This window comes from Doryrhamphus excisus, chromosome 3 (assembly GCF_030265055.1).
Source record: "Doryrhamphus excisus isolate RoL2022-K1 chromosome 3, RoL_Dexc_1.0, whole genome shotgun sequence".
In the NCBI taxonomy this organism is placed as follows: domain Eukaryota; kingdom Metazoa; phylum Chordata; class Actinopteri; order Syngnathiformes; family Syngnathidae; genus Doryrhamphus; species Doryrhamphus excisus.
Genome location: NC_080468.1, coordinates 4,524,110 through 5,631,079, shown reverse-complemented (window position 1 = coordinate 5,631,079; position 1,106,970 = coordinate 4,524,110). Strand labels below are relative to the sequence as shown.

General features: G+C 40.7%; 50 protein-coding genes, 4 long non-coding RNA genes and 3 other non-coding genes across 146 annotated transcripts; 29 read left to right on the top strand and 28 right to left on the bottom strand.

Moving 5' to 3' along the window:
- Window positions 1–15,857: 15,857 nt before the first annotated feature.
- On the bottom strand, window positions 15,858–38,699 carry LOC131125781 (uncharacterized). Its single transcript, XR_009129063.1, has 3 exons — window positions 38,375–38,699; window positions 38,068–38,210; window positions 15,858–16,299 (listed from the first exon to the last, which is right to left on the bottom strand). It is a non-coding gene; the product is annotated as an uncharacterized LOC131125781 (long non-coding RNA).
- An 82-nt stretch (window positions 38,700–38,781) lies between these two features.
- glula (glutamate-ammonia ligase (glutamine synthase) a) lies at window positions 38,782–42,751 on the top strand. The gene is made up of 7 exons (XM_058067640.1): window positions 38,782–38,949; window positions 39,583–39,772; window positions 39,844–40,005; window positions 40,617–40,763; window positions 40,835–40,962; window positions 41,044–41,243; window positions 41,767–42,751. The coding sequence occupies exons 2-7, from the start codon at window positions 39,607–39,609 to the stop codon at window positions 42,077–42,079; spliced, it is 1,116 nt and encodes a 371-aa protein (XP_057923623.1). The 5' UTR covers window positions 38,782–38,949; window positions 39,583–39,606; the 3' UTR covers window positions 42,080–42,751.
- A 34,369-nt stretch (window positions 42,752–77,120) lies between these two features.
- On the bottom strand, window positions 77,121–82,528 carry tmem275a (transmembrane protein 275a). Its single transcript, XM_058067634.1, has 2 exons — window positions 82,210–82,528; window positions 77,121–79,566 (listed from the first exon to the last, which is right to left on the bottom strand). Exon 2 carries the CDS (start codon window positions 79,489–79,491, stop codon window positions 78,868–78,870), a length of 624 nt encoding a protein of 207 aa, XP_057923617.1. The 5' UTR covers window positions 79,492–79,566; window positions 82,210–82,528; the 3' UTR covers window positions 77,121–78,867.
- Window positions 82,529–93,134: 10,606 nt separating this feature from the next.
- trnag-ucc (transfer RNA glycine (anticodon UCC)) lies at window positions 93,135–93,206 on the top strand. The gene has a single exon. It is a non-coding gene; the product is annotated as a tRNA-Gly (tRNA).
- A 1,274-nt stretch (window positions 93,207–94,480) lies between these two features.
- snorc (secondary ossification center associated regulator of chondrocyte maturation) lies at window positions 94,481–102,000 on the bottom strand. Its single transcript, XM_058068149.1, has 3 exons — window positions 100,308–102,000; window positions 96,372–96,548; window positions 94,481–95,108 (listed from the first exon to the last, which is right to left on the bottom strand). Exons 1-3 carry the CDS (start codon window positions 100,390–100,392, stop codon window positions 94,999–95,001), a joined length of 372 nt encoding a protein of 123 aa, XP_057924132.1. The 5' UTR covers window positions 100,393–102,000; the 3' UTR covers window positions 94,481–94,998.
- Window positions 102,001–102,119: 119 nt separating this feature from the next.
- gigyf2 (GRB10 interacting GYF protein 2) lies at window positions 102,120–115,103 on the bottom strand. 10 transcript variants are annotated; one of them, XM_058068146.1, is made up of 30 exons: window positions 114,989–115,103; window positions 113,078–113,129; window positions 112,766–112,931; window positions 112,565–112,660; window positions 112,041–112,149; window positions 111,588–111,693; window positions 111,403–111,443; window positions 111,277–111,309; window positions 111,003–111,179; window positions 110,547–110,758; window positions 110,301–110,451; window positions 109,819–110,067; window positions 109,551–109,723; window positions 109,256–109,412; window positions 108,971–109,137; window positions 107,821–107,915; window positions 107,548–107,676; window positions 107,333–107,463; window positions 107,161–107,261; window positions 106,942–107,082; window positions 106,701–106,859; window positions 105,590–105,841; window positions 104,785–104,907; window positions 104,510–104,710; window positions 104,423–104,479; window positions 104,100–104,299; window positions 103,876–104,027; window positions 103,245–103,432; window positions 102,818–103,010; window positions 102,120–102,751 (listed from the first exon to the last, which is right to left on the bottom strand). In XM_058068146.1, exons 2-30 carry the CDS (start codon window positions 113,113–113,115, stop codon window positions 102,684–102,686), a joined length of 4,065 nt encoding a protein of 1,354 aa, XP_057924129.1. In that variant the 5' UTR covers window positions 113,116–113,129; window positions 114,989–115,103; the 3' UTR covers window positions 102,120–102,683. The 10 variants fall into 10 exon arrangements, with proteins under 10 accessions (XP_057924129.1, XP_057924123.1, XP_057924121.1 ...); XM_058068140.1 differs by adding an exon at window positions 113,526–113,619 and having other exon boundaries at window positions 104,423–104,710; window positions 114,989–115,061; XM_058068138.1 differs by having other exon boundaries at window positions 104,423–104,710.
- Window positions 115,104–115,715: 612 nt separating this feature from the next.
- Window positions 115,716–115,787, top strand: trnap-agg (transfer RNA proline (anticodon AGG)). The gene has a single exon. It is a non-coding gene; the product is annotated as a tRNA-Pro (tRNA).
- A 257-nt stretch (window positions 115,788–116,044) lies between these two features.
- On the bottom strand, window positions 116,045–116,116 carry trnaw-cca (transfer RNA tryptophan (anticodon CCA)). The gene has a single exon. It is a non-coding gene; the product is annotated as a tRNA-Trp (tRNA).
- An 805-nt stretch (window positions 116,117–116,921) lies between these two features.
- LOC131125736 (integral membrane protein 2C-like) lies at window positions 116,922–121,808 on the bottom strand. Its single transcript, XM_058067564.1, has 6 exons — window positions 121,584–121,808; window positions 119,946–120,086; window positions 119,356–119,547; window positions 119,102–119,212; window positions 118,744–118,894; window positions 116,922–117,701 (listed from the first exon to the last, which is right to left on the bottom strand). The coding sequence occupies exons 1-6, from the start codon at window positions 121,668–121,670 to the stop codon at window positions 117,610–117,612; spliced, it is 774 nt and encodes a 257-aa protein (XP_057923547.1). The 5' UTR covers window positions 121,671–121,808; the 3' UTR covers window positions 116,922–117,609.
- A 1,340-nt stretch (window positions 121,809–123,148) lies between these two features.
- On the top strand, window positions 123,149–124,720 carry hes6 (hes family bHLH transcription factor 6). Of its 2 annotated transcripts, none has more exons than XM_058067643.1 (4): window positions 123,149–123,318; window positions 123,388–123,474; window positions 123,602–123,683; window positions 124,097–124,720. In XM_058067643.1, the coding sequence occupies exons 1-4, from the start codon at window positions 123,277–123,279 to the stop codon at window positions 124,456–124,458; spliced, it is 573 nt and encodes a 190-aa protein (XP_057923626.1). In that variant the 5' UTR covers window positions 123,149–123,276; the 3' UTR covers window positions 124,459–124,720. The 2 variants fall into 2 exon arrangements, with proteins under 2 accessions (XP_057923626.1, XP_057923624.1); XM_058067641.1 differs by having other exon boundaries at window positions 124,094–124,720.
- A 2,187-nt stretch (window positions 124,721–126,907) lies between these two features.
- On the bottom strand, window positions 126,908–147,381 carry per2 (period circadian clock 2). 5 transcript variants are annotated; one of them, XM_058067812.1, is made up of 24 exons: window positions 147,215–147,380; window positions 143,065–143,604; window positions 139,752–139,844; window positions 139,506–139,660; window positions 139,303–139,424; window positions 138,204–138,405; window positions 137,899–137,950; window positions 137,349–137,491; window positions 137,133–137,211; window positions 136,325–136,431; window positions 136,079–136,232; window positions 135,880–135,991; window positions 135,660–135,809; window positions 135,491–135,563; window positions 135,240–135,417; window positions 134,293–134,417; window positions 133,931–134,131; window positions 132,823–133,086; window positions 131,738–132,657; window positions 131,337–131,453; window positions 130,434–130,653; window positions 130,165–130,354; window positions 128,721–128,871; window positions 126,908–127,518 (listed from the first exon to the last, which is right to left on the bottom strand). In XM_058067812.1, the coding sequence occupies exons 2-24, from the start codon at window positions 143,511–143,513 to the stop codon at window positions 127,378–127,380; spliced, it is 4,398 nt and encodes a 1,465-aa protein (XP_057923795.1). In that variant the 5' UTR covers window positions 143,514–143,604; window positions 147,215–147,380; the 3' UTR covers window positions 126,908–127,377. The 5 variants fall into 5 exon arrangements, with proteins under 5 accessions (XP_057923795.1, XP_057923797.1, XP_057923794.1 ...); XM_058067811.1 differs by having other exon boundaries at window positions 126,912–127,518; window positions 131,738–132,660; window positions 143,065–143,607; window positions 147,215–147,381; XM_058067810.1 differs by having other exon boundaries at window positions 126,913–127,518; window positions 131,738–132,660; window positions 147,215–147,379.
- Window positions 147,382–153,572: 6,191 nt separating this feature from the next.
- On the bottom strand, window positions 153,573–160,640 carry LOC131126468 (solute carrier family 12 member 9-like). Of its 3 annotated transcripts, none has more exons than XM_058069036.1 (14): window positions 160,274–160,640; window positions 159,579–159,713; window positions 159,319–159,456; window positions 159,125–159,231; window positions 158,663–158,861; window positions 158,410–158,517; window positions 157,733–157,844; window positions 156,640–156,797; window positions 156,039–156,121; window positions 155,765–155,889; window positions 155,492–155,684; window positions 155,230–155,425; window positions 154,951–155,097; window positions 153,573–154,875 (listed from the first exon to the last, which is right to left on the bottom strand). In XM_058069036.1, exons 1-14 carry the CDS (start codon window positions 160,506–160,508, stop codon window positions 153,983–153,985), a joined length of 2,829 nt encoding a protein of 942 aa, XP_057925019.1. In that variant the 5' UTR covers window positions 160,509–160,640; the 3' UTR covers window positions 153,573–153,982. The 3 variants fall into 3 exon arrangements, with proteins under 3 accessions (XP_057925019.1, XP_057925020.1, XP_057925022.1); XM_058069037.1 differs by having other exon boundaries at window positions 155,251–155,425; XM_058069039.1 differs by having other exon boundaries at window positions 160,343–160,640.
- Window positions 160,641–160,778: 138 nt separating this feature from the next.
- thpo (thrombopoietin) lies at window positions 160,779–164,371 on the bottom strand. 3 transcript variants are annotated; one of them, XM_058069042.1, is made up of 5 exons: window positions 164,149–164,371; window positions 163,923–164,047; window positions 162,631–162,717; window positions 162,346–162,526; window positions 160,779–161,738 (listed from the first exon to the last, which is right to left on the bottom strand). In XM_058069042.1, exons 1-5 carry the CDS (start codon window positions 164,159–164,161, stop codon window positions 161,692–161,694), a joined length of 453 nt encoding a protein of 150 aa, XP_057925025.1. In that variant the 5' UTR covers window positions 164,162–164,371; the 3' UTR covers window positions 160,779–161,691. The 3 variants fall into 3 exon arrangements, with proteins under 3 accessions (XP_057925025.1, XP_057925023.1, XP_057925024.1); XM_058069040.1 differs by having other exon boundaries at window positions 162,362–162,526; XM_058069041.1 differs by lacking the exon at window positions 162,631–162,717 and having other exon boundaries at window positions 162,362–162,526.
- A 3,611-nt stretch (window positions 164,372–167,982) lies between these two features.
- On the top strand, window positions 167,983–216,295 carry clcn2a (chloride channel, voltage-sensitive 2a). 8 transcript variants are annotated; one of them, XM_058067259.1, is made up of 25 exons: window positions 167,983–168,540; window positions 190,356–190,524; window positions 196,089–196,220; window positions 196,702–196,830; window positions 197,171–197,304; window positions 198,528–198,608; window positions 199,257–199,280; window positions 200,366–200,444; window positions 200,602–200,727; window positions 202,852–202,936; window positions 203,222–203,323; window positions 204,604–204,706; window positions 204,822–204,977; window positions 205,810–205,879; window positions 205,959–206,069; window positions 206,647–206,860; window positions 206,939–207,072; window positions 207,896–208,122; window positions 208,437–208,554; window positions 208,645–208,724; window positions 211,114–211,176; window positions 212,614–212,652; window positions 212,735–212,839; window positions 212,912–212,998; window positions 213,071–216,294. In XM_058067259.1, exons 2-25 carry the CDS (start codon window positions 190,356–190,358, stop codon window positions 213,590–213,592), a joined length of 3,090 nt encoding a protein of 1,029 aa, XP_057923242.1. In that variant the 5' UTR covers window positions 167,983–168,540; the 3' UTR covers window positions 213,593–216,294. The 8 variants fall into 8 exon arrangements, with proteins under 8 accessions (XP_057923242.1, XP_057923240.1, XP_057923238.1 ...); XM_058067257.1 differs by lacking the exon at window positions 167,983–168,540 and adding an exon at window positions 174,403–174,617 and having other exon boundaries at window positions 204,622–204,706; window positions 213,071–216,295; XM_058067255.1 differs by lacking the exon at window positions 167,983–168,540 and adding an exon at window positions 174,403–174,617 and having other exon boundaries at window positions 213,071–216,295.
- Window positions 185,578–188,950, bottom strand: LOC131125588 (zona pellucida sperm-binding protein 4-like). Its single transcript, XM_058067264.1, has 8 exons — window positions 188,613–188,950; window positions 188,359–188,546; window positions 188,139–188,239; window positions 187,519–187,676; window positions 187,267–187,459; window positions 186,380–186,527; window positions 185,854–185,929; window positions 185,578–185,764 (listed from the first exon to the last, which is right to left on the bottom strand). The coding sequence occupies exons 1-8, from the start codon at window positions 188,902–188,904 to the stop codon at window positions 185,628–185,630; spliced, it is 1,293 nt and encodes a 430-aa protein (XP_057923247.1). The 5' UTR covers window positions 188,905–188,950; the 3' UTR covers window positions 185,578–185,627.
- A 345-nt stretch (window positions 216,296–216,640) lies between the features above and the next one.
- Window positions 216,641–223,381, bottom strand: fam131aa (family with sequence similarity 131 member Aa). 2 transcript variants are annotated; one of them, XM_058067336.1, is made up of 5 exons: window positions 223,148–223,381; window positions 220,803–220,908; window positions 220,548–220,724; window positions 218,099–218,233; window positions 216,641–217,952 (listed from the first exon to the last, which is right to left on the bottom strand). In XM_058067336.1, exons 2-5 carry the CDS (start codon window positions 220,891–220,893, stop codon window positions 217,528–217,530), a joined length of 828 nt encoding a protein of 275 aa, XP_057923319.1. In that variant the 5' UTR covers window positions 220,894–220,908; window positions 223,148–223,381; the 3' UTR covers window positions 216,641–217,527. The 2 variants fall into 2 exon arrangements, with proteins under 2 accessions (XP_057923319.1, XP_057923318.1); XM_058067335.1 differs by lacking the exon at window positions 223,148–223,381 and adding an exon at window positions 220,973–221,823.
- Window positions 223,382–224,985: 1,604 nt separating this feature from the next.
- On the bottom strand, window positions 224,986–245,880 carry eif4g1a (eukaryotic translation initiation factor 4 gamma, 1a). Of its 3 annotated transcripts, none has more exons than XM_058067699.1 (32): window positions 245,444–245,880; window positions 243,766–243,888; window positions 243,589–243,675; window positions 243,381–243,413; window positions 241,546–241,566; window positions 241,199–241,378; window positions 238,862–238,961; window positions 236,323–236,516; window positions 236,071–236,163; window positions 235,810–235,882; window positions 234,834–235,715; window positions 234,654–234,742; window positions 233,768–233,957; window positions 233,038–233,171; window positions 232,547–232,666; window positions 232,042–232,443; window positions 231,794–231,940; window positions 231,457–231,693; window positions 231,133–231,237; window positions 228,675–228,953; window positions 228,461–228,575; window positions 228,292–228,388; window positions 227,904–228,175; window positions 227,639–227,757; window positions 227,392–227,564; window positions 227,186–227,311; window positions 226,897–226,978; window positions 226,726–226,824; window positions 226,412–226,558; window positions 226,259–226,340; window positions 226,046–226,183; window positions 224,986–225,409 (listed from the first exon to the last, which is right to left on the bottom strand). In XM_058067699.1, exons 2-32 carry the CDS (start codon window positions 243,838–243,840, stop codon window positions 225,228–225,230), a joined length of 5,073 nt encoding a protein of 1,690 aa, XP_057923682.1. In that variant the 5' UTR covers window positions 243,841–243,888; window positions 245,444–245,880; the 3' UTR covers window positions 224,986–225,227. The 3 variants fall into 3 exon arrangements, with proteins under 3 accessions (XP_057923682.1, XP_057923683.1, XP_057923684.1); XM_058067700.1 differs by having other exon boundaries at window positions 236,365–236,516; XM_058067701.1 differs by lacking the exons at window positions 241,546–241,566; window positions 243,381–243,413 and having other exon boundaries at window positions 236,365–236,516; window positions 245,444–245,879.
- On the top strand, window positions 245,260–246,962 carry LOC131125817 (uncharacterized). Its single transcript, XR_009129070.1, has 3 exons — window positions 245,260–245,771; window positions 246,186–246,289; window positions 246,692–246,962. It is a non-coding gene; the product is annotated as an uncharacterized LOC131125817 (long non-coding RNA).
- A 264-nt stretch (window positions 246,963–247,226) lies between these two features.
- Window positions 247,227–254,156, bottom strand: tfa (transferrin-a). Its single transcript, XM_058068422.1, has 17 exons — window positions 254,094–254,156; window positions 253,839–253,993; window positions 252,715–252,817; window positions 252,439–252,630; window positions 251,934–252,060; window positions 251,802–251,857; window positions 251,481–251,644; window positions 250,669–250,828; window positions 250,421–250,584; window positions 250,247–250,343; window positions 249,873–249,893; window positions 249,550–249,714; window positions 248,843–248,993; window positions 248,349–248,416; window positions 248,089–248,270; window positions 247,571–247,760; window positions 247,227–247,494 (listed from the first exon to the last, which is right to left on the bottom strand). Exons 1-17 carry the CDS (start codon window positions 254,128–254,130, stop codon window positions 247,448–247,450), a joined length of 2,079 nt encoding a protein of 692 aa, XP_057924405.1. The 5' UTR covers window positions 254,131–254,156; the 3' UTR covers window positions 247,227–247,447.
- A 5,231-nt stretch (window positions 254,157–259,387) lies between these two features.
- Window positions 259,388–265,564, bottom strand: ubxn7 (UBX domain protein 7). 2 transcript variants are annotated; one of them, XM_058067161.1, is made up of 11 exons: window positions 265,441–265,564; window positions 264,523–264,676; window positions 264,157–264,221; window positions 264,009–264,074; window positions 263,482–263,594; window positions 262,497–262,643; window positions 262,245–262,335; window positions 261,918–262,048; window positions 261,194–261,665; window positions 261,017–261,096; window positions 259,388–260,236 (listed from the first exon to the last, which is right to left on the bottom strand). In XM_058067161.1, exons 1-11 carry the CDS (start codon window positions 265,544–265,546, stop codon window positions 260,075–260,077), a joined length of 1,587 nt encoding a protein of 528 aa, XP_057923144.1. In that variant the 5' UTR covers window positions 265,547–265,564; the 3' UTR covers window positions 259,388–260,074. The 2 variants fall into 2 exon arrangements, with proteins under 2 accessions (XP_057923144.1, XP_057923145.1); XM_058067162.1 differs by lacking the exon at window positions 265,441–265,564 and adding an exon at window positions 264,766–264,974.
- A 2,491-nt stretch (window positions 265,565–268,055) lies between these two features.
- ppp1r7 (protein phosphatase 1, regulatory (inhibitor) subunit 7) lies at window positions 268,056–273,643 on the bottom strand. Its single transcript, XM_058068523.1, has 10 exons — window positions 273,271–273,643; window positions 272,670–272,765; window positions 272,054–272,109; window positions 271,376–271,441; window positions 270,900–271,030; window positions 270,173–270,335; window positions 269,990–270,106; window positions 269,808–269,912; window positions 269,611–269,697; window positions 268,056–268,666 (listed from the first exon to the last, which is right to left on the bottom strand). Exons 1-10 carry the CDS (start codon window positions 273,323–273,325, stop codon window positions 268,490–268,492), a joined length of 1,053 nt encoding a protein of 350 aa, XP_057924506.1. The 5' UTR covers window positions 273,326–273,643; the 3' UTR covers window positions 268,056–268,489.
- Window positions 272,955–276,329, top strand: LOC131126227 (uncharacterized). 5 transcript variants are annotated; one of them, XM_058068527.1, is made up of 7 exons: window positions 272,955–273,477; window positions 273,898–273,990; window positions 274,929–275,108; window positions 275,183–275,440; window positions 275,653–275,742; window positions 275,885–275,902; window positions 275,980–276,329. In XM_058068527.1, the coding sequence occupies exons 2-7, from the start codon at window positions 273,918–273,920 to the stop codon at window positions 276,063–276,065; spliced, it is 705 nt and encodes a 234-aa protein (XP_057924510.1). In that variant the 5' UTR covers window positions 272,955–273,477; window positions 273,898–273,917; the 3' UTR covers window positions 276,066–276,329. The 5 variants fall into 5 exon arrangements, with proteins under 5 accessions (XP_057924510.1, XP_057924509.1, XP_057924508.1 ...); XM_058068526.1 differs by having other exon boundaries at window positions 272,955–273,481; XM_058068525.1 differs by having other exon boundaries at window positions 272,955–273,485.
- A 1,174-nt stretch (window positions 276,330–277,503) lies between these two features.
- On the top strand, window positions 277,504–281,267 carry cdc20 (cell division cycle 20 homolog). 2 transcript variants are annotated; one of them, XM_058068521.1, is made up of 11 exons: window positions 277,504–277,674; window positions 278,016–278,217; window positions 278,344–278,486; window positions 278,576–278,663; window positions 278,931–279,056; window positions 279,128–279,324; window positions 279,403–279,497; window positions 279,576–279,810; window positions 280,257–280,382; window positions 280,830–280,947; window positions 281,025–281,267. In XM_058068521.1, the coding sequence occupies exons 2-11, from the start codon at window positions 278,028–278,030 to the stop codon at window positions 281,195–281,197; spliced, it is 1,491 nt and encodes a 496-aa protein (XP_057924504.1). In that variant the 5' UTR covers window positions 277,504–277,674; window positions 278,016–278,027; the 3' UTR covers window positions 281,198–281,267. The 2 variants fall into 2 exon arrangements, with proteins under 2 accessions (XP_057924504.1, XP_057924505.1); XM_058068522.1 differs by having other exon boundaries at window positions 277,536–277,694.
- A 1,208-nt stretch (window positions 281,268–282,475) lies between these two features.
- elovl1a (ELOVL fatty acid elongase 1a) lies at window positions 282,476–289,105 on the bottom strand. Its single transcript, XM_058068902.1, has 8 exons — window positions 288,754–289,105; window positions 288,347–288,441; window positions 286,370–286,560; window positions 286,184–286,264; window positions 284,794–284,850; window positions 284,625–284,730; window positions 284,412–284,551; window positions 282,476–283,523 (listed from the first exon to the last, which is right to left on the bottom strand). The coding sequence occupies exons 2-8, from the start codon at window positions 288,405–288,407 to the stop codon at window positions 283,206–283,208; spliced, it is 954 nt and encodes a 317-aa protein (XP_057924885.1). The 5' UTR covers window positions 288,408–288,441; window positions 288,754–289,105; the 3' UTR covers window positions 282,476–283,205.
- A 4,921-nt stretch (window positions 289,106–294,026) lies between these two features.
- On the top strand, window positions 294,027–303,036 carry bokb (BCL2 family apoptosis regulator BOK b). Its single transcript, XM_058068903.1, has 5 exons — window positions 294,027–294,655; window positions 295,043–295,342; window positions 295,825–295,953; window positions 299,685–299,848; window positions 301,531–303,036. Exons 2-5 carry the CDS (start codon window positions 295,120–295,122, stop codon window positions 301,654–301,656), a joined length of 642 nt encoding a protein of 213 aa, XP_057924886.1. The 5' UTR covers window positions 294,027–294,655; window positions 295,043–295,119; the 3' UTR covers window positions 301,657–303,036.
- Window positions 303,037–303,124: 88 nt separating this feature from the next.
- Window positions 303,125–305,157, bottom strand: thap4 (THAP domain containing 4). Its single transcript, XM_058068905.1, has 5 exons — window positions 304,982–305,157; window positions 304,287–304,440; window positions 304,072–304,181; window positions 303,608–303,711; window positions 303,125–303,530 (listed from the first exon to the last, which is right to left on the bottom strand). Exons 1-5 carry the CDS (start codon window positions 305,004–305,006, stop codon window positions 303,414–303,416), a joined length of 510 nt encoding a protein of 169 aa, XP_057924888.1. The 5' UTR covers window positions 305,007–305,157; the 3' UTR covers window positions 303,125–303,413.
- Window positions 305,158–305,239: 82 nt separating this feature from the next.
- agxtb (alanine--glyoxylate and serine--pyruvate aminotransferase b) lies at window positions 305,240–308,591 on the bottom strand. Its single transcript, XM_058068901.1, has 11 exons — window positions 308,233–308,591; window positions 307,841–308,033; window positions 307,686–307,750; window positions 307,508–307,608; window positions 307,358–307,428; window positions 307,199–307,283; window positions 307,010–307,108; window positions 306,860–306,929; window positions 306,140–306,235; window positions 305,702–305,830; window positions 305,240–305,540 (listed from the first exon to the last, which is right to left on the bottom strand). The coding sequence occupies exons 1-11, from the start codon at window positions 308,518–308,520 to the stop codon at window positions 305,433–305,435; spliced, it is 1,305 nt and encodes a 434-aa protein (XP_057924884.1). The 5' UTR covers window positions 308,521–308,591; the 3' UTR covers window positions 305,240–305,432.
- Window positions 308,592–312,354: 3,763 nt separating this feature from the next.
- kif1ab (kinesin family member 1Ab) lies at window positions 312,355–340,284 on the top strand. 9 transcript variants are annotated; one of them, XM_058068889.1, is made up of 49 exons: window positions 312,355–312,636; window positions 314,309–314,489; window positions 315,617–315,690; window positions 315,772–315,951; window positions 316,043–316,111; window positions 316,423–316,601; window positions 317,087–317,198; window positions 317,281–317,358; window positions 317,436–317,501; window positions 317,589–317,606; window positions 317,708–317,786; window positions 317,873–317,951; window positions 318,546–318,688; window positions 318,811–318,849; window positions 320,048–320,247; window positions 320,326–320,405; window positions 320,569–320,644; window positions 320,724–320,803; window positions 321,290–321,396; window positions 321,565–321,648; window positions 321,721–321,901; window positions 321,983–322,055; window positions 322,152–322,242; window positions 322,320–322,468; window positions 322,548–322,726; window positions 323,006–323,143; window positions 323,229–323,347; window positions 323,429–323,514; window positions 324,728–324,863; window positions 324,959–325,133; window positions 326,117–326,207; window positions 326,310–326,428; window positions 326,505–326,560; window positions 326,975–327,083; window positions 327,295–327,361; window positions 327,800–327,884; window positions 327,952–328,057; window positions 328,212–328,235; window positions 328,341–328,455; window positions 328,522–328,655; window positions 328,747–328,808; window positions 328,883–329,028; window positions 332,980–333,168; window positions 333,250–333,321; window positions 334,654–334,763; window positions 335,387–335,506; window positions 335,579–335,771; window positions 335,848–335,966; window positions 337,707–340,284. In XM_058068889.1, the coding sequence occupies exons 2-49, from the start codon at window positions 314,384–314,386 to the stop codon at window positions 337,762–337,764; spliced, it is 5,151 nt and encodes a 1,716-aa protein (XP_057924872.1). In that variant the 5' UTR covers window positions 312,355–312,636; window positions 314,309–314,383; the 3' UTR covers window positions 337,765–340,284. The 9 variants fall into 9 exon arrangements, with proteins under 9 accessions (XP_057924872.1, XP_057924875.1, XP_057924873.1 ...); XM_058068894.1 differs by having other exon boundaries at window positions 312,356–312,636; window positions 320,117–320,247; window positions 324,950–325,133; XM_058068888.1 differs by having other exon boundaries at window positions 312,356–312,636; window positions 324,950–325,133.
- A 3,778-nt stretch (window positions 340,285–344,062) lies between these two features.
- espnlb (espin like b) lies at window positions 344,063–349,444 on the top strand. Of its 2 annotated transcripts, XM_058068900.1 has the most exons (5): window positions 344,063–344,450; window positions 344,717–344,938; window positions 346,118–346,236; window positions 347,470–347,649; window positions 347,971–349,444. In XM_058068900.1, the coding sequence occupies exons 2-5, from the start codon at window positions 344,932–344,934 to the stop codon at window positions 349,393–349,395; spliced, it is 1,731 nt and encodes a 576-aa protein (XP_057924883.1). In that variant the 5' UTR covers window positions 344,063–344,450; window positions 344,717–344,931; the 3' UTR covers window positions 349,396–349,444. The 2 variants fall into 2 exon arrangements, with proteins under 2 accessions (XP_057924883.1, XP_057924882.1); XM_058068899.1 differs by lacking the exons at window positions 344,063–344,450; window positions 344,717–344,938 and having other exon boundaries at window positions 345,864–346,236.
- Window positions 349,445–351,042: 1,598 nt separating this feature from the next.
- Window positions 351,043–359,231, top strand: rab6bb (RAB6B, member RAS oncogene family b). Its single transcript, XM_058068904.1, has 8 exons — window positions 351,043–351,308; window positions 353,817–353,875; window positions 354,246–354,299; window positions 355,788–355,893; window positions 356,024–356,135; window positions 356,222–356,315; window positions 356,886–356,952; window positions 358,266–359,231. The coding sequence occupies exons 1-8, from the start codon at window positions 351,239–351,241 to the stop codon at window positions 358,328–358,330; spliced, it is 627 nt and encodes a 208-aa protein (XP_057924887.1). The 5' UTR covers window positions 351,043–351,238; the 3' UTR covers window positions 358,331–359,231.
- A 116-nt stretch (window positions 359,232–359,347) lies between these two features.
- On the top strand, window positions 359,348–365,660 carry aire (autoimmune regulator). Its single transcript, XM_058069196.1, is given in 13 exon segments — window positions 359,348–360,547; window positions 361,120–361,292; window positions 361,740–361,786; window positions 362,239–362,298; window positions 362,389–362,508; window positions 362,615–362,814; window positions 362,870–362,991; window positions 363,096–363,159; window positions 363,552–363,632; window positions 363,707–363,828; window positions 364,312–364,390; window positions 364,597–364,668; window positions 365,037–365,660. Coding segments are annotated over 13 exon segments (1,371 nt in total). The 5' UTR covers window positions 359,348–360,400; the 3' UTR covers window positions 365,121–365,660.
- Window positions 365,661–382,795: 17,135 nt separating this feature from the next.
- Window positions 382,796–391,135, top strand: LOC131126403 (angiomotin-like 2a). The gene is made up of 10 exons (XM_058068898.1): window positions 382,796–382,982; window positions 383,736–384,544; window positions 384,882–385,047; window positions 387,383–387,617; window positions 388,097–388,392; window positions 388,467–388,642; window positions 388,734–388,835; window positions 389,137–389,324; window positions 389,470–389,601; window positions 389,939–391,135. The coding sequence occupies exons 2-10, from the start codon at window positions 383,823–383,825 to the stop codon at window positions 390,022–390,024; spliced, it is 2,103 nt and encodes a 700-aa protein (XP_057924881.1). The 5' UTR covers window positions 382,796–382,982; window positions 383,736–383,822; the 3' UTR covers window positions 390,025–391,135.
- A 4,884-nt stretch (window positions 391,136–396,019) lies between these two features.
- Window positions 396,020–551,774, top strand: tnr (tenascin R (restrictin, janusin)). Of its 4 annotated transcripts, none has more exons than XM_058066130.1 (30): window positions 396,020–396,082; window positions 400,863–401,052; window positions 486,981–487,101; window positions 488,418–488,634; window positions 489,188–489,288; window positions 489,355–489,517; window positions 489,636–490,112; window positions 497,981–498,100; window positions 498,209–498,352; window positions 499,104–499,219; window positions 503,884–504,034; window positions 506,926–507,104; window positions 507,853–507,943; window positions 508,305–508,387; window positions 509,554–509,656; window positions 509,946–510,035; window positions 512,215–512,348; window positions 512,473–512,602; window positions 514,453–514,719; window positions 517,408–517,527; window positions 517,641–517,784; window positions 524,167–524,286; window positions 526,310–526,453; window positions 534,229–534,359; window positions 537,384–537,516; window positions 537,972–538,123; window positions 538,211–538,307; window positions 544,552–544,713; window positions 545,929–546,092; window positions 547,630–551,774. In XM_058066130.1, exons 2-30 carry the CDS (start codon window positions 400,997–400,999, stop codon window positions 547,747–547,749), a joined length of 4,230 nt encoding a protein of 1,409 aa, XP_057922113.1. In that variant the 5' UTR covers window positions 396,020–396,082; window positions 400,863–400,996; the 3' UTR covers window positions 547,750–551,774. The 4 variants fall into 4 exon arrangements, with proteins under 4 accessions (XP_057922113.1, XP_057922116.1, XP_057922114.1 ...); XM_058066131.1 differs by lacking the exons at window positions 396,020–396,082; window positions 400,863–401,052 and adding exons at window positions 413,197–413,434; window positions 472,968–473,016 and having other exon boundaries at window positions 508,287–508,387; XM_058066133.1 differs by lacking the exon at window positions 514,453–514,719 and having other exon boundaries at window positions 508,287–508,387.
- Window positions 551,775–558,385: 6,611 nt separating this feature from the next.
- On the top strand, window positions 558,386–578,387 carry LOC131126072 (uncharacterized protein KIAA0040). 7 transcript variants are annotated; one of them, XM_058068241.1, is made up of 8 exons: window positions 558,386–558,528; window positions 561,027–563,698; window positions 565,016–565,161; window positions 566,917–567,035; window positions 568,829–569,045; window positions 569,403–569,550; window positions 572,016–572,197; window positions 572,783–578,387. In XM_058068241.1, the coding sequence occupies exon 2, from the start codon at window positions 561,207–561,209 to the stop codon at window positions 561,549–561,551; it is 345 nt and encodes a 114-aa protein (XP_057924224.1). In that variant the 5' UTR covers window positions 558,386–558,528; window positions 561,027–561,206; the 3' UTR covers window positions 561,552–563,698; window positions 565,016–565,161; window positions 566,917–567,035; window positions 568,829–569,045; window positions 569,403–569,550; window positions 572,016–572,197; window positions 572,783–578,387. The 7 variants fall into 7 exon arrangements, with proteins under 7 accessions (XP_057924224.1, XP_057924225.1, XP_057924223.1 ...); XM_058068242.1 differs by lacking the exon at window positions 572,016–572,197; XM_058068240.1 differs by having other exon boundaries at window positions 572,016–578,387.
- Window positions 564,821–587,921, bottom strand: tnn (tenascin N). Its single transcript, XM_058068223.1, is given in 16 exon segments — window positions 564,821–565,141; window positions 566,604–566,767; window positions 566,866–567,030; window positions 568,361–568,457; window positions 568,540–568,691; window positions 568,779–568,917; window positions 569,375–569,505; window positions 571,954–572,217; window positions 574,629–574,892; window positions 577,286–577,375; window positions 577,453–577,635; window positions 578,627–578,756; window positions 578,820–578,953; window positions 582,382–583,014; window positions 583,099–583,278; window positions 587,895–587,921. Coding segments are annotated over 15 exon segments (2,913 nt in total). The 5' UTR covers window positions 583,277–583,278; window positions 587,895–587,921; the 3' UTR covers window positions 564,821–564,952.
- On the top strand, window positions 579,271–610,902 carry LOC131126073 (uncharacterized). Of its 3 annotated transcripts, XR_009129109.1 has the most exons (8): window positions 579,271–580,595; window positions 582,829–582,942; window positions 583,121–583,169; window positions 594,985–595,115; window positions 599,174–599,419; window positions 599,546–599,801; window positions 602,844–602,998; window positions 603,097–604,545. It is a non-coding gene; the product is annotated as an uncharacterized LOC131126073 (long non-coding RNA). The 3 variants fall into 3 exon arrangements; XR_009129110.1 differs by lacking the exons at window positions 602,844–602,998; window positions 603,097–604,545 and adding an exon at window positions 607,094–610,902; XR_009129111.1 differs by lacking the exons at window positions 582,829–582,942; window positions 583,121–583,169.
- On the bottom strand, window positions 592,560–609,004 carry mylk4a (myosin light chain kinase family, member 4a). Of its 4 annotated transcripts, none has more exons than XM_058068224.1 (15): window positions 602,776–603,580; window positions 600,815–600,952; window positions 600,518–600,611; window positions 599,515–599,881; window positions 599,095–599,405; window positions 597,915–598,020; window positions 597,406–597,499; window positions 596,552–596,661; window positions 596,161–596,302; window positions 596,011–596,081; window positions 595,802–595,930; window positions 595,178–595,330; window positions 595,029–595,107; window positions 594,859–594,913; window positions 592,560–594,758 (listed from the first exon to the last, which is right to left on the bottom strand). In XM_058068224.1, the coding sequence occupies exons 1-14, from the start codon at window positions 603,256–603,258 to the stop codon at window positions 594,860–594,862; spliced, it is 2,331 nt and encodes a 776-aa protein (XP_057924207.1). In that variant the 5' UTR covers window positions 603,259–603,580; the 3' UTR covers window positions 592,560–594,758; window position 594,859. The 4 variants fall into 4 exon arrangements, with proteins under 4 accessions (XP_057924207.1, XP_057924208.1, XP_057924210.1 ...); XM_058068227.1 differs by lacking the exon at window positions 602,776–603,580 and adding an exon at window positions 608,445–609,004 and having other exon boundaries at window positions 592,561–594,758; XM_058068225.1 differs by lacking the exon at window positions 600,815–600,952.
- Window positions 610,903–611,717: 815 nt separating the features above from the next.
- Window positions 611,718–617,380, top strand: wrnip1 (WRN helicase interacting protein 1). 2 transcript variants are annotated; one of them, XM_058068230.1, is made up of 7 exons: window positions 611,718–612,510; window positions 612,676–612,870; window positions 613,312–613,550; window positions 614,418–614,626; window positions 616,088–616,239; window positions 616,327–616,406; window positions 616,470–616,692. In XM_058068230.1, the coding sequence occupies exons 1-7, from the start codon at window positions 611,908–611,910 to the stop codon at window positions 616,546–616,548; spliced, it is 1,557 nt and encodes a 518-aa protein (XP_057924213.1). In that variant the 5' UTR covers window positions 611,718–611,907; the 3' UTR covers window positions 616,549–616,692. The 2 variants fall into 2 exon arrangements, with proteins under 2 accessions (XP_057924213.1, XP_057924212.1); XM_058068229.1 differs by having other exon boundaries at window positions 611,719–612,510; window positions 616,088–616,243; window positions 616,470–617,380.
- Window positions 617,381–618,005: 625 nt separating this feature from the next.
- On the bottom strand, window positions 618,006–619,298 carry LOC131126068 (chymotrypsin-like elastase family member 3B). The gene is made up of 7 exons (XM_058068234.1): window positions 619,185–619,298; window positions 618,953–619,124; window positions 618,765–618,890; window positions 618,557–618,693; window positions 618,340–618,482; window positions 618,111–618,263; window positions 618,006–618,033 (listed from the first exon to the last, which is right to left on the bottom strand). The coding sequence occupies exons 1-6, from the start codon at window positions 619,222–619,224 to the stop codon at window positions 618,216–618,218; spliced, it is 666 nt and encodes a 221-aa protein (XP_057924217.1). The 5' UTR covers window positions 619,225–619,298; the 3' UTR covers window positions 618,006–618,033; window positions 618,111–618,215.
- wnt3a (wingless-type MMTV integration site family, member 3A) lies at window positions 618,356–635,047 on the top strand. Of its 2 annotated transcripts, none has more exons than XM_058068231.1 (4): window positions 618,356–619,145; window positions 626,774–627,015; window positions 633,193–633,458; window positions 634,315–635,047. In XM_058068231.1, exons 1-4 carry the CDS (start codon window positions 619,135–619,137, stop codon window positions 634,792–634,794), a joined length of 999 nt encoding a protein of 332 aa, XP_057924214.1. In that variant the 5' UTR covers window positions 618,356–619,134; the 3' UTR covers window positions 634,795–635,047. The 2 variants fall into 2 exon arrangements, with proteins under 2 accessions (XP_057924214.1, XP_057924215.1); XM_058068232.1 differs by lacking the exon at window positions 618,356–619,145 and adding an exon at window positions 620,983–621,208.
- A 15,175-nt stretch (window positions 635,048–650,222) lies between these two features.
- On the top strand, window positions 650,223–652,760 carry LOC131126071 (ADP-ribosylation factor 1-like). Its single transcript, XM_058068236.1, has 5 exons — window positions 650,223–650,337; window positions 650,972–651,156; window positions 651,236–651,346; window positions 651,438–651,562; window positions 651,636–652,760. Exons 2-5 carry the CDS (start codon window positions 651,012–651,014, stop codon window positions 651,792–651,794), a joined length of 540 nt encoding a protein of 179 aa, XP_057924219.1. The 5' UTR covers window positions 650,223–650,337; window positions 650,972–651,011; the 3' UTR covers window positions 651,795–652,760.
- Window positions 652,761–655,840: 3,080 nt separating this feature from the next.
- Window positions 655,841–660,803, bottom strand: c3h1orf35 (chromosome 3 C1orf35 homolog). Its single transcript, XM_058068233.1, has 8 exons — window positions 660,261–660,803; window positions 659,164–659,314; window positions 659,045–659,090; window positions 658,869–658,951; window positions 658,567–658,639; window positions 658,326–658,408; window positions 656,917–657,042; window positions 655,841–656,263 (listed from the first exon to the last, which is right to left on the bottom strand). Exons 1-8 carry the CDS (start codon window positions 660,355–660,357, stop codon window positions 656,008–656,010), a joined length of 915 nt encoding a protein of 304 aa, XP_057924216.1. The 5' UTR covers window positions 660,358–660,803; the 3' UTR covers window positions 655,841–656,007.
- Window positions 660,770–667,746, top strand: LOC131126070 (guanylate kinase-like). The gene is made up of 7 exons (XM_058068235.1): window positions 660,770–660,959; window positions 663,480–663,593; window positions 665,169–665,210; window positions 665,277–665,512; window positions 665,608–665,692; window positions 665,768–665,853; window positions 666,213–667,746. Exons 1-7 carry the CDS (start codon window positions 660,926–660,928, stop codon window positions 666,249–666,251), a joined length of 636 nt encoding a protein of 211 aa, XP_057924218.1. The 5' UTR covers window positions 660,770–660,925; the 3' UTR covers window positions 666,252–667,746.
- Window positions 664,557–716,285, bottom strand: obscnb (obscurin, cytoskeletal calmodulin and titin-interacting RhoGEF b). Of its 8 annotated transcripts, XM_058068215.1 has the most exons (78): window positions 716,040–716,285; window positions 713,504–714,575; window positions 710,984–711,253; window positions 710,650–710,910; window positions 710,122–710,427; window positions 709,778–710,044; window positions 709,594–709,697; window positions 709,170–709,338; window positions 708,826–709,101; window positions 708,373–708,654; window positions 708,018–708,293; window positions 707,704–707,946; window positions 706,961–707,242; window positions 706,592–706,873; window positions 706,209–706,484; window positions 705,534–705,812; window positions 705,188–705,454; window positions 704,185–704,454; window positions 703,846–704,112; window positions 702,899–703,165; window positions 702,716–702,828; window positions 702,490–702,643; window positions 702,251–702,412; window positions 702,070–702,174; window positions 701,315–701,581; window positions 700,227–700,496; window positions 699,875–700,141; window positions 699,533–699,799; window positions 698,685–698,951; window positions 698,337–698,606; window positions 697,978–698,247; window positions 697,382–697,648; window positions 696,381–696,647; window positions 695,862–696,128; window positions 695,531–695,797; window positions 695,197–695,463; window positions 694,867–695,133; window positions 694,532–694,798; window positions 691,170–691,436; window positions 690,770–691,036; window positions 690,425–690,691; window positions 688,897–689,166; window positions 688,039–688,305; window positions 687,693–687,971; window positions 686,629–686,886; window positions 686,289–686,555; window positions 685,849–686,121; window positions 683,524–683,790; window positions 682,812–683,360; window positions 682,306–682,596; window positions 680,588–681,868; window positions 679,889–680,170; window positions 679,570–679,654; window positions 679,370–679,491; window positions 679,110–679,307; window positions 679,006–679,038; window positions 678,835–678,933; window positions 678,540–678,758; window positions 678,405–678,438; window positions 677,924–677,976; window positions 677,740–677,838; window positions 677,248–677,304; window positions 676,215–676,354; window positions 675,391–675,591; window positions 675,243–675,319; window positions 674,869–675,039; window positions 674,633–674,792; window positions 674,038–674,154; window positions 673,809–673,973; window positions 673,585–673,743; window positions 673,341–673,518; window positions 672,804–672,917; window positions 672,554–672,721; window positions 672,380–672,482; window positions 672,173–672,302; window positions 671,984–672,074; window positions 671,850–671,892; window positions 664,558–670,841 (listed from the first exon to the last, which is right to left on the bottom strand). In XM_058068215.1, the coding sequence occupies exons 2-78, from the start codon at window positions 714,564–714,566 to the stop codon at window positions 669,794–669,796; spliced, it is 19,137 nt and encodes a 6,378-aa protein (XP_057924198.1). In that variant the 5' UTR covers window positions 714,567–714,575; window positions 716,040–716,285; the 3' UTR covers window positions 664,558–669,793. The 8 variants fall into 8 exon arrangements, with proteins under 8 accessions (XP_057924199.1, XP_057924198.1, XP_057924201.1 ...); XM_058068216.1 differs by lacking the exon at window positions 677,248–677,304 and having other exon boundaries at window positions 664,557–670,841; XM_058068218.1 differs by lacking the exon at window positions 685,849–686,121.
- Window positions 716,286–719,605: 3,320 nt separating this feature from the next.
- On the bottom strand, window positions 719,606–731,244 carry atg9b (autophagy related 9B). 2 transcript variants are annotated; one of them, XM_058066518.1, is made up of 14 exons: window positions 730,618–731,244; window positions 730,500–730,543; window positions 730,249–730,313; window positions 729,206–729,376; window positions 727,839–727,980; window positions 726,909–727,657; window positions 726,628–726,781; window positions 726,021–726,200; window positions 725,698–725,943; window positions 725,387–725,628; window positions 725,222–725,315; window positions 724,437–724,524; window positions 723,888–724,051; window positions 719,606–722,031 (listed from the first exon to the last, which is right to left on the bottom strand). In XM_058066518.1, the coding sequence occupies exons 1-13, from the start codon at window positions 730,724–730,726 to the stop codon at window positions 723,906–723,908; spliced, it is 2,430 nt and encodes an 809-aa protein (XP_057922501.1). In that variant the 5' UTR covers window positions 730,727–731,244; the 3' UTR covers window positions 719,606–722,031; window positions 723,888–723,905. The 2 variants fall into 2 exon arrangements, with proteins under 2 accessions (XP_057922501.1, XP_057922500.1); XM_058066517.1 differs by having other exon boundaries at window positions 719,606–722,055; window positions 730,618–731,243.
- A 175-nt stretch (window positions 731,245–731,419) lies between these two features.
- Window positions 731,420–737,069, top strand: abcb8 (ATP-binding cassette, sub-family B (MDR/TAP), member 8). Its single transcript, XM_058066519.1, has 16 exons — window positions 731,420–731,607; window positions 732,116–732,437; window positions 732,511–732,666; window positions 732,750–732,844; window positions 732,910–733,015; window positions 734,437–734,598; window positions 734,688–734,773; window positions 734,847–734,944; window positions 735,030–735,135; window positions 735,210–735,243; window positions 735,374–735,510; window positions 735,589–735,683; window positions 735,764–735,897; window positions 736,145–736,292; window positions 736,459–736,709; window positions 736,802–737,069. Exons 1-16 carry the CDS (start codon window positions 731,510–731,512, stop codon window positions 736,886–736,888), a joined length of 2,115 nt encoding a protein of 704 aa, XP_057922502.1. The 5' UTR covers window positions 731,420–731,509; the 3' UTR covers window positions 736,889–737,069.
- Window positions 737,070–737,276: 207 nt separating this feature from the next.
- Window positions 737,277–747,476, top strand: cdk5 (cyclin dependent kinase 5). The gene is made up of 12 exons (XM_058066522.1): window positions 737,277–737,477; window positions 737,786–737,874; window positions 737,978–738,045; window positions 738,117–738,177; window positions 738,243–738,299; window positions 739,330–739,425; window positions 739,521–739,595; window positions 740,199–740,295; window positions 741,855–741,924; window positions 742,027–742,087; window positions 742,156–742,236; window positions 742,316–747,476. Exons 1-12 carry the CDS (start codon window positions 737,441–737,443, stop codon window positions 742,400–742,402), a joined length of 879 nt encoding a protein of 292 aa, XP_057922505.1. The 5' UTR covers window positions 737,277–737,440; the 3' UTR covers window positions 742,403–747,476.
- Window positions 747,477–749,539: 2,063 nt separating this feature from the next.
- asic1c (acid-sensing (proton-gated) ion channel 1c) lies at window positions 749,540–817,399 on the bottom strand. Of its 3 annotated transcripts, none has more exons than XM_058067730.1 (11): window positions 815,489–817,399; window positions 764,096–764,246; window positions 761,217–761,344; window positions 757,736–757,886; window positions 757,605–757,661; window positions 756,284–756,437; window positions 755,980–756,071; window positions 755,640–755,719; window positions 754,470–754,541; window positions 753,771–753,823; window positions 749,540–751,705 (listed from the first exon to the last, which is right to left on the bottom strand). In XM_058067730.1, the coding sequence occupies exons 1-11, from the start codon at window positions 816,041–816,043 to the stop codon at window positions 751,627–751,629; spliced, it is 1,572 nt and encodes a 523-aa protein (XP_057923713.1). In that variant the 5' UTR covers window positions 816,044–817,399; the 3' UTR covers window positions 749,540–751,626. The 3 variants fall into 3 exon arrangements, with proteins under 3 accessions (XP_057923713.1, XP_057923711.1, XP_057923712.1); XM_058067728.1 differs by lacking the exon at window positions 815,489–817,399 and adding an exon at window positions 768,688–769,961; XM_058067729.1 differs by lacking the exons at window positions 753,771–753,823; window positions 815,489–817,399 and adding an exon at window positions 768,688–769,961.
- Window positions 817,400–820,782: 3,383 nt separating this feature from the next.
- On the top strand, window positions 820,783–821,375 carry zgc:92591 (uncharacterized protein LOC436997 homolog). Its single transcript, XM_058067717.1, has 2 exons — window positions 820,783–820,979; window positions 821,048–821,375. The coding sequence occupies exons 1-2, from the start codon at window positions 820,866–820,868 to the stop codon at window positions 821,282–821,284; spliced, it is 351 nt and encodes a 116-aa protein (XP_057923700.1). The 5' UTR covers window positions 820,783–820,865; the 3' UTR covers window positions 821,285–821,375.
- A 143-nt stretch (window positions 821,376–821,518) lies between these two features.
- On the top strand, window positions 821,519–830,990 carry asb10 (ankyrin repeat and SOCS box containing 10). 7 transcript variants are annotated; one of them, XM_058067711.1, is made up of 7 exons: window positions 821,519–821,674; window positions 822,235–822,319; window positions 827,503–827,836; window positions 828,690–828,957; window positions 829,021–829,525; window positions 830,086–830,199; window positions 830,362–830,990. In XM_058067711.1, exons 2-7 carry the CDS (start codon window positions 822,308–822,310, stop codon window positions 830,545–830,547), a joined length of 1,419 nt encoding a protein of 472 aa, XP_057923694.1. In that variant the 5' UTR covers window positions 821,519–821,674; window positions 822,235–822,307; the 3' UTR covers window positions 830,548–830,990. The 7 variants fall into 7 exon arrangements, with proteins under 7 accessions (XP_057923694.1, XP_057923692.1, XP_057923695.1 ...); XM_058067709.1 differs by having other exon boundaries at window positions 827,498–827,836; XM_058067712.1 differs by adding an exon at window positions 824,057–824,137 and having other exon boundaries at window positions 821,519–822,319.
- On the bottom strand, window positions 825,797–839,659 carry LOC131125823 (uncharacterized). Of its 3 annotated transcripts, none has more exons than XR_009129071.1 (4): window positions 839,181–839,659; window positions 839,063–839,096; window positions 828,202–828,304; window positions 825,797–827,821 (listed from the first exon to the last, which is right to left on the bottom strand). It is a non-coding gene; the product is annotated as an uncharacterized LOC131125823 (long non-coding RNA). The 3 variants fall into 3 exon arrangements; XR_009129073.1 differs by having other exon boundaries at window positions 828,207–828,304; XR_009129072.1 differs by lacking the exon at window positions 828,202–828,304.
- On the top strand, window positions 832,256–834,119 carry gbx1 (gastrulation brain homeobox 1). Its single transcript, XM_058067716.1, has 2 exons — window positions 832,256–832,870; window positions 833,207–834,119. Exons 1-2 carry the CDS (start codon window positions 832,420–832,422, stop codon window positions 833,722–833,724), a joined length of 969 nt encoding a protein of 322 aa, XP_057923699.1. The 5' UTR covers window positions 832,256–832,419; the 3' UTR covers window positions 833,725–834,119.
- A 1,455-nt stretch (window positions 839,660–841,114) lies between the features above and the next one.
- On the bottom strand, window positions 841,115–974,889 carry agap3 (ArfGAP with GTPase domain, ankyrin repeat and PH domain 3). 4 transcript variants are annotated; one of them, XM_058069016.1, is made up of 18 exons: window positions 974,032–974,889; window positions 909,407–909,465; window positions 906,266–906,353; window positions 900,878–900,963; window positions 898,375–898,516; window positions 898,141–898,275; window positions 896,928–897,055; window positions 895,100–895,255; window positions 889,965–890,048; window positions 885,279–885,383; window positions 882,284–882,455; window positions 874,253–874,402; window positions 865,309–865,464; window positions 855,852–856,006; window positions 855,415–855,505; window positions 854,034–854,256; window positions 844,378–844,633; window positions 841,115–843,517 (listed from the first exon to the last, which is right to left on the bottom strand). In XM_058069016.1, the coding sequence occupies exons 1-18, from the start codon at window positions 974,399–974,401 to the stop codon at window positions 843,287–843,289; spliced, it is 2,787 nt and encodes a 928-aa protein (XP_057924999.1). In that variant the 5' UTR covers window positions 974,402–974,889; the 3' UTR covers window positions 841,115–843,286. The 4 variants fall into 4 exon arrangements, with proteins under 4 accessions (XP_057924999.1, XP_057925000.1, XP_057924998.1 ...); XM_058069017.1 differs by lacking the exon at window positions 974,032–974,889 and adding an exon at window positions 924,343–928,668; XM_058069015.1 differs by lacking the exon at window positions 974,032–974,889 and adding an exon at window positions 919,605–922,406.
- Window positions 974,890–979,903: 5,014 nt separating this feature from the next.
- rb1cc1 (RB1-inducible coiled-coil 1) lies at window positions 979,904–992,485 on the top strand. The gene is made up of 23 exons (XM_058068421.1): window positions 979,904–980,229; window positions 980,739–980,859; window positions 980,949–981,075; window positions 983,110–983,280; window positions 983,494–983,696; window positions 983,961–984,363; window positions 984,432–984,602; window positions 985,269–985,453; window positions 985,543–985,729; window positions 985,890–985,971; window positions 986,053–986,117; window positions 986,208–986,311; window positions 986,450–986,576; window positions 987,184–988,910; window positions 988,998–989,178; window positions 989,404–989,512; window positions 989,590–989,854; window positions 989,970–990,021; window positions 990,625–990,672; window positions 990,921–990,979; window positions 991,160–991,287; window positions 991,373–991,443; window positions 991,570–992,485. Exons 2-23 carry the CDS (start codon window positions 980,789–980,791, stop codon window positions 991,645–991,647), a joined length of 4,614 nt encoding a protein of 1,537 aa, XP_057924404.1. The 5' UTR covers window positions 979,904–980,229; window positions 980,739–980,788; the 3' UTR covers window positions 991,648–992,485.
- A 10,494-nt stretch (window positions 992,486–1,002,979) lies between these two features.
- Window positions 1,002,980–1,054,017, top strand: st18 (ST18 C2H2C-type zinc finger transcription factor). Of its 7 annotated transcripts, none has more exons than XM_058068396.1 (23): window positions 1,002,980–1,003,226; window positions 1,004,167–1,004,347; window positions 1,024,880–1,024,992; window positions 1,027,921–1,027,966; window positions 1,028,645–1,028,681; window positions 1,029,955–1,030,142; window positions 1,034,103–1,034,801; window positions 1,036,035–1,036,169; window positions 1,040,018–1,040,108; window positions 1,040,243–1,040,335; window positions 1,040,822–1,041,030; window positions 1,042,055–1,042,257; window positions 1,043,778–1,044,023; window positions 1,045,136–1,045,239; window positions 1,046,595–1,046,657; window positions 1,046,858–1,046,926; window positions 1,047,136–1,047,198; window positions 1,048,988–1,049,068; window positions 1,050,528–1,050,749; window positions 1,050,820–1,050,908; window positions 1,051,761–1,051,864; window positions 1,051,964–1,052,107; window positions 1,052,187–1,054,017. In XM_058068396.1, exons 1-23 carry the CDS (start codon window positions 1,003,050–1,003,052, stop codon window positions 1,052,325–1,052,327), a joined length of 3,498 nt encoding a protein of 1,165 aa, XP_057924379.1. In that variant the 5' UTR covers window positions 1,002,980–1,003,049; the 3' UTR covers window positions 1,052,328–1,054,017. The 7 variants fall into 7 exon arrangements, with proteins under 7 accessions (XP_057924379.1, XP_057924377.1, XP_057924376.1 ...); XM_058068394.1 differs by having other exon boundaries at window positions 1,003,019–1,003,226; window positions 1,045,133–1,045,239; XM_058068393.1 differs by having other exon boundaries at window positions 1,003,020–1,003,226; window positions 1,051,961–1,052,107.
- A 2,707-nt stretch (window positions 1,054,018–1,056,724) lies between these two features.
- On the top strand, window positions 1,056,725–1,070,178 carry pcmtd1 (protein-L-isoaspartate (D-aspartate) O-methyltransferase domain containing 1). 2 transcript variants are annotated; one of them, XM_058066870.1, is made up of 7 exons: window positions 1,056,725–1,056,939; window positions 1,063,068–1,063,328; window positions 1,063,428–1,063,520; window positions 1,064,150–1,064,252; window positions 1,064,714–1,064,885; window positions 1,066,969–1,067,092; window positions 1,067,295–1,070,178. In XM_058066870.1, exons 2-7 carry the CDS (start codon window positions 1,063,214–1,063,216, stop codon window positions 1,067,675–1,067,677), a joined length of 990 nt encoding a protein of 329 aa, XP_057922853.1. In that variant the 5' UTR covers window positions 1,056,725–1,056,939; window positions 1,063,068–1,063,213; the 3' UTR covers window positions 1,067,678–1,070,178. The 2 variants fall into 2 exon arrangements, with proteins under 2 accessions (XP_057922853.1, XP_057922852.1); XM_058066869.1 differs by having other exon boundaries at window positions 1,056,726–1,056,939; window positions 1,063,068–1,063,520; window positions 1,067,295–1,070,177.
- On the bottom strand, window positions 1,069,916–1,106,595 carry sntg1 (syntrophin, gamma 1). Of its 3 annotated transcripts, none has more exons than XM_058066865.1 (19): window positions 1,106,098–1,106,595; window positions 1,097,327–1,097,565; window positions 1,096,412–1,096,465; window positions 1,095,337–1,095,471; window positions 1,092,283–1,092,339; window positions 1,092,103–1,092,160; window positions 1,091,980–1,092,023; window positions 1,089,954–1,089,995; window positions 1,089,708–1,089,810; window positions 1,085,665–1,085,747; window positions 1,085,110–1,085,240; window positions 1,083,352–1,083,481; window positions 1,081,035–1,081,073; window positions 1,079,271–1,079,387; window positions 1,078,806–1,078,877; window positions 1,077,623–1,077,775; window positions 1,077,358–1,077,489; window positions 1,073,542–1,073,652; window positions 1,069,917–1,073,471 (listed from the first exon to the last, which is right to left on the bottom strand). In XM_058066865.1, exons 3-19 carry the CDS (start codon window positions 1,096,436–1,096,438, stop codon window positions 1,073,289–1,073,291), a joined length of 1,617 nt encoding a protein of 538 aa, XP_057922848.1. In that variant the 5' UTR covers window positions 1,096,439–1,096,465; window positions 1,097,327–1,097,565; window positions 1,106,098–1,106,595; the 3' UTR covers window positions 1,069,917–1,073,288. The 3 variants fall into 3 exon arrangements, with proteins under 3 accessions (XP_057922851.1, XP_057922848.1, XP_057922849.1); XM_058066866.1 differs by having other exon boundaries at window positions 1,069,919–1,073,471; window positions 1,077,397–1,077,489; XM_058066868.1 differs by lacking the exon at window positions 1,095,337–1,095,471 and having other exon boundaries at window positions 1,069,916–1,073,471.
- Window positions 1,106,596–1,106,970: the final 375 nt, after the last annotated feature.

Genomic DNA, 1,106,970 nt, shown 5'->3' with positions numbered 1-1,106,970 from the left:
AATTTTAAAGCGAGCTGTGTTTTGTGTCACTTTTTTAACTGTCATTGAACACACCTACCATTGTCCCAAGTTGTACAGATGGACCACTATACTTTGCTCCAAAATGCTGATACTTAGTGGGACTTCATAAAGGTTTGGATTTGATGACCAGATTGCTAGCGAGCATGTTAAATTAAAGAAATAACCCTTTCCATTTGTGAATCGTGTTGTTAATCAAAACAGCAAAACCTATACAGTAGATGTATACTTTAACCATCTCTGATATCAATTACATAGCATCACCGGATGCACGGGATCTTTTGCGGCAGTCTAGCAGCTTATGACGTGGTTGTTCCACAACATTGTGTTCTTCCATGTTTATGTTCTGCAGAGAATAAAAAAAGATGAAAACAAACTATATATACATAATGTTAAAGATTATTCCAAAATGTCTGCATTCCTGCATTTAAGATGACATTATATTACATTAGCATCAATGCTTATGCAACAATTGAGTTGGTTTACCAACATTAAAAATCGTCAAAGTAATGTGGCACGATGGCAACAATATGATGCTATTCTAGGGATCCTCCGATCAGGGTTTTGTTCTGTGACTTCTGATACCGATCATCCAAGAGGGAAATTGGTCGATACCAATCACATGGATTAATTATACATTTTATAATTTAGCTGTACCAGTATGTCAGCGCTATTGGCCAGGAGTGTCATATAATGGGGAAAAGTCTGGACAATTCCAAGGTCCCTTGACTATCAGGGGATCCAAAATAGGTAAATACTAATGGGTAGTCGCTGCAAACTGTAATAGTGCTAGCCACAAGTGATCGGCTTTTGTGATGTGTGTTTTATCGGCATATCCCAATCACGCGATACTGATCGGTCGCCAAAATGTTGTCTACTTTTCATCCTGCACCTGCGAACAACTACTGCCGTGGATGATGAATTTATGTATGGACTCGTGTGCGGAGCGGCCCATCAACTCAATTCCATAAACAAACAGTTGAAAAACAAGCTAGTGCGCAAGTAGGAAAAGACTGGTTAGCATGGAAATTTTATGCAGCGTTGCCTTGTTTGTTTGGGAAACCGGATCCCCGTGTGTGTACAAGCGGGCCGCACGGTCCCGTATCTTGTGGCTAATGATTATTTTTAGTGTGGAGGAGCTGCATGTGTCTTTGTGCAGCTGAGGCTGGGTCAGGGTGAAGGATGACTGATATGAAGGGGTTGACCTGTCACATTGCATTTGACTTACTATCCTTGAAACCGGATAAAAGGGGAGCCAAATGTCAAGTGATACAAGTGACGCATCCTCTCTCAGACACACATACACACACACACACACACACGGAAGGTTGAGGAGATGAATGTTTTATAATAAAACTTAAAACCCACCAGCTATTCTGTGGATGGCATGTAAACGTGGTACGCTTATCTTTTTTTCAGAAAATGAAAGTCACCGGTGGCACTGGCAGTGCGTGCCAGCCACCAAATTTCCATGAGTGTGTCTCTTCTTGCTGCAGGGCCCCTGTAAGCCCTCAGCCCTCTTGGCAAGGCGTGGGTTGCGCCTGGTGGGGGGAGATGTGACGGATGCCGGAGCCTCGGAGCCCGCTAGCTGCTCTGTGAATTTTCCCAGACTCATTTGCATTCATAAGGAGCCTACTCCTTGTCACAGAGTGTTTTTCTTTTTTAGTCTGCCTCCGAAAATCCCGCGCGGCTCCTTGTGGGAGTGCGCCGGGAAAATCCGACTGTCAAAGACGACAAGACAAATGAATCCCTGTGTCAGGCGTGTGTGGCTTCAACGACGACAGATGGAGGAGAGCTGTCCCTCCTGTCGATCGGCAGCCTTCATTTTAGAAGGAATAAATCTGAATTTCATCCCCTCTCGTAATTATAAATGTTCCTTTATTTGACAGCGCTGAGGCGCTGACCAGGTGACAGCTTGATTTAATCTCCCAGGGGCGTGACTGCAGAATGCTGCAGCCGTTGCATCCAGCCTGCTGATCACAGACTGATGTGCACAACAAACTGCAGGCCATGATGGTAAGTTGTCGTTAAATGCAATTATTTATGTGCCACCTATACCGCCCCTTCACTCAGCTAGTCTGCTGAGGTGTCCTTGGGCAGAATCCCTAACATCACAAGGTGATTTGGGAGTTTGACCTCCGTCTGCTGGGGTAGGCTCCAGCTTACCCATACCCTAAATACAATACAAAAAAATTATGTAGGTCATTGTGTATACAATCCAAATAGATAATTACTTTATATGTATGTACATATTTACAATATTCTTATATAAGCTGGGTACTTTTTCTTCGTTTTCCTTCCCCTAGGGATCTGATGTGGATTATGTTGTGCAGGTGTTCCTCTCACATTCCAAAAACATGCTAGGTTAATTGGCGACTCCAAATTCTCCATAGGTATGAATGTGAGTGTGAATGGTTGTTTGTCTATATGTGTCCTGTGATTGGCTGCCGACCAGTCCAGGGTGTACTCTGTCTGTCAGCTGGGATCGGCTCTAGCATATCCTGTGACCCTCATAAGTATAAGCAGCATAGAAAATGGATGGATGTCCAACATGTTTTTTATACTTAAAGCACAAATTGCTGTTTTCTAACATAACAGTTGTGCATAACACTAACTTTTTTGTGAGAAGTATATTTTTGATATTTTGAATGAGTGCACTTTCAGCCCAAAGGAAGAAAACGAAACCGGTCCAGGGTGTACCCCGCGTATCGCCCAAATACAGCTGGGATAGGCTCCAGCATACCTGCAACCCTGGTGAGGAGAAATTGGATGGATGGATGAAAAAAAAACTATTTAAAAAATGTAAACTGTCAGTTCAGAATAAGTGGCTAATTTTGCATTTTTTTCATACAAGATAATTGTTTATCATATATTGTTGTGATTAGTGCATGTTCTCCCCGTGCAATCGTGGGTTTTATCCGGGTACTCCGGTTTCCTCCCACATTCTAAAAACATGCGAGGTTAATTGGCGACTCCAAATTGTCCATAGGTATGAAAGTGAGTGTGAATGGTTGTTTGTCTATATGTGCCCTGTGATTGGTTGGCGACCAGTCGAGGGTGTACCCCGCCTCACGCCCGAAGACAGCTGGTATAGGCTCCAGCATCGCCGCGACCCTCGTGAGGAAAAGCGGTAGAAAATGAATGAATGAATAAATTATATTTGAATGTGTGCACTTTCAACCCATATGAAGAAAACGATACCAGTCCAGGTTATACCCTGTGTATCTCCCAAAGACAGTTAGGATAGGCTCCAGCATACATGCGACCCTAGTGAGGAGAACTTAGATAGATGGATGAACAAAACAATAGAAATAGAAGGAAACCTATTTAAAAAATGTTAACTTTTATTTCAGTTCAATTCATAAGTGTCTAATTTTGCATTGTTCTCATATATTGTTGTGATAAGTACTCAAAAAATACTCAAAAGTTCCATTTTGTAGAAATTTACTAAGGATCTTATACCTGGTTTCACTGTCTGATGCATTACATACAAGTTTCAAACAAGAGACACAAACTTATGGGAGTATACTAACAACTAAACAAACAAGTCACTGCTTTCGACCACTTACAGCACCTATACTATAATGACTAATTCTCTGAATAAATGAAATACGTTTCATTTGTTTTCCTCCTAGTGATTATGGAGGTCACAAAACCATCATTTCCAAGATACACAAGGCTGCAGAAAGCGTGCCATTTTTTTTTCTCCCCACAAAACAGCGGGAAGACAATAGAGCAAGTAAGAATGTGAGTGACACAAATTCCCTAAACCTCAAAGAACAGCAGAACAAGTGGAGGATGATAAAAAAGGAGAACATCTGGTGAGTGGAGCGCGCTGCCAGGACAAGACAAAGCCATGTGTCTGGCATACACATACCTACACACTTATCGAACAGACACACAAACATGCCGCTAAACATTTATTCATGCATGCACATTCAAACCTGCGTGCCTCCAAACTTACAAAACAAACCCCCCCACACACACACACATACACATGTGCAATATGCCCAGCAGGATTCCGTTCGAAGAGAAGTAGGGGAGGCAAAAAGAGGATGTGATTGGAGGGTCCACTGTTCAGACATGACTAATCTGCATACTCGAAGGCTTAGAAGTGAATATGCATGAGAGAATAAAACGATATGCCTCCGAGCAGACCACCCGCTCTCTCTGGATTACTGTACCCACCTCCGAGCCTTTCATCTTAACGCTGGCATGCAATCAAGCTGATTTAGTACGCAGTGCTCCGGCTTTCACGCACAAGAGGTTGGACATAAGAGACATTAAAGGTGTCGTTAGCAGTCCTCGGAAAGACAAACAAAATACGTCTCCTCCCTTTTGTTCACCAGTCAAATACATTCATATGGCAAACATGCCAAAACATTAACATTATTGACTTCAATGGTAAAGTAAAAACGATAGAAGAGCAAAGACCGCTGCCAAGGCCCAACAGAGGGAGATGACTGTTTCGTCACATAAAAACTACAAATAATGTTCAATAAGTTAGTTTCAATTTCTAGTTCTATGGTCATCATCACTTTTCCTCCTTGCCATGACTGGTGACTTACTGGCGGTATAAGCTAATGAAAAAAACAACAGTATCGCCGTGTCAATCCCTTTGCCCACTGAGCTGTCGTCTCACATGACTCATCACATCACTATGGCACTGAACCAAACGCAAGGATATACATGCAAGCCATGACCAACAGGTGGTGACAAACAACTTCTCACCAAGTGAGTCACAGCAAAGCTTTTTTTCCTGTCACTCACATACACACACAACATGCAGTTGCAGGTTGTCTTACAGTGTTTACCGCAGTGCTGGTATCTATTTGTGGTGGTGCGCTGAAGGGGGTTGGCTATTATTAACAGCCAAAAGGCGGAAAAGATTAGCTGTACTTCACTTCAAAAGGTCCAACAAGTGCTTGAAGGTGATATTGTGCAAGTAACATCTTGTAAATAACTTAATTTTGTTCAATTAATACATTCCCGTGTTCTGTATTGCTGCTGGTTTCACTGTGTTATTTTGTTATTGATAATTTGCGCGTTTTTTCTGCCTCAAGGAATCGTTTGTCACTTACGTCACCAATACAGAGCACGAAGAAGAAAGCAAATGTTTGAAGGCACTGGAAGATTGAAGAGACAAGAGAAAACAGCAAGGCAATGAAAGAGAAGACAAACAAAATGTAAAAAACAGACAGAAAACAAGTTGAACATTGTGATGTGTGGCACCTATATTAAATATATTAAATGTTATATTTTCTCATGTGTATTTAAAATTGCAGGTTTTCCCTGTGCATGTGGGTGTTTTCTCCGGGTACTCCGGTTTCCTCACACATTCCAAAAACATGCTAGGTTAATTGGTGACTCCAAATTGTCCATAGGTATGAATGTGAGTGTGAATGGTTGTTTGTCTATATGTGCCCTGTGATTGGCTGGCGACCAGTCCGGGGTGTACTCTGCCTCTAGTCTTATTTTGCCAAATATTTGTGTCACTTTCTAACACAGGGGTGTCCAAAGTACAAACAAAATTGAAGCATAAAAATGTAAAAATGTAATAAATAGAGCAAGAAGGCAAACTAATAAGAAGAGGAGAAGCTTAAATGTTGTCACTAGTAACTAAGAATACAACAAATCTCTATCTTTATATGTATATTGGGTTTAACAAAAATATGCGTACATGAAAACATCAAAGTGGCCCCCCGCATCCTTTATTTTGCAGGATGCAAGCCCTCAATGGAAAAAGTTTGGACACTCCAGTCCTAAAATGTAGAACTATTTTTGCGATTCCACTGTCCTGTATTTGTTAGTAAACAGACTACTTCGAGGTTCAAGCAGAATGACATTAATTGTTACAAACAGAAAATAGTGGTGGATGGGCAGCTCCGACTACGACAAAAATAGTCAACTCCAATTGCTGACACTCCATTTAACATTGCCTTCCGTCTTCAAAAAAGTAAACATTTTTCAAAGCAACAAACATCCTGGAGGGTGCTTTGGTGCATGTTTTCATGGCTGACATCAAAACGTAGATATAGAAGCGGAGCAGTGAGAGAAAGAATATTTGGAGGGAGTATTAGACACGGAGCTCTGATGGTCCATCAAATATTGAAGAAATGTCTGCTGGAACCATGAATTCACATTTCAAACAGACTCCCTCTAAGACTGTCCTCGCCAATGTATGAATATTTCATTTCAGAACATGGAGTGGCCCTGAAAGGCACCATTACCAAAGCCTAATGTCTGGTGGGGGGAAACATTCTCCATATTTAGCTGAAAGTTGGGGTGAGACCATGTAAGAGCTGCCCATGCGGAACACAGTCTAATGGGGTAATGTATTGGCATCACATTAGCATTACTAGATCGGACTGGATGGAGGCGTAAATGTGTTGGGTTTTTGTTTTTTTTCCTTCCCCAAAGGACAAACTGGGGAAGCAAGGGATTTGGAGCACATAGGTTTTCAATTTATCACCATTCTTTTTTACATAACATGTTCTCCTTCTACAACCAATACTACAGATCTGATGTTTTAAACTGATAATTGACAATAAAGGATAATTTTTGCTGAATCGGTACAGACTAATGCACACATCAATATCAAGGTTGATGAATTAGCCATGAGTGTAAATCCTGATTTCTATGTAAAAATCAACAATGCAATGTTTTTTAAGTTTGTCAGTTTGTGGAAATGCAGCATTACCTTGCTACCGAGCTGACAAAAACAACAATATTAACATAATTAACAAGTACATGGTCCTCGGTTTACGGCACTCTTTTTGCTCGCATGAATTTAAAGAGTGAAAGAGGCCAGACTGAGATGGTTGGGACATGTCCAGAGGAGAGATAGTGAATATATTGATAGAAGGATGCTGCCAGGTAGGAGGTGTAGAGGAAGACCAAAGAGGAGGTTTATGGATATAGTGAAGGAGGACATGAGGGTAGTTGGTGTTAGAGAGACAGATGCGGAAGACAGGGTTGGATGGAGGAGATTGATTTGCCGTGGCGACCCCCGAAGGGAAAAGCCCAAAGAGAAAGAAGAAGAAACACAAGACTCATTAGACTAGTTAGAGTGGAAGAATACACAATCCGCTGACTGTCACAACCACCATTAAGGATAAAGACTGGATTGTATCGTCTACCTCAGTGATTTTCAACAACTGTGCCACGGCACATAAGTGTGCCGTGAGGAATTATTCAATATCTCTTTTTTAAAATTAACATGTATTAATAATTTTCTGCAAATATTATGTCATTGTTGCGTGTCATTGGTGTAAAGACTGGCAGAGCAATGTAATATTCGTCCGTGTGACAACACGTAGCTGGTTGCCTCGTTCCTCTAATAGACTTAGTGATGCACGTGAGAGGTAGTGGTGACATGTTGTAACATTGTTGGTTAAATTAGTATGCGGATCGAAAGGATCTGCTGTGCCGAGTCCGTAATCAGGATAAAACTGAAAGAAGCAAATAATGTTGGTTATTGGTGTGCCGCAAAATTTTCCAACGTAAAAAAACATGCCGTGGCTTCTTCTTAATTAATTCTTCTTCTTAATTAATTTATTTCAGACATGCATACTATGTTACATTATTCTTTCTCACATATACACTTACAATATCTATCTATCCATATATATGTATATATATCTATACACATATACATACACACATATCTACATATATATATATATATACACACACACAACACCTCATTACTACACATGTCTGAAAAGGAGCAGGAAGAAGCAAAGCTTATTAAATCCTACCCCTTCTCCACGCCATAGCAGTTACCAATTCAATAAGTGATTTTTCCACACATATAATCACAGAATCTTACATAATACAAAACAACAAAAGAAGAGTGGGAACATCGGACACCCCAGCAAAACCCCAGGACATTGCTGAAGCACACCACCAACCCCGCCAGTCAACCCACCTGGCCCCGACTCCCCTAGCCCCTGAGTGCTCCCACCGGGTACCCAGCACCCCAGGAGTCCCCGCACACCCCGCTGCCCTCCAATAAGCTGCCATTTTGGCTGGACCCACAATTATGTGTGATCCCTGGGCGGGCCTACATCTGGATGGATTGTTTGGATTGGATTGGATTGTTATCCAACAGGCTCAAAAAAGGTTAAAAAAAACACTGGTCTACCTGGATGTTGTGAGGATGACGAGGAGGTGATCCATCAACAACCTCTCCATTGTAAAACAAAACAGCCTACAACATCAAGAAAGTCAACTGTCCATTCTGCACTTTGAATGACCTTGGGTACGAACTGTGCTATAGAAATAAACTTACCTAGCCTATTGAATGTGCTATATGACTCAACGCTGAAATGAGCAAAGTGATGTGTCCCAGAAATGATCTTTCCTTCCTGAGGCAACACCTATGCTTCTTCTGCTTCAATGTTGACTTCAATGTGTAGAAAAAGTAGAAAAAAAGAAGCACGGACAGAGATGTTGACGGTGTGGAAATAGTTAAAGCCATAAAGACATACAGTAGCGCAGACCATGACCCTGCGCCCTCCTAGGTATCCCCCTGCGCAGAATTCTTATTCCCTACCAAACTGACAAAGTGTTTTTAATCTTTTCTTTCCCTCTCTCCTGGAGATTGGGGAAACAAAAATCAATAGCTGCTGGCAGGCGATCTAGCAGGCCGGTGAATTACAGGGTGTGCGCCGCGACCGGCATGCTGCATCATGGGGGCCTTGGAATGAGGGACCTTGAGAGAGGCATCAGAGACACGGGAGGTTGCAGGGGTCACTCTGAGTCCGCAGTCTGAGGAGTAGGGTATTTACTACCCGGGGCCGGCTCACTGTGATGAAAAATAACACCACGACGAGAGAAAAAAAAAAAAAAAAGAGTAAAAAGTGGCTGTGATTTGTACATGTGCTCATCTAATGCTATATGCAATACAGGTGATGATATCAAGCACAAGCACATTTGTTTTCCTTTTCTTTGAATCCCTCGCTCCTCTCTCCCAAATGGGAAATGATTCATTAGAGTTAGGTGATTTAGAACGTGGCAGTTGTGGCCGATCAATATGCATGGGCCCATCTGTCAATACGTGATTTCTGCTGGTAATTAGCTGATGTGGGCCAGTGGTTGTGAATATTGCCTGGCAACTGACAGCCTGCTTGTGTCTGTCAACAGTATGGTGTTGGTGGGGTGGGAGTGGGGGTGGGAGTGGGGGGTACCCAGGTGGTAGCGGCTGACTGAGTGCCGATCAATGAAATACAATGCTTCAAGGCCCAAACCACGTTTATAAAGACATCGTCTATTATTAGATACTGAACAAGTCTTTTAAGATGTTGGGATTAGATTGCATCCTTGAAATTTAGCATTGGCCAATAAGCCATTGTATAATAATATATAATATACGTATATAATGGTGCAGATCTGCATAAATTGCAGAGCCAATACTTTTTCATACGGAATAATGTTTATTGGTATGTTTATTTACACTCCTGATTTTATGAAAATTTTAAGACCAGTTGAACATTTTTTTAAAGTGGTTTTCAACTGGGTTTTCTCCGGGTACTCCGGTTTCCACCACGTTCCAAAAATTATTCATTCATTCATTTTCTACCGCTTTTTCCTCACAAGGGTCGCGGGGGTGCTGGAGCCTATCCCAGCTGTCTTTGGGCGAGAGGCGGGGTACACCCTGGACTGGTCGCCAGCCAATCACAGGGCACATATAGACAAACAACCATTCACACTCACATTCATACCTATGGACAATTTGGAGTCACCAATTAACCTAGCATGTTTTTGGAATGTGGGAGGAAACCGGAGTACCCGGAGAAAACCCACGCATGCACGGGGAGAACATGCAAACTCCACACAGAGATGGCCGAGGGTGGAATTGAACCCTGGTCTCCTAGCTGTGAGGTCTGCATGCTAACCACTCGACCGCCGTGCCGCCCCGTTCCAAAAATATGTATGCTAATTTATTTGTCAACTACATTGTCCGTAGGTCTGAATGTGAGTGTGAATGGTTGTTTGTCTATATGTTCCCTGTGACTGGCTGGAACCCATTCCAGGGTGAACCCCACCTCTCGCCAAAAGTCATCTGGGATTGTCTCCAGCATACCTCTGCGACCCTCGCAAGAATATATTGATGAAATGAATGAAAACTACTGTAGATTCACACCTCTGTTACCTCAAATGACTGAAGTATCACAAGTATCAATATTTTGATTTGACAATCTATTTGAAGAGCTGTTATCTCAATTATCGATATTGCAGTATCGATCTGCGGCAAAGTTGTTTTACATGAACTTTGAACAGACATTTGTGCACATGCAACATGCATTTATTTGCTCCAGAAGTGGAAAAAATGTATCCGATTTCTCGATTATAGCGATGGAAGACAGCTGGCAGCGAGACAATTAAGAGTGTGAAAATGATAATGATGATGACACTTTTAAAATGCTTTGTTTTCCCGAGTATGCCAAGGAAGTCCGCCCACGGCACCTTGCAGCTACATCAGCAACTTAAACTGAGGTGAATTCATTGGAACACAAATAAATGTGCACTCATCCTAATATCTCCATATCAGTGATTCTATAGGAAAAAAATAAAGTGTACATGTGTAGGTGTAAATGCTTGCAGAAGGATGCCTGTCTGCGGCTCATTTGCATTTGCATATTAGAGTGTTTTCTGGGGGAAAATGAGCTGTAGAAATTAATTCAGGATTAATTGGTGCCTTTATCTCGTTAGGACAATCTAATTTAGGGGATGATGGAATTGTTTAGACTCCCTTTTGCATAATTGGATTGCGGTGAATGGCTGTCATTACCGTCTTTTTAGCATCGTCTGCGGGCCCCCCTCTCTCCGTGCAGGCCCCAGCCTCATAAAGAGCCATCATGTGTTGCGCCAGTGTTTTCGTAACCCCCCCCAACCACCACCCCTACCCTGCAACACACAACACACCAGCTAGGCTGCAAAATACGATCATGTGGCTAACCGCGCAGCAGTGATTAGCTCCTGTTTCAAATCCATTAGCATACTGCAAGCGGCGCACCATGGAGGAGATTTCTCATGAACGCCTAAACCATGTGACTAACAACATGGCGATGATTGACTGTTAGCGACAGTGATTCATTTTAGACCCGGTTGCTGTCAGTCTTTGTGGTTTATGCTTAAGACGGCCTCTTTTCTTTTCAAAAAGCTTTTGGTCATGGTATTGGTTTTATTTGTTTCAGACATGCTTAACAAAGTCACATCAAGTCTACACTTGCACAGCTAAGCATGTCAGAAAAGGAATAGGATGAAGCAGAGCTTATTTAATCCTACATCTTCTCAATGCTGAGTTGTCATTAGTTAATTTTTTTTTTCATAGAAAAAATAAAAAAACATTTTAAATAACATATGAATAATGAAAATATTATTTTTTTCAATAAATAAATAAGTACAGGATACTGATTTAAGACTATAATATTTGTAACTAATTAAATGTATTGCTTGATATTGGCAAAAACGAAAAAATTGGCATACATTCCTCCACGTAGTAAAAGCAGTAGTGTGCATTCAGGGCCAGCAAAATTTACAACTTTTAAAACTGGCTCAATTAAATTATTATTATTTATTAAATTATTTATTATATTTTATTATATTATATATATATATCATAATATATATTATATTTTATATTATATTTAATTATTTATTATATAATTATTAATTATGCCTAACAGCCCATTGTAATGGTTTCGTCATGTGTTTCTTGGCTGCACTGCTTCCAGTCGGATTATTCAGAATCAGGAGTGCTGGTCCCTGTCACAGACACACTATGAGCAATGTGGTTGTTTATTTTAGCCAATTTAACTTCTGATTTGCCTCTCAGGGCCAGTTTGCAGGCTACCTCGTCTTATTGAAGCAAATGGCAGGACCCAAGTCCTAATTTGCTGATCAGATTAATACTCTTCAACAAGATACTGTAGGTTTGGGCCACTGATGAGGTGAAACTCATATATGATGAGTAGATGTATTTTAGTTTAAAGTTTTTGATTTTTGTCATATTGCTACATACAGTAATATTTAGTAGATACAGTAATAATAAAAACTGCGACTAATGTAGTTTAGAGGACTGGCATAGTCTTAAATTTATCACCATGCGGTTTCTATTTCCACTAGTTGAGCACCAACTCTAAAAACATCAACAATTACCAGTGAAAATATGTTATTGAAAGAATAGTTCCAATTTTTTTATATGAAATTGTATAACATCCCCATCAGCAGTGTTGTGTATGTGTTTCACAGTGCTCTCACTTTAGCTCTCTAGCGTCACAGTGGTCCTCATCCGGGCACGTAAACACTGTAAAACACATTTGTGTATAGTGGGAGAGGAAGAGAAAATAACTGTGAGCTCTGACTTTTTTGTATTTTTGGTTTTGTGATGCAAATGTACTGCAGTTTTGAACGCATATTAATTTACTATTTTCTATTGTGGGCTATTGTGTGGACTTGGATCATAGGATGAAGTTGGAGGGAAAAGCTTGAAGTTGCTGGTATAAATGTCCCCGGTATCGGTGACAATGTATTGGAAAATATAGGTTAAAAAATATAGGTCTAGGAAAATATAGGTCTTGCTTCATTATTAATGGTATTGCAGCAACCATAACCCTGCTCCATAACATACCTCATACGGAGAGGAGATCCGCGTTGACAATAAGTCACTATGTTTAGAGAAGAGGGTTTCACAGTCAAAGTAAAAGACAAGGCGTGTTTCTTGCGTCATGCATTTATTCAGTAATGAAATACAAGCCATCGATAAAGGTAACTGCTGATGGCGCCATGCAATGGCGGTAAAGCTGTAAAAACTCTACCCAAACTCAATCGGCCAGCATGACAAAACTCAAAGCCTACATAAGGCAAAGACTACTTAACTACATTACCGAACTGCAATCGGCATCACCGTTGGCAGAACACAGTTACAGTGGTAACAGTAACCTGAATTGACTGCCGCTGTGACTGGCCACAACATTAGGTACACCCGCACAGTAGAAAGCTGTATAAATATTCTGCCTGTATGACTATCATACAGCATTATATACACAAGCATGGCAGAATATTACACCCCTCTCAATACATACATAACTTGCGTCAAAATGTATGCGGTGCCTTTCACAAGACAGCTGTTTGTTTTGTACAGACAGAGTGAAATAGATACTGTAGGTATTGTATTCATCTCCAAGCTGGATTTGGCCCCCAGATTGGATTTTGACGTGTGCGCTACAGAGACAAGAAGACAGAACTTGGACACACTCCTCCCTTGGCCTAGTGGCCAACAGTGTAGGCATGTGGCAGATGAGATTGTGGTTTGAATCCAGGGTAAATGGCAACATATGGCAATATATATTATAATACTGGCCCTCACAGTGAGTGACGAGGAATATTCTGCCTTGTCAAGACCCCGCTGAGGGCCTTGGCACCACCCGCCATTGAGTAAAAACAAGGAAAAGAAATGAGTGTCCAGACCTGTGTGGGGAAAAAGACACTAATTCCCAATCATCTTGTCCAGTATTCCTTTATATTGTATGATTGTTGTTGCCCAATATGGCTGCTTTTCTCTTTCATAGTCCAACACGTTTTGCCCTTTCATTATTTCCACAATCTCTACAAGACAGTCAGCAGCGAGCGGGTTCCCCCTAACGTGGGATGAAAATCAATAGGAGCAGAGCAAAGCGCATGCATAGGATCACTCACTGGAATACCTGATCTTCTCACTTCAACAACATTGATGTAACTATGGAAACAAGTTCCCAAGATGAACGGAGATATGCCCATCTCCTGACAAAAGGCCTTTTTATATCTTGTCCAGCTGGGTTAGCCTATAGCACAACATGACAGAGGTTTTCTATCTGCAGCTTCCCACTGTGATACCATCATCATTTGTCTGAAAGGACAAATTGTATATATATTATTCTGCGGCTCGGTCTCTGGTAAACAAGGCAGGGAGAAATTGAATCTATGGTGCTGATTCTCAGGCTCTGCCAGGCTAATTGAGTTGATGTCCCCGGAGGAGCTGGACATACTGTAAAAACAGACTCAATCAAGTCATATAGCTCATGTACTGTACTTACTGGAAGTGACTTGTGTTTATTTTGCACGCCCATGCAGATGAAGTGGTGGTTTCATCTGCAATGCAATGCAACGCGATTATGGCCTAAAGCTGGGGCATACTCTACCTGTGAGCCCTCCTGTTTTCCCCGGAATAAATAGTTTCTCATGAATTTCTCATAATTTAGCTTTCAAAAAATAAAATAAATCCTCTCCAGTACTGCAGGTGACAGTGGTGATGGTGTCCATGCTAAAATGCAGTCCTAACTTTCTTGGTTGTGACGTACTAGCTTGGCAACCTGAGCAATGGTGCAGCACATCGGAAGTGGGAAGTCGTCCCACTGCCTTCCGATGTGCTGCTGTCTATTTGTCTAATAAGTAATAATATCCTATTAATGAATCACTTTCATTTTCCAAAAAACATCCCTGGCAAAGGGCTGGTCTAAGCTCAGGTGTCAAAGTGACAGGTCTCTCCTTCCTAACCAATCCCTCCAGTTTAGTGTGATGATAACCTCCAAAAAATCAGAACCTCACAGCTTGACTGTAAATCAGGGGTCTCAAACTCGATTTACTTGGGGGCCACTGGAGCTCGAGTCTGGGTGAGACTAGGCCGCATCAGGTTTTCCAAAAAAAAAAAAAAAAAAAAAAAACTCATTTATTAATTTTTTTACAAAAAATTTACAATTTTTTTTTTTAAATACTTCACTTTGGTTCCAATTTTCTACAAGAAAAGCTCTGATAAAACATTCCACTGTTCGCAAATATCTTACTCTTTATTTTTCTACACAAAATAAGATGAAAAATAAATAAACAAATCAAGAATAAAGAAAATCAATCAGTAATAAATAAATAATAATAATAATAAAATGGCAAATAATAAAAACTTAAGAAACCACATACGTATAGTTGGTGGGTAGACAAATTATTTTTTTCAGATTAAAATTAACAAAGCATTATTAGAGCCCTGTAGACATGACAAAACACGACTATAGTCACATTTATACTCTTTTTATTTACAACATATTGCGCAACTGCAGGGTCTTGAGACACATGCTAACTCGCAAACTAGAGAGCTAGCGACCTAAACGGTAGCCTTCAAGTTATTTACTTTAAACTTAAATAGCCAAAAACTTACCACTTCCACACGGATAGGGAGGATAACTATTAACAGTTATTTAACCTTTAACATGAACATTAATCAAACGTAATATTTTTTTCTGTGTACATGATACCATACAGCATCCATATCAAACTTGCGCGGGCCGCACTAACATTAAACTTTCATATCAAGGCGGGGGCCTCAAACTAGTGTCCTGTGGGCCACATTTGGCCCGCGTGTTTGAGACCCCTGCTGTAAATGCTGTGACTGTGGTCTGCTATATTCTATTCAGAGGGCATACAGCCCACTGTTCTCCAATTTTCGATTATCATTTGCACATTGAATAACAGTGACTGTAAAAGTGACTCAAAAACACTCTCCGTCTCTAATTGTTCATTAGCAATAAAGTAAAAGAATGAGATGAAGAGATGAGAAGTGAGTAGGGCTTTGACAGGTTCACTTGCAGCACAGAAGCATCAACGGGTGAAAAAAGGAACAGGACGCTCACTGGGCCTTTCCGTGTTGTCAACTGACAATTTACTGAGTTGTTTGGTGTGTGCAAAGTGTGTCGCGCTTTTGATGCATTTTAGCCCCCCCCCAACCCTCCTTCATCTTGTCTGGTGCCATTTTCATTCTTTGCATAAATGCAGTCTAACAGTATTAAGTATTCATGCGCGTCAGGGAAGGTGGTGCCTGTCCTTCAGGGTAAGTGTCAGGCCCGCGTGCGGCACAAGAAAAGCACCAGGGAGAGGGGAACATTAGGATCCATCAGCCTGACAGACAAATCATTCTCTCATGTAAACATAAATATGAGGGTATGTTTCCACCGTCGTCCTGCTATCTGTTGCTAGGCTACCTTGCATTAAGCAGTGTAGCTGTCCCTGTTCATTTTGCTCCAGGGATTCCAGCAATACCATCATATAACCTGCTGAGTCTTAATGAGAGGACCCGCTCATATGAGTGGATTTGAACATGACCAGATGTGAAATTTATTCAAAGCACAAAAGAATTCGGCTGTCTGTCAGCAGTCGTCGCAGCGGGCAGCCTCTTATGAATTTGAAGCGTTTCAAGGAGGGGTGGGCGAAAGCAAGTCTGAGGGCAATATTTCTTCTTGCAAAACACACCTGAGACAAGAAAAGGTCATAACAGATCAACAAAATTTAGCATAGTCCAAGAAATAACCCACTAGATTATGGTGCAGATCTGGATAAAACCACTGATCTAGTATGTTTTACAGTACAGTATGAGGGCACATTCGCAAACCTGCTAATTTGCAGATTTTTGGTCAAACAAAAACATATGTAATACCTGCTTAAATATGCATACATTTTTTACCAATAGGCCGCGTTCGACCGTGAAACATACCCGCAAACATCACTCCTTCAATGAGTCACATATAAAAATGTAAGTAAACTTACAATTAAATATATTGTATCGTGGTTGACTACACCTTATTATTTGTCCATAAAATGCATATAAAAAGGGGAACTGCACTTTTTTTGGATTTTTTTGTTTTGGAAAGATCATTCACAATCACAAAATTCACAATATGAAACATGCACACATTTATTTCCCTTTTCTGTGCATTATAACATGAGAAAAACAGATAATATGAGCTAGCTCACAATGCACATCATTGGGACATGAATCCCTATGAAGCCCTCTTTTAAAAAGAACCTCAAACAATGTTCCATCATTTGATATACATGCTGTGATCATGCATTAATACGTACACTGATGATAACATTTAATACTTGCAGTATCTTGCTGTATTTTGATGATTCAAAAGACTACCAAAGGTTCTTACATACTTATGTTAGTTCTGTCAGCAACAGCAGCATAGGTAGACAGCAAAAGCACTTACGATGCCTGCTTTCATTGGGATGGTTGCACAAAATGATGACATTTTTTTGTTTGTTTTTTTTGTGAGGGCTTTAGCGTCAAAATAGGTATTTCCCATGACATCCGTTGTTAGCTAGCTCATATTAACTTGTTTTCTTGTGCTAGAATGCACAGAAAAGGGAAATAACTATGTGTTCATGTTTCACATAAGTATTATGAATGATGGGAAAAATGTTTTACAAAGTGCAATTCCTTTTAAGCAAACAGTACATATTATTGGCCTAAATTAAGCATTTTCAAGAATAAAAATGTTTTAAATGAACTAAAATACAAATACATCCATGCATCCATTTTCTATACCGCCTATTCTAGCTGTCTTCAACAATTTGGAGTCACCAATTAACCGAACATGTTTTTGGAATGTGGGAGGAAAGCGGAGTACCCGGAGAAAACCCATCATCATCATTATAATAACACAGGCTTCTGTTGTGGCTGTACTCAGCTCTGAATCCCTGACAATCACTTCATGTCCACACATCCGGAGTCTTATTTATGTCTTAAATGTCTTTTTTTTTATTGCATTGTCGACATGACAAATGCATGTCTTCTTTCTAATGCACATTATTGTCATTGGCAGGAACAATATGGGCAGCAGATGGTTGTTTACATTTATTTAATTGAACTGATTTCCACAAAACTTTTCAGCAGGGTCGACAATGGTCCAAGAAATAAAACAATGAATTTTAGCGCAAAGTCCTTCAACACACCATTGCCAAAAATCTCTAAATCCACAGAAGACATTACTTATTTTCCTTCCATATAAAACCATATTGTAAGGTACACCATCACCCCCTACAAGACAGCAGTGGAAGAGCATGGACAACAACTTCTTCTTTTTTTGTGCGTTTAGTTGGAAAAATTACACAAAAAAAACTCTAAAACCACTTCCATGAAACTTTGCAGAGTGGTCAAATTCAGCCGTCTGTCAGTGGCCATTGCAGAGGACAAGTACTTGTGAATTTGAAGTGTTTTCAGAACTGAAAAAAAAAGACTTTAGGGCAATATTTCTTCAGGCAAAACACACCTGAGACAAGAAAAGGTCACAATAGATCAACACACACACACACTTATACACAAACACATGCTGCTTGGGAACACACCGTAAACAATGTGACATGCTGGGCTCTATAAAGGTCATTTGTTGAGAAATCACTGATCCCCAAATGCATTAACAAAGTCAATTAACTACACCAAAGAAGAAAGGACACCATCTCCAGTAATAACACAAAAAAGTAGAGCCAAGCTATGTCCCCAGGTAATTATGTGGGCCATAAAAACGACAGTAGGAGGCAATGGTCACTGAGAAGAAAGAACAGGGAGATGAGGGAATGTGGCGCCAACAGCTGCTTTGAATAGATTGTGTGTGGGATGAATTAAAAAGTTGAACCATTCCCCGGCTTGTATTCATATGTCTGCCTCTGGGTGATTAATCATGGCCGTCAGGACCTGTAATCCTTTTCAGTGGGAAACAAATGCAGCCACTGTCCTCTCTCCTGCGTGGCACTCGGGGGCCCGGGGCCACCAGCCCGCCAGCACGGTCACAATACCAGAAGCGCATGCACACAAGGCGCCCCCCACCCTAGGGAGCGAGCATGTGTCCACACACTGTAATCTGCTCCAGACATGATGCGATGGAAAAAAAAGACTTAGAATTCAGCACAAATTGTAAGGCCCAATCAATTGGTTTTGTGCATCCGCTTTGTCAATAGTCTAGGGAAGTTGGTATGACAAAAGAAATCCACTTAATTAACTATACCTGCAAATTCATTCATTCATTCATTCATTTTCTACCGCTTTTCCTCACAAGGGTCGCGGGGTGCTGGAGCCTATCCCAGCTGTCTTCGGGCGAGAGGCGGGGTACACCCTGGACTGGTCGCCAGCCAATCACAGTGCACATATAGACAAACAACAATTCACACTCACATTCATACCTATGGACAATTTGGAGTCACCAATTAACCTAGCATGTTTTTGGAATGTGGGAGGAAACCGGAGTACCCGGAGAAAACCCACACATGCACGGGGAGAACATGCAAACTCCACGCAGAGATGGCCGAGGGTGGAATAGAACCCTGGTCTCCTAGCTGTGAGGCCTGCACGCTAACCACTCGACTACCGTGCAGCCTATACCTGCACAATGACGATGAGGCAGTTGTGGTTCGGTGATGTCATCGTTCTCGCAGGCAAGCCGCCATTTTCAAAAATTACCGTTTCAGGTCACCCAGAATGCTCTACACGATGAGAGGCTGAAACGTAAAAAATACTTTTTCACACAAAAATGTTTCTGTGTGGATAGCCCCTAACCCAAAAAGAGCTTTCCATAACTCCAATTCTGAAGGTTTGCAAGGTGTGTCTTGCTTCTTATTGTTCAATGCTACCAATGTAATATTAACTACTAGTGAGCTGTCCATGGTACAGCTGATTCATTCATTTGCCTCTCTCCACCAGAGCCTACGGCTCCTCTGGCTGACACACGACGATCCTCGGGGCCAAAGATTACAAAAATTGACATCAGTTCCAGACAGTGGACGCCCTCCTTGAAGCCATCTTCACGAACTGGAGCAACCCTGCCCACTAGCATCCTGGAAACACTGCCATCAAACATGCCCAAACCAATTTTTGAGGTGATTAACAAGAATGGTGTAGCTACTCATTGCAGAGTCATTTTTGAACATTTTTTTCTATTTTAGAGGTTTTTTTCAGTCATGGATTGAAACTTTTGATCAGCTGATGATTGTTTGCAATAAATTGCTTACACCAAAAACTCTCCTTAAAATCCAACAATACGAGATGTAAATTCTTTAAATTTTTCAACTAGTGTTAAAATTTTGAACAGGAGTGCACATGGAAACAGGAACCGGAAGTCAGCTCAGCAGTTGACTCTCTAGTTCTTTGCTAATTAACATATAACAACATTGTATTTATAAATATATTTATTGCAATACTATAACGGGCCGCTCGGTGACCGAGTGGTTAGCATGTAGGTCACACAGTCAGGAGATTCGGAAGACCTGGGTTCGATTTTCCATGTTGTTTGTCTATATGTGCCCTGTGATTGGCTGGCGATAAGTCCAGGGTGTAGCCCGACTCTCACCCAAAGACAGCTTGTATAGGCTCCAGCATACCCACGATCATAGTGAGGATAAGTGGCATTGAAAATGGATGGCTATACAATAAAAAAATTGTAACATTGTGTTTTTTTAGAACAGATTCATTGGAATTACAGTATTTATAGGGCTGTCAATTATTATTTGATCGCAATTAATCGCACTTTGTCCACAGTTACCTCACAATTAATTGCATTTAGTCGCAGATGGAAATACGTTTTATCAATAATAAGTAGGGGAAATCTGTGATTGGCTGGCGACCAGTCCAGGGTGTACCCCGCCTCTCGTCCAAAGACAGCTGGGATAGGCTCCAGCACCCCCCGCGACCCTCGTGAGGAAAAGCGGTAGAAAATGAATGAATGAATGAAGTAGGGGAAATCTCTTTGTAATGCAACTACAACGATAGTTACATGAAATTTAACAAATTGTGGACAAATGTATCCATTATTAGCATACGTATTAGCTCTTAAATTCGCCCACAAATGTTCAGCAAATAGAACATATGAGCAAGTGAGACCTCTCACACTAAGATGTTTTTGTGTCAGCTCAAAATAACATGTTTATTTATGATGCTGGATTTAAATGTTTGTGAGTAAAAAGCCTATTTAGGAACATTCAGAAATTATTATTATTAAAGATTTACCTCAATGCACTTTTCCTTCATGAAATGTCCAAATGTCCATGAAATGTATAATGTGAACACTGGTTAGTTGAGCCACTCTTATGCAAGGTAGCACTGTATATGACAATAAAAACAATACCTGCGCTGATGTAATCCGTGATCACTCAAACACAGTGACAGTAGCTACAAATAACTTTGGTCTTGCTACAAGAGCCATCTGCCAGGGCTTTGAAGCTAACTTCACCAATCTAAATATTCTTTTCTTTCTCCATCTCCCATCAATATTTGTTCCAGCTTGTGGCTACAGAGTTACCGTGCTTCAATCAAACCATTGGTGGGACCGAGGGTCAAACAGGTGGAGTGCATGTTAATCGCGCATCAAAAAATGTGCCCCGTTAAAGGATACTTCTGTTAACATTGTCATTAATGCGTTTGACAGCCCTAATTATTTATAAAAAGTGATTCAATTATAGTACATTTCAGTAAGAGCCAGACTTCTGGAAAGGGTCAATGATGCTAACCTAGGTTGCATTGTAGATAGATTATCATTGTGGTTATCTGTTCCTGTAAAATATAGGAAACACCTGCACTACAGCTACAATAATTTGCATGTGGTTTAACTAGTACCAAAATTGTACCTGTTGGATAGTCAACTACTGTGTGGAATTATTAGGAAGGGAAAGGCATTGGCAAAATAAATACTTGTATATTTTTGGTGCAGAGCTAGACAAAGGCAAAAATATCACTTTTTGCTATTTGAGTCACTGTAATCCAAACAACATCATCCATTCCATTCATCCAAAAATGGACAATTCTGGAGCTGTATCCTTCACATGATAGGAGGTCTACGGAGGGCAAATCTCCAAAAGTGGCATCCACAATTACAGTTGCACATTTCGACATGTCGAAAATTGAGTCACCTTTGTGTTACGTTATGAGATCATCTGCCCTCAAAGGTAACCTTTAAAGGACACGGCCCATTAATTGGGACACAGCAAGTGTCGAACATCACCCTCCATGAACCAGGAAGTTGCCTAGTAACTAATGGGGGTGTATTATTAATGGTGCATGCCTTTGCAAATGGATTTTTTTGGTATGGTACGTACGCGTACCAATTTTCCACACAGTACACATTAGGTGAGGGACAAGATGTCTCACTGCCCGTAGTTACGTGTCTACTCCATACACAAATACAGTGGACTTCAGCCTGTCATTGGTAGCAATAGTGCCAAGGAGAAGCCAGAGTTTGAAAATCCATTTCCTGTTTGGGAACACTTCAATCCTGATGAATACATCAACGGACAAAGACAAGTACATAACAAGCAGAAGGAGCAAAAGCTGAGCAAAGGCGGAATATTTGTTCTTTAAATTGCGCAGGTGTTGTTGGCTTGGGCCGCAATGTGGATTTTAAAGAAGCTCACGAGGGCCAGTAACTAGATTTGTGATGAGAGGGGAGTTGCTTAAGTCAGTGAACTTCATGTCACGTCCCCGCATGGTTGGAAACAGCTGATCTAGTTTGGAAAAGACAGTGAGAAAGTCACGAGCCAGCAACACTGAAAGCCTCCAAGGGGAAAGTGTGTCATCAGCATAAAAATAGAAGCTTGCTAACGAATTCCTAATCATACCCCTCACCCCCCCACCTCAGTTTCCCCGAGGGGCTGTGTTAAAGAGGTTAAAACACCGGCCAGTGGATGAGAATATGTGGTGCATCATCATGGGGGGATTATTTCACAGCATTCCACTGATTTTCAGTGTTATTACTTGCAGGATGCACTAATTAGCCTCCTCATTCGTCCGTTTAAGTGCAATAATGGACTATGAGTTCTCATTTTCCAAAAATTCATGAGGATATGGGGTCTCCTCTGCACCTACTTTGTCCATGGAGTGAAAAAAATGTCTTAAAAGCAAAATGCACCATTTGCACATCAAAAAGTAGCCGAGAAGCATCCCTCTTGACTCAAGCCTGACTGAATCAAGTAATGCCTGTGTTGCTTTTTTACGAGTGAATAACTTCAACGCCCTTGAGAAGAAAGCTCACATACTCATTCCAATGACGTATGCGACCTCGGTGTAATCACCTAAAAAGAAAGTAGAATTTAAAAAAAACAACCTTTGTATCCATCGAAAGGCAAATGTCAGTGTTCCCACTGAGTGAGAGAGCGCTTTTATACACGTGTGAAAGGTTGTGAGGGGGGGTTTTAATTCAGACTGGCTGATGAAGGTGCTGCATGTTGGCAGCTCGCTATGGAGAACGAGCCAGACGCCTCTGTGGCCTTTGTGTGTTTCTGTTTGACCAGGCGTCTCCTGGTCCACGGGAGAAAAAAAATTGGAACAAAGCGGCCATTATCAGTCCTATCGCATCCTTTCCTCTGGACACCCACGAGCTCACCATGCTCAGGGCTCGACTGGGAGGTCCATTAAAAACACACAGGCGACACCTTGAGCTGTGGACAAACATGGACACACAATAGCGAGCAGGACGGGTTGCCACAGTGATGGGAGACAACATAGCACAGCAGTGACAAAGAAAGGGAGGGGTCATGCATAGTGGGCTGAAAAGCCTCGGCAAACTGGCCTTTGAGTCGTAGACATCCTTTTGACTTTATGTCACCAGCACTGTAAAACATCCATTCAGTTTTCATTGTCAGCGCTATAGCCAAATACTAGACTTGCATGACAAAAATACGGAATAATTTCCCCAATACTGGGCTCCGCTATGATAGATGTCCTTCCACAACTAATTGCTTGGTGCATTGTCTATAGATGCCTCTTTTTTATCCACCACTACGGACCTTTTCACAGTGTCCTTAAAAGCTGGCGTTTTCATGGCTTTTTGCTGTGTTCTTTGTGCACAGCACCAACATGGAAAGGGGTGACTGTGTGAAAGCATATCCCAAAATGAAGGGACTGGAGTTGTGATATTCGACACTCGCATCTCCTGCCCTGTTGAGTTAAAAGAAATTGTTGCTGTCAGACAAGTATTCTAATTATTAATTTCACATATAATCATCTGATAGAAGCATGTCATGTTACTCTGCAATGCCTCGCCTCATCGAGAAGGGCATCCAGCACAAAAAAAAGCCAAATCAAACATGTAAATGACTTGCTTTGGTGACTGCTGAAGGGAAAAGGCAAATATATATATATATTAATTTGTCTGAATAAAAACATCATGCTGAATGCTTGGCTGTTTTATCATTCAGTGCCCACTAATCAACTTTTTTCTAATTGCAGCAGGCCAGCAAAAACAAACAATCACACATGCATTTAATTTGGAGAAAGATGTGATGGAAAGGCTTAAACATGGATGCAGATGTTTCCATCGATCCTACTATGCAAAGGAACAAATTATCCGGCATCTTGGGCAAAACGGGCAACTAAAATTAAACTATCTTTGTGAGGAAAGGTGAAAGCTGACACTTTGGGGCGGTGACGCCAATACGCATACGCGTCTATGCACAATCAATCTGTTAACAAGGAGCTGTTGCCGCTTTTTGAGTGTGCGGCAATGATGGATGGTCTCTGTGTGGTTTGTGTTGTATACATTGTGAAAATGAAAATGAATGCTTTGAAGAGTAAAAAGCTTCAAGACTATAAAATTTAATTAGTATATCATCATGTAGACAGAGGCTAAATGAGATGAGTAATTTTTTGTTGGCTATGAAGAAGAAAACTATATACTATACTCACTATACTATAATATAAATATTCTCAATAAATAGTATCACCCTGATTTGACCTTCAAATGGCCAGGATGAAATTACTAATATAGCCTTTTGGCCAAGAGTTTTGTGAGCATAAATATGTCGCAAGCTAACCTTACACCTCTGCTGATCAATCTATGTTAAGCTTGATGTTGTTTTAAAATATGTCCATTAAACCTGAACGTTTGAAGATAAATTGAGAATCCCAACCTTTGTACTGCTGAAAAGGAACATGCACCTACCAAGCTGACCTTCGACCTCAACTTAGTTTTGCCCTACTTCTTAATTTTTCATCTTAGCAGGACATTTTCATCAGATTTATGATTCTAGTGTTGTGGGAACAGCCTGGTAATGGTAATGGTTTAATTTTATTTGCACATAAATATGGTTTATTTTTGTATACATCACATATTACAATTTCATATGTCCAAAAGTAGTAGGAAGAATCACAACTTCTTCAACCTACCCCCTCTTTGTTTCACATCAATAGTGAATACATTTGTTCACGTCCTATTCAACATCTGCTCTTTGCTAGTTCAGAAATAACATAAGAATATGATAAAGCAATAAGGTGTTACAATGAAGTTCATTCATTCACTCATTTTCTACCGCATATCCTCACGAGGGTCGCGGGCGTGCTGGAGCCTATCCCAGCTGTCTTCGGGCGTGAGGCGGGGTACACCCTGGACTGGTCGCCAGCCAATCACAGGGCACATATAGACAAACAACCATTCACACTCACATTCATACCTATGGACAATTTGGAGTCTCCAATTAACCTAGCATGTTTTTGGAATGTGGGAGGAAACCGGAGTACCCGGAGAAAACCCACGCATGGACGGGGAGAACTCCACACAGAGATGGCCGAGGGTGGGATTTAACTCAGGTCTCCTAGCTGTGAGGCCTGCATGCTAACCACTCATTCGCCGTGCAGCCGTTACAATCAAGTTGAGGTTTGTAAATCAATATACATTTATTGTATGGCACTCATGTGCAAAATCACACACTGATCATGTGCTCTCAGGGCACAGCAAATCCTTTGAGAACACAAAATAATATCCAACCTGATATTATATTGTAATAATAATAATAATATACAACCTGATATTAATCCAACATTACATTTTTTGGGTAGCAGGTTATTTTTTTTTCTGTATGCATAATTTTAGCTGGCTGAAGGTTTACCAGGTCCACAAATGGTACAGGACACCAAGCTGTTTTGCCCCCCTTTTATCCTAAATTTCCTCTCTCCCTTTCTCTTTCTTCCTTTTGTGCACAACTCTTCTCTCCACCTGCCTGCGCTGCCGTGGCCTTGTCGGAATCCTCCCAATCCCCACTCCACTGCAGTGTATCCGCCTGGAAACTCCACAGATGGTGGAACTTTTTAGCAGGCACACACACATACATATATATACAAAAACACAGGAAAGTGATGGGATGAAGATGTCAGTTATGGCAAATAGAACTCTGTCACACTCCTCTATTACATCTTTGTCACTGTTTACTAGACCGAAGAGTAACACACATACACACACACACACACACACACACACACGTTTGAGCTGAGCGAAACACCTTAATAAAGAGAATTTGGGCTATTAAATCAATTGAAAGCAGAGTGATTATTACTATACTTATGGCTCTGTCAATTTTTACTTTAATTTAATCACTTATTACTGAATAACAATAGTCTGAAAACTCCATTAGCTTTAGCTCCTTCTAAGCACTCGGGCGTGTGACCAAAAACGACAGCAGAGTGGGTGTGCCTGAACGCGGGCTTTGGGTGGAATAAACTAAAACAGACCGTTTTCGTAGGAAGCACGAAATTCAAAGAAATACAGCTGAAATAGGTACAGGTGCTTCCTGTAATATATAGAAAGCTTTCTGTGTATGTTATTGTGTGTAGCTGCTCTATAGGAGCAACTCAATACAAAAGGGCCAAAAATGAACATAATAGGTCCCCTTTAAGTCACCACGGATGAATTTCTCCCTCCCCAGATTAGAAAATGGTACAGTTCTATCTTCTCACGCCATCCTCCGTGTACTAAACGTTGCTATTGAGATTGTTTATGTTGACCTACATTGACCTTTGATGACAAGCATTTAAAGAGAGTTCTCTTGTGTGTGACTTCACAATAAGAGCTAATGGTTGCTTATTTCAAAAACGACCTCTCCCTAGCTAGTTTATTTGTGTCCAGGCAGCATTTTGAGTGGGAGGCAGCAAAGAGAGGGGTCTTAAGTACTCGGGTTGTTTTTCTTGAGTCTGTTGGGGAGGGAATGAAGGATCACGGGGTGAGGAGTCAAGGAGAGGACAAGGTGACTGATTGAGGCAAGGCATTAGGTCAGTGTCGGGCTGCTGAATCAAATCCAGCACAGACCCTCCTCATGGCTAACTATGATCAAATATATCACGGACTTCCGTCAACACGTGTGTCCCACCGGACGCTATATGACTTCCACATGTGCGTTCAGACGAAGCTAGGCCGCAATACACATCAACGGGCTTATCAGCACGCGGCTCACAGCACAGCGGCCAACAAAAGACGGGTTTCGCCGGAATAATGGATGCGTGAAATCAATCTGCGAGTTTCAAAAGGTCATCATGTGCAAAGCGACAGCTCCTGGAGCAACAAGAGGGAGCCATATAATTTTCCAAAAGGGGTCCACACAAAGGCCTTAACAGCCGGATGTTAATTTAAAACGGGTGAACACCAGTTGAGTTGTTTGGAAATTCAAAGATGTGTGCTTTATGCACCGGCCAGACAATTAATGCATTAATGGCAATCATCATGGAGGGAAATTATTCTGCAGTCCATTCAAAGAGAAAATGTATTACAAAGTACATGCTTCCAACGTGCCGACATTCATCCGCAGCCTTTTGAATACAGAATTCAATTATGCGGAACACCTGAACAAACAATATCTCACAGACAATTATTCAGCGCCTTGGAAACCGTTGGAAAAACAAATTAGCAGAGAGCGTAGTGATATTTTTGGCCAGTTGCACTTACAAAAGCTTGACGCACGACAGTTTGTTTGACAATTGAAAAGACTGGACTAGTTTTGGGGCTTTTAAAGATAGGCCCTTTCAGACGCCTGTGCTCATTTCTGGAATGTAATCAACACTGTTATTGTCAAATCATTTTTGCACATCATGCATAATTTAGGAATTAATCAAGGATGGGTTCGGGGAGATCCCCTGGTTGCACCTAAATCTTAATCATGCATTTTACGAAAACGTTTTGGACAATCCAATGCTTTTTTTTTTTTACTTTTGAGTTTGGAGTGAACTCCATTACAACACCTTTGGGATTAACTACAACAGAGACGCTGAGTCATGAGGTCCTCTCCCAGGTAAAACAGTGACCTTTAACCTCACAAATGTTCTCCCCACAGACAACATTTTGTAGAAAGTCTTCCCCGAAGAGTTCAAGCTGTAAAGAGAGGAGACCGACTCCATAATTCTCTTCATATAGGTCAGGGCCACTCAACTGGCAGCCCGTGGGCCACATTCAGCCTGTGATTGACATCAGACCAGCCCAAGAGTTCAGTGGAAAACTTGGGAGCAACTCTAACAACTCTTGTCATATAGTGGACCTATTGCATTTTTGCAGTAGGTTATATGGAAGATCTTTAACCTGCGTTTCTTAGTAGAGCCTTAAAAACAGCAGAGTGGCCCTGTAATATAGAGGATCTTTGACTGACACGTTTTAGTAGGTCACATAGAGCAACCTTTACTGAACCAAGGTACATTGGTGACCAAAAGTTCAGTGTACACCACCGGTGACCGAGGCAACAAGTGAATACTAGTATACCCAGGTTAATTATGTACCTTCTGCCATCTAGTGGAAGAGCATTTAAGTGTTGTATATGTCACTATATGGCACTGGCATCAATAGATGGATAAATATTGTTATTTCTAGTAAATAATGATTTTCGGACCACAGAAATGAAATTGGATAGTTTGCCACAGCACACGTCTGGGCTGCAGGACAGTGGTTGGGAATCACTGATTTAGAGGATATTTGACCAGAACTTTTATAGTATGTCAGGTAGCACGTTTTTGCTAAGCAAAAATTGTGACTTTCTGAAAATGTGTCTTAGAAAAAATCGCTTGAAAATTCAATCAAAATCCAAAAGTCAATTAGCCCTGCTTTAGGTTTATGGCTAGTCTAGGCTAGGTCTAGTTTACTACCGTTACACAATGGAGTACACATGTAGAGTGTGTACCTTACAGTATTTCTGACAAAAAAGACATTTCAGCATCAGTTTGCGGATGGTAGCTCTCAAACCCAACGCTGCGGAGCAACCGTGAGCTCTCTTGGCAAAGCTATTGGCTGGTATTGATTGGGCAAAGGCCCAGCAGCCCCTCACTAAAAAGAGATTAAAACATCAGGCTTGTCTCGGACATTTATGGAGTCTGTGACCTCAGCCGTTGCCAGTACATACATCATAGTCCATCTCCGGGAGTCATGCTCAATCTTGAGTGACACCAGACAGGAGCGGGCAAGATTTATTTAGAACAGGTGTGTACAAAGTGCAGCCTGGAGGGCAAATGGCCCAAATCCCTGATAATTGGCCAACTGCCTCTGCATCTTACAGCAGAACTTCTGATCAGACACCCTGGGGGCAGATGCTAATATTTTCTCTCTCCTGGGGGCCAAATTTTGCCTTGGTTATCATACACCGTCTCGATTATCATACAATATTACCCGTAACAAACTGTTGCATTACAATATACCCTTCATTCAGCCATCTTGCATGATGCACAGCATCTTGTAGCAGTCAGGGGAGGATCTGTCTCATCATGGTGTCTGTCAGTTTCTGTTTGTCAGCATGTCGCCAATAATATCATTCATTCATTTTCTACCGCTTATCCTCACGAGGGTCGCAGGGGTATGCTGGAGCCTATCCCAGCTGTCTTCGGGTGAGAGGCGGAGTACACCCTGGACTGGTCGCCAGCCAATCACAGGGCACATATAGACAAACAACCATTCACACTCACATTCATACCTATGGACAATTTGGAGTCACCAATTAACCTAGCATGTTTTTGGAATGTGGGAGGAAATCAGAGTACCCGGAGAAAACCAACGCATGCACAGGGAGAACATGCAAACTCCACACAGAGATGGCCGAGGGTGGAATTGAACCCTGGTCTCCTAGCTGTGAGGTCTGCGCGCTAACCACTCGCTGCCATGCAGCCCCCAATAATATATCGCAGAAAAATGTATTATACACCTGTAATGTCCTCATCGTAAGTGCCATTATTCATGCTAATCGGACAATAAAATACACAGAAATGTCACGCATAAGGCGCTTGCAGTACTTGCTTCATCCTGAAGGGGTGAACAAGTCAAATGTAAGATATTTTTATGCTCTGGTGAATGAATGGATGAATGAATTTGACTGCCAAGAAGGAGGATTATATACCCAAGTTCACCAATAGGTGACCATACTTTTACAACAAAGTATCAGAGAAGGATGAAGTGCATTTACCGCTTACACAAATAAAAGGTAAGCCCACAAATGTTTCCCAGTTAATGAAATAAACGACTAAAATGGACTAATAAGTATTTGGAAACAATTTGAAAACATGCTCTAACCAAAGTGAATCATTTACAATAATTTTATCATTTGCAGAGTGGATAAATCTGAAAACGCTGGCTTGTTTCCGTGTGGACAACCGACATGAAAACGATGACCGATCACCGACCCATTTCGATTGGTATAACTCACCCTTGTTGACTTTCTTCAGATATTTTGTTTTGCATCGTTTTCCATAAGTAAAACTATTATTGACTCTAAAATGTGTTTTTTTGTATCTGGATTAATTGGATTTACATTATTTCTCATGGAAAAAATTGACTGTTTGCATACGATTCTGTTTTTGAAATGGATGAGCATCCAAAACTGAGATACCTTTTCAATTACCCGCCTGGTACAGTATATCTTTACCAACAATAGATTGGTTTTAGTGTGTTTAATAAATGTGAAAAATATCAAAGTGTTCCTCCTTGGATTTTTCTGTGTGCTACAAAAAAAATCAGACACCTCTGAGTATCAATAACTGTTTCATTAAAAAGTCACACCACATCCTGGCATGTAAAAACATATTGCCCTTGATGTGTCTTTTTGTCTTTTGCACTTGATTGTGTGTGTGAGGGGGGTATAAATCTGCTAAGATGGATGGTATGGCAACAGGAAGGGGGACAAAAGGCATCAAAGGATGTGTGCATCCATCCACAGTTCCAGAAGATCTTCATTACAAGGCAAGCAGGTCCTGTCAGCGTCTTTTCATTACACGGGGCCCATATATCCACCGCGGGTGTCCAAGCGGTTCGCTCCGTCGCCTGTCAAGAAAAGGCACTCTCGGGGAAAGTCCTCCTATCTCCCTCATCCCACCCCACCGCCGCCGCTGCTGAACTACCCTGAGCAAGCGGGAGAGGCCAGGCAGAAAGAGAGGAATCGTGTTTGCCATCAACAGCTCAAGAGAGTAGCATGGCAGCAAGATTGATGACACCCTCCCCAAAAGTAACAAAAGAACTCCTGTGCACGAGGGCCCGCTTATGGAGCTTGATAGAGTTGTCATCCTCTTAATAAACAGCTCTGATATGTCAGCAGTCGATGCAGCGGGGGAACGCTAGGCGCTCACCCACCGAGCCACGGGCGGGATCACCTACTGGCATGGCGGCACGCGCGTGCAATGCTCCATATGGAGGCCCCCCGAGGGCGTCAGAGAGGCAATTACTGAAGAAGAATAAATACATGACAAAAATGTTGCTCTGTTTGTTGACATTAGTGCAGGAAAGACTCCAAGCAAAACTGTGTTGAAAAATCTAATTCATCTTGAGCGCTTGCTGTGTTTTGATGCTAGCGAGTGGCAGTTTTAGTTTTATTAGCACAAGGGGAACAACACAGGCTTCAGATAGAAAGAAATTATGTGTAGGGGAGTTGACATGCAAAACAAATAAACTTCCCACTGATTTTAGTCAGTTTTCTAGGAGTGTAATGTACGCCATAATAACAATTCGGTCTGTACTTCACTGTTTGGTTCATTTTGGGTACAGTTGGGAACAAAATGCAGTTTTAATGACTAGATAGGTAACTAGCATGTAATTCCATCCGACCATTTTCTCTCCCGCTTGTCCTCACTAGAGTCGACGGGCGAGAAGCAGGGTACACCCCGGACCTTTCACACTCACATTCATACCTATGGACAATTTAGAGTTGCCAATGAACCTAGCATGTTTTTGGAATGTGGGAGGAAACCGGAGTACCCGGAGAAAACCCACGCATGCACGGGTAGCTTCGAACCCACATCTTCCAGATCTCCTGACTGTGTGTCTAACATGCGAACCACTCATACACCGTGCAGGTGGTCGATTCTCCACTTGGACATCTCGTGTGGAGTTTGCATGTTCTCCCCGTGCATGCGTGGGTTTTCTAATGAAGCCAAGTTTATTCATGTAGCCCTTAATCACAAAAGAGCCCCAAAGGGCTTAACAAGCAGGCAACAGTAGATGATAGACGATAGACGACATCCCCTGATCTGAACCCCCATCAGGGCAAGGAAAAACTCAAAACCCATTAGGGAAAATAAACCCTGAGAATCCCCCTTCTAGGATGGATGACCAGGCTGCAATGGATGTTGATTTTCTCTCCAAAAACATGCTAGGTTAATTGGAAACTCCAAATTGTCCATAGGTATGAATGTGAGTGTGAATGGTTGTTTGTCTATATGTGCCCTGTGATTGGCTGGCGACCAATCCAGGGTGTACCCCGCCTCTCGCCCAAAGTCAGCTGGGATAGGCTCCAGCATACCCCTGCGACCCTAGTGAGGATAAGCGGCATAGAAAATGGATGGATGGATGAAAGTTCTTTTTTGGCTCCGTTCCCCAGCTCTACTGAACAATGGCAGCACACTGCTTTTGTCTTATTCAGTTGTCTTTGTTGTTTTATGTATTTTACAAGGAAATACATACGTTTGCGCCCAAACAATGAAGCTCTAGCTTCACGTTTAGCAGTAGAGGACACTTACACTTACACCAATCCGAGCAGTTTGCATGGAAGTGTGTTGATTTTCCGAACATATTTATGACATCCTGTATGGTGGTCTCTGAACTGCGGCTTGTTTACCCGTTTAAGCGCTTGTGGTTTGATTTGTACTCTGCTTTCCTAAAATTGTTTTGATTGAGTTTTTAGCTGACATTTAGTGCGTTACATAGATTCATAGAATTAGAATTGATTTTTATTAATAAAAACAACATAGCAAGAGCCTGTTACCCCAAGTACCAGGTCTACTATGAGCATAAGAAGTTAAGGAATTTGTGTTTGTAGAATTATTTCATATGTATGTCTGTAATATAATTTGATTTTCATCAAAAACAAATTTCTGGTGTTCCTTTGAGAAACAATGCTCGGGAGATCCTTATCCCTCTTCGATTGATTATAGGTTAGAAAGCAACATTGCGGACTAAGTCAACCATTCTAGGTGGTTTCAGCACAGTTCCAAATAAAATCTAGGTGCACTTTGTGTGAAAACTATCCAGTCTAAATCCAAACCAACTGTGTGAACCACGTTTACACACAACCTACAAAAAAAGTTGTGTGAGAAAGTAGCTGTGTGACATTTTGTAAGGTCTATGAGAAAATGGGCTGTGGGGTTGTCTGGCAACAGGCTGAAAGAATGTTTAGAGGCCGCTTGTGGCACATTTTATTACCTTGAAATAGAGCTCCACTTCTTCTATGCTGAATTAAGCCGTGTAATAAGACGTGAGTGTTAATACTAATGAGAGCTAAAAGTTAAGAAACACAACTAAAGAAGACATTTGCCTCCATAAACAAAGGCAAAAGCTTTAAAGGGGAACTCTTGGCAAGATAGTGTAGATAAGATGTTTGTACGTAAGCGTTTGTGCAATACCACTTCTGTCCTGAGATGATAGTGAGGGAATAAAATATAGCTGCTTTTACATTATAAATACTATAAAGCTATTGAAACCTATTATATAACCTATTATAACCTATAACCTATTATTACTTGGAAAGTGCCTTTCTGTGCATTATCAGACAGGCACTTGAAACTGCCATGGGGCATCTCAAAATGCCCGAAATATCACCAATTTTGCATCATTGTGAAAAAGGTATATGTACATTTTAGGGACAATCCACAAAATGTTAGCTACGATTAGGCCCAGTCACCAGTTTCCCCGATGGATGTGAAATTCATTCCACCAGTCTGTCATCAAAAAAAAAAGACGAAGGCCATTTTCAGCAAATACCAGGGGTCCTACTTTGAGCAACTCTCCCTAGCTTTAATATTCTTCATTTATTCATTGAATTTAAAGTCATACAGTCAAACAATAAACGGTTTAGCTGGCTTTTCAAGCTTTCATTTTCACTTCCGCATCCATCATATTTTTATGATCAAATACATAAATATTCAGGATGTGCCATTTTGGCATAAACATTAGATATTGGATCATATTGGTATCAGTTTTGATATTGGCTGCACCATGCTCTAATACGCAACAAACCTTGCTAGCTCAGCATGTCCGTAGTCTAGAATAAGATCCAAGTTTTGCCTTTGTATTGTAAATATGCAATGTGCAATGATTGTAGAGCGCTATTTCTGTGAGGGGGACTCTTTTTCCATTCAATGCCGCTAATCTAATCACACACATCCGAGATACAGCAAAATAATAAGAAGCGACCAATGGTACTGAAAAACAAAAGACTCAGCTATATATAGTTTATCATTTCAACTTTACACTTTGCACTTTTCATATACAGATGTTTGTGACACATAAAAACATGCAGCTTTCCAAATTGTATCATGCTGTTAGAAGACAGCAGTAGGAGAATATGTTAGAATTAAGACTAATTGATTGGCTGGCGACCAGTCCAGGGTGTACCCCGCCTCTCGCCCGAAGACAGCTGGGATAGGCTCCAGCACCCCCCGCGAACCTCGTGAGGAAAAAGCGGTAGAAAATGAATGAATGATATTTTTAATGACCTGTTGACCCGTTCTCAATCCCACTGTTGAGAGAAAGTGTTTAAAATAAATATGGTACTTTGTCAATAGCTTGTATATATAACTTGATATTGTTAAGAAGGCCAATGTGGAGCAATCTCTAAAAAAATATGGTTGTTTTCCTATGCAATTGAAATATATTAGATATATTTATAAGTACGTATGTATCTCCAATTGGAAGTGTATTCAGCTGTCATAGACAAAACCTAGTTAACAAGTTAGTGTTTGGGCTATTATAATAAAAACTAATACACGTGATGCAAAATAACCAATAAAGCATTTTTCACAATGCTTTCTGTACAAAAATGTGCTTGTTTTGACATAAACAAGCTGAAATCAGAATATACGCTAAAGTAAATAAAATAAAGACTATAAATGGCATGAGCTGTAGACAACCTATTTGAATTCAAGAGGCCATGACAAACATAAATTCATGGCATGAAAACAGGGCAAAAGAAATTAATTTTCATAAAGTCTGCCACTTACAATATTCACTTTTTTTTAAGCCAGAAATGTTGTTGTCTCAATTCAATCTGCAGCCCCCTCCTGGTGTGTGCTACCTAGTTAAAGCCAGCAGGGTGTGAAATGGTATTTGGAAATAAATGAAAGTGACTATGAAACAGTGGAGTTGGAAGATATTGCCGTGTCAAGATGACAGACAAGGCCTGGAATGGAGGGGGCGAAAAAAAAAAGTTATTACCCCAAAGAAGAGTGAGGAGGCTGGATTAAATGTAACCCATGATGGCTCACACAGCTCTGCCTCTCACGCGGCGGCAAGATGATGGAGACCTAAAAATTACACTACAATTCTGAGTGCAATAGCGCGTCTGTTGATTTTCATGTGAACAATCCATCTTATTGTACTGCTGCGGTGCCAATAAGTGTTGTTGCAAAGTGTTTGCTTATTGACGCCCGATGTAAACGTGCTTTGAAGGAAGCTTTTGGAGCTACACAATCCCTTGAGACTCTTCTTGGTCTGATTTACAATGCCGCTGATGTCCTCACAGAGGACACGCTGGACATTAAAATAGGCGAAGGATCATTTAGGAGGGGGTGTAATTATTAAAAAGCTAACTTCACCAGCTACGTAAACATCATAAGAAGTCCAACACAGTATAATAATACTAGCAGTGGAACATTGTGCCATGTATTTATACAGAGCTATACTCATTGGATACATGTTAAGAGTGAGGTTGATAGCCTGGAGGACATCTTATGACATCCTTCCCAGCGAAATACGGAAACTGACAAAGTCGGTGACCCAAAATGAGGGGCACAACTCTTGTTGACTAGCTATTTAGCTTCCTGTATAGTACTAGTGAAGAATGTCGACTGAAGCAACATCCATATTGTACATGTTGCTCTGAAACGACTCATGTATTCATATAATTAATATATGCATATTGCATAATTTGTTGCCGATACGTTCCTCAATCAGACTTTTTGATGCTTTTTCGGTGGAAGAAAAATAGAATATTACAAAAAAAATGTGATCAATCACAGCTCTGTGATCACTGTCACACTGACGTCAGGTTACAATTTTTTGAAGGTGCACACCAAACTCTGGCGGAGGCTGGGGTCGCTTACAGCATCTAGCATAATGAAGCCTTAAGACGAAAGCGGTATGTCACCATTGTTCACGGTGAATCAGGAATGAAGCTGGCCCGTAAGCTAGAAACTAATAATGCTGCCCTTTCACCAATAAGCTGAAAAATAATAAGCTACTAAAAATTGGGTGTTAATCAAGTTATTTCCTTAGTTATGTAAAATGTTTTACTGTAATCAATGCATATGCATCATTGCAAACCACGGCTCTGAAATCATTAGCACACATGTAAAAATCGATATATCATATTAAGGGAATGTTAAATGGCTACATTTATGTCCTTTGAGTTACAAAAATAACATATGTTACAAGATTCCTATAACATAGAGTTGTTGTGTATTTTGTTATGTTTGTTGTGGTGACAATATGAGCAGTGCCGGCATAGGAACTCCTCGATGAGTCGATGGCGTCCTCTGCTGGTGGTTTGCCGATACTGCACTCTACTATATATCTGACGTCATGGCGGGATGATTATAGCACTTCCAAAGCTTCTACGCCTCAAAATTGTGTGGCATTTTTCGTCATAGACAAGCTAATGGGAAGTTGAACTGTATTATCTACACATTGTGTCTCATTCACATCTTGCACATATTTTATTGGTGAAAATCTGCTGTTTTGCTGTCAAAGTCTGACGTTTCATGTTTTATCAATGAGTCAGAGTGACAAAGTGTCAAAAAGAGCATCCTCAAATAAGAACGTCATTGTTTAGGAGACACTGACTACCTGAGATGTAAAAAAAGAGCAACACGTCTTTAATTGTTAGAGAACACAATCCATGCAGGCCTGACTGGTGGGTCCTGCCCTCAAGCACAGTGTGAGACAATGAAAACAAAAGTAGGGTGTAATTTCATCGTCCACCTGGGACATAAACTGAGGGTAGTAAAGGAAATGTCCACTTGTGGAACAAATAATCTGGGAATTTAAATTTACAGCAGTACATTACCATTTAAAAGGTGCTAAGCCCACAATTAGACTGTCAATCACTAACTGCCAGTTAGTGCATGATTCTTTGTGCAGTGCATTATGGGACTTCTATTTGTGCTGACGACTGTAATGACTGGTCAGTTTGGACATTAAAAAATATTCTGTAGTTGAAATAACAGTGCACGTACCAGTCTGATACCTGAGAAATTATAGAAAATAATGGAAATTATTCTATTCATGGTGTCCACCAGGTGGCGGTGTATACCAAAATACTGTCAGCTAAAAGCCAAAGAGAAGAGCGTCAAGTTGAACCAGCAGGGAAAACAATGTTCTTGGAAAGGAGATAAACACAGAACAGGATGTGAAAAATGTTTGCCATAACAATGCAAGAACTTGGAGTTCAGATCACGTGGAACAATAAGAAAACATGGACTAAGCAAAAATGGCTGCAAATGGTCACAAATATCACAAATATCACCCCAAGCGGACACATGGTGTCATGTAAGGATTCTAGGCCAGTACAATTTGAGCTTGGAGACTAAAAATCCACATGGGAGGGTCGTCCAATTTCCTGCCTAATTACTAAATGGTAATTTTAATACTACATTACGTATGCGCTCCCTCACTGGACACGTTGATGGGTATACCTTTAGGTCACAAGTGTGGGTCAAGCAGCAGCTGGAGAAAAATAAAGAACTATATAGTATTTTTAAATGCGCTAACTTGAGTTATGATTAAAGACTACATTTGTAGTTCCCATAGCTCTGTAGCTCCGGGAATAAAGCGTCTGTGGTGAGCAGAGAGGTCCACAATGTATGCTCCAGAAAACCAGTAGGGAGCAGGGAGGCCCCCGGTCCTATTATATTCTGGGGGGGGGGGGGGGGGGGCTCACTGTGCCAAAATCCTTGCTTTAGCTAATTGTAATATTTAACCTCTCGTGCAGATCAATAAGGTTAGAAACGGTACAAAAATAGACAATTTGAGTAATACTTACAAACTGAGCACTATGAAGGTGGATTTCATGCAGGTTGGTGACATCCTGGTTGCCACATGTGCGTCACAGTCAGGCGATCTGGGTGCAAAACTTGGTGTGGACTTTCCATGTTCTGCCCATGCTTGGATAGGCTCCAGCTGACTCTAATGAGGATAAGTGATGAAGACAATTGACGGCTCATGTGCAAGTGTACCTGGCCAGTGAGTGTAAATTATGACAATAGGTGGTAAGGTTCTCTAATAACATGTGCTGCATAGTTGTGTGCTCTCTCCATATGCAACATATAAGTTACATATGATCTACTCACGTGAAAATCCATACCAACCACCATAAGAGGGTTTTCATTGACGGGATTACATAACCTCCCAATTGAAACCACTAGTGGTGCAGTTCCGGGTTTACACCACGTGGTGGCGTTTTGAGCGAGCTGTTTTGTCCAGTTCGAATGGATGTGGGTTCCCTGTCTTGGTCCTTACATTGTCGCTTTCTTCAAAGTCGACCTAAAAAACAAAGCGATCGATTCAGCCTCTTGGACGCCATTGTGCGTGTGTGTGTGTGTGTTGCGGATTTGGGAGGGGGGTCTGCGTGAGAGGAAGAAGAAGAACACGATGTTAGCACGAGGCGAAACTGCTTCCAAGCGTGGGCGGGTACTTGTGTTACAACTCTGACCAATGAACGACCAGTACGAGCCTTCAGTCGCCGCAGCCAGAGCGCTCCTGACCAATCAGAGACTCCCTAACACAAACGCTTCCGTATAAATATGGTGGTTCTGGGCGCTTCGGTACCGGAGAATGGTAGAGGTACTAACGGCGCCGCATCACAAGACGGTACATTGGACCAGGCAGTCCTTTAGTTTTTATTTCAATTTCCTCGTTTCGCCAGGTAATATTTCCACTTCTTTTCCTCCATGTCGCTCCATCTACCATACATTAAATGGTTTTCTTGCGCTAGTATTTATTATAATATTTAACTTCTGCACATACATTGTTTTTATTTTTCGTAATTTACACATGTCTGCATCAACATTTTACTTGGTGTTAGTAACATTAGTGAGACTGATGTGGCCAAAGTGAACACGTCGAGGAAGGTAATACAGTGTAGGTGATGTAATAATTATTCACTCAGGCCTTCAACTAGTGTAACCATGGCGACAGCTACACTGCTACCAATCGGATGTAACTGCGACTTTTTGGGTTGTTTTATTTCGGTTGTTTGTGTTTTTTTTGGGTGGTCATTATAGCTTATCGCTTTCTTGTGCCACCATTTGGGCGCCAGCCTCGATTAAAGGCAAATGATCATAATGAATGAGGCGTTTTTCTTCATAAATCCTAAAATGTGCTTTATAACCCTTTTGATTTGCCCTCTAATCGACAAGTTGTCTTCATTTCCAGCGTCGTTAAGTTATGATAAAGTCTTGGTTTTCTAGAAGAGGGAACAATGGTGCCCTTTTTGTTTTTTGCGCCCCCTAGCGTCACTAGAGTCTTATACCTGCTGGCTTCCTCATCTTGTTTTCAGGTGTGTTATAGTAGGAAATAAAAGATGGCCACGTCCGCCAGCGCCAGCTTGAGCAAATCCATCAAGCAGCAGTACCTTGAGCTTCCCCAGGGGGATAAAGTCCAGGCCATGTACATCTGGGTGGACGGAACCGGCGAGGGTCTGCGGTGTAAAACCAGAACCTTGGATTTTGAGCCCAAAAGCGTTGAAGGTATGTGACAAATAATCTTAGTTTGTCTTGCAACTTGTGAAAATACCCAATACCCTTTTTTTTTGTTTTAGAACTTCCTGAATGGAACTTTGATGGGTCCAGTACTTACCAAGCTGAAGGCTCCAACAGTGACATGTATCTCATCCCCTCTGCCATGTTTCGTGACCCCTTCCGCAAAGACCCAAACAAGCTGGTCCTTTGTGAAGTGTTCAAGTACAACCGCATGCCTGCAGGTACACCAGATTTACATATGACACTTATTCAAATATTTAATTCATAAACTAAATAAAGCTAATGTGATTGCATATATTAATGCTTAACTAACCTGTGAGTTTAAACCGCACATTCCAAGCTAAACCATGATGATAGCGATGTAGCAGAAGCATTGGTACTCGCAAAGCAAAGGTTTTTGATCACCATTTATCAATGGAAGGACGCGGGTGGCCGCTTTGTATTCCATTAACTAATTAAATTCCTTTCCCTTTGTATATGCTGAGGGCCAATAAAATGATCTGTGGGCTGAAAGTTGCCCTGGGGCCACAGTTTTCACAGAATATGGGGCCAGCTGACCTGAAAGTGACCTCTTCCCAACTTTAAGCAGATGGTCAGGCAGATGTCACGTCTCAGGCCTGCACACGTGAACAACAGCTAGGGCCTTAATGTTTGTTCTATTGTCACATATGCTCTCATTAGCAGGAGCATGCTTGGAGAAATGCACTAATCGCACATGCAGACTGCTGCAGTCATGCATAGGCATAACTGAGGCTTATGTGCACATGTTTGTATCCCTGCCATGATTCTTGCAGTACATGGCGTAATTGTTTTCATGACTGACTTTGTGCAGAAACCAACTTTCGAATCACTTGCAATAAGGTGATGAAGATGGTAGAAGACCAAGTTCCCTGGTTTGGCATGGAGCAGGAGTACACCATCCTGGGAACAGATGGACATCCTTTTGGCTGGCCGTCTAATGGATTCCCCGGACCTCAAGGTGAGACCCTATGAGGTGTAATACTTAATTATGAATGGATCATGAATATAGATGTGCAAATTAATTCTCAGGTCCGTACTACTGTGGCGTGGGAGCGGACAAAGCCTATGGAAGAGATATCGTGGAGGCCCATTATAGAGCTTGTCTCTATGCTGGGGTTAACATTTGCGGCACTAATGCTGAAGTGATGCCAGCCCAGGTAAGCATAAACTATGGTCTTCATTTTCAAATCTTCAATTTCTGAGTTCATGTTGCAATAAATTTTATGCTGTGCTTCTAGTGGGAGTTCCAGGTTGGCCCGTGTGAAGGGATCGACATGGGCGATCACCTGTGGGTGGCGCGCTTCATCCTCCACCGTGTCTGTGAAGACTTCGGGGTCATTGCCTCTTTTGACCCCAAGCCGATCCCTGGCAACTGGAACGGTGCCGGCTGCCACACAAACTTCAGCACAAAGGAGATGAGAGAGGACGGTGGACTAAAGTGAGTTTGCAAGGCATTTGTATTTAAAATAACATAACGAACCAATAAGCACCACCATTATTGGATGTCCCAAAAGGGTACAGGTTTGGCTATTCTAGTAGTAGAAAAGGTGAAATACACTTAAGAGCTGGCTGACCTATATTTAGCATTCATGTTATGCTACATTCCAGTAAACTGGGAAATATCTGACCTCACACTCATTGACCATTTTTATAAAGTATTGCACAGAACAAATTTGGTCAAAACTAAAGCATAAATTCCTCAGCCAGCTTTAATGCCGCTGAAGACATTAAACAGAATGACACGTGTCACGGATGAGTTTCACACCGACAGCTGAGTGGCACCAACATTTTAAAGTGCACACACTGGGAGATAAAGCTGTTGGATGCTTGCCACTCATGACACTTTAAATGAAGGTATGTCCATATTCTGGAGTTGTGGGGTGTACCGTATCACTGGAGTATAATTTCCATTTCTGAGCAGCCTCAAATGCATCATCACCAAACTTTCCCTGTTCCTCCAGAGCAATTGAGGACTCTATCGAGAAGCTGGGCCGGAGGCACCGCTATCACATTCGTGCCTACGATCCCAAAGGGGGTCTGGACAACGCCCGCCGCCTCACAGGCCACCATGAAACCTCCAACATCAACGAATTCTCTGCGGGTGTGGCAAACCGCGGCGCCAGCATCCGGATCCCTCGCAACGTGGGCCAGGAGAAGAAGGGCTACTTCGAGGACCGCCGCCCGTCAGCAAACTGCGACCCGTATGCTGTGACGGAGGCGCTCATTCGCACCTGTTTGCTGAGCGAGGAGGGCGATGAACCTGTGGATTACTGAAGGCACCGCTCATGGATTGCTCTTCTGCCCCCTCCCATTCCCTCCTTATCTTTTCTTTTAACTAGTACTGTATTCCCCCACCTACTGAGATGGTTTAACCCGCATTTTAAATGGCTTCAAGTTGACTGGTCGACTTAAAACGTTAATTCGTGTCTTTTGTAGTTCCTCTTTGGTCTTGGCAGGGTACCTTCCCCTTGTCTTTAGAAGGGATTGGCTTTTGTAGCTGTTTTCTAGCCATGTCAGACCACCCCCCCACATCTCCTCAATTTTTGTGTCTAACTAAATGATCTAAAGAACATGGACACTGCAGCATAAAGCCGCTAAGGCTGGACAGCATGTACAACTAAATAAATCATTAGTTGATGTGTCGCTAATTGACCATGTCGACCTGCCTTTTTCAACCACCCTGGTTACTAACTTTGATTTTATGATGAAGTGTATTTTAAATGGCAACGTTTGTCTTCAGACACACTGGATCAACTGTGTTGGTACACTATACTTTATGTAGATGTCTATGATGTTCAAATGTGGTGGATCTGTCCATAATTGCCATTTGTAGATTTTCCTCAAGGAGTTTTATCCTTTTGTTAATGCACCCAATTTGGTAAATTGTCACGTTTACTGAACCTGGGTTTTTTTTCTTGATACATTTAAAACTTATTTTTATCACAACATTGCTGTGTTGTTCATGACTTATAGTCCTTACATGAGTGGTTTATTAAGTCAAGTCTTTTGCCGACCATTAAGATTAGTTTACCAGCGTCCACACTGTTACCCATGCTCCTCGTGTGTCACACTTTAGTGCGGAACAGCTGACTGAAAGATCAACATGAGATCAGTGCAGACGTGTGTGTGTGTGTGTGTTAAGTGCATGATCAAAATGTTCCTGTTTCAAGCAGGTTTAAGTTTGACATGAATGAGTGCAGTTGAAAAGAGCGTTTTGCCTAAGGATCATACAGGAGTGTTGGTTCTTTTTCAACATTCACAGTAAGTTACTGTAGCATTACATAACACAATACATTATACACAAACTTTGCAGTAGGTTTTGCAGTTTAAGGTGGGGAAAAAAGTCAATTTGGCTCATACATTAGCAACCTCCCACCAATTTGGTACCTGACTTGAGCGAATCAACCGATGTTCATTTACTGTCCCAATCTCGGCACTTAAGTCTATATTAATACTAGTTAAAGATAATGTACGTGACAGGAGCTCTTTGCTGGTTTTAAGTACCAACTGACAAAAACACGACAAAGTTTCTATACTCGCTGAGATCTTCTGTAACAGGAGTGCTGTGATGTTAGGACTTCACTGCATAAACATAAGTCATAGGTCAAAGATCCTTAATATGACAGGAGTGCTCTTCTGTTTTTAGGAATCTACGTCAAAAATCCTCTTTAAATCTGGTTTGTTCTGCAGTTTTTACCAAGGACAGTGAGGACAGTTTGCAAAAACCACAAGGTGCTGTCCTTGGTGTAAAAATCTACATAAACGCTAGTCGGATGTCAAAGATATTTTTAAGGACCTACAGTATAAACGCTAGTAAGTCAAATATTTTCAGTGTTTTAAGGACTAACTGTAGAAAGGCTAGTCAAAGATCCTCAATATAACCGGAATGCGTTATGAAATGAAGGGCCAGTCTGATGCCAATCATGGGTCAGAATTGGCCCCCCATAGGCCGCCAGTTGAATAACTACAGTACACCACGAGTGACCCAATAATAAACATTTTATAGTATTATGGAGCGGGTTTGGGGGTGCAGTTCTATCCTAACCTTTTCAACTGCAATGAGACCATTTTAGGCACAGTCACTCTAGTATTTGTGGGTGCCGTAGTGTCAAATGTAAACATCAGCATTCAGTATTTGTTTAGACTGTTTTCTCAGTGGGCATGTGTGACTGCTCAGCAGTATTGTTAGTCACAGATAAGAACATAGAGGTCACAACTCTTCAGACATGAACTCATTGCTAGAAGGTGAATCAGGAGTCACACAGAAAAACAACAACTCACGGTACAAAAACATTTCTTTCTATAGGACCCAGTCTCCTTTTGGGGGGGGGAGGGGCTGCAAAGTTTGCCATGAGACCTTTCCCCTACATCACAGGCAGACACTTGCAAGCTTCCCGATTGGTCTGCCAGAAGCAAGTTGACCAATCGTCTATAGGAAGGCAGATTTAGTGCTCTCTACTAAGGATGTTGGCTGGCCGGGAGCCAACACGTGTCTTACTTTGTTGTGTTCTTTTCCCCTCCCTTAAATTAAACTTCCCTGTCATTTGAAGTTGTTTTTTTTACACACTGAGGCTAGATTCTGGGAGTTACTGTGTAACTTCGAGGAAACAGAGAGCGGGACAGAACACAAAGTATGAAATAACAGGAAGAGTTTTGTTTTGAGAATTTTGACAACTAGTCATGTTGAAGAAATATAGATTCTACCCTTGTTTCATGCATGTAGACAATGGAAAAAATAGGATACTGCTTAAATGTATGTCATACAGTATATACATGGTCATGGTACATACAAGTATATAATGGTCCACCCCTCATTTGTTCATATTTGAACATCCAGGGACAGTCTGTTTCCCTCGTACATGTTTTAATATCTTTACAAGAACGTAAGCAACATTGCAACACTCTTTGTCGTCATCCAAGTGAAAAAAGAAGTTCATCACTGGAATTAGCACATAAAAACAAAAAATATATAACCAATCTTACATTAGCTGACTTCATTGTAAAACCAAATGTAGCTTCACACCAACAACTGAGTAGCAAAAACAACATTTTAAACTGCACACAGAGGTATATAAAGTTGATCTCATTAGTTAAGCAGTCTATCAAAACTTTGATAACCAGTGGTGACTAGGAGTGTAATAGTACATGTATTTGTAATCTCATATTTTGATACAGAACGTTCGGTTCAGTACATTCAATACGGTTCAGTATGTTTGTACCAATTTCCTACACGGTACACAGAAAGAAAGGAAGTGTACCTTGCCTCAGGTTTGTGTACTTTTTCAACAAAAACAATGGCTATAGCAATAGTGCCAGGAGACATCTACATCTTTTTTTTTTTAATGCAAGCAGTTTCTACTGTATATTCCATTTGAAGCTAGCATACAGTTACACCCCTAGTGATCACACATATGGCGATGCAAGACTCTCACAGCTTGCCAGTGAGACACACAATTCTGCTTGCTTGATTATAGAACGCTGTAAAATGTAACGTGACACACGTGCATCCACTTTGGCAGAAGGACAGGGGGGGAAAAAAATCATGTGAATGTAAACCCAAGGACCCTAACCCTCACAACGGCTGCATTTTAGCTGTGCAGGAAGCGAGTGTAAAACTGTGTGTGTCTGCATGTCTTTGCATATGGGTGTGTGTGTGTGTGTGTGTGTGTGCAATATATAGGTCACATTTCTGGGTCTCACTTCCAGCAGAAGTCACAGAGATTTAAATCTCTACATTTTTAAATAAATTGTTTTCGTTAAACTGAAAGTAAAATGTCCAGCATACATGCACCACTACTGTTTTTCACTTTGTTCAGCAGTCTTTGAACACATCATAGTTGCTGTGTTTATGCAACTTTTTTCACACTGAAGGTCCAAATTTTATTTTACCTTAAAGTGTATTTTGCACATTTTTGGCCCTTCTGTATTTGTATGTGTTACACACGATAACCAGGACAGGAAGCTTTCTAGTTCTTCCTGAATCTGCACCTATCCAGCTGTATTTCTTTGGATTTCCGTTTGGAAAACGATCTGTTTTAATGTATTCCGCCCAATCCGCTGTGGTTGGTCACACTCCCAAGTGCATATAGATGAACGTCCGGTTTGTGCCACAAACTTTACGGTATAGAAGTTGATAGTAAATGGCAATTGATTTTTTTTTAAATATCTACTTTTAACACATATACGTATGTGTTGGATCCCGAATCCGATCCAGAAATAGAGAGACTGGACGGTCCGAAGTTTCTCAAGAAAAGAGGTTACTTCAAGACGTCTCTCAATGATAAGTAGCTTTAGCATTTTAGCATTATGTTTTCTAGCGACCCTGCTGCCTGTATGCACACGCTATAATGCTACACAGCCAACCGCTTTTGCTCCATGCCTTACACAAAATAAATCAAGTTAGAACACTGATAAATTGTTACCAAGTAATGTTGGAAAGGCGTAGGGAAAGTTTGTCGACTAGTCCAGCTGCATACTGGACCAAGTTCACAAAACGTCCAGTGTGAAATGCTGTTGGCAGATTAATTTTTTTTTTTTTTGCTGGTAGGGAATCAGAAACGGCAATCACTCCAGCCACCGGATGTGGCGTCTTTAGGAATAGTAAACAAATGTGTCTTTCCCTTACATCTAAAGAAACACTTTTTAGGAGGCAATGCTAGCAACAAAAACATAGAAGACATCACTCCTCTGTGACATCACAAAGGGAGAGGTTTTGGAACGCCCTCTGAAACAAAGCGTTTTGGTTTCCCTCTCACAAGGTGGCTCTCTCACAAGGTGCCCTGCTGCAGGATATGAAATTGTTTACATGAGGACAAAAGTGCATTTTTTTGGACAAGAGAACTTTAGACAGTACAATACCTGGAAAAATACACCTGTGAAGTCACAATAAATACAACAGAAAAATATGTATTTTAAGTACACATTCCTTCTCTTAATGTTGACAGGTTTTTACTTGCTAATTATTTCTATCACCTGTGCGGAGAATTCTGATGCTGCTCTATGTATACAGTATGTGAGCAATCATGACATTTTCATTTGCTTGCAATGCTAGCAGTCCTTCCGTCCTTGAGGCAAACGGCACTATGTTCCACGTCTTTATACATATGGATAAAATACTGTGGTTGTTTTCCAGGCAGGTTTTCTTCATTGCAGCCACAATCGCTTATCATTATGACACTTTGATTGCCTGCCATATTGCTGCAATCTGCGAAGAAAAACGTCACCCCAGTCTCAATCCCAATCCTCCCCCCAGTTCCTCCAAGCACAATTGAGACCTTCCAGTTTACATGCATAATCTGCACCACGCTTGGCCTGAGCCTGGGAAAGCTCAAAAGATCGGGGTAGACACTGCACAAAGGATGGAGAAGGATGCTGCCCTGTTGCTATGACAACCACCAGAATGTACAGGCTGGATCCTGGTTGTGCTTGTGGGAGTGCAACGAGGGAGGGAAGGAGGGGAGGGGTGGATTGCATCTATGTTATGTAAGGAGAAAGAGGGGGGGGGGAGGAAAAACGGGGTCTCATAAATGGAACTGCACAAAAGCCCCGTTGGCCAAACACAGCATTAAAATGCTAGCCAGCTAGCATGAACACACATATCCTGGTATAAAAAAATCAGCTTTTGACACGTCTGTACGTTAATGTAACGTTAGACATGTATAGGGAAGACATGCCATCATGACTTTTAGCTCCTAGTGGTGTCGTCGCATCCACACGGTGCAATTGTCCTCTATCAAAGTGTGTTGTTGTTGTGTAACACATCCTACTGGTTCCAACCAGTCCTGCTCTTTAAAGCGCAATGTGCAATAGGAACTCTTGCTTTGAAAGGCAGGCAGAGAGGACATATTTTGAGCCAGCGTGACAACAAAACATGCTTACTTTGGCCTGCAGAAATAAGAAATGGAGATGAAATGCTTCCAGAGAAGTTGTCAAGGATAGATACAACAATACTCAATTTTGGCTCACATTTTGACTGCAAAGACATTCATTCATTCATTTTCTATACCGCTTATCCTCAGCTGTCTTGGGGGCAAGAGGCGGGGTACACCCTGGACTGGTCGCCAGCCAATCACAGGGCACATATAGACAAACAACCATTCACACTCACATTCATACCAATGGATAATTTGTCACCAATTAACCTAACATGTTTTTGGAATGTAAGAGGAAACCGGAGTACCCCCTTCCTACTAGCCACTTGTCCACCGTGCAGCCACTGCAAAGACAATCATATCAAATTTTTACTGCAAACATGCCTATGAATGATGATGTCATTCTATTCTTAGGGTATTGCATATGTCGCAACTGGACTGTTCAGGTTGTCCTTTAAGACGTTTGACTGCAAAGACAAGGATGTAAAAGGATCTGCTAAAACAATGAGACTTAATTATGACTGTAAAAACAATAATTGGCAATTTTGTCTGCAAAAACGATAATACTATTCAGTTTTGAAGTGTATGGGAGGTGTGTATACGCAAATACAGAGAGTACCAGGCATTTAATTAAACTCACCAGATGCTTTCAGATTCAAAGATGTCGTTGCCTCAATAAAACTAAAAAAGAAACCCACAGAAATCTGTCCCATGGTACAATCCCCATACCCATAAGCTGATACATAAAATACAAAAATAATCTAGACACGTAAAGGTCAGTCATGGCATCCCACAAGGTTCTGTGCTCTGACCTGTATTGTTCAACATTGATATGCCTTTATATCAACAACATAAAGAACTGGATGACCTGAAATCTTTTACTATTAAACTCAGATAAGACTGAAATCATAGTCCTTGGTTCCCAGCATCTCATAGACAAGATAGCAAATGATATTACTGCCCTAGATGGTCTTGCACTCATCCCCCACAGAACAGTCAGAAACCTTAGTATCATCTTCGATCAGGACCTTTCCTTTAGTTCCCAAATACCACAGTCTATAAGAGCTGACGATGCTCAGTTAACGTTGTCATGGTTTAGGAATAGTTCCATTTCAGTATTACGTGCTAAACAGGTATAGTTTAAGGATATATACTCAGAAGCACAGCTTTCAGCTCTCTGATCACGCAAACATATCCACCCATACAGGAAACTAATTACACGTGCTAACATTAACTGTCACACACACACAAGTGCTGACATTGCATGGCCACGGAGACGCTGAATAACAAGCTGCTCTATGTTTTAGAGCAGCTTGGCAGCAGCTGCATCCTGACAAAGAAGCATCCCTATTGGCCAAGCGGTCTGCTGAGATTGGCCAGATGCTGCATGCCATGTATACCTGCGCCGTCATTGGTCATGGCGTCACATATGACACAGTGACACACTTTTCCAGAGCAGCCCCTTGCCACATACACATACGCACACACACAGTCTGCCTTTGTTTGGTACACCTCAGCACAGAGTCTCAGCACAACTTTACCTTTGAATGAGAGAAAGAAAAACGGTGGTGATGGACGTTTTATTCATTTATGTTTTATTTATTGTTATTTTACTTTCCTGTAGGGAATAGGCACACTTTGGAAAATGTGGTTAATAATATAAAAAATATGACATTGTATATCCTGCATATTCATTTTTGAAATATGTGGAAATATAATCTTTCACACAATTATTGGCATAAATGACACCATATTTTCTTTTTCATTAAAAAATGATTAAGTAGTTTAACATTTGTATTAATTGTAAGTACAACATGGTGACACTGAGTACTAAGTTGTTTTTTTAATTATCATATTTGCAGAAATACATTATTGTATTGTATTATCTATTATTGTATTTGACCTACTTTGTGGACTCCCACCACTGGTTACTCAATTCACATGCACTCACATGGAGCTTTGACCATGCCGTGCACTAAAAAGTGCTGAGATCACACACACTCAAACGCTCAGGCTCAACTTCAGCTCAGTTCAAACTTGACTTGAAAAAGCTATTGTCAGTCAAAGGTCGGGTAGCAGATCTCCTGTATCTAGACATCCAACCCCTCTCTCCCTACCCCACCCCCTCAAGAACTTTTTAAGATTTATGTTTCCCTGTAAACGTGGTCCTGTCCAACAACAAAACTGAGTAAAAAAACTTAACACTGACACAAGCATATGCAAATGAAATACAGGGAACTTTATGACTTTATTATTTACGAATGGGATATTCTTCTACAGTTGTAAAAGCCATAGCTAGGCCTGGCACAATAATTGATAAATAGATTAATCAAACAGAATAAAAGCAGATAATAATTCCGGCCTCGATGAATTGACATTTATGCATGCGTGTGCTTCATTTCCTCGTCTTTCTAACAGGAGGGTTCACTCTGTATCTATCTGTGTGCATTGGTTCTATAACGGAATGAAAGAAGAGAATGAATCGAGGCAGGGCTATTAGTGACTAGATAAAGGGCTCTCTTTTTGTTGACCAACAGGGTGTGGCCGGCACACTTTGCAATTTTCATGAGAAGTGCAGTAGTCCGGTGCACCCACACCTTCATCCCTCCCACCGGCGCAAGTCTCAAGGAGGGAGGAGAGAGGGTGTGAGAGGGTTTAACACATCTGAGTATAACCTTAACCATTCAAATGAACGCTTCTCATTGCCTTAAATTGCGCAGGGCCCATTGGACTGTGCATCAGAGGCCACAATGCACGTCACCGTGGAGGGCACCTCTATTCCCGACAGTCACATTAAACACAGCAGCAGGCTACTCCAGGCATCGTGCTTGTGATCTACCTGCATTCAAATAAAAATTGTAGAAGTGAAAACTGACACATGACAACTCCACTTATCGCTCCTGTCCGTGGTTGGGTTGCGAATGTCTTCACAGTCCAGATCGCCCCTTCCCCAGTATACATCCAATCACTGTTAGTATGCAAATGAGCAAAGATGCTGCAAAAAAAATTAACATAAGATCAATATAGTATATTAAATAATAATATATAACAAAGTGCAAGTGACTGGGCCACTCCAAAGTCTTCATTTTGTTTTTCTTCAGAGGTAGACTTGCTGATATATTTTGGATCATTGTCCTGCTGCAGAACCTAAGTTGCTTTTAGTTTGAGGTCATGAACAAATCTCAATCAAAGAATTTTTTGGTAGACAACAGGTCCGAAGCAGCAAAACAGCCCCAGACCATATTACACTACCACCACCATATTTTACTGTTGGTATGATTTTATTTTGGCAAAATTGCCTAAATGTTGTTTTTGTTCACCAGTGATTTTCGTCTTGAAACGGGCAGAGGCAAATTAGGTCTGAAGTTCTTTGGATGTTGTTGTGGTGTCTTTTGTGACATTTTGGATGAGTTGTTGCTACACTCTTCATTTGTGTTGGCCAGCCATTCCTGGTAAGGTTTACCACTGTTCCATGTTTTGACCATTTGCTGGTGATCCTGGCTCTCACTGTAGTTCGCTGGAGTCACAAAGCTTTGGAAATGGCTTAACAACCTTTTCCAGACTGATAGATCTCAATTAATCTCAGTTAACTTCTGTCTTAACAGGGAGCACATTCACTTTTTCACACAGGACCACGTAGGTTTGGATTTTTTTATCCTTTAAAAATTAAAGTTTCATGTAAAAACTTGTTGATCTGAAACATTAAAATGTGACAAAAGAAATCAGGAAGGGGTCAAACACTTTTTTTTGTACTATATCAGAGATCGGCACAGGCGCTTTATAAACGTCTGCATACCAGATCCCTTCAGGACAACGGCGCCTCCCTGAGATGAGTCAGCATTAGAAGCTACCCTTATGTTCCGGTAGCATGAGTCAGAGTAGCACACGCCCTGCCAAAATAAAAAGTTCAATGACGTCACACCACACTGTGAGTCAAAAACCTTTCTTTGAATGAGAACTAGCGGAAAGAATATATTCTACAAAAACGTACTTTTGCTGTCCCATTTGCCTTTAATGTGCTCATGATACCAAAAAACTTTCAAAACAACATTTTTGTCATAGATTAAAAAAACTATGAAATAAGAGTGAAATGAAGTGGGGGGGGGGGGGGGGGGACACAACAGAATTTTGCAGAGGACTGGAGCATAACAACAGAGAATGTGTTGTATTGAAGGGGAAGTTCAGTGTGCGATCATCTGGTTTAGACGTCACTTGCTCCTCCCCTCTCCAGATTTGGGAAAAGTGATAAAAATTGTTTAAAAAAATGATACATATTTCAACATTCAAGCACGTCTAATACAGGAATTATGCTGTTGAATGTTATTTTTCATTGCGGAAGTGACTTAATGATGTTCTAACAGTAATAGGGTGTGTTTATGGCCACCAAACATGAGTCTCCCACCCTTGTTAGATCCACTTTTCACTGTAAAAGTCCACTCCTTCATCATGGACCTAACCTTACCTAGATGAGCCCATCCCTTGTGTACAGCATTTAGCAGATCAGATTAGTATAAACAGGATTGGCTGTACATCTAAAGATAACCAACTGTCCGTAAGTCATCTAAGGATGTGGGATCTGCAAGTTTTATCATGTGTTTTCTTCAGCTAATTAGCTAACCTTGCATGGTGTTGCTGTTAAAATGTGACTATAATCTTCCGAGGGGACCTATTATGCTCATTTTTGGCCCTTTGTACCTTTGTGGACTCCTATAAAGCAGCTACACACGATAACCTGAGCAGAAAGATTTCTAGATCTTCCAGAATCTGCACCTATTCCAGCTTTATATTGGATAAATGAGGATACTCTAAGTCTTAAGAGACTATGCCAAAAAATGGAGCGCTTATGGAAAACCACTAAACTTGAAATGTACAGACTTTATCTTAGGGATCTTGTGTCCTCATATAATGAAGTCTCTAAATCTAACTATGTGTACGATTAGGTATACGATTAGACTATTATATATTATATATATTACAATATAATAGTATTTTATAATAGTCTTTTCTCTTGCTTAGGTAAGAAACCCGCAAATTCTATACTATTGAATTCCATGTCGCCAGGGTGTACAGGAAGTTGGCGTCAACAATAATTTCCACCCATTCTCTATTTTTATTTATATCCCATTGTTTTTTGCATGTGTTTTTGCAAACTATAATGATTTTCCCCCCAAAAAATGTTGTTAATAATTTTGGGTGCCTGGAATGATTTCATTTAGGGTTGTGCATCCAATAAAATATTTAATCGTGATGAATGCTATTTTATACATGTTAAGACATAATTCAGTCGCTGCACATCTATAATATTAGTAGTGCCCCGGTACATACTGGCTTCTCTCTGGCAATTGACCCTGAGGATCAAACTGTACATGCGCATATTAATTGCACATCAAAAATAGGACATTCTTAACTTTAACAGCCATAATTTAATTGAATTGTCATTATTTCCTGTGGCAAAAATTGCCTAGGTTTTCATGTGTTTCAGTTTTCATCAAACCAAAACAAATTAATGACAAAAACTGAATTTCCACTAAAGTATAATATGGTAAAGTCCAAGTAAAAAGTCACTTCAGTATTTCAATGAGGAAATGAGGAGGTGTGGCTACAATATTGTGCAATAATGTTGCCATTTTGTCCTGGTAACATGTCTCCTACCCCTATTATTCTATCACAACACAGGAAATAAGGATTAACATACTCCTATGTTGCTGTGACAATAAACACTCAATTGTGGCTCCATGCATTTACTCTATTTACCCCACAGTGTAAACTCACTTGAATTAATAATGCCTCTTAAGCCTCAAAAAATCCACTCACTTCCCTCCAAAGTGACGCATTGAAATAGCCTCAACGCACCTAATGGCTTGTCGTACGTGTGATCCTCTGGGTTGGATGTTTATTCTCCACGGGTAGGCTGATCTCAGTCTGTCACTATGTGCTGCTGTGCAAACACGACGAGCCATGAGGTCAAAATGCTTCAAAGACGTACTACGCACATCTTAGAGGATCCACGTGGTGGGGTTTATTTGGATTTTTTCCATTTTAAACTCTTGTAGAAAAGTCAATTAAACTTTTTTGTGGGGGGCAAAAAAGGTTGCTGAGTGACTGATGATGAAAACCAAGAATGAAAAGTAAGACGCTTCATTTGACACAACTCTGCTGTAGTCATTCCTCGTACACATTTTTTTAAACAACCGATATAATTTTGGATTATAATGTAGGACACACTATAGGTTTAGTATTTTTCATGGTGGTGTATTGTATTGATATATCGTAATTCCTGTTGTATAAGACACTACTTTTTCTTAAACTTTGACAACGGTACTTTGAATTTATGACCTCATGTTATAATCTCATGACATTTCCTATACTTCAAAACTACTACTAATCTTTTAAATACTATGTCGTTTGCCAGTTAGTGAGAAAACGGGAGCTCTTCCTTGAGCAGGAGACAATCAGAGGCTATAAGGGAACTCACCACAAGCTTGTCAACCCATTGGATATTACAGGTCATGACTCAATATAAAATAGTCAAATAGTCTAACTCAGAGTGTCATCTGAGAGTCTAAAATCACCACACAGCAACTTAACAGTCAAAGGGTAGCTGATTATACAAATAATATACACAATAATATACAAGACAAGTACCAGTATGAGTTTAAAATAAAAAACTATTTTAACTATTAACTATTTTAACTTAATAGCAGGTCAGTTCAATGGCCAATGACAAAGGATTAGCATTATGCATTGTAGAAAGGAGTCAAAATAGTTTTTTTACTCGTATGTATTGATATTTGTACTGTTTAATTCTTAGATTCCCTAGCGCTTAGATTGTTGAGTTGCTGTGTGAAGATGTTAGCCTTCTAGCTAGGATGACACAGTTTTGCTCTTCAAACAGAGTTTGAAGAGCAATGCAATATACAGCACCCCCGGCCCATAGCACTCATAAATAGTTAATCCATGTGATCTGCATTGGCATCAGCAGCATAAAACCCTGATCGGAGCATTCCTAATTATTATGATAAAGTGCTGCCATCTAATTTCAGTCTAAGTATTATAACGGCTTTGTAAACATTGTGGAGTCAAACATCCTGATCTGTCAGTTCATTCCTTGAAGAATCAACATTACTGTTTGCACACACATTAATAAGAGTAAACTATGGTTACCTAGCAACAAGCCATTGGCTGTAGGGCATTGACAAAATGCATCATGTCATATTGGGTCAGATCATCTGCAGAAATGCTATAATATAAACTGGTGTGAAATCACTTTCTCATGTCAGCTAACTTCACTCAAGCCAAGAAAGAAAGTCTTGAATTCAGCATAAACAACCTGGTCACGGTCCACTGTGGTCAAGCTTGAGCATGTCAGGGCTGGACAGACAATAAAAAGGGCAACTGCTCATTCTTTGTTTATCCATCCATGTGCTTCTAGTTGTGACCAGTAAGACAGGAGAAGCCTGTTTGTCAATTGTCTATTGTACGCCACACACATTGTTCACAGGTGGAAACAATGAGATTGCTTATTCTTCCAGGACGTATATTGGCATGTTTTTCCCCTGCCTTCAAGCTTGTATGCATAAACATGCACTCACGTCCCAGCCATGGCATATATACACACACTGTCAAATAAACTGTGATGTCATTAAGGCATTACTATGTAGTAATCTCAAAGTAATACATAAGCTAAAATCACACTGCTTCAGTGCTCAAGGTTTGGTGGAACAACCAGGACACCTCTGATGTGTTAGCGTGTAATATTTTTATCTTAATGCAGTGGTTCTCATTTTCTGTCATATGCCCCCCCGGGGACAGAAATGTTTTCATTGACATAACTGATAAACTGGTCATATCTATATCTACTTTATCTGTATTGTACAGACTGAACTCAAAACCTAAACCAGGAAAATACAACAAAATGGAGAGATGTGAAGCATACAAGCAGATTTGTAATGTTGACAGGTCTGCAGTAACACTGAAAGTACCCCCTGCCTTTCACAAAATCATAGTGATTGTTTATAATATAAATAAGGACAGAAACACTTTTGTCATTGCCAGTTATGACACTGTATTTCTTAATAACTATGAAGGATGAAGAGTCTTGAACCAGTCATGATGTGCTATATATATCACTACATTGACAGTTACTATGGTACCCATTATGTCATTATATGGTCATATCACCTCGTACTTCAGTACGGGACAAAAATTTTTTTAAAAATTTAAAAAATTATTAAAAAAAAATAAAAAAAGTCATTTTTTTAATTAAAGGTTAAAAAGTCATAGCCTTTTGGGAAAAACACTAAAAAGACAAACTAAAAATCTATCTATAAATAAAATATATAATAATATAAATGTATTTATTTATAATATATATATTTATAATATAAAATAAATCATTGAGTGAATCCTAAGTGAATACAAGGTATAAAATATGGTTATGGTTATAAAGCCGTGTGTCTTTGGGAGTGTCCTTATACGGGCCATAATCAAACACTATCACACTGTAATACCATTCTGGTTTGTTGATTGTTCTGCTGGACTTTGCGTTGGGTTATCAAGGTTGCTTATTCCTTGTGTTTTCTGACTTTTCTTGGCAAGGCAAACCTTACCTCATTAACCCTTGTGGTCTGGCCAGCTCTAACCAAGCACGAGCTCCCATAACTGCAAAGTAGTCTTGTCATATTTATAGCTGACAAATTCTGTTGACAGAGTGACTTATTTATGCAAACTGTAGAGGGAACACAACAACTAAAGTGGGTTTAATGTGATGACAACATTCCTAAGTAAATTTACTCTTCTACCTCCCTTATATTGATAAGAACCAAATCACGCTGACTTTCTCTGTAAGAAAGATGACGTGAAGACATTATGGTGACTGACAGTCTCAACGCCATGTGTCTGAAGTTAGTATCGGTCACATTACAAAACACTGACAGATGACCTTTTATGGCGAATTAAAACTGGGTCACGCCCAGTGGATGCCGTGGCCTAAGAAACTGGTCCACACAATGAATACACAGCCTCTCAAGTGGGTTTTTTTTTGTAATATTTGACACTTCCTTGAAGTCTTATGGATGAGTGGCAGGCCAACACCTGAGTCACGCCTCTCCGTAAGTGTGTAGGTCTTACACAAAGCTTATGTAATAGCCGGAATGTACAGTGTGTGTGTGTGTGTGTGTGTGTAGTGTATGCAGAACATCAGAACATTTGACACGCATGATTGCACATGCATAACACGTCTTTGGTGTGCATAATCGTCAGATTTTAAGGGTTGATGTACTTAAGACTGAACAGAAAAGCTTTTGATTGTTGTTATTTCCTCACATTTGACTTCTCCTACGCACAAATAATGGATTACCGGTATTTTATACATCAAAATCCTGAAGTTGTAATTTTAACAGAGTAACAACAGTAACAGTAACATCATCTAGACCAGGGGTCTCAAACTCAATTTACCTGGGGGCCACTGGAGCTAGGGTCTGGGTGAAGCTGGGCCGCATCAGGTAAAAAAAAAATATATATATATATATATATATATATATATATATATATAAATAAATATTATTTATATTAAGTATTCATTCATTTTCCACCGTTTTTTTCCTCACGAGGGTCGCGGGGGTGCTGGAGCCTATTCCAGATGTCTTTGGGCGAGAGGCGGGGTACACCCTGGACTGGTCGCCAACCAATAACAGGGCACATATAGACAAACAATATTAAATATTAATAAATATATATATATAATATGATAGTCTTCAATGCTTCTGCTATACCCTACACTTTTTCAGTGCTTTGGTTCTTTGGAAAAGCTCTGATAAAACATTAAATTATTATAAATTAATTTGTATTTATTATTAAATTATTAAATAAATGTTTAATGTTAATTTTTATTTTTCAACACAAAATAAGACGGAAAAATAAATAAGCAAATCAAAAAACAAATGAAACAAATTAACAAATTAAACTTTCATATCAAGGCGGGGGCCTCAAACTAGCGGGCCACATTTGGCCAGCGGGCCGTGAGTTTGAGACCCCTGATCTAGCCATTAAACTGATTAATTATTTAATATATTTATCATATTTAAAATCATAAAATGTGCCTTTTTTCCACTTGGGCAACTCTGTGCATGTCTGGTTTGCATGTTCTCCCCGTGCATGTGTGGGTTTTCTCCGGGTACTCCGGTTTCCTCCCACATTCCAAAAACATGCTAGGTTAATTGGCGATTCCAAATTGTCCATAGGTATGAATGTGAGTGTGAATGGTTGTTTGTCTATATGTGCTCTGTGATTGGCTGGCGACCAGTCCAGGGTGTACCCCGCCTCTCGCACGAAGACAGCTGGGATAGGCTCCAGTAGTGTTGAAAGTATTTTAGTGGAGAAGAAATAAGAGTGACAAAGATCAGGAAAATACGTATCAGGTTTTTTCATCTCATCTCAGACAAAAGCTTAGTCTACATGAACACCCTCAAAAGCACACCGACACTAACCAATCAGTTTAGTCTCTGACGTCTCCGATGACGAAAGGAATGATGATGACAACAGCTGATAAATCACACAACAAAGCAATTCTGGTCAGAGAGAGATTTAGGACTGATTATGAGAAAGCAGCACACACACCCTTCAGCTCTTGTAAGATTAAATGCTGATCATGTATCTGATGATGCTCCAGAAAGTTGCCTTCTACCAGCAGCAGTCTGTTACACAGGCCTAATCCTGGTAAATCCTTTATTTTCCTTCGAACACCCAACACATGCCAGCTTTGAACGAGACACAACCGCAAACAGGTTTAATGAGTGAAGAAAGAAAAACTGCCGTGTCGTCGTCATCATCGCTCAATCAATTTGCCTCTAATCCACCGTCCAGTCATGACCAGCGCAAACCAGTGGAGTGACGCAATTTGTACCATCTTGTTGTTGTCCGTCTTCAACCTGTACGTTTCTAAGCAGGATCACAGCGATAGAGGGCAGAGGTCACAACGCAGCTGGGGTGCAGCAGGCGCCAGGCCACGGATTGGACAGTTTGGTCTTCTGAGTAGGCACACTCTGACTGCATTAATTGCAATAATTGCACTACATTCATCCCAATGCAATTACAAATGTAATTATGAGTCTGAAGAACATCACATTTACAATTGCTTGTCCGAATATATAGAAATACTACCAAAATAGTTACCAGTGCAACCATTAAATAATTACAGTCGTCCCTCGCTATATCACAGTTGGAACATCGCTCCCTGATTTTATCGCTGTTTTTCAAAATGTATCAATTAATAATTGATAGGCCATAATCAACTGCTGTTTGAAGATTGAAAAACAAGTTATACATAGTGGGCTGCACGGTGGTTGAGTGGTTAGCATGCAGGCCACACAGTCAGGGGATCGGGAAGACTTGGGTTCGATGATCCGCTTGGACATCTCCGTGTTTAGTTATCGCTTATAGTAGTTATAGTTGTTATAGCTGATTATGCTGACATTTTAATAACGGAAAGTTCCACAAGGCTCAGTTCTACATCATCTGTGGATTTATCTTTAGAAGCTCCTAAACAGTATGGAATGTTGGGATGTTTTCGTCCAATTGAACTCCTCTTTGTCATTGTATTACATTCTCTTCAATCTGACTAATCAATTTTTTTTAGCTTTTTTTACTAGCTTTCTTGAAACCTAATTATGTGGTGTTTTTTAGGACAATATTCTATGACTACAATTGACTACCAGTAATTGCCCACTGGAATGTGAGTGTGAATGGTTGTTTGTCTATATGTGCCCTGTGATTGGCTGGCGACCAGTCCAGGGTGTACCCCGCCTCTCGCCCAAAGACACCCGGGATAGGCTTCAGCATCCCCGCGGCCCTTGTGAGGAAAAAGCGGTAGAAAATGAATGAATGAATGAATAATTGCCCACTGGCTTTTGGGAGACCCATTACATATCATGTATCAGTTAACTTGAAACTTTGATTATGTGGTGTTCCTCAAGGTTCTCTTCTATGACTTATGTTCATTTATCCGTGATTGGACTGACAGTATAGGCGGATTTAGCTGTTGTAACTTGATAATAGGAACCAATATGCCTCAGCAGATAGCTCCTCTTTTACGTGGGCTGACTGAGTCACGACTCACGACTAAACCCGGCAATGCTGTTTTTAGCGTGTAGGCTGTACTAAGTGCTGTTAGAATTTAACAAACATGCAGTGTAAACAGTATAAACACGCTTTCCTCCCTTGCGTTTTATAGCATGACTTGCACTATTGGATGTTTCAACAGCTGTGGAAGCGAATGGCGTTGTTCAACTTTTACAAGACAGAAGGTTTCAAGGTTAACAACTTCACCAACCCCCCCCCCCCCCCCCCCCCCCCCCGTATGTTTTAGCTGTAAAAATGAAGACATAATTAAATATGTTGGGTAACTTTATTCAAAAGTAAGTCCAGCACATTTTGTGACGTGAGGTTGTGTCACCAAGTATGTCTTTTAAATGTCTTCTTGAGTATCATAAACCTTTTACATCACCAAAAACCTCCCTATCTGCTCTTCCTTGGAGTAAAGTCCTAACCTTGAAGCTTTCACTGTCCGTGCAGATGTGTATAGAGTCAATAAAGAGCATATCGTCACATTGTGGGAAGCCGCACGAGGCAGCTGTGTCTGCAAGACAAAACGACCCACGTCAGAGGCGATCTTTCCCACAGTCTTTAACATGCTCACACCACAAGCCAAACAAGACATGCAAATCCACCCCCCGTTGATCACTTTAACAACTTGTGTTCCAGAATTTTTGCATGTTCTATTTGTGGTTAAACACGGCTAAAGGCTAGACTCGTACAAAATGTCCCGATGATTGAGTTTTTTATTATCTCCCCTTGGGATTGTTTTGTTTGTGCACCTGTTGGTGCACTGATGTCTCACCAGGGCGTCTTTGAAAATGTTTCATATTTGTTGAGACAAGTACAGTGGAACCTTTGTGGTGTGTGTTTTGCAACACTTATTCCAATAGAAGGACCACCGTTATGCATGGTGACATAAGCTAACTCTGTGTTGGTTCTTCTCTGGCTTTGCAACAACCATCCATCCATTTTCTATACCGCTTATCCTCACGAGGGCCTATCCCAGCTGTCCTTAGGCGAGAGGCAGGGTACACCCTGGACTGGTCGCCAGCCAATCACAGGGCACATATAGACAAACAACCATTCACACTCACATTCATACCTATGGACAATTTGGAGTCGCCAATTAACCTAGCATGTTTTTGGAATGTGGGAGGAAACCAGAGAAAACCCAGGCATTAGAAGAACATGCCTGAGCAGGAAATCAGGGAATCGAACCCGGGTCTGTCACTCTGTCCCAATACTTTTGTCTGGTAAGTTTTCCATTTAAATATAGTGTTGTAGTGTAGTGTAGTGTGTATTATTTATCATTTATCATGTATGGCAGTTAAATGATTTCAGACACTAGTGAATTTCTGCAAAGTAGGGTTCCTTACTAGTTAGAACATAGTACATAGTAACATGGTACAAACTTGTTTATGGTCTTCTAAATACTGTTTTTAACATTGTTAGAGCACCTTAGACAATGAAATAGCACCCCCAAAGTCACCTGTCCACTCGCATTACCCAATATAGTTGTCATATTAAGAGTACATTTAAAACAACAGTCTCACGTGTTGGTTTCAGGTCCCTTCGGGGGCCTGAGAGGCGGATCGGAAATTACATCAAGGTTTCAGGGTTGAGCTTTATTGAGCTGTATTTTTATTTTCACTACAGATTATTGTGCCTGTTATGATCTAATTCCAACCTACAATAAATGCCTGTTGTTCCGGCCGTATAATAATAGGCCGTATTCAACCATAAACAGCAATATTAGTAGTGTATTTTTGAAAAACAGTGATAGAGGGAAGCCACAAAATTGAGGGACGAGGGCCGTCTGTATTGTCAATAAAGACTTTATAATGGTGGAACAAATTACCAATAATTCTGTTTACAAACTACATCATGGGGGGAAAAAAATTATTAAAAACTGGGTATTACCAGCCTCCCAAAACAGATTGTGTTCCATCTTAGCAGTTCTACTGTATTTTGGGTGGGGATTGTGACATTCATTCATAGTTCGTCAGCGTTTTATAATTTTTCATGTCCTTCTTTTTCTATTTTTACCCAAATGGTGACAACATTCCTTCACTAGAGAAAAAAAATCGGTACAGAGTGTGCAATAAACCACATATTTCTAACTGCTGCCAGTAAAGGCCTATAAAGACATAGGTTGAAGCAAGGGCGGGTTTGGGCAGGATTTTGGCACACTGAAGACCAGATGTAGTAAATGTAGGAACGTTGGTTAGGGGTGTTAAATCATGAAAAACGTATTGTCATTGCCGTGGCTCTTATTGCAGGTTTCTGTGTGTGTGTCTGTGTTAGTTTGCCTGTGTGTCAGCAACCCAAACCCCCATGAAAAACTTTGACGCTATGGATTGCCCTCCAGTGGCGGAAGTAGTGTGTACTTTGCCAAACGAGAACGTCCAACACCAGCAGGCAAGCTCAATGTATTCCACATCTGGAGTGACTTTTTGGTTCTTTCTGCAAGATGAGGAACACAATGTCCTTTACAATATCATGCATTACCACAGTGTTACTTTAGGAGAAGGTTTGTGTAACCACACGTGACACATAAAAAAGTAATCATAAAATTTCATAACAGAATCAGACCAAATAGGGATTAAAAAAATAATTACAGTAAAACCTCAAAATTCAAATGCTGAAAATGTTGTACACTGACAAATTTGCACAATAACTTGACATCACACACACAATATACTGCATTTTTATCACTGCAAGGCTCTGACATGCATTCATTCATTCATTTTCTACCGCTTTTCCTCACGAGGGTCGCGGGGGTATGCTGGAGCCTATCCCAGCTGTCTTTGGGTGAGAGGCGGGGTACACCCTCGACTGGTCGCCAGCCAATCACAGGGCACATATAGACAAACAACCATTCACACTCACATTCATACCTATGGACAATTTGGAGCCACCAATTAACCTAGCATGTTTTTGGAATGTGGGAGGAAACCAAAGTACCCGGAGAAAAACCCAATTGGAATTGAACCCTGGTCTCCTAGCTGTGACGTCTGCGCGCTAACCACACAACCGCCGTGCCGCCCTTCTGACATGCCGTCATATTTTTAATTCACTAAAGGGCTAATATCGTCATAAACACAAGGAACGGGTAGTACGTAGTCAAAGATCCTCTACATGAAAAGAGCGCTGTGCTGATTTTAAGGACGTACCGCAGTAACAAAACGACCCACGTCAGAGGCTTGTTCCAGGGTCAGGCTGTCACATAATGAACATTATTGCCAGTGATGAATGAACATAATGAACATTATTGCCAGTGGGCCAGTGGACCTTAGAGAAAGGTTCTCAAAGCAGGGCCCGTGGGCCAAATGTGGCCCACAGGACACTAGTTTGAGGCCCCCGCCTTGATATGAAAGTTTAATGTTAGTGCGGCCCGCGCAAGTTTGATATGGATGCTGTATGGTATCATGTACCCAGAAAAAATTATTACGTTTGATTAATGTTCATGTTAAAGGTTAAATAACTGTTAATAGTTATCCTCCCTATACGTGTGGAAGTGGTAAGTTTTTGGCTATTTAAGTTTAAAGGAAATAACTTGAAGGCTACCGTTTAGGTCGCTAGCTCTCTAGTTTGCGAGTTAGCATGTGTCTCAAGACCCTGCAGTTGCGCAATATGTTGTAAATAAAAAGAGTATAAATGTGACTATAGTCGTGTTTTGTCATGTCTACAGGGCTCTAATAATGCTTTGTTAATTTTAATCTGAAAAAAATAATTTGTCTAACCACTAACTATATGTGGTTTCTTAAGTTTTTATTATTTGCCGTTTTATTATTATTATTTTATTTATTTATTTATTACTGATTGATTGATTTTCTTTATTCTTGATTTGTTTATTTTTTTCATCTTATTTTGTGTAGAAAAATACAAAGTAAGATATATGAGAACAGTGGAATGTTTTATCAGAGCTTTTCTTGTAGAAAATTGGAACCAAAGCAAAGTTTTTTTAATTTTTTTGTTTTTAATAAATGCGTTTTTTTTTTGTTTTTTTTTTTTTGAAAACCGGATGCGACCCAGTCTCACCCAGACCCTAGCTCCAGTGGCCCCCAAGTAAATTGAGTTTGAGACCCCTGCCTTAGAGGTTCTTTATACATTATAAAGGTGACATGAGTGATGATTAGACTGGCAAAAGCAGCATTTTAACAGAACATGGCAAAGACAAAGTGTCTTTCTTCTGCGGGTCGTCCTTGAGAACATGGTGCACGGTACAGGTAAACACAGCGGTTCTCTCTCACAAGGGTGTCCCAGGTGGCCCAGCAACACCGTGGGAACTGTTTCCACAGCATTGTACCACAGAAGGGAAAAAAACTGGAATTGTTTTTCGGCACGAAACTAATTCATTTAGCTGGCACAAGTACAGTGGGGCCTGTTACTGTAACATCACCCGCCTCGACCCCAACCTGAGTCAGGCCATCTGATTATTTGTCTCAGGCTACACACTATTATTCAATTTATTTGAGAGCATTTCATTAAAACTGAAATACAAAGTTGGTGTGAAGCATTTGTATGAATAAATTGCTCATCTGATGAAAAATCATCTCCAAATAGAATTTTCATAAAGATAATAATGCTCAGTTTTGAGTATGAATCAAACAGTGTTATTGTGGTTGTACTTTGCACAAAACTGCATCATACTGAGAGCGGTCATGTTTGACAGACTAAACCAACCAATCACAACACAAGTATTGGTTTCGGCTAAAAATAAAAAAATAAAAAAATCATACAAATATTGTATTGTCACTACAATGCCACTACTGCCATAAGGTCAAGAAGAGGTCGGGGGTTCGCCTAAAAAAAGCACAGGAAGTACTGGCTTCTGAACTTTAAACAGCGTGATGACCACAGCAAAAAAAAAAAAAAAGACCTTCTGGTCGGACTTGTCTGGACTCACCAAACGTTTGTTGACTATCTAATTATTTTATACATAATCTTACAGGTACTTTATTATCAACACTGCAACTGAAGTCATATTACATTCCTTAATGTCACTAATGTGTAATAAATATGGCAATGATGTATGATGTATTCAAGTATGAATATCCATAACATCCATGTTACACATTGCACAAATTGTTCAGATTTTGCACTTTTATACATTTTTTGCACATGCATGTATCTAGTGGATTTGCTACTGTACATAGGAGAGGTAAAATATGAGTTAAAAGAGTACAGCGTGCAAGCTGCAGTGAAAGACAGAGTGATGTCCAGGCCCGTCATAAGCAAAAGTCCAAAGCTATCCTGACACCATGAAATTCAAATCGGAAGCCCATTGTCCGTGGCTGTATGATAATTAGAGGCGAGCTTGCAGGCTGTTTATGTAAGAGGGGCTTGTTTATTCATAGTGAGCTCAGTTTGCGCGAAAGCTCCATTCGGATCTCAATGGCTCTTACAAAAGCCTCTTTCAAACTTCAAACATAAGACGCCTCCCACTCGCCCTCAACTAGCCTGGTGGTGATCTGCAAAAAAAAACAAAAAAAAACTGGCATTGAATCACAGAGCATATGCAGCAATGTGAACATGAATGCATGAGGTTGTGATTCTGTCCCTCAAACCTCGAGAGTTATGCAACAGTAGTGAGCACCTGGGTAAGCGTGCCTTCTATAATATAATCCAAAGCGTGCCTTCATCTCTGTTTGAATGGATGGGGACTTCATTGCATTCCAGCTGACCCGTTCAAAGAGCATTCAGTGGGTTCTACCGCATCCAAATTGAGTCCAGTGTTAGCGTGGAGAACACAGAGCTCGCTTATTGTTCTTGACAGACCGCCTGCGTGTGCAAAGCCTCATTAGGAGCGGATGTCTTTAAGCCTCTTTGACCTGTTCTCTCAACACCGAACCAGGTAGAGCACGGCAGGCCCAGGCAGTGTGGGGGAAACCACAACATTACATGTTTAAATCCTGCTTTTTGAAAGAAAAAATACTCAATAAGTTCCCGGATGCGGTCTAATTTGTTCGGATTTTGAACAACATTTTCCAATAGGAAGCAATAGAAATACCTCCATCATTTGCATCCTAAAATCTGTATCAACTGTACAGGCAGTGTTATCAAGACATAAATACAATAAAACTAAAATCATAAAAACTAGAAAAGCACTCACAGAGTGCAGACCTCTGCCAGGCGCTATACATGCTACTGTTAGCACGCTACCATCTAGCATGATAGTGGTTTTTATATAATAGCTCTGAAAATGGTTAAAAATGCTACTATGCTAATGTTAACACACAAACATTAGCATGCTAACATCTATTTAGTGCATATAGCATTTGTATGCTGTATGTTTGTATAGTGTTTATATAAGACTGCCAATAAATAAGGCTAGAAATGCTACTATGCTACTGTTAGCATGTTAGCAATGCTAAAATTAACATGCCAACACCTAGCATAATAGTGGTGTATATAATTGTCTAGCTCTGAAAATGGTTAAAAATGCTACTATGCTAATGTTAACATACAAACATTAGCATGCTAACACCTATTTAGTGCTTATCGTGTTTACATGCTGTATAATCAGTCTGTGTCTAATAAGTGTTCTTTGTGTTCAAAGTGTTTGTATACTGTATGTGTCGTGCTCGTGATGCTAACATGCTAAGGTTAACATGCTAACACGAAGTATGAAGGAAGGCTCAATGTTCTGAATGAGTTGAGAATTTTGACTTTCTCAGTTAGTTGAGAAATGAGAAAGTAACGAGAGCTATATAGATAAAAAGCCATTTTGCATACTGGAATAAAAAATGTGGGAACTTTGCATGAATGTCCTAGATTATAGCAGTTTTCCAGAAAAGTGTAAATTTTGGGAATATTTAGACTTTATTTCAATATGAATATAGGTGGACTGAATATCCTGAACACATTGAACAGTTTGATGCTAGAATGGCTTGAATCGGTTGAAAAATGTGGCAGTATTAGTAGGCAATTATTTTTAAAGGGGAACTGCACTTTTTGGGGAATTTTGCCCATCATTTACAGTCCTTATGTAAAACATGAACACATATTTCTTTTCCCTTTTCAGGAATATGAAATTATTTTTGCATTAATATGCAAGTTAATATGAGCTTGCTAGCAACCGGCATCATGAATGCCTCTTTTGATGGGTTCATGTTTCATATAAGGACTGTGAATGATGGGCAAAATTCCAAAAAAAGTGCAGTTCCCCTTTAAGTCCTCAGTCTTACTGCGGTGAATGTAAGTCGACTTATTTTCGATACTAAACCATTGTACACAAAATCAAAGTTGGTTTATTCTTAGTCCGTGTGGTGAGATTGTTTCGTGTGAAGGGGAACGAAAATACACGTAACTCATGAATCCATGTGAACAGACCTGTTCTGCAGTGTTTGGTTTGTCTATGCACAAATAACACTCTGATACGCCCTGATACATGGATCATCTTTATATGCGTCACATCACATCAAACCCACTCGATAATCGGAATTCCTGCTAGCATATCATAGCAATCTCCAGATACCATATTAATAATGTTTGTGAACAGTATAGAAACAGCATGGTATATTGTATGTGTTGTTTTTGGTTATGATGGTAAATATAGATGATAACTGATAATAAGTTGCTAGTGTCCCCCTTCAGTGAATAATGGGCGTTTAGATGACAGGAGCTGTTGATTGTGTCCTAGTGCGAATGTGGGGTCTCTTTGATGGCTTCTTGATTAAGCTGATGTCAACATCATGCTGGCTGGGTCACATGGTGCGCCATGTGCCACTCACCACCCGATGCAGTCGCGCCAACGCAAAGTTCTCCTGGCACCTCACACTCGACACCGGGTGACAAAACTATGACAATTTTTTTGCATGACATTATGGCATGATAGATAGAGGAATGTGTGTGTGTGTTTGTGGGTGGCTTTGAAACGTACAAATATTTTATCTTTTCTGCCATTGTTTTGCCATTCTTAGCATAACTAGTGTATTGAATCACTGTCATCACAAATGTTTTATGCATCATTAAAACAAAACCAAAAATGTATTTAGACACTGGCGATAATAGAAGAAACTAAAAGTATGCCCTTCAGAGAATAAAAACAGTACTAGGAACTATACTGCATACACACACAACAAAAATATATATTTTTTTTTACCCCATCTTGTGCCGTCTGCGGCATTGTGCTCTGTGACAAAAGTGCACATTTTATTATGGCCAACTAACAGCACACCTGTGCAATAATTATGCTGTCTAATCAGCACCTTAATATGCTGATCGTCAATCATCTCAGCAAAGGAGAAGTGCCTTTCTGTACATAGGAAACGTTTTAGATCTTTGAGTTCAACTCATGAAAGGTGGGAGCAAAAATAAAATGGATTTTATTAGAGTATTACAACTGTTAATGCAACCTCCACACCAGCAGGTGGTGCTCGTCTGTATTTGACACTGCAGTTTTTGTATGTGTGTATGATTTTATCCAGTTTCCACCAAGCAAATATTTTTTGGGCAGGGGGTAGAGGTGCCCCCACCAGACATATCCAACTAGTACAGTTTCTATTTTATATTTCATGCAGATTTAGATTTTAAGTGCTATTCTTTTTGGTGTACTTCCTGTTCCTGTTGGTTGTCAGCACATAGTTTGACATTCACATGTATAGTTCTCTGAAAAATATATAGATACATATCCTAAAGAAGGGGCCGCACAGTGGATGAGTGGTTAGCATGTAGGCCTGGGTTCGAGTCTCCGCTTGCATGTTGCATGTTCTCCCCGTGCGTGGATTCTCCAGTTTCCTCCCACATTCCAAAAACATGCTAGGTTAATTGGCGACTCCAAATTGTCCATAGGTATGAATGTGAGTGTGAATGGTTGTTTGTCTATATGTGCCCTGTGATTGGCTGGCGACCATTCCAGGCTGTACCCCGCCTCTCATCCAAAGCCAGCTGGGATAGGCTCCAGCATACCCCTGTGATGGATATCTTAAATAAAAGATATTAATAACATTTTAAGTTTTTAGGTTTGAATAATAAATAATGTTTTATGTTTTTTCATATTAATACATATATATGATGCAATATATTAATTAAATCAGATTAAATTAAATGAAATAACACAGGAAGAAACATTTAATGGTTGAACATGTTACTCCTCCTTGGCGTCTACGTAAGAAATAATTATCTGCTGAAATTCTGCATCGCAGCAAGTGGCTGCAAATGCTTTTCATATAGAAACACCACTGGAAAAACCGCTGGTCTTAAAACTAAGCATCTCATAGTTACCCTGCTGTCTATTTTTACTGTGATGACGTGACAACAAAACCACCACCCATCAGTGTCTACACAAAAGCAGACTTTTGAAGTAAGCAATATGGAAGTTTGACGCAAGTGGATGGAGCCTTGTTCCGCATGAGTCAGCTCAGGCAATGTTGTTGGTCAGGGAAAGTTGAGGAAACAGGTGTTTCCTTATGTCTGGAAACATTTTTTTTCTTTCCACTAAATGATGTTGTAAATACAACACAAATTTGAGGCAAAATTGCAAGTTGTGATTAATCATGATTAATTAATTTGCCATCCGTGATTAATCTGATTAAAACTGGGAATCATTTGACAGTCCTAGTTTCTTTACAAAAGTGACATTCTTTAAAAACTGCCTTTTTGATACAAGTCAGTGTTAGCTTGTTTACATGAAATCCCTGGAGATTACAGTCAAAGAACAAAAGCCGCACTTGATACATCTCAGTGGTTGCGTAACTGGCTTTAAGGTCAACCTTTATCTCCAGCGTTATGGTTGTGGCCATATGGATAAGTTTGGTTTTGGTTAAGGATGTGTCAGTAAAGGCGGTGTCACACTTAAGCTCAACAATATTAGAAAAAGATACCGGAACAAACTTGAATGGACAAATTTGGGGGGGGAGTGGACGCATGACCCCTAGTTGTGGGGTTGTCACAAGGTGTTGGGTGCGCAAACAATCAAACCAGCGTGAGGGAAGAGGGGGGCCGACAGGGGACAGCCTGGGTATTGTTCTTTGTCGGCCCCACGCCACATAATGACCTGATTATAACCTCCTGCTTTCCTTTTCTCTCCTGTTGGCTGGCTGGCCTGGCAGAACGGACAGAATGACACTCACAGTCTTCCCAATGCTGAGCAGTGGGGACTCTCCTCAAGTCTTTAAAAAAGGAGAGTTGCAGCATTGGACCAGCCACTGTGGGAAAGTCATTAAAATGTAAAGCATCTCTCTTTTTTAAATTTGTTTCTAAGGGGACTCCTGGAAAGAGGCGCCCACAAAGGCAATGGATGTTACTGAGCACAGAGACCAGTTAGCCCCCACAGGCCCATGTGCTGTGGACTGGTACCTGCTGTCAGCCTGGCAAGAACCCAAGCTGTTCTAACACACAGCAAGGTGCGGTCCACCGAGAAGGAATACTAATCTATGGGTGTCCTTACAGGACAGTCAGCACCTTTTGTGGTGCCCACTAAGGGTTGTATTCAAAATACTTTGGAAGACTTTGTCCCTCGCCACAGTGCTTTTGACACTTCACTTCACTTCACCCGTCACGCTTCATTTTTGAAAATATACTAATTATTACATCAATTAGTTGAATTCATGACAAGCCAGTGACGATGATGATTTAGTCTATAGTTTATAGTATGTAAATATTCATTCATTCATTCATTCATTTCTACCGCTTATCCTCACAAGGGTCACAGGAATGCTGGAGCCTATCCCAGCTGTCTTCGGGCGAGAGGCGGGGTACACACTGGACTGGTCGGCAGTCAATCACTGGGCACATATAGACAAACAACCATTCACACTCACATTCATACCTATGGACAATTTGGAGTCACCGATTAACCTAGCATGTTTTTGGAATGTGGAAGGAAACTGGAGTCCCTGGAGAAAACTCCACACAGAGATGGTCGAAGGTGGAATTGAACTCCGGTCTCCTAGTTGTGGGGCCTGCGCGCTAACCACTCGGCCGGCAAAAAGTCAAATAAAGAAGGAAAAAGTTTATTTCATACTTCTGCTCAGGTTTTTATTTACTTCTACATGTAGGTCATATTTCTGCAGTATAATGGATTTTTACATATTTATATACAGTACACACACATACATATATTCAATGTGTTCAGTAAGTAACATTTATCCATTTCATCAAAGTGTACGCACAGCGAATATAGTTGCTTTATACTCAGCTCAGAGCTAGTGAATACAATGCACACCATCCACCTCTCTTGCTCACCATCATGGTGGACTTTCTGCTCCATGCCGTGCTACACTCTGTTTGAGTCAACAGCCCTGTTTAAGTCTATCATCCTTGCGAACTAGTTCATTCATTCATTCATTTTCTACCACTTATCCTCAAGAGGGTCGCGGGGGTGCTGGAGCCTATCCCAGCTGTCTTCGGGCGAGAGGCGTGGTACACCCTGGACTGGTCGCCAGCCAATCGCAGGGCACATATAGACAAACAACCATTCACACTCACATTCATACCTATGGACAATTTGGAGTCGCCAATTAACCTAGCATGTTTTTGGAATGTGGGAGGAAACCGGAGTACCCGAGAAAACCCACGCATGCACGGGGAGAACATGCAAACTCCACACAGAGATGGCCGAGGGTGGAATTGAACCCTGGTCTCCTAGCTGTGAGGTCTGCACGCTAACCACTAGACCGCCATGCCGCCCGCGAACTAGTTAGCCTCTCCAATTTACTGTATAATCTCAAAGAATATAATTTACTTTATAATTCTCAAACCTACCACTTCCACACAGGATGGGAGGAGAACCTATTTTCACTCTATGCAGTGTGAAGATAATGTGATACCATTTCAATATTTTTGACTAATAATAGGCCATTGTCAACCACAAACACCTGTTATTAATTAATTATGTTTTGAAAAATCACAATAGAGTTTGAACCGTGATGTGTGAAACTGGCCGCCCTAAAGTGAATGAGCCACACAAAAAAAGGACAGAAGCAAGACATTCATGCAGAAACGGGTGTTTGATTCAAACCCGCTACATGAAGTTTAACAAGTGTCCTTAACCTGCCATTACAATGTCTCCAAACCTGTGTCCATATTCTTTTATCCATCGTTATATATATTCTTACACGATTCCAAAAGGCGCACCAGATGAAATGACCTACATGTCAGCCTGTTATCCAAGCAAATAAAAGCTGAATATGCACAGATACAGTGCCCTACAAGGACAAAAGTACAAGAAGCGCTGATTTGTAATGAAACAATATTGCCTTTAAACACATGACGGTATTCTCCGTCACTTCTACAACTCTATAAAACTCAATTATTAGGGACAACGCTACAGTGAGGTCATATCAGTAGGCAGTAAACCACGTCTGTCATCATTCTTATGCTGAATGTGTATGACCACCTCTATGTGGAGCAGGGAAACCGGTCTGAAGCAGTCTGCAGAGGGGGGTTTTCATTTGTCACCGTGTGACAAAATGAGTCCCTCTGCTGGCCACTTTAAGGTACTGCATGTTGTTTACGAAGCTATTAAGCATCTCAGGAGGTCCCAATACTGTATTGTTTGTGTTCTATAACCATTACACATAACATGTATGACAGACACATGTTACATTCACAGATAATGTTTTACAGTTTACTTGTTTACATTCATCTGTTAGAGCTGACCTGCAGCTTGAACCTTTAAATATTAGTACACTTGTATTTTTGGCATTGTGTATCGATTGGATACACAAACATTCACAGAGCAGGTCAAAAGCGGAGAGAGGCGTGTAGCGAATGTGTGCACACACACAGTGATGCTGAAAGTATTGATTTGATAGTTGTTTGTCGATGAGAGATTGATTTGTGTGCCTCTCACCATTAAGGCCAACCAGACTATTAGAATTTTATCTACCTATGTTTCCTAGTGAGGTTATGAAACAAAAGGGGACAACACACGGCAACGTTATTGCTGGTCAAATCAGCTTCATTTCGATCCATGTAGCCCAGAAAACAGCTTGAATGTACGCAAACAGTATGCAAAGCCGACAAAATAAGATTGTATGATTAAAAACACAGGAGGAGTCACCTGAGCTGGACTTAACCTGCATTCAATCTGATGGGTGTTTTTGTATTGCAATACAATACCAGGTCCTTTGTCCTTTGACAATGCATGCAGGCCTGCTTCAATTCAGAAGATGTGAGCCCAGTTCAGCAGCTCCCTCCCAGTCTGAACTGGGTTAGGGCTTATGTAACTGTAGTGTCTGTTCTCAGAGACCCTCAGCCACTCGTCTTCCCCTAATCTTTTCAGCTTGATTACACTCTCCATCCCTCCGCCCCTTGCCGTTTTGTGTTCTCACACATAGGCACAATCAGTGCGGGACCGTATGAACAGAGGATCCGCCACACTCCGGTTTGGAGCGGATGGCGGTGGTTGTTTCGGGTACGGGGGTTCTCACTATTGCAGGTGTGAGGGAGCATGTGGCTTGTCATGACAAATTCAGATTCATCACAGATGAGCTGTGCATGTTCGATGCACTGCTCATTGAATCAGAACATCTATGGCAGCTATCGCATTGTTGTCACTGCACCCTTCACCAACATACATGTAAAGAAGGACGTTTTGTGAAAGAAGCACAGGGAGGTGTCAATATTTACTATACCACCCATTAACAGCACGCTGGCACCAAGTACTGCATGTAACACATACTGTACATGGTAAAGATAATTACCACCTTGCATTGTGGAGAATTGTTCATTCATTTTCTACTGCTTATGCTCACGAGGGGCGCAAGGGTGCTGGAACCTATCCCAGCTGACTTCAGGCGAGAGGCGGGGTACACCCTGGACTGGTCACCAGCCAGTCACAGGGCACATATAGTAGACAAACAACCATTCACACTCACATTCATACCTATGGACAATTTGGAGTCGCCAATTAACCTAGCACGTTTTTGGAATGTGGGAGGAAACCGGAGTACCCAGAGAAAACCCACGCATGCACGGTGAGAACATGCAAACTCCATACAGAGATGCCCAAGAGGGGACTCGAACCCAGGTCACATATAGCTGTGTGGCTGTGTGTCGTGCTAACCACTCTGACATGTATGTAAAAATAAAAACAAATCCTCAACTAATAATTCATTAATACAAGTGCGAGGCCAAGGGTTACATTTTGATAAGAATCCAGGGATTTTTTTCCTCCTTGTGAAAAATGTACACATTTTTACTCCTTGTGATGTGTACTACCGCCACCTACAGGACTAGAGTGGAGATGTATTGATTTATATAGCAGTATTGTTCAAATGTACAGCATACTTTTCTGTCAAATTATTTACAACCACATTAAAAACAACCAGGCTGTCTTACACAAATATTTCTTTCTCATGTGCACTTGTTTATTTACTTTAGTATTCTATCACCAAACTATTGCAAACTACTGCAATCATGTCATATAATAAGCTAAAGTAACTGATTAAATAAGATGCATATGGCTGATGTCAGACACTTTTTCTCACAACTGCACTTTTTTTTTTTTTTGCCCATCATCCACAATCCTTAATCCCTAAGGATGTACCTATTTTGACTACAAAGCCCTCTAAACAAAGGTTTTAGTGTTTGGTATAAATGCTGGTCCTCATGAACTAGTTCAAAGTTCAGTTCACACAGTATAAATAGAAACCGTTCACGTTCACGGTTCACCATTTCAATTTTGAACCTGTTCAAAGTTCAGTTCAGTTCATTTTTCAGGTGAAACGTGAGAATTGAAGAAGTGTTCACTATTTAAAAGTATGTATTGTCCTAGTGGAATTGTAGAACAATATTGACAATATGCATTTTAGCATGTTTATTTCTGCACACTCTACAAACAAAAACAACAACAAATTCTAGTATTATTTCATGTAAAGAAATCAATTAGTAAATGTGGACCTAAGTAAACATACCATTTGTGTCAGAAGCAGTCAGTTGAAATATTGCATGAAGAGGTGCAGAATCTGGAAGGTATCGAAAGCTTATCGTGTGTAGCTGCTCTATAGAGTCCACAACTCAATACAAAGCGTTGAAAATGAGCATCATCGGTTCCCTTTAAGAATTACACTAACATAACAAATGTTAGTGTGCGCAGTGCTTCGTGGGTAATGCGGTGTGAAGCGAGTCGAGTACATAATGTGTCAGCCACTGGTAAGATGGAGGCAGTGATATTTGCACTCCAGTGATATGGGGCCAGTGATGTTTGTACTTTGTATTTGGAGTGCAAATATCTCTCGTCAGGTAAACAGTGGTGCCAATTCTCACATTCATATTCTTTATTTACATTACTTTGCGTTCAATTCAGTGTTCTTAGAAAGAACGCGCTCTTTTGAACTCGTTCAAGCTGTGACAAGTACATTGCTGTATTTTGATGATGTAAAACATTACCAAAACTTCTTTCCTAGGCGCATTGATTTCACATCGCCCAGATAGCTTAGACTACTTCCGTCAACAACAGCAGGATAGATACAGTAAAAACACTTACAATGTCCGCTCTCATCGGGATGTCTGCGTCTTCCAGCACGAGATGTGTGCTCCAGTCCTCAGGTGAAAAATGCTGACAGGAAAACAAGCATCTTGTTGTGTCTTCGTAACAAAATTGAGAGATAGGCATCCACGCTTCCATCTGTGACTGACAAGCAAAGCATTGTGTTACTCCGCCAGATAAATACTGTATATAGTTTTTCTACAGTAACAATATTGCTGTAGCTTGTCAGTTATGTTAAGTATTACTAAGTCTCATGACGTGCATTGTTAGCTACCTCATCAAGAAAAGAAATGTGTTTTCATGTTTCACATTGTGAATGATGGGTATAATTAAAATTAAAAAATTATACAAGTATATTTTTTTTAAAAAGTGCAGTTTTCCTTTAAAGTGGACATTAAAAACGCACTGTGAGGAGAACATTTACACAATCATAGCTTGGAGAAAGAGAGGTCACAGTTTCCATATATGGTTTGACATTACCTTTTTCGCCTGCAGCTGACTAAACATTTAATATGCTTTATGAGCTTTTACAGCCCGGTCAAGGCTATCAGGCCCAATATGTGGGGTGATGTAGTCCACGTGTTTGACAGCAGTCAAAGTGTGTAAGTCTACATTACCCTGGAAGCAGCAAAATATGACGGAGGATGGTTATGTATGCAAAATATTCATTGTCCCAGTCAAGATTAATCCTAAAGAATCCAATTATATGCTGCTCAAAGGGCTTTACAAGCTGGCAACAGTCAACAATCAACAATCAACGATCTGATCTGAACTCCCAACCGGGCAAGGAAAAACTCAAAAAATTGAAATGACCGCAGGATGACCAGGATGTCAATGGGTAACATGTGACACATTATAAATATATACAAAGTAAATTCAATGCCTGTATTCGACAGGCTCAGTGTCTTGGCTGTGTTTCCCACCTGGCTCATCTAATAACCAGCCTCAAGCCACCATCTGCTGCTTCAAACTCTTTGGATTTGTTAAAATATTTTTTTATGTGGAAAAAAAAATGATAATGTCCCCCCAGACATTCACTGTGGAAATGGAAAGAGATTCGTTCAAGCATCCTGGTTATTATGAATGTCTAACACAAGCACCCAAGATAACAAAACAAATGAAAACACACCTGGTGAAATGGCTGACAAACACTCCTTCTTCTGCTTATTGCAACAAATAAAATACCAACACAACTGTCGTTTACAATTTTCCTCAAACTCACATCAGTCATTATATGAACTGCTGCAGTAGTTTCTGTTTCGTCCCATCGTTTTAGAACTGAGCGGTGGTGACTGACTGGGAATTGAATAACTACATTTAAAGATTCATTGCAAGTCATTGCAGCTTCAGCGACCTCCAGTGGTAGAAACCAATACAACTAGATATAAGTAGACTATGGCTGCATTTGAATTCGGGTTATGTATCCTAAAAGTGTGCATTTGTCGGCAACATGACGTCATCATGCTGCGCAAAGGCTCCTCCAAATGCGGCCGACAAATGTGTCCTACTTCTCCATTGTGAAAAAGGAGCTATGAATATTACTATTGTTTAATATATCGAGTTTAGCTGTGAACTGCAGATAAATCTGTAGATGCATACTATAAGGATGCTTTTGTTACTTTACTGTTGCGATTTAAGGCAGATTTTCTATCATGACGTCAGGGTAAACATGAGACCACGTGACACAACCAGGAAGTGTGAGGAAGGCTAGACCGTCTGAATTCACCAGGCTGATTTGCGGCTGGAGGAAGCCTCCGAAAGTCTAGCCTTCAAGACCGGGTAGGCTACTGGCCCAGTAGGATGCAGACCCCAAATTAAAACAAGGCATCTGTCTCTGTTTATCATTATTTTTATAAATTACATAATAATAATATTGTAATAAAATGACAACACAATAAATCCAGTGTATTCATTTATTTCATGACGGAACAGACTCCACAACAGCGTCACCAAAAATAGGTAACTATACTCCCAAAGCATTTTAATTAAGTCATTTACAATACAATTGGCCAAAAGTGATGACATTCAAACACATTTGCTGTAAAATGGACATACCTTGGTTTGTATTTTGAGTGTTCCACAAAAATGTGAACATGCAAGAACACTGACTTCAGCAGAGAAACTCTCGGTCACAAAGGTTACTGACAATGCTGGTACATATACATTGCTGCAGGTCTACTGCACTGGACACTTCATTAGGTACACCTGCACAATCTAATCACACAGGTAATACTTCAGCAATGTTTATTTTTGTGGCTGTAATTTGCAGAGTGCAAGTTTTGTGAGTTTGTGCGGGTTTATCTATCGTTGTAGCCAGTGTACATACATCTCAAAGATGCAACATAAAAAAAGGCTTTCTGAAGAAATACTAGTGTGCCCTTTTGCTGTAAAATAGCCCTCTGTAGTTTAATCCTGATATCTCAATCTAAGGCAACATTGCTTTCACAGGAAATCAAGCTTTAAAGGTCTCTGGGCAGTCAAGTGTGACGAGAAGACGTCACATGTCTCAAAGTTATTTCTTGAAGAAGAAATAACTTTTTTATCGTGTTGTGTAGATTTTGGTGTGAGGTTCATGATTTCACCTCTTTAAAAAGAAATAAGTGACAGTGTATACAGTTCATATTAAGGCCAATGCTCACTCCTTGTTGAAACATACACAGTTTATGTGGCGGTCATTATCAAAACACACTTCCATAAGGCAACACTCACTGAACAGTTATGTCCTATAAGTGGCTTTAAATGGAATACACTGCTTTAAGTACATTTATCCTCAGATGAGAGAATATCGCATTGTAACGTTGTTGTCCCTCCCCCCACGACCTTAGAAAATGCCAAATGTCAAAACTAATCCAACTCAACGTTTCACCTCTCACCTCTGACCTCCTGTCTTTTAGCAATTCAGAAGCAATCACCTCCACCCAACAAAAATAGACTGACAGACAGAGCGGCTGTTTGTTTCTTCAGACGCACGTTCAAAGCAAAAAAATGCTCCAGTACTGGATTTACAAAAGCGTACGTAAACACTAGGAATACTTTGCATGCTGCTGACGAGCTGGCTGCAAAGTACATGGAAAATAGAAGCACATTTTAGACAGATTGACAAGCAGAACATGACACTAAGTAGCAGGGATGAGCACTAGACCATTGGTAGCTTCATCTGTTTTTGAAAAATATATAATTTTATATGAATTTGATGTGGCAGAAAATACGATTTTTTAAAATAATTCTTCTTTCAGTATGATTTTCGGTTTTCTCCGAATACTCCTGTTTCCTCCCACATTCCAAAAACATGCTAGGTTAATTGGCGACTCAAAATTGTTCATACTAGGTATGAATGTGAGTGTGAATGGTTGTTTGTCTATATGTGCCCTGTGATTGGCTGGCGACCAGTCCAGGATGTACCCCGCCCCTTGCCCCAAGACAGCTGGGATAGGCTCCAGCATGCCTTTGACCCTTCTGAGGATAAGCGGTATAGAAAATGGATGGATGGATTTTATATTAATGCTGATTGGAGCAAAGTCGTGCACTCTATGTTGCCTCAGTTGCTTCAAGATGGCATTAATTAACTATTTGTTTATTATGCCCATCCCTACTACGAAAAAAAAGACAAAACGAGAGTCAGTAAACCCGCAAAGCACAAAGTTACAGTATGTACACTGCTAGAGCTCTGACGAGGTGACCACTTCTTCCCGTGGCAGGTTCAGCTTCACCTCCCCTCCGGGGATGGTGGAGGCTGAGTAGACAGCGCTGGTGGAAAGGGAAGATGAGCCATTGGTATCCATAGTGAAGAGCTTGCACGTCCCATCGGGAGCCTCTTTTTCAGGGCTTGACCCCCGAGACGACCTGGGGGACGACGTGGGGCTGAGCTGCACAGCTGTCGTATCCTGCAGCGTGTGCTCGCTGGTCTCTATCTCGAAGGCCGCCCCTCCGGCTAGCCCGCCGTTCCCCATCAGGCTCATACCCCGCCTGCCCACTTTGGAGCTGCGTGAGCTGTGAGGAGGAGGGAGGCGGCTGCATACGCAACAGGCGCCGAAAAAAGAAAAGGCCACAAGGAGCAGGATGGGTCCGATGACGATGGAAGGGTTGGCAGAAGGCACCAGGGTTCTGAAAGCGAACACTCCCACCAGGGTGATGTTGAGTCCGGCCAGCATGATGCACAGACCGCAGGCGCAACACAGTGCTGGAGAAGGCAGGCCGTGAGGACGAGACACTCGCCTTTTATTGTCCTTTTGTGGCTCCTTCTTGGGCAGGGAGCTGCCTGTGTTCCTGTCAGTGATGACCATGGTGTCACTTCCTGGCTTCTACTATTAACTTCTCTGTTTCACTGCCAAGTCTTTACCATGACCCAACAAATATATCTGGAAAATACAACACAGGCACACATCAATCTCAACTCGACACAAAAATAACATAACATAAATAAACATAAAAATCACTTTCAACTGACTTAAGACCATTTTTATTATACAGCGGTGTTAAAAGGTGTTTTCCCCTTTCCTCATTTCTTTTCTCTTCTTTTTGCATGTTTGTCACACTTGTTTCAGATCATCACACAAATTTAAATATTAGCCAATGACAACAGAAAGGAACAAAAATGCAGTTTTTGTATGAAACTTTACTGTAAAAGGAGAAAATAATTGTCCCACCAATTAAAACATAACATACTTAATTGAAATCTGTCAGTCTGGAAAGGGTAATATAGCCATTTCTAAGCATTGGGACTCCAGAGAACCACAGCGAGAGCCAAAAAGAGTCAAAACATGTGAAGAACCTTCCCATATTTATACCAAAAGCACAGTAACGACTCCTCCGAGAGGTCACAAAAGGCCCCACAACAACAACCAAAGAACTACAGGCCTCACTTGTCTCAGTTAACATCAGTGTTCATTACTCCACCGTAAGAAAGAGAATGGGTGGAAATGACCTGCATGGCAAAGTTCCAAGACGAAAACTACTGTTGAACAAAAAGAACATTAAGGCTAGTCTTGATGATCCCCAAGAGCAGAAAATAAAGTTTAACTTTACTTCTGGCATTAAAGTAACACAACATTTCAGAGAAATAACATTATACCAACAGTGAAATATGGTGGTGGTAGTGTGATGGTCTGAGGCTGTTTTGCTGCTTCAGGACCTGGAAGAGTTGCTGTGATAAATGGAACAATGAATTCTGCTCTTTACCAAAAAATCCTGACATAGAATGTCCGACCATCTGTAGAAAACAAACAGGAAAACAAAATGAAGACTTTGGAGTCCTGACCTGAATCCTATTGAGATGCTGTGGCATCATCCGAAAAAGGCAGTTCATGCTGGAAAACCCTCCAATGGGGCTGAATTACAACAATTCTGCAAAGATGAGTCCGTCAAAATTCCTCCACAGCCCTGTATACATTGCAAGTTATCTCAAACACTTGATTGCAGTTGTTGCTGCTAAGGGTGGCCCAAACAGTTATTCAAGTTGGTAAAATTTTGGCATCTGTATATAAATCTATAAGTACATAAAACGTTTCTTTGTTCACATACGCAACTCTTGTGTTCATGCTCGATGACAAGCTAGCTTGTGTGGCTGAGGTTGTTGTTGACGTAGCGCTAACTAGCTATGTTATCAGATGGATACTGAGTAAATACTAGTCATATATAATAGTACTAGGGAGATTTTCATTTAGGAGCACCTGTGTAACTAGTGAAAAAGGTTTTGAAGGTTCGATTTAAAACTGCATTTTGTGTTCAGTTGTCATCAACTAATATTTAAATTTGCTTGATGATCTGAAACATTTAAGTGTGATAAACATGCACAAAAATAAGAAATCTTTTTCACAACACTGTACATTTGGTTGTTTTTGTCATTTACCGTACATTTTCTGTTTATAAGTGGTCATAATACCCAAAGCGATGTCTTCTAGTCAGCATTTCCCTCTCCCACTGTGTCTCTAGTTTATTGCCTCCATTCTGCTCTCTGCGCATTCTCTATCTGCAGCTGCAAGAAAACACAGACTTACCTTCATCTTCGGAGTTCAGTATCTAATAGGTCTCTTGCAAACAGAGTACCAAATAATGCCACGACCGCTTCACGGGTGCACGACGTGGTGTTACGCATACTATTGTCATACACTACACGTTAACAGTACTTGACAAGGTGTAAATAAGTCATGCTGAGCGGTGTCATTTGGTGGCAGCTCCAAATTGTAACGCTCTGCCTACCATTGGATCAAACTGGTGAGGCCGAGAGGGGGGGGGGCTTTGTTGAATGGGCAGCACATGCTCTCCATATAGCTGACCGAGGGGTGCTACCATTGCCTCTCGGGGGGGAAAAAGAATAAATAAATGTCATGCATTGCAATGGGAAATAGCAGGCAGGAGTAAACGCCGCTTGATATTATAATTGCATACATTGCATCCATCTCTGTCTTTCTCAGCTCCACTTGTTGAGACAGATGGCCGCCCCACGTACTGTTTTTCTACAATTTTTACTTGTGTATATTGCTGGTTATTTGAAATTGACATGACATGAAAATAAAAATTAAAAAAATATTATTATATGCTATATGATATGTTATTAGATGACAATGCACTAAAAGTAATCTACCGGAGACAACAATGTATTGGTGACATGTTGTGTTTATTTATAGACAGGGAATATGTTTAAAGCTGTGTGATTTTAATTAATTCATTCATTTTAATTAATCTAGAAAAATTAACTATTTACATGAAGCTCACAACCACAATGATATTCCTAATAAAATGTCAAATATATGCAAAAAAAAAATTGACATGACAGGAAAAAACTGTATATGTTGGATCTACTTCTTCATTGCATCATTCCTATCATCCCAAGTGTATCATTATGGCTTTTCATAATTTACCTGCACTCCACTGCACAGAGGAAGGTGTGTTTCAGCTAAAACCAATTAGCCTGGCCTCGCTTTACATCATACATTTAATTTAGCAAAACAAAATGAACATCTTTTTGCAGCATATGTGAACATCAGACAACATCTGCTCACCTTTTACGTCGACTGTATATGATGTTCTCCTCCATTGCTCAGCCATGCTTTCTCGATACAGTCCCAAAATGCATCCTTGAATGCATTCGATGAATAAATTCGGCAGACGTGGCTCCGAGTCTTGTCTTTTTGTCAGCTGTGCAGCCCAGAGGGCGCATGTCATGACACAGCCTTCAATCAGCGGTCATGCAGCGAGCCGTCAACCGGCCAGTGATGGACTGTCTTCACGCGAGTGGATGTGGGCATCATCTCGGAGCATTTGGCGGATGGGAAGGGCTCCTATGTGTGGCCCATGATCGGAGCATCTTCCCTCCCTAATCTGCCAACCGCTGGATGTGCGTGATGACGTGTTTTAAAGCGGAACACACGGAAATTCCACTCCACGGCCACTACAAGTACACATGGCCCCTCCATTAAGCAGTATCGAAAACCCCGCCTTTAACAATAAGGTTACTGTCAGACATATTGATAATCAGTATTTTATCAGCTTTTTGTAGTATTTACAAAACTATCTTCAACTTTGTTTGTGCAGCTTGCATTTCCGTTGTGATATTTATTGTGCCTTTATTTTTTTATGTAAACACAGTACTTAATTAGCTTTTTCTTTTTACTTTTTATTCACTCATAACTGTAGACTGACTGTAGTTTTTTTTCTATGATGACAATTGTTATTGTTATTTTATTTCACACCTAAATATATAGTACTGAGCAGCCTGACATAAATGCATAATGAAGAAGAAAAAAACATACATAAGTTGCATAGGCATGTGTTAATGTGACATGAATAAGTCGCTCTGGAGTATAAGTCCCAGGACCAGGCAAACAATTAAAAAAGTGCAACTTCTGGAAAATACAATATTTGTTTTCTATTGTACAGCTGCCATTCACATCTGCATCACAGTATCCATTATCAGGGGTCTCAAACTCAATTTACCTGGGGGCCACTGGAGCTAGGGTCTGGGCAAGGCTGGGCCGCATCAGGTTTTCAAAAAAAAAAAAAAAACGCAATAAAAAGCTACAATAAAAGCTACAATAAAAGCTCTGATAAAACATTCCACTGTTCTCAAATATCTTAATTTTTATTTTTGACATGACAAAACACGACTATAGTCACATTTATACTCTTTTTATTTACAACATATTGCGCAACTGCAGGGTCTTGAGACACATGCTAACTCGCAAACTAGAGAGATAGCGACCTAAACGGTAGCCTTCAAGTTATTTCCTTTAAACTTAAATAGCCAAAAACTTACCACTTCCACACGGATAGGGAGGATAACTATTAACAGTTATTTAACCTTTAACATGAACATTAATCAAACGTAATAATTTTTTCTGGGTACATGATACCATACAGCATCCATATCAAACTTGCGTAGGCCGCACTAACATTAAACTTTCATATCAAGGCGGGGGCCTCAAACTAGTGTCCTGCGGGCCACATTTGGCCCACGGGCCGCGTGTTTGAGACCCCCGATTTACATGCATATGTTGTATTTATAATTTGTGTACAGTTACCTGCATCACAGTATCCATTTACATGCATATATTTGATTTATAATTTGTGTACAGTTACCAAGTACACTGCTGCTGCTCATTATTCATAGCCTGATGTACGGTATGTACAGTACATACTGATATTGTAATTATTATGTCCGCACTGAGGGACTAATAATAATTATTCTCTTCTATAACAAGTTGGGTTGCGAGGTTTCAAATTGAATCTGGTGCAAATGTGTCCACAGCCATATGTTGTTGTTTAAACACAACACACCACTGTGGCTCCTGTCGCCAACAACCTGCAGCTCAGCCAGGCGTTGTTCGGCTTCTCAGCGTATCACCAATTTTGCCAGGCCACAGTATTCTTCGCTATTCCATTTCCCTTGCACCAGCCGCTCTTCCTGTGATGTGCGGAATTTAAATCTCATTCTGATTCTCTGCAGGGTGGATTCAGTCAATGTTGCTTGTGTACACACGTGTGATTCACATGTTGCAGGCGACTAAGTAGCTTGCATCATGTCCTGACTTCTTCTTGGTGTAATCATCATAATGGTTTCTGAATTAGGACAGTGAGAACAGGATATGATGAGATGATGGAACCACTGGGGTTCATTTGTTTCAGTCAGTGTTGTTGGTCTGGAGTTGCTGTTTGAAGAGTAGAGGTTAAGTTCAATTTATATTAAACAAGCCATCATAAGTACATTTCATCAAAAAGTTCAAAATTTGGGTGTGCAGGAGATAGCCAGGGCCTTAAAATCAGCAGTCTTTTGGCATTTATATGATCTTTCACTCATGTTTTTGCAGTACATTCCTAAATTAGGTCGCCTTTCATGAATGACAAAAGACATTGAAAATATCCACATTTGAGAAAATGACATCAGATGAAATTTACATATTTACATAAAAAACTGATTACCAAAATAGTTGTCGATTAATTGGGTAATCGATGAGCCATTGATTCATTGTTGCAGCTCTACTATCCCACCTGAGGAAGAATTGCATTAACATTTTGGCACTTTTTCTATAACTTGTATTGCATATTGCAGTGTTTGCCTTATTCTGCACAGCAATATTTGTGAAATATTTGTGAAATGCATCCAGTATCATCACAATAAAAAAAGGCATAATGTGCTCGCTATACATGACATTAGTTTTAGTGACACCTGCTGCCAATATTGGTATTGGAGAGCTGGATGAATATCAGCTATAGTCAAAAAAGCCAAAACTGAGCATCTCGAGATGACATAGAGTATTCATGTTTATGTCGCTACATGTGTCACACTTGTTACAACAACCCCGACACACATGGTCAATGCACGATGATGGCTCTAAATCGAGGGTAACCATGACAACATCTCAGGTGATTGTCCGAGGCTTACTTGGCAAATGTTCCTGTTAAAAAGTCTGTATTTCTCTGTGTAAGTGGGTCGGGCCGGCAACAAAGAAGGCTATTGTGCTGAGTCGTTATGTTGAGGTAAAAAGGCTGTGATTTGCTCCGAGGTCATTTAATAATCCACCTGACATCAACTAAACACACTTGCACAGATGTAGGGATGATATAGAGATGATTGGAAGGTGGGTGTCGGCTGGGTAACAACAAAAATATTGTGCAAAATATTAAATGATACTGCAAAACTGGTAGAAAAAAAAGATAATTTACAGTAGACTATTTATTTCATTGAGTCACAGTACAATGCAGGTGTATTTTATTGTTCCACAAATAGATGCTAAATTGTCAAACATGTGCAGCATTTCTTAAAATGCTGGCTTTTCCATAGGGATATCAGCATTAATAGTTCTAGCTTGTAGTTGAACAATGCCAGCTCACTGTTTTGTCGTATCTACTATTTACAGCACAGCTGCCCAGCTGTCCTTTGATATTTATAATAAAAAACAACTTCTACTAAAAGAAAAGTCATACATTTCTGTCATGATCCATTCTCCCCATGCTATTTTCCTCCTGGTGAGTCTCTCCCTCTGTTTTGCCTGGCCAGCCAACCCCACACCCAGCTCCCTCCAACACACACTCTGCACACCTGCAAGCCTGCACGAAGCTCTGCTCTCTGTTTCAGCCCACAGCTCGACTCTGACTCCAGAACCAGAACCTGACCTGCCCTGACCACGATCTCCGCCTGACCCCTGCCGGTACCTTTGCCTTGTCCTGACCACCTGCCACAACGACCTGACCTGCCCTGACCCCGATCTCCGCCTGACCCCTGCCCGTGCCTCTGCCGAATAAAGACTCGTTCCTGATCTCTGCTGGAGCTTCAATAAACATCTTGAACTGTGACGCTCGTGTGGTCCTCGTTCTGTCTGATCGCTGACAGTACGATCCGACCAACATGGACCCAGCGCGCAGTTCTCCCAGCAGAGGACCCGAAACACCCTCCGCTATGCAACGCCTGGAATCCACTGAGGGAAAGGTGAGCCGCATGGCTGCTGACATGTCCTCTCTGCTTCAGCTCAGCCAGCAACAACAGCAGCAGATTCAGCAACAGCAACAGCAATTGGCTGAGATCGCTAATCTGCTCTCCAACCAGCCACCGCCCGCTGCACCTACCCCACATCAGTCTGATCCGAACATGTCTGATTCTGTTCCCTTCTTCACCACCACTGCTCCAGAACCCAAGGTCGGCAACCCTGAACGCTTTGATGGTGATCCTGCACAGGTTCGGGCATTCCTTACCAGCTGTCGACTACAGTTTGCTCTGCAACCTAGAACCTTCGCTACGGAGGGAGCGAGGGTGGGTTTTGCAATCACCCATCTGACTGGCCGTGCACGACTCTGGGGAACGGCTGAATTTGAACGCCAGACAGCTGTGTGCTCTTCCTTCAACCTGTTCGCTGAGGAGATGCTGAAGGTCTTTGACTTGGGATCGTCTACAGATGAAGCATCACAGGCTCTGATGACGATCCGTCAAGGTCGAAGGTCAGTGGCAGACTACTCAATCGACTTCCGAACCCTGGCGAGACGCAGTTCTTGGAATATGGAGGCCTTGGTGGATGTCTTCCTCCATAGCCTGGCAGACTACTTGAAGGACGAGCTGGTTTCCCATGATCGACCTTCCACCCTGGATGAAGCAATCGCCCTAGCTGTCCGCATTGACCGCAGGATCCAGACCCGCCGTCAAGAGAGGGGGCGCCAGACTCTTCGTGATCGCCGATCTCTGACCACGCACTCAACCTCTGCGTCTGCTGATCACGTTGAACCCATGGAGATCGGTCGTGCCTCGCTCTCTCCCGAAGAGCGCCAACATCGCTTCGAATTCAACCTGTGCCTGTACTGCGGAGGAGAAGGGCATCGTGTCGCCACTTGTCCAGTAAAAGACGGGGCTCACCGGAAGTAGGAGGGGTCCGGCTGAGCCCAACAAACCTGCAATCCTCCAACTTCAGTAAACCTCTTTTCAAAGTTTCTCTTCACTCTCCCAATGTAACCAACACCCTGTCCGCTCTGATAGACTCTGGTGCTGAAGCTAACCTGATGGACACTGATTTAGCTTGCCAGTTGGGAGTTGAGAGTCGCCCCTTACCCGAACCCATTCCCGTCCGCGCTCTGGATGGCCATCTTCTGGGCACCATCACCAGTATCACCTCACCCATTTCCATGATGATCTCAGGCAACCACCGTGAGACAATCAGCTTCCACCTACTTCGCTCACCTAATCAACCTCTCATCCTAGGCTCCCCTTGGCTCCGCCTGCACAATCCACACCTTGATTGGGTCTCTGGAACCATCAAGGAATGGGGTGAGAGATGCTATCAGACCTGTTTACACTCTGCCTCTCTGCACCGCTGCCCAGTCCCACCTGCTTCCGCTATTGACGTTTCTAACGTTCCTGAGTGCTATCACGACCTACGCGAGGTTTTTAACAAATCCAAAGCCATGTCCCTGCCACCACACCGTCCCTATGACTGTTCCATTGACCTCCTCCCAGGTACCACCCCACCCAAGGGCCGTCTGTACTCTTTGTCTGCCCCTGAACGAAAGGCTATGGACGATTACATTAGTAACTCCTTGTCCGCTGGGATCATTCGCCCTTCTTCCTCTCCAGCCGGTGCCGGATTCTTCTTCGTGGGGAAGAAAGATGGCTCACTTCGACCCTGCATCGATTACCGTGGACTGAATGACATCACAGTCAAGAACCGGTACCCTTTGCCTCTTTTGACCTCTGCTTTTGAGCTACTCCAGGGAGCCACCATCTTCACAAAATTGGATCTCAGGAACGCCTACCACCTTGTCCGAGTCCGAGAGGGGGATGAATGGAAGACGGCCTTCAACACCCCATCCGGCCACTATGAGTACCTGGTCATGCCATTTGGCCTCACCAACGCTCCAGCTGTGTTCCAGGCCCTGGTGAATGACGTGTTGCGAGACATGCTGAATAAGTTTGTTTTCGTTTACCTGGATGATATTTTGATTTTTTCCAAGGATATGTCCGAACACATCTGCCATGTCCAGCGGGTCCTCCGCCGCCTCCTGGAGAACTCCCTCTATGTCAAGGCGGAGAAATGCGAGTTTCACGTTAAGTCAGCAACCTTCCTGGGGTTCATCGTGGCAGATGGCAGTATCCAGATGGACCCAGCGAAGGTCTCGGCGGTGGCAGACTGGCCTGTTCCGGAGAACAGAAAGAAGTTGCAGCAGTTTCTGGGGTTCGCCAACTTCTATCGGAGATTCATCCGGAACTACAGCACAGTCGCTGCTCCTTTGACTGCGCTGACCAGTACCAAGCAGCCCTTCGCTTGGACCCCAGAGGCTGACAAGGCCTTTGCCACCCTGAAGGACCGGTTCACCTCAGCTCCCATCCTCCAGATGCCGGATGCTGACCGACAATTCGTCGTGGAGGTGGATGCGTCTGATGTAGGAGTCGGGGCTGTCCTCTCTCAACGGGCAGGTGAGGACAATAAATTACATCCTTGTGCGTTCTTTTCCCGTCGACTGTCCCCTGCAGAACGCAATTATGACATTGGCAACCGCGAGCTGCTAGCGGTCAAGCTAGCCTTGGAGGAGTGGCGCCACTGGCTGGAGGGAACCACAGTCCCGTTCCTGGTATGGACCGATCACAAAAATCTGGAGTACATCCGCTCTGCTAAACGCCTGAACCCAAGGCAGTCCCGCTGGGCTTTATTCTTCACCCGTTTTAACTTCACTCTGTCATATCGTCCTGGTTCACGTAACACCAAGCCAGATGCTCTTTCCCGCCAGTTCCAGATTGACGACACACATTCCACAGAGCCTGCCCCAATCCTGCCTGATCCCTGCATGGTAGCAGTCCTGACCTGGGAGGTGGAGGAACAGGTTCGACGGGCCCTCCAGGATCAGCCCGGTCCTAGTGCGTGCCCTGACGGCCTGCTCTTTGTCCCGGAGAATCTTCGATCCCAGGTCATACAATGGGGTCATGACTCCCGTTTTGCCTGCCACCCTGGCTCCGCTCGCACCAACCATCTCCTCGCTCAGCGCTTCTGGTGGCCTTCTATGAAGAGGGATGTCAAGGAATTTGTGCGAGCGTGTCCAACCTGCAACCAAAACAAGTCCACCAACCAGCCTCCTGCCGGACTACTCCAGCCTCTGCCTGTGCCCACTCGTCCCTGGTCCCATGTCTCTTTGGATTTTGTCACAGGCCTGCCTGCATCTAACGGTATGACAGTCATCCTTACGGTTGTTGACAGATTCAGTAAAATGGCACATTTCATTCCGCTACCTAAATTACCATCTGCCAAAGAGACTGCACAGTTGGTCATCGACCATGTTTTTCGCATTCATGGATTGCCAAGAGACGTTGTCTCAGACCGAGGGCCACAATTCACCTCCACTTTCTGGAAGGAGTTCTGCCATCTCCTAGGAGCTACTGTGAGCCTAACCTCTGGTTTCCACCCCCAATCTAACGGCCAATCTGAGAGAGCTAATCAGGAGCTAGGAAAAGCACTGAGGTGCATGGCCTCTCGCAAACCTCAAGCCTGGACACAACAGTTGACGTGGATCGAATATGCCCATAACTCCCTCATCTCTTCTGCTACTGGCATGTCACCCTTCATGTGTGTCTATGGCTACCAGCCACCTGTGTTTTCCAGTCAGGAAGAAGAGGCCACCTGTCCATCTGCCCAGGCCAATGCACGCAGATGCCGCCGAACCTGGTCCCGAGCCCGTGCTACACTCCTCAAGTCGGTCACCAGCTATACCACCAGTGCCAACCGCAGGAGAGCCCCAGCACCAACATACCGGGTTGGCCAGAAGGTGTGGCTGATGGCCAAGGATCTGCCTCTTCGGGTGGAGTCGAAGAAGCTGGCTCCTCGCTACCTTGGTCCCTTCCCCATCCAAAGGGTCATCAGTCCATCGGCAGTCCGACTTCAACTTCCCCGATCCATGAAGGTACACCCAACTTTCCATGTTTCTAAAGTGAAACCTTTCCAGGAGAGTCCACTGGTCCGCCCGACACCTGCTCCCCCTCCTCCTCGTCTCATCAATGGAGATCCTGTCTACACCGTCCGGCGCTTGCTCCGCTCCAGACGATGGGGTCGAGGCATTCACTACCTCGTCGATTGGGAGGGCTACGGTCCAGAGGAGAGGAGCTGGGTGCCATCGAACAGGATCCTGGACCGAACTCTCATTAGAGAATTCCATCAGCAGCATCCTGACCAGCCTGCCGTTCGACGGGGCCGCCCACCTCGCCAGGCCACCCAGCCAAGACCACCTGAACCCCAATAGTCTGCAGCCGACTCTGACCTGTCAGAGGAATTCTAGCGCACCACCAGCTTTGGGGACTTCAGGAGCCGTCCCTTGAGGGGGGGGGTTCTGTCATGATCCATTCTCCCCATGCTATTTTCCTCCTGGTGAGTCTCTCCCTCTGTTTTGCCTGGCCAGCCAACCCCACACCCAGCTCCCTCCAACACACACTCTGCACACCTGCAAGCCTGCACGAAGCTCTGCTCTCTGTTTCAGCCCACAGCTCGACTCTGACTCCAGAACCAGAACCTGACCTGCCCTGACCACGATCTCCGCCTGACCCCTGCCGGTACCTTTGCCTTGTCCTGACCACCTGCCACAACGACCTGACCTGCCCTGACCCCGATCTCCGCCTGACCCCTGCCCGTGCCTCTGCCGAATAAAGACTCGTTCCTGATCTCTGCTGGAGCTTCAATAAACATCTTGAACTGTGACGCTCGTGTGGTCCTCGTTCTGTCTGATCGCTGACACATTTCCATCAATATCTTAGCTTTTCCTTGTTATAATATGCCTTTTTGCTTTATTTTCCCACTTTTGCTGGGTTTTTAAACATTTTATTTCTGCAATTATTCTTGTTGCACTACACTTTGGACACCCATGCGTTCTTTGTCAGGAATACGAGGTGCTGTAAGGCAAGCAAGGGAGATACGTGTCCAGGCTCTGCCTTCTGGTCAGGTTAATGCTTACTGCGAATAACTAAATATATCGACCATGTGCCAAAATGGAAAAATCACCACGTCACTCAATGACGCTGGGAACACCTGGAATTGCAAGGTTTGTAGTGTGTGTAAAGCACTAAATATGGAGTCCTACTTCCGTATTACTGTATTATCATTCATAGTAGCAATGTCATGTCTGATTGGCATGTTAACGTGTGAAATGAAAATGAATTACTCTGTGCCTGGGCCCTAAAAAAACATTTATAATGGAGGGAGACTTCTGGCCCAATTTAGTAGAACATCCCTGATGCCTCTACATCCTCTATGGAGGACAGTGTACAGAGAGCATTAAGGTACATTTTTGGATATGATAGATAGGTCATGTTTTGCATCCATCTGCTATTTTCTTCTCCCAGAGTGCAAATGATGCCTGTATGCACTGGAAAGTGTAATAAATGTAAACAGGATACAATGTTAACATGAAGCATAACTTAACAGCAGAGCCTTGTGGGCCTCTCAGTTGCACTCCCCTCCAGTTTAACACTTATCGACATGCGTTTATAGACGAGCTGTTGTGAAACCCTGGCAGGTCCCGGGGGTGGCTGTGATACATGCGTCTTGCTCAGAATGTCATGTAACTAGCGAAGGAGTGAAACGATTCTCCCGAGAACATGCTGTCCATGCCCATTAGTCAGCTTGTGTGTCGGGCAAGGCGTCATAGCGCATAAAGACCCAAAATCACATACCATAGTTAGACTCCACTCGGCAGCAAGGGCGCCGTTGCTGTGTTGCTGCACACTTTGGAATTGCCTAATTTCTGAGCTTCATTGAAATGTACACAGAAAGACATAGAAATGTGCACAGGTTTTACTTTGAATGTGTGTGCCTAAGTCACATGGAAAGCCTTAATGTTCATCCTAGCAGTGATATCAGATGGTGCCTGGTGCATTAAGCTTTTTTCCAAGTATCAGGGGTGAAAAATGGTGGTGTGATGTCTTTTATGTACACAGTTGAATTGAAAGCCGTTCACGTGTCTGCTAAAACTTTTGAACGTGCAGATGACACATAATGCAATTATTGAATTTTCTTTTGATAGTGCAGGTGCACCTAATGTATCCCGTGAGTGCATGTGTTGAAGCAGTGCCTCTCGAATGGTGGGGGGTGAGATGTGAGATGTCGGAGGGTTGTAAGAGACACGGTGTCTTCATTCATTTCTTGCACACATGGTATTCATATTTGTACGATGCACAAACCTCCATGTATGTGGCTGCAGTGCTCAAATTAATTAATAGACAAATTAATTGAGTAAACTTGGAATTTGTTTTAAGTTGCATCAGGTGTGTATCAGGTATGTATCAGCTCAGTATGTTTATATATTGTGATAATCAGATGATGCCAGCAATGTATTTTTCAGAGGGTGTAGAACATTTTCTGACCCCTAGGGGTCACCACTAAAGGCCTACTTTTTATTTCAAGAACTGTGTGGTACAAAGAGTTAGGATTCAGGGCCAGCTCCAACTTGTGGTGCCCAAGACGAGACTTAAGACCAGGGGGGACCGAGCCTTTTCTTTGGTCTGCCCCAAACTATGGAACTCTCTGCCCTCCCAAGTAAAAAAAGGCCCCCAATATCGAAAGCTTTAAGTCTCGTCTTAAAACCCACTTTTATTCTCTGGCTTTTAAGTCAGAGTGAGTCGTATGGTCCTGTGTCTTTTAGTTCTTCATTTTTATTGTAATTGGTTCTATTTTTTATACTTGTATTGCTTTGTTTCTTGTTTTTAATATTTTAATATCTATTTTATTATTTTATTTCTTAAATGCTCTTTTAGTTTTGGATTATTACTTTTTATTTTTACTAGTCTGTGCAGCACTTTGGAAACTCTGTTTATAAAATGTGCTATATAAATAAAGTGGATTGGATTGGATCTCGTTTGGCAGGAGGGTATCTTTGCTGTTTTTTTATACTATTGGAATATTGCATTGCAAAGGTACCAGAGGGGTCAAGAGGGAAAGCATTCATAAGTCGAGTTCTCCATGAATTTCTATATGCGTTGGTGGTATAGTGGTGAGCATAGCTGCCTTCCAAGCAGTTGACCCGGGTTCGATTCCCGGCCAACGCAAACGTTTTCGTTCTTAATCTATGAAATGACTACTCTGTTGATTTTATAAACATATTTTCACAGTTATATATTTTGTAGTACGGTAGTCCCGTTTAAGAAATTGGGAACAAAGGCACTATTTTCCTGTATAAAATCTGCTCAAATGTCTTTAATATTTGGGGTAGAGAAGTCAGTGAGGCATCAAATTAAAGTTCATGTTATGCATTATCAGACAGAATTAATTGATTTGACAAATTTCAAGAATGACGTTTTTTCACCTTTTTTTTAAAACTCCGTGCGAGTCAGTCGTCTCGTTCTTTCTCACATTAAAGGTAAATTGCACTTAAAAATCTCAAATCTCACACACTATAGTGTACCGTGAGAAACCGTCAGGTGTGCCGTGAGTACTTATCGAACATCCTTTTTTAAAATTACCATTTATTAATCACTTTCTTCAAATATTATGCCATTGTCGAGTGTCGTGGTGTAAAGACTGGCAGAGTAATGTAATACTCGTCCGTGTGGCAACACGTAGCCGATTACCTCGTTCCTCCAATAGACTTACATTTTGCACGTGAGGTGGTTTGTGGTGTGCCGCGAGAGTTCCAATGTAAAAAAACGCGCCGTGGCTGAAAAACGGTTGAAACTGTGTTTCTTTGTGTTCTGATATAGAGATAAAAAGAAATAGCTCATTACTGCACGCAATGGGATGTAGCTATGCCGCCTACAAAGACGGCAATTAAAACGTCAGCAAAAACCAACAAGGTTTTATGTACATGCTGTGACCATGTAGTGACATGTAATACTTTATGTATTTTGGTCCATGTAAGCATTACCAGAACTTCCTTCCTGGGGGCATTGATTTCATATGACAACACAGAAACTAACGCCTACAATTTCAAAAATAAAAAGCTGCAGTGGCAGCTCCAGTACTGTATGTAGCCTTACCTTTTTAGCAGCGCAGTGAAGCTAGTCGCTAGCCGGTGTGGTGTGCCAAGGTATCTCGGCACCAGTAAAGTAGTTCAACCTGGGAAACAAATGTTAATAATGTCGCTGTAGCTTGGTTCACTTGCTCGTTACATTGTATGAAATAGTGTGTTGTTGGAGCTTTTAATAGTTTTTCTCGGCGGAATAAGTTTCCCATTACGTGCAGTCACACAAAGATTGTGGATGATGGACAAAATTACAAAGTTCCCGGATGTACAAGTAAGTTTGCATTATTTTACTGTAAATCTTTCTGTGAATCTTATATTTGTTTACTTTGTTTTTATAGCACACACAAAAACATGTCTGCATTTTCTGTTTGGATTTCATTTATTGACTGCAAATCTATTTACAATACAAAATAGGTGGACATAATGATGTCAACATGCAGATGTGATGGTAAACACATAATACATTCCTAAATACCCACCAACACCAAACATATTTCCATTACTGTAAATTAAACAAAAACACACTATTGTTTCTGCTATGCTTAACAGGTTATATTGAGGAATACACCTTTACACTTCAACATGTCTGGGGATTAAAAAAAAAGTAGGAAGAAGCAGGAATTACTGTTAAGTTTGTCCTCTGGTGGTAATGGTGTACAAACATATATTATATTTAAAGACATAATAAGCATTTTCCACTGGAAGAACCAGCCAGTTTTTAAGAGATCAAAAGTGGGACCCGGCAAGTGTTAACATGGAAAATGTGGACATATTTTTGACATTCCTCAGTTAGGGGGACCACAGCACCATTTCGTCCTGAAGAAACAAAACACACACACATTCTCACGCACTCAGACACACTCTGCAACAAAAACACTCTAGGATGCTGTGAACTTCCTGAGTGTGATGACGATTAGTGCCAAGAGGACGGATGCTCCCAGGAAGACAGCTATGACGATAGCTGTGATGGCCCCCGGCCCCAGGACCCCTACACACACACACACACACAAACACAAACAGTTATGAAAGTGTTTGCCACCTTCATGATTTCTTAGTTTTTCACAAGTTTGTCACTTGTTTCAGATCACCAAACAAATGTCAATTTGAGTCAATGACAATATAGAGTAAAGAAATCCAAACCTGCATGACCCTGTGAGAAAAAGTTCTTGCCCCCTAAACCTAATAATTGGGTGTATCACTCTGAGACGAGCCTTCATGTTCTTTTTGTTCAGCGGTCTTGAAACTGCAATGCAGGCCATTTTTGCCCAGTGACTTTTTTTTATGATGGAGTCATGAACACTGACCTTAACTGAGGCAACCACTGCCTGCAGTTCTTTGGATGTTGTGGTGGGGTCTTTTGTGACCTCTTGGATGAGCCATTCCTGCGCTCTTGGGCCATTTTGGTTGATTGGCCATTCCTCGGAAGGCTCACCACTGTTCTATGATGGTAATTGTCATGGTAATGACATCATTTTAAACATACATACATACAAGGTACACTGGAGTACATTACATATCTCCACATGTCCAAAAAGATTAAATGTAATAATTTAATAAAATACATTTGTTCACAGCCTGTATTCCAAATGTACTCTTGGCCAATTGTAAATGCATAGGAAAGTGACAAGGAAATTTAACAATTTAGTTCAATTACAGTCAAGATTTATACTTACTGTAAAGAAATTCTATAGTATAGATGACATATTTTAATAATGTGTTTACGTTTGGATTTTTTTCTCCCTTAAGTTTCATTTAAAAAATGCATTTTGTGTTCAATTCAGATGGTCATTGACTAATATTTACATGTGTTCGATGATCCATGTGTGTGTGTGACAATTAGGGATGCTCCGATCAATCCGCAACCAATCGGTATTGGCCGATATCAGTGAAAAAGCAATGTATCGATATCGACCAATACTTGCTTCATAACGCATAATCAGCTCACGCCCCCGCTTCAACATCCAGGACAAGGATGTCTGGCGTGTGTGTGTGTGTGTAAAAACCTTGGTGACCCCTAATATAGCCAGTAGTACATTTACGCATGTACACTTCATCTATGTGATCGGTTTTGGCATCGGCCGATTTCACTCATGGATGATTGGGATCGGTATAGTCACCATAAAACTCTGATCGGAACATCCCTAGTGACAATCATGCAAAAAAAAATAACAGATCAGGAAAAAGTCCTTTGGCAAACCACTGTATATGACTATGATGTATGTTGCACATGGGGGTCAAAAAGCCATTTTACCATCCTCCTCCTCCACAGCTAGGGTGTGCGTGGCATCCTCGTAGTCAAAAGTGAAGGTCTGCTCAGTCATGTGATGAAGCGGCTCCCTAGCAGTGGATGCAGTGGTGGTGGCGATGTCAGCGGGGGTCTCGCCGGACATGGTGTCCTGGTTGTCTCTGGGTGGGTCTGCACCCGTCTCTGCAGGGCATGAAAAGCAGCCATCAGATTTAAAAATGTGTTTGACGGGCCCTTCTCTGTCAATACTTAACACTTAAAGACTTGAGCATGAGGATGCCTTGGTAGACCAGCAATCTGGACTCTTAAAAGCTCCCTCAGTAGGTCCACTCTCATACTGTATAAACTTTTGAAGTGAAATCTTATTAAACCAATCTAATGTTTGTCAAGATATGCCAATAGTAAAATTTTGCGCATTTATTGTATTAACTTTGAAAGCCTAACATAATATTTTCATAATTTCATCAAATAATTCATTTTTTACAGTTTACAAAGCCAAAATGCACAAAATACACAATTTAAAGTAATTAATTGTTCCTGATTAACCAAATACTATATAGATACTATTGTAGATAGCGTTTCTTTTCTTTACATTTACAGTCATATATATTAATTCGCCAATGTCTTTTATTCAGTTGTATAGTGGTATTATACCAACTACTAATAATTCCTTTTATTTACAAATAAGTTGTTTTTATGTACCATTCCAATTAATTATTTCAAGGTTATTGTAATAACAGATAATTCCTAAATATATATATATATATATATATATATATTTTTTTTTTTTTTTTTTTTTTTTTTTTACAGTTTTACAACTCAAAATTAATTTAAATCACAATTCAACTTTATTTCTGATACACGATCCCACTCATTTCTGTGTTTTTTACTTTTACATGAAACAAGATGTTATCTTCAATAGAATATTTCAGTCATACGAAAGTACTATAAATATTACAAATTACAATAAATCTTAACTCAAAAAACAGTTAACACCCATTTTAATGTAATTAAATAACGATTCCTTGATGGCTCTTTAGCCATAATAATAGAGAGTATAAAGAGAGTAGGCAGCTGCATAAATGTTGCAAACAGGCCTTGTCATTGGTGGGGGGGTGGTGATGGGTCTCAACCAAACCAGTTGAGGAGCTACTGTTTTAAGGCACCCAAGCGCCATCTGTTGGTTCTGTCCTGTAAACACATCACTGACTACTAACTAGTGCGTAGTGTAAAATGTTAGTATAGCATTAAAAAAAAACAGTAACAAGTCCATCCATTCACACGCGGCAACAAAAGCATCCAAATATGTTTACTTATTGAATATATTGACTTAGTGGTCTTGGACGCCCTCACTGAACTCCTGTTTTGTCTCTTTTTCCTGCTTTTACCAGTTTGATTGCATGTAATGCCGCACAAATCCACGCCTTTTAGGCTGAGACGTGTACCTCTGATGCAGAGTATTTTGATGGTGCCGTGTTGACCTACAAGCTTCCTGTCCCCATAACGGACTGAAGGTTTTGGAGGCCCGGGCCTCGGGCCAGAAGCGCCATCAATGAGGCCTTTAGGCGAAGAGCACAAAGGTAGCTTGTGCGCTCCCGTTGAGAGTGGCGGCCCTGCAACCGGTAACAACCGGCCCGGCCCCAAACCAGACACCGGCCAGGTTCTGTTTGTTAAACAAACTTGTTTATGAAATAGTTTGCTAAAGGCTGCTTCTACTGGAGAGGTCAACACATCACAACGTAAGGTTTCTGTCAGGAGAGTTTGTCCGTTCAGGAGGAAACAAAGATGTTCTCATGACCAGCTACACAGCAAATTTTTTTAATATATCAACTTGTCTATGCTACATATACCGCTCAACAGCTAACTATGCATATGTATATATATATCAATTTTGGGGGGGACAAAAAAACCATGTCAAAAGAACATACTACATTGTTGTTTTTGGAGGGCTGGGTCTGTTGCACATCTGCATACATGTATAAAAAAAATACATAGTAACTAAATAGAATTTTTCTGAAATATATAATGATATAGAAATATAACATGAATAAAATGGGCCTGTTGCACTTTCACTTGCATAAATAAACAATGACATTTATGTGACAATCTAGAAATTGCACATTTTCTATGTATTTCTTCTCTTTGAAAGAAGGCAAAAAATAAGAAATACGAAACTAAATCATGACTGTTGCACAAGGTCTAAATAAAATAAAATATATGATAATTTATAAATAAATCTGGAAATGTGCTTTTATTATTATATATATATTTTTAAGACAAAAATATGGCAGAAAAATAATGTGCTCTACAATTTGTCCCTCGCTACATTGCAGTTTTAATTTTGCGGTTTCTCACTTAGTTTTTCAAAAATATATTAAGAAATTATGCTGTTTTGTACTTTAATATGGATTGTTAGTAAAAAAAAAAAAACATTTAAGTAAATTGTACATATTTTTTGCTTAAATGAAACATTTTCAAGCATAATGAATACAAACACTAGCCATTAAGAAGACTTATCCAAATCATGATATGGCTTACCTTTTCTAATTATATCTATTATGTTGTGTATTAAGAGCATAGAGGACTGTTATTTCATGTATAGAGGGCTCTAATAATGTTAAAACCTGTATTTAGAAGGTCTTAAATAAGTTTTCTATGATTTAAGTATAACAATTTTCCATTTATAAAGAAGGGATCCAACTTCACGAAAATTCACTTATCACCATATGAAGCCAATTAACTGCAATAAAAAAGCATTTATTGTAATATAATTCATTCGCTCGGATAAACGTGTGCCAAGAGAACCATAACTTTTGTGAAAAAAATAGATTCAAAGTCATTAAAGCATTGTGCTTGAATCTGTGCTTGTATGGAAGAAAATGGAACAAATAATACAAATATATATATATACTGTATATTTATACATACAACAAATTAGCTACCGCATGTTCAAACACTGGATATATTCTTTTGTTTCAAATTCAATTTTTGATAAATATTTTAGGCACAAAAAGACTAATTATTTAATTAAGTCTATTTTGGGCCATTTTCCAGGACAACAATATGGCAATATAAACAGAAAATTCTAACAATTGTGCCTGAATCTCTGCTCATACAGTGAGGAGGAAACTTAATAATAATTAATACCTTTTATTTTTGTTGATTGTAAGAACAGTAAATTGCAATGAAAAAGGAACTCCAAAAACTGGATATTAATTGGAAAAAATTTAAATTTAACTACAATTATTGTGATCAGAATATACAATTTCTATTAGGGAAACAACTGGAAAACCGAAAACTTGAATGGAAACTGCCTAAAATAAGGTTGACTAATGAGTGAGTGTCAAACTCTTTTGTCTTTCGGTTCCCACCAAAGGAACAACCTATCTGGTATGGCTGAATGTGACATCAAAAGACATACACCCCCATAAAAAGCTGATGGACTGATGTTAAAAGAGAACACAAAAAGGTTGTTCAGTGAGGACTTCACACCAGACAGAGATGTGACAAAGCGCACAAACAGATGTGTGTGAAAAAAAACAGACTAAAACAAACACCTCCCCAAAAAGCTCTATATGTTGCTTAGTCAAGGTCCAATCCACAAAGCTAGTCTCACATAATGTACATTTTCCCATGTCTCTCGTGACCTTTGACTCCAGCAGTCTGTCTCCTACTCGCATCGCTCTCAAATTAAACTGTTCTTGTTGCTTGTGCTCCATTCCAAAAGTGAGCCTCCGTGACAGTAAAAGAGCAGCTTTCACAGATTCAACAAGTACATCATTTATCCCCCCCCCCCCACACACACACACACTACGAGTGTATGTATGTATGACACAAACGCACCTTTCATGCCTGCCCAACTTAAAGAAAGCATGGAATTCAAAGAGATAATCTGCTTCAAAGGATAATGTGTGGATGGCTAAGACAAACTGGAGGGTTTACCTGAGTGCACAAAGACCACCAAGAGGCCAAGGAGAACCAGGAGCAGGATCCTGCAGGTACAACTGCTGTTGCCACTACGGAACATGGCGGCTGCGAGGCAGGAAGACCCAAGAAGACAGCGTCTCCAGACGTCCTTGAGCTGTTGCGATTGAAAAAGTGAGGAGTAAGGGAAGAGTACAGGAGTTAGATGGAAGTTAGAAGTTGGGGGGGTGGGACTAGGTGTGTACTGGACTGTCTGGACAGTGTGCACTTTGTGAGTTCATCTCAGCAGCAGCGGCGGCAGTAACAGTGCCCACCCACTTCACAAACTGCTCCGGCCACACAAGCGGGTGCGAGGTAAACATGAAGCCCGACCTAGACCAGGTCACGTCAGAGGTCTCCCGATGGCTTCTTTTGCTACTCTGCGGAATATTCGATGGCAGAGGAGCGGTGGGAAGAAGAATTCAACTGTGACAAAGGGCCAGAACTGTAAACGGGAAAGGGAAAAATCATTGCTATTATTCTTTGTACAATATGTCGACAACACCGCAGCACTTTATTGTATACTCACTAGTCTTCATCTTTTGACTTGGAATTCCGAGTTCCATTCCATTCCAATTCCGAATTCCAAATCAAACACCTTAGAGATAAGTTGCTACGAGTCCACTTGTATACCCAGAGGATGGATGGGACTATTTTCTTATATTTTCGCTTTATGTAGGCAAATTTCTGGACTGTAATGTTTCTGTTTGGACCTTTAATTTGGTTTGAAAGGCACAGGTATGTTCCCAAGATGTAAACGTCATGTGTACAAAAGCAAACAAAAATACTTTTAGGGCTATCTCCATATTTTTCCTTCTTTGAAGCTTCTCATCCAAAAAGGGTCATATCAGGGTTGTGGGGGCAGCAGTCTCAGTAGGGAAGCCCAGACTTCCCGGTCCCCAGCCACCTCCTCCAGCTCCACCGGGAGGACACCAAGGCATTCCCAGGCAAGCTGTGAGACATAATCCCTCCAGCGTGTCCTAGGTCTGCCCTGGGGCCTTTTCCCGACTGGGCATACCTGGAACACCTTACCAGGGAGGTGTCCGAGATGCATCTGGACTAGATGCCCGAGCCACCTCAACTGGCTCCTCTCGATGTGGAGGAGAAGCGGTTCTACTCTGAGCCCCTCCCGGATGACCGAGCTCCTCACCATATAATTTAGGGTGAGTCCAGCCACCCTACGGAGGAAACTCATTTCAGCCGATTGTATCCGCGATCCCATTATTTCGGTCATGACCCAAAGCTCATGACCATAGGTGAGGGTGGGAACATAGATCGACCGGTAAATTGAGCGCTTTGCCTCAGCTCTTTCCCAGGGAGGCTGAGTAGTGTGATCCCCCTATAGTTGGAACAAACCCTCTGGTCACCCTTCTTAAAGAGGGGGACCACCACCCCGGTCTGCCAATCCAAAAGGTACTTTTCCTGACTTCCACGCAATGTTGAAGAGATGTGTCAGCCAAGACAGTCCCTCAACATCCAGAGCCTTGAAGAATTCCAGGCGAAACTCGTCCACCCCCAGAGCTTTGCCACTGAGGAGCATTTTGACTACCCCAGATACATCAGCCACAGTGATGGAACTGTCCGTATATGTGTCCTCAGACTCTGCTTCCTCTATGGAAGTTATGTCAGTGTGATTGAGAACAATCATGACAATTAACATTTTTTGACACAAGGGAGAGTGTGTGTTGAATAGTCTAGACACACATTTAAACAGCCCACATATGACTGTTTTATTTCATAATGCAATAAATAAAAAAAACTCCAATAGATTATTTTCCATTTACTATAATACAGATGCAAGTTGAAAGTTTTATTTTTTTAAACAGCCTAATATCTTACAAGAAATAGATAACTACTTGGGACTTTTGCACATGTCCTTAAAACAGGACATAAAAAGTAGGCACCGATCCTTGGCCTGAATTTTGCCATCTTTAACCACAAACAGCATTGTCTGGGAGGGACAAAGGAAGGGGGGGGGGGGACAATGAAAGTGTAGGGGATAATTTGCAATAAATAAAAACCACAAAAAGATGGATATAATCTTTAACTTTTCTCCCAATACCCGCCAAACTTCCCACCCACTTAAAAAAAAAAAGGCCAATTTGGGGAAAAAAGAAGCGGTCATTGCTTCCGTAGACTTTTGCAGAATGAATTCATGAATTGACAGCTGCCCGTGCATGTCTTGCAAGGGATTGAGTAAGACCAAAAGGTTGGTTAGATGACTGCAATGTTAACCAAGGTGAAATACTGCGAGGGGCAGCTGCCAGGGGTTGGGTTAGGGGTTAGGGTGGGTGAAACAGCTGCTGTTCAAAAGAGGTACTGTCAGTCATTGGCTGTTTGCTTGGCTGCATTCCCTTAGAAGTCCTCCAGAGTCTCTATCTCTCCCATGTTCAATCTCTCGGATGATGCATTGACAGAAAAACCTGTGACAGGAACAACAACGATATAGATAAGACTGTATGCAGCTCTGATTCAGGGCTTGTACTCACCTAGAAGGCTTGGATCGGCACGGACCATCTTCTGTTTCTTTTTTTTCTTCCCTGAGGTAACTGTCTCAAAGCGCTGCTGCTGCTGTTGCTGCTGCTGCTGCTGCTGTTGCTGCTGCTTCTGCTGCTGCTGCTGGCCACTGGTGTGGTTGGCCTGGTAAAACGTTGATGATCCTGTTCCACCCCACACAGATTCCTTGGCAAGAGAGAAGCACATTTACAGGTCGGAAATGTAAATGCAAAGTAGAGTCACACTACTTAACACAATCCATATATCACATATTTACTGACAAGTATTTTAACCACTGGGAGGACGCAGAGTTTCTTGACAAATTAACAGAGCTTTTAGTCATGGGGTCAAATATGTGCGAATCCATCTACTTCAGACATCTTATATCCACGTCGATGTGGTACTTGCTTTCTGGCTCACCTGCTGCTGTTTGAGGGCTTGTGGTTGGTTGGTTTGCTTCTGTTGATTAGCGTTCTGTTTGGCACGGCGCTCTAGGAACTGCTTGGCAAAGTCCTTTGCCTCGGGTGTGTCCCCCAGGTAGGCCCTGACGTAGTCGTGCACCTCATACGGAGAATCCACTTCTTTCAGGAAAGACGCAAATGTGGGAACTGGAATGCAAATTATTTTCTTGTTTAAATGAGCCCCAATCTCCAATTGAAATACAGTGGTGCCTTTGATAACGTCATTAATCTGTTCCAACAGACTCTAACCAAAGACAATTTTCCCATAGAAACTGTCATAAAACCAATTAATCTGTTCCAGACAGCCAAAAAACAGACATTATAGACAATTATAGTTTTACATATATAAAATAATGCAAACATAATTACAAATGAATGGACAAGTAAACATTTAATATCACTTTTACATAGTTTTGCAAAGAGGGAGCAGGAGGAGAGGAGATTAGGCTTCAATCCCTTTTTTAAAAACTGTTTCTGCACTCCTGCCACAAAAAAATGATGCAAAAATTGTGCTAAATGGTGCAGACGATAACAAAGGTAGCACCGTATTAAAAAACCGCCCCCAAAGAGAATATTTCTGAAGTATTTACCATCCAGATTGTTGGCTGTGTTGAGGCTGTGCAGAGTGTGCTCACACCACTGCATGAAGGTGTCCTGTTGGCTTTTGTGGACTCCTTGGAACAACTTGAGCAGCTTCTCTTCCTCCTCTACCTTCTTGCTTGCTCGGCCACTCAAAGAGTTACTACATGTAACCAAACAAAAGTCATAAAGACTTTACCTATCATTAGTCAATTGTGGCAGCCGTGAGTTGTACCTGAGGTTGGCGTTGCCCTTGTTTTTCTGTGCACTGCCTTTCCTGGTGGGTGGAGGCTGCTGGACAGCCTCCTTCACAGCCTCATCCCAGAAACCCATGTTGGAGTTATGAGTGTCACCCCAGATGCTGCTTGACTCCGAGGCCCAGTTTGAGCAGGGGCTGGGGTTCACCGACCCCCACACAGAGTTGCTCAGAGATGCCTGTGACGAAAATGAGGAAAGTCTTTTAACATGTTCATACCATCACTACAACCGACAACCGTTATATTGTTATTGATGGTGCAGAGCACAACCTTGGGTGAGGTCTACTCTTGGGTTACATACAGTTCTGTTTTGTGGCCGGGTCGGCTGGGTGAATACGGGATGTTGTTGCTGTTGCTGTTGCTGTTGCTGCTGCTGCTGCTGCTGCTGCTGCTGCTGCTGCTTCGGCGGCTGTTCTTTCCTCTGTTTCATCTGCTGTGCTTCCTCCCTCTGGATCTCCAGCAAGGACTTGGTGACGGGGGGATGCTTGGCCACATGGCCCCACCCTGAGAGCTTAGCTTGGGGCTGCTGGGCCTGTTGCAGGGCCTGTTGCTGCTGAAGCTTCAAGAGTTCCTGTTGCTGGCGCTGCTGCTACAAGCAGTAATAGTGATATAAACCATGTTGAGATAAAAACAAGTTGCACAGGTGATCAGGATACTGCTTACATCTTCTCGCGCCTGCCTTTCCCGTTCCTCTTCCAATTTCTGGATCTCAGCCAGTGACAGGGTGTTCTGAGTCTGGTTGGGAGTGTTAGTTGACTGCTGACCCCACTTTGATGATAATGGAAGCTGAAAAGACAAGAAGAAATGTTGGGTGGCCTTTCAAGAAATACCCATCCATCTACCCATTTCTGCTTTGTAAAGTTTTAATAATCTCATCTGCACCTCACACCCACCTGATCACAATGATTCAGGGTTTTCATGACATGTAATTGATTGTGGCAGCCCACCACTACAAACCTGCCACACCTTAAAAATTAACCTGAAAACAATGTTAATTGTAATCGTAGGTCATATGTTGTATGACTGTATATACTGCCCTTAATAAAAAAGAGAAAACAATGTAAAATGTAATTCCAATTCCAATAAGCGTTTCAATGCGCCTTGTTTTGGAAAAACATGCACCAGAATCGCCTCTGCAGTGTTGACACTTGCTCATGTCGCTGCACTATATGCGGACCGTGGAAACTAGCGTCTTGTGTTCAGTGTGATCCTTGTTATTGTGCAACAAAAAATTGTCCATAAAAAAGCATACCTTTCCCTAATAAATAAATATATAATTTTTAGTTGCTGACGCAGCAGCCCGCCAGCTTCCGAAAATCCTAAAGGAAACCCTACATTACTGTTTTTACTACTTCATGTCCAATGCTTTATGAGCTTGTAGTAAGGTCCTGCTCTATTTTGTATGGTATGTTTTACTTTTTGCATTCTATACTATAGCTCCTTGTATAGCATGTATTATCATGTATACCTTCATCTGTGCAAGCTGCTGCTGCTGTTGAAGCCTCCTGAGTGCCTCCTGCTGTTGCTGCCGCTGTCTCAGGAGCTCCTGTTGTCTCTGTGCTTCCTGCTCCCTCTTTTTCTGCTCCTCAAGCTGTTGCTGAGCCAGAGCAGCTGCTTCTGCAGCAGCAGCTGCCGCTGCCGCCGCCGCCTCCTCTGCCCGCTTCTCCTCCTCACGCCTCCTTAGTGCTTCAAGCTCCTCCTGTTTCCTTCGCTCTTCCTCCTGAAGAAAGACACTCAGCATTAGGAGTTTGACAATACCTTGATAAGGTGATATATGGCGATAATTTATCTGCTGATCAATTATTGATATGCGCCCACCAAGTTTCAATATGGCAGACACTTGTGAAAAATAGAAGTTGAAAGATACACCGGCAGCCTACAAGTCAAAAGTGCGGATACATATCGGGTTTTACAGAACGGATGATGGAGCAACGCTTGTCCTCGCAAACACTAACCAGTCCCTCCTGAAGTAAACATGTCAAGGCGGCAAACGGAAACATCCGCAAAGTCACAGAAAAAAGTTTGAAACTCTTGTGACCGAGCATGAGATTGTGAACAGCGCAAGCCAATGAAAGTGTGAAATTTAGACAAGAGCCGCAGCTGTAAGAGAAACTCTGATACATAGCTCAGTTAGCAATAGTCAAACACATTTCCACACACCACATCAAGCTTTTGTCCTTCAAAATAAGAGCAGCTTTTATGCACATTAAATGCCCTGCCTAAGTTTGTTACTGAAATGTTGCACTACAATTAGTGTCTCTGTAGAAAAACACTAATTTGTTTACAAAAATGTTGCACTAAAATATTTGCGCTGTTATGACAGATTGTGTTAAAGTGATGGTGCCAAATGATCCTTGTTTATTTTTCATTTTAAAATACCCGTTTATCTTTAATAGCAGTATTGTAGATTTCCTGACCAATATATCAGTAATAGCTGTATCACCATATAGTGAGATAATGGTTATTGTGAGCCTTATATTGCGTATCGTATTGTGAGATACCCAGATGTTCCCACCCCGACTCAGCAGTTTAGGGAGACACCGACATGTAATAAGTAAGAGGACAGATGTTTGGCTTACTTGTTTGCGAAGAAACTCCTCCCGTTTCTTTCTCTCCTCCTCCTCCCGTCTCCTCTCTTCAAGTCTTCGCAGGGCTTCCTTCTGTGCCAGTCTCTCCTCCTCCTCTTTTTGCCTTCGATGTGCCTCCTCCTGTTCTCTCTGTCGTCTCAGCGCTTCCTCCTACAAATTTACATTTGTGTGTCAGTCTCATGCGTCACTCGCTCAAGAGTGTAGAAAAAAACTTGATAAAAATTCTCTTGACCTGTTTTTGTCGTGCTAACTGCTCCTCTTCCAAGCGCTTCCGTTCCTCTTCCTGACGAGCCCGCAGAGCCTCTTCCAGTCGTTTCCGCTCTTCTTCTTCCCTTTTGGCTCTCATTTCGGCTTCGCGCCTCTCTAGTTCCAACTGATGGACCAGATAAGACATGGTAAAGGGAGCAGCACAAGTTAAAGAAAACAAGAAAGCAATAATAATACTGGCTACCTTTGCAGCCTTCGACTTTTCTAATTGTTGCATCTGCTCGATGGTTGGAGCCTTTGCCATGGACTCGATGGGCAAGTCCCATACACTGCTGCCATCCCATGCTGTCGAAAGAAATTCAATATGACGCCTGCTCCTTCATTTGATTGACAAATGCAGAAAGGTTGGAACTCACTGCTTGAAGCAGCAGGCTGTAGGTTTTGTGTGCAGGAAGCCTGAGAGGATGGGTTCTGCATTTCCCACACAGAACCCGTGTCAGGAACAGACAGGGAACGTGTAACAGGAGGTAGAAGGCTCTCAGATGTTCTACAAAAGAAGTGGAACACAAATGCTATGGTCATGTAGACGAACGCTAGTGTTATGTGGTGAATAAATGTGAATCGTAAGGACCTTATCTTGAGAGCCTGATATTGCTGTTGAAGCAGGTTGAGCTGCTGTTGGTGTTGCTGCTGCTGCTGAAGAGGAGCTGAGCTGAGGACTGCAGCCTTCTGCTGGGCCAAGGCCTGAGCATATTGCTGCCTAAAGGCCACAAGATAGACCTTTCTCACTTGAATAAATCAGAGTCTGTCGTTTATGATTCACAATAGACATTCAAGACAGTCAGCATGCACATACTCCATTTGGTTATCATGCAACATACACTTTCCTTGCTGACGGACATACCTTAAGAGGTACTGATATTGGAGCTGCTGTAACTGGTAAAGGTTGAGAGCTGTGAGTTCTTGCTGCCTCTTCAACCTTTCTTGATCACCATCACCCTGCATCACAGTAAAAAAAAAAACCTCACACCTCACAAACTAGTCTGTTTGCCGGCGTATTATTCTGCAGAATTAAATGTCCAAACAAAAGAATCCCATGCGTTGCCCACACACTCCTGTCGTGTCATGCACTGATTGATAGCGCAGAGTTTCTGAATTTTGGTGGATCCGCATTCAGCCAACCCTTACATATGAAACCGATCTTATCTAGGTATGAAAGTCAGCCACTGTCCCTTTTGCTTTGCCAGACTGACAGCGAGCTATCAAGCTAAGGCTAAAGCTAGCCAAAGCAAAGAGACAGGCAGCGACCTGCTGTTAGCTCTTTTGACAGGTTAAAAGAGCAAAACTGCTGTAACCTTAGATTATCAGGATCAAAATAAGAGCACTATGTGCGACTCGTGCTGACAGAATAAGGGCGTCTTGAAAAAATTACATTACTAAGTGAAATTTTAGAGTTCATGACATTGGTCAACCAGCCATTTTGGGTCGCTGTGCACATATACTTTACACTGCAACTGGTTTGCAGGGTAGCCTGTTTGGTGAAAAATAAAAGACCAAAGGAAGTGATATAATTTAGTAGATTGGACGTCCATTTTCAAGACTTCTCATTTATATTTGAGAGAAATACCTCATGTGTAGCAACAAAATGTTCATATTGTCTTGAATTGTTTCATGATTATTGTAATCAATAGGTCAGGCTTTTTAGAGATTGTGATCGGCCAGAACATTTGAATCACTGCTTATTAGTTATTAATACTTTTCAAAATAAGTTATACTTATTTTATTAGTTATTAAGACACTTTGTGAATCCAACTGTGTTCGTAATGTGTCTTTATTACAACACATGCCTGTTAACCTTCTTTCAACTCTCACCCAGATGTCCCACAACTCACTTTTCCCTCTATTACATTTATTATGTATTGCCATAATGTGTGCCTACCAGATCAAATGGTTTACAGCTTTTTACGCAGACCAATAAAAACTGACCATTTCTTTGCCCAAAATGGATGAGGTAATTTGCTGCTGTGACTGAGGACAAGCGCGTAACAACATACCTGCAGAGGTGGAGGTGCAGGGCCTGGAGTGAACGGGACTCTGCCCCAAATCTTCATCATCTCCCCCAGAGGCTGAAATAAGTCATCACATCCTCTTTTTACCAAAAGAGACATGGTGAAGTAACCTGCTTGGAACCACTCTGACATCTCCTGATTGCTGAATGGACCTGATGACAAAAACATAAGAGAATATGGTCAACAAGGGTAAGTGGAGGTCATTAAAAATAGTGTGTTGTAGTCTGCACATACTTTGAGCACATTATTGCTTCCTCGAACCTGTCTCACCTTGTATTTCCCCTTGAGGGTCTTTGTAAAACCATTTGAGAGCAGCCTCATGAGTGAGTGGCAGGCCTGTAGGTTTGGTCTTTTCAGACGCCTTTGCTGTAAGTCTGTCGTCGTCCACTACACCATCCTGCAGGTATGCCACCATCTTCTCTGCCTCCTGTTGACATAAGGGTGGTGCAAGCAGAGGGGGAGACAATCAATGTGTCAATAAGTCCACTGTGAAGTAAATATATAAATCCACAATCCTGATCAACTTCTTGTGTTCTTATCTTTATGTATGATTGTGCCAACAAACCTGCTCAAAGTGCTTCAACCCCTCATCTTCATCCGTGTCATTTGACACAGCAGTGGGCCTGGCTATGGGTGCCATCATACTTGAAGAGAAGGGCAGAGGGTTGCTCATGGCCACAGGAATCCCCAAGGGCTTCTGCTGAGATGGCTGCATGGTAGATGATGGCGTGCGTACTTCTACAAGGTAGATGGAATATAAAAGATTAAAATTCCATTCTTCCTCGGGTGTCTTTTGGAATCCTTTACCGTTAAACTAAAACACAAAAGGTCACCTGGAAGAGTGGTAGAAATACGGGTCATGGGTAGTGACTCTGGCATGGGGATATGCAGGGGAATTTTGCACAGTTCTGGTGGTTGCTCCAGCCCTGTTTGCCTTTCAAGTGTCCTCATAGACTCCTCTGTTCTGTTGGTATGGCTTGGCGACACGGATTTGGGAAGAGCTTGAGCCTCTGGGATTGGTGGAGCAGCGGGTGAAGGAACAGATGGCACCTCCTCTGATACCCTGCTCACCCGAGTTAAAACTAAGATTGGAGAGATGACATGTTGTGAATGTGTTGTGTGTTTGTTCTGGTCCATAATGCTGTAATTGACCACCAACAAAAGAAGAAGTTCTATCACATTGTGCACTGAACATGGTAATGGGCTTTAAAGGAGCTCTGTCTCTTGCTTGGTTGATTAAATGGGGCACTGATTTTTTTGTCTGAGGGTTTCACTTTACTTTTGCCTATGCTCATGTACAACACAAGGGCCAAACCTTTTCTGTCAGCATTTTGATTGGCCTCTGTTTCCATCTCTTTGGTCTCCTTGGGCTGACTGTCTTCCTCCACTAGTGCCTCCTCACACTCATCCAAAGGTTTAAAATCCAACTCCGCCTCCTCAAGGATGGGCTCTTTGGAGGCCTTCTGCTAAGGTAACAGAAAGTTAAACTGTTTTCTGTGGTAATTAATTTAAAGTTAAGCCATTTAATTACGCCCTGATCGTGATCATTGTTTTTGCTTGCCTTGAGTGAGAGAAAAGCCCCTGATGAGTCAAATGTGCCTGCCTCCTCATCCGCATCTTCAAGACACCACTCAGGCAGAACGTCTCTGTCTTCTTCCAGACTGCCACTGCCTGACCGTGGCCTCCTGTAGCTGCGTTCATCATCTCGTGCGTCAAACGGGACACGGCGCCGCAGCTCTGGGTGTTCCCGCCACCCTGCAGTCCGAGACCCATCTTGTGAAAAGGGAAACAAGTTAAAACACACCTCAAGGAATGAATGCTTACAAAGCCCATGATAAACATTGACTTCATTTTGGTAGACAGGGATGTCTTTAACAAAAAAAGAATGTAACTACAATGAAAATGTAACAAATGCTTTCTTCAAATCTCTAATGAAGTTAAAAGTCCATCTGATACAAACAAAGGTAAGCACACCACCAACATTTAGTACAAATGAACTGGTCAGGGTGGTGCCCACCTGGGCTTGGGGGGCACCAGCGGTCACTGTCCCGTCGAGAACCTGCCAGGCGCCAGCCCCCTTCATCATCCTCACCGTTCTGATCGTCACGAGAGGTACGCCAGTTCTCACTCTCCGAGCGAGTGAAGTCGTGCTTCCTCGGCAGACCTGGCCCAGCATCCTCGTAGTGGTTTCGAACTGTAAAATGCATTGGTGACATGTTTTTTAACTGCACAAATTCATGGTGAGACAACAATACCCAAATAACACACACTACTCATAATAATAAACTTACTATGATTCATCTGAAAATGTCCTGGAGCACCATCTGCATGCAGAGAGCATACATAAAAATGAACATGTGTGCTGGCAACAATAAATTAATGACTGGATTATTTAAGTAGCCTATTGTAACACCCACCTGGGTCTTTCCGTCCTGGTTTTTCAAACCTTCTATCTCCCCTGGTGGAAAAAAACACACCAAATCACAAAACAGATAACACATTAGGACATCAAGTTATTACACTGTGAATGAACTTTAGCTACATGACTCCCACACTGGCGTTGCACAAACTTCAACCGTGTCTTAAACTTGACTGTCAGTACCTTTCCTCCCAGCTCTGGGAGCGATGCATCTCCCTCCCCCCTCGGCCAAAACCTTCCACATCATCAAAACTTCTTTGGTAAAACCCTCCGTCTCCTCTTCCTCGGCCTGAAAACAACCATGGACTAAGATGACTTGGCATTGTTGGCATAATTGGATTGCATTTTCTTGAATGTAAGACAGCATCGCAATGTCTATTTCCATGTTTGAGGCACATCAGTGCCAACAGAGCGAGTACAACACCTACACAGCACTAACAGAACACCACTTGCCTTGAGCTGGGCCTGAATTGGTGAGAGTCTTCAAAAGGCATCTCAACTATTTGCAGTTGTTACAGCTCTCTTCTTAATACGGCCCATACAGTACTCTTATGTCATACAGGAAGAAAATGTTGCTGCGCTGCCACAATCCCCTTCCCAATCTTAAAATTAGAAAGGAAATGAGAAAGTGCTTACCTCTACCCCTTGAGGTACTTCGGCCTCGAGGTGCCCCAACTACTGGACCACCTCCCCGTCCTGTCTGTCGAAGTACAGCTCCGCTGTTTACAGATATGGAAAAATTTCTCTGCAAAAACAAAACAAAATCAAACAATCAATTTGTATGCAAACTGTATATATTGTTGCAGTCTGTTGACCAACATATGTCATATTTCAGCAAAGTATTTCCTAAAAACACACAACAAATGGTGTTTGTTATAAGACAGTTTCAACACCAGCTTTGAAATGGAAAGTCTGCTGTTCATGTTCCTCTCAGCTGGTAAAGGTTTCCACATATTTCATAACGTCATCACTTTTATACTTGTAACCACAAAAAGCGGTGTGTTTGGCCATTAAACTGTAGATTAATGGCTAATGCAACGGCTCAAAATGCCTTGACATCACCACAGGGTGTAATTTGAGCTAGCGGCCTAAGTGACTCCTCATATTAATGCTTTGCCGTTTCCTAAAGAATGGCTGGATTTCATGACAAGCAAGCCTACCTGTTCTTCCTCCGTAAAAGAAACAAGTGCCAGAGGCGGCAAGGGCTCCTCTTGCAATATGGGCAGAAACTCCTTATCATGTAGGTCTATGGGGATCTAACAGAAGACGATAATCAAAAGAAAACATGTAAGCTTTGAAACAAGAAAATCTAATAATTAAAATACAGTCAATTTATCCTGAAGTATTCAAGTTACACTGACCTTGTTGTCTTTTACATAAAGTGCTAACATTTCTTCTCTCCCGTAGCGATAGTCTGCAAGTTTGTACTTTGGCAATGCAGGTGAGAGAGGCGGCGAGGCAACAGCAGTGCTGTTGCTTCCTCCGCCTCCACTGCCGCTGCCTCCACCTCCAGATAGGGCACGGAGCCTGCAAGAAAGCACTGGTTAGGGGACAAAACAAAAGCTGGGCTGACATGCCTGAACATGTCTGTCAAAAATTGCACTCTGAGGGGACACCACACTACCACAGTTAAATCCAGTTTTACAGAAATCCTGAATAATGTGTATCTTTACCATTCAGGTCCAAAGTTAAGTGTCTGGGTCTCAGCCATTCTTCCTTGAAGATCTACAAATTTAAAATGTGAAAGCATCAGTCGCAAAGTTATCACAAGGTAATCACACATTTATTCTTAGGGCTTGAGCATGGAGGTACATGGACCCTCTTGTAATTGCTTTGTTTCCATATTACTATGATTTGCATTATTCTGACAAATACATGGCCTTTTGGGAGCTTTAGCATCTCTAAATTTCACCATTTTGCAAGCATGTGTATTCTGGTAATAGTATGTATTTTGGGGATGCTGAGCGTGTTCCCTAGAGAATTAAAAAATATTAGCCCCTGGCCCTGCTTTTGTTGAGAGAAATCTCCTACTAGAACATTTGTTCAATCGCCACTAAAATTTAACCTTGTATACTCAAGGAATGGTCGACTTGCCAAATTGCAAAAATTGTGAGTTTTCACCGTAAGGTGTGGGTGGAGTCCTCCCGGGACCATGTCAAAGTATCCTTGGGCATGATACTGAACCCCCAGTTGCTCCTGACGCTGTGTCATCAGTCTGTAATTGTGGCAACAGTGTCAAAGCACTCTGAGTAACTTGAAGGTAGAAAAGCGCTGTACAAATGAAAGTCTGTTTACCAAATGCAATAGATGTGGCAACAGTAATGACTTCACTTAAATAACTCACAGATGATGTGATTATGTGATAACATAGTTGGTCTGATTTTTACATGTTCCAACCCTTGAGGACAGACTGCATACTGTTGGCACACAAACAGTGTAAAATTTCAATTGGCCACAGCTATTTTAGGTGCTCTCTCAGCTGTGACTATATCAGACACCTGTAATTGGGAAGTGGCTTTAATTTCAGATACAAGCAGGAAAGTGATAATGCAATGTAGGCAAGATTGGGTGCAATGTCCCCACAATGCCAACAGTGAGCCAGTCACATTAAAGCCCAACTCCATGATGCAAGTCCACCTTACATTTGAGCCACAAAAGGGGCGACTCACCATGTCGCTGACCATATGGGAAGTCCGGATAAGCCACGTTGCTACTTAACGCAATAAGTCCAATAAAACGGAGCCACGTTTTTATATTAGACGGGGCCACATTAGTCCAACACTGTGTTACATTTTGAATTTATTAGTTAACATAATGTAATGCGAGCCGCCCAGTAAGAGTAAAGTTGCTCGGACTGTTGAGTTGTTTATACCATAAAGTCCACAGTGACATGTTAGAGAACGTACCAGGGTTAGAAATACGCTGATAAGTGGCAAATAAGGGCGACCTCAATGCATGTTGCACAAATCCACGCTGACATGACTTACTGGCGTGAAGTGTTCATTTAAAATCGTCATGTTAGCAATATCATGTTGGCTAGCGCTGCATGACAAGCCGACAAATCCAGACGTAATTCTTGCAAAATAGACACTGACATGTCCATTGGGAATTTTAAATGGGTTGTTTTGTTTGTGTTTAGATGACAGAAGATAAGTTTGAGAGACACTTTAGATACACGCTGCTGCCACACTGGAGCTAATCAGCGTTAGCCACCAAGCTAATACTAGCACGTCAAGCTAACTGACCAAGTGACCTGCGTTAAATCTCAGCGAATCGTCTGGCACAAATGACGTGGTGACAAACACACGTGTAACTACACATACAGTTACCAACATGTGCTGTTATCGCATATCGAAACTAATACTTGTAATATAGCCGTCATGTCAGAAGTTAATCCTCGGCACTTGTAGCTAGCATGCTAACAGGTTAGCTAACTATCTTGGACGAGGCCTCCCGAGTAAACATGGAGGCTTTCATAGCAGTTCCGAGCGGCCCAGCTTGTCAGAGTATGGCTATTAGACGACGTGGCACTTCACTTTCTCGGTTTTCTTGTTTGGAAGGGCATTAAACTTTGGCTGTCTTACCTCTGCTTGATGTGACAGCACAAGGTTTGAATTCGAGTTGTGTAGCTCTCTCTAGTGTGGACTCTCTCTCTCTCCTAGCTCGCTCTCCCTCCCTCCCCCTCTCACTCTCCCTCTCCCTCTCTCTCTCTCTCTCTCTCTCTCTCTCTCTCTCTCTCTCTCTCTCTCCTTCTCTCTCTCTCTCTCTCTCGCTCCCTCTCCCTCTCTCTCGCTCTCACCATAGCTCTCTCTCTCACAAAATGGCTGTGTCGCGGTCACGTGACAACAGATAAACTCATTATATCGTGAAAATGTGCTGACTATTATACATTTAACAATATATGTATCACTCTTCCGTCATATTATGCTATCATATCAAGCATAAACATTTACTGTATGAAATAAATGCAAACATAATATACTTATAACTAATTACTTATTACAAATTAAAAAAATAAAACACTTCTTTGTAATAACCAGACACAAAAGCTTGAGTTGTTTGTAATATTAAAACTACTTTCAGCAACTGTCAACACACATTCACGAAAAAGATTTTAAAAAATACTATATGAAGTATAAATATTTGAAAAAAAGCTTTAACGAGAATGCTAACTGCCATCGTATGACCAACATTGACCAGTGGTAAAAATGATGGAACTATACTGCAATACTGATTTTATGACCACTCGTTAATTCATTTATTTAAAATGTAATATTTGATAAAGCCTTTTTGACCAAGTCCGCTCCAGTTGGCTCGTTGGTCTAGGGGTATGATTCTCGCTTAGGGTGCGAGAGGTCCCGGGTTCAAATCCCGGACGAGCCCATCTTTTTTCCATTGAATGGCAATAGATATATCCGGTTAAACACCAACAAAGTATATGTTAGGAACATAAAATATCAAGTTAAACGCGTTATAACAGATAGAAAGGCTAGGTCATTATAGTATTTCAAATTTTGTCATATATCATAGTTATCATCGTCGGTTTAAACTGTACCATTTGATCGATGAAAATGTTTTTAATTAGAAAAAACGATTTCTTTTTTGTGAACATACAATAACGAACTTCACAAAATACAGATTGACCCCGACGTGATTTGAACACGCAACCTTCTGATCTGGAGTCAGACGCGCTACCGTTGCGCCACGAGGTCCTGTTAGCACCGGCTATCTTTTTTTTTAAATACTCACATGCACACAAAAGACCTTATGAAAACAAAAAACATACAAGTTCACGAAACAACAAATTTGCCAGCCTACAGGCAAGCGTCCACGTACACCAGTGCTTTTCAAATAATTGGACAGGCGCCTTTGGTGTGAACTGTCTGTGCGTGGGAGGCAGGTAGTACTTTACTGCAGTGTCACTTTGTTACTGCAGGCCTGCCAATATGTACACATTTATCGCACTCAACATGCAATTTGACTCTTGAATAGCTTGTAGGCCTCACAGCCAGAGACGGGCAAACCAGACATTTGCCTGGGGCCCGGCTTTTAAGGGGCCCCCACAAGTCTTGTTTGTTGGCCACCGAGTTCCCCACTTGAGAGAGACAATGAAGATGAGTTATACCAGAAATTGTGTGCAAAAAAAAAAAAATCAGTGTGCATGGTGGGGTGGGAGCGCCATTAATTACTTGCTTTAAGCCCCCAAAGACCCTTGCCCCGCCACTGTTCACTCCTCTCCATTTTGTCCCAATTTCCTGGTATCAGTTTCAAGGTTAGGCTGTACAGTATAGATACATTAAAATACGTTTCACAGTATTTCAAATCGGAGGGGTGGATAGAAAATAACCACTGGTCTATAAACAAACACTTGAGTTGTGCTGTGCATTTGCTCCCATTTTTGTATATGCAGTAGAAATATGACAAAACAATGAACAGAATTATTCCATGGTGTTATACATAAGTACAATTCTTATGAAAACACTCTAAAGACAAATTTCATTATAATTTATTGTTAAAGCAGCAATATATTACAAGAACTGACTGTACAGTAAACATGTGACATACTGTATGAGCATGTGATGTTAAAAATAATTTATGGAGATAAAGTAACAGGTGTATATTATGCCACAATGGTATGTTGAACAAATATATAATTTACAGTGAACTAAACAATGAAAAGGTTCCAGAATATATATCCTCAATATCAAGCCAAGCACACTTTGGTTGCTTCTGATGCTCTAAAGCTCCTCTGCTTACAGTCTGAAGTCATTTATATTAGGGCAATGAGACAAACTATACATGACAATGACGCGTGACATAAAAATCAATCTATTAAAAACAACATGTTACATTATTCAATGCAGAGGAAAAATCTATGTATATCATATATTGCTTAAGATAAAAAGTCATGTACATCATTCGTGATTAGAACATCTAAACTACATGAGGTATGTTTTGCTATTTTATAACATTCCAGAAAAAGACTACAACCAATCAAATAAGTAGACAGTGTGTTCTCGAATCAAACCACCACAAGGAGAAAGGCTACACAAATATCTGAACATGTGAAACTGTAAAAAAAAAAAAAGACTATTTGAAATAAAAACAAATAAAACATTAGTTAGACAAGTAGTAAAGTGCAGTTAAAAGTCGAAATAATTCAAGAGGTATGGTTTGAAAGTAGCTCCAGTGCTAGCGTGGCCACTCAGAATCCATTGCAGATCCTAGTCTCCACCACAAAAGGATTCTCAAAGTGACGAATGCTTACACACTCCTTTGTCTCACGCCGCTCTACACCTGTAACACAAGAGGGGACAACCTTTAGAAAATCAATTCAGTTGCTTTTTACTTGACAATTTAAGAAAAAATGCTACATAGCTACCATAAATGTAGCTACCATAAATGCCCAGTGTCACAAGTGTGCATGACCACTTGCTGCTGCTGGGCAGAATTTATAGTGACAGATCATTTGAGCTCATACAAGCCCAAAAAAGAAATAGATCATGATAATTACTGTTGTTGTTGTCCAGGTATGTTCAATTATTTATGAAAAAAAAGAAAACATTTCCAAAATTTCAAAATTTGAAATTTCAATTTCAAATAAAAAAGTTTGTTTTTTTTATTGGAAAAAACAAAAAAAATTATATCGATGGATCATGGGGGCAGTACTATCTAGCGGAGACCTTAATAACTGCACTTGCGCTACTTGTACTACATAGACCGAAATTTAACAGTTACCCTTGAATTTTTTCTGCGTCACTATTTTTAATAAAAACATTTTAAATATATTTACTATTTCTTATACACTTAGAATCCAAAAGTTTATTTTAATCAACTTTTAGGTTCACATTTTGATTATAATGTCTAGAAGATAATTCCTTGTCCTATGAAGGGTTAAAGCAGTCACTATTTTTGGAATGTTTTTATTTTTTAACCTGTCAATCCAGATTTGTACAACAAGAGGAAGTCGTATGCATCATGTCCAAAAGCTCGCATGCCAATCAGAAGGCAGTTATGAGCTACTAGTCATCACGCCAACCTCCACACTGAGTGGATGTGTCCACACCACTACGAGTGACTCATAAGAGTTCCCAGTCTACGCCTACACACACAGAAATCAAGCTGTATAAATGGTTGTGATGATTACCAGGAAGTCTATATTTGATCAATAAGTGTTTTTCCCTTCTTCCTCCACACCAAACGCTTGGATTCCCTGTGACTCAAAGGTGTGATTCTTTCCTCTTTGTGAGTACAGACGACATTGCCATGACCCGGCGCGCGTCACGAAATAAAAAAGACAAAGCAGTGGCGGAAGGAGAAAATTGTGCACTTCACTCACGTTGATGGTGGCTGCGACGGCGAAGGCGGTATGTGTCTTTGCTGTGACACAGCTTGTGGATGTAAGGGCCCAGCTGCCTCTTGCTCCTCACCCGGCCAGTCACCACCATCTCCTCATGGACTAGGTACGTCTGAGGGAGGTACGCCCCTCTCTGTGGAAAAAAAAAAATCCCACATGGAAATGTCAATTAGGATGGTAAAATAAAGTAATCAGAAAATATAATTATAATTAGAATTAAATAATTGTACTTCTTCATGTAGCAAGCCAACAATACAGGCTATTTTTTGTCATTATTTGTACAATGAAAGCACATTGGGAAGCTTTTATTCAGCTACAATCAAAAAAGTGAATGTCTCACCTGGACATTGACGAGCAGCTCCCAAAGATTCCTTGGGCGCATCACCATGGTGGTGTTCAGTTCAGTAATGTAGCAACTGTCCAGTTTAACGTCATAATAAGCAGTCAGGCCCTGGAAATGAATAAGTAATACATCTTATAACACATGTAATGACACACTTCAGGCCCTGGAAATGAATAAGTAATACATCTTATAACACATGTAATGACACACTCTGAAGGAGGAAGTGTCAAAAGTGAAGTTGGGAAACTCACTCTCTCAAAGTCGTGGATGATGTCAGCAGGGTCACAGGCTCCAAAGTATGGCACGGGAACGCTGATCTTCTCATAGTTTTCGTCCAAGTAGATGCCCACGTTCTCCTCCAGCTCTTGTCGGCCCCTGAAGGGTGCATACACCATGTCCTCGAAGACCACCCGACAGTGGAAGAATTGTCTTTCCTCCGAAAGCTGTTGATTTCATAGACAATGGAAGTCAATTGGAGATTATTGAAAAAAATATGATAAATTTACTTATTGCAATGGAGTAAAACAATGTCTCCATCCTGGCTACTCACTACAGTATATTTGACAAGTTCATTCATTCATTCATTTTCTACCGCTTATCCTCATGAGGGTTGCGGTGGTGTTGGAGCCTATCCCAACTGTCTTTGGGCCAGAGGCGGGGTACACCCTGGACTGGTCGCCAGCCAATCACAGGGCACATATAGACAAACAACCATTCACACTCACATTCATACCTATGGACAATTTGGAGTCACTAATTAACCTAGCATGTTTTTGGAATGTGGGAGGAAACCGGAGTATTGGGCAAAGGCATTGATGTGGAGGTGTGATGCAACACTGACCTGAGGAAAGAAGTAGTCAAGGTGGGCATATATGGAGATCAGCCCCAGTCCTAACACAATAAGGACCACCACACCAGATGTTATGCAGCACAGTCGCTTTGGAAAAGCCTTCTTGGACTTGACTGGAAGAGTCTGCTCCTCCTGGAAAAACCAAACACAATCCAGTTAGATGATTGTCTATTAACAAAAGAAAGATCATCCCAGCAACCTCCCCCAACCGTCACAATCTCCACTAAGCAAGCCTCTTTTGGAGGTTCCAAGACAGGAAGTTAGGTAGCTCACTGCAACTCAAAAGTGTACCGGCGTTCCTTCCAAGACACAATGAGTCAGGCAAGGAGATCTGATAGACGTAGGATGGAGTGAGATGAGGCACACAAGCAGATGCCCGCCCACAGTCTCACAAGCAATCTGCCGCCATCGCCTTACTACTGTTGCTATGGCGAGCGGAAGCGGGGAACTCTGATTGCGTCAGGCTCTGACGGAGGCGCAGGCTGGCACATGGCCCGCCTCAGGCCTATTCTAAGAGGCTGGCTTCTAGCATCAGCATTTGCGAGCTGGCTTCCCCGGTGGGAGTCAGAAATGACAGTCAGTCAGAAGGAGCTGGGATCCCTTTTGGCAGAGGACGACTTATTAATAGACAGGCGCACATCGTGTCTGTGACGCCATCACGTGTTTACGTCATAGAATATTTGCGGATGTGTGGTTGATACATTGTCAGGATATCGCATGGCGGTTATATAAATAAGAATCTAAATTTAGCTTATTCAATACATCTTACAGTGGAAAGGTGTATGATCAATTTGCATTAAGGCTTGCTTTTGCTATCTGTAGTGAATCACCACCCTTTGCATTATGAACCTCCACAATGATCCAGCACCATAGTGTTTAATTTATTTTGAACATGCTTTTTACAAGTTATATAAAAGAACATCACATGTTTTTTTTATTTATTTATTATTAAATTTACAATTTCAATGACTATAATAAATACAAATGATGAAATCCTTATTTTAAACTCACTTTGGGTGGAAAGTTTATACACTTGCAGTAATTTGCCAGTTTGTCAACAAAATGAACTATTTCAATTGACAGTTTGCCAACAAAATGAACAATTTAAATAGCATATCATATCTGATAGTGCCATTCTTTCTCACTCTCATTAAGATTCTTTAGAGGTATGTCTAACGCTGTAACCTGCATGTTATAGACGCCATAATGTGCTCCATCCGAGATTATCACTTTTAGCCTGCCCGTGCATGGTTGCATTAAGCAAGTTTTTGCATATAGTAAACAAATAAATTTGTAAGTATGTACACTACAAGTAAAGAATTTAGAGACACCTTCATTCAGTAGTGCCTCCATTTTTGTACCGTATGTATGCGAGGAAGCTGGCCGCGTGCTGCAGAGATGTCACAACAAGGTGACGTCATGCAAAGGATAGCGCTCGTGAGCCGGCATTTTACGTTGATTAGCATAAACGTCAGATACCGTCAATATCTGATCTTAACGTAAACTCCTATCTGGCAACATTGACTACAATTAAAACTCCGCGAATTTCGTTCAATATCAAGGCTGATAAATTATGCAATTATTACCTCCGTGCAGAAAACAAGAAAACACAAAAGTATGCAAACTCACGTGAGCTTGAGGTATAACGATGTGGTCTTCTTGGTTGTCTTTGTCGGCCTTCTGCACCGAAACAGCCTGTAAGGTTATCTTCACCATTTTACTCTATTGTTTGTGCGTTTGCCTCCACTCGGGGATGTAGTTCGCTGGCTTCATGAAGCGACTCGGAGAGGTTTTATATACCCTGACAGAGTCTCTGTGACCTCACTAGCACGTCTCCTGTGACGAACAAGCATCGTGTGGGTAACACAGTAGTGTCGCCTTGACACCGTCAAAATAAGAGAACGGAGTCTCGGGTGCGCCTTAAAGCACATACAATACAATTTTTTAAAATGCTAATCACATTTATATACGAATATAATATCATTTCAATGTCATTCGACTTTGGAAATCATGTTATAGACCATCTTGTGGGTATTCTACTCCACGTCTTGCTCTTATTCTGAAGGTAAATGCCAGATATGGTAGTCTTCCGTGTTCTAGTACAACGCTTGGGCGGCATCATGATCATCCGGAAGTGCAGCTTCGCATCAAAGTCTTTGCAACGAAGTTTGTGCCAGATTTCCAACCCCGGCACATTTTAATAAGGCGTAGAATATCATAGCAATGAATTATACACATATATATTTTTTGTTTGTATTAGTTATTTGAGAGCATGAGGATGAGACCTAAATATTTAAATCAATATAAATAGTAATAGTAAATATGTTGTGCAACGTAAATCTTGCATGTTATATGAACCCATAAGAAGACATGAAAAATGCGTATTCCTTTGTGGTTAGCAAAGCTTTATTAGTAACAACATATGGTTTAGGTCATCCTTTACTCCATTTATTATGTAACATAATACTGTATGATATATATCATCTATATGCACACTCATATATTTACCGTTCATTATAATAGCAATATTATACTCCTCACATTGCACTGATTGGATACACCTTAATGTGCCATACCATGTATACATACTATACAGTGTGAGATATATGTCACTTGTTTCATCTACTGGTGGGCAACCCTTTTTAAACCTTGAATTTTTAAATTGGCTCACAAGACAGCATGAACAAGGGATTAATGATGCAATGTGAGAAGTGGCCGATCACAGCCTTTACAGTCCATGTTGGGTTTTTTGGAGGTGCCATTTGGCATAGCACAGGCTGGTGCCTTGACACTGGAACATCTTCATGTTTTGAATGGAAAAGTGTAGCGCCATCTGGTGGATAAACATAACAACGACGGTGTTGTCCAAATTAAAATGTTAACAAAGATTGCATGAGTTTTATGTTAGAATAAATGGGAGCTAAACAATGGCATTTTCTACAATACATTTTTGTACCATAATTTAAGAGAAGATAATTCCAAATGTTTTAACAACGAAAACGGCTTGACATTATTTGTATTGTGCCCGGTATTTTAACTCTTAACTTTCATTCGGATCCTCTTATTTTCGTTTTCCTTTCCCTTATTTTCAAACTCCAACGTTGACAGGTACGCTCCCATGTCGTTTCTATACACATGTAAATACGCCGTCATGTATACCAAGCCCATGCCCCCCCCCCCCCCACACACACACACACTCACACTCACTCCAACGCCTCTAACAAGCCAAGTCTGCTCAGTCAGGCTTTGCTGAGTTGACCAAGCCATCTGTCCCTATTGACAAGATCCAACGTCTTTTTTCATCACCTCGCACACAACCGGAATGGACACAAGCGATCGCTGCAGTGGCAGAGTCAGCAGAAAGGTAAAAGAAAAGCCGCCATTGTTGTAGTTTAAAAATAGTTCGCTAATAACTGTATTGTTTCCTTTACAGATGAGGAAACCACTGGTGGAGAAGAAACGACGAGCTCGCATCAACGAGAGTTTACACGAACTCAGGGTTCTCATGGCGGATACAGAAGTAAGAAAGCAAACATTCATGATTATTATTACAATAAACCATTTGTTTCTTGTGAAAAACACGTTACGAATGCTAAGGGCTAGCTTGCTACAGTCGCTAATACTGGCGATGCGTTTGTGTGCTGCAGATACAATCAAAGATGGAGAACGCCGAAGTGCTGGAAATGACGGTGAAACGAGTGGAGAGCATCCTGCAAAATCAGGATCAAGGTAAACAAAACTAAGTAGTTAGTATGTCGCTTCGTGCTGAGTTTTACTCGAATATCCTCGCTTCCGTCTAGCAACAAAATCGCTAATACATTCAAGACAACTGGGAGATTTTACAGCCAAGCTTGTTACTAGTGAAAGTGTAGGGAACGGACACATAAAATTGTAATTTTATTTTTGCCTTTCTAGTCGTTTAAGGTCAACAGAAATTCTTGAGGGAAATGATTTGTCGTAAGTTCCAAATGGAGCGTGGGCTATCTCCCAGTTATCTCGAATGCAGCATTTACGAAAGTACATAAAGTAAGCATGTTGATTCACGAATGGAGCACTGTGGTTACAGTTAGTCTTGTGCATCTTTCACCATGAAAAAATGACACAGTTTAAAACATTTCTGACAAGTCTTGTTTTCCTAGAAGCGGACACCATCAACCGGGAGGCGTGCGAGCGCTTCACTGCAGGTTACATCCAGTGCATGCATGACGTGCACACCTTTGTGTCCAGCTCCCCGTGGATTGACCCCACAGTCGCTGCCGAGCTGCTCAGCCACCTCCTGGAGAGCATGCCCCTGCACGGCCAGGACCGCATCCGTGTCACGCTGACAGATGCACTGCTATCTCCTGGGCTTGCGTCCCCGAACCCGTCATGCATCTCCAGCGATGACCTCTGCTCTGACCTGGATGACACCGACTCAGAGCAGAGTCAAGTTTCTTCCTCGGAGGAGGTTGAGCTGCACGATGCTGCTTTAAATCACTCAAAATCTGTTTGGAGACCCTGGTAGACGTCTTCCCAAAACATTTTTGATGATTTAAAACTGTAATAAGAATAGCAGTGACCCATTAGGTGTCATTTTGGGTACAATAGGTCAATATAAATGTACATATTTACTTGTTGAACACGAGTTGTATAGAAGATAGAAGTACATTATCAGCTTTGTGTAAATTATTTCACCTTTTTGAATGCTTTTTAATGTATTTATCAAATCTCATGTTTTGAGTAGGCTACCCTGCCTTTAAATTTTCCAATAAATATCTTTGGTGATGAATGACAAATTGTTTTGTGTTTTAAAAAAGCCGCTAAGTGCCCACTCACTCACATGGATATTAGTTTGCATTTGTGTGCGCATTGTAGGCACGCTGGAGAGGTGTTAAAGATTAGTACTGCCCTCACAAATAGGCCTTTGTCACATTAATAACAAATGACAGGATAAGACATAGAGATAGAAAAGTAAGGCTGTTTTTAAGCAGCTATAAAAAGGGTTCATGTTAATTCGCTGGAGACTTGTCTCCACCTTGACATAGGAGTCCCGGCAGGGGTCATAGACGTTAGTCTGGACACATGCATGCATAAGAAAAGCAACAACTCCACCTTTCATGGTGTTTTGCAAGTGAGGAAACAGTAAAAGATACTATTATCTACAATACCTTTGTTCAAATGTACTAAACTAAAATACAGCACACATGATTTTACACCAAGTGCATCCAAAATTGACCTTTTTGACTTTTTGTAGATTCCACGGCTTTCAAAGGTGCAAACGGCCAACGCAGGCGGGGAGGCGGCTGCTGAACGTTCACACCTCATCGTCATCAAGGTGTGAAGAGGAGGAAGGAATAAAGTAGGTGGCTGGAGGCTTTGATTAGACATGTTGACCCTGCAGGATCTGTCTCCGTTCATTTGCATTGCAGAAAGCAACACTATCTGGCTTTTCTTATACTGATTTTTTTTCAGATTAAATATATTCCTACTTTGGAGAAGAACTGCCTTTGGGAAGCTATGTTCATTCATTCAACTTTTAAAGATGGAAGCATATTTAGCAGCTCATATACTTCAAGATGCCAATTATATGCCTATATTTACAAATGGCCTTTAAATGCCCACTTAATGCCATTGAACTATTTTGAAGAGTGATCATTCATTACCCGCCCAGCCCGTCTTTCAGTTGAATGTTTGTTCGATTTCAGCTAATATGAACACTTTGTAAACGAGCCCTGAAAAACCCTCCAGTGAACATTCCTCCGTGGTTTATTGTAGGAAACTAAATGAGAATATTTGCACATTAAAAGGAAAGGCGACAGAGGGAGGGAGGATAGTATAAGAGTAGGAATAAATAGGCCTAAATTCCCATACATCAAAGTGGAGGAAAAGGTCCCATCTTCACATTAACACCACTGCAATAACACTAAAGTCACTTGTCAAGTTGTTGTTGGAGCAGCAATGAGCTCCAAGATGGGCTCTTGTCCAATTTCTTTTACGATCCACAATTTTACATTTGAACCCAATATATTATCTAACATGTATGTTAAACGTTTGTGTCATCTACAAATATGCCAAATCAAGTATTAATTAAACATATTGTTGAATGAATACCTTTCCAACCAAACTGAGCATTATTAGTAACTTTTTCCTGTAGTCGTGCTGTGATGAGTAGTCTTTTCTTAAATAATGACCAAGGCCTTGTACTACTACTATATACTGTATGTACAAAATATCCATTGATTAAAATGGGTAATATTTTCATTATTATAAATTAAATTAAATAAATGCAAAGCCAATTAGATTAAAAGAGGACTTAAAGTATAATGTTATGCATTATTTTAATTAAAATTAAATAACTACACTATTAAAATGTGTGTGATAAGAATAAAGGGCTACATCATCATCATATTGTCGTGTTTAATAAACTAAATGAATAAAATAGGAATTAAACTGTAATTAACTTTAATTAATACAAATATAGATATACAAATGCATCATTTTTATGAATACATTAAAAAGTGTAATATAGCATGATTAAAACCAAGTTATGTATATTACAAATTAGCTTTATATTTACTCTTTGCACCCAAAAAATAATCATATACAAGTTAATGTGGTAATATTACTCGAAATACAAATAGTGCCAGATAATATAAAAGCTAATTTTAAAATCATCATTATATTAACAATGCACTCATAATTAGAAATTGATTGTGCAGCTGGGATAGGCTCCAGCATGCCTGCGACCCTACTGAGGATAAGCGGTATAGAAAATGAATGGATGGATGGTTGGTTTTTCCTATGGCTAAATCTCTTATGATATTCAAAGTGTTTTCCCCCATGCAACACTTTGAAGTCCACCATAATTGTCACCTTTACAGACACCACCTCTGCTTTGAAGTAGTCTACTTTCATGTGGCACCGCTTGTTTAGTCCTGCCAGAGAGGTAAAGCACTATGGAGGGATCACCCGGCATGTGTAATCAAGGGCCCGGCATCAACTTCAGTAGTTCACTCTGGTTTATTGGACAATTTGCAAAAACAGAAATGAACAAATTGAAAAGGGCCAATAGAGATAAAGATGAACACAAATCCTCATCCTACCACGGCGCCCCGCAAAGTGCACTTGTGCGTTCATATGGTGCTCCAAACCCTACAGCAACAAAGTGTTGTTGGAAGTCACTCTCTACTACTGCCATACATACTTTAACGTTGAATCCAAGTTCCCTTTTGCACATCTGTACATAAAGCGCTGCACATTTTGAAACAACAACTGAACACTGAACATTCAAATAAATAATTAAGAAAATATACATTCTACAATAAATCAGGATTATTACAGCAAAAGTGAGACGGGTATTACTTTGGAATGATGGGGGTGTCTGACGCTGCTGTGTTCAAGTCCCTCCTTTGTGATGTTGTGTTTAGAGTGTACTTTGTTGACATCAGGAGTCAGGAGAGGTGATAGCAGTGATGCTGGAGGGCTCTTCTCTTGCCGTCTGCTGGCAGCTGAGCTCCACAGGCTCGTGATCTACAAGGTCCAGATCCGGGAGATCGTCGAGGTCACCGTTGCAGCAGGAGCACACCTAGATGACAAAAGATGTTTTAAACAAAAACTCATCTTCAAGCCTCAAGTTCATATCATAGTCACTGGCCATTTTATTGATCCAATCCAATGAACAATAAAACATGTCAGCCTTTTTACAAGGACTACTACAGTAAAGATCAGAAATACTTGGTTGCAGATGACTACAATGCAGCCCATCAGATATCAGGAGGATTTTTTCCTGCAATCCAATACACAATTAAGTAGAGTGAAACAGTCTTTGTAGAGCAGTTGCGCCACCCAGTGGAAAAAGTGGTCCACTACAGTTTCAAAAGCTATTCAACACTTAATAACAAAATGTCATAAATTAATCAAAATCAATCAAAGTATACATTTTGGCTCCTGGAGTAGTCTCAAGTACTCTAAACACACCAAAAACATTTTGGACTTGTAAATAATTTGTATTATTATGATTTTGACCTTTCTCTTTGGGCTTTTCCCTTCAGGGGTCTCCACAGCAAATCAATTTGCTCCATCCAACCCTGTCTTCTGCATCTGTCTCTCTCACACCAACTACCCTCATGTCCTCCTTCATCCATAAACCTCCTCTTTGGTCTTCCTCTACGCCTCCTACCTGGCAGCATCCTTCTACCAATATATTCACTATCTCTCCTCTGGACATGTCCCAACCATCTCAGTCTGGACTCTCTGACTTTATCTCCAAGGCCTCTAACATGTAATGTCCCTCTGATGTACTCATTCCTGATCCTATCTATCCTGGTCACTCCCAATGAGATCCTCAGCATCCTAATCCATCATTATTATGATTTTTATTATTCCTGTTTTTATTATAGTGCATTTTATACAGTAAGTGGCCTTTGAAAACATCCAAAATCAAGCATCACAAAACAATGCAAAAATTCATTAACATATATAAATATAAAAAAAAATAATAAATACTATTTAATTACAGCAATAAAAACAATTTTGATTTGGAAACTTTGCTTGACTGGTCACTTAAATAATTTTATATATGGAAGAATATGTTGTACAATCATTGTGTCAACAATGAAGTGGTCAGTGAGTCTGCTCCACATTACAGATTCATCTCAACTCCTTTACCAAAAAAACAATTAAATACTATGAAAGTAAGAAAATGTATCACAAGGAAACATGGTTTATTTCTTCCTACAAATTGACGTACCGAGGAGGCAACATCATACTAAGCATAGAGAGGCGTACCTTGACATCAAGGACTTTAGGCAGACCTCCCTTCTTCATCCAGTGGTGGACTTCAATCAGCTCCTTCTTCTGCTCCTCTGTAAAATGGGGCTGGTTCTGCTGCATCAGCCTCAGCTTCTCGCGATCCTTTTTGAGGACCTTCTGGATGTCACTGCGTGTATAAACATGCACAGACACACACACAACTTTTAGCCATATACATACTGGTGATGACTGTTCAGGTTGTTCAAGTCAAGTGAATAACTTCAAATGGTACTGCGGCACAGGAAGTGGTGAAGTGCCAGAGGTTTACACAAACTGAAAAATTAACAACAATTTTCAACCTTATCTGTAGAAATGGAGGATGAGTAAGCCTTGAGAATTCCTACAGATGTGCCAAATACCTACTCTGTCTGCAAAAAAACAGTGTTAGGAATACACTGCTACTATAACCTTGTGAGCATCAGTTGAATAGCATTGAACTGGGAAAATTAATGTGTTGCTACAAAAATGGCAAGAAAAAAGAGAATTCAAAATGTTTTTTTTGTTTTTTACCAGTAGTGTATGTATACTACTTTTATACACTACTTCCAATGAATGAATGGTTAGCGTGCAGACCTCACAGCTAGGAGACCAGGGTTCAATTCCACCCTCGGCCAGTTTGCATGTTCTCCCCGTGCATGCGTGGGTTTTCTACGGGTACTCCGGTTTCCTCCCACATTCCAAAAACATGCTAGGTTAATTGGCGACTCCAAATTGTCCATAGGTATGAATGTGAGTGTGAATGGTTGTTTGTCTATATGTGCCCTGTGATTGGCTGGCCACCAGTCCAGCGTGTACCCCGCCTCTTGCCCGAAGACAGCTGGGATAGGCTCCAGCACCCCCCATGACCCTTGTGAGGAAAAAGTGGTAGAAAATGAATGAATGCATGCCATGTGTGGAAATGACTGGTCTTCTATTTTCAGAAGATCTATTATTTAAAAGGGGGTTGTGGTCCAAGACCCGCTGCGAATGATGATCTATTTTTCATATTCTAAACCAGACATCACCAAATGGCAGACCCCCGTCGGGACCGAGCGGCAGTTGGTGGACCCAAATACCTCAATTATTACGGTTACATGATACCAAACCCGGTCACTCAAAATGACCACAAAAAAAAACTATTTAATCAGCGCATAGGCAGAGATCTACCGTAGAAAGTACAAACGGTAGGAAAATAAAATAAACTTCCACAAAGGTGTCCAAGTATATTGGGATGTGTACAAGTACACCACCAGAGGGCATCAAAGAGCCAGTAGGCACACATTTAAGATGCAGGTCAGTCATGATTGACCCTGTCACAGAATTATGCTATCACTTCAGTTAGCCAGGGTATGTATCATACAGAGTAGTGTTTGTAATATTTTGTTCGTGTACACAAGAGGGGTAAACATCATTGTAAGGGTAAAATCTAATTACTACTCACCGACAAGGGAGCTGATAGGTCATCATCACCTTGTCATCGGTGTTGGCCATGAGCAGCCATATTGGATCCTGCAGTGCGTACTTCATGAAGTCGTCGCTCTGCTCCATCTCACTGCTGCTTAAGTGACCTTTCACCTTCTGGCTGTTCTGGGACGAGTCAACACTGCCAAAGTATTTACTGCTGTTGCTACCTGCGAGGAAAAGCAACACGTTAGCCAAGGTTCCGACTTGGTATTGATAACTTCCTATACGCATTACAAATGATCACACCTGTCCTGCTACCAGATGTCCCGCTGACCGAGGTTCTGCTCTTAGATGTTCCGCTGTTGGACATTCCGCTTGCCGAGGTTCCGCAACCGTTGGACCGAGAGCCCATGGAACCGGAAGTGGCCGAGCCGGTGCCCGAGCAAGAATCTTCATGCAGGATGATATCCAACATGTCGCTAGAGGATGAGTTGGCGTCGCTGTTGTGGCCATCACGGCGAGACACCTGGAAGAGAGGAGAGACATGGAGCGTTAGCATTATGAGTGAGACAGCTGATGTCACAACAGTGGTTAACTCCTGTGGCTTACAATAGAGGCGACTATGTATTTGCAGTATACTTTACAGAAGTGTTTAAGTAGTGCACAATACTATTTATTGTCATTGTAAGATAGCATACATCCATAGATTGCATTCATGCACATTTAAAAAACAGAAAACTTAAATGTCTTCCATGTAAATTGTACACTAAACTAAAATACAAGAATATCCAAATGTGTATGCGAGTTATGCACACCGTGCATTAAAGTAGTAGTTATGAACATTTTTTTGCTCCCGTGCTCCCTTTATAGGTGTACAATGTAATTTCACAAAAATAAATCAAAGTTGCATTTGTTCCTGTTCTAACATCGTGTCATGAAATAGCACATATTGTACCGACTGGTCCACCCAAGATTGTTCCATTACAAGTGTACCATCAAAAAGTTGTTTTTTCATTGTTGCTTCAATGTTTTGTTTTTTATGTCAAGTTTTGCAGCAATGGTCTGTGATTAGTTTAAGTACGCACATCATAAGCTTAAGAAAGTGAGGGAGGGAGGAAAAAAAAGATATATTTAAAGTTGTAATGGACATATGGAATTGGGTAGGTATGATATTGAACAAGGGTGGAGCTTTTTGGACGATTAGCCTACCTCAAAGCTGCAAGCCAGCAGCCTAGAGAACACTTTATCCCAAGACAAACTCTCAGAGACACAGGACGTGTCCTCGTAATACAACGGCCCAGGTGGACCAGGGAGACTGAGAGATGGCTAAAGGGTGTAAGGAATAATGACATCACGTGTTAACACACCCAGGGCCACATTTCATTTTTGGACTTCTTGACTGATTTTGAGTTTATACATGGCATAGAATTGAATTATTCTGGAGGTATCCCTTCCAAGAGACAGAGGAATAACATCCCAAAGACTCACAATTGTGGCACAATCGGGACATACAGACATTACAGTTCATTGTGGGAGATCTGGGGCAGAAAAAAAACGGCACAGGAATAAAAGCAGAGGAGGAAAAAAAAAAGTGATGTTTCCTTGTTTACCTGCTGCAGCTCCCTTTCTTTGGCTTGCACGCCGCTGCCTGCTCCCTTCTCTCTTTCAGCTGCGTTGCCGCCTTGTCCTCCAGGGGGCAGCATCGTGCTGTCCTGCCGGTCCACAGACAGCTCCAGCTCCAGCAGGTTCAGAGGGGAGCTGCACCGAGACTGGAAGAGCGGAGGGGAAGCCCTGCTTCCACGTCCTCCCCCAGACTGTGGTGTCGAGGAGCGAGACTGTCCGTCCACAGGGGCCTTTGGGGTTTCTGAGGACGGAGGGAAGTAGAAGGATGGCGTCATGTAGCCCACCTGAGGGGCAAAGGGGTTCTGGGTATTGAGCTGGGTCTGAGTGCTGAAGGGTGGCGGTGCCATGAATGTTCCCTGTGAAGGAAAAGCCGGTTGACAATAAGGCGGTGCCTGGCTGGAGAAGCCCCCAGTCTCTGGGTGGTACATTGGCTGCTGGGGTGGAGGTCCAGCGGCCATGGGAGGGTACATGAAGTTGGGGAGCACCAGAGCCATAATGGGGGCGACCATGGGTGCAGTGTAGGGTGTATGATGGATGCCTGGTGGGCAAGTTGGAGCTGGGATCCCTTGATTGTCAGCAAAGCCTTGCATAGTGGGATCCGTGCGATGAGATATAGAAGTGGCTCTTGGGTAAACCTGGAGGGGGTAGCCAGGGATTACAGCAGGGTAGGCCACAGGGAACGTGGACTGGGATGTTTCTGAAGGAGACCAGGAGGTGGGGTTAAGGCCGTGGTTGAGGGGGGGAGCTCGTGACTGTTGGTGGTGATATCTTTGATGGGACGCCGTGCTGTCTGAGGACTCCGTCTGCTTGGCTCGCTTCGACTTGGTCTTCTTATTGCGGACTCCGCGCCGCCCCGGGTTGGGTCCGGCGACCGGACCACTCTGCTTGCTGGGTTGGGAAGCTGGTACTGCTGTGAGGAAGCAGAATTTGGGAGTTATCACAAAGAGATCAAATAACCAAGTAACCAACATGATAAAGAGGACTACTCATGAGCAGATTCATACCAAAATATTGATACTATATACTCCACTAAATATATGCTGACATGTGTTAGTGTGGTTTTAAGCAGTACCGTTACAGGTGACCTTTTCCCTCTGGCGCTCCAGGTACTGCGAGCAGTTGGCTTTGAGGTTTGTGAGTTTGCGAAGTTCCCTAAAGCGGTAAAGGAAAGCTTGCTCCTCCTTCTGTGTGTGGGCTGCCAAAATCTGCTTGGTCAAGCCCAGTTTCTTGTAAGACTCCCTCTCCTGGCTGGGAGGTCCCACCGTGCAAGGTGGCGCGGTGGAGTTCTGGGAAGATTCTAAAGTCTCACCTGCACCTGAGACATCTTCTATGATCTCTGCATGGATGACAGAGAGCAAATAATTGTATGGTTCCACAAAGAAATACACTACATGTATGTTTTTTAGCTATCTGTGTTAGCATACACAACATGGCAGACTTAACATTTAGATAATGAAACCTTTGACACACAAAAAATGCATCACAGTGGTCATGTCATCAGAATGTATGGAGGACGTTCTCCTATTACACACATTGACAGTAGATAACATTACCAACATATGCAAATGTCAAGCAAAGTGTTACATGAAAAGTACGCAGATACATTTACAGTGCTGTGAAAACTATTTTTTCCCCTTCTCCTGCTTTATTTTCTCTTTCATGGCACATTTGCAGTCTGGTTAGGTTTGAATATAGTTTGGGAATTAACACCACACAATGCATTATTTACTCCAAATAGTTTAAACTGCCTATTTCTATTTATAATTTTGTATAAATTAAAAGTAGTCAAAATTAAAATGATTGAATAATAATAATTCAATAAACAATGTTGCAAATGTGCTAAAACACCAATGTAATTGTGATGCCCACATAATAAACAACATTTTTCTTCTCTTCTATCAAAGAGAATTGTGCTAGTTAAAATATAGTTTGCAGATTTAAAACATCAAAAATTCCATTTTGGAAGCATCCATCAATTCTCTATATTGCAGTACTTGTAAATAAGTTGCCAGTGGTGCAGTTATCGTTATTACTCCTCATTTTGAGTGGACAATATCACATGATTTGGAATAATTAGGTAAACGTGTCTCACATTATTTTGTCCAAGAATGTTATTGTGACAAATATGCAACAAGAGAGAAAACCCGGTGGACAGGACGGTTTTTTTCACTGCACTGTACCTGATTCTTGCTGAGGTTTCTTGTCCCCAACATGCACTATGGTGCTACTGTAGCTACACTGGCTGGTTATGGACACCACACTTTCTGGTTTGTTAGGTAAAGGTAGGGGCAGCGAAGTGCCCACTACCGCGGTGGCCGTATCACTGGGCTTTTTGTCTTCCAAAGTGGAGAGACGGGACTGATCCTTCAACAAGGCTGGTTCTGCCAAAGAGAACAGAGAACAAAAAGACACTGACTTGGGACTGCCATTTTAGTCTTGAGAAAAGATTTAAACCGAAGGCCTCAGAAGGTTGCAGTGTTTTTCTTTTGTGATGAGATGATATTGTTTGCCATTTTTATGGAAGTGATGAGGTGGAATGTACCTTCAGAAACCTGCACGGTGGTGCATCCTTTGTGCTTGTCCTCATCAGAGTTAGAGGACGTGGTGTTACAGGAGGACTGGCACTTCCTCTTCAGGGCAATGGGAACATTACAGTTCTCCAAGTACCTACAGTTTGGATCAGAGCACGACAGTCATATAGGATCACATTTTGACACACTCAAACACAATGGTGAAGTTGGAGTTAGAGCAAATATTTTGTAAATGCTCTAATTACAGCCGAGGTGTTTACCTAAACTGCACAGAGGATGGGACATTAATTAGAAGGAGTCAATAACTGGAGAGAGGCTGCTATGTCTAAAATTGGAAAACGGAAGAACTTAAATATACTGACAGTCAATAGAAACTTTGAGGTCGAAATTAATGTATATTATACTTGTAGGAGGGTTGTAATTATACCTTGTGGATTTATTGTTGACTTAGTGCTCGGGTAGTTGAGATAATTAGTTGTCACAATTGATTGTACATGGTTTGGACCAAATACACATTGCACAATAGTCAGTGGGTGCATAATTTGAGGAATGGTTTTGGAGGCCTATATAAAAGGCCCAAAAAAGGCCAGCATTGTTAGTTCAGTGAACAGCATCATGCCACGTCTACCACGTGAACGTCATCTCTGGGCACTGGGTATGGTGGTGGCCGGTTTGAGCTACAGTAATATAGCCAGGACTATCGGCTGTTCCCAACCCACAATCAGAAACCTGCATGACAGGCTCTGTTGATGACGGACCACGTCCATGGCGAGAGACAGTGACAACTCCCGACCAGGATTGCTACATCCGGTTGCAACACCTTTGGGACCGGTTTTACGGGAAACAACCGGCAGGAACAACACCCGGATCAACATCCCCACTGTGCATCGACCTGGTATTGACAGTTGTGACTTTGTGCCCAATTAAATCACATTAAATTAAAACAGTAAGTTTGTACCTGATAACACTGTCCAGACAGCTGATCTGTTGGTAGGAGCAGACAGTCTGATCATTCAAAGACACCTCTTCATGGAAAGAGGGTCTACTTTCGTCTGCCAGCGTCCCCGTCTCCTTCCAGTTGAGGAGAGTGGCAGAGTCCTTGGGCCGAACCACAGCAGGGCTCTTCTGCACAGACTCTATGGGGAGAGGGCAGAGGTTTGGCGCACTAATCATCAGTTTCCAAAGTCAAATATTCAGATGTGGACTTACCAATATGAACGTTCTTGCTCTGCTCCTGGCTCTTCTGTAGATGAACTCCCTTGCAGATTTCCTGAAAGGTTCGCTATGACACAGACAATAACTTCTGTTAACATCTGGAAGTGAAAAAAGCAGTTCCAGGATCCTATTTTCTGAGGGTCCACTATATAGGTTCACTCACCGGCCTGGCTTTGCTGCTTACTTCGTCCTCCTCGAGATGGAACTTGCTAGCATTGCCATTGTTGAGGCTCTCACCCGAGGAGGTCATGCCCAGGAGATGGTCAGTGTTGTTCAGACTTCGGTAGCTACTGGACCCGCTGTTATGAACCGGCTGATGCATCAAAAATAATGTTAATGACGAACTCTCCCTTGAATCTTATAATTTTGTCGTTATCTCCCACCTGCAGAAGGAGTCTGTGGATTTGCTCAGTGATCTCCTGGATATCAGAGTCCATGGTCTTCTCAGCACCAGCCGAGATCGGGGCCATAAATACGTCCTCATTCACAGGTCCCCTGGAATCCAAAAAATAAAAAGTTAAGATGGAGTACATCCTAAAAGTCTCTTGCGTTATGGATCAAGGACCAACACGGTGGTCTTACGTTCGCACTTTGTGTCTCCCGATAACAAAGGAGACCTTGCGGCTCCAGGGGTTGACAAAACTGGACCAACTGGTGTCAAGGATGACATACTCGCCATTGCGTGCACAGAATCGGATAGATGAGTGGTCAAATGGCTGCCCTGCGTATTGGAGGACTAAGACGCAGACAAAAGGTATTATCACTTAGGGGACAGATCAATTTTCTTGATTCAATTTTCTTCCACTTTTTCATATTCCATCAACTCACTCTTCCTGTGAATGGCCAGCATGATGGGTCTGTCATTAGGGTGCAAGTGAAGGAGGACCGGCGTGCCAATCAGGTCCTGGGGGAGGTACCCTAGAAGAGGAACTGCCCTGAAACATACAATACATATACCATATTTAGTATGCTATTTTTATATTATTTTACAAATTAAAATTAATGCCAAAATCTCCAAATTAATCTCCAAAATTGATATGCATTTACAAACCTATTAATTACTGGCCCGTGGATGGGGCCCAACTGTACACTATATGCATGGACAGAAGTATTGGGTATTTAAGTTAAATTAAATTATTTAATTTAATTAAAAGTTAATTAAGACGCATTTATCAATACTGCTTTTACAACGCAGAGGAAAAATACATCCGAAATTTAAAATCTGACATTGAATGATCAGTTCAACAGCACAAGCATGAGTTCCAACTTTAACAATATAAATCCATCTTTTTTCTGTACAACTAGTCCTCGTCAAGGTCATGGATAAACTGCATCCAATCCCAGCTAACGTCGGGCGAGAGGCGGGGTACACCCTGGATTGGCAAATATGGACAAACAACCATTTATTTTCTATTTATTGATTATTCTATTTATTTATTTGTATTTTTTAACAATACCTTTTTTCTTTTATCACTGCACAAGTGATGCACATTGTTACTCACTCTATATTCTGTTGTGGATGTTGAATTGTGCACCTGTATTTAAGGAATATTCCTAAATGTAATAAATAATAAGCATGCCCAAAACAAACAAAAACAATGACCATGCTGTGACATTTCTTGTTGTCGCCGCTTACCGTTCATCCACATCCTGAAATACACAACTTGGAGAGTGTGTGGTGGTGAAGATGCGCTTGTCAGTGGGTATCCTGGGTGCTATGAAAATGTAAAAAAATAAAAAATAAAACCCCAAACTTTAAGAAAACAAAACATGAACACTATCATCTATAATATTTTCAGGTGTTAGGCCTTGGCTGGAACCAGAAGTATTCATTTAGGAGCAGTCTTCTTACCATCATAACCCGAGTGCACCCTCTCCGCCAATAAGAGGCAGCAGAACTGGTCCTCAGAGTCAACTGTGACTTGGACCTTCATCAGGTATGGAGTCATGCGGAAGGGATAGTACTGCAGGTCACCTTTACACTCCTTGCCGCCACTAGAAACGGAGGAAGACTTTCAAAATTTTGAACACTAACAGGACGACATGTTCTTGTTTGTCAACAACATTTTAATGTAGTTTTGTAAAAAAAAAAAAAAAAAAAGAAACACTACTTTTTCTCCACATTTTCCCTAAATGTCTCGGTGAATAATGAATGAATCTTATAAGGAGATTAAGGAGATGAATGAGTTCATTTGCTATTGACCCGAATTAGGACTGTTCAGCCTGTTATGGGTGTGCTGAAGTGACAAACAAACTATCATGGAAAAAGAATTGTGAGATGCATGTGATGACATAAATTAATAATAAAAAAAACACCTGGAGTGGAATGAAAGCATGAATAGAAATGACAAACAGGTCTGAGCAGATGGTCCACGACTGTGACCGAGCAAACGTCCACCCACCTAATACGGCAGAAGAAGGACTTTTCCTGCATGCAGTCAGGTGGTGATGACTCTGCAATGGGAAATACGACATGTTTCAATTCAGGAGTAACACGATATTGCCCGGCTTGTGGTTCCTGCAGGTGGTCACAGATTTTCATTAATGAGCAACTCTTAAGTTTATAGGCAATGATGTTAATGGCAATTATTTTTCCATAAAGGTCGTCGTCATGTATAGGCACAGGATGTGTCCCAGCAAAATCAACATGACCTGTATCAAAAAACGATGTGAAAAGTGTTACTTTACCAAGTAGGAGGTCACCTACCGGCTCCAGTGCACATGCTCCAGGATGGCAGGCGGTAAGGTGTGGTGAAGCTGTAGAACATGCTGACATCCTGTGGGATCAAGAACTCCACAAACTTGCTGTTCTTGAACACTTCCCTTTTGCAGTTGAGGATAGAGGCTGCCTGGTCAGAAATGTACACAATCCTTCCTGTGATGAGTGACACGGCAACCGCAAAAATATCCTGTTGGAGAGACGATCACAGTTAAAATAGTGACCATAGACATGTGAAATGTGTAACGCATGGTTGGATCGCATCACATTGCACTCTGCCAAGGCTAATTGTCAATAAAATTCAATAAAAAGAGTGGGGGCTAAGAGTATGTCAGAAGTGATATTATAGGAAGGACGTTTTCTTCATAAAGTCATGAAAACCTATAGCTTAAAAGTGACAGGATAAAATTATTATTAACTTATTATACCGTCATTATGAAGTCCACTTTACAAAAGGGGAACTATAGTATTATGCTCATTTTGGGCCCTTTGCATTGAGCCGTGGACTCCTATAGAGCACCTACACACAATAACCGCACAGGAAGCTTTCTAAGATCTTCCAGAATCTGCACCTATTCCAGCTGTATTTCCTTGGATTCCCAAAATGCTCAGTTTTAATTTATTCTACACATGGCTCGCCCTGGGCACGCCCACTCCACTGTGATTGGTCTCACTCAGCTTGTACAGCTAACAGCTTGTACCAGGGCGCGCTCATATAAGGAAGTCACCGACTTGGAGCTGATGACTTCTCACACGGCGGTGTGAGGAAAAAAAAAAACTCTGAAACCGAGCGTTTAGAGCTATCCCAAACTTCTTTCAGGGATCACTTCCAAATACACAAACCTCATTATTTTAAACCTTGGCATCAATTAACACGACAATACAACATTCTAACAACATTTAGAGGTCAGAAAAGCATAATAGGTCCTTTTAAGTGCTGTAGGTTTTGAATAACAAATGCTAACTAAGCAACCAACAAAAGTCTGAGGTCAACTGTTGTTAAAAACACAAAATACCATTTTTCTAATTTCACAAAGAACAACTACACACCTACTTGTAATAATGATGTTATAACTCATTGACTTACATTGTTCTTGAGGGTGTATTCAGAAGTAATGCTGTCTATTTCCTCTATGGTATATGAAGAAACATCCAGGCCTGATGGTTGACTGTCATTGGTCATCAGCAGCTGGTAATACTCCTCATTGGCTGCACAAAAGCAATTTCCAATTGACGTTTACTGTTAAAAGCATTGCTTAGAAAGACTACTACAAGTGACATGGACTTTACCTTCCACCTGCTTGACACAGCGCAAGGCATACTTGAGGGTGTTCAACGTGGTGGATTTGTTGTTGTGTCTCTTCTCGGTCGGCAGATGAAGCTTCAGCTCCTTTAGGGTTTTCAGCACCTCCTTCTGGGTCTTGGCTTTGGCAGATTCTTGACTGCTGCAAGTGGCATATGCACATTTTGGCCCGTTCAAGACGTGCACGAGAAGGATAAAATAGATGGCTTCATAAAGAAGCTAGGACGGCCTACCTGCAGCCACTGGTGGATGGGTTGTCCTGCTCGGAGCTCAGCAAACTGAAGGCATTAGAGCTGCTGGGGGGAGATGGACTGTGGGAGTTGGAGCTGAGGGGTGGACAGAGGAGCAGAACAGCATTGATGACTGAGTGCATTGTTCTTTTGAAGTGAGTTTGGGCCAGGTAAACAAAAATGAGCTCAAGCAAAGGCAGCTACGACCAAGATTTGATGTTCTTAATGTTCCATGTGTGTTATGGTTGACTTAACACAGTGGTATGCCTATTTTTCACTAACATTTCATCTACACCTAGGTGAGATGCCGCTCAAGGTGGTCCTAAGGTGTTCTGGTTACATAAGAATGAGGAAAAACTGCTGTACTGCAATTCTGTATCTCACAGTTTGCAGTGTCTTTGCAGCTGATTTGGTGGAATAGAATACGTAACACGCACATGCTGCTTTGTCTCTTTTTGGGAGAGGGATGACAAAAGAAGCCTACTCCAAGATGAAATGTCAGCATCCCCTTCTGGAGAACCTTAATCAGGGTCTCGCTGAAAGGGTCCTCAGCAGGGTGTAGGGAGAAATGAGGTCATGCAAAACCATGGGAGGAATAGGTAGATAAGTATCTTGACACTGATAAAAACAGCCCACTTGAGGCTGTAATGGCTATTTGTTACAGACAGCACTATGTGAAAATACACTGGCAATCTTTCACTGCTCACTGTATGGTCTCACTGGTCAAATAGTCTATGAACATTATTCAGAGCAGGTGTCCGAGTCTACTAGGAAATAGAAGACAACCACCTGCTGTCACATGACTCAATTAACCAAAAGCACTAATTTAAACTAACCGCATACTCTAGGACATCAGGTCAATCTAAAAGAGTTTGTGTGTGTTTCTTTAGATTAACCTACAAGCTTAACAAGTCTTAACAGGCCAAAATAGATGGTGAGAGACTGACTCACAGCTCCGGTGCACCTAAATAGAAAGCTTATCTGGCTATAAATAAACAACAAATAGCAAGTACTATAAGGGTGTGTTTAATACTGTTAAATGGAGAAATGCGACAGCTGCTTTTAAAGTGGCCAGACCCAACATGGACTAGGTGAATAATTAGAAGGCCTTTTATGGGAGCCTAATTAAATGGTAGCGTGTTAGCTTCCCTGCATGAAAACAATTCTAGTCACTAAACTAATAAGTAAGCAAGCAGCACTACTTGTCCTTTTGTCCTTTTAGTATTGCAGTAACCATGAGTTTGGTTTCCTGCATGCTTCCAGAAAATATAAGCATTTGCTCTATATTGATTAGCATTTAAGTAAAACTGCATTGGAGTAAAATGCACATCTGGATTACAGGAGAAATGGCTATTTTTAATATACTTAATTTCAGTGTAAGAAGACAATTTCTGGAAGAGTCTCCAACGATGCAAAATTGACTTTATGATTTCTGTGTGTCCGTAGAGTTTGAGCAACTTTTGCTCCACTTTAACCCAAGAGGTACTCAAACGCTTTTGAAGTACTAAAAAAAAGCCTCTCCATCATAGAAATGATACCATCTCTGACCCGCACCGAGCGAGAAAAGCCCGTCCCATGTGTACGTTGAACATTTTGTTACTTCCGCCAAGCGCACCCCAAAGCGCAGGTGCAGCGCAAAGGTTATGTCTTTGCTTGCGTTTATTTTTTTGTTTGTGTTCAAAATAATTTGAAAAGCTCCGAAAGTCAGAGGTCATAAGTCGGATGCAAATGTTTTTAGTGAATATGCTAATTTAGCATGGTTTAGCTGTTATGCTGTATGATGTAATGTTAGCACTGTAGCTCAAAAAGCTATGCTAGTGTTGCTAATGTCTGGGCCCTCCAGTCCCACGCCACAATGTTACATTATATTGTGATGGCATCTACTGTATTACATTGGACAAGTGCAGAGTTACAGTGTGTGTGTGTGTGTAAAAAAAGCTGATAAGCATTAAAGCTAGACACACAAAACGACTTGTTCCCAGTGGAACCTCTGAGACATTGTTAAATACTACCACCTTACTGAGCAATAAGGCTTAACCAAAGACTATTAACAGCTACCTGTAATGGCGACTCTCACTATAAATAGCCTGCTTACGCAACTACTAATAGAAACACTTTTGCAAATAGCATCTTCAAGTGCAAGAACAAAGTGAACATGCGTTGTCAGCTGTGTCTCAAGTTTGGCTAGAGCAATTGGGTCAAGGAAAGATGTTGCCAAAGGAAAGAGCTTTATGTGGCAACAAGGGAGTCTGTTTTTGTCTTGACCAGAGTTGAAGATCAAGGCACAGTGACTTGAGGAGGATGTTCGACGTAATTGTGGTTGCTCAAGAAGGTCTAGTTCCTGTCTCTCCCTGGAAAAGAACATCTTCCTTCCTTAACATGCTGATGTAAGCCTGGACACTCACCCTAGTCTATGAAGGGTTTTGCCCTCTTAGTTGAGGATGTGTCCAAGATGGTGCCAAACGTGTATTAATATGTAACAATGATGACGTCGCATTGCAAATGCCGTTGCTACGTGCATGTTCCACTGAGGCGGGAGTCAAAACGTGACAACATGCACCACCAGTGCCAAATGTAGAAAAAAACCCAAATGCGTTGCTAAGATGATAAACAAAGACTTTCAACTGTGAAACGCGGTCCCTCTGGCTTTGGGAGACATCCAACTGCTGCTTTGCCAGATGACGCAAGTCCGGACTTCCTACTGAGAGCAGCAGTCATTTGGTTTTCCCTGGACTGGTCTCCTTTCAAGAGGCTGCAAGCCTTTTTCGTCATTGTAGAGATAGATGTCTTGCCCTTTTATGAACTTTAAGAAATATCTCATATACTGTACGTATATTCTCTAATAGCCTCTACTTTTTTCCACACACTTTCAACCCTGCATCCAACTAATTCATACCTAAAAGTACTACAGTAAAGACATAGAGTGCAGTGAGGAAGTAGTGAAGTAGACATCAATATCGCATTTTAAAGTCTTATGCAGTGATCGTGTTTTGATCTTACAAATCTCAAGTATGCTTGATCAAGTGTAGAATTGCTACACTTTCTGCTACTGCTTGGACAAGGACAGCTGTTGAACTCCGACGGGAAAAAGTGGCTCACGAGTGATGCTGTGAACACTGGTGTAGGTATGATTGAAAGGTTTCTAGTGGGTCGGTGTAAATATCCCATGTTCCAGTATCCCACCAATCTCCTTATACTCACATACATTCAAAACTCGGCCGCCTGCCTCCTCACACGTATCCTTTCACAAGACCACAACACCCCTGTCCTACTTGCAAAGGTTACGTACTTGCTACTTAAAAACACATTCACTCACCTCTTGTTGCTTTCAGCAGATTCCAGCAAAGCGGAATCTTTGCTGTTACTATTGGAGCTGGCCACCGACTCCAAGCCGTTGCTCTCATTGCCGTGGCTGTCGTTTCCATGGCTCTCGTTGCCGTGCGACTCGGTGCCGCTGCCGCTGGACCCGCTACTTTTCATCTCAACATCCTCCTCCGGAAGCGTCCGGGAGCGGGTGCTTTTGCGATGGTTGCGTGACGAGGTGGGAGGGTCCTGACCGCTGCTGTCGCTGCCTTCCGACGGCAGGCCGAGGTCAGGCCCACTTTGGCTGTAGCTGCTCATCCTCTGGAGCTGTGCCATCGAGCTGCATCCCGAGGCCCCCCTTGGCATGGTGCTGCACGACGTGGACACTCTGCACGCTGGAGATCCATCCTGCTCCTCCAGTACTGAGAAGCAGAAGTGCTTGGAGTCTGAGTCTTCTGACATCAGGATGAGTGCGGTCTTATTCCTGTTGCTGGTGAGTGGACTGAAGAGAGAACAATCACCCCATTGTCAAGGTGCTGCTGTTGGTGGAAATCTGCTGAGGGAAGAACATTCACGTCAATAATGAAATGTTAGCCTCACAAAACTGTTTACCCCTCACATTTCAGCAGCCATTTTAGTCTCACTGTATCTTCTCTAGGAACAATACTACAGAGATGAAGCCTATCCACTGAAGTTAAGTCATCACAAAGCCATTATTGCCTATATACAGCAGCTGGCAACTAGGAGTGTCACGAGATCTTGCAAGATTAAAACATGATATTTCTCGTTTAATGGAAAAGCTGTCTCACAAGAACAGGACAGTGAATGATAATGCATGTAATATTGCCTTGTTGTGGAACCCAATATCCCCTACTGGCAACATAAGTGAGCACATCTCACAGTGAACATGTCTAAATTGTGCCCACAGTGCCAATATTTAGTGTCAGAACCATTGCGCTCTAACACTGCCTGAATCCTCACGGAATTCACTGTTCCACCCCCCCATGATGACATCTCTGGTGGAACTGGTTGACGTTAATCACATTGTGCTGCTCCTCCTTTCCAACTGAGGATGCCCCACAGGTGAGGGTTCAAGTGACGAAAGGGACCTACTTAACTCCGCCATAATCTTCAGCTTCCTCGGCAAGTTTAGCAAGGGGCGGACTTGTAAATGTATAGTACACAGCGTAAAATTAAAATTCACATTTCATCAGTGAACAACGGCTTCCCTTTATCAATGTTAACAACCCTTGCTTGATTATGGAAAACAATATATTTTCACTCATTTGTGTCGCCAGGCATTCAGACAATAATGACTGTGGGTTGTCAAATTTAATCTACAGTTAATCTACCTTACTACTCTAAAGTACAAGTTAAATTTCATTCCTCTAGTATTGTCCCTTAAGATATACAGTACTAAAACGGTTGCTAGAAGGTGAGGAGTTTACTATTTTTTAGGAGATACTAAACATTTGTTCAGTGAAAGGTCATAAAAGCTCAAAAGGTTCAATGCCTTCTAGTCTGGTGCAATAGAGCACATAGCAGGGTTCATCTTGTGATCTCCAGTGAAAGTATTGCCTGGCTCAAACAGTGTGGCCTTTAAAAGAAGAGCGGGTGTGTTCCATCTGAGCCCTCCCACCAACCCTTTCAAAAAGATCAACCATCAAGGGTCAAACGCAAGAATGTCATCTCGGTTGTGTTGGTTTTGTGGCATTATGCTCTCTTCAATAGGAAAACGCCATCTCCAACAGTGAGACAACATGACAGAAGTAAACGGTTTGCTAAAACAACACTGTGTGTCATTACATTTTAAACAGACGGGTGGACACCTCAACAAAGGAGACCAACAACATCTTGACACTGATGGTAGATGATTATGCGGTGAATGTGGGCGTAAGTGGTGTTTGGTTGGTTTTTATTGGGTGTGCTTTCCATTAACATAAACTTTAAATTATGTCAGAAAGAAATTAAACCATGACCATGTGTCTCGTCCGAGAAAATAATTAATATGAATACAATGACTTCTCGTCTGACTTGACATTTAATTAGAGTAAACGTCATGACTGTTTCCAATCATGACTAAAGATGCTTCATCCAGTCCATGTGGAAGGTTTCCAGGTCAGACCAAAACAATACTATGATTATTCATCTAGGACCATAAACCAACAGACCGTTATTGACCCGTTTCATCCTGCTTAGCAGGTGCGAGTGGGGCCTGAGGACTTCCTGAGTGCTCTACTCAGGTAACCGGCTACCCTTCTCTCCATCGTCACTGTGACATCACTGCAACCTCGCTTTTGAGTCCGCTGCACTGGCAAGAACACAAGATGTGACACCTCTAAAGTAAATGTTATTCCCGTCAGGATGCACAAAGGTTGTGATGTAGGGTGAGAGAGAAGTGACCATGATCATTGAGAGGGGTACAAACTGCACACTCACCCTAGAAGGTTAATTGGATACAATGAGGCACATAAAATAATTATAGGTTATACATGAGACATTTCACTCATTTAAAGTTGCTCCAGGCTGAGGAAGGGATGAATGGAACAGCTTCCAATTGGAAACATGTTTAGTGTGCCATTAAGAATCAATGAAAGTCCTTTTAAATTCAAAAGTGTTTAAGGATTGCTGATGCTATAGGCCAAGGTTGTTCAACTGGCAGCCTGTGGGCAAAATCAGGCCCATAAATAACACCGAGTAACTTCGGTTTAAAAGGAAAAGGCACTTTTTTTTGTATTGCCACAAGTAAGACTGATAGTGAGCCAGTCAGTCACTGTACTACATTTAAAAACAAATGATATTCATGCTGAGCCTTGATGACTTGAATACAGAATTTCAAATTCAGATTGTAGAGTGAGCAGGTCAAGACACTGATTGTACTTGGCATGTAGTGTAAAAGTGGACGGAAGTATATATATGGCCAATTAGAACCTGAATGGACTTGTTTCATCACTGTCTCCAAGCAACTTCTGTACACTTTCTCACGCTCAGGTAAAATCAAAGCAGGAGAAAAATAAAATGTATACTATACTATACTATACTATACTGAATATACCAACATGCAACCAAAGGTGTACTTATTGGGAGTACAATAAACAGTCACAATTGTATGTGGAACCTATGTATTGGTATTATGAATGTTTTTTTCTGAATTTCTTTAGGAAAAAAAGACAGAACACAAATGAATACATCTTTGCTTTGCACAATGCTACAGAATGTCAACTACTGGTACACTAAAATAGTTGAATATTGATACTAGATATAGGTTAAACATAATTTATATAAAATGTACTGGTTATCAGACGGGGGTACTAGTACTAGTGACAAAAATAAGAGGAAATGTATTTCATTGATAGGTACTTTATCTAGGAGATTGGTAAAGTATCTAATCAAATATGTTTCCTCTTGTTATTTTTGTCACCTTGCCCTGTGATTGGCTGGTGACTAGTCCAGTATGTACCCTGTTTCTCGCCCGAAGTCAGCTGGGATAGGCTCCAGCATACCCCCGCGACTCTGGTGAGGATAAGCGGCATAGAAAATAAATGGATGGATTTTTCTCACTTAGAACTGGTGACTAGTATTTGATTGATTTACTTTGTTAATCTCCAAGAGAAAGTATCTATCTCATGAAATACATTTCTTCTCATTTTTGTAACTAGCACTAGCAAACAAAATCCATAAAAGAAGCCCCAAAATCCCAAAACAGGGTACTAAGGATACTGATGCGACAGTGTTATTTATTTATTTTTTTATATCTACAACTTCACTTGAAGTGTATGTAAGAACTACTAATAAGAGCACGCATCCCGGCAAGAGGAGCATCTCTTGCAGGAAAAGTCACTAATCGTTTGTGCATGCCAAACTCCACGGCCATGTGCTGCAGTCGCTGCTCTTTATGTAAGGTGTTGTGTTGGAACTTTTCATGTGACGACAAACCCAAAGAACGTCTGACAATGCATTCGACAGCGCGTTTTCGACCCTCTACTGTAATACGACAAGTGTAAATCTTCCATATATCAAGTTTGACATGCAAAGTCTGTATTGTGACTCCAAATACATTCACTGTGTCAGCCGTCAGCCTGTAGTCCACTGACACAGTTATGCAACTTAGCCTGTAAGACGCCCGTGTCTGTGAGAGTAGTGAGTTTTAGAGGTCCACGTACCTTACAAACTGGACGATTCTGGTAGCGTTGTGGAGTAAAAGGTTGCTTGGTTTGAGGTTGAATCCAAACAGTAAGACAGTACTTGGTCTACGCTGTTCCGAACACACCTGCTATCTTTCGACTCTTCCACTCACTACGCTGACGCTGCCGTGCAGCCGGGTGACCTCATTTCCATCTACTCCTCCAATTCCCCGCCCCTTAATCTGTTTCCATTGGTTCAGAGAGCTGCCCGTCTCAGCGTCATTGAGCGCGAAACCAATCTGCGTCACTTTGCCGGAGAAGAGGGTGGTTCGCTCGATTTAATCATAGAGCCACACCTCTGCCAGTGTATTTACATAAGCACGTCACTGACTTCACGTGGTGCGGGCGTGAGAGAGGCCCCGGCGAATCACCGCCACGCTGCGGTTTGTGAATGAAGCGCCGCCGATGGTTGGCCAGTCGCGGCTCAGCTCGGCGCCTGTTGTATAAATTGTTATACAAGGGTGCGTTCACTGCTTACTGCAGACCAACTTCGCCAGACACTTGTGATATAACACAAGGTGAAGTCAATTATAAAATGATGACAGCACATTGTGACTCAACACAGCATTTGGAACCTGTTAAAGCATGTTTATACCGTAGCTTCATAGTAGCATGCACATATGCAGACTGTCTGCTTCATACAACATCATGTTGCACTGTGTTCATGTTAGACACTTTATCACACCACAGAAATATAGAGATAGGGATATTCCGCATTGAGAGGTGAGAGTTCAGGATGACAATAATCGTTACAAGTAAGCTGAATTTCACCTTATAAACTTTGAAAGCATGTTAAGTGTGTCAGTACCTTTTATACAACTTGTTCTCTAACAAATTCACAACATGTGTTTAATATATTTCCTGGTTCAATTAGAACTCTTCATCATGCTGTTCACATTTTGATGTCATGAGGCCAAGATGACACCTAGTAACAATTTCTCAACAGGGCCTCCCATTTCAAGGCTGCAAAAGTGGAAGTGGCCACTGATCTTGGATCAGATTGATATAGATACAGAGAGGCTACAGGAAGAGCTGTACTTATAGGTTATCACATGGTTTGTCTGGTATCAGGCTTCAGTCTCGGCCTGATACTGGCACGCGGGGGCATGATACTGGGCCTGATACCAGACAAACCATGTGATGATGTTATTATCACATACTATTTAACCATGAGCTTATTATCACGTACTATTTAATCAAAAGACCATTTTGTTTCCAGAAAAATTTCAGTTTATTACATGTATTATATCTAAACAGTGTAAACACAATAATTGCAAAAATATTTCAACAATAATATTTTATCAACAGTCTTATCTTATCAATTTAAATGTCTGACAATTAAAGTTCCATTAATCAAGTTTGGGTTTTTTGGTGACTGGAGAAGTACTAGGCACTAAGCACTCGTGCGCTGTTCTCTGATTGGTTGTTTCACGGGCACGATACCAGAGCAGCGCGCTCTGAGTGGACAGCTACGGGGGCTGATACTGGACATGGTTAAACTCTATATTTTATCAGTATCACTGCCCTGGGCTTTGACACAGTATCATTTCGGCCTTTTCCCGTATCATTCATGGGTGGTTTCTAGGGTACAGGGACAATTAATACTGTAGTATGTGATAAAATGGTATACTGTATCCTTTATGTGTAAATGGACGATTCGTTACTTATTAGAGAACAGTAAGTTGCGCAAAAAGTGCGGACACATGAAACCTCAGTGTCATGGGTTAGCATGGAGCTTATCCCAGCTGACTTTTGGGGTGGCAGGGTGCACCCTGGAATGGTCACCGGTCAATCTTATGGCACATATAGACAAACAAGCACGCACACTCATATTAGTCTTAAAATAATTAGAGTAATACCATTCAACAGTTCAAATTACTCATTGTAATGACAGTAACCATGACAGTAAGTCTACCCCAATATGATTTAGGAAAGAGGTGAAGAATAGCCTGCAAGTCACCACAGGTAATACGGACCTTTTAATCTAAAACAATTTTTAATTCAAGATGGGGAAAGCATGACATATGCACAAGCCATCTGTAGCACAGCATAAACCATGTAGGCTAAAAATAATCAAACGTGCAGTTATATGCACTACTGGAGGAGGTACATGTGAACCCCTGGGGAACCGTCATCCATATTTGAATATTAACACTAAAAGGTGGAAATGAAGCATTTCACACCACACTGACCTCCGTTCACACGTTTAGAGAGGTGCTGCTGTATCGCCTCACCATCTGCTATAACAGTCAACTGATCCAAGTCAACATGTTGATTGGCATCACTCAGTTGTATCCAATTGGCATTCATCTGCTTGATTCCCTGTGGTGTTTAAATGTGGGAAACCAGTCAGTGATAAATCACTATTGAACAATGTGCCCACAGCATTCATTTGAATTGATAATGAACTAATCATCTGGCGAGGTGCTGCGGTTTCGGAACTATTTAATGAGCATGGTTGTGGCAAACAGTCCAGTCCAAATGTGCTGGCCTCTTTGTCTGGATCCAGGCTGAGCCGGAGTTACAGATGGATGAGAGTCTGTAGTGTGAACACTTGCGCGGAAAAACAAGTTTCCACATAAAGAATGAAGCACCAGATGGCAAAATGAAATACTCGGTTTTTGATTGGTGCCTTTAGTGATGGTGCTGTGCGTCAAAAACAAAAAGGCGAGAAAGAGTGGGCATGCGGCTCGGAAAACAGGTAGGCGTGCTGTATAAGCCCTAAAGAAGACTTCACACCAAAAACATCGCACCAATGTGGACGATGTTGTCTCCCATTGTGGATTATTATCTAAAGCTTACATACGTACACTCATCATGGGAATAAATGTCATCATAATGACTTATTTGAACTGTTCTTTTCTCAAAATTGAATGATTATACAGGGTCAGGCAAAATGAAAAAGTACATATAATGCCATTTTGCTTTGTTTCTTTATAAGGCCAATGTTTTTTGTTTCTTTTTCAGTTGCTGCTATGAATTGGACTGGTGAGCATCGCACTTTGTGGAAAAGTTTATCAAAACAAACAAATCTGTAACTGCAACACAACGAGCATTCCGTTTGCACAATCTAGGTAGACATGATCCCGTACCAGCTCGAAACACCATCTTGTTATGGGTTACCAACTTCAGAGCTACTGGATCTGCATTGAAATAAAAATCAACCGGCCAACCTCGCACCGCCGGAACTGATTTAATTTTTAAAACATAATGAAACAGAATGGCATTATATGTACTTTTCAAAAATAAAAACACTTTTTTTGTTTCTTTACTTTATTTGCCTTTTATTTAACCTACAAATGTGTCAGATCATTTTTGACCCTGTATATTAATTATATGATATGATTATACATGATACTGATTTTTTGCCCATTTTTTAAATGTTATGAGACACTGAATTTGGGGTTCTTACTAACTACAGTATAATTAAAATGATAAAGAAATGAAGAAATACAGTCTAATATACTCTGTACAGAAAATTTCGGCATGTCTTTGGACTTGCCAAGTCCAAGCTACATTGACTTCCTGTTAGTGATCATGATTGACTACAGCTGACAGTGTCTCTGTGGCAGCAAAAGATGGTTTGTTTGGTGGCACTCATTAGATTGACCAATACTCAGAACAATGGGAAAGTCCAAAGAGCTCTGTGAAAAGGTAAAAAAGTGAGATGTACAGTTTTGAGGGGGAAAAAGTCTTCCAAAATCATCAGTATTATCATTCTGTCATACAAAAAGCACTATTCAAATCAATTATTATCGGCCCCAAAATAATGAGACATTCAAAACATCTGACCAGACCTATGTGGGTCTCAACAATCAAAGGTTTTGTTAAGTTTTTTTTCCCATATTTGCTTATTACAAATTGAGAAAAATTCTAATGGGCCACACACTGAGGCACACTTTAGTCCTATGAAGCCATTGTACACATGTACAATAAATAATTGTATAGGGGTACAGTTAGTATTCCTAAATATATTACGGAAAATTGAGAACGTTTCCAATGAAGCAAATCAGACACAAACTCGCATATTTAACACTAATGCCCACAAATAGACTGAATAACTTTCCGTAGATTCAATAACACAGATGATGAAATTAGTCACATGTCCTGAGTGTGAGAATGACTCAAATCTGTTTGTTCTGTGTGTAGAAGGGCATCCCCGGTGTGAGGGGGTGCACTGAGGCAGATACCATATATGGTCACTGGAAACTCCATTAGGTACACTTTCACACAAGTACACAAGTATGAATTTACGAGAGTAGTTTTCAACACTGACAGTATTCCTATATGAACACAAATGGAACTCCGACATAAATGTGTGTTATTTAAATGAGTCTGCCATATTGAATCCAATCTCATTGTACTGAATAGACACTGAGTTTGTGTGTATAGAGTGGAGTGGCTTTAATATGTGGGGCAAATAAGTGGCAACCTCTTGAAATAACCTAAGGAGACCTGTGCTAATAAGTTATGGGTTCCATATGGCGTATCAAAGCCATTCACATGATAAAAAATAAGTTCATTTATTGGACAAATCCCAAATTGGCATGTGCTTCTCAGGGACGTGGGCAGACAACAGGCTGCTCAATCCTTCCGCACGAGGAGAGCATGAATGCCAATACGTGCTGTGAGCAAACAATTCTAAATAAGGCACACGGAAGCTGACGTTATAAGGCAGTGGGACAACTTCGCACCTTCACGGGACCACCCCGATGATGGTGTGAGCTGCTCGTTAATGTCTATTTCAGTTGTCTATTTACAAACCTAATAGCTACAAATTGCCAGTTTGTATTCTCTGTTTCAGTAGAGATGATGGCCTCATTTGGGTTTTTTTTTTCCATTAACTGGCCGGAAGTGATACAGTCCATCACCCAAAAATGTTCTGTCAATCGAAGTGCAAGTGGTGGCAACGTAAAATAAATCCACTTCATTTCTAAGACCAGTTTGATGCTCTCTACTGCCATTAATAGTACATGGATGAAAATCTGCCTCCATCTGTGAACACACTCCCTCCCACATAGAGTTTGTCAATGTGATGTAGGCAGGTGTCAAAGCTCCTGTGCACAAGCTCATGGAACGTTTTCATACCACACGACATATGCCGCAGATGGCGTTGGCTCTACATCAGAAGGTTTCCACAATTGCCCATCACATAGGTCTGCTGCACAATGATTTACTGCATCATGTGGACACTTTACATTTGATGTTTACTCATTTTTATCTTACCAGAACACGTGATCTAGTCAACACCACAGAAAGAGAGATACTGAGTCACTTGCTTGTAATTTGCAGTAAAGAGGTTAAAGCCACACCAAGTCGTGAGCAACAGGAACAGTGTGCCATCAGAGTACATCCAAGTTTTTTCTAATACTGTGACGTGAGCTAGACTTCCTTATATGGGCGTTCCGAATACAAGCTGTAGACCTGCCCTCTGTGATCAATTACGGCCAAGTGGAATAAATTAAAACAGACCAACATAAAAAAACACCCCTTTATCTCAAAATGTGCAAATCAACTCCTGTCACAATATATTTATAACATATCTAGGGATAATTATCGATACTGATAACCATCAGCCCAATATCAGCATAAAAATGTGATATGGTCATGTTTTTTCCCAATCATGAAAACCAATATTAAATTACTGTATACAAGCCATATACGTATGTGTTCAATCCACCACAAGAGATACATGTATGTCATGTTACACATATCGGGATTGGTATCTGGTCATATATCGGACATACCTACTTATATCTTTATCCTGATCTTTAATATCATTGTGTAACATATGTATGCTACTGTATGTCTAGGGCTGTAACTTCATTTTCCTAGTAGATTAATCTGAAGTTTGCTGTTTCAATTAATGGAGTAATGCAGTTAGGCCCAAGATGGACTATATCAAAGAATATTTATATTTTTGAATTAAAAAAAAGATTAATCACGTACAAAAATAGTTGAATCAGTTATATCACTAATCGTTGCAGCTGTAATAGTTTACATTTTTCATTATTTATATGGGGCTGCACGGTGGGCTCGGAGACCCAATTACACCCTTGGCCATCTCTGCGTGGAGTTTGCATGTTCTCCCTTTGGGTTTCCTCCCACATTCCAAAAACATGCTAGGTTAATTGGCGACTCCAAATTGTCCATAGGTATGAATGTGAGTGTGAATGGTTGTTTATCTATATGTGCTCTGTGATTGGCTGGCGACCAGTCCAGGGTGTACCCCGCCTCTCTCCCAAAGACAGCTGGGATAGGCTCCAGCATAACCGTGACCCTATTGAGAATAGGCAATGTAGAAGATGGATCATTCTTCATATTACATTTTGTCATATATATCATCTTTATTTCTTCAAGCTACAGGTCATTTTTACTATTAGTAGGACCTTATTTTTCCAACACCTTTTCCTTCCTTTCATCACTACATAAGCTATCTAGCCATTGCTACACATTCATTGTTAGTTCCTCTTTAATTACAAAATTGTGACACTTTAAATGACAAAACATAAGCAAACTAAATACTATATCAACGTGTAAAAAAAACCAAAAGAAAATCTAGCTCATCAGTAAGAGATATGAAAAAGGGGTAGCACCTTTACTTCCTATATAGTGTTTCTAAATCCCACCAGGTGTCTTGATAGGTTAGTGTGAAATGTAAAGACGGAGTGCAGCAGAATATGCCCCTGCTACCAGTGAGTGGTTCCATGTGCAATTAGAGTCAGAGAATGCAGACTGTGATTAAATTTAGATGTCAGTCGTGACGACAGGAGTGACACCGTGAATGAGTAGCGTCGGCCCCAAGTCTCGACTCAACAGGTCCACTTGGTGCAGGTAGGCATGGTAGCGGCTTGTATCCGCAGGTGGGTGCGGCAAATACAGAAAGCGCACAGCAGGTTGAGGCGCTCCGTGTCGTCGAATAAGATTGTTGACGGCATGGATGTACTCATCAGTCAGCTGAGTTGCATTGTTCAGAAAAGTTTCTGTCCAATCTCCCTTCTCATCTTCAACTTCCTCATCCTCTCTTCCTAGTCTCTGCCAGTGCAGCGCTACCACCTGGTCCCAGGCAACCATCTGCACCTGGGCAGATATCCTGAGCTCCTTCAGCATCATTCGTAGCTTTGCCTCTTCTTCGTCCTGTAGACTGACACCTTCTTCCACGCAGAGGAAGAGGCGTAGCCTGGCCTGGCTCCACGCACGGGTCTCATGCAGCAGGCAGGCCAGTTGTAGCAGAAATAGCGAGCAGATGTCCACGTAGCTGCGGCTGTTGGGTCGCAGCAGATTCAGGGGCCAAACATCAACAAATGGCCCAGCCATGCCTTGATAAGGGCCAGCCTTTCGTGCTGAACCTAATACTTCATCCCGGTGGAACTGGCTGAAATATCGAGCCAGTGTCACATTTTTGCCCATTTTAACAGCATCTGTTATCAGTGACACATACTCCTCTTCCTCCAAGTCTTTAGGTCCATCAGCATCACGTACATGAGGGAAGAAAGGGGGCTGTTGTTCTCCCAGGTCTTTGTTTGGACATACTGCATCTACGCCACAGCCTGTAGGCAAAATCACATTGCCTTGGAGGTGGTCTTGAGGTGGGCAGTCATCATAGAAACCTAAGACAAGAGTGTTTGGCCTCATTCCGCCTAGACAAAATTATAGCAAATGAGTTTTTTTTTTTTACATGTCAGTGAAACTGAAAATAATGCAACAGTACCAACCAAAGCCTGTGATGAACAGAAGGTTCTGAACTCCACGTCGAACAGACTCAGCTAGGGTGAGGTTAACAAACGCCTTGATGTTCAGTTGGTCCACTAAGGACAGCCACGAGTCGTATCGGCTCTGCAAAGGATCAGACGGCAACTCATCTGTAGAACCACACAGGAAGTCAAATGAGTCATCAGCGGTAATCTACATATGTATCACAATGTACTACCATATCTGATCTCTGGGGAACATTAGCGCCCTGACTGACAATAAGGCAGAAAGGTGTAATGTACCGTGTTGTACATCCTTCATACCGAGTAATCCCAGCTTTACATGCCCCAGTACATAAAGGCCACTCTTCTTCAGGTCATTAATGAAAGATAAAAGGCCGACACAGGTACGAGGGTTCGCCACCATTAGTAGCACCTGAGGCCTCCAGAACTTAACATGATCCTTGCGCACATCCAACATCAAGAGATACTTGCGGACCTGAGAAACAAAAAGGGGGGGGTTGTGGAGGTTCCTTTGCAGATAGAGGTTGTTGTGTATTTGTACCTGGTGGAAGATGAGCGCTTGGCTAATGTAGCCCCAGTTGCTCAAGAGGCCGAAGTAATGAATCAGCATTAGGAGTAGCAGCATAAATGCTATGCTGGCAAAAGCATATATGGCACTGATCAGGAACATCATGACCAGGCAGCCAAGAATGCCCAGTGTGCAGGTGTGCCATGTGAAACAACGAAATGAAGGCCTCAATGCAAAAAAAGACAAAAAAAGCATATAGTTGTTATTTATTGTCCACCAAAGACTATACTATATACTATACTATACCTAAAGTTTGGTGCTGATGCCCACTCTAGAGCCAAACAAGCCAGGTTCACCGCAGCGTACACCAACAAGAAGAAGACGGTCACAATGCCAGCAATGGTGTTCAATTTTCCAGCAAACAGCACCATCTAGTGGCAAACAATGAATCATATTGACCTGAGATGTCCTGCCATAGTTGGTAATTAAATTCAGAGTAACCTTTATTCGTAGCAGGCAAAAAAAAGTCACTTCAATTATACAAATTCTTCTATTAAATATACATTATATGTATATCTACCTGTACAAGCAACCAAGAGACAAGCACCGAGGCCCAGGGGTTACCGTTGGGTGAGGTCTTCTTTGTGAGTGCCAGAACACCACCTGCAGCAATTTATAAAAAAAAAACAAAAAAAAACATTGTCAAACACAAAGCACGTCTAACTGTTGATTCTCATGGTTGTCAATCAGATAAACAGCTGAGTCATCAGCACTGATGCTTAAGCAGAACACACGGTGACAGGATACGTGTGTCTGTGGAGAAAGTCAGCACTGCAGGCCATCTGTTGTGAAAACAGCCAAATGAACATGCCTCAGTCACAAAAACAAAGACAGGAAATTAATAACAAGAGTCCATTTGCTTGCACTTCTCGCTAAAGGTCTGGCTATTTAGATGCTGAGTCAGCCAGGGTGAAACCTGGAGCTAGGAATCGAGCTACAAGACGACAGACATAATTTGGCAGTGAGCATGACCTTAACTATCTTCATGAGTCATTTAATCCTTTCACACAAAGGAAAACTGCCAGTGGATGAATCAACTATTGATATCACACTGACATTAGCTGCTATTTAGCATGTAGAACTAAAGCATAAGGATGACTAGCCGACACAAACTTTCTTACCAAACAGGTTGTCTTTGGAGAGGGCGTAAAGGATTCTGGAGGCTCCGATGAGGTTACTCATGGCAGCTGACACGGCCGAGGAGTAAATACCAACTGTGACAAGAGGCGGCCAAATGTTGATGGCACCCAGGAAGCTGTAGTCTCTTTGGAGAAGGTGACTAAGGTTGATGGATAGAAGTCCCAGTATGAAATAAATTAGTCTTTTTTTAGGCACATACTGCTTTCTAATATGTCAATTTGTCAGGAGATCCAGAGTTTGAATCTCTGCTTGGGCATCCCTGTGTAGAGTTTGCATGTTTTCCCTTGTGTGTGTGTGTTTTCTCCAGGTACTCCGGTTTCTTCCCACATACCAAAAACATGCATGTTTGGTTAATTGGCGACTCTAATTTGTCCATAGGTATGAATGTGAATGGTTGTTAGTATGTGCGCTGCGATTGGCTGACGACCAGTCCAGGGTGTACCCTGCCCGAAATCAGCATACCCCCGCACTCCGATGAGGATAAGCGGCATGGAAAATTCTCTTTTTTGACAGGCATTCATACCATTCTTTACCTATCGGTCTGAAAATAAGGTCCCTATTGGCATTCCCTATTATTTGTATTTGAGTATATAAAATAATTTATACATTATTTATGGGTTGCAGTCATATCTGTCAGATGTCTGTCCCTTTCAGTTCCACCGGGGGGACCCAGAGGCATTCCCAGGTCAGCTGAGTCCCAAGTGGAGGAAAATATATGGGTGGGTGGATATTTCAAGTTGCATCTCCCATTTACAATCAGTGTACACATGCCGATGCATAAAATGTAACGGTAACTGAAACACCTTATGAACGAACTATGAGCCTTTGCCAATGTGATGTGTTAAAATGTCAAACACACATAAAAAAGGAGGAGGACTTTTGACTCACAGCCTCCTTCACACTCCTGCGCTCCCCTGGGTAGGAATGAAGTTTCCAATTTCTTATTTGACATTACGTTAAATGTTAAATCAAGCATTTTCTTCCTGCTTACTGGTCATGGACACTGGTGACACTATATCATTTGCCACCTTTATACCACTTTGCCACCTGAGTGTGTGTGTGTGTGTGTCTAACCGTTCACAAGACGATGCAGCCAGCAGACCTAGCAGGTTGTATGTGATGAAAGTTGTAAGAACAGCCGCTAAAGTTCCTCTGGGGATGGAATAGCTGGGGTTTTTCAAGTCACCTGGAGACAACATAGTAGGAGGCATCACAACCAGACCTCTACTATTGACATATTCTGTCACACACGAACCTCAAATCTCACCCAGGATACCGTACTATATCCTCAAATTATAACTGGTCCTTTTATTTATTTAAAAGGGAACCTATTATAATTTTTCCACTTTTCTGACCTATAAATGCTGTTAGAATGTTGTATTTTCGTATTAAATGATGCAAAAGTTTCAGCGAATGAGGTTTGCACATTTGTAAGTGAAAGGAGTTTGGGATGGTTCTGAACGCTCCGTTTCAGAGTTTGTGACTGTTTGTGACATCACAGGGAGCCGAGGTGCTCTACAGGGTCAGGAGTCCATATATGTAATGTTAATTTTTCAATTTTATATAATAGGATAACATGAGAATTGGAAAGGAAAACTTAGCACTCTTTGATCACATGGTCATTTAGTACTTCATTGTAACACTTATTAAGTTCAAACCAACAGCTGGGTAGCACATGCAACACCATCAAGCGATTGTATAAAGTTGTTAAAGCCGCTGGATTTAGGGAAGTAACTGGATGACTATCTTACCAGACATGTTGGATCCTGCCATGATTCCTGTGCAACCGTTGAACATGACAGCAAACACTGTAGCAAAACTCATCATTGTCCCAGTCGTGTAGTCGACGGTGTAACTGGCTAAAAGGAAACAAAGGGGATACAAGTCATTCAAGTGTGGTGGAACTAGAAACTAGTAGTACTTTACTATGGAAATGTGTTTGTATAGGTGTACTGAATGAAAACCTGTGCCAATCAACGTCACAACAATATTGCAGAGACATACACCATAGGTTGCTCTCCAAGGTGTGGAGTCTGAGGCCAGTATAGTTGGCAATGGCGTGTGTGGAGCTGTTCATAGCAGAGGTAGGAAGTGTGATCAGCCTGGGCCCCACAATGAAAAAACTGCTAAACACGGACATCAGGACGCTTGTGACAATAAGAAAGATGATAAAAGCGGCTTTGGTGTAGATGTGGGCCCCTACCTGTAAAAAAAAAAGGCAAGCTGTTTCAGAAAATGACATACACACACACACACACACACACATACATACATACATACATACATACATACATACATACATACATACATACATACATACATACATATACATACATATATACACATACACACACACATATATATATATACATATACACACACACACACACACACACATATACATACATACATACATACTTTTGAGAAAAATATTGGTGGTCATAGATTACTCCTGACGCTACTTACCAAGCAGACAATGAAACAAATGAAGAGCAGGACTGTACTATAGAGCAAAGACCACCAGTATCCTGAAGGCAACACCCGATAGGAGCCTCCAATAACTGGTACATTCTCTGAAACAAAAACAAAACAAAAATGTTAACAGAGACAAACAGAATACATGCCTTTGAATGTGATAAGAATTTGCTATAACAACCAACCTTCTGGGACACCAAAAACAGACATGATGGCTTCAACCAGACCCAAAACGTAAAGGGCACTGCCGCACACATTGGCAAAGAAGAACATGATTCCAATGCTGCCACCAAACTCTGGACCGAGCGCTCGACTGATCATGTCTGGAGGTTCTCCTTAAGGAAACTTCTTCATGTAAACTACATGAATAAGGTAACTCACAACAATTAGTAGTGAAGAGTGACAATAAGATGCTCTACATTGCAGACACGCCATGTCAAGATACAGTAGGCACCTCCTGCATCTAAAGCTCCGTTAGTTGAGATGGCACAGACAGAAAGAACAGTCATTGTGATGATAACGTAGGCCACAAAGAACATGGCGATGGACTGGTAGAGTCCTGCTTGACCCACAACAAATCCTGTAAAGAGAGAACATTTGACGTTACAGTTAAATATTTGTCTTAATTTGCAGCATTATTCAGAATGAGTAGGATAAAATTAGAGACTAAATAATGTAGAACTATCTAATTTTCTGCTAACATAAAAGTTGCTTTTTTGTGATTGCATTTTTAACATTCTTCTTACTTTTTGGGGTGTTTTTCCTGCAGTTTTTATGTCCTTAGCAATGGACAAGCTTATGCCAATGGGAAAATTATTTAATCAATCTACTACTACTTGACGAGAAAATAAATTGCTTACAATACAAAGTAGTCTGTGGCTCTACTTACCGTGATATTTACAATGGACATGGAAAAAAAACAAAACTGATGCTTGAGTTTGTAGATTTCAGGTCACACTTATGTAGAATGTGTAGAATTACAGATTAGAGATTATGGTGAACTATAGTCACATGGCCATCTCAGCTAGCTTAGTTAGGATATACTATTTTTTGCTAATGAATGTTGAACACAAGTTCAACAAGGCCTAAGTGACCCTTTCCTTTCCTCCTTTCATTTAGTGTGGTGTTCCTCCTACTTACCAATTCGCAGGAACACGACGACGCTAAACATAGAGAGCAAAGTTGGAATAACAACTCCGAAAAACACACCCAGCGTTCGGGTGGTTTTGATGGCGGTTGAGGTGCTGGCAGTGGTCGACCGAGGGCCGCGCTGCTCTCCACTCGCCGTGGCCCTCCTTTTAGCGGCTCCATTCTTCACCTCCGAACCGGTGCTGGTGGTGAGTCGATAATTCAGAAGAGGGGCCTTTTCGGACATTAGTCTAATATATTAGTGTCCAAATTTTGACTAAAACAACAGAATGAGTCCTCGTGAAGTTGGTATGATGCGACTGTTGTGTTCAGCTTCCAATCAGCATTTCGCTAATTGAGCTCACCTCAAGAGGCCGGCGGATGGATACCAATATCTACATTGTCGATACTAGGCTTCTAATCATAAGGGTTCCATAGTAGCGGAATGATACTTCAGCCTTGGAGACAGGAAGTCTTTGGGTCAAAGTTTGTTCTTACTTAATTTGCACTATTAACTTCATTCAGTTTATTTTATTTCAAACGCTACAATAATAATACTATAAAGCAGTCTCCATCAAGATCATTTCAAACTGGCCACACAGTCAGGAGATCAGGAAGATCTGGGGTCAAATTTCCCCTTGGGCGTCTCTGTGTGGAGTTTGCATGTTCTCCCTGTGCATGGGTACTCCGGTTTCCTCCCACATTCCAAAAACATGTTCGGTTAATTAGCGACTCCAAATTGTCCATAGATATGAATTTGAGTGTGAATGGTTGTTTGTCTATATGTGCCCTGTGATTGGCTGGCGACCAGTCCAGAGTGTACCCCGCCTCTCGCCTGAAGTCAGCTGGGATAGGCTCAAGCATACTTGAGACCTGAATGAGGATAAGCGGCATAGAAAATAGATGGATGGATATTTTAAGAGTTAAATTTTTTTATAGAATAGATGGATGAATATCCATATTATACAACATATTATACAACATCAACCCTTACGAAACTAGACTTAATAAGACCATGCTTGTTGTTGAATTCAGTTGATAGTGTGGAATTGATTGTTGATTGATTGGGTTTGGAAGGAATTGACAAAAAAATGGAGTGCACTACTTGACTGCAACCAGCAAAAGTGCTGTTGCTTCAGTCTCAACTAGTTATGGGAAGTTGAACTATATCCACACTATCACAACCCCTCCGAGCAGCATTGCCAACATGTTGAAACAGGAGTTCAGAACATTTAAAAATATTTTTTTCTCATCCCATTAATACAGCACCTCCCCCTATTATTGGATCAATGAAGAGTGGTGTTTCTTGAAGATGTCCATATTCTCATTGGGAAGTGCATCGGCTTTCTAGGCTAATCATCAACCGCTCCAGTTTTCCTGTGATCAGGCGGTTGTAGTTCAGCAGGACCGTGCTCAAACTGAGGCTGCTTTCAGGAACACAAGACAATTCTGCGCCGTCCACTGATCTCTGCTGATCCTGAGAGAAAACACAATAGCCATTATCATGTCGTCATGATGCAATTGCAGCAAATATGAAAAGGAAATGGTACACATCATAAAGCAGATTCCTGGTTACACATTGCAGAGTAGTATAGTACATTTCTTTTAAGAGGTCTCATGTGGAAAATATGTGCTCCTATCTTCGTCTTGTCCTGAGGAAGGAAGTATGAGGGGTGGGGGGCTGGAGGGGGGGAGGGTGTCACACAACATTCCCATCATCACTCCCAGAGCACCGGTGATTCAGAAAGCCTCGGCTTTACGAGAAACCCGGATGTTTCAACACCTTATGAAACTGATATTGCCAAATTCGATGCAGGGCACGTAGGAAAACCCATCAACACTTTTCCCTCGCTCACTGTTTTTTTTCCATCAACACACTGATTAATTGTTTGTTGTGATGTATTTGTGTGAGGCAGCCTGAACCAGTAAGCAATATTTTGGTGATTTGAAAGTTTTGAAAGTACAACACACCATTAAGATCAATATTTTTTATATTTTTGGAAAATAATTTCAGAGCTGGACAATCTCTGTACATTTGACCAATGTTTGCTTACTGCTTGTGCTTTTCCCTCATAGAATGTCACCTTGACAGCTCCTTACACCCAATTGAAGATGTGTGAGGATGAGGAGGTAGCTGTTGATGTTATGCTCTAGTCTTTGCAAAAGCACCAAGCTGCATTCAGCCTGGCTGGGGTGTCTCGCCGCCTTCACACCCTCCATAAGAAGCCTCAAGGATGCACTGATTTCTTGTCTCTTCTCCTGGTGCTGTAATACAGAAAATATAAAAGGAAAATCAATGTGGTTGTTGGAGGAATTATTGATTGGAAATGAAACAGCGACATGTTGGACTCATGGGTGCACTAACATACTGATTTTCTTTCCCAAGATGCTACGTGGAGCACAGTGCAGGGTAGATGAACTGGCGTGGACAAGCTGGTGGAACTGTTGCAGTCATTCTGCCGGGATAAAGTTATAATTGTGAGTAGGCATACAGTGAAACCTCCAAAGTCAACCCGCTAATGAAGTCATGCCATTATATTGTCCTGGCTGCTCAGTTCAATTTTGCTAGTATGATATATTGGTGAAAACACAATTTGTTATTACTTAAAGTGTTTCTGCAAGTAAGGAAAGGGGAATTAAGGCCTCTATTGCAGCATAATTAGGGCTCTGTAGAACTCTGTAGCATTGTCTCTGTCCAGGCTACTCAGCACAATATGGTTAACTCAACAGTAAATTCATCTATCCATTCATTTCTATGCCTCACTAGGGTTGCGGGAATATGCTGGAGACTGAACAGTAAATAGACAATGATAATATCAGTATCACGATAATATCGGTATCAGTAGTATGCAGAAAATAGTCGTAGTAGTATATAATATAAAAACTTATGTTTCTTTTGAAACATAAACTGCAACAATGCAGACAAGTGCAACAGTAACAGTTGGAATAATCTTAATTATTATTTCAGTTTTCATTAATGAAAGTTCCTTATAAGCAGCATGTATGCAGTTGTCGCCCCGTTCTCTACTTTGTCTACTTAACACTTCCCATATTATGTATTTTCACTGGGAAAGTATTCCACAAAGAGGCTTCTCCTTCTCACTACCGCTAGTCAATGGCTGATCTCCACTGTATTTGTATGTGTATGTGTTTGTATTTGTATGTATGAGTAGAGGCGGGACTATAACGCAAGGCAGTCATACTTCCTGTCCCTCACGAAACATTTTCTGAAACATTTTTCAAACATTTGAGAGAAATTTTTTTTATTTTATTTTTTTGTAATTGAGAGGAATCGTTTCAAACCTAAATCACAATATGAATACCTGTACCATTGCACATGTAGTGGTTACACATAATATTGTGTATTGACTGTACACTTGTACGATAAGGATGTTAAAAATGTTACTTCATAAAGGTTTTGTCATGGCAGTTTGACTCCAGATTGCAATTGTACATACAATTGAAGTCATCTGAAGAAGACTGCAGATGACAGGTCAAATTCCATTCAAATTCCACTCAACATACCTTAAAAAGTTTGTCTGAACATAAGAAACTGCACTTTCATTTTATAAGTCAAAATGAGCCTAACTGGGGTGTACGTGTAATTTATCACTATAGGAAAATAAATATGAATCTGACAAAATTCATCTGAAATCCTCACCATTGCAGTTTGTATCTCTGACACAATATTCATTGCCCTCCTGGCGGATCTGCTGCACACAAAGTCAATGGGCTTGGTCTCGGCATCCCACGCTTCATAGGCTAGCAGACATAGCAGCAGGAATCCTGGATGAGCATATGAATACACTTTGAAGCCGAACCACAGCAAGCCTCATGTTCAGCATGTACAGTACCACGTTCAGCCCACAAAGTAACCAACTACTCACTGCTTAAAGCCATGCCCTGCTTTGCCACACACGATAAGTCCACATTTGTTCCATTAAAGAGGCAAACCAGGTGAAAAATATCCTGTGTCTGTGGTGAGATCTCAAACAGAGGAGACGTGTTTCCTTTTTGTCTTGTCCCCTCTTGATTTCCAGCCTTGTTATTCAGTAGGGGGACGAGCTATCTAGCCAGAGAGCAGGCTGTGCTCCAACTTTCCAGCATAGCGAAAACATTATACTGGAGATGGAAAATGGCATTTCATTGATATGGTGCTTATTTTTGCCACCCACTTGCTGTGGGCGTTTGTGGGACTGGCTTTGTTGCTGACTGAAAGGTTAATGATTTATGATTGTGAAAGACTCCATTTACACAGCTGACATCAAATCGTCCCTGCTGCAGGCCATTTACCTTTTGTCAAAGTGGCCAGCAGAGGTAGCAGTACAGGTTCATATCGTGAAAATGACTGTAGAGGGAGCAACACAGGATGCAAACTCGACATGCATAGTCATTTTTATCTGATGCTAAAGCACAGAGTTAGCTGAGGCAGAATTTAGGAATACAGCCTGTGACCAAATTGCTTTAGGTTAGATTTTCTTAATTGGTGTGAGGTCATCATGGCTACACACAAACAAATGAAGTGTGCCTTTCTACATGGGCTTGACCTATGTTTCTGTACCGGATGCCAGCAAGCTTATCTGTCTGCTAAAACATTAAGTAAACCTCACTCCTAGGTGCCTCAAGAGCTGCAGTGGTCAGTGGGTTAGTAGCCTGTGGGTTCAGGGGGTTGTAGATTCGAGCCCAGGCGTGTGCATGGGCTGGACCGTGCGGAATTACCACAGTGACATTTGCATGGAGTATCTTTGGCTTTGTCTGACTTCCTCTCACTATCCCAAAATATGTACTATGTAGTGGCACCTCCAAATTGGATCCGATTCATTCAGGCACATCAGTCGGTTAGTACTTTTTAAGTGTTACTAACAACCTTGCTGTGGGCGGAGTTTAGAAAATTGTAACTGCAGCGGAAGGAGAGCCCAAAAAAAGCAACAAAATAGTTCTTCAAAACAATAGTTGTCTATGTTGTTCAGCATAAATACTATATGTAGTATGTCCAGCTTTACATTAATGACACTATCGTGGGATCGTAACAGGTAGCTGGTGAACTAGCAGTAGCTTGCCGTCTGATCAGCTGAGTAGCTCACCAAATAATATTTGCTTCAACTCTTAGTATTTATTGTAACTATACAATTCAGACATGATGCCTGTATTGAATGACAAATTAGTACAAACTAGCATAAAGAAAATGTTTGATGTGTTTTGTAAATAAAGTACGATTGAAATGTTGACAGTCACATAAAACACAAATAGCTCACCTCTACTTTCTTTTTGTCAAAGTAGTTTTAATAGTGATGGAAGTTGGATACTCTTATATATTAAGCAGGACAGATTTTTATAATAATTGTTATTATATTCTATTATATTGTATTAGAAAACTGGCATCAAATTAAATTCAGGTTTGTGTCAAATACACTAAAAACAAAGGCACTGTATCTAGTAACTTAATCAAATACATCCTTACAAAATAAGAAATATTACTATGAGAACATTATTATGAATTGTCTTAGCTTAATAATGTTGGTAATTGCACAAACTTAGCATTTTAAATATGTTTAAATACATGTTCTGCATTTAGTAATTAACAAAAAAAATCATAAAAAAAAAGTTGCAGAAACTTGATAAAATTACTTGGATAATTAATATTTCCAGCTTACGGCCATACTACCCGGAAGGCGGCACGGTGGTCTAGGGGTTAGCGTGCAGACCTCACAGCTAGGAGACCAGGGTTCAATCCCACCCTCGGGCATCTCTGTGTGGAGTTTGCATGTTCTCCCCGTGCATGCGTGGGTTTTCTTCGGGTACTCCGGTTTCCTCCCACATTCCAAAAACATGCTAGGTCAATTGGCGACTCCAAAAATGTCCATAGGTATGAATGTGAGTGTGAATGGTTGTTTGTCTATATGTGCCCTGTGATTGGCTGGCGACCAGTCTAGGGTGTACCCCGCCTTACGCCCGAAGACACCCCCCGCGACCCTCGTGAGGAAAAGCGGTAGAAAATGAATGAATGAATTAATATTTCCACCTTGGCTGAATTTCTCAGGTCTCCTCCCCCCCAACCACTGAACATGACTGTGCAAATTGGAAGCTGAAAGCAAACAGACATTTTCATTTAGAAATAAATTTTGCAATGCACAGGTACAAACTGTCATGCAAGCTAGAGTATCATGCTCTGCTTCAGAATGCCATAGAACATGTCGGAATTTATCCTAATTGAATCACCGCACCAGTGCAACACTCACCACCACTACAGACAATGTCCAATTATCTTGCTACTCACTTGTGTTACCAGCTATTTAGATAATAATGGCTGTGTGTTTAGCAATTTTAGTGGATATAAAATCAATACTCAAAATATCCAAGTTTAATTTAGGTAGTATCGACCCTGAGGGGTGTGTACAAACCTTTTTGAGATCCTGTGCAGGCAATTTAATTAAGTTACTCACACAAGTGCAAAAATAGGGTGTCCACTGGTAAAGGGCCCTATCCTACATTTGCACATTATCAGATATATGTATGTATACGTTTAAATTTGTACTCTTGTTCTCCATGATGTGGAAAATGAGTTTGTGTTTTTTTAAAGTTATTTCTAATTCTTGTGAATTGCCAGGTATGAGAACTTCATAAGATGTCCACGTGATCTTGTGAATATGTCACATAAAAAATGTCAGGTTCACGTATGGCAACTTATGAGCTACCCTGTGGTAACTTGCGACCATTGCTCAGTAGTGCCATATTTGTTTTGCCGTACTGCTTCACCATGTACTGACAGAGCAGAGGATGTACTGCATGAACACTGAGTTCTTTACTTTATTTGAGTGCTCTTTGATGGGCCAAATGAAAAGCTTTGGCAGCCACAACGTAGAACACGGGCTGCCTATTGAGTACCCATACATTTTCTATGCCGCTTATCCTCACTCGGGTGGTGGGTATGCAGGTGCTGTCTTTGGGCGAGAGGCGGGGTACACCCTGGACTGGTCGCCAGCCAATCACAGTGCACATATAGACAAACAACCATTCACACTCACATTCATACCTATGGACAATTTGGAGTCGCCAATTAACCTAGCATGTTTTTGGAATGTGGGAGGAAACCGGAGTACCCGGAGAAAACCCACGCATGCACGGGGAGAACATGCAAACTCCACACAGAGATGCCCAAGCTATCGAGTACATTGGAGTATAAAATATGAATGAATAGATGGATGGACAGATGTCTTGTCGTGTTGATGGCTGTCATGCATGAAACTTAATCATAATCCAGTTTTAGGAACAGTTATTAATGGAAAAGACAACATAGCGTGTTCACATGTATACAGGATATTTTGTCATTATTTGCTTCACATGTGTTCAGATCATGCTTTATGTTTAAATGTGTTTACTTATATTTTATAAGTCATTATTGTGAGGTTGGATATGTTTTGGGGCACAGCTGGGAGAACGTTTGCACTGTCGCTGCAATGTGATTGTCAGGTTGAAGAGGTATAACAGCTGTCAAAAGGTACGGGCAGGAGTCATCATTGGGAAAATGCACCATCCATTTTCATGTGTTTGGCCCCACCATTAGTTCGGATGTTGACTGGGCTCTTTGCAGCCTCAGAGCTTTTGTTTGTGGGGGTCATTATTGAGACGCACAACGCCTAAATTTAGACCCCCAAACACATTGTGTACATATACAGAGGAGGTGGAGGAGAGAGGAGACTGAGGAAGGAAGAGCATTCGCATACTTTCCCTCCCCCTTATCTCTGCAGACAATGCAGAAATTAAGACGAATGCACACCGCAGCTCCCCAGATAATGACCGGGGCGACAGCTTATCTCTCCGCATGGAGAAAGCTGCAGGACGGGGCACTGACGCTACCCGCATTGCATCACGGACACGACTGCCGGTACCCCGCTGTCTTTCTCCCACATAAATCGGCAATATAGAGAGAATTTTTTTTTCGCCCGGGAGGTCCAGTGCTGCAAGAAGACGCCTCGCTGCTGTGCGCAAAAGCCGTTAATTACGCGCAGTGCCGGCAACTTCAGCGCTCTGCTTAATGGATTGTGTTTGTGGAAGAGGCCGGTCCGCGGCATCCACTGGGATCTCTCGCTCGTATAATCTGCAGCCAGATCACGTTGGACATTAAAGAGGGCGCCACAACCTGTGGCTGCGCGCGCCCTTGGTTCAACTTATTCTATCCTGAGAGGTGAAATGGACCGATACAGCTGACGATTTGGAATCCGTAGCGCAGGGGTGGAAAGGTGGTGGGAAAAAGGGAGGAAAGTCATCCCAGGGGAAACGTAAGTATTTTACATCCTATAACGGTGACTGGCTCATTTGCTGTTTTTCCTAAAACTGTCAAATCTGCAGTCAACTTTGTCCACATCTCTGCTCAAGGACAAATGCTATGAGAAGGTCTGACTGAGATATTGGCTTTATTTGCTGCTATCTGGTTGCTGTTTCTCTCGCAGAGTGCTTGTTCTTGCAACAGGGATGGTTTACATTCGAGAAACTTGAAAACGAAAGACACAGGTGGTTGTACACTATGCAGAGCATCCATCATCCATCCATTTTCTATGCTGCTTGTCCTCACTAGGGGTATGCTGGAGTCTATCCCAGCTGACTTTTGGCAAGAGGAAGCCTACAGCCTGGACTTACTATGCAGAAACAGTTGTATATAACCACAAAAATACTCAAATTAGCCTTCTATGTACTTTCAGAAGTATCTCTTTTAAATAGAAGAAATAAAATTACCTAATTTGTGCCCTTAAATAATATAACAAAACTGTTTTAAGCATGGCGGCACGGCGGTTGAGTGGTTAGCGCGCAGACCTCACAGCTAGGAGACGAGGGTTTGCATGTTCTCCCCCGTGCATGCGTGGGTTTTCTCCGGGTACTCCGTTTTCCTCCCACATTCCAAAAAACATGCTAGGTTAATTGGCGATTCCAAATTGTCCATAGGTATGAATGTGAGTGTGAATGGTTGTTTGTCTATATGCGCCCTGTGATTGGCCGGCGACCGGTCCAGGGTGTACCCCGCCTCTCGCCCAAAGACAGCTGGGATAGGCTCTAGCACCCCCGCGACCCTCGTGAGGAAAAGCGCTAGAAAATGAATGAATGAATGTTTTAAGCATAGTTGGCTACACTCCACCAAAATGTCCTGCAAAAGGTCACCTTCATGCACATCTGTCATGTAGGAGTTTTGTGTGTTAATGACAGAAAACTATTTTCATAAAGAGACACTGCAGGTGGCATGCCCATAATATGCGCCCTGTGTTCAGATGTTTAGTACATTTCTTTAGAACCCTGTGGAGATGTTATTATATGGGTCAGTGTGCTTGGGCTCAAGGCTGCAGAGCACCTAGTTCCTTTTGCTGTTGGGTCACAGTACCTTGGTTAGCCTGTTTGTGGCTAACACGAAATCAGTGGCACCCTTCTCTGCAAAGAGATGATGTTAAAGCCAAACATAGTAGAGCACATTTACATTAACTCTTAATTGGTAGTCCCAGAGTGCCTACTTAGTTGGTTTTGCACGTGCCCATTGTCCATACCTTTTGAACTGTTTATCTGGCAGCTTGGCGTGTGCTGGGTGTCTGTTTTCACCTTGCAAAAGATCAGAGCGTTTGATGGGAAAGCCTGTGAGCAGATAACTTGTTTAATGCGATGCCGTATTTTTTTTTCACTCTATGTTCTATAGTATCCCACTACAGTATATCGGTGGTACATTCTTTAAATACAATTCTCAGAATGTGCTTGTTGCTTTTGGGAATGATCCCAGTTACAACTTTTTCCCAACAGAGGGCATGAAGAAACACTGTTAACGCTGTAAGTGTGAAAAAAAGCCCACTGCATACCAAAGTACCAGAGGTGTGCAAGAATGAGCATCTCTGAATTGTGTGACCTGAGCCAGTGGTCTCCAAACTTTGTCCACCGAAGGCAGCATACTGAAAAATCAAAGCGGCCATTTTGATATTTGTCATTTTGTCAAGACTAAATTTGACATTACATGTTAGAGGCCTTGGAGATAAAGTCAGAGAGGCCAGACTGAGATGGTTGGGACATGTCCAGCGGAGAGATAGTGAATATATTGGTAGAAGGATGCTGCGTTTAGAGCTACCAAGAGGAGGTTTATGGATGTAGTGAAGGAGGACATGAGGGTAGTTGTTGTGAGAGAGACAGATGCAGAAGGCAGGAGATTGATTTGCTGTGGCGACCCCTGAAGGGAAAAGCCCAAAGATTTTATTAAGACTAAAACCAATGCAAAATGCTAAGATGTTGTATACAGTATATATTTTTAAAAAGCATCAACAGTTCAACTTCTTCTTGTTATGCCTATTTAATCTTTAATTTACACTTTTGCTGTTATGTGTAATTGTATTTTTAGAATGAGCAGTGGGGCCGCAAATGATCTGCGAGTTGCACTTTTGACACCCCATGTACTGTATAGTGGATGTTTGCGGCACTTGTGAGCAATGCAGCCCTGTAAAATGTTCCTCAAGTGACTGTTTGGCAAGCTGAAATATTTATCATGTCATAAAGTTTGTACAGTCAACCCTTATTTGGTGTTTGTCTTTGTCAATTTATGTTGATGATAATTGGGTCGGGCACAGCATGTTAAATGATTCACTGACCCATAAAGCCATTAAGATTCACCGTGAATTACTCTGCCCAGGTTGCTAATGACTGAGCTGGGTCAGACTAATAAAATGTTTTTACCCGTAAACAAAGGTGCTATGTTGCCCATATATTTAGAGAGGTTGATTTCCTTTATGGTTTAGCATAAAACCCCAGTAAAGTTGTTTATGGACTTTGCTTTGTGTACTGGGAACAGCAAAGGTCCTTCCCAAAACTGTTAAGTAACATTGAGCCGACACTAAAGTGCCTTGCCCAACCCCAAATAGAAAATCAATGGACTAATTGACTGGGAGGTGTACTTCTTTCTACAAATACTGTAAATCCTCCAGCTTTCCTTTCTTCATTTTCATGCATCTTTCTTGGTTTGTTACCCAAGATCAATGTGTGAATGGAGAGAATGTGTTACATTTGAATTGGCAGCAAGACTTATTAAAAATGCAGATGAACAAAACAGTAGCTGGAAAGTATTCCTGCTATTCTTCATTCAGTCAACCACTTCAAATCAAAACCCACTGATTGCCTTTTTGGTTTCAAAAAGTAACACAGTGTTTGACTTTCATTCAACAGCCGCTGTTTATTCTTTTGTTGGGCTTGCATCAATTTGAGAGTGTTTACAAATGGATACACCACTGCTTTAGTCATGAGGCCTCAGATGATTCATCAGGGGGAGTACTCAGCCAGTGAAAACAGTCGTATGTCTTTCGACTGGAGAAGACAAATTGTAATGAATGTGCAAGGGTTCTAAAAGGCTGCTAAAATCTTATCCTGTGTTGCATCAGTTATGATCGTTGTGTGAAACTGTATATAAATGACAATGTGAGCCAACATTGGAACTCAATAATTGTTTTTGTGAGCGTTTATCAAGGTATAATGCCTGACAAATTGAAACCCCCATCCTTAGATGTGTATACACTCCATTGATATAGGACATAATCTTTTTTTCTTTTAAAAAATCGGAAAAAGAAAGCTTGTCTTATATTCAGGGGTTATAAAGTTATTCATGGCGAACAAACGACTTCTCCTCAAGCCAGTCAGAGCTTTTATTGCTGTCACTCATGCACACACCAGTGACCTGGAGAGATGCAGCCGTGACGAGATCTGCCGAGACCTGCTGGGAAAAAAGTGTCTCAAAGGTTGTTAGCAAGTTGGCAAACAAATGGGGGGGTTATGATGCAAATTTTAATATAATGGTGATCGATGAAGCAGAGCCAACAGCTGTGTGTATGTGTATATACAGTATATGTGTGTGTGTGTGTGTGTGTATACAGTATATTAGTTCTGTTAAGAAATAAAAAAAAATAGAGACATTAATTATGATTTGGAATTAATTTATTTCCTGGCAATTAATGTGTTAATCTATGTTTTGATCTCACATAAACATTGTTGAGAATAGCCCTCACTTTGAAGTATCTTCATTTAAATTCATTCAATTATTGCGGCAGATCAAAAGATTGATACATTGGGTGTCAATCATCATTTTGTCATAATTTGGTCTAAAGAGAAACAGATTTTATAGTCAATTTAGTATTCAATATAATATTTAATTTATATTTAATAGTTTTATTTAAGTTCTGCTTTCAGGTTGATCCATACCTTTCACTCCTAAAGAAAAGTCTTGGAATATGCTTGCGGCTGCACGGTGTGTGAGTGGTTTACATGTAGGCCACAGTCAGGAGATTGCAAAGACGTGGGTTCGATCCTCTGCTCTGTTTTTTTTTTTGAATGTTTGGAGTTTGTTCTCCTCGTGCTTGTGTGGGTTTTCTCTGGGTACTCCAGTTTCCTCCCACATTCCAAAAACCCAAGTGTTTCAAACACCGGGGGGGATATTGCTGTGTTCTTTTGTCAATCTCTAAACAATTTGAAAATAAAACATCAGAAAACAGTACAAACATGTTTCCGAGCAATACAGGTATGAAACACTGAAGTGTTTACTTTACAGTGCTGTAGACAAAAAGAAAACAAAAATGTCCATCAATAAAGTGTCTGACCCCCCAAATACCTGTGGTTGCCAGCTGAGGTCCAGTTAGCTCCAGTTATAACAACTGTACTGGAAAATTTCCATGAGCACTGGTAGAGAGAAGAAATAAACTGCTGAATGACAGATCCGTCTTTAATGGGTATTTATTCTGCAGAAGGGAAGACAGTTGAAAACAGTTTGCTGCAAATGTTCCTCCGAAGGACAGGACAGAAGAATAGTTATGCAAACATTATCAGGACTTTCTCAGGTGCAAGGACATATCTCCGGTTAATCAGAACCTGTTAACATGGAAACGCCATTGGATAAACTTGTTTTGGAGACAGAGGGGTACAAGCCACCAGCAAATAGTCACAACAAAGCATAGCCTGTTCTACCAGGAAATCAGTCTGACCTTAATTAGCACATTAGCAGGAATACTGTATTTGTTCAAATCAATTGACCTAATGCTAAAATTGGGTTGGCCGAATTCTCTACCACAATGTTAGGCTTGTTTGTTTTTTTTTCGTACAATGATGATATTAGATCATAACATACGCGTTGCTGATTTTGGCTCAAATTGTAGTCCTGCACGGTGGCTTGCATGATGAGTCACTGGACGCAGTTTGCAACACCTCATCAGCCTGTCGATGGCAGATTTGTTCAAATACGGGGTGTTCTCAAGAGTTTTCAATGACTCGCTAAATTGCTACAATCTTCACTGCTAACGTTAGCTCGGTGGTAAGCAAATTCAATTTGACCAAGAAGGCATATCACTCTACTTTTATTAATGGCGCCGTTTTTTAAATGTACATTTCTCATTCCTTATGTTGCTCTATTTTCTCCGCTCCTCACTTGGTCCTCCCAACTACAATGGAAGCCTGCAGATGCTAGCCTTAACATAATGATAGACAATCAATGTCCACTTCAGGGTGTGACTGACTATTGTTTTCCAACCCCGACAACTAAAGCACAAACAGCCCAATAAAGTAATAAACAATTTTTTTTGTAAAAAAAAAAACTTCTATCCATCCAAATATTTTCTATGCCACTTATCCTCACTAGGATCACGGGTATGCTGGAGCCTATCCCAGCTGTCTTTGGGCGAGAGGCCTTGACTGGTCACTAGGGCTAAAAAGGAAACTTGCATACAGGAATTGTAAAGTTAGGATATTAAAAATGATATTAACACAATCAGAAAATAACAAATTATTATTCATCCATTCATTCATTAATTTTCTGCTGCTTGTCCTCACGAGGGTGGCAGGCATGCTGGAGCCTATCTCAGCTGTCTTATATATAAAAAAAAAATATATACGTATATATATTATCATGATTATTAATTGCAATTACAGTTTTAAAAACAGATAATAATAAATATAATTATTCTCCCCATTCTCCAACACAAACAAGTAAATCCACAGTGATGAACAGTAAGCTCCACAGATAACCACTTCTACAGCACAGCACTGTGGATGACTGTCAGTAAGGCAGGGAGGCGGTGTTAGGCAGTGGGAGCTGCAGGACCTGCAGGAGTCTGCAGCCTCACACACACGGGCTGCGGCGGCTCAGCATCGCCTGGCGTCATGATGCGCAGAGAGGAGCTTCTGTCATGTGAGACCTGACATACTGTATCATGGCGATCGACGGTGTGCGTCCTCCACTGAGCATTAATTAACTAGCTCTTCAAACTCGGGAGGGTCTTGGGTTTGTTGACCTAATGAGGATGCCGCGGCCATGGTGAAGAACAAGACTGAGAACCAGACGCTTCAATACCAGCAAACTTTGGTGAGTTTCATCATGACTTAATGGATGATGTTATGAGGAGGGGCAGGTGTCTGATTGTCCGAGCGGCTGACTGATCAGTAAAGTGTGTTCTGATTTTTAATTGGACATAGCATTTACGTTCTGACCTGTTGATTTTATTCTATGGAGTTTTAGTGATTATCCCCTCTGGCTCCCAATTCACCTTGAGCCACAGGTGTTGTATCCCTATGCCACCCTACCGACGTGATTAATTCCTGTTCATTAAGATTCCAGCCTTCCATGTCAAATGAGTTTTCAGGTCTTAAATAAAAAGCAATTGGAGTAGGCTGATTACTTTGCCTAATGGCCCATTAATTGAAATACCTCTGAAGTATAAGAGCAGAGTTTGGCTCATCTATAGGTTATAATGTCTTCTAACATTATGTGTCTCTGTGGGCCTTGGACCTCATCCTGTCTATTCTTCCACCATCCTCCCCGACTCTCTCCTGTTGGCCAGACCACCCCCCCCCCCTCCCTTTTTTAACCAAAAGAGTAATGATTCTGAATATTAATTGCCCAATGCACCAGTTTCCCCCACTCATGTAATAGCAGGACTGACAGGCATGCCCTGGAGCACAGCGTGGGGGTAGAACCTATATAGAGGCACAAGTGGACTGTCAATCAATAGTGGATTCCTTCCAATCTGATTTGTGATGGCACGTGTCTTTCTACATGTGCTCCTATTTAATGTGTGTGTGTTTGCACTCGTGCGTTATATCTTTATATTGCATATGTACCTGGCCTGTGTGGCACTAAGGTGCTTCTGCTTTTACTGGCGCCAAGATCGATGGTATGCTATGTCTCAGTGTTAAAATCAATAGTAATGTAAAATGGTAGTTAGAGTCCCTGTGGATTGGAACGTGCTGTCTGTGTCGTCCTCCTCCCTCCTCTGTCCGCAACACTCCAGTCAATGACTCTATCATTTGTTCTCAACATCCAAGTCCATTAACCCCAAAAATAGATGCATGTGTCTGTATGTCGATTTTTATGACCGTTCTTTGTTGACATGTTAAGTCTTTCAAGCTAGGGAACCTCACTCTATTCACTTTCCAAGAGTCTGTGTTAAATAAGAAATCATCCAGGGTTGTGGGTATGCTGGAGCCTATCCCAGCTGTCTTTAGGCAAGAGGCATGGTACACCCTGGACTGGTCACCAGCCAATCACAGGACACATATAAACACCAATTAACCTAATAGGGGAGAAAACTGCAGTACCCGGAGAAAACCCACGCATACACCGGATGAACATGCAAACTCCACTGCAGAGATGTCCAAGCAGAGAACCGAACCCAAGTCTTCCTGATCTCCTGACTGCATGGCTAACATGTTAACCACTCACTCACCGTGCAGCCCAATAAGAAATCAGTTTTGTACCCATCCCTTGTGTTGACACGTAACTATTTGATGTTGCAATACTATATATTTATCTTCTTCACTTTGCTTAGCATTATAACATAGAACTTTAGATTTCTTTCTTTTCTTTCTTTTCTTAATTTATTTCAGACATGCATACTATGTTACATTATTAACTTTCTCACATATACACTTACAATACAATACACTTACAATATCTATATATATATATATACATATACATACACACATATATACATACATATACATACACACATATCTACATATATATACATATACATACACACATATATACATACATATACATACATACACACATACATGCACACACACCTCACCTCATGTCTGAAAAGGAGCAGGAAGAAGCAGAGCTTATTAAACCCCTTCTCCACACCATAGCAGTTATCAATTCAATATGTGATTTAGATTTCTTCAGCAACCTGTTCAGGCAGCTATTTGAGCTACGTTGGATGCTGCCAATTAGTGAATTTGGGCTCTGTTGCTTCAAGACAAACAAGTGCACATCCTAACCTTGTTAATGTGAGCGCTAGATTGATCAACGTCTATTTGATTGAACAGTCTTAACTATTAAAATCAATACATTAATGTAAACACACCATCTCAATCCTGCAGCACTATTCATCAAACGCCCTCCCTCAGGCGATTCAAAGCATCTGTGTTTTGGTCTTTAGAAACCTGGGCGAAATGCACAGATAGGGAACACATTTAAATCAGATAAGCGCGAGCCAGCGGCTGCAGGTTTCTTGCAGGTGGAGCCTGTAGTCTAAAATTGGAATCCTGTGTTGACAAAGCATCCTTCGAGTTTTACTTGTTTGGCATCAAGATTCTGAGCGTTTTTGAGATTGCGTATCTTTGCAGGCGATGAAACACTGTCACAAAAATATACAAAAAGGGATGCATTATGATAACTTATCCAAAAGGAAATGACAAGTGAATGGCCTCTCCTCATGTACGGCTATTGTGTGACAGGAAGCCCCGTTTCCCTACAGTATTTAGGAAAATCTTTTTATAGAAGCAGCATCTGTTGGACAGGAGTGTTTAGCAAAACACCAGGATAAATTCAACCGCTCAGTTACAGCACCAATTTCTGCAGTGATATGCCAGATATAATAAACACAGATCATTCGTACTCTGCTGCGAGACCAAGGTGGTCTAAGGTTCTGTGCGGGACAGATCTTGTCTGTGAGTGACAGCAGCAAAGCCACTAGAGATTTCTTCATGGGTCACTGCGGCTTCTTCAGCTGCTGTCAGGTGCAGTGCATGCCGGGACCGTAGGCAGTGGCGATCTGCCTCGCAGGATTCCACGTGGGATGGGACAGGTGGGCAGAGATTGTGACTTGGTGTCAAAGCGTTGCTGCCTTAAATCTGAAAACTTGGCGTGGGAAGTATGGATATGTCCTATTTTGTTACATTTCTGACACAAGTGTGTGGGAACATTTGCACCACTGCTTGTAGACTTAAGCTTATGTGACCGGGACACAATATTAGGCACACTGGCACAATCACATGAGATCCAATACAAACATGATAATGCTCAGTTTTGACCCTCAGAGAGGTATTCAGGTTACGTTTATGTTTGTCATTGTGCTTTGCTGTGTTTATATGACTTCACTTCATCATTACTAAGGAGTTTATTTGTTTGTTTTGTTTGTCATTTTATTTCGAGCAAAAAAAAACAACAAAATAAAAAAAACAAATTAAATGGCGGCTCTTCTCTGAAAAGTGGAGCGCACAATTGAGCGCAATGATAGACTTCTGATGCTCACAGGGACATATGTCAGCTAGAACATCATTAAAACGCCCAATCTATTAATAGTATAACATCAATTTAATTTCCATTTGATCAATAGAGCATATGTTTCGCCCATCCATTTAATTGTGCAGGTGTACCTAATGAAGCGTCGTCTCGTCTGCTTTGTAGGTGGACATGAGCATATGTTTTCACCTTCACATACATGCGAAGGTGTAGTAAGTCTCAGTCAGAGCAGATGTTTTATGCGGAGCGCCCATGTCTTTCTGACAGCAGGCCCAGGTAGCTTGGGATATTTGGCAGCTGCAGGGATCAAAGTCATGATCCAGCAAACACACATGCACAGACACACACATATAGGATGGCACTGCAGCACCGCTGTAATGCCACAGCCTGTACGTTAGTAGTCATTTTAAATCTATGCATGTATGTGTTCTATCGGGACAATTCAGCACCGAGAAGATGATTCCTGGTCTTCCAGTATGACCAAGACTGATTAATATTTAAAGCCACACTGCTGCAACATCTTTATGTAAAATATACTATGGTGGTGCAGTGTGACACAAAGTCCCACTTAACATTCCACTATCCACCCCAGGCAAAGCACTGGCATAAGGAATGATATCGGACATTATATAGTACGATCTATATGTCTCTGTCCACAGAAAATGGACTCAACAGTTTTGTTTGTCACAAAATGTCACAGAGCAGTTGGACGTGTGTGTGTGTGTGTGCGCACGCTTACCATAGTTTTCCCTACCAGTGTCCTTTCTTTCTTCAAGGTAAAAGTGTCTACTTACATTAATTCCCAGTCAGCAGTCTTGTCCTCGCTCCCACACCGAGGATGGCTTGGGTCCATTTCAGGTGCTGTCACTGCCAAATTGGACCGTTACCTGCTGCAGAATGAACCGCTGCATAGCCTGCAGAGACAAAAGGAAGAAAATCTCAATTAATTTAGAGCCTAAAATAGATCATTGCGCTTTGTGAGGGGTTTGACTTGAAAATCATCATAATAACCTATATAATGGAACCTCTGCTACCACCCAATCTGAAGAAACACATTTTCACATATAAAATAAAGAAAATCAAACTCCAGTGTAGAAGTTCCACCGTCATACAATACAGCCGTTACACACTGTACAGGCCATGTTTGAGCACACATTTTAACATTCTTAACTATCATACAAGTGTTCAAACAAGTTACTAAAGTGAAGTTTCTTATCCAATTTTGTGTGTAATTTGCTTTTAAGTTTATGCAAAGCGTCTTTGACTTTCTAGAAAAGTGCCATACAAATAAAATGTTCCAATCAAGATTTGATTCTGCCGATTCTCCATGAGTGATTTCGACCTAAACCGATACCAATACCGATCACATACGTACATGCAATGTAAATGTTTCAATGTTGTACTGGCTATATTAGGGGTCACCAAGCTACTTTTACAAAATAAAAATGGCCAAGAGCTAGTCATTTTTGTAACAATTATTTTCATAGCTTATTTCAAGTTAAACAAAGCCAATATGTTTGTTTGTACCAAATGTCGGTACCCACAACTCACGTTTTGTATTTCATAATGCATTTATTTCTAGTCTTATTGCATTATTAACTGAAAACCTGAATGGAAAGCAGGTTCAGACACCTCCAGCCACATCCGCTGCATTCTGAACTGCAGATGCAGCCAACGCTCTCTTCTGTGCCCGGACCGGAGATAAAATATCAGTGTACACACTCACTCGTCACACTTGTCAGTGTCATACATCATCTGGAGTCCAACACAGCCCCGCACACAACGAAGGTTCCTCCTGCACTAAGAGTGCTACATAGTGTCTGCAAGCTCCCAAATCCTTACTGAGGTGGTACTCATCCCCAAATTATTCCCACACTTGTATCACTCTTACAAAGAAGTCCCACACATGGCAGACGTGGTTGTTCTGGATGCTGCAGTGGAGCTGATCTGCGTTTTAAAGTTTTAGCCGATATCAATACCGTCCTTCTTCACTGATATCGGCCGATACCAATCACTGACCGATTAATCGGAGCACCCCAAATTTTTTCTTATTAAATAAATACACTGACTAATCACCTATGACATTAATAACAGACATAGTAAATGTTGTGACAAAGCGTAAGCCCTTCATAGACTTAATAGACGCTGCAGTTCAGAAAGTGTGAGGGTAAAGGGAGACTTAGGTCTTAGCAGAAAACAGGACTTAGCAGAAAACTGCACAATAAACCTTCACCCATTAAGCCTGTTGCATGCTCACTGAGTTGAAGTCTAATAAATAAATTCTGGTCTCAGCTGATGGCAGTTTAGAACAATTTAGCAACTTTAGGGGCCAAACCTCTTGGTCCAACTCCGAATTTCTAAAAGTCTAAAAACTTAGCACCCACTTTACATTTCTTGATATAGTGTTCTATTGGTTCTCTTTAATTGTGTTAGTTGGCCTAAATAAAGTGAATGATGATTGTTATTTGTATTTATACAGCAGATGTGCAAAACACAGTGTTTTCTGGTGTTGTGTGCATTCTGCTGTACCTTTAGGTGTCATGTTGAAAACAAGTAAGGGCTGCTTTTAAACCTGTTGCAAATGTTATGTTGGCGTCTTGTGAGCAAAAAAAAAAGCAGCTCTGCCCCTTCCAGTCTTGTTCTGACAGCTAATCATTCTCCTAGCCTGATCCCTCAGCCTCCGCATCACTCTCCAAGCCCTCCTTTCTCCACCCCTTGTGCTTACAAGATTGCATGCTGGTGTGCTTTCTACAAGCCGCGGTGTTGTCCATGTTTAACCCCCACCCATTAGCTGTGACTCATGGCTAACTATTCAAAGAGTAGCTACCTGTAATAATGCAAATGTTGATGAGGAGATGAGACAGACTAATCATTCTCCTTCTGTTAGTCCGTCATGCTGACTTGATCAGAGACAACATCTCTGCAGTGATGACACCCAAACATGAGGCCTGGTCATTAGAATGTCAAATATTTGTCCTTGCCGCTCTCCTCGCAGTGAATACATTACGCTGCGGTGCCTTGGGAATTGCTGAATAATGAAGATGTTGTGTGATGCTTGCACGTGTTCAAAATGTGCCACAGTGAGGGAGGTTGCAGTAAAGCGGTGTTTCACTGCAGCCACTTTCACTGCGGAAAAGTTAGTGGATGTGTTTGTCCACATGGTTTTTATATTTGAAGTCTACAAATGTACTGCATACACGCAAACCAGAAGGTGGTGCCAAGTATCTTCTTTCCAAGTGAGTGATCGCTTTTCTTCCTGACACTCACACCTGGAGAGATGCAGTTGCAAAACAGAGAAAAATGTTTGTGCAAGTTAGTGACAAACAGAAGAGGATTTTGGATGCTGATGTTGACCAATGAAGTAGAGTTGAGGCTTCAAGGTGGATGAGTGGTTAGGGCGCAGGCCACACAGCTAGGAGACCCGGATTTGATTCCCTGCTCGGGCATCTCTGTGTTTGCATGTTCCCCCCCTGTGCGTGTGTGGGTTTTCTCTGGGTACTGCGGTTTTCCTCCAAATTGTCCATAGGTATGAAGGTGAGTGTGAATGGTTGTTTGTCTATATGTGTCCTGTGATTGGCTGGTGACCAGTCCAGGGTGTACCCTTCCTCTCGCCCGAAGAGAGCTGGGATAGGCTCCAGCATACCTGTGACCCTCGTGAGGATAAGGTACAGAAAGTGGATGGATGGAAGTAGAGTCGAGCATCTTGGGTCTTAGGTCCCTCTCCATATTGCAGTTCAAATTTCACAGCTTCAATCTTTTTCAAAAACATATGAACTGATAAATCATGCTGTTCCATGGTTAAAGATGTCCTATCATTAGTAAAAAATATGTATCATTCATACATCCATTCATTTTCTACTGTTTATCCTCACGAGGATCGCGTGCATGCTGGAGCCTATCCCAGCTGTCTTCGGGCGAGAGGCGGGGTACACCCTGGACTGGTCGCCTGCCAATCACAGGGCACATATAGACAAACAACCATTCACACTCACATTCATACCTGTGGACAATTTGGAGTCACCAATTAACCTAGCATGTTTTTGGAATGTGGGAAGAAACGGAGTACCCGGAGAAAACCCACACATGCACGGGAGAACATGCAAACTCTAGACACCTCGAGCTGACACATTTCACACCCATCATTGACAAAACAATCAAAGAGATAATCTGCGGTGTGGGTCCATCAACGTGCTGCCATGATGAGTTACCCACTAGATTTCTAAAATCTGTTCTGAGCAGATCTCATCTAGTTAACATCTAATTTGAGACTGGAACCTTTTCAAAAGCCCACAAAACTGCAGTCATTTAGCCTCTTCTGAAGAAGAGCAGTCTTGATGCCACAGTACTGAACAACTGTCTGCACATATCAAACCTGCCGTTCTTGGGGAAAGTCTTAGAAAAGGTTTTATACCAACACTTGACTGATTTTCTCTAACCCCGTGTTTGATACTTTCCAATCAGGCTTTAGGCCCCACCACAGCACTGAGACAGCTCCGATCAAGGTGACAAATTACATGCATCTGAACACAGATGCAGGCAAAATCACTAAAATGGTTCAAGTCCTATCTGAAGGACAGGCCGAACTTTGTTGGAATTGGTAACTGTGTCTAAAATGGTCACTGACCCGTGGAGTTCCCCAGGGGTCAATCCCGGGGCCGCTATTGTTTAATTTGTACATGCTGACTTTAGGCCATCTAATATGAAGCTGCAAAGTGTCCTCCCAGACACCTCAGATCTACGTGTCACTGACAACAGGTGAACATGGTCCTGTAGATTTATTTTGTCTTTGCATCGATGCAAAGAACACAAATCATTGTCTTTGGCTTCCACAAACACAAAGTCACCTTGAGGCTCTTTCTCTGAAACCTAATCATCAGGTTAGAAACCTAGGGGTCATAATGGATTCAGCTCTGAACAGCCACATTAAATCAATAACATCATCAGCTTGTTACCACCTAAAAAACATTGCCAAAATCAAGGGAATATTGTCATTTTATGAAGTCATTTTTCTTTTCTTTTCTATAAAGCACTTTTCATAAATAAACTTCCCTTGCCTCGCCTTACACTGTGAGTTGTGGCAGTTTAGACTAGGATATGACTGATTGACAGATGCCTTGACCTATGACAGTCAGCGATGGTACACGGCGGTGACTTTATCATTTGTCTGAACTACACTCATTTGCATATCCCCCTCTTATTTTAAGCTCTGAGATGTTCAGTCAGATAATAAGCAAATAAGGAGATAACTGAAAGGAATTTGGATTAGAACGAGATTGCGCCCAGATACATTATCCTTTAAGTGTACTTGAGTCTTACATATTTGGCACAGCAGCAATAACGTGTTAACCCAAAAACTATTATCTTCCTGCCGTGCAGTCAAAAAGCGTCCAACGGCAACCAGATGGGAGGCGCGGGAGCTGAACTGGTACAGAGGGTTCAGTGTGGGAGTCAAACTGACTAATGTTGATTCTGAAGTTGGTCATGTGGGAGGTGGACCGGTTGGAGATCACAGCTCCGGTAACCCACCTGCTGCTCTTGTAGGGTTTTGTAAACCAGATGGCCAGGTACTCTGGAGAGATCCACTAAAATGCTCCAATTAAGCATTTGGTGTATAAATGGTGGTGGGCGTAAATCTGTGAGTGCAAGTTGTCATTATTACATCTTTAGAAGACACAACTTTAGGTACACTCGCACAATCTGAAAGATCCAATACAATAGCTGCATTAGAATGCACAGCAGTAGGACGTGATAACTAATAAGAATGTAGGCTGGGCAGGGGGACACAATAAAAAACTTCAACTATAAAATAGAGAGCAGTGAAACAGCTAATAAAATACACAGCCACCATTAACCGCCATTATAGTCCCCAATTAATTTTTATTTCCAATTTTGGCTCAAGGACAGCATCTCTAATGTTCTAATTTCAAAACAATTTTTCCCTTGGGGAATAATGTGAAGTGACATCCTTTGTTTCAGGCTCAAACTGTATAAATAAAATACAACTTTTAGTATTTGTACACAGACAATGATTTAAGGAAGACTCCTAACTGCCGTGCGAGTATAAAGAGACGCTTCCATTCATTCATTTTCTATACCGCTTGTCCTAACTAGGGTCACAGGCATGCTGGAGCCTATCCCAGCTGTCAGGGGTACACCCTGGACTGGTCGCCAGCCAATCACAGGGCACATATAGACAAACAACCATTCACACTCACATTCATACCGATGGACAATTTGGAGTCGCCAATTAACCTAGCATGTTTTTGGAATGGCGGCACGGCGGGTGAGTGGTTAGCGCGCAGACCTCACAGCTAGGAGATCAGGGTTCAATTCCACCCTCAGTTTGCATGTTTTCCCCGTGCATGCGTGGGTTTTCTCCAGGTACTCCGGTTTCCTCCCACATTCCAAAAACATGCTAGGTTAATTGGCGATTCCAAATTATCCATAGGTATGAATGTGAGTGTGAATGGTTGTTTGTCTATATGTGCCCTGTGATTGGCTGGCGACCAGTCCAGGGTGTACCCCGCCTCTTGCCCAAAGACAGCTGGGATAGGCTCCAGCACCCCCGCGACCCTCATGAGGAAAAGCGGTAGAAAATGAATATTGATTTGGCGTGCATGAGAATTTGGAAAGATAAACATATTACTCTTTATTAAAAAGCATTCTCTTAAAGTTGTTTTAAGAGGCTTAAGTTTAGGTTCTTTGCCTATGATCATGCTTTTCCTTGTTGCCATCACTGATACGCTCTTTCCAGGCTTGCTGATGTTTGAAGACTATTTTCCAAGAAAATTAAAAACCAGAAACTCAATTGCGCTCCAGTTACTTCCCACTGTAATTAGGGCACCAAGACATCAACAGTAACATAATATCCTGGTATTGAGTTTTCTCCCCCAGAATAATAAACCATGTCATTTGCAATACCTTATTAATTTTAATTAAACCTGTAGCCACAGCATATTCTTCCCAGTGGTGAAACCACTCCTCTGGGATGTGCAGTTTGTCAACATAGCAGACACTTAATGGTTGTTTGTTATCCTCCTTCTTGAGATGGCTGGCTTAGAGTCTGTGATGCTATATGTCACTGATGTGCAGCCACCATCCTTAAAAAAAAAAAGGCTTCCAACAGGTTGGAGGTTAACATGAAGGGAGATGAGCATACTGACAGCATGGTTCTCTTTGCTCTTCTGTCAAGAGTAAAGCCATATATAGCCACTGTGCTTTCTATCTGCACCCCTCCACCCCCCCCACTCCTGTTCATATGAGCAGAACAAGCAAGTCTGGAGGAGTCGTGATGCCCATTTCAATGAAAGCAGGGGGTGGAGGAGTTGGGAAAAGGAGGCGTGCAGGGAGGGAGAGTGATGCAAGTTGCAGCATATAGAAATCTACAAGGGCAAGAAAGTCTTAGTGAGAATGGAGACAATGTGATCCTCATCTTAAAGTGGCTCTTTGGCTTGGTAGGTGGGAAGGGTCTGATTTAGAGATAAAACTTAAAATTTTAATACAGTACTCATTCTGGGCTCACAGCTCCAGTTTAACAAGTGTTCATTTATTTAAAGGGCAGTTTTAATCGTACATTTTTATGCACTGCAAAACCGCATACTTTCAAGTCTTGACAATTCGTGAATAGTTTAGATTCATGACTTGCGCCGCATTTGCAGTTTTCGGTTAATTTAGAAAAGACCCATTTCTCAGGCGTTACATTGACTTTTAGAATTGTAATTTCTGGACCATTAGTGCTGTTGCACGCAAGGTCAAGGGAGTGACCTTCATACAAGCAATTGCACACTACAGAGTGCTTTAACAAGCCTTTATTAAAAGTCATGACCAGTTTGCAGTAGATAGTCATCTCTCCCAGTTCTTAAGAGCAGAAGAGATATTTGGCTCGTCAGCAGAGAAAGACTTCAGTGGCGTCAGAATCACCTCCTTGCTTGAGACCAGAGCCTCCTGGTTTTGAGACTTTGCTGCAGCCACAGAGCGACCTGTACGATTGGGACACATTACAACTTCCTGCATGTTGGTGTCTTTTTTGGCAACACGTGGTCACCATCTTCCACGATGGGTTACTCACGTTGTCGACGGCATGGTTGTTCACAGGAGCGCATGCTGCTTTGATGGCACACTGCTGTGGCACAGTGAATAAAAATCTAGGAAGTTGTAAAATTAGTCAGATTGTGTATATGCAGAGTTCAGGTCTACAGCAGCAGAAGTGCTTTTACAATTCACAATTCTCATTTCTAAATGGTGCAAGACAATTTCCTGAACCCATCGACAGAAGCAGTGTCATTTGTTCTCTGGAAATCTTGAGAATAGCAAAAACATGCACAAACTTTGAAAATGTAACATGTTTAACAAGCTTGTGCAAAAGTGCTAACTCCATTTTGCTGTAGCTCAAATCTCTGCATGATGTTTAACGAAATACATTTCAAAACTGTTAGTTACAAACCCAACAGTAGTTTGTCAGCCATACTTCTGGATTAGACTTTTTGCTTTCAGACCCTTTGATCAAGTGAAATGTTTCCAACTTTCAAGTCTCACATTACCAACTACGTATATAAATATTTCCCCCATTCCAGTAAAAGCAAAGACCATATTACCCTGTCCTTCTGTGGGCTGAAGGCGTTTTGATCCACGAAAGAGAACATCTGGTAGATGAAACGTTTGTAGTGTGTTGGGTATTGAAGGCCAGAAGACCCACGCACAGGCACGATGGTGGTCTTATAACCGTCCTCATGGTAGGGGCATCTGCAGACAAATAGTCCTTAAACCAGGGGTCTTAAACGCAATTTACTTGGGGGCCACTGGAGCTCGGGTCTGGGTGAGACTGGGCCGCATCAGGTTTTCCAAAAAAAAAAAAAAAACTTCACTTTGTTCCAATTTTCTACAAGAAAAGCTCTGATAAAACATTCCACTGTTCTCAAATATCTTTTTTCTACACAAAGATGAAAAATAAATCAAGAATAAAGAAAATCAATCACAGTAATAAATAAAAACTTAAACCACATATAGTTGGTGGGTAGACAAATTATTTTTCAGATTAAAATTAAAGCATTATAAGAGCCTTGTAGACATGACAAAACACGACTAGTCACATTTATACTCTTTACAACATTGCGCAACTGCAGGGTTATGAGACACATGCCAACTCGCAAACTAGAGAGCTAGCGACCTAAACGGTAGCCTTCAAGTTATTTCCTTTAAACTTAAATAGCCAAAAACTTACCACTTCCACATGGATAGGGAGGATAACTATTAACAGTTATTTAACCTTTAACATGAACATTAATCAAACGTAATATTTTTTTCTGGGTACATGATACCATACAGCATCCATATCAAACTTGCGCAAGCCACACTAACATTAAACTTTCATATCAAGGCAGGGGCTTCAAACTAGTGTCCTGCGGGCCACGTGTTTGAGACCCCTGCCTTAAACCAAAGAATGTTCAGAAAACTGACCTTTAACCATAATAAAAGCATTTACCCATCAACTAGGATATCCCACTGGGGCAAGCTCTGATGATTAGGGGTTGTGGTGGCCCAGCAGTGCTCCAGGTTTAGGACTACGTTGGGGTCAGCCCTCCCGAGAAGGCGCACCTCAACATATACTGGTTCCTTCAGCACTTTGGTGATTGGGTAGTCTGCTGCAGCGTAGAAGGAGCTGTACGCTGCCTCTTCTGGAAGCAGAGTTGAACTTGAACTCACCAAAAATACACTTTAAGACAGTAGTACTCACCCTCCACACATCCCTTTGAGAGACACTTTCCATTGCCCAGTCTGAGCTCTACTCTAATCTCTCCGGCAGCAGCGACCGACACGGGTGGAGGAAGTGCGTTTATTTCCATGATCACAGCCTCCACAGCTGTGCTTGAATATCGACACTGGAAGAGCAACCTGTTGGTAGGGAGAACAGGCCAGTTGGTTTGATGCCAGGTTCCCACTAAGTGCCTGTGCCAAATTTTTGTCACTATTTTACTCCAAATGGATGCACTGATCTGAAATCTGAAAGTCTGACCCATAAGTTAGACTTGAAATTTGACAGTTCAATGCACCTTACAGACCAACTTCAGGGGTTTCGGCCTGATGACCATGACATTGGGTACACTTGTAGGGGAACCAACAAGCACATGTCCAAAATTTTAGGACTAGTTGAAAACCGTGGCCACCGTCAAGCAAAACATATTTGCAGGGGGGGGGCAAGCGAAAAATCACCCAAAAGTCAATTGATTTTACTTTTGCGTATGCTTGCATATCTTCAAATATGAAGTGCATCATTTGACCTGAGCCATCTTTGAACTCACTGCAATTCTAGCATACATAAGCAGTGTTATCAAATGCATCATTGCATTCACTCACTCAAAATGGCTGTCCCTGGTGATTGAACCTCTGGGGCCAACTCCTACTTCATAGGATGACGACATGTGGTTCTCATACACCACATAGCCATCTTCCTCCAGCTGTAGAGGATTGTATAAATAGACAAGATGCACACATGATCACTTCAACTACAGGATTGCAATTAAACTTTAAATTTGAAGCTTTCCCGTGTCTTGACTGTACCCCCCCCCCCACTCACCTTGACCGTAGTGCCACACAGGGTCATGGGGAACTGAAAGATGGCAAAAGTGGATGTGGCGTCAACTGAGCTGCACGCAACGTCATTCATTTCCAGCAGAGTCACTGAATTCACATCCACCGGGGGCAAAGTGGACTCACGAGACACCACCACCACAAACTGGCCATCTTTGGTACACTGCACAGTCACTGATAAAAAAAAAAAGAGTTCACATTATTTGAATGAAATCCATCACAGAACACCAAGAGAGTTACCTGCTTTGCCATAGTAGCACTGCCTTCCATCATGGCAGCAGTTGATGTCTCTACACTGTTGATCGGTGATATCCACAGTGCCACACAAGATCTTTTCATTGTGTGCCACTTGACATTTATCAAAATGGTCCACGGGTGCAAGCGGATCTTTCACGGTTTTTTGAGGCAGTGGTGCAGGAGGATCATATTTATTTAGAGTACCGAGCCATTGACGCTGAGCCACAACAACATCCCCAGCTAGCAGGACTACAATCACCACCAACACACCAAAAGGACAACCAGACAGCGCCATTATGGTGCTTGCAACTACTGTAGACTGCAGCAACAAAGCCTTACTCCTCAGATGCAGGCTTTATACGTGATTGATGACTCGCTAGTTGCTTGGGAGCCCCCCCCTCTCATCGTTAGGAGTCAATTGAGCGGCAGCCCTGTGGTTAATCAGCTGGGGGTTGACAGGTGGAGCTCATTGTCTGATACGGCTAAAAAAAAAAAAAATCTTTTTCTGACTAATTCAAACATGAGGTTTTTAAAGAACATTATGTGACAAGCTGGGTGTGTGTGGATATAATTGTTACGTTGTTTTGAGGATTTTATTTATTTTTAATTGCAAGGATTTCACATAAAAATTTGAGAATATATTAAAATATAGGCTGCATTTAGAAGTAAAAAAAATGGATCATCGCTAAAATGCAGTAAGCCCGGGAAGAGGAGGTATAGCAAATTGTGTAAGCCTACAAACATTCCCATTTCTAAACTAAGGCCCATTGAAAAATGGAACTAGGATTTGCTGTAGAGTTGCCAGTGTACTTCCTGAGAACGCTGAGTGCAAGCACACAACTCTCATTCCAACATCAAGTGGTTAGCTTGCGCGCCTCACAGCTAAGAGACCCGAGTTCAATTCCACCCTCAGCCATCTCTGTGTGGAGTTTGTATGTTCTCCCCGTGCATGCGCGGGTTTTCTCCGGGTACTCCGGTTTCCTCCCACATTCCAAAAACATGCTAGGTTAATTGGTGACTCCAAATTGTCCATAGGTATGAATGTGAGTGTGAATGGTTGTTTATCTATATGTGCCCTGTGATTGACTGGCGACCAGTCCAGGGTGTATTCCTGCCTGAAGACAGCTGGGATAGGCTCCAGCACCCCCGCAACCCTCATGAGAATAAGCAGTAGAAAATGAATGAATGAATATTATAATATAATAATATGAATATAAAAATGTTAAAGTAATAATAATGAAAAATCTGTAGGTTTTTATTATTTTGACCCAGCCTAATTTTAACTTAATTTACAGTAGCTATGCAGCATCAGAACCTCAAACGCTAAATAAAGTTGATCCATTTAAGCCACGTTGTGCATTTGACTTAGATTTGAACGTAGTTTTTTTTCCTATAGTTGGTACGTACGTTTTTGTACATTTATATTTGCATTCTAAGTTATAAGAATGATTCAATACACGTTAGTCACTTTGTGCACATACACAAAAATAACTGAAAAGTCACACATTTTACTTTTTTTATACTTTTTTAAATTCAAAAGTAGGAAGCACCACCACACAGGGTTCCACCAGAAGGACTCACACTAGAAATCCTCCATAAATATATACACTAATATATATAAATTATGTATTAATTTCATGAAAAAATGGAAAACAAATCAAATTCATATTTTAGTAAATACTCTGTTGACCATTTTTTTCATTGTATTAACAATAAACGTGTGAAATCTCTCTCTGACACATCCAGATGTATGGGCGCTATACCCAGGAGCTGGGTGTCTACGCCAAGGAGGAAGCGGCCCGCCTACGGGATGGCGGAGTACGGAACGGCGGAGGACTGCGGCGGAACACCAGCGTCCGTAGTCGTGCTGCGGATCTGCAGGAGTACGAAAAAGATCCATGTGGAAAGTGCCAGTGTGAGTCATCTTTAAGGAAGAGTTTTATCTTAGGTCAGAGGGTTTAATTTAGGCACAGGTCATAGGTATTGACATGCAACCATGGGGTGGGGGGGGGGTGGGGGGCGGCTGGGGGGGTTTAAAAGATACTAGCTGTGCTCATACAATATCGTACTCAAGTAGAGCACAGAGGGGCTACCTGAAAGAGAGATGTGACTGTGATTAGATGTGACTGATCTCAGCAATGACCTCCAGCCAAGCAGGCTGTCTCAATGTCAGACAAAGACATACCCTTCTTCTGGCTGGTCCATTGTCTGTGTGTGTGTGTTTGTTTGTGTGTGTGTGTGTGTGTGTGTGTGTCTGGGATGTTTGCTCTGCTGAACGTGTGCTGGTGCCAGTGTTGTTTTGTTTGTGCAGCGGTCTCATCAGTCACATTACGTTGTGTCTTGTTTTATGAGCAGATAAGGGAGTGGCACCATTTCATGTACAAAATACGTCCAACCACCACCATCAACAATAACATCTGTGGGTTAACCAGCTGGGTCAGATCATCATATGTGATGGGAAAATTGAGAATTTACTTATATTTACAGATATACTGTCTGGGGACTCTGTGTTACATTTCATTACAAGGTGTCTCTTCATGTAAATACGTAACCAAGACACCATTGTTTAATCAGGCTGTCTCCCCAGTTTTCCACAACGCATACTAACACTTTTATGGTGATTTTAGTTGAAAAGGAAATACGTACATAGGCAATATGGATAAAAGTGTTGTGACACATCTCTTAATCAATGTATTAGTCAATCAGAGTTGTGTTAGACCCATAGATTCTTACATCATCTTAATATTCATGCTTCAAAAATGGCGGGAACAATGTGGCGGAAGGAGAGTTCTGTGTGAGAGGACCCCATCAACCACCTTGGAGGTTCTGTGACCTCACAAATAGACACATGTTGCCACTGACACAGTCCAAAGGTCTCAGAAAATGTTGTCTTCCATTTTGCATGGCAGTGTAAGGTTTGTGTGTCCCCTATGGTGCAATCAAACAAGGTAAAAAAAAAAAAAATCAGATTCTATTTACATGCGCTTTAAACTTGTCTGTTTAAAACATTATGCAATACTCAGTGGAGTTGTCAATCATAATAGCGGGACAGGAGATGACTGTCCATAACTGTTTGTTATGGTTGCACCTTCATATTTCGGTCAGGGGTTGTCCATGTTTCATCGACTGCTGCATATACAAACATGGAAATTTGGTTTTCACCCTGTTTTGATTTAAAAAGCAAAAATCAACTCTAGGTATTTCAAGACATTTTACATTTTTTTGGTAATAAGTCATGGAACTGGAGGTCATAAAACTGGAGGTAGCAGAGATGAGGATGCTGAGGTTCTCATTGGGAGTGACCAGGATGGATAGGATCAGGAACAAGTACATCAGAGGGACATTACATGTTAGAGGCCTTGGAGATAAAGTCAGAGAGACCAGACTGAGATGGTTGGGACATGTCCAGAGGAGAGATAGTGAATATATTGGTAGAAGGATGCTGCCAGGTAAGAAGCATAGAGGAAGACCAAAGAGGAGGTTTATGGATGTAGTGAAGGAGGACATGAGGGTAGTTGGTGTTAGAGAGACAGATGCAGATGGGGGAGATTGATTTCCTGTGGCGACCCCTGAAGGGAAAAGCAGAAAGAGAAAGAAGAAAAAGCCATGGACCAAAAACAAAACATACAGCAGTACAGAAATGGCACACAGATGGCACTTTGGAAACCGCTGCTTTAGATGATAATGATATACTTTTCCTACACGTGTACTTTCCCATAAGTGACAGCTTGATACGTTTGTTTGCCCTTGTGCCCAGTGATCTGATTCACGCAGGATGGATAGATTGCGCCGCAGGTGAAAGCACATCTAAATCATGGCCCGCCACAACCTGCTTGTTTTTATGGGCGCCATTTAAAACCATCACCAACCTGGCCAAAAACTGATTTGTGCTCTGGCCGATTTGTATTTTTAGATTCCTGCTTCTGGAGGCTTGAAGGCACTGCCGCTGTTGTGTCTTTTGTTAAATAATAGTGCAGCAAATTTGACAGTGGGAGTTTTAGAGTTTCCCTCTTGAGTGTGTGTGTGTGTGTGCGTGAGTGTGGGCGCGTCATCTTTGTGGAGGCTGGACGACTGTACATTTGTGCACTTTGATGAGTAACCAAAGCTGCAGCTTTTTGGACAAGGATGGCCCACGCATACATCTCTGCATTCTTTTTGTGGTGCTAAAAACATGCCGCAGCTCCTGAAGTACATCTTTCTGATATTGCATACATCTCCGTCTTCTGGTGTAGTGTGAATTAAAAACAAAACCTATCAAAAGGAGCTCGTAGTGACGCCACGTAGAGATGCTCCATGTAATCCTGCATGTGTTCATTGTTGGCATCCTGCCATGCAGCAGGTGGCCTGACTGCAGGGTAGCATGGCTTCTCATGCGATGAGTTGTGTCCCACATCCCCAAGGGAGCCAAGCTGCATCCCATAGTGACCTGAATCCCTCGCAGTCACTCTTCTATTCCCCATTCAGGCTTTTTCCACCATATCCGTATGTCAGCTGATGTCATGTGACTTCAATAAACAACTAGAATGTCAATAAAGCACAGAAGTCTTCTAGATTTGGATTTGTCCATATGTTAGTCGAGTGGTTAGCGCGCAGACCTCACAGCTAGGAGACCAGGGTTCAATTCCACCCTCAGCCATCTCTGTGTGGAGTTTGCATGTTCTCCCCGTGCATGCGTGGGTTTTCTCCGGGTACTCCGGTTTCCTCCCACATTCCAAAAACATGCTAGGTTAATTGGCGACTCCAAATTGTCCATAGGTATGAATGTGAGTGTGAATGGTTGTTTGTCTATATGTGCCCTGTGATTGGCTGGCGACCAGTCCAGGGTGTACCCCGCCTCTCGCCCGAAGACAGCTGGGATAGGCTCCAGCACCCCCGCGACCCTTTTGAGGAAAAAGCGGTAGAAAATGAATGAATGAATGAATATGTTAGTTGGTAGGCTATTACCAGGTTATTTGAGAACCATGGACAGTTCCTTTGATGCTGCAGCGACTGAACTATAAAGTCCCTATATCAGTACCTTTATCAGGACAACCAACCAAATGAAATGGATGGGTTCCTCCTTGGGGCCAATCTTGTCATTTTCAGTCAGGTATTCACACTGTCATGATTGCTTGAAGGCAAAGACAAAAAAAAAAAAAAACGCTATCAGATTGTAGAGCTGCATAAGCAAAGAACAACACAGACAGGCTAACTCTTAAGATGAAGACTCTATCTAAAAGAACACTCTTGATGACAAAAATATACACATTCTGGACAGAGAAGAAGAATGGTGTGAAAGTGTGAAAAAGCCGTCTATGTTCAGGTTGAGAAGCTATCTCTCAATGGGGGGTCTATGACACCACCTTTCTCCCACATACAAGCCTGTCCTTTCGTCCTTTTTCCTACAAGACAACAAATAAACAAGAAACACCCACCTTGCCTTCTGATGGGTCCAAATGACCATCGTTGGCGGGCAGAGGCCCCATTCCATTTGACACCACGAGGATAACACAAGAGGATAAACAGATTGGATGCTGCACCAAGCTCTCAGACTAGTGCTATACTATCTAGTCTGACCAATCTATGTCCCACTTAGTCTTTGAGTATGATTGATGAAGGCTGCTCGGATGAGAGGCGAAACATCTTCTAAGACAACCTTAACAGTGCAGTTGCTGTCGATTGAATGCCCTGAGAAAACAATGAGCTGAATGATTGAGAACATTCACAAGCACGGCATAGAAAACCTGTTTATGACTTTGTCAATAGAGCCCTGTATACATGAAATAACATGCCTATACACTCCTATTATTCATTGTTTACATTACATTATATAACTCTTAGGCTGCAGGGACTCAAGACGACTGCTAGCTACCAAGCTAGCGAGATAACCAGTTAGCCTCATATTTCATTTTATTCATTCATTCATTTTCTACCGCTTATCCTCACGAGGGTCGCGGAGGGTGCTGGAGCCTATCCCAGCTGTCTTCGGGCAAGAGGCGGGGTACACCATGGACTGGTCGCCAGCCAATCACAGGGCACATATAGACAAACAACCATTCACACTCACATTCATACCTATGGACAATTTGGAGTCACCAATTAACCTAGCATGTTTTTGGAATGTGGGAGGAAACCGGAGTACCCGGAGAAAACCCACGCATGCACGGGGAGAACATGCAAACTCCACACAGAGATGCCCGAGGGTGGAATTGAACCCTGTTCTCCTAGCTGTGAGGTCTGCGCGCTAAGCACTCGACCGCCGTGCCGCAGCCTCATATTTATTTCTTCTTAACTTACGAAGCCGAACCGCTTCCACACAGAATGGGAGGAGAGGTGTAAGGTGTAAGGTAATGTCTCAATGTTATGTGTCATTACTGTCACCTAGTGATCAGGATACTACACACTGTATTACCTGTATTCCAACATTTTTTTAAATAATAATAAAGCACACATATAGCACAGCCTCAATTATTCCTTACTGTTGCTTTAGTTCAGTATTTCCACCAAAAAGATTATTTTGTGAGGTTAATACTGTAGATATGAGACAACATTTCTCTTCTCCCCATGATGACTTAAAGTTTTTTTTCTTCTAAAATATAGATCTAGCAAATGTGTTAGTAGCACATTAGCAGCCTCTCAGGGGACTGGCACATCTATGAATGCTCTGGATAGATGACGTGAATTCCAAGCTTTGGCAGCGGTCCGCAGACAAGAGAGACAAAATTAGTTCAGTGATGCTCCTTTTAGCTGACCTACCTCTCAGTTAAATGGTGTAACATAACGGTCGAGTTATCACCATGACCCAGTGTCGGCATTTTCCAATATTCACCACATAATCGCCTCTTTTATAGCGTTGCCGCTCATTCCCACTGCACTTGTACCTGGTAAATACGCTATTAGAATGCATAGAAATACTGTCTCTATTTCAATTCTGCAGCTTTGCGGCTCCTCCTCTTACAGGCTCTCTTGTTGACATGAATATGGTGAGGTCTTTGCACGTTTCATTATTTCACAGACTGGGTTTTACAAAAGCAAACTCCTTCTCATTAACACTGGGTGTACAAAGCCTCTATACAAACATCCCACATAATGAGGTTGTTTTCTAAATCTCGCCACTGATTACAATTTGGATCTTTGAGGTGTTTTTTTCTTCTTCTTCTTTTTCTACAAATTATTATTCTCCCCATTCAAATGGAAATGCCACATGGAGAGTAAAATTGGTTTGTGGTTGGATATAAAAAAATAAGGACATCATTATACGGGTTGTCACGCCTTTTTTACCCTTGACACGTGTATACAGCTTTTTGACTGTATGTGTACATTTTGGTACGACTCAAAAGTGGATCCAACTTTAGTTTGGATAGTATTATATTATATTATATATTAGATATAATAAAATGGTTAATAAAATAATAAAATGGTTGAAGATGCTGTATGTAAAATGTGCTGATTTGTTTTCCCGTTCTTGTTTTGTTTTTCTTTCATGTACCTTCCTTTCAGCATGTGCATCTCGCTGCCAGAAGTTCCTGATCTCACGGGTGGGGGAGGACTGGATATTTCTCATCTTGCTGGGGCTGCTCATGGCACTGGTCAGCTGGGTCATGGACTACGCCATCGCCTTCTGCCAAGAAGGTAAGAAGAGGGGCAGAGAGCAGACAGACAACATTACAAGAATACTCATTTAAGTTCTTGCAAATTGTAATAAAATACTTGCATAATGTATTGCATTTCATTCAGTTTTACTATTTTTGTTATTGTCAGGATTTGTGGCAGGGAGAAACGATGTCCCAGGGTGAATAATATTAAAGTTTTCTTGAGTTGTGGAAGAACAACCTGTGACAGAAAGCTGCATTGGAATTCATTTGGGGAATAAATTTAGTGTTATGTATCACACCAACATGAATAATTGATTCAACTGATTAAAATGAATGAGGAATAATTCAGTAATTCAAAAAGTGTTATGACCAGGGGCCACAGATAGAAAGTTTGTGTTTGTTTTTTAACTTCATTCTTAGAACTCTTGTGACATATTCCGCACACAAGCGGTTTTATGGTGATTTTGAAGAGGATGGTGGTTATCAATGACACTGATATGTATTTGCGGTGTGTGCAGCACAGAAGTGGATGTACGGCGGCCTGGACAGTAACATGTTTCTCCAGTACATCGCCTGGGTCACCTACCCTGTGGTGCTCATCACATTCTCTGCAGGTTTCACGCAGATACTGGCTCCTCAGGCCGTGGGTAGGACACACACATTTAATTCCTAAACACATGTTTGGTATCCCTAATTCACTGTCACTGTTCTTTGTTTGAATAATGTATTTGGTTCTGTAATGCTCCATAAGGTCTCCAAGGACATGGATGTACATTTCTTTCATGGTCACGCCTGCAGGAAAGCCATAAAATACAGCTCTAATGAGATGTGCATACAAAAAACTATATGAATATCAATCAGCCATCCCACCTCCTTTTTGTTCGTCATTTATTCCTCTCATCCCCTCGCTCTGAAATTGCTTCCTTTCAACTCCTCTTTTCCCTACGCTCCATCATGGCAATGCACCTGGCATCTTGTCATCCTCAGGCTCGGGCATTCCAGAGATGAAGACAATTCTGAGGGGAGTCGTCCTGAAGGAGTATTTGACTTTTAAGACATTTGTGGCCAAGGTCATCGGCCTGACCTGCGCCTTGGGCAGCGGGATGCCTCTCGGGAAGGAGGTAGAGAAGCTTTTCTTCTTCCAACACCTCCTCCGTGTTCTTTAGTAATAAGTGACAGTTCCCTGAAATGATGGAATATGACTTTCTGCTTGCGTCTTCAATGTCACACAGCTGAGAGGACCTACTTTTTGGCCATCCAATTGAATGTAGACAACCCAATACAGGAAAAGATGACCCCTTTTTTCAGAAAAATAATTTTAAGACATGTCTATATGTGCCCTGTGATTGGCCGGCGACCATTCCAGTGTACCCCACCTCTGGCCCAAAGACAGCTGGGATAGGCTCCAGCACCCCCGCGACCCATGTGAGGAAAAGGGTAGAAAATGAATGAATGAATGAATTTTAAGACAATTACTGAAATACCAACTGGTAGATAGTAGATACCTAAAACGGGCCCGATTATGCAAATTTTCGGTCGTTTATATTCTGGACTCCTATAGAGCAGCTACACATGAAAACCCACACCGGTAGCTTTCTAGATCTTCCAGAATCTGCACCTATTCCAACTGTATTTCCTTGGATTTCCAAAACGGTCTGTTTTAATTTATTCCCACTCCTCTGTGATTGCTAACACTCCCAAGTGCTCGAGGACTTCCGGACGACTACCAAACCTCACTTTGCATACAAAAGATTGCAGCAGAGCGGTGGGGAGGCCAGGCCTACAGCTTATACCCGGGCACGCCCATATAAGGACGTCCAGGTCACTCTGACATCACAATGAGCTGGTGTTAGAAAAAACGTCTTTCAGGGCTGACTTCCAAGTGAGCTAAATGCGCTAACCTCACTATCTGAAACTTTAGCATCGTTTAACAGGCGAATACAACAACATTTTACATCTAACAACATTTATAGTTTATACTAATATATACTATACTAATTTAAACTTCATCATATCTCATAGACATCTCAGTTGTTTGCTAACAACCTCTGTTTTCCATTGGGTCTCTTTGTCACTAGTTGACTGGTGTGTGTGAATGACAAAAAGAAAAACTGATACATTGCTATTACATGGATAAATCTCCAGAATATAAGATTAAACATCTTTTTCAGATTATTTCTAGGGAGCAGTCAGGTCAATGTAGTTTAACAGTGTTGAGCCAAAGAACAACAACAATATCCCAATCTTAGGCCCTTTCTCATTCAGGGGTCATGATGTTAAAGTCTACTATTAAAACAAACATATGGTCTGCCATCGTCCAACTTTTGTTCGTTCTGCTCCTCAGGGACCTTTTGTCCATGTTGCCAGCCTGTGCGCCGCCCTGCTGAGCAAATTCATGGCAGCTCTGTTTGGTGGAATCTACATGGTGAGAATGAACCTATTGTCATTTGAAAGCATTAGTTCCATTCTTTGGCACATACTCTCTCCAATAGCGGGATGTGCGTGTGAATGTATTATTACACTTAAGAATCATCAGCTTTTGGAATCAAAACCCAACTTTCACGTGTCAAACTGATAACTTTATGCTGAGTTTGACGCAGTGTCCTCAGTTTCTTTGGTCCTGAAGCACCTCAAATGCAAGGCAAAAGGCAGGCCTTGATGTTGGCTCTCTGCCACCCAACAGGACACACTCTCACCTCCACACCTTGGACTTCACACGTTGTGCTTCTTCTCTCCGTCCGCTACCCAAAGCGCCGACGTCACCCACGCAATGGAGGACGACAGACGACAGCAATATGTTGAAGGAGGGAGCGCTGCTTTCAGCTCAGTTAGGCTCTAATAGTCCAGGGGTGGACCTCGACCCCCCCCTGTTAAACGTAATCAGTCTGGGAAGATGTTCACTCAGAGCCCGACTCAGACTGTTTGCCGAAGCTCATTTGCTGCTCATTTGAGTTTGTGTGATGGTGGAAATGAGCTGGACATGTGCCAGGAACGAAAAAGGTAACTTCTGCACACCTCCACTACTCACACATCTTTCTTGTCTTTTTTATCCCCTCCCCTGTTACTGCTAAAGGAAGAGCCCTTTGAGGGAAGCAAGGTACGACGTTGCAGATTCCATCAACATTAATAATCCATGCCGTTCATATCCCGGGAATGATAGCTGGACGCCTTTCCATTTGTCTGCATTGTGTTTGATTGTGTTCAGTGAGCCGCCACAGCCATCGATCTGTGTTGCCCATCATTCTGTGCAAACATGTCCGTCCATGATTTCAACATATCTCACTGCTCATGTGGAACATCATTCAATGTGAAAGGATACAGCAAGCAGCTTTGTGGTGCAGCATTTTGCATTTGTGGCAGAAGTGTCTCCTATTCATAACAAGAGGACGCATAGTATGTATTTGCTTGAATGACAGGAGCGGGTACTCCAATTAACCCCTCTATTCAGTTACTCTCACAGTACCCAGATGTGTGGTTTACAATAGAGCCAAGTCAAAAAACATTAATTGTTTTAGCTTAGTTTTATCTACCTCTGCATGCGCTTTCAAATATTGCCACTCAAACTCATGTGTGTTACGACACTTACTGCTGTTTACAATGAACATCATCCTGGATGAGCAGTTTTGCTCCTAATCAATCAGAATCATTGCACAAACATTGGTCATGACCAGTACAACCATTTGGAATGTCATGAAGAAGAAGTTCTTCTAGGTCTAGGGGTTAGCGCGCAGACCTCACAGCTAGGATAATACATTTTATTTGTATAGCGCTTTACAGAAGAATAGAGTTGAATAAAAGCAAGTAAACAGAGTAGAAGACACACCAAAATACAACATTCATTTGTTAATACGCAGTTAAAACATGAGAAAAAGCGGGGCGGGGCACAGCAGTCAGATATAAAGAGTTAGATATTAAAAACAGATTTAAAGAATGAATATAAATATATGAATGAATATATATATATATATACAGTATACCGCGACCCTCATGAGGAAAGAGCAGTAGAAAATGAATGAATGAATATACGGTATATATATTGGGTTTTCAGCCTGATTATCGCCTGCTTCCAATTCACGCAGCCGTCCTCTTTTAGGTCAATCAGTGTTATTTATTAAGTATTCACGGTATGTTTTACGGTTTGTTTGTTTTTTTGCATCTCGATATATTACTCTAATTGGACAGAACGAGTTGAGAAACACCGAAATGTTGTCTGCTGCTTGTGCGGTCGGTGTGGGCTGCTGCTTCGCTGCCCCCATTGGAGGTAAGATGACACAACTATGACAAAATCATGAAGATATTTACTGGAGATGATTAGCAAAATCATGATTGTAATTAGGGAGGCCTAAATAGACTTGTGGCCTTCTGCAAGAAAGTGTCTTTACATAAACAAGAGGTTTGTGTGTTTGTGTGTGCTAAAGGGGTGTTGTTCAGCATTGAGGTCACGTCCACCTTTTTTGCCGTGAGGAACTACTGGAGGGGCTTCTTCGCTGCTACCTTCAGTGCCTTCATCTTCAGAGTGTTGGCGGTGTGGAACCAGGAAGAAGGTATATAACGACTCCATTTTTTTTTTTTTACCTTTGGGTAATATTTTAAAACACTATTTGAAAAACATCAGGGGTGTCCAGACCTTTTCGACTGAGGCCCACGTAACATAAAAAATTGAAGAATGCGAGGGAGGGGGCATCTGTTGTTTATTAAAACCGCAAGATATATTAAATATAGATATATTAAATATATATTTTTTACAGCCTACATCTCCAGGTTGTGGTATAGGTGCTGCTGAAAAGGGGGGAGGATGAAAGTTAAAAATGTACTATCCGGAACCTTCCACAATGTTTGTGCTATTCCTACCCAACTCCAGGCTTGCATCAATGATGATTGTTTTGTACTGTGTTTTAAATTTATATTTTGCAATTCTTTTCTATTTTTTGTTTTATACATTTCAGTTTATTAATACATACAAATATATATACAGTCTCTACATCGTGGTTCAAACACTGCTCCCTCACGCTATTGCAGTTTTTCACAAATCAATTAATAAATGATTGCTGTTTTGTGGTTGACTGTGGCCTATTATTCATCCAAAAATATTGAAAGGTTAGTTATATGCAGTATTCTGGTCACTAGATGTCAGTAATATTTGATTCACACTGCATGTATGGAGTCCTTAATGTAAAAATTAAACCTTTTTTAGCTGTCTATTTTTTATACTTACTTTTATCCTTTTTTATCCTTTTTTGATTTTTCCAATATTTTCCAATGGTAAATATAAAACTAAATGAAAAAAATCTGTAATGATAAATCTAACACACCGTTTTGGAAATCCAAGGAATAGGTGCAGATTCTGGAAGATCTAGAAAGCTTTCTGTGTTGTTTATCATGTGTAGCTGCTCTGTAGGAGTCCGCAACTCAATACAAAGGGCAGAAAATGAGCATTAAAGGTCCCCTTTAAATTAAAACCTGAATAAAATAAATCTCAAATGCAAATATAAATGTTACATATAAATGCTAAATTTAAATCTAAACCTAAAGTCTTGAAATTAAATCTTTCACACATACAGTATGCAAATGAACCACGCCCCTCAGTGTGCACAGACACACACACACACACACACATCTCTGTGTGCTCTGATTGCAGCGTTGAGGTTATGTGTGTCCCCAGGAAGGACCAAGCATGAGAGACTGAATGGGTGGTTTTGGCAGGCATGCGTGCTCAACTCCAAGGTGTACTTCGGTCGCTGTTTCGGTTCAACCGGCCGAGTCCAGCTGTGGCAGTTTGATCATTTCCTCATCAAGCTTCATCTAATGTTCCAATTACACAAGTGGCCAAGTCAATGGCCAATTATTTGTAGACTTATTATGCTTTTTTATTATTATTATTAAAATTATTATGTTTTTACAATGTTGTATGACCAAAGCGCTAGATACGTAGTGAGGTTGGCGCATTTGGAAGTAAGCTGTGAAAGACGTTCCAGATGGCTCTGAATCCTCGGTTTCACCGAGTCTTTTCTATCACCGACTCTTTGTGATGTCACAGACCCACCCACCACCCCACCCCCCCCAATTTCACACTGTCCCTGAAAAAAATTTCATATGGCTCTGCACGCTCGGTTTTATTCTAAAACTGAGTTCTATTCAATGCCATACAGACTTCCTTATATAGGCGGTAGATTGCCTGCAGTCAATAAACACGGACCTACGTTTCCAGAAGTCCTCGGGAGCGCTTGGGAGGGTGACCAATCACAGCGGAGTGGCCGTATCTAGAGGAGGGCAAGTGGTGGAGTAATTAAATAGAACGTTTGTATTGGAAGCAGGAGGTCCATGGAAAAACTGTAGAGACAGGTGCAGAATCTGGAAGACCTATACAGATTTATGTGCGGGTTATCATGTGGAGCTGCTCTACAGGAGTCCACAAAGAGTCAATACAAAGTGCTGAACATTTACTGTAAAAGCTCATATTGTATCTTGACAACAATACATTGGTTTATGAAATCATACATTTTGCTATTACACGGTAGAATGCGCTTCATTCATTTCAAAAATTGTGATTAATCCGATTAAAGATTTTAATCATTGACAGCCCGAGTTTGAATCCAACTTGTATTTGATTTTGTTCATAACGACATGACTACCGAGTGTTTAAACAGCAGTTATTCTTCCGCCTCTAGAGACCATCACAGCTCTCTTTAAGACCCGCTTCCGTCTGGACTTCCCCTTCGACCTTCAGGAGCTGCCGGCGTTCGCCATCCTTGGGTGAGTGTGTGTCTTTGGAGTGACGCCAGCTTTAAACTTGATCCCCCAACCAGTTCCTAAGGACGCTTCAGTCTTTTCAACCTCCTCATTCACATTTCTGTCGAGTGCGCAGCTTGATTTGTGTTTGATGATCAAGGCATGAAATTAACTTTTCACCCTGTCGATTTAAACAATTTTATATACCGAGACTTTATAATAGAGAAAGTCAGTCAATGAACACAAACACAGGTCCCAAAAAAAAAAAGTCTCTGGAGTCATTTGTGTCATTGCTGCTGTCTTTTGCAGCATTGCCTGCGGCTTCGGCGGTGCCCTCTTTGTGTACTTGAACCGTCACATTGTGGAGTGTATGAGGAAGCAGAAGACCATTAACAAGCTCTTACTGAGGAAGTAAGTATCTCATCCTTGATACACAATTGGCAGACCACCTGCTGTTCGCTTGTACACAGCTATATGGTGATATGGTGTAGGTAACAGGCATCGTATCAAAACCCGACTGATTTTAATAAAGATGAAAGGTCACATTTGGTTGCAATCGTCACCTATCATTTTGCAATCGTCCTTTCACGTTCCAACATTGCTCCTTCATTCAATTGCGTTTTTTCAAAAATGTAATGTGTTTTCATGAATAAGTGTTCGCTGTTTTGTGGTTGACTATAGCCAATTATTATGTTGTATTCTGGTCAATAGGCGTCAGTAATGTTACATTGATGGGACATGACACTATGTTACTGTATATTCCGCATTGTATAATAAGGCACAGTTTCAATTAATTGGTCTATTTCTGAACTTAACATAATAACATAATACACAATAACATAGGGCGGCACGGCGGTCGAGTGGTTAGCGCGCAGACCTCACGCTAGGAAACTAGGGTTCAATTCCACCCTCGGCCATCTCTGTGTGGAGTTTGCATGTTCTCCCCGTGCATGAGTGGGTTTTCTCCGGGTACTCCGGTTTCCTCCCACATTCCAAAAACATGCTAGGTTAATTGGCGACTCCAAATTGTCCATAGGTATGAATGTGAGTGTGAATGGTTGTTTGTCTATATGTGCCCAGTGATTGGCTGGCGACCAGTCTAGGGTGTACCCCGCCTCTCGCCCAAAGACAGCTGGGATAGGCTCCGGCACCCCCTGCGATCCTCGTGAGAAAAAAGCGGTAGAAAATGAATGAATAATAACATAATACATTATTATGTTAACAATACATAAGGCGTACTAATCAAACATGCCAGGTTCCCTCTCATCATTGACCGATTTTGGAACACATCAGGCGCACCTGATTATAAAGCCCACTTTTAAGTGTGCCTTTTTGTGCGTAAAATATGTACCTCATCTTCACAATGCATGGATGGAGTCAGCCATCGCATGTCGCATTCTGACCAATACGGTACTCTATAAAGTGTACCTTTGAGACTCCTCTTTAACATTTTGCTCAAGTTTAACATAAAAATTTGAGTGGTTGTTAAATCTGCAAACTTTAAGTTGTTTCTTTTGTGCCCCCAAACTTGTCCCCCAAATTGTCCCGGTGTCTCCTGTTGCCATGTTAAATGGGTCAGTCCCACACATCACAGGAGCTATTTATGGCAGCGACTCCCTCACCACCTGCACTTCAAAGTAAATCTAGCTACCCCATCTTTGTGACAAGCACACCCATTAATGACCCCACAGTCCCTCTCTTCCTGTCAGGCGCCTGGTGTACCCGGCGCTCGTCACCCTGCTGGTCTCCACCCTCACGTTCCCGCCGGGCTTTGGGCAGTTTATGGCGGGACAGGTGAGGAAAAAGAATGGACACTTTTGCTGATTGTATTTGAAGTATTTTAAAGGAAGAAATATCATTTCAAAACAAACCACAAAGCATTGGCAATGCTTCTTTTTTGCCACCACAGCTGACACAGCATGAGTCTCTGGTGGCACTCTTTGACAATCGCACATGGTGCCGTCAGGGCGTGGCTGAGGAGTTTGACTATATCAGCCACCACCATGGTTGGAAGCACCCGCAGGTCAACGTCTTCATCACGCTCATACTCTTCATAATAATGAAGGTGAGTCCCACACACACACACACACACACACACATGAGTGATGATCCAACCTTTTTCCACTCAGGGCCACCGCATACTGAAAAATCAAACGATGCAACTTTTTTTTTTTAATAATGTACCTCGTACCGAAGTACGAGGTGATAAGTGGAATCTTAACCAATCAAATGAAACCTTCTAATTGCCTTTAAATGTGCAGGGCACACTGGATTACTCATCAGAGGCCACAATGCGTGTCACCATGCAGACTACCTCTGTTCCTGACAGTCACATTAAACACAGCAGCAGGCTAATCCAGGGATTTTAATGAATACAAAGATCTACATGCTGATTCAGAAAGTTACATTAAATTAAACATTTAATAGTTGTATTGAAGTGTCCCCGACACTCTGAAAAACCTGACTGTGAGGTTTGGTGACAAGTTTCCACAGTGTGCACCTGCGGTTTTGTCACAAAATTGTTGCTACGCTCAGCTGAAAATGTGGACACTGGTGCGCCATCTCGGCGCAGCCCAGTCTACCAAATTACCAAAGTGGTGCGCTGGACAAAATTGCATGGTGACACACCTTGTCTTTATTATCATAATATTCTAACTTTTACTTAAGCTAATGATCCTAAAATTGCAAGTTTATTACTTGTTTTGTTTGTTTACTACGTCAACTTTATGCTATTGTAAAAATTAGTTTTTTTCAATTTTTGCTGTTGTTTCTTGATTTTTTTGTTGTTTAACTGTATTTTAAGAATGCACCGGGGGCCAATAAAAACAGCTGGGGGTGGTAAATGGCCCCCAGGCCACACTTTGCACATCCCCTGACTTACAGTTTCCTTTTCTCAGTTCTGGATGTCCGCCGTGGCCACCACCATGCCCGTTCCATGCGGGGCCTTCATGCCAGTTTTCCTCATTGGTGAGTAACATTGCCCACGAGACAAGAAGTTGTTCCTATGATAACCGAATAAAAACATCATTTTATCGACTGTGGCCAGGTGCTGCATTTGGCAGGCTGGTTGGAGAGGTCATGGCTGCCATGTTTCCTGACGGTATTCATGCTGATGGCAGTGTGTATCCCATAGTCCCCGGCGGTTATGCAGTCGTCGGTGAGTCATCCTCTTGTCTCCATATATGTTAGAATTATTTGATTCACGTGTTATATTCTAATATATATCTAATTGAGCTTCATAACCAGTTTTCAGGCCATGTGCGCTTCTTTCAGGCTTCCATTTTGACATTTTTATTACCTCATAGCAGTTTATGGAATGTGACTGATGGAAATTGATCCCACTTAGGTTCAACATCACATTTCTGGCCCACCTGTAATAGAAAATCACTTGTTCTGCAATAGTCTGTCTAACAAAATGGAACAACATGCTGCGGTAATGGTGTTTTTCTTTAACGTCGCTCATTGAAATGTTGATTTTGTCTTGAAAAATAATTTCACAAAACCGGTTATAGAAAAAGGAATCATCTTATGCTGAGGTCACTACGGTATTTAGTGATTTGTGCTTGGTAAACACATAATCACTCTGTAGTTGTAATAGTAAAGTGTCACTATACCAGTAAAGTCGACGTAACATTAGAAATCAGTCCAAACAAATTCAATCGATGGCCATCATAATTCCACAATGATAAATAAAATATTCCTATTTTGAGGGCAGAATCCCCCCTCTCCCCCAGGTGCTGCAGCGCTGTCCGGGGCCGTCACCCACACCGTGTCCACAGCAGTCATTGTCTTCGAGCTGACCGGTCAGATCTCACACATCCTGCCTGTGATGATTGCCGTGATCCTGGCCAACGCTGTGGCCCAGGCGCTCCAGCCATCGCTGTACGACTCCATCATCCGCATCAAGAAGCTGCCCTATCTTCCAGAGCTCGGCATGGGGCATCACGAGTGAGTCTTGACCTTTTGTCCAATCACCTTCTCATTCACATAACCTCGCTACCTCTCACCTCTACCTCGCATTTGCAGGAAGTATAATATCCGTGTGGAGGACATCATGGTGCGGGATGTGCGCTACATCACTCTAACCTCGTCATATCGGGAGCTGCAGGAGATGCTGCTGACCGGTCAGCTTAAGACGCTTGCACTGGTTGAATCCATAGGTTAGTTCTATAAACCTAATAAAATAGCGAATGGTGGGACTCATAAATGGGTCACTCATGATTCTGTTTCCTTTGCTAAGCTGGGTCAGAGAGTTGTGCTGCCCCACACAGCAGACAAAGGACAGGGAAGGTCGGAAGCAGCATAGACAAAAATTACAAAAATGATGAATTTAGTAAGCAAAGTATGTAAACAGTGTGTTATTGTGTGTTTTGCAAGGGTTAAGCAAAATATCAGCACCTTTACTCAGACTTGCACCAACATCTAATATAATGTTGTTGGTTTTTTTTGGGGGGGGGGACACAATTTGTAACATTTGAGATAAGCTTATTATAACCTTAACTAAGTCAATAATTATAACAAAAGTTAGCGGGTATTTTTCCAAAATGCGTTATAATTTTTGGAGCTTTATTTTTTGTCATTAATATAAATGTTATGTGGCGGCACGGCGGTCGAGTGGTTAGTGCGCAGACCTCACAGTTAGAAGACCAGGGTTCAATTCCACCCACGGCCATCTCTGTGTGGAGTTTGCATGTTCTCCCTGTGCATGCGTGGGTTTTCTCCGGGTACTCCGGTTTCCTCCCACATTCCAAAAACATGCTAGGTTAATTGGCGACTCCAAATTGTCCATAGGTATGAATGTGAGTGTGAATGGTTGTTTGTCTATATGTGCCCTGTGATTGGCTGGCGACCAGTCCAGTGTATACCCCGCCTCTCGCCCGAAGACAGCTGGGATAGGCTCCAGCACCCCCCGTGACCCTTGTGAGGAAAACCGGTAGAAAATGAATGAATGAATAAATGTTATGTGTTTTCTTCCCGCTCCAGACTCCATGATCCTCCTAGGCTCCATTGAGAAGCTCCAGCTCCAGTCTCTGCTCTCGCTCCAGCTGGGTCGCCAACGCCGCCTGGCCTACCTTCGCCAGCTGGCCCTGGACAGCGACACCAACGACCACCTGCCCAGCCTGACCAGCGACAGCACACCGAGTTCACCCTGCAGCCACGCCGCCATTAATGCTCATCAAGGGGTCCGCTTCCTGGTGAGCACCCAACAGGTGTGAGGAGAAGCCTGGCTTGGGGTGGGATGGTAGGGCTTAGAATGAGACACAGCATGTGTGAAGCATGTCGCAGTAGGTAAAGGCGCAGATGGAGTTTATGGAGCACAGTGGTGGTAAGTGCTTTGATTGATATGACGTCCTTTCAGTTGACATTAACACTCTGGTCTTGTGTGTCTCTTGTCTGTGCACTTACCCGTGCTGTCTCCTTGGTTCCTGTGCATGTGCGCCTTCATTTCATTTTCTTTATATATATATATGCATGTGCATGCTTATGTCTGTGGCTCTCTTTTGTTAATGTGTTTTCCATCCAGATCTCCACAGAGGAGTCTTCCTCCTTCAGCCCAGCGGTGGTTTCCAACATTCAGCAGCTCCCTCTCAAATCGGCTTTAAAAACTGTATCTGCAATCAGCAACACTGACACACCGAACAGTACGTCATCACTGCCAACACAGGAAGAGTGATTCATTAAAGAGAGTTAGGTGATTAACATCTATTTTTAATGTTTTTTCTTTCTCCTAGGCTCTCAGACGCTCTCCTGCGCTGACCAAGACAAGGAGCTACTGGAGGTGAGAGCAAGCCTGACAGACATCAAGGGTCAAGTGAGTGTGTGACGCATGCGGAGGGTGGGTGCAAATTGTATATTTTGGTTCCTTATTTCACCTTTTTGCACTACAATATGTGACAGCTCCATGCAGATCCACTTTTATTATTATGTCAACTAAACATCATGGAGCATCAGTGGTCATTCTAAGGTCCCATAAGGTTACCATAAGATGAAAAATAAATAAACAAATCAAGAATAAAGAAAATCAATCAATCTGTAATAAATAAATATAATAATAATAATAATAATAAACCTGCAAATAATAAAAACTTAAGAAACCACATATAGTTGGTGGGTAGACAAATTATTTTTTCAGATTAAAATGAACAAAGCATTATTAGAGCCCTGTAGACATGACAAAACACAACTATAGTCACATTTATACTTTTTTTATTTACAACATATTGCGCAACTGCAGGGTCTTGAGACACATGCTAACTCGCAAACTAGAGAGCTAGCTAATGCGTTGAAATTTCCCTTCAAAGCGTAACCTTCTGCACGCTACACTCCTTAATGCATGGGAAAGAGGCATGCCCAGCTCTTATCAAATGCACTTCTGCCACCCTGTGGCCGTTTTTAATGGTTTAAAACTGCACTAAACATGATGTTTTTTATAGTGTGCATTTCCATCCTCACCTCTTTTTGCCTCTGGTGCAAAAAAACATAAAAGATGTATGAATACGTCCTTGGGATCAGATGTTGGGGTTGAAAAAACATATGAACACATTGGGTTGTATTCACAAGGACACAAACTTTAGCAACACTAGCATGGCTAGTGCTAACATTACACTAACATTACACTCCTTGCTTAAAAGAAATCTTCCCTTGTCTTTTGTTGAACTTTAATAATAATGTGGAGTGCATGAGAAAGTGGAAAGGAAAAACATAGCTATTTGACATCCGGGTCGTTAATTAATACGTATAATGCACACAGCAGCAATAGAATCAATATGAACTGCTGGAGCTAGGGTCTGGGCAAGGCTGGGCCGCATCAGGTTCCCCCCCCCCCCCCCCCCCCCAAAAAACGCATTTATTAAAAACAGGAGAATATACAAACTTTTTCAGTGCTTTGGTTCCGATTTTCTACAAGAAAAGCTCTGATAAAACATTCCACTGTTCTCGAATATCTTAATTTTTATTTATTTTTCTGTACAAAATAAGATGAAAAATAAATAAACAAATCAAGAATAAAGAAAATCAATCAATCAGTAATAAATAAATATAATCATAATAAAACGGCAAATAATAAAAACTTAAGAAACCACATATACTTGGTGGGTAGACACATTTTTTTCAGATTCAAATTAACAAAGCATTATTAGAGCCCTGTAGACATGACAAAACACGACTATAGTCACATTTATGCTCTTTTTATTTACAACATATTGCGCAACTGCAGGGTCTTGAGACACATGCTAACTCGCAAACTAGAGAGCTAGCGACCTAAACGGTAGCCTTCAAGATATTTCCTTTAAACGTAAATAGCCAAAAACTTACCACTTCCACACGGATAGGGAGGATAACTATTAACAGTTATTTAACCTTTAACATGAACATTAATCAAACGTAATAATTTTTTCTGGGTACATGATACCATACAGCATCCATATCAAACTTGCGCGGGCCGCACTAACATTAAACTTTCATATCAAGGCGGGGGCCTCAAACTAGTGTCCTGCGGGCCACATTTGGCCCGCGGGCCGCGTGTTTAAGACCCCTGCTTTAGAATGTGGGAGACACGGGGACAAAGAACAGCCAAACGTAAAACAGAGGTTAGATTCAAACCAAGGACCACCTTTCCAAATGAGTCAAATATAAAAGAACATGTCATCTTATATTTGAGGTGTAGCGATTTACAGTATAAATGTAAACCAATAGGTGGCGCCAAACAAGTTCCTCTGGATAGAAGATGTCCAGTGATATGTCCATGAGATGTGATATTGTGCTTGTGTACAACCGTTTATTTCATATTTTACAGAATAGAATTGTTAAAATGTGAGAGGTGGACACGAGGCACATTAATGTATAAAATATACCTTTTGCAAGTTATGTCTTCTTTGCAAAAGTTGTATTTGCCCACAATTTTTATCCTTTTTGTTGTCACACACTGTCAGTTAAATGGGCTAAGAGACCTGTAAGCTACTTAGAGGTGTTTTGGACTTAACAAATGCAAAATATACACTTCTCCATAAGCCCCTCTTGTGGAGTCGCATGTGTCATCCAGTGTAGCATTAGCATTGATCCTTGAGCCTCATTAATACAACCTGTCAGCAGCACTCCGCTCACCTGAGGGGAACTTTCTCCAAGCCCGGAACTGTCCGCTGTCACTAACGTTGTCTTCATGTTGTGTTGATGTCTGCCCCCTTGTCACTGGCGGCGGGTAGAGCCCAGCTGGGCCGGCTCCCTCTGCAAGCAGGAAGACCAAACGTGTGAGGATCTCCATGGCGGTAAGATTGTCTGTCTGCCGCCTAGAGACAGTTGCCTGGTAACTGTTGCCTTGCGACACACGTAGAGTGCTAAATATTTGTGCGTCAAATGCATGTGCTCAACTTTGCTGTTTCATCAACCGTCGTGATCTTTTGTTGTATTTCAAGGTGGCTTGCTGGTTAAAAGGCGTTAAGCGTGTTGTCTGCAGCAGGCCCCCGTAAAAGCCAAATGTTTCTCTCAAATGAAGCTTAAACTCTCAAGGAGACTCGGAGGGTCATGGTGGCTGATTTATACCGTCTTTCATTTGCATATTACACCCAGGCCAGAAATGACATCACGCAGCCTCTGTAAAGTGCATCCCGTGGTGTGATTGTGAAGAATGACAATGTGTGAGTCAATGCAGACAGACACATCTTCACACTCCCATGTCGCAGCATCCCTGCAAATGGGTTTTTGGAAAATGGGTATTTATACCGCCGCCTAAGTGCGAGGTGAGAAGTATTTTGATCACGATTTGGCTAATTAGCAAGTTTATTTCACACAGATTATGTGAAATATTTCTGGAAAGTTTGTCGAGAGGGTGTGGAAGAGCCAGGGAAAAAAAAAATCCGGAAAAAATATTTATGTGGATACAGCAATTTATATTTCACCAACATTATGCTTAAACAGTCAGATTTTAGTTTTATTCCTACATGTTTTCCCATTTTATTTTATTTAATACAAAAATGTAACCATTTTTACTACTCGTACTTTATAAATATTTATTGTTACATATTATATTGTTAAAATGAAAAATTAATGAAATAAAATTGTGTTTTGTTCTTAATATTATTCATTATTTGTGTTAGTTTTTATTTTATTTCATTTTTATGATTTTACTTTATTGTATTTATTCCTGATTTTATGATATTTCACTTAATTTTTATCCATTATTTCTTCTTTACAAAGAGATTTTTCACTGCTTTTTAATTTCAATTTCAGTGAAAAAATAAATAAAATTTTATTTTTTTGTAAAAAATATATTGATATTTCACTTAATTTTTATTTATTATTTCTTCTTTACAAATAGATTTTTCACTGCTTTTTATTTCAATTTTAGTCAAAAATAAATAAAATTTAATTAAAAAAAAATTAGATACATTTTTACATTTATTTTTATTATGTTAAAATAAAAGTTTTAATAGTTGTATTTATGCCCCGCTATTCAGAATGTTATATATCATATGAATATTGCTATTTGTTCTTCCTCTGCTTGTAATGCTTCCAAGTTATTATTGTAATTCAAAATTAACTAATTTAGTTAATAAAAAAAAAGTGAGGGGATAAGGGTTTGCTATGATATGCTGTGATGTGTTATGGTCCCAATTTGTTTCTGTTCTGACATTTAAGCACATGCAATTTATTGTAGAATGCTTTTAGTGACTCATTTTATACATGAATAAATGTCGTCTCTTCAGGACTCGACTGAAGTAGAAGACGGTATGACGCCAACCGAGGTGAGACCTGCTCTTGGGGATCAAAACCAGACCCGGGAGAAGACAGGTCGTGCTCTGTGACTCACGTCTTCTGTTGTTTCAGATGGCCGAGTGGGAGGAACAGCAGCTGGATGAGCCGGTGGATTTTAAGAACTGCAAAATTGACCCGGCGCCCTTCCAGTTGGTGGAGCAAACGTCTCTGCATAAGGTGCAAATGAGTCAACGTGACACCAGAAGCTTGTGGTGTGTACCCAGCTCATTATGCCGTTATCCTTTGCAGACTCACACTATCTTCTCCCTGTTGGGGCTCGATCACGCCTATGTGACCAGCATGGGCCGCCTGGTGGGCGTCGTCTCCCTTAAAGAGGTCAGTGCTCGTCTTGCCGTTGTTGTCTGTGTTATATGATCACTCACGCCACCCCACTTCCCCCTCCTCCAGCTGCGTAAGGCCATTGAAGGCTCCGTCACGGTGACTGGTGTGAAAGTGCGCCCCCCTTTGGCCAGTTTCCGTGACAGTGGCAACACCGCCAGCATCTCCGAGGTGACAGAACTCCACAAGCTGTGCATGCGCCACAGGGGGCTCTCGTTGCCGCGGGAACCCAACCCTCCCGACGTGGAGGACCAGCCGGTCGTGGCGTCCAAGGAGATGCCTGACAACCCGTCGGACTCCACCAGCTTGCAGTATGAAGGCAGCCCGGGCGAGGTCACGCCACACGCTTTGTCGTCGGAGCTGGTGCTTCAGGAAAGCCCCTCGTTCACGGAGGACCCGTCAGAATTTACGTTTGACTGCAGCCCCTCCCACACCGAGGAGTCCGAGCTGGCCTGTGACTATGACCCCTCAGGCCAAGGTCCTCCCGAGCCTGACCAAAGAGAGCAAGAAAGCGGGAGTCCACCTCTGAGCAGGGACCAATCAGGACAAGAGGAAGCGGGGAGCGGCCTCGCTGACAACCCATCAGAGTGATGAATGTGAATGTTGTTGAGATTGCCTTCTTTAAGCACTCTAATCTTTCATTACTGTCTATCCAAACGGACCAAGTATTAATCAGTGCATGAGCATGTGCCACATTTAAAGGTGCACTCCAAGCCAATAGGGGGAAGCGTACTGTCACAAAGTTGAGGTTCTGACCTTTGGTAGAGATTGCTCACCACGCACATTTGATTGTATAGTGATACCTCATGTCTTAGATTATGAATTTCAATGTGTTAAATCAGGGGTGGGCCTATGTAATTCTACACACAAATACAGTACTGTAAATGCTCTAATTATAGCCTACACCGAGACCACCAAATTGGAGAGGAGCTGTTGTAAAGTCACTGTACACATACAGAACAATTTCATAATAATGTGGAGTGCATGAGAAAGCGGAAAGGAAAAACAGCTTTTTGCCAACAGGTCATTAATATAGTGCACAACACAGCAGAAACAGAACCAGTGTTGTAAAAGTGTTAAGGCTTCCATTGCTCAGCCAGCATTAATACTGTAAACAACAGTACAGCGAGTATAACATACACAGCTGAGTGTAAAGCGCATGCAGAGGTAGCTATAGGGAATGTATGCTTGATTTTTTAAAATGACATTAAGAGGTTGCCTACAGCCACAGCTGTTAATACACGTGGTTTTGGACTATTATTATTAAAATTATTATTATTATTATTATTATTTTTATTATTATAATATTATTATTTTATTATTATAAATCATTCATTCATTCATTTTCTACCGCTTGTCCTCTACAGCTGGAGCCTATCCCAGCTGTAGAGGCGGGGTACACACTGGACTGGTCGCCAGCCAATCACAGGGCACATATAGACAAAAGTTTATTTTTTATTGTGTTTTTAATGATTTCTTTTCTTTTTTGTAAAGTGATTTTTATTTGTAATGATTATTTAATTTATTTTATTTATTGTCACATTTCATATATTTAACTTATTTGTAATTAGCATTTATTATATTTTTTACATGGTTTTGGACTCTACAGCTGGAGCCTATCCCAGCTGTTTTCGGGCAAGAGGCGGGGTACACACTGGACTGGTCGCCAGCCAATCACAGGGCACATATAGACAAACAACCATTCACACTCACATTCATACCTATGGACAATTTGGAGTCGCCAATTAACCTAGCGGGAGAACATGCAGAGATGGGGGATTCGAACCCAGGTTTCCTAGCTGTGTGGCCTGCGTGCTAACCACTTGTTTACCGTGCAGCACACTATTAAAATCACCAGCGATTATTTTCTTGATTAGACCACACACCAGGCAATAATTGGAGCATTTACCGTCACCAATAATCAATAACCAATATTTGTCTCTCCACCCCTGCTTTAAATCAATGACAGGAATGTCTTCTCCGATCACGATACGTCGCTTGTGGCAGTGCAAGAAACCAAGAACCTGTGTGTAATAACAGACGGAAGAGTCGGGTATGAAGCCGTGCATGTTGTAGAGGTGTCTCTAGACATTTCATGACATGATTATAGAATCACCAGCCCTAGTCTTTAAATATCTACCTAATGTGTTTCTTATGAAGATGTGCAGGAACATGAAAATGATGAGGGGAGAAAGCACAGAAGTATTTACTACCTATAATATTCCCCGCAATGTGCTCACATAGGCGAGGTTGTGTATTGGAATATACAGTACATATATTTATAAAGCGGTGTGGGCTTACTCATCACCTGATATGCAATAAATCAACAGTAAACATGCAGTAAAGCAGCAATGGCTGCAATGGTGGCAGTTTTATGTGATAGTCGCTGTTGTTTTGAATACCAAATGTTATGTTTGTCTATATTACCCCACACAAAAGGTCTCTTATTATTCCTGACAACAAAGGCAGCTTCCAAAGGGCCAGCAGGTCCATGTAAGTGTGAAGCACATTGTAAATAGCATGACTTTACTTTGCTGCACTGGTAGCCTCTGGTGGCTTTTCTAGGGGCTTCTTCAATAAGGGCAACCATTTTTCCACAATGTATAAAACTGCCTGCTAAACAACCAGTGTGATGGAGACACACACAAAAACACGCACACGTGGATTGTCTGTGGCACAGTGTTTGATGTTCATGTTAAAACTTAGGAGCCATATTTTGTTTTGCTCACGTCTGTCTTTGTTTGCATATAGAACGTGGCGTACAGAACACATTGCATTTGTACTGTGTGCAGCGTATCTAGTTCAGCAATAAGTCTGTAGTTGTATCCTTTATATGGACACACACACCTTGTACATGCTTTGTACATATGGAATGACAGCTAATGTAAATGGGCCGACGCATTCAACAACCATTGTTATTTTTCAGAGAACATGAGAACATGTTTTTGTACATGAGTAACTGATTTAGGTTGAAAGAAAAGCACATTGGAAGAAAAAAAACCTTGACACTGAGTCTGTCTTTTTTGGATTACTTCTCAGCATTATTTATTTGTAGTTTAATGTTATTATTTTCATGTTAGACACACATTTTTATTTAGTGTTAAGTTTATTTTTTATTGTGTTATTAATGATTTATTTTCTTTTTTGTAAAGTGATTTTTATTTGTAATGATTTTATTTTTATTGTCATATTTTATATATTTAATTATTTGTAATTAGCATTTATTATATTTTTTATATTTTGTATTGGTATGATTTTAATTTTATTTTTATTAAACATTGGTAATGTAGTGGTTCACATACGTAACTTGCCTTGTTAAATAGGATAAGCAGTGTGGATGTTTGGTTAACATTTTTAAATCAAAAATTAAAATTAAGATAAAGCAGAAAAGAATTGAATTCCAAGTGTAAGGAATTCTAAGAAAAAAACAAACAAAGGTCAGAGTGAGAGAAACAGAGAGAAAGACAAAGGTCAGTGTTCCAACGCGGGAGCGAGAGAAAGGTTAGAATAGTTTGGAAAGCCAGGGGAGCTATCCAGTGCTGATGCCTGAAGCCAAACTCTGGATCTAAAAAGCATTAAGAGAATTCCAAGAAAGGTGATCGTCAGGTTGCGGATGTGATAAAAAAAAAAAGTGACAAGTCAAATGATTAGTGTTTTATTCTGAGTGACAACCAAATATTCATGACTTCTTTTTTTTTTTTTTTCAAATATGTGGCACGAATCGTCTTCCGTGACTTGGGAATGAAAGCCCCTCCCAAGAAGAAAGTCATTATAAACAGTATCCCACAGAAATGAGCACACCCCTCACATTTCAGCAACTATTTAATCACCGTGTATCTTCTTAAAAGGCTATACTAGAGGAGGGAAATTTGGCTATACAGTGTAGTCAGTGTACAGCTTGTAAAGTGACAATCGGCAGCCATTATTGTTTAACTAAAGTAGCCGGTAACAAAAGTGACTAGTATAACGGTGATGTCATGGTCTGGGGCGCTGCATGAGTGCTGAAACTTGAGTTCCAAACATTGTGAAGCAGAGCACGATTCCCTCACATGACGAGAAGCCCAAACAGGAAGTATAAGCTAATGGAGTGGCTGTGTGTTGACTTCTTTTGCAGTACAATCTGCACACCGACTACTCTAAAGTATATCACTTCTATAGTATTATCCCTTGAGAAGATGTAATAAAATGTGAGGGCTAGCTTGTGAGACACTGCAGGACATTCAGTATCAACACGTGACACATCAGCATGACCCCCAGTAAAACAACACTACAAAATATCCATAGAAAAAACAACGCCATAGCAACACTTGACAAAAAGAAATGTACAAAACTCAGTCTGCACGACAGCTTTACATTCTGCTTGGACAAACGCTCCCAGTGGATATGTTGGTGGTGAATTGTGGAAGGCCTGGAAGAGGGCGGGGTGGGTGGGGGGGCGGGGGGACACAAGGCAGCGACGGAAAGACGAACAGCAGAACAGATGATGTCATATCCACAGTCAGAGAGACATGAACATGGACAGCACATCACATCAAATACTCTTTATCTTCCTTCTTCTCTTCATCTTCCTCCTCCTCATCAAAGGACGCCACCCCAGAAGAGGCCCGGTCAGACAGGAAGCCTCTGGAGTGCCACATCCGGACCTCATGGAATACGTCCTCATCCTCTTCCTCCTCTTCTCCGGGAGACTCCGAGTGGGAGGTGGAGTAGCAGGAGTCGAAGCGGCTGCTCCTCCCCCGGGGCCTCCACTCGGGCTTGTGGTGGACGCAAACCTCGCCGTGCTCTTTCTCGCTCTGAGGGACCGAGTGACAGTCCTCCTCGGGACTGGTGCACTCGCTCAGGGAAGGAGAAGGATCATTTTGGGACTCGGTATGGGGGTTCTCTGGGGGCGGAGTCTCGCTGACCTCAGACGGGCATGGCACTCCGGAAGTTGGGTGGGATGCGGTGGCGTCTGAGGGAGGAGTAAAGAGTCAGAACACCTGCATGACAGCACGGACGGGTGAACAGATGGGGTGGTTTGGTCAGTGAGGATGCAATGAATGAATGACGCAATGGCGTGACATGGAATGGACGCACAATGGTGCTATCTTTGGATACCTGACGTGCTTTGACTGGTGAACGTCCCCGCTTTGGCGTGGGTATCTTCGTCGTTGGAGTCATCCTCCTCGTCGTCATCCATGGAAGCCCAGGCTCGGAGCTTGGCCTCAGCGATGGCAAACTGCTCAGCCACTCCTTCGGGGGGGGAAATCCATGACTCATTAGGTTTGGAATAGCGATGCTATGTGCAACCTTGGCGGCACGGCAGTCTAGTGGTTAGTGCGCAGACCCCGTGCATGCGTGGGTTTTCTTCGGGTACTCCAAAAAACATGCTAGGTTAATTGGCGACTCCAAATTGTCCATAGGTATGAATGTGAGTGTGAATGGTTGTTTGTCTATATGTGCCCTGTGATTGGCTGGCGACCAGTCCAGGGTGTACCCCGCCTCTCGCCCAAAGACAGCTGGGATAGGCTCCTGCGACCGTCGTGAGGAAAAGCGGTAGAAAATGAATGAATGTGCAACCTTCATTGTTTGCTCACTGGCTTTTTTCCTGACCTTTTTTCAATCGCTGTGTGTGTGTGTGTGTGAGTGACAGCAAGAAAAGCTTAATTGTTTGCCGCCACCTGTTGGTTGGCATGTATAAATCTCTACTCCCCGATTCTAAGACTTCTATGTACATTCATGCACGTGTCTGAAATGGCTAAGCTTTGACTGACACAACGCTAATAAGCTTTGTCTCGGTACGCTTATGTTGAAAAACACTAAGTCACTAAAAAAAACAGTACGTTAAAAAAAGAACGGCCACCAGGTGGCAGAAGTGCATTTGTTAAGAACTTGGTTGGGCTCAGTGTAGCACATGGAAGAGCATGGAGGCGTGTAGCATGCAGAAGGTTACGTACTGTAGGGAAACTTTAATGCATGCACACACAGTTTACTGCCCGATGTGAAAATTAGTTCATGGTGATATATTTGCAAATAAATTATTTATTTGTCAAAAAAAAAAAACAACAAAAAAAACACTAAGTCACAGTGGCTGCTGGGTTTTTTCCAGAACATTCCACTTGCTTTTTATTGTCTGGAAGTCTATGAAAACATTAAGTAATTGACTAATTATGGCCTTTTTGCGGCTTTTTCCTTTTTTGCTACCTCTTCTGTAAACAGTTCAATACGTGGCATGATGGCAACAAATTGACAACCCTGGAATTTCCATTATTTCCAATAAGAAACCGATGAAGGCGGTCATTGCTCTGTGATTGGCTGCATTGTGACCAGTACAGGGTGCGCTCCGCCTCTCACACGTAAAGTACGCACCAACAAGATGCTACAAGTGTTTTCATTGACGAGGAGGTGGCGCTCCCTCACTTTTTCTGTGCTGCGATCAAAGTAACCTGCTAACGTCACCGCTGAGGATGAGTCACAGCAAAAGACAACAGGAAGCTGGCCCACTAATCAAGTGTTTCCACCATCTGCTGTAGATCTGTAGACCAAGCCCAGCCTTCATCTCGCAGAAGACGGGAGAGGACTTTTAGGAGGATTAAGATGGCTTGACAGAAGGTGGGAGGGTGCCAGATGATGCCGGAGCTAAACTGGGCTAACTAAGCTGAGGATGCACGTGCCTGCACACAATCCCAGCGGCGGCGTGTAGCAGCTACTTAACACTAGACACTGGAGTTCACACACTAATTGTGTCAGTCTTACTCAGCCCAATGCACTCAGGCCAATAATAGATAAAAACTAAATAATAATAATAATAATATTAATAATACTAAAGCATGTAAATATGCCCCCAAGTGGACGTGAGAAATTATGTGACACTTTAATTTCTACATATAAAATACACTACAGAAATACATTTATTCTATATTTTCATTATGTATTCATGTAATATTCCATGCTATTACATGCTAAACACTCACATTAAATAAATGATATACATAATATATTTTTCAATTATATACATATATACATTTGTGGCTTTATTGTAATGGGCTCAATAATAATAAATTATATATATTTATGGATGTAATTTGAGAATATTTCATTATTGCATTTGAATGATTTCTTCTTTATTTCTTCTATTTTAATCAAATGAATGTGACGATGAAAATATGTCATTCATATCAATAAATGAATAATACAATTCCAGTTCAACAAGAACAAACAGACAGATAGGTATCTTAATAATTATATTTATTATTTATTATTATTATTATTATTATTATTATTATTATTATTATTATTATTATTATTATTATTATTATTATTGTTATTATTATTGTTATTGTTATTATATTTGTTTATTGTTTATTTTATTGTTATAATTGTTATTATATTTGTTTATTATTATTATTATTATTATTATTATTATTATTATTATTATTATTATTATTATTATTATTATTATTATTATTATTATTATTATTATTATTATTATTATTATTATTATTATTATTATTATTATTACTCAAATGAGATGAACACAAGACAACATGATGAAGGTGTCGCTGACCTGCAGCGAAGCGCGCCTCCTTCTCTCCTTCAGTCAGATGGCAGTAAGAGCTGAAGTGGGCGGCCGGAGGAGGGTCCACAGGTTTAGGCCAACCTTTCCACTCGATGAGGTGGGCTACCCGGCCCTGGGCCAGGGAGGTGGGCTTGGTCACATGGTCCCTGACAGCCTGAGAGATACCTGCGTACAGAAACACGGGTGAAAATCACCCCACGGAAGGCAGCCGGATACAAAGGTGACATTATTTTCAAAGTTTACCGTTCAAGGACGACCTGGCCAGCGCTGCAAACTCATGGATGCCGACACTTTTCCGTGAGTCTGCCGGAGATTTTCCTGACTTTGGAATCATTTCCTCAAATTTCACCTGCAAGGTCCGATAATTAGGGTGAGCTTGTGAATGCTACAAAACAATAAAAACTTTTTACCACCTCCTCATCTTCCTCCTCCTCCTGCCTCCCTTCTTTACTCCTGGACCTGAATCTCATGGCCAACATGAGCAGCAGCGTTGATGGCGTCTCAGCACGACGAATAGCTCGCGGCTCTTGACCGAAGCAGTTTAAAAGCAGTGTGCAGAGAGATAGGCGGACGGCTATGCCCTACATTTCCTGCGCAGATGCTCGAGCCATGTTAAGCCAGCAAAAAGTGGGCCCCAAAGGCCAGGGTTGAGGGAGGTGAGGCTGAGCGTTGGCTCCATGTCTCTATGACAAGCATATGGTGTGTGACTAAGCGGCTCAGGCCCACTCCAAAGCTACTAAGCCCTATTAAAAGTGATAGTGCTACCTAAGCCAACACATGGACCACTAGGAAGTTCTATGGTTATCGGTACCAACACCAGTGGGTCACAAAGTTATCACAAACCATAGTGTTTGGAAGGTGACCTGTAACCTCCCGAAGGAGACAAGATGAGATGATAGTTTAACCGTTTTAAGAACAGTACAACGAAAAAATACTACACATATATCATTAGTAGATGACACAAAGAGGAGAGGAAATAGACACTTGGAAAACTTGCGAGAAAGGATCTGTGTGGAGTTTGCATGTTCTCCCCGTGCATGCGTGGGTTTTCTCCGGGTACTCCGGTTTCCATTCCAAAAACATGCTAGGTTAATTGGCGACTCCATATTGTCCATAGGTATGAATGTGAGTGTGAATGGTTGTTTGTCTATATGTGCCCTGTGATTGGCTGGCGACCAGTCCAGCGTGTACCCCACCTCTCGCCCTGAAGATAGCTGGGATAGGCTCCAGCACGCCCGCGACCCTCATAAGGATAAGCAGTAGAAAATTAATGAATGAATGAATGATTATAATTATTGTTAGTGTTTTTGCTTTTACATTAAATTATTTTTAAAATACATATTTAATATAGCTCCAAATTGTCCATAGGTATGAATGTGAGTGTGAATGGTTGTTTGTCTATATGTGCCCTGTGATTGGCTGGCGACCAGTCCAGGGTGTACCCCGCCTCTCGCCCTGAAGACAGCTGGGATAGGCTCCAGCACCACCCCCCCCCCCCCCCCCCGTGACTCTCGTAAGGATAAGCGGTAGAAAAAAAATGAATGAATGAATGAATGAATGCATATTTAATATAATATATGATTGTGATATATAAAAAGGGAATGTAAAAATATGGTTGCAGTTGTTAATTGTATATTGTACAGTAAACACCATTTATAAAATAAAAACAGAACAAAAATAACATATAATAAACCTACTAACAAATGTGACAAAACGGAACAAAAATAATTAACCTATACGACTAATATTAACAAACCATTTGACCACAAATTCGCTTTTAATTCTATGTTATATAAGAATTTATGATATTATATGAATACATTTAAAATATATAAATTCAATAAATGATATTCATTAACATTACACAATAGCATCCAATATAATAGTAATGATGTCATTAGTTGATCCTTTTGCCATGTAATAATGTACAGTGGACACACTGGGACATGAGACCTACATTACACAATCACTGCATCAAATATGTTATATCAAATACAGATAAATACACTCAAAGTACTGCATCAGTGCAAACCACAATAATAAGCACATACAGTTACATAAATACTTCAAAAGTGGACATGAATATTTTTAAATGCATCTTAGGTCCCTTTAGACTGTACATGTGTACCTAATAAAGTGTCCAGTGGGTGTACGTATTCAAATAACGATCACATTTGAGCATGATGACTCTTAGCAGCAGATATTTTTGGTTTGCGGAGGGGCTCTGGGGGAGGGGGGCGTGTTGTCACACAGGTGGAGTGATGGTGGACCATCTTGGAGGACCAACAAGTGGGCTCCAGTCAAGCCGAGCTGAAGCAGCCTGTGTGTGGGCGTGAAGGAGGCAGCCGCAGGGGCCTGACGGTGGCTAGTGTTGCTGAAATGGTGCATTCACGTACCACAAGGCTGCACGACTCAACCAGCCATAAACGAAGGCTGCTAATTATGCAATTATCTTGCAAAAAAAAAGAAGCAATGCGGGGAATGGAGCTCCTGTGGGCTTCCCTGCATGGCTACCCATTTTCTCCCTCATGATCCGCATCCCTCCCATCCTTCCAAAAAAAAAAACAGCATCATCAGCAAGCACCTACCTGTAAATCATAATGCGCACTATAGACTGATTGCAACGATCGTGCGCTGTTTGTTCTCCCGCTGCGGGGGCCCGCGGTGGAGCTCCTGTGTCACGCCGTCCCCGGGAGCATCTTCGTCCCGCCGACTCCGGCGTCGGATCTCCGCCACAGAGGAGAACCAGGAGGCGGCGGAGGAGGAGGAGACACCATGGATTGCTTGGCTGTCCGAATGTCTCCCGATATGGTGAGCGTCATCAAGACGAAAAAAAGAGGGGGGGTTAAGGGGGGAAAAAGGCGGGGTCACTTCCCCCCCCCCCTTTTCTTACCATGCAAATACGCCCACAAGAGGGTGTGCTCAGCATAGTGCATGACATAAGACCTGATTGGATGTTTACGCAAGTGCTATGATCTTCTGGAGAAGCAATGTCATCGCTGTCATCTCCCCATTTTCCCCATAAATACCATTTTTCCCAACTCAATTACAGTGTTTGCCATTGTAAGTACGTTGGACTTGAAATTTTTCACACGTGTAGTATAATTATATATATATAGGCTGATGAGTGGTTAGCGCAGACGCCTCACAGCTAGGAGACCCGAGTTCAATTCCACCCCGTGTATGCGTGGGTTTTCTCCGGTTCCTCCCACATTCCAAAAACATGCAAGGTTAATTACCGACTCCAAATTGTCCATAGGTATGAATGTGAGTGTGAATGGTTGTTTGTCTATATGTGCCCTGTGATTGGCTGGCGACCAGTCCAGGGTGTACCCCGCCTCTCGCCTGAAGACAGCTGGGATAGGCTCCAGCACCCACCGTGACCCTCATGAGGATAAGTGGTAGAAAATGAATGAATATTTAATATATAATTGTTATATATAAAAAAGGAATGTAAAAATAATTATGGTTGCAGTTCTTAATTGTATATTGTACAGTAAATACCATTTATAAAATAAAAACAGAACAAAAATAACATAATAAATCTACTAATCAATGTGGCTGGCGACCAGTCCAGGGTGTACCCCGCCTCTCGCCCGAAGACAGCTGGGATAGGCTCCAACATACCCACGACCCGAGTGAGGATAAGCGGCATAGAAAACAGATGGCTGGATGTAATGTTGCCACAAAAACAGCTCGACTGCAACTTAAGTCCTTTATTTGCAATGTTCCTCATCTTTCCAGTTTCCGATGCAAAAGAAGCCATAATTTCTTAAATAAAGAAAGCAAAAAAATATATTTACAATATTCCAATAAAACTAATAATCAAAGGATTATCTAAAGCACCTCTCTGCATCCGGACAACTGTATTATCTCCAAAATAACCACAAAAAAACTTTTTAATTAGTATATATTTACAGAATGCTCCAGAAAGGAGTTCCCACTTAATGTAGAAAAGATTTCCGGATATTTTCTGTTTTAACTTTATATAATTCATCAAGTCAATTGCTGTAGATTTCAAGTTTTAACGGCGATTGGGTTGTTAAGAGTCCTCCACAGCAGTGGTAACAACAAAGAAGAGTCAGTCGGTGTGCTTCACCAGTGGCGATGAAGAGAAGGGCCGAGGGGAGGCATTGAGATCACACCTTAGCAATCAAGGTCAAAGGGTCAGTCCACTGTGCTTCTGTCCTTCCAGGAAGAGAAGCTAGACTTGAAACGGCACCCTTCAAAAAAGGTAAATGCTCCTCTTTTGTCGGCCATGATTTTTTTCATCCGTGATTAGAAATTTCAACACTTGAGTCATGCCGGTGACCCACAACAACATGGACTCATCTCACAGATCAGGCAGATAAATGCGCAACCATAAAAAAACAGCCTGTCGGTCTGCGGTATGGAGGAAAACATTTCAGTGATGTGGGAATCCTGCTAAATTACTTTTCAAGTTTATTACATGAGGACACTTGCTGTGGAAAGCAAGTGGGGAACAATGAGGAAGTCAGAGAGGGAGGATAGGAGAGAATTGATTGTTTTGAGTCCATCCCTCAAAGAAACAAAACAAAGATATTTATCCTCACTGAGGACTGATTTGAGTCTGCCTCTCTGGCAATATTTGTCCACACTACCCCCACCCTTCCAACCGGGGGCAGCAGCGTCCAAGCTCTAAACTTTTCAGTCCTTGTCAGACTCTTCCTCTGCGTTGCGGAGCCAAATGAAGAAGGTGGTGACGGACTTCAAGGCCACGCCTTTTCCCAATTGCTCTGCAGAATCTTTGCTCGATTCCCACTTGCAAAAGGCCTCCTCTTTGATGACATCATCATCATACAGCGCATCAAAGAACATGCGCAGCAAGTCTGCAGGTGGGGGGGAACAAGAGACCCAGCGTTAGTCAAATAACATTGGTTCAAAGGTTTTCAGTACACAATTGATGCATTCAAGACAATTTGGGAGTTGGAATTATCGCATCCGGAGCGCACCAGGTTCAATGTTAAAAATAAACAAATAAATGGCTGATGTGGACTGGAACTGGACTTACTCAAATATTTCTCTTTAGGCACACATACAGCAGGTTTACCTGTGCCATCACTTCATAATACAACATCAAACTGTTACAAGGTTTGTCTTGTTGGTTTCTATGATTCAAGGAGACAATTATAAATAACTGTCAGGCTACGGTCCTTATGTGAAAGTTTTGGTCTATCACTGTAGATTGTCGACTCTCTGGCCTTTTCTACTAGACAAGGTGGTGTAGGCGCAGTTGTGTGTTATATGCTCGTGCATGGGCCATTCTGAAGTGCCAGTGAACGTGTAACCAAGGTTTAGCCGCAAATCAGTGCAAAATGCAAAGGCCTGAAATGATGCATTCAAGACAGCTGTGAAGTTACAACTATGTAAACGACACATGCAACCGAATGAACTTGATTTGACTTTTATCATCAACATCTATATGAATCTCTTCTACTGGCCCTCAAGAAACTGAGGAGACTCACTTGGAGGCTGCTCCATGTCAACCATGAGAGCCTGCAATGCGTAAAGCGCCTGCAGCTCTTTCTCCTCGTCACACAGGTAGTCCCGCAGCAGACTGGCTTGCTCGTTGATCTGCCGTACGTCCACCTTGTACGGGTCACCTGGAAACATTAAACATGAACTTCAAAAGAAGCAGCAAAAATGTGACGTGCGAATGTCAAGAGAAGTCATGTTACCTGTGATGGCTGATTGGCACACGGTTGTCATCAGTGCACGCACAAACAGGTTGGAGGATCTCTGTTGCTCGTCGAGATTGGCCTGAGAACAGAAGAAGTTAGGAAGGAAAGACAAAGTGGAAGAAAAAAATCAAAAAGAAGAACAAGTGTCACCTCCACCCAGTCTCTGATGCGCTGATGGTTGGCCTTTTCGCGAAGGAGGCGGTCCAGCTCTTGTCTGAGCTCCTCCCCACTCAGCAACTTCTTAGTGCTCTCTTTGGACTCCTTTTCCTCCTCCTCTCCAGTTGTGAACTCCACTTTCTAAAACGGTAACAAAAAATATCTTTTAGAATTTCAAAAATAAAACCGAAAGAAAAGATAGTTGAGGTCCACGTTTTTTGGTTTGACTTTAAAAACCAATACAAATACCAAAATAATCTTGACTTGGCTCTTCAGTTGTTTGGTTATTTAATCAGTGTGTAACACACCTGCTCAGTGACAAACTTGTTGACGTCCTCATTCTTGGACAGGAAGTCGCTCCAATTAAGCCCTGCCTCTTTCCACATGGTGCCGACCTTACTTCGAGTCTAGAGTGAATACAGAAATGAGTGCAAGGAAAACTACAAATTTTCTCGCTAATTGCTATTGCAAGAACATACCATTCCTTTGCAGTGCATGTGGAGAATGTGAACAAGTAGCACGCCGGCCTGGCCCAGAGGCACAAGAGGCTTGGCGATCTCCCTGAGTGAGCAATGGAGTCAAAATTAAGCGCTGCACTCCGTTTTTGTTTGTTCATAGTGTAACATTTGTAGAACATTAATGCAGCAGGGTAAATTTTCCATTCAGAGCAAAGGACGTGGATTAAACATTTGACTGACAGTTCGTCAGTGCATTCCATTAAGTGGCTATAATGAAACCAAAAGTGCAAGTAAGCAGTCCTTAGCTCACCTGAAGAGCTGCCCCATAGGGATGCCGCCCTCAAGGAGCATAGGGGTGATGAGTTCAGCCAAGTACAGCCAGATGTGAGGTATATCAATGGCCATGTCTTCGGCAATCTCAAGGATCTCGAAAAGCCTACAACAGCACAAACAAATCAGTCGGTCCGTTTAAGGTAAAATGGACAAGAACGTGTGGTTAACATTGCTGGGTTGTACCCTTTGAAATATTGCACAGCGGGTAAACTCCCAGCCTTCACGAGACTGTGCAACAATGTGCCCATGTGTTCCCGCGCACTTGTGCTGCGCTCGAGTGTCGACTCCACACCCTTCCGCACAAACACAAAGAGCAAGGCGGTACTGTTGAGCTCAGCCACGCACTGGAGCGCCTCCTACAGCGACAAAGCACAAGTGTTTGTCTACGGGTAAACCACCTTCTTCCACGGATGACGTGTCATGTTTGTACCTTCAAATCATTGATGTGGAGGTACTCTTCAATGATGGCAGCGGACATCTTCTCCACCTCCTCTTCCGTCAAAGCGGGTTTAGGGAGAGGAGGCGGTGTAGCCGCACTCTCACGCTTCACTGCAGGAGGTAAAATGGGAGAAATTAGAATGATGCTGTATGAATCAGTTCCAGGATATTACTTTGTTATAGCAGCTACATTTATAGACAGTACAGTAGTACTGTTACAAACACACATACATTGAAAGAAAATTCCATGTTAGTACCTGGGAGGTCTTTGCTTGGACCTCTGTCCCGACTTCCCCTGTCTCTGCTGCCCCGATCCCGATCGTCGGTCATGCTGGCCACACGGCGCACAGGCTCGTTGGAGCCCCGATTGTCCCCGCCCCTACCGCCGCGCTCCCTTGTTTCTCTGCTGAAGCTCCTCTTGGTAATTTGGCTCCGATTGCTTCTGTCGTCACGATCAAAGCGGTCAAAACGATCCCTGTCACGGTCTGCTCCGTCTCTGTCACCACCTCGCTCACGGCTAGAGCTGGACCTAGCAGTTGAGGGACATCAAAGGTCCATGTTTATTCTTGTTTCATCAAATTTAAGACCAGTGAGTCAATAAGTGATAGTTGTTGTTTGAATACAAATGATAGGAATGTTGCTGACCTCTGAGGAACTCTTCGATCAGAGTCTGATGACAATGAGCTGGACTGCTGCAAGGCAAAGTATCGGTTGACAGTGCTGGTAGCTGGGCGACCAGAGTCTAAACAGAAAACGCGATTAAGAATCATGACAGTGAAAATGACTATTCTCCTTTATTTTAATGGTGTTTTACCCTGGTCTGCACTTGGTTTGGCTCCTGTTCCTCCACTGCTCCCTTTGCCCCAGCTCCCCCATGTGCTTTTACCAAGTGGAGCCAGTCGTTGATTGTTGAGATCCGTAGCATCAGCCTTTAAAGAAAAAAGCAAACGGGGTCATCAGGTGGACAAAACAAATGTTGGTTAGAGGAACAGTGCAACAGTGGTTTAACATTAGGGTGTACTTCTTACCTTTGTGAGCTTGAGGCGATTTGTGTCAATAGGGCGACTTTTGGTGATGGGCACTGTGCTCCAGCCCCCATCCTGGGGCTGGCTGCCCCGGCCACCTCCTGGTGTGTGGGGGCCTCGACCGCCAATGCCACTACCCATCCTGCCACCTCCCGCCTCCTTTTTGGACATGAGCTGCTGCTGGACTTTGATCTGTTCCCTGTGCTCTTCCATTTCTGCGTCCTTGTGGATCTGGTCGATGGTTTTGGGACCCTGGTCTCCTCTACGAGGCACCCAGTTACTCTGCAGCACAAGTAAAAAAATCAGGAGTTGTTGTTTGGGAATTCCAGTGGCACACTAAAAAGTTACGACGCGCAGTCACAAGATTAAAAAGAAGAAAACCAAAATGCAGGAAATGGCAGAGAAAGATGGAGACGCGGCAACGACAAAGCAGCTACAGAAGCTAACACAGCTAACTATGATGCGATGCTTTGCAGCCTTTCGCTCTTTACTAAGGAGTTTAAGGACTTTAAAGACGCCTTGAGGCAGCGTGACTTTGAAAATGGTATCAAGACAGTAATGAAAGAAGACCTTGTGAATTTCAGAAACAAAAGTTGCAGAGTCACAATGCTAACACCACCCAGGCGCAGTACTGCATAGTGAAGCTGGAGTTGGCCTATCCAGCAATGAAAGACGTGCTGCTCACTGTTACTAATGCCTCAGTAAGAAAAGTAGCCGTTGGCTGCCCTAGAAGTTGATAGATGAGATCATTGGCTAATTAGCATATTATTAGCATATGACAGCAATGCTGTAGGAAAAATGCATAACCTCGCAGGAGACAAAAGCGTGAGTAAAAATGCCTTCATTATGTTTAGAACTACAAATAGTCTTAGTTTGTTAATTTAAAATTGTCAATCGCTTCACACAAAAACATACTTTAATATTTTATCTCCGCTAACACCTCGGAAAAGTCTAGACAGCGCAGTAATTCCATCCGGACTCTGTTCCACCCCGGCAGCAGCACGCCTCGTGCATGCGTGATTCATAGCTGTGTGGAGCTCCACTATGCTCTCAGTTGCAGAATTGACTGTGCACTGACAGCTTGTGAGTTCTTTGAAGAGGGGAGGTTGTCTTGGCAGCATCCGCTGCTGCTCAGTGGTGATCTATGTTAGGTTTTACGTACAGGGTCGGCCAATAAAATGTTTCCACTTTTTAATCATGTAACGGAAACATCAAATTAACATTTCATACCAAAGGTTTCCCACTTTGTCTCTTGTTTTGCTATCTACACAGTTCAATAATTGATTACATGTTCAGTCCACACTCTTCTGTGGATTACAGCTGCAAGCTTTTTCTCTTGCTGGCAGGGAATCAGAAACGCCAACCACTTCTGCCTGATGTTTACCTCGTTACAAAAGCTTAACCAATTTAGCATGACCTAATTTTGAAAAAAAAAAATCCTGAGAGACATTGCCAACACCATAAACAAAGTATAGAGTCTAGAGCAGGGGTGCTCATTAAGTCGATCGCGCTCTACCGGTCGATCGCGGAGGTGGTACTGGTCGATCGCGGCGTGACATTAAAAAAATATCATCCTAGCATCAATGCCGTCACTTGATTGATATACAGGGCAGCCATTCAGATGACAACTAAATGTTGCCCTTCGGGTGACCAATCAAATCAAACAACGTCTCTAAGTGCAGCAGAACTTACGATGTCAGCCTATCATCCATCCTCGTTACTTGATTGACATACAGGACAACCAGTCAGATGACAACTGAATTTTGACCTTTAGGTCACCGCTCATGCGTAAACAACGATGCAAAGTGCTAAGCTAGTCGGCGAATTGCGTCAGATTTTAAGCCCCCGCTAAAGTTTATGGTCACTAAAATGAGTGAAGTAGCTGGACCAAGTAAAAAGGCAAAAACATATCACTTCCATACAGAATGGGAGGTGGACTTTTTTTTCCACAATGTCTTTTTCGAAGTGCGTTTGCCTGGCTAACCTGGCTATCAGCAGCTACTGTCCGGACTATGCATCCCTGGCTGATTCAATTCAGTGCAAGTCATCAAAGTAAACTCAGGTAATTACAAAAAATGTTAATAGTTAATTATGTGTGTTTTGCAATATTGGCTCATTTGGTTATGTAAGGTACATCAACATACATTGTACGTACAAATAATCCTCAATACATTTGAAAATAAATAGATGTTTTGCATTTTTGTAGTGGGTAGATCATTTTGACTCGGTCATTTTAAAAGTAGCTCGCATGCTGAAAAAGTGTGAGCACCCCTGGTCTAGAGCCTATCTGGCCTACAGCGCACGCCCATATGGAGAAGTGCGGCTCACAGTTAGCCGGACTTCTCTCTCTCTCTATATATATATATATTACAAAAAAAACTAACAGGTTGATGTACTTTGCAAAAGTATCCATTCTCATGTATTCTTGGATAAGTGTTGTTCCATAAGATTGAACATTTACCTTTTTGAGGTCCAAGACGTCTTGCAGCATGAAGCGGATTCTGGATGAAGTCTTTCTCTCTTTGATAATTTTATCCATTTGATTAAAATACTGATCCATGCGAGGCTGAGAGACAAAGACAAAGTAATTTTAAGACCAAATATACCACAGGTATTCTAATCAACAGGCAACTTGCACATCACCATTGCTCACTGATTTAAATATAATCCTAAAAATGTTCCGTCAATACAATGTATGGTTAAAGTATATTACAAGAATCTAAGATTTTTTAAAGTGCTTTTGAGGAAGATTTTTGTTAGTGCATGTGTGTTGCTGCTTTGAAACCTTGGCTTTCTCAAAGTCCAAGTCCTTGCCAATGGTGGAGAGCAGCCTGCAGAGACACTCCAGAGACTCTTCATCATGATTTTTCAGTAGTTTCACAACACAGTCGTGCATGATGGCCTCAGTCAGCATATTCAGCTTGAAGAGCTCCCCAATGAACTTGATGTTACCCAGCGAGCGCCGTCGGGCCTTGTCTCTGGCGTCTACCCACTCCACACGCAGGCGTTCACGCTCTTCCTCCTGTGGGATGGCACAAACAAGGCCAGGTCATCAGTACTACCGTAGTAAGTAAATAGAGTAAATAGAATAGTGATGGCAAATGCTATGATTTTGTTTTTACATCTTTGGCAGCCTCCATCTCCTTATGCTTTTTGTCCAAGAATTCGTCATCATCCTGATCTTTCTCAAACTCTTTCTGGCAGCGGTTGAGCAGCAGTTTGCGGAAGGTCACAATACAGCCTGGCTTGTCTGAGATAGGGACTTTCAACTGAAAGAATATTTTTTCAGCGATAACATTAATGAATTTGTATTCTGAATAAAACATGAGAAAGAAGTATCAAAGAATGAAACCACAAAATCCCAACTTACCCCTGAAAGGTGGCGGCACATGTTGGCATAGGCCACAGAGAAGCTTGGCTCTGAGATGGCTTTCTCAAAGATGAGGTCAATGGCTCCCTTCAGCCTCTCCTCAGAGTCAATTGTCAACTCCCTCACTTGTTTCAACAGTTCCTGAAACTTCTGTGGAGTCAGTTTGTTGAGGATACTGCGCAGACGTTTCAAGAGTTCTTGCGTTTCGACTTGCTCAGGAGTCTCTTCCTCTGTGGTGGCTGCAGCAGGGTCGTCATCGCTGCGGCCCCTACTAGACTTTTTGCCAGAGGGCTTCCAGGCTTTCTCAGCCTTGTTGAGCTGCACGTCGTCATTAAGCGACATGCTGGTGATTTTACGGGGTTCTTTACGCTGACCCTGCTGCGAACGCCGTGGCCCGAGGGGCTAATGAGGTGGAAAATAATTATTTAGACAATGTGGTATCCGGTATCTTGCTATAGAAGGTGAACCCTCTAGAAAAATTGAAATGTGTAAAAGCAAAACTTACTGGTCCACGCGGCCCCCCCACTGATCTGCTCCCCAGGTTCCCCAGATATGACGGTGTAAAATCAGGGCCAACACTCATCATTCGAACTGGGTCAGCCGGTCGCAGTGGAGTCTTGTTCACCTGAAGTGAAACAAACCAAGTCACAATAAGAGCAAACCAATAAAGTCAGATAATCAAAACTAGAACAGGCCACGCAGCATTAGTTTTCCACAAATCATGGTTCTACAACTGAGCAGCATTTGCTGTGGTGTGTACACAATTATAATCTGTATTAGTCTATGTCCAAATAAATCCAAACACCATAAAGGCCATACATACTTTATAAGGCTAAGTTAACAAGATTACGTTCTGTACCAGTGGGTCAACTTTAATCCTCTAGTACATTGAATTAGTAAAAAATAGTGATTGACTAATTGTGGATAAGTTTGTTGATTTCGCTCGACCTATGGCAAGTGCCTCTAGTCCAGAAAAAACCCTCAAATGCATCCAACCTTGTCCAGAACCACATCACTGATGACAGGCAGTCCCTCTGGTTTGTGCATACTGGCATTGCTGAACTGGAAACGCAGTAGGAAGTCCCGGTCATAGCACTTTTTCTCTTCTGGGTTTAGTGGCTTCCATTGTTCTGAGAGATAAATGAATACAGATCTAATGTGACAAGGGAAATTGTAGTGCAATGTGTTCTGTGTCCTCTTGTCACACAAGTGCGACACAGTGTGGGGATTTAGTCACAGCCTGGCAGAGCACAAACTACAATGTGAGCCTCAAATCCTGAATAAGACCTTGAGTAGGACAACTGTTTCTTGGAAGTGCGTGCTGACTATTCAGTGGGTCTCTTTGCACTCGTTGCTGATGTGAATCAGGAAATATTGTGTTTTATAATATGACAATATTTCAACATCTGGAGAGCTGTTTTTTCTTAAAATCCATAAAACTTTATCATGTGAATATTCATGACGAGCCAAACACTGCTTCTTCTCTATTACAGAATTATTGTATTCTGTGCTGTACGGGTATAACATGACAGCTAATAAAGAATCCGCGTGCCTTGACTGGAACGATGTCCCTTGTACAATAGTATTTCCAACATTGTGGTTCAAACGGCCATGAATACAGCAACAAAATGCAAAATGACTACCAACTATCTATACCAGTACTTTAACAGCTAAAACACATTAACAGTTGGCTGCACAAAAATAAACCAGAAGAGTCATAACATACCTTCTTTGTACTGGTATTTATTCTCATTGGAATCAGATTTGGGTTCTGGCCTGTCAGGTTCTGCGTTCTGCTTGTCTTCTTTCTCCTCCCATGTCTCATCTGCCACCTCTGCAGGAGGTTCAGCTGAAGCAACAGGGACAGGGTCGGCCTGAGTGGATGGGGGCTCAGAGGCAGGCTTGGCATCTTGGTCCTGGAGTGAACAAAACAAGTACCAGAAAACATTTTTTCATCCAGAGAATCTGGTGTTTTTGAAACAAAAATACACTGACTGGCCAGAAAAACAAAACAAAAAAAAATGTATAATAGCGAAGAGCCTTCCATCGAATAATTACTACATGGTTGAGTATTTTTCAGCTTTCAGTAACAAATAGTGGGACAGGCCCGGTCAACTATCAAGGGGGGTGTGAGAGGCATTCTGAACATGGGTTTGTTTACTTTCCGGCTTGCTGCAAAAACAAAGCACTTCACAGCATCGGCCTCTGGTCATTCCCGATCCTCAATTAATAATAATGTCAGATCTACCAGATCCTTGGATCGAGACGACATTTCCAGTTGAAGCTTCTCAAATCGCGTTAAGAACTGTCCAACACATTAAAAGTGGAAAAACAGGGGGAAACTGAGCACTGGCTGGTCTGAATCTCTCACCAATAATACAAGATCTTGCCCCGAAAAAATGCAACTGTGGACAGAAAAAAAGTCTATTGACATTGAACATGCTCGTGAAAACAATGCCACAGCGAATGCATGCTGTGATCAAAGGTAAATGTAGTGCAAAGAAATGTGTGTGATCTTTTTTTGGCATATTAGTGTATGATTGAAAAGCTGCCTACACTGCAGCATCTATGTAAGTCGCTACGCAGCTTGCATTCCTCCCAGTGACACAAACCTCTGTGAAGGCATCCAGGAGATCTCCAATGGCCTCCTTTTTGTTGATTTCCTTCATGTTCCTCCTCTTCTTTGGCACAGATGTAGCAGCTTGATGAAAGAACAGTGTTGTCAACATGGGATATTGCTTGAGGCAATCATAGACTACTGTATATCTATAGGAGTTCATACTCAACCCTACCTTGCATAGCAGATTCCTCTGTAGGACAGCTTACAGAGAAAGGAGGGACATCCTCACTTTTTGCAGCCTTCCCCTCATCCTTATTATTTTCTACCACCTCTTCTTCCTCCTTTTCTACCGGCACTGCAGTTTTAGCCGAAGGTATGGATTCCTGAGATTGAGAAGCGTCTAGTTTGTCGCAGGGTTTAGTGTCTGAGAACGTCATGTCCTCACCAAGTTCCTCAACATCCTGAGGAAGGCCATTTGAGAGTGGAGGATCTGCTGGTTCTGCTGGTGTAAGTTCAGGTTTAGGTTCTGGTTCAGGAGCAGCAATCTGGGTCAGTGTTGCAGTAGCCTCTTGCAACAAGACTGGAGGCTGAGATGCTTCAGTTGTGATTTTGGTAGGCATTTCCTCTATTACCGTATCAACAAGTGTTACTACTGCTTCTGTTGTTGCTGCGGTGCCTTCAACAACAGGTTCTAATGTCGCACACACTGTCTGCTCTTTCTCTTCTTCCACTTCCTTCATTTCCTCGAGTTTTTGGTTCTCTGGTGCCTTTTCACATGGAGCAGGGGCATCCTGCAGTTCCTCCTCATGTGTAGTCGAAGGTGACGGACAGACAGGAGCGTCTACTTTGTCACCAACGTTAGTGTCGACTTTATCAACTTCTACTGCAGACGTGGATGTGTCAGCTGGAGAAAGGAAAGTGGGAGATGGCTGCTCCTCCACCAGTTGGATTGGCGTGTCAGAAGCCAGGTTAGGGGCTGCAGAAGGTGTGTCCAATTCCATGGGTGGGACATTCTGGCCATCAACATCCTGTCTGGCCTCAAACACAGGTTCAGAGGTTGCTGTGGCAGGAGGAGGCGGGGTTTCAACGCTGGCCAGATGCTCTGTGTTGTCATCTAGAAAAATGAAAAAAATGAAAAAATACAGGGTATAATACAGGAAATGAGGGAGAGCACCTATCTGGCAATACTTGCTATCCAGAACCAATACCTTGTGTTGTGACTGGTGTTACAGGCTGAAGAACTTCACCGTTAGTCTGTGCTGGTCCACCATCTGTGATGGCCTACAATGACATCAAGTTATCGTTGAGGTACTGAATAAATTACAAAATGCACACAGTTCGTCAGTAAAGATTCGGAAGTAGGTCCTGTGCCTATATTCATTCATTCATTTAAATTAATAAAAAAAAATGTTGGAAAGACCAAGTTATCACTTATCTTCATTGCTAAACATCTATGGTTTGGTTCTTACCTGTGGGGGAGTTGGTGTTGAGGTGGACCTTCCACCTGACATAATCTCTTCCGTGATATCGCGTCCGCCCTGGTTGGGGTCTCGTATTCTGATCTGGAAAAATAAATGGGTTTCTTATCAATGAACACTAAATCACATCCTGATCTATAGCAAGCTGCCATGGTAAAATAACTTTTGTCTTTATGAGGTAAAAGAGAAGGTTCCATATTGAGCAAACAATACACTTTTTTCTCTCTTCATTCAGTTAGTGACCTCAGACGAGAGGTCCGCTGCCCTGTTGTTGTGACACACTACCGGTTTACGTTCCCTCTTTGGTGGGCCTGGTGGTTGTGCTGGTGGTTGCTGTGGAGGGGGGGCTTGTTGCTGTTGCTGGGCAGGGTTGATCATGACCGGTGCAGGCTGGACAGATGGGGTGTACTGTGGCTGAGCCGGGTAGTATGCTCCTGCTGCAAACATAAAAAAAGGCACAAGTTTTGTGGGGGTGGCTTTTTAAGCCTGAAAAAAAACATTATGGTTGTCACTATAAACCTTTTCTCATTGAAAGCCACAAAGCTATAGTGATATTCCAAATTCCTGTAGCACCAAAACAGGATTCCAATAATGTGTTCGATGCTTCTAAAATATGAGCAACTAATATCCGAAACATGTACATAACCAAGAAACCAACTAAAACATCAGTGCATATGATATAGTTTAATATGTCAGATGATTTGTGTTGTGCTCGCTATACCCTGCCAGTCCTACAGAGTTGGACTGAACGTGGCAGTAAGTGATTTAGTCTAAAAGCAACATTCAGCTATGGTCATAGTGTGCAAAGTCGTTCTATCCTACATTCTGATTAAACTATATTTTAACGGGGGCTTAAGTTGACCTTTAGTTGAGCAAATGTTTATGGCAGGTCACACCTGCCTGATGTGGATAGAGCACACAAGCGAAAAGGCTGTAGTTGGATTTATTGACTGTACCTCATGCTTACCACCAACGCATTAGGTACAGTATGCTAGAGGCTCTTACAAAGTGATGTGAGATGTACCGTGTTGTCTATTCAAGTTTGCACTTTGTGTATACCTGTAAAGGAAAGTATATTTTGTTTGTTGTGTGTTTTATTAAGTAGTATTTGTGGGAACTGAAAAAAAATAAAGCTATGATGTTCTAGCATTAGCTACAAACCAGCATGTTAGATAGCATGTTAAGCCAACCAGGGTATAGTGGATGGTGATCCTGACAGTGTGAACTATAGGCAAACTGTACAGGATGTTAGGGGAGAGAGTCTGCAGTGAAAGGTTCCTAGTGGCACCAGTGGAAAGATGGTAGCATCTGTTTAAGTGGTGGATGTACCCGGTCACTATTCAAGTGGATGTTACTATTTGAGGAGAGATTGTGTGAATAAGCAATTGTGTGATTATACTTGAACAACAAAATGCTTTGTAAACTGTTGCAGCAAACATGCAGGTCATTAACAGTGAAACACGACGACGACAGAGGCGCCACTGAAGCCAGCCAAGACAAGCACGCACACTACTCACCGGGGTAGCGCTGGGAGGTGAGAGGAGCACCGTGGAGAGAGAGACGGCCGTTCTCTCGCCCGCCGCCTCTCCCCCCACCACCCCGCCTCTCCCTCGCAGCTAGAGAGGGCTCTGAACCAACGCGGCAAAGGAGGGAGGAGGAAGGAGTGAGGGATGGGAGAGGGAGGAAGGAAGGAAAGAGGACAGGAAGAGAGAGATGCAGAATGAGTTATTGAGAGGATTCAGAGGAAGCAGGGTGTTAAAAGGGTCCCATGAAATGAACTGCTCTTATGAGACAGTAATGGCTGTCTTTTAAAAACATCTTATCTTTCCTCCAGTAAGATGGCAATGGGGTTCATGATTGCCATTTGTAACTAAAACAGAGTAACTTAAAAAATAAATAAATACAAATATATCTTTTTGTGTACAATAAGAATGGGCGGTATGGCCTAATATTTTGCAGCCTATTGTAACAAAGATATATTATCACAATATATTCCTTGGTATATAAATTATAATAGAACAATTTCAAAACAGGATTCAGATAGAGGCTCCCCCGTTTATAGCTGACATATGTGGTATTTTCAGACATGTTGGCTATCGGTGAAGTTACTTGTATTATGCTCTCTCCATTGTTAATCTACATTTGAATATCCTGTTCATAGCTACTCACTCTCCGCCATTAGGTTGCAGCTAATTTGCTACTTCACATTCTAACTAGCTTTTTGGTTAGCATGGCGTCTCTGCCTTTGCTAAGCTATTCCTCAATCTCTTTGTGAAGATTCTTGCAAAAGACTTACTTTTGCAGTGCCAGCTACGGTGCTACATTACACTGACGATTTGCTGCAGAGGCTTGTTGCTGTTAATTTTGCAGGACACGGCGAGGTTGCTTCATCAACATGTGTTATTACAGGGTGACATGATTAAATTTATACAGTTTCTATTGTGTATCGATTATACCGCCCATTCCTTGTGTACAAACAAGTGACAGCAGAACCGATCTGCAGTCTCAAAGCCATTTCATGGTACCTGTGAGGCAGCGTCAGCTGATACTACAGACAGAAAGAACACAGGCCAGAGCAGAATAAAGCCACACCACATGCACCAGTGTTCTGACTTCAAAGGACTTCAACACACCAAACAGCCATTCCAAATCTAAATACAGCGCCCTATGGGAAATAAGGCAGGAAAATAGACACAGACTAATATTTGATGCTTTCCTTAATCATGGCTATGAATTAGTGAGGATGAAAGAGAATCTCTTTCAACAAGGTCAAGTCTCTTACCATAGCCAGGGTATTCAGCGGGGCTCGTTCCTGCGTAGAAGCCTGCAGTACCACTGGTCACAGGATACTGCTGAGTCGGTGGCATGTAGGGGGCCCGGTACTGCACGAACAACAAAAAACAGAACAATTACATTTCCAAGGGCTTCTGGTACATGAAGGAGCAAGCCATGTGGTTTTGATCTGTACACATTTGTCAGTGTTTTCAAACTACTTATTAGCAACCATTCTTTGGGGTACTGGACTCATAAGACGCATTGCTGTTCACTGATTTGTCAACTGAGAGTAGGGCACCTGCGTGATACAATGGATTGAAGGAATCGAACGTTTGCTAAAAAACTTGTCTGTGTTGTGTATATCTATCTCACTGGTGAATAACATGCGCTCTCTTCTATGATGTCACACTACGCATATAGCTATTACCCTGCCACTTAACTAACTGCATGCTTGATCAGGACTTACTGGTCTGGATCGAATTGACCTGAATCACTTGTAGCCCTTTCCCACGGCAGCAAACTTTGGTAGTGGTGCAGATTTAGTTCTGAGCTGCAGTTGAATCGGTGTCGGTTGTAAACTGACACCAGTTTCACTTTTGGTTTCCGGGGTAAGTCATGTCATTACGTCACAGAGGTTATGCCTCTGATCAGGAAATAACAAAAGGCAGATCCACGTGAGCCACGCAAGTAATTCCTGTTTATTTTGTCAAATGTCAGGATGAAAAGCAATAAGTTTCCTGGAGCATAGTTTAAACTAGAGCTTGTATTTTGAAGATTGCTACTCTTCCGTCTGAACCGAACAGATGAGGATGTGCATAAATAAATAAATGCATTGTGAAACACAAAATGCACGTTGTATATGCCAGCATTTAGTTCTGGTAAAACAAGCATATCAGCTTTGTTTGTCTATGAAAATAAAGTAGAACTTGACCATTTTCAGTTTGTAAAAGTAGTTCAACAAAAAAACCTTGGTGACTCCTAATATAACCATCAGTATATTTAAAATACATATATGTGACTGGTATTGGTACTGTGCGATTTCACTCATGGATGATCAGGATCAGTATTGGCAGCATAAAACCCTGATCGGAACACCCCGATGTAAAACACAATGTGGCCCAGTCACTTCCATTCATGCTCTGAAAGGAGATTCCACCAACTTTCGCTGGTATTCATCACCATTTAGGTAGCAAAAGTCAACACTCTTCCTGCCTGTTTGGTGACGAGAAAAAAATAAGTATTGTTGAAATATCAATATTTATGTTGAGCACAATATCAAAAACGAGCAGATCGTTCATATCGATAGAGATTGGACTTGATGCGGAGGTCTCGTGTTTCAAAATGGCGCCGCCCGAGTGCAAGTTAGTTAAGGCAGCTCTGTGTCTTCTGTGGTGTTTTTAGTGCTTAATAGTGAATCATTTATAACTTTGTTTTTGTGCCATACTGACTCCTTAAGTAAGTGTGCAGCTATGGATGTTCATCTTGTTACGTCAGCAACATGCCTACGACACCCATGCGGAGGACGAAGAAGGAAGTGGGTGTTTGAGGACGCGGGAAGATTAAAGCGGAATTGAAGGAAAATTAAATGTAAAAAAAATCTGATAGAAAATGTGGCTAAACACCATGACGTGTATCAGTTTTAACGCCACGCTCGACGCTGTGTAATATAACAACTCAGCGGTAAGATGCACAGACCTTTCACAATTGCACAATATTTGAAGCCGCTATGTTGTGTGGAAAAGTGACTTGCGTTGTTGCACCGTTCGTGCCATGAACACCATTGCGATAATGTATTTTTCTCATGGACTTGTTCTTACTGACTTGTTGTTATTGCTTGACTGAGTGACTAGTGGTGTCATTGGCTTAAGTTTTGGCTGTCTTACCGTCATTTCGGTTATGGTTGTTTTATAATTGTCTATGTTTGTTGTATCTTTAATGGTTGAGAGACCCTCAACTCCACTAATGAATGATATATAGCCCTAAACATAACCACCACTATATCAATTTAAGAAATAAAACACTCCATTATCTAAATAATTCAGCCAATTTGCTCCTTCATTACTTAGCCAAATGTTAGATTTTTTCTTGTGAATTTATTATCGCTTTAAACAAGCAAAAATGTGTTTTATCCGATTACTGGATTAATCAACAAAAATTTTGGTAGAATACTCCATTACTAAAATATTCGATCGCTGCAGCCCCTAAACCAGTGTTGTCGAGTTGGTTTATGGCCAACACTGCTTCAACTCCAGCTCTGAACTAAATCTGCATCAGCAGCAAAGTTAAGGAGTAATAATAAGAAATAACAATAGAAAGGGGTTAGTGGTAGCTAATATGAACCAACCTGTCCTGGGGGAATGAAGTACCCCTGCGGGGATCCAGGGAAAGAGAGCTGCTGCTGGGAAATCATCATCATCTGGGAACCTGGCTGATAAACATGAGTGGGTCCGACAGTTCGAGGGCCACTACTTGTTTGGACCCTCGGTGCACTTGTGGCCATAGCTGGACGGTTTGGATAGTATCCCTAAAGACATTGGAAAATTACACGATTAACAAACTATTTGCCTTGAATATGAGCAAGGTATGACTATGTCTTCAGTCATGCACACAAATGGAAGTGTACATTGCACATTTACAGTGCACTGAAGATCTGGCTCCCTGCACAGGTTGCATGAAGAGAAATACAGTTACCTGTAGCGCTCGGTATCCACCCTTCAGCCGCACAACACACAAGCAGAAGGCAAGAAAGGGAGTGAGATTAAGATGAAAATGGAGACAGGGTGAAATACATTGAAAGGCATACATCCTCCTTTTGCCCAAAGTCAGCTGGGATAGGCTCCAGTAGGGCTGGGCGATATGAACCAAACCTTATATCCTGATATATTTAGGTTGACCATCGATACACACCCTGATATTTTTTTTTCCACAAAGTGAGTTTCAACAAAAGCAAAGTCAAATATGTGGCACCATCTTGAAACATGAGACCTCTGCATCTAATCCAGTCCATATCGATATCACAGATATGCTTGTTTTTGATATCCTGCTTAAAAGAAACCTCAAGATTTTTTAAATATCGATATATGGCCCAGCCCTAGGCTTCAGCATACCCACACGACCCTAGTGAGGACAAGCAGCATAGAAAATAGATGGATGAGATATGTCCTGTGTTATATGCATGCTCAAATGTTTTGTTTTTTTAAATTTCCATCACTTCTTCCGGGTCCGGGGAGGTGGCATCAGATCCTACCCGGACTTCTGATTCACAACAATCTTTTTTAAAGTTTTTATATTATGTCTAGTAATGTGATGCATCTTTTATTTCCAGTTAACTTTTTAATGTTTGCTTTGGCATTTGATTTCAGCAGCCGTTTGCAAATACTGCAGATTTTCAATAGCTAGTAAATATGACTCATTGATATTGGTAAGATGTTTGTGAATCCATCCATCTTCTATGCACCAAGCGTTTTATATACGGGTATTAGTTGGAAAACTAATACTAAAACCTGACATTAGCCTATGTATTGTCATTTTCAGCCCAAAGCAAGTTTTCTGCAAGTTCATGGCTGCATGTGTTTGAATCTGGTTCCTCGAACATGTTCAGGTCATGACGTCAGAACCAAGATAGCGTCGGTTCAGAAAACTTGCCGGGGAATCATGTCAAAATCTCACTATTTCATACTTTATCTCTGACAGCAATATGATAAATATGTTTGAGTAATTTCATTGTGTTGTTTTTTTCCAAACTTTTATTGGTTTTTATTTTTTAATTTTATGGACACTTATAATTAAAGTGACACTGTGAGTCATGCTGAAGAAAGGACACTGCAATAAAAGAACAACAACATTCTTGTATAGACAGCTAGACATACTGAAGCCATTGTGGAATAAATGTGACAAGTTATGATAACGGTTAAAATCTCCAGTTAATTCAGCTTGCACACCGGTGGCAATTCCTATTTAAGTAACATTTGGTCATTAACAAAGTGTTTGTATATTGTTCTAGACACAATTGAGCCAGATGATTGTTTAAGAATGAATTTTTTTATATTTTTTGAAGAATTGAATCATGTTTCTACATCTAATTTGTTTATGAGCGGGCGCAAAATACACATTTTCCCCACAGGCATTCCTCCTTGTGTGAGCTTTGACAAGTCTGAAACTGATGCAAATCTAACAGGAGATATTAAACCCTTATTTTAAATTGTAAATTTGGCCGTGATGGATTTTTCCAAATGTTTCCCATCAGGAAAACGCAACAGTACTTACATTCCCAAAGATGATGATGCAATGATGCACAGTACAGAATGAATTACAAGAACCAACATGAGTGCTGTTTGAGAACGAGGCTGATAGGCAGGATCTGAACAGGTTTTAACAAAAAAAAAACATCCCACACCTTGGTGGGACAGGAGCTGTAAGAGTCTAATATTTATACTACAGCATTCTCAGCTACGGCGCCGACAACATGCAATGTACTAAAGGAAATATAGTGGAGGGAGGATGTAATGGGGGGGTGGTGTTAGTACCTGCTGGTGTAACGTACGGGGCCCTGCTGCAAACTGAGAGAACAGCAGAACAGAGGAAAGAAGTCAAGATTGACAATCACGAGGGGTGGGGCGAAACACGGCAAATCAGCAATAACATGCAAACACATTTAGTTGAGCACGCAGGGCTGAAACAGTTGGGAACAAGGAGATTTTCCATATCCATGTGTCAGCGTGTAAAGACCTATACCTGTCTTGGCTGCGCCGCAGAGTTCATTTGTGGGGGTGGCGGTGTGGCAAAAACAAGTGATGCTGCCTGTCCAGGTCCGTAGGCGGCCTAAAGGGGGAGAAAGTGTCCAAACACATTTACAAACTTCTTCATTGTGTTCTTCATTGAAGTACACAAAAAGCACCATGTGTTTCTCACCTGTGTCAATCCAGGGGAGGGGGCAGGATTTGGGACAGTGGTGGGTCCCGTTATAGGCTGCGGTGGTTTATTCATTTCACGTTCTTTTCTGGTTCTGCATTAGGCTGGCGATGTGGTGCCAGACTTTTTTTAAAAAAGGGAGAAAAAAGGAGAAAGTGGTACAATCAGTGATTTAAGAAAATGTTATTATTAGATAAATGTGTGCAAACATTAATCATTTGAATTAAAAGTACCACAATCTTGTCTGTCAGTAAGTCATTTCTGAGAGTAACCAAGGGTGTGGTCTGAGGTTTTGCCTAAGATAAGGCCACCTCCTCACACACATCCAAGCTCACTTTAATTTGCATGGATGTTTTGTGCTGTATGATAAGTGCGCTGCTTTTAATAATTACCTTTGAAAATAATTTCCCTAATCAATTTGTACCTACATCCAATGCAAAGTTAATGACATTAGTTGCAGCCCTTTATTGACTAATCAGGAACACAGATAGTACATACAAAAATGACAACCGGCAGAAAAATTACTAAGTAAAAGACACTTCAAATGTGGAGTTTGTCACTGATGTAGTCTGGTGGAGAATTTGAGAAAATGGACACCTGAGGTCAAAGTTCACTCAGCGTCATGCTTCAAAACACCCGACAAAATACTCACCACGTATGTGTGTACCTACTGGAAAACGCAACAAAAAGCCATTGTAACTGATATAATTGCAAAACTTGATTAGAATTAGCTCATCTTCCACCTGCTGGCATGCTAGCGAGCGAGCTAACGTGATGCTCTAAAGTATAGGAAACTATTTCACACAGTTTAATATTCACAATGTGTTCAGAATCATGAGCTGACGTGAAGCCATGGAAAAGCGCATGACAACATTTCAGCAGTCATCGAAAACAGGCAACACGGTCTGTGAAAAATGAGGGAACTTAGCAGCCGGCTAATGATACGTGTCCTACTGTCAAGAGACATTTTGCTTAGGTATGCTACGTGGCCGGGCGTAGTACCCGCATTTATTTTAACCGGAGAGTGTCTCATGAGAATATACTATTAACCTAATCTACTTACTAAACACAAAGTAAGGTCAGGTTAACAAAACCCTGTTAGAAATAGTGGTCGATTTCAATGAAACTACTATGGGTCAACGTTAGCACTCAGCATTAGCCAAACTCTGTGAGATGTATTTAATTACAGGCCCAGTCAGCACCACAGGCCACCCAGACCAGCAAATCGGTACATCTTAATCTAAAATAATTATTTAGATGGGGATGCTTATAGAACATGATCACATCTAGTCAGTCAGCTGCCAATTAAGTGATAAATGCTGTTGTAGTGTACAACTAGCGCCACTGAAACTACCTAAGAATGGCTGGTGTGGAGCCTAAAAGGGTGGAAACCAGCTGAAGATTAGCACGAAGGCGAGGTGTCACGGACTGTAATGATTCTCTAAAGATCACAAAGCACACATGAGGGGGTGTAAACATCAAAGCAGACTTACAAGTTATTTGTAGTCACATTTTTAAATCGCTATAGTAAGCAACATTTGCTGACTAGCTAGCAATCCAAGACGGACAAGCCGGCATGGCCTGCTCAGAGTAAGCTAACAGCGGCTAGCCACGGTGTCCGAAAGACAAAATGAAGCCCAGTTATCGTTCGGACCTTCATTAATTACACTGTTCTTACCGGGATAAAATGTGACGATGCTGTGAGATGGTAAATCGGGGAATCCACTCCTCGCTTGTACTCTCTTTGTGAACGTATTGTCACTGGTCTGCTCTTTTACTCCAAGAGAAAACAGATGCCCTTCTTGGCTACTGGGCTAGCTGGTTAGCTAGCCGGCAAACGGGTGAGAGCTACTTCTGTCACTTGATTAAAAGTGCAAAAGTGACAATGCTCAAATCAAATAATTTCGTACTTTACGAGTACTATTGGTAGTTCCGATGGCCCCGAAAAAAGCCTCTGGACCGGAGGTCCATCATCAAGGCGTCGATGGTGACGGATTGCCGGTAAGGTATGTACACAACTACCGTGTGATGGGACTCAGAGCGACGCCATAGTAGTGCGATGTTTCGTGCCGAGGAGCCGGTGCGCCTCCTAGCCGCGTGGATCACTTCCGGGGAAGTCAAGATTCCATGCCGGTTCCTTTTTCATGTGACACAGGTCAATTCATCAACTTTGAAGATATCGTCCATGACTTGCCAACCAAATTGTTCTGGTTGCCACAGTCATTATCATTATTATATATTATCATTTAATATATTATTTAAATTCAAATCTCAGCTGTACTTTCACATATATACCACACTAAATAGCTTATATCTGAGGTTCAAATTCAAATGCAAGGATGGCAATATCAAATTTGTATAAACGATATGTAGGATGATTATCATTATTCATGTGAAACATTATCAATATGTGTTTTAAGGACCTAATGGAATAGCAGCAGCCAAGGAACCTCATTGTCACAGGAGCACACCACTGTTTTAAGAATCAGAAGTCAATCAAAATGTTAACGACATACCACTGAAGGTAATTTATATGGCACGTGTTTATGAATCTGATATATATATATATATATATATATATATATATATATATATATATATATATATATATATATATAGATATATATATATATAGATATCTATATATATAGATATATATATATATAGATATCTATATATATAGATATATATATATATATATATATATATATATATATAGATATATATATATATATATATATATATATATATATATAGATATATATATATATAGATATCTATATATATATATATATATATATATATATATATATATATATATATATATATATATATATATATATATATATATATATATATATATATATATATATATATATAACTTTACTCCACATATTAAGACACAGTCTGTGCTTTCCTTTTGCAGGCCAGACGACTAACAGCCTTCTTCACTGGGCTCTTGAAGCAAGCTGTAAAATAACTGCAGTACATTCAGAATGCTGCTGCTTGAGTGCTGACTAGAACCTGAAAGTTTCAACTGAAAGTATATTATCTGCACTCTTCACTTTTAATTTTATGTAATGATTCTAGGGTGGTTTTGTTTCATGGAATTATTTTACCCTCTTTTCCTGTAAAGCACTTTGAATACCTTGTGTATGACTTGGGCTCTATAAATAAACTTGACTTTGTCAAAGTAAGTATTGTGAAACATTTACTTTGTGCATTTGAAAATGCACTGGATTTGTCAATTCCAATATTTTATGAATAGGGTTTGTGCATCCACTATAAACTATTAGATACAAATTACTTTTTGGTAGCATTTTCTCAAGGTGGATTTTTCCTCTACAGTAGTGGTATTTGATCTCATTAGGCTATAATGCATTTTCTAATTCTGTGTCCAGTCTGTTTAACCAATACTTAATTTGTTCTTATTGTTTATTCCATTTTAATTAATAACGCTTCAAAACAGGAATCCATATGGCATTGAAAGGACTTTATTTGTCAAATATGGTACATGTTAGAAAAGAAATGATAATCCAGTATCATGTAATGTGTTGCATTCGTGGATATGCTCGCTGGCTTGATTGTTGATTTGCATGTGAACAGTTCTACAGCATGATCAGAAAGAAAATTCACAATGCAGTGGCGGTGGAACAGGAGTTTGCGTCAACTGAAGAGCCATCTAGTTTGTTGACTGACAGTTATGGGAAGCGCACAGTTTTTCCAAATCTGTGAGGGAAGGAGAAATCATTAAGAAGTGGATCCACTTACATACCATAATTCTATATTGTCGAACACTACAAACCTAAAGCGGTGTCACTGCACTGCCTCAGTGAGTTCATGGCATTCATGTACTCTGCTCCCAAGAACTGCTCATAACTGGACCCAGCAGGAACTTCTTGGAGACACTTTGTAGAGTCCTTGAAGAGAAGGTTCTGTCCCCCCTCCGAATTAAACATTTTGAAAGTGGCAGTGCTGCCACTACCAAACTTGGCCTAGAAAAAAAATCAAAAGTATTAAAATGTAGTCTCACTGAAGAAACTGCAGCATTGTCTGTTTTACATTATAACACTAGATTTAATTTGGTTTTATAGATCCCTGAAAATAACCAAACCACCAGTTACATTATGGACAATGTTAATTGGACGTTTTATTGTTGTATGTTATTTTTCCCCCCGGTAACAGCAGTGCAACGGTTACTATGTCTTGAGGGCTCTACTAAACCATATTTAGAAGGTCATAAATTGGTTCTTTTAAGCATAATGAAAATATATGTTTTCTATATTCGTAAGAAAATATTCCATTCATAAAAATATTCCAGACCTGCTGGTCCTGGAGTACGCGGACGACATCATTGCGGGTCTCTGGACGGGTCACAACAGCATGTGCTGGGGTGGCTGCCAGGTGACAATCTTGAAACTGTGTGACTGGAACGGACTGCTTCCCGGGGCAGATTAGTTCATAATCGCTGCTGGAGATAGCGCTAGCCCATTTTGGACCATTTCCTGCAAGACGGGAAGAGGCAGGCAGGTGTTTCATGTTCAAAAAAAAAAAAAAAAACAAAAAACCCAACAGGCTCTTACCATCACTGTTTTCTTGAACAGTTGTGTGTTTAATGAAGGCGACATCACCAGCGCCATCAACAAGACATCTAAAATGAAAGGAGGCGATTGAGTTGACTTGACAAAAATCAAGAACTTTGATCAAATTTAGAATTGGAACTTTTGCATGTCATGACACAAGCGGGTGATGCTGGAAACACAGAGTGCAGGCAGGATTGCAAGGATTAGTGCGTAAAGCACTTGATGTGCGCTTCTAAATCCCATCTTCCACACTGCCACTTTCATATTACGCAAATTATCATTCACAGTAGCGATAGCTCAGTCTGACAGGTGCCCTCTTTCCACAAAATGGCTATTCTGTAAAATAAATATCCTTACATTTAAAATCACATGATACCCCTATTAGTCAATTCATTTTTAGAATATACCAATGGACAATTAAAAATAGAAATTTTGCTGCAAAACTGCCCCCGGACCACTCTTTGGACACCCCCTGCTGAAATGCACCATCCTACCTAAAGGCCCCAGCATAACCGTAGTATCTCTCCTCAGAACTGGCTTTGCACTTGAACTCGTCAGCCACACTTTTGCCACTGCCGGCACACTGAGAACAGAACGGGGAGTCGGCCGGTGCTCCAGGGGCACAGCCGCTACTGAAGAACTTGCCTGAGGGAGAAGAGGGGCGGGAGGCACATGAATACATGAAATACTTGATGCAACACATTACTAATAGTATGAGGAAAGATTGAGAACTGGTCACACTGAATCAATGTTCAATTAAATTTGAGTCACATGGTGTGTTCAAGGACTGCATCGCCAGCAGAAGACTCATCCGTGAAAGCATAAATTTACTCATGCGTGCAAAATTAGGTGCTTTCTAACAGTCAAACAAATTTTTTTGTATGAGCTCATTAGTCACAGCACTATGTTGAAGGCCAGCTCTCATTTCAAATCTTTTTTTTTTTTTTTTAAAACCTTTGAGCCACTAATTAATATCCATTTAATCAAAGATGGCTGCCAATTTGCATCTACCACCAAACATTCAGTGTGGGCAGCACTGGAGGCAAGGTCAGTGAAGTGCCTTGCCCAGGGGCACAGCGACCGAGCGAGGATCGAACACCCGACCCTCCGGTTTCTGGACCGGAGCCACTGGAGCGCATTCACAATGCAAAAATGGCAGATCAGTGCATGCTTACATGACTGAAATGAAATGAGTACTTACTGAAGTCACAGTCACCAGTCTGTCTGTGGATTTTACCCATGGGGATGTTCCAACCAGCTGTTCGTCCAAAGCCAGTGTGGCAGGACTTCTTCCCCCTCAGGTTTTCCCAGGTCACTCCTGAGCCCTTCTTGACCACAGCAACGGCAAAGTAGGAGGAGGCTGAGGCTACATTGAGACCATAAAAGAAAAATGGGGATTAGGAGAGTGAAAATGCTGTATATTAATGATATAATTCTTGCATATGAAGGTGTTCACATTAGGTCTCCATTTTAGTCCAGCTGTCTTCAGTAGTCATGAGCTACAAGCAGAACCAAAATGCTTACCTCCAGCTTTGTTGCACATTTCTGGAGAGAGAAAAAAAAATTATATAAAATAGAATTGGCAATATACAGTATTTGTGTAAGACAACTCTCTGAAACCGCTGCACATAAAATTTGACAAAAGATGCAATCCTGTGTATGGGGTGACTATAGGGGTGTTATTTCATCTCTACAGGGCTCATGTTAAAAATTATATGTAGAAGTCAAAGTGTTTCTATTCGCCAACTAGGAAATTATTGCATTTATTACCTTTGAATCCTATATTGAGGAAATTAAATTCATGGGGTCGCATTTGGAACCAATTAACAGCTCTAAAACTAGGGAGGACTATTCCAAACTATTTTAGAACCACCAATAGGGGCACTACAATGTCCTACCTTCATCGTACTGCTCCACCATGGCTGGAACCAAACCGCACTTTCCAGCTGTGTACACCTCTCCTCCGTCAATCGCCATCGCATCAGCCTCTTTGCGCTACAATGAAAAATTAAAAAGGTAACACTGGAAAAAAAAAAAAATTAAAAAGGAACATAGTGACACTGGATTTTTACCATGATCATTTTCAAGCATGCTTCAACTGTGGCGCCTTCCTGGCAAACAATTTTGTTGTCTTCATCCGCCAAAGGGTGAAAACTCCATTTGTCACATTTGCTTGTTGCAGCGGCACCCACAGCACACCATGTGATGGCGCCGGAAGTGTCTGCCATACTGACCTCTGAGAGGTCAAGGAACAAAAAAAAAAAAAAAAAAAAAAGAAGTTAGTGCTTGCCTCATATGTTAGTGTGTATGCTGTTATTACCTTTTGTCAGCGAGCGCACTGTGCCGGTGTACGTGGCACCCAAATACATAAAGGAGTTTGTGTTGGCAGGCAGCTGGACAAGGTTCACAGTAGAATCTTTAAACATCAGGTTCTTGGCAGGCGCGTATGCCTCAGAGGAGAACAGATTGAAGTCCTCTTTCTTTAAAATCAAGAAGAAAAAAAAAAAGGGTTGCTGAACAAGACCATATGAAATTGGAAGGTTTAAACCACACAGACCATAAATAATGGAATTTGAATAAGATCTGGACACTAAAATATTACTACTTTTACTATACAGAGGAACGATACCAAACAAATGATTGTTCAATATAGGGGCCGAGTGGTTAGCATGTAGGCCACAAAGTCAGAACATCTGGGTTGGAATCTCCGCATGGTCATCTCTGTGTGGAGTTTGCATGTTCTCCCCGTGCATGCATGGGTTTTCTCCGGATACTCCGTTACCTCACACATTCCAAAAACATGCTAGGTTAATTGGCGACCCCAAATTGAATGCGAGTGTGAATGGTTGTTTGTCTATATGTGCCCTGTGATTGGTTGGCGACAAGTCCAGGGTACCCCACCTCTCGCCTAAAGTCAGCTGGAATAGGCTCAAGCATACCCCCGTGAGTATTAAGCGGCGCGCGCACACACATATACATACACATATATATATACATACATAGAAGATGGAAACTAGAAGTTTATGCTTCAGTTACATGATCGTATACATAGCTCAAATAGTGCAAAGGATTGCATTTCCTAAAAATTAGGATAACATGGATTAAAAAAAAAAAAAAGTATACACATCTTACCCGCACTGCATTGAGGCTTCTCCAGATCAAGTCAGCCAGCTCTGGGTCCTTGCGGGTGACAATGGCGTGAGCTGGTACTCTGGCCAGGTGACATGTTTTGAAACTATCTATGGGCGCCCTGGTGTTGTCAAGGCACAGCAGCTCATAGTTGGCCTTTTCACTAACTGCAAATAAGACACAGTACTCCATCTATACATCCACTGTATTGATTTTTAATTTAGAAAAAATAAAAAAAAATAAGAGCATGGAATTTTGAAATGTCAAATCTGTAGGAACAGTGCAATTTTTTTATATACAATCAAATAATCCTTTGGAACTTACCTGGCACAGTCAGATGTTTCACAAAAGCAACATCTCCGGCATCTTCGACCAAGCACCTAGTAAAAGACAATTATTTTGTTCATGGCCATATAATGCAGCATCATGGTTGAAGAGAGATGATTGCAAACTGACTGGAAGGCACCACTGTAGTCATAGAAAGGCTCTTTGTGGGACCGCGAACAGTCTCCCTTGCAGCCTTTACACAGGGCGGCGTACGACGCTCCAGGGGCGCAGCTTTTAGAGAAGAAGCTAGCCACCGCTGCAAAGATTAAAAAAATACAAAAAAAAACCTTGAGGCTACGGGATCCAAAAAGAAATGTAATATCTTGCACTTTGGTGCAGTTTGCCTAGCGTTCACACTGGGATTTTTGTCATGGGACCAAAGGTTCTGTAATTAATACAAATATGCATAAAGTACTTGTTTGGGCAGCCAAAGACACATCGGAAGCAGTCTGTCCTCTTGTTTGGGGCACACTAAAGTGCAGATATTGTGTTCAAACTTGACCAAAGGAACTATACAAGCATGTAAACACACCAGAGTTCCTTTTCACCGAACCAAACGAGTGAACGCACACGTTTTGCAAAGGTCCACATCTGTTAGTCTATCATGTACAAGATGGCCTAACATGTCACTCACCCTCCTCAATTGATTTGTCCTCAATGCCACGCCACTTCAGTATATCCATCGACACCAGCGTTCCAATGGGAATGTTCCAGCCGGCAGATTTTCCAAAACCGGTGTGGCAGGATCGCTTCTGTTCCAAGTCTCTGATACCAAATCCTGTGCCCTTCTTAACCACAGCCACAGCGTAGTAACAGCCCTCTGATGCTGAACAAAAGAGAAGTTGGTAAAACCATACATTGAAAATATCTCCATATTGCCGCCGTCTAATGAATAGCAGAATTATCTTACTGGGGCCATAGTTCTCAGCAATAATGGGATGCAGTTTGTAGTTCTTCAGCCCAGCGGTGTAGATGTCTCCTCCATCCAATGTGATTGCATCGGCATTACCAGCCTGTCAGAGAACCCTGATGTTTAGCTAAACTGCTATTTTTGTATCAGATTCCTGAAAACATTAGAGTATTACTGTCACACTCTTTGACTAGTGTTTTTGCAGTAGCACCTTATAGACAGCGGAGTACTCCTGTGTTTTGTGTTTGCAATTCACAATTACACTCCAAAAAAATCAACGTTTAGCCTCAACAACAAAAAAAATCAACGCAACAGTTTCCATTAGTCTTTCTTAGTTGACAACTTAATTTGAAATTGCTTTGAACCAACAAACAATATTGCATTGCACAAATTAGCTTTTCCTCTTCACTCAAAGCATATTTTAAGCAATGCTTACTGAATAATTGTTGTCATAGGGACAAGTTTTTAAGTTTGTAACTCAAAGAAATATGTTAAGTCAACTGACTTCATCATTTTATTCAAAGTAGTTTAATTTGTTGTCTACTTAATTATAATAATGCACACAACTTTTTAAGTAGCAGTAAGTTCATGTAATAGCCAACATTATTATTTGAACATAACTTAAAAAAAAATTAGCAACTTAGAAAGTTTATCTAAAACAATTACATTTTTTTTACATTGCATTCATGTATAAAATCAAGTGGTGTCAACAGATACTCTGAATTACTTTTTAGAGTGTAAGGAGAGAAGATGAAGTATGCCATCATTTCAAGAAAGTGCCCCTTCATCGATTTGGGACAGTCCTATACTGTCAAAATTCGCGCCCTCGGGAGCTAAGTACGTAGTATACATATTTAAGTGCCATTTAAAGCGTGTAATTTGGAACATAGCCCACAATGGAGCACACTTACGCACTGATAATATTAAGTATACGGAAGTGCGGACGGTGAAACGGAGCTCAAGTAGCCGCCATTTTCCCCAGACGTCAGGACATTGAATTGATTGACACTTGGTGAGTAAACTTTTTTTTTTTTTAACATGCACACCCCCGCGACCCTCGTGAGGATAAGCGGTAGAAAATAAATGAGTGAATGTATACTGCATTGTGCGCAATGACAACTCACATGAATAGCAATGATGCAATCCAGTGAGTTGGTCTTCTTCACACAGGAGAACACCGGCGCCTTGGCTGCGAGGTCCAAACATTTCTGGTACTCTTTGTCAGACTTGACGCACCACCTCACGTGGTCCGTGTCAGCTGGGGCTGACCTTACTGCAGCTGCCCATGGAGACGCATGGAGAAGAGAAACTCATCAAGCGTGCACAACAACGTGTATTTGTCTAGATTGCAGCCAGGAGATTGGAGATTGGCAGATTACCCAGGCAGGAGAGCAGGAGAAAGAGGAGGTGCTTCATGGTGGAAGGTCTCCAGGTCAGCAGAATGAGCTGCAGCCAGTGCGGCCTTTTATAGCAAAACTCTGGAGTTAAAAAAAAAAAAAAAAGATGCATAATTTGCTCAAATTTCCCAACTTAGTGTGTGCGTGGGCCTTTGTGTGCTTAGTACACAAAATGTCCTCATGATGGAAATTCACAATCTTTGACCCCAAATAATATATATTATATTTCTATATCAAAATTTCACTTTCACATTCTAATTCATTGGCATGATCAATGGCCCTTTGTCTTCAAAACAACATTTTATTTATTTACTCTTTTCTTTCTTCTTAATTTATTTCAGACATGCATACTATGTTACATTAATGTTTCTCACATATACACTTACAATATCTATTTATATACTTACATATATGTACACACATATACATACACACACATATATACATGCAGCATACATACACATAGTCATACATATACATACACACATATATATACATACATATATATACACAAATACATGCATACACAACACCTCATTACTACACATGTCTAATAATTTGATTACATTGATTTTTTGTTTGTTTGATTGGAGCCTTTTCCAATGAATGTAATAGTTAAATTAATTAATTAACAGCTATTTTGATCATAGATAAAAAATAATAATCATAATTGATTGATACTGCAGTACAGCATTTGATTACATTTATTTTTTAATTGATTGGATTGATTGGAGACTTAATCGTGCCAGAATGAATACAATGTTTCAAACCTTTTTAATGTATTCATTACGTCATAGCGACATTAAACCAGCTAATTAGATGAAGTACTTTATTGATCTCTTTTGATGGAAATCAATGTGATCAAATGGGTTTTCATGACTGAGTAAATATTTCAACTGTCTTATATGAATCCTTTATTTGTATGTGTTAAGTGTTATTGAGTAGCTTTGATAGTTGCTACAACAACAAATCATAATACAAAAAAATTAATCCAATTTGTCATGTGAAGAGCGCTTGTTTGACTGCTACCAATGATTTTCTCTCCCTGTCATATCAGTGTGTTTACCGAGTCAACATTACCCAAGAAAAGAGCAAAAGGTTGAAGTTGCTTTATAAATTGAACTAATAACACTTCCCTTTTTCTGAAATATCACAATGATGCCGCCTGCAGCACTGGAATATTTTGCTCTGTAATTCCAATAATATGCACCACTTAACCCGGATGAAATAGTAATTGACTTCCTTATCGAGGACAGAGGTGTCGTTTCAGTCATTTTTTAAAATGGATTAGAGGCAATCATCTCTATGCTCAGAGGCTTTTCATCACTGAATTAGCCTCCTTAAAATATCATTGTTTTATTCTATTTGGTGTGTTCAGCCATGACATGACACCCCTAGACCTGTACACCATGTTGATATTTTGGAGGTGTGCAGTCTTTGCTTCTATCTTTTAGATTTGTCTGTGCAAGCGCTGACAAAAAACTTGGTCACTTATCTTTGATCCAGTCTTGAGCTGTCACATCAATCATGTTTTGGGTCTTTTCAGCAGACTGCATGTGTAATATTGCTTTTTTTTTTTTGCTTTTCATACTGAATTAGAAATCGGATCTATGACAATATGACTAGTTTTAATCCATGTTGTTTTGTTTGTCTATTGTAGAGCAGGGGTGTCCAAAGTGCGGCCCGGAAGCCATTTGTGGCTCAGGACTCATTTTAGAAACCCCAAAAATTCACCAAAAATTAAGGAAAAAACCATAATACAAAGAGAATCTAAAATGTTGGTGCTAGTAATAAAACAATGCTTTGTCTTTGTACTTTTGAGAAAATACACCATAAATATTCATTCTACATTTATTTTATCTACATGTTTAGATTACCATTGTTTGCATTGTGACATAAATATTACTCCTACATTTATTTTATCTATATAATTAGCTCGATAGCAATGCTAGCAATCCTAACATGCTAACATTAGCATGCAAACATAGCATAATAGTGCCAAATGTTTATACATATATACATGTTTATCGGTTGAGAAATATGGAAGTAGGTACAACTCTTTAGATCAAAGGCATTTTGAATTATGGATTTCGGAAAACCCCCAAAATTTCATCAGTTCTTCCATATCCTTTTTCCAACAATTCCAGGATATTTCATCCAAATCCATTCAAAACCTTTAAAGTTACATAAAAAAGTTATATAAACATAACATTCATTCATTCATTCATTCATTCATTCATTCATTTTCTACCGCTTTTCCTCACGAGGGTCGCGGGGGGACATAACATAACAGATATCAAATATGAAATATCAAAGCACAACCCTGCACCCCTTCATCTTCAGTATGCAACCCCCAGTGGAAAAAGTTTAGACCCCCTGTTCTATAGTTTTAGAGACGACATTAAAAAGTCACGACAACAAAACTAGTTTATGGATGGTACAGCCTCTTTATCTGTATTTGTGTAAGTAGCTCCTCAACTAAACACTCACTGTAACTTTCAGGTGTTTAGCCAAAAGTTGGCCCACGGGCCGCATGTTTGAGACCCCTGTTCTACAGCATTTTGAGCATAACCCATAGGGGCGCCTTGATGGACATTTATTTCTAAGCCACGCCTCAACTTTGGAGTGCTTTCATCCCATCCCAGAATAGATACTGAACAGGTTATCAAACCAGACACCCAAACGTGGTAGCAATGTTCCAATGTTGAGCAAACCTGAACCTTGTGCAAAAGAATCAGCGGGGCTGGACCCCCGCTAAAGATTAACTTCCATTGACATCATTCAGAGAACCAGCCAAAAAGCAAAATGACACGCCGGGGTCAACACTCTGCTTATGCAACGGACAACCCGTGGACCCAGTCTTGAGGGTTCCGGACTCTCTTTCCTGACCTTTCAAGTTCATTTAATGCGACATTATTACTTATTGGAGTTCTGAACGGCAACAGTGCTTGATTTTGGTTTTCATTTTAACAGCAGCAGCTCAGAAGTTTGCAATGCCAACAGAAGATTGATTTAGAGGTGACCAGTGATTGTGTAAACAGTCTGTACGTGATGATGTGACACACTCGCCTGACTCCTGCTGTGTCATCATTGTCTCAGTAACATTGTGTTTGAATTACGTGTTGATTAACGTTGTACATTCATACAGGACGTGTGTGTCTTTAAGCAGGCGACCAAAGGTCCTAAAGGGCCTAATAAAACATGTTGAGTAACCTCTGAGAAACCTACCTGAATGTGTTGGGGGCCATAGATTAAATGTATTGAAATGAGAAGGTACTGCGAGTATCATTTGAGGTGCATGGCCTAGCGTCCTGGCAGCAAAATATTGTCACCCTACTTAAAAGGTCCCCTGTTGTTTGAATGATCTTCTAACAGTAATATATGTCTTCCTGGAACCTGTTGATGAGCACCAAACCATCATCTCCCTCATTTTTCATTGAAGAGGCGCTCATACTTTTTGAACTCTTCTCCCTCAGGGAAATACCGACTCTGACCTGTCCCTAGTTTGAGAAGCCCACCACGCGAAAAAAAGAAAAGAAAAAAAACAGGCTTTTCTACACATCTTAAAATACAGCTCTGCCAACAACACTTTTAATACAGTATCCATCCATTCATTTTCTATACCGATTATCCTCACTAGGTTTGCAGGGTGTGCTGGAGCCTATCCCAGCTGACTTGGGGCGAGAGGTAGGGTACACCTTGGACTGGTCACCAGGCATTCATTCATTCATTCATTTTCTACCGGTTTTTCCCCATGAGGGTCACGGGGGTGCTGGAGCCTATCCCAGCTGTCGACATGTGTAGCTGTTTTTGTGGCAACATTACATCCAGCCATCTGTTTTCTATGCCGCTTATCCTCACTAGGGTCGTGGGTATGCTGGAGCCTATCCCTGCTGTCTTTGGGCGAGAGGTGGACCCTGGACTGGTCGCCAGCCAATCACAGGGCACATATAGACAAACAACCATTCACACTCACATTCATACCTATGGACAATTTGGAGTCACCAATTAACCTAGCATGTTTTGGGAATGTGGGAGGAAACCGGAGTACCCGGAGAAAACCCACACATGCACGGGGAGAACATGCAAACTCCACACAGAGATGGCCGAGGGTGGAATTGAACCCTGGTCTCCTAGCTGTGAGGTCTGCGCGCTAACCACTAGACCGGGTTGCCAGGCAGTGATGGGCAATACTGTATCGTGAGACTTGAAATTGCCTAAAAATACTATTAGAGCTTGTCCATGTTATGTATTTCAATGGTGAGTATAGAGGTTGTTTTATGATGACGCTGGCTGGTGATGTCTTAGTTAGCACATTTGGCCTCCAGCACCCTTTGTTCCACTACACACACAAACCTTATGAACTGTTATATCTGCACAGCAAGGGGGAGTGAGCCTTCTATTTGTACAGCTGCGAGTGCTCTTTAGCACTTTGGAATAGGAATGAATAATAAACCTGCACAAGAAATTATTGATCAAAATCACTAGAAAGCTATGTGCACAAATGCATCATTTGCTTCTGTCAAGTGTAGTTTGATTGCTTGGAACAACAAAGAAGAATTAAGAGGAATTAAGGAATATTGCGCATCTTTCAACAATTAAAAAAAAAAGTTCAAAAATTATTTTAAGGTACATTAGTGCTTTTTAGAGACACTTCTGCCCCCTAGTGTCCTTATGAGGACTTGTATAAAACTGACATACAGTGATGGCGTCAATGTTTCATTTCAGAAAGTGGCAGAATTCTTTCAGCTGACCAAAAGTTTAACAGCATAGCTTAAAAAAACTCCACACCTCCTTAAAATAGAAATAAAAATGTCAAAAAAGGAGGGTCAAGCTGCATAGAAAATGGAAGTGGAAAATGGACTCAGTAATGAGTAGCTGCACCATTCTTGTTAATCACCTCAAAATTTGGTATGGGCATTCTTGATGCCAGTGTTTCCAGGAGAGAATAGTGGGAATGTCGCTCCAGGTGGTGAAGTTTTGTGGTATTGAAGGAAACAAGGCCTTTGAGGATGTTTTTTTTGTTCTTAAAAAGATGCCATCTGATGGTTATTGGACTGCACGCGGGACCAGTAACAACCTTCAATTGGGCCAATGATCATTCTGTTTCAACAAGCTATTTGTCTCACTGTTATTTCGTCTTTTTGCATTTTGAAATGCTACTTAGCACCTGCTTAAGATCCAACAGTGCAAAATGTAAATTCTTGCAATTTTTCAACCGGGTTTTAAAATTTTGATCAGCAGTATATAACCCTAAAGAAGACAAAACAAACAAATGCTCACTTGGTGGTTATATTTTATCATCGGCATATTTTCTTGGCAGCATATAAAAAATAAAAGACAAAGAAAAAAACAATGTCTAACAGCATAACATGAGTCTTTCTTGAAGCCATCTCTGTACAGCAAAGGTCCAACTGATGAGCTATGCACCAGCCTTCAATCGTTCTGTATCAAAAGTTGGGTTTCCAAAAACAATCCATTAGTCTGCAATGGACCAATACAAACTTGAGTAAAAAGGTGATCTTAGAATTGCCGCACATATCTGAAACGTAGACTTGTTGTGTTCCTGATGTTTCAAAAATGTGAGAGCGTAAGGTTGGATCCAAATTGAACGACACAAGAGAGAGCGACTAGAAAATAACTCTGACGTTTAGTGTCCTCTCTGTAAGGTAAAAGTTCCTGCTGCCTCGTGAATTAAGGTTTTATTGGAATATGAGCTATTGTATGGTCATTCTATCCTGATGAGCCTCGAAACCAGAAGAGGATATACACTGAAATTTAAGAGTGCGGGCATCCATTAGAGTGTACTGGCCAAAGTGATGTCAGTAGAGATGTCAAAACTCAAGCGATGTGGGATGATGGGAAGAAAGGAGTCCAATCATAGCCTCCACTAACCCAGTCCAGCCCCTCTTTATATCAGCCAAAAGCGTCCCGCATCATTGGTGAAAGCGTGTCCGTCAGGGCTAGTTCCTCTCCTGCACAAATACAGTCTCCTGCGGACATAGGCCCGCCTCCTGCAGCGTGATGTCATAGTCCAGGTGGGTAAGCTTCCTCCGGGGGAAGTTGGTTACGAGTTCAAAGCGTTCATTGGGGTATCCCTTGGACTGCACATGTCTTACCAGCGCCTTGAAGGGATGGAGTAGCGAATGTGAGATTGTGTCTTTTGAGGAAATATAGTACTAGTATAGTACACCCCTCACATTTCAACATTTTATTCAGTATATCTTAAGGGATAATGCTAAAGAAATTAAACATGGTTATACTTTAGACTAGTCAGCGTACAGCTTGTTTAATAGTATAGCTTGAAAGCAGCAAGCAACAGCCATTACCGAATTAATAGCGGGCGAGCTAAGGGAATAGCAAGATAATTTGGTGGTCGCATCATGGTCTGGGGCTGCATAAGTGCTGTCGGCACTGGGGAGCTGCGGTTCATGGGGGGTGTGGTGGGGGCATGACATTGACATACTATGACTATACTATGACTGACATTCAGAAGTTGGGTCACCGGATTCCTGGAACTGGGCTGCATGGCAGTTGTCCAACGTGGAGCGGAAGAGCGTTCCAGTAACGAGCTGTGCACTCTGGTGAGTTCCATTCCCAAGAGGATTAAGGCAGTGCTATGTAGCGACAATGGTGCTCACAGTAATATTGACACGTTGGACATGTTCACTGTGAGATGTATTCATTTGTGTTGTCAGCTATTTAGACAATAATAGCTGTGCGTTGATTCATTTTCAGTGGCGTGTAAATCTGTACAGCTACACACTGATTACTGTACATTATCTCCAAGTTTCACTTCTATAGTATTGTCCCTTGAGAATACATAATAAAAATGGTTGGCAAATGGGAGGGGTGTACTCAGCTTTGCATCCAGGATAGGATGGAAGGAATATGTTTTTCCTTACCATAAGTTTTGCTTGAGAAGACAAGGATATTTGCTCTCTTTGTCCATCTGGGTATCGGAGCATCAATCTGGCCTTGGGACCTGTGTTTGACAAGCACACAAACATGGCGGTACATGTGGTCATACACTTTTCGATTATTAGGCCCTTGGCTCATCATTATTTTCCACATTGCCGTACCATTGTCATCAGGACAGTCTGCTTCACAGGTCTTCGGTGGCTCAACTGCACACAAGTTCCGCCCAGAACATGCATCAGGGTGCGGCTGACGGGGCCCACCGAGCATGGGCTCTAAATGGTTCTTTTTGCTCTCCTCTTTCTTGTGACTGTGATTGTTTTCTTTAAATGGTGATTTTCTGTGGCAAGAAGACGTACTATCGGGATGAAGACGATGTGGGGCTGCCGAAGCGACAGAGGAAGGCTGTTTGCCGGTGGAACTTTTCTCTTTCTGCAGTTCTGGCAATTCACTGTCCGAGCCGTCGACGGAGATGGGGCCCTCGCTGTCGGAAAAGGGCTCGGCGTCCGAGTCGTCATCTGACCTGGGAGAATCGGGGACCTCGGGGACATGTGAGGACTCATAGTGGGTTTCCTGTAGAGAGGCTCGGATGGCGGCCTCCAGCTGGCTATCTTCGCTGGCATCGATCAGGCTCTCCTAGAACAGAAAACAAGACTGCAGCTGTTAAAAACAAATCACAGAAGAACAATAGCAAGGGTGGGGGTTTGGGGAGGGGGGGGGCAAACTAAACAGAGGGATACTGACCAAACTAAACACAGATTCTCAATGAGTAGTCTTGCAAATTAATAAGATAACTTGAATAAATATGTCATCTCTGAGAAGGTATCTATCATGGAAGGTATTGATACACAAGACTATTTGAAGTGACACGTGAGATGAGAGACCCACAGAGCGAGCCCGTTTGGCGGGTGGTGCTCGGCAGGATGGACCATCCAGTTGTCCATGCTCCGCCAAGAAGCCAGTGGCCTGCTCCAAGAAGGATGCCACATCCAGCTGGTTCCACTCCACCATTTTTTGACCTGCAGGGGTTGAACACATAGACACCGCAGACTGGTTAAAAACTGACTGTGCGGTAGGAGTTACACACACTGACCATATGAGAGAGTCAATCAAATCTGAGCATTATTATATTAGATTAATATTCCCATGTGTATATTTATATGTTTTGTCATAGATGGTGCAGGTACATCATGAAGTGGCTCACAGCACACTCACCTGTGCGTGGATCTAAAATGGAAATGTATGGAAACTTGTTGAGTTTATAGAACTGAATGTATCGCTGCCCCTCTTCACTGTCATGATATACCTGTAAAAACATGGGGACAAAGTGTGTTACATTGTATTCACATTGTTTTGCTTCCATTTGACAGATGCACAGCCTTATCTCTGGTACCACAACGAAGCAACCAGCTAATTCTAATAAACTACTTGTAATCTTAAATGACTGTCAGGGGTAAAGTTGCCTACCTGCCAGAATATAAAGTGTTCTCTAATGATGGTTTTGACCGCATCATTGCTCCAAACGTCTCTGTTCAGGCACTGGCATGCAAAGTCTTGTACGTTCTGAATGTTGATCATAAGCCACTTGTTCTCCAGTTGACCACAATCTTTTGCCTGTAAGAGACCGTAACAACACAACAGGGAGAGAGATTATGTAGCAAAATTTAGCTTATTTGGAACACGAATAGGCCACTTTTATGGCTAATTGAAACATTGAAATTAAAAGGGACTGTATTCAACTCCAAATTACATTTTCTTTAACTTTTGCCCACCAATCTTATGTGAGACATGAACACATCTTTCTCTTTTCGGTGCATTCTAAAGATATAAAACAGATAAAAACAGCTCATTACTGCACACAGTGACAAACACTTAGGCCGCCGATAAAGCCTTCTGAAAAAGACTCCAAAAAGCACCAACAATGCTCCCATTATATATAATGTGAATATTAACAAAGCGAGAGCGACTTTGTTATTATTATTATGATTAACATTGTTATGCTGATTGAACTACGTTACTGGGATACTGACACCTTGTCATACAACACCTGCTAGCGACCATTATTACATGATACCATGAATGTATCTGTTACTACATGCTTACAGCATGTCTATAAAAACATAAAACCTTGTTGGAGGTTTTATAATAGCAGTCTTTGTAGGCGGCATAGGTGTATCCCATGATGTGCAGTAATGAACTGTCTCCTGGGCTATAATTCATGAATTTATGGCACCTTTAAAAAAAGGCCAAAGCGAAAGTGTGTCATTCATGAAGACGCCAATGTTTTGTGTGACTTGTGAGGTGTTTTTCCCTCAAATTTGAGAATGTTGATATAGCTCATTATATCCTCTTAAAACAGACCAGGTTTCCTCTCAGTAAAGACCTGGCAGAATCAGAATCAGGCATTTTGCGCAGGTTTGCCTGTGTGTGTGTGTGGTTAACATCTCCTCACTGTCTCAAAGCTGCCTTTGTGCATCAACTCAATGGGAGGACGAAAAAGGTCTGCCAGGGTGCTCAGCTTCTTGTCCACTGTTCCACCGTTACGCAGCTCTTGTTCTTGGCGGACTGAAAAGGGGCAAAGAGAGAAGGGGAAAGAAATCTAGTAACACACAGGTTGAAATATCAGCAGACAGTGGGCTTTCTCTACAACAATGGAACCTTGGTTAGCATAATTAATCCATTCCAAAAGGTCTGACTCTTAGCTAAACAGACACTATTTTTGCAGCTGATTTCCAGCTCTTGTTTCCATGTAGTGGAAAGCTCAGCTAACAGGGATGTTTTCTCATAAAAAATGTATTAAGAAGACAGTTGGATTCAAGCAGTGCATTAACATCACAGCAAGGCGTGCACCATATTGTACGCTAACCGGAAAATGTGCTCAAGCTGAAAAACACACTAACCAGAGTGGACGTTAACCAAGGTTCCTCTATACTAAGGGTACTGTCTAGTTTCATTTCCAAATCCAAACAACATACTCACTTGTTTCTGTTTGGAAGTCTCTGAAGCCGTCAAATATAGAACGGGCCGGTCTCCTCCGCTTTGGCACTGTGTGTGTTAAACAGACACAGCAATGTCTATACATGATTGCGATCAGTGGTTGTATGTGGTGTGATAAAAGATACAATACCTCCAAAGAGTGGCTCTGGTTCCACAAGAATGTCCTGCTTCTGGGGAATGGGTGCTCGTACTTCGCTGTGATGTCACACAACATAGACGGTATTAATCACTCCCTCAGCTGACTTTGTGTGAGAGGCGGGGTACACCCCAGACTGGTTGTCATTCAATTACAGGGCACTTACAGACAAGCACATTGACACCAGTGGACACTTTAGAGTCTCCAATTAGCCTGATATGCATGTTATTGGAATGCAGGAGGAGGTATGTGGACAAAACCCACACAGGCACAGTGAGAACATGCAAGCGCCACAAAGATTCCAACCGGGGTCACCTGATGGGCCCACGGTCAATAACTGTTTTGACAATGAGCACTTACTCTGAAGGTGGGACTCTGCTGCTCGATGCTGCAGATCCAGAACTGGTGCTTGGCTCCTCTGCCACCACTCCTCCATCTAAAAACATTGTCACTGCCATCTCCAGGTTGTTGTTGCATGCTTCTAACATATGCTTTCCAACGCTCTCTGTAGCTCCTAGTGGAGGGAATATTGAGAAACTTCCTTAAGGCACCAGGCATTTAAACAGTGGAGGAGCAATGGAAAACATTGTCGAAGGTGCTTACGGTGCGGTAGCAAATGTATTTAACATTTGTATCACGGTGGGTAGAGTTTAAGTGCACAAACGCTACTTCCGTTCCTACTGCGCATGTCCGTTTGAGTCTTGCAGGCTCGAGCGGTAGCCTCCTGAATGTCTTCCCACTCAACGTGAAATAACTTTACACTTTTATTTAATCGTGTGCAGATAAGCAAACAAAACTATGGCAGTGTTGACGTGTCGTCGGCTGTAGAAAACAAGTGAAGGCGCTTGGGTTTTAACCACCGTAACCACACTGGAGATGCCAGAAGCGCAACATACTGAGGAAGAAAGCCACTGTTGGCCAAGCCGACCTCCATTGCACATTTACACACAACAGGCTGATGTCTGAAGTGGCAAAAAGCAGCTCTCTGCCTACGATAGACAACTTATAGTGATATACACAAACCACAATGAATGTGAAGTTGTGTTAAGTTTCACACTGGTCCATTTACTGGGGTTTTCAGTTGTAGAAAGCCAGTTAACACAGGATGTGTTTTTTTCCTTCTGCAAAGCACTGACAGCGGAGGGACACAAGCGATATTTAACGTCCATTTTCTTAACTGCGTGGTGATTTACCGGTTTGTCCGAGAATGTGACTGTTCCCGCATAGTTAGCTGATATTATCTTTCAAATTAATGTCCACATTAAATGTTATTTTTACCTGTTATTGCTGTGAATTGTTGTATTAACCCGTTCACCCCCGGAGCTGAGGTGTCTCCGAGCGCCGCCATCTTACCGCCACAAACAACAACATAAATGCCGCGCATGCGCAACACCGCCTTTTTTCTCAGCCTGGCGCGACGTGAATGACGACGTCACTTTCCGACAGTGATGCATTTTGGGCGGTGTAGTTGTTTGATTCAGTCTCAGCGACGTTTCCGGAACCGTAGAGTTCTCGTACTGTAGTTTTTAAATTCTTCAAATCAATTTTTTACAAAAAAAAAATTGTAAAAATTATAAAATTAGAATGAAATAAATATAAAGATTAAATGTCCTTTTTCATTTCAACCCTGAAATACGTCATGAATATATTCTAATTGGTTAATGAAAAAGCATCGTTTTATATAATTTATCCTGAAATCATTTCATTATTAAATTGAAACCATTGTACATATATACATATATACCTCACATATTATATAATGTATAATTATATATAATGTGTAACCATGTTAAACATGGGCAATGAACAAACATCAGTACAATAATTGATAAGATATACAATGTATGATTAAATAAAATTAAGCTGTACTTATACCTACCCCTTTTCTGTCTTTTGACATTTCACATGGAGTTACTTTACCAGTATGCCTTACAAATTACACAAGGGAAACTTTAGTACTATACATTTATTGTTGTTTGCATAATACATTTCATTTCAAACCAAGTCCAAAACCCTGTGGTTTATGTACTGCAGTTTATCTGAACCACCGTGTGCCAATAACTTGTTTTGCAAAAAAAAGGTTGAGGTGACAAAATGTCCAAAATTACTGAAAGTGTACAACTACACATTGAATCCCACTTGTAGATTTACCTTCATTAAAAGCATACAACATTCCATTCATTCAAATGAATGCATCAAAAATGTATGGGATTTCAAATGAACTAGATGATCAAAATATTTTATCCACATGAGCTCATGAGCTCTTCCAATCCACAATCCTATTAAAAATAGTCCTCATGCACTTTTTATGGTGAGGGTGTCAATAAATAATACACAATGTGTCACTGCAGCATGTATCAACTTACAAGTCTGGTCCAAGAGCTTGAGGTAAAAACTACATCAGTAAAAGCGGTTGTCTTTGTGAAGCTTTGTTTCAATCAAAAAAAAAATCAGCACTGCAGTCAAATGAGGCAAAGATGAGTACCAAAGCAGTGATCAATACTGTGTTACAAAAAGCATGATTTACCATCCTCAACAGTGATTTTACATTCTTGTAAGCATTACTTTACTACAAGGAGGTCGCTCTTGTCAAAGAGGGGGAAGAGACTAAACTGCCGGACATTCATTAGGTTTTGTTGTAAATATCTTAAAAAACAATCAAAAAAACAAGCAAATTGTCAAGTCAAACCCTTGTCCAAAATAATTTAGATAAGGCAGACAGGAAAAAAATAAATAAAAAGATAAATAAAAATAAAAAATACTTTTCATAGCCCTCATTAAGGGAATAATAAATTTTCGTTGCAATTAGCACCTTATTTTACTGAATTAAACACGGGAGATCAGGTGGGGAAAATCTAAACCGGAAGTGGGAATCAGTTTTAAGCGCACCTGGGCGTCTGCATTAGGGCACTTCCTTTCTCAGCAGGTAAGGCTGCAGACAAGTGGTATCGAGAAGGTAGTCAGAACTGCACCCCAAACCTTGCGCAAACTGGAGCTATACAACACTGAAGAGGCAGCCGGTAAGAAATTCCTTTTAATATTAGCGCTGTGGTTTGACGCGCCCGTGCCACGTAAGGCACGGCTTTTTTTTTGGATGAGACAGCCGCCGGTGACGCGCGCCTCATTTTAGTTATCGTTACTGGATTAAAAGTTAACACGGTACAATTAGTTAGAAAGTGGGATCTGGAACACCGTCGATCGCCTGTGTCGCGTAGGTGCACACGGCGGCTCGCGGTGGTTCATTTAATTGGCACCAATTGAGCTGATCAGCGAGCTTTGGGCTTCGAAAGAACGCGCTATGCTCATTTCTTTACAGTGTGCTTATATTATTTGAAGCCTTTATAGTAATAATTTTAGTTAGTTGACAAGAGAGGCGCAATGCAAATAGTTTAATAAATAGATCAAATAAAATAACGAAATAATTAAGAAAGAAATGAAGTAAAGAATAAGTTAATAAATGCAGGTTAAGGGGACAAGATTATTTCCAACCGTTGTTAAAATGTTTAATGGTTAATATACTGCTGAACAACATGATTTATATCTTATATAAATACTTGCATATGTATATTATTGTGCATATTATATATGTTTAGAAATGTGTATATTGTGTATACTTATACTTTCCCCTTCTTTTTTTTTATTTGAAGGTTTTCACCTATGCGTGCCACGCACTATGCGTGCTATGTGCTATGTGCTACAACACTGCTGAGCTACACTACGCTGTGCTGTACTGTGCTGTACATTGTCACAACAAGACTTGTGCCTCACTAAATAAAACAGCAAAAGCATCGAGTGGATCCAGTCTTTCCTCAGTGTGGCTACTCGGACCCCCTTTTTCAAGTTCAGGGGATGCGCAAGGCTAGAAGGAACTTGACACAAATAAAAGCTGCATCTTAAGTTTTATGTTTAATACCTGGTTCAGGAGTGTTTTTGAAGTGTACAACAGTATTCTGATAGCATGGTGTTGGAAATGATCCCCTGTTCAATCTTCTTTAATTGCAGTGCATTTTAAAAAACAGGAGAATTATGGCATTTTTGATCCTCCTGAAGCGTACGACAAGTGCAGAAAACAAACATAATTATGTGTTATTTCACAGTTCATATCCAGCATTGCGAATAACGCTTCACACAATAGATCAAGTGGTGAGTGAGCGAACACATGTATGGTGAGTGAGGTAAGGGTGACTTTAAATGTTAGATTGTATATTTGTAAATGGCGCATTTATGATTAAGTGAGGCCAATGTGCTCGAAATGAAGTCTTTTATTGTGTGTGTGTGTGTGGTGAGAGAACACTGACGTAGTTGCGTGGATTGTATATACCGCACTTCAAAAGCGAATGAAGGTAGCGTCTATCTGGCGGACGCTGGGGAGAGCCAGCATGATCTTTCGCCGGTACTGCGGGTCCTTCTGTAATGGGTTTCTTTCCAGGTAAACTGTCTCCAGAGATTTGGCTTTCTTTAGCTCGTCCAGGTCGGACCAGTTGTCAATCTGGTTGTCGTTCATCTGTAGGGTGAGAGTTCAGTCAGGACATTTGGACTTTGTGACAGATCCTTTAAGACGGGGGTGTCCAAACTTTTCCCACTGCGGACCACATATAGAAAAATCGAAGGGAATGTTTCTTCTAATAACTATAAATTGCAATTATTATTATTCCAGCAACTAAATCTCACTTTTCAAAAAATTGTTTAGGTTCATCTTGACTTTCGATACAATCACAACATCCTAACTACAAAATTAGAAGGTTACGGAATCACAGGGTTATTTTGGAATTGGGTCAGGGCCATTAAAAAGGTGGCACAATAATAGATAAAAAATGAGTTGGAAATCTCATGATAAAAATATAAAACATAAGGTGGCAAGAAAAATTTGTCCTTGACCAAAAATCACTCCATACTCTTTACTGCTCTCTGGTATTACCATATGTAAATCATTGTGTGGCAATATGGGGTAATAACTATAAAAGTTATCTTTCTACCGCAAAATGTCCTGCAAAAAAATAATCAGTTAGGATAATCCATAATACCACATATAGAGAACATACAAATGCTTTATTTTTTCATAAAATATTAATATTTGTGGATTTAGTAGACTATTAGACAGCGAAACTGATGCATAAACCAAACACTAACCCGTCACACAATGTTTTTCTACAAGAGAGGAGAAATATGATCCAGGGAAAAACTAAACTTATGTGATAACAATGCTAAAAATACACAGCATTTCAGTATGTGTGATACAAATTATGGAATTATTATAGAGTCTTGTATTGTGGGTAAAAATTAGGGTTCACAGCAATATTTTTATTTGTTTAACTACTTAAAGCCAAGATGGCCAACTTCCTGTTTGCTTTACATTACTGGTTGAAGAGCCAAGACTTTTCAGGGGGGCGCCACTGGGCTGAGAGTTTCAGTTTTCAGTCAATTTAATGCAAAATGAAACAGCCATACCCAGAACTCCTGCAACTCTGTTAGATGGCTGATGTTTTCAATCTTCTTCACTCTGTTGGCTGCAATGTCCAGGGTTGTCAGCTTTTTCTGAGCAGAGAAAGGGGAGTGTGTGGTTTAATACATAAAACACTCTGTTGTTGCTGTTGTTGTTCAGCATTCATCACTGCCAGCACAGTGCACCATTTTGTACAACTCACATTGTTTTCCAGGCCCTCAATGACCTCGATGCCATTATGGCTCAGGTAGAGCTCTCGCAGGCTGACGAGGTTGTGCAGACCCTCCATTTTAGTAATCCGATTACTCTGAAAATGGAAAGAAAGCAAAGAAGTTAGCAAAGTCTGAATAGATATGTGTCAGCACTGTTGAACCGTGCAATTACCTGAATGCTTAACACCGTCAGGTTGTGTAAACTGTCCATATTCTGCAGCTTGGTGATCTTATTGGTACCAAGGAATAAGCTTTGCAAAGATGTGAGTGCATCCAGGTTCTCTATGACCTTTGAATAGGACAAATCCGTTAATATAATGTCTCAAATATGTTTATATGTGTAACAAGAACATACTCGAATACGATTAGAGCCCAGCTCTAGCATCTCCAGGCAAGGGAAGTGCTCCAAGTTGGCAATGCTGCTGATTTTGTTGTGAAGCAAAAAAAGTTTCTTTAGCTGAGTCAGCTGCTCCATACCTTCCACCCGCCTTAAAATGTTGAAGGACACGTCGAGCTGCCTGCAGTCGAATCAGAGAAGATGTGCTCAATGGGTTGTTTATTCAAGCAGCATCATAACAAAACACGACTGGGGAAACTAAGAAAGTACAGTAAACGCCCTAAAAGTCGTACAATTTTAAATTCAAACAAGATTTTCTGGAAAAAATATAACATATAATAAATAATATAGGGATGGAATCCACAAGTTTTGTTTTTGTTTTGCTTTTTCATTGGCGTGGCAGCATGGAGCCAGAAGGGTTAGCGCACAGGCCACATAGCTAGGAGACTCGGGTTTGATTCCCCGCTCGGGCATCTCTGTGTTGAGTTTGCATATTCTCCCACATTCCAAAAACATGCTAGGTTAATCTAGGTAAATAGACTCCAAATTGTCCATAGGTATGAATGTGAGTGTGAATGGTTGTTTGTCTATATGTGCCCTGTGATTGGCTGGCGACCAGTCCAGGGTGTACCCTAAGAGAACGGGGATAGGCTCCAGCATGCGTAATGGTCCGGCAGTCAATCAAGCGGAGCAACAACATTTTTACAGATTTTTGAACTATAAAGGATAATTCCTTCAGACTTACTCCAACTCTGTGAGTTTGTTGAGGTTCTCCAACTTGCGGATCTGATTGTCGTACAAATCGAGCTCCCTCAGCGCGCTCAAACTGTCGAGGTTTTCTATCTTTTTAATAAGATTCTGTCGTAAGGAGAGGGTCTGTGTGGAGAAAGAGAAAGGATTGACATGATCAGAGAAAGCATTCTGAAGAAAGGCTTATTTACATCGAAAAATATGTTTTGCTCAAATGGTTTCAGACATTCTTAACAAAGTTACTTTCTCAGAGCATTGAATCAATCGTAACGGGACTGTTCAGGTTGTCTTAGAACATCTTAACCATGGCACCCGGTGCCCCCTGTGGACTGAGACCAATTCAATGCCCCAAGAATACGATAACATGAATGAATGAAAACATTCACAGAAATATTAACAATATTACATCAAGAGGCATCGCATGATTACGCTTGATTTTTACAATGAATTCTTCATGTATCAAATACTTACTTTAGCTTTCTGTAGCACTTCCAGTCCTTCAATCTTTCCAATCCGACAATGAACAAGATCAACATCCTGTTAAAAAAAAAAACAACAACAAACACTAGTTCCAGTTTTACACATATTCACAATTTAAGCTGATTCACAGAATAAAGTATTTCCTCAAATAGTGGCCACTCAAATGGACACATTGCTGTTGTGCACTTGAATAAGCACCTCCTCCTCCGCTTTAGGAATAAAAATAACATTGTGTAACTGCAGTGATGCACGTGCATGTGTTGCAGTAGATTTTACTTTCCCTACATCTATAAAAGTGATGTAGTTTAAAAACAAAGTGATACTGTGTCAGGCAAAACACCAAGAAAAAATGATTAGTGATATTTCTAATTTGTTGTCAATGGTTATTTATGGGAAACATTGCAATAAGTATTATATAAACGCCTTTGTTAGACAGTCTTCACTTGTAGATTACTTTTCCACCTGCAAGCATCAGGAGCAACTAGGGGTTTAGTATCTTGCCCAAGGATACTTCAACGTGATCATGGGAGGACCACTCTGCCACCTGAGCCATGCCCCTCTATCACAGGGGCTTGACTATCTTCAGTTGGTCACAATATGAGGAAACTTGCTTAAAACCAAATGATTTGTGCAACATATTATGCTCCTTCCTGCAAAGACTCCTTTTACCTCCTCTTCAGGGTCCAAAGTGATGGTGTCCATGTCGACAGGAGACTCTTCTTTATCTAAGAGAAATAAAATGGGTACTCATTATGTCATTGTATGGTCATATCACCTCGTACTTCAGTACGAGACAAAAGAATTTAAAAATTAAATTTGAAAAAATAACCTTAAACCATATTAGGAAAGCAGGAAGTGAACAAATGTAACAGTTACTGATTGTAAAAGATGTTTCATAAGCTTTGCTTCTTCCTATTCCTTTTGGACATGTGGAACTGTGAACTGATTATGTGATGCACTCAATTGTAATCTGATGCATGTTCAAATGAAATAAAACCATTACCATTACCAAAAGCATGGACGTTAATATCGCCATTGTAGACATACAGTAATACTGCTACTCTGGTTTCCTCCCACATCCCAAAATCAAGCATGTTAGGTTACCTGGAGACTCTAAAGTATTCACAGGTGAAAAATGTGTGTGTGTGGATCTGTCTATATGTGACGTGTGATTGCCTTGCAGTCCAGGGTGTATCTGCCTTTTCCCCTAAAGTCAACTGTGGCTTCCTTATCACCCAAATGAGGACATGCAATACACAAAGCTGAGATGGAATGAAGGATTTACCTATAGCAGCAGGCTGAGTTGGATCCACGTCGCCATTGATGCTCTTCCTCCTGGTCTCATCATCACCAGACTCTTCAGACTCTCCCCTTCGATCCACTACAAGTCAGAATACATAATGGACGTTTGGTCGCACTGTACTGTACTGTATACTGTATACTGTAATAGGACGTCACAGGACCAGCAACACCCATGTGTTTACAGTGCACTTAAATGGACATCATTTTCGTTGTTGTGGGTGTGATCCAACCATAATTTGTAGCAAGCTAACAGTCTGTTTTCAGGCTGTCATTTGTGTTGTGACATTGTCATATAATTTAATAACATTAGCCAGAACGTTACCCAATACACAGCGACTTGTCGTGCCAGAAAGAGACGTCGATTTCCGGTGTAATCATGTGGCTTGATGTGGGGGTTAAGTGAATAACGTAAGCCAAAAAGCCTTGTTGTTAGCCTACTAGCTAGCAAACGTGGTGTGTACTTCTGTTTAGACACAAGTGGAACGACACTTATGAGAAGAGTACGACTAAAGAGTCGCTCGTCACTACATTTAACCTGGTGAATAGTGGTAACGTGGGACTGGCGTCTTTACATGTGTACTCACCTTCCATTTCTTGAGGTTCTACAACAGATAGGGAAGCCATGTTTCCTGTAAACATCTTGGCAACGGCTCAGCCTATCAGAGGAAGGGACGTGCAACGATATACCACAAGATGGCATCAGAGTTTAGTCGTACTCTGGTGTCAATAAAGAATCCCTCAAAATAGAAGCTCTCCTCAGATGTTAAGGCTTCTCTAAACTCAAGTGGAATGTATGTATGTACGTATAAAAATATATTTTGATGATATACTACTCACAAAGTAAGCCAGTTACTATAGCAACACAAACTATGCAACCCACTCAATGGCATATTCAATGAAACATTAGCAAGGTTAATCAGTAAGATAGTAATAGCAAATTTATAAAGCTAGGTTAGGAAAATAAAAAGAAAATAACAACGACAAAGTATTGATTGACAGCGTTTATATTTACATGTCCTGCTTTCATGTTTAAAGAGACCTAAAAGGGTGGGGCGTATTTTCGGTTTTGAATTGAGTCCGTTGAATTGAGTACAGCAGTACGTTGGCGGTCTTGTCGGTCAATGTCTGCTTAAGACTTTCAATTATTATATATATTTTTGCTACATTGGCGCGCGTTAAATGTTTTAAAAATAACCCTATATTGGATTTAGTCTTTTGCAGATTTTGGAAGATGAAGCTGAAAATGTGGTTTCCTGGCATTGTTACTATGACAATGTTGGCTGATTTACTCCTGGTTCCTGTCGGTAAGAAACGCCATTCCTAGACATTTGTTGCTTGAGAAAGTCATCAATTTAGTGCATTTAAATATAAAATCAAAGATCCTCTCTATGAGACAGGCCCACTGTTTTTACGGTTACAAAAGGTCGAGTCAAAAACAACATTAATTCAACAATTGCACTTTTATACCCATAAATCACTTATTGAATTGGTAACTGCGATGGCGTGGAGAAGGGGTAGGATTTAATAAGCTTTGCTTCTTCCTGCTCCTTTTCAGACATGTGTAGTAATGAGGTGTTATGTGTGTGTATGTATGTATATGTATATATATGTATATGTGTATATATATATATATATATATATTATGCATGTCTGAAATAAATTAAGAAGAAGAATTTGGAAATCACATTTAAAACAATCTTGGAGGGACAAATGCGCTCACCTTTTTCTCAACAATTTTATCCCCTGCTGATTTTGTAAATGTTCACACTTACAAAGGTAAGAACAGTCCTGATTTTTTTTTTGTTCCTTAGTCTTAGTCCCATTCCAGTCTTGTGTGGATCTACACCTGAGGTCCTTTGAGAGCTCTTTGGTCCCATAATGGTGGATAAGTTTGATGGAAGAGACGTATACTGTGTTGCAAATATCACACTATGACTGAAAGTAAAAGATGAGAAAGATAAAGTATCGTGTGTCCCTGGTTCACCTTTGTCATGTTTTTATAATTGTATTTTCATAACATGATGCAGGCCACTAAAAATCTATCCGCAAACGTCAAATGGTCCCTAAGGTGAACATGTGATTTAAGGTAATAACATTCATTCAAAACATTCCAGTACACTATAAATGTATGCTGCAACATTGTAGTCTGCACTTTAGACTTTGTATATTACATTTTAACCTTCTGTTTTTCTCCTGTTAATCCCAAACGCCTGGCGTGCATATTCACCTCTCTCTGGTTTAGATATGGCCATAGTTCAGGTCCAACAGTGGGTCGTTGTGGGTGCTCGGCCCATCACCGAGCGAGTCCTTCTCAATGGAGACTGCTTACCTCGCACCGAGGAGTTCAACAGCGTCCTTCAAAGCATGTCAGCTGATTCACTCCCTCTAATTCTCGTCAGTGTCAGCCGAACATCATTGCTGCGTAAGAAATTGATGGACTCTGAATCAATTAATATAAATAAACATTTTTTTGATAGCTCTTATTATACATCCTAGAGAACCAAACTGTCCTTCGGTCTCGTGACTGCATAATGGAGGGGTCTGACCTGCAATGGACAGATTGTATTTTCGTTGACGGGATAGTCTACCTATCCCTGGACCATAATGGCAATTGGACTGCTCACACTCCACAAGCTGTGGCCCTCAAAGCAATGTGGGAGCGAGCCGGGCGGACCTCGGTGGTGGAGAGGCTCCAACTTCAGGACAAATGCATGAACCTGATGAGGAAATTGAAGCTTTCTGAAGAGCGGTCAGGTATATATAAGTCCAGCTTCCAAATGCCAGCAGCACCCGCATCTGTGTAATCTATTCACACAAAAGCTAACCAGTTTTTTGTATGTTGCCTTTGTTACCATTATCGCTAAAACAGGTGTGTGTACCCAACAATGATTGTGACATCCTGATACACCTTTGTCTCAGACAGTACCATAATGCTGCAACTTTTGTTTACATATTCTTACTTCCAGAGATTCCTTTCCTGCAGTTGTTGATCCCAATCTTGGCACTTTTGCTGTTTACTGGGCTCGCTGGCATAAGCCTCATCATTGCAAATAAAAGTGAGTCAATTCCAGTAAATATGTTTCTGTCAATGTCAATGTCTTTAGGTTTTTTTTAGGTGTATATGATGAGTATTGGTATATCTTCAGGGCAATTTTAAACATGGTCATGTGTTTTGTCTCTCTCACATTCTGGTTTCAGGTTTGAGGCACAATGGAGGTAAGAAAACATTCTATTTGAAACAATCTATCATCTTAATGTGTGTGTTTTTGGATAAACTGTGGTCTTTTTCACAGGGGTTATTGGATCCATTATACACTACCCTAAGGACATGGCAAAACTGAATCCAGGAACAAAGCGTCATGGTTATTATACCTTATAATTGACATCAACGCTCCCCATCAGAGTCACCTTTATACCGTTTCATAATTGCTAGATTGCTGAAACACCACTATTTTAAGCACTTTATCATGCATGTGTCGCACATACTCTACTGCGTTATGCCATGGCTCATACCAATCACAGTGATGCTGCTGTTTCCCTCCCCAACCTGCAGAGGGGTATAAATTTAAACACTGTGTATAAAATAGAGAAGACAATCCATGTGAGTTGATGTTGTACATAAATAAAAATTTATTAAAAACAATTGGTGCCTAACACTCAAAATTACGACTGTGCCTGAACGCCTCACGGTGCAAGAGCCCGCAGCAAGAAGCCTTGCAAGTTGTCACTTTCTCTGAGTGCGCCATATCAACAAATAAGTCTGAATTGTTACTTTGTGCGTTAAAAATCTTTAATTGTGACGACGTAATTTATATTGGTGTTCCAATTAATCCCCACATGGGCCCAGTGGTGTAAACTTGGCACTGTGAGTGGAGATTAAAAAATGAAGCTTAATGACTCTTTTAAAGTTTGGACATCATGGAATTATTCCAGTCAGATAATGGACACTTCATACTCAACAAGCAGGATCAAAATGAGCAAACTGTGCTGCTCAAGCGTTTTCGGGTGCATCACATAACTCCTGGGACATAAATTGCCGCTGCATTCAGGGACCCTTGTAAATCACAACAAACAGACCGATCCATGCACACGCGGACGAAAGTACAGGATATTTACCAAACCAATCACTTGATGCTCATACAACAATAAGACAGTGTTTCAAAATGTTCGACTAGTAGGTTGTACAAATATCTGAAGTACATGACTAAAAAGTTTGGGAACCACTACTACTACTACTGTATACCGCCATCACTACCAGTATACCCTCTAGTGGACTTGCTGTATTACAACCAACACCAATAATAGATATTTATATTGAAATACTATTAGAACTTGAGAGTCTTGTGTATTTGTTCACTCGAAACTCGCTAGCATGGCTTATTTTCGCCTCGTTAATCAAAATAAAATCATTTGCAACACTACCTTTATATTAACACGTTTGTGAATATTCTCACTTAATCTAGTCATTGTCTTCTCAGGCCGTTGATTTGATCTCATCAGGACCACTTTAGATCAAAGAACACAAACAAATGTTTAATCATTATGTTTGATTCGGTTAGATTAGGTTGTTTTAGTCGTTTGGAAATCAATTTGAACCGTTCAGTTAAATAATAGTAAATAATATTATTTAAATAGCTTTTAAATAACGTCATAACGAGTGAAATATTATGTAAATGATGGAATTCCTTTTACCTGATAATGAATACTACCTCCTATCCAGAAGGTGGCGATATTTTAATTTTTTTAAACCGTCTCACGTCGACGTCATACCGGAAAATCCTTCTCAACCAATGACATAACAGCATTCCTGACCGTTGGACGAGCAACCAATCGCGAAGCGCTTTGTGGGATTTAAATTGTGTGGTATCTTGAACGTTGGAAGCGTGATTTTTTTTTAAAAAGGAGACAAGAGAAACCGAGAACCAGAGAGACTTGTCTACCTTGCGTGACGGTGCTTCGCATTAACACTCGAGAAGTGGCCAGTTGAAGTAAGTTTTTGCATATACATGTGAGTATTTTGATTTCTTTCGCTTGAACATAGTGTTATCAATGGGGTAACTTGGGATCAAGAGACGGTGGTTGTGGTCTTCTGTGGTCATTAATGTAGCATTTGATACTCAACTGTTACTAGCGGCGTGTTTTGGGGGGATAGTGTCATTAATGTAGCATTTTATACTTCAACTGTTACTAGCGTCGTGTTTTGGGGGATAGTGTCTGTATTTAAAGTGAACTTGCAGCTTGTAATTTATTAAATCGACATTTAGTATATTGGCATGGCGATGGTTAGCTTGCTTGACTAAACGGCAGGTTATGCGGCTCCTTTTTCCAGAGACTCCTCACAATGGCACAGTTTGGTTTGGAAAACGACATCAGTAACTCCCTGAAGTTGGACGTGCCCATCACAAATGCGCCTATTGCTCGCTGGCAGAGAAAGGCGAGCACGTCCAACATGTCTATGAACGGTTTGTCCCCTGGGAAGTCTGCTAATGTCTCCATGAATTCCTCCAAGACTCCAGGAGGGAAAACACCAGGTAAATGTATGGTCTTCCATCATAATACACTGTTTAGTGCTAATGAAAATGGGATGCACATTGGACATCCCTAGTCTAACCTCTGCCATGTTTTTACCCCATTGTAATCAATATTTGTATTTGTAGGCCGGATGAGAAAAGTAACTCCGACAAGAATGGGATGTGACCGCTTTATCCCGGTCAGGAATGCAAAACAAATGGAAGTGGCTAGTTTCTTGCTGACAAAGGAGAACCAGCCTAAGGATACCAACACTTCAGCAGCATCTTCGGTAAGGACTTCAAGTCATTAAAAAGTGATGCCAATGGCACCAGTTGCTGTAATCATGGTTATTTTTTTGTTTGATGTTTCCAACATCAGAAAACATGGTCCGTGGCGCTGAATGGATTTGACATAGAAGAAGCACGCATCCTACAGTTCAGTGCAAAACCAGCCTCTCTTCCAGATGGTAAGGCTTTAATATTGTGTAAATTAATGGTTAATGATTTGGTTCTCAAATTTGTTACAAATGCAAAACAAAAAACGTAGACCTGCTTGGCTGGATTTTTAAAATGCAATTTCCTGGTAACTAATTGTCCAATAAAAACAACTCACTGATGCAATACAATTGGGACGAATAGAATGGGGAAACGCTGGTGTGTCTAATATAATTTTATTTTTAAATGATAGTGCCTGAGTACCACCGATGGTTTACCAGACTTGACATGATTTACAGGTCAACACAGTTCCTTGAAGTCCGTCTACAATCAGACCATCACTCCCATGGCCAGCAAAAAGACACGATACATATCTTCAATGCCAGAAAAAATCCTTGACGCTCCTGAGCTTAAGAATGATTTTTGTAAGTACTGCCACTCATTAGTGTTTGAAAAGTAAAGTGTGGTCTAAAATGGATTTGAATTGTTGTTGTAGATTTGAATCTGCTCGACTGGAACAGTCGGAATGTTGTGGCTGTGGCGCTCCACAATAGCGTCTATCTGTGGGATGCTACTCAAGGAAACATTACTCACCTCATGACCATGCCGCGGGAGACTGACTATGTCAGTTCCCTGTCCTGGGCCAAGGATGGAAGCTACCTTGCAGTTGGGACCAGTGACTGTGCTGTCCAAGTCAGTGTGTGCACAATGTTATTTAATAGTTCCTCCATTTAACATTTTGCAGCTTATTAATGATGCCTTGTTGTGTAGCTGTGGGACGTAGAGCAGGAGAAATGCCTCCGCACCATGGCCAGCCATTCTGCAAGAGTCTGCAGCTTGAGTTGGAATCAACACGTCCTTTCAAGGTACCATATTTATTTATCTTACCCCAATCTGCTTGTTGCATCAATCTACCATAATTTAATCTCTTCTCCTGCCTGCAGTGGCAGCAAGTCGGGTCAGATTCACCACCATGACGTGAGGGTGGCGGACCACCACATCTTTACCCTGAAAGGCCACTCACAGGAGGTGTGCGGCCTCCAGTGGTCTCCGGACGGCCGCTACCTGGCCAGCGGAGGCAACGACAACACTGTGTGTGTTTGGCCCCGCATGTCACAGGGCCGTGGGGAAATGAGCACTCCGGTGTGCACCTGGGATCTCCACAAAGGAGCGGTCAAGGTGGGTGCTGTCAAATGAAATATTAAGATATATTAAATGCATAAATTCTAATCCAAAATACTTCATAATTTCTGAATAGGGTATTGATTGTATTGTTTCCCCTTGGAGATTATAATTCACACTAATAAATGCATGTATTGCCTTTATTTGCTATGTGGTGATCTCCATTGTAGGGTAGTGCTGAATCGGCATAGTGGATCACTCATTTTTGTATTTGGCTAAAGTTGCCAAATGCATGCAATTTTATTCAGATTTTACAAACAAGTTTTACAGCGCATCGAACTGCAGGCAGGGAGATTTATGGAGGGAATAAATAATTGCTTGAATTGTTTGCCGGTGTGAGTCCATATAGATTGTGCTTTGCAACCTATTTCTTTTTATTTGACCAGTCTTCTGTGCTCCTTGGCTCTGTTCCAATGTGTGTTTTCTGGGTTTTCCTTTCGTAGGCCCTGGCCTGGTGTCCGTGGCAGTCCAGCATTCTGGCCTCTGGCGGAGGCTCCACCGATTGTCACATCCGTGTGTGGAACATCAACAGTGGCTCCTGCCTCAGTGCACTGGACACCCAGTCACAGGTAAACACTCTTTGTCTGATTTCTTTAAAATTTGTTCAGATTTTTCATTTACAGAAACTTGCCAAGCATCAAATTAAGCCTCTTACAGTTTTCCCCCCAAAACTTCTGTACAGTAGCATGTCTCATAGCGTTTCTTTCCCCAGATAATTTTATTTGTTTTCATAATTATGTGATTTGTAACATTAGTTGCATTGTAAAGCACAGCAAAAGAGCAGGAGATATCTTACCTTCTATGTGACTGAACATTTTGGGAACCCCTAGTCTAAGTCACTTGCTAGGACGGTGCCTTTTACAGGCAGTGTGACAGAGGCTCCATCATACATGTACTGTTATTGGCCTCTACAAGTCATGCTTGCAATCTGCAGAATTGAAGTGCTCTTATTTGGTTCTCCATTCGAAAACAGTTTCTGGTTTTAAAGGTTTGAACTCCTGTTTTCGTCTTTTCAGGTCACCGCCCTTATGTTTGCTCCAAACTATAAGGAGCTGGTTTCGGCACATGGTTTTGCAGACAATAACCTCATCATCTGGAAGTACCCATCCCTGACGAAAGTGGCAGACCTTCGAGGTAAGCATTATGAAGTGATAAAATACTCATGGTGCAAAAATAGCTGCTGATGTAACCGTTAACCACGCACTTCTCAGGACACGACGACAGAATCCTTAGTATGGCCATGAGCCCAGACTGCTCCACGGTCGCCAGCGTGGCAGCAGATGAGACCATCCGTCTGTGGAGGTGCTTTGAGGAGGACCCCAAAAAGCCCAAAGACAAGATGGTCCGATCTCTGAGGACTGCCTTATCGCAGTCCATCAGATGAATTTTTTTTCCTTTTTTGTTTTTTGCCATATGCAGTATGGACACTTATTTAATCTGTAATAAAATTTTTGAACCAATTTTTGACTCTTTATTTAAATCTGTCTCTGGTTGGCTCATCAAATTTCAATTGAGTTTACAACTGCATTCACATGACTTCAGAGTGAGTTTTTAACACTGTAAAATATAACCAGCATTTAACAGTAAAATACTGTAATCAATGGGTGTAGCATTACAACAAATTGTACAAGGTCACTGTACCTTTGCATTTAACGTATTTCACAGTAAAATGTCATTTAAAGTCGGCGGTACAGAATATAACTAAAAATCAAACTCCTATAATTGACCTACAAATGTTAAGAATCTTGTATTGTGACATCACTGCTGACAATGAGCACAAGCTATAGCCCCCTCCCCACCACCAAAACACCCACCACCCCCTACCCCGCCCTCTGATACACAGCTTCATGGCAAATTTCATGGTGTTGGTAAAGCTGTTTTTTCCAGAACATATTTGTTCAGGTTTGAGGGCAGCAGTTTCGGGCCAGCAAGAGAAAAATATGACACTGTTCTGTGGACATAGCTGAAGCTGAACTATCTGCCAACCTGTCGCTGAAGTTCGATGGATTGCAAAACATTACTTGGTCACGTTGAAGAGTCAGAAGCGCAAGCTGTAGGTAACAATTTACTTTATCAGTGTCCTGTGTTTATTTTGTTGAAGTAAACTGTTGTCTGTGTAGCATTATAGAGTGCGCATACAGGGAGAAAGGTACAAATGCAGCTGGAATAATTGCTGATTCTGGAAGATCTAGAAAGCTTCCTGTGTGGGTTATCGTGAGTAGCTGCTTTACAAGAGTCCATAAAATGTGCCAAAAAATGAGCATAATAGGTCCCCTTTAAAGTGTAAGAGTTAAAGAAAAAGCATAATCTCCACACGTCCCTGTCCCTCTTTGCAAAACTAGGTAAAAGTGTTCTTAAATGTTCATTTGTCCATTCGTCAGCTGTAATTATTTTTGTGTCATTTCTAAAACAATAATTATTGTTATAACTTGCTTTGGTTAGAGTCCATTTTGGTTTTAGTTGGACCTTCTGAACAGTTTCATGATGCTAACCACGGCAACACAGTATTTTTTTTCAATGTAGCCAGTATCACAGACTTTATATTACAATAACTGTAAAGATAGAATTTTATTGTGTAACATATTAAGTGAATACATACTTACGTATATAGTTTATATTATGAATGGAAAAAATAAAATATTTTAAACCTGTTTTTTATGTAGCAAACAGGAAATCTCAGTACTACTAAAAATAAACTATTCAGCAGCCTACATTATTGTCATCAGTACAATCAGATGTTAATATATAGAATTCAGTTCAGTCATTTACTGTATCAAATAAAGATTTAATAACAATATACTTTGTGTAGCGCTGTCAACTTCATGAGAGAAGAAATCTTTCACAGATCACAGTTTACCAAGAAAGAAATTTCAAGTATGGATTGAGCATGTTTATGTTTGTGTGGCCTTACTGAGTTATGCATACATGCAAAAATTCACCAACACTGTAATATACAGTAACAAAACAATTCAGTGAAATTCTTAACATATTGAAAACTTGAACTGTGGCTGCTTTCCAAATGACACCGACCTTTATCTAAAATGTGTTTTATTTCAAAAGATAGATAAATTAAAAAAAACTAAATATATGACACATACAATGCATATTTTTTCTCTTTCATCATAATCTTTGCAAAGGTTATTTACACATGCTAGTCTTCAGTGGAAAGTGTGTGATACTCTTTCTAAGGCTCATCATGTCAGAAAATGTGAGAATAGGAGCACCAATCTTCATACACCATGTGTGTATGTGTGTGCATCACTGCGTGGCAACAAACACAAGTGTGGCGAGAGAGACGAGATCACTGGCAAAACATCACAACATCTCATATCCCAACACGTGAATCAACAAAAGACTAGACTTGGTTATTCTATAGCTGTGGTAGAGTGGCGTTAGATCTCCTTCACTTTGCCGAGCTGCACTTTCCCATTAGTGTGGTGGTGGTGGTGTGCGTCACCATTGTGCTGTTGGTGATTGCCATTGGCCACCACGTTGATGCTCTCTCCGGCTGAACCATTTTGCCTTTTCTTAAGGTCTTTGTCTGGGAGTCTGTTCCCCTTGATATAGGCCTGCACCCAGAAGTTGGAGAAGAGGATGAAGAAGAGGACGCCGTACATCCAGATGAGGTGGATCCACAGGGGCACCTGGTAGTCACACTTCTCCATGAAGTAGTACTGGCTGATGTGCACTGACACCAGGACGAACTGCGTCTGTGTGGAGATAATAAACGGTGTGCAAAAGAGTGGCTGTCAAACTCAATGGACATTTTATTAGGTACACCTGCACATCTGTATTAACACATTATGCATTAAAAAAATTGCATTCTTGAAAAATTTTATAGAGCATTAAATTGGATTTTTAGTTAATTTTGAAATGAATAATAAATGGCCAATAAACCCTAATATTTAAGAAATAAAAATGCATGTTCATTTAAATTGTATTACTCTGAATCATTAAAAGAGCTATTCATTCATTTTCTACCGCTTTTCTTCACGAGGGTCGCGGGGGTACTGGAGCCTATCCCAGCTGTCTTTGGGCGAGAGGCGGGGTACACCCTGGACTGGTCGCCAGCCAATCACAGGGCACATATAGACAAACAACCATTCACACTCACATTCATACCTATGGACAATTTGGAGTCGCCAATTAACCTAGCATGTTTTTGGAATGTGGGAGGAAACCGGAGTACCCGGAGAAAACCCAACGCACGCACGGGGAGAACATGCAAACTCCACACAGAGATGGCCGAGGGTGGGATTGAACCCTGTTCTCCTCGCTGTGAGGTCTGCGCGCTAACCACTCGACCGCCGTGCCGGCCAATTGTATATGTTCAAAAAAATACATGTACAATTTATCTTGTTTTTAATTGTTTCGACCCCGCCTCTCGCCCGCAGACAGCTGGGATAGGCTCCAGCACCCCACGACCCTCGTGAGGAAAAAGCGGTAGAAAATGAATGAATGAATGAATAATTGTTTCGATCTGTGATGTACTTTGCTGTAATTTGTTGTATGCTCGAAATAAAACAATAAAACAAATCAACAAAAGTTGGATTATACATCCTAATGCTGTGACACTGGTGAGTGTATACGACACCTACAAGCTGAATGGCAGTCATGTACTTCTTCCACCACAAATACTTCTGGAATCTTGGTCCGGCGGCAGAGAGCCCGTAGTATGTGTACATGATGACGTGGACACCTGCGTTGACCATTGCATGGAAGGAGCCCATTCCTCCAGCTGGATAAGGTGAGGATTGAGGTTGTCATTGTGTTTAACGCTGACTGCTCTGTTTGTATGAGATTCTTCTTACCAGGAGTCAGCATGACGCCCCACCACCACGACCAGGGCATCACAGAGTGATGAAACACATGGAGAAATGTGATCTGGTTTTGTTTCTTCCTCAACACAAAGAATACCTGAAAAGGATGTTGAGTCAGAAACAAAAAAATAGTCTTTGAGAAATGTTAAACATTCCTTACCGTATCGATGAGTTCAATGAATTTGGAAAAATAAAAGAGCCAAGCCACTCGCACCATCTGTGGGGAGGTGAAAGGAGGAGTTGTGATTGTTAGTATTAGACTCAGCACTCAGATACTCAGAAGCAGATGACCTGGATTCAACTGAAACTTGACACATGACTCAGTTCAAAATGAATGAATATTGTGGTAAACACTGTGGTAAAAAGTCACATTTGGAGTTAGCTAGAGCTAACATGCGGCAATGTAAAGTACAGCCAGTGACAGCTAGGCAAAGCATGTCAACAAAGATGCAATAATAGTCAAACTGCAGTAGATTTGATAAGGGAGAGATCAAACACAGCTGCACGGTGGTCTAGTGGTTGGCGCGCAGGCCACACATCTGGGAGACCCAAGTTCAATTCCACCCTCGGCCATCTCTGTGTGGAGTTTGCATGTTCTCCACGTGCATGCATGGGTTTTCTCCGGGTACTCCGGTTTCCTCCCACATTCCAAAAACATGCTAGGTTAATTGGTGACTCCAAATTGTCCATAGGTATGAATGTGAGTGTGAATGGTTGTTTGTCTATATGTGCCCTGTGATTGGCTGGCGACCAGTCCAGGGTGTACCCTGCCTCTCACCCGAAGATAGTTGGAAAAGGCTCCAGCATGCCCCGACGACCCTTGTGAGGATAAGCGGTAGAAAATGAATGAGATCAAACACGCTGGCATCGATTGGTGTAGCCCGTGTTAAGCTAATTTTCTTGGCACCTCCACGTGACACAGCAAACATGTAGGATTTGCCGCCGGATATCGATTGTTTTTTGTGATTGGCTTTGAAAGCCATTTATTGTCTCTCGCCGATCACATGTTTTTTTACAGAAATCAGCTGATATTGATATTGTTTGATCAATCAGAGTATCTCTAATGCAATGCAAAAATGAAGAATATGGTTTAGACAATTTATGGTTTAGTTCAGACAATTAAAAGAACTCCTTTCCATTTCCATGTGTTTTTAAAAATATATATTTTTTGGTTTCATATACGCCTTTGTTGCTGAAGTAAAAAAAATGTTGTTGTTAAAAATGCTTTGTATTTTTTCCAAACATTTTAATTTTTGTGTTTCTGTGAGGGATTATGATAAATATAATACATTTTAAACAAATTATAATAAGTTTTATACAATTTCTCCCAATCAAAACAAGTTTTAAAAATTATGATTTGATGACATTTTTTGGGTGTGTTTAGACATTTTTATATATTGCTTTGCTTCTGGTGAAATTTTTTCAACAGAAATTATAATTTTTTTGTTAATAAATAATTTACAGTTTGTTGTTCAATCAAAATTATTATTTTTGTTTGCTAAAAATGAAAAACAAGCACCTTTCTATCAAATAAAAATGTGGTTCCTTACCCGAAGTGCCTGTGGCGTGTTGGAGGGGTCAATAAGGTCACATTTCCAAGTGAAGGTGGTGGCCCATCCAGACATCATGAACTGTGTGTACCAATGATGAAACATCGGATAGTTATACATTCAACAGGATTTGTAGAGGAGGGGTGTGACCCGTTACATCGTTACATCACTTATTCATCTAAGTACCTCATAAACGATGAAAGAGTTGAGGAGGACCATGCTGAAGTTGTAGACTATCATGGCTGTGTTCAGGTGGAAGGGCTTACGGTTGGCCATCAGGCGAGGTCCCACGTAGACGGCGAGGACGACATAGGTCGCCAGTATGGAGGTCATCTTGATGGGACATGTTACCAATGGGTAGTCTTTCACCCTGGGGTCTGAAATGGAAACACTCCAGCATTATATTAAGGGAAAGTTATGATCTGATACACTAAGACATGTATTTAAAGCTGGACCTGACAAAATGAAGACATAAAAAAATATCTAAAAACAACTAAAGCAAAAAAAGCACTATTTTGATGGTTGAAACTTGAACAAGGACGTGTAGTCCTGGTATGTCTCCATAATTAACTAAAGATTTCTATTTGGAAGAAAGAGTCATACAATCTCAGTCCAATGTAAAACAGGTACAATTTTAATTGGATTTGTATTTTTAAAAGCAAATTTTCCCCTGTAAAAATACAATTTCTGTTTCTGCTATAATTGTTTAAATCTATTTTTATTTTTAAAGTAAATTTTAGAAAGTAAATCTTAGTTCACCTGTCAAATATATCCGATTTGTGCGCTTCCCCCCCCCCTTTTGAATAGAAAAGTAAATACCACTTTTCCCCCCAATAAATAATAATAACAAAAGAAAAACGTCAAATTTCTTTCTGCTTCAATTAACATTTTGGTGGGTTTTGACATTTTTTTCATTAAAAATTCCAGCATTCAAACACGATAGTATCCCAACTGTGGAAAAACACTAGAAAGGCTAACAAACAATGGAGGATAATGAGGCCAGCTTGTATTTACTAAATACTTTTCAGCACCAGTAAGGATGCATTTTAGAGTTGGGCGATATGGACCTTAGCATATATCATGATATTTTTAGGTTGTATCATGATATGACAATATAAAACAATATAAAATTTAAATTCAGCAGCGTCTTGTATAAAAAGCTAGAAACCTAAAGTCATATAATGAAACACACTTTTGTAAAGCACATGTATTTATTGATAACAAAGTGGCTAACTTTTCTAATGGGATGCCTCTGCACACATTGCTACTACAACAAACTGTAATGCCTGTGCTTGTACAAAAATAAATGTGCTTCCACTTCCACGTTGTAACCAACTGTAAAACGTTCCTTACATTAAAGCCGTAAAATACAACGTGGTGAAAATATACTCATCCAGCTCGAGTTGTGCACACACCACCATAAGCTAACTCTGCTAGCTTCCATGCACGCTCTATAAGAGGCTCCCCGTGCATGCGTGCGTTTTCTCCGGGTACTCCGGTTTCCTCCCACATTCCAAAAACATGCTAGGTTAATTGGCGACTCCAAATTGTCCATAGGTATGAATGTGAGTGTGAATGGTTGTTTGTCTATATGTGCCCTGTGATTGGCTGGCGACCAATCCAGGGTGTAACCCTGCCTCTTGCCTGAAGACAGCTGGGATAGGCTCCAGCACCCCTCACGTGAGGATAAGCGGTAGAAAATGAATGAATGAATGAATGAATGAATGAATGAATGAATGAATGAATGACTGAGCGGCCAAGTAAATACTTCCATGCATGTACGTCCCTTCTCCTCACGATGACAACATTTCATTCATCTCATTTATCCGCCATTAACTCGGCTTGTTTACATTTTTATACCAGTATAAGTCAATCTACACCAGTATACTGGTCCATAAAAAATACCTTCCAACCTTAATACATTATTATTTTAAGAGGAGACTGAGGGCAGCTGCAGCCAAGTGGATAATGCGGAGTACAAAACTAAAGTCCCCAAACTAAGCTAACGTGAGGGCAAAACAAACACAGGCAATTCTCTTTGTGCATTCACAAATAGTGAAGCGGTGACTAACCTTTCCGTTGAGTAAGGAGCAGTCACTCTTTTGGAATGAGCACTAGCATCAATATTTCCGTACACATTAATAAATGTCAATAATAACTCACCGCATCTCGACAGCAGATCGTTGTAGAAGTCTAAAATATTGGATCCAGCTTCTCGCAGCATGGTGAATGCTTGCCTGTTTTCCTAAAACACCCCCCTGTTCAAATATTTCAACACAATGTGTTAAGACAACATAGAACAAATAATGGGCAGCTGCATGGGCTTATTAAAAGCAGATTGACACACACCCAATGAGAGTTCAGCTACACACATAGAGATCAAGATATTTCATGACAAAGTTTAGGTACAATGAATGTGGATTGAATACTAACAGAGCAAGTCAGACGGGTGAGGCCATCAACTCGGTCCTGACAGACAACAGCCATGGCAGCAAATCAGGACTATTCATTGACATTGAAAGACTTTTCACTAGGCATCAAATAATGTGTGCGGCTGCATTGTCGCTCACCTGCTGAGTCCTCAGCTCCTCTTGGTGGGGAAGCAGCTGTAAAAGCCAGGGCGGGCGGGCAGGCAGGCAGGCAGGCAATCAACCCCCAAGAAGGGAGCCAATGGGTCAGGCACAGCACTGAGGAGGTTGGCAGACAGGAAGCCAACAAAGCTTCCAGTTCAGCTGCCAGCAGCACAAATATCCAACAAGAGCTGCAAGATGGGCTAGTAGGTGTGAGTGGAAGAGGCTCTGTGTGGAAGCGAGGATGTGATTACTATGGGAGCACAGTCGTTGGAGTCCATTTAAAGTACTACCAGAGAGCTGGCAAGTTTCACAACCACACCCTGTTTCAATGGCAAGCTCCACCTTCCTGTCTTCACTCTGCTTGTTTGTGATTGGCCGGCTTCATCAATGAGTACTTTAAAGAGGTACAGGCAAGAAAAAAGGCCCCCAAGAAAACACTATAGCATTAAAAAAGCATAAAAGTTAAGATGATAATACACAACCGTGGTTTTGTAAAAGTCTACTCAGTTGTTAGCATATGTCTTGCTTTTTGCTCTACCGTCTTCTCAGCCTTTCTGAATTCAGGCAGGCAAATTTTACTTTACAAGACTTTACAAAACCAGTCCAGGGTGTACCCCGCCCCAAGTCAGCTGGGATAGGCTCCAGCATACCCCCACAGCCCTAGTGAGGATAAGTAGCATAGACAGTGGATGAATGGAGGGATAGACATTACAAATATTTTTCTTTTAATTGGGGAAAAAAATCTTTTTTATTTTTAAAAAAACAACAACATTTTCTAATTGGGATTTATTTCATTAAAAAGTTTTTTATTTATTATTATTTACTGAAAATAAAATAAAAGTAAAATTGTACGTTTTTGAAAATGAAAAATCTTTTGGTCATTGACATAAATATATAAGAGAAAAAAACACACACACAATTTTACTGAAAACGAATCCCAACGTATTTTAGTAGGGGAAAAAAGATATAAAATTTCTTAAAAAATTAAATCAAATTTGACTTCACTGAAAAATAATTGTTTTAACTGACATTAAATCATTTTTTTACAAACAAAACCCAATTTTGTATAAAAAAATGTATAAACTTTTAACCATAAGAAGACAAAAGGGTAACATTTTACTGGGACCAAAAAATCTGATTTTTATTTGTGAAATAAAATCTTTGAAAAGTAGAATAAAATTTTACTTTACTGAAAAAATAAGTTTAGTAAATAAGTTTTTTTTTTTGCTTTTCCAAAAAAAAAGGGAAAAAAACCCCAACATTTTTTATACAGGAAACACAAATTTTCTTCTTTTTCATAAAACAAAAGAAAAAATGTGCCAAAAAATTATTCACTTTTTGGCCATGATTAACAAGTTGCATTCTGAAACGTTCTGCACAATTGTTTATGTCAGAAAAGGAGTTGGAAGAAACACAGTTAATTTAATCCTGCCTCTTCTCTATATCTCAAAAATGACATGATAATGTAATGATAATTTGTTCACTTCCTGTGTTTAAGTGGCAGTAAAAAAAGAAAAAGAAAAGAATATAGAATATGTAGAATAGATATACTGTAGCTTTTGCAGTGATGAAGACAGTGTCCTATTCTAAAGAAAAAAGCCGTAAAAGTTCAACATCACTTCCTCCAACTAAAAATGGACCAAAGGTGACTGAGTGTTGCATATGGCCCTTCCCTTACAGCAATGCAACATGGGAGCTCAAGGTTCCTGTCCAAGCCGGTGACGAGCTCCCCCACGCCTCTGGTTGGACCTGTTCCCCAAGGGGGGTGAGGCCTCCAAAAAAAAATTGACCTAGTAAAGTCACCAAGCATGAAAGGAATCCACGCACGAGAGTGCAAGCGGGAGGTGTGTCGGTGTTGTCTGTTTATGTAGTTTGACAGCACATGGAGACCCAAATCAACGCATGCACTGAATTTAATGAAAAGTCAAACAATAATAATTGAAGTTGATGGTTGGAATGATGAATTGTATGTACAGTCCTATTTGCATATAATGACTGAACTTCAAACCCTGGACTTTTTCCTCTCAAAGGGTTGAAACTCATCACATTAGCATAGGTAACAATTGAGTTTCACAGTATTGACCCCTGGAGAGGGGTGAGAAGGAGTATTCCCTGAAAACATTTGTTCCTTTGCTATAATCTGTAATGACAATTATAAGTCAATGAAATCATTAAGGTTATTCTTGTCAACAAGGGAGCTAATATTTATGTTCAGCGACAGACTGCTTCACCCCAAGTGTGTGAAGGAGCGATATCGCAGGTCCTTTCTTCCTGCAGCTGTCAGGCTGTACAACCAGCACTGCTCCCAATAGACTTCTACACCACTATGTACATCTGTGTAATACTTTATTTTTTATATTCAGTATAGTTACTCCAGACCCCATTCACTGTGCAATATCTGATCAACCTCCATGTGCAATATTAAGGGCTCTAAATGCAATATACTAAGTTCTATGTGAAGTATTTCCATAATGCCTCATATTAACTCCCTAACAAGATCTCAGTGTATAGACTGGTCATATATCTCATCTCGTTTCATATTATCTACATACTGTATTGTATATAACTCTGGGAAAAACTGTTGATTTTTGTTAATACTTGGGTTGTTTATATTGTTTATTTTTCTATATTGTGTATTTTGTACTGCTTAACTGACTCTGTACTCTTGCTGCTGTGCAATACAAATTTCCCCACTGAGGGACGAATAAAGGCATATCTTAATCTTAATCTTAATATCTTAATCTTAATTTGTGAATGGGATACTGATGAGCTCCTTCATTTCACCAACTGAAAGTATATTTTATTATCTGTCCAGTTTTAACATACACGGAAAAATATGGCGCTCTCACTCTTACAAACCAGTCACACCAAGCAAATGGGTTTTATTAAAAAAAAAGAAATGCATAATTACATGAGCAACAGGATAACGTAATGTGTAAAAACCACAATAAAATTGTTCATTCATATTCTCCATACCAAAAACATGTTTAAATGTTAAAATGTTTTTTATTTCAACGATTTTAAATATATTTTTGTTCTAATTTATTGTTTCATTTTCATTTATTTATACATTCATTTATTCTACACACAAGGGTATGAGGACAAATTCAATTTTATTTATTAACTTCAAGTTTGACTGAAATATTTATATTTATTTTTTTCCCCTATTTTTTTTTGGTCACTGCGCCAGCGATGGGAAAAGGAGATCCATCTATCTATCTAGAAAAATGGCAGGCATCTGTTGAATGTGTGCACAAACTACTAGTCAGCTGTTTTCCAGCCCCAATATTGGTTTGCACTAAAACAAGCTGTGTTTTCCTCTCTGGTCCTGTGACACAACACATCAACTTTTTTTTTGCCAATTCAACAGAAAATGAAATGCTTAAATACAGCAACTTGACGTTGCATGCCATCCACAGTGCTAAACAGACTAAGCAGATAATAAACAGAGCTCAAGGATTACCATTCGTTGTCAATTAGCCAATTATGGCAAGGTCACCTGGTTGTAGGATTCATGAATGGACACACAGGCATGACTCAGGATTACTTAACGCATGTCACATGGTCATCCAGCTCATAAACTGCCCTCACTGACACTGACATTGTTGGAATCTGGCATCTCCATCACTTTGTTTGGACAGAGAGCCAAAACAAGATTCCATGTATGTTTGGGAGGGTTTTAAGCACGTCAGCAAGCGCTACAATAATATGTACCGCTGCCTCAACCTAGTCAGTCATAGACAATGTAAATATTGACTTATATCATTTGATGCGGTCCTCGCCATTTACACTGCTGTATTTGAGTCCGGATTGTTACAATTCAAATCTTGAGTTTGTTGTTCACCTTTGTACATCTTGCTGATGTTAGTCATCACTGTCATCCTGCATGGTGGCTTGTATAATGGGTCATTGGGCGCAGTTTGCAACACCTCTGTTAACCCCTTGTCTTCCTGCAGTTCATCGATATCCACTTGGCAACATTTGTCATCCTGTCGGTTGCAGACTTACTCATACACTGGGTTTTCTGCTGAAGTTGAGTTTGGCGATGAGTTATTGTCTTTGAAAAAGACGACTAATGTTAGCTTCTTACAAAGAAAGCATACCACTCCACCTTTATCACCTTATGGATTTTTATTCTTATTGGACCAGCAACTCTACCATGCTCATCCACTTTCATGTCTCCACGCTTGCTACTTTCCGCTCCTCACCTTGCCCTCCCATCTTAATTGCTACCAACAACATAATATATATTTTTTTCAACCCAAATGCACACTCACAGGTGTGCAATTCCAAATGTGGAAATTTTACATTGTTCATGGTGTTACATTTGTAATGGTAATGGTTTTATTTCATTTGAACATGCATCAGATTACAATTGAGTGCATCACATAATCAGTTCACAGTTCCACATGTCCAAAAGGAGTAGGAAGAAGCAAAGCTTATTAAATCCTACCCCTCCATCTGGTACTTTTACAGTAACTGTTACATTTGTTCACTCTCTGCTTTCCTAATATAGTTAAAGTTTTTATTTTATTTTATTTTTGTCACGTACTGAAGTACGAGGTGATATGACCATACAATGACATAATGGGTACCATAGTAAGTGTCAATATAGTGATATGTAAAGCACATCATGACTGGTTCAAGACTCTTCATCCTTGTATTTAGCAAATATCAACTGCTTGTATTGTTTCTTGAATTGGATCATCGTTGTGCATTGTTTGATTTCCTTACTCAATCCATTCCATAGTTTGATTCCACATACTGAAAAGCCATTGTGTTTTAACGCAGTCCTAGTGTTTCCAATGTAGTTCTTCCCTGAGATCATATTTCTCCTCTCTTGTAGAGAAGTATTGGATGACATTTTTAGGTTATTGGTTATTTTTAGCTTATGCATTATTTTTGCTATTTGGAAACTAACTATATCAGCAAATTTAAGTATTTGTGATTTTAGAAATAAGGAGATAGTATGTTTGCATTGTGAATTATCCTTACTGTCCTTTTTTGCAGTACATTTAGCGAGTAGTTATTACCCCATATTTCCACACAATAAGTAAGATATGGTAGAACCAGAGAGCAATAAAGAGTGTGGTTGAGTGTGGAGTATTTGTACATACATTTATATTTTCATGTAAAACAGCCATTTTTTGGGATTGTTCATGTTGTGACATAATTGCCTCCTCCGTTGATGTGTGAATCCGGGACTGCTTCGGTGTCACTCTGTCCCCGCCCCCGACTGCTGAACACCAGTCACTCATTACATTGGCTGATCCGGACATGCGCAGCGGACTCACGAAGGAACAAAGCTTTCTGATAAGATGTTTTAATCGTTTACCAATATAAATATTTTTTAATTATTTATTCAAATTCGATAGACTCCAGCGTACCTAATAACAAAAGTTAAACATACAGTAACGTTACGTATAAACGCGTGCATGCTAAATGTAATCGGTTTAATGAGCACTAAGTGAGCACCGCCGTTGATAACAGCAGGGAACAGTTACATAAAGAAAAACTATTTAATTACAGTAAAACAACTGTTAATTTCACAGTCCAAAGGGACTGTACCATGATTATCCCCGCCCGAAGGGGATGGACTTGTTTGTGGGATGGGCGGCCCGACCGGTCCCTCCGGCGGTTTCCTGTCAGTGAATGGAGCGCACCCTGCTTGCAAGGTGGAACAACAGGTAGGCGCCAAGCAGGCAAGGCAAGCTGGTGTGCTGCAGGGGGTTTACGCGGAAACTCGGCATGAACCCTTCTGGATATGAGCTCTAGCGAAGCGCGGCTTCTACCGTTGGCGTTTTGACTGTTATTTTCATTATTATTTGGCTACAAACGCCAGCAAAGGTTCGTTGCAGTGAATGCAAATAACAGCACGGGACATCTGAGAATGTGTAAGGTAAGCGTGCTACTTACCTCCTGCTATACAATTCAACATCCATTTACTACGTTTATTTGTAACCCCTCAACTTTATAATGTGATTTCAGTGGCGTTATTATTCATCCAATACGTAAATAACACAGTCTTGTGATATCAGTGTTGCATAATGTAAGACATGGAGCTGTATCTTGACCATGTGACTCACAATAATAACGCCTACAGCATTATTCTTATGTAAGTTTCTGCTCAAATTTGTCACTCTGAATGTCGTTATGTGTGATTATTCTTCAAATAAAGCGTCTACTGTCAGCTAGAGTGCAAGCATGAGGTGTGACCTCATGTGTCCTTGCTTTTAAATGCTCATTATTAGAGACAAATTATCTATGCTTCTATTAATCCTCACAGTTGTTTTAAATCTTTCGCCTGAGAGACACACTTGACGACGCGGGACAGTACCAGACCCAGATCCACTGCTGGAGGTCATGGACGTTTTACGCAAGTCTTCAGTGTTTGCAGCAGAGGTCCTGGAAGTATTTGACCGATCTTTGACCGACAACGAGTTGGTGTCCCAGTCCAAAGCCTTGTGTCGGGACTACCTTGTCTCCAGGCTCAACCAGAACGGACTGGGATGGTCCAAAAGTGAACTCAATCTACAGCCTTCGAACTCTGCTCTTACCGAGGTCTCGTTTGTGCTTCTCTGTCTCGGTAAGATTGAAAGACACTACGTTTCTTACACTACATCTTATTGATGCTATGTACAAAGGAGAATTGTGGTTATCATTGCTGTCAACCTGCTTTAATGGTCAGTTGTATGCTAAAATACCATATTGACCCAAATATAAGACGGTACTATTTCCTGTTTTTTCTTGAAAATTTGAGTCGTCTTATATTCAACTTCTAGAGATTTATATTATATTTGCAAACCAAACAGGTGGCTAAACGACTTCTCCCCAACTAAGCGAGTCAGAGGTTTTCTTCCTCTCACTCACACACAGTCTTCTTTTTGATGCATTCAAATGCAATGCAATGCTAGGTGTATATACAGTATATAATAGTGTCAGTAGTATCATCTCTATAAAGGCAGGTAGAAGAAGAAGAATGTCAATTTGCATTGTTATGATTGTTTGTCATCCATTCATATTAAACATCATCTTCTTTCTTGTCTATGGGTTCCTCTTGTTACCTAGGTGATGAGCTGGAGTGCATACTGCCCAGTTTGTACAGGAACGTCGCCCGTCAGCTCAACATTTCTGTTGCCATGGAGAACATGGTTTCGGATGCTTTCATCGGCGTGGCAACAGAGATCTTCTCCACAGGTACAATACAGAGGAGCTACCAATGTTTTAGCTGTCCTACATGACAGGAGCACTGATATTTTTAAAGGGGACATATTGTGCTCTTTCTGCTTTTCTGACCTATAAATGTTGTTAGGATGTTGTTTTATCGTAAACTATGCCAAAGTTTCTGATAATGAGGTTTGAGCATTTGGAAGTGAGCCCTGAAAGAAGTTTGGGATGACTCTGAACACTCTGTTTCAGACAGTTTTTTTCTAACACCATCACTCCTTATATGGGTGTTCCCAAATGCAGACTGTAGACCTAACCCCCCCCAACCCGCTCTGCTGCACTGTGAAGATTTCACTGTTGGCATGGAGTGTGACAAATCACAGGACAGTGGGCGTGCCCGGAGATGACCCGTGGGTGGGACAAATTAAAATATACCGTTTTGGAAAGCTAAGGAAATACAGCTGGAATAGTTGCAGATTCTGGAAGATCTATAAAGCTTTTTGTGCGGGTTATCGTGTGTCGCTGTTCTATAGGAGTCCACAACTCAATAGCATAAAAAAAATAGCATAATAGGTCCCCTTTTAAGGACTGACTTCAAAAAATGCGAGTAAAATATCCCTTGCGCTTTTGAAGGGCCGACTACAAAAGTATTAGTCTAAGATCTTCTATCTAATACCGCTCTGCTATGTCCAAGGAATTTGCTGCAAAAATGCTAAAAACGTCCTCAAGCAGGAGAACTCTGCTGTTTTTTTCATTTTTTTTTAACCAGAGAAGGTGGGTGTTGTATTAGAAGCTCATTGTTAAATAACCATATAGTAACCAAAGGACTTGCTGCATAATTTTTGGGTGTTGGGAAGGATAATCGATCTTTGTGTGGTTGCCATGACGACAGCTCTGAATCATCACATCCGGCAAGTGTCCACAAAAGAAGAAGGCAAAAACATCCATGATAAGTAGTTTGGACACTTTTTTTGTTGAACATGTCCATTCGCCAGGAAAGTTTAAATATAGACTCGCAAGCTCCGTTTGACTTTCCTGCCTTTTTTGGGGACGTCTCAAGGATGTGCACATTTTTGGAAGTGGCGTGGGATTCCTGGTGAAGAGCAACATACTTTGACAAGTGGATATAAATAGACGGAAATTCACATAAGCCTTTTGGCTCAGTATGCCTCATGAATTAAGGCTCCTCTGTTTGGGGAAAAAAAAAAAGTACATGGATTTCTTTCAGCGTTATCTATCAATACCATATATACTCATAAAGACCCTGTGGTTTCCCCACATTGACACATTACAAGCTGCTCCTCCATTTATCTTCTTTCCGCCTTCTCCTCCAGTTATCCCTGACAATCGCCTCTATTTTTGGTGAGCTTCTCAGTAAAGGGAGGAGGACATGTCGAGCTCTGACAGCTACCACAGACACTTTATCTTGTTAAAGCTCGCCTCAGGCTCAGGCCGTCCTCTTTATAGGTGCTGTGGTACTCCGTTAGGGCTGGGATGGTGATGATGCAAGCCTTCAAGGAGGTTAATGCCATTAATCCCACTGAGTCTATGATGGCAACAAAAATTGCTAACAGAATCTAGAGAGAGAATAGCTCTTATGCATATTTTGATTAATTGTGGTGGAGGGCTACAGTGGGGGATGACATCATGGGTTAATTTAACACAATGTGTTAGCGCTTAGTCGTTGGTACCCACATAGAATGGTAGTTCATTGTTGGATATTTATCTGTTCTGTTGTATTTTTTAATTACCACTGTTAGTAAGTTCTCTTTGATCACCCCTGATATGCATGTATACTGTACATGCGTGTGACACACAGGCTGGCTGACAAGAGGGTTCATTCTGCATCTGTTTGTGCTCATTGGTTCTATAAGTGGAATGAATGGTGAGAGTGGGCTGTCATCTCATTCAGCCTTTTTGTGGAGGCGGGGCTACTAGCTACGGTAGCCACAACCCGAGCTGCAGTTAGCTCCGTTAGCAGCATACGCAAACATGAATGACAACACAAAAGCGATTTTACACAGTGTAAAGTGTGGGAATGTTTTGGTTTTAAACAAAATGAACAGCCAACGACGACTGACACGGACAATTTTCTCAATTTGGGGAAAAAAAAGTCACCAATAAAAGTGCTCGGGTAGCGGCGTTTGCTGAGTTGCTGAGGCGTTTGGTTGACAAATATAAACAAATCAGTGCAAAATGGGGCTCACCCACAGAGTAGACAGTGGCGATGGCTACTCTGAAAGGGGGAAACACCACCCTCCTCTCCCAATCCAAAGATATTGTTCCCGACTTCAACGCAACGTTGAAGAGACGTGTCAGCCAAGACAGTCCCTCAACATCCAGAGCCTTGAGGAATTCAGGCCACCCCCGTAGCTTTGCCATGGTGATGGAAATGTTCATGTACATATCCTCTGACTCTGGTATGTCGGGGGGGGATTTAGAAGGGCCTCAAAGTGTTCCTTCCACTGTCCCATCACATCCTCAGTCGAGGTCAGCAGGCCCCCGTGGACCGGGCATTGCTTCCCCTTTCTGAGGCGTCGGACGGTTTGCCAGAATCTCCTTGAGGCAGACTGAAAGTCGTGCTCTATGACCTCACTGAACTCCCCCACACCCGAGTTTTTGCCCGGACTGCCGCCAAAGCTGTGTGCTGCTGTGCCTGACGATACCCGTCAGCTGCTTCAGGAGTCCCACAAGCCATACATGCTCAATAGGACTCATTCAGCTTGACGGCAGCCCTGACCTCTGGTGTTCACCATCGGGTTTGGGGCTGATGATACGACTACAAAGACAATCATAGACTTGTGGCTTAGGGTGTCCCCAACCTGAAGGCGTAGGAAAATTACCCTCCAACCTCCAAGCTATGGGGCTATTAATAAGCTCACACCAGATCACTGCCTCTCCCCTCCAGCATCTCCAGAGTAGAACAAGGTCCAGCCCCTCCAGAACCGCCAAAGACCAGGCCACCCCGGTGCCCACCCTTGACCGCCACCCAAAATGCAATGCACCCTGGCTTCTTCAGGATGGGCCGTGCCGGGCCCCCAGGCGCTCGCACATTTTGCTGTTATGCTTACTATATGCTATATTATGTTATGCTATATTTTCACCAGAGTTCATTTAGTATGGGACCAAGTTGTATAGTTACGAATGCTAGAAATGGATATAATCCTATGCGGTAGGCAATCTATGACAATCTATAAGACATGACACCCATTTAAAAAGTATTAAGTAATCACTCCAACAGAGGTCACTTAGGATCATTATTATTATTATTTTTGCTCTTAGATATTTAACAAAATACATCATTGTATAGCATTATTTCTACCTTTCGCCTTCAGATTGTAAATGTGAAATTGTTAGTGATTGCAAAGTGTTAAAGCAGCTCCACCTAAATAGCAGCACTGACGGCAAATGAGAAACAGGTACCCCTGCATGTGTTTTCCAGTGACTGCAAAGTAGCTGCACATCGTTCCAAACAGCAAACCAAAACAAGAGCAAAACGGGAAACAATGTGAAAGTTTAACCTGTCATGGTGGACAAGACATAAAGCAAGGCGTCGTCCTTCAATACAATACAATGCTCTAGTATCACACCTCAGTAAAAGTTACTCCTAGTCACTATAGTGCTGAGTGACATTGGTAAGAAAGCCAATATCTAGTATATTTCTTTTTAATTAAATTGTGAACTTTGTAGTTAACACCGGTTTGCTGCCTCGTACTGTTTGTTCATATAAGTGACTCTTCATTCCCGTGTCGCTACTGCAGGTATAACGTGGGGCAAGGTGGTCTCCATGTACGCAGTAGCCGGAGCCTTGGCGGTGGACTGTGTCAGACAAGGCTATGTGAGTACTGTTCACATCATCGTGGACAGTCTGGGGCAGTTTGTTCGCAAGTACCTGACTCATTGGCTGAAGAGACGAGGAGGCTGGGTGAGTGATGCATGTCGTCTTATATCATGTCTGCTCATCCTTACTGGTGCATTACTGTGTGGAGTCTTTTCAAAATAATTCAACATTTAAAAAAAAAAAAGCATAAATTCAAGCATGCTGTTTCTATGCTGCTGTTGTTGACCGAAGTCGCATCAGTTCCTGGTCTAGGATGTCAAATCAATGTGCCTAGGAAAGAAGTTTTGGTAATGTTTTAAATCATGAAAATATGGTATGATACTGTATTACATGTTATCACATACTACAGTATTAATTGGCCCTGTACCCTAGAAACCGCCCATGAATGATACGGGAAAAGGCCGAAATGATACTGTGTCAAAGCCCAGGACAGTGATACTGATAAAATATAGAGTTTAACCATGTCAGTATCAGCCCCCGTAGCTGTCCACTCAGAGCGCGCTGCTCTGGTATCGTGACCGTGAAACAACCAATCAGAGATCAGCGCACGAGCGTTTGTTTTGCTGCCGTCTGTGCTCTGTCAACATGTCAGCGGTTGACACTCCCGACGTTACATGATGGAAAAACGAAAGTACGTGATAATAAGCTCATGATTAAATAGTATGTGATAATAAGATCATCACATGGTTTGTCTGGTATCGGTCTTCGGTCTCGGGCTGATACTGACACTTGGGGGCATGATACCTGGCCTGATACCAGACAAACCATGTGAAACCTCTAATTATCACATACTACAGTATTAATTGTCCCTGTACCCATGAATGATACGGGAAAGGCCGAAATGATACTGTGTCAAAGCCCAGGGCAATATAGAGTTTAACCATGTCCAGTATCAGCCTCCGTAGCTGTCCACTCAGAGCGCGCTGCTCTGGTATCGTGCCCGTGAAACAACCAATCAGAGAACAGCGCACGAGCGTGAACACACAGCGTTTGTTTTGCTGCCATCTGTGCTCTGTCAACATGTCAGCGGTTGACACTCCCGGCGAAAGACAAATGGGGAAAATAGCAAACAGAATATTAGAAATGGAACGTTTTATCACCATTAATGAGGAGGACACTCTTGAAATGATTGAAAAAACTAAAAATGCAAATACAAGTCGGAAACCAAGGGCGACCTCAAGCTTTTTTCTGAATGGCTCATCAACTGCAAGAACGAACGAAGACTGGTAGAAAGTATTCCCCCGCCTGAGTTAGACAAATACGTGTCTATGTTTATTTTATCAATCAGAAAAGAAAATGGGGATGAATACGAGCCTGATTCTCTCAAATCAAATTCTGGAAACAAAATGGTCTTTTGATTAAATAGTACGTGATAATAAGATCATCACCTTCGGTCTCGGGCTGATACTGACACTTGGGGGCATGATACCTGGCCTGATACCAGACAAACCATGTGATAACCTATAACTATCATCAAACTACTTGATAATGCATGATCACGGAATGGATGTATATCAAATGATAAAACGTTGTTAGGTTTTTGTTAGTTGAAATACTGTAGGTACCTCCCAATGAGGTGCATTGTTAGCTAGCTCATACTCACAGGTTTTGTCTCATTAGAAAAGGGAAAGAAATATGTGGTCATGACAAATCACAATTTAAAAGTCATGATTGTCATGATTTGACCTCCATAACTGCCTTATTTAAAAATGTTTTTTTCCCTTGGAGTTCCAGTTGAACTGTACTAATTTATGTGTCTGCTGCAGGTGGACATGACAAAATGCGTGGTGAAGAAGGACCTCAGTCCTGAACACCACTGGCTTTCCTCCGCTCTGGAGTCTCTGCGCTACTTCCTCACCATGATGTACGTATACATCATGAAGGACCATTGACCCACGCCGCCTATGGAATCTTTATTGTTTTGATGCCACATGCCAATAAAAGACATCCGGCCCGGGTGATTTGACTTGTTGCTGATTGGACATTGACAAATGTGTCATCAGCATCTTTTGGCTTCTGTCACATGACTCTGCTCGTGATTACGCTTCATCCAAAGGGTAGTCGCAGTGGGAGCGAACAACTCGTAAGGTGATGGAACAAGTGCTTTTTCCACACAAATACTGTTCATGTATGAAGTCACGTGGTGGAGCGCTGCATTGAGATGTGGCAAAGAGGTATTTAACTGAGGCCTTTACACCTCAGCACGCTGCAATATTAATAATATCTCCTGCTTCCATCTAATGGCTGTAATCCATCAAAATTTCACCAAGAAATGCTGGATTGGTCTTTCAGGGTCCAGTGTTTTGGCCAAAGCACTTCTGCACAGAGGACTTGTGTGCATATTTCATTGGTGTGTTTTCCTTAACTTTTAATCTGTAAATAGATAATATTTATGATTTTATTTTTTCAATAATTAAAGCCATTGCAGTATGAAAAACTGTCAGAATGCGGGTGTGATATTACTTGTTTCTTTCCTTCTTTTTACAGTGTCGATCTATGTGTGTATGAATGTTTTTTTTTTCTGCAATAAATCACAAAGTCCTACTTTTTTAAATGATTTTCTCATTTATATCCCACCTTAATGGGTGTTAAACTGGAAGTTATTTAGTTTGTTGTTGTGTTGTTGAGTAACGTGCAGGCAGGGGAGGCAGATGTGGCAGAGCCTCGCTGGTCATGATGAAAAAAAACAACAAACAAATATTTAAATATATATAAATTATTAATTCATTATGTGAATATTTGTCCATTGAGCTGTATTCTAAATGTATTTCCTGGTGTATTATGTATTTTTTGAATGATTCCAGTTGTTTTTGAACATTTGAAGGGGATCTAATCTATCTACCTATAAATGTAGCTGAAATATTGTATTCTCATGTTAAACAATGTCAAAGTTTCATATAATGAGGTTTGTGCATTTGGAAGTGAATCCTGAAAGAGTTTGTGATGGCTCAAAAGACTTGTTTTTTAAGACTTCCTTATATGGTTCATAGTTAGGAAGAACTTTGGTGTGGAGTGTGCATGTCTGGAGGTGGGCCGCGTGTGGGCGACTCCAAATTGTCCATAGGTATGAATGTGAGTGTGAATGGTTGTTTGTCTATATGTGCTCTGTGATTGGCTGGTGACCAGTCCAGGGTGTACCCCGCCTCTCGCCCGAAGACAGCTGGGATAGGCTCCAGCATGCCTGAAAACCTACTGAGGATAAGTGGTATAGAAAATTGATGGATGGATAGCTAACAAATGAGCTGAAAAACAACCAAATCAATACAAATGAGTACAAAAAGATAAAACTTGTGTTTTGATGCATCTGATTACCAAATTCGCTTTCACCAGCAAACCTTAAATTAAACCATTTCACTTCAAAAGCATAATTTATTGACACCCTAATGCACCCCTATGAAAATAAATCCACTGTACACAAGACTCAGCCATCAGCTATCTTTATACTTGATGAATATGGAATTTAACATACGTTATTCAGTGTTTGATAAGATTTACAGTAAGCATGCACAAAAAGACAATTTACACAGAGCAGTTTAAAGATGATGCTATGACATTTAAAAAAAAAGAGTTAAAATAACCAACTCCTAATGTCATCTGATTCCTATTTAGCTAATTTAATCATGGTTTCTGCTTTATGCATCTTTTTCGCTCAAGATGTCCGTACGTAAGTGATGTGCAAGTGTTCTATCAGTGGCTGGTTGTCTGTTGCCATGGAGACCCTCTGTTCCAGTTTACCATCTGCTTTGAGCTGAAACACTCTGGAAATCTGAAACAAAAAATATGGGAGGATTTTTTCATGTGTCGCCTCCCACCCAGTTGACCCAATACATATGAGATATGCACCTCCTGTACATGTGGCTCCTTGGCGAAGGAGATTCTGGCGACAGAGTGGCTCCGCAGGTTCAGCTGCTGGCCTGTCAGTTCGCCCTCTTCAATCTCCACCAGACCTGTGGAAAAAACAAAACAAAAACACGCTCACACACAACGTTGAACGTTGTATGGTTTATGCACCGACTTTCCATTATATTTGCAAAAATGTTCACTATATGGCTCAATATGACTTGACTTGGTGGCCAACATGCTAACCACTCATCCATCATGCGGCCCTTTTATGTCACTCAACATTCATTGAAAAGTATTTTCAAGTCATCAGACTAAAGTCCGAGTCAAAACCCAAGTTACTGATGTCAAAGTCCAAGTCAAGTTGCAAGTCTTCGGTGATATTGTCAAGTTGAATCCAAAATCATCATAATTGTGACTTAAGTCCAAGTCATGCGATTCGGGGCCACACCTCTGTTAGCCAGTACCTGAGTTCTGTGCCACAACAAAAGCCACTTTGTTGGTTCCCGGCTGCATTCTTATGAAACCACACTCTCTGTGCAGTGGCTTCTTGGAGTCTGCATGGAAGGCATTGAACCTATCAGAACGAAAAGAGTCAGCTGCCAACATGATGCTTTGGGATCAGATATGGGATCAGTTCCTTGTGTGCAACTTTGCATGCACAAGACCTGTCAAAACCTACATGAAATTGATGACTGGTTGTCCAACATGGCTGAAGTGAAGCATCTCTGAGTAGCGGAAAGGTTTGATGGTGGGAAAGCATCCCTCCCCTGGTTCATCAGACTGCCATGTACCCATGAGCCAGTCTAGAGGCAAGATGGCTGGGTTCATCTCCACTAAATACAAAACACAACAGGATAGAGAGAATTCGTTATAAAATGACATAATACCAAAGTTAAAAAAGATTTAAAAAGTCAAAATAAATAGTTTGTCTGTATTAACACCTTCACTTGAAAGCAAAATGTATATAAAACAGTGCTTCAGTGCAGTAACGTATTGCAATACTACGCTTTACCAGCAGATGGTGGTGACGGACTACAAGCGGCTCATTTCCGGTCTACAGAAGAAGAATGTTGCACTGGACTGGTTGACGAGGTGACTCTTGCGATAGTTTACTGTAGAAACCACAATTTTACCTTTAAAAAATCACCCATAATAATTGTCTGAGGAGGAGAAGCTCCCAGGTATATCGGAACTATGAGATAACTTAAAAGAGTTAGGAGGACGGTACTTGAAATGCTTAAATTCTTTACTAGCTTCAGTGTCCTACCCAGAGCCACCCCAATCTATCTTAGCTCTGTGGTCATTCTCTTAAAATGGAGAGGACATCGCACTTAACTTATTTTATACATTCATACATTAAAAACATCGTCCTACCTGAATGCATTACAGGACACGACATTATGTAAATCGACTGCAGCCAAGAGACCGGATTTTCTACGGCGCTGTGGCTCTGACGTCATCCGCACGGTCACACCAGTGGATTATGGGAAATATAGTTTGGGCACTTGAACGCGTTTTAAATACCTGTATGTGAAAAGTAGCCGTATCTTGTACGCATACCCCACTTTGGGAACCAATGTTGTAAATGTTTCTGAACTGGCTTTTTACTTTAGCACACAATGAGGCCAACAATTGATAAAACAATCCACATTTATTGACATCTATCAGTGCATTCAGCTTAGACCATGGTGTCTAGTTGTCAAGTTCAAAACTACTCACAAACAAGAAACAGTCTGTTTTGCAACGCATTTACAATCACGAATACAGATTATGCATTATTATCATGAATATTTCCTTTGTCTGTGGTCAGTGGGAATCTTCTTCTTTAAGCCTTGCTTTTTTTACAGTTTTTGAGAGCATCTGCCAAGGCATGCAGTGCCATGTCAGCGTTTGTCTTCTCACAGTTGTACCCCATCAGTCCGATCCGCATCACCTAATGGAAAGTAGCATGCATCAGAAAGTGGATTGATAGTGACTAAGAAGTTAACTGAAGTGATGCTATTAAACTCTACTGCTTCGTCATTGAAGATAATCTTAGATTGCAATAATAATCAATGCAAGTCACTTGTTTACTATACAGGCCCGGATACCCACCATGCCAATGGAAGGGCCCAGGCCTCCAGTCATCTCCATTTGGTGGTTCTTCATGATGTATGCCAGTAACTGTCTCCAGTCATAGCCGTCAGGGATGGCGATGGTTGTCACTGAGGGAAGCCTCAAATCCTGCAGAGCATTTCACAAAGTCAACACCGGAAATGATGAAGCAAGGTAATAAACGATACAATAATACATCTTAATTCGTGTTCATTGTGTATTTCCTATGGTATTTCAAATTGGGTTCTATTTCAAAATTGGTAAATGGCACATGTTGAATACAGAAAGTGCAAAAAAAACATAGTTTTAGCCATTGATGTGGACATGTGGAACTGTGAATTGTAACGTGTAATGTGTTCCAATGTAACCTGTATGCATGTTCAAAATAAAATTAAATCATTACCATTCATTAATGTTAATGCTTGTCTATCTGCTCACCTTATCAGGGATGAAGAGTTTGAGGCCTAAGTCTTCCAGTCCTCTGTACAGGTAAGCTGCCACCTCTTTGTGTTTCCTCCAAGACTCCTCCAGCCCCTAGAGGGCGACATTGTTCAGGTTACCCACAATAGGAATACATATAGAAAGTATAATATACAAAGTAAAAAAAAAACTATTAATAGCATTGTCAGGTGAATGATTTACAATTGAAAAAGGTATGATTTTAATACACTGAAGTACATAGAATGTTGAATGCCACACAAAATATTGGGGAAAGTATGCCTCAAAAGATTTCAGCTCAGTGAGCATCTAAAGGATGAGCTATTTGGTTTTCAATTTGTTATTTTTGGGAGCATGCCACCACAAATATAGTGATCATAAAGCCAACTTATTTTCATATAACTACAGTAGCAACTACAGTAGCCCAACCTATGTTTGTTTCTTAAGCTAGCCAGTTATTTGTTACACGCATCTCTAACCAGGCTCCTCAGTCCAAAAGTTCAAAATGTGATATACAGTAAAAATTAAGCTGCATGCATTAGAATGAAGAGTGAATGTTTTAATGTTTATTTGTTTTAATGTCAGCAACTTAAATTATTTTCACACTTCAGTGACAGTTAAGGGTGTTAAAATGCCACTTAAATCATTTAATTAAGGTTATGAACAAATTGGAGCTCGATCTGTGTCTTGAATTAATGAAGTGATGTCGTGTCCCCTTACCCTCTCAGCAAGAATTGCCAAACTCTCTCTTAAGGCAAAGAAACCAGAGACTGGGCCAGTATGGTGATATCTAAAAATAAATAAGGTAGTGATCATTGAGCTGTGCTGAATACATTCAGATGATGTAAGTCAGACTGCAATCAAGCTTACATTCTGGCTGGTTTTCCATCACAACCCCAGTAGTTGGACAAATGCGTCATGTCAAAGAGGTAGGAGACGGGTTTTGTTTTCCTATTAAACATCTTGTGGCTGTGTGAGGTTAACACAGACACAATGCATGTTAATTGTTTTTTTTTTAATTACTGGTGCAGTTTTGTGTTGATGTGAGTTCTTCCTCACCATGCTCTGTCATTGAAAGAGATGGGTGCTGTGCCAGGCGGTGCATTCAGGGCCTTTTGAGAGCCAGTATACAGGATATCAATGTCTGCCAGCAAAACAAGAGGCGGGTTAAATTTGAAAACATGTTTTCAAGTTCCAAGTTTGTCATCACTGTCTTACTTTGCTGGTCCATGAAAATAGGCGCTGCCCCAAGTGATGCAACTGTGTCCACAAGGAACAGGCAATCATGTCTATAAAGATAACACGATATTAAAGTTGGGTAGTTCAAAACTGACTTGTGCAGTGAAATAGATAAACTTGGGGGCGCACTTTCTGCAGATGTCCCCGATGCCGTCCATGGGGTGGCATAAACCAGCAGATGACTCTCCATGTGTGAGGAAAAACAGGACCGGCTTGTGTTTCTCTATAGCCTACAACAATTGGGGATGTAGTTTCAATCCATGGAATTATTATTATAACACTTTATACAAGGTTAAATCATATTTACCTGTTCAATTTCCTTATTGCTGAAATATCCACCTGGCGTTTTCACCATTCTATGTACATTTGCACCTACAGATTAGAAACCGCATTCACTGACCAGGCAAATGTATAACCTATAACCTATAACCTCTGTGCGTAAATCCGTGCGTAAAGACATACCCATTCTTTCCGCGATTTCTGCAACTCGCTCCCCCCAGATCCCGTTAATGGCGACGAGAACACTCTCCCCGGGCTCCACAGTGTTAAAAACCGCACACTCCATGGCAGCGTGACCGGACCCACTCATTGCAATTGTCATGTTGTTTTGTGTCTGGAAGGCGTACTGGATCCCCTTCTTAATGTCATTCATGATCTAACAAAAACACATCACAACAACAAAGTTAGTCATTTGTGATCTCACACAAACACATAAAACAAACTTTTTTTTTTTGGTAGTTAGGATGCAATTTAAATTTAATTAGGGCATTTTCATGCATCGACCCAAAGTAGTGCACCTCTTAAAGTTACTTGGACTTATAATGTGTTGAAAAAGCCCCAAACAAATGCATTACCTCATACATTTCTGCATGCAGGTGACCAATTATCGGCTTGCCCCCAGCAGCTAAAACACGCGGGGGGATGTTTGAGGGTCCTGGTCCGAACAAATAACGCAGAGGCGCCTCGAGTGGCCGCAGCATGCAAGCCGGTGGCGGCATAGTGACAGACGACATGGAGCGGTCCAGGCGTTGCAGCAGGGGCGCACTCCTGGCAGTTAGTGGACTGTCGAGGCCAGCAGATGCTGAGGCAGCCTGCTGTGCGAGAAGCCCTGCACTCCGGCTAAACAGGGTGCGCTGCATCATGGTGGGTGTCCTGTTCCTTGCAAACTTTGCACCACGTTCGAGCACCACTGTCAGACTGTGATTGAGCCCTGCTGTGCGCGCTTTGAGTACAGATGTAAAAGCAATAGGTCTTTGACCTGCTGGGCAAGGGGCGTGTGCAAAGCACCGGGTTAGACTTAGAGTTCCAAATATGGGTGTTGACTTTGAAATATAGACTATTCATTGCACAGTTTCATATGCAGCAATGTGCAAAAGCTTTGGACCACCATCTAATCGCCATTTTCACTCTTTAGCGGTATACAGTTAAACACATATTGACATAGCTTATATATTTCTCACTTTAGCACATAAATGTAATGGTGACAAGTGTCGTACAAGTGGAAAAAGAAGCTAATTACCATGAAATAATATAGGCTGAATCCCAATTCTACTCCTTGGCCCCTGTCTTAATCCTTACCCCTTGATTTTGCGCATTCATGAGAATCAAGTGGTGTCCTAATCATACCTAAACCAAGGGGTAAGGGACAAGTGCTTTGAAATCTACAAAGCTACAACATAAAACACAATATATATAATATATAATATACTCACCAATGATTTGATACTCAATAAGTGGTCTGCTAATCAACAACATCTCCAGTGTTCATAATTTACAATGAACATTATAAAAAAGGGAGGCCGCACGGTGGACGAGTGGTTAGCATGTGGGCCACACAGTCAGGAGATCGGGAAGACCTAGGTTTGATTGGCATCTCTGTGTGGAGTTTCCATGTTCTTCCCGTGCATGTGTGGGTTTTCTCCAGGTACTCCGGTTTCCTCCCACATTCCAAAAACATGCTAGGTTAATTGGCGACTCCAAATTGTCCATAGGTATGAATGTGAGTGTGAATGGTTGTTTGTCTATATGTGCCCTGTGATTGGCTGGGGAACCAGTCCAGGGTGTACCCTGCCTCTTGCCCGAAGATAGCTGGGATAGTCTCCAGCATACTCGCGATCCCCATGAGTATAAGCGGTAGAAAATGAATGAATGAATGAAAACCAATATAAAAAAAAAATGCTGTCTACAACACATACGTATGTGTTCAGATGTTTCATGTTACACATATCTGTATCCGAAATTGAGAGTTGCACAATATCGGCATATCAGCTTTTGGCAAAAAAAGCCAATATCGGACAATATCAGACTTTTACGGTGATCACGCCTGTTGAACATGTTGCATTGTTGTTTATGAGGCACCAGCATATTGAAAGCAATCGACTATTGACCTCAGGTGGAGCAATGGGTCGCTTGGAACTCATTCAAGTTATTATTCATTTTTTGCAGGTTGTTCTGTTGATTTTATCTTAAAGAAGAGGAGGCTCCTCTCTGAGGACCAATCTGTTTTTGCAGAGGAGGAGCTAAAAGCAGCGAATGAGCAGGCATGCACAAGTGCACACCCACCCACACCCACATGCCCTCACCAATGAACAGACCCTATTTCAAAAACAACTGTTCAGTTTTAGGTCCATGTTCCACATAAATGCTCCATACTGTGTACATTTAAAATGCTGTGACTATTTTGGGTTGACCTCGTTTAGGATGTATTACCGTTGGTACCTTTTCCAAATGATTAAATTGACTGGTACAGAAGTTAGAAATGATTGTACTTGAATGGAAGATTAGAAATAATGTTTAGACTAAAAAGTCATACTTGTTATTAACTTAACTTCACACTTCCTCGTAATTCCTTCAAGTTGTTATGTCATAACAGGCACGCTAAGGTGTCCTTATCTGTGCCTCCAGCCGAGTAAATAATTATACCTTTGGTAAATAAGTGGGACCTAGTGTTACCCTAGGACTGGCCTTTGCACTGGACGCACGACTTGAAATGTGCCCAAACAGCGAGGGAGGAAGAGCCAAGTGCATGAAAATAACAGAACAACACGTGATCTTGTGTGTTTGGTGACAGCTGTTGAACACTGTCTGTTAACTGGTTTTGTTGTTTTTGAACCTCTCGCTGTCTGCTGCCATTGCTGGAATAGTTGCAATCATGCAAGGCTTTCATTTATTTAGTTACAATCTTGACCATTTTGATAAATAAAACAGGTAAAAACAGGTAAATGATCCTGAGACAATAGCACTAGGCTGTTAGTACAACATGTTTTTGTTTTTGTATTATAGCGCCATTTGGCTTGTTGACAGGAAGTGGAACTTTTCATAATACAAAAAAAAAAACCCCAAATATAATAAATTAATACATATATAAACTGTAGCTGTCATATTGTGAAGGCATTGTTTCAACTAATATTTGAACATTAACAGTCATACAAGTGTAAAAAGAAGCTGAACTGACTTTTTGATGACATGTGAAATAGGTGCAGTGTTTGAGGATTTTGGCTTTCTTAACTTAAGTATAAAAAGAAGCTAACCACCATAAAAAGTACATTACTAAGAGACACAGTGTATACATGTGTAGAAAGAAGTTGAACCTTTATTGATTCATTTTCCACCTGCTTTTCTTGTTCTGGGTAACAGGTGAGCTGGAGTGACTGAATTGCTGAATTACAAAAAAAAAAAAGTTGTAAACAAGGTTAACTTCATGGATACTACTGCTTGTACTGAGCACCCAGAACAGACAATTGGGCACTGCTTTTACTGCTGCTGTGTCTTGATAAAGGTTGTTTGGTTGTCGTCATACTTTCCCTCTTTGCCATCCTTGGTACTTTGTGATTTGGTGTAATCACAAACAGAAAGCCAAAGAAAAATGAAAACAAATATGTGTGCTTAAATATTTCACATTGTCACACAAGTGTTTTGTGTTTAGACACTAAGATTCCTCCAGTAGTCATTTTAATACGTGCTCAATAGGGAGATATCGACAAACCAATGGTTTGAGGTTATTTGTTTGATCTAACATGAAGGACAACATGACAATCAGGCAAGGCAATCAGTATCCGCCAAGATGCCCTTTGACCTTTTAGAGGCTTTCGTGTGGTAAACAGGGCCAAGGCCGACTTTATCATTTCAGTTCAGATCAGCTGGCCATGCTCAGGTTGCCAAACCTACAGTATACTGATCTTTGCGCAAGTAATAAATCACATTAAACACTATTGAACACCTAAGTACTACAACTGTTCAATTATGTTAATGTAGTTTTCAATATGTTGTACACAATACAGTATGTGTTGTGTTGCATACATTACACCACATGGAGAACCACACCACACATACGCATGTTGGAGGGATGCGGCCACCGGTTTCCTCCCACATTCCAAAAATTTAAGTCAGACACATGAACTACAGGGGCTGCAGGGTGGAAGAGGTTAGCATGCAGGCCTCACATATAGGAGACCTGAGTTCGATTCCACCTAAGCCATCTCTATGTGGAGTTTGCATGTTCTCCCTGTGTGTCTGTGGGTTTTCTCCGGGTACTCCGGTTTCCTCCCACATTCCAAAAACATGCTGGGTTAATTGGTGACTCCAAATTGTCCATAGGTATGAATGTGAGTGTGAATGGTTGTTTGTCTATATGTGCCCTGTGATTGGCTGGCGACCAGTCCAGGGTGTACCCCGCCTCGCGTCCGAAGACAGCTGGGATAGGCTCCAGCACCCCCGGCAACCCTCGTTAGGATAAGCGGTAGAAAATGAATGATTATTATATTATATTAAATTTGCAAATTCTGGGCCCGGTGGTGACATCAAATAGAGGAAAAGCGGTCCCTGTTGTCAAACAGGGATGTGCACATGTTGATGCAGTGTCACAAAAAAAAAAATAGCGGAGTGAAAGTCTGTTAGCTTGATATTAAAATGTTAACTTTGACGGACCTCCTCTTCTTCAGCGTATGCTTCTGCATCATGGCTCTCTACTGGTGCTGATGCTGCTGATGTAATCGCCCGGCTTTTAGACTGAAAGGCAGAGTCGATGGAGCATCATCCTGTTTATCCGCTGCCATCCTCCTCCTTCTCTTACGCCGTCAACAGTCTCCAATTCTCGTCTAATTGACATCGGACCTTGAAGCTGAGGCGAATAACGACCTCCCTCCATCTCTCCTCCCCGGAGCACCGTGTGGGCACGTCCTGGGAGGGAGGCTGTAGGAAGGCGGGCTAAACACCACCAGGGCGGCAAACAGCGGATTTTGGTGCCGGGTATTATCGAGGTAAAGCGATTTGTTTTTCGCTGGTGTTTATTAGTAATGATTGTTTATTTGTATTTGGGACGATGGCACTTTGCATGATGATGTACGCCTGGGCCTTGTGTGCTTATGAAGACGTCCGCGGTTGCTGCGTCAGAGCATCTGTTGTCTATTTTTTCAAAGCCCAAATCAATCGTTGACTCAATGTGTGCCACATATATATATATCATTTGCTCCTGGCGTGTTTTAATGTCAACCGAGCATTGTCAGGCTGACTCATGCAGCATCATGGATGATTCCGTTTGTGTTTACGCGGCCTGGTTTTGAGGTGCGGCAAGATGGAGGAGAGGCAGTGCATCTACTTCAGACTGCTAAATACCGCTGCAAATGTCACCCTAGCAATATCCTGCTGAGACAATGTGCTAAATGGAATTATGGCGTCCTGTATATTTAGCATAGGAGAGGATCACATCAGCCTTGAATAGATTTTAAAATGTCCTTGCATCTCCTCTTATTAGACACGAGGCAAAACATTAATCTGTATTCTTCAAACAAAATGGAGAAATACATGTAGCATGTTATTCAAGCTTGAGCAATTGACCATACATAATATCATATAATTATGACTAAAGTAAAGAACCTCCAAATAATGCATGTTTGAGGTGTTTCTTTGGGATTCAGAACACATTTTACTGCATTCTTGGCTGCTCCTACATAACACACTCATAACACAGATGTGATTTTTAATTTACCAAATAAAATCTGACAAAGAATCCGGATCCGATGTGGCTTAAACAGGATTTGACCCATACACAGATCTGCAGCGTGTTCAAATTGTATATGTCGCATGTAGAAAATCAATCTAGATTGCTGAAGTGTTTACATGTGGAATCAGACGACATTCTGGGTCTGGATCAGGGTCACATTTCACTGCATGTTGGCTGTTGGATCTAACACATCATAACAACTGAATGGGGTCCAGCATAATGATATTTCATTTATTCATTTTCTACCGCTTTTCCTCACGAGGGTCGCGGGGGTGCTGGAGCCTATCCCAGCTGTCTTTGGGCGAGAGGCGGGGTACACCCTAGACTGATTGCCAGCCAATCACAGGGCACATATAGACAAACAACCATTCACACTCACATTCATACCTATGGACAATTTGGAGTCACCAATTAATCTAGCGTGTTTTTGGAATGTGGGAGGAAACCGGAGTACCTGGAGAAAACCCACGCATGCACGGGGAGAACATGCAAACTCCACACAGAGATGGCCGAGGGTGGAATTGAACCCTGGTCTCCTAGCTGTGAGGTCTGCGCGTTAACCACTCGCCCGCCGTGCCGCCCCCTAATGATATTTGTCACAGAAATTAGAATATTATATTGAAATTTGGAATTTTTATGTTACATTTAGAGCTACTGCTGCCAAATATACAATCAGGATCAGAAATGGATTCAACTTGGTTTGACTTTATGGTGTCTGTGTTTGGATTGGGTAAGATTTAACACAGACATCATTTAAAATAGAGGTTTTATTATTTGTATTAGTTTTAATGACTCACCAGCCTTCATACATAAAAACATAGCCACATTATATTGTATCCAACCATACAGTAACAAAATGATACAATTAGGTTTCCCTTCTGCTTCATTACTAATGTATGTTTATTGGTTATTCCCATCTATTTCTGCAGGTGCTGCCATTTGTCGTGTGTGTTTAGACACACAGATCTTCAGTGCTGCTACCCGCTTCCACAGCCACCTATAACATGGCGGGGGCCTCGGTGAAAGTGGCGGTGAGGGTCAGACCCTTCAACTCCAGAGAGATGGCCAAGGAGAGCAAATGCATCATTCAGATGTCAGGAAACACCACAAGTGAGTATGCCTCATAGTAGTTGACAGCCTAACATTATATGCATGCTTATATAAATGCTGGTGTGCATGTTAGTTCATGTATATGTCCTATTATTGTGCAGCAATTGCACCTTGCTGATACCCACATTAGCGTATCATTTGAGTAGGCAGGGAGGCACGCACACACTGGGTTGGCATCTACGAGGAAGCAAACAAAAGCTTCAGTTAGAGTGACCGTCATAGCTCTTTTTCCTCGTCACACAAGCTGCAGGGACCCACAAGGCTGCCTTGTTCTAGTTTAGAACCGGAATCAGCTGATCGCAAGGGTGGCTTTCACCCTGTTGTGCCTCCCGCTGTTATGGAATGACCTAATTTTAGCCAAAGATGTAAACTTCGGCTCATTGGCTACACATATTGCTTTGCATCATTTTGAAAAATAGGAACAGGCTCTACTAGTATACCCGTCACCCCTAGTGAGGATAAGCGGCATAAAAAATGGATGGATGATTGGATGGATGTTTCAGTGAACATTTTATTTCTTAAGGGACGATACTATGGAAAGTAAACTTGGATACACTGTACTTTAGAGTACTCAGTGTACAGCTTGACTCTAAAAGTAAGTCAACACACAGCCATTATTGCGTAAATAGCTGGCAAGACAAGTGACTACTCCTCACAGTATGTCCAAATATTTTGTGTACGTGATCAAGTTTGAACCCCAGCTCCAGAGTGTCGGCAGCACTCCTGCAGCTCCAGATCATAGCACTACCACCACAATGTTTGACTATAGGCAGGACTACTATAAAGTACATTCAAGTCACATTGGTATAGTAATATCTCTTGAGAAAATGTAGCATAATAAAAATGGTTGCTGAAGTGTGACAGGTGTTGTGTGCGATACTCTGTGAAACGCAATGCGGTTATTCGATATGACATGAGTAGGAATAGTTTGCGAGTTTGACCGTAATGGAACCAAATGTGCTAACTTTAAATATAAAAAGATTTAATATCATCCACCTATTCAAAAAAGAGTATTGTAAGAGCAATAAAAATATTTCAAATTACATACAATATATTAGAAGAGGTGTAGTCAATTGTACTTTTTCCTGCTTTTAGCCCACTCACATGTTGTGTTCTATTTATTTCAGCAATCCTGAACCCCAAACAGCCAAAGGAAAACAAGAGTTTCAACTTTGACTACTCCTACTGGTCTCACACCACGGTCAGTGTCCACACATCAGTCAAATTTGACAACACAATGACATATTTGTTGTTCTAAAACACATTTTCTTTGTCTCTGCAGCCTGAGGACATCAACTATGCCTCACAGATGCAGGTGTACAAGGACATTGGCGAGGAGATGCTGCTTCACGCCTTCGAGGGCTACAACGTGTGCATATTTGCATACGGACAGACTGGAGCGGGCAAAAGCTACACCATGATGGGGCGACAGGAGACGGACCAACAGGGCATCATACCTTTGGTATTACTGTTGTTGTGTTTTAGTAAAATTCCAGTCAAACTAATTCAAAAGCTAACCAAAATGTTTTTCAATGACCTTTTTTGTTGTTTAGCTCTGTGAGGACCTTTTTACTAAGATCAGTGACAGCAACAATGACAACAGCATGTCTTACTCTGTGGAGGTGAGTGTACTGTCAACTTTATGCAACAATAATTTGTAGTTTTTTTATGCTGTTTTGTTGTGACGTCATGCACTCAGCAAACACTTACAGCTGCACAACAAATGAAACCCCAAACTGTCTTTACCGCAAGCAAACATGCAGTGGAAGCATTTACATCATCACAACCTACAACAACAATAAGACATGTATTGTTAAATTCAGTGTTAATTTTAGCATTATTGATTATGCAAAGGCATAATTCTGATCTTCCAATCCAATTGGAATATAGCCTAAAGATAATATATTCATTTTCGCCTGGTGCGTCTCCCTAGGTGAGTTACATGGAAATCTACTGTGAGCGTGTGCGTGACTTGCTCAACCCAAAAAACAAAGGGAACCTACGCGTAAGGGAGCACCCACTGATGGGACCATATGTGGAAGATTTGTCCAAACTGGCTGTCACCTCTTACAACGACATCCAGGACCTGATGGACTCTGGAAACAAAGCCAGGTAACCTTAAAGCAACAGTAAGGGATAATTGTTTGCTTTCGGTCTCCCTCTTTGGATCTGAAGTGTAACTTCCCTGAAGTCACTGTGGTGAATAAAAACTGACCAAGCATTTGTTGACTCAGGTGAAGTTAGTTAGCTATTGGCTGGACATTGGATGGACATTCTGTAGTTACTAAACAGCTCCAGAAGAAGGAAACCCCTGAGCTATTTTTTCATGTTATTTACTTCCATGTGGAGACACTCTTCCATAGAGGAGACAATGCATTATATGCATATTACATTAGACATAAACAACCGACTTATTTCCTTTAAATAAACATTATCGCTTACTTTTGGTTTGTACAAGCAGAACAGTAACATTAGAATTGTACTGGTAAATTAACAAGCTATTACTCTATGCTAAGGCAACATTCCTTTATTTATTTTCAATTCCAACTTGATTAGTATGCATCATAAGCATTGCACTGTGTTTTCTTTTTAACCAGGACCGTTGCTGCTACAAACATGAATGAGACCAGCAGCCGCTCTCACGCTGTCTTTAACATCATCTTCACTCAGAAGAAATATGACTCTGAGACTGACAATACATCTGAAAAGGTTTAGACACGTCAAACTCATGGCTTCACGATCATTCCTACGGGAGTGTTTTATGAGGAAAATACCTTTTATGCCATCCCAGGTCAGTAAGATCAGCCTGGTGGACCTGGCTGGTAGCGAGCGCGCCGACTCCACCGGAGCAAAAGGAACCAGACTTAAGGTAGAGTGTCGGGTTGGCCGTTCACATTTAAATGGATAACAAGGTGTCTAATTTTTATGTATTTTATTGGGACTTAGGAAGGAGCCAACATCAACAAATCTTTGACTACATTGGGCAAAGTTATTTCTGCTTTAGCTGAGCTGGTATGTTATCAACAAAAATATACATTTACACCTTTTAACAGTATATTATCTTGTTTCAATTACATTCTTTCCCTATATGTTTGACAGGACTCAGTACCAAACAAGGTTAGTTAATACAGTACAACATTGCACACGCTACATTTTTATTTTTAATCATTCTTCAACAAACACATGTGATTTATGTATGTATTTTAACTCTTCTTTAGAACAAAAAGAAGAAGAAGGTGGAAAGTTTCATTCCGTACAGAGATTCGGTCCTGACGTGGCTGCTGAGGGAGAATCTAGGTGTGTGCACTCCTACAACAAACCTTTACATTGGAACTATTTGGCTTTTTTAAAAGCATGACAGTATGAATTTGTCTTGTTTTTAGGTGGAAACTCTCGTACGGCTATGGTGGCTGCTCTCAGCCCTGCTGACATCAACTATGATGAAACACTCAGTACCCTCCGGTCAGAGAACATGCCAATTTGTTGCATATCATTCTGCAGAAGTTGACACTATAAAGTTGACATTATAGCCATTTTACAGTGATTGATATAGTATATTTCCACCAACCTCTAGTTTTGGTATAATTATATACTTACAGGAATATAGACAATTTTTATACCTTATTTTGTGTGTACTTATTATGCGCCATATTACACCCTGGTTTTCAAATAATTTCACCATTTAACAAGCAATTATTTAACCTCATGAGTAGCTGCTGTGACAAAAATTTGTGACAGGAATTTAATCTACTTTATCCGATATTATATCCAACTTATTCACACCTTTAAAATGCAACCCAAAAATATACTTTTAAATTATATATATATATATATTATAAGAAATTCCACCCTTTACATTAGAAAATTATTATGAGTACAACAGTAGCACATGTTTAAATACATATTAATTAATAATAAAATAATAAAAATGACCATTGTAATTGATCTTCATTGTTCAGTTGCTTTCCTTTTTAAAGAATCCATTCACTTTATTATGATGCCTCATCAACTACATATTACATCATTGTTTGTGTTCATTCTGATGACCTCCTGCAGATATGCTGATCGTGCCAAACAGATCCGCTGCAACGCCGTCATCAACGAGGACCCGAACAACCGTTTGGTGCGCGAGCTGAAAGAGGAAGTGGCCCGCCTCAAAGACCTGCTGTATGCTCAGGGCCTGGGTGACATTATCGAGAGTGAGTGTCAGGACCGGAAGCACAGCATGAACACCGCCATTTACACTAGATACAGTAATTCTTACTTTTATGTGAGTCGAGAGGACTGGATGCTAAGTCTTTCCTCCTTTTTGTCCTGTCAGCGTATCGATGCAGCGGCCCCATCATCAGTGGTTTGAAATGTGTGTATACCGTATATAATGCTAACACGCCTACACTTTGCAAGGAACTGAACAGAAACCCAGTGCCGGCTTGTCTTCTTCCTCCACACCAGAGAGCAAAATAACAAGCTCAGATACATGAGTATGAGCAAAGGATACTTATTGATCACTCTGATGCTGTAGTTTTTTTTAATAGTTTTCCAAATAGCCTCTCTAACATAATCAGAATTTCTGTCACTAATTATGACAAATAATCTTTATACTTAAGACGAAACTGTAAAATGGCTTTTGTTAAGGATCTCATTTAGACTGTGGAAGTGGTCCGAGTATGCCTAGTGATGTCCATATGCATCACTTAAACAAGAACTGTATACATAATTGGTGAGTGCTCGTGGAGCTCATTATTTTGCATTCCCTTAGTCTCTGTGTGGAGAGTAATCCTTCAGAGCTTGCATTCGCAGACCCACATAATTCCAGTCAAATGAATGAAATGAAATCTTAGGTAGAAATGCTTTTTTTCTTTTTAAATTTCTCATCAACATGCTTGTGGGCTGGTCAAATACAAACGGGTGACACATTATTGGAAAAATGTATTGAATCAATGCAGAAAGAGGATGACAAAGTGTAACCATCTGGTGCAGTAGGTACTGTGCAAAAGGGTTTATATTGTCCACTTCATATAATGTTGGATTCCGTGCAAATGTGAATTTAAAGTTTGCATATTATATTATTTCCCAGAAGTCCTATAACAATGCATTGGAAGTCTGCAGGCCAAAATCTGATCTGGATGCTGTAATTTAGACTGGATGTAGTAAAACTCCTTGAGTAAACCCTACTGGGAACACGTTGTTTTGTGTGTCTATAGGTTTAATGCTAATGAGCTATGTTTGTCCACGTCTATCTCCGAGTATGATGATAGATATAACATGCACCTTTAACCTTTAAATTACTTAAAGTTGTGTTTTCCTTTAACCTGTCATTCGTTTGTCTGTATGCATTGTTCAAATACGACGAGGGAAAATAAGCATTGGCTTTGGAATGCAAATTACTTCTGCCTTTCTGATCCATTATTCAATTTATTTCAGTTTCTCTTCTTCTTTTGTATTCCTCCCTATTCCCCTCTCGTTTGCTTCCTCTTATCCATTACTTTGGGTGTCCAAACTCTGCCGTTTCCCTGCCGTCCTGTCTCCCTCGTTCCGACATCTCTCTTTTCTGACAGACCTGTGCGATTACAAGAACTTTGCCAATGATCGTCAGGCTGTCAATCAAAGGGGTGCTCTCTCCGCAGTGACCAATGCCATGACAGGAATGAGCCCCTCTCCGTCGCTGTCGGCGCTGTCTAGTCGCGCCGGCTCTATCAGCAACCTCCACGATCGCATCTTTAGCCCGGCGAGTGAAGAGGCCATCGAGAGGCTCAAGGTGGGAGAGCAGGAAGTCGGAACTTAACTTCGTTATATTACATTTAATGCAGTAAAAGTGATCTTGCTTCCACAACAGGAAACAGAGAAAATCATTGCAGAACTCAATGAGACGTGGGAGGAGAAACTTCGACGTACTGAGGCCATTCGCATGGAGAGGTTAGTCCAACTCTATGTGGGGGGCATCTAGGTCTTATTTTTGAGTGTTCTCTTCCATTTGAACTACAATTGATTTATCCAGCTTCTTCATTGTTATTCCTAGAATAAAGAGAGAGACGTTAACTCTATAGTCTAATGCTAACACTGTGATTGTTTACTGCAGAGAGGCTCTACTGGCTGAGATGGGGGTTGCCATGAGAGAAGATGGAGGCACTGTTGGTGTTTTCTCCCCCAAAAAGGTGACACCCTTAATGCCGTTGGATGTTAATAAAGCCTCATAGATACTCATTCGCTAAATATCAACAATTCTTTCCTCAGACGCCGCATCTGGTCAACTTGAATGAGGATCCACTGATGTCGGAGTGTCTGCTTTACTACATCAAAGACGGCATCACCAAGTAAGCCGTTGACTTACTTGTGTTCATTTTTATTTTGTGTCTGACAAACAGTTCAGCAGTCATTTTATTATAGCCCAAAACTAGAAATGCATCAATTTTCTGTACCGCTTATCCTCATAAGGGTCGCAGGCATGCTGGAGCCTATCCCAGCTGTCTTTGGGCGAGAAGCAGGGTACACCCTGGACTGGTCGCCAGCCAATCACAGGGCACATATAGACAAACAACCATTCACACTCACATTCATACCTATGGACAATTTGGAGTCGCCAATTAACCTAGCATGTTTTTGGAATGTGGGAGGAAACCGGAGTACCCGGAGAAAACCCACAGACACACAGGGAGAACATGCAAACTCCACACAGAGATGGCTTAGGTGGAATCGAACTCAGGTCTCCTATCTGTGAGGCCTGCATGCTAACCACTTCCACCCTGCAGCCCCTGTAGTTCATGTGTCTGACTTTACTCGACTTATTCTTCCATCATTAGGGTCGGACGTGAGGATGCCAAGACTCGCCAAGACATTGTCCTGAGCGGCCATTTTATCCGAGATGAACACTGCACCTTCAGCAGCACCACAGGCCCTCAGGGAGAAGGTATGTGAAAGTTACTAAAACGGGAATATGAAAAAGAATAAATACAAATAAGTAATGAATAATGAACTATATTAGCTCTTAATAAATCAGAGCATAACATAGAGATTCATGATATCATGCATATATGTTTATGTGACTTATCATAGCTAATGTTTTTTTATGTAACAGGTTGCGTTGTTCTGGAGCCATGTGAGGACGCAGAGACGTACGTCAATGGCAAGAGAGTAACCTCTCCCACTGTGCTACGCTCGGGTATGTGTCACAACTTCACAGTGGTGTCAGTGTGGTGTAAAGTCTTTTGACATTTTTAATCTTGTTATTCAGGCAACCGCATCATCATGGGTAAGAGCCACGTGTTTCGCTTCAACGACCCTGAGCAGGCCCGGCTCGAGCGCGAGAGGACGCCGTGCGCCGAGACACCCGTGGAGCCTGTTGACTGGGCCTTCGCTCAGAGAGAGCTGCTGGAGAAACAAGGCATTGACATGAAACAGGAGATGGAGCAGAGGTAGGAGAAGACATCTAATACAAGAACTGAGTCAGTCATTCAACCGCCAATTACCGTATGTTTTGTCAAATCACTTTTTAGGCTTCAGGAGCTTGAAGATCAGTATCGCAAAGAAAGAGAAGAGGCTAGTATATTGCTGGAGCAACAGAGGCTGGTGAGGATATGTCTTTTATTAAACATGCAATAATAAGATAGCATTATCTTATTATTAATATATGACATACAGTACCAATTGTTATACTTTTTTTAGGACTATGAGAGTAAGCTGGAGGCTCTTCAGAAGCAGGTGGACTCTCGCTACCTGGAGTCACCAGAGGAAGAAGAGGAGCCTGAGGAGGAAGGTGACTAATATATCCATTTGAACTGATCCTCATTCTTAAAACAAAGCACTTTAACATCACTTGTCCAATTTGTCTAGTGCCATGGACCAAAAGGGAGACCGAGCTTGCTCTATGGGCTTTCAGGAAATGGCGCTTCTACCAGTTCACTTCACTCCGGGATCTACTTTGGGGAAACGCCATCTTCCTTAAGGAGGCTAACGCTATAAGTGTGGAGCTAAAGAAGAAGGTAATCCTCACTTGAAATGTCTGCATTGTTCATCTCTGGTATAAAAAAAAGACTTAATGTAATATGATGACATCCGTAGGTGCAGTTCCAGTTTGTCCTGTTGACCGACACACTTTACTCGCCCTTGCCTCCTGATCTGCTGCCTCCAAGCGAGACCAAGGAGAGGGAGAGACGGCCTTTCCCTCGAACCATTGTGGCCGTGGAAGTGCAGGATCAAAAGAATGGAGCTACGCATTACTGGACTCTGGAGAAGCTCAGGTGAGAGTAGAAGTAATTTCTTATCTGCTAAATAATCTGTGACAAACTCAAATACGAAAAATACGACCCGCGTTGCAATTTCATCTGGCTTGGAAAATAGCATTGAGTTGGCCTGATGTCTTTGGTTATGTCGACAAACACTTATGTCAACATGAGTCAGTCAAGGTTCCACCGTATTACTCCAAAACAGATACTGTATGATCAGGAAATAGTATTTATTTTGATGAGGAACCATGATCATTCAAACACTTTATGCAGTTTTTACCCTGCCCCATATAGGCAGAGACTGGACCTGATGAGGGAAATGTATGACCGTGCGGCAGAGCTCCCTAGCAGTGCCGTAGAGGACTGTGACCATGCCCTCACCGGCGGCGACCCTTTCTATGACCGCTTTCCATGGTTCCGTCTGGTGGGAAGGTTAGTCCCTCCTGGGTTCTCCTCCTGGGCCCACACCGTCACCTCACCTCCCAACCAAATGTTAAAATCATCCATCCCTTCTCAGGGCGTTTGTGTACCTGAGTAACCTGCTGTATCCTGTGCCGCTGGTGCATCGTGTGGCCATTGTGAGTGAGAAGGGGGAGGTGAAGGGCTTCCTAAGAGTGGCTGTGCAGGCCATTTCAGGTCAGGAACAAATTTTAGCCGCAAGAAAATGTTCTCTTTTCCTTAAAGAAGATAATTCTGAGTATGTTCTTGTCTCTGCAGCGGATGAGGAAGCTCCAGATTACGGTTCAGGTGTGAGGCAGTCAGGCACTGCTAAGATCTCCTTTGAAGATAAACAGTTTGAGAAGGTGAGCTCGGTTTTCTGTCTGTGGTATGAGATAAATAGCTGGCAGGTGCATGCAACATTGGCATTATTATTATGACATAACGCTCATCTGCACAGTATAATAATACAGGGGTTTACAGGCTGGGGCACAGAAAATATATTTCAGGGAATATGACACATTCTAATGTAATTTGTATACATTTGCCTTTAGAACTTTAGTAGGGAGTATGGTTGAACATTTTTAGTGATAAAGTATAAGCACAAGTGCACTTAAAGTTATGTTAGAATTCTACATTTACAAGGATGCGACAGCCAAAATATTAGATAATATCTTGCAAATATGCATACACATAACACCCATCAGTATGTTGCAGTACAGTTCTACACTACTGCAAAGTGAATTAATCGATACTGAGTATTTACCTTTATTACATAGGGATTTGATGGTCTTGTCTCTTATCGACCCAGTCCCCCCTCGCTTTTTCAGGGAGGTGTGTACAACTATTGGTCCATTTATTTGTAATATCATCAACAGCAGCCTGGCTTCTGGTTTTGTGCCATCCTTTTGTAAAAAAGGCCACTTTGAAACTTTGCTAAAAAGGGGGTCTTGATCCTTCCATCTCAAAACTACCTTTTATCTCAAAGATTTTAGAAAAAAGCACCCTTGCACGAATGCACACCTTCTAGTCAGTTTATAGAGCCTTTCATGGCATCGAGTCTGCACTTTTAAAGGTTTTTAATTAACAATTTTGATCTCTGACTGATTCTGGTGGTTCAGCCATTTTAGTGCTTTTGGACCTGACTGCTGCTTTTTACACAGTGACCGATATTATTATTTTATCTCGCTTTGAAAGTGTGTGGGTGTCAGGCGGACTGCCCTTGAGTGGTTTAAGGCTTACCTGTCAGGGAGATGCCTTGCTGTGGGACTTGGACAATCCACCTCGTCCACTGTCCACCTTGACTGTGGAGTCCCTCAGGGATCAATTCTTGTCCCATCCTATTTGCTCTTCACTAAAAATGACCATGCTCCCCTGACTTTTTATTTACGGTTTTACTAGTCTGTGCAACACTTTGGAAACAGTGTTTATAAAATGTGCTATATTAATTAAGTGAATTGGATTCTTGTAAAGGCAGATTTCCTGATACTGTGCTTGTATTGGACATCATCAGTGCATGTGCTTGTTTTTCTTTTTGCAAAGCTGTAAAATGTGTGATTGTTTTGTGTGTCGCTTAAGTTTCAGACAGAGTCAATCACAGGTAGCCTTTCCCACTCGAACACCTCTCAGGAGGAGCTCCGCATTGTGGAAGGAGAGGGTCAGAATGTGGAGATGGGCATCTCTGCAGATGAAGTCAACAACAACACTTGCGAAGGTAAGAGGAGTAGTTGGTGGAATTAAACCTATGCATGACAACAAACACTAGCATGCATAGACACTTTAATACAAACTGAAATTTAGCCACTCCAGAACCTCCACCGAGCCCTGTGAAGAGCTCAGGACTGGGTCTGGATCTCCCTCTGGAACTCTCACCAGAAAAGGCTCTGTCACACCTGAAGATAGGCAGCACCTTCACCTTCAGAGTGACCGTCTTACAGGCCTCCAGCATCTCAGCCGAGTACGCTGACATCTTCTGTCAGTTCAAGTGAGTGGACTGAAACTAAGTATAGTGACTTAAGCTGGGTTTACATTTGCATGGATTTCGTCCTTGTAGTGAAATCCCTTCTTTTTTGTACTTTATGCTTCTTCCGTCTTTTTTTCTGCACTCTCTTTTTGCAGCTGTGAGATAATATAGACTTACCTTTTTTGTCTACAATGAGAGCTTCTTCTATGGAGTTCAACATCCTGTAGATCCTTTGCAATTAATTAATTAAGCTTAGGCGTTACCTGCTGTTGCTTGGCATCACATGCAACTCAGTAGGACCAAATAATGCCATGACACGGATGCTGAAGTAGTGGTGACAGTGCATACCCATGCAGGAACAATATATGTCGCTAAAAGTAAACAGTACTTGACAAGGTGTAAATACTAAGTGATGCAGGGACGTGGTCATTTTGTGCCAATGGACACCATTTTTGGTCATGAATTGTGTACCAAGTCTTTCATTTATGCATAGCAATACGCAAACTAGTCTTTTTGCTTTTCAGGCATTCCATAAATAAATAAATGACACACATTACCATGGGGCAGCATGGTGTTCGAGTGGTGCGCGCAGGCCACACAGCTAGGAGACCTGGGTTCAATTTCCCGCTCGGGCATCCTTGTGTGGAGTTTGCATGTTCTCCCCGTGTGTGTATGGGTTTTCTCCGGGTCTTCCGGTTTCCTCCCACATTCCAAAAAAATGCTAGGTTAATTGGCGACTCCAAATTGTCCATAGGTATAAATGTGAGTGTGAATGGTTGTTTGTCTATATGTGCCCTGTGATTGGCTGGCGACCAGTCCAGGGTGTACCCCGCCTCTCACCCGAAGACAGCTGGGATAGGCTCCAGCATGCCCGTGACCCTCGTGAGGATAAGGGGTATAGAAAATGAATGGATGGACATTAGCATGGGAAAATGCTTGCACGTGTTTGTAGAATGTCCAGTCGCTGTGACTAATTTGACTGTTTACGTGCACTGTATTTTCAGTTTCATCCACCGCCACGATGAAGCGTTTTCCACCGAGCCATTGAAGAACACTGGCAGGGGACCACCCCTTGGCTTCTACCATGTCCAAAATGTAAGATTTATTATTATTATTATTTTCAACAAATAAGCTGATCTCTGATTACTTCTTTAAGATTAGTGGTGATCCTGTCCTACTTTTCACCTCTTACCTTAGATCACAGTGGAGGTGACCAAGTCATTTGTGGAGTACATCAAGACACAACCTATTGTCTTTGAGGTGTTCGGTCACTATCAAAAGCAACCTTTCCCACCACTCTGCAAAGACTTAATTAGGTCAGGAGGGGTTACTTTAAATGTCAAGTTTTACAGGTGATACATTTCTTACATAGTTGATTTCTTTGGTTTTCAGTCCACTGAGACCTTCCAGAAGGCAATTCCCCAGAGTGATGCCTTTGTCCAAACCAGGTGAGCGGCAAAGAATACGACTACTACTACCACCACTACTACTACTACAAAAAATTAGTTAAAAGCTGATTTCTAAGTGTCTTACCCAGGGTTCAAAACAACAATGTCCAAGACTTTCACTGTGTGCTCTGTAAAGGTTTAATAATTAATCATATCAGTAGACATATGTTATAGTTTATCACAGGCTTATGGTGAGTGATTGGTGATAGTAGAGGCTTTTGACACGATAATCAACCTACATAGTATAAAACCCTTAAAGGCGCAGCGATTGCCAGGCCGCCGTGAACAACTTGTTCACGTCATAAATTACTCAATAGTTTTCCAATATCGTATCTGTTGACTAATCAGTCTACCGCAAGTATTCGATATCCTATTCAATATTGGTTTCAAGCTCATGGATGTCTTCTCTTCCAGTGCCGGCCACCAAGCTCAGCACTCTAACCCGCTCCACCGCCGGACCTTGTCACTCTAAATATGACCTCATGGTCTTCTTTGAGATCTGTGAGCTGGAAGCAAGCGGAGAGTGAGTTTTATCATCATGTTTATCCCTTTGAATGCAAGCCTTTTACAATATACCTCTCGAGTTACCTTCAATGTTCACTATCAATGATGTTTAGCACTGCCCTGTGGCTATACGTAGTACTGCTTTATGATCCATACAGGGCCCTAAAGTAACCTTACCCATATGTAAACCTTCACATTGTGACATATCTATATTATCTTCCTGTCTTTAGTTACATACCAGCTGTTGTTGACCACAGAGGTGGGATGCCCTGCCATGGTACTTTCCTCCTACATCAGGTCTGAACGCATTTTGCATACACTGAAAATGCAGTATGCATTTCTCACGTATTTGTTGAATTCAATGCTTTGGAATATAATCACCGATGCAGTCACATATGGCATCAATTCAACTTGTTAAACATGTTAAATAACATGACTTTTTAGTACTTAGTTTATTCATATTTGATTGAGATATTTAATTACAATTATTTATTAGTTTTCTTAATAGTGTAATAAATAGGTTGCACTAAATTTGTAACAATGACATTAACCATGTTCTGTGTATCCTTATAAATACCAAATACTTTTTGGAATTACAGTAGTTTAAAAACTTGTGAAGGCAAGCTATTACTAATATTATCATATAGAGAAGTATTATCAATAAATAGCTTGTGTAGTCGTATATGACATCCTGGTGTCCTGACTCACATGTTTTTTTGTTTTTTTTTACTACAGGGTATTCAGAGGAGGATCACAGTCACCATAGCTCATGAGAATGGAAACGACATTGAATGGAAGGAAGTGAAGGAGCTGGTCATTGGTGAGTATACCATGAAATGCCATCTTAAAGATGTTCAAATATTTAAATATTATTTATTTTAAACCAGGTCGTATCCGGAACACCCCTGAGGCTGATGAGACCATCATAGACCCCAACATTCTCTCCCTCAACATTTTGTCTTCTGGATATTTCTGGCCAAAACATGATGACAAGTATGTGTTTTTCTGATTAACACATCTACTTTCTAAGGGGATTATATCATTTTCTTTTTCTATTGCCCTTAAATGTAATTTGACCTTCATAACCAACAGCTTTCATCCTTTAACATTTTCAAACTCATCTCTCTTTATGCTTCACTAATGGCAGTGTCTCCTTGGGAGTTGATCATAGGTATATCTTTATTAAGATTTATTGGGGTTAACAGTTTTTTTCACAGTACCTGACTAATTTCATCATTCTTAAAACTAATAATTATACGTATTTTTCTGGTGGCAGAACCTTCTATCGCTTTGAAGCAGCATGGGACAGCTCCATGCACAACTCCCTCCTCCTGAACAGAGTCACCCCCTATGGAGAGAAGATCTACATCACTCTCTCGGCTTATCTGGAGGTACTGCCAGTGATTTCTACAACACAATGGGGTGGTTTTTAATTGCTCTTTGCATATTTTAACAAGATGGAGAACTGCACTCAGCCGACAGTCATCACCAAAGATTTCTGCATGGTTTTTTACTCCCGTGACACGAAACTTCCAGCGTCTCGTTCCATCAGAAATCTCTTCAGCACGGGCTGCCTCAGGCCTTCAGAGAGGTGGTGCCTTCCTCTTAGTCAGGACTGTCACATCTATCTCATGAAATACTGTATATGTTTTTAATGGATTTTTTTGCTAACTCCCTCCCAGTAACCGCGTCACTGGGGTCTATGAGATGACTCTCTGCTACGTGGCGGACAATGGAAGTCCAGGTGAGACATTGTACAAATACAAACTCTCGTCCTTTTTTTTATTTTTTATTTTTAACATGGATTGTCTTGTTTAGGCATGCAGCGGCGTCGCCGGCGTGTACTGGACACTTCGGTGGCGTACGTCAGAGGAGAGGAGAACCTGGCCGGATGGCGCCCTCGCAGTGACAGCCTCATTTTAGACCATCAGTGGGAGCTGGAGAAACTCAGCTTACTTCAGGAGGTGAGATTAATAAAGTTTGGAAGAGATGAAAGGATGAGTGCTGCCCAGGTGCCATTTGTGTAATTTTTGGAAAATTAGGTTGCAGAAAAAGAATAAAGAATAAATAAGAATAAAGTCATAATTATGAGAAGAAAATGTACAAGAAGAAAGTTTTAATTGTTTGAAAATAAAAAAAAAACAACCACAGAAATGCAAAAAACTGCTAGTTCTATTCTAATGAGAAAAAATGTCTCAAATTTTCCAAGATAAAATGTCATTTTAGTGACATAGAGATGAAATACTAAAATATTTTTTAAAATGTTGTAATATGAGAAACAAAACAAAGCATAATTTTTGGTAAATAAGTTTTGGTGACAGTAAAGTCGTATATAACAATAATTTACAATATTATGAGAAGAAAATGCGCATAGATTATTTAAGAAGTTGAAATATTTTTGTTAAAATAACAGCAAAAATGGAGGAAAGAAGAACTAAGTGGCCCTGGCGTCCTTTCATTTTTCATTATGTGGCCCTCGTTGGAAAAAGTTTGGACACCCCTGGACTAAAGAAATGCGTTTTCATTTCCATATGAACTTGGGTCCATGTAAACCTTCAGACTCGGCTTATGTACAGTATGCTTGTTATCTATTAGGCAGACCTATGGACAGTCCACTGCAGTCATTTTTCAGATAACAGCACTAACCCTCTTCTTATCAGGATCCTTGTGTGTGTGTGTGTGTATGTGTGTGTAGGAGGTTTCTTCATTGACATCAATGTAGTTTGATAGTTTAGTAAAATGAATCCCATTCATGCATGAAAGCATGCAATGTTCAACATTTCAGGTGAGAGGTATCTGGAAGTTTGTTAGATATTCTACATCAAAAAATGTTTTAAAATGGGAAGTCTGCAGCATTAACAATTATAAATATTATTTATAGTATTATTTTTTTATAATTCTTGAAACACTTTCACAATTTTAAGTAAATTGGAGAACCTATGCTAGCGGCAGCTTATGTCTCTGCAGTGATCCTGTAAGATCAACTAGGGCTGTCAAAGTAATGGAAGTTTCCTTTAACGGCACTTTTTTTGGCGCATGATTAACATGTGCATGTCCTTTTTGACCCTTGGCCCACACCGTAGTTTTGAGGAAGTAGCGGTGACTGTGGAGCCACAGGCGGGAACTAATATTGTGCAGAAATAGATTAAGAAATTTGTATTTTCATTGGTAAATTTAGCTTCACAGCCCTGGCAAATGGCTCTCACAACAAGTTATTTGTATGTGCTGTGCTTATGATTGGAATAGAATACATCGACTTGCCAGACAAGTGAGAAGATACTGAAGCACTGCCGGTATTTTTTATTACCATTTATACAGAGGTACCTTGGCACATGAATATTTTTTTTAGGTCAGAGCCATCTCTGATTTTTTTTGCTTCGAACTGCGAGCTAAAATTTGGGTATTTAGTTTATTTAACAGTTGGCATAGCCATGGACCACTAATTGGGGGCCTAGGTCAATGTGTACATTATAGTTATCAAATTCATCTTATTTATTATGCATTGTGTAAAACCATAACAGGAACAACATTAATTATAAAGCCTGAAATGAATACAGATCCACCATCCACCAGTACGAGCCTGGACTTGTTTTTCAGAGAGGTTATGTGTAAAAAAAATATACACATTAGCACTCAATAAGTTCAGCAAATCTTACCTTTCGGCATTTCTACAGTGAAGAAAATAAGTATTTGAACACCCTGCTATTTTGCTATTTCTCCCACTTAGAAATCATGGAGGGGTCTGAAATTTTCATCGTAGGTGCATGTCCACTGTGAGAGAGATAAACTAAAAAGAAAAATCCAGAAATCACAATGCATGATTTTTTAACAATTTATTTGTGTGATACAGCTGCAAATAAGTATTTGAACACCTGAGAAAATGAATGTTAATATTTGGTACAGTAGCCTTTGTTTGCTATTACAGAGGTCAAACGTTTCCTGTAGTTTTTCACCAGGTTTGCACACACTGCAGGAGGGATCTTGGCCCACTCCTCCACACAGATCTTCTCTAGATCAGTCAGGTTTCTGGGCTGTCGCTGAGAAACACGGAGTTTGAGCTCCCTCCAAAGATTTTCGATTGGGTTCAGGTCTGGAGACTGGCTGGGCCATGCTAGAACCTTGATATGCTTCTTACGGAGCCACTCCTTGGTTTTCCTGGCTGTGTGCTTCGGGTCGTTGTCGTGTTGGAAGACCCAGCCACGACCCATCTTCAATGCTCTGACAGAGGGAAGGAGGTTGTTCCCCAAAATCTCACAATACACGGCCCCAGTCATCCTCTCTTTAATGCAGTGCACTCGTCCTGTCCCATGTGCAGAAAAACACCCCCAAAGCATGATGCTACCACCCCCATGCTTCACAGTAGGGATGGTGTTCTTCGGATTGTACTCTTCATTCTTCTTCCTCCAAACACGCTTATTGGAATTATGACCAAAAAGTTCTATTTTGGTCTCATCTGACCATAAAACTTTCTCCCATGACTCCTCTGTATCATCCAAATGGTCATATGCAAACTTAAGACGGGCCTTGACATGTGCTGGTTTAAGCAGGGGAACCTTTCGTGCCATGCATGATTTCACATCATGACGTCTTAGTGTATTACCTACAGTAACCTTGGAAACGGTGGTCCCAGCTCTTTTCAGGTCATTGACCAAGTCCTGTCGTGTAGTTCTGGGCTGATTCCTCACCTTTCTTAGAATCATTGAGACCCCACGAGGTGATATCTTGCATGGGGCTCCACTCCGATTGAGATTGACCGTCATGTTTAGCTTCTTCCATTTTCTAATGATAGCTCCAACAGTGGACCTTTTTTCACCAAGCTGCTTGGTAATTGCTCCGTAGCCCTTTCCAGCCTTGTGGAGGTGTACAATTTTGTCTCTGGTGTCTTTGGACAGCTCTTTGGTCTTCGCCATGTTACAAGTTAAAGTCTTACTGATTGTATGGGGTGGACAGGTGTCTTTATGCAGCTAACGACCTCAAACAGGTGCATCTGATTCAGGATCATACATGGAGTGCAGGTGGACTTCTAATGGGCAGACTAACAGGTCTTTCAGGGTCAGAATTCTAGATGATACACAGGTGTTCAAATACTTATTAGCAGCTGTATCACACAAATAAATTGTTAAAAAATCATGCATTGTGATTTCTGGATTTTTCTTTTTAGTTTATCTCTCTCACAGTGGACATGCACCTACGATGAAAATTTCAGACCCCTCCATGATTTCTAAGTGGGAGAAATAGCAAAATAGCAGGGTGTTCAAATACTTATTTTCTTCACTGTACATAGTATCGGCATTTGGGATCAAATAAGAGGTGAAAGAAAAAGGATAAAAATACTATATTCTATCCTTACAGCGTGGGACAAAGTTTGAAGCTGCGTTCAATGATCGTCATGGTAGTTGTGTATCAGATTGTTTACCACAAAGAGATTTACATTAACAACTTTTTATCAATAATTATTTCCATCTGTGATTAGGTGTGATTAATTATGAGTTAACTATGGATAAAAAATATGTCATTAATTACAACTGCCTTTTAGCGTTGTTTTTAGCTCTGAATGAATGTATGGATGTTGTATTTTAATGCATCTTTTACTCTGTTTTATACTCAACTCTATTTTTCTTCACTGTAAAGCGTTTTTGAGTATTTTGAAAAGCGCCATACAAATAAAATATATTATTATTTATTTAGTAATTACATATTTTTCATCAATTGACAGCTCTGGTTAAAACACATATCCAGAAAGTCAAACAGGTTTTTAAAGCTCTAGCCACAAAAATTCCATTCCGTAATTTTGAATCTTACTTATTGTGGTCGTGTCTGGAACCAATTAACCACAATAAACTCTTGGAACACCACCAACTGTTGATACTACAGTATGTAGTAGAAGCTCATACAACATAAGACATGTTCTTCAGGTGGAGAAGACTCGCCACTACCTGTTACTTCGAGAGAAACTGGAAGCAACCTTGCAGGCTGGACAGGATGCCCTCTACAAGAGCGTCGACATCAGTGACTTTGCAAAGAGTCCTGTCCTTAGCCAGAGTCCTGTAAGCAGCCCAGCACCGGACAGCCCCAACCAGAGGCAGAGGGAGCTGGCTGCCAAGGTGGGGCCTCCATAAGATCCCACCTACCTTGTGCTTACTTTGTATTTTTTTTTTAAACAACACCCCTGCTCTTGTTGACAGTGTCTGCGTCTGCTGATGCACACCTTCAACAGGGACTACAGCCAGGTGAGCAGCAGTGCCAGTGAGAGCAAGGTGAGCCCCAGCCCAAACCTTTTAATCCGGCCAATAATTCCCTCTGAACCTTTAGTAACCAAGCCCTGCTCTCCATTAGATCCATTTATTAATCATTCATCTTCCTTTTCATGTTCTCATCACAGTGTCTTATCATTACTATTATATCCTGTAGTTCAGGCATCTCAAACTCAATTTACGTGGGGGCCACTGGAGCTTGGGTCTGGGTGAGACTGGGGCGCATCAGGTTTTCCAAAAAAAAACAAAAAAAAACACATTTATTAAAAACAAAAAAAAATTAAAAAACTTCGCTTTGGTTCCAATTTTCTACAAGAAAAGCTCTGATAAAACATTCCACTGTTCTCAAATATCTTACTTTTTATTTTTCTACACAAAATAAGATGAATAATAAATAAACCAAGAATGAAGAAAATCAATCAATCAGTAGTAAATAAATAAATATAATAATAATAATAAAACGGCAAATAATAAAAACTTAAGAAACCACATATAGTTGGTGGGTGGACAAATTATGTTTTTCAGATTAAAATTAACAAAGCCTTATTAGAGCCCTGTAGACATGACAAAACACGACTATAGTCACATTTATACTCTTTTTATTTACAACATATTGCGCAACCTGCAGTTGCGCAATATGTTGTAAATAAAAAGAGACACATGCTAACTCGCAAACTAGAGAGCTAGCGACCTAAACGGTAGCCTTCAAGTTATTTCCTTTAAACTTAAATAGCCAAAAACTTACCACTTCCACACGGATAGGGAGGATAACTATTAACAGTTATTTAACCTTTAACATGAACATTAATCAAACGTAATAATTTTTTCTGGGTACATGATACCATACAGCATCCATATCAAACTTGTGCGGGCCGCACTAACATTAAACTTTCATATCAAGGCGGGGGCCTCAAACTAGTGTCCTGCGGGCCACATTTGGCCCGCGGGCCGCGTGTTTGAGACCCCTGCTGTAGTTGATCTAAGATGGTAATAAACAGTTTTTCATTTACCGGTAGTTAAAATGCTTCACACCTTCAGTCTCCCATCCAAAGTCATACACAATAACTTTTTTCATCACATCATCTAGTGTTCATGTAGGAATGACTTTAGCCTGAACTAACTTTACATGCTACTCCTGCATGTCCCATTTGATCATGCTAAACCAGCAAAAAGGGGCTCTTAGACGATAGATGCTTCTGTTGTGTGGTGCACACACACACACACACACACACACAATGACAAACTATCTTCTTGAAATGCATGTATTGTGTGTGTTGTGTTCGTCTCTTCTCGTCCCGTGTGTGCTTCTCCATGCATGTGGATGTGTCTTTGAAGCTCTCTGAGATGTCGGCGTCTCTGATGAGGGGAGAATCATCCTCCACGCTGAACACGCTCACTCCGTCATCCACTTGCCCCTCACTGATTGAGGGACACTACGATATCAGGTGTGTGGAAACATCTGCTATGTCCTTTATGTGTGATTTACACTGGAAAGTGGTGTCAAATTAGACATTGCTATAAGACGCTAATATCAATGTAATGGTGTAATGTAAAATGGATGGACATTAGACATTTACATGTTGTGTGTACATTTTGTAAGTATATGTTGTACTATGAGGCGGCGCGGCGTTTGAGTGGTTAGCGCGCAGACCTCACAGCTAGGAGACCAGGGTTCAATTCCACCCTCGGCCATCTCTGTGTGGAGTTTGCATGTGCTCCCAGTGCATGCGTGGGTTTTCTCCGGGTACTCCGGTTTCCTCCCACATTCCAAAAACATGCTAGGTTAATTGGCGACTCCAAATTGTCCATAGGTATGAATGTGAGTGTGAATGGTTGTTTGTCTATATGTGCCCTGTGATTGGCTGGCGACCAGTTTAGGGTGTACCCTGCCTCTCGCCCGAAGGCAGCTGGGATAGGCTCCAGCACCCCCAGTGACCCTCGTGAGGAAAAGCGGTAGAAAATGAATGAATGAATGAATGTTGTACTATGAATGATACATTCTTGATTTAATACTTCACTTACAGAAAAATTTTTTTTTACAAAGCTTACATTGTGGTGTGTATTGTAGACACACTGAGCCCGGTTCAGGAGCATCCACCCCTGATCTGGACCCGTTTAGCCCGGTGGACAGAAAAAAGTCTCTCAAAGGCTGCAGCTTTGTTCCAGACATACAGGAGATAAGAGTCAGGTGAGGATAATCGTACACAACTTGAAATGACTAAAGTCTTCAGTTAAAAGTGACCCATCATCTTGTCATTAGCCCCATCGTGTCAAAGAAAGGCTACCTGCACTTCCTGGAACCCCACACTAGCGGCTGGGTCAAACGCTACGTGGTGGTACGCCGGCCTTACGTTTACCTATATCGCAGTGAGAGGGACAGCGTGGAGCGAGCTGTCATCAACCTTTCGTCGGCCAAGGTGGAATACAGTGAAGACAAACAGACGTTGCTGCGGGTATGAGCGAAGCATCACTTGATTTCTTGTGTTCATTTGAGAAAAGTAGCACCTCTGCACTGTTTCCTGTCTGCAGACCCCAAACACGTTCACCGTGTGCACAGAGCATCGTGGGATACTCCTCCAAGCCAACAACGACAAAGAGATGCACGACTGGCTTTATGCTTTTAATCCTCTGTTGGCGGGTACCATCAGGTGAGTGTTGGAAATAAAAGAAATAAATAAACATTAAATGTAAAAGAAATATTCAGCCGTCAGCCAACAGTCATTGTATATACTGCAGTTTCCATTTCATTCCCCTTTTTACACTGATTAAATTATTATAGGCCAACTTTTACTATGCAACATTCAGCAAAACTGCACAATCTTGTTGTCTTTGTATACTCAGGGCTGTTTCTAATATTTCGGATACTTTATTTAGCTACCGCTCTTGAAACGAGGCCAACACGTTAATTTGAAGAAAAGTACAATCAAAAAATATGACTGAACAAACTTTATTTTACCTTATCACTTGACGATGCAGTTCGGGCCTGGGTTTGAATCTCCACTTGGGCATCTCTTGCTCAGAGTCAGCTGGGATAGGCTCCAGCATACCCCTGCGACCCATAATCAGGATGAGCGGTATAGATGATGATGTCCAATTCAAATATTTAAATATAAAATATTGAATTTTGAAATGACTTTGCATTTACATTCTGACTATACATTTTTAACCAGCCACAGTGGATGGCTTTATATTTCTTGAAATATATGTGCAATGTAAATATTGACTGATTTAATTTGTTGACTTTACGGGCTCTAATTTCATGGTGCTGCACAGCAGTGGTAATTACCATGCAATAGTAATTTGGTCCTGTGCACCACTTTGCGCAGCCAATTATGTAATTTGGTACTGGGCAATTAGAGCCCTACATTTTCATTTCTATTCTGATGATTTAAGAGTATACCACAGTGTGGATGGCCACATACTATTTATGTTGATTTAACATAAATAGTACTGTTTACTTCAGGGGTCTCAAACTCAATGTACTTGGGGGCCACTGGAGCTCGGGTTTGGGTGAGACTGGGCCGCATCAGGTTTCCCCCCCCCCAAAAAAAATTATTAAAAACAAAAAAATTTTAAAAACTTCGCTTTGGTTCCAATTTTCTACAAGAAAAGCTCTGATAAAACATTCCACTGTTCTCAAATATCGTAGATTTTATTTTTCTACACAAAATAAGATGAAAAATAAATAAACAAATCAAGAATAAAGAAAATCAATCAGTAATAAATAAATAAATATAATAATAATAATAATAATAATAAAACAGCAAATAATAAAAACTTAAGAAACCACATATAGTTGGTGGGTAGACAAATTATTTTTTCAGATTAAAATTAACAAAGCATTATTAGAGCCCTGTAGACATGACAAAACACGACTATAGTCACATTTATACTTTTTTTATTTACAACATATTGCGCAACTGCAGGGTCTTGAGACACATGCTAACTCGCAAACTAGAGAGCTTGCGGCCTAAACGGTAGCCTTCAAGTTATTTCCTTTAAACTTAAAAAGCCAAAAACTTACCACTTCCACACGGATAGGGAGGATAACTATTAACAGTTATTTAACCTTTAACATGAACTTTAATCAAACGTAATAATTTTTTCTGGGTACATGATACCATACAGCATCCATATCAAACTTGTGCGGGCCGCACTAACATTAAACTTTCATATCAAGGCGGGGGCCTCAAACTAGTGTCTAGGTTTACTTGCTTTTATTCAACTCCATTCTTCTGTAAAGTGTCTTTGAGTATTTTGAAAAGCGCTATACAAATAAAATGTATTATTATTATTTATTATTATTATTGATACCTGTACATGTATAATAGTAGCATTATTACATCCAAATATTTATAATATTTTAAAAACTTTTTTCCCCCCCGCAGGTCCAAACTATCAAGGAGAAAGTCTGTTCAGTCAGTGCCGGCTGCCCAGCGGATGTGAGAATAGAAGGGCCTGTAGCGACAAATGACCAACACACACACACACAGTGATACAATCTAAACACCACCAACTCACTATCCTACTCCACCAACCATATAAATACACTTTTACATAAATTACAGCATTGAAATAACCTTCTACGTATATATACTTAACACCATTACTCGATAGCTCACTGTTAACAAGCCTGCATGGTGACAAAGCAGTGTATAGTCATATGCCCCATGTAATCATTCAGCTAGTGATGGTTGTTAAGCGGAGATGCTAATTCACTTGTATTTCTACACAGCGCCACCTAGTGGGGTGAGGTTTTTCTGCGTTTTATGTGCAGGGATGCGAGTCTGAGTGTTGTTTCCCTGTGGAGAGAACAAGTGTTGTTCAAGTAGCAAGCAGCATTCATTAGGACGAAAGGGTCTATTGTTGTTTTTTTCTGGAGCTAAATATCAGCAATTACATGTTTTGCCTTTAAAAACAAAATCCCTATTTACTGTTGCTTTATACTTTTATTTACTCGTGACGGAAGTACTGACCAATTTTGTTGCACGGCACTTTATTGCCCTGGTTGAGTTAATGTGTTGCATTATTCACTCGGTTGTTGTATAACCAAAGCCTTGTTTTTATCGTTTTCTTGTGCTACCAAACCTCCTCCTTCTTTTTAATCAAGAGAATAAAATTTTAATTACAAAGCTAGAGACACAACAAACATGTTTAAACTACTGTACTGGTAATAATATACATATACACCTGGTGAGTTATGTGTATAAATTGTATTAAACGACCAGGCGCAGTAACATTAAAGGTAAAGGCAAATGAATACAAAAATCAGTCGGAGGAATTTTCGCAATGATGTAAAGCAAATGTTCATATTTACAGACAAATCATTCTATGTGAATTCCTTCTACAGCAGCAACAAGCACTTATCCTATATTTAATGTGACAGTAGAGTAGCTGCTTTACATCTATAGAGTTCATGTCATTTCTCCATTGGTAGCAACAAAAAGGAATTCCAAGTGGACCTGTAATGATTTGTAATGCCTGAGCCTTTCCCCTAATGGAGAATTTAGTAGGATTTCATACAAAAACGTCATTTGTGAAAGAATTTTGCCGTATTTCCACTTTTTTGTGAATTGATGGCAGTGAAATAACAAAAAAAAAGTAGCGTTACCATGACAACGTGCAATACCACAAGGAACACATGAGACATCATATGGATTTTACTCCATGTAACAATCCACGCTTTATCGGAATATTTGTTACCCGGTTGAGTTGCTTGTTTTTGTAGGAATTCCGACTAAATTCTTCTGCGATCATTAAAAAGAGGGCAAGTCCATGCACCAGCTAGTGCCTCCCCCGTTCCTCCACTTCCTGTTCCTAATGTGTGAGACTAGCTTGTATGTATGTAGGCCGACGTACTAAGTACTCTGACATTTCTAAGATATCATTGAAGCTCTCTTGTATGTCGTCGTAGCCTGTAATGTAGGGTACCGTCGCTAAACTAAAAAGCCACGTCGTTTGTTGCTGTAGCTTGCTATTTGACAAAGTACATTATTCAAAATAAGCTTATTAATAGATGCTTTTTATATGTCTTTGCTGCACTGTAATGACCCAAAACTTTAAATGTTAAAAAAATTGTGTGTGTGTATTTGATTGTATTTTTTTAAACAAGGGACATGGTCTGCCAACCATTTGGTCTTTTCTCAGCTGCTTCCTGTTTACATGCTCCAGGCCAGCCAACCTGTTGAGCAATGTAGCCTCATTTAAGACCCTTGAAATGCACAACACTGCAAAAAAAAATAATAACAATAATGTGATTATTTTTTCACATTTTGGGTCATTCTGGTGCGGTCACTTGTTTCTGTTTCGGCAAAATTCTTAACATATGACTCTTATATAAAAGATGAATGGAAAGATTTATTTGTGAAGTTGTGAATAGAATATAATGCACTATTTATTTAAGTAGGATCATGCACATAATCTTGCTTTATTCAGTATTATTTCACAAGAATGTGATGTCTTTTTTTGGTAGACTGACTTTCCAATCATACATTTTGGTGCAATGCTTTGTTTATGTTGGCTGCTTCTTAGCACGGGATCGGAGCATGCAGGTCCACTTGCTCGTATATAAGCAACCTCCCCCTCCTCCTTCTCTCTTAAATACTGGTGTAAAGTTTATTGTCATTCATGATCTTTGTAATGAAACCTCCCTCTTGGCTGTGTATTGCATATAAACAAAGATGCGCGTGCTGAGTCTCTTTAAACAGATGCTATTAGTGTATCTCTCTTCTCCCACTGTATGTCACCCTTCATGAGAACAAAAATAGAAATAACTGGCCTGTTACAAGTCTTGCGGGCTGATCGTGGAATGGTTTGATCAGTGCGGTGGTCTCTGTGGACCAGTCTATTCAGACCTGCATCTCACTTTTATCTTTTCATTATTCTGGAGGTTTCGCCATGTGTGTGGACACCTAACTAATGTCAAGAAAAAAACCCCAAGACAAATAAATAAATGAGTGTTCAAAAGGATGTACAGTATTTGTATTATTGTTTGGTAGATTTGATGATTATTTTAGTTTGGTGAAGAATTGCTGTGCATCATATTGAGCTGTTTTGTATGATGCAGTGCAATTTAATTAATTAACTAATCGCTGTGAAGGATGTAATTGTGTACCCGATGAAGTGTCTGGTGAGTATATTTTTCAGATTAAAAAAAATATATATATTATTGTTTTATTTATATTCAAGGAATCGCTGCAATAGTAGTATAGAAAATGGATGAATGGGAACCAGCCCTATATTTATTTACCGTATTTTCCGGACTATAAGTCACATTTTTTTTCATAGGTTGGCTGTTCCTGCGACTTATACTCCAGAGCGACTTATAAATGAAAAAACTGTTTATGTTACAAAAACACTGGACACCTTTTTTGTTCATGTTTATTTTTCGTGTAGCTGAATAACCATTGTGTTAGCATATCTTACACCTATTCAGCCTGTTCGCTATTCTTTTGTTATTAGAACTTCCTTTCCAAGAGGACGTAATGCCTGTTTTGGTCAAGTACTTTATAAAATAAATTACCAGCAAAAAATGCGACTTATACTCCAGTGTGACTTATGTATGTATTTTTCTACCTAATTATGCATCTTTGGTCTTGTGCGACATATAGTCCAGAAAATACGGTATGTTTATCATTTGGTCGTTATATATATGATGTTGATATGAGTTTTTTAAAATTATTAGCAAAATTACACCTTGAAAACAAACAGTGAAAACAATATATATGTACTGTATATATTCTTTTAGATGAAAAAATACAAAAGGGCTCTCCAACGTTAAAGTATTTAATCATGTTTAATTGCATGTTGTTAACTTGTAATTAATCACAGATGGAAATAACCTTTTATCGATAATATTTGTACCTTGGCCATCACTCAAATATCATTCTCTTCAAGCAAATAATCTCACAATATTTTGACTAACATCACAAATAAAAATTTGCAAACTAAGTGAAATGAATGAAGGGTGTTAGATAAATAAATATTGACGCCTTTCAAAAATAAGCCGGTACCATAAACGCAAAAGATGACGCCACTTACTCCATTTGTGAATTTTTATGTGTTTATTCAGTGATGTAACATGCTGTAGTATTTATTATCTTATACATTTCTGAACATAAAAGGTCAATAACTTTATACATAATAAACTTATTTTCTCATCAATTCTAATTAAAAGAACATATTTCTTCACCAAGCATGACCCTACGTAAAAACACACATAGCACATGGGCAGATGCTTCACAGATGTAAACGTTATATATGTATGTATAATTATGTATAATATATTGTATGTATGATGTATAATACACAATAATAAATAATTGGGGAGCGTGGCTCCACTCCTCCCTGAAGCACATGACAGCGCTGAGTCAGCAAGTGCTGGACCCTTTGCCATGTCCCCATCACCCTAGTGGGAGGCCCGTGCATAGTCCTTGTCAACACCGGTTCCACTGCAACATTGATGAGACCCAACGTGGTCCTGCCACATTTGGAGTCCACTGCAGTAAAACTGAACAGTGACTGCCGAGCTTGTCTAGCTGTGAAGATGAGGGGGGGGGGGGGGGGGCTTTTGGGTGTGGGTCACATCAGTGTAAGACTCCTTGCGAGCAGCCTCAGAGACAGAGAAGGTCCGTGGGCCAAGACTTTGTGTGACCCCTTCGGGGTGAGGTTTTTTTGTAAGGAGTGGGGCAGCCTAGCAACCCTGTTAACTGTTTTGGATTTCCATGAACGCATAAGTGGTGGGGGGTGTGTTGTTATGTGTATTGTTGTGCTAGTGTGCTTTTTTTGCATGGTTACGCCAAACAAAGCTAATATTTGTTTTACCAGAACATGAACAAAATGCTAGTATTCACAACTCGGAATTTTTAATTTCACAATTTCACTAGTCTTCTCACATTATTAATTGTAAACCTGAATGAAACAACGCAGCCCTGCATACAATGAAAGTTCCTCCTGCACTAAGAGTCCTAAATAGTGTCTGCATGCTCCCAAATCCATACTGAGGTGATACTCATCCCCAAATTTTGCCCACACTCGCAAGTAGTGTATTGCAGGGGTCTCAAACACGCGGCCCGTGGGCCAAATGTAGCCCGCAGGACACTAGTTTGAGGCCCCCGCCTTGATATGAAAGTTTAATGTTAGTGTGCCCCGCGCAAGTTTGATATGGATGCTGTATGGTATCATGTACCCAGAAAAAATTATTACGTTTGATTAATGTTCATGTTAAAGGTTAAATAACTGTTAATAGTTATCCTCCCTATCCGTGTGGAAGTGGTACGTTTTTGGCTTCGCCCAGACCCTAGCTCCAGTGGCCCCCAGGTAAATTGAGTTTGAGACCCCTGGTGTATTGGGACCGGGGCGTTGTAGCCGCTGCCTGACGGATGATCACATCGCGAGCCTCAAACTCACCACACCCTGCCAAGTATTCGTCACCAAAAGCGCCACCGTGGTGAGACATTTTTGAGGTACGTTTTGCAGGGTGCAGAACTTATATCACTCACAAAGACAGGAAGTCCCACACTCGGCAGACATGTTTGTTCTGAATGCTAGTATCAGCCGATGTTGATACTGTTTTTCTACTGATATTGGCCAATACCAATCTGTGGCTGATCGATTGGAGCACCCCTAATATACACACATACTTTTAAATTTTTATTGTTTTTACATTTTTATGTTATTGCTTTTTTTCTGCATTTATAACCATATTTGATAGAAAGGCAAGAGGTCAAGGTTTGCATCACTGCAGTAGTCCAGCATCATCATCAACACTAAATGACAGGTGTCCACTATTATGGATCTGGTAGGTGATCAATTATTACATATCATTCTTGCACATAGTATACCTGTATGCTACAGCATTTTTTTTCAATCACAGACTTGTTATGACATCACTTCCCTTGTGTCACAATCAGTGAGATGGAAACTGTACACCAGCTGAGAGTATACCAGTCTCCTGCATGCATCCACTTGTTCTATACCACCACCATATGCAGGTCACCCTATCCCCCCTTTTTAATTATAGACAGGAGCCTACGGTGCCTCCCTCAGCATCTGAGGTTTGTGTCCAGGTGAGGATGCTGCTTCGGTGCTATTTAGCTTATTTGGTTCCATGTGACAAGCAGCAGTTTGTGGACAATCTGACTGTTGAATCATATATTTGTAGCTTTTTAGATTCTACCATCTTGCAGGTGCCGCCATTGCATTGCTAGACGACTTTACTGTGAGTACAGTTTCTGTTATTGTCAAAGTGATGGAAGTTATTTTACTCATCATCAAGCGGGGAAAGGTCTTTTTCATTCATGTTTGTTGTAATAATGTGCTTTTTATGTACATTATATGTGAATTTTATGGCAAAAGGTAGTGTATTTTAGTGGGTGGGGGCGGATATCTAATTTGGATCTTGAGCTGCAAAAGCATAGCATGCCATGCTGGAAGAAACAATGGTATAGTTTTACCAAAAATTAAATAAATACAATCAAAATGAATGAACACAACCCAAATTGTACACCCCCATAGATACCCACCTTATGACTTTTAATTTGATTTATAATTTTGTATTACTAAAATTAAACAAAATGTCAAACTGGGGGGAAAAAAATCATTGGTATACACCCTGAAGTGCAGCAAAATTATAATGTTTTTAGTGTGACATTTTTATGTAACACAGATTTACAATAAGTATTTGTGGAAAAATGTGATAAAAAACAAAGCTTATCTTACGGTACGCTGTATGCTAATGGTATAAATGAGATCATACTGTATTTAACAACGTGGGTTTGATTATGCTGTTAATGGACTCCAGCAAACCCGTAAGGTTACCTGAAGCAGGCTATCACATCTCCACAAACTCTTCACGAGCTTTCTCTTGCACACTCTGTGTGGCATCTAACACTTTCACTGATCAGGCTCATGTTTCACCACCTTTTGATTCAGCCTGCCAAAGTGACTATTGTTCTTTGCATTAAGTATCTACGTGTGTGTCATAGAGGGGGTTGATTACCTGTTCTATATTCAAAGATGACTCTGTGAGGGCTCCTTTTATCTGGTTTCTGTTGTCCTTTCAGTCTCTCTTCGAGGAAAGAGGAGCTCCTGCTGCTTTGAGACGAGCAAGAACCAACATGGAGAGCAGCAAGGTGACTCATTACTAGTTATAAATATGTGGGCAAACATGGCTGCATGATAGTGGACAAAAAATATTAAGACACTCATATCACTTAATAAAAGAGACCTGTGGATGTCTATTCTTCATCTTCATCCCAGTGCAAGTCCATAAGGGCAGGCTAGTTTGCCCTCACACACCTTAGCCATAGGAGTACTATTGTAAATACTGTAATTGATGTGAACAGTGGAAGACATTTTTGTGCACTGTCCCTTTAAATGTTGTCAACGACACTCCCAGCCAGTGAAGGAAGTCCTCCCCTTTCCCCGGCTCCCAGCGACCTCTTCATCCTCATCCTTAGTGACTCTGGCTCATGCTCCCGAAAGACAAACAAGGGGCTCCATGCAGCAAATTCACATGGCCTCCTCAGGTACTTCACATGTACAATATGCCCATCACTGAATCCTATGCCTTCGGTTGGAGTTCATTGAAAAGCATGTACCTTCACATTTTGGATGAACAGTAAGTGCTTTTTAATACCCATTCTTTAAAATAAACTAAATGTATTGTTCTATGGTAATAGCTTCTGCCTTTTTCCATTTCAATTAACAAAATTGGCTGTTTCATTAACAAATAAGATTTATTTATTATACAGGCTGCACGGTGGAGTAGTGGTTAGTGTGCTGGCCTTGCAGCTAGGAGACCTGAGTTCAATTCCACACTCGGCCATCTCTCTCCCTGTGGTTTCGTCCTACATTCCAAAAACATGCTAGGTTAATTTGTGACTCCAAATTGTCCATAGGTATGAATGTGAGTGTGAATGGTTGTTTGTCTATATGTGCCCTGTGATTGGCTGGCGACCAGTCCAGGGTGTACCCCGCCTCTCGCCCGAAGACAATTGGGATAGGCTCCAGCACCCCCATGACCCTTGTGAGGATAAGAGGTAGAAAATGAATGAATGAATTTACTATAGGGCGGCACGACGATCGAGTGGTTAGTGTGCAGACCTCAGCTAGGAGACAAGGGTTCAATTCCACCCTCGGCCATCTCCAGTTTGCATGTTCTCCCCGTGCATGCGTGGGTTTTCTCCGGGTACTCCAGTTTCCTCCCACATTCCAAAAACATGCTAGGTTAATTGGCGATTCCAAATTGTCCATAGGTATGAATGTGAGTGTGAATGGTTGTTTGTCTATATGTGCCCTGTGATTGGCTGGCGACCAGTCCAGGGTGTACCCCGCCTCTCGCCCGAAGACAGCTGGGATAGGTTTGCACTTTTGCACTTTGTACATACCCAGTCAGATTGCGCTCTTTGCTGCTTAATTCCACTTGGGGGCGTATTTGCTGCCCTTCCATTCATCCATTTTTTATGCCACTTGCCCTCACTTGAGTCACTGGGCTATGCTGGAACCTATCCCACCTGACTTTGGGGGTTCGCCCTGGACTGGTTGCCGTCATATAGATATATCAATATATATCACATATCGACAAACAACCATTCACCCTCACATTCATTCAAACCAGATCTCCCCGTGATCTCCTGACTGTGTATCAAAAATGCTAACCACTAGGCCATCGGCATATTTGCTGCAATATCCTGGAATGTCTCTTTCTTTCTCTTTTATCTCAGCAGTCTTAACCCACAATCTAATGAAGATCAACAACATACAGAACATAACATTTTGTGATCCATGATGTTTCTAGTGGTGACGTCGTTCAGCCAGCTGAAGCCACCAGAGAGAGACCTCACTCTGATGTCCCACAAGAAGACAATGAAGTCCCTGAAACAAGCTGGCATCACAGCTGTCTTCACTGGACAACAGGTACATTGATTTAACATGCTCATTTCTGTTCAGTAGCAGATTGCAGTCGATTTCGAGCCTGCAGGCTAAGTCCTTAGAGTCTCTGACGTTCTGTTACTCTAAAACAAGCAGTCTGATGTTGCAGTTAGGGCTGTCTTTGAATATTGATTTTCATAGTCAGAATATAAAATTGAAGTTGGCATAATAGCATCCATCCATTTTCTGTACCGCTTATCCTCACGACGGTTGTGGGCATGTTGGAGCCTATTCCAGCTGTCTTGGAGCGAGAGGCGGCGTACACCCTGGACTGGTCGCCAGCCAATCACAGGGCATATATAGACAAACAACCATTCACACTCACATTCATACCTATGGACAATTTGGAGTCACCAATTAACCTAGCATGTTTTTGGAATGTGGGAGGAAACCGGAGTACCTGGAGAAAACCCACGCACGCACGAGGAGAACATGCAAACTCCACAAAAAGGCATAAAAGCATTACCCGTTTTAAATGATATGCCATTTTTGTTGTTGTCATGTGATGTGTAAGTATGAAGCTGGTGACACATGTTGTACTTCCTTGGGGTGATCAATGTATAATATATATACAATATATAATATAACAATAAGTATGTTGAAGTTGATGATTGTCTTAGTGTTCACTACCAATTAGGCTAATTTTATATCAAAATTGGGTATTTCTAACAAAAACAAATACATTCTATGTGAAAATATTTGCTCAGCAGCAGCCGTGTGCACCCCTACGTAGACAGAAGTCGGAATAGTACGACCTTGAGCACAGGACATTTTCATACAGTTTGACTGTGAAGTTGATAATGGAATCAATATTGTCAAATAGTCGATTATTCTAAGGGCCTGTCCACATGGAAACTTTTTGTGGATGAAATGTATTTTATTACGTACATCCTTACATCCACAAAAACAGTGCTCTGGTTGTTGTGAAATAGTTTCCAGAGTGGGGAAATCTCATAACGATTTCCTATTCCCGTGTGCGTTACTGAGCCCACACTGTGTGGCTATAATTTTTTTTCAACCCGACAAAAAAAAAACACCCTGGAGAGTTCCCACGTGGACAGGACCAAAGACACCCCTTGTTCCAATCATGATTCCCATGACAGGAAATCAAAGCTAGAATGTGAAAATCCCAAATTTTGACCTCTATACCACAAGGGATCTGCACAAGATCACTACTGATGTCTCCAGACCGCTAACCTTCACGCCATCCCCCTGCAGAAACAAGACAATGAGGAGCTGGCAGAGGAGGTACCAATTGTTGATGTGATCCTGGCTGACATTGAGTCCCTAGTGCCTACTCACGATGAGGCTGGACGCCCCATTGCTGAGTGGAAACGCCAGGTGATGGTGCGACAGCTGCAGACCCAACTGCAGGATGAGGAGGAGCAAAGAAGACAGGTACTGGTCAGTTCTAGTCGTAGTCCATGCATACATTCATTACAGATCTGAGTCGCACGGATGCCCAGACTTCCCTGTCTTTGGCCACCTCCTGTAGTTCCACCGTGGCTGTCCTGATTCCTCCTTCCGGTTGGGCGTGCATGGAACACCCAGACTAGAAACCAGGTTTAGCCCATTGACTGAACTGTTAGGAAAAGTATCCTTCATAGTTTAATTTGGTCTTGCTGTTTAAGGTATTATACGTAGTAGTATTCATCCTCTGGGAACCATGAAAATAAACTGCCAGCGGAACTGCTAAACTATTTTTCACGTCTCTTACAGGACCTCAATCACAGTTCCTCCCCTGTGGATGGCTGGAAGTACTCCCAAACCCACAATGCCATCCTGGGGCCCTTTGGAGAGCTCCTAACTGAAGACGACATTCATTATTTGCAACAGCAGATTGAAAATGTGTCCCTTCAGAAGTGCTACCAGGCCTATGAGTTGGAGCTGATCAGGTTGACAGAGGAACTGAGATCTATTCTACCTGATCCTATCTTAAACATTTCACTCAACAAAGAGGCCCTGCAAGAAATGGATGCGCAGGAAAGTCTCTCGCTCCCGACTTGGTGCAGCCGCGTTTCAGAGATTGTGAGGAGTATGTCACTGCTGGTGGCCGGCCTAACTCTAACCACCGAGGAAGGAGCTAAGGGGGGTGTGGTGGAGGATTTTCAGGAGGTACGGGATGGTTTAGTGGTAGGCCCAGGCCATGTGTTGCTGCAAAACACAAATGGACGTAAGATGCCACTCATTGGTATGGCTTTTGCTCATGAGATGAAGAGCTATAGCAGATCACACAGAGCTCAAGTGGAGAAGGAGATCCGTCAGTTTGGAGTGTCGGTCAGAAACCTTAGAGCCAACTTCGAAGGTCAGATAGGTGGCATTTATCCCTTTGCTGGAGTGGTGCCTGGCAACAACCAAAAGAACCAATCTTCTGCACCTAACAAGCTAACCGATTACCCTAAAAAAGTTCCACCTGTGATCGAGACGACCAGTCTGAGGAAAGAACGTATTGTTGTGTTGTTTCTGAGCCATTGGAAGAAGTCAGCTTACGCTATCTCAATGCGAGCAGCAAGGCAGGACCAGGATGTAAAATCAGAAGCCCAAAAAAGTGTCCCATCCATGTTTCTCTTCTGCCAAAAACGAGGTGCCGTGGATAAGATGTTAAACTCCTGGAGGAATAAACTCCAGGTGAATGACGCTCACATGTCCTATTTTTCAGCCAGCACCCCCGAAAACCCATCCCCTGTGTATTCCCCGGAACAATTCCTGCCAGATGTGGACCACGATAGCTTGACACTGGACCTCTTTATGCTGGGATACTTCCACATCCTGGAACAGGGGCTGTCACAAGAAGAGAGGAAAATGAGGCATCTGCTCTGCTTCGAAGTCTTTGACCACGTTGGGACTTTCCCCTGGGAGAAGGTTAGGGACTTCCACAAGGCTGTACTTCAGGAAATCCAAACCGGGAGACGACAGTGGAGGGACGGCTTTGACGACATCAAAGTTCGCTTCTTTGGAGACTTAAGACCATCATCAGATTCCACACCGGTGCCTTTGGTTGTAGTTGAAGGTGCTTCGCCAGATGTAGGCCGCAGTGACATGGACTTATCGTGTTTCAACAATGAAGACATTTGTAAATATATTGATCGCAGTTTTGCTTTCTGGAAGGAGAAGGAGGCAGAGCTCTTTGATTTTGAACGCTAGCGTAACCATTTTGTTTGTGTACTAACTGTGGAAGTTTTCATACAAAATACGTAGGTGGCATTTCATTCATTCATTTTCTACCGCTTTTTTCTTCGCTGGGGTGCTGGAGCCTATCCCAGCTGTCTTCGGGCGAGAGGCGGGGTACACCCTGGAATGGTCGCCAGCCAATCACAGGGCACATATAGACAAACAACCATTCACACTCACATTCATACCTATGGACAATTTGGAATCGCCAATTAACCTAGCATGTTTTTGGAATGTGGGAGGAAACCGGAGTACCCGGAGAAAACCCACGCATGCACGGGGAGAACATGCAAACTCCACACAGAGATGGCCGAGGGTGGAATTGAACCTTGGTCTCCTAGCTGTGAGGTCTGCGCGCTAACCACTTGACCGCCATACCGCCCCTAGGTGGCATTTTTCTTGCAAAATGATTTGGGGTCTAGAGATTTATGTTCTCTCCAATCGAGTCAGAGCTTTTCTTCCCTCGCTCACATACCCCAGAGACATGATGAGATATCTTGTGGAAAGCATTAAAAAAAAACAAATAAAAAAAAAACAGGTCAATATGGTAATTTATGGAGGTAGGACCAAGGTAGTAGGGAGCAAGTTTGCAAGTCTGAAGTTTTTAAGCAAGTCTCGTGTCAAGTCTCAAGTTAAGACTAGACAAGTCGAGTCATAGATTTGAAATTTTCAGGTCTTTACAACTCATAAGCACAGCGTCTCCCAAATCGATGTCATTTTAACAATGGAATATCTATTACATTTGAGTCTGACTTGCGTGTACCGCAAATTCTAGTCTACCTCTGAGCTGAAGCTCATCTAACGGGACCACAGTTTCTGCAAACAGGAAGTAGTTCCTATATACTATTCACACGTTAGATGAGCATTCTTCCTATGCTATTATATTTCTGAGAAATACACCACATGGTGATACTGTTATTAAACCCCAAAGCTGAGTCCACATGAATCATATTAACTTGAGTTTTCTCTCACAGTGAAGTGGTCGCTACTAAACACCCACTTTAACTCAAGGGTGTTTTCCCGAATCGCCATGAAGTCAGGTACGCACATTTGCAGGGCTGACAAGCATGGGTGTAAAATTAAAGCAAGCAAGTCATTGAGCATTTGTCTAAGAATTATAAAATATGTATGCTAGCATGTATTTCTAAGCATTGTGACCACAATCCATAGGGTTGTTGTTTCCTGTCAGTCGTGTGCATACTGTATTTACCCATTGTGGTCAAGTTTATTGTTTGAAAAGTAAGTTTTTTTTAATCAAGCTTTTTATTATGGGAGAGAAAAAACAAACCTACACATGTGTGAAAAAGGCCCAACTGTGGCAGGCCAACTACGATTACCCCAAGAGCTCAGCGACAACTCATCCAAAAGGTATAATGACAATAAATTATATTGATTTACAGTGACTTATATTGTATTTTATATGATGTTATGTTTTGTATGCTTTGTTCTAACCTACAAATTCTAATTTCTAATGTGGAAAAATGAGATAATGAGCTTGTATATGTCAGCCATTGATAATTAACGTGCATTTTGTATCTAGTCCACTTTCAGCTTCCAATGGACGAAAAAAGGTGAGGGATGGATGAAAATAGGTGAGGTCGCGCATGCGTATTTGCCTCGCCTAACTGACAGGACGACGCCGAGCTGCATCCCCTTCATTCGGAGAAGAGAAGAAGAAGAAGAGGAGGAAGAAGAAGAAGAAGAAGAAGAAGAGCATCCACCCCTCTCTCTCTCCTCCCATCACTGCCACGGAAAGGGAGACTTCGAGACATATTTTCGGCTAAAATAATCCGCTTCCCCCCCCCACCCTGCCGTCATGTCAGCTGGAGGAGATTTGGGGAACCCCCTGCGGAAATTCAAACTCGTCTTTTTGGGAGAGCAGAGCGGTGAGTCACCCCCCTACCCCCCCTCTACACCCACCACCACCCCTACCTTCATGCCGCCACATATATGTTCGAGATCATGCATGTAATATACAATATATAGGGTGTGTCTTTTCCTCGGTTATGTTTTGCAGTACGTAATAAGAACGGCGCTGGGGGTGACGCATGCGCAATAAGTGCACATTATTTCGCATAATCTAACCAAAATGTGTTAAATTGAGCATATGATTCTTAACAAACTGCTGTTACTTAACGTTTTTATACCACGAGGTGCCTTCGGATGTGCTGCAGTAGCCCACAAGCACAATCTACCTCCTTTTATTTCCTTTTAATTCCATTCATACACCTTTAAAACCATTTTAAAGCACACATGTGATACTATATGTTACGGTCGCGCTATGTTTGTCCATGAGGCGAGCAAAATAAGCAGTCCCCATGTGTGTCAGTCCGGGACACACCCAAAGGCTGCTGCCGATGTCTGTTTCTGCAGCCCCCAGCCTGTCTCTCTCCATCTATCTCTCTCTCATAAATAAACAAATAACAGCAACATGGTGGGCATTACACAATATTACTAAGGTGTGTGTGTGTAAAAGATGCTGGATGACTGTGTTTGTGCAGTGTTTGTCATGTGATGCAGTGCAGATCGATAATGAGCCAACAAAAGCAGTAGCAATGCATCCCATAAGGATCAGCTGCAACAGCAAAGAGTAAAAAAAAACGTGCCTTTACAGTCTGTGCTTTGACATTGTTAGGATGTGTATGTGGCCTTGTGCGCCAATGTTACTGTCCTTGGTGCTAAATGGAGGCCCTGCTGTGCATGGCCACTGCCCATCATCCAAAACCCTTTTTGTGTAAATGTGTGTGTAAGGGGGCCCCACTTAACGGTGGATGCTTCTGGGTGGGATGTCAGCAAAAAAAATGAAAATGGGGCAAGTCAGGCCCACCCTGAAACCAGCATCCATAATAATCATTTTAATAGCATTAAGTTGTACCCCAGCGGTGTCCAAAGTGCGGCCCGTGGCTTTTTCTTTTAAATTAAATTAAACCCTAGGCACATTCAAACATACAGTTTATTAATATAACTAATGAAACATGATCGTAAAAATGTAAGAAAAGATCAGTAATTTTACAAGAATAAAGACGACATATTAAGACCATAGTGTCATAATACTAAGAGGAAAAATAAAGTTTGCAGGTCGGGAAACAGTTATTACAAATGTGAAGCCAAGATATCATTAAAATAAAGTCATAAAACTATGAGAAAAAAGAAAAAAAGTTTAAATATTTGTAAAAATAATCAAAAAAACACTAAAAAAGTGTAATGTTAAGAGGAAAAACTTCATACCACTACTAATAATTTGTCACTAATAACACAAAGTGCAGAGGTCTACAAGAACACGGCAAGACAAGATTTTAAGAAAAGGAAGATGAAAAAAAACATACATGACTATATACTTGCTGTATTGCAATATAAAAATTTCATTTGTACTATGTTGCCTTGCATTGCTCCTTACAAGGATACACTCTTCCGCACTCTGTATACTACTCGCCCCAACTCCACCCACCAAGACAAAGAGACCGTATGACTGACTGACAAAAGGGCTCACTCCTTTCATGCCGTTGTTCTATGGAACAAACGTGCCAATATGCTGAAACCAAAGCACAGAGCAAACTCTTTCTTTCTGCCTGTTTGGAGGTGGGAGATAAGGAAAACACACACGCATGCACAAAGTCAGCAAAATTATTTAAATTAATTGTTTGATTATTGAATTATTATCATCCCAAGCCTACAGCACATGAGAACCTTTTAATAATATGAGATTTTGTGACAGATAGGGCCCTGTGAAATCCATTTTATTTTTTCCCCCAAATTCTATGTTATCTTTTTCAAATTCAAAATTTTTCCATTTTCTTTTTTCTTATTTTTATCAGCATAGTGTGTCTGCTTTTCGGGTTAGTGAATAATTACATGCAAAAATCCCCATACTTATTGATGCAATATATCAATGGACAATTTAGGCCAGTAATTGAAGTGAATGGAGCTTGGCTAACTTTTCTAATGTGATGTCAGCCTCTGCACACATTGCTACAAAATCTTCAACCAACTGTAACCCCTGTGCTTGTGATTAAGGAAGACATGCAATTCCAACTTCATATGTGAGGTATGTTTGTGACGCTTATTTTGTTTACACAGTCATAAAGTTGTAATAGTATGAGAAAAAAAAATGGTTTTATACAATCCCCCCCTCCCCCCAATAATAAAGTTTATATGAGAATAAAGTCATCACGTGATACAATACAATAACATGATGATACTCGGAAAAAAAACAGCGGTTGTTGTCCTTTTCAGTTGAACTCTTATAATATTTTTATAGCACAATAAATACATCCACATCTCCTTTTTATTGTGTTCTAATCCAAAATGTACACTTCCATGATTCATTTATCAATGTCACATTTCCTCAGCCTATTGTTGTAAACTAACCGTAAATTCTCTGTGCTCTGTTGTAGTGGGCAAAACGTCTCTCATCACCAGATTCATGTATGACAGTTTTGACAACAAGTACCAGGTGAGACCCCGAATTAATAATTAAAAATAACGATATGTGATTGAAGTAATAGTGAATGTTCTCTAATAAGACAAGACTGGCTGGTGTTGCAATAATATAGCAACTTTTGTTGTCACTTTCCCGAATACAATACTAATGATTTTGCAACAATTGTGTTGTTATCAGAAGAAGATAGTCTGATAAGAAATTAATATGAAGTATTAATATCGAATAATGAAGAATTAATATCCTTGCCTGACTGATTAAGTCCAGGGGACAATAACACATGAACCTTATTAGGTTCATTCATTCTTCCAGCGTTTATCTTTAGTCTTTTTGTCATTAATAAAGACTTTGATGTAAATAACTCCCTTTTCCTTCTTTGTCACAGGCCACTATTGGTATCGACTTCTTATCCAAGACCATGTACCTGGAGGACCGAACGGTAAGTAGATTCCATCTGGGTCTATGAATGCAGTATTTTAGCATTTAAATACTAACTTTTGAATTTCTTTTCCAATATTTTTTCCTAGTTTGATAATAATGGCATACAACTTTTCTTATGGTGGTTTGAGGCATTTGAACACACTTCCTTGCTTGTGACATGTAAGCAAGTGGGTGGGAAAATGACAACAAACGCTGCAGTTTACTCTCACTTTTGACTAATCCGGGATTTTTAATTGGTGCTCTCTTCACTGACTAACATGATTACTTGCTGCTAATAGCATCAGTGCTTTACCTTTCTATGCATTTTAGTCCTTCAGAATTCCAAGTATTTATATGCACAGTTTAATATACAGTCCATATGGTTTGAAAACGTGTTTGCTACCTTCCTTCGCTAATTTTTTTTGCGTGTTTGTCACTTTTGAGATCATCAAATGAATTGAAATATTGGTTAATGGCAATGCAAATGAACACAAAAAGCAGTTTCTACATGAGACCTTGTATTGTTAAGGTTGAAATATGAAATCCAAACAAACATGGCCCTGTGTGAAAAAGTTAAAACATCACTTAAGTGAGGGTAATTGAGATCTATCAGTCTGGAAAAGGTTACAAAGCCATTTCTAAAACACTGCAAAACCACAGTGAGAGCCACAAATGTTGAAAACGTGGAACAGTGTTGCCCTAAGAGCACAGTGACGACTCGTCCAAGAGGTCACAAAAGACCCCACAACAACATCCAGAGAACTGCAGGACTCACTTACTTCAGTTAAGGTAAGTCTTCAAAGACACTGTGCAAAAACGGCCCGCATGGCAGAGATCCAAGACAAAAACCACTGCTGAATAAAAAAGAACATTAAGGCTGGTTTCAAACATCTTGATGATCCCCAAGACCTTTGGGAAAATACTCTGTGGCCTGTTGAACTATTGGAAAGTTGAACTTTTTGGAAGGTGTGTGCCCCATTACATCTGGCAAAGGGGCTGTTTTACTGCTTCGTGACCTCACGCTGAAACCAACTTGGGTTCTGCAGCAGGACAATGATCCAAAACACACCAGCAAATCCACCTATGAATGGCTGAAGAAAAACCAAATTAAGACATTGGAGTGGCCTAGTCAAAGTCCTGACCTGAATCCTATTGAGATGCTGTGGCATGACGTTAAATAGGCATTTACCCCCCACCCCAAATGTGGCTGCATTACAACAATTCTGCAAACATGAACTTGCAAACAGCTCTGTAAGAGACTCATTGCAAATTATCACAAACACTTGATTGTTGTTGCTGCTAAGGGTGGCCCAACCAGGTGGTAGGCTTAGGGGGCAATCACATTTTCACATAGGGCCATGTTCAATTGTGTTGTCATTGACTAACATTAAAATATGTTAATATGATCTGAAACAGTTTAAGTGTGACAAATATGCAAAAAAAAAAAAAAAAGAAATCAGGGAGGGGGCAAACACTTGTTCACACCATTGTATGTGTACATCTGTAGGTAAGACTGCAGCTGTGGGATACAGCGGGACAAGAGCGCTTCAGGAGCCTCATCCCCAGCTACATACGAGACTCCACGGTGGCCGTGGTGGTCTATGACATCACAAGTGAGCATCTTGTTTTTACTGTGTATCTGACTGCATTGATTGTGTGTCAGTGTGAACAAAATGATCATAAAAGTGTCCCGGGCCGATAGATACTGTATTCATCTCAAGAGTAATTCATGTGCCTCCTTAGACGTCAACTCATTCCAGCAGACTTGTAAATGGATCGATGATGTCAGGACGGAGAGAGGAAGCGATGTCATCATCATGCTGGTGGGCAACAAGACGGACCTGGAGGAAAAGAGGTGAGGCAGTGACATCAGACAGTGGAGATGCTCTTGTTTTAAGCAAACCGTCAGCATCCTGATGGAGGTGTGCTGCTCTTCGGCAGGCAAATCACCATCGAGGAGGGTGAGCAGCGAGCCAAAGAGCTCAACGTCATGTTCATCGAGACTAGCGCCAAGACCGGCTGCAATGTCAAACAGGTGATTACACTATGTTGTCAAAGCACTACCAAGGTGACTCTGTCACATAAAATACAGTGCATTAATAAGTTATATTACTACTTACTTTATTTTATATACATATTTGCAGCCATTTTAAAAGGCAGCTATGTATATACACCGACATGTTTATTTGTATTCAAGAGGATGCTAATTATGGTTACCAAATGGTACTCACTAGTGCCAAGTAAACATACACAAACGTCACAATTTATATTATATGCCATTACTAAACTACAATTTAATATGCTTAACAATGAGCATATTATAATTTTTACCAGTAACATTTCTTTTTCTCGAAAATGTGTTGCTAGTTCATAGCGGCTTCTCGCTTACATGGCTATGAGCATGAATACGGCAAACATTGAGGGTCAAAACCTATTACCCAAATTAGTAAGTGAGTTAGCATATTAAGTGTGACCTTATGTTCAAAGGCACTCATTATAAATACTTTAATGTTGACATATCTGCAGTGTAATATAAACAATTTGCATTTTGCTTTTGCTGTCTTCATGCACTTGTTCTCTCTAACGTTTTCTTCTCTGCGCCAAGCTGTTTCGTCGTGTTGCAGCAGCTCTTCCCGGAATGGAGAGCCTGGACGATGCAAATCCTGAAGGCAGTATCCTTTACATCACTAATATTGATGAGAGGGAAATGTTGGCTTGTTTTATTTTTAATCTGTTGAGTTTCTTTTTGGCTAGTCACGCTGACATAATGTAGCTGCTATCAATGAAAAAAAATCCAGGCAAATGTATGGCCACAGTGCCTGTCGCCAAGCGATTAGTACCGGAAATGAGATCGGTTCTGCATGTGCGCGAGACCTACATTACGTCACTTCCTCCTTTTGCAAAATTTTGCAACAGCGCTTCTGCGATGTCACGTGCTGTGGTAGTTACTATTATTTTTTGAAAGTATGAACAAGAATGGTCAATAACCATAATTCATTATATATATATATATTTATATTCATTCATTCATTCATTTTCTACCGCTTTTTCCTCACGAGGGTCGCGGGGGGTGCTGGAGCCTATCCCAGCTGTCTTCGGGCGAGAGGCGGGGTACACCCTGGACTGGTCGCCAGCCAATCACAGGGCACATATAGACAAACAACCATTCACACTCACATTCATACCTATGGACAATTTGGAGTGGCCAATTAACCTAGCATGTTTTTGGAATGTGGGAGGAAACCGGAGTACCCGGAGAAAACCCACGCATGCACGGGGAGAACATGCAAACTCCATATATTTATATATAATTATATATTATATATAGTATATCAAGTTATTTTATTAATGACTCTTATTGAAATACTTCGCTAGCATGCAGATGTTTCTGTTGTCTTTATTCACCAAGACAGATCTTCGTAAAAACTTACGCAAAGCATGTACCACATGACTGAAATATTTAGTAGTGTGAAATATACATGAATAAATCAAAATCCATAAACCATATAAAGCAAAAAATAAAATATGTGACATTTGAATGGAAATGATAAGCAGAGTTCAATGATGGATTAATCCAGAGGATTAAGCTATTTGTTTTTTTGCTATTTTTTCAGTGGTGAAAACAAACATATTATTTGGATGTGGTATGAGAGAAAAATGATTATGTTGTAATTACTCCATCTTAATAATGTTTTTTGGGAGGCGTGGGTTGTGACAGTACAATACACATGCGTAGTAACCATTTATGATCTGTAAGTGCCATAATATAGATCGACGGATGACGTACATGTAGATTCCACATGTGGACCACAAGCAGGCTTGCCTAACACGTGACTGCCGAAAAGTAGACCGACCGGGTATAGATGCGTTCTGTACATGCTTAGAACCGATCCTGTTTCCGGTATTTCCGAGCCGCATTTGGGTGACACTGCAGGGGATATTTGATGAATTACAAATATGACTTCCTTAACCGATGCCTTTTTAGTGATTGACATCAAGCTGGACAAACCAGCGGAGCCGAGCGTTCCTGAGGGCGGGTGCTCATGTTAATACAGAGCTGTGATTGGTCAGCTCCCCTTCACACCATAAAGCTTGTTGTTTTGCTTAACTACTACTGGTTAGCTTCCAGTTAATTGGGACATGTGATGTATCTGATTGGACAAATCAAACGTTCAAACTCTCAATCAGTTGTTCAGTTGTAAAATATTGTATACTTTGTCAATATGTAAGTGACAGGAGGACAAAAAAGGGGGTCTGGAAACATAAAACAATGCAGAAAAGGAATACAACTGCTAAACTAAAAGGGAGTTTCTTTTTGCTGTTATGTTTTGTATTTTTTTATATATAAAAAGGGAAAGCACCAAAAATGATGCCTAAAAATAAAAGGAGATAATGGGGGGATGTTGGTCAGCCATTTTCCAAAACGGCTGAACATGTTTGAATGTCCGCAGCACGCATGCACGCTGATCTTTTTTCATTTTTTTAACCTTTTGACCCTTTGCCTGCCTTTTCAGTGATCCCTCTGGACGGCGGCTGACTTCTCTTTCGAATGTTTTCTAGCATCTTCTCTCTCGATAGCGTCATTCCCACACCATTTCCTGTAGGCGCACATAACGGTAGCTGTGAAAACGTGGCACTCTCGATCTCTCTATGGGTTCAACTTTTATAGAAAGAAATTGTACTGTGCTTTGAAAATATTAATAATAATAATAATTATCATAATAATGTACACTCGAAAAAATCCCTCAACTATTCCCTCCTCCTCTTTCTTCCCCATCCCTCCATCCCGGATGTGCACATACATATAACGATCCATTGTAATGCACTGCAACACTGTATATAATAATGTAATATGTATGTTGTGAACGTCCTCTCTGTACAAGTGGTCCTTGTTCACCAGTATGAATAATGTAATAATGTTTCATGATTAATAAATGACAGATTAAAGGGCTTCACTCTCCTAACTATCAACCCACATTGCGCCAACATGCTTTCATATACACACATTTTTAAAACAATTTTCTTTTCATTAACGTGCCGAGCAGTAAAGAGCTGAGATTTGTTAGGTAGTTTTAGGACTATTATTGTTCATAATGATATTAATTATTCACGTTTGCTTTCATTTTACCCTCCAGTATGTTGGCCAAATCGTCAATAATATTTGTCACACAAGCTGCATTGTGTTTTTAGCTAATCAAATATTATTAATGCTTGAAAAAAAATATTGTGAAAAAACTTCCACCCTTACTGTACTTTGTATTGTCTTGCATTACTGCTTTTTGCAGCAAGAGGGCGTGCTGGCTCGCTGCATTGACTTTACAACTGCAATTGCCCGGTTATTTATTTTTTATTTTGATTGTATATCATTTGATTCTTTTCTTAATTCATTCATTTTGTGACATTTGTTTTGTTCTTATCATAGTAGCCTTTCCCAGATGACATTGGTCAAGAGAGAAAATAGACTCTTAAACTGGATGGGAGTCAACCACAAGGTTTATTTTATATTATTTTAATATATTTTTTTGTTTGCTCATTATCCAACCATTTCTTTTATCCGGGTCCAGGTCGTGGGCCAGTTCCACAGAGAGGACACCACGGTGTTCCCAGGCCAACTGTGAGACATAATCCTTCCAGCATGCCCTAAGTCTTCCCTGTGGCCTCCTCCTGGCCGGGGCATGCCTGGAACACCTCACCAGAGAGGACTAGATGCCTGAGCCAACTGAAGAACAATAGTTTGTGTTTTTGCTAGCATGTGCCTCTTTAATGAGTTTTTTTTCTTGCTGTCAATCAGGTGGTGAATGTAGGTTTGGGAGAAGTTGACAGTTGACGGGGACAGGGGAACTGAGGTGGAAAGAACCTTTTAGGAGCAATAAACTGACACTGTGATTTGAGGTATTCCCCTGGATGGATGCCATGTCACTTGATCCCCCTTCTGGGTCACTGCGTGGATAGACCGTTTATATTAGTGCCGCAATGTCACAAATGAGTTGATTTGTCTACATTAATGCATATTTGCTTTCCTTTTCTCCCTTGAGGCCACACCTCCTCCATGTGAAAGACCACTAAAGTGCTCTTAGTTAAGTTCCCTCACATTGTTTGACACTTCCCTTGAAGTAGATCATGTCCAGAGTGGAGACCCTCAAGGACACAAAGCTGGGCTCGCTCTTAAGGGGCCTTCGTACTGACATTGCCATGGCCGTGGATGACGCCTTCCCTCTGGTTCACGGCCTGGCTGATAAAAACATCATCAGTGAGCAACTGCTGAAGGTGAGACATACCTAATCTCAACCACTCATGTCCAACGTCCTGGTTAATGATGTTGGTTAATAGACATTTTTTGGGGGGGGGGGATTAACTACAAATTTGGGGGTGGAAAAACATTATTTACATATTATGAACTTAGTTTTCTGATATTTCTGTGATTTTGCTGTCTTATTTGTACTTTAATGCAATAAATCCTGTCTGTTTTATAGTCAAATTTAAAGCAAGCATAGAAAATGAATCATTTACTCAATAAAATAAAATGTAATTACATTTAGTTGAACATTTTCTTGTCATAAGCAGACATGCCAGCAAAGTCATATTTAAAAAAAATGCATACAATACGATTTATTTCATTATTATTATTTTATATGTAATTTTTACAATTTTTTTTTTTTACAAATTTCCAAAAATTTCCAGCTCTAAAAGTTGTCCATGCTACCAAATGATTCTCATCCTCCATCTTGTTGTCAGTTGTGTTTACATCCGGTGTAGCTACAGTACGTTTAATGCACTTCTCATGATGCTTATATGGATGCATCCAGTCTGCAGATTTATCGCTTTGTATCAATTGTTAGGACACGCTGGAGAAGGAGGTTAACGAAGGGATCCACAAGGCCATGTACTCGCTTCTTTCCTGGCTGCTGGAGCAAGGTCCTTCCACCATCCAGGCCTTCTGGAGGAACTTGAACAAGGCCTACAACCGGGACAGCTACCCTAAGCTGCAACCTCTGCTCGCTAATTCTAGTATGTAACGTTTAAGGACCACCAGAGGCTCTCACCTAAGTTCAAAACCCTTCCAGTTTTAATTTAATAGACTTACAGTATAGTATGTGCAGTTCTTGAATGACTGATGGTTGCAGGCAATAGTGCATATCTTCAAGGCAACAAGACTCACAGCAAGAAGAGGAGCCACAAAGACGGAGATGATCAACATTCACTTTATCACACTGGTGCAAATCCTGGACAAGGTATACAATACCTCCTGCAAGGAAATTTGTTACACAAAAACTGCTGAACCAACTTCTAAAAAACTATGGAAGCCAGTTTCCGCCACTGAAAAAAATTACAATAGTAAATCATAATTATGAGATAAAAAGTCGAAATTATGAGATAAGAAAGTCAAAATTAGCTAAATAGTCATAATTCTGAGATTAAAAGTCGAAATTACGAGATACAAACTGCGCATGTGCCACAGGTGCCGCCTTCATCACTTGGCAAAAATGGCGACACAATTGTCGGCGGGTATACTATTGGCCTTTTGTTAATGTTTGACGTTTGCTACATGTGTAATGAGTTGTCCGCGGTCGCATTCTTGTTCAGTCGGATACCCACCTTGTGTCGCCATTTTTGACAAGTCAAGAAGGCGGGTTTGTAACTCCTAATTTGACTTTTTTGAATCGAATAATTATGACTTTTTATCTTATAACCTTGACTTTTTGTCTCATAATTATGACTTACCATCAGCGGGAACGGGCTTCCACAAAAAACTCTCTTAATGGTTATTTTCTACTTTTGCTCCAACTACTTGTGCTTTTAACACTGTAAAATACGGTATTGGGGCGATTCTAAAGCTATAATTTAACGTGAAGAAAACATTTTGACCTTAATGCTACAATGAATAATACAAAAATGGAATAAAACTGGTAATAACATATGGACATATTCACTCAGAAATATTGTTTTATTTCCTCTAGCTGGAAAAGTGAAGCTGTACCGAGTGAAGCGTGAAGCTCCTCCCCAGCAGGCAACATCTGGTAATACTGTCTTCATTTAAAACAAAACAACAACAAAAAAACAAGTAATGTAAAGTGAGGCACACTACCATTTGTTCAAATATGTGTCAGTGTCGGCCCAAAGAGCAAACCCCTCCTCTTCATCTGCTGCCATGTCCACCAGCGAGCTGTCACAGCATGGATCCTCCAGAGAGAAGATCAAAATCAAGCATCATGTGTCAGGCTCTGACGGTAGTCACCACCAAGTGTTCTCAATTACGAAGATTAAACCCCTTAAATGACAATTCATGAATCAACAGCTGCATGTGATAAGATTTACTTGAACTGTGGTCCTCAGGTTCTGCAAGAAAGTGCATCAAAGTTGGGGGAGAGCTCTACAAATGTAAAGAGCTGAAATCCAAAGCTGCCATGACAACATTGCATCACCAGAGGGAGACAAACGTAGGCTTGTACATATAGTTCGTTTGATAGTAAGCTTGCTCAATAGCCAAATATGTTTATGGTTGTGTTATGTTATGCTATATGTTGTGCTATGCCGCATTGTGTTTATTCCTGTGTTTATATCATGTTTACTTTGTATATGTGCATGCAGAGTCAGTGCAATGACGACGAGTGTGCGGTGTGCAAAGATGGAGGCGAGCTGATATGTTGTGATGGATGTCCTCAAGCTTTTCATCTCACCTGCCTGGACCCTCCACTCTCAGCCATACCCAGGTCACGTGCACACTTGAAACAAGCAAACCTACACATACAGCACGTTAGTCTACTTCCTTATGTGTACAGTTTCAATGATTTCTTACTCACTTTTGAACCTACAGTGGCTCTTGGCAGTGTGACGGCTGCAGATTGGGGAAAAAGCAGAAAATACAGAAAGCTTTGCAGGCAAGTGTCAAACGTTTAATGTTTAGAATTGTGTGAGAATTATCTTACATAATCCCTACTACTTGATTTCTTCACGAGCCACAATGTCTTTTTAACCCTGTGAGCCACCATAGTTAATTTGGTGGCAATAGGAAAGTGAATGAAAGAAAGACAAAATAATAAAAATAATGATTTAAACATACTCACAAATACAGCACAAATGTAGATATAAATATTATATACCTGTACTTTTTTAACCCTGTTATTCCCACAAGACCCATTTTTGACAGACAATGGCATCTGTAAAGCTGGTTTTTACTTGAAATTTTTAATTTCTCAAGGAGAAATGGACTTGTCCAATTTCCGTCATTTATTTTTCTTTTTGTTTTAATTACTGCTTGTTATCCCTGCAGCCTCAGCAGACCAGCACTAACAGCTCCACCATAGACATCTCATTCTTCCCCCTGTTGTCCTCTTCAGCCTCCATAAAAGAGGTAAGTCCTGCACCTCGATGACTCCAAGCATGAAGACGACTTTGCATAATTTGTGGCTGAAATGGAATGCATAGTGCCCAGGTGGAGACTTGGTGGGTATGAGGGATGCGTGCGGTATTTGTCACCTGGGAGGAGGAGAACTGACCCGCTGCCTTCAGTGTTCCAAGCGTTACCATCTACGCTGCCACTTCTCCATGTAAGCCTCAATTGAGCTCCCTGTGGATTCCTTGTTGTTGTTTTTTATTGTGCACTAAGACGAGACGATATAACATAATAATATATAACATAAGTATAACAATATCAAATACATACACAACAATTAACATTTTATTAAAATAATACCTTTGTGACAAACCGAGCAATATGACCAGTAGAACTGTTTATTGAGTGCTTTTGATGGGACAATTCAAAATATAAATCAAAATATATTTTTTATTGAATTAAAGAAATGCAAAATTACAACCACATACAACATATCATATATTATCTGCCTATACGCCCATTTTCCTCCACCGCTTGTCCTCACTGGGGTTACGGGTATGCTGGAGCCTATCCCAGCTGACGTCTGGTGAGAGGCGCGGAATTGGGTATACTGGTCGCCAGTCAATCGGAAGGCACACATAGACAAACAACCATTCACATCATATATCATGTAATGAAAAATATTTGTGTTTGTCAGTGGGAGATCCATCTGTTTGTCCTGCTCTAGGACATTGGTCAGCTCTGCAGAAAAGGCGATGGAGCCATCATGTTTTCAGGTGGGTCCTAACCGGTCATTTTTTTAGGTACACCTGCACAATCTGACAGTTTCTGGTTCTCATAAATGGGCCCTTTAGAGAGTTAATCATGTACAAGAATGTAATACGGTGTTGTATCTACATTCAGAATAATAAACACACTGTTATACAGATAGCTCTCAAGCAGTGTCAGTCAAAACTGAGGCCATGTTATTGGATTCCATTAGATTCAGAACTCACGCGGCCATGACCAGAGCTCATCCATGCATCAAGAAGAACTGGACTCCATCCTGGGGGACGTGAGTGGTGCTCAGTTACATGCATTTGGTGTCGTTTGTGGCACATGTGGCCGCATAGATTAGAGTCAGGTGTGTTGGAGAGTTTCTTCACTGTTGCGTTGCATTCTATCTTTAAATGTGTGTTCCATGATATTGCTCTCAAGTGAATACTCAAAGTTATTAACTCAGAGTTTTGACGCTGTTGTTCTAACAAGTCAAACTCAATTACAAGTAATCTAATTTCTGCTGACTCTTCAGTGACTCCAAAACACTTAAAACCAAACCTGATGTGAATGTAGTAACAAATTTGAGAGGATGGTTCAAGATTATGTAGATGCTTACCATATGATGTCACACTCGGCCTCAGTCTAGGTGTGTGTGTGTGTTAGCAGGCCTCCTTGGATGGCATCCTACAGTGGGCTTTCCACAACATCCCTCAATCTCATGCAGACACCCGAGGATGCCACATGTAAGCTGGAGTGCAGTAGGAGCAATCCAAAAACAGAAAGGGTACATTATCAAAAAATAAAGGAACAATTGTATTATTGGACTTTACAGACAAAGTATGCTACAAAATAGTGAAATTTGCAAATGAAGAGGTGTTCAATACTTTACCCATATTGTCACAAATACAGATTCACATGATGAAACGCGTACTGACTTCCTCATTTGGCTTTCATACAATGATACAATGACCCCTAAATCAATATGCTGCAACCATTGTAAATAGTAATTTTTGATGATATTTAGCAAAAATTCAACCGAATTAAATTTGGTGCACACTTTAAAGGCACTATAATAGATGTATCATGACATGTCTTCCGAAGAAAAACCCTTAGGGGTAACCACAAATGGCATTTCATTTTTATTTCCATGTGCACCAAACTCGAAGGGGTTTTTGCTATCCACAAGATTGCATGCAAAGCAGCGGTGTAGTTTTTGCATAATCCTGATAAAAATAAATCACCCACAAATGAACAGCCATGCTTGACAGAGGTAAGAAAAACTTTTTTTTAATGCTACCATTTCATCATGAATGCTTTTAATTAGCACAAGCACTGTTGACAACGATATAGTGCAACAACTCTGGTCCTGGTAGTGCCATAATACAATCCTAGGTGCAACAATGGCAGTTGCACAATCTCTGCTGATATGACGAGGAATTCACACTCTCATCACAGCAGATGGTTCTAATACAGGAAGGTATGAACCCTGAGAAATGCCTCTGTTAACAGGAATTCCTCCAAGACTATCACTTAGATGTGGAATGTTGTTTTTGTCATGGGACTTCCAGAGTTTTAGCATGGCTGCCAGATAGGTGGAGCTCCGCCAACCAGCGTGCGCACATTTTACACCCCTCGGTATTTGGTTGCCATGACGACCTCGCTTCTACAGGCCCAAAACAGAGGATGGGACACATGCTCATTCCTGAATGTCTTCAAAAACATCCATCTGTCATCTGTGCTGCTTATCCAACTGTATGAGGAACATTGACACCGCGAGCGCAACAAATCATCAGATACTGTCATAAGAATGTATGTCAAAAGGAATAAGTATGCACCAAATTCCTCAGCTTGAGGCCAAAAAGCAGTCTTAAAAAAATCATCCCAGCTGCAGGGCATGCTTTCATGAAAACATCTGCTAACACAGTTTATTCCTTCCCATCATAACCCCCACACTGTGATGTTAGTCAGTATTACCCCATCTTTCTGGTACATACCATGCTCAAATATTTAAAGTGGGAAAAAACTTGTCTCTGCTAGATGCCCCCCTCCCTGGACTAGGAATATCACATTGAAACACTTTACATGAAACAGTATTTTCATATAATCATAATATGTATCATTACTATTGGATACTCCAATTAGGGTTGGATTCTGCCGATTCTGATACCGAACATCCATGAGTGAGATTGGCCGATACTGATAGTGATCACATCAACTGTAAATTTTTCAATTTATGTAGGTCTATAAATAGTCGATATCATTGAAAAATCGTCCGATACTTGCTTTCTAACGCCGATCCCCTCCGCCAATCAGCTCCACCTCCACTCCAGAATTGCTTTGAAAAGCTTTAGATTGGTGCGGCATTTGGGGGTGAGCACTTGGCAGTGTGTGGTGAGTTTGAGGCTTGCGATGTGATCTCTGTCGGGCAGCGGCTATAAAGCACCGGTCCTAACCGGCTGTACTTGCAAGTGTGGGCAAAATTTGGGGATGAATACCACCTCAGTACCGATTTGGGAGCATGCAGACACTATTTAGCACTTTTAGGTCCAGAGGAACTTTTGTTTTGTTGGCAATTCCCTAGTTTGACTGTCCGATGAACGGGTACAAGGCATTTTGTCTCCTCTTTGGGATGCCAAGGGCACCAAAAAGGGTGTCTGCTGCATCGGCGGTTCAAAGGCAGTGGATGCTGCTGGAGGGGCTCAGCAGAGTTAATATCAGCCATGACATTGCATGGAGAGTGCTGTTTTGGTGCCTTTTGATTTCACCTGAAACATACATAATACTAGGTTAATGATTAAAAATGTGTTGTAGGGTTCTTGCTATGATAATGAGTCTCTTGAGGAAGTGGGAAAACCAAGTCAAAGCTCTGAGATGAATAAAAGAACCTACAGTACACCAACACACACACTGCCCGGAGTGTGTTGATCACAGCCTTGGAATCCTTTGGAAAAATACGACAGGTGAAATTCCATGCTTGAACCATCCTGCTCGGCCACAGAGATTCTAAAAAGAGGCCAAGTGCCGTGGGCAAATACTACAGAAAGGAGGAAGAGCGTGCCTCCTCGTTCTCCACTACTGAGTCATCATGTCTGGCTCTCATTCAATAGCAGCAACATTTAAACATTTCTCATTTTACGTAATTACATTTTTGTGGGGGCAGGTGTTTTAACCACAACTTCTGCCATTTATGTATTAAGGGTTTGCATACAAGAAGATGGTCCACTGTCGCAGGAATAAAAGTTTGAAAGAGTGTATAATATATTGGTACCCTGACAAAAATGCCATAATAAAGCCTTTATTAACTGTAAAGGCAATGTTTTTGGTAGCATTTGAACTGTGTACTGTTTACTATGCATCTGTTAAAAACAATGAAACACTCTTAATGATTAACAGTCGTACAAATAGAAGACAAAACGAGAGAAGAAAGAAAAGAGAAAAATAAAATTTTAAGAAAAGGAAACTTTCAAAGATTGTTAAGGAAGAAAGTTGAAATATTTAGAAAATAAAAAAATGGCAAAATGCTACTATGGAGCATAGTAGTAAGAGAAATGTGAAATGACTTACTACTACATTGGCACGTGGAACGCCTTGTGGGTTTTCAACCACGATGTACAACTGGCACAGTGAAACCAGTCCCACAAGTGTTGCAACCGGATGTAGCGATCCTGGTCAGGAGTTGTCACTCTCTCCCGCTCTGGACGTGGTTTGTCATCAACAGACCCTATCATGTTGTGGCGTTCATATGGGTTTCAGATTGTGAGTTGGAAACAGCCCATGCTATTCGCGTGATAGATGTGGCGTGATGCCGTTCACTGGACTAACAGTGCTGGCCTTTTTGTGGCCTTTATACTGTATAGGCCACCAAAACCAATCCTTAAATTATGTAGACACCCACTGAGTATTGCGCAATGTGTATTTTGTCCACCCATGAGACCAACCCATGGGCAATGAAACTTCACCACATGACAACTCATCATTATCTAGTCTACAATAAATCCACATGGTATATATATATTTATTAGGGCTGTCGGATATTGCCATTTTTGGCGATAACCTATATGCCGATATTGTCCAACTTTCAATTTCCGATTCCGTTATCAACCGATACTGATACGTGCAACATCACATGAAAGTGTTGGAAAGCAGTGTTTCTCAGTTATTTTGTGCCATGCCCCCCCCCAAAGGTCCAGAAATGTTTTCACGCCTGCCCGATTTGAAATGCTCTAGACAAGCTCATAATATTTATAAATATTTTCCTGTACTGTACAGACTGAACTTGAAACTGAAACCAGCAAAATGCAACAAAATGTTGAGCTACAAGCGTATTCAGGAGTCAAATTGCGTGTTGAGTACTATAAATTTGTACATTTTGGTAGGTATGCATTTCCTATGCAGACTTACATGTAGCACTATATAACACCTTTACAAATATCAGGCTCATACCAATTTTTTTGAAGATTTGAAGTCCTTACTGTATTTCTGTATGGGGTTCTTTTTCTATTACATAAAAGCAAAATATTGGTATTTTAGTTGTGACAGTTTAATATCTTCTACATATAGTACTTAGAATCCAGGTGCACTTTTGCAACTCATGCTATGTTAACTTTTCTTTTGGAGCCCGTCGCAGTAAATCTACCAACAGCTTAATGCAGAGCCGCATTGCTGTCCAGCTGCATTTTTTTTTTGTAGATAAATCTAAAGTTTTATTTGTAAAGATGTACATGCCCCGAAGGAACGCCATCATTTAGTCATACAATGTGTTAATTTAGTGCCATGGTCCACTTCCAACATTCCAGAGTTACATAAGAGCGCTGTGAAGTCAATAATGTCCTTTTTTGAGTGTGTATGTGTGTACGCTGTAACTGAAGTAGACCAGAGCACACTGTCAACACGATCACAAGCTTCTCCAACCAAACAAAAACATGTATTCTCTTAAAGTGGCGTGGACATAGTATTACAGTAAGCCCTCGTTTATTGCAAATAATTGGTTCCAGACCCAACTGTGATAAGTGGATGTTCGTGAAGTAGGATAAGTGGAATATTTTTGTGAAAACCTATTTAAAACGTTTAAAATACAGTTTTTAACATTATTAGAGCCCTTTGGACATGAACTAATACCCCTATAGTCAGTTTTACACTCATATTACCCAATATAGTAGACATAAAAGAGTAAAAAAGCCATTTAAGACACAAATAAGACTTGTGTGTCTTGAAATAAATGTGTTCCTTAGGGGTGCAAAGTGAGTAGCAGACAGGGAGTGTTGCCAAGGGTTCAGATTTGAGTTTTAGTTTACCAACAGTAGACAGTGTTTTTATTATTGTTTTATTACTTTACTATTTATTATTATTATTCTGTTATGAGATATAGGAATTCAAACCTACAATTAAAGCGTGTTGTTTATATGTTATAGTGTCATTACTGATACCTAGTGACATGCTAGTTGTATACTACGTCAACATCTTTGAATGCGTTATACTATTTTAGTTTTATGCTTGAAAACGCTTATTTAGGCCCACCTCTTCCAGTTGTACCAAAGCAGGGGAAGTGTGCCGTACTCGGGTGCAGATCAGGGCACTCACACTAGTCAAACATGATGTGCTGTAGGTGTGACGTAGGGTCGGCCGATACTGCAAACTCTGGTATTCTGATACCAAGTAAATACGGGGAAGGTATGGATGATGTATCATTGAATTATTTTCTGATTTAGCCAGTGTTTCTAAAATAAAATATATAAAATATATATTCATTCATTCATTTATTTTCTACCGCTTTTTCCTCACGAGGGTCGCGGGGGTGCTGGAGCCAATCCCAGCTGTCTTGGGGCGAGAGGCGGGGTACACCCTGGACTGGTCGCCAGCCAATCACAGGGCACATATAGACAAACAACCATTCATACTCACATGCAAACTCCACACAGAGATGGCCGAGGGTGGAATTGAATCCTGGTCTCCTAGCTGTGAGGTCTACGCGCTAACCACTCGACTAAAATATATATTATATAGTAACTTTTTTATAATTAAAAATGAGTTGGAAATGCGTCACGGTCAATAACCCCCCCCCCCCAAATTATATATAAAATAAGAATACATAACAATACAATTTTCAACAAAACAATATAATTATTCCCATGTTCCCTTTTAACACATTACATACACAAATGTTTGAGAAAATAAGGTCAATATTGTGAAAGCAGTAAAGAAAATGGTACTGTGCCCAATGACTTATTCAATGACTAAAAAACACAATATTTCTGAAAGTATACATGTCAGAGAACTGAAAAATATCAATCTGATCAACATAGTATCAATCCAATACTGATACTACCGTTCGCCCGCTTTGAATGTAAGTGGGCCCAGGCACGGTGTGATTGGTGTTTTGTGAGTACGCCCTGAAAGGAGGTGGTGCTTGTTTTATAACAATTCGCAACCTATCATTTAACCTATCCATTCCAAGAACACAGCTGCAGATTGTTAAGAAAAACAAAAGACATCGGCCCATCCATGTCCTTTGTACTTTATTGTTAAATAATGCACTTGCATTTTTCTCTTGCTGACTTTTACTTAGGAAGAAGAAATATGTGTTCCTCCATGTCCCCCTGAAGAGAGAAGATAATGACATGCTGGTAGGGCAGATTGCAGGGTTGCCATCGGTCTGGAACTGTAAACACAGCGGTGCAGCCTCGTTAGGACATTCCAGAAAGGTCCTCAACTGTGGATTCTTGGAAGAGTTTCCCGCTTGTTTGCATTCCTCCTGTGGGACACCAGCAGCAGCGAGGCTAACAGAATGTAGCCTGTGATCACTGCTGCCTTGTAAGTGCTGACAATTAGATGACAGAGAGAGAGACAGGAAATGGAGACGAACAGATGTTGAGCATTTCAACACACCGTTAAATAGGTTTGTGCAGATAAGACAGCTAACAGTTTTTAATATTAAGTCTACATTATGTTGAAATTTAAGTCTTGAACACTCATTCATGCTGGCTGCATTGCACCGCCTCAACTCGAGGAACTTAAACATCCGCGCAGGAGGACTACAGGGTGACGTTATGGTTAAACCTAGTGATATTTTTATAAGGCACATCACTGGTATTAATGTGTGATTATTAGGCATGTCCGATAGTGGCTTATTTGGCGCTATCCAATATGCCAATATTGTCTAACTCCCATTTTTTTATTCTGATATCAACCAATTCCGATATGTGTAAATCTAATGGATACATCCATCTGTTTTCTATGCTGCTTATCCTCACCAGGGTCGCGGGTATGCTGGCGCTATCCCAGGTGTCTTCAGGCGAGAGGGGAAGGGGAGGTAGGAAGGGACCTATTTGTATATAGAAAATATTATATATATTATATTATATTATATTATATTATATTATATTATATTATATTATATTATATTATATTATATTATTATAATTATTATTATATTATATTAAATACATTTTTAAAAATTTGGCTCCAGCATAAGCAGTAGAGAATGAATGAATGAATAAATTTCTTCTCCCACAGGAAAAGAGCAATAACCTAGCAATAACACTAAGTAAACATTGAGCTAGCCACCTGTCTCAAACCAAATCTTCCAACTTTACCAGAAACTTTGAAACATGAATTAGAAAACCGGAACATTTTTAACTCACGGCAAGCACGTCATCACCATCAAGAGAATTCCAAGTATTTAGTTCATAACAATAACGTACCATTAGTTGCAAAAAAGCCAAAACATTGCTGGAGTTATCTTGTTTTTGATAAGAGTGGAAGGCATTATTATTATTATTGAGTTATTCATGTTCTAATGAAATTCAGGGGAACAATCGTTCATATTAAGTGAGTAGTAAGTCAATTTGGTTTTACACAAATCTATGTGGGTCACTATTCTGTTCCTATCTGATGTATTTTTGGCATTTGGATGCATTTCAGAATATTCCGTTTCAAAATAGACGCGGTTTTCAAAAACAAGAAAATGCCTGTCTTTTAGTGCACACAATTCACACTTTGTGTGTTAGCAGACGCGTCCATGCCTTGTGTTGCAACACTTAACATATCTCACAGCTGAATCATCAGTTACTGGTACCCATAGGAGCAATCGTGCTGGCGGTCTACTGCAAGACGCACTTTTCCAACGAGTGTGACTTGAAGTGAGAAGTCTGAGGGAATGTTTGTATAGACGAAAACAGCATTTGCATCATCTCAGTGATGTAAATATTTCAGAAGCAACATAAACATTTGTTTTGTCACCTGAACTAAATCTAGATGTACTAGATGTTAAATTCAGATAGCTTAGCATATACTGTATTGACCTACAGTATATTGGATTGCTTTTAACAGATTTAATATACATAATGTATCAAAGTGGCTCAGCATAATTTTTTGTATGCAGTATGCAGTATGCAGCACTCGCTGGATATATTTTGGACACCCGCGCTAGAGGCTAGCAGGCTAGCAGGCTACACAAGCTGCATCTACATAATCCACACTGCTTTCCTGTTGTGATTCCATTAACAACTTATATTGCTTATTATTATAATTTATATATTGCTGCACAGTGGACAAGTGGCTAGAATGTTGGCCACACAGTCAGGAGATCGGGAAGACCTGGTTTTGAATCTCCGCTTGGGCATCTCTGTGTGGAGTTTGCATGTTCTCCCCGTGCATGCGTGGTTTTTCTCCGGGTACTCCGGTTTCCTCCCACATTCCAAAAACACGCTAGGTTAATTGGTGACTCCAAATTGTCCATAGGTATGAATGTGAGTGTGAATGGTTGTTTGTGTATATGTGCCCTGTGATTGGCTGGCGACCAGTCCGGGGTGTACCCCGCCTCTCGCCCAAAGACAGCTGGGATAGGCTAAAGCATAGAAAATGGATGGATAACTTATATTAACTTGTGTTCACCTCATTGTGAGTTGTGAACCGGATCCACTGCCGAAGCTAGTGCTTCCGCAACATCTCACAGTGTACAAGTATGGTGTGTTCAAGGACAGACAAACATAATTGAAATGTCAATGCTTGGTAAAAAAAAAAAAACATTATCAGTGAACCATAAAATAAACCAAAAAAGCCAAAAACATGTCCCTCTATCATAGGCACATGCATGTATTCTGTACATTTTACCTGAATTAGACTAAGCATAGTACAGTAGTTGATGTGTTTTCATTGCTTTTGGTCTTTAGTATAGACTCCTATATATTTTCAAAGCTCATTTACAAACACAGATAGCACTCTGTCTTTCTGTCTTTCCCTCAAAGCCACCCATGGGATCAACTGCTATGTGCAACCTCAGCAGGAAAAGGGGGGCGGGGGGGTTGCAACACACATGCCGGACCCCGAATGGCATTCTGGTGACCTCTTGGACGGCACATTGGACCGCTAGGGTGGGAGGCTGTTTTTGGGACATGGCTGTCATGTCTTGGTGCTGTGTCATTCATCTGCGGCAGGAAGGCATGCAAGTTGTCTCCGGGGAGAAACACTGCAAAAAGTTGCCACACCTCCAAAAGGGCAGCGGTAGTGGAGTAGTGGGGTATGCAAGTGTACAAGTTTTCCTGGAATAACTGAGATCATTTTTATGCAGCTAAAATATTCTGTTGTTTTTTCATATATGTCTCATTTTCCATCTTCAAACTTGAGTATTGGATTCAGGAAAAGTTTAAGGAGTGAAATGGATGTGAAAAGGGGTCAAGGAAAAAACAGAAACACCATTACTGTGATGCTCAACTATTTGCCCTCAGCGCTTTCATGACTAATCTGTCTGAGAGCAGGGGCCACTTACTCACACACAATAAAAAAAACAATTGCGTTGTTATGACAAACACGGAGGAATTTATATCAGAAAATGGGCGTCTGATGACTAAACATGTTACCTTGATCATCCGCAATGTCTGTCCAAGCACTAACACAACACAAGTCCAAGTCCAATATCGAGCTCTGACACTGGAATTTTGAGACAGAAATTTAGTGCGTTTAGTAAGCTGTGTCTGTAGCTTTAAGAGCTGTGATTGTCCACGCTGGAGCCTGACATTTTTTCAGAAATCCAATGGGAGGCGAGTCAACTTGACTATTAATCACATGATTGGGATGGTACAGTATGTATATTCATTAATTTTTTACCGCTTATCCTCACGAGGGTTGCTGTCGTCGGGTGAAAGGCGGGGTACACCCTGGACTCGGTCGCCAGCCAATCACAGGGCACATGTAGACAAACAACCATTCACACTCACATTCATACCTATGGACAATTTGGAGCATGCATATTTTTGGGGAATGTGGGAGGAAGCCGGAGTCCCCGGAGAAAACCCACGCATGCACGGGGAGAACATGCAAACTCCACACAGAGATGGCTGAGGGTGGGATTGAACTCCGGTCTCAGAGATGTGAGGCCTGCACGCTAACCACTCGTCTGCCGTACAGCCCTTTGTTTTCCCATCTTCATGTTTGAAAATGTTGACTGTATTACTGCACTAAGAGAAAAAAATAAGAGCAGCACAGGAGCGGGATGGGAATGGGAGTCAATTTTTCTTCTACCCTGGCCTGGGATTGGGTATATGAAAATCCACTCCTGTGTCACCCGGCAGTCCATGCCCGTCTTATATGGAGTATTTGCATAGGCCCAAGAAGCGATATTATCCACTTTTTGCAGATACACTGTCAGAACATCATTACAAAGTCGCTTTTAAGAGTTTGTCGCTGTTATGTCATTACATGCTGATGCTTTAAGTTACAATTGCTGCCAACAGGTGCCATTCTCGATTTTTTTTTTTAACTGTGACTTCCACTCTGGAATAAACAAGGACTTCTCAGGTATCATGACTATGGAGAAAAATGCAGATATTCCAGTCGGACAGACAGGGTTGGGTGCATGTAGTTGCTTTTAAATGAGCTTGAACACCATGGTCAGTTGAATTTACAAAGATAACAATAACAAGGCTTTATTAACACTTAAGATAATTGATTGATATACAGTAGATACAGTAAATACAGTAGATGCTAACTTGGAGTACAAGTGACAAATTTGTGATTATGCATGTTGCTGTTCTGGTTTAGGCTCCAGCATACCTATGACCCTAGTGAGGATAAGCGGCATAGAAAGTGGATGGATGGGTTCTTGAGGATGAGTCGCCATACTGTTGGCTTCGACTTTGTGGATTATTTTGTGTTTATACATGTTGCCATTTTTGGTGATTGGGTGGTGATTGGGTGGCAGGGTGTCCCTAAGACAGCCAAGACAGACTCCAGCTTGCCCGCAACCCTAATGAGGACACGTAACATAGAAAATTCATGGATGGATCAACGTTGCCGTTTATCGTTAATAACTGCAAAATTAATTATATCGCCCTTCTATGTTGCGAATGTGCATATGCTCATGTGTGAGCGTATGTACCGTTGGTTTTGGCTCAATGGATTATTTCAAGTTGATTTTTTGCTTCAATATGCAAGGTGGCAGTTATCAATAACTAGTGGAGGAGTGTTGTGAAGAATTGAGGAGACCCGATTCCACACTCTGTGTGGAGTTTGCATGTTCTCCCCGTGCATGCGTGGGTTTTCTCCAGGTACTCCGGTTTCTTCCCACATTCCAAAAACATGCTAGGTTAATTGGTGACTCCAAATTGTCCATAGGTATGAATGTGAGTGTGAATGGTTGTTTGTCTATATGTGCCCTGTGATTGGCTGGCGACCAGTCCAGGGTGTACCCCGCCTCTCGCCCAAAGACAGCTGGGATAGGCTCCAGAATGCCTGCGACCATCGTGAAGGTAAGCGGTATAGAAAATGGATGGATAATTATATCCATTTTTTTCAAACCCATATCTTCCCGATCTCCTGACTGTGTGGCCTACATGCTAACCACTAGGGCACGGTGCGACCCAATAGGTAATTATATAATGAATGTAAATTTTTTCCCGAATTTCTCCGCACCCTGGAGGCCACGGCACTCTTAGCATAAACTTGAATTGCCGAAGGGGCCATCAGGCTCTGCTCACAGCTCAGCGCTATTAACACAACACAATCAACAATAATTAGACACATTTAGTTCCAGCAATGTACATGTAAAGTATTTGACAGCTGTGTATTGGTACTTTCCTGTGAAGAAATATATCACGATAGTTTCTCTCTTGCCTTCCAGGGCTTTTAGATTCTTCATCAGCACGTGTTCCAAACATCGCTCTTCTCATAACCCACGGGGGGATTTTGAAAAACTAAGCTAAAAGGTGCATGAGTATTACCTCATAAAGCTGTCGATAACTGTCAAACTGTACACAGTTTTCTTGATCGCTCGTTGGGCCTATTCGTCAAAACCTGTCATGGTTACGGCTGCACATCTGTTTTGTTTTTTTTTTGCACACTTAACAGCAGTCATCACTTGTGACTCACAAACTGTAGTCTGTTTGCTATGAATGTCTGGAAATTCCCTCGGAATACTTGGAAGTTGACTTGCTGCGACATGTCGACATTTCTCTGCTACTCTCGGCTCTCTTGAACAATCGTTTATATATCTCGCTCGCTTACCGTGGCGTCATTCCAAAACCGCTTTATAGTGTACACACAACAAGGAGAAGAATGCGAGCTGTTGTGAAATATGAATACATGGGAAGCTTTCTTGCTAGTGGTTTCCTGAGAACAGGATATCGCCTCAGTTTAAAGCACCTTGCCCCCCCCCCGCCTCGTTCCCTTTGTGTATTGTGTGAATGACTAAAAAGTTCTACGTGGATGTGAGAGCCAAAGAGAGGAATCCATCTCAGTCCTTCCAACACTATCAGTTACATTCCTCACCAATCCAACCATATCAAGTGGCCTCGCTGTCTATTTTGCCTGGCTCTTTCCCACACAGCCCTGACGGTGTAACTTCCTGTTCTGCTTTGTCACCCCTGTGTCCAATTCTGCTCGAGTCCCTAAAGGCCTTAAGGAGATAAACCTGGAATCAAAACTATGTGAAAGGAACAAAACAAATTACAGAAAGATTAGGAGAGACAAACTTCTAGTGCATCCCATCTTCTAGGTTTATTTTTTTTTATATTGCTTATATTATGGTATTTTCCAAAGTGTGGCACAGTAAGCCTCCTTTCACAGAATCTAAGTCCGCGACAAAATGATTTTCTGGAACATATTTTGTGGAATTTTTCTGCTCGCCCTACACCCTGTTTCCTCTCTAAACCAGGCATGTCCAAATATTTTCATACCGAAGGCTGCATTGTGAAAAATCAAAAAGGCGGGGCCACTTTACATTTTATAAACCAATCCAATTAGTTTGCATTCTGGACTTCGGAGCAAACGCCCTAGGTTCGAATCTCCACTAGTAAGCATCATTGGTATTTGTCAGGGCATCCGGAATATAAAGTACTCAAGCCAAAAATTAGTATGCGGGTCAAAGAGATCAGCTGTAGTGATGCCGAAATCAAGAAAGAGCTGAAAGAAACAAACAAAAATTAGACATGCAAAGACATTCTCATCTTTATGACGTGTTATTATTATGAGCTTTTTCCCCTTAAAGTACACTTTTATGCCGTTTTTTCTTTTTTTTAAATAATATTTCTTCTTTCTTCTTGTACATTTTTGTCACACAATATTATGTCTTTATTCTCGGGCAGTAAATGGCCCACAGGGCACACTTTGCTCTGCTCTGTTATTGAAGCAAATTAGTAAAAAAAATGTTCTTCTTTATTTTTTTTAAGCTTCTGTGCCTACTCTGAAGTCCCCAAAAATCAGCTTAGATGTCCTGTTTTCTTTTCGAGTGGCTAAAAATCAAGTTAAAAAAAGTTATTTTAAAATGAAATTATTAAGTGATTTAAATCAAATGTCATCATAACAATAGCAATAGTACATTTTATGTATTATCTTATGTTATTATATATAGAATATTCACAAGTGTTTTGTTTCGGACTGCACAGTGGTTGAGTGGTTAGCGCAGGCTATTTATTTATTTAAAAAATTACAATATAATATATATTTTAGTCGCGTGGTTAGCGCTTAGACCTCACAGCTAGGAGACCCGGGTTCGATTCCACCCTCGGGTATCTGTGTGGAGTTTGCATGTTCTCCCCGTGCATGCGTGGGTTTTCTCCGGGTACCCCGGTTTCCTCCCACATTCCAAAAACATGCTAGGTTAATTGGCGACTCCAAATTATCCATAGGTATGAATGTGAGTGTGAATGGTTGTTTGTCTATGTGTGCCCTGTGGTTGGCTGGCGACTAGTCCAGGGTGTACCCCACCTCTCGCCCGAAGACAGCTGGGATAGGCTCCAGCACCCCACGCGACCCTCATGAGGAAAAGCGGTAGAAAATGAATGAATTAATGGTTATTTTTAGCCTATTGTAGTAATGTTGTACTAATTGGCCCCAAACAATCTTAATATCATTAAAATAGATGGTCTACCCAATCCATCCACCATAACATGGCCTTTTTGGCAATAAGATAGTATCATCTATTTTCCATGCATCCATGTTCCATATTATCCTGTTCAGGGTCATAGAGCATACTCTATAGACCAGGGGTGCTCATTAAGTCGATCTACCGGTTGATCGCGGAGGTGGTACTGGTCGATCGCTGGTCGATCGCGGCGTGACATTAAAAAAATATCATCCTAGCATCAATGCCGTCACTTGATTGATATACAGGGCAGCCATTCAGATGACAACTGAATGTTGCCCTTCGGGTGACCAATCAAATCAAACAACGTCTCTAAGTGCAGCAGAACTTACGATGTCAGCCTATCATCCATCCCCGTTACTTGATTGACATACAGGACAACCAGTCAGATGACAACTGAATTTTGACCTTTAGGTCACCGCTCATGCGTAAACAATGATGCAAAATGCTAAGCTAGTCGGCGAATTGCGTCAGATTTTAAGCCCTCGCTAAAGTTTATGGTCACTAAAATGAGTGAAGTAGCTGGACCAAGTAAAAAGGCAAAAACATATCACTTCCATACAGAATGGGAGGTGGACTTTTTTTTCACAATGTCGTGCTATCTCTTTGACTGCATTACTCGGCTCCACTTATTTATGTGTTTATTATTTTTGTTTTATTATTATTATTATGTGTTTATTTATTTATGTTATTTACCGTTCCACCATGACTGATGAACATTTGGAAGTGCGCTTGAGGCTGGCTATCAGCAGCTACTGTCCGGACTATGCATCGCTGGCTGATTCAATTCAGTGCAAGTCATCAAAGTAAACTCAGGTAATTACAAAAAATGTTAATAGTTAATTATGTGTGTTTTGCAATATTGGCTCATTTGGTTATGTAAGGTACATCAACATACATTGTACGTACAAATAATCCTCAATACATTTGAAAATAAATAGATGTTTTGCATTTTTGTAGTGGGTAGCTCGCATGCTGAAAAAGTGTGAGCACCCCTGCTATAGAGCATTGAATCTGAATTGGTCAGTCGCAAAGACATTGTGAAGAGCACACTGAATGAGAATGATAATAGCCATCAATGTGAACCAAATCCATATCAACAAATATGTGAGAAATGTCTAAAATAACCACATTTTTCCATGAAAAACAAAGTCAGAAAGTAAATGTAGTCACAGTACCTCCCTCTATTTGAGGAAGCGAAACTTCACCACAGTGTGTTTCCAATTGTGTAACATGTACTTTGACTACACTCACTGTTGTCTCAGTTGTCCTCATGTTTTCCACCAAAACCACTGAAGTTAACATATTTTACGTGTCCGCATTCAGGCACAAACTAGCAGTTGAAAAGGCTTTTCTTGATATCTGCAGCTGTAAAGCTGTAATGTACAATTGCTCACTGTACTTCCATGCTTGCTGCTTCCACCTCTTTTTTTTTTTAGTCTTTAGTCTGTTTATTAAAAATATCATTGCACAGTGAATCAGGGTGCATTTCATTGTGTGTCGTTTTATGGAGTATTATTATTGATAGTATAAAGCTGGATATCCATTTTAGTATGAAAGTGCCTTGCTGTGGATATCTCAGACACCACACTTCAATTAATTGTCGAGGGACTACGGTATAGTACTATGACTACTAATACTTCTAATAATAATAATAAAGATAATAATCCAAGAAGAATAAACTCCAATCCGAATTCTTTTATTATATATATCAAACAGTTAAAAATGTACTATGTTTGTTCCAGTCCGGGGGTTTTAGCGCCTACAAAAAGAACAAAAAGGGTATTTTGTTTTAGCGTCTTTTGATATTGCTCTCATTTAATGTCCTTTGAAAAGCCTCCAAAATGAAGGGTTAGCCTTGCATTCCTTTGCAAGTTCACAGGAAACACGGCACAATGGAGGACAAAACGGCCATAGGCGTTGTCCACCAACAGGGACAAGGCCAAGAGTGCACACACACACATAGAGGAAGTAGTGAGGTCGTGTTAAATGACACGAGCAGACATTTAAAAAGATAGGACCTGTGCTTCTTCACACCGTGGATCAGAAGAGGAAGTGCTAACATATTCCAGTTCACTGACCGGTGTGAGCGCCACCCCTGCAGACGGGCCGTCTGCATTTTTTTTTTTAAGAGTCCGTTTAAGAACATGCACCATGCGAAACATGACGGGAATGTGAGTCTGTGAGGAGTCAGACAGGATTGGGGACACAGGTCACTTCAATACTTTCTCGTTAGGCTTATAGATTTTTTTTTTGGCTTGTAATGAGATAGCGATCACATATTGTACAACAATCAATTACTGTGGCCTACTTTGGACACATTCATTTGCAGTATGTGGATAAGATTGTAAAAATTACTCTCTTTCTTTTTCATTTGTTATCTTTCCACTTAGCAGCTCATGTGACACATCTGTTATGACAAATATCTCAGCTATTTTCATGTCCCACGGTTAAAAGTCAACCATACAGCTCCAATAAAGCAGTAAAGTAGTAAATACCTCTTTGTAGTCATTTCCAATTTAGACAGAAATACGGCCTTGCACTTTTTTACTTGAGGCTTTTGAGAAAAACAGAAAAGTGGGCGCTGAAGTTCTGTAATCGCCACTTGTCAATCAGTGCAGGGAGACATGAGAGCTATTTGCGTCTCAGAAACGCATTACAAGACGTGTAAATACTTCAGGTAGCATGTTCAAAAAGGAGACTTAAGCTTTGTAGATCAATACATAATATATTTGTATGTCGTATAGAACTACATTTCTTCTTTTCTTTTTGTTGTTGTATGGATCTATATCATTCTCCAATCCAAAGGTTGCCACTTCCAGGTCCTGGAAGTCTTCCTGTCCTGCAGTCTTTCGGGTTGTATTGCGATGTTGTGCGGGTTGTATGTGGTTCCTAATTCAGGTACTTCTTGGTGAACAGGCCCTTGCAACGTGGTAGTGATGTCAAATGTTGTTGAACATAATCCTTCCAACTGCTTTATTGTGTTTATGGGATCCAAATATCCTCCATTCAGCTCCATGTAGATTTTACAGTTGGTGTTCCAAGTACGTACCTTGTGGTGTAACTGTGTTAGTTATCAAGATTGTTTGGGCATTTGAGTTTGTGGAATGATATGAGTGAAAACTGACAAGTTTGTATAACATTCATGTTTGAGTTTGCCAAACTTAAAAGTATTGTGTAAACTAATTATGGCAATATTTGGTGTTAGGTGTGTGATCCAAGATGGCTGAAAAAATACCGGGAACAGTCCGCCCACATCTTTATTAGTATCACAAGAATCAATGTGCCAAAGGGTAAAATACATGAGTTTGTATACGTAATAACTGAGACAATATAAGAGAAATGAGGCAAAAATGTGTCAAAAACTGACTCATACAAAAAATAGGGCTTTAAAAACCAATCTTATTTTGTATATAGTGTGTGTTATAATGAATTTATGAGATTATTAGTATCACAAGAATCAATGTGCCAAAGGGTAAAATACATGAGTTTGTATACGTAATAACTGAGACAATATAAGATAAATGAGGCAAAAATGTGTAAAAAAACTGACTCATACAAAAAATAGGGCTTTGAAAACCAATCTTATTTTGTATATTGTGTGTTTATGAGATTTTTATAATTTGCCAATTAAAAAAAGTATCTGTATGCTGAAAATGGCCTGGTCTGGCCACACTTTGGAGGAACCAATGCCATTTTAATCTGGCTGGAATGCTTCAAGGCATTTGCATGAACATAAACGTTCCACACATTCCAGTACATCTATTGACATACTTAAATATATCAAAAGCCTTTCAATGGGGGGAATCAGAATGAGGGGAAGGCGCTTTTGTGCCATTTTAAATCGCTTCCCTGTGAATGTGAATGCTAGCTATTCAACACAATGCTTTGTAAACAAATGTCCCATCGTTTCATTTGCAAGTGCTTCTTGCTTAATGATAAAGCCCGCATTGCTGCCTCCATTCCTCCCCCCACAGCCTGCTTTTTACGCGTCTGATCCCCGAGGGAGCTCCAGTTTAACATTCCTGGCATTCCCAGCTCAGTCCCTCCTCCTCTTGGCTTATTATCACCGCCTGCTCCCGACACAAGCATTTCACAGCATCGCGACCGGGGGGGGACAAACATGACACACGTTTGATTCCTAAAAGCAGAATAAGAAGGAAAAAGACACGCTAGGAAAGTCGTGTTTTACCCCCAAGTTGGATTTCTAAATACGCTACAACTTTGTGTTGCTGCGATGAGAGCTTAAATTGGTAAGACTGACTTTTTTGTCTCTTTACAAACCTTAAACACGATGAAAGTAGCGACATACTCAATAGATACAGAAAGTATGAATAGTTAATAAGGACTAAAGTTTTCCCCGATGTGCTTTTGAGCGCTTTTGCTCCCCCGTGAGATTGGAATTTTGGCCGCATGCTTTCTTTTTTTTTAGGTTGCCTGCTGTGGAAGAAATGCCCACACATCAATGCCTGTCGCTGTTGAGAAAGTAGAAATATTAATGCTCTACTTTTTTATACTAACTTGAAACCGTTTTAGAAGAAGCTGTGTCCATCTAACAATCGAGTGTACAGGTTGAGTCCTTTTACATGGGAATTTAATTTGAAAGTGAATTTAGTTCTGGTCCATTTTGTTACCTGGACCACTTTGCATTGTAAACTTGATGTGAACTGAACTGAATGTTGACATGCACAAAAGAATGGTGAAATGTTTTTTGATGGTATCACACCACTTTCATTTATAAGGCCACCCAATCTGGTCTACTCATTGCTAATACAAGCAAAGTGAACCTGGACCACTTTGGGTTTACGTTGGCTAAGATGTGGATGATCAATGTAGTGTCAATCTGGTTAGCTTGTTTTGGATCGTTCACATATTCACACATTTCATTTGAAGGACGGAAAAGACACAAGTGTGAAACGAGCCTTAAGTTTGAATGCTATTTGAATGTGTCATGATGTGTATTTCCGCAGTCAAACATTCTACAACTACATTCTTCCTCTCTTTAGTTCCACAGCTGCTTCAGTTTGAGAGAAGACGAGAAAATATCTCAAGAGAATCTTGAGAAGCTCACCAATCCCCCAAAACTGATCAGTATGACGTCTACCGAGGAGCCGTCTGGTACGGTCTTGCACCGACTCATCCAGGAGCAACTTCGCTATGGAAACCCCACAGACACCCGCACCTTACTAGCCATCCAGCAGCAGGCCCTGCGTGGCGGCAGCGGGAGCAACAGCGGGCCAAGCAGCGGGGGCGACATGGGCAGGAGCCCCAGATCGTCACTCGAGAGTCTCACCCAGGAGGAGCCTTCCTTCCTCCAGCTTTCGGCCAGGCAGGAGCCCCAGGGCCAGGAGCACCAGGGCGACTACCATCACTCGGAAAGTGGCTACCAACTGTTCCAGCTCCACGGTGAGGAGCTCCCCACTTACGAGCAGGCTAAAGCGCACTCTCAGTATCTGGCCTCTCACTGGGCACCCCCAAGCCCCAACAGGCAGCCCCATGAGGGGATGCTCTTGCATGAAGGGGCCTTCCATGAGGAGGTGGATGAGATGGAGCGGAAGTGTGCCCATGCACGCTCACTCAGTGAGCATCGCTTGCAAATATCATTGGAGAGGAGTGACGCGGTCGTCAAGGCGGAGGCCATCAAAAGCACCTCTCACAGCTACCCCGAGCTAGCATACTACACCCACCAGGGGCCCCAGAGCACGCGGCAAAGCCAGGAGAAACGCAACCCACCACCCGAGTACTCGGCCCCCATCCAGGGACAAGGATTTATCCCACACCAGACTCAGGAATCAGTGCAGCCCCAGCAGCACAGGTACAAACTGACCTTTAACAAAACAACATGACATCAGAGTTTGTGGTGTGGCTCCTTGTGGAGTTTCACATGCATAAACACATACTTGAGTCATACTTTCCTTCTTCGTAAAGCAGCACCAGACCAAAGGTATTTGTAATACTTGGCATGCTGCAGTAGGAACGCCTCACATGCTTGCATTGGCCTGGATGTGTTTAGAACTAGTATAGTCCTATTCATTACTAGAGCCAGCTCATTTTGTGACTGAAGACCTAGACTAGAGCATGTACTTTAATGTCTTAAAAGTACACAAATACTTTCATAAGGTCACTATCACTTAACAATGTTTCACCCTCAGGTATATCCAGTCTGGGCCTCCAAGTGACATCTGCTACAACACATTCCCTAGCCTGCCCTCTGCTGGCCTGGAGGAGCCCAATCAAGTAGAATTGCTGCTGATGGAGAATGAGAGGCTGAGGCAAGAGCTTGAAGTTCAACGAGAGAAGACCAATCGCATTGAGAAGGTGAGCTGATAGAGTTGTTGATGGGTAGAAATTTCAGCATTAAAAGGTCAAATGAGCTGAGTGTTACAGTTATTTACTCACTGAACATCCAAGAAACCACCCTGGACGCTTGTCTGTGAAAGACAATGCCAGCGGTGAGTTTGCAAGCACTTGGTGTCATCTGCACTGGAGCGATGCAGCTGCTACCTTGCATGCTTTGGAGGCCCGAACAGAGGTCACGCCAATGTGTTTGGACACACTCCTCTCATTGTGTGACCTGGGAGTGCTTTCTCTTTAATTCCACAGAGGCCATAGATTTTCAGGCAGCAGCGGATTGGGTTGTGACCCACGTGCAGCTGACAGGGAGTAAGAGGGGGGGGCTCATGGAAGGTGGCAGGCCGCTGTGTAAAAAAGTGAAAGGCCCCTTTTGTTTTCAGGCAGTTGCCCTTTGTGCACATTCTCGCTTTTGACCATGATTTTATGCCTACTCTTCTTTTTGTTTAGTCCCTGGGTGGCATGAGTTGGGTGGGTGGGGGTGGCATGTTCGAGACGTAAGATATGAAATTGGGACTGGTTGCTGGAGAGCTTCCCAAGTGCATCCAAGGCACCCTTGATTAAGGCACTGAACTCCCACTTGCTCTTGGTTACTCACTTCTTGTGGGTGAAGAAAGACCTCTTCTTGGTTGTTAGAGCAGGGGTCTCAAACACGCGGCCCGCGGGCCAAATGTGTCCCGCAGGACACTAGTTTGAGGCCCCCGCCTTGATATGAAAGTTTAATGTTAGTGCGGCCCGCGCAAGTTTGATATGGATGCTGTATGGTATCATGTACCCAGAAAAAATTATTACGTTTGATTAATGTTCATGTTAAAGGTTAAACAACTGTTAATAGTTATCCTCCCTATCCGTGTGGAAGTGGTACGTTTTTGGCTATTTAAGTTTAAAGGAAATAACTTGAAGGCTACCGTTTAGGTAGCTAGCTCTCTAGTTTGCGAGTTAGCATGTGTCTCAAGACCCTGCAGTTGCGCAATATGTTGTAAATAAAAAGAGTATAAATGTGACTATAGTCATGTTTTGTCATGTCTACAGGGCTCTAATAATGCTTTGTTAATTTTAAAAAAATTATAAAAAAAAATAATTTGTCTACCCACCAACTGTATGTGGTTTCTTAAATTTTTATTATTTGCCGTTTTATTATTATTATTATTATTATATTTATTTATTTATTACTGATTGATTGATTTTCTTTATTTTATGATTTTATTTATTTTTCATTTTATTTTGTGAAGAAAAATAAAAAGTAAGATATTTGATAACAGTGGAATGTTTTATCAGAGCTTTTCTTGTAGAAAATTGGAACCAATTTTGTGTCCACATAGCAACTACATCTGAAAGAACCCGGCCCATTTTGTGTTCATATTGCTAACAGCTCCATACACTGAATATGAACCAAACTCTTTTCACTGGGAAGGTGAAATAGACCCTATATAGCCCCTATAGACAAGGGACCCTGTTCAGAAACCAGAGCCAAACCTGGACTAAAGCAGGAAGTTCAGTTTATTGCGGTTTTGTAGTGTTAAAAGTCGTGAAGGGTAGCTATTTCTTTGGCACTTGACCTTTAGGTTGGATTAGGGGTGGAGCTAAACACAAGACAATCTATTGATAACTGCCAAAGGAATGGGATGGGAAAAACACAAATCGTCTAGTGTTAAAGGCAAGCAAAACCACATGGCCAACGTCCATTTTTGTTCTTGGTTACACTCTGTCTGAGCTAAACTAAACTGTACCGCCTCCGCTTGGTGGAAATTCAGCTCTTTTAGAACACGGTGGAAACAACTTTCAGTACATTGGCCAGTCTGTAAAATATCCCCACACAGTTATGTCACATGGCTTTCGCCTTGTCTCAACCTAAAAGAATGATAATTACCAGGATTGGAAAGATTTCTCCATCACAGGCCACAGCCCTGAGTAAACATGCCTGTGTGACTGCCGTAATGGTGGCTCTGTTTTTTTTTTTTGCCTGTTTCCACAACCCAGGCACAGGCATGCACACCTTCCCCTGGCCTGGCAGCCTTCCCTCGACCACTGTGTGCTGCTCTTTGTGTGTACGTAAAATTTCCCTGACACTCGTGCACCTGGAAGTGCAACTATCAGCCCTCAGGAATGTCGATATAAATCAGTCTCACAGGGAGTGGTGCGGGTTTGAATTCCTTCTCAGAAATGTGGCATGCAAACACACTGTACAGTATACACAGAACTGTGTATTGTACGTACTGTGTACTGTAACAACAACATCAACATTTCACTTCCTCCCTAAGTAGGTTAGCCAATAAAATTCTTTCTTTTTTCTCTATTTTAGTTGGAGCAGGAAATCCAGCGTATTTCCGAGGCCTACGAGAAACTGATGCAGGGTAGCAGCAAAAGAGAGAATCTGGAGCAGACCCTAAGGAGGAGGCTGGTGGCTGAGATCCGCAGGCTGCAGGATTTCAACAGAGACCTTAAGGAAAACTTGGAAAATGCTCGAACGCATGCGGCTAAGGAAGTGCAGGTGGCCGACCACAACCAGCACATCATGGCTAAGCTCCTGGAGCAAAGTGAGTTAGCTGAATTGTAATCAATGATTGGTTTAGGGTAGCCAGGGGCTCCATTTATGTTGAGCGTGCAGGAATTTCCCTTGCGTAACCTCTGCATGCTTGCTAAGAAGGCTTTAGAATTGGGGATTTAATCCACCCTGCCCTCTGTAAATGGAGAAGGGAAATGAAGTGGCTCTAAATTGCTGCAGTGTGGCTCGAAATGAGCTTCCCCCTCCACCCACCTGTTGTTGGTGTGATTTATGTTGTCTGTGAGAGGAACTGGGCTCAAGTAGAGCGGCCGTGTTTGTGTGGCCTTGATGAGGAATGCTCAGGGCTATATGGGTCAAAGGGATAGGGCCGCTTCTCCCCCCTTTCCTTCTTCCTCCTCTCAACATTCCATGAGTGCTTTGCTAAATGAATGCTCGCTATCATGAACGAAGGGATTCTTTTTCAATTATTTTTGAGAAAAGATCAGTAAGATAGCCACCTGTGTCTTACAGACGAGGAGCAGAATGTCGAGCGGGAGCGCATTGAGCGGGAAGTGGAGCGCCTGAAGACTACAGCGGAGGAGCAGAGCCTTCGTGCAAAGAGGCTGGAGGAAGCCCTGGAGGCAGCTCGAGGACACGGGCGTCATCTAGAGGAGGAGTTGAGGCGGAAGAGGGCCTACGTGGAGAAGGTAGAGAGGCTCCAGAGCGCCTTGGCTCAGCTGCAGTCCACCTGCGAGAAGCGCGAGAGTCTGGAGATGAAGCTGAGGACGCGGCTAGAGCAGGAGCTCAGGAGTTTGAGGGCGCAACAGGTATGTTATCAGAATGATACGTACATATTTATCAACACTGAGAGACCCTCACCATCTCTGTGTGGTTCCTTTAGCGACAGTCTCAACCTCCTGGAGTTACCATGGGCTCCTTGCAAGAGCGCCTCCGCGAGCGCGAGGAACGTATCCTGGCACTAGAGGCCGACATGGTACGCTGGGAGCAGAAGTACCTGGAGGAGAGCACCATGAGGCAGTTTGCCATGGAGGTGGCCGCCACAGCTGCCGCCCAGAGGTAACACCCTCTCTACCTACTGTAGCTTTAAATACCAAACATCTCTATTTGAATTAGTGCTAAACTTGATGTGTTGTTTGGACTTTTGCAGAGACACCACCATCATCAACCACTCACCCTGCCACTCCTCTAACAACAGCTTCAATGAGGACCTGCCAGTTGCAGACTTCCGGAACCAGGAAATGGAGAACAGGTACATATTTTATGCCACAAACCCTCTTTTGTGCCATGCCCGGGCCTGTTCATGCACCCACACAACATCGCTGAGTCATATACTGTAATTAATTGAGATTGATCATCCGGCCAGTTAACACACCTCTCAGCATAATAGAAATAAAGACTGCCAGTTATTTATGATAACCACCACCTTTCACAACAGAAATAAACTAAAGAAAAATGAGCCACAAAAGTGTTTTGTAATGAAGTGATGGGACACAACAAGATGCTATGTGACTTAAGTTCATGTATTCTTATTTTTTTATGTTCTCCATCAGGATCCGTGCCCTGTATGCCCAAATCTTGGAAAAGGATGCCGTGATCAAGATCCTCACTCAGCGGCTCCACCAGAGAAAGGATGAGCAGATCCCCCGCACTAACTTGTTGAGTGCAGTGGGGGCCCCTCTGCGCCTGGCCTCCTCCACACCCTCCATCTTCACCGCAAAGAGCAGCACCAAGAGTCGAGGTGAGGAGGGTAGTGGAAAGGAAACCCTTAAGGACTACAAAACTATTTATGTGGAACCTTATGAGACTTGTTTTGTTAGTATTTGCTGAACCAGTGAGTAGCCAACAAACATTGGTAGTACTCATATGGCTGTGATGACCCTTAGGTAAGAGCCTTTCCGATGATCAGACGTTGCCGAGCCACCAGTTTTCTGCTCAGTCTGAACTCGGAACGCTGAAGCATCAGACGGAGGAAAGCCAAGGCAAAGAGGCCTCCGGTGTAACTAAGCTCAACAACGGTGAGTCATCTCAAAGATATGCACGTTTTGTTTACGAGGGCTGATCATTCACTCCTCGGCTATTTTAACTGCGGTAATAATTGTTTTTATGGGCGTTGAGCGTGAATATGCTCGCAATCAGTAAGGAGTCTTGGACCTGGACTTCATGGCCATCCTCATTGATTAACCATGCTGTAGCTTATGAGATGCTATCTCACGGTGGTTAAGAAATGATGAGAATTTGTCCACTTAGCACATTTTTCCACTGAATAGTGTGCAAAACCTCTGTTAACCTTTAGTCAGCTTCAGATAGCCTTTCTATAAATTCCTAATCCTCTTTTTACTGTACTTTTTCCAGACAAGCTAACGCCAAAGAAGTTGCTATTGAACCCCTTCAGAGGTCTGGAAGAGTTGGAATCGGAAGCAGTGGAGATCTTTATTTAACACAAAAAAAAAACTGAATGGCTGAAAAGGAATTCCCAAAATGTGTGAAAGGTAATGGATGTGAGAGGCCAGAATGTAGTGGGAGGAAGCCGAAACATGGCGGAAAAAGGACAGTTTTTCCTTTCTTTTTTTGGAGAAAGAGCTGTGCTCTGACTCGCTTACAAAGCTGGAGTGCTGCAGGCCGTCAGCCCAGCTTGGAGAGAAACAAGTGGACTCTTCCCGGGTACCTGGACAGTATTTTGGATGTGACTGGCGAGTAACGTATTTATAAGACATACTGTATAAATTGATGTAATTGCTGCTTCCCCTTTCTTTATGACCTACTTCCCAGTGAATTACAAAGCTGCATATTTATCATACAGTGGCTTTCACATAAGCCCATATATTAACTTAAGCCTTGTGCAGATCCTGTTAATATTCAGCGCCCCTCCTCTCCAACAAAATGTAGATGTTAACCTGAGTAACCTCATTTCCAGCGTGTTCGGAATACGTCCCGTTGCTCACTAATTTATAACACATGAAAACACTGTTGAATGGCGTGCTCTCGGTGCCCTTGCAGCTGGCTCTGCCATGGCCAAGAGGAACGTGAGCAGATGACTTTTATTGTACAAGTGGTTTCTATTTGCCAAACTGACACAGACCTGATGTTTGTACATTTGTAGGGGGAGAGGTGTCGCATTATGGTTGATTTCATCATCTTCTGTTGTTCCATAGCTGACTTGTGTGTGTTTGTATGTGTGGTTGAGAGTGTCTTCTCCTCCAATGGCATTTCTGCTGGTTCGGACGCCATTGCGGAGTTTAAAACGACAATGTTTGTTTTGTGTTTACTGTGAGCTTTGAACTAACAAACAGGTTAATTATTGTTATTAAATCTATTTTTTATTCAGAGATATGTATTACTATTGTAGATAATATAGTGCTTTGAGCAGGATGCCAAAGAGTTTATTGTACGTTTTGATCTAAGTTATGTGCCGACAATCACGGTCAAGTCAAGCTGTACACAACCAACCGACTTCCGCCAGTCATTTCTGTGAACTTCAAAACAGTATGAAGGTTTTTACAGTTGAATTTCACATCGACATTTCATTAAGCAATAAAACATTCAAATTTATACCACTTCAGTTTGTCTCCAGTTTGTTACAAGTCCTCCCCCACTCCCAACAAAACAAAATTATATATATATTTCAATTTTATTAAAAAAAAACAACCATGAGTGCTCAAAAATCCTCCTCACGCTCATCTTCATCGTCTTCTCTCATGTAGATCACTTCACATCCTCATTCCTGCAGCTTTGGCTCCACCGCAGTGAAGGTCATTCTTTTCATTAACGACAACCAGAGCTGCATTCTTTTCACTTCAGCAGAGCAGCCTCTTCTCTCGTTTGCTCGCTGGCTGCCACCAAGTGCGTGCTTGTCGTGCATGGCATTCCCATTGCGACATGTAACTCTATATGTGACAAAGAAAGGGCAGGTCCCACCCAGATTAGCTGCTGAGGCTATTTGAAATTCCCCATGGCCTGCCACGCACCTTCCCTGACATGTGCTGCATTCCTTTGCACTTTTATTGCCTCCGATATATAACCCACGCCCAAGAAGTGTTTATGAACTATTTTTGAGATGTGGCCTATGAGGTTGAGATGACAGAATAGGAATTTCTAAAAAAAAACCAAACTCATTTTCCCTCTTTTCCTTCTAACAGCCATGGAGGCCATCACCCACATGCTATACAAATGCGTCTTCTACGTTCTGTGTTTTCATTCTGTTGGGCCTTTCAATTACGTCTTTGATGGTAGAACATATGCTGTGAACACCTATACAGGAAGTCCAGATGGGATCGGCATTTCATCACAACTCTAACACTTCTGGGAACACTTGACACAAGACTTTGGCGTATGTGTGTAAGCGGGAATTCACTCAGATGATGATGTGAAAGATCAAAGGTGGCTAGTGTCGGACCTGACAAAGGGACTCATGGCTTACCATGCCTGTTCTATTGCCTATTTCATTGGGTTCCTCCACACCAAACTCCTGTATGATCCTTGCTTTGTGCATTGGGAAATGAAAAGAGTCTTCCCCAAACTGTTCCCACAAAGTTGGGGGCATACCCATCCATCCATCCATCCAATATTCTGTACCGCTTATACTCACAAGGGTCGCGGGTATGCTGGAGCGAGAGGCGGGGTACACCCTGGACTGGTCGTCAGCCAATCACAGGGCACATATAGACAAACAACCATTCACACTCACATTCATACCTATGGACAATTTGGAGTCGCCAATTAACCTAGCATGTTTTTGGAATGTAAAAATACCCAAATTACCCAATTACCCAAAATGTCCAAAATAAACCAAAATATGATTCATTCATTCATTCATCCATTTTCTACCATTTTTTCCTCACGAGGGTCGCGGGTATGCTGGAGGGAGAGGCGGGGTACACCCTGGACTGGTCGCCAGCCAATCACATATAGACAAACAACCATTCACACTCACATTCATACCTATGGACAATTTGGAGTCGCCAATTAACCTAGCATGTTTTTGGAATGTAAAAATACCCAAATTACCCTAAATGTCCAAAATGAACCAAAATATGATTGAACGGGGCTATTGCATGTAGACCAGATTCTGGTAATTACTTAAAGAGATGTGTTTGTAGGAAGGCCCCTTTCTAACTCCAAAAGACCAAACACCAAAAATTTTGGGATGAACTACAACAAAGATGTATCCTGTCCATTTACACTCAGAACAGAAAAGGATGTTACCCAAACTAATCCCACCAACTACATAAATCAACACACCTCTGTTTTTCCCAACACAGTTTGGGAAAGGTCCATAAAAGGAGTTATGTGTAGTAGAAGCCTATCCAAAAACTCTATCAAAAAACTAAAGAAGAGATTTGAAGCCATGAGACCCAAAAGATTTGACCTTGTACTCTATTTGTATCAAACTCTGACAGCAGTATCTTTAAATATATAGATACTGCGATGAGCATGTCTAACATGTCTAGACTACAAGCCGGATGCCTGACAATTCGGCGGGTATGCAAAGGCTATCAATCTTATTTTATGAAGTGAACGCTCTTATCTCGCCTCGTTCCCGCCAACATTCCTCAGAGAACGTGAAAGGCAGCTGACATGTTTCAACTGCATCTCTCTTCTTTCCCAGCGTCGACGTGACGAAGGGCGATGGAACGTCAAAATGGGAACCAGAGGTCAAATTCCGCTGTGGGCTGACATCCAATGTACTCTTTTTTATTTGTAACCCCGTCTTTCTCCGACGGAGTTACATAGTGATTTTTTTCTTTTAAGGAACAGCAAGGAAGAGGATTGTTGCTGTGGAAATGATCTTCTCGGGGCATTATCTCCTGTTTACAGTCTGGTGGCACATTCTTCTTTCAGAACACATTGAGGATGAATCTTCTACTCATTGGAGAGCATCAGGAAACATACAATGGAACTAGTCTAGTATGAAGAGTTCCGCCCGTTACTACACAGTAGGTTCTTGTAATTGCTTGATTGATGCTTGAAAGCCGGACACCTCTGGCTGACGTATGCATCACAAGATAGATAGATACGTTATTAATCTCCAAGAGAAATTCACATATCAGCAGACATGAAATAACTTGTCCGATACACTAAAAACACCCGGCGGCCAATTAAAACCCCCGAATCGTTTCATTGCACTTGTCATGCAATACAAGAGTTGTTTTGGATAAAACACATGACCGTGCCCAAGGGGATGCTACACAAGAGGCTGCAGATGTGAATAACACTGCTGTTTTGTGTGGGAAGAACCACACAGATGACCCCCAGTCTATTATAGTCACCACCACCACATAGTGCAGGCTTTCATGTATCTTTCAGTGGGTCCTTATTAAAACATACTGTATGAAAGCAGCAGTGTCCTGATTACAAGGGAGAGCAGCACCCGAACTAAGTTAAAGCACGTATTTTAAAGTAAAATTACTAACCATTGTGGATTTAATGTTAAAAAGCTTAATCCTAACGAAGACGAATCTAATTGCTGAAGCTAGTGTTAATACTGGCTACTTATTAAAAACTGTCTGTTGATAAACAGTGACACCTGTTGGTGACAATGTAGACGTGCACATAATTGTACAGCCGTGTTAACGTTGGCTCATTCATTTGAAATGCAAATATAGTGTTATTGTATTGCATGTTCTCCCCGTGGGTTTTCCGGTTTCCTCCCACATTCCAAAAACATGCTCGGTTAATTGGTGACCCCAAATTGTCCATAGATATGAATGTGAGTGTGAATGGTTGTTTGTCTATATGTGCCCTGTGATTGGCTGGCGACCAGTCCAGTGTGTACCCCGCACGCATGCACGGGGATAACATGCAAACTCTACACAGAGATGGCTGAGAGTGGAATCAAACTCATGTCTAGCTGTGCGGCCTGCATGCTAACCACTTCTGAGGCCAACCGAAACTAGAAAGCGGCCTCAATGAAAAAGACCGCATATGCTTTCTTTCTTTATGTAAAACTCTTAAAGGCAGGGGTCTCAAATACGCTGCCCGCGGGCCAAATGTGGCCCGCAGGACACTAGTTTGAGGCCCCCGCCTTGATATGAAAGTTTAATGTTAGTGCGGCCCGCGCAAGTTTGATATGGATGCTGTATGGTATCATGTACCCAGAAAAAATGTTGAAAAAAAAAAGTTTGATTAATGTTCATGTTAAAGGTTAAATAACTGTTAATAGTTATCCTCCCTATCCGTGTGGAAGTGGTAAGTTTTTGGCTATTTAAGTTTAAAGGAAATAACTTGAAGGCTACTGTTTAGGTCGCTAGCTCTCTAGTTTGCGAGTTAGCATGTGTCTCAAGACCCTGCAGTTGCGCAATATGTTGTAAATAAGAAGAGTATAAATGTGACTATAGTCGTGTTTTGTCATGTCTACAGGGCTCTAATAATGCTTTGTTCATTTTAATCTGAAAAAAAAATAATTTGTCTACCCACCAACTATATGTGGTTTCTTAAGTTTTTATTATTTGCCGTTTTATTATTATTATTATTATATTTATTTATTTATTACTGATTGATTGATTTTCTTTATTCTTGATTTGTTTATTTTTTTCATCTTATTTTGTGAAGAAAAATAAAAAGTAAGATATTTGAGAACAGTGGAATGTTTTATCAGAGCTTTTATTGAAGAAAATCGAAACCAAAGCAAAGTTTATTCATTTTTCTGTTTTTAATAAATGCGTTTTTTTTTTTTTTAAAACCTGATGCGGCCCAGTCTCGCCCAGACCCTAGCTCCAGTGGCCCCCAAGTAAATTGAGTTTGAGACCCATGCTTAAAGGCATGTTTACCAGCAATCTGATTAGTCACCCTTCTTTAGCCAACAATTTATGTATTAAGGCCACAACTAGCAACCAAAGTGAACTGAACAAAGTTTTAGTTTTGAGAGAAAGATTTAACACTTTCTTCTAAATTCCATTTGTTCATCTACTTCAAAGTCCACATATTTGATGAAAACCCCCTGAAAGAATTTCCCCTCTTCCAACACTTTTATCCTCTCCCTTGCTGCATGTCAACACTAAAGCTTTGCTTCCAGTCATTTTGAAGAATCTTCCTCAGATTTGTTCTGTGGGAATGAGGTAGCATGTTGCTACACAGGAAGCTCAAGGCTGTGGTGGGGATTAACCCGGCTCATAATTGAAAGATATATGCATATCTCCATTGGCTTGGCTGTTTAACGTGTATCGTATTTTCTCATGCATTTTAAAAGGAGAATGTGTGGAATCTGGCATATCTATTAATTACTTGTCCTTGTATTCCATCATACTGAGTTGTATGCTGTCACATCCTGTTCGTGTTCGGTTCTGGTCTGTGCTGTCTGTGCACCTTGTGGCCTTGTTTGTTGTGATTGGCTCCTCTGTGTGTGTTTCCTCCAATCAGCTTCCTCCTTCATCTTGTGTGGCGCCAGGTGTGTCTCGTTGTGTAATTAGCGTGTGTATTTAGTTCCCAGTTTCGGTCCTGTTTTGTTGGCTAGTCGTGTGTCCTCTGTGGTGAGTCTGCTGTCTGCGCTATGATAATCTGGTAGTATTAACTTCATTCACTGGATTTTGCTTCTTTGTATATTTTTTATCCCGAATGACCAAATGCTTGGTATTACACGTTTTTGAGCAAAATTCCACTGTTGCTGTGCCTGCCTCCTTTCTAATTGGGTCCACCACACCTTGCCTCAACATCCAATATGTATGACAGTATGCATAGGCCATTATTATTATTATTATTATTATTATTATTATTATTATTATTATTATTATTATTATTATTATTATTATTATTATTATTATTATTATTATTATTATTATTATTATTATTATTATTATTATTATTATATTGAATATCCAACGTGGATCCGCAACAATGACTGGAATGAAAATGTTTTCCAGCACCACTAGATGTCACCCAAGTGTTACAAACGCTGTAAATAGACACAAATAGACACCAGAAACACATTTTCAAATTCAATTGTAGTTTATTATCTCCGTTTTAGTGTTTATTTATTTATTAATTTCCTGCATTGGATTCATAGTTGCAATAGAATCTTGGTTAGTGTCATTAATTCGTTCTGGAAGGTCTGACTCTAACTGAAATGGAGGTTAACTGAATACATCCTTCCGATAAGAAATGATGTAAATCCAATAAATCAGTTCCAGAAAGCCAAAAATATTCACACAAAACACTTAATAGTTTTACCTGCAGAAAACAATTCAAAACCTCCCTAATTGCATACAAATGATTAATGAATGGGTTACCTTTAACTGAATTGAAGAAGGAATTCTTGACTGAAAACAGGAAAGTGGTGGTAATTGATCTCGCTTTGATTTGTAACCTGTGTTCATTTCTCTTTCACTCATCATTTAAATACTTTTAGAATTGTTTAGAAAAAACACACACAAAAAAAGAAGACAGTGTATTACAACAAGGCCCACACCATGTTGTATGCTAACTGGAGAAAGCACACAACCGAGACAAAATTATGGTGTCAATTTTCGACGATAGCCGACAATAAATGTTCCACTATATTTGTTTGTCGATAATATTAAGATATTTGGCTTCACAGGACACATGCACACTATTGTATATGCAACATGCTGAATATTCTTTATATTCGCTTACAAGCTAGGGAAATATTTTGAGAATAATACGATTACATAAAAAAGATGTGGATGCGTGTGGTATGTATAGATGCAGCTACATTCAGCAAGAGACTATTTTTGCTTTGCTTTCTGCATTTGCTGAAGGCAGGAATGGTATTCCCACACACAGACTCAAATGTCATAATCCAAGCAGATAGGAATCCACCTGGACCAAATGACATTTTATTGCTTACCAATTCCCAGACATTATTTGTTTCTTCTACGGAAATGCTGCTCTGCATTCTCTGTGCCCATATCCACAGACAAGAGTCATATATATTATTATATAGTTGTATAGGAAATGTCTGGTACTTCAATAGAATTTTTCATTTGGATTTGTATTCTAAAATGGATAATTACATTTGCATTATTTCCATGTTTTGAAATACAAAATAGTCATGTCCACAGCTTTTACCAAATGTGAATATGTTAGGTTTGTAGGTTTGTAAATGACTTCTTAATAATCCCTTACCAAGGTCTATTGCTCACCTCCATTGGTGCCACTGTGATGACATTACAGCAGCATGCTGCCAGACTGTATGGAAAGCGAGCGAGGAAGAAGATGATGCATGAGACGCATGATGGCATCAGTGGCTGCAACTTTATCAACTTACAATGCCATTAAAGCAAGGCCAGAGTGGACATCCTCTGCAATGAAGCCCATTCGCAGTTCATAGAAATGACTTTAAGGTGTAGTCAAAACACTATTAATTGGTTGTCATTGATCCTGTCTGACCATGCTACCACAGACACAATGGATAACAATGTTATCTACTAAATCAACTGTTAAACCCCAAAAAGTAACAAAACCCACAGCATTGCACGTTGCTCTGATGAAGTTAAAAAGCCTACAGAGGAAAACAGCTCTACGCAATCATTCTTTTGTACGATAATGCTGTCTTGTGCGCCACAAGAAAAGGAAAATATCATTGAACAAATTAAAAATATAATTTATGAGATGGACCATAATGCCTAAATTAACAACGTGACCCTCAAATTGCACCAATATCTATTGACAGGGCAGTCCAGAACAGAGGAACAATTTGCCAATTTCCTACAAAGAAGGTCGATTCAAATATCAACGCAATTGATGCTTGCATCTCACTGTATGCCCCGAAACAACACCACACCCGTCAATATTGTTAAGTTTACCAATTCAAAACTGCACTGCTGAAACAGGGAAAGAGGCTGAAAGGTAGAAACGTCTGCATGAATGAGCATCTGACAAAACGCAGTGCTGACATCGTCAAGAAAGCACATGACTTGAGGAAGCAGGGGGAGGTAGAAAGCACTTGGAGCACCAATGGTTAAGTCTACATCAAGCTAAATGGAGGACCAGCAAAGGCAAGAGTTATTTATTCCATGATTTGGATAAATATTAAAGATCATCATCATGACAACAAAGAAAGAATGCTGCAGGTGGAAGAATTACAGTCAATAAAATTCGACATCTCTTCCACTTTGCAAGGGCCTGCTCAACAAGAAGCACAATAGATGGAACAAACGATTGGCGAATTCATAGATCTGAACAAGAACAAGGGGGAAGGAACACCTTATTTTGTTTTGTTTACAAACAATTGCTTTTATTATATGGAAGAATAATGTAACTCATGAATTAGTGCAGGCTAAACACAGGAAGTGAACAAATGTATTAGCAATTCATGTCAAACAGAGAGTAGGTAAGATTAAATAGGCTTTACTTCTTCCTACTCCTTTTCAAATGTCCAAACTTTCAAATTGCAACATGAGGCATTTCAATGTATGGTAAACTGTATGCACGTTGAAAATAAATGAAACCATAATTATAAGCATTGATTACAACCTACTAACCAATTAATCCCAACCCAAACCAACCAATTAAGCAACCATCTGGGAGGGTAACAAAGAGGAACAAATTGCAATGATAATGTATTTTTCCACACATGTTCCGCCGTGTTGCCTGTTGCTCAACATTGCTCATCTTTCTTACTCTCGCTCTCTTTGGTGCATGTTTCAAGTCTCTCATGATGAATCATAAAGGTAAATCCCCCCAAGTATGTATGTATGTAAGATATTACTGTGTGAAGAGGATGAGGTTTGTACTATTTTTCTAGGCTATAAGATGCGGGCAGCTAAGTCTTTAATGTGAGATTATTTGCATCAGTGAATGACTCAAGCTGTCTTGTGGCATCTTTAACTTACAGGAAATACTTGAGCTGATTAAGAGCTTGTTATGCAGGGTCAGCAGGCATGCAAAAATTACACAGACCACGCATACATCACCCCACCCAAATCTATTCCCAATGTGCAAATATTGCTGTCTGCAATGCAATTCAAAACTTAATAGTCCCAAAGTCGAGTCTTTATGAACTGAGCTACTATCGCCTACAGTAAATGACACTATAAACATAGTGACAGCAAAACAGACTCATCACCATTATGTTACAGTATATTGCTTTTAGCTGCCCCCCAGGACAAACACAAATGGTGCGCTGAATTGCTAGTGTGGAGTGGCAGCTGAACTATGGGGTCTTCTTTAAAGGGGACCTATTATGTTCATTTTGGACCCTATTAATTGAGTTGTGCACTGCAATTGAGCAACTACACCAGTTAACCCACACAGAAAGCTTTCTAGATCTTCCAGATTGTGCACCACTTTCTGCAGTGTTTGCATGGGTTTCCTGCTTCCCACCCAAATGATCTGTTTTAATTTATTCCACCCACGGCCCACCTCCAGGCACGCCCACTCTGCTGTGATTGGTCAGACTCCCAAGCGCTCCTGAGGACTTCCGGATACTCGGTCTGCTTTTACTGAGTGCAGGCAATCTGCAGACCATATAAGGACATCCGGATCGCACTGACGTCAGTAGAACTGTTTTACAGAGTATGCAGATCCATCCAAAACTTCTTCCAAATGCGCAATCCCCATTATCTTACGCTTTGGCATTGTTTAACTTGATAATACAGCATTTATACGTCAGAAAAGTGGAAAAAGCATAATAGGTCCCCTTTAAATTCAAGGTAAATTCTACGCAGCACAGCAATACTCGCACATGTAAGTCACCGCCTGCAATGCCATTACCTTAATAGTTACATAGAGGCATAAGACAGAGTGCAGTGCACTTATTATGTTATTTCATGATGGTTTGACCTCCTGTAGAGGGTCTAATGGAGTCTACAGGCACTTTAGGACATCATTTGTAGTGTCTGGCACTTACATGGGAGTGGACATGACACTGATAGGCGACATCATGCTTGTATTGGCAGAATGAAAGACTGTGTTTATTTTATAGATTGGAGTGCTGATGAATTGCAGCTAATATGACTTAGCCTTTTCTTCAACAGAACCCTCTGTTTTCAGGATTCAGACAAATTGTTTGGAATTGACTCTTTCCACTCTTTCTAATCGCAGAGAACACAATGAGTGAGCTTTTACTCCAGATAATTGTTTGGGTGGTAACAAAAGACATTTCCTCTTACGTGTATTTACATTGCATTCACTCATCTGGCAGACTACTTTTATCAAACCAGAATTCACAGTGAGCAGGAGACCCTGGAGTAATCACTTTGTACTATTACTCCATTCAGTGTATCTTTTCAAGGGAACGTGGATATACTTTAGTCAGTGTACATCTTGTATAGAATTACCATATGTTTAGGAGCCAACTTAAATTTTTTTTTGTCCTTTTTAGTAGGACGACAAGACAGACATGACCAAGCTGGAGGAGAGCGTTCGCTCGGTGCAGATGGACGGGCTCCTGTGGGGGGGTTTCCAAGCTGGTGCCAGTGGGCATCAAGAAGCTGCAGATCAACTGTGTGGTAGAGGATGATAAAGTGGACACAGACATCTTGGAGGAGGAGATCACCAAGTTTGAGGACTATGTGAGTACAAAAACAAATAATAATTAAAAAACACTAGGTTTTTGAGTGCAAAAATCTTTATTTGAAGTGTGCTGAAAACCACAATGCTTATTTTAACTGGAGGCAAGACACATTGATCTTTCCACTCACTTGATTCTAAGTATTTCGACAATACTGTCTGTGTGTGGAGTCATTTTCGGTGGATAGTAAATCTATGCTGCTATACAAGCTTGCTATATCAGTTTTATGTGTGTATTAGCTAACATATGTGTCCTGCAGTGACACTAATGCAAATTGCCACCTCAAGGGCAAAATACAGCAGTTGGGGTTGGCATTTGTCATCACTAAACACACACACACACACACACACATGCACGTCCACATACACACTACCACTAATACCACCCAGCAGCTTGATGTCCAAATTAATTAGAGGCAACCTACGTGTGAACGCCTGGCATGGACCTCCACTGCCACTCCTCCCATTCCACCATGCATTTTTTTTTCCCAACTTCACATTTCAACTCCATGCTACAGCATCTTTCAATCGCTGTTTTTAATAATGTGCTGTATGACATTACGTATGGTGATTCTTATTCTGCAGTCCTAACCGTGATATTGTAGGAGTGCAAACAAATAAAATGACATCAAATAAGCCAAAACCTCATTCTCTGCCCACTCTCACAATCCTCCTCTCACTTCTCATCGGATGTCTGCCCACATCCGCCATTAAAATACAAAACGAAAAATAAGCTAAAGCCCATCTTTAGCAGGGTTGTGATATTTCCATAGGTTTGCAGCAGTCAAGGGTTGTGCTTACTGGCCAAGTGCTGCCATTTTTGTACCAAGAAATCACAAAAGATGATCAATCTACACATTTAGAGGTGTTGCTTTTAGAAATAAGCTTCTCATAGCGTCTTGATCTGTGCTGAAAACTCAGAGAGACGTGGCACATATGAACATGCAACAACATCCTTCATGATATGATTGTAGCTGTCCGTTCATCCATTTTTCAGATGTGCATTGAGAGGAAGCAGCTTGGAGATTGTCTGAACTGAAAGCTGTGCAAGATATCAGATGTAGCTGAGGAGATATCCAGAAATTCGTCTTAGCAGGCAGTCGCTCCTTGTTTGCATGTGTATTCATGCATACATGTCCGTCATTGTGTTCTGTGAGACTTGACTCTGAATTAAAACTGGGTTATTTCAAACTACATTCATACATCCATTTTCTATACCGCTTATCCTCACTATGGTGGTGTGTATGCTGGAGCCTATCCCAGCTGTCTCCGGGCGAGAGGCGGGGTACACCCTGGACTGGTCTCCAGCCAATCACAGGGCACATATAGACAAAATCCATTCACACTCACATTCATACCTATGGACAATTTGGAGTCATTCAAACTACATATTTCCAGGAATTAATTTACCTCGGATCAATAATTCCTGGTAATCTGTGTGGTTTCCACCACATCTCAAAGGTCTAGAAAATGTATTCATGTATAAATCGGGTTGATAGAAGAAGCTAAAGGCCAAACCAGCACAACGACAATGCAAGTGTGGTCAAGAATTCTAGGGAATCTGAAAAGTCGAACCCCCAACTAAGCGCATTTTTCAGGCCAGGATAGAGAAAGTTATTTTATTCTAAAATTTTCCAAAATTCTCCTGCTGTGAGAAAGGGGCTATAATGATAACAATATTGAAAATGTCACGACAGTATAACATTGAGTCCAGCTGCCTAGATTCCACAAGGTGCAATAAAATGGAACAAAAACAAAGCTGCATCTTAGACACTTAAATGCTTTTTTTACTGTTTTGTCCAAGCGCTGTACATCCCCGTGTTTTTATCATCAGTGATACACATGGTGGGTGTCTTGGCTTGGCGGACACAGTGGCTCCCATGTGAGTCTTCAGATCCTACAGTAACATAAATAAAACCCCATTTTCTACGCCCGCTGCTTCTACCTTCCCACAATCACCATATTCATCACATCCATCTCAGGGAAATGTACCACGGTGATGATTCATTCCAGCAAAGGTTTTTGAAGTCTGAAGATCTAATTACTGCGCTCGATCAGGAGTTATCATCATTGTGTGTCTTATCTCCGGACGGACGCTTCCCTGACTTCTCTTGCTGTACACAAGCCACACTTCATTTGGGTAAATGATATGCTAATCCTGTTGTGTGTATGAGTGCGTGCTGCCACGCCGACACCACCGCCCCATGCACGCTCGTCATTAATGAGAGTTTGTGGGTGTTTGCGCCAGAGAGGAAAGAAAGTTAGTTTGCATGTGAGATTCAGAGCCGCAAACCCCCCCACTGTGTGATGACTGCAAGGAGCTAATTGCCTGATAATGCTGGAGAAAAATTAAAACTTTGGAATGTACTTTTCTGTTATTTTTTTCATGAATATATTTCAGGGATGGTTTCACTCATTACTAGTTTGTGACAGAGAAAAAGAGGAGGAAAAATACGCTTAATGTTTTTACTTGGAGGGTTCAAGCTAATCGGATGGGATTTGTAAACGTCATAAACCTCAAGGAGAAAACAGAACTGTGAAAGGATACCAAGGCGATAGGAGATGATATCGAGGTACCAGTAGTACTACTGGACAATAATGCTGTCTTGCGTGCCATTCTTTAGGAAGAGAAAGAAGCAAAAGAAAATACGTATTAAGCAAATGAATGAGATGGATGGGAATGAACAATGTGACCCAGGTCAAATGACTGGCCGCTCCAGAATAGAGGCGAACCAGTTGACATAGATGTTGCCTTAGCAAAGCATTTACCATGTAGCTTCAACATACTCCTACAGTGAAAGGAGGTGAATGTAGGTATTAACACCATATAAAATAACATAATCATGCCAGTGTTTATTTTTATGCTCGGGGTCTCCTGATAATAGCAAATGCAGAATTATCTGTCACCACAAACAGGTTAAAGCATTGAAAGACAAAGTGCAGTAATCTCCTGCGGGGTTTATGAGAATCATTCATAGATTAATAGAGTGTACAAATGTGTGTCCCTAGACGACTTTATGTCCCATAATACTTACGATTGCTATTTTACTTCCCGAGTTGGACGTTGTAGCATAGTCTATAGTCTCTTTCTTATATGTGCCATGTAATGAAAGGGTGAATAATTTGGTTTTAGTTTTGTTTTACTGCACCATGTTTGAATTATCTTTACACTTGACAGTTCATTCATTCATTCATTTTCTACCGCTTTTCCTCACGAGGGTCGCGGTGGGTGCTGGAGCCTATCCCAGCTGTCTTCGGGCGAGAGGCGGGGTACACCCTGGACTGGTCGCCAGCCAATCACAGGGCACATATAGACAAACAACCATTCACACTCACATTCATACCTATGGACAATTTGGAGTCGGCAATTAACCTAGCATGTTTTTGGAATGTGGGAGGAAACCGGAGTACCTGGAGAAAACCCACGCATGCACGGGGAGAACATGCAAACTCCACACAGAGATGACCGAGGGTGGACACTTGACAGTTAAAAATGTAAAATAGCGCCATGCAGGAAGTTGACTAGACTTCAACATCCTTGCTCCATGTAATGCAAGGGTGAGTAATTTTGTTGTATTTTTGTTTTATTGTACACTGTTGAAGTTATTTTTACATGGGTATCAAGGTTAACAATGTAAAAAAAAAGTGCTATGTACGAAATAAATTCTCAAATTCCTTTCATCAATGTGATGGAAGGGTACATTTCTAGTTTTGATTTAGTTTTATTGTAGCGTTAAATTCTGACACTTGTATGACAGCTAGCATGTTTAGATGTTGTTTGGGGAGGTTGTTGGTATGAATTGCCATTCACGTTTCTGTCAGTCTACCCTGGGGCATACTAATGTAGCCTACCAACACAGTATTTTCATGTTTTCCCAAAAATGTACCATTAGGGAATAGATTTCTATATCTCTTTCTGGCCTCTGTGTACTGTGTGAGTGACTTAGACATGCTACCTGTACCAGGAGCTCAGAGAAGGCAGCGTTCATCAGTTCTCCTCCCTGCGCAACAAAATAAAATCCAATTATGCTCTGCAAGCTCTCGCTCCTCTGGCTTAAGATGAAGCTACTCAGAAAGGCTTAGGTGCTCCCAATTCATCCTCATTTCTTTCTCGACATGAGAAGACAGATGTATTTTATTGGATGTGTGCTTGTTGAGCCTGAGGGATGAATCACTCGTCACCAAGGACGAAGCTGAAGGATGGATGATGACAAGATATCCCGCAAAGGTCACATGGCTTTTTTTCTCCAATACATTGATGTTTAATCATTGACAAGATAGTCACAATGTTCTGTTTGCTGTCTTTTGAGGCTCTCCTTCGCCCACACATTCCTTTAGTATAAGTAATTCTTCCATTTTTTTTTATTTTTTGGCAATGATTCCCTCTTGCATTGTGCTGCTTTGAGAGCGACCTTGACCCGAATGACTGATTGGAGACACACAGGCAAGAAATGCTGATTGAAATTTGCTGCTTGTTTTTTCTGCTGAGCTTAGAAGCCGCATATATGGTGGTACATGTCAGCAGGTCACATCACATCGTCACATGTAGGCAAAGGTGAGCAGTACACATTCTACCACGAATGCAAGGTTTTCATGATGGTTAAAGTTGACTTTTTCAAAATGGCTGCTGTCAATATGCAGTCTAACACGCATATATCAACCTTTATTTGCTAACTTGTGTGGGTAACACAGCAATCGACGCAGCAGAGCTCCTGTTATTGCTGTCATGATTTCCTGCGTTGAGGTCACAGATCAACGATTTAATCTTTTCCCTGCCAAGCCGCCCGCTTGCCATCAACACTGCAGTCACTCTCTGCTTTGTCACAGTATTAGTGTGGCCTAAGACTGAAAGAAGACAGGGAAAAAGAGACAACATCTCTGAAATTTCAACCTGATTTCCACACTGTGTAATACATTGTTACACCCTCTGCCGTTGCTTTGTTGCTTTGTCTCCTTCTCTCTATTTCTCCATCTAATGGAATACAATCTGCATGTATGTGCATGCGTGGATCTTTAATGGAACTTCTGAAGTCCTATCATCTGGAATTCTATCAAAATTTGGGGAAAATATGCCAAAAGTAAAACCCCAATCGATTAAGACCTCAAATAATCTTATGGGACAGCATTTCAGTGTGTGTTACAAAAGTCTAGATGTGTCTTTTGCTTTTTCTTTGGCTTGTTGAATGTCTTTTGTGGTTAATTTGACTAAAAATAGACCGCTGTTGAATGGCTGCACTGCATGCATAATGTAATGTCAGATGTCATACTATATATTAAAAAAACAATGCGAGTGTCAAAAAATTAACCCCAAAGATTTCTCTTTGGCTTCTTTGCAACACTCCATTTGGAAAAAAAAAAGTAGTGTTATTGAGCATATTCCGTGACACCTGTAAACGAGCGTCTAAAGCTGCACGACATCACGTGAGATTAAACATATTGTACAACACCTACGCACGTACCCAAAGATGAACTCTGGGCTTATGTTTAGCTTTTTCTTTGGCTTTTTGTTTCTTCTTTGACACCTGTGCAAAGAAAAGGACTGCTGTCATATATGACATCAACTGAAAAACTGTGCATTTTTCTTTTTCTTTTTTTTTTTTAAGGAAGCCATGTTGTGACATTAATTCCAAATGAATGATGACCATGCACATACAGTGTTATTAAGGTATTGTTGAATGTTTTCCAGTGTTAACTTCTTTTTACACTTATGTAAGACGCAAGAGTTTGTCATTTTAGATAAAACTTTCAGCATTTAGGGGTCAGCATTAGCAGCCGGTTGCTTATTTGAGTATCTTGTGTTAAGAATCTAATGCAAGGGTTTACAAAGTGTGGCCCGGGCACATATAATTTAAAGGAAAGGGGACCTATGATGCTTTTTCCACTTTTCTGACCTATAAATGTAGTTAAAATGATGCCAATTTTTTTGGCATTCCCAACAACTCCGCCATCAGGCAGAGGTGGTTGGAGTTCCTGATTCCCTACCAAAAAGTGATCAAGTAATCAGGTGCACCTTATGCGTGCACTGACTTCCAAAATCTGTTGCATGTTGCTGTGCTGCTTTGGTTTGCGCTCTGCTTGATTGACGGTCAGACCATTTCCCGCTGACACAGAGACGTAATGCGTAGGCTGGCAGTAATAAACCAAGCATGATGGTGACTGTTTGACCCAGGAACAGATTATTTATATTTAGATGGATTTTGATCGGAATAAATTCCATTATCGACCGTCCCCCCCCGCCTCTCGCTCAAAGTCAGCTGGGATAGGCTCCAGCATTACCCCCATGACCCCCGTGAGGATAAGTGGCATAGAAAATGGATGGATGGATAAATTCCACTATGAAAAAAAATTACTAGCATCCCTGAGCAAATTGTATTTATTTTTAGAGCTTCCAGTGTGGTTTTGCTTTTACCCAAATTTTATTGTAAGACTATTTGTGTGAAAAATTTTCTGTGCAACAAAAAAATGCAACTTTAAACATGGCTCCAGGCAAAGTCAACACCGGTTGTGTGGGAGGACTCCTGTGCTGACAAACGATTGTTGATTTGAACAGTAAAACAGCGGGAGTGTTGAGAGGAAACACTGCATAGTCTCACACCGTTTGAATAGCGGAAGCTTGAATACCACATACTTTATGCAGGCAGGTAAACAAATAAACCACAAACCACGCAGATGAAAGGAAGATTACATAAATTCAGTATTGGTTTATGCTAAAAGCTGTGTGCACACAAAAAGTATTGTACTGACTGAATGTAAGACAACCCTGAATGTAAGGTGATCGACCTTTTTGTAGAGAAAGTAATTATAATAAAAACAAGACAAAATTGATCTTTTTCATTTCATTCATCATTTCCTTTACCCAAATAACTTTTATATGCTCATCAGTTTTTTTGATGAGTCTACATCATTGAGCACCCATCCTCATCTTTTTATAGACTTTTTAAAGATGTTATACTATATGGGTCAATATGGTAATTCCTCATAAGTGTATCTGCACATGTACCCAGATTCTCACCAATTTTAATGGGTTCTTCTTTTGGCAAGCTTTTTATGCAATGTACAGTATGCAACTATATATATTCATTCATTCATTCATTTTCTACCGCTTTTCCTCACAAGGGTCGCGGGGGTGCTGGAGCCTATCCCAGCTGTCTTCGGGCGAGAGGCGGGGTACATCCTGGACTGGTTGCCAGCCAATCACAGGGCACATATAGACAAACAACCATTCACACTCACATTCATACCTATGGACAATTTGGAGTCGCCAATTAACCTAACATGTTTTTGGAATGTGGGAGGAACTATATATTGTAGCGTCGTTGCCGACGCTAGGGAAATCACATGACTGTGGTCGCTGACAAGCTCTTTATTGACAACAATAATAGTGGCTACTGTCGGCCGTAACCACGCCGTTGCAACTGCCGCCAGCAACACAACAACAACACTTCCTTCACCAGACACGCCCCCACCCCTGGTGCATTCACGGTCACCCGGAACAGTCGGACACCCAAGAGCACAACGTAAACATGAAAACATCAGGGTCGCTACAATATATTGTACTTGTAATTATGTCAAAAATAACACCTGGCATCGACGATACAAAAATATAAAAAAATGCAAATATATGAGACAACGAAGAAAATACATAATTTATGACATAAAATAAAAAAAGGGTTGAATAATCACTGCAACAAATGTGCCGATCAAGCAACTTTAACCTCCTCAAGCAGATGAAACTCGTCATTCAGTCAGCAGTTTGGAATTGCCCGAAGGACTTAATCACTCAAACATCTTCACCCTTGTGTATCGGAAAACTGTGAAGTAAAGGAACAACAACAACAACAGCATTTGCCTTTACACTACATTTGCCTTTCGGACACTGTGGACTTTACACTTTTGGGCCACCTCTGTGTGTTTTTAAACGTCGCTTTTGGTTAACCATGCCTCTCCAGTTTGAGTCAATACCCTGGTTGTCTAGTTGTGACAGAGTTGCAGTGTGAAGGGAAAAGCTATATTGATTGGCGAGGGCAAGGTTTTATCCCCTGTCAGCACCCCTGATCCTCCTGAGGCACACACGCACAAACACCCACCCACACACATCATATGAGCTAAATACTGAAGAACGTTTCATTTTGCCCTTGTCTGTGTTTTATGACAAATTAAGGTTCTTATGTCATATATATTTAGCCTTTTTCCAGGAAGACTCTTTGGCGCTATTTTGTTGTGGCAATGAAATGATGAAATGATGCATGTAAAAAGCTTCCCAGAACTGAAGAATTGTATTATTTTTATTATTCAGTTGCCGTATTGATGTGTGCTGACTTTCTATTCTCAATAGTCATTTTGCAACGGCAAAGCAAAAGCACTCACTGAGCCAACCAAAGCTTGGCAAGTCTTTGATAAGAAACCTATTACAGGTCTTATTTAGTTGAGCATCGCATCTTGGTAAATATAAACAGTGTTGCCTGCAGCGTGAATGTGACAGACACAACAAACCCATTAAGCCTTGTTTGACAACGTAGTACAAAGACAATTGGGAACAATTAAGGGCACGCCGATAACAGATGATGTGATTGAAATCATTGCTCACCATCACATTTTCATGAAATGGTCCATCTCACCGTAATAGACGGCACTGCAAGGAATGGCTGCACTTTATGGGATAGTGAAAATGCATTCATTTCCACATGACTGGTTATTTGTAGAGGTAAACAAAACAGAACGCTTGGAAGTGTCCTATAGCTTGTAGGTAATGTTTTATATAATATATACAGTATGTAAGGATGGCCATAATTGAACAATGATTATGTTGAATTGTTTGCATTTCTAAACAAAGGTATTATCTGTGGGGGGGGCAGAGGAGGGACTTTTATTAACTGGAAAAACACATTATGAAGTACACCTTCCTTCTCCAAGAAAGGATACTTTGATGTAAAGGTCTGATCACCTCCTGGCTGGTGAAGTTGGGTAAATAATCTTGGCAGTCAAATTCATTCATTCAGCAGAACATCTAGCGCTAGCTGGCACTTTTTGTCTATTTCAATAAAGATTAAAAAGGATGTGCAAGGATGGCTGACAAGCACCAAGGACACCAAATGGATATGACTGTTCCCTTCCGTAGAACGCCCTGCGCGGGTTTGGGAACCGTGATGGGAAGCAAACTCCAAATACAAAGCTTCGGGAACATGTACTGTGAAGCCATTAATTGCACCAATAGAGGCCCCAAAATACCAGACTTGTTATTTTTGGGGTTCCCAAAAACAAACACACGTGCGTGTGTGTGTGTGTGTGAGATAAAAAATGTATAACACTGGCAGGTGGTCCAGTAGCCTTAGTTTGCAGTTACTGAGGTTGAACGATACCTGTAGTTTTTCCACCAGGGTTGGGCACACCACAGCAACCATTTTGGCCCATTCCTCCACACATATCTTCTCTAGATCTGCAAGGTTTCCAGGCTGTCGCTGACAAACAGGAAGTTTGAGCTCCATCCAAAGACTTCCTATTGAGTTTAGGTCTGGAGACTGGCTAGGCCACTCCAGAACCTTGATATATCTCACAGAGCCACTCCTTGGTTATCCAAACTGTGCTTCGGGTCCCAGCCACGACCCATCTTCAATCCTCTAACTGAGGGAAGGAGGTTTTTCTCCAAAATCTTGCCATACATGGCTCTGGTCATCCTCTCTTTAATACAGAGCAGCCGTCCTGTCCCATGGGTAGAAAAACACCCCCAAAGCATGATGCTTCCACCCCCATTCTTCACAGTAGGGATGATATTTTTGGGATGGTGTTCTTCATTCTTCCCCCTCCTAAGACGTTGAGTGGAATTAAGACCAAAAAGTTGTATTTTGGTCTCCTCAGGATCATCCAAATGGTCATGGACAAACTTAAGACGTGCACCTAAGATTAAAATTTCAGACCCCTCCAAGATTTCAAGGTGGGAGAACTTGCAAAATTGCAGGGTGTTCAAATACTTATTTTCCTTACTGTATAACACGCCGTTCTCAAGGTGAAGCTTTTCCCACTGGTGAAGGAGTTTTCTTGCTGGACCACTGACTCCTCTTTTCACTGCACTTGTCAGTGTGTTGGTGGTCTCTTTCAATTGAATGACTTGACCAATGACGGGGTCATTTTGTGGAGCTTTGGAAGCAGTTCTGGCAGCTGCACGGTTCAACTATCGGGTTCAAAACAGTGACGTAGGCGACGGCTTGTTTTGTGGCGGCTTTGCTTTTTTTCCATGTTGCCAGGGAGAGAGACAGAGAGAGAGATGCCTTTATTAGTCCCACAAGGGGAAATTTCAGATTTCCTTTTCACCTGTTCATACATATACAACATACTATACAGTGAGACAAAGGGTGGACCCCACAGTATGATTGGGCGATGAATTATGGGGCAGAAGGGGAACAACGACAGTAGAGGGGAGGGAAAAAATACAAATTCCAAACTAAACTCCTTTATAGAGGAGCACAGTATGGGACCGTTAAGTATGGTTGTCACTTGTCACTTTTTTCCTGCATGAGTGAACATACTTGTCAATGTCCAATGGTATCCTTGACAATGTATCGGCATCCACATTAGCCTTCATGGCAGATACTGGACATCAAACTGGATGTTGGCTAGCTCACCAACCCAACGGTGGTGAACTTTGCGGTGCTCATTACATAGGTCAATGGGTTGTCAGTATATAATACGTACATTTAAAAATGGGGCTCGTTTGAACAAAGCTTACCTGCACAGGTGTCAACTTCCTGGAGCCATATGCAATAGTCCTGAGCTCTCCTCCTTGGCGCTGGGAGGTCAATGCACTATGATGACGGACCATGGTATCCCTGGTCCCACTGTACTGTGATTCTCATTAAGTCCAGACCTCTAAATTTACTGGTTGCAGCGTACACACCAGAATTTACGGTATGTTCTGTATTAGCTGAGGAAACCTAATAGCTTACGGACATCTCCGACTGTGCGTGGGACCTTACTCCTCAAGGCTTGGGTGGCTTCCATGTCTTTTGGGTCTATTCAGACTTCATCCGAAAGTCTTCTTTTCTGCAACATCTTGCAGAGAGTCGAGCACTTCTTCCATACTTTGTTGAAAGGCGTCAGGGGGATTTGAAAGCCCAAAGGGCCAAAAGCGTTAATAGGTGAATCTTCATTGTTGGCCTTGGTGCTGTCCATATGATCCGTCTCCACTATGTTGTTGTTGATTGGCTGGAACACTGTGAAGCTGTACACAGCTGAGCCATGTTGGATGTGATTCCCCACTGCTTGATGTGGTGGACCGCTACCAAACCATCACTAACATCTAGCAACTCCAGCCACTGGTTCAGATGAGGTGAAATCAACAGGAACCTTGCACTTCATGTAGGCGACACAGCCTGGGTGGATGACAACATCTTGACAACCAAGTCTCAATTCTTTGGTCTGTATTAAGGTCAATGGTCTCAGCCTTCTCTGTTTCAGTCTGCATGGCTTCTCCCAGTAGCTCGGCAACATGTTGGCCCGCTGGTTCAGGAATCACTGGATTGATGTTCCATCCCAACCAGAGGGTTTGTTGGCCTGTTAAAACGGGGATAAATGAGTGAGACATGCTAACGATGTCTTCCTACATCGGCCTACTTGGTAGAATGTACACGCTGGACTGGTCACATGAATAATACATGAATAATATTGACATACAATATTCTGACACAATTTGCATTCATAAACATTGGTTTATTAAATAAATAGTACACTTGTAATAGCGAAAGACTCCAACTTCAGAGTTGGAGTTATGCAACACTCTAGTTGGGTCAATTATGGTCATAGAGATGTGGCGACAGCATCTGCAAGGTGTTTTTTTTGGGGGGGGGGGCAGAATTCCAGGCTGCTCCACTCCTTTATGTTCAAATTTTAGACCCTGAGCATCATGAAGGGAGCCACTAGAGGCTGCACTGGCTGTGCCACCCGTGTGCTAGATCAATGAGGAGAGAGGGAGAAAGTAGCAGAGAAATCAATTGAGAAAGGAGAAAATAAGATGGTGAGATAGCAGTGGGAGAGAGCGACAGCGTGAAGAGGTAGTCTGAGTGAGCAGCTGACAGCCTGAGAAAGCGAGAGAGAGGGGGAGAGAGAGAGAGAAGTGGGTGGGGGTCGTCTCAGCTCACCATAGAGAGGGAGAGCGAGCGGAGCATCACCCTGTGTTTATCCTCGCATTCCCCACTGCAACTGAGCCACTGAGAGGGGAGCGCGCATCTGACTGAGCCCAGTGGAAGCCGCAAGGACCAGCATCACCGCTGAGACATCCATGCACCGAGCTCCACAGGAAGGACGTCCGTAAACCAGCCACGATAGACCCAGAGAACGAGAGAGAGCAAAAAAATAGAAATTGGAAGCTTTCTACAAGTCACATCATAGCTGGTGAGTGAAGTTACGGATGTGTGTCTGAAGTTCCTCCCGTCTGTTCTCTCAGGAGAAAAAATAGTTGTTACTCTGGTTGCATGGCGTACTAAACAAATTGTCTTAATTGTGCACTCGTTTCAGCTGACCCAGCAGACACTTCATTCGGTGCACCTTTTTAAATGTCTAACAAAACAAGACATCACGCTCAGTTTAGTGTGTTTTGTGCAAGAATAATGCATGGTGTAGCCCCATTCATTATACTACCGTAAAAGGTGTTTCTTACATTTTGTTTTGGGTCAAAATGTATGAAGCACCTGTCAGTACAATGTGTTTATTTAGTGGTCATAGTTTGCAGGTGCAAACTAAGAGGTTGGGATCAAAATATTAGAAACACCTCTTAGTATGATGCATTGCGTGATACCGATGCATCAATCTGAGCGCTGGATGCATTGTTTTGACCCTAACCATAATATTATTAATAATATTAGGGTGCATTGTTTTGACCCTAATCGTATTATTAATATTATTAGGGTGCATTGTTTTGACCCTAACCATATTATTAATATTATTAGGGTGCATTGTTTAGACCCTAACCATAATATTATTAATAATATTAGTGTGCATTGTTTTGACCCTAACCATAATATTCTGAACATGTCTCAGTATGATGCATTGCACCGCTGCAAACTACAGCCACAATGATACCCACAGAATTAGAGATTATTGTGGTATAAGGTGTACCTAATGTTGTGACTGATGAGCATTAACACACAACTTTTGTCATGTCGGCCTCATCTTGAAAATAAGCAAATCAAATCTAATAATACAAATGATTGTCTCGCTTTCACCCATAGGTCGTCAACCTAAGGCACACGTATCACTATTTTCTCGCGGTTGTCCAACAAATGACCTGCAAGCTTTAGTGGACCAAAAAAGACAGCTGTCTCGTTCTTCTACCGCTTCTGCGGGATGAAGAAATGAAATACTTATTTTGTTGTCAACATGCTGCACACACTTTCATGATGCCTGTTAAAATCTAATGTGAGGTCAACTCAATAGTTCAAATAACACAACAGAACTGTCTTTGCTGTTTTACAGATATGATGGAATGCTTAGCAAGAGAAGTCCAGTGCACCTTCTTCACTCATGCTGAGTTACAAATGTTCAAACTCATTTAGAAATACTTTAAATCCCCATCTATCTTCTGCTAATCGTTGAATGAACATTCCATGTTGAGTTCAATTTGTAAACGCCCTGCCGTGCTTGATATGCCCATCTATCTGCACGCGTCTCTTTCTAGAACCTATCCACCCGACCCCTTGCGTTAGACTCCGCACTGGTCTGTGAAGGTTATTGTCATCTATGGAGTTGCTTTAATTTGTCAAAGCCGAGTGAGGCCCACGTTGTCCATGGTCACAGCAGGCGGTAGCAGGGAGGGGGATGCAGCTGAAAGTGGTGCTGATGTGGAAAGCAAGGGAGTGAGAGACTGACAGGAAAATGGCACAAGCTGTGAAAATGAGAAAGCCAAGCTGCGAGGAAAAAAAAACAGCAGTTCACTTTCTTTTGTAAAGAACACTGAAGAGTGAATTTCTGTCAGTATTTCCATTTCCTTACTGTTTGTATTGTACTGTCATTAGGCCATCAAAACATTGTAAACATGTGACTCTGGTGTCATTGAGCCGAGATGCAGAACTCGAGCAATTTCTGTCTCCATCCTTCTTTGTTTTTTCCACTTATCACTCTGTCTGTCCTTGACACTCAACTGAATAGGCTTAACTGTGTCCTCAAATGCTGTTTATTACAGTATATGTATCTCATTTAGTGCAGCATTTATTCATATTACCAGTTGAGCCCTCTGGCGACCAGTCCAGGGTTTACCCCGCCTCTCGTCCAAAGACAGTTGGGATAGGCTCCAGCATACCCGCGGCCCTAGTGACGATAAGCAGCATAGAAAATGGATGGATAGAGCCCTGACTGAATTAGACTTTTCTACATTCAGTTTAGCTTGTTAGCTAGTGCTTCATAACCAAACACTCCCACTCAGTTGGGGCCAGACATCAGCAAATCTTGTTTTTGAAATTTACTTTTTCTTTGGCTTTTTAATGATTCCATCACTGAAGTGTACAAGTGAGAGAAGAGAGATGAATGAAAGTCATTTTCAGTAATTTTCTTAATTTTTTAAATTTGTGATTTCATTTTATTTGTATTTTTGAATATTATTTTTTGTTGTCTCTTGCCACTTTGCATTTCCAAGTTCGCGTGTCACTCTTTAAAAAAAACATATTCATGAATCATGCAGGTTCCTAGTTGAATGTGGCCTATTATTCATGAAAATTATGCATGTAGAAGCAAATTCTATGTATATTTTGGCTAAATTAAGTAAAATAAAAATACCAACACAGCATACGGCATTCATAAGACACATTCAAAGAGCCTGTGAATGATATATGGTATTCTTCACTGGTCACCGGGTGTCAGTAATGTTACTGCAATGTTTGGTGAGACACACAAATGGCAGATTTGATCTTTGATTTGCTCTCTGAACCCCAGACGTGACTTTCTGTCTTAGGGAACACATTTATAGCAATGAACACAAGACTTATAAATGTCTTGAATGCTGTATTTATTCTTATTTTTGTAAAGGTGACTATGTGAACTGTGCAGAAATGTACTTGTCAAGGTCAGGTCTGGAATCACTCAACAGCAATAAACAGGTGATTGCTGTATATATTGCTCAGAATAATGTCATCAAGAGTTATTATAGTGGAGGTCTGCATGGATGGAGTTCAACTCTTGAAATCCACAGCGTCTCTGCTGGTTAATAATCAACTAATCAATTATCACACCTTTCATAGGCTTCATCTATGTTGTAGAGTCATCAGTCTGAATGTAAAGACATCCACCTCACCGACTGCTCTTCCTCTGCTCGTTCATCTGGAGGTTTCAGCAGTTTGTTGCTGGGTAGGTTTTTATTGCAGATGGGCCCTGTAAGAGCCTCTGCAAAGGGCTTAAATATGGAAAAATATTGTCATAAATTGCAGATGAGGCAGCCGGCATTTGTTAACCTTTACACACGTTGATGCTGCTTGTGTGTTAATTTCTTTCACCGTTTCCATCCCATTCACATCTCTAGTATTTTATCACCAATGTGAGACAAGGCTGCCCTAGTCTTGCGTGGCGATTAATAATTAACATAATTAGGGCACTTGTGCTTTCCTTTTTGCATTAGTGTTAATTGCTTACTTGCCATTAGGTAGAGCGTTAAACATGGACCTATCCAGCTTTCATTAGTGCCTGCATCGTCTATCAGATGCCAATGAGATTTATAAAGAAACTGCGCTAAGAAGGAGGGAAAGCATCATCAGTTTTCTTTGCCGTAATTCCATCCATTCATCCATTTTCAATAGCGCTTTTTTCTCACTTGCTGTAACTAAAACGGTAAATTCACAGATTCTCTCTGTGCTCATTACACTAACAGTGTGGCAGTTTTGCACACAAGCTAATTGAATTATAAACATCCTGCCAATCATTTATTAGTATTTAGTTGTAACAATCTGGTGTCTAAATACTTTTGTTTGACCATATTTACCTGTTAATAAGATGAGGAAAAAAAACAAACGCAGGCGTGAGTGTGACTATAGCGTGTGTCTATATGTGCCCCGTGATTGGTCCGTTGGACCAGTCCAGGGTGTACCCTGGGATAGGCTCCAGCATAGAAAATGGATGGATGGATGGACATTACTCAGGCACATGCAGAGTGTAATACAGTACTTAATATGTCATGTGGAAGCCGGTTCAATATTTAATTTTGCATTTGCTCATACAAGTTGATGTTGAAGTTGATGGTGTTTTCCATGGCAGCTATATTGTATTTTTTTTTTTTTAGCGAAGCAAAGATGAATGTGTCGATTACGCTCATCTCATCACGGCACTTTCCTGTCTAAATGCCTGAGGTCTCGCACAGTACATGTGTGTGCTTTATATTTGTCTTTTTGTTATAGCCAGAATAAGAAGGGAAGTCAAGCAGTTATATACTGACCAAAGCTGCGGCTTTGTAGTATGTGAGGTCTGGGGGATATCTTGTTTGGCTGAGTGCTGTAAATTTGACAAATGGGACCCGTATATCACTACTGAATCACAGAAGCGAGGACGGCAGTGTGGGTTGTTGTGTGCTTTTGCTTCATTGTGTGCGAACATCTAGCCAGGAGAAGAAACCCTGAGAGGATCTTAAAATGTGAACTACCCATTTGAAGAAAGAAATATGTGCACAATAGCGGACTTTGACAGGCAAGATTTTCTCTGCCTTAGTGTAGCTCTGAGGCAAATGGCCCATGTTGGACCATTTTGTTGAAATATAAAAATGATCATTTCATGGCGCAGAGTGCAGATAAATCAGTCTTTAATTGTGCTTGTCATGAATAAATCCACAACAAATCCACCATTAGCATTAGCTTATATTTTCTATTAGAAAATTTGAAAATTCCACAACTGAAAAAACAATAATAAGGTGCTAACGTTTGCTAATGGTCATGTTGGTTTGTAAAGAATTCTATATTTACAACAAATATCATATTGATTCATTCATTTTCCACCGCTTATCCTCATGAGGGTCACGGGCGTGCTGAAGCCTATCCCAGCTGTCTTCGGGCAAAAGGCGGGGTACACCCTGGACTGGTCGCCAGCCAATCACAGGGCACATATAGACAAACAACCATTCACACTCACATTCATACCTATGGACAATTAGGAGTCACCAATTAACATAACATGCATGTTTTTGGAATGTGGGAGGAAACCGGAGAACATGCAAACTCCGCACAGAGATACACGAGAGGGCAGTCGAATCTGGGTTTCCTAGCTGTGGGGCAACCCACTCAACCACCGTGCAGCCTAAAGCATATTCTTTGATTTAAAACGACTCCTCACCTTACTGAAGCCCATTTTGTCGTCAAACTAGTCTGACTTAAGTGTGCCCTCTGGTGCTTGCAAGTGAAAATCACCTTTGTGCTTTCTCTTCAAGATTTAATGACTATTAATGACACATTGTTTCAGATCATGCTCCTTTCTTGTTTTAAGTATTCATAAGGGCAACATGTTTCTTCATTTCCATTTCTAGGATCAACCAGGAAGTGGTGCTGCACTTCTTTCTCCTACCAGCATGTCTTTTTTTTTTTTTTTTTTTTTTTTATTCTAAGCACCCGCCTCATGAATCTCTGTTTTGCTTGAGGTGTTTTATTTTTAGCCGACCATCTTCCAGCCCTCCCCAGCGTTTAGGGAATGTGGGCAAACCGCGTTAATGGTCCTCATTAAGGCAAGTCACTCGAATCCAAACTGGAGAACCTCCACTTTTTAAGTGCTGCATAAGATTTCGGCATTGCTGCTTCTCCCTCCTCGTGTTCTCATGCTGACTCTCCACGCATCTTTCAACAGTTTGTGTTGGCGCTCATCCCACTTTCTATTTTTCTCTTCCACCTGAGTAACTGGGCCGGGAAATAGCCTGTAAAGGTCTTCCATATCTTTCAACCTCTCCTTCAAATGTGTGCATTTTCAAGATATTCACTGCACAGCGTAAATCCCCTGATGCTACAGTGTGCTTGTGTTTGAAATGTGTGTGTGTGTGTGTGTGTGTGTTTGCGCTTGTGCACTTTCAATAAGGAAAGCTTCCAGATGACCTCTGACGCTCATGCTTTTCCCCCGCCTACTGTGAAGTAGAAAGCGGAAAGTTCAGGTGTGAAGGCCCCTCTAGGTCACCTGTGAAGGATGTTCAGAGACGCAAACATAGCGGCCCAAGAGACGCCTTGAGCTGGCGGGTAAATACACTTTGATTCTGTTTATACAATAACTGCACTGCAGTGAGCAGCGCATGCTGTTTGATACCTGTGCGTTTTGGGATTATGTGAAGCTTTTCAGTCTGAGCTGTCTTGGACACATTTGGATTCTTATCGTAATAGTTTCTCTTTGTGTCACCTTTCCCAAGTAAAAACATGCACAGAAGATAAGATACATAACCCGTTAAAACCTATCTACTTTTAAAGAAAATAACTTCTGTCATCACAACATTTTTTTTTTGTAATTCCCACGGACTCGCTGCAATGATAAGTTACATGTCATTGAGCACAATGTTGCTCACCTTCTTCACTGGGACATGGACGGGTAATTTTCTCATTTGTTAAATCTGGTATATGATTTAATAATCCATGATAAACATTTACCTGGGCTGGTTAAATCTTGGTTAAAAAGGAGTGAAATGCTAACAACATGCTAACACTCTATCTTATTTCATTGTGGACATTAAGCTAACATATTCATTTCCACAACAAGCACAAAAATACATGTCACGTATTGACACCTTTTTCATTTGCCTTCTTCTCATCTACGTGAAGCACGTGAAGACAGTGTGTGGACTAAACCATTTCATGTAGCTATTAGGGGGTGGTCTGTCAATTTGGAAGTTTACTTTTGCTTGATGTGGTTATTTAACTGTTACCACCAAATACAAGAGATTGTTGTAATCATTTTGAATCAACAATATTTAAAACAAATCACAAAAATATATTAATACTTAGAATTAAGTTTTATTTTTAGCATTGTCAAGAAGAGTCGGGGTTGTGGGCTGAACTCCAAAATGCAGACACCTTAGTGTGAGTAAAAAAAAGGAGTGTTTATTGATACTGCTTGAAAACAAAAGAGACTGCACCTACTGGGACACGTCTGTGCCGCCTACATAGTACATCCTGTAACCATGTAGTAGCAGATACATTGATGATAACCTGTAATACTTGTTGTATTTTGGTCATTTTAAGCAGTACCAGAAATTCCTTGGTGCATTGATTTCACATAGCAGTATAAAAATGAATTTAACAAACTCAAAACTAAAAACACAACAGCAGTGGTGGCATCTCACATATGTAGCCTACCTTTTGGTGGAGGTCTGAGGCATTGTGAGCGTGGTGCTGAAGCTCCGTGGGCGAGTGTATGAAGAAGCAAGCTTGCAGGTCGCTGTTGGAATTTGGTGGGTGGTAGACACTTTGCACTCCAACTTCCTTTCTTCTGCATGAGGTTCAGGTCTGGACGGGTCATACTTGGCCACTCAATCACTTTCACCTTCATGTTCCTCAGCAAGGTACTTGGAGGTCATCTTGGAGGTGTGCTTATCAAGTACCATGCAGCCCAGTTCTCAAAGGGAACGGATCATGCTCTGCTTCACAATGTCACAGAACATGCTTCGTCTAAATGAAGCTGGCGCTCCAGAAGATGGATGGATGTCTCTTCAGGCATATATAGTGTAATAAAATGGTTTCTGAAGTGAGAGGTGTGTACTGTACTTTTGAAAGATGATGTACATTTTTATGTTGAATGTGTATTTTCTTCTCATATACACTATTCAGTGAAAATTTTGACTTTCATGAGTCAATAGCCTTCAAAAGTGAGTTTACTTTAATAGTGGTTAGTATGTAGGCTACACCATCAGGAGATTGGGAAAAGCTGGGTTTGAATATCTGGGCATCCCTTTGTGGAGTTTCCATGTTCTTCCTGTGTGTGGGTTTTCTTTGGGTACGCCGCTTTCCTTCCATATTCCAAAAACGTGCATGTTTTTGACTCTAAATCAAAAGTCTCCAACATTTTTTCTTATGAGAGCTACTTTTACAAAATGTATTTATTTATTTTCACAGCTTATTTTAACCCAGACAAACCAAATATGCTTTTATACAAGAACATTAACAAAATGGTGGCATCCATAACTCCAATTTTGTATGTATTTTAGTAGGTATGAATGTGAGTGTGAATGGTTGTTTGTCTATATGTGCCCTGTGATTGGCTGGCGACCAGTCCAGGGTGTACCCTACTCTCGTCTGAAGACAGCTGGGATAGGCTCCACCAACCCCCTATTGAAGAAAATGGATGGATTCCTTTCCTAATGAACCTCTCAAAGTGTCAACTAAAAAAACTGAGAAAGCGCTGTCAAGTCAGTGTGTGTTTTTTAAGCTCAATCGGCACGTATGGAAAAATGTGCGTCTTGAGGGGTGTGGCCTTTTCCAAGCAAGTGTAGTCCGGTTGATGAGTAATAGCTATTTCTGGTTACAATGTAGTGTTAGTACTCAAGTAGAATTATCATTTTCCTTATTCCTTATTTATAAATGGAATATTTTCGTAGTTTTGTAACAGCCCTATAATCATTTTTACACATCGATCGCCATCGGCCGATATCAGTGGAAGTATGGTATCCGCATTGGCCGATGCTTGCTTTAAAAACGCAGATCCCCTTCCCAGATCAGCTCCGCTTCCGTTGCAGCATCCAGAACAAGCATGTCTGCCGTGTGTGGGACTTTGTGAGAGTGATAAAAGTTTTGCACCCAGCAAAATGTGCCTCAAAAATGTCTCACCAGGTTCAGCCCCGGTTCCAACCTGCTGTACTTGCACGTGTGGGCAAAATTTGGGGATGAAGAATGCCGATGAAGCACTTTTGGTGCAGGAGGAACTTTTTGTGTGTGGGCTCTGGATGATGTGTGATGAGTGAGTGTTTGAAAAGGCCGTTGAGCACACTGATACTCCCTCTTCTGTGCCCGAAGTGGCTGACCATGATGTCCCAATACTTCTGATTCTCTGAACCACAGCTCTCATTTGACATAACACCTCTGAATAAGACTAGGGTCCACATCAACCAATCATACCAACACCTTTCCATACAAGTTAATTGTACCTTCCATTTGCCTGCCTGGTCCTTCCATCTGTCTGTCAATTACAACAATGGTGTCATTACCTTTTAACATGCCTATCTCTCACACGCACGCCATATTAGATTCTTAGCACATATGCACACAATTATAATTGCTCCAATTGTGCCATTTGCATAATTTCATAGAAAATGCCTTTTCCTGATGAGATTTTTTTCCACTTAATATGCATAACACTGCTGTTGTCTGCTGGCTTGCAAGATATACCTAATAATTGGCTCGACTGAGCTTTTAAAATTCCACATGGATACGTTATTATGGCCGGTGTTATTGCATTACAGTCAAACAAGCTGACCTCAATTCATTTCCTCCTGCCTCATGCCACGGCTGCCCTGTCATTGTTAGCCAACAGGACAGCCCTAAGGGGGTCAATGCTGTCCACATGTTAAATGACCTTCAAAGTCACCAACTTGAAATTGGGTTGCAATTTAGCGCTTGATTGCATTCTTTTTTGTTTTTTTTCCAGAAAATGTAAATAAATTGTTTTTTATTTTGTTTTTACATTACAATATTAATACATTATAATGTTATTGCTAGCTCCTCTGCTGTATTTATACCCTAGTAGTATGAGTGATATACTGTCATTGACTTACTATTGTTCATAATCTTCAGGAAGATATTTTTTTGTGTCAAACATACATGATGTCACCATTTGGCTTCTTTATGAGAAGAGATCTTTTTTCAAGCCCAATTATTGGGAAAGTTAGTACCTGATAACACATTTCCACTATTTCTTGCTTCCTTTTTAAAAATTAATTATGTGTTTGTTCGATTTTGCAGTGCAAAGGGTCTGCTCGGTCCATTAGGCAAACAGTCCATTCTCTCCTTTTATTGAAGACAATAGTGTTCTTAAAAACAACACTGACCGCTAATTAAGCCCTCCTCATGAGTATGATCGATTTTTCCTACGTACTTATTCTGTCAATATAAGGCATTGTTGTACATATTCATTTCCAGCTCACATATGATTGTTCATTTTTCCCCCCTTCAGTTTCTAAAATACCAAATTGAATCAAGCATTGGATCCCCAGCCAACCTTCCCACTGTGCCACAATAGAGCAAGTTGAGCACTTTGTGGTGAAACCGTATTTGCCTAGTAACTGCTCTGACTTGTTGCCCGCAGTTTGATTTCTTATCTGTTCGATAAACTCCAGCTTCAGGGTCAAATGGTTAATCTTAAAAATAGATAAACAAAACAGATACACAATTTTTTTTTGTGATACACATCCAGCAGTCATGCACTATTATCCAGTATCTGTGTTTGGGGTCACATGTATGAGTTTTGATGACCCACAGAACAACATTTCACCAATAATGATGCTACAAAAACTAAACACACAGTGCAACGATTTGTTCTGTTTTCCCGCATACCTATGAACAATTAAAGCCTTCTACTTTTAATGATAGTGATGGCACAACGCACTACCAATAGAAGGCGAATGACTTACTAACAGCTACGAGGTCACACGGCAGTAAGTACTGCTGCCGCTGATTAAATGTACCCAATAATTAAGCAGACATCATTGATTCCCTGCAGAGAAATGGAATGCATGTGTGCATGGAAAAGAGAGACACACTCTTCCTGTTGCCCCTGCAGCGGTGGGCCAGTCAGATATGGGTAATTTGGGAAATGAGCAGAAGTCGATTCCACTTAAATCGACAGTGGTGGTCGGACTCATTGATGTTCCATGCATTGTTGACTCCCATCATTTTCTTCCTCTATGCAAGTTGACAGGGTGATGGAAGAAATAGGGATTGTCCTAGATGATCATTACGTTGGCGAGTGTAAAAACGGGATAATCACATGCGTGATGCATTTCAAGTGCGTAAGTGAAGGGAATTTTTGATTAGTTGGAATTAATTAACACTTGATTTGTTACTGTACAGTATCTGGCTGGCCTCATGGATACAGCGTACCCTCTCAGGTCACCCCTTATACGATTTGGGATGTTTGTGACCTCTTTTTTTTTTTTTTAAAAACAAAAACACAACTTTCCCTCATGGATAGTAATGAAGATTGAAACATTCTAAGCCATAATCAAGCACACAATTTATTGCAATGTCATTGTTTTGTGTTATAGTAAATTCTAGGGTTGTGCATCTCTTTGATAGACACTGCAATACGTATCTTGATACACGTGTTTTCATACAATTAAGAAACAATTCTTCTTATTTTGTCTTTGGGCTTTTCCCTTCATGTCCTCCCTTCACTACATCCATAAATCTCCTCTTTGGTCTTCCTCTACGTCTCTTGTCTGGCAGCTCTAAACGCAGCATCCTTCTACCAATATATTCACTATCTCTCCTCTGGACATGTCCCAACCATCTCAGTCTGGCCTCTCTGACTATCTCCAACCTCTAACATGTAATGTCCCTATGATGTACTCGTTCCTGATCCTATCCATCCTGGTCACTCCCAATGAGAACCTCAGCATCCTCATCTCTTACATGACATTAATACCTTATTTATCGCGGTTAATTGGTTCCAAACCCGCGTTAAATGAATTTCCACAATATATGAGCCAGGTTAAACCGGTTTCTGACTTTCTAAATACAGGGTTTAATATCATCAAAGCCCTGTAGACGTGAAATAACACCCAAATTGTTTACATCACATTGCTATGGTATCCCTGCAGGGACAAAACAGATGAGGAAATTAGTTAGTTTCTTCAATTTACTTATTCTAAACTTTAGAAGGTGTTTTAGTTGGGAAGGAGGACAAAGAAGACATAAACTTACCACATCCAGACAGTATGAGAGGATAACGTTTTTTTTCCCACTCAATCTCAACCATGGCATGTCTGCTCAGCTTGGCTATCTTAATAGTCACATATAATAGTCACTCAATCGTCAATAGCCTTGCAGTGCAAAATGTAATGCAATCTCACATCAACATTACTGATGCATAGTGACCAGAATACTACATATAACTTTATAACAATATTTTCTGACTAATCATAGGCCATAATATAATTTGAAAAACCGTGATAAAGTGAGGGGAGCAGCATTGGAACTGCAATAAAGCGAGGAATTACTGTAATTGAAATGGCAATATTTTCAATGGGAAGAATGGATTTGGTTGGTTAGTTTGTCTGAACTTCTGCAACAAGTTAACCGAGGTTCCACTGTAATGCATTGAATACTCAACCACAAGTATATTTGTTGCAGCGTAAGGATATGCCTTACATACTGTTTCCTATTCAAAAGGTTACTGTTGAAGTTTTCAAAGTCTTGACCCTGTATATACTAAAGCAATAACATTTCAACCCAACGCTGGAGCACTGAAGCTATCAAATAAAACCAGTAATTGTATGTAAATCATGCTGGAACTGGTTTGCTTGCATTTATATTGTCTTTAAAAATGCAGAATGATAGTTTGCTCTGTTGTGGAGAACCGGTTAGGAAGTGATGTATTTTGAATAAAACCTACTGCCATTTCCAGCAGAAGGATTAAGTGTACTGTGCTGTCCTTGCAGAGTCCTTATTATGAACAGCCTTCCTTTCTTAACAACCGTTCATTGGTTGATGGATTTTTGAGTACTCTGTCAGGGCATTATGTTTCTTGCTTGAGAGTCTGGACGACACAATGAATTCTTTCTGTCAGTCTGTTAGTCTTTCACACATTTCGCAGCTTTTCTCGCTTTTATAACCATTGTCATTTTGCAGTCCCTTCTGGGGTTTTTTCGTTCTGCAGGCCAAATACTGGCAAAGGACTAATTATGCTTGGACACAGATCAGAAACAAGACATTGAACAATCTGTCTCTCACTGGCTTGTTACACTTTGGACATAATGGAAGTTGAAATGTGCTTTGATGTGTTTTGCAATTCTAATCAAATGTTTGTTTTATGATGTGAATATTAATAAGTATTTTATGTAACACTTGTTTGACAGGCTTCAATAATTTTTTTACATACCATAAATTCACATACGCCTGTGTTTAACATGCACTTTTTAAAAAAATAAATTCAATTATCTTCACAGTAAAAGTTTAAAAATTAAATTCAATTATCTTCACAGTAAAAGTTGCTAAAATGACAAGAAAATGAAGTATTATTGAATGTTTTAGATACCAAGGTTGAACACACGGCACACTTTTCTCCAAAAATACTGTTGCCTGTTGCCTCTGTAGTGATACAATGGTTTCACTGTTTTCAGGTTTTGAAAGACTAAATAAAAAAAGCAGCTGTGAGTGCTGTATTCTGTGAGATAAGCCAGAGAACCATTTCCACCGACATTGTTATTTTGCTCCTTTCAACCTCATTGTACAACATATGAGGCAACAGCTTTGAATCTTTGCGCTCATTGGCGATTTGCTTTGTAGGATGCACCGCACGTCCAAAACTGTCTCTATACAGTAAGTCGACAACAAAAGCGCAGCATGCAGGGAGACTTAATCCTTTTCGGGACAATGAGGTGAGGTGGTTACTTCCACGTTTCAACTGTAATTAGTGGCACACCAGAGAATGGGACACAGTGGGGAAGGTGGTGTTGCTACTTGGATGACCGAAGCATGAGCATGGTATGCTTGCTTTATTTGCATATACTGCACATCAGTATTATTAAAGACAAAGTGAACTTTTCATCAGCCCAGGGGTGTCAAACAATCGCACACAGGGCCAAAACTCTGAGCTGACTTTAGAATGCGGGCCAACATGACATAAGTTTTAATGTGTTGTTCCTAGTCGTGTACAGTTATATTATTGTGGCTTTTGTTCTTAATATGGTTTGATGTGCAATTAGTGCTATGTATAATATTGTGGCTACTTCAGATCCACTAATGTCATAAGAATAGTTGAAACTTGTTGGTACAAAACATTGCTATCACTTATAGTGGTGTGAAAAAGTGTTTCCCCCCCTTCATGAGTTTAGATTTTTTTTGCACGTTTGTCATGCTTAAATGTTTCAGATCATTAAACTATTTTAAATATTAGTCAATGTCAATAGGAAGCAGAACTGGAGGTAGCAGAGTTGTGGATGCTGAGGTTCACATTGGGAGTGACCAGGATGGATAGGATCAGGAACAAGTACATTCTTTTCTCCCTTAAAAAGTTTCATTGTCATTGACTAATATTTAAATTTGTTTTATGATCCCAAACATTTTTTGAAACAAACAAAAAGTTGCAAAAGATGCAAAAGTTTTCACACTGTTATAGTTTGTTGAGGGTCCACAATGTGGACCAAGTCCTTGCTATTTTCCAAACAGTTCCAGAGATTGACAGATATGGTGTGGATCAGAGGTTACCAACCCGTTGATCGCAAGCTACTGGTCGATCTTTGAGACTTTACCGGTCATTGCATATTATTAAAAAAAAAAATCTGAGAAAAAAAATGATTATATCGGTGCCCCCCCCCCCCCCCCCAAAAAAAAAAAAATGTCAGATAATGATGTAATGAGGTTTGCACATTTGGAAGTGAGCCGTGAAAGAGGTTTCTCAATGCGCCGTTACAGACAGTTTTTTCCAACACTGGCTCCCTGTGATGTCACAATGAGCTGGGCTTCATTTTTATATGGGTGTGCACGGTAGGCCAGATAATCTTTTTTACTTTACTTTGTATGAAATAAATCAATGTATGTATATGTAGCTATAATTTAATATAGAATTTAAGTGCTGGGACTTAAATACTAGGGAACAGGGATCTTGGTCTCAAAATAGTTGGTGATCACTGGTGTAGATACTACACAGTATCACATTTGATGAATGTGTCATATCATCTGTGCTTAAACTGGATTAAGACTAGTTTTGTGGTTTTACGTTTTTCCACTATCACTATACACCAAGGAACGCCTGAGTTTGCACGCGACAAGAGCAGAATTGGAAGCAAACTGGCATTAAACAAATTGGATAAATGTTATATCTGGTAGTAGTTTAAATGGGATGCATGGATCGTATAGAAGCAGCCATGCTTGAAATTGAGTGAAAACACACATTAGTGGAACATGGAAGAGTCTCCATTTACTTTTTATTAGCTCTGCTGCTCTTGTCATTGTCCTCCATGCAGGCCTTTGCATTATAAAACCTCCTCAGGGTTTGGATCATAGGAACACTGTGGTTGTTTACACTTGTGCACAATATCTTCTTGCCCTCCAGTGTACTCCAATTTGAACACGTATTCTGAGGTCATTAAAAGTCGCATTGAATGAAATTGACCCTGGAAATTTTGTGCACAGTATTATAATGGACTCAAGAGAATCACTCTACTCGAGTATGGAGGTCATGGCCATGTGATGACCACAAAGTAAATATTAAACGATCCCTGACATGAGTCATGAATTTAGCTTAAATACTATTTTATATCCATCCATCCATCTATTTTCTAGCCAATCTCTTTGACTCTCTGACTTTGAGTGAGATGGGGATACAACCTGGACTGGTCGCCAGCCAATCACAGGACACATATAGACAAACAACCATTCACACTCACATTCATACCTATGGACAATTTGGAGTCACCAATTAACCTAACGATATGTTATACATTGTTTGTAATTGTGTGCCACTGTTCAGTTTTTCAAAGTCAACGGTAAATTTGCAAAAATAACATTTCTAGCTCTCACAGAGATGCCATCGCTCAAGTAAACAAACATGGCGGCGTATGAGACAGGCTGTTTACAGTGATTATAGCGCAGATTTGAGCGACGTGTCAATAGACATGGGGATGAAGATCGGTCACCTTCCAAACATAGAGTGGTCAGCCTAAATTATTATGGAGTTGCATTCAATTATTGTTTTAAATCGTCTCTTTAATGAGCATAAAGAGGCTTCTATAGCTTGTTTGATAGTATATGAGGCTGGAAGTCAAGAATAAATTTTAGGCCACCTCCCCCGAGCCTGCACCCCACAATAAACATATTGCTGTCAAAAGATCTTTATATAAGATGTATAATGTTTTACTGCCTTGCCGCTATCGTGGAACAGTGTTTAGAAGACATTACATGAATAAGACATGCCTTTACGTAGTGGTCGTTCTTTGACTTGAGGTGGGTGTCCATTTGCCTCTCATTCTCTGCATTGTTGTTGTAAACCTTTCTCTTTTGGAAAAGAAAAAAAAAATACAGCATCACTTGGATACTATGAACATCCAGCAGCAACACGTCTTGGCATGCCTACACTACTGGTGGAAAATGTACTTAACCAAGTTGACGATATGTCTAAATAAATGTTTGTTTCCTTTGCTTTAGCTGTGAGATGTCACTTTTATGTTGCGGAAATAAAGTCCTCTTAAAGTTAGTGGGCTAATTTCTGGTTCATGCAAAGTGACGTAAGACACTGATCTGAAAGTCCCACTGGTTTCTCTTGATGGGGGGCGAGGGCATATCTTTCAACAGAAGTGTGATTGTCAGTTTCCTAATGATGAATACAAAATTTTGTGGTGATTTAATTAAACACCCTAAAGTTACAGTTAGTGTTTTGTGACGTATATTGAGCTGTGTGAGAAATTTCTAGTCAAGCTGACGTCAGGGTTTTAGAAAGCACCACCATGTGTTGTATTTGTCAGAAGAATAATAGCACAGGCAATGCAGTAGGAGTGCACGTTTTGACACATTTCACCAGTGGTTCCGGAGAAGAACAATTAGCTTACACAAACAAAAACGTGCAGTCTGTAACTAGTTTGTCTTTTAAATGATACTCTTACATGAGGCTAAGATATGTTGTTAATATTAGTTACTGGGTGGACACCAATTCCCCTGTTCTTCTGTGGCATTTGGCTGTTAGTCACAACCTGACAGCATCATTCCTTCACACCGTTTTCTCATTGTTTTGTTGCCCCAGACATGCAGACAAGCTAACCAGAGCAGCATCCAAACTTCCAAATACCTCACCCTGACTATAAAGTAGTTTGGGTCCCTTTTGGCTAACACTGATTGCTTCACTCGCTGATATTTTATGACCTTCTCCTGCTTTTACCAGCGGAGACCCAGGGCGGCAGTTGTAAGGTTCACATGGTTCACCCCTCTGGGCTTGAATGTTTGCTTGTTGCCATGCTCCATTCTCGCTTCCCCTTCTTCTCTTGTCAGACAGCCACACGGTCTTGTCTGCCAGGGAGTTGTCTAGAACTGTGTGGTGCCCGACATAATAAATAAAAAGACAAAAACTCCTTGTTCGTGGCTCCATATTTGTCAATTAATGTGTCTGTGCCTGTGAACTGGCCATTCTGTGTGAATGTGTGTAAGTGTGCCAGAATCCGGGATAATCAAGTGGGTGGCTGCGTTAACTAACAAATCATCAGTGTCCTAATTTTCTTTTCTTGCTTAGAGGCTTGTTTCCAGTTTATGGATTGATGAGACAGGGATCAATAATTTGCTGTGTGTGCGTGTTTGTGGGTGTGGGTTGGTTTTTGGATCATTGAGGTCCTTAGGGAATGGTACCATTGTGTTTTGACTGGATGAACATCACTGGTAGCCGTGTCACTGAAACAACGCAGACTTCACACTGATGGGTAATCAAAATGCACAGAGGAGCACGGAAGATTGCAGGACATTGTGCTTCGGTCTTCTGAAGTTTGACGTTGACGAGCTTTTAAGCTGTAGAAGCCAGAGTCTGACGAGGCGTAATGCATCACTAATTATTCACATTTCTTTTGTCTAGACAGTTATGCGAATCCTTATAATGTGTCCTCACATTTCATGCTTTTGTGTTATATATTGAAACTTGGGATGGTGATCAGAGTTGAACCTTTTTTGCTTTCAAAACAAAAAGCCATAGGGATTAGGGATGTCCAATATTGGATGTCTTGCCGATAACCGATATTGTCCATCTTTACATTTCTGATACTGATACCAAAATGTGTAATATGACATATCTCATGTGGTGGAATAAACACATATGTGTTTTGTAGTTAATGGATAGAGCATCAGTTGTTAGCGTCTCAGCGGGCGTAAACAATGGTAATGGTTTAATTTTATTTGAACATGCATCAGATTACAATTGAATGCTTCACATAATCAGTTCACAGTTCCACATGTCCAAAAGGAGTAGGAAGAAGCAAAGCTTATTAAATCCTACCCCTCCATCTGGTACTTTTACAATCTGTAACTGTTACATTTGTTCACTTCCTGCCTCCCTGATATTATTTGTTATTCATTTTAATTATTTTATGTATTCATTTTTAAACACATACTGAATTATAAGGTGAAGTTAACCAAATTAAATGTAATTAAATAATTACATGATGGTTACCATAATAACGAAATAGTCAAAATAGTGATATATCTAACACATCATGACTGGTTCAAGACTCTTCATCCTTGTATTTAGCAAACATCAACTGCTTTTATTGTTTCTTGAATTGGCTCAACATTGGGCATTGTTTGAGGTCCTTACTCAATCCATTCCATAGTTTGATTCCACATACTGAAATGCCTTTTAACGTAGTTCTTGCATATATGTGTTTCAAGTTTAGTTCTTCCCTGAGATTACATTTCTCCTCTGGTGTAGAGAAGTATTAGAGGACATTTTAGGTAACTGGTTATTGTTAGCTTTATGCATTGTTTTTGCTGTTTGAAGGTTAACGAGGTATTAAGTTAAGTATTTGTGAATTTAGTAGTATTTGTTCTCTATAGGGGGCATTATGGCTTATCCTTACTGATCCTTTCTGCAGTACATTTAGTGAGGGACGATTGCTTTTATATATCCACATGTAAAAGCAAACACCAACACACCAAAGCACTCTAAACTTCATGGGATGGATGCAGATGCACAGTAGTGACTGTGTGTGTACAGTAGCAGGATAATGTTGAAATTATGGACTGGGATTAAGAACATGACTCCAAGATGACGAAAAGTATAGACAAGATGATTACGTCTGGTGGTCAGTCCACCAGCTTGCAGATCTTTTAAGAAAGCTGCAAACAAGAGGATGAGCTCACAGATCTTGACAGAAAGTAATGGTGATAGATTCCATTTCAGGAGAACAAAATGAATGAAATGACAATTTACCCTCCAACCATTAAGTTATAAAGTGCTCCACTGTACATCCATGGATAAAAGACATACAGTATATATGATATTATATCTGTCGGTGTATTATTGAATATAATGATGAAAATCGGGTACAGTAGAGATAAATTTAAATTCAGAAATAGCCTCATTGGAACGGTTTTGACCTTGCCACCCTTCCCCAGGTGGAGCCACACGGGCAGGTGGCTGTCTGACAGCAATTATCATTCTCTCCAACAAAACGGTGTGACTCGATAATTCCATCAGAATGCCGCTGGGAGTGGGATTAAGCCAGGTCATCTGAGGTCAGAACACCCAATTCCTTGTTGAGAAAAAGTGCCGCTGTCATTGACACTTCCCTTTAACTATCCCCAGATTTATGCCACACGCTTTTCTGCATGTGAGGCGTTTGGCTCGTCTATCCTGCCGGGCGGATGAGGATTGATTTAGTGCTACTGCTGCGTAAACTGGCATCACTCCACTTTTTCCCCATCAGCATTTTTCCTTGAAATGAAACTTAATTTCATCCCGCAACTGTTGTGACTCCTCATCAATTTGTAGCAGGCACAGTCATTTAGAACATCGAATACATGTTTATTGCAATTGTGGAAAAGCAGCCGACTCCTGTCTCAGTCCATGTTTTTAATTAAGGCGTTGTAGTTGGGGAGCCATGCATTGTCCAAAAGCAAAGTTCAGTGTCCTGCCGCATTCATTTCATAATCAAGCCCAGCGTTAATTCAACTCTTCCAATTAGTTTTTGTTCAATGAATCCCTTACAGTTTTTTGAATCCATTATTCACATCTTAATTAGCATTTAAAATGTATCGAACATGGGTTCACAACAAGGCCATGATGAAATTGTGTAATTTCATTTATGGTAATAGGGTGCATAGAAAGCATACGTCCGCATGCATTTTGCTGAAGCTGAACTGAAAACTGTCTTTTTATTGCTTTGCTGAGTGCACTTTTATAAAAAAAAACGACTGCACTTTTGAGAGAAGAGGTGCTCAGTGGTGTCATTTTGATTTTAAGGGAAAAAACGGTTCTCCTGTTACATAGTTTGAATGTAACTTTATTTGATGTTTTATTATTACACATCTTTGGATGATGTAGAATGCAGAGACGAGTGAAGGATTAGAGATCTGCCGATCTGCTTGCTAACTTGTGTTATAGCAAAACGGCCAGTGCCACGCCCACTCACCAATCCAAAGTGGTTGGCTGAAGCATGATGGTCCATCAGTTAAACCAGCATTGACCAGCAAAGACCAGCATATTCCATAGTTCCATGCTGGTCTATGCTGTTTTTTTCAGCAGGGTATTTTTAAAACGCGTATTTTGTCTGTTAATGAAAAAAATCTTGCCAAAGTTGGGAATCTTGCCAAAGCAAGTCTGTGTTAGAGCATGCTACAAGACGCCTCGGATGGGAAATTGTTATTTTTAGCGAAGATGGACGACCTCAGTGTTTCTTTGCCTCTGCTCTTTATAGTGAAGCAATATTTGGGCTTGCAAATACAAGCAAGCAAAAAGCGCAAAAAGAAAAATAGCTCCAACCAACACAGGTCATGCATGTGACCTCACAGCATACGTTGTCGCTGGTAGTGACGCTGGGGTTATTGGCGTCCATACCAAAATGATGATGATGATACCAAAATGATATGGCCAAATCGTGGAAAAATGACTTTCTTTGATCAGAAACCCACCTCCATGTGGACAGGGCCTAAATCATGACCCCTCTCATTTATCACAGCACGCTTGTCTGTACTTTTTGAGGATGTGGCCCTCGTAAAAGTTGGTTGACTGGAGAACATTCAGCTCCATCAGCTAAAATAGGCATGTACTGGAGACCCCACTGGTTTAATAGACGTAGCGGCCATTAAATTAGTGCTCCTTGTTAAATGTTATTCCCACCTTAGGAGTGATTTAGATTGTCTTTCCAAAGGTCATTTCCACCTGCCACTTGTATGATCATAAACCCTGCAAGGTGTATCCTGTGAAGTAGGCAGGGAGTTGCACATTTTCAACAGACATTCAACTTAGCTTCAGGCTAAAATATTTACCTGCCCATTTTGGACCGCACACACACACACATGCTTTGCTGGCTCTCTTGCCGGCACCAAACACCCCGAGGCAAGCTGACAAAATGGTGCTGCTCAGGTGAAATGATTTAGCCGCTTGAACAGGAGGATACAGTTTTGAGAGCCACTATTTTTCACAGAGGGCTGACACCATCTTCCGAAAACGTCACAGCGAGACAAGGCATATCGGGCGCATAGCTCATTTACTACCACTGCATTCTGTGTTTATTCCCCCCAACATGGTTGTAATGAAATATCTGTCATGAACCTGAGAGGAAAGGATGCAGAACATGCATACATGCCAAATTTAATGGTTTTCTAAGAATATGGTGCATCTTTTAATTTTAAATAGCACTGACATGGCTGTTGTTCCTGTGCTTGAGAGAAGCTTATCAGTAAACTAGTATTTATCATCCGTCAGAGAGTCTGAGAGCAAATTTTGTTCTTGCAGCAAATTTCCTGTCTCTCACTGGTTTTAACCCTCTCCATTAGACCTCTCTGGCGCACTGGTTTATGACCGCTGGGCAGCTTAAATTGGGTCTCCGACACTGCGTTAACAGCACCAGTAAGTGGCAGAGCCCTTTTTCCAGCTGCAATCACCACCTGTGAACAGACAAGAATGGAGCGAGAGTGGTCTGGACGCGTTGTTGGTGTTGCAGAGCTTTCAGAACGGGGCCAGTTGGATCAGGCGGCTAGTTTGGCAGCGTCTGATATGTCCAATGATTTGGACACTATTATCCCAACAGATCCTCATTTACATTCATGCACTTTCTCTTCAGAAGTGTTTGTGACTCTGATCGCAGACGGTGGGGATGAGCCCAGACAATTACAGTTGCAATACCTTGCTGCAACCATGTTTGGAGAAAGACATTAAACTGTTCAGATGTCAACGTGAAGCGATGGAGGTGCATCGGCCAGCGGATCCTACCATCTCCTGATTCTCTTTTGGAGGAGGATTTTCTGGTCGTTGATTTCCGATATAGTTTGACTCCGTAAGCGACACTGGCAGCTGCAAAGTAAAAGACCATTTACATGGAATGAAACCCTATAATATTATTCTAAGATTCGTGGAAGAGATCTAGTAAAAACATATGGATTTACTTACTGAAGACCAGTGACTACAATCCACATTTTGCAAGCAATTCAGGTCTACAACACTTAAGGGTGACAACAGCAACATGGTGCAAACATACATATGCTAAGAAAGTAACATATTCACAACAATAAGTACATCCAAGTACAAGCACATGAAGTACACAAAACTGAGCAAGATTGGTTGAAAAACATGGCCGTTATCAAGCACCAAGTCTTTACAGGAGAAAATTGTGGGACTTAGCAACAAAGTACTTTTATGTTTTTCACCCTGCAAAATGTGCCTCAAAAATTGCCTTACTGGTGTGATGCTTTGAAAAGCTTTAGATTGGTGAGGCATTTGGGGGTGACCACTTGGCATACGTACATTAGCTGTCACGGTCGGTCTCAAGAGCTTTAAGGTTCGACCCCAGGATGCGGAGAGCAGGACCAATTGCAGGTAAATTATATTTATTTGTTGCAGAAAGCAGCAGGAAAAAGCAACTCTGGGAGCAGACGTACAAACGATAATGATCCCACACAGGGAGAAGCACACACCTGAACTAAATAGATGGGACAAATTAGGGACAGGTGTGGGTGACTATGGCAACGAAGGCAGACGAGGCAAAACAGGAAGTCCAATACAAAATAAGAGTGTCCAAAACGGAAACCAAAGCCCAGACAGGGAACACAACCAAACTGTCACATGGGAACCCACACAGGGCGTGACATTAGCATTCAATAAGGTGATCAAATCTAACCTTTATGCATTTGGGACCAAATATGAGGTGAAAGAAAAACCACAAAAATACAATAAATTAATCTTATCTGCGCACTGTAGGAGAAAATGCATTGCATAGTTAAATGGTACATTCAAGGACTATGGAACAAAGTGGAACCAGTCACTGCTCGCATTAAACATTACATTTCTAATTGTATATTATTTTTTTAATAAAACAATGGCACATATTTGCTAAAATCTGTATCCCTTTACAAAAAATGGACTAGTTAAAATTATTGATATTGTATTGTAGTTATTGTGTGTGTTTTTTTTTTAATCATTGCATCCAAATGTTTCATGCGGCCTGGTGGTTGGGGACCCCTGCCTTGGGGATATGATGTGCTCTTTTACACATGAGACAATACTGTAAGAATGAAACTTATATACAATTGGCTTCGTTATCAGTCAAATCCAATCATATCGTTTGGACACTGTATTGAATTGTGCATCTAGATGCGTATGGAAGCGTTTACCACCTACAGATTTACATACTTATTATCGATAATACCTTTTTCTAGTTGCAATTAATTGTGATTAATTTTGGACTAAATGCAATTAAATATTTCAAGTCAAAACATGAAAGGAAACTACAAGTATTCATGGGGAACGGCATTAAGCGCATGTTTGTCTGTGTTACTGTGTCTAGAAAAGTTGTGCTTAAAAAAAATGGGGGAAAAAGTCCCCACTGTAACACCTTGCTCAATGGCACAATGACTAATGACGAATGACCTGCATAGTGGCCTTTCCAGCAGCTCGAGCGCGCTTTTCTTATGCAACACTCACCGCTTTCAACCTCCGGCGCCCTTCATTTGGGCTGACACTTGTTTCTATGGCAACACTATCAATAGGGAACCAGTTGGGGTCAGCAAGTGTCTCTTTCTCAGCCTCTCGTCTTTGCAAGAGTCTTGACATTTATGCTTTCTCACCGTGTACCTGCACAGTACATCCCCTGAACATTTTCTTCAGCTTGTACGTTTTCCTCACTCCATTGATTTATGATTGTTCTGATTCGTGTAGTCTTGAGTCTGATCAGCTCTGTCTCAAGTATGCACATGACTGGACTGTTTCATCTTGGTTGACTTGCAACACATTTTAACGATGCATTCGGATGGAAAAAAAAAAAGAAACTGAACAGTTTGTTTAATTTTAAATCCCCACAATAGTGTATTTGAAGTGCACTGAGCAAAGCAATGACTTGATACGGGAATTGAGACAGTTGAAAAGTGGTTTTATTAGGTTCTACTGGGAACAAGTCATTGTGTATGTCTGTGGCTTTAATGCTAATGAGCTGTGTTTGCACACGCTTGTCTCCCGACAGAGTTTGTGGCTCTACCATGTACGTTTCTATCCACTTTTCTATCCACTTTATACATATATACACTCTGACACTAGACTTTGTCAACACAATCGATGCTGTATAGAACATACGTGCCAACATTTCAGTCACGGCCTTGTATGTAGTTGACTGACGTATACCTGATGAAGCCTGCTGTTGCTTTGTCCTTCTGTCCTCCAATGTGTTTGGTGAAAATATGGGGTAGGCCCATCTAGCTGGGGCGGGTCAGAAGTGGTGGAAGCAGGCTTTTGACCCTTTTGAACGCATCTTCTGTCAAAAGTGTAAGAAACAAGTGAGGGAGTTGATCGATTTTTCTCTTGCTCAGAAGCAGGCACTAGGGACACATATAACTTACATCATCATGAAAAAGTCACTTTATTATAATAAGGACCCTTTTAACCTTTATAAGATAATACAAAATGGCAACAAATGCAGAGCGTTGATGTTTTTCTTTCTTCTTTTTTTACTCAAGTCATTCTTGGTTCACATGTTTATCTCATTCAACTGTCTATTCTGCAACAATAAACTTGGGAGATTGGGTTTGTTAATGAATTATAATGAAAAATAATACGTATTACATTGACAAATTACCAAATAACCTCAAGACATCCTAATAAGTAAAGACGCACAGCATTAACAATTAATTATTATGCCCATCATTAACCTCAAATAACACATTGGGTTCATTAGGGATGCCACAAACATTATTTTGATAGTCGACTAATCAGATTAGTTTTTCAATTAGTCGACTAATCGGATCAAAACAACAACAACAACAAAACACACATCGGACTGGACTTTTCATGTTATATACTATATTATTGCACTGCAATTTATTTTTATTCTTTTTTTTTATTTTTTTCCTCTTGCCTTTTCGTTCGGCCTTGGTTGTTTTATTTTGTGATTAAGTGATTTTTAAGTTTATTATTAATTCTAGTTTATTGTGACATTTTTGTAGAGCTGTTGCGAACGTGAATTTCTCTTGGAGATGAATAAAGTATCTATCTATCATATGTAAATTGAATGTAAATATACAACATGTAGCTGCTCTGATTGAATCATCATTTTGAAGGTATATGCTAACTAAAAATGAGGACAATTAAGATGATAGTCCATTAAACCTTGAATAAAATATGGTTGTAGCAACAAATAATTGTTGAAAGGGGAACTATTAAGCTTATTTTATGGCCTTTTGTATTGAATCATGGACTCCTACAAAGCAGCTACACAGTTAATCTACACAGAAAGCTTTCTAGATCTTCCAGAATCTGCACCTATTTCAGCTGTGTTTCCTTGGATTTCCAAAACGGGTTATTTTAATTTATTCCACCCACACCCCTCTGGGCACACCTACTAAGCTGTGATTGGTCACACTCCCAAGACAAAACAGTGCAGCTGAGCAGAGAGCTTCTACCCCGGCACGCCCATATATGGAAGTCTGGCTCACTGTGATGTCACAGTGAGTCTGTGTTAAAAGCAAGTGTTCGTCTTTCAGGGCTCACTTCCAAATGTGCAAACCTCATTAACCGAAACTTTTATTTAACATTTATAGGTCAGAAAAGAAACAATACTTTTATTTTTTAGTTTTTTTTCTTTAGGTAGTTGTCATGGTAAAGATCTCTGAAAGAAAAACAAAGATAAAAAATTAATATATTACTATACTATTAATAAGAACCGGTCTACTATTAAATTAGTTGTCGACTATTTTGATATTAGCCGATTGCAATTGCAATTAGCCGACTAATCGTGGCAGCACTAGTGTTCATATAGATGCCTGATCATAAAATGGAAATTATTTTCATCTGGCCACACATGTTATTGGCTTGAATGTGACCACTAATGCAAACTGTATGATGCTTCTGATAATGTTATACAATTATTGTGTGCATGATGGGTCCTCTGGGGTGGTGGTTGTTGTTGAGCCCGGAAAAAGAGCAAAGAAAAAGGGAGCCAGTGAAATTCAATGAGTTCACCAAAGGGATTTTACAACAGCTTCCAAGAGCCTGGGTTGGCGTTTGAAATGCTGCACACGCTGCTCCAGCTGTCAGTGCGGGCAGCCATTCGGGCAAAAAGTAACTCAGGCTGCTTAGGTTCTATTATGCAGTCCTCTCAACTTCTGGAAATACACAAACATATAGATGCTAACAGCCTCATCCCACAACTTCTCCTCCAGAAATGATCAATGTGGCATGCACCGGATGCTGTACTAGCTGCCAGATAATTACAAGTTAAGACCTCGGCCTTGAAAGAATATAGAAGAACATAAATAGAGACAGGCAGGGTAAATTGTGCACATATATAACATACCCCCCAATGGATTTATGAACCTTGCTCGTAAAATTGTGTATAATATCTGCTGAGAATATGCAATGCAGATGAGAATGGACGAGGCGGCACAAAATGAGCTCAATCGCCAGACTGGAGTTTGGATTTTTGCTTAGATACAATTCCTTTCTTCCAATCTGCCTCTTTGTTGCTGCCAAGTCGCTGAATGTTCAGCACTGTCATGGCCAGAATGGCTGTGTTGCGCCGAGAAGAAATCTGTCTTTTCAGCTGCAGCCAAAAACCTACCGTCGTCGTAATAAAGTTAGGCATTGATCATGTCGCTGTGATCCGTGAAGCACACAACAGAAGGATAAAAGCCAGCCCACAGACGGACAAACAAGCCCATTTGTGCTAACGTACCCACTCCACTCCCTCTACTCCATCTGCTTCTCCTCTCTATTTTATTTTTCTCACTTTGTCTCTCACCTTCCTGGTGTCCCTCCTCATTTCTCCAATCTGTCTCTTTGGACTATCAATAACAGAATGAGATTTTCAGTGTCTTCCTCAGGGCGACCATGACTTAGACCTGCAGTGTCTCATTCACATGTACACACGCATAAAAGAGGACATTGTCTCAGGAGCAATGCTGTTTTACTTGTCTGGCAAATGATTGGACCAGATGGGCCAGATGATGATGTCTTGGATGGCCTTTTTTAGTGGCATAATATCCCAGACTGGGAAAGTTGCAGCAAATGCAATGAAATTTCAAGCACAATTTGTCGTTACTTTACTGTACTGTACCCGATTGGTATCCTAACGCTTTTTACAGTTGCCTCTCGCCACGTAGCAGATAGCCTTTGGCGGCTTTAGCAACTCATAAGCACCAGTCTTACAGTATTTATGTCTTTAATGGCATATTTACTCTTTTGTCTACTATATTGAGTGATATGAGTGTAAATGTGAGGGGGTGTTATTTTATATCTAGAGGACTCTGACAGTGTTAAAGCTTGGGTTGTAAACAGGTTTTCTATGGGTTTTCTATGTTCTAACTGTGAATATATTCTTTTTAAAAATAAGGAATCCTACTCTTCAGAAATTCACTCAGGGTTGGGTCTGGAACCAATTAACCACGACAAATAAGGGATTAGGAATATTGCATGTGTAAACAGGAAATAATTAATATTTGTAATATAAATTTAGGGTGTTTTGCCAAATTGGTAAGAAATGTGGTGCACAGCCTGATTTCAGTCTTGTTTTTGGCAGATATTTTATTTTTAGTCTTGGTCTTTTGGATGAAAATGCTTCTTCTTTTAGTCACATTTTAGTCAGTGGTATACGTGTATATTGTTTGTCCAGTTTTAATTGGTCATTGTGGTGTTGTTTTAGTTGACAAAACTAAATGTTTTAATCCAGTTTTAGTCAAAAGTTCTTTGGATCTTGTGCTGTGCTCTTGGGGTAATTTTTATATTTTCACCATTTGTGGAAAATAGCTCTGACTGTGGTTTGCTGGAGTCCCAAAGCTTTAGAAGTGGCTTTATAACCTTTTTCCAGACTGAAAATTAATCTTAATTAATCTCAATTAATCTTAGTGAAGTTATGCTTTAATGTTTGAAACACTTATGTTTTAGGTTTGAAGCTAGGCTGCATTGCTACATTTTGTTTTTTGACTGAGAAACAATAGGCAGAAATGTCATGCATTTTAAACGTCTGATAGATCACCCACTAACATTTGCGTCCAGTCTTGTCTCATCAACAAAAACGCACGATTCACGACTCGTCACGTTGTAGTCATCAAAGAGCCATGTTTAGCTTAATTGTCATGGTCTAATGTGGAGTTGCATGTTTCCCCCTTATGCACATGGGTTTCCTTCGGGTACTCTGGTTTCCTCCCACATTCCAAAAACATGCTAGGTTAATTGAAGACTCTAAATTGTCCATAGGTATGAATGTGAGTGTGAATGGTTGTTTGTCTATATGTGCCCTGTGATTGGATGTACCCTGTCTCTCGACCAAAGTCAAATGGGATAGGCTCCAGCTTACCCCAACGACTCTAATAGATGGACGGGTTGAAAAACAGAGCTGCCATCAAACAAACCTATTTAGAGGTTGTGCATAAGTTATTGACCATCTGTCTAATGACTTTAAAAACCTGTACATAAAGACTGGACTTCACTATAAAGCCTGTATATCGTCTAAAGACATTTTGAATAGGCACCACAAGAATAGAAGCTTTCAGCTGTGAGTCTTAAAAGCTTGTGGACAAGGGCACTCTACAAGAAGGAAAAGCCAGGACAATTCCAAATAGAGATGTGGTGACAACAGCTACCCGGGTGGGGCCCAGTGGGATTTTGTTTTTTTTTTTAATGTGGCCCAAAATTTCTAAAGGTGCAGCTGCTTGTGGATCAATATACAGGTGTTTCTTTGTGATTTACAGTGTTTCGAGATTTAGTGTTTTGTGGTGATGCACGCACTCCAGTAAATTCATAAAAACATAATTTTGGTGTCTAACGACACTCTAGAACGATGTGTGACTCACAAGCAAACTACTCTCAACACTGCCATGATTAAGGTCATAGACCAAAGATCATATTGTAATGTCTACCCAAAACAAAACAGGATGCTGTTGCTGCTACACACAGTCAGGAGCCATGTCAAGTTCAAAGACGATAGGACATTACACATACTGTAACTGTCAGGTCACTGGTCCTGTAGTCTGTGTTGTTGTTTTATTATTGAGATGGAAAGGTTGTTAGTGTTTTGTTTTTTTTAAATTATGGTTACATTTAATTCTTGGAGTTAGGGTTCTGTTACTGTCTTTTATGTTCTTCATGTGCTCTGTGTACAGTGCGAGTGACTTAAGTATAATGTAGATACTGTACAAGATCCGATTTACACCATCAGTCTAGGATTGGAATTTGTAAGAAAACTCATGGACCACCCGTACAATTCAGATCCCTCAAAATGACCACCATTATTTTCATAAACGACCACACTGCTTTTTCAGCAATTGACTAATGGAGATTTTAGGATGAGTAGCTTCTGCTATGTCATTTGCGGTAATACCGTTCCCTGTAAAAGTAATCAGCACATGACATTTTGCTAATCATTGTGGGATGATAACTCAAATTTGCAAACATTATGCTGTCAAATCCAAGTGCTGAATTATATACTGAAGCTGCCACAGAGTTACCCATCGATCAACGGCCACTGTTGCACAACTGATTATGAATTCCCATAATGCATCAGATTGCACTTTAATGCATTTCACACGTTTGAATTATGACTCTGCCACAAAGCTGTGCTAGATTTTACTTTTTGTGGTACAGAAATAAATCTCCACTGTTTGCAAAACAAATCTATAACGCTCTGTCGGTACAGTGAATAATGGGCCCCATCACTTATGAGCGGCGATAAAACTAGCACGAATAAAAGGTCTAATTTGATATTGCTCTTTTTTTGGTTTTGTTTTCTTTGTCTTCCGCTCTAAGAGGCATCATCATTGTGAAGGTCACAGTAAGCCATCTCATTCATTTATACAGCCGCAACAGTAAATCAAAATAGTAGATATGCAAATGCTCATATGTTTATGTTGAACCATAGTTGAAAATATGCTAAATAAACAACCCTTAGAGTTTGCCTTGTATACATCATCATTTTGTAATTTTAGTATTTATGAACAATGTTGAATTTTCAGACTCACAGTGGACACATGAGTAATATGAAGGGTTGTATGTTTTAACAGAAAGTGTGATTCATATTGAAAATATGCATAGTACATTCTAATAAAATGTTATTTTAGATAGTGAAAGCATTGGTAGTCTTGTATTTTTATGTATTTGGAATGAATGGCCGCATGGTGGACGAGTGGTTGTTGGCCACATAGTCAGTAGATCAGGAAGACCCGGGTTCGATTCTCTGCTTGGCATCTCTGTGTGGAGTTTGCATGTTGGTTTATTCCGGGTTCTCCGGTTTCTTCCCACATTCCGAAAAACATGCTAGCTTAATTGGTGACTCCAAATTGTCCATGGGTATGAATGTGAGTGTGAATGGTTGTTTGTCTATATGTGCCCTGTGATTGGCTGGCGACCAGTCCAGGTTGTACCCCGCCTCTCGAGCTGTGTAAAAGACATTGTCCCTACTCTTGTTTACAATGAATAGTGGCATTCACGCTCAATGAGAAGTTTGCGCCTTATCAGTATTACAACATTGGTTCTGTTGCTGCTGTTTTTGTGCAGTACAGTACTTAATAATAACAATGACTGGTAACCAGTATGTGGTCAAAAAGAGCTACATTCCCCTTTCCACTTTGTCAATCACTCCAAATCTTTATGAAAGAAAAAAATATATTTTTAAGATTTCAATTTTCACAAATATTAACTGCTAATTAGCTTCCTTGTCTCTTTGCAGTTTAGGGAAATAAACACCCTGGCTATTAGTTACAAGCTGAAAGATAATCTGACATATTATTTATTTTGGGTTTCCCACTGCAGTCTTTACTTAGGAGGCTTAAATCCCCTCTATGCATCCTGACTAGACATTTTCTCCAACGTCCCTGCCCCATTTGATTAATTACAAGGTCACTATAAACAAAAAGGGGCAGTTGTTCACACGCTCTGCAATATCATTGGCTGAGGCGGCATTCATATAGTCTAGCCTTTCATTTATCACCGCTCTGCCCCAACGATGGCTATGGCAAGGGCAGTTCCAATTAACATAATGGACTTGTGGGATGATGTTTTTCTTAGCTCTCTCTATAACACAGTCATTTGTATTCACATTTGCAATGCTTCAGAGTTGCAGGCAGCAGGTTTCCGTGGTTGCCTCAGCAGGGTTTAATTCACAAAGGACTTACTCTCTTCCCAAATGAGAACAACATAGAGTATATGGTTTTGACATTGAGGAGTCATTGATCTGGACTGGGGTGAGCTTGCAGATAATTCCATGGTGCTGCATCAGTCGGTAAGAGAATGCTCATCTCAGCACTGATCCCACTATTATTATTCACAGTCGATATTTTACCAGTATATGTGGATAATTAATAATAGTAATGTCAAAGAAAGGGATTATATTACTGTTCTTGTCGGCCCCGCTAGATCAAATTTGGTGTGAGAGAATTGATTGAAAGGCAAACATCTGTGCTGTCTATTCAGGGCTTTGTGGATGGATGTGCCATTAGACACATGATGGTCTTTGACTTGATTGAAATGACCCACATTGCTATCTTTATTAGCATTTGATGGAGGCAGTCACCTCTTGTCAGGCTCTTGATCTTGCTGGAAAATGGTCCCCAGGGTATGTTCTTACATCTGCCAAGGAGTTTATGTTCTCATGTTCTTATGTTCTCTGTTGATTTTTACAAGTTTTACTAAACATGATGGTCTTTTTGGCATTCTTCCAAGAATTGAACTACCAAATCCCATAAGAGAGATATCTTGTACTTATGTTTTGCTTTGGATCCAGTTGAAGTGTTGAATATTAAGCATTAAAATTCAAAATTGTTACAAGATGCCAAATGTTTAGACCCTGGCAGATGTTTGTTTACTCTTCATGCCATTCCTCTCTGACCAGGACCGATGACCACCTTCATCCAAGGTCACGCCAGTGGTTGAGACCGCGTTAGACCCACATTTTCCCCATGCAAGTTTTCTATCGACCCGCCTTGACTAAGATCCATTGTTGTTGATAATAAGAGCTCTAACCTTTCACTGGAACTTGAAAGATTTATCATCTCCCATCAGCTCAATGTACACTTCTTTATCTGCCGTACGTCTGAGCAAGTGTGAGCAATGAATGGATGTTATTGGTCACTTTTATCGACATATAAATCTGATGGATTTGAAGTGTTAAGCCCATGTCAGTGTTTCATTAGTGTCCGTCAGTATTAAAGAAAGCCCATTTCAATCTAATGGCTTAAGTGATCCGATTTATGGCTGCTGTTGTTTAAAACACTATCTACGTTTCTATCTGTTCTCCATTGAGTTGCCTGCTCGGACAGTCGCTTTTTACTTGTTATTGGATTTGTGCAGGCGGCAATCTTTCTGGTAAACTTCTCAATATTTGCAACTCAATTTAGTACTGAATCTTTTATAAACTATGTTTATGTTGTTTACTGAGTCAAAATAGCCTTCCCCGAGATGTACTGACAAACAATCAAAGTGTTATTAAATGACTAAAACACAGTATGTAGCTCTTGGAGACATGAGAGACCCCCTTCAGATTTTCACTTCTGAGACATGTCAATTTAATAGTGACAGAGAGCGAGGGAGAAAAGATGGATTGATGAAAGGTAGATAGGACACATGCTGGAACTGTCGCTCAATTTCATGACACACAAAACGATATTTATTTGCCCGGGCAAAATTCATCACACTCGGAGCCGCAGGCCTCGTATAGCTTCCAAGGCTAAGACATTTACTCATTTATGTCATTATATCTCAATAACTTCTATTATTTTTGTGGTTTAAAGGAAAAATATGCATTTGTCATGAAAGTAGAATTCATTGTAAACAACAGTATGGCAAGCATAAGTTTCACAGCAACAGCTGAGTAGCAACATGTTAAAGCGCATGCAGAGGTAGATTAAGCTGCTCGGCGCTGACCATTCATGATACTTCAAATGCAGCTCCTGCAGCAACATCAAGAGGTTCACCACAGCCACTGTTACTGATAATGCTTTTTTGGCACTAATTAGAGACCCTAGTGGTTTTTTACTTTTGTATACCACACATACGGTAGCTATAGGAGGCTCTGTCGTTAATTGAGTAGAGGCATTGATTTGAGTGTGACAGGTTATTGAGTTTGTTGTAGTGCTCCAAAATTAATTCCAATCCTCTATTAGCTTTTAGGGCTTTTTAATAAACAATACATGATAAGAGGAAAGTATGCATCAGTGGCTGCTATATCACCAATACCTGTAGTATTTATTTTTGTGTTCATTATGAGTCATGCAAGGGGATTCCAGTGGATTTCCAGAATGTGCTTTCATGGTATAGGGCATAGAGATGAATCAAAATTGAATCCAAACTTTCCTTTTTTATCATTTGCTTCTCCAAGACCTTTTCCTTGCAACCTTGACATTTTCTCCCTTGTACACTGTTGCTGCATGGACATAGGCATGGCTGGGAAGAAGCAACGTTTTTCCTCTCAAACCAGTTATTTTACTGGGGAATATACATATCTACTTCACCTGATGAGCATCCAGTGGTACTTGAGTGCCTTTAGCCTGAAGCCAGATAGTTCCAGGTCGATCAGTAGTATCCCGAATAAGAAGAAATCAATGGCTTTAGGCAACAAGCATGTCGTCAATCACCTTCAACTCCTCCTCCAATGATGCTGCTGCTTGCCCTTTTTCTCATATTTTCTGTCCTGTCTTTTTATCCTCCTTCATGCGTGCCATTTTCCTTTGTTTGTTCTATTTTCATCCCTGCATTGTCTGTCCTTTCTAACTCTTGAATCATACTTCACTGTAGTGCCATTTCATCTTGCACATCCTGTGACTGTGGAAGCAGTAAGTAGTGTTCACATAATCTTTTCAGGCCTTCAATTTTTACTTTTTTTTTTTTTTTTTGACAACCCTCACTTTTCAGCATCTAAATCACTTGCGTCAATCCACCTTCCCACACTCTCAACTGACTTCTCCTCAGGCGCACACGCACCACCCCCATCATCACTGGTGGTCTTTACCTCTTAGGACACGTGTAAAGGTGACAGAAAGGCTCCCCATCATTAAAACCTCATCATTTTGACACTGTCTATCGATATTGAAGTTTTTTTCTTCCCAAAGGATGCTCCTGCAAAAAAAAATCCAATTGGCACAGACTGTTCAACTGTGATTTTAATAAAATGTGAATTTCACACTTGTATAGGTATTGTGATGTTAGGGAACTCTAGTGACAGCATGTCATTAGACAGAGGATAATTCAAACTCACTTTGAATCGTCTTGATAAGATTCAGCAATGGCACAAATATGAACTGGCTCTGGGTTTCAGAGCGAGGAAAGGAAAGGAAAGGAAAGGAGAAAGTGGGAATACATGTGGAGCCATTTGCTCCCAAGCATCACCAAAGGTCATGTCAATAACTCTCCTCTTTCTCTGGCTGGCCATTAATCATTTGGTCGTACGTCTGTCATCATGGGGGAATAATGAGATATTCATAGATCACTTTTTCCTCCTCTTGAAGGACAACTTGTACTGTTGGGGGGTAAAAAAAACCCCAAAAAAACATCCTTATTGATCTTGTATTGCTCTCATAAGGGTCCACACATGGCGGGTGGGATTGTCTTTATGATGTGAGGCAGGGAGTGTCTACTGTTGTGTATTTACGGTATGGTTGGTGGTCTGGGTTATTCATTAATGATTTGTTTCTTTTTGAACCAGTTCTCATGGTTTTGCTTTGGTTCAATAACAACACAAGACCAAGACCAAATCAGGATGATGTATAGTATAGTCAGGGCTTTTAAAATCATATTGGACATCAGTGACCCCACTGGTTTATTTTCATAAAATGCACTGTCTATCTCAAGTTGTGTCCCTCGTTTATCACGGTTAAGTGGTTCCACAGTGGACCACGATAAGTGAATTAGGATTCAATATTCATACATGGAATAGTTATAGCATAGAAAACCTGTTTATGACTTTCTAAATATGTTTTAAAACATTGTTAGAGCCCCACAGACATAAAATAATTTACCTGTAGTGCCCTTTACACTCCTATTATCTTTTGTTTACACCACTTTGAGCAGGCTATAGGATCACTGCAGGGACATAAGCAATGGCCGCCGCTAAGATAGCAAGCTACTAAGCTAACTAGTTAGCCTCTTCAATTTACTTATTCTTAACTTAAGAAAGCCTCTCAAATGGAGTGGGGAAGAAGTGGAATGGGAGGAGAACTGTTTTCCACTATGTCATATCGGACATGTAATGGCTGACTCCATGCAGTGTGAAAGTAATGTAATATAACGTCATGTCTCATCAATGGAACATTACTGACGCCGAGTGACCAGACTACTACATAGAACTTTTCATTCATTCATTTTCTACCGCTTTTTTCCTCACGAGGGTCGCGGGGGGAGCTTCGGGCGTAAGGCGGGGTACACCCTGGACTGGTCGCCAGCCAATCACAGGGCACATATAGACAAACAACCATTCACACTCACATTCATACCTATGGACAATTTTGAGTAGCCAATTAACCTAGCATGTTTTTGGAATGTGGGAGGAAACCGGAGTACCCGGAGAAAACCCACACATGCACGGGGAGAACATGCAAACTCCACACAGAGATGCCCGAGGGTGGAATTGAACCTTGGTCTCCTAGCTTTGAGGTCTGTGCGCTAACCCCTAGACCACCGTGCCGCCCTACATAGAACTTGTCTTTCAATATTTTTTGAACCACAAAACAGTGATCGACTATTCATTCATTTTTGAAAAATTACAACAGAGTGAGGGAGCTCTTTTGGAATTGGTCAGGGGTCTAGGGTCGTTACCCCCTTATGTGTACATGGATCTGGCATTGAATTGCACTACATCTATTATTTCAGATCACAAGGTAAGTCTATAGTCTAGAAGAAAAAGAACACATGCTGGCACTATTTAAGTTTTTCATATCCATGCATGTTTTACATTGGTATACTTTGTGAGGGCTTGAGTGATTTATTAGTCCTTCAAAATAAAGAAAAGATGTTACAGTATTTCTTGCACCATTTCAAACCAGCATGCTTATTAATCAAGGTGTCAATCAATAAATCAACATCTCCCATCAATGGAAGTCCTTTATAGCAATGACAAAAAGGGCCATTCATCAAGCTGTCCGAAATGCAAAGTGGGTACACATCCAGGACTTTTATCTCAGCCAAGCGGGTCACTGATGGTTCAGTCCTGAATATCAACTAAACTGATGTCTGGCATGAAAACTTTAAGTGACAGTCTGTGTTGTGAAAATATGAAAGTCATTAAATGCACAGAAATCACAGTGACTGATGTGTGCATCTAGCAAATATTTTAATATTTTTAAACAATAACAATAATTCAGTAAAAAACATAAAAAATACAGCATAATACCACAGGATAAACGGCATAGAAAATGGATGGATGGAATAGTTGGCACAGTTTCTTTTTTTTAGGAAATGAAAGTTCTGGGCCGAGTGGTTAGTGCGCAGACCCACAGCTACGAGACCCAAGTTCGATTGTGCATCGGCGACTCCAAATTGTCAATAGGTATGAATGTGAGTGTGAATGGTTGTTTGTCTATATGTGCCCTGTGATTGGCTGGCGACCCCGCCTCTCGCCTGAAGACAGCTGGGATAGGCTCCAGCACGCACAAAACCCTTGTGAGGATAAGCGGTATAGAAAATGAATGAATGAATGAATGAAAGTTCTGTTTTGGGTTCCTTTACTTCCCCTGCACTTTTACGTTTTTACACTGTCCCTCCCTTATTGTGTGGGAACCTTTGACCGACAAATCTGATTTAGAAAACATATTACACCCCTCGTTCACACTCAGCAACTGTTTTTCTTTTCTTATTTTTGTGAAAGGAAAACATAGTATTTAAAGTTGACAAAATGTAGCCCAAACAGTGATTGTGTTAGTAGCGTTAGTTGGGCTGCTAGTGTGCAGGGTTGATCAATATGTAATTTATCATGTGTTTTAATTAACTCCAGCCCCCTGTTGCTCTCAGTGTGATTATCAACACAAGTGCTACATAGACAAAAGTGTCAAGCTGATGTGTATAAAAAAACAGGAGCATATTTTTTACACACCTTGCTGTTTATTGATATTCAGCACCACATGCTGTGCGATCATATCATTCATCATCAGCATCAGCATATTGGAAAACCGGCGTAATTACCGAAGATGAAACAGCATAGTTTGAAAAAACCTTCCTGATATACCGTTGCAGGCTCTGTTCTTTTTTTTCTACCTCTTTGGTGTCATTGCATGGTCTTTCTCTTTTTGAGAACCAATGTAATTACATTATTATTACAAGCATAAGAGCATCTCATGAAGTGTGCATCATCTCCTCACGAGGGTCAGCCTATCCCAGCTGTCTTCGGGCGAGAGACTGGGTACACCCTGGACTGGTCGCCAGCCAATCACAGGGCACATATAGACAAACAACCATTCACACTCACATTGATACCTATGGACAATTTGGAGTCGCCAATTAACCTAGCATGTACCCGGAGAAAGCCCATGCATGCGGAGAACATGCAAACACACAGAGATGCCCGAGCGGGGAATCGAACCCAGCAAAAAAAAAACCTCTAGAGAAATTGGAGTGTTTTAAAATTCTGAACAGTAGTGTATAATGTATGTATATGTATATACTTTCTATCTCAGTATTTATTTCACTGGCTGAAAAGATGCTCAAGGAAATAGAAATATATCATAGCTGTATGGTACATCCCGTTTTTCAAAGCACACATGCTAGTCTACACAAAGAGCTTGGAAAAGTACAACCAGCTCTTTTGTGAGCCCAGAAACAGTAATGGGCACTGACATCTATTTAAAGTGGAAAGAGCAGAAGATAGTGAATAGCGAGTTTGATGAAAAGCGAGAGAGAGAGAGAGAGCGAGAGAAAGGGAGTGACGCCACCAGCAGCGCTTGTGTAGTGCTTTCCTACTGCAATGAAGAGGTAATCTAATGAAATGCGTGCTTGTTGTGGGGAAGCACATTTGAAATACTGTATCTATTTGGACAATTCGCTATCTTTTTATGGAGATTCTCCCAGGAATTTTAATGGACTCTTGGACCTTTCATGTTCAGTCGAAACTTTTGTTGAGAAGATTAACAGCATTAGTTTTTTAATCGCTATTCAGGCCACAGTATTTGTTATTGGAATGATGTGATGCACACCATGTTTTTGTAATTCATCTTCCTCATCTCTCTGGGCAATGTCATCAAGTCAGCACATGATTTATACCTTTTTCTTTTTGACATATAGCTGAGAATTATGCTCTGTTTGAAGAAATCCCTGAGGTGCTAATTCATATTCTCTATATGATTGGGCCATCAATACTGAGGGTAAATGAAGGTCGCTGAGACAGCATTATGGTTTAGTAAGTTTTCCTGCCTCCATGTCATTGCCTCACAAAGCACTGACATGCTGTTTTTGCAGCATTTGTGATTGTGTCGGCAATGCTAGCTCATTTGAAGGGGACCTATTATGCTCGTTTTTCAACCCTTTGTATTGAGTTGTGGACTTCTATAGAGCAGCTACACACAATAACCAGCACAGAAAAATTCCAGCTGTATTTCCCCAGATTTGTGCTTCCCGCCAAAGCACTCCCACTCCGCTGTGATTGATCACATGCCCAAAGTGCTTCCTAACTAGGAACAATCCCATTGAAAAGTTAATTGAAAAGTGTTTAGGAGCTACTGGCAGCTCATGGCTGGAGACCCCTGACCCCTGAGCTTCAATGTTAAAGGTTAAATAAAACAAGGAGAGGTCCATCTGGCCAGGTTTAAAGGCTGGATATGGGCCGAGAACCTTGGTTTGCCCCTGATTTAGTGCATGCATTGAATTAGGTTTTATAACTCTACATACATACAATATATACAATATATCTTTTAGAGAACAGTTTTAAACTCTGTATTTGCATAAAAGGACACCAATGCTTTTGGCCAGGTTCTCTTTTATAAGACATGCTGCTAAAACATCCACTCACTGGGTTCATGACCAGCAAAACAAAACAGCAAATGTGGGCCCCAATGAGATGCGAGGTAATCGATGAATATTTCATCACATTTCTCACCTATGTTTGATATTAATGAACTCTGTGCGGGAGCCTACGCTGTGTGCATTGCCAAGTCGACATATCTGCCCACCCACCTCTTATGAATATGTATACATCTTAGGCGGACAGTGGCTGGAGAATGCATATTCTATTTTTTGTTGTGCAGTGGCTGCCTTGTTTTACATGTACTCCTCCTGTATGGTGTCGCTATCCGTGGTGCTGAATTGGTAAGCTATGTGTTCTAAAGCAGGGCTGTTCAGGCGGCCACACAGGACCAGGGACCGGACTTATAACTGAAAGGAGTGCCCACTAAAACTAATATTAAGTAATCAGACATGGCCTACATATATAATGGGAGTGTGTCCTACAAGTAGGACCAGACACATGTGAAAAGGGTGCCTGTCTCGTCCACAAACATATATGTGTATTAACATGTGTTTGTGCGTATAAACAGAAGACACTTGTGGGCTGGTTTGACATCACCCGTGGACCGGAATTGGCTTGTGGGCCTCTACCTTTTTATAATTCAACCAAGATACAGTCCAGTCCATATAGATGAGAATATATCTTTACTGTCATTGTTGGAGAAACAACAGAACACCGTTTGATTAAAGGTAACCTAAGAAACACCGCCCTCTAGTATTTTTTTATTGGCTTGTTCAAGAACTGTGTGACCCCCTTATCTTTTACTGCACAAGAACAAGAGGTGAATAGATTGTGTGGAAAAATAGAAATGATGATGGCCTTGTTAACCTTCACCTGCTTCGTTTGGAAAGGCCATAAAGAAAAGCTATTCCTGTGATTCAATTTTCAGCTGCCATAGTCGCCTTTTGAAATGACTCCTTCCCCTCTTTCTCTTCCCCTCTCAATGGAAAGCCTGTCTACTGTATATAGACTAGTGGAAGTAAGCCGCCAATGAAAGTGGTGGTCTGTTTGATAGCTGACTGTATACCCCCCCACACCCCCTCCTCCAACCATGTCCAGGTGGGAGCCATAAAGGGTGTTTATAAGGCTGACAAGTTGATACTGCCGCTCCTTGTCATGCTCTGATAATAAGGGCCAGGCTTGGAGGAAAGCCTTGTTTCTTCCAGTCGGGAGAGACAGACAAGCTCTCTTTTGGGGAACCGAAAAAGGAAGGAGAGGAGACGAAATGTTCCATAAAGCCTTTATGAGGCCGTGAATGTGACGCCTCAGTCCTGTCATTACTGTACACAGATGAATAGGAGCAACAGAAGCTTGTGTTGATTAGCGGGTAACACTCTAAAACTAAGACTAAACCACTGAGCATTTGCTTTTTTGTTGGATTTTTGTCTGTTCTTTGTGACATTGCAAGTGAACGGTACCACACAGCCAAGTAATGCATCATGAAACGGAATGGACACTACAAAGTCAGGTATTCATGTGAAGAGACTCACCTGTCAGATGCAGCAGTAATCTCCATGACACGTGGCCTCACAGCAGAGAACTGTAGTATTGTCTATGCATTTAAAGTATATTTCCGTTCTTTAGCAAAGAAAATGGTGCTTTCATTAGAAACAATTTGACACATTCTCGTTTCCTAGCCTCCTCCCTCGTTCTCTTCTCATATCTTCTTTTCATTGTTGTTTTTAACGAGCGGCTTAAGAGTCAGCGCAAGGCCACTAGTGATGCAAGCTATAATTCAGCTAATCAATGGCCCCAAAGTCAAAGTCCCCTGAACCATACTGTAGGAAAACGACATAAATGAGCTTCATTGAGCCTGCTGCACAAACCGTTAATTTCTTTAAGAAGGTAGAGCGTGAGCGACAAGGGCAATTCGTGACACTACCCAGGCTAACATCAGTATTCCAATTCAAACGTTTCTTCAATTCGTGCTGGTCAGTCATTTTTTTCTGAATGGAATGTCCCTTTGGCCTCTCTAATGGTCTCTTCACTCAGAACAGCCCTTAAGATAAAACATATAGCTTAGAATATGTCTGAATTTTTTTGCCAAGTCATCGTAAAGTATGCCCTCATTTGTCCATGGGTCAGTTCTTTTGTGTCAGAAGGTTTCCAGCGGCTGTATTTTTTTTCAGGGGACAAGTGGACAGAAGAAGGGGAAGCACTACAAAAGAAGCTGTTTTAATTAAATCTGGCAGATTTACTCGCCCGGCTGCTTTTAAAGCATAGATAGCTCAGAGGCTTTAGGGGCCAAAAGTGGCGGCTGTAAAAATGACTCAAGGAAGGCAAGGGTGGAAAAGAGCTCCCTGAGGGTCGGGCGGGGGAATTACAGCCGTGCGGTTGGCGGCTCCTCTGTAAGGAGGACAAATAGATGTGTAGTTTGGCTTGATAGGAAGTCCTGGGCTGGATGGTGGTACTTGAAGCGCCTGTGACATGTAGATGTCATTTGTAGAGATGGATATGTTTGTGATTGTAGTAATAATAGTAACACTAAAGCTATTAGTCTTATTTTTACAGAATACATTTAGTGACGTGATAAGGAACCAGAAATGTCTGACAAAATGCAACACAGTCTTTGATAAGTCCACATTTTGTGTCAGACTTCATACAAAATCATACCCTCCTCGTTAAATTACATGAAATCATTAACAAATAAACCAAGAACGATCCCATTTACCTGAATGTTTTTATTATTTATTTTAATTTATTTTCATTTATTTCTTTTAGCCAATTTTCAACAGATGAATAAATTGAAAGCTGACCTTGCAATCAATCTAACAAATACACATGAGTAAATCAGCACATTTTATGCAGTTTATTTTTATGAATGTGTGCATTAAAGCACATGCTGGGCTAGTGTGTATTTTTTTTAACACAACCAAAAAATGTCCTTGAAATGTTTACATCCACCTTTCTCAACAGCTGGTAGACAAAGTTCTGAGCTCAAAGTGAGGTGAATATCTACAATTGTGTCAATACATTACTATATTTGTATAATTGTAATTATATAATAGTGGAAAACAAGTAGAGTGAACATTCAGATTCAGAAAATGTTATTTATCCAAAAGGGGGCAATTAGTTTGTAGCTTATACATTCATCCATACATAATCACAGAAGATAACAATAAAAATAAAGCAAAATTACCTGGTACTTTCTTAATCCTTTTGCCCATGGAATTCACCAGATCCTCCTCCACTCCTTCATGATGACATCCCTGGTGGAGTTGGTGGAAGGTATAGACACCGTGCGCTCCTCCACCTTCCGTCCTTCTGCTTAAGGATGCCCCACGGGGGCTCAATTGGATTCAAGTGTGGAGAAAACCACGCCATCACTTCAGCTTCCTCTTATCATCTTCGAGGTGTGTTTGGGCTAGAAAACTGCTATGGGCCCAGTTTCCGAAATGTCAACTACACCGCTCCGGCAGCACCATGTAGACACAATTATTTTGCTACTCATTTGTGTTGCCAGTTATTAAAATAATGGCTGAGTGTTGAGTCATTTTCAATGAACAGTAAATCTACATTGCTATTGAAACGGTACACTGACTACCCTAAGGTATATCCAAGTTTAATTTCAATAGCATTGTGCCTTAAGAAGATATACTGTAGTAAAACTGCTGAAATATGAGAGGTACTCGCGCTTGTGAGCTGCTGCATGTTAGTTGATGCTGGTATAGCTTGCAGCAGGTTAAACTTGCAGCCGCAGGTTGTTCTGACAAGGAGGTGGTTTTAGATAAAAACATGTCCAAAGCTGTCCAGCACCAAAGTAAGATAAGAGCACTTTGAACCCCTTGGCAATATCTACATGCCTGCTGCTCTGCTGCATTTCATATGCAAGATTAACACTGAACGTCCACATGTCATGAGGCAGTGTATTAACATTTTCTTTTTTGTTTTAATAATCTCTATTTCGTTTGAAAGTCACACTTTCATTTAGCATTCATAATGTCACATTGTTGGAGTATAAAGGCTAATTATACTTCTGCAATCTGAGATTGACATTTCATTCTTTATAATTTTGCAGGGGTATGATTTTGGTGAATCCAAGGATAATGTTTGACATTCCTAAAATATGTTACAAACTCATTTGTAGCTGCAGAGATGGCCCAAGGCGAACAAGTTGCCAGCTCGTGGTTGTCAAGCGTTAGCAAGAAGAGAACAAAGAAAAGACAGAGTACTCTGATCAGCTTGCCTTGCAGGATCTTTTTGTATTGTTGTGAATGGAGCACATTTGTTTGTGTTGTTATAGCAGACTAGCAGAGACAGAACTAATTTAGGTTCTAAGTTACAGTTTCAGGGTCAAACTTTCCATTTCTGGCGTTTTCAATCGTGTTCTTCCTTGACACTTGATATCAGTATAGCTTCATGTCTCCTGATCCCTGACTGTTTTGCTAACATCAATCACACGGTCCTCTTCTGTATCTTGATGACCACCACAACATGTGGTCGATTAGCCAGCACCTCTGCCTCTATATCCTATAAATCACCGTCACTTCATGTCCTTGCCGTTTTCTAAACTAGCTTCTTAGAGCGTTGTTGATACCGGTTGGCTTAGCTGACTTCTCATTCAATGCTGGTGGTCTATATCACCTTAGTTCCATTATTAGCAGCAACCTTGTAAACCAGGGGTCTCAAACTCAATTTACCTGGGGGCCACCGGAGCTAGGTTCTGGGTGAAGCCGGGCCGCATCAGGTTTTCAAAAAAAAAACAAAAACGTATTTATAAAAAACTGGGAAAAAAAATCAATAAAAAAACTATCTTCAATGCATTTGCTTCTGCTATACCCTACACTTTTTCAGTACTTTGGTTCCGGTTTTCCACACCAAAATATCTGATAAAACATTCCACTGTTCTCAAATATCTTAATTTTTATTTTTCTACACAAAATAAGATAAAAAATAAATAAATAAACAAATTAAGAATAAAGACAATAAATCAATCAATCAGTAATAAATAAGTAAAATAATAATAAAACAGCAAATAAGAAAAACGTAAGAAACCACATACAGTTGGTAGAGAAATTATTTTTTTTCAGATTCAAATGTACAGTATTAACAGTTATTTAACCTTTAACATGTACATTAATGAAACTTAATAATTGTACCCAATTAGCAAGTTAGCATCGTACTCAGTTCCATCTGGGAGCAGCGTCGTAACTTTAACATGTTTGATGAGATGCTTTATCTTGACGTGTATTTTCCGTTTTATTCCAAATCTTTTCCTGCATTTATTTGTACCCAGCGTCATAAGCCTTTAGCTTCATTGCCAATCCAAAGCAAAACAGGGCGGGGTAACAGGGTAGGGTAACAGTATGGGCGGGGCAAAATCATGTTAATTGAGTCCGGTGTGTACACAACTTTAAGCTGTCATTTCAACATTAATCTTTGGTATCAAGGTGGGGGCCTCAAGCTAGCGTCTCGTGGGCCGCATTTGGCCCGCGGGCCGCAAGTTTGAGACCCCTGCTGTAAACCTACTCAGAAGTGGATGCATGGATTTATTTACCTATTTATTTTTATCACTTCTTTTTGTGTCTTTCTTAATTTACTTTCTTTCATCAGTGTATAATCTATCTATTGTTACACACTATCTAACGGTGACATTTAAACAAAGGAAGTGAACAAACAATCAATAATCATCAATAATGACTGAGACATGGAAGGGGTAGCATTAAGTAAATTGTTCTTGTTCCGATTCCTTTTCGGACATATTGGCCTCTGCAAATGTAATCATATGATGTTTCTCAGTGTAACGTCCATGTTAGAATCAGATAAAGCCATGACAAGCAGTCCTTCATATGTAGATTTGAATGCTGATCTTGTTGGAGTGAATTCATTCTCATTTGTGACAGTCCTGAGATTGAACATGTGTGCTAATGTGGGCTTCTTTTATGTTACATAGTCATGCGTATACTATTTGGCTTCCCTCCTGGGACGTCAATGAGGAATAACATACGCAGTCATTTACCCGTGACGCATTTGCTGAAAACAAGAAGCCAAGTGTAATAATATAAAGTTTCCTTCCCTCTGTGATTACTTTACTTCCGCACCAATACTTAATGTTCACAGTGTCAAACAGCTTTGAACCGAGAATGAAAGGCTTTTAGTTGAGCACACAAGACGTGCAAGGCTGCACTATGGCATGTTTGCCTTTCTAATTACTTCTCTTAGGAGGCCAGCCATTGATTTCTACAAATGCCTATTGATTTTGAGTAGGACTCCACACTGTTTGACATTTGTCCCAAATACTGTGGAAGGCATGATGTTGATTTCTTTCTCTGACATCCTTCTACTGTATCTAACTTTGTGTGCCAAGCTGGAGCGATATTTTTCACCCAAAGACAAAGGTGTATTGTTTCTGATTTTAGCAATACATTGTTATGTGGTCATTTGTCATTTTATAAAGAATTCAGCAGTTCTAATAAAAAACGATTAAGAGTTGAAGCAAATATTCTTTAAACCTTTGGGAGCTACTCAAAATCACTGATGAGATAGGAGACCCCTGTGATAGCATCACCATCAAAAGGGTGGACACACTATGGGCTCATTTCATGGTGCAGCGCAAGCTGGAGGCGCGAGGCACAGCCCACGCAATGATGATTTTGTCAAGTGCACCACTGTGCGGCGCTATTTTGGTAATTTGATGTGGCGCAAGACAGGCGTGCCGTGAAATTAGAGCCCTAACCACACATACACATACCACGACATTTCGTTGGCAATTTCACTGCTGTGTTATTGTGCAATGACAATAAAGAAAGTCTATGTCTATGTCTACATAAATAGTGTTTTGAGGACAAAACATAATTAATATAATGACAACAAGATAGTAAAGTTGTTCAGTGACATTTGAAGAAGTTTAGTACATATGCCATCAATGTAATATTCGCTTGTAGCTTCCCCATTCACACTTTTTCTTTTTTTTTTTTGCACATAATCCACAATCCTTATGTGGAACATGAACTGTGTATTCTTAAAACGAGTTAGCATGAGCCAGCTAACTTTGCATATCATGGGAGGTAACAGTATTTCAGCTATGAAGAAAAAAAAAATCTAACAATTGTGTTTTATGTGTTTTTGTATCTGTAACTGTTCACCCATCTAAATTATCTGTATCCATAACAGAAGACCCGGGTTCGATTGCCCCCTTGGACATCTTTGTGTGGAGTTTGCATGTTCTCCCCGCGTGTGTGTGGGTTTTCTCCGGGTACTCTGGTTTCCTCCCACATTCCAAAAACATGCTAGGTTAATTGGCCACTCCAAATTGTCCATAGGTATGAATGTGAGTGTGAATCGTTGTTTGTCTATATGTGCCCTGTGATTGGCTGGCGACCAGTCCAGGGTGTACCCCGCCTCTCGCCCAAAGACAGCTGGGATAGGCTCCAGCATGCCCGCGACCCTCATGAGTATAAGCGGTAGAGAAAATGGATGAATGTTAGTACCACTGATGCTGTATATTCAAACAGTAATAAGGAAGTGAAGCATATTTAATTCTTTAATCCCACATAATTTGTTAGTGCCACTCGCCCGCCTTTGCTGTGGCTGTTTGCTTTGTCGTCTCAGCAGACTCTGCTTTAATCAGAATTTGACGGCCAAAATTTGCAACTCTTGTTCCTGTGAAGGCTTTGAATAATGCAGCGCCATGTCCTTAACTTCCACTCGAATTTGTCTGCTCAGCAGAGAAAGTGACAAAGACACCGGCTCAGTTGGGGGAGGGACAGCCAGGAAGGAGAACGTCCCCACAGAAAAATGAAAGAGGGGTGAGAAAGTTAGTGTGAAAGCAACAGCGACAGAGATGGGCGAGAAAGTTCTCGAGACACAATGTAGAAAAAAGATAAATAGCTGGACTAATTGTAACAGAAAGGGCCACACAGTGCAGCATTTCTATTAGCTTTTTGGATGTATAATGTGATTTCTTTGGGTAATGAGACAAGAAGTCATTTGTACTTTTCAGTGTTGGGTCACTGCTTGTCTTGCTGTTTTTTTTTCTGCATTGTACCTACAGTGCAACCTCATCCTGATTACTGGAAGGTTGAAGACATTTATTTTTAGCGATGTAGAACATGCATAGACGGTGCATGATGAATGGCAGTGGTCTTACTCTGTGGCAGCAACAACCGTAACGAGAGCATGTGGGGCTCTGACAGTAATCTACCCCCCTTACAAATAGACAGAACTTCACAGTAGATAATCAGTAGATATTTATTTCAAATTGGATATTTGTTTTTTGTGTTTGTAGTAGAAAAACAATACTAGGATTGAGACAATTTTATTGTGATGGCCTCTAAATAGAGTATGTTCACAAATCATGTTGCAATTTTGGGGGAAATAGGAAGTAAAGAGGAAGGAAAGAGGAAGTAAGGGTAGTCAGAGGATGCGCTTCATGTAAGGCATGTGTGGTATATTTCACTCATCGTAGGAGGCTCGTGGAGCCCATTCAATTCCATCGCAAGATGGATGTACTGGTGTCCTATGACTGCAGGAGAAGCTGCTTGCGGTGGCCGGGAAAGGGGCATTACTGTCAGGTACGCTAAACTGCCTAAACTGCTAGAGTGTATGCTGCCCGCAGCGGGAGGAGCGGCTAATGTACACAATGTACGCACTCACTCCCTTAATGCCTCTTGTTTATCCATTCACACGCATGCTAATATACATACTTTGACCTATATAATGTATCTCGGTTGATATCAGAATCAGAAATTGAGAGTTGGCCAATACCGGCATATCTGTTATCGGCAAAATAAGCCAATATTAGACATCCCTAATAAAAACGGTGCACGTGTACTTTGACACCTGGTGGAAGTGATTACCCAGTGCGTTCATTAGTGTTGTCATCGGCAAGCTGGAACATTTCTCATGACAAGGAAGTAACCTCACAGTCCTTATCGGTGTCCAAGGTGTGAAAATGCATGTAGAGTTGTGCATGTGCAAATCACTGTGCATAATGAAGCTGCATCTGTGCTAATTGTTGTGCAACTCTCGACAGGTGTTTTGCTACTTGAGTGTGTATTTTAATTTTAGTGTGTAAACAACTATTTAAAAAAATGCTTTTTTTAAAAGTCTGATGTTATATTCCATGTGTGTTAATTTCAATGTATAGCAAAGCATGAATACAAAATTCTCAATGCTAAGCCCCATCTCTGAAGTCAGTGGCACCCTTCATGCTTTCTTCTTCTTCTGCCCCCCACTAAGAGGACAATGTCAGACGGTCCAATAGCGTTTAATTGCTGTGGTTTTTATATGGCTCACGAAAAAGTAATAGCCACTCAGCACTTCTGTCGACAAGATAGATGCTGCCCGTGCTTGTTTGCAAGCTTGTTGCAGTGTGTGGTGCTTGCACACACCGTGTCTCCAGGAATATGCAGGTGAAGTAATAAAATAAAATGTGTGTGGGGGTGGGGGTTGTTAGAGTAGGGTCTTCAATTTATCGGATGTATGCAGGGAAACATACTCTCCTGATCATAATTGTAAGACTAAAATGACAAAAGGCAAGGAAAGTTTATAAAAACAGACATCAGTTCCATCGGTGGTTTTTGAGGTGATTAACAAGAATGGCGCAGCAAGTCATTACTGAGTCCTTTTTTGAATATTTTATTATTATTTATATATATTTTAGCTATGGTCTTAAACATTTGATCAGCTGATGACCAGCCTATGTCAGTTGTTTGCAATAAAATGCTGACTCAAAAAAAAACTATTTTATATCCAACAGTCCAAAATGGGCTCCCGGGTTACCGAGTGTGGAGTTTGCATGTTCTCCCCGTGCATGCGTGGGTTTTCTACAGGTACTCCGGTTTCCTCCCACATTCCAAAAACATGCTAGGTTAATTGGTGACTCCAAATTGTCCATAGGTATGAAAGTGGGTGTGAATGGTTGTTTGTCTACACTGTAGACAAATATGTATATATGTATATATGTATATGTATATATTCAATTGTTTTGGGTAATACATGTAAATTGTACAGGTACTACCCCAAAAAATAGAATATCGAGTAAAACTTGTTTTATTTTGGCAATTTAACATAGAAGATGAAACCAATTGTATTGAGCCATTACATGCAAATTGACATATCTTGAGCAGTTCCTTGTTGTAACTTTAAGGTTAAGATTTTCAGCTTATTAAAACCACAAATCCACAAACTCAGAAAATGAGAAAACTGTGAAAAGCTTCAGTTTTGTAGGTCCAAAGAGTCAAATTCTAATCTGGCAAGTAATCCAAAACATCTGCAAAAGGCTTTTCGGTTGGCTCAGACATGAGGAAGACTGCTGATCGGACAGTAGTGCAGAAAATGCTCATTGAGTCCCTCCACAAGGTGGGAAAAAGACAGAAAGAGATAGCAAAATAATGTGGGTGTTCTCAGAGTGCTGTCTCAAAGCACATGAATGGACAATAAAGCTGAAGGAAGAAGTATGGACGAAAACGATGTACAAGCTGAAGAGATGACCGCAGACTGGACAGGGTGGTCAGGTTCAAAATTGTGGGGGAACTTCATAAGGAGTGGGCCAATGCTGGACATGGGCTTCAAGTGTTGAATTCCTCACCTTAATAGTAAGCAGTGCCAGAGGCGCTTTTCCTGGGCAAGAGAAAAGGACTGGTCTGTTGCCCAGTGGTCAAAAGTTCTCTTTTCTGATGAGAGCAAGTTTTGCATCTGATTTGGCAAAGGTCCCAGAGTCTGGAGGAAGACTGAAGAAGAGCACTCTAGAAGATGCATGAAGTCCAGTGTTAAGTTTCCCCAATCTGTGATGACTTGGGGATCCATGCCAGCTGCTGGTGGTCCTCTGTGCTTCATTAAGTCAAACATAACCACAGCGTTCTACCAGGAAGTTTTAGAGCACTTTATGCTTGCTACAACGGAAGAAGCTTTATTGAGATGCAGACATCATCTTCCAGCAGGACTTGGCACCTTCTCACGCTGCTAAAAGTACAAAATCCTGCTTCATCGACCATAGGATTACTATGCTTGATTGGCCTGCAAACTCACCTGACATGAACCCCATAGAAAATCTGTGGGGCATTGTCAAGACAAAACTGTACAGGAAGAGACCAAACAATAAAGAAGAGCTAAAGGTCGCAATTGAAGCATGTTGGTCTTCCATAACCCCTGAGATATGCCACAAACCGGATAAAGGCAGTTATTTGGGCAAAAGAGGCCCCAAACGAGTATTAAATACCAGTGCCAAGAGTTTAGCTTTGGAGCCCTCACATTTTTGTATGTAAAATCCTTTTTTACATTGATTGTATGTCGTATTCAAATTTTTGAATAATGTTTTTTTTTTTAAGCTGCAAGACCTGATCAGCAAAAGCCAAAGAAATTTGGAAAAAAACTTGAAATATATTGATTTGTATATTATGCGTTTATATAATATGTCAAATTCACCTTTTAAGTTGAATTGCAGAAATACAACAACCTTTTCAGGATATTCTAATTTTCTGAGTAGTACCTGTATATGTGTCCTGTGATTGGCCGACGACCTGTCCACGGTGTACCCCACCTCTTGCTCGAAGTCAGCTGGGATAGGCTCCAGCATACCCACGACTCTGAGGATAAGCAGTATAGAAAATAGATGTATGGACAGTGCAAAATGCTAATTATGAAATTATAAAATGCCAATTTCTCCAGGTTACACAGGATAATAAGATGACATATATTAACTGATAGGATTGTCAACAGCACTGACGTATGTGGAATATCTTTGGTGATGTTTGATAAAAATATTTTTGCATCGAGACCACAGCCGTATGCAATATACACTGTTACCATGCCATTAATAAATAATGTTATTTTAATCAATTATACTTGCCTGCCCTAAAGAGCAACACGATGGCTGTGTTCAAATGCAAAAGTTCGATATTCACCATCCTCAGGGCGCTTTTTTCCCCAGCATCTTCAATTCGATATATAAAGCTGTTTAATGTTTAACTAAGGCCACGGAATGTCCTCTATATGTCAGCCTGCTGGGAATGAAGATAGCTAGCAAGATAAAACTAGCAATGCATTCAAAAATAGTGGGAAGAAGAAAATAGGAATAGGAATTTGGATTAATGGTTTTTCCAACCAGTAAAGAGCCTTTTTTGTCACTCGAGAGCTTCACTGACACACAGTAAATGTTACTTTAGTTATACATGTAAACCATGTGAGAAAACTGTATGTAGTTAAAACATCTTTGTAATATTAAAGAGCTTACTTTAAGTAGGTTGTAAAAGTACATTGTTTTAATGTACAATAATACTTTAATACCATTTACTTAAGTAGGAGTAGTAGATCACATTTTGAGGATACCAAGTAAAATCTACTACAACGTTGAAATGATTTTTATGGTTTGAAAAGCTCCTCGAGAGCTCGTATTTAACACGATGATTGGCTTCTGCTAAAGAATGAGCTACTGACTTGCTAGCGGCACAGTATTTAAACAATTACTTGTAGTTCTGAAGAATAGGACACATCAGGAGATTAGATATCGCTAGATTTAAGGTTTCTGTTAATCAAGACATTTCTGTTGTATGTTTTTAATAAGGAAAGACTTTAATAAGAAAATACTTTTTTCACTTTTCTGACTATAAATGTAGTTAGAATGTTGTATTCTAGTGTTTAACAATGCTACAGTTTCGGATAATGAGCTTCCCACATTTGGAAGTGAGCCCTGAAAGAAGTTTGGGATGACTATGAACGCTTGGTTTCAGAGAGTTTTTTTTTTTCTAACACCTGCTCACTGTGACGTCACAGTGACATAGACTTCTTTATATGGGCGTGCCTGGGTATAAGCTGTAGGCCTGCTCTCCCCCCGCTCTGTTGCACCCTTATATCGAGGTTTTCTCCGTGCTAGCATGGAGAATCAAAAGAGTCAAGCATCAGGCAGAAGTGGTTGGAGTTTCACATTCCATGCAACTTCCATGTCCCAAAATATGGGACCGCTTTGTGAACATGGGTGAAACTGGACTATTCGACAAACTGTTGTTGAAGGTGTATGCGTTCATTTCTATGCTGCTATGCGACCAGGAAAGAAGTTCCGGTAATGCTTAAAAGAACCAAAATATGGACAAATACTGCATTTATAATCGTTATGAATGTACCTGTTAGTATATAATTATAACATGCATATAAAACCATAAAACCTTGTTTGAGGTTTTTGGGAGTATTTTAATAGCAGTCTCTGTTGGTGGCAAAGGTGTGTCCCATTATGTGCATTAATGAGCTGCCACTTTTTGTCCGTTTCTACAATGGCCAGAAGAGAGAAAGACATGGGTGTTCATGTTTGACATACGGATTGTGCACAAAATATGCTACATTTCATTAATTGGCACTGAAGGTCGTTGAAGGCATGAGCTGGGGCCACTTAAGTGGTGGTAGTGATTTAGGCAACGGGCAGCCATTTGTCTTAGTAGTTGATGCTTTCAGTCCACGTAGACCAACATGGAAAAGAGCCTCGGGTGAAAATTGCTTTCCATTACATGTGACCCTATCTGTAAATGATGCTCCCTGCTGATATAATAATTTGCTTCCTCACGTACCAAACCAACCGTTTTTGTTGGGCAACATAAGGGGCGTGCGGTGGAGCGCTGCCTCTCTAAAAATAGAGTCCTTTCCCTTCATGCAATGTTTGGATGATAAATGATACTCCGGCAACTGGGGAACCTTGCATATAAAACAAAGCAATTTCATCGCACTTGTCATGTTTGTTATGTGTTTTGTATTTCCAATTGGCACAGTCAGCATCTTAGCATTTGCACTGATCATATTATTAGGGCAGTAATGAATGAGGATGCATGATAGAGCTGCGATCAGCAATTACTCAGCAATCAATAGTACGGGAAAACAAATGATCAGGTATCAGGTTGTGTGCCCATTGCTATCTCTCATGGATAGTGTGTTGGTGAGTATTTGTATAGTATTTTTAAACAAGGCCTATTGATTAAGTACATTAAGTCGCATAACAAAGTAATTTATGTACATCCTCACCCCTTTACAGTGAGAGAGGAGAGCAACGTGTACACATGAGAATAAAAGTGTTTTTTTAGAAGAAGCCACTTGTGGTTATTAGATTTAATTGCTAGATTAAAAGACCAATTTGACTGTTTTTTTTTTTTTGGTTATTGAGGTGCAAAGTACATTTTGAATCTATGTGTATTATCATTATATTAATATTTCCCATTTAGTTATACACATGATCATAAAACTAGTTCACCCCCCATTCTGTATGCAAATGGTAAGTTTTTGGTTTCGTACGTTGCTGGCTAGTGGCTGTCTCATATCCCTGCAACATAAGAGTTGCACTTTGTGTTGTAAACTATGAATAATTAGAATGTAAAGGGTATTGACCAAGTGGTTTGCATAGTCACACAGTCAGGAAATCTGGGTTTGATTAATTAAGAAACAATGTATTTTTTTTTCATTTCAGAAAGCCATTATAGTTCTACAATTACAGTTTTACATGTAGGAGATGATTCCAAATGTATGCCTGCCCTCCTCCCCCGCTCTCCTGCACCGTTTTGTCTTGGGAGTGTGACCAGTCGCAGCTGAGTGGGCATGCCTGGAGGCGGGCTGAGGATGGAATAAATTAAAACAAAGCGTTTTGGAAATTCAAGGAAATACAGCTTGAATAGGTGCAGATTCTGGAAGATCTAGAAAGCTTTGTCAATACAAAGGCGCTAAAATGAGCATAATAGGTCCCCTATAAAATCAACATCATAACTTGTCCTCTATTGTTTGCTAACTTGCTAACAACCTCTTCTCCAAGTGTGTGTGAGTGACAGAAAGAAAAGCACTGATTCAATTTGGGAGAAATAAATGAATTTTATATGACTCTTGCTAATACCTTGCTAATATTAATATATCCTACACATGAACTGTAATTAATATGAATTACAAAATATGTAATTAATATGTATTAATATGAAATATCAGCCTAACAATCTGTTACCAGGTGATATCGGAATCTTCCCTTTAATGACAACCAATGTAGAGCACATACTGTAGCACAAACATCGCATTTGCAGAGATTGCAGCAAAATCCATTTATTCTGTGTCACTCAAATATTCTGTGGGAAATAAATAACACCCCACTGAAGCAAGCAGAGCAACATTATACCTCATAATGACCTTACCAGCTTCATTGAAATCGCGGCGGGGTTAATATTCCACCGACCATTCTAACTCATGGTGTCTTAAAGAAAGTGCTGAAACGTCGCACAACAATGTAATAAGCAGATAACAACTAGGGATGAGCGAGTACACCACTAGTATCTGTATCGGTTCACCAGTCTAAATTACTCAATATGCAATATGACTCTTGAATATGCTTCTATGCTCTCTGTTTTGTTACATTTTCCTGGTTGCAGTCTGTACAGTACAGATAAATGAATAAATATGATCAGTTTATTTAGCACTTCAAATCGGGGGTGCACGAAAAAATATCTGTCCCTTGGGGGGGGGATATGCCAGAAAAGAACATTGTCTTACGAGACAAATGTATGCAATGCTTCACATATTGGTATCGATATCGGTTGATATCGGAATTGGAAAGTTGAACAATATCGGTTATCTGCGAAAAAGCCAATATTGGATATCCCTAACATTCATCTATGCAAGGTATCATAGATAGATGTATCTTTATTTATCATATCATATGGAGTATTTATGAGTCCCAGAACTGCAGGATCAGCATGAATTTGTATTCAAACAGTCAGCTTTTACGTCAACGACAGGGTCCACTAGCATCAATGAAAGTTGCAGGATGGTTGCACTGAGTTAAAATAACTAAGGCAAAATATTTTTTTGACCGATCAAAGCATCACTTTGTTTTCCATATGTGCGTTTGCTTGTTTGTGAGCCAAAAAGCCTGAAAACTGACATGTGACGTGATGATGTGAATTTCTAATTACGGTTCCAGCTGAGTGAGATTTAGTGGAAAATTAGTGTTGCCCTTCATCATTTCTGACGCCTCCCCTTTGAAATCCTGCTCAGCCTCCAAGATATTGTAAGACAGCCTGAAGCGAGATCCACTGAGGCAGACCTGCATGCATGTGTGTTTTCTGTCGTATTTGTGTCAGAGATTGTATCAGTCACTGTGTGAGTGCCAAGAACAGAGATTAGAGTCCAACTCTCTTTGGGTTTCATTGCAAATAGACAGATCAGCTAGGTCTGAATGCAAACAAAAACCTATTTATTATTGATGAGAATAGCGGGGATACAGAGGAAAATCTGGCCTGACTAAAAAGACAAAAACTTACTGTGACAGTAAAGTCGTCATTACTGAAATAAAGTGTTTGTATTATAAAAATAGGGCCATCATTTTTCGGATTTTGAGAAAATATATATTTTTTTCAATTCAATATGAATTTCGCATTACTGATGTTGTTCCATTAGACCACTAACAATTTAGCCTGTGCACCAAAAATAACATTTTTATTAGATTAATGTGTTCTGTAGGTAATTGAAATGGCAACAACAACATTTATTACCAACGGAAAATGTCAAGTGAGAGGACATGCTGGTCTTTCAAATCTTCCCTGCTCAACTCTGAGTGAAGCAAAATTAAATAAATAATCTCTGCAGTTGTCTAGCAAATAAACAAGCACATATTATCTTCAAAATGAGATCGACTGTACGTGGGTGTTTCTATAAGGATGTTCTCAGAACACATTGGTGTCATCCAGTTGACTGCTATATGACCTTATAAAAAGCCGTAGTCTCTATAGGACGGCATGTAACATTCAAAAGGTCAGTAAACTTTGAGACAATCAGAATGTTTTCCGAAATGAAAAGCAATTATGTAAATAATTCTGCTTGTAATAAATGATTGTTTGTGCAATTCTTATGCAATTAAAGTAAGGGATAATTGAGGTTTTATCAATTAGATAATTATTTTATATATGTATGCTGTGCAGTGTAACTTTATTTCCTGTCATTAATTTGTTCCAGGAGGGTCGACTCAGAAACGAACGCTAACCGAATACGTTTTTCCCATAAGAAATTAATCATCAATCCATCCTCATGTGGGTCATGGGTATGCTGGAGCCTATCCCAGCTGTCTTCGGGCGAGAGGTGGGGTACACCCTGGACTGGTCGCCAGCCAATCACAGGGCACATATAGACAAACAACCATTCACACTCACATTCAGACCTATGGACAATTTGGAGTCGCCAATTAACCTAGCATGTTTTTGGAATGTGGGAGGAAACCGGAGTACCCGGAGAAAACCCACGCATGCACGGGGAGAACATGCAAACTCCACACAGAGATGGCCGAGGGGGGAATCGAACCCGAACTCTAGCTGTGTGGCCTCTCGGTCTCCTATCGTGCCGCCCCATAAGAAATCATGTCAATTCAATTAATCCATTACAATATACCAAAAATATTCAGACGAAACCCATTTTTATAGTTTTACAATTGTAGATTTACACGCAGAACATGATTTAAAAAGCATATAAATACATATACGTACTGTAAATGATAAATGAAGATTTACATTTTTTTTTTAACTTTCATTGAAGACCGGATTCTTCTGTCTGTTTCCAAAGACATGATGCAGCAGCAAGAACACCTTCCTGTTTTTGAGTTATTTCTTCATTTCAATCGTTTTTCTCACCTCCCTAACCCAAAATGGAGCCAAATAATGTTGGAAGTGCTACCATTTTTTCAAAAGAAGGTGACAAACACTATTGAATTCAAGAAAAAACTCAAAACAGGAAGGTGGTGTTGAAATCACCTTTTCAAATAAAGCAAAGAACAGAAGCGTTGCCCAATTTTTCAGGCCTCTGAATTTGCCAAAATCCACATAACAGGCGATGAATGTGTTTTAAGTCAACAGACTCATGTGGATATCTTTCAAAAATTTTGCTTTTTGTTTTAAAAATATCGGTGCACACCTGGACATAGGCTAAAAAAAAATTTAAAAAGAAAAAAAAAGATACCACCACTGCTAATGACATTAATATTAAAATATGAACAATAATATAACATTGACGAATGCTAGAGAAAAACACTTTATATTTGTCTCTCCCCCACTTCACTTACACATTTAGAATTCACAGTTCACCAGTGGCTGTACGCCAACCCTACTAAATACCAGCAATCTATCATCCCAGATATTTCATACTCCTCCAATTCAATAAGTCACTATGATATATGTACTGTGTCCAGCAGCTTTGGGACGGAGAAATGTGTTATGGTTACCAAGTGGAGGCTTTACTCATACTCAGTTTTCTTGTTCTTTTCAACACTATTATTTATTTATTTTAACTTTCACCATGGGCTGCACGGTGGACGAGTGATTAGCGCACAGGCCTCACAGCTAGGAGACCCAAGTTCAATGGTCAAAAAATGTCAGTTGAAAAATTGCAAGAATTTACATTTTGCACTGTTTTATCTTAAGGGATCTCTGTGGAGTTTGCATGTTCTCCCTGGGCGTGTGTGGGTTTTGTCCGGGTGCATACATAGGTATGAATGTGAGTGTGAATGGTTGTTTGTCTATATGTGCCCTGTGATTGGCTGGCGACCAGTCCAGGGTGTACCCCGCCTGTTGCCCCAAGTCAACTGGGATAGTCTCCAGGATAACCCCTGTGACTATAATGAGGATAAACAAGAGAGAGTTTTTTTTTTTGCCTTTGCCATCATGGCAGTATGGCTCATGGCTCTAAATGCAATATACTAAGTTCTATGTGAAGTTTTTCCATAATGCCTCATATTAACTCACTAGACTGGTCATATATCTCATCTCGTTTCATATTATCTACATACTGTATTGTATAGAACTCAGGGAAAAACTGTTGATTTTGTTAATACTTGGGTTGTTTATATTGTTTATTTTTCTATATTGTGTATTTTGTACTGCTTAACTGATTCTGTACTCTTGCTGCTGTGCAATGCAAATTTCCCCACTGAGGGACAAATAAAGGCATATCTTATCTTAATACCTGACAGAAAATGACAATTTCTTTTCTTTTAAAGGCTATTGCCTGTATACTCAGAAAAAGTCTCCTTTTTTGCATTTTCAAACTCTTGCAACAGATCCAACACAGCAACTTTTTTGTACTGAAAATTGTGACCAGGAGTGTATAATAGTACAATTATACATTGAACCTTTTTGTATACTTAAAGCTTTTTTTTACACTTCAGCTTAACTGAGTTGTAGTTGGTTCATTTATTATCTTGTAAAATGAGTGACCATTATTCCACATTAGTCCAATGTGAACAATGTGCTTACCTTAAGGCAATTAGCATGATGCTACAACCGTATTGTTTTTCTTTTTTCGTTCTGATGTCTGAACACGTTTTAGATAGTACTTTATAAAAAATAATGTGGATGACTATTTAGCAGTCAACCAGTTTGTTGTCTAAACAGGATTAGGCTTGAGTCTCAGGTTGATGAATGATGTTTCTTTGATTGATCAATCAATATTACCTGAGGCTCCTGAAGTTTTTGTGAATGAGTATGCCATGCGAGTTGCTTGTGTGTAATTCATTTATACGAGCACACACTGTTACTCCAAAAGGCTCCATTCATTAGCATATGAGGGATTTCCATCATGTGTAGAACAAACAGATGATTTACTCTCGCTCTGTTTGCTCAGATAACATTCCCTTTGTTTGTTTATTGAATGCTACAATCTTCTGTCTCTTTCTTGAAACGACATTTGAAAATGACACAATCTCCAGGAAATGTGCAATTCATTTGCACAGACTGGAAACAATCTAGCATTTTATCTCTCAAAGGGTGCGACAGGCTCCTTTGAGAGCAAACAGGGTATGGTCTCGTGTCTCCATGAGTGGGTGATATTGTGAGTGTGCTGCTGAAACAACAACAAAAAAAGATCCTCCAAAGGGGAAAAGCAAACTATCTATTGATTTTTCCTGTGCATAGTCAAATCTTTTATCCTATGTGAGCTCTGTTGTCTGCCATGTTGTTTATAAGGTAGACGATTGATTTGCTACAACTTCTCAAATTTTTTGTAAAAAAAAAAACAGTGGAGCCCTACACATTTGCGGGCCCTGCAAATTTGGAGATTTTTGGCCCCCCAAAAATATCAAAATTATCTTAAACGTTTTTTTACAGCATACAGCCTAACGACTTCAGTGCATGATAGCAGTGTGCGTGTTGCTACAGCAGCAGTAACATTTACAGTCCACTTAAAATCTAGTCTGAAAACTTTCACAAGTTAATATATGACTGTAAGTCATTAGAAAAGGCAATCAGCGTGCTTTATGTTGATGCAGCTTGGATAAAGGCCATCCTAGACAGCTTGCCAGAGAAGTGTGATTGTTCTGTGACACCAGTTTCATTATTATAATTCATAGCAGTTCATAATAGTGAGTACCTAAATAAGTAAATTATGAAATATATAGAGATTAAACCTAGATGCAGCTTCTTAGCATCTTTTGTTGTAAGTGAAGAGTAGTATTTGGTGGTTCTGGATCTGAATCTTATATAATCATTACAAATCTCTTTTATTGCAAATGTTTGGAGGAGAATGTCACTCAAACAGGAGTGTTTGGAAAGGGTGTTTTTTTCGCCGTTTGAGATTGGTCTCGAAACATACACGCTACTTACTGTACATGCAAAGACTGTTCAAATGGAATACCAAGTGCTGTATGGTATGCTTTGATAAAAGCTTTGATATTAATATTGCTTTGATAATTCACTGCAGCAGCTACACATAAAAGTAATTAAGAGATCTGAAATTATCTTCTCTCCTGGATAGGTGCACAGCAAAGGACAAGCAACGACACAACAAAATACTTGCACAGAAGGTACTGCACACACACACACACACAAACACACACACACATGTTGACACTTTCCTTTTGGCAATGTGCAATTTAATGGTCTAAAGCGTTTAATGTCTGCTTTATGTGCACCGGCTTGTTGTGCATTTATCAAGCTGAGGCACATCTAATCAGACAATTAGCGCTCAACTTGGGATAATTTCCTCGTGTGGATTCATCGCCATCAGTGGCTTTCTAATAGGAACAAAATCAATTGTCTCACACACACACACACACACACACACACACACACACACACACACACACACACACACACACACACACACTTACATAAATAACTATGAATGTATTAATAAGTCTGGGGATAATTACCATTAATTATTGGATAAAACTTAGACTAGTATGTACTAGAGCATGGTTTGCATGATGTGGCCTGCATGTTGTGGAAACTAAACTACTAGATTTTATGCAAAAAACAACGAGTTCCATAAATAAACAAAGAGTAGCGGTATATGTCCAAACTCTCTGGATTTGGGTAATATATTTCCACTGATACCTGTATAATATTGTACATACAGGGGCTGCACGGCTAGTGGTTATCGCGCAGGCCACACAGCTAGGAGACTCAAGTTTGATTCCACCATCGCCAATCGCTGTGTGGAGTTTGCATGTTCTCCCCGTGCATGCGTGGGTTTTCTCCGGGTACTCCGGTTTCCTCCCACATTCCAAAAACATGCTAGGTTAATTGGCGACTCCAAATTGTCCATAGGTGTGAATGTGAGTGTGAATGGTTGTTTGTCTATATGTGCCCTGTGATTGGCTGGCGACCAGTCCAGGGTGTATTCTGCATCTCGCCCGCAGACAGCTGGGATAGGCTCCAGCACCCACCGCGACCCTCATGAGGATAAAGCTCTGCATACAGCTATTGTATTGGATCCCATTTGTTGCTCCTTACATTGAGCCAAATAGTAATTATTAAAAAACATAAATAAATAATGTCTTCACGCTGGCTGTCACGATCCTAGACTTCACATGTAAACATGACAAAGCTGTCTTCTAGTGCACTGTGCACTTGACTCGCTACACAGAAAGCATTCCGCCCTGCGTCTCCCTCCGCCGTCGGCTTAGCGTCAAAACAACAATAGCCCCCTCGCTGCGTTTGTACAGCCCTGCACAGACGAGAACAACATCCCTACCTTGAGTTGCCTGAGCGGAGAGTGACAGCAGCGGAAGCCGTTGATGTCAGGGTTCTAATCACGGAGGATTATAGTGGGTGTGTGCCTGTGTCACTCCTGATTATGGCACGGGTGCCGGGAGACTGGAGACCTGCAAGCAGGAAAGAGTGAGACAATGTAGTTTCGTGTACTAAGCGAGGCTTCCACAGAATTTTGTCAGAAGCAATCTTTGCAGAGACAGCTTGCAACGACTCGGAAATAGAAGCATACATTGTTTCAGCATTATTATTAAACAATTACCTGTCATGGCGCACTATTACAAAGGTTGAATGGAGGCAACTGAACTTTTCTTGTTTGTAAAATACGTTGTCAAACTTGGTAAAATACAACAGAATGTTCAAAGTCAAAACAATCTGTTCATTGACACTGATTGACTTCCAAGTTCTTCCAATTTTAAAATAAAAATTCCCATAGCAGGTACTCTAATGTAATGTCATTTGGCTCAGATTGTCACCATCCTAAACTTCTTATTATAACATTCAATCGTGCACATATGAAAGAAGATAAATTAACCACTACACTAAACTACACTAAATAAAACTAAAAGAGAGTAAAACTCATCTTTGACGGAGCCTGACAGACACTTAATAGAGGGCACTGCAATGTGTTTGCAGAGTGAAGTGGTGCAAAGCTGCCAGTATTTTTTTATTGGACTTTTTGTCTTAATTGAACTCTTGAAATCATATACGAGACAATAATCTAATTTATTGATATATGTATAAAATTTAAAAACTCCCATCTGCCTTTTACTGGAATCTAATGGATTTCAGACACCTAACGTTTGCACCTTTGGTGGCGTTTTTTTGGTATTGCGGACACTTATGACATTGCATGTGTTTGATTGACTGACTGACTAATGGGAACATGGCTGCCAATTCATACCGACGGACTCTCTGACCACCACCAAAGTGTGAGCTGCACTGGAGGCAAAATGGGAGATGTGTCTTGCCCAAGGACAAAAGCAGTGATGCGGATGGAGGGGGTTCTGGACGGAAATGTTCGATTTCTGGACCTCTGGTTTGGTCAGTGTTTCCTCTGCAAAAATAAAATTGGCTTGGCTTGGCATGCGACATTATTATCATTATCCAAATTATACAACTTTGGTCGTTTTGGACTTTGGAAGTTTTGGAGGTTCCACTGGACTGTGTATTTAGATGCAACTCAATAAAACATGGAACTGAGGGAGCTTTTCATTTCACTATGTTAAGAATATATTGTACTGGTGCCGATATAGCCAGAGCAGTATGTCACCATGACATAACCTCGCTAATGAACCGGGCCGTCTTCGTCTATCTCATTCTCGGCAGCCTATTCCTGAAAGCGATAGTATCACAAGCACATGTCTTGCTCCTGAGATTAAAACCTTTAATTTCGCCTCTCTATACCCTCTGGGCCAGGTTTTTTCGCCATCATGACAGGGTTTTATTTGTGATCAATACAGGAATAACTCAAGTATCGTCACTTGTTTTGAAAATCTAATTTTAAAGAAAAACTCACTTAACATCCAATTAGGGTGAGTGTTATTTACCATTCACTCACACATTTATAATTCACTTGAACAGTACTCGTGTTAATAGCAGCATGTAGTTTTTAATGAGCATAATAGCATGACCGCACTATACTCCAAATATACTGCTATTGACACAAAAAAGGTGTTTGATCCTGAGCAGTTGCTTTATCTTCTCAGCACAGCCTTATGGTGTGTTTCGGTGCCCACCTTTAAACCCGAAAAGAGTGAGAGTACAGGTGGGAGAGAAAAGATGAGGAGATTTTTTTTTTTTTTACCTTATTTTTTTTACTCTTCATGAAAGCTTCAAGAGAACGCATTGTCATTATGTCCCACAAGATACAAAAGGCTTTGAACACTGCAACATAAAAAGAGGGAGAAATGGCTCATCTCAAAGCTGGAGCAGGAGGAGATCAACACACAACGTCAGCCTCATGGGATGTAGGATTGCATTGTTTGAAGTATTTTTATGTCCGTTTTTGTTTTAGGTCATGGCTGGAAAAAAAAGGAGTATGGAAGGATAATAAAACTAACAAAACTGAAGAAAGGTTTGTGTCCACGCCAGTGTCTGAAATCAAAAGTTGTTGGATAAGGATATTCTCTGTGTTTGTAGGAGGTTCGATGGTAAAATGGACCTTTTCCAAATGTAAATGAGTGCATTTCAAAACCCGTCAGTGTAATAGTGACAAGTAATTAATGGGTGTTGGTACTAGTAGCATACACACTACTCTCCTTGGAAGGCAATACATTTAGAATATCAGCACTACAGTATCTCCTCCATATTGCCAGTCGCATACATGTTGTCACAGTTCTTTCTGCAAGCCATTGGGAGTGACCAGGATGGATAGGATCAGGAAGGAGTACATCAGAGGGACATTACATGTTAGACGCCTTGGAGATAAAGTCAGAGATGCCAGACTGAGATGGTTGGGACATGTCCAGAGGAGAGATAGTGAATATATTGGTAGAAGGATGCTGCCAGGTAGGAGGCGTAGAGGAAGACCAAAGAGGAGGTTTATGGATGTAGTGAAGGAGGACATGAGGGTAGTTGGTGTGAGAGAGACAGATGCAGAAGACAGGAGATTGATTTGCTGTGGCGACCCCTGAAGGGAAAAGCCCAAAGAGGAAGAAGACCCTATTGCATCTTCCTAGTACAGTACAGAGCAGAGCTAGAGCAGGCAGTCCACGAGTGGCAACGTGCAACGTCGGCCTCAAGGGACTAAGGATCACATTGCCATCAAATGTTGTTGTTGTATAAGTAATTTATTATTATTTATAAATGATTATTAACTCATTCAATCCCAGACATTTTTCAAAAGACATCCCTCTCAATCCGGGAGTTTTGACGATTTTGACTGATTTTTTAAGGCACACGTAATATTGTGTTCTAGGGCTATATAAACATGGTTCGTACTAAAAGAAAGATGAGACTCTTTCATCAGTAGGATGAGAGTAATCAACATATGAGAGAACATACAAGAACTTCAAGAACTACAAGAATTTCAGCAAATTAGCAGTTCTCAACAAAAGAGGGACAACAAACACAAAAAAATGGTTGTTTTACATGAAAATAATAATTTGTTTAAAAATATAACACAAACTATTTACAATTTTCACATTTGGAATCGAACTGTGTGCACGTCTTTGCGCATGCATTGAAATTTCCCTTCTAATGTGTAAGCTTGAGCACGCCACAAGGCTCCATGGTTTTTGACTTCCTAGTTGCTGTGGAACGGTCTCTTAAATGGGAAAGATACCATTATAGCTGCATGGTGGCGCAGGGCACACACAGCTAGGAGACCCGGATTTGATTCCCCCCTCAGGCATCTCTGTGTGGGTGCGTGAGTTTTCTCCTGGTACTCCGGTTTCCTCCCACATTCCAAAAACATGCTAGGTTAATTGGTGACTCCAAATTGTCCATAGGTATGAATGTGAGTGTGAATGGTTGTTTGTCTATATGTGCCCTGTGATTGGCTGGCGACCAGTCCAGGGTGTACCCCGCCTCTGGGATAGTCTCCAGCATGCCCGTGACCCTCGTGAGGATAAGCTGTAGAAAATGAATGAAGATGCCATTACCAGATGCCTGCATGTTGTTGCAGTTCTTGCTGCAAGCCACCCTATGACATCTTCTTTTACAGTACAGCACAGAGCAGGCGGTCCACAATTGGTGTTTTTTGGCTTCAGAACAGAATCCTTTTTTGTGACTAACATAGCCCAGACAAAGACTCTTGGGTTGCAGTAGAACTTGATGAACACAGCCCGCTGGCCTTGAAAGACAAGGCAATTTGGCCAGAGTGACGGTAATAATGGGAAAGGCAGTGATGTTGCCAAAGAGAGAGGCAAAGAGAGGGCTAAATTGAGAGGCACAGGATGGAGAAGGAGAACAGGGAGCACCCACGCAAAAAAGGCCTGGTGTTGGTTTGGCTTTCATGTTACAGTGGCGTTAAGTTGGAGGTTAATTTGAAGCCAAATGGATGTTACGGCTCTACTTCCATTGGGTCAGCAAGACGGGGAGAACAGGTCTACTTTCTGAAACAGTATAAGGAATGATGACTAAAACAAATGCACTATCCTCTCCTGCACGAGGCTTTGAACTCAGAGTATGAAAGTGAGTAAAAATGACTTTCATGGATAGCCAAAATCCTCACAGTGGGAGAAAAATGAAAACCCATCAAAGGGATGAAGGCAGCTGATGAGTATGACGACTGCTGATAATGAAAAACGAGAGTGGAAAATAAGAGGAGAGACGAGCTATTGGAGAACAGAGGTGATTTTAGAGTGGAAGAAAATGGAGACTAAGGCAAAAATGGTCAATTTAGTCACTCTCCTGCCCTGTTCTCTCCACAATGTGACACAGCGATCAGGCCAGCTGAGGTCAGCACATGGATGGTTTCTGGCTCCCTGCACCGGTTCTGGTGGTAGGCTAACATCTGGGGTGTAGAAGCAGCACTTGCAAGGGCAACCTGTGTCCCTCTGCGACTAGCATCTGGAGAGGCGTCACAGAGCAGCATGACAGATGGATTACAGAAAACAGTTGCTTTATAAATATCCCCCTTTTAACTCTTGGCATTGTAACGGTAAACTGCTGCTGAGAATTTGATTAATACACTCATGTGAAAAAATGAGGACAAAATGAGGACACCGATGATGTAACGTGTATTCCTGAACCGCTACATACAAAAGGGTGCATATTTGTTAAAACATGCAGCCCTACTGTGCAATATTGTTTTATTAAACCCCATGCATAGGATTAACAGTGCAAAATATACATTATTAAAATGTTGATCAGAAGTTTACATTTATGCCAGCATTTTTTCCAAAACATTTTGACCACAACGCAAATAACTCTAAACTCCAGTATAAAACCTAGATAACCAGCATACAGTAAACACACTTTGTTAATTGACTTTTTTACCTTATCTTTAGCTCTTCTGCTTTTTATTCATGGACGTGAACATGAACAATGTGTGGGAGGGAAGCTAATCAGTGGTTGCCTCTCATTTGCAATTTTCATTTTGGAAGAGCGGGTATCCTTCTGCTTTTTGTCATTTTCTCCACGCACACGTCGTCATCGTTAAATATCTACCTTTGTTGTGACAGGGCGTAGTCTCACAATGCGCTGGATGAGTACACAATATTTGTAATAAAAACAATATTTCCTGATTAAATGCTGTGCAGAAATCTAAGATTAGTGCTGTCAACAATAATATTAATGCCGGTAACTAAGTCATTTTATTAATTACATCCAATTTTCTTCATGCATAATCTACACATGCGGACGCCTCGGGTCCGACTGGTCTGTCGTCAGAGCACAGTGTTGTCATCCTCACAGTTCCACAGAGCCTGTTACTGTTTAATAACTTCATTGTGACCCAAACACAAAAGGCAGTGCAATTCCCTCACCGTCAACTGTATGTAACTCCAACCCACACGTGTCTAGTTCCTTCATACTTTCCTTATCATTCTCATTACAAGAATGCAAGATGCATTTAGGGACAATCAGAACATCACAAAAATGGCTTAACAATGTGTGTATGTGTGTGTAAATAAACGGGAAGATAAAGAAAAACATAATTGGTTATTCTTATCACTCAGTTTGTCACTCTTAAGTAGTTTAATGAGACCTAAGTGCCTCCACACAGAAGCGTGTGGCTGCTATTAGCAATCCAGGAGGGGACATCCCAGAGGATTCATATGTTTCTCCTAAAAGATAACATACATTGTGTGTAGCACGGGTGGCCAAAAGACCTCTATGATGGCGTGGGTGGGGGGGCCGTGACTGTAAAAACCTAGCTGAAATAGGCAGATTGCGCGCCGCAAAATACACTTTTAATAATGGAGAAGGCAGTAGTGGGGTCCAAGATCCCGCTGTAATTGATGATGATGATGATGATGATGGTGGGAGGAAATGATGAGGAAATGTAGGTGAGCTTGTGCGGTATCGTGCAGACAGGAATGTGACAATTTCCGAGCACGCGGACGTCATAATATGCACTTTAGAAGAGTGAATTTACTCCCATCACTAACTTTGGGTCATACTCTGCTGATTTTTCCGTTTCATTTACAATATGCCTTTATCTCGAACCATTTTCAAGCTACAACCGTTTGAAATAGTAATATCAAAACAATATTTTCTTGAAAAAGTTTGCTCATATTATAATGAAAAAAATAGATTACACAACCCCTCATAGCTCATAAGCACACCGTTTAAAGTGTGATTCAAATGTTCTACTGCTACTAAAAAGAGTTAGTCTGTCAAATAGTGTTTGACAAATCGATTTTTAGACTTGTGTGGTCTCTTTTTAGCTTGATTGACATATTCAGCTTTTGGATTTTGGATTTGGAGTTGTTAATACATATTACAAATCACCCTGTCCTGTCATTTACATTTCTCTTCATTAAATACAGTAGCAATGACATAGTTGTAGTAGTTCAGACATAGTTGCTAATTGTGATTAATCATGATTAGTTAATTAAAAATTAGATTAATTTGTTTAAAATGTGTAATCATTTGATAGTACTAATACAAATAAAATATAAAACCACAAATGTTTTTTAGTTAATAAAAATGAATTGTCCATAGGTATGAATGTGAGTGTGAATGGTTGTTTGTCTATATGTGCCCTGTGATTGGCTGGCGACCAGTCCAGGGTGTACCCCGCCTCTCGCCCAAAGACAGCTGGGATAGGCTCCAGCACCCCGCGACTCTCGTGAGGATAAGCGGGAGAAAATGAATGAGTGAATGAAAACATTTTTAACCAAAGTGAATTGTCCTCTCCAAATAATAAAATACTTTTTTTTTTAAACTCCAAAGGAGTCAGTACCTCACCAGCCTTGAACCCCATCACATATCACTGCTACAGATTATGGTGACTGTGTTGTACCTGTACTTTTAATCCAGTGGATCATGAGATTTGGATCTCTCGTTCAGAGCAGCGTGTCACACTGCTAGCACACTTTTAGCCTGCCTGACGGTTTCATTTGTTTCCACTTTTGTGCCTTAGTTCTTGTTTTATGCCTTAACTTTATAATACTTCCTATTTTGCCATATTTAGTGTTTTCCATTTCTGTTCCAAAGCACCTGCCTTTCATTTATGTGTGATTATTGAGTTGAGCCGCTGGCGTAGCTCGTGTGTTGGAGCATTAATTATTATGACTGCTCTCCTGTGGATTTCTGCCACTGCATAGCAGCTTTAATAATTAAAAAAAGACTTTTACCTGCACTTTGGGTCCTGCACTGTGCATGCTGGGATCGCTGCCACAACAGGACATAGTGTGAGCATCAGGGGTACATCAGTGGAGTGGTTCAGATCTTATGAGTCAGCCTTTGTGACCTTTTATCCTCATCTGCTCTTCTCTCAGGTGGGGTTCTTCACAGCTAAGTTCTAGGCCCCCTTCTCTTTCCCCTCTATCTGCTCCTACTTAGCTCTACTTGGGAGGCATGCCCTTTCATTCTACTGTTGATTTAGATGATTGTCAGCTTTATGTCCCTCCTGTTCTATCCAGCCTTAGGTATCTGCATGACATAATGGCCGAGATGGTCTGAACTATTTAATAAACCTCTAGTTTAGGTTTGTGGTGGCACCTCTGGGACTCCAGCTGTAGATTTGGGACCTTATCATTTTATTTGAGATGTTTTTTTCTGTTCTGTACAATATATTATTTAGTACAGCACTTTGGTTCACTGTGGATGTTTTTAAAGCGCCTTCCAAATAAAGTTGGATTGGATGGGATTGGAAAAGAAAAGAAGCATGTTAATGGACTTGAATTGGCAGCAAGACAATACGTACTGTAGCTGTAGCAACTGCTAAAAGCATTACATAGAATAAATATACATAATAGCTAGTGTAGGTTTTCTTGAATTGAGTTGGACTGCCCTTTCCGCTCTTTCCCCCACTCCTTTGATGCTTTTCTATTGGCAAAAGCTGATGCTACATGTCTTTATATGCCATATGGTTACCTTAAAAGGGACCTATTATGCTCATTCCCGGCCCTTTTGTATTGAGTTTTGGACTCCTATAGAACAGCTACACATGATAACCTGTACAGAAAGCTTTCTAGATCTTCCAATATCTGTACCTATTCCAGCTGTATTTCCAAAATTGATTCCACCCGTGGCCCTCCTTCGGGCATGCCCACACTGCCGTGATTGCTCCCACTCAGCTTATACAGCTTGTACCCGGGCACGCCTGTGTAAGGGAGTCACCGACCAAAGTTCTTTCATGGGTCAGTTCCAAATGTGAAAACCTCATTATCTGAAACTTTGGCATTGTTTAACACGATAATACAACATTCTAACAATATTTATTGGTCAGAAAAGTGGAAAAAGCATAACAGGACCCCTTTAAAACACTGTATATCGGTCGTTGGTCATCGTTGCTGTGCTTCAGTGCTGAACTCTGCAATATTTGGGTATGCCAGTTTCCACTTGGCTGTAGCTGCCCTCCTTCTCCTCTTGAATAAAATGTGTCTCCTTACCTTAGCTGACATGCTGAGGAGAAAATACAGCAGAATGTCATTGTCCTTCTTGACTATGAAAGTACCAAGCGTTAAACCATACAGCATGATCAGTGAGCATGCCCAATTCAAGGAACAGACACTCCAGTAAAATGACATGGTGCCTTTTTGGAATGTACCTCTCATTTGATTTCTTCTCAACTGGGAGGCTGTGCAGAAAGAAAGAGTACACTGTTGTCTAAAAACATAAGCGCCCATCAACCCAAGAAGGTCACCTCAATAAAAGTATGATCCAACAAAGATGGAATGATAGCAAGACAAGGTAGAAATAGAGAACATGTTTTCATCCTTTCTTCTCTGTATGGCCTCCTGTGTGGCTTTTATGATTTACTTGCACTTCTGATTATTGAAGTTTGAGTTTGAACTCAGTATTTGCTTGTGGGAATCAGTTGGATACATATACCACAGTCATTAAATGGTACATTTCACTTTCACACGTAGGGATTTTGCTCTGTGCATGCTGACTCTTCTAATTACCATCAAGGCAGGAAGGACGATTATTACAGTGACAAGAGAGAAACGCTTGATACATGATGCCGCTTCTGTGTGTGCGTGTATTGCAGAAGCAGCAGCTCTCTGGGGTTTGTGTTGGCTGCATGTGTTCAACTAAGTGCAAGTGTTCTGCCTCCTGGTGAAAAAGGAGAATAAATGAAGCCAATGTTGAGAGCCTGGAGGATGCAGAACCTATTTGAATGAGGAAATGCAGCCTTATTTTAACCTTTGTGGGGAAAAATAATCACATGGGCATCGAGCTTGCACTGTGACCCCTTGCAACCTTGTGACATCGAATCGAGTGTAAAAACCCCACACAAAATTGTGGTAATGTGTTGCTCAATAGATACGTTATACAGTAGATGCCTTCAGGCACTTGTCCTCACTGTTCCTCAAAGGAAAGCATCTATTACTTTACCATGCAATTATTTTTCACCATTATCCTTATTCAACAGGAGAAATACAGGCAGCATTCAAGGTCTCTTGTCTTCTCTACGTTGGTTCAGTGCTTGATCATGTGATGTCTAGTTGGTATTCTTTAAAGGGGACCTATTATGCTTGTTCTACTTTTCTGACCTATAATTAGAATGTATTAGTATTCTTGTGTTAAACAATGCCAAAGTTCCAGATAATGAGGTTCAGAAGTGAGCCTTGAAAGAAGTTTGTGATGGCTCAAAACGCTTGGTTTCAAAAGGTGCGGTAAAACTACCCCTTTGTGATGTCACAGATTTGCGGACTCTCTGCCCTCCCCCAAGCACTGTTCTACGGTTTACTCACAATGCCTCGAAAAGGGAACGCCACATTTGTTTACAGTTGCTAAAGACGCCACCATCAGGCACAAATGGTTGGAGTTCCTGATTCCCTACCAGCAAAAGAAGCATCATAATCTGTCAATGTCATTTCACACTGTATGTTGTGTGAACATGGGCCAGTATGCAGCTGGACTAGCTGACAAACTTGCCCAAGCCCTACGCCTTTCCAATGTTACTTGGTTGTATGCAAGAGTCCATAGGGCAGTAAGTAACGGTTTATCAGTGTCCTAACTGTGTTTATTTTGTGTAAGCCATGGAGCAAAAGTAATTGTCTGTGTAGCATTATAGAGTGTGCATACAGGAAGTGGGGTTGCTAATAGCCTTTTCCCAAAACTATTAGTGTCGCTTCCAGAGTTTTTTACTCACTGGTAGTCCTGCAAAACAGATTACACATTAGCAATGCTGTAAAACACGCTACAATGCTAAAGCTACTCACCATTGAGAGATATCTTGAAGTAACCTCTTTTCTTGAGAAACTTCAGACTGTCCAGTCTCAACATATCAATGTATGTTAAAAGCTGACATTTTAAAAAGATAAATTTCTGTTTGTTATCAACTTCTATACCATTTAGCAACTCTATATATAAAGTTAGCGGCACAAACTGGAACTCTTTCAGTGTGACCAACCACAGCAGAGTGGGGGCACCTGGAGGCGGGCCGTGGGTGGAATACATTAAAACAGACCGTTTTCAGGAGAACCACAAAATCCAAACAAATACAGCTGAATAGGTGCAGATTCTGGAAGATCTAGAAAGCTTTCTGTATAGGTTATCTTGTGTAGCTGCTCTATAGGAGTCCACAACTCAATACAAAGGGCCGAAAAATGAGCATAATAGGTCATCTTTAATATACCGTGTGTGCCTTGAGATAACTTCTGTAGTGATAGAAATAAAATTTCACATACCCGACTTAAATTGGGAAAGTTAAATAACAGAGTTATTACAGAGTTCCAAGTTTTAAGCATCCATCAAAGCCTCCCAGTGAAGCTATCCCTGGCTTAATGGACACTGCTTCAACTAATTGCTTTGAGCACACGGCTTCCTGCTGGCTTTAAACATTAAATTAGTATTAGAGTATTCTGCACACCACATATGAACTTTCTGGGAAATTATTGTTTAGCTCAGGCTGAGTCTTATATTATAATGATATTGGATTCTAATTACTATATATTATAATATTGCAGTAGGTATACTCAAATATTTATTTTCTCTGCTTTAAATTGTAAAAAATAATTATTTTTATGCTAAATTAAATAGAAAGTGGTTTTTTGACTCTAGCAAAGAGCACTGTCTCAAAAGTCAGTTCATTCAATATTATATATTCAATATATACCACCTGGATGATGCTTTGACAAGGGGATCTCGGGCATCTCTGTGTGGAGTTTGCATGTTCTCCCTGTACATGTGTGGGTTTTCTCATGCCAGGTTAATTAATTCATTAGGTCATTAATTGGTGACTCCAAATTGTCCATAGGTATGAATGTGAGTGTGAATGATTGTTTGTCTATATGTGCCCTGTGATTGGCTGGTGACCAGTCCAGGGTGTACCCCGCCTCTCGCTCGAAGACAGCTGGGATAGGCTCCAGCACCCCCCCACGACCCTTGTGAGGATAAGCGGTAGAAAATGAATGAATGAATAATAACTGTGAGAGGCATAGGTTCTACTGAATAGGCACTGACAGACATACTAGTCTGCAGTAATCATTATACTGTATCAAAATGACTTTTTAATGACCTTCTAACAGTAATACAGCCAGGGAAACAATTATTCCACCTTCCCATGCACCCTTGTTTTTCCAGGTTCTTGTTCATATTAATGCCTGGTACAACTAAAGGCACATTTGTTGAACAAATACAATGACAAAGAGACAAAGAGTTTGATTTCTGTGGCAGTACAATGCTATAGCCATGATGTAAGAACTTAAATAGGTTTGACATAGACATGGGAGCTGTAAATTCATCATTTGGCTTTTCTTCAATAAACAGCATGATGTCGCTGCTATATTATATATAGTGCAATATTATAATATATAGTGCAATATTAGCACTGTAGTTAACATAGCTATACTATCTTTGTTAACACGTTTCCCACTCCTGTATATCAAGTTGTTTCTGTGATATATGGAGTCAATTACGCTAGACAAAAGCAGAGTTTTAGCAAATGGTACATATGGTAGTCTGGCTTACCAAAAGCACTTCCAATACACTATATTTATTTGAAGTTGTTGAAAAATAGTTAACCTCATCACTATATTTGGACTAATTCTAAAAATCCACTTAAATGGAAGCTCATTTTTCCCCATAATTGGAAAAAAAAATAACATATAAAACTTAATTAATGTAGCCCAGGTCGTAACATTGTTTAATCTGCACTAACTCTATAAGGAATCCACTACACTACGTTTTTATTCCGGTGTGTTCCCTCCTCTCTGGTCTCACTTCTCGATTCCACGGAGAGAGGATTACAGCAGCATCACTCAAAAGCATGTGTCTCCTGAAATCCGTCTATCAACTCTCTCCCTGAGCAACGCTTCTGTATTTCTCCCGTGTGGAGAGATCAAATGTCTGCTATTGCACAGAGAAATACATTCAAGGTTCTTAGTGAGTGCTTTAATCCCTGGAATTAAAAAAAATACATATATTTCCTCCACTTGCCAAATTCAATTATTCTACATCAGATCAAAGGTATTTATTTTCCATTAACTGAAGATGGAAGCAGGATTCCCTTCACTCAGACGCATGAATACAGCACCGCTATTGAAGAGGTCGGAAGAACATACAGTGGCAACCAGCAAAGCAAGCCTAACAGGAATAATCAGCTTTTGAAGACTGATTTAACTAGAAAAAGATTCCTAATGATTTAAATCGAACTTTTTTCCCTTGACATTTAGTCTTTGTGATATTCTAATTTAGTTTTCTTCAACAGGTGTGAGTGGAGTGGGCTGGTGGGATTTGTTCTCAGCATGCAACTTGCTCAGAAGCATCACTGGGCCACTGTGCCAGCATCAGGCTGCGTCCTGGCTTTGGCTCTTTTTCTGGCTGTACAGGTAACAATATCACTCATTTTCCATATTCATGTTTTTCTGTATTCATCTATAATACAGTGGAAGCTCCAAAGCTTTATACAGCTTTTGTTGGGTCAATAGCATCGACTTTGTTTAGTTTAGAAGTAACACAACCTTGCAAACAGCTCCTTGATGCGGTGCCAGGGTGGTCAGCAGAAAAAAAAAATATTTATTTCTAAAAGACAGCTGGGATAGGCTCCAGCATGCCCGCGACCCAAGTGAGGATAAACACTATAGAAAATGGATGGATGGAAGACATATTGTGGCGTGCACAAATCTGTCAGCTCTTTATTAGATATAAGATAAGATATGCCTTTATTAGTCCCACAAGGGGACATTCCAGGTTTACAGCAGCAAAAGTACAGCAGTACACAAGAGCAGATAAAGTAAAAAAAACAGAGTAATACAAATGACCGATTGAAATACATTATGTACAGTAATGTACATGTTGACCAAGTCACAGGTTTCTTCCATGGTTCTTGTATGGTTATTGTACAAAACTTTTGAGCACTATATATTATAGAGTCTGACAGCTACAGGATGGAAAGACCTGCGATATCCCTCATTCACACACTTTGGATGTATCACCCTGTCACTAATGGAGCTCCTTAGTGCAGTGAGTGTGTGTTGGAGGGGGTGGTAGTCTTTGTTCATCATGGAGGACAGCTTGGCTCCTCCTCCTCTTGCTCACTTCCTCCACCTGTTCTCGAGGACATCCCAGGACAGATCTGGGCTTATTAATCAGTGAAGGATAGAGCTCACCATCGCAAAGGGTAAGGGAAGACATAGGTAACATCGATGATGTTGGTCTATAAATAGTTTACACACACGCACACAACTGTAAATAGTTCACACATAACACATGCAAATATCTATAAATAGATTATTATTTTGTGTGATGTTTTGTGACTGTGAATAAATGTAGTTATTTTATCATCAAAACCTTTTTTTCATGTGTTGTTTTTGTTGTTTCATAGAAGTAAACAACTGTTAAAAAGCATCGCTTAAACAAAAAAACATGCTTATGCTTTATTTTAGTTTTATTTTACTTAAATGTATGCACTTTAAACTTATGACTTACCTTATGTACAAAATATTGCTTGAACAATCAATCAAATGTTTATGTTGGTAGGGGGGGGATTTAAGCCTGGAACAGATGAAGTCACTTTACATTGTGTTGCTATGGAGAGGAAAAAAAGTTTAGACTTGTTGACTTCGGAGGTTCCACTGTATTTCAAAAATTGAAATACATTAAAACAGAAAGCGAGTACAACGCACATTATTGTCTCCCTCCCTAGGATGCTGCTCATGCCGCTCCATCCGGAGACAACAAGTTGGTCAGGACCACCCGATTGAGGAGACAGATCCCAGATGGTGGTACCCCAGCTTCCTCAGCCAACCAGACAATGCAGGAGCAACCTTTGGTCTTCAATCATGTTTATAACATTAACGTACCCGTTGAGTCTCTATGCTCGGTCGACCTTGACGCCTCTGCACCACCCGGGCCAGGAGATGGTGAGGCTAATTGATTTTTTTCCTTGTTAAGGTATTGGACTATTATTCACACACAGATGCAAGGGCTAGTTCAAGTCCGCTGCCTATTCTTTAATTTTGCATCAACTCCAAATAACTTTATATAAAGGAATGTTCAATTCACTGAGTTTCCGTGACCAAGTGAAGTTAAAGAGGGTGTAGAAATCGCTACACCCTAGAGCAGGGGAGGGCAGACACTTTTACATAAAATAAGACACATTATTCCAGGTGGACTCTTATATTATAGTATTAATTATACACATACAATATATAATCTGTCCCCCGGTCAATGCAGACCGCGAGTCAAAAAATGTGCCCACGTTACAGCATTGAGGCACATGCAGATGAAATTGAAGGGCTACATTAGTTGGGAATTGAACTGATTTTCTGTCTCCTGGTCACTACCAGAAATCAGGAAGGTTAGCATCTTTAATATTTGTAGGTTCAATTCTGTGATGCATACAATTTTCTTAATATATGTTCATGACAAGTATTAATTCTAGTATAAAGTCTTACTCTTTCCGTTCTCTCCGAGGCCCCCGTGCTGAACTTGGTTCCAGAGCATCTGTAGAAGGCCCACTGGACTCAGTTGCACCAACAGAGTATACTGAACAGACAATGGATGCTGACAGCCAGGTATGTTTTATTGTTCATCAATGAAGGCAATCACATTCCCTAAACCCCACCAAAATTTGCTTTCAGGTAACATTTACTCACCGTATCAACATCCCAAAAGCGGCCTGTGGCTGTCCGGCGACTGTCACAATCCAGCAGCTTATCACAAAGGTGGAGATGCTGGAGAGAGAGGTGTCCATGCTCCGGGCTCAATGTGGAAGCGGTTGCTGTGGAGAGAACCCAGCTATTGGTGAGTGGTCTTTAGCTGGAACACAAACACCTTAGTTCACCCTCAGTCTTCCAGTGCTTGGATGAGATTTGTATAAAGCGATTTCTGGTAATATTATTTCTTGTTAAATATTTCCCAGGCCGTTTCGACTATTTCCCAGGTTGCAACGGCCACGGCAGCTTCAGCTTGGAGCTGTGTGGCTGCATATGTGACGAAGGCTGGAGCGGCAAAAACTGCTCAGAACCACGGTGCCCCGATGACTGCTCCGGCCAGGGTGTGTGCATCGAGGGTGAATGCGTGTGCGACCGTGACTTCTCAGGAGAAAACTGCTCTGAACCTCGGTGTCCGGCTGACTGCTCGGGCCGCGGCTTGTGCATCGACGGGGAGTGCGTGTGTGAGGACTCCTTCTCCGGCGAGGACTGCATGGTCGGGAGGTGCGTGAACGACTGCTCAGACCAGGGGTTGTGCGTGAACAGTACATGCCAGTGCCGGCCCGGATACGTGGGGGAGGACTGCTCATTGGTGTACTGTGCCAACAACTGCAGCAAGAAGGGAATCTGCAAGGAGGGCTTCTGCGTTTGCCAGGATGGCTTTGCTGGAGATGACTGCAACTCTGGTAGGTCAATCTGCCTTTTTTGAAATCGAAAAACGTCGATTTTAAAGGCAACATAATATCATGTCAAAACCAAGTATTGTTGGATGCACAGAATGTCACACATTAATATCTCAGAGGACGTCGGAGAAAAGTGGATTAACTTTATTTACCAACGTTAGCTGTTCCTACTCAGGCTCCAGACCTTTGTCAGTAGCTCAGCTCCTCTGTCTGCTGTTCCCAAGGTGAACATTATCTTCTTTCTCTCCATAGAAATAAGTCTTGCATTGTAGTTTTTATTTCAACGCTAGGCCGCTCACACTAAACACTCCGTCTCTCATCCCTTAAAGAGCCGGCGCATCATGCCTGATTGCTACTGCAATAGAGGGGAGCAGAGTGGACTGTCATTGCATGACAAAAGACAGCCTGGCAAAATTGTCTGCTCTTAACAAAGCTGTTTAGCTGGTTTGTTCTGTTGTGCTGCTGTTGTTGAACCTTGCACCAAATATGTTATTTAGATATTTCTCAACTATTTCAATCAGTGGAAAAAATGTATAATACAGTGATACCGCAAGATAAAGAAATTAATTTGTTCCAGAGGGGCTTTCATGTCTAGGAATTTTCTTATTATGGACAAGATTTATCCTATAAATGGAGTAATTTGTACCAGCCCAACAGTCATAGCAGTATAAATACCGTTACCACTCGAAACAAATATGTTCTTTAATAATGATTTACATGTTATAAATATTAAAAACAATGATAAAATAATTAATATGAATGAAAAATAAAACTTTACCCTTCGATGTGAGCTTGATGGCGGAGAAGAAGGAGAACAGTGTTTTGACAGACGGCAGATATCATACTTAAGTTTATCTAATTTTACTTAGGAGACCAGAGTTCAATTCCATCCTCGGCCATCTCTGTGTGGAGTTTGCATGTTCTCCCCGTGCATGCGTGGGTTTTCTCCGGGTACTCCGGTTTCCTCCCACATTCCAAAAACATGCTAGGTTAATTGTCGACTCCAAATTGTCCATAGGTATGAATGTGAGTGTGAATGGTTGTTTGTCTATATGTGCCCTGTGATTGGCTGGCGACCAGTCCGGGGTGTACCCAGCCTCTCGCCCGAAGACAGCTGGGATAGGCTCCAGCACCCCCGCGACCCCCGTGAGGAAAAAGTGGTAGAAAATGAATGAATGAATTAACTTTTCTACTTTGTTTTATTGTCTTCACTTTTTTTAAGGCCCAATGGTTATTTTTCCTCGAAATTCATAGCAGAAAAAAACTTACGACAATGAATGGGAGCTATGCTATTCCAGAGCATTGCTGAGGATTCTAGGAGATAACAGAGATAGCCAATGGGAGGGCACAACAAAGCCTTCATGTGATGCTACCAAATTAATTCTGGGAGGACCGCTGCACTTTTGGGGCAACACTTTGGATTTCTGTTTTCATATTTGGAATGTTATTTCGTGAAATGGGACGGAATTATATTCCAAGCCTGTTTCATATTCGGAATTTTTTGTATAATGAGGTTTTCAGAAGTCAAGGTTTTACTGTATGTCAATTTTAAGCATAACCAGTGATGCATCTTTAACAATTTATCATGCTACTATTTAGTCATGAAATTTGAGTTGGCCAGTTATTTCCACCATATGGCAATAAATCAGCAGGTATGAACATACAGTATGTGCATCATGTGTCAGCAGCTAGCTAAATCTCATTTCACTTGGACATAACCAATTTAGCCACCTGGCGTAGTATTTTAATCTAACCCCACAGATCACAGATGCATTTATGCTATGGGTTCTGGAGTAGAAAATTACATGTAAAGGGCTAAAAGTCCTTTTTTATTTTTTTTTTTCAAGTTGCCTGCCTCATTTAAATGCACGTGGCGATGTGTGGGTGACTAGCAGGACAGCACAAGGTGTAGCAGCATTCATTTGTCAAACGTCACATTCATCCTGGGAGAGAACCGTCACATTAGTCGCAGCCGAGTCTGGCCAGCCTCTGTTCCGTGCACCTCCACGCCAAATATCAGATCCTCCTCTGCCGTTTGGGATGCGGCTGTCAAAGCGGTGATGGATGAGGACAGACAGGAGAGTGGATGGCATATAGACGGAATTCTCAGGTTGATCTGTCCTCGCTCCCGTCCTATTTATAGCCATGTGAGGTGGGCTGAAATGCTAATTTCATCTGCAATTAGACATGGAAATAGGCGGCGCTTTTTGCTGAATACAAAACAAAGCCATTACCAGAGACCTCTTGCTCGACAGGCTTAAGTGTTGTATGATATTAAAAGAATGTGGAAAGCGGAGTGTGTTTCTGCTGGCCTTTACCCTCCCACTGTGAAGAATAATGGTGGCTGTTGACTTAAAATTGGCTGCTTCAGGCATGAGATAAGAGGATGTGTATCTTTACATACTCATCATGTCCACCCACAAAGCAACCAACTTGAACTGAGCAGCGGTATTTCATCTTGACAGTATTTCACACTCACTTCAATGTTGCAGTTGGAAAAGAAATTCAAGTGCATGTTGGATGTTGAGTAGAGAATCGTGTTGTGTATCTTTTTACAGATTTTACGGAAAATCTCACAGCTAATCTGGATTCATGGTTTGCCTCGTAGGAACAAAATGCATAACAATCTATAGGATTTGTTGTGTAATTCATCAGTAATTTGCACAAATTCACATATTCCTTGTGTGCAGCTCAGTAGTTTTTTTGTTGTTGCGATGAATGTTAGGTAGTGAACCAAAATATATTCAAATTTTGTTTCAATATACAGTCATCCTGGCTGCACGGCGGACGAGTGGTTAGCTAGGAGATCCGAATTCAATTCCAATTTGCATGTTCTACCCGTGCATGCGTGGGTTTTCTCCGGATACTCTGGTTTCCTCCCACATTCCAAAAACATGCTAGGTTAATTGACTCCATATTGAGTGTGAATGGTTGTTTGTCTATATATGCTCAGTGATTGGCTGGCGACCAGTCCAGGGTGTACCCCGCCTCTCGCCCGAAGACAGCTGGAATAGGCTCCAGCACCCCCGCGGTAGATAAGCGGTGGAAAATGAATGAATGAATGTTCAAGACGCCATCTAGTTAGCTCAGAAGTTTGCTATGCCAGGGGTGGCCATCCATGATGTCCCTGCAGTGATCTCGTATAGCATGCGCAATGTTGTGTAAATAAAGAATAATGGGAGTGTAAAGGCTACTATAAGGGTGTCATTGCATGTCTATGGAGTTCTTATGTTAAATGCTGTATTTCGAAAGTCATAAACATGTTTTCAATACTGTAACTATGACAATATTTCATTTAATAGTAATATTCAACAGTAATATTGAAATTACTGCATTGGAAATTAATATTGAAATGTACATGATTGGGTCTGGAACTACAGTAATTAAAGATTAAAACACAAACGATAGACGATTGTACAAAAATGACTCAATACACAGGCATTAATCCATTAATAAATGGTGTTATGACCTGGTTCAAGGGCTACAACCAAAAGGAGACACACTGGAGATACATTTAACAAACACTACTGTATTAGCACCAACTCATCCAAAGTAAACCCCATTATTTAATTTAATTTATTTAATTTATTTTTTTATTTTTTTTTTTTATTTTTTTTTTAATTTATTTTTAATTGAACCAAATCCACATATCAACTAAATAATAAGACAACGTACATACATTTCAGTACAATATATAGTGTAGAGCAGGGCTGGGCAAACTACGGCCCGGGGGCCACATGCGGCCCACCAATGGCTTGAATCCGGCCCCCAGGTTTTCAACTTTTCAAGAATTTCAACTTTTAACATACAAACTGGCAACATGACTTGCATGTTGGATGTCTTATTTAGTAAAAAAAAAAAAACAACAAAACTGTAAAATTAAATGACATAGTTTGATGTGGTCTGATGAGAAAAGGGACATGACAACATACAGCTGATAGTATAACTTATACAGATAAAATTTGACAAATAATTAATAAATAAGCATAAAATAGTGTGTGTGTGTTAAATATATGTTCTGGCCCCCCGGACAATTTTGTTAACTCAATGCGGCCCACGAGTCAAAATATTTGCCCACCCCTGGTGTAGAGTGTAGAGTGTATATGTATGTTGCGTATGTTGTCAACAAAAACTACCAAACCAAATTTGGGTGGATGACTTGCAGCATGTCCCCCAGTTTGAGGGAGCCGCCACCGGTGCTCCAGATTTCCCACTCAGCAAACGGCAACCCAAGAGGACCCTGGGGACCGTAACACCTCCCCCCAAAAGACGGTGATCACCGCACCACCCCAACAGATCACAGAAGAATACTCAGCTACCTTTTATACTACAGGGATACAAGACAGCACTTCAGCCACAATGTAATCCTCACCCTAATGTACAGACTATAGGATTAAAGGAGAGAGCCCATCTCATCAGCGGCTGCTTTGGCCTGCTCAAAGAGCACAGGAAGGTCAAACGGTTATGATCTGTGTGAGCCACAGTGGGACCACGGCCACTCACATAGCTCCTTCTCTATAACAGTTCAAAAGTTACAGTTTGTAGAAAAGTATCAAATTGGATGAGCCGCCTCGTCCCTACCCTGACCTGGACAACCAAAAGCAGCTACACCGGAGGTCCGATTAACAAACAATACTGTATTAGCACCAACAAAACCATAGCAAACCCAATTAAGCCTAATTAAAAGAAATCCACATCATAACTAAATAAGACAATACAGATGAATTTCAGTCAAATTTATTGTGTAAGGAGTGCATGCCAACTCCGACCTGATCTATTCTCTGCACAAATGAAGCGCGCCCGGTGTAGTGGTAATTTGGTTGACAGGCGTGAAGTGCGTGCATGTCATCAATACCTCACAGGCAGGAGTGTCAGACACATTTCAATGCAATAAGCAATCAAGACAACCACTTTTTAATGTAACCATCTGAACCAATATGTGCATTTTTATCTATATCAACTCATTCACTGCCAGCCATTTTCAGCGAAGAGAGCTCCATACTGCCAGAGTTTTTGGGCATGTTTCTTAACTTCCAAGACCCACATTATGTGGCGTATTAGGACTACATAAATATTTCAACTATGAGAAGTAACTTTGGACTTTAGACTGTTCAGAAAAAAGACCACAAACTATTCATAGACAAACAACAACAACAACGGCATCACCAAACTCACGCCTATCCTTCGTGTTCGCGACAGACAAACTCTGTGTAGAGTGTAAGCTGCCTGTATTTTTGTCTCTGGCGAGTTTGTCGCCATTTCCCTCTGTCAGCACGCATTTCAGCAACTTGCGTCTTCATATCCAAGCTGTTGCTGCCAATCGGAGGAAAACAGAACTATTTCCCCCTCCCACATCTATACGTAGATGTCTTTGGCAGTGAATGATTTAATTGTCCCGTCACATCTGATTTCAAATCAAAAACGTTTTCTGCTGACGGCAGCTGAAAGTATGATGCCAACTGGTGACTTCACATCTCCCAGCCAGCCACAAACAGCCGTATCCTAGCATATCCTTTACGTTGTGGTGGCTATGCCTTTATAAACCTTGTTGTACCTTGCCTGAACAATTTCACATAAGTGGATTTGCAAGAAGACTATTATCCAAGCACCCCCCTCCCGAAGGTGAGTGCTAATGATTTGCCGACCTTTGTTGTCAGCTACACATTTTACCATCAATGTTTTCAGTTTGGTAGAAGCAGCTCTAGCTGCCTATGATAGAATACTGATTACATCTAATGAGACTTTAAGACTCACCTTCAGCAGGTTGCAGCAAGCCTTTAGGAAGGATACTTTGTGGAATAAGAATGCTCCAGAAACCTCCACTCACTTCAAAAACCTCCACTCAACTCAAAAACCAACCAACGAGTGTAGAATTGTATTTAAATTACTTAATCATTGATTTTGATTGATGCACGGCGGTCGAGTGGTTAGCGCGCAGACCTCACAGCTAGGAGACCAGGGTTCAATTCCACCCTCATGCGTGGGTTTTCTTCGGGTACTCCGGTTTCCTCCCACATTCCAAAAACATGCTAAGTTAATTGGCGACTCCAAATTGTCCATAGGTATGAATGTGAGTGTGAATGGTTGTTTGTCTATATGTGCCCTGTGATTGGCTGGTGACCAGTCCAGGGTGTACCCCGCCTCTCGCCCAAAGACAGCTGGGATAGGCTCCAGCACCCCCGCGACCCTCGTGATGAAAAGCGGGAGAAAATGAATGAATGAATGAATGAATGATTTTGCCATGTAGAACAGCCATGTATTTTTAATTGGTGCGATAGAGACTTCCATTGCTTCTGCAAGTTCTGTTCATTTGCATGTTCGACCTTCATTTTCTTTCTTTCCTTTACAATCATCTTCTGCATTTCACAACCAGTGTGTCCTCATCATTACATCTCTTCTGTCGCCTTTGGATTACTGCTGTTGTACTGAAGTGTTATTACCTTCATATACTTGATGACGCTCCAAGTGTTTGAAATATATAAATCTTTCTTAAGTGAATGAGTCAGAAGCCCCAATCTCTGATGCAGAATCGCTGCCAGAAGTGAGCAAAATGGTAAACAGCCTGTGGCCATCTGTCAAGTGTGTGAGGAGGTAGCTAAAAAGGCCACTAAAGTGTCCAAAGGCTCCCTGTGGAGGATTCAGCTCTGTGTGGTGGAGACTAATATCACAGGATGCACAGATGATGAGGATGGGATCATACCAAACACCCTTTTGGTACTGACATTTCGTCACAATGGCGGCAGTCTGATTGTACATCCTCATTTCGTACACTCTAACCGGTGTTGTCATTTGTTTAATTTTCCAGACCCTGTCCTTCACCTGTTTCCCCTCTTCCGCCCTCATTGTTTTTGGCAGAAGGCACTGTAAACACTCTTGTTTATGCAGCCTCAATTTAAATTCCGTACACACCACCTCCTCCCGGCGCATGACTTGACTTCACGATTGCCTCTTCAACCTGGATGAAGGACTGTGCTCTCCCTCTCGTGTGAACACTTGGCCTCTTGTTGCCGATGCGTTCCTTTTCATTGGCTTGGAAGGAACAAAGCAGATGGCTCTGGACTTCTGCTAGCTGTACTTTTTGTTTAGAAACAGCAGATTTGGAAAGTTGACAGGTGATGATACCAAGACAATGAATGTTTGGGTTTAATGCTTGTTTGAGGGTGCATTCACACTTTTGGTCCAATTATGCTGATGATTTTGCTGCGCTGGTATAGTGTAAAATCTTTCAGACTTGCCTCACCGATGTTGCGACTCGTGACAAATCTAGCGACTTTTTCTGACGTCACTGGCAAGTATACTAATTTGGTGCAACACATATTGTGCATTTTGTGTTCTCACTGAGCAGCAGCAGATGGTGATTTGGAGGTCTACACATCGAAAATGCTGCACATATTCACTTGAAGAAATACACACACACAGAACACACTTCTGTGACCGTCCTTCAAAATATGAGCACCGTTTGCCCGATGTCTGCGAAAACAAAACAAGAGTGCAAAATATCTTTGATATGCAGTCGGAATTGCATGGGTGACTACATCTTCGTTAATCACAAGCACAGGCATTTCAGTTTGTTGAAGATTTTGTAGCAATTTGTGCAAAGGCTGATTATTTTGAAATGCCTAACTCAAGGGAATAGTGGTAGTGTGAAGGGAAATACTGTAAATTTGAATTGCTTTAGAAATCGCCCGGATTTTCAATATCTCTCTGTATTGTTCACATATTGATCTGTTGTTTGTGGCGTCTGTTCCCCAACCTTCCGGTGCACGAGTCCTTGCAGATTTAACCATCCTTTGTGGCATTTTCTCTGGCAGTACACTACATCGTGGTTTTCTTTCCATCTCTAATCACATTCACTGGTTCTCATTTTGCAGTGGCCCCTGCCATGAACCTGAAGATCCGAGCAGTAACAGATACAGCTATCGAGCTGGAATGGGAAGGTTCTGTTGTTCTGACAGATTTCCTCGTGACCTACACACCAAGCAGCCCAGGAGGTGAGTCTGGAGATGGAATGGCCGGAATGTCAGAGCACACGCTGGATGAAATCTGCTGACAAATACACTTCTTGAAAACTGAAAAGGTCAAGCTTTCCTATTTCTTAGGTGTCCAACTCGAAATGCGGATGCCGGGGAATACCACATCCTGCACTATCTCAGACCTGGAAGCGGGCTTGGAGTACAACATCAATGTGTTTGCGGTCATTAACAACAGCATCAGTGTCCCTGCCAGCATCACTGTCACAACCTGTAAGTGTGGCGTCATGTTTTATTCATTTTTCATAAAATCTGAAAACAATCTGGTACATGTTTTCATAGCATAGAGGGAGTGAGATGGAGTGTCACCTGCTACTTGTCCTCATATACCATCACAAACACAAACACTCTGTGGTGGTGTCTTTCCACACTTACACAGACAGTAAAGCATTTATTACATTTTCCTATCATTTTTGTTTCTTCAAATGTTAATAAAAATAAAAATAAAAATAAAAATAAAAATAAAAATAAAAATAAAAATAAAAATAAAAATAAAAATAAAAATAAAAATAAAAATATGGATGGATGGGAAAACTGTCACAGAAAATATGGCATTACAGTACTTTTTTTTAAATAAAGTTCTAATAGATAGCCGACATGTGAATGAGCTTATTATCTGGATGAATCGGGTTGATTTTTATATGTATGAATGCTTCTTACCCTGAGTTTCAGAAATCACAGCATCCCTCCGATTGTTAGTGAATCCTCTTTATGGTTTAGGGAAATAAACACTGTGGGTAAAATTACAGCAGTCATGGTACATTGATAAAGATCAAGCAAGACCACTCGTTAACCATGTGACTTCAGTAAAGTGTAATGGCGTAAGAAATGCTTTAAGACACATGAGCAATTGACCAGACAAATAAATTCATGAGCGCAAAGTTCAGTATTGCACACCTTTAGCGTGAGATGGATGTGATTCATGGGCCGTGCAACTATAATACGTCTCTCACTTTCACACCAGACCTCTCCAATCCGGTTGGTTTAGTCTTCAAATCCATCACAGAGACGTCAGTGGAGGTCCAGTGGCAACCTTTCTACAATTCCTTCGATGGCTGGGAGATCAGCTTCATACCCAAGGTACAGCGTGACACAAACCGAGTCTACAATGACAAGTGTTGCATCCCAAAAATAACACAATGGCTTGATTTGTACTTTTAAACTATTGACATCACTACATCAAAATATGGGAATGTGTTGATTTCCCTCACCGGAATCCCATTTTGAATTAAATGGGAGGATTGTCTTGAACTTATTGGCTATATTGGATGATCCAGTAAGACCTTAGAGAGTGTAACTCTATGTCAAAGCGCAGCCATAACAGGTTCAAAGCCAGTAATCAAAAAGCTCTCTTTCTAAATCTGGCTGTAAACTCCCAGGTACTCTGGCCACTTTAATCTCATGCCCTCTCTGAGTAATTGGTTTTCTCCTTTAAGGTCTCCTCTGGGGGAGATATGCTTTGGTGTGCCTTAAATCTGATGTTAAGATGTTTTTTTTTTTGTATTTCTTTCAACATACAAAAGCAGAGCCTCGCCTAATTTCATTTCATTGCTTTTAGCACTTTCTTCCTCTTCTTCATGCTCCAATCTTTCATGTTACCCCCCGCCCCTTCTTTCTCTGTCTCTCTCTTCCTAGTAATGCCCCACTCATCCCTCCATCTCCTTTTTACTCTCCATTTTCCACCTCCTCGCTGTGAACTCCAAACTACTGCCTTGCCCTGAAGGTAACCTCCATCTTCCTTCACCTCTTTTGCCTTGTTCTCTTCCCTGCAAACGATCCTCCCTCACCAGTCCCCACCCGCCACGTTTGCAGCCACTGGGGAAATCACATTAAGAGTTTGCAGTCCCAGCCCCCTCTTGTGGATTTAATCCAGCAATGGGGATTGTGAATTTTGACAATCTCCTAATGGAGATGTGCGTTAAAGCCTTTGCTTATGCAAACACGTGTCTAATTTGCTGTCCTTTAAAAAAAAAAAAAAAAAACAGACCGTGAGAGAGTAGGGGGTGGACTTCACACCCTGTCTTTAACAAGCACAGCAGACAGCTCATGTTTTTTTCACCGCTTCCAGCTAATCAATAAAGCAAGGGGAAAAAATTGCCAAACATTGACATTCTTTAAATTCAGATGTTGATTATACACTGACTGTATGGGTTTTTTTCTGGAACATTTCTACTTGTACTTCCAAACACAAGGGTGAAAATCTGTCATAACAGGTGCCCCTGCTGTGTTGCAGGGTACCTTGGTGCTGTTATTCCACCTCTAAGTTTAATCCCATAAGCCGAATTTACTTGGAATTTCTTACACAGCTCTATAAAATACACACTATAACTTGAGTGTGTTGTGCCGAATCACCAGGAAATTTGGTACCCGGCTTTAGAGAACTGACAATCACAGGTGTGAAAAATTTGAGCAAGATTGGTTGAAAAAACCTCACAGCTAGGAGACCAGGGTTCAATTCCACCCTCGGCCATCTCTGTGTGGAGTTTGCATGTTCTCCCCGTGCATGCGTGGGTTTTCTCCGGGTACTCCGGTTTCCTCCCACATTTCAAAAACATGCTAGGTTAATTGGTGACTCCAAATTGTCCATAGGTATGAATGTGAGTGTGAATGGTTGTTTGTCTATATGTACCCTGTGATTGGCTGGCGACCAGTCCAGGGTGTACCCTGCCTCTCACCCGAAGACAGCTGGGATAGGCTCCAGCACCCCCGCGACCCTCGTGAGGAAAAGCGGTATAAAATGAATGAATGGTTGAAAAACATGGCTACCATCAAACATCTTTTGTCCTAGCAACTAATTGTCCATAAGTAGCATTTATCTAATGATTATAACATTTCTGAGATGTGTCCTGTCTGTATGCTCATTCATTCAATTTTGTGCTTGAACGGGTTCAAATGAATGTGTTCATTTTCTAAGAATGTTGAACTGAACACAATGTATTTCTAAATAAAGAACTTGAACGTGAACTCGTACAGATTATGTGAGAATCAGTGCCACTGTTTTGGTCCACTTATTATCTGACAAGAGATATTTGGACTCCTGCTCCAACAGCATGTTATTGTCACTGCAAACATTTTACCAGCCGGCGGTGTGACACATGAAGTGCTGGACTTGGCTTCACACTGCATTACCCACAAATCATTGCACACACTTGGGTAACGATCCAGCAATTTTTAAATGGGACCTATTATTGCAAATTTTTGGTGCTTGGTATTGAGTTGTGGATTCCTATAGAGCAGCTACTGTATACATGATAACCTGCACAGAAAGCGTTCTAGATCTTCCAGATTCTGCACCTCTTTCTGCAGTATTTCCATGGACTTTTTGCTTCCTACCCAAACGGTCTGTTTAATTTACTCCACCCCCGGCCCACCCTTAGATACACCCACTTTGCTGTGATTGGTCTCATGCCTCGGCGCTCCCAGGGACTTCCGGATACGTATTTCGGCGTATTTCATCACATTAAACAACACGATAATTTGTTGTGGCTTTTGTTTGCAGGACATGACAAAATAAACATGCATAGACTAAAAAGCATAAATAAATAAAACCAGTTTATATTCAATATTGTTCTACAATTCCACTAGGAAAATGCATAATTCTAAACAGTAGGCAGTTTTAGGTGGTGATGGATGTCATAGTTTATTTTTAAAAACAAGTTCTTTAATTCTCCCTTTTCACCTAAAAGGTTTTTTAATGAACTGAACTTTTTTCAAAATTGAAATTCATTCATGTGAACTGAACTTCGAAGTACGAACTTGCACAACTGGAGTACCCAGAGAAGAACACACACATGCAAACGCCACACATAGGAGCAGAAATTTGAAACCAGGTTCTCCTGATCTCCCGACTGTGTGGCCAACATACTAACCACTCAATCAGCATGCAGCCTCAATTCAATTACATTTTATTTTATTTTCATAACACTTTACACATGAGGTCTATGATCACGCTCCTCATAAATAAAAAGAGAAACCAACTGAACCCCACAAGAGCAAGCACTTAGCAACAGAGGCAAGGAAAAACTCCCTCTGGGGAGTTTGAACAGAACCCAGGCTCTGTGTAACAGCTATGTTTCTCCACTGGTTGGGTTAGGATAGAAAAGACAGAGGATAGATCAAGTGATAAAACAGTAATAGCCTTAATCTTAGTCCAAGAGACAGGGAGGTGTACCGAGAGAAAGGAGTCGCTCTAACTATATGTTTTAGCAAATAAGTGAGTTATGAGTTTGCTTTTTTGCTAAATACACCACATGGTGACACCTTTATTAAACCCCATAAGTCAGATTGACTTAATTTGTCACACAGCTCAACACGCCCTACAAAACACCCACTGTAACTTGAATCGCCACAAAATCTGATACACATCTTTAGGGAGCTGACAAGCACATTTCTGTAAAATTTGAGAGAGGTTGTTTGAAAAACATGGCCACCGTCAAGCAAAATTTCCCCTTGAAGCACCAAAAAAAACAAACAATAAATTGCCTATCATCAAAGAAGGCATTCTGATCAATGTTTTACTGAGGAACACCAGTTTTTAAGACAGTTGATCAAAGGTTAGGGCAAGTTGTGAAATCAATAGATAACAAATAACATCTTGAAGTTGTGTTAAATAACGCCTGTCCCATTAACCCTGCTCAAATTCAATACTGTGGGAAACAAGCAGGGCATTGGGTAGTGTGCAGCATCTTGTATGGAAAAAAGCCTGCTTATGATGCATATGTATTAATCTAAAGATGATGGATAAATGCACTTTTTTGTTGTCTTACACTGCAGTGTGATGAAACACCACTAAATATTCATGCATTTTATTTGTTGTACATTCTTACTGGCCTGATTTATGTTTATACTGCTATTCCTCTTTAATGCAGTACGTCTTGTCTCTCCAAACAAAGCACCCGGTCTCCTAAAAACAAGCTAAAACAAAACAAACTGTCCCTGTGCTTAAAATGACATCTCAATTTCGCACAAATCATGAATGAAGGAGTCGGTATTCCTCCTCTGTGACAACATAACCATACTCAGAAACAATACCAGTTTTACATTATTGGAATGACCTTGTTGGAGGAAGTTATCGCAACTAAAGAGCAAACGGGAAGGTGGAGCGTCATGTGCTCTCATGTTGAATCGTTTAGCATTGCTCGCTATTTAATGATCACTCTTGTACTTGTTGATGCCCGCACTTATGTTTGAAGTGATTCAATTAAATAAATTGCAACTATAATTACAGTTTGGAATGGGGGATGTTTGCAATCTCTTTCCTTCCAACACATCACACACACACACACACACATCTGTATTTTAGAAGCAAATGCATATGATTCCCAAAGTTGTCATGGGGGGGTGTGAAAAAATGAATGAATGAAAAACAATAACTGCCTAAATTCACAATTACGAGTGCTGCAATTACGAGAATGGGAAATTTGAGCAAAAAGGAGACAGAGCATGAAATTGTTCATTGTTCTGTGTGTATCATATGAACAAATAAATATGTTACATTATTATTTTCTGCATTGATGTTTAATAGTGAAGAGTCCTACATTGGTGTTCCAATATTTATGTCTATATTTCAAGTTAATTAAGATGAAAAGGTTTATGTTTTTTAAGTATGCAGGCGTACGTGCGTTGAGGTCAACTGTCTGAAAGGGTACAGGAGTGTAAAAAGTTTTGGAACCACTGATATATATAATGTATATGAGGCTGCGTACACAGTTGTTACCATATTTTCACATCTGTTCCGTTTCCAGGACAATGATGGTGGGATGACTGCCCAGCTGCCCAGCACCATCACCTCCTTTGTGGAAACTGGTCTGAGACCAGGGGAGGAGTACACGGTCAACCTGGTGGCGCTCAGGGACCAGGGTCGAAGTCAGCCTTTCACCGCGACTGTTACTACACGTAAGTGCAAAAATACTACGCATACTGGTTTACAGATTAACTACTGTAAATTAGTCCAGATGTCTCTAAGATGCTACTCTTTTCACATGCTTTGATTCCTGTGGATTAAACATTGATGTGCTCATGTATGGATAGATGTTACCAGATTCAGGAAGTAGTTTAGTGGGCATTAATATCACATTTCTATGTCTTGGGCAGCCATCATATTTTGATCAGACAAATCTTAAACATGATCAAGTGTAGAATTACGACAGCTTGGACTGCTCTGTTATACTTGAAAAAAAGTTGTTTCGTACACCACGTGTTTCACGAGAGCTGTATACACCTTGTCACTGCCAGTTTTATTTTTGTCTTTAATTTAGCTGGAGAGATAAAGTAACTTGGAAAAACGTTGCTTCAAGTACCGAACACTTCGTCTTTTGAGAAAAAAATAGTGAGCAAGGCTGGCAGATGATTTCCCTCTTTGCCGTCATTGCATTTTGACATGAATTACCATATTCACACAAAAATAATTACATAATAAATCTTACAGGTCACATACTAAATACTATAAAAATGTGTATTGTGTTAACAGTTTGGGCTTTCTCGAACAATGTAAATGGATTTACATAATTTGTGATGGGACCATTTGATTCAGTTCGCATCCATTTTAGGTAGACTGGGGCCTTCCGGAAGGTAACCAAGGTTCCACTGTTCATTCTCATAAAATTAAACATAAATGCATCATTCATTTATTCATATTCTATGCCGCTTAATCCTCATTAAGGTTGCAGGGGTATGCTGGAGCTTATTATTGAAACATTATTTTATAATTGTAATGCAGTGGGCTTTACTGTTGCTCTTACATGAATTAAGGTAATTAAAACTTATGTATACATATGGAGTAATTACTGTATGCCTTAAAAAGTATGTTTCAAATTAACTTTGACAATCCACTGCCTTGTAATAGCAACAATAATACAAAAATGCATGCAATATTGAGAATAATGCAATAAGCTTTTTAGTTATTGCCAAATATACTGTATATCAACCAACTAGCCTGCCTGTAACTAGCCCTTATTTAAACAAAATGACACATCCCATGCATTGGCAAAATGTGTGTTAAATAAACAGACACTGGCCTTCACTTCTAGTCCAGATGGTTTAGTTCAAATGGATTGAATTAAAAACTTGTGGATAAAATTTCAGACTGATGTCTGTATAATATAATATAATATATAAAATAATAATTTTCTGTCTAGACTTTGTTTAAGTCACGAGTTATAATTAAGCATGAAGGGATGCCGCTTGCTCATTAATGTTTCACGACAGCCTGTGACAACACATCTTATTGGATAACATAATAAGAGGAGGACATATTTGAAGCCACTCAGTTATTTATAAGAACAATTTATTCCTCCTCTAAGATGGACGAAGTATGATGAGGAGTCCGAGAGTAAAACCAAAAGGAGAAATACACCTGATGTGGTATGCGGTTCTTAGCTTTTGTCTTCCTTAGCTAGCTGTGTTTCAGGACAAGGCCCCAGGGCCCAATTTTGAATACATCAAGGATACGTGTGAATATGCACTGCAATGTGTCAAACTTGAGTATGATACTTATTTCTATCTGAAAAGCTTAATGAAATACATGGCTCCTATTTGCATGTGTCAATCCCTGGTTGCTCATCAGCTACTGACTGGAGACCCCTGACTTAACATGTATGAACTCAAAGAGTGGTAACATACATCCGCATTTATTGAGTGGAGACACAACATTGGATGGTAAATTTGGTCATTACAAGTTGATGATGATTTCTGGTTTTTAAAAAAAGCTTGGGTAGACCCACCGATTGTGGTGGAAAAGACTATTAGCACCTCCAGACATCGGTGAGCAGCTAAGACACTCCCTGCATGCACACTCTATAATGATACACAGACGACCGCTTACCTACAAGTCAAGTTTATTTATATAGCCCTTAATCTCAAAAGAGACTCAAAAAGGACACAAAATAAAGGACACTATGTAAACTGTTGGATTACAGCTTGCCCCAATGGACACTTTGTTCTCTTTGCAGTTCAGTAAGTAAGCACCGTTATCCAGTATTTGGGAAGATACAATTATTTGGGGGGAAACATTTTTTTTTTCAAGGTATAAAGTAGAGTATAGTGCCAATTATCACATTTTCTAGCAGTTGCTGTAGTGTATAAGCAACCTGCATGTGGCAAATGTTATCCCATATTGTATATCATCATTACACCTTATGTGTGTTCACACTTGTAATTATTTGTTTCTGAGAAATGAACATGAGGAAAGATAATGATGGCTTTTTTAAAAACTCCTCATACAGATAATGCTTATTGTATTTGTCAGCAACTTGTCAGGGAAAACCCATTAAGAAACATTTCCCGATTTAAAAAAAAAATAAAAACCAAACAAAACAATTCCCCATAAGACGTCTGTGAAAAGCTACTGTTGGATTCCAGACCTCTGATGGAGCTTTCGTACTATTAATGTTTAGCGCATACAGTTAGGTGCAGAAATACAGTAATTCATACTCATATTACCCCATATAACAGATATGATCACAGAAAATATTAAATTTAAGACAGAGTTGAATTTAAGCTACCTGTTTTATTATTATAATTAATTATTGTTACTTTTTTGTTAAACACGTCCATTTTCTTTGTTTCTTACCCTGGAATGGCATTTTTTTTTGTCAAACTTCTTAATTTAAAGCTGAAAAGTCTACCAATCACATTATGGTGCGATATAGAGGCAAATCCAAAAAAAAAAATATTTTCAGTAATTAATTTTCCCCAATTGCATACCAAATAGTTGATACAAAGGTCACCAAATGCCAGCTTTGATCGATATGTTGTGTTTAATTGGCCACCATGTATTTGTTTTGCAGTGATCGATGGCCCGACTGAATTGGTGGTGCGCGACGTGTCCGACACGGTAGCCTTCTTAGAGTGGACCCCGCCAAAAGCCAAGATTGATCAGATTGTTTTGCGTTATGGCCTCGTGGGAGGAGAGGGGCCACGGACTACGTTCCGCCTCCAGCCCACACTCAGCCAGTATACCCTGCAGGTGAGTGGGAGGGATGCTACTTCATCATCTGGTGTAGTAATGTAGTATTACTTGGTGTGCAACGTGCATGTATTTGTAATCACATTTATAGATACGCTACAATCGGTACAGAGGCGTGCCAAGTTCCCCCATGGGACACATGAAGTGAGGGACAGGATGAGTAACTGGCAATATAGTCACAAATAAACAAATATAATGCAGGCCAGCTCTTCACTAGTGCGAGTCAAGGAGAGGCCAGAGTTTGAAAATTTTAAAAACGTAAATTATCCTGTTTGGGAACACTTGGCCTTCCCACTGAAATACATAAACAGATAACATTTATTTGAGAATGTTATTTTTGGGAGATTCCTCCCACATTCCAAAAACATGCTAGGTTAATTGGCGACTCCAAATTGTCCATAGGTATGAATGTGAGTGTGAATGGTTGTTTGTCTATATGTGCCCTGTGATTGGCTGGCGACCAGTCCAGGGTGTACCCCGCGTCTCGCCCGAAGACAGCTGGGATAGGCTCCAGCACCCCCGCGACCCTCGTGAGGAAAAAGCGGTAGAAATTGAATGAATGAATGAATTTTTGGGAGAATTACATGCCAGCACTTTTATTTTTAAGCTGTTTAGACAAAACCAAAGCAGTTTTAACTTTTGTTACTATTCCGAAAATGTACCGAACCAAACCATTACACCACTCTGTGTTTTAAAGATTTTCCGAAGAAAGTGACAATAAATGTATTCTGCCTTCTCTTTTGTGAAGGTCCTGCGACCCGGCTCCCGTTACGAGGTGTCTGTGAGTGGCGTGAGAAACGGGAACACCAGTGGATTAATATCCATTGAATTTACTACCGGTGAGGGCTGACAGCAGGCAGATGGGGTAATCATGCTGCATGCTATCCTGTGCCTGCCTCCGGGAATAGAACTGTTGATGACACATGGCCTGATGTGGGGTACTATTCAAGGTCATTTGGCAGAGTCCCGTAAAGTTTGTACAAAGCTTGGTATACCTATTATTATGAATGGGTAATGTGTATTCTCCGCATGCATGTAGTACTGCTGGTATCGCTCATAGAGTGGCGTTATTGTACAACACAGCAGGTAGCATCTGTTTCTGATGCTGATTAAAATGCTGATGTCTGCATGTTCACATCCCCTACCCGAAGAATTGGTCTCAAGTGTCCCCAACATTGTCAGCTTTATCGTTTTTCTCAGAGATCGATACCCCTAAGAACCTTCGGCTCCTCTCCAAGACCTCCACCACACTGGAGCTGGAATGGGATAACAGCGAGGCACAGGTAATCTCACTCGGACCCAATCCAAAACATTATTAAAAAACATGTATGTTACAGTATGTTGCTGCTACAGGTATGTAGTATATACAGAAAGAGTGATCACAAACGTTGTGAATATATCTGTTCTACAATGTTTCACTCTAAAGGATGAAAAAGAAAGTACTCTTTAACAGCAATCAGTCCACTGAGAATCACTAGCCATAATTACATGTTCATAATTGTATCGCTCTTTTCTATTTTTAGGATTATTCAAATACAGATACGGAGGAACACTATGACAATGAGAACAAAGACACTAGAAAATGTTAACAAAAATGTAAACACAGGAAGTGAACAAACTGAGTAATAGATGAGACACGGTGGAAGTGTAAGGTTAAATAAAATAATTAATGAAATGTGTCATTAATTAATTACATATATAAGTAAATATTTTGAGAATAAATTAATTTATGTACTTATTACATCAATAAATACACCTTTAAATAATGAAATAATTTAAAATATCAGTTCTGGCTGCACAGCGATCAGCTAGGAGACCCAAGTTCAATCCCACCCTCAGCCATCTCTGAGTGGAGTTTGCATGTTCTCCCTCACGAGGGTCGCGGGCATGCTGGAGCCTATCCCAGCTGGGCGAGAGGCGGGGTACACCCTGAACTGGTCGCCAGCCAATCACAGGGCACATATAGACAAACAACCATTCACACTCACATTCATACCTATGGACAATTCATTCAACTAAAAAAACATTTGTGGTCTCACATTTTATTTGTATTAGTACTATCAAATGATTACACATTTTAATCAAATTAATCAAAATTTTAATTAACTAATCATGATTAATCACAATTAGCAACTATGTCTGAAATATGGTCTTTGCTACTGTATTTAAAACAATTTGGACAATTCTCTTGTGACAATTTCGAGTCACCAATTAACCTAGCATGTTTTTGGAATGTGGGAGGAAAGCGCAGTACCCGGAGAAAACCCACGCATGCACGGGGAGAACACAGAGATGCCCGAGCGGGGTATCGAACCCGAATTTCCTAGCTGTGTGACCAGTGTGCTAACTACTCGGCTGCCGTGCAGCCGCTGTAATATTAGTCTTTCAACAAAAAATAAAAATGTGTGTGAGCAATAGTTTTATCCCACCCAATCATATGCCCATGCAGGTGGATGCTTACCAGGTGGTGTACAGCACATTGGCAGGTGATCAATACGAAAAAGTCATTGTACCAAGAAATGAGGGAGCAACCACAAAGACCACGCTCACTGGTAAGTGTAGACCATCTTTTGCGTGTGTGTGCATCCCTCTGAAATTGCCATCAACCACCTTGAAGGTTATTTGCACAGTGTATCGTTGTGGTATCATCACAGCTCATCTGCTGTCTACGGAGGAAAATGGGAGTGAGCTCTACATGGGGATGGGCTACACAACTGATTGTATTTGCCCACATGCTTGTTGTCCTTTGGGCATATTGGCAGCAAGGAAATTGGAAGCTTGTTGTTTTTTTCTCTAACTTGTGTTTGTGTCCCCATATTTGGATGTTAATTTATGTTTTAGACCTGCTGCCTGGGACGGAATATGGTATTGGCATTTCTGCCATGAGAGGTGACAACCAGAGCACAACGGCCACGATGAACGCCAGAACGGGTGAGTGAGTTCCTTTCATCAATGTGGAAACGGTTTACATCTAAACTGTAATTCCCCCCCAAACACCCCTGGATGTGATTTTGCCATTATGACCTAAATGTGGTGGAAAAAAAAAATAAAATAAAATCAGGTTATGTTCTTATTATTCAGCTTAAATGAAAAAAAGAGTATAAATAGTAATACAAATACCCCCTTGAACTGGTTGTAAATTATATTTAAATGAAAACTTGTCCATCACTAAGTATCTGGACACATGAACTTGAAAACCACAAGGTGCAAATTAGCAAACAACAAGAGCAGTTATGATGCTAATTTTAAGATAACAATGATTAATAAAGCAGTGCTAAAAATATTATACAGTAATCTAGCGTTTATTGCTGTTAATTGTCCCCGCACCCAACTGTGATGAGTGAATTTCCGCAAAGGAGGATTTATTTGTCATAAATGTTTTCATAGTTAGAGCATAGACAATAATCTTCTCAAAACAGGTATTAACATTATTAGAACCACAAATGAACCAATATAGTACATATCATCAGAGAAAATAAGTCATTTAAGACATGAAACTTGTGTTCATGTGTATTACTCAGGAGTTAAATTTCCATGGAAATCCGAGGAAATCCAGCTTGAATACAAAGGTGCAGATTCTGGAAGATCTAGAAAGCTTTTTGCGTGGTTTTTCATGTCTAGCTGCTTTATAGGGGTCCACAACGCAATACAAAAGGCCAAAAATGAGCAGGTCCCCTTTAAAAAAGACCAGTGCCATATTCCCACATTTCCACATCTCAATTTCCCCACTGTCAAGTGCAAATGTCAATATTATGTCGCAGTTTTCCAAACAACACTGCACCTTTAGTTGTGGAAATCCTCTTTGATCTGTGTGACTTGTCTATCAGTGTTTGGCAAACAGCTCTAAACAGCACAACACCTCCGACACCCCCTGTATGTCCGACACGTACAGATATTCATCCCATTAAAGTGTGAGTTCCTGAAAGCAGAGAGGATTAACAACATATTGGAGTTTTTTTTGTGTGGCTTCATCGGCTGATGAATAAATAGAGGAGGGTTCAACACTGGCTTTTGTCAATGCCATTTGATTTTCTTGTCCATTGAGTAATTGCACCTTAGATTACAAATAAGCACAGTTTTATTCCAAGACAGAATGTGCAACATCCAGCATCCCCACGTCAAGACTAATCATTATTAACAGCTAACACTGACACACACACACAAACATACATACATACATACATACCGGCAGCTGCTACTCCAGCTGCTAATTGGCAAAATGTCATGGTTGGAATGTTTTATGCACATTTGAAGATGCGGAAGTGCTTTCCACAACATCAGAGTGTATTCACAGCAGCCTTAATGTCATCCAAGCATAAACAGTCCATTTTTTGTCTCTCAGGAAGTCAGAATGTGAAGCTTTTTTTTAATGTTTGTTTTCTATCAATGGAAGGAAATACCTGCAATAAAGGCCAAACAATCCATCCATTGGATACATACGTATGTATCATCAGAGCGTATTGCTATGGTAACAGCAATGAAAAGACTTCAAATGTAATTGGCCTCTACATATTTTTGTGTTAACAAGCCAATAATTAAGATTGTAAATTAATTCCAATTCAGACATTTGTTCGGGAAGCAAATGATCAGCCGAATGAAAGAAATGCAGTACAATGTTTAAAAATCAATTCCTGAAATGTTCTAATAGGAAATAATGGAAATAGAAGGCCACACAGCTAGGAGACTCAGATTATTATAAAACATTAAACCATTATAAAACATTAAACATAATTTATTAACTATACAGGCATTTTTTAAGTAAGGTGTTGGCATTCTTAAACTATGGACATGAACAGAAAAGGTGTCCAATGTTTATGTAACATAAACAGTTTTTTTCATTTATCAGTCGCTCTGGAGTATAAGTCGCAGGAACAGCCAACCTATAAAAAAAAGTGTGACTTATAGTCCGGAAAATACGGTAATTTGGCTGCCATCTACTGCTTTAATGCCATTTTTATGGCATGGTCATAGTTGTCGTGACCTGTTAAGCCCCCTTTCAAGTATCTACTGTACCTCGTCCACTCAGCTATCCATCTTCATTGTTGCTTTTCTTGTGCAGGAAGCCCCTTTTCCTCAGTTTTAACAAGTGGGTCTTCTTCCATTCTATCAGGTCTGGATGTTCCCATGGATCTGACCGTGACGGCTTCGACAGACAACACAATTACCCTGGTGTGGGGCATGGTCCAGGGCCCAATTGACTTCTACAAAGTCACCTTTACATCCTCCTCTGGCGTGTCCACTGAGGTAAACAAGACTGATGAACATTTCTCCATATAATTAGACATGTACCTTTAGATAGATACTTTAATCTCCAATGAATCTGCAAGCATACTGTATGTATGTTCTTGTAATTAAATTCCTCTTCCAGCTGACCGTGCCTAAAGATGAAACCACCACCACTCTGACAGACCTGGAGCCCGGGACTGAATATACCATCACAGTGGCAGCTAGGAGAGGACGACAGCAGAGCAACGTGGCCACCATAGATGCATTCACTGGTAAGAGTAAATTGTCTTATAACAATAGGCAATAGTAATTCTTTTCGGCTGTGTTGACCGAAGGCTGAGCAGTAAAGAACATATGCATAAAGAAGGACCAAAATGCCATCTGCTGGATTGAATACACAGGTTATTTTTATATTCTGCTATTGTCTTTATAGCATTTGTTATTTCAATAAAAGCTTCTAAAGTATACTATGTCTTTGGATCCAACACCAGCAGACTTCACTTGCGAACTGTACTAGCAGAGCAAGCATAACAGAATTCAAACGTGACAAGTAGGAACGCAACCCAAAAAAAATAATTTTCTATCCCGCTTATCCACACTGGGGTTGTGGGGGGTGCTCTGGAGCTTATCCCAGCTGTCTTTAGGCAAGATACACTCTGGATTGGTCACCAGTCAATCACAGGGCACATATAGACAAACAACCATTCACACTCACATTCATACCTATGGACAATTTGGAGTCCCCAATTAACCTAGCATGTTTTTGGAATGTGGGAGGAAACGGGAGTACCCGGAGAAAACCCACACACGCACGGGGAGAACATGCAAAGTCCACACAGAGATGCCCAGATCTTCACAATCTCCTGATTGTGTGGCCAACATGCTAACCACTCATTCACCGTGCGGCCCCAAAACAGGACTCAGATACACATAATATAAAACAATACTTAAAAATAAATGCAGAAAGTCAGGCCAACAAATTGGTTCATATCGGTGTTGTTTTTTTTCTGCTGATACCATAAAAATGTGCAGCTTTCCAAATTGTACCGTTGCCAGCATTATTTAAATTGATTCTTAACTTCGACCTTATCAAGACTAACCTGTCTTACTTGTTTATAGTCACAGAACGTTTTAGTTGGCCATTGGTCATGATTTTTTTAAATGACTTTGTTGAGACAAATTAGACATTTCTATTACTGTACTCGTATTTGAGTATTTGTCTTGTTTTGTGTGTACAGTGTTTATTTGTGAACTGCATATTAGCTCAGTTAGAAAGGGAGTATCGAGTATCTCTAATAAAAAGCTTACAGAACCAGTTAGTACATTTCAACTTTTGTAGCAGGCTGTTGATCTCGAATCACATGTATTTGATATTTACATTATATTCATTCATGTTGTTGTATGAATGCTTGGGTTTCCTCCGAGTCGCATAATCTACGGAACTTTCAGTCACATGGCCCATCATAATTTTGCTTTCTGATGGATTTTGCCTTTTTGCTGGTCTTTAAATCCTCTTGATGACTCTTTTCGTCTCATCTGCTGTCGTCATTCTTCTTCTCTTCACCGTCATGGCCACCACCGCTGTCATCACCCTCATCATCATAATGAACTTCATAATTTTCCGTAATCTGTGGGACCGCTACTAACAAGACTCAAACCATCTGGCATGGAGGGAGATGACAGCACGATAAGATGGGAGATCAAAGGAGAAAAGTTAATTACTTGTCATCTTCTCATCCACTCCACTAGGAGTATTTCATTTTCTGTGCCTGAGACTTGTCTTGAAGAAAAACATCATGTATTGATCTTCAGCAGCTTGAATTTTTAATGAGATCACAAGTAAATAGCAGTCACATGCAAAGTATACCACCTTCACTTTGACTAAGGGTGTTTCCTATTACTCTTTACATGAACTTACTGTTCATGTGCTTTACCGTCGTTTTTTTTTGACAGGAACATCTCTTCTGATCATTTTTATCATCCAGTTCCAATCATTGTATCATCTTCATCACCAGCTGTACGTCCATCCATGTACATTTCCATCAATGGCCATCATTTCTATCCTTGAAAACGCTGTCTTGGAGACTCTCCTATCATGACTTTTGACCAATATTCCATTCAGGGATCAGGCCCGTCTCTCACCTCTACTTATCCGAGGTGACATCCGACTCAGTGCTGGTGGCTTGGAGTTCCCCGGCACCGCCCGCTGACGTCTTCATCCTCAACTACAGCTCTGCCGATGGCACCGACACCTCTAAGGTGACCCTGGACGGTTCCAAGACCAGGTCGCTTGTGCAAGGGCTGCTGCCCTCCACTCAGTATGACATCAGCCTGATTACAATACAGGGGGACGTTACCTCTGAGCCTGTTACGGCATCCCTTACGACAGGTGAGTATCACACGTATCAGGCAGAGGTGATAAGTACACTCCTACTGACTGTGTATTGTTATCACTCATATTAAACTGATAAGATATGCCTTTATTCATCCCTCAGTGGGGAAATTTTCAAAATAATAATCCATGGCAGTGATGGTTTTCCCATTTGAAAGTTAGTGAGTACTAGTGTATCAATAGTTGGATGTCCTATGGGTTGTCATATTTGACTTAGACTTGCTGTATCATCTACGTATAATGGTGTTGAAATTGTACAGTTGGAGGTGTGGTGACAAGTGTGACGCGTCTGTCATCTTCAGTTGCTGTCTTGGTAAAATAACGGCACATTTAGTTGCAAGCCTGCTTTTTAGATGGGAGACTGAAGTTGATATAAGAGCATTTCACCCAGCACACATGTAGCTTATTGTGTTCGAATCTCGATACACAGGCCACGGTACAAACGATGTGTTTTGATACGGTTTAGATTCAAGTCTTCGGTTTATGTTTGTTGATGTGGACATTAATCTTTATCTTATAAAGTAAAGACGCCAATTCAATGAAAGTGTCATTCTGACAGTATTTTCTAATGTGTGAAAGAACACATCATATCCCCAAGCATACATTTTTTACATTTAAGTCTTAACTTGTCCTAAGTTTGCTTGTATACTCCTGTGTGCAACAACAATAAGCAAGCAAGAATGCATATAATAATGAAAAAACACAAGCCTTAACCTTCTGTCCAATTATTCATTCATTCATTTTCTACCACTTATCCTCATGAGGGGGTGCTGGAGCCTATCCCAGCTGTCTTCATGCGAGAGGCGGAGTACACCCTGGACTGGTCGCCAGCCAATCACAGGGCACATATATAGACAAACAACCATTCACACTCACAATCATACCTATGGACAATTTGGAGTCTGCAATTAACCTAGCATGTTTTTGGAATGTGGGAGGAAACAGGAGTACCCGGAGAAAATCCAAACAGAGATAGCCCAGGGTGGAATTGGACTCGGGTCTCCTTGCTGCAATGCCTGCACGCTAACCACTCGGTCCGCCGTGCATCCCTTGTCCAATTAATAACCCAAAATAAATAAACAGTGCAATGCCCCTTATATAATGACACACAGAGAAGTAAATAGTATTTGCCACATGCGTGTGATAAAAATTCTGCTCAAAGTAAACAATCCCAACATGTCATAACAATGGTAGATGTACAACAGTTTCAAATTGAGCATAGTGTTGTCAATACTCCATGCTCAACATTTCAAAGTAATGATGTCACAAAACAGAAATGGAAGTACATTTATGGCTGATTATTATCGATACAGCAACTCTCAGATTATTAAATAATGGGAGTCGTTCGCTCCTCAAACTGTATATCTGGTCCTATCCCTACTATTTACTCTTTCTACTACTGCTAAGTTCAGATTTTGCTCAGTGGTCAGTCTACACACACAAATATACACACACACACACACACGAACACACAGGCATCAACATTCATTCATTATCACTAATAGTGTTGGAGTAAATGAATTCTGAAGCAAGCTGTAGTGTTATTTTGTATTCTATTGCTTTCCCTGGAAGCTTCATTAAATAATAAACAACATAAGCTATCATTCAACATTCGCCCATACGAAAGCAAATTTAATTGGTAAGATAACCATGCCTGAATGGGCATGTTTTTTTTATTATATAGAAAGTTGTTTTTTTTTTTTTTTTTAGCCAAGTGGAAATTAAAGGATTTCAGAGCCAGGAATTATAAATTACCCCCTCTGCTCATGAATAATTGTCATTATTCTTTTGATTTGAAATGTTTCTCATAGGGCGGCACGACGGTCTCGTGGTTAGCGCGCAGACCTCACAGCGAGGAGACCAGGGTTCAATTCCCACCCTCGGCCATCTCTGTGTGGAGTTTGCATGTTCTCCCCGTGCATGCGTGGGTTTTCTCCGGGTACTCCGGTTTCCTCCCACATTCCAAAAACATGCTAGGTTAATTGGCGACTCCAAATTGTCCGTAGGTATGAATGTGAGTGTGAATGGTTGTTTGTCTATATGTGCCCTGTGATTGGCTGGCGACCAGTCCAGGGTGTACCCCGCCTCTCGCCCGAAGACAGCTGGGATAGGCTCCAGCACCCCCCGCGACCCTTGTGAGGAAAAGCGGTAGAAAATGAATGAATGAATGTTTCTCATAGCACAGAGTGCCTTAATCATCTTCTTATTATCCCCATCTCTTACTTTCCTTTTCTACACCGTTTTCTGACATAGCTATGAAACTGTCATACGTTTAATTGTTTGCACACATCTTTGTTTTATCGTTTACCACAGCACAGCAACTTAATAGTCACAGGAAACACATTTAGAATTGTCAGCGGGTGGGACGAGACGGACAATCTCTTGTGAATGTTCCCTATGAGTTTTAGCATTATGACAGGTTGCTCCTTGAATATCTTGTAGAAATATTTACATTTTTCTCCCCCGGCCAAATGACAGTTTTATGTATGCAAATGTGCTGAAAAAGGTAGTTTGAATGATGCTTGTTCTCTAAAAGTGTATGTAAATTGCTGTGCTTGAAATTCAAAATGTGCACTGAGAGTTCACTTAGTCGCAAATGTGACCCACAAAAACATCCATTTTCCACAATAACTGTACACGTTAGTGCGTGGTTAATTGTGTGCCTGACCAAAGTGTGCATTACAGGTATGGATCCACCCAAACAGATGACTGTGTCTGCTGTGGCCGAGGACACAGTGACTATTTCTTGGATCAAACCTCTGGCTCCATTTGAGTATTATAAGCTGTCCTATCAGTCAGCCAGAGGTACTGCACTTTGATTTTTACATCATATTTACCAATGAACACTAACTTAAAAGGTTATACATTTTGTTTTGGAAAAACGAGGAGAAAGCTGAGTATTGCTGTGTTTCCTGCAGGTCGAGTGGATAGCGTCATGATTGACAGCGATGTGACCAACTACACCTTGTCTAGTCTGTTCCCTGCTACTGAATATGAGATCAGTTTGAATGCTGTCAGGGGGAGCCAGGAGAGCAAAATGGTCACAGCCTCAGTCTTTACAGGTAGGAACAACAGTTCAGTTTCATCAAAAATGAAACAGTTACAGTAGGCTCCTGCATAAAACGTTTTGACCAATCCTTATCAAATTTGATACACGTGCTTGTCAGTCCCCTCTCAATGTGTGGACCAAATTTCATGTTGATTTGACTGAACACCATAAAGTTATATTGGGTGTTTTTCTATAGCGTGCATTCATCTGTATGAGACATTTTACGTGAATCCAACTCGAATCAAACTTCAGCTTTTCATAGCAGCGCCACCATAGTGCTTGTGTAGTACCATAGTACATTTGGACAATGTTGTTGTCCAAAAAAAAATGGCACGTTTTGAGTTTTATCCTTTTTTATGCAACAAATCCAGCGTACGAGATCATACACTTGTGTGATAAATTTGGGCAAAATTGTGTTGGGCATCTTTTGAATTTGAACATTCCCACGATTCCAATTCGTTATTTCAATTCCAGTTCCTAACGATTCTTGTGTTTTTTTCTGGTGCTAACCAGAGATCTTTTTAATAATAATACATTTTATTTGTATAGCGCTTTTCAAAGACACTTTACAGAAGAATGGAGTTGAATAAAAGCAAGTAAACAGAGTAGAAGACACACCAAAATACAACATTACTTTGTTAATACACAGTTAAAACATGAGAAAAAACGGGGTGGGGCACAGCAGTCAGATATAAAAGGTTAGACATTAAAAACAGATTTAAAGAGGTGGGTTTTGAGTTGTTTTTTGAAGGTGGGAAGGTCAGGGCAAGCACGGAGTGAATAGGGCAAAGAGTTCCAGAGGGTGGGGGCAGCGATGGAGAAGGCTCTGTCACCCCAGGTTCGGAGCTTGGTCTTACAGGGGAGTGCCAGGAGGTTGGAGTCTGAGGAGCGAAGGGGACGTGGGGGATTGTGTGGATGGAGCAGGTCCGAGATATGGGGGGGGTCAGATCGTGGAGGGCTTTGTAGGTGATGAGAAGAATTTTGAAGTGAATGCGTTGGGGAACGGGAAGCCAGTGGAGGTTTTGGAGGACAGGAGTAATGTGTTCACGGGAGCGGGTGGAGGTGAGGAGGCGGGCAGTGGAGTTCTGAATATATTGTAGCTTGTTGAGGGTTTTGGAAGGTGTACCGTAGAGAATACTGTTGCAGTAGTCGATTCTGGTTGTGATGAATGCATGGATCAGGATTTTTGGATGGCATTTCTGAACTTCCCCAGTATTTTTAAATTATTTATTTAATCAACTTCACATTGAGTTTCTCACAGATATATTGTCACAGGACTACACTTTCACAAAACATGTTTTCTTTTAAACAGAGCATGAAAAACCATTTCCGTTGTTTATGTGTTCGTGATAGTGTGATCCTACTGGTACTTAACATATACTAACCTAAAAAAAAACAAACAAACAAAAAAAACATATACTAACCTGAGTGCAGAATAAAAAAAAAAAGGTTTGTCTACGAGATGAGTTACCATATTAGCACTAGTATAGTTTGCTGCCTAAATGTTTGCGTAAGCTACTTTTTATGACACCTGTATTTTGTTACCACAAGTAAACAGGATGTAGTCACATCACTCTTATTTTGAAGACTGGAAGCGTGTCGCATCTCCCGACTTTTGTTAAAAGTCCATGAATAAATTTGCATCCTGCAATTTTGGCATCATGAAATCCTCTGCAACATTGGCATGACTGCTTAGAGGAAGTCCAACATATCGCGTCAAAAATGAGGCACCATGAATCTTGAGATACAATTTCCTTTGCATGATGTCACTGTCTTGCAAATATTTCACTGAGCTGACCACTCTTTTTGGATGAAATTAAGGCAAAGGCTCTTCACCGGCTTCTTCTTTTTTCGCAGCTATTTCTTCTGGTCGGCGGACTGGGCATTGAAAATAAGAATTGACATAGACAAATTTGAACGAACCCCGGAGAATGGGAATGTTAGTCCCGGTTTGTCCCTAGGCATACCCTAATCTACTTCCTCTAAAAACATACTGACAATATCTTGGCTTGAATCGTAGTTTCCATTCCAAACTCATATCACCTGCTTTAGTGGGTTATATTATGTGTGGACCAACCTTGATACCTTTCATGCTGCGTTAGCATTTGTGTGATCTTATATTGCAGTTTACTCCATTGTATTGAATACCTTTATATTAATTGAGATGTCAGGGCTTCTTGAGTTCTTCATCCAAGCATGCCTTCAAGGGACCTGTCGAGATGAAGAAGTATGTCTCATGTAGTCTATTTGCCACAAAGGGTTGGTCAAAATGTGTGTAAAAGGACTATCCTCACAAACAAACACACACATCACACCAAATCAAAGGGTACAGCTGGCATTGTTGCAATAGATGAAAATGTCCACCCCAAGACCAAGTAATTGGTAACCTATTCCAAAGTTCATCTCACTGCACTCTGCCTCTTTATCCTCTTTCGCCTCCCGCCCAAGTCTCTGCCCACTTTCTCTTTCCTTCGCTCCGTCGCTTCCTTCTAAAATCTCCCCCGCCCCCATGAGTGGAGGAATCACCTCTGATTATTTTTCCAATCTGAATTGAGCAGCATAGCGCGTAGAAATATGGAACACACTTCTCGCTCAAAGAATTTCCTTCACCCAAGATTAACACACTCCCTGTAGTGTATGCATAATCTTCAATGTGTGTGTGTGTGTATGCGTGTGAGTGAGTAGAATGAAGAGGGTGTGTTTGCATGTCAATGAGCCCTGATTTTTGCAAAGAAAAGCCAGGTTTCAAGAATCTATTGCAAGGAGAAAAATTAAGCCATTTTTTTTCTTTTGCTTTTTAATCTTTTTCCTGTTGTGCCCCTCACAATTCCATGATATCAGACACTAACAATCCCAGTGTGCTTACAAAGAGCAGCACCACTGGGGTTGTATAGTAGGCTGAAAAGAACATAAAGTCAAGCTTGTTAGAAGTGGTAAATACCATTCTCCTCACAATGCCCAACCAGGAATCTTTTAATGCCACTTGTTAGTAATAACAAACACATGATTTACAATAGCAGTGCCTGGACAAATACGTCATAACATTACTTCTTTAATTATCGGAGTAGATTAAAATTCAAGGAACTATATTTCATTTTGCCAGGAAACAGTTGACACTAAATGGACTCTTTAAGCGTTAACAGTGGGCTCATAAGCAAAATGTCAGGACCTTTAATAAATGTTTCTCCCCACAACACTGGAGTTTTAGTATAAATACCATTAAAGTCAGCCTAATTTATCCTCTTTCCAATGAACATTGAGTTGGGAAAATGTTTGTGGAATAGCTATGAGGCTCAAGTATCCTTTTAAGGTCCCATATTAGTATTTTTAACACACAAAATTGAGCATTTATGCTTGAATTTAGATACTTACAAAGTGCTTTTAGCAAGCCCTAATGGGAATGATTTAAAGGGGAACTGCACTTCATCATCATCCATCATTCACAACCCTTATATGAAACGTGAATACATATTTCTTTCCCTTTTGTGTTCATTATAAGACAAGAAAGTTAATATCAGCTAGCTTACAATGCTGCCATTAGGATACACCTAGTTCAACTATGAATCCCTCTAAAAAGAAACCAGTTACAACGCATCGTTTGTCATACATGCTGTGATCCTACATTAACACTGATGATAACATGGAATAGTTGCAGTATCTTGCCGTATTTTGATGATTTAAAACACTACCGAAACTTCTTTTCTCAGCGCATTGATACACATACTTATTCTAGTTCTGTCAACAACAGCAGCGACAACACTTACGATGTCCGCTCTGCTCTGAGACGTGTGCTCCAGTTCTCAGGTAAAAAATACTGACAGCAAACAAGAATGTTGTTGAGTCTTTGTAGTGAAATAGAGAACTAGGTATCCACTCTTCCATCTGTTAATGACGCTGAGACTAGCGATTAGCGATGCGTCGCGTTAGTCTGTGAGATAAAAAAAGTTTTTCAAGTTAGCTGCTGCAATAATATTGCTCAGTCAGTTATGTAAATGGAACATTGTTGGCATTTTTTAAATATTTGTTCCTATCAAAATAGGTATTTTCAATGCTGCTTGTTGTTAGATAGCTCATATTAACTACTTTTCTCGTGCTAGAATGCACAGAAAAGGGAAAGAAATACATGTTCATGTTTCACATAAGGACTGTAAATGAAAACAAATGAAATGAAAAAGTGCAGTTCCCCTTTAAAGCTAATGATTTATATTGGTCCATGTTTGTCTATGTCAAAGTGTGTGTGTTCTTATTTATCATCAGCATTCACACAAATTCATGGATTTTGATATTTTAATTATTACTTTTCTTTTTTTTTTCTTTGACAAAAATGACGTTTTTCCCACAGAAAATACAACTACACCTACGTTGGCAATAACGTGTTATTTACCCATTATATAGTCACACTTTATTTCATGGTTCAGCTGGACCTGTGACTTATACTCTAGAGCAACTTATATATATATGTTTTTTTTTTTCACACTGACAGCCACGAGAGACTACTCTAGGCTTTTGTGCCAGTATCTGCTACTCCTATCACTCCTGTACGACTAAAAATGTACAATGTAAACTTATAAAGACAACTGACAAAAACAGGACACAAATGCCCCCCAAAAGAACATCATATTCTGCAGATTCCAAGCTACAAGTAAACTAGTTATGTTTGTCTATGTTTGGCTATGGTTATCTGAATAATAACCGTTAATATGTTACGTTAACGTGCCATCAATAAATGACTCTCAGTTTTTTGCCATTCCCTGGGGGCTCTGGCACATAAACCTTACTAAAAGATCTATTGTAACCTTCCCTTCCATATGCCATATATTACATGAAACACTGTGACATTAAGGAGTGGTACAGGAGGACGCAAGTGTTAGTTATGTGAGGTTCAGTGCTAACATTCCACTCACATTTTAACAGCAACATCACACAAGTTTAGCCTATCCACTCAAGAAAAACAAAATGGTGAAACTCCCAGCTACTAGTAGCTGGCTGGTAGATAGTTGGCATAGCTCCAGGCTTTATTTTAAGATGTGTAGCGAAGCCTGCTTTTTACAAAGCTGCCTTCTGTGAGTGTTGGGCGTATACGTGGGCTCATCTCATTCGGCGGTATCTTCGACTTCTGCTAAGCTTCTATTAAAAGTGCAGCAAACAATTGCACAAAACAATGGGCCATACCACACATGCTACATCTTCCCAGTGCCAATTATAATAAAAATGTTAATAGTAATTACTTACCATAATGAAGCACTATCTTGCATTCTTCCATGTATCTTAAAAGTGTTGTGTATTTGCGGGTGCAGCATTGCAGCTTAACTAATCATAATGCTGGAGCACACACAGGTAGGCAGGAATGTCTTTCTAACTGCTCTGTCTGGTGAACATAATGGCCAGAGGCGCTGCACAAATCAGACTGACCTCACGGCCACCCGGGACAGCTGGTATGTTCCTGAATTAACCACCAAAGGACAAATAAAAAGCCTTTTTTTCCTGAAGTTAAACGGATGCGTTCAAGTGCATAATAGCGCACTAACACTGTGGAATTAAACTCAACAGAAGGTAGACTATTGTCCCGTGTAAGGACTGTGTCTCACCTTATTGGTCTGTTTTTTTCAAAGACACTGTAGTTGGTTTCAAGTGACTCACAAGTGCAATCAGAAGATGGAACACGGTGATTGGATTATCAGAAACCTTGATAAAGGAGAGCTGCCTGTTTACCATTTTTTCCCTACATATTCTCCATCGCCAATCTAATAGACTGAATAATCCTCTGCATAATTTACTTAAACCTTTTTGCAATTAAAGTAATGACTTTATTCAAGTTTGCTCATTTATCACAGAGATAAGGACTCCGAGTCACCACAGCATTTTAACACGTACTGTTTCTTTGTTTTATTCTAATTAGTGTCAGATACTATTATTATTTCATGTGATCCAGACCGCTTCGGAAGACTGACAATCTTCTGTGTTGGCTTGCCGTGTTCCATGCTGTTCCAAAATAACACACCTGAGAGGGAATTGCGGTTGAAACATTGAGGTTAAAGGTTTAATTAAATCCAAACTCAGTGTTGGCATGTTCGGCCGTCTGAGAATGAAATTAGTTAGAGGGTTGAACAAGAGAACATCTGCAGCATATTTTTCTACTAATTTCACTTTGAGGTGGAAGTAGTCATGGTGGCAAAGTGTCATTATTAAGCAGGATTCATGCAAAATGTCTGGAAGTCCATAATTACTCCTCAAATGTGGCCATAACAAGACAATAACCTATTCGGTCTTTGTGTGATGAAAGGAAACACATTCTTTATGGTTAATAAAACCTGAAGATACATATGCTGACATGAATGGTGATTATTGTCAAAGGCTTTCCAAATAACCTCCCTTGCCTCAACCTCCAACCCTAGCCATGGACATGCCGTCAGAGTTGACCGCACTCAACATCACTCCACAAGGAGCCCTGCTGAGGTGGAACCCCCCTCTGTCGACTGTTGACAACTACGTGCTGACTCTCACACACAACCAGGGTAAGTTTGTCACGCTCTTCTACTTATTATATTTCCATAATTTATTTGCAAGGGACAATATTATAATGAGTAATCAGTGTGCAGCTTTATATGAGTATTGATTTACATTTACTAGCCACTAAAAACAAGTCAATAGGCAACCATTATTGTCTAAATGGATGTGAGTACACTTCACAGTGTCCAGATTGTCAACAATTAGTGTGAGCAACATTGTTATCTCGCACTGCTGTAATCCTCAAGGGCATGGAATTCACCAGGGCTGCAGAGTTAGTTACAGGAATTCTCTTCCACTTCTCCATGAAAACATCCCTAATGGATCTGGTGAATGTTAGACACCTTGCAATCCTCCTCATTCTGTTCTTTTGCTTGAGGATGCTCCATAGATATTGTTCAGGTCTGGAGGAGACATAGTTGGCCACTCCATCACCGTCACCTATGTTTTATCATGTTTTCCAGTTTATCAAGGGAAGTGATGATGTTCTGCTTTAAAATGTCACAGGGCATCCTCTTAGCAAACCACAGCTCCCCAGTGAGGGCAGAACTTGTGCAGCCCCAGACACATTTGTCTTGGTACTCACTTATGTTGCCAGATATTTAGACATGAATGGTTGTGGATTCAATCATCTTCATCTGGCTGTAATTCTGTACTGCTATACAAGCTGTACACTGACTTTGAAGAAGATAGTGTCCTATAACGAAATGGTTGCTTACTTTTGTGAGATATTATATCTCCACACTATTCCCATGCAAGAACCCATTGTGCTAAATGGCACTGTCTGGTATAACTAATAAATGCAATGGCCACCAGCTCTGGAAAGTTAAAAGTTTCAAAGGGCAGATTTAACAGAGCAGACCGTATATTGATGCCACTGTCAGTATGATGCATGGTTGTTTCATAAAAGGTGCTACTGTAATTAATTTTGACTTACTAGCTCATTAAAGAAAACCACTCTCCCTATGCTGTCTGCACAATTAAACGATTAACTGCAGTATGCAATAGCCCCCTAAAGATGGGACAGCTGTAGGGTCCATTGGAATTGTCAGATTTATTTTTGTTCATGCACTGAGGAGAGATTCGATACAGCAGGTACCGCCAAGGTTTTTCCCATTTAGAGTGTGACGCATCCTCCGAGGCAACACGGAGCCATTTGTCTTGCCCTCAGTATATTTCATCATGCTTGGTTGAACTTCTAAGGCCGGGGCCAAAAATATTGCAGTTACTGTGCAGTATGCTTTTTTTTTTTGCGATGCAGCTCGTGTCCTCACTGTCTTGACAGCCTTATACAGATAGGTGAGAGATAGCCATATTGCTTGGCCTCTCAGGGTCTGTTTATAATTTGCTCCATGAAGCGTACCTGGCATACCTGCCGGGTTACTGCAAAGCAAAATAACCTCTTCCAGCAGCTTCTAACTACTTGAAATGCATAATGTTCTCCTCGGCCCACTGTTGGGAGGCATTAACCTTTAGCACCCGGACTATCAGGGTATTTTACCTTGTCCACGATTGTATATTAATCACTGATATCAACTACCTATGATTAATAATGACACATAATATGAGTCTATCAGTTGTCATCACACGAACAAAGCCACTCTGGTAAGTTAAAATTGTGCCTGAGCAAACCAAAGTGGGGGGGGGGTCATTTTACAGTAACATATTGAGGCAGCAATATTTTCTGACTCGATATACGTAGTTGTCAAAAGTGAAAAGTCCCTTGTTTTCAACCATTATTCATTCTGATTTTTATGAACCGGCAGAAAACAAATGTCAAGGGAAGCCTGCTTTTCATTATGTCAGCGTTTTGCTTGTCCAGTAAGAATTGTATTGCTCAGCTTTAGCATCATTGTACACACTATACCTCACTGCCAATTCAAACCTGTTGTCGACACTGCACACAGCAGTAAGACAAATACACACTTGTTCATGAAATAACGAAGACCCTGAGGTAATCAAACTGTGCTTTTCCATTGGAAGTGGTAAATGAGACCATCCTTTTTATGCTTTTTGCTTGTGTTTTCAAAGTGACAGCAGATACCTTCCTGGTGGAGGGAAACAAACAAGAGCACCAGCTGTCCAACCTGAAGCCCAGCACATCCTATTCTGTATCCCTTTATGCCACCAAGGGACCCCTCACCAGTGGCACTGTCATCGCCAACCTGCAGACACGTAAGTACTGTATTGTAGTATGTGGTTTTACTCCATTGAAGCGGTCCTTTATGGCATTCTTGCACCTGAAAATGTGGAAAAGTGCACCATAGTTCGATGGATGAATGAATCACACTCACACTTTGGGACAGTAAATGCTTGGGATGTCTCGAGATGACTCTTTCACTTCCAATATGATGCTGATATTGCAGCCTTATTGACTGAATGATATTGCTTTGATACGATATCAGCATGAGAGAAGACTTGGTTGATCAAGTGATATTACGCAAACATAAAACAATAGTCTGCAATAGTAAGTATAAAAAAAAGCAACGCAACATTACTTTCTCTTGACTGGGGTGGGTCATCATGCACAATAAATCTTGTCTGACGTTTTCGTATTAAACTTTGTCGGTTCTGTGCCACCATGGGAAACTTGTGCATGCTTTGCACAAATGTTGCATCTTTTTCGGACTTTAATGAAGAGTACTGCCACACAACTGACATCGCTCTTACTTCTTGCTACTTTGTTAGCACGTTAACACACAGTGTTGCTGTGATCACATGGGCTCTATTCAGGCACTGCAGGATTGATGTGAAGATTAGGGAATGGACTGCATGTATCTGACGGCTAATTTTGGAAACTTTAGATTCAGGACGATATAATCTGATACTTTTTTTATGTCAAACATTGGACTGCAATGAATATCAGATCGGGACAACCCTATTAAATAATGTCATTATAGCTAGTGCATTTATTTACCTAAACCACAGAGAAGACAGGGAGTTAATTGGAAACAGGTGATTATTGGAAAGATTCTGTTATTTCTGAAATGTGAAAACTTTGATGGAGTACATTGCACAAAACAGCAGCAACAGAACCAATCGTGTAGCAGAGGTAAATAGCAAACTATAGCAATAGCAAGAGTTTCACACTAATCACATGCAAAGTAGAAAAAGTATGTAGATAACTCGTGATGACACCTTTAATTCTATTCATCTTCACAAGATAATTCTGGAAAGAAATCCGTTTTGAAACCGTTGCTCCATTTTAGTGAAACTTTTTGGGCCATTCTGAAAAGAATTACAAGGAAGTAAAGAACACTTTCTGTACAAAAGATGCTTTGTAAAGAATACACACACACACACGCCATGACAGCATTCTGTATGAGAGCAGTGCTGCAGAGACCTAAAAAGATAAATGAGGCTAAGAACAAACATAGAACCGTTCCAGTGTTCTACATACACACAGTGATACATGAATAAACAAATGTTGTTGGCACAAGTGATGGAAGCAAGACGTTCTGCTTGGTGCACCACATGCCTCTTGCTTTTTTTTTTTTTAGACTGTTTCAGTCAAAACTTCTCTCACAGTAACCAGGAAAGTTTGTATTGCCTTCTGTTTAGGAGCACAAGGAAGTGCTAATCAGTAGTCCCGATGATGATGTGACCCACTGGGCTGGGGCTCACTTTTGACACGACCAAATGAGGCAGAGTGGCTCCATAGGGTGGCTGGACTCACCCTAAGAAATAGGGTGACGAGCTCAGTCATCCGTGAGGGGCTCAGAGTTGAGCCGCTGCTCCTTCACTTCGAGAGGAGCCAACAGAGGTGGACTAGTCCAGATGCCTCCCAGACTCCTCCCTGGTGATGTGTTCCGGGCATGCCCAGCTGGGAGAAGGCCCCCAGGGGACACCTAGGACACGCTGGTAGGATTATGTCTCACAGCTGGCCTGGCAATGCCTTGGTGTCTTCCTGGTGGAACTAGAGGAGGTGGAAGTTGCACAATTCAGCACTCCAAAAAGTAGTAGGAGAAGTAGAAAGGAATGTTTAATTTATTCATCAATTCATTCATTTTCTACTGCTTATGCTCACGATGGTCGCGGGGGGTGCTGGAGCCTATCCCAGTTGTCTTCGGGCGAGAGGCAGGGTACACCCTGGACTGGTCGCCAGCCAATCACAGGGCACATACAGACAAACAACCATTCACACTCACATCCATACCTATGGACGATTTGGAGTCACCAATTAACCTAGCATGTTTTTGGAATGTGGGAGGAAACCGGAGTACCCGCAGAAAACACACGCATGCACGGGGAGAACATGCAAACTCCACACAGAGATGGCCGAGGGTGGGATTGAACTCAGGTCTCCTAGCTGTGAGGTCTGCGCGCTAACCACTCAACCGCCGTGCAGCGTATTTAATTTATTTAGCATGAATTACTGATAGTTAAAACAAGTAAACAGAACCATGAATCCATATTGTAAATATGGAATGGAATGGCCTTTATTGTCATTATACAAGATGTACAACGAGATTGGAGAGCTTCTTCTTTCAGTGCAGTAGTCAAGGTTATAAAAAGAAGTATATAAAAGTAGAGTAAAAAAGACAATTTAACAAGATATATACAAGATATCCAAAATATACACATAGTATTGCACAGGAGCATATGCAGGAGCAGACATATTGCAGATATATTAATTTTAGTGCAATGATAAATGGGTCATAGTGCAAATAATGACTGGTGTATACAGATGAGTAAAGTCACATATGAGTGTATTGTATTGGGTTGTTAAATAAATAAATATGATTGAGGTAGTAACAGAGGCAGTGATGGAAATATTGCGCATTTGCATTATGCTAATGACCGGGTACGTTGTATGTCTGAGTTCAGGGTGGTGATGGCTCCCAATAGTCCATCGAGAAAATGTGGTAAAATACACATAATATTAAAATTACAAGTTGATCTCCTGGTCAAAATGCACTACATACACATTTCATAAGTGCTGTATTTTTTCGAATGTGTTCCTCTTAGCGCAACATGACAAAACAAAGTAACAAAATGCTGCCAGATGATGTGTTAAGGATGTTTGTATTGATGTGTGTTGATGGATTTAACATTGTGCAGTGAAGAGATGTGAGAAACACTCATGCATAATTATGACAAGGACTTCCTTATTGTTCCGCAGCATGAATCACCAAATGCTGATATTTTCAATGAGATGCCTGAAGAGTAGGGAAGTGAGGCAATTCAATGTGCGTGTGTAGTATATCTACTCGTATATCCCTGAAACTTGCACTACCAAGACACTTTCCATCTCCTTGGAGCCCACTTGCAAGAAAATGCTCAGTTGTTTTGACGCAGCTGCAGAGATCCATGCTGCAGGCTGCAGTCACCGAGTTCCAGCTGCTCCTCTTACAAAAATATTGTATCATCCCCTCCCACCCCCCACAAGTACCTATTGTCAGGCATACTTTGAGAGCTCTTGTCCCCATAGAGAGCAAAATTGTGCACATATGTTATTATACTGAGTGTAGTTGATGCGCTTTGTGCTAAGGTGACATTCTCCATCAAGTTTGTGATTTCGACTCATGTCTGTTTCTTGCAAACTGCACAAAACAAGCACTTTAAATGGAAATTGCACAAAAATATTAACCTCATTTCCTCCAGACTCATGTCAATTTATCTGCTACTTGTGTGGCACAAACATAACAAATAACAAAAAGGTAAATATTTAAATTGGCCACTTAAGCATAGAGATTGAAACCAAAAAAGAATTTCAGTGCAGTTTCATAAATGGAAACATATTTAATGTTGCCTCTCGATGATTTTTAGTATTTAGTATTTGGAATGGGCTTTTTAGCCATATTTGGCCATGGCTTTTTCAGTTAATAAGTGACTTATCACCCTGAGTGAAGAGAAAATAATAAAGATAAATAGATAACAACAATAATATAAGAAAAAAATGGTTAATATGTACTGTATGTGTTCATTTTTAAATTAATACACATTTCATATGGCTTTTTTAAATGTATTTTTTATTTAATTTCATTATTTTAATTGTATACCTTGCTATTATGTTGATAACAATTGAATTATTACTACTAATAATACTATATTATATGTATTTATATGAACTCATTAGCGATATATTTTCATATTTTTATTCTTTTTGTCACAGGCTGATTTCTAAGTACTTACAGAAAAAATAAATAAATAATAAAAGCAGAAAGCACAGATAAAGTACATCTAAAAGCAGTATCAAGGGGTTAATAAAAAGCTCTGGTAGCCTACAGTGGCCTTATGCAGTAGGAAATCTGTGCAGGGAGGTGAACCCCCCCCCCTCCCCCATGAAAGAATAAACATGCCATCTGCTAGTTCTATTTATTCCATAAAGGATTGTTAATATTCATAAATGTTCATTTTGCTGAAAGCTGTTCAGCTCCGTCCAATTGTCCGAAGTAGCAGACAGTCAAACATCTGGTTTAACTGCTGCAACTCGGTTATTCAAATATCTATGTCATGGTTAGTTTATACTAATTTTTTTTTAATAAGTACCCTCTAAACTCTCGCTTGTCACCACGGCGTCAGTGTTGATAAGACGAGTCAAAAAGATAAATGCAGTTCATTCTCTAGCAGGGAGAATCAGAGCTTGTCAGATAAGGATGTGGACAGAGAATGACAATGTGAGGAAGATAGGGAGTGTGCAATGGATGTGGGAATAAGAGGAAACCAGGGGTGTAACGGTACACCATAGTCACAGCTCAGTCCGTATCTCTGTGTTAAGGGCGTCAGTTCATTTACACGACAGCAAGGAAACAAAACGTAAAACTGCTTCCCCATCTCTATTGAACACGGCTTTCATCTTATCCACTTTGTTTACATATTTCAGCGTGAAGACCAAAGACCAACCCCTACTTTGCTGTTTGCTAAGGCTGCATTGTCACTTGGTTTTGGCACTCTAGTGTGGACCAAAAGTTTTTAAAAAATGTTATGGACCAAAAAAATGCATAAGGACATGATTGGGCAGCTTTCGTCACTTATTACATGACAAAAACTCAAATATTCCATCACAAAATGCTGTCTGCTGGGTTCAATATGTTGTTTTTTTCATATTCTGTTACTTTAGAAACTTGGATTTTTACATCATACTTCAATACTTTTAAAGAGCATGGTTGCCGCAAGCCACCTGTCATTGCTCGCATCCACAGAGCACTCTGCACGGATCAAAGATACGGACGAGCACTACAATTACAGCAAAATCCATGCAGTAATTCCAAATATATTTTAGTATACAGAATTTATATACACTGAATATTATAATTTGCATTTTTTGCAATGGAAAGTTATGTTTCTGTCGGACACTAAAAACGAGTCGAGAGCGTGTCGCCGCCGCCACCATGTGCACCCAAACACACAGGTGATGTAAGTTAGGGAAATTGAGGTATGGTTCACTGTAATTTTCTTGTTTTAAGCGAAAAGAATGCACTGGCAAGTTGGTGATGTAATGTGCAGTAAAACTTGGGTGGGCTTGCCACTCAAGGCTTTGAATGCTTGTGAGGATGTGATTCAGTGAACGTGGAAAATTGCCATTTGAGCCTTGTTGGGGTTTCACACAACGCAGTGTGATTGCTTGGTGGACTTTTGGAGAGTTTTTTTCTTTTGTCTATGCTGGAAAATTAATTCAATGTCCAAGTAGATATTCTTTGTTTTCTTTTTATATGAATCTACTGTATTATCACCAGCCACTCAGTTGGGTTCAGCTACAGTTGGTTCAAATTAAAATGCAATTTCTTATATTACCTGAGGATGATTAAAAAAAAAAAAAAAAAATTCTGTTTAAGTATTGACACACACAAAAAACCCTTCAAGTCGCCAGAACTAAGCTCTGCACTATAAGTGATGGAGCCTTTTCCTCTGCAGCTGAAATGTAAAGTGCAATACAAATAATCATCACTACACTAGGTCCAAATCCGGACCAAAGTCCGCCATTTGGTGGTGGTATAAATGTGGTATGAAAAGTGACATTTTTAATAGTCTTGAAATTTTTGGTCAAGAAGAATGAATGTGCCTGTAGTCTTGACATTTTTAATAATTTAAGACCCATGGATGAAAAATGTTAAATCTCATCATCTGGAAATTTTGAAGTAGAGTATATTCATTTCATACAGCCAAAGTGAAAGTAAAGAACTTTATGGTACACAATGTCCCCAGAATGTCCTAAGGGTTCAGACTCTCCCATCCTCGCCTTCAAAGTAGAAATAAGTAAGTTCTGTTAAATAAAACTACAAAAAAAACTTGGGTGAGGCCTAGTCTTTTGGACCTATTTTTAGACTTTCACTGTCTTGCAGATGAAAAGACCAGAAATCATTTGCAGTTGGCCCATCAGCAGCACTCTGGCGTATGTCTGGGATATTTAACAGAAGCAGCTTAGGTTAAGCTGAAGATGGGTCATTGTTGCTTTTTTCCATCATTCAGTCCAAAAAAGCACATGTAGTCTAGTGACCAAATAAAAAAAAATAGATAAATAAATAACACGTGTAGCCCAGCACGGTTGTCTCTTCCAAGTCTCACTCTTCACATAAATGTTTTGCCATCAGCAAGTCAATAAAATATCTGTTGAAGCTCATTTCCAAGATGTTAATTTACAGCCCGCAAGGTCACATTTGCTTGCTGTGCAGCTGCTTGGGCCGTTTTACTGCTGCTGATTATATCGTCTAGTTCATCTGGCCAGATAGTCAATGAGTCATACGGCTTTTGTTATTAACAAGGTGCCGATCAGATGGACGCCTCGCCTTCAACTTAGCGCCATGGATTCTTATTACAGGAAAGATTTATACACACTGTAATTTCCGGTGTGCAAGCCGCACTTTTTTTCTTTTTTTTCTTTGACCCCTGTGGTTTATACGGTGTTGCGGCAAATTTATGGCTAAATTCTAATCTCGTGACATTTCCTTTACTTTAGAACTACTACAAATTTTACTGTTGCCCTCGTAAGTCAGTGAGGAAACTAGCTATTTCTTTGGCAGAAGCTAAAGAAATAGCACTCACAACGAGCTTGTCAAACCATTAGTAATAGCAGAGAGTTATTACTGTATTTTCTGGACTATAAATCGCTCCAGAGTATAAGTCGCACAAGGCCAAAAATTCATAATTAGGTCGAAAAAAACATACATAAGTCGCTCCAGAGTACAAATCGCATTTATTGCGAGTAATTTATTTTACAAACTTCACCAAAACAGATATTATGTCATCTTGTAAGGCAAGTTCTAACATTAATAAAAGAATAGAGGACATGCTGAATAAGTGTAAGATATGCTAACACAAGGGTTATTCAGCTACACGAAAAATAATAAAACTCATCACGCAGCAATCTAACACTCAAAATATATACCTGAGAAATATATAACCAATAAAAATTTCCTTAATGTTTTCCGATAATGCCTTGCATCTGAGCAATGCATTTATTGGGGCGCTGCAATGACGTCAACCTCCCTCTGGGCTCTGAGTTCTTCTGGCTCCGCCTGGCGTACAGAGGTAGCATTGCAGCACCGTCCACCCGTGATGAGTTTAGTGTCCTTTGTCAAGATTTTAACATTAATTTTATGAAAAGTACAATGAAAAAATATGAAGGGAAAAACAAAGTTGTTTTTTTTTTTACTGTGTCACAAAACAATGCAGGTGCGAGCGCTTTGACATGTTCATTGCTTAATTAATTGCTTACATGCTTATTAATTTATTAATATAATGTAAAATGTATCTGAGGTTTAGTATGGTAAGAAAAAAGTCTAGTAAGAACAAAATAACTAAAATATTTAACTTGATTTCAGATCATTTCAGTTTTTAGTATCTTATGACTATAAATCTGCCACAAAACTCGTAAGAACATCTGAGTAAGCTGACCTTTGGTTTAGCAAAGTAACAAAAATGTACTGAATACTTTTAATTGGCAAGCCTGGCAGTGAAACTCAAGCGCCCTCAAAAACTCTTTGTGTATGTGTTTCTATTTTGGACAGCCATGGATGCCCCTCTGAACCTGACAGCCAGCGAAGTAAATCACCGCAGTGCTCTCATCTCCTGGAAACCGCCCGCCTCCGAAATTGACAACTACATGCTCACCTACAAGTCGTCTGACGGCAACCGTAAAGTATGTAACACACGCACACACTTTAAATGTATTGATTGGAAACAATGGAAATGTTGAGAATCATGAATAATCCTCATTCCCTGTCAGTGACTACACATGTGGTCCACCATCGGATGACCCTCATGTATGGAGAGAGAGCCACTGTGCCGAGATCACTTAATCTTTCTCTTTATAGTGACTTTTATAGCTTCACTTAAAATAACAGCAGTACATAATAAACCACAGCAATGTCAGCATCCTGTTAATGATACACTTGACTGTGTGCTGAAAAGCATCTCTTGTCGCCACGGTGACCCCAGATCACACGCACCAGGGTGTCTTTTTCCACTATGAGTTGCATACTGAATTTATGTCTGCCATTTTTTTAAATATTCACTCATTTTCTACCACTTATCCTCACAATGGTCGAGGGCGTGCTGGAGCCTATCCCAGCTGTTTTCGGGCGAGAGGCGGGTTACACCCTGGACCGGTCACCAGCCAATCACAGGGCACATATAGACAAACAACCATTCACACTCACATTCATACCTATGGACAATTTGGAGTCGCCAATTAACCTAGCATGTTTTTGGAATGTGGGAGGAAACCGGAGTACCCGGGGAACATGCAAACTCCACACAGAGATGCCCGAGCAGGGAATCGAACCCGGGAACCTGTGGCCTGCGCGCTAACCACACTCACCGTGCAGCCGAGTCAGCACATGTTTAAAAACTAACAACACAAGTGAGTAGCAAGACAATTGTGTCTTGCCTACTGTCATGAATAGAGGTGGTAGCACCATGGTCTACTGCTGGGTTGCACGAGTGCTGCCTGAACTGTGGTTCACTGAGGGAAATTGCAGCATATACTGTGAGATTGTAAAGCAGAATTTGGTCCTATCTTTTGGAAAATATGACAGAAAATACTGCTGGGACCAAAATAATATATGTGACTATATTGTTGCTTTCTCATCTGAATGAAAATGTTACGTCTCGGCTTCTGCATTGTGATGCGACCCCGGTATGCAGAGAGCAGGAGAACCAAGTGCAGATAAAAAGTTTACTTTTAATGATTATGGCTGATATACAGCAGCAGCACACCAGCAAAGACGGTTGGAGTAGCGTGGGGAGCTACAACAAACAATGCAACAACAAACTAGGGTGCACGCACTTGAACTAAATAGAAGGGGAACACAAATAGCAAAAGGTGTGAGTGAAAAGGGGAAAGTAAAGCAGGCGAACAAAACCCAGGGCAAACAAGAAACGTTACCAAAATAAGAGCATAAAACAGGAACTAAAGCATAGAATTGTAAAATAACTAAACTGTCACACAGGCTAACTTGAGGATCGTGACAGAAGTAATGCAGTATCTTTACCTGCTGTTACAAAACATGCTTTCTCTTCTGTTGATCTAATAAAAACCGTGTTTGAAATCGGAACAAACACAAGCGCGAGCTGCAACCTCCATAAATGTGACAGTTGCTTCTACCATCATTACACTTTGAATTCATATTGCTCAACAATAACTGCTCAAAACAAACAGTACCTCCTCAGCCGAAGTGCCCTTTTCTGTCATTTTTTAAAGGCTCTCTAAGGATTTTACATAGTTTTAAATTGTATAATGGCATGGTTGTGATTCAAATTTGAGACTTTCTCAGCATCCTTTGCCATTGAGATCCTAAACTATTCTAATTAGACACAGTAGCTTATCTTATTAACATACATAGTGCATAATATATCATAATGGCCCGGTGTTTATGCAGGGATATAGCAGATCACCTGTCGTCCACAACGACAAGCACATGTCCATGTCTTCCGGGCATCTGGTATGAGTGAAGTCCACCACACGAACAAAATTTACACAGTGTGTATGAAAGTGTATATCATCCTCAGTTTTGCCAGCCATAAATGTCTTGTCTTGACTCTAAAATGGTTGAGAATATGTGTATCCTTGGAGACAGACAGACACCATTTACCAGCTGCTCTCCTGCATAATTCACACAGACGCATTGCCGAGGAATACGTGATATATCTTTCTTTGTTTTTATTCCCCAAAACCTGTTTGATCAAAAACTTTTTTTTTTTTACCTGTATCAAATGAAAACTAACACACAAAAACATGCTGGTTCTCTGATGGATGCTGTAGATCTCACATGCGGTAAACAAGAAAAGAAAGAAGGATTCATCCATCCATGCATTTTCTATACATCTTACCCTCAATGCAGAAGCAGACTGAGGGAATTTAATCAGGCAATGATAGCAAATCAGTGTGAATTAGCCACTCAAATTATTTTTTTAATAAGTGACACCAACTCCGAATGAGTTACACAGTGAAACAGCAGCACTTTCATAGCCGATTTTAAGCTAAAAGTCTGGCGGGTTGTGTTACCATGGTGATACACCTGCATTAAAAGAGCCACCTTCGTTGAACAGGAAAGCCCGGCTTGACCCTAATGGGGATTAAGCGGCATAGAGAATGAATGAATTATTTGTAGTAATAGCACTTGGGGTCACCAGTTCAGAACAATGGAGATTGTGAGAAGGAGGTGAAGAAGCGTGTGCAGGCAGGGTGGAACGGGTGGAGAAAAGAGTTTCAGCTAAAATGAAAGGAAAGGTATACAAAAGCCATGTTGTTTGGTCTAGAGACAGTGCCACTGAGGGAAAAGAAAAGAAAGGAAGCAGAGATGAGGATGCTGTGGTTCTCATTGAGAGTGACCAGGATGGATAGGATCAGGAAAGAGTACATCAGAGGGACATTATAAGTTAGAGGGCTTGTAGATAAAGTCAGAGAGGCCAGACTGAGATGGTTCAGACATGTCTAAATGCTCTAAATATGTGTGAAGGGAAAAAAAACATGTTGTGTAGCTTTTCCTTTTGACTGTAGTGTATATTTCCCCTCACTTTCTCAATACACCTGTACAAAATCATTCACTTCCATTAAACACTTTTTCTAGGCTGAAACATATGAACGGCTCTATATAGCCTGAATATTAATTGTAGTTTTAATTTTCAAGTAAACTGTGCATGTATTTTTTGTGCATACAAGGAGTTGATCCTCGACTCAGAGGACACGTGGATTCGTCTGGAGGGTCTTGCCGAGACCACTGAGTTCACTGTCAAGCTGCAAGCAGCGAGAGGCCTCGACACTAGCGCTGTCGTCTCCACCACCTTCATCACAGGTAAAGACACCCACACGCACACACGTCTCATTCCATCCATCCATCCATCCATCCATTTTCTATACTGCTTATCCTCACTACGGTCACAGGGGCATGCTGGAGCCTACACGTCCCATTCCTTGGCAATCAATTGACTGACAGCTTTTATGTAGAATACCACTGAAGCTACGACTCTAATGGAAGGATGCCTGACATAGATGCTGTTTCATTACAGGACACCCTTTCTAAGTGTGTTACGACATGGGTTCAGTATTACAATTGCAGTCACAGTTTTTTGTCACACTGCATTACATCCAATTTTTGCATAGAAACATCTTAATTACAGCTTTGGAGAAAAAAAAAATCCTGTTTTGCTGTTAGGTGCTTTTTTTATTTCCAGGTGCCATGCATGTCGGCAGAAATCCTCTCAAGTGTGTCATCCCTCCTCCTCCTGTTTTTCTTCTGTTCCACTGCAGGGAGTCGGTTGTTTGCGACACCTCAGAATTGTGCCCAGCACCTGCTGAACGGCGAGACGCTGAGCGGCGTCTACACCATTTACATCAACAGGGACCCCAGCCAGGGTGTGCAGGTGTACTGTGACATGAGCACAGACGAAGGAGGCTGGATTGTAAGATCTATTCCATAGCAACACTGCTTTTTAAGTGACTGTTGTTATTATTGGTAATCCTGACATATGATCACTGTTGATGTTCAGGTATTTCAGCGACGTCAAAACGGCTTAACAGACTTTTCCAGGAAGTGGAGTGACTATCGAGTTGGTTTTGGGAACCTGGAGGATGAATTCTGGTTAGGTAAGATCCATCGGCTGTTTGATCAGAAATCATCAAGCACATCATAATTTGTAGATGTTTTGAGCGTAGTGGACAAAAAAACAGGAAAAACGAAATGATCCAAATACAGCTCCCACATGCATAGCTGACTGAAATCATACTAAAAGTGTGCGTACACCTAAAAATATTCAGATTCATAAAACCATGCGTAAGCACATCTCTATGCAATTTTCCCATTATAAATCACACTCCAGGTGTATATATATATGAATATTATATGTTTGTCATCCAACACAAAATGTTATCATGGCTATAATATAAAATTATGAAGTATGGAAGCACTGCTTTGTGTTTTTCATATACGTTTTTAGTCCGGATTTTAGTCCAGATATGTGCATAATGGCCAGTGTCAAATAGCAACACTTTCCATAAATTTTGGAAGTCAATAATGGCATGATGTTTTCATGCCATGATGGATAAATATTTTTTGGCTTTTTGGTTTATTTGTACCATATGATTTCACTTCACCACTACAAATGTGTCACTTTACACATTACATTACTGTTATAACATACTTAAAAACACTTTTGCCTAAGGAGGGCCTTAAAATAGAAAATATTTGCATTGTCCATTGTTGTTTGGTGTTTGAGCATTATTTTAACACTTTGAGAGTGTCAAACAAATAACTTGTCAGTTAGCATCGCCTACAGTCTTTTGACACTTTTGGGGGTGATATCTAGCTAAGAAAGAAACTAAATTTCACTTTACTTCAGAATTAGGCCATAATATGAATAATTGTGTTCATGCACAGCCTATATGCTGCAGGAGGTGACTTGTATTAATATTCATCTTGCTTGCTATCCCAGGATGCACCAAATTACCACTAGCCCAGGTTTTTCCACACTGACAACTCTGTGACTAATGTATAATTCATTGTGATTACCACTTAATATAACATAATTATTAATTTAACATAATTTTACAGGTACGGTTATGAAGAGGTTGCCAGTATGAGATGGACAATTTTCAAATGATTGCACTAGTACTGGTACTGGTACTTGTAGCCCGTTACAGTCTTTTTCATGTGTTTCTTGTGTAGTCCTTTGATAGTCCCTTGTTTTTGGTGGTGGAGAGGTTTGAATGGAAGAAATTTATAACATATTGAGATTAGGAGTACTTTCTTAAAGGGACAGGACTAAGTTGTGTCTTTCATGATCAATGGGGGTCAGGATACTTGCTAGCTGGTTGGAGATTGAACATTTAAACGTGGCATGATTTCTCATTCAGAATAAAAAATGTCTCTTGGGGACTAGGAGTAGGACAATTAATTACACAATAAATGAAAATTAACTCTTTTTCTCGCCTTAATATATTGCCATGTGCATGCATGCATGTTTTTTTTCCTTGTCTCTCACCTCCAAATAAGTAGGAAGAAGGTTCACTCTGTGAATTGGTTTCAGCACCTTGTGTGTTTGTTCCCTAGAACGGCATGAACAGTGTGAGCCCCTTTACATTAAACGTTACACTTGACTGTTAAACCTTAATGGACATAACAGCATGGAGGCAAAGGTGCTAGGAAACAATCTTGTGTATTGTCTCATCTTGTGACACCTCTAATTAATACCAATTATTTTCTGTATTTTCACATTGTAGATGGAAAACTTTTTATTTTGTCTTTCATTTTGTTAAGTGGAAATCTCATCTCTCCTACCACTCTGAACAAATTAATAAAAAGCCCACACAGTGCAGATGCCCCCCCCCCGCGCCCCCAGCATCATCATTACGAAACAATAATTATATTCATTACAAAATGTGCAAATGAGCTACCTTTCTTCAAATGCCATTTTTTTTGTTGTGTTGTTGTTTTGCTGCAGATGATTAAAAGAGACTTTTGCATGAATATTTCATTAAGAACATCAGGAACTTGAGAAGTAAGAAAAAAAAATGTTTTTTTGAGCGTCTTGATTAGAGAAATTAAATAAGACCCGTAGGGAGTTTTATGGCATTGCTATCAGCACATTACAAAGCCCACTTCACATATGTTGGATCATAATACAAAGTCAGTTTATTCATGATAAGCACACACTGATGTGTTTTTTTAATCCAACCCCAATTTGAAGCAACCATTGATAGCGTTTATTCAGTACCACAGATATATAAAAGGTCTTACAAATGAATGATATTGCATGAATAATTAATTACAGTAATTTACGGTGTATAACTTTTTTCCCAAACCTTGTATGCTGTGCTGCAAATGTATTTCAGAAAACACTATTACTATTGGAGTCCATCATAACAGCAAAAAAACAACCAATAAGAACAGCGAATCCACCTTTCTCTGTGTTTGCTTAACCTGTCGCTGTGGTTGAGTGGAGCCGGGTCGCCCAAAGTGGAGTTTACAGTGAGGAACAGCAAGCACAATATAGACTAAAATCAAATGTAAAATGCAAGTGTCAGATTTGGTTTAGTCAATGAATACCATAAATATACCTCCAAGATTGCAATGCCTGTTATGTTGAATGAAAACAAAAAGGGAAAGTAAAAAATGTGTGCAGCAATAGCATTGTTGAAACATAGCATTGATGACTCAAAGGCTGACCATGGCATCCCTAGAACCATTGTAATGGTTCTTATGAATTCCAGAGCGATAACGCCCGAAGAAATAGTAGTAATATCCAACAATTCCTCAAGTGACCCGACATAAAACTTAAGAAGACAGGGATAAACGCCACATCCGCTCACATATATTATACATCAATAAATAGAAATGCAGATACAATAAACCATACAAAACATAAAATGGCATGCTATTCTCTTGGAGATGTACAAAGTATCTATCTATCCATCTAACACTTTTTGTTTGTTTGCTTTCGCTTTTTCCTGAGTCGCCAAAGCGTGAGCCGCATATTGACCACTTTATATTCAGGATGCCCTTCCTGACGATGGAGAGGCGTTCTTCTTTTGTTTATGCCAGGTCGCAACCAACATTTAGGTGCATACCATCACTTACTGTACCGGAATGTAGACATGGTGCCCTGATGGAGACATACGTACAGTCATAATGTTCCACCATAGAAAACACACAACAAAATAGATATGCCGCTTTCAACTTAAAGGTGATCAGTCTTGCTGTCCAGAGAAAGTAACATGGCTGCTTCGCGTAAGCTTCGCATAAATGAATGTATGGTCAGATGTTGGAGATGGTAACATGAACAGCTGACGAAAAGCAAAAAGACAATAAAAGCTATCAGAGGTAAGAAAAGCAGTTCACCTTAACTGGAATATGTGCTTGAAGACTGGATAACTACACAGAGAGCAGACAGCCGAATGCGAAGAACAACTTTTGTGGATCCTTAAAGCATAAAAAACACATCAATGGGTTTTGAATGGATGAATTACTGCAAGATGAAGAGAACACAGAGAGCAAACCGAAAGAGAGAGATCGACAACATGTGTGACGAAGGAAGGACGCTCTTCAATTCTGAAAAGGAAGACTTGTGGTTTTAGTTCCCCAGAGGACAGCGATGAATAACTTTTCTGGTCGGCTACTGTTGGCTATGTTACATGCAAAATTAGCCATGGACTGTTCTGCACTTTTTAAATAGTTTGGCACACAGTATTTATTTTATTAAGTTTAAAAACATATTTCTGTATAACATCTTTTGATGTTTTGCAAATACTTTGCTTACATGAGCTGATCATATTTATTATAACCTGCAAGATGTGTGGTTTTTCCTGTGCACTTTAAGACTTCAGTCCACTTCAAGGTTAAGCTTGCCTTTCTATGTTCCGTGCCATGTCTTGTTTCTCTTAGTGCATAAAAGCAGTCTGTGACCTCAGGGTGCAGAGCTACTTTTTGCTCCATTGACAGCACACACTCCTGTTGGTCGTCCTTCTGGACAACAAGGCAGCACTGAACAAATGGCTGTTTTGAAGCCTGAAAATACAAACATTTGAAAGAAAGGCTCAAAATGCATTTTTTTAAATGACGCAGTATCTAGTCAAAGATCCTCCATACCGTATGACAGGAACATGCAGCTGTTTTAAAGGAGCTACTGCAAAAACCCTGAGTAGAAGATCCTCTACATTGGTGGTTCTCAACTGGTTTAGCCATGGGATTTACCATCAACCCTGAATGACAAGTGACAACCCAAATTGAACACATTTTTCAACTCAAATATCTTAATAATGAAAATGTGTGTTCTCTACCTGCTAGCTCAACATAAAGATAACAATTCTCAACAAAGATTACAGTTGAATTCTATTTCTATGCCCTTACTATGAAGCACTATAGAACCGAACATGCATAAATATATTTTTTCTGATATTTTCCGCATAACCAAAATGCATTTAAAAACATACTGATGCACAGACATTATTATTAGTAGTAGCAGTATTAGTAAAAAGTCTTCTTTCTCTTTCGGCTTTTCCCCTTCAGACAGTCACAATATTTTATTAACTGATTTCCTTCAGGGGTCTCCACAGCAAATCAATCACCTCCATCCAACCCTGTCTTCTGCATCTGTCTCTCTCACACCAACTACCCTCATGTCCTCCTTCACTACGTCCATAAACCTCCTCTTTGGTCTTCCTCTACGCCTCCTACCTGGCAGCATCCTTCTACCAATATATTCACTATCTCTCCTCTGGACATGTCCCAACCATCTCAGTCTGGCCTCTCTGACTTTATCTCCAAGGCCTCTAACATGTAATGTCCCTCTGATGTACTCTTTCCTGATCCTATCCATCCTGGTCACTCCCAATGAGAACCTCAGCATCCTCATCTCTGCTACCTTTCCTTTCTTTTTCCTCAGTGGCACTGTCACTAGACCAAACAACATGGCTGTCTATACAAAACCACAGTTTTGTATACCTTTCCTTTCATTTTAACTCTTCTATCACATATCACTCCTGACACTTTTCTCCACCTGTTCCATCCTGCCTGCACACGCTTCTTCACCGCCTTTTCACAATCTCCATTGTTCTGAACTGTTGACTCCAAGTACTTAAAATTATTAGTAAAAAAGTAAACCCTTTAATTTCAGATTTACAGACTGTAAAATATCTTTACAAAGTGATATCACCAACCATTGCAGTGTTGTCAGTCATTTTGGGGGAAAAGCCCCTGTGAACATGAGCTCCTTTAGACAAGGTTTTTGCATATTTTATGAAAGCAAAATTGCCGTTTAACAAGAAGATTGTTGTGTACCCTGAATAACTACCTCACAACTTCCTGTGTACAAAACATTCAGCGTTCCATCTCTAAATAGATGTCTTGTATATGTATGCTTAAAGCCTATCATTTAAGACATAATGTACATAATTGGGTCTGCTAGTCCTTTCACTGATAATGTCATGACCTCGGGGTGTTATTATCTTTAATGCTAATCATCTCCTCCACATGCAGAAGAGACATAAATTTAATACTATATATTAAAATCCAATCCAGAGAGACTCTTAATAGTTAAGAATGTTCCAATTAGGCTTATTGTTATGTGGTGTATTGTGTAAATGGCCAATCTCTTGCTTTGTGTCATTTTCATGATATACACTACCCACTACCCACTGATACTTATAATTAAACTCTTTTTTTCCCCTGTTTGAATTCCTCACCTATTTTTTTCCTGCATGTGGTGGTAATAAAATGTGACAAGGTGATTTTACTGGTAATGTGATAGGAGGTGCGCTCATTGCACATTTCGAATAGAACAACCTCATCCCGTGAAACTGTTCAAGGAAGAAATGTTTAGGACCTCCATTATGAGCTGATGATGTTGATGTTATGCAATAGAAATTAAAGATGACGGAGCATTATATTGAGTTTTATTAGAACAATTGCTTTTCTTTCTCACTCCACCTGTCACAGTAAGTGCCTTTGGCTTGTAACATAGATTAGATTTGCTTCCCGCTGACATTTTACAGCAGACTTACTCATCCTTATCAACTGAGGCTTCAGGGTGGTAAGATTTTATCTGGGTCCAGGAAAAGTCCAGTTGAGAGGATTCTCTTGCAGGGCAATCCCGGATGGAGGTTCCCTCGCTTATTGTAGTTCAATAGCAGCGACTGCAATGTCTTATCAACTGTCAGAGCAACTCCTATCTGCATCTACATTGGAGATATGAGGCAAAAGAGCATATCTCACAAATATATGGAATTTGTGTGTGATAAGTGCATCATATCATATGTCATAGCATCATTAAATATACTCTTCTATATAGGCTCTGATTATGGAATGGCATGAAACTTGCATTTTGTGGCTTCACAGGTCTGGACAACATCCAGAAGCTGGCTGCTCAGGGCCGCTATGAGCTGAGGATCGACATGAAGGATGGACAGGAGTCGGTGTATGCCAATTATGATAAATTCTCACTGGGTGATGCCAGGAATCTGTACAAGCTCAGAATAGGAGAGTACAATGGCACTGCTGGTAAGTGATTTCCATCCATCCATTTTATACTCATTTTAGGGTCTCTGGGGTATGCTGGAGCCTATCATTCACACTCACATTCATACCTATGGACAATTTGGAGTCACCAATTAACCTAGCATGTTTTTGGAATGTGGGAGGTAACCGGAGTACCCGGAGAAAACCCACGCATGCACGGGGAGAACATGCAAACTCCACACAGAGATGGCCGAGGGTGGAATTGAACCCTGGTCTCCCAGCTGTGAGGTCTGTGTGCTAACCACACGACTGCCGTGCCGCCCGATACTTGAATTATTCATTAATATTCAATTATTAATTTTCTATGCCACTTGTCCTCAATAGGGTTGCAGGGGTATGCTGGAGCCTATCCCAGCTAACTTAAGGCAAGAGGCAGGGTACCCTGAACTGGTTGCCAGCCAATCACAGTACTTGATTTATGCCAGGACATATATTTACATAATTGAAGACAGGCTTTTATATAACAAGTTAAACTTTTCTCATGACTTTGAGTGCATGAGAAAGTGGAAAAGGTAAACATAGCTCTCTTCGAGCACATTCTTGTTTATTAACAAGAATTATTAAGTATATTCCTAAACACAGCCGCAACAGAACCAATGCTGTCATAGCAATAAGAAGCAAACAGCTCAACCAGCATAAATCGTACTTATGAGTATTGATCACATTGCAATCAACAGTACGGCAAATGCAACAAGCATTTTTCACATCAACATCTGCATACTGCCACCAACATTTTAAAGCACACGCAGAGGTAGATAAAGCTACAGGATACATGATCCATGATACTTCAAATCTTGTGGAGTTGCCAATGTTTTTTGATCCCGACACAAATGAGACTCCGGGGATTATTTGCTTTGGTAGCCCATGCAGCTAGTGATTGTGGGTAACTGGGTGGTTAAATTAATAGAGATTGATAGGAGCATTTATGATGAAAAGCGAACACACCTCAAAACAAAACAAGGCTAATAAGACCACGTAAATATTTCCTATCTCAACACTCCCCTCCTCAGTCCCCACCACTGTCAACACAACTATAGTATGCCATAATTCCTTGCCACCCCCTCATGTTTATAATTACCACCCTGTCATGCTCCTGCCATGGCTATTTCTTTACACCTGCCCTGTCGTTGCCGGCGTTAACTCAAAATCAAACTCTTTTTTTCTCTCTCTCTCTCTCTCTCTGTCTTGTGAAACCAGGTGACTCCTTGAGCTACCACCAGGGACGACCTTTCTCCACAAAAGACAGGGACAACGACATCGCTGTCACTAACTGTGCCTTGTCTTACAAAGGAGCTTGGTGGTACAAGAACTGCCACCGAGCCAACCTCAACGGAAAATACGGGGAGTCGAGACACAGTCAGGTCAGTCAAAAAATGAATTGAATAAATAGTATGTCTATTTTTGAAATAGCTGAATATATTTAAGATGAAGATGGTCTTTCTAGGGCGGCAAGGCAGTCGAGTGGTTAGCGCGCATACCTCACAGCTAGGAGACCATGGTTCAATTCCACCCTCGGCCATCTCTGTGTGGAGTTTGCATGTTCTCCCCGTGCATGCGTGGGTTTTCTCCGGGTACTCCGGTTTCCTCCCACATTCCAAAAACATGCTAGGTTAATTGGCGACTCCAAATTGTCCATAGGTATGAATGTGAGTGTGAATGGTTGTTTGTCTATATGTGCCCTGTGATTGGCTGGCGACCAATCCAGGGTGTACCCCGCCTCTCTCGCCCGAAGACAGCTGGGATAGGCTCCAGCACCCCTGCGACCCTTGTGAGGAAAAAGCGGTAGAATGAATGAATGAAAGGTCTTTCTACTACAATGGGTAACCCCAATTTAACAGTTTATTCCCAATAAATATGCTGGCTGCTTAGCAAAACAACCTGCAGCTCTTAAGATATTGAACGTGATTTTAAACACAATACTTACCTGTTTTTTAACATAACATAAAGTACACACAATTATTATAAGAAGTAAATAATTGACATCAGTCACTATACACATGTTCCCCTTTTGAATGCAATGATTCACAAGTCGGAGTAATGGCGTGTCTCCATTTTTTTCCCATAACCGCATTAATAGTGCTTCCAATTAATTGCACACGATCAACACATCAAGGAACAACAAGAAGGTGAAGTTAAGTTATTTTTAGAATTGCAACAAGCCTAATTTGTTCATTTGAAGTGTTTTTTTTTTATACAGCGAGAGTAAATGTTACATATTGTAATTAAAAAGTTAATGTTAATTCACATGAAATCAAGGAAAAGTCAGCAAAGTGCTCTTGAGCAAGTCACTATAGGTGTATGTAGTGTATGTGAGTGTTTCCCCACCTCCAGACGGGTCAAATACGCTCCTAATATCCCCCGAGGGACTAATTAGCCAACAGTATGAGATTAAATCTTCACAGTCATCCCGCTGTACTGATTTAGCCCACTGCAGGCGTTGTAATGAAAGGTCACACTTCCAAGGACCATAACTGCTCCGCCAGTTGTTCACCTATTATGAAACGTGATATTTATTGATCAAACGTGTCTGCTGTTTTCCCTCCCCGGAGGACCGCATGCTCTCGGAATGATTTCATTTATCCCCGGAGCGGGCAGGTGAATTATATGGGGGAGGAGGGCGGGAGTGGAAGGCCACAGTTTATCACGGCAGCTCTTGTGTTGTGTGGAGGGTCTGATCGCTCCCTTTGAGCCATTTCATGGCGCTGCAAAGCCTCCCTTGTGACTTTTCAATCCATCCATTCGAAGAGAAGATAATCAGCCACATTCTGCAGGATGGCTAAAGTGAGAACTTCAGAAGTGAGGAGATCTTCTCTCATCAAACATCAATTCACCTTCCTTCCCCAATTCCATCAACCGCTGCGGCTTCCAGCAATGTCTAAAATCCTTCTCACTTTGCAGGGTATTAACTGGTACCACTGGAAAGGCCACGAGTTCTCCATTCCCTTTGTGGAGATGAAGATGAGGCCGTTTAACTTCCGTAGCATCAGCAGCAAGAGGAGGCGGTCCGTGCCCGTTTAAGCCCCTGTCGCCTCCCCACCGTCCACAAGTGAGAGGCAGATATGGACGGAGTTTCATGAGGCTTTGCCATGCACGTCACTAAAAAGGGAAAGTCTCACTGACGATGCTCCTGTGGCAATAAAGCTATTTTAGTAATTCATCTCCAACAAACCAGGCTCCATTTGTCTCACCTCACTCCTACTAGAGCCGTCTTTCCCTGCTGTACTTCCTCCCAGGAGATAAAGACACTGTATGTAATTTATTCATTGAATGACAATTCTTCTCTTTTCTGTAAAAAACAAAATGACTAAAAACAAAGCTATGTGCTCTTTTAACCGATAACACTTTTAACAACAATCCTACTGTATATGCCCCTAAAAGGCCACTGCTGTAAGTATATATAAATATATTTTTATAACTGATAGTGTGGCAAAGCTCCTTCTTATTTGATTTAATGTTTATTATTAGAATAATGGAAAGACAAGCCCCTTTTACACAGACTTTTAAAGCTTGGGATTTGTCTGCCTTGTTTCCGTACAGATTGACCGTCAGTTGATAGGTACACGTTCTGACACGGATTGGGGGGGAAACAAAATCATCCATGCAATATTACCGCTTTTGGGGGCAAGTTTCTGAGCTTTAGAAGAGGCAGGACAAAGCCTGTGTAAAAGGTGACGTGTGTGTGATGTTTAACACGGAGCACTCACTCGCCCTGTTGTGTTGTTGCAACTGTTTTATGCATCACACACTTCTCCAGAATCTATGATTAAGGGATGCTAAATGTTACATCTCGTGGTACGACTCTGATGTCGGGTATTTTGTGGGATTTCTGTGTAAAAGAGGCTTTTAGAAGACAAGAACATTAAAATTGGAAAAGGATATGCTGAGTCACAAAGCGGTACGGCTTCATTACTTCTTATTTTATTTACAGCATGACTGACTAATCCACTCTAATATGAAGCGTTATAATCAGTATAATCAGTATAAAACTTACATTTTAGTCTTTAGACTGAAGAATTAATTCCTTTAAAGGGGACCTATTATGCTCATTTTCAGCCCTTTGTATTGAGTTGTGGACTCCTATAGAGCAGCTATATAAACCCCACAGAAAATTATCTAGATCTTCCAGAATCTGCACCTATTCCAGCTGTATTTCCTTGGATTTCTAAAACTGTATGTTTTAATTAATTCCACCTATAACCCGCCTCTGGGCACGCCCACTCTACTGTGATTGGTCCCACTCAGCTTGAACCCGGCCACGCCCGCATAAGGAACAGTGACCAAGTGTGACCGAGCGTTCATAGTTCCCCCAAACTTTTTTCAGGGCTCACTTCCAAAAGTGCAAATCTCATTATGTAAAACTTTGGCATCGTTTAACATTAGAATACAACATGCTAAATACATTTATAGGTCAGAAAAGTGGAAAAAGCAAATAGGACCCCTTTAAGTTATTTAATGTAATTGTTGTTTTTTATTGTAAAGTGTTGAAGACTGTTCTTGTGATGGTTGGGATACCAAAGATGTGCTTGATAAAGAACTTTTGCCTAGATCCCAAACAGTTCTACAGCTTCAACACAAGCAACGTCAACGGCAGTCCACAATTTGCTTTCAGAAGGTTGGCATATTGTTTAGTTTTGTAAAATACTGTATTGACCCAAATATAAGACGGTATTTTTTTCCCTAGAGAAAGACAAGTTGCCTTATATATGCGGTCTAGAGATTCATACATGCAAACAAACTGGTGGCACCCAATGACTTCTTCCCTAGAGAGTTCCAGCTCTTCTTCCTACCACTCACATTTTTCCCAAAACGGGTCTTGAAAAGAGGAGTCTTATATTCCGGATATGGAGATGTATATATACAAACTAACAGGTGGCGCCAAACAACTTCTCCCCAAGAGATTCACAGCTTTTCTTCCTGGCACTCACATTTTTTTTTTCCCAAAAACGGGTCTTCAGAGGAACCACATGTCTTATATTCAGGATATGGAGATTTATACATGCAAACTACTGTTATTTTTCTGGGCTATACGTCACACTTTCTTTTACAGCTTGTCTTGTTATGTTAATTCAGCCTATTCCACCTCCCAGGTATGTCCTTTATGATATTATGTAGCTGAATAAGTGTTAATGTGTCACGTTAACATACCAGACACTAATTCAGCCGGTTGTTCTGTGTGCTATTGTGTAATTGTGTTTCCAGATTAAATGGTCATGAATTTTGTGAAATTCATTTCTAAATAAATGTGATTTGTAGTCCAGTATGACTTATATATTTTCTTCTTTGTGATTGCATTTTTCCAAAAACAAATCTTGAAGAGGCGTTTATCCTTAATACATGCAAACCAGCAAGTTGCGACAAACGTCTCTCGCGACAAAGAAACAGCTTTTTTTTCCTGTCACTCAAATTTCAATAAGAGGTGTTGAAAAAGCGGCTTATATTCATAGTTGTCTTATATTTGGGTCAAAAAAGTATCCAGACACACCCTTATTTTGCTCAGTTTCGGGGGAAGGCTGTCTATATGTCTATATGTGCCCTGTGATTGGCTGGCGACCAGTCCAGGGTGTACCCCGCCTCTCGCCCAATAATAGCTGGGATAGGCTCCAGCACCCCCGTGACCATTGTGAGGATAAGCGGTAGAAAATGGATGGATGAATTACAAAATGCGGTGTTATTCCGTAATGACGTGAAAATGTTTTCCATTGTTACATAACGGTGTGCTGCAGGCGTTTTGGGATGAGTTTGGTGTGGAACAACCCCATCAAAACAGAACAGAGATGCAACATTTTTGGAATTTGTAGAAAATCTTCCCCAAAGAGTGGAAGCTGTTATAACAGGGGGATCAGCTCCATATTATTTTATATTTTCAAATTTCATTTTCCATTAGCAAAATGACCAGATTTGACTTGTGTTTGTTTGTATAAACCAGCTACATCTGCAATCTGGCCTCATTCTGTCAACCTAAGCACATCTTTTTCTGTTTTTTCATTCGGTCCCAACACAATCATAAGATGAGGATGTTTCCATTACTGATAGCAAGAAGTTGGTGGTTTATTTACAGATTTGTCACCTTTGAAACTTGCTGTTGAGCAAACGAGAAAAGGTGTCATGTGACAGTATACAGTATTTTTATTGGTTTTTTGTGTTCTTCAAGGCATTCCCTTGTGTTCATCGAATAGTCTCACGTAGATCCGGATTTATCTTGTCTTTTGATGTAGACTCACGCAAAAAAAAAAAAAAAAAACAGCACTGCATGCCCACTACACTGCAGTCACCATCCCAGTAGTCAGCAACTGTTGTCTTTATCACTTGTTGAAATTGTTTGTAAAGATTTGACCTAAATTAACCAGGTAACATCTCCCTGCTTGTTTTGTGTGCATCTGCCGCGCATCTTCTAGATTTCTAGTAGACTTGTGTGTTCTTATTACATTAACCACTTAGCAGTACAAGGAACAAACACAATGCCATGAATGTTAGTCATACAAAAATTTAATACAAAACCACTATTAAGGATACATCAAAAAGCTGATTAACACTAAAATTAAAACTATGGTTCAAGTTTTTCTTTATTTTTCTCAAGTTGCTACACCTCCCAGGAGAGGCGTAGCTCATACTTGGAAAATCCCTGTTGTGAAACTTTTGGTTTGTGATCACAACATACAAAAATATTAATAGTCCCCATTGAAATCTTAATTCCTGAAATGTTTTAACTGGAGGATATTTTGTTTTTGTCATCTTGAATGATAAATTGACACACATTGTCACAGGAAAAACACTCACTCTTCCTTGTTTATGCAGTTTGATTTACTTTCAAGTATTAAAAGGAACTCATCACCACTCATAGTTTTTCCTTCGGAAGGGACATTTTGTACTCTAAGTGTGATGCTGTAACTTAACATGGATTTGACATGCAAATTTTAAAACTGCACTGTTGACTGTTGATACATGCTGAATACTTGGGATTTGTTGTTGGATAAACCCTGGATATGTATTGCTCTAGTTTGACATAAACGTGTACTATATAGTTCCTTTTATAATACATTTTCTACATATTAATAAAATACTCAAATAGGCTGACTCTTGTAAATGTCTTTTTTGTGATAATCAACTAACAGCTATGTCATTATTGCTGAAACGTCCAGCTATATAACCTGCTCAGAAATCTATGTAGATCTTCCAGAATCTGCGCCTATTCCTGTATTTTCTTGGATTTCCAAAATGGTCTGTTTTAATTCATTCCACCTACGACCCGCCTCTGGGCATGCCTACTCCGCCTTGAGTGAGATGATATTACTTCAGTTCCATATTTCTTGTACTAAAAGTACAGTTTTAGCAATTAGCATCATTGCTTCTTTGACAACCTCCCCAACTGAAAAGGCCTTTTATTTCTGAATCAAGAATTGCATAGCTCTAAATGAGGCTTTGGTTGCTTTTTGGGAGTTTTTCACCGATAGTTGCCAATATTTCTTTGCAATAAAGAGCTTGTTGATCAACCACCTACTGGTGACTTTAATAGCGTCTATGCAGACTGCTGTCAAAAGCGAAACATCGGGTGGCATGGCGGCACAGTGTAGTGAAGGCGGCAGTCGCCCGAGGGTCATGGAGTTGGTGATGGACATCGGTGCTGACGCCATGTGGCGACAAGAGGCGGCGCTCGACAGACAGCCAGGCGGCTCTCTTCAGATGTCGGGTTCAGCTGGTTGAGTGCTAAGTGGTGCGTGGGAATGGGTGGTGACTAAGATGGCGGCACCCATGGCGACAACGTGGGTGGCGGTAATCATGAATGGCGGCACCACGATTAAAAACAAAAAAAATATATGCAGCTCACTGGTAAGTGGGCAACTCTTTCGGGGCGACCTGCTGCCCGCAGTTTCCGTGTTGGGGAATCCTGATCTAGAAAGACTGCAAGATACAATAAAATTTATAACAGAAAACCAATGAAAATACACAACAACATTATGAAAATTATGTATTCCGTGTAGGCTGCACAGCGGAAAAAGTGGTTAGCATGCAGGCCACACAGCTAGGAGACCTGAGTTCGATTCCACCCTCGGTCATCTCTGTGTGGAGTTTGTATGTTCTCCCTGTGCATGCGTGGGTTTTCTCCGGGTACTCCGGTTTCCTCCCACATTCCAAAAACATGCTAGGTTACTTGATGACTCCAAATTGTCCATAGGTATGAATGTGAGTGTGAATGGTTGTTTGTCTATATGTGCCCTGTGATTGGCTGGTGACCAGTCCAGGGTGTACCCCGCCTCTCGCCCGAAGACAGCTGGGATAGGCTCCAGCATACCCGCGACCCTCGTGAGGATAAGGGGTAAAAAATGAATGAATGAATGGATGGATAGTACAGCATGTTTTACTACGTAGTCATAGCCAAAGTCATGCCTGTATAGAATACAACCATTCAGTCATTCATTCATTCATTTTCTACCGCTTTTTCCTCACGAGGGTCGCGGGGGTGCTGGAGCCTAGTAAACATAGTAACATAGTAAACATGTAGCATGAAAACTGGTCACTTCATTTAGTACAGCAATGTAAAAGAGCCCCTTTTGGATTCAGAATAGATGACAGGACAGGTTGTGAAAATAGCTCCAAATAAAGTATTGATCTAAACTGTTCTTCTTCTCTTCTCATGCTCTTTTTTTTCTTGGGCATTACTTCTTTTGGAATAAACAACAGAAACTAAAACCATTTAGTAATTAATGCAATGTAGAGGACATGCCCCAGAAGAAAGGTCATTTGGTGTTTTTGAGACCACGCTGCAAGAAGCTAAATCAACTTAATTATCTTGGGATTAAGAGGGGAAGTGAATTCCGAACTACAGCGCACATGAAGTATTTACTTCTACTTTGTTTTTTTTTTAGTACTTTGACCTTTCCTACAAGCGTTTTCATTTTAAACCCCGATTAGTCACCAGGTTGTTTCTGCTGACCTGACACCTGCATGGATAATTAGCGGTTAATTAGAATATGCGGTGATTAAAGCAGTGAATAAGAAAATTGCTGAATTGCGAGTTTTGGCAGAAGATGCTAAGATGCATGAGTGTATGTGTATTAATCACGTATAGTACATTCATTTTCCAGCAGCTTAAAAGAAGTGTTAAAGCAAGTTAACTAAGTCAGACATGTTGCTAATACATCTTTTAAAGTGCTGATTGAATTACCTCCTCAAGGCCACTTGGTACTACTTGTAGTACTATTAACATTTTGCACACAACTAACTACATGTAAATGTGAATTATTGCTTAGCAATAGATCAATAGTGATGTTGCTGGTTGGTTAATGTTTTAAAGTCATTTTGGTGTGATGCCAAACACTTCCATATAAAATATTGAAATGATCAAATTAATCAAATATTTGTTATTATATACTATATACTATACTACTGTATACTACTACACTATACTAAATGTATTTTAAATACGTTTGTGCCTTAAACTGCTCATGAGAAAAACAAACTGGTCGCAGACAAGGAGAAGGAAGTGACGTCACTTTAAGAACACACCGTCTTAGAACTACACATGGAATTTATTCATTCATTTATTTTGTACCACTTATCCTCACGAGGGTCGCAGGCGTGCTGGAGCCTATCCCAGCTGTCTTCGGGCAAGAGGCAGGGTACTCCATGGACTGGTTGGCAGCCAATCACAGGGCACATATAGACAAACAACCATTCACACTCACATTCATACCTATGGACAATTTGGAGTCGCCAATTAACCTAGCATGTTTTTGGAATGTGGGAGGAAACCGGAGTACTTGGAGAAAATGCTAACCCCTAGGCCACCGTGCGGCCCCATGCTGTACTATTTATGTGATCGTTTTTTAGTATTTGTTTCCTTTTTGTTGCAGTTTCTTCATTGCTGTTCTCTGCTGTGTTTTTGTGTGTGTGTGTCCACGTGATTTAAGACCAAAACCGGGACATAAACAATGGATTCTGTTGTTTTGCTAGCAGGGCTTTTAAAGTTCTCTCCTACATCATGTGAACGATATAGTCAGCAAGCTTTTTACACATGACAGCTGGCACTGATGTCAAAATGTGCCTTTGAGCTACAATCACTAGCTTGGTGGAGAGTTTTTGGATAAGAAAAGGCGGGGTACACCCTGCACCCGTCGCCAGCCAATCACAGGGCACATATAGACAAACAACCATTCACACTCACATTCATACCTATGGACAATTTGGAGTCGCCAATTAACCTAGCATGTTTTTGGAATGTGGGAGGAAACCGGAGTACCCGGAGAAAACCCACGCATGCACGGGGAGATCATGCAAACTCCACACAGAGATGCCACCAGTCTTCTGACTGTGTGGCCAACATGCTAACAGCCATGCACACAAAATAGTGACAAAAGTAAAACATAAACGATGCACAACATCTCCACCTGCATCTGAATAGTTGTACATTAAAACTACCAAACATAAGTGAATGCTCTGTCTGCTCATTATTATCATTTCACCTAACTTAGAAACAGATAGTGTTGTGCATCATCATGACCACATAAAGTCATGCAGCTGCCTGCGGATTTCTTGACAGGAAACCCCAACAACAATGTGCTTCTCAAAGATAAATAACAACGGCTCTTTTGTTTGCTCATCTTTCTATCCTTATTTTACCCATTTTTTTTACTTTACTCATCTTTCTAATGCTAAGGGATGGAAATAAAAATAAAAATAATCATAATAATAATGAGAAAATAAAACAAAATAATTGCCATGTACATGCTGTAACGGAGCTACAATGCTGCTATGGTGCTGTTGTGGTAGATCTTGTAACTTTGTGATAAGCTTTAACACAGGGGTCTCAAACACACAAGTAAGATATTTGAGAACAGTAGAATGTTTTATCAGAGCTTTTCTTGTAGAAAATTGGAACCAAATTTTTTTGTTTTTAATAAATGCGTGTTTTTTTTTTGGGAAAACCTGATGCGGCCCAGTCTCACCCAGACCCGAGCTCCAGTGGCCCCTAAGTAAATTGAGTTTGAGACCCCTGCTTTAACATAAGCAACAATAGAGATTGTGGATCATCAGGTCAACTTGGACTCTAAGCAGCTTGTGTCCAGAGTCATGACTGAACACGATGAGGCTGTGTTTCAGTTTCATTTTCATCATGTTCTATGTAGTTTTGGAAACAGTGGTATACTATGTGGTATTTTGCAGGTTAGGTGTCTGATTTAGTAAATTGTATTAGATTCTTGAAATGTAGTTTGCTAAATTATAGCAAATGGGAAAAAAACATTGTCCTGGGGTATTTATGACCTTCTGCACTGTTCTGGTGGGGTTATAGGAGTCAAAATTCAAGAATTCTTCATGTTTCAACATGTATCATGCATTCATGTATAAAGACAAATCCCCCGCAGCGACCATGTGCTACAAATGAATACACAGTGAGATCATTTCCATGTAAACTACTGTAAATAAGGATTTCCATCATGATGCCTGCTGGCTCATTCATCAGTGTTGGAGGTGACTGGACAATGACGAGCTCTAACACCAGCTGGAATATTGCTTCATATTGCTTCACTGCATGTGTGTGTGTGTATGTGTGTGTGTACTCTGTGTGTGTGGGGGAGTGGGGGGTTGTTATTTGGCTTAGCTTAGGCACACCTGCAGACATGATGAGGCTCGTCTCATCCATTTTCATGATGCCTCCTTTCCATACTCCAATCTACCAACACAAGCTGGTGACGTTATGTGGTTTTAGGATTGTACCACAATGTTGTGGTATTAAAATGACTCTGTTTGCTACTAAATACTATTGCTATACTATTAGTAGAGGACACTGTTTGTATTACTTGCTTTGTATTATAATACACACACACCACAAGAACAACACTTCAACATATGTTAGAGTTGCAGCAGACTGTCCACTGATAATGGACACACATGAAAAATGCACACTCCGGGCACACTATGATGCAGACATGCAGACCACTGATGTGCTGTCACACTCATAATAATGAGCTACGCTCATAATGCATGCTGAATAGAATCTACATTAGCGTCACGTTTTTTTTTTTTTTACACGTCTCTGATAATGAACATGTTTATTTACTGTGGGCTGAAGTATTGAAGATGTGTGTTCATTAAAAGCATGGGCAATTTCCAGCAAATGTCTGGAAACATTGCCAAAGCAAGTTCCGGAAACCTGGCAGAAACGTTTCCTGTCATGTTGTGATTTGATGCCAATTTACCGGAATTAACTGGAAAATGAGGCTATATTTTGAGAATGTTTCCTGTTTCACACACACATTCATAAGCAAATGTGCAGTCTAGTACGCAGAAATAAATGCTTTAAAATATGTTTTACCCCTGTGTTATCATGTATTCTCTTCATTCATATCATTTTTGTCCAATTGTGAGGTCAGAGGTCACCTGAGAGAGGCCTCCTGGCTGATTTAGGTTTATCCGAATGTGGTTCTTCCACACCAAACTCACCCGACTCACCTTTATGGACATTGCTTTGTGCATGGGGAGCACAATTAAGAGGAAAATTAGAGGTAGCAGAGATAAGAATGCTGAGGTTCACATTAGGAGTGACCAGGATGGATAGGATCAGGAACGAGTATATCACAGGGACATTACATGTTAGCGGCCTTGGAGATAAAGTCAGAGAGGCCAGACTGAGATGGTTGGGACATGTCCAGAGGAGAGATAGTGAATATATTGGTAGAAGGATGCTGCCAGGTAGGAGGCGTAGAGGAGAACCAAAGAGGAGGTTTATGGATGTATAGTGAAGGAGGACATGAGGGTAGTTGATGGGAAAGATGCAGAAGACAGGGTTGGATGGAGGAGATTGATTTGCTGTGGCGACCCCTGAAGGGAAAAGCCCAAAGAGAAAGAAGAACTGACAATTAAGAGGGTTTTTTAGTACTTTTATCCATAACTTGTGTAACTTTATCCATAAAGTGTATAAAGCCTTTTTGCTCTTATGTAAATAAAATAGATTGGTTTTGGTTGTGATAAAACTGCAGCTTTAGAGACATCGTTGCTAATTTCCACAGACACGTTGAACTTTTCCAAGCATTCTCCCACATGTTATGGTAGCTGTTTGCTGTGACTGCGACATCTTGTCACTCATAGTCATTTAGCTTGCTCTACTTCCCTTCACGCTTTCTCTCTTTCTGCTTTTCAAACTTTGAATGAAAAAGCCTATTTTGCTCGACTGAGTCACAAAGGCCATTAACCACCATGCCACAGGCAGGGCACTGTAAGTGTGTATGTGTGTGTGTGTGTGTGCATGTGTGTGTGAATGTATGCTCCATGCACTCTTCACCTGGTAGAGCAGTCACATACTTTTGCAGCTTTCATTTCCCGCATTTGTTCCCTTTTTAGACATGTTCATTGGGTGGAGATGTGTTTGTTAACACTGCGGAAACTTCATTGTACTGAAGAGAATGTTGGAAAAGGTATGTGTGTGTGTGTGTGTGTGTTTAGGACGTAAAGGTTCCACTCAGCCCGACTCAGTGTGACATCACTGACTCCATGCTTATGTGTGAGTACAGTAAAGCAACCGCAAGAATCCAACACACACAAGCAAGCAGAGACAGAGGGCCCATTCTTACACAAAGTGGGCAGGCTGCAGTGACGTTGCCCTCCAAACACACTCTTAGTTAGGAGGAGGAGATTGGGGGGGGGTTGAACAAGAGTGGATGAGCAAACAGGAACAGAAAGTGGAGCCTTGTAACCATATGTTTATATGTGTGTGTGTGTCTTAGTGTGTGAGGGTGATACAAGAAGAAGCAGACAATATGCCCGAAGAGAAATTTCTTTGACTGGAGGGCACTTGACTTGGAGGTAAGGTGGTACTTTGGGGTGGGCGTGAAAAACTTGACTTTTTGACTTTGAAAAATGTGATTTTGTGTTTTGTCACAATTGGACCAAAACTTGCCTCTACAGTGGCGCAAAACCTCCATGAAGCTGTTAGCGTATCTCGTGAGACTTCAGCTCAGTGAGCATCGAATGCAGGGCAATGACAACTTAGAAACAGCAGTGGTCCTGGCAGTAGGTCCGTGTTGTCAGACCACTCCTGTCATACAAGAGATCTTTGACTACATTTATTTTTTGCAGTAGACCTTTAAAAACAGCAAAGTGGTGTTGTCATATGAGTGGTTCCATCATCTACAGAATCTTTGACTAGCATTTACAGGTGTTCTTTAAAAACAGCAATGTGATCCTGTCCTATAAATGATCTTTGTGTATTCAGAATGTCCTTTAAAGCAAGACAGCAGTCTTGTTAAATACTGTAGAGAATCTTTGATAAGCATTTTTGCCATAGATCATTAAAAAGAGCATAGATAGCACTCCTGACATATGGCATATTTTTTACTAGTGTTTTTTTCACAGTAGGTCCTTAACAACAGCAGAGGGAAGCTGTCATATATAGAGGATATTTGACTAGAATTTTGGTAGTATGTTCGTTAAAATGTGATATTTGTCTATAGATGATCTCTGATGAGCATTTTTTTTTCAGCAGAACGGTTCTATTAAATAAAGATTTCTTGACTAACGTTTTTGCAATAGGTCTTTAAAAATAGCAAATATTTTGCCAGTAGGTTCTTTATAAACAACAATGTGCTTTGATGAGTATTAGTTTTTCAGTAAGTCTTTAAAAAAACAGCAGAACAGTCCTATTAAATTGAGAATCTTTGACTAGGGTTTCTGCAGTAGGTCCCTAAAAACAGCAGAGCGTTCCTGTCATTAATATCGTCTCAGTGTTTATTCCTTCTCTTGCTGTGACTTGGGTTTCTGCTTAAGTCCTGCCCTCCTGCACTGTCTTTAACATCCTCTCAGTCGGCATGTGTTGCTCGTCTTAGCCTTTAAATGTGAGGATTAGATGAAGTCAGGATGATAGGGTGTGATAGGAGCCTGCTCCGAGTACACTGTGCTCGGGGCAAGTCATGAAAGATTCCTGCCATGCCGTCTGTCACCACTTTTGCTCTTTTAGGTCGCACATGTTGCTTAAAAAAGCTGCCTGAGTGCAATCATAACATTTTCTCAGACCCTTCCAAGTTTTTGTGGGCCTCACTATTTGTCTTTTCCTGTACCAAGGTTTCCACCACACACAATGTCATGAGAAAGTATTTTGGATATTTTGCCATTGAAAATACTTGACTTGTCGCAGTCATGGATACTGTTTATGTATGTCTTGGCTGGTCCACCAATAAAATCAGGCTGCTATTTATTGAAGCCTTTTTGTATGTATATTTGTTACTACTGTGATGTCTGTTCTTGCAGGCAATGCATGCTACTGAGCCTCAAGAGCTCTGTTTCCTGTTGAGGAAATGAGAAGCTAGGGTTTGTAGAAAGGGGAAGGAGGTGTTAAAGCAATTTCTCATATGAGAAGTGCAGAAGCCTATTTGTTTATTTCCTAAAACAGCCTCTATGAGGTACAATTTGCAGTACCTGGTCATAACTGGTCAGCAGATACCATGGAAGTGATGCTGCTGGTCTGTCATCGAGCAGATTTGTCATCGTTGATACCAACCAGTCTCCTCTTGGATAAGTTTTTTCTCTTGACAAGCCAAGAAGTACTGTAAATAAATGGTAAATTGTATTTTCCACCTCAAAAGTGCTCAAATCACTTTGACCCTGTTAGCACATTTACCTACTGATGACACACCAGGAGCAACTGGGGATTCAGTTTCTTGCCCAAGGATGCATTGACATGATCAGAGGAGCTTTGCTTTTTTACAGTAGGTTCTTAAAAGCAGCAGTGCGCTCCTGTCATACAAAAAATCTTTGACTACTGTTTTTTTTTTATTATTTTGCAGTAGGTCCTTAAGAAAGTAGATCACTTCTGTGATTATAGAGGGTCTTTAATTAAAAATGATGTCCACAAGGCATTCAACAGAGAGTTTCCATTTCTTCTCTGGTCTTTTCCACCTCACCATATGTTCCTCCTCCAGCAGAGACCTCCTGAGCGAGATGATTTCAGTTTGAGGGCAGAGGAAATGGTTGCAATCAGACAACTTAAGGCCAGATGCCATCCCCGCCACATAGCAGCTCCAGTGGGAGCCATTAGCAACGTGTATTCACATGCATCACCCACAGCGGGACTGTCATATGACTCAACTCTGCTTACCGCCATTTCTCCCTCAGATGCCACATCCTTACTTGCTTTCTGACTTCTTGTCGCCTTCTGGGGGACTCTGTTGCAGACCTGCTCTGAATGTTGAGTGCCTACTCTACTGTATTAGTGAGAGTAAGTGTTTGATGCTGATGAGAAGACATGATAGTGGACTAGTTTTCATTTCTACGAATGCTCATGTTGTGTTGTTGTTTTTGCTTCGCAGACAACTTCCTGGAGGAAGCTTCAACTAAATCAAGAGGAAGGCCATGTCTTGGTGATATCAACTCCAATAACTACTTCAGCTGATGGATTTATGACCACCAAATGTCAGAATGTGCATCCATCCTCCTAAAAAAGACCTTAAGGATTAACTAAACCCTGCACCTTCGAGCATCCTAAAGCCATGGATGAACCTGCAGAGAGCATCCGCGACTTCTTCAACCAGCTCTGGAGCTTTGTTGTGGAGAAACACAAGCAAGGAATCCACAACACCATCTGCCTGGTAGTCCTCCTCACTCTGCCCCTGTTGGTCCTTCTCACCGCCTTGCTAGTGTGCTGCCACTGCTGCTGCTGTCGCCATGCCAACAGATGCTGCTGCAAATTGGGTAGAGGAGGTGCAACTGCAACGTTGGAATCAAAGAAGAAGAAAAAGAAAAAGAAGAAAAATTCAGACAATAATGACGATTTGTGGATTTCGGTCAAGATGGGGCAGATGACACCCGATCGGGTGGCCTTGCCCATGAGCTAGGAGACGAAGGACAAAGGAGATGAAATGTAACAGTGTTTAAAGCAGATGTAGTGTATGGAGCGCTGCCGTGTTTACAACATTTAGTTTGTGGTACAGACATTAATAAGCCATAGTAACATTCCAGATAGCTGCAGATGTGTGTCTCCAAGATACTCGGAGTGTGTATGAGTGTGTGTTCTTGAAGCTCCCGTGTGAAATTCATTGTGTCTGCATTCAGGAGGGCGAGCCCATTTCAAGGTTGGCTGTGACTGCTACTGCCTACTTGTCACAAGCAATATACCGCATGATGATGGCTCACTTTTAAAGTAAAAAAAAAAAAAAAAAAAACAACGTAACTGTTCTTTCTTTTGAATTTTGGGTTATAAATTCAATGCACGATTTCACTGTCATTGCTGGTTTGGGTTGATACAGTATATTCCACTCTGCTGGCTTCTTCTGCATATACAAAACCCAGCGCTTGCCCTTTAAAATGTTACACATCAACACTGCACAGACAAATATTGGGGCCACTGAGCAGTACATCCACATGAAGTGAAAATAGAAGAAAATAAGGAATTTGGCAGCTACTGTAATCTGTTTAATGACATGGCATGAACGACGTATACCACCCCTCATACATCATCAACCTGATTTCATTAAATTACCCTGAACTCTGAGGTGCGCTATGAAAGCAATCCACACAAGTACCAATAATTATTAATTGTGTTGGAAAGGTCTTGGTCATAAAAGTTCATGGAATTTTTGTGGGAAAGGGCTGATTGGGTATTAGCATATGCTGGCACTCAGGCCCTGCTCATTTCATTATGGCACTGAATAAGTTCTGCTTTGTTTATTGTGATAATAAAAGCCTTTATTTATTAAATAATTTGAAGGAGAACTCGATCAAGTCATGTGAGAATCAGTGCCACCGTTATTACCTGAGATATTTGCATTCCTGCTGCACCTGCATGTTATTGTTGTCACTGACCACATTACACCAGCGGGCGGCGCTACGCATGAAGTACTCGACTTGCTTCACACTGTGTTACCCACGAAGTAGTGCGCACACTAGCTTAACAAACCAGACATCCGATGGCAACAGCCCGGTGCGGATAAGTCAAATGGCAAGTGAAGATGAATAAGCAGCAGGGGCAGGGCCTCACCTTGTGATTATTTACGAGAATTCTATGCATAGATTCCATTTCCGGGAAAATGTTGTCAGCCTCGCCAATTTCAAATTAGAAAAGGGATTTGGAGTTGAAGCATTCGTCCAGTGTGAGAAAATATCTGCAAGTCTTTGACAATCAGGAACAGGAAAGAACACCCCCTGGTCACACTGCCTGGATCCTTCAGGAGTATGATTTTCCAGCAACAGGTAGACCAATTAATAATGGATTGTTGGCGATTTACAGCCTCTGAGTAAGGTTGACGAACCCTTCAGGTGATGGATGTCATAGTTTTTTGTTTTTATGTAAACAACATCAGTGTTTGAACTAGTTCAAAACTGAAATGGCGTACGAACGTGAAGTATTCATATTTATACTGTGTGAGCTAGTTGTCATGAGCTAGTACCGCTGTGGAAGTCGTGTTTCCAGTAACGGGCAATGTTTTAACAACGGCGAAATGTACCGTGTTTTATCTGACGCCCGTTTTTAACTGTATTCTGACAACAGTGCTTGGTTGCAACACCGTAGAACTCCAACTTGCACACCATCTTGGCAACCTAATCACATCCATACAACACTTCCTCATATTCCACCAATCACACGCAGGGTGCATTCACGGAATCCAGACATTAACACAAAACACAAGAAGCACGCCAGATATTTGAAGGTTTCTCAAAAAAGTAACACAATAATAGTTCCCCTGGTCACTAATTACATTTATGAAGGAGTAAATGTGATACAAATTCAACGACTTTCTAGCAAATTAAGTTGAAAGTTTATCTAATTAATTTTTAAAAATAATTCACACTAGTCATAACAGTGGAAACCCCAAAGTGTATTAGATGGAAAATATGCCTCACGACTTACTGTAAGAACTCAGGTGAGATTAAACTCCACAAGTGTGTTTTGTCATACCATCACAAAAACCTTAACAGGATGAAGAGGCTTGCTTCCCAGACTCACATAATCTCCCGTGAATATTTTCCAGCATGTCATCAAAAGGTGAGTATATGTGGTTTTAGTTTGCTTTTATTGTTCTTTTAAGACGCCAAATATACTTACTGACTCGACCTGTTGCTGGAAATTAGTCCCATTTTGACCATTTCTTCTATAGTTTCTGAGTAAATTCTTACAAGACAGAGTCATTTTCTCCCAAACTAACACCAGAATATCCCCCAACAAGCCATTAGAGATCATTTCAGTGTGTAAGTAATTGGTCTCAGTTTGCAGACATGTCTTTTTGTATTTTTTTTTCATTATGTTCTCTGACTGCTGTGTGCTTTCCATGAAGTGCTCAGACTCCAGGAGTTTAAACAAACACTGCCTTATTAGAGGTAAAACTCGCATGGAAAAAATAGCTCAGGCTGAGCCCACGCTCGGTCTATTCGTCAATGTGACACACACACACACAGGGACACACACTATATATACAGAACGTACACAAGACTAACACAATAGAGGTGGAGGCCATTATAAGACGTCTAAGTTATTCAATTACTGTGGTGCAAACAAGCTTAACGTCATTTTAAAGTCCTATTTTGTTTATAATGTCAGGTAAAATGACAATTTAATCAATTTGAATGTGTTAACTTTCTGCATGTCAGGGTGCGACGATGAATGGTAGCTTTTAGTGTTTAAATGTTGTACATGACCCAGTTGTAAAAATAGCACCCATCCAGACAGAGACGACCAGGCTATTTTAAATTTGGGAAACTATCTGGAAAGACGAACACAGACAAGAACACAGTCACTTCCTCTTGAGTTGTTCCGTCAGTTTTGATGAAACACTCATCAGTTAAAAAAATCACCTGATGGTGGACCCTAAAACATTTTAATGACCTCAATGTTGCTCCTCATGATATTATGAGAAAACTCCTAAATATAGGAAAATAATGCTTCTGTTTCTATGAAAATATTACTCAAATAACACCACCTTTACTTTTTAAAGGGAATGCATCATCAGAGAAGAATTTACCAAATGTTTTTAAACAACAAGTCAAATTAGTGACTTTTGTACACACACTTCAATTAGAGATCCAAATAACTTCAACACACTTTTTTTTTGTTCGCACACAATCGCATTCATCCTTGAAATTGATTAAATGACTCGACTAACCACACAAAACAGTTCCTTTATGAAGGCTTTAGTAGGAAACAGTACAAAGAGCAAGGGACTATGTGCACTGCTTTCCAGTACGCACAGCCCCATCATCAACACTGCGTTATGCTAAGAAATGGTAATGATTGAACTCTTTTTCAAGTAAACAAAGACTCTCCCAATAGTTTGGACGTGTCATATTGAATGTTGTCTTTCTTTAGACTATTCTCTCTGGTCATCATCAACGACCGCCTCTTCCTGCTGGAGAACTTTCCTACAGGCCGGATCTTCATTTCGGTGAAGTCCAGGGATGCCAGGTGGCCCGTCCACGGTTCCCAGTTGATCCCCTGAGAGCAAGGAAGGAAAAGTAATGACAGAATACAGTGAACCAGACAGGAATATGACAAGTGAATTTCCGCCAAGTAGGATTCAATGTTATATAGAATATATTATCAATATTATGTTTTTTGTAGTTGGAGCATCGAAAACCTGTTTACTTTGTAATAAATATGTTTTTAACATTTTGAGAGGCCCGTAGACATGAAATAACAGCCCTATTGCCCCCCATGCAGTGCAAAGGTAATCTAATGGCATGTCATCAATGTAACATTACTGACACCTAGTGGCCAGAATACTATATGCTACTTGCCTTGCCTTTCAATATTTTTTGACAAATAATAGACCATAGTCAACCATGAAACCGCAATCATTTATGTAGTTTTCATTTATTTACTGCATGGAAAAAACGCAACAGGTAGAAGGCAACATTTGAACCGTGAAAATGCACTCAAATGCTTAATTTTGGCAAAACATTGTTCGTTCAACATTCGAACAACGTTCTTATTTCTTAGGTACAATGCATATTGATGAACATCTGCAAACAATACAGATGTAAATATGCCATATTATAGCACAACTGCAAGTGCCTGCATTCAACCACAAAACAGCACAATTTATGTATTGTGAAAAACCGTGATAAGAGTGAAGTCGCAAGACGACTGTATATTCATTTCATGAAAATGATTGCTATGAAATATGAACTATTTGGAGTTTGATTAAAATTTGCCCCAAAATATTGCAATGCTATTAGTTGACGTACAACTTCTTTGAGATTCAAAGAAAATGTTAAGCCAGTGACTTTAGCCTGAAATTATTGCCAGGATAAATGCTTTCTTAGCCATGTTTCATTCTTCTTATTCTGTAACAAAAACTAAAATAAAGTAAAAGTACTCAGCCATTGACAGATACAGTATGTAATGGAGAAGGAACAGGAAGATGTCACCTTGTGGCCTTTAAAAGGTACTGCATGTGTTCTGCTGCGCCGTGCACATAGCACTGCAGTATAGATATTCATGTGGATTTCACCTGTCTATGCCGCTATCAAACTAATGTGTAAGTAGATAACACAAGTTAATTTTCAACATATTTACATGAATGTCATAACCAAATTAATTGTAAATGCCAAGAGGTTGTAGTATAAAACAAGTACAGTATAAAACATTCACTGTCTATTATGTAAAGAAATAATACAGCTGTACCATGCCTCTCACCCACAGTTAGCTGGGATAGGCTCTAGCACCCCACAACCCTAGTAAGGATAGTTGGCAAAGAAAATTGATAGATTGATTGATAGATACAAGCTGGAGAGGACACCAGGATTAATTGTCAGTTTTTTCCCATGTCACAGTACCTAGAAATATTGGTTCTTTGGTTATCATCACATTTTCACCAAAACAAAGTTTGAACTCCGAGTTCTGTTTGACTTTTGAGGTATATTTTGTTGACATGCATGTAGTGAAGTGCACTCACCAAACTGTGCCTAGTGTCGCCCCATTTGCCGTTGAGGTTGGCCAGGTGACAGTTTTTGTACCACCAGGCTCCACGGTGCGTGAGGGCACAGTTCCCCAGGGCGATGTCATTATCTGAGTCGACAGTGGTCCAGGCACAGCCCTGGTGGTAGGTCATGGCATCACCTGGACAACAGGGCAAAAGAAGCATATTAAGGCCTCAACTCAAGCTATCTTTTAAAATAAATTAAAGGATTTTTTTTATATGTGCATGTGAAGTTCACCTGCTGTGCCTCTATAGTTGCCAATGGTGAGTTTGAACTTCTGCCTGGCAGGGGCGACCTTGAAGCTGTCATAGACTGCGTAGGCCCTCTCGGAGCCTTGGCCCAAGTCGAACCTCAGCTCGTACTGGGTGGGAGTGTTGGTCAGCTCGTAGATCTTATCCAGTCCTGAGGTAATAAAGGATCAAATCTGTCTTCTCAAAGGCCAATGCATTGATATACTTTACGGTAGTCAGTTTACAGCTTGCATAGCAATACAGTCATCTGTAATGTGTTGATGGGTCTAAGCAGCAAACTGGATTTCCACAAAGTAAACTTCCTTCTGTGTATGTAATATTTTTGTAGTTATGGCATAGAAAAGTTAAGTTAAGTTTTAAAATTTTTACAGCCATCTAGACAGGAAATAAAACCCATGTTGGCACATTTACATTCGTATTAGCCAATATAGTAGATATAGATCAGAGAAAATAAGACAGTTTACCTTATAAGGGAGCGGACAGGAAGTGACGTTCCGGGTTCAGAGTTGAGTTTTAGCTTGTTGTGGGCTATGTCTTTAATGTATTATTAATTATTATTATTAATGTATTATTTTAGTTCATTTTGCCATTTTTATGCTTGAAAATGCTAAATTTGCTTAAATATGCATATTGTTGTTTTTTTTTACTAATAGGCCACAGTGAACAGGGCCGCCCCAAGCCTCCTTGGGGCCCTAAGCAAAATTTGATTATGAGGCCCTCACATATGGAAAAAATAACTTTTTTTAAAAAAATTAAGTTAATTGCTCTTTGGGGTGGCGGCACGGCGGGCTAGTGGTTAGCGCGCAGACCTCACAGCTAGGAGACCAGGGTTGAATTCCACCCTCAGCCATCTCTGTGTGGGCAACCAGTCCAGGGTGAAGCCTCTTGCCCAAAGACAGCTGGGATAGGCTCCAGCACCCCCTGTGACCCTCGTGAGGAAAAGCGGTAGAAAATGAATGAATGAATGAATGAATGCTCTTTGGGGTGTCTGCACAGTGAGGACTGGTTAGTGTGCAGGCCACACAGCTAGGATACCGGAGTTCCATTCCACCCTCTGCATCTGTGTGTGGAGTTTTCATGTTCTCCCCGTGGGTTTTCCCCAGGTACTCCGGGTACTCCATGCAGGTTAATCGGCGACTCCAAATTGTCCATAGGTATGAATGTGAGTGTGAATGGTTGAAATGGTAGAAAATGAATGAATGCTCTTCAGGGCCCCCTACTGGTCACTGGCTCCTAAGCAGGTGCTTAGTTTGCTTATGCCTTGGCAGTGAACGATGACAGTATAATTTATAAATGAATTAATGTTTGAAAAACTACAATAGAGTAATGCATGCGTTCTGCAGACGCTGTGCTTGTTAAACTGACTTGGCATGCCAGCTATTTAAACAATAATGCCCGTATGTTGAGTCATTTTCAGACACTGCTACACAAGCTGTACACTGACTATTCTTAAGTTTCATTTTGACAACACTACACCTTACCAATCCAAAACTCATCCGTCATGTTGCCAAAACCAGCCGTGTAATGTCTCCAACGTTTCATAAAATCCAGTTGTCCGCTGTTACGACGCTGCAGCACCTGGAAGACCACCATTTATTCAAATTAGCATTTTTGATACAGGTACACCTAATGTTATGGCCTAAAAAAGGGGACAGTATACCAGCCATCCGCCTCCATCAGCATCCATGTCGCAATAGGCTTCCACTGGTTTGAAGCGCTCATTGTTGATATACACTGTGTAGATGCCACTTTTCTTGTTGCCATTCTTCATAATCTGAAGGCAGTCCATAGGGAAGGGATACAGGATGCCAACTACAGTGTATAATATATTGATGAAGATAGGTCCAAAACGTTAGAATGTACAAAATCATCTTGTCTGATGTTTACAAACACACAGACCTGTTTTGAAGATGCTTTCAGCCACTTTGCTCCTCTTGTTGCCTCTGTAGGCGATGATGCTGACAATGTACCTCTTGCCCACCTGGAGACTAGACAAGGCAAAGGTGCTGTCTCTGGAGCCGAGCTGCTTCTCAACAGCCTGAGCACAAAATAAAAACAACAGTGATGAAGATAAAAGCAACTGTTTCACCAAAGAATCCAAAGAGTCATGCAGGATGAATTGGAGATAATGCAAACTCCACACAGAAGAACACTGGAACAGAACAGGTGCAGTGAGGCTGCAGTGCTAACCACTCTACCACTATGTCAATGTCATGACAGTTCTAGTTGTACACTCAAAATTACAACAAATAGGTAGAATCGCTAACGACAACTGTAATATGTTTGTGCACTTAATGGCCACCAGAGGTCAGCCTTGCACAGAATGGCAGCCCTTCTTCAAGATGGTATTTTTTTTAGCTGGTGCATATTGAAAAGATTGAAGATACTAATTCCGCTGAAAGATTTATTATTTATATAAAAAAATAGAGTCTACAGAAAATACATTTAAGGTTTGTGCATTGGAGACCCAATGTTGTTTCATTGTTTCAACACACCTCCATATTGCCCTCCTCATCCCTATAGGTGAGGATGTAGCCTTCAATGTCAGCTAGAGGAGGAATCCAGGTCAACGTGGCTGAATCCATGGTCACATCCAAAGCCTGCAAGTCCCTGGGAGCATCGATATCTGTCAGATAAATCACAGCAGGTGTCACATCAATAATTCATGCAAGTAAGGAATATTGCACTTCATTATAGTTTGGATTTTGGGACTGCAAAGCTTGAAATTGCTATCATGCCTATACTTTGCATGGTTTTCTATTTCAATTAGAGTTAAAAATGTACCTATACATCATTCCGTTTGAATGGGTTGAACTTGAGCTTCATTTTTGTCTACTTGCAGTCGCTATGATTTCAGTCTGCAAATTAATTTCATTTCAAATTGAAAGAGAAAGTTAAACATGATAAAACAGTATCCAAAGTACCAAAATACATATAACCAGGAATAAATTCCCGCTTTCTCATTCTGACACGCACAGATATTCACAGGTTTTCACACAGCTGGAACAGGAACAGCAATATAAAAATTGAGATCTTCAAGATTAAACACTCTTAATGCGCAACATAATCATGAAAACTTACTTAATTAAACATAAAATAAATAAAATATGAACTTTGCCAATACAAACAGAATGGTCCACTACTACAAAGTCCAATGTCTACACCTCATAAATCAATAAAGTCAAATTAAAGATGTGACCACTGATGGATAAAACGAGACATTTTTATGGTCCAAAACTGTCAGTTTACGAGCGAATCAAAAAAAGGCCCAGTTGTGACTTTTCACCTGACACGTTTGCATGCCACAAAGCAACATTTGTTCTACAGTAAGTCCTCCAGCATGTGGCTGCTGCTATTGACCCACACTCAGCTACACAACATACTGTAGCCGACCTCTGAGAAGGCTTCCTTGCCAAAATAAAGGATTCTGCTACTTCCTGCTCGATGTGCTGTGACTTTAAAATGAATGAATGATATGTGCAGTGCGATAAATCCGAGAAATTTGGAATGCTTGGCGTGTATGCCTCCAAGTGGTACACCTACAAAATCTAATTCAATTCAATAGAAAAGCTGTACTGTATTATTAATGGTGCCTTTACAACGGTTGATATTAATTTGATATGTTTTGCGTATGTACACAAAAGGACTATAAATCACACAAATCGCACAAATCTGTCTAAATCTGTGGTAGTGAGCATTGATCATTCATGATTCATATCAAAGTTGAGTTTTAGCTTGTTGTGGGCTATGTCTTTAATGTATTATTAATTATTATTATTAATGTATTATTTTAGTTCATTTTGCCATTTTTATGCTTGAAAATGCTGTTGTGTGGAACCTGTTCTGTTCCACACTTCATGTGTCTATCCACCTCACAGGTGTGGCATATCAAGATGCTGATGAGACAGCTTGGTTATTGCACAGTTGTGCCTTAGATTGGCCACAATAAAAGGTCACTCCAAAATGTCCTGTTTAACTGGATTGGGGGTGGTCTTGTTGCTCTTGTTTTGGATGTTTTAAAATGAAATTTATCAAAACATTTTAAAAAATTACATTGAAAATACTGTAACAAAACAAAATAAAAAGCAAAAATACATATATATACATATAATACTTATATGTATATATATACAATGCTGGATTATATATACACTGAAGCTCTAGAAGTACTGAAGTTGACAGCAATCAGTGAAATAAATTTATAGCTGCAAAGCTATAAGAGTTTTATGGAGGTAGATTTGGCTTTTACATGTAAAAGCAAGTCATTTAGCATGGAAAATCTCCAAGGAACAGATATAAATTCATCTACTGTACCCAGGGCCGTTGACAGGGGGGCAGAACTGGTCCCACATGAAAGTGTGATTAATCATTCTGTTTCATTTCAAAATGATTTGGGGGAGAAAATGTGCAATATTTACATGCAAGGTTCTTTTGCCTTTATTGTCTTTGAAAATAGTCAAGAATCCCCCTACCACTCCTCATGCACAAATAGTTTGGTCTGATTAAGGCTTACACCCCCCCCAAAAAAAAACAAAAAACATGATACGATTCGATGATAACGCTGCGACAATAAGCGTGCGAGACCGTTTGCCAACATGTACAAGTCAGGAGCAAAAAAATGAAAAGAAAAGAAAAGAGAAAAACAGACGAAAAAGCAAAGTCGCTGGAAATCTGCTATTTCGGCGGCGCGCACCATGCTGTGAGTGAGACAGGGCTTACTAGGTGGGTGGATACAGAGAGCGCTCAGGCCGACACAGAGGGATGATGATATGTGAGAGAGACATGTTGAGACCATTAAATGCAGTGCGGGGAGGTAAATCTACTAAAGTAATCTAAAGTGAGTACGGAAAGGACATTTACGAAAGGACAAATAAAACACACCGAAAAACACACTGTACACATCACTGTTGGTGGTGATCAGATTGTTCAGATTTTGAAAGACATCGCTCATAATAATAACACCATATAATAATAATAATAATAATGATGGTGTGGGGGGGGGGGCAGCTGTCAACGGCCCTGACTGTACTGTTATTCAAATTCTATAGTGCCCAAGATTTAAAATGTTTTCAACCTGTCTCCGCTTGTCCTATGATCTTCCTGCTTCTTCTGTCCCCTTTGACGGCCCACACATAGACCATGTAGATGACACCGGGCCTCAAACCAGTCAGACTGTGAGAATCAACCTCAGGCCCGACACGTATCTCCCCACTAGCACCCTCAGAGGAGCTGTATGTGAGCACATAGCTGTCGATATCTGCCAGGACCTGCTCCCAGGACACCTTGAAGCTGGTCTCGGTTTGGTCTCGGGTTAAGAGGTTAGCGGGAGCGTCCAGTTCTATGGGAATACGTATGTTAGTTGTAGAGGCAGTTAATGCTACAAACAGTTGTTTGTATTGTTTAAACAAGCATGAGGATTAGTAAGAAGCAGACTCTTTATACCTATGATGCAAGGTGGCGGTTGTCATTATTATTATCATTAAAACAGGATTTTTGTTCTTAAACAAATTGTCTCATGTCTTAATAGGCCTGGGATGATAATCAATTAATTAATGAGGTTGTGGAAGCCACTTATAGAAGTTGCTAAAGAGTTGAGTGGAGCATAAACTGATTGGTTCCACCTACTCTCAACTCGTTGTGAATCACATCTCCACATGACACTTTTTATTCAAGAGAAGACTGAGGGGACTGCTGCAGCAAAGCAGACACTATGGAGTGCAGTACTCACTGAGCTAACTTCCGCGTATGCCATTATTTTTGCTATTTAAAACCTCATAGTACTTTTGTCAGTGGAAATGTGTCAATAGCACCTACAGCTAGGCCAAGAAAATACATAAAAAATGATAGGGAACCTGTCTCTGCTTGTGTGAAAGTCTTCTTGCTGGCTTTGCTTCCCCTCACAGCCAAGATGGAGACATTGTGCACCACACCGGGCTTTAAACCACTCAGACTGTAAGAAGCAGCATCCGGTTCCAAAGAGATTTCCCCACTGGAGCCATCCAAAGAAGTGTAGGTGAGGATGTAGCCATCGATTTCTGCCTGGACCTGATCCCAGGACAGTTTGAAGCTGGTTTCTGTCTCCTCCCGGACTAAGAGGTTAGTGGGTGCATCCAGCTCTACATGAGGAGGAGGGGTATAGGAAATGGATGGATGGATTATTTTTTTGCATTGTTGGAATTATTATATTTTCATTAAATAATAATAAATATAGCCTGCACGGCAGTCGAGTGGTTAGCACGCAGGCCTCACAGCTAGGAGACTGTTTCCACTCTCGGCCATCTCTGTGTGGAGTTTGCATGTTCTCCCCATGCATGCATGGGTTTTCTCCTCGTAATCTGGTCCTTTCCTCCCACATTCCAAAAACATGCTAGGTTAATTGATGACCCCAAGTTGTCCATAGGTATGAATGTGAGTGTGAATGGTTGTTTGTCTATATGTGCCCTGTGATTGGCTGGCGACCAGTCCAGGGTGTACCCCGCCTCTCGCCCAAAGATAGCTGGGATAAGCTTCAGCACCCCCGTGACCCTTGCGAAGATAAGTGGTAGAAAATTAATTAATTAATTAATTTGTAGATTTATTGATGTGTCACAAATATAACATTGTAGCAATAGAGAGTATGTATAAATTTCAGGCATTTTTATCAATGTGCACTCTCAGTATGTGTGAGTTCATACACAGAGTTGTTGTATTGTATTAGTATGACTGTACTGTGGCAATAATGTTTTAATACTGTATGTGCCTGCTCGTTGTGTCAAACAAACAAACCTGACCATGCTGTCCATTCCTCACAAATCAGCTTCTTGCAAAGGCAAGGAGACAGAAACAGCTGCAGAACTTCTCTAACATAAGTATACAAGTCGGCAGAACATAAATACACATGCAAGGCAACATTTTGAGGGAAATTCAGCACCCTCTCAGGAAGATGTCCAGTTCAATTATGGTGAGTTGCCTTTTTGTTTCAAGTGCCCCCCCTGGTACTATATAAAATACACAACTAGTTCATGTAATGGTTATCATACTGTAAATCTTGCATTTAGTTTTTATAGCACAAAGTTTGTGTCAAACTTTACTCTATATTATGTATTCATGATATGGTGTGGTTTATTTGTATTATCAATCCATTCTATAAGTGGTGCACCTGCATCCATCTTGCCTGTACAGTGTTTGTTTACAGTAATAAAACAGGACAAAAATAATTAAAAAGAAAAATATTTTGTTTTTACGTTCAAATAAATACTGGAGTACTGGAGCAAAAATTTGGACGGAATTATGTGGTTCATGAGCAATTTGCGAACATTGATTCAGTAATAAGTTATTGGCCACGTTCAATGTATTTCTGTCACTTAATAAGCTATCTACAAACCAACTTTAATATTACACATTTTATCCTTTTACCCCTATTAGAAAATCACCTGATACATGGGAAGTGAACAAAAAATTAGTAATTGTAGCAATTAATAAACAAGGAGAAGAGGTAGGATTAAATAAGCTCCGCTTCTTCCTACTCCTTTTCAAACATGTTGAACTGTGTAAACATACAGTATGGTGTACTTGAATGTAACAAAACAGAGAGCAGCGAAGCATGCAAGCATATTCATGAGTGACATTGCATGCTGAGTATGACAAATTCATACATGCTGGCACTTCTGAACTAATATTGAAAGTCCCCCCTACCTTTCATGCCCCCACACACTATATGCCATATTTGTGAAGCAAAAATCAAATAAACAGGACAGTATTTAAACTTACCTGTCTCAGCTTCTGTGGAACTCTTCCTGCTGACCTTGTCTCTCCTGAAAGCCCAGATGTAGACGGTGTAGGCCACACCAGGCTTCAAGCCAACTAGCCTGTATGAGGTCATGTCACGACCAACTGGGATTTCGACACTGGAGCCCGCATCTGATGTGTAGCTCAACATGTATCCATCTATTTGGGCCTGGACCCTGTCCCAGGAAACTGTAGCTGTGTCTTCTGTTACCTGAGTGGCGATCAGGTTTTTTGGAACGTCGATATCTGAGAAGGTAAGAAGAAGGTAAGATGGCTTTTTATTGTTACTGTTGATTCGCAAACTTTGAGCAGTACTGAGAGGGTCTTGTCTGTGGTTATGTGACACCACATGGAATTGTGTGGGCCTTCCATGATGATGATGCAGGGTGTCACTTTGTATTGAGAGAAGATTGATGATGGCGAGGAAGTATACAAGCACCCCGCAGAGACTGGGAAAGTGGAGGGAAATGTAAAAACAATCATCATTAGGGTTTATTCCTTGGTGCACCTCAAGGTTCGTCTTGTGTCAAAGTGATGAAGATTGATTGATGATATCCATGTGTTAAAACTCCACTCCATCCTCTTCTTTTTCTCTCTCTTGCGGTATCACTGCTTGATGGTCCAAAGCATATTTCACGGCCTTAAGCTATTTGTCAGCTAACCGTTGCAGTGAGTAAAATGTTTATGTCGCTCTTGGGATCCCCATCAAGTCGACAGGTGTAATGTACTTTCAAGTCACGGTGGTAAACACCAATCATCAGCTGTAATGCTATGTTCAGTGATAAACACATGCTCATGAGCTAAAGCTGAAATAGTCACAAAAAGGATGGATGTTCACCATGAACATTAATGATAATCTGTAGCAGAGATAGTTAACCAGAACATAAAATTAATTAATTAAGAGTAATCTGCACTTTTATGCTTGTGGTTTCCTCGCAGTGAAACACTAACTCTAACCACTGACAGATTTGATGGTTTGACAGATCCCATTGGACCACGTAAGGTGTCCCCCAACATTTGCTTCTGCCATCCATTCATCCATGTGCTATTGCTTACACGGGCCTAGCTACTGAATTGGGTCTAAATAAGGAGCAGCTGCAGGAGTAAGCCTTTTTCCCCCCTTTACTTTACCTTTTCTCTGCTACAGTAAGCTGTTTTATATCTTCTAGCACGTTAGCAGCTTGGATAGGTCCACTCCATGTGTCTTTGATTAGCCTGTTTTTTTCCCCAAAGTTGGCCATTTGAGATGCTTGCCTAAAATGACAAATGTGGGAGGAAACTTAAGCAGCCTCACCTTATTTATTAATTGGTCATTCCAAAAATATTCATGCTAAGCTCTAAATTGTCCAAAAGTGTGAATGTGAGTACAGATGGTTGTGGTCTATATGTTCTCTGTGATTGGTTGGCGACCAGTCCAGGGTCTACTCCGCTTATCACCCAAAGACACCTGGGATAGGCTCCAGCATACCCTAGTGAGAACAAGCGATATTGAAAATGGATGGCTGGATGGTGCCAATAGATAAAAGATTCCAAGTCGATAATGATCCACTTCAGTTATCTTTGGAAAGCCTAAAACGAAGGATGGTCACCTCTTGCATGGGCAGAGTCTGTTCATTAGGATATTTGACATACATTCATAATCACATGTAATCACCAAATGAGCAGGTGAATGATGTTTTGACATGATACAACTGAAAACCATGAAATTAGCTATGAGTTCATGAGCAGCAACAATTTGAAATACAAAATGATAAATATTTATACTCGTGTTCTAAAAACCAGTCGAAACAAATGTCCCTCAAAGTCCAACATTACCATATGGATCCAGTACATCACCTCAACCATTGGCTAGCATCTTGTAGTCGTTACACCAAATCATATCACGTTTCCCCTCACTGTGAGCACGCACCATTCGAAATAGCCCATGTTATGAGCTTGTAAATTCCAGCCCTTTACGTCATTAACCCATAATTACAGCTCATGGTGGTGGTACTGTACTCTTTAATTGTCCTGTTATCTTTGGCCGTGTGTGTAAAAGTTATATTGTATGTTGTCAAATACAACAGGATTCTGATTTTCCTGTTAATTTCTGGGGCTGTTTTACAAGGGCAAAAAGGCGAGGTCTATAGTAGACCAATTAAAAGCACATACTGTATCCTTGTTGCTTCAGTTCCATGAACTGTTTATCTGGTTTGTCCCATTCACAAATGGCCGTAAGTAACATAAACAGATACCATCTGCATTTAATCAGGTCGGCAACAAAAAATTATATTATGGTGCTGCCAGGTCTCAAGGGGGTTATGATATAATCTAACAACTATCTACAGCAAAAGCTAAGGTATTATAAATGTAAAAACACCAATATATTGATGTATACTGCCCTTTATGCGGCTTCTTTCCAAAATGTAACAGTAATCAAAGTTACATAAAGTTGTGATAAAAATGAACAACTCTATCCAAATTTTTCATCCAGTCTGCATCAAAATTAAATGTGCTCTTGCTATGCACATATTTCAGTTATCCAAAAAATGTTTCATAGTAATCAGTGGTACAGTTTTGTGTAATCTTGCTCATCAACAAAGCAGCCAACTAACATGCGTGTGCTTGGAGGAGGTAATAATGAATGTTCTGACACCAACCTGTAGAACCTGTGACCGATGAAGGGTTGCCCTCAGAGGTTCCTTTAACGGCCTGCACTGTAATCAGGTATTCTGTTCCTGGATACAGACCTGCAGAAAAGAATGCAGTCAGCATACTGCCATCTCAAATTTGCTTCTTATAAATGTCAGCATCATTGTCCCCTTACCCGTAATGGTGTGTTTTGTTCGTGCCTCTTGGCTCCTCGGTACGCTCATCTCCTTCTCCTGTCCTGATGGGTCGGTGTGTGTCAGCCGGAAGTAATCTACCTTGGATCGTGGGTTGCTCCAGTCCACCTGGATGGAGACTTCTGTCTGGTCAAGAACTCGGATGTCATTGACTGTTGAGACCCCTAGAAAGGATACACATGGACTTTAAGGTGCATGCTACATATTAATAACATATTAATGTTATTAAACAGGACTAATCAGTGGGCACCACAGTTTGTACCTTTTCCAAGGCCAAAAACAGTTAAATCCCCATAATGCATCATGTTAAGAGCATGTTTCTGTATGATGTGTGTAGTGTAGTTCTACTCATTAAAAATCCTTCCTTGGCGATGTGGCAAATTGACCTCAAAATATAATTTTGCAATACTTAAAAGAGGTGGAAGGATTTCTAAATGTTCTATTGGAAGTTCATTTGAACATAGCTCAATTTCCCATCGCCGACATCATGTTGTTGTTGAGATAGTAAACTAGCCAACACTAGTGCCTCTGCTGGTTGAAGCTGAAGTGCACCCCATTTTTCCTCATCTGATTCTAGACACTACTTATCAACCAGCAGTTCCTCAGAGTCGATGGATTAATTGACTAATCAGGGTAGCCATTCTTCTAATACACAAAAATAGTTCTTATGTTAAACACAAGAATACAACATTTTAATGTCTGCCTCTGCTGAGCCTTCTTCTTTGCAGACTCACAATCCAGACCAAGTGTATAAGTGTTGGTTTTCCATGGCAACTGTAATCACGTTTAAGAATCCGCCTCAATCTGTCCGGTCTGTGTGTCTCTCTGCTCACATCTGTCTCCCTTCACATCAGTGAGGAAGTCCGATTCACATTAAACACATCCGTGCAGTCATTTCCTCATAATGAGCCTTCAACTCTGAGCATTAACAAACCAGATCTTAATGAAACACTTTCTGGTGGTTGTTTTTGACAGACTTTCCATACACTACTTAATTGTAAGTATTGTAGGAAGCCATCCAACCACGTCTAATAACAGGACTGGAGGCCATCTTCCATAACTGTTGTACGTTACAGTTTGAACACTGCTCATTTTACCAGCACCAAATACATAAAAGTCAGTCTACGTGAACCACTACACAACCTGCAGGCTCACCTGTGGTAGCTTCAATGTCATCTGATTCACTTTGGATGCCTCTGATGACAGCATGGACTTGGACAATGTAAGTAAGCCCAGATGTCAGGCCTCTGATGAGGTAGGAGCTTTCTGTGTTCCGAACTTGAACCTAAAATGAGAATAAATATGGGTCATTATAAACATACTTGTTTGTATAATAGAGAAAACATACCTTCTTCAAGGCAGTCCCTTGACCTTTAGGATGATAGGTTAAAACGTAATACTCGGCCCCAGAAACGGGGCCCCAGTTCACAAGGAGGGAGGCGTCGGTTACCTGGACCAACCTTAGACCTTGAGGACTGATGACTGTAGAAAAGAACAGAAAGAAACCATCAGATTTTTAAGATTGAATGATTTTACGTTTTGCCAGTAGGTGTCTGGTTTTGCTCAGAATTGAAATACAAATAATAGAATGGTCGGTTACAATTGTAATAAATCCTACTGAAGCTTTGTTTTTAGGTAAGTTTGAATTTTATCAGGCAATTTTGTGGGCAGCCATGAGATCCTCATTGAGTCCATTGAGAGGAAGTAAGTGTGGAAGTTATGTTTTATGAATGAAAGTATATACTGTAACAGAAATGTCCTTATTTAAATTAGCGGAGAAACTAACAAGATCAGTGGTAGTTCTTGCTACAGGCCACATGGGCAATACTCAGCGCTCATATCCTCATCAAGTCACTGCATATGTGTGGCAGATGGGCGCCCTCTACAGGCGGGATACGAGCGCCCTCATGCTGCTCAAACGTCATCTGGATCAAACCAAACTGAGGAGTGAGGGGGCAGTACCTTTTTACAAGGTAAAAGGCAAATTACAACAGTAGTTGCTCAAAAATAAAATATATTTGATTGTTAATATTATATTTGATCAATTACATCCAAGAACATGTTATTTCATTAGCAGGGAGTGGGGGTGTCACAGCTTCAGTCTGTCCCGGGCATCATTCAAGCTAGGACTAATTTGAGATTTGAGAAACTTTAGCAGTGACTGTGCTTAATGATGGTTGTGATGCAAACTGCTAATGCTATAGCTCATTAACTTGAATGTAAGTGAAGTTAATTCATTATTTTTTAAAAATTCTATTGATATTCAAATAAAATACTTAAGTCCAATATTGTCTAACTCTCAATTTTCAATACCGATATCGATATGGGTAACATAATAATAATAATAATTGATCATTTCTTATAGCCAGCATATCTAGAAAATTGATGTATGGAAGGAGTAAGCCAACTTCTAGCAAACCTCATTCGTTTACATGCTTGAGAGGCGGTTTGATGAGGTCATCTTTTACACGTCGCATCGGTGTGATTCCCAGTCTGCCCACTGATATGAAGTTGGCAGCTCCTCGTCTAAGTTGAATGTCAAGCAAAGAAGTGGAGATGCCGTACCTTATATTATCATGGGGGAACTTGAATTCACTACCAAAAAAGATCGACGAGTTGGCAAGAACGTCAAGACCTTCAAATTTGTGCTTCACTGAATGGCTATAAACGAGCATCCCAGAGGCTAACGTGAGAAGCTAGCTAGCTGTCTTCAGTACAGTCAGAATGGCCAGGACCACAAGAGCTTGTGGAAAGCACAAAGTAGGTGGGCTTGCAATGTAGGTGAACACACTGTGATGTCATCTTGGCCATGCCATCATTAAAATGTTCATTTATATAGCGTTTTTATAATATGGGATTTCATTTTGGGGGCAAAAAATCTGACACCAATGTCTCCCAATATCATATTTTTATGCTGATAACTGGTCAATATTATCAGTGGCCTGATTTCATCGGCCATCCCTAATTTTAACACATTTTTCTCTCCTCTTTTGTCATGTTCTTCATGGAACCGAGTTACAAATGGTGCAGATCCATCTGTCCTCAGTGGCTAATCAGCATGCAAAACTCTTCATTGGAGGTGATGGAACAACTAACGTCAGAGATGAGGATGAGGAAGAAGAAGGTATGTAACTATGGTGGTGTACTGTAACATAACAGCAGCCAAGACACAGCAGCCAGCCAGCCAGCAGCGCTCCAGAGTAAGGCTTTCCATGAATGAGGCAACCTCTGTGGTGGATTAATAGTAGATGAATAGATACATTTAAATAAATAAAGCTTTGTGGAGCAGAAATGTGAGAATTTTGCTCAAGGAAAATATCTGTACATTTTTCAATTTATTTAAAATGAGTGCTTATTGGCCAGGGTCACCATTAGACCTGGTTTAGAGTTAGAGTTAATTCATGTGATCGATCTCGCTGATCTCACTCATGGATATTTGGTATCAGAAATGGCAGCATTATTAAATAATTTCAGTATAGTGCCTTAATACACACGTCTACCTTCTTTTCACTAAATATGCAACTGGAGGGGGTACACAGCTAAAATATTTAATGGAGAATCAGACATTATATTACGACATTTTTGTGGGTAAAAATAGAGAATAACATAGAGCAGAATTGAGTGTCAGAGAATTCACACAACTTGCTATTTAAATCTGTTTTGTTTTGGGGGGTTTTCAGTACTGAGCACTTTGATAAACTGAAATTGCCTGTCACAAACCGGAATCTTCAACCTCAATGTGTGTATTAGACTTTTCGTTACCGTTGACAGCTAGCCTTTCTGCTTGTCTGGACATAAATTGCCACATGTAGTTATGCTCTCCACTCCTGAGGCCGTAGGAACAGCTACAGTATGTAAGGTAATGCTTGATGGAAACCCATAAGACAGACAGACTGTGGTATTATGCAATATTTGAAGGCCAAATGAAGGAAGTAATTGTCAGGGGTCAGACCACTCAAAGGACCCCCTACCAGTCATAAACTTGGATTGTTTGCATACCAAATATGTAGGTATTTAACAATGAGTAAAGATGTGATGACATCATGTTTGAACTTGCTTTTTTTGTGACCATTTTAGCACGTTGGCAGATATTTAGAGTCAACCATGACTGTATACGTAGGCCACTCTGGTGCATGGTGGGTGGTAAAACTACACAGTGACATAAAACATATACCTAAAATATCATGACACCTAAACATAACGATGTCATTGTTTCTCAACGTAAGGAACATGACTATTTTAGTTATATCCGCGGGAAGATTTCCTACTTTTTAGGGTTAGGGTGTGGTTGTCGAGCATAATTGAAAACTGAAGGTGGTCTCCTTTGCGGTAGGATCAGCACGGAAAAGCATGGAAATCAAAATTTAGGATACTGTACTTCTGTTCCAAGCATAACCTGAAAAAGGAAAGGAATGATTTAGAACTGCAGGTTTTTTCCACTAGCATGAGGGACACCTAAATGATGAAAAAACTAGAATATATTTTCCAGGATATTAAAAGTTTAGGATATTGGTCACGACCCTGGCACCCATGCTGTTGGTTGCACTGAGAGATTATGCAGAATTCAAGACAGTTGGGAATTCAGAGCTTCTTTGGTCCAGTTTGAAAGCATTCTAGCTCAAAGTAAACCAAAAACAATGTGGTTTGTTGAGGATTACAGGTGCTTTTTTTTTACCTGCACTTTTCATCCGAATAATAACCAATTAGTCATTTAAGTAATTGTTCATTTCTGACAAATGAGTGGAATTGAATGCACTACTTGGCTGCAGCCATCAGAGGCGCTTGAGCCAGTCTCAATAGTTTGCTGTCTAAAGAGTACAAAATAAGACCATCCATGGGAGGTTGAGCTGCACCAAGTACCCCATTATTATTGCACAAACAAAAAAAAACAACAAAATACAGTAGCTTACCCAACGAGCAGTCCTCTCCGTAAAAGCCCTCATCACACACACACTGGCCGTCTATACAGCGGCCATTAGTGTTGCAGTCATTTGGACACTTCTGGATACTGCAGTCGTTGCCGGTGAAGTGCGGAAAGCACACACATTTTCCGTCAACACAGCGGCCCTTGTCATTGCAGTTGTCAGGGCACATCAGCTCGCCGCAGTAGTCGCCTGTGTAGCCCTGATGGCAGACACACTTGCCATCCACGCAGCGGCCATTGTCGTTGCATTCATCCGGACAGGACGATACTGAGCAGTCTGGTGCTTCCCATCCTGGATAGCAGAGGCAGCTGCATGTGTCATGTTGGTATGCCCCATGACCACTGCAGCTTGTGTCCACACCTAAAGATGTCATGATTAAGCAGTTTCATCGTCAAGCAAGTTCAGGTATTATTTTTTTGTTTCTACCTGCAGTGCCACAGCATCCCTGAGAACATTGGGTTTTCAGGTAGTTGACTTCCTCCTCCAAGCCGTTCACTCTGTACAAGAGAGACTTGAAAGTCTCAGATTCCTCGCAGTCACATTTGGGTGACTGCAGCCTAATGTTGTGTCTGAAGATGATGTCGTTCTCGCCACTCTTGGTGCTCTCCATCTGTAGACCTATAACATATCACCAAATGTAACCCTTAATACAATGAAGTGAAGTTCAGAGGCAGTCGTTTTTGTGTTTAAAGGTTTTTACACCTGTTTCATCTTGGTTTGGCAGTTTGCAACTGGATCCCCCTGGAATGTCGATGTTATAGACATGGCTGAAGGTAAGGTCTTGTTCAGGGCCAAGAGAGTCCACATTGCTGCCAAAACTGAAGTATAACGTGGTGCAGATGAGGGCCAGCAGGGCCCTCCAAAAAAATCCAACGGCCATGGCTAAATGATAAAATGAAAGCAAATTCATTTTTCATAGTCATACGTAGTTTGGAGGCAGTCACTAATGAAGCTTTTTCAGTGCCACTCAGCTATATAATTAGTTCAGTAATTTGCCATCAAATCCTAATCATGCACCCTTTCTTTGCTAAATTAAAACTGGCATCAGACAAGAGTGCAGATAGAAAAAAATATTAAAGAATCTATTTGTTGTTTTTCACAGTGATTACATCTGTAGTATGGACAGCAGATCTCTTAGCCGACTGGACTGGCACAGACACCTCCAGTCAACCAATGATGCCAATAAAACAAGGGCCACAAATGGCCCTGCGTCTGTAGTTTGGACACCACTATGATGGAGTCATGCAGTTTCTGTCAGATGTCCTACTGGCAGGAAAGGAAAAGGAAGCATTGTCACCAAATAAGTGACACTTTTTTGCCTAAATTATGCTCAGTCATACATTGTAGGTCTTCACTTCTGCAGTGCTCCACAATAACGTCACTGTGTTTAGCCCAACTGAAGTCATTTGAACCCAAATCCCTACTGCGGCTTCCACTAGGAGGATAATTACAGACTCTCAAAAAAGCAGTGTCACTTCATCATTCAAAAACGCTTTAGTAGCTCTAAAAATGAGGGAATATTCTGGGTTTGTGTGGTCCAATGATATACACATATTTTTAATATGATGATGGTTAGCTATATCGGGCCTCGCTGTGACGCTTCATCATGAGATCCAATACAAGAGCTTTATCAAAAATTCTGCCCTGATATGTTTATTATTGTTGATTGTAATTTGCAGTGCTGTGCAACTGCACTGTGTAGGCACTGCAAGTAACAAAACAAAAGACATTTGATGAGCATTGCATGACATTCAAAAATCCCAACTTCCTTCTCTTTCTTTTAGCTAAACCTTTAAACAAAGGATATTTGCTAATGATTCCCCTGCAAGAAATCCCACAAGCTTTGGTAAATGTGCTGCAATAACCTTGCTGATTTTCCCCTGCCACAATAATTAGACTATTATCAGATTGATAGCGATTCTCAGTAGGGATCTATGATCCCAATTGGTTGGGAGTGTCTTACAACTTGCAGTATATCAAGAGCTGAAGTGGAAAATGTATACCTCATTAAATGCAAAATTTTCCACCAAATTTGAGGGTCCAACAATTTGGAAATCAACCAAAAAAATTAGACAAAACATGCCTTAGAAGTTTTCTTTGGCTTTTTTGTTGTTTTTGTGATGCCACCACCAAAGGGTACCAGTGATGGTAAAGAGAACAGATGTAATAATAATATTATATGTCAACTATAAATGATGATTTACAGATGTATCTAGACGTAGATAAAAGGTGGTAGCCATTCCAAACTTTGGACATGTTCAAGATTTCAGATTTGCCAGCTTTGAATAGCGATTGGCAGTTGTCATATGTCGTTGGTTTTTGTCGTGTTCACCGTTATATAAGCAGCTTCTTGCCATTTTAGACTAGTATGGCTGTTAGGCAAACAGCTCATCCTCTTGTAGCTGCAGAACTCACCATATGCAGGATGACATCATAAATATTTAAACGGAGGCAGAGGGAATATTTAAATGGCAGTACTGGACTGAGCAAATGTTACTTACAAGCATCTATTGTTGTCCTTTTGTTTACTATTCTGCGTCCTTCTTTGTATTCATTGGTGTGTTACACTGTTGCCTTGCTACGATGTCCCGTTATTTTCATTGCTGGCCCCAACTCTATGGCCATCTGCCTGCGGTGGAAACACAAGCCCGAGGCAGTTCACCATTCCAAACCATACTGTGGTGAACTGAACTGCTGCTTGGTGGAAACATATCTGAATCAGTTCAAACAACAGTACGTTGTCGCCACCAGTGTAATTGCTATTGGTGAAAAGTTTTGCCGGCTCTTTGAGCGATCCAAACCATGACATCAGTCTTTCGTGACGTGTGTGGCAGTCGTCACATTGACTTTTGTGTTTTGTGTTTCATGGGAATATGTGAAGGTTGAGAAGAGATGCTAAAGAATTTAAGGCATTTGAATAATTGAATAATATGGAAGATAGTCAGATGCTCTATCGTGTCCATATGTGTGGAAGGAAGAGATGCTTTTGCAAGCGCTATTATAGTTCCTATATAGTTAGTTTTATTTGATGTTTGCTGCCTTTCAGGCATTTTTCTTTGTTCCTTTTAGCCACTAGGACTTTTTGAGCAGAAGAAAGGACTCCAGAGAGGGGAGGTACATAGGAATGCACTGTACAATCATGAGAAAAAATTGCCTCAAAAAGCATATCATATATAATAGGTAGGGATGTTCAATAATTATCAGTACTGATAATTATCGGCCTGATATCTGCATAAAAATGCGATATTGGTTGATATCGGTATTTGATTTTTTTCCCTGATTATGAAAACCGATATTTAAAAAAATGCTGTATTTAAAAAATGTACCAAATTTAGTGGTGATTCAGATAACGACTGTTTTGTACAACCCATCGAGCTGTGTGAGATATTTCAAGTCAATCTGATTTATGAGGTTTAATACCAGAGCCACCATATGGTGTATTTGTCAGAAAAATTATAGTACAGTAGGGGTGCATGTTTTGCCAAATTCACATCCTTTTGTGTGCAGCGGTTCAGAAGTACAAGAGTAAAACCATTGACAAAGAAACTTTGGTATTACATTGGCCAATGGGATTTTTCTGGATTTTTTTTGTAGCTAATCCATCTCGTATCTAAAGTTATTAAAAGTTGATGCGGCAAAAGGCATGGACTGAAGAGTGATGGTACATTAGCTTTTCAACCTGGCTCCAGTGTCCCTATTCACGGTAACACATTCCTCTCCTGACAATAACTCCTTCTCCGTGTCAAAAAGGAACTATTTCAGCAGGCCTGTGAAATGCATGTTGTCTGCGTGTGATGTGTGTGTTGATCCGAAAAAGATAATGTTTACTGCATTGTGTGTGGCCACCATGCCTGGATCCACAGGCTTGACAAGCGGTGACAGATGTCAGTGTGTTTGTTTGTGTATGCTCTCACAACTTTGGAACGCTTCAAGTGTGAACGCACACACTGTAAAACGGAAAGGGGCCGCCGGTGAAGCAGACAACACGTTTTACAAATAAAAACATCAGATCCATCAGATGCTGAAACTGTTTTGCCGGCTTTTTCAAACCTTGATGAGAGTGCGTTTACAAAGGTGAGCTGTACGGTCATCACTTATGTGCATCGTTAAACATTCAAATGGCTGTGGTTACCTTTCCTTCCTCTTTCGCTGTATACTGGAAACCCAACCAGGAGGCCTAAAATCGTAAGCCTCAAGCCCGGCAGACAGAGCAGGCAACCTGAAAGCGTTTATCGTCTAAGGGCATCAGGTTCTGCCAGGTGAAAACCTCAGCGCTGGGAGAAAAAGCTCCTGAGCTGTGGCTGAGAGGCTTCCTTGAAAGCCACCGCAGTAAGCAACCTGAAGGTGTTTTTTATAAGCCGCCCACTCTGGGATGTGGGTCTCTCTGTCTCCCCTCTCTCCCGTGCTGAGCATGGCAGAGGGCCCACATCTGGAAGTCATTTCCAGGGCTTCTGTAGGTCCCCTGAGCCATGCACAGTAGCATTAAATGTAAATCTGCTGGCTCTGCAGTCCCGAGCGAATCAAACCTGCTCTTTGTTACTTTTGTTAGAAATATCTATACTTTCATGTGTTAGCACCTTAAGGGAAATGAGCCTTGACAGGTAAAAAATATTTTTTTCTCGCGCAATGAGGCGATTAACAGGATATTCATATCATTATACCATAAATAAAAGCCTAATTTCTCTTTAAATTAATGTCCATCACAGCTGCATCATAAAACCTTTATTAACTGGATTAATTTATAAGGAACATTTTAACATAAACTTTGAGCTATATTCATTTTACATCAGCATCCATTTTCATAATTGATATTGATTGTGTTTGCACAGCCAGACCGCAATAAGTTACATTTGTACTTCTATGGTTTCCACTACACTTTTCCTTTGGTCATCACTCGTTCCCTTCTGCAGTGGCATCACAAAAAGGGAAAAAAGCCAAGGAAAAAGCAAAACAAACTACATCTTTTAGATGAAGTTTTGACGATGAATTTGAGGCATATTTTTCTCCCGCAAAATTATCTTGAATTAAAAATTTGTAAGATTTATACTGTTTAACGCTACAGTTTTCACTTTACTGACATTAAAGTGAACTCTGCAATTATCAGAATAATCAGAATTTCATGATATGGTGTAGATAAAAGTGGAGTTGATTGCCTTTTAGCTTCATAAGAGGAGAAAGATATTGGAAACACCTGTCAGTAGGATTCAAGGACAAATTGCAAGCACAGAAATATACAAATACATAAACCAATACATTGAATAACTCTCTGAGGGTTTTAACCACAACTGAGCATTGTGTAAGATTGTAAGGGATGTTAATGCAGCTCTTGTATTGGATCATATTATGTTTAAAAAAAAAATCACTTTTTTATTCATTTATAATGTATATGAATTAGAAAAAAAACTAAAATATAGAAAAGTCATGAAAAAAAACCCATTACATTAAATCATCCAAAACAACTGGATAACTGAATGAAATTCTAATAACTACTGTCTTACCCTTGATGATAGAAATCCTTCTTGTGACACCTGTTGAAGACTGTGGGTCAATGAATGAAAGAACTCCACAACACTGGTGACTTTCTCTCTCTCTCTCTCTCTCTCTCTCTCTCTCTCTCTCACACTCTCTCTCTCTCTCTCTCCGCTTCACTTGTTAAACACACGTCCCAATTGCCTTCAGGCCAATGGGCAGTTTGGGAGTGTCCCCTTGCTTCTGCCTCATAGAATCACACAAGGAGAGAAGAAAGAAAGGGAGGAGAGCATTTTCTGTACCTTTTCAAAACATTTGTTATATGTAGGTTATTTTTGGTGGCAGACAAGGAAGGGGGGGAATAATGTGTTCAGCAGAAAAAGGTAATAAGACTGGATAAATACAAGAAGCAAAGCCAAGAAAAACATCATTTAGACTAAGAGTCAATGGGGCAAGCTTCTATTTAAGATCGTTATGAGCACAAACGCAGCTTGTGCCACCTTCGCAGTTTAGCAAAGACCCCTAGTGTCAAGGTCAGTAATACTTTACACTGACAGGAAGAATGTATCTGAATATATTTTTAGAGATGTTAAGATGTTGAGTCGGGTTGTTTTTAGAATTACAATTCTGGTTGAAAAAGTGCTACATTTTGGCTTATATCCGAACCCAACAGATCACATATCATATATAGTATATGATTTGTGCTGACAATGGATCAGCTTATTTGAAGTAAACACCTATTTAGGGTGCGGGAAATGCAACTACTGGTTCTTGACAGGTAATATACATATGCAAGCTTTATCACGACAATTAGTAGCTGGTGACAGCTGACGAAAATGATGAAAACAGGTTGTAAAAAATGTAAACGATTCAGATTCCTCTTTTCATTTCCAGTTCCTAACGATTCTCGATTCCGATGCTTTTGCAAGGCAGGGTCCTAAAAGTTTGCATTGTTTTAATGTTTTGACCAGTGTTCTTTTTGTATGAAATGTCTGAACTTCTCAATATTGTTTAATGATGTGATCATTTTACCAACTTTACGATAAATTTCTTACAGTGCTCTTTTCAACCAGTATATAAAACCATGTAAACCATTCAACTTCAATATAAATGTGATTACTGTATTACTATGTGATTACAGCAGTACACTTTCACAAAAGATGCCTCTACTCAAACACAAGTATTAGAATTTAGTCAAAGCGCTATTAGTTTGAAGGGCGGAAGTGGGTCGTGTGAGTTCAGAAAGTCCCTTGACTGTTGCTAACAGAGACGACTATGCCAATGATCAACTTGTCTGGCCATAGCCATAGCTCTTGTCCTTTATTTACATGTAACTTTCACATCAGCTAGCATAAACGTAGACCTAAGTTACCACTCTTTTATACACAGTATGTCAGCTACCAGTAGCTCCTAACAACTTTTCAAGTAGCTCGCCAAAGGGTTTATTAATTCATTTTCAATTCCTAAACCGACAAACTTAGAAAGTGGGGTTCGGCAGTAGTCCGGAAGTCTTCGGGAACGTTTGAGAGTGCGACCAATCACAGCGGATTAGGTGTGCCTGGAGGCAGGGCGTGGTTGAAATAAATTAAAACAGACCATTTTGGAAAAGAAAGAAAAGAAATACGCTGGAAGAGGTGCAGATTCTGGAAGAGTACTTTCTGAAGTTTCTGTGCCGGTTATTGTGTGTAGCTGCTCTATAGGAATCAACAACTTAATACAAAGGGACAAAACAATTGCATCATAGGTCCCCTTTAAGTGACTCCAGCAATTAACTGAAACCATGTTCGTCATCACAGAAATCCAGCCAGGGTTGGGCTCACGGGAGCAAGTGGGGGGTAAGTCACTATTGATATACTATACAGCTGATGGGGATGTCATACAACCCCATGTCAAGAAATCAGAACTATGCCTTTAAGTGCTATTAAAATAATAACATTATTCAATCATGAAATGTTCTGTACTGTACAGTAACTGTATGCAGGATATAGCTAGGAGAATACCACTTGAGAGTCTATTGGTATGTTTAGAAGCAGGTCCAAGCAATGAGACAACCGGATGCTCTATAAATACACATCATTAGCAAGAATTTATACTTACATAACACTAAAATCAGCTCACTTAGTTGGCGTTTTCACTGGAGTTTTCTACCTTGTACTGTATATGTATATTACTAAAAAGTATTTAAAATCATGTCATGGGTATTGAATTACAAAAGATCACATTTTTTCCCTGTTTAGTATTTTAATGGATGTTAACTTTTGGTTCCAACGTCTGATGACGATAACAGTGTTTCATGGTAAATGAGACAATATTTCATCCAGAACCACATACTTTCCAAGAAGTATCTTTGTTTCCTGGTGGAGAACATGTCACAGAAGGGTGACGTATCTTCGAAATGGATGAATGTTTGCACTCCTTCCATTGGGTAGGCGCTACAGAACAGTGCACACCAAAGTCAATCTCAATGTAATGCATTTAGTAGTGGATTCCGCTGCCTAATTAAAGCTCCGCTAATCAATAAATCAGAAAAAAGGTATGCAACACAGGCTTTTTAATTAATTTATAAACCTAATGGTCAGATTGCCCCCCCCCCCCCCTTCTTTATGTGAGTCGGTGTGCTCGCTCAGTGGAGGAAGTAATTCATTGTGCACGTCTTCACACCTGCCGCAGAGCTTTGGGTTTCATCCCCAAGTCCTCTTCCCGCCAAGATAAATCGCTCCAGTGGTGCTGGTGCTTCTCACATATTATGACAACCATATGCGAGAACAACCAGCTGCTGTTTATCAAATGAATTTCAACATCCGTGTGCTGCGCCATAATTAATGTTACAAATCAGCCTTCCTGCCAAAAGTAACAGAGGCTGATTTGATGTCATTGTTTATTGAGCATCTCTATAATGTGCATCAAGGTGGCCCAACATCTGCTATCATACATGAAAAGTGTAAGAAAAATGTATTTCTCCTCAAACGTCAACATCGTAGAATTGACCCAAATATTGTGGACAAGATCAAGAATTAGGATTGAACTTCTTTTATTGTGCAAATGTGGATGCTTTTGAAGTCACTTCTTGGGTTTAATAAAGCATTTTTCTTGAACTATGAAAAATAATTACTGTATTGCTAAACTTTAAATCTTATAATGAAGCTGCTAGTGGGACATGCAACATCACTGACTTCACGTGCAAAGCAGAATGAACAAATGATCCAAATACGCCACCAGCTACTCAGCACATGAAAAAAGTATTCAACATCAAAAGTCGCCGTTTACCATAATTATGATATACAATTATTTCCATTCTGTGTAAACATGAAAGAAATGGGCTGACGTTTTTCCAGCATGTTTACATGGAAACGACCTGATTAGAGTTAAAGGAAACACAGGAAAGATTCTGCATGTTTACATTTGCTGAATGCCTCAGAGGCTGCTTTTTTTTTTTTACAGTGGTGTGTAAAAGTGTTTGCCTCCTTCCTGATTTTCTATTCTTTGGCAGGTGTTTCAGATCATCACACAAATTTAAACATTCACCACAGAATTAAGTTTTAAAATGAAACCGTTTATTAAAAAACATGGCCCAGTGTGAAAAAATGGTTGCTCTTTAAACCTAATAATGGGTTTGGTGAGGAGCAATTGCAATCAAGCATTTGCAGTAACTTTCAATGAGTCTCTTACAGTGGAGGAAATTAAACGTATAGTAAATGTTTACTTTATAAAACCTTTGGACCCTAAAAGAGTGCTGGTGATCCTTTATAGCTATAAGTACAATCCCAGATGTGACCCTTCCTCCCACCTTTTCCCCAAAAAGTCACTAAATTCAGTTTTTAAATTCACCACCAAAGCGGAAAGGTGGCTATAGGTTTAAATACATCCTTTACTGTGAGTGAATGATGCCTGAATCTGCAAGGAGTTGGTTTTCTTAACTGTTCCCCATGGCTGAGCATCAGAGAAATCCATTTTACTAGACCCAGAAGACTTTCTGCTGTGAATATAAAAACACATTGAAGTTCATGACGTGATGAAACAGACATTTGTAACCACTGCAGTATTCACAATACACTATTTTTCACTTATTGAAGATAATGATGCATATACATTACATATGACAAATAGTATCTGAAATGTGTTAAAGAATTGTAGAAACCAAGCATCCTTTTGAAAGTGGAAGTTTTGAGCCTTCTAGTCTAAAAAGGGCCGACGTAGAAAAAAAAACAAGATTTTGTAACAGATGAGACCTAATAAGGGTTTGGAATGTTGCTTGAATCTCTTGGCCCAAAATAGGCAAGTAGTATCAAGCTACAAAAATCTTGAAATTGTCCAAGGACCCAATAGAACTGACACATGAACCTGCCGAAGGGTGCGTTTTAGGCCATTTTTACTAATAATGAGGGATAGGAAGGTTTTCTTGTCCTCCTGGCCCAAGAGGGGTCTGTAAAAGGTCTTTGTGACAAGACCTGACAAAACTCACAAATATCAACCCCTCAGAATAGTATTTTAGGGGTCATTTTGGGTCCTGGTTTGATCCCCTGGTGTGACTATGGAAATGTTCCTGGCAACAGGGACCTAACAAAACTTGAAAATCAGCACTCCTTAGGGCCGGGAGGACTGTCAAACTTTCTTTATCTATATTTTGGCAACATGGTAAGGAAACAAACCAACTAAGTTTAAGACCATTTCAATTTATTGGGTGTGTACACACACAAAAAAATAATAACACATGCTCAATCAGTGAGAATAACTTATTTAAATTTGACTATTAAACGTATGAACATACAGAATAAAATTAAAAGAGAACCTTGCAAAACTGTGGAGCTAAAAATGTCATCCTCTTAGGCAACGATAGGTAGGTTGTGTGTTCCTTTTTAGGTATAAAGTGAACCTTCACAGAAGGTGAATAGACATCTATGACATGGGGGTAAAGCTTCTTACAGTGAAAGTGGCACCAGAGTGGCTTGACAGCTCATGCATACAGTACGCTTTAAAAAAAAAATACATTAAAATAAAAAAAAATAACTTAGATGTTTGTGCACAGACAGACTTAAAGCAAAACATTCAGCTGATAAGACATTTTTTTTTGTTGAATTATAAAGAAAAAATGTATTTAATGTCAAAAAGACAAGAGCCACACAAGGCCAGTGGAACCTACAGTAGCTTTTAAATAAATACAATTATAAAGTGCGCATACTACAGGACACCAACAATATACATACAGTGTTGACCTGATGTTGGGTTAACACTGAACCTAAATTCATCCATCCTCTATGATGCTCATCCTCATTAGGGTCGCGGGGGAACCCAAATTCAATTGGAATATATTAAAGTAAGCTTTTACTAGGCAATGTGAAATGAAAGCAGCAAAGTGAGGGTGCTCTGAGAATGAACAAGTACAGAAATACAGGTGGTCTCAGAATTACGAACGAGTTCCGTCCCTTCAATGCCTTGTAAGCCCAATTTTCGGAACTCTTACCTACCATCAATTAACACTTAAGTCACTCACACTGTAGACAGAACACATGAAGGACATAAAATACTGTAATAAAAACACTAAATACAATAATTTCATTAAACTAATAACAAAAAGAGACATAAAAAAAAACACCACACTTCATAGTTATTACTGTCGCAGATCCTTAGATATGCTCAAGGATAGCATTGCGACCTGGTAGTTATGTGTAGTGTTAAAGAGTTTTGTGATTTCAGCCTGTCTGTGAATGCGGCAGGTGTGGGTGGAGAATGGATGCATGCAGAGCACAGTTCACTTTGCTAATGTTGTTTTGGTGTGGTTGCAGCCAACAGTAGCCTGTTGTTTTGCAATAAAGCCATTATTGTTGGGCCACCACCTTGTCTTCCTTCCAACGTCCAGGTAGACCAGTGGTTGACAACCTTGAAAAGAGGCAACTAGTGGGGTTGTGATAGTATGTTGGTTGAACCTCACTACCTTACGCCTTAAGAAATGTGCAGCACAAAGTATTGACTTTTAGCTCATTAGCTTATGCTGTTCTTAACGCTCAATTAGTGGGCATTCAAGCTTGTGTGTGCACGGCTGAACTACAAGGATGACCACTTATACATTTGTAGTTCTACTTTGAAATAAATGTCTAATTTTCAGAATATGCCTGTGATTTTTGTCTTAAACTTTTGTTGTTTGCTAATTTCTTGCCACACATGCCAAGCAAGGAGTAAGCCAGCGTCATTTGCAGAGGAAACAAATGAATCGGTCCATGCAGACGTATACTGCTTTTCGTCTGAGATGTTTCTTTGTTGAGGATACATTCATGGTTAGCTTACTGCTGGGGGGCTGTTTCATGTCTGACCAAAAATGGTCAGACAAACACCATCTTCCCCTCCCTCTAGCTCATCCAATCACCACTCAGAACTCAACAAGGATGCATTCACCGCCTTACACATAGTCTGGTTTTTTTAACTCTTCAAAAATGTGCATTTCCCCCAGTCAGGTGTTAACAAAACTATTCAAGCTCTGCGAACGGAGGCACAACAAAGAGGTTTAAGATCGAGGGTTGCCGACCCCTTTGCGTAGACGTTACAAAATGACCTTTATTCTTAATAGCTACAGTCGCTCACAAGTGAGTCTCATTGTTGATGGACCTAAATTACCGGTAAGTTTTTAATGCCGGAACACAGAAGGCCGTAAACTGAAGACCACCTGTAATTCAAAGCAATGCTGTCGCACAAAGTGAGAATACATTAAATGCAGCTGGCTCAGAGGTCAGTCAGTGTGACACGGTCCAGCCTCATGCGGTATGACTTAAAAGGATGCTGTTATGCTATCAATGACTACTTTGTCTCATCTGAGCATATTACTAGCCAGACGTCCACTCATTGTGACATAAAATGTATAAAGCTACACGAGGCTTGGTCCGGTTTTCCACACTGGTGCCCTAATAAAGAAAAGTTAAGTGTCAGGAAAAACAAGTGGCTTCAATTACATGTGAAAACTTTGAGTCGTGCCGCCCCCTTGTGGACAATTTGCACACTTACCTCAACTGTCTGTTGAGGGCACACATGATGACCGCCGAGATCGACACATGGTTTTCTGTGCAATAAAATATTATCATTTATAACAATAATAATGATTGATATTTATTTTCACCCCTCTCTCTGTAGCTTGAAGTGACACATTCCGTTTATCACATCACTGTGCACACTACCTTGGTATGAAGTTTGTGATGAAGGACTGGGTTCGACAGCCAAGGATGTCTAAGGGCTTCAGATGCTCCCATCCTCCAACTGAAGAGGTAACAACAGCAGTTTTCTTATCATGTCAGGCTTAGATGAGCGGGGTAGGCAAAGGCAATACCTTTTATTAACCACGAGGAGTCTGGAGATGAAGTCTTTGGCCTCTTCAGACGTGTCCACAAACTCCTGCTCCTCTAAATTCCACTGGCAGGCCAAGATATTGTTGAGCGTCTCGTTGTCGTTGTCACCCAGGAAAGGACAGAGACCACTCAGACTAGAAAGCAGAGACAAAAATATTGTTTTTTTTTTGTTTGTTTAGATTTTTATATTGTAGAAAAAAAGTAACAATAGCCAATTTCAATATAATATTGATTGTTTTTTCTGGTCATGTCATGTTTGGGGTTGCACGGTGGAGGAGGGGTTAGCATGTTGACCACAGAGTCAAGAAGACCCAGGTTTGAATCTCCATTGGGCATCTCTGTGTGGAGTTTGCATGTTCCCCTCGTGCATGCATGGGTTTTCTCCGGGTACTCCGGTTTCCTCCCACATTCCAAAAACATGCATGTTAGGTTAATTGTCCATAGTTATGAATGGTAGTGTGAATGATTGATTGTCTGGGATACACAACTCCAGATTTTTTTAAAACCACAACATCATCATCTAGCGACTATAACAGACTCATAACAGACTTCATCCAACTGAATTGTATAGTGTTGTTTAGTGTGGTCTTATTATCCGTACTTACAGCATGTAGGTGATGACACCAAGGCTCCACATGTCTGTGTTAAACGACACAAAGTCGTAGTTGATCACTTCAGGGGCCAGAAATTCCGGTGTTCCAAAATTGACTCGCAGTTTCTCCCTCGGTTTGTATCTAGTCGAGAGTACAATTGCGCGACTGGAATTGGTATCTATAAATGTCAACAACATTGTAGTGCGGATATAAACACTCACATCCTAGCGAGGCCAAAGTCGATGATTTTGATTTTATTTGTGACTCTGCTTACGCAGAGGATGTTTTCCGGCTGCAATTCAAGAAAGAATGTCCTCAGTGTTTCATTGATGATAACATACTGCATTGTGGGTGTGTGTTTGTGTGTGTACCTTTAAGTCCAAATGTAGGATGTACATTTTATGCATGTGCTGCAGACCCTCACAGATCTGCCTGATGAACACCACAGCATCCAGCTCCATTAAAGTGTAGTTTTCATCAATGATTCTGTTAAAAAGCTCACCACCACCAACACTGTGTAACAAACAATGAACAAAGATATTAGAGCAGAGAATATATATATACATTTTAAAATATAAATTCTGCTAAAAACTGAAAATGACTATTTTCCAAATTCCTTAAAAAAAACTTTCCTGACAATATCTCACCCCTTTGCAACTCTATTTAAAACATTCCATCCATCAATTTTACATGTGGTATGCTGAGAAACTGCCAACCTATATCCTATGGTGCAATGCTGAAGACATAAAAGATGGATCGTACTATTCAAGCACGAGGATGATGTCGTTCCTCGACTCATAAGCTGCATACAGTTGGATCAGGTTGGCGTGGTCCAGATTGTTCATAACTTGGATCTCATTCTTCACCACCTCCTAATAGAAAAAAAACAGAAGCTGAAAAACAAACACAGTAGGATACAAGATACTCGAGTTTAGTAGGTTAGGTTTTGTTGAGTCTAAAGCCAGGTACTACAGCGGTAGCTCTTTTTTTAAAGCAGCTCTAGCACCATGGTAACTTTGGCTGAACTCATAATGTGAGGGAATGCTCCATAAATTTGCTCACTTTTTGATCTAAGCATCTGGAACAAAATAATTTTAAATAATTTTAAAATCAAGTAATATGAAATATTAACTTAAATGTTAGCAGGTGTATATGTCACAGCAGTGCCTACATGAGTACTCAGCCCATTAGTCTCATTAGAATACAGTTTTTGCTGAAATAATAATTAACTGCAAAAAAAACATTTGTTTGTTCTGTTTGTTTGGACTTGACCAAGTAAGTTCTTTATCACCATCCCAGTTATACTTTGTTTGGGGAACTTGAGCTGCATCTTGAGCACAAAGCCTGGGTTTGTTGAGCCGCTTTCTCAGAATCGGCCCAATGTCAGCTGTTCTTTGCTGTGATGATGCCCCACAATGCATCATCTCTTCTGGGTCAAATATTTCTCACCTCGCCGGTAAAGATCCCCACAGCTTGTGTTGCAAGTGTCTCCTGTTATATCAGTGCATGCTAAACACTGTAAATGAGCCTTTTGCTTTTTATATCATGAGGTGTAGCTCTGTGTCTGTATCAAGTAGGACTAATCTATCATGGTGTTGTGCTTGAGGAGACTATACCTTTTCTTTCTGAGCTCTGGCCTTGATGACTTTAGCTGCCAGTGTCAGACCGGATGAGTTTTCAACACATTTGTGCACTTGGCCAAAACGACCCCTTTAAGACAAGCAAGGAATATCAGATTATATATCCATACAGTGACTGTTGCTCACTAAGTGATGTGTGTTTCTTACGTGTTAATAAAAAGAAATGATCTCCCTTCACATAAACCTAATCTGTTATTTCATTACATTGGTGCTGGCTTGTACCACTTCTTTGAAGATGGGGATTAACACTTGGTGATTAGCAACCAGCTGGCATCGGGGATACAGTTTCACATACCACTCAGTCCGACTATAAAAATAGACGCTTATAGTTATGAAGCAGACCCCATCAGATGAGAGGGACTGAGAGTGGGAGGTCATACAAGGCTTCAAGAACCTCTCGTCACCAGCGTTGTGACCCATAAACATGCCATCATCACTCATTATAATTAAAAAAAAATCCAACTAGATTGAAGAACAGCTCTCACCCGCCCAGGACCTCCTGCCAGTTGATGGTGTAGAAGTTACTGATCTGGTTGGGCTTGGCTGACACAATGCGGTGATTAAACGGTGCTGCCGGAGGAGGAGTTGTATCTAAAGTGGGATGAAGACATAATCCGCATTAACAAGTCATGCCAGAACATTCTGCCATCATTTATCGTCAGAGTCTATCAGCAACAATGGGGCTTTGTAAAGGAGAACATGACATACTGCCTTGATTGAGTTATCAATATGCACCATGCTGTGATACCTTTTTTATTTAGTTGCCCCAAAGAAACAATAAGCACCGGACCTAGTGCCACATTGCCTCAATAGCTGGTGCATTTCACGCCTAGAGAATGTGGAGTCTTTTGTGACCTTGCTGCACTTTTGAAGTAATTTTGGTTGCTGTTCCATGTGTCACTTTTTCACACAGGGCCACGTAGGTTTGGATTTGAATGATAATACACGTAATATGGACGTAGCAGTGCGTGAGGCAGGATGGGAACGGGAAGTAAAGTGCTTTGCACTATAATCCTTGCAATCCAAGCTGGCCTTGATTCTTGCTTGCAATGTGTGGCTGCTTTTTTCCCCATCTGAGTTCAACAACTGCCACAAGAAACTGTAGGAAGTCTACATTTGATCAAAGCTACTGAAGACTTGTCAGATCAAAACATTGCTGCATTTGACTTCTATCGAAACATGTGATACTGGAGTCTATTTCAGAAATTCACTACTTCCAGGTATCTTCAGGCATCATTTTAACTGTTAGAATTTTGTTTAGTTTTAGTTTATGTCCTGATGTCAATGATGTAAGGGTATAAAACATTTCAAAATGCATCGGCATTGTCTTGTGACTCAGTTAAATAAAAAAAAAATGTTTGTCCAGTCCAATATTTTGTCATATTGGTTTTCATAAAATGTGAAAATATCGTCTCATCTCGTCTCGTCCTTTTGAACCCAACATCATGTATCGTGTATCATGACACCCTTACTAGATACTATGCTAGCATGCTAACATATGGCAAGATAGCAAATTCAGACCCATAAGGAAAATACATCATGCCTCCAGCTACTATTGATTTGTGTACTGAGCTGTCCTCAGAATGTTCCAGCAAAGTTAGAAGCACACATTAACTGATGTGTTCCAAGGCATCTGTCCATATAGTGTACCATTCAGCAACTCACCAATATAGTATTGCTGCATGTACTCGTTCTCTTTTTCTTCCTCATTCTTGGGTTTGGTTTCCTTCTTCTCTCTCTCCAGCCTCTCCTTCAGGTCAAACTGAAACTCAACCCCATCTGCCCGGAAGACAGCCCAGTCCTCCTGCTCCTGCTCATCCTCATCCTCTTCCTTTCCCTCCTTCTTCCCTTCTTCCTCCTTGTCTTCCTGGACCTTTTGAGCTTCCTCCACCACCACAGGTTCCTCAGCGATGCCGAGCTCCACTGTCTGGTGCAGGTCAGCTTCTGAAGTTGGCGAGGCCACTTCGCAGTTGCCACTATCAGTACAAAAGTATGCTGAGTATTCATTTGTTTTTTTTCAGTACTCATCAAGTCATACATGTAGGTTACCAAGAAATGGAGAAGCTAATTGATTGCATTCACTACCTTGCATTTGTTTGTTCTGTCTGATTGTCAGGAAGCTCTGAGCTCTCTGTTGCATCTTCAGCTGTCGACTCTTCCTCTTCTTCTACGAGGTGGACTTCTTCCTCTACATCTTCAACATCTAGTGTGAGCTCTTCCTCAGCAACATCTCCAACTGGAATCTTGTCCTCATCCATTTCTGCACCGACCGCCTCCTGTTGGGATGCCACTACGAGGTCCTGTACACCATCACCTCGTTGCTCTTGAGAAGGAACGCCAGCTTCCAGATTCAAATATACATCGGTGAGCTGGTGAGCTGATTTCTCTGAATTCTCTCTGTTAAGCTTCTGCACCTCTTCTAGAAGCAAAGCCTGCTTCTTTAATGAGACATCTACAACACATAAAAAAATGGCTGTCAGAATTTAAAAACTTTTTAATACCTTTTTAAAAAAAATGTTCTCATCATCCAAAGCCTTTATGTGAGACATGAACACATCTTTCTCTTTTCTATGATTTCTTAAGATATAAAAACAGCTAAAAAGGCTTATCCAAAAAGACTTATTCAGCCTATAAAACCCATCCATCCGTTTTCTATACCGCTTACCCTTATTAGGGTCATGGAGCCTATCCCAGCTGACTTTGGGCTTGAGGACTATAAACTTAACCTAACTTAATCCGTGTTGTCCGAGTGTTTAGGTGCTTCGGTTTCCCAAACTACTGTTCAAAATGGCAAAAGATTGCGTTAAAAATTACATTATGAATTGGCCTTTAAATGTTAAGTACTGTTCAGTTAAAAAAAGCTCAGTTTGAGTGCAATATAAAATGTTTTGACCCATTTTAACGTTGTTATATTTTACATGTTATGTTTCATTTTTGTCAACACAGTAGACACAACAGTGTAGCAACACCCTCCACAACCTTGACTTAACATAACATTTGAAAACTTGTCTCCAATTGCATCGTATTACAATATATTTGCTAAATATTTACTAATTCACTGTACACGTAGCACTGTTAATCTGTGTACCTGATGTGTCTGGAGGTTTCATTTTCATTTGGGCTTTCACACCTTTGGGGCTCAAACAGGGCTTCTCTGCACCGTCTTTGCCTTTGTGGTCTTTCTGCAGTAAAAAAATATGTGATTAACAATAGTATTTAAGAAATAAAATATGCAGCAGTGCATTATAATGCATCTTATGTGACAACATGCACATGATAAAACTGATGTTATTGTAGTAAAGTGAGAAAATAAGGAACCAGAAGAGTGCAGATTATAATGTATAAAGGCAGAGGCGCCGCTCTCTACGAGCACAAATAAACCTACAAAGGTTCCACATTTGCGAGCTGCCAGGAAATGCTTTGGTCCGTGGAGCTTTGTCCTGTGAGATGGCTGCGGAGGAGTAGGCTCACAAACTGGAGTTATGTCTTGATTCCCTTTATTGGCTTTATTAGAGGTAGTTTTCTAGTAAAAAGACAAGATGGCAGCGCTTAGTAGGGTTATGGCAATACGACTGAGCACAAGATGAGTCACGTAAAAACCAAAACCGGAAAATGAATTCAGCTGGCAAGATCTCTGTTGCAAGTTTTCCAACCAGTAAGTCAATGGACGATTCCAAAATGAGCCATATACGTACTATATATATAGGCTATATATAGCCTTTAGTCTAGTCAACTTGGACAAATACACACAATAGCATCAGTATGAATGCTTTTGAGTCAGGAGTCTCAAAAGGACAACACTAAGTAAGATATGATGATGTTAGAGACACAGAAAAGCAGTCATGAAAATAACACAAAAACAAGCAACAGTTCCTTTGTTTTGGGGTTACAGTCAGGCACTTCACTCATGCACGCCCTGATTTGTTCCACGTCATGTCTTTGATTATTTGTGGCAGATGGACAGACGGCAGCAGGGCAGTGAATTTATAGCTTATCACTTGTTGCACTCAACCACGGAATGCAACGCCGGGGTCTGACCTTGAGCGGAAAATATTAAAAGTGACCGTCGGCTCTGGTCCAAATGTCTCAGCTGAGTAAACTCACTAAACACTATGTGCTCAGGTTAACATGGAAAAAGCCGTCTTGAACCTGCAGGCTTCTCACTTTTACTGCCGTGAGGTAAACAGCACAGAAGATATTTCCGGTGCTGTGTCTCCCCGGCAACAGCAACACTTGCTGCAGATCACATCTCTGAATACCGGCAGTAACGGAAATTACTCAACAGAAATTTCGGAATGTCACACCCTTGGTTGTGCTGGAGGATGGCGACTCTAAGGGTAACAGAAATTCCCTGAAACCTGAGTCATACGGACTTATTACACTCAGTTGTTGTTGATTATTATGCTCATCATTAATTGGCTGTCCTCTTTAGGAAATGTGACATACTGTAATGCTTTCAAGTAGGTGAATACTTGCTTGTGTCTTGTTACGCAAGTCTCAGGTTACATAAGTCATCATAAGTGAGCACTGATAAGATTTGCAGGGTGTCAGTGAATGCCTCTCCCGATGCCACAGAAACACTTAATGATAATTGGCAGCAACTGGAAACAGACTTGGCATGATTTTCGGGTAAATTGAGATTGCTAAAGGTCAGACTTTGGGACCTTTTTCCTTAATTCCTCAGTGAATGACGCATGAATCTCTAACAACAAATTCAGCAATACACTTGAGTTAAATGAGTTTACATAATTTATTACTTTTAATTTTGTTACATGTTGGAGGGGGTCTGCAAAAAAAATCAATATTGTAATTATCAACATCAGAGCTGATATTTAATGGCTTTACCAAGTGCAAACATTGAGGAACAACCGTGGCCATTGTCCTTAAGTGTGTCAGAGCGTCTGGACAGAGAAAGAGAGAAAGGAAGAGGATGTCTGACTCGTCACATGCCTTTTGACACCGGACTCCCAATGTGTCAAATGGATTTTAGACCACAAATACTGTGCCCCAGATTCGGAAAAAGCTTTTCTAAAGAGAGTGGCTTCCTTTTCACTCCTGACCCCCGTATCTCTCGTGCCATGCTTGCAGTCCAAGCAGTGCTCACACTGTGTGTACAGCTTGTATATAACCCCGTGCACATTAAACTACATTCACACCAAGTCACATTTGTAAGGCTAGAGCTTTGCTGCCATGATCCATTTCACATCGTTTTCCAAGATACGACAATGTACCACCAAAACCAGCCCAAAGACGTCATTAGTCATGGACGAGAATATGAGACGCAACCGATACTCTTGCGAATTGTTGAAAAGCCCAAACTCACTCAGTTGTTTGAGTATTTCTCACCTTCTCTGTTTTTTTGGTGTCTGATGATTTCAACTTCGGGACTGGTTTTCCTTTGTTACCCTTTCTAGCGGCAGGCCCTTTGAACATGAGCTCCATCACTCTGGAGGTCTTAACCGTCTCCCCGATGAAGCTGATCACCTGCTGCATGCTGAGGACCAGTTTCTCCATGCCTTCCAGCTTCTGAGCCTGCAACTCAGACCGCTGGTTGACCGCCGACACAATGGTGCTCATTTCCTGGCATATCTCCTTGACTTGTCCCACTTCTCCACGGGGGACAAGGCTTTCTTCTTTGCTAACATTGAGTTTCTCTTCTTTTACAAGACCTCCACAATCAGAATCTAGTCGACTGAGGACCTTTTCTTGAAGGTTGATGAGCTTGTCCATCTTGCCGCTCAATGACTCGATCCGATTTTGGATCAAGTCAAAACTTGCCTTGTCACCATCTCGCTGGCCTTGCCCTGTGGTCATCATCAAAGAAGTCATGGCTTTCTGGGTGCAAAATCACGTCAAGACACCAACTTGAGACAAGAATTCGATCAATAACGTCCGTGAAACAGACGGAAAGACTTTTAAAACAATCGGAGCCAGCTCTACCCTTCAGTGCTCCCGTCAGGTGTGCAAACTTTTTGAGTAACTCTCCAGTGAAATAATTCAAGATTAAAAAAATCAGCAGTAGCCTTCAATACTAATAAGGATGGCAAAAGATTGCTAAAGAACCAAAACAATAAACCTCCAATAGACCTACACTCCTCTCACGCTGTAATCCTATGCCTGTCCCATTCCACACTATTGGGAACGGAGCAGGCCAGTAGACCTAAATGTAAATGGACAGACTGCGTCAGCAAGGGTCAAGTGTTTGGGGAGGGGGCTTGGCACTGCTTGCGCTATGAGACATTTGAGAGCCTTTAAGTGCTAAGCCGAGCAGCATCACTCGCCTGCTCTGTGTCAAAATGGTCACTGTACACTACTAGAGTGGCTCGGTGTGTGATAAAGCTCATTTGCTAATGAAAAGGCAACAACGTGCAGTCAATAAAGGCGGAAGGCACTTTTTCTAATCTCTACATACAAGTTCAAGAGCAGTGTATAGAAACATAAAATGGCAAAATGTGAACGTGCAATACATTTTCAGGATATTCCAAACATTTTTTTTAAAAGCCAATACCAACAGGGCAGAATGTAAAAGGGGCCACATCCATCTTTGGGAGGCACACAGTACAGTAACATGTTTGGCCTGCCTCCTGAAAGAAGATATGTCAGCCATGGATGATTTATCGTCTGCCAGCTCACTGACAAACAACCACTGATAACCACCATGAAAGAGGTCATTTTAACTGTGCACTTACAATATGAATGTAATCCAAACACAATGTATGACCATGTATCCTAACAGACTTGTCTTCACAGGGTTAAAATAGAAGTTGACTTCATAAGTAAAACCTTGCAGAAGGACAAACAGACGCCATATTTGAAATGATTAAAATAATTGTAAATTCAGATGGGGCTTTGGAGCAATCCAGTTTGCCATAGCCACTGTAATGACACTTGACAATGTTGGAGGCACAGACTGCAAACTGAGCCAATGTGAGCCTAGCCAAATTTGCCACACTGTAAAGGTTGTAGCCAAAATCTGAGCTCATTGGGTGCAGCGAGCAAGGCTTGGCACACTGAGTTGGGAAGCTCAAGTCAGCATACAGTTACACTTCACTCTTATTTAATTAATAGCAAATATATCCTTGCTCTAAAACCACTCATTCCTACATTTGATTACCACTTCCCAGCCGCAGTCATGTAAGATGACTTCAAAAAAAGGAACGGAAACAGATGGACGTGAAAGCAGCCATTGATCATGCTGGAAGGGACAGTGACGCTCACACTTGTCCTGGGATGCCAACAGATGACAGACAGCGTAGGTCGTTTGCGGTATGTCCTGTCAATTTAAGAGGCATGGAACTTTCTGGTGTCACAAGTGCATGGAACAATCCACGGTGTCCATTGCATGTATGGAATCATATACCCATGCCGGTTGCAACAGAAAGTACAGTATACATGCACATAACAGGCTGAAGCTGACAACTACTGCTAAGCAAAGTGTATGCATACGCAATCTGATGGTTTAATTAAATGTACTTTAGCTAAAGTGGCTGCAAAATTACCATGTTTGGAGGCACTGTTGCATATATCTTATACATTACTACGTTTTTGTGCAATGGACTGCATATGTACAATGTAGGCCTCAAGTGTTTCCTCCCCAATAAGGCCATTTCCTGGCAGTTCATTTGTGTTTACCTTGACTTTTAGAATATAAAATGCTTTACAGAGTACTTGAAATGCATATTTCAAGTTACTTAAAGTCACTGAATTTATTATACTTTGCATCCCATTGAAGTTGCAGGGGAATCATCTCAATTTATGCATTTAAGTGACCTGCTTGACCTCCTGTAGTATTAGACTATTTGGCAAGAGGTCAATGTGATCTGTTAAAAATGGAGCATGGGCTCCCTGTCGGAGTACACAATGTCCCGAGAGGTGGAGAGACACTGAGCTGCATGGCTACTATCCAGTTAGCCTCACGGACATCAACCTGTCTGCCAGTGCTGGCTCTACTTTCTCTCGGAAACTTGTGCACTTAAAATGTGTGTGCGACAGCCATGAAACTTAACTCCCTGCGCTGATGTCTCAGAAATCCCTAGTGTTCTTTTTCCGTCATCTTGTGTGTTCACTCACTTGCCAAACATATTTGACATAATTATATTGGAAAACATCTAAATATGCATCTAATTTGTTAGATTCACTCCCATTCATGCCTCAAAGCCTTTTGGAACTACATTATTATTGTAACATGGTGAGTTTAGCATACTCTTCTTGTTGTAATTTGTGATGGAATTATTTTGGAATACTATGGACCAGCACATTGTTTTAGAGGGGACATACGGAGGTAATAGAGAACCTAGAGTAATAACAAAAGACAACAGCAAAAACCCATGGAAGTACGATGCACAAAAGCTGTTCCCCAAAGTGTATTTAGGAAAATAGATAGTAGAAATCCGGAAGGTAAAATGTCACAAATTGGAATTGACATCAAACCCAAAGAATGTATTCAACACTGTTTCCTCATTTATTCAATGTGTTTGTAGTACAGTCATCCTGGTTCATTGCCGTTATTTGGTTCCAGACCTGACCGTGATAAGTGAGATAACTTTTTTTCACTCACACTCACACACCATGGCTGACTCCATGCAATGAGCAGGTAATGTAATACAGTACAAGTTGTGTCTCATCAGTGTAACATTACTGACCCAGTGTGACCTGAATACCACATTTTTACCAAGGCCATAGTCAACCACGAAACAGCAACATCCATCCATTTTCTGTACCGCTTATCCTCACAGAGCCTATGCTAGCTGTCTTTGGCCGAGAGGCGAGGTACAGGGCACATATAGACAAACAACCATTCACACCACGCTCACATTCATACCTATGGACAATTTAGAGGCGCCAATTAACCTAGCATGTTTTTGGAATGTGGGAGGAAACCGGAGTACCACACACGGAGAGAACATGCAAACTCCACACAAAGATACCCGAGTGGAGAACCCGGGTGTCCTAGCGTGCCTGCACGCTAGCCACTTGGCGACCGGAAACAGCAACATTTGTTAAATAATTCATTTTTGAAAAAATTAAATTGTGCCGTTCGAACCGCAATGTAGCAAGGGATGGCGGTATATTTTTATTTGGTTTCACCTGTAAATCATTGTAGACTTTGCATCATGCCCCTCGAAGTCACGGCACTCTTTCAGGAGAATCACTCATTTAGCTTAACCGGGAACAGACAGAAGTGATTATCAATATGTTTAAAAATCAGTAACATTGAACAACACTCAATTAAAAGAGGACAGACAAATAAGATCAATAATTTTTTTTTAAATTCACTATGTTAGCACAAAGTGTGACCAACCACAGCGGAGTAGGCGGGCTATGGGTTGGATAAATTAAAACAGACAGTTTTGGAAAATACATGGTAGAAATACAGCTGGAATAGGTGCAGATTCTGGATTATCTAGAAAGTGCGGGTTATCATATGTAGCTGCTCTATAGGAATCCACACCTCAATCCAGGGTTTCCCCTTTAAGAGGGAACAGAATAATGCGAGAACTGACGGCACATACAGAGAAAAGACAACAACAAGTGATTACATGAGACAACTGACAAAACCGAACAAAGTGACTATTGTTCACAATATTCTGCATGTACACAAATGATTTTTATCCATTGCAGATTATAAACTCTTTTGTACAAGTTTGTCTTGACTGTTTTTTAGGTCACGTGCTGTTCAGAGGGAGATGCCCATGCTGCACTATTATTATATCGGTATGGTATCCATATGCTAGCAAGGATGCTACGTGGGACTTTTGAGGTCAATGACAGAATGCAGGAGGTCACATGGGAAGAGCTTAGTCACATAGTGGTGGATCTGCTGTGGTAAATGTCAATGTGGATTTCCTAAATGTCAAGAGGAATGGAAACAAGAGAGGGCAAGGAGGACGTCGGCTTGTCTGAGGTGGGCACACTCTGACACCATTCATGAAAACTCCAGGATGTGTGTATTTAATTAACTGTGTCCATATGGCATTCAAACTATTTTGCACCTCTTTCTATGTGAAAGATAGTTGACCAGAAGGTACGGTATTGAGTTACACGCTGCAACACACCAGCAATATGAGTCAATACATAGCGGTAGTGTAGAATCACTTGCTCTTAAACACCCCGTTAGCCCTGTTATTACGTTTTAGTCATGATTTTGTTGTCATTTAGTCGTCACTATGTATAACACATCACAGGGAATACACAAAAGCTTCTACACTGAAAAACAATCACATCTGCATGTGTTGGCCTTCCTCCGCCTCCCCACCGGCTCTTGGGGACTGCTACTCCTGTACCCAATGCTTATCTGGTCTATCCAGCACTGCACAAACAGGCAATGGAAAACACGCTCTCATCATTGGTTGCTGCATTTCACCCCTCTTTCCCTACCCATTCCGAATCTCAGTAAATGTTCATAAACCATTGCTATTTCTATCACTTATATTTTCATTCCTCTTTGTCTGTCCCCTCTTAAACCATGTACTCATCAGTGGCAAAATAAACATACAGACCGCCAATACTGTATGACTAAGATACCTAATGCTTATTAAAATACTTCTAAATCTCTAAATTTCAACCCTAAATTACTTTGTCTTCATCACCTAATTCAGGTTATTATTGTATAATTGTATTACAAAATATTTCACTATACATTTTTTTTTTGCTGACTGGTAGGATGAAATAATACTTCAATTGACTAGTTTAAGTTAATAAAATTTGTGTGCCGGACCAAATTAGATGGCTAATATGTGAAAACCATTAACAGCACAGCTACTGGTGTAACTATTGCTTTCCACCCCTCATACCCTTCACCCCTTCCACTACTCCATAGGAAACTAAATAGCAAGTCAACGAAAGTTCAATGGCACACACTATCACAAAGCTAAATTTGAATGATTTTACATATTTGAAGGATTTTCAAAAATGTAAAACAATAATTACATAGCGTATCTCCGCTAGTAAACTGTTTAAGTACTTTTTTTCCAACATTATTGACTCGTCCACTGTGTGCAAATGTCTGTGTGTACCTGTGAGGCTTCAGGTGTTGGTAATGATGCTCTGCGACTCCTCCAAAAACTGAGTAAATCCCAAAGCCGTTGCCAGATGTAGGATGTAAACAAACACATGTTGTGGACTAGCCAAGTGTCCCAAATGGTCGTAATGTTCGCCAATACTCTGACATTTCCCTTCATCATTCCTCTAACGGCCTCACTTTGCAGCAACAACTTCAAGTGACGCCTTTCAGAGGACGACAGCAAACTTCATGTGCAAGGGACGCCCAAATTATTAATACTCCTCTATCATGCAATAGAGCCTGTCTGTTAATTCAACCGCTCCTATCAGCACTTAGAGTCGAATGACGGCCGGTTTGTCCCTGTGACAAAAGAGTGACAGGTGCCAGGGAAGAGTGTGTGACATGATAAACTCACTCAGTAAGCCTCCCCATCTTCACTCGAAAGCCCTTTGACTTGGTGACGTATGTGATGACGTATGTGATGACATAATATGTTGACGTAACGTTTCACTAGTCTACGAGTGTAGCTGTCCATACAATTTTCTCCGTATTTTTGCTTATTTACTGTTGATAGTTGTTTTCTTCCCATTATTATGTAGTTTACAACCGCACTGTTGCCAAATTATTTCATTTTCTGCTGTTGTGTGCGTTCCTGCTCTCTTTTTCTATATGTATCCAATGTTTACTGACTTCCCAATTGAACTAACAAGTGATTGTAAGTGAAACATTTATTTGCCACTATGGAGGCGAGGATTAGATGATGTAAAGTGTTTAACCAAGTGTGCAGCCAACAAGCTTCCATAGCTCCATATTTAAAAGCAGACTTTTAAAATGAAAAAGACTACCACAGACACTGATACCATTATGGCTACAGGACATGTAAATAGTCAGCAAATTGTTTTCTTTGTTGATAGTACACCTGAACTGCTCATAACTAGTGATGTGCGGATCAATGCTGAAATATTGATAATATTTCCAACACCAGCTCTTCATACGCTAACATCGATACTCAAATTCAAATAGTATATTTAGCTATAGCTATTTCAGGCATTTGAGGTTTGTTGACACGATGTAGTAGTCCTTAAAGGGATAAATGGGATTGTTGGACATGAGGTTGACACCCCCATAAACAGTGAAGTCCGTCAACAGCGACTCACTCCCACTTTGTGTCCTGAGCCGAGTTCTGGTCAGATTTCTGGGGAAAGTAGTTCCATCTAGTTGCTGGGGACAGTTAAGTAAAGAGCTTGGCTTCTCAAAACAATATGCGTTCAAAAGCATAATACATTTGTATCACAAAAATGCCTACTCGAAAAAATCTGACTTCATAAATCGCTCTGCGTTATTTTCTCTGCTGTCGTATGACTTTGCACTTTCGCAAATATTGGATAAATAAAGTTGATCTTAAACATAGCTCTCATCATTGACTATCACAACTATACTGTTATTGATGATATTGAAATCCTCTCATTCCATGCCTCTTTTGAAGTGCACTAATTGACATAATCTCTGTCTCAAGGAGAAATTGTGATTGAGGGATCAAGACTTTTTGTCCATGCACACACTGGTGGAAATAAATAGCCCAAGCTATCACTGTATGACCACAGTGCCAAATGTAACAGACAAAACACATGCAAGATTATTATGCAAGACAGAGTTTAATGTGAACATATATAGTATGTTTGCAAACATATTGCAGCATCCTATGTTTATGCAATGCTGCATCAAACATATTTAAGTTTTCTCTCCATTGGGTTGCGCGTATTTCTACATTGCTGTGGTTATTAGGCATGTCTTGTTTATATTATAACTTGCTTACACATAAACCTGTTGTCATTAACGGTCAAATGGATCTTCCAGTGACATAAATGGTACTTCGTGTCAAGAACAAAAACAAACCCAGTAAAGCCAGCAGTGCTGTTCTTTAAATTTGGCTTTATAGCCCCCTCTACTGGTGCTACTGATTACCTTGACTTAATCGTGCGTAATTGCTCTCCACTCTAAGTACTGTATTTAAAGAATGCATGGACTGCATGGATACCTCTAGTTCCAACTTCATCTCCCAGAAGGAACGCATAGTTTTCACTTTCTTTAAGTCAGGGAAGAAGGCCGGCCGGGTCATGTTTCTGCTGTTGGCACCCTGAGGAACTGATTTAAACTTGGCCATTCTCCACTTGGCTTGGCTCTTCTTGTCTTCCCACCCTGGTGTTTAATCTGAGCAGAAACATAGGCAAGGATTGTTGCACATAGAAGGAAAATCGCACCATACGATCACCATTTGGATTGATTTTGTAGCTGCAATGTGCTATCGCTATGCTTTTTTACCACACACTCAACCTCTGGCATACTAATTAACAACACAAAATGTAGTATTATTGTTTCATCTATGTTTAAAGCTATACAATAAGATTTTTCATGAAACGATTTTAACAAAGGCTGTATAGGTTTACTTTCAAGCGCTGTATCTGGGTGTTTATCGTCATCTACTTCATGTAATCATTTTATTTTAATACATTGTACTGTATTCTCTGCTTGTAGTACATTCCTCAGTTTTCATTATTAAACTGCCAAGTTTGTATCTTCATTATTCATTTCATGACACTTAATATTACAACTTTATTCTCATAAATTTACTACTATATTCTCGTAATACACTTTTCCCCAATGTGGCCCTAATACTGCGTCGTATATACTACACCGATATGTAGAGTAAATTGGAAAATACACTTACCATGAACGGACTTTGAGTATTTTCGTCATTTTCAACACACATCACCAACAATACATACCAGATTTAGCGCTAATGAGGTATCTCATGCAAAAACGTTCTGTTCTGGTCTAAAATTGAAATATAAAAAGGGGTCTAACAGTTATACAATATAGAGCCCCCGAGGGGACACGGGGAAGAAAAACGGATGGGTAAAAATATATTTATACATTTTTGCGAGAGCTTGCAAAACGTTTGCCAAATAAAGCAATAACTTTTGCGATATCCCGTAAAACTATGAGAAGCTACATGACACACTTCCGGCCAGTGCCCCCTTCACACTTTTTTGAAAATAACATGCTATCAATCCGATCCTAGTCTGGAAACACGTCTCGTCGAGTGCTAGTGCTAGTACATTAAATGGTTGACTTTTCATAGGATTTTTTTTCAATTGTGTGCACTGCTTGTCGTATAAGTACGATTATTGTCATGTCAGAAACTCAACGAATGAGGTTCTCTTATTTTGAAATTTCCATGTAATCATCCGCTCTGAGCAGGGCTGTAGCGGAAGTGCAATGAATGCTCTTCATGTAAAGATTTGTAGAAATGTCGCAGTACTTTTGCGAGAGCTCGCAAAAATTTGCGTTTTTTTTCAAACACATTGTTTTTTCTCTCCATGTCCCCGAATACAATTCTGAGAAAACAGTGCAACGTTTAACGTGTTAGTGCTTTGGTCACGTGACCAAGTGTCCACTGTTAAGCGAAAAGCAAGATGGCGAGCGACACGACAGCCACACCACCTGGCTCCGTACAGTGTCCGGTTTGTTTTAAAGACTTCAATTCTGACGTTATTAACGGTCATCTCGACATTTGTCTGCTAAAGAGCGACACTGACAACAGTTTGTTGACGGACAGCGGCAGGCCGCCTACGAAGAAGTTTTGTTCCGAAGCATCGCCACACCTCCCCGGTAGTGGTGACCATTCTACAGCGCCCTCCACTTCTTTGGGTGTATTCTCCATGTTCCACGGAAACAAGAGTAAAGTGCCACTTCAAAATGACACATACGCTTCATTGACTAACAAACAACCCGGTTGCAATAAAGGAGTTAAGCGAAGTTTGCCAGCCGAACCTGAAGCCCTATGCTTGGGAACGCGGAAGAAGATTGACGGACAGACATTGAACGCAGCACAGACTGTCAACCTCCGGACCCTGTTGACGTCAAACAAACCACTGGCGGCGATGCTCAGACCAAACACGCTGGAAGAATACTTTGGTCAAAGCAAAGTTGTGGGCCAAGAGACCCTCATGCGAACCATGTTGGACTCTCAGGAAATACCCTCTCTTATCCTTTGGGGACCTCCAGGATGCGGAAAGGTGCTCTGCTGACGCCATCACCATTAGAAAATGAAACATACAGCTGACAGTGGTTATCAAGTCCCAACAGTGATTAACAAGATTGAATATATACTTATGTATCACCATGTTTTCACTAATTGTCAATAATTTCCATTTATGAATGCTTCATACGTTTTAATACAGACCACTCTGGCTCACATCATAGCCAGCACCAGTAAGAAGAAGGGCTCAGCTCGTTTTGTAAAGCTCTCTGCCACCAGCTCTTCTACCGCCGAAGTGCGAGAAGTTATCAAACAAGCTGAGAACGAACTGCGCCTGTGCAAGAGGAAGACCATCCTGTTTGTCGATGAAATTCACCGCTTCAACAAATTACAGCAGGTGAAATATTCTCACACACCATAGTCTGTTTTCTGTCTCATTAAGTTCTTCATAGTTATTGAACAACAAAGCAAAAACATGCTAGAAAAACCTTAGTGCTGTTCTACACCAGCGCAAACTACAGCCACATTAACACAATTCATCCATCTGTTTTATTATATCGCCAGTCCTCTTTGGGGTCATGTTTGGCCAGTGAATCACAGAACACATTGATAACCGTTCACATTCACACGGTGCTCGGTGAAAACCCACACAGAACATGCAAACAGAGATTCACACCCGGATCTCCAGACTGTGAGGCAGCCATGTTCACCACAGTATCACCCTACTGCCCAAGAGTATGTTGTTACATAAGTACTTCTCTGACCGTGTGAATCAAAACTGTATAACTTGCCCTGTAATGTCACCTTAGAAGTTGGTCACTGTCCCATCTTCCTCCAGGACACTTTCCTTCCTCATGTAGAATGCGGAACTGTCACTCTGATCGGTGCCACCACAGAGAACCCGTCCTTCCAGGTGAACTCCGCTCTGCTGAGCAGGTGCAGGGTGCTTGTCCTCGAGAAGCTCTCCGTGGAGGCGATGGGCTCGATCCTGGAACGGGCCGTGGCTGCTCTCGGAATAAGAGTGCTGGAACAGGAACAAGCCAGTCCCAAACACACTGACCAAACGAATGGAAACAAGTGAGTGCTCCTCACGGGAGGTTGCTCCTGACTGGATAACACAGCACAAATCAAAATTCCTTAGTGGAGTGCTCTTGTCTTCTGTTGCTGTGGATTAGCAAGGCCTGGTTGGATCATTTATGGGAGGAGTGTATAGCAGGGGGCCAGCACAATCCCTTCAGCTCTGGTGCTGTATGATGTGTTGACAGATCAGATTTACGCACAAGTCATAGACAGCAAGTGTGAGGATGGCTGCTGGCTCCACATGGAATGTGATGCCGAGCGTCAGGCAGATTTGTTGACCGTATTGTTTGCCCGGCATGGAAAGAATGAAGCAAATCACAAATCACACATGTCCACATTAAAAGGTTGGACTTGCACCAGACTGAGGTGGTCTTAGGCATCTTTCCAGTCTCGAGCAGCATTTACCAACCTTAGTGTGCTGTGTCAGGTGTCGGGTTTACTGGATTTGTTGTGTTCCTTGTCCGTAGTATATATTGTATGTCTGTGCTGATATTACTGTAGACGATTTGTTTTAGTAAATGAGTCTTCAGGTTCGTGGAAAAATCTAGTTATCCAGGACGTCTTGGTTTCTGGGGATTTGATTGAAATGCGTCCATAGATTTATCTTTCCATTCCAAGGTTGGAGTAAACAGAAAGTACAAACACCGAAGTCTTCTGTTGTCAACAAGTGAGGTGCTTGCACTATAAACAGTGGCGCCCTCCGGGGGGCTTGTTGCTAATGACAGTATGAGATTAGAGGATGAGAAGTCTTTGGCTCCGACATCAGAGGTCTTATTCGTCCGGTGTATTTTTAAATAGAGCTGTTTGCTTGGAACACTTGCTACCACAGTAACTATTAAATATGATGTATTGATGTGTTCTCAGTCCAAAGATTTACATCGAGCAAAAAGCTCTGGACACCATTGCCTACCTTTGCGACGGTGATGCGCGAGCAGGGCTCAACAGTCTGCAGCTGGCTGTTCAGGCTCAGGCTGGCCTATTAGGACCAGACAGTTCCACGGAGGAAATAGTTGTGAAGGAAGAACATATCAAGGAGGGTCTCCAGAGGTCTCATATTCTCTACGACAATGCCGGTAAGCTGCTCCTCATGTGTTCCACTAATCCAGGGGTGGGCAAACTACGGCCCGGGGGCCACATCCGGCCCGCCAAGTGTTTGAATATGGCCCGCCCGTTCTTTCCAAAGCATTTAATTTAAACTTAACATACAACCTGGCATCATGGCTTGAGCCAACCTTTTGATGGTTTAATAGCTGTTTTATCAATTTTGTTATTTGATGTGGTCTGCTGTTTACAAAGTGCTCCTGAAAAAAATGGACACAGCACACACACTACACTGTTACGTGTAAAATATATAGTCTGGCCCCCTATACATTTTGTTAAAGCAATGCGGCCTGCGAGTCAAAACATTTGCCCACCCCTGCACTAATCACTATTCTTCATCACACAGATGCCCCACAAAATTCCTGAAACTAGATGTTTCTGGAAAAAGACCTCATTGCCCATCAGGAACTTTTTCGTCCATTACTGGAACCATTTTACTTAAGTAGGTTTTGGTGGAAAGTTAATGCAGGGGCTATTTCAAAATACCACAATACATAGGACAATTCCTGAAAAGGTTCCTGCTGTGTCCATTGCTTCACAAAGCAAATCATATCATCACATTGGTGTCTGAGGTGCAAATACAGCGTGAACTAAACATCATTCATTCATTCATTTTCTACCGCTTTTTCCTCACGAGGGTCACAGGGGTGCTGGAGCCTATCCCAGCTGTCTTCGGGCGAGAGGCCAATCACAGGGCACATATAGACAAACAACCATTCACACTCACATTCATACCTATGGACAATTTGGAGTGGCCAATTAACCTAGCATGTTTTTGGAATGTGGGAGGAAACCAGAGTACCCGGAGAAAACCCACGCATGCATGGGGAGAACATGCACACAGAGATGGCCGAGGGTGGAATTGAACCCTAGTCTCCTAGCTGCGCGCTAACCACTCGACCGCCGTGCCGCCCATGAACTAAACCTAACAAAGTGAAATTTAGAAACACCTTCAGAATACTGTTCCACTTGAAATTAAACATGCCAGCTTTTCTTTCGCGGCAAATGTCATGTTATGAGTATGAGGCAACATGAGCTTTTAGTTGTTCATCACACTTCAAATGTAGGACTCAATGTAATATACATTTGGCTGAATACTGGAAAAAGACCATCTGTGGAGAATACTCACTCACTATTTCTCCCCACGCTGGTCAGTCAGTCCTCTGAGTTGACCCGTTACATAACATTCAGCTGTCCTGAGACATGGAGATTTACTGGTGCCACTTTTATGCAGCGATGAAAAGCTCTTTCCCTGCTTGATGAATGGCTCAGATTAAAACCTACACTTCTTTATGAGTTGGTTTCATCACATCAGCATTGAGTGTGCTGGACTAAGAATGAGGAGACAAAGCTGTTAGCTAATTGCACATTTGTTCAGATAATAGTTAATATGTAACAGGGTGCATTTGTGTGTGTGTGTGTGTGTGTGTAAGGCGAGGAGCATTACAACTGTATCTCAGCATTGCATAAGTCCATGAGAGGGTCCCATGAAAACGCTGCCCTCTACTGGCTGGGGCGTATGCTGGAAGGTGGAGAAGATCCACTCTTTGTGGCTCGTAGGCTTGTCTGCTTTGCCAGCGAGGATGTGGGTATGAAAGATAAATAATCTACAATGGAGCAGATGTATGTTTTTTTTTTTTGCCTTTTTATTTGGTTCTCTTTTCATTTTCAGGTCTTGCAGATCCCCTTGCTCTTCCTCAAGCTGTGTCCACGTTCCAAGCCTGTCACTTCATTGGGATGCCTCAATGTGAGGTAGGTTGGCAACACTTAAAAAATAATATGTTTGTTATTTCTTATTCTATTCCTGCTCAACAGGTCAATCTGGCTCAGTGTGTGGTCTATCTTTCACGAGCGCCCAAATCCATGGACGTTCATATGGCCTACAATAACGTGAAGGACTGTCTGCGGAACCACAAAGGCCCCATGCCTCCTGTCCCGATCCACCTGCGCAACGCATCCACCCGCCTCATGAAGCAGCTGGGATATGGCAAAGGCTACACTTACGATCCCACAGTGGAGCAGGAGTACTTGCCCGAAGAGCTGCAGGGGGTTGACTTCTTCACCTGGAGGCCCTCAGGGCCGTGACAGTCGCTGTAGGAGATTAGGAAGGGACCTGTGAGTCGAATGACTGAATGACCGTCACATCCTCATAAGGCAAAACAACACTGAACATTACATCCATTAACATCTGGGACTGTGCCTTCAAGTTATGTTCAGCTTATTCCCATCTCCAGTCTACTCGCCTTGATGGAGAATGACATAAACTACAAATAAACTACACAGTCAAATCTAAAACTAGAAATGCTGCAACTTCATGATAATGTGTAATAATCACTATCATGCAGTTTTGTTAAATACACATAGGCATGTTGCTTTTTCTTTATCTTGCAAGTTTAAAAAAATAAATATTGACTGATTTAATCATTTCCCACGATTTTCAAGCCCCTGACATAATCATGGGTCACAATTTAGTTTAGCCAATGCAAAGAGCTATACTGAAAATTCAATCTTTCTGAAGAAATGCTTGACAGGGAGCTGTTAATTTAACAATATGGGTATTGTTATGGTTATAGATTGAAGTTCTTTAGTATTCTTCATCATATTCTGCCCATTTCATGTATCTAATCAAGGAAAACAAAATATCAGAAACATCTCTCCTGATGACGCAGCACAGTTCAACACCTTTGTATGACAATGACATTGAATAAAAAGCAATCATTAAAGAAGCATTATTCTATTTGTAAAGTAAAATATTGACAGAGCTTTATTATATGGTGTAGGTCAGGGGTTGGCTTTAGCATCAAAAGCACCATTTAGGCCTGTTCAACAAATCTAAACCCACTTGGAGCCATAGTTTCTTGCATGGCTCCATTCCTTTTCTGTCTTAGTGGCGGTGTAACCTGTTGCCATCTGACGAATAGTCATGTTTGTTAAGCCTTCACTGATTTTGGATCAACATTCGCAATACAAGTGTTCTAACACATTGATTACTTCCAGTTCCAGCAGTTTTCTCCATGTTGCTTTATGTGCCATAGTTCATTCAAGAAACAGGAAGCGAACAAGCAAAATAGTTGAGCAGCATCATGGTTTCTCACCAAGTTATCGCACCAGAAAACACTGCCCCTAGCACTTTGGCGGAGAATTGCACTGTACACACTCAACTGTGGCACATCACTTTGAAAGTCTCACGATGGCATCAGAAGAGACGGGGTAGTGATTAAACAGAAGCATAAACCATCTGGACCCACAACAAACAAATAGGTTGTAGACCACTGGTATAGGTGTACATAATGTTGTGTCATTAACAGTAGAAGAATACAACAAAACTAATATTCTGTTCTTTTATTATACAGGAAACCAATCAATTTTGGGCCATCATCTGCAAAGATAGAATAGAGAAGTCATCAAAAGCTATTTAATAATATCGTTTTTTTTAAAGTAATTCAGGGTTGTGACCTGCATGATCCAAGGGATAAACGAAGCCACCCGGGTGAAGACTGTGGGCCTGCGAAGAGTGTTACACCCTCGTCCATCTACAAAGCTGGTCACTCCTTGGACGTATCATCTGCCATCCCTGCCTTTACAGTTCAGAGGGCCTCCAGAGTCACCCTGTAAGATGATCATATGGCTGCACTGCCTACTTTATTTATTTAACATCCCTCACTAAAAAATAAACTCCTCTTACATGGCAGGCTGACTTGCTGTCCCCTCCTGCACACACCATGGTTTCTTTGGCCGAGCTGCCCCACCACTCGCTCTGACTGCAGATGCTGTGGCCCACCACTGGGAGAAGAGCTTGCTGTAGTGTAGAAGATCGGGGCCCATCGGCTTTAAGGAAGGGAACACAAATTAGGAAGAAAATTGTAGAGCTTGACTTTAAACTTGGATGTTGGCTAACTCACAGTAGAGGCGACCCCAGCCTGTGACATAGCAGGGTTGGTTGTGGGTGAGGGTGTCCTCCTGCTTTGGTAGGCAAGCCAGCTGCACCTTATCATTGATGACAGCACTCTGCTCCAGTTTAAGTAAGGCAATGTCATTCCTAGGAAAAGGAATGTTTTTTAAAACCTGCAGAAATCCACATGTGGTTTTCAAAGGGGATGACAACGTTACCCGCAAGACACGCAGTTGTCATTCCATTTTGGATGAATAAGCATCTTCTCAACCCGAATTGACTGTTCAGGTCCCTCAACCAAGCTCATGTCATGCTCAGCCAAGAACACTCGGTATGTGTGGAACCTGCAAGAATCACCCAAGTTAGTGCTGACCACGTTTATGTGAATGTTTCAGAGGAAGCTCACGTGATGCAGTGTGCAGCAGTTAAGACCCAGTTTGGAGCTATTAAGGTTCCTCCACAGGTTGGATAGAAGGACTCCAGAGACACCTGCCACGGCCAACTGTACGGACGAGCTTCAACGCCATTTACCACACGGCCGGTGTGGGGCTCGTAGCTGGGGACCCCGCAACTGGACACTTCGGGCAGATGAGTCAAAGGTCAGATTTTGAAATTTGAAAACAAAGTTTAAAACTCACCGGTGGTGACGAGGAAGAGGAAGAGGAGTGCCAGTTCCATGTTCTTACTGAGCCAAAAGAACAAGCTTACTGCATCATGCACAGCTATTTATGGCAATAGCAGCCTGGGAATTTTTCCCCTTTCACCAGGTGCTGGGACTGCTCTGTTCCCAATAACAACACAATCCAGGGATTCCCTTTTACATACTTACAACCTTACTGCAGTGACAATATGGGCACTTCATACTAAATGGGAATACTATTATTACAAACAACTTATACAGTATACTTTACGAGATATATTATGTATCTTATCTTCCAACAGGTAATTCAGGTCTTCATACGGTCCATTTTTAGCTCATATTAAATCAATCACATCAAAGATTAAACAGTTTGAGGAGTTAAGTCATAGCATATTTTATGAACTGTAGACAACAAGTCTGATTATGTCCACTAGGTGGTGCTGATATCTCCCCTGAGCGGCATTTGGATGACATGTCAGAATATTACGCACTCATATTGAGAAAATGAAATTAAAAAATGTAAAAAAAAAAACAAGGAAATATTTTGCTGAGTGAGAAAACACGATTTAAATCACTATCAAAACACACATTACCTTCAACCTGTCAGTATCAAAAGTAACTGATTTGATCTTAAATATGGATTGTTACAGCAAAACATCCTGCAAACATTCCAATAATTAGCCTAGCTAAGTGTAGTTTGTTGCACATTGGGGATGGGTCACGTTCCGGATAAAACTGTACAAAATTGCCCATTTTAAACCAGTAAAAGAGCAGTGATTTGAGGTACCAACAACGAAAAACGATAGAAATACAATCTAGTATTATGTTTGACATTTCATGGACTGTTTAGTTTGGTTTAATCTATATTTAAATGTATCATCACACACCCCATGAACACTAATTACAGGTACTTATCATGTCACGTTGATTTAGCGCCCCCTACTGTCCTTATTGTGCAAAGACATGTTGATTATTTCATTTGTATAGCATTTAATTGACAGCGCTTAGCGGCTTAGCCTCTTATTTAACTACTTGTGTCCTCTTCTTGCCGTTTAAGTAGTTTTAGTGTTTTCAATCGTAAAGTGACCAAATAAAACCCTTTTTTTTAAAATGTATTCATCATTTCAGACAAGTAAAAAAAACACGTTGTGATTAAAATCAGATTTTGTAAAGTAAACGATTAGGTATTTTTTTTACTTGTCTGAACACATTTCCATATAAATTATGTAATTTGTTTTATTGAAGTAATTTTTAAAATACAGTCTCATTAAAATAAAACTCATGTATTATTCTTCATCCAATGTTTGTGTGTGTGTGTGTGTGTGTGCGCGCGCGCGCTTGGTGATGGTGGGGGGGGGGGTGTCTAATTAGGTATTGAAGGCGCAGCTAAAAAGCCTTGTAGACGTCAGTAATGGTGCCGAGTAATTCACACATATTTATTTCTGCATTTTAGAAGCTTCAAGCCAGGGAGTGAAATCCGGACAGGTTGTTATAGCTACGCAATCCGCGGGGGTTCCGATGTCTATTTAAAAGCCCCCCCATCGGAGCCTCCTCCCCTCTGTCCCCTTTAAACAACATTATACATCACACGCATTGCATTTCTCAATCAGCTCCAAAAAAACACACACACATGCTCACATTGGCTGCTTGTGCCGAGAACAGAGAAACCCTTTTTTTTTTGCCTTTGGCCATAACCACCTGATGATTGGCTGCGCAAAGAAAAAGAAAAGGAAACAACTTCAATTTTTTGACTGCAGACTTCTGCCGCTCAGTGATTGCCTGAGAGCCTTTTGGAGACGAGATAAAGATCATCATCAACACTAGTGTGCGCGATTGTGTTTTTTTTTTTTTGTTTGTTTTTTGCCACTTTGGTTCCGATACGTGTGCGCGTCAGGGCGCGCAGCATCAGAGTTCTGCTGCCTGGAGAGTTTGGTTGCAACTTTTAAGGATGATATTCGTTGGATGTTTGCTCTTGTTGCTCTGCGGGATCACACGTGTCATGGCAGGTTATCCCATATGGTGGTAAGGATTTTATTTATCATTTATTTATTTACATGTGGAATCATGTCACTCATATGAGAATAGAGGGTGATTTGGGGAGGGGAGGGTGTTGATATTATACATTTGCTGTTGTGATGGTTTAGTATTATTTGTAACACCTTTGCTGTCATAATAATAGGGAATCTTTAACTGATTTAGGTGCTTTATCAAGAGAGCAGCAGGTGCAAAGTTTGGACATCCACCTTTAAGGATGCTTGGACTTGACATTAACGTCAGCCTGTCTATACCCAAAATATCCAAGTCAGCCTTTACAAACACAATAACTCCTCTTGTTTATTATTATGTTATGTTGTTATTTCCTTGGTGCAGATTTCTTCTACAGTATTTCTATGATATTTGTTCATGTTCTTAAGAAGCTATTGTCAGCTAACCCTAATCTTAGGTAAAGATTAATGTAAACAATGTGAAATATATATAGTCAGGACACTCATAATAACACAATTAATTTAATGTGACCCTTGCCAGGTTTGCTAGTTTTCATTCAATCCATACTTTGCATGTTATTTATTTAATGATTCAATATTTGGGGGTGGTTAGATATTGGGTGTATCCTTCCTGTAACGGGTGCCCTGGTGGTGAGGGTGATGAGAAAGTCATTATGTGCTCAGCTGGAAGGAAATCCTGATATAACATATGGGCCTGAGATGGGGGAGAAAAAAAAAAAAGAGAGAGCTGGCCTGCATCAGGACCGCTGCTCCTGGTTCTTAAGGCTTAAAGGTCATATTAATGTTCTATTATCCCGTTTGAGGAACAAGGATGTCAGTCTGTGATATGATGATACAATGGAAAGTGTTTTCCATTGTGTCATAGCAGGATCGCTGCAGCGACTTCCAAGCTAACTGTTGATGGTTTGATTCCGGAGGGTGGGTCTTTGATTCAAAAGGAAGGACTGCTACCAGTGCAAACAATCACTCTTTGACGTAATTGTAGAAGGAGGAGTTATTTGTTTCTTTCGTGACAACTGATCCAAAAGTCAAACAATGGGATTCGATCATATTTGTGAAGCACCTGCTTGGTGGATTTTAGGCACCCCACGTCAGCCCCCGGTCATCGAGCTCTCCACAGCGTCTCTTCTCATCCTGGCTGCACCCGCTAAAAGAAAAAAAGCCACCCACCACCCCTTTTTCCTCCCCCCCACTTGAGTCCACCCCACCTTTTAGAAGATAAATACCTGGAGGTGAAAGCTCGCCGCACATTCCTTTTCCCAAACATATTCTCTTGATGTCAAAATCGGCTCCAAGGCCCCAGGGCCCGCAAGTAAAGTGGTAATTCTGAAGCACCCTGCTTGGGCTTGCTGAAATATGCATTAAACTTGCACTGCACACGCTTATGAGAGGGGACCCGGGCAAATCCTTGGATGTGATGGTTGCTTCACTTAAAGTCCTCCTGACAAAAACAAAAGTGTGAAAAAAATCATCAAGAAAATGAAATACGCACTTAATAAAACATTATCATACTACTATCCTGGTGACTATGGTACCCATTATGTCATTATATGATCATATCACCTCATACTTCGGTACATGACAAAAAATAATAATAAAAAAAATTGAAAAACTTAAACTATATTAGGAAAGCAGGAAGTGAACAAATTGGTTAATATTGTGTTGTGAGCAGGATGATATTTTTAATGGCATTGCAAGCTCTATTCACTAAGATTTGTATTGATGCTGCAATCATAGACGACTATTGGGATTTATTGTTCCACGTTAGTACATCAGATTAGCACGTTATGCATCATAGCCCAACCAGTTATGAAGCGACACTGCATTAGCCCAGCACTAGGCCGGCTACTGTGGAGCATATTAGTATCAGAAATGTGGATTGACTTGGATTGATCTTCTGGGTTTTTGACTTTTTACTTCCATCTGCAATATTAAAACATTTCTCCCACTAAGTTTTCGGATGCATACCACAGAATCAATCGGCCACGTAATTGGTTTTTTAAACTCACAAATACAAACTTATGAGTTAGTTCTGCAAGTTTTGCAGAGTAGAGTATTTTTTTAAGAGGGACCACACTTTTTTTTTCCCAAAAGGAAAAGAAGCGGCGGTAGTTGAAGCCATGATTGACAAGGGCAGCCTCTTTAAAAATGTGAGCCTGCGGCGCCTATTTCCCCCTCCCTGCAGTATCACGGTGATGAGTATTCTGATGAATTGGTCAACATGAGCTTCCTTTTTTCCCCTTTTGTTATTCGTGTGAGGATGCCAACCAAAAGTCTGGTCTGCTTTTGGGATGGGGACTCTAGTGGTTTCTGCTGGGATTGATGTGTTGTTTGGAGTTGGTGGGTGGAGTTGTGTATGGAGCAACAAAGAGAGTTTACCAGTTTACTGGTTTTCCTGATTGTATGATTTACTGGAGCGGTCTCGTCTGTACGAATGAAGCAAGAAATTCTGCTGGAGCGAATGTGACAAATAGCTCTGACACCCGCTGGAGGGCAAATAAAACCATAGTTCACTTACCGGGTCACCTGACAACATTGAAATGTAATCTTAAAATTCCAATTCCAACACGCAATTTATATGTCATCCTCATCATCTGAGGGCGTAATGGAGGTATTCAAGGTCAGCATGTTTGAAGCTGTCAACCAAAGAGGTCATTTGGCTTTCCACTGGGATTTTTTTTTTTTTTTTTATTACAGGAAAACGCCTGAAGCCAGTGTCAGGACTGTTGCTTATCTTGTTGTGATTAGTCTCCGGACCAAAGGTCAACAGATAGCAAGCTAAGTGAACAGCCAAAGATGGCACCCGTGCTGGGGTTCTTCCTATACCCTTGACGTGGGTGCTACAGTAACTGCTATCATTCGAGGATGGATCATCAGATTAGTGCTGACTTTAATAGTCTGTTGATGTGCCAAAAAGTCACTTTGCAGCTCCCCTGCAGGGCGTTTGCCAAAGATAATAGTCAGTGTGTTCTTAAATAATTCATCTGTGCTGTGACTTGTGTAGGTAATATTGATTTTGGTAAGTCGGATAAGCTCAAGTCAACATGTATTTATAGAAAATAGTAACACAAATAGACGAGTTACAGTTAACGCTAGCAGGTTTTAACAAGGGATATCTGGTTGCTGGTCGTTTTAATTGAGACCTAAGACAAGACCCCAAAGAAATGTAGTTTATACGTATATCAGGATTTACGATAATATTGGCTCGTATTGCCATAAGAATGACATTATTATCATATCATTGTTTTCTGCCTGGCTGCACAAAAACATGTTAGGTTAATTGGTGACTCCAAATTGTCCTTAGAAAGAGTAAATGCACCCAAATGCATTTGCCTGCATTTGGGTGGTGACCAGTCAGCTGGGATAGGCTCCAGCATACCCCCGTGACCATAATCAAATCTACAAGTGGCATAGAAAATGAATGAATGGATTAATTAATAAATACAATTAAAAAAATACAAATAATTTTTTAGTGAGTGTGAATGGTTGTTTGTCTATATGTACCCTGTGATTGGCTGGCGACCAGTCCAGGGTGTACCCTGCCTCACGCCCGAAGACAGCTGGGCTCCAGCACCCCCGCGACCCTCGTGAGGAAAAGCGGTAGAAAATTAATGAATGAATGAATGAAATAATTATTTATAAAAGTAAATAATAAATCAATGAATAAAAATTAAAAAAAAAATATTTTAAAAGGTTTTAAATAATTAGCACAGGTTCGATTCTCCGCTCTGGTATCTCTGAGTGGACTTTGCATGTTCTCCTCGTGCGTGCGTGGGTTTTCCCTGGGTACTCCGGTTTCCTCCCACATTCCAAAAACATGCTAGGTTAATTGGTGACTCCAATGTGTGAATGTGAGTGTGAATGGTTGTTTGTCTATATGTGCCCTGTGATTGGCTGGCGACCAGTCCAGGGTGTACCCCGCCACTCGCCCAAAGACAGCTGGGATAGGCGCCAGCACCCCCCGCGACCCTCGTGAGGAAAAAGCGGTAGAAAATGAATGAATGAATGAATAAATAATATTGCGAGTGAGACCTCATCAACTTCACTGTGCTCTTTATTTGTGAAATACATCTAGTAGAAGAAGCATAATGTGTTTATCAGACATTATTATCGATATCGATAATTGACAATATCGATAAGAAAGCCAATATTGAGTATGTTGATAAATAAGTGTGGTAATGTCGATACACTCAGTGCTTGACAACCACCATTCCCACTGTCTTCCGAGGATTGGAGAATTCCTGAATTGCTATCTCCAATTTCAATGGCTTCTTCCTAGACCTATGCCACTCCCCTCCTCAAAGTTGTGTAGGCATCCGTTAATTAGTTTTTTAGGTATGCCGGTAAAAGCATAACCTTCTGCTTCTTGCTTTGCCACTTGGCAGACGTAATGAAGCTAGCAAGATAGAAGGAGAATAAAAGCAAGGATGTAATGAGTACACCAAGTTCACACTTGTTTCATCCTCAAAGGAAAAAAAATGAGTGAAGGCGGAGGAGAGGTGGGGGAATCATGTTGTGTGTGTGTATGTGTGTTAGCCTTGATACACTCTCTGAAGTTTCAACATAAGGTTTGCACTCTTATTAGCCTAAGTTGGGGGTCTGTTAAGTGTGCGGCTGGCTAATAACAAGGTGTAGATCTCTCCGCTTGTCAGCTTATGGTCTATGAAGACTTGGACATGCATTGTGGACTTTTATCTCAGACAGCAGCACTCCTATTGCACCCCACACAAAGGCCCAGGTGTCTGCAAGGTGTGTGAGCGTGGTGGGGGAAGGGGGTTAAACAGTGACATAATGGTAGCATTTGATTGGAAAATTCATTCATTCATTTTCTACCGCTTTTTCCTCACGAGGGTCGCGGGGGTGCTGGAGCCTATCCCAGTTGTCTTTGGGCGAGAGGCGGGGTACACCCTGGACTGGTCGCCAGCCAATCACAGGGCACATATAGACAAACAACCATTCACACTCACATTCATACCTATGGACAATTTGGAGTCGCCAATTAACCTAGCATGTTTTTGGAATGTGGGAGGAAACCGGAGTACCAGGAGAAAACCCACGCATGCACGGGGAGAACATGCAAACTCCACACAGAGATAGCCGAGGGTGGAATTGAACTCGGGTCTCCTAGCTGTCTATCTATCCCTTTTGATAAAACTTAGTTATCATTGTAGTTGTGTCGAATCGAATCGTTAACCACAAAAAAATTCCCCTACTATTGTAGATTAATTTATTTTTATATATGATTAAATGTATTAATTCCAAGTTAACAGCAACAAAATGTGATTAATCACAATTAAATATTTTTGTTTAGTTACTAGTTATGCTGGAGCCTATCCCAACTGTCTTCGGGTGAGAGGCGGGGTACACCCTGGACTGGTGGCCAGCCAATCCCAGGGCACATATAGACAAACAACCATTCACACTCACATTCATACCTTGAACCCTGGTCTCCTAGCTGTGAGGTCTGCGCGCTAACCACTCGACCGTCGTGCCGCCCTGATTGGAAAATTATTCATCACAAATCCATGAAGAACAGTTGCTTTCTTTGCGAAGACTAATAACTTTAATACCGTTTGTTTAGGTCGCTAGCCGTGGGCCACCAGTACACTTCGCTGGGAACACAACCCATCCTCTGCAGTAGCATCCCAGGGCTGGTTCCCAAACAGCTGCGATTTTGCCGGAACTACGTGGAGATCATGCCCAGCGTGGCAGAAGGAGTGAAGATCGGCATCCAGGAGTGCCAACACCAGTTCAGAGGCCGACGCTGGAACTGCACCACCGTCAATGACAATCTAGCCATTTTCGGGCCAGTGTTGGATAAAGGTAATTATTTGTATTACTGTTGAATGTGCTTTTTATGACACCCAAGGGAGAAAAAAAAGTGCTTATCCTCCCGCGTGCTTCAGTCATTACGCTCATGTAAATCCCTACTTAAATAGAACGAAGACTTCGCTACGCCTCAAATAACGCATACAATCAAACTGCATTGCTGTCTGCTTTTCTTTGGGAGGGAATCCCCTGTGATTGTTCTGCTGCGTGATCCTCTGAAGCGCCTTATACAACATTTCAGACTCCATTACCAAATATGTTGACGTTCAGTGATGACTAATTGCAACTTGCACACAAAGGTCAAAGTAAGTCAAAGCAAGTCTGACATTTGGGAACACCTACACCTTTGATATCATAGGTACAAGAATAGATCCCTGCTTTTTGCGGGAGTTACGTTCCATGTCTAACGGTGAATGGCAAAAATCCATAAGTAATTAATACGCCGAGAGTATCCATTACAATTACAATGACAACAGAGTCATCTCCAGAACCTTCTCTCTTCAATTGCTATTGTTCACTATCCACATAAACAAACAATATTGAAGGCCCAGATATGTTTCACACACTTATTTAAAGTATTAAATAGTGGTACATGTACTGTATACTACAAATGTCATGAAAGTGTACTAAATATTTACCGACTTAGGGTGAATGAGATGCATTTTCTGTGGGGAAAAATGGCTTTTGAAGACCAAATGTGCAGGGCTGTGAATGCTGAATGTGCGGGGATCCTCTGTAGTAGCATTTTGACGCTGTTGCCACTGATTAGCATCCTTTTCATAATATAATTGTGCGCTATAGACGTCAAAAAGTGAAAACTGCAATTGCAAAAATGCAGACAGTAAGTGTCCAAAGTATAATGATGATCCAATGATCATTTTTCTCGTAGATTTTAACAATGGGCAGCAAACAATGATGTTTCCTGGTGACCAAAGGTCAGAGTGGAATGAAGTAATAAAACATTTTTAATTGGTTGGGAAGTAATGAATAGACCTTATCAGCAATGATATAGCTACCAAAGATTTGCAACATTTTTTGCAAACAGCAGCTTTAATCGTTCACCTCAAAACACTTTAATGAACTCTTGAGTCAATAACAAGGAGGTTGAGGATGAGTAGGAGGCAAGAGGGATTCTTCTTTTGTTGGAGCAAAATGCCCCCCACCCCCAAACCCCTCCTCAGGCCCAAATTACCAAGGAGCTGAGTGGACAAGGGGAGGCAATGGACGGGGCTTCACTAGATCATTTTGATTGGATTAAGGTCAGTGAAGCCCTTAATAATGTGAGAGGTCAAAGTAGCTGGATTAAGTGCCTTTGTCAAAGGCCAAGCAGAGTGATTCGGGAGCTCCCAGCCCTTTGATAGGACTTAGTAGGAGATGGCTTCCATTTCACCGGATTTGATTGATGCTGCTGTTTGTCTGTGCTACAGGTCCTTTGTCCTCACTGGTGTCTGTTTGTCTGCAATTCAGACTGCAGTGTGTCCATTTCCTCCTACCTCTTTTGGGCCAAAGCTCCAAAATGGAGCCCAGGCGTCTTTATAGTTGCCCTCAACTCACAGGAGAAGGACAACAACTTCTGCTTATTGTGAGGCCAACATCATGCGAGCAAACAGTTTCCATGTTGTCAATCATCTTCTGTCTCAGTCCACACCCCAAATCACGAGGGCCCTGCCTCCGGGCGGCGTCTGCGTCAGCGCTCATTAATTTGCATTAAGTAAAGTGTCAAAACATGCACGGCAGGAATCTGCCCGTGATGAAAGGCAACAGATAGCCGTGCAGGTGTTCTCAGCGCAAGGAGCTGATCCCAGAACTGTTTCGGCATTCCTGGTATTTACAGAAAACCAGCTTGCGCCTTGTGACTCATTTGACAGAATTTGTGAGGATTTAAAAAAAAATGAAACATTCTAAATATAAAAAACAACAAAAAGGCACAGCTAGGAATGAACATAATGGGAATCACCTATTCCACTTATATGTTGACATGCATATTAACCGAGCTACAGTGACATATTTAACCACTAGCACATCAGACTGCCTGAGGCCACCACCAAATGATGATGCTACATGCTGGAACTGCCGCTACTGTTGCTGTGTTTTTGTGCAAGGAAAATTTTTTAGGTGTTTGTGTGAAATCAATATGTCCAGGAATATAGTTTAGGTAATGCTTAAAAGAACCAAAATACGGCACATTTCTATAAAAAAAATTCCATGTTATCATGAATGTACCTGTTACTACATGTAAAATGATAAAACATTATTGGAGGTTTGAGCATGCTTCATAGGTGGCATACATGTGTCATTAATTACATGTCTTGTTTTATCTTTTTTTATGTCTTTAAAACGGCCCAAAAAGAGAAAGACATGTATGTACATGTGTCGCATTAGGATTGTGGATGATGTGGATAATGTGGGATGTGGATTGCAGTGAAATGCACCCAAATTATCAATAAAGCTGGAATCATGCATCCTCTCCTTAACCAAATAGGGAAAAGGCCGGGGTCACGACCTATGACCCGAGAATGAGAAAGTGTAAGTATTTAGGATGAGCTAAGAAGGCTCGGCTTTTCACGAAACGTATGTCTCACCATGCTGGGGGAGGGAAGCTAGCACGGCAGTATATCATTAACTCTCGGTAAGAAAGAAAGAAGGGGTGTGGCAAATGGAGTTGATGGGGGGACCTTAGCCCCGCTCCCTGCTGGGCACAGCTCGGAGCACAATATCTTTGCAACCATGAGATTAAGCAGGAGAAAAAGTGCTGTTCCCCATTCACACGCCCTTTAGATTGTTTTATTAAACCATTTGAATAGGGATTTCCCCGTCTGCCGACAAGCAGGGTCCAGCCAATGCATAGTTCTCTGTTGCTATGACTTAACTTGGTCCCCACTAATCACTGGCCAGGGCAAATTTCATATAAAATATCTGGAGCCATTGTGGGACTAACACAGCGTGACAGTGGAGGCACAATAGGGGATTCAACCCCCCAGCAGGTTGTAGGGACCACTTGGCCTACCCGGGGTTTGGCAAAGTTTGGTGGGGAAGCGCTGTCGGGAGATGCAATGTCATGAAACGCCATCAATTAGTCTTAAAACCAAGTGGTGGAACTAATGCAAGAGCAGGTGAAATAAATGTTATAGTTGGTGTAATTGGCCCTAAAGGTCAACTCCATGCTAATGGTCCAAATATTTTTTAGAAGAATGGAGACGGCCGCCTCTCAAACTTTAACTTCTACATTAAAGTGCACCTTTGTTTTCGAATAACTCGTAGCTTTACAAGAAACCCACAGATAGCTAACCTCTCGGATTAGCTTCACATTTGCTCATTTTGTCTCAAAATAATCCTCTTTTCCTTACCACTGCTCCTCCCCGATCTCACTTATCCTCTGCAGCATCCAAGCAACAAGTAACACCTACCAGAGGTGCTCCTCAGGGTTCTGTAATAGAGCCACACATATTGTTTAGGCTATGTCCACACAAACGTGGATATTTTCAAAAACCCACATTTGCCCCTTTCCGGTGACACAAAAATCACACAATTCACACTAAAACGCATTCATAGGTTGTCATGCACATGCCAAAGTAATGGCGGTGCTGCAGCCATGGACTGGTAAGGCAATTTTAAACAATCAGAAGCGCCAATGATGTCATTTCTGTAGACACACCATAACCAACATGGCAATTCACAGGAGACTTTTCGATTGTCAGCAAAATGTTTTTAATATAAAAGCTCCATGTTTGCAGTCCGCATTCATATGCTGAAACTGAAAATTTCCCAAATTTTTATCCTGGCCAGAGGTTTCCAAAAGGACAAAAACCTACATTTGTGTGTGGATGACAGGCCAAAACGCATTGAAAAATATGTGTTTTTAAAAAAAAAACCTTAAATCAATTTTACATTTCAAAGCAGTATACCATTGTCCACTTCATGGCGATTTTGAGAGAAATCCTATTCTCCTGTGTACTGTGTAGTAACCAATGATACAGTGGTTTTAAATATATACTGTACTTTATTAACTGCTAGAATGGTCCTTCACAACATTCAGTATACTTCTGCTTTACAAAACAGTATTGGACTATATCAGCCTGCATGTAAAATCTCAAATATTGGTCCTCTGATTCCTCTGTACCAGCACTTCTATACAGGAGCAGCCCTTCACAACAACATGTGTGCTAGCTAGTATTTTTTGTAAAGTCTGAAAAATATATTGCCGTTGAGTACAGAACTTGTCATGCACAAGAACCGCGGACGTTTAATTCAATCAACAAAGCTTACAATTACAATTCCAAAGCTTGAGAAACACCCACAGGACGGTAAAACGGCATTGGCTGTAACAGAGAAGAGCCAAGCCATGTTAGTGGTGAGTAATGTCGAGTTTAAACGCTTCATTGAGCACGTCGAGGCTCGCTACATGTTGCCTATTGTCGATAAAACTATTCGCCATCAAGAAGTAAATGGGTCAGTTTTTGATTCTCTGTTTTTTTAACATTTTTCTAACATTCCATGCTAATAAACAAGTAATACAAGTATGATCTGGGCTGATATCAGATATCACTATCAGATGATATTCAAGGCTGCAATATCAAAATCAGATCAGAAATGGAAAAAGTATCGGGATACCCTACAAAACAATAGAGACTATACATCTTCGCTCTGTTGAAATAGGTACTTTTGTACTTTGGCAGTAGTGTAGTACAAAGTGCATAAGGTTAGGATGCCTGATTAGTGGCAGCCTAGTGAGCATACAGTAGCAGTGTGAAGTGGGTGGTGGAGGATGACAGTGGGCCTTTTCTCTTGCGTCATTGTTGTCTAATGCCCTTTAGTCCTTAAACTGGTTGGAACCTGCTGTAAGGGAGGAGTTCCTTCTGCCTTTAGCTTTGTACTTATTCCTTTCTTCTCCTGCCTTCACTCTTGATCTTCAACAGGAACATGCAATCATACCTCTTTTTTTTTAACCCGTCATGCAGGCATTTATACACGCCCCCCCCCCCCCCCCCCCTAATGAAATGACCTTATTGGGATACATCATGTACAGATACATCATTGCTACGTCAGACGCTGTTGAGACCATTTTGTAACCTTTGGCAAAGCTTAATTGAGTCTTTTAATGATAGGCCTGTCAGCCTTGTGTCTTCCTCTCATGATGGCTGATGAGTCATCAGTTAAGTATGTCAGGTGAGAGAGACAAAAGCCTGGCTGGTGTTATTCAGACATGACGACTGATGTCTGGGATGAATGAAGGTACATACTGGCACCTTTTTGTGGATGCTACCCAAACATGTGGTCAACTCCGGCGCTGACCTCTGGCGAAGACGTTCACTCAATGTAGGTCAATTGAGTAATCCAGGTTATACACCTTTTATCCAAACATTTAATGAGGTGGGGCGGCACGGTGGTCGACTAGCTAGGAGACCAGGGTTCAATTCCACCCTCGGCCATCTCTGTGTGGAGTTTGCATGTTCTCCCCGTGCATGCGTGGGTTTTCTCCAGGTACTCCGGTTTCCTCCCACATTCCAAAAACATGCTAGGTTAATTGGCGACTCCAAATTGTCCATAGGTATGAATGTGAGTGTGAATGGTTGTTTGTCTATATGTGGCCTGTGATTGGCTGGCGACCAGTCCAGGGTGTACCGAAGACAGCTGGGATAGGCCCCAGCACCCCCGCGACCCTCGTGAGGAAAAGCGATAGAAAATGAATGAATGAATGAATTTAATGAGGTTAGGGTTTAGGAAGAGTGACGCAAGGTTTACGTTTGATGCCAAGTTAGTGGTCGTAGGGTGGGGATAGGTACTTATTTTAGGGTTTGGGTTCATGTCAGGGTTTGAGTTTTGAGTTCAGGGGTAAGTTTATGGTCAAGATTCAGGTTTAGGGCTTTAGGTCTAACTTCTGTTTAGGACATCCCATGAACCATGGAAAAACCTAGTGCTCCTTTCACCCTATGGTTGGGGTTTATAGTAGGAATGTTAGAGTAGGAGATAAGTTTAGGGTTTGGGTAGATTTAGTACCAGGTTTGATGAGGGTTTAGATGGTGTTTGGAGTGAAGATTAGGGTTAACATTGTGGCTAGAGTTGAGATTAGGGTTTGGGTTGGTCTGGTGTAACTCTGTCCAGAAGAGTTGAGGCTGTTCTCGCTAGTAATTGGGTGAGCAACTCCATATTTACGTGTATATCTCCTTCTAGCCACCCGAGAGTCAGCGTTTGTCCACGCCATCGCCTCGGCCGGAGTAGCCTTCGCTGTGACCAGAGCCTGCGCAGAAGGGTCGGCAACCATCTGCGGCTGCGACACACGTCACAAGGGCCCCCCCGGGGAAGGATGGAAGTGGGGAGGCTGTAGTGAAGACGTGGATTTTGGGAGCATGGTGTCTAGAGAGTTTGCAGATGCCAGGGAGAACCGGCCAGACGCACGATCAGCAATGAATCGCCATAACAACGAGGCAGGACGCACGGTGAGATCTCCACTTTCTAATTGTGTTGCAGTAGAGCAGGGGTCTCAAACACGCGGCCCGCGGGCCATATGTGGCCCGCATGACACTAGTTTGAGGCCCCCGCCTTGATATGAAAGTTTAATGTTAGTGCGGCCCACGCAAGTTTGATATGGATGCTGTATGGTATCATGTACCCAGAAAAAATGATTACGTTTGATTAATGTTCATGTTAAAGGTTAAATAACTGTTAATAGTTATCCTCCCTATCCGTGTGGAAGTGGTAAGTTTTTGGCTATTTAAGTTTAAAGGATATAACTTGAAGGCTACGTTTAGGTCGCTAGCTCTCTAGTTTGCGAGTTAGCATGTGTCTCAAGACCCTGCAGTTGCGCAATATGTAAATAAAAAGAGTATAAATGTGACTATAGTCGTGTTTTGTCATGTCTACAGGGCTCTAATAATGCTTTGTTAATTTTAATCTGAAAAAAATAATTTGTCTACCCACCAACTATATGTGGTTTCTTAAGTTTTTATTATTTGCCGTTTTATTATTATTATTATTATATTTATTTATTTATTACTGATTGATTGATTTTCTTTATTCTTGATTTGTTTATTTTTTTTTTTGTGTAGAAAAATAAAAAGTAAGATATTTCAGAACAGTGGAATGTTTTATCAGAGCTTTTATTGTAGAAAATTGGAACCATAGCGAAGTTTTTTTAATTGTTTTGTTTTTAATAAATGTTTTTTTTTTTGGAAAACCTGATGCGACCCAGTCTCACCCAGACCCTAGCTCCAGTGGCTCCCAAGTAAATTGAGTTTGAGACCCCTGCAGTAGAGAATTGATCTTTATTAAGACATTCTTTTTATTCCCCCCCAGTCCCTCAATGACAACATCTTCCTGAAGTGTAAATGCCATGGACTCTCTGGCAGCTGTGAGGTGAAGACGTGCTGGTGGTCCCAGCCGGACTTTAGGGTGATTGGCGACTACATGAAGGACAAATACGACAGCGCTTCAGAGATGGTGGTGGAGAAACACAAGGAGTCCCGTGGCTGGGTGGAGACCCTGAGGCCCAGGTACAACTACTTCAAACCCCCCACAGAGCGCGACCTCGTCTACTACGAAGGCTCGCCCAACTTCTGCGACCCCAACCCCGAGACAGGTTCCTTTGGAACGCGCGATCGCATCTGCAACCTGACGTCGCACGGCATCGACGGCTGCGACCTGCTGTGCTGCGGCCGTGGCCACAACACAAGGACCGAGCGGCGCAAAGAGAAGTGCCACTGCATCTTCCACTGGTGCTGCTATGTCAGCTGTCAGGAGTGCGTCAGGGTCTATGACGTCCACACCTGCAAATAGCTACAAGTTTTGGGACACAGGGACTTTGGACTGGACGCTTCTGTCCATGGAATCTATCAGGTGGAACACTCAAGTATGAAACGATGAGGTGTTGCGGTGCTGATGTAATAACACGATTGTCTCATACTGACCCACAAAGGACTGCTGGGTAAATGTCAACACCATATTGGTGCTTTTTTAAATATTGTCTTTGTCTTCTATGTATTTCACTTCCGCAAAGTAACCTATTCTATCAAGTCACAAAAAGGAAACATTTAGGACAAAACTACTGTATCGTCCACCTCTGTCTGTGTTTGTCAACTAACAATGGAATTGCGAGAGCGTCTCCTCAGTGAATGTAGTCTTCAAGCGGCCGTTTTGTTTACAAAGTCTCCCATTTTTAAGCTGAACAAGACAAGAACTTACTCAGTCTTTGATCTTATTGAACAGTATGGAGTCTTACAACCAAAGGCATATACCAGTAAGTCTATGGTGGTCTGAGAGCAGAGAAAATTCAAGACTAGTCCCGGACTTGTGTCCATTGAGTCATATGAAGCATGTCTTGTCCTTGTTTTTTTTATCAGTATTAATCATGTCTCATATGACTGGATGGCGTGCAGTTTTTATTATATTGGACAAATACTTCCACTATTCTTCTTTCTTTTACTATGAAGGGGTGTTAGGGCCACACTAGAAATAATTTGCAATATTTTGGGATATATTTCTTTCAATATGTCAACTTTATTCCCATTCCAGTAGGACTTTATTGACGCGGTGACAAGTAAAGATTTTTATTTTATTGGTAAGAGACTTTTATCTGGAAATAATGTCATTTTCTTTGTAAAATCCTGACATTATCATACAAGTCAGGACTTTATTCTCACAATTTCAACTCACAAAAAAATATATAGCTTTTGTTGTTTAATTGTTTGCGACTTTATTCTAAAATTCTGAATTTATTTTCTAAATATTACCACTCAAGTATGTATTTTCCAACTTTGACTTGACTTTTGTAATATTATGACTTAATTCTCGTCTCTTACGACTTTCTTTAAAATGAGGCCATTAAATCATCTTTTCAGTGTGGCCCTAATGCTTTTGTGCTGTTAAACATTCCCTGCAAAAAGCACTAACTGTAACAAAGTGTGTCTTTTGTGTAGTTGTAGTGAGGAAAAGAGCAAAAGTTGTGTGTTTAAGCTGTGCCTTCTTCTTGTTCTCTCAATAACAACAAGCAGCATTCACTTAAAAAAAAAAAAAGGTCCCTATCTCTGAATGCTGCTGAGTAAACAAAATCTTGTTTGTTGTAGTCTTTCCTTAGGTGCAAATCTTTGTATAGTTGTTGTTTTTGTGTGGATTCTTTCTGTGAAAGAAGTGTCTTTTAGCAAAATGTGAAGTTTGGACTAATTGTTGCATACACTTTAACTAAATAGACCAAAGTAGACTTTTGTCATTATTTGTATTAGTTTCCTGTTGCTGTTGTAGTCATGTTGCTGATGAGAACAAACATGATTTGACTTGTTGCTCGCTTTTAATTTAACTTGACTCACCACCACTTTTTTTTTTTAAGTAAGTAAAAACTACTGAAAGCTGATTCGAGAGGTCATTTCAACACATGGCCACTTTATTAGGTACGCATATTGGTATCATACAGTACAGTTTGATTGAGAAAGTGTACCTAATAAAATGACCAGTGAGTATTTTGCAGTACACCTCAATTCCTCAATATCAATTAGAACACAACTGCTTTGTTATGTAGATTATTCAGTTCTAGCTCTCATTTCTCTCTTTTTAAGTCCAAAGTTTTGTACATACTAGTGTTTTTATGGATGCGTGTTTTACATTTATTTATTTTCTGCTCTGTATATATTAGTATGTGAAAGTATATATTTACAGAAATAATGTTCTTTTTTTGTTAGATTGTCTTTATAATGAATACTCACAACACTGTATGTACGCCTTGTTGGCTTCATGGCTGGTCTAGACTCACACTGACGACTGCATCCTCTACCCTCATTGACCTTTCAACTCTGTAACACACAAATAAAACAACATAAACAAGCTAAGTATTGTTAAGTGTGCGTTGTGAATGTTGCTCTTGGAAGGTCATGTGAAATAATGAATTGGTTACTAAGGAAAAGTTTTATAATATATAATACAAATGTAAAATTACTGACCTTTTATTCTGGCTTTGAACAAAATTATTATGGTCACCTTATGGTGATAGTCAAAATATTAGTAACAACTACAACCATCATAATATTGTGGAAATATGAATTATAGATTATTATGTATTTCCTCCAATAAATATATATTTAATGAGTACAATGTATTATACTTTCAAAAATGTTCAAAATGATTAATTGTTAATAATTGTTAATAATAATAATAATAATAATAATAATATAACATGATATATTATCAGAATAGTATATTATTCACAAATGTTACAATGTATATTAGAATAAATGTAAGTGGAAATTTGACTTGAATTATGAATATCATGATGTTAAACATAATTCTTGTCTGAAAACTTTTGCGTCTTTATTCTCTTACTAAATTACAGATTTTTCAAAAAAATTATATATAAATAAATAAATAAATAGTTTTTCTTGTAATATTGTGAATTTATTTTTGCAATAAATAACAACTCAATTTGTGGCAAATTACCACTTAATTGTTTTAGGATTCATGATTCAAAATCAATAATCACAATTCAATAATTGCAACTTTATTGTGGCGCAATGATCAATTTATTCCCACTTTAATCATATTTCTTATAATGCACACATGCACATAGATGTGTTAACAATGGGCCTTACATAGCACGTGTCATTGAAAAGATGCATCCAAATGAAAAATAAATGTAATGTTGAGTGTCAGACACAAAAAGATGGATTTGTCAGTGGAAGGAAAAAAGAAGGTGCACTCATCATTTGTTTGAGACTCTACAGGAAGCAAAACAAAAAAAAAAAGAATCTTAGCAATGAGAATTTAGGAGTAGATTAAGCTTCATGGATGAAGAAGAAAAAAAAGGGAAGCTCCCAAAGATAGATTAGTAGTGAATAGATCCCACCAGTGCTCCGGCTCAGCCTGCGCAGATCCCTGATAGTCTTTGAGGCCCACAACAATGTCACCCCCAGAGTCCGGGCTCTCGGTGCAATCTGCCCCCATTATCACATCCAAACATTCATACTGCAACCTCCTCCTGGGTGGATGCCATTCTAAAAGTCATAGCGCTTCACATTCATGCATACTGCAATATATTCAATGCAGATCACGGAAATATGTTGCTAGCCAACTGGTTGAATTTTCTTTATTATGTTAAGAAACAAAACCACATCCCACCAACATGTTGTTCTCATAACTTTCATTACAAATTTCTATACTTTCTTTTCATATGTATCAATAAATCATAGTATTGGCACTTATCTACAAGAAAGTACTAGGTACTAGTACTTGGTGGTCATAACTTATATACATGACACAGAAATGACACATTGGATGCTACAGTACTACAGTTTCCTCACAGATAAAACCAGAGTAGTAACTACAGGACACTGATGTGTTCAATGCAGCTTTGTTTTTGCAGTTTCCAGTGACTAAACTAAACAAGCACAAAGTGAATGGCACGCACAGAAGTCCGAAACAAAACAAAACATGAAACAGATGCCAGGATGGATGGAAAACACGGCCGGCCACAGAGTTGTCACCCAGGTGAGATGAACATTGTTAGCAGGTAGTTGCCAGAGCGGGACTCATGTCCTCCCAACTGTGAGAACTTTGACACGGCCGCAGTGAGAGCGCTCCAAGCCAATAACCATATAAAAGACAGACAATGGACCTAATTGCAATCAGTCACAGCCTTCTTTTTCAGCCTTTTTGGAATGAGGGGGTGACTTTTACTCTGACATTCATGAGAGACAAGAGCATGCATTTCAAGGCGGGGCTCTCAGAGGTGACATGTAACAAGACGGTAAAGTGGTGCAAAGACACAACCTCTGTTGACGCATTGCTAATAGGAGAGACTGCAGTATCACACACACACGGACTCACTACATGACTGGTTTAGGTGATGAAAATACATGGCAACAACAGGACTAAAAAAGCTAACTCCTAACTCTAAACCTAGTCCCTAAATCTACTATGAAAGAATAATTAGCATATTGTTGAACAAGAATGCACCATATACGCTACATTATACAGTACTATACTAATATTGGGTGAACGCTACTGTATGTAAGGCAAGGTGTGAAATACAGCGCCTGCCTCGAATGAGGCTTATCTGGATCCAATCTGAGGCGACACCTGTAAAGCAGCCTTTTGAAGTGTTTGCATTGTTGCAGCCAACAAAAGGACTCTTGGCACCTCTCCACTTACAAGAGAACATTAGTGAAGATAACAAGGAGCTTGTGATACGGGAGACATATTGATGCACTGCAGTCATCATGTGGGGATGCGCCTGCTGGTTATTCTAAGATGTGGTCCAGCCCCTTGTGATGGTGGAGGGGGTGTGGGGTCTTGGGGGGTGGGGGGTGGGGGGGGGGGGGGGCGTCCAGGATCCCTGAAGGCTAAGTAGGGGTCATGAGATCAGTGGAGCAATGGGGAGGAGGCAGACATGATCACTCATTAGTCACCTTTTCACCTCTGTGTGTAGGTAGAAGTAGCTGAGAGCAGTTAGGCAGGTAGTTGGAGCTTACGTGTATTCCCAGTGGCGCTTTCAGTCTGGATTTGTTTCACTTTTTTTTTAAACGTGGAAACTCAACATTAAGGGTAAAGCAGAGGGAACTGGTTTTGTTGAAATGTAGTTTGTACAGGATGTGATGTGATGTTATTATTACTCATATTCCCATAGGTTGTAACGCAAATATAAATAGTCTGTTCCAGGGTCAAACTGTGGCCAACATGTTAACTATAATGGCAGCAGTGATTCAAACACCTGTACAGAAGAAGAAAGATGAACAATTAAATATAGAAAAATAATTATGTATCAATCATTAAAAATGTCTGCTATGATTAATTATGATTAATTAATTAAAAACTGTGATTAATTTGATTAACATGTTTTCCAAATGTGTTAATCAAATTAAAATCAACTAAACAAAGTATGAATAAACATATTTAAGTGACAGTGTTTGATATTAATCATACTGATGGTGTTTTTTGCATAGAAGTGTAAAAAGAAGTTAGATAATGTATATTCTTTAACTTTAACTTTAACTAAAACTTTAACTTGAAAATATTATTGACATATCTAATTGCATTTTTATTTTATTTTATGACCTAAAAAAATCCAAAACAGATTTAGCTAGTATTATGACTAATACTGCACTATTCTACTGCAGTAGTACCCGGAGAAAACATGCAAACTCCTCACAGAGATTCGAACCCAGATCTTCCCAATCTCCTTGACTGAGTGGACGACATGCTACAATGCTCACCACTCGTCCACCGTTTGGCCAACCATTTTTATGGTAATATATAGTAAAAAATAATAATAAATGATGATATGTTATGATAATTCAATATTTACCTTAATACGTCATGTTTCAATTCATAATAAAAACTACATTCATCCTATACTATATTCAAACTAGGCCAGTCAAATCATAAAAAATGTATCAAATTAATCACAGTTTTCCACTTAATTAAACATGATTAATCACCATTTCCAACTTTGTGTGAAACACATACATTTGTATCTATTATATATATGACATATTTGATGTTGACCGTATACAAATTCCTAGTGTGGTAATACAGATGGCCAGTTCTGATTCTAATTAACAGCTCCAAATGAAATAAAACAAAAAATAATCATAATATATCAATGAAATAACATATTAAAAAACATATTTTAATACTATTACGACTAGTATCAAATTACAAAATAACATTATTTTATATTAACTGTACTCTGTACTGGCAATGTTTTAAGCAAATGATAAAATGTAAATAAAGGCAAAATAAATAAATATATTTGACATATTTAAAATATATAAACACATATTGAAACACATATCATAACTAAGATAAAGAGCTGTCAAAAATAAGGCATTAACCGCATAACTATTTTTTTCATAAAAGGAATAACATCATTTTGCTGACAAGTTTGCTCATTTATTCTGGAGTGGTACTTCTTTGAAGGTGACACTTAATGTGTATATGTTTTATTTAGAAATACATACAGCAAAAAAGCCAAAGAAAAAGCCAAACCTAGTCATTCATCTTAATGCTGGATGAAGCATTAAGCATCTTATTATTATTCATGTGAATTTATTGGTGCGTTAGCCATATTGTACTGAGCAGCCAGGACAAGTTCCATTTCTGGTGCTATGGTTATCATCACATGTTTGTACTCGTTGGCGAGAATAAGTCGGGTTGATCCATGAGATGCTCAATTATGATGTGACTTATGAGGCATAATGTTCTCTGCCGTACGAGTCAAATATCCGAGCACGGTGGGGTCCCCACACGGTGGCCATGACCTGAGTGAGCGAGATGAGCTGTATCAATGATAAGGTGACAAGCATGGGGGGCTCGGAGAAGCAGGGGTTATCATTAGCAGGGTCTGGCGCTGGCCTCTGCTAGTTCCAGTAATTACCTCACAAAGGGCGGCGCTTGCCTTCCCACTGCTTTTCCCACACTACACTCGCAGGCTCAGAATTCCAATCGGCCCCAGACCTGCAATCTCCTCGCTTTTTAGACGGCAAATTACTGACAAGTCCCATTCTTCACAGCACTGTAATTGCTTTTTAGTGTTGTTTTTATTGAGCCCCCCCCCCCCCACTTGCTGCTCCTCAATAAAGTCAAACTGGGGAAGGAGCAAAGGAGGGGGGTCGAACGGGTAATATAGATAACATTAGTCCCTAATTGGACGGTTTTGGACAGCAGGGAGGGGGGGGGGGGGGGGGGTCATCATTTTGGGGGAATTTGGTCATTTTTGTTTAATGATCTTTAAAAAAAAAAAGACCTTGTCTTTCCCATTGTCACTCGTCCCATCTATTCATCTGTTATTCTTTGTGCTACAACACTGCTGTCACAATACAGAGAAAACATCTCATTATGGGACTTAAAGAGACACCCAGCATTCTTGGCTCTGTCAAGCTGTTTCACTTCATATTATACTTCATCTCTTTTACAAGGAGGAGGGAAGACAAATGCTCAACGTTCCAATGCCGGACAACCAGACAAACAGTTGCCATTTGAGATGAGATGAGAGAGAGAGAAGAGAAAGAAAGCGGGATTAGAGGAGAAAAGGAGTTTAGGATATTTCTTGGTGTGATCCACTTTAGTGAGGGAGGGTCTTAATACGGATTTGACACTCTAGGAATCACAGTGCCATTATTGACAAAGAATTCATTAGTTCTTTTAAGTGTATCATTCTATTATATATATATATATATATATATAGGATTGTTGATCCTAAATATATGATCCTTGTGCCTATATATATATATATATATTTTCTATATATAATAGATATGATACATAGTATATATATAATTACAGTTAATTACATTACATTTATCATAATGACAGTATAATTACAAATAATTAATATTTGTTTTCTTTTAACATCTTTAATTCAGTAATATCAAAATTAATTATCCAATGCAAATACTGGGTATTTAAAAATGTTTAATTAGTTTAAAAAAGTTTTAAAATGTCATGTCAGGTTATGTGTTTTCATTAAATTTATATGTTCATTCATTCATTTTCTACCACTTATCCTCACAAGGGTCCTGGGGGTATGCTGGAGCCTATCCTAGTTGTCTTCAGACGAGAGGCGGGGTACACCCTGGACTGGTTGCCAGCCAATCACAGGGCACATATAGACAAACAACCATTCACACTCACATTCATACCTATGGACAATTTGGAGTCGCCAATTAACCTAGCATGTTTTTGGAATGTTGGAAGAAACCGGAGTACCCGGAGTAAACCCACGCTTGCACAAGGAGAACATGCAAACTCCACACATAGGATGGAATTGAACTCGGGTCTCCTAGCTGTGTAGCGAGTTCAGCATCCCCGCGACCCGCGTGTGGATAAGCAGTAGAAAATGAATGAATGAATGAATACATGAAAATAAACTTGATCATTTTGCCGACCTTAATATATTACTACATGAATGTGTGTCTGTTTTCCTCATCTCCCGACTCCATGAACGGAGTGAGCCCTTTTGTCAGTCATAGCGTGTCTTTTTCTCTGTGGGTGGAGGCGGAGCCACGAGAATACACACAGAGTGCGGAAGAGAGTAAAAGAGTAGAAATTACATGAGTAGATTGCACTATATTGGCATTTTTTCATTGGACTTAATGTTAAAATCGAATATTGTGTATCGTAGAATTAACTGGGCATTATGACTTTTATCCATTGCATCTAATTTGAACATACAATGTCAAGTGAGCGTGTAATGAAGAGGAATAGTGCAAGTACAAGCTACAGCTATGTTACGTCCGCATTTATACTTTTTTTTTTTCAGTCTCTAAATCAGACATGACCCCATTGAGCTCAGCCCATTGCCTCAAGCGTGCAAACTTCCACTGAGTCAGGTAGCGCGCTAATTCCCTCGTGCCCTTTCGTGTCCTTCTTCATGTCAGCGTGAGCAGGTTGACACCTCTGACCCTGTCAGGAGTGTCAAATAGCCGGTCAGAGGCCTTCAATAAAGTACCATGACAAGCCCTCTAATGCGTTACCACACGAGTGCCAGCCAAAAATGAGAGGCTGTAGCCTTTGCAGCCTGGGGGCAGACAGGTGCGCCGTTAAGCAACACACACACACACACATATGCACGCACTCACACAGAGGCCATCTACATCAAACCAATGACTAGGAAAATTCTAGAGTGATATCACTGCACGCAGGCCAAATGTTAACATCAACTTCCTACCAAAAACTGCATGATTATTCAGTTATAGGTCCTTAGAGTCATACAACGTTTAACTCCGTTTTACACATCAGTTAAGAATATACACAAGCATGACTACCTCCACTTAGTTATATGCAACATCATGAGGGGGTGGGTACTTTTTTTTAATTTTAGTTTCATTTATGACTCTTTGGAGTTAATTTTTTTCATTTGATTACATTTTTACATGTTTTTTTTATTTAGTTTTATTTAGTAAAAACATATTATTAAAAGTGTGAAGTAATCATCCTTAATAATTATCTCCAGTCACAGGCTCCAACTCTTCTACTTTCCTTTAGTTGTAGTTTCGTTTAATTTTGCTATTTATTTCATTCATTCATCCATCCATTCATTTTCTATACTGCTTATCCTCACAAGGGTCGCAGGTATGCTGGAGCCTATCCCAGCTGTCTTCGGGCGAGAGGCGGGGTACACACTGGACTGGTCGCCAGCCAATCACAGGGCACATATAGACAAACAACCATTCACACTCACATTCATACCTATGAACAATTTGGAGTCACCAATTAACCTAGCATGTTTTTGGAATGTGGGAGGAAACCGGAGTACCAGGAGAAAACCCATGCATGCACGGGGAGAACATGCAAAGTCCACTCAGAGATGCCCGAGCGGAGAATCGAACCCAGGTCTCCGAGCTGTGCTAATTATTTAAAACCTTTAAAATATCGGTTTATTATTTTTATTTATTGATTTATTATTTACTATTATAAATAATTATTTGTATTTTTATTGTATTTATTGATTCATCCATTCATTCATTTTCTATGCCACTTGTAGATTTAATTATGGTCACGGGGGTATGCTGGAGCCTATCCCAGCTGACTGGTCACCAGCCAAATGCAGGCCACAAATAGACAAACAACCTTTCATGCTCACACGCAAAGTTATGGGAAATTTAATTGAAATTCCAATTAATCTAGCATGCATATTTTTGGAATGAAGGAGTGCAACTCCACACAGAGCTGTCCAGCAGAGATTTGAACCCAGATCTTTCAGAATTCCTGATTGTGTAGCTGACATGCTAACCACCAAATCCACCGCGTGGACTCATTTTAGCTTCTTTTTACACGTGTATGACAGCTAAGAATGTCAAAAGGTTTCCTTAAAACACACTTTCATTTCTGAATGTGTCATTTATATTTCAATGATGCCGTTTGCAATATATGAACCTGATGATTTGGTGCCAAAATCATCACAAAATCAATCAAATCTGCACAACTATTTGGTAATTTGCTTGAACATGCTGTACATTTCATTCAGGAGTTATCTCCTTATCTTTGATGGCTTCTGACGCTATAGGTGGATCTCAAGCCGGTAACATGGATATAAATAAGTACACACTGTATACACAGCAAACATCAATCAAACTACAGCAAGAAGCAATCTTTCACTGGTTCCCATCAATGTTGACACCATATGGAATCAATATGGAATCTGGGTGTAAAATGTTATGTAAATCCCCTTAACAAGTCTTTTCAATCAGCACACAAAGGTGATTGGCAGTGGACACTGGCGCACATTGATCCTTTGCCCCCTGGCTTGTCTCTCTCTGTGGCGCCCCCTACTGTGAGAGGCGTGGGGTAGGGTGCCAGCGGCTGAGGCCAGCGCGGATCCTCTCATGCTAATAATGTTCGGTTTGTTTCCTGCTTCTTTTTAAATCTCTGGCCCCGGACCGTAATCCAGTACATGGGACGCAGAGGGAGGCATCCCACGCTTGTCCCTATGAGTTTTCTCGAACCGAATGAGAGACTTCCCCACCGCACCACCACCTCACCCCTTTGTGCCACTCACACTGCGGTGCATTTCTATAAAGTGCCTCTCTAATGATTAGTTTTGTGCAAATGCAGAATAATTTCCTTAACATAACCTGCTTCATACAGTAAAGCAACATGGGACATTTTATTTTTAGCATATGGGGGTCCACCAGGCCCCGACTGAGATCTCTCAACTTTCGGGGCAAGACTCTTTGGCAGCAATCCTTCACTCGCAAACTGCACATATACATTTATTTCCACGTCTAAAACCAACAGACATCTGCTGGAGTCCTCTTGAGCAAACCTTTGAGATTTCTAAAACAAGACCATGACATTGTGTGTCTATGTGTGTCAGAATTTGTGTGCTTTTTTTTAGGCTGGCAAGGGGATACTAGACCCCCCTACTGTCCTATTTATAGTCCTGTGTCCACACGTCACAACTGTCAGTATGTGCTCAGATATGATGGAGAAAAGGAAGAGGACAGACAGAACATCAAAATGTGGATTTTGTACCTTGCTATGTTGCTAACGCTGATTAGGATTACTGCATTATGGTACATTGGGGGATTTTTTTTGACGCAACATTTTTGATGCAAGCTGGGTAAGTTAGTTTTGGATTTTTTTTATACAAGCAGTGGTCAAAGGTTTTCTTTAAATCTTGTTCAGGTGGAGGATTTGTAGGGATCTACTTCGATGCAAACATTTCAACATGATGACCTCATGTTTAAATGTTTGGATCATTCATTTTAATCATATAGTAATATCTAATTTTACAGTTTATTTATTTCAAGTGAACTACTGTATGTCCAATACCACTGTGTTTACATGAACTGAACACCAAAAACCACAACATGACATAACAATATCACAATCCAAACAGCAGCACCATGTCAATGCTAGTCAAAGATCCTCTGTATGACAAGAGATCTCTGCTGTTTTTACGAACCTACCACAGAAATATTACTCAAAGGTTGTCAATATGACAGGACACTCTGCTGTGTTTAAGGACCTACTGTAAACACAAATATCCTCTGTATGACAGGAGCTCTCTGCTGTTTTTCCGGACCTAATATAAAAACACTAGTCAAAAGAGTGCTATGCTGTTTTTAAGAAATGACTACAGATATGAGAAATGAGGAACTCGGTCATCCGGTAGGGGCTCCGAGTAGAGCCGCTGCCAGTTGAGGTGGCTCGGGCATCCAGTCCAGATGCCTCCCTGGTGAGGAGCTATCTCTTCTCCCAAGGCATGCCTAGCCGGGAGAAGGCCCCTGGGCAGACCTAGGACACATTCAACGGATGACAGTATATCTCACCGCTGGCCTGGGAATGCCTTGGTGTCCTCACGGTGGAACTGGAAGAGGTGGTTGAAGATTAGGAAGTCTGGACTTCCCTATTGAGACTGCTGCCCCTGGGAAAAACGGACCTGGGTAGGCGGAGGAAAATGGATAGATGGATGGATGGACTACAGAAATGCTAAGATCCTATCTAGGACAATGATACTACTACAGTGATACTACTTTTAATCTGAAGTCATGGACCAGTCTGATGTCATTTATGGGCTGCATATTGAAAAAGCAAACTTAAATTGTTAAATACAGGTAACCTTTGCAATAGCAATGTTTCCCTTGTTTAATAATGTGCTCCTCTATCATGTATATTTTCACTGTAGTTGTGATTTACCACAGGTGTCCTTTGTATTCACTGTGGGTGTACTGTTTAGTGAGTTGCACTTCTATCTATTTACGCTACAGTCTCAGATATCCACATATCCATTTCATATATGATTTGTATACATATTTGGATAATATCTGAGGATATGTGATACATATCCTGATTTAGTTAAAAAAAAACATTGGAAATGTCTGTAATAATTCATAAGTTGTTTGTGTGTTATGTCATGGCAGTGACAGTATAAGTGAGGGGAAGAGCATTTCTGACGCATGTCACTTTTTATGCAACAAAGCATGGCATCGCTCCTAACACGACACCATGCTAACCACCGCATTGTTTGTCTTCATTCTTTTCAAGGACAATAACAATCCCACTCAGGATGTGGTGGTGTTTTTTTTGGAGGAAAAAAAAACCTTAATATTTTTGAAAGATACATCATATTTTTGAAAATAATTATTTTATGATAGTTTATTTTCCTTTATTTTAAAGAATGACTCGTGTCTCTTTTTTTGGCTGACCACCATCTGAACCAAAATTCTTTTCCTGGGTTTAACTGTGTCTTTTACAATAAAATTAAAGGCTGTGAATCAAAGAGCGAGAAAAGGCAACACGCGGTTTTCGGAAACCACTGTGTGTGTTTTATGGAGGCCAATTTAAACGTTGGGTTTTCATGTGAGGTCACAGTGGCACATGATTGTTTACAACAGTGCAAGTGCAACTCTACTATAAGAGATATGCTAACTTTCATTAAGCGCTGCTTTACCACTGTTAGCTAGCATATTAGCTCACAGATTTTAACAATCTTTTTTTCCCTCTGACACATCTTATTTACCATATATCATTATTCATTCATAAATATATGATAATACAGGTAAAATATAAACAAGAATATACATTTTTAGGGGTGTAATTAAGTTTTTTTTTGCCATTTGCTGGTGTCCCAGACCATAACCCCAGTAAAAAGCAAAGATTTACTGTATATCAAACCATTCCCACCAACTATTACATATTATATTATACTCACCAATGGTCCAGAATTGAATTTCCCTCTAATCTTTGAGCTTGAAGAAATAGCAAAAAGAGCTTTAATTAGATTTCCTAGCTTCTTAGCTAGCACTGGAAGCAAATCACCGTGGCTAAGCTAGGCTCGGCTAAGCTAGGCCAATGTCAGAAGTCATCAAAGTGTGCACTTCCTCAAAAGTCACCCTGTTGACATTAAAAGTCATTAAAGTTGTAAATTTCTACAAATAATATAATGAAAGACACAGTAGCTATGTAGCTAACACAATGTAAGCTACAGTGGTTTTGGTCCACTGAATAAATCTTTATTTGTTGTATTCCTAACATCATTTTTATCTGTGGGTGAGCAACCCTCCACATGAATGACAACAATGCATGAAAGTATGCCAAAAGAGATCTCTGTAGCATTTGTTGGCAGGTCGGAACACAAATTATGTTTTTTTTTTGGAGGGTGAGACAGTGTTATGACCCTTCTCTGTGTGGTCCGTCACCGACTACAGAATCCTGGGGCCTCCTGCTGCTTCCTGGCTGGCCCTTTCTCACCTCCTGCTGCCCCCTCTGCTGGGGACGAACTGGCACAGTTGACCCTGGTTAAAATTCAACTGGCCTCACAATGGAATTTCTTTTCATTTTTTTCAATTATCTATTCAGGGTTTTAAAAAAAAAGGAAAGGAAGTGGAAGTTTGAGATGCTACTCGTAAATGTTGAAGTCTCAAGATTCAACATGACATGTGCCTAATAAACACATGTTTGTAACACTGATAAATGAAATTCTTAATTTGATAGCTTTCCCCTACCTATTTTATAAAATAAAAAGGGGGCTATGTAATATACAGAAAAACAATTTGAAAAAAGGACTGCTGCAAATATTGGAATGTAGGCATTAAATTATCCAAGTACTATGGATTGCACAGTGAAGACATTCATGAAGTATTTGGTGCAATCATGGCCAGCAAGGCCTTCTCTGCTCACCTAAACAGAAGCACTGATGTACATTTTTCCTATTTATTTCCCCACAACAGTTTTTTTCCCTTTTGCTGTACTGCTTCCAGTATGTGTATGTGTATAAAGATGTATTTAATTTATTTATTTTTTAATTTGTAATTTATTTATTTAATTAATGAATTATAAGTGTCGCCAATGGGGCAACCCGGAGTCTGTGTCTGACTTGAGAACGTGCTGTGGTGACCACAACTCAGCTTCATAACACACCTCATACGTAGAAAACATCTGTGTTGATAATCTGGCAGCATGCTCACTATATTTATCGAGTAGGGGTGCACATTAAAAGTGAAAGTGAAGTTTTTTTTCATCTATTTATTATTTATTTTTCACCTATTCTTTTGGAGCAAAAAGCCATAATATAACTAGAAAAAGGTAAATTGTTGATACTAAAAACCAATAAAAACACAAAGCTATGTGTTTAGATATATGTATAACAGCTGGAGAGATTACAGATATACTGTAAATAAACAAAGATAAGCAGATAAGACAAAAACAGTGAGCTGGTATTGTTCAGGTTTTACAAGGTGGATATATTAATATCGTAACAACAAGGCCTTTCTTTGAGGTGAACAAGGCCAGCATTTCAAGAACGTAATGCAGACACTACAAACTAAAACCCCAATTCCTTAACTTATATATAATATATGTAGCAGTGGGGTCAAAAAATGTTGACGCTTTTAGCATCAATTATTGGGGCAATAAACATTTAAAAACACAGCATGGTTTTGTGACTCAGCTAAATAAAAAAAAAAACTTTAGTTTTTTGTCCAAACGTATTTTTTCTTTGTACTTTTCTTAAAATTAACTTGAAATTCTCATCCAGTCTCATTCTTGTGGACCCGAATTGAGTGTATATTGTGTTGATTTTGTAGTATTTTTTGTAGTTTAATTGATTTAAATGGCATTAAAAGTGATCCATTAATGTTTTAAAATAAATTGCCAAGCGTAAAAAATAGCTTTGTTGAGTTAATTTAAAAAATGGAAATAACACTGGGTAATATAGTGTACATGTACCTAATGTGTGTGCAATAATCACTTTGGCCACTAGGAGCAATCGCTGCCCTCCCAAATAACATAAACACAGAGCATGAACCCGGAAGAAGAGCGATATATCAGACGTGTCAAATGCTCGCCATTTACAGGAGGAAGGAAACGCCTTAAACACCTGTGAGGAGACGCTGTGTAAGTTTTTAAAGTGTGGTAAAGTCCGAAGATATTGTAATACTGTGTTTTCTCTGTATATGGTGTTAGTAAGTGCTGTTTTTTTTTAAAGCGAGGTCGGCGCTGATAACAAGAGACAGGACCGAGAAGGCTAATGCTAACCAAACGAGGCCCTTAGCACGAACATTACCGGATCAGCTAATGCAATTTTAATCCTTACTTCAGATCCTCTTCGTATTTATTCAATTTAACAAGTCCTCAGAATGTGTGGCGTGATATAATTTGCCTCATGCACTCCGCATATTGTTGATATTTGTATAGCTGTAGTACTTACGGAGTATTGTTGGGGCGCTTTTGAAATGTTTTTCGTACAACACACTTTAACACCAGAAAGATAAACAATTAAACACGAGCCATCATGATATTTGTAATTTTGTCTTAATGTCATAATTAACTTTTAAAACGTTAAACGTGAGCTGTAATTAGCTCTTCAACTAGCGATTTTTTTTAATTTAACAACTTCCGGTGTTAGCCACAGATTGATTCATTTTTAAACATGAAGTCAAAATGCTAAAATGAGTAATGTTTTTGTATCTTATTATTATTCTTCTTCGTTCAGCTTCATCAAGGGTTGTTGTTTTGTTTCCCCTTTTAGTTTTTTTCCCCCCAAACCAAAGTTTCCATCACCAGCAGCCATGGGGAATATATTTGCGGGCCTCTTCAAAATGTTTGGAAAGAAGGAGATGAGGATCCTCATGGTGGGTCTGGATGCTGCTGGCAAAACGACCATCTTATACAAGCTCAAACTAGGAGAGATTGTAACCACTATTCCCACAATAGGTAAGATAAATAACAGTATTTTTAAATGCTACCACCAAAGAAGATCATATTCCAACTGATGTTTTCTCTCCACATGCAGGTTTTAATGTAGAGACAGTTGAGTACAAGAACATCAGCTTTACAGTTTGGGACGTCGGGGGTCAGGATAAGATTCGCCCACTGTGGCGTCACTACTTCCAGAACACACAAGGCATGTTCTGTTGTACCTTCTCTTGAATTACACTCCACCGTGTTTAAGTGTGCAGTAAACTAACACACTCTTTCATCTGTTTTTGCATCAGGTCTCATCTTTGTCGTGGACAGCAACGACCGAGAGCGATGCAACGAGGCTCGTGAAGAGCTCATGAGAATGTTAGCAGAAGACGAACTGCGTGGCGCTCTGCTATTAGTCTTTGCAAATAAGCAAGTAAGTACTCTTGACAGCGAGTAAGGTTGTTTTCAGTTCTGTTCATTTGAAATGCACACTGTTGCGTTGACAGGACCTCCCTAATGCCATGAGTGCAGCTGAAATCACAGAGGCGCTGGGCCTTCACTCCCTGCATGGCAGGCAGTGGTACATCCAGGCCACATGTGCCACCACTGGCGATGGTCTCTATGAAGGACTGGAGTGGTTGTCTAGTCAACTCAAGAACACCTAAAATTCATCCCTTCCCCTCCCATACCCATCCTACATTCTGCCTTTCCTCCCCTCTCATGTGGGCTGTTGTTACAACAAACGTATGGGCCAACAGTGGAAATAATTTAACCATGATGGTGTGTAAAGCACACCTTTTATGGAAATATCAAATAATTTAATAGGGCAGCTTTACTTAGTGTGTTTCTATTGGGGTTTCACTTTCTGGTTGTTGGGCAGTACAAATAGAAGTGCGTAATAAAAACTGAGCACATACACTACTCGAAAAAGTAATGGTGAAAAAATATATACTTTTAAAACAACTTGTTCCATAACAAGAACATTCACAACAGGCAACATTTTCTGTGACATGACCACTTTCCTCTGAGAGCCCACCTCATTTGTTAAGTGTCATCTTGGTCTCGGGATGAAGAGAACTATCTAAATACCAATTCTACAAAAATTCACCAAAAAAAAGATGCACTTCTGGCAGTACTAACCTTCCTATTTGGTAATCACTGGTATTGACTTTCTAGGATGTTTTATGCAACATATGCCTTAAGATCTACCTGCTTCTCTGGTTCAATGGAGCTTTTTCTTTTTGTATTGTAAAGTCTCAGGGATGCGGTTTGCCTTAAAGTGTGTTCACTTTTAACTTTTTTTAAAAAATGCTCTATAACACTTATACTACACTCACTCTTATTGCAAGTTGTATATGTTGTGTAAGGCGATATATTATTGTTGTTGTCCCCGCTAATCGGGGGAGACTATATACAGCAAAATGCATATGCCTTCTTATCCATGCAACCTGTCCTATGACATGTTACATGTCTCATGTTAGCACTGCTCTGACTATACCTGGAGGTGGGTTTGTTTTGTCATATATATATATACTGTTTGAGTAAAAAAAATGTAATTAAAGTGACTGGACACCATTGTTTCTGAAATATATTTTTCTTTTGTGTGATTATGCAATAAAACAACAAATTCACTTTGTGTAGACTAACTTTACAGCATGTCACAGATGTGCATACCCCCCTCACATTCTTGCAAATGTTTTCGTAAATCCTTTTTAATGGGTCAACACTGAAAAAATGATACTTTGATACAATGTCTAGTAGTCAGTGTACAGCATGGATAACTACATTTACTGCCTCCTCAAAATAACTCACTGAGTTATGAGACTTGGCATTAAGGTCTTTGGTGTGGAGAGTAGGTGGGTTAAGTTTGGTGAAGTTCAACAAGTTTTAAAAAATGTTGCTCTACATACCAATGTTCTCTGGAAGCTGGGCTTCAACATGGCGACCGAGAACATACAACACTAACGTAACAGCTTCCCCTTGAACAGGCCTGGAAAATAGACATGAGTGCTGCGGTGGTTGAAGGGGTCGGATGTCAGCCGGTCAGTGCTCAGACTGTACGCCGCACTCTGCATCAAATTGGACATCTCAGAAGAAAGCCTCTTCTAAAGATGATGCACTAGAAGGCCTGGAAACACTTTGCTGAAGGCAATCAGAACAAGGACATGGATTAGGCCAGTGGTCAGCAACCCGCAGCTCTTCAGCATCCTTGCTGTGGCTCCCATGTCAAGCTCGAGATTGTGTTTTTTTTTTTTTTAATTCTGAAGCAGAGGAAATGTGTGTCTGAAAAAAAAGTCTGAAACACCGCTGGTCCATGAATGCATCGAAAGGGTCAGTCAGAGACACCCACTTTAATCTAGCCATATCCATGAATATGGCCCCCTTTCACCCACCTCAAAAAAAAAAAACAATTCAGAGGAAAAGAGAGAGTTGATGAGTCCTGGTCGAGTGTTGCCACATTACCATAACTATATGGATATTGTGTTGTGTTGCTCAATACACCTGCTGGACCTTAAAGGGTGCACATCGCTGAAATGACACATTTTTGCAAGAGCTCGCAAAACTTTTGCAATAGAACACAGTAACTGTTGCGAGGTCTCGCAAAAATTTTGAATGACCTCGCAAAAAAAAAATATGTGAAGCTACAGGCCACATGTCTGGCCATTGCTTGCCTCCAAGTAGGAGAAAATTGGGTGGAAAAGCATCATTTAAATGTACATTCTCAGCACCGATGCATCCCTTACTGCACAAATGTAAATGTATATAGGAAGAAGTTTTCAATTCCATGTGATGGTAATTCAGCTCGTCTCTGAAAATAAAATGCTAACATCCAGTCTGAGCTAGTGTTACTGCAAACATGTCTTTGAGTTCGACAAAAGTGGTTCCCATCCCTTTCAGAGTCATGAACCCTACCAGACATTTGAACTGAAGCCATGTACTCCAAGATCATTCATCGGTTCATAATTCGAGGTCGCGGCCCCCTCCTTCCTCCCGTTCCAGGACTTCTGCAAAACATCTAAGAAGTTCAAACAGCAAAAACCCTGTGGATGCTTGTGGGACTTCACAGTAAGCAAAAAGAAGGTAAGGTAACCACTTGCCCTGGTCTTTTCCACTGATGGAGACAACGTTCTTCAGCATCATCTCTAGAGTCCAGTATCTCTTAGCAAGGCCATCAGTTTGTGGGTGGGAAGCGGTGCTCTGGATCCTCCTAATACCCAACAATCTGTGCACCTTTCTGAGCGTATTTGACATTAAGTTTGTCCCTTGGTCTGTTAGGATCTCGGAGGGAATTCCTACTCTAGAGAAGAGCTGGAGGAGTGCATAAGCTATGTTTAGCTGTAATGTTTCTCCAGTGGGAGTGCCTCAGGGTATGTGTACAATAGTCAAATTACAAGAATAAACTGGTTCCCTGACTGTCTTCTCTATTGGCCAAACTGCATCCATAGCTATCCTACTAAAAGGCACTCCAATAATGGAATAGGTTGCATTCCAGAGGCAACCTATGATGTTCTAGTGAACTCCGTGTTCTAAGAGGTGTTGAGAAAAAATGGTATCCTAACTAAATATTGACACTTTTATGAGGGGTGGACTCACTTTTGTTGCCAACAATTCATACAAGAATGGTTGTGCTATGTTATCCAAGCTGTACAATGACTACTTAACAGTGCAGCAAATGTAATTTCATCAGTTCCCATGAGAGGAGAAGTGTATTCACTTTTGTGACATAATAATATATGGATACAGTACATGTGCTCATTTGGGCATTTTGTCTCCTAAATGTTTTAAGAGCCTGCAGGCATTCATGCTTGTGTGTTGGAAGTGTTTGTAAATGGGCATCATTATGACTGTTCATAATTACTGCATATATCTGAATATTTGTGTCGGAAAGCACATAATGTTTGGGTTAAAGTCATGAGTGACCTGCTGCATGCACATTGTTGTGCAGGGAGGTAATCTAGGACAGCATTCCTGCAGGTTGATTAGGCTGCTATGGTTAATGCAGCCAAGCCTATAAAGCCCGGCCAGAGGAGAGCATGGAGGTGGTGGAAAAGGGGCGGGAGGACAAGTCCTGGGTTCCTTCATCGGGTGGCTTTGTCTGGGGGCCACCTCTCCTGCTGCTCCGTCAGCTTGGTTTGTGTGTGGCAGGCTAACGGAACTCCTTATATTAAAAAAAAAAAAAAGCTCGCCTGTTTTTTTTTCCTGCACTCTTCTTTATGAATGCCTTGCTCTTTTTTTTTTTTTACTGCACCCCCCACAGGTGCCAGTCGGCGGAATACCCCCTATTCAGACCAATTGAGGGCAAATGCAAACACAACACTCTTTTTGGAGCAGCATTACAATGACAGCGCACCAGTTGGAGGTGTGGACCTTTAAGGGCGAAGGATTAAAAAGCTCTCTGGTGTCATTTGAATTAAAGATGTTGAAAACATTCATTGAAATAGACCTGCTTTGTAATAAAACCACATTGTTAGGAAACTAGGTATGCATGGTTGTCCATGGCGGCTGGCTATGTGTCAATGTGTCAGTCAATATATGATGCTGTATGAAAGTGAAAAAGGTTGCAGATAAAGACACCAACTTTGTCCCATGTTGAATACTGAGAGATTTGATTTGTGCAAATGTTTGTCATATTTAATGTTGTCTAATGTCATATTTATGGTACTGCATGAGTAAAAACTTAGCAGTATGTCAGCAAATGAAGAACAATATAAATGAATAATGATTTAGAGGTTTAATCAGTTAAAAAATTGAAGTGGCAATAAAACCTAACTACAAAAATGACCCCTCGAAAAGCTAAATGAGGTCTACAGGACCGGTCATACATCTGAAGAGCGCTGTGTCTTTGAGTGAGGAGGGGGGTGTAGTGCGGGGGGGACATTAGCTGTCCGAGTCTGTGTCGTGGCGTCGCCTGTGGCTTTGTGTGGCACCGCCAGGGTCCGTCTTGTGGCTGGAGGGGTTACGGGGGACAGGGGACCCCCCGTCGGAGGAGTCTGTGTCATGGCGCTGCTGTCGGTGACGGGGGTAGGGGGGCTGTCGCTGTGCCTTTAGTTCCCCCCTTGAATGGCTGTCATGTGGTCTGGCTCCGCTCTGACTATGGTATGATGGATTATGATGATGGTGGTCCTTTCGGGGCCTGAAGAGTAATAAGACAACAAATAATCTGACTGGGTGGCTCAAAGTGGCTTCTGTTACGCCAGGGAGGAAGTGGCAACGTCCAGGAATAAAAGATTTTCTCACGCTCCACAGTGTTGTGCGTCCATTTTCATTTTGTCTTTTTCAGATTAGTCTGCATTTCTCAATAGTTATTTAGTTTTACACTGCTGTTTCACTTGATATTTATTCTATCATATATATTTATTATTTTCAACAAGGATCACTTTTAGTGAAAAAAAGTACTAGTAGTAATTGTCAGTAATATTAAAAACTTAAGTTAATAATAAACACGCATGGCCACTGTATTAAGAAATACTGTAATTGTCTCTCTTAGGTCTGTGATTTATAGAAGAGCTTCCATGGCCAGTAAACCACTATGGTTTGAGATTTAATGACATATCAGCGCCCTCTAGTGAGGCTTTGCCCAAATGTCCTGAAATTTCCCCTTGTGGGACTAATAGAGGCATATCTCATCTTACATGTAAGTAAATAAAATTACAATTTTAATACATTTGACTAAAATTATCATTGAAAAACTTCCCCATAAATAAAACATACAAAACAAGTACAAAACATGTAAATTACATATAAATACTGAGTAAAAGCTGATTTTTTTAGATAAAATGGTCAAACCTCTTTTTGTCATCATCTGAATCCGAAGATGAGTTGCTCCTCTGCCTCTTCTTTTTCTTCTTCTTCTCCTTGTTCTTCTTTTCCTTTTTGCTCTTCTTTTCTTTCTTCTTCTTTTTACTCTCCTGCCTTAAAAGTTTAGGGGAAAAAGTGATGTGAGTTTTTTTTTTCTTTTTTGCTCAGCCAAACCTATGGATACTAGATACTTTATTAGGGAAGACCACACAAGGGCGTTCCTAACTTTTTTTTTTCCACCGAAGGTCGAATACTGAAAAAAATCATTATCTCACAGTATCTCATTTATCGCGGTTAATTGGTTCCAGACCGGACCATGATAATACCTGATTTAAGTAGGATTCTATATTTATAAATGGGATATTTTTGTAGTTAGAACAAAACCTATTCACAACCTATTCAAACCTAGACCACAACTCATATCCCGATATATTTAGGTGAAATATCAATATACAATATATTTATCCTGAAATTTTTCCACAAAGTGAGTTTAGACAAAGTCAGAGTCAAACATAAGTGTGAAGACGTTTTATTAAAGTTTAATAAAATGTATATATGTTTAAAATAAATTTAAAGTAAAAAATAAGCATAAATAGCCCCTAACATAGTCAATTAACTTGAAATAAATATAGAAAAAGTAAAATATAATCTTTAACCTTCTTTTTTAATAAATCTTCAGCTATGCTCAAATCTCAGCGAATACAAAAATAACAAAATATAAAGTGTCCTGTTTGAGAGGACAATTTTAACAACACAAATATACTTTACTTTGAGCTTTATCTTTTTTGTCAAACATTAAAAAAAACAAAAAAACATATATATATGCATGTCCTTAATCCGTGAAATATTTTGGGCCAGAGACACCAACCTATCAACTGCATCGAGCTTTGTCTGTCTTCCTTGTACATTTGCCATACAAGGAAGCAGACTCTCATGCAAAGACAGCTGGGATAGCCTCTGGCATGCAACAGGACAGTCAGTACAGAAAATGGTTGGATGGGCCAAAAATAGCCCCTGCTGCACTTTGGCCATGCATGGCCTACACAGTCAAATGAGATAAGCTATATAAAAATCTACCACTAATAATGTTTTATTTTAATTGACATTATAATGAAATTGACAATAGGTTTATTATTGTGGTTGCTTCAGATCCACTACATAGTGACAACTGATTAATTATAAACTAATATTTGATGTAGCTAAATAACCAAAGCATTGCACACAGCTGTCAGTATGATGCAATGCGGTATGAAATTTAACAAAATATATAATAGGATATTACAAGCGCTTTACGCTGTTTGCAAAGGCATAGTTCATGGTTGTACTGGAAATCATTACATTACGTACCCAATGTTGTGTGTCTAAGTACTGTAGTTAATGATCTAATACTGTCTTACCGTTGTTCTGTCTCTTCTTCTTTGTCTACACTCTCTGATGGCGTTGCTGTTGAGGTTGCTGGTTGAACGCTTGCCTTGTGGTGCTGGAAGTCAAATGGTTACTTTTTATGTATTATTCATCAAACGTGGGGGAGGAGACAATTATATCATGATCTAATTTGCATAATTGACCATGTTACATTTGCACAAATGTATTGCAAACATTGATGTATGTTATTAGATTCTGTGTGTGTTTCTTTACCGTAAAGACTGGCAAGCCCATTTTAACAGCCTGCTTTTCCGTCTGGGAGAGGACCACTTTTCGTGACCCTGCACTGCACACAGAGAGAAACAAACAAACACATTAAACAGACTCAAATGAGAAGAACACCCACAACCATAACTGTCAAGGGGACGTTGGTTGTTTTTTATATGCGCTCTACCTAATGTTGCTACCTTGAAAAACAGGATGAGGTGTGTAGTTACACTATTTTAAGGTCATATGAGAACACTTTTCAAGTTTAGAAATCTATTTTAAAGACAACAACAAAGAAAAAAAATCACCTGGAGCTCCCCAAACCTGAGATACGATCCACATTCCTCTCTTCACCTTCATCTTCGTCCCTCCTACAAATATCGGCCAAATCCTGTGGAATTATAAAGACATTTGACTCTTCTAGGTTGCTTACTAACTTAGGTGCCACCACAATAGACAGGTAAGAAAAGTGAATGTACAATACCTCTTTGGTCAGTCCAGTCGGTTGCCGCTTTGTAACCTTGTGTCCTCTACATTGAATATGAAAAATTAAGATTCATTCTGTATTACATTCATGGCCTGTTTATCAAGTACTATACTTACAAGGCAGCCATCAATGCATCATGTTCTGCAGCCTTGACAGCAGCGAGCTCCTCTTCTTTGGTGGCGGGTCTGCTGCCTTTTTTGTCTTTGGAGTACCATGTCAGATCTTTTCCTTTTTGCCAGCGTCCCACTGGTGCCATTAAAGAATTCCCTGCAAATGGCACATGGCATCAAAACAGAGAATTAATGGTGACAAAATTTTATAATTTGACTGTAAATATGTACACAATTATTTTGACCGAATTAATTCTTTATCTAATCATTTCTACAAAGATGAACTCCATCACATTACAATTCATGGTGAATATAATTTTAGCACTTTTTTTTTTTAGCATGTGATCAGTAATGTTGCCTTGGAGAAGTTAGCAGAAGTTAATTGGGGACCATGAGTGCTGGTTAATACATTACAGCATATCATAGCAATCCCAGAAAGCATGCAAATATTTAAGTAAATATTTAAGTTGACTTGCAAGGTTGGAGACACACATTTTGCAATGTAATTTCGTTAAAATCTATGTAATTTAAAGATAACGTCATTTTAACTATTTTTGATGCGCAGTCACCACATGGGTGCTTATCTAGATGCTTTTAAACAGCCACTGCTACAAACGTGGTTAGCAGAACATGGGAGAAAGAACGACGTGGGAGTACATCCATATGACACATGTGCATTTCTCTAACTGTGTCCTATCTAACAATTGCATCTAGGGTACATGTCTGATATACACCACATTTAATTAACTTGTACGATCGAATGCAGTAATTCGGCAAAAGTTGCGGTGGCCTTCCACGTAGACGGGGATGTTGACACAGACGAGGGGGGCTCAAATAGAGCCGCTACGTGGTTCAACACGGCCGTAGCGATGAAAACCTGCTGCAGACTGGACTTAAAACAAAAATAGCGGAATTTAAAAAACGAGTCAAGATTCTGTGTGATGAAGGGCACGACAATTCAAGGTATGACCATGATGGTTAAATAAGTCGTGTATCAATGTAAATAACTACTAAACTAACTAAATCGCTACTACCTAGTGTGCTTGTGTTTGCTAGCATTCAAGCTAGGCGCTACAAATGGTTAGCACTGGCTTCACACCTACCAAGATAATTCTCTCGGTGTTTATCCACTTTGACATCATCCCAGTTGAACTGGTCTTGGCCTCCTCGAACCCCTCCTGATCTTGACGAACCGAACATTTCTGCCCCTTGAAGGCGTTACTGTGTATTAAATGTGCTAGCGTGTGTTAGCTATAGCCGAGTCGCGGCCTGGCGTCGTCGTTCTCACAACCGGGGACGCATCCGGTTCCTGTACTTCCCTGTGTGTTGTGGCGCAGCCTTTTCTTTTCGAATAACCCACTACAGTATTTTTAAAAGCAATATATATTCATACATATAAATTAATTTCTAGTGGTAACGTTTCTGTGAACTGAAAACACTAACGTCGACAGCGTCTCCTCACTATTTTACTCTCACCATTGGCGACACAAATCTTTTTTTGTTTGATAAAAATATGAAATAAAAAAGAAACTATGAAGTTGCGAATTGAATTGCAGTTTTTGAAAAAATAGAATCAACTAAAACGTGCCAGCTCTTGTTTACAAAACATGCGCGTCGCACATTTAACATTGTTTTGGATTTCGTCGCGGGAAGATGACGTAGTCTACACGACAAGAAAACACTTAATGGGTGTTGGAGCAAAGAAACAGAGAGGACGAATGCATTCCTTCGGGGACGTCCTCACGACGTGACGTTCATATAGCTGCCGATGTTTATGAGATATTTTGCCAGGTTTTATTCAGGTAGGAAGATTGTTTTGAAACAGCGTTTCTTTGCCCAATCGTACGTCAGTGGTGGGGCCAATGGCTGCTATTGAGATGCTGCATGTTTTTTTTTTGCATTCGATTAACTTTAAAGAGCAGATGTAATATCTACATATTACTCAGACATACGTGGCTCAGTTAGTGAATAATTACAGAACTTACAACATTTTATTGCTGCTTTGGTCATCCCGGTATACAGCTGTTTTCATTGGTTACCGCATTTATTATTTGGTTGCATTTGCAATATTATCCAAACAAGATCACTATAAATCTTTTCAATCATGTAATTCCAAATAATATTGTTTTTACAATACATTTGAAAGAGGAATGGACTTTTCTTTATGACCAGTTCCAAAGAAAGCTCACATGATTTGCATCATTCCACTTTCAGTTCACATGGTGACATTTTAATGAGAGTCAGCCCATAGTGATAAACTCAGAAGTACTCTGTAACAGAGCAGTAATCCAGATGCAAGTACAATCGTCCCTCGTCACATCGCGGTTTGAATTTCACAGTCACACTTACCTCAGTTAAAAAAAAAGTCATGCTATTTCGTGGGTTGGCCAGAAAACCAAGTGTGTGTTTACTTGTCAAACAGAGCCTCTTCACTTACTATATGTACAAAAAAGGAACCCCCTGGCCCTTTAAGGTTTAGTTAAAAAATGCACATTTAAGCAGTTTTGACATTTTTTTCCCTGCAATGTGTCAGCCATATTGCTGTAATGTTTGCTCAGGCACACTTAAATCGATACCAGGAATAAAGCATTGTATTTAAAGGGTACCTGTAATGCTTTTTTCCATTTTTCTGGCCCGTAAATGTAGTTAGAATGTTGTATTCTCGTGTTAAACGATGCCAAAGTTTCAGATAATGAGGTTTGCGCATTTAGAAGTGAGCCCTGAAAGAAGTTTGGGATGGCTCAAAATGCTCGGTTTCAAAAGGTGTGGTAAAACTGACTCTTTGTGAAGTCACAGAGGGGCCTTATATGGTTCATAGTTAGGAAGCACTTGGGGCGTGGGACCAATCACATCGGATTGGGCATGCCCGGAGGCGGGCAATGGGTGTAATACATTAAAACAGACCATTTTGTCAGGAAGCACAAATCCAAGGAAATACAGCTGGAATAGGTGCAGATTCTGGAAAATCTCTGAAGTTTTCTGTGTGGGTTATTGTGTGTAGCTGCTCTATAGGAGACCACAATTGAAAAATGCACAATAGGTCCTCTTTAAGTATGACAGGCTTTATATGTGTGATTCCTGTTATTGAAATTTGCTTTAACTTCTTTAATACTTGGGGTAGAGAAGTGAATGAGTTATCAAATTAAAGTTAAAGTCATTTGCATCAGATAGAATCAAACACAGACTTGATTTAATTCAACCTGTTCATTCATTCATTGTTAATTCAACCTGTTCATTCAGTGCACTTATTTCAAATAACATGTAAATGCATTTGCCATTAGTGTTGTTTATTTGTTTTGTATCAATATTTTATACCTGATTCCCTTACAGAAAACAATAGGGATTGAGGAAACCTCACCCACACTATTCAGAATCCAGCTATTTCTAATATATTTATAAATGTAATACATTTAAATTTATAGATTTATAAATTAATAATAGCTATCTATAATAAAAATAGTTCAGAAAACTAAGTGTGTGTTTACTTGTCCAACAGAGCCTCTTCACTTACTATATGTACAAAAAAGGAACCCCCTGGCCCTTTAAGGGAAGTGTTCAAGAGGCAATGGAGAATGACTCTTGTCATTTGCACCTGCAAGCACATCTTGGCTGCATCAGGATCACTTGGAGACTAGACAAACAGCTTGTAAATGCTGTGATTTTTTTGTCATACTTTTTGTCATGCGGTAGGCATTTAGGCATCATGTGGCACTAATTACCACATCATTGGATACTTGATACATGTACTAAGAAGTATTTCTTATTTTTAATTTTTAAATAATAAAGAAGGTAGAGCACACTTCCTGATGGCTGTGGTACCTTTGGGTATTCATGTCGGAGGACATTGCTAGTGTGAGTAAACATGGCCCTGCCCTCCCGCCTGGCTCTGCAGCGTGCAGCAATCACGCCCACCCTAATCACTTGACTCCTGGCTGGAGCCGTGTGCATTGAAAGGAGGCAAGGAGGCAGACAGGCTTTACCTTCTGACGTGGTTCGTAGTGTGTCACAGGATAGGCAAGGTAAGGCTGAAATGGCTGATTTTAGATGACTCATTGTTGTGTGCTATTCCTGCTTCCAGAAGCAGAATAAGTCTGTGCAATTAGTGAGTAATTGGTCCTCCAGGGAGCCATGGTACCATAGTGATTGCCTCCCTTCTTCCAAGTGTCATTTCAGTCTCATTAGGTCAGCCTGGCTCGTCAACGTGCATTGAAAACCTCTCGTCTGACTTACTGCTTTTTAAGACTCGGCCTTTAAAATACCAGCGGTTTCGCATCATCCAGCCACTTTTGTGAAGTTGTCTCTTTCACTCTCGTGTCTTTCAGCTATGGCTGGACCCAGGCCTGTGGTGTTGAGTGGCCCATCCGGGGCGGGGAAAAGTACTTTGCTCAGGAAGCTCCTGAAGGAATACAGCGGCGTCTTTGGCTTCAGTGTCTCACGTGAGTAATCAGACTGTATTCCTTCCACATTCATAAAAGTGCTATAAAATGATCATATATGGAGCTTTTTTCCCCCAGCTCCACCTTCAAGCCAAAGTGCTTCTTTGTTAGTCATCGAGATCTTGAAATGACTCTGCTTGCGTTCATTAGGTCTCCAATTGGTTATTGTGAGGCCTTGTGTGTTGGCATCAACCAGCCTTTATTCAACTGTCTACAACTGCTACAAAATGCTGCTGCACGTCTTTTGACCAACACTTGTAGAAAGACATTCTAACACATTCATGTTAGGTTAACTGTCTAAATGGTCCATAAGTATGAATGTGAGTGTGAATGGTTCTTTGTCTATACGTACCCTGCGACTGCCTGGCAACCAGTCCAGGGTGTACCCTCCCTGCCTCTGACCTTTTTAATTGGGGGAAAAAAAAACCTTTACATAATGTCTATTAAAATTAATTTGAAGGAATACTTGCTTTTATTATTGGGCCCTGAGATGTATTGTTTTTTTTTCTACAATGTCCAATTTATTTAAAAATGTCACACTACAGGTCCAAAGGACAAAGTGCTGTAAACATATTACATATAATATGCAAACATATTTTATTCATATTTTCTTTTCTTTAAACAAGCCAATCTTTCCAAACTACTTTGCATATAGAAAAGTGGAACGATTTGGTCGTCAAATATAAACCACCAGATTTGCCTTTGCTGTGGAAATTACTGCACTGAGCAAAACAAGAGCAGGGTGACTCTTGAATCTCTAAAGTAGTTATTGTAAAGACTTATGCACTAAAATATATATTTAAATTTACTATGGATAATAATGTCAACATTAGGGTAAGAAATGGGCAAGAAATGCATTAATTAATTTCAAATACATTCTCCCTGTCTTTTCTTCCTTCATCTGTCAAGTACCAACAGGGAAAACAGGCAATTCTAAATAAAGTGCAGTGAAACCTTTTTTATAGTATTTGATATTTGATAATTTATTTAAAACTAATTGGGGTCAATATGTAAATAATAGGTTGTACATGTACGGTATTTATATAGCACAGGGGTGCTCACACTTTTGCATGCTATCAAACATATTAAAAAGGTTTCAGTAAAGGCACATTTTCAGATTCAGGTGTAGAAAAACACTTCTATAGTGGAGTGCAACCATGAAACGGTTCACTTTTTTTCACCACTACAATTGAACACATACTATTGTTATGAATATACTGAGTTAGTTTATCTGTAATCAGAATAATAAAGATGAACAAATCAGGAGGTGCCTTAATGTCAGGCTGACTGTTCTATGACATTTACAAAGTGACCCACCCTACCTTTGCGATTGCCATAACGGACACCCCTGATGTAGCATATACATATATTATGTCCATTCATACAATGTTTTTATTAACACGCAGAAAAATACCCCTTCATTTTCAAGGTGTGGCAGTTCAGTTTAGCAGTTTAGCTCTGTGCTTCAACCACTTTCTTTGCTTCAAACAAAGTAGATGTTTCATTCACAAGATAATTGTTTCAATGAATGAGGAAAAGATGCCTGAATGTTGTGAATTATGATTCGTCACGCAGATACAACAAGAAATCCACGACCCGGAGAAGAGAATGGCAAAGGTAAAGCTCACTTTTTCCTCTTTTGGTAATTCCTGCAACATTTACGCGTGTGTCCCGGTGACCCAGATTACCACTACGTCACGAGGGAAGCCATGCACGCCGCCATCGACAAAGGCGATTTCATTGAGAACGCAGAGTTTTCTGGGAACCTGTACGGAACGAGTAAAGCGGCTGTGCAAGACGTTAAGGACCGCAACCTCATTTGTATACTGGATGTAGACATGCAGGGGGTGAGGAACATCAAGAGCACCGACCTCAATCCTATTTACATCTCCATCCAGCCTCCGTCTTTGGACGTCCTGGTGAGAAAACATGATCTACTTTGACATGACCTGTGAACTGTGACTATCCTGCTATATAAATGAATCCTGGGCTTAATTTATTAAATTTCTTTCAGGAAAATCGTTTAAGGAACCGGAAAACGGAGTCAGAGGAAAGCCTCCAGAAGCGCTTGCTTGCCGCCAAGATGGACATGGAGTTCAGTAAGTGCATTTTTTTGGTTTGTTAGTTCTCAAAGACTAAATTTGATAAGTGAGTGACTTTGTACTTTCTCGTAGGTAAAGAAGCCGGCGTGTTTGACGTCATCATTGTCAACGACAACTTGGAAGATGCTTACGGCCAGTTAAGAGATGCTCTCCTTGAGGTGACCAACTACTGTTTTGACATTCAAACTAGTAGCTGTTATTCTAATTCCTTACTCCAATACTTATTCCTCACACAAACACAGTTAATGAAATTGAAGAAGCAGGTTAGCTCCTTTTTAGCTGGAAATCCAAAAGTCACCCTCGATAAATGATAACATTACATTACACTTTGTAACATGTCACAACCAGGATGCCTCTTTTCTTAGTGCTCTTGAACGCTACATTACATTTAATTCATGGTAGTTATGTTTAACTTAGCCTGAGTTTTACTTTTGGGTCTATTTTAACTATAGCAATTGTGCTTTAAAAACATAAACCACAACCAGAAGTGTATTGAATTTGATTTTTCTCTTTTCAGGAAATTAACCAGGTCAAGAAAGTCAACATGTCCTCGTAGGAGACGGGCATTGTAATGCCATTTCTAATCCCAGTCACTCCTGTTTAAAACGTCTACTACCCTCATTGTTAACATTCCATCCAAAAGGTAGTCTGAAGGAAAAAAAAAAAAGACATCGCCTCCTACTGGATGTCTAAAGGTGTAGGTTTACATGGTGTGTAGACATGTAGTTCATACTCAGTACTGTAATGTGGATCCTGTATTTTTTAGTATTTACATTTGTACAATAAAAAAAAAACTCAGCTATTGTATGATTATGTGACTGGTACAGTATGCAGTGATCAAAATGTTAACGACTAATGGCAAATGTTACTGAGGTCATTCCGACAAGTTGAAGAGCTGGTCTGTCAAGCTCAGCCGCAGCGGCGGCGGCACTGTTGACTGTGGATGGTAAGCCCTGAACATTACATTGGATTTAAAAGGGGAGCATGCAAGTCAGCTGAAACCATGTATATTGAAATTCCAGTTAACACTTCTCTACATTTGTGCTCATAATGTGCTAACTTAAGTTTGGTTTGCTAAAAAGAAACAAGATGTGTTGTTTTAGGATAAAAACAATATTTTATGTGTTTAATAAACAAGTAATCGTGTCTTTTAGAAGAGCTTCAATAGAACAATTAAAGACGTTTTAAGATGTTTTCTTTTATTGTATACCTGCAGACTCAAGGAAAGTCAATTAAACAGCCTGTTTGTCCAGTTATTACTACTATTATATTTTTTCTTCAATGACTCACTTAACTTGGTTCTCCCATGACAATCCATATTTGGGTGTGGATGAGAGCAATGTTCCCACTACTTTTTCAAGTGTTTGAGCGTACACACAAACAGCCCGAGCATTGCCTGCTGTGAGCGCCTTCAGACATGCACACTTGTAGTATCACACCTGTCCAAAACCTGACAACTTCATGTACTCCAAATTCCAATGCAGTATAACCACAATGGGTACAAAAGATCAGCATGGCTTTCTTTTATAAGGCATGTAAAAGAAAGGCGATGTATTTCCTTTCTGTTTTGCAGCAGCCTGTTCTGGCACAACTTCATTCTGGAACATTACTTGAAAGTAATGCCAAAGAAAAAAATCGCGCAAACTCTGCATAATGCTTCCTGTATTTGTTTTTCATGCCACACCTCATCAAAATAAACACGTCCCAGTACCACATGCACTGTTAAGCCACTTATTCCACACTTTTTATTCAGACAGCCAGGTTTCACTTCACAATCATCCCTTGCTCAAAGAGGGAAAACGCCCATATTCAACTCTTGTTCTTTTGATCTCACATACTGACATCCAGTGGCAATGTTACAAAATTTTCAAATGTGTAAATCATGTCTGATGAAGTATATCCGATGAAGCACGACTTGAACTTTACTATGATACCATATTCACTTCTCTACCCCAAATATTAAAGAAGTTAGACAGATTTTATAGCGGGAAGTCCTCATTTGCTTTTACACTGTTGTTATGAATAAAGTTTATTTTTGAAAAAAAAAAAAACCAACTAATTGGGTAACTACTACTATGTATTCGGTCTTCGCATTCAGTGATTGGCCAGCTGTAGTCACACACAACTGGACACTACTAGATAAAGGAGCCATTATGCCTTATCACACGCGCGCACACAATACAGATAACGACTCTCTCCTTGCTTGGCTCGACTTCAACTCACGTTCTCTATTTCGGTTAGTTGGTAGACTTGTTTTGTTACGTACGCGGTCCGTTTGGCAAGACGTAGCTGTAAACGGCCACTGCCTGTGTGATTTTATCTGCTGGCCTCTAATTTGGCTAGTAATATGAAGTCATTTGTGACACTTTGTTCATCGTAAACAGTGCAAATATAGCTGAATAAAAAACAAAAATAACGAGCAACTTCTGATCAATCCATGCCAGCTTCAGACTTTAAAATTTAAGCCCCCCCCCCTCCATTTCCTGCTGAACCACACCCACTCCGGTTTATGACCCTCCCACTGTGCAAACAGTATGCATAGATAATTTAGATGGGTGAACCTAATATGCAACATGTATAAGTTTTTATTTTTAATTGAAAGATGCCATATTAAAGGAAATATTTCATAATGCTACATTATTGTTTTTAAACATTTCAAAATGCACCTGCGTTGTTTTGTGATTCAGTTTAATAAAAAAGTGTGATTGTCCAGTCATTTCTTCATTGTACTTTTCGTAAAATTGTTAAAACTTAAAATCTTGTATCGTTCTCGTGGAGCCCATTTTGTGCATCTGCTCGTCTTGTGACGCCCCGACTATATATCATTCACAGCATCTTCTGAATGCCTTATATTTGTATTTGAATTAATTCCGCCAAATTTATGCTTTATAATACTTACTTTAGGCAACAAATTTGGAAAATGTGCTTAAACATACTACAACACAACAAGATTTAGTAATCAATATATTGTCGAAAAACCGCAAGAGTGAAGCTGTTGAGTGGAGTTTTTTTAATAATCAAATGTGAACACATTTGAAAGATAAAACAGGTTTTCTTTTTTAAAAACTACACATTTATGAGCAACCGCCAGCTGTGAGTGTGCTAATATCGGAAAAAAACCTCACATCCTGTATTCCTTTTTGTGATTAAATACTGTACTAACCGCTTTGGAAAAACAAATCCATGCAAGTCAATCATTGAAAAACAACCAAAAAAACAGAACTAATCCCAACACCATGAGCTCACACATTATTGAACCGACTCTAAAATGCCTCAAAAGACAATTCATTTCACAAATACTAATTGTAGTAACGTCATACATTGCTAATACTCACACTAATTTACTTGAACACAGTCATGTCCCCTAATGAGCTTACCTTTTAAAAACTTAATATCTAACAGAAAGTCAACTAACAATACATTTGACAGTGAGTTTTACATTATGTAAATTAACTCAAAGCAATCTGAAGACAACAAAATGCTAAATGCTGTCTAACGATATGTAAATCTAGAATGTGCCTATTGACTAAAATCTAGTCATTTTGAGTATACTTCAACACTTTGTGTGTGTTTTGCTGACCTCACGGCAACCAGTCCAGAACAATACACACACTGTGGGATTGAACGCCCCTAATACGGCCATCATTTGTTGTAACTAGGTAGGCATTTGACTACATTTACTTGATCCAATATGAGGAAAATTCATAATTAAGTGATTAACTTTATTACCTTTATATTTCTGGGATGAGAGAATCTGTATGTACTCCTGTTCAGTACATGACTTCCCATATATTGATGTAGTCTAGTATTTCATTCTGTCTTAGCTGCTGCAAAATGAATGTTTATCATGTTTTTGGTGTCAGTTACAGAAATAAATAGGTTTATTGGTAAATGTGACCTGTAAAACAATCATTGCTTAGTTTTGACGTCATAAAAAGCCCGATAAGGATCGCTTGAACCACGAGGCAGAAAAAAAGTGTATTTCCTGACATGGAATGGTTTGTTAAATGCTGCTGCACAGTTATATTTGAGTTAATCTTAGTTTACTTCATGTCAGCCCCATTTAAGACTAAAAAGGTTTGTGTTGATTTTAAAAAGCTACTTATTCTGGTAACGATCGTCACTAATCTGGAGGGTGACCGGGTTTCCCACTGGTGTGTACTCATACGTCTGCGTGGATATTTTGGTTTTAAAGCTCTGCTGCCCGCCTTTCACCTTCTGCACTTCGGAACAGTAAGAAGGCTTCACCTCCAGTTTTGCGTGGCTCACTTGGATGGGGACGTTGCGTTCTGACATTGACCGGCTTGGCTGAGCACTGTTTGGTGAGAAGAGGCTTCCGGAAAGGTGCTCTCTGAAACGAGTGAAGAAGCCGCTCCTCTGTCTTGGAGCCACTACAGGACGTCCCACATTGAGAAGCACCGGCTGTCCCACAGTGGAGCCTCCTATCTCTCTCTGGAGGACAGCAATCTCACAAGGCTTCTCATCAGGACCAGAGCTGGTTGATCCGTAAGTTTCTCCCTCCTCTGGGATGTAATCCTCCAAGTCCTCCAGTGCTAGAAAATGAGCTCCATGTGTTGGCGCCTTTACGTCCTGTTTTCCGCAATGATCAAACTCACTCTCCTCTTCATCGTGTTCCCAGATGATGGTTTGTTGATCCTCCATGACTTTGCTGTGGTCTCCAGATGTAAGAACTGGCTCTTCAGTTACTCCTGATGCAGAAGCAGAGGCCTCAAGAGACTGGGCCTGTTCTACTAGCTTGTTGTTAGAATTGTTTGCATTCAGGTTTTCCGGTGGGGATCGTTTAGGTCTGGAAGGAGTGGTTGTGCGATCAGAGCAAGCCGGTGACACACCCCTCCTCCTGGACAACCGAGGAGATTTATTCACCTTGTACTCGATCACCTCCTCCACCTCAACCCAATTGGGCTTGCTCTCAACAGTGGCAGCAGCGCTAGCCTCAGTCCCCTCAGCCTCAGTCACATAGAAAGTCGGGAATGTGGTTTTCCTTGGAGGGGCCATTCTCCTTGTCCTGGTTGTGGAGGTTTCCGAGGAGGAAATTTCTGTGCGGTGGGCTCCAGCAATGGTCAGGCCAGGGGACTTGTGCCTCCTCATACGGGGATTCTTCACCACTGTGGTTATGGTCTCTTCGCTGTTAATAGACCACAAGCACTGATGTTATTAGAGTGATCCACTAGAACTCTGCATTGGGTTGCATGCAGTTTTGACACAGGGGGTCCAAGCAGGGTGCGATGGGATTCTATCCAGTGTCACCAAAATGTGACGGAGGCAAATAATGCAAGTGGTATATATATTCATATTGAAAATCAGTGTGATAAGTTGCAGCAGTAAGGTTAATGGTAAAATTTGACAGAATCCATCTTTTAATCAGCCTTGTGAAATAATTTATATTAATTACTAAGGATACTCAGATCAGGGTTTAATGCTGCCAATTACAACACTGATCATTTCATTTTCTACTGCTTATTCTCACGAGGGTCGTGGGGGTGTGGAGCCTATCCCAGCTGTCTTTGGGCGAGAGGCGGGGTACACCCTGGACTGGTCGCCAGCCAATCACAAGGCACATATAGACAAACAACCATTCACACTCACATTCATACCTATGGATAATTTGGAGTCACCAATTAACCTAGCATGTTTTTGGAATGTGGGAGGAAGCCCCACACAGAGATGGGAGAATCGCTACAAGCTGCATTAGTAATAGCCACAGGTGATTTGCTTTTGTTATCAATGCTGAAAGGCATTCATATACAGTATGTCAATCACATGCTTTTTCACGGAAATCAGCCTATACTGATCGGTGGCCGATCGATCAGAGCATCCCTAGTATGTTTCACATCCCACAGATGTTGGGCACAGGGAGAACGCACAGCCAAACACACTGCAAACTGACTACAAAGGACCATTGAAAAAAGTTTTTGGGGAAAATATGTCTGGAACACAGAACTTCAATGCCATGCATGGCACGAGATGTCAGTTCAGCAAGCTGTTAATTTTACGTTTGTTGCCTGTGCAGGCAGTGGTAATAGTTTGACTCTGGAACAGATTATTTCCATTTCATTATTTCTAATAATGTACCGTTAATGTTTTGTCCTGGCAAGGCAAAAACAAAAGAGAATGCTCAGAGCATTGCACTTACATGATGATGGTTTTCTTTGGTATTTTTGTCTCCTGTTCAGTCACTGGAAAGTAAGCAGAGTGAATGTTAACAAAAATAAAATGCAGCTAAAATATGAGCTGCATTCACAAATTCAGTACTGGGAGGGTTCCTACCTTCAATAACAATGGCCTGCTCACTAGAGCCAGTAGCAGAAGGAAGGACTAAGTCTGCAGCACATCTGGCACTGCCCAGACGGTTGGACAACTGAAGCAGGAAATGAAAATATCCATACAATATGCATACAAGATTTTATCTTAATGGTAGAGTTCTAATTTAGGACGCATGTGTTCATGTGGACTCACCTCACACTCATAGTGCCCTAAGTCCCGATCTGTCAAGTTTTTGATCACCAAAACCAGAACCCCACTGCGGAGCTCACTGTAGGTCTGATACTTTTCTTGGTCGGTCAGCAGCCTGCCAGCCTTGAACCATCTTGAACACACACAACACACAATTATGTTTGTATAGGAGCATTTGTAAACATAGTGGTAGTAATGGAAGAGGGGTACCTAATTTTGGGACTAGGGGCGCTCTGAATGACGCACGTGAACTGAGCATCCTCACCAGCGACAAACACGGCATTCCTCATTTTGTTCACAAAACGAGGAGGCACTGTAGGCATGAAATTATGTATCACAAAATGAAGTGTGGGGTCTTATTTTATTTGAGAGTGTGCTCCTCACCCTGAACAGTGATCTTGCCCAAAGTGCTGGCATTACCAGCTGAGCTTGTTGCAAAGCACATGTACTGGCCTGAATCTTCTGCCGTCATGTTATCCAGGATGAGAGTACAGGAGCCATCGGGATCCTGAATAATAATGTGATGAGGATCTGCCTCCACTATGCGTCCATCTACCACCACAAAAATCAGCATAAGCATCGTATAGCACTTTATAATTAAGGTCATGTTAGGGAGAAGGTGGAAACACTTTACCTTTGTACCAAGTGATGGTAGGTTTGGGTACTCCTGTCACTTTGCAAGCTAGTTTAACCGTCTGTCCGAGCTCTGCTGTGCAGTTTGCCAGAATTTCCACGAAGTCAGGAGGACCTTCAAAATAAACCATAGAAGTGTTAGTGATGACAGATCAGATTGTTTGATTGAGTCCCAATCTGATATTGATATGCATATTGAAAACAAATTTGTATCTGATTATATAAGTCTGCATCTAAAATGTCCAAAACATCCACAAAGTGTATCTCATACCAACTGTTGCTGGCTATTATTCTCTCTCTGATGACTATTATCATTTAATCAAGTCTTTCAAACCTTCCACACTACAAAATAAGTAATAAAAGTATGTATAATATATGCTGATATCTGATTGGACTGATATTGGTATCAGCTACAAGTCAGAAAAATTTGGAAGACCCGTACTCAAAATATAACATTCCAAACAAATAGAGTACCTTTAAACTTTAATAATGAAACAAGTAGTAAACATTTGAGAGGATAATGTTGTTTCCTACGCACTCCAGGCAGTCATGGTGTATCTCTGTTGAAGTTCTCTGAGGTCTCTCAGCCATGAGTTCTTGATTGTAACGGTTCGGGCCTGCAAAGTATATTTCCTCACAGAATCCTCACGTTCGTGCCAGATCTCGAAGGCACGGTCATCACCCTCCACTGTCTCGTTCACATCAATGTTGTTCAGCTGCAGGAGAGCAGACCATGACAGATTAGAAGGTGATAAATGTCGCTTGAAGGTGTTGACTCTTACCTTCATCATGTTCTTAAAGACATATGTTTGTGTGTCAGTATTGCTGTCTCGCTTGGATTTGCAGATGATGCAGTAGTTCTTGAAGAGGAAGACATGGCGGTGGTGACCTCTCGAAGAAGTTCTTATTCCAGGAGCTCCCTCCCACACTTGGAATGGTCCCTAGTGCCAAAGAAGGTACATGTACAGCATTGCACATTAAGAGTGAGATGACTTTAAGCAACTACCTGTCTTAGAGGCTCTCCTAATGCTTCAAGGGTGGCTGGGTAGTTCTCAATCATGGAGACATGGTGTGTGTTCTCAGAACGTTGAGGAAGCGCAGACACCATGGCATACGCTTCTTCCAGGAGGCAGCAGTTCTGGCCATTTTTGGCCTTATTTCGGATGAGCTCCTGTTGATATTGACGTTTTGTTAGACGTGAGGACGTACATCAACTCAAAAGACAAGTGTATCACCTTGAGGAAGGCCTTGTACTTCTGAATCCTCTCCAGAGGCTGCTGGAGGTAAGCGTTAATGCTGCGTACAGGCGGGCCAGCAGGGTCAGCACTGATTTGTTCCTTCTCTGTGTACTCCTTCAACGCAATATTACTAATGTTAGTTGTGCTCTGTTGGTACTTGTCAGATAAGGAGAGGAAGAAAAGACTGAGAGAAAGGTATTTAAAGCTAATTAATGCATTTCTTATTCAAGCTTGTGAAAACGACCCTAATGTTGACATTATTACTGACAGTAACTGACTGCTGCCTGTGTCTAAACAAAGCATCCTACGTGTTGATGACTCACTGTCCATGCATTTTTTATTGAGTGCTACTGCTAAATAACCCAGAATGGGGCCAAAAAAAGTTGCATGTGCCGTTAGAAATTGATTTTGGCAAGATGTACAGCAAATAAAAGCTGAGCAAATAAAAATTACAAGAGGGGGTTGCCTGCAGTCACAGGTGTTAATGCCAATGTTTTTTTTTTTACCTAGCACTACTTACAAGTCCCAGCGATTATTTGCGTTTGTAGACCAGGCATCAAGCAACTATAACACTTTAAGAGAGAAATGATACCTTGAAGAAATGGTGCACGGTTTTGTCACTGACGGCACACTCCGCCTGGCTCTGACCTACAAGATACTGGAGGTACTTTTCAAAGCCCTCCTTGTTCTTCAGGAAGCACATGGCCAAGTCGTCATCTGTGTCACAGTCATTTAACTTGGGGAGGAAAGCCCTGAAATAAATGTAAGGAAAGTCACTTCCATAATGCTAAGTGAAAAGATTAGCTGATCATCAAGAGGTGAACCCACTTGCTATGGAACTCCTTGATGTCGTCGATGTTCCTAAATATGGACTCCTTCTGGCTGCTGACATCAGCAGGTGCATCCTGGCTGTTGGCGTGCTTCAGGTGATGAACCGTGAAGAAGTCAATCTCTTTGACAAACTCAGATTCACCTCTGATTAGGTCCTGCATCAGTTGGCTAGAGATGTGAAATAACAGAAAAGCATGCTCGTTAAGATGATTACACTACTTTGTTAGGGCCCTATTACTCCATGCATATAAGGGAAAAGGCTGAGCGGATTCTGGCTATGTGGGAAACTTGATTAACTCCAAATGCCTGGAAAAATTCTTAACCGCAAATGGGAGAAATGGCCCCTCGTTGCATAAAAGTGTCTTACTTACAATAACTTCTTCTTGTATTCTCCCTCAGACATCTCCTCCACATTTGCTTCTGGCAAGTCGCCTGCATCTGCAGAGAGCTACAAGAACACTTCAGCTTTATGACACCGAATAATTCACCAATGTTTCTTAATATCCTATGCAGGCATACTTTGAGTTTTTTGTCCAGGTATGCAGGTGACACCCAGCCTTGGCGGGATGGCGTCGTCTTGGTGGGTTTGGTCCTTACCAACCACTTGAGCGGGTGGGCTGAGTCCAAAACCTCCACATATTGTCCCTCCTTCAGGGAAATAGACTCTTTGCTTGCCAAGACGGGGTCATAGTTGGCCGTTGCCACGTAGATGTCAAACATCTGCAAATGCACAGTCACCATCTTTTAGAATTTCAGTTTCAAAAATAATACATTTTGGAGTATACAGGGGCATATTTAGTCATCTGCGGGTACAAGGCAAGCACAGTAATTCATTCATTCATTTTCTACCAGTTATCCTCACGAGGGTCACAGGGGTGCTGGACCCTATCCCAGCTTTCTTTGGGGGAGAGGCGGGGTACACTCTGGACTGGTCACCAGCCAATCACAGGGCACATATAGACAAACAACCATTCACACTCACATTCATACCTATGGACAATTTGGAGTCGGCAATTAACCTAGCATGTTTTTGGAATGTGGGAGGAAACCGGAGTACCCGGAGAAAACCCACGCATGCACGGGGAGAACATGCAAACTCCACACAGAGATGCCCGCTGGTGGAATCGAACTTGGGTCTCCTAGCTGTTTGGCCTAACCACACAGTAAGTCCCTTTTGTTAATTAAAATTTTTGAAAAATGTGAGTGTGTAATTTAGGCCACTTTTTCCTGCCTTGGAAATCTGCTTTGGTTATCTGTCAATTATCTATCATTTAGAGGCTCCTGGAACTCTCTGGCCCCAAGGCCTGTGTAAGACCACCCCTGCATATATGTCAATTTCGTACTTCTCCCCTAGCATCCCCTTCATCAGACTCAGAGGAGGACTCTGCCACGAGGGAGGGGGGGCGAGAGCGGCCATGATGTGGTGATGGCGAAGGGGTCTTGGTCTCCTCGTCGCTGTCAGCACCTGGCACTCGCAGTGAAGCTGGGGCAGCAAAAAAAAAAAGAGGATTACGGGGCGTATTCAAAATACAGGTGAACTGTGTCATTAAATCCTAGTTTTAGATGTGTAAGCATCAGATTTTAGGGGCTAGTAAGCTGACCTTAGTGGCATATTTTCATGCAAATTTAAATGCTATATAACGCAGACAGGTGAGTCACCATTAGAATATACAGTACTTTATTATAAGTTCATAAGTTCAGCTATATATGGTGTCTTTGAACACCAACCCTCATGACTCATAATAAGGCATTCAAGTGTGATTCAAATGATCTGCTACTATTAAAGAAAGTATGGAAAATACTTTTATTTTTTACAGAGATGTGTGGTATGTTTTAGCTTGATTTAAGCTTTCAGTTCATTTGGAGCTGTTAAGACATACATACTGTTCATACATGAGTGTGTTCTGTCATTTATCTTTACGTTCGTAAAATGCAGTAAAAATTGCCATATTTCATACATTGTTGCAAATGATTAATCATGATGGATTAATTTGAAAACTGTGATTAAATGTAATACATTTACATACATACGTACTACATATGTAACTTTTAAAAAGGTTACAATGAATACAAAAAATACTGAAGTAAAAATGTCAGTATGTATGAAACTAATAGTTTTCTGAGGTTAAAACGTTTCATATTTAAGTCAGTATCCTATAATGGGTTGTACTGTGTACTTTATTGTATTAGTAATAGACAATGACCAGTTATTAATCAAAAATAATACAACAAAAAGATGCCAAGTTGGGGGCAATAGTGTGGTTATAACCTAGAGCACACTAATTGTATCAATAAACAATAAGATGACCTTTTTATTAGAAGTCATCAACGCTTCATCAATAATCATGAAGAAATGAATGCATGTGGAATACATACTGTTGGTTTTGGGCCAAGATTTCATCCACTGGAGCACTTCCTGATTCTGTGTGCTGTCTGAATAACAAATTGATGGACTGGATGAGCATTTTATGGGCTGTGTTAACAAAGTGATGGCTGCATAAATGTAAGTGGTGATGTATGGATGAAGCAATATGGGTTTGTAAGTTTAAACACATGAGCAATTCGTGTCAACAACACAAGCCATAACAGAGAGCGTATTTGTCACAATTAGTGTCATTTAGGCTGCAATTCTTGATATAACCACATGGATTTGCTTTAACAAACACATGTTTTTAACAACTGGCACATATCAAAGCTTCACACATGCAAGACATGACAACAAAGATGACAACGTAAGTATCAGGGAATGATATTATTATATTAATTACATGATTATATGTAAAAATATGTAGTAACTACTACCACTACATTTCTGCCCATTGTTTGCTGGCATACAACAACTGAATGCTTCGTGACACACAAACTTACCTTGGGTGATCTTGGCTGATACCATTTCAGTTATCTGGGAGGTGAGTTTCATGAGGAATTCCTCTGAACCCACTTCTCCTAGGTAGGACATTTTACTCTCTTGAGACAGTACATAGGGACAAAAACACCATTAGTTATAAATAAGGAATATAAAAACAAATAAACAAAAACAGTTGTGTATCACCTTTTCCTTTCTTTACATCCTCCTCTGGTGGACTGACGGTAATCCCAAGAACTCTGATATATGGAATAGAATGAAATGTTAGCATCTTCAGTATAACGTAAATGTTGCAAATATTAGTAAAAGATAACATTAAGTGATGTGGACATAGGCAACCCCAGCTACAAAGGCAGTAGCTGTATTTGAAGTAGCATGCTGGTTGTGCTACTCAGCTGTTGGCATGAAACTCATGAAACTCATGAAACTCATGTTTTACTGTATTGCTGTGTAGTATACTTGTTATTAAATGGCCATGTAGTCAAAGAAAACAAAATGTTCCTTTCTGCATTCTTTTGCACTCCAAATCACTGTTAAAGTTAGAAAATCAAGTTGAGTAATCCCTTAATTTGTTGTTTAGACAGAAATGCCCAATGCTTTAAATACAAGATTTATGGTATACATTATTTACAGTATATGTAATTGCTAGGACATAAATAAAACTTACTCTGAAGGTTTGGTCTCTTTCTTTTGTGGTGGAGCTGAGAAAGAGGGACAACATATCCATAATTTAACCACAAATCATGACTGAAATAAACACCAAAAAGCCAACAGTGTATGATTTAGATTAGTTGTTGCTTACTGTCATCCACCTCAAGGTGGGCGGTACAGATGGACTGTCCTGCCTTATTGGTCGCAATACATGTATAGGCACCAGTGTACTCTGTTCCCACATCCATTAAGATGAGGCTATGTTGTCGTCCAGAACTTGCTATTTTGTATCCCTTGGTGTCAGGCTTGATCCACAGTACGTCTTCCATTGACTCTTCCTTTAGCCAAGAGATCATCGGGGTGGGAGACCCTAAAACAGTATATATGATGGTGTTAAAGTGATTTACATCCCGGCTTCAATATATATATATATATGGTGTGCAAACCTTCCACTTTGACAGATAATGTGATGCTGGCTCCTTGTTTTACTTTTCTGTTGCTGAACCTTTCCAGGAAACGTGGTGGCACCAATGACTCCCTGGAGTCTATTAGAGAAGACATGCTCAATCCCAATCATATTAAAATTGTATGTTATTTTCAAAAGAAGCTCATATTACCTTTCTGATCTTGTGGTAGGATCTCCCCTGGATCTGTAGTGAACAAAGTTCTTAAATTAATCTGCATTGCATGTTTGTTAAGTGACTTATTCTGGCATACGCACTCAGAACAATGAGTCGGGCAGAGGAGTAAGCAGAACCAGCGGCGTTGCTGATGTATGCAGAGTACTCTCCCATGTCCTCTTTCTTCACCTCCAGAATCTCCAAGGCATGAACATCTTGCTGCACTAACAACGAAACCCTTTCCGAGGCACGGAGGGGGTGTCCATCTTTGAACCAGTAAACCCTTGGTTTGGGGAAACCTGGAAACAAAAACGTGTTTGAATCTAAGTGACTTTTGGTGACAGGTTCACAGTATGTATACCTTTTACTCTAAGCGGCATCCTGGCCATTGGTGAACCTGGACTGGCATGAACATCATGAAGTTCCTCCACGACTTGTGGCATCTGATCATCTTCTGTTACAGACTCAAAGGTCTCAGTCTCCCTGGAAGGGAAAGCCAAAACATTACTTATCAATGCATCTTAATGGACGGGTATATCTGTGTGATAAAAGCCACTTCACCTGGACAGATAGCCCTTGGCACTGATGTAAGACGACGTTTCAGTAGCAGCATCAGCAGCAGTGTCATAATCGGAGCTGCAAGACACTGATGGAGAGTATGATCAGTTGTTCTTATTGGATTTAGGAGTACTGTACACACAGATAGATGGGTAATAGACTCTCCTGGAGGTCAAAGCCTATCATGACCAAAAACCAATCAGAATCTATTGTTTTTGTAATTCAAAAATATTTAAATATACAAATGTAATCTCTTTCTTTGGCAGGAGCCAATCATGAACACAACCAGCTTGTCAACTTAACCCTCAAAAAGTTTACTTACTGTCAACTCTGAGCTCAGCCCAAGTGGCTGTGATGCCGCTGCTGTTTTCTGCTGTGCAGCGATAGACGCCCATGTCGGTGGGCAGCACGGCCGTAATGATGAGCTGATGGCAGCCCTCCTGGTCCTCGTTAATCATGTAATGATCATTCTCCTCCAGCAGTTTGCCGTCTTTGTACCAGCGGATGGTGGGGGAAGGTTTGCCGATCACCACGCAGTCAAAGCTGACCGGGTAGCCATCGGGGACGTCCTGATTTTGTAACTCTGTCAGGAAGACCGGGGCAGCTGCAAGAGGAACAAGACAGAGCCCACTAAATGAGTTAGGTAGTTAATGTGTGATAGTTGTGTAGTAAAATATAAAATTGTATTGTTATAATAATATAAATATAGGGATGAGCTAGATACCCGTTCCATTATGGATAATACATTTTTGCCAAATACGAATATAAAACGAGTACATTTCATCATTATCGGTATCCATGTCAATTTCAGACTTAAAATAATGTACAGATGTAAGCCCCACACATTTCCGGTTAAATCATACCCACTTCTGTTTTATGTCCCGCCCACTCTGAGTACAGATACAGATCATTTAGATGAGTGACAGATACAGATAACAGATACAGATAGAGGTGGAATCGCTCATATGGGATTGGTTTTATCATCTTTACCCCAAAACCTTGGTGGAAAAAGTCGACTTACCAGGCGCTCCAGACAAGAATGCAGGAGACTGTTTTTCTTGTGTAGGCGTTTCAGCTCCATCTTGACTATACCCCAACTTCCTAATCCGTAGCTCCACTTTGAGATGTCCAGCATCCAAGATGGTGGTCTCCACAGGAACTCCATGGATCGTAAACATCTCCTGGAATCTCTTGGAAGCCACCTCTGCCTCTGCCCATGTGTCAAAGCGGATGTAAATGTAAGTGTCATCTTCTCTGTATGAGTGAGGATCTGGGTGCTTCATATCCCCTTCATCTGCGCTGACGAAAGGCTCTTCCTCCACATCCGGGGGGAGGCGTGTGCGCAACAGGCGGCGGAGACGTCTGCTGGCCTGCCTCAGTGATTCATCCATCTCGCTGCCCGATGAGCTGTCGGGCTCGCTGTCAGCGCTGTAGCCCAGCATGAGTGGACGCCGCCCGGATGATTCCCTCATCATTCCCACTGTTACCTTCCCACTGTGAGAAACAACTCCAAACTTATTGGTGACCTCGCATGTGTACACCCCTGTGTCCTTTGTGGTAATGGCGGTAATGACGAGAGAACATGTGCCGTCATTGTAGATATCGATATGGTGGTGCTTGCCGTCAGACAGTGGTTCTCCATCCTTCAGCCAGCGTACTCTATCAGGTCTACCTTCTGCCACACACTCCAGGTGGATGGTGCCATTAGGTTCTTTGGTCTGATCTTTGAATACCTCCTTAAAGACAGGCCGCATGTCCTTGCGAGTTTTGTAGCCCTTGAAGGCAGCTTGGATCTTAATGGCAGCTTCTCTCAGCTCAGGCTCGTCTTCTTTGCTGATCTCCATGAAGTCAGTCTCCTCTGCTAACAACTCCTTTGTGTCAGTATGCTTAGTCATTGTTGTCGTTTTGACTTCAGTTCTCTGATCGACCATCTGGAAGTGCTTGAAGAACCTCTCAGTGGCCTCCTCTTCCTCAGAGGTCCTTGTGACAGACTGAAGCTGGCTGTTCTTCTTAAGGTACGATACAATTGAAGATCCCCCGGAAGCAGACTCATCCTCAGGCTGCTTCTTGGCCGGCTCTTTCTCCGCTGGCTTCACTTCTTCCTCCTGTTGTGTTTTCTTTTGGGCACCTTTTTTATCATCTTCAGGTTGTTCAGTGATGGAGTCAAGAGTGGGCTCTCGACTCATGCGTCTTTTCTTTGCCGAGGCCTCCCACAGTTCATGGAGGTCACCTTCTTCAGCAGCTTCCGGTGGTAGACTTGGCTGTCCTAGTTGCTCCGTCTTGACTTCTTTCACCTCTGTTTCTATAGACACAAATAGAGTTTTTAATGAAACGTTGAAAGTTTTTTTGTGCATATAGTGTTATCTTATAGATCCCTTATTTTGCAAAATAAATTTTTTTTATATTATTTGCAAAATAGACTTGAAATGGTGTTCTAAGAGCAATATGGAATGGCTTTTATTGTCATTATACAAGATGTACAACAAGATTGGAGCATCCCTAGACTGTTGATGAGTACCAAAAGGTGAGAAAAATCACTTTCCCCAGGTTTGAGAGAAGAAGCACTCAGACAGTTGCTATTGAAGCTCCTTTCTCATGGGCACAATACTGCCTCTGAACCTCACGTTTCTAGATGAGCATACCACTTGTAACTATCTGTCAGTGACCTACAGAGTTGGTACTCATACACCTACTCATAACATTGTACTAACTGAAGTGCAAAACCATGCATCCACTCACCGAGCTGCACAGTTAAAGGAAGCTCAACTGGCTCCCCCGTGCCGGCTCGGTTGATGGCTGCCACTCTAAACCTGTAGCCACTGCCTGGGATGAGACCCTCCACCACAAACTCAGTGTTGCACACGGGGGCAGAATGACAAGGTAGCCATAGAGAGCTGTCCGCCAGTCTCATCTCCACCTTGTAGCCCAGAATGGGACTGCCTCCGTCATGCAGAGGAGTGAACCATGAAAGGGTGACAGACTGTTTGGTCTTACTGAAGACCTCTGGGTCCTCTGGGGGGTCGGGTACAGCTGTGGGCAAAAAGCAGAAGGGGTTAAAAGAGGTACAAAAACAGAATGCAAAGTCTGTTTTCCTTTCCAACCACAACATCATCATTTTGTTGAATTTAAACATTTTAAAATTTGAAATGTGCTTTTCAACATTTTAACATTTAACAAATATGCTTCAAAATGTGGCAAAACAATATAGCGCTAGCAGCTACATAGCTGTCAGTTCAAAGACTTACTAATTATGGAGAGCTTGGCCAGAGAAAGAGCATCTCGTGCTGCAAATGTAATTTCCTGTTGGGGCAACAGCGGCGCCTGTCTCATGATCAGGCGATATGAGCAGCCGTCTGTCCTCATGGTCCACAGGTCGCCATGCTTCAGCTCTACCCCATTAGCGTACCAAACAACTTCTGCTGGAGGTACGGGCTCAGTCAGCTCCACGCAGAACTCCACTCTCTCTCCGACGGTGGCTACCTTGTCCTCAAGACTCTTCACCACGCCTAGCTGCCAGCCTTTGACAGACAGCTGAGCAGATGTGGATGCAGTGCCTGCTTTGAAGGTAACAGTGCAACTGTCACTAATACGCAGCTCTTTGAGTAAGAGCAGATGACGACGGCCACTCTCGAAAGACACAATCTCAGCATTGGGGGATTCCTTCACTGGTTTGCCGTCAAGAAGCCACTGGCAGTCTTTGTTCTCTGGGCGAGACAAGGCGCATTCAAAGAGTGCTTCTCCTCCATCAAATGTCTCTGCGTTCTCCAGGCCCTGGACTATATCAATAGGTTTGGCTAGGGGACGAGAAAAGAAGAATGAATGATTAAAAATCATGTGGTTCTCTGCATCTTTATGACAAAAAGCACAAAAAATAAGTTTGTAGCGCCACTGGTAGGAGGGAGCAGAGGAGGCTCCCTGAAGGCTGGTGGTGCTCTTTCCATGTGGAGGAAAGCTCACCTTCCACATGAAGCGAAGCAACCACACGGGTCCCCTCTGCCTCACAGGAGTATGTCCCACTATCTCCGGCAGAAACACGGCTAATGTACAAGCGAGCCACTGTCCAGTCCTGCTCCACTACCACCCTGCGGCCATCAGGCTGCAATGGCTGCCCATCTTTCTTCCACTCTGCCTTGACCGGCCTCGAGAACTGGCAGATGAACTCGGCCGGCTGGTTTTCGACCACCCTGAGGTCCTCCATGTCGTTCACCACTTCGACTGTGGGATCTGAGGTTGAGGTCAGGGGTCACAGGGTCAGGGCGCTGCTCTGAGGTTTATGGTGAATGTGCAGCACATGCCAAATGAGGTATTTAGGCTTTATAATCCCCAAACATTTTCAAGTAATATTAATGGAGGATTTACTTTCCAATTACATTATTTTATATTAAAGGTCCCCTATTATGCAAAATGGACTTACTATATACTTTATATGTGCCCTTAAAGCCGTGTTTATGGTGATGTTGTGTTTGTGTGTTGTTTTATAAAGTAGGCAGGCTTCACTATGATAATAAAGCCTGGAGCTCTGGCACAGACATTTTGTCTTTACTCAGTGAATAGGCATATTTAAAGTTGCTGAAAATAGTATAATATGGGACCTTACAAAAAGAAGCATGAGTGTGGTTTAGGGGGTCAAAAAGCCCAAAATGCCCACGTTGAGATTAAAGGCCAATTTATGCTGGCAGTCAACGACAAAGGAGACCATTACAAGAGGATAGCATTTCTGCACTCAAAGGATGGGTGATAAAATGTTAGCTGAGGTGAGACTACAGATGAGTAGTGGAAAGCAACAGGACACAAAGGATGGATGGGTGGAGCAGCACCTGACTGATTACTGCATTTACTTATTGGTTCACTTCTTACATCAATTAAACTTTAATCAATTCTCCATATGACCCAAAGAGGCCAAAAATAAAATTAGTCATTGTGAATTACTAATGCCATTGGAGTTGTATGTTTAATATACATGTATACACACAATGACATTTTATTTTGGATTTAATAAAATGAGAAGCAATGTTGTGCATGCATGCTAAAGCGTTAACAACATCAATGTACACACAGTGGAACCTCCAAAGTCCAACATAATCTGGTTCATGAATTGGTTCCAGGCTCAAACCTTTAACAACACAGGTATAAAACTAGAATAAAGTAAAACTACAGCCTCATAGCGAGACCTCAAATGACACATAATGGATTCGACTGCCATATAATGGTGTTGTATGTATGTAGATATGTATAGCAGAAATTAAGATGTGGATATACATTTTTCTTGAATGACTGTAATTGTACTGCTCATATTGTACACAGCAGCGATACTCTTTCCTATGTAATAAATACGCACTATATACAATTCTCTATTTCGCAATAGTTTCTGTTCTGTTCCGGTTCTTTGGTTGTCATTACCATTTTAATCTTTTTGCCATTAATGATGACTTCTGTGGTGGCATCAAAAAAAAAGGTCAGGGAAAAAGCAAACAACAGAGCAGGGGTGTCTAAACGTTTTCCACCAAAGGCTGCATCCAATACACATTACAATACACATAATGTCAATGCCTTGTGTTATCAATAATAGTTATTAGTAGAGATGTGAGATCGTTTTATCAGATAACATTTCACCTGTTCTTCATAACAATACAACTACAGGGCTTGTTTATTAGTATATGTCACAGGCCATTAAAAAAATGTGGCCTTGGGCATATATGGACTATTGACCACACTTTAGACACCCCTGCTTCGGATGCTTAATGAGATGAAGATTGGTTTTTAACACAACATGGGATTTAAAAAAAAAAAGTTTTTGAGTCATATTTTCCCACAAATCCTAGTGGTTTTGACGTGGTGGGTTTTCATGACATCTTGAAGGAAAAACCTCCTTCATCGTGGACATGATGCCACCTCTGACCTGCCCCTCACAGAAAAGAGTTAAAACAAACAACAACAAAATTTTCTGACTTTGTTCAGTGATGAGGCGCACCTAGCATGATGTTTCTGTCAAGTTAGCACAGTAGCTCACAGCTTTGCTAGTGTAACTAATGTTTGTATCATCCCACACTCCTTCATGTTATTGTTTGGCATCTGGGCAGGTTGATTTTGGAGGCTCCATTGCAGTTTGAGCACATCTGTCACAGAAATTATTTTTTTTTACAAACCCCTGCAAGAAACAATGCAATAATTTTTTTTGTGCGCCAATTTTAACCAAAACAGATTTATCGTGATAATTCTATCTATGTATAGTTTCTGCAGGGTGTAAAAAGATGTGACTGAGTCCGCCATGTTTAGTGATACCTTTGACAAGGAGCTTGGCCACTGATGTTAAACTGCCAGCTTTAAACATGACAGTGCCAGAGTCATCTGTGGCCAGGTTCTTAAAGGTGAGCGTATGGATGTGGCCCTCATTCAGCCCTATCTCGCTAGTGGGGCCGTTCTTCAGCAAAGTGCCGTCCAGCCACCATTGCACCTTGCCGGGCACTTGACCGGACAGCTGGCAAGAGAAGGTTGCCCATTCCCCAACGAAAACATCGACGGCTTTAAGACCGGACACAATGTAGACCTCTAACACTGTCAAGTGAAAATACAGATATGCCTGAGGCTCTATATTTCACACTATCAGCATAATATCAATCATCATTTCAAAATATAACAAGGAGACCCAACCTAAGAAAAAAATCGCTATACCAAGGCAATAATAAAGCTTTCCTTATATCTACAATGTAACAAAATCTTACCTTGCACTGCCACAGAAGCGGTGGTGAGCTGATCACCTGCATCACAGGTGTAGTAACCACTGTCTTCGGGATCCAGGTTGTGTATACACAGCTCTTGAACGCACCCCTCCTGCCAGATTTCATACTTCTTACCAGGCGTGAGGACCATGCCACCTTTCCTCCACTCCACGAGGACACCCGGCCTCGACAGCTCACAGCGGAGGGTGACATCATCACCCGCGACAGCTTGCTGGTTCTTCAGCTCCTTCTTAAAGAATGCTGAGGGAGCTGGCAGGAAGTAGAAGAAGAGAGTTAGGAATCAACTGTGCCACTGAGCTACTTTAAATAGTTTTTTCTGTACCTTCAACAGTGACAGTAACATCGCACTGAACATCTCCAGTGTCACAGGTGTATGTTCCAGCATCCTCTAGCAAAACATTGTGGATGCGAAGCTGCTGGAAGGTGCCGTTCTTTTTCAGGTCATACTTCAGACCGGCTTTGATGACAATGTTGTTTCTCATCCAGGTAACGGTAGCCTTGGAGTCAGAAATGGTGCAGGCCAGAGTGACCGTTTCCCCCTCTAAGGCTGCAGTGTTATGAGGCTTCTCTAGGATTAGCACTGGACATATGGGAAAATGTTTTAATAATCAGGACATCTGCATTTTTTCTTTCATTAAGAGATATGGCACTTATAATCGAGCATCACTTTATTGATGATATGGTACAACTAGAACTACATGGTGTCATTTATTTAAATAATCTCAAGGGGGACAAGGCGTTCATTGGAAACAGGTGATAACTGGAGAGACTCATTCTATAATGGTCAGCTCAGCCAGCAGTAATACCACTGATTGCATTGTAAACAATAGTACGGCTGGTGTATCACACATGACTTTCACACCAGCTGCTGTGTAGCCAACTGACATTTTAAAGCCAGGGTGCTGCAATGATGTCAGCCTCCCTCTGGGCTCCTCTGGTGGACAGAGGCAGCACTGCGGCCATAACCAAAATAGTTGTTTTTGGTAATTGTATTGGTACTTGTATTATTATTTCTTAGCTACCATTTGAGTGTTAAGTTACCGTGTGATGATTTTAACATTCATTGTAAAATGACACCATAAGTCAGACTGTTAAATTGAGCAATGACCTCCTGTGATTTCTGATGGGTCGATAAGCTTGTTGCGATTGCACTCACAGCTCGTGATTGGCTCCTGCCAAAGAAAGATCTACCGTTTCCTCAATTACTCATGAGCGGCACAGTATTTAAATGTTTATCAGTAGTTCTGAAGTAAAAGAGATAGCCATAAATTAGCTGCACCACTCTATAATATAAGCCGCAAGGTTCAAAGTTTAAGAAAATAGTAATGGCTTGTACACTGGAAATTATGTTATACAATATTGACTCAAAACTGTTACATGCGTTACCTTTGGGTTTTTCTTCCACCAGCAGACAAGCTACACTTTTTTCCTGACCCACCACAAAGGCAACGTCCCCTGATTCGTCCGTGGTGACCATCTTCAGCACTAAGCGGTGTACTTTGCCGTCGCTGCTCATTTGGTTCAGGTCATTATTCTGAAGAAGGTTGTCTCCAAGCCACCATTCCACATTCGTCACACCAGGATGAGACAACTCCACCTCAAAGACGGCATCCTGCCCAGTTTTCATGGTAATGTCGTGTAGTTCCCGCATAATGCGTACGTGTTCTGAGGGTGAATTTAAGGTCAGTGACTAGTTAACTCACTAAGTATAGCATGTTTCATAATTAACTACCTTTCACAGTGACAGTAGCAGAGCTTTTCTTGTCACCAGTGTCACAGCTATACTCTCCACTGTCCTCCAGTTTCAGCTTGTGAATGGTAAGGGTGTGAGTGGCAGCGCTATGCTCTATGGTGTACTTATCTCCATGGGTGAGCAGAGTGAAGCCCTTCTTCCATGACACCTTGCAGTCAGGGCTGGTTGTCTCACAGGAAAGAGTGACTTTGTCTCCTTCTGTGGCTTCTTGACTGTCCAGGTTCTTCTTGAATAAAACAGTGGCAGCTGCCAAAAGACCAACATCACTTGATGAATAATGTCAAATAATGAAAGTGTCAGTGTTTAACGACTCAACACACAGCCATTATTGTCTACATAGCTGAGGGCACATATAGACAAACAATCATTCACACTCACATTCAAAGCAATTTAGAATTGTCAATTAACCTAACATGCATGTTTTTGGAATGTGGGAGGAAACCGGAGTACCGGGAGAAAACCCACGTACGCACAGGGAGAACATGCAAACTCCACACAGAGATGCTCAAGCGGAGAATCGAACACAGGTCTTCTTGATCTCCTGACTGTGTGGCCTATATGCTTAGTTTGTCTTCTTATTTTGTCTTCAAAAATAGGGGTCGCCTTATATACAGGTCAATACATTATATGACATGTTAGTAAGTTGGATTAAAACAAAAGTACAAAACACAAATATACGTATATTGAGCAGCAGGATCTATAAGTAATTCATGTCGAGAATGATGGAAGGAGAAGGAAGGACAGGTTGATCCAAGAATGCTAACAAGTGCCCAAGTTCCAGGTTGTCCACCATGGATGAATACTATAAATAAGTGGAAACAATCACTATTACCTTACCTCTAACAGTAAGAGAGGCCGTGGAGGTGTGGTTGCCCACTGAGAACGTGACAGTGCCCGAGTCGGCCACAGTGACGCCTCGAAGCATGAGGCTGTGAGCCCGGCCCTCCGTGGTAATAACGTTCATTTCATTATTCTGCAGCGGGATGTCCTGCAGCTTCCACTGAGTCGATGGTGCGTCCTCATGCGACACAATGCACTCAAAGCGCACGTCCTCGCCCTCGTGTACAACGCAGCTCTCCAAGAATTTCACTATTGACACGTCCGCTTCTGCTTGAGAGATGAATATATGTTTGATGTTTGAGGTGAGAAAGGACGAAAATCGGGGAAGGTGTGTTAATACAGTGGAACCTTCAAAGTCAAATGCAAGGGGAAATATGCCTTGAAAGTCAAATAAAACGTCATCTTGTGTGATGCTGCAGGGAACTTCCGCAAATCTTATGAAACAATTAAGTCTGCAAAAAAGTGTGTTTTGCTTTCTGTTTGGCTTTTTGTAAGACCAGCACAGAAAGGTACTGGTGAGAGCAAAGAGGAAAAGTGTGTTGATAACCACAGAACCAACAATTTACATTATTTTGACATAATCTGACTGCTCTATACAACAGGAGTAACACAATCAATGAAATATTGATAACACACATTAGTTTAAAATCCTACCAGGTGTATTCTGTAATTAAATGACACTTAACAATACCTATTTCCCTGCAAAAAAAAAAAACTCTCTCCCTGATATCTCTGTCAGGTGTCTTGAAAGGGGGAGGAGTTTTATTTTAATTTACCTTTATTATACTGTGGTTAATTTTTCTTTACAACTGCAGAACAGTTAAGAATGGTCCTTAAAATATTACCTGCACAGTTGTGATAATAAAGTTTATATGATGGTGAAAGTTGGACCCAATTACCAGTAATTGACTTTACATTATTTCCTAAAGAGACACTTTTGAAATTTGAATAACTTGGAAGTCAAGCAGCATCACAGAATGTATTGTGTTCAACTCTGGAGGTTCCACTGTATTGTAATGTGAGGTCAAACAAAAACACAACTTATACGATGAGGTATGCATTCAAGCAGAAAAAAGGCGTCTGCAGTTTTCGAGAAAACTGTTGTAATAAAAGAGTACATTCCAGAACACGTGGGTGTGAGAGGAAATTACATTTGAATATATCAAATGTATCCGAGAAATGTCAGCACAAGGATCGATGGACGCAAGCTTGATGAATCCATGCTAAGGAGAGGACAAGATGAGTCGAAAAGTGTGAATCAAAGAGGAAAACTGAATCTTCGTGAAAAACAGCTATTTTAGATATTCAAAAGTGGACAAGTGAGTAAAAACGTGTAAATAAATGAAGTCAATCATTTGTGAGCAAATTCATGAAAAGGGTGGACAAAGTGAGTAGAAATGTGTGAATTTTAAAAAGTGAATCGTTCATGAAGAGATGCACAACAAGAAAGGCCTAGGTGAGTAGAAAGGTGTGAATCAAAGAAGAGCACAGAAGACAGAAAACTGGCAAGAAAAACAAAGCCTACCCTGTACAGTGAGGATGGCCGAAGTCATTTGACTGCCTGTATCACAAGAGTATTCTCCTGAATCGGCTCCCTGCACCTTAAAAATGACGAGCTCTACTAGAGTTCCTGCTTGTTTCAAGTGATACTTGCTGCTAGATGCCAGCACCCTATTCCCATGTCTCCACATCACGCTAGCTCCAGGCTTGGTGGTCTCACAGCGGAGAACAGCACTCTCCCCTAACTGCCTCTCCAGGTCCTGAAGCTGGCTTTTGAATAGCACAGGTTGGGCTGCAGGGAAGGGTGGTGAGAATTTGTGGTGAGAACTGCTGCAAAGTCAAGCTAGTAACCTCTTAAGAGCAAGCATACCATTCACAGCTATGTGTGCTGTGCTTTGATGGAAACCAGTGTCGCACGTGTAATATCCAGCATCATCTTTGTCTACGTCATGGATTACTAGCGTGACAGTGTGCACCGTTTGTGTAATTTCATACTTGGAACACAGACAAAGACCAAGTTCTCCCTTCCGCCACTCTACCGGAACACCAGGTTTGGAGAGCTCACACTGCAGAGTAACACTTTGGCCCTCATCAGCGGTTTGGTCGTCCAGATTTTTTGTAAAAGTGACTGGGAGAGCTGATGAATAGAAGGAAATAACTGGTAATTCATAAATTAACGTCAATGGGGATGGACAAGATGGGGCATTGAAGAAAGAATGAAAAATGGGTTTGGGTGGCCAGCTTGAATATGAAACATGAATCCATCCTACCGTTGACTTTAAGGGAGGCAGAGCTTGTTGTGTCCTCCCAAGAACACGAGTATGTCCCTGTGTCACAAGGCCTCAAATCAAAGATTCGTAGCTCATAACTGTGCCTGCTTTGTATCATCTGGTATTTTTCTCCACAACTCAGCATTTGAGTTTCCTTCTTCCATTCGACAGCAAGTCCGGGTTTAGAAAGCTGACAGCGTAAAGTAACACAACCTCCCTCGTCAGCCTCTTGACTTTCCATTTCTTCAAGTAACGTGATCGGAAGTACTGGATACAAGAATATGGGTCACATGTGAGGATGATGGTCACTGCTTTTAGCTGGGCATCCAATGAATACAAATGTTGACGTTAACTTACCTGACATGGTGTATGGTTAGGCTATGCTACATTACGGCTAACGATATGATCAGCTCAGAAATGGATACAAATTCCTCTATTTTGTCTATATCAAACACAAGACAAATCAAAACAAACATTCCTCGAGAGCAGGGGTCGACAACCTTTACAAGAGTCGAACCCCACTTTCTAATTCTGGCAATATAGGAGTTGATAATAAATAAATAAACCTACTGATTGCTACTGCCTGGAGAACCCTAAATTGTAACATAGGTCTGCATTCACTAAGTGCAGACAATCTTGGCACAACATTGCTAGCAGAAATGAGTGGAAATAGGCTTTTAGCAACTCCAGAAATCGGTGAGCCTTGCACCTCGCTCCCTGTATGCACACTATATAATGCTACAAAGACAACTGCTTACTTACAAAGTTAAAAGACAGTTGTGACACTTATAAATTGTTACTTACAGCTTGCGTTTCTGACTCTTCAACCTGACCAAGTAATGTTGGAAAGCTGTCGGACTTCAGCGACAGTTTGGCAGGTAGTCCAGCTTGACCCATATTCACAAAATAGTCCCATATTTTTCTCTTGCCGGCCCAAAATGATCAACTCCAGCCATTTCCGTCTGTTATCTGACTCTTTAGGCAAATTCAGCCGCCCCTCAAACCTGAACAAATATGTTCTGGAAGAAGCCAATGCTCCTTGCTAACACCGTGAAGTCTCCGACAAAGCTGTGTGGCAGGGGGCTACACAAAAACTCAGAGCAAAAAGTGTTCAGAGCCATCCCTAACTTCTTTTAAGGTTCACCAAATGAACAAACCTCATTATCTGAATTTCTAGTGAAGATTCAAACATGGGGCATTTGTTCCAAAATCCAGAATGCTAACCATGGCACCACGGACTTTGACCATGTTATTATATTATGAAAATTGCCAAGCAACATATAAGACAACAGGACCTGGCAGTCATTCAGCCTCCATGCAGTGTGCAACAAAGTAGACCAATGACTATTTATAATAAACAAATAAAATAAGACATAAAAAGCAAGTATCACTTTGTTCCAAATAACGAAAGCTAAGCAGGACAACAACATCACTCACAAGGACACCTCCAAAAACCACAGCGACCATTACCTTCTACTGTTTCGTTTATCGCCTGTTTCTTCTTCTTGTCTTTGGCAAATACCAATAATGCATCAGGTTTACTGGCTGAAATGCAAATGTGATAACATAAGTACAATCGCAGTGAACTCTTGCTTTGCAAAAACTGAAGGAGAACAAACACCAGAGCAAAGTGACAAACAATGGCAACAATGAGACTGTCTTCTTGGATTCAAGTTTAGCAGCAGAAAGGGAAGCTGCTGACTTCCCAGCTGAGGGGGGATAATGTTGTCATATACTTTATCTCCGACTTTGTCGTTAAAACTAAACAAATTACAATAACTTGATGGAGTTTTCACCAAAATAAAGTGTTTGGCCATTAAGTGGATCATCACATTACAACAATGAGCCTGGTTTTCCTGGTTTAAAGTGACACAACTTAGTAGATTTTTTTTTATAGGGCTGTGCAACTTTTACCTTGAACTTTGAACTCATGAGTCTCTCGTTGGGCTTGCTGTTTTGAAGTTTCTCTGGTATGCTGCACTGTCACAACTATGACATTAAACATGACATTGCATCCTCATTTTGACAAAATTGCCCCGCTTTTTGCCATACAGCCAATGTCTCAACATAACAAACAACAAGTACTACATGCCATAGCTCATGATATAGAAAGCCACATATTACAAAAGCAAAGCCAAAAACCAACACTTCCACAGATAATTTCACTGTTTGTTCACAACAAATGCACATTTTTCACTAGCTTCTTTTGCTTGTCCTTAGTAACTACTAATGTGACTTTCTGCTTATTGCCGTAATGGCAAATTTATAGTTGCTCACAAGACAATTACAAAAATATATATATATATATTCTCAAACATTCAAACATTAATAGACAGCTGCCTCCAGTTTAAGCCACATGCAACCAGCAGCAGTGACAAATACATTGAAGTGTCCTGCCCTGCAATATATTTTAGGTACACCACTGACTAAAACCCCACAGCAGATGAATGGAAACTGCACGATTAAAGAAAAAGTATACAACCTACAACTGGACAAAGCACATTGAAGCATAAAAAGCTGCCTGCACAAATACCTTCAACTGCTTCTTTTGTTCCTACTTTAGCATCAGGAGGGGAAGCTGTGTGGAAACAATGTTGTCATATACTGTACCTCATCATGTACTGCATGCTGTTTGGGTGTCGCTATCATATTCACCAAAGTGAAGTCTAGTGTTTACCTTCAACTCTGAGCTCCTGAATCTGTTGTCTGATCAGTTGCTGTTTAGAAGTCTCTCTGGTCTGCTGCACTGTCATAACTATGAAAATGAATGCAAAACTGGAACTGCAGTTGGATAAAATTCCAAGTTTTGTGCCGTACAACAACTTTTGAGGGGGACACACCAACACATAAAAGACACAGCCTCTAAATATCCATATACACATACAATAGAAAAGGCTATACAGGACAAAAACACAACTTACAAGGGCACATACAGTACCACAGTGATACATCAGTTGCACCACATGCAGTAATACACGAATATTACCTTCTACTGTTTCATTCACCTCCTGCTTCTTTTGCTTGTCTGTCTTAACAACCAATGTTGCTTCAGTCTTACTGGCTGAAATGTAATTAAGCTATCATAAGTATAATAGCAGCAAATGTCTCCCGCATTCTGTTCACACAATCTGTAAGCTATAGCAGGACAATTACCCTCCATACCTTCCACTGCTTCCCTAACTTGCAGCCTCTTTGATTCCACTTTAGCAGAAGGGATCCTCACAGCTGAGCAAAGACAATGTGTGTGCTTTATTAGGCTACCTAATGTATTTTTCAAAAAAAATAAAAACACGGTCCACTATATTCCAGTATATAAATATGGTAACAGTAAGAAAGTGCATTCTGCTGAATATAACACCTACCTTGAATTTTAAGGCTTGCTGTTGTTTTATTGTCGGCACAGACACAGCTGTATTCTCCGCTGTCTTCCTCTGCTGCTCTTTGAATCAAGAGTTCATTCACACAAGCCTCCTGCTTCATCTGGTACTTTTCTCCAGACGTGAGGACCTGCTTTCCCTTCTTCCACTCCACTGAGACGAGAGGTTTAGATGTCTCACAGCGTAGTATCACCTTCGCTCCTTCATCGGCCTCCTGACTCTGCAGTTTCTTTGTGAAGGTCACTGGTTGGGCTGAACATTATGAAATGGGTTAGCGACTAATGATACGTCCAAACAATAATAACCTCCTGCCTTCCTACCTTTTATGGTGAGGTTAGCTGAAGTGTTGCATTCTCCACATACACAGCTGTACTCGCCACTGTCTTCTGGCACTACCTGGCTGATGTGGAGCTCATTCACACAAGCGTCCTGCTTTATCTGATACCTTTCTCCATACTTGAGGACCTGTCTTCCCTTTTTCCACTCTACTGAGACTAGAGGTTTAGATGTCTCACAGCGCAGCGTCACCTTAGTTCCTTCTTCAGCCACCTGACTGTGCAGCTTCTTTGTGAAGGCCAGTGGTTGGGCTACAAAATTGTATTTGGTTAGCAACATGTCATGTCAAAATGATTTTAGAAAAATCCTCCTACCGTTAATGGTGAGGTTAGCTGTGGTGATGCATTCGCCAAACACACAACTATACTCTCCACTGTCTCCTGGTAACGCTTGGCTGATGTGGAGTTCATTCACACAAGCCTCCTGCTTCATCTGGTACTTTTCTTCACACTTGAGGACCTGTCTTCCCTTCTTCCACTCCACTGGGACTAGAGGTTTAGATGTCTCACAGCGTAGTATCACCTTAGCTCCTTCTTCAGCCTCTTGACTCTGCAGCTTCTTTGTGAAGGTCACTGGTTTAGCTAAACATTAAAATTGGTTAGCAACTGTTGTGATGTTGTGACATAAATAGAAATAATTTCCTCCTACCCTTAATATGGAGGCTAGCTGTAGTGTGGTGTTCTCCACACACACAGCTGTACTCCCCACTGTCGTCTGGCACCACTTGGCTGAGGTGGAGTTCATTCACACAAGCCTCCTGCTGCATCTTGTACTTTTCTCCAGACTTGAGAACCTGCCTTCCCTTCTTCCACACCACTGGGGCTCCAGGTTTCGATGTCTCACAACGTAGTGCCACCTCAGCTCCTTCTTCTGCCTCCTGAGTCTGCAGCTTCTTTGTGAAGTTCACCGGTAATGCTGGGGATGAAGTGAGTGTGTTACAATCCAAGAAGCATCAAATAAAACATAACAAACCTCTTACCGTTGATTTTTAGATAGGCAGTGGTTGTCTGCTCTCCGCACACACAGATATACTCTCCACTGTCTTCAGGCACCGCTTGGAAAATGAGGAGCTCATTTCTACATGCCTCCTGCTTCATCTGGTACTTTTCTCCCGACATGAGCAGTTGCCTTCCTTTCCTCCACTCCACTGAGACTAGCGGCTTAGACGTCTCACAGTGTAGAGTAACCCTGGTTCCTTCTTGAGCCTCCTGACTCTGCAGCTTCAGTGTGAAGTACGCTGGTAATGCTATGCCAACAAGAATTTAATACTTGTCAAGTTCAGAGAACATACTGTCGCTCAAGACATAATCTGTTTATTTACATGTTGTAGGCGGTATGTAGGTAAAACTACAGTATACGGTACAAGTCAAAAATGTAGAGACACTTTTTCATGCAAACTTCATGCAAATGTGAAGTTTGACTGGTACAATATTTTAGATTTACTGTATTACTACTGTATCTATTTACTTCTGAGAGGACAACAATCATTAATAAATACCATTAATTTTCACTGTTGCTGATGTCTTCTGGTCCCCACATAAACAGGTGTACTCTGCACTGTCGTTGATCTGCGGATTCTTAATTTGAAGCTCGCAAGAAGCCTCCCTCTGCTTCACATCATACTTCTCCCCAGTGGTGAGAATTTCAGATCCCCTCCTCCACTGGACGTTGGCTGCACTCTTCGATAGCTCACAGCGAAGAGTTACGGTCTCGCCTTCTTTTACGTCTTGGTTCTTCAGCTTTTCTTTGAAAGTGGCAGGCAGGGCTAAAATATAATAAAGGATTCCTTGCTTATTGAATTGAAAATTTATTATTTCAATATATTACTGTGTTTTCTCAACGCACCAATTGCATTGTTTACTTTTTTCTGTTTTCATCAAGAGAGGAGAAATTCTACTTAAAACATTTCTATGCGAGAACAACACTAAAAACCTCCAGCATATCAGTATATGGAATCAAATTATGGAACGGATTGAGAGAAGAACCAAAATGACCCATTCCTTTTTCTTTTGCTGATAATGCCACGCGTCACCGAAGATGTTATTATCATAACACATACTGCCTGCAGAGCAGACATGTTTTCTGTAAAGCTGTGAAACACATGTATTAGATAATCATACAATGTAAGGCCGACGCTACATCTTACATGAGTCTTACATGAGTAGGACTGATAATTACCCAAATCCTCAGTCATTATGTTTCTGCAATGCTTTTGTAACAGTACTGTATTTCGAGGATCTTTAACTCAAATTATATTTTAGATGCTGAAATATAATTATTCTTGCTGCCCATAAATGTTCACATTTACTATTAAAAAAGTACAGGTAAAGTAGTAAATAATACGTATTATATTAAATTATTCACTTACTAATACAGTAGTATAAAATAGCATTATTTGTTTGTGGAAAGGGCTGCACGGCAGACAAGTGGTTAGCGCGCAGGCCACACAGCTAGAGACCCAAGTTCGATTCCAACAGATACTATGTAGGCACTTCTTACCTTTAACTGTCACCTTTGCCATGCTCTTAGCTGTGCCCACATCACAAGTGTAGATATCACTGTCTTCTTCCTCAAGTTGTTTAATGGTGAGAGTTAAGGCTCCCTCCTTCTGACACATCTCGAACCGACCTCCAGCCTTGAGCTCTGTGTGCCCTTTGAGCCATGTCACCAAGGATGGATTTTGAGCAGTCTCACATTGCAAAGTCACAGAGGTCTTCTCATCTGCTTGGATGTCTTTTAGTGCTTTGGTGAACTTGTGGATTGGCTCTATAAAGCAAAGAAAAAATGGCTGCAATTCCAGGTTGTAAAACTATAGCAAAACTATAGCAAACAATAGTATTAAACGGGGCCATGTTTTCCTGAAGAAGCAGAACTTGGTAGGTTTTGAACTACCTTTAACGTCATTTTAAGCAGCTGTATGATTGAACATTATTGTAAATAAGCAACTTCTTACAGCAGCGTACAGCTGCTTGAGAAAAATGAAGAAAAACAAAACTAATGACGTAACTTAACTTACAGGTTAGGTACAAGTTGATGGCTAAATTGACAGATTTTTACTTAAAGAAATCTTGAAAATCAGCTAATTCCATCCTCACCTTTAACCTGAAGCCTGGCTTTTGTGGTTGCACCTCCAACAACTTCACAGCTGTACTCGCCGGAGTCTTGAGCCGAGACGTTGTAGATGACGAGCTTCACGACCCTCTCTTCTTTTCTGATGTCATACTTCTGGCTCTTCTTTATGGCTTTGCCCTCCTTTGTCCATTTGACAGTAGAGGTGGCCTGTGTCACTTCACAGGTAAAGGTAGCATCTTCCCCTTGAGCCACGCTTACATTTTCTAGTTCCCTTGACAGTGATGAAGCCTTTCCTGCAACATATGAAAATATTTGGTCACAGTTCTTTTTGCATCTTTTGCATTATTGAGCCAGTATCACACACCAAAGCTACACAATTCACCTTCAACTGTTAGCGTTGCTTTAGAGGTGAGGTCTTTAATTCTGAAGACCACCTCTCCAGCATCAGCAGGGGTGATGTCCTTGATCGTCAGCATGTATTTCCGTCCTCTGCTGGTAACTTTAAAACGTCCTCCATTGGTAACATTTTGTCCATTCAGAGTCCAGGAGCACTCATCAGTGCTCTCACGGGATAGGATGCACTCAAAACTGCATGTCTCCCCCTCGTTCACCTCAGATAACTTCAGCCACTTTGTGATCCCGATGCCAATTTCTAAAAAAAAACAAAACATGCAGTCACGGCACTACAGATCCCACCCTAGGCATAATTCCAGTACAACACCAAACCAACCTCTTACAGTGACCTTAGCCTTGGACACCTCAGTTCCAAGATCACAAGTGTACTCCCCAGCGTCATCTTTGCTCACATCCTTGATGATGAGTCCCAAAGATTTGCCAGTGTGAAGGAACTCATATTTGGTTCCAGCACTAATAAGGCTGCCTTCTTTCCTCCACGTGGGAGAAACCCTGGGCTTTGACACCTCACAGGCCAGAGTGATCAAGCCTTTCTCCTCGCCAACGACATCATCCAGAGATTTGAGGAACAAGGCAGGCTTTTCTAGAGAGATAGCAAACATATAATGATTGAGGAAGGAAAATACAAAGTGGAATCTCCCACATTAAGAACAATTTTCAGTTCAACTAAAACTGCCTGGAAAAATATGCCATAAGAAAAGAAAGCTTCAATGGTGGGCAAGGACATGGCATGCCCAAATGCATTGTGTGGGTCTGGCAGAGTCCCTGTCAGAAGTTTCAACTCCCATCTCCAGGATAGCTTTGAACGTGTTCCAAAGGAGGCTGTGGACACTGAGTCCGAATGGGCCATGTTCCGTACCTCCATTTTTGAGGCGACTGGTCTGAGCTGTGGCTGTAAAGTGGTCGGTGCCTGTCGTGGCGGTAATCCCAGAACCCGTTGAGGGTGAGGGATGCTGTCAAGGTTGGGGCAAAAAGTCGGACATGGGAGGCGTTCAAAGAAGGCATGGAAAACAACTTCCGAATGCCTTCAAATAGATTCTGGACCAGCATCCAAATTAACACCATGTATGGTGGTCATGGTGGGCTGCTGACCCCAACCCGAGATGTTGATCGCTTACATCGTTTCATACGACAATATCTGTTTAGAAATTGTTGAGTTCTTACCTTTAACCTTAAGCGTGACAGACTCCTTCACTTTGCGGACTTTAACTGTGATAATCCCTCCGTCCTGAGGTGCCAGGTTCTTGAGGGTGAGTTTGTGGACTTTTCCCTCGTGACTTATAGTGTTGACATCATTTGTGAAGAGCTCCTTGTCATTAAGAAGCCAACAGGCGTCTTCGTCTGCGTAGTTGACCTCACATGTGAATACTGCGTCGCTGTCCTCATCCACCTCTGTGTCAGCGAGGTGCTTGGTCAATTTAATATCACGCACTAAGAGAAGACACAAGTGGTTTAGTTTGCTGCACAAGGGCTTGTAGTTTCTATGGCTATTCTATGAAATGGCACCTTCAATTAGTAGACTGCCTTTGGTTGAGGCAGGTCCCGACTGACAACGATACTCGCCACTGTCTTCCTCAGTCAGCATGTGAATAGTGAGTTGAGCCCTTGTGGCGTCTTGCTTGGTGTTGTATTTGTCTGATGGAAAAAGAGCTACCTGGCCTTTAAACCATTGCACCTCTTTAGGTGGGGCAGAGAATTTACAGGTAAGCATGGCTGAGCTTTTCTCTTTGGCCTTCACGTCTTTGATAGGTTCTGCAACCTCAAGGGGACGCTCTACATGCAAAATAATAGATACTGTATATGAACAAACAGCTTCATTATTTAAAAAAAAGTTATAACGGAAGTGACAGACTCTTGCCTTTAACTGTGAGTTGAGCAAGGGACTTGCTCTTCCCAGCGGTGAACTGCACAGGTCCCGTCATCGACGACTTGGTCTTTTTGAATGTGAGGCGATGCATAGTACCCTCTTGCTCTATCTCAATGTCAGCGCTCTTTTGCACGGCGACCCCACAGAGAGTCCATATTGGGGGCTTCACCAGTTGCATGCTGAGCTCAACTTCGAAGACAGCAACGAAGGGTTCTGTCACCTCGACAGGACTCAGCTCCCGCACAATGCTAATTGACTGTTCTGTAAAGGTAATCAAAAAAGATATAGAAAGAAATAATGATTTAATGACAAATACAAACATGAATAAAAAGAATTATTCTTGAAAATATTAGCTAATGTATCAAACTAATTCAAGTGTAATAGCGAATAGTAACCACAAATGATCAACCATTACGGCAGTAATCTCCAAGTTTCATTGCTTTTAGAGCTACTTTGACAAAATAAAAGGAGATGTGAGTTACTTGTTTTGTTTATATGACGAGTAACATTTAATTGTACTTTATTTGTGAAGCAGATCTTGACTCAAACATTACGGTCATTGTCTTTTTGTACTATTTTGTCATAGAAAAGGGGCGCAATGTCTGAATTGAACAGTTACAACAACATTTCACAGTTTATGCAAATATTAGGTGGCCCCCAAACTTTCGCAGACCCCTGTTTTATGCCCATATTATTCACATCATTCTTAATAGTGCCTCTGATATAATGATGAAAGTAACTACTGTACTTAACATATTATTGACAACCAAACCAACCAAATTATCCATTGCAATTATAAATATACACTGTACATTAAAGATAATTAGCAATTTCTGTGACATTATTGCTCTACATGCATGGCACATCAAACATTAATAATGATCAATGTGAGGATTAGTTATTTTCTATTACAGAGTAGAAGTCAAATCAAATAAGTAATTGTAAAAAAACAGCGGTGACTTACTCGACCCCGTGTTAACAATTTTGCTAATAAGACTGAATATTTGTAAATTGACGCTTGTATTTGGTGCTTTACTCTTATAAATGGGCTACAAATAACCCTCTGTTTATCGTGTTACCTTCCACAAGTAGTTTACATGATGTCTTGTCATCAATGGCATCACATGTGTAAGTGTCTTCATCCCCGGAGTCAACGTCGATGACAGTGAGCTTTCGGTATACATCCTCGCTTTTGATCTCATACTTCTTGCCGGCTCTGAGTTCCGTCTTGTTTTTGAACCACTTGACTTTGGCGCTGGCCCGTGACACTTGGCACTCCAGGTGGCCACGGTGCTTATAGATGGCTATCTTATCCCTGAGCTTCTTCACAAAGTTGACGGGGAGTTCTACAGCAAATGAATGCAATTGATCATGTAGTGTATGGGTGCATGAAAGGACCCTAATGGCTCCCAAAAGCCTGGACAGATTGTGTTTAATAGGTGTGTCAGTGTGTTGTTTTAAGTCTCCATGCATGTTGTAAGTTGACATCAAGTGAGTCCATCTCTTGCAACAAAAACTGTCACATAATAGCAAACAAAACCATGCATTGATAAGGGTGTGACACTACATGTATTTGTAATTGGATTTTTCAATACAGTACAGAGGCGACTTCCCACGCAGTTAACCATAAGTGAGGGACAGGAAGAGCCCCAAAGCAAGAGCTTTAAAAATGTCTTCAATTTCCTGTTTATATATGAACGGACAGTATATAAGACGAAAGCAGTGTTGTTCAGTAGAGATGGGGAACTATTAATAAATATTTAGCATTGTACAGTACCAAACTGTGATTATGGAACACCTTTAACAACTAGAATGGTAAGATATGCATATTTACCTTTCACCCTCAGTTGTGCAGTTGAAGAGGCATTCTCGGCTGTAAATTTAATCTCACCTATATCTTCTGGAGATACACTTTTAAACAGCAGCTTATGTGTTCTGCCTGTGTTTAGAAAACAGACACAAAAAATCACCACAATGTCAAAATGAATCATACTTTCGAAACACATTTTCTTCACCTTCTTGTCTCAGCTTGATGTTGTCCCCTGCTTTAACTTTAGCAGCCCCTCTGTACCACTGGCATTCCACGTCATCGTGTGAGATTTCACAGACAAATGTGGCGCTCTCCTTCTCTGTCACCTCCACATCCTCCAGCGTCTTCACAATCTTAATATCTCTGGCTGCAGTGGTGGGAAAAATGTCTCTTTGTGTTTGAGCTTTCCTAGTACAATGTGATCAACAATGAGTCAATTCTTACCAAGAACAGTGAGCTTGGCACATGTATTGTCATCGGTGGTGCGACAGATGTAACTGCCTGCGTCTTCAGGCGCGCACTTGTTGATGACCAAAGTGCGTTTTCGTGCCAAAGAGTGGATGCTATAATTCCTCCCTGGTCTCAGTTCTACATCATCCTGGATGATGTAATTCACAGGTTTTAATTGCACATATACTTCATGTGGTTACAAGCTGCAGTGAAGTCTCACCTTGAACCATTTTACTTCCGCATTTGTTCTAGACACCTCACACTCAAAAGTCACCTTCTCCTTCTCAGTAACACTGATATCCAAAATGGGCTTTGAGATCGTAGCAGGAGGTTCTGACAAATAATAATATTTTTAATCTACATGTTTGAAAAATGCACTATGAAAAAAAAAGCGTCACTATACCTGCAACAATGAGTTTGCAGGAAGTACGCACTCCTTCCGCTTGGAAGCCGATGGTTCCTGCATCCTCTCTTGTCAGATTTGACAAAGTGAGGGTGTGCTTCTTTCCCAGAACTGTCACATGGCAGTCAGGCCCTGATTTGAGCTTAATTCCGTCCCTGGTCCAGAAGCCTTCAGTATCTGCCTGGCTGAGCTCAACCTCAAGGGCGACTGTCTCTGTCTCATGTGCCTTTGTCTCAGTGAGACCTTTTACTATCTGGATTTTCTTCACTGAGGAGGAAACATTAGTGTGTCAGCAATGTCAGTATCTCACAAAAATGACTACTGTACACACCTTCACATTCAGCAATCATTTTAATACAGTATATCTTCTCAACACTATTGAATTAGAGTTGGATAAGAGTATAGATTTACTGTTCACTAAAATAACAACACACAGCCATCATAGTCTAAATATCTGACCACACAATAGAGTACCAAAAAATTGTATCTTAAAGTCAGCATCATGATCTGCCGCTGTACAAATACTGCCGCTACTGTGGAGCTGTTGTTCATTGGGGAAATATACATTCCAACACTCCAACAATTAGGGAATGATACACTGGCAGTTTTCCAACATGATAAAGAGCCCAAACCCAACTCGATGGTGTAGGTGATGAAGTGGCCACGTATGTTGGACATGTTCACTGTGAGGTTTTACACTTGTGTACTCCTTGTGTTGCCAGCTATTTAGACAATAATGGCTGTGTGTTGAGTCGTTTTCAGTGGATAGTAACTATATACTGCTATAAAAACTGTGCACTGACTACTCTATGGTATAGTATACTGTATGTAAGTTTCATTTCTATAGTATTGTCCCCTGAGACAATACACTGTAATTCTGTAACTCACTTTTGAGAGATACAGTACTGTGATTTATAATTACTGGGAGTCATCATTGTGAGACTTACTCTCCACAGTGAGCTTGGCCTGTGTTTTGTCATCTAGGGTTTCACAGGAGTAGAATCCGCGGTCAGAGTATGTAACGCTCTTGAAGACCAGAGCCAGTTTAGCCCCATCGACTCGGACCTCCGTGTTCCCTGAAGTCTGCAACACGATGCTGTTCTTCATCCACTTGACTTCATCTGACGGCTTACTCAGCTCCACCTCCAGCTTGGCTTCACTCTGCTCCTCCACAGTCAAGTTCTCCAACTTTCTCTTAAATGTCACCGGCTCACCTGAGAGGTAAAAAGAGGTATTAGGAATACTCAAGGCAAATAAATGACACCTACGACAGCTATGTTTCCTACGTTGGACTTGAAGAGTAGCTTTGCAGCTTTTCCCCTCAGCGTCTATGCTGATCTCTCCAGCATCCTTCTGGGTGACAGACGTAATGGTGACTGAGTGGCTGTTGCCCGCATGCTCAATCTTATACTTGGCTCCGGAGGTGATGGGAACGTTGTTGTGAAACCATTTAACGTGCACGTCAGCTGGGGTGACGGTGCACTTGAAAATGCCGTCTTTTCCCTCCATCGCGGCAACATTGTTGAGCTTTGAAGTTAGCCTAACAGATCTGGGAACTGAAAAGAACGATACATCAACTTATTAATAACAACAGCCAGCTTGCGTAAAATAAATAAAACTCTTTTGCTCATGCACCAGGACAGGCACTACCGCACAATGTGGACATGTTATATAATCAATATGGGCATTCCTCAAAACAGTTATTAATGATAATTGTCCCATCACAGAGTAAAAAATAAACAAAATGACTTGAATTAATCTGTGATTGTCTGGCAACCAGTCCAGGGTGTACCCCACCTCTCGCCCAAAGTCAGCTGGGATAGGCTCCAGCATACCCCTGTGACCCAAATGAAGATAAGCAGTATAAAAAAATGGATGGATGAACTTGAATTAATCAATGAAAGAAAAGGTTTGTGATGCACTCGCTCATGCGCAAGTACTATGTGATGTGTTTTCAATGAAAGCAAAGGCAATAAATAAATTGTAAATTATTTTAAATAATCAAAGTCAAAGCCCATGGTGCGTATGCTCATGCACAAGTGTAACCTATCTGGCCCACTCCTGTGCACACCCGTGCTTGAACTGGAGTTTGGAGTTGAGCTACCTGTCAACTTGATGTCTACCTCTTAAGGCTTCAGGGAGTGTGGTGCCATCTTGCACAAAGAACTAGTCAAAATAATCCACAAGTAAGGAAATTTGGAGTAATGAAGTGATGGCACAAGCGAACTTCTTGTGTCATGTGGGCCACTCACACAAAATAGTTGGACAATGGTGCCCTAAATTAGTTACCTATTACGGAGATTTTGGCAGAGGTCTTGTCATTTTTACATTCACAGCTGTATTCGCCTTCATCTTCCTTCGTCGTGTTGGTGACTGTGAGAATCCGCTTAGCAACATCTGTCTTGATGAAGAACCTGCCTCCGTGTTTGACCTCAGAACCACCATGGTACCACACAACATCCCCTGAGGCTTGGTTCAATTCACACATCAGAATCAGTGTGCCCCCTAAATCAACTGTTGAAGCTTTCAAGGGTACAAGAAACTCCAACACAGCCTCTGCAAAAAAATAAATGGCAAAACAAAATGAGGTCATTGGAGTGGAGCTCCTAATTCGTACAAAAAAAGGCTGGCTGACCTTTAACCTGGACTTTGAACTCCAGTTTGTCATCCGCTGTAATACAAGAGTACACGCCGCTGTCTTTGGATTCGGTGGTTTTGACAACGAGAGTACGAGACAGGCCGTCTTTTTTCATTTGGTACTTGCTGCCCTCCTTGAGCTCCACGCCATCTTTAAACCACCTCACACTTACAGTGCTCTCAGCCGCCAGCTCACTGGTCAAAACAATGTTCTCACTTGATTGAATGATGAATGATGTGTCCTTTGCAGACTTCTTCTGGAACGTGGCAGGTATATCTAGAGAGAGGAACATGTTTGGAATGTACAAGCAAAAGAGTATGTTATTGACTCAAATATAATAAAATAATAATAAAAAAGTCTGAAAAAGACAGGTCGTCTAACAGTATATCAAGGATCTTGAGATTTCTCTACATATGCTAAGAAGCAAGTGTCAAAGTGGGAAGTGGGGAAAAAGGTGTTTTGAAGGTTAGGCATGTTAGCAAAGAACAGAGGAGGTGTTATGATGCTAATTTAGTGCTCAAAGATGCAACAAATGTCCAGCAGCTAAAAAAAATTCATACTACTGATACTAAAAAAACAAATACTAATTAATTTCGTCTTGAAAAAGAGCGGCCGTCTTATATTCAGGGCTCTTAGGGTAAATAGGTATATTTCTATTTAATGATAATTTACCTGCCATCTGCAGTTTAAACACCAGCTTCTCTGCTCCAGCCTCACATGTGTATTCCCCGACATCTTTTTTGTCCATTTTTTCTATCACCATCTCCCGACTCCTGCCCTTTGCCTCCATGTGGAGCCCTGTGCTGGAAGTCAGCAGCTTGCCATTCTTGTACCATTTTACTTCTGTTTTGGCATCGGAAACCTCACAGCTTAACGTGGCTTTCTTGGAAAGAATGGCTTTCACCTCCCTTTGGACTGAGTCCTTGTTAGAGAAGCCAGCAGGGGCATCTGAGGAACAAATTTAAGGAATAGTCATTGTAAGCAGCAAGCATTAAACATAATTATATAAATGGCTGGGTTCCACAGACTGTAATAGTAAGATGAATATCTGTTACCTGCCACCTGTATCCTGAATGTTAGCTTCTCAGTTCCAGCCACACATGTGTATTCTCCAGCGTCCTCCTTTATTAAACTGTCAATCACCAGGTGACGACTCTTGTCCTTCGACTCTTTATGTAGAGTCTTGCTCGAAGACAACAGCTTGCCATCTTTGTACCATTTCACCTCGATCTTTGAATCTGCCACCTCACAGCTCAAGGTGGCTTTCTGGGAGACAGATGCTTTCACCTCCTTCTGGATGGATTCTTTGTTGGAGAAGGCTGACTTGGGCTGAAAGGCTGTGGCATTAATTGAGAAAGTCAACACATTGTTGAAATATTCAGTATCTTAACACTTTTTTGTGTGTGTGTTAGATGAAACAATACCTGCCACTTGTATCCTGAACGTCAGCTTTTCACTTCCAGCCTCACAGACGTACTCCCCAGCATCCTTCTTCTCCACACTGTCAAACACCAGCTGGCGACTTTTACCCTTGGACTCTGCACGTATCATCTTACTGGAGGCCAGCACTTTGCCATCCTTGTACCATTTCACTTCTGTGTCGGGACTGGACACTTCACATGTCAGGAGAGCTTTCTGGGAGAGAGAGGCTATCACCTCCCTCTGAAGTGAGTCGATGTTGGAGAAGGCTGGCTTGCTTTGAACATCTGCAGAGATAATGGAGATTTGTATTACACTACAGAGCTTAATGGTTGATTAAAACCAGCAAGCCGAGCTGTACAATTTAACAGACAAATGCTTAAAATTCTAAAGTTCCATTCCAGTCCAGTAGTTGGCAGTCATGTTCATTGCAAATGGGTGGATAACTGTCAAAAAACTGAAGAGGTAAACAAAATCCTGGCTTTTTATGATGATATTCTTCACCCTTTTTACATCTCTCTAGTTTTTTTTTTTTTGTAGAAATTGGTCATTTAGATCTAAGCTGGATAAATAAAAACATGGGGAGTGAACCAACTGTAATTGCTGAAACATTCAGAAGGGGGATTAAATAAGATCTGCTTCTTCCTACTCTTTTTCAGACATGTTGTTTCAGAACAAATAAAACCATTAGCATTACCACAACATACAGTTTTACAAAGGTGAAAACATTTCTTGCCCCATCTCTTACCTGTTACATAGAGTTTAAAGACCAGCTTCTCAGCCCCAGCCTCACAGGTGTATACCCCAGCATCCTTCTTCTCCACGCTGTCAATCACCAGCTGGCGAGTCTTGCCCTTCAACTCTGTACGCAATGTCTTGCCGCTGACAAGCAGTTTGCCATCCTTGTACCATTTTACTTCTGTCTTGGAATCAGCCAACTCACAGCTCAGCGTGGCTTTCTCTCCTTTGTTGAAGAAGGCTGACGGAGGCTCTGATGGCAAGTAGGGAAAAAAAACTCAGGAGTGATTTACTGAATTCAATGATTTTAATGTATTTTCCTACCGGTCACGTGGATCTTAAAAGCCAGCTTATCTGCCCCAGCTTCACAGATGTACTCCCCGCCATCCTTCTGCTCAATGCTGTCGATCACCAGCTGGCGACTCTTGCCCTTTGCCTCTGCATGTATGATCTTGCTAAAGGACAACAGCTTGCCATCTTTGTACCACTTCACCTCCTTGTGGGAGTCAGATACTTCACAGCTCAAAGTGGCTCTCTGGGAGAGTGTGGCAGTCACTTCTCTCTGGACTGATTCCTGATTGACGAAGGCTGACTGATCATCTAGAATAAGTTAAAATGAGAAGGTTAGAGTGTAGTAGATCATACTTAAACGTAAATAAAAGGTAATTATCATATCTACCTTGCACTGTAAATTTAAAGACCAGCTTCTCTCCTCCAGCTTCACAGGTGTACTCTCCAGCATCACTCCTGTCAACCTTTTCAATCACCAGCAGACGATTACTGCCTTTGACTTCAGAGTAGATTGTCCGACTGGATATGAGCAGCTTGCCGTCTTTGTACCATTTCACTTCTGTCTTGCTGTCTGACATTGTGCAACTGAGGGTGGCTTTTTGGGAGAGGATCGCTTTCACCTCCCCTTGCACTGACTCCTTGTTGGAGAAGGCAGGTTGGGCCTGAGTTTCTGACAAAGAAAGAATGTTTTCTATAAGGGTAAGTTCAACTGTCATGTTTGGTTCAGTAAAACACAACGTTTTCTCTGCGGGTACGGTTCGTTAAATACCAGTGTGAATACTAGCCAAACTACAAAAAAGTGCTCACCAAGTAAGAAAAAACAACCAAACAAAGTACCTACCTTTAATTTTCACCTGGAATGTGACTTTGTCGGCAGCTGTCTCACAGGAGTAATGACCTTCGTCGCTTTTTTTGGCATTCTTAATGACGAGTTTCCTTTGGATTCCTTTGGCAATAATGCTAGTTCTTTGGTCCTCAGTGATCTCCACCAGGTCTTTTCTCCACACCACATTTGCGCTGGCAGGAGAGACCTCACAGCTCAGCTCAAGATCTCCTTTCAGGCAGGACAACAGCCCCATGGGACCTCTCGGCTTGTTTAGAAACTTGGCGGGTTCATCTAGAGAGAAAGGAAATGTATTAGTATTAACAATAGTAATTTATCATACAGCTCTGAGAGTGGTATACCTTTAAGGGCAAGCTGCACGGAGATTTTGTCATCAGCGCAAACACACTCGTAGATGCCCACATCTTCTTCTGTAACATTGTGGACCATGAGCATCCTCCTGCGGTCCATGATCATGCTTTCATACTTCTTGCCCATTTTTACCTCTCGCCCATTTCTCATCCAAACCACCTATGCCATAAAATTACAACAACAACAAAATCAAAAACTAGATCTCTGATATTTATAATATAAACAAATGCTTAATTTTGAACAAACTTACATAGTTAAATAATTAAATTTTTTTTTTAATCTGAAATAACTATTTATTTTTATGACTACCTGCCCAATTTATTTATTTGTACAGCAGTTCCAGTAACTGAGGAACTACAGTATCTAACGCAACAGCTGCAGAGGTAAAGTTACAATAATGTCCCCATCACAAACCTGTGCATCGTAATCGGACACCTCAGCCGTCATCTGAGCAGTGTCTTGGGCACTGCAGGTCACCTCTTGGAGATTTTCCTTATTAGTGAACCTAACAGCGGGGGCTACAATACACATGTGAGGGAAGAGTGTTACTTCATAATTTCACATTCATAGCATGATAACTTTCTCAATTTGTGCATACCCTTGACGGCTAAGACACAACTGCTCTGTGAGCCCCCGCCCACGAACTTGATTTCTGCACCGTTCATGTCCAGGGTCACCTCTCGTATAAGCAAAACGTGCACATTCTTGGACCGTGTGATGAGGTAGTCACCCCCACTGCGCAGGAGACGGCCATTGAGAGACCAGAAGCCTGAACAAACAGCTGACAGCTCCACTGAGATGGAGAACTCCTCACCAGATACTGCGGTGCTGCTCACAAGACCTTTCATGATTTCTGCTGTGGGTTCTAAAGCACAACAGCACAACAGTTTAGGAGCTTATAGCATCAATATATTGCCAGGATATGAGAGATATCACTCCTACCAAGGTAGAAGCTTCCAGGCACTTCCAAGTAGGCACTCTGGCCAAAGTCATTGGTCGCAGAGATGCGGAATTGGTAAGTGGCTTCCTCTACGAAGTTAGAGATCGTGATCTCTGTGGACAAAACGGTTTCTCCAGCGTTGCACCTCTGCCAGGTCTGAGCACCAACCTTTCTCCTCTCCACGATATAGCCCTTAATGGGCACAGGGCGGTCGCTGTCAGGAGGAGACCACTGAAAGGTGATGGCTGAGTCAGTCTTGTTCTGCACCACAGGATCAACTGGGGGATCGGGAGGATGCTTCCTTGCAGCTGGAGGATTACAGATGATAGTTAATCAACAGGAAGACTGTTGGAAAAGTTTGATTTTAATATGCACTTAAACCTGTAAACAATCAACAAGTAGAAGTAAAGTGTTTTATTAAGAGCAAGCGAAATGCGAGAAATCAAGAGGGAGCTGTGAATGTGAAGACAAATCAATAAACAGCTCTGAATAAGCTCTGAATATGAAGAGAAATCAAGTAACACAATTACCAGTGACGGAGAATCGGGTGGACGTCTTGCAGTCTCCAGCCACAAACGCCACTTCTCCTGAGTCGTCTGCCAGACACTCTCTAATGGTAAGAGTGTACTGCCTGAGCAGGCAAGCAATAGAAATACGGGAATCCTCCTTCAGCTTGTCGCCATTGCGGGTCCAGTAGGCATCAGGGCAGGGATGCTCCAGCTCCACACAGAAGATAACTGTGTCGCTGACAGGAACCACTGTTCTCCGAGGAAGCTTCTTGGTAATATTGCCTGAGGCATTGGATAGGACAATTAAAAGTGTAGGGAATATATTGACTTTTAAGATGAAGAACTGAAGTCCTACCCAGGACGGTGAGCTCTGCCACAGTACGGCTGCCCTCCTTCATTTCACAGATGTACACGCCATCGTCGTTCGTGGTCACGTTGTGAATGGTGAGACGACGCAGGGTACCTTGCTCCTCCATGCAATACTTTCTGTTTTGTTCCAGACGCGTCTCCTCCATGAACCAGCTGGTCTGGTTGCCACTGACTGGCACCTCGCACATCAGTGTGGCTGATGTTTTCTCTTGGACCTCCACATCTTGAAGCTTCCTCCTGAACGGCACCTTTGGCTCTGGCATAATGAAAGGAAAGGAAAACATGTTTATTGTACGATGCTGTATCAAGTATTTTGTCTCTTTTGTCTATATGTTATGAATTATTTTTCATTTTACGCCCATTCATCCATAACAGGGCTGCGATTTTTGGAAACTTTGATGGAAATTTATGCTAATATATGAGAATTTACTGGAATTAACATTGCAAATTAACATTTGCAAAATTCCATATTAGTTTATTAGATTTGCCTTTGATAAACAGAAACTGAATTGATTTTCCCCTTGCTATGATCTTATGTTACAAACAAAAAACAGCAACCCCTGTATGTAAACATCAGAAGCAGTTTCTTGTACGGCGACTGACCCTGTCCTCTAGTGGCAAAGCTCCTGTCAAAACAAATAAAGATCAACACTGTACTTTTTCACGCTGTGCCCAATTCCATCCCCCGTTCCCTCAAGGGACGTCACACAAACTGTAGTGTCAACGTGATAGCGATGGTGAACTTCTCGTCGCCAGCAGAAAATAGATGCAACCCTACACTTCCCCTCAGAAGAGGAGCCACGATTCAATCATGTTGTGAAAAGCCTCACATGCTTTTAAGCTTGTAAATAAGTGTTTGATCTATGAACATTTAGAGCACTGCAGCTGCTGACATAGAGTTACAACTACTAGCACTGACAGGCAGCATGTATTAGAGCATCTCTATTATATTACAATTGCTAAATTACAATTACTAAAATACACCATACTACACTACACACTAGCGGCTAGCTTCTTTTGTTTTAAAGGGATAGTTGGCATTTTTTGACATGAAGTTATATGACATCCCATCAGCAGTGTAGTCCATTAACAGCTACTTACCCCCCACTTTGTCTACTAAATCCAATTCTGGTCCGATTTTGGGGATGAAGAACGTAGTTCCGCTTTGTTGCTGGGGCCATTAAAGTAAAGAGTTTGGCTTCTCAAAACAATATGCGTTCAAAAGAGTAATACGTTTGCATCACAAAAATGCTTCCTCAAAAAAGAAATCTGAAAAAAATCTGAAATCACAAAAAGCTTGGCTTTATATACAGTATGTCTCCCGCTGTATCCTTGCACACTCTCGCCTGTGCAGTCATGTTTATGTGATAAACACATAAACACACATTATGAGGTCTAAATTTTTTGAGGAGGCATTTTTGTGATGCAAATGTATTACTATTTTGAACACATATTGTGTTGAGAACTCTTTACTTAATTGGCCCCAGCAACTAAGTGGAACTACATTCAAAATCCAACCAGAAATGGACTTTGGAGATCAATTGGCGGGTAAGTCACTGTTGATGGACTACCCTTTAATTTCTTTCTACTGTCAGAATGTCACTACCAAAAGGTTTATGGAGGCCACAGTCCGTCCCTCGAACAGATTGACTTTGTAATATTTGAGCAGTTTGTAAAGGTTTTATGATGGCCACAGTTTGAGACTGTAACTGATTAGTTCAGTTTCTATTATTTCCTACTAGAATATTGTATTGAAATGGTGTATATATATATATATATATATATATTTCAATATTCTAATATATAATATATATAAATATATAATATATATATTAATATATATATATATAATATGTGTGTAAAGTGTAAAATATATGTGTTAAATATATATTTTACACATAAAATATGCAAAATGTACAAATATGTAATATGTAAAAACATGTTTAACAATATATACAACAATATGAAATATTGCAATATATTTGCATATAAAATATGTAAAGTATGAATAGTGTTTGTTCCGTTACAGCAGTGATTCTCAACTGGTGGGTCGTGACCCAAAAGTGGGTCACAGAGCTATTTTCAGTGGGTTGCAGGTCTTGCCAAAAAAATTGCATAATGACCCGATGTTCCTGAAAGCACCTCACGCCACCAATGTAGTGCGTGCCATGTTTATGGGCGACTTGGCAAAGTTTGAGCAGGAATGGAAGGACATTGAGTGTGAACTTAAAGTGCTGTCCCTCTGACACACACAGCTAGATGGCCTTTAAATTTGCTGGATAAAGAGACTATACAACATGCTCCAGTTCATACGGAGGGGATAAGGAGAAAAAAACATGAACGGGTAAAAAAAAAATTTGTGTGAGCTCACAAAACTATGTGAAGCTACAGGACACACCTCCAGTCACAGCTTGCCCCTATATAGCAAAAATCGTGTGGAAATGCAAACCAGTTGAGAACCACAGTAAAGTATTGACATTTAGTTAAAAATAAAAAAGTCACTCACCCTTGACTGTTACCAGCACAGCACTGTATGTCTGTCCTGCCATGTTAGTGGCATTACAGGTGTAGAAGCCATTGTCGCTCTGCTTGCAGTATAGAATTTTGAGGATGAAGTTCTCCGCGTGGTCTTCATATATAACATGACGGCGACCCTCACTGATGTTAGTTCCATCCTTCCTCCAAATGATGTGCGGCTTGGGGTGACCTGTTACAAAGCAGCTCAGTTTGGCGTGCTTGCCCTCGGTGACAGTGCACGTGCGGGTGAACACGCCCTTCGGCAGCTTTGCCAGGATCGACGACCTCACCTCATGTTCCAAACCATCGGGGATTTTGCCCGAGTTAAAGGAAGAGGTGGTGTCCTCCATGCGAAAGACAGAGATGTCCTTCTTCATTTCCTCTTTGCGTTTCTGGAGGTGAGATAGGAGAGAAGTGTGGTTGTCGGAGGAGAGTAGGTGGGCATCCTGTGCGTCTACCACGAGGGCAGCGGCAGCGTGGGCCCGACCCAAGGTGTTCTGGGCCCTGCAGGTATAAGTGCCGCTGTCCAGGTTGCGTACGCTCTGGATCTTCAAGGTGCTGCTATCGCTGTCTGAAACAATCTTGACACGGTTGGACTCGCCAAGGTAGCGGCCGTCCTTTTCCCAGTCAAAGTTGGCTTCAGGGTGAGCTGCAACTCTGCAGTGGAAAACAGCATCCCCGCCTAAACCTACACGTGCTGAAGTGGGCTTGACCATGAACACAGGTGCCCTGGGCGTCATCTCAGTCGGAAGGGCCACTTTGAGGGTCACAGCAGCATAGGCCTCCCCAATGCTGTTTTTGGCCCTGCACAGGTACTGGCCGCTGTCTTCCAAGACCAAGTCATAGATGGTGAGACGGTACACTTCCCCATCCTCTACTGTCTTGAAGCGGCCCCCGGATGTCAGCTTCAGCTTCTCCTTCTCCCAGGTGATAAGTGGCGTGGGGCTGCCGACAATTGTGCAGCTCAGGGTGGCATCCTTGCCCACGCACACAGAGAAGGCCTTGGGGCGTGTGAGGAACCTGGGGGCCCCGCCAAATAAATTTGGATCCATGGTTTACACCTTGAGTCAAAAAATGTATTTTTTAAAAACACAAACACTGCAGCAATACATCAATAGTACAGCAGGCTTGCCTAGATAGCATATAGATCACAAAAGTTAGCACGTCAGCACCCTTGCAGAACTTGCAGCTGTGTGTACATGCATTCATGTACATTTTATCTAAATTAGTTTAGTTGGACTGCCTTTTTTAATATTAACTATTATTGTTGTACAATACAAACAATATCCTATCAGGTGGTTTTGCAAAAAACACTTACATGGTAGGTTACTTGGAGCCTAATTTGTCCATCAGTGCAAATGTAAGCGTGAATGATTGTTTATATGACGTTTACACTATTTTGACTCTTGACCAGTCCAGGGTGTACCCCCTTTTGCCAAGTCAGCTGGGAAAGGCCACTGTGGCCCTAATGAGGAGAAGTGGCAATCCTAAACATCCAATCACTGTTAGTATGTAAATGAGCCAACAGCAGCGCGGAGTTTGTGAAAATAGAGAAAGTGACCAATTACACAACTAATAATATAACTAAAAACAAAGATAACGTTGATTGTTAAAATCTGTCCGTAGAATATATATTTTCATTTACTGTTCATTTTTTTCTCAAGGAAGTTGATGACGAGATACCGAGTATATACCATCAAAGGTCCTCCTATTTGGCGATGAAGACCAGGAAAGCCAGTGGATTACAAGCAAGATGTATGGATACCGTACACATGACCCATGCATTTCAATGAGAAAATGTCTTTAAAGTTTTGATTGGTGCTGTAGATTGAGCAGGTGCCCCTAATGTTGTGTCCAGTGAGTGCCAGTGTTTGACAGATTAATTGGTGTTATGAAAATAGACATAAATCCAGAGTGCAGGCTGACATATTTATGAGCACTTATTTTAGTCAGTGTCAGTCACTCATCATCAATACACAACCTCCGTTACAAGACTACACTACAAAACAGGAAGTGGCTTTAATACGCACAAACTAATGAGTTCCACAGCAGCACAAGGTCACAACTTAGCTGACGTGTTTGTCTTGTCGTCCCTCGCTAAGGGTGACATTCAGCAGCTTTGTCGCCTCTGTCCCTTCAACTGTGGACAACCAAAAATAACCTCAGCTGTCCCAGGCTGTCTCTATCCATTTCCATTTGTAGAAGCCAATGGAGCCTCGGCTGTCTGATAAGGCTCCACACTAACTTATACTAACTTCCTAACAGACTAATTTAATTAAAAAACACATTTAATAATGGAGTTTAGCTATTAAAGAACACATTTTTCTTTGGAACAAAAGTGACAACCTGACAGGTGTGTGCTAGCGAGGCTAGCTGAAAATTATGCTAGCTAGAAAAGCACCAATTACATTTTTAAATTTGGAATAAAACAAACATGACTATACCAAAGTCACATAATTCCAATTAGAAGCATCCAAACTAGATTTTAAAGTATGTATGTTTTAAAGTTAACATGATGTAATCACCTTAAGTCTTGTTCCAATGTGTCACTCGAGTAGCGTCATGGAAGTTTCCAAAAAGTGAAAGAATTCCAATCTTCTTTGTATTTAAATATCCTTAAATACTTGGAAATTCAGGGTGGTGTGTAGCATCCCCCAGTGTCCTATGGTGCGCGCTTGACTAAACTTATTTTTTCTTTCTTGTCCTCCTGCTTACAGCAATGATGCCAGATAACTGGCGTGCCTATTTTGGCGCAGCCTCCTTTCCAAAATAGACTCTTGTCATTTAGTGAGCAGATAGCAGCACACAGTCACTCTGTTGCACATTTGCTGCAGGCTGCACACTCCCACTTAGGACTGTAGCCATTCAAAGAGCCCAAAACAATCCTCAAGGAAGTCATGCAGGGTTGATTAAAACATATTAGCATATCGTAGCAGCGCTGGTAACGAGTGAATAATCTGATTGGATACTTTGTTAGCCAAATTTAGTGAAAGGTCAAATGAATGTGTTTGGACGTCTCCCTAAAAAAATGTAAAAATGTTAATCAAAAATTATCTATATGGCAGGAGCACACTGCTGTGTTTAAGGATCGACTAATATCGATGATAGCCAAAGATCCTCTATATGACAGGAGCACTCTGTTGTTTTAAAAAATCTACTGCAAAAACGCAAGTCAGAGATCCTTTGTCACAGTTTTTAATACAAAAGATAATTACCAAAGAACTTATGACAGAAGAATGGTGCTGTTTTTAGGGATCGACTGCAAATATTATGGGCAATGATCCTCAATATGACAACTGTGCTTTGCTGCTTTTAAAAATATACTGCAAAAATGCAAGTCAGAGATCCTTTATCACAGGTTTAAGCTTATCAAAAAACTTATGACAGAAGAATGCTGCTGTTTTTAGGGATCGACTGCAAAGATTCTGGGCAAAGATCCTCGGTATGACAAGAGTGCTTTGCTGTTTTTAAGGCTAATTGCAAAAACGCTAATCAAAGATCCTCTACAGTCTATATGAATGGAACACTTACAATTTTTGGTTGAATTTCCAATAGTACAATTGTTAACATTCTTAACCATAATGCAAGTGTAAATAGAAGCTAATCAATGTACAGCGTAGTCACCATTAACAACCTTTTTGATGATAACGTGTGTGAGGATGCTTCTTAACTGTGTAAAAGGAAGTTAACAAGTTAACAAATTGCATACTCACCCTGTTGATGTTGCATGATGACAGCTTGTGCCTGGGAGGTGAGACTTTTCACATATTTTTTGTATTATTTTTAACGATGTCACCATATTATACTGAACCCCAAAGATAGAGTTGCTTGTTGAAATAACCCTTGAGATAGTCACTGAACTAAGATAGATATCATAGATATTGTTGGTCTTTCATTCCTGCAGCGGTCAGGCTATATAATAAAGTCGGCTCTAAAAATTCTGTACAATAACTGTGCAATTAACCATGCAATAAACCTTGCAATAACCGTGCAAGAAACCTGTGATTTGGTCAACATGTATATAACTGTACATAGTGTATATAAACTCTGATTTGTATTTGTATTACACTGTTTTGCACTTTATCTGCTCTTGTGTGCTTGAAAGTCATATCTTATTGTATCTTATGTGAAGAAGTCTTGTGAGATTTGCTGAAATGTTATGTTTCCCCCAGTGAAGTTGTGTGCAACAAAAAAAAAAACAAAAAAACCCAAACATTATGTTTTTACAGAACATTTTGGGTGAATTCCAAATTGGGGAACTTTGTTGGACCATGACCACTACAGAGGAACCTATGATCGTCTGCATAGTCCAATATTTGGGGAAAAAATGTGATTTAAATTTGTTGCAATGTTATCAGGTGCATTTATCATTGTTTTGGTGACAAAATATTCACACATCAGTTTGAAACAAACTTTAACAGGCAATAAAATACAACAAGGAAAAGCCTACCAACCAAAACTAATACTTTAAAGCTGACCACATGTATATTTATACTGTAAGCCTGTATTTTTAGGCCCTGGAATCGGGCTGACCAAATTACACTGGGATATTACACTGCCAAGTCCATAAATATCATTAATGACTACAGAGGAGTGATGGGATCGGGCCACACTGATTTTCAAACTATGAATCAATTGTAGTAATGTCAACGTGGTCAATTTATTGTGTTGGCGAGAGAAATATGATGACATCATCATGATCTGCACTGAAACTCACCTGAGAAATGTAAAAATGTTGCTGTATTGTACAGAAATACTTTTGTGATAACGTCTAACTTCAGTAAATGCTCTTGCTGAGATGATAATACCTGCAGGATATTTTCACTTAAGGACAGATTTAGGCTATTGATCCCCTTTCATCCACCTCTGGATGAAAGTGCTCAATGTGCCCATAACCGCATGACTACAATTTGCCATGCCATTGTCCCTATGATGAAATAGATTGGCAATCACAAAGTATGACATTTTTGCATTGCTTTTTGCTGTGCTGTATATTAATCCTCTTTGAGCTTCCCCCTCCGCCAAAAGTGACTGACAGCAGCAGGTCGTCTGGAACCTGACATAACATATCGCCACCCCCCTTCCAGAAAGTTTAGCAGATACAAATACACCATTGCAGCTTGCTTGTACTTCACTCTGCCCAGCTACTGTGTTTTTTGTGTGCTTCTTCCAAGTCAATGGTGTAAAATGTTATCCTAATACTATCCTAACAACACTGCTACACTTTGATACATAAACACATCCTGATAGTTTTAAAATTGAGATTTTTGTGTGTTTTTCTGGGAGCGCAAAAGACCCAAAGGTATGAATGATGTCAAAATGTGACATTACACAGAATGAACAGTAGATGGTGGACATGCACCCTCTGTTGCCTAAAAGCACAGTGATGACATTGGTATAATTAGAGTTAGAAAGGATTCACATGTATTTTAAACATCAAGTATGATGAGGAGGAAACATGTACAACAAACAAAACAAAGTTAAAATAGGTAAAATAAGGTAAAAGTCAAAATCTAATGGCAATAACGTCACAATTATGACAAGAAAATTTACAAAACTTGTAATTTTGGAGGGAAGAATTGTAATATTGGATTAAAGTCAAAATATCATGACAATAACGTCATAATGTTACATGAAGAACATTTACAACGATTATTTAAGGAGAAAGTGTAAATATCGGGGGGGGGGGGGGGGGAGTGGGGGGGGAGTAAAGACAGGTTCGTGCTGGTGACACTTTTCAACCCTTGAAATATCGCAATTTACACCCTTAGAAGCAACAACTGCAATCAGGTGTTTGATAACTTGCAATGAGTCTCTCACAGCATTGTGGAGGAATTCTGGCCCACTTGACTTTGCAGAATTGTTGTAATTCAGCCAAATTTGAGGGTTTTTCCAGCATGAACCGCCTTTTTAAGGTCATGCCACAGTATCTCAATTGGATTCAGGTCAGGACCTTGTCTTGGCCACTCCCAAAGTCTTAATTTTGTTTTTCTTCACCCATTTAGATGTGGACTTGCAGGTGGTGGATGACAATAACATAAGAAATCAAATCACCAAACAGTAAAAATCCTCACAAAAAACAAGACAGGGCCAGTCTTATGTTACATTTATTTTGAGATAACTGTATAAATTCTAATAATAATTAATAATAATAACAAATGTACTATTAGAATGGTCAGAAAAGTAAAAAAAAAAATACATGCTAACAATACATCAATAGGACACAAATATGAAACAATTTAATAATATATATATTATTGATATTACATGTGGGTTTAATCTATTTTTTACTTTAATAATAACCAATGATAACAGATAAAGAGTTGTACGATAGACCATGGGTTGCCAAGTTGGAGGGAAAAGTAATTACATGATTTTAACTTGTTATTAAAAGGGCAAAAAATGACATTTAAGAACATAACCTGGCAATAATATTAGTAATTAAATGACTTCAGTGTCAAACTCACACATGCAATCGCCAAAGTATGTTTTATTTCAAATAAACATTCCATAATCCATAACACACGCACGCACACAGAAAATGATTAAACACATAAAATGAATCTCACGACACAGAAAACATGTTTTTGTGCCAAAAAGTTGCATTTGTCCACTAGTGTTTAGTATTTAGAAGTTGTAAAACCTATTGTAGTATTTCAGCATGAAAACATAGCACCTTGTCCCAGCCACTGTGTGTGTGTATGTGTGTGTGTGTGTGTGGTGGCCATGAAGTTATACATTGATAATGATAGAAATCAGTGCAAAGTCAAACTGCATAAATAATAATATGCATAATAAATGCATTTTAACAGCCATTTTGACTGTTGTATTTGACTGTTGTATACACACACAGTGACATGAGTATGGCATATTTTTTTTACCGTAAATAAATCCTATACGAGTCATTAACACTAAGGCACTGCTTCAAATAAAAGTGAACACAAGCAGTGAGGTGCAACTGTCTGTATAAAACACACAACAAGCTCCAGTGTTTCTTGAACTAGTAAGATGGTGACCACAAAGAGCATGTGAGACAACCTCACCTGATGATACAAAAGGTGATATATCTTTGTACATATACAAACATGTAGAGGTGGTAGTGGTGCTGTATATTATGTACAAGTAAAACTGTGCTTATTATACATTTATATGTATCAGTGCAAAATACTGAGATTTTAGCATTGTTAAGCATTTGTCCATCCACAGATACATAAAGAGGCCGAGATGTTTTGTTGAAGTATTAACAATGACAGTTGATTATGATTTGAAAATAGAAATAAAATAAAAGCAATATATAGTCTCTATCGTCTCTACTTCTATCAACCTGGGTATTTTATAGGTGTCTGTATTTAGTATGGGCTTGTTTTACTATTCTAACAAGATTTCACGTTATTTGTTGACATATGTGGGCACCTGCCATTGATTGCCAATCAATAATTAAGTTATTTTAAATAAATAACATTCACCTATCTATTAAATATCAGAGGGCAAGAAGAAATAAATACATATAAAGCTAATAAAATTATGCATGAGCGGCTTCTTTTTTTTTTTTTTTTACACGCTCTTGTAATGGAATTTTGTATTTGTTTCAACACATAACAAGACTGCTGTTTAGCACAACAGCGACAGATTTTACACACTTTTTTTTATAGCAAACATTTGCTAAAAATGTGAAAATCTGTTCCATGGAACACACTTGACTAAAGTTCTAAATAAAATATTCTCACTAAAGTTGATTTCCACACTTTCCGTGAAAAGTTCCCAGATATTGTACCAGAAATGTTGCACCCTAATTGCATCCCTAAAAACAAACAAACATGTACAACCAAGATATTTAAAAAAGCAAAGTATGTGTTCAAAATATTTTCCTGATAATTTCTTGGATTAGGGCTAAAAAAGCTGGATAAATGCCCCACGTAATTGTCTTTAAGGGATGTAAAAACATCTTCTTCCTATAATGGAAATCTGTATTCCTGTCCTTTTTTTAAAAAGCTTGAAAGACTATAATACTGAACCAATTCTGTGACGTAAACACAGGCAGCAGCGTCAAAATGTTCTATCGAAAGACATGCAAGTGGGCTTTTACCACATGCTCTTCTACTGTGGTAGTCTAGTGTGCCTTCTATAGTCGAGCTCTGAAGTTGTATAGCCGGGTTAGGTGTAACAATGTGCACTTTTCAAGTGTAAGATGTATTCCATCATCACAAATCGGTTTTGATAATGACAGCTGTTCAGGAAGCAGTAATGCACTGTTGCTGTAATGTGCAGTGCTTGCAAGCAGAGGTCAGCATGAGCCTTTGCAGTTTCCATCAGTGGTTTTATGAATACACAATGACAAAAACCATGTGTATAAAAATGCTTCTCTGATGTCTGCCAGATGAGGTGTGCAGACGAACATGATGATAGTGGTTACTTCATGTTTGTGAGAGACTCTCATGACACTGCATGTCGAAAGGATGCATTTAAAGGTCCGTGCTATAATTCTCCATGAAGATCCTCTAAGGCCACCATTGTTCACTGGAGAAAAGTAAAATGTAAACACTGAAAAAAAAAACAAACAAGAAAAGAGCGTTAAAGTGTTTAGCATCTCATATTATAAGATAAAAGGCCAATAAAAAGGTACATGAAAAGACTCTTAAGTTCACAATGTGTGTCAAGCTAATGTGCATATACACGCCCTTCCTTGAGGTGCAACGTTTTGTCGGCATACATGTGTTGGATGCTGCAAAATGCATTTGTGCACAATAAGTCACTCCACTAACATAGAACCAATGCACCCTGGTGTTGAGACAGATGCACAAAGTGAAACTTCTTGGCAAACGCACATGCAGATGCCAATATATCGAGGTCGGCATAATTACCGACTTTATTGTTCTTTATCGTGTGAGTAATTGATTTATCGATTATTGTGACAGGCCTAATAAGGACAATATTTCTTGGTTATACTAGAACTACTGATCTGATTTACTTCATTTATGATATACAGTATATCGTGTAAAACTAAGACAGCAACATCAAATTATATGGAATAGATTAGGTGAATAGATGGGAAAAAAAACACATGGAAATCTCATATCAAAACATAACACAAGGTAGGGTAAAATATTTCAATATCGAAGAACGCAAAATTCTTTCTCAATCAAAAATCACTCCATCAAAAATATTCCATAATCACAAATATTCTAATGCGCTGATTTTATAAATTTTCAAAAAACTAAAATAGTGCATAAAGCTAAAAATAACCTGTCACCCAAAGGTGCCATATAATAGTTTTCTGAACAACAGGAGAAATATGATCTCAGAAAAAAACTACACTTGGAAACACTTATATGCAAGAGCAAACATTAAGAAGCCATAGCATTTCAGTTTGTGGAATCAAAGTATGGAACGTATTGAGTAAGAAACTTGAACAATGAACTAGGATGAGCGAATTCAAGAAACAATAGGAGCAGTTGACATTTTCACATTCTTATTATCATTAGTATTATTTTTATTACTACAATTATTTATCACTATTTATGATTGCTATTTATTATGGCTGTGAAACATCACCATTTCATCACTATATGGTTATGCTACATTACACTTCATTATACATAATTAAAAAAAAATACATTTGGAATACAGGAAGTGAATAAAAACACTGCAATACAGGTGAAACAGATGGGGGAGGGGGTAGAATGTAATAAGCTTTGCTTTTTCCTATTCCTTTTGGACATGTGGAACTGTGAATTGAATGATGTGATGTATTCCATTGAGGCACAGAACAAATATGCACATTAGCATTCAATACCACTATCAAATCCTACCTTTATGCATTCAGTCATAGTAACAGCATTTGGGACCAAAAGTGGGACGAGTCGCCGCTTGCAAAATACAACATAAACATGCAAAAATTGTGGGATTTTAATTATTTATTACCATTTACATAAACTTTGATGAACCTATTTACAATTACCGGGGTTACTGTTGTGGTTGGTCTTATTTTTTCATTAAGTGTAACCCTTTGAACTAGGATGTGTCACACTCTTCAGGTGTCTTGAATACAGCATCAGAAACTAAACTCATCACTACCTTAATGTCAGGACTAAACACAGATAGGCTACGTTTCAGTTTTACGCTGCCAAAATCTGGAACAGTCTTCCAGAAGATGTGCGACAATCAACTTGTCAGCAATGTTCAAACCCAGGCTTAAAACACTTCGATTTAACTGTGCACATGACAATTTTAAGTATTTTATCCGCCCTCTTCAATTTTAATTCATTTTTCAATTTATTGAATGATTTTACGTTTTATAAAATTATTTTATGAAGTGATTTTAACCTTCTTTTCTGTAAAGCATAATGAAATTAAATAACAAATACAGACCATACCTTATGTCGTAAGGCACTTCATTGACTCCTCCCAGTTGCTTGTTTTGGAGTAGAACCACTGTTAATCTCCTGTTCACCTTCATCCTCCTCCTCTTCTTCATGCCACCCACCAAGTTGCACCGGGGTGGCTAAAGATGATGTAGAGGAAAGGTGGCTCGGGAAAGCTAAAGGAAAAATAAGGGTCAAGTTAATAAAACGTTAATTTCTCACTTGACTGTAAATTACATTTGTGCCACCACCTAATGGTTGTGGTCAAAATTGACAAGGTGGTGATTCCAGGAGAGGCAGATAATGCACTGCGGGAGCCGACTGTGCATTGACTGCTTGTGACTGCTGTGAGGTGAGGCGGACCTCTCGGCAGCAACCACAGAAGAACACGTGCTTTCACTACCAAACAACAGTGCTTTCATGAAGTCTCCAACTACCAGTCCCTACATTTGTTGCTAGTTGCTTTTGAGAAAATAAGTCACCAAAAAGGTTTGGATTTTTTTTTTAACTTAAAAATACAAAATATTGCGCCATTAGACATGTAACTGATGTTAAATTTACCAGTGTTGCTCTGCAGTGGCGTCATTGGCATTTCGTTTTGCTGCCAATGCCTTGAGCTTCTCTGCGGATGACAGGTCTGCTGGTGGAGCTGAAAAGAAACAGATGTGTCAAAGCAATACAGTGGCTCCATACACAATCACAATTCAGCTTCACAACCTCACAACCTCACAGATCTTTGGTCAAATAATATATGTTTTAGTTTTAGGCTTTTCCCTCAGGAAATAGACATGCCAGCAGTAAGCCAGCAACAATTTATAAAAAGTGACAATACAAATAAAAATGTATAGCATACCAGTACAAAAAAAAATCCCACAATTTTTACATATGTATATCTTTTTGTTTCCCTGGCAATGGAGCACAATTCGTAGACAAGGTAATTCATAGTGTTTTATAGATAAGAAGGGTAAAATCACTTGATAAAATTATTTCATAAAACATAAAATCTTTCTAAAATCACTACATAATATTCCCTTCTATGTGCACTCCCTCCCTTATATGCACAGCTAAATAGATCATTTTACATTATCAATCATCAGTGGCAAGTACTTCTACATTTGATTCATTTAATGAGCCTGTGAGGCATCTGGATTGAGTCGCGAGTCAACAATGGAGATTAAGGGACCAAGGGAGGGTTGTGAAAGAAATGTCTACAGGTTTTATTGCAAATGTTAAACATCAAGCTAGCAGGAGGGTTTCTAGCTGCAAGGGAATTAATTAAATTAATTAATGAAATTAATCACTACTCGTCTATATGAAAGTATGTGGCGTCGAGGTCAGGACATTACCTCGTGCATGTAGATGGCATGAAGGCTCATCTCTGCAGAGGCAAACTCTGAATGTAGGGTATTGCTCCGTAAACGACTGTCACTGGTCGACATACTGGAGAAAAACACATACAATGTTAATTAAAAGCACAGATTATTATTTTTTTTGGGGGTTCTTGTTAGGACCTGTCGAAAATGGTGCAATCACTGCGGTACATGGTGCTCTCTGGGTGCGCAGAGGAGGTTTGATGGCGCTGCAGGCGGCCACGATGGTTGCCATGTACAAGCTGGGACGTAGACAAAGAGGCTAAGACGCTGGCGGCAGCTGACGCTGCAGTGCTTGGCGGAATAAAGCGATGATCTCTGCCTTGAAGTCCTGACGCTGTTAGGACGGGGTGCGCCAGGACGCTTGCTAACAGATTATCAGGCTGACGACAAGAAAGAAAGTGAATGTACAGTATAATGCCTATACAGTGATGCTGAGAAGGGTTTCTTACCCCTGTTCCAGACTCATTCGAGTGCAGTGATGTACAGAGAGGAGCCTCAGAAAGGAGAAGCTGCGTGGACGGACCACCTTGTGCATCATGTTGCACCTTCTCCTTGAGATGACTGATAAATACAGAGCTCTCCAGAGGTGGCTGCCAGTGTGGGTTCTTAATGGTGAAGTGCATGAGAGACAACTCGGTCTTGCCGTTTTCAGCTTGTTGGTACACGGATGCCTCCGTCTGGCCCTCAGACATCCACTGTAAGATCATCAGGATTTTGAGAAATTATGTGATGTCTCTATAGCACTATATGCACTATAGCATGGCATGCTTACAGTTGGGTTTCCGTGGCGTCTGATGTCCATCTGTGCAAAAGAACAGATGTCTCCCACGCCAACCACTTCCACCGTGAAGTTCCTGAAGAAGTCAATGATCTCCAGAGCCTTGTTCCTCAGCAGGAAGATGAGAATGAAGGGGGTGACAATGGGACTCAGCAACTCCTCTAGGATGAACACCTGTTACCAACAAAGAAGAATGTGGTTTAAAATAATGACCACAATGTACCCTACAGGACAACTTCTAGCTAATTCAAACTGTAAGTGTAGATCATTTCACACTTCCTGTAACTGTGATGCTCTGTATACTGTAAATGGTACCCGATACCATGTCTGAGCCGTGAACAGAGGCGGGATAAAACCTGTGTTTTAATTGTATTCCGCAATACGAGTCAACTTAAAAACATACTATGTCCACTTTGCAGGGTTGCTGTGCTAAGGAAGCTGCAAACTGTCAAATAATTGAGAAAGAAGCTGTATTGACATCTGCTCTCCTATTCCACAAAATGTGGAATCAAATTTTGCAGTTTGAACATAGAATTATTGTCCAACTAATCTATTGACCCGATATCTCCCAGTGTGATGAGACAAGGTCTGCCCTCCTCACCGCTTTGTACTGGAACAGCTGCGCCACCTCATCACGGGTTTCGCTCTTGTTAGCGTTGCCCCTCCAGTGGTCTGGCATGTAGTGGATGTGTGCCAGCATGCATTGCAGCAGCTGCTCTGGGCACCACACCATATGCTCATCTGGGATGAAGGACCTGGTTATAGGACAAATATGAAAACACTAAGGCATCTGTTGTTGCAAATTAGGAGGATCATTTCCTTATTTTTTTTTTAAGCAAACTCGCCCTCAAATGATACACACGACTTTCTGTAGTAACCCACCTGGTGATCGTGATGACCACCCCCAGCACAGTGATAGCAGTCAGAATGTGCTGCACTGTCAGGACATCTTCATCATAGACTGTCAGTGCGATGAGCACAGCCAACACAGAGCCGGAGAAGAAGGCAATGTTTTTAGCGAGCACAGTGAGCAGTGGTGACATGAAGGAGTTCATGTATTTAGATGTGGGCTTGTAGCCTCGGCCTAAGCGTCCTTGCAGCTCATGGTTAAGCTCGTTGAAGTGGCGCAAGTATAATCTGCCGTAGAGGGACCATCGGCGTGCACCCAGACTCCCGGGCTCGCGCCGAATGATTTCAGTATAGCTGAAGAAGGCGTAGAGGACCTGCCACACCAAAATAAAAGGACACAGCAGCAGGTTGGCCACACCCATCAGCAGAATCACTCTGCTGAGCTGCTGTGCCAGTTCTAGGCGATTACTACTGCGCTTGTACTTGGGGTGCAGGTTCCACTTGTTCTGGAACAGAGAACCAGGTCCCCAGAAGAGGATGAGCTCAAAGTTGTACTTCAAACCCTGAGTAAGGAAGACCACATTGCCCAGCAGGGGGAGCTGCAGCTGCACGGGAAGCAGAGATTTGTTGATCATGGCGACCATGTAGTTCTTGAACCGCAGAATGCGGTGGTAGATGTCGAGTTCTGTGAGCTCTTTCTTGTGTATGCACATTTGCTGCTCTCGCTGCAGGCTGATGAGACGGTCCTGTACTTCCTGCCATGTGAAGTTGCATAATTCATCCTGGGACAATGAGACAGCAGTGAATCACTTTCACACATGGATGGATCTGATAAATTCTTCGAAACAACTCAACTAATGTAGCAGAAAGCTGAGTGAAATTAATTTTACATAGAAAATGGGTGAGTGTTGTGTTCGCTTTCTGACATACTGTATGTAATCTAAAGGACATTTTGACCAGTACCATTCGGATCTTCAGCGCTTTGATGTAGAACTGGCGGATCTCCCAGTAGCTTAGGACATTGCAGAAGACCTTGATGAGGCGATAGAGCCAGAAGACAGCTGCCATGATGAGCAGGAATATGATCCAGCTGTTACCTTGGATCCTGAGGTTGGATGGAGAGATAACACACAACACGCAGAATTATTAACAAGGATCACAATGAATAATTTTATAATGATGTATAGGTGGGAGGCTCCTATGAGCCCATTTTTATGAATTTAAAAATAAGTGTGGAACATCAAAAATTTAGCTAAATTTCCTGGAAAATTGCTCAGTGTAAAGTTTTAGTATAGGTATTATTAGGTAGTATTAGTATAAGTGTCTTTCACTTTTTCCTTGGCTCTTTGGCGATATCATCGACAGGGACACCAGTCATGGCAACAAGGAAATGTAATGGGGACTCCCCATTATGTGTCTGCCAGACATTTTAAAAGGGTGAGTTTCTTTACTTGATTTGAATTTTATTTAGTCTTACTATGTATTAACTACTGTCTTCTCTCCACATTGCATGACAGCTAAGAATGTTAAAGTGTTACTTGAACTTATCAAGTTATTAATGTTTTTGTGATGGTGAATGTTTGATCTTGAAACAAAATATTTCAGTTTACAGTTTCCTAAGGGAAATGTAGTCTTGGAATGACAACAATCTGGACGTAAACCAGCTAAAAATTACAATATAGTTGCTGTTATGTAGAGGAAAAATGAATTTGCCCCCAAAAAACAACCAACCAACCTCTTTATTACACATTCGGTCCTGATAGCCTGCCAAATCTATAAATACCGAGGCTTCAGTACGCTGCTACCTTTAATAAAGTAATTAGAGTGGCCACATGGACAAGAACAACAAGGTTCCAAATTGTGGAACACCATGATCCCACATACTGTAAGACTTCTAAGCAGTTGTAAGTATATTTGCTTTTACTCAGAAACACTGACAGAAGACCAAGTACTCTAGCAGTGGAAAACAAACACAGGCCGAGCAACTGTGGAAGGAAAAACATGATAACACTGGGTGGGGCTTATTCCTTGCAGCTCATGCCAGTGAAGTGTCATGTGGCTGACAGCTCACACGGGGTCCAGCCAAAGCGTTTTAGAGCCTCAGTTGACCACTTTTACCTCACTGACACAGATCATTTACTGAACACGGAACACGAAAACAAGTTCCTAGCATCATCAACGGTTTTGTGTCGCAACAAGAAGACTTACAAGGTATAATAAAAGCAACAAGCCTCACTCACAACAAAACTTGATCATTGACAACCACAATATATCCCAATGGGCACCCTATCATAAAATGAATTAACTGTGTTTTGTCATAGTAGAGTTACCTCTCAGTACACTGCTGGCTGGGCAAGAGGGCATCAGAGATAGTGACTTTGCTCTTGTCCAAGGGATTGTGTCCCGGTCCCGTATGATTGACAGCTCGATTGGCAAACAGGACGTCGTACTCCACGCAGTTGACCAGGAACGTTGTGAACGTGACAACGAACAGAAACTGACTGTAAAGAAAGAAGAAAATGCTAACACACTAAACAGAACACACAAAGAAGTAAATTGAGTATCGGTAGAGACAGATTGACAGATGTTTTCTTGTATTGGCTGGAATTTCTGGCATTTGCAGAATAACTTATTACAGTTTCCTAAAATTTGGTAGAAATTGTTTAACCTTTAAATGAGATATTAGTTTACTGTGCGGTGAGACAACATACTACATTTTCTTGGGGTTTGAAGAATAGGAGTGGGAGATACCAAGCTCATTTTAACACATCAAAACTATTGAAATGAAGACGTTATCACAAACATCTTGTAGCTTGTTGATTTGTTCTTATGCGCAACATTAAATGCAGCATGACACATGCTGAATCACTGATGCGTCATGGTGGATCAATTGGTTCATGAGGCCCTCTATTAATGTAAGCCGCGGTCACTTTTACACAAACACAAGTCACAAGGCCTTAAAAAGAGACCAACCCTCAGAGACCCGGGATGGAAAATTGATTGGAAAAAAGCCAACATCATTTTTAATTGAGCTAGTGTCAAACATTTAAGAAAGACCGAATTGTGTTGAAATGTCCTGGCTAAACCTGATTTGAACATGACAACAATTTCTAAACAAGGCACACCCTCCACATAACAGTGTTTACATTCAAAGCATGTTCTTGATTGGTAATTTCTTAGGTACAACAGAAGCAAAAGGACTGACTTTTACGGTAATATGTGCCTTGAAAGTCCATAAATATACACGTCATATTAATACTTAATAATTTATCAATATTACAGCGGTTCACTTCTTTTTACACTTACTTGACAGCTACTGGTGGAACTTTTATAAAATGTTCCCAATTTTATAAATTCAAATTTTTATACTTACACAAGCTCAAAGAACTCCGACAGCAGCATGCAGGCGAATCCATTCTTTTGATGGAAATGGTAGATGTAAAGACACAAGTTAAGGGAAATAATGTCAAAAGGAAGGTCAAAATAATTAGTGTAATGTAAAAGCATGAGTTATCACTGGGTCACAAGCAGCACAAGGTAATGCACGACTTATTCCCAGTAAGTCACACACGCTCCAATCATGTAAACAACACTCAAGATGTGTGCAACATAAACAAAGAATATCCTTGTGAAGAAGTTATCCAAGTTCTTGATGTGGTGCCATGAATCTGCAAAACATAAAAAAAACCATTTTGAAACATGTAAAACTAACATGTAACACCTTCGTCATGACAATGTTTACCTTTCAGGCCTTCGGGCACGTGTAGTAGCAAGTCCTCCTCCCCGGGTGGAGAGTCCTCCTCCAGGTCCTCAATCCTTTGGTACTCCCTGTAAGCTTCCAAGTTTGCCATTGTGCTTCACATTCTCCGCTCACTTACTACTGAGGGACCGCTTGATTTGTAGTAAATCACCATCTAAGCGAACGAAGACCCTTCAACCTTGGCTACATCATGTAAGCTAGCCACAGTGTAACTTGTGGCTAAAGCTAAATTAGCAAGCTCGCTCACTAGATTGTGACGTAATTCTTAAATGTAACCACGGAGAAATTCTGGTAAATAGCGACAGTTAAACGCGTGTGAAATTAAAATAGGTAGACTGCGGTGGGGGTGATTCAGCCATCAAGTGTGGTCACACAGGGTGACAAGGTTTGTTTTCTATCCCCACACTCGCTGCGTCAATTCGCGGTGTTCAGTTCCTTCGCGCTCCTTTCCCTTCTTTCAACTAAAACCAAATTCTGTTGCCGTACAGTCGACTTCAGCTGGTCAGTCTTCACGTCGGTGCTCCTGACAATACAATAACAGTGAACCGTGTGTTTGTGTGCTCATTGTTTTTGCCTTACACAAACAAACGTCACTACAGGTTTAGCCGTGATCACTTCCGGTACACTGTTGTAGTTTTTATGAGCTTTTCCTTTGTCATGTTGTTTTGCGGGGAAAATGCCAATTTAAATAACACAGCGCAATGTATTAACATTGTGTGTATAGCTAATTTGCTGTTAGAAAATTCAAACATGAAAAATTATAATCCCGTTTGCTATCCGAATTGCATTCTGGGTTATTCCAATATGGCGGCGCACTAGTAGTCTGTGGATTACTCACTATTACTTTATGTTTTCATGACAAAACGCCCTTAACATGTTTTATTGCTGTAAACTAAACGTTGGCGCACAAGTGCGGTCGTTGTCATTTCATCTGCAATCAAATAAAACGGCAAGTTTATGGAAATATTCACGGTAGGTAATGTGACCCACTAGAATGTTGAGCTAATGACTCTAAGCTAATAAGTTTAACTGCAGCTTGCTGCTGGCCCACTAATGCTGCGTCTATTGACAAAAACACATTAGTCGAGTTAATTTAGACTTGAAAAGGATGGCATAATGCAAATTTATTATTTTTAGATAAAATAACAGGTATATCTCTATAAAATAACTATAGCAGCACTCTTTTGATATTGAACCTAAAAGTGACTCAGTTCACAATATCAAACCATTACAGATATTTTATTTAAATAATTTTCAATATTGTTATTATATATGTTCTTATTAAGGAGGAGCTACTCTGTATAACTTCACAGTTTAAAATATGATATTCTCACTTTATCAAGTGAGATTGCTCATACTGCCTTCTTTAAAGATGCTGCAACCTAAAATATTTGAAAATATGGACATTTGTAACGAAATACTTGTAATAACTTAATACTTGTACAGCAAGTACGTATTGTAATAATAATTTTGTGTCCAGATTTTATTCCTTCTCAAAACCCAATGGATTCACCGGCTCACGGCAACATGAGAATGCCATCAGTCGTTTGTGGAGCCTCACTCAAAGAGCCGTGCGACAGTCTACCACACGATATCAGTCTAACGGGGTAACCATGAAAATCCTCCTCGCACCGGCATTGCTTATGGTACCCGGGCGACTGTTTTGCCATGTGGCTTACTGCGAGGCAGACGTAAATAACAACATCCCATTGGAGACTGTGACCAAAAGTCCAGAGTTCAAATGGCACATCCTGTGGGAATTTGTGAAGCCTCAGCTGTTTGCGCTCATGTGTGCTGTATTGGTAAGGAACTGAATTTGAACACAACACAGATGTATCATTCATGGCGCCTGAATGGACGTTTTTTCTTTTTTAGCTTGCATTTGGAGCAGCAATTTTAAACATTCAAATCCCCTTGATGCTGGGAGATTTGGTGAATGTTGTGGCTCGCTACCTGAGGGAGCACACTGGAAATTATGTCAGCGAGATACGGGGCCCTGCTTTGAAATTGCTTGGACTGTACGGAATCCAAGTAAGTCACAAATGTTCAAAACACATGGTACATTATGGTTATGGTACATTAGCAACTGATAATGTATTATTGTGCATTTGCAGGGTTTGATGACAAGCGGGTACATCATCCTGCTATCAAGGGTGGGGGAAAGAGTTGCGGCGGACATGAGAAAAACCCTTTTTGCTTCCTTGCTGAGGTATTCTGTCTAGATACTTGAGAGGGTCCGATTTCCTGACAGGTCCTAATTCATTTTGTCTTTAGGCAAGACGTGGCTTTCTTTGACGCGACCAAAACTGGACAACTTGTGAATCGTTTGACCACTGACATTCAGGAGTTTAAGTCATCCTTTAAATTGGTCATATCTCAGGTACAAAAATAACCTCTTTCCTCATATAGTGGCTGTTTATATACTGAACTGCAGAAAGTAGCAAGCATCCACTGGGCGGATGTACTTTTTTATCTAATGTAGTGTTGCACAGTTTTGAAACGGCTAAACGTCAGCTTTACAGGTGCCGCATCTGCTCTACATTGCAGTATCCGATATCATAGTAAAAACAATTACATTCACCCCATTATCTACTCCAACCTGGCCTTTTCTTCAGTCTCTCTTACTTCACCGATCTGCTCCCACTACATTACTAAGCCCCTGTCAAAGTTCTCTCCGCTGTCCCCAATATGGCTATCCAAACTCTTTATGGACATTAAATACTGTGCCCTGGATCCCATCCCACCTATATCTATTAAGTACTGCCTCCCAGTCATTTCCCCACTCATCATTGACATCAACTCTTTGTTCTGCATTTGACACCATCAACCATTCCATTCTTCTCTCCCATTTGGAATTTCCCTTAACATTACTGGCTCCGCCCTCTCCTAGTTCAGGTCATGCCTTAAAAACAGACAACAATTTCAGTATTTTATCATGCTCTGAATGTCACTCTTACTTTCGCGACATCCGCAATCTTGGTGTTTTCTTGACAATAACCTCGCCTTTGAACACCACGTCAACCACAATACAAAAGTTACTTTTTTTTTCATCTCAAAAACACATTGCCCGTCACAACCATCACTTCCCTCCTCTGCTGAAGCACCTATCCATGCACTCATCATCTCCAGATCTGACCACTTTAACAACATTCTCTATGGTTCATCTCCCAAAATTCTCAATAAATTTCAATACATACAGATTCTGATGCTCACCTTCTCACTTACACCAGTTCCTGTGACCACATTACCCCTGTCCTCCAGATGCTCTACTGGCTCCCTGTCCCTCAGCACGTTCACTTCAAAATCCTTCTTCTCACCTACGAAGCCCTTCACAACCAGACTCCCCGTTCCCTCACCAACTTGCTTCGCCGCCACATTCCTTCTCATACGCTCTGCTCCTCTGATGCTAATCTCCTGTCCCTGCCACATAGAACCAACCTCCAGACCTGGGGAGATAGTCTTTTCTACTGCTGCTCCTACCCTCTGGAATGCGCTCCCCATTTCCCCATTCTTTCAAAGCCCTTGTCAAAACCCACCTTTCTGAAGCTGCGTCGAACTGAAAAACTTTTTTCTTGTATACCAAATGTCTTAGCCAATTTTGAGTCATTTTATGTAAATTTATATAAAGCATCTTTGAGTTTCTATAAAAGAAAAAAATATTATTAAGTTGCTATTTGAGCCATTTATTGTACAATGACGACACATTTGCACAAACACCACTATTTGAGGAAATATGTCAAATCCATGAAGCAGATTATGTGCTTAACGTCTAATTCCGCTATTTTATTGTGATGTTTTTAGGGATTGCGGAGCATCACACAGACAGTGGGATGCTTTGTCTCCCTTTATATTATCTCCCCCAAACTCACAGGCTTGACAGTAGTGGTCCTTCCCTGTTTAGTGGGGGTGGGTGCTCTTATCGGCTCCTTCCTCCGCAGACTTTCCCGTTTGGCCCAAGAACAGGTGAGACCGGGCTTGTTTTTCCAAACAATACAACTTTCTCTGATCCACATCAGTAAAACCAGGAGCATTTTGCGCTTTTTTTCTGAAAGGTTGCCAAAGCAACAGGAGTGGCGGATGAGGCTCTGGGAAATGTACGGACCGTGAAAGCCTTTGCCATGGAGGAAAGGGAGCTCCAGTGAGATCAGATAGTTGGGAGGTTGCAGTTCATTGTACGGTATTGAAAGATAACATACTTTCATTTTCACCAGGTTGTACGCTTATGAAGTTGACAAATCTTGTGAAATGAATGAAAATCTCGGGACTGGGATAGCAGTTTTCCAGGGACTCTCAAATATTGCTCTGAATTGTGAGTTTATTTTATTTTCATTGTAACCCATAAAGTATACATTTATACCTGTAGTATGTTGACTGTTTTTTATGTGTCTATACAGGCATTGTTCTTGGAACTATTTTTGCAGGAGGTACTTTAATTTCCAGCAATGAAATGTCGCCTGGAGACCTCATGTCTTTCTTGGTTGCATCACAGACAGTACAGAGGTAAAAACGCTCAATCTCATCAATTTACCCTGCACGACTGTATGTTGATTTAAAACCTTTTGTTTTATTGTTAGGTCTTTAGCCAGTATCTCTATCCTATTTGGACAAGTGAGTATAAATGCTGTCGGATTGCAGCATACCCCCCCGACCCTGGTGAAGATAAGTGGCATAGAAGATAGATGGAGTGTCATTTATCTGTTTTGATTCACACTCATTAGTTCCAAAACATTATTTCCAGATGGTGAGAGGAATAAGTGCTGGGGCCCGTGTTTTTGAATATTTGGCTTTGAAGCCTTCTATTCCTCTTTCTGGGGGAGGACGCATCCCGTATCATTCTCTGACGGGAAGAGTGGATTTTCTCAACATTTCATTCAGGTCAGAAGCTTAATTTAGACATTTAATGAACAGAATTAATTATTTTATGTTTTAATGAATATTGTTATGTATTTTTAGCTATCCGACAAGACCTGGCCATCAAGTCTTGGAGAAGTTCAACTTAACACTGCCACCGTGCAAAACTATTGCCATTGTTGGTGAATCTGGAGGAGGTAACTTTTATATGGACCATGTAAACTATACAAGAACGGGTCCATAATGTGGTGTTTGTTTGTTTTTTTACTTCATTTAGGAAAGTCCACAGTAGCATCCTTATTGGAGCGTTTCTATGATCCAACCAGCGGCGTGGTCATGTTGGACGGACTCGACATTCGAACTCTTGACCTTTGCTGGCTCAGGGGTCAAGTTATTGGATTCATCAATCAAGTAAAAAAAATCTATTTACAAATTTACTCCCTCAAATAGTGGCCTCCGTTGTAATAAATACCCTGACTAAATGTCAAATTTATTGTCTACTTACATAAATAAACACCTCAAACCTTTGCTATGACAGAAAGAACATGCTGTAGTGTGTTGCACAGAGCAGTCCAAAACATAAAAATGCACTGCTAAAAACATAAAATAATAATTACAGCATTATGTATTTGAACTGTATTTTTGTTCTAATCTGAAGGAGCCGGTGTTATTCGGAGCGTCCATCATGGAGAACATCCGCTTTGGGAAGCCTGAGGCCACCGACGCTGAGGTCATTGAGGCTGCCAAGCAAGCCAACGCTCATCGATTCATTACTAGTTTCCCAGAAGGTTACAACACCGTCCTTGGTAAGTGATCTTAATTAGACTCCTGTTTAATTTTTGTGTACTTATGAATAGTGTGTCTTGGGACACCCTTTAGGTACCAAAAGCAGCGCCATTCACGTTTCACTACCATAAGTGCTTATCTTCCTGGAGATACAATACTGACAATGATCCATGTGTTTAAATCTAGGCGAGCGAGGTGTAACGTTATCAGGTGGCCAGAAACAGCGTGTCGCCATCGCTCGGGCACTCATCAAGAACCCGAGCATCCTGGTGCTGGATGAAGCCACCAGCGCCTTGGATGCAGAGTCAGAGCGTGTGGTGCAGGAAGCCCTGGACCGGGCCACCAGGGGGCGCACTGTGCTCATCATCGCCCACCGACTGAGCACCATCCAGGGGGCGGACCTCATCTGTGTCATGAGCAATGGACGCATTGTAGAAGTGAGTTGGGTAGCATTCCATCCCATTGTATTGAGTAGATTATGTAGGTGATTTTGGTGTCTGACTGTAATTTTTTTACTTTGCTATTCTAGGCTGGAACTCATGTGGAGCTACTGGGCAAAGGCGGATGTTATTCAGATCTTATCCGAAGACAAAGAGCTGCCGAGAGCCAGAAATGAACCCTGCAAAAGATGTTTACTGTAGAGCTTATTTGTACATTAGTACATTTGTTTTAATTTAACTGGACAAACTGGACCAACCTGTCAACACCAAAAAACACTACTGTGATTACTTTAAGATAGTCTACCTTTATCTAAAGCTAACTTATATGATACAATAAAGAACATAGTTTTAATGAGATTATGCTGCCTTATTTTTACGCGTAAAATACCTAATATATGTACCTGTACATGACCAGTCCAGGATGTACCCCACCTCTCGCCCGAAGTCAGCTGGGATAGGCTCCAGCATACTCCCGGGACCCTAATGAGGAAAAGCGAGAGAGAAGATGGATGGATGTACCTGTACAGTATACAATAAAATGAATGCAATACATGTTGTAGCCTGTAGAGGGCGTACAAGCTTAGCAATACAGACCCCAGCAGCTCTGCAAGTGTTTACTAGCGTCAAGCTAACTGCTAACATCATAACATAAACCACCTTTGCACAATTCGGGGCTTGGACTTTGGGTGTTCCGTTGGCTACTCCTCAGCAGGTTTAGCAGGCTAAACATGCAGAAATATGAAAAACTCGAAAAAATCGGAGAAGGTAAGTTATAGTCGTGAATATTAGCTAGCATGGTTTAGTCATTTGCAGCATCGGTGTAGCTGTGCTGCAGCTGACGTTAGCTTTCGTTTTACGTCAGATGGATAACTTTATATACGTGAGTGTTACATACGGCAATAGCATATTTTACCATATAAAGATAAGTAACTAATGTGCACGTGGCAGTACATAGTATCTAGGTGTGAATTTGGCCTCTTCAGAGAAATTATTTTGTTAGCTAACATGCTAGCAGCAGCTTTGCTCAGCGGTGCCATTCAATATCTGCTAAATATCCTCTAACTATTCCGCAGGTACATACGGGACCGTTTTCAAGGCTAAAAATAGAGAAACCCACGAAATTGTGGCTCTGAAAAGAGTCCGTTTGGACGACGACGACGAGGTATGTACTGTGTGTGTATGTTAAATTCAAACATCTCTGTCATTGTTTGCTGGTCGGTAAGTTAGCATTGCGATGCTGAGAATTATCCCCCTCCCCCACGCAGGGCGTGCCAAGCTCAGCTCTCAGAGAAATATGTCTTCTCAAGGAACTCAAACATAAAAACATTGTCCGGTTAGTTGTTTAGAATTATTAATATTTTCAGAGTGAATCATCACTAAAATATTTGGTTTTACACTCTGCAGACTACACGACGTATTGCACAGTGACAAGAAGTTAACGTTGGTGTTTGAATATTGTGACCAGGTGAGGCCATCTTATCACTTTCTGCATCACTTCTAGATACTAATCTTTACCTTTTCAACCGACAGGATTTGAAGAAATACTTTGACAGCTGCAATGGTGATTTAGACCCTGAAACAGTGAAGGTGAGTGCTAATACTGAAAGCTCCCAAATGTCTCAACTTCCCTTTAATTTTTTTATTTCACACTTTCACAAAAGACACACAAAAAGACAATCAAGTTGTTTTTGTGTTTGTGAGTGTTGCATTAACCTGGGAGCAGAATCACTATTTTTCATGACACCCTTATTGTGTTATCACAAGTAAACAGGATGATATTGCTCTTATTTTGAAGTCTGGAAGTGCATTGTGTTCAGAAGGTCTTGTGGCTTTTGTTAAAAGAGATGCACTGATATACATGAATACATCCATGCACATGGATATACTTGCAGCCTGCATCCCGTCCCCTCCTTTATGTACACTGAATTCTTATGACATCAGTGGACATCCGGAAACCCAAAGCACTCTGTTGTTTCTACACCATGAATCTGGAGGCGTTTTAATCATGTTGGTCGTGCACCCTTCTTTGTCATGATATTATCATATTGCAAATAATGACTATTTCTACCCGTCGGTGGACTGGGCATCACGACTAGGAATCGAAATGAAGAATCGGAATGTTAGTCCCAGTTCTCATCAATTCTCGAGACTTGATGCCCAACCCTATTTATAAACCCTTCCAAACTCTTAACATGCATTTAAACATACCTAAATGTTTTTAAGCACATTTAAAAATCAAAGAAAGCATCTGCAAAAATGAAAATGTACAGTACACATATAAAATATAGTAAGAATCAAAATAAAATTATTTTAATTCCAGTATGAGTACGCGCCAGAAAAAGTGTCCCTCGTTTATCACGTGGTTAATTGATTCCAGACCCAAATTAAGATTCCATGAGGAAGGAGGTCTTTCAAGAAAATCCGGAATTTCAAAAGTGAGTGTTTGAGCGCCTCTTTCCTCAAAAGTGAAGAGAGAGATCATAGATCGTTCTAATGTTTGGTGCTCATAAACTGTCTCATGGGCACATAATGCTATTAGAATTATCATTAAAAGTAACTTTTTTATGCTAGAAATAAATATAAATTGCTGTAAATGCCTTTTGTCCTCTGTTTGCAGTCTTTCATGTTCCAGCTGTTGAAAGGACTCGCTTTCTGTCACAGTCGGAATGTTCTTCACAGAGATCTGAAGCCACAGAATCTTCTTATCAACAGAGTGAGTGCTAGAACTGGACCTGGAAAACTAATCAAAAAATGGAATACTGTATGACACACAATAAAACTTGTTTAATCTTTATATTGTGTTTATAGAACGGGGAATTGAAGCTGGCTGACTTTGGGTTAGCGCGGGCTTTTGGCATTCCTGTCAGGTGTTACTCCGCTGAGGTAAGTTAATGTGCAGCACTGACATGTCAATCAGTAACTCCCTTAAGTTGAAAAGGCTTTACCCTTTGGAATCAGTACATGACTTGACGGTGATGCTCTTGTGGTTAGATGACCTGAAGTCAAATGGCAAATATGTTTGAACAAATTGAACATGTCATGGCGCATTTGTTGAGTTTGAATAAAAAATTCACTTTGGTTAGTTAATAAACCAAAAATGCACCTTTGTACAAGGGCAAATAAAAACATTTAGCCCTTGCTTTGGCTTTCGTTCTAATGCTATCACATGTTTTCTCTCTATGGAAAAAATTAAATGCCCATCCTTGCTGAATGGAGGTACAATACACAACATTTTCCACCTCTTTTCACTGGCTGTGGAAATGGAAGCTTTTATTTTCTGTCTTTGCACATGAGCGCCCTTGCGCTCAGCGAAATGTCAAAGCCTCCAGGTGACTGCAGGCGCTTGTAATGAACAGCATTTGATGCTAGTAGCCATGCTGCTATGCTGCTGAGTACATATGAGGAGAGTCTTTATTGAAATCTAGTTTAGATGTTCACAACAAAACATGAAATTAAAAATATTTATTTTTTGTGTGATCAATGCAGGTGGTGACATTGTGGTACCGACCCCCTGATGTGCTGTTTGGTGCAAAACTCTATTCTACCTCTATTGACATGTGGTCTGCTGGCTGCATATTTGCAGGTATGCTTCTCATTAGGACTGCAGCTATGGAATATTTTAGTAATCTACTGAAAATGTTGTTGATTAATCAAATAATCGGGAAAAAGCAATTTTCCTTGGCGAAAGAGCAAGAATAAATTCACATGAAAAAAAAGTGATAATAAATAATGAGCGATTGGCCAATTGGTTTAATTTTATAGATAATCAAGCGTTTTATTTCACTGTTCCTTGAGTCTCGTCGGTCAAAGTTTATTCATTAGTTCAGTTCAGGTGTTAGCAACCATGAAAGATGCAATAAACGGAGCCAATTATTTAAAAGAAATAACAGCCGAAATCAAGGTAATAGAACAAAAACTTAAGACAATGATACCACTAGTCACTTAGTCACACAATAATAAATTAAATGGGAAAAATCTAATTTTCGCTATGGAGTTCATAGCACTATTGGTGCAATCGAACAAGTCACTTTTCCACACAAAGTAAAAGGTTCAAATACAATGAGTGGCATTTGTGAAAGGTGTGCGCATCTTACCGCAGAGTTTTATCCATCGTCAGCCTCAATGAGCAGGTGTTCCACGCTGGGATTTCGTTGTTGCAGCACGCGATACAACCGCGGACACAAAGGATACACGTCACGGTGTTGAACTCCTTGTTCCGGCACATTTTCTGGCTTAAAAAAAAAAAAACTGTTTTCCTTCTCTTTCGTTACCTTGTAGCTTTCTCTAGCCTCTTCAATCTTCCCACATCGTCAAACACCCGCTTCCTCCTACTCCTCTGCATGGGTGACGTACGCGCGTTGGTGACGTAAGAGATTCCTCAAAGCAGAAAAAAATCAAATATGTTTTGTAATTGAGGTACTCCAATCGTTTGAATAAGTCTTTTTTTTATTGTAAATACTTTTATTAATTACTAATAGTTTGCATTACTGAATACTTTGTTGATTTTTTGCTTATTGATATTTTGCTGTAAACTAAGGTATTTTGTGAATCTTGATTAATCTGTGGTCCATTAGTTGTCCTACTTCAGATTGGGTTTTGTTTTGGAAGGTCAAGCAGGGCACGGAGCAACAAATTTTATCTGACCATGTTAACGTGCGATAATGCAAATTTGCATAATTGGCTAAGACGAATTTAGTAAAAAAACATGAAAAGCATGAATTTTGAATTGTCTATCAGTGTTTTTAGACAGGGAAAGGGGCCAAAGCTGGACTCGCTCATTGAGAAGGGGGGTACGTGCTTTCACGTCCTTACTAGATTTCTTGGTAGTCACTCTTTTGAATAAGAGTATTGAGGGGGTCTGATTACTTAGTAAATATAGCGGGAAAGTCACTGTTGGAAACACTGATCCCTCCAGCTCCATCATCGTATTCTCTGGCAAGCCAGAGTGATCTGTTTGTGGGCACCACAAATAAATATTAACATATTTAATTCACATAATCTATAAAAGTGACCCCCCCAACCACATCCTTTCATTTTTCTGTATGTGGCCCTTGATGGAAAAAGTCAAGACACCCCTGCTATATCATATTCTGGTACAGAAAACAAGGTTGTGGTCAAATATTGTGCTTTATTTCTACTCAGAGCTGGCAAATGCTGGAAGGCCTTTATTTCCGGGTAACGACGTGGACGACCAGTTGAAAAGAATCTTCAGATATCCTTCTTTTGTGTGTGTGTTGGATTGCTTTACATTTGATCAGTGAATGATTGATGGCTTGGCTAGCTTGTGATATGTCTTTCCATAACTACCTGGCACGTTGTTGGGAACGCCGACAGAAGAACAGTGGCAAACAATGACCAAGCTCCCAGATTACAAGGTAAAGCTATAATATTATTGTGTAGTGGTGTGCACACTTTGTTGAAGACTTACTTGCTGTCTTTGCAGCCATATCCATTGTATCCAGCCACCACCTCACTGGTTAACGTGGTGCCCAAGCTAAGTAGCACAGGTCGAGATTTACTGCAGGTATGATCACCTTTAATGCCCTCCTTATTAACTTGAGCGGAATCTACATATTAAACATCTTTGTTTTGCACCCACTCAGAACCTTTTGAAATGTAACCCGGTCCAGAGGATCTCTGCAGAAGAAGCCTTGCAGCACCCTTACTTTGCAGACTTCTGCCCACCCTAAATCCTTACCAGCCCTACCACTCAATCTTGGCTGCCACAATCAGTCCTCCCGTCATGGTAGCAGGTCATTAGAAGTAAGCCAAACCCCTCCGCTCAAGAAAACACCTTGCTCCGCTTCATATTGATTTCAAAGCTGCTTTTCCACTACACGGTAAATATGAGCTTTTTTACAAACGGATAGTAAAACTTTGCAACTGAAATAACATTTTAGGTAGCTCCCTGGTGCATCAACGGATTTGCTCAGATTCCTTTTCCTGGTCACACTTGTTTGGTGCTGGACAGAATTTATCATTGTTCCTTGAAACACAAAAAGTCATGCTCATTAGGAAAATGGCAGAAAAAACAGCAAAACGCAGCAAACCCGGCAACATGAAGGAAATGACACAAAAATAGTAATAGAAGGATTACAGCATTGTCTAATTCGTATTTTTACTGTATTTCCTCATAGTGGTCAATGGCGTTCATTTATTCACCTTCAGAGAGTAACAGGCATCTATTAGGGATAAGGGTCGTCAGGCCCACATTTGCAGAAAGGTGTTTTGTGTAATTTTACCCACATAATTATAGTAATATATATCTTAATTATATTAAAATATATATTATAATACACGTTATTGTATATTGTTTGATTGCCTGTTGCATTTTTCTAATAAATAATGCAATTTTGATTTAAAAATAAATAATTAAAATATTACAGTGCTGATTATAATACATATTACTGCATAGATTAGTATACAGTTGTCGAATGAATGAATGAAGAAATGACTGACTTTTGCAGGTTTAAATTAGCACATGCACAATAATAACTAGAGGAGCACTCGCAGAGCGCAGGCTTCCACCAAGCCAATAGTTCCCCGTATATTGTGATGCACACCAAAATGGTAATCTTATATATTTTGGACCAGTCTTTGATATTTTGTAGAACATGTTCAAAACTTGTCCTGTATTTTTTATTATTTTTTTCCAAGTGCTCTGACCATTTTTTGTGAAGTTCTACGCAGAGTAAGTGCTGAAAATGGTCCTATCTTGCAATATTAAAGAATCCTTCAAAATAAATTCCTGGATTCAGACAGTGATCCGGATCATCAGTTCTTCCATATCCCATTTCCGACAAATCCTGAAAATTTAATCTGAATCTAAGCTAAACATTTAAATTTATTTTGAACACAAACAAACAGATAAAAGGCGACAAAATTGAGTCATGTGTTATGTCTAATATGTCTTTTCTCTGATTATGGTATGTCTACAATATTTATGTAAAGGTGACTATCTGGGTGTTACTTCAAGTCTACACATTTTTTGATAATATTTAATTTATTAATACTGAATCTGCCAACATTTGCCGGTTTCAGTTTCTTTGTTCAGCCAGCCGTGATGCTGGAGCATAACAAAGCCTTTGTTTGTGACGTGCACCTTCCCAAAAAATCCTTGAGCTGCAGTGACACTGATAGATTAAAGCAGTGATTGGTCGGCTTGGAATACAATAGATCCTGAGTGTATAGACTCGTTCAGAGGGCGGACAGCCCAGCTCCATGAATGCCTTCTCCTACAATTTTCGATCTACGGACTGTTGATTAGTTTCTGCTGCAAATAAATTCTCGTTCAATCTTTAATTACCATTATTCGCTCACTACATGACGCTAACAAGCTAAATAGTCAACAAGAACTGTGATACCTCACAGATTTGACATTGCATTACAAGCTCAACCCTGACACCAAGCTATAACAGCAAGGGTGTTCAAGGCACATTGTAGAATTAAAGTAAACAAATAAAAAAATCTAAAAATAATACAAATACAGCAAAAGGATTGAAGCTGAAATGTTGATAATTAATAACTAATAATGCAAAACTTTCTCTTGAAATATGTATCACATTTTACAAAATAAGAACAATTATTGAAAAGTTGCTGGGAGGCGCGATTTTGTCTTCAAGGTTGGCATGTCTGATATTTATAATAGTAAATATTTAGATTTTTCCACCAAAAAAATTTAAATATTAAAATGTTTGACCTGCAGACTCCAGATTTTATCCATCCTAAAACCTTAAAAACAGCTCTACAGATGTCATGTCTGTATCTTACAATGACATCTTACAAGTACGCCCAATGGCGTCTATATGAGGTGTGATGTATTTATTTATACAGTGAATGGCCTTACCAGATGATTGAGGTATGGCATCTATTAAAGCTTAGGCCACTATTTGAGGAAATACAGTATGTCACCATCGGTTGGCACCATGTTATGTAGAAAAAATCAGCTTTTAATTGGTTTATTTTTTTCACAGAAGTGCTAGTTTCATTCAACTAAAGCGCTTGTCTGATCTGTTTTAAATCTTGAAGTCAAACAAGCGTATTCGTAGACAAAAGTCATGTCAAATCAGCAAACATTTTGCATACATGCACTTTTCTTGCATATGGAATTCATTCAATTAGGGATTTAGGAAAAGTCCATCATAAAGAGGAAAAAAGTTAAAAGAAACAAATAAGCATGGCTAAAGGTGGCTGCAGAACTCTCTGGTCAAGTGAAGCGCAACAACAAGCTACATTTTTATTTAAACCGATGTTAAAATATAGTTGTAAATATAAATATCGACATGCAGAATGAATTGCCTCAAAACAAAACTATAGATTGGTCATTTCCTCTTACTCCTTCATGCAAATGTGGCTAAGTATTCAATAAATATAATGCCAATATTACATACCTGCTCTGTTGCAAGAAAATAAGATAAGAATAAAGTGGGGGTCACAACCTGCCGTACTCTGGGAAATTTGGGGATCCGTAAGTGTTGAGTGTGTGGATTTTTGCACGAGCAGACACAATGTAATACTTTTAGTGCAAGAGGAACTTTAGCTGTGTGCAGGCTGCACAAACAAATACACACAAAACAGCATGCAGAGAGCGCAGACCTCCACCAAGCGACATAGGTTCCCCCATATTGTGATTTACACGCTTCCAAAGTGTGCTGACCATTTTTTGTGGCGTTATATCAACAAATGCCGAAAATGGTCCCAATAGGTTTTATGTTTGAGCAATTACTGTGGTTATTTCCTTTTTCTTTTGAAACCGTCCCATGGGCTGAGGCGCAATGGTGAAAACTGTTATTCATTGCACTTGCATGCACATACAAAATGAGAGTGGGTAAGGACAATGGTAATCGCACACCTAACTTGCATTGTAAACACGCTGTAAGCATGTAGAACTTACGATGCACGTAACCGCTTATGGCCAGGCGTGGTATGGTATGCGAGCGGCGTGCTCAATCCCTGCTCTTGCCGCTCCATCCCCACATTTTCAAAAAAACGTACAGACTAAAGACACTTATGGCGGGTTGTGATTCGCACTTAACATAAAACATAAGTTAACATAAGTTTGGGGGCACCAGCCGTATTAGAACTTGTGACGCTATCCTGTTGTTGACATCCCTGCATCTGCCTGGGGTTCGCGCACCTTAGCCTGCCTCCCTATCCCTGGCCCCTCTCCACTCTGGTTCTCCTGACCTCCAGAACAGCAAAGACCCTGGCGAAAAACTGCAAGGTTTTCCGCCAGGAATCATGCCTAGCAATGCTCCACGGAGGAGGAAGTGTGGCGGGGTCAACAGCTTCCAGCAGCCTGGAAATGCTGTGTGCTAGCCAAAATGGCCAGCGGCGACTCCCGTAAAGACCATAGCACTTGGCTCTGGAGCTCACACTTTGCAAACAGTTGAGCCAAACGATGAAAGACACATAACGAATGTATTCTTGCAGACCGATTTGGTGTAAGAACGCAGATAGACCTGTTAAAAGCATTATTTTTTTATCTGCTACATTCATCATGTCTGACGCGGGAGATAAGCTTCCTGTTTGATTGTCTGGTTTTCAATGATTTAATGGTTTCATGCAACACACCATGCACACTATTGGGAGCAAATAATTTCAACAATTACTCACATTAATCTGCTAAATATTGTACAAACATACTGAGTTTGACCCCCATTCAATCACAGGAAGTGACAGACTGCCTAAAGGTCACATGGTTGAAACGCAGCATGAAGCTGGGTATTACATCATTCAGTTCATGCTGATAAAATCAATTGAGTTATATTGGAGGGTGTGTGTGCATGTGTGTGTTGCACAGAATGATATACTTGTATTAGTTTTTAAAAAATGCACATTTAAGGATTGTTATAATTAATACTTACTGGTGGTAGACTGCCCGCACTTTGCCATCAATAGATAGTCAACGGAAAACAGCTCCAGTTTAACCAAAAACAGCATTCTGCTTTTGGGAGGAAAAAACAAAATACTATAAATACATATTGTTTGAACAATGTCTCTAGAATAGCAATAACCTTCTGCAAACCAACCTGTCTTTTGTCCCGATTGCCAGCCTGTGTGGAATACTGTATAGTTATGATGATAATAGCACAAGAAGCTAATTTATTTGATCATTTCCCCCATTCTTTATATTTGCATTTGCACACTTTTTAACTGACATTGGGTCATTCCGATGTGAAGAGATTTCAACACTTGAGATTGTTGCAGCTGGTTTTCAATTAATGGGCCAATATTATAATTTTACTCTCATCAGTGGACCATTCATAGTGATTTTTTTATTTGTAATACTTGGATAAGAAATGGGACATCTTTCATTTGATTGTCTTGGTTTTTCAATAGATTGTTACAGCACTTCTCCCATGAAGGCCTACGTAATCGCCGCAGCTATCTTCCAGTTTTTTGTTTTTTTAGCAGAAATGGTTGCATGTATTTATTAGAATTAATAATTGCTGGAATGTGAAGCATCTTTCATGCTACTGTTAGCAGGTTCTGTGTAGGTATGTTGGTGTGTGTGGATTAAGTTATGAAAAAAACAACAAAAACATGTTTACTCAGTATTTCTGTGAAGTTTCAGATAAAAAAAAACTGCTGTAGAGTTCATTGATACAGCTTCTGTTTTTAATTTTTTTTCCCCCACATTTTTTGTTAGCACATTTGCTTCTGTTGGAAGAGGCTGGGACAGTTATTGTTCTCACTAATGTTTTTGTTTCTGTACATTTCAGCCAATAAGATTCAGTGTTGAGTAAAGTGGACATAAACGCATTTTCTCATTTGGTTCTTCCTGAATTACACAAAGCTTCCTGATTTGGGGAAACAGTTAGGGAATGTCTCAATTTAAAAAAAAAATTATTTTTAATTTCAGCTTTAAACTGCCTGTATTTTTGTATTTTCTCTGCTGGATTCGTCTCCATTTCCCTCTATCAGCGTGCTGTCCCTACTCGGACCGAAATACATTGCTGAAAAGTCTGAAATTCACACACAATGTGCATAAGATTTGGATGTGTAGCTCCTGCGAAAAGAAACAAGATGTCGATAGATATATTTGCCATTCAAGGTTACTTTTTGAATCAACGTCTTTGGCAGTGATTGAGTTAATATGACAAGTGTGATTAATCTGATAACATTTTTTAATATATATTTATGTATGTATTAGGGCTGTCATGAGTAGAGTGTTAACAGCGATGACTTCATTAATTACGTTCAATGTTTTAGCGTAATAAACAAATACTCATCACGGGGGCGGCACAGTGTATCTCGACAGAGTCACACAGAGTGACGCTGTTTTATAACTTTATTGTGACCTGAACACATAAACAGCAGTGCAATTCCATCACCATATACGGTATTCTCATCTCTGATTCTTTCAACTTAGCTCATTGTCACTATTGGAAACCGTGAGATGCATTCATTGACATTCCGAACATCACAATGGCGTCTCTATTATGGAGGTGCAAAGAAAATAAGTGGATGCTATTATCACTCACTTTGTAACTCTTATTACTGAAGTAAAAAAAATCTGCATTTGAGTATACTTGGAAATCCCAGATAATTCACTGAACCTATCTGACGGGGTGTCCTTGAACATAACTCCACATAACAGTTGAACAGTTGAAGTCTGATTCAAATATTCTGCTACTAAGCAAACCAGTGTTAGTTAAATAGAGTTAATATAATAATAATATATTTTATTTGTATAGGGCTTTTCAAAATACTCAGACGCTTTACAGTGAAAATATATATATGATAAATAATAAAACTATTGTGATTAATCTGATCAAACATTTTAATAATTTGACAGCCTTAATATAAAACTTGAAAGAAGTTTGCGATGGCTCAAAACGCTTGCTTTCAAAAGGCGTGGTAAAACTGCCCCTTTGTGATGTCACAGAGGGGTAGACTTCCTTATATGGGCATGGCTGTAAGCCAGCAAAGCTGTCTGCTCCTCTGTTAACTTGCTAGCAATCCCTCGTACGGGAGTTCCTGATTGTTTTGTGAACATGGGCCAGTATGCAACTGGACTAGCCGACACACTTTCCAACGTTACTTGTTCACATGGAAGAGTCAGAAGAGCAAGCAGTAAGTAACAATTCATTAGTGTCCTAACTGTTTATATTCTGTAAGTCATGGAGAAAAAGCACTCACATACAGGGAGTGGGCCGTTTCCCACCACAATTACTTAGCGATGCTGTAGAAACCCTAACGCTAAAGTGCTAAAGCTACTTACCATTGAGCGACGTCTTGAAGTAACCTCTTTTCCTCAGAAACTTTAGACTGTCCAGTCTCTACTTCCGGATCAGATTCGGGATCCAACATAGACGGCTGTATATTAAAAGCTGACATTTGAAAAATATACATTGCCGTTTACTATTAGCTCCTATACCATTCACATTCATGAATGTGACCAATCACAGCAGAGTGGGCGTGGCCATGAGGGGAATAAATTAAACACGGACCGTTTTTGCAGGAACCACGAAATCCAAAGAAATACAGTTGAATAGGTACATATTCTGGAAGAACTAGAAAGCTTTCTGTGCAGGTTATTGTGTGGAGCTGCTCTGTAGGTGTCCACAACTCTGTGTAATACAAAGGGCCAAAAAATGAGCATAATAAGTCCCCTTTAAATGTGACAAACATACATAAGAAGAAAAAGAAGAGGGCAAACGCACCACTGTATATACTATATAATGTCAGTTATGGCCTAAAGCTTAATATATATATATATATATATATATATATATATATATATATATATATATATATATATATATATATATATATATATATATATATACATACATTGTTAACACTAGTTTAGTGATGGCTCATCTCTGAGGGTTTGTGCTTTATGTCACAGAATAGTAGTTACATCTTCTTATAACACATTTTATACTTGAAAAACCATGATTTAAAATAGTACAACAAGAATATAAGAACATTTGTACATTGTTGAATAAGATGGGTAAATATCGACTTTATTATACTTGATCATCGTTACATCACAAAGTGTTATTTGTGACTATTTTTTACATATTCTGGAATATTTAGTAGAAGAAGAATAACAAGAGGATACAGCGGTGGAATTGTACAATGCCTGTGTTGTAAATGACAAATATGTCGTGATGCTGTGTGTCTTGTTGTACGTAATAGAGTGATTATCAGTCAAGACACTTACGGTCTACAGTCAAAGTCCACATTCCTTCTAGTTAAAAGACGTACATAGAAACACTCTCTCTAGAGCTATAGGGCAAGACATAGATGAGACAAATGAACAGTGTAGAATTTGGTCATGGCTTTTCGATGGTGCTTACTTTATATACAAAGTCCACTTTAGAAATATCCCCAACAAGCCGTTTATAGACAATAGATTACTATCACGTCTCATTGTGCTGATGGAGTAGTACTGTACTGTATACTGTATGCCAAGGAGTCTTACAATCACACTCAAAGGAAAAATACACACTTTTACCACATTAAAGTTGGGATATTATCAGAATAATATTATCAATGGCATCATTTTAGAGCTTTTGAGGCTTTAGAGCTGTATTTTTTCCCAAATGTACTAACAAAGGAAAATAGTCACTGTGGTACGACGGGAAAAGTCATAAAATTATAAAAAAAAAACAAAGTAATAATGTTTTTTTGTATGAGGAAAAAAGGGGCTTTGCACAGAATAAAGTTAAAAGAAAAGGATGGAAATAGAGTTGGGATATTATATGAAAAGAAATGGTAATTTTAAGAAAAGTAAGTAAGTTTAAAAAATAAGAAAAAGTTACAATATTACAAGAAATATATTACAAGAAAATATATTACAAATATTACAAGAAAAAAGTTTGTATTTTTTTTCACTATAAGCAATGAAACAAATCATGTTATACAAGAAAAAACCTATTTTTTACAAAAACAATAATGTATGAAAACTAAGTCTTAATAGTTATGATCTTGCTGATAAATATTACAAGATTTTTTTAAATGAAAAAACCCACACAATTCTAACCCCCAAAATTGTAATCTTATGGGAATAACAATGTAATAAAGTGATGTAATACAAAGAAAAAACATGATAGTGTTCCAAAAACAATTGTGTGAAAACAAAGACGTAGTATTACAGGAAAATATTTCTGAAGACGAGACATAATTTTATAAAAGTCACAAGTCATACAATTACAATAACAAAAAATTACTTTTACAAAAACAAAAGTCATATAACAAGAAAAGGGAATCCGCTATATTAAATATATTAAAATAATCCAAATTTTACAAGATTAAAATCATAATATTACCAAAAAAGTGTCGCGACATGTAAAATTTGACATTTCTTCTCAATACTGAATGTTATGATATTATTTTTCCCCAAAATATACCACTTTACTCTCATAACATTACAAAGTTATTCCTGTGAATGTACAACTCTTTATTTTTCCAGTGTGGCCCTAACACTCCTTGGCACCGATCAACATAAGACACATTGTTGAAATTGACATTAAGAAAGGCAAAGAAACTTTTTTAAGCTGTATAAGCATTGTCAATACCTCCGGCGGGTATAATCACAGTTTTCTCAAGCATCGTTGAAGCTAAAAGGCAACTGTTGATAAACACTCTGAAGAAGATGCTACAGAAAACATTGAATTTTGTCATGACGAAACACGAGCAGCAGTACCACTTCAAGTCAAGGCCTGACTAGTGACGGTTGAAAGGAAATGCCTTAAAGTGTATGATGATGATCAGTTAAACCTGAGTTCTGTGTGGTCGTGTGTTTCTCCTCCACTGATGATAGTATTCTATTTCTATTCAGGCATTGATAAACTCTACTATACACTTGTGTCTTTTTCTTTTCGGATAAATATGGAAGGTATTTCACAGTTTCGATGGACCGTCAAGTAACGCCGTCAACAGGCAAACTCCTCAAAGTTTCCTAGAGTCGGGTGACGAGGTAACATGTTCGGCGTGAATCCGAGACTGTCCGAGTGACTCCGGAGGGTGTCACAGGTGCTCTGTGGAAAACACAGGGATAGGGGCAAGGAGGTCGGGGAGGGCGGTATGAGTCAACCGATAGAGAGACAGGAGGGAGGATGATGGGTGTGTGAAACGCAAGGTAATATGTAGGTGATTTAAGAGGAAATAAATGATGTTTAATGTGTAAATCAGAATTTGACACCAATAGAAAGGGAATTAATCATCAGGGACATTAACCAATATAGAAATATATGATATCGGGGGAGGACAAATGGATGAAAGGAGGAGAGAAAAGAAAGAAAACAGTACATACTTAGTCCTGATGGGAAACATTACCAAAGGGGACACATTACAGCAACCATTTTAGAGTAGTCAGTGTACAGCTTCTATCACCATACGAGTCAACTTATTATCTAAACTGGATATTTGGTTGTTTGTCTATATGTGCTCTGTGATTGGCTGGCGACCCGTCCACGGTGTACTCCGCCTCTTGTCCGAAGACAGCTGGGATAGGCTCCAGCATACCCACGACCCTCGTGAGGATAAGCGGTATTTGTTTCTTGCCATCGACATACCAAATACTGTATATTCCGATATTTGTCCCACAAAGTGAGTTCAGACAAAAGTCGATTTTCTCACATTCCAAATAGTCCATAAGTATGAATGTGAGTGTGAATGGTTGTTTGTCTATATGTGCCCTGTGATTGGCTGGCGACCAGTCCAGGGTGTACCCCGCCTCTCGCCTAAAGTCAGTTAGGATAGGCTCCAGCATGCCCACAACCACTACTACTCTACCATATATTCATGCATCATTTCTATAGAATTGTCCCTTGAGGGAAATACACTGTAACAAAAATGGTTGCTGTAACTTTTATGGGACACAATATGTTCAGTTGTTAGCTACTGAATGTAAAACATCAACATTTCCTTGCTACGCTGCTGAAAATCACACCGGCACACCCTTTTAAACGGTGCGCATGAGGGCCTGTGATAACATCACACCGTAATGCATCTAGTGATGCTATTTAGGCTCCAGCCTTTAAGAAGGACATCAGCGCTACAGGGAACAATACAATCATTCAATGAATATGTCATCTCTTTTCACGGGAGGGCAGGGAGTCTGTGCTTATGCTGTTAAAGAAAGCATCATTATTCATGGGAAGAAGGTCACATCTTTGTGGCGCTGGAGAATCAAAACGTCACAACTCGTCCGTAAAAGGCAACAAAGAGATCAAGTTAGCACGGCCAGACAGATTCCCAAACCGATGAAACCGGCAGAAACACATGTTGACTGCAGGGCATCACCATAAAGTATTGTATTTGTCTGTCTATAGAATCAATTTCTATTTGCAAAAATACATCATATATGTACATCAATAACACACACACACATATATATATATAATTTTTAAATATATATTGATTGTCAAAATATTAGCATTAATGTATTTATTGTTTAATCATTATAAAAACCTATAAACAGAGCTTCAATATGTATTTTAAATTGAAAAAAAAATGGATTTTTAAAGTCAACGACAACGGCAGTGAATATTTGAGAAATAATTGAGAAATAAAGTGTTCCAATTTATTTTAGCACACAATTATTTTGATGGTTCAATATTTTTTGAAAAATATTTGGATGTATTATGACTGAATACACGAAGGGCTCACCATTATTTATAATTAATAGAAATATAACATTTAAATTTGTATTAGTACTACTACTGCTAATAATAATAAAAATATATAACCTATTTCTATGAAAGAAAAAATTGTGAAGGTACATATAATCACATAATAAGATTTTTTTTTTATGGCAGGTGGCATCTCCAACTTTTTGATATTACAGACCACCAGCAGTGGGTTGCTTGTATATTTCCTTGGCAAAAAAAAGTCAACAAATAAGATAGAATTGGTGAAATACAGCAATTCTTGGAAAAGAAAATACACTGTTTTTAGTAGCAAAAGCCAGGTGGGGTGTGGGAGTATAATGATGATGACGACGATGATGATGATGATGTATGAGATGGTCTTAATGACACACACGTATGACAGAGAGCGAGAGCGCGGGAGGGAGCGTCTATTAGTAATGGGGTGTGCTACCTGGGGGCATGATTAGGCGTGACACCGGGGCTGCTTGGGGTCTCTGGAAACTCCTGGAATAGACACCGTGAAAAGAAAGATGGGTGAGAGTGACTGAGATGAAAAGAAGAAAAACACCACAATGCAAATACTGCTAAAGCCTCTGGGGAGGGGGACGGGGGGGTCAGAGAAGACATTTACTGACAGAAGACATTTACTGGTGTTGCAGAAGAAGATGGAAGTCAAACAGAAACAGCTTAATCTAACTAGTGTGGCTTGAGATGGGACACATGGAGAGGATTCGGGGGGGTGAGAAGGTGATGACATGGACGGTACACAATGCAACAAATAGAACACAATGCAAGTTACTCGTTCAGCATGGCATGGTGCGTTTAAAGGCACAGCAAGTCATCATGCAAGCAATGTCAGCTTTAAGGCCAGGTAGTTTTTCTGCATTTTTTTTCCCCGTATAGCCATGTAAAAAAAAAAAAATCATGTATGATGTTGTAATGCTAAACTGTTTCATATTTTAAAAAAAACAGGGTTCTTAAATACAGTTCTTGCCATAAGCCAAATCACGTACAGTATGTTCAACATATTATATATCATTTCAGTGTTAAATACAGTATGTTCAACATATTATATATCATTTCAGTGTTAAATACAGTATGTTCAACATATTATATATCATTTCAGTGTTAAATAATAAGAAAGAATTACCAGGTTGTCACTCTGGCAGCGCTGTGGTCGCTTTTTGCGCATGCAGTAACCCAAAACTTTGTCCTTGAACACCTAAAAAGGTAGAAAAAGCAGATAAGCATCAAACATTTAAAAAAATATATATAAGATTTACCACTTGCGACACAGGTGTATCAATGAATTTAATATCTGATTCCCAAACTGTACGTAGTAGGAGCACCACAAGTGGTACATAAGAGTCCATCTCGGTGTAGTTTTTTTTTTTAGGTGTTTTACAAGATTGTTTGTAACGTTGTGTGGCCAAGGTGAGACTATTACTCACGTAGGGGTGCAATAAGTTGACACGTGAAAAGTCTAGGGGCTACACGGTGGGCGAGTGGTTAGCACGCAGACCTTACAGCTAAAAGACCCGAGTTCAATCCCACCTGTGTGGAGTTTGCATGTTCTCCCCGTGCATGCGTGGGTTTTGTCCGGGTACTCCGGTTTCCTCCCACATTCCAAAAACATGCTAGGTTAATTGGCGACTCCAAATTATCCATAGGTATGAATGTGAGTGTGAATGGTTGTTTGTCTATATGTGGCCTGTGATTGGCTGGTGACCAGTCCAGGGTGTACCCCGCCTCTCGCCCGAAGACAGCTGGGATAGGCTCCAGCACCTCCACGACCCTCTTCACGCAAGCTCTTATAAGATTTCGATCGGGGGTGGAGTACGTTTTCATTACGCACTCATTGAACAGATGTTTATTATTACATGGACAAGTTAAGGTTACTAGTGGGTTAATACATTTAAAAACCTTAGTGTTTTAAAGGGTTTTATGGCTTTTTAGAAAAGTGTTTTGCAATTGAACCACTTTCACTGTCCAAAACATACACCCCTACTGCCCATGCTATTATTTTTGCCCAAATACACCATAGCGCTGTTATTAAACCCCATGAGTCAGACTGACTTATAACAACTCATTGTGCTCTAAGAACACCCACTGTATCCAAATTTAGTACACATTTTAGATGACTGACAAGCTTATGTGTGTAAAAAGATTGGTCTTGCAGGGGCATGGTTGGATCTTGGTAACAGACGTTAAGCATTTATCTAAAAAAAACATACATACATAAACAGACATAAAACTTGTATGTATGCTAGCATTGTGGATATGACCTACTCCTTTTTTCCAGATAATTATTTAACATTACCTCATATAGGTAGTCGAATATCTCCAGTATTGTTAACACACTGGCTCCTATAAACAGTCCCATCTGACCTCCAATGTCACCTAGAAGAAGAGACATGAATGGATATGGACAGGTTCAACAATGAAGCATGAAATCACTCCATGAACTGTCACTTCTAATACAGCATGACGGTCTAGACTCTAGAGTCATGTGAGCAGAGTTGTCCAAAGCATCCATCCTGCTGTAACTTGTTTCATCAAAGCTATCCTGGCCAACCTTGCAAGAGCATCCGATTATGAGAATGTGTTTCAGCAGCTGGTTCAAAGAGGAAAAACCTCACAAACACGGTGGAGGATCTTACCGAGAAGCCCAGCTATTTCATAGGCTTTCTTCTGCTCGATCTTCTCATAATTCAGAGCTTCGAAGAAGATGTCCAAAACCAATATGTTTTCTCTGGGGGAGGGTGAAAGTCAAGAAAAGAGCACATCCACCACATTTTTAGTCCCTTCACCAGATATGTTCAATGTCACACTATAGTATCTTTCATTATTGTTACATTGAAGGTGAACGATGGAGACTCAGGTCATGCATGCACACAGAAGAAGAAAAAGCAATCTATTGTATCTGAGTGACTACCAAACGGACTCAATCTAAATCATACTCACCCAATATATTGCTCAGTTTTGTTGAATTTCTTAGCCAGATATTTAGCAGATGCCTTACTGGGGATCTTAACCATGGACAGCTCCTTGCCATAGCGAGTCATGTTGCAGGGGGTCTGACACACACAGTAATCGTTGTCTTTCTCTACCAAAAAGTCTGTGGATGATCAAAGGCCATCAAACATGTGATCACATGCAAAGGCTCTGGGCTAAAAAGAGTTCACATCAACGAGAAATTGCTGCCATCGTTCACTTTCCATGAAAGCAAATAATGACTGAAGCCAAAGGAGGAGGAAGAGAAAGGAGGCAAAGGGGCTGTGGGCATATTTCCCCAAATAGTGGCCTCTCCTGTAATTGCTCTTGCCGTTGCTCTCATCAATGAATAAAAACCTCGCCTCAAATATTGGCTTGTGCGTTAATAGATGCCCTACTAATACACACCTCACTTCAAATCGTGTCCGTTGCTGAAGTCGTCTGCGCTATAACAGATGCCACAACTATTCGCTGCAAATAAACACATGCTGTGCCTTAATTGTAGCTGTTGTCGACTTAAACAAATAAATACCTCACCTCAGATAGTGGCCTACCTGGTAGTCAAGTCAAGTTTGTTTCTATAGTACCATATATATTTATACGACATTTCTCAAATATTTGCTGCCGTTGTCAACCTAAACAAATAAATACCGCACCTCAAATAGTGGCCTACCCTGTAGTCAAGTCAAGTCACGTTTATTTATATAGCCTCATATATATTTATATGACATTTCTCAAATATTTGCTGCCGTTGTCAACCTAAACAAATAAATACCTCACCTCAAATAGTGGCCCACCCTGTTGTCAAGCCAAGTCAAGTTTATTTATATAGCCCCATATATTTTTATATGACATTTCTCAAATATTTGCTGCCGTTGTCAACCTAAACAAATAAATACCTCACCTCAAATAGTGGCCTACCCTGTTGTCAAGCCAAGTCAAGTTTATTTATATAGCCCCATATATATTTATATGACATTTCTCAAATATTTGCTGCTTTGGTCAACCTAAACAAATAAACACCTCACCTCAAATAGTAACCTATGCTGTCATAGAGGCTGGTAACAATAAAGGAAGAACAAATAAAGGCCACGTCTAAATTTAAATAAAGATGTCTGCAGTTGAGTAGATAAAGGCGCCTCAGCCAATATATGAGGAAATATCCCTTCCTGATGTAATGCGTCACCGTTTCACTTTACAATATTGCTTCAGCGCTGTTTGAGACTTAACTCATTATAAGTTGCTGAAATCTGTTCTCGCAGTAACCCGATGTGATGCAATGTGTACTCACCTAAGGCTGGGTCGGCACAGTCTTTGTACTGCTCAGGCGTGCACACAGTTGAGGTCCCTGTCAGAAATAACAGCTATTATGCATGAAGCAGTGAAGTATACACAGGCGCAAAGACACCACACACATCCTACCGGGCATGTGAACCATTCTGCAGTTGCAGTTCTCCAGCAGGTAGCGGGTTTCACAGTCAATGCGGCAAGCCGTAATGCTGTATGTGGAGAAGTACTCAGAGTCGATGGGAGTAGACTTGCAGTCTCCCCAAGGCGGAGGGAGGTACTGAAGCTGAAAAAGCAACAAAGCGGAGGTTAGTGCTTCGTATATCAGTTGAATGCATTCCAACAAGCAACATAATTCAAGTCCAGTGCAGGAGGTAACAGGCGTTCAAAACTCAAAACACACGTTTCCAAAAACAAAGAAAACAAACAAACTGAGAACGCTGACATTATCAATCATGTGTAGCAGCAAGCAGACATCATGCAGAAAAGTTGGGGATGCAGGTCTACACCTGGGGTAGGAGGAAGCAGAGTACCATGGGAATAGAGACCAAGACTAATCAGACTGGACACCACATTTGAACAGAACCAATTCTAGGAAAGACCGAACACTTGGACAGGAAGGTTACACTTTTGACACGAGTGGTAACAGGCATTATTATACAAATCCCAACATTCTAGACCTAATATGGAAATGAATGCGTCCAATTGCGTTAGCTTGCTGGGTTAGATTAGATTTCTAGATTCAGGGGATCAAGTAAGAAATTCCTTCCATTGACCCGAACATAATACGACTCCTATTTTTTCATGACCAAATCAAAGATATTAACAATATCAGTAATCAGAGTTTCAATGGAAAGAAATGTTAGATTAGAATAAAATATATATTTCTTAGTTGGACAACGGCTGTTTTCCATTATCCTAAAATCAGCATGTGTGAGCGACAGGAAGAAAAGCTCTGACACGCTTGGCAAAAAGACATTTGGCACCACTTTATGTATAAATCTGGCGGCCACGGCAATTCAACTAAATTGTTCTGGACCACACATTTACAGAAAGTTAAGAACTTTGCAAAATTTGACGTTGACTATTGTTCTTATTTTACACCATGATAATGCGGCCATTGTACCTCACCAAACGGATAATACCATCTGAGATAAAGCCATCATCATAAATTAACGTTCAAGTAACACATTATGTTTACACTCATTGATACGATAGGACTGCCAAATTAGGCCCGCCGTCCGTCACTTGCCTAGCCCTTCTCTAGAACCCGAATATAAGATGATCTACCTTTTTTGTCAGGGAAAAATAGTGTCTTATATTTGGGTTAATACAGAATTAGTCAACTTATGAGTTGCAAATAAGAATCTGAAATGTAATCTATTTAGTCTCACAAAACATCTGCAAAATAATCTTTGATGCAGACCATATTTACTTGGCTAATGGAGAGTATTGATGCTAACTACAGTGTTACGTTTTATTACAATTCATTACCAATCATCAGTTCTAAGCACAGAGAATCAGTACTCAAACTGATGTCAGAAGCATTATAAAGCAAGGAAAGCAAAATGAGCAGCATTATGGTGCCTCCATAAGACATTTAATGGGGCAGTGGACCAAAGCTAAGACACACACAAAATAACACATGTAACACTAGATTGGCTCAAATGTTCTTCACAAACGTCCATTAATTAAACAGGACACTGAGATGACAAGAGAAGACGGTTGCCACAACGACATGATGACTTCCCTCCCCATAGGGTGCTGAAATATGAGATCTGATGACGAGCATCAAGCTACTGTGTCATGCAGCAAGCCTAGACAAACATATACGCTACCCTCTGCTCTTGGGTGGAAACAAAGGTTTGGAAGCCCGGGGACACCCCGAAGCCCAGCTCGTGGAGGAAAGGAGGCTCTGACTGAGCATGAAGCTGTACTTTTATGCCGGCCTCATAGGACGTCTCATCTGGACGACATCATTAACACAAGGTCGGTCAAGAAGAAGGCAACAGAAGGTTAAAAAAAAGGCCTCTGGATGGCGAGCCAAAACAACATCTGGTACTGTCGGGTCATTCAGCTATTGTCTTCTGCTCAGCCTGCATCATACCTTTAGAGGTACTATACACATGGAGTACTTCTAACTAACATTTACTACCGCAGTTCATTGCACTATACAAAACATTCAATGTAAGTTTAACGTATCCTCAAGAATCACCACACACTTTGGTACACACAGCCCCTGTGAGTATCGGGTATCTACTGTAATACCATGTATTACTACTGTAACAGTTTATGCAACAGTGGTGGACAACGTGACGTGACTAGAAAGGTGTCCATCTTTGTGGTGTCCAGGTGTCTGCTTCAATCATCCCATGTTACTCTGCTTAAACAAAAGAAAGCTGGTTGGATTTCATGCGTCATGATTTGGTCAAGACAGTCATCGTCGGGAGCAAAATCTATTCATTTACATCTCGAGACGTCCTCGCTTCGCATTGACTGATTAGCACCGTGAGCATTTTAATGATCCGATGGAACATTACACAAATAAAACTGGTCTTCATCAATTGTACTGTCAGAAAGCGGCGCCTGACGGACCGCCTTTGTTATTTGTGGAGGACCATTTTTCAGCAGTGAACGATGACGTTAATTAGCTACAGTGAGCAGTTTGATGGTTCAAACTCCGTATAAAACATGACCATCATTGTCACCGTCGACATTAAAGTCAGTGTGATGCTGGTACCATCTCAAGAGGTGTGCTTTCGCCTGCACGCTGATGCCAGTACACTATTTTTAGGAACTCCACTTTCATGAGTGCTCATTAAAGTGTTGCAAAAAAGGCTTTGCTTCCTTTATTTCTGTGGAAAAGACGTTTTGACCACACAGAGCTCTTTCGTTTCTTTTTTTGTCTTCTTCACTCTAAAAATAGAGTTGAAACTGTAAATCCGTTTTGCAGTTTAAAGGATGCTGAGAACCACAGATTTATGATCTATTATGATATTATTCAATAAGGTATTATCTACACCTATCTGTATAATATACTGTGTATTTATGCATTCAATGTACAATGTTTCCATTGCTTTTTACTTCTTTGCTTATTGTTGACTATTTTATATATATTACTATACTATATTATTTATTGAACTAATGTTTTGTTTACTATACATCCTTCACGTATTCTTTCTCTACACGTCTCTATACATTGTTTCTGACCAATGCAGCGTTTATATTTAATACCAACACTTTTATCTCTCTTTTATCTCTTTTTTTTTTACCTTATTAGAAAATTTTAACCTACACAAAAGCAAAGAAACTTTCAGTAACTATTGAAAAGATCTGCTTCTTCCTACTGCTTTTCATACATGTTGAATTATGCGTAAATGTGATGTACTTCAATGGAACTTGTTAAGCGTGTTCGAAATAAGCTCAGCCATTACCATTATATTACCATTATCTTCCGTACGACTCCACTTCCACGTTACTGGATGAGAGTAGAGGACGCTAACTATACATTTCCTGACAGATTTTGCTCCAAGCTTTGTCTGGCGAGGATTTTGTGGCACAAAACGTTGCGATGAAGGCGGTTGGATATGAGGGGCTTGCGGGAACACTCAAGTACCAGTTGCTGCTGACATGACACAAAAGTTTGAAAACCAGGGGCCACGCCAAATCCCAGCTGGTCAATGAAGGGCGGCTCTTCCTGGCTGTGGATCTGAACCTTGATTCCTGCTTCATAGGAGGTCTCGTCTGTGGATACAGCACGCCATAAATGTGTGTGAAAACATGTTTTTGTTTTCTTTGGGGGATGGAATTTTATTTATCCGTTGCGTCCATTGGCAGGCATGCTGAATGCTGCGGAACGCCATGCTGGGAAGCAATATCACACCTTAGATTGATGATAACAGTCAATTTTGTGTGTATATCCCTTGGTATAAAATTGGCTAAGCTAAAATATACCCCGATCTTCCAAAATATAATCTGAGCTACAACACAAAATTAATTTTACTGCAATTAATTAAATATCAGCAGATGTATACTGATGTTAGTTTCATCACACAGAGGTTAAATTCACTTCAAACTATACCCAGGTACAGTTTGGACTAGTCCACAACAATCCCTGGGGTATATAGTATTTGGGCCCAGCCTACTTAGGGTACCACTATGTTATGACGACATTATGTATCATTCTATATTCCAGAAGGTGAGTAGTTTTATTATATTTTAGCTTTATTATTCAGTGGTTATTACCCCATTGTTATACCTACATGTTGATAATACCTGTAAATTTAAGGGACAGTATAACACCATCCAGTTCCCTCATATTGTGTGTTTGTTGTGTGTCGTTAAAAGGTGAGTAGTTTTAATCTGTTCTAGTTTTATTATACAATGGTTATCTTCACTTCATACTTACATACTTCATATTAATGTATGGTGTATGATTCCAAATTGAGGCACCACTATATTACAAATATACAGTGCATCCGGAAAGTATTCACAGCGCTTCACTTTTTCTACATTTTGTCATGTTACAGCCTCATTCCAAACTGTATTAAATTAATCTCTTACCTCAAAATTCTACACAAAATACTCCATTATGACAATGTGAAAAAAGGTTTTTTTTTGACATGTTTTGAATTTATTAAAAATTGAAAACAAAAAAATCACATTTACAGCCTTTGCTTAATACTTTGTTGATCCACCTTTGGCAGCAATTACAGCCTCAAGTCTTTTTGAATATGATCCCACAAGTTTAGCACACCTATCTTTACGCAGTTTTGCCCATTATTCTTTGCAATAAGTCTCAAGCTCCATCAGGTTGGATGTGAGACGTCTGTGCACAGCCATTTTCAGATCTCTCCAGAGATGTTCGATCGGATTCAAGTCTGGACTCTGTCTGGGCCACTCCAGGACATTCACGGAGTGGTTCTGAAGCCAATCTTTTGAGATCTTGGCTGTGTGCTTCGGGTCGTTGTCCTGCTGAAAAATGAACCTTCGCCCCAGCCTGAGGTCAAGAGCGCTCTGAAGCAGGTTTTCATCCAGGATATCTCTATATATTGCTGCATTCATTTTTCCTTCTATCCTGACTAGTCTGCCAGTTCCTGCTGCTGAAAAACATCCCCACAGCATGATGCTGCCACCACCATGCTTCACTGTAGGGATGGTATTGGCCTGGTGATGAGCAGTGCCTGGTTTCCTCCAAACATGGCGCCTGGCATTCACACCAAAGAGTTCAATCTTTGTCTCATCAGACCAGAGAATTTTGTTTCTCATGGTCTGAGAGTCATTCAGGTGCTTTTTGGCAAATTCCAGACGGGCTGCCATGTTCCTTTTACTAAGGAGTGGCTTTCATCTGGCCACTCTACCACACAGGCCTGATTGGTGCATTGCTGCAGAGATGGTTGTCCTTCTGGAAGGCTCTCCTCTCTCCACAGAGGAACGCTGGAGCTCTGACAGAGTGACCATCGGGGCCTTGGTCACCTCCCTGACTAAGGCCCTTCTTCCCCGATCGCTCAGTTTAGAAGGCCGGCCAGCTCTAGGAAGAGTCCTGGTGGTTCCAAACGTCTTCCATTTACGAATAATGGAGGCCACTGTGCTCATTGGGACCTTCAAAGCAGCAGAAATGTTTCTGTATCCTTCCCCAGATTTGTGCCTCAAGACAATCCTGTCTCGCAGGTCTACAGACAGTTCTTTTGGCTTCATGCTTGGTGTTTGTGCTCTGACATGCACAGTCAACTGTGGGACCTTATATAGACAGGTGTGTGCCTTTCCAAATCATGTCCAATCAACTGAATTTACTGCAGGTGGACTCCAATTAAGCTGTAGAAAGATCTCAAGGATGATCAGTGGAAAAAAGATGCACCTGAGCTCAATTTTGAGCTTCATGGCAAAGGCTGTGAATACTTATGTAAATGTGATTTCTTAGTTTTCTATTTTTAATAAATTCAAAAAAAGTAAAAAAAAAACTTTTTCACATTGTCATAATGGAGTATTTTGTGTAGAATTTTGAGGTAAGAGATTAATTTAATACAATTTGGAATGAGGCTGTAACATGACGAAATGTGGAAAAAGTGAAGCGCTGTGAATACTTTCCGAATGCACTGTATCATCATTCCATATTCCAAAAGGTAAGTAATTTTACTTTACTTTAGTTTTATTATAATGCGTTTTTTTTTTTTTACTTTATTTATATACTTCATATGGCAGCAATACATATAAAACGCCATCGGGGGGCAGTGTTGCTCTGTAAACACCATCCTCTTGAAAGCTGTGTCTGTTGGGTGTCGTCAAAAGTTAAGCAGTTTGATATTTGTAACTGTTATTAATGTATTTAATTATAAAATTAATCATTAATAAATCGTTATGCTACATTTTGGCAGGAATTAATTAATTTTTATTATTTCATGTGGAGGTTAGGATGTTGTAGGTACACCTGGACATGATGATAAAAAATTTGTTGACACTGACAATATTAGGTATGTTAAAAACAATTGCACAAACCTGTCTCCCCCCACACAGGTAGGTATTCATCCTGCTGTATGTCCAGCATAATCTCCAGGCCGTTCCCCGTGCCGCCTTTCAGTGTGGTCAAGAGTGGGTTGCCGTCTAATCCAGAGTTGAAAGTGTAGCATTTTCCGTAGCGTGTATAAATCTGTATTTTGGAAAAAGACAATGAAGAAAAGTGTTTTTAATACATGTCAACATATTGCCGTATGGTGCAGATGATCATCGCTCCAGAGAAAAAGCAGTGCTCGGGTTTTACATATCACTCAAGATTTAAAGTGGCAGCAGCTATCAATCTCAGGCCAGTTTCTCCCAGAGTTTCCCACGAGGAGGACCATTTTGTTGCGATTAAATAAAGAGATGTCTGAACTGAAGCTTGGCAGGCACACAAACTAGATTGGATTTGTAAAAGATATTCCACAGACGTGAGAGACACCAGAGACGCGTGGTAGAAAAGCACTCATTAAGGATTGATGTGTAATTTCCACTTTAGGCTTTCTTCCCCAAATGTGTGTCTGCTTCAATGAATCCAACAGGATTAAAAGTAAAGTGTGACCAGCTCTTGCCTCACATTTTATTGTGGATAATCCAGAAGTCTTTTAGAGTGGAACACACGCACACCAATTCAACAAATATTTACATACAAGCGTGCATAGTGGTTACATTTTGACATTTAAAACTCACTAGTCATTTTTCATTACAATGCAAACTGAATGCAGCCTGATGGTTTATGGATGGATTATACATTTTGAGAATCTGAATGAAGTATCGACTGACTGGTGAAGCAATCAATAATGATGCATTTTAACTAGGGCTGTCAATCGATTAAAATGTTTAATCAAGGTGAATGGCATTTTGTCCACGGATAACTCATAGATAATTGCAGATACATGTTTTTATCTATAATAATTAGGGGTGTATACTTTATCTCTTTGTGGTAAATTATTCACATTTAGATACATGATACATGGGTTAAGATAAGATATATTTTAAAACCAGTGTTTTTTTTTTTATTTAGGACTTTCAAAGTTTACACATTAATGATGCATTAACAAAAGTTCAACAGCATCAATTTTTTTGACACGCGATTAACATGCGCTCCTCCTGTTTTACCCTCGGCCCCCACCATGGTTTGAACGAAGCACGTTAACTCTGTAGCCACAAGCTGGAACAAATATTGATAGGAAATGGAGAAAGAAAAGAGTATTTAGACTGGTAAAGTTCGCTTCAAAGTCCTGTCAGATGGCTCTTGTAGCAAGACCAAAGTTATTTGTATCTACTGTCACTGTGTTTGACTTATCAGAGATTACATGGCCTGCCAGAGACTGGAGCAGTGCAGGTATTGCTTTTATTGTCATAACCAGTGCTATCTTGGCGTAGTAGTAGCCCAACTAACCAGTGATAAAAAAAATAAAAAAATGGCACATAGTTCTGAAACTGATATCCTATGTAGTTGCACATCAAATCGTCTACCACAATGAGATTTCCCCAACTTATTATAGATAATAACATATTTCTATCTGCGATTAAATGTGACTATGGACAACGTGTGATTAATTACTGTCAAATATTTTAATCGATTGACAGCCCTTTTTTTTTATAAAAAAAATATAATTTTTTTTTTGTACATCTTAAAATACAATTCTTACAGTATTTTTAATTGTGTAGTAGAGGATACCATATCTTAAAAACTCTCATTAATTGGAACACTTGTATGCTAAGGTACCACTGTATAAATGACAATAGAAAATACCCCTCATTTTAACACATTTGCTTCAGTCAACATCCCAAACAAAAGAGAGAGAAGAGTGTCCTGGCTGCTCCACCAATAATAATGAAGCACTAAGCTCTTGTATGCTTCCTTCTTGCCACAATGGCCGCCAGAGCCACGTATAACTCTGTACTCTGCCTTTCAAACTTGCCTAAATATGAAACACCAATGGCAAACAAGTTTTGAGGTTGATGAATCACATTGCGGGTGAAAAATGATTACATTTGCATCTCATCCTCCCAGTGTTTTGTGTGTTGTGATAATCAGCATATGTTCTGCATATTCATTATGGCAGACATGCAAAATTGATTGCCACTGTTAGATCAGCTGTTAGATGTTTGCACGTGTTTCTATGCATGCATACTAGAGATGCACAATATTGTTTTTTAAACCAATGCCGATAACTTGATGTTTTCAAAGCTGATAACCGCTGTTTTTAAATATACCTTTTAAAATTTGGAATGGTGGTTTGTGCAGACCTGGAGGACTCAAAATTACTACCACCACACCACTACTATCAGGAGAACCAGAGTATAGAGCAGCGGGAGCCACCTGCCATGGCCCAGCAAAGTGCGCTATATTTGGACACATGCTCCAATACAACATGTGTACCGCTATGTAGGTCGGGAGAACCGGAGTATAGAGTGGCAGAAGGTGCACCTTATTCAGGCACAGCTGGTGTGACGCCACGGAGGACACTGGCAAACCAAATGCAGCGGTGCTGGCATTTCAGGTGGCTGATAAGGTTATTTGGGTGCTCAATGTGTGTTTCGGTATTTGGTACAACTGGTACATGAAATGTCTTCTTCGGAAAGTGACTGGTTACAAGGGGAGGTCATGCCAGGCCATTAATGTCACAGGATAGAGAAAAAGGAGTGCTTGAGTTGCTCACCCGCCATTGAAGCATTTTAGCCATCGACCTATTTTTATCGTTAGTGGATTTATTGGTATAACATCATAATTCCTTCATATCACCCGATAATTACCATGCACCCCAAGGGCAAGCCTTTGGTAGATCAGTCTCATCATTGCTTTAATATACCAATTTGCTTAAAATCCACTCACTGAAAGCAAACAGTGTCACAAAGAAAGAAAATATGCAATCAATCAGCCACACTTTATTCTTACATTTCACTTCCCCTCTTTTCAATATGCTTTAATGACATCATTGGCATACTCAATAGAAATGGTACCAGCTGCTTTTTCCAAATGCCATCCACTTACGTAGCAGTCGCTGTCAGTCAACTCAGATATATGTAGATTTTTTTTACTCCCGATGCCTCTGATGTTTTGAATTTGATAAGCAAAAATATGAACTGGAGATTGGAACAGCAGTAGCACATCGAAATAATTACAGATTGGGAGCAAAATACTCCAGCAATGAAGATATGACATGGATTTTACTCCACAGTTCTCTTCAGAGAACTAATTTGAGTCATGATTGACCGAGTCTTTGGCTTTTTGTGAGACTACTGCTAAATACTCCTGCAGAAGGACCAAACCAACCCCAAGAAGGGGTGTTAGGGAACATATTAAGAAAAGAACAAGGCTATATACTGGAAGTTACAATTTGTTTTTACTGGAGTTAACTTCTTTTTACACTTGTGTGACAAGAATGTTTACACGACTTTGAACGATTTGAAATGTCACTTCAAACATTAGTACCGTTATTAATGACTTATGATGATGACAGTTTCCCCCCCATGTGGAAGTACTGTGTTGGTCCAAATATAAGACGATATTTTAAGTCTGAAAAATACAGGCAGTCTGATGCTTGATATTGGCTTTAGTACTTTAGTACCAATACTGATATCATCCAATACCGATATTGGCAGCAGCTCTTCTCTCAAACTAATCGTATGTAATGCACACATTATGCTTTACTGCAATATGCAGTCAACAAAATGGTCATTTAAAAAAAATCCTGATGAATTATAACATGTCCTACTATCAACAGCAACGATACAATTTGGAAAGCTGCACATTTGTATGTGGCACAAACATCCCTATAGGAACAAAGTAAAGTGCAAAGTATGAAACTCTGTAGTAATACAGTCAGTGAAACTAGTATAAAACTGGTTATAGCCGTGTAGTTTTTCTTTGTACTGTTGCTTTTTTTAATCATTATTTTTGTGTGTGATTAAATTAGAAGTATTCAAAGAAGATGCATTACTCTGTCATTGCAAATTGCATATTTACAATGAAGGTGAAATGTGGAAATAATTGCAGGTGGCAGACATATTGAGCTTGCGAGCTTTGATGGTCTGTGCACTGCTATCATTTCGGTAAAAAAAAAAGAACGTTATCGTTTATTGCAAAAGGCTTCTCCCCCGAGAGAGTCCAACCTTCCTGTCACTCAGACACACCCGTGGTCCGGACAGATGCAGTCATGACACCAAGAAAAAAAAAAGTGTCTCAAAATCTCAAAAAGGGGAGGAGTTGTGATGCAAATTTGAGATAATGAAGCCGTCATCAAAAAACTGTTGAGCAGTGAATCACCATAATTGTGATTTTTCCAGAATGGGTCTTGAAGGAGAGCGGTTGTCTTATTATTATATTGACGGTTGTCTTACATTCAGGTCAATACGGTAATGCAGCAATCGGTAATGCAGCAATGTCCAAACTTATGAAAAAGTCAAAGTACATGGGGTCATTTTAAATACTCTTTTAAACGCTCTTCTTTACATTAGCTTATGGGCCGTAGATTTTTTTTTTTATAGGCGGTTGGCCAGTGTCCTAGACGACGTACCTCAGAAACAACAATCATGCAGTGCCCATGCTTGACAAACACTTGACATACAGTACTCCTCGTACATACAGTGCTGAAGTTCCTGGAGGTGCAGGTCTCACCGCGAAACCTGCACTCCAGCAGCATGTCGTCCAGCTGGTGCCCGAGGCGACCCATCATCTCTGTGGTGTTGACGTGGTAACCGGAAGGCCGGGTGTAGTTGCTGAAGTCCAGCAGGCTGAGCAGACCCTGCTTGTGGCTCTCCTTCAGGATGGCCAGGCTCCTCTCCAGCACCGTGTGGTTGGCATACATCAGGTCCATCCAGTAGCCGCTGTGATACAGGTCTTCCTTGGTCAGACCGGACGTGCGGAAGACGTTTTTATTGCACAAGGTGACAGCAGGGAAGGACATGTTGTGAGCCCACACCATGTAGATCTTGGTGACAGCAGGGTAGGACATCAGGTAGAGGACTCTGTTCCTGGACCAGGTGAGGAGAAGAGCGATGCAAAGAAAGAAGGCCATGGTCCACGTCACACGCTGCAGTTTGGTTTTGTCCGGCGAGAAGATGAACTTCAAACCGTGGACTTTGGTCCTCATTATGAAACCCACTGTGATGTCTTTCAGAGATTGTTTGGACATGGTCTGGTGCTCCATCTCCTTGCTGTCACATCTAGATGCCTTTAGCATAATTTCTGGTGCGTGTCCACCTAAAATGGTTCTATTAGTAGATGCCCAACCTGCTCCAATGCACAATGAAACACCTCCAGCAAAAAAAACCTCCCAAGCAGCGATGACAGGACCCTTTGTTGATCACGTCGCTCAGGGTTGGAAATCTATTCCCAGAAAGACACCTTCGTGAGAGTAAAACGGATCTACACAATGGAATCAGCTCAACCTCACATCACCAGTCCATCGAAGGAGAAATTCAGATGTAAGCGACGGCTTCACTCCCACAAGCAATCACTTAAAAAGAAAAGAATCACATGCTGCTCCTTCTCCAATTGTGATGATACAATTTTTTGCCCAGGAAAACAACAACCCTCCTGCCTTTTTAAGTGTGTTGACTTGCAGCCTGCCGAAAGGAATAGAAAGCTTGTTGCACCCTCCACACTCTCTCTATAGCGGGAAAAGGGAAAAAAATGAGGTGGAGCCAGCGGATGAAAAGGTTCTCTTCCAGTAATGAATCAGCCGACTTCCAAATGGATGCATCAATCAGTGGCTAAATAACTGTGGTAATAAAACTGTTGCAAAATTTATGATCTTTGATATTAAATTAACTGCAACTTGTTTATAGATCAATATATCTATATCGTAAAAGAAACAAAATAAAGAGCAGGATCACAGCAATACTACACTAATACTACTATATACGTATATTCAAGATATCCTAAAAAAACAACATTGCATGCAAATGTGGCGTGGGTTGCTATTCAACCTTTTTTTGTGAGACAATTACAGCATCCTGGTAAAAAGGAATACACAGTTGAATCCAGTAGTACAGCAATACTTCGTTTATTGCCACTAATTGGTTCCAGACTGTGAAAACATATTTTTAGAGCCCTCTAAACATGAAAAAACACCCATCTCGTGACCTTTAAATTTGTTTACCCAATACAGGAGATAAATCTGAGAAAAAAAGCCATTTAAGACATAAATGAATCTTTTGGTCATGCGTGTCGCTGTAAATGTATTCCGGAATCCAGATGTGTGGAAGACAGGAATTTACGTCAGGGTTCAGAATTGAGTTTCAACTTGTTGTCGGTTATGACTGCAACTTTAGCCCATGTTATTATTATGATTATTATTTATTTATCAATATTATTATATTGTGCCTGTTGTGATTAATTTAAACCCGTCTCACCAAACAATTACTGACATCTAGTGACCAATGTAGAATAAATACTACATACATTTAGTGAAACTGTGGTGACACAGCTAATGAGTAAAAACTGTCAAATTATGTCCGTCAGGGAGTTTGTACAGCCTGAAACCGTTTAAAACCTGCAATGCCTGCCTGTAGCCAACCACAATGTATTCCCATTAGGACAGTACAACTTTAGAGTACTGTAGAGTACAGTACTACCACTTTAGAGCGGTCAGTGTACAGCTTGGACAGCAGTGTACCTTCAGCGCTTTAGAACTGACAGCCACTATGGTGTGTTTGGGGTTGTTATCATGTTGGAAAACTGCCATGCAGCCTCATCTCCCGTGGGAGGGGGCATCATGTTCTGCATCCCAATGTCACAGTACAACCCCTCAATGAACCGCAGCTGTCCCAGTGACGGCTGCACCAAACCACTAACATGCTTGAAGACACAAATATCCTTTTGTGTTGCCAGATGTTTAGTCAATAATGGATGTGTGTTAAGTAATTTCAGTGGATAGTAAATCTATATTGCTAAACTTGCTGTACACTGACTACTCTAATGTAGATCCCAGTTTTATTTGTATAGTATTGTACTGAGAAGACTGTTGCCGAATTATGAACGGTGTACAAGTGATCCATGTAAAAGTTTTCCACCTTTTTCCATGTCTGTGGAGAAGCCACTGACACAAAGAAACAAAGCAAAGACATATAAAAATGCTGAGGGTTCCCTTTATTTGGGTGAGAGATAAGCGTAATTGTTTCTCCAAGAAGCAAGACCAGAGACGTGAATAAAATACTCCCACAACACTTAAAGCGCAGTATCCACTCTTTCTACTTACTGACCCACTGCATTGATTTCCGTTGCACTCTCTTTCTTCGTGGAAAAATGTCAATGAGAAATGACACACCCTCCCAACGAGGCACTCCATTGTGTGATACAAGAACAGAGAAGACGGCGCTCGGTCTCAGAAATGGTCCCTCGTCAGCAGTTTGACCCATTGTGGTTATTGCTTGCATAAGAGGTTACCCGGGCAATGCAAAGCGATGGTAATCATCATAAATTTCAGCTTTATATCCATCAGCAGCTCGGTAATTCCTGTGGGGCGTTGCACATATTTCTTTATGGTGGACTGCAATTCTTTTTTAAGCTTCAATGGATCATCGTGGTGTTTGGTGCTGTTTGACTAATTCAATCTCATTTGTTAAGTCTTTCTTTTTGCCACTTTGGGACAGTAGAAGCATCTTCTACTGAGATACAATCAAACGCATCATCATTTGTCCAACTATCCATCCATCTGCTTATCCACTTTGACTCTGTTTTATACATACATATACACACACACATATATATATATATATATATATATATATATATATATATATATATATATATATATATATATATATATATACACTATATATATATATATATATATATATATATATATATATATATATATTAATGAACAATCACTGTCTAATAGTTAGGTATGGCCTGTTATTTGGCATATGAGACATTTTTCATCTACTCACGCATGTGCGACCAGATAGAAGTACATGTTCTGTACTGAGATGGTGATTATTACGGTGAAAATGAAGAATAGTCTGCGAAATGTGTAGTCACAGTCTAAGCTCACCAACCTGTCTACCGCAAGTAGTTGAGCTTTGGGACTTTACCGGTCAATCGCAAGAATATTACCGCAATAAGTGTTATTACAAGAGCCCATTGCCCAAAACCTGGCCGAGATACCAGCACATGCAAACCGCCTCACCTCTGTGATAACAAAATGTATATTTTAGTCATCTTTTCTTCTCCTAAATTTAGTCTGAACAATCTTCATGTATTTCTTCCAGTGTCTCTGCTGTGAGACGGACAGGGTTGACTACATCATAAAAATTGCAGCATAGAACCTCATGGGGCAGTCGGAGGAATGCTAGTGGTGCCTTGCAGGTTGTTCTCATTTGTTTTGTATGAAAAGCATCCTCATGATATACACCTGTGTGTTTCTTTGTCTAGGGCGACACTCCTTTACAGACAGCAACATTAAATGTTGTTGTTTGTTTCAACACAATTAAAAACAAAAAAAGCCCCAAAACAGTCAAGTTTATCAAGGTGTTCATCATTTATTTTTACAGAAGTTGGCAACATTACCAGCTAATTTTATTTAATTATTTATTAACTAAAGAGGACGGTATTGGAGTTCTAATGTACGTATACTGTATGATGCCACCAATGAGGCCTTCCAGAAGCTATGAACAGAAACAAGTCAAGTTTATTTATATAGTAGCCCTTAAACAACACAAAGAGTCCCAAAGAGCTTTACCAGCTGGTAACAATCGACAACATCCCCTGAAAAACTCTAAACCAATTAATCGCCATAAACGAGGCATTACTCGTATGCTATTTTTCTAGGTTACTAACCCAAATGACCAAACTTAAATGAGCAGCTTCACTGAAGATTTATCTTTTTTTTTTTTCCAAGCTCCAACACGCGCTCAGTGATCTGTGAGCTTGTCAGGCTCCCCGTTTTCCGTCAAAGTCAAGTTGAGCCCGAGAGGTCTCATTAAAAGAGGAGCAGGGCTTTAAATGAATAAATGGGAGAAGTCCTTCAAGGCCCAGTGAGAATGCTCAACACCAAAGCACCAGATAGTGGCAGCAATTAATGCACATCAGAAACAGAGGGCCAAAGATGAAAGGCCAAAGCTGGCACATTAAAGAGCTGACAATTAGTCATCAGTTAAGTCACCGACGCTGCCGTACAACGTGAGCTATGACTCAATTCTTATGAAATAAGTTGGAGAAAAATTGTGAAGGAATACAAAGTCGACATTGATATTTTTCACTCTTTTCTTTATCAAACTTCCAAAATGTCTTATTAGCGGCAAAGCAAATATTGACCTGAATGTAAGTCCAAGGTGTACCCCACCTCTCACCCGAAGACAGCTGGGAGAGGCTCCAGCACACCCGCGACCCTCATGAGGATAATCGATAGAAAATGAATCGCAGGCGAGAGGCGTGGTACACCCTGGACTGGTCGCCAGCCAATCACAGGGCACATATAGACAAACAACCATTCACACTCACATTCATACCTACGTATGGATAATTTGGAGTCACCAATTAACCTAACCTAACAGGACAGTGAGAGGGAGACGGATGGTTTAGTGTGAGGACACCCTAAAAGAATAATTCATCTTTCACTGATTGTCTGCTGAATACACATTTATTAATTTTACTGTGGCTCACAAACTGATAAATACTCACTATTTGCTCCATATTCTCTAATTCCAGGTGGGGATCATACAGGGCACGTCAATAAAAAATTTAAAGAAACAATTAGCACCTTCATTCATTCATTCATTTTCTACCGCTTTTTCCGCGGGAGGTGCTGGAGCCTATCCCAGCTGTCTTCGGGCGAGAGGCGGGGTACACTCTGGACTGGTCGCCAGCCAATCACAGGGCACATATAGACAAACAACCATTCACACTCACATTCATACCTATGGACAATTTGGAGTCGCCAATTAACCTAGCATGTTTTTGGAATGTGGGAGGAAACCGGAGTACCCGGAGAAAACCCACGCATGCAAGGGGAGAACATGCACACTCCAAACATAGATGGCCGAGGGTAGAATTGAACCCTGGTCTCCTAGCTGTGAGGTCTGCGCGGTAACCACTCGAGCGCCGTGCCGCCAATTAGCACCTAACACTAACAATTATGAATGCCAACATCAGATTGGAAAAATAGATATGCAGGATGATTACTGATGATTACTTATCAGTGCTCATGTGGAATTTGGGGCCATGCAAAACGAACCAATTAATCATGTTCAATATTTCAAATTAAAGTAGAGGTTTTTAGAAGTGTTCAGGAATAGGAGGTACATGGCTTCGGGTCAAATGACTGAGAAGTTTGGGAACCACTCCTCCAGCAGCACGCCAAGACAATGGTTGGGTTTAGCAATGTTTACATTTGAATTGTAGTGAACACAACAGTGATTTTCTGATGTGCATTAAGCTAAAACATCTAAACCTACAAAGGGAACGAGATGAGAATTCCTGTTTTGACCTAATGTGTACAGGCAGATGGAGACATGGAGGAAACAAACATTTACTGGTGAACATGCAGCTTCTTAAGCAAAGGGAGACATCTTGTGGCGTGCCTCTAAAAAAACATTGCTATAGGCTGGAAAGCACCACATTCGCTGACTTACTTAATATGCTACACAATCACTGCAAGGAAGGCAAGCGTGGATTTGTAGCTCTGAGCTCTTCATTGATTAAAAGAGAAACTGCAACACTACGTTAAATAAATTCACTGTACACTCCTGTTTCCCTCTTAAACCAACAGCATTAGAGAGAGTATAAAGACCTTAATCGCTATTTGGACACAATAACTTCAAGCATCTCTGCCATAGCATATCTTGTGTCCTAACAGAAAGAGCAGAGGGTGAAACCAAGTCAGCATCAATAAGAAAACAGATGTTCTTCTTAGACATACCTGCTCAACACTACGCTTGTTCCATTGCAGGCAAACGCCACAGGAAGCATGCTGTCACTCAAGCTTTCAGTCGACTAGCCTGCAGTCACACTTTGATAAACTCACTCCCAAAAACTTCCTCCTTGGCACTTTCATTTGCAAGGATATTCACATTTTTTCAATGCATTCCATATTCTCAATAAATGGAGGCTTCAACTTGCTCAGCAGGATGCATCCTTTATCATTTTGCCCGGTTGTCCTGAAACTGTGCAAAGTGAGCATAAGGGAGTATTTAAGCCTGGTGTTTAAACATGGTTTACGTCAGCCTGACTTAAAGAAAAAGGTTTGGGGTTTGAGTAATGCAGCGTTGCAGGGAAGATGACTATTCTCTGTGACGTAAGTGCGCTAAAGTACTTTTTTTCCCATTTGTTTGCATCATCGGCTGCACGGCGGTCGAGTGGTTAGCGCGCAGACCTCACAGCTAGGAGACCAGCGTTCGATTCCACCCTCGGCCATCTCTGTGTGGAGTTTGCATGTTCTCCCCGTGCATGCGTGGGTTTTGTGAGTGTGAATGGTTGTTTGTCTATATGTGCCCTGTGATTGGCTGACGACCAGTCCAGGGTGTACCGAAGACTGCTGGGATAGGCTCCAGCACCCTTGTGAGGATAAGCGGTAGAAAATGAATGAATGTTTGCATAGTAACTCCGCTCCAAGTTCCCGCGTGGCGCGCATTAAGAAAAGCAAGGTTTCTTTCGTCATGTATTTACTCATCAACTTACTTGAGCACAGCATGGACTCCTCCATCTATGTGAAATATGTGTAGTCCAAAGTCCGGCCTGTGGGACATTTGTGGACCAAAAATGAAACAAAAAAACACAAAGTGACAAGGAGTCTGGAAAAATGGACATTTGGCCCAAAACAGCAAAATGCATGAAAGACACTTGCTAGCCCATTAGTAATATAATTGCATGTGATGTGATGTGTAGATTAGTACAGGATATAGTATGGCAGGCTATGTATGATAGTCCCACAGAGATGTAGGCCTTATGATGGCACTGTGTTTATATGTACGAATGCGCATGTGCGTTACTGTGTATGTTATTTTAATTTAATAATAAAATTTGGGGGCGGCACGGCGATCTAGTGGTTAGCGCGCAGACCTCACAGCTAGGAGACCAGGGTTCAATTCCACCCTCGGGCATCTCTGTGTGGAGTTTGCATGTTCTCCCCGTGCATGCGTGGGTTTTCTCCGGGTACTCCGGTTTCCTCCCACATTCCAAAAACATGCTAGGTTAATTGGTGACTCCAAATTGTCCATAGGTATGAATGTGAGTGTGAATGGTTGTTTGTCTATATGTGCCCTGTGATTGGCTGGCCACCAGTCCAGGGTGTACCCCGCCTCTCGCCCGAAGACAGCTGGGATAGGCTCCAGCACCCCCCGCGACCCTCGTGAGGAAAAAGCGGTAGAAAATGAATGAATGAATAAAATTTGGTTATTTAAGAAAGTTCACATTGCTTTCACATTTTTTTCCATTTAGGGGCAACTGTGCCGCACGGTGGTGGAGTGGTTAGCATGTAAGCCACACAGTCAAGATCGGGAAGACCTGGGTTCTGTTCGGTTCTACACTTGGACATCTTTGTGTGGAGTTTGCATGTTCTCCCCGTGCATGCGTGGGTTTTCTCCGGGTACTCCGGTTCCCTCCCACATTCCAAAAACATGCTAGGTTAATTGGCGACTCCAAATTTTCCATAGGTATGAATGTGAGTGTGAATGGTTGTTTGTCTATATGTGCCCTGTGATTGGCTGGTGACCAGTCCAGGGTGTACCCCGCCTCTTGCCCGAAGAGAGCTGGGATAGGCTCCAGCATTCCTGCGACCCTCGTGAGGATAAGCAGCATAGAAAATTGATTTTTTTTATAATATTTTTTAAATAGTGAAACTTAACCTCCCTTTTGTACAAATTATGTTGGGATAATCTCCAGCTTTCCCTTGACCCTGAACAACATATTCAGTAGATAATAGATAGATGAAGATACAAATTCAAAATGCTGTGTATATCAAAATAACAAGCCCTAAATCATACGATGCATCATGCCTGGGCTCTTCCATGCGGTGACACACAATGCCAAGGGAAATCTCATTTTACAGAAATAAAGAAAGCAATTTAATACTTGGACTTTTATTGACTTAAGAGAGGAAGAAATAGAGCCCGCAAGCCATTAGTCCACAACAAAAAAAAGTAATTTGAGATGTATATAGGACATTAGATATGAAAGCGTGAGTCATATCTTGAAAAGATACAGACGGTCATGCAGGAGAACTATTAGCTCTGTCGGTTTTGGACACTTCCTTGTTTGTGTGTGACATGCTCCCCCTCTACAAGTTCATTAACATAAGAGGTTCTGTCAACTGGTACCATTAATGGCCGCCTTGCCTGCTCGGTCAGCGAAAAATGCTCCCAGCACCGAGTCCCCACTGCGAATTACTGCTCTACAGCTGTATTGATCCCCTTGATGATGATGCCGCTCTTACAGAAAGCTCCTACTGTACATGGGACCTCATTGATGCTCGTCATCTGTGTTTATTTAGTGTCTGCACTGCAGCGGTGTGCTGTATTTCTTCGCCCCCCCCCCCCCTCCTCCCTTCGCTTCCGTTTCACTCGCTGTACAGCATAATAATTTTGTGCTCCTGCACACACACACACCTCTGGCCTTAATCACTCGCTTCCAGTTGTGTGTCGCAATGCTGGCTGGGTTCCAAAGCGAACTGACTCACAATGATGATGTGGTGTCAGTCCTGACGAGAGTCCCAGTCCCAGCTCAATCTATATATGCCCACCCTCGGCACCTTCTTCCTATTCAACTTTCAGTCTCCTCTTCTTCTGTTGCTTTCTTCTCTGTAGTCTTTGCTTTTGGCTTAATCGTATTAAAGCAATCGGTCATCAGTGAGTTTACTGAAATAATGTGATTAAAAGTACACAAACAAATGAATTACAATCAAGTCAGTTGTTACTATTAGCTACTGAAAATGGGCATCTGGTACGTACGTTTGAATCACCCGGTTAGCCTGGCTCTAACCCAGAGGAGAGAGAGTTGAACAGTGTTGTGCCACGTTCATGCTTATAGTTATAATGAGGCAATCAATCATGATAGCGGTTCACGTCAGTGCTTTTAAAAAGACAAAGGCAGGAGATTAATAATGACAATCAAAATTAAATCAGCCGACATTCAAGTGGTTCCGCAATACAACCTCGAGTGGTTAAGAAGAATGTAAAAATGATAAGTTAATTTTAAAGAAATTGGGAGAATGTGTCCATCAGCCACATTGTCATATTTATTATTACTAGTATTTATTAGATGATTCATTCATTTTCTACCGCTTATCCTTACGAGGGCCGCGGGGGGACTGGGGCCTATCCCAGCTGTCTTCGGGCACCCTTGACTGGTCGCCACTGGTCACATGGCACATATAGACAAACCATTCACACTCACATTCATACCTATTGATAATTTGGAGTCGCCAATTAACCTAGCATGTTTTTGGAATGTGGAGGAAACCGGAGTTTCCAAATTGTCTGATGTTGATCACCTCTGGTGCTGCTGACGTTGACGCTTTACACCAGTTCCTCCTGTGAGAGGAAGCCTCCCACAGCGGGATCAGCATGCCGAGGAGGGGCGATACAGGCGGCTCTATGAATCTTTAATCAGTCCCACTCTATACTTAGGCCCGTCTCTAGTTTCTGACATTTAGCTGAAATTTGCCCTTTGTGCTAGAGGATGGGAAAAGCCAAGGTCACCCGACAGCAGAATTAAAAAATCTGCCAACCTAAGCTCGTATGTGCAGTTTTCCCAACTGAAATTTGGTGCATCTTTTGATGAAGACTTGACAAAACTGACTCCAATGTTGTTGTGCACCTGTCATTTTTTCAGCCATTGTTTGTTGCTTTAATTCTGCTAATTAGAATGGATCCTTTGTTCCTCCTAGCCGCTGCACACAGAAGTTGGTGCTTGGCTTTCATCATTCAAGTCAATGAGCCATTTCATCGAAACACTCCAAATGCAACCTGTCTCTTGTCTCTGCAGCAGGACCATTAAGTTCCACTCAAATTCTGCTGACAGGATTTTATCACTGTGCTTGAGAGCAGAATATGAAGGAGGAGGCAAGAAAAACAACCTTTTAAACTTAGACAACTGCTTTGGGTGTCTTCAAATATCATGAACTAGACGGTCAAAACATCTGGTCTAATGGCAGTTATCACTCTGCAGAGATATTTACATAGGACAACAATAACACTGCATTATTAACTCTGGTGGTCATGACAACAAGCATATGTTTGTTTCATAATGCATGACGTGACACGTCAGCAGAGATTTTCTGAACCATATGGCAGCAAAACAATTTGCATCTTTTAATGTGAAACAGATCAGTCATTTCACCCCAAATGTCGCAAAACCATATGCATTTTTGGTGGGCTAGTATACAAAAAAAATCAAAACAAATTGAGTTCATAGATTACTCTCCCTCATCTGTGCCTGTAGTTGCTGTCCACAAATATTCTATCAACTATTAATGATGTGAAAATACCATTGGATAGGGTTCGCATCACCCAGAACAGAAACTGTAGTTCAGAACATTTATGCTTATGAAACTGCACTCAATTAATTCTGCAAGCTAGTTCCTCTATTGATTGTGTACAATTCCATACAAAATACAGCTATTTGCTTCAACATAATCACCTAAACCAGTCCAGGGTCACTTGGGATTGGCTCTAGTGACCCTAAACCAGATAAGCAGTAGAAAATGGATGGTCTTTGTAACTCATAGGGACATATAGAACGGTGCTTTTACACACAAAAGACCTACTTACAGTTGTAAAGTTCTCTGGACCGCACTCTTTGCCTCGGTATTTGCAGTCCAGCAGCATCTCCTCTATGTTATGACTGGTTCTCTGCACAAACTCCAGCATATTAAAAGTCTTGCTGGGGAAAAACTTGCTGTTGTCTGTGGGCTGCCCTACGGCGGCCATGAAGTCATCGAACTCGCCTTGCTCCACACCCAAGAGCCCGGCCATCCAAAAGATATCGTTCCTGCGAATCTGCGACTTTCGAAAACTGTTGTAGTTGCACATAGTGATGGCGGGGAAATACATGACGGGACTGTCCATCTCGTCAAGTATGGTGACGTGCGGGTAACGGTAGTATTCAATCACACGGTCGGCCACTTGATAGAGGAAGATGGACAAGGAGGAGCTGAAGGCGGCAGCCCATAGCAGCCGCCGGAGAGTCACTCCACCAGGTAGGAAGATGTGACTTAAACCGTGGAGGGTACAGTTGGCTCCGAAGACCGTGATGTCTGATGCCGGACGCGATGCTTCTTCCTCCGGTACTCCCATTTTATACAATATCGACTGGGTCTTTTGGCAATGGTGACCTGCTAGATACTAGCAGCAGGGCGTGCACCCGAAGTGAATGTACAAGGGAGGCTGTGCGGGATAGGCTCTAGTTTCCCCTTCACACCCAGAGGAGAGGATGGGGTTGGATATCTGGACTGCGGAAGCAGCAATGGGACTGTTTGATTAGCCAATCCATACAGAGATTTTGAGAAGGTGCTTTGGATGTAATAGATAGTGTTTCACTCGGGAGGTAAAATGCTGATCCTTCTGTAGGTTGTCATGCAGTGAGAAGAGCAAAGAGAAGGACACCTTTAAATTACTTAGTGAATCAAAAGAATGCCAGGTTATTACATTTTTGGACAAAAAAAAACATAATTTCGCCCACGGAGACACAATAATGTGATAAACACAGCACTGTTCACATTAAATTACCAGTTATTGTAAAGCAATAATTGGCTCCTGGGAAACTGGAAGTTTGACAATAGGAGTAGACTGCCACCATTTAATCAGTCAAAACTGATATATTTTGGCTATCAACCAGCCAATAAATACATAGTTAGAAATCCACTTATAGACTACAACATTTCAACTTGCTTTTTGCTGCGCTCTCCCTGTTCAGTACGTACGTATGTATTGCAACTGCATGAATTATTAATGCGTCCTACTGCATGGACTCCACCTCAAAGACTAGTAGATATTTGCAGTAAGTATCTCAATCTGTCTCCACTAAAACAAGCTGTCTCAGCGCCGCATTTGTTTGGCATTAGGTTACTATGATAACTGATAGTATAGCAGCAAACCCTTTGGACACAAAGACTTAAATGACCTGCTATGATTGTTTAAAGGTTAATCTGGTTAACCAGTCCTCTTCCGTCTTGTCTGTTACAACAATGTCCAATATGTCTTAATTGCCTCCTGCAGTTACTGTACGAGCCTGGCTTGCCCAAAGGCTCAGGTGTTCCCATTACAACTGCACATATGTTAAGTAAATTAAATAAGTGTTTTATTGATTATCATTTCCGAGAGCTGTCTTGTGATGGTAAAATTTGATCATGCAAGTAAAGATGGATTGGATTTACGCAAACACTGCATAACACCAACAGCACACTTGTCATGTTCTTTGGTTACATGTTTAGTTCGCTCTATGGCTCTATAGACCGCGGAAAGTGTGCAGTTGCAGTATTTATTGATTCCACAAAAGCTTTGGATACAATTAATCACATCATTGTAATTGCAAAACTAGAAAAGGTATGAGATCAGAGGGTTTGTTTTGAACTGGGTCATGCTTAAATGTCCGAAATGATAAATCTATAAAAGAAAATGCATTACATGTGCCGTCTCTGCTCTGCTCTCATCCTGTGTTTGTGTGACATCAGCACTATTTAAAAGTGTACTATAAAAGCTTTTCGTGAAAAAGTTGGTGAACATAACAGGATATAAAAATAACGTGTGTTCAATCCAACAAACAACATTTTGGCTTGTAATATTTGAGTTACCTCGTCAATAAAACTGCCCAGACCTCAAGTCTTTACTTTACACACACACACTTTTTTTGCCCAGACTAAAGCACTGAACCAGAAGTGCGAAAAATACTTAAAGAATTACAGTAAATGAATGGTTTAAAACTAGTAATTCCATTGCTTTTAGGTGTGCCCTAATCAATTGGCAAGTGAACGTACAATATATCAGCTGGCTGACAGAAAAGTAGTAGAAGAAAAACGCTGAGACATAAATGAGAGGGAGCAACTTTAAAAAGAAATTGCAGCTTGAAAATGTCCTTTCTTTTACGGCAGTCTGCAAAGGTGAGCTGACTTTATTCGAGTGCGAGTGAGTTCATTCAAACGTGATGTCCCTCAGGTGCCATCTTTGCTGCTCTCCATTATATCGTACACATATGAACTGCAAAGCTCATCTAAGTTGCTCACTTTTTATGCCAGTTATTATGACGATCCAACAAAATGGAAAGACGTAATTGTTTATTGTTTATGAATAATATTTAATTGTTATTCTGAGGATCGAGACTCTGTGCTTTCCACTGATATACTGGTCATTATGGATGCACGGTGACCGAGTGGCCCCACAGCAAGGAGACCTGGGTTCGATTCCCAGCTCTGGCATCCCTGTGTGGAGTTTGCATGTTCTCCCTGTGCGTGCGTGGGTTTTCTCCTCATGCATGCTAGGTTAATTGGCGACTCCATAGGTATGAATGTGAGTGTGAATGGTTGTTTGTCTATATGTGCCCTGTGATTGGCTGGCGACCAGTCCAGGGTGTACCCCGCCTCTCGCCTGCGACCCTTGTAAATGTATGGATGGATAATGGTCATGCCGGTAATCACAGTGAGGAACACAAGGCCTGTTTTTGTTCATATTGTAAATCCCACATCCTTCAACCATGTATACTATACAATCACATACATATGTTAGCTGTAAAAGTGTCACACAATCTGCTGCATGTATATATTAAATTGACTGGCACTATAAATTTAACAACAATTTTTACATCCTTTTCTATCAGTGTTATTATTATAAACCTAGCTACAGTGAGGTCCTGAAGTACTGTAGTGGGAAAATCAGGCCTGCACTATAAAAAATAAAAAAAACTGTGGTTGAATTTACAGTACTGCATTATAGTCAAATAATCAAATGTGTGGACATACTTTTTGAGGTGTGTCCAAACCTTTGAGTGGGAATATATACTGTATGTATAACCATTTTTGAACCCAATGTGGACCACAAGTCAAAAAGTTTGCCCATCCCAGGTTTGAAGGCCAATTTTTTCTATAATATTAAGCATTTATTTCCTCTAGTGAAGCACTGGAGGAGTTCACACGTGTCAAAATTACTGATCTCTTTAGAGACCACAGTGAGGCAGAGGTGCTTTTTCTCATGTGCTGCTTTGTATGCCGACTTCGTATGTGGGAGTTGGACGGTAGACATGTAGTGAAGAATGTCATTTTCACACTGATGAAAGGTCATCTCAAGAACGAACATTGAAAGGTTTCAGTCGCTCCCCTAATCCTCAGATTGTAATTACCTGCTAAGTGCATCTCAGCAAGCAGAGGGGTGTTATATACTTGTATTTGCAAGAAGGTTGTAGTGATCTTCAATATTTACCAGCTTGGAGATAAAAAGGTCTGAGGTCAAATCATGTTAGAGTTTGGACGACTGCTCCCCCATCCTTTCACTCCCATAGAGTGACATGAGTGGTCAGAAGTGGCAGGTGAGGCAGAGCAAATAATGATAACATAAAATAAATATCCACATTTGTCCTTTAAAATGTGTTACACAGTCAATGAATGTATGAAATGTATGTATTCTTCCATTTTTTTTTTTGCCCTGAAAGAACTTTAGGATGTCTCCGAATGCTCGGTTTTTCTAACACCGCCTCAGTGTGACATCGCAGTGGGCCGGACTTCCTTTTTGGGCATGCCCAGATATAAGCTGCAGGCTTGCCCTCCCCCTGCTCTGCTGTTTGTCGAAGATTACACCGTGTTAGCATGGAGCAATGGCTTCCAGGAAATATTTGTTCAGGATTGAGGGAGGCTAACATGCCTAAAGAGACAAACATCAGGCAGAAGTGGTTGGAGTTGCTGATTCTTGACCAGAAAGAGAAAAATATTTGACTGTTTTGTGAGTAGCACTGCCAAATTGTTGCTGAAGCCCAATGCCTTTCCTACTCGGCCATGTTGAAGAGTGTGAACCGCAAGCTGTAAGTAACAATTTTTAAGTGTCCTAACTGTGTTTATTTTATAAGGAAGCAGTTGTCTCTGTAGCATTATAGAGTGTGCATGCAAAATACAAGCTCACCGATACGAAATGGATGTGAAATGGAGAGCATACTCATACTTGTATTCAAGACGCAAATTGCATGTTGAGTACTATAAATGTGTACATGTTGGTAGGTCTGCATTGAAATGAAATTCTCTCACGCTACACTGAATAGAAGCTCTGCTTTAATTTAAGTGTGACATCATTATTCTTATTCAGACAGAAAATACAGAAAAATGTCATAAGCTGAAGCACTGCAGTACTCACAGTACATCGTAAAGGGGCGGGACCGTGCACAATGTCACACCAAATCATGACTGACCGTGGATCACAATAGAGTCACAATAGACCTCAGGTAGCTTGGGTTCTGTTCCTCACCGGTCTTCTTCTCTTGGACTATGATAGGCACACTTTGCTTTCATGTGATAAGAGCGCCTTGGATCACTGACCAATATCCGCTACATATGCTGGTAAACTTTGCTTTCTTAAATCCAAGGTCACTGCAACAGTCTACCAGAATGATTTAGATGATGAAGTTTCATGATTCATGATTCCTCCTGCTAAGGATCATCTTCCAGTAGGACCTGATCCCTGCCCATAACCACCAGAAGCACAAAACCCTGCTTTCACCAACGAAAAAGCATCATTCAGTCATCAATATGAGTTTGAAAAACAATGATAGAATGAAATAGCAACTGCGATATGGTGAGGGACGACAGAAATATTTAACAAAAGTGAATTATTCTCTTTTCATATCCTCTCAAAGAACATACATTTTTTTAACTCAGGAGTCAGTGCCTCACCAGCCATGACTCTCCCCGCACATCACTACTCTCGTATATTACCCAAAATGAAAAACACAGCGAAGCAGCCAAGCCTGTAAAAGTGCTGATCCTAAAGTGTTGATGTAAGGACACATTGTACATCAGTAAGCCTCAAAAAGATAATGATGAATATGTATGCAAATGAATTCATTAAAATGTAGGGAGGGGGAAAAAAAAGAGCAAGAATTCATTTAAAGATGGTTTCAGTACGTTGCAAGCAGCCTCCATATCGAGAATGATGCTGACGGAGCTACTGACAAAGACTCAATGAAAGGGCAGAAGGAAAAATGTAGTTTGGACTCACAAACAAGTTTGCATTTTTCACACCATGTTTAAATGCTTTGGCTATTCATAATTAATCAATCAGTGAGATATAATACTGCATCTGTCTTCTAAAGGTGAAGTAAATGGAGGCGACATGATGTCATACCTATTCAGAATAGATTTGAGAAATAAAAGCCAGGATGCTACATATGCCACATAGAACCAGCAGCACGTAAAATAACATTAAACAACTTAATTATATATTTTTCTATTGTGAATATCAATAAGCAAAGCTGAAAATGAACAGAGTAATGGACTATTAGGACTGTACCTGGAAGGCTTTCTACTTCATCGTCACCACATAATCCCTCCCATGTTGGATTTAACAGCTAATTCCGTGATGACGGCTATTCATCAGGCACTATCGGAGGAATTACAGCTGCTACACAGCTGTCAAAGTAAATCAGGTTGGGCGGAAAATGACAGGAAAGCTTAATGGGGGTATGCATTGTTAAAAGGACCCTTCAAAAATCAATTTCTGTCCATGAAGATGGAAATTAACAGGGTGGTGACGGTGTTTAACAGTGACATTTAGATACAATATTCCTATTATAAAAATGTATTGCATGTATCCCTGCAGGGAGATGAGTTTTAATTAGTTTGTTTTAAGAATGTTAATATTTAAACAGAACCAATTGTGTTATGTTCATTTCTTTGTTTTGTCTGTTTTCATAGACTCTGGCTGGAGGCGGGACAACAAGGTGTTCCTGCTACCGATTGGCTGTCAGGCTACTTAAAACTGACTTTACAGCTGCTTTAGCATTATTGCAATTTTAAATGAGTGAACGGTGTTCATGTTCAGATGACTTACACTTAGGGCAAGGGGAGGGAACAAGGGGAGACGTGGTCTCGGACATTAACCTCAGCCAACAAGGTTCCCGACCCCTGACATCGAGCCTCTTAAACTTATGACAACCTTGTCTCTCGTCTTGTGGATGTTATTATCCAAGGTCAGAGCACATGTAAACTCTGGGTCACGAGCAGTTTACAGCCCCTGTGTTCCAACGTAAACAACACAGAGCACAGATTTAACTTTATTACCTTATAAATCTTGTCGACTGGAAATCTTCCCTGCATTATAAATTAGGAATATGTTTAGAAAGGTACTGTTATTATCATCGTCACCTTTATGGTGTAGTTAACCCCCTAAAATCAATCCAGTGTCGCTCAAAAGATGCAAAACGGTTAAGTTCAGTACCAGTGAATGGACTAGACTGAGGTACTGGCTCCATCAGTACACAATTACAGGTCTCAAGGTTACTGTTCCTGGTGCAATTTAATGCACTTTTAGGGTTACAGTAAGACTGCTGTCAAATATTATAGCAATTTTCGACAGCCATACATTTGTAACTTCACACCAGACTCACCATTACAGTCTGTGAGTGTAATGTATTGATGGGCTGCATTTCAGTAAAGTCCTTCATGCTATATTATTTTGCCACTGATTGTGGCATCTGTATTTTGGCTCCAAACTATTTCTATGAATGGAGTTTGACTGTTTGGATAGCTGTTGGAACCATGTCTATAGCAAGTGAAGACTAGAGGAATGAATGCTGGTGACAGCCAAGTGATGTTGCCTGCGGCTGCCTGCTCCCTTCCGAGGGGTCCATGGCAGGAGAGACTGATGTAAGAAGAGATGTGTGACACCTGGGCTGGATGGGCTTGGAGGTAGCCAGTCACTCTAACCTCTAATACAGTGCTACTGTTTGGTTTGCTCTTTTTGGAGGGGGAACACATTACTTTTTTGCTACTTTCCATCTATCAAAATATCAAATATGACTAAATGTCTATTACTGCATACAGTATGGGAGTTTTCTTCTAATTGGTAGATGAGGCGGACATCAAAATATTTGGAATTCAAGCAATATGACTTCAAATTGGAAAAAAATATAGAAAAAGATATTGCTCTAAGGTTGTACAAAACTGTCATAAGCATGTCATAAGACATCCTTTCAGTAAGAAAAAAATATGATGAAAACCATTAAACTTGAAAAGTAACAATAATATTGAGTATATTGTACTTTGACTATTTAATACAGTAGAACCTCGGTTAGCATACACACCAGTGAGCGTGTTTTGCAATTAATTTAGTTGCGTAACAATGTTAATAATAATAATAATAAAAATGACAATGTCACTATAGCTTGGTTAATACTGTATGCAAGTTACATTACTTGTAAATGGTGTGTTGTTGGCGGTTTTGGAGTTTATTTCAGAACGCCTTATAGGTGGAATAGGTGATTCACATTACAGGCACTTTTAGCTGCATCTTTTTTAAGCTGTTTTTTTATATTTTGAACGCACAGAAAAGAGAACGACATATGAGTTCCTGTCTCCAGTCAAAATTCCAAAAAATGTTTTCCTTTAATGTTGCAGCAAAGTAGGAAAGCGGGATACGTGTCTATTTTCTTTTGCTTAATGCAATACAGATAGGTCGACAACTAAAATGAAAAATGTGAAGTGACTTGCCTCCCATACCTTAATACCCCCTGTGCTCGCTCATTTGTCACTCACATTTTCCCAAAATTAAGTAGGTTAACAAAATAATACTGAAATATCACTTGTTCAGTGAATTAAGGTCTCATAAAGGTGAAAAAAAGGCATGACCGTGGAACAGATTCATTACATTGTCATTACTTTCTATGGAGGAAAAATGACTCTCTTCACTGTATAGCAATATAATTACAACAACACAGTTACCAAGGTGACTTCACAAGCACTCAAAGTCCCAAGTTACTCATCAGGCTGTCTTTCAGGGTGTAATAGCTACGTATAAACAGGACAGATTTAATTAAAGCGGACAAGCAATCATTCCTGCAGCAACAATCTGTGCTATCCATCTGCAAGAACACACTGCTTAGCCTCACTCGCCTTATTTATTTAGGGTTGCAACTATAAACACAGTCTGGTAAGAGACCACCGAGACAATACATATTGTTGGTAATATTTCATATTATATTATCAAAACAAGGAGCAAAGACGTACGAGGTGGAGAATGCCATAAAGGCGATTAAAAGTAGTATTTCTTGACCCGTCTATAGGTGCATGCAGTATGGTTCACTATTGCTGTTCTATGAAGCACAAACATGTTGATCTCAACCTAAGAATAAAATCATTTTCCCATCTATGCTGTAACACACAGATATGGACTCTGTGTCCAAGCCTCATTGTTTTGTGTGTATTGTAGGAGAATATGTGTGTGTGTGTGTGTGTGATATGAGAATCTTCCATTATCATCTTTTTTCCGTCTGGCTTCCTTAACAAGCTCTCCTGTGTGCCTTACAGCTATCTGCTCCACATCTCCACAGTGCCAGCTACCAACACAGTAACCACAAACTGTCTCTCCCCTCCAGGCGCGACAGTCTCCTACACTGCATGCCTAATTCTCCAACAGAGAGCTGCTCACTTGAGTATGTATACGAGATCGACCCTTGGGCTAGGATACTAAATGCTTATGCATTAAATGTATTTGTGCTCCTGGTAATCAGTGATAGACTGTCAAGATCTCTATTTGGTTAGAAAGCCCATGTGAAATGCCACCAGCTGGCAGCAGGTGGCATTGTTTATTTAGCCATTTATAGGCGATACATTATTTTGTCGATGAGACTCAATTCATGTACAGACATGATGTAGCTATATTACAAAGTGTATATGTGCCCGATTCCTAATGAAAACAAGCAACTGAAGGCATGATGAATATGGTGCTGTTAAACCCTGATAACAATATGTGCCCGAGCCATCAAAGAGCAACTACCAAGCCACAAATCATTGTGTTAGCACAGACAAACAAGCTATTTATTATCTATCCCTATCCAGATCTGCCCCTGTCAGCTGCAGCAGCAGGGCCCCAGAATAGTTCTCAGAGATTGAACTTTTTTTTTTTTAATCTTGATCCATCCATCAGATTCTCCCGCTTCTGACTCTATGACTCTATCCTCTAATTCAGAATTCCACTCTAACTCATATGATAGGATAGCAGTAAATTGGTGGCTGTCGGTTTGGTGTTAAGGCAACAACCGTTGAAAAAAGCACCAGAACTGATATCTGTTTTTAGTGTTTGTTTAGTGTGGTTCATTTGTTCCAGCTCCGACCCTGATAAGTGAATTTTGAGGTAGGATTCTTTCTGTAGAAATTTTATATTTTCATAAATAAGGCATAGAAGAACCTTCTAAATACTGTTTTAACTTTATTACAGCCCTGTAGACATGAAATAAGACCCTAGAAATCACTTTTACACTTGAATTACCCATTATAAATCTATAGATATATGGATATATTAATATAAAATAATACATTATACATACATAATACATAGACATAATATAGACTCACATTAGCATTGACTTCCTGTGGTGGCTTAGTTTACTGACACCTAGTGACGCCGCCGATGCACTTCAGTGGCTTTATTAACGAGAAGAAAACACATTGAAAACACTACTTGTCTACTAAGCAAGATTATTGTCTACAGTAAAGCATTGTTGGTGGTAGTGTCATGGTCGGGGGCTGCATGAGTGCTGCCGTTCATTTGAAGCATGAAGGATCAAACAAAGACCAGTAACGAACTCAATAAGAAAAACTAAAATTAGCAGCAGGTGCACGAAACAAGACACGTAAAGCAGCCGAACATGGCAACAAAGGAAGAACTACAGAATATGGACATGGAAACAGGAACAGGAACTAAGGGGTCATGAAGGCACACAAACAGGGTGTGACCACTAAATCCATACTGCTGTACAAGCTAAACAAAAATACTCATAAGTACATCTAAGCTTTGCTTTTTAGTATTGTTCATTAAGAAGGTATAATAAAATAACTGATATGAGGGGTGGTTGAATAATATTGTACTGTATTGTACAGTTGTGGATTCAGTGCCTTGCTCCAGGGCATCACTACAGTGGAATTCAATTTTCTTTGTTGCCCCAGCGGGTCAAGAAGCTGCCATGTTCTGGTCCCCCCAGCAAAGTCCTAAACTGAGCTACTACTGCCAATAAGTGTCTTGAAGTAACCGGCCTGGTGGTGGTTGCAGATGGCCGCTCAAACATTTCTGACACATGAATTTAAAGTTAATTTAAATTCACCCATGTGAGAGATGATAGAAAGAGCGTGCAGTTCAGGAGGACTTGGCTTTTCCACCTCTTAACTCTCCATCCTCAATCCTCCATGACTGATAGCATACAGGGCCATGGACAAGTCTGCATAGCGTGATAAATGCTCTCAGGGCTGGCCGTGTCCTGCCTCACGCTCTTAAATTAAATCCATCATTTAGAAACTTTATTTTATCTAATGCGGGAATCATACAAAGAGCAAAAAAAATGACTTGATGAGGAAATCAAACCTGACTCAAACCAGATGTTCAATGTGTCAGAACATATTGAACCGGTGCTCATTTCTTAAATCAATTAGTCGTTAAATCTCTTAATACTCACACACTTATTATGCAACGGTGTGTCCTGAGGATGTGAGAAACACAGTGTTAGGTCTATTTCAATATGAGCTGGTCCAATGACGTGCACGTTCTGATTGATGAGGGGGATGACTTTAGCCTCAGGGCTGCAGCATTTTAATTTGCAAGGGATCATTAGCTGGGGAAGGCTCCTGCTTGTAGCTGTGTGGAGAAGCAGAAGGATGCAGCACGGGGAAGAGCATCTTCATTCATTTGGTGCTTTCCAGGAGCTCTTGATTTTTTTTTATATAAGTTATATCATAAAAACGGTAAAAATGAATTACACAAAATAAAATTCAGTAATACAAAATGAGTGAAACCTCATATATTGTGGACTTGTTGTCAAATCCTCCTCCCACACATACTGCAATGTGTGTGGGCATGGAGTATCATGCTGGGGTCTCATTGCCAGTCTCTATGTAGTGTACAATGATACACTATATACTACAAACAACACTAAGCTATGCCCACAAGGTTAAAATGCATGTTTATAACTCACTTGCATTGCATTTCCACTGCATTACCCACCAATTACACAAATGCAAATTTTGGCTTGATCATAATGTGTGCTTGTGTAACTCCCCCCATTGTATGGTGCTGCCTTTACAATTTCCTTATGACTCTTACTGTATTTTTTCCAGAATGACTTGTCCACCACTCATTCTATTCCTTTTATCACCCACCCCGAAAAATCAATAGTAAAGAGCAAACAATACGATCAAGTGGCCGGAGGCTAACCGCTCATTCAATCGAACACATGCCCACATTGTGATTGCTTCACAAGATTGGTTAGAATAGCATATCTAAAAATGTTTCTCGATGTGGAAAACATGTTGGACACATTATTGCTCTGCAAAACAGTATTTAAAGTAGCATATTCTGGTAAACAGCTTCAGTGGAATGATATGTATAAAATTTGGCGGCCATCAATCTAAATGGAGGGGCTAGGAGGGGCTTAGAGGCCATAATTCATTCAATCATTATTAAACTCTGTGTGTACTATCATAATGCCTGCCTGAATGATTCGGAGTCCATGCGAAAGTTGTACCTCGCCACTTCACGGTTTAAATTTTGCGGCTTCACTCTATCACAGTTTTTTAAAAACATGTAAATTAATAAATTATCGTGTTTCGGGGTTGAATACAGCCAAATATTAGTGCAACATATATGCATATTGAGAAATATTTTCATCTAAATTAAACACTGACACGCCTAAAAATGATGCTAAATACTACTGCTAAATGAAATTAAATACAAAGGCATTCAGAAGATGAAATGAAAGACGATGTGACGGATATGCAGTATTCTACACTGGTCAATAAGAGGCAGGTTCCACCCTGGACTGATCACCAGCCAATCACAGCAGAACCAATGCAGCAAGTGCAACACTCATGTGAGTCACACCAACAGTTAAGTGGAGTAACCGACATTTTAAAAGCACATGCACAGGTAGGTAAAGCTGCTGAAAAATTCACTTTCATTTTTCAAAATGCGAGTGGTTGGCGCGCAGGCCACACAGCAAGGAGACCCGAGTTCAATCCACCCTGGGCCATCTCTGTGTGGAGTTTGCATGTTCACCCTGTGCATGCGTGGATTCCAAAAACATGCTAGATTAATTGGTGACTCCAAATTGTCCATAGGTATGAATGTGAGTGTGAATGGTTGTTTGTCTATATGTGCCCTGTGATTGGCTAGCGACCAGTCCAGGGTGTACCCCGCCTCTTGCCCAAAGACAGCTGGGATAGGCTCCAGCACCCCTGTGACCCTCATGAGGATAAGTGGTAGAAAATTAATGAATGAATGTTCGGAGGTTGCCTACAGCCACAGTGGCTTTTTTGACTCGGCACTAATTAGAGGCCTTTGGGGTTATTATAATTTTGTAGACCAGGAGTCTAGGAGACTGGTTAATTGAATCCAGTTGTTAATATGAGCATTTTCGGTATTTCATACTGCAGTGTTTTCTCCAAATGGCCCAAAGACAATCAGGATAGGCTCCAGCATACCCATGACCCTTGTGAGGACAGCTGTAGAGAAAATGAATAGATGGATGGATTTTCAAAATGTGATGGCAACGTATTTGACTGACTTTATTGTATAATGACAATGAGGCTGTTAGCTAATGAACACGGGGTGTAATTGCAAAAGAGGACTGAGTCAATGTCATGTCGTTTTCCCATCTCGCCATCAGTGTAAAAGGCTGGGTTATAAGCCCAGCAGGCTATTTATAGAAACATGTCAATGGGCAGGCTGGTGATTTAACGCTGCGTAGTGGATGGACCCTCTTCTGGAGTTTTTTCCGAGGATGGAAAAGAGGGGGAGGGCTTTACTTTGATAGTGTATTGTGTAATTTGAATATATGATGGATGTATGATTGATCATCAACAATAATTCTGGCCCCCAACGACACAGAGGAGACTCCATATTGAAGACTTTGAAGGAGGCTGGCTAGGTTATTTCTTTCAAGACCTAACGCCCCTTGGGGGCATTTTATTGTCATCAGTGGATACTAATTGAAAAGAAGCATTTGAAATTGGATGAAAAGGCAGTAAAAATTGACTTGATGTCGGTCTATAACTTGTTAATGTTTACCTGTAGCTTCACAGGACAAAAAACACTTGTAGCATCAAGTGAAGTCAATCTGCATATGATACAGTCCTGCTGGGAATTGAGTCTCATGCAATCTAAACAATAATCCTCAAAGCTGCTGAACACAGAGGTCACCTGATCAGGTGTTTGAATTAAATTATCCTTGGGCAAAAAATAAATATACGTATGTATCAGCGAGTAGGTGGATGAGTCAGTGCACCTTCCGAGGTAATGACGCTAATGCACAAATGCAGGGTCTTGCAAATAACAGCGAATATTATGCATGATTATACAATGACATTTTTCCACAGTGCTGTCATGGATTTTCTAAATGATTATTATAGCATTAATTGGTACTACTGTACGGATCACATTACTGCAGTCGCAATAAACAACATAAAAAAGACAATAACAAGAATATGTCACAACATAGCAGCAACAGAACCAATGTTGTAATAGCGGTCAGGAGTAAATAACCCAGCCAGCATGAATACTGCTGATGAGTTCATTGTGAACAATAGTTTGCCTGCTAGTACAGTACAGTACAGTACAGTGAACACAATCATCTGAACCCCGGTGAGCATCGAACAAGCGGGCCGAGACCACTAGAGAGGTGGCTCTTCGTCTACTGGCAAATTAATCAGTTCATTGAGCTTAAATTTGAGCTTAAATTTGAATGCTGCATGGACCAAAGACATTACCAGTGTCAAAATAATAGCAAAGAGCATGTAGAAATGACACATTTAAAGGGAACATATTATGCTCATTTTTCATTCCTTTGTATTGAGTTGTGGACTCCTATAGAGCAGAAAGCTTTCTAGATGTTCCCATTCCAGCTGTATTTCTTTGGATTCCCAAAACGTCTGCTGTAGTTTCTTCCACCCACAGCCCTTCTCTGAGCACGCCCACTCCGCTGTGATTGGTCACATTCTCAAGATCTCCCGGGGACTTCCGGACTACTGCCGAACCCCACTTTCCAATTTTCTCGATATAGGAGTTGATAATAAATGAATAAAACCTTTTTGAGAGCTACTGGAAAAGTGGTTAAAAGCTACTGGCTGACTTACCGTGTATGAACACAAAGAGTGGTAACATAGGTCCGCTTTTATAAAAGTCAGACAATCTTGACACAACATCGGTAGTGTAAATTTGGTCTAGGTCAAGCCCAGAGCTTATACCTGGGAACGCCCATATAAGGAAGTACGGCTCACTTCCAAATCGGCAAACCTCATTATCTGAATATTAAGAATAATAATCATAGTAGTAGTAGTAGTATAACAGTCTAACAATATTTATAGGTCAGAAAAGTGGAAAAAGCATAAAAGGTCCACTTCAAGATAAATTGTTTTGTCTCTCCACCTTTTCTGTATTTGACAAAGTACTCTTTAAAAGTATATTAGAAGCTTATTGTGAAATCTACAATGGTAAATATTTCAAAATATAAAATAACCAAAGTATTCAACCTTGTAGATAGCCGTTTGGCTTGGAATATTTATGTTCCATTATGTAGTATGTGCTGAAAGATGCCTTGGTTTATGTACAGTATATGCTCATTACTACTAATCGGCCCATGACAAAAATAACAGTGTGAACACGAAATAAACCGCACTAAAGAACACAAGTTTTTTTGCTCAAGACCAGAGTACCAAACCACAGACTGAATAATATATACTCAGTTATGATAAACTAAATCTAAAACTGCATTGAGAAACATGTTTCATTCAAAAAATATATGCTTATCCTCCCTTTCCCAACAATCCTATTTCTCAAGCTACTACTAAGTGTAAAGGGGGAGAGTGGACATATCCCAACCTGGAGGTTGCGGGTTCGATCCTCATCCTGCAATGATCATGTCGAGACCATATCATCTACTTGGTCAAGATACTGAACCCGCAGATACTCCTGATACTCCTAACACTGTCCCAACATTGTCAAAGTGCTTTGAGTGCCTTGGAGGTGCAAAAGCCCTATACAAGTGAAAAAAAAACATTTTCATTCAACAATACTATACAACACTTTGGAAACTTGCCAACACCAGACAGGAAATACATCCATATCTATGCACATCCTTATTTAACAATCTTAAAACTACAATGCAGGCAGAAAGGCAGGAAAAAGAGAAATCTGGGGTGGTAACTTTCTCAGTAAATCATGTCCCAAAGCCAAGCCACTGTAGCCACGTTTTCAAGGCACAATAGTTGGAGGGGGGGCACTTGCACACTAGACTAGCCTTCAAGTCCAATCAATGAAACACCATGCCACTGGGAATGCTGGCTTGAAGCCCCTTAAGGAAAACTGTCACAAAATGACACAAAATATCAATATAATGCAGCAGTTACGCACATCCAAGATCGCTGATACCAGTAGGTTCTGCTTCCTTCCCATGCAAAGCCTCCTAGAGAGACAATAAACTATACACAGACAGTGGAAACAAAAGAAAGGTAAAAAAAAAAATCACATTCACCCTTAATGATTTGGATTTTTTAAATCAATAAAATGCTAGCTTTTGATGAAGAGATACCTGTAGCACATTCCACATGAATGGCTGTGATCCATATTGTGGTAACACAATATGATTGTGTTAACTCCTCGCTCTAGCGAGGAAGGGACTTGATAAACTGCAGATTAATCTTGTGAAAATAAACAAAGGGTGTTTTTTTTCCCACATTATACTAAACGGCATAATGGGAATTAAAGACAAGAATTTGCTACATGCTGTTTGCAGGAAGATGCAGATGGAACAGGGTTTCACAGACAGGGGTTCTTTCCCCTATCATTATATTACAAAAAGCAGATGGATAGTATTTAGTGTATTTATCCTACAGATCAAGGCAGGCACTTTAAACATGGTGGAATTGTACTAATATTTTATCCTATTCTATCCTGTATTGACAAAACACCAAACCAAACCTGAAAATTTTGCCCCTGCAGTCCAAAAGAAGGGTTTGTTTGTAGCGTGTCTTACATGGTTTATATGCATATGTGTGGGCAGTTGCCTGTGTATATGTGTGCATCTGTGTATACAATGGAGTGGGTGGACAAGTGCATGCATGGGAAGGTGTTGAGAGTTTGTCAGTGAGACTATATGTGTCCACACAAACATCTATTTATTTATTTTTGAAAAGTTTGGGGAAAAAGATTCAGAATAAGATTACAGAGATCCACGTGCACATTTTTTCTCCTTTCGAGTTAACTAATGTTATGTAAAAAATAAATACATACAATCATGTTATCACTCACACAAGTGGATGATGATAAATTAATGCTGTCCTTCATGTGTTAATAATGGAGTCCTCAGCTGGTGAGATAATACTTACGTCTGAAGTGAAGCAGCCTTGCTTCAATGCCTCTAATTGAGGCTAGAAATACAGCAAGTGGCTGTGATGTAAGCAACATGATGTCAACTTGGGGAAGAGGGCCAGTCGTCCAAACATCTTTCTACAACGGCCGCATACAAAAAGAATATCAAAGGATACAGCCATCACTTTCTATCTTCACATAGATAAATATATCCCTTATTCACGTTTCCAGCAGCTCTGCAAAAGTGTCCTAATAAACGTAATCACTTTGTGAGTGTTGCTCGATATGCTGAAGTGCCAATATATTTTGTAACTTTTTTTTTTTTTTTTGGCCTTATATGGGTTTTCTCTGGTACACCAGGTTCCTCCTTCATTCCAAAAATATGCATTTTAGGTCAATTTTTGTTTGTCTGCATGTTTCCTGTGCCCTGTGATTGGCTACAAAAAGCTGCACATTGTGTATTCTTCCACTGTAAATGGTGGGGGCCAAAATTTTTAAAAATGTAATTCATTTGTGAAAACGCATACATAACCGCAAAACAGTGAAACTGTAGTAAATCGAGGTCCACCTGTATTTTATTTATCAGAAATGCGCCTTGAGCCATGTAAAATGAGATGCTGGCACCTCAAAAAAAAAAGATTGATATCCATTGTTTGTTTACTGGAAGCTGAGCAAGCAACCTCAGAATGCATCAAACTCATTGAGGTCTGGAGACCAAAATGTAACTACAGTATATACATTCCGTGCACAAATCACAGCTGTCAGTAGGTGAAATAATCCCTCGCCAAGCTTAATGGAAGCGCCTGCATGAACAGACAAATCTCTTACAGCTGCCAGTCGACTGCAATGTATGGAAAGTCATGAAAATACTGGCTTATTATTAGTTGGCTTTTCAGCTGCCTCTTTGTTTGCAACTATATAAACTGCTGTATTGTTGCGGCTGATTAACTCACGCGTCACATCCTGAAACCGCAATATCAAGTTACCCTTTCAACAGTTTTCTTTAAAGGAAGCAGGAGATGGTACTGTCTGCAAGTAAAGTGTGGAGGTACAAGTGGGGAGAAAATTGGCTGCCAACGGGGACATGAATTTTCTGGTGTATTTCAAACCACCAGTAATAGATACAACAACATCATGTGGACATCTGAGAGAAGGCTCTACAGAAAGTATTCTTCTGATGTCTGTTGCATTGGCTTGTCATGCCAGGGAATATGATGTACCATTTCCGTCTTTTTGAAAAACATGTTTGTTTTTGTGTGCAACTGCACAGCTCGCTGGCCTAATGGTTCATCTATTTTGGTTACATTAAAATGTCACTGGAAAGACAGACAGGCAAAGCTTTCATATTAGAGACACTTGCAGCGCCTTATTCATCCAGCTCTTTCTTTGTCGGCACAAACGTCGGCGTAATCAAGCCTCAGGGTTGCAACTGTGATGATAAACAACCGATATCAATCTGATATTATTAATAAGGTGTTATTAGCATAAATCTAACACAGCGTAATGACAGAATACCAAATGAGTATCTACAGTCTTAAGGGAATTCACATTTAAGGAAAAGAAATAGAAAAAAAAAAATAACTCTCAGTCACTATGGGCAAATGACTGCTACTGCTAGGAGGAAGGAAAATAAGTCAGATAATGCAAAACACTGGCTATACATAGAACAACAAGGCAATAAACGGGACTGGCATGGTGAAAGCAAAAGGAATACTCCGACACCCGAGCAGCTGCACCCATGCCACTAAATAGTGTAATGGCGGATTAATGCCAGCTGCTGCTCATGGCTCTGCCCAGCACCCGAGTCCCGGAAGTGTGAAAATAGAGGGAGCGAGAGCACAGGAAACAATAGGCATAAAACCGAAATAAAGGCATGCCAAGGTGCAGGATGATTTTGACACCGCAGCAGGTTTTCTGAACCAAAACCATCTTGGCTGTGATGTCACGACCAGAACATTAAAAAAAATGCGGCCATGAACTCACAGACAGTAAAATACAGTTTTTTGGATATTTAAGCAAGCTTATTTATCTTGAATGTTCGAGCTCAATAATAAAAAATATACACTCAAAAGTTTGGGATCACAGTCTGAGATATGGCTTTTTCTCTGCAATCCAGCCATGAAGTCCAGCATCATGAAGTCGCAGCTTCACTGTTGATACTGACACTATACTGATACTATATAGTGCAGCTGCCAGGTGACGACCTGTAAGGCGTCTTTGTCTTAAACTACACACTCAGATATTTGTCTTCTGGCACTGTTGTGCATCGGGGCCTCCCACTCCTTTTTCTGTCCTTGTTAGACCCAGTTTGTGCTGCTCTGTGAAGGGAGTAGTTAACAGCATGGTTAGAGATTTTAGTTTTAGTTTAGATTTTTAAATGGGTTTTCTAATAATTTATTAGCCTTATAAAATGATTAACTTGGATTAGCAGCCATACCACGAGGTCGTGGTAGTAGGCCTCTATGCAAAAAATGTAGATTGTTCTTTGAAAATCATCTGATTAATTGTTTGGAAAATTGATAAAAATGGTTGTGAAATGCATGAAAATGTGTTTTTCTTTGGAAAACAAAGATATTTGCAAGTGATCCCAAACTTTTGAGCGGTAGTGTATTTAACAAACAACAGAAATTAATGTAAAACTAGACAATGGCAATTGAAAAAGCATTAACAAGTACAATGATGATAACATGTAATACTTCTATCCTGCCATATTTTGATGATTTTAAACAATACCAAAACTTCTTTTCTAGGCGACAACAGCAGCATAGATACAGTGACTACTGAATAATTAGAATGTTTGATCTGATTGGGATGGCTATGTCTTCCAGCACAAGATGTGCTTGAAAATACTGACAGCAAACGAGCATCTTGTTGAACCTTCGTAGTGAAACTGACAGCTAGATAGCCACTCTTCAGTTAGTGAGTGATGCTGACACTAGCGGCTAGCAAGGCCTTGTGTTAGTCCGCCAGATAAATACAGTATTTTTTTTGTGTTAGCTGCTGTTTCGATTGCTGTAGCTTGGTTAATGTAGAAGTCCGTTATGTAAATGGAACACTGTTGTGATGATGTCCATTGTTAGCTAGCTCACAAGTCTGGTTACAATGCAATATCATCTTACAGAATGAAGTATTGAAGATGTTTGATTTGACATAAGACATATCTGCATGCCTATATGTTGCAAGGTGCTGCAAAAGCTCCCAATGTAATCAGGACAAAATGTCCTCCTTTTTAGTTTATCTTAATTCTGCTGCTAATCCCACCAGCCAGGGCCCAGGTAATTCCTCATGTTCAACAGCTGCAATAGAAGGAGCTTTGGTAAGGAAGCATCAAACAGTCTGATGCACTCCTTGCCTGTTGATGCCTTCAAGACCAGATGGAAATTCACAGTTTATAGGAAGCGAAGCTTAAGGGACACTTTCTGATGTCAACCTCCAAAACAACATTGCACCTTTCTCTCTGCTACGTTGAAAAACCAAGTGAAGCAAATTAATTCGGAGCTTGCCATCATTCCAGGAGAATTAATAAAATAACTGACATTGGTGTAAACAGGGCGTTCAAAGTGAAGTTGCGAGCGGCAACAACGAGACTAAAAAGTTGATGGTGTTGCCGCCGGTTCAGGTAGTAGGAAGAACCACTTTGTTATGGTTTTTGGGCTCCTTTTGCTGCAGTTAGGAATGTGAGTTCATGATGAACAAGAAAGTTTGTTCCTGCATTCGACACTCAGACCTCCGTCTCCTGTTCTTCGGCGCTTTAACCATATGTTTTAGCATGCAAATTATATAACAAGGTGCGCCTTATGGTGTGGAAAATACGGTACTTGAATGTTCCGAATGGTTTTACAGGAACTTATCGAAAGCCAAGGTATGTTGCTCTGGGTCTACGTTTCCAAGTTCAAAAGAATGCTAAAATAAATTGTGAGATATATTTGCACTTACAGCATGTTATTGTCAATGCCCACATTTTACCGGGGGGCTGCGTGACACATGAAGTACTCGACTTGCTTCACACTGCATTACACACAAAGCATTGCGCACACTAACCTAACAATCCAGGAATTCTTAAAGGGGACCTACTATGCAAATATTTGGCACTTTGTACTGAGTTGTGGATTCCTATAGAGCAGCTACACATGATAACCCGCACAGAAAACTTTCTAGATCTTCCAGATTCTGTACCTCTTATCTTATTTCAATTGACTTCCTCCTTCTCAACCTAACGGTCTGTTTAATTTACTCCACAACCGGCCATCCTCTGGGTACGCCCTCTCCACTGTGATGGGTCACATTCCCAAATGCTCCCGCAGACTTACAGATAGGTATCTCCGCATTTAGTAATTGATTTCATTGCATGAAACAACACCATTATTTGTTGTGGCTTTTGTTTGCAGGACATGAAGAAATAAACGTGCATAGTCTAAAAAGCATAAATAAATGAAACCAGTTTATATTCAATATTGTTCTACAATTCCACTAGGAAAACGCATAATTCTAAGCAGTAGACCGTTTTAGGTGGGGATGAATGTCATAGTTTACTTTCAAAAACATTCATTCTCACTTTTCGCCAGAAAAAATTTGAAATGAACTGAACTTTGAACTTGTTCAAAATTGAAATGTTGAACTTTGAACTTTGAGCTCTGTGACTGACGTTTGATTATGGAGGCTTGGGGAGCAATAGATTAAGCAGACAATTGATTTCTGTGAAATTGAAATTTTGTTTGCAGTCTAAGCACACTGAGGGAAAAAGAGTCCTTACTAAGAGGAAGCTCACCACAGTCAGAATCTTTGGAATGTATCCAATAGTACTACCAATTGATGTCATTTGCTCAAATGCTGGAAGAAATGAAGATCAGTACTGAGTAAAGTCTTTGGATCCAGATGTGCCCTGGCTTCTCCAAAGTGCCTGCTTCCGGGGTCAGTCAGTCCAAGTGGACCACAGCCATGAGAAAATAGCTGTTTGTTTGGTTTAGCTGGTCTGGGCTGTGTGACTCACTCCATCTTGTAAATGCGCTTGGCAGAACTCAACTATGGAGTAAGCATGTGTGTGTCTTCCTGCTGTCACTTCATATCTTCTAATAACGCTGTTCAATCAGTTGGATTTAAAACATGGAAATTATTAACAGATTTTGCACACCGTTATTTTTTAATAGGGTTTTTATGGAGTATGATAAAGAGGAAGGAAATGTGTCATGAGTGCACAGCTCAGCTGTGAACCGCAAACCACATGAAGCTGGCTCATTCTTAGCTTTGCAAAGAAAATTATACGTCATTCTCCAGTGGTTTAATACATCTTGATGAAATGTGCCACCGACTCGGATCAGGTGACCTGATATCTTACAATATGTTGTTGATCATTTGCTAATAATAGTATCAGCAATAAACCATCCATAGGTGTGAATAGTTGTTTGTCTATATGTATCCTGGCAACCAGTGCAGGGTATATCCCGCCTCCCACCCAAAGGTAGCCAGGACAGGCTCCAGCATCCACCTGTGACCCTAAGGGTCACAAGGGCATAGAAAAAAGCAGCATAAAAATGAATATGTGGACTGTTTTGGGAATTATCAGGTGACAGGACAACAGTGCCGGAGCTGCTGCCAGAGGTCTCGTCCCCCACTAAGTATGCAGTTAGTGTGTGCCGACAGAAGGGCAAATTACAAACGCTAATCAACAGCATGCTTTCATGCGTTTTAATATGCTGCAGATAAAGGTGCACCTGCTATGGGGAAATGCCTATTTGATGTAGACAAATGCTATGGCGGTTTAAATGTCACACACAATTTGTATTCACAATTTGTACAACCCCCGACAAAAAAAATGCAGTAAAAATTGTAGCCAAAAAAAAGTAGAACAGGGAATTACCAGCAGATGACACTGTGTTTACTGAATCAATGAGATCAACATAAGGGCTTTGAATGTCACAGCTTACATTTACAAGACTGACACAACAATTCCATGCAGAAAAAAAGGTCATCTTATGTATGTACTTATTTAATGTCTCTCATCAAAAGCTTTTTGGATTTGGATTTCAAAGCAGCAATATCAAAAGTATACCCACAGCACTGCAATGAAGCCCTCATATCCCTTGCTTGGTGGACAGTCCCAGATTTGAAAGCATTATCTCCACTGATGTTTCCAAACGTTATGTGGACAGATTCCAAAAGGATTAAGATCTAATTCTTCCACTTATCTCATTCAACTAATTTAATAGAACACAGAGATAATAGAGTTGGGGAATGAAGACCAAAATACTTTCAATAGAAGATAAGCGTGTACAGATTGGCTACATGGTAACAATAGAATAATGTTTTTAACTTACCAACAACTTCAAATGAATTGTGCCAGGTGAGGATTAGAATCAGAGCAATAATGGGTTCATTAGAAGAATGATGAAACAGCTGAGATGTATGATGTATTGTGCATTTTAAAACCTTGGAGTCGCCTCTATACTCGCTACATTTAAATTAGGGAAGTCAAGTAATGCACTCAGCACCCAACCCACATTATGGAACTGTTTTAACCTAAACTTCTCAGATATCTTATTTATTTCATGAATTACATTTTTGTATATTGAATCTCCTCATCCTCCCTGGTAAGGTATATTCAGGAGTTCTGGAAAGGGGGATCCGTCAGATAGTCGAATCTCGGATTCAGGAGGAGCAGTATGGTTTTCGTCCTGGTCGTGGAACTGTGGACCAGCTCTACACTCTCAGCAGGATCCTTGAGGGAACATGGGAGTTTGGCCAACCAGTCTACATGTGTTTTGTGGACTTGGAGAAGGCATTCGACTGTGTTCCTCAAGGACTTCTGTGGGGAGTACTCTAGGAGTATTAGGTATCGGACCAGCTAATTCCAGTTGTTTGTTCCCTGTATGACTGGTGTCAGAGTTTGGTTCCCATTGTCGCACCGGTTTCCAATGAGGGTTGAACTCTGCCAAGGATGCCCTTTGTCATTGTCCATTTGGTTCATGACTTTTATGGACAGAATCTCTAGGCGCAGCCAGGGTGTTGAGGGGTTTTAGCTTGGTGGATGCCTGATTGGGTCTCTGCATATTGTAGATGATGAGGTTCATCGAGCCATGACCTTCAACTCTCACTGGATCGGTTCGCAGCCGAGTGGGAAACGGCTGGAATGAGAATCAGCACCTCCAATTGTAAAAAGACGTGCTTGCAACCTAATTTTGTTTAATGAAAAGCAATTACATGCTATACTTTTGTACGTATTCAACACACAACACCACTTGAGCTTTCACTTTATGCAGTGCTTTTATCCAGTGGATATCTGGCTATCTATCTGTGTGTCTCACTCAATGTCCTTCCCCTCACGCTCAAGCATGACCAAGTCTCCCATAAACATGGCATGCACCGCATGGAGGCGTAGCAAGCGGATAGCACAGACACAAGATGCATTCACAAACATCGAATTATTACTTTCAGACCCTGCAACCCAATGAAGACGAATCTGCGCCAGTTGAGAATCGCTGTTTTAGAAGGCATCAAAGAAACGGGTTTCATCACTGAATTGAGGCCCACAGATAGAATGTATGAAGTAAAAAAACTCTGGGATTGTCAATGTTCTGTGCAGTGCCATCTCCTGTATTTACTTTTTGGCCAAGGTAAATAAATCTTATTGGAGAGGACACTGAAGGCAGCAAGACAATAGGGCATTGCAGCAAAGTTAAGACTGTGGAGCACAGTGACGTGCAGTTAGGTTCATGGTGGCTGAGGCACAGATTCCTTATTATGTATTATTTTACTGGGGATTTTATTCACCGGTTGCACGGCGGTGAGTGGTTAGCGCCAAGCCTCAGAGCTGGGAGACCCGAGTTCAATTCCCCAGTGCGTACGCTTAACCTCTGCCACACCCCAGTAGGTATTCTAGAGGTATGCTGCAAAACAACATTTGGACCATCTCTCTGCTATACCGTGAAAAACCAAATGAAGTAAATGAATTTGGAGATTGCCAACATTCCAGGAGGATTCACAAACTCTAAAGAAAGAACTAATTGCTGTAAACATGGCATTCAAAGTGAAGTGAGAGTGAGAGCGATGGATCAAAGACGTCAAACACGGAGACATAACATGTGTTCATCCATATGATATCAGCTTGTTACACCCAAGTACTACATATAGTCGCTGGTAGCGTCTGGTTTAAGTGTCAATACTGAGCCATTTTCTATCTTTGCAAAAATATCCAGAACCTTCTTATTTGTATATGATGCAACACCCCTTGGATATTGAATAATATTTTTTTTAGATAAAAGCTGAAGGGTAATAAATCACCTATCAATCTTGTGCAGCACCGCCCTGTAAATTTATGCGGGTGGTCGATGCACGTCAATTTCAAGCATGCAAATGAGGATGCTGTCATTAGGTGCAGAGCAATAAAACATAAAAAGCAAAGCTCTTGGTGAGAGCCTTGGGAGAGCGGAAGAACCAATAATAAAGTATATAAAGCATGTGCAAGGTGATAGTGAGTTGCTTTGGAGGCCTGACTAAGCAGCAGGACGTGACTTAGCAGCAGAGGAAAGATTTGTGTGTGTAAAATACGTGCCACTGCGCTGACACGCAATCTTGTCTACAGGTTTTGGGTTAACGTGACAATTGAGAGGTCACCTGCTGGGTAGCGCCATCGACTACAACACAGCCATTAAAAGAAGAACCTCTGCAGCCACTGAACTCCAGAAAGAAATGCTCCCCTGTGGCTGTTTCACACAGAGACTCTACTAATAGACTTTATTGGCACATTTGAGGGATGGCAATGAGAACACAGAAGGAGACGACACCGATACGGGGAAACAGACGGATTCTCTTTGGCTTTGTGGGGTACATAAATCACTGGATATTGCACATTCCGTGTAGCATTTTTGTGTAAGAGCCCAGAAGGGAGGACCTTGACAAACAGTTTGTTTTCATGTTGCCCTTGGCATTTTTTGCATGATCTCCCATAAAGAGACAATAAAATAAGCAATACAAAAGAGTGTAAATGTGCAGCAGTGGTGGTGGTTAGGATGGCACAAACTGTGCTGTCAAACAGACACAATGGTGAGATAAGCACAAGTTAGAGAAAAAATGCAATCCAGATGAGTCACCACTCCTCCAATGTATCAGAGCAACACTCTTCAGGTAAGGTCAGTGCAATTACAGATAACAAACTTTGTCATTGTGTGTTTTGCTATCTCTTCCGGTTTGCAGTCCTGAAATCCTCCCACAGTGCACGCCGTCAAGGCCAACGGGAAGGAGTTTTAGCCATCGTCTGAGTGAGTGAGAATTTAACAGAGGAGCATGGTGGTGATACACACACACACACACACACACACACATAGCTATTCACTGTGCTTTCTTAATATTGCCGAGCAGGAACACCTACAGTGTGTGGGGCTTGGACACCATTACAACCCACAGATAGCACGTAGGTTTCCAGGCAAAAAACACAGTAATTGTACTATTCACAACTCAACTCATTTGCATATCCATGGAAACAGTCAAGGCAGCACATCCCAAATTGACATGGGCGCCCCCACACTATGACAGGCTTGCACCTTCGAAGACAACGACGACTACCAAACAGAATGTGTGACTGGTGAGAGTCAAGTCCCCAGCGAAACCATTAGTTTACATCCTGCAGTACCAAAACAATAATGAGGCCCAGGTATTCCACAGCTCCTTTTAAAACACAGACAGGAAATACAAATTCTTCAAACACTAACGGTAAACCTGTTGCAGCTATCAGGTACTGATGACATTCGGAAGTACTGAACATGCTTTTCCACAACAATACTTCCCATGGCATACTCCTCTTCCTCCTCTCTTTTGGCATTTATTGGATGTACGTACATGCCACTGTCTTATTCTGCTGCTTTGCAAAGCCACCAGTTAGTAGGTCTTTCACTGAGATTCAAAGGAAACTACTAGGGAGTGTCTTAGAATAGTAGACTACTGGACGATCAGATTCCGAGGACTTTGACTCAACTATCAATCTGGCTGTCTAACCATATAAAAATGTCATGTGATCAAAACCGTACCGTTCTGACTACATGAGGGTGCCCACGACTGCTGATATTTTTAATATAAATAATCTAGTTTGATACAGAAACAGTCGAGTTTGTTAATAAGGAATTGAAAATTACGTGGGTGTAACAGACGTCCTGTACTTCCCACACATTTATAAGGTCACACGCTTCAGTGGCATAATCCATAGGCAATAGCTTAGAATGATAGAAAGACCATCAACATCAATGTACTTATTGGTTCAATATGGCTACTAAAAAAAATCATTGAAAGTGTGTAATTATTTTTGAAAAAGTTCAGGATGACTCCAGGAAGTGAAGCGCAACTTGTGTCAGCAGCTTCTTAAGATATCACACGACAATCGCCAACAGCACATCATTTAAAACGTAAGGCTGTTATGCCAAAATGCAAGAAATTAGGCCGCTAACTGACAGTTAGTTGTTATTTGTTCCTATTCTGTGTGCGATATTATGATGTGTGGCGACAACGACTATGTTCTGGTTTTGTTTGTCTTGCTTTCTGTGTCACCAAATAAATTCAGGTACTGTTGCTGCACACCTACCATGTTAATTGGTTTATCTCAATGTTTTAGCTTTTTTTGTTGAGATGGAAAAAGTCATAAATGAGATCTGTTTACTTGTGGAGATCGCATTGAGTGCTGCTCTTTAAAAAAAACCAAACCAAACAATTGAATATTAGTTGACTATGGTCAATCAGATTGGACTATGAAAATCCTTAGTCAAAGACAGCCCAAAAAACTACAACGTGGCAGTGCTCTTGACTATGAAAGCGCCGATAACTGCTAACTAAATAAAAAAGAAAACAAGATAGCGTATCATTAATTGTGTGACTTTTACTGTAACTCAAGGTTGTCACACCTCTTATTCCTTTTGCATTTATAGAAATTGAACCAAGAACCTGCCCTAGCTACCACTTACTGGCTGAAATGCAGGGAAGCCTGTTCCTGTCAAATGAAATCCTCGGGAGGAGTTGTCCATTTTTTTAGTTTCGTCAATTCATCTGTGACTTTTTTGTTAGCTCTTTCGTGTTTTCTCCAGAATAAAATGGAATAGGATCGACTGCAAATAATACTAGATTTAGGTCTTTCGTGACTTTATCGATGTCATTAATATCCAGATTTGGTCCCAGTTTTGACCCCTGGGGTATGCCACAAAATATATTTAAGCCCACTTGAAATGCTGGCTCTGTATACGTATTCCCTGTTTGCAAATAATTCATTCGTATTTATAATTTGTCGAACCAGTTGTTTGCAATAACCAGCTTTTCAAAGATTTTGGAAAATTGTGGTAATAAGGACATGGTAGAATGGTAGTTTGTGAATTGATGGTTGTGTCCATTTCTGAAAATGGGTACTACAATACTTGAGTTATTTTCATTTTGCTTGGAAATATACCGGTCTGAAATGAAAAGTGTCGTCCATTTCATCTGGTTCTTCTTTGTTCCTGACTGCTCAGGCATACAACCTGGGTTTAATTCTAGATCACATTGTTCATTTGTGCATTCTGATCCATTTCATCAATTGTGTTCTTCATTTCCTCAACGATTTTCTCTTTTCCGTCATCTTCTTTTAGAGCGGCACTGAAAGCAGCATTATTATCCTGTAATACTTTCATTTTGTTGTGCTGATCTCCATTTTCCTCCCTTTTGCTGTTTTACAGCTGTTATGTATTTTTGCAGGTTTCTCAGCTCATGCCGTACTTGTACCGCATTTTGCATAGTATTATCCAAGCTTTCCTGCTGTAGCATGTTGCGCAATTAATAGCTTCATCCAGCTGTTATAGTGAGAGCTCCTCATGGGTCAACAGGTGGGACGGCATAAATGTCACCACGCCTTTGTGCTTCTTGGGTGGCCCCATGGCTGTTAGCAGGTCTGTTGGTGGTAGCTTTCTTTCCAGGGGTGGCCTTTCCGGAGTGTCTGGACCCAAGTTCCCCGTTCTTGAGTCATTTCAAGGATACCACCTTGCATACAATTACCTTGCCATTTTTGCCAAGAGAATAAGGCGGCACCTGTGGCACATGCGCAGTTTGTATCTCATAATTTTGACATTTAGCCTCATAATTTTTTACTTTTTATCTCCTAATTATGACTTTCTATCTCACAATGTTAACTATTTATCTAATAATTTTGACTTTTCGTCTCAGAATTCTGACTTTCCATCTCATAATTTTAACTTTTTATCTCATTATTTTGTCATTCATTCTTTATAAATAATGAGGGCATTAAATGTAGAAGACCATTAACAGTGATATTAAATTAACATGGACATCAGTCAGTCAGGCCTCCTTCTGTTTGTTGCAATGACGATCACTTGACTGGTTGACACACAAAGGTCCATAGAATAATGAACATAAACTATAAGACCACAAAACAGAGAAGCTGGAATTGTGCCCGGTGTACAGCCATTCACATTAAGAGCATCTGATCAAGTCTCACAGATGAGCGCCATGGCAACAGAGTAAGCCAAGGTAACGAGGGGCCACAGCAGATTGTGTTCTCTTCACAGATTCAACATCTTCACATCAAATAGTAAAGAAATGAGGGAAAATACAGTATCTAACCAGTGTGAAGACCTCAGATATAAGTACAGGATCTCATAAAAATAAATGAGGGCATTAATTTAACAAATCAGTGACAAAAAATATGTCTTTGTTTGCTTTCATGTGATTAAGCAGACTTTAAAAGTCTATGGAGTGAAAGAGGACTTTAGCTGGAGGAAGTAACACAATCAATTCTGGTCCAATGAGCATTCAACGGAAGAACAATTTGCTCCATCGCCAATTATTTTGGTGTGGAAGGGATTTAAAAAAAACAAAACGGCGTAGTGCTTTTGAGATAATACACTTCATAAAGTCAATATTTGTAATCCTAAGGGCGTACTGGTTTTAAAGAGGACCTATTATGCCTTTTCCACTTTTCTGACCTTTAAAGGTTGTTAGAATGTTCTCTTTTTGTGTTAAATGATTTCTGTTTTTTCTAACACCGGTTCACTGTGATGTCACAGTGAGCATTGTGAGAAGTCATCAGCTCCATCCAGGCGCAGTGAGCATGCTCAGAGGCGGGTCATGGGTGGAATAAATCAAAAGAGTTTTGGAAATCCAAAAAAATACAGCTGGAATAGGTTCAGATTCTGTAAGATCTAGAAAGCTTTCTGTGCGGGTTATCCCCTTTCAGCGGGTTCTACTTTATGGGTGAAAAAAAGGTCAGAGAGGGCAACTAGAGGTAATAGATAGAATGAGAGATTTGTTTAATTTTATGTACTTCCATATTCAAATCAATATCACTACTACAGTGGTATTTTATTTCTACTCACGAAAAGGCCATCGCTTCCTCTCAAGTGCTGCATGCAGGGCAACTGAGCACTGCAAGTCATGAATAAGACTCATGCAAATGTCACTGTGACAAAGACGAGAGACTAGGTTGATAACTATACTAGCTACCTGCCGCTAGATAGTCAGTGGAGCAGAAAAAAATGTACTTGCCACGTCTCCAATTTTAGTCATAAAGTGCGACCATTTAGTTGCAGTCTGCAGCCATGGAATTAATAAATACTTTGAGCATGAAGGCGTCCGAATCTATTTTAGCAAAGAGACATGTTTATTTGTGAACTTTTATTGGGTTGCAGTACTCTAATGGAAAAAGCACTCATGCAAATAAAGGCTCAAAATACGACTCCAACAAATGCAAATGTATTGAACAACAATAGCTGAAAAAAAATCTATCTGATGGTGCAGAACTACAAGTCAAAAACTACATTAACCTTTTGGATGTAAGTGTTGTATCTCAGTAGGTGTGTTTTCCACTAGTAAAATGTATCACTGAAATTCAAATGTATCATGAAAAGGTCTGGTTAGGTTTTTACCAACCACGGAAATTAGCACTGAGAAATAAATTCTAATAGTTTTTTCAGGACTAATGTTATGTTTTTGAAGACAGTAATTGTGAATTCAGCTGTGGTTTATCATTAATAAAAATAGGCACCCTCGGGTAAAAAGTAATTATTGCAAGGATAATTGCTTAAAACATAACCTTTGACACACATTTGTACTTCTGACCACGCAGAAACGCAAGAATTATTTCAAACAATGAGTGAGACTGATGCCACAACTACTACTTTGACTCATAATTAACTGGTCTTTAAACTTGTGTACTGAAGATCTTAAATTATGACAAACACATTTTTGACAAGCTAAACCAATATACTTCTTATAGATCCCATGACGATAGCATAAATGCTGATGACACAAGCTTAGGTTGACGCTAAATGAAAAACATAAGGGAGAAAGATGAGTCTGCCACCTATTTTCCAAGGTTTTTTTTTTTTTTTTTTTTACAATAAACAAGTAAAGTATTCCCAGTGTTAATATAATCTACATCACACTCTATCAAACTGTGATGTGTGTTTACTCTGCCAACTCATTATTACAGCCTGCTTTGGATATCAGCCATACTGTGTATCACTGCTAATATACAGTAGGTACAGTACTTTTTACACTTCCGTCTACCATCCCTAATTATTGGTTACACATGCGACTTTGAGAGATTAGTCAGAAAAGGCATAGTTTAAGCTAAGTTCTTTGGTGGGAACTTGTGTCAGTGGTAGAAAGATAGTTGTATATAAAATCTCTTACTATAGCCTGAAGGCTGGGCAGCATTGTATTGGACCATAGCCAGTTACACTTCATGTACTCATTCACTACCAAAGATGTATTTATACATTTTTTCAACCTGAATTACGTTTTTTTGCAATAAAGGCAAAAAAAAGATGATGAACTGCACAATAGAATAGATCAAGTTTAGTGCAGTTTTAAGCCGTAAAACGGCCACAAGGTGACAGCGGTGCATTTTATTAGCACTGGGCATGCATCTTTCCCATGTAATAACTGCTCCACAGCAAATGAAAGTTATTCTTTATGTTATTATTAGTCACAACAGCACAAAAAGCTTATTACGAACTACTGCTCATTACTAAAGAAAGTAAAATGGTAGGAACAAACTTTTTTTTTCTGATGAAAGATGAGAGTCTTTCTTTTGGTCGGTACCATGTTTATATATGTATATTCTGTGTGTCTGAAACAGTCCTGAATGTTCCATTATGAAAAATCATATTTGCATGCATGTAGCACTACATCCCCCAAATGGCTTACACTTTGTCTCTATGACCATGTCCCTTTACAAATTGCTCTAGTGCTTCAGCCATGAAAAAAGGTAAATGCAGTAGCTCGTTCACACAATGATAATGCAGCATCAGGTTCAATAACGTACAAGGATACAACCATCATGTCGTGGTAAAAGGACATTCAATCTGCAACCTTCCAATTCAGAGGCAACCCAATTGAACCACAAAGAACCTTGGCACTGTGGTCCCCCAGTCCCACACCACACACCATATCAGTATGTGGAACCAAATTAGGGAACAAATTGAGCAAAGAACTGCTGTATTTTTGAAGATCGGATAATATCGGCCTCAGCCATGAGATCGCACCGATCAGATTGCCGTATCACGTTCGTAACAAAGGGCTACACACAAACATGCGAGGTGCGGCAATGTGCCTCAAAGCTGTTTGCCACTCAACTCACGCCACCCACATGAAGAAGAAAACGCAATACCACCACGTAGACATGTCCAGGATGTACTGTGGTGAAGTCAGTCACATACATACAATGCTGCGGTATAACTAATTAGTCAAGACTACTTGCAGTATTACATTGCCTGTACTCGCACAACAAACTATGTTTCTGTCAACTACTTTATGCTTTTCATCAAAAATTACCATATTTTTATAATCAATGTTACATAAGCAGCAGGAAGCAGCAGCCACTTAAAGCATAGCATGCTCTTGAGTAACTAGTTAACCTCTACTTTGTTTATTCTGAACTCAAGTCTCTCAAACAGCGTGGGGAAGAAGGGCAAAGTAACAAGCTAAAATCTTACCACTTCCACACGGAATGGGAGGATAACTTTTTTCCATTCTATCTTGTCGACATGCCATGGCTGACTCGATGCAGTCTGAAGGTGATCTAAGGTATTGTACTGTAACATTACCGCCTAGTGGCGAGAATATTATATACAACTTGTCTTTTGATATTTTTTGACCGATAATAGTCCACCACAAAACAACAGTCATTTATTAATTAGTTCATTTTCAAAAAACTGCAGTAGTGAGGGAGCGACGTTCAAAGCGCGAGTGATGACTGTATATCATTTTCTTGTTGCAGTTTACCTGTTGGTATCTCAGTGAAGAAAAAAGAAGATATGTCTTGAAAAAAGAGGGTTTGCCCTATATTTGGGTAAATACGGTAGTCCCTGGCATTAATAACAGAGGTTAGCATTCATCCCTTGCTGTCCACCCTTTGCCATCCACACATTTTGATAATCGCATCCAAACTGCATCATCATCGTCTGTACTTAATGGAATTCTTCCTTCATTTATGCAAGGTCAAAGTTCATCATTCCCACCAGTCTTTTGCATTTTAAATCTTTTTCTTCTTACGTCTGTGGGGAAATTTGAATAATTGGATTTTTTTTTCTGTAGTAACCCTCTAAGTGTCAGTATAATGCCTGTGAATAACAATATGTGTGTTTTGAAGAGAAAAACAATGAGAAAACATTTATATTGAAATGTAAAACAGCACGAGCATATACTATACTGTGTTATACTGCAGATTTGTGTACGATAGGGCCGATACCTCAACCTATACTCTGCTGTTGGTGGGTTAGCTTTAGCAAATCATGCATTCAATTCTATGACCTGTTGTAAATGTTGTAACTTCCCCAATCTCACTTGTAAACAAACACGGTGTTGATTGTGTGGGACTTCTCACTGTTTCAGGGGAAGACATTTAGCCAAATGCTCCTAATGCTGTGCAAACATTAACATAGAGCAAAAACATCAAGCTTCAGCACATCAAACCACATCAGTCACCTGAAATGCCAGCATCTCTTCCACGCCCGGGGCTTGTTCCTATCATTGTGGTGTTTAAAAGGTGCAAAACAATTTTGCCAGAGATGAACTGAGGAGCTGACGCGATCTGTGATTCCATCATGGAAACGATGGCACTGGATGACCAGCTTTTGTCAGCTAATACAACCCATTAGAGCCACAGTTTTTACCGCTGAACTGCCTCAACTTTTAAAAAATGTTTTGTTAACTCATTTGCTACTGTTTTTTTCAACCTGAACGCCCAATCCCAAAGATGTATTTTTAACAAGGTTTTTTTTTTTTTTGTGCTAGAGGCAAAAAAAGGTGACGAGAGGGACCGCTATTGAAGAATTGCTAGGATTTAATTAATAGTAGCGATGTCATGATATTTGGTAAGGACAGATCAACAGGTATAATTTTGAGCATTTACTATTCTTACCGCCGGGTGTGCACAAAGTATAATTCGATCTAAATTTTAAAAATAACATATACAGTTGTCGCTCGTTTATCGCGGTTATTTGATTCCAGATCCAACCGCGAACATTCACTGAATTTATTATATATATTTAAGCATAGAAAACTGTTTTATGACTACGTATGTATAATTTTTCACCATCATTAGAACCGTGTGGATATGAAATAGCACCCATATTGTGACAATTACACTCCCATTATTCAGGGACACAGAGATGGTCGCCTCTTTAAACATAGCATGCTACTGAGCTAACTAGTTAGCCTCCAATTTATTTATTATAAACTTAAGAAACGATAAGAAGCAAAAAACTTGCACAGAATAGGAGGAGAAATTGATTTCACTATGTCATGTCGGACATGCCATGGTTGACTCCATGCAGTGTGAAGGTAATGTAATATAATGTCAGGTCTCATCAATGCAACATTACTGAGGCCTAGTGACTACGATACTATATATACTGTAACTTGTATCAATATATTTTGTCTAATAATAGGCCATAGTCAACCACAAAACAGCGGTCACTTAACACATTTTCCCCAAAAATATGATATAGTGAAGGAGCAATGTTGGAACTGTATCAGCATCAGTCTTAAGAAGCAGGAAGTTATCAGTTTTGGTTTGAAAAAAATATCATGCCTGATATGATATTTTTCTTGTAATAAATCCAGATGCCTGTGCACTAGCATACAGCTGCAACCTTTCAGTATAATTGATATTGAATGTGAAGTTGAAATCTAGCTCAGAAAGATTGTATTTTCCAGTGATGTGACAGTACCCCATTAAAACCAGAAAATATGTCACAATGATGGATGGACACTATAGGTTCAGCTCAAATTCAAAGCCAGATGATGGTTCACACTTCAGTGGAAGTACAATAAGTAAAATCACTGACACCAGTTCAACTGATGTGGAACGTTTTTTTCCAGTCAAGCTATACAATATAAACTTTAGGTTTTCCTTAACCTTAACCAAGGCTTGTACTTCTATTCAAACTACTGCGTTAATTACAATGACTCAAATACAGAAAAAAAATATGCAAAACAAAGAAATAATAATTATACTGCAAAACCGTGCTAATGACAACAAGCATCGTTCCCAGCCTATAGGTGGCACAGAAGACGCGATAAGTAAGCCCACGTCTGACCAATTAACAACATTGGTGGAGAAATGCTTTTAAAACCTTGAAAGTGCTTAACTTTACAAAGAGTTCAATAAAACCAAATTGGAAGCCTTGTTAATATTGCCAGCTTATAATGCCGCTTGGAATCATATTCCTTTGTTAAACATTGCATTGTGTTTGTGTATGTATAAGCCTGATGGATTTTTGGTGCCCTTATACGTATGTCTACTCAATTATTCTGTTTGAATAGAATATTGCATGTTATGTTGAACGCTGTTCAGTTGTGGCCTATAACAGAATATGTGATAACGAAGTCGAAAACCACCAGTTCATACTTGAACCTATGTTGTAAAGTGACACTTACCGTGGTGAAGTTCACAGAGTAGCAATCCTCGCCTCGAAAGGTGCACTGCAGTAGCATCTCCCCGATGTCATGACCCGTGCGGTTATAAAAGTCAGTCATGTTGAACAGTTTGGGCTTGAAGTTCTGGAAGTTGGCCTTCTCCTTGAGAGCGGCAAGCACCTCAGGTTCCGCCAGGTGTGGGTTGGCTATCTGGTAGTTATTATTGAGCAGGGCGAGCAGCTCCCCCACGTGATATAGGTCGTTCTTGGTGATTTTAGAAAAGCGGAACTCGTTGAGGTTACAGAAGGTGATGGCGGGAAAGGTGAGGTTCGTTGCCGCCACCTCATCCAGCTTGGTGACATGAGGGTACTCCAGGTAGTAGGACACTCGGTCCATGCAAACCAGCAGCAATAAGCACAGTGAGCCGAGAAAGGAGAGAGTCCATAGGAAACGTCGGAATGTCATGTGCCCGTAGGCAAATATGTGACTCATTCCATGTAGGGTGGATATCGTAGCGAAAGCCTGCAGGTTGGACGGCCTGGCACTTGCGATGCTTTCCTCTGAGCTTTCTTTCATGGCTGTAGAGTGATGCTCAACACTGTTTCCCCGACGAACTTGAGCTAAGAGGCTTTGCTTAGCAACAGCGGCAGCACAACCCAAGCAGCAGCGTCGGTTACAGTGACAACACCAACGGACTCAAGTAATGGCTACATGAGGTGTGTGCAACACTTTTCTTCCCATCACAATTCACCTTCCGATGATTGTCAGCTGTTCCCCTGCTTTTTTTTTTATTATCTCCACAACTGTGTCCCACTCTCTGTTAAGCTGCCTTTTGTAGCGGAACCAAACACAATGACAGTTCCAGAAACACCCACTTCTGGTCAATGACTACGGCGTCTTTTGTGGCGTAAAAAGGCAGAAGGAAGGAACAGATGGAAATGTAAAGAAAATGAGGGGGAGGACTGCAATGCAAAGGGGGCGCTAAGCCTCAGCAGTCAGCGGGACCCTTCCTCCTGCAATGGGGAATGCCTCTACATCACTGTGATGATGGAATGCAATGGTTTTATGAATGGGAGGTAATAAGCAGAGAAAGGGCTCACTGGTCCCTCGATGCCTGCTTCTCGTTTCTTCTGCTTCTTCTTCTTGTGTCCGGTGATGAAAAGGGTCACAGACCTCCGACCAGCCCGCCCCTGTGCTTGACAACCGGTGCTCACAGCATCCACACGGGATCGATACTTCCTTTTTTTTGCACAAATCCTTAGTTAAGAGGGAAGACCACCTCTTGATGCTTTATGACCACCCCTGGCCGGTATCGCTCCAGAGACCTCCAGCTTTACTCCTTGCGAACATATAAATTTATATTCAGCAGTGTGGAGCCTTTTCGCTGTGTTTTTTTTTTTCGCTTCCCTTGCTCTCCCACCGACACTCCCCCCTTTTCTTGCTCTCTCTCACTCCCTCCTCCTCTTTAGTAGTCAGGATCCATCCCACTGCTGAATGGCTGCTTTGCTTGTGTGTCAGTGCTCACACACCAAGTCTCTCAATCCGGACACCACCTTTGCTGTGTGGTTGTTCTCCATAGCATGCCAGCAACATGTTTGTGCCACAGGTTTCTTATCTTGTATTTAAATTCCTTGAGCGTAATACTCCTGGTGGTAACATAGTCCCATGTTGAAGCAGTTGGAAGCCTTGGCCTAATCCCAAGAGCCACTCAACACTTATTACGGCTGGCTTTGTGTCAATGAACAGCACATTTCAGGCTCAAACAGGAACACGACTGGGCAATTTCATTCGGGTTAAAAGTTCACCATGACATTCTGCGAAATGTTTTCATCCCTCCCAGAACCACGCATTAAATTCATTGGCAACCCCGGGCATGAAGAATCAACATAACAATAGGTGAACTGTCAAGGATATGACCACAGTCCTAAGGGGAGTAAATCAATATTCTGTCCTGGTAACCGAGTGCACAGACCATAGCAACCGCTACATATGCCAGTTTACCTGCAAAAATCATTTAGCATGAAAAGCAAATCCTAAAATATAACATCATGCTGAATGCATATGGTAGTACTATTATATCACATTATCCTGTGAAAACATGACTAAACTTTCATTCCAATTTCACACTAGCCAGTGTGCCTGCTGTTGCAGATTGCAGGACGAACGTGGTGGACTTTGCAGTGGTAATTGGTTTTCAAGGAGATGGAGGAATGCACAGCTTAACACGGTGAATATCAAAGAGCAGGGCGAATATTTGAGGCAACAACACAAGACTTGTGTTAAATGTTAAACGGGCCACCTATTATGCTAAAATACATTTTTAAATATGACCCGTCAAGGGTGTACCCCACCTCTTGCACAAAGACAACTGGGATAGGCTCCAGCGCGCCTAGTGAGGATAAGCGACATAGAAAATAAATGGATTATTTTTTAAATAATGTTCTAACATATACATGTGTCCCTACAGCATGTTTATGAGCATCAATCATGAAAACAAATCATACCCAAATCATCTTTCAAGATGAAGAGCTGCTCAACTAGTCGTTTTTGAAGTTTAATGATGTCTTGAAGGAAAAACATTATCCATCATGGACATAATACCGCCTCTGACCCACCCCTAGCTACATGAGCTTTGCCCAGGAATATGCCCAACACTTCAGAAGACAGCTTCGTAAAAAAAAAAAAAAGAAAAGAGGATGATTCAAAAGGGTGTTATGTAGTATTCTACACTGGTCACTAGGTGTCAGCAATTCAGTTTCGATATTACTATTTCAAAAGGTTTTAGCTTGAAAATGGAAATAGATAAATGCATACTGCAAATGAGAAAAATCATCAGTAAGACCCAAAGTTTGAGATGAGAGTAAATTCACTAATATAATTAGTATTATGACAAAAATGGTCAGCGCTCTGTTTCCACAATACCCAACAAACTCAATGATTAATAATTGTACCTCCAAAAGTGGGGCACTGCAAAAAATGTTTAGGAACCACACTGCATTATAGACAATAGCCATCGCAGGAAGTACTGTACAAAAAACTCTCCCAATGCTAATGTGTGAGTCTACAATATGTTTTAATTATGTCTAACGTGTCTTATTTCCTGTTATTATGTCAACTACATGTATATTGGGTAATATGAGTGTAAACGTGGCTATAGATGTGTTATTTCATATCTGGATGGCTCTAAAAATGTTAAAAATTGTCTTTAGTAGGTTGTAAACAGGTTTCTATGCTCCAACTACAAAAAGATTCAATTTAAAAATACTACTTCACAGAAATTAATTTACTACAGTGTGGTATGAAACCAATTAACCACAATAAACAAAGGATTACTGTATGGCATCTTGTATGTTGAACAAGTGCAGAGTTCCAGTGTATGTAAAAAGTGAATAAATACACAATAGCGCTTCCTACCCTGGCGCTGTTGCAAGGTTGAATGCCGACCGTCACACTGCCCACTGAGTTGGATCATGGCACATGGTTTGTGTTTGTCAGCATGTCGCCAATAAAGGGATTGAAGTTCTGGGGGGGAATTTGAGGTCTAATATGTCATTTCCTGAACAACCCTTATAAGGTGTTATTTGCAGCTATTTTAACAAGACAGTCCCAGCAGCAACCTGAAAACAATGGGAAGAAAAAAGATGTGAATGTCATTGGTGGCATTCCTTGGGTCACTGTGGACATCAGTACCTTTCACACACGTCAGAATGTTCCGTATACGTGACCTGGCTAATACAAATGTTGGAAAGTTGTTAAAACACTGATATCATTTTCTTGGTTTTATTTTTTGCAGCCTTAATTTTCCCCCGCTTTTGACAAAATAACTCGATGCAGAGAGGATATACAGCTGTATCTTCACCGTAATTTCAGTGCTGATAAATATAACATACATTGCACTTCTCCCCAAAGATTAGACATTTCTGACTTCTCAAGGAATATTGTACATCAAAGTATATGGGATTAAGGAAAATCAGGGCCACTACCTCCATTTCTGGGGGTAAAAAAAGTGCAAAGCCATCATTGCAATTGAATGTGAGTGGCAGCTCCTGCATCTCTTTGCATAAATACCATCTCAGGTAAAGGCTATTTCATACAGTCTGCCTGCTGTAGGCAAGAAGAGAATATACGCATAAGATGCCCTGACTTTGACCACGGCAGTCTTGCCCAGTCGACGTTTCATTGCATATGGAATTAATATGTCCTTGACCAAATAAATGAAGACATATGACACAGAAAATTTACAAAAGCAGAACAGTAACTACTTGAGAGAAATGTCAGAGGGAAAGCTACGCTGAAGACAGACAATACTGAATACAGTTGTCTCCCAATGTATCACGTTCTTTTTTCAAAAATTAATTAATAACTGATCACTGCATATAGCATATGGAGATCGCATGACCAATATTGATCGGTGGCCGAAAAATCAGAGCATCGTTAGTTGTGAGATAATTCACACCTGCAATAAAAGCCTGTTGCTCAGATCATCAAGTCTGGCTTTTGAACATTCAAAGATTACAATAACATTACTGCCACTAGTGACTAATGTAGAACACTGCATATTATTCACAGCATCTCTGAAGGCGTCTTCTGAATGTCCTATATACTGTACATATTGTAGTTCATTTTTCCATTTTAATGCTTGAAATTGTAAAATTAGACAGCATGTGTATGTAATAAGCCATGTTCAACCTATGACATGAACAATAACAGAGTGAAGCCGCAAAATTCGAACCATGAAGTGGCGAGGGGCGACTGTATTGGACAATTTCCAGCAAATAATCCAAGTTTTGAAAATACTTAAAATAACGCCGTATGTTACAATACATTGCATGTTGTACACCAAAATGTAATTTAAAAAACTTTGCCTGTGCAATTATTTAGCAATTAATGTGGGGACAGTTTAAACATGGAACACATTGTATATAAATTTGACTTCTTCACATGTTTTAGGTGCTCATGCAAACTCATAAAATGTTCCGTATTGTAATTTTGTTAAGCATGTTGGAAATAAAAGTCAACATGGCCAAAAGTACAAATTAAATGTAATTCTGGTAACCACCTCAAGGGAGCAGTCATATTGCCACAATTGAATACAAACCGAGGGGGGAAAAAAGTACAGGTCTGCCACCAAGTGGATGAAACTACTAAGTACAAATGCCAAATGTGTACAAACACTTAATCTTTTGATTTTTGTAACAATTAAAGTAAAAAAAAGAAAGGATGCAAACCACGTCATCACGCGTACTTCGAAAGTTGGACTATATTCTGGTTGACACAGGTGATCTTTGTTAGCCACTAATGGGCTCCGCCTTATAAACAGCCCTGTCATTGACTAGAATGGGCTAATTGTTCCGAAAACAAGGTGCAAACGTGCCAGTAAAGAAAATAACATTTAAACATGTCTAATGACATTTCGAAGAAGAAGGGGAAGAGTTCCGGTGAGAAAAGGGCGAAGAAAAAGGTGAAGCGAAAAGAGACATACGCCATGTACATCTATAAAGTTTTGAAACAGGTAACATACAAACAATGTTTTGTTGTTGTTTTTAGTGAAAGGAAGAAAAGTTTACTTTGTTTTTGTAGGTTCATCCGGACACGGGCATCTCCAGCCGGGCCATGAGCATAATGAACTCCTTCGTCAACGACTTGTTCGAGAGGATCGCCACTGAAGCGTCCCGCTTGGCTCAGTACAACAAGCGCTCCACCATCACCAGCCGGGAGGTGCAGACCGCCGTCCGTCTGCTGCTACCCGGCGAGCTGGCCAAGCACGCCGTGTCGGAGGGCACCAAAGCGGTCACAAAGTACACCAGCTCCAAGTGAGGACTTGGGACTGGAAACGCACCCGTTAACTTGGTTTGGTTGTACACCTGCAGCCGTGTTGGCTTCTAATAAAGTCCCTTTACACGTGTAATCTTTGGCTCCATCACTAGGGGGCACCATTGTACTGCTGCGTTTGCAAACATATTGACAAGACTTCCACATTTGGAAGGGATACTGTTCATACGATACTCAAATAACTATCAAATCAATTTAGGCGTAAATATGTTCTAAATTAAATGGGAATCATTATACATGAGCGTACATATAATATGCAACTTTACCATGCTCAACCCACTTTATAGGAGTCTATTTGTGGCAAGCCTTGGGGAAAGGGGGCGTGGTCAAACAGGTGGCTAACGTTTGAAGGGAATTACAGCCAGAAGCTATGAGGTAATGCTGCATTTTAATCACGTCATCTTTGAATTAACGCCTCGAAACAAACTTAATATTTTCTAATCTAATAATCTAACCTAATAATTTTAGGCTACCGTGTATAAACTGTGTTTATCAAGCTAGCTAGCTAATGTCGAGCCTGTAATATGCCTACACTTTTAGATTTACGGTCTTCATATTAATGTAAGTTGCTTTTTAATTATACTAATATCCAGAGAAAACCTCCGCTCTGAAAGAACGCTCGTTAGACTCTAGCAAGTACGTAATTTAATGATTATGATGGTGACCGGAAGTTAGCGTGTTTATTTGTACAGTGTTGCTGGGTTTCAGCCATGTGACCTAGAGGCACTGCGCCACTTCCGGCAAATAATGTAGGGCATGCCGTTGAAAGTATTTGCTCCACTTGTGTGAGTGAGCATGGTCAGACATGAGACATAATGAAAATAATACTTTGAATATGTCTATTTGCGCTCCTACACCAATTCAGTCTCCATGAACACATTGTCTATTGTTTTTTTACTGCACTGTTTGCATTATCCTGCTCTGACGTTCATGAGAACCTGGCTGGAGAAGGGCTGAGGACACCTAAGATGTCGGCCGTTGAGTCATCAAAGGCCGGCAGGGACAGTGATGCAGGTGGAGGTGCGTGGAGTCCTCCGTAGATTCATGCGTGTGTTACCAACATGATTGCACTAATTCCAATACGTGTTTTTATTTACATTTATACCCCTTTACTCTCAACTGCTGTGTTGGAAATATATATTTTGGTTTTCTTCGTTTCTGGAGCCCACCTTCCTCAGTCTCATTCAACAGAGAAACCTGAGTCCAAACTTTTGATTGGTTTTGCATTTGCAAACCTATAGAATGAAAACTGCAACAAAGCTTGTCGTGCCTTCTAATCAAGTGTTTAAAAAAAAAATCACTTGATTACAGAAAAATAGCACTGGCAGTTTCTGGAATCCAATCTGCATACAATGCAGGAATGGATAAAGGTCTTTTTAATTAAGATGGGGGCTTACATATTGCATCTATGCTATGTTTATCAGTGGGGTTCCATTTGAACAAAGTATTATGAATAATAATGTGCCATATACAGATGCTGCCGTGATGTTGATTGCAATATTTGATGCCAGTAACTTTGATTATCACAGACATTTAAGTTTTCACACCGACATTGCACCCACGCCTAGCGGTAGTCATACGCTGGCTGTCTCCTTTAGTCATGCTGCTATGGAACATATTATGGATGGCTGCATTAGTGACTGATGCACAGCCTGGGCTGCCTTGCCTTGTTTTTGCGTCGGGAGCACATCATTAGAAAATGTTCCACTTGGCAGGGAAGCACGTATTAACCGCAGCCACAATTGAAATGAGGTTGTGATAGATGGTTAAAGTTATTCAAGACTATTAGGCTGAAATATGACGCTCTCTATTGTCACGATGAAGCAGAGGGCTATTTGCATGTTGATCAGTTGCATCGAGAGACAATTGGAAGCCGCGAGGACCCGATGCATTGCATTGTGCTCAAATAATATAGAAATGTAATCACGCTACCGCAGAGTAGTTCGGAGCAACGGGTTGATTTAATGCTCAATAAATTCATTTGGGTTCTCCTGCAACATTCTAGGCATCCTAAACAGACATGGGGTATATTTCAGTCATTTTTACCACTTTTATACCTGATGTATTGAATACATCCATAAAAACCTACATTGATTGACTAATAGAAAGAAATAGCTTGTCTGTTTAAATGTTAACCGTTTTTGTGAGCTAATGTGTCAACTGTATTTTTTAATTAACATTTTTAATAGCCGTAGAAGAGTAAAAAGAAATTATCCATGATTGTAATATTCAAAGTAAAAATAAAATATTAAATGCAACATTAGCAGTCTGCTCCAGTTATAGTTTTGCAATGTTCATTCATTCATTTTCTACCGCTTTTTCCTCACGAGGGTCACGGGGGTGCTGGAGCCTATCCCAGCTGTCTTTGGGCGAGAGGCAGGGTACACCCTGGACTGGTCGCCAGCCAATCACAGGGCAGTTTTGCAATGTGATATGTTCAATTGACTAGGTTGGCAGGCTATCTTAAGGCCGAGCTAAAACTTCACTTTTATACATACTATGTATGAGCTCAAAACCGATACTTTGTAATTTCACTTTAAACTAACAACAGATTAAACTCCAAAGCCATTAGCACTCGCTATTGCCCCAATTACGTTCCATCATGTCACATCACAGTATATTTAAATGACTGTACAATGTGGCAGGAGGGCTATAGTTAAAGCTGTGCCACAGTACTCTAAACAGCATTAAGAGGCACATAATCAGAGAGAAGTAATTGCCTATGATTGCATAAATGAAGTGGCTCTCTTTCATCAGGGCTAATGTCCAGCCTATTTCTTACCACCCAGGGAGAGGAAGGCAGCTAACCAGAAAGGAGAAAAGCTCTAAAAAGCGATGGTGAGGTAACGTAAGAAAAGCAAACATTTAACATGTCCACAGGGGGCGTGTTATTGATGTTTTTGTTGTCATCATAGCTGCTGCTTCTTTACAAAAAAACAAGAAACACCAAGTCCAACCATTTGAGAAATGAATTTATCGAAGTCGCCGTCTTTTATTTTCCCCCCATTAGTAAGTGTTTAGTTCAGCGTTTTAAATAATTGCGTTACAAGGAATGATATTTAAAATACATTTGGGAGCCAATGAGGCGGGAAAGTGCCTACATGTTTTGCTGATGACACCCGGGCCATTTGCAAGACATCAAAGTAGAGAGGAGGTAGCCCAGATGCATATTATAAACTCATTATGTATATCATTCAAAAGGATGTACTCCAGCCACGGAAAACAATATTCCTATTCCCGGGTAATGTGTGTTCTCAAACTTGGAACTCATACTCGCCTTCAGTATAATGTGGTATCCATTACCCAACTGCAACATAATGACCTTTGTTTCAAAACCCTAAGGGATAAATATGCTGCACCCAGGCGTTGGTGTAAAGCTCACCTGAGATATACAGTATTTCTTTGTGTTGACCACCAAACAAATGTAGATAAATTAAGAAAACCTTTTATAAATTAGTCATTAAATCTACTTTTTCCGGAATTCAGTTTGGAATTTATACATTTGTTCCACTCAGCCACTCCGCTAGAATATCGCCACACTGCTGAGAAAATGCTGGTGCATCATTCAAAAGCGATATTAGTCAGGGGGGGGGCTGGCGAGTAGGCTTTAAAAGGCTTAATTATGTGCTGTCCCTCCTCATCTAGAACACTTCACGTGGGGCAGACACGCACAGCGGTGGCTAGTCACTCAGCCTAATGCTCCGATGCAGGGAGCCGCGCGGATACATAAAAACCATTAAGGCTTGTGAAAGAGAAGAAAAATACGGAATTGTTGAGCGATATTTTACGAACATAGTGTACACAGAAGGGGTGTTAAAAAGAAGCAGTTGTCTTTCTCATTTGAATCACGTACAGCTGGTCCACTTGTTTTAACATTTTTTTAAATTAAGACTAATTATATATTGTTCTAGAATAGGGTTGGGCGATATGGACCTTAGCACATATCACAATATTTTTAGGAGATATCACGATATGACGATATAAAACAATATAAAATTTGAATTCACTAGAGTCTTAAAAAAAGTTACAAAGCCATATAATGAAATACACTTGTCTCAAATTGTCTACATTGCTACTAAATCTTCAACAAACTGTAATGCCTATGTTTGTGATTAAGGAAGATGTAGTCAACCATGCAATTCCAACTTCTTATGGAATATATTTTTTATGACACTCTTGTTTTGTTTATGCATACATAGGGAAAACGTCTCTTGTTTAGAAGGACGGTAACGGAAGTGGAGAATAAGACTATAGAGCTATAGGTCCAAAAATAAACATTCTTCTCATATTGTTCCACTTAGAACTTCCACGACGTCACCAGGCACTGTAAAACGTTCCTTACATTAAAGCCAAAAAATGCAATATGGTGAAAATATACTCATGCAGCCCGAGTCACGCATACATAACCACACAAGCTAACACTGTTAGCTTCCATTCACGCTCTATAAGAGCAGATTCAGCCAACTTTCGCTTGCGTTTATCACCAATTCAAGCTGTTTAGGTCAGGAGGGGATTGTTCAGTGTTTATAATGATTTTGTGCCACGACTGAGCGGTCTGCCTGGTAAATACTTCCGCTCACGTATGTCCCTTCTCCTCACGATGACAACATTTCATTCATCTTATATATTCATTTAATTGAACACAATCAATTCAAGCCAGTTGGTAGCTAGCCAGTTATCGTGAGCGGATAACATTTAACAGTGTTCATTGGATCCCCACATATTTGCTGTCGCGGCAAATTTGTGAATCCCAGCCTCAAAACCTAAAGTGAGGTGAGCACAAGTTCATATGCTCGGAAGTCGTTCCTGGATTTACAACAGGCAAGCGATGTGGATGGAGAAAAGCCTTCTCCGACAGCTATCCCGGATAGCAGTGTACCACTGCTGGCCTCTTCAGACGGAGATAGAGGTGGTGTCACAACAGATACACAGATACAGTACAGTTGCAGTGCGAGCCTGAAAACCAGGCTAAAGGCCAGACCGTGATTCAATTCTATCTGTTCTATCGATTATCTTTCATTGTCATTTAAGGATGCACCGGTCCCTCAGCCACAAGTCAGTATCAGACGATGTCCGTGGAAAAGCAACAAATGTCTAGTATATGTCTACATGACATTGGAAGACACCAAGTTTCTCTTGGAGCCCTGCTACTGCTACTTAGAAGGAAATACAGTATTCACAGACATAGCGCTACCAGAGCTCCACCAGATAATGTAAGAAGTTGTCTCCTTAAAGAAGTCTCATGTGGGGGCCCTTGGCACTGTAAGGGTGTGATGCATACTGAGGATGTAAACCTGTATTGTGATTCTCAGCATTTAGCTTGTTAACTTCATTATGAGTGAATAATGGCAATTGAAGAGACACGGGCAAGGTACTGGCATTGACTCTTATCTATTAATTAAAACAGTCACTTATTTTCCAGAGATTGATCCAAAACTGGCCTGCACGGCAGACAAGTTGATTAGCACGCAGGCCTCACAGCTAGAAGACCCAAGTTCAATTCCACCCTCAGCCATCTCTGTGTGGAGTTTACATGTTCTCCCCGTGCATGCGTGGGTTTTCTCTGGGTACTCCGGTTTCCTCCCACATTCCAAAAACATGCTAGGTTAATTGTCAACTCCAAATTGTCCATAGGTATGAATGTGAGTGTGAATGGTTGTTTGTCTATATGTGCCCTGTGATTGGCTGGCGACCAGTCCAGGGTGTACCCCGCCTCTCGCCCGAAGACAGCTGGGATAGGCTCCAGCACCTGCGCGACCCTCGTGAGGATAAGCGGTAGAAAATGAATGATCAAAAACTGGCGGAGAACATCAAGGTCAAGCTAGCAAGAGGGTTTCAGGGGAAGGAGGAGCTGGCTTGCTTAAAGTGCCAAAAAAGATATTTTTATGGGTGTATCAATTACTCTGGTTTATTTAATATTTACGGAGGGACGGTAACCGACTGTTCACATACATTTTTGGGGGGTCAGGCCTGCAGCCAGACAGTAGGGCTTTATAGCCGTCCCCGAGCCTGCAGAATGACAACACGTGAGACAAAAATAGCGTTACTTGTCAGGGTGCAGGGAGGGCTTCATACCAAATATCACAACAAGCAACGCTGAGCAGCTGGTAGCCACACTGTTGACAGTGTTCAGAGAGTGTGGAAACAAGAGCTTTCTTTTCCATTCCATTTGACTTCTTCTGTTTTTCCTTCGGCGAGGCAAGCTGTCCAGCATGTCAAAAGGCAGCTTCGTCTTCACATCCATGGCTTTACACTCCCTTGAAGCGGATGCGGACATCCTGGAAAGACACAGGTACAAGCAGCGTTTGGCCTCCCATCACCTTCTTAGCTATAGGCTGAAGAAGGAAGCCAGCGAGAGAGTGCCACTGAGGTCCAGCATGTTCCTGAAGCCGGCCGTGTGCCAAGACGTGGTTATCCAAAATGCTGTGTATACGGGAAACCTGGAGGCCATGCGGCGCCTCTTTCCTCGAGGATCCACGGCCAACCTCATCATTGAGCCGCAGGGCGGGGAGATGCGATGGGCTGCCCGGGGGGAGGGTAAGAGACATCTTGTCATCATTAGGACTTCATTTAGGATTTTGTGGCATTTCCTCATTTATGAGGATGGTGCTTTCAAGAGACCTGAATTCAATAAGTACTGACTCTACAACACAGTAATGCAATATTTTTAGAAACAGATCACGAGGTAATATCTTTAAAAGTGGTCACATGTCTGCCATAAAATTAAAAGGTGTTTGCTCTGTGCTCTGGTTGCTGATCCACTGCACACATTTCTTCCTCCAGTTTCTTATTAACTCATTTAAAGAGACTTCAAATGCTAAATATGAAACAAATTAAACCATATGTGTTTTAATTCTGCATTCAGTCTGTATTCAATTGTCACTTTAATGCAGTTGACTCACTTAACTGGTTGCTGCGTATGGGCTACACCCATTATTGGCGGGGATCTGCACTGGCAAGGTTCACAGGGTCATATCACATGTCCTCCTCCTGAAATAGCCTCGTCTGCGCAAACAACATAAGCGCACAAGCCACCCTCCGAAATCATTAAAAAAGCTAACCAGTTAGTCCAGTATGGCGTATACAGCACCAAAGGTGAAGTGGCACAAGCCCAAGATGTTCCGCAACGACGTGATCGCCACAGCCAAGGCCACTGGTTGCATCCTGCAGTTTTGGAACTCTCTGCTTGTGGGCGACGAGCTGACCCTGATCAGTATTGCGGATGATGACGAATACGTCTACCTGATTGATGCTATTTATGACACCAGCAACGTAGACGAGTGGAAGAACTTCAGATATAACTACAGAAGCTTGAGTAGAGTTTTTTTTTTTTTTTTTTAAAGCACTTCTTTGCTTTCTAGACGTTGCCTGTCATTCCTCCTCTCTGCAGGACTTTGGTCCCTGACCTACGAGCAGGAACTGACTACGCCGCTTCACATCACAGCCGGACGAGGCTTTGCGGACTGCCTGAAATTCCTGCTGCAACGTGGCGCCAGTGTCGACCTGGCACCTGGTGGCATAACCGCCTTGCACGAGTCCTGTGCCAACTGCGAGTCTGAGTGTACCAAACTGCTGCTGGTCCATGGTGCCAATGCTAATGCCGTCTCAGAGGATGGCCGCATGCCATTACACTTGTGCACAACACCTGAATCTTTTGAGTAAGTAACAAAAGACACAGAAGTACAGCAAATGTATAGCTCTGATCAGCTCTCCACCTACAGATGTGCCAAGCATCTCCTTCAGTATGGTGGAGCCATCAATGGACGCACTGTAGATGAAGACGACACACCTTTACATGTGGCAGCCAGGAACGGCCTACCGAATCACGTAGAGCTTTACCTACGCTATGGAGCTGCTGTGGACAAACAGAATGATGAAGGTCTCACACCCCTGAACGCCGCCTGCTCCCAGCCACAGGAGCTGCAGGATCTCCACCGTTACTTCAAGGTGTGTCAGCTGCTGCTGAAGGCAGGAGCTGACCTCCACACCACGGACCAAGACAAACACACCCCTCTGCATATGGCGTGTAAGAACGTCAATGCAGACTTGGTGGATCTGCTCTTGGCCAACGGGGCCTGCGTTAACAACATGGATTATGGCGGTGAAGCTCCCATGCATAACATCCTGAAGGTGGTGTGCTACAAGATAACTCATAGCCCTGAGCGGATTGTCCGTGCCCTGCTCAACCACGGCTCCATCCGGGTGTGGCCTGGAGCACTTCCCATGGTAGGAAAACTTTTAGAGACTGCATGGTTCATTTTAGTTCATTATGATATACATTTCTGTGAAATTTTACCGTGAAATGTCCCCAAATATCGGATCCAAACTGATTCAGTGTCCCTTGATTGTCAGTGATCATGCAATTGGCAATTAGCCATCAAGATGTCTCATTTTGCGTAATTATCCAGCGCTGTACTTTCAACACCTCGAGTTAGATAGTTCATTTGATATTTCCAAGACCTCACAACTTCCCAATGCTTCTAATTTCATGACACAACATGACACCTTGCTCTCGCTGCAGGAAGCAGACTTGCAACTATGAGTGCACCCACTGCACCAGACAAAATGCCTGCTTCCTAATTAGGCAAGTGTTAATAGGAGATTAATTAGCACTAATTGCATAATTTCCAGTTAAACCCCTGGAGGGAGCCCCAATCTGTTCATTTCACAAGTGTTTAATTACTTTATTTCCTTTGCATCCGAGCTCACTCATGAAGTCTAGATAATAGTGAAAGTATGAATCCTGTTGATTTTCTTTTTTGTGTTGTTTTTTGTTACTTTGTCAGGTTTTGAAGCACTGCTCTGAGTCGCCACGCACCATTGAAGTTCTGCTCAACGCCTACAGTCACCTCAAAGTCAACGACACCTGGGTTGAGGCTGTATCCCCTGAGGTGTTTAAGGCAAGTATCATAAACCATTGCTTTATACTATATATTGTACTTAGAACAGGGCTATTTTCATCTCAAATGCCACACGCCAAGGGATGCGTATTTGAACAGTAACTGGACTAAAATTGCATCAAACCAAAGGGGACTGATTTATACCTTTACTCCTCCAACCAGGAGCACAAGGAGTTCTACGAGTCTGTATTCTCCCTTCAACTGACTCCTCGCTCCCTGCAGCACTTGGCTCGCTACAGACTCAGGGCCTTCCTAGAAGGTCGGCTGGACAAGGTGGTTCCACAACTCTACATGCCCACCTTCCTCAAAAACTACTTGCTTCTGGACTACAGAGGTTATATCCACTAAAGCACTTTTAAGCACTGAGGAAAAAGATACCTGCTGCTAGAAAACCAATAATAACGTCACATGCAGCTTTTAGCGCAGTTTGTTTTTTCACCACTAGAGGGAGTTACAGACTAGATGTGATGAAGTATTGACTGCCTTATCAGGTGTGTACTGTATGTTGGAACAAATGCACTTGTTGGGAAATCGGTAAGTCAGTAATCATTTTCTAATTAATAATTCTGTAGAATGAATGTGAACATGCGTCCTACATAGAGGTTGCCTAATAATTCCAGGCCCTATATGATTGTCATTTTTTGTATAGTATCTTTTTGTTATTTTAAGGAAAAATACATCATTTTAGACAGTTGAATGCACTTGTTTTCCGTTTCATTTCATTGTTTTTGTGCAAAATTGTATTTTTCTGAAAACAGCTCATATTTACAGCTCTAGCTCTCAGTAATTAAAACAAGTAATCTGTAAATGTATATATTTTTTTAATTTTCTTTTAAAATGTGCTTTTTGTAAGTGAAATTGTTTGCAATTTTGGTAAAATTTACAGGGTTCTTATTATTATATGATTATATATATATAGCAATAATAATAATAATAATACACAAATCATTTACCTTTTGGCACTATAAAAACCAATGTCTATTCTGTAGCACCACAAAAAAGAAAGCAGTTCCAGACAAAATGAGTGAATCTCAGCATGTCCTCAGTGGCGAAGTGCTGCTGAAGTCACATGATGTGATGCTCAGCATTAGGCTGGCCTTGGCCCTTCACTGCTAATCAGGGTGGGTTGAGATATTATGTTGATGTCCTCAGCGCAATCAGGGAGAGGCTGGAGGAGAGCTTGGCCACCCCGGACTCAATAGGGCTAATCATCAGCTCCCATGATAAAATGATCTGTCATTAAAAAGATGAAAGAACACAACACAGGAGTAGATGTAAAAAAAAAAGTCTTCTTTTGGTTCATTTAACAGATAAAATTAGGTTAAAGTTGAGCGTACAGATTCAAATGAAGTCACTTGAAATCTTCACCCCCCTAATTTGACTTTGGCTATAGAACATGTTACAAACCCACGCTGCAGTTGACCTGGCATACACGCCTTTTATCTGAATCTAATTTTCCCAAAGTATCTCTCTCCAGGGGACAATTGTTGCAGCACTTCTTTATCCGGGGCCAAACACATTGTTTTGGGGCCCCGGAGAATAAGCCTGAGAGCGAGCGAGGGAGGGAGGAGTGGGGGACATCTGCCTTTCCTCCCCTCCAGACTCATGATGCCAATGCAAGGGGGGGTAAACAGATCCAAAAAGGCGGCGTGGTTTTGAATCCAGAGTAATTGCTAATCATCAATCAAAATTAATAATAGCTGATTGGCTTGGTGTGGTCGATGGTGATAGAAGGGGAAGGACTGGAGCAGTCTGTCTGTGGTGCGGGGGGGGAGGGGAAGGGGGGTCCTACTGGGAAACGACCGCCTCTCAGGACAGCCAAAAAGTCAGAGGCTGAATAAGGAAATGAAGCGTAATTTGAGGAAGATGGATGAGCCCCCAGGGACCCCGACACCCCCTTTCATGCCTCTTGTATTGCACATGATAACCAATGCGCGCTCTCCCTCCCTCCCTCTGTCCTCATCTCGCTCTTTGCGCGCTCACATCAGAGAGGGAGGAGTTGCCAGGAGGTATAGAACCAAGCAACGTGTGTTTATGTGTCAGTGTGGGACAAATAAGAGGGGGACAAAGGGGGTGAAACGGTGTGAGGGGCACAAGCGGACTGCAGGTCTCCAAATCTTACCAAGTGTTCCACTTCCGGGGATGCGGCTCAGGATTCTACTGCACCGAAAAGTTTGAGCTTTTTTTGGAGAAGAAAAATAGGGGAGTTTGCATGCAAAGATGCAGAGACCAGGAGGGCAAGGGACTGCGTTTTCCATCGATTCCCTCATAGGGACCCCCCAGCCCAGACCGGGACACCTGCTCTACACCGGCTACCCCATGTTCATGCCCTACAGACCCCTGGTCATTCCACAGGCGTTAACGCACACGCCTCTATCCTCCGGGATACCTCCACTGGCGCCTCTGGCTTCCTTCGCGGGCCGTCTGACTAACACCTTCTGCGCCAGTTTGGGACAAGGCGTGCCCTCCATGGTGGCTCTTACCACCACCATGCCCAGCTTCTCGGATCCGCCGGACACTTTTTACCCGCCTCAAGAGCTGCCGGGCCCGCGTCTGAGCGCCGCCGAGCCCGGAGGGAGGAGGCAGGAGAGCCCGCATTCGGAGGAGCTCCACAGCCGGGATAAAGGCTCTGAGTTGCTCAACTTCTCGGAAAGTTTTCAGACGATATCAGGTAAAAAAAAAAAAAAACAACAACTTAATTACGTAATTGCTTTGATTGTTTAAAAAGTGACTTAAAGCTGTCCGTAAAAGCGTACAGCACTTGTGCGTAAAAGTGGGGGTGCACTTAATAAATATTAAAATTAAATATTTGGTTGGACCTAATGGACGACACAATAGCATATTTTCTGTAAGTAGATAATCAAAAGTTTAAAAAAACAAAGCATGAACACATTAAGAGAGAGGCCTTTAGTACAAGGAATACGAATAATTCCCAGTGACACAAAAAGTGCAATTATTTGAAAAAGTGCACATTTCTACGGCTTTTAACAAAAGATTTCCTTTTTAGGCGAGACCAAACTGTACAGTTCAGACGACGAGAAACTGGACCTGAAGTCCGCAGAGACCGTGTGCAGCGACCGGGAGGACAGCTCCGTGGACAGCGAGAACGAGAGCTTCTCAGACGGCAACACCTGCGGGGCCCTATCCCAGAAAGGCAAGTTGAAAGTCGGACCCCACGACGTGCTGCCGGCCGGTGGCTCCTCGGCTGGGAAGAGCCGGAGGAGACGAACCGCTTTCACCAGCGAGCAGCTGTTGGAACTGGAGAAGGAGTTCCACTGCAAAAAGTACCTTTCCCTCACCGAACGCTCGCAGATTGCCCATGCGCTCAAACTGAGCGAGGTCCAGGTGAAGATCTGGTTCCAGAACCGCAGGGCCAAGTGGAAACGGATCAAGGCCGGCAACGTCAACAACCGCTCCGGGGAGCCTGTCAGGAACCCCAAAATCGTGGTGCCCATCCCTGTACACGTCAACAGGTTCGCCGTGAGAAGCCAGCACCAGCAAATAGAACAAGGAACCAGGCCGTGAAGCGTTCTTAAAAAGGATAGAAAATTAAAAACTAAAATTAAACACTTAATTATTAAAGCGACTCCAGCATGAGGCACAAACTGGAGGAGCATCCTGCAGTGACTCCACGAACAAGACTGAGCATTATTTGGATATATGCTGTCACTTTTATTTATTAATTTGTGAATATGTAAATAATTAACAGGAAAGAAGTACAAATGGGCACTATGAGAAGAGTTTTTTTAGTATTTATATGTCAGGCCAAAACCTTGTGTTGGTTGCATGTCCTTTTCTCATTTAGTGGAGACTTTTTTAATTATTATTTTTATTTTGGTTTGGTGTTTTGTACAATTGGTTTGCATGTAAGAAAGTTTTGTTTGAAAGAACGTCGATGAGCAAACAAGGGACAAGTGTAAACTATATTGACCTAATAAATTGCTTTATATATTAAATGTTGGTTTTGGACATTTAATGTTGTGTGTTAAGGGGTTATTTTTTAATGGGAGGCCGTAGTGTCCTAAAAACATTTAATATTTTACATAAAAACAACACAAATAGGATAAATAGTTTTTAGATGTTCAATAAATAGAATACAAAATGTATTTATTGTTAAGCTTGTATAAAAAATATATGTACTGTTCATGTTACATTTGTTTTACCCTGTAAATCGGAAATGTAGGTTGATTAATTGATTTGTAGTGATTGATTTTTAGTGATTGACTGATCACCTTTAAATGAATCAACATCAGTCACAACGGTGAGGGTAGGGGAGAAAATAAATATGCTAAATAATCATTAAGTGATAGCTTGAATTATTGTTTTGGTTTGAAATGACTCAAATAGTGACATATACTTTTTACATTTAATTGACATTTTTTATAATGGGGATCTGTGAAAAAGAAAACAGGTTAGATGGCATGGTTAGATGGCTCCAAAAGAATAATGCCAATAAGTACGCGTAAAAAAAACAAAAAAAGTCTGGAAGAGTTCCGGCAAACCCAAAAAAAAAAAAAAAGAAGTACTCTAACTACAGCATATCAAAAGCGTACATATCAAATATATGTAACCACATCCAGTGAGAGGAAAGGGAAGCAAGCAGAGGGCCTTTGGTGTTTTATGCCAATTTCATTTTCCTGTGAATGTTCTCCAGAATAAGCTCACACTGGAATAATTTCACTTCATCATTTCCTTCCCCTCCAAATACTCAAACCTCCAGCTCTGCTCGTGTTACTGCAGCACCTGTTGAAGATCCCTCAAATATTTATTAGTTGAATATTTCATGCAGGCGAGCAGCTGCCCAGTATATCAATATTTATACAGAATTTGGTTATACTCACATTTGAATGTCTAATGCATCGCATTCCCTTTGACCTGTGATGATCTTGACTTTCCAGCTCCACACTGACACTGACATGCCCATTCAATTGATGGCCCTTGGAAAGGAGCGCTACAACTTTTTATTATTGTCCCAGGAGCTGATTAATAGATGCTTAATTCCACGACACTGTGCTATTTTGGAGAGGAGGTGGTGACAAGGAGAGTCATTAACCTCATTTTCCCATTTCACATTGACTGTAAAACTGGCCTTTTTAGACCTTCTTTAAAATGTTGCCGAAGTGTAGGGACAAAAAGCAAGACTTTTCTTGCCATTTGGAGGATGTATCAAAAGCCTCTTTACGTGTGTCGCTGTTCTTGAACAGTGTCTGCATAAAAATGTGGGGACGACGTCAATCCGGAAATGTTGTGCCTTTTTTTCTGAGGTTATATAACGAGACCATTTTTAACCGTGTATATGACACAGATACAAAATGGGGGTGAACAAAGCTGACCTAACAAAGCGCATTTCACACTTACTGTAAAAGCCTGTATTTGTCTGTGTTGGACACAGAATGAGGAGACATCGTCGACCCGGCAATTTTAAACCAACTGATGCAATACCCTTGTAAGCAAGGGTATTCAGCAATGGAAGGACTGGGTTGTGAAGTTTAACATGCGAGACCGGCATTTTTTTGGGCTGCTGTCCTGTATAAATGACACCGACAGAAATGTTCAACCGTCAGTGTTTTCTATGTTGCTGTCCTGTATAAAATGCTTCATTCACACTGGCTGTAGAAGCCGTCTTTTTTCCCCCCAATTTTGTTGTTGACCTGGCAATTTTCCACCTGAAGGTAGTGTCCTAACCGAGGTGGTAAACCACCTGTGTCTAAAACTATTCCACGAAGTTTAACACCCCAGACTGACTTCTCCCTCCCTGTTGTGCTGAAACCAATGGTCACTGTCTGTGTGACAAGTACCTTTACGTCAGTCCTGATGCAGCTTCATCTAATTACTTCACTGCTGTGTGAAAGCACACACAGTTGTAGGAATATACGTGATACAGGCAAATATATCCCGGATCTTCTGTTACAGCAATTTTGCATAATTTCTGTGTGAAAAGAAAGCCTGTTATAAAGCATCTATTATGCGGAAAGGATAGATACATTCATTAACTTCCTCCAGTGAAGTCTTGAGTGGACACTGTTGTGTCAATTGAGTAACCAATGGAAACATCATAAATTCTTCTTGCTTTCGTGTAAAAATAAAACCACCTGGCGAGCGACGTGGAGGCCTGACTGGTGGGTGCGTGGCGTCCACACTCCACTGATGTATGGGCAGATGCATCAAATCTCCCAAGATAAACAAGCGCTGGGTTTCATCAGGGCCATCATAGCTTTAATTTGGCTGCCTAATGAGTCAGATCCAGTGGCGGAGATAAGAGTTGTCAGAGGCTCGGCTCTAATGAATTTCTTGCCACTTGTAATCAAGGTTGCCTGTCTGGGGGGTTGTGGGGGGGGGGATGATTAATGGAACCCTGGAGGATTCCCTCGGCCCTCAGCCTTCATTACAGCTAATGCATTCTCAGGCAAATTAACAGAGAAACACTGGCAAAAGCTAACGGGGAAAACACAAGGAAAGGGAAAGGGAATGCGGCCGGGTGATGCCAACGTTAATGTCCAGGAGAGAGAGGAGGAAATGTGGCGAATGGAGACACGGATTTGGGGGCGGGGGGGTGTGATCACATGCTGATGGAGCTGCTATTGATGAATGGATGTTGAGGTGTAGGAGGTCCGGGGGGGATGCAGGGAGAACATAATTACTAGTTAAAGAGGTTAAAAGGATGTAACAGGAAGCAAATGTCTATGTAATGTAGCATATGCAAATGAGACAGCTCATTAGGCAAACCTCCGCTCACTGCCTCTTTAATACAACATTTATGTTATGATGCTGGATGTTTAGAAAAAGGGGAATAAAATGAGACATCCATCAGCCTTGGAGACACCTCCGCAATGAAGGAGTGGGTTTGTCTGAGAGGAGGTGGGCAGCACAGAGACCCCCCCTCATTGTTTAGTACTCCTTTAATGAAACACAAACATTTTGCAACATGGCTTCAACGACAACACTTTGTTGGCTGATAATTAGTCACGTCAAGTTTAAAAAGTACAGTCTCTGATGGGGGGCAAATGTGTAGCATCGCTCCAAACATTATGATCAAATACCAAAACACCAAGCTCAAAATCAACAATGCTGTAAATGCCAATAAACACACACAACCCCCAAAACAAGTGCATGAGAGAAATGAAACTGAAACTTCCCAGAACAAAATCTACGTTTGCCAGGCTACCAGGTGAGCCGTGTCTCCAAGGACATGAGCAGATTGGCGGACTTCTTAAGAGGCGGAATGAAAAGTACATTTTTCTCCTTTCTCATGGGTCTCATTCTCAACGCTTACATGAACTGCGTAAATTGGTTGCTTTATAATATCATAAAATATTATGACCAAAATGTTAAATACAAATGCTTTTTGAGCAAGAAAAATCTTTTCAGTTATATTTAATGTTTATTTTATTGACACTAATGATTATTCAAGGCACCTTTAGTTATGTTTTGTGCTTGAGGTTTCATTTGTTTTCTCTTTTTTAATAAATACAAAAAGATAAACATTTGTTTTTGCTACCATCTTTTATGAGCTGAACCCCTAAAAAGTGTATATACAGGTGTGGCATCAAGATCAAGATGTGGATTTCACAGCACAAGCGTGCCTTAGGCTGGTCACTGAGTGCGTAAAGGCGAGTGTATCGTAATAGGCATGCTCACTAACCCAGATTGCTCAACAATATTTGAGTGCAGTAGGCCTTTTGTGTACATAGAGTAAGTTTTACATTTTTGTAGCATGGCAACACCTTGCATGATAGTGCTAGTCTTTAAGTCTACCTATGAAAATGGCTTAAAATGCTACTATGCTAATGTTAACATGCTGATATTAGCATGCTAACACCTAGCATTATAGTGCTAACACTTAGTGATAAGTGTTTCTGTCTGAAAACATCTAAAAATGTTAGTATGCTAGTGTTAGCAATGCCAATGTGCTAACATTAGCATAACACCTATCATGATAATGTACCAGGAATGCTAAATCTTACATCAAAGGTATTTTGCATTCCAAAAAATGGGATGTCAAGAAAAGTGGGAATTTTGGGTATGTGGAAAATGGCATGAATGTAATTAATTAGTTGAATGCTTTGATGTTGGAAGTCTGAAGTGGTTGAGAAATGTGAGGTACAGTAGAGTAGTACAGTAGTAGTAACTCTGTAGATCAAAGACAATTTGGCATTTTTTAAGCTAATAGCATGAATGTCCTGACTTTATTAAATGAGTTGATGTTGAAACGAGGTAAATCGGTTGAGAAATGTGGAAGTAGCAGTAGGTAATAGTCTTAATGGGAAAGTATGAATTTTGGATCACCCCCAAAATTGAATCAGTTTCTCCATATCCCATTTCCAACAATTCCTGAAAATATCATCCAAATCCATTCAAAACTTTACGTTATTGACAAACGAAAAACATAACACAACTTTCTGGCGTTTTGCGCTGCACATGGTGGACGTAAATATGATGCTTATTAATTCAACCAGGATGTCAACAAGTGTAAGGAAGTATGACATTTAAAAACAGGCGTTACTATATGATGCAAAATAAGCAGTAATTCACTAATACTGGGGCCTTGGAGCATGACTCAGCTCTTTTCTACCCCCCCACGCACACACGTAAAAAGACAGTGTGGAGGGAGGAAGAGAGCAAAGCAGGTGATGAAGCACAAACAATGGCGGCCGACAAGAGGGAGGAAGGGGATGAAGATATGGCGAGACGAGATTAGCTGCAAATAAGAAGTGGATTAGTGGGGGCTCGACACACCGAGACCTTTCACTTTAGCCTCCAGTGACACTAAGCTGCCTCTTTATCATTAATCCCCTTCTCAGCCCCTGTTGGAGATCCCGGGAAAGCAGGAAGTTGATATGATATTACTGGGGGCTTCACTTACCTGACTGCTCCTGATAACAGCACACTGGTCTGTCCTGATGGACATGCAGGAGGAAGACGGGAGACAATCATAGATGGAAATGAGAATGAGAATGTTGATGAGAAGGAATAAAACTTACCCGGTAACCTGACGGAGGTCAACAAGATGGATGAATATGATACTGTGTGGAATTGTTCATTAATCTTGGCAAAATGGAGTGCAGTACATGTCTCTGACCAGCAGAGGTGCTGTTGATTCAGTTTCTAGTAGTTTCACATTAGCTGCTGTATAAAAAACGTTTTTTTTTCAGAATTTCACTTCTGGATATTCTGAATAAAAAGTTTAGGCTTGAAAATAATCATTCTAATTCGTGTTTTTTTTTGTGCCAAATATAGATTTGAACGGAGAATTTCCTGGCTCCGTCATCGACTGTGGATGACAAGCACGCGCACACGACAGCACATACACGCCTATATCTCTCCGCCGGTTCATACATACAAGCACACCGAGGGGACACACTCGGTGTTCCAACCCGTCTAATATTCATTCATAGCATACATTTCTGGTTCCTACAAGAGGATAAACATTCATACTTGCCATTGACATGTTCGCGGTAGTAAAGTCAAACATGTCACGTCACGTGCACGTAATAAGACTTCCTCATCAGCGTACTTCCGGAATGTCACTTCCGGGAGCGATTGTATTTTTTTAAAATGTCATTTAATAGCAATATATAAGTTTATTGGTGTTGTACACGTGATATATGGTTGTGTATGTATATATTTTACACAATTTTTAGCAATTTGCAGTATTAGATTTTTTGTGTTACTTTTGCTAATTGATTTGTGTGTGGGCTGGGTCCCCATTTTTTTTTCATTTTTCAACAGTAATTGCTCAAAATAAAATGTCTTACATTCTTAATGTAATTATTTTCACTATGTCGTAGACAAATTTATTTTCACAAATAAAATGTTAAATAAAAAGGAATGGATTGTGAGGTCAAAATAAGTTTTTTGGGTTTAGCTTTGATTGTCTGTTGTGATGGTAGGCAATGACAATTAAGTCATTCATTTTTGTCAACAGTGCATGGAAACGAGAGCCAATTTAAGAAAAAGTGGGGGGGCTGGGTGGCACCACTGCATGGGTCTGTCCAGGGAGTCATTTAATCCACAACCGCCACTGGAGTTACAGTTAAACAATTTTAATCACATCTGCAGTCAATTTCAGCTACAAGTTAAACGGGTTCCAAATCACAGTGCTACTACTCTTTCAGTGATGTTAATTGTGTTGGTTAATGTAGATGTGTACTACATTACCCAGAAGTCCTAGCACTCCAGTGGAATCCAGAATTACACATGCTTCCTAGTAAACAGAACAGCAAACATAACATTAATTAAGTATTTGGATTTTAGTTATGATGGTTCAGCAGAGCAGTGAGTGTGTATTTGTGTACTACTTACCACAAAGTATTGCAGACCGCCTCTGCGATACTTTGCCACGCTCTCTCTGTTTTATGACTGTAGTGGCATTGCCTCTTTTTTTCCCATTTATTTATATATATTTTTTTGCTCTTTTACATCCTTTTAAGTCTCCATGAGGTTTTCTGCTTCTGTCGGGGGAAAGTACACCAATGGTGTATCAGTGTCAATCAGTGTGATTGATAGCGGGGTCTATTTAAGGAAGTGCACTGATCTGGGATTGGTTTCACCTGCTATGATTAATCCATGTCTGTTCATCCTTGCTTGGGTTTTGTGCAACCAATTAAACCAAGATGCTTTTGGTTAGGGTTGGTGTCATTTACCCGGGATGTCTGAATATCACTGTCATGCAAAGGGCCCCTGGGACACTGAATTTATACTGCTTAAAGTTACACAGGAAAGATAATGATGTAGTATAAAAATTGTGTTACAGGTATATGGTTTTGTTTGAAAAATCCTAAATTCCTGTATGCCTGTTTTCATTTTTAATCAAGAAACACATATGGACAAACATAAAAAAGTGACACCAGTTGACAGGGTTGAATAGTGGATGGAGGGAGCGTAGCAGCGGCTGAATGAGGGGAAGGCGACATGGTTATATTGAATGTTTATTATTAATGGGTCAACACTCAGCCAAGCACACAACAAGTTACTCTTTAGCTTTTTGCTTCAACGTCATAAAGAAATAGGAAAACAAACAAGAAAATGAACCCAAATAAAAATATTTACATACTGCATTATAAATATGTCAAATGTACATCATTATACACAAGTAGCAAAGATGGTCGTGTCGGGACCAAAACACTGGCGAGTACCATTCCAACCAAAATGGAGAAACAAACAAAAGAAACATATAAAAAAATATGGCTTGTGGTTCAAGAGGCTTTCTGAGCCAAAAGCAGTTAATTCCATCTAATATGTACAAGACTTCATGTTGAGGCTGAAGGGGGACGACTACTCGCATGAATGTTGGCATCTACACTACTTAGAATAAACAACTCAAGTCCCAAATAATAAGGCCAGTATTACAGTACAATGTTACAGTACGTGGAACAATGCAATCTGGTGGAGTCAGTGGCGGCTCTGATAGATACTGAGGGACATGTTCACACAAGAGTCTCTTCAGCTCTGTATGGAAGACGGGTAGGATCAGAATGATCATGTTTAATTTCGAAGAAGTGCCTTGTCCAGATTGTTACGCTTGTTCAACTGTGGCTCTGTTCACTGCTAAAAATATTTGTCCCATTCTTAAGCACCAGTTTGCCGGCGTTTTTTTATTTTTATAATCTCACATTTAACATGTCACCCAGTGGCGTACTTTTATCTTTGGAAACAGCCATGTTAACACTAGTCTGATGAAAAGCACGTATCTCCAAATTTTGTCAAGATTTATGTGAAAGACCACACAAAATAAACTGATTTGAATTTTTAAAAATCAGATTTTTTTTATGTGGGCGTTCACATTATCAGAAAAATCTGACTTGTTTTTCATAATGAACGTATAAATCTGACTACAATGTTTCGGTTTGTACAATGAAAAAAGATTTATCTGGAAACCGATTTTAGAATTTTCAACTCCAAAATTGTGAGAATAAAAATGAATCAAATAAAAAGAAAAAAAAATCTAAACTGAAAAAAAATATATCAAAATTTATATTTTGGATGAAAAAAACATTCTTGAAAAAAAGTACAGTGAAATTTACATTTCAGGGAAAAAGAATCTGACAAATTTGAATACTTTTCCAAGACAGAAATGGGATACTTGCTTTTCATGAAACAGCTTTGTTTTGGAGGAAAACGTCTAATTACATCTAACTGTTTTTGTACAAAATCCTATTGAATTCTTGTGTTAACGTCTTCCATTCTTAGAGATGAAATCCAAATAATAGTTGATTTTGATTGATTGGCAAAAAAGAAAAGAATACTGTTAAACAGAGTTAAACATGCTAGCATGGTAACTCCATGAAAACATGGTAAAAGGCAAGTGAATGCAGAGGAAAATGCACTAATGGTCACAGTGGACACTGTTGCTTCCTTCTTCAATTCATCATATTTCATACACAACATTGCTTGGTTTGTGCTTGAACGTCTCGTTCAAGTCACTCGAACACATCTTTTTGCTTTGTAGGCTGACAGGAAAGGTGGTTCGGACGTAAAGACGAGGTCACGTTATGTTTTTAATGAGGCTAAAAATACACAGCTGATGAGCTTACTACTTTTTACAGCGGCCTGTACATGTGAAATGCGGTGGGTCACACACTGTCATTACACCGAGCACAAAGTAGCATCGGCTCACGTCTTGCGACAAAGACGCCATAATGACACAAAACCTACAGGTTCAATCAACGGCGTGAATGAATCATGATTGAAGAGGCTACTCCGTCGTTGGAAAACACGGTGGCCTCTTCATTCCTTCAGTCAGTCACGAACACGTTATGTAGAGGATGGCCATCATCTACGCCCCCCAATCACCTCCTTTATGTGCTATTAAATGTCTCCATTATTTGCTTTCTTTTGACTGCTGTGTGAATAGCAGAAGAAGCGCTGCAGTGGAAGTATTTCACTGTTATTTTTCTTGATTCACGCCAAGCTTTCGTTTCGATGGCACACTACTACGATGGCGATGACAGGAAACAATGGGTAGTGGAACAAACAAATTGACATTTAAAGCTCCAAGACCAAAACAAAGTCCAAAGAGTCCATCACCGGTCCATCGTACACAGTGTCTATCAGACGAGACAAAGGGCGGATTCTGGCGTCTGCGTCTCTACATGATGCTGATGCTGCGGTTGAGCTCACACTGGGCGTTGTTGTTGATGTTGGGGTTGGCGTTGCGGTTGCTGATATTGCCCGCTGCGGGCGTCGACGTCAGGCTGCCCGCGTCGTTGGGGCAGCCGTGTTGGAGCAAGATGTCGGCACACTCCTGGCTGCCGGCTCGCCTGGCATAGGACAGCGGCGTCTGGCCGCGGGCATCCCGGCTCTTTACATCCACGCCGTACTGTTTGGAGGAAAGGACGGATATGTAACTGCAGATTAATTTCACGAGAAATGATTAATAACATATCAAGCTTTATAACCTATTAAGCTATGTTAAGGGCAGCATGGCGGTCTAGTGGTTAGCGTGCAGACCTCACAGCTAGGAGGACCAGGGTTCGATTCCACCCTCCGCCATCTCTGTGTGGAGTTTGCATGTTCTCCCCGTGCATGCGTGGGTTTTCTCCGGGTACTCCGGTTTCCTCCCACATTCCAAAAACATGCTAGGTTAATTGGCGACTCCAAATTGTCCATAGGTATGAATGTGAGTGTGAATGGTTGTTTGTCTATATGTGGCCTGTGATTGGCTGGCAACGAGTCCAGGGTGTACCCCGCCTCTCGCCCGAAGACCCCCGCGACCCTCGTGAGGAAAAAGCGAGAGAAAATGAATGAATGAAAGACCTATTAGAATACAACTTACTACACTGTGCTAACAGCCCGACTATAAATGAGCAGCATTGAAGCTTGTCAAGATTCACGACATGAAGTCGCTCTACACTTCTCTGCCCTTCTACTGCAGCAGGACTGGTCACTTGATGGAGCGTCTGTCATCACCATGGTTACCGCGCCGACCGCAGAGGCTGCATGTAAAATGTAGAAATACCTGGAGAAATGTAGCGTCTGTGTAGGCTATGGCGTTATTTGATCAGTAAAATACCTTCACTACTGACAAGATATCTTATGTGGAAAACGGTCATGTTACCATCAGTCTACCGTGAAATGTAGTTCAAACTGTAACGCCAATTTTTGGTCAGAATGTTTTTTTAATGAGGTTTAGGTGTCGACCAACAATGAAAAAATGTCAAGTCCAACAAGCTCACTCACCCAGATGAGCAGCTGCGTGATGACCACGTTGGCCATAGCGCACGACAGGTGCAGCGCTGTGCGGCCATCGCCATCGCCATAGGTCTCGTTGACCTCTTCCTTGGTGCCGTGGGCCAGCAGGACCACCACCAGCCTCAGGTCATCTTCCACCACCGCCCGCAGGAGCTGCTGGCCCAGGGGCACGTCGGACTGGGGCAGGCCTACCAGGAAGAGCTTCTGTTCATATTTGGCTCTGATCCAGCGCTCCTTCTCCTCCCTGGGGTGGAGACACAATGACGGGCGACAACAATGTCAGGCTAAGATCACGTAAGAGAACACTTTCATGTAATTACGTTAGCTCATGGAGAAACAATGTACTGCCATAACATAACTAGCAATGCAAGGTTGTAGACTCCCTCAATGTATCCCAATGGGCATCCACAAAATGCACAAATTTACAACTTATTTTACCCCACCAAATTTTAACAGGATACCATTAAATCCAATCCATGTTCTCCACACATACAAAAATAGTATCAAAAAGCACGCTGCATTGAAGGCATCAGTTGTAAGGATGTAGGCAGTAGAGTGCAGTAGAGGCAAGAGGGTTTCCTGTGTTCTACAGTTTATCCAATAGGAGACTGAGGGCCGCAGAAGTAAAGTAGAGACTGTGCAGTATAACTATGCAGTGTCCAATGTCAGCAAATGTTAGTGTGTGTGTTTAGATTTTTTATTTCTAGCCTTTTTGTGAAAACAGTACCTAATGCAAAAGATTGGGTCCAGTGCAGTACAAAAGATGCAAATACAGTAGGTCACATGTGTCAATCTGCTGCCATGGACGGAGACACTGCAGGTTTTCTGTCCAACCAGTTTCTCCAGCAGGTGATTTAATTGATGACCTCTTTCCCTCAACCTGAAGGAGATGTTGATCATTAAAATCACCCGCTTAAGTGACCAGCTGGAAAGAAAACCTGCAGTTTGACACCCCTGATATATACACTAATGTGGAGAAATCAACATCCAAGCTCCATAAAAATACTATAAAGACGGTATTGACAATGTGATCTAAGTAATAACTAAGCAGTGTAGTGGTCTCATTATAGTGAGTTCACCCAATTAGCCTGGCTCTCTCTTTTGCAACGCCCTTTCCAGTTTTCAAGACAACCATGTCTTTTATTAGTTTCATTTATTTATTGGAGTTAGTCTTTTTATTACTGTATTTTATACATATGTTGTACAGTGTGAGTGATTTATGTGTTAATTCAGGTATAAGTTCTGACTAACACTGAAACTCGACTTTTATTGCAATTGTAGAAAAGTAACCGGCACATACACTAAGGACCTCCTTGTATCGGGGACTCATGAAGTGGTTTTAGTTGGAGCAAAGAGGAAGTGCTCTAAAGACAATTTAGCCTCACGAGGGACCTACTAAGTGACGTGAAGTGACATTTTGCAGAGCAAAGCCGCCAGTTCAACAACCACATTGGAATGGAGAGATCACAGAGCAATAATATTCCACTATTAGGAGTGAGGCCATCTTTGTAAAGGTTACAACGCTCAACGTCTGCTGTGGATAATGCGTGAAAGAAGGAAGAAGTGAGAGGGGAGGCATTTAATTTTTTTTTTTTTATCAGTACTGTCGCCTGTCAGTCTGAAACTGTGCATCCCCTCCCACAAAAGAAGCAGCGTGTCTCGCTGTCTCCCTTGAGGCGACTCGGGCCTCCAGTCCAATCGATGGCACTGAATAGTCGCCAAGAGAGGAACGGGGCTTCCGTCCTCTATCGCCATCTATTGCTCTCCCATCTTGACCCCCATTCTGTGGCCACATACAAAGCGTCCAAAGATAAAAAATCAATATCAATACGTGAATGACTGAGCATGCCCGTTGTGCCGCTGACCCCATGACCCCGTAAGCGGCATGCGATAAGAGGGGACCGTTGTTTGGATTTGTGGATGAGTGACATGAGCGGAGGAGGTTTGTATGGGCAAGTTCAAGGTGCCGCCAAGTCGGCGGTGACAAGACTCTCGGGGGAATCACCGGCTACGACGTGGAGATGACATTCACTTTCTATTTCACTCCTGCTCAGAACATTTAGTCACTGCGTTCAAAGATACAAGACGCTACACTATCTATACTGCATCACACTTAGAATATTTTGATGCCTTCATGGAGCTACGTTAGCTAACTAACGTTGTCTACCTACAGCCATGGCCAAAAACATTGGCATTTTTGGCATGCCGATATTTTTGGAATACTACATATAACTCGTCTTTCAATATTTTATGACAAATAATTTGCCATAGTTAACCACAAAACAGCAATCATTTGTTATTTTTTTTTAAACGGCGTTATTGTGAGGGAGCAAAATTCAAACCGCAATATAGCAATGGACCACTGTAAATCATATACTGTCATATATACAGTCATAGACAGTAATTGGTGTTTCCTCAAAATTGTTATTTTAATTTGATAATACTGTCACATTTATAGTTATTTTACCCTAGCCATAAAAATAGTTTTATAGCAAAGATTTAATAAAATCAATAACCCTGCCTGTACAAATGGCACTGAGTGGAGGTAGGTATTTTGGGAAGTACTTTTCTTGTACCCAAGAAGATATACTACTTGTAATAAATATGGCGCTATAAAACTTCTTCCTTCTCTTTCGGCTTTTCCCCTATCAATCTCCTCCATCCAAGCCTGTCTTCTGCATCTGTCTCTCTCACACCAACTACCCTCATGTCCCCCTTCACTACATCATAAACCTCCTTTTTGGTCTTCCTCTACACCTCCTACCTGGCAGCATCCTTCTACCAATATATTCACTATCTCTCCTCTGGACATGTCCCAACCATCTCAGTCTGGCCTCTTTGACTTTATCTCCAAGGCCTCGAACATGTAATGTCCCTCTGATGTACTCCTTCCTGATCCTATCCATCCTGGTCACTCCCAATGAGAACCTCAGCATCCTCATCTCTGCTACCTCCAGTTCTGCTTCCTGTCTTTTCCTCAGTGGCACTGTCTCTAGACCAAACAACATGGCTGGTCTCACCACAGTTTTGTATACCTTTCCTTTCATTTTAGCTGAAACTCTTCTATCACACATCACACCTGACACTTTTCTCCACCCGTTCCATCCTGCCTGCACACGCGTCTTCTCACCCTTCTCACAATCTCCATTGTTCTGAACTGTTGACCCCAAGTACTTGAAATTCTGAACCTTCCGTATGTCTTCTCCCTGTTACTTCACTCTTCCACTTGGGTCCCTCTCATTCTCATTCTATAAAACATGTTTTAATTATTGTGTTAAAAATGAATTAAATTCATTAATAACTCTTTGGTTGTCCTGAGAATTTTAAAAAGTAAAGTAAAAGTAAAAAAGTGCAAAGTGGACTTACAGGGTTTAAATCCTCACTGTCAAAGTTTGTCGGAATAATTAGGAAAGCCAGCGGTTCTATCGATGGTAAGCACTTAAGGTTAAGGCTGTAAGGTGTCAAGGCTAAGCATTTGGAAGGACTGGAAGTGGAAGAAGCCTCACAGATTGATGAAGTACAAAAACAAAACAGCAAGCTCATAAAGCAGCACCGCAGTGTTTATAAGCATATGGTTTCATTTTTGTTTTGGCCCAAAGGGGAAATGCGTAGGAGAATGCAGTTCTCCTCACTAAAGCATTAGAAGATCCTTTCTTTGGGATGAAGCCATTGTGCGTCCAACAATACGGCCCTAATGGCAGGCAATTGCAGAGTTTTATGGTGTAAGACCATCAATCCCTCCTCAGTCACAATGTGAAAACAAGACTGTTAGCAAATCAATTGGTCTTAGAACAAGTGGAGCGCTTTGAACAGGAAGGGGTCGTCCTGCCCTCCTCTCTTATTTCCGGTGAGAGACAGAGAGAGAGAGAGATTGTCTTTCTTTGCCAACAAATTAAGTCGAAGATGATTTACAACCTTTGGGATTAGGCTCAAATGTAAATCAGCGGGATGCAAAGTTTCAGGCGAGGGCCGTGAATGACAATCTGTGGAGTGAATTGGAAGAAGCTAAATGAGGCAGAAAGTTAGAAACAAAAAGACAGCCATTAAAAAGGACGTCAAGATCTCTCGGAAAGGAGCCCCGAGGACACTTTTGTTGCAAAAAAAGTGGGAGAGGACGAGCTCAACTCCCAGAAAAAGCTGAAAGCGCTTAAGAGGTAGGATGTGAAAGGAAGTGAAATGGTAATCCCGCTTCTGTCTTTTGTTTGGAATAGAAGACCAATCCAAACAGCGGTTGGCTTTAGACAGTCGGGGGGGAGACAGACCTTTGAAAAAGACACTTCCTCACGGCAGGAGGCAGAAAAATCAAATCAGCAGATTTAGCATGTCAAAGTGGCAGCACAGGACAGGCTGGGAGGAGACGGGGGGAGTGAATTTTCTCAGCATGGGGGCACATTTAGGAAATTGGACTTGGTGGTTTACTTTTATACGCCAGCCTTGAAGCGCATACTTCTTCCCGTTTTGGCTGTTGCTGAGGGAACACAGGGGAGCTGCGAGTTCTCAATAAAAATGCCGATGTGTGTTAACACCACCTCCTGGTAATTGCTGTTTAAGTCAACCAAACTGGGGTAAACACCACAAAACTAATACCTGCCTGGATCTAAAGTGGAAATGGGATTCCTCCTAAGCTACCGGTGTCCCCTTTCATTTGTGTGTGCAGAGCCCACCAAGAGAAAGGCCTCTTTTATAATTCTATTAAGAGCTCGCTGCCTTCAGCTCTCTGTTGAGCAATGGATCCTGACCCTGACTTAATTAAGTGGCAAATGGCGGAATGATTCTCCTCCAGCCAGCCCACGGAGTCAAGAACACATGACTGCATTCAAATAAAGAGGAACAAACAAGGATAATTAGTCAAGCTTGAAAAGACAAAAAAGGGCAAACGGGAATTTATAGGAAGAGAAACTGAGACAGTGGGGGTGGAGCCAAGGGGGGAGGAGGGGAAAAAAAGGTGCATTGGGCCACAGGAAGAGGATGTCCATCCCACCATCTTTCTAAACAATCAAAGCTTCCCTGGCTCCTCCTCTATTCCTGTGTACACATCAAATAGACGCAAGGAAGAAGAGAACTGTTGAGAGGGGCGGGGGCGGTGTGGTGGTGTCGCAATGACTGACTGAGCAGCCTGAACAGAGTTCACAGTTGGGGTGGGCTTGACTTGTAAGGAGTCCATTCCCATGCAGCCAAGCAGCTTCAGCCAGACAGTGAAGAGGGACGGCGGCAGAAAGGCACATGGAGAGTCGGGGGGCCAAGAGGGAGCGACAGGAAGAAAAGAAAATGCACCAATGAAATCTGGGCCCCAAACTATCAAAGGTTGCTAAGGGCCAGACATCCAGTAAAGACACCAGCCAATGTGCTAAATGAGGCCGACAGTGTCCTTTCTGTCCAACAGTACAGTCTGCTTCCATTTGTATGGGACGCCTCTTACAGTATATCTTCTCAAGAGCCAAGTATACTATTCACAGTGAACTTGGATATACTGTATAACTTCAATAGCAATACATATTTATTACAGCATATAAGTTACTGTCTAAATTGCTGGCAAGTAGCAAGAGTTGCATTATGGTCTGAGGAGCACTAGTGGGAGCTGCGGTTCATTGAAACAAAACATGAATCCCCTCGCTTGGGATACATGATAACGATAACTAAGGAGGTAAGCAAGGTGGAGGAGCGCAATAGGTTTAACAGCCACCAACTCCACCAGTGTTGCCAGTGTAGGCTAGACACAATTATCTTAGTAATAACTAATAAGTGTTGCCAGCTATTTAGATAATAACGGGTGTATGTTGACTAAAGCGATACTGCTATACAAGATTATCTCTATAGTAGTGTTCCTTGAGAAGACATGGTATATAGTATAAAAAAAATGGCTGCTGAAATGCAAAGGGTGAGAGATCGCATATATCTCCACCCTAAGAGGTTTTCACAGGTGAAGCAGTTGCGTTCCTGCTTTAGAGTGAACAGATTTATCTGTATGTGCCGCAAATTCAAACGGTTGTTGTGTTTGGAGCTCGGCAAAGGCAGGAGCATCTGGGAGCCTCGGGCAGGCAGACGGATGAGTTGAATATATTGTGACATTAATGAGCTTGTCACACTCTTCCGTGATGGAGTGGCTGTGTTTTTGCGCGAGCAAGACTAACACCCTTAAATGCTCATGCTGTTAACCCCCAATGAACCCTGGATTTGAAAAACTGGAGAGGGGGTCGGACTCTCTCTCACATCCTTAAGGTCAAAAACATAAAAATGTACCACTGCTACCTGGCTCGGAAGCCCAGTAGCATGTGGGTAATTAGTGTGGTTCTCTCACACAGGGCTAATTACTGACCTGTGGCTTGGATTTAGACAGCGACTCATTCATTCATCTTAATTAATGACTCTTTGAAAAGTGCTGCTGAGACTTCTAACTCATGTTAATGGTTCCATTTACTTTGAACATGCATACAAGTTACATTGGAATACATCGCATAGTACAATTCATAGTTCCACATGTCCAAAAGGAGGAAACAATGTACTCACAACGCAATGAAGAGTGCGTGACAATTTATTTATTTATTTATTTAATTAGCTCTTGTGTGCTTTCTTCAGAACAAAATACAAAATAGTAGTCTCTGCAAATAATACTAGCTTTAGGTCTTTTGTGACTTTACAGACGTCATCTACATATATGTTGAACAGTTTTGGTCCCAGTATTGGCCCCTGAGATATGCCGCATGATATATTTAAGCTTGCAGATGTATGTTCTACTAGCTTACCATTTTGCTTCCTGTTTGCTAAGCAGCTTTTTTACCAAATTCAAAACTGGAACGCAGAAGACAAATTCTTTCAAAACTGATAGAGGTGACGGTGAAGGGGTTAACAAAGCCGTGAGGGCGGGGCCCAAGTTTGGAGAGGTTAGCGGTGTGATTCATTTTTATTACCACACGACCCCTGCAGGCGGCAGGAGTGGCAAATTATTTCTGAAACAAAGTGGAGGGCTCTCATCAGAACTATTACCTGCCCATGGCCCCAGGGGAGCACGGAGCCCACAGAGGGTGACAGTGAGAGGACCGCGTCAAGTGAGGGATAGCCATCCACAGTCTCTCCGCCCTCCAGGACATCTCCCCCCGCCCAAACCGCCCCCCAAATGAGAACTGCTATCTGTGTTTCTCTGTGTAGACTTTGCTCTCACAGTATCAGTGAAGTCGTGGCTGTTGTTTTCTCACACAAACTCGCCAAGCAATTAGAGGTGAAGTGCAAAACATGACGACTAGCAGGTGCTAATTAAAAGAACAACTCCCTTCTGTCAATATTGCTGACTTCACAGAAGAGAGAGACACCCATCAGATGATTGGTCCTGGCAAAAATGCAGGACATCGGTCAAGTCACAAGGGTAAAAGTAAGTGATTTTGGGAAAACCTGAATGACAAACCACCGCGACCCAAATGAGGATAAGCGGCATAGAAAATGGATGGATGGGTGTTGGCCCTCCTCTTTGGAGCGCTGCTGCTTGTAAAGGTGTAAAACGTTAACTAATAAGTCATGTTAGTATTTCTCAGTGGAGCTGAGCAGGTACACACAGTACTCATCTGCTCAGCACGAGACACACACTGCATTCTTGTGCAGTGCATGGCACATTTTCTTCCACTGACACACGCTGTAACTAGTACTTAAGTAAGTTACATACAAAATTACAGTTTTAATTAATTTATGGCCGCTTGCTCATCTTCATGAATCTACTTCTGGATACCCTGCAGGTAGAATGGCCAATAGTTTTATCCAAATAAACATGCATCCCATAACGATAGTGCCGGTAATCAGTCTGATATACACCAGTAATTCCTGTCTTTCTATGACTGGAGTTCTCTCCATCCTGAAGATCATAAGCTAAAGCCGTATTGTGCATGAATGCATTTATGTTAAATCGTCAAAATACAAAAAAAAAAAAAAAAAAAAAGTGGTTGCGGGGTAAAAACTAGTCTTGCAGAAGACATTCAATCAGACAGTGAGTTGATATTCAAGTAGTTACTGAGTCGTTTAGATGAGGTGTCACTAATGTTTAGTGCGGAGTTGGGAGCCACGTGTGTGGTGGGGTTGGGTGCAATCACAAAGCTGCTGCGTGTCACCAGTGTGACACAATTAAGAATCATCGCAACGATGCCACACAGGTGAGGATTTATGGCGTGGAAAAAGGGAAAGAATCCCATTAAGTTGCTTATAATTCATCATTCATGATAAAGCAACACAATATGAGAATAATGTTGACACCACCAGCCTACATTATCACTCTGCTTCGCACTAACCAGTGGCCATGTGTGATACTTTACAGGCGCTGCTCTTTGTCTGAAGATTACTTATGCCACAAATGAGATTTATTGTTTGACAGAGAAAAATAATGGAGATGCTGCTCCGGGATAAGATCGTTTTTTTTTCTTTTTCTTAAGACAATGAAGGAGCTTCCTTCCCGAGGCGACACAAGGAGGACTGACAGTGGTAGCGAGAGGAATCAACATCAATAATCTTTCATTGAGCACTTTAGAGCAGAAAGCATTCAATAAATAACTGTAGGCCATCATTCAGTGCAGAAGTGGCTGCAGAAGGAATTCCAGAAAGTGTTGTGTTGCATTCAAACTATGTTTCTCAATCAGAAAGCATGTTTTATCCCAAAATACAGACCCATATGCTCAATAAGCTCCATGAATTAAAAACAACAAATACGCAAATAGGCAATATTTATCCCAAACCGTAACGTCTTTAAAATTTAATATTTATCTTTAGTGTATCTTTTGTGAAAGATGGACAAGAACATTTACAGAAAATATAAATATATGATATAGACTATGATTTATAAACCAATACATTCAATCTATACGTTGTACCTATCCATCCTAAGCAACGATCCAAACTAATATTTTGCATTATTTACATCATTATACTATTGGAATGTATGCAGTAATGTAGGACTTCGTAATTACTGCATCAGGGTAAAGACATGTTTTTTTTTTGTTTTTTTTTTACACATCTGTCCATGTAAAGTATTGATGTTAACTAAATATTTTTGAGACACAAAAAGTAAACTAAACTTGTCAGTTTTCTTCAATTCCAAACGCCAGCAGCACCTTCAGACAGTCTCGGCTGTGACAGACAGAGCGATGACCCGGTCCCCGGTGATGGATATGTGACAGGGCCTGTTTGGGGCCCCAGGGCCTGGCTCTCGGGGTTAGGGTTTAACCATAATGGTGAGCTTAATTACCTGCACAGCCACACAAGCAGGCCATTAGTCAGCCTGGAACGCCAGGCCTCACCTGTCACCGCGAGACAAACAATCCTCCTAGCGGATCTCCAGAAGGAGAAGAGGAACGTGGAGTTACTTTACTGCCGGTTGGTGTGGAGGAGGGTTACATTATCTGATCTCTTCCATGATTAACGCTTACATGTGAAGTGGGGAACTTAATGGACTTGGAGCTAGTCAACACATTTAGCAGGAAAGTGCTAAATGATGTCACAGTGGAGTTTAGCATGAATTATAGCGGGTCTGTGAATGATGGGAAAATATTATACATATAAATAATAAAATGATAAGATAATACTGGAGGTGGTTGTCATCTTAAGCCGACCCTTATAATAATACAATTATACAATCATTGTTACATTAATGATATTAACAAAAACCTCACCTGGCGCTATCGCTGCCTGGCCTACTGTAGCCTTCCAGGGCGCCCTCCCAAATGCTGTTGGCCATGGAGTTCCCAATGGCCGTCATCACCATGCTGAGCTCCACAGGCCAGTCATCCAGGTCCAAAGAGCGCACACGAGACAGGTGGGTGCCCAGGTTCCTGTGGATGCCCGAGCACTCGATGCACATCAGGGCGCCTAGATTCAGACTGGCCCAGTCTGGATCTGTGCAATGGAGGATAAAGATCATCATGAATATTGACATTCTTGAAAATCAGATTGGAAGAACATTTTACAACTGTGGAATCTCAAGAGTTCTGGAAAAAAGTTGCGTACAACTACATATTCTGAACTGGTGTCACGTGAGAAGTCAGCAGAACACACCTGAGGTCAGCTTAGCAAGCACACTGCCGCTCTTTTGCTTTTTCTTTGGCTTTTTAGTGACACATTCTCAAAAAAAAAACAGGTCCCACATGGGGTGTGATGAGAGAAAACTCCAGCATCACCACATGTCAAGGTTAATGTACAGTATGTAAGTGTGTTTTACCCTTTATATTACTTCACTTCATTACTCTGCTCTATTACTTCAAATTCTTTCCAAGACCGAGGCCCAATGCCATTGTGGAATAGATTAGGTTTGTGTATATCAGGGGTGCCCAAACCTTCTTTTTAACATCAACTTTCGTCTCAAATAATCTAATATATATAAGTTTTCCCCAATCTGTTTATCTCATAATGTTAAGGCTTTTAATATTTCAACTCCATGCTAATAAAATAAATGACATTTTTCCACACAATATTATGAGTTTATTCTCCTAAAATCTTTTTCTCGTTAGAATGCCACTTTTTTCTCAACATGTTTACTTTATTTTTGCAAAATTACATTAATAATAATTTTCCCAACTATTTCTCCTTTCTTCTTGTAAATGTTCTTCTTGTAAGTATGACTTTACTTGCATAACACTATAACTTTTCCCTCAAACCTGATTTTCCCCCAATATATTTTCTTGCGTTTTGTTTCTCTCAATATTTTTTTTTAAATACTTCAACAAGATACTGCTAAAATTACATTATTTTCGTATATTTTCTTTTTTCTCTTAATATTTAGACTTTATTCCTGTAAAATTACTGCAAATGTCTTCCTTTTTTACGGTCGTTTTTTTTGTAGTTTTCTTGTTATATTGTTTTCATTTTTAAAATGTGCCATGCGCCAATAAAACACAGGCAGGGGCTTGAGTTGGCCTCTGGGCCGCACTTTAGACACCCTGGGTGTATATTACTGATGTTTTGGAATGCCACATCATGCTGAAAAGCTGGTTCCAAATCACAGATTTTTTTGTGTGTCCAGTGCGAGGAACATATAAGTTGAGAATGTGTACTCACTTGCTGCATCACAGTCCACACAGAAGCTGTTTCCCCTCACGTTGCGTATAGACTGAATGGCCATGGCATCACTTTGGCTGCCTAATCGAGACTGTGGTGAATGAGGGAGAGAATGAGTCATAGAGAACTAATCAGCGGGGAGAGAGGGCAAACAGTTATAAATGCACCCCAATCACAGAGAGTGGTGTTGGGGGTGGGGGGGGGACTGTGTATGAAAATGAGGCGGAGTCTGTTCAGCAGGCTGACACAAGCCGGGTTTTATCTGTGATGCCTGTCACTTCCAATAAGACATTCCCCCTTCACACTACACTGCAGTGCACCTGTCTGACAGCCTTCCGTGTGTGACAGCTTGGATGGGGGCGCGGGGGGTTGGAGGTGTAGGTAGAGGGCGCAATGTAGTTTTGAAAGACAGTGTCAAATGAACGCAGGCCGCATACCTTGTTTTTGATGCTCTCACAAGATTGCAGACTAGCAAAGATTTGACTCTCAATGGCCTGCACCCATAGCTCACGCTCCTCGTAGGTGGATGCTTCGAAGTTCCACGTCTGTCCAGTCAAAGAGACGATGATGAACTCAAAGGAATCCTCTTGTTCTGAAAAAAAAAAAAAAAAAAACACCACATGTTTATATGAATTCATTCATTCACGCCATAGTACAGTTTCATGCTTTTTTTTGTTTTTTTCTGCTCATCCCAAAATGTGTCTACTCTCTTCCCAAAGGACCTAAAAGGCATACAGTAGCAAAAAAATTGCTTAGCAGGTTAGGAAAATATCCAAAAACTGTTTGTCTCGTTAAAAGATCCCTCCACCACAAAAATAATATTTTCTGGAGCTCTTTCACTGTATCTTTCTCATATGTGGATATAAAAATATTTCTTTATTTTTCTCCAGCCAATGCACGCCTCTTGAAGTCTCCTCGTGCCTCACACTTTGAAAACACTGCTCAATAAAAACAAATAGGGAGGGGAAGATATATATGTATTAAACATCCCCCCCTTTACATCTAAAGGAGGTGAATATAAATGTCACCTGTCTCCGCCAAACAAGAGATAGTGACGGCACATATGTTGGAACACATGCTGTGCTGTAGCGTCTGTTGCTCATGGTGCCATCCATTAGCAGGGTACTGTATATTGTGTAACGCACACTTCAGCTCGTAGCCAAATGATTTGTAATTACCTAATTATGTCTTTGCAAAAGCGTGGTTTCATTTACATAAAGCATGAAGGGGCAAATGGAGGAAATGAGGCGCCAGGTTGTTGGAAATTGATTCCAAAGAGGCTCTTACAAGTTTAGTCCTCGCTCAAACATGTTCTCCAATCTATTCACATGAAATTAACTCTGTATGACTTGTTAATTGACAGCAATCGCTACAGTTTATAATCAATGCTTCTTCCTTGGCACAGTGATGACGCTGTTAAATGACACATCTGTGACAGATGTTACTAATGTAGCACCCATACCCCCCACCCCCGTGCACAAGTGTATCTTCGGGAGCAAAGCAATAATCCAATTAGCTCGACACCGACTTCAATTATCTGATTCAGTTTGTGCAATCGACTACAGGAATCAATAACAAAGGCTCCAAAAGCCTCTTTATTTAGACTGACGAGAGCGGAGGTCTTTATGTGGGTGGGGCATCGCAGAGCACAGGTGGGGGGTTGCAATAAAAAAATATGGTCATAAAGTGTCTAAAATTTAGAGGATACATTAAAAAAAACGAAAAAAAAACAAAAAACAGAACAGATCCATTCTATTTTCATTATTGCCATCCATGTACATAAATGTATTTGCATGAAATTAACTCTGTATGACTTGCTAATTGCGCAACAGTTTATAATCCATTCCTCCATCAAAGAAATTGCTTTTAAATTCAAACAAATGTGATGTGGACCTGCTCAAGCTTCTACTATGATTTGCCCTGACTCCAGTTTTAATGGTGTTTTTTATCCTTTAAAGAAAAAAAAATGAACAAAGCTAATTACTCTGTTGGCTGCCCAGGCAATAAATTGGAGGCATTAAAAGATTTTCATTATGGAGATTAAAAAAGCAGAGGATGGCTGACTTCCTAAACTGATGAGTAGAGAAGGGAAAACAAATGTAATTCCCTTGCGCACATGAATGCACTACTGTAACTGTAACACTACACACACTAAAGAACCTTACATCTTGTCACCTAATGCAGCGCTGCTATTATTTCCTAACAGTGCGGCAATTGCACTCCAAAGCAATTTTGATGCATGTAAGTGTTTTTTTTTTCTTTCTCCTAGTCACAGTAAATCTTTGCATGAACAATGTGCCCAAAGGTATCACCAGGACCTGCAATGAGAAGCCTGTAAAGAGGCCATTAGAGCTTCTGTTATTACTCTGTGGTTGCAGGTGGCATGCGGCTAGCGGAGGAAAAATCACCTCGTCACATGATGGTGAACATTAACCTGCTGACCATGTTTATCCGCAAGCTCCCCATCAACAAGTTCTTGATTAGAAATAAATTAACACGCCTAGAAAGCCAGCAGAGGAGCTATCGGTGAGGAATGCACTAAATATGATTTTCCTTAATTAAAACAACATAATAAAAAGGGAATTATGAGGGTGCGTAATGGCTGCACCGCGACAATGAGGAAGAAGACAAACATGGCCCACCATTTACATGGATCATAAATCTGGTCGGCGACGTCTCATTTACAGAAGTTGTTAAACATATAAGGAAGGGAGGGGGCTTTTAATCGTAGCTGGCATATGCATATCATCATGAAAAATAAACTAGCACCCCCTGGTGTAAGTGTTCTACGCCTGAACTGCTGCATACAAAAGGATGAAAATGCAGCCCCCCTATTGTGTTATTTTTCGGACAAATACACACTGGCGCTTTTATTAAGCACTATATGTTGCATGGACTTGAAATTTCTCACACAGCTCAATGTGCTCTACAAAAGACCCACTGTAACTAAGGGTATCCTGATTCAATAGTGATACCGGATATTGGTCCGATATCAGCAATAGCAGCGATAAAAGCAGCTCATTTCAGACTTCACTCCAGCACTTCTAGTGTCGGATCTAACATGCTAACTGATCACAATAACAGTGCTAAGAAAGTATTAAGAAGCCGGACCGATATCGGCTGTGCGGCCAAAGTGCGTGGAAGTATTTATCGCACATTGCAGGAACCGCCATGCACAAGTCCTCTGTGGTGGCGCAGAACCAGGGAAGTTCAACACGACCAACCCCATTGTTCATCTAAAGCAGCACATAAAAAATAGCATGAGAATCCATCCAAGTATGTAGGATTTGTGCTGATATCGGATCGGATTGATATCGGTTACGGTCTGGAATATGAGTATAAAAGTTAGGCTGAATCACCGTCAAATTGACTACACACATTTAAAAGACTGACAGGCACATTTGCGTAAAATGTGAGCAACATGGCCGCTGTCAAGCAATACAACATCATGCAGAAGCATTTTCAAGCTTCAGCAACTAATTAACCATAAGTCATTTAACATTTGTCTAATGACTATACAGATTTGAGGATATCTGTATTACATGTATTACATTACACAGAGCACGTCGTGTGGTTTGACATTTATATTATTTTGAACTTTGTATTGTATTTATATCTATAAAATATACATATCTATATCAAATGTTTTGATTATCAATAAGAATTTGAAGAAGCAATCTCATTATGGTCATTCTATAACTTGGCTATACTATCTACGTGCATGATAAAGTAATCGTGCAGTGCCCTGGCTCCCGTATTTCAGTCGTTTACCAAACTTGAACATGGCTCACACTATCCAAACACAGGGCTCAGGCTTGCTACAATTGTCCTCGTGTGAGTACGCCCTACGTGTAGCATAATCAGTGGACGAGGAGCAAAAATAATAGAATAACAAGCCCTAGCGCCTCCTTTGTCATGCTGAAAGAAATGAGGACAGGGACAGCACCTGTGGACCAGATTAGCACCTCAGGGCTCTGATGCGAGCCCAGCTGAGTTCTTGTTGTTGTACGTGAGCCTCTTAAATGTCCTCTGGAGACTGCTGTGACAAAACCTTACAAAGGACTTAGCGCACAGTGTTTAGCCTTGAGGACGACCTCTTTCTCTTAAAAAAAAAAAAATCCATTTGTGTGAATACTTGGCGGAGACAACACTCAAAGGGGGCAAAAAGGTGAGCTATTGTTTGCGGATATTGCATCGCGTTGTGTCGCATGCCGCAACGCATCAGGCAGTCACTTAAAGAAGTGCTCGCCATTCCCGTGAATTAATGAGCAGTTGGGAAGAACAGGCCAAGACGGCGCCATCTGTAAATGTCACCGGCACCGCTTGCTCATTTTACACATCATTAAAGCCAATATTCCTAACCTGTATCAGAGCAATCAGGAGCAGGCCATTACTGCGACAGGGGCCCCCAGGGGGAACCGCGACCCAACTCGAAAGGGAGAGAAAGGAGAGCACTTGCTATCTATCTGACACACACCTCTGCACATGTGCACGCCACCACCCAATACGATAAACAAACACATGAAATCAGCGCCGGTACCGTTAGTAGCCAGAGCGTTTAACAACAGAGCCCGATGAGACCGGGTAGGGGGGGTGGGGGCAATTAAACGTGGGCCGCCCCAAATGAGAATCTTGTTATTTCCTTCTCGCCGTCCGTCGGATGGTGCTCAGGAAGCTAAGTCATTACAAGAGCGCGGGCTCCAGGGACAGCTTTGGGAAATGAGAGTGAGTCGGGGAGCGACAAAACAAAGTATTGAGATAAACACCCGCCATTAGCGCAGGCAGTTAAAGCTCCATCTCCTAATCCTCAGCTGGACTCCAGAGGATATTAACCCTTGCTGTACAAAGGTGCAGGACATTAGCACACTTGATGAAGTCACTCTCTCGCTGCAGGAACTTAACTCTAGTTGGCATGAGTGAAGCTGCAGTGGAGACAACTTTGAGACTTGTTGCAGCAACTTAGTGTTCCAAACTTAGTAACAAGAGGGCACGCTGGACTTTTGTACAGATATCGCCTACTCCTTAACAATTCAACATTTAAACAGTAGACATTAGCTTACAAAGACAACTGAGAACAACAGAACACAAATGCCCCCCAAATGAAAATCATATTCTGCAGAAAACAGTAATCGAGCAGCAGTGAGAAAGTTTGGAATAAGTGAGAGACTTGTTAGGGAATGGCGTAAAGCGGAGTCTACTCTTACTGTGATGAAGAAAACAAAACAGTTAATGTACTTAAAACTGTTTGTTATGTTACATAAACACTGGACACCTTTTCTGTTCATGTTTATATCTTACACCTATTCAGCCTGTTCTCTATTCTTTTGTTAATGTTAAAACTTGCCTTCCGAGATGACGTAATATCTGTTTTGGTCAAGTAGTTTGTAAAATAAATTACGCAAAAAATGCAACTTATACTCCAGCGACAGAGTGTTTGCTCCTGCTTGCTTCTGTCGCTTATTGCTTTTTTTCCAACTTTTGAATTATTCTACTTTGTCCCTACAGCTTGGAGATGATTTAATTTATTTTCCTTTAAGTGAACCAATACTTATTATTATTATTTATTTATTTAATTTTTTTCAACATATCTGACAAGCCAGCAAGCACAAGTCTCTCAACATGCCCCAAACAAAGTATTGTGAAGGCTGTCGGATATATCGGCAAAACATGTAAGCTACAAGCAAGGATTTATGCCTTGAAAACTGAAAAAGGACATCATAAAACGCTTCCAGTGAAATCTATTTACCTCTAAAGAAAAGGGTACTACATACAACCTTAACGATACTGTGTCTTTTCCAAGACTCTGTAAATACCAACACCTTACTGACTTTCTTCTCTATAAATGTGTGTGATACTTTCCAATCAGGCTTTAGGCCCTACCACAGCATAGAGACAGCTCTGATCAAGGTGACAGATGATATCCGTCTGAACACGGATGCAGGCAAAGTCTCACTTTTATTTGTGCTATACCTGAGCGCTGCCTTTGACACAGTTGACCATGTGATCTTATTACAGAGGTTGGAAAACTTTCTTGAGGGCAGAAAGTACTTGGTTGGAATTGGTAACTGTGTCTCAGACCAAATGGCTATGACCTGTGGTGTTGCCCAAGGGTCAGTCTGTTCTGTTCAATGACACTCAGAACTGCGTGGACCAGAACCAGGACTAAACACGGTGAGGCTGCGTTTCAGCTTTTTGCTGCCTAAATCTGGTAGTCTTCTAGAAGATGTGAGACAATCCTCAACTTCAGCAACTTCAGTAACATCACTTTTTGTCTGTGAAACACTTCAATTACTTTTTGTACGATTGGTGCCTTGCCAATTAACAGCCAGCGGTTATAGCAGCCCTTCCAGTGCAAGCTCTCCGCACCATGACATAACAATCCGAGCACAATGACAGGGAACTACAAGCTTAAACAAACATGTCTGCATGGTGGTGTTGCTTTTTCTTCTTCATGTGGCTGGCGGGAGTCCAGTGGCAACCAGCTTTGAGGAGCATTACCGTTTGCCCTTTGTTACGAACGTGATACGGCAACTGGATCTGCCCGATCTCGTGGCTGAAGCTGCTGTTATCCAATTTTCAAAATATAGCGGATTGGCAGCCGATCCCGATCCTGAAGATCGGATCGGGACATCCCTCGTATTTAGCATAGTACTTTGATAGTTTACTGGTTAGGTTACATGTTTTCTTGTTTTATGGAAAGAGGTAGATCACTTTGACTTGTAACCTGTACGCTGAAAGAGTGTCAGTCAGGACTTTTTTCTTCAGCTATTCAGAGATGGACCTGCTGGTCTGTTTTGGATCATTGTCCTGCTGTGGTGCCCAGGTTAGTTTCGGCTTGAGGTCACAAACTGATGACTGGACATTCTGCTTCAGGATTTTTTGGTAGACAGCAGAATTCAGGGTTACATTTATCTTCCGGGTATAAGTCTTCCAGGTCCTGAGGCAGCAAAACAGCCCCAGACCATCACACTACCACCACCATGTTCTACTGTCTGATGTTACTGTTACTGAAATGATCGTTACCTTTACGCTAGGTGTAATGGGACACACATTACAGTTTAACTTTGGTCTCATCAGACCACAGAGTATTTTCCCAAAATGCGTCTTGGGGATCATCAAGATGTTGGCAAAATTGAGATAACCCTTAATGACCTTTTTGTTCAGTTGTGTTATTCACTAATAATGAAATTTGTTTGATGATCTGAATTGATGAGAAACATTTAAGTGTGTCATGCAAAAAAAATTATAGTAGGAGGAAGATCTTTGGGATTTGGTCATTTTAAAAGTAACTCAAAAAAGATGTCACCAACGAGCAAGCTTCCTTATGGCCGTGGCTGTCGGCGCAATAAACTCTCTGCCCTCCTCCAAGCTCTGCTTCTGTGTTTACAGTTAATACAGTAATAGTGTTGTATTATAAAGAAATGGTAGAAACCTCAACGGAGGAATTGCAGCCAAGTCCGGCACAGTGCAAAAAAATGATCTTCTTGTCCATAATATTCTTTATGCCAAGTCCCCCTTCTTCCCTCCAATCTAAACCAATAAGCATTTGCCACACTTTCTTTCAAGTAGAGACACATTAATGATGCTCACTGACATCGTGCATTAATCAGAGGAGTCCCCCCCCCCCCCACCTTCGTCCTCGAACACAACTCTTTATCGGCCAGCGATTTTGAAGTGGGTTTATGGCGAGCACCGATCGTTGGGCGGGGGAGGTGGGGACAGCTGCTGCGAAACACATTACAGTGGCTGTCACTTGTCCCGCCATGCGTCCTGCATCATTCTTTAAGCACGTGAGAAGTTCATTAAATCGCACGCCACTGACAGAGCAAAAGATATTAGGTAGCGTGTCCATTGTGCGGATGTGCCAGTGCAAATGGAGCGCTATAGGAGGAGGTTACTTATCAAAAATGCATTGAAATTGATTTGAAATAAACAAAGGACGCTTCAGATGGACTTGAGATAAAAAAATTTAACATAATAGAGTGCTGAAATTTATAGGTCAATTTTATGATAGTATTGGTTATCATCTATGATGTACATGGTTTTACTATCGAGTATGAGTGATAATTAACAGCAGAAGATATTTCAGGCTTAGCGTGCTAACCCGCATTGTAGCCGCAAATGTCTGGCTAACATTGCTAAATGTTATGTATTGTTGTTATGCAAGATGCACCAATATATGTTCAATAAAATAAGTTAAAAAATTTTCAATTTTCATCTTCTGACCTGCTTCATTCCCATCATCTTCACGAAAAAAAAAAAAGAACTTCACCTTCCAGATTGTTAATGTTGACCTCAGCACATACTTTGAATATAAAAGCATTTGACTACTTAGTGGTGATAATCACTCTGGCCTATGTGGTCAACAAACGCCCATTCAAACCTTAAAGAGCAGCTGTCAGAGGCCAGAATTCTTTAAAAAAAAATGATTATAAATGCTAAGCGTCATTTATGAGGCGTCAATGCCATTGTTGTTTCCCAGTGTATCAATCTTGTTGATTGATCGCGCCGCTCCGCTGACATCAGTTTTATGGCCTCCGAGATGCGTCTCCTCAGTGTTTCCACAATGGCGTCCAATTAGAGGGCTCCATTCATCATTTGTGCAGCAGGATCATTATTAATTGGCTGAAGAGCTGACTGCCACTCCCCTGCTGAGATGGGGCTGCGGCTTCTGCATCAGGCCATTTAGACCGTGGTAACAACTTTGGATGGACCACTGCACGCCATCATGTGTTTTATGGGCAGGCAGAATACTAACAAACTGTGACACACAGTCAAGGGAGGCAGGTGAGGCAGAGCCTCAATTGTCATGATGAAAGAAAAGAATCCTGAATAATCTCATAAAATAAATAATCTTTATATTAATCAGTTCAACTGAACTACATTATAAATGTATTTTCTCTAAGATTCCAATTATTTGTAACATTTGTTCGAGTAAAAATGACTGAATTTGCACATTTCCAAATCTAGTAGAGGGAAGAAATCTAAGGTTGAGGCCACTGTGAGTGCCGATTCTCGACACAGTCCGCTAGTCTGCTTGTCACTGAAACTCCAGCATTTTTGGTTCTTTTTACCTCATTGAAATACACAAACAGCAGTAAAAAAGTAAGAACCCAAATGTTTTTCAGTGAATAAAATATTTAAAAAATGTGAGGATTTTTTGGAACAGTTTTTGAACCAAAATTAATTATTGTCTTTTTGGTGGGAGCGTGAGGTCAATAGGCGGATTGGCGCAGCATCTGAGCAGGAAGGCAAAGCTCTCAATTTACCGGTCGATCTATGTTCCCACCCTCACCTATGGTCATGAGCTTTGGGTCGTGACCAAAACAACGAGATTGCGGATACAAGCGGCTAAAATTAGTTTCCTCCGTGGGGTAGCTGGACTCACCCTTAAAGATAGGGTAAGGACCTCGGTCATCCGGGAGGGGCTCAGACTAGAGCCGTTTCTCCAGACAAGGTGGCTCTGGCATCTAGTCCGGATCCCTCCCGGACACCTCCCTGGTGAGGTGTTCCGGGCATGCCCAGCCGGGAGAAGGCCCCGGGGCAGACCTAGGACACGCTGGAGGTATTATGTCTCACGTCTGGCCTGGGAACACCTTGGTGTCCTCCAGGAGGAGGTGGCCAGAGACCGAGAAGTCTGGGCTTCCCTACTGAGACAGCTGCCTCCGTACCCGGATAAGCGGAGGAGAATAGAATGGAATGGAATGTCTTTTTTGGTTATTCTAATAAGTTGTAATAACATCCAACTGTAAAGGAGCCAAGGACCTCACCACAGGTCACTGCTAACAACTATGCTACTTTATAATCAAACACAGATGACAAGACCCCAGCTGTGTATTGTCATTTTTGGACTCCATTTAGTTAAATGTTACAGCAATCAGAGATGCAGCCTACCTTCGTTGCCCGTGGATAAACCATCCGGCTTGGTGATGCCCGTACTCTTTTTCCGTCTATGTTTCTTGCGGTTGGCGTGCGGTGAAGGAGGTGGCTCAAGCTTAGGACTGGTGGCACTGCCCGCACTGCAACTGGTCAGGTCGCTCATTCCATTGGCTGGGTGGAAAAAAAAAAAACATAGGTAAGAAGTTGTTTTTCACTTTAGCTTTGGCATTAACAATGCTGCGACAAAGACAGTAATAATTCGGTGTACAGTCTGCATCAATTTCAGTTTGTCAAATCACATTGTACACCAATGCCCCTTTTACATTGCAGTCAGCTCAGATTTCAATTTCAATAGTAAATGTTCTCCCCGTGCATGCGTGGGTTTTCTCTGGGTACTCCGGTTTCCTCCCACATTCCAAAAACATACTATTTTAATTGGTGACTCCAAATTGTCCATAGGTATGAATGTGAGTGTGAATGGTTGTTTGTCTATATGTGCGCTGTGATTGGCTGGCCACCAGTCCAGGGTGTACCCCGCCTCTCGCCCAAAGACAGGTGGGATAGGCTCCAGCACCCCCCACGACCCTCGTGAGGATAAGCGGTAGAAAATGAATGAATGAATGAGTGTATCCACAAATGAGGAATCTGCACAGGTATTGAGAGACTGGTTTCCGTCACCCCATATGGGCTCGAAAGACTGGCTTAGACCTACAACCCGATGTATTTACGTATCAGCCACAATTAGCTCATTCAAGAGCAAAAGTAGTGAGAATGGAGTGAGGGCAAATATTAAAATGTATGTTAATTTTTGTCATTTACTGGGTGTATTCTGAAATACTGATCCAATGAGAACATGCACTAGTTCAAGTCATCGTTTTGCGGCTTGGTACACGGGCTTGGACCTACAACTGACCTGCAGAAATAGTACCTGTGTTTGGCAATGGAAAAGCATCGATAGCATGTTGAGCTGTGGGATATGGCTCATTACTGTACTTCATAGTCGCTGTGTATACCAAAAACATTCAGGTTAAAGCTGCACAAATCAAATGTCGAGGATGCCAAGCCATTGTAGCCCTAGAGGTACAATCATGTACTTTCTACCACAGCTTCAGTCATCGGTTGCCATGGAAACAGCTCCGAACTGGCAACAGTCAATAAAGCTCAGACAACATATTAAGTCACTTGCCTTCGTCTTTCACAAATTGCAAACTATTTGCATACTTTTGACTGATCACCTGTCGTTGCCTTGCGGAGGTTTACATCCATGAGAAATGTGCATAAAAAACAGACGGGAAAACGCTTTGCCTCCTACTAGAGTGACTGTGTTGTCATACCTTCTACAGTGTAAAAGACAGGTATGGGGCCATCAGTGGACAAATGGACACCAAAGTTAGCCCCCAGCGAAGCTATATGACTGTCTGAGAGTGACGAGGTTGGAGGGTTGGGGTGGGGTGTTTCTTGTAAGTGATTTTATAAATGTGATATTAACCTGTGTTACCGTTGGGCAAAGGGATTGGAGGGATGGGACAATGGGAGGGGGGTGTCAGCTTGCCATCCGTCTGATTTCCTGACATTTGACATCACTTTCCCTTCTTTCCCCCCCTCCGGATGCCATTATGAATCCAGGAGACGGGAGGTTGGGGCCTGAGGGAAGGAAGGGAGGGAGGGCCGGTCGGTCGGTAGATGGGCCCCATATTGCTCCCCTCCTACCACCCTGTGTGGTGCTGGCAGCCTCCTCTATTGTCTCCCATCAAAAGCTCATTGTAGTGTGGCAAACTCCATTCATTTCCCTGAGCGCCGTCCCATCCCCCGGGGGTGGAGTGCAGGAGGACAAGAGGCTCAGGGATTATTGCTGTTGTCGTTTGCCAGTTGCACATGCCGTAATGTGCAGCGCGGCGCCATTAGCCAGTGTACAACATTAGGCCTAATTCAGTCATTACCTTTAGGGAGATGGGGCTCTTTTGGAGGAGTGGGATGAGCTCAGCGGGGGATTGACGATGCTCACGTCGCATGGGGGAATTGTGGTGGTGGGGAAGACTTGAGCTGAGAAGGCCCGTGGATGTTTGGGAGTGGGCACAAGTATTGGAGACGACAATGTTTATTTGTCATAAAAACCTGGTTTAAAGTTTAAAGACAGGTCCCAAAGCCACAATAACAAACTCAATTAATGATATTATGACACTATCTGATAGAGCTCTGATTGGACTGTGTAGGTGTACCTAATATTCTGACCCATGTTCAGTGAAGTATGTCGGCACTCTGAAAAACATGATTGAAACCCGCCTCTTATCCTCCATCCTAATGTCCCTCCGATAATCAATGTTGGGTGTTCCACAGTGCAGGGTGCTTCCATTCTGCCATTCCAGTGGACCTAAATGAAGCCCCCGTCACTCCATTATCCTTGGCGAAGGTTGCAGGTTAAACACAAAATGTGATGGTACCGAGATGCAAAAAGATTGATGATTTGCCAGAGAATGAATACATCTTAGCCTGCATAACCATTTCCATATTATTTAGAGAATGTGCTCATTTGTAAAGCCGTTGTGCAAAAGGCGGGCGCACGGGTAGGAACATCTCTTGAATATTGAAAGACAATTTTTGATTAAACCCCGGACCATTTTTTTTTAAATGCTTGCATTCATACGGGCAGCCATTCTTAATGCACCGCATGCTTGTTTAGAGCCTGCGATCCTTATTAGAATTCAATTTTTGGGGGTGAATTAAAAGCAATAGTCAAAGTTGCTCAAGTTTACTACTGTGCATCACTAATGTTGGCAACATCTACACTCATTTGATGTGTTTTTTTGTGTAAGCCTTTACTCGGAAACCACTGTGCACAAAAGGGTAAAAATTGTCAAAACCTGCACCCCCACTCTGTTGACTACGCTATTATATTTCTGCCAAACACTGCTGTAACTGCTGAGTCATAGAGAGGAAGTAGGATGTTGAATTGTGCAAGTGAAGTAAAATCGTGAAGTAGAACCCCATTATGGATATAAAAAATCCATCCATCTTCTATGTCGCTTATCCTCACTGGGGTGGCGGGTATGCTGGAGCCTATCCCAGCTGTCTTTGGGGGAGAGGCGGGGTACACCCTGGACTGGTCGCCAGCCAATCACAGGGCACATGGAGACAAACACTCACATTCATACCTGTGGACAATTTAGAGTCGCCAAATAACCTAATGTGCATGTTTTTGGAATGTGGGAGGAAAAGCTACGCACAGGGAGAACATGCAGAGCTGCCCAAGCGGAGAATTCAAACCCAGGTCTTCCCGATCTCCTGACTGTGTGGCCAATATGCTAACAACTCAGACACCATGCGGCCCATGTTCAAAATCAAATCTTCCAAATACGCCTCATTGTTGTTAAACCGAAAGTTTGAACCCCATAAGTCAGGCTGACTTGAATCACTCATAAAATCGCTCACTACATTGTGGTTCGAGCATTGCTCCCTTATTGTCTCATTTTTTCCAAAACTTAATATATCATCGCTGTTTCGTGGTTGACTATGGCCCATTATTAGTCAAAAATATTGAAAGACAAGCATTTATCTAACGATGACAAAAACTGTGAAGTTTATAAAGTATGTGTTACATGTATGCTGGCATGTATTCCAAATATTTGTGATCACAACCCATAAAGGGTGCCACAAAGGTACCATAACACGCATCAGTGTTCAAGCCGCATTCACAAAATTTCGAGAGGAAAAACAGATGTGAAATTGCTGAAGGTCATTACTCAATATACATAACAGAATGACTCACAGTGTCATCTTATGAAGAATGCTAAACTCATCACACAGCAACTTAACACTCAAAAGGTGGCTAGGAAATATTCAATACAAGTACCAATACGAGTTAAAAAAAAACTACTTTAATGGCTTCCCATGATGCAATACTAATTATAATATATTTCACATTCAGAGTTTCAGAGTTTACAGCCAATCAAAGTAGTTGATATCATTCAACAATTCACAATTCAATTCAATATGGCAATAAAGATAATTACACATACAGTAATTCCCGAGTCGTATGTCAGTTAAAATAGCTACCTAGCACGTCCAGTTAGCTCACTGTTAGCCCATTTGGTATCAAACATTACAGATATACGAGAAATGAAAATTATCAATCAAACAATTTACTTTTTTTCTTGCTGCTACAAATGAATGGATAACTTGTCTTAGAGATATAGGCATCTTACAGCCGAGTTAGTTTATCTGTAATCAGAATACCAAAGATAAAAGATGCATCTCTATGTGCAGCTTGAGACATCTGCCTACCACTTCATCTTTGCCGCAGGAGAAGCACCAGCAAATCACAAGGGGAGCTTAATGTCAGCAGACTGATGTCATATGACATCTAGAAAGTGACATTTATGAGATTGACCCAAACTACCTAGCTTGTGATGGACCTAACAGGCACCCCTGCTCTATACATTGTATAGAAATTACAAATAAGAGAATTGATGCACAGATAGCCTTTTCCAGTGGCACCATGTTTTCCGCCTCTGCCTCCTGATGTGAAGGTGATGGCATAGTAGCGGGGTTTGATTTCGACACCGGGCTGTAATGAAGTTTGACATTTAGTTTGGAGAGAGCAGCGGAGCGCGATCGGGCCTTGATTAGCGCACTCTAATTGAGGATAATAAGGGGGAGGCGGTGATTGTTTCTAATTTTTGCCATTAATTGCAGCCGTTTGATTGAGGACAGACAGGGCTGCTGTGTCAAGGGGCCGGGCGGAATCGCAGCACTCCTCGCATGCAGCTTCTTGAATAACAATGAAATTAGTTCTCCGGGTTGTGAATCGCATGATCCGATGGCGGTGTGTAGTTTACAAGTCACAAGTGAACACTGATGATGTTATTGCTTGCTTAGGGCAAACTCACACTAGGCCACAAGTACCATGCTTTGGCCTGATCCAGGTTAGTCTAAATGCTCAGCATGCTTTCACAAAGCTGGACCAGCACACAATACAGGTGAGACTTGGAATGACTGAAATGCAATTGCTCCCCAACAAGTCCTTACTGTTAACCAGCACATTTCACAATATAAATAACAATAGAATAATAATAATGTTAATAATAATAAAAAAACATCCCACAACATGGTCGCATGATGTCATTAAAGATATTGCTCCTTTAATGAGTAAGCACCACTAGGCACAATAGAAGTAATCAGAACGACTCAAAATAAGACAGGAGATAATCCACAAAGTCAGGGAAACTGCAGTAATAAAGCAGGACAGAAGTGATGGGACAAGCAAACAGGTTAAAGCATGAATGCTCAGTGCGAGGGCAGGCCAGCGGGGGCCAGGAGAGGGAGGGGGACTCCTGCCTAAGCTAGTGTGAGTACGCACCTGGTCGTCGGTAACTGAGTGCACTTTCTCTCCTCAGGCACAAAACGACTGCATGCACACGTGCAGCGTAGCCAAGTCATATAATGACTGCTCTGCACCGAATGATAACCAACATGTTTTATAATAGGGCGGCACGGCGGTCGAGTGGTTAGCGCGCAGACCTCACAGCTAGGAAACCAGGGTTCCACCTTCGGCCATCTCTGTGTGGAGTTTGCATGTTCTCCCCGTGCATGCGTGGGTTTTCTCCGGGTACTCCGGTTTACTCCCACATTCCAAAAACATGCTAGGTTAATTGGCCACTCCAAATTGTCCATAGGTATGAATGTGAGTGTGAATGGTTGTTTGTCTATATGTGCCCTGTGATTGGCTGGCGACCAGTCCAGGGTGTACCCCGCCTCTCGCCCAAAGACAGCTGGGATAGGCTCCAGCACCCTCGTGAGGAAAAAGCGGTAGAAAATGAATGAATGAATGTTTTATAATAGAAATACAAAAGTCAAACCCACAGCACCCGCGACTCGTGACTACATGCACCATTTAATTAACATGTCCGTGTGTCTTGAAAGTATTTGATGACAGCAGCCACTTTGCACAATAAAAGTAATTAGAATGACTCAAAATAAGTCTGGAGCTAATCCACAAAGTCAGGGAAATTGCAGAAATACAGCAGAATAGAAGTGATGGGACAGGCAAACGAGGGCGAATGATGGGGACCAAGAGGAGGGAGTCCAGCCCCAGAACAAATGACTTTGTGTGAATGCCCGCGTAGTGTCTCCTTCTTTATGTTCCAGGTACAGAATGAGCACACCCAGGGTCATTTTCCACAACATTAGGGTACAGATATTGATAATTAGAAGTGTTCATGACTCTGTTGGAGCTCCCCCGCCCCACTCCGACCCTGAGGGGTAGTGCTCCCCTTTAACCCCAAGCGACATTAAACAAATGCTAGCTGTCACTTCAGAGGCAGGTTCCAGCCATACGGAGCTGTGCTGCCGGGACAGACGTTAGGAGGAGGCAGCCGAGGGTGGGAGGTTGTCGGCGAGGAGAAGCATACGGAGGACCCCTGTGCCCCCAGCTGTCTGAGCCAGCTAATGACTCGTCTCAGGGGGGCTGTTGTAGGCGAGCAGGGAAATTGAAACAGACGCCTGGACCAGTAGCTGCTACATGTGTGGCTGCGTGCTGCCATTCAAGACAACACTCAGCACAAGCAGAACTGCTAATGTGAAGCAACGTCACAGTTTTAATCGCTTGGAAGGCTGAAAGATAGACTTTTCTTTAAATGCTTACATACAGCTTGAGTTGTCGACCACAACAATGTATTCCACCTAATAAATGCTCAACTAGCATTTACAGCGACTAAGGCTTTTATGATGGGGGCGAGCACTGTGGTGAGTTTTTGAGGCTTGCGATGTGATCATCTGTTGGGCAGCGGCTAAAGCCCTGGTACCAATCCGCTGTACTGAGTACCAACTCAGTACGGATTTGAGAGCATGCAGACACTATGTAGCACTTTTAGTGCAGGAGGAACTTTCGTTGTGTGCGGGTCTGCGTCAGGCTACGGATGACGTGCAACACGCGTGCCTTCTGCAACCACTTCTGAGTCCGTGTGCACACAAGTGGTGGATGCACGTCAGTCTCAGCAGCCACACATCATGTGGACAGTGACGAGTGACCGTGTGTGCCGCGCTTGAAACAGGCATTGTGCGTAGTGATTTCAGCAGTGGTGCCAAGCTGACAGATGAATGCCGACATTTTCTATCCACTCCGGGATGCCGAGGACACAGACACAACTAAATATGTAGTTCAGAAGGCAGCGGATGCTGCTGGAGGGGCCCAGCAGAGGAGGGCAAACCTGCTTTTCATCCAGGTTTTCAGTTACTAATGTGAGAAGACTAGAAATAAATGCATTGTGAAATCCAAAACAGGAGTTGTGGACATTTTTGTTATTGTTCTGGTAAAACAAGCATATTAGCTTTGTTTTGAAAATGAAAATAATTTTTCATTTTCATTTTTCAATTTTAGCCATTTTCATTTTGTAAAAGTAGTATTTTGTTATTGTGTTACTTTCTCTGAAAGTGTTTGCTAAAAATCACATTTTAACCTTATTGATTGCACTGAAATTAAATAAAATGGGCCAAATTCTAAAACACTGCCGCTTCATATTTAGTCCTTCCACGGGGATATATTCAATATGTTGCACATAAAGGCCAACTTCTGCTCATTCATCTCAAGAGGCCACAAATTCATGTTATTCTGCTTTGAGGTGTGGTGCTGATGGAAAGTGATAGAAGTGTCGACGTCCAAGCAGAATTGATCATTCAAGGGGTCCAAATGAGAGACGGGAGGGGGCTTGTGCGTCTGAGCTACGAGGGCCGCGCACACAGTTGGTCTCCTGCAGCGCTCGTAAAGTGCGCTCTTTAAACTGCCGGGGCCCCTGGGAGAAGGAAGAATGGAGGGGACGGGTGGGGGTATAGGGTGGAGGACCGGAGAGGTGGGGGGAGCCGGCGCTGCCGCCGCCGTTGCTGCTGCCGCCGCGCTAATGAGAACTACCAGAGTGCAAACATGCATGGAAATGACTGTTATTCTGTTGATGTGCATTTAAGTGCTTTTTTACTGCCAACCACAAAGAGGGAAATAACTGGTGATGAATGGTACCCCCGAAAAACATTCATTTTCCTCCTCGCAAGAGAAGAGAGCGGCACAAAATATAGAAAGGAAGGAGAGGGGGGGGCTATGATGGAAGGCGAAGACATGCATGGCAAATATATTATTTGACTTCAGTTGTCGACAAGATGCAATGTGGCGGCGGGAAGTTAACCTTCAGTCTCGCTCAAAGAGCAGCAAACTAAAAATGTAAAAAAAGGTCAAAGTGATCAAAGATCAGCTCATCAGCTAAATGAGCCTCGTTAGTAAATGGCAAAAATTTCACCTTAAGTGGGCTTAATTCCAACTACTTCAATAGCGTATGAGTCCATCTCATCTGTAATCTGTAATGATTAGGAATTATGCAACAATTGAGATGAAACTTTGTCCTTCCCTTCATACAATATACTGTATCATAGTTGTGTGTCACTAGTTTTAATTTTCTTCTGACATTCATGTCAACATATAGATTCTTATAGTTCACCTCATATAATAGCTCACTGGAATTGCTCTTTACACTCATTCAGCAGTAAATAGACATTTAAACTGCAATTATTTATAACTATTTATTATTTCTGAGTTATTTGTTTGACCTGCTATCAACCCTGTTTTATTTTAAATTAAGTTGTAACTAATCTTACCAACATTTTAAAACCAATGTTTAAACCATTTTAAGTTAATATTATTAAGTTAATATTGAGTTTTAAGTCACTATTATTAATAGTATTATTATATTATGATTAATTAATTACATTATATTTACATTGTATAGATATTAATTTAAAAACCATTAATTCATCTCAACTGAATCATAAACTAAAGTAATAAAAGACCACCTTCATTTTATTTGATCTAACTGTTTAATATTGTATCTGCAATGTATCTTCTAATATTAACCTTATCTTATTCTTTGATTTTCTTAGAATATGTGATCTTGTGTGACACAAAAAAAAATGTTCTTACGGGGTGCACTGCTTGTACTGGTGTTGATGGCGTCATTCCACTGGTCAGCACTGGACACGGAGAAGGAGCGTTGGTGCATCCCGTCTTTGCTGCCTCCAAATATGGATGCGCCCGTCTGGAGGGAAGTACTGCTGTTGGAGTGAGGAGCACCTGACAAGAGGAGGACAAAGAAAAGACAGACTTGTCATGCATGAGTGTGAGAGGAAAGAGACTTAGTCAAAAGTTTTGGAGAGGCTGTCGCCATCTTTATCTCAAACAATCAACACACACACAGACGCTCTCCGCCTCTAATGAGGCCTTAATTAACAAGATACACTCTGAACGCTAATTATCGCGCCTCATCCCTCTGTCTGACTGCCTCATCCATCTCCACCGGCGTCAGCGGGCGCTCTCCTCCTAACCTCCAATCAGGCGAGCCGCGGACGCCTAGGATCTCTTTACTAATTCATGGGCTCGGCGGCGCCATGTGAGGTCCTTCCTCCTCCTACTTTGACACATCCCAAATAATCCTACTCACAGGAATGGAAAGGAATCTTTGCTGTTTAATTGAGAATAAAGGAAGAGTCCGACTACAAACCTGCATTCATTTAAAAAGGAATATCATTTAATGAGTAAATAAGTTTGACGATGATACAACACAGACATATATATACAGTATATAAAGATGGAGATTAGAGTATATATCTATCTATTAGGGATAGAGAGAGCCAAATATATATATATATATATATATATATATATATATATATATATATATATATATATATATATACTGTATATCAAGGCCCTTTTATTCAATAATTACAGCATAATATGTGTCATTGAGGCAATAACAAGAGGAACATATAGCGCGTCGTCCGCACGCTAAGTAAACTAAGCGGCACGGGCGCTTGTTAGGATAATATGTCCTACTCATTATCCAGAGTAATAAGTGTATCAAATTCACATAATCATGTCTAATTAGTATCAGTAATTATCTTGTTGGGCCCAAGAATATTAATCTTGGGGTCCCAGAGGGGAGGGAGTGCCATCGCAGCACGAGTGAGAACGAGAGCGAGGGAATCACGCTGAGGCGCACAGAAGAAATTAGCATGCTGAAATCAGAGCAGAAAACGAGGAGGAGGAGGAGGAGGAGGAGGACTGGGAAACAAATGGGAAAACTTTGTTTTAATAGAAATGTGACATATGAATTGAGTGGGAGACAGAAAGTGTAACTACCTTGTAATATCGTCTGTTACTGTTGCATATGTCTGTATTGTTGCATATATATTATTTCTTTTTTAATAATTTTTTTAGAATTGTATTTATTGCTAGTAGTTTGCATGTTTTTTTTTAAAGTTAGAAATATCATTAGGCCGTTTACACTGAACCATAAATGTGGCATACTTTTAGATCCCAAATTAACATCATTTTATGTGTATTAAACATTAAAAAAAACTCACTACTGACACATATTCCTAATTCCCTTCTATTAAACCGGCTGTACGGAACAATATCCATATACAGGAATACAGAAATTAATTGTTAATACTAAATATTATAAACTACAGTGGTTAAAATAACAAATAAATAAACATTGTTTGATTATTTTAACATCGAATTTCAAGTTTGTACATGGACTAAGCTCAAACATTTACTAATCTAAATGCTAACATTAGCATTGATGCTAGTGCGCAAAGCCAACTATGATGATGCTCGTCCACCAGGATTATAGAACGCTATAGTAGGCAATGTAGAGGTACAACGACAGATCGTCTCTTTTACACAGGAAAATACATCCAATCAGAGCTGTAACAGAAGATCCGGCATTTAGCCACATTTGCCTTTTACACAGAACTCAACAAAGTGGAGACTGTGTATGCCACAGGTGTCAAATTCAAGGCCTGCGGGTCAAATGTGGTCCTGGCACGTGAGTTTATGCTAACTGCGGATCGTGGACCTCATTAACGGGCTTATGATGATCCATCCATCCATTTCCTCCGCTTATGATGACATGGCAAATAAAGTAACAGTTAATAGTTGTGAAATGTTGCTATACTTATTAACTTACTTACTAATACTATGTATTACAAAGTACATATAATACTAACTGCACAATCATTGTTACTACAGTTGCCCGATTCAGATTCAAAGTAACAATACTTTAACTGTACATGACTAAAAAAAGAGAGCACTTTAAAACTGCCTTTAACTTTACTACTTTAAAACTCCGGTGTATAAGCGGCTACTTTTTAATAACCTTTGGACCCTGCAGACAGTGAGAAAGCAATAGGTCTTTCTTTGACAAGAGCCACTCAAAGTTATCAGTACTACAATGGCTTGTCAACCCATTGGAAGGCAGTGGAGGTCAATTTAAATACCGGTATAATGACAGACTCACAGTGTCATCTTTGAACAAACACTTTACGAACAGCCCTAAATGCATCACACAGCAACTGAATACGCGAAAGGTGCATCCACAAATATACAAACATGTACTAAATTTTAAATAAAAAAACAACACTATCTCTAAACTCCCCAGTCAGCTTTACACTAGGCGGTGCCATTCATACAGAAAAGGGACAATGGAAAAATGTCAGCTTCCTGGCAGTTTATATACTGTATGAGAGATGCCAGGGATGCATTAACACTAATTACAAGCTAGTGTAGGATCAACATGCTTTCAAAGCTTTTCCAAAAGGTATAATTATCAAATATTGATACTTTAAAGGCCACCTTTTTCTAAAGTTTGACGTGCTAAAAGAAAAAAAAAACTGGAAGATAATGACAAAAGAGCTTCGTCTGCTATTTAAAATTCAACAATCACAACCTAATTGTCAAATTGGATGCTAATGATAAATGAATTATACATGGCTGTACCCATTAGTCCCCATGGACCACTCCTGCATAAAGGGGGCGATAATGTAATTACAGTGGAGAAATAATCAGCTTGTGGCATTCAAAAGAGCTAAGGGCTCCAGCCAGGCCCGACCTAGACGCATTCTAGCAAGTTCCTTAGCAATGGGGGCACTAACAAACAAGCCAAGGGCAAAACGATCAGGTTAGGAGCTGAGAATTACAGGTATGGGTGAAGGCAACATAGGGGTTAATCCCAAACAAGGTGAACATGAATGCAATAATAATAATTTAACAATACATGATTACATCTGCTTTTCCAGGCAATTATTGATCAACAGATTTGCTATATTAGCATCGCTGACATCATGCCATCTAATTAGAATCAATTGAGTGTAATCAATTTTTACAGCAATTTATTCAATTCTATCATTTAACCTGGCTGAGTTACTATTTTTAATAATTTTTGTCAGTTTTTATTCCAGTACTTATCTATCCTCATGAATTAAAATGTAATTTAACATACATTGTGCTGATTTATTACGTACTACACAAGGTTTCTGTCAATTTATGTTCTTTTGTTACTGAATTAAGTTAACTTTACTAATATTATTTCATCCATTCAGAAAATTGGTAATGTGGTATATATTAAAAATAGGACGAGAAGACATTTTTGAGGCACAGAGAAGGATTAAATAAGATCTGATTCTTCCTACTTCTTTTCAGACGTGTGGAATTGTGCAAGTGTAAATGTGATGGTCTTCAATGTAACTTTTGTTTGTTTTTTATGTTTGACATAAACTAGATCATTACAATTATAAAAAATACAGTATTAGACAGCAAGAAAATGATTATGCTTAAAAATATTGCAATAAAAAGTTATAAATGTTATGCAGTCAGGTCATGGTAGTGTGTATGTGTGTGTATGTGTGCGCGCGTGTGTGTGAGAGCTAAGTAGAAGCGATGGATTAAGCGGGAAGCGGCGCCGCCTCTCTTCTCTTTAGGCCGAGGCCGTCAGCGGGTTGATGAGCCGTGACGAGGCCCGACCCTCTGTGGAGTTGTTGCCATTATGTACAAGTATTGGCATAATGACGCATTCATGCTAATGCGGGCTGGGCAGCACATCATCTGCCTGTGTGTAATACACCACTATCATCATCATCAGCATCATTCCCACCAACAACCTGTCCTGCTATGTTCTCCCACTCCGACCCCCACATATTACCATATCATCTACTATCACAGCTATCCCTGCTACACCACAATTAACATTGCTTATTGTTTGTTTTGGTCATTAGATTTATTCTGACAACATTTATGCAAATCTATCTATAGTCCCGACGGCAATAGGTGAATTTCCGCAAAGTAGGATTCAATATTAATAAACTGAATATTTTCATGGTTAGAGCATGGAAGACTTGCTTATGACTTTCTAAAAATGTTTTTTTTTAACCTTATTAGAGCCATGTAGACATGAACGAACACTCCTATCATCACCTTTATACTTGTATTGTCTAGTATAGTAAACATGATAAGCAATAATAAGACTGCTATATAAGTATTGGGAAAGTTCCTTGTTGTATTATTTTGAACGTAATGTGGGTCGATTGCATGGCGTTAAAAAAGATCTGCCTATCATCCATTCTCACTGATGTTTGTCACTAGATTGATATACAGGACAGCCTGTCTAACATCAATCTGCTGTACAATACTGAGAGCCTTGTTCACAGACCCCGCTTATGCTCAGGCTACCATGTTTTAAGTGACACAAAGATGGCTGTCATTTTAGCAATAGCCTCCAATGTATTTCTTCAAAATTTTAAAATAGGTTTGAAACGGACAGGCGAGAAGGACAAAAACTAGGGCTGTCAATCGATTAAAATGTTAGATTGTGATTAATAACATTTTGTCTACCGTTAACTCAGAATTAACCATATTTAATCCCAGATAGAAATAAGTTATTATCTATAATAAGTCGATTGTGGTAAACGATTCGATGTGCCACTACAATGTAATTAAATCAAATTTTATGTAAAAGGTTATCAATTTCGGAACAATGGGCTATTATTTAAAACAATACAGTCAGCAAGCATAATGTTGTATTACTATTTATTATTAGCATATTAGCTCTTAAATTCACACAATCATTCAGCAAATGCAAGCTCAAAATAAGCTTTATTCATGATAGATGATTGTGAGTAAAAAAGAGCGTTTCAGATCATGAGGTTTTCGCATTTGGAAGTGAGCTGTGAAAGAAGTTAGGGATGGCTCTGAACACTTGGTGTCAGAGAGCTTTTTCTAACACTGGCTCCCTGTGATGTCAGAGGGAGCCGGGCTTCCTTATATGGTCATGCACTTTAGGTCAGATATGCTCTCGGACTGCCCTCCCCACAGCTGTGCTTCACTCGGTTTATGGTTGTTCACCATGGCTCCCCGGAAGTCTTTCTACGAGGAAAGCTCAGGAACAAGTTGTTGGAGTTGGTGATTCCCATCAAGAGAAGAAGATTTTCTTGTAAAATATCCACTAAACTGTTGCTGAAGCTAGAAGCAGTGTGCTCTCGCGGGGAAAAGTGTATTAATCAGACAAACTGCTGCCGTGTGTCCACAGAGGTGAGGAGAACCACAATGTGGCCATGAGAAAGCCACACACTCTCACCAGGAAAGATGTATTAATGTCGGACACAATATGCCTGCACACAGTAAACGCGGACCTGCGTTACCACTCTTTGAGTTCATACACAGTAAGTCAGGGTTCTCTAGCCATTAGCTCATGAAATAGCACTAGCTCAAAACCACTTTTCAACCTCTCCAATAGCAAGCTTTATTCATATATTATCCACTCGTATATCCACAAAGTTAGAAGGGGGGGTTCAGCAGCAGTCCTGAAGTACTTGGGAGTGTGACCGGTGGCAGACCATGGGTGGAATAAATTAAAACAGACCGTTTTGGAAATCCGAGGAAATTCATTCATTCATTCATTCATTTTCTACCACTTTTCCTCACGAGGGTCGCGGGGGTGCTGGAGCCTATCCCAGCTGTCTTCAGGGGTGAGGCGGGGTACACCCTGGACTGGTCGCCAGCCAATCACAGGGCACATATAGACAAACAACCATTCACACTCACATTCATATCTATGGACAATTTGGAGTCGCCAATTAACCTAGCATGTTTTTGACCTAGCATGCACGGGGAGAACATGCAAACTCCACACAGAGATGGACAAGGGTGGAATTTTTTTTTTTAGTTACAAAATCTTGGCATTTCTCATTAATAAAAGTAGAGACTGAGGAATATTCTAGTAATACTGCACCCAGAACGAAGATACAGCAACATGGTAAGCTCGACCAATAAGCAGCAGCGGTAGTATCTGCTTTAGAAAAGCATCAATAGCAAGTATGGCAAGTAAGTAGTGGGAAGTGAAAAAGAGCCAAAACAGTACTTTCTTGTCTCGTCCACAGGCTTGATTAAAAGTGACTATGCCTATTAATGCTTGCATGGCACGGCATGTACCTGTCGCTTGGTGACACCACGCGAAGGATCGCATTTAAAAAAAGGTTCCGCTCAGCAGCCAGCAGAGGAATTAAACCTGGCCGCCTGGCAAACTCGTGGGCGCTCTCATCCTCACATTTACTCTCTTCTCATCATCTTCCCGTCTAGTACTCATCCTCCCCGCCCCTCCTCGCCCCATCCTTCTTCTGGCGGTGATTATAAAGGTCTTTAGATCCAAAAGGGACAAATGAATTACCAAAGGCAAAAGACAAGGCTCGTGATTTAGGCGCCATGAATGAGAAATTACCCCTTTGTTCCCATCATCAATTGCATGTCTAATGAAATCAAAACCCTGATCGCATAATCAGAAGAGGGTCCTCCACCCGGAGAGAGACCTGATGTGATTTGTAACCTTTCTTTTGCTAAGTGGAGATTAAGGCGCATCGCCCTTACATTGTTCAGATGAGATGCGCATGGCAACTGATAATCTTGGGAGGAAGCTTATGTTAAGGCAGGAGTGTTCAAAGTGTGGCTTGGGGGACTTTTGCGGTCCACAGCTATTTTTTTATTGGAATGTAGCACATTCTACAAACATAATATGCAAAATGACGTATTGTGTAGTGTGTTGAGAAAAAATGGCTGCTAATACCGCAAATCTTTTGCTGCATATTTAAGTATATCAATCTGGCTGCTCGCATCCTCTCAGTGGGTACACAGCTTGGACACCAGCCAGTCTTTCCCCTCAAAAAAAAAAATCCTTTTCAAAGACAGACTGACCCTGCCTGCATGTCCTCTGCTCTGTAAACTCCTACATATTCTCAACGTTTGACTAATTGATCCACTTAGTGGCAGGACAGCGCCAAGGGTCCCTGCCCTTTTGGCTCAGCAGATTCCCCTCTTCCTGGCTACTTGGCTTTAGCCCCAGCTCACAGAAACACAGTAGCACTGAAAGACCAACCTCCCTGCTGGGGGACAGCTAATTATTATTAATTACTCTTTAATGTCCAATCACTGCTTTAGCCAGCTGCTCAATGGGAGCTTTATTTTTAAACCTCAACCTCCACCCTGATGTTTGGATCGCAGCCACCAGTGAAGACATAACTAGGACATAGGTCGAAGAAACGTATTGCTATTTGCCAACATGTCCATTATGTTCAAATGCATCCCAAACGAATGATTACAAGCATTAATACACATCTCACGGTCGCTCGTTAAGGCCTAATTGTGCAAACTATGTACTAGGCAGCTAATTTGCATGTGGGGAACATATGGAGAGTACATAATTAACCTGCTGGGATGCATTTTTTTTAATCGCTAATCATTACCAGGAGAGTACAGTCATGTAACGAAACCTGAAATCCCATTTATTTTCTCATATATATATATATATAAATACATTTAGAAAGCGAGTAAGCGCATTAAACTTGTCACTGACTGACTGGCTGCCCAAGAGAAGTCACATGGTATCTACCAAATATGGCCCCATTGCCAATAAATGGTTAAGGATTAACATTAATCATTTCATTAATCATACGCACAATCTCATTTCATACACTTTCATCATTACTATGCATATATTTTTTACATTCTTCCATCAAATATTGATAATTTTCTACTTAATGAAGATTAGATAACCAATTATGTGCTACTACTGCTGCAGACTCATCATCAAACCTTATAATGCAGCGATGAGGCAATTAACGCTACCTGTGTTCCCGATGCCCAGCTGCAGAGCACTACGGTCCTTGGTCAACCCATTGGTCTTGGGGCTGGCGGTGGGGGCGACGGTGGCCACTGCTCTCGGGGGTCGTTTCCCAGGAACTTTGACCGTCGTCCGAAGCAGGTCGATCTCCTTTCCGTGCACATTTTGCATATAGTCCTACAGGAAGAAAGGAAGACACTGTTTTATTTTTGCATTTTTACACAATGTTGAAATGTGCAATTATAAAGGTGACATAAGACATATCCGGAAGAAATAAAACCATGAATATCACAAAAACAGAATGCAGGAATCATGGTGGAATAACAAATGAAAAGCCCATGCCCGCTAGATAGTCGCAGGCGATGGAGGAGCATCCCCTGTGGCTGTGTGACAGTGGACAAGTCATTAAACATCACCTGTGCCCACGCCGCCTCTTTACACTGCGAGATAATGAACGCAAATAGTCATTTTCTTTCAATTTGTATCGTCAATTTGCTTCAAAGCCACCCGAATGTGGCAAGCCAAGGTGAAAATCATGGAGCTCAGCAGAAAGAGGAGATGTCGGCCTTTGTCGCCCTCCACCCACAGTTTCCTGGCTTTTATTACCATGTCATAAAGCACTCATTTCTCTCCCAAGCCTCCTTGCTAATTACCCAGTGAGCGCTCTCATTTCGTTTTATTGCGGGAATTAACAGCCAGATCGAAGCGTGCAAAGCTATTAAGATGTGTGATTAAGCCACATTCAATTAGTTTCTACAAACAATTTAATTGATGTAGCAGATAGAATTAACAGAAGGTGATTGTGTGGATGGCTTGGCTGGCTGTGAAATTAAAGGATCCTACTCACTCCCATGTTTGTCTCTCTCTCCTTTTTCTCAACCTCCGCGCGCACTTCATCGCTATGCTTCACAGCGCCGAACAGGCTCGGGCTGTTACCAAAGTAACGCGACCCTATTCCCTCATAGACTGCTGACCTGTAATGGCTGTAATGATCAAGAGGTGGCATGTTCAGTCAATTACATACGGTATATCGCTGTCCTAGCATATCTTGGCTAACGACAGTTCAACACTCAATTTGTTCCTATTGAGCCCTCTAGTTAGACACGAGACTCTAACAGCTTGTGATATTTCCTACCAGATGCTTTTAACACCCAAGGATGGGAGAACCAGCGAGTCGATTTGAAACACAATGCAAGCGTCAAGTAGATCAGGAAACAATTTCTGCATCCATCCGTTTTTTTTATAAAGCTTAGTCTCATTAGGACAGCGCTTCTCAAATAGTGGGGGCGGGCCCCCCTGGGGGGTCACGGGGAACTGTCAGCAAGAGGCTTTCATTTCAAATAGTACTCAACCACTGCACTGAATTTAATTCATTATTTATGTTACTTTAAATGTACAAATCACTGCCTTTCAATATATTTTGTGATATATAATTTTACATGCCATTTATCCTGTTCCGGATCAAGACGGAGCTGACGGAGGACAAAATGTGGATGGCTGTGCAAAAACAGCTTCCAAACAATACTTTGAATTATGACATAATAGGTCTTCAAGAAAAGAGCTGAAAAGAGCTGAGCGTCAACTTTGGTAGGGTAAGAGGACATGCATGTGTATGTTATGCAACCGAACACCTTTGTAGTTCTTCACATGTGTATTTTTAACTGAAAACTAATAAATGCAGTTACCTTTTGGCCTTCCGTTTTCATGGCATTGTTTTGGTAGCCTGTACATTTAAGACATAAGCTACATTACTACATACAATATACTAAATAATTACATTAATAGGCTCCAGCATACCCACGACCCTAATGAGGACAAGCAGGATAGAAAATGGATGGATGGATAATAAGTTTATGGGTCCTTTTTTTAAACTTAATTCCTTCACATATTTCATACATATTTATGTGCCTTACATTATGATTTGATCACAAATCGGGGAGTACAGTCAGGAGAGTGATTATATACTTGCAATTTTTTTTATATTTTATTTACAATTTAATTTCACTTTTTAAAAGAACACAATTAATTTAATACTTAATTTTAAATTAAGGTATAAAAAATACAAACAATAAAACATTATCAATTTAAAATAATAATTCAAGTCATTACATAATAAATATTATTTGGCCCATGTTGTTAATTCTTCAACAATTAGCATTATATGATTATATTTATTACACTATATATTAGGTCAGTTTCAGAATAAATGCATTCTGAAATACAAAATTCTGAAATACAAAATATTTTCCAGCAAATATCTTAAATATCCTTTTCCAATAAATTAAATATTACATTTTAAAAATCAATACACTGCATGTGCACCATCAGGTCATACATGTGGAACTGGACTGCACATAAAAACTTTGTTTTTTTTTATGTACCATTTACATGACATGCATGTTATGTTTTTGAACAAGAATCATTTTGACCAAGTTGTCAACAAACAAACAAATATTTTCTACACATCATCGACAAAACCATTCCCATAAACATAGTAAGCGTTATAAGAAGAGCTGTGGAGAAAGACGGCTGTTCCTCCATGTATCATCGACAGCCAGTGGAGTGTTTAAGCTGTATTAGCGGCCCCGGCGGGACCCTGACAAAGATGGATGTGATCGGCCAGTCAGGCTCGGCTGCCACGCGGGGAGAGACATTACAAGTACAAGGCAGCGTGGAGTCGAAGCCGCGGCCATGTCTCCATTAGCAGAAACGAGCACCGCGGGACGCCAGAGATGACCACCAGGACGCCCCCTTGCTTAACACTAACGCCAGACACTGGCTTAAATAGCCATTATATGGCAATCAGGCTCGGGCAAGTCATTAGCTACGTGTTTGTAATCGACTTTGATGCAGCAAATGCAAATGTAATCGCAATGGAGAGACAGTGAAGCTCAGCAGTCGGGATGGAGAGGAGAAAAAGCTCAGGAGCTCAGACCAACCACATGAAAGAAATGGGATGTGATGAGAGGAGGAGGGGCTTGCGGGCACGATGAGACTCACATGTAAGCTGGGGTGATAAGTGAGCACGCCGTTATCGCACAGGGTGACGTATTTCTTTTTCCACTCCTTGTTGAGGGATTTGCCACTTCGCTTCAGGAGGATTCCCTGTCAGAGAGCACATAAACACACGGTGAGCGCCAGCCATCAAATGTACGTTAAACACCATAAGCACAGCCGGCGTCATCATTACCACAAACACTTGGAACGACATGAGTTCAGCGGAATTCAGTCAGCGAATGTGTATGAGTGCAATTTTACACTGGAAGTAGATATTTTTCTAGCACAACAAGAATCACGGAGCCAGAATGCTTTAGTCCATGAATATTACGGGTGATTTGGAAACACATTCCACAAAAATGGCCAACCTGATGCACAGAAAAGGCTCTAGTTACAGTGCATCCGTTTAATTCGCTTGTTAACAAAAATAGATAAATGATAGATTTCCTCAAAACTTTGTGGAGAGATGAGGCTAGGCCAGTAGTTCGCTATTATTTTCTGAAATTGCATGCCGAGTTCCACAAATTCATACATGGTGGCAGGTTTGCGCTAATATTGTAAGTCCTCCCCTGACTCTCACGTTCTCGTTGGTCCGTCAGTGGCAACATCCCCCACCCGTAAGGAAGTCAACACTTCATTTTGCTGCAAATGGTCATTAGTTGCATTACAAATTTAGCAATGTCAATATTGTAATTTCTGACGAAACGTGATAAACTAGACATGGGCCGATGCTATGTACTATAATAACAGCTCATTTTGAAACATATTTATTGAAATGAGAAGTCAAAAAATAACAGACAACACAACAGTGAGGCCGTACTGGCGCTAATGTTGGTGCTATTCATGACCATCATTTGGCCACACAACACATCGAGACCCACTTCCAAATGAAGTGGCCACACGGGACCTCCACTTTCTCTCATACAGCAGGTATAACATGAAGGATCATTTTAGTGGTTTTGAAGCAGTGACTTTTTCTTATAAAGTGGTAACCTGGAACTATATACCATTTACCAGTAACTGCTGACTATTACAAACTTAACCTGGTTAAGTCCCTGAAATTGGTTGTAAATGCATGCATTTTATCGTCTTCCTTTATAAATTACAAACTACTAAATTACGTCAAAATCCTGTGATAACAGACTCTGCAATCATACCAAAGACTTATATTGACAAATATGTTGTTACAGTGTATTACATATTAGAGCTCTATAAACCTGCCAATCAACTGACTATCATCTTTAGTGATGCAAATCTCAGTGTGGTGACCATGTGAACCTTCATGTTCCTGGGGCACCTTCACACCTCCCTCCTGCATTCATATACATAACACGTTGAACTCTGGAAGACCCCTTAAATCCCGGATTAAGGACTGTGATCGCCCCTCTTCAAAGCCCATGCGCCGCCTTTTTCTATTCAACTTTATCAACCGGGGAGGGCGTGTGGGTGGGTGTTGGGGGGGTGGTTTAAGGTCCTCTGATGGTTTCCTTATCTGCAGAGTGAATCCACTGGTAAACAATGCAGTTCCTGGGCTGGAGGTGACCAAACGCCGCAGAGTGCACAAGGGCCAGCAGGCTTCTCTGGGGGTTAAATGGTGAGGAGGAGCCCGCTTAATTAGGGGATTAAACCTGCGCTGTGTTTGTGCTTTTACAGCTATAGGGCCTCTGGGGGTGTGTGTGCGAGGGAGGGGGGTGTTTGCTTGACCAAACTTTAATCCCGATTAACACATCAGGAAGGGCTGACCCTCGGTGACCTGGGCACCAGGCTGTTTGCCGACAATCATCCTAATCCCAACCCTGACTTTATGGGAGTCCCAGCTACTGGAAGTCACAACTTTTAATTCAACTACTTCTTCATTGGCGTTTTACTCCAAAATGAAGCAATAAAGTTCTAATATGTCATTCATCAATATAATTTAATTTTGCCAACTGGTTTTACACAACTTGTATTATTTGTTGTTGGATACATTTATATTTATTTCAATTTTTATTCGTAATTTTTATGCATAAAGTAATCAAACATGCATTAATTTGTGGACAAAGTAACAAAATTAAATAGAGTGGTAGCAGTTGAGATAAAAACTATTAATAAATGTCAGCATTATTATTATACAACTGTTATATAGCATCTACTAGGGTTTGTGGGTGAAATGGTATATTTAATACCAAATAAATGAAAAGTGTATGAATTTTCCCTTAAATATAATAATTGTAATGACAAAGGAAGTCAAAAGTAGTTTAAATTTTACAATTTACAGTTAATTACTTTTTAGTATAAAAACATACACTCACCAATACGTTGCCTTGATTTTCATTTCATTTTTTAAACTTTTATTGTGTGTTCTTAAAACAAGCACGACAACGTCCTTCAGCTCATCTGCCAGCCGAGCAGCCCTGCCTTTTCTCATTGCAGTCAATAGAAGTAAATGTAAACAAGCTAATCATATAAAGCAAATGATGCTGCTGCCGCGACGGCCCCCCCGGCTCGTGTTTTACACTAAAAAAATGTCATGCTTTTACTGGGGCATGCACTAATCTATATATGCAATCAGAGCGCAGCTTCATAATATTCATCAGCGGCCGTGAAGAGGATCAATAAAGACACCGAGAATGATAATGCAAAAATCATTAGCTGAACGTGCAAAATCATTTTTCTTTTTGCTCTGTGATTGGTCATAAATTTAACGCTTTATATCAGGGGTGTCCACAATGTCCACAAGCTCACTTTTACCAGCTATTGGCATATTGTACAAATCAAATGAATTCATTATTAATGACACGTATCATTAGACATGCACTAGTTTGCCTGTCACTTGATGTTTTTGTTATGTTTCTTTAATATATGTCACTTTTTGGACACCCCTGCTTTACTGTAGACGTGTCATATGGACACGGAGGCGATAACATCATGTCTTTTGTAGGAACACCATGACACCCTGCTCATTGTTCCTCCCTGCCGACCCTTCATGTGTGTGTGTGTGTGTGTGTGTGTGTCTGTTGGTGCCTCTTCAGCAGTGAGTCCATTGTTATCCTCCCTAACTATTTTTATAGATGGGAGGGAGGAGGGAGCCGGCCTGTCGTGTGTAATTTGGCCCCCCAGATAGAAGGGGGGGGGGGGGTGGTAATTAAGCTCACATTGACACTTTGATCCCCCCCCCCCGACTGTCCATTTGACTGGCCTGCAGATCTGTTAGTCACACAACTTCCCCTCTCAAAAAACCTTTGTAGATAAAGAAATTAAGGAGGAGGGTTGTTAGGTAGGTGGTGGCGGTTTGGTGGTGGGGAGGGGCCTTATCTTGTCAAAAAGTTGCCATGATACTCACAGGGTAATTGGACTTTAAAAAGGTGGCGCCCCTATAATGTGTCGCTTAACAATGGCAGGGCTTTACAAGCAAGATAACCTGCTCATCTGGAATGTGCACACCGCTAGAGTGAAATGCATCCTGGTGCAAGCAAAACACTTTCAATCAGTGATTAAAGCACTGATGGTATTATCAAAAGGTGTGTCCAAAAGATTAGGGCCACACCAAAAAGGAAAAACAAAACAAAATGTAAGCTAGCCTTTTTAATAAAAGTAATTACTTAACTTGACCTACATTAAAGAGTAAACATTTCAGGTTATTCTGGTTTTCCAGGTGTCTCGAGAATCGATGGGCACTGTGACTAGCATTGCGTTTCTCCCAGGATCGTTCAAATATTTTGATTCCTGTTTTTTTTTTATGCCCGCTTCGCAGACCGGAAGAAATAGTCACAAAAACCAACGAAGGAGAAGCCAAGAAGTTTGGAAATGTTTTATGACTCTCTCTTTTAAAAGCACTGCAATGGAGTGCTGTGTGTGTAATATTCAATGTAGCCCTATAAGCAAGTGATCATTGGCTGAAAAATGTAACTAAAAAACATCTAAAGATCACATTGAAGTAAATTTTATATTTTTACATACTTCATCAAAAGATACTAAACGTTTCAGTAAAATCAATAAAAATAAATGACTTGTGTTTTAGAATTATTTGCTATCAACAGTTACAAACTAATAATTTGCTTTGTACTATATTAATTACATTCAATATGTTGAGTTTCTTCTTGCTCCTTTTTAGACATGTCCAATTGAGCAAGTGTAAACATTAGATTTACTTCAATGTAACTTTCTTACATATATTTGAAATAAAAAAAATACTAAAATTCTGCCTTACTACGTATGGTTTGTTTCAATTTATTAATTAGAAAATATAGACAACATCCTGACAGCTATTTCTAATTTGCAATGTTTGGTTCGCACACAAATAGCATACCCATAATGCGGCCCACAACTGCAAGATAGAACCACAGTAATAACAATATAATCAGAAGTATTACAATTTAAACTAGAACATATTTGCAAAAGCTTATAATGTGAACGTGTACATAAACATTTAGATATATATTTTTGTGAAATTTATATAAATGTCAGAGATACAGATAAACAAGGGCAAAATAATGTGTATTCCTGTATTACTTATAAACCTGTAGCATTTGAGCCCTTCATCCCTTGAAGATGAATAAGGTAGCCACCACACTATCCTGATAAGCTATACTCTGCTGCCATCTAGCGGGCAGATTAAAACCTGACTTGATGAAACAAGAAGGACAGGAAAAAGGGGCATTATACTTACCCATGTGCATTGTGGGAAAGTGAGTGTGTGTAAATGCTCACCTGTTTAATAGGAATGGCCCTTCCACTGCCTATGCTGTCTGTCTTACTCTCAACGCTCTTTGCTTGTTCGCTGGCTTTCCGCGACTGCAAGGGAGAACGAAAAACACAATCAGGCACCACGGGTCATGCTGATGTGGTTGTGCTGATGTCAGTGTATGTGCGTGTGTACATATGCTTGTTTGTGTGAGTGTATGTGCATGCGTGTGTGTGTGTGTGTCTGGAGTGGAGAGAGTCGCAACATAAAAGTAAATCAACAGAACGAAGAAGAAGCTGGAAATGAACAAGACAAAAAAGCAGACCAGCGTAACAAAGAGCAGTAACACCAACGTGCAGAAAAGGAGACCAAACCAAGACCACAAGAGACACATCTCAACACTGAGGACGACCACAGATTTGAGTCATGACTCAGCCCTGAAACCCCTTTTGGTGATCCTTTTTGCTTCTGTTTTGAGGTGCAGCTTGGGCCTGATAGTGGACCTGCTAAAGTGTAGGATGTTGCTTTTAACATAAGGCATACATGCACCAGGGCTTAGTAAATACATCAACATGTTAAAAGGAGAAAAAGGAACATGGTTGTTATTATTAGTTTTAGTGCATGTTAGCATCAGCAGCCTCCTTTGACCTGCAAGCACCTACAAAGAGACACATGTAATCACACATTTCCTGCAAAGGGGGGAGGAAAAAAAAGCATCAAATATTCATGAAATATTGGTTAAAGCTTCCCACCCCGACACAAATAAAAAGACGAGTAAGGACAGACATGTATGGTCTCACTCAGACAAATGTCCAGTCACCCATGAAGAAAGGGAGACTTCAAGTACTCTTTAAATCTTTTTTTTTCCAACATTTTATTAATATTTTTGTTTTGTTTTGTTTTTTACCATTAGGATGGACTTGTTTTAACTTCTATACAGACACCATACAAAGAAAGTCACAAATTTCACTTCAAAAGATTCAACAGATTGAGCTCAAACATTTGCAAGTTCCCACAAAGTATAGGATGGACAATAAAAGGCATTATTTGTCATATACTCTTGTTATATATGTTTGAGTAGCATTGTAAATAAAATACAATACAAGATATACAGCCAGTCTGTAGGTTTATGATAGAAAAGCCAAGAGTTCATAATCTTTGCAAACGAAAGGAAATGAAAAAGAATGGCTAAGAGAAGGAGAACAGCTGCTAAATCAATAATAATAAATAAAATGTCAAATAAATACATTCATACAGGTCGGTGCAACCTCCCTCTCGCCCCTGCTCACCTCTATGCTCTCATATTTAGTCTAGACTTTATGAAGGCCTTCATAAAAACCACCCAGAAAGCTGCGCTATAGTCTAACTCACAGACTTGCATTGAAAACGCTGTCAAAAAACAAAAAAGAAAGAAAGAAAGGAAAAAAGTAAGAAGAAGAAGAAGAACGTGGCACCTCGAGTCCTTGAGTCCTCGCTTATGGCAAAAAGGCAGTGTGATGTAAAAGAGGGACTTGTGATGTAAAAGAGGTGTGTCCTTTGGGAATGACAGTTCCAACTTGACTGTGCGGTGCGTGTTTTTCAAAATGGCGGGGGGGCGTTATGTGTATAGGGACATTTCCAGAAGAGTCCCTACAGTCTGTCTCTCCTCATATTGCAAGTTCTAACACATCACCGATGATCAAACAATCTCTTCGCTATTTTTTGTCATGCTCTTCTAATTGGGAAAGAGTTGGAAAGCCCTTTTAGTTGAAGAAAAGTTGAAAACAGAAGCACAAATCTGCAAATATCGGCAACAAACAACGTCTAATTGTGAAAGTGCCCCCGAGGCCGGGCAATACGGAAAATTTGGATTGAAAAATATGGGAATGGCAAAACACCAATAAGTGGATCGGATGAATACTGGACCGTTTGAACTCCGATAGATTCATGTGCTTTTCAACACGAAGGAAAAATCAACTAAAGAAAGCGAATGTATTAAAAGTTCTTGTTAATGGAAGCACTTGGAAGAAGAATGTGTGAACAGCTATGATCCATAATACTGGACGATGTTGTGAGGGCAGTGAGAAGACTCGTGAATAAAGACGGTGGTCGCGTTTTTCAACTTAGGTGCGTTCACACTCGTTATGTTTGGTTCTGTGAAAAGAAACTGGTACGTTTTTTTCTGCTAGTACAGTCCGTTTAAAAAAACAAGCGAACCGAGACCGTTTAAGAGATGGGTCTCCGTCCGCTTGCAAGTGAACTCTGGTGCAGTTCCGTTTATTTGAGCTCACATGTGAACGCTACACACACCAAAGTCAAGAACCAGTGTCAGCAGCAAAAAGCAAAGAAATGACAAATATGTAAAAGAAAAGGCTTTGGAATTATCGTCTCTCTGCTGTCGCCCTCTGTGTCTGTGAAACGGCGCGCTTTTATAGTATATTCTAGAAGCTTTTTGTAAAATCTGTGATAGTAAATATACCAGAATATAAAAATAAGCTATGTATTCAACCGGGTTTGGTTTGGAGTATTTGAGTTATATCACGTAGTATGTTCTTTAAAAGTATATTTTAGAGGCTTTTTGTGAACTCTAAGCTGATAAATACATCAGAATATAAAAATAACCAAGGTAACAGAGACGGCATTTTAGTTTGGAATAATTCGTAATGTGTGATGAAAGCTTCCCAAACAAGTCCTTAGTTTATACATATGTTCTTTACTGTGCAATCTTTGGTCCCATCACAAAAATACCAATGCAAAGCACGCATCAGGTATAGGTATATATATTACTTTACATTTCTGGTCTGGACCAGAGAACCAAACCACAAGTGTGAACGCAGCCTGAAAGCCACTCCCAACGCCAACGTAGTTCTAAAGCGTATTCGCATCCGTCCAATCTCTCCACCACAAAACAACATGGCTACTTACAAGAGGCTGGTGGTGATGGAACATTACATTTGGACAGTCCGGTTTTGTAAGTAAGCAAACGGTTATGATGTTACCGGGAATATTCCCTCCATGAAAGCTGTATGTGTCACCCTGTTAACTGTATACCACCCTCCTCCTCCTCCTCCTTTTCCTCCCATGCCCCCCATCGCTGCTCCTCAGAAGGTCATGAGCTGAAACTCCCGCTCGGCCTGCCACTCCGGCACCCACACCGGGTAGGTGGCGTGCTTCGGCATCTCCATGATGCGGACGGGGAGAGGCACATTTCTCTGGTGGACATGGTTAGTCACTACCTAGCAAGGGAGGGAGGTGGGACAGGGAGGGGAAGTCGGGATGGAGGGGGAAGACAACAAAAAAAAGGGAGCTATAGCACACAGCCTGGACTGCTTGGAGGCCGCCAGGCTCCCACAGCAGCCTTTGGGTCACATGGTGAAGGCAGTAAAGAGGATAAAGACAAGGTAGAGGACAGGACAGCAGTTGGGGGACAGGTTGAAGAAGAGACAGGAAGCAGGAAAAGAAGCCGTCTCACCTTGTCTACACTGTCATAAATAAGGAGTACTTAGCCATTTTTGGACACATTTCTATTCCATCTATTTAATTGATACGGACTGTCCTTCTTTATAACTATAGTCTTTGTGGCGCTTCTACAACTATACATTATCTCGCAGTTGAGCTAATAATCCTACCCAGGATGGGTATCTTTTAGCTGGAAATGAAATTGAAATTGAACCTGAGCTTGCGATCGCAATGATTCAAGTCTACATATTAATTTGATTTCAAATATATAACAACCATGGTAATGCAGTATCCAAAGTACAAAAATACACACAACCAACAATAAAGCCTAATTTTCAGGGGAATCCACACACTCTCATCCTGACATGCACATACACTGGCAGGTTTTCACAATGTGGGGATTGGAACACCAATATAAAATCACTCCTAATAAACAATGTAATCCTCCAACTTACTTTGTCATGTCACTCATACAGAGCAATGAATAACTATATGCCGTGTCTCCAAATGCCGTTGTCAACCGAGCTCATCATAAGACTATTTATATGATACGTTGACATGGAATTGTTTTTACTCACTTTTACATGACTGAACATTAATTTGCTGGTGGGAATAATCATGGGACTATAACTTTTTGTTCATTTTTTAGGCACAAACAGGTAGAAAAAGGTATGTTTCTCTGCCAATGCCAAAACTTTATACCCCTACAAGTGCAATTTTTGAAAACTTTTTTTTTGTCCTGACAGTGTGAGCTCTGCCTCATGAAGCTCAGAAGAATTATACATGAAATTCAATATTGACTGAATTTCAATTTCAATGTCATTTAAGAAAATGGTAACCTAAAACAAGTTAAACACAGGAAGAACAAACTATCAATAATTGCTGCCACATGGAGAAGTGGTAGGATTAAATAATATCTGCTTCATCCTAATCATTTTCACATATGTCGAATTGTGCAAATGTGCTTCAATATAACTGCATGTTAAGGATAAAGCATCCCTTTTACCATATAAGGCACATTTTTCAGCTTAAAGAGGCAGATTTAAGACAAGGTGAGACAACGAGGAGAAGAAGGGCGCAGGAGGGAGAAAGAGGAGGAAGGAGTGCAGCCAGAAGGCGATGACAATTAAAAAAGACAAGTTAAGGAATTGTAGAGCAGTTAGTGCACGCCACAGGTTGCCAGTTAAAGCAAAGGGCAACATGACACGGACGGGAGGGGGTGGGGGTCGGGGAGTGCAAGAGTGGGCAGACGGTGCCGAGGATGGAGGTAAGGGGCGGGGGTTATTCTAATCAGAGCGTATGTTGATGCTCTGGCTTATTTATCTGTACGTGATACAGTACAGGGGGGGGTCCAGTTGAAACAAGAGGGGGAGTGGAGGTGAAAGAATTGGACAGCGCAGGGGGGGCCTTCGTCGTCAGGGGTTCCGTGAGAAACCTCATCCACTCACTACATCCAATTAGAGAAAAAAAAAAGGACAAGAAAAATTTCCACAGTGTTAATCTTCGTTATTTGCTTTCTTAAGGGATCTAAAATAATGATTTCTCCGTTGCCCATTGTGCTGTGCGAGCCTGCCTATAGGAAACAGGAAAGGTGGCTAGGGTGCATTTTTTCATCAATTTCCCCAGCTCCCTCTCTTTGTCTCCCTCCGGTGGACAAAAGTGTGCCAAGCCCTCCTCAGTAGTGCGAGTGGGTGTTGCTTTGCATCAGCTGTCGCATACTTACTGTGAAAATGTTGGAGCGGCGCTTGGACTGCTTTCGAATGGGCGTGGGTGTGTTGGAGGCAGCGATGGTCTCGATGCGCATCTCCCGCTGGCTTATGCTGGGGGTGGACGGGACGGAGGAGGAGTAGTCGCTGAATGCGCACCCACCGTTGGCCGCCTTATGGAGGAAGGAGAGGGGGAGGAGAAAGATGATGATGAGGAGGAGGAGGTGGGAGGTAAAAAGGGCATCATCAGATGAAAAAGGAGAAGAGGATGTGAGGAAGACAGTAGGTCAATTTAAGTACAATTTTAGCTGTGATTATGCAACAACACCATGGATCTCTTCAGATCCAGTCCCAATTTGTTTGGATTTGGAAAAGAACATTCCCAAAAGTAGCAATGGAAATGGAACTAATCAGTTCCAGTGTCAAACTGTGACCACCCTAAGCATAATTTTAATGTACTGGCGATGTTTTAAGTAAAATTCTTAATTTTCATACAAGTGTAAAAATAAGTTAACCACTGTTAACTGTAAAATGTTACAAAAGCAAAATGGCTGCATCAGTAATTCGGCATTCATTGACCTTATCCTTTCAAGGGGCTCTATTATAGCAACTACACATAACTCGCACAGTAACCTTTCTAGATCTTAAAAAATCTGCACCTAATCCAGCTGTATTTCCTTGGATTTCCAAAATGGTCTGTTATTCCACCCACGGCCTGTCTCCAGGCATGCCCACTCTGCTGTGATTGGTCACACTCAGCTTGTACAGCTACCAGCTTCTACACATATAAGGAAGTGTTGGACAAAGCTATCTGAAACCTAGCATTAACAGCCATCCCAAACTTCTTTCAGAGTTCACTTCATAATGAGCAAACCTCATTATCTGAATTTCAAACATTTTTGTTGTTGTTTATGTTGTGGCATAGTTGTTTATATAGCGTGGCTAAATATATATGGCTAAATTTGTGTCAAAGTGAAAGTTATGCTTGAAATGCATCTTTTCCCAAAAAGCTGTTTTTCCTCGCTTTTTCTGTTGAGAACTTATATTTTGCTGAAACTTCCCTATGTTCTATTGCTGATTACTAAAGAAGGGAAAAAGTATAAACTTTTTTTTTCTAATGAAAGATGAGAGTCTAACCTTTCTTTTGGTATATACCATGTCTCTATAGCCCTAGGACACAATATTTTGTGTGAGTCAAAAAAATGAGTCAAAATCATCAAAAATGTCTGGGATTGAATGAGTTATTATTCAGTTTATATGCATATGAGATGGAGACTTTAAGTTAATTTGAAGTAATGCACCGTGAGTAGACTTCAAAATTCACAATTAAAGTTGATGAGTCCATCTGATAGTGTTGTGTTCTCTGACCGGAACCCCAAAGTAGCCAATAATTCCATACACACACCCCTAATTCAGTGTTGGCTGCATTTATGCAGAACAGTGATGTGGCAGAAATGCAGGAAAAATGCAGGCTTTAACAGGAAGTGTTGTGGTTTTTAAAAAATAAACTAACGATTAAATCATTACAAAGTCTCTCGTAAGGGTGACTTATATTGCAGATGAGCTTCACATACATACATACATACATAACATAAGTGTAAAAAGAATATTTAAAAAAACACTTTCTCCAATTTCGACCTCAACACCAAAATGGTGATATTTTACTGCTTTGAATGTGAGCCCTTCTTCCCGTGGGCCAATAAAAAACAAGCAAGTGCCACAAAGTGGCAAAGTGGACACCCACTGATATTGTATTCCTATATTCCCATAACACTTCCGTCAAAATCCAAACTGTCCTACATTAGATGACACGCATGTTGTGATAGAAGGATTCTGTGGTCCTACCTGGTTGATGTGAACAGAAGGGATGGATGCAGCCGGAACGGACGAGTGGCTGGGCGAGTTAGGCAGAGATTTGCACGGGCCGATGGAGAGCTGCTGCTTTTTCCTCATGGCCACGACCTTCTGGGCCACTGGAGGACAAGAAGAGAATATTTTCATTATTATTACATGGTGAGCACCCAAGACACTTGAATACCTGGACACACTACACCAACAGGAAGTGGAAATAGAAGCAAATATTGCCTTTGGAGCTAAACCAGCTTCCATGTGTCTAGGTAGGATAGTGTGTCTGTCAGAATTTTTGTCCATTTGTGACAGCAATGTCACAAATTAACTTTGCCACGATCCACAATCAAATAAAATCAGTTACGCAATGCGTGACAATTAAATTAGCACATTTTTTTCCACGCTAGTGACTATTTATAATGGCTTGGTTTGATTACTTTTCTGACGTTTATCTTATTACTTTATCTGCGTACACCATCTTGGGAGTGTTTAAATATTATATGGCAATATAGCGCCATCTGAATCTCATCTAAAACGCTTATATAAGAGTTGAAATTGCTCAATGAATTAACTTCATTCACTGCAAGGTGGCCTTCACATCACCAGAAGAAGAAAAAGAAACACAACAAATTTTCGTTCACTGCCATGTTAAAAATGCGACAGCTCCTTATTTAATCAAGGGAGCGGCGGACGCCTCTATTAGCTCCGGGGAGATCCAAAGTGGTGCCGACAGGCAGGACCAGTATGCCGGGGTCGGAGTGACTTCAGCTCCTTTAATCAGCTCCGACTGGGCTTCGGGAAGCAATTAAACGCAAGTAAGAAAAAGACAAGGAGCCTGTCGACCACATGAAAAGCCAAGGGTGTGTTTGATATTGTGAGGAGCTTTCAATAAATGATGACTTCATTATGGATTCAGGGCAGAAGCTGCTGACATTTGATGTTTTTTTATAAGATATTTTGCAGTGTGGTGTAGAACTTGATGTGCATTACCAAAACAACTATCAATATTGTTTCAAAAACTTCAACCTCAAAAGCTACTGGGGGCTTTCACCTTATAGAAGGTGAGAGTTTTAGAACGCCACAGCCAGAACCCAGACTGAAATCCAAATCAACATTTGTGGGGATGACGACAACACACACGCCATACGCTAACCATTATGGTTATCATGGTTATCATGGTCACCATGTACAACAATGGCATTCCTCTTACCGTCCTGAAAGACTCTTTCCACGTTGAGACCGTAGGTGGAGCAGGTCTCATAGTACGTGCTGCGTTTTAGGTCATTGGACAACTTTCTGGCCCGCGAGTCATCGATCACTCTGGGGTTGGCGGCGCTGATTGCATCTAGGAGAAAACAAAAGAAAGAAAAACAGTAAGGACAAATGAGTGCATTGTTAATATTTCTTTGAGTGGAGCATGTTTTAGTGCCTACACACAACACACCTTGTGTCCCGACAAGGACCATGGGCACCTCGGCTGTGTTTCTGTAGCTGGACAGACGCAGGAAGTAGTTGTAGACTGTCTGGAAGCTGATTTCGTCCTCCAGGCTGAATACGAAGACCACCGCATCCACCCAGGCTGCAAACTGAGGGTAGAGATGCCAATGATGAACACTGAAGCAACATTTGCTTTTTTTTTTGTTTGTGATTGTGTAATGTTCCTAATATTGTGGCAATATTGTGCAACAGACAGCATGACATCTTTGGGCTGCATGCTTCAGTTATAACCACAAGAGGGCAGTGTGGCACCATTTGTGAAACAGGAAGCAAGTCAGCAGTCAGCAGAACGTTTTATATACATGTGTGAATATATATATATATATATATATATATATAAATAGAGAGAGAGAGAGAGAGAGAGAGAGAGAGAGAGTTAGCCTGTGAATATTGTCATTCATACAGCTGATAGTTTATTGTCATTTGCTTAATTGGCCGTGACGCATGCGCATTCGGCATTCGGTATGCTTATGAGGAGGACTAACAGTTACACTTCCAAGTAAAAGGTTACAAAATAAAACATTCCACATAAACAGATCATTTTAACGGGTAGCACGGAGTCGATTTGTGTCGGTCAAAACTAATTATGGGCGGGCAGCCACAAATAAATGTATGAGAAACACTGAATCGTGAGCATGAACTGATGAAGCCGGCTTGAATGAGAGGCGAAACATCTTCTGAGACACCATCAACAGTTCAGTTGCAATCAACTCAATACTCAATACCGCTATTAGCAACATCCAACGTCCTTTTTTGATGGACCATAGCTAAATGAAAACAGCCCCATCGCCATCAAGTATTGCGAGGTGATCTGAACTGTATCAAAAGGTACTAACTATTTTGAAGGGGCACAATTTTGAAACACAAATGAGCAAGTCAAAATGATTATCACCTTGTCGAATAGAATACATCATGCAAGGAGAGATCCGTTCTGTGCGTGCGCGAGACGTACCTCACGTCCGCCTCTTGCTAATTTTTACGAGAGCGCTTTTGAGACGTCACATGCTGTGGTGGTAGTTAAAATGTATGAACATAAATGTCAATAACTATATTTCATATATGTAATATATCGGGGTGTTAATTTATTACTGACTCTTGTTAAAAGACTTGGTTAGCATGTTTCTATCGTCGTTATTCACCAAGACTGAGTTACGTGTAAAAACAAAAAAAAACCGTAGCGCATGCGCATATGCGCTTCCTGCAGACGTAGACGTCACATCCGGTTGCGCACAACATACACAAATAAATACAAGACGACAACACATCAAATGCAGTGATAGCTGAGTGTATACAACCGTAAACAGAGTGCAATGATGGATTAATCTAGAGGATTTTTTTTTCTAAACAGAGAAATACCATCCATCCAAACATATTTGCAACATGGATATAAGAAAAAACTAAGAAAAAGATTGTTGTCATTTCCCAAATCGTAATGTATTTTGGGAGTTGAGGGTAAGTGGGTTGGGGCATATTGGAGCATATATAACGGCTAAAATAGATGAAGTAGATTTCACATGATTTGGCAGCGAGATCAACACGGACACCACCTATGTGTTTTGTCATGAGTTATTTCTCTATCCAATAGTGTATCTCACCTTCTTTATCAAATTATGCCACTTGTAACCTCATTTGGCTCCATTTGTTGTTCTTTTACAGCCGTGAGTGTTTCAAGCAGAGATGTGAAACGCTATTGAAGTCAAGAAATAACTCTTGGCAAAACAGGAAGGTGATGTTCATGTTGATTTCGCCTTTGGCAACAATAGTGGCTAATGTTAATGTATGTTTCATCATTTACATATGTATATATTTACATCCATTTCTCTGATACAGTTGTAGTCAAAAATGAAAGTACAATGCCAGTTTTTCAACCAACTCACAACACATATATTTTTGCTGCATTCTTCCTGTTGCTGTTATCACCTGGGCAGATTCAATATATCATGCACGAAATGAAATGTGCCGCATTTGCGTATATATTTACCACCCACCGGTATAATAAAGTAGGTCGCTGCACATTAGCGTGTGTGTGCAACATTGCAAAAAGGCTGCAGAAATGCAAATGCATCAATAAATATGAAATATCAAATGGAAAATGCTTTGGTGCATCTTAACAGATTAAAAATAGATCATTTCGGATTAAAAGAGGTTGAGAGTTTCTTTGTCTCAACATGAAGTGGAATTACAGAGAAGACCTTCCTTAATTAGATCTTTCTGCGGGAAAATATGAATATCAATGTTTGTGATCGAACCTGTGTCTCCATTATTTGCTATTTCTCACACTAATAAAGAAAAACAGCTGCCATCTTGTGTTTGGCTGTAAATATGTCTTAAATAGGTCTGTTCACTGAGCCGACCTGACCTTTCATTGCACATGGGAGTGAAAAAGAACAAAAAGGAACAGCAAGGGGTAATGGTGTGTATCTTACTACATTCTGTAGGCATCAACTCACCTGTAACTCTGGAGGCCCTCCTTCATCTCTGATTAGCAGAAGGTAGCTTTGTCCGTCCACCACAATTTCTTTCTTGAAGCGCCCACCTGAGGAGAAGACACTTTTATTCAGCATGTATTACTCTAAAAAGGCTTAATCACTCAACTACGACACAACCACAATGTTTCTATATTGTATGCTACAGTAGCATGAAAAACAATTAATATCCAACTCATATTAAATCTATTGAAGTGTTAATGTTTGGTAAGTATTCAAAATTAAAGGCAGCACAAAATAAATGTGTTTTTTCTAGCATATAAACAAATTTTGTTTTAAGAAAATGAAAGATTCTTAAGCAAGAAATGAAATCCCATGGTACTGATTAACCTAATAAATATCATTATAAGTTAACCATTGATTTCAGAGTACATACAATACAGAGGTTTTGTAATTGTTTCATTTTGTATTGTAGTTTATGTTATTCAAAGTTAACCTTCAACTTGAGTCAATAAAGTCAAATTAAATGAAAAAATACAGTAAAATAACACGAAATTGCACAGGTTGACTTGAAAAATATGACTTATGACACAAACTGTTTTATATTTTATAGTGTATACAGGAAGTTGCTCACAGACAGACAGCCCCTGGAGATGAAAACATTATCGCCTTAGCGGAGGCAAAGATCATTAAAGTGAGCCTCCACACTTCATTTCAGAAAACCTGCTTGGAGTAACATTTTCTAGACACTAGTGGGGGTGCAGCAAGGTAGCAAAATGGCAACACATCTCCTTCCCTGAGTCCTTAAAAATTAAAGTGTGTGTGTGTGTGCATGTGTGTGCGAGAGAGATACAGTAACTCAATATCGCAACGCAGCATGACCTCATAAAAAAGTTTGGGGCTACAAGTTGAAGTGAAGCTCCTCCCAAGTGCCGTCACAACAGAAAGCCGGGTCTCTCTGGAGCCAATTACGTGGGCAAGGAATTGCAATTTAGCGTGTCTAATGCACAGCTGCTGTGAGAGGCGCTGAAGCGACAAAGTCACCGCAATGGCACACAAGTTCCCTGACATCCACGCTCATCAGCCCGTGACGCTTCAGCACCTGAGCTACACTCTGCTCATCGAGACAGCGAGACATTGACGCACTGCAACAACCTAATATCCCAAATTCTGCCAGCGGTTCCACTCTGGTCCTGCAGGTGGCAGTAATGTCCTTTTTAAACTGCTACATACAGTAAGCTTTGTAGCTGCATTGTAGTATTGGAGTAGTACTTTTCCAAGAAACTATCCATCCATCATTTTCTATGCCCTCTATCCTCACTAGGATCGCCGGTATGCTGGAGCCTATCCCAGCTGTTTTCGGGCGAGAGGCGGGGTACACCCTGGACTGGTCGCCAGCCAATCACAGGGCACATATAGACAAACAACCATTCACACTCACATTCATACCTATGGACAATTTGAAGTCGCCAATTAACCTAGCATGTTTTTGGAATGTGGAAGGAAACCGGAATACCCGGAGAAAACACACACATGCACGGGGAGAACATGCAAACTCCACACGCGGAGATCCGAACCCAGGTCTGCCCGATATCCTGACTGTGTGGCCAAAGTGCTAAGCACTGGTCCACCGTCCCAAAAAAAACAACTTATTTTACAAGTTATTCAACAGCTTACATCTTAGGGGTTATAATGCCCCCTTTGGGTATGGAATTGGAATACACTTGACAGGCAGTCAATGCTTTTTTAGGTAATATTGTATTGTATATCTCGAGTCATTCACAATATGACTACAAGCACAAATAAACATATGGTTAGGCACTGTCTTTAGTTTCCAACATGCAGAATTCTCTCATATTGGATCTCATTAGATTGTGCAGAAGTGGACGCCTGCGGTCAGCGTCTCCACTTCCTTCATTTCACGTCTCATGAAATATAAAATGCATATTATTATTCCTGGCTGCAAGCTAAGCCAGGCTGGCTGCAGATAAAGACGGCACCCATGGGAGAGAACACACAAAGTCGAGCCGATCTCACATGTCATTGGAGTGGATTGCCATCCTGTGGAGATTAAAAAAGAGAATAACTAAACCAGAGCACTGCGAGGAGGCTGACGTGCCTAAGAAGAAGGAAATGCTTGCCTTATATGAGAGCAGTTTCGCAAAATTGAATGAAGTAGTCGATTAAAAAAAAAAAAGGGACTCGATTAGGATATGAATCAAAAAAAGGGAGCGAGTGTATGTCGGGGTGCAGGGAAATGGGGATATTTCATAAGACGACATTACGAGACGTCTTGGTCGTAATAAAGATGATAGATGATACAACTCTGGTACAAGGAAGGGAATACTCTTTTAAGTCTTATCCTTTCCCAGTTTAAACCATCACCATGTATGCATCATTATTATCAAAGAAACAGCTTCAACAAGAGTCCAGCACTGTTGTAAGACAAAACCTATTACTTTCTTTTACTTTAATTTATCTGTAATATTCATTGTTAAATGGTAAATGTATTTTTTAAATTGTATAACAGTTTACAATGTCGATGGTGGCAACAGTTTAACCACCATTATATCTCATTTCATTATTTCCTTTGGGAAGAAATAGTTTCAAACCTAGTTGATTGCATAATCAAGCATCTAGCGTAAACGCCTCCATTCTTTCAAAAAGGTGGACACAGTTCACCATCTTAGAAAATAAAACGTGTCCACTTGAGCCACACTCCCACCCTGATAAGTCCACTCCAGCACTGCTTAGCAAGCGTGAGATTCTCTCAGCCTGAGTGATGGTTGTGTAACAGCCACAGATCCACGCACCCAAGCAGTCGACGCCTCTTTCATAGAGCTTTTGACAAGTCTGACAAATGGACTGCGATAGAGAGTGTCTGTTGGATCTAATAGAGAATGAAAGATGGAGGATGGCATGGGAGGAATTCAATAGAAGCCAACACTGAGACTATATGGATTCATGGGTTGCATAATCACCCAGGGACGCTGTTGTCTTACAGGTTCTGTTGCGTTACAATGGAGCTCAAATTAAAAAAAAAAAAAAAGAGGTGGTCACCTCACGGCCAACTGAGGTTGGATGTGCTCACACGGATGCTCAGACCTTGACACAGACTCTTAATCTGACCGAGCTCAGTCTGTGCACTGTTGCCGTGGCAACACCCCCCGGTGCAATGTTTTGTTTCTTTGCTTTTCCCATGCACTGTATATATTAGCATTTTTTTTAATCTCGAGAATAAAGCCAGTGCAGTGGAATATGCTTCCTAATGGGAAATGTATTGTTGATAGAGGAAAGTGAGGTCGCATTTCGGGCACCAATAATGACAAATCACATCAGGATGTCTTTCTTGGTGCAGGAAAAAAGCTAAGCTCAATTTAAGTGTAACAATTTGAAGTGATTAATTCTAGAATCTGCTGCATCTTTGAGGATGTTGAAGAGGGGCCATAGGGCGCCATTCTCATTATGATCTCACTGATATGCTTCAACTGTCAAGCAAACGTGGTCTTATTCAGCATCAGAGGAGCTACTATAACATTGGCAACAGTCTTTGGGAATTTATTGTAAGCATGAGTTAGAGTAGTAATGATCAGACATACAAAATTAACTTTAGCAAGCTCATTAGTGTTTAGCAGAAGCCTGAGAGCATTAATAATGCTAAACAAAATGTCTGACACGACCAAAAAAAACATGTAAACACACGGCAGGAAATCTTGGATAATACGACACAAAATGCGGCACAACTTCGACGTGAGGGAGACACCTGAGGGAGATAATACGGCTGCTCTTAAAGAACATAATGAAGCAAAAGACAAAATCATTGAGCAAATGAAGAACACAATTGATGAAATGGATCAGAATGCTCGAATGAACGATGCGATCTAGATGGGGCTCCAAATTAAATCCAGGTCGTATGCAATGGCAGTCAGGAACAAAGAAGAACCACACGAAATGGATGCCGCTTCAACGGAGCAACAAATTGCCAACATTGTACATTCAAAAGATGTGGATGTCGAAAAACAACACCACACCCAACATGATCGTTAAGTTCACCAACATGCTGACATTGCCAAGAAGGCACAACACTTGAAGAAGCAGGGAAAGATCCAAGGCACTTGGAGTGCTAACTGACATGAATTGACATCAAGTTAAATGGAGGACCTTTTAGTTCTTCGTTTTTATTGTAATTGATTCTATTTTTTATACTTTTATTGCTTTGTTTCTTGTTTTTAATATTTTAATATCTATTTTATTATTTTATTTCTTAAATGCTCTTTTAGTTTTGGATTATTACTTTTTATTTTTACTCGTCTGTGCAGCACTTTGGAAACTCTGTTTATAAAATGTGCTATATAAATAAAGTGGATTGGATTGGATTGGATTGGCGAATATATCATAGAACCAAGACAATAAGGAAAAGGGACACACTTCTCAAACACAAAAGATGACGAAAGGATTAGATTCATCATCAGCTCTGGATTTAGGAATCCATATATTTGCATTTAATTTGCAGGAAAAGAAGACCTGCAATTGGAAATATTTTGCTTTCCATTCAGAAGATGCGTTCAAGACACTCTACACTCATCACTAGATGTCAGTAATGCTACTTCAATGTTCAATCAGACACAGAAGGACCGGACTTGATCGCTGGTACAACAAACATTTATTTAAATTATCGGCTGTAACCCACACCTAGCTAAAACTCAACCCTAACACCACTTCCTGTCTGCCCGCCACTCCGCTCCCCTAGGGAACATATTTATAGCAACATACACTAACACAAGTTTTATTTATGTCTTAAATGGCTTATGTTTTTTTTATATTGGGTAATGTGTGTAAATGTGACTATAGGGGTGTTATTTAATATATATACAGCTCTAATAATCTTTAAAATCCTATTTAGACGGTAAGATTATCATTAATATATATTTTTTCTGAGGGCCGTAATGTGACCTAGTGGTTAGAATGTTGACCTGTGTTTGAATCTTGCTTTGTGGAGTCTGCATGGAGTCCCCACGCGTGGGTTTTATCCGGGTAATCTTCTCACATTCCAAAAATATGAATGTTAATTGTGTTATGTTAATTGGAGACTCTAAATTGCCCATAGGTATGAATGTGAGTGAATGGTTATCAATATGCACCCTGCGATTGGCTGTCGACCAGTCCAGGGTGTACCCTGTCTCTTGCCCAAAGTGACGGCTTCAAACTACAAATGGCCCCTCAGCCGCACTTTGGACACCACTGTTTAAAAAGATGATGAATGCTTAGTTTTGATTGACACTGCAATTGGTTAAGTTCATCAAAGCATACTTCACATTACAGCTCCTATTCAGGTGGACCCAATGAAGTATGCAGGGAATGTAAATTACACCTAAAACTGCTTGTTGCACGTTCTCTATGTGATTGTCTTACCTTCTGGAGACTCCTCCTGCACATAGGTGCCGGTCAAGTAGCGGTGGACTAAGGCAGACTTGCCACTGGACAGATTTCCCACGATACCCTGTAAGGCCAAAAACAAACAAGTATGATGTTCCAGTGTGTAAACAAGTGATGTCATCTGTCATCACATACTCATGTCATGTCCTGTGTTTCAAATTGTTTACAATATCATCGATCATTAAAGGTGTTGCATGTGAATATTTATATCCTTTCAGTGCAAAAAACCCATAAGTAATGACAATGAATTAGTCACTAAATACAACCAATAATGTACACCATACATTATGTTTATGGTAAGCCTCTATTAGATTATTAGTGTATTTTCCACCAGTGTCATGTTTGTTTTGTAATTTCTTCACAGCAGGGGGAGCTACAGAGTTGGCAAACAACTCAAAGACCTAATCATTACTGTACATGTTTAGGTGATGCACAGTACACAAATATACATACGACATCTCGTTATGTTTTGTACTTATGCTAGTTTGCGTGTAGTCATTCCCATTTTAATCACCGGCAAAGCCCGATAAACTTTTTGTAGTTGCAATTAATGGCATATCTCACTAAATGCAAGCCCACAATTTTTTTTTATTGCTGTAAAATGAAAGGCAGCTGCAGCCTCCAGGGAAGGAGCATCAAACTCAACAATCTTCAGCTCAGCTTGGCGCACAGTGGGATATAAAGGAAAGTACACGTGTTTGTTTAAGGCTTTCTTTGCAGGCTGGCTGAGGTTGAAACACTACCAGGAAAGTCACTTTGCATACATTTGATTGGTTGCAGGCTTTGCAGCAGTTTCCTTTTGCTAGTGTGAGACCAGAAAGCCTTTGGTGGGTGGGGGTGGTCCTTGTGAAGCCAGCAAGTCTAGTAAGAAGAAAGGTGGGGGGGGTCTACGACATACCTTCCTCCTCCTCTTGCTCTTCAGTTAATTAGTGTGCTAAAGTCAGGTATGGTTCCAATTAGATGGAGGTTTGGGGCGGTGCAAGACGACACGATCACTATATGGATGCGAATAAGTTCAAAGCAAAAAATGTAGGCTGTGTGCTGTGAAAACAATGAGTCAACGCAGAATAATGACCACCGTGCCGCCTGCACGCTGGTGGTATGCCTTCACGGAAAACCAAAACGCTGCCTCAGCACGATTTCTCCCCTTTTCTAGATGTTCAAACTGTTACTGGAATACTGTGGAACCACTAAAGTTGAGCAGCATTTCTTCTGGGACACTTGGGAAGATAAATAAATCGGTTCCAGGATGAAACTGTTTCCATCATAAAATCTTTAGTAACCGCAGAAATCGTTGTAAAGTGGATCTATTATGCTTTTTCCATTTTTCTGACCTATGAATGTTGATAGAATGTTGTATTCTCGTGTTAAATGATGCCAAAGTTTCAGATAATGAGGTTTGCGCATTTGGAAGTGAGGCCTAAAAGACGTTTGGGGTGGCTGAAAATGCTCGATTTGAAAAGGGGTGGTAAAAATGCCCTCTGTGACATCACAGAGGGGCACACTTCCTTATATTATATATATTTTTTTAAATCTGTCAACATCATTTCACACTAGATGTTTTGTGAACATGGGCCACTATGAATGGACTAGCTGACAAACTTGCTGAAGCCCTAGGCCTTATAATACCGATGCTGTAGGAAACCTAACACTACAATGCTAAAGCTACTTACCATTGAGAGACGTCTTGCAACCTGACCGTCCAGTCTGTACTTCCGGATCGGATTTGGGATTCATCACAGTATGTATGTATCTTAAAAGCCGACATTTTAAAAACACAAATCACCGTTATCAACTATAAAGTTGATAACAGCACAAACCGGAAGTGTTTCTATACACTCATAGTAGGCATGCCTGGAGGCGGGCCGTGGGTGGAATATATTAAAATAGACCATTTCTGTGCGGGTTATCTTGTGTAGCTGCTCTATAAGAGTCTACAACTCAATACAAAGGGATGAAAATTTGCACAATAGGTCCCCTTAAAATAATATTCAAACATTTTAAACTGGTATGCAAGTGTAAAAAGAAGCTAATCATTGTATCCACATTTTAAAAGTTAAGTTGAAGTATGAATGACAAATTAGTATAATGAAGTTGTGTTGCAGAAGCGCCTCATGCATGCTGATTTCTTTTGACAAGTCAGAAGTGTCGGGAAAAAAAGCATTATTTCTTTGTTGTTTGCTGAAATGTTCAGAAGTGATGTTGCAGGATTTGATGAGGTCACAAATTCCATAGTGCAACTTAAGAGGCAGATTTTTCCAGAACATGTTGGTAGCGTGACAGGTTTTCATTATTAATTTGTTCTAAAAGGTTCAAAATCCAATTCATCTATACCAGGCACCCAAGAATATGAACAAAAAATACATTTTATAGGCTGTGTTTTTTTTTCTTTTTTTCGCAGAACGATACCGAATGGGGCAAATTGACTGCAATATTCTACAAAACCGAAACAGTGTACATAAACCAAGGCCCATTTTTCCCCTTTATTTATCAGTAAAGCACTACAATGACTGTGTTTTTGTTCCATTCAAAACCAACAAACTGATTTGTCGCTTGTTTAAAAAGAAACCGAGACCCTTTTTTGGAAAGTTTTGCAAGAAATTATTGCTTTTCTTAATTGTTTCTCCTTCTTGTCAGAGGTTTAATTCTGCCTTTGCAGCTTCATTTAACAAACCCCCACGTGGATGCAGCCAATTAGCACCACTGGAACACGGAGGAAACAGACGCATGAAAGCGTTTGAAGTCAGAAGAGTACACTGATCTGTGACACTCTCTTAAAATCTTTTTTCAGTTCATGTTTTTTCTCTTTGTAAAAGAATGGAAGAGGAGCGTGCTGTTAGGACAGGTTGAGGGCCTCCAACGGCATGAGCTAGCTAGCTAGCTAGCTATGGGAAGAGTGGCGAGTAGCATAACACCCAGGAGGACATGCCACTCAATGCACCACAACTGTCACTCATCTCGCATCACCATGGCAACACATTTCATGGACACAAACTCAACGAAAAACAGTTGAACATGAACGCAGTATGTAATGCCTAGAACATCCCAACCCCCAACAGGAAGTGTAAAACTCAAAGTGAGATGGGGAAAGGGGGAGAGGGTCTGAGGGGGACTCACCACTTTCAGCTCTGGCACAGACCGGCTCAACGTCCATTCTTGGCTGTTGACAAAAGAATCTGAAAGGAGAAAAAAAAGAAGGGGGTCAAGATGATACCCGACATTTTATGATGCCCAAATACAAATAGAGTAGAACACATTTACTGCATTTACTTAAAGGAAACAAATTATCTGAGAGGGGCGGCACGGCGGTCGAGTGGTTAGCGCGCAGACCTCACAGCTAGGAGACCAGGGTTCAGGGTTCCCACGGAGTCTTTCACTCAAAAACATTTCACATTGTCAACTGGATTTTTTCTTCTTCTTTATGGTTTCTCAAAAATATATTAATTAATAACTCATACCTATTATTAGTTTAAGAAATCTATATAAGAAAATGTTAGGGCTGCACAGTGGTCTAGTGGTTAGCACGCAGACCTCACAGCTAGGAGACCAGGGTTCAATTCCACCCTCTGCCATCTCTGTGTGGAGTTTGCATGTTCTCCCCGTGCATGCGTGGGTTTTCTCCGGGTACTCCGGTTTCCTCCCACATTCCAAAAACATGCTAGGTTAATTGGCCACTCCAAATTGTCCATAGGTATGAATGTGAGTGTGAATGGTTGTTTGTCTATATGTGCCCTGTGATTGGCTGGCGACCAGTCTCGCCTGAAGACAGCTGGGATTGGCTCCAGCACCTCCCGCGACCCTTGTGAGGAAAAGCGGTAGAAAATGAATGAATGAATTATCCGAGAGGAGACTGCGAGCAAAGCAACAGGATGACAACAATGGTTACTACATTACAACATATCATAGCAACCCCTTAATACTGTATAAATACAAATGGAGGAGAATAAGGTTATGCTTGATTTCATGTTAAAGACGAGACTGAGGGCAAAGTGCAGATGACAGCAACAGTTAATCCTCATTAGAGTCGCGGGGCTATGCTGTTGCCTAGTGGAGACTGTGGAGTATAATCCTGCAATAATCCACAATCTTCACACCAGGTACTAAAAATAGTACCTGTTTGCATGTTGAAAACATCAAAGGGACGTAGAGCATTGTCAAGATGTGCCATACAGTGGAATAATCATAACATTACACCCTGTACAGTAAGGATGTCATTTAACACAAAAAATGACATAAAGCAATAAAATGTTTCCACAAAAGTTAACTACAGTACAGTGTGATCATCTGATGTGAATAGTTGTGACTCAGCTGATACAGCAGGCTTGTCACAAGTCGAGCATGATACAAAAAGTGCAACAATTGTGACAATTAATATGCGCCAATATTACGCAATGATATCATGATGCTGACCATGTCTCGAGGAGAACACATTGGGAAAAGAAATTATGTGGTTTAATATCAAAAACTTCTAATGCTACTTCAGTGAATACGAGAAATACCTTGCAAAACATTTCTCTACCCCCAATGCCAATTGCATCATCTTAAGGTTTGTTTTCATGCCTGCAGAGTGGAGTTTTGCAATCAGGCGCTCACTTGTGTACATTCGTGAAGCACCTGCACTCGTAAGCACATTGTAGCCTCATCGTCATCCTCTGAGCGGCTTTCCCAGAGAGGCAGATGAGGCTGCGTAAGAGATGCCCTAATGCCCTTCATGGTGGTTAAAAACAAGCATCATCAGGCTTCATTCAACTCGTTTCCACTTTCCAATTGACAACTTAATTACCAGAGTGAACTAACAAGAAGTTGAGTGTTTCCCCGCCACAGAGATGAAGGGTAATGTTATGTGTCATAACAACTATTAGAGCAAAGAGCACCTTCACGGTTTGGATCTTAACTTTGTCACCAAGGGAAGTAATTCAGGGGAGGTTAAAACACTCCAAAAGTTGTGCAATGCCAGGAAATACAGCAATACCAAAACAGCACACCAATGGTGCATAAAAATACACCCATTAGTACATCAAAACAATCACGTACAGACCACTATATGGGTCTGTCCAGGCCGGCAACGGCTAAATTACATGCAATGTTTAATATTTTTATTATTCATTCATTATAAGTGTTATTATTATAAAACTGTTCTATATAATTGTTGTATTCATTCATTCATTATCATCATTTAAGCAAGTTATTGATTCTCAAACTTACAGTGCAACCTCGGTTAATTAACAAGAAAAACCAAGGTGACAATATAATGAAAATAAAGATTAAAAAAATAATAATATTATTATATTATGTAATTTGCACAAATTCCCATACAGTCAATGATGAGCACCATATACTAGTTCCTTTTCATGTAGTGTACATAAAAAAACACTCCAGCATCGAATCACTCACAACACAAATGGTCACCCCCCACAACTTCCCACGGCAAGTCTCACAGAGGAGGTCTTTCCCGTGCACGGAGAGTGATATTTACACAGCGCGCCTCACTTTAACATCCTCTCTAGATTTATACAGACAGAAAATGATGCCTGACTGGTTTGAATACCTCCCCCACACTGTCGACTTTAACACATTTCCTGCTTGTATTGAGGATTCAACGTCATTTATCGTGGTTAGTTGATTCCAGACCCTACCATGATAAGTCCACTTATGCAAAAAATAATTCCTTATTTATAAATGAACTATTTTCGTAGTTAGAGCATTGAAAAAATGTTTATGAGCTTCTAAATATATTTAACATTAGAGCCCTCTAGATATTAAATAACACCCCTATAGTCACCTTCACGCCTGTTTTACCAAATATAATAGACATGATAACATAAGATAAGCCATTTGAGACATAAATAAGACTTGTGCTTGTGTGTTGCTATAAATGGGTTCAGGTGCTCGGAGTGGTTAATTTAGCCATTTAGCCAAAAAATACATGACATTCATTCATTCATTTTCTACCACTTATCCTCAAGAGGGTCGCGGGGGGTGCTGGAGCCTATCCCAGCTGTCTTCGGGCAAGAGGGGTACACCCTGGACTGGTCGCCAGCCAATCACAGGGCACATATAGACAAACAACCATTCACACTCACATTCATACCTATGGACAATTTGGAGTCAACAATTAACCTAGCATGTTTTTGGAATGTGGGAGGAAACCGGAGTACCCGGAGAAAACCCACACATGCACGGGGAGAACATGCAAACTCCACACAGAGATGGCCGAGGGTGGAATTGAACTCGGGTCTCCTAGCTGTGAGGTCTGCACGCTAACCACTATTCCACTGTGCGGCCCTACATAACATTTTCTTATATAAACTAATAATAGGTATGAGTTATTAATGAATATATTTTTGAGAAACCATAAAGAAGAAGAAGAAATCTAACCCGTTGACAAGGTGAAATGTTTTTGAGTGAAAGACTCTGTGGGAAGCAACAGTAGAGACACACTCAATAATACTGCAGCCATGCTGCAGTGAATCAATAATATGCCTGCAAATGACATTTGTGGTGCCTCCATGGGTTGTAGTCAACATGCTAGAATACATTTAATACAGGTAAAAGCTAAAAAGCTCAAAGTTATAGAATAACACAAATGCTCAATGACTTATGGACAATTAGTTGCCGAGTCTCACCCATGACCCTTCAAAGACATTTTGCTTGATGGAGGCCATGTTTTTAAATCAATCTGGCCCCAATTGTACAAATATATGCTTGTCATTCTCCTAAAGTTATAGTGGGTGTTTGTAGGGGACATTGAGCTATGTGAGAAATTTAAAGTCAATTTGACTTACAGGGTTTAATAATGGTGCATCCATGCTGGGTATTTGTCTGAAAATTACAACAACGGACAACACAGTAGAGGTGCTTGTTGTGGCAAATTATTGCCCTGTTGTGTGCTGTGGTTCACGAGGAGTGGTTTGCACAAAGAAATAAATACTGTACGGTAGGGGTTTAATATCATCCGTGCACCACACTGAACGGGCACGAATACTCAACGTATGCCAAATCAAAAAAACCCACACATTGATTACCTTTTAAACAATGTTGGATCGATATATGTCGTCCTGAATGGAAACTTTGCTGCACACAGATCGATGAAGTTGGATCATAGGAATTTACACTAAATTGATGCATCAATGTATTGATGAATCGCTCCACCCCTGCTGTATGGTCATGGGTATAAAAGAAGAGTTGCCTTTGCATGTAGCATACAGGAAGGGAAACCCATACCCAAAATGGTGCAGTACTGTTTTTCTCAGCTTAAGCACAACCACAACACATTTCTACTGTACATCACAAAGATGCCTAACTGGTGCCGACCTTGCAGCGGCTATAGTGCAATCCTGCATAAAAAGCCCTAATTGAATCCATGTGCTCCATTTACGTCACCCTTAAAGAATGAGCATCCCCAAATGACTGTGTCCCACTATGCCGAGGGTTGGCGATCCCCTGCGTTTGTGATGCCTTGATAGGACACCAGCGTCTTTGTCTAGAAGAGAGAAAAGCACGCTTTGCCTGCTTGTTTGCCTGCTTTTTCGCTTCACTGCTCATGTCGACTCGGATCAAAATGACCAGTCAGACTGCGAGTGGATTATATTTGCAGAAGAAAAATGCAAAACAAGCAGAAATTCAGATGCATGGTGGTTTTTCTAAAAGAGATGGGGGGGATGAGAGCTTGTTTGGGAGCAGCTTTGAAATCCATAGTACCACTAAGAGATTTTTCCAACCAGACTTCTCCACTTTAAATTATAGAGGAGGAGTTTAGCTAGCAATTACTTCTACTTTCCTCGGTTGGATATCAAGTGATGTTCTCCTGTTGGACCATACAAGTACAGCATCTTTAAGGGGTACAATGACTTGTCACTGGGGTGTTTTTGTACCCTTGACCTTGAACTTTTACAACTTTTTACCATTGAAAAACTTTAAACAGTTACACTTAATATTCAGTATTTAGCCCTCTGGAGTATACATGTCTTCTTAGAGAGCCCCAAATCAACTGATTATCCGATAAAGTACAAAAAAAACAAAACAAAAAAACGCATTTATTAAAAACAGAAAAATGAATACTTTGCTTTGGTTCCGATTTTCTACAAGAAAAGCTCTGATAAAACATTCCACTGTTCTCAAATATCTTCATTTTTATTTTTCTACACAAAATAAGATCAAGAATAAAGAAAATCAATCAATCAATAATAAATAAATATAATAATAATAAAACGGCAAATAATAAAAACTTAAGAAACCACATATAGTTGGTGGGTAGACAAATTATTTTTTTCAGATTAAAATTAACAAAGCATTATTAGAGCCCTGTAGACATGACAAAACACGACTATAGTCACATTTATACTCTTTTTATTGACAACATATTGCGCAACTGCAGGGTCTTGAGACACATGCTAACTCGCAAACTAGAGAGCTAGCGACCTAAACGGTAGCCTCCAAGTTAGTTCCTTTAGACTTAAAAAGCCAAAAACTTACCACTTCCACACGGATAGGGAGGATAACTATTAACAGTTATTTAACCTTTAACATGAACATTAATCAAACTTAATATTTTTTTCTGGGTACATGATACCATACAGCATCCATATCAAACTTGCGCGGGCCGCACTAACATTAAACTTTCATATCAAGGCGGGGGCCTCAAACTAGTGTCCTGCGGGCCACATTTGGCCCGCGGGCCGCGTGTTTGAGACCCCTGTTGTAGAAACTCCAGGAGCTTATCTTTATCTTTACCCATAGGAACCAATATGTTTTTCCACAAGATCCTGCGAAATGGTCAAAATGGTCTTCATGCATTTTCCTGTTCTTCCCTCAGAAGCAATTTACGGAGCTGTTATCGCTGTTAGGACGAGCACCAAAACACCAAACCTGTTATCTGAGGAGCTCAGAGATAAACACAAACATCTCTACACCGAGGTGGCCTGCCTGTGCTCGCAGACAGCTGCAGAGAACCTGATAGCTTCCGCTTAAATAAACTAGACATGCTGGCTCAAATAGGCTTCCTATTCCTAATGTTAGACTTGCAAATAGGAGTCTGGCGGTACAATGCCCCTCGCTGATTGAATCAATTTGCGAGGTGTGAGAGGATTACACTCTGATTTAACTCCTGTGTCCTTCTACCTTAAGCAACTACTGAACAAACTGGCGGAAGACGTGATAGAAGAGCATAAAACGGAATAGAGAGAGTAAAGATACGTGGGAACAAGCTGAGATATACAGTACAGTACTCAAAATATGAGATATATTCAATTTGCATCTCCCTCTGCTCATGCAGAAGGTGAAAGGACATTGCTGCAGCTTGTTGCAATCTCCCGAAAGTAATAACTTGCCTGCAGTTTGCCTCACGGCAACTAGATTGAATATTGTAGCTTATATTGTTACAGAACACAACAAAGACAAATCACATTCCAAATAGGAAATGACCTGACATCCTAGTGAGGAGAAGCGGCATAGAAAATGGATGGATAGATGGATGGATGGAACTAGGGAATTGTTTTAAGAAATTGTTTTCAAGCCAATACCAATAACGCCCTGTTTCTTAAGATCAATACTGATACCGTGATGTAATGGTTAGTGTTCTGGACTTTGGAGCGGACGCCTGGGGTTCGAATCTCCACTAATAAGCATCATGTGTATTCGTCAGAAATCAGTATGCAGACCATAAACTCCGAAAGGAAAAAGATGAAAGAAACAAACAAATTATTAACAAAACATAGTGGCGGCTCAGAAGTTATTATACTATCTTACAGGCCGAATAGTCTAAATGATGTGTTAAAATGGCACTGGAATGTATCACACATTAACTCACATACTGTAGCTAGGCTAGCATTGCTAATGTTTGCATCCTCCCGTCCCACTCCTTAATGCAGGGGTGAGGAAACTACGGCCCAGGGGCCACATGCGGCCCGCCAAGCGTTTGAATCCGGCGCACCAGTTGCTTTCGAAATATTTCAACTTTTAACATACAAACTGGTAACATGACTTGCAAGTCGGATGTCTTATTTAGTTAAAAATAAATAAATAAATAAATTAAATGACATAGTTTGCTATGGGCGGCACGGCGGTTAGCGCGCAGACCTCACAGCTAGGAGACCAGGGTTCAATTCCACCCTCGGCCTGTTTTCAAACAGGAAAAATGTGATGACAACCACAGAACGGATATGGCTCAATAAATTAATATAAGAAGTTTAATGTTAGGTGAAGAAACTTACCTGATTGTATATGACGGTAAAAGTTACAGTATTTTACAATATGCATTGTTATATATTCAGTCATTGTTTCATATCCCGGCGGCACGGCGATCTAGTGGTTAGTGCGCAGACCTCACAGCTAGGAGACCAGGGTTCAATTCCACTCTCGGCCATCTCTGTGTGGAGTTTGCATGTTCTCCCCGTGCATGCGTGGGTTTTCTCCGGGTACTCCGGTTTACTCCCACATTCCAAAAACATGCTAGGTTAATTGGCGACTCCAAATTGTCCATAGGTATGAATGTGAGTATGAATGGTTGTTTGTCTATATGTGCCCTGTGATTGGCTGGCGACCAGTCCGGGGTGTACCCCGCCTCTCGTCCGAAGACAGCTGGGATAGGCTCCAGCACCCCCGCGACCCTCGTGAGGAAAAAGCGGTAGAAAATGAATGAAGAATGAGTTTGATATGGTCTGATGTTTAAAGTGCTCCTGAAAAAAGGGACATAAGAACATACAGCTGATAGTATAACACTTTTACACATAAAATTAGACAAATAATTCAAAACTATAAGCATAAAATAGTGTGTGTGTATGTGTTAAATATATGTTCTGGCCCCCAGGACAATTTTGCTCACTCAATGCGGCCCATGAGTTAAAATATTTGCCCACCCCTGCATTAATGCAATGTTGCTTTGCACGATATATGGCTATTACGTTGATCAAGCACAGAGTTACACTGTACATGTACATAAGATGCACAATAGCACTTCTTGAGACAGGCATGCACAAACATATTCGCATGTGTGTTAGAAGTATGGCTTACTAAACGTACTTTCTGTTTACATGAAAAAAGAAGGCTATATTTTGTCCGGACTATTGTCGGAACTCTAAGACTGTGTGGGGCCTTCACATGAGCTAAAGATCCATTCCTGTTCCTGGTATGTCCACCAACACCTCCACTCCCCCTTCGCCTATCTCTGCACACTGATCACTCATGCATGCATCCACAAAACAAAGTCGCTTTGTTCGTGCGCAGGTGGGAGGGGGGGGGGGGGGGCACATTCGGAACACCTCAAAAATCTCTCAACACCCTACCCCCCTCCTAAATCGTACAGAGAAACAAAGGTACACGGGGTCGTCATCGAGAAACACTTCAACCGAGGTTCGTGTGTGTTTAGTTGTCAGGGGGATAGTTGGGCGGGAGGGGGTGGGTGTGGGGGGGGGTGGTTTGAGGCTTTCAGCATTCTGGATCTAATTAGGCAGCGAGCACTTTAGGCAGGTAGCGACAAGCAGTGAGTCCCACCCAAGGGCAGTGAGTGCTCGGCTTTGCTTCCTTGGCACACCTACATTCCTGATGCCTGACTGACTTGCACTGGGATTAATGGACAAAAAAAACGGGACTAGGTGAGACCGGCTGAGATGTATCCTTGGTAATCCAGGGGAAAACAAAACAAGCAGTAAGACTGACCTTAGGACAGCGTTTGGAGCGTGGTGTCAGCGTTCGAGGGTCAAAGTATTATGCTTAACGTGCAACCACACAGTTTATAATGGCTTGTTTTTATTGTAGCTACCACCCGCCTATTTTGTTTTCTTTTTTTTAAAAAGCTCAAACTGAAAGAGGTTTCCTTACTAGATGTTTTAAAACATTTGGAGTCAAGCTGAAGATATTGAAGTGTGTTTTTTGTAATAGAGATAAGATCCAATCATCAATCAATTAGCTGATAATCAGCTAATCCAAATTGTCCATAGGCATGAATGTGAGTGTGAATGGTTGTTTGTCTATATGTGCCCTGTGATTGGCAACCAGTCCAGGGTGTACCCCGCCTCTCGCCCGAAGACAGCTGGGATAGGCTCCAGCATGCCCGTGACCCTCGTGAGGATAAGCGGTATAGAAAATTGATGGATAATTCAGTATGAATAATTCAGTCTTGACTAGTTTGATGTCAGCTTTTTGGAGAACAGCATGACAGCTACAGGAGGTTGATCCAAACAATGGCAATCAATGACATTATTTTATTCAATATATCACAATATAGCATAAAAACAGGAGTTCAGACATTGCCCAGTCCGGTTGTTTTACGCTGTGTTGCGCCATTATTTCATCCCTTTTAAATATATTTGGCAAAAAGTCAAACGTTTGGACACACCTTGTTATGCAATGGCATGAGAAAGTGTGTGTCTAAACTTTAGACTGGTAAAGTACAGTATTTGTGGTTGAAGTATGAATTTCTGGGGGGTACCGTGAAAAAAAAATAAACACAATTTCTGTGTTAAAGATGATCAAAATTACCATAAAGTATCAAAGCATCTGACCTATCTAAAAACGCGTGTTAAATGTTGGTGTGTGCTGCAACTGAATGCAACACCGGCATGAATGCAAGTGTTTGGAACAGTTGGAGGAAAGCAAATCCAATTAAAAACATAAATGACTTTTAAATTAATATTATAGTCTACCCCTTGTTTTTACAGTATTGTTTAATGTATTATACAAGTTTGGATGCACCTTGTTATTCAATGGCATGAGAAACTGTGTGTCTAAACCTTCAACTTTGTATGACTGCCTACTAAATTCTGTGAGGAAAGTCGATTCCAAGCAACTTAAACCGCTGCTAAGAGTTAATCTTTATGCCACAGAGCTTAAGTGTCCTCTTCCTCGGGCCGCAGCCATCTCAATTTAGCCACGCCGGCCTGCCAAAAGCATCCCTAATACAGCACACTGACTGTTTTATGCTTGTTGCTTTGCGCTGTGAGTCCGAAAGGCCAACTAGAAAGCATTATGGAAACTGCTCTATTCTTTGGTAACAAGAGCGAGCTAGGCCTCTGCATAATAGATCCATGATAGTGTAAATCCATTTAGTTTGCCGTTGATACAACTAGGGAAACTCAATGTGAAGAAAAATAGGTATTTTGCACAGAATGCATTGAAGACATTGAAATAAAATGGCCCCAAAATAGAAATTCCTCAAGCTACTCCACATGTTTTTGAATGCCATCCAAACCCCAAATTCCCCATGTGTTTTTCATTTGCCTGCCCACTGAAAAAAAAAAAAAAAAAAAAAGTGCACTTGAGTGTATTTCTTTACAGCGCCTGGGTAGAGACAGAAAGTCAGCAATCTTGCACGTCTTACCTTGACCTTTATGGGACTCTCTGTCAGCCAGTGTCTCTATGGCGACGGACAGTGACTTACTATTCCGAATCAGCACATGTTGGCCTGAGTCTTTCCCTTTGCATTTGCCGCTGCCTGGCTGCTCTTTTCTCCTGAAGCGGTTAGCAATGAGCTGCCATAAGCTGGGCTCCTCCTCAGCTGGTTTAGCTAGTTTTGCTGGGCACAGGGGGACCTGCATGACCTTGACCTTGCCCTGGCTGTGGTACTGGATGTACTGCATGCCCCCAGTGTCGTCTATTTGCTCCACAAAAGACGGGAGCGTTCTCCCTGTGAGGTATGAGAAGGGCTGAGGAGGCATTGTTTTGGTTTGAGAGCTTTCCTTCGAATCCCCCTCAGACCCTGGAGTAACTTTGTCTCGGGGCCGAGATCTCCGGATGCGCATACTGAGGCTCCGTCTCAATGAGCTCAGTGTACTTTTTGGAGCATCGGATTTGATCTTAGGAGATGATTTAGCACAGTTGGCACCGTCGCTGTCCTTGTTTTTCTCCTGAGCGCTTTTACCAAATAACCTCCAACGGAAAGCTCCTTTAAGGAAGTTTCCCGCATCAAGACCTGCGTGGTTACTGCTCTGCTGCCCGCTCATGTCATCATCAGAGGACCTTTTCCTCAGTTCCAGCACGGTCATGCTAAGAGGCCTGGTCTTCACGCTTCTGTGGCCAACTCTGGGGATCACCTCTGCAGGAACTGGGACTCGCTGAACCACGACAGGATTTAGACCATCTACAGCCCTTAACTCAGCTTTCCTGCTTCTGTACAGCTGGCTGCCCTCCACAACGCCTGTCCTTTTCAGGTAGTTTTGGTTCCGCTGCTCCACAAGGATCGGACCGGGGCCTGCCAGCATGCACACACTCCTCGGCCTCCGGAGGCGTTCGGGTTGAGCGTCTCTTTGCTGCTCCGACGGGTCATCATACATGTTCATAATCCTCCTGTCCAGCAAGGCTTCATCCTGACAGGACCTCCGCACCATGGCCCGAGGCAGTGTGTGTCCTGTAAGAGCACCATGGCCGCCAAAGACCAGTCCTCTGGCATGAACGTTGACGTGGTACGGCTGCGAGGCCACAATGCATTCTTGCTGGGTGTCTTTACTTTGCTCTGAAGAGCCACCTGAGTTTTTAGAGGGCCGTCTCATAAATGCGTCAATCCTCATTTTCATCTCCACCTCCTCCTCCTCCTCATTCTCCTCTACTACCACCTCCTGGTGTAGACTCCCAGCTTTTAGAGATGGCCACCTGTCCTCCTCCTGCGGCGCCCTGCAAAGGACAGGACTGTTCTCCATTGGAGTGATTATCTCTTCTCCTGGTTGGCAGCCATCCACCGGGGTTTGTGTGACCTGGCCCATTCCCAGCTCGGACACCGGAGCATTCCCGTGCGTTTCCTTCAGGGTCACGGAGATGTGGTATGTGGTTTGATGCCCAGCGGTAGCATCCACTGTTCCACTGCTGAGGAATAGCATGGCACTTTGTCCAAAAAAATAATCATGAAAAGACAAAAGGACTCACATGCTCCCAGGAGATTCTGCTCAAGTCCTTAAATTGTAGACCAAAATTCCTGTGCCAGGCATAATCCTTCACCTTTGACATGAGAGCAAACTTCAAACAAGTCCAAGCAGAGCCTCGCACCCCATCTGCATCATTTGCGCAAGCACTCAGGACTGAATCGCTGTGTCCCAAACATACTTTGTCCTGCAAAGTGGAGAAGGAACCCAGACAGGCACATAACTCCACAGTTTGCCAAAGTCATGGCTGAAAAAAGTTACAAACTTGACTCATCCCCTCCCTCTTGGGGCAAGTTGTGAACTGGGAGCAGCTCTTGTTGCTGGCTGCTGCAGACAAGCCCCTTTAATCTCTGAGCTGAAGGAGTGTGCGTCTGAACTTCCAAGCAAGCTATCCAACCCCCGGGAACACATGGAAAACAAGGAGTGGACCTTGCAGGCATTGCACAAGCCCCACAGACATCCTCTGAGCTACCCTGCTCTACTCCAGCAGCCATTGGAGACACAAATAGACGACATGGGATTGGGAGCTGATTACGCACTGCCGAAATCAACAAGGGTTACAATCTTCGTCAGGAATGAAAGGACCATTATTCTGTCCAAATGCAAAATGGGGGCATTCCAATTTAACTGCTTCAAAGGTTGCTCATGGTTGGCATTATGATCCAAGTGTCCACAAAAACTATATGTAGTCATTCCACTGCATAGCCCCCACACTGCAGGGGAACCAGCAGCTCTTTATGGTGTGGGAAACTACATGTTATTATATTTTTAAAAACATGTAAATTGGCCTGTGTGGGAAATATGGTTTTCTTTGCACATTTATAGTTATAGAAAGTGTGGTGAGGAAATTGGTAGTAAGGCAAGTATAGTTTTGGACAGTAATAACATGTAACAGAGATGATCTATTAGTTACAACAAAGACCAAGGACATTCTTGTTTCTACTTGGTTAGAATTGACGCACCGCCCTCTTGTGGTGGACAAGATAAATGCTGGTAAAATCACATCACCTGATTCAGGTAAAAATGTTATCTTTTTGTCAGAATAATTAAACAAGGCCAATTCATCCGTAGTATTTAAGAACATTAATTTTTAAAAAGGTACAATGCAAAAAAATATGCCTGCACAAATGCAGGTGCGTTTTGAAATGTGTATTGTTCCACAAATTGATGCTCAAAGATATTATTGTCAACATTTCCTGAGACCAAATAAACCATTCATTCATTTTCTGTACCACTTATTCTCATGAGGGTCGTGGGTATGCTGGAGCCTATCCCAGCTGTCTTCGGGCGAGAGGCAGGGTACACCCTGGACTGGTCACCAGCCAACCACAGGGCACATATAGACATGTATGCACCTATGAACAATTTGGAGACGCCAATTAACCTAGCATGTTTTTGGAATGTGGGAGGAAACCGGAGTACCCGGAGAAAACCCACGCATGCACGTGGAGAACATGCAAACTCCACACAGAGATGACTGAATGTGGAATTGAACTTGGGTCTTCAAGCTGTGAGGCCTGCGTGCTAACTACTTTTCCACCGTGCAGCCCCAAATAAACCAATGTTATGATCATATATAACAATATTAATGACTATAAATATAATAGTACCAATATTTTTGTTTACTCGCATCAGAGCTGTTCAGCTGTCCTTTGATATTTATAATCTGTGTTTTTATTACGCTGTATTCCGCTTTATTATGCTGTATGTTCCACTTTTGCTCAGTTTTTGTTTATTTTATTTCTACAATAAAGTTTCCCAAATGGCCCCAGCGCCACACTTTGGACACCCATGCATGTTTTCTCAGGAAGGTGCGGTGCAGCGAGGCGACAGAGGATTCTGCCCGGCAGATCCTTCCCCTTTGTTTCCTTCCCCTATGCAAAGTATAATAAAAATATGCCAGTGTGCCTTAAATGATTAGGAGATTACAGTTTTTTGTCATCTACATTTGTCAGAGCCCTTCTGCACCCTTTTGGCCCTAAAATCAAACCTTTACTTGGCTTAGTTTTTGGCCCAAAATGGATGCTAAAACGATGCTTGGGCACGGACCCCTAAAGTCCAGATTGTAATATTGTGAGCCAGGGGTGCCTGTTACATAATCCCAAGGCACACAAATTTTACCATGCATCCTCACGATGACATTTGTCACTTTGATTGAAATACAGGGCAGCGTGTCTGACATCATGTTGTCGCATCTGCGCAAAAGCCTCTTCTAACATTTGGGTCCCCCAGGCACATATTCATGTATTCAACTACAAAAAAACATGATTTATTAATGAATATATTTCAAAAATCTGTGATAGAGCAAAGCTGCAAAATTCAAAATGACAAGGGATGACTGTAGTGCTGTGATGCACCGTATTTTTGTTGAATGCACTTTTACTGTAAACTACTACGATACTAAAACAGCTTTGTTAAAAATACATAGTTCAATGTTTGCAGGAACGCTAAAAATGCTAGGAATAAACGTTAGAAATAAAAAAAAAACGCTTGCAATTCATATAAAATAAGCATTCAAAGCATTCCTTGGGCCCATCTTGGTTATGTAGGTGAATAGAAGTTGTATTGTGCAATAAAGATTCATGCAGTAATGTAACACATACTGCAGAAGAAAGAAAGAACATGCAATATATTATATTATTTTAGTAAAAGTAGGGATATCATTTTGACATTTTGTAAGTTGCTCATGCTAAAAAAAGTGTGTGCACCCCTGGTGTGAGCACTATGTTGTACTCAAGCACACTAAACTACCTGAGCTGGAGCCTGTGCTCACTCTATTAATGAATAACAAGTGAAGTATGCAAATGTGCTGAAGCAAACATTACGCATGTTACAATAGAAATGCTCATAAGACTCCAGGTTTATGTCGATGCATGAGTCCCAAAGAGGAGTAGCCATCTTATGCAAGATTAATTCAGTCATGGTAGGAAATCCGGTTTAACCATGAAACTGAAAGCTCCAAGCACCAACAAAAAAACATTTTTGTGACTGGTGACGTTCTGAGGAATGTTATTTTTGTTTCTGTTTCATGCCAACTACAATGAGCTCCTTTGTGTGTTATCAGTAGACTGAGTGGCCTCAGTTGAAAACATTCCAAAGGTTCCAGGAAGTAGTCTTTAGGTTTCAACTGCGTCTGCACTAATGCATAGAAAGCCAGATCAATTTATATGAAGGGTGCATCAGTGATGTGACTTGGTGGTTTACCTGTGTCCAAGAAGTAGGGGTTGGGAATGTTGTAAGGCTCGTCGTCAAGCAAGCGCTCCTTCTCGCTCCATTGGTGTCGATTGCGTCTTCGACTCCCAAAGCAGAGCAACATAATCTACATCTAATCTCAAGCGGAGCTCTCATCAACATAGCCGTAAAAATGGGCCTCTGAACGTTTGCTCATTGCTCATTTGCTTCAAAATCAAATCCAGCATGTTAACCCCCTGTTGCTTGGAAGCAACTTAGAAACCCGGTCCACATACGAATCCCAAGAATAGCTTCCTTCCGGTGATGCAGGTGTAGTCAGCAGCGTCCACACGTAATAAGAAACACTGATAGGATTAAAGTTAATCCACTCTTCTTCTCTTGTCTTTGTTTGGGTCTGCTCCAGAAAGAAATGTGCATCTTACTAAAGCATTAAAAAAAAAAAAAAGCAGGTAACACAGCTTCTCTTGTCTTCATTCTCTGTCCCACGGCCAAACATTTCTCCCCCTTGTACCTTGATAGTGGATGGGCGGGTTTTCACCAGGAACCGGGTGAGCATGTTTTGTGTTTCCTGAATTATCCTTCCAACTCTATATGCATGTTTGTGTGTCATTCCTTGCATGTTTTTGTCCTGCCAACCAATGAGGCATTGATCTATATTATTCTCTTTCCAACATAATGTCACGTTATGTTGGACATATGTTATATGTAACTCACATTCATACACAAGCTAGTGGCTTCTCGCTCTAAACAAATTTATTCGGTGCAGGGGGGGCGGGGCATATAGAGGGCTCACATTTCCACTACAATGATCATTAGTCATCCATTCATGCACAGCAGGAAATACTTCAGTGAGATATGACAATTTATACGAACAAACAATGCTAATAAAATGTCGCTGATTGCAATCACATGTTGTACGCATTTATCTTTAATGTCTGTTTTTCATTTTTATGTATTTTATGTTTTATGCATTTAGCATTTTTCCTTTCACTTGTCTTTTTTTTTTCCATCACTAAAATGTCTCTGATTGCAATCACTACTTTTAGTCATTTGCTCATTGCAAGTAAATAACTCAAGACTATAACTCATTGAGTAATGATTGTTCCATTGCATATGGGTATGTATGTATGTAAAAATAATAATTAGAGCTCGACCGATATGGGATTTTTGGGGCCCATACCAATATTGGGGGATGAAAAAACTAATATATAATGTACATGAACATACATTTTTAGAATGGCCAAAATACGCTTCAACATAAAGAAGCAGACGACTACTACATTAAAATCCGGAAGTTTAAGTAGTAACACTGTCAACATAAGGACATACTTCTATGCCACAAATGTGTTGTTTCTTTCTTCTGCTCGTGCTGGCGCCCTGGCTGACTTGCACACTGCAGATGTGGCATCTAACGCCTGTTGTCCAATGGCTCCACACCTTACTCTTACTACTTACTCGGCCTGTGAAAATACTATATATACTTATACTGCTATTTGGCAACTAGCCTAGAATTTGATATTATAGTTGACCATTATAAAATAAATACAACTAGCTGCATAGGTGATACATAGGCTAATATGAGGTGTTTATAAAAGGCTTATTCACAAAAATATGTGGAATGCTCTCCCTGCATACCTCAGAGCACCAGTCTGCTGACACTTTTAAAAGAGGACTTAAAACCTACCTTTTTAGTAAAACTTTTTCTTAGATGCTTGGTCTATTTGCCCCCATGTTTTTAATGCTTGTGGTTTTATTTTGCACTCATGTTTTTAATACTTGTGTTTTCTTTTTTTCTTTCATTTTTCCTGTGAAGCACTTTGTGATTGTGAAGAATGGAACGTGCATTATAAATTGAATCCATTATTATTATTATTATTATTATTATTATTAAAACATCTTATCTGTATCAGAAATGTTCTATTTGCAGCCCCAGAGTATTTGTAAACAGCTCATAAACAAATGCTGAAGCAAACCAAAACATGTATAAAATTATGACAGAATACATACTTGAAACATTTTCTAAATTATTTTAATAATGAAAAGGTTAACCTGCGAATGTATGAGCCCCTGTAAATCCTGCATGGAAGTATAAAGTGAAGTATACCGCCGTGTATACCTGCATGTATCTTTATTTCACTTTCACAACAGTTGCATGTGTCTTTGCTCCTCTCACAGAGATACAACTTAGACAACATTAAAGGGGACCTGTTATGCTTTTTCCACTTTTCTGACATATAAATGTTGCTAAAATGTTGTAATCTCATGTTAAACGATGCCAAAGTTTCAGGTAATGAGGTTAGCCCCGTTAAAGAAGTTAGGGATGGTTCTGAACGCTCGGTTTCAGAGAGTTGTGACATCACCGACAATTTGTGACATCACAGCGAGCACAAGCTGTAGGCCCTGTCAGGTGTAGACTCTGGAAGATCTAGCTGCTCTACAGGAGTCCACAACTCAATACAAAGGGCGGAAAATGAGCATAATAGGTCCCCTTTAAAACACTGTAGTACACGCTATAAAACTTGCCAGCGTGGCACTAGTGATGGGAGTATTGATTCTGTGGTATGGATATATCAATACTCACATGACTATCGATTACACTGAGACTCACCTAAATGTCTCCATGCTGTGTTAATGCCTAAGGAGAGAATGTTTTTCCCACAGACTTTGAAGGGGACTTTTGGAGACAGCAAGTGACTGTGCAATGTTTTTGGAAGTCCGACTGACGTGACGTTGCTGCAAATGTCAGCTCTCTCTGGTAAATTGCGCAATGCGTCCAAGGCACACGACTGGGAGCTTTACAACCCTCGTCATCAGTATTGGGACATGAGTCATAATGAGCCATAGAACATATGTGCAAACCACCATGATCACACACTCGTCATAGCATACAGTGCTAGTCTGCTAGCTACAGGAGGTGTCACTAACCTTATTTGCCCGTGCACACAACAGCATCATCATCTCATACCTGCTGGGCCTTATGTTCTTCATCAATAGTGTGCACTGGTGTCTTTGCATAAGAGGATGCCGTTTTTTCTATATATGGTTTACCCTATTTTCCCTAAGAAATTCCCAGAGCAAGAACGCCTCTGTTATGACGGCAGACAGGTACAGCATTGTAAGCACAGAGGAGCGTCCTCACACAGTCACATGAAGCCTGACACTGTTTTATAACTTCTTTTTGACCTGAATACACACGGCAGTACAATTCCAACACCATATGCATCTCCAAAATAAGCCGTAGAAACCGCTAAAAGCCATAAACCAAAAAACCTGCCCTCGTAAAATATTACCGTAGGTGTTGTGTATTTGTGCAATTCGAATAAATCCAATTAATCCTTCCCAGACACCCAGAAATATTAACAAAAAACACATTTGTCATTGTGCGGTTCCAATAATCCAAATTCCAAAACTGCCACTTCCATGATATACTATATTATTTTTCATAGTAGCAATGCCATAGTTCTGGCTAAACGGCTCTCATACTTCTCTCCAAAAGAAAAATCTTGTCATGTTTTAATCTTACCAGATCTTGTGACATTCCAGATACATACTGTATATAATTATGTTAAGTTGATGTCAAAAAGCACCACTCTCGCTATGTCACAAATAAAGATGTAACGATGACCGGTAATGATTAACTCCAGTAAAACTAAAAATAGGTCATATAAAAAAAGGATGATTGAGTTGAAGTTGTTGAATTATTGTTGCATTGTTGACATTTCAAAATGTTAAAAACATTGCTCGTTCACTTAATGAAGGTTTAATGACAGTTTGACCACGGAACAGATCACTTCTATTGTTGGAATGAAAATTGGAAGTTGACCGGCATCACTTTGTTCAACTTTTAAAGAAAAAGTTATTATATATTTAGTTATATAACATCCGTTCTTTCTTAGAATGACATTTAAATGAAGCAAAACATCATTCATTTTTCATTGAATTCATTATTCACCTCTGTGAGAATGGCATCAACAAACTAGATTTGTAAATCTATTTGGGTGCCTGTGCCTGCATAAACACAGCACAAATACACACTCAGGTGAAACAACTCTACAAAAGTGCTTTTCCGTGCCCATGCAGCAGGCAAATTCCCCATCAGCGCTTATACCACGATGACCTGTCAAATTCCCCTAACAGGCATCAATCAAGCACCTTGTACATCTTCTATATGCATCAACAGCCAATGAATAAGTCAGGAGATGGAATAAAGAGGGCCACAAAAGTTTATGATAATTACGCTTGCACTAGTGCTGTTGGCGCGTGGGCGGATGAGAGCTTTTTAAAATTCAGCTGCACCAGCGACGAGCATACGTCACCGTTGCTCCACTGCGGAGAAAATGATAGGTTCGATGACGTTTGTGGGAGGCTGCGAAAAGAAGGGGGGGGGGGGGGGGGGGGGGGGGGGATTCAGATCGCTTCTGTCTGTAGAATAGTAGAAAAAGGAGAATGTATTAAAGTGAATGAGACAGTGACAGAGGGTATTGTTGCTGCATAAGCCGGGGAACCTTATTAACACGTTTGACAGACAAGGAGGCCTTTACTTTTGACAGAATATAAACAGTATTAAACCGGCGGCACTGTGCATGTATCTGCATATTATGTGCACCTGCAGCTACCCAAGCATGGATGCAGGATGACAAATGACAAAGCAAAGTTTATTCATTTTTCTGTTTTTAATAAATGTGTTGTTTTTTTTTTTTAAACCTGATGCGGCCCAGCCTTGCCCAGACCCTAGCTCCAGTGGCCCCCGGGTAAATTGAGTTTGAGACCCCTGATATAGAGCCAATGCACAAAGACACATGCAGAGTGAACCCTCTTGTCATCCAGCCATTGTAGCACAGAAACTGATGGCCCAGACTGTGTTTACTGTTTACTGTGTTACTATGTATGTTTTGAATTTAATAATAAAATTGCATTATTAAAAAAAACATTTCAATAAGCGCAGGAAGACACAGACACAGGGGCTCTCTGGATTGTAAATGATGACAAAACGACCAAGAGAAAGAACGTAGGAGGAGGCTTCACCGTTTCTGCAGGCAGGTTTGAGTGTGTATACTGTATGTGTGTGTGGGCTGGTGGCTCCCAGGCCTCCACCAACATTACTTTGCAAACCCCACGCTCGCTTCTGGGGTGCCATCTCTTTCAAACACTGGCCATCTATTTTATTTTCTTATTTATGCAACAGCTTTGATGTGCTAGTGCACCCTGTAATCTTCATGATGATGTAGGAGTAAGCAAGCAAGCAAAGCAGCAAGAACACGACTGTTATTTTTGGCAGTGCAGCACACAGATCCTCGCAACAGAACAGGAAGAAGGCCTACTTTGATAACACGAGGCTCAATTACACCTCTTAATGTCCCATAATTGCCGCACTGTCCAAAATTCCTGATAAGCTTTTGGAACTGTACAGTATATCATGTGTGACATATCACGTCATCGTCAGCCTCCATTCTGTTGTCTAATGAGATTAATTATTTGTTTCCCTGACAACAGCAAAACAGCAAAATGGAGGAATTGCCAAAAGAAGTTTGTAAGCCTTTGGTGGCTTATTGTCGTGCTTCTACATGACAGCACCGCATCCTACAGAGATTCGTTTCTGACATTTAGGTTACCTTATTTAGCTACACGAGAGGAGTCGGTGGTACACACAGTTCTCAATATGATGCCTTACACAAATGAAGAAAGTGATACCATTTTTAGCCCGAGTTGAGATCTCAAGTGCTGCTACAAAACACAAAATGAGCCAAATGCAAAAAGGATTGTACTGCAATAGTATGATATTGTTGTACTATTTGTCCAACAAATATCTGATTAACAACATTTGCTGCATTTGTCATTAATATAATGTTAAACCATACAATCATACATCTATTACTAATACTGTTCATGGACAATTAATCCAAAGTACTGTATCGACCTGAATGCAAGACTATTTTTAACTTTGAAAAAACTGAGCCAGAATCAGTTATTGGGTTAAAAACAGTGAGAACCTTGGTTACCCCAGTTGTGTTTTTCTTCTCAAAAATCAGAATTTTGTGTAAATTTTCCAGTCAGCGTGCAATATGGCCTACGTCAAATACTACACTGTTATTAATACACCACATATACAGCTGAATAGGTGCAGATTCTGGAAGAACTACAACGCTTTCTGTGCTGGTTATTGTGTATAGCGGCTCTATCGGAGTCCACAAATCAATACAAACGGACGAAATATGAGCATAATAGGTCCCCTTTAATGACAAGCACAAGCATTACAGTTTGTTGAAGATTTAGTAGCAAAGCAATAAATAAATCTGCTTTACAATTATATGGGTTTGTAGCTTTTTATAAAGGTCGCTGCTTTAAATTTGATATCGTTTTATATCGTCATATCGTGGGCTGCATGGTGGATGAGTGGTCTGCGCCCAGGCCACACAGCTAGGAGACTGGGGTTCGATTCCCCCCCCCCCAAGGCATCTCTGTGTGGAGTTTGCATGTTCTCCCCGTGTGTGCGTGGGTTTTATGTACGTTTTCTTTGGCGACTTCAAATTGTCCATTGGTATGAATGTGAGTGTGAATGGTTGTTTGTCCATAAGTGCGCTGTGATTGGCTGGCGACCAGTCCAGGGTGTACACCGCCTCTCGCCCTAAGTCAGCTGGAATAGGCTATTTTCGTTCTCACAGACCCAATCTTTTGTATGGTCTCATCTTGTGACACCCGATTATGTTATTTTCAGGAAATGAAAGTTCCATTTTAGTTTAAGTACGGCATTCATTGTTCCAGCTTGTTGCCTCGTTCCTCATCTCTCCTGAACAATGGCGGCACACTGCTTTCATCTTATCCACTTGTCTTTGTCCCCAAACAGATTAACGCTTAATCAACAAAAGGTGGTTTTCAAGCTCTGGTTTCCCCTTGGCGCTATCACTATCCATGACTACCGTTGGCCAAAGGCTTTGCAACACCATATTTGTTGACTAAATACTAGATGCACGTGAGGCAGTTACACTTCCTGTCACTCACTCATTGTTTACCTCCATACAGTTCGGTACAAAAAAAATCAGATTAGGAATACATTACACCCTTAGACTCCTAGTTCACATATTTCCTTTGGCCATTTACCTCATATGTCATATAGTTGAAGGCATCTAAAAATGTTGTTTTTAGCAGTGACGTTGATAAATCAAGCTGTCATGAAACTCCTCCAAGAAGAATACTGATATTTATTCCGGCCTCGCTGGCCTCAACATCCATCACTGCAGCTGAAAGTAAGCTACCCGCTCAAATCCAGACTACTGATGCAGCGTGACCTTTGTGATCGCGCCACGGTGTGTGTGTATACCAAGCACGATTATCAAGCCATTCACACTTTAAAAAGGGCGCTAGAGAAACATTGGTGCATTTACCTGTCTGCTTTTTGCAGGAGCGTGCAAATCGCTTGTGCCTAATTTAGTGCTTGCCGTTTAGCGTGGCTTGGTGAAACATCGCTAAATGGCAGTCACATGCGGAACTAAAGTAAAGCTGACAATTTCAGACTTCCATCATCACAGATATGCTGGTTAAAACGAGTATAAACAATATTAATCCCGTTATGAATAGCGGAAGCATTGGTGCTTACTGCGGCCATTGCATAACTGAGCTGCTCTGAACCAAGTCACATTGGATGTTTTGTTTTGTCAACATGATCTGCATCGGCTTCGCTTTCCATCGGCGTGCTTTTTAACGCAGAAGCGGTATTTTCTTGTGGTATTGTCAGCTGCCGGCTTAGTGTCTCAGCACACAGCACAAAAACACATACAAAAGGCCTGTGAAATTGCATGGGATCTCAGTGCTATTCCGGGCCTTGGAAAGAATGAGGGGGGGGAGGACAAGGACAGACAGTATGTAAACATTTCCTGTACCAATGCAACATTTTCACTTCCAATAAAATACCAGTACTGCAACCTAAAGTATTACCTTGAGTTGGGCGATATATAGATATTTTTTAAATATCGATATTTCTGTTAAGCACGATATAAAAAACAAGTATATGGTTCATACAGATATAGACTGGATTTGATACAGAGGTCTCATGTTTCAAGATGGCGCCACCCGAGTGCAAGCTAGTTACGAGCTAGTTTTAGTGAAAAAAATAAAAATCTTGAATCTTGTTCAGGGTGGCACGGCGGTCGAGTGGTTAGCGTGCAGACCTCACAGCAAGGAGACCAGGGTTCAATCCCACCCTCGGCCATCTCTGTGTGGAGTTTGCATGTTCTCCCCGTGCATGCGTGGGTTTTCTCCGGGTACTCCGGTTTCCTCCCACATTCCAAAAACATGCTAGGTTAATTGGTGACTCCAAATTGTCCATAGGTATGAATGTGAGTGTGAATGGTTGTTTGTCTATATGTGCCCTGTGATTGGCTGGCGACCAGTCCAGGGTGTACCCCGCCTTACGCCCGAAGACAGCTGGGATAGGCTCCAGCATGCCCCGCGACCCTCGTGAGGAAAAAGCGGTAGAAAATGAATGAATGAATCTTGTTCAGGGTCACAGGTGAGCTGGAGCCTATCCCAAATGTCTTAGGGCGAGAGGCGGGGTCGTCAGATTGTTCACAGAGCACATAAGGATGAACAAATAACTATTTCCACAGAGAGTCCACTTAGGTAGTGAAAGTAAAGCTCTACATCTGGGACAGCGCAGTCATTAGGTAAGCACGTTTTAGAGATAAAATGCCATATTACTGAGCGTAGCCGCTATGCAGTGAAGACTCGTGCAGCACCCAATTGCATCGAAATTGCACCAAATGGCCATTTAATGAGCAAACGACCCAAAATATACTGCACTTGATGCATTTCATTCATCACAGGACTCTTGAATTCACTTAAATGGCAAGTATCTGTTATGCGGAGCATGTGCAAAAGCGTCATTATTATTCAACATTAGCGCCTCATTGAGTTTTGAAGTGCCATAACCTCATACAGCTCTACTGCATGCAAAGTTTTGTAGAAATTCATCGTCTCCCGCCTTCCAAACACACTTTGCACGCAATCTACATTGACACCGGCAGCATAATTAATCAGTTGGATGTTTTGGCTACTGGAAAACAATCAATATTAGTAAAAAAAAAAAAAAAAAAAGACTATTTTGCCCAATCTCCCTTCGACCACTACTTCTTCCTCCTCTTGCAGAAGACTACATCTCCCCCCAAGAGATGGGAGACCTGCTCTTTTTAAAGCTGACCATTACGGATAAATGCCACTTGAAATTCTACTCTGATGCGCCGCTCTCATCTGCACCCACAGCCTTCAAGCAGATTCTATTATGTGAGCTTCTGTTGCATAATCCCGCATGATAAATAAACGCAGGCACACCAAGATTAATGCAACCCCCCCCCGAACACACACACACACACAGCCATTGCAAGGATGGCAATCACAGACTAACTTGTGATGTGATATCAGTCAGTTTGCCAATATAACACAATGCCTTCAGTGATGCTGGGTCCCCAAAAAATAATATTAAATGTGTAATATTCAGTTCTAGGGTCAAACTGTCACCAACAGACAATCTTTTATTACATAACTCCTCAGGCTACATAAGCAAAAACATAAAACACTAAAAAGATGCTAACCCCCTGTGCAACTAATCAATGAATCTGTGTCCATTTAAGGCCTAACCAATTAATCAAAAGAAGGTTCAGATTGTCGGTTGGTTGGTTAGTCGCAACCCTACTGTACACTTGAACTAAAATAAAAATTGTCTGGCAACAGCAGAAGGAAACTGATGTCTGTGCAAAAAAAAAAAAAAATCAGCGTTTGAGGATGAAAAAGGTGGTCAAAAGTATATTTATGTTGCATTGCCAATGAAAGGACGTAAGACAACATAAACAGCTATCAAATATTTTAGTAATCGAGTATTCTACTGAAAATCCCTTTGACTAATCAAGCAATCAAATATATTTTTGCTTGTTTAAAGAGTAATTATAAACACAAAAGAGAAAATAAACAGGACCTACTATGCTTTTTCCACTTTTCTGATCTATAAATGTCGTTAGAATGTTGTATTCTCGTGTTAAACAATGTCAAACTTTCAGATAATGAGATTTATGTATTTGGAAGTGAGCCTTGAAAGAAGTTTGGGATGGTTTCAAAAGGCGTGGTAGGGCACAAAGGGGCAAACTTCCTGATATGGTTCATTGTTAAGAATCACTTTGTGTGTATAACCGTGAGGTGGAATAAATAAAAACAGACCGTTTTGGCAGGAGGCACAAATCAAAGGAAATACAGCTGGAATAGGTGCAGATTCTGCAAAATCTAAAAGGTTTTCTGTGCGGGTTATTGTGTGTAGCTGATCTATAGGAGTCCACAACTCAATATAAAGGGTCAAAAAATGACTATAATGTCGTATTCTCTCACCGCTTTAATCTTCCAGCTCATTCAATAGACAACTGCTTATTCTTCTGCGGGGGTGACGTAATACATTGGTGACATAAACGCTTAAGCAGAAAAAAACTCAAATGTTTCACCTCTACTGCATGTCTGCATACTACTTTTTTTTCCAAATGAAACTTTTTTTTCCTCCTTCATTTAACGCTATGAAACCAAGCAGTATTGACGTTGATGTGAGCCGATGATGTGATTTTTCTTTCATGATGAAACACCATCAGAAAGAAACACGACGACAGCTCCAGTCCCTGAGAGCAAATATATGGCGTTTAAATTGAAAAGGGAGGCTGAAAGTTGTCTAATTCAATCTCCTCAATGCACGAAGAGGAGACAGGTGACGCATTTGGATTAGATAACGTTTGTATAATGGCCTTTTTTTTTTTTTTTTTTTACATCTCCAAGCAGATCTATGTATTTAAACTGCTTTTGAGCTCGACAACTGGCTGCAGAAATAAAAATGTCTTGCATTCACAAATGATGCACTTTAACAAGGTGGTGAACGGGTGCAAGAATGTTGTGATGCCATCTCATCATATAATTAGGATGAGTGTTGACAGCACGTTGCTATATTCCCAATATTTGGTAGACGACAGACAATCTTAATGGTTATTTCCTGCTGCTCCAATGGCAAATTAGCTTCCAGTATAAGTAGCGCAAAGAGGTAAATACATGTTTGCTGCTGAAACCGCTTGACAGATAAAGTGGTCGCTCTCAAGATTCGAAACCCTCGCATCCCACTTCTAACCCCGTCTTGACACAGGCAGATTTTGGATGACACCTGAGAGAGATTATAAATTGAACTCCACCCCCCGCTGCCAGGATGCCGGCGGGCACACTGACCGCGAGTAAACTCTCCTGGTTGCTTGCATCAAAATGTGTGTGGGAGAGGGATTGTTAATTATGCTCTTCACATGCAAATGGTTGCCCAGTACTCTGTAATCCACAAACCCTAATGGGCCAACAGTGAGTCACGCTGCTATGGATCTCAAGCCTGGAGGAACGCATGAAGTTCACACACCGGGCTCCTTTATTAAGGCAGGAATTATTACTACATATTCACAACATTAAATACAACTACACTGTCTAATGAGCTCCAAAATCAACACCGTGAGCGATATTAATTTAGCAATATGTGGTTGGGGGCTTAAACTAAAATACGTATCCCACACAAGGGAAATTTTCACTATAGAGCAGCTAATAATAATACATAGTCCATCCATCCATTTTTTATACCGCATATCACTACAGTTGCAGGCATGCTGGAGCCTATCCCAGCTGTCTTCGGGTAAGAAGTGGGGTACACGCTGGACTGGTCCCCAGCCAATCACAGGGCACGTATAGACAAACAACCATTCACACTCACATTCATACCTATGGACAATTTGGAGTCGCCAATTAACCTAGCATGTTTTTGGAATGTGGGAGGAAACCGGAGTACCCGGAGAAAACCCACGCATGCACGGGGAGAAGAAGCAAATTCCACACAGAGATGCCCAAGTGGGGAATTGAACCTGGGTGTCTTAACCACCCGACCACCACGCAGCCTAAATAAATAGTCCTCTTATATCAAAATAATCTAATACTACCTTAATGGAAAAATAAGTATATATTTTTTATAATCTTACTGATCAGAGTATAAAATACTCTAAAATGTATTAAACAAAGAAGCCATTATAGGGCCTATGTTTGATATATCTATCTAGCCTGGGCTATGCTATGCTAACTATAAGGTATAGTTACATTCATTTTTACACCCTTACAGCAGGTGACCAACCCAAACTCTTTGCCATTACGGTGCAACCAAAAATACCACAGGTGGAAAACACAATGTAACTGCACCACATGGAGCGGAATCAAACATACACGCTAATATTCATGCAAAAACAATAGTTGCATTTACACTCCTGCTCAAAATATTAAGACCAGTTCATTCATTCATTCATTTTCTACCGCTTTTTCCTCGCGGGGGTGCTGGAGCCTATCCCAGCTGTCTTCGGGCGAGAGGCGGGGTACACCCTGGACTGGTGGCCAGCCAATCACAGGGCACATATAGACAAACAACCATTCACACTCACATTCATACCTATGGACAATTTGGAGTCGCCAATTAACCTAGCATGTTTTTGGAATGTGGGAGGAAACCGGAGTACCCGGAAAAAAACCCACACATGCACGAGGAGAACATGCAAACTCCACACAGAGATGGCCGAGGGTGGAATTGAACCCTTAAGACCAGTTAAAAAAACTAAATCACAAGAATCTACATTTTGCACTGTTGGATCATAGCCCTCGACGCGCCAAAGTAGCAACATTGTGTCAAGCAACATCGCTGACTTTAATAAACCAATTCAGCAAATGCCAGTAGTGCCAATAGTAGTTAGTACTTTCTGTAACTTTCATCTAAACTACATTTGTGGGCGTGGTTTTCATGCAAAGTGTAGGCATTAATACGTGTAGGCAAAAACATGCACTGCTGATTGATACATTATACGTGAGAATACAATGACCTAAAGATAATGTACTTTATATCCATCCATGTATAGCAGGATGCAATGGCTGTTGAGGCATTGAGTGCTGTTCAATATACCGCTATAAGTGATGATGATGGCTCGAGAGATGTGATGAGTGAGAGATGAGTGTCAAAAATGGATCATTTTGATAAGATGGTATAGCAGAGAAATTCTGAGCCTGGTGACTAATCATTTTCAAGCTATAACCTGTTGAAATAGTAACATTATAACTGGAAAACCCTCTGAAACAGAGGCATTAACTGGCATTAAGCATGGCCAAACCAACTGTTGTCTCAAGCTCATTTCTTCTTTCTGCATTTAAAAGCTCTACTTAGAACCTCCGAAATGACCCAAAATAGCAAAATGTAAATTCTTGCCATTTTTCAGCTGATCTTGAAATTTTTATAAGGATTGTATAACCCATAAGACACACTGGGTAACACATGGGCTTCCCAGCATGCCTTGTGACCTAGAATTGTTGATTCACTGCAAATACAGCACACCTCCACAAGCAAGTTGAAGTTTGCCTCTGGCTATGTCCTGTAACTCAATCTTGCAATGCAGATAAGCACTATGTTGACTTTATGTACTACAGATTTGTAAGCCAACACTTACCTAAGGTAAAGAAAATGGGTTTTCCGTCAATTCATGACCAAATTATGGAGATTAAGGGCACAAAAGTTTGGATTTTCACACATTTTAGGGCTGTACACTTTGCTTTTTCATGTAGGAGCACAGAAAAAAGATCAGGAGCAGTGTGATATTTCTTAAATAACACAATTTCATTATTAAACTCATACATATAATCTCCCTGGGACTGTAAGCCACAAATATGAATGTATTATACATAGCCTGGTATACTACATACTGTACACACATGTACTAAGCTACACATACAGTCACATAGCATAACTGAGATCACGTTACATGCAATTAAATTACTAATGGGGCGTTGTCCTTACGACCAGCGAGTGGGGGGGGGGGGGCATGCTGTGTTTTCTTGGCACAATCAGACAGGCTTCTACAGCGGATTTATGGAGGCGGTCCAGGCACAAGCCGCTTGTTGGTGAGTACCGTACGGGAATTCGTAGCGGCATTACAATGCATGCAGACGAAAGAAAACATAAGTGGGACAGCAGTTATGGTTCAGATAATAGTCATATTTCTTGCACCGCTACAGTATCCGTGATCATAACAATATCTACATATGCAGTTGGAATTGGTTTCCTCATGTCCATAGGTATGAATGTGAGTGTGAATGGTTGTTTGTCAATATGTGCCCTGTGATTGGCTGGCGACCAGTCCAGGGTGTACCCCGCCATTCGACCAAAGAAAGCTAGGATGGGCTCCAGCTCCCCGCCACCCTAATGAGAATAAGTGGTACAGAAAATGGATGGATGGGTGTGCAGATTATACAAATTTATAGTGTCAAATAGTGATACATCCTAAAAATATTGTGATAAATGCTCAGGTCCATATCGCCCAACCCTAATATATATTCAAGCACAAATGTTAATTAATTGTTAATAAAAATAATAAGAATGCTCATATATTCCCTTACAAGCCTTTACTACACTTTAGGGCGCAGTGCGCCTCACTTCCGATTTGTCATGTTGTTAGAAGCCCCCAAATAGGTGCCTTTAACTATGCCTGCCCTAACTAGGAGCTCCTAACTTACATTTTAGCTCGCAGTTCATAGCAAACTAGCAGCCAAGAGATGGCTCGCATCTGAAAAACTCTCATTAGCTGAGACACTCATATGCCATGGTACCCCTGTATAAATGACAATAAAATACCTGCAGTGCAGCAGCACCTTCTCTCTTCTCCCTGACATTTGAGCGCGACGGTCCGTGACAACTCAAGTCACAAGAATAGCAGAAACAAATAACTTTGGTATTGTCGAGAGAGCCATCTGCCAGGGCTTTGAAGCGAAACTTACCGTTCAATTCATTCAAGTCTTTCTCAATTTCTGCTCAATATTTGTTCCCGCATGTAGCTGCACATCAACTGCCACACCAAATCTATGGTTTGGGCTGAGGCTCAATTATTATTACAAAAAAAATTAAGAGTTGGGTGTTTTTTTCATGTTTGTATATTTCGTAGGTATACCTTTTGAGTGTTAAGTTGCTGTGTGATGAGTTTAGTGTAATTTCTAAGATGAAACAGTGAGACGGACCATTCAATTGTTATATATTGTCATCAATAATGCCATCCTGTGATTTCGTCATGAGTGCACTACTGCCAAAGAAAGAGGAAGAGTTTCCTCACTGACTCACAACTGGCACCGTATTTAAACAATTTGTTGTAGTTCTGAAGTAAAGGAGCTGTCACCAGAATAGAACTTAGCCATAAATTAGCCACACCGCTTTATAAGCTGCATGATTCAAAGTTAAAGAAAATTTTGTGGGTCTGGGACCAACCAAGTCTGGTCTTACAATATTTCTAAAAGGAAAGGTTTCAGATAAATGTAATAAGTCAGTGATTAGACATGCTGCCCATATTGAAAAACTGAGTATACTTTGGTTCCCCACGACCTGTCATTTCAAACTAATCATTAAACATTGGCAGGTCGAGTAATGAGGACGCAATCTCTGATTTTCTTCCCCCACGCCCTCCCAACTCTGCAGATTAAATGCCAAATTGACACATAATGAGGCAACCACCATGGCATCTGTGCACTGCGCCATTGCAGAAGGGACAGCTGCAGAATGTCAACAAACAGCTAATCTGACTTTAGCCAACACGCCAGCGCTGCCTTTGCTACAATAAACGCAGCAGATAACACTCAAATCCCAACATAAGCTTGAGTCTGTGTAGCGCATATAGAAACACGGGTCAACAAGGCCTGCTATATTTATGCTACTCACACATATGAAGCATGCAGAAGTGCAGTCTGTTTCATATTGTGTTGTGTCCTAAAGTTCAATACAGTAGTAGCAAAATGCCACCAGAGGGGGTCACTGTTGCAATATAAAAATTGCATTGCAAGCATTTGCATGTATTTTTCTATGGCTTGCATTTCAAGTAAATGCAACTATAACGTAAAATAAAATGATAAAATATAAACATAGGGACTTGAAAAAGTATGACAAACATTCATACACAAAATAAAATGTATAAAATGCAGAAAAATATTAGGGTTTAATTACTTAAGCTTCATTTTGAAGTTTATTTGAAAGAAAACAAGCGATAATTATAAATAAATACATCCACTCTGTCTCCCTCTGTGTACATTACTGCACCAGTATGCACGGAGAGTCTGCAAGACTGATATTACATAAGAAGCTCATCAGTGGGGTAGTGGCCCACGCACACGCATCGTCGAAGGAATCTCTGTTCGCTGTTCGTCGGCGTTTTCACTGGAACTAAGAACAAAATGGCTGAAGCAATGTTGTGCCGGGGGGAAGAGGGAAAGAAAAGTAATAAACATGCAATCTAGATGCTGCAAATTTATGTGAAAAATTAGCAATTAAAGAGCCACTACTACATACAAATCATACATCAACACTTCATATTACAGGACGTTTCCTGCAAAAAAAATACAATTCATGTATGATTAACGGTATCTTATTGATATTATCGTTTGCTCACAACATACCTTTCAACAGACAGCATAGTGCGGTCAGTGCGGTGTGCACTGTGGTTGGGATGTGCAGTCATGTAAGAACCACAAGGTCTTCGACCTTTAAAGTGAGCTTGCATGTGTTCTATATAACGTGGTTGACATTTCAATCACACACTAACTGGTGTCGGAAAGATGTAGTGTACCACCGCAAACCTACAGAATTGTGTAATTTGTGAATCACTCATAATCATAGAATTATCAGATATAATGTAGCTGAAGCCATCCCATCAGAACAAAATGTGGCTCAGCAGTCTAGCATAAATGGTATAACCACTAGATTCCCCTTCCCCCGGTCTGTGTCACGGTGTCCTTGAGTAAAAAAGTGATAGTTGTGTCCGGATGATTGGGTGGATGTTGTGCCGGAACAATTACAAGCTGTCAGACATATGTGACAAAAACATACAATTGCTACAAAAATGGCAAGAGAAAATTGCAAGAAATGCCATTTTTTTGACTGCCATGATGCAGTCCGAAACTGCCTTATCATCACAGCTATGACTATGATGCTGAGTTACTACATCGGTACATTATCATGGCAATCCCAACATTTAACAGTACGCTTGACAATGTCCAATTCCTGCAGAAATGTCTATAGAAAATTGACAAATGTTGCAGCCGAATCGAAATGACTGCCTCTGTTACTACCTCAACAATACAATACAATACACTCATATGTGACTTTACTCATCTGAATACACCAGTCATTATTTGCACTATGACCCATTTATCATTGCACTAAAATTAATATATCTGCAATATGTCTGCTCCTGCGTATGCTCCTGTGCAATACTATGTGTATATTTTGGATATCTTGTATATATCTTGTTAAACTGTCTTTTTTACTCTACTTTTATGTACTTTTTTTTTTAACTTGACTACTGCACTGAAAGGAGAAGCTCTCCAATCTCGTTGTAGATCTTGTATAATGACAATAAAGGCCATTCCATTCCATAAAAGTGTTATGAATATTTGACAAATTGCTACAAAAATTATGTTGCAAAGTCCTCGTACTAAGGAAAGAAATTACCTTACATTACAATACTCTTTGGATTTCACATCACAACAAATCATAACAATCTCAATACTTAATATACTATAATAGGGGTGTAGCGATTTTGTTTTAACAACATTTAGATTTGAGAGGCATACAAAAGGTCATTTGCATATTGTCCCCATAAAGGACATGAAGTTGTTCAGGAGTTCCTGAATTCCTCAATATTCTACGTAAAGACTGTTTACATCTCAAAGCCCCTTGAGAACAAACTAAACATGACATGAGGCAGCCAGAAAAGCCTTCAAAGACAAATGATTCTCAACCAGGTGTCCTGTCCCAGACTGAGATGTTCTCACATGCTACTGTGACCGTGTGCCAAAGGCAGCAAAGTGAGTCCTCCCAGCACGTCACACGTTGTCGCTACACTCCTCATTTCCCGGCAGATGGACCGAGGTCGACAGGTCACAGGCTTTAAGCCCCCCATGCGGCATGCGCTTGCGTGCCGAACGACTGCCTCCACTCGCAGCGGCCCACCACAAACCCCTGTTGACTCCACACCTACAACTTACCCATCCATTCCATTCCATTGGCAAGCAGTTGCCTAGGCAACCCTTAAAACCCTAGAGCCTGTTTGAGCGTGCAGACAAATGGCGCTTTTTAAACATTTAATTGTGCCAACCTGACATTTTTCTAAAGTGTCGGGGTGAATTTGGGAACACTTGGAAGTGTAGTCGCATCACATGAAGATAAATAAAAGGACCGCGGGTTTCAAAAAGTAGGAAAACATCCCAATTACCCAAAGACGACACCACCAGAGGGATGTCAGAATGCAAAGTCAAGATCAAAAGTAACAATCACACAACACTAGTGAGCAAGCATGAGTGGCATCGTTGCTGCTTTTGGGCTCTTTGTGGAGGACTGTCAGTGTTCTACCAACAATCGTTCTCCTGACAACACTGAAGTCATTTAAAAATCAACTTTCATTTGGAGCTTCCATGCATATAAATTACATTAATATTACCAGAAATGCTGGCATTTATTTCCCTTAACCAAAAAAGGACATTAACTGGATCAAGGTGATAACATTACAAACCGGATACGGAACTGCAATAATCATTTTGAGTGCATGAGAAAGTGGAAAAGAAAAATGGCTTTCTTTGATCACATGATCATTCATGAACAAGTATATATAACACTCACGCTCATTCATTAACAAGTATATTGTACAACAGCAACAGAACCAATGTTGTAATTGTTTAGCCAGCATTAATCGCAATTGTAAAAAAAAAAAGAAACGTGCATTTTCGTTTCACAACCACAGCTGAGTAGCCCGGTCAACATTTTAAAGCGAATGTAGAGGTAGATATAGTAGATATAGCTGCAAGTGGTACTCCAAAGGCATTTCCTGCCATCCTGTGTTAATACAAAAACTACATCAGGAAGTTGCACACACACTCATGCGCCCGGCGGTGATAGGAGACTGTGGTTAATTGAACAGATGTGTTAATTGGCTAAAACATCATGGTACGACTGTGTCACGTTTTTGAAAAGTATATTAATTCATAAATCTTGCTGTTTCATGATTTATTACAGCCTATTATTTGTCAAAAACTATGAAAATTGAAGCACATTTTACTCGAATGTCTACTACTGCAAAAATATTTGGTTTTATTTGATAAATAAGGAATCGTACAATGCGGAAATTCGCTTATCAAGGTCGGGTCTGGAACTAATTAACTGTAGACTTCTCAAGAGTACACTACAAATGTTGCATACTATATTATGGCTCCTCTCCTATCTATGTTGGTGGCACAGCCACTTATTAGCTCATGTGGCTTGTTTTCATCCATTTTAATAATTACATCCTGAACACAAGTCAGCTAGTCAGGAGATCGGGAAGATCTGGGTTCGATTCTCCGCTTGGGCATCTCTGTGTGGAGTTTGCATGTTCTCCCCGTGCTCAGTGGGTTTTCTCCCACATTCCAAAAAGGTTAATTGGTGACTCCAAATTGTCCATAGGTATGAATGTGAGTGTGAATGGTTGTTTGTCTATATGTGCTCTGTGATTGGTTGGCGACCAAGACGGCTGGGATACGATCCAGCATACGCCGACCCTAGTGAGGATAAGTGGCATAGAAAATGGATGGACCGCATGAGTTAACATGTTTATTTGTTATCTAAACTGCTAAAACCACAGGTCAGTTAGCATGATGCTTATTAGTTTTGCCTCAAACAGCTTTTAAGTGACAAAGGGTATCCAGCAAAACACTCCTCTGCAATGCACTTGCAGGTGTACCTCATGTTGTAGCGTGTGTGGGTACAGAAAGGTGGGATATTCGAGAAGAAAATGTCTGTTTTATGGTAACAAAAAAAATAGTACAGCTGCTGTTGCATTCATAAGCACCCGACTGTTGTCGGGGGTGCATGACACACACGCACGCACGCGCACCCAAACATATGCACACATAGCCACAAATGCGAGCATACATGGCTGGATGCTGATGCTATTCTCATCAGTGTCACCGGTTCCGAGCCACCCTCTGTACAAATCACAGCGGGAGCGTGGAAGGGAAACGTATTTGCCGTGTTTTGCATCGTGATGAGGCAACAATGGCTTAATGAGATACAAACATGGCGACAAGAAGTGTGAAAGTCATTACACACCAATTTTATTTATACGGTGGTGAACTCCATTGTTACACACAAACAAAAAAAACAACAAACAGGCAATCTTTATCATGACCGCTACAGTGTTTCCATGGGTGTTGTTGTGTTCGTTTTATTCCTCGTCTGTAAACGCAACAGAGCACTGCTGTCATGCTCGCTGCAGCCGCCCACGTTCACCCTCGCAGAAAGAGAAAGCTGGGGAGGGATGGAGAGGAGTGGGAGGGAGGAAGAAGATAAAACCTTGCTTTCACAGCGAGATACATTATGGGCGGACAAACCATATTGGGCCGTGCTGTTTCTTTCCTACAATCCACTACAGCACCAAACAATGCATGCGCATATTGAAAGGCTCCAAGGTGCCACGCCAGGCCTTGATTACTACAGCCTCAGCTGCACTAAGTGGAGCCAACAGGAAACACATCACATACACAGACAGGTTATATTTACTAATGCACAATGATATGTTTAGCAGTGATTCCCTGGTAAATGAATACAAATGAAAGAGGGGGGAAAAGCTCATTTCCTTTGAGAAGCCACACTGAGACAGTCAGGTGGTGTTTATCCCTCAGGTCAGAACAATATTGATTTCTTTTCTACACAGGATTAGACCAAGGAGACACACACAGAAAACATCATCAGTTGGATACACAACAGATGAAACAATGTCAAACCATGAGAAAACTTGTTTGTTGCAAATACACTCAACAGGCAGCAACAGCTGCTGTAGATTATACTAAAATATGGTGTTTTCTTTAGATCAAGGGTCTCAAACACGCGGCCCGCGGGCCAAATGTGGCCCGCAGGACACTAGTTTAAGGCCCCCACCTTGATATGAAAGTTTATTGTTGGTGCGGCCCGCGCAAGTTTGATATGGATGCTGTATGGTATCATGTACCCAGAAAAAAATATTACGTTTGATTAATGTTCATGTTAAAGGTTAAATAACTGTTAATAGTTATCCTCCCTATCCGTGTGGAAGTGGTAAGTTTTTGGCTTTTTAAGTCTAAAGGAACTAACTTGAAGGCTACCGTTTAGGTCGCTAGCTCTCTAGTTTGCGAGTTAGCATGTGTCTCAATACCTGCAATTGCGCAATATGTTGTAAATAAAAAGAGTATAAATGTGACTATAGTCGTGTTTTGGCATGTCTACAGGGCTTTAATAATGCTTTGTTAATTTTAATCTGGAAAAAAAAAATTTCAACTATATGTGGTTTCTTGAGTTTTTATTATTTGCCGTTTTATTATTATTATTATTATTATATTTATTTAATTATTACTGATTGATTGATTTTCTTTATTCTTGATTTGTTTATTTATTTTTCATCTTATTTTGTGTAGAAAAATAAAAAGTAAGATATTTGAGAACAGTGGAATGTTTTATCAGAGCTTTTCTTGTAGAAAATCGAAACCAAAGCAAAGTTTATTATTTTTTCTGTTTTTAATAAATGCGCTTTTTGGGGGGTATTTTGGAAAACCTGATGCAGCCCAGTCTCGCCCAGACCCTAGCTCCAGTGGCCCCCAAGTAAATTGAGTTTGAGACCCCTGCTTTAGATAATGGCAATCATACGCTATGAAGCAAACTCAAAAATACCATATTGTAGTCAGTGTACAGATCGTACGGCAGTATACATTTACTATCCACTGAAAATGACTCAGCACACAGCCATTACAGTCTAAATATCTGAGAGTCTCCAGCAGATTCCACAAAAAAAAAATATTTTTCCCACTATGTCTCAAAATGAAATGCTGGCCATGTGACACTTTTTTTTTATCGTAATCCTGCCGACACTTGAGCCGCCATCAGTTTGTTTAGCGTGTCCCCTAATGTCTTCCTACTAAGAGCTTTGGCTCATCATCAAAATAAATCATCATTGACTTCCGGAGGGCAAGGACCACACAGCACTCAGGCATGAACATCAATGGGGAGGAAGTGGAACAGGTAACCAGCTTTAAGTTACTTGGCCTGCACATCTCAGGGGGGGGCGGGGGAAGCTCTACTTCCTGAGAATATTGATAAGTAACAAATTCCCTCCGCCACTGCTGGAAAACATCTACCACTGTGCAATAGAGAGTGTCCTCGCATATGGGTGAATGCAAAAGGAACAAGTGCAGCAGGTCATCAAGAGGAAATGTATTGCAGCAGCCTCCTCCGACGGGCCAGAATAATCCGGGATGACCCCGCCCACTCTGGGCACTCTCTATTTGACCCCAGAGTCACGAGAGCCGATAGCATTGCCTCTTTCCTGTAACTGCTGTCAGAACCTTAATATCCCATCTGACCGTCTTGCCGTGATACAACTAAAGTCTTTTTTTGCTATTTATTATAATTATGTATTGTAGTTTATATCTTAAAGTGTGACTACACATGCTACTGCTACTATAAGGAAACGTTACCAAACAAAATTTTGTCGTACCCCCTTGCAATGAGCTTATTTTTGACTGGAGCTAAAAAAAAAAAAAAAAAAAGTCTGTTAGGTGCCAAACATAGTGGCCTGAATCATCTGCCAATCATGTTGTACTTGATTGCACATTCTGAGCATGACCTACATTACTGTTGGGGAAATCCATCCAAGTGGGGATCAGGATCGAGAATGATTGGGAACACACATCTCATCCGTGTCCAGGTTAAAGCAGTTCCATGTCAAGGTTGTAAATGAAAGACAATAATCAGATGTTGAGGCTGCAGAAAATACTGAGAGACCGGAAATGATTTCTCCATTCAGCCGCAATTGCATTTAGATTACCAAACCATACTGACATTGACAATGCACCCCTTTTGGAAGGAAAACCAAGGAAACCCAGCGAGGGCTTCCGCTTTCTATTTGTCCTCACAGCACCAATTATCCAAATCAAACAAGAGGTTCAGAGCTAACAGTGTCTGCTGCACTAGCCCATTACAAGCACCAGGACTAGTCCCGTTGATAAAGAGGACGCCGATGTCAGGCAACATAAATGAAGCGCACGTCTGGCATACTATGTACCGGCTTCAGTGAGTCTTTGGGCTCATTATTTTTTGTGGCCAGGTACTCGGCAGCATACACGTTCGTTACTTAGGAGGGAGACAAAAAAGAGCTCTGTAGTTCTCCCAAAGCGAGTCTTTGGCCGAATGAAACAGGACACCTTGAGGGCCTTAAATTAGCATTTGGGAAAGAAAAATATGTTATGTTGCTTTTCATTGAACAGAATCAACTTGGATCAGTACTCTTAAACTGTGAAATTCACAATTTCATCCAACAGAATACTCACGGAAGTACAAAAATGGTGCACTCCAGCACAGTGGAGCCTGTGGAGTATAATACAAGAGTGCTGCATCTAGCGCTAAAGCTATGTGTGTTTATTTTTGTCATTTGTAGCGGTCTCTCGCTGACCAGGTGTAACAGATGTCAGCCAGTGTGGCTGTGCAAGCGTATGTTGGCAAACTCCACTCCCTCTGCCTTAAAGAGCTACGCTGAACGTTTGGTTCACCCTCTGGGCTATTTGTCCTTCCCATTACAAAGGTCCTGTCTTCAAGCCACGGTGCGGGCACTGTGAAGCAGGCGGGTTACACAGGAACTAAAAAAAATTGTGGCTTTTAGGTATGCATCATGTTCTGAATTCCTGTTTTAATGCACACCGCGTAGGTCTTCTCAGATGTATAACTTCATGTTGGTATTTACGCCACAACATTCTGAATCAGCAGCATTGCACATTCTGCACAGATGTGCTTAATCAACAAACAATTACATAATCAATTCTTAACAAGCAATTAGTATCCCTGTACAGTGCTAGATTTACTTTACGTCTAAACAAAAGGGTGAACATTTATGAAAACAGTCACCTCTTCTGTGTTGTGTATGATAATTGTTTTTCTGACAAATCCAATATATGAAGACACTGTTTGACCTCCCCAATCCCTGACTTAAACTGGACTGACTTGAAATTTTTCACAAAGCTCGATGCGTTTACAAAACACTCATTCTAACTTTAGGGTGTTTAGCCGAATCAGCACGAAATTTGGTAAACAACTTTCAGGGACTGCAAAGCACATGGTCATAATCAAAAGCATCATGACATAGTAAGTACTGTGCAGTGGAACCATTGTACGATTTTCCAAAAATAGTGTGGTGGCGGGGCGGCACGGCGGTCGAGACCAGGAGACCAGAGTTCAATTCCACCCTCGGCCATCTCTGTGTGGAGTTTGCATGTTCTCCCCGTGCATGCGTGGGTTTTCTCCAGGTACTCCGGTTTCCTCCCACATTCCAAAAACATGCTAGGTTAATTGGCGACTCCAAATTGTCCATAGGTATGAATGTGAGTGTGAATGGTTGTTTGTCTATATGTGCCCTGTGATTGGCTGGCCACCAGTCCAGGGTGTACCATCTCACCCAAAGACAGCTGGGATAGGCTCCAGCACCCCCCGCGACCTTTGTGAGGAAAAGCGGTAGAAAATGAATGAATGAATTCTAAAAGTGCACCTGGAATTATTTGTATTTTATCCCTAAGAGTTTCATGCAATCTGCTCTATGTGTTTGCAGTATGTCCCTTTCTTCAGTAGGACTTTAACCATCATACAATATCAAATAACAAAATTGAATTTTACAGGGGTTTTTTTTCATATTTTTCACAGATTTGTTGACTTGTGTTTGTTTGGCACCATGGGTGAGATCTGGAGGGGAGATCATCAGGATCGGTTCATATGAAAAGCTACTTAAACCATCAAAAGGTTGTCTCTGATTGTCTGACATGTCATGTTGTCGGGTTGTATGTTAAAATTTAAATTAAATACTCTAGAACCAAATGTCAGGCCGGATTCAAATGCTTGGCGGGCCGCATGTGGCCCCCGGGCCGCAGTTTGCCCTGCCACTGCTTTGCTATGACTAATCCAAGCTCAGGAGATTTGCTCTTGCAGGCAAGTTTTGGATGCCAGATGAGCTGGATGTAGTAGGGGCGACCTACGTCAGCACTGCGGGCGGATGTCCAACTCCACAGTGCAGGGTCATAGGACAGTAAAGCGTGAACTGCAAAAAGGCCTTTTTTTTCCCTCCAGGACAAGCCTGGCTCCACTCCAAGGCAGAGGAGTCTAATTCTACCACCAGGCCAGACCCTGGCATCCTCTCCAGATGGCAGCAAACAGTGGGGTGAGCAGAGAGAGATTGGAACAAGAGTAATGACTAGTTCATGACTAAACCTTGAGTAGACAAGCCCTCCCCCATTCAGTGCCAGCAAATATAAAGACTAGATGCTCGTCGTATTTTCTGTGTTCTCTACAAACTAGAAGAAATCTCATAAAATCTTCAATACCACAAGAATGTAGAACAGGCTGTAAGGATGGAGGAAAAAGGATGCAATGAATGCATGGAGCTGCAGCCAAAGCCTGCCAGAGAGAGTGCACATCACAGCGAATTTCACACTAAGCTAATGACCTGGCCCAAAAGTCTGTATTCAACTGCCATGGAAAGAGCTGCACTATTTTCTCAAGGTTTTGGAAGACTTTCAAGAGACACTCCGGCCAAAGCTCTGCCGTGTGGCACAGAAAGATTGCAATCTGAGACGTAGTATGGAATAACACTGTGGTAAGAAATGGTGGCATGAGAAAATGTCTACTACGGGGAAAAATAACAATCCATTTGTTGATTGTTTTTTTTAGATATTATTTTTAATAGGCTGGGGTATTTTCATAGATGGAGTTAAACTTCCTATTGCCGACAACATGTTGTTTTACAGCAGTGATTCTCAACTGGTGGGTCAGGACCCTTTCTAGGTGGGTCTCGCAGAAAACTAGTCAAAAATTACATTACAATATGGAATGTACATTCTGACTTGCTTTTTTTCATATTGAGGTCAAATTCAGTCATCTTCGTTGGTGAAGTGAAAGATATTTAGTGCAATTTTGCCGTTTAATTTGAATTAATTCTGCATTATTTGTATTCATGCAGTTATGTTCCCTCTCATTTCCGTTATAAAATGTCTTCAAAATGTATCTAAAATTCCCTTTGGATGTGATTGGCTGGTAACCAGTCCAGGGTGTACCCTGCCTCTCGCCCGAAGACAGCCGGGATAGGCTCCAGCACCACCCGTGACCCTCGTGAGGATAAGCGGTAGAAAATGAATGAATGAATGACTGTTTATAAAGATGACTTTAAAAATATATATTTATTTGGGCTGCACGGTGGTCTAGTGGTTAGCGCGCAGGCCTCACAGCTAGGAGACGAGGGTTCAATTCCACCCTCGGCCATCTCTGTGTGAAGTTTGCATGTTCTCCCCGTGCATGCGTGGGTTTACTCCGGTTTCCTCCCACATTCCAAAAACATGCTAGGTTAATTGGTGACTCCAAATTGTCCATAGGTATGAATGTGAGTGTGAATGGTTGTTTGTCTATATGTGCCCTGTGATTGGCTGGCGACCAGTCCAGGGTGTACCCCGCCTCTCGCCCGAAGACAGCTGGGTTAGGCTCCAGCACCCCCGCGACCCTTGTGAGGAAAAGCGGTAGAAAATGAATGAATGAATGAATATATTTAAATAAAAATAGGTCATGAATCAGTGACTGTCGGAAAAAGTGGGTCCCAGGTTGAGACCATTTGAGATTGTTCTATAGGCAGCAAACCCGTTTAGGGTGCTGTTAGTTATGTTGCTTCATTTCATCACAGTAACAATACAACAACCTACTTACTGTACAAAGCATGACACTATGGATCTTATATAATCCAAGTATCAAGCTAATGTGCCTTTTTTAATGTACTCGTATAAACCTTGCAGTAATTAGAGAACAAAGAAACTAAAGCTCAAGATGATAAAAGCCTCCCATAAATAGATGTTGCCAAGCCTTCATTACGCCCCATGCAGCACTAATGTGACAAAAAAAATACAGAAATCACCTAAAAAGCCCTCTCACCCATGTTCTACTTTGATCTGACACACAGTGATATGATGTGAATTAAAGTAAACCATTATCCTTAACGTCTGCTGAAGGAACTATAAACAAATGGGTGTGATTATTAGCACTGTGGCATGGTGAGAGTTTTTCTAAGGAGTCAAGATTTAAAAGTGCAAACCTATCTTCGAACATAACATGACTTCAAAATGGCGTGTCACCACCAAATTTGGTATACACCTTTAAAAGACCGCACAAGAAGAACATGTGTGCAAAATTTCAGCTTACCCAAATATAGGGATAATATCCAATGTAGCAGGACCGAATTACAAATGAACAATTACATAGCTGACTTAGCTGGAGAATAGGATCAGGCTGATTGGACAAATTGGTCTGCATTGAAAGTGACAGAGAGGGGAGGCTGTAAGGATTCCATCCATAATTTGGGATCCTCTCTGGAGGCGGCATGCTTCAGAGGACAGTAATATACGTATATTTTTGCTCCTGAACAGAAACTACGTGCTTGTCGAATAGCATAAAAACTAGGGATGTTCTATGCTGCCGATTCTGATACCAATCATCCAAGAGGGAGATTGTCCCATACCACGTACACTGTACATTTTTCCATTTATTCATGATTAATTGGTCAGGGACCCCGTGAGACCTCTGGAAAATATTTCATTATTACAAACTAAATGGGCGGACATCTCGCCCATGGAGTTTGCACGTTCTCCCCATGCATGCGTGGGTTTCCTCCCACATTCCAAAAACATGCTAGGTTAATTGGCGACTCCAAATTGTCCATAGGTATGAATGTGAGTGTGAATGGCTGTTTGTCTATATGTGCCCTGTGATTGGCTGGCGACCAGTCCAGGGTGTACCCCGCCAAAGACAGCTGGGATAGGCTCCAGCATGCCTGCAACCCTCGTGGGGATAAGCGGTATAGAACAAAGAGGGATGGATGTGTGAAACTATTTTTGTAATCAATGTTGGCTGATTCAAATCAAGTTTTTAAGAGAGGTAAAAAAAAACTTAGAGGACAAGTAAATTCAATAAACGAAACGACACGGAGAAAACAATTTAACCAAAGACTTCAACGCTTCACAAAACCAAAAAATGCCTAACATGCAAGCATTGCAAAAGTGATAGAGCACCAGGGTGATGATACAGTACCTGAAACGGAAAAATGTTGGAGTCTTTGAGTCCAGCGACTCAAAATCAGCTGAGACCCTTGTCATAGTACTACATCATAAGGCTGTCCACACTGAGTGTTTAGGTTCATTAAACAACCACACACAAATCGTGTTTTGAGGAGCATCCACTCACTGACACGCAGGCAGTAATCCTGCGTAAAACATCTGGCTATTAGAAGCACCGATGGTGAGAGGTCAAGAAGTCGGGACTTGTCAGCTAGAGGATGCAGAGAAGTCGCAGTCTGGTGTGGCTGTCTAGCCAACACTGAATCTGCATGCTATGTAGGCAACCTTATGTTCAAACTGTGCACATTTGTGCATTTTGCAGAACAATACGGTTTCTGCTCTGGAGTTCAAAGGTGTGTGTTGGTCAAGCTTACCTGCAGCGGTGGGATGAAGTTGGTAGTTCATCAAAATGGACCAGAGGCAGCGGAATGTATATGGGAGAGGAAGGGGGAGAAACAAAGATCAGTTGATGTTAAGTTGGATTTAAAAACAGTGTAGTCACAGGTTACTCAATTACAAATACAAATATTGTGGACATTGTACAGACGAGAAGTGAAAATATAAGAATATGGACTTGCTCAATGGAGCTTTTCCATGAAATAGCTATTTAAGTAGATGCAAATGTAAAACATTGCAAAATAAATGATGTACAAACACAGTAGAAGATTAACAGTAATTAATTGCCTCATTTGACGTCAATCTCTTTTAATTGCCAGAAAAATGGAGGTAGATAGCTGAATGGTGTGCCTTTGTTGACAGATACATGCACGATCCTACAAGGTGGCTCTGTCAATGAGTTGAATGATAATCATAATATTAAATGAATAATTCATTACATCACAACAGAGATAAATGTTGTCAGAATAAGAATAAAGAACCCATATGGCAAGCGTATTCCACATTCCACTAATGTGTCAAACAATATGTCAAATCTTGGTGACGAATAAAGAACATTTGAGCTTTTTACGCGCAGATGTCATTTTTTAATGTATACGTTCACTTTCATCTGTCCCGGAGAGAACCCAGAATGTTTAACGAATGAGAATTCTTCCTTTGTCTACTCTGGTGTTTGACGAAAGCTTTGTAGTTGGCGAAGACAAATAAAAAAGTGAGTACAGCCGTCACATCCATTTGACAATACTAAAGAAAAAATACTTGGAATAGCAATAATAGCTCTTTTATTGTAAAGAATTGATTAACTGAATTTTTGCAAAATAGGATTCAACCTATATAAATTCAATATTTCATACGTATGGCATAGAAGACCTGTTTCTAAATAGTATGTTTTTTAACAATATCAGTGCCCTCTAATGATAAAATAACATCCATATTGTCACTTTTATGTTTGCATTACATAATTTAGTTGCTATAATTACAGAAAATAAGCCAATTAAGACTTTCTAGTGTGTTCCACAGTAAATGTGTTCCAGACATGTGAACAGAAAGTGATGTCTGGGGTTCAGAGTTTAAGATGGATTATGGATTGTTATTATATTAACAACAGCGATGTTGTTTGGTCTAGAGACAGTGCCACTGAGGAAAAAGACAGGAAGCAGAACTGGAGGTAGCAGAGATGAGGATGCCGAGATTCTCATTGGGAGTGACCAGGATGGATAGGATCAGGAACGAGTACATCGGATGGACATTACATGTTAGAGGCCTGATTATGGTGATTATTATGTTATTTTTGTGCCTGTTCTGAAATAAGTTAAACCTGTGTCAATTTGAATGAGTCTTGTTAATTCCTTATATTAGTATTTTACTTCATTTAGCCATTTTTACGCTTAAGTAGTGAAAGTGCATAATTTTGGGAAAAAATTTGCTTAAGTAGTGCATTTGTTTTTACTAATAAGGTGTATTCAACTACAAAAACATGATTATGAATTAATAAGCTTGAAGAAACATGATAAAATCACGATGTAGCGAGGTTATCCACTGAAACTGACTCAACACACACACATTGTTGACTAAATAGCCGGTAATACATGCGAGTAGTAAGATAATTATATCTACAGTCAAGCAAGGTGTCGGTAGCGTCATGGTCAATGGTTGCATGAGTGCTGCCACAACTGGGGAGCTGTGATTGTTGGCAGTTCTTGGCACCTGGGGGTCAATACTACAGGTAAGCGACATCTTCTCAATGCCAATCCATTGTAATTACTATGACTAAATCATGTTTTTGTTCCGGGCCAATTCATGTCATAAACACATGTTTCCTAGACAGTGGAATAGTGAATCAGCAGCGCCTCTGCTGGTTGCAGTCAAGTAGTGCAGTCTATTTTGACTAAAATGTTTCAAGATATGATTAATCAAAAAATGAATTCCACACATTTTAATTAGAATAAACATAGAGCAAAAAAAAAAAAGTTTGTTGATGCCCTTGTCATTGCTAAAACAAATGTTGCCTTAGTAGTATCCGTACAAGAGGATGTGAGATTTATTGTTTGTCTGGAACTGTTTTCAATCCCAGTGGTTAGTTTAAGAAACTAAAAATGCAACAGCAGAAAAAACAATTAATTCCCCTCACCATTTGTTGGTCATATTACAAATGTGGAAAGCGTAACTATTTGGGGCTTTATATTTGGATTAGAGAATGGAAAGCCTTGTTGTAGAACTTTGAATGATCTGCAGCAAAGGCAGCAAAATAACATACAGAGACCAAAACCACGAACAGTAGCTCATGCCAAAACATCTTCAGGGCACTAAAACTGATGAGATCTGATCCCTTATTTGTCGTGACACATGAACGGAGTCCAAAACCAGCTAAAGACAGTGGGTTTTGAGTTGGCCAGAACTGCAATTCAAGGACATTTTTCTGTCGAAAAATGAAGATTAGAATCCAGAGACAGTAAGTACCGCTACATAAACCACCGACAGACTCTACCTCACAAGGGCAACTTTTCGCTCTCCACACTCCACTGCAGCATCCCCAGCCCCCCACCCTCTAGCTGCATTCATCTCCTGGGGGTATCCACTCACCAGACACCCATCCAGGTCAGAGGCAAAGGCCTACAAGCACAATCACACATCCACAAGAGCAGCACAAACACACTCGCCACCTACTTGTATTACATAACACCATGCCACTGCCTACCCATCCACCAGCTGAGCTAAGCCAATGATGGGAGACGCATCACCAGAGCCACAAGAAAAAAAAAAAAAACCTGGAACAAATCCACCTCTACACCTCTCTGCAAGGAATCCTCGTTTCACATACGAGAACAGGTCCTGCAAGGGTTTCTTCAGTAAATGACCCACGTCTCTCCTGACATGGAAAAAGTGAGATTTCAGGCCCAGCGTGAGAATGTGAGAGGTAGAAGCCAAAAGGATTTCTTTTCAAAGTGGGCTACTAGTTGTGCCCAAACTCTCGCTCGCTCGCCAACCCACTGAAAGTAGGGTCCTATTTACTAAAAGCTACACTGGCATGAGGAGAGACCACAGGAAGGTTGGTTTTATCATCTAAAAAGAGACAGAATGCGGCTTTAAATGTGCTAGGGCCTACATTAGCAGCCAATTTGTTTTAGGCCAAAGCCAGACTTGGTGCCAGATTCTGACACAACAAAAAGACACTTTTTGTGGAATGAAAGCCTATTGGAGCCAAATATGTGAAAAGCCACAATTTAGTAGTGTAAAGTATTTTCACAGACTCTTTGTCAACATTAGTAATGTGAGCCATCACCTGATTACAATGTATTTTCATACAGCTACTGACAAAAAACATAATGATACTTATAGGTCATACTTATAGGTTATAGGTTATGCCCTCGCGTGCCAGTATCAGCCCTCAACATTCGGTCTCGGGCTGATACTGACACTTGGGGGCATGATACCTGGCCTGATACCAGACAACCCATGTGATGATCTTATTATCACATACTATTTAATCATGAGCTTATTATCACGTACTATAGAATCAAAAGACCATTTTGTTTCCAGAAAATTTTCAGTTTATTACATGTATTATATCTAAACAGGGGCGGCACGGTGGTCTAGGGGTTAGCGCACAGACCTCACAGCTAGGAGACCAGGGTTCAATTCCACCCTCGGGCATCTCTGTGTGGAGTTTGCATGTTCTCCCCGTGCATGCGTGGGTTTTCTCCGGGTACTCCGGTTTCCTCCCACATTCCAAAAACATGCTAGGTTAATTGGCCACTCCATAGGTATGAATGTGAATTGTTGTTTGTCTATGTGTGCCAGGTGATTGGCTGGCGACCAGTCTAGGGTGTACCCCGCCTTACGCCCGAAGACAGCTGGGATAGGCTCCAGCACCCCCCCGCGACCCTCGTGAGGAAAAGCGGTAGAAAATGAATGAATGAATATCTAAACAGTGTAATCACAATAATTGCAAAAATATTTCAACAATAATATTTTATCAACAGTCTTATCTTATCAATGTCTGACAATTAAAGTTCCATTAATCAAGTTTGGGTTTTTTGGTGACTGGAGAAGCACTAGGCACTAACCACTCGTGCGCTGTTCTCTGATAGGTTGTTTCATGGGCACGATACCAGAGCAGCGCGCTCTGAGTGGACAGCTACGGAGGCTGATACTGACATGGTTAAACTCTATATTTTATCAGTATCACTGCCCTGGGCTTTGACACAGTATCATTTCAGCCTATTCCCGTATCATTCATGGGCGGTTTCTAGGGTACAGGGACAATTAATACTGTAGTATGTGATAAAAAAGTTTATTTCACAGAAAATCTGTGATTCTTTTGAACTCTTATTTCCAGGTCTGGAAACTGTAAATTGTATCGTTTTGTTTTTCTCCAGTAAACAGCTTAACCGGGCAAAATGTTGCTGTTAAAATGTGAGTTGTGATGGTAGCACTAGTTATACCGGTCCGCCTGTCCCACTTAATGTCACAGACACGTGATATATGGCATCTATGGCATGACAAACAACTCTTTAGCATTAAAGCTACAGACACACAAAACGGTATGTTCTCTGTAGGGTTTACTAAAAGCACTTTTAAACTGTTTGGCCAACACACTTCCAATACAGTATTATGGGACCTCTGAGACTCATTAAAAAACGATGAAAAATAGACAAATATAAGGCATGCCTTATTTGAAGTCAGTTTGTCTTGTTTAGACGGCAAACTAGTTGAGTTCAGTGTAAGTAGTGAACTTCATTTCGCCTCAACTGCTTCAAGGCACGATTAATTGACGATTATGCCCACATTACAGTACATTACAGTAAGAGAGACTCCCTACACACAGAGGACCCAAGTCATGCCGTTTGTGCCATCACTGTTTCTGTGCAGTAATTGCTTGAGTTCTCCCTCATCTGAGAATAGTATCAAAATGCTGAACGGGAGCCCTTTTCATGCCCGAGTCCTCAGCGAGGAGAAGCTCATCCAAAAGCGGTGCTATTAGAAACGGCATGAACAGCCCTGAGCGACTCCTCTCAATGGTCCTTGCAATGTCTGTTCACCCAGAGGAGCATTCAGTCTCATTTACAACACAGCATCACATAATCGACACAAGCATTTTTTTTTTTTCAAACAAACAAATGTTGCTCAGCAAATCCTATGCTTCGGAGTCTTTGCAGCTCGTAACGCAGCAGGTTTTCCATATGTTCACACACCTAGGGCCCTATGATTTCCGCATTCACGGAATCGTGGATGGAATTACGGAATTGGTTGCTGAAAACTGAATTTACCACTCAACACGGAATCTCGCAGAAATTGACATAATGCAAAAGAATGTTGTCGTGGGGCGTTATTTCCCTGGCGGGTGGCTCAATCGTGGCAGATACAACCACTAAACAGCCACCACCCCACCCAAAATTGGTTGAAATGGCTAGAAACCCCGGCAAACCTTTAGCAGAATCTCTGGGGGTAAGATTAGTTTAGCACGCTCGTGTGGTTGTTTGGGACTCCATGCAGCACCATGCAAGTGCTGAGTGAAAAAAATAGGAGAGGTAGGTTTTTTTTTTTTGAACGTCTTAGCTGTAAACAGACATTCTCCACACACACAGAACAAAAGAACACACTTCTGTGACCTTCCTTGAAAATAAGAGTGCCGTTTGCCCCATGTCTGTGTAAACAAAATAAATATGTCATAAAAAATATCATACATATGCAATTGAAACCGCATCTGTGACTACATCTTCCTGTAACGCACAGGCGTTACAGTTTGTTGAAGATTTTTTTCAATGTGTGCAGAGGCATATCAATAAATATGTGAATATGGTTTGAATGGTTGTTTGTCTATATGTGTCCTGTGATTGGCTGGCGACCAGTCCATGGTGTACCCCGCCTCTGAATGAATGAATGTATTAACTTAATTTTAATAATTAAACATCTATTTAACAAATAAAATATCATATAGAAAATATATTTATGAAGTGAAACTAACAAAGCAAGCATTCAGCCTCATTCACAACACAGTGTCACAACAGCAACACTAGTATTTATTTTTCCAAAGAACAAATCCATCTTTGCAGAAATATTGTTATAGTTTACAGTCACATGAATGCATTATGTTGACTAGGGTCTTGGAGTTTGATCATTTTAGATCTTTCTGCCAGAGGCTTGCGTTTATAAGCACAGGGAAAATCCCCCAAACACTCCCCGTGAGTGTTAGGATTAATGTTTATTCACAATAAATATTCCAGCTTTGCGGTCGCTTGGTCATTAAGCATAATCTTTTATCGCAGACGTTTTAACACAATTTCCACTATAACAAAATCAACAAATCCAGACGCTATTTTTAATCACCGTAAGCTATTATTATGAGGGGAACATGTTTGTATGTTTTAGAAACAACCGCTGAGCATCTCCCAAGTGTGATGTATCGGTGGAAAAGTCACATACGGGTAAACATTCAGTCATTGTGTGCCAGAGAAGCTCCATTTTCAGAGCTGATGTTCTAAACTATTAAAAGGCCGCTCTGTTTTAGAAGTTCCAACCCAAACGGAAGAGCGGCTGCAGTCCTTGAGGGGCCGTAGAACACGCAGTTCGCATACCCCGCCACATGACAAATCCTGGGTCACGGCCAGTGGGATTCAGCTGTGGAACAACTTTAGGTTAGGTTATTCCATTAAGAAAGTGCAGGAAACGGGGGAATAAACAGCAAAGGGGGTCCCGTTGCACTTCCTCTCCAGTGTTTCCCAGAGAATTAAAACATTCGTATCAAGCCCTCCTTGGAGTAAACAAACACATGTGACCAAAATATCTCTAAGTTTAGCAGCACAACTCATAAGAAGAGCTTCCATTTGAATTTATTGACATGGGAAAAAAAGCTCATAAAGCAATGTGTGCATGTTGCCTGAGAAAGCCCCTAGTAGAGGCAGCAAACAGAAGAACAGAAAGCATGTCAAGACACCATCGAAACAATGACATGGCTAAAAGGAATGTAGGACCTGGGTGATAAGACGCATGTTAAACATGCTGTAGTCACATAAGGACTCACCTCAGAAAACAACACAAAGCTAAAGCCAAAACAAAAGCTCATGAATGCCCTTGAAGAGATGATGAAATAAATCTGTGACTTGTCCCTAGGCTATTAAATGAATTACATTGAATTTCCACAGCCCTGCATCCTTTAAATAGTCTAGTGTTCTCTCAGTGACACAGTTCTCCAAGACTAGCAGTAACTGGCTTATAAACAGGTCACACTTTCTCTATATTTTTCTTTTCAGACAAGAAAAGTCCATGCATTGTCAAAAGAAAATGGGCAACCCAATCCAGAACGTTCTTTGCAGCGAACTCAATTCATTAAAAATCATTCACTATATCGATGCATCGACTACATTAATCTGGATTCTCAAGTTTCCATTCAGGACGACATATATACTCTATTGATCTAACATAAATTACTGTAATAGTGTAATCAATCCAATGAATCGATACTGGGAAAAGAAGCATTGGATTTACGCACGGTCGGCTATAAGGGCTGAAGCAACATAAGTGACATTCATGGGGCCAATATGCAAAATAAGGACTCTGGACTCTGCGGTATCTAGAAAGTAGAAGCTTAGTCACATCATTATCCAGCACGGTGTGTCCAGGTCAAATGGGATGGGCGATATGGACCAAAACTCACATCCCAAAATATTTAGATTGAATATCAATATACAATATATATCCCTTTACATACATTTTTTTCTCAGTTTAGACAAATGTCAAAGCCAAATAAGTGTGCAAAATTTTATTAAAATGTAAAGAACCTTATAGAAAAATAGCAACCTTTATACCGTCTTTTTCGCTGTTCACTCCCACTTTGCAGCCTTCTCTTTTTTTTAATCGAGGTATTTATCTGAATAATCGTTGCAGCCCTACTCCGCATCTATATTGATATGCTTCTTTTTGATATTGTGTATTTTTGATAATGTCGACATATCACCCAACCCTAGAAGGGATGTTACAAATACAATCCCTGTATACCCGTGTCTATGCTCGATTTTGAGAGTCTGTGGGGACGTCCTTATGAATCCAATTTCCATATAATAGAGATATCCATCTGCAGATTAAATTTCATTAAAATCTGATGGTGCGAAATATGTTAGTGTTGGTGGTCATATGGCTTTTCGGTACAGTAGTACAGCACTGCGACTGTTTATCTTCTGATATTAGCATTTCAGTTTCTTCAGCTTGTCACCAATTTGTTTGGCTGTGTATCCGACATTTAGATCCACCAGCTTATCGGCTATTCTTCCACATACTTGGGTTGTCTTGCGTCGTCATCTCAAAATCCTGCTGAATGTATTCTTCTGTCAATACATTCAAAAGGCTGCATTTTGGGCATGTTGAGTGGGGTATTTCAAACTACCAGGTAAGTCCCTGCAGTGAAAAGGAGACTTTTGTTTGCGTAAACTCTTGTACTCCTCAACCACTGCACACAGAAGGGCGAAGATTTGTCGGTATCATCTGTGCTATCTATTAATGTTGCACGAATACATTGGATTGACTTAAATTTTTAATACAGATGGATGTGCTCGACCTAACACCCATTCAAACCAGCACTAAATTTGGTATATACCTTACAATGAATTTCAAGCACAACCGATAGAGGGTGCTCCATATGATTTAAAGTCATGAGAAAAAAAAATCATATAAAAATGAGAACTACGCCATATCAAATTTTCAAAGACAACCTGTCCTCTGATAACCCCATCCATTCTGAGGAAACTTCTTTCTTTACCATGATAGTTTGTCCTGTCCTACCTAACCTGGATGAGGGCGGAATCTTCCCACAGCTTGTCACGGGACTGCTGGCAGGATGAAGGGACTTGGAGGCATATGCGACTTTCCATCTGTTGCTCACTCACTGCTATCCAAACCCCTTCCTCAGTCACCAGCCATCTGCTTCCAGCCCTATCCCACTGGCAGGAAACATGAGTACTTCCAACATAGAATATGGATGATGCACACTTCTAAAGAGAAATGTAATTGAGCATCTCAGGTATTATTAAACATACTTACAAATACTAGAGCATAATATACACTTAGATAAAGTGCAGTTTACATAGGCCTGTCACGATAATGGATATCTTGATTTATAAAACATTAAAAAAAAAAAAACAGGTCGGCCTCAATAAATTGACATAAGTGTATGCGTGCCATCTGTTGGTCTCTCTGTGGTACAACGGCTGGATGACAAGAGGGTTCACTCTGCATGTGTCTGTGTGCATTGGCTCTGTATGAAATGAACAAAGAAGAGAGTGAGCATCTTCTCAGCTATTAAGCCTCTTTGTGCCAGTAGCGGGGCTACACCAGTGCTAGCAGTTAGCAAGCAGACGTGAATATGAATGAAGGCACAAAGGCGATAGATAGTTTGTCAGCCGAATGCCACAGTTTCAGTGTGAATGTGCCGTGCAGCCTTTTTCCCGACAGTCAAGACTTACTGAGGCTTTTGATTGGCGGAGTAAATAAACAACAGGGTTGTATTCACTCACATTATTTTATACAGCTCAAATATGACCCCCTACGATAGTTACGATACAATACATAACTTTATTGGTGTTGTTTTTCTAAACAGAGACGATTTATATCGAGTAGCGTCGCTGGGAGTACTTCCTGTTTCTCAGAGTGCTTTGCTGTAATTTTTATTTAAAAAAAAACACTGGAAAGCAAATGGTTAGAACTCCCATAGTAATTTGGAAGTATTTTGCATTATACGTTGGTAGTGTATTGTCTATTTTTATACATCTATTGCATTGAGTGTGTGTAGTTCTTTTGTCACCAGGAGTAGGAATTGTGTGTGCATGGTGACACTCCGACTGACAACTACTGTAACAGTATTTTGTGAAAATCAATATATTGAGAACAGAAACATACTTATGAGGTGTGATATCAAACGCTATTAAAGTCCTACAATTTGGAGTTTGAGAAAAATGTTGCTCCAAAAGTCATGTTTTTTTTTTTAATACAGTGATGAACTTCTCTTTATTTGTGTATTGTAGTCAGGAATGTTAAAATGCTGCCTTTACAATTAATAAACATGTGGTTCTTAACACTGAGTGAAAGATATGGACCCCCTCTCCAAAGAATAATGTACTTAATTTATTGAGATGTTATTGTCCATATTAATATTGTTAATAATATTCTATCTATCAGACGTATGTAGCTGCAGCTCATTGCACAAAGAGGATGAATTTATCAATCATAACTTGATACGCCGGTCTCTAAACAAGCCCTGCTGCATTCTTCTTTCAAGAAAGTGATAAGGAAGTGACTGAAAGCCATCTGAGTATAATATGATACCTCAGCTGAATTAAATATTAAAATTGAGCTATTCAATACAGTCATAATGAAGGGACAAACAAGACTCTACTTTTTGCTCCAAAGAGTTTACAAGTATATACTTTAAATGTTCCTTTAAAAATGTTCCTTTAAAAACCTATAACCTGCTCCATTCGCCCTCTCCACATTCAAAACCCAACAAAATATAAGCTGGCCGTCATTGCCAGTGAGAGAGTCTTTGTTCGGCAGCACAATGGAGGACATTCTGCCGTGGAGGATAGCATCACACTCAATGAGCCCAAGCTGCAGCAGGGAGAGGAAAGCATGTCAGAAAGGCACTCCACCATTCAGACCTCCAGGGCCCTCACAGTCCAAGGCCGTGTTTACAGCTCACCATTTCAGCTCATCTCTGCTGACCTGTGGTCAGGAGTCAGACCACTGGGATCATGAATGCTCCACGGGAGAAAAATTGTCAAAGCGAATCACAAAACGAACTGTTGTTTATTTTTGAGAATGTGGAATATGTAAACCCTGCCTATCTGGTGTGCATCTGTCGGGGGGGGGGGGGGGGGGGTGTCTGTTTGACTCCTGAGAATAAATGTGTGATGTAACCGTGCCATTCGAGGTGTTTTTTTTCCCAGCAGAGCTCTCGAGGATTAAACATTAAACACTTGATAGGGGCTGCAGTGAGGAGGTGGCTTCAGATGCTGTAGCAGATCTGAAAATGTGTCCCACTTGATGAGAAAATCAAAAAGAAGATTGTAATTCATCAATCCCCATTCGGGAAGCTAACACGGGAGATTCATAAGCATTCCAGGTCCTCGGATTAATCTGTGTTTCCTCACATCAGTGAGCCCGACTGAAAGCGTGACAGTGGTGCTGCAGACCTCTGAGTCACATGACATGCATTAATTAAAGCTCTTCCTGCTTTCAGTTGCAGGATCAATGTCTTGTCAAACATAGAGCAGCTAAATGTCTGTTATACCAGAGTGTTGTGTGTTTTGAAATCCAAACAAGCTAAAGGAGGCAAACCTGCAATAGACAAAGTGTTGTGACTAGCTGTGTGTACCGTAGCCTTAGCTGCATTTTAAAAGGGTAACATAAATAGTCAAGTTTTCTGCTTATTTCAGACATGCCCCTCTGACAACTGGCATGGATAGACATGGACTACTTTCAGTGTTACTGCAAACCTGCCAACATGTACACATTTATTGTACTCAACATGCAATCTGACTCTTCAATACGCTTGTGTGCTTCACAGCTCTCTGTTTTGTTACATTTTTCAAGTTCAGTGAACAGTACATATAAATAAACAGGTATTATCTGTTTCTCAATAGTATTTCAAATAACTGAGACCCACTGGTGTATGTAGAAATCGCTGTGGAAGTACATTTTTCAACATGTTAACGATAACAACCAATAAATCTGTAAAATCATTGTTTAGTAGGGTGTTGTGTAAAATTGGAGAGACCAAAAAGGAGGTAAAAACACCTCTGGACAGCGTAATAATTACTTCCGGACTCGCTTCCAACCCCCACCTTTTACCTTTTGCTAGGACTGCTTGTTTAATTTACAAATATGGTGTTCTTTCACCGCATGCACTGACACACTGACTCCTTCAGTTTAACAATAACACACATAAATAGATAATTAATCATCCTACATATCGTTTATTCCAGTTATTCCATGTTGGCATCCTTCAGTTTTAATTGGTTGAATTTGAGCTTCACTTCTTTTGTCCACTCCTGAAAGCTATTGTTTACATCTTCATATTCTTTTAATACCAAGGGCAAAGTCGATTAGCCTAATTTTCTAGGGGAATCCTCACTAGTAGTGATTGTAACCCCAACATATATTAAATCCTCAAACTTAATGCACATAATATTCAAACGTACTTATTTGTTCATATGATACACACAGAACAATAAACAACTTAATGCTCTGTCTCCTTTCTGGGCTGTATAATATACACTTCCTGAGCTGCTTTATCTCGCTTTACAAATGCATATACAGACAGAGACATAGCCGCAGGGTATCCACTGACCTTTCTAAATCTTTAACGCTTGCCAATCCATATTCAGAGATAGTTTTTGAAATCTAATGAGCTCATTTGAAGACTTTCCTTGCTGCAACATTTTCCTACCGCAGATGGTAGTCATTTTTTATTTCACTACCAAACTCATAAAGCAAAATGGCTGACTGTGATTTGAACTAGAGCCTGACCTATTTATCGGTGAAACGATTCATCGGGAACACATCCGCTCAAGAGACTGCGTGTGACTTTATATTCGGTGCTTTGCCTGCTCCCAAACTGCAGGGGGCACTGCATTGAAAACAAACACATACCACAGTACTAAACCAGAGTGGAAGAAGTTTGCCATTGTTTACTCGACTTCCAACATAGCAACTCTTGCCAATCTACTTCTAGAATAAGAGGCATTGTGTTGTGGTTATTTACTGCTGCAGAAAAGGAGGAGAAAGTGCTCCACTGAATTGGGGGAGAGCTGCAATCACAGCTCGTCATTCTTCCCAGTTTCCCCCGCAGAGACTCGTACCCTGGCTTAAAAAAGGCATGCTGAAAGAAAATAAAAAAACAACCACCAACCAAATCAACAACTAGAATACAACTTGTTTAAGTGTTTGTTTTGTGCAGATGCAGAAGACAGGGTTGGATGGAGGCGGTTGATTTGCTGTGGCGACCCCTGAAGGGAAAAGCCGGAAGAGAAGGAAAGAAAGAAGAAGGAAGACCGCCTCATAAATGACGGTATTTCTGTACTTCTGCGGGGAGGATCTCCTGCTTGTCTGCCATTTTTTTCTGCGTGTCTCCGTCCGCGTAGATAGAAAAATGTGGAGGTGTGGGGAGCAGAAATTTTCCGCATTCGAGGGGGCGTGGGTGCGAAAAATTACGTAATTTTCCCGCAAGGTGCAAAAAGCATAAAACAGGCTTCACTCAGCCAAATTCAGCCACATATTTTAATTTTAAGATGGTCAACTATAGTATGAAATTGTAGACTACCAAAATGCACTGTAATGTCACAATATTGTAATTTTCACATTATGTAATAAAGGTAATGCAGCATTATTATATAATGACGTGAAAATATTTGTCGATTAATCATATAATCGATTAATCACCAATTCATTGTTAGAACTCTGAAATACACACACACTTCCAGCATACAAAGTACAGGAACTCAAGATAAGGCATTACTCTCCTCTGACAACTGACACTCCTACGCAGGTCTTTCTTTTGGTTGCTGTAGTACTTCAATTTCTTAGGTTTGTTATTTATTTGGTTGAAAAAACTAACAAAACCCACAGCAGTCATCTTGCCTCTGGTGCATTCCAAGTATTGGCTGGATTTGTGTTGTCATTTCAAATTTTGTTCGCACTTCTTAGGATTTCGGAGACAGCAAATTTCCTCTGGTGTCCATGTTTTCGGAGCCTTTTCCATTGTTAGTTTGCAATGCAGTGTAATAGTGACGACGGTCATTTGCAGGTGTTTCTTTAGGAAACCCCAAATGGTTCGCCCACTCATGCCAGCAAGCTTATGTAGCCAAAGTTGAACCAAAAAAGACAGCTCAAAACTACAGTGGAACCATGACAATAGAAAAGTAACGCTCTGAGAATCAGCTCCAAAAAAGCTCTGAACCAGGCACAGTGGAAGAAAAAAACAAATACCCCCTGTATTTGTGATCACGATTGACTGCAGCAGCATAAGATGATGTTTGACACTATGTTTGGATAATTTTTGAGGTTCATCAATGCCACTGATTGATGCCACTTAGGTCCTGATAAGATAGTAAACTATTTGGGACCGAATAAAAAGTGTTTCTGTGAACTTCATTTCAACACAATCGACCACATTCTTGATGATCAATTAGCAGATTTATCTATATTTATACCCATCCCTAATTCTGCTTAAAGATGAAACATCCTTCACGTGGTCTCTTTGGCAAATGACTAAAGAGAAAAGCTGAGGCATCAAAACACCAGCAAGAGAGCTTTGAGGTATGCCTCACTCTGCCGCCCTTATTGCTATTTGAGCACACAATATCCCAGTGTGAAGGCCTATTAGACATGTCTTAAAAATCCCAAGCGCCACTCTGGAGCGGGAAGTGGGTTCAGGTGATTGCCCTTGTGCCGACATTGCGCTGTCAGTCGGCAATCTGAATGCCATCTGGAGATTTCACAGCTTTGGAAAAAAATGCGGTTAGAATGGACTGCGGCAATAATACGTGATACACAACCTTTGAGTAAATCTATTGAAAAACGCACGGGTTAGTGTTCTGGAAAAACTGCTGCTGAGGAAGACAAAAGACAACTTTGGAGGTAAAACTTGCACACAGTTCACATTCTTAAAAAGTGCTTGCTCTTAGCAATAGTCCAATTGGGATCAGAACTCAAGTTGATAAGAACATCAATCAGTGAATACAATCAAAGATTCAGTGGAGCCAAACACAAAAGAACATTTGAAAAACAAAACCTATTATCGGAAATCAGCAGCTAACAGCTGACATTTTATACATACTTTTGCACATTTTCATGCCTTAATTGCTTTTCCTGTTATTCCTATCACTGTATCTGTAAGGTGTCCTTGAGCATCCTGAAAGTTGCAGAACAAAACCATTTCTTATACCAGTCATAGTATGCACTATAATATTTGCATCACTATGATATATATCAGTCCACCTCTTTGACTGAATACCTAGAATGCTAAATAGGTAATTCCGCAGCAGGGGCCATGGATATCTGGTCACAATCATTAGCTTTACCATCTGAGCCCAACCACTGAGGTTCACAAAGACCTTTGTTTCCCTTGTAGCTCGGCTCTAAGGTCATCAGAAAATGTTTGAAAGGCATTAAATAAGTGGGGAAAGAAACGTGTGCGTTCGTCCAAAGGTGCAATCACTCCGTATCCGGCAGCCAAACACTTCAAAAGACTGCAAGTTTCTGCTGCATCATCAACGCCAGTCTATCACAAAGATGCACATCAGCATGTAGATTTGCCTCCTTTGCAGCCTCTCTATAGCACTGGACACAAGATCAATCATGTTGACTTCTACATCTGAACCGCTGCACAAACAGGGGGCAAAAATGAATTCATTAAAAAATATAATTCATTAAACACCAAAGTGGGCGGCATGGAGGTCTAGTGGTAAGCGCGCAGACCTCACAGCTAAGAGGACCAGGGTTCGATTCCACCCTCGGCCATCTCTGTGTGGAGTTTGCATGTTCTCCCCGTGCATGCGTGGGTTTTCTCCGGGTACTCCGGTTTCCTCCCACATTCCAAAAACATGCTAGGTTAATTGGCCACTCCAAATTGTCCATAGGTATGAATGTGAGTGTGAATGGTTGTTTGTCTATATGTGCCCTGTGATTGGCTGACGACCAGTCCAGTGTGTACCCCGCCTCTCGCCCGAAGACAGCTGGGATAGGCTCCAGCAACTCCTGCGACCCTCGTGAGGAAAAAGCGGTAGAAAATGAATGAATGAATGAAACACCAAAGTGGGCGGCATGGAGGTCTAGTGGTAAGCGCGCAGACCTCACAGCTAAGAGGACCAGGGTTCGATTCCACCCTCGGCGATCTCTGTGTGGAGTTTGCATGTTCTCCCCGTGCATGCATGGGTTTTCTCCGGGTACTCCGGTTTCCTCCCACATTCCAAAAACATGCTAGGTTGAAGTTTCTTTAATATGCAGGACATGTTATGTCAATGGAACATTGTTATGTTTTTTGGAGGATTTTTACACTGCTTGATAGGCGAAATAGGAGAATCCCCATACAGATATTGTTAGCTGCCTCATGTTTTTCGTTCTTTAGAATGCACCGAAAAGGGAAGGACATGTGTGTTCATGTTTAAATTAGGATTGTGGATGATGGGCAAAATTCCTTTAAGTCAAATCACCACAAAATGTGGTACGCACCTTTAGGGGACTAGCAAACACTGGTTGGAAAACATGGCCACCATCAAGCAAAGCATCTTCCTCAGGGTACGCATGGGGCTCAGCAAATAATTGTCCATAAGTCATTGACCATTTGTCTAATGATTATGAAACTTGTTAGCGTGTCTTCCAAAATAATCTGGGCACAACCCATACAGGACAACACCAATGTCATTTCAATGTCATTTGAATTTGAAAGTGTTACTAAGTTCTTTCACACAGATCTCCTTAAAATGTATTAAATGACACTTATTATGCATTTTTCGACACTTTGTATCAAACCGTGGGCTCCTATAGAGCAGCTACACACAATAACCCGCACAGAAAACTTTTTAGATTTTGCAGAATCTGCACCTATTCCAGCTGTATTTCCTTTGATTTGTGCTTCCTGCTAAAATGGTCTGTTTTTATAAATTCCACCCACTCCTCTGTGATTGGTCACACACCCAAAATGCTTCCTAACTATGAACCGTATAAGGAAGTCGGCCCTTATGTGACATCACAAAGGAAAAGCTTTACCACGCCTTTTAAAACCGAGCGTTTTGAGCCATCTCAAACTTTTTCAGGGCTCACTTCCAAATGCGCAAACCTCATTATGTGAAACTTTGGCATTGTTTAACACGAGAATACAACATTTTGACTATATTTATCGGTCAGAAAAGTGGAAAAAGCATAACAGGTCCCCTTTAACAAACTGTGGGTCTCTCAAACTTTTTTACCCCATATACACTTTGTTCAATCTGTTCCTTTAACCACTACTGGTAACATATAGTTGTATTTTTCGTTGAATAAAAATCCTCTTGGGCCAGGGAACAAGTCTAATCAACACTCAAAAACAGTTCAGGCAAATCATTGTCCGCAAAATAAATGGTACCTTTCAGTTAGGTTTAATTTGCCAAGTGCCATGTAATCATGACAAAGATGTTTTAGGATCCGTGCTCTCAGTGCCGCAGATTGCATTTTCATCCACTTATCCAGCAACTTTGATTAGTTGTGAAAACTCAAGACTTTCACGCTGAATCATCTTGGACCACTTGGTACTCCCACACAATATTTCTGCACTGCCATTTTGCTCACTTCCTGACCAGGTCATTCTTGCATATTATGGTGAATTATTATACAAGCTTGCTTCATTTGCAACAGTTTTATGTTCATACAAGGAAAAAGAGAGAGAGAGACGGTGAGGCCAACATGTCTTTAGTATTTAGAAAATGCATTTTGAATACTAATAATCGCCGCGAAGGGGAAAAATGCATCATCAAATGAAGGTCTTATTGATAAACAAAACCGCAGGGACACCTTCATAACGGCGGGAATTCATTTTGTGAAGGCTGCAATTTCTATTCATTCTTTCTTCAGCATTTTTCAACTAAATACGTGAGCCACTGGTTGGTTTCTTAGCAACAGACTGAAATGATGTGAGATTGAAGAGGGAAAAAGATCCGCAGTTCTTATGTGAGGTGAAGGCAAGTCAGACAACAATGTCTGTTCAAAAGCTCTCGAGGTCATTAAGGCAACCAAAAGCTAATGCCACACTAATGCAGGATGCACAAAACTACCTGTTAATCCTTTTGTCATGTGGTGTATGCCTACATGCATGGTGCGGAATATCAATTAAGTATTTTCCTGCGGAGAGGCAGCAGAGGTGAGGAAATAAGTAGTAAATTCACTAAAACAGTCTTTTACTGTTTAAGAGGTAAATTCATTCATTACCTGTTGGTCTTTACATAATGCAACAACCATTTATGAGGTCCTTTTGCAACATCTCCACCCTCATATTGCAACAATAGGCAACAGACGTAGCATGCAGTGCTTAAGATTTTGATTTGTATGCAAAAGTTGCTTCAAGCATAAAAATGAACCCAATGCAGCCACAAGTCTAGGGAGTTGTACTTTCAGCAAGTGAACATTACCACTAAAGTTACACTCTAAATTATGGATAATCACGTGAATGAGGGGTGCTGGTTCTGATTTCAATTCATCATTTTGATTCCTAATGATTCTCAATTCTGATTCTTCTAAGAGGTAGGGGCCTAAAATGTTTGCATGGTTAAATGAGGGTGCTAACTAAAGCTCTTGGATAAAATGATTTTAATGACGCAGTATGATTACTTATTAATTACCATGGATTTCTCACAAGGATATTAATAACCAGTATATAGTATCATACCATTGAACACAAAGATGAATACAGTATTTAGAAGTCTCTATATATAGGAGTACACCTTCACAAATAATGTTTATCATTGAAAAGCTGATGAAAAAACAATGACATCCTATTGTTTACGTGCTGGAGATTACGACTTAGACTTATTATGCAGAACACACCAAGTGTAACTTAACCGTGTTACCGAGTCTGGCGTAGCACGTCAAACACGGGACACTCTGTACACCGTGAATCTGGAGGTATTTTTTCTTTTTTTTTCTTACACTTTCATCTAAAGTAGCGAGCGCTATCGCACACTGTCCATGGTCGAGGGCAAGGCAGGGCAGGACAAGTTGAAATGGATAAACACAAACGCATCCTGCCGCTTCTTCTTGGTTGGTGTTAATGCCTCCATTTTTGTCCAATCACCGAACGTAGGCACAGGAAGTTAAAAACATGAACGATTCAGGGAGGATCGGAATAATGCATATGAATGCATATGAATGATCACAGAAGCAGCAGCAATTACAAAGATGAAGTGATTTTTGTCAGCACATCCCAATACATCCCATAAGTGTTTGCTTTATACATGCTGCCAGAAGCTTACATGATGCAAACAAAATTGCAAATCTGAGCAAGGACATTGACAATGCCTCTGTAAACAATTGCATATGTTGGTGTAGTTTAATACTCTGTTCACCAGAGGAGCCCAGAAGGAGGCTGACATCATTGCAGCACCCCAATGAATGTGTTGATCTCATAAGAAACAGCATCAACTTTGTTCCGTTTAACACAACCTTACAAAGCCAACAGTGGGGTGTGACGAGGCCCACAACCTAGGGCTTCTCCATTACACCAAAGAGGACCCCAGAAAAAAAATTTGGTTTTGAAAATAAAATATTTTATTATAAAAAATATATATATATATATAAATTTTAATATATAAAATACTGATAATAAAAATAAATAAATATTCTTCTGTAGAAATAAATTAAATACAACATAGTACAATAACAAAAGAATGGCTTTGGATGTGCGTTATATAAATCCAATCCAGTTTGCCTGCAGCGTCACTCAGTATACACACCATTTTACAGTTGAATAAGGCCAATTAATCGTGAAGAAAATTCATATTTTAGGGCAGCAACTATTAAATATTCAAGTATTTTACTGAAAATGGTTTCCATTAATCAAGTAATCAGAAAATCACATTTTCTATCTGTTTTTTTACATTTTGGTTTCCTTCATTTTCGTTGGCTTGTCGCATCTCTTGCTTCTTCCATCTTCCCATGCCCTCCGCTTCCTTCTTCATCTTCTGGTAGTATAAGCCACTCACGAGGCAGAAAAAAATCTCTATAATTTTTTTGTCATCAAAGTACTCAAATTATTCCAGGAAAAAGTTCCACCACTTGCATCTTTTTTTTAACTGTATGTATATAAGTAGCAAGCAGCTGTTCAACTCTGATGAAAATAACAGCCATATCACTCACTGACTCTGGCGCTGTGAGCACCAAGGTAGGTTGCATTGCAAGGTGCACGCAATGTGACAATTCCAATAATGCCTTGCACACTGCCACTTCCATTGCTGTATTATCATTCATTATCATGCATTTTCTTCCTTAAAGAAAGTGTTAAAAAAAACTCAGATGAACAAATAAGCATGGTAGGTATAGAACAACAGTAACTTTATTTCTTTAGTGATACAAAGCAGACAGCAGTTTATATACTGTTGCTTCATAGTGTGTGGCGGTCGGTTAGTTTTTCCAATAGCATTGTCCCTCATTGTCCCGTTTAGTCATGAAGTTGCAGTCCAAAAGTCTCTTACTGTGGGTGATATAGAGTCTTAACACTAAAGGCCGCACATTAGCCAGGAAAATGCTAGGTAAGGAGATTCTGCGTTGTCCGCTTGAACTTAGCTTGTATTCCTCCGCCTCCCCTTTGCCTTTGTTTATGTTCTCAACGCCACCTGTGAACATCTTCCCCCCAACTTCCACCCATCCCGTACTATACAGCGTAATCCCGTGACTTGTATACTGGCCCCGCCAACCCGTTTAAACCCTTTCTGTGAAATATGTAAACCATGGATGTCCGAAGTGTGGCCCGCGGGCCGTTTTGTGGAGCGCATTTTTTAACAGAGAAATGAGTAAAAATGTAGTTCTACACCACAAATGAATGCCGACAATTAAACAAACAGCTTACTAGACGTACAATTAAACATGCACCGTTTGTTTCCACATAGGAGGTCTTACTTTACTGTCACCATCATCCTTCACTGTGCGAATACAAGTAGTAACATAACCCAGATAAGCCATCCATGAGAGTCCATAACAAGCCCAATGACACCATCATTACTTTTCTACTGTTCATTGTGATTTGCTGGCTATCAGTTTGTGTGTGGGTGTGGGTGTGGGTGCCCACCATTAGTTTCATGTGACATGCAGAGAGCTTCACTGACAAGCAATCAAATGAAGGAAACAATCTTTGCAAGGAGGCCACATTGTTATCTTTTTGGAGTGCAAAGCATATGTCTTTCCTTGTGGCAAAGGGGGTGCATGGAGACAACAAAGTGTGATTGTTGACTTGTGCGTCGGGCCCACAGCAACACCCCCACCTAAACTAAACCCTCAATGAATGAAGCACTGAAAGCAGAACATGGTTCCCTTGTTTTGCACACTCACCTTCAATGGAGATCACATGCTCTCGGATCTGGTTCTGCAGAGCCAGGTCGTCAATGCGCTCGATCAGGTCGTAGATGGCGTAAATGTTGGGATGGACCGACTCGAACCGGTGGATCTCTGCCCGGATGGCAGCCGAGTTGGACAGAACAAACTGCGAGCCGGCTGGGCCGGACTGTGTCGCTTGCCCGGAGACAGTCCCCGAGCCGAATTGGCCGGCGCCGGAGCTTGCGGACGATCCGGATCCGAACTGGGACGGAATGGACTGGGGAACCGGCACAGGTACCGGAGCCGGGACCGTTCCCGCGGTGGGCATGGCTGGCTGGGACTGCGGCGAGATACCGGACACTGGGACGCTGGATTGGAAATTCATCTTTTCAGCTTGTCTTTTTGTGTAGGAGGGGGATCGACCTATTAAGACTTTCTTGTATGTTAGCAACAAAACAAAAATGTGCACACTACAATTTGCCTTGTCGACGAACAAAAGACGTCCGCGCGGGTTGTGGTGTTGTGGACAACGCTTGATGGAGAAGCATCAATAGTTGCTCGCCGATTGCAACAAAACGCCACGATTCTTGCTCATATTCAAACTTGGTGCATACTCCGTTCTTTGGCCAGGTGGGCCCCCTTTTTTCTTCTCGTTCCCCGACAGCCGACCACTCGGACGCGACACTCCTCGGTGGGCTGCACCGCTTTTTTTTGGGGCCGAAGCCGCTTCCCTAGCAGGAGACAATGGGCTCGGCTTGAGCACGGCGCCCGGTCTGCTACCTTCAATGGTCGCCTTCAATTTGGAAGTAGCGTTGAGTCTTCCTCTGGCCAAGTGGTCCCTGCCCAGTACCCTCCTCCGCATGCCCAAACGTCACCATCACGTCATTGTAATTGAGATGGGGGAGGGTGTGATTTCATTCTGGTGGTGGGAGGGACAAGAAGTGGGGGGGTGTAGTGCACAATACCATGCGGTTATGTAACTGCAGCAAAAGGCACATTTTGCCACACTAGAACTTGTAATTCACTTATTACTGTAAAATTCGAATAGTACATGTTTGCAGACAAAAGCACTTCTTCTTGGTTGCACTTCTGAAGAACTGCTCCCCCTAGAGGCTGGGAGTGAAATAGGCAGGACATGCTTATTGAGCCAAAGCAGATATTTTGCATTGAAAAATCTCACCACCAAACACTCAGTGAGTGTGTTGGATCATGGTACCTGCCAGTTTCTGTTTGTCAGCATGGTGCCTGTAATATAGCATTGCAGAAACATCTACTATACGCCATGACTTTAAGAAAAGCTTGCAGTACTTGCAGTAGGGGTGGGAGTGTGCATGAGGTGCTTGTCACTGCCATCCTTCCAATGAGAGGATTTTTTGACAGCTTTGACAGCAGCAGCACCAGCTGGAGAGTGGCAAGACAAATGTAAATATTATTTATAAGATACATATACAAATAAATGTAAGACAACAAATGTTCTCGGTACATGTTGAAGTTATGTGGCCTCTTTGGTGTGGATACTTTTTGAAAACTTTTTCAACCTGAGTTAATTATTCTCTTCTTTATTTTCTTTTTATCCTCTTAATCTTATCTCCAAAGGAGTCGTGTAATTATCCAAACTGAAGGAATGCTATTATTTGTTTATGTATTTATTTTTGATATTTTTTTTCTCCTAACTGTGTTTCCTGTGTGGTAACCACTCACCCACCGTGCAGCACTTAATATTTCTTTAAATTATTAAATGATTGGTAGAATTATTGTTAGCGTGATAATGGCAACACATGAAACTCAGAACACTAATGTTTGATACATTACAGTGTATCATAGCAATCCCCAATTGCCGTGCAAAAGGCTGTGAGCAGCATATGAATATGCGATTTGATATATAAAATATAATACATATTCTAACTATAATATACTGCAGATTGTGATTTTGTATTAACTTTAGTTGTTCTTTTACATAATGACTGCTGTCACTGATTGAAAAAGTGCATTTATATTCACTTAATGTACATTTTCATGTAAATTGATGTTGTACGTTTGATTTTACGTTTGTCTCTTTTTGATCTGGATCTTCAGAGGAATAGTTGTCCCACTGTGACAACTAAGTAGCTGATTAGTAAACCACATGTCATGTCTACAACACTGATACATCTGTGGTAAGATACATAGGGTCATAATTGTTGATATCCTTACGCCAAAGAAAAAAACAACAATCCCAGAATCTTTACATGCATGCTCCTTGCATGCAGATTTCACATCTCCAAGAAAGATGTTGCGTTAAGGAATCTCTACTGAGCTGGTAATGATTTGGGTCACAATGGGCCTTCTACTGAATGAACAGTCACGTAAACAGTCACGTAAACAGAGGCCCCTGCTGGCATGAATCTGTATTACATCAGCAGCTGAGTCAAAGATCTGCCAACTGAAGCAACTGAAATCGAATTCCTCAAAAGCTTTGCAGAAATAGATCAGACACTGAAACATTGTAGCAACACCTTCCGAAATATACAATAACAGACAAATATATACATTTTGTGCATTGTGATCGTCTTATATCATGATTGTATTCTCTGTGTTTTTATTTAATCTTTCATTTAGTGCATCATATTTAGAGGTAAAAGAGAGATAGCAAAATAATACATAAGGAATACTGTCTCAAACACACCCATTTTTCTACAACAATGAGCCACTTGTGTAACAGTGCAACATTTGGTTTGGATATTTTCAGCCCGCTGCCGCCACCTGCTGAAACGAATAGGGAATGTCTTCTTACAAACAGTGCCAACAAAGGCAACAAAGTTAATATTATTTACATCAGTAGGGTGGCTTGTAGAGTTTGGGACCGCAAGTAGATCAAATTTGGTTTTCTATTTGTACCAGGTCTTATATATGCCCTACATGCATGTTGGCATGACTGTCATGGGCCATTCTTTTTTCTTTTGAGCTAAACCAAAGTCGTCTACAGGGATATATATATTTTTCTAAATAGATGGAGAGACAGCTCAATCTACTGAGATGTATATGTGTAAGACAACCTGTATCTGTTGCAATGTGATGGAAACACTACACTAAAAAGGAATGCTTACAGAGTATAATGTGTTCAGGTACATAAAAAGTAGCAAACAAAGACAGGAAGTCGGGAAAATACTCCAACAACCAAGAGCTAGAGCAAGGAGACTATGTCTGAATCCCAATTCTACCCCTGAGCCCTTCCCCTTCGTCTTACCCCGTCCCCTACCACTTAAAATCAAGGGCCAAGGGGAAGAAGTCACTAAGAAATGTCATTACATCATTACAGTTGATGCTCAGATCGATTGGCCACCAATCAGTATCAGCCGATATCAAGTTAAAAAGGATGGTATCGATATTGGCCAATACTTGCTTTAAAGGTGACCTACAGTATGTTTCCACTTTTCTGACCTCTAAATGTAGTTAGGATGTTGTATTTTTGTGTTAAAATATGTCAAAGTTTCAGATAATGAGGTTTACGCATTTGCAAGTGAGCCCTGAAAGAACTTTGGGATGGCTCAAAATGCTTGGTTTCAAAAGGCGTGGTAAAACTGCCCCGTTGTGATGTCACAGAGGGACAGACTTCCTTATACCATATAAACTCTCTGCCCTCCCAAGCTCTGCTTCTCCTGCCGTCCCCCAAGCGCTGCTCCGCTGTTTACTCACTAGCAACCCCTCAAAAGGGAAAGACACATTTTCCACCAGGTGCCAGTGGTTGGAGTTACTGATTCCCTAACAGCAAAAAAATGCATTTTAATCTGTCAACGCCATTTCAGACTGGACTGTTTTGTGAACATAGGCCAGTATGCAGCAGGACTAGCCGGCAAACTTGCGGTAGCCCTACGCCTTTCCAACATTACATGGAAGAATCAGAGGGGCAGTAAGTCAAAGGTTATCAGTGTTCTAATTGTGTTTATTTTGTGTAAGTCTTGGAGCAAAAGCGCTTGTCTGTGTAGCATTATAGAGTGTGCATAATGTGTCATTAATGCCATATATTGAACATATGTATATACATTTTTAAATAAATTGTATTGCTAGTATGTGCCCTGTGATTGGCTGGCAACCAGTCCAGGGTGTACCCCGCCTCTTGCCCCAAGACAGCTGGGATAGGCTCCAGCACCCCCGTGACCCTTGTGAGTATAAGCGGTAGAAAATGAATGCTACTTTTTTAATATTGATTTATTAGGAACATACAGTTTGTTACATTTAAATGAACCCAGTTTCAGTGTAAAATATACTCCATATCAGATTAGAACTTCAACTGTCACGCCCTGTGTAGGCTCCGGCGTAACAGTTTGCTTTGGTTTCTGTTTTGGACACTTATTTTGTATTTGACTTCCTGTTTTCCGGTGTCTGCCTTGGTTGTCTTTATCTCCCACACCTGTCCCTAATTTGTCCGGTCTATTTAGTTCAGGTGTGTGCTTCTCCTGGCGTGGGATCATTATCAGATGTCCGTCTGCGTCCTGAGTTGCTGTAGCCTGCTGCTGCAATTATTGTTATTAAAATCAACCTTTTACCTGCATATTGGTCCTGTTCTCTGCATCCTGGGGTCGAACCGCAGAGCATCCAAGACCGATCGTGACATAAAGATCTGATTTTTATTTTATTATTATAGATTTTTAAGTTTTATTCTCTGATGAGAAACAAAAACGCAATCTTGACAGCTTTCAACATTACTGGCATGACAAAGGGAACCAATTTGAGATTTCTTTTGGAGAGGGCGGCATCATGATCTAGGTGCTTTTCCTTTGAGGGAACAATGGAGCTTCAGGTTGCGCATGGGCATCAAATGGCAGCTGGCTATGTGGAGAAGGCCCTTGTCTCTGTGGAATGAGTGGGTATTTCAGCAAGATAACGCTGCAGTTCACAATGCCTGGACTTCTTCCAGAGGAATAACCTCACTCATTTATTACGTACCCCTGGTCTAAATCCAACTGAGAACATTTACAAAAATGGACACTGGATGCCCTCTGTGAAGACTAGTCAAAATTCTGACCTGAATCCCATTATTTTCAAAATATATTGATACCTTGATTTATATATTTTAGGAGCAAGCGAGTGTATTTGTTGATTGGCAGCTAATTTATTTCCAAAAAAGGAGAGTAACATTCCTAATAGAATGTATACTACATTTATAAAAAATATTTAATATTGGTTGTATGTATGTTATTAATATGTATGTTATGTATTGCACATTATCCCGGGAAGTTAGTTTGTTTAAATTAAGTGTGCACTTTAATAAATTTATTTTTTTTAAAGGCGATATAATGCTCCATGTTTGAGGGCATATTTTAGGTTGGCAGTTTGAATATAAATAAAACATAAAATACAGAATGAATCACGAAATACTAATATTGAAACAACTATGTTTTTCCAGTTGTATGGTGCGCCATCATTCCTAAAATATTTTTTTTCTGCAGCAGAGTGCCTCCATTCATGCTCACTGCAGGCCACTTTGACCACACCCCTTCTCATGTTGCAGCAAAACACTTGACGACGTTTTTTTTCCCACAATGCACCTAGAAATTCTCAATGACGTATGCATGCTCTGATGAGGCTTTCCATACATTTTTCGAGATCAAACTTTTAGAACGTTATTTTTTTTACCCTGCTCGTAAACATTTTTGCATTGTGTCACTCTGTATTCTTGTTATTTAAATGATTAAATCAAAAGAGTGGAAACATTTGGGAACATTGAACGGGGTATATATGTGTACTGTAATCATTTTTATTAACGCTATTATTAAATGTTGCTTTTAATTTAATGGATATTATAGATATGCATGTAAATTGACAATATAAAACACTGGTACTAATATAAGATATCTTGTGACAGTATTGTGGAAGATTGCCTTCAAAGAACTGATCGTTTACGTATCACCCACAGAAGATGACAACAACAAAACAGACCGAACGGGTGTTAGCGTAGTTAGCTCCTCGCTTTAAACAACAACCCTTTGCTACACCACCCCGGCGTGGATGTTAGGAAATTAAACCTATCTAAAATCAGCAATGTCGTTAATATTTAATGTATTGACTGTCATTAATCCAAGGCTAGCCAAGTCTAGCTAGTGTTGCTAAGTTAGCTCTATGTATGCCAAACCAATACAGTTTAGCTAGCTAGCTTTGTTGCTAGCTTGATAGCTAGCCCACTCGCCTTAGGTAAGGTGGAACGCAAGAACGGGGAGATGTGGGTAAAGTGAGGTAAGATTGTCGATAATGTGCTATTATTTTGACACGTGGAATCACATACAAACAATTACATATGTAGACTGTTGATGTCAGACACTCTGAATACATTTCAAAATAATCGACGGTAGTATTCTGGCGCTAGCATGACAGCTGTGTAGGCTAATAGCTACTTAGCGCAGTTAGCGGTGTATCATTACAGACTGCAGTTTTCCGTTGACCGTTTGTATCAATTACTCAACTTTAATGACACTGGCTACTTTTTATTACACATTTAGATGGAGATTTACTGGTTGCTTGCAAGCCAACTGCACTCCCTTTGTTAGCATTTGCTGTGTTGAATTTTGTCGTTGGCAGTTAACTAAGTAAATAGGTTTTCCACAGTGGGGCCAGCACACTTTACACGGGATTTTTTTTCCAGTATTACAAACAAATGTAGTTTCATGTACGGATCATAGGTCGTAACTCAAAAATGCTGTGTTTAAGATGTTGTCTTTCATGTTTTGTGTGCTTGATCTTTGCAGGTTGGACATGAAAGACTAAATGAGCAACACAGTCAGAGAACAGTGGCAACATGAAGTTGTATGTGTTCCAGGTTAACAATGGCAGCACGCTGACATTCGACACTGACCTTGCTGTCCAAACGTAAGAGAGCCCACGTTGCAGCCACCCTGAGAAACTCTTTTGTCCTCTGGCCTTTTAGACATAACATGTATCTATGCTTTTTGTTTCAGTGTACTGGAGCTTAAACATGCCATACAAGCAAAATATAAAATTGCCATTCAACATCAAGTCCTTGTTGTCAATGGAGGGGAATGTATGGCTGCAGAGAGGCGAGTCTGCAGCTACAGTGCTGGCACTGTAAGTACTCATATTTTCATGTCAGCTATCTGAAAAATTGTATGTTGTATGTTAAGTTACTGCCCAGATCGAATTTAGGAAAACATTATTCCCCTTACGAAAACTTTTTATTGCTGACCAAAATCTAGCCTTCATGCAAAAATGTAAACATTTAATTTATTTAATAAGACTGTATTTGTCCACGCCTATCACGAACAGAATGTGTGTGTCCAAGGCTACGTTCTCACTGGAGGGTATGATGTACAAAGTGTCTTGGGAAGTAAACATTGCTGTATTGTGAGCGCTGGTGATGTGCGATACCAATGATTTAATTTCTCAGCCGATGTAGGCTGGTATCTGTGATACCGATCTGATTCTATGTACAGATGCCCATAATGTGCTTTAAATTTAATGATGTATTTTAAACCCGTAAGTATATTGAGGTAGTGGGGTAATTTACAGTACAAACAAGCTAAAAAAACAAAACAAAACAAAACAAAGGACACAATCGTATAGCTGATGTATCAAAAGTATCACTATTTTGATTTCAGAATCGACTTTAGCGCATGAAGGAGCTGGTATCAAAAGTATCGATATTTCAGTATCAATCAACTCATTACTAGCATGCTCTCCTTAACGCGTTTGTGGCAATTTCAAGGATTTTGGGCAACGGGAGCCAATATTATCTCAACCAAATAATCCTGTGTAGGCGATTAAGAAGAAAGACGTTCAAAATTTTGGCTATGGTAGTTTGGAGACAACTTGCTGCCACATCTGTTCCAAGCTGCGTGTGGGTGGCAAGAGTGGTGAGACATGACGAGAGCTGCCTTGCCAACACCTTAATTTTCGGATGAGAAGAAGAACTTTGCCTACATCGGTGACAAACTATATCCAAGTTTTACACGATAAACTACACCTTTTCATGATTGCCTACATCAGCGATTTCATATTTTTTTACATGGTTCTCACACTTAACTGTTTCAGATGATCAAACTCATTCAAAAATATTAGTCAGCGACAACACAACTGAACAGGAAATGCAGTTTTTATCAATAAGGGAGAAAAAAATCCAAACCTACACGGCCCTGTGTGGAAAAAGTGATTGCTACCCCGTTAGAAGATTGCTACCCCGTTAGAAGACATAATTGGTTTGTCATACCTCGATTTCTCAATTTACACACCCAGGCCTGATTACTGCCTCACATGTTCTCAATCAATAAATCACTTCAATAGGACCTGTCTGACAAAGTGAAGTGGAGCAAAAGATCTTAAAAAGCAAACCAAGATCTAAGGAAATTCAAGAACAAATGAGGAAGAAAATAATTGACATCTATCAGTCTGGGAATTACAATACACAATACAAAAAGGGGTAAAACATGCAAACTCCGCACAGAGATGGAATCGTACCCCTAGCTGTGTGGCCTGCGCGCTGACCACTCGTTCGCTGTGCAGCCCTGAATTACAACAATTCTGCAAAATGATTGGACCTAAATTCCTCCAAGGCGCTGTAAGAGATTCATTGCAAGTTATGTAGGTTGCCCAACCAGTTATTAGGTTTAGTGGACAATCACTTTTTCTTAGAGGACCATATAGGTTTAGATTTTTTTTCTCCCTTAATAGAAAGTTGCATTTAAAAACTGCATTTTGTCTTAAGCTATTTTGTCCCTGACTAATATTTTAATTTGTTTACTGATCTGAAACATTTTAACACAAAACAGGAAATCAGGAAGGTAGCAAATACTTTTTCATATCACAAAGAGGTTTTTTCTTCATAACCTGAAAAAACAGAATTTCAAAAGCGACACTTTCAGTACCTCTTCACTCAAAAGAGGAGCATACAAGGGAGCGAGATGACGTTTGGTGCTTAAACAGGCATGATGGACACCTATTATTAAAAAGTCACTTTAGCACAATAGGGGGCCTGAGTCACACCAACCAGCACATTTGAACATTATCTCTGAGACTCTCAATCATATTTTACTTTTTATACTAAAATACTACTTCTATGTATATTTTACTGTGATACATTTTCTGAGGTTTAATTCGTCACTCTAGGAAACAAACCCCATATTCCTCTTCAACAAAGAGATGATCTTGTCTGACCGGGATCCCACAATCCCCAAAACCACCTTTTCCATCGAGAGTGAGATTCAGGTGAAGGTGGAAGAGTCGCTCCTGATGCCAGCCGTCTTTCACACTGTTGCCTCAAGAACACAACTTGCTCTGGTATTTATGCTTGTCCAACACATTTTAAATAATTATGTGATTGGTCTGTTAAACTTAATTTTCCAGTACATTTACATCATAAATGACAAATGTAAGATGCCTCATGGGAGCTTTGAATCTACTGTTTCACCTAGAAAATGAGCTGCATCGTTCAACAATTGACCAAATAATGACAATATCACCCTGATGTTGTGTTCAATTTCATCTGCACAGGAAATGTTTGAAGTTGCCAACAAACTTAGCTCGTTCTGTGAACGTTTGGTTCATGATGAACACCTGCAGCACCAAGGCTGGGCCGCCATCATGGCGAACCTGGATGACTGCACTCTATCCTATCAGAAGCTGCTCATGAAATTTGACACTGCTTACGCCACATATCAGCACGACCTGGAAGAAATTAAGTTCAAACTGACAAAGTAAGTGTCTTCATAGTTGAATGCAGTGTTTCCCATTTATTATTTTTTGTAATTGCCCATGCTTGTTATAAGGTGAATACATGCATGTCTGATGTTGCACGAACTTAAGCAAACATCCGTGAAGTCAATACCTTTATGTTCGGTAGTTAAAGATAAGATATTTGAGATAATGTCCCACCACCACAGGCATATTGCAGTTCTGGGGGAAACCCTGGAATTCATGATAAAAACATATTTGTATTTATTGCCTTTACTTATTGTTAGGCTGGGGACAGCAGTCTCTGTAATGGCCAGGATACCCCTGCTGGAATGCTTGACAAGACAAAGTCACAGAGAAAACATAAAGAAGTCAGCCTCCACTTCAGATAAAGATTCCGATGAGACGGAAGAAGAAAAATCCACAGACTCTGTGCTATGCGCCACGGATGCTCAGAGGGCCCGCAAGGTACAAGGTTCTACCTTGTCGGAGAAGCGGGATGGGGCTGGTGACGAGGACAGAAATCCGATGATGGACAGCGGTGGGCTGCGAGCTGCTCTGCTAGATGAAGATAACCAGTTTGGGAATACCGCCCAATTCAATGTCACACTTTTAGACTGGATCAACGTGCAAGATCGACCCAATGACGTGGAGTCCGTTGTTAGAAAATGCTTTGATTCCATCAATAGGGTGAGTCTCTTTTTACTTAACTAAATTTGTGGTTTTTGAAAATTTATGCAATTTACCCCCACACACAGCTTGACCCGCGGATCATTCAACCTTTCCTGGGAGACTGTCGCGACACAATTGCCAAACTTGATAATCAAAACATGAAAGCTATCAAAGGGCTGGAGGACAGGTTGTACGCACTTGACCAGATGATCGCCAGCTGCAAGAAGTTGGTCAATGAACAAAAGGAACTTGCTCAGGTATGCAGAGTCTATGACTACAAATTATCTTAACACTGAGCCTTTTTATTCCCCTGTATTTTTACCCCCACATAACATCAACTACAAATACAGTGGAACCTCTAACACTATCCATGAGGTTGCACTGTTTCATTTCTAGCTTCAATTCCACTTACCCTGCCACCCAAATAAGCAGAGGAAAATCGATGGACGGGTTAACTTAAAGGGGACCTATTATGCTTTTTCCACTTTTCTGACCTACAGTGTAAATGTAGTTAGAATGTTGTATTTGGAAGTGAGCCCTGAAAGATGTATGGGATGGCTCAAAAGGCGTGGTAAAACTGCCCCTTCATGATGTCACAGAGGGGCGGACTTCCTTATACCATATAAACTCTCTGCCCCCCCCCCAAGCTCTGCTTCCCCTGTCGTCCCCCAAGCGGTATGCAATATGCATATATTGAAATATAGTTCATAGTTAAAATATGGTTCATAAATAAAAATATTTTTGCAGGAAGCACAGATGAAAGGAAATGGAGCTGGAATAGGTGCAGATTCTGCAAAATCAAAAAAGTTTTCTGTGCGGGTTATTGTGTGTAGCTGCTCTATAGGAGACCGTAAAGGGTCGAAAAATGAGCAGGTCCCCTTTAATTCAATTGTTTCCACTGATCTTTTTTGTATCTCTGATAGGGATTTTTAGCCAATCAGAAGCGTGCTGAAAACCTGAAGGATACATCTGTTCTGCCCGACTTGTGTCTGAGTCACACCAACCAGCTGATGATCATGCTGAACAACCACAGGAAGCTGTTGGACATCAAAAAGAAGTGCACCACTGCCAAACAGGAACTTGCAAACAACCTCCAAGTCCGACTCAAGTAAGCCGAAGCCACCCTCATGTTTTACATGCTCTAATAGACTTCTTCACTGTATTTTTTTATGAACTGTTGCCTGATCTTTTTGTTAGATGGTGCTGTTATGTGATGCTCCATGCAGACCAGGATGGTGAAAAGCTTCAGGCTTTGTTTCGACTCCTTACGGAACTCACGGAAAGGGTGCGGGTGGTGGAAGCCCTCAGCACTGTGCCCCAGATGTATTGCTTGGCGGTGGTGGAAGTCGTGAGGAGGAAGATGTTTATGCGGCACTACAGAGAGGCCAGTACACATCAGAATCTCTGGGCCGATATCTAGACTAAAAACTGTTATTATTGTGGTTGTAATGTGCAGCTGCTTTGTATCATACTTACGAATGCATTTGTTACCTTTATTCAGAAATGCCCTGTTGCTATATAAATTGTTCATTGTCTTTTTCCAGTGGGCCTATGCGCTTGTGAAAGATGGCAAACAGCTGTATGAGGCGGAGAAGTTCAAAAGGGAGACCTTTGGGAAACTCTTCAGTAAGTCCAAACAATGCTTGATGTCTTAATTGAGAACATGCCACAGATCAGTTTGGCTTGAACATCATCTACCTTCTTCAGGAAAGTCCTTCCTCAGAAATCGGTTGTTCCGAGGGCTTGATGCGTGGCCTCCTACTTCCTTTTGTGTAAGTCTTAAGTCTCTTGTCCTAGAAAATTTTAAAGGGATTAAAAAAATGTTATATTTACTGATTACTGACTTACTGATTTCTTCATAGACACGAAAACCTAGGCGATTTGATGATGAACTCCCAGACATCTCCCTTGACGACTTGCAGTACTTGAAATCATGTTGTCCTGTTGAGGTGCAGCCTTTCCTCATGTAAGTCACCATCTACCAGTTGCCAATAAAAGACGTTAGCAAATATAATATCTCAGTTTAATGTTTGGTTTTCTGTAAATGTAATACGCTTTACAGTTGACCAACTTTATTGGTGAAAATATGTGTAAATTTTGATAGGGTCCCGACAATGTGTGACTTTGAGCCCTTGAATCAGCATGTGGAGAAGCTACACCGGCTGGTCCAAGCTGCACAGAGTTTGGATGAAATGTCTCAAACTATAACTGACCTGCTAAGTGAACAAAGGGTAAGTGCAATTCAGACAAACTATTGAGTAACTTGTTTTAACTTTTTTTTTTAAACATTGCAAAACTGTTGCTGTGAGCCCTGCCAACATTTAAATTGCACTTTATTTACAAAGCACATGTCCATTTGTGCTCATTTGTCATTAAATACATGTCATATTTGAATAGAACACTTTTATTTTGTAGTGCCGCATTGCCACTATCAGTTAGATGTAGCAGAAACCCTGATAATCCATATGGACAGAAATAACATTTTGTGTAAATGTTGGTAAATTTCTACCGTGTACTCTTCCCATGCACATTGCACACTACTTACTGCAAGGCCAGGTCGGCCACACCCCCTACATACAGCAGCATAGGACATACTGAACTTCATTGTATTTTTTTTTGTAATCAATCAAACTGCTCGATTATTCAACCTCCATTGATAAATTAAGGTACTATAAGTTAAAATGTGGATATTTTTCATATATTGTGAAATTGTCCTCCGAACCTTAATATTGAAACTCCAGAAAGTCATTTATCAAAGCATTTTCATCTTTTTCTGATGTTGTTTTTGAAAATTCACCTGTAATCTTTTACCATTTGTCTTTATGTTCTTCTTTCAAGGCATCATGTAGTCCAAGTCCGCACAGGTCAACCATATTGACGCCTCAGTCTGCAGAAAGTCCGCCTGGACCCTCCACAGCCACGCACTCCAAAGCGCCTACCTCTCTCACCCTTCAAGGACCCAGCTGTCAGCCTCTCCACGTTCCTGCCCCAGCCCCATTAGAGGACCTTTCTCCAGACAGCATCGATGCACAAACATTTGACTTTGAAACCATCGGTCATCCCAACATGGATCCCATTCTGCAGCCAGGCTCACTCGACCTGGATTCCCTGGCAGAGAGCCCCGAGTCTGATTTCATGTCCGCCGTCAATGAGTTTGTAATCGAAGAGAACCTGACCTCTCCAAACCCCATCAGTGACCCCACAAGCCCTGAAATGATGGTGGAGTCTTTGTATTCCTCCGTCATTAATGCCATCGACAACAAGCGCATGCAGGACACCACAACATTCGAGAGGGAAAACTCCAGGATCTCGGTTCTGCATCAAATTATTGACAACTATCGATCAGCTGCGGAAGAGTCCCATTCCAATTTGAGGTGTGTGAAGGATGACCTGTGTCGCCTCCGAAGTCAGGTCTTGAAAGAACAGAATGACTTTGGCTTTGGTCTGAGGAGTATGAGCACAGAGGTTCGTAACATTGTGGACGATGTCTGCCACACACTTAAACTGGAGCTGAAAGAGCAGCATCAGAGCGAGATTGTCGCCATTCAGCAAACGTTTGAGAAGCAGATCCTCTCCCTAACAGAGGAAAACGTAGACCACCAGAATATAGTGCGAGATGTGCAGCGAGCAATGCTGGACTTGGAGGGGCTGATGGAGCGCAAAGAGAAAGAACTTACTCAGCTGGAGAGCGACAAGGCGCAGTGGCTCCACACAGAGGGAAGCCTGAAAGAGAAGATCAAGAAGACGGAACAGCTAATGCATGATCAAACTGCAGAGCTAGAGACCCTCTTGGATTCCAGAGACTCTCTGAAAACGCAGCTTGAGAATCTGCATTTTGAGATTGAACGCAGCCAGCAGAAGATCAGGCAGGAATTGGAGGCTGTGGAGCAGGTGCACTTGAAGGAGCTTGAGGATAGAATGATACAGGAACATACGGCACAACTCAACACCCTTGCTAAGGATCGTCAGGAGGCTCTGGAACACCTTGCTGCTGAAAATAGGGCTAAGATTGATGACACAACTGAACACTATAACTTGGCTCTGAAAGAGAAAGACATCCATATAAAAGACCTGGAGACTCGTATCACTGAGCTTGCAGAACTCCGGTGCAAACTGGAGATGGAGATTGCACTCAAAGAGACGGAAGCAGAAGAGGTGAGGGGCCTATTGGAGGACACCAAGATGCAGCAGGCCGAGGCTGTGAGGTCCCAGGTAGCCGACAAGCTGCAAGTCCTCAACGAAGAGCTCATAAAGGTCAAACAGGAGCTTCAGGTGAAAAACGAGGAGTATGAGATGGACCGAGCCAAGCTGAAGAGCCTCTTGAAGATTGAGAAGGACAACTGCATTTCAGAGCTTGTGGACAGACATGAAGAAGAGATCGCCCTGTTGCAAAAAGATCTCTCCTCCTTGCAGCAGCAAGCCCAGGATGCTGACAGGAGCCATGCAGAGCAGCTGCAGAACCTCAAGCAAGAGCTGCAGCTACAAAAGGATGAGACGGAAAATAGGCTGTTGGATAGGATTAGACAACTTGAAGATGAGCTTCATGACAGGCCAGCCTCATTGAGGTAAATTTATACAAAAACAACAACACAGCCATCTGTACGTACATATCAAGAGGGCAAGATGTGATTCTATTGTCATCTGCTTTTCAGTGACGGAGGGTTGCCACTGTGTGCTGAGAGTCATACAGCTGGACCTCTTTCTCTGGACTCGGCACTACAAGAACGACTGCAGCAGGTGAGGGCCTCCCTGCAGACCCAACTGGAGCTCCTGGAGAGGAGGAAGAATGAGGAGATTCAGAACCTCAAGACCTCTCTGATTGCAGAACAGCAGGTACTTTTGACCATGTCGACCCTTCACCCAGCCATCCCTCTATCATTTGTATTGGTTCTTTGTTAAGGTCTCTTCAAGTTTTGCTTTCACCGACTATGCATATGGGAAACCTGAATACTTTCAGGCTCTTTTGTGATTAAGGGTTATATAAATATCCTAAATACCCATTTCCTGCCAAAATATTTGCATTTTCTTTGCATCTAAAGTGTTCTTGTACTTCTGTAGACTAATTTCAACACAGTTCTGACTCGTGAGAGGCTGAAGAAGGAACAGGTCATCAGTGAACTTACAGAGAAGCTGCAGAACGTCACCCAACAGCAGGAAAAAGACAAAGGTTATAAACTTGCATGTTTTTTAGACTGTTAATGCATTGTATGTTCATTCTTCATTGTATGTTTTTGGCTTTTGTAGCTCTGATAGAAACTCTATCTGAGGACAGAGCAAGTGTCATGCAGGAGAAGAAGCAGCTGGAGGAAGAGCTCAACCGCTTGCGCAGCACCTCTCTGGTCTCCTCGGCCATCTTCACAAGCAACCCATCAGCCCAGGAGATGGGCGAGGTGGCGGGTGCGTGTGCCTCTGAGCTCCTGGCTGACAGTGAACGACTGGCCTCTGTGGCGACCTTGAGGGATGAAGAGCACGTCGACTCTGCAGTGGAAGCTAGTATGGTGACAGTCCAGTAAGTACCTTTTTTTTTTTTTTTTTAAACATTGGTCTGAACACCAACCCATGAAGTATTACAGTGATATGTTACTGCATCCTTAAATTGCTCTCATTCGTTTGTGTTTGTGTAGTGATAATGTCCTGATGTCAGAGGAAAAACAGAGAATACTTCTACTTGAGAGGGTATTTTTGCACACGCACACGCACACATGTAGCATCAGCCAATCTTCCACTATGTGGTTCAATTCAGTTCAACACATCACAGTACGGTTTGTAGCACGTTTCCACTATGATAGCAGTGTAAACAGTGTGATGTAGCAGCACTAAACAAAAGACAGTACTGGAAGCCAACATGGAAGTGACAGTTCTGTATCAGCCAATCAAAAGACAGCATTGTGTCTAACTCCACCCATAGTACTGCGTTTGATACCCCAAGAAATGTTATAAATTGTAAAAATTGTAGTAGAATGGCACTGCTTGGGGGGGAAATCATGTCTAAGCAGAGGTTTTCAGAGTGTGAAGAAGGCCAGCAAAGCACCAGAAAACTTGACGAGAGGTGTAGCAGCTTGAGACAAAAAAAATTAATCAAACTTCACTTCTGTCAAAGGCAAAATGGATTGATTTTTAGTTCCTAAGATGAGACTCTGCAAAATATGCCCCTGAAAACGGGGGCACAGGGGAATCCCTTTAACCCTGTTTTCTCTGAGGGGGCTCCCATTCTGCCACACTCTGAAAAACCCTGGTCTAAAGAAGGTGCACTAACCAGTGATCAATGATTTGTTTCAGACCTTACATATGAAGGAGGAAGAGAACAAGCGCCTCAGTCAAAGACTGGTCAGTCCATCGTTTCTGCTATGCTAGAGCTGCTCCACTAAGTGGCAGTAGCATCAAAGAATAAAAAACCTACTTTAAAATTTTAGCTTTTTGGATTCATGTATGTTGACAGTGATACATTTATTGCTCCATAGTGAATGTATATGTACATGAATCTCAAAATAACAGTTGTTAATTTATCAGGGAAATAATGTCTATGTTTTTCCTAACATTTGACATTGCTCTCATTGTTGTTTTTTTTGTTTTAGATGTCTCAAAGCATGTCGTCTGTATCTTCACGGCACTCAGACAAAATCGCTATCCGAGAGTAAGTGAATGAATCACTTCACACTTCACATGTCAACACTTAAAAAAAAAAAAAAGAAAAGATGAACCCAAAATTCAGCACATCAGTAAATGCAGTGTAATTATACTCTGAATGGCATGATTATCCTTTGGTGCTAACAAGCCTGCGGGTCTTAACGCCCTTTTTGTTTTCATCCGTCAGTTTCCAGGTAGGCGATCTGGTTCTAATCATCCTGGATGAAAGACATGACAACTACGTCCTCTTCACCGTCGGCCCAACACTTTACTTCTTGCACTCGGAGTCGCTCACTGCCCTGGACCTCAAACCAGGTTAGACTGAGGCCATCACCATTCTATTAGTTAGAAGTATTTCTTTGGATTTTTTATGTTTCAAAGAGTATGTTTTGGTTTTTAGCATCAGGGACATCAAGGCGACCGTGGGTTCTTGGAAAGGTGATGGAGAAGGAGTATTGCCAGGCTAAAAAGGTATTTAATCGAATTACAACAGCTAATATTTAAGATAATAAATACGGATAAGTGACTATTATTATTTTATATGTATTAAGTTTGAGCTTTCTGCCTCACAAAGCTCTTCCTGTGTTCTCTTACCAGGCCCAGAACAGGTTCAAGGTTCCTTTAGGAACCAAATTCTACAGAGTCAAAGCTGTTCCATGGAACAGAAAAGTATAATATCTGAATCATAACTGTAGAAATTGTTTTTTTTCTCTCTCAAAAAAACATGTTTCACTTGTATAATGGAAGAACTTAAAAAAGACAACTATAGGTCAGGATCATGCAATTTTCATTTAAAACACTCACCTGCTACCACTCTTTTTTTGCTTTCTTTTAAACCCAGAATTTGGTTTTGTGGACCAAATGCTATTCGATAAATTAGGGCCTTGCCCTATCCAATGTGGCATTAAGCCATGTGACTTGCGTGTAAAAACTGAACAAATTTGGATGTTAAACAGTTTGCATTATCAGCATTTGTCCTTTTGTGGAAAATACTGTGTCATTATCAAAATAATTCAATGAAAAAATATATACAGTACATTTATTATAAATATTTATAGAGGTATGTTCATGGCATGCATATTGATATGTTTTCTTTGATTTTACTTATCCAGATAAGTGTCGTAGTTGGAAAATGTAGTTAATGCTGTTTGCTCCTCATGAAGCAGTGAAGGCCCTCTTGTGAATAACTGACATGTACATTACGGCTGACTGGGGGACAACAGTCACCTTTGCAATCCTCAAAATGCACTTTGAAAACAAAACGAAACATAAAAAAAAAAAAGCTTTTATGTTGATTTGAAAAGGGAAGTGATGGTGCTGTCATGATTATCACGTCAATGTTTCAGCACAAACTTCTCCGAGAATATCAACATGTAGAAAGGAACTCTTTGTGACCGTGTTTCATGATACGACTACATTGTACATTACCCATTAAAATCTCACATGTAATAACAATTAAAAAATGACTGTATTGTAAAAGATAGAGTTTTGAAACAATAAAGGATGGATCCCAGTATATAGTCTGCTAAATTATTACAAGACTTGTGTTTTTAATTTGGGATACATTCACACAACCACCCTTAAAAATAACTGGTAACTTTCAGGGCATCTCTAATAATTAATTGCTCTAATCAGGCTTTTATAATGGTCAGGGGAATTCGGCACACTATAGTGTATTCATTTAATTTAGCTTTTGAGGAAACGCTGGAGTTGGCACGCGCCTGCAGGCAACAGACTTCAAAAAGGCTTCAAATGGGGGCCCGAGAACGCCGCGGCCCTCATGGAGAAGGAAGCCCACCAACATCACTTTCCCAGTTCACAGCGGGGTGCATCGCAGCTCGCCGCCGAGCGCTCTCTTACCATGTGGGTCTTAGGGGTGTTTTAACAATGTTTAGCTTTATTTTCTCCGCTTAGCATACGCCTCTTGTCACATTTGGATGGCTCCTTCATAAATTGATGGTGTGATTCCTACAATTTCGGGACAGGCCTGAATGACAAAATATGCAACACGACATTCGATACCGAGGTGGCTGGCAAGCACCGAGCATGTGCACTGGACAGGCTCTTAGTGTAAATGTTTACAACCCCCTGCTGAGCTCAGTGTTGCTGGGAGTCGCTCTCGTCAGGCTGAATGGGATGTCACGTTGCCATGTGGGCTTCTCTTGCTATGGCGCCGCCATAAAGTGAAACCTTTGAATGGCTGTCAAACTTCTCTCTGCAAACACTCGACAACCTCTCCTGAGTGCCGTCCAGTTTTAAATTGGCACTTGGAATGCAGAAAGTAGACTAACTGGACTTTTTGCACGGATAAAATCTGATGTAACTGATTTAAACAGGAACTATGTACAGTTATCAATAAATGCAGCAACATAGAAAATATACATGTTGCAAGAACTATTAAAAGGTGTCATTAATAACAAACATAGTTATGATTAGGCATAGTAGACATGGAAAAATATACTCACATACTCACAAAACGCATCCATATTTGATTAGAAAATATAGATACATTATTTGCATCATTTGAGTTTATCATTTAAAGGTGTTAATTACAGTAATAAAATGACTATTGCATTTTATATCAAATTATGATTGGATCCTTATACAAAAATGAGCACCATAACTACATTTCCTGAAAAAAGTAGAAAAAGAGACATTCTATAATCCTTAATATAAAAAAAGCTCGGAAGAAAAATCCCACTTTTAAAACAAACAAATAATAATGTCAAACAAATAATGATAATTATGGAATTATTTGAATATATCACAATAGACCTCACACTGAAATAATGAATTACTGCCTACTTGTGTGCATCATTGTGTTATCATTATGTTTTCACTACAATGTGAATCTATGTATTTTGCCTTGAAAGTAACTGAGGTTTGTTTGGCAAGGTCAAAGCTATATTATTTTTCATTTTTCTTAAGCTGCTGTGCTTCCACTTTAGGGCTCGTGCATTACATAATAATGACAGACTCGATCAATATTTCACTTACCTTATGTAGCGATATGAAATATATACACTATATTGTAAGGAGTTGTCAGTATGTTGCAACTACAGCCACAATAATATGCATTTTATACATTTTGGACTTTCAATATTTGATTCAAGTGTACCGGATGGTTTGAGTTTATGCCCCCTTATAGATTAACAAACTTTAAAAAAAAGGCATAATATTACCCTCCTATACAAATAATTATATAAGGTGAATACAGCTTTAAATGGCCTCGGCTGCAATCCAAAGGAACATCACAATGCCTTTTCTCCGCATGTCAACACAGGCTGGAGACGCTCAATGAAGGTTTAGATGAGTAAATGTGAAATATCAAGACGATGTCAGAGATGATTCACAAAGAATGTCACAGAGTCTCAAATCTCGCCCTTTTGTCACCGGCATCATCCGTCTTTTGCAGATAATACACAAGTTTTTTTTATTTATTTCATTCCCCCTCAATATCTCTGACACTCTGCTAAGATAGATGCCATTGTAAATAAACAAACATTGTTTGCCTGGGAAAATATATGCATGAACTTCAAATGACAGATAAATGAAAATAAATAGGAAAGGCTTCACGTAACATTTTATATTGGTGAATCTAAATCGAGCGTTGAAGAAGAGCCAAGGGGAATTAAGGCTGAAAGTGCAAAGCAAGGAGGAAATAGACTTAATGCTGTCACATTTCCGCCCCATTCATGCTGAAGAAAAAAAAAAGTGAGGGGAAGAGATTAGGTTATATATCTGCTGTCAAGTGGAGAACTTCACCTAAACACAATGATGATCAAACAGACATGCTTTAACAGACATGCTTCATAATCTCATCGCTATTGTCCCGCTTTCTGCCTCGACTACAGGTTGAGTAGGAAATCTTAGACAGGGCCAGATTAAATGTGTGATGAAATGTCGGCGAAATATGAAGAGAGCACACTAGCACATTTTTTTTTTTTACCTCAACCCACATGACGAGCATAATCGCTATTAGTAACACACATCTGCATACATTTGAAATTTCAACAAATTCATCGGTTTCGTATTGCAAATTGTCACCATCTGATGGCACAGTTTTACGGCCAATTAACAGCATGAAAAGAGAGCTTTTGATGCTCAACTCGAATGGGAAAAAAAAAACCAAAAACCGTGCGTAGGTTTGCTTGTGAGCTGTACCCAAATGTGTGGAAAGTTTGGCTAACAAGATTGCATCTGGAGAGTGAAAAAGTGTAGCTTTTAAAGTAGTCAGAATCTTTTCACATTAAGATCAATAGCCAGGGGTAATCCCTCCAAATATAGATGGAACTGGAGAAATAATTATTCAAATAGCTGGTAGTGCAAATCGCATTAATGTAGCGTGTGACACCGTTTTTGATTCCCTCGCCGCAAAACAAAGCAAACATTAACACGCGTTGTCTTACTTCTATAATCTGCCGGTTTACACTGACAAGTCAATAATCAATACAAATAGTTGTGAAGTGTCCCAAAATAGGCGGACGATTTCAACTCTTCTTTTTTAACAGGCGTACATTTTGCAGCTGCAGTGCGGTGTCGAGCAAAATGACACCGGCTTTGATGGCTTGTATAGCTTTTTGAGATGAGCCTCTTTATGCTGCTTGCCGCGCCATTATGGCTTTGTTGGAAAGCTTGTTTACCTGCTGATAACATACACTGGTGGATTCGGGAGCAGCGATCCAAAAATCTGCTGCCAAAGTCACTCAAGTCTCATTGTGCTGCAGGAAGGGGAAGAATGAAATGTTTACGCGGAGGGGAATGCAAATGCTAAATGTGAAATCAAACTATGGGACCAATAAGGGATCAGAACAACTTTGCCAGGTTTTATTTTTAGACCAGTTGCAATGCTAGATTTCTGCAACTCTTTTCCACATGGAGGCTGAAAAAGCTCTACAAAAACCAAAAAACTGACTTTCTTTGTCATTTCAACCATTGTGAAAGAAGACAGTGTCTCTCTGTCTCGGGGTGTATTTAATGACCAATTCTGATTTTTGTCTATTTTCAGGTTAGCTATATCTCATATCACCATGCTACATAAACTGAAGAATGCCTGAAACAGCCACCCGTAATGCAGTCATCTTAACTCAAAACATTTGACTTATATTCAGCCATCATTTTCTAGAATGACACACTGATACAAAACCGAAACACAAGTGAAAGCGTCAACACTAGAGAAGTAAAATGATTCGCCACTTTGAGGTCCGAGTTTCATGGCTTTAGCCCGTCGCTGTTGTTAAAATATATATATATATAATATATAATACATTGGTTAATAATTCATTCTGAATAAGGCCTATTATTAGTCAAACCATATGCTTTTTTAATCAAATATTACATGTTTTTATATTTTGATATATATTTTTGCCTACTAAAGCATATTCAAGTAGAAATATTAAATTAATTAAAAGACCTATTCAAAGACATTAATTAAATGTCTTACAGTAGTATAATTAAGCTTTGCTTCTTCCTACTCCTTTTTGGACATGTGCAACTGTCAACTGTACTATGTGATGTACTCGGCTGTAACGTATGTACATGTTCAATATGAATTAAACCATAACCAGACCTGACCATGATAAGTGAATTTCCCAAAAATAGCATTCAATATTAATAAATAGAATATTTTTTATAATTAGAGCATGATTGTTAAACATTTGTAACATAATTAAACATGAAATACTACTCTTATAATCACCTTTATACTAATATTGCCTAATATACTGTGGTAGACATGATTAGTAGGTTAGTTCTTTGTTGTAGTATCTCGAAAATAATGTGGGTCAATTGCGCATGACATTAAAAAAAAAAAAAAAAAAAAAGACATCAGGCTGTCATCCATCCCCACTATGACATTTGTCTGAGATGCAGCCGGTCAGGCATGAACTGGCATACACTCTGACAATACTGCTAGATTTGTTTACGTCACATTGCGCAACACTTATAACTACCGGATTTTTGAAGTGAGACAAGACACAGCCGTCTCTTTAAGAATAGCAATATAAAGAGTAGCCTCCAATTGATGTATTCTAAAATTGGGTTTCAGGAAGAAGGACAAAATAAGCAGCCAAAGACATACTACTTCCACATGGAATAGGCTGTAGTCGACCACGAATCAGCTATCATTTATTAATAATTTTTTTTTTTAAACACAATAGAGTCAGGGAGCAATATTTGAACCACGATGTAGTGAAGGGAAACTATTTAACACTGCTCACTAGTCATCAATATTAAATGTTACTGTAATGTTTGGTGAGACATCATCATACTCGATTGCTGGAACAACAGGCTTTTATTGCAGGTTTGCATTGTCTCACAACACACTATATTCCCTAATAAAAGCACAAGCTTCTTTTGTAGCAGTTACCCCCGCAAAGCTGAAACTCAGATCTGAACCCCCGACATCACTTTTTCTCCTACTCTTTCAGGTCCGATAAGGAAGACACAAGTCTTATGTCTAAAATGGCTTACTTACTCCTAGTTTGTCCAGTATATTGGGTATAGTAAATAGTGTGGTAGTGTACAGTGGAACATACTGTATGTTTATTAACACTACCAAATGAACTGAGTGTGATGGGGAAGGAGGAAGTCCTGTGTTTGCGAATTGGATATACATACAGTGGAACCTTGGTTAGTGTATTTTTTGGTTAACGTTAAAATTTACATCAGTTTTGCCTCGGTTTGCATGCATTCTCCATTCTAGTTGTGTTGTTAATTCACTCTGTGAGTCCAACTGTTATTAATGTATTTTTAAAAATCACACAAACGCCCTTCCTTTTTAGCATCCTATTAGCTAGCTAACAAAATGGAGTGAACTCTCAAAAATGTTAACTCAAAACGCATTTTTATAGTTTTAGTGCAGTTTTATATATACTACATAAAACAATTTTAAATGTGTATAAATGACAAATGAAAGGGATACGTGAACATTTAAACTTTTATTTCCATTGAAGAAGTGACTGTTCCCAAAGACACAGTGTGGCAGTAAACTTAAATGTTCATTCATCCCTTTCATTCATTATCTTTATATACAGTATTTAAATGCATTTCAATTTGTGTTCTGCAAGTAAAACGATGTGTTTTTTTGTGTTTTTGGCTTTAATTAAAGGTAATTAATTAGATTTGAAATATTTTTTTTATGGGAAAATTTTTTTGGTTAACGTCCATTTTGGTTAGAGTTGGGCCTTCTGGAATGATTGAATGATGCTAACCAAGGTTACACTGTATATAGTTTCGAAAATAGCACTGCCGCTGATTTGTTAGGGTAGGAATAAAGATTTTTGTGCCAGACTCCATGAATGTGTTATTTTTGAAACCCCTACAGGCCATGATTGTTATTGACTGAGGTTGATAATCTCTTGTTGGTAGCGAAAATATTTTTTGACGGCACTGATTGGATTGACCCATATCCAGAGAAATGGACAATTCCACGGAACTCTGTGACGATGGTTGAAAGTTCAGAATCTGCAGATTCCATTACCATCACTTCAAACAGTTGAATACAACTACAAGCTATTTGGATGTGACACCACTTTGCCTCGTTCACTTTTGCCTCTCATGCTCCACCTCCACCTACACACTATAGATTCATTATTAACGATAATTGTACGATTTTTCATTGGAGACACAGAGAATGTGATGTGACTCCATCTGGCAACAACCTGAAGACAGAACACGATCAAAAACAGATCAAAACCCGCTCCTCACATTGTGATACCTTACTTTAATACATGAGATTTGATGGTTAGGACAAAATAGTGGGTCAAAGGGATAGCCTCTTTTGGTTGGCGCATTAAACAGGATTGGCTAGACCTTTGTTAGCCACGCTTCCCCATGCAGGCAGGTCTCCAGGGGGCCAGCAGGACCCCACAGACGGGCGACTAAGGGGGCCAGGTGACCCTGTCTCTGAGGTTAGCAGGAAACACTAAAGAGGGATGGGCCGGGAGCTGAGGAGCCACTGAGTGCGAGTGTGCGAGGCTGGTGATGGCAGCTGTCAATGGTTTGGAAGGAGAAGCAGACAGATTGTGCGTTCTGTTGGTGCAGCCAGTTCGCCACCTGGCACGCTTCTCCTTGTTAGAACTTCTTGCTGTTTCTCTGCTCATCACAGAAAATGTTGCTCCTCTTATCCTCCCGCCGTCGTCAGGGGAAGTTGGATTTGTCAGAAATGTCTAAATACGATTGCTCAATTCGTCAATTCCTATGATTATGATCTGTGGTACCTATCCCGTTATTCCAAACATGTAAGATATCATTCTTCTTGCAAGGAATCATTGTTGCTTGAGATTAAATAATGTCAAAAAGCCCAATAATGTCCGATGACAAGTCTTTATTTTCAGAGTCTTTTTTTGATAGTCATTCAAGTATGGTACTTTTCGTTCCATTTGAATGAATATTGTATTTTAATGTATCTTTTACTCTGTTTACTTGCTTTTATTCAACTCCATTCTTCCGTAAAGTGTCTTTAAGTATTTTGAAAAGCGCTATACAAATAAAATGTATTATTATTATTATTTTATTATTATTTCTCATTCCTGTTATCTATCCAGTTACAGTGGAGGGTATCCCCTTGTAATGTAGCTAAGGGTACTGTATGCAAAGACCACCACTGCCAGCTAGCATATGTTGCCAATAATGGTTTAAAAGAACAGATTGTACAAAACATTTCTATATATTCACGTTTTTTTTGCATAAAAATGATTGTAAATTTCAATTTGGCACAATCAAACTAACTGGCCTTCATGGCTGGCATGCTTTCATAGCTGTTGGTATTCACCTCGATGTCGTAGCGCGTACACACATACACAAAATAACACGATAATACACGATAACATGAGTCGATAAAATTTTGCCAAATCGCTATCATTAGCTGACAACAGGCATAACTTATGCGTGTGTGAGAATTACGTGGGATGTACTTCTTTGGTACTCAAAGCAGGAAGACGGCGGGATATGCAGTAATGCTAGCAGTACATTCGATTGTTGGCGTCCGAAAGGCAGCTAGCGGTCAAACACACAGAGCCCATTAACAGGTATTACTAGGTATTAGGTTTTATTAGTTATTAGGTATTAGTTAGGTATTAGTTTTTTAATTTATATATAGTATGTTTGCTAGCTATCAAGTTTGCTAGCTATCCAAACAAGTAAGACATCCGTTTTCACTTGATAAGTTATCCTTTGTATGTTAGCTAATTAGCTGTCCAAATAATGCCATGCTTTTTGTTGTTTAATTGTTAGCTTGTAACCTTTACGCCATTGTCTTTAATCTATTAACTGGCTAGATAAATAAGCTCTGTTTTTTCCACAAAAAAACTCATTAAACATAAGCTAACAGAAAACAGGCAAAACGTAAAAGACCAAGGCATTTGACAATTTTATATCGTCACCGATAAATTTAAAAACAATTTTTTTTTTTTACGTTAACAGGACTGTTTGCAGCGAGTTAATCCATCTGGCAACATTGGAACGTAGTGCTAGCTTGACAACCTGCCGTCTTTCTGCTCACCGCTTTGAGTACGTCAGCTTGTATAGCAAGCAGCCTGTACCCGGGCATGCCCATTAAAGGTGACATCACCGTGAGGTCAATTGAGACTGTTAGAAAAAAAACTCTCTGAAACCTTGTGTTCAGAACCATTCTAAAGTTCTTGCAGGGCTCACTTCCAAAATCCCAGACCTCATTATCTGACACTTTGGCAATGTTTAACACGATAAAACGGCATTCTAACAACATTTATAGGTCAGAAAAGTGGAAAAAAAACACAATGGGTCCCCTTCAAACCACTATTGGTAATATATGATATCCGGTGATGGACCCATATCTAAATATAACCACTGGAAATTTAGTAGTTTAGGTAGGTAGGTATATGGCAGAATATGGTAATATGAACATTAACATTGTGCGACTGCAACTGTTTTGAAAGGGTTGTTATTTAGTCATGAAAGTAAATAATCTGTAACTTTCAAATTCCGTCATAGCAGTAAACACCTCTCCATGTTTCAGTTCAGTGGTTAAGGGAAAAAAAAAACAGGAACAGCTTAAAAGTACATTTAAAAATCACATTTGGCAGTCATTCCTTGTTCCAACAGGATTAGAAAAAAAACTCTTTCATTGGATATAAATATATGCAAAGCGAGTGGCGTGGTGATCTGGGTGCCAGAGGTGGCGCTTTACTCGGGATATTCTGGCTTGGGCCTGTAAGGGACATAAATTAACATGAATTAACACATGCATGCAATAAGAAAATAATTAATTCGAGTTATCAGTCACCTCTTCCATTCCAGGAATCTGATTGACAAGATAAAGTAATGTGCAAACTGCTTTTTCAAAGCTAACAGCCTGGAGCGCCCCTCCTATTAGTTAGTCATTCCCTCAGTATCACACCCGGAATCTGTCATTTCACAATTTTCTCCTAGAATGCATATGTGCCGCTTTCACCACTCCACTACAGCAACTGCCATCTAACAAGTTGACACAGAGGATGACACCATTCACGTCCAGTATTCAGCTCCATATACAGCAAGCATCTGAGGCAGACGGGTCAAGAATATGGTACATTCTGTTCTCCTACCGTTGAATTTGCTCTCCCGCGACTCCATAACCGCCATAAATTGTAATGTAAATAAATTGTATCTAGCGCTTCAGCTGGTAAGCTATCCTTTTCTGTCTTTCATCTGTTAGCTAGCTAGCTGTCATGTGTATGTGTTGGGTTATTCCTCAGTGAAGCAAATTAGCAAAGAAAGTGAACTAGCTCGCTTTGTTAGCTACCTTTGGGTGACCGTGTTTTGATTATGGAAAAACCAGGACACTCGGTAATAAGATACTTCAATAATACTGTAAATTTACTGAAATATGGCGCATAATTTCAATACATTTGCCTTCTCTGTGTAGACAAATCTCTGTGCCTATGCTCTGTGCTGCTGTAAATAGAATCTGGCTGGATGGTTGACACATTTGGTATAGTTTTGATAAAAAAAGAAACTCTCCATCACTTCACTGGGGAAACACCGCTTTACTTTTCTCCAAACAACAAATTTGTTTTATTCCCAATTCCGGACTCAATTTTCAAATTCACAGTAACATGTCCATTGCATGTTAAGGGATTGTGGAGCAATTGAAATGATCATGATAGATTATGCATTCTAATGTAATCTTAAACATGGGAATTAAGACAAAACAGTACTTTACATTGAAGAAAATAATCACTAATCAATTTTTCTGAGATGTTTTGGGGCCTCTTGAAATCTCAGGTGTTGTGGGCAACTGCGTGTGTTTACCTACAGTTTCCCTTATTTTTAAATGCAAATATTGAAAATATGTTAAAGAGTTAAACAAACATGTACATTTTCCTTTATGAGCTAGATAGTTGCCTGTTTAAATAAGACCTACTTTCCTGTTATCCATTTGTTAGCAAACTAGTTTCCTGGAAATGTAAACTGTAGTTAAAAAATAAATATTTTATCTGTTAGCCAAATATGAAAGCAAGTTAGTTTCATCTAGCTACTTAGTCAGAGGACTAAGTTAAAATGGTCTGTTCTAGTATTGAGAATCTGGCTGCTTATCCTGGCTAGTTTTGGTTTGAATTTTAATGCAGATGACTGCGATGGTCATAAATTATTGATAGAACTATTGTTAAAGACGGGTTTTGATGTTTTTTCAAGTTTCGTCTAGTTTATTATAAAATATACCTGTTAGCATTGAGTTTAGCCAGTAATGTTTTGTGAAACAGCCTTTATCTCTCTGGTAAAACCACTTTCTTTTATTTCATGCCACAAAACTCGGTTTACCATAAAGAAATGTTGACACTTGGACCCTCTTAAGGTAAGTACCACATTTTTTCAGAAGACATTTGACCAAATAGTTTGAGGTTATAGTGGATGTTGTTTGAATTTGAGTTAAAAGAACAGAAAAAAAAATTGTCCTCAGAGTTTAGCGTACACAAAAGTTGTTCTGTTAGTTGCAAGCATGGTGTCAGTCGGTGCCTGCCCCACGTGGTCCTCACCGTTCAGGCCTGACTACAAACTGACTGCAGCCCGGCACATGGCCTCATTTGTTCACACCCCCCACCCTCTCTGTGAGAGTTATGCTGTCTGTTTTTGAATGGACAGCGTTTTGCTTTGTGTGCACGACCAAAACAGAGGGCAAAGTTAGTCAGCAAGTTGCATTAGCTTCTGTGTTGGGATTCTTCTTGGAGCCTCTTTTCGTAGCAAAGTTTTGCACAATGTTGTACTCTGTTTTCGAGCCCAGTGGCGCACTGAAGGTAGGAAAACTCTTCCACTACAAAGCTACCAAGTATAGAAAGGGGTTTCGGGGTGCAATGGGATATTTCTCATTGGTGTTTCCAAACAAGTAAAATGATCACACAGGGTTAGAAAGTGTGCAACAAAATGCCAGTGCGGTGTCGCTGAAATATTCATATGCTTTTTATCTGATCTATTTCCTAACCACAAGGTATTTGCCTGCGAATCCCTGCCACTTTTCATATTACCTGGAGGCAAATGCTATATAGATTTATACAAGTTTATTTACAACAAGAGCCAAGCCATTCCTCTGGAAACTAGGCTGCAGATCAAAGGATTGTTTTGATCTCTACTTAGCATATTTGTTTAACCTAGCCAGTGATTCTGAAAAGTGCACAAGCTTTTTGGTGATATGCAGAGCACCCTTTATCCGTCTTTTTCTTCTGTTCGCGCTGGATTTAAGTACTTTCTGTATTTAGGAGACAACTGGATTTGCCAGCTTTTGAAATGTAGTTGCCCACTGCTAGCAGTCTTGGCACTCGCAAATAGATAACTAGGTATGTTCCACTGCTAATCCCGATCGGCCTTGTAATAGTATTTGTGGACTGTACAGCGCTCAATTAGGGCATAATGTGCTATTTTTATTTTTCCTTAACGTTGGATTAAATGTGAAACATGTTTTGGGTTTTTTCCACCACACTTTCCATCTTCTGTCTAGCGATGTTTTGTATTGTTTTCACTCGAAAAACAATGTTGAAACGCTCTCTAAAAAAAGATGCCAGGGCAATCAGAACACTTTCTGGAATGCTTAAGAGAATGCATATGCACACAATGCCCTAATTCCACTCTTACTTTGGGTTTGGGAAAGATGAGCCCAGGTTTAGCGAGAGCCAAAAAAGGGGGCAGATGGCTCACAAGAGGGATAAACCTGGGAAGTCATGCTGTAAATGTGTTCTACAGAAAACAATGAAAGGAGCGGACAAAGCGATTGTGACAAAGTCCTTTGGAAAACGGGAAAGCAGCTCTCTAAGGTCCAGGACCATGGAGAAGCCGGATGAGCCGTCCGAGGAGACCAAGGAGGAGAAGCCATCCAAGAGCACCTGCGAGGACCCTCAAGTCGGCAAGAAAGCAGCAGATAAAAGTAGCGTATCTCCTTAAGCCCATTCATACTGTCCAGTCCCTGAGCTTATTTTGTCTTGAGGCAATTTTAATTATTACTGCGGCGACTTGTTTTGTTTTGGGGTTTTTTTTTCCTGCCGTTTGACTCTCTGGCCTGCCACATCCGGTGAACAAACAGACCACATTGTTGGGCAGGAGAATTCCTTTTGGAGGCAAAGTGTGTCTCAGATGATACCGCGTTGCCAGGAAAAGACAAAGCAAAAATAGCAAGCACAAAAACAGTCACAGGTGCATGGGAAAAAGAGGCAAGCGAGTGAATGGTCACTGTGGTCCCTGGGAGGTCTTTCAGTGTTAGCCAGTGCGGTGGGTGGACTTCTGACAAGGACGTTGGTCCGCAGCCAGGTGGAGTGTGTAACTGAGAATGCTCCTGTTTATTCTTTTCACATGCTAATGTGGCTCCTGTGCGACTCTGAAATATGGTAAAACTTTTTCTTGGAGTGAACATGTTTTGTTGTTGTTGCAATACCTGCTCTCGTATCACAGTGGTGGTCTGATTCAAAGGCTCCCGCCTTGCCTTTATGGACGTTTTTGAGAGGGTGCCAAGGGATGGGGATAAATAAACCCCACTGTCCATCATGAAAAATATACACTTTCAGTGCAGACAGTTTCATATATTTGGCTTCTAAACCTGTGAATGCTAATTTAATGATTATGAGATGAGAGGAGTCAGTTTTGGCTACATTTCAGTATTTATACATTGATTCCATAAATGTTTATATTTCCAACATTCTAGTGTTAGCAAATCTAAAACCCTAGATGACATAGTTAAGAAAGTAATGCATCGTTATTCACAGCAATTGAGTTCTTTTGACATTCCGAGTAATGGAAGTGCACATGTTCTGCACACATTGATAGTTGTTACACAATTGTGACGTGTTAGATTATCATTACAACAGTTTGCTAGTTAACCCTACATGCAAAAGCAAGATTGAAGAATGAAATTACATAAATGACATCACTTGCACAACATCACCTTCAAGGTCTGCTTCTTCTGAGGTGAAGTACAACAAAACTTTGCAATGTTTTAGTGATTCACATCAGCCGTAATACCATCACAACATTTGAGTCTGGAATTAGTCAGTGGGAAGTACTGTAATTTATGGTAGCTGCCTCTGTCCACCGCAGGACGGAGGCTCCTCTGTCATCTGGTTGACCCAGGGAGCTTTGAAATACTTTGAATGAAATTTGCTGGGACATGAGAAAAAAAAAAATTATTTGAAACTCATATTGGTACTCGTATTATATATTTCATAGCTACCTTTTGAGTGTTAAGTTGCCGCGCGATGAGTTTAATGTTCTGTGTGACATTGATACCGTGAATCAGACTTTTATACTGAGTAATGACTTCCTGCAATTTACAGTGTTGAAAAGCTTGTTGTGAGTTTTCTCATAGTTCATTATTGGCTCCTGTTAAATAAAGAGTCGTAACGGACTCATGGGTGCCACCGTATGCCATATACCCGTTTTATAATCTGATGCAGCTTATCTGCCAATCTGTTTTTCTCTCTAAATTTAGTGGGTGCTGCTTAAACACCGGTGTGTATTTACATCAGAAATTACAGTATACCTACTTTTTACCTTGTTTTGGGGCAGCTATTAACACTGTAATGAGGCACCGTTATCTTTATTTTTCCATCCGGTTGCTGCAGTTTACTTTTGCACAGATGCCGTTATTATCATACCGAGTCTTGGTAGACTCACCTATTCAGATCTGAAGCTGGACATTGCAGACTAACTCATGATTATGTACAGTTGTACAGTATTACAGTAGTTTGCCATAAAACATATCATACTACATAAAGCTATTATTGATATTTGTTAAAAAGAAACAAACTTTGAGGTATACGGTATCTATGCAACTGTCAGCAGAGTTGATTTGGGTTGAACAGATGTTTTGAACATTCTGTCCACATAGTTTAACACTAATTAAGAATGAAAGATGGCGCTGCTAGTCAAAATGAAATAAATAAGACTGATTATTTATTGTTTTTTTAATGAATGCTTGTCTTCAGCATTCATACAACTATTGATGAAATACTTGTGACATTCTAGATAGCTCCTGAAAAGCATAGTGTCTAATGCAGGGTGACAATATGGCCCCCCACCAGGGGCCTTTCTTTACCTTACAGTGCAAATGTGCTTCAAACACTACGTCTGCCATCTGCACTTCGAGGAACTCTTCAACATAGCCATTTAAAAAAAAAAGCTGTCTCAAAGGACACCATTCTGATTTCAGTCTGTAGCCTACATTATTGCGTGTTCATTGTAATTATAAGGGAGGAGTGTTGCCAGGCTAGCGCGCGAGATGCCAGGTGCACACTACCATAATCTAGCAACTCAGAGCATTAACAACAGTATCTGCATGCTACTCCGCCATTAGTTTACTCCAGCTTTCAGTTATCCACGCTTTTTGTGCGCGGGAAGAAAGTGCAATACTTTGCAGCGTTCCATTTTCCTAAGCCTTCTTAGGTTATGTGACTGAGCCATGCTGCTGTGTGAAATTTTATCCCAATACTGGCACTGTATCCTTCTGAGGGTGTCTTGTTAAATAGGTTTACTTAGCGCCTTTGCTGGCATTTTCCGAAGATAGCAAATGCACAAACACTGTCCATGATCGGATTAGCCGTTCGACAAAATGATGTAACTCTTTGTCTTTCTTGTGTGGCACGCAGGTTTCTCTGCTTAAGTTCACTGGTCATCACATCAATATAATCCATACATTACAGCTATAATAGCTGACAGCTCAAGTTAATCAGACAGATCCAGATCCTGCCTCCAAGTACGGCAAATGGAACACAAGATGTGATTTAGAAGGCATTTAATTTAGAACTTTGCTTGTATTCCTCCGCAGCATTGAGGCACAAGATTCAAATTGCATGTGATAAGTGTGAAGTGTTTCTTAAGCATTCATATAGAGGAGTGCAAAGTACCCCATACCATGCCAAGTACAGCTTGAGCAATGTTTCCACACCTGAGGACATTTTGCTTTACATAGTCGCAAGGTGTGTCAAGGCACAACGCTAATTACGCAATTTATGACGGAAATCAGTTAAAGCATCTCCGTGGATCACGCTTATTTACATTTTAATTACGACTATTACCTTTTCTTTATTTTTTGGATGTGACCACAGCGAGCCCAATTCCTCCCCTGCACAAGAGAGAAGCAAAAGAACTGTTTTCCACTGGCGGTTTAGATGCTTGTTTATCACTTTTAAATACCGTCATCTTTGCTGAAATCCCCTCTCAAAAGAACCTTTCACTTGCTGGAATAAATTCAAATTAAAATTTAAATCCCTCTTTGCATTTCTTCAGCCTTTTTTAAAATAGCTGCCTCCTTTTAGAAAGCTGTTTATGTAGTGATCTGTTCATAATCCAGTTTGTTTCTCAACAGCGAAAAAACACAGAAATCGTATTATCACTATCTTGGAGAGATGATGCGAGAAATCAGGGAGTATAAATGTCTGCATCTGCAGAGAAGTTTTTAAAGTTGCCAAGCATAGACAAATGAATCCTAGTAAATAAGCCTGAATAGTTTTATTTGACTTGCTAAATATGCACAAATACAAGGCACTTCACATTTTCTCTTCAAATAAAGATACATGCCCTGCTTTAGTGAATACACAGAATCATCTCGCGTGTATATCTTGGATAATGCAGATAGATGGCTCATGAGAATTGTTTGGGCTTGTGACCGCTGAGGAGAAAATCAGGAGATTAAACTCTCAAGTCGTGCAGATCTCGCTAAACTGCTTTCTAATCTTATGAGGTGGTCACCTTCCAACCGCCTGAGAAAAACAATACCCAATCAGAAATATAACATGCAAAAATAAAAAAAAAACCCAAATGAGAACAGATATTTACATGCGGCGCCTTTTGATAACAGTCCATTTCAGATGGTGCCGAAGAGGCCACAGGGGAATATTTAATTTGCACAGGCTAGATTGGAATTATTGTTTGGAAACAAATTATAATTGTGTCTCCAGAAAGTTAAGTAAGATCAAAACAAAAGCAAATCAATGAGCAAGCCGTATTAATCACTCAAAGCCCAACAAACTTACTTCATAATCAGTTTCTTTGTTTGCCTCAAAGGGCATTTGCATGCTCAGTCACAATATTGAAATCTGCATCATTTTTTTTGTTTGCTTTGTATGAACTCAACAGCTTAAAAACCCAACATAATAGGTAGAAATATACAGTTCAATTATTCATACCCTGGACAAATTGTAAGTATAAAAAATAATTTTTGTCGGTATCTTTAATTTTTGACACAACATGATATATATATTAGGGGTGTACGCGTTAATGGACGTCGAGTGTTGTGCAAGCATTAGCAATTTAGCATCGAACTACCTAGAAGAAGATTTTCCCCTAGCTTGTGATCTGGATAAAACATAGGTACATTATAGCGATGTGATTGATCATATTTATGTTGTATTGTATAAAACTATGGCACTACTTACTATAGATAAAAATGTATTTCTATCTGTGATTAAATGTAATTAATTCTGAGTTAACTATAGGCAAAAAAATGTGATTAATCATGATAAAATATTTTAATCGTGTTTTTTTAATCGACACACACACAGTATAATATATACATACATACATTTATTAGAAACAATCATTGAACAAAAATAGGCTGTTCATCAACTGATAAATAGTTTAAGACCACAGCAAAAAAAAATTACAAAACTTAGCCATACTTGTTAACCACCTCAAAAAATGGTTTGGGCATACTTGCTGTTTCCAGGAGGCTAGAGTTAATGTCGCTCCAGGTGGTGAAGATGGCTTCACGGACGACATCCACTGTCTGGAACTGATGTCCATTGTTGTAACTTGCCTTGCCATCCATCCCCTAATGTTCGCAATTAGATTTAGATCAGGGGAAAGAGCAGAACTGTCCAAAAGAGCGAGGTTATGCCTCTGGAAGAAGTCCTTTGTCAGGTTGTGAAATGCAGTGTTGTCCTGTTGAAAAAGCCAGTCATTACCAGACAAGGGCTTTCAGTCATGAGTGATGCCCCCTACAACATCTCTACACAGCTGTCATTTGCCACCCCTGCACAACCTGAAGTTCTGTTGTGCCATAGAAGTTAAACGCACCCCATGTCATGATGGCCCCACTGTACCGTGTGGACAACATCTCAGGTGGGATCTCTTTGTCATGCCAGTACCGTTGGAAGCCATCTGGACCGCCAAGTTTCCATTTTCAGAGAAATAGCTTTCTTTTCTTGGCCTTGAAGGAGACAAGGCCTTTGAAGACTTTTTTTGTTTTCTTAAAAACTTTCCCTTGCACATGACGTCTGATGGTTATTGGACTGCCCAGGTACCAGTAACAACCTTGATTCGAGCTGAGGATCATCTTGTGTCTTGATGGACAGTCTATTCCATCCTCCGGTGACATTTTTCACGTCTACCACTTGAAGTCTTTGTTCCATATGTACCTCTTCGGATTTTTTAAGAAATTTAAAACGACTGCGCTACTGCGTCCTTGAGAGACCTTACTTCATCCCAAGACTTCAACTCTTCTGACGTCACTAAATCTATGATCTGGAGTGTTATGCTATTTTGGGGGTTCAGATCAGTGGATGTTGTCCATATATAGATAAACTTGACTTAACTTGACTTGCAGCTCAACAATCTGACTGCCTTCAAAGAGAGAAAGCTTTTTTGCCTTTGCCATCAAGACGGTGTGAATACCTGACAGGGTTCACTTTAATGCTTCTTTGCAATAAAGTCCTTAGCATTTGCCATTTCTTCTTTTTTCATTCTAAAGCTCTACTTAGAACCTCCTTTAAATCCAACAGTGCAACATTTAAATTTGTGCAATTTTTCAACTGGTCTTAACATTTTAATCAGGATTGTAGCATTTCATTCAGAATTATTTCTGATTAATGTGAGTCATTTTAAACAATGGAAAATAACTCTAATTAATATTGATAACATAGCTTATCGCAATCTTGAGTCATTTCTAGCCAGAAGGTCCGCTTGGAACAAATAAAAAAAAATACCACAAAGTTGCAGTCCTTGACCAAATCATCATCAGAATTTCAGAGCACTCATGGGACATCTGAAGCCAGACAGAAATGCCTTCCTGTTAGTTGTGTCTAGACACACTATTACGGCCACCAAGGTCATTACCAAAACGCACATTAATACACACCTGTTACTATTGTCTACTTGCTCGTTTTTTGGCCCAACATCTAAGCCGCTATCTGGCCTTTAAGAGGCGTGTCTGCTTTCATTGTGCGCCTGCCTGAGTAGAAAAAGATGGGCAGAGACCCCCAGAGACACCCTGAATGTGGATGTCACCTCCCAATAACACCACACAATGAGTTGCTGGCCTATGAACCACAAAAGGCAGGCATGGACTGACCACTCATGCGTTGAGTTCTCAAATGTGAGCGAGATGTGCTCGTTTGAGGGCAGCACAGACCGACTGGTGGAGGCTAATGAAAGATAAATTTCATTGTCATCAGTTCTCAATGTATAGTTTACCTTTTACTGCATGACTGTCTTTTGGCATACGAACTACTGTATTAGTACAGTAATAATACAAAAAATAATTTATTAAGTCTTCAGGGCAGTGGTGTGATTAAAACGACAGTACTTTCTGTTCCTGTCTAAAATATGCTTTTTAAAAGAATCCTAATTTAAAGTGGTGTGTCTAACTCATCCTAAAACTTTCATAACATAAATAAAATAGAAATGTACACCAATGTGATTGCTTGGATTGTCATCGCATTTGCAGGGCCACTTGTTGATCGGAATTGATGAACCACTATCATCACTGCCCCAAAACCATCCAAAAAATACTGGAGAAGCCGTGGCATCTTCTGTCGAATTTTTTTTTTTTTTTTAATACTACTTTTTAAGGTAGTTGGAGTGATGGAGTACTGCGCTTTGCTTGTTATGTTTGTTTGTTATGTAACAAATTTGTTACATAACGAAAGGGGTCATACTAGACTTCTTAATTCCCTCATTATTATTTACAATTATTATTTATCTGACCAAGACCATTTGGACAATTGTATGGCAAAACTTGACCTCTGATGTTTGACTCCATAAAATTCCCGCAGAAACACTCCAACATATTTTCTAAAGTGTGCACAGAAGAGTGGAAGCTCCTGATATTAACTGCAACTTCATATTCTCTTTTGGCCATAAAAATGAATTATAGGTTAATAAAGTTCCTGCCAATAATGATATTGGTGCACGAGTGATGATATGCCCCACACAGCAACAAACTCGCTAGCTCAGTAAATCAGTTTTGCCTTTATATTGTCAATATGCAATTTGCAATGAAAGTGCTGCTTATGCGAGGTGTGAGAAAGGCATCTTCCTTTGATACGATCGTCCCTCATTACATTGCAGTTTAAATTTTGCGCCTCCACCCTATCATAGTTTTTACAAAATACTGTATATTCATTCATAAAACACGCTGTTTTGTGGTTGAATGTGGCCTGTTGGTAAAAAAAAATACAATTTTATCTAATTTTACCAATTTTGGTTGTTTTCTTTCTGCTTTTTTCCCCCTGATAACAAAGTTGCCACAGCGGATCTTTTGGTCCGCATACTGGTTTTGGCTTGAGCACATTATTCCAGATGCCCTTCCAGACAAATACCAATGATGGTTACTAGTGGAGAATCGAACCTGGGGCGTTTCCTCCAAAGTCCACAACGCTAACTTTGGAACAAATGAATAAAAGGCCATAAGAAGACTCATTAAAATTGTAAATGCAGTATTCTACACTTGTCACTAGGTGTCAGTAACGTTACGTGTTTGTAATGTTTGGTGAGACAAGCACCAGACTTGTTTGCCAGAACAACAGGCTTGTATTGCAGGTTCTCACACCAGGCACAAGAACAATAACATAATCATAATAATGACACCACACAGCCGCATGGTGGACGAGTAGTTAGCATTTAGGCCACAGAGTCAGGAAATCAGGAAAAAAAATCGCATTTGGCTGAAATTCTTATCTCAGTCAAGTGTAGAACAAATTACTTGCGATAAACGAGGAATTACTGTACTTCTACTCTAATGTATATATAGCAGATGCTGGTTTCCTGCATGACCCAGTTTATAATTTCACCGATTGTATTAGTCCTGAGTTTCATACTTCGTTCCTAAATTGCACCCTTACCAGAATCATTTAATTGGATTCTTATTTGTGAATTTGTTTAGGCTAACTTGATTTACTTGTTTATAGTAGGAGAACATGTTATTTTAGTTGGGAAAAATGTTTTAAATAATAAATATGGCACTTTTCCTGTAGCATATATAGCAGTATTAGTATAATTTTCCCCTAATAGTTTTTAATTGTGTAATGCATCCAGTGGTATCATAGTAAAAGAAGCATAACGTGTTCATTCATGACATTAGTTTCAGGGAAAAGCTGCTGCCAATATTTTTGTATCGGTAGTAATGGGATGGACAATATTGCTATATCGGAGGTAATGTCTATTTCCTACAGGTGTAATAGACACATGTCCCAATACATTTGTCCATATAGTGCAGGGTTCATCCAACGTTTTCAGGTCAGAATTAGAAATTGTGTTCCTCTCTTAAACTTACATAAACTATGTATATCATGTATTAACTTATATATAAACTAATATTAACGCACACAATAAAATAATATTATTCACCCGTTTTTCATCTTGACCCTAAGTTTGGAAAACCCAAATATAGTGTATGGCTTGTATAGCAAACTCAAACACTTAGTTCCAAAGGTACATCCTACATTTGTCCATAAAACATGTGAAATGTTATTGAAGTGTCTTCAAAGGACACTGAATAAACATATTGTGAGGTTGCTCACGGTCACACATGAATGGGCCCAAAGGGGATTGCAGGGACCTAATCTAATCATTGCTTTTAAGTGAGACACAGTGACATGCAGTGTTAGATAGTGATCCCCATGAAAAATGTACTGCATCTTTCAAAAGAATATAGCCTTTCTGCTGACATTAACATAAACATAGTTGAGTGTCCTAGAGCCATATCAACAACATGTACTTATGTTTGCTTTCCTGTATTTGCATATGCAAATACAGCTTTTTTTTTTAAAGAAGAGAATTAATTCAGTCCTTTTATGTCACTTTCTGTGATGAACAGACGGCATCAAGTGTTGCAACAATGAGGCTTCAATACCACCAGGAAGATGCATTTGTGTCACGTTGAAATTAACTGCAATTTAAGATAAATTTTTTACACATCGCTTCAATTCAATGGAGCAGTGTAAATATGCTTTGTTTGGGTGTACAGGCTGCCACATGACATTAGTCGCATTGTTTTGTGGAAATTGCAGGGTGCGCTGTTGAGTAAGTGGAGGTGGGGAGGAGAGGGGGGGACGCGGGTGGGGTGTTGGTGAAGTTCCAGCGCTGACATTTTGACCCGGCAGTGCATTAGAAGAACTCAGCAAACATATTTGTGTAGGTTTTGTTTCCAGGAGGAAGGTATGGTGCTCCTAACAACGGGGTGCTGCGACACTTCACTCAGCTTACATAATTTGCAGCAGAATGCAAAAAGCTTTTAGACACACATGTGACCCATTGTAATACCTTTCTAAATGCAATCAAACACTTCCTACAAATACGAGGCAGCACTTTTAAAATGTGCACCCTTGTTTGACATGTAATTTTGTCCAACCCACTCCTCTTTCATTTCTCCATCAGCCCACATTTTTCAGGAGATGAAATAAGCCCAACACAAACAGCAGTTTATGTTTTTACGCTGGCTCGCAATTTATTTTATTTTCCAAAACCTGTGAACAGATGTTTGTCCCAAAAAGAGAATATTACATTTTGTGTTGAAGCCTCGTAGACTCCAATATGTCACCAATGCATTGACACAAGTTGATCTGTCGTCTTCAAGCCACACTGATGACACGATGTAATCTTCTCAGTCTTGTTGTCGTGCCCTTGGCAACATTGTTCGCATTATTTGATAAGATGCTTAGATAGATGTTTCTTTAGGTCCAATGCGAACGCGTCTCCTCGCTCCATTTTAGCGTCTCCCTGCTGAGTGCGCCGTGGCTTTGGCTCTTGAGGACAGTTACAAATTAGACTTTCAAATGAGGCATTAAACAAGGTGATGATCAACTGCCAGACCTTAAGTAATAATCATATTCACCAGACTTGCTTCACTAAATGCACAAATCAGTGGAGAGGGGGGAAAAAAAGTGAAAATACATCATGACTACATATTGTCTTCTCACGTCAGTCCCTTGAGACTTGAGCACGAGGGGGTTGATAAGCATGTTTGGGTGGCCCCTTCCATCAGCTGGGTTAGGATCTCAAGGGGGGGGATATTTTTTTTTTTTTTTTTTAGAAATCCCAAGCCGCCACCACCCTCCCCCGCTCTCTTTTGCCCCTCTTGCCCCGAGGCTCCACCCAGAAGTGTGGTCGCCTTTGTCATTGTAATCTGGCTGTGTTTGCTAAACGCTTCCACTGTTTACTCTCCGCTATGGGGGCTTGTATGAACAGGAGTCAGCAGGACGCAGGGTGACATCACTTTGGATAGATGAAGTGGGGGTTGGGTTGGAGGTGCATTTGTGATTTCTCAGACCCCCCCCCCCCTTTTAATCGTTTATTCTACTGTACCCTGGCCTAGCTCAGGAGGCTAACATGGCCTACAGGGAGGAATTACACCTAATTACATGAATAACATCTAGGCAGCAGTCAATGGTAATCATCAAAAATCATTTCCAGGTCTTCCGTTGCCTTTCACTGATGGTTGGGTGTGACGGGCGGGGTGGGGCGGGGGTAAATCATTGATGCAGGAGAAATGAAACAGACTGACAGGTAGATACATAAAAAAAGAAGAAAAGGGGGGGGAGGATGAAATCAAATTAATGGACAAGGATTTCATATCATCTATTTTTGTTGTTGCCGTAGTGATAAAGTCGCAGACATTGAAACTGGTCTGTTGAGCCATTGTTATCATCCCTGGCCATCTGCTGCTGAGGAGTGACATTCCCTCTCATTTGCATGATGAGTGATGTATGAGGAGGTTGGGAGGGCATATGCCTTGCTCTTCTGACAAAGCCAAGGAAAGTTTTTTTTCCTCCCTCTTAAATATCACAGGAAATGAGGATAAACAGTAAAAATAAAGAAAAAATTGTAAAAAAAAAAAAAATAAATCCTACATAAACGTTAACCTATGAGTCTTGTGAGTGTTAACCTTTTCTGAGCAAATGTGCGGCAACAGCGCACTCGTATGCTGGAGTCGAGGCGAGCTAGTGCATCTGCCTCCTTGTGTGCGGCTGTTTGTGTGTTTTGTGGCTGTGGGAGTAGAGTGAGGAGGAGGAAGGGAGGAGGGAGTTGGGCTGGAGGAGGAGGTGGGGGGGGGGGATGGGCGGCTGTTGATGTGCAAATGTGCATCATGTTGAAGGGCTGTGAATGGGGAGGTGTGACGTAAAAGGGACCCGAACGCAGGTGCTTATCTCGAGGCTGTCAAAGGCACAGTATGTCATATTCCCGGGGACTACCTTTCAAAGCCACAGCACCAGCGCCAGGCACCACCAACATCACACTGGGAGGAAATCAAACTTTTGGGATCGCAGCTCTAGGTTGGTTTCAAAGTTCTTATGTATTTATTTCATGTAGTTTGCAGAGGATCTTTGGTGTTCCATATGTGAGGCGCAAAGCGTTTAAGCCGGCATTGTGAGACTCAACAGCAGCTGAGAAACTTGTTTAGATTCACTGTTAATGACTATTGCACTATGCTGACATAACACATTGTTTGCCCGGTATTCAAAAAAAGTCTTGCTGGAAAGCGAAGGCGGCTTTTGTCCACATTTCCGACAGTTTGAGGGCAGATTAAACAGCTCAAACTGCTTTCTGGTGAGACGTGACCCATATTTGATCATCCAGATAGCATGAGATAGTGTCTACCTAGATTAAATGTGCTTGTGTATGAATATAAGCTTGTCTTAGAGGAACACATGTTGGTATTGTGCACACAGACAAAGCATTGTCAGGTTGCCTGTGGCTTTGACAGTGACAGCTGTACATACAAGACCACTGAGCCTGATGGTGCACTTAAACATTGACTCTGTGTTCCAATAACATATTTGTACAGGTTGGCAACTCGTTTATTACTTCCTGTTTTTGTATCACGTCTCAAAAGATTTGAAAACTTTATCTGTTTATGTGGGCGAGCATTAAATTTGGATCGGGATCGCACCGTCTGGTCAAGACTTGTATAATTAGTCACGTCTAAACTGTGGCAAAAGTTTGCATAACTATATGCTAAGGCTGCATGTGGCATGACAGAAACACAGTGTGCTTGTGAACTTTGGTGTTACGTGTGGGCTTAGTTGTTAATTTAAAAAGAATATATCAGAGGGGGCTGAAAGCACTCAACAGTCTCTCAAGCAACTATTGATTTAGCAGGAGGGATGCTGTTTAAAAAAAAAAAAAGATTTGCTGCGCATTAAGGCTTTAAAATTAGCTTGGACGACCCAAACTCAATTTGCAAAGTTGTTTGTGTGAAGTCTTAAACTAGGTTCTTGAGAACTGTAATGGTTTTGGATCCAAAAAAAAACTTTTATCAACAGTGATTTATGATATTTTATACATGTAGATATTTTGCACAATTCAAGTGTGTAAACAGTTCCATTTGTACAATAAGTACCTTTATCTTACCTCAAAAGTAAATGGGACACACAGTCCTGACTTTGCTTAGGAGACAGGTGAAGTAAAAGCTAATAGGAAAGTTACTTCTCTTTACTTTGCTTTAATTATGCAAACAATAGAGCCAATGGAAGGGCTGTGTGGTAAAACAGTGATAAGTAAAAGGCATTATTCCTCACCGAGTCACCCCTCCCCACTCTCTCACTTTGCCCTCGCCTTTAAAGCCCAGGGAGGTTGGTTGCTACACAACGAATCAATGTGACCTCTGCCCGCCTCCAGGAACTGTCCATGGTACCTGCTGCAATACCTTGTCAAACAAAAGCACCGTTAACAAACTTAACTTAACTTAACTTAACAAATCCTGTGCTCAATTACTACATTTTTTTGTGACAAAAACAATTTAGACATTTCCTCATATAATAAATTGATTCTATGCAAACAACTAAATCAAATGAAAAACTGTTATCAGTGACAATGTGTTACCTGTGACCCCCATCGCCCACCAATACTCAAACTTCAGTTGTTTAATCCAGGAAAATGAATTATGTGGATTTAATTCAGCGAGGTCTCAGAAATGATCCATCTGCTGTTGAGCAGCTGGCGAAAGGATAAATGTAATTAATTACTTAACTTTTGATCAGTATTCTAGAGAAAGAGTTGTTTGCGTGTCCTAATGTGGAAGACAAACAAAATGAGGCAGCGGGGGTCATGATGTACTCTATTTTTTTTAATTAATGTCAGAAACAAGGCTCTGTATTTATAATGTGTTTACTTTATATACTTTATATTTAGTTAATGTCAAATATTTATAATGTGCATGCATTACAATTAAAATGCTCTACAAAATTCATTTTGTAATATGACAATTATGCTGGATTCAGTTATTATTGAAATTGTTTATTTTAAAAATGACATTTGAAATTGTATTACTTATTAATAACACAGTTATATATAAATATATACGTATATTATTAAGCAGAAATACATACATAATGTGGCAGAAAATCTTTTTTTTCATGGACTAATTTGTTTGATTGACAAGACCAAGTGATGAAATGAATATTCCACATTGCACGGACTCGTTTGGACTAAATATATATTTGCGAATTTACCTTGACGACAGTGTACCTCCATTGGCTGTGACTGGGTTTGTTGGCCTAACTATAAAGGATCTGCTTATACCCTGGTGGGTTGGGAAGAATTAGGATTTATGAATTTATTTCCTCTGTTGTATTGTTTAAACAGCTTTGGTTTAGTTTTGATCCTTTCCTCTTGCCTTTGAGGCTGTTCCACGGTGTCAGCTGTTGACTGATAGTAAGAGAACTGCCTCACAGTGTGAATGAAAGAAAACTAGCGGTTGGTAAACACTGATAAGGGATAAATAGAAAGCGGTCAGGCAGAGATAGTTCTGTGGGAGCCCAGATTGTGTGCGGTCTGTTAAAATGAGATTCTGAGCCTGTCCTTTTTATTCTTCCCTCCCCTCCCCTCCTCTGTGCGGCGTTTGTCTGGAAAATCTCCAGTGACCCGGCTCACCAATCCCAGGCTGCACCATTCTCCTCTTTTTCTATTTGTTTTGTTCTTCAACAAGGGTCAAGTTGGCCAATACGCACGTTCCTGATGTTTACGGACAGCTGTCATGACTTCAAGTGCTTGCATTCGTACTGCTTTTCCGTGCACAGCAGCCAGAAATGAGTTCAGTTAAAGTTACCTATAACCAAGATGTCTTTAAAGTTGATCTGATCTCCTCTCCATCCATTCCCTTATCATATGCGATTCAAAGTTATTGTTATCCAATTATTTTCATTTCTTATCCCAGTAGTCATCTTTCTTCGTGTGATTAAAAAGACCTTTGGAGGTCTTTCCTGGAGGAGCACCATGTGGTGTATTTATACAGAAAATAATTCAGCCCATTGTAGCCCAGCAGCTAATGAGATTGGTTGTTACGTGAATGACACAAAGGCTAAAAAAAAAAAAAAAGGCTTGGTGTTTCGGGTGAATATCAAGAGTGTGTCGACACACTCTCAGCACTGTGGACGAGTCTTCCATCTCCATCATATCTTCTGCTCCATCTCCTCCATCATGTCACCACCGTGAGGTGAAAGACAAAGGCTTAAGAAAAAGAAGGGCCACCATGGTAAGTTGAGCATGCGGACATGTTAAAGTGGGGGGCCAAGTGCTTGTGTCTTGTGTTTGAGGCTGCTCTATGGCCATCTTAGATAGGTAGATTTGTGGGAGGGTCAGTGTTCCGGTGACTCTGAATAAAATGGTGACATTTTGGTGGCTTTTGCTGTTTAAACTTGATACACTTTCTGGTGTGTGGACTTGCGTTGGTGGTGGTAGGCGTTAATGCTTTTTAAAAGAAATAGTTGTATCTTTTCCAGGGGTGCAAATTTATCCAAGTAAGTGAATGGTAGAAGTGTTTCTAAAAATGTTAAAACTTGCCGTTGCTTTTTCGTACAATTGCTGCACATTTTGTACCCTCTCTGACACTTGAATTGTAGCAGTGATGGTTGTATTACAAAATGGGAAGTGCATTAGCTTATCATGCTCTGCTGTCGAGCTAGAAAGTGGGTTAAAGTCCATTGTGTGTATTAAAGCCTGGACTTAAGTCAAATCTACATTTTGTTAAAGATTACTCATTTTATTGATGCCCATAATCATATTCATGGACCATCTGCTGAATTGGCAAGCATAGATCAAACTCGCCAAACAGCCCTCCTAACCTTTTAAGTACAAAATAGTCTGGCTTAACTGTGCGGGCCCAGAAGTGTGTGTATGCGAGAGATTGTTTGGATATTGGATAATACTTAATTTAGATCCTGCAGGCTGCTCATGCCATATTTTATTTTATCGTGATCTTCTTATCAAGATCTCCTATCTTTGGTAGCAAAGCGCACTCATGTTTGAACAACTGAGCAAACGATGAGCTGAGCAAAATGTCTGCGTAAAGAAACGGAGTTTATAGCCATCGCCATGGCTGCGTCGATTTCACAACGCACTATGTCACGGCTGTACGAACCCCTTGAGTGTCATAAACACCGCCGAAGCTTCTTGTTTATTCTTTTGTTTTTCTTCTGAGCTAATTCCCGGCGTGCGCTCCACACAAATAGGAATTCACCACTGGGCATCCTTGCCGCATGAAATACTTATGTTCGACTCATTCCAGACAAAGCTTACGCAGATTGAGAATTCATATGCCAGAGGTAAATCCGAGTTAACACGGATTTATACTGGCATGAGTTGAAGGACTAGAGTTTGTAATCCAGGTGGCCAAGGGATTTTACTATGCAGTGGCAAAAAATCACTTAAAACTCTCCCCAACATCCTGAGCCACCAAGCTCAATAAGCAGTTTGTCGATGACATGCATATATGTATTTGAACTTAACATCATTCAGTCAAAAATATATATTGTTTTCTATCCATACAGATTTTGAGCCAATGATATCCACTCAAAAATGTAAACCCAAGCACTTTAACGTTAGTTGCCAGACGTAGGCTTACTTAGTTTGGCTCTGGTCAGGTATGGTCTGGCGATTCCTCTTACTAATCTTAGCGATGTGCTCACTGCCACGTGTTTTTCATTAAGGTGATTCGGTGGTCATATGCATTTAGCTTTAGCATAAAGCAAGTAGCTGCTACAGACTTGTTTTTCTTACAATGTATACGTATGTATATGTACCTTTTGGAGAGAGTAGAATTGACGTTTATGGTCATGGTCAAAAGTGTGTGTGGTATTCTTTACTTTGTGGAGATGAGTGTCTAAGCGCTTCTATTTTAGGGGCAAGACTTTGTATGTGGGTCAGGTGCTATAATCATATTCAGGTTTGGGGTCATGGGCGGTGTTACGGTTGTTTTCAGCTTCTCTGTGGTTATGGTCACTCTCCCGGGTGTAAATATACATCAACATCGAGTCGCCTTAAGTGCTGAAAGTGTGTGTGCAGCAGAGATAGAGTGGAGTTGTTTAATGACAGGAACAGCTGACTCATTTAGAGAGCGCAGTGAAAGGTAATTAACCCTGGGAAAACTACAGCTGCCATGCGAGCTGTTCACTTCAGTGCAATCTGATTAGAAATCACTGCTCCAGTCCCTGACTCTTTCGCGAGCACTATGTCCAAGGTAAAATTTTACCTTCACCCCTTGGACATCTCCCCTGGAACACAAGAGACCTGCCTTTTGTGTGCGGGGGATTAAGCGGAACGGTTACTACGTTTTTCCAAATTGCAGACCACCTGGTTGCATTCATGCAAGCACCTCCATAAAAGGGCCTCCTTGGGCAGGCACAATGAGCAGGATTACTCTGCTCATTGTTACAGCGGGGTTGGAACTTCTTTTTCCCCTAACACCTGTCCCCCAAATTAGGCAGGTTTTGAAAAAAGCATGTTGACAACAGCATTCAAAGATTGAAACTAACACGAGGGTGCTTTGGCAGACTGTTCTTCATCTCGTCCGCTATTGAAGCGTAGTGTCGGCTAAGAAGATACTAATTTTATTAGTCTCCACATTTTGGTGTCCTTAATTGGATTGAAATTCACAAATAAAATAGGCAGATCATCTCGGCACCCTTCATTTGAGAGGGGAACTAAAAGAAGCAGAAATTTGGTCAAAAACAGAAATTGACTCTCTGATGTCAGAAGAAACAATCCGGACTTGGTGCCTCTGTGTGGTCCGGCTCCAATTTAGAGGAAAGGCTTAGGGATGACTTTGGAATGTGATGACAAGATTCCTAAAATCACCTCAGCAAAGGTGTCACCATCTGACTCTTTCATGGGCCTCTTGCTAACTCGCTCCAATAACAAGTTTCCCCTGTAGTTATGCCATCTTAACAAATCATTGAAGCGAGAGCCGCTAGCCAGGCTCCTAATTGTCTGGTAAGAATTCTGGGAGCGGTGTCCTCTTATTGAAGCGCGTCTGCCTTGGAGAGGAGATAAGATAGCGATATTTAGAAGTCATCTTTGGCAGAAGGCACAAACACTTTCTAGTGGGGCTGAGAGGCTGTTGTGTCGGAAATGTTTGTTGATTTTCAAGATTTTACTGTGAATGGTTCATAGAATGGCAGCACAGTCATATTTTTTCAGACTTTTTATTATGGTATGGTATGATTTTTTTCCCCCACACATAACGTAACCAGTTGCCTGATCAACTTGCCTGAAAAGGAGTAGGAAGAAGCAGAGGACACCATAACTTTTACATGTTTACATATTTTGTCATTACCATCCTGTGTGAGAAGAAAGGAAGGTGTTAAAATATATCATGAAGTAACTAGGATTTAAAGTAAAATTTAAAAATAAGGATTAAAATGTCATAAAAGTGTGAATATATAAATAAATTGCTAATAATGTTGTTGAATATGTCAGACTTAGCAGAGATGTAAATAAAACCAAATAAATCAAAAACACTGAGGGTAGATATATGAATGCTAAGTAAAAATATTGGCTGATTTGCCCAATTTATGGGTAGCTTTTGTATAGAATTTGAGCAATAGCTTAGGTTGGAATATCGATAATCAATAAAATTAATATTGTTGAATTTGACATCATCTATTTATTGGTATTGGGGGGTGGTTATTGTTGATTGTTGTTGAATTCCACCTTACAAAATACGGCAATTTAAATCATAAGTAAAAAAGTATAATAAACTCACATTTCCATTGCAGTATGTCAAACTAATACAATTAACATAGTTGAGAAATTCTATTTTTACTCTCTTCAACCCAGATGGTATTTGGGCTACGTGTCCTGCTCAGAAAAAAATGTGTTTATATTCTCTCAACAGAAGTTGATTTTAATCTCACAGCCAAGTTTAATTTGCTCACCGTAAAACCATTTGCATGTCAATGGCAAAAGCAATCGTATGTTCTCTGAATCCAATTTGAACCTGCCTTCCACTGGAAATAATCTATATATATTAAAAAATAGGGGTGATCGCTTTACAGGTGAAGCTGCTGCCAGCTGACCTTTTCGCTGTTGCCAGCAAACTTTCTATTTGCCAGGCAGATGGAAACACGCCTACTATGGCGTTAAATAGAAAAATGAGATCAAACCACCCATGTCGTCAAACATTCATTACAAGGAAATATGAAAGTAAAAGCGTCTATCTCGTGCTCTTTATTACACATAAACAGAAACACTTAGCATGTAAAATTAATGTGAAAATTATTCCTGGGGTAAACTATAAACACAGAAGTTACCCCGCAGATTTTTTTTTTCTCCCCTCTCCTCCTTCCCTAGATCAGAGTGTAATTGCCAGTAATCAGGTCTGTTTGCTGCTGATAAAACCACTCTGAATGCGAGGAACCCTCTTTGTGTGATGACTCAATTATGCCAGAAGTGGCTCATCAAACCTGGCCCATCAGCTGCTTTAATAAATAAGGAGGAAAACTTGCTGCAGGCGCATTATAATTCCATTCATTCCATAATTAAATCCATTCCAGTTTTAACCCCTTCTTCGCGCAGTGTGCTTCTGGAAGGGAAATAAAAACAAGAAGGGCGGGGGTGGGGTTGGGGATTGGGTTGCGGGGGGTGCACACCAGACAGTGACCTTGCACAGAGCATCCATCCTGCTCCCTATAATTCACAATGATACTGCTGAAGAGAAGGTTAAGAGAAGGAAGTGAATCAGGAGTTTTATTTCTAATCTAAGCGTTCTTTCCACACTAGCAGACAGTAATTGTATTAAAAGTCTAATCTAATCATAACAGTGACATTTTCAAATCTTATTCTGTCTAATCACATTTGCCCCTTTATCTCACACAAATGTAAATAATGCAATTAATTTTTACAGCCAGTTCAGAATCTCACTTACTTTGCACCTCTGTCCTGGCTTTTATTGCTTTTTTTTGGGGGGGGGGGGGGGGGGGGGGGGGGGGGGGGGAGTTGTGGTTGCCATCACAATAGCGGCTGTGTTAATTATACCAGAGCGTCCCAAGTGCGCGGGATAAGCAGGCAAGCAGGGGACGCAAGGACTCAAGGTCAGCGATGAATATTTGTAGCAGCTGCACACCATTAATAAAAAGGAAGAGCGCCACCAAACGCCACAATTGCAACCAAAGTCGTCTTCTTGTTGTAGTGATGTCAGGAGGTATCTTCTTCTTCTCCCAGCATCTTCAGGTCGCTTGGTGGTAATGGTGCGAGGCCATGGTTATTCATGACTGCCGGACCCCCCCTGTCGCGGCCCATTCGCCCCTCTGTGGTGGGAATGCTAGCAGATGGGGTTGAGAGGGAAGGGGGGGTGTTTGGGCTCAAGGACAGCAAGCAGCCAAATAGAAGATCTGGTAGACCCTCAGCATCATTGTATCCTCCCCGGTCCCCCCCCTCCTTCTCCTGAGGGTCCGAAACTGTCCTCTGAGGAGTGTAATTTGTCTCAGACTGGGAGTGTGTGTTTAAATATTAGGAAGGGGGGGAGTGAAGGGCGCATAAATATGATTCAGCAGATGATGAACCAGCTCAAATAGTCATGAGTCTTTTTTCATATGCTAATGAATCCAGAGTGAATACCCCTCCCTTCTGACGCTCCCTTTTTTCCCCCTTTTTTTACAGCTCTGTGAGCTATAATTAAGATGTGTGTGTGTGTTTTCAAAGCTAACATAAATAAATAATTCCATAATAAGATCTGTGAAGTGAGCAGGATGAATGTACTCATTGTGTTCTACCTTGTTTTCCCTCTTGGATGTTTTGTATTAATTAGAAGACAAGTAACATGATCAATCAATTTGCATCATCTTCCCTATTCCACGTCAGCCATTAGTACACCCTGACCCCCCACTTCTGGGAAGAAAATGTTGAAAGAAGTTAGGGTCTATTTTCAAGATTATTATAATTATTATTATTTATTTGTGTGTGTTTTTTTCCAATACAGGGAATGAACTACACGATCAGCTCATGAGAGAGAAGTGTGCAAACATCTATAAGGCCGGACAGTGTGAATCTGGCATCTTTTCCTACAGAGTGCCCTCCAAACAACAATCAAAGGTAAATACATGCTGAAGCAACGCATTATTCAGTCATATACCAGATTATTACGTGAAAATATTTCACCACAATGCCACAAATGGAGATGATGTGCACCCTTTGTAACTCTTTAGTGAGTCAATAGTTGTTCTTGTATTGTCTGTTTCCTAATGCGTTTTAGCTGTAATGCAGTAAAATAGGGTCTTAGCAAAGGTTTAGTTATATTTATATTATATTTACAAAAGGCATCAAGTAGACAGTTTCTCTGTTTCTATAAGGCATGAGAAAGAAACGGAAAACTGAAAATGCTAAATTTACACATGTGTTGAGGATGTTTTGAATAACATAATGGCAGATCTTACGAATTCATATTGTAGCCATTGTAAAGTTGTGGAAAAAATTACCATAATATTTTATTTGCTTATTCTACATTTTATGAGAAATTGAATTTAATGAAGTTAATAAGTTAAATTTAGTAAAAGTTTAAATTTCAAAATGTATGTACAGCATCCTAAAGCCTTGCCTTTTGCTTTAGTTTTAGTTTAAGTTGAACAAAAATCCACATTATACACTTTAATTTTATTTTTTTAATTATCAACATTGTAAAATAATATTGTATTTATTGTAATAACTAACAGTTGTGCCTAATGTACGACAATGTTTTTGTTTTGTTACATTTTAACATTTTGTCGGACTCAAAATAATTGAACCCTCCATTGCAAACTACATTTATAGTTAAGTAATGTATAGTTGTGTTTTTGTTTGCAGCTGTACAGTGGGGATTGAATCATTTTATATAATTGATATAGCTATTAAAAAGAGAAAACACCTTACAAGTAAACAGGCGTATATCAGCGTTGATATTTAGCTAGAGTGATACGACCATCTTTGATTTTGATGAATGTTCTTAATTGTCAGAGGATGCAAAAGCCACATTTTGCTTTCGGAGCAACACAAACTGTGTGTATGTGTGGAAAAGTGTTCCAAACTAACGAGCTACATTCATTTTTACTCAAGATAATGTATATTGTTGTGGAGTTGTTTGTCTCAATAGGGTGTAGTAATCAAAAGTAATGAACCTATTATGAGCAGGACCTCTGAGGGCCCGGCGTGGCATTAAGAGAGCGCCACATAAAAAGGTTTATTAAAGGAAATTAAGGTCCATCACTGCCACACCTGCTCCCCTATTATAAATGTATGACAGGTCAGTGCCTTCAATCACAACAGCAAACGAGAGAGAGGAGTCATGTTTCCCATTACCAGGGAAAAGTAACAGCGCATCCTGTGACTCACACATTTCGCTGGCTTGTGACCACTATGAGCCACCATCAGCCTGGAATAATTATGTTTAATAGGTTTTATTTGGGAGCCACTAGCAACACACGGACAGAGTGGATGGATTTTGGCGACTATTTCTAGTCTAAACACACGCACACACACACACACACACACACACACACACTGCGGCGATGCTGTCCGCACTTTAATGTCATTATTATTATATAGTGTTATTAGGTTTTTAGTCACCTTTGAAACTTTACCTAACAGTCTTACTTTTGGGATGCTTTTTGAATTACCCTCAAACTAGCAACATCATTTTCAGGCTTTTTGTCAGTTTGGTGTGTTTCTGTCAGGATGAAAATGGAACGTGCAGTAGGTGACCATGATGTACACCCACCATATATTTTTTTGGATTATTTTAATGCACGGGTGAATAAAAGAACCATTAGAGTGTAGTTGCACAACAAAGAGAGAGTGGTGAATGACTTTGTTTGTTTCTTTTGTAGCTTAAAGACACCCATACAAATTTGTAAAAATACAAATACATTTATGGTAATATATGAAGTATACTAACCTGTATTCACAGGTTTATTTGTTCACTAGTGATGGCCAATACCACAAATTTTGTTACCAGTACAATACCAAGTAAAACAGACATTGGCAGCTGATACCAATTCCAGCAATGCAACAGTAACGGAAGTAAATAATATGCTATCAACATCAGTTATTAAATCCCATACCATAATTGCTAATTTTACGCCAAAATGGCTTACCGTTAACTTTTTTATGAATCATTTATGCAGCTATATTAAATAAAATTCTACTTTTTATGCAATACAACTACAATACAGATATCCAGTATTTAAATATATTTGGCACTCAAATGGACATGGCGGAAGGAAAAGTAGTTCTTTCCAACAAGAGTATCTCAATACAGCATAACTGTGTCTCTTAAACATGCAGTCAAACCTGCCCTAGTTTTTGTTGAAAATGTTGCTAAATTTTGCTCTGGTTTTCGTATACTATTCCAGTTACCCAACTAGTCTGGTTATGTTGTACTGCGTCCGTTGCAGACTCACTGTCATGGGGCCAAATAAAGTTGTAAGTGGCAGTACATTTATAAAGATGTATGGGAAGTCTGCATCAACAATAACGTCCATCCAGTTGTCATTCATGATTATGTCAATTTGTTTTCTTCAGGTAAAACTATAATTTTATTGTTATTGTTATTATTATTTTAAATATATGGTTTGTTAATATTATTGGGTGTCTGCAACAAATTAATTGTAGTGACCTTATTTCCTGGGTTTGGGTTTTGGGTTTGGGATCTTTTGGAATAAATTAATGATGGAAACCGAGGTTCCACTAAATTCATATTGACAAAATAATACAAGAATTAATACCACTTTCTGAAACCTTGTTATTGGCATATATATTTATATATTTGGATTGGTCCATTCACGACATTTTTAATGTCTATAAAAGTACTTGACATTGCCACAAGGGCCAAAAATTGCAGTACAACCATCCATTTTCAATTTTGCTTCCAGTTTGCAGTAGTTTATGAGCACTCTTGAAGCTCATTTTGGTCATATATGTCCTTAAAAGCTGAAGTAAGTGTCAATGAAACATAACCATGATGAATTACACTTTATATTTTATTGGCAGATGGATTCCGAAGGGGAGGAGCAGACTTTAAAAACATGCAGCACAGGTAAGCCAGTTTAAACACACACACACACACACACACACTCACGGTCCACTTATCTCCACGATTAGGGGTATCAGTTCAACAATCCAACTTTATAATAACATTTCATGTATTATCTTATTGGCCTGAAGTGCTTTGATTATTCACATGGGAAGAACTTCATTAAATTGTAACAGCGGCTCAAATTAGTTAAGGAGTGTGTGTGTGTGTGTGTGTGTGTGTATAGAATGTGTGATTGAAAGCCTCTAAACTGGAAATGTCATTATGAAAGTGTTGAGGGGCCTGTGAGGCCCGCGCCGCTATTACCGCATGTTGGGGGGAGATTCATGAAAAGCGTTATTATGATTATTATTGGTCGTGCTTCACAGGAGGAGGGGTACAACTTCACACGAGTAAATTGATTTAGCCCTTTTAGATCATGTTGTCAGCTCTGTCAAAGGACGGGCGACAGTTGTGACTCAATGAAAAGCTTTTCACATCAATGAAGTGTCCGCATCTTTGTTCTTGTACTGGCAGTACCCACGGGCGATGAAGAGAAACAAATCTATAGTGAAATGCTCTTTTTTATTTTATTAAACATGCTGTACCGGTTAATCCCTCGATGCGATACAAAGGTACCCCTAGTGGCCAGGGGTGGGTATTGCATGTGTCACTTTTAAATGGGATCTTTATTTTTGGCAGGGCTGGCTAATCAAGACTTCGTTACTGAGAATAGCAGGTAAGATTTTTACAACATAAAGTGTACCACACTAGTGGAACCTTAAAGTCAAACGCCATTTGGAGTTCGAACCGTTGCGATGGATTAAGGATTAAGTCAATAAGAGTCCTTTGTTTTTTTTATACACCCACTAAAGAGTACCAGGAATGGCAAGTAGGAAAGGTAATGTTAGCCATAGAGTAGAAAAGTCAACTGCACTGACTTCCGTTTTACCAAGTAGATGCCAACGTAAATACCGTATTTTATCACTATAAGGTGCACTTAAAAGCTTTTAATTTTCTAAAAAAAAATCAACACTAATCTGGTACGCCTTGTGTGCACAAACTTTGGAAAACTGTTGTTGTGCGACTTTCACTGTAGACCATTCCCGCTAACGCAGGGACATAATACGTAGGGCACATACGTACATTATGTACGCTGGCAACGACAACCCAATCAGAAAACATGACGTAATACGTACACTTAGCGTCCGCCACGCCTTCGGTACTACCGGTACACTACCGGTATGCTACAAAACAACATTTCTCACCGCTACTGTGAAAAACCAAGTGAAGCAAATGAATTCGGAGCTTGCCATTATTCCAGGAAGATTAACAAAAGGATTCCAACCGCTGGACATTGATGTAAACAGGGCGTTAGAGCGATGGATGAAAGACGGCTAACACGGAGTTACGCCACCGAATGAGAATGGATTGTGGATGCTTGGGCTAAAGCAGTGGTTCCCAAACTTTTTTTTTTTTTTTAGATTCAGCTTTGCATGGATACCGACTGCATCAGTAGTCTGTGTTTTCCTAAGGGATTATTGTGCCTTTACAATGCCCATATTCAACCATGAAACAGCATGATTTACTTATTCATATATTTTTGAAAAACCGGGGCAAAGGTCCAAGCGTGAAGTGTTGAGTGGTACAATCATGCAAATGGCTGAAATGAAAATGACTAGCTCATCGAGAAATGGAAAATTTTTAATCCTCCTTCTGCTCTGTGTCCTGAGTGAGTAGTTTTACTTTATTGTAGTTTTGTTTAGTTTGATAATACAATTGTTACTGCTCAGTAAGCAATATTAAAAACATTGTGGAATAATCCAAGGTGTTATGACAACCTTTTTTGAAATGAGAATGACTCGGAAGTCAACGGGTGTCACGGAACAGATTGCGTTGGACTTTGAAGGTTCCTCTGTGGTCGGGCTTGTCAGTAGTCAGATTGTTATCCCAAGCTGCCCCTTCTTGACCCCTCGCTGCTCCTTTTGTCCCCTTCGGTACTTTCCCTCCAGCCCATATGGGTCCTTGGTAAGGAAGCGTAGTGCTCAGGAAGGGGTGCAGGGCGCCCCCATCAACAAGAGGAAGTCCCTGCTGATGAAGCCTCGCCACTACAGCCCCAGTGAGGCCTGTGCCGATGAGAGCGAGGACCTGGCACCGCAGCGGGACAAAGACGAGGCGAGGAACACTGACACTCCAGCAGGTAAACAGATGTCCTGTTGTTTTGTCTGTTTTGATGAACAATTGACACTGAATTTTAAAATCCCATCTGTTGCATTCATATTTGCCTCCCCTCCCTCTGCTCACCGAGCAAGCCAGCAGCCTCGGTCATTGTGCAGTGGAAGTGAAAGACCACACCGCCGCCGCCACCGCATCCGCATGACTTGCGTGTCGCGTCCGCTAAATGCAAGTTTTTGACAGCTGATCTGCCATGATAGTTCTGACTTGGCGGCAGCCTCTTGTGACGGGGCCAGCTTTGCGACCCCCTCATCTGTTCGTCAATGGGCCGGTCCAAAGCCATTGAATCCATAGAATGAGAAAGTGAATGGGAGCCCGTGCCAGTTGATTTAAATGAGACTCCCTCCATCCTTTTTTTAAATTGAATTTCAATTCAAGTCGGCTATTGTGGAGAACAAATTAGCCGTCAACATTGCTTGGCGAGATTGGCTGGTCTGCTTATTCTCCACTAAGTCTTCTCCAACATGTATCATCAGAAACACTTTTTGATTTTCAAAATGTTTGCCCCCCCTTCTCTAATGACTTGAGTTTTGTCCATTTTGGTGGCAGCGTCCACAGTGAACACGTGCATTCTCGCTCACCGTAATTTGCACTGATTTGGTATATTTTTAACGATGTAACTAAGCAACAAACGTAATTGTCCCTTTCAAAAGCTTTTGTTAAGCCCTCTAACACAGTCTAATACATAATTAGGCATAATGTCTACAGCTCATTATAGTGCACATGTGTGTGTCGTTAAATGGACAAGGAGAGTAGCTCAGTGGATTCATGTGGCTCAGTGGAAATGGAATTTATTTGTTTCCCGGGTTCATATTACAATGATTAAAGTGATTTCAGGAGGTGAATCATGCCCTTTAAACTCACATGCCATTGGCACACTATAATTTACTTATTTCTGTTGATGTTTTGAAAGAGAAATAAAAAATAAATTGAATTAAAATGTCAGACGTCAAAGCAAATATTGTGTTTTATTTTTCAGTTGTAGTGGTGCGCTCGACCACTGTTAAAAATGCTAAAAGTAGACAGAGAATTAAACAGCGGGGAAGGCGCTCATATCTGCATTTAAACAAAAACAAAAAAAAAAGGCGTAAAAATAAGCCTCTTGTTTGGTGGATCCGCGCTGTGTTCATCTGCAGCCAAGTGCAGGCCTGCTGCAGAGTGCCGCTAATGGCTATTCTGGAGTGACAACTCTTCACCTGGTCCAACGCACAAACCGTCGCAGGGATCCAATTTTTTTTCCTTTTTCTCACTGCACTTCTCTGCACGTGTGTGTGTGTGTGTGTGTGTGCAGCAGTGTTGGGCCTGCACGTCCAGCTGGATGCCAAACAAAACCCAGCTCGCCTGCTGCATGAATGTAAATACATGTAGCTGGCTGTCATTTTGTACTGTGCAGGTTTGTCTTTAGACGTACAGTACCGTGCTAAAGCCTTCATTGTTACATTTACGTTTTTCATATCGTTCAAATTGCTTTACTAACATTTTGGGAAAGGTAAAGGTCATATTGCATGTTTCTATAAGGGATGGGCATGATAATCAAGACAGTGGATCTGTGGTTAGCGTCATTAATTTGTTCCAGAAGGTCTGACTCTACCCAAAACGGACGCTGATTAAATCAATATTTGTGTGTATTGTGTGTTATCGTTTCAGAATTATATTTTTACATGCAGAAAAGAATTTGAAATGCACATACTGTAAATGCATATACAGTAAATGATGAATTAACATTTAAGGTTGTTTTTAAATTCATTGAAGACTATGAGGTATGTCTTAAATTCAGTTTCTCACCTTGATAACTCAAAATGGAGCCAAAGAAAGTTGCAAGTGCCAGCATTTGGATAAAAAAGGTGAGAAACACCACTGAATTCAAGAAATAACTCATGACAAAACAGAAAGATGGTGTTGAAGATGAAGGTTTTGATCTTGCCGACATATCATGTCTTTGGGAACAGTCACGTTTTCAATAAAGGCCAAATTAACCTTAAATGTTAGTTTAAGCATGGAAACAGGAGTTCCGAACATTTAAAGAGATATTCTCCCATGCTTCTTGTAGTTCATTTCAATTTGAAATTTATTAAAAATTTGCACCATTGTTTACACTTTTAATTCAACGATTTTATCATTAACTCATTCGCAACCAAAAATGGATGTTTAGGTTTTTTTGTCATCATCAAGAGGGACAGCTTTTTGAAAAATTGCTGGGTTTGAATTAGTTGAATAATAAATCAATAAATAAATACACAATAATGTGCATTGTACTGGCGGCATGCATTTCATTCAGCCTAGTTATTAGAGCCCCATATTTTCATTTAGTTGATTTTTAAAGCTCTTTTTGTGAGGATTAATTTACATTTTGACTCATGAATAAGTTGTCTGCTAATTCCTATGTCAGTATATCATCATCCCGACCACGAATGTGATCTGATTCCTCCCCAATAGATCCCTTTCTATCTCCTCAACACCACTGAATCCTACTTTTTGCTTTGCTCTCATGCTGTCTGGCCACTTAAGAGGATAGAAAGTTAAAAAAAAAAAAAGCCTCATGGCCCAAAGAGACTTAACAGAGCATAAGTTTGAACTGTTTGAGAGGATCAAGAGAGATTTGGTGGAATCAGTCCAGTTGATAGCATTGCATTGTTAATCACTGACCACGACTTGAGATAAATCGCTGGTGTTAATAAGTCTTGTTTCACATGCATTTTAAGGGATAACTTCTCTGTAACCCTCTTTGTCTGTTCCCACTGACGATCAGACCGTAAAGTGCACAAGGCTGGAGTCGCTTTTGTGGCTTTCTCTGTGGGTTAAAAGGCCATGCAATTAAAATGAGCGGGGGCACACTGTGATGATGCGCTACAAAATAGCTAAAATTACTGAGACACTTGTGGTCAAACATGAGTGTGTTACCTGAGGCTAGGATTTCAGTTAAAAATCCGTACCACGAATCTGACTGTGCTGTTTGCAACTGGAGTTACTGCATATGAGTACATGTTCACAGGTCTTACATGGTAAGAGACCACAGAGACTCAACACGTTTGTTTTATATTCTGTTCTGTTCTGTATAACAAACGTCAAAAAAGTCCAATGTACAGCAAACATACTGGTGTAGTACCTATACTGATACTATAGTATATACTCTTTATTATTTCTTATGAAAGTATAATTTCATTCATTCCTTTTTGGGGTCGCGGGGGTGCTGGAGGTACACCCTGGACTGGCCGCCAGCCAATCACAGGGCACATATAGACAAACAACCATTCACACTCACATTCATACCTATGGACAATTTGGAGTCACCAATTAACCTAGCATGTTTTTGGAATGTGGGAGGAAACCGGAGTACCCGGAGAAAACCCACGCATGCACGGGGTGAACATGCAAACTCCGCACAGAGATGGCCGAGGGTGGAAATTTTTTTATAATTTATAAAATCTTTTGTGAAAAAACAAAAACAAGAATGTTGTTTTTCCATACGTTTTACAACAGATGAGATCTTTCTGTTTAGCTTCAACTTAAAAAACACCCATAACTAATTATTATATATTTTTGAATGATTTCCTACTACTGAACAGTAAATCCCCTATAATCTTCATCTTAAATCTTTGGTAGATAAAGGAAAGAAGAAAACAATTTACTTGTTCAATTCCGTGTTTCATGTTCAGCTCACACAGGAAAAAAAAATCATATTTCCTAAATGTTGTAAATCTGAAATGTACTTGCCAGTAATTGCTTGGGAATCAAAACATGTTTTTCTCATGATATTATTCATAGAAAAGTGAGACCATGTAAAACCTTAAATGGATTTGTGAAGATTACAAAGATGTCAGATTGTTATCCCGGTGTTGACTGCCACAAAAGCACATGTTTGCTGTGTTAAGACTTGTAAAAAAAAAAAAACATGTTAGATAATGAAGGTTTCTTGTTGTTTCAGATTCAAACTTAAGTCCATTCAATGGCGTTACTGACAGAAATGATCACTGCGATTCAACGTTAAAGTCTAATGAATCGCTGGGGTGGTCCGAGGCCACGCCTGAAGCCTCGCCACAGTGTGAGGTCAGCACCCCTGAAGGCCACATGGATGAAGATGAGGAGTTCTTCAATAATGAAGCAGAAGACCAAAGTCAAGACAGGCTGAGCAGCACGTCATCTCCTCAGAGCTCCCTTATAGACAAGAGGGAGCTGGAATGGGCTTTCTCTGCCAAGATGACCGGATGCAGTCCCTCCAGAACCCCTGATGACTCTTCACTCAGGAACAGCCACGTGAAGGACGAGCCTCACCCTGAGCTGGAAGGTCTCATGGTCAGGGAAGGCCTTTTACAGGCCCAGGCGCTGAGATACAGGCTGTGCCCGACGGCGGAGGAGGACAGCGATGGCGAGTCCGAGGCAGAGAAGCCTCCCCGACTGGAAGGCTGGGCGCTGGACCTCCACCAGAGAGGCCTGGATATGGACCGAGGCAGAGTCAACCTGAGTATGTTGGAGCAGGCCATCGCTCTGCAGACGGAGCAGAGACAGGCCCTGCATCACGCCTACAGGGAGATGGACCGCTTCCTCATGGAACAGATGACCAGTGAGAGGAGGCACCACAGGATGATGGACATGGACAACAGGATCAGCTACCCTGCAGGCAAAGGTCGGTTCAGACATTTACAAATAGAGGCTACATACTTCATTTATATCACTTCAGTCAATTTTACATATGCTTTTATGGGGTGCAGCAAATCAATATACTGTATGTAGTATTTTGGAAGAACCATACATAGTGGGCAATACAGTTTAACCATGTTTTAACCACATTAACACAAATATATTACTACTTCATTTTATAAAGTTATAGTAACATATCAAGCTTCGTTAGATGTAGTTTAATTATAATGGCTGTCTTCATATAAAAAGTGTCTGTCACATGTATTTCTGTTCAATTTAAAGTTTTCTTTTATATCACAATATTAATTTTTTTTATGAATGGGTGCATTAATTAATTAATTCATTAATTTTCTACCGCTTATCAACGCAAGGGTCGTGGGGGTGCTGGAGCCTATCCCAGCTATCTTCAGGCAAGAGGCAGGGTACACCCTGGACTGGTGGCCAGCCAATCACAGGGCACATATAGACAAACAACCATTCACACTCACATTCATACCTATGGACAATTTGGAGTCACCAATTAACCTAGCATGTTTTTGGAATGTGGGAGGAAACCGGAGTACCCGGAGAAAACCCACACATGCACGGGGAGAACATGCAAACTCCACACAGAGATGGCCGAGGATGGAATTGAACTCGGGTCTCCAGCTGTTAGGCCTGCGTGCTCACCACTTATTCACCGTGCAGCCCGGGTGCATTAATTAAAATGCGTTATCTTGTAATACATTACTTTTATGAATAAGAAGTTTTAAGAGTTGTAGGAAAACTACCAACATTTTGGCAACAAATGAAGTCATATACTCGTATAAACAAACTCAAATAATGAAGAGAGAGACAAAAATGCAACTACTCCGAATATTGGATCGAGATAGGAATCAAGTGGATATTTAACCATGACCATAAGTCTTAAATCCTGCTAAAGTACCTCTCATGTTTGCCTCTGATTCTTCAAATGACCGTGGCTAAATGTGTAATCCTCCATGTAATCTTTCCACGGATGGGCATTAAGAAGTGAATGCTGTGTGTTGAACTAGAGCCTTAACTAAAATCACAGATTAATACATGTATTTTATGAAAAAAGAAGTGTCTGGCTTTTACATGATATTATAATATTTCAATCTCTTGGCCCGTGTACAATATAAGTGCGTGATTCCTATTGTACACAGAGGTTTACATTGTCCGTATGAATGCAGTAAAACATGTTTTCATGTTTCCATAGACTCTCCGAGGACAGACAAGAGGGACATCAAGTGTCCCACTCCAGGCTGCGATGGCACGGGTCATGTGACTGGCCTGTACCCCCATCACAGAAGTTTGTCTGGGTGTCCCCACAAAGTCAGAGTACCTCCAGAGAGTAAGTGTGGAAATAATATTACTATTGATTACTTCATGAACTGAACAATAAGTGTGTTATTGTAGCAGTCATACAGCCTCATACTGAGAACTGTTTCAAATAATTTGGTGAGGAACTTTTATTCACTCAACTGCAGCGAATACCATGTTTTATAGAATAAAAATATATGTATTTTATAAGTGGTTGGCATGTTGGCCACACAGTTAGGAGTTTTCATGTTTTCCCTGTGAATGCATCGGTTTTCTCCAGCTACTCAGAGTTCCTCCTACATCCAAGGTTAATTGGCGACTCCATAGGTATGAATGTGAGTGTGAATGGTTGTTTGTCTATATGTGCCCTGTGATTGGCTGGCGACCAGTCCAGGGTGTACTCCGCATCTCGTTTGAAGTACAGATGAAGATGTGTGACTAAAGAATGAATGAATAGTGGGTTGGGTACATTGTAAAAATACACTATATAAAATCAACCCATTATAATAAAATTGCATATTAATTTGCAGTATAATATATCATTTAAAAATATACAGCCATCATACAGCAACAATAACAATAGTGTTCATGTATTTATTCTACATTGATATTGCAATGGTCATTTCAGCCACCACCTGTTATTTATTTGAGGTGCAGCATTAATTTATTCACATGTGGCGCCTATAAGAGAGGAGGCCATTATTGGAGCAAATATGGTAAACCTCTCTGACAAGCTGTCAATCAGAAGTGATTGATATTACCTTTGGGAAAGGAAGACATTTTGATTCAGCTCTTGTACCGGATCTCATTGGATTGTGTATCTAATGTTGTGACTATTGAGGGTACATATTTTACACATGAAGTGTTAATTGCAGCAGTCGTGTCAATCCTCTTAGCTTAAATGTTTCATTCCAACATGTGCATCACACTTTTAGCAAGTAACTTAAAGGATTTCTCTCTCTCTCTCGCTCGCTCTTTCTCTTATTATGTGCATTGAAGTCTTTTTTTCCCCCTTGGCGATTGTTAAGACATTTCAACAAAACTCTCAACAAACATTCCGACATTAAAGCGTAATGTTACAAAAGCAACAGGAAAAGTAATTAACTTTCTGCAAAAGGGAAAAAAGGCGTATGCTCTCCGAGTGGAGGCAGTGTTTAGTGAATCAAAGGGTCGAGCTTGCTATGCCATTGGAAAAAAAAAATAGACAACTCCATGCCAACTAATTGGTGCACAGAGAGAAAAGAAGTTTCTAAGGATACAGAGCGGACCTTTGTTTTGTAGAATGTAATCAGACGCTTTTCTTAGCACTAAGTAAAGCTATTTACATTGCAGCCACTTCCTCTGCACCAAGCAGTTATGTATGTACGTTGTATCATCGCAATTGAGAACAAACAATGACGTTTGATTAGTATGACTCGTTCACAAACTAGACTGCAGTATACTAGCGGACTTTTTCTTCATTTTCTATAGGTACAAATTATTTTTCCAGTACGGCTTATTCTAGCAATGCTATGCCAATATTTATTTCACAAAACCTACAAAAAAACAAGAATATTATAAATTCATTAATATTAATATAATATTTATATAATATTAATTTAATTTAATTAATATTATAATTTATATAAAAAATTCTAAATGTATTCATAATGCAAACAATACTACTGCATTTTGCTCTGGAGAAAGCACAGAAAAGCTAATAAGTCACTGATTAAATCATCACACAATTCTTCTCAACAAAAGAGGAGAAATGTGGACCTATTAATTGTAATATATGGTTTATTCATTGTAATCTGTTTGCAAGTTCAAAATTAATAGTCAATTAAACCATTACCATAAAGTATTTTGTGTCACCTACAATGCTATTTATTAGAACATATTTTGTCATATTTGCATAGTATGCAGTAAAATGTGCAGTTTAAGAACATGCAAACATAGCTTGTTTTCTGAACATAAATATGCACAATTACGGCCAAACATAAAATCTAAGTAAATTTGAGCCTAAAAACAACACAAATAGCCGCCCAAAATGATAATTATAATATAATTTTTATTTATTTCTGTTTTTATGTTTTTCAAATGCAAAAAGTACTGTTGTCAGCTGACAATAACACGTGTATCTTTACTGTGTACTGTTTTACTATGTCAAAGATAGTATGTCTAAAACCACATTACAAATAAGTCATATTTTTTCTTCATGAATATGCATGGAAAAGTCACCCATCTTCACAGTAAAGGGTGAGTTGCATTCCGCACTATGCGTTGCTAAGTGCTGGCTACGTGCAAAAATATGGCCTATACAATTGCAGCTACTCCTCCCATAGCGGACGACGTACTCCCCCACTCAATGGAGGCATAGCGTATGTATCTGACATTAATGCACTATGTGCGGCCAGGGCAGGCGGCTTCACCCGCTGGTTCTCCCGGTCACGATAGCCGTCGGTACCCTAAGACGCCAGTACGCCCATCTTACAATCGAAGTGAGTGGGCTGCACGAGCCTCGTACGATGCCCACACACGTACTACGTCCCGGGGGAGTGAAACAAACGACAGCCTTACATGAAACGCACCTAACACGCACTCACAATCTAAAAGCTACCGATTTTTGATAGAGGGTGAGTGGCACACCTGTGGGTGTCACAAATCACTTGCTCCCTAAGTAGGACACACTTGCAACCCATCTGACTACTGAACTTCCTCTACGAGCTGGCTACGGCCAATAAATTCCCCCAGAATTGCACAGCCCCTGCGTGTGATAACATGTACGTCGGTATGGAACTCCCACTTGAGACATTGAGGGTTAATTTTCAACATCCAATTACTGCATGTTTCCCAATATGGTTCCTGATAGAAATGTGCATCTTTTTCCTCTCACTCTCACTTTGACACTGGTCCTTTTCTCTTTTAAGACGTGCATCACAAATTTAGCTTGTTTTCTGAAGCACAACATACACAACTGCGGCAAGAACTAAGTAAAAACTTGCCCCCCAATGCTAGAAGGTCCTGAACGCTAATTAATGTTGTTGCTCACACAAGTGTAATTACAAATGACCCTTTAGTTATGTCAGAATAGGTTATGCAAACCGAATTGTAGTGGCCTAGATTTTTTGCACAGAACTCTACAATGATCGCTAAACTACAATTTATATTTCATTATTCCAGAAATTATCTGGCTCTTAAAGTCATGGTGATGCATTTGGGATCCATTTTAAACACCCACTGTACATCATGTTACCAAATGTGGTTCCCGATATGGAGCTAATTTGCATATGTATTCTCTCACTCTCTTTCGTCCTGGAGCACTTTTCTTTTTAGGTTGTGCATGACAAATTTAGCTTGTTTTCTAAAATAAAATATGAAAAAAATTATAAAATTGCAGCAAAATGTAAATTTGCAAGAATGCTAAATTGTATTGAAGCCTGTAATGTCATTACATCCATTTTTTTTTTTTGCTTATCCTCATGAGTGGTATGCTGGTATACTGCTGCCTATCCCAGCTAACTTTGGGCAAGAAGCGTGGTACACCCCGGCCTGGTTGCCAGCCAATGGGCCAATCACAGGGCGCATCTAGACAAACAACCATTCATACCTATGGACAATTTGGACTCACATGAATGTTTTGGGAATATGGGAGGAAACCGGACGGGAAATACATGCAAACTCCACACAGAGATGCCCAAGCGGAATTATTAAAACATCTAGCCAAGTAGTGGCCAAAACCTCTGCACAAAACTTTGATGAGTACAATAATACAATACATGCATACAGTATATATATATATACACACGTATGGTTCCTGACAAAAAGCTAATTTGAATATTTCTCTCTCTCTCTCTCTGTCTTTCTATATCTCTCTCACTCTCGTCCTTGGCCTTTCAGTCCTGGCCATGCATGAGAATGTCCTCAAATGTCCCACCCCCGGGTGCACAGGAAGAGGCCATGTCAACAGCAACCGTAGCACCCACCGGAGGTATAAAATGACAATAATAATAATAATAATAATAATAATAATAAAAAGAATGTGTTTTGCTGCAGAGAGAGTGCCATTAGGAATGAGGCTCCTTGTTGGCAGATGAGCTTAAAGGTGTTTGATTCTCTTCCCAGTCTGTCGGGCTGCCCCATCGCCGCTGCGGTGAAAATCTCCAAACCTCAAGACGAGAGCCTGAAAAGCAGACAAACGCCCGATCGCTCACCAAGGTATGCCAGCTAGTGTTTAATGTGATCATGGCGGGCTGGAAAATAATTAGCATCCAAAGAGTCTGGATTTGAGGAAGAAGTGGGTGGTGGTGGTGTGTGTGTGTGTGTGTGTGTGGGGGGGGGGGGGGGGGGGGTTCTGCAACTTCTGCAAAAAAGTGATAAAACACAATTATTGTGAGGAGTGTTTTATTTATTGAGTGATCCCTGCTGAATGCACTCGCGTTGTTGTTGGGCCTGTGAGTGAGTTCCACTCTATTAGAGATGATAAAAGAGCAGAACTCTTTGTTCCCGCTGGATTTATCATGGGCAGGATGCCCACTCCTACTATATTAATTAGTCTGGCAACCTGGCTGCGCGTCGACAACATCAAATCCCAGACTATGTGTACAAAAAAAACAGGCCGGAATGCTTTCCAAAACAATCCTTGACTATGTCATTCGAGCCGGGCCGTCCATTTTTCCTGACTTGTTCTGCGTGCCTTTACAGAGCCATAGGCCTGGTGAAGAAATTCGACATGACCCAGCTAAACTACCGCCTCGCTCACCCGGTAGCCGCCTTGCAGAGCAGCCTGACAAAGGACATGGACAAGTACAGCAGGATCCGCTTTGATTATGCCAGCTTTGATGCACAGGTCTTTGGGAAGCAGCCTCTGAATGGGAGCAGCCACAACCAGGAAGTGGCGCTCTATCCTGACTGTAGGTCAAAAAGCTCATTACTTTCTAATGAGTAAAATACATGAGCTGTGTCCAAGATTCCGCATTTACCAAGATAATAATGCTCACTTTTGGTCATAATGCAATATAGAGTCAGATGTCGACATTTTGCTTGATGGTGGCCATATTGTTCAAGCAATCCTGCTCAAATTTTACTGACATTTGTTTGTCAGTCGATTATACGTCTGTACCAGATTTGGTGGTGATACAGCTAAACACCCTAAATTTACAATCCCAGGAAAATACCTGTAAATATTTTTCATTAATCCAGGTTATTGCATTCTCATACCACCCAAACGATCATCATTGGCGGGCAGAGGCCCCACTCCATTGTATCTTAACGATCAGTATTTGACACCACTTAAAAGCCATCTATTACTGTCTGGACCTGCCACCTCCTTTAGAGGATGAATAAGGTTGGATCTTAAACCAGGTTCCAGGTTTTCCAAGACAACCCGGTCCAGTTCCAAGTTTGAACAATGTGTTTAACTGTGATTTGTGTGGCGCATGTTCACATTTTGCACGTTTAAACCTGGAAATGACCATTTCCCCCCCCCCCCACTTACTGTACATATTTGAAAATCCTGAAGATTTATTTGCATAATCCATTTGTACTTGCAGTGTTTATAATGCAAGGTTATATTATACATTATATAATATAATATATATTATTAATTATATTATAAATATAATATATTATGTTATATTATATATATTATATTATATTATAATACAGGTAATATTTTGCCTCTGTCACAATTCTAGAAACTTCTGCAAACTAAAGCCACCATAATACACTATAATACCGCAAAACTGAGCATTATCTTTGTAAAGTCGGATTTGTTGGGTTTTTTTTGTACCTAAAGTTGTGTTTTTTGCAGCTGCTTGTTAACAAAAAACACATTATAGCATTTCTTCCCTTCTAATGTCTTATTATTACATTTGATTGGAACACCTGGTGTCTTCATGTCTGAATTATTCACCATCTATTTTTTTTTTTTTTTAGCACCTCAGCAGTATCCTGGATTCCTTGCCGCTCCAGGTGGCCGCTTGCCCACCTCTGGTCAGCACAGCCCACCAAGTCATTTGAAAAAAGAAGACGGCCTCCAAGTCGCCACCACTGCCACTGCCGCCATCCTTAACCTCTCCACTCGCTACCGAGAGAGTGGCGAATGTGTGGCCGTCCGGCCTTTGGCAACCTCTACAAAGGTAATCAAATCAGACCACTTGGAAAGGTATTTAATGTGCTCATTTTTAAAGCAACTCTGATTTGTGTATAAAAAGGGAAGACTTCAAAAGAGAGATTTTTTTTTTTTTGGCAAAGAGTGGCTCGGTGCGACCAAAAGGAAGGTTTTCTACGTGTGAAGCTTTAATGTACACACATGAAAAATGGGTGTAATGGTATCAAAAGGAGAAGCAGACTTTGGTTGCATCTTACAGCCACTCATACCGTCTTTAAACATGTGGTATTTGGACGTCAGCTGGCGTCTAAAATGTTGAACTGTTGTCAAAAAGTGCATCCTGCGTGCTGCAGATGGCAGAGGACGTTTATTAGCTAAACGATCCAGCAGAGGCCTTGTGTGTCTGTCTGCACCGAGCAGTCGTCAACACATCTCCAAAAGTTGCATTCGCACACTTTGCTCCAAGTAGCTCATGGCGGTTGCGTAACGTTTGTCACATTCTGCATCTTCCATACTGTGTAAGATGATTCAAGGTTTGTGCACACCTACACCGCACACATACTTGCCCCCCCACCCCCCACCCATGTTCCCCCCAGCCTGCTGAGCTGAGAATGTGGCCCACTACCAGGTAACGGCCCACTGATTGAAATGAATAAAACAGTGTTAGCAAGTTGATCATCTGTTCGCATTTACAGCTTAGTTGTCTGTCTGGAGATGCACAAAATAAAGAACAGCTTTCCTGTCTGCTGGGGGAGGGGGTGGCGACGAGGAGCAGCCATATTTAGAGTGTTATATGCTTCAACATTGCTGCATATGTACGGTACATTGTGGAATATGGTATGCTGCAAAAAAGCTTTTATTGCTTAAATACAACATGACTTCATTTGTTTATATATCAGACATTTAAATTACTTGAAATATCTAATACAAACACGCACAGGTGAAAATAACATTTTAGCAGAATAAAATTTTATTTATTCTCATAAACCTTTGCACAAAACCAAAGCATTTCAGTAAAACTCATTTAAGTCATTGAACAAACAAAACTGTCAGAGGGGAAACTTCCTGTATGTCACATTAAAGCCTTTTAATTTTTTGGCTTTAATAATGCTGACCTAGAAGTAGTAGCATACCCCCCTGACACCCCCTCTCTGCTGCCAACTTGGTTGTATGTCCTAGAAAACACATGACACAGCTGTCACTGTAAAAACTACACACAAGTGATTATTTTTCTCTCTGTGTGTGCGTGTGTGTGTGTGTGTTTTCAGTAGAATTAACGCTGGCTTACTTTGTCACTTTGTCTGGCTTGGGATGTGTGTGTATTATTTAAATACTTTGTTGTTGCTTGAATTTGAAGGTGTTTACAGAAGAGTTGTGTTTAGCATATTGCTGCTGTCACATGATCTGTAATGCATTATTTACATGACCTTGTTTGCCATGACTGTAGCATCTATTGAAAGCCCCAAAGCCCCATTTAGCTGATGTTTTATTGTTTGTTTAACACTGATGCATTGATTCAGTGATGACTGACACCCTCTTTGCCTCCAGGACATGCACATAGAGGTGGATGAAAACGGCACCCTGGACCTGAGTATGAAGAAAAATAAAGAAAACTCAAAAGCCCACACAAAGACACCTTCAGACGAGGCGCCCCCGTCTTTGGAGTCTGCCGTAGTCAAAGGGGGAAGAGTGCTGATCAGCCCTGCTTTCTCCCATCCGCTGTGTGAGAGGGACAGCTGGGACAGCCCCATCCCCGTCAACTTCAGCAAAGCACACGTTTTACACGACAATGAGGTACATAACCAAAAAAACTAAACAGGAACTAACTTTATTTACATTTCAGCCATCATATCAAACCATGGACAACTGTCATCTAAAAAAAAGATGATAACTTTTTTCACATTATTAGTACCATTATTTCTGCTTTTTATGTTTATTTCCAATTGTTGCTGTTTTGGGAAGTTTTTTTTTTGCTCAATTAAATTTCTTCCATTTGCCGCAGGACATTTTGTACCCTCCGACCTATACTGTAACCGGACCCTTCATTAGGGACACTTGCACAAATGCCATGCCTCAATTAAACATTAAAGAAGAGAAAATTATATTAAATCATATTTAATATTTATTACAATGCAGGATTGTTGTTAATTTGTCCAAAAACATTAACTATATATATGTGTGTGTGTGTGATACATTTATGTGATATGCTCATTTTTATTAATAGACACCTTACTTCTTATAGATACCTGGTACTTCCTGCAGTTGAGTTTTTTTTTAATTATTCTTTTTTAATTTTAGCCGAGAGCAGTTTAACTATACCTTAATGATATCTCATGTTTAAAAATCCCAAACATTTGTATGATTTTGTTTTTGTGCCACATAAATCCATTCACTCATCCATAGTCTAGCCTTCTAAGTCAGCAAAAAAAACAACAAAAAAGATGCAATAAAGATAGTAGTGCCAGTAGGAACAAAGCAATGAAAGAGCTTCCCCTAAACTTCCTCAATGCTCATTGGCCTGAATGTTTCTTAATCTGGGTTTTATTTTCTGTTAATTTCACAGGTGGCATTCATTTGTTGTTGATATGAGGGGGTTAGCACATGTGACCCGCTTTCTATAACATCTGGTGACTCTTGTCTGGAGAGAGAAAAAGAGGAAATCCATACGTCATAGCTGCACATCATCACATAAATACCATGCGGATTAAGTCTGACTTTAAATGGATGTATGCTTTACTACTGTATAAGTATCCTTAAGCGTAATCCCTTTGCTTTGCACTATAACCCCGGGGTTTGTCCTTTAAGAGTATTACTCGGCAAACTTTCATTAATTAGTGACTTTTAGGTCAGCGTGGCTTGTCGGCAGACATTTTGGATATAATTTTGTCTTGGTTTCTTTTAAGCAGGAGGATTTTGATCAGGTCAGCATGGAGGACTATCAAGGCGAGGCCGGCATGATGAGCTCCAAGGCCAAGATGCTGCTGCGGGATTCAAAGAAAGAGCTTTTGAGGTACATCATGTGGCTTTGGATCATGACGACATATTACATAGGGCAAAGGTGCATTCCCATGCTTTGAATATTATAATTAATGGGATGGGAGGGTCATGCTTGCTGAATGTTTTGAACTCCTGTTTCCAATACAGTGTTGTATGGAGTGGGATAATGCTTCCCAACTTCCCATAGCAACTGACACAACAGCGCTTCTGCTGGTTGACTAGTAGTACTCGTTCAAGGTCCCAAATTTCCCACACTTGGTGCTCAAGGGACACATATTACTGTTAGAACATGATTAAAAAGTCATACAGTGCATACTCATGCAACCATCATAATAAATATTTCATTAGTTTCTTTTTTTTAATGGAATTATAGAGGTCATAGGTCATATTATTAATCATAGTCATGTTGTCATTTCATTTTTATAAAAACCTGCTACAGTGGGACCGTAGTTAGCGTCATTCATTCGTTCCAGAAGGTCCTACTCTAACCAAGATGTCATTTTTGACGTGACTGTTTGCAAAGACACAATGTGGCAGCGCGAGCAACACCTTCCTCTTCAACACCATCTTTATATCTTGCTTTGAGTTATTTCTTGAATTCTATAGTTTCACACCTTAATAACCCAAACGTGGAGCCAAAGAAAGTTGCAAGTGCCAGCGTTTTAATAAAGAAGATGAGAAATACTAGTAAATTCAGGACATTTTACAATTGTAAAACTACAATTGTAAATCTTTAAAAATGTGTTAACATTTTTGAGAGTCCGCCGCTGATGACAACATAGTTAGCCTCCCCTTGCAGTTGCCATTTTGTGAGCAAGCTAAGATGTTAACAGGATGTTTTGTGCTAAAATAATACAGTTGGACTCAGGCGGTATCTTAATAACATAAGAGATATGAGATTGTCCACAAACAGAGGCAAAATTTTCTGCTGTAACCAAAAAACATGCTAACTGGGGCGGACACTAACCAAGGTTCCACTGTATATTACTGTAAGTGAGCTATATGACAATGGTCTTGTGCATCACTGGTATGTCTGCAGGTTCATGCGGAGAGAAAATGTGTCAAAAGTGAGTTTTGCCTCCCGTAAAAAAGTAAAATAAAGAAATCTCTCGTAGTTGGAGTGCATGCTCTGCAGAGGATCCTCTTTAGTTTTTTTTTACCCTCACTGACACTAGCAGACATCATTAAACCAACATGATGCCTTTCTTACTAAACGTCTACTAACTCTACCTCCTCCTCCCTGTCTGTTAATGCCCATGGGAAGCTCCTCCTCCTGGTCTAGTGAGGGGCTGAGCTGGAGGTGGGGGGCGACAGGTCTGTGGGAAGTGGCGTAATCTGTGTATTAAAATGTTTTGTGCCCTCCCGCAGCTGTCCGACCCCGGGCTGTGACGGCAGCGGCCACGTGACGGGGAATTATGCATCACATCGGAGGTACTGTAATTAATTACTCTCTCGCTCTCTCATTAGCATCAGCCTGCAGATAGGATGTGACTTTGCATTGTAGGGATTAAAAAAAAACACACACACACATATTTCCTTAAAGAAAATAAAAAAAAAGATGATGTTATTATTCAGCAGTGTGATCAAAGAGTGCATTGTGATGACTGTTTGTGGTTTATCCCCTTCCTCAGTGTGTCTGGATGTCCGCTGGCTGACAAGACACTCAAATCACTGATGGCAGCCAACTCTCAGGAACTAAAGTACGTATTTAAAACCAGCAATTTTTTTTTTCTTCTCTGAGGATTTTACACTCAGGCCTTCCCCTCCTACTTGCCTCTCTAGGATGCATATTTCTACCTACTTAGCAGGAAGTTTTGGCATTTGCACCAATTGCTATTTGCATGTAAAAAGCACCTGATCACCTCATCATCATCATCATCACCTCTCCTCGTGTCTCTCCATCGTGCAGGTGCCCAACACCTGGTTGTGATGGATCTGGACATGTGACTGGGAACTATGCATCGCACAGAAGGTAGCAATGGGTGAGGGGTGGTAGTGGTGGGAACATTCATGGCAGCTGTGAAATACATTTGTCAGATGCATGACATTCAAGCAGATGGCAAAAGTCTCACTTTATGCTGCAAACATGCTGTACTTTTTGATTTCTTGTTTGTTTTTTTAATTGATTTAGCTGGCTGACAATTTGTGTAACCAATGAGTTTTAGAGACGCGGGGAAGAGAAGAATGGTGTGAAAAAAGATGAAAGTTAGGAGAGTTGCCCTGTTTGTTTTTGAGAAACAAATTGTAATGTTAGAAGAATGAAGTAATTATTTCTCCCATTTGGTGATATTGCTTTGCATGTACACTGACTAATTCTATTTGGCTTTTTTTCTCCAAAAAATTAAACTTGTACTTAAACAAATTCTCTTTTTTTCCTGTGTAATACTACAACTTTATTTTCTTCAAACTAGAATCTTTTCTTGTAATACTGTTATTCTGTTATACATTTTTTCTTGTGATATTTATACTTTATCCGTGTAATTTTACCACTGTATTCTCCAAAAATGTTGACCTTTTTAGCATGGAATTCCAACATACCCAGTGATATATTGACTTTATTCTTATGAAATGCTCTTTTTTTCCTATTAATATTTTGACATTATTCTTATCAAATTTACTTCATTATCAAAGAATTAAATTTTTAGCATAAAATTCCATTAATTCATTCATTTTCTGCCCCTTATTCTCACGAGGGTCGTGGGCATGCTGGAGCCTATCCCAGCTGTCTTCGGGCGAGAGGCAGGGTACACCCTGGACTGGTCACCAACCAATCACAGGGCACATATAGACAAACAACCATTCACACTCACATTCATACCTATGGACAATTTGGAGTCGCCAATTAACCTAGCATGTTTTTGGAATGTGGGAGGAAACCGGAGTACCCGGAGAAAAAAACCCACGCATGCACGGGGAGAACATGCAAACTCCACACAGAGATGCCCGAGCGAGAAATCAAACCGGGTCTCCTAGCAGTGTGGCCTGCGTGCTAACCACTTATTCACCGTGCAGCTTTTTCACATCATATAATGGCTTTATTGTCTTAAAATTTTGATTTCCCCCCAAAGTAATAGTCTTATTTTAGTTTTATAATATTAAGCATTTAATATTGATATTGTTAGAAACATATTTATTTATGTATTTATTGTAATATTTCCACTTTATTCTTATCAAATTATTATTATTTTTAATATTATGTGTTTAGTTCTGTAATATCACATCACAAAATGTCATCTTTTTCTTCTCATATGATGACTTTATTTTCTTAAAGAAATATATTTCTCTACAGTTTTTTACAGTATTACAGTATGCCTTTTATGTTAATATTATGGCACTCTTTTTGAGTAAAACGTTTACTTTTTCTTGTAGTATTCTGACATTATTATATAGTAAATTTAGGGCTTTATTCTTGTAATTTTTTTCTGGCAATATTATGACTTTATTCAGTTTTTCTAGCATAAAATTCCATTTTTATTCTTGTAATGATTACTATTTTTGCTAGTTTTTTCATAATATGATTTTTTTTTTGTATCTTTATATTATACAGTATATTTTGCCAAGTAATAGTCTTATGATGCCATTAGGATCTTTTCTCTGGTAAAATCGGTTCTAATATTTCCCTGATATTTCCCTGATATACGATACTTCTGTATCGTCTCAGGTTGTGTACCACTTGTGTTTGATTGGTTAACAATTGAAAAGCGGTGTGATTGTTTGCTTTTTGTAAAAAGACAAATGTTTTCTGTGCTCTTCCCTTGAAGCCTGTCAGGATGTCCACGTGCCAGAAAAGGAGGCTTGAAGCTCACCCCAAGCAAGGAGGACAAAGATGAGCAAGAGCTTAAGTAAGAACGTTCTCCTCCTCCTGCGCTCCATTTCCTGTTATTTCACTTGCTTTCAGGACAATTTCAACAAAAGAGAAAAAGAAAATTGCGACAATTTGTCACGCTTTGTATGCCTGCAGCGTTTTAGCTGGAGGCCATCAAGTTAAACAAAGAAAATGGTAAGCTTGTGTGCTTACATTAGTGAATTATTTTCCAAGGATTAGCACTGTGTTTTGTGGGATTTTGTGTATTTTTTTTTTTTTTTTACAAAAAATATCAAGCTTATCACTCTGCACTGAGTGCTTTCTTTATAATTATATGAAGATACGTTACCCACAGCTTAATCATCACACTGTGGGAAATCAAATATATATAATGTAATTGATTTGCTGTTTAAATCCCAAGTGTGACATACTGTATGAGCCTTTGTTGACTTGTACATCTGGACACTGATTTTTCTTTTTAATTACTAATGCAAGGGCACGAGCTTATAGGCATTACACCGCTATGGATCTCATACACATTAAGAGAGGAAAGTGAGGAGGGGAGTGGGGGTGGGGGGGGGTTGCACAAGCAAATGTCCCTAGATTATAGTAAACAGTGGCCCATATGGCATGTCTCTATTCTCCCTTCTACCTGTGCTGGATGGACGTGATGTTTCCTCCTCCTCCCCCTATTAAGTGGCAGCAGGATGCGGACATGCTGCTTTTTGCAGCAGCCATTTGTATCATCTCAGCCCACCTTTCACCTTTATCAATAAGGGAAAGGGCACACTACCCCCAAAATGACATTCTTTGGCATGAGGGGATGCATGACAATTACGTGTAATTTGTGTCACTCCATTACTGACCTGCACATCCAACATAAAAACACACAAAGCATAGACAGGCCAGGAAATGCAACTCTTGATGAGGAAATTCATGTTTGCAGCAGCCAGCGTTCCATTAAAGTTCACCGTGGATTAGTAACTTACAGTTAATGCGATTATTTGAGTCCATTTCTAGTTTTGGCCACTTCGTTTTTAATCAGCATTTGGCTGGATTAATCAACTTAATGGTCAACAAATCTTCCGGTCCAGTTATTGAAAGAGATTGTTTTAATGATCAACCTCACATAGTACATAGGAATATGTTTTTGTTACACTTCAACGATAAAAGTGCTTGTTATTTTCTCTGTATGTACACTTAGTGGCCACAACATTAGGTACACCTGAACAATATGATGAAATTCAATACAAGAGCTTCTATTTAGAAGCTATGAAGTTTAACTCTGTTTTTTTTTGCAGTTTCAGAATCATACTGAAATGTGTTTCTAATATTTTGACCGTCCCTAAAATAGTAGAAACAACAAACTACAGCCACACTAATATGATAATATGATAATAAATGTATTGTAATACATTTTGCAAGCACTCAGTGTGCACTTTAATATTCCCAGTGAAATGTTTTTGTAACGTGCAACGTCCGTGTCTCCCTGCCAGGTGTCCTGTGTTTGGCTGTGAGGGACAGGGCCATATATCGGGGAAGTACACGTCCCACCGCAGTGCGGGCAGTTGTCCGCTGGCTGCCAAAAGACAGAAGGAGTCATCCATCAATGGCCTGGCCTTTGCTTGGAAGAGCAACAAGCAGGAGCTGCCTCACTGTCCTCTGCCCGGATGCAACGGCCTCGGACACGCCAACAATGTATTTGCAACGCATAGAAGGTCAGCTGACCCTTTCACCGTACTTTGCTCATATTCTAGTTCCTAATCTGTCTTTTTTTTTATACGCTAGTTTGTCAGGATGCCCGCTGAATGCACAAAGTATCAAGAAAAAGCACACGGAGGAGGAGATGATGACCATTAAACTAAAGGCCAGCAGTGGTAAGTGAGCATTCACACAACAGGCCACATGTGGTGCATTTGGCACAATCTATCTTTGTATTTCTTTCAAAAAGATGCAATAACTGAAAATGGCAAATCATTATTGTGTTTTTTTTTATTTTGCTTTTCTTTCATTGATGTGACAAACATGAGACAGCACACAAACTACAACCTCCAGAAGACAAATTAGGCACTTTGGCATGGCACAAGTTTGATGGCAATATATTGTGTGGGTGTACCTAATGAAGTGACTAGTGAGTGGAAATACCACGGGTGTCCAAAGTGGAGCCGGGTAACAATTTGTGGCAAATGGAAGAATAAAAAAATGGGGGAAATACGACACAAAGGAATAATCTAAAGACTAAAAGCAGAATTATTAATAAAAATAATGATTAACACAAGGTTTTATCTTTAAATATTGACTGTGGTACCTCAGTTATTGTAATTTTGGTGGGAAAGAAGAATGACGTGAAAATTGAGGTGTACAAAAACCAAGGTTTGAATGTATAGCGCCTTTTTATCATAACAATATGTCTTTATTCTCACAAAATTATATTTAAAATATAAAAATCCAATTGTTTTCTTGTAATATTTACTATTTTATACTCTTGAAAATGTATTTATTCACAATATAATTATGTTTTCCTGGAATTAAAATTTTCTGTCAAGAAATATTTTGCCTGGAGTGTTGTGTGATGTTTTTCTGGTAAAAAAAAATTTCATTTTTTCCCTGTAATATTTCCATTTTTTTTCCATGTGCATCCCTAATACTTGTGTGTGTATAATAAATCAATCAGTAATTATCATCGTCATTTGAAATGATTATGTATGAAAATGCATGACTTTCCCCAGGCATCGATAACAAAGAAGAGAGTCACCAACTGGATCAGGATATCCAAGACCTGAACGAATCCAACATGAAGATAGAAGCAGACATGATGCAGCTGCAAACACAGGTAAGGATCAACTCTGCCGTAGCAAAAAAGACACAAAAGCCGGGAGCTTCCTGTCTTCTCCATTTGACTCTTTTGTTTATCTTTTCCACCCGAAAGCAGATCTCGTCTATGGAATGTAACCTGAAGACAATTGAGGAGGAGAACAAGATGATGGAGCGGCACAACGACGGCCTTCTGAAGGAGCTCGCTCGCCTTAGCCAAGCCCTGATTAGCAGCCTCACTGACATCCAGCTGCCTCAGATGGTACAGTAAGCATTCTACTATCTACTGCACTCAAATCGTTGGTTTGATTGGTCACTAACACTCACTGTTTTAATTCCAGGGGCCCATCGGCGAGCACAATTTCGAAGCCTACGTGAACACACTGACTGATATGTACAACAACTCAGAGCACGAGTATTCACCGGAGTGCAAGGTCCTCTTGGATAATATCAAGAAGGCCATCAAGGGTATTCATGTTTGATCTTTGGTATCAATCTTCAGCACCGTTTCCCAGAGGAGTGCATCTCAAAGCATGTGGAACATTTTATGATGGACCAGACATATTTGTCTCGATCCTGGTGAGATGTACACTCTTGCACTTAATTATTATTTGTTTTTGCTTGATTTTGAATCCTTATGTGTTCATGTCATTCCTCTATGACGGCTATTTATTAATGCTATATTTGTCCATTGTTGTATTTATTATTATTTTATCAGTTTGTATTTATTTCTAGAGTTGTAAATTATTGATAAGTCCAAAAAGAAAAAAAACTAAACGAATTGTGTTTTTATTCTTATTCTGCACAGCACATTCCAATTTTATGATGGCGCACTATCGCCATCTAGTGTCGATAAACGCGCATAGCAGTTACCTGGCCCTTAAAAGTCAACTACGCCAAAACGTTCATATTTTTATGATCTAGCATTTATTATTTATTATTATTTATTTCAATCTGAATGTATTCTATATTCATTTCAAAATAACCCTAATGCAATGTCACTCTAATGATTTTTTTTAAACTAATAGCAAAAATGCAACAGAATCCATTTTTTTCATTTTTCAAATAGTTATTAAACTGCCTTCTGTGCACACACACACACACACACACACACACATGCGTGGTGTGCATGTCGTATGTGCCTAAATGTATATGAATCCATAAGAAAAAAGTAATACTCTACAACAGTACTATGTTTTGTTTGTGGTAGGACAGTATTATGTGGATGGTGTCTAATTTCTATACAACATATACAGTACAATTATTTTCATATATAGGAGCTCATGTTTCTGATGACTGTTTTTTTTTAAATATTGAGTAGCTCATCAGGCTGGAAAGATTTTATTTTCTCTTTTTGTTGCAAACATTGTGAGGTTAAAAAGGGAAGGGAGTTAAAACACACACATAAATAGACTCCTGTTTATCTTTGAAGTGTTTAAAAAGCCTTAAAACACTCCAAGCAGTCTCACTTATTTAACGTTTTCAATATTCTTGTATCACATGAGGCAGATTTGAATACTAACTGTAAAAAAAATAATCAAATTAAAAGGTACATAATTAGCTAACAATCAAAGACTTGAATGATAAAGGTGTTATTTGCACTTTTGTTTCATCCCACTGCTCTTGTTATAAGCACACCACATGACCTTTTATGCTAACCCTTCATATATCCCATTTTATTTCCCACATGTAGCCAAGCGTAAAGACAACAGCAAGAGCCAAATTATTCAACCCCTATTTTATTCCCAAATCTATTCCTAAAAACAACTGAATGACATGCTTTTTAATGCAATCTTTATTTATAGTTTTATATTGAATTCTTGCCACATATACACACACACACACACACATGCGCACACACACACACATTGTTTGCTCAGGAAGTTCTGTGAATAATATATTTTTTTTCCTTCCCCCGCCACTGTTAGAATTTGATGTTTTGTAATGTGAAACGCTTCTTTTTGTGGACCAATATTATTAGTATGATAATATGAGATTGTATTGTATTTTATTCTTTTATTTTCATTCTGACATAATGCTTTGGATTTTCAGTTGAAGTAGTTTGTACATTCAAAAATTCCTATTACTTTTACGATTTCCTAATAAAAAAAAATCAAGATATGCGCTGTGTTGTACAGTTTGTGTATGGTAGAAATAAACTTTTCAAATGGGTAGCTTTTTATGTGTCTTTTCATTACTTTGTAAAGTAGCACCATCCAGTGGCCAAAAGGCGCATTACACTCAAAAGTGGGTGGTCACTATTGGATGCTGCTAATTGAATAGCAATGCACCACAGGAGCACGTGCCTGCTGTGACTAAAGCCTCGAGCAGCTCAAATCATTCGGCTGACAGTTTTGCCCGGAATTACAGTGAATCTGCATACTCATTGTCAACATGGCAGGTGAATCGAATTAATGTCATCTTTCTTCAAGTCACATGACAGGCTGATACGTCACACGCCTTTTAATGACGTCCCTGAGACTTGAGGCGGTGTTTGGAATATCTTCATTTAACCAAGCATGTTTGCATATATGAAATGTTGTTATTACACTTATGTCCATGCTAGCTGGTGCTGGTATGCCAACTGTTCCCTTTTTCACTTTTCCAGTACATGGCATGACAGAAATCTGACTTTTTTTACATGATAAGTGACTTTCTGGACATAATAGGAAACCTTGCAATATTCATAAAATCATCAAATGCTCAAAATATGTTGCCTAATAATTGAGCGCATGGTGCAAGGTAATCAACCTGAATGGTTTGTACCCCTGTTTGAATACATCTGTGCTAAAACAATTAAGGAGTAAAAAGATTCTTCACCTTAATGGGACAACCTGCAGGCAGACATTTTGGCCACAAAGCAGCATTAAGTCTACCAAATGATGAAAAATGTGCCTTTAGACCATAAACACAAATCACCTTAATGGGCTTAAAAATCCATGGAGCTGACTCTTGATTTTTCTCTGTGGAATATATGCGACATTTCCCACAGGAAATCATGTAAGGTGAGTAGTCTGTTCCAAAGTCAAACGGTGTCCATCACAAAACCTTAGTTTGGATAGGATTGGGGCGGATCAATACCAAGTACATGTAGGGCCAGGATTTCTGATACTGATACTTTTTATTTTAACAGATGAATTAACAGATTTTTCATTTAAATTTCTAAATTTGATTTTTTTTAATTTATTTTTTTTATTATATTTATTTGGGCAAATACACAAAACACCACAGTGCATCTCCCACACCAATCAAAATACATTCTCCATTATTTACATCTGTATTCAGCTATCTGATCACAAGCCCAAAAGGAGTAGGCTGAAGCAAAAGCTTATAAATGCCTACCCCTTTTTGCAAGATATAATCATGTTCATGCCACTGTCTTGTTTTCCCCTGTTATTATTATCATTGTAATATTATTATTGTTATCATCATTATCATTATTATCATTATTGTTATAATCTTTATCATTATTACCATCATTATAATCATCGTTATCATCGTTATAATCATCATTATAGTTAACAATTTTTGGATTTTTTTTATTTCAGGAAAACAAAAATTTAATTTGTCAACAATACAACTATAACAACAATGTAACAATATGAACAACACAACCAAAAAAAACACACACATATGCAGTAAAGTGACTATAAGTCATGAACAGTTTTTTTTAATGCTCTAACTATGACAATATTTCATATTAAAGGGGACCTATAATTGTCATTTTTCAACCCTTGGTATTGAGTTGTGGACTCCTATAGAGCAGCTACACACAATAACCCATACAGAAAATTTTCTAGATCTTCCAGAATCTGTTTCAATTTATTCCACCCATGGCCCGCCTCCGAGCATGCCCACTCAGCTGTGATTGGTCACACTCCCCAGTGCTCCTAAGTACCGTCCCTCCAGACTACAGTTGAACCCCATTTTCAACTTTTGTGAGTTTATATATATATATATATATATATATATATATATATATATATATATATATATATATATATATATACACATATATATATATAAATGATTAAAGTCTTTGTGGAGCTAATTGTAAAGTGGTAAGGAGCTCCTTTGTACTCTGTATGAATTGTATGAATGTCTGAAAGATACATTCATACTCTGTATGAATGTATGAAAAGAGTAGTAACGTAGGTCTGCGTTTACTAAGTGCAGCATAGTGTGATTTAATTTAGTGTAACATTAATATCGGTTATTAATGCACCTTTCCCAGTGAGAGTGGGGGGCTTCTCTTAGGCCAACGCTGTGGTTCTCTCTCCTTTGTGGACGCACAGCAGCATAAAAACAGTCCTGTGTGAAATGCCATTGACAGATGAAAATATTTTTCTCTTGCTGGAAATCAACTCCAACCACTTCTGCCAACCTTTCTCCCAGAAAGAGTGTATCTAGCCTACAGTGCATGCCCATATAAGGATACCTGGCTCCTTGTGACATCACAGGAACCAGTGTTTGAAAAAAAAACTTTTAACAAACCAAGTTCAGGGCCATCCCAAACTGCGTAAACCTCATTATCTGAAACTTTGGCATCCTTTAACATGAGAATACAACATTTTAACAACATTTATAGGTCAGAAAAGTGGGAAAAGCATACTAGGTCCACTTTAACATTGACTCATATATGAATTTATTTATCACGTTTGGGTGATATATGTGTAAAAATAAACACAAGAGAACTGAAAAATATCAATATCGTCGCACTATGGATATAGTCATATCATACTATCACCAATTAGACTGATTAAAGACAATTAACTGCACACCTCTATGGTTATCATCATAACACTTGGAAGTAGGTACAGACAGTAGTGAGGTAGATACATAAACAGTGACGTCCCTATCGCGACGCGTCCAAAGCACGTGACCAACTGTGTTTACATCCTGTCAGCTGTTCTTTCCTCCACTTGGACCCAAGCACTCGTCCTCTCTACTCTCAATTTCGTCTCCCCCCTCCCCTCCCAATACATCAAAGAAGAAAAACTATTTGATCACAGCTGGAAATCTTGATAAAATCCTCCATGAGGGGCCGCACTGCACCCAAAGAGAAGCAGTGACTTGATGCGACACGACATTGTTGTGAGTATTGTTCATTTGTTTCCAAGTTACTAGGTTTTGATTATCTTCTAGGCCATTATTGCAATTGAGTTATCATTATTAATTACGCTTTGTAATTGCGTGTCCAGTGCATGTTTACCGTGGTTGTTTTATCAAGCGAAAGGGAATCTGCAAGCTTGTCCAAAGCTGCTTTGTGTGTTTTCGTGATGGCGCACTCAGGCCCTCCGCAAGCTAACGCGAGCTAGCTAGCCAGCACATTATTATCTTTACGATCAAAACACACGAATAACATTGCACGTACGTCGTGTATGAAGGCTTTGCAGCGTCCATCTTTTATTGTACTTCTCCATTTCGTCACGACTATCTTAGAGTTATGCATGTTGGCAGTTGCTGGCTCAAAACAAAAACATTGGCGAAGTTATGTCACTGGGAAGATCATCGACGAAATCTTGGTTGCCATTATTCTTAGATTTGTCGTCAAACTGTTTATTATATGTGTAAGGGATGCCACTGAAAGCTCTATTTTTTTAACCAACCGGTTTAACCAGTTGCTGCTAAAGATTTGGGTTAATCGCATTGCAGAGAACTGGCAGTTATTGCTGCGCTCTGCTCCAATTGGGAACAAAAGCTGAATATAAATGCACACACACAGTCATTGTGCCCCGTTTTTAGTCTGGAACTGATGCCTGGTTTGTTATTTACTCGTCACAGATGTGGTGGCACAGTGAAAGAACACAGACACACACACACAGCGGTGATTAATAAGCGTTGCCCTCTCGACATGTCGTGAAAAACGCTGTTGTTGTTTTGACTGTGTCGTCACTCACTTTGATTGGTTGAGAGACTTCTGGCTTGTGTGGCAACCACGTCACGTGTCAACGGGCAAGGCGATTGGAAGATGGAGGTGCCACTCTCAATGGAACCCGGAACATATGAGAATAACACAAAACGCCTAGTAAATAGACATTTAATAACTACACAAAACATTTTGTAAATACGGCAAAAAGTCTCATATTTTTTAACATCTTCATTGACAAGAATTTGTTGAATAACAATCACAAAGCACTATTTACATTAGTTCTAGACGAGCACAAATTTGAGTTCTGTTACTTTAAAAAGTAGCGAGATGATAGGCGGCTGCAAATGTCAGGTGTACTGGTACTATGGTAACCTTAGTAACCCCCGTAGCTACACGTTTAACGAGACAAAGCACACTACAAAGCTTCAAGACATTTGGGTTACAAAATATAATGACAAAATCAGTTAAGTTCTTATTTATGCAGTGAGCAAGCAACACATTTTGCATTTCTAAAATACCTTTTCAGTGAGTGAGACATGAACATAAATGTGTAGATTTTATGCAGTAAGACAAGCATGATTAGGTAAAATTAGATGACACGTTGCTAATTGAACAAAAACAGGTACTTCTCCGATGTCAATAATGCAATGTAATCATAGGTGTGTTAGCACCTTAGGGGAAGTACACAAATAAAGCAAACACAATGGGTATTTGGAAATTATGTACGTAAAATAATATTTTCATGTGAAGGTTCTATTTTTTTGCGGTGGCTATTATAGTGTGAAGTCCAAATGTGATTTTATAAACATTATTCTACTCCTGCCAATGTGACCTCATTGTTTTTATGCAATCTAAAAGTTTTGTACCATTCTGGAATATGGGCAATAATGCGGAGAAGTAGGTGTTATCTGCTGTTTGTGATCCCATAATCATGACAAATGTACACGTAAGAGCGTAAGAATTTGATGTTGTTTTTTGTCCATTGAGAAATCCCACACTCAAACCCACCTACATGCCCCCCAGAAATTTTGCTTGAGTCTTTGCTAGCCCTTGATCCTGAACAGAAGTGGCTAGTGTCATTATGGGCTTATTTATACATCAACTGATATACAGCCCCAAGGAGTCCTGGGAGTACAAACTAGAAACCACATTACGTGATGATTACAGGAAACTACTATTGAGGTTGGTTCACTCTAAACTCCAACCCATTAAAAGCTCTTGACATTCCAATTGCAATGTTAAATATCCTTGAGAAATTAATGGTTATTGCTTTTGATACAATGTACTTGCATTATTATTATGTCATATAAGGTATGATGTTTGACTGGCAGTGTTTGACATTGGCAGCTCTGTAAATACAACAACATGCAGGACCAGTGAGCAGTGACTGCTTTTTCGGTAGCTCCGGTATGAAACCGCATATTATTATTGTAAGATTTGGAGAATAGAGCTTGTAAAAAAAAAGGTTTACTTACTGAAACTGACTTACATGCAAGACGAGTGACAGCGGCCTTTTTGTTTACATGCATCTGCATCAGATAGTCAGGGACAGCTGATGGTATGTAAACTTTCCGATAATATACATTAATCTTTGTCTGACGTGCTGTATCAAAACAATTGTCCTTGAAATGTGCAGAAATTCTGTAGCATGTGAGGCAGTGAATGGCATCCTTTTGGAAATGTGAACAATTTTACTTGAGTGTTAAAGCAAAAGCCTGCGATGAGTGGGCATAATCTAAAAAATATATAACAAATCACAGAAATTCAACCAAAACTGCGTCACAACAGTACAGAATCCAATTACTGGGTGGGAGTATTTTTGGCAAAACTTGCTCCTTCTTCTCTGGAGACTGGTTTCAGTGACAAAAACTTAAAAAAACGGTAAATATTTCAACATTCAAGCACACGTCTAACACAGAAAATATTATATATTATATATAATATTATAAAATATTATAAAATATAATATTAACTACTGACCGATAATTTAGACTTAAAAAAGATTATCATCCAAAGATCATTTTGTCACGTCATCATTGTGTTATGTCACATTTGACCACTAGATGGTACCTCTGTGAGGCACACTATATCAGCGGAGAGTCAATTCCTACTTCTGGTGTAAAAAAGGTCTACACACACAGCAACACAATAGGTGGATAAAAAAAACTATACACTACCAACTACTACAATATGTGAGCTTCAACTATGTGCTTTCCAGCCTTTTTTTTGCATTTTTTTTTATTACAAAAACTGTACAGTAAAGCACTCTGGGAAACAGGAAGTACTCCCATCGACGCTACATTAGGTATATAAAGGTAATCTCTGTTCAGAAAAATAAACACTTCATTGTCAAACTATTGTAAGGGGTCATATTTGAGCCATGTAAAATAATGGATATGACAGACTCCACGACTTGCGTGCGTTTATTAAAGGCACTGTGAACGCACACTATTTTGTACTATTTTGTTTAATATTTACTCTACCAATCAAAAGTGTTGACTATTGGGAGGAAAACTGTGGCATTCGGCTTACAAACTATGCGCCTTCATTTATATTTGCGTGTGCTTGCTAACTGCTAGCACTCGTGTAGCCCCGCTACTGACACAAAGATGCTTAATAGCTGAGAAGATGCTCACTTTCTTCTGTGCTCTCTTCTCCATTTCATATAGAGCCAATGCACACAAACACATGCAGAGTGAACCCTCTTGTCATCCAGCCGTTGGCGCACAGAGAAACTACTGGATTAAACCGGTTAATCATTCGGTAAATCAATACATTTGTTATCGTGACAGGCCTACTTTGAATGTTACGTTTCACATTGAAAATAAGAAGCTTAACGTGTGTTTGGTTTAAGGTCATTCATAAGATTTTGACTGTCGAAGGAGTATCTGATCATGCATAACGGCTGAGTATCTTGTTGCCTTTCTTTGCCTTTACCTGCACTGGAACAATGGCAAGAATGCCATTTAAACCCCTGGCCCTAAAAACAGTCCTTTGATATTCTTCATTTGTTTCCTTGCTTGGAGTGTCTTCAATGTGTTTTGAGCCTTTAGCTTATAGGGTTGGCAATCCGCAGGTCCACAGCCACAGCCTCTTCAGAGTAGCAGAAATCCACATATTTAAAAAGAGTTTGAAATATCTGATTGTAAGGCTGTGAATAAATCATGGAGTTCTTAGTGGTGATTGGATAAGCAAGAGGGAGGGTAAGCCGGTTGTGCCTGCTTGCTTTCGATGAAACATTAGAGGCGTCTTTTCCCCTGCGGTAAGCTAACCATGAATACATCCCAAAAAAGAAACATCTCTGAAAAAAAATGAGATTTTAATTCTGCATGGACTGAAAAATATATTTTCTCTGCCATTGCCGATAACTTACCCATATGCTTGATATGTGGTGAGGAATTAGCAAACAACTAAAAAGTGAAGACATTTTGAAAGTAGTCTACTTATTTCGAACAGTGGTCATCTCTGTAGTTTAATGTATCTGTTTCCACTGTAACATGTATCTGTGTGTTTCTTTGTGGATTGTTCCTGTGTGGATGTAACCATTTACTGATCTGGCATTGTGTGGACACAATTGGGCCTTAGTGATGTTGTTTTAGTGTTGCATGACCAGATTACCTGTGCTTGCAGGATTCATTTTAGTAACAAAAACTTGTGACTGTAGTGGTACGACTGTCATGAATCTCTATGTACCATTCATATAGCAGCTACATATCGATCACACATTACAGGGTAAACTAAACCTCTCAGTGTCTCCTGCTTCTTAAAGACACAGTACATTTTTTTCCTATTACATTAAATCTAAATCTGGACCAAACATGCATGTTAGGTTAATTGGTGACTCCAAATTGTCCATAGGTATGAATGTGAGTGTGAATGGTTGTTTGTCTATATGTGCCCTGTGATTGGCTGGCGACCAGTCCAGGGTGTACCCCGCCTCTCATCCGAAGACAGCTGGGATAGGCTCCAGCATACCCTCGTGAGGATAAGCAGTATAGAAAATGGATGGATTTGAACAAACTTCCTTCCAAATAATTTTTTCATATTTATAATACAGTATAACCAACAGATGCTTTGAATGATAAGAAATCAAGAACATGCAATAACTAAGAAGTATGGCATCCGGCCTCTAAAGGAATTAACAGTGAAACAGCAGACACGATGCTAGCCTTTAGGATTAGAAGTGCCGTGACGTTAAGTTGACTTTAAGAGCTGGCTGCACCCAAGGATCTATTTGGTCATCCGACATGATTCACTGAGGTGTTCCAATGCGGATCTGAGCTGTCAGTCCTGACCCTGAGTTCACATCCAGTTCTTTTCCATACCCGTCAGGGGTCAAGCGAGGTCATCTTGTGTGTTGTCACATGACTGTTGAGGTGTAAAATGTTCACTCATGCTTGTTTAAAAGTAGTAATTTCCTCCTGTAATACTGTACTGCAGTGGCCCTAAAGGTGCTTTATTTGTAGACTTTGCCTGACCCACTTTTGCTTTTTTGAACTGGATGCCGAAGGACCAAGAAGCAGACGAAGGGGAGACGGATGGACGAAGGGGGACGAGGGGTTGCGCTTGCAAATCAATGATGCTTTGAGAGATGGAAAATGACCCCCCGCTATCAGGTGGCCTCCGAATGTCATTTATTAGCTGAGTCAGATGATGGGAGAGATGCTGAGGAGGCAGAGAGGAAATTCGAGATGTGGATCACAAAGTACGCAACACTGGCTGTGAGGAAGAGTGGGAGGGTATCAAAACACAGTAGCATCATCTTGCTATCACTCCGGTGTTTACTCCATGCGGTGTACTGTTATTTTGCAGGACCTTGTGAATAATAGAAAGCATCACTTCTCATTTGTCGGATATACCTGGAGGGAAGAGGATCATAACGGATTCATTGATCATTAAGAATTTAGTCGCTTGTGTGGAGTTGATGTTGCTGGCACATTGGAGTGTACTACCTGGCTGTAACCATCAGAGGCGCTGTTTAGTCAGTCTTAAAGGGGTAGTTCAGATTTACATGAAGTTATGACATCCCCATCAGCAGTATAATTCACCAACAATGACTGACCCCCTCAATTGGCCCTTTGAGTCCAATTCTGGTTGGAGGTTTGTGATGAGGAACGTAGTTGCTGGAGTCATTTATGAAAAGAAGTGAAAAAAAAGTGCATTCTTATTTTATCGCCATGTTGAAGATTAGAATTGGATTAGAATTCCAACCAAAACATCAGTTAGTTAGGTAGCTATGTTTTGCCTGTTTTTGTCTGTGTTAAAAAATAATTGATGTTTTCTCTCACAGGTGTTAATCATAGTTGTTACCTGGCATGTTAGCGTAACATGTTTGTCTAATCTTTCTCAGGTCACTCAGCCCGGAGATGACAGCCTTGTGACACCAGAGGTTGGACATTCCAGCCAACAACTCCAATGCCTCACTGAAGAGATTTATAACGCTCTTTGTCTTCTGGTCCTGCTTGATTTGTATTCTTTACTTCTTGGTCAATCGGCATGGGGGGAGCAGTGAGCGCCGGGGAGGATAATGACGATCTCATCGATAACCTGAAAGAGGCGCAATACATCCGCACAGAGAGAGTGGAGCAGGCATTCCGTGCCATAGACCGAGGTGATTATTATCTGGACAGCTATCGGGACAGCGCTTATAAGGACTTGGCATGGAAACATGGCAACATCCACCTGTCAGCTCCATGTATTTACTCTGAAGTGATGGAGGCCCTCAAGCTGCAGCCAGGACTTTCTTTTCTTAACCTGGGCAGTGGGACCGGCTACCTGAGCACCATGGTGGGCCTCATCATTGGTAAGCCTGGACCTTGGACAAACTCACTTTTTTCAAAAATATATTCATTTTAAAAAATCTATATATTCATTAACTAATTGTGTTGTTTTATGGATGAATATGGCCTATTGTTAGTAAAAATGTATGTATTAATTATGAATTTTCAAGCATAAAAATGGCCAAATGAACTAAAATACAAATATAAGGCATTCAGAAGAAGCATTTAAATACACAATGAAAAGATGTAGTATTACACACTAGTCACTAGATGTCAGTAATGTTATGCTAGTGCTCAGTGAGACACATGTACACCAGACTTGATTGCCGGAACAACAGACTTTTATTGCAGGTTTGAGTGATCTTATAACAGGCACAATAATCCCCAATAAAAACACGACCTGGGCATCACTTCCTGTGCGCCACTCACTCTTCTCCACTAGGGACACATTCATAGTAAGACACACAAGCACAAGTCTTAAATGGCTTGTTTACTTTTATTATATCTACTTTATTTGGTAGTACTATACTATATAGTAATACTATGTACTAATATTATGAAAAAAGTATTATATTTATGTGGATAACACAGAAAAAATGAGAGCCGTAACAACTATTTTGAAGTCAATTCATTTTTTGTGTTGTTTCTCCAGGTCCATTTGGTGTGAATCACGGTGTTGAGCTCCACAAGGATGTGGTTGAATACGCCAGAGACAAACTGGACAGTTTCATCAAGAACAGCGACAGCTTTGATAAGTGAGTACACAAGCGCAACAAATGTGACACATTCTCAAAAAAATGTGTTGTTGTCCACCCGAGGACAGCCGAATGTAACATCATTCAGGTGTCAGGACTGTGTGGGAATTTCAAAGACATAATGTGCTTCTTTGCATCAGTTGGCTACTTGACGGCAGTGTTGGCTTACCTGCCCCCCCCCCCCCTTTCCTCCTTCCCGCAACCAAAAGCATATTAAAATGAGAAATAATGTGACAAAGCAATGGTAAAATCTTGGTGAATTCTTTTTATCATAATTCTGTTTTTATTTGAACGATTCACACCATTTAAAGACTTGCTCGGGAGTTGAAAATCTGTGCTGTGCTTACATTGGCCGCAGATATGAGGTCGTGGACTCTTTAAGAGCTAAAGCGAGGACGCCACTAAAGATGTTTTTATGTATATGCTTTTTTTAAATTTTTATCCTCCCCTCTGCCCTGAAGGTTTGAATTCTGCGAGCCTGTCTTTGTGGTGGGCAACTGTCTGGAAATCTCCACAGACAGCCACCAGTACGATCGCATTTACTGCGGGGCGGGGGTGCAGAAAGACCATGAAAATTACATGAAAGTGCTGCTGAAAATTGGCGGCATTCTGGTGATGCCTATAGAGGATCAGGTGAGTCACGCTGCACTCGCATGCATTTTAAAGCTGCACATGCATCAATGTTTCATGTCAAACTGTTAAACTGGTCTTTTGCTATATTTGGGGATGCTGGATGGTCCTTGTCATTTCGTAAAAGTCTGAAGCATTTTAATCCATGCGCTATTGCAGACTGGATGAACATGACATCTGGCCTAAAGGTTTTAATCTGCTGATTTTAATGGAGCTGGGTTGTACGCCTCTCTCATTACACACACCCCCTTAACAAGATATAACATTAGCATGCACCATCAGTCTGTGTGCACTTTAATTGTGCCTGGATAGCTTTTTACATACACCTCTCACATTACCAAGCTTTTTTGTGCCATATCAACACACTGAATGTTTATTTACCTACTCCATTAGTATTTGCGTTAAATGAGGTATAGATACAATATGCAAGATAAAAGTATTAATCATTATTACTGTAGATTATAGGAAAAAAAGTCCTAACACTGCAAGGGTCCGGTATGAAGTAATAGAAGGAAAACCAACAATATAGTAATAACAATTAATTTTGGGGCTACAAGGTGGACAAGTGGTTAGCGGGTAGGCTACACAGCGAGGAGACTCTAGTTCGATTCCACCATCAGGCATCTCTGTGTGGAGTTTGCATGTTCTCCCCGTGCATGCGTGGGTTTTCTCTGGGTACTCCGGTTTCCTCCCACATTCCAAAAACATGCTAGGTTAATTGGTGACTCCAAATTGTCCATAGGTATGAATGTGAGTGTGAATGGTTGTTTGTCTATATGTGCCCTGTGATTGGCTGGCGACCAGTCCAGGGTGTACCCCGCCTCTCGCCCGAAGACAGCTGGGATAGGCTCCAGCACGCCCACGACCCTCGTGAGGATAAGTGGTAGAAAATGAATGAATTAATGGAATTTTATGCTAAAAATTTCATTATTTGAGAATGAAGTAAATTTGATAAGAATAACGTCAAAATATCAAGAGAAAAAAAGAACATTTCATAAGAATAGAGTCAATATATCACTGGGTACGTTGGAATTCCATGCTATTTCTTGTATACAGGACACGGATAAAATGTAAATATCACAAGTAAAAACGTATAACAGTATTACAAGAAAAGATTCTAGTTTGAAGAAAATAAAGTTGTAGTATTACACAGGAAAAAAAGAGGTAGTTTTACAAGTTTAAGTTTCGAATAACACATTTTTTTGAGAAAAGCGGTAGAAAATGAATGAATGAAAGTTGTGATGAAAAAAAGGAGTGTAGCAATGTTAAGATTCCAAGTGAGAAATGTTACACAAAAAAGTTGTAATAAGTAAAAACAATGCATCATACGTAGATGTACGTCATCATAGATCATCATAAATGATCAAATAATTCTATTCATTCATTCATTAATTTTCTACCGCTTTTCCTCACAAGGGTGCTGGGGGGTGCTGGAGCCCCGCGTGAGGCGGGGTACACCCTGGACTGGTCGCCAGCCAATCACAGGGCACATATAGACAAACAACCATTCACACTCACATTCATACCTATGGACAATTTGGAGTCACCAATTAACCTAGCATGTTTTTGGAATGTGGGAGGAAACCGGAGTACCCGGAGAAAACCCACGCATGCACGGGGAGAACATGCTAACTCCACACAGAGATGGCAGAGGGTGGAATTGAACCCTGGTCTCCTAGCTGTGAGGTCTGCGTGCTAACCACTAATCCGCCGTGCCGCCCAAATAATTTTATTTTAATGAAAAATAAGTCCCAATCGTAATATGTATCAGTGTCTGTTTTACAATGGGGGAAAAGGTTATCAATTAAGAGCAAATGTAAATAGTTTACAATATTTCTAAATATATGTATTTATATTAGGGGTGTCCCGATTGATCGGCCACCGATCGGTATCGGCTCATACCAGTGGAAAAGCACGGTATCGATATTGGCAAATACTTGCTTTAAAACGCAGATCCCCTCCACCAATCAGCTCCACCCCCGCAGTATTTGAGAAAATGATACGAATAAAGGAAGTTAGACAATGTTCTACTGTAGAGGGCCTGCTGCATGTGTGTATGTAATTGTGTGTGTGTGTGTGTTTGCAGCTGACCCAGATCACCAGGACTGGCCAGTGCACATGGGAGAGCAAGAACATCTTGGCCGTGTCCTTTGCCCCCTTGGCCCAGCAGAGCAGAGCTGATGGGGACAAGCCTGACACTGTCCAGTTGCGTGAGTTCCTCCAGCCTGCGTCCTCACATACATGAAATGAAAGCAAAAGTGTGCCTAAGTCCATCTTTGGAAAGCTAAATCAGTGATGCTTCGTCTGACTTTGGCCTCCAGCATGACAGACTTCTCCCGTTGTAATAGTTTCTTCCTGACCTAGTTACGTTGCCTCTGAAGAAGTATATCCCCTCCCTCTCTTTGTCCTCAGCCCCAGTGACAGTGCGCACCCTGCAGGATCTGTCTCGCATCTACATCCGTCGCACCCTCAGAGACCTGGCCGGAGGAAACGAAGAGGGCCAGGCCAGAGGGGTGGTCCAACGGGTGCCGCAGAAGCGCAAACGGCGGCACTGCAGACGGCGCCGCATCAACACCTACGTCTTCGTGGGCAATCAGCTCATCCCTCAAATGGTAGAGAGTGAAGAGGAGCACGGCGAGGAGGAGCACAAGGACGCCGAGGAGGAGGACAAGGAGGAGAGAGACGTTGGCGATATTGAGATCCTCAAACAGACGAACCTGTTTAGAGACCAAATCATGGCTCTGCCGCTACCGGAGTCCCTGAAAGAATATTTACTCTACTACAGAAAGAAATGACTCTTGGCCCCCTTTGTTGTTCTCCAGAACAAATGTAGCATTATTTCCACCACATCTTGATGCCAAAACTGTACGGGAGAGCAGCGTCACAGATCATAATGGATAATAATGTTATCATTGTCTTTTGTATAGCTGGATTTCTTTTGATTTTGTACATAAAATAATGATGTATAATGTACACAAATGAAGATTTTCTTCAGTTTGATCACGCCAAGATGTCTGCCGACTAAAACAAGATATGTACAGAGAACATGCTGGTTGAAGTTGCTCAGATTTCTAAAAATTTTTTCCCAATGGGTCCTTTAAAAGACCTTATTTACTGTACAGGCAGTGTTTAAGTACCATTTCATATCAGATGAAATAAAACACAAAAAAAGTAAAACTACTCATCCTTTGAAGACGCTTGACAGAATAAGGAGGAAGGTGTTTGCAGTGTTTGCGTTTTATAGGTATTTCTGGAGACATACCATAAGCGCTGTATAGTCAGACTAAAGAAAATTACAAAAGTACAACTACTCACCCTTTGAAGATACCTGATGGGCACATAATGGGCAGGATGCAGGATGTCAATACTGTCACTTAAGGACGTTTTTATAGGTATTGCTGGAATTGATCCCATTTCAAAACACATTTTCCCATAAGATTAATGTAATATGACTTTTGACCAATCAAAAGACTATTTAATGAGGATAAAAGTAATTGACTCCCCCTTTGAATATGAATAGGGATGGTGTTTGCGCTGCCGTACTGTCACCAACGCTGTTTTATAGGTATTGCTGAGATTAAAGGGTGTACTTATGTTAAATACTACATACAGGATGTAAATGATAGCCATGTTGCATTTGCTGCTGAATCGCATGAGAATTGTTGACTTTTGAGGCATCCCCCCCCCCCAAAAAAAATATAGTTTGAAGTCCAAATTGTACCACTTTTGGGTGTCCTGTTTTTGTAGGTTACACTGTGTGTGTGTGGCCATGCAGCCAGCTTGAAGCTTTAACCTTCTTTCCCCAACAGAAACAAAAGCAAATTCATAGTTTCATAATGACAGTGAGTGCCTGGGGTGGGGGCACTGGGTGGGTTTTTCTACCTTCCTTTCCTAAGAAACCATGACACGGTGTTATAAACTTTTTCTACAGGGGCACCTTTTAACAACTTTTTCTACAGGGAGCTGTGTTTTTTTTTTTTTACTTGATGTGGTATGCATTGGAGCAAAACAAGAATTAACTCATTAAAAGTGTCGATAATGCATGAAAATACTCACCAGCATCTTGACTGGCTGGGTTATTTTAAAACAATATGTGATATGAATCCATAAAAAGGCCTAATTGAAACTAATGTAAAGTGATATTGCTTAGGTTTTGTATTGAAAGCAATGCAAAATGCCTTTTTTCATGTAAAAGTGTCCAACAAAGCACCTTATTGTGTGAACATTATGTGCTGCAGATGAACTTGGAATATAGAAACTGCAGACCTTTTCCTGTTATTATTATTATTATTATTAGTGGTGGCGTTTTTAAGTGCCAGCGTCACATTTTAGGAAGAACATTCCAACAGTTTGTGGTCACATACAGTATATGTTACTTTGAATGCATCATTTAGTGATTTAAAAAAAAGCTGAGGTGTATTTTTGTCAGAAAAAAAACATGGATATACAGTAGTATGCAGTTTTATTTTGGGTTTGTTGTAGCACCTTCTTGCTGTACTGTAACTTCACACTGGCAACTGTGTACACCAAAACTCCACTGCTGTCTGTTCAATAGAGAAATATATTTAGTGTTAGAAATATTCATTTTCTCTGCATATGATGACAAATACTCAGATTTTGGAGGGGAAATTATTAGTTTTGTGCGTGATGATGTGACATTTAGTTTGTGTATTTTTACTTTGAAATCAGAATGCCTTTATCGTGAGTAATGATGAAAAATGTCATTCAAAAAACAAGCCCTGATTTTTTTTTTGTTTTGTTAAATTGCGGCTATTAAATGACCCATTTGACATGGTGTGTCTTATAGTACAGTGGAACCTCCAAAATCGAAACGATTCTGTTCCAAAGTCATTGTAAAACATGTGAGGCAGCAAAAAGAGTGATACTGCCCCCCAGTGGCCATTTATAGGTATTGCTATGTATTGATATGTTTATTTGCATTGCTGCAGCTAAGCACTTGGTTATCATCACACTTCATCCTTGATGGCTAACATTTGCAAACTTACAGGGTGTTTGACTTTGGAGGTTCCTCTGCATTATCTACAATTTCATTAAAGCCAATAAGATGGCACATTACGGCTTGGTAAAAGCAGGCGATCTTTGATCTCAGTCTTTGGTCACACGCCGACTTCTGTCAAGCCGAACGACTTGTAAGCATTCTGCCGAGAAAGAGCCAAAACACATCGTGTTGGCGTTGGATTCCTCCTGCAGTGTGCAGTTCATTTACAAAATGGTGTTGTTTCTCTGTGAATGTTTGGCACAAAAATAAAGGTCACAATCACAAACACTGCCTCCATTTCTCATTTTAACGGCACCATCTTATTTAGAGTCAACTGACAAGAAAGTCAAAGGTGGTAAAGATAAACAGACGGAGGAGCTGTGCAGGAGTCATTCAGCAGGAGACAGTGTTCTTTTTCCTTTTGCTGCCGTTTGAAGACCTCACAACATTTGGTAACATGCTGTGACAGTACTAAAAAATTAACCAAATCCGGTCTATTTCATGCAACGTAAACTTGCACAAGCCAGGAGAAAGACGGCAACTGGTTCTTGCATGCACGTGGAAGGAGAGCGCTGCAATAATCTATCACATGGCGTTCTCCACGTTTCGCAGGTCACAGATCAGGGCCTCCACCCTTATGACATCATCAGTTTTATTTCACCCATTTTTCTTTTTTACTTCTGCCAGGCCTGCAGATTCAAGTACAAGATGAATAAGCCAATAAAAAGTGAGTTTATTTCACGTTCTGACACATTTTCATCAATCTTTTGGAGGTTTTTACACAAATGGGATTGTTTTTCAATGTACGACAGGGTAGATCTATGTTTGATATTCCTACAGCATGAATAGTTCTACTCTGGTCATCTTCGAAAAAACTTTTAAAGATGGAGTGTGTATTCAATCAAGAAATTTGTAGGATTTGCAATTAAAGTTCTGCCTGCGATTTTGTCCTTTATTATTTTAAGTACATGAAATAATTGACATTTTATTGACATTTTACACACATACATACATACATACATAGCCAAATGGCATTATATGTACTTTTCAAAAATAAAAACAGTTTTCGGTTTCTTTACTTTATTTGCCTTTTATTTAACCTAAAAATGTGTCGGATCATTTTTGCCTGACCCAGTATTTATGCTGGTGCTATAAACTGTAAATGTAATAATGTAAAAATGTAATCAGTGACCTTTCTAAACACAAATGAAACTGCTCACAAGCAAGCCGTGTTATAAAAAAATCTTGTTTATTAATTTAGGACACAGTATATTTGTTAATAAAACATCTGCCACAAAAATAAAATCCACCCCATTCTCTGTAAATCCCGTGTTTTATGAAGGCCATACCATTCCAACCAAGATCTTTTCAATGCACAGGAAGTATCACCCGTGATCTAACTGTGTTCATTTTCCTCCAGACTTAAAACTGTGAATCACTCAAACATGACCCCAATTTAACTCCTGAGAGTTAACATGCTCGAAGGCGGGGGGAGGGGCATCTTAAGCTTTATATTTAACTTTTAAGCATTTTAATACCATTGACTGACCTTTCACCTGTAAGAAGTATTTTCCCATGTATTTCTATCATTATTTACAAGCTGGAGTCAGAACATATTCAGGAAATAAAAGTAAACAACCATAGATTATTATTTTTTTTCTAAATTGGTCCATAGAGTTAAGATTAAACGATGTAGAGAGTACTACCTACAGCAGGGGTGTCCAAACTTTTGTGGGGGGTCACTTGTGTACTCTTTATGTTTTAATTCATAAATTCAATTAAATAAAATAAATAACATATGTGGTCTATGTGACAAAGGAACAAGACTATTATTATCTAACTATTAAGGACGATATTATAGAATGGGACTATTAAGTTCTTTGAAATAATTAAATGCGATGTATAGGCTATTGTGGTAAAAATGTATCAACAAACCATTTTCAGCTGAGCCCTCGCCAGAGAGTGACAAATACCAGGAACCCGTGTCCATTTACCAGGAAAATCTGGTACACATGTCAACATGACAAGAACATCTTCAAGGTAAGACACATAGGTAGTCGGCCATTTTGGTTTGGATGTGAAACATTTATCCTTTTCTTTGCCTTCTGGGTGATGTTGTTATCTGGGCCATAATTCATTAATTTTAACACTTTCAACATTGTTTACTTGGTTCATTTCCTTTACAAATAAAAACTTTGGATACCCCTGTCCTACAGACAGTACTTCTCTGTGGCGGGTCAACAAATAATTTCTTTAAAAGCATTATTATTTAAGGTCAAGGCTTATTTACATATTGCTGGGAAAGTAAAAGTCTACTTTTCTAATCACGTTGACTTATTGTTATGGGAGAGATGAGCCTCTCTTTGAATGTGATTACATCAACAGCACACATTTTGCCGCTAATGATATACACTATATGGACAAAAGCATGGAGACACTTACAGTTCAATATAATGTGTTTTATAGACCTGCTCTTCCACACCGAACTTATCCAAGCATATGGTTATGGGACTTACAAGCAGAGGGCTGGCTTTAATTGTACGGTCAGACATCTTTCGGTTACATTTTCTCTGTTCAGTGGTTTTCGACTGACTCAACGAAATAGCATAACGTCGACGGAACTACAGGTAGTAAAAATACTACCAACAGCGCGTTTTTTAAAATGTACTCACGCTGCTTCCTGGTGCAATGGTGTCCGTGTCAACAGTCAAAGTTTTCGGGGAAAAGGCAAGTTGATGCTGCTTGTTTCTTAGCGGTTTCCCTCCCTACTCCTTCTTCCTGTTTACTTTCTTACGCACCCAGCGCTGACCAATTGAAGAAGATAACACTGTCACGTGGTTTCTGCGATGCATTTGAACACGTAGGAATTTTCATAGTTTGGACGCCATTTATTTATCGTCACATATGTGTCGCCCCTCTCGGAATAAACTGTCCGAACACGTATAATTTTTGACTTATATTACTAAATCTCACTTTTTCTGAGCTTTCACAAATACAAAACAAAAAACAAAAAAAGCAGAGGCAGAACAACTACAGCCTAAATAATTAGTAGTGTGTCCAGTTTTGTACATATAGTGTACGCGAACTTTCCCCAAAAGTGAGCAGAAATATCTTTCCAAATCCTCAATAAGTGTTTATACAAAAGTAGACTACCTGCATTTTCTTATTGTGATGTGTGGATATTAGCAATAATAATAATGATAATAATAATAATGTCCCAGGAAATTGGCTTAAAAGGATGTTCAAATCGCACACTTGGTGTCCATAGAGTCTTCTTGTCTTTTTCATCCCAGAAAGGCTTTAATGGGAGATTTCAGGGTTTTTTTTCCTGAGGAAGTCTTTATGGAGTCTTTTTTTCTTTCTCCCCTCTTAGGCTACGGAGTCGTGACTAATCCAGAGGTGCTATGTCAAGTGGTGAATTTCAGTTTGGGGGTGTGCGAATTGCACGAGAGGCTCGACAGAGAAGGGATGCCGGCGTTGGCAGCCGTGGCCTGGCTCTCCACAAACACGGGGTCCAGGCACGCCACTTTGGCAGCGAAGAAAGCATGAATGCAGTGAAGCACCGCAAACAGGTTGGAGAACTCCAGTTCCTGCACAAAATAAACAAATAACCAAGTCATCTTTTCTTTTCTTAAGACTCAAGCTAAAGACTTATTTTACCTTTGCTTCAATAGATTTGGAGTCTTGGTTTTGGAATAAAAACTTGATCTTGCTTTTCCCATCATCTGATGATCCTTTTAGCTGAGAGAACTTGTATCTCCACAGAACAGCCTGAAATGTAATCAACCAGACACATATCACCTGCTTATATATGAATGAATAATTTATGTCTAACTCAACACGATGGACACTGATGGTAGTGTTGTAAACTTTTTATTACAGCCAGTAGGGAAATAAAAAGAACATAAATGTGTAGCTGTGAAGCTTGCATATATTTTTTATGTTACTAGAATCCTCTGGAGGCCAGTATCACTATCAGCTAAGGTTAGAACATAGTGAAAACAATAACTGACAGGAGATGAGGGCACAAATCCATAGAACCTCAAGAGAACAGCCAAACATTTCCATTTCAGCTCATCTGGCTCTCGTGTAATTTTATTTTTGGTGCACAAGTCACATACCATGCACTATCATGACTATTCCAATGCGTTCAACATCGACCATGCACTTTTGTGACGACTGTAGCTTGTTTTACTGCAAACAGATCTCAACCAAATCTGTCTTGTCCATCTATCTTGATAGATAGACGATCAACTGGACATAACCTCAAATGATACTACATGTATTATGTAACAACATTATACTCAGGGCATGGAATCGGTCACCACCAGACTGTTGAAGTTGTCTAACAAAACGTTTTGCTTCTCTATGAAATCTAGTCAAGTCAATATCTAGTCATGTAGTCAAGAGCATGAACTGATGAAGCCTGCTGGGATGAAAGGCGAAACGTCTTCAAAGACAACCTGAACAGCCTGATCGATTCAATGCCCTGAGAATACAATGGCCTGGATGAATGAGAATATTCACAGGCACATAATAGCACGAGTGCTGAGCAGCATACAATGCACTGTTGTGATTGGCCATCTAGCCATCCATGCATTTTCTATGCTGCTTATCCTCACAAGGGATGCAGGTATGCTGGAGCCTATCCCAGTTGTCTTCGGGCGAGAGGCGGGGTACACCCTGGACTGGTCGCCAGCCAATCACAGGGCAGAGAATCAAACCCAGGTCTTCCCGATGTCCTGACTGTGTTTTAATTTTTTGTGCTGCATTCTATGCATTGTTGCATTACATTTTGTAATAATAGTCACAAACACCATACCATGCATTTCCCTGATTACTCCAGCAAAATACTGCAAACAGCCCTCAACTGAAGCAATCCAGATTTTTCCATCTAATATTTCCATTTAATTAAGTAAACATTGTGGTTCTGCTAACATTTCAAAAAATGTCTAGTATTATCTAGAATCTTTTATTTGCCCAGCAGTCCATGTCAGGCCTGTATTCTTAAATAGGACAGGACTTCCTGGTACTGGCGGGAGGGTCCTAATGTCACATGCAATAAAAAGGCAGTGCGGAGTCATCTGCTGATTCATGTAAAGGCACATATTTTATGTCTTTTATGTCTTAATTTATTGATCAGATCAACACTAAGTGCTTTTCATCCATTAGGAAGAGTACACTACTGGCATCGCCTTTAAGAATGGGATCCAGCCAAGATACACGGTGTTCTCATTTTTTATTATCATAAACCACAATTTAAAAAAAAAGAGTTTCTATTGTTTTGTGTTTTTAAAACAACCTGGAGCTGCAGCTAAGCGTGTTATACTTGACTGGAACATGTAAGACTTCAGGTGAATTCACCAGACGAAGATTTAACCTCTGCTGACCTGGTGGTTCTGTTCTTTGTTTGTGTGTCCATTAGAAGGAATTAAACAGCTGCTTTTGTGGAAGGAACAATTAAATACAAACTGTACACACACACACACACAAACACACATTGATGTACGTACTTGGTGTTCGTTATGTAGTTCCTACCTCTTCTGTTGTCATTTGGCCTGTTATGTGATGTGTAAACAATATGCTGGCAACGGCTACACCACACTATATCATCCTTGGGGGACATTGTGGCTTGTTTTTTTTACATAAGCTGCAGCCAAAAAACATCCACACAATATGGCTTTGCTTGTGTGCCGCTCAACTGTGTAATCCGTCTGTATAACAATTGTGCCCACAGTCCCAATATGCATACGTTGCACTAAAAGTTAGCTACACTGAAGAAAACAAACTATTATGTTGCATACGATGTTGCAGTGATGGGAATAACAGCGTTTAAATAAACGGTGTTATCAATGCCGTTACTTTTTCCAGTAATGGGTAATCTAACTAATTACTTTTCAGCATAACGCCGTTACCATTTTTGACACACCGCTACTGCACGTTACTGAAGCCGCCTAAAAATATATCACCGACTTCATAACTAATCTGCAGCGCAGTGAGAGTGTGAGAGCGTTGCAGAGTGACAAAGGAAGGGGTGTGATAACCACATAAGCAATGAGGATTGGCTAAAGTTTAGTAAGATTGCGTCTTCAGCCAATCAGAGAACTTGGGTGGGCGGGTGTTTAGAGCACATCCAAAGGCTGTTGAATTCGCCTCAGAAACCATCGCTGTTGTGCCTTTATTCATGCTGGTGTAACAGTTGGATGCTCACCCACTAGGCTAACTTGCTGCTAGAATTGTGGGTAGCCTCACATCCAAGTACCGTGGGACAGAGACTGAATATCTGAGACGAGGATTCACTCTCCAACAAATCATCTGTTTCTGCCTTCATGCACTGATTCAACCTTTCAGAGGTGGTGTGACAAAGGCATAACTAAACTTAAAGACCTCTACAATCATGGGACTTTTATATCTTTTTCCAAGCAAGCAGATCAATTTGATTTGCTCACACGAAAAACCCCATATTTCCTAGTCGCCCCACTAAAACTTTGCTTGACGCATTACTAGCCCTTAATCCCGACCAGAAGCGGCTCGTCTCTACTATTTATGGCCTTATTAATACAACAACTGACAGCCCACGTCCAGCCCAAACGAGTCCTGGGAGCAGGAACTAGGAAACACGTTCCCTGATGATTACTGGCAACTAGTATTACGGTTGGTTCACTCTTCCTCTTTTGTACAAGACATGGCCTGCTGCAGTGTAAAATGGTGCACAGAATGCATTATAGCAATTTAGAAATGTCTGGGATATTCACTCATATGACAAATGCGTGTAACAAGTGTAAACAATCTCCATTCGCACATGTTTTGGTTTTGTCTCAAACTTGCCACATTTTGGTTAAAAATGAATAAATCTGTAGATCTGATATTTTGGATTTGTTTGGTGCCCCCTAAATCCATGCAAACTGTCCTTGTCTTTGTCACCCTGCTAGCTAGGCAACTTACTGGATGCTTCACGTGTTCAGCAATGATGACGGCTTTTGCCAAAGCTCAGACAACCTTCGCCCAAGCACCTATGATCCATACACATATTGTCACTCTCATGGCGCTTGCAACGTCTCTTTGAATGCCCTGTTTACATCGATGTCCAGTGGGGGGAGTTTTCTGTTCTTAATCCTCCTGGAATGATGGCAAGCTCCAAATTAATTTGCTTCACTTGGTGTTTGACGGTAGTGGAGAGATGGGTGCAATGTTGTTTTGCAGCCGTGGGGGGTGTGGCGGACGTCAAGCTACGTACTTTTTACAGATTTTGAAACACAATGCATACATACATAAATAAGATGCACCAGATTATACGGCAGGCCATCGATTTAAAGGCTTTTAATTTCTAAAAAATATGGTAGTTTTAAAGCATTCTGTCATGACTCTTCCAACAACTTTTACTACAAACGTTCACCTAACCAAAACCATCCAGATTCTGCCACCCATAGCAACATTTCACATTTTCCAGTGTTCAGGGATACAGCATTATCTTACCTCCGCATCCGTATGGCAGTGATGGTGTCCTTCACTCACCTTGGAAGCGGCATCAAAGCACACAAAGCCCATGCTGAAGTCAACAGTTAGTCCCATAAGGTGGCTCTCCATGATACAGGCGTATGTTTTACACTGCATTGAGAAGAAAAGCGAGCCGTGAGCCGAGCAAAGGACACAAAAAAACTCACTCTCCCGCTAGGTAGAGTCATTAATCTTCAACCAGAGCCTGGCGCTGAGATGAAAGTCCTTTCCCTGAGTCGCCCACCTGTATCCTCTCCACTTCCAGGAAAGTGGCCATCTGGAAGGCCTTTTCCCAAACCAGCAGCTCCGACTCCAGCTCCACGCTGAAGAACATGTCCTCGCCGCTCTCCGTCTGCACGCTGAAGCAGTGCTTTCTCTTGTCCACCAGGTCGTTGTCCTGAGGAGACACATAGAAAACGCTGTGTGGGTCAAATAATGGTCACACGGTTGACAAAATTATCTTAGCTACTACTTTAATTGTTTAATGACACTGTTAATATCAACGACACTCACTAGCTGCAGGTTGACTGGCTAGCACCTTATCTTTGCGATGGAGTCTTTGACTGCCATTACTGATGTAACTCACCTGGGAAGGATTAATCCTTGGGTCTTTGTTTTTGGAATGTAGGAGGAAACCGGACTACCCGAAGAAAACCTTAGTTCATTTTAATCACTATGGATTGAAATGAAATATGCTAAAAATGTACTTGTACTACAGGACAAACAAAATGTCAGCTGGGTGTTCAACACCATCATCCCTGAGATCCTCCACCCGAGGCTCTCCCAGTTCACCGTGGCAGCAGTGGATCACCAGCTTCCCGACTGGCACGAGCCAGCAGGCTGAGGGGCATCACATCCAGCACCAGGAAAACCAGCAGTGGCGCTCCCCAAGGATGTGTTCTCGCTCCACTACTCTTCTCTCTCTACACTAATGATTGCACGTCAGGGGACCATTTTGTGAAAATCTTGAAGTTTTACACAGGACACGACAGTCGTCGGTCTCATATGGGATGCAGAGGAGTCTGCATACAGATGGGAGGTGGATCAGCTGGTCCTCTGATGTGGTCAGAACCATATGGAGCTGAACCTGCTCAAGTGGCGTTGAGAGTGGACTTTGTTTAAAGGTACAACTGCATGTTAAGCTGTACTATACACCGTCTGTGGCAATGTTTTTCTGGAGCAGATGGCCCTTAGCTGTGTCAAATTGGGTATGTAGGATTTTAGCGTCTGGTACCATAATTGGTCATTCCCCATCTGGCAGTAGTGGCGTTATAGTATCTTAGTGCCACTAGAAACATTATTCGCTCAAGCTAACTAGTCACCCTGCTTAGTTGTTTTCCATGTTTTATAGTTGTTAGCTTTTTTGAAAACACAAGTGAAACAGACGAATTGGACGTCTAGTATTTCCGTTTATTAAGGGGACTTACCTTTAAAATCTTGCACATGATTTCATAGACCGTAAAGCTTTTCTCTGCTCGAGTCCAGTCCCATGTTGTCACCTGTAAATGAAACACCTTTAAGTCAAATGAATGTTTGATGATGATTGTTGCTTCTAAAAGGTTGTTAGTTCACACTGAGAGGTCTTCACTGTCTTCACTCATAAATAAGGAATGACAATGCACAGCTTCCACTCACATTAGCATATTCCATTCATATTAAATTGAGCTGGCAATTGCACCTATATATCCATATTTGCACATCTCCATTACATTCATAGCTTCTGCTGCTTATCATAATAACGTAAGATGCTGCCTCAATGTAAACACATCTGATGACCATCATCAATCGCGGGGTAGATCAATGCGGCACAAATGATTGGGAGCCTCCTTCCTTTTCCTGCCATGATAACAAAAAAATAAAAATAAACAACGTGAGACTGAAAGAAAGCCTACCGGAGGAGCGCAGAACTTAAAAAGTGAGGAACCCCTCAAAGCGAGGAACTTTGATGAGTACATTCGGTCCTGAACGGAGTCCTGCTCCTTCTCGTCTGTCCAGCCCATGTAGATGATCTGCTCAATTCAAACATGGAACAAATTGTTAGATTTAATAACGAGATAATTATGTTACAAGTTATTTTACAATAAGCATTGTTGTTTTTAATGCTTCCCTACAAGGTAAACTTAAAGGGCTTATTACCTCTGATCTGATTATATCTATTCTATTGAATAATATGAACATACATGTGAGTACATGGGTGTTATTTCATGTCTACATGGCTTTAATAAAAAAAACGTATTTATCCATCCATCCAGTTGAATCTCAGATTCAGGAGGTTTTTGTCCTGGTCGTGGAACTGTGGACCAGCTCTACACTCTCAGCAGGATCCTTGAGGGACCATAGGAGTTTGGCCAACCAGACTACATGTGTTTTGTGGACTTCTAGAAGGCATTTGACCTTGTTCCTCTAGGAATTCTGTGGGGAGTACTCTGGGAGTATGGGGTATTTGACCAGGAAATGACCTGTGTCAGCGTTTGGTTTGCACTGTCCGCAATAAGCTGGACCCGTTTCCATGGTTTTCGCCCGGAAAAGGGTGGAGTGCCATCTCTGGGTCTGGGATTAGATCTTGCCCCAAGTGGAGGACTTTAAGTACGTCAGGGTCTTGTTCACGAGTGAGGGAAGGATGGAACATGAGATCGACAGGTGGATTGGTGCGGCATCTGCAGTGATGCGGACTCTACATCAATCAATTTACCAGCCTATCTAGATTCCTTCCCTCACCTATGGTCATGAGTATTAGGTAGATAACGGGTACAAGCGGCCAAAATTACTTTTCTCCGAAGGGTGGCTGGGCTCTCGCTTAGAGATAAGGTGAGAAGCACTATCGTCCGGGAGAGACTCGAGAGAGAGACTCGGGAGAGTGGAACTGCTGCTCCTCTGCATTGAGAGGAGCCAGATGAGGTGGCTTGGGCATTTAGTTAGGATGCCCCCTGGGGAGGTGTTCATGGCACGTCCAACCAGTAGAATGGCTCGGGGAAGACCCAGGACACGTTGGAGAGACTATGTCTCCCAACTGAACTGGTTGGACCAAGTGGCCAGGGAGAGGGAAGTCTCGGGTCCCGCGACCCAACCTCAAATAAGTAGTAGAAGATGAATGGAGGATGGATAGTTGAATAGTTGACTCAAAGTTCAAATCCTAATGAAATGACAGTGCTAATATGGGCTGTGACAGTCTTCAGTATATGAAGGGAGCTGGAGGGGGGTCGGGTGGAAGCAGGGGGGCCGCATCAGCAGGGTGTTGAAAGGAAAGAAGTGACAAGTACAAACGTTGTAAAAAGACATCTAGTGTGACCATCATTCCTCATTAAAACAGACCAGATAGAACCAACATGTTTGACGGCTGACAAAAAACAGCGGATGAAAGATTTGGGACCATGTCTCCATTGAACTGTCATGTGGATTCATGTGAGCACGATCTGAATGAATTAATTAACCAACACATACACACACATGGAGAGTTACTGAAGGCAATGAAGTTGTTTTCTCGTTCTTTCTCTGAGGATTATGATGCAAACATTTAGCTGAGGTTGCAACACTTGGCAAGATGAAGCATGTCCTTTCTCTGACTGGATGGCCTGCTTTCACTTTCGCTTATGGAAAAAAATCTAATGTATTTGATGAAAAAAAAAAATCATCTTTTGAAGCACACGCACACTCACCTGCTGGTTAACTGGAAAATTGCGGTTGATCTTCTTCACCTGTCAATACGCACATCAAAAATTCAGTCTGGGAAAAATATACCTCAAAAGTCAAACAGGGTATGAAGTCTGATGATAACACACAGAGATGCCCAATCGGGAAATCGGACACAGGTCTCCTAACTGTGTGCCCGGCGCGCTAACTACTCATCCACTATGTAGCCCTTTATATACATATGTTTCAATATTTTTATTACAATAAACATATTGAATATGTAGTACGACCAGATATTTTTTTCATTCATTCATTCAATCATTTTCTACCCCTTTCACAGAGGTTGCGGGTGTGCTGGAGCCTATCCCAGCTGTCTTCAGGTGAGAGGCGTGGTACACCCTGGACTGGTCGCCAGCCAATCACAGGGCACATATAGACAAACAACCATTCACACTCACATTCATACCTATGGACAATTTGGGGTTACCAATTAACCTAGCATGTTTTTGGAATGTGGGAGAAAACCGGAGTACCCGGAGAAAACCCACACAGAGATGGCCGAGGGTGGAATTGAACTCGGGTCTTCAAGCTCTGAGGCCTGCGCACTAACCACTTGCCCGCCGTGCAGCCCAATATTTCTTTCAGTGTATTATATTTATATTTATGTACCATCGACAGCTAAACATTAAATGAAGCCAACTGGATGTTAAAAAAACAATTTGATAACACCAGAGAAGGTATGTCTTTTTTACCCGATGTCCTTAACGTGCCTCAGCGGTGACACATTAATATTCTGTCCCATTTAAAGGTGCTAACTCTACTCCAGTATACTGCTTTATTGTGATTGTTAAACCTTCCCTTTCAATTTGCTATGAAATGAACATGCAGACTTAAACCATAAATAGCTCGGACATAGCAAGTATTCTTTTTTTTATGTTCCCCTACCAAGCATCCTGTCCACTCATTGGTCGGTCAATAAAACTCTTGCTGATTGATCCTTGTCTGGGCAACAGCTATGAAACTTAAACATTTTACAACTTTCTGGGATTGCATTGTGATTTGGGAGCCAGGGTGTGCATGCTGACACGCACAAGCATAAAATTAAAAACACGCAGATTTCACATGTCGCTCGGCTGGACAAAGACTCACAATAATCGCCCTGCCTCGCAGGTTCCATTGAAACTTAATGACTCGATGCGACGTATGTCACCTCTCGTATGTGGCACCCATCAGTGAGATGTGGTCGCTTGTTTGACCCCATCATGTGCAGGGCTGCACTGCGCGTTGCAGACCCCGTTAAAGACTGTACACTTTCTTTGTTTCTTAGTTGACGGAGTTGGTAAACATGTGCTGTGAGTCATATATGGATACAATGTATCAATATTTATTTTTAGTAAAATATCAAAAGCAAAGGTCGAGTCGTTAGCGCGCAGGCCACACAGCTAGGAGACCTGAGTTCGATTCCACCCTCGGCCATCTCTGTGGAGTTTGCATGTTCTCCCCGTGCATGCGTGGGTTTTTTTCCAGGTACTCCGGTTTCCTCCCACATTCCAAAAACATGCTAGGTTAATTGGCAACTCCAAATTGTCCATAGGTATGAATGTGAGTGTGAACGGTTGTTTGTCTATATGTGCCCTGCAATCAGAAGACAGTGCATTAGTTGTCATGGCGACAACATAGATGTTTCACCATGACCTAAACTCCTTGTGTGTATAGCTCTTTAAATACAAGTGAGAAGATGTATGTGTGTGTGGGGAAAGAAGAAAATAAAACATACACACACTGATCGGACTGTGTTGTACATTTGTCACTCACACACCTTTTGCAAAAGGCCACCCAGCACTGGGTTGTTCAGGGCCATACTGGCTGTGAGTCATCGCTGTTACATTTAATACTGTGTCCACTCCAATTAACTGAGGCGCCATTATTCCCAGACGACACCCTCAGCCCTCCTCTCATACACACACAAACGCACACACATACACACAATCGCGATAATTACACATCTCATTTTGTTTTTTTGTTTTTTTCACTTTAACAAGCTCGTTTTCATTCGCTTGAAGCGAAGTGGAAGCATAAAAGGATGGAGGACGTGCTGGTACAAGCAAGAGCGGAGGAGCTATCTAGCAGCCCCCCCACCCCTGCAAGTCTGGCTAGACAAACTATGGTGTTCATTTTGTTCATTGCAAACACGTGTGCTGTTACTGCACTGTTACGTGAACGTGTGACTACATCATGCAGTGACATTTGCAAAAGCGAACTGTTGCACCGCTACACATCTCATTAGTGGTTCACATGGGACACAGAAAGAAAAAAAAAAGGCAGCGATTGCTTTATGCTCACGTTGTGCTTGGTGAGATTGGAGATGTTGCTGCCTGTCGCCTGAAGCCAGTCCAAGCAGTCTTCGGCCGTGGGGAACTGGAGCACACCACTGCACACACCATCCACAGCAATGACCTGGAAACCATTTTTCCTTGGAAAGAAATAGGAGGACAATGTGGCATCAAGATAAAAAACTTTGTGGTCAGCTCTTTGAACCTACAAACACAAATAATGGGATATAATCCATCATGAGGAGGTTTTCAGGGGACATCTTTCTGGATGGACCCATATATTATATATCAGGATTTATTCTGGTCACTACGGCAATAAATGTATGAACACAAGATCCCAGACCAACCACATGATTGGTAACTACACCCACATGAGAAAGGTCAGCCAACCAAATAGTTTCTTAGATTATTTCTAGAATTATTTGTATTTATATTTAGCTTTGCACATGGAGTTTAGTATGAAACACTTCAACACAAACGGCTCAAACATTTTCAAAATATGTGCTTAATATTTATTTTCTTTTCCACTGTAATACTTATTTTTAAAGGGACTTTTAGAGTGCTTTTTTCACTTTTCTGACCTATAAATGTTGTTAGAATGTTGTATTCTCGTGTTAAACAATGCCAAAGTTTCAGATAATGAGGTTTGCACATTTTGGAAAGCAGTGGCTTGAACGCTTGGTTTTATAAAGTTTAAAAAAAAAAAATGGCTCGCTTTGATGTCACAGAGTGCCGGGCTTCCTCATATGGGCGTGTGCTGTAGGCCAGATACACTCTCTGCCCTCCCCAAGCTCTGCTTCTCTGTTCACTGTGTTATCAATGTCTACCAGGAAGTGTTTTTTCGGGTGTAAGGCAGAGCTAAATTTCTTTACAATTCCTAATGAGGCAAACAGCAGGCAGGAGGGGTTGGAGTTCCTGATTCTCTACTAGCAAAATAATAACATGTTAATCCGTCAACGGCATTTCACACTGGACTGTTTTGTGAAAATGGGCCAGTATGCAGCTGGACTAGCCGAAAAACTGTTGCTGAAGATGTAGCCTTTCCAATGTTACTTTATTATTATCAACTCCTATAGCATTTATCAAGCATTAAAACAGACTGTTTTCACGGAACGCACAAAATCCAAAGAAAAACAGCTGGAATAGGTGCAGATTCTGAAAGATTTATGTGGGTTATCATGTGTAGCTGCTTTTTGTTGAATCTTAATTTGGGTAACCATTGCATTTTCAATGTGCTTTAATCTGGTTTTATCATTTTTTGTAAAGCAGCTTTGAGTATTTTGAAGTTATTATTTTAAATGTAATTTATACTTATGTACTACTAAGATATTTTTAAGGTTACTGTTTTCAAAATATTTGTTTTTATCAAAACGCATCCAAATTTCCAGTTAAATGCTATATATGTTATGGATAATGTATTTGTCAGGCTTTCTATCATGCCAAACAATCTCTCTTAACTCATCTCCAGCAATTTTCCAGCTACTCTTCATTCCCTTGTTGTTAATTAAATCCAAAGCAGCAGATTGGTAAATTTAGTTCTTAATACATATAATAAACAATTGTGCTCCATTAAGAGTCAATGCACATACATATTGCAGTGGTAGCCCTCGTGGAAATGTATCCAAGCACAGCTTAATGGCTCAACATATCAAACAGTGTGTGTGTGTGTGAGTTTAATATGTCTGGCCAAAAGCAGATGATGACGACTGATGTGAAAAAAAAAACAACATGATGCTTCTGTGGGAATGTAACACTAGTTCTTTGTTACCTGCACACATCAGAGCCTGGCATGTGCTGAGAGAGGCGAGAGTGAAGCAGCGGTATGAGGCGGAGGTCCACCCATCTCTTCTCCCAGCGGAGCCCAGGTGATGTAGGCCACGAAGAACAGGACAGTGTGTCCTGCCGAAGGACCAAAACACAACCGTATAATTTTTTTAAGGACCTATTGCAGAAAAGCTAGTCTGAAGAGCCTTAAAAGCTACTGCAACAGGACAGGAATGCTCTGCTGTTTTGTGGAATCTACAGCAAAAATGGTAGTTAGCGATCCTTTATGTGAAATGAAAGGAGCGACAAGCTGTTTGTAGGAATCTGCATAAAAAATGAGAATTAAAGATCCTCGACATGACAAGAGTTCTGTGCCTACTGCAGAAGCGCGAGTCAAAGATCCTCTGTATGACAGGAGCACTGTGCTTTTTTATGACTCTTCTGCAAAATAATAGTAAAACATGGCTAAAGTATCCTGTAGAGTGGAAATAGGCTTAACACAGAAACTTCCTTCCCAGTTATCAGCATGCATAAACTCTGAATTGATGAAGCATAGTACCGTGTTGTTAGGATGGTAGTTCAAGTGCAGGCCACTATCACACAATGGAGATGAGGTCCCGCTGCTCTGGTCACTGGGGATGCCTGCAAGTACAAAAACCCTATGATATATCTGTGAACAAAAAAACCCTGATTTTTCTGGTAGGCTTCCGCTGCTCTGTGCCAATTTGCATTCAGTCGACCGTCCAGTCAACCTGGCCTATATAGGCTTATGAAAGGCTTTTATAAAAGCTCCCAAGTCTGATGACAGGATGAAGCTTTCCAATGCAAGAGAAATCAAGTGCGCCACAATGAGTTGTGTCATTTTGCTTCACTTTATAGTTGAGTCCCTTGATATGAGCAATGTGTCCTTTTGATGTTCTTATCTTATTAAGCTAAGTAGCATCAGGACAAACACACACACACACACACAAAGAAGCCATAAGTACAGTATAATACATTCGAACCTGAGTTAGTGTCAATCAGTTCCAGAAGTCAGAATCTAACTGAAATGAATGCTAACCGAATCAATATTCAAAATCTCAAAATAATATAAATCTAATTAAATTGCTCCAGAAAGTCAAAAATGTTAACACAAAACACGTTTTTACAGTCTTCCAATTAGAGATTTACATGCTTAGAACAATTGTAAATGCATATAAATGACGAATGAAAGCATAAAGTAAACATTTACGGTTACCTTTACCTAAGACGTGATTCTTGATGTGACTGTTCCCAGATCAACACAGACACCACCTTCCTGTTTTGCCATGAGTTGTTTCTTGAATTCAAGTGTTTTTCATCCCAATACTATAACCCAAAATTGAATCAAAGTAAGTTGCAAATGTTACAATGTGATGAAGAAAGTGAGAAACAATACTGAATTCAAGAAATAACTCATTATAAAACCCAAAGGTGGTATTGGTGTTGATATTGCTGCCACATTGTGTCTTCAATGTCTTCAACCTTTCATTCATCAATGTGGTCTTACATTTTTCACCAGCATATGAACAGTATATTTCAATTTAATGCTTGTTTGTAAATAAATTGCTAACTCAAATTTATTTTGTTTCACTCGCATTTCTTCTTTTATCATTTTGTAGCTCTACGACAAGGATCACCAACCCATCGATCACGAGCCATCTTTGGGACTATGTCCGTCCATCTCGAGAAAATTATTACATCAGTGCCATCCCCTGCCGGAGAGTGAACACGCCCTGTTAGCCACAGGTGTCCACATATTAATTGTTAAACTCAAACAACGTACGTACACAGTAACGCACATGTGCACACATGTGTACATATAAACACTGTGCCATCATAAGGCCTATATTTCCCTGGGTGTGCAGTACATGAATATGAATGTATCATGTATAGCATGGGACACTACATCCTGTACACAGATGTACTAAGCTACACAAACAGTCACATAATAGGATTGACATCATGTCGCATGCAATTAGGGCCAGCAGGCCATTGCTGCCTTATCGGTTAATGTGGCAGCAACAGACCAGCGCTTTGAGAGGGTTTGCGCCCGCATCTCTCCGGAGGGTCTCTCTCCACCTCCCAGCGATATAGCCATTAGCTCTCCTACTATGGCAGTCACCACTAGGGTTTTGCACTGCGAGCCGAATATTCCTCATCTTGCACACTTTTCTGGAGAGTCAGTTTCTTGTGAACAGTTCCTTCACCAATACTCCCCTGTGTTCAATCAACAACCTGGAACTTACACTCCAGACCACTCTTAGGTAGCATTCATTATGAGCTTGCTCATGACAAGGCAGTGCATAGACTCTGGCTGTAAGCAAGGCCAGTCATACTTTCAAGTATTGGCAGTTGAGAACAGCTACGAGGTGGCTTTGAGCAGCATATTCTGTAAAGCCATGAATGTCCACATTAAAGACAAATTGGCAGTGCGGGATGATACCACTTCCCTGGACGGACTTATCGACCTGGCCATCCGGCTGGATAACACACTGAGGAGGAGAGACCGGCAGCGTCACGTTGATATCACGGCCAATATTGACACAGATGACGAGGGACTGGAACAGCAGCCTCGCGGATGCCACCACCGCTGATCATTCCACGCTCCTTTCGGAGGTTCCCATGCAGCTGGGGTTCGCCTCATGACCCATGCGGCCATGCAGACCGTCGTATCTCAAGGTGTTCAGCGTGGCCTGCTCGCTGTTTATTGTTATTATATGATAATGAATAATGAGACACAGCGCAACAGGAGACTCCAAATGGCAAGAACAACCTCAGATGGGGAACTCCAGGGCTGATGCTACCTTTTTGGATTTTGGGTTTGTCGAGCATCAGCTTGTTAAGAGTTAAACTGTAGGCTCCCGAGGAGGCACAGTCCTTGGATGGGAACCCTCTGGCGGTAGACACGCACCAAACCAAGAGTTTTTGTCACTCCGCCTATCTGGTAACCACCATGAGTCCATTCGATTTTTTTTATTATTCCCTCTCAGTCCGCGCCTGTTCTGCTAGGCTTAACTTGGCTCAAGCTTCATAATCCTGTGATAGCTTGGGGTAGGGCGAGAATAGATAGTTGGAGCACTTTTTGCCATGCCAACTGCCTTCACACTCCTATTGAAAGGATCAATTTGTCGGGCATCCCTACTGAGTATTATGACTTCAAATAAGTCTTTTGTAAGGACAGGGCCCAGACTTTACTTCTTCATCGACCATACGATTGCATCATCAAGCTGCACCCTGACTCTACTTTACGCCCGAATGTATAATGTCTTGGCCCCGAGCAAAAGGCCCTTGAAGAATATATATCTTCCTCCTAGGACTCGGGCCTTAGTCGGCCTTCCTCGTCTCCATTGGAACTGGGTTTTCTTTTGTCAAAAAGAAGGCTAAATCTTATGACTACCGAGGCTTCAACGAAATCACTGTTAGAAATTGCTATGGGCTGTCAGAAATGGACTCAGCATTTTTGGTTTTACAAAACTCCAGAATTTTTTCCACGGTTGAACTGCACAACGCCCATCATTTAGTGCGGATTAGAGACGAGAAGAAGGCTTTTAATATGCCACACGGGCAATTTGAATACCTGGTAATGCCATTCGGTCTCACTAACGCTGTCGCAGTATTCCATTGCCTCCTTTACAATCCTCAGGGACATTATTCATATATTTTGCTTCATTTACTTGGATGACATTCTTATTTTTTCCAGAAATCTTCAAGACCCAGTTGGCAGTCGCTCAGAGATTTTGGTATCCTTGACATTGGCTGATGTCAAAGAGTTTGTTTCGGCCTGCTTTGTCTGCACTAGAAACAAGTGCTCTCACAGTCTCTCCGTGCTTTGGGATCCGAAATCCAGCTAATGCTGAATCATGACAGATGTCTCACATACGGACTGTGGATGATGGGCAAAAATCCCTCCCCCCCCCCAAAAAAACAACATGAAGTTGTTGACTTATATGTGTTGGTTTCATTTTGTGCAGCGGTAGATTAGTGTAAGTGTGGGCCTTGTGCAATTTAAAAAAAACATTCATGGTGTTTCCTAAACTCCCTGTAAATATGCGCTGATTTTGTTTTTTGACCTCCTATATTGATGAACAGTTGCGTTAAAATGCGCAAGAAAGTCAGCTGTGTATGTGTATATAAGGTGTGTTAAGATGCAGAGTTGCGCAGACAGTCTCATTATAATGTATGTGTCAGTAAGAGCAAACAGGTAGCGACAATTCTAAAAAAATAAAAAAATCAATTAAAAAATGCAATAAAAAAGGCTAGCTCCAAATCTCTTGTTTGCGGTCCAAATGTAGTTGTAGCAGGCTGCTACAAATACATGAATGTATGGGAAACACTGCATTTATCCATGCAGACAAGCAGGTGGTACCAAATGACTTCTCTACAAGTGAGTTATAAAAGCACCTGCAACACCTGCTAACCCGCAAACAACAGCCGGCAGATATGATGCTAATTTTCAGATAATTCTGATCAATAATGTAACAGCTAAGTAATATGATATCCTTAGCTAAAATACTTTATATGGGAAAATATATTCAGGGTCCTCTTATGTTTGCTATGTTTACATTTTTTTTATTTACTTACACGTGCAATCCTCACACAGAGGCAGTTTAAGGAAGGCTGGAGTCTTCTTGAGGAAAGAAACAGTCAGAGTGACTTCTTCACCAGCGTTCCTCAAAACCTGAACCTGGAAAACAACAATGTTTATTATTCATGCTGCAGGAGTTTCTAGTGACATGTTGTTACAATAAAACCATGATAAAAGATGAAACCTAGAGTTTATGTATGAAAGATGCAAATCAAAAAAGCTGATAGGGGCCGACAGCTTACCACTTCCTCATGGCGATAGCTTCTCACGTTTATTCCATTTATCTGCAAAGAACAGCACAGTGCGAGTGTAAATACAGTGCTGCTGCTGGCAGCTCACCCTGCTACATGATTAATGAAGCCAGCACTGAAAACTGTGAGCAGGAAATTTACGTCCATCAATACAAAACTTGATATTTATGGCTGATAAGTGATGAATCACCAACATAGCCAGCTTTTCTTTTTGGAATGAACAGAACCTGCTAACTTACATCAATATTATTGTCATTAGGACTTGTATTTGTCGGGACTACATATTTCCCTCGACAGGTCATAACTCAACTGTTTTCTTAATTAAAGCTTCATTTTGAGGGCTAATGAATCAGTATTCCAGCAAAGGTTTGACAAAATATATAACATAAGCAGCTTAGGTCACATGGAATCAATTTAAATCTTCTATTTCTGTGCTCAATCATCCACACCAATGATATCCATCTTAAAGTATATCTGAGATAGATTCACTGGCAAAGCAATAATTCTATTTTAATTTGAGGGGAATCTGAACAAAGATCAAGAACACTATTGATTTTGAATGGTGACTGCAAAAAACTAATCTGTCGGCAGCAATTATGACACCATTATGCAGACTTTTGGTCGTAATTTAAAGTCAAACCAAGGGTCCTACTGATTTTGAAGGACATCTGTCGCAAAAAGGGCTGCACGATGGTCGAGTGGTTAGTGCGCAGGCCACACAGCTATGAGACCTGTGTTCGATTCCATCTTTGTGTGGAGTTTGCATGTTCTCCCCGTGCATGTGTGGGTTTTCTCCGGGTACTCCGGTTTCCTCCCACATTCCAAAAACATGCTAGGTTAATTGGCGACTCCAAATTGTCCATAGGTATGAATGTGAGTGTGAATGGTTGTTTGTCTATATGTGCCCTGTGATTGGCTGGTGACCAGTCCAGAGTGTACTCCGCCTCTCGCCCCAAGACAGCTGGGATAGGCTGCAGCGCCCCCGCGAATTAATCTGTCACAAAGAATGTAAGGTAGCTAAGAGCAAATGTTACATCGCTAGTTCAGTGTTGTCAGGATACAATTTTAAAAACAAAATGAAGTATTGTTCTATGTCAAAGCAGGAATCCTATTGATTTTTTTTAAGGCTTCCTGACAGAAGATAGCTGAGGTAAAAGGTCAGATTGGTTGCTACTTGTTAAGAATCAAAGTTCTGCTAGGCAATCCTTTGAGTAATTATCAGAAATGTCCGATATTGGCATGAAAATGAGACATGCAAGCATATTAAGCGCTACAAGGGCAGTATGTCCATGAAGTGGAATTATTTCCATGTTTTACATTTTGCTCTGAGTCATTGCCAAAATTATATAACTAAAAGATAATGCAGTTTCATGGTTGAATACGGCCTCTTATTAGTTAGTTAAAATTAGTTAATGAATTAATTAGTTAAGAAATATGCATAATATGCATATTTACATAATATGTATTTTCTTCCTAAATTAAGCATTTCAAGCATAAAACTGGCTAAAGGAAGTAAAATACAAATATGAGGCATTCAGTACACATTCAAAGATGATATGTAGTATTTCACAGCAGTCACTAGGTGTAAGGTTATCTTCAGTTAGACACACAAATGCCAGTCTTGATTGTGGAATCATTTCATATTTGAATGATCTCACAATAAGCACAATAATCCCCAATAAAAATACACTGCACACGCTGCAAAGCAGCTACACATCATACTTAACAGGAAAAAGAAAACCACAATAAGAGCACAAAAAGGAAAAGGAAAACCAAAATTATAGTCCATCCTGTCATGCCAAACATGACTTTAAGTGCCGGTTATGGAAAGGGAGGGTAAAGGGTCTTTCTTAAACCATTCTAATTTGGGTTAATATTGGTGTCGGTAATGAAGTGCCAGACAATATTGAATATTGATAAAGGCATTATCAAGCCTCTGTGCTTTCAACCAATCAGTTCACTGCTTGCTGTTATTTTGGCAAGGCAGACTGAGAATATTCTCATTTGTGTACTTTACCTGCAGAATACTATCACCAATGAAAAGCAGCCCAGAGAGTTCGGCTATGAAACACAGAAAAAAAACAAGATTAAACATGAGTAAAGTGTGTACATAAGCCAACTAGCTAAAGCTACAATATACCTTTTTGTTCTTTGGATATTTTGGATATCACCACAGGGATTTTATGCTCCGCACCGCCCTGTGAGACATATTAGAAGAAACAGAATCAGCGCCACAAAACACCTGAAGCCGTAAGACAATCAAAAGACTTGCTGTGGCTTCATTTAGGAGAGAAGTCTCACCAGCAAATACCTACATTACCTTGATGCTAAGGCCAAATCCTCCGATCGTCTGTCTCCGGATCGTTACAGTCCTCTCCTGGAAGAGAGGCAGTCAAGAAGGAAGAAATGACTTTAAGATAAGGGAGGTCTGTGTCAATAAGAACTTTCATGTCGCTGCACTTAAATGACTTTTTACATGTCTGAGTTTTCTGGGGCATCTCATTTCCTCCTTGTTTTATTGTTTTAATTTACCAGCAGTTCCAGCTATCACCTGTTTGGAAAGAACGCCTGCCAACTTTTAGTCAGAGCCGACTGTGACACTGTTGGAGCCCTGCGTGATCTCATTTCTCCAATCTGTTGTTATGCGGCTAACTCCAGATCACTGAAGTGTAAAAATGACACCGCACTCTTATTAAATCTTTCCAAGTAATAATAACAAAAAAAAAACCCAGAACTGTGCAACTGCAGTACATATATTCCCCAATTTTATGTTGTTGTATAACAAATAACAGCGCACTGATGTGTGAAGTGATTCCGGGGGCCCGCACACAGTGAATTTATTGCATTTTCCTTGCTAGCGTATTTCTTTTTCTTTATAGATGCTCCCTAAGCTATTGTCTCAAGGCTGGCTGAGTCTTAACTTTACAAGAAAATTTAAATCTCTTAACTCCATCTTGCTTCAAAATGATACAGTGGAACCATTAAAGGAGGTCGTAGAATGTGTACATCAACCGCAACCTTCTGGAGAAATATGCCTCTAAAGATGGAATTTGAAGATTTGTGAGCGCATCAAGACATGAATTCTGACAGTTTTGCTCTTAGTTATTATTCTCACAGAAGGAGTAGTCTCTGTTAGGGGTGTGACTAGAAGAATTTCTGGAATACATATTTGAATAATTTTCCACATTCCATTCTCCTCCGCTTATCCGGATTGTGGGGGCGGCAGTCTAAGTTGGGAAGCCCAGACTTCCCGGTCCCCGGCCAGCTCCTCTGGCGCCACCGGGAAGACACCAAGGTGTTCCCAGGCCAGCTGTGAGACATAATCCCTCCATTGTGTCCTAGCTCTGCCCCGGGACCTTTTCCCGACTGGGCATGCCCTGAACACCTCACCAGGGAGGCGTCCGGACTAAATGCCCGAGACACCTCAACTAGCTCCTCTCAATGTGAAGGAGGAGCGGCTCTACTCAGAGCTCCACCCGGATGACTGAGCTCCTCACCCTATCTGTGAGGGCGAGGAAACTCATTGCTTATTTGCCCCCCATCTCTTTGAGGCCGGGCTAAGCGATGGGTGGATTCAGCAGTTTTGATGGTATGCTCTGGCAATGTCCTGGGGTTTCACCTGGATGCCCCACTTTTGTGTGATTTTGTGATTTTATGTGTGGATGTAGAAAGAAAATGTACAACTGAATTGGCAACTGCTGTGACCTGGTTTAATAAGCTCTGATTCTTCCAGCTCCTTTTCAGACACGTGTAGCAATTGTGCATAGTTTATATGTGATGCATTTCAATGTAACACTGTATGCATGTTTGAAATAAAGCCAATCAAATACGGACTTTCTCATTCCACTTTTTAACATCCTATTAGTACAATTAGTGATATTAACAGTGGTTAACTGATTCACTTGATGAGAATAGCATTGCCTCCATGCTAACATAAAATTAACAGTGGTTAGCCTCTTTTTTTTTTGTTAAGATTTATAACACCTTTGTCATTCACAGTGGAACCTTGGTTTGCGTCATGAATCAGATTCTCATTGCAAAGGTGCTAACCCAATACATTTTTCCCATGAGAAATAATGTTCCAGAATGTCAAGAATGTTAACACAAAACGTGCTTTTATAGTTTTACAATTAGAATTTGACATTACAATTTTGCAGAAAATGTAAGATGAATACATATAAATGATAAATGGGAGAGGTAGGCCTAAATGAACATTCAAGGTTACTTTTAATAGTAAACATAACCTTGGTAAATGGTCTTTCGCTTCTATAGCACTCTTCCACCTCCAAGGCGCTCTGACACTGTTAGCACATTTACCCACTGAAACAGCAACTGGGGGCTCAGTATCTTGCCAAAGGATACTTCAACATGAGGCTCGAACCCACAACCTTCAGATTGGGAGACGACCACGCTACCAACTGAGCTACGCCGCCCCACCTTAAATGTCCATGTGTCCCTTGTCAATTTACAATAGTTTTATGCATGTAAAACTATGAAAATATATTTATAGCTGACTTCCAGTTGCGGTTACCATTTTTTTTATTTGCAATGCAATACAATGCAAAAGGACATTTTGTCATAAAACTACATTAATAACACCATTGGACTTATGCTGTGTATTAATAACTCGACAAGATATGCGACATATTGGACACTAACCAGGAAGTGTACGCAAAGGCAAAATTGGAGCGTTTCAATGTTAAGAGAAAGACATGCAAACTATGTCAGACGCTAACTGAGGTTCCACTGTATTATTAAAGTTGAAACTTTTTATGGCCCTGTCCACAAGGAAACATTTATTTTCTTGGTGTACTGATAAAAATATGCATCCACACTGAGTGTGATTAGTAAACACCCGACAGACAGAACCACACAACAGCAAAACTATAGAAGAAGAAAGAACGCATGAGCATAAAGTCCATCAGCTTCAATTTACCAAGGCTTGTTTAGACTGATGACGAAGTGGAATTACTTCTGCAAGTCAATTTTGGACAGTAATACAAAACATGGATGTCGATTCGGGTCAGTCATGGCAGTCGCAGGATTTGGATATTTTGTCGGCTTGTCACTTCTTCTACACAGCAACGACAAATGTTTCAAAAAATACCCTTTCACACCAGCCAAAACACTGTTTCCTTGTGGATGAAAGGCTGAACCCATAAAACACTTTCGGAGTGGACGTCCCTTTAATGTGATATTAACAGAAAAAAAACTATTGTTTGAGTTATTATGTTCATATTGTGATAAAAAGGCTATTTCATTCTGATGATACTTTGATGACAATCGTTACTTGTTTACTATGACTATTCCTATCATGGCACATCAGCAACACACACATTGATACAGTGTGTGAGTAATGTCAGTGATTACTTACGCTGGAATAGAAAGGTTCCCCCGACACACAGATGACATCTTGCTCCTGAATGGTCAGAATATCTTTAGCCAAGTGCAGTCGAATATTAAACGGCTCCTCATTACCTTCTTGCATCAAATAAATCCCAGTCTTTGTCTGCGAACATTTGGAGAGATAACATCATTCATCAGGCCGCGCGTCGCTAAATTAAGTGGCCATGAAATGAAATGTCGGCGACAAGTTGCAAAAATGAGCATGGAAATGTAGGCAGTCTTTGCTCTCTTGCTTGTTGTCGTAAATCCACACAATCCTTCAAAGGAGAAACTTTTGATGTGTGCGGCTAACAAATTAAGAAGCTGTGAAATTGAGAGGGCTCTGTTGTAATTTCCCTGCATTACACAAGCAGGAGGACTGTGCGTGTGTGCTTCCAATCACGCATATAAACATGCACATTTGCATACATTTGCATACTGCCATCGCTCCCCTCCCTGGCTAATTACGATGCCTGTCTGCCCTTGACTTAAAAGGGTCTAAATAAAGGAAGCACCTTCACCTGACAGGACTACTAAAAGAAAAGGAGCCACTGGTGTCAGCATCCTCGTCAGCAAGGGACACACCAGTCATCACTTAACAAGGCAGCGCTGCATGTTTGCAATGCGTTAGCTCCACTGCAGGTCAGTTATCTTTCACTGGTAATGAGGAACCTCGGGCCCGCAGCTAGCTGCGACATGAAGAATGGAAGAACACTGGCACTCTACAAAGACGAATGTATGTCTGTGAGGGCCATTAAGTCGGCAAAATGAGGGCACCGCAGCACAGAGGCGGGGGTCAGAGAGCACCACACATGGATGAGCATTGGTGACCTGTGGTGGAGCTCGCATTGTTCATAATTGGCCTCATCTCTGCCTCATATCGCTATCACCATGCTCGCCATACATACCATTATTATCTCCAATAACATGCATGCTTATTTACACTGCAAGGACATCTCCTGCCAAGCATACGCTGATAAATATATCCAGACATAAAGTGATGCCACTGCGGAAAAAAAACACAAATGCTCCCCATTCACAGGGATTGATTAAATGTTACAAACCTCTTCATTTGAGGTCTTGAAATCCATGTGCTACCGTGCAGTGGTAGAGGGATGCTGGAAAAGGAGACAAACACAATAGATTTATAGAGTGACTGCAGTAAAAAAAAAAAAAAAAAGCCTACGGCCAATTTAAAGTGGCAATGTTACCGTCATAACATTTATAACGAGTACTGGAATGCATTGAAATGTACGCCTCGACACTCATTCTAGAACAACTAAATTGGCACCGCCAGTAATTTAAAACACTGCACTGGCTTTTGCTGAAGTATCAGTAAACTGATAGCAGTTATCATAATCAAGAAAACAAACGAACATGTGTCAACATTCATTTTTAGTTAATTAAATGCCACTTTTATAAAACAATGTTTTGTCAAAATGCTTTTTGTAGTAAAAAACTGACGAACTAAGTAATTGTTTGTTGCTTCACATAGCTGTCTGTACATTCACACACGTTTAATAAAAATGTCAGTCTGAAAGGGAAAAAATACAGTGGCAAAGCTGGTAAAAGCTGTCTAGTACTTTTTATGAATGCAACCTGAAATAATGTTTATTTGGTGGACCAAAAGGACCATTTGATGTTTGTTTGTCGCTTTGCACAACCATTGGTCTAATCACACACATTGTCACATCCATTTACTGCTCAAGCACTAGTCGAAAAATCCAAAATCGGAGTTCATTAAGCGACAAGGAATAATTGATGCCAACAAAGTCCTTATAAATGTTTGAAGCTATTCTTCCATATGTTGAGGATTAGTAAGACAACGTCACCATTAAAGTTCCATGCCACCACATCTGCTTGAGCAAGCCTCATTTGCATCGACCGCTCAGTTTTAATCAGACATGACTGCCACTTGACTCGACAAGCAGCGCGGAACAAAACTGGTTTCCCCACAGCCCCCGCAGTGGGATACTTACTTCACTAGAAAGGCCCCCCCAACTGTTTTGATGTTGAGATCAGGCCATCAAACACCCAGCTGATCCCAGATCAGAGGGGGCCTCCCCGCATCACTGTGGCACTCTGATAGCGAAGGTGGCAAAAGCAGGGAAAGAGAGCGATTCTGTCAACTCTCGAGGGGCCTGGCTTGGGATGGTGTACATCAGGGTATCATTCCGATGCCGCTTACAGGTGATGAGCTGCTGCAGAGCAAAATGTCCTGTGAGGAAACAAGACTGAACGTTGTTGATTCAACATTTCAGACTGTATGTGAGTGTGAAGCAATTCCCACATAAAAAGTGATTCAGTCAGGAAGAATCCTTTAAAAAGGCCTGGCTTGTAATACCATGTCAACATGAAATTAACCCTTATTCTTACATTCTGTTTGCAAGCACACTACAAGAGGCACTGCTTGTTAGGATTCAGTGTTGGCTACACGCCACCCTTCTGATGAGCTGCAGTGTTGCTTTACACACATACAGTGTATTTCCTGCATGAATCATCCACCTCTGATTATTCGGCAAGAGGAGCCTTCATATAACTTGCAAATGTATTTGTCTGAGTCCCATCTGGACCAGGAACGAGCAAGAGGAAGACCGGAGGGGAATAAAAGCTGAAATTTAAAGCGTTGACCTTCAAGCAAACAGCCCAGAAACAGACTAAAATATTAATATTGTGTTGAAGTTAAACTAAAAAGCTTCCTCATAGGGAGGTTACGTCTCTACTCTGCTGTAAGAAATACATCAGGTGTGTTTTTATCAAAGATAATTATGACTCTTAGCTATGCAATACACGGCTGATAGCTGTAAAAAAATTCATAATGTAAGTGGTTTATTTTGCCAAGAATATCTTTTACCGTGGGCTGCACGGTGGTGGAGTGGTTAGCATGCAGGCCTCACAGCTAGGAGACCCAAGTTCAATTCCACCCTCGGCCATCTCTGTGTGGAGTTTGCATGTTGTCCCCGTGCATGCGTGGGTTTTCTACGGGTACTCCGGTTTCCTCCCACATTCCGTAAACATTCTAGGTTAATTGGCGACTCCAAATTGTCCATAGGTATGAATGTGAGTGTGAATGGTTGTTTGTCTATATGTGCCCTGTGATTGGCTGGCGACCAGTCCAGGATGTATCCCGCCTCTCGCCCGAAAACAGCTGGGATAGGCTCCAGCACCCCCTGCGACCCTCGTGAGGATAACCGGTAGAAAATGAATGAAAATGAATGAATCTTTGACCACTAATTTGCAGGAAAATAAGCATTTCAAAATGCATGTTTTTTGGCACGGTTAAATAAATAAATTGTCCACTCAGTTTTTCATTGTACTTTTCTTACAGTTCATGTTCTTGTGGACCCAATCTGGTGAATCGTCTCGTGAGTTAGGTGTCTCGTTAATGCTGAGCATTCTGGGTGCATTTCTGAACAAATATGGGTCATTGTCCTATCCAGGCTTATTATGTTGACATGGACTATGCTGCATTCACTGTTCAGTAAACCAAAAGCCATGCCAAAACAACAGCCCTAAATTCTGCTTCTGTGATGTTTATAATGGTTTATTGATCAGGGTATTAATCATTTAGTTAATGTGTGGAGTACCTGGCAGCTAGCTCAATAACTAACTTTCCACTCTAGTACACTATGATGTATACAGAGCATGGGGCAGGAGGGCAACAGTGATGGAGCAAGCCAGTGATGTGTTTTAGTGTTTAAGTGCACAGTAGCAGCAGAAGCAGCCGTGTGTATGACAGATGTGAATGAATCCTCATATAAAAATAAATGGTCCACCTGAAAAATTTCTCAGAGACGTCCATATGCCCTCGGCCGGCACATCTAATCATCCCGTCCTCTTGTCTCTGGATGTAAGAGCCCTTTTGTTGCCTTTTAAGTTGAGTCAGCGTAACTCCTTTTTTTTATACAAGCACTCCATCAGATATTTGCAGCGCCACCAATTTGCCAAAGCCTTGTTTCTCCAAATAGTGCCTCTGACACAATGGAGAGGAGATTGGCTGAATGATGCGGAGATGCTAGCGGGACATCTCCATCTCCGAGACTCGATGATGAATGGACGCTTCTCCTTGGAGACGAGGCAGCTGTCTGCAAGGCGTTCCAGAAAATCAAGTTTTACTGGTAAATGGATGCTGGCTTCACTTCCTGTGTGTTCTACTAGCTAGAATAGACAGCGTGTGGTAGCAGAGAAAGCAGATATTATGGCAGGTATTTAGTTATTATGCTAGCTCATACAGTTCATTTTCTATTTTAAGGGGCCTTTGTGTACATGTGTCAAAATGTGTGTGTGTCATGAAGCTCCTGCACTCTCCAGGCCACATGAGTGATGGGCAGAGCAGTAAATTAGTGCACTCATTTATAGGCTGAGCTCTTGGCCTTCCTGTCTGTGATGTATGCCCTCCGCCGCCAGATATCAACTTGAAACGTGTTGCAAACTTGACATGCAAGGTGACGATGCGCCTCTGTCAGCATCTTTCTCCCACAAGACAAGAGACTGCATTTTTTTTTCCTTTAAAGTCCAGTTAGGCTCTTTTCCCACGCTTGGCTTTATTCCGGGACGCCACGAGACACAGCAGCTTTGCATGACTCAGTAAGTCATCATTTGTCTTCCTGTGGGTTTATATTCAGACTGTCACTTCATCTTCACCCTTAAACAAGCTGCTCGTGCCTCTCTTCGCCACGCCCACCCACACACCCCTACCTTGATTGGACATAGGCCTGTCATGGTAATCAATAAATCATTTAACAGCACAAGAAATGATTTTGACATATGTATGTGTGTTTGTTTTCCTCCTCTCTTTCCGCCAAAGAGTTGGATGACAAGAGAGTTCACTCTATGCATTTGTCTAAGCACCTGGGCGTGTTGGTTCTATAGCAGAACAAGCAAGTGAATGAACCCTCCCGTCAGTCATTCAGTCTCTTCCTGCTCTTTCAGGAAGGAAGTGAGCCGCTAGACAAGCGCTACCTAGTGCACACAGAGTGCTGCAAGTGAGTGTTGTGAGGAGTAACAAGCAAGCAAACGCAAACCACTGACAGTACAGTCACTTTGAGGGTAATGACTCACCAACTACAGTGATTTGAGGCCCGAGCCATGTGAAAATACACTGCAAACATATTGAATAAACAGGGGAAAAAACATCTTTTAAGGGACTACCCGTGTTTAAAAAAAACTCTGGTAGATCCACCAAATTGCGGTGGAAAAAGGCTATTAGCAACTCCACACATTCATGCATGTAAGACGATGTACATAAACTATATAATGCTACAGAGACGACTGCTTACTTACACAAAATAGGACAACTGTGATGACCACTGTGATGCGACAGTGAGCCAGTGTTAGAAAAAACTCTCTGAAACCGAGCATTCAGAGGCATCCCACTCTTCTTTCACATCCAAATGTGCAACCCTCATTAACTGAAACTTTGCCACAGTTTCACACAATAATACAACATTCTAAACATTTATAGGTTAGAAAAGTGGAAAAAAACATAGTAAATTCTCTTTAACTAAATAATACAAAACATAGCAACACCTCATTGTGCATGTACAAAACTAAAAAAAAAAAATTACACCTCATTAAAACATAAAAAGCGTATTGGACTGGCGACCAGTCCAGGGTGTACCCTGCCTCTCGCCTGAAGTCACCTGGGATAGCATGCCCCCGCAACCCTAATAAGGCACTGAATCACAGAGTAAATAATATTTCGCCAACATTAATATCACAATATAGCATTTGTGCGATAATTGATTAAAATACATCAATGAAGAATGAATGAATGTCAATGAAGAAGGTAAAACTTCAGCTTTTAGCACACAAAATTGAACAACCATTGAAAAGATGCCCCCAGAAATGTTTTTTATGCGAAAACATTTAAACTATGATGAGAAAAGCCATCACTTTATCAGACTCCAGATGAGCATCAACACAAGATGACAATTCCCACAGGAATGCGTCACAGGCTGCTATAATTGGCAATTCTAACAAAATGTTTGGGAAAACTGCCTCTCTGAAGTTGCGCAAAACTTCAACTTTCAGAATGCTGTTATGGGAGATGTCGGCAAACCTCACACTTCGGTCATTCCGTATGCAGGGTTTACATTTCCAAAAAGAGCGCATCAAAATTAGAACTTTATTCTTGTAAGATTCATAATAGAATTTGTAGCCTTACAATGCTGACAGAACACAACAATACTTGGATCTCGAACAATGACAGTCATGATATCTGAGAGACAACAATGTTTTGGGATTTTTTGACAGATGTCTGTAGCTAACGGGATCGGACAACTAAATCATCTTATCTAACACAAAATCAGCACAAAGCCTTTCTGTGACACTAAATAGCATCATCATTTTTCCTAATTACACTGCATCGCTGCATGAATGGATCCTGAATGTAACGTAATGTGCATACAGTTTTTATGTGAGGGAAACATCAGTGAGGCCGGAGCAGTCGATAGGCGATGGCGGAGCCGGGAAGCGGCACCATGCTGCGTATCGACTTCTTGAAAAGGATTTTAAAAGGCGGCGATGCTGAACGCTGAAGACGAGGACATGTTGAAAGAGTGGAGGGACACATCTGTTCACCATCTAAATGTAGAAGCCTTCAACCATCTCTCAATTGCCACTGCAATTAATGATGAATACAAGCTGTCTGACGTGGAACCACTAATCTCAGGGCGTATACGAAGCATACATTGAAGATTTTATAGATGATAAAAGCAGAAGACAGAAAGTTGTTGTTTGTCTTTCTTGTCAACGACTAATGATAATTTAAGAACCTGAAATGAAACTTTAAGAATTAATTCTAGCCTTGAATGGCAGCAGCTACTTGTCAGCAGGGTCATATTTTAATGAATCTATATTTTAAAAGATTACATAAATACTTCATTCTCATTTGGGAATCTGACTTAGTGGAACCTTGAATGCACCATGAGCTGCTCCAATTTGGGATTCTAAGAACATATTTGAAAAGAATACACCTCTAAAGCAGGGGTCCCCAAACTTTTTCCAGTGAGGGCCACATAACTTTTCCCTCCTCTGATGGGGGGCCGGGGTCGGTCTGTTTGTTCATGTTCTAAGACTGGGGCAAAGTGAGGTTGTAGTAATGTTGCTCACAATAGGGGCTACCATTTCCAGTTCTATAACAGAAACAGCACCCTGTCAGAAATGTACGTGCTTTACCGTTTTCGTCGTGACACCGGTTGTACCGCAGCAAAATAGCTGAAAGGAGTGGTGGTGAGAGGATATGCGTATCTAGGGTCGCGTATTGTTCAGGGGGCCAGGTCAAATGTGGAAGCGGGCCATGTCCGGCCCCCGGACCCCTGCTCTAAAGTTACCCCCGCTCTAAAGGGCTTGGGCCACAAAAGTTCTTAGACAATCTAAGCAGTTTTCAGCTACTGTAGATTGTTTTGTTGTCAACAGTCATTAACTACATAAAATGTGATGAAATCATCATTGTAGTGAATCGTTTACCACAAGGAGATTTCCCCTACTTATTATAAATAAAAACATATTTCTATCTGCGATTAGATGTGATTAATTGTGAGTTAAACTAAGCTATCGGCGCTAGCTAGTGTAGATGCAGTAGATGACGATGTCATTACATCTTGACAGCTGAAGGCAAAGGTGTACTGTCTGTAGCTACAGTTTTAAAACGACATGAAACAAACATTGGTGCCGTCATTGAATGTCCCCATTTTGCATCAACACTTAATGTTAAAAATATTCATTGTTGGGTGATCCGAAGCAGCCAAATAGAGCAAGCAAAGGACGTAAAGCATTGCCTGACTTGAACATAAAGGCTGCAATACAATTAACCTCTTTGCTACAGTATATGAACGCTTTTGTCCTGAGTACCTTTAATTTCACTGAACAGGCCACACACACATTACACGTTTTGTTCTGCTATCATAAGCAAAATTGCAATCTTGGTTAATTGCAGCTTGGGGCTATTTGACTTTTCACAGGTTGAGTGAATTGCCAAAGTTCCAACGCTTACAATTTACAACGCACAATACTGCCTTCCATCAAGGCCGAAGCTGCAAGCAGACAGCGCTACTTTAGCAAATAAGAACACTCTCTGCATTTATCAAACGTGACCTGAAATTGTCCAGGCTGGCCCACTCGCAGGTTGTAAACGACGGCAGTGCAAAGTGCTGGCTTCAACAGAAATGTTTATCTTGGGAGGTTGTGCTGTAGCCATGCTAAGCTGCGTGCTAAGCGACTGTGTATAATCTATCTCCTAATTGCTTCTCTTGGGGTGCTTCTCAGTTACGTGTCACTCTCGGCGCCCGGGCCTGTGTTGCAGTCCCTCAGTACGCTGGCCACATGCAAATCAGGCCTGTGTCTTCTCCTCCTCCACTCTGTGAGAGTTGACGGTTTCGCTTCATTAAGCACAGGTCCCCGCTTAGCCGGGGCTAATGGCTTCCTGGTTGCATGACAGTCACTTTGCGGCCACGGGTGCCACAGAGAGACGCATATGTCGTTGCTTTTGATCGTGCTGCTTGTCCGTTGAAGAAAGCAAGAGGCAAGTTCAACATCTGGAGGGTGGCCTGCTATAAAGCCACCGCAGACACACCAGAACATTTTTCTCTCAGTGGGGGAGCTCTGAGTTTAGATGGTGATGAAGATGTCCAGCAGTGCAGCCTCCTAGCGAGAGGGAACAGCTCACATATTGGAGTTTTTTTTTCTTTTTTATGCTTTAGTTGGTGCTCACTTCCAGAGCCAAGAGTACAGAAGGAGTCCATGACTGTCCTTCATGGTACATCCACTAAAGTAACCCATAGGGATGCTTACTTGGCTCCACGGCTTCTGTTTGTACCCTTCCCAAAGCCAAACAAGCCTCCATCTTAATTATTCATCTTCGCAAGACACGTAAAATGTTCATAAGACTTCATAAGACTTCAATTCACAGCATTATCGCCGCGCATGTTTTTCATTTCTTTGGCTTTTTGTGGTGTATTTCACAAACTTCTGCTTCTTTCTTTCTCCTACGGCTTTTCTCTTCAGGGGTCGCCACAGCAAATCAATCTCCTCCATCCAACCCTGTCTTCTGCATCTGTCTCTCTCACACCAACTACCCTCATGTCCTCCTTCACTACATCCATAAACCTCCTTTTTGGGCTTCCTCTACGCCTCCTACCTGGCAGCATCCTTCTACCAATATATTCACTATCTCTCCTCTGGACATGTCGCAACCATCTCAGTCTGGCCTCTCTGACTTTATCTCCAAGGCATCTAACATGTAATGTCCCCCTGATGTACTTGTTCCTGATCCTATCCATCCTGGTCACTCCCAATGAGAACCTCAGCATCCGCATCTCTGCTACCTCCAGTTCCTAAAATATCATATAGCCTGTCGCAAAAGTTGGACGGCATTGATGTGAATGATGCTGGTGATCATCATGAGAATTCAGTACAAGTTAAAAGTTAAAATTCTATGTGTGTGTCTTTTGTTTATTTTTTTAGGGATTTTTCTCAACATCAATCCCATTAACTGGATTGCCCTAGTGCATGACTCCAGTGCACTCCCGTTCAGTGAGCAGGATGTAAAGGAGAATGTTAGTCAACTTGATTCACAGTATTGTCTCTGAGTATGTTTTTAATTTTTGGGGGGCTTTTTGTGTGTTTTCACCAACATATCCTAAAACAACCTAACCAATCCCAAAAGTTGTATTGATTTGTCCTTAAACCTGAACCTATGCTTTTTTTTTTGGCTTTTTCTGTGAGCATTAGATGCAGTTGACTCCTATCAGAGAAACTTGCCCAAAATAAATCAGTGGTCAACGAGCCTGTCCGCTTTGTGTCCTCCGACTAGTTGACGAGTCTGAGTGACAACACTGGGAATATTCCAGCATCCATAATTGATGCGTACATTGGCTGCTTCTAGATGATGCCGCCAGACAACCTATCCCACTTGGATATTTAAAGCGATTAGCTAGAGTCTGGAATTTTAACGAGCCAGCGGGGGGTTCAGAGGTGGTGTGAGGCAACAACTGATTATTGAAAAATAAAGTGCAAATGAGCTCTTTTTGTTGAGTGTGTTTTCTCCCTATAAGTTATTGATCCGGAGCTGTAGCTGTATAGGCTCAATTTCTCGTTCCAATTAGATCCAGACTGGGACACTTTGGGGTGACATATTGGGACGACACGGGCACTGTTTTTTGATTTAGGACAGAACGAACTAAGACTAGGGAGGGCACGTGTCAATAGCATAGTCTTTGTGAGACCTCCACTACGTCAAACTGATTGCTCCTGACCTTTGACCCCCTGATGGTCAAGCTCATCTCAGCTCAGCTTAGCTCAGTATTGCTTTCCAAATGAGGAGGGAGGGGATAAACCTAAAATCGTGGATTTTGCAACTCCCAGAGGGAGTCTTAAGACACAAACCCTGTCAGCTCTCATGCGTGCAGCCCATCACCGCCGCCAAGGAGGAAAGCGAGCCTTTATTCAAGCACACCGGTTTAGCAACATAAATCATGTGACACACCACAGATTCTAGGAGCTTTGGACAGCTGGACTGAAACATTTCTCTGTATGGATTTTAAGCACACACACAGCAATGAGTGTTACCAGCACACCTATGTGATGCTCCTTTATCCCTCCCATGACATTAGAAGCAGTGCAGCATTCAAGATAAGTGTGTGATAAATTGAGGAGTGGTGCCTTTAATGTGTGTTGAGAATAACAGTCATAATACTTAACGCCCCATTCTTCACGTCAAAATCCATCAGGGCGAACAAAGCAGGCTTACCTGATTGAACAGGTGCTGACGTCTCTTTAAAAAACACTGCCTTCCCTCTTTATTTCAATGCATGCAACGGGTGTTCATCTGAGTGAAGCCACAATGAATCCCTTGTGGCAGCATCGCCCACATCCCGCTCCACACGGCTCTGGCGAGAGATGGAAGCAAGAGGTAAAAAAAAAAAAAAAGACAACGTAGACGCCAATTTTAGTCCATTATTGCCGGCTAAAGAGAGACGTTTCGAGGGGGTCGCTCTCCGTCAACATCTCCGCCGCCCTCTGCTGCCTCGCATCGCGCCTCCGACAGTCGACTGAAGCCGGTGATACTGGATTGGCGGTGTGCTACAGTCCGGTCCACTTGCTCGTGCTCGCATTAGTCCGCATGTATCACGAGTGTGAACCGTGACAGCGCGGGTCTACTTTTTTTCTTGGTAATCCTGCGCAGTTTGGGGACGTTTGGCGCTCGTCCCACAATCACAGGCGCACTAAAGACGCGCAAAGAGCTTTCTCTAACACCTCACACACGCACACATACTGCGGTTCTGTCTGCGTGTGCGTGTGCAAAACACTATGACATATCTCACATGTTAAGGTTTTTTTTGGACATTCACACTCTTGCAAGCATCTATACTGACAATTTTCCAGAAGCATTTGGATCATGACAGTGGGTTTAATGGTTTTAAGCTTTAAGAAGTTTCATCATCCTCCATTTTATGTAACTTACCTCAGGGAAATTTGCCCAAAAGGCCCAAAAGTATTTTGAACAATGACAGTGTGGAAAAGCATGACAATATGTATTTGATTGTGTAAGCTTGTACTCCTGAACCAAGGGTGTCAATTTGTCAAAAGATCCACCCCTGCCGTGTTACCTGTACTATTATTC

What these genes read in the sequence shown, in the direction of transcription:
- cdc20 (XM_058068521.1), top strand. Translation starts at nt 278,028, where the DNA reads ATGGCACAGTTTGGTTTGGAAAACGACATCAGTAACTCCCTGAAGTTG. An exon ending in ACCAGCCTCTCTTCCAGATG is followed by an intron (nt 278,664 to 278,930) that starts GTAAGGCTTTAA and finishes CATGATTTACAG; the next exon opens with GTCAACACAGTTCCTTGAAG. An exon ending in GAAAGTGGCAGACCTTCGAG is followed by an intron (nt 280,948 to 281,024) that starts GTAAGCATTATG and finishes CGCACTTCTCAG; the next exon opens with GACACGACGACAGAATCCTT.
- agxtb (XM_058068901.1), bottom strand. Translation starts at nt 308,520, where the DNA reads ATGATGCAGCGCACCCTGTTTAGCCGGAGTGCAGGGCTTCTCGCACAG. An exon ending in TCTTTCAATGACAGAGCATG is followed by an intron (nt 307,109 to 307,198) that starts GTGAGGAAGAAC and finishes AACCTCACACAG; the next exon opens with CCACAAGATGTTTAATAGGA. An exon ending in TGGGCCCTTCCATTGGCATG is followed by an intron (nt 305,541 to 305,701) that starts GTGGGTATCCGG and finishes ACTTTCCATTAG; the next exon opens with GTGATGCGGATCGGACTGAT.
- LOC131125736 (XM_058067564.1), bottom strand. Translation starts at nt 121,670, where the DNA reads ATGGTGAAGATAACCTTACAGGCTGTTTCGGTGCAGAAGGCCGACAAA. An exon ending in TCGTTATACCTCAAGCTCAC is followed by an intron (nt 120,087 to 121,583) that starts GTGAGTTTGCAT and finishes TGGTTTTTCCAG; the next exon opens with GAGGAGCAGACTCTTCCAGT. An exon ending in AGCTGCTCGTCAATGTCCAG is followed by an intron (nt 118,895 to 119,101) that starts GTGAGACATTCA and finishes TTTTTTCCACAG; the next exon opens with AGAGGGGCGTACCTCCCTCA.
- espnlb (XM_058068899.1), top strand. Translation starts at nt 346,105, where the DNA reads ATGATGTTTCTAGTGGTGACGTCGTTCAGCCAGCTGAAGCCACCAGAG. An exon ending in CTGTCTTCACTGGACAACAG is followed by an intron (nt 346,237 to 347,469) that starts GTACATTGATTT and finishes ATCCCCCTGCAG; the next exon opens with AAACAAGACAATGAGGAGCT. An exon ending in AGGAGGAGCAAAGAAGACAG is followed by an intron (nt 347,650 to 347,970) that starts GTACTGGTCAGT and finishes CGTCTCTTACAG; the next exon opens with GACCTCAATCACAGTTCCTC.
- asb10 (XM_058067709.1), top strand. Translation starts at nt 822,268, where the DNA reads ATGTCGGCCGTTGAGTCATCAAAGGCCGGCAGGGACAGTGATGCAGGT. An exon ending in GGACAGTGATGCAGGTGGAG is followed by an intron (nt 822,320 to 827,497) that starts GTGCGTGGAGTC and finishes TCCTTCGGCGAG; the next exon opens with GCAAGCTGTCCAGCATGTCA. An exon ending in ATGGGCTGCCCGGGGGGAGG is followed by an intron (nt 827,837 to 828,689) that starts GTAAGAGACATC and finishes TCCTCTCTGCAG; the next exon opens with GACTTTGGTCCCTGACCTAC.
- LOC131126403 (XM_058068898.1), top strand. Translation starts at nt 383,823, where the DNA reads ATGACGTCTACCGAGGAGCCGTCTGGTACGGTCTTGCACCGACTCATC. An exon ending in GTGCAGCCCCAGCAGCACAG is followed by an intron (nt 384,545 to 384,881) that starts GTACAAACTGAC and finishes TTTCACCCTCAG; the next exon opens with GTATATCCAGTCTGGGCCTC. An exon ending in GAGCAGCACCAAGAGTCGAG is followed by an intron (nt 389,325 to 389,469) that starts GTGAGGAGGGTA and finishes GATGACCCTTAG; the next exon opens with GTAAGAGCCTTTCCGATGAT.
- st18 (XM_058068392.1), top strand. Translation starts at nt 1,003,050, where the DNA reads ATGCTGTCTGTTTTTGAATGGACAGCGTTTTGCTTTGTGTGCACGACC. An exon ending in GAACACTGACACTCCAGCAG is followed by an intron (nt 1,030,143 to 1,034,102) that starts GTAAACAGATGT and finishes TTGTTGTTTCAG; the next exon opens with ATTCAAACTTAAGTCCATTC. An exon ending in AAAGATGAGCAAGAGCTTAA is followed by an intron (nt 1,049,069 to 1,050,527) that starts GTAAGAACGTTC and finishes TCTCCCTGCCAG; the next exon opens with GTGTCCTGTGTTTGGCTGTG.
- tmem275a (XM_058067634.1), bottom strand. Translation starts at nt 79,491, where the DNA reads ATGGTCATCACTGACAGGAACACAGGCAGCTCCCTGCCCAAGAAGGAG.
- LOC131125588 (XM_058067264.1), bottom strand. Translation starts at nt 188,904, where the DNA reads ATGGCGCTGTCTGGTTGTCCTTTTGGTGTGTTGGTGGTGATTGTAGTC. An exon ending in ACCAGGGACAGCCATTTTGA is followed by an intron (nt 187,677 to 188,138) that starts GTGAGTGAATGC and finishes CCCTACCAACAG; the next exon opens with GTTGCTCTTCCAGTGTCGAT. An exon ending in TCAGCCCACAGAAGGACAGG is followed by an intron (nt 185,930 to 186,379) that starts GTAATATGGTCT and finishes ACAACTTCCTAG; the next exon opens with ATTTTTATTCACTGTGCCAC.
- gigyf2 (XM_058068138.1), bottom strand. Translation starts at nt 113,115, where the DNA reads ATGGCTGAGACCCAGACACTTAACTTTGGACCTGAATG. An exon ending in AAGTACCTCAAGGGGTAGAG is followed by an intron (nt 111,694 to 112,040) that starts GTAAGCACTTTC and finishes GGTTGTTTTCAG; the next exon opens with GCCGAGGAAGAGGAGACGGA. An exon ending in TCAAAATGCTGACAGAAAAG is followed by an intron (nt 110,068 to 110,300) that starts GTTTGGCCCTTG and finishes CTCCAATCTTAG; the next exon opens with TTTTAACTCGGGTGAGCAGG.
- LOC131126070 (XM_058068235.1), top strand. Translation starts at nt 660,926, where the DNA reads ATGTTTATGAGATATTTTGCCAGGTTTTATTCAG. An exon ending in TTTTGCCAGGTTTTATTCAG is followed by an intron (nt 660,960 to 663,479) that starts GTAGGAAGATTG and finishes CGTGTCTTTCAG; the next exon opens with CTATGGCTGGACCCAGGCCT. An exon ending in TAAGAGATGCTCTCCTTGAG is followed by an intron (nt 665,854 to 666,212) that starts GTGACCAACTAC and finishes TTCTCTTTTCAG; the next exon opens with GAAATTAACCAGGTCAAGAA.
- mylk4a (XM_058068224.1), bottom strand. Translation starts at nt 603,258, where the DNA reads ATGACTTCTTTGATGATGACCACAGGGCAAGGCCAGCGAGATGGTGAC. An exon ending in GAAACCTCCAGACACATCAG is followed by an intron (nt 599,882 to 600,517) that starts GTACACAGATTA and finishes TATGTGTTGTAG; the next exon opens with ATGTCTCATTAAAGAAGCAG. An exon ending in ATCACAAACTTCATACCAAG is followed by an intron (nt 594,914 to 595,028) that starts GTAGTGTGCACA and finishes TTTATTGCACAG; the next exon opens with AAAACCATGTGTCGATCTCG.
- rab6bb (XM_058068904.1), top strand. Translation starts at nt 351,239, where the DNA reads ATGTCAGCTGGAGGAGATTTGGGGAACCCCCTGCGGAAATTCAAACTC. An exon ending in TGTACCTGGAGGACCGAACG is followed by an intron (nt 354,300 to 355,787) that starts GTAAGTAGATTC and finishes GTACATCTGTAG; the next exon opens with GTAAGACTGCAGCTGTGGGA. An exon ending in CCGGCTGCAATGTCAAACAG is followed by an intron (nt 356,316 to 356,885) that starts GTGATTACACTA and finishes CTCTGCGCCAAG; the next exon opens with CTGTTTCGTCGTGTTGCAGC.
- thap4 (XM_058068905.1), bottom strand. Translation starts at nt 305,006, where the DNA reads ATGTCGTGTCCTGTAATGCATTCAG. An exon ending in GTGTCCTGTAATGCATTCAG is followed by an intron (nt 304,441 to 304,981) that starts GTAGGACGATGT and finishes TTTTGTATTTAG; the next exon opens with TGGAGATGAACCCAGCCATC. An exon ending in CAACCAGTCATCAATTTCAT is followed by an intron (nt 304,182 to 304,286) that starts GTAGGTTTTGAC and finishes TCGTTCTGATAG; the next exon opens with GTTCAATGCCTTCCATGCAG.
- LOC131126071 (XM_058068236.1), top strand. Translation starts at nt 651,012, where the DNA reads ATGGGGAATATATTTGCGGGCCTCTTCAAAATGTTTGGAAAGAAGGAG. An exon ending in CTACTTCCAGAACACACAAG is followed by an intron (nt 651,347 to 651,437) that starts GCATGTTCTGTT and finishes TTTTTGCATCAG; the next exon opens with GTCTCATCTTTGTCGTGGAC. An exon ending in TAGTCTTTGCAAATAAGCAA is followed by an intron (nt 651,563 to 651,635) that starts GTAAGTACTCTT and finishes TTGCGTTGACAG; the next exon opens with GACCTCCCTAATGCCATGAG.
- ubxn7 (XM_058067161.1), bottom strand. Translation starts at nt 265,546, where the DNA reads ATGCGCGGCATTTATGTTGTTGTTTGTGGCGGTAAGATGGCGGCGCTC. An exon ending in ACAAAGGCAGCTTTGAGACA is followed by an intron (nt 262,644 to 263,481) that starts GTGAGGAGATGT and finishes GGTCTCTTACAG; the next exon opens with GCAAAAGATTGTGGTCAACT. An exon ending in AACACTTTATATTCTGGCAG is followed by an intron (nt 262,336 to 262,496) that starts GTAGGCAACTTT and finishes ATGTTTTTACAG; the next exon opens with GTATATCATGACAGTGAAGA.
- LOC131126468 (XM_058069036.1), bottom strand. Translation starts at nt 160,508, where the DNA reads ATGTCCGAAAAGGCCCCTCTTCTGAATTATCGACTCACCACCAGCACC. An exon ending in TCTCTTGGTTGCTTGTACAG is followed by an intron (nt 155,890 to 156,038) that starts GTAGATATACAT and finishes GTTTGCCACTAG; the next exon opens with ATGGTGCTGTTTGCTGGAAA. An exon ending in TCTGTTCATCACAGGCTTTG is followed by an intron (nt 154,876 to 154,950) that starts GTTGGTACTGTT and finishes AATTTTGTCTAG; the next exon opens with GCGGAATGAGGCCAAACACT.
- obscnb (XM_058068215.1), bottom strand. Translation starts at nt 714,566, where the DNA reads ATGGATCCAAATTTATTTGGCGGGGCCCCCAGGTTCCTCACACGCCCC. An exon ending in ATTCCAGGTGAAAATTAAAG is followed by an intron (nt 708,655 to 708,825) that starts GTAGGTACTTTG and finishes TTTCTTTGTCAG; the next exon opens with AAACTCAGGCCCAACCTGCC. An exon ending in ATTCTTGTCTGGAGCGCCTG is followed by an intron (nt 680,171 to 680,587) that starts GTAAGTCGACTT and finishes TTCCTCTTGCAG; the next exon opens with CTGCCCCGGTCTTCCTGACA.
- cdk5 (XM_058066522.1), top strand. Translation starts at nt 737,441, where the DNA reads ATGCAGAAATATGAAAAACTCGAAAAAATCGGAGAAG. An exon ending in CAGTTGAAAAGAATCTTCAG is followed by an intron (nt 741,925 to 742,026) that starts ATATCCTTCTTT and finishes ACTACCTGGCAC; the next exon opens with GTTGTTGGGAACGCCGACAG. An exon ending in CAGGTCGAGATTTACTGCAG is followed by an intron (nt 742,237 to 742,315) that starts GTATGATCACCT and finishes GCACCCACTCAG; the next exon opens with AACCTTTTGAAATGTAACCC.
- glula (XM_058067640.1), top strand. Translation starts at nt 39,607, where the DNA reads ATGGCCACGTCCGCCAGCGCCAGCTTGAGCAAATCCATCAAGCAGCAG. An exon ending in GTACAACCGCATGCCTGCAG is followed by an intron (nt 40,006 to 40,616) that starts GTACACCAGATT and finishes GACTTTGTGCAG; the next exon opens with AAACCAACTTTCGAATCACT. An exon ending in AGAGAGGACGGTGGACTAAA is followed by an intron (nt 41,244 to 41,766) that starts GTGAGTTTGCAA and finishes CTGTTCCTCCAG; the next exon opens with AGCAATTGAGGACTCTATCG.
- hes6 (XM_058067641.1), top strand. Translation starts at nt 123,277, where the DNA reads ATGGACACAAGCGATCGCTGCAGTGGCAGAGTCAGCAGAAAG. An exon ending in TTCTCATGGCGGATACAGAA is followed by an intron (nt 123,475 to 123,601) that starts GTAAGAAAGCAA and finishes TGTGTGCTGCAG; the next exon opens with ATACAATCAAAGATGGAGAA. An exon ending in CCTGCAAAATCAGGATCAAG is followed by an intron (nt 123,684 to 124,093) that starts GTAAACAAAACT and finishes TTGTTTTCCTAG; the next exon opens with AAGCGGACACCATCAACCGG.
- LOC131126068 (XM_058068234.1), bottom strand. Translation starts at nt 619,224, where the DNA reads ATGGAACTGGCACTCCTCTTCCTCTTCCTCGTCACCACCG. An exon ending in CCTCTTCCTCGTCACCACCG is followed by an intron (nt 619,125 to 619,184) that starts GTGAGTTTTAAA and finishes ATCTGCCCGAAG; the next exon opens with TGTCCAGTTGCGGGGTCCCC. An exon ending in ACTGCTGCACACTGCATCAC is followed by an intron (nt 618,891 to 618,952) that starts GTGAGCTTCCTC and finishes TGATTCTTGCAG; the next exon opens with GTTCCACACATACCGAGTGT.
- tfa (XM_058068422.1), bottom strand. Translation starts at nt 254,130, where the DNA reads ATGAAGCACCTCCTCTTTCTCCTGCTCTCCTGCCTGG. An exon ending in CATGCTTGAAAATGATCATG is followed by an intron (nt 250,344 to 250,420) that starts GTAAAAATCCAG and finishes TTTTCATTGTAG; the next exon opens with CGCAAAGAGGCTGATGCGAT. An exon ending in TGTTCAAGAAAACAGTGATG is followed by an intron (nt 248,271 to 248,348) that starts GTAAGAGCCTGT and finishes CCCGTCTTGCAG; the next exon opens with GAAATGGTCCAAAATGGGCT.
- ppp1r7 (XM_058068523.1), bottom strand. Translation starts at nt 273,325, where the DNA reads ATGTTTACAGGAAACATGGCTTCCCTATCTGTTGTAGAACCTCAAGAA. An exon ending in TGACGGTGTTAAGCATTCAG is followed by an intron (nt 269,913 to 269,989) that starts GTAATTGCACGG and finishes TTCCATTTTCAG; the next exon opens with AGTAATCGGATTACTAAAAT. An exon ending in CAGAGTTGCAGGAGTTCTGG is followed by an intron (nt 268,667 to 269,610) that starts GTATGGCTGTTT and finishes CTCACCCTACAG; the next exon opens with ATGAACGACAACCAGATTGA.
- c3h1orf35 (XM_058068233.1), bottom strand. Translation starts at nt 660,357, where the DNA reads ATGTTCGGTTCGTCAAGATCAGGAGGGGTTCGAGGAGGCCAAGACCAG. An exon ending in TGGGCTTGCCAGTCTTTACG is followed by an intron (nt 658,409 to 658,566) that starts GTAAAGAAACAC and finishes TTTGACTTCCAG; the next exon opens with CACCACAAGGCAAGCGTTCA. An exon ending in TCAGATGATGACAAAAAGAG is followed by an intron (nt 656,264 to 656,916) that starts GTTTGACCATTT and finishes ATTACTCTTCAG; the next exon opens with GCCCCGAAAGGACCACCATC.
- per2 (XM_058067811.1), bottom strand. Translation starts at nt 143,513, where the DNA reads ATGTCAGAAGACTCAGACTCCAAGCACTTCTGCTTCTCAGTACTGGAG. An exon ending in TCTGCTGAAAGCAACAAGAG is followed by an intron (nt 139,845 to 143,064) that starts GTGAGTGAATGT and finishes TCCACCCCTCAG; the next exon opens with CTCCAACTCCCACAGTCCAT. An exon ending in TGCTGGCTTGCAGCTTTGAG is followed by an intron (nt 130,654 to 131,336) that starts GTAGGCTAATCG and finishes CCTCTCTTCCAG; the next exon opens with GTGTCTCGCCGTGATGGCCA.
- fam131aa (XM_058067335.1), bottom strand. Translation starts at nt 221,038, where the DNA reads ATGTTGGCCATGAGATTCAGGTCCAGGAGTAAAGAAGGGAGGCAGGAG. An exon ending in GGCCAGGTCGTCCTTGAACG is followed by an intron (nt 220,725 to 220,802) that starts GTAAACTTTGAA and finishes TTCTGTACGCAG; the next exon opens with GTATCTCTCAGGCTGTCAGG. An exon ending in GGAGGCGCGCTTCGCTGCAG is followed by an intron (nt 218,234 to 220,547) that starts GTCAGCGACACC and finishes CCCCCCCCGAAG; the next exon opens with GAGTGGCTGAGCAGTTTGCC.
- rb1cc1 (XM_058068421.1), top strand. Translation starts at nt 980,789, where the DNA reads ATGAAGTTGTATGTGTTCCAGGTTAACAATGGCAGCACGCTGACATTC. An exon ending in AACAAAAGGAACTTGCTCAG is followed by an intron (nt 984,603 to 985,268) that starts GTATGCAGAGTC and finishes TATCTCTGATAG; the next exon opens with GGATTTTTAGCCAATCAGAA. An exon ending in GAATACTTCTACTTGAGAGG is followed by an intron (nt 990,022 to 990,624) that starts GTATTTTTGCAC and finishes GATTTGTTTCAG; the next exon opens with ACCTTACATATGAAGGAGGA.
- thpo (XM_058069040.1), bottom strand. An exon ending in CAGAGATACAAACTGCAATG is followed by an intron (nt 162,718 to 163,922) that starts GTGAGGATTTCA and finishes TTATCCCGGCAG; the next exon opens with AATGACTGCAACAGTTCCAC. An exon ending in TCACACATCTTCAATTGGGT is followed by an intron (nt 161,739 to 162,361) that starts GTAAGGAGCTGT and finishes GTTTTCTCTCAG; the next exon opens with GATCAGCAGAGATCAGTGGA.
- kif1ab (XM_058068888.1), top strand. Translation starts at nt 314,384, where the DNA reads ATGGCGGGGGCCTCGGTGAAAGTGGCGGTGAGGGTCAGACCCTTCAAC. An exon ending in AACAGGGCATCATACCTTTG is followed by an intron (nt 315,952 to 316,042) that starts GTATTACTGTTG and finishes TTTGTTGTTTAG; the next exon opens with CTCTGTGAGGACCTTTTTAC. An exon ending in TCCCACTGTGCTACGCTCGG is followed by an intron (nt 321,649 to 321,720) that starts GTATGTGTCACA and finishes CTTGTTATTCAG; the next exon opens with GCAACCGCATCATCATGGGT.
- gbx1 (XM_058067716.1), top strand. Translation starts at nt 832,420, where the DNA reads ATGCAGAGACCAGGAGGGCAAGGGACTGCGTTTTCCATCGATTCCCTC. An exon ending in AAGTTTTCAGACGATATCAG is followed by an intron (nt 832,871 to 833,206) that starts GTAAAAAAAAAA and finishes TTTCCTTTTTAG; the next exon opens with GCGAGACCAAACTGTACAGT.
- elovl1a (XM_058068902.1), bottom strand. Translation starts at nt 288,407, where the DNA reads ATGCTGCGAGAAGCTGGATCCAATATTTTAGACTTCTACAACGATCTG. An exon ending in TCATTGAACTCATCGATACG is followed by an intron (nt 284,731 to 284,793) that starts GTAAGGAATGTT and finishes CATCCTTTTCAG; the next exon opens with GTATTCTTTGTGTTGAGGAA. An exon ending in GGGCGTCATGCTGACTCCTG is followed by an intron (nt 284,552 to 284,624) that starts GTAAGAAGAATC and finishes CACCTTATCCAG; the next exon opens with CTGGAGGAATGGGCTCCTTC.
- LOC131126227 (XM_058068525.1), top strand. An exon ending in TTTACTCCTGGTTCCTGTCG is followed by an intron (nt 273,991 to 274,928) that starts GTAAGAAACGCC and finishes TCTCTGGTTTAG; the next exon opens with ATATGGCCATAGTTCAGGTC. An exon ending in CAGCCGAACATCATTGCTGC is followed by an intron (nt 275,109 to 275,182) that starts GTAAGAAATTGA and finishes TATACATCCTAG; the next exon opens with AGAACCAAACTGTCCTTCGG.
- asic1c (XM_058067728.1), bottom strand. Translation starts at nt 769,284, where the DNA reads ATGCTAAAGGCATCTAGATGTGACAGCAAGGAGATGGAGCACCAGACC. An exon ending in GCTGCCAGAGTGACAACCTG is followed by an intron (nt 753,824 to 754,469) that starts GTAATTCTTTCT and finishes TGTCTATTCCAG; the next exon opens with GAGTTTCCAGAGACCCCAAG. An exon ending in ACGCCTAATCATGCCCCCAG is followed by an intron (nt 751,706 to 753,770) that starts GTAGCACACCCC and finishes TGTTTTCCACAG; the next exon opens with AGCACCTGTGACACCCTCCG.
- wnt3a (XM_058068232.1), top strand. Translation starts at nt 621,135, where the DNA reads ATGATATTCGTTGGATGTTTGCTCTTGTTGCTCTGCGGGATCACACGT. An exon ending in GCAGGTTATCCCATATGGTG is followed by an intron (nt 621,209 to 626,773) that starts GTAAGGATTTTA and finishes CCGTTTGTTTAG; the next exon opens with GTCGCTAGCCGTGGGCCACC. An exon ending in CGGGCCAGTGTTGGATAAAG is followed by an intron (nt 627,016 to 633,192) that starts GTAATTATTTGT and finishes ATCTCCTTCTAG; the next exon opens with CCACCCGAGAGTCAGCGTTT.
- wrnip1 (XM_058068229.1), top strand. Translation starts at nt 611,908, where the DNA reads ATGGCGAGCGACACGACAGCCACACCACCTGGCTCCGTACAGTGTCCG. An exon ending in GCTTCAACAAATTACAGCAG is followed by an intron (nt 612,871 to 613,311) that starts GTGAAATATTCT and finishes ATCTTCCTCCAG; the next exon opens with GACACTTTCCTTCCTCATGT. An exon ending in TTGGGATGCCTCAATGTGAG is followed by an intron (nt 616,407 to 616,469) that starts GTAGGTTGGCAA and finishes CCTGCTCAACAG; the next exon opens with GTCAATCTGGCTCAGTGTGT.
- clcn2a (XM_058067255.1), top strand. Translation starts at nt 174,567, where the DNA reads ATGGTGAAGAACAAGACTGAGAACCAGACGCTTCAATACCAGCAAACT. An exon ending in AGCCCTTTGAGGGAAGCAAG is followed by an intron (nt 199,281 to 200,365) that starts GTACGACGTTGC and finishes CTAATTGGACAG; the next exon opens with AACGAGTTGAGAAACACCGA. An exon ending in TGACAGACATCAAGGGTCAA is followed by an intron (nt 208,725 to 211,113) that starts GTGAGTGTGTGA and finishes GGCGGCGGGTAG; the next exon opens with AGCCCAGCTGGGCCGGCTCC.
- tnr (XM_058066130.1), top strand. Translation starts at nt 400,997, where the DNA reads ATGATAAAGTGGACACAGACATCTTGGAGGAGGAGATCACCAAGTTTG. An exon ending in TGGAGATGACTGCAACTCTG is followed by an intron (nt 490,113 to 497,980) that starts GTAGGTCAATCT and finishes CTCATTTTGCAG; the next exon opens with TGGCCCCTGCCATGAACCTG. An exon ending in AGAGTACAATGGCACTGCTG is followed by an intron (nt 544,714 to 545,928) that starts GTAAGTGATTTC and finishes TTGTGAAACCAG; the next exon opens with GTGACTCCTTGAGCTACCAC.
- atg9b (XM_058066518.1), bottom strand. Translation starts at nt 730,726, where the DNA reads ATGGCAAACTTGGAAGCTTACAGGGAGTACCAAAGGATTGAGGACCTG. An exon ending in AGCTGTTCCAGTACAAAGCG is followed by an intron (nt 726,201 to 726,627) that starts GTGAGGAGGGCA and finishes TGTTGGTAACAG; the next exon opens with GTGTTCATCCTAGAGGAGTT. An exon ending in CGAATGAGTCTGGAACAGGG is followed by an intron (nt 725,629 to 725,697) that starts GTAAGAAACCCT and finishes TCTTGTCGTCAG; the next exon opens with CCTGATAATCTGTTAGCAAG.
- sntg1 (XM_058066865.1), bottom strand. Translation starts at nt 1,096,438, where the DNA reads ATGGATTTCAAGACCTCAAATGAAGAG. An exon ending in GATTTGGCCTTAGCATCAAG is followed by an intron (nt 1,092,161 to 1,092,282) that starts GTAATGTAGGTA and finishes TATGTCTCACAG; the next exon opens with GGCGGTGCGGAGCATAAAAT. An exon ending in CCAATCTCACCAAGCACAAC is followed by an intron (nt 1,081,074 to 1,083,351) that starts GTGAGCATAAAG and finishes GCGTATTGACAG; the next exon opens with GTGAAGAAGATCAACCGCAA.
- agap3 (XM_058069015.1), bottom strand. Translation starts at nt 921,096, where the DNA reads ATGCTATTCCTCAGCAGTGGAACAGTGGATGCTACCGCTGGGCATCAA. An exon ending in GGGCCATTCCTATTAAACAG is followed by an intron (nt 885,384 to 889,964) that starts GTGAGCATTTAC and finishes GCTCTCTGACAG; the next exon opens with GGAATCCTCCTGAAGCGAAG. An exon ending in CTTATCACCCCAGCTTACAT is followed by an intron (nt 882,456 to 885,278) that starts GTGAGTCTCATC and finishes TTCTTCCTGTAG; the next exon opens with GACTATATGCAAAATGTGCA.
- abcb8 (XM_058066519.1), top strand. Translation starts at nt 731,510, where the DNA reads ATGTTTTATTGCTGTAAACTAAACGTTGGCGCACAAGTGCGGTCGTTG. An exon ending in TTAAATTGGTCATATCTCAG is followed by an intron (nt 733,016 to 734,436) that starts GTACAAAAATAA and finishes TGATGTTTTTAG; the next exon opens with GGATTGCGGAGCATCACACA. An exon ending in TTATTGGATTCATCAATCAA is followed by an intron (nt 735,898 to 736,144) that starts GTAAAAAAAATC and finishes TCTAATCTGAAG; the next exon opens with GAGCCGGTGTTATTCGGAGC.
- eif4g1a (XM_058067699.1), bottom strand. Translation starts at nt 243,840, where the DNA reads ATGAATAAACCACCGCAGCCTATAACGGGACCCACCACTGTCCCAAAT. An exon ending in AGATGGAGGCTGCCAAAGAT is followed by an intron (nt 231,694 to 231,793) that starts GTAAAAACAAAA and finishes GCCATCCCACAG; the next exon opens with GAGGAAGAGCGTGAACGCCT. An exon ending in TCCAAGCAAAGACCTCCCAG is followed by an intron (nt 227,758 to 227,903) that starts GTACTAACATGG and finishes TACCTCCTGCAG; the next exon opens with TGAAGCGTGAGAGTGCGGCT.
- zgc:92591 (XM_058067717.1), top strand. Translation starts at nt 820,866, where the DNA reads ATGTCTAATGACATTTCGAAGAAGAAGGGGAAGAGTTCCGGTGAGAAA. An exon ending in TCTATAAAGTTTTGAAACAG is followed by an intron (nt 820,980 to 821,047) that starts GTAACATACAAA and finishes TTGTTTTTGTAG; the next exon opens with GTTCATCCGGACACGGGCAT.
- snorc (XM_058068149.1), bottom strand. Translation starts at nt 100,392, where the DNA reads ATGTTCCGTAGTGGCAACAGCAGTTGTACCTGCAGGATCCTGCTCCTG. An exon ending in GGTGGTCTTTGTGCACTCAG is followed by an intron (nt 96,549 to 100,307) that starts GTAAACCCTCCA and finishes CATGCCCTGCAG; the next exon opens with AGACGGGTGCAGACCCACCC. An exon ending in AGCTGTGGAGGAGGAGGATG is followed by an intron (nt 95,109 to 96,371) that starts GTAAAATGGCTT and finishes GTGTGTGTGTAG; the next exon opens with GGGTCCTGGGGCCGGGGGCC.
- LOC131126072 (XM_058068242.1), top strand. Translation starts at nt 561,207, where the DNA reads ATGGATGAACCTGCAGAGAGCATCCGCGACTTCTTCAACCAGCTCTGG.
- bokb (XM_058068903.1), top strand. Translation starts at nt 295,120, where the DNA reads ATGGACGTTTTACGCAAGTCTTCAGTGTTTGCAGCAGAGGTCCTGGAA. An exon ending in AACAGAGATCTTCTCCACAG is followed by an intron (nt 295,954 to 299,684) that starts GTACAATACAGA and finishes TCGCTACTGCAG; the next exon opens with GTATAACGTGGGGCAAGGTG. An exon ending in TGAAGAGACGAGGAGGCTGG is followed by an intron (nt 299,849 to 301,530) that starts GTGAGTGATGCA and finishes TGTCTGCTGCAG; the next exon opens with GTGGACATGACAAAATGCGT.
- pcmtd1 (XM_058066869.1), top strand. Translation starts at nt 1,063,214, where the DNA reads ATGGGGGGAGCAGTGAGCGCCGGGGAGGATAATGACGATCTCATCGAT. An exon ending in CATGGTGGGCCTCATCATTG is followed by an intron (nt 1,063,521 to 1,064,149) that starts GTAAGCCTGGAC and finishes TTGTTTCTCCAG; the next exon opens with GTCCATTTGGTGTGAATCAC. An exon ending in TGATGCCTATAGAGGATCAG is followed by an intron (nt 1,064,886 to 1,066,968) that starts GTGAGTCACGCT and finishes GTGTGTTTGCAG; the next exon opens with CTGACCCAGATCACCAGGAC.